At 42.3% G+C, this 990340-nt stretch overlaps 6 protein-coding genes and 3 pseudogenes across 52 annotated transcripts; 6 read left to right on the top strand and 3 right to left on the bottom strand.

The window, feature by feature from the left end:
- The first annotated feature begins 27977 nt into the window (after positions 1 to 27977).
- TXNDC8 (thioredoxin domain containing 8) lies at positions 27978 to 69547 on the top strand. 8 transcript variants are annotated; one of them, XM_035254351.3, is made up of 7 exons: positions 27994 to 28185; positions 31623 to 31727; positions 37618 to 37677; positions 40363 to 40428; positions 60102 to 60167; positions 61381 to 61439; positions 68288 to 69538. In XM_035254351.3, exons 1-7 carry the CDS (start codon positions 28162 to 28164, stop codon positions 68388 to 68390), a joined length of 483 nt encoding a protein of 160 aa, XP_035110242.1. In that variant the 5' UTR covers positions 27994 to 28161; the 3' UTR covers positions 68391 to 69538. The 8 variants fall into 8 exon arrangements, with proteins under 8 accessions (XP_035110288.1, XP_035110274.1, XP_035110261.1 ...); XM_035254370.3 differs by lacking the exon at positions 60102 to 60167 and having other exon boundaries at positions 27988 to 28185; positions 68288 to 69543; XM_035254363.3 differs by lacking the exon at positions 37618 to 37677 and having other exon boundaries at positions 27988 to 28185; positions 68288 to 69542.
- A 23941-nt stretch (positions 69548 to 93488) lies between these two features.
- LOC128932587 (uncharacterized) lies at positions 93489 to 101540 on the bottom strand. Of its 4 annotated transcripts, none has more exons than XM_078374124.1 (2): positions 95993 to 101540; positions 93489 to 95703 (listed from the first exon to the last, which is right to left on the bottom strand). In XM_078374124.1, the coding sequence occupies exon 1, from the start codon at positions 97546 to 97548 to the stop codon at positions 96736 to 96738; it is 813 nt and encodes a 270-aa protein (XP_078230250.1). In that variant the 5' UTR covers positions 97549 to 101540; the 3' UTR covers positions 93489 to 95703; positions 95993 to 96735. The 4 variants fall into 4 exon arrangements, with proteins under 4 accessions (XP_078230250.1, XP_078230253.1, XP_078230252.1 ...); XM_078374127.1 differs by having other exon boundaries at positions 93489 to 95645; XM_078374126.1 differs by having other exon boundaries at positions 96415 to 101540.
- TXN (thioredoxin) lies at positions 96661 to 109713 on the top strand. Its single transcript, XM_002743191.7, has 5 exons — positions 96661 to 96755; positions 102416 to 102520; positions 102978 to 103037; positions 108939 to 109004; positions 109507 to 109713. The coding sequence occupies exons 1-5, from the start codon at positions 96732 to 96734 to the stop codon at positions 109567 to 109569; spliced, it is 318 nt and encodes a 105-aa protein (XP_002743237.1). The 5' UTR covers positions 96661 to 96731; the 3' UTR covers positions 109570 to 109713.
- Positions 109714 to 140721: 31008 nt separating this feature from the next.
- Positions 140722 to 151388, top strand: C1H9orf152 (chromosome 1 C9orf152 homolog). The gene is made up of 2 exons (XM_002743190.6): positions 140722 to 141547; positions 149492 to 151388. Exons 1-2 carry the CDS (start codon positions 141355 to 141357, stop codon positions 150016 to 150018), a joined length of 720 nt encoding a protein of 239 aa, XP_002743236.4. The 5' UTR covers positions 140722 to 141354; the 3' UTR covers positions 150019 to 151388.
- A 28858-nt stretch (positions 151389 to 180246) lies between these two features.
- Positions 180247 to 708116, bottom strand: PALM2AKAP2 (PALM2 and AKAP2 fusion). 23 transcript variants are annotated; one of them, XM_078370796.1, is made up of 14 exons: positions 707753 to 707835; positions 547941 to 548005; positions 546848 to 546893; positions 469314 to 469394; positions 455920 to 456050; positions 414108 to 414222; positions 412861 to 412882; positions 406337 to 406438; positions 395284 to 395979; positions 333286 to 333371; positions 213704 to 216119; positions 196661 to 196839; positions 190833 to 190871; positions 180247 to 184332 (listed from the first exon to the last, which is right to left on the bottom strand). In XM_078370796.1, coding segments are annotated over exons 2-14 (4014 nt in total). In that variant the 5' UTR covers positions 547943 to 548005; positions 707753 to 707835; the 3' UTR covers positions 180247 to 184233.
- Positions 708117 to 759592: 51476 nt separating this feature from the next.
- On the top strand, positions 759593 to 760113 carry LOC118151364 (ubiquitin carboxyl-terminal hydrolase isozyme L1 pseudogene; annotated as a pseudogene).
- A 52972-nt stretch (positions 760114 to 813085) lies between these two features.
- Positions 813086 to 822544, bottom strand: LOC100404222 (protein zyg-11 homolog A pseudogene; annotated as a pseudogene).
- A 6143-nt stretch (positions 822545 to 828687) lies between these two features.
- LOC100403856 (Y-box-binding protein 1-like) lies at positions 828688 to 830220 on the top strand (annotated as a pseudogene).
- A 32931-nt stretch (positions 830221 to 863151) lies between these two features.
- PTPN3 (protein tyrosine phosphatase non-receptor type 3) lies at positions 863152 to 983279 on the top strand. Of its 15 annotated transcripts, XM_078350205.1 has the most exons (27): positions 863152 to 863240; positions 898648 to 898802; positions 905287 to 905394; positions 905471 to 905513; positions 908108 to 908186; positions 911887 to 911957; positions 913597 to 913641; positions 917533 to 917585; positions 924833 to 924953; positions 926082 to 926169; positions 929674 to 929762; positions 934418 to 934481; positions 936021 to 936193; positions 940477 to 940611; positions 942703 to 942879; positions 952496 to 952682; positions 952828 to 952905; positions 954359 to 954415; positions 956116 to 956272; positions 958112 to 958272; positions 971170 to 971260; positions 971532 to 971593; positions 973170 to 973316; positions 979459 to 979587; positions 980485 to 980630; positions 981130 to 981265; positions 981888 to 983279. In XM_078350205.1, exons 7-27 carry the CDS (start codon positions 913622 to 913624, stop codon positions 981963 to 981965), a joined length of 2349 nt encoding a protein of 782 aa, XP_078206331.1. In that variant the 5' UTR covers positions 863152 to 863240; positions 898648 to 898802; positions 905287 to 905394; positions 905471 to 905513; positions 908108 to 908186; positions 911887 to 911957; positions 913597 to 913621; the 3' UTR covers positions 981966 to 983279. The 15 variants fall into 15 exon arrangements, with proteins under 15 accessions (XP_078206331.1, XP_035110182.3, XP_078206356.1 ...); XM_035254291.3 differs by lacking the exon at positions 911887 to 911957; XM_078350230.1 differs by lacking the exon at positions 940477 to 940611.
- Positions 983280 to 990340: the final 7061 nt, after the last annotated feature.

Genomic DNA, 990340 nt, shown 5'->3' with positions numbered 1-990340 from the left:
GGAGTATGTTCTAACCCAATGCAAGGAAGTTAAGAACCTTGAAACAAGGTTAGATGAAATGCTAACTAGAATAACCAGCATGAAGAACATAAACGACTTGAGGGAGCTGAAAAACACAGCACAAGAACTTCATGAAGCATACGCAAGTCTCCATAGCTGAATTGATCAAGCGAAAGAAAGGATATCAGAGATTGAAGATCAACTCCGTGAAATAAAGTGAGAAGGCAAGATTAGAAAGAAAAGAGTGAAAAGAAATGAATAAAGCCTCCAAGAAATATGGGATTATATGAAAAGACCAAATCTACATTTGATCAGTGTATCTGAAAGTGATGGGGAGAATGAAACCAAGTTGGAAAACACTCTTCAGGATAATATCCAGGAGAACTTCCCCAACATAGCAAGGCAGGCCAACATTCAAATTTAGGAAATACAGAGAACACCACAAAGATACTCTGCAAGAAGAGCAACCCCAAGACACATAATCATCAGATTCACCAGGGTTGAAATGAAGAAAAAAATGCCAAGGGCAGCCAGAGAGAAAGGTTGGGTTACCCACAAAGGGAAGCCCATCAGACTCACAGCAGATCTCTTGGCAGAAACTCAACAAGCCAAAAGAGAGTGGGAGCCAATATTCAACATCCTTAAAGAAAAGAATTTTCAACCCAGAATTTCATATCCTGCCAAACTAAGCTGCATAAGTGAAGGAGAAATAAAATCCTTTATGGACAAGCAAATGCTGAAAGATTTTTTTACCATCAGGCCTACCTTACAAGAGCTCCTGAAGGAAGCACTAAACATGGAAGGAACAACCAGTACCAGCCACTGCAAAAACATACCAAATTGTAAAGATCATTGACACTATGAAGAAACTGCATCAACTAATGGGCAAAACAACCAGCCAACATAAAAATGGTGGGTCAAATTCACACAGAACAATATTAGCCTTAAATGTAAATGGGCTAAATGCCCCAATTAAAAGACACAGACTGGCAAAATGGCTAAAGAGTCAAGACCCATCAATGTTCTGTATTCAGATCTCACATGCAAAGACACAAATAGGCTCAAAATAAAGGGATGGAGGAACAGTTACCAAGCAAATGGAAAGCAAAAAAAAAAAGCAGAGGTCACAATGATAGTCTCTGATAAAACAGACTTTAAACCAACAAAGACCAAAAGAGACAAGGGCATTAGATAATGGTAAACAGATCATTGCAACAAGAAAAGCTAACTATCCTAAATATATATGCACCAATTACATGAACACCACGTACATAAAGCAAAAGTTCTTAATGACCTACAAAGAGACTTAGACTCCCACACAATAACAGTGAGAGATTTTAACACCTCACATAGAGCAATGAGACAGAAAATTAACAGAGATATCCAGAACTTGAACTCAGATCTGAACCAAGCAGACCTAATAGACAGATACAGAACTCTCCACCCAAAATCCACAGAAGATACATTCTTCTCAGCACATCGCACTTATTCTAAAATTGACCGCATAATTGGAAGTAAAACACTCCTCAGCATATGCAAAAGAATGGAAATCATAACAGTCTCTCAGATGACAGTGCAATCAAATTGGAGGGATACTATAAATACCTCTATGCAAATAAACCCATAAATCTAGAAGAAATGAATAAATTCCTGGACACTTACATCCTCCTGAGATGAAACCAGGAAGAAATCAAATCCCCAAATAGATCAATAACAAGGTCTGAAATTGAAGCAGAAATCGATAGCCTACCAACCAAAAAAAGTTCAGGACCAGGTTCATAGCCGAATTCTACCAGAGGTATAAAGAGGAGCTGGTACCATTCCTTCTGAAACTATTCCAAACAATAGAAAAAGAAGGAAGCCTCCCTTACGCATTTTATGAGACCAACATCATCCTGATACCAAAACCTGGTAGAGACACAACTGAAAAAGAAACTTTCAGGCCAATATTCATGATGAACATTGATGCAATTATCCTCAATAAAATACTGGCAAACCAAATCCAACCACACATCAAAAAGCTTATCCACTATGATCAAGTCAGCTTCAACCAGCCTGAGATGCAAGGCTGGTTCAACATACACAAATCTATTAACATAATTCATCACATAAACAGAACCAAAAACGAAAACTGCATGATTCTCTCAATAGATGCAAAGAAGGCCTTAGACAAAATTCGACACCCCTTTATGCTAAAAACTCTCAATAAACCAGGTACTGATGAAACGTATCTCAATATAATGAGAGCTATTTATGACAAACCCACAGCCAATATCATACTGAATGGACAAAAACTGGAAGCATTCTCTTTGTAAACCGGTACAAGACAAGGATGCCCTCTCTTACCACTCCTATTGAACATAGAATTGGAAGTTCTGGCCAGGGAAATCAGGCAAGAAAAAGAAATAAGGGGTATTCAAATAGGAAAAGAGGAAATCAAATTGTCTCTATTTGCAGACAACATGATTGTATATTCAGAAGACCCCATCGTCTCAGCCCAATATCTCCTTAAGCTGATAAGCAACTTCAGCAAAGTCTCAGGATACAAAATCAATGTGTGAAATCACAAGCATTCCTATACACCAATAACAGACAAACAGCCAAATCATGAGTGAACTCCCATTCACAATTGCTATCAAGAGAAAAAAATACCTAGGAATACAACTAACAAAGGACGTAAGACCTCTTCAAGAAGAACTACAAACCACTACTCAAGGAAATAGGAGAGGACACAAACAGATGAAAAAACATTCCATGCTCATGTTTAGGAAGAATCAATATTGTGAAATGGCCATACTGCCCAAAGTAATTTATAGATTCAGTACTAACCCATTAAGTTCCCATTGACTTTCTTCACAGAACTGGAAAAAAACACCTTAAACTTCATATGGAACCTAAAGAGAGCCCACATAGTCAAGACAATCCTAAGCAAAAAGAACGAAGCCAGAGGCATCATGCTACGTGACTTCAAACTATAATGCAAGACCATAGTAATCAAAACAGAATGGTACTTGTACCAAAACAGAGATATAGACTAATGAAACAGAACAGAGGCCTCGGAGGCAATGCCACACATCTACAACCATCTGATCTTTGACAAACTGGACAAAAACGAGCAATGGGGAAAGGATTCCCTGTTTAATAAATGGTGTTGGGAAAACTGGCCAGCCATGTGCAGAGAGCAGAAACTGGACCCCTTCCTGACACCTTACACTAAAATTAACTCCAGATGGATTAAAGATTTAAACCTAAGACCTAACACCATAAAAACACTAGAAGGAAACCTAGGTAAAACCATTCAGGACATAGGCATAGGCAAGAACTTCATGGCTAAAACACCAAAAGCTTTGGCAACAAAAGCCAAAATAGACAAATGGGACCTAATTAAACTCCAGAGCTTCTGCATAGCAAAAGAAACAATCATTGGAGTGAACTGGCAACCAATAGAATGGGAAAAATTTTTGCAATCTAGCCATCTGACAAAGGACTAATATCTAGAATCTATCTACAAAGAACAAAAAGAGATTTACAAGAAAAAAAAAAACATACCCATCCAAAAGTAGGTGAAGGATATGAACAGACACTTTTCAGAAGACAAGGACCTAGAAATAGAAATTCCATTTGGTCCAGCAATCCCATTATTGAGTATATACCCAAAGGATTATAAATCGTTCTATTATAAAGACACATACACATGTATATTCATTGCGGTACTGTTTATAATAACAAAAACGTGGAACCAACCCAAATGCCCATCGATGATGGACTGGACAAGGAAAATGTAACACATATATACCATGGAATACTATGCAGCCATAAAAAATGAGTTTGTGTCCTTTGTAGGGACATGGATGAATCTGGAAACCATCATTCTCAGCAAACTGACACAAGAACAGAAAAATCAACCACCAAGTGTTCTCACTCATAGGCAGGTGTTGAACAATGAGAACACATGGACACAGGGAGGGGAGAATCACACACTGGGGTCTGCTGGGGGGACAAGGAAGGGACAACAGGAGGGGATGAGGAGGTTGGGGAGGGATAACATGGGGAGAAATGCCAGATATAGGTAATGGGGGGATGGAGGCAACAAACCACATTGCCATGTATGTACCTATGCAACAATCCTGCATGATCTGCCCATGTACCCTAGAACCTAAAGTACAATAAAAAATAAAAATCAGGAGACAACAGATGCTGGAGAGGATGTGGAGAAATAGGAATGCTTTTACATTGTTGATGGGAGTGTAAATTAGTTCAACCATTGTGGAAGAGTGTGGCGTTTCCTCAAGGATCTAGAAATAGAAATATCATTTGACCCAGCAATCCCATTACTGGGTATATACTCAAAGGATTATAAATCATTCTATTCTAAAGACACATGCACATGTATGTTTATTGCAGCACTGTTTACAATAGCAAAGACTTGAAACTAACCCAAATGCCCATCAATGATAGACTGATTTAAGAATATGTGGCACATGTACACCATGGAATACTATGTGGCCATAAAAAAGGATGAGTTTATGTCCTTTGCAGAGACATGGGTAAAGCTGGAAACCATCATTCTCGGCAAACTGACACAAGAACAGAAAACCAAACATGGCATATTCTCACTCCTAAGTGGGAGTTGAACTATGAGAACACATGGACACAGGAAGAGGAACATCACACACTGGGGCCTGTTCAGGGTGTGGGGGTTAGGGGAGGGATAGCATTAGGAGAAATACCTAATGTAGATGATGGGGTGATTGCTGCAGCAAACCACTATTGAATGTGTATGCCTATGTAACGAAACTGCACGTTCTGCACAGGTACCCCAGAACTTAAAGTATAATGGAAAATAAAAATTTAAAAAACAACTCTCAGTTCTGAAAGTACCTACTAAATAAATACAGCTTCAAAGTGGAGTTTGTATTGGGTTACTTTGAATAGGTTGAAAGGTTTATAATTTCACAATAAGTCAAAGTAGTCCTGGCATGCAGAGAATGTAAGGAAGTGAAGTACCATACAAGTGACATGTGAAAATAATACATATTTAGTAATGAGTCACAGATAATAATACTAAAAATAGTTGAAGAATATTATTTTAAAATCTTCCATACTATGCATGGAAGACCCAGTGTAGGAAAACAGAAATTTTAAAAATCTTTCATACTAGATATATCTTCTAGTAAATTTTTGAAGGGGAAGCCATTCCCAATGCTGTATAAACTATCCCACAAGCTGAAAAAGATGACAAACATTGAGTAATATTTGCCAGATAATCACCAAAAATCACTTGGATGCAAAAACCCAACAAAGATATAAATAAACTATAAATCAATCATACACTTTAGCTTTCAAATCAGTTTTTGAACAACTAATATGTGCTACACATTGCAGTAGGTTTTGTAAAGACATTAGTTCTTTGAATCCTCACAAACAATTATATTGAGATATGTATTATTATCTTTATTTTATAGATGAGGAAAGTGAAACTCTGAATAGCTGATCTAAAATAAACAGCAAAGCCAAATGAACCACAAGTCTGACTTACTCTGAAAACTCATCAACTTCCTACTCCACTGTTTCTGCATTTTTGACCTATATCTAACACTAGGTGATATTTAGCAAATTTAATTTTTTAAAACAATACTTGACAGGCAGATGGTATTTTACAATGATACAATATGAAATGCATAAGAGCAATAAATTTTGAAAAGGAATTTGATAAAATTCAATGCATTCTTAAATTTCTAAAAAAGTAGCAAGTGTTCAGCATACTAGTTTATCTGATTAAATTATAATCAATCCTATTATGCACCACTACATGCCTCACTTTTAAATCAGAAACAAAGCAAAATAGCTATTCCCATTCACCTTGAGCATTATTCTTCTAGCCAGAGCAATAATATATAAAATAAAGAAAGAGTATAAAAATGAGAAAATTGTCAGTTTCATTTTGGCAGGAGATACAATAATATATTTTGTAAGACGAAAACTCAAAGGCATTAAAATCCATTAGAAGCACTGAGTCCAGTAATCTGGATGAGAACCAGAAAAATACACAAAAAAAGCTTCCCTGCATATTAATTATAAGTAGCAAATATAGTAAAAATTCACTCACAATATCAGTAAATATATACATATGTATTATACAAATAAGAAATACAGTCTTAAGGAAGAAAATTAGAAAATTATACCCATGGGGGGATGGAGGTAGAAAACCACAGTGCCATGTGTGTACCTATGCAACAATCCTGCATGCTCTGCACATGTACTCCAGAACCTAAAGTAAAATTTAAAAAAAATCAGACACAAAAGTAAAAAGAAAAAAGAAAATTTTACCTATAAACATTTATCAATGCTCAGCTTGTGGAGAAGCATGCCGTTTCTTGGATGAGAAAACTGTATGTCCTAAAGGTGTGATTTTTTTCCAAATGAAGTTACAAGCTTCATACAGTTTCAATTCTATTTGCCATATTGGGTTTTGGGGGGACTATGACCAAACTATTTATTCTAATGTTTGTTACAAACAAAAGCAAAATGGAAAATTAAAATATTTTAGAGAAAATGAAAAGTATCTTCTTTTTAAAAGTTAAGACATAATAAGCTACAGTAATTAAAATAATATATGCTGGATCAAGAATCACAAAAGCATCAATATGATAATCTATTTATATAAATTCAAATATTTTATTTTAAAACTCATAAGTGGCCGGGCACAGTGGCTCATGCCTGTAATCATAGCACTTTGGGAGGCTGAGGCAGGTGGTTCACTTGAGGTCAGGATTTCAAGGCCAGCCTGGCCAACATGGTGCAACCCCGTCTATACTGAAAATACAAAAAATTAGCCAGGCATAGTGGTGCACACCTGAAATCCCAGCTACTCAGGAGGCTGAGACAGAAGAATTGCTCGAACCCAGGAGGCGGAGGTTGAGCCAAGATCATGCCATTGCACTCCAGCCTGGGTGACAGAGTGAGATTTTGTCTCAAAACAAACAAACAAAAAAACCTCATAAGTGATCAAGAAAGCCTTCCACATACAAGAAAAATAAAGTCTCAATAGTCAGTGAAATTTTTATTATAAAGTATTAGAAAATGAGAGAGAAAAATATCAAGTGAATGGTATTAGACAATTAGTAAAAATTTGAAAATATTTTTGTTTAAATTCTTACCATATAAAAATAAATTCAAGGTGGATTGTGAAGTAAATATTGATATGAAAACCATAAAAATTGTGTTTGGAATTAATTTTCTCAAACATTTGAAGGATTAAAAAAACCTAGAAGTTACAGTAAAACTATAGTGGGATGCTGAGCAGATTTGACAGCGTAAGTAAACTGAGAGTGCAAGAGGCCATTCAAAAAATCGTAATCAAAATGTTGCCAAATTTCTTATAAGCGACCAAGAAATCGTGTTTTTCTTATACTACCTTTATCATATAAATGGGAAAGAAGACTTAATGAAACTAAAGAACATATAGACAACCCACCAAAGAAATACAATAAACTCATTTTTGTATGTATGTGATAAACTGTTCCACCTCACAAAGTACACAAATTCAAACAACAGTGGAAACGCTTTTGCTTTTCAGATTAGCAGAGACTTACTTTTAATGTTAATAACTAATGCTAGCAAATGTGGGATAAAACAGAAAATTTTATGCTTTGATAGTGAGAGTGTAAGTTGGCATTATAATTTTTTGGCCCATTTTCTTTTTTCCAGCTTTATTGAGGTATAATTGACAACAATTGTATATATTCAAGATGTCCAATGTGATGATTTGATACATGCATGCACTGTGAAGTGATTAACACAATCAAATTAATGAACATATTCATCACCCTACATAGTTATCATTTTTGAAGGAGTTAGGTGGTGGTGAGGACATTTAAGATCTATTCTCTTAGCAAGTTTTAAGTATGCAATACAATATTATTAACTACAGTCGCCATGATGTATATTGGATTCCCAGTACTTATACATCTTATAACTGAAGTTTAGTACTCTGACCAACATCTACTCATTTCTCCCACCCCTCCCCTTTCTAGCTCCTGGCAACCACCATTACATTCTCCACGTCTATGAATTTGCCTATTTTAGATTCCATATATAAGTGAAATCACACAGCATGTGTCTGTGTCTGGCTTATTTCATGCAGCATAATGTCCTTCAGTTACTGCATTCATGTTATTGCAAATGGCAGGATTTCCTTCCTTTTATGGCTTAATAGTATTTCACTCTGTGTGTGTATGTGTGTACCACACTTTCCATTTTTTTATATTTGTAAATGTGTTTTCATATTCATAAAAGGAATCGTGTTCACAAAAATTAATTGAAGTAAAAGTCCCACGTTAATGTGTGTGCATATATAGACATAATTTTTTATTACCCTAATTAACCTGACACATGCATTAGCATCTATTCTGCAAATGTAAAGATCTTGTCTCTGTTTAGTTTTGTTTAGACACAACTTTGGGAATCTCTAGTGAAGAGTTCAGATCAAGATGATGATAGCAATAGAAACTATTACTAAGAGAAAAGGTTAATAAAGTTTGAGCCATTTGTGTACACAGGAGGAAAATATTGCTTGTGATCAAATTAAGGAATTTAAAAAATCAATTATTAAAATTATTGCTACATTTTTACAGCATATCCTTGTACTTTATGGGTTCTTCAGATAAAAGACATCCAAAGAGGTGGATACTTACAATATCTCAAGTTTATCAGCCAAGTTACATCAGAATCACTTTATGTTTCCTCAACCAACATAGCGGCAGCAACACTCATTTTTTTTTTAAAGATCATATTTAATTACTCATGATTCTCTCCTAACTCTGACCTTAAGGCAGGGATCTTTATTCTCCTCCCCCCTCCCCCCAGCCAATTATGTTACAACCCACCATTCAAGGTGGCCTGGGCTGAAAGTGTAGGTTTGGATGGAACCTGAAAGCAATTGACTAATTTGAAAATAATGAGAAGCAGCCAGTCAGAATTGCTATTATGAAAAAGACAAGAAATATCAGATGGCAAGGATTCAGAGAAAAGGGGATGCTTATATACCATTAGTGAAAATGTAAATAAATACAACCTCTATAGAAAACAGTATGGAGATTTCTCAAAGAATTAAAAATAGAACTACCATTTAATCCAGCAATCCCTCTACTGGGTATCTACCCAAAGGGAAGTAAATCATTGTTTTTGAAAAGATACCTACACTCATATTTTTACTGCAACACTATTCACAATAGCAAAGATATGGAATCAAACTAAGTGTTCACCAACAAATGATTGGATAAAGAAAATGTACAATGGAATACTATCAGCCATATAAAAGAATGAAATTTTGCAGCAACATGGATAAAACTAGAGGCCATTATCTTAATTGAAACAACTGAGACACAGAAAGTCAAATACCACATTTTCTCACTTACAAGTGGGAGCTAAATAATTTGCACCAATGGATGCAGAATGTGGACTGATAGACAAGGGAAATTCAGGAGAGGAGCAGGAGGGGGCTGGATGATGATAAATTACTTAATGGGTATAGCGTATGTTATTCAGGTAATGGATACCCTAAAAGCCTTGAGCTCCACCACTACATATAATCTATGCATATAACAAAATTTTACTGTACTCCATAAATTTATACAAACAAACAAACAAAAAAAAAACAGCAAACACATTGCACTGCAGCTTCACGTTCCCAGCTGCGAGAATCAGCAGGCAAAGCCACTTAAAATACATGCTCCTGGTGCAATATTTCTGGGCTCTTAAGTTTTGTGAAGCAAACCAACTGACTTTACACACACACACACACACACACACACACACACACACAGTTATAGGCTGTCTGGGCATTTGTAAGAGTTACAGTATAAACTGCTGTCTCCCTGGAGGAAATGCTGATCACACCCATTCCTTGCACGAATCATCTTCAAGTGAGGTCACTCCACACTCCTAAGTCCTGACCTGCCTAATTACAATGCCTAATCCTCACCCTTCTGAATCATACACATTCCACCTTTCATTATGTCCCCTGGATCTTTTTACTTTCCTAGCAATGTTCAAGTTGGTTTATGTTTCTATAAGTTAAGGTGTATCCTATCAGTAAGGGCAACAGAGAACTGACAAACTAGAAAAACCTGTAAGAATGGGTTAAAGACCACAAAAAAGCAGCAGAAGCTACCCACATGCATTTCTCAATAATACCACATTCTTCACAAGAGCAATTACTGAGAATCTATGGAACATATCGTCAAATGGGGAAATACTTCCAAAATCCTTATTACCTACCTCATAGTTTGTATACTGCTTTGTAGTTAAACATACATTTTCTCCTACATTATCTTATAAATTGAACTAAAAACTATGCAGGCGCCTAACATGTAATGATGACTGAATAAATGTCAGTGTCCCTTTCTCTGCTCAACCCTCCTTCAACCTGTCTCAGTGACTCCTGCAAAGCTTCCTCTTCTTTCCATTTAAGAAGCCTGAGGCACAGAGAAGCAACATCTACACCACCTGGAAATTACAGCCTAACACCTGAGACTCAAGGCTGGGGATCAGAGAAGTCAGTCATAACACCCTTTCCAGAGAATGAACCTTAGCTAGGCCATGTCCCTGGCAATTTCAACACCATGTAACCTTTACAACTATGGTGCTTTATTATTATAGTTTATGTTTCTGATGTTTGCAAAAGGAAAAAATGTTCCTAATCACAAAGTAACATTGGTTTATGTGAGAATTCCACCAAATAAACTTAGGCTATGTTTCAAAGACAGCACAAATGTTCCATAAGTCATAATTGCAACATTAAAAAGACCGCATGATGAATGACTTTTTCTCTGAATACACCATGTTCTCTTCCTGAGGCCTTCGCATGAGTTATCTCCTTTACCACTGCCACCTCCCTTTACTCCCCGTTCTCACCTGACCCTACCATCGTACTCACCGTCTCCCACACTATTTTTCTACCATTTATGTGTTCTTGAGTTCTCAGATGCCTGTTAACTTTGTCCTAAACCTCCCATCCCCACTCCAAGTCCAACTTATATAGTGCACTTGGAGTACACTCTGCTTTTTCCCATTCCAGAGTTCCTATGTGTCAGCAATGCCAATGATTAGAACTGAGAACCTGTATTAGTCTGTTCTCGCATTGCTATAAAGAACTACCTGAGACTGGGTAATTTATAAAGAAAAGAAGTTTGTCTCACAGTTCCGCAGGCTGTACAGGAAGCATGGCTGGGAGTCCTCAGGAAATTTACAATCATGGCAGAAGGCAAAGGGAAAGCAGCCACATCTTACATAACTGGAGAAGGAGGAAGAGAGAGAGAAGGGGAAGGGGCTCCTCATCTAAACAACCAAATCTCGTGAGAACTCACTCACGAGCCCAAGAACAGCAAGTGGGAAACTTGCCCCCATGATCCAGTTACCTCCCACCAGGCCCCTTCTCCAACGCTGGGAATTACAACTTGACATGAGATTTGGATGGAGATACAAATCCAAACCATATCAGAAGCCAATGTGGACATCCAACTATAGAATGAATATATTCTGTGTATGTGCACACAAGTGTGTGTGTGTGTGTGTGTGTGTGTGTGACACATTGAGATCCAAAAGTGTGACAGGTCAGCTATATCCAGAAGCACTCTTAAACCCCAAACACACACACACACCACAAACATTTTGTCCCTATCAAGGTAGTTTGACTTTGATGTTAAGCCACTACCCAACTTGCTATACTTGAACCGTTAGTAGGTCCAAAAATACAGAAATAAAACCCAGATGCCTCTCATCATGGTGCAGCAAGATAATGCTTATATGTTAATAGAATACGTTAATAGATGCCTATATGTTTGATTATTGGGTGCTAAAGTGTCTCCAGGAAGAGTGAAAGGTACAACAGTTCTGGTTAATTATTCACCCTATACAGGCTTCTGAGATCATCAAACTTTGATAATCTCACCAGGTAGAACTAGGGAGGCAACAGGAAGACACACCCACTCATTTATATTCTTGATCTCAGGTAAATCACTATTCTAATATTTTTCCAGTTTTGTATTAAACTAAAAGAAAATCAAATCTATACAAGTCAGAGTCTTCCTTCTCCCTAATTGAAGCAGCAGCACCAATTTTGTGATCTGGTCCAGCTGAATTAGTCTAGAATCACAAATCATACCCACCTCCAAGGTGAAGCTAGCTAGACCACAGGTAGTTGTTCTTCAGAGTATATTTGCTTTATGCTTTATATTGTAATACAGTTGAATTCTGTTCTTATAATTTACAGTTTCTATAAGACAACCAGGAGTATAAAAGTGCCCAACGAAGGAATGAGAATGGGACATTGAACTAACTACTCTGAATAATTCCATCTGGTTTCTCGCCTCATTTCACCGTCTGAAATACGGTACACCTGAACTCATCGACTTGATTCCTTTTCTTCCTGCTGCCTTTCCCTCCTCCTCTATGTAAACCTTTTTTCTGATCTCTTCCTGACCAGTAGTTGCCCCTTCCATGATGGTTCCAGGGTTAGCCCATGGCAGACATTTATCATTTGCCTGCCTCTCTTCCTCCTTGAAAACAAGCATTATATTTTTTCACCAATGTATATTTGGTAAAACTTGACATATAGTAAGTGCTCAGTAAATACTGAGGAAAGAATAAAATAATAGAGAATGATGGGAGAAGAAAAGCTTTTATACAACTTCAAAAACCATTTAGGAGGCCGGGCATATTGGCTCACACCTATAATCCCAGCACTTGGGGAGACCAAGGCAGGCATACCACGTGAGACCATGAGTTTGAGACCAGCCTGGCCAACATGGTGAAACCCCATCTCTACTAAAAATACAAAATTATCCCACGCAGTAGCAAGTGCCTGTAATCACAGCTACTTGGGAGGCTGAGGCAGGAGAATCACTTGAACCCAGGAGGTGGAGGTTGCGTTGAGCCGAGACTGTGCCATTGCACTCCAGCCTGGACAACAAGAGCAAAACTCCATCTCAAAGAAAAAAAAAGCATTTAGGGAAGGTTCCATATAATACAATATTTCACATAATGTGTGTGTGTGTATGTATGAGTCCATGTATATTTATATACATTACTTTTTCAGAGGAAAACAACCTAAGTTTTCAATTCTGTTTTCATCATTTGCCTTTCCAAAGTCAAAGACAGAAAAAAAACTGAAAGATAAAATAAGAATAGTTACCTTGAAGACTGGGTTTGTTCAGAGCGTGCCAGAGAAAAGTTTAACACATACGACATCCAAATGCAGTTTTGAAAGGCATTCAGTGATGACAAATGACGTTGATCAAAGAAAAAGCATAAAACAGAATTCAGGAGTTACTCACTCAGCCTTCCTGAGCTGAGTGAATTTCTGTGAATTTCACAGAATTTTGTGAATTTCTGCAGGGCACCTGCTCAACAGGACTCACCTGAGCACATGCTGGGTCATCTCTATCATTGCCAGGTGTTTGTTTTAAAATCTACTTTGAGTCTTTAACCTTATAAATAAAGGTATACTCCATGTGCTGTTTATAAAAACTGTTTGATTTTATTTATATTTCCTAACAACCTAAACTGCTCATCAGAAAGGTTTTGTATTTTTACAAATATGGCCTGAATAGATCTGAGAGGAAGAACTATCTACTTCTAGTTGACACAAAAGAAGTAAACGTATTTCCATTAAAACCACATTTATTAATCAGGAAAAACTGAACAAAGACTGGGTATTAGATGAATATTTGGAATTATTGCTAATTATTGTTAAGGCCATTGGTTGGAATAATTTTGATTATTTTTTAAGATCTTGTATATTAGATAACCATACTGAAGTATTTACTAGCAAAATTACATAAATGCTTGGATTTGCTTTCAAATTCCCCCAAAAGAAAAAAAGTATATAAGGAGATGGGGAAAGTGAATACAGCAATAGTATATAAGGAGATGGGAAAGTGAATACAGCAATAGCAAGCAGAGAAAAATGTTGATAATTGCTGAGCGAGGACTAGCTGGGGCTCAGCATATGCACCTCTCTAGTTTTGTGTGTGCTGGACATTTTCTATGATCAAAAAATTTGGTTAAACCACATTTACTGACTATGAGGTAATAAGCCTTGTGTTGATTTCCATGAATCTTGGAGTAAATACATTGACTATTCAGTCCACAAATACACAAATGCATGGTATTTAGGAAACCCAGGGTCTGAAATTATAGAATATTAAGATAAATCCTTTCTCAAAAAGACAATGCACCTGACTTGCTCTTATGCTCAGGGTTTTGTTTGTTTTGAGACGGAGTCTTAACTCTTGCCCAGGCTGGAGTGTGACAGTGCAATCTTGGCTCATTGCAACCTCTGCCTCCCAGGTTCAAGTGATTCTCCTGCCTCAGCCTCCCGAATAGCTGGAATTACAGGCATGAGCCACCACGCCGGCTAATTTTTGCATTTTTAGTAGAGACAGGGTTTCACCATGTTGGCCAGGCTGGTCTCGAACTCCTGACCTCAGGTGATCCACCTGCCTTGGCCTCCCAAAGTGCTGAGATTACAGGGGTGAGCCACTGCACCCAGCCTCAGGGCTTTTATTAATATGTAAGATCCCTGAACTTAATCGTTTCATCCTTCAGACTCTGCATCACTTTACACATGTCTCTGTCAAAGCACTTTTTTCTTTATATCATGGCTAGTTTGCATGTCTGAATTGCTTTGACAGCAAGGTTTATTTCTCATGGATGGGTGCAGAGATTAAAAGCACATGCTCTGGAATTTGACCACCCATATTCAAACCCTAGTCCTTCCCCTTGCTAGCCACGTGGATGCCTCTCTCCTCATCTGTGTAATGGAAGCAATCATAGGGCCCACTCTTAACTGATGTTGCTGTAAGGATTAAGGGGTCTCACAAACAGTAAGTACACATGCAAGCTTATGAATTTTATGCTTTAGTGTCCTTAAAAAAAAAAAAAAAGGCCAGTATTGAGAGAGGTACTCTCTCAAGCCCTTGGAACTAAACTTGAAGAGTACCTGGTCCTCGGCCTGCTGGACTGTGCTATCAATTTGCCAAGACAATCTGTTTTCCTATAACTTACCTATCTGGTGTCTCTGCTGTCAACACAAACCAGAGACTCTCCCAGTGGAATTTTACAAGCTTGGTGTTCAGGATTCTGACTCAGGTATTAAAGTAAAGCCTTGGGCATTAATAAACTCCTGGCAGAGTCACCTCACTGTATTCTCAGAGTACTGTCTAGGTAGCAGTTAGACTTAAACATAAATCAAAAAATTCAACAGAGTTATACTATTTAGCATGTTGTGTTCACCCAATATAAATATAATATGTATTTTATATATCTTAACATCTCTGAGATGGGAATGCATCTTACAATAGCAAAGCATACTATGATTGGCGATTTAATGATTTATCTTACAAACATGGTATCTTAGGTTCAAAGAGAACTGATAAGATTAAATCTTCAGTGCCTCGCATTGTATCAGTATAATATTTGGCATATGGAAACCTATAGGCTTAGGCAAATTACTGGTTGAAGACTCAGAGGTATTTTCTCTACCCAGAGAAAGAGGTGTTTTCTGGGTCTATGAAAAGCCTTATGGTATTTCTCCCTAGAGCTATGTTCGCAAAGCCCTGCTGTTTCTAACAAAAAATGAACATAAGATGAAAGAAAAAAACAACATATGAGCTCTTTGAAAACCTGAGCCTTGATTTGGGAAAGGCCCTTTCCTAAGTATCATTGTTTTTGTTTGTACAAGTAGTAGAATGCTACTCTAGATCTTAACAAGTCCTCTCCAACCCCTACCCCCTTGTTTTCCCTAATAACTAAGTGTAAAACATGGAAAGGAAGAGTTGGCTAGATCCAACTTCTTCCCAGCTAAGACGCCTCTTATAATAGAGTCTTTCCGTGTCATACATTTAAACTTCCTTCTCCACCCACTATCGGCCTTGTCATCAAGCTCCCTGGTGATTCATGTCAGCGTGCACTGGAGGCCTGTCTTTTTGGCAGCAATATTAGACTACACCCTACACCCTTATTTTGCCTTCCTATTGCTTATATGATCATCCCCCCTTTTTCCTGGCATGGTGGTCTTCAGCTTCACACATTCTCCCAGGAAATGTGTCCTTCCCCAAAGCAGCTTCAGCAGTAAGAATCTTAACAGGCCAGTATCCTCAACAGCACAACTCTTTGCAATGTTGTAACCAGAAGAAGGGAAGGCACTAGTAAAGTCCCTAAGATCTTTAAGGACCAGGGCCTCTCTTGATTTTTGCATTTTACAAATGAAGCTCAGAGAGTGAGGGACTTACCCAGAGTGACACTGCCATTTACAAGAGAGTAAAGAACAGAACCTTGGCTGCCGCCTCTAGCCCTTCCTTCAGGAGAATGTACTTCTTCCCTCAGTTTAGATTCTCCCCAGTCACAGTCTCAAAAACAGCAGATAAATTGCAATCCTGGACAGCTATCATGCTCTTTGTAATCTTTCTGGATTATAATAAAAGTGTATGAGAATGCACCAGGCATCACTGTTACAGTACAAAGAACGGTGGCTCTATAAGTGTAGCAGTGTGGTTGCAAGTGGAGCTTGAAGGCACATGTGCATATGACTTTATTTAAGATTAAGAATCAGTTGTCCACACTGAAGCATGGAAGGTATGTGGAAAGGGTAAACAAAAACACATGGGAACACACACACACACATACACACACACACACACACACACACACACAAAATCCCAAGAAGTTTCAATAATTTTGTCTGAAATAAAGGCAATAAACCAAAACTTAACAGACTTAGTGAGAATTTGGGAGTAAAAATAATCAGGCATTTGCCCTTCTTATTCCAACTTAGTCCTCTTGCTCTCCAGAAAAGTGGGAGGCCTCCCAGCCCAGACGTTCATGATGTTCCCTCATAGATGTTCCCTGACATCAAGGACAGAGGCCCCGTCCAAATCCCCCCTTCTCTCTTTGTCCCACTTTCCTTTCAATGTTTCTTTTCCTCCAGAAGACTCCACCTCTCTTCAGCTCTGGATGTTAACATGAGAATCTCTGGAATCTATGTTGTGTAGTGACTTTGGACACTTGTTGTCACTGCCCTTTCCTGCCAGGAATCTGTGTCCCTGCAGTTGTCCTGTGCTCAACACACTGGCTTATGACATTCTACTAAGGAAACAAAAGCCCTTTTCTACCCACTCATTGCAGCAGCAGTGTGGTGCAATGATCACCAAGGAGCACTCCTCACATCCCCAACATCTCATGGAAAGTGTATGTGGGAGGGTGCCGTGGCTTACACCTGGAATCCCAGCACTTTGGGAGGCTGAGATGGGAGGATCATTTGAGCCCAGGAGTTCAAAACCAGCCTAGGCAACATAATAAGACCCCATCTCTGAAAGTAAAAAAATGATTAAAAAAAAAATCTAGCCAGGCATGGTGGCATGCACCTGTTGTCACAGCAACTCAGGAGGCTAGTTGTGGGGACTGCTCAAGTCCAGGTCATCAAGACTGCAGGGAGCCACGGTCATGCCACTGCACTCCAGCCTAGGCAACAGAGTGAGCCCCGATCTAAAAAAAAAAGTGGTCGTATAATCTCCTCTGCATGTCTGCATTGGCTTCACTCCTTGTTTTGTCTATTCCTCCTGGAGAAGGAGGATGAAAGAAAGGAAAGCAACTGGGGAGGTGATAGAGGAAAATGAGTGCAAAAGATTTTTATCAAACACCAAACTGTTTCCAAGTGACAGGCTGGGTGATTAAGCACCAACTACAGGGCCAAGAATTGCTCCCATAAGGTATTTGTGTTCCAGAATTCATATTAGGCAAGCCAGGAATCACAGGCCCTGTGCCTTTCCCACATCCTGCAGCACATGCAGTACACGCTGGTGGAATTCTCAAGTTAGATTACAGCAAATGTCCCAAGGACCATCATTCAAGAAGTAACAGCAGCAAAAGTCACAAGCAATTGAGCAATATACCTGCTCATTCAAAAGCTTCTAGAAAAATGGACTTGCATACACTAAAATCTACCTCTCCTATGCTCCAAACACTTCTTTTGATTGTCATATCACAAGTGCAAAAGTGTGGATTAAGACCTACAAAAATGAGAGAGAGAGAGAGAGAGAGAGAGAGAGAGAGAGAGAGAGAGAGAGAGAGAGAGAAAGGTAGCCTAGCTAAGGAGCTGTGCACTCTAAATCTACTTGAGTTGTTCTGCTTTTATCGTGAAATAAATTATTAAAATTGAGAAGAGGATTTTTCCTAGCCAGGCCAAAGGAAAACTCTGTTTCAATAAACTTAAGACTAGGTTCTACTTAACTTCTAAACGTCTCAACGCTGTCATTGATCTTTAGGCCCTAGTATAGGTGCTCAGTGACAGTTGGCTTACTATTAAATGAAGGAGAATCACAACCTCATGCATTTGTGGAGCACTCCATTGCTTTCAAAGCTAGTTTCCTTTTATGATCTCGTTTGATTTTTACCTCACAACAACTCAGTAAGGGAGGTAGGCCAGGTCGTCTAATCCCTATTTTTATAAATCACAGTTCTCAAACTTGTTTAGGTTTAAAGTGGTAAGAGTTCATGGTATCCTTTAAGGAACAACATGATCTACTGGCACTTTAAATTAGCAACTTAAATTGTAGATTCTGGGGCAGGCAATATCTACTACAGGTAAGGCAGAAACCATGCAGAATGTTGGTGGGTGTATTAGTCAAAGTTCACTGGACAAACAGAACTGATTGTGTGTGTGCGTGTGTGGTGTGTGTGTGTGTGTGTGTGATTAAGCAGAATTGACTCGCAGGATTATGGAGGTTGAGAAGTCCCATGATCTACCATCTCAAGCTACAGACTCAGAAAATCCAGTGGTATAATTTGGTACAAGTCCAAACGCTGAAAACCAGAGGAGTTGATGGTATAAATCCTGGTCCCAGAAAAGGAGATTAGATGAGATATTCAGCTGGAGCAGTGAGACAGGAAAAAAAGGGGCGAACTCCTCCTTCTGCCTTTTTCTCTATTCAGGCACTTAATGGATTGGATGGTACCCAGTCAAATGGGGAAGGTGATCTACTTGACTGAGTATGCAGATTGAAATGTTAATTTCATCCAGAAACACCTTCACAGACACGCCTAGAAACAATATTTAATCTTGGCATTTTAGCAGCAGAACAGCTCAATTCAGTTCAAGAAACACTCCTCCTCTTGGGAAGCATGGTTTGAGACCAACGCCTGTAAGTGAAAGTACTTATTCAAAAGGGATTAAGTGACTTTCTCACTGTCACACAAGTAATCAGTAACATAGTCAAGAGTTCAATCCTTTTTCCATGGGACCGCATAGCCTCTTGCAATTTAGTTATCATGAAAATCTTTTTTTTGAGACAGAGTTTCACTCTCACCCAGGCTGCAGTTCAGTGGTGCGATCTCAGCTTACTGCAACCTCTACCTCGTAGATTCAAGGAATTCTCATGCTTTAGCCTTCTGAGTAGCTGGGATTACAGGAGCCTGCCACCAGGCCTGGCTAATTTTTGTATTTTTAGTACAGATGTGTTTTGCCATGTTGGCCAGGCTGGTCTCAAACTCCTGATCTCAAGTGATTGGTTCTCCTCTGCCTCCCAAAGTGCTGGGATTACAGGCATAAGCCACTGTGCCCAGCTATCATGAAAATCTTAAAGACTAATTAATAATCTAGGATATATAAAAGAAAAGTGATTGAAGTTCAAACAGCTCTAGAAGTTCAATAGCAGAAGTCATCTAACCCATCCCCCTCTTATCTACAGAATCACACAATTCTTCCCAATCTGCAATGGTTGGAAGGTACTCAGATATGATTCTGTCACCTTATGATGAGCCACTGGGTCCAACTTGATATGTAGTGACTCATATACTTATTTATGTCTCTAGGTATTTTTGTTCTCTTTGATTAAATATATATATTTAATAAATACATCTATTTATTAAATAGAGACATTTATTTATTTATTAATTAAATAGAGACAGGGCCTTGCTATGTTACCCAGGCTGGTCTCAAACTCCTGACTCATGCAATCCTCCAGCCTCAGCCTCCCTAATCACTGGGTTTATAGGCATGAGCCACCATGCCCAGCATGATTAAACTAAATTTTAATATAGGACACGGACCATGACACAAAGCCCCGTAGGCTAAATTCAGCCCAGTGCCTGTTTTGTAAATAAAGTTTTATTGGAACACAGCCATGCCTGTTTGTTTATCTATTATCTATAGCTACTTCTGTGTGACTATCTGGTCCTTCACAGAAAAAGTTTGCCAACCAAACTGACCAAACCAAGTAGTTGTCATACAATGACTTTACTTTTTCTCTAATCATATTAGAGTCTATAGGCATACCTTTCTTACAGCAATCCTACATAAACATAAAAGCTTCATTTTTAATATGAGATATAAAGGGATTTTGCAAAACGTGTAAAGTTTTCATGCTTGCTGGCATAGCTACAGTGATACCTTCAGAAATTTTGTTTTCTGTTTTTATACTGGTCCTTGTGCCAGATTCATTTATCTTGAAATGGCAGGCAACCGCAGCTGCAGACCTCAATCTATGGCACATATCAAGCAATTCAGCCTTTTCTTGTAATGTCGTGACTTTTCTCTGCTTCTTGAGAGCACTTCCAGCATCACTAACGGCACTTCATATGGGTCTCATGGTGTTATTGAAGCTTTATAGTATTGCACTAAACACTATGAAAAATATGCAAGAACTGCCAGCGATCACATCTTATGGTAATACACACTTTACTGGAGTGACTATTGCTCACTCAGAGATGATGAGCGTCTCATAGTGTTTTAAGGGAATACTTGCAATACTTAAGCTCACCACAATGGCAATAGGAGGTGGCTACAAAACTATTATAATCGTAGAGTTGTGCTAAATTAATTTTACATAGTTATGATCTAACACTGCATCTTTGCATTTGTTCATATTTCTCTCGACTATGAAAGGTACCATGTGTAATCGGTTTGTGTATGTAAGTTTTGATAAATTTTAAGTTTTTATAATAGATTTGTGTCAGCCAAGCACAGTGGCTCACGCATGTAAGTTTTGATAAATTTTAAGTTTTTTATAATAGATTTGTGTTAGCCAGGCACGGTGGCTCATGCCTGTAATCCCAGCACTTTGGGAGGCCAAGGTGAGTAGATCACCTGAGGTCAGGAGTTTGAGACCAGCCTGGCCAATGTGGCAAAACCCTGTCTCTACTAAAAACACAAATGTTAGCTGAATGTGGTAACAGGCACCTGTAATCCCAGCTACTTAGGAGGCTGAGGCAGAAGAATCACTTGAACCTGGGAGGTGGAGGTTGCAGTGAGCCAAGATCGTGCCACTGCACTCCAGCCTGGGTGACAAGAGTGAGACTCCATCTCAAAAAAATAAATAAATAAAAAGATTTGTGTCTATCTTACGGTAGTAAATGATAAAATTGGTATTTACTTGTGTTTTTTGCATTCATGACATACTTTTTTCTTTTTTTTTTTTTTTTTTAAATATTTCCAGGCTGTGCAGTTTGGCTTCAAGTTTTTTTTAATTGTCGCACATTTCCAAAAATTTTTCTAAAATACTTATTGAAAAAAATCCACATATAAGTAGACCCATGATTTCAAACCCATTTTGTTCAAGGGTCAACTATATCATTCGTTCGTAGCATAGTTGCTTATCACCATTATCGAGTAGGCGGCACAGTGTGTTGACACCAGCATCGCCACAAACACACGAGTAAAGCATTAGTAGATAAGAGGAATTCTAATCCTATGAGACCACTCTCATATATTCAGTTTATCCCTGATGAACCAAATTTTCTTTAAAAATGTGTATTCATCTTTTCATCAAATACATGTTATTCTTAAAACTATTTTGTGAAATTCTTGAAGAAATTAGCTGGGCATGGTGGCGCGTGCCTGTAATCCCAGCTACTCAGGAGGCTGAGGCAGGAGAATTGCCTGAACCCAGGAGGCGGAGGTTGCGGTGAGCCGAGATCGCGCCATTGCATTCCAGCCTGGGTAACAAGAGCGAAATTCCATCTCAAAAAAAAAAAAAAACAAGAGAGAACTAACTAAGTGGATGAAAATCTGCTTTAAATAAATAACGCTTTAAAATGATTTCCCTCCAGAGGCTTTTCTGCTATTGCTAAGATTTTTGCTATAAGATGGTATCATATCACTAAGCCACATTATTGTGGCACAAGACATACAAGATACAGAATTGCGCAGGAATAGAAAACCATATACTGCATGTTACCTCTTATAAGTAGGCGCTAAATGATGAGAACACATGGACACATAGAAGGGAACAACACACAAGGTGCCTACCAGAGGGGGGAGGGTTGGAGGAGGTGGAGGATCAGGGAAAATAACTGATGGGTATTAGGTTTAATACCTGGGTTGTGAAACAGTCTGCACACCAAACCCCCATGACACACATTTACCTATGTAACAAACCTACACATGTACCCCTGAACTTAAAAATTAAAAAAAAGAAAGATACAGAATTGGTTGTGTGCTAATGCATGTGGACCTGAATTACTACCCTTTCTTTTACTTCTCATTTTTTTTGTAATGAGAATGTTCTTTTACTTCTCATTATTTTCTGCTGGTTACAGCAGCTAGTTTGCACCCATGCTGACTAATCAATCAATTTTATCTCATTGACTTATAAAAGAAGAAATGGTTAGCCAGGTGTGGTGGCACGCACTCATAGTCCCAGCTACTTGGGAAGCTGAGGCACAAGAATCAATTGGGACTGGGAGGCAGAGGTTGCAGTCAGCCAAGATTGCTCTACTGCACTCCAGTCCAGGTAACAGAGTGAGATTCTGTCTCCAAAATAAAATAAAATAAAATAAGAAATGGTCTACCTAACATAAATCTCCTCATAATGACACAATCTCAGCCAGGTGCAGTGGCTCACACCTGTAATCCCAGCACTTTGGGAGGCCAAGGCTGGTGGATCACTTGAGGTCCAGAGTTCAAGACCAGCCTGGCCAACATGGTGAAACCCCATCTCTACTCTAAATACAAAAATTAGCCAGATTTGGTGGCATGCACCTGAAATCCAAGCTACTTGGGAGGCTGAGGCAGGAGAATGGCTTGAACCCGGAGGCGGAGGTTGTGGTAAACCGAAATCTTGCCACTGCACTTCAGCCTGGGCAATAAAGCAAGACTCACTCTCCAAAACAAAAAAGAAAATAGAAAAACACATAATCTCTTCCCTTCCTTTTATTATGTAAAACTACGAATATTGGGTCTGTTCCCTGCTTCCAATTTCTAATCATACAACCTAATTTTAATAATGTGGCTTGTGACTTCTATTTCAAATACTCTAGCACAATAATTTCCAAACTTCAGAAGTATGAGGTTTGCTTCAAATATTTCCAGCTTCAAATTTTAGAAGCACAAGGCTATATATTCCTGCCTCTTCTCCCCACAAGTATTTTTATATCAATTGATTGATAAAATGCTTTTGATTTGTTATCTTATTAATAATATGGCACATATATACATTTTTTTAGAGACAGAGTCTCACTTTGTTGCTAAGACTGGAGTGTAATGGCACAATCTCAGCTCACTGCAGCCTCGACCTCATGAGCTTAAGCCATTCTTCTGCCTCAGCCTCCTGTGTAGCTGGGACCACAGGTACATGCCACCACACCTAGATAATTTTTTTTTATTTTTGGTAGAGATGGGGTTTTATCATGTTGTCCAGGCTGGTCAAGAACTCTTGGGCTCAAGGAATCAAGCTGCCTCAGCCTCCCAACATGTTGAAATAACAGGCATTAGCTACCACGCCCAGCCTACTTTTTTTAAAAATGGCTCTTATACTGATAACACGATATAAGTTCTGTCTACAAGCAATAAGCATTTGGGGACCCTCTTTAATAACTCCATCTCTTAGGCTGGCGTGATGATGAATGCCTGTAGTCCCAGGTACTCAGTAGGCTGAGGTGGAGGATGGCTGGGGCCTGGGAGATTGAGGCTGCAGTGATGGGGCAACCTGCCTACCAGTGCCACTACACACCTGCCTGAGTGACAGAGGAAGACCCTGGCAAATAAAATAAATAAAATAAAATAATACCATCTCGCCTTTTTCTATCCCTTCCCAATAACAGGCTGCTCCAATGAGGCAGTTTTCCTGAATTTATCACAGTTACTTATTTTCTTGCTAAATCATTAAAACTTGATATTCTTTCTTAACATTCATGTCCCCATTTCTTGGTTTTGTAAGGGCACACTGAGGTTCATTTCTGTTTCATGGAATATGTTTGCTGAGTCATTTTTCTAAACTGACCCATATGTAACATCTCCCTTACTCTAAGTGCTTGTTTATGACAGAGAGGCAGGCATTTCCCTGACATCTTTTTCTATGTTCCAGCTCTTTTCATGCCTGAAGGAAAATCCAAGGACTTTTAGGATCATAATCTACAAAGTTTTAGATAATAATGTACATGTTTGTCCTTACTGTGATCAATTTCTGCATATCTCACAGCGGCATACAAAGATACAGCCTACAAAAGCCAAAGGCATGAGTTTGCCCATGCTGGCGATGATTGCCATAATACTACATAACTCACTTTTGTGGAACACTTTGTCCTTGGCACAGTTTTTGCACATGTGAATTCATTCATAGCCCTTAATGCAAATTGCAGGGGTTGAATGAAGAGTGAGAATGGTCTTTTCTGTCTTGGTATTTTGTTCAATTCTTAGCCTCGTGGGTTTCTTTTTCTCCACACTTTTCGAGATGTGCACTATCCACGGCATCTATCCCCTCAACTCCTGCTCAATCACCTGGAGCCAGCACTAAGTGCTGTTCAATTAATAGAGCTTTTTCCTGTCCTGTTTCTGAGATGAGCTATTGGCCCAGGAACCTAGCATAGTTTTTCTTCCTAATAGTAAGGGGGCCACTGAAGGTTGTAAATGTGTCAAAGAGCCCCATGTTCATGCTGATATTCCAAGCAAACATACTAATTTCGTTTTTTGGGGTTTTGTTTTTGTTGTTTTGAGACAGGATCTTGCTCTTATATCCAAGCTGGAGTGCAGTCACATGACCATGGTTCTGTGTAGCCTTGACCTCCCAAGCTCAAAGGATACTCCCACCTCAGCCTCCTGAGTAGCTGGGACTACAGGCATGCACCACCACACCCCAGCTAACTTTTTAGTTTTTTGTGGAGATGGCATCTCGCCACGTTGCCCAGACTGGTCTCAAACTCCTGAGCTCAAGCAATCTGCCCACCTCAGCTTCCCAAAGTGCTGGGATTAAGACATGAGACACTGTGCCCAGCCACTAATTTCAAATAAACATTTTTTTTAATAAATAAATCACTTTGTTGCAGTTGACTACATGGCATTTAGGAAGAGCAGCTGTTGAATTTATCATCAATATCACAAGGCTAACGTTTAGCTGACACACACAGCAGTGTACATAGCGGTTGTTAAAATTATTTAAATACTGAATGGTTGATAAATAGGCTTTGCCCCCCCAATTCCCATGTCCCGCCTCACTGAGGCTGACCTAATCTGTTCCCTATAACATGCTGGATCTCCCCCAAATCCAGAAACTGAAAGGGTTATGGTTGGCAGAGCAAATGGCTGAGCAGATGCATAGCTATTGCTTATTCTGACTGATCAGCATCCAAGCCACTCAAATTGTTAAATATTTTGAATAGTAATCTTGAGCCATCATGGTGTTGAAGACATAGTACACCTGAGCAACATAAACCCATCCAGTAGTTTAAAAACAAATCTAGCCCAGTGGTTCTCAATCTTGAGCATGCAGTAGCTTGTTAACACTATTAGCCCTACCCTCAGAAATTCTGAGTCAGCCGGTCTAGGGTGGGGCCTGAGATTTGGCATTTCTTATAGTTCTCAAGTGGTGCTGATGATGCTGGTTCACAGGTCCACAGAACCATATCCCTGTTAGAAATTCTCTGTCTCTAGAACAGTGCTTCTCCAACATAAATGTGCACAAGAATCACACAGATTATAGTGGATCTGGGATGGAACTGGAAGTTCTACAGTTCTATCTACAAGCTCCCAGGTGATGCTAATGTCTATGTATGACTACGTAATGAAAGTCCTACTTGTATGTTTTTTGGCTTTTGTTATTTTGTTTTTGTTTTTGTTTTTGAGAGTGTCACTCTTTTGCCCAGGCTGGAGTGCATGGTGCGATCTCAGCTCACTGCAGCCTTTGCCTCCTGGGTTCAAGTGATTATCCTGCCTCAGCCTCCTGAGTAGCTGGGATTATAGGCACACACCGCCAGGCCTGGCTAATTTTTGTATTTTTAGTATACTAAGATGAGGTTTCACCATGCTGGCCAGGCTGGTCCCAAACTCCTGACCTCAAGTGATCCACCTACCTCAGGCCTCCCAAAGTGTTGGGGTTACAGGCATGAGCCACCCTGCCCGACCCCTATTCATAAGTTCTTTATCTTCTGTCTGTAATTACTTTTTCATCCATCTTTCATTTACTTTTTTAACTTTTATTTTGCTTTGCCTTCTTTTGCTCTTCCTTTTTCTTTTTTTCCTCTTACCAGCTTTCTTCTCCCCCTCCCCCCTCCCCCTCCTCCTCCCCACTCCCTCCTTTCTCTTTTTACTTCTTTTCTTTCCAGCCTGTTTTTCTTGTAGATTTTTCAAGATTTAAAAGTCCCAACCCACTCTCAGGATTCTCTTCCTGGTTAAATTTTTTAAAAAAAAACAAAAACAAAAAAATGCAACACTGACTTCTTAAAAAGTGACTCCACCCAGACTGTCTTGGAGCTTCATGAGACCAACAATAAGGTAAGAAATGAGTCTAGGAAAACATGTGAGGGAAACAAAGAAGGCAGTCAAGTGCAAAGGGAAGGCCCAGATTGCTCTTTTCTAGAAAATACTAGGCCAGGAAATTTTTCCAGGACTAGAAATTTGCTGTACTTACTAACTAGCTCCCTCGCTCTCGCTCGCTCAATCTCTCTCTCTCGCTCACTCTCTCTCTCTCTCTCTCTCTCTCTCCTCTCTCTCTCTCTCTCTCTCTGGTTTTGCAAGCAAATGGGGAAACTCCTTATAAAACCATCACTACCGCTAGAACAGTATGGAGGAACCACCCTGATTATTCAATTATCTCCCACCGGTCCCTCCCACAACCCTTGAGAATTATGGGAACTACAATTCAACATGAGATTTGATTAGGGGCACAGCCAAACCATATCAATACATAATACTTCTACATATTTATGGGGTACAGGCAATATTTTGTTACATGCATACTTCGAATACCTCTACAGATGTAGCCACTGTCTTCATCTGACAGTTTTCATGCAACAATAAAGGCCCAGAGCTGGATACACAGAAAAACAGAAAGAAGGATTTTGCTATTTTTTATTTTATTATAGAACTTACTATTTCCCATTTTGGTTGTTTTTGTTGCTCCATAGATTTGAGGAACATTGGCCATGGCCATGTTCAGGATTTTTTTCTGGCATCAATTTCTGAAAATGACAAATTATCAAGTGCAGGGGTGAGCACAGTGATGCTGTTTTTTGCACATCCTACTAGCTGAGAATGGTTTTTACATTTTTCAAAGCTTGCAAAAATGAGGAACATGCAACAAAGAGTGTAGGTGGCCCATAAAGCTAAAATAGTATCTGATCCTATAGAGAAAACATTTGCCAACCCTTCATCTAGTGCATAAAAGTGACATTTCTTTACTGTCTAAATAATTAGAGCAAAATAACACAGTTTAGGGAATCTATGACTCATGAAATCAAATTTACAGGACTTAAAGGGCTAAGACTTTAGTATTTTTCTCAACAGCAAAATCATATCTTCAAGTTCTTAAGTGAAAATCTCATCTATTTAACATTACTCTGCTTGCTTCTCATTTGGCAATGGGATGGAGGGATGGGAGAAGGGAGAGGGATATGTGGAAATGGGTTATAAAAGATGAAAATAAGGCAAACACATTGCCGATTCTGCATATAAGACCCTCAGTTTTCTGATTCTTGGCTGGACACAAGTGAACTAGTCAAGGCATGAAAGAGAAATAAAATCCAAAGTCTGCCGAAGTTCCAGGTTGTTTAGTGATGTCATAGAGAGGTTACCTGCATATTCCAGGCAGATACTGTAATAAATAGGAGACGGCTACAGTGATCCAACTAAACCAACAGGGGATTTTCATCAACACTTTCCTGATGTAAATCATGGTGCAGATTATTAAAGACATGGCAAGTATTTATTTGGCTTCACTGAATATTTCAAATGTGGGCATCTTGAGAAACGATGTGAAAAAACTTAAGAATGTGTTCTCTCTACCCAGTAGTCCTTCACTGTGTTGTAGCAAGGGGAGAATTTTAAATTCTTGCTCTTCGTCTTGTTCCTTGAGGGACGGTACTATCTAGAAAATTAGCCAAAGAGCAAATTGGTCAAGAAGGGTTTTCTTCCTCCTGGACTCTTATTTCCTGCTCTGACTTCAGGTGAATCCAGGCCAGCTCCTAGCATATCACATCCTGTATCTGATCCCATGGATTCTACCTTAGTTGTGTCTGGAAAATTCCATGGAAGTAAGGGAGCCCACATCTTTTCTCTTACCCTGGAAAAGAGAATAGAAACCCCAGATGTGGAATGGGGTGGGAAAATTGTGACTAGTAGTATCAATAATCCCTTAGGTGGGCACTTTGTAGAGCCACCTTCTACCCACTGCCCAATGTTACTGTCACAACAAATCTAAATTCATGTGGAGGACAGAGAAATCATTGATTTATAAAGGAGAAAATTGCCTCTAAAAGAGAAGTTCAGGGGTACCTGATTTAAGAGGTGGTGTGGGCATTAGAAACCAGACATTCTGATTCCTGCCCTCATTACAGGAAGTCAAGAGTCAGAGGAGGGGAGAGGGTTTAGGGCCTGAGCCTCATGTCCATGAGTACCCTCAGATTTAGACTTGTGACATTTTCCCCAAACGTGGTTATGCAGATCACAAAAATGACACTGACCAGATTAAAAGAGAGCACTGCCCTGTAACTTTGATATAAGAAAATATGTTGAAACATCACACATTTGCTAATGCTTTTGACACTTATTTTTTTTAATGTTCTGGGAATGTCACAGAATATTCCAGAGCCTTATTCCCTCAAAGGACATTTCCTCTCCTCCCCAGGGACCTTTCCCAAGGCCCTGCTCTCCATCCTATCTTTATTCAGATGACACCTTCTCTTTGAGTCAACTTGGCCATCTGGACTACAGTTGTAATTCAACCCCCATTATTTCTTCCTATCTCATTTTCTTTTCTTTATTAGCAATTATCACTAATATACTATAAATATTACCTATTGACCTTACAGTGAGCTTCCCATTCTTAAATGTAAACTCCATGGAGACAGAATGGATAGTTTTTGTTTTGTTTTGTTTCTTGTCCACAGTGGTATCCTAGCAGTTTGTGCAGTACCTGGCATAGGATAAACCTCAATAGGTATATGTTAAATAAATACCTATTCTTGAGAGTATTCCCTTCAGATAATTTAGCTAAGTCAAGTTCATGGATCCAAATAGGCCAGCTCACACCCAAACAACTACTGGAAAGTGAAGAGTGTTGTGGCTTGTGAGGATGGCATCTACTTTATAACTTCAGAAGCAAGTGAGAAATAAAGGCTTGGCATGGCTCTCTGGAAAGTTAGTTACTCCATCCTAGAGGAACATTGATAAAGAGAGTGCATCTTCTTTGAGTCATCACTTTCACCTGATTGAAACTAAATAAAGTAGCAACATAATTGTCAAGACTATTATAGAGCAGGTATGTTGTATTAGTCTATTTGCATACTGTTATAAAGAAATGCCCAAGACTTGATAATTTATAAGGAAAAAGAGGTCTAATGAACTCACAGTTCCATATGGCCGGGAGACCTCACAATCATGGCAAAAGGTGAAGGAGGAGCAAAGGCATGTCTTACATGGTGGCGGGCAAGAGAGTATGTTCAGGGGAACTGCCCTTTATAAAACCATCAGCTCTTGTGAGACTTATTCACTCTCATGAAAATAGCATGGGAAAAACCCACCCCCATAATTCAATTACCTCCCACCAGATCTTTCCCACAACATGTGGGGATTATCAGAGCTACAGTTCAATATGAGATTTGGATGGGGACACAGCCAAACCATATCACATGTCATTTATATGGAATAAAACCCATCCATAGTGAGGATAGGCCTTGCCTGACTTAATCCAATTAACAACCCCACCCCCCTCCTCTTAATGTTTGGTCCAGGAATAAGCACACATGCAATTAGGGCCAGCAAAAGGGAAATTAAGTCCTAATTCTATAATAACTCAGGAGAGGATTTTGTGTTGTGGTTAAGGAAATGGGAACTGGAGTCGGGCTGCCTGGGATACCAATCCCAACTATACCACTCACAAGCTAATTGAACATGTAAAGAGTGAACTTCAGTTTTCTCATTTGTAAAATGGAGATAATAATAATATACACACTGTGGTGTGATTGTAAATATTATGGGAGAGAATATAGGGCACAGAGTAAATTAGCTACAATTCTTACAATTCCAGTAAAAAAAGGAAAAATCTTGAACAGAGTACTATATATTAGCAAATCATTCCTTCATAAAGAAAGCACTCAGGCTGAGCGAGTTGGCTCACACCCATAATCCCAGCACTTGGGAGACTGAGGTGGGAGGATGACTTGAGCCCAGAAGGCAGAGGCTGCAGTGAGCTGAGATTGCACCACTACACCCCAGCCTGGATGAAGAGCCAGACCCTGTCTACAAAAAATAAAATTAAATTTAAACAAAAATAAAGAAAACACTCTATGAGCACTTACCATGTGAGTTAGGGATCATGTGAGGTATGGGAATGAATCAAGATTAAGTTCTGTACGGACTTGAGGAGATCAACCATGCATGAAATAGTAGTGTAGGACTAGTCACTTTTCATAAAGCAAGCAAATTTAGATGCAGTCATCTGAGTTCTCAGAAAGGGAAACCTTTATTTACTTAGATGATACAAAGTTGATGGGAAATTCACTTGACATTCAACAACAGACATGTCAAATCCTTAAATGCATGGTTTTAACTGTAGCTGTAATAATGATCACTTCTCCCAGAAAACAAGAAATGACTCAAGGGATGAGATTAGCTCTTCTTCTTTTAAATTTCACTAGTCATGCATGTTTAGGCCCTTGTTTAATAAAAATCCAGTACTATAGATATCTGCCCTGAACAGCAGTTCACCCCCACCCTCCAGCCCCCATCCCAACCTGTTTCTCCTCAGAGGTAACCACCATTATCAACTTCCATTACCAACCTTTTTGGTGCATAGACTTCCATCATTTCTATGTACTTACAAAGAAATATAGTTGACATGAAGGAAGTTTAGAAAAGGTGAGGTCAGCTAGAGAACAATGGGATGGAATAGCTGGTTAAGGGTTTTAAGCACTAACATGGCTAGATATGGTGGCTCACACCTGTAATCCCAGCACGTTGGGAGGCTGAGGCAGGAGGATCACTTGAGCCCAGGAGTTCAAGACCAGCCTGGGCAACATAGTGAAACCCTACCTCTAAAAAAACAAAACCAAAACTAAGCTGTCATCTTTTTCTCTACAAAATGTCATGAGATTCAGTGATTATGCACATTTCTTCATTTACTTTCTGGTTTCAGAATGAATTTAAAACATTTTTGACAGCTGCTGGACATAAACTCGCAGTGGTTGAATTTTCTTCAACATGGTGTGGTCCCTGCAAAAGGATGTGCCCTATTTTTCATGTAAGTACAACCACTATCTATCTCATAGTTTTAGAAGAAACTTAAAGTTCCAGGATATTTTCCCCAGTAATTCTTAAAAGTTTGGCACTTATGAGCCATTATGGAGCTGTAGTTTTTTGAAGCACCCTGATTAACTTGAAGATAATAGGCTGAGATCTAAGTAGATAATGAGTGTACGTATCAGAAGATTAATACTCCTTGTCCATGGGTAATTCTGAAAGGAACATTCCCAAGATGCACATAAGAGTGCAATTGTACAAATTAATGGATTCTTCATATTATTTCAATGACATTTTACCAAAGTTTCAAGAGTTCAGAACTTTCAAACATTGGATTGTAATACAGATAAATATGATATTTGTTTTAAAATATAACATAAAAGAATAAATTTCTCCCAATTCATCAACTTTATTAACAGAACAAACCATACATCTTTATGTCATTTTTCCTACAGCTTTATTGAGGTATAATTATTATACAAAATCTGTTCATTTAATGTATACAGATGATGTTGGGACCTATGTATACACCCACAATATCATTACCATAATAAATATCCATCATCTCCAAATGAAACCTTGTGTACATTTGCTTGTGTGTGTGTGTGTGTGTGTGTGTGTATGTGTGATAAGAACACTTAACATGAAATCTACACTAAATTTTTAAGTGTGCAACACCCTAATGTTAACTATAAGCACTGTGCTATATATCACAGTGGTCCTCAACCTTTCTGCCACCAGGGACCAGTTTTGTGGAAGACAATTTTTCCACGGACTAGGGGTGAGGGTGGGGGTGTGGGGATGGTTTCAAGATGTAACTCTTCCACCTTAGATCATCAGGTGTTAGATTCTCATAAGGAGTGCAACCTAGATCCCTCACATGTGCAGTTCACAATATGGTTCTGCTCCTATGAGGATCTAATTCCACGCCGATCTGACAGGAGGCAGAGCTCAGGCAGTAGTGATTGCTCACTGTCCCTCAACCTCCTGCTGTGCAATCTGGTTCCTAACAAGCAATTGACGATTCCCTGGTATATCACATCTCTAGAAATTATCCTGTACAACTGTATCTTTATACCCATTAAACAACTCATTTACTTCTTCCCTATTCCCTGACAACCACCATTATATTTTCTGCCTCTGTAAGTTGACTATATTTTATATACTTTATAAAAATGGAATCATGCAGTATTTATTCTATGGTGACTCACTTATTTCACTTAGCAAGATGTCCTCCAGGTCCATACAATGTTGCATTTAGGCAAATAATTTGCCTTGCACATTCCTTTCTTGTCCTTGATTTACTTTGTAAAATAACCTGTAAAATATTCCACTGAGTTCCAATCATATATTTATATCCAGATCTTTTTCCACATACTACACATTGATTCATTTTTTTATGTCTCCAAATGAACCTTTTAATATCTATACAATATTTTATCTGGTTAATGTCTGTAATAGCCTACCTAACAGTTTTTTACCATTTTTTAAATTTATTTTTGGTTTAACATACTACAGAAAGAATCTCAGGGCACTTTCCTTCATTTCTCCTTATTGTATAAAACTTTACATGTTTTTATGGTCAATTTTGTGAATGTTATTCCTTCAAATATAAAGAATACTCTGTACAATTAAAAATACTCTGGTTTATTTTCAGCACTGTTCTAACATTTCAACTTTTTAAAATCCACCCGAGCCTCCGTCACAGGCTGAGTTAATTTTAACCACAATCACAATCTGATATTTAATTAAAAATGAACTTATATTCCAACAGAGAAACTGGCTACATAACATCACAACATTCCTTCTCTGCCTAAAATTCTTAGAATATCCAGAGGGAAGGCCAGACATGGTGGCTGATGCCTGTAATCCCAGCACTTTGGAAGGATGAAGGGGAAGATTGCTTGAGGCCAGGAGTTCCATACCACTCTGGCCAACATAGTGAAGTCCTCACTGTATTTAAAAATAAAAAATAAAGAATATTCTGAGGGAACATTTTAGTATTTGACAGGTCCTACCATGCTGACACTCAAGACTTAAGAAAAGAGGATTTCCTTGACTTTGCCAGAGAATAGCTAGTGTTCAGTTTCAGGGATATAAATGTACTATATACCCACAGGCCACAAAGTCAGAGCTGATCCAATTCCAATAACCAATAAGAGGCATTACCACAAAATATAATGAAATCTACGTCTTGGTAACCTCTCCCTCTCTCATATCTTCAGGCCCTAAGGGCAGTTAACAGCTTCTGCAGCCCCTCCTATGCCCATTCTTACCTTAATAGAGATAGGTAGTCCCTTTGTAAAAACAAAACAAAACAAAATTCAAATTATCCTAATTTGATTGTGCCATCTGTTTCCTGTGGGAATCCAGGTTAATGCTAATATAGTTTTTAAATTTTGGTTCATCCACTCTGTGAAATATTTCAGATGTTTAAAAGGATTAAGTAGAGGCCGGGCATGGTGGCTCACACCTGTATTCCCAGCACTTTGGGAGGCCAAGGCGGGCGGATCATGAGGTCAGGAGATTGAGACCATCCTGGCTAACACAGTGAAACCCTGTTTCTACTAAAAATACAAAAAAATAGCTGGGTGTGGTGGCATGCACCTGTAGTCTCAGCCACTCAGGAGGCTGAGGCATTGAGAATTGCTTGAACCTGGGAGGCAATGGTTGCAATTAGCTGAGATCATGCCACTGCATTCCAACCTGGATGACAGAGCAAGACTTGGTCTCAAAAAAGAAATAAAATAGGATTAAGTGGATCCATGTAAATATGGAATTATCTCTAGGACAACATATTTTTTAAAATTTTTCTTAGGGACAACATATTATTAAGTAAAAAGAGCACAGTATAAGACATGTATAGAGTATGGCCCCAATTATGTAAAACAGACACATATATGTACATATAAGTACATACGTGAGTATATAAACATGTGTATATACACATATACATAAATAATTTGTATATGCAAACAAATGGGGAGCAGAAAGATGCATACCAAACAAGTTTTTTTTGTAAAAAAGAGTGAGAATTGTGAAAAGGTTGTGAATGGGAGAATTTCATATTTTGCTTTTTCTTGTAAAGTTTGAACTTTTGTAAGAGAAGATATTCCTGTATCATATGCATACTTTTTTTAACTCATAGTATATGAGGGGGTTGGAGGAAGGTTTTACTTCCTCTAAATCAGGGGTCCCAAACACCTGGGCCATGGACCAGTACCAGTCCATGGGTCCATGGCCTGTTTAGAACTGGCCACACAGCAGGAGGTGAGGGGCCAGTGAGTAAGCATTACCTCCTGGGCTCCACTTCCTGTCAGTTTAGTGGCAGCATTAGATTCTCATAGGAGTGCAAACCCTATTGTGAACTGCACATGGGAGGGATCTAGGTTGCACACTCCTTATAAGCATAGAATACCTGATAATCTGAGGTGAAAGAGTTTCATCCTGAAACCATCCCCCTGCCCACAGTGTGTGGAAAAATTGTCTTATGAAACTTGTCCTTGGTGCCAGAAAGGTTAGATGACTATATCAGTCAGAGATCAAAGCAAGAAACAAAAACCATATTAGAGCCAAATTAGAAGTGGATTTTAATACAAGGAATTAAATGCTCATAAAATCATCAGAAGCCCAGGTGAATGGGCTCGGGACAGAAACTCCATGAACCACTCTAGAACACAACAGACCCACTTGTGGAGATTCTAACTTTGCCATAACCAGAAGTCACGGGAAACAGGAGGCCATGATTGGGAGTTAAAAAACCACCAACAGAGCAGCATTCAGAGAGTCAGAACCAGGATTAGGCAGCTGCTATAGCCACAATGGCCTCTGGACATCTAAGAAGTTGATTTTTAGACCCTGAGTCTGGCTGCCACCACTGTTTGCCTCTAGCACAACCAGTGCTGACAACATTGCTTTCCACCAAAAAATAAAAAGAAAGTAGCTTCTGTCTCATTCTGCCTTTCAAGTCTCACCGACTGGTGAAGTGAAATTTGCATCCAGAACTCTAGCTGCAAGGAAGGCAAAGAAATCTTCACCACTTTTGTTTTCCAGGCTCTCCAGGATGATGAAATGGAAGTTAATAAGCAAAACCATTATTCAAGAGAGGGAAAGAATTCAAGACATTTTCAGACACACAAAAACCAAAAGTTTACTACCCACAGAATCCCTCTGAAGAAACTGCTAATGGATGTATGGCAACAAGAAAAAAAATCAATAAATCATAAGAAAATGTGGGTTTTAAGAAGTGATTTTAATAATGCAAGAGTAGGAGTCAACAAACTTTTCCTGTAAAGGACAAGACAGAAAATGTTTTCAGCTTCGTAGACCACATGATATCTGTCACAACTACTCAACTTTCCTGCTATAGTGCAAAATCCAATGACAACACAAAAACAGATGGGCAAGTAGTTCCAATAAAACTTTATTTAAAATACAGGTAGAAGGCTGGATTTGGTCCACAGGGCATAGTTTGCTGACCCTGGGTTAAGAGGATCACTAGGCATAGACTCCTGAAAAGAAGATTTCTGGAAAAGGAGAGGTTATAATTTCATTGACAAATTGTATGGTGTGATCAGGGGAAGGCAATATGTTGTTTGTGAGGCTAACATGTAGTATGCAATAGAAGTGGCAAAAAATGAGCCTCAAAAAGGAAGCTAAGGCCAGATCGAGTAGGATCTTGTGCTATAACTTAACGACTTGCTGTGGAGAGTCAAATAGACAATTTTAAGAAGGATTTTGCCACAATCAAATGTGGTACTTAGAGAATACTTTTGGATAGCAGATGGTACGTTCATCTTAGATAAACAAAAGAAAATATGTTTGGAGATTGCACAAGAATAGGTTGGAAAGACTGAAGGCAGGAAACCCTTCAGGGTAAATGACAGTAATGACATGTTTTTCCAAAACTAGAGCAGTGACTTCTAGAGAAAAAGAAAAGATCAAAGTCAGGAAACATTTTCAAGTTAGATCAACAGATATAAGCCACCAGAAATTCATGAGATATAATTTTAAGCAAACAAATCAAGATGACATCAAGTGTCCATAAGGTATGAACACGGCTATGTGAAAAGACACCCAGGAGCTGACATTTACAGGCCACTGTTGTTGTTGCTGCTGCTGCTGCTGCTACTGTGGCTGCTGCCACATCTGCTTACCCTAGACCCACTACCACCACCATGGTCATTACCACTACCAAAGATGATTCCAGAACAAAACAGAAGTAGAAGAGAATTACTTGTTCCCTCCTCCCAACTTCCATTTCCTGCAAATAATTCCCATTGGAAGAACCTGATTGAAAGTCAGCTAGCAATGGAACTTGGAAAACCTACTTTCCACACATATTAGAGCACAGAAAGATGGCAACAAGTATGCAAAGAAATTAAACTAATGACCAGCATTAAAATGTTGAAATCACTTCAAGCAGAACAGCCTTCTACCACCAGCAGCACCAGCACCTCCCAAAATGCTAAGCAAGAGAAGGTAGAGTATGGTTCAGAGAACTGTATCTCAAAGATCACTGAAGACAGATTCCCCCAACTGCTCTCCCAGGAGAAGGCTACTCTTATCCATTCCTCCTCCACCCCACAAGGTAAGTCTGGACCCACCACCCACATTCCGTTATTTCTTTGCCAACCTTGAAACACTAATTTTCAGTTTGGTTCTTTATGACTCTGCTTCTGTCACTGGTCCTTGCATCATCTAACCTTAGCATCACCTGGCATTTGACTTGATGCTTCAAGCTCTAGGCTGTAGTGAAATACCAGAATGATGCTTAGTCCTCTTTAACAAACTTTTTGTTCATTTTTTTGTTTCTACTGAAGAGATGCTTCTAGTGTATATTTTAATATTAACACCAAACTAATGGGAAATATTTGTTTTTTATTTTGAAGGCAATGTCTGTGAAATACCAGAATGTATTTTTTGCTAATGTAGATGTGAACAATTCTCCGGTAAGAATCTTAAATCTTCCTTGCACATACTCAAAATCCAAATGCATTGTAATTAAATAGCACTGTCTCAGTGATTAATAATATATGATCAATTTAAAATCAAGTAGAATTTCACTTTTTAACATAAACTATAGTAAACTGCCTCATTATGCTCTTGTATGTTTTGTATTACTTTTTTTAAAAAAGGTTAGCAAAAAACAGTTAGCTCTCCTGATACCCCTCTCCCCTCTTATGCTGTGGCAGGCCTCACTAATCAATCCCAGCATTCTTCACCACTTGCTCTGGGCCCTGCCCCAGAATCTTCCTCAGCAGAGTTGCTCTAGGGAGACCATAGCAATCTGTTAACGTTGGGCTCAAGGAAAAAGACAGTTTTCATCCATGTGATAGATTGTTAATCAATTTCTAGAACCTAACTCAGTGCATTACAGACAGCTTAGTGTATTTCGCTTTCCTCTTGCTGTATCTTATGCTTTTTGTGTGTGTGTTGGAAGCATCACAAGAAATTCCCAGAAATCCCTTCTTCCTGTCTCTGAAGCCATCCTTCCTCATCCCATTCCCTCAAAAAATAACCCCACAACCTCAAACAAAATGTGTCTTGTTAATACACACAATGTCTCTACAAATTATTATTTTTAATATTTGTTAATTTATAATGATAAAAGGTAACAACAGATGGACTATCCACATGTTAGAATGCATTTGATCTTGAGAATGAAAAAAATGACATCTACCATTCTGACCTTAAATGATTTTGTGACCTATTATAGTTCAACCTCCATAAATTTCAGTTTCTTAACAGGATAATAACACTTAACAGAAGATAAAATGAGATAAAATACATTAAATATATGGCATGGTGCCTAGAGCATAATAGAAATTCCCTTTCTCCATTTCTGTCAAGCTTCATTAAAGTGTAAGTGTTTAGATTTAGTTGCCCTTTAGGATGAATCATAACCTACAGATTCAGAATACACAGCTAGGATGACTACCTCTTTATCTTTTCTAGATCACAGAGTTTCACAATCATCACTACAATCAATTTTAGAACACTTTCATCACTCCAAGAAGAAACAGAATACACTTTAATAGTTACACCCAATTCCCTTCATCCTCCATCCCCCAAACCTAGGCAACCACAAATCCACAATCTATCTATAGATTTGCTTATTCTGAATATTTCATATAAAGGGAATCATAGAATATGTGGTCTTTAGTCACTGGCCGCTTTCACTGCATACATTTTCAAGGCTCATTCATGTTATAGAATGTATCAGTACTTTGGACAGGCACAGTGGCTCACACCTGTAGTCTCAGAAATTTTGGAGCCCCAGACGGGTGAATCGCTTGCAGCCAGGAGTTTGAGACCAGCTTGGACAACATGGTGAACCGCCATCTCTACTACAAATACAAAAACTTGCCAGGCATGGTGACACACACCTCTAATCCCAGCCACTCGGGAGACTGAGGCAGGAGAATCACTTGAACCCTGGAGATGGAGGTTGCAATGAGCCGAGATCACGCCATTGCACACCAGCCTGGGTGACAGGAGTGAAACTCCATCTCAAAAAAAATAATGGTATAAACATTAGTGTACAAATTTTTGTGTAAACAAAATTTCCATTTCCCTTGGGTATATATCCAGGATTGGAATTTTGGGGCAATATGGTAACTCTGGGTTTAACTTTTTGAGAAACTGACAAACTGTTTTCTAAAGCAGCTGCACCATTTTACATTCTCACCAGCAATGTATGAGAGCTCTGATTTCTCCACATCTTGCCAACCTATGCTATTGTCTGGCTTTTTTATTATAGCTCATTGTCTTTTAAGGTAGAACAAAATGCATAATTGTCTAATGGTAATTTATATATCAGTTGTTGCCCTTATGTGGTCATGAAAAACTATAATATAGTGTGTGTTCAGGTGTGCATGCATGTGTGTGTGTGTGTGTGTGTGCACGCGCGCGTGCGCGCATGCACATGCGCTGTCAGTGGCAGGGCAAGAGATTTAATGCCAGTAAAATGATTGGTATATTAGAGAGAGATGTCCAATTCTGTTGATCCTGTGGGTGACTAATTTTCTTTTGACTCCTAAACAAGAGAAACAAAAACTAACATTTGAAAGTAGTTTGGAGTAGATTAAAACAATTGGAATACTGGTATATTTTCTTATCTTTTGGCTCCAAATCTTTCACAAAGATGGGCAGTGAAGGACCTCAAAGAAAAACATGCGTAAGCTTTACTTAAAATGCTAGATGATGATGCATCCCATGTCTCAAGTAGAGTTATAAAGATTTGTTTACCCTTTTCTATTTTTTGCAATAAGCCATTTTTTATGTTGAGTTCCACTGGGGCCCCTCTTTCACAGGGTTCTTTAATGCAGCTCATTTTGCTATTAAGCATCTATTCTGTTGTGTCCTCCATCTCTTACCCACCTCCTTGTTTTATGGGATGAAAAAGCCAAGGAATGCTGTAACAATCATTTCTTATCAATCGTTTCATGTCAATCATTGTGACATTCCTAGAGGCTTTAAGGATATGTTAGAAAAGTTCATAGCAGGAGAGTCTGTAAAGCGTCAGGTCTCCTTGTACTTTCAGACACACCTCCTGAGAAGTTACCAAAGAATATACTTGGTACAGAGAGAGGACACCAATATTGTAACTTTATGCCCTTTCTTTTCTTTCCCAGGAGCTAGCTGAAACTTGTCACATCAGAAGAATACCCACATTTCAGATGTTCAAGAAAAGCCAGAAGGTAAGTTTCCATGGTAACCAGCATGGTTGAATTAGATGGTAGAACCATCAGAGACCCTCAAAAAAGCCTGTCTACCCTGGCTGGATGAAATAACTACATTTATTTTTAATGCTTAGCAACATAATTATTAGTTTCTGAACTTTACATACATCTTTATGAAGAGTTTTAAAAAGTATGACTTATTAATAAATCTCTCCATTCAGACCATCTGAGGTATCAAGTCCATAAGAATTTTCCCACTATTATCTCTATACTGGGGCAAAACCATAAGACCTGGCACCATAAAAACCCTAGAAGGAAATTTAGGCAAAACCATCCAGGACATAGGAGTAGGCAAGGACTTCATGAACAAAACACCAAAAGCATTGGCAACAAAAGCCAAAATAGACAAATGGGACCTAATGAAACTCCACAGCTTCTGCACGGCAAAAGAAACAGTCACTAGAGTGAATCAGCAACCAACAGAATGGGAAAAAATTTTTGCAGTTTACCCATCTGACAAAGGGCTGAGATCCAGAATTTACAAAGAACTCAAACAGATTTACAGGAAAAAAACAAACAAGCCCATTCAAAAGTGGGCAAAGGATATGAACAGACACTTTACGAAAGAAGACATATATGAGGCCAACAAACATATGAAAAAATGCTCATCATCACTGGTCATCAGAGAGATGCAAATCAAAACCACATTGAGATACCATCTCACGCCAGTTAGAATGGCAATCATTAAAAAATCTGGAGACAACAGATGCTGGAGAGGATGTGGAGGAAAAGGAACACTTTTATACTGTTGGTGGGAGTGTAAATTAGTTCAACCATTGTGGAAGACAGTGTGGCGATTCCTCAAGGCCTTAGAAATAGAAATTCCATTTGACCCAGCAATCACATTACTGGGTATATATCCAAAGGACTATAAATCGTTCTACTATAAGGACACATGCACACGAATGTTCATTGCAGCACTGTTTACAATAGCAAAGACCTGGAGTCAACCCAAATGCCCATTGATGAGAGACTGGATTGGGAAAATGTGGCACATACACACCATGGAATATTATGCAGCAATCAGAAATGATGAGTTTGTGTCATTTGTAGGGACATGGATGAATCTGGAGAACATCATTCTCAGCAAACTGACACAAGAACAGAAAATGAAATACTGCATATTCTCACTCATAGGCGGGTGATGAAAAATGAGAACACATGGACACAGGGAGGGGAGTACTAAACACTGGGGTCTATTGGGGGGAAAAGGGGAGGGCCAGCGGTGGGGGAAGCTGGGGAGGGATAGCCTGGGGAGAAATGCCAAATGTGGGTGAAGGGGAGAAAGGAAGCAAAACACACTGCCATGTGTGAACCTATGCAACTGTCTTGCATGTTCTGCACATGTACCCCAAAACCTAAAATGTAATAAAAAAATAAAAAAATTAAAAACAACAATTCTCCCCCCCCAAAAAAAAAAGAATCTCCCAGAGAAACACATTCTGAAATTCTCACAAAATGTATACAAGTTGTTAACAACACTTGAGGAAATGCTAAGCAAAAACTATCACAAAGCAATATTGCCCAGTGGTTGAGCATGCAGGCTTGAAATTCAGATTCCCATAGTTCACATACTGCTCATAGCACTTCCTAGCTATTGGGACTTGAGTAGTGTACTTAATCTGTTTATATCTTAGTTTCCCCATCTATAAAAACATGGATCATAATAAATTTCCCCTTCATAGAATCAGTGTGATAATTAAATGAGTTAACATGACTCAGGTGTTTAGACCCATCCTGGCTTTAAGTGCTTACTGTGTTACATTAGTTATCTTAAAAATATTAATGGATTTTTTTCTTTTTTTTTTTTGAGACAGAGTTTTGCAAGGTCACCCAGGCTGGAATGCAGTAGCGTGATCTTGTGATCTCGGCTTACTGCAACCTCCGCCTCCCAGGTTCAAGCTATTTTCCTACTTCAGCCTCCCAAGTAGCTGGGATTACAGGCTAGTACAACCACGCCCAGCTAATTTTTATATTTTTAGTAGAGATGGGTTTTCACCATGTTGGCCAGGCTGGTCTCAAACTCCTAGCCTCAAATGATCCACCCACCCTGGCCTCCCAAAGTGCTGGAATTATAGGTGTGTGCCACCGTACCTGGTGGAAACTAATACTTTCTTATATGGCCGGGGACATTGGCAATTTTTCATACTTTATGTAATGTGATTTTGCAAACATATATAGGAGACATAAAATGTTTATTCCCTCTTACACAATTACCCTATTCCTGGGAACTTTTACTACAGAAATACCCTCAAGAAAAATAAACAGCTAAGTATATAATAATAATTGTAGCACTATTTCTAGTTTTAAAAAATGAAAGCAATCTCAGTGTCTTTAAGTAAAAAGACTAAGTGAATTTTGATACATCTACTCTGGATGCAAGTAAAAACAATGTCATAAATGATATATTTCCACTGCTGGTGGGAGTGTAAATTAGTTCAGCCTTTGTGGAAGACATCGTGATGATTCCTCAAGGATCTAGAAATAGAAATCCCATTTGACCCAGCAATCCCATTACTGGGTATATACCCAAAGGATTATAAGTCGTTCTACTATAAAGACATATGCCCACGTATGTTTATCATGGCACTATTCACAATAACAAAGACTTGGAACTAACCCAAATGCCCATCTATGATAGATTGGATAAAGAAAATGTGGCACGTATACACCATGGAATACTATGCAGCCATAAAAAAGGACAAATTCATGTCCTTTGCAGGGACATGGATGAAGTTAGAAACCATCATTCTCAGCAAACTAACACAAGAACAGAAAACTGAACACATGTTCTCACTCATAAGTGGGAGATGAACAATGAAAATATTTAAGCTTTGTAAAGATTACATCTGCAGTATAAAGAATAAAAGTATTTGATATGTTAGCTGCATAATTTTATTTTCAAGTTCTATTTGTAATTATTTGCTGTAATATAGCTGATATAAGATATTTAAATTATTTTTAAATAACACTACATATTCCCTCATTCGGATTTTTACTTGAACACTAAAGTTATTTAACATATGCACTCTCAACTTGCCTCACTTAGATGTCAAATTGTCTACATACCATCTTTTATTATCTTCTCCTTCACTGCCATCTCAGAAATGAGAATGCTTCCTCCTTTCAAAATCAATTTCATCCATGCACCTTGATTGTATTCCCTCCTTTCTGCTTCAGGCCTCTATCCATCAATTACTCTCTTTAAAACTTGGAGTTTAGACACTTCTTTTTGACACCCAGCATCCATTCTCCATTCTCTATCAATAGTACTCTAATTTTCTTCCAAGGAACCATGCCCTTTCCCATTCTTATCCCATGTGCTTCCTGAGGAATCCATCTCCAGGCCTACACCAACCAGTGAACGACATCCCCATCAGAAATGGACCCTTGACTCTAGTCAAGCCAATCCAAGCCAAGCCAGAGCTAATTTCAAGACTTTGCTTAATCAACTAGATAAATAATTTTCTCTTTTCATATCACTGGATTTGAATTTGGGAAGATATGAGTCTGAAACTACTACAGCTTGTCACCATATGAAATGTGAAAATGAATCTACCATACAGAAGAAAACTGAGTCAAGCCAAGAGATACTAATGGCATTGACTGTACCCTGATACTTCCATGCCTGAAGCCTACACTATCCCCATAGATTCTTCAGTTATGTAAACTTTGGGTTGGTTTCTCTGTCACTTGCAACCAAAAAAAATCTAGTGAATACAACTAGTGTTCTCCCAGGCTACTCTCCTTCATTTCATGGTGTAATTGTTAAAAGACTAGAATACATTTACAGTTTCCAATTCTCATTTTCCACTCATTCCCTCATCTATCTATCTATCCTCTTTGAAGTCACCAAGGATCTCCCTGCACCTAATTTAAATAGCCATTTCTCAATTCTGGTATTCCTTGGTTACAAAGAAGCACCATTAACTAATGAGATTCTATATTCTGGAAACTTTCTTCTCTTCTTGCTTTATCTCTGATCCCTCCCTATGTTCTTCTCTGGCTTCTTTGTCTCCTGATATATTCAAATATATCCTTTCTGGATATACATGTTTTTGGTTCAATCCACTTCCCATTTAATGCCTCTCATTTAGCAATGTCATTCCTACTTCTAGTTCCAGCTAAATACTTTTTTACTTAGACAATTGCAATGCCCCTCTCTACCCTCAATTTAGCACCATAGCTCTGTTCTCTCTTTTTTTTTTAAAGATGGGGTTTCACCATGTTGGTCAGACTGGTCTTGAACTCCCAACCTCAGGTGAATCACCCGCTTTGGCCTCCAAAGTGCTTGGATTACAAGTGTTAGCCACCACGCCCACCCCTTTCTACCCTCAACTTAGCACCATAGCTCTGTTCTCATCTCCATATTTGTGCACAGCTCCCTGTATGGCATTCCCTCTTTTAACTTGTGATGCTCTCCCCTTCCATTGCCTTAGAATCGAGGCTAAACCATTGTATTTAAGGCTGGCAACCAAGTTCCTCCATAATTTTGACCCAATCTACTGCTCCAAGCCTTTTTCTGTTTAACTCAGATCTTAACTTCATGTATTTTCTCATATTAGTCCAAGTTCCTGAAGGAGCTCATGTCTGATTTGAAAGCTCAGTGTCTAGAAGAATCCCAAGTGGATAAAAAATACTCATCCTGTGTTGATGAATTAGTGAGTGAGAAAATAAATGAATGAATGATTGAAGAAATGAATGCTTCTGTTTTTTCCCTGCATCCCACTGCCAGCTCTGTCTCCTTTCCTGATTATGTCCTGATACCAATCTGATCACAGCAAGTTTCTCTCCAGTTCAATATGATTTTTTTGTTTCATTCATTCTGCTACTGATACTGTTTGGTGACTGCTGCCACTCAATAGTTTTTATTCCATTCTATAATGACACAAGACTCTGAGTTCTCAACTGATTATGTATCTAAGCTCTTGAACCAATCCAAGCTATGCTTTTGAGGAAAGGCATGGCCCTGCTTGGTCTCAGTTCTGTATGGAGATGGAAGTGCCCTCAATAAGCTGGGGAGGGAAGACTCTTATAAACAATTATATCTTCACTGGTCTCTAATGGTCAAGAGAATTGATAGATCCTGCATTCCAGGGATCACTAAAGATCTCAGATCTGAATTTTCTGCCAGGCAGCTATTAGAAAACAAATTGAACTGAATTGATGGCACTGTCATTAAGATGATTTACACTCCCATATTCTAATCCCAGGGTCACCGAACAAGCCTCTAATTATAATGTGGATACTCATGTCTCTAGAAGTTTTATTGAGGATTGAATTTCTCATTGAATATTACTAACTTAGCATCCTGGTTATGTAGTTTAAAAAAAGCTTGAGACCATTTATGTCACATTATACAAATGAGTCTACTTCTAAATGTTTTGTACATTGTAATCATATCTCTTGACAGAGTCATATCTGGATCAATTTAGAAATCATTCAAAACCACCAGAAAAACTTGTAATATTGACTCCATTTAACAAAAAATATCAATTTTCTGTGCAAAAGACACAAAAAGGAGGAAGAGATCCTAGAGAGAGGGTATTACAAACCGTTTACCTCTTGTGACTCAGCCTGCAGGATTTGGTATCTGAGCAGCACTGTAAGGGCCAGTAAGATCCCCACTACTATTGCCTCCAGAGCTTCAGTTAAGCCATGAAACCTCTGAAACTCTCTGCTGGTCCAACCCCACAGTGACCTGCAAGGAAAGTCACTAGAACCAGAGGAGGCAGATTTGGATGGCCAGCCAAAAAGACATGTTCCTATAAATTTCCTTCCTTTTTTTTTTTTTTTTTTTGTGGAACTGACTAGGAAGGTGTTCATGAACATCCACTGTTTTCCTGGTGGGTCAAGAAAAATCAAATGCACTCTTTTGAGACCACCTCCACAAAGATGTTCCATAAATGTGCTCCTCTCTTTTATCTGGGATAGCACAACTGAACATTGACTTATTGAAGCAGTTAAGTACTGTGTGCCTTTTATTATTTTAAAAAATCAAACCCAGAGTCCAGTTCCTATTAAGGGTACTTACAAAAAATGTCTTACAATTCTGGTAAAACATCTGGCAAAGAGCCACTTGTCCATTATGCCCTTTTAAATGTACATTGTATAAAAAGCTTTATGATAATTTCTCCAGGAACACAAGAGTTAGGAGAATACCCACCTCCCTTGAAAACATGGCTGTCTTCTCTGCATTGGATCAGAAAAGTTAGGGAATCCCTTGGGCTTCTCTTTTTGTCATTGCTGCCAAGAATCTCAGGAGTGCCTCCTCTGCTCAGACACAGTAATCTCCCTTACAAGCAGTTTCCTGGCACTCCCTATCAGCCACTGCCACACTGTAACATCCTTGAATGTTTCATTATTTTTTCTTGCCCTTGATTCTACCTCATTTCAATTATTTTCAAAGTATATAAAACATTAATAAAATAAAACTTGAAAAAATTAAAACAAATGAAGCTATATACAATAACCTAGGGTCATGGTAGACTGTGGGCATTCCCTGGTTGCTGAAGTTTTCATGCAGAGATTGAATGCACATCTGGCATGGATGCAATATAAGCAGTGGCTGAAGTGATGTCATAGTCTTAGGGCCAAAGAGAGCCTAAGCAAATTCCAGGTAATAAATAAGGGGAGCTTGTTCCTTTCTTCTCTATTCCTTAGTGTTCTCATCTAGGACATCACACCATGTTTCAGGAAGATTAATTGTGGTAGATAAAATAATTCCTGTGGTTTCTTCCAGATGGGGAACCCAAAACCTTTACTGGTTTTTGTAACCAGAATATTAAACTGATTTCTCTTGTAAGTTGTTCATAAATTGGATTTATAGACCCTCTTAAAATCTAATAAAGGCTATGAACTCTCTCCCTCCAGACAAAAGAACATATGCACATAACTAAAATGTGAAGATAATACTAGGATATTCGGTGACCCTCTGAAGCCTATCAGTGGATCCCCTGATCCACTGGTGAATAATTTTGGTTCTAGTTCCATTGTATTAATCCATTCTCATGCTGCTAATAAAGACATACCAGAGACTGGATAATTTATAAAGAGGTTTAATTGACTCACAGTTCCACATGGCCAGGAAGGCCTCACAATCATGGCAGAAGGCAAAGGAGAAGCAAAGGGATGTCTTACATGATGGCAGGCAAGAGGGTGTGTGCAAGGGAACCCCCTTTATAGAACCATTAGATCTCACAAGACTTATTCACAAAAACAGCACAGGAAAGACCCGTCCCCATGATTCAATTACCTCCCACCAGGTCCCTCCCATGACACATGGGAATTATGGGGGCTACAATTCAAGATGAGATTGGGTGGCCCAAAGCATGTCACTCATGATTGGTATATGTCTATGGAGTAAGGAAAGAGAAACCAAGAATTAGCAAGTTTGGGGCAACTGCTTAAATATAAGCCAACTATAAAAGTTGGTTCCATCTTTTCATTCTTTGATTATAGAATAAAATAGTTTCCCAAAGCCCTTAGGTTCATTCACAAGAGAGATGGAATATAAGTACATAGAGGCTACTAAGCAAATTAGTCACAAATTAATAATTCAGAAGAACCCATCTGCTAGACTGAGCTATCATATTCAGTGAGAGGAAGCTTGTGCCCTTATGTTTATGAACTGAAAGGCTCTTGCTAAGATTATGAAAGCCACTTCAACAGCACACTCCTTAAAGTGGGTACAGAATTCAAAGAATCTCAAGTGGGTGGTACCATGGTATGCTAGAAAGAGAACAAGATTGGAAGCACTCTATGTCTTCAAGGGCCAGGTAGGGATAATAAGGTGAAATAATACTTTCAAGGAAGATGTTGGTACCTGGAGAATCATATTCCCAAATTGTCCCTGTTCAACTTCATAAAACAGTATTTGATCCATCTCCCAAAAGAGTATCTTCAGCAATTTTCTGCCATTTGTAGAATCAGACAACTGTGGGTTGAGCCCCATGTCTGCCTCATTAATGGGTGACATTGGCAATGTGCATAACCATCCTGAGGCTTAGTTTGCTTGTGAAATGGGAACACCACCTATCTTTAAATGATTGACAGGCAAATTTGTGATATTCTGTCTAAAGTGCCTAGCACTGGTTTTGGTAAATACTAGAGGATGTAGCTATCATTAGAGTCCCAGGATCTAGCTGTGCACACCCATCTCTCTGAAAATATATAAACAAATAGAAATGTAGAAATAAAGTATATGCGAGATCTCTAAGGCTCTTTGAATAACTACAATATCCATTTAAGCCAAGTCATCTTAGCATTCAGGAGTTGCCTACCCAATGATATTTAACCTGTTAAGGATTGTGTTACACACAGAAGTATTCTGCATGAGAAAAAAAAAAAAAAAGAAACCTCTCACGTGGTTTTCAGGACTCTGAAGGGTGCAGATCCCTAAGAGCGATTCCTATCAGCTCCATAAACAATGGATACACTGGCAGAGATTGACTAGAGGAGCACAAGAACTAAGTGAGATGGAACAAAAATGGGCAAGGTGTGGTAACTATTTAGAAACATCTAGCAACCTTTAGCACCATTACTAAAGACATTGCTCTTGGCATTGACAACTGGAAGGCCCATGTGTGTCTCTTCTTCAGGGTAGGGATTAGGCAAGCAAGCCAGGATGTGGCAAGTGTAGGATCAAATCTTACCTTTATTTAAATTTTTTATATTTTGTTCATCATGTATTTTTTGCATTGGGTTTTAATACTTTAATACTTATTAAAATAATATTTATCTTGATTACTGAGGTTTGGGGAGGTATGGTTTAAAATTTTTACCCCAGTCCCTGCCCTGCTCTTTGCCTCTGAATTTTAAGTTGTTGAAATATAGGAGTGATTTGTCTGGTGATTCACCAGGAGGACTTACAAGACTCAGTCGCAAGTTATATTCATAGCTAAGATTTAGTACAGCAAAGAATACAGAGTAAAAGCAGCAGGGAAAAAAAAAGATACACATTGATGATGTCCAGAAAGGTTCAGTAGAGACTTCCTATATTTTTCCTTGTCAGACACATAGGAGTGCTCTTTCTCTAGCAATGAACTTCAGGTACCTGTGTGGTATGGCCCTACTTAGGGACACCACTTTAAGCTCAGGGACTGAGGTCTTTGTGAAAGTAGGCAGGTAGTTGTCACATACACATGTCTTGTGAAAACATTGCTACACAACAGGCCATGGCAGTAGAAACTCAGAACTCCAACAACAAAACCAGGGGCATTTCATCAATATTGATGTTTATACAAAGCAACTTGACACGCCAGCATGGCATGGTCCATCACTCCAGCAATATACAACAAAGTTGTCAATCACTAACACAAAGAACACTTGAAGGGACACATTTCTGGGGTGTGGTGAAGGGTCAGACATAGTTCTCTTGGAGACACACAAGAATAACCAGAGCTGCTACATTCACTCTTTTCTCCCAAGGACTCATGTGGCTAATCACAATATCATCTTTATTATAAGTAGTCATGATGTTAAACTGTGCTCATTGAAGAATGTGGCTAGGAACTATGTCAGCAGACTCCCTACTATTCCCTTAAAGCCTAGATCTTGAGGTGGCCTATCTGTGGGAGAATCTGGGGCTGTAGAGAAGAAATTTACCTGCACAGGTAAAAGAGATATTATTGCTTTGCACAACTATCAAACCCCAAAAATGAGAATAGAGGGTGATGGCCTTCCAGATCTATCTGGGCAGGTTTGGGCCCATTTCCCATGTATTTTTCAGAAAGACAATGGGAAGACAGCATACCTGTCCCTTGAGCAGAGCATCCCCAAAAAGAGAGGATAGGCACGAGCCCATTCCTTTGTGTCAGCTTGACAGATATGCTCACCTCTAAACTTGGGGAGAAGTAAGTGAAGGGATATAGGAAACAAATATTTTCTCAATACTGGGCATTTGAGCAGATTTTCTGGTGGAAACATGAGAACAAGTGTATGAAGGTAATGGCCCCCAAATCATGTTTATCTCTGAGAATAAAGTTCCATCCCACACTTCCAGTAATGGGAAAATGACATCTCCTCTGGTCAGAGTCCAAAATCACTTTTCCTGTTTAAGGTGTGGCTTGAGATGAATTCCCACAACATTAGATGCACACCCTTTTGCCTTTCCACAGAAAACCACATTGTACTGAGTATCTAACTCTTAGGCAGTTACGTGAAGCCTCAGCAACTTCAGTCGATGTCACAGAATAAAAGTTGGTGAATAGTATAAGGGCCAAATCTTAGCCTCCACTTGTTTTTGTAAATAAACTTTCACTGCAACACAGCCATGCCCATTTGTTTATGAATTGTCACTAGCTGCTGTAGCATTACAACAGCAAATTCGAGTTGTTGCAACAGAGATCATGTGGTCTGCAAAGCCTAAAATTGGTATTTTACAGAAAAAAGCTTGTCGAACCCTAAAACAAAAGAAAAGCACTCTTGCATTATTTATGCCACCAATGCTCAAAGAATCAGATCTGTAAGCAGAGTTTCTAAATCTGCTACAAGGAAATGAAAGTAAACTTGTATATTGCCGACATCACACCATTAGAACAAGTTGAGAAGAAGGCCAGTATAGATGAGAAAAGAAACTAACACTGTTTTTATAGGCTTTTGTTCTTGAATTCGAGTGCATATAAATTCAAGCTGCTTCCTTTTTATTTAGCTCCTTCGAAAACTTTAATTGAGCCCTTGCAATTGCAAAACCTGCCTTGAATCTTGTGAAAGTCAAAGGGGAAGTGTTCCAATACCTGCAACAAGATGCAGATGGCTCTGGGAAGAGATGGGTGTGGAGGAGTCAGAGAAAGGGGCCCAGATAGGATCAAACAGTAATTAATGTTGCCCACTTCTCCATGGAAGGTGAAGGAATTTTAAACATTCCTATTAGACATATTATTTTCATCTTATTCATGCCATTTAATGCTTTAAATGAGAATATAATATCATTTATTAAATGATATATTTAATGATAAAATATTATAAAATATCATTTATATAATATCATTTTATAAATGATATTATATTCTTTTTAAAATGAGAATATAATATCATTATAAATCACAAAAATTATACTGTACTGGCCAAGCACAGTGGCTCACACCTGTAATCTCAGCACTTTGGAAGGCCAACGCAGGCAGATCACTTGAGCTTAGGAGTTCAAGACCAGCCTAGCCAACATTGTGAAACCCCCTCTCTTCTAAAAATACAAAAAAAATAGCCTGTGTGGTGTCACATATCTATAATCCCAGCTACTCGGGAGACCAAGGAAGAAGAATCACTTGGACCCAGGAGGCGGAGGTTGCAGTGAGCCAAGATTGTACCACTGCACTCCAGGCTGAGTGACAGAGCAAGATTCTGTCTCATTCTCTTGATCTCAGCAAACCAGAGGTTATAATTTTCATTAGCAGTTATTGCTAGGATTGCAGCAGTACATGAGAAATGAAGGCATTGAGGAGAGAGAAATAAACTTGCTCCCTTAATACTTCAGAGTGAAACATGCCTTTGAGAGGCATAACCCAGCATCAGAATAAAATGAGAAAACACTGTGAACCTTGAATATCTGAGACAGGTCTCAGTTAATTTAGAAAGTTTACTTTGCCAAGGTTAAAGACACTGATCCATGATACATCCTCAGGAGTCCTGATGACATGTGCCCAGGTGGTCAGAGCACAGCTTAGTTTTATACATGTTAGGGAGACATGAGACATCAATCAACATAAGTAAATGAACATTGGTTCAGTCCAGAAAGGTGGGACAACTCAAAGTGGAGAGGGGGCTTCCAGGTCACAGGTAGATAAAAGAGAAATGGTTGCATTCTTTGAGTTTCTGATTAGCCTTTCCAAAGGAGGCAATCAGATATGCATTTATCTCAGTGAGCAGAGGACTAACTTTGAATAGAATGGGAGACAGATTTGCCCTAAGAAGTTCCCAGCTTGACTTTTCCCTTTAGCTTAGTGATTTTGGGGTCCCAAGATTTATTTTCCTTTCACATTTACCCCCTTTTCTATTTAAAAATCTTTTGGAGAAAGCATTTTAGAAGGAAATGAGTCTGGTCTCAGCTTTCATCTGATCTCTCATGGCTAAGATGGTTTATTCCTAGATAGGTAGGTACCAAGTTATTAGGAAAGCTCATTTTTAGCAGCTTGTGAAGTCTCACATCCTATGAAAAGAAAATAGGAGGAGGGGAGAAAAACAACAACAAACAGAAGAACAACAGATAGTGTTAATCTGACACTGGGACCCATATGCAGGTCTTGCATCAGTGTGCCTTTGACATCGGTGATTAATATAGGGAAGCTGAACTTATTTTATCTCTCAAAATTGGTCCTTACAATCTCACATGCCCACCTCTTTTATGATAGTTTCTGGGCCTTGAGGAGTTGAATAGCTTTAACTTTTGGCCCTGTGTCTCAGAAATGGAGTTTATTTTGATTGGCATCTTCTACCAGGCCTGAAGATGAGGCTTTAATTAATGTCAATGTTTAAGATTTAGCAGGACTTGGTGTCCTTTTTAGACCCAGGAGTCAAAGCTCTATAACTCAATATCACAAGGACTTTAAAAGCACATACAGAAAGATGTGAAGATACATGGATTTGGCAATCTTAATTTAAAATTTTTTTTATTTCGGTTTTTTCTAAGCAAACCAAAGCTTAATAATAATGACATAGGAATTGTTTCAGTGAAACATAAAATCTGTTAGGCCAGTTACCAAAGGACAAAACAAAAGACCATCTCCACGGCACAGACTATTATGTTGGAAGAAAAAATTTCCTTTAACTCTTTAAGAAAACATTGTTGACATCAGACCACAACAAATAGAGCTCAAGGGAAAAAGAAACTTATATGAGCTGAAAATGAGTTGAAGGAGTGCTTACTTTATTGTGCCCTTCAAAAAGGGAGAAGAAAACAAAAACAGTGAGGTGCAATAAAAGTTGAACTTTGAGTTAAAAACATTTTAAATATCAAGAGGAAATCAATCCCTTAAGAAAATTTCATCATTCTAACCAATTATTTAGTGTATAAGCATTTTTTACATCAAATCCAAACTCTATAAAGACCATTATAATTTCCCTTTAATTGTAAACAACTTGATCATATAAAAGTTTTTATTTTTATTTTTTTTAATTATCTTACTGTGTCTTACACAGACCATTCATGACATGCTTGGACTTTCTGGTTTGTCTTGAACATCCCTCTTTCTTAAACAACCAGTCATGTTATTCTAGGATTAAATTTACCATACAAAATTCTTTTCATATAAAATTATTTATCGTTAAGCTTTTATACTAAATTATTTATAAAATTATGTCTCATATAAAATTATAGGATTAAATTTACCATATAAGATTCTTTCTCATACAAAATTATTCATCTTTAAGCTTTCTTACACAAAGATGTGTAAATAGCCTTATATTTGCATATTAAAGGAAACAACTCAGGTGAAAATCAGCAAAATTTACATCCTAAAGTATGAAGAAAAAATATCTGGTGTGCTAGAGGGAAATTAAAATGGATTTAATTGCCAATTAAACAAAAAACTATATAAATTATAAAGGCCTTTCAGATATACACAGGCACACACACACACAGACACACACACACACACACACACACACACACGCACGCACAAAGATCCTATGAGTTAGGAACTCTGTAGTTTGCAGATGGACCCCAGGGTTCTTTTTTCCTTAATGTAAATGTGCACAAAGACCATATTTTATTTTACATAAACTCTGGCAAGTAGAGGTGCCATAAAATCTATGGAGTGCTTGAAAGGGGAGTCATTCTCCTTATTTTCTCCTCATTCTTAGATTATTGGCTTCCCACTTTTTTTTCTTAATAAAAGAAACTGAGCTGTGGCCTAGGGTTTTGGGTGACAAATTGATGTGTGCTGCTTGTAAGCAGGACTCCACAGTGTGTCACCACTGAGTTGTTTCTACCCTCTTACATGCCTCAGTTTCTCCAGAGTTCTATTATCTCTGAAAGGGCTCAAAACACTCAGTAATCAGCCCTTATATGCATTTCCTGGATGAGCCTTTTTAAAAATTAATTTTTAGTCCAGGAACTGTATCTCACGCTGTAATCCCAGCACCTTGGGAGGCCAATTTGGGATCAGCTGAGGTCAGGAGTTCAAGACGAGCCTGGCCAAAATGATGAAATTCCGTCTCTACTAAAAATACAAAAACAATTAGCCAGGCATGGTGGTGCATGCCTATAATTCCAGCTACTAGGGAGGCTGAGGCAGGAGAATTGCTTGAACATGGGAGGAACAGGTTGCAGTGAGTTGAGATTGTGCCACTGCACTCCAGCCTGGATGACAGAGGAAGACTCCATCTCCATGAAAATAAATTAATTAATTAATTTAATTTTTGTTAAGAATTTCTCTGTAGGGCTGCTGCATGTCATGGGGGATCAACCCCCCAGACACTCCCACAAGGCCTCTGGTCCCCCTAGGGGCACATTTCAGCTAGGAAGAGCAAAGGTTTCTCTTCAGAGCTAAGAAAATTCAGTCTCTTATAACGAGTTTTCATAGGTAACAGCAAATGCACACAGACAAGCCAAATCAAGATTAATTTTGGGAGAAAAAGCAATGGAGAAGACCCTTTAGAATGCCTATCTGAACTAGAATTAGGATCCTTAAACAACAACTTCATAGGAGAAAAAAATTAAATAACAGTCAAGGCCACTTCCTGTAAACTGTGCTTTCCCTAACTCTGTAGTTCTCATTTGCCATTACACACACTATGGTCAAAACCTCTCACAGTACAAGATCATTTCTTACCCCAAAGCCAAGGAGGTCAGGTCATGCAATACAGGAAAACAGAGCTTTAGACCTAAGAAGAATCTTCCCATGACTCTTGAAACTTTACAAAGAAAACAGAACACCCCAAAAGGGGTGAATGGCACCTTTGTTCTGAATTCTTTAAAGGGGTTCAAGTCATTAGAAGCCTTCTCTAGATTTTTTTGGTACTGTATGTGGCAAAGGAGAAGGAGTTATATGGTAAAAGAAAAGTACACAGAAGAACTTTTTTTTAAAAGACAGGACACAAACACAGAAACCAAGCACATGGTTTTCTGTTTTATTTTTCCTCTTTTGCAGCTGCAAGGAATTTTAGCCCAATTAGAGAGGCCTTGTTACCCATAATTTGGAATTCTCACTCAGATTTGACCAAGTCGGGTAGAGTTGGTCAAATCTCACGGGAGAAAGAAAAGAAAAAACAACAACAATAAAAAAACCCAACAATGTGATCTCTGAGCACTCTAATGGTAAGGAGAAATTAAAACCAGCTGGTTGTTAACTGCAGCCAAGACAAAATGCCAGTTCAGCTACTTACCTAGGGATGAGTTTTGGGCTGAAGAAGCAGGAAAAAAATCAAACGGATTTCCCTGTTGGGAGCAACCTTAGACTCTATAGAGGAGTTACCTGCCTTCCATCATCATGAAAGCAGGAAATGCTGCCTGCCTTGTTGGAAGCAAGTAAAACTCCAAAAAAGGGAATTGTGCAGCCAAATAGATCTTGACCAAATGTGGGGAGATCAGGGATTCTCTGGAGTAGGGTGAGCCCAGACCTCAGCAAATTGTCCTATTGGTTTGAGCCATAAAGTTAGCTCATGATGGTACCAAGCACCAATAGGAGATTTGCCAAAGGTCAGGGGTACCTCCACCCAGAATCCCTTTGTGGTTGCCAAATGTGAACCCCAAACATCTGACACAGGTCTCAGTTAATTTAGAAAGTTTATTTTGTCAAGGTTGAGAATGTGTGCCTGTGACACAACCATGGGAGGTTCCAATGACATGTACCCGAGGTAGTTAGAACATAGCTTGGTTTTATGTATTTTAGGGAGATAGGAGACATCAATCAACATATATAACATGAACATGGGTTCAGTCCAGAAAGGTGGGACAACTTGAAGCTGGGAGGGGTCTTCCAGGTCATAGGTAGATAAAAGATAAATGGTTGCATTCTTTTGAGCTTCTGATTATCCTTTCCAAAGGAGACAATCAGATATGCATTTATGTCAGGGAGCAGAGAGGTGACTTTGAAAAGAATAGGAGGCAGGTTTGCCCTAAGCAGTTCCCAGCTTGCCTTTTCCCTTTAGCTTAGTGATTTGGGGGCCTCAAGATTTGTTTTCCTCTCACAACACTTTTGGGCAGAAATTACATACATCTTTCTTCAAAAGAAAGCTACCTGTGAAATAATCTCTTATCAGTAAGTTGCTCCTTATCCATTAACTTCATCTATTAAGTTCCTATATGCAAAGCCCAATGCTGGATAGGGAGACTTGAATGTAACATTTCCCTTTGGCAAACAAGACAAAGTATAAGAAAGGTAATACCTAGTCGCTGAAACTTAGCTCAGTACAGACCTACAGTCATCAACGGTACACCTACTCTGTGTAAGGTACCAGATTAGATACTAAAACTATAAGGCCAGGCACTGTAATTTATGCCTGTAATCCTAGCATTTTGCGAGGCAAGGCTGGAGGATTGTTTGGGGCCAGAAGTTTGAGACCAGCCTGGGTAAGAGGTCTTTACAAAAAATTTTAAAAAAACGGCCAGTGTATTGGTGTATGCTTGTAGTCCTAGTTATTCAGGAGGCTGAGGTGGGAGGATCACTTCAGCCCTGGGTTTCAAGGCTGCAATGATCTATGATTCTATCACTGCACTCTAGCCTGGGTGGCAGAGTGAGACCCCATCTGTAAAATAAATAAATAAATAAATGGAGAAAAATTTCAGGTACAGTCTTCATCCTTGGTGTAGTGGGAAAGATCGACGACAAAAATTAGTTAACACTGGGATGCCCAGAGTACTATGAGATCACAGGGAAAAGGTTCAAGGAAGTCTTCATGAGTTACTTAAACCATCTTGAAGGATGGTTAAGATTACCAAGTGAAAAAAGATGACAGGAAGTAGAGTTATAAAATAACATGGGTATATGTCAGAAAGTATTTGAATAATAATAGTAAAAAGTTATCCCTAGCATGTAGAGTCCAGCCCTACTAGGGTGGTGAATGTCCCCTATCGCTGTACTGAGGTCTTGGATCTGAGAAATAAGGAGACAAGACATCAAAGGACTGGATAAAAGCAGCTGGGCTAGGAGACCAACGCCACTCACAAGCAGAGACAGGAGAGGCCCCAAGCGTCCAGGCACATCTGTATTTATTAGGTATAGGTTAGGGGGAAGGGTCACGAGTGAGGTCATCTTAAGGATAGTGATAGGGTCAAGACAACCACATGAATGATAAGCAAGAGTCCCCTCCCATTAGGTCACTGAGGCAAGGAGGTGGGCAGTGCACAGTGAAGAGGGTGCAGTGTGCACCATCTCTTATCTAGGGGCAGGCAACTTCTAAGGATTTCTATGGGAGTAGTCTTTGAGTCATCAGCACAGTAGCAAGAGAGCCAATGGGGTATACAGCCACCTATGCGTGATTACACCGGAGGGGTTTTAAGCCCTTGGATGTTTGCTGGATTGCCAACCAGAGGCCAGCTTTCCACAAGAACTGGACCCAAGATACTACAACTCCCTTACAGGAGGAGTGACTCTTGCTCCAAGCCTGCCATACAGTGGGTATCTTTACAATACTAAACACTGCCACTTGGGCCAGCCTGCCACATAGCACATGCCCTTTCAGGGAGGGGTACTACCGCCTGGGCCCTTGACTTCTGTCCTGGTATGGCTGTTTTTTTCCCTAGTACATGCTCCATACTGTGTCTGCTCTTGACACTCCTCTGACTACAGACTAAGATATGATTATATAAAAGGATTATATAAAAGGAAATAAATGCACAGTAAGTTATTCTTCAGACTGTGCCAGGGGTCTGCTTAGCTCTCCTTCCTTGGTACCCAGAAAGGGGATTACCCACACTAGTAGATGAGCTCATGAGAGGATTTTGTCAGTTTTGTTCACAGTAAGTGTGGCTTATAGTAGGCACTTAAAGAGTATTTGTTAAATGAACAAAATGATCCAAGTTCAGGGTTTATGGCAAGAAGCAACAGGGAGGGAGACAGGACAAAACTAGGGAGACCTTGGAAGAAGCTTGTTTTGTGTGGGGGAAAACCGAAGATGTTTAAAAAGAAGGATGGCATGCCTGGATTTGTGGTTAAGAGCTTCAGGAGTGAGAAAGGACCTAAGTGGCACAAGGCTGGAGACTGAGAGAGACAAGTTATGCAGCCATTTCTAAAGTCAGGTGAAAACTGACCAAGGTAAAACGTGGAATTTAGTAGTGAACTTTTCACGTAAAGCCATCAGAATTGTTAACATGAAAAAGACTGGCAACATCAAGTGTTGTCAAGGCTGCAGAGCTGGAACTAGAACACTCATCCTCTGCTGGTAGAGTATAAATTGAAAATATATGCAGGCCGGGCATGGTGGTTCATGCCTATAATCCCAGCACTTTGGGAGCCTGAGGTGAGCAGATCACTTGAGGCCAGGAGTTTGAGACCAGTCTGGCCAAATGGTGAAACCCCATCTCTACTAAAATATAAAAATTAACCAGGAGTGATGGCAGGAGGCTGAGGTGGGAGAATCACTTGAATCCAGGAGGTGGAGGTTGCAGTGAGCTGAGACCTTGGCACTCCAGACTGGGCGACAGAGAGAGACTATGAAAAAAAGAAAGAAAGAAAAGAAAGAGGGAAAAAGGGAGGGAGGAAGGGGAAAGAAAAAAGAGAAAAAGAAAGAAGGAAAGAAAAACATATGCAGTATAATTTCAGAAACTGTTGGATACCTTCTACTGAAGCAGAACCCACAATTCCACTTTTGGATATACAACAGAAATTAGTGCTTATGTATCCCCAAAGATGTTCCTACAAAGATATGGACAAGAACATCCACAGTAGAACGACTTTTCATAGCTAAAATGGATAAACTGTGTTATATTCATGCAATGGAATACCAAGAAACACTGAAAAGTAACTGTAGTTCCACTATCCAGATAAGTCTTATAAACATCATATTGAGTGATAGATGCCAGACACAGAAAACTACATGTAAATCAGTGCACCATATTCCACACCCCCCCAACTTTTTTTGAGACAGAATCTCACTCTGTCACCCAGGCTAGAATGCAGTGGTGTGATCATGGCTCACTTCACCCTCCACCTCCTGGGTCCAAACAATTCTCATACCTCAGCCTCCCGAGTAGCTGTGATTACAGGTGTGCACAACCTGGCTAATTTTTGTATTTTTAGTAGAGATTTTTAGGGGTTTTGCCATGTTAACCAGGCTGGTTTCAAACTCCTGACCTCAAGTGATCCACCCGCCTCAGCCTTCCAAGGTGCTCAGATTACAAGCATGAGCCACTGCACCCGGCCTTCCATCTTTAAAAGTCCAAAACCAGGGAAAATGAATGTATCATGCTTCCTGCCAAGTCTGGTCATTCAGGTAGCCAAGCCCTGCCTATGTTCCCACCAGGAATTCTTATTTCTACACCAGCTCTGACCTCAGATTTCTCAGAGGATTATGAAACTCCCTTCATGCTCCAGAACCACCATCCAGCTGCCACCTAAGTCTTAGCAAACAGAAACTTTCGCAGATCCTTTCTCACACCTTCCTCCCCTGGCCAAGGCCAAAAGAACTAGTTATAAGGGAGATGGTTACAAACCAGGCAGCTCAGCTAAATCATGAAATTCTGTACCCACACTTAGGTAACCCTATTCTCAAGAATCAGAAGAATAATTTGCTGTTACAGAAGTGGAGTCATGAGCAACCCGGTAAGTGAAATGGGATCAAGGTAGAGCTGCAAATCTGGGGTTTACTTTGAAGCAATAAATATAATGAAACACTCAAACAGAATGCTGCTGCCTGGAGAAGTGGAAGCCTTAGATGTAGGGACGGTTTCTCCCTGAAGCACACTGGGCACTGAAGTTAATTCTAGACTTTTACAGACCCTGCCCCAAAGTCCTAATGCCATTCCTGTTGCCGCCTCCTTACTGGAAACTCAAGTTTTCACCCAGTCCCAACCTCATACTCTTCCTTGTCTTCAATCACATAATGTATTTAGCATTAAAGTCTTTGACTTCCATATTTCATCAAACATAACACACTCATGAAAGATGCATTATTATTTATATACCACTAAAAAGTTTTCAAGTGAAATACAACATGCCGTCCACTGTGAAATGCATTCACATTCAGAGATGTGAACATTTGAAAAGAACATGTGTGGGGCAGGGCCCGGTGGCTCACACCTATAATCCCAGCACTTTGGGAGGCCAAGGTGGGCCGATCACCTGAGGTCGGGAGTTCAAGACCAGCCTGACCAACATGGAGAAACCCCGTCTCTACTAAAAATACAAAAAATTAGCCATGTGTGGTGGCAGGTGCCTGTAATCCTGGCTACTTGAGAGGCTGAGGCAGGAGAATCACTTGAACCTGGCAGGCAGAGGCTGCAGTGAGCCAAGATCACACCATTGCACTCCAGCCTGGGCAACGAGAACAAAACTCTGTCTCAAAAGAAAAAAAGAAGAAGAAAAGAACATGTGCTTCTTAGAATCAAGTAATTATAATACTCTTAACTAGGGAGAAGTCCAGGGAATGAGAAATCCCAAGCTGTTTGATTTCAGGAGATTGTGTATATGAATTAACAAATCCTTAATACCAATGTATAAGAGCTCTGAGAAGTTGCAATGATGGAGTTTATTTCCAGCATCATTCTATGTTTTAGATCTTAGATTAAAGAAATAATATGGAGAATTACAGAGATCTGGCAAAGTTTTTTTAGCATAAGTAATTTTGAAAGGATGCCAAATATTAAAATATTATGAATTTAATGTGTTTAATGTGTATTTATATTTCAAGTGTCTTGCAGATGATGGAAATAGGTAGGATTAACTTTTCAATCAGGAATAAAATTCCTTAGAGCCTCAACATTTTTGCAGTACCTCAAATCAATAAATGTTTCACCTTTGTGCATTTTTTCAACAGATTTTTGAATTTTGTGGAGCTGATGCTAAAATATTGGAAGCCAAGATTCAAGAATTAATGTAAGCTGATCTCCAAGACAAAATATACGTGTGACATTTTAAAAGGAAAGAGAAAATATGTTTGTGTTTTTATTTCCAGTAAATACTGTAGTGTTCTACTGGTCTCTTTCCTAATGCTTTACTGATTGAATATCCAAATGCAATCTCACTGCACAATTGCTAAAAATTGTTGCAATATCAAAGATTGTGTCATTTCCATTCTCCAACTTGGCATTCCCACTTTCTCTGACCACATTCCTTGGGCAGTGTTTTTATGACCTTCACAAGAGAGGTCCTGCACAGCTAAGTAATACTAGCTTGTTAAGATTTTCCAGAGATTAGCAAAGATGAAATTCTTCCCAGTGATCAAGGAACAAATAAATGTCATAATGCCCTTGTATACTTTGAATACACGAAAGCCTCCATCCATTCAGCCATTTTTTATGGTTCAAAGTTCTTCACCAATTCATCTTTTTTTTTTTTTTTTTTGAGATAGAGTCTTGCTCTGTTGCCCAGCCTGGAGTACAGTGGCATGATCTCAGCTCAGCAACCTCCACCTACCAGGTTCAAGGATTCTCCTGCCTCAGCCTCTGGCATAGCTAGGATCACAGGTGCACACCACCACACCTGGTTAATTTTTCTATTTTTAGTAGAAACAGAGTTTCACCGTGTTGGCCAGGCTGGTCTCGAACTCCTGACCTCAAGTGATCCTCTCACCTCAGCCTCCCAAAGTGCTGGGATTATAGGTGTGAGCCACCATGCCAGGCCATCATTTTATATTTGAACTGTGTCACTTTTCTCTCTCTCTCTCACTCCCTTTCTAAAATTCTCCTGTAAGCACACATACACACACACACACACACACACACACACACATAAACCAGAAAGTCCTTTTACTGCCTATTTAAAAAAAACAGATAACTGAGACATTTAGAGCACACAGGAGATGGCTTTTTCTATACTATACTAATTGTACCTATACTGAGGCAGATGAAGACTGGAGTCTTAAGTGATAGACAGTGGAGCTGGCTTTCCTAGGCATTAATAACTGAGATTTTGACAAAGTATAGGCTCCACATGCTTTTGCAGAAGTCTTTAGGGTAGGCAGAGCACAATGTTTCATGCCTGTAATCTCAGCACTTTGGGAGGCTGAGGCAGCTGGATTGCTTGAGCCTAGGAGTTTGAGACCAGCCTGGGCAATATGGTGAAACGCTGCCTCTACAAAAAAATAGAAAAATTAGCCAGACATGGTGGTTTGCACCTGCAGTCCCAACTGCTTGGGAGGCTGAGGTGGGAGGATTGCTTGAGACCAGGAATTTGAGACCAGCCTGGGCAACACAGCAAGATTCTGTCTTTATAAAAAAGAAAAAGAAATACAAAAATTAGCCAGGCATGGTAGCTCGAGCCTGTAGTCCCAGCCGCTCAGGAGGCCAAGGCGGGAGGATCACTTTTGCCTGGGAGGTGGAGGTTGCAGTGGGCTGAGATCTCCCACTGCACTCCAGCCTGGATAATAGAGCGAGACTCAGTCTCAAAAAAATGAAAACAAAAATAAAATTGTTTGGGGTATAGAGGAAATCAGCACATACTAGTTTAAGCAAAAATGAGAACAAATATGTATTGAGTGCTTACTCTGACAAATATGAAAATAAAACTCGATTCATGGAATCGAAATGCAGAGATACAACCAGGCTTCACATGAGATTAGAATCAGAGAGAGGAAAGCTATGGGGGACTCAGGATACTTCCAAGTATTTCTGTCCTCTGCTTTTCATCTGAATCATCCTTTCTGTTGCTACAGATAGATGTCCTTTATTTTCCAGTCTTCGTGCTGGAAAGTAGTCCCTGCCAATCACTCCCAAGCATATATTATCTCTTCCATTCAGGGAACCAGCCAGACTATTCCTTCTAGTCAGGGGGCAGGATCACAATAATAAAAGCAATTTTGCTCCTATTACAAAGGTGGGAGTGGAGATGGTGGAAACCCCAGAAAAACAAGAAGCTGAAAAGACTTAAAATGTTGTGTTCCCTGCAAAAAGTAAACTTTTAAAATAAAGTAACAATGTAAAGCAAAAGTTGTCTGATAAAAATCTGTGCAAATGCACATATATGTTTAGTGCATTTGCTATACAATACCTTAAACCCTCTGCATTCATTACCTCATTTAATTTTTGCAGCAATCCCATAAGTTGAATCATGTTGAGAAATGTTTAACAACTGGTTCTCTGGGAGAGAAAAACTGCCTGGTCTGACATGGTTGCCAATTTCTGTGGTGTAAATACTTCATATTTCATAGATTTCAAGCTACCCAATGGCATCACTGAGCATGGAGCTGGGAGATATACACAATAGGCCTTCATGAGCTGGTAAGATTTATCTGTAGCACACCACTACCTACAATGGAGGTACTACTTTTATCCCTATTTTCTTACACAGAAGAAAACAGACACAAAGAATTAAATGACTTGCCCAAATTTTACCAGAAAAAAATCTGCATTGGACCCCAGCTCTGTGATGCCAAAGTTAAGACTAAGAGTTCAATAAAAGTAGTATAGTCAAGCCTATAATATAAGCATGGCATATAATAGTGCCATGCTTAATCTTAAATTCTACCAGTCACACTCACTGCTTAACAAAATTAAGTGTCACAAAACTTCAGATCATCCTGTCTGGTGACCACATTTTAATAAGACCTCATTTAGAGAGGTTTAGAGTAACATATGTCAATTTGAACTTTCAAAGCTAGTGCCCAAGTTTCTAAACCATAACTGAAATCTACCCAATTATTTGCACCATACTGTATCTAGATCCTCTCTCTCTCTCTCGTTCTTTCTCTCTCTCCTCCCCCCTCACTCTGTTGCCCTGGCTGGAGTACAGTGATGTGATAACAGCTCACTGTAGTCTCAATATCCCAGGCTCAAGTGATCCTCCCACCTCAGCCTCCCAAGTACCTGAAACCAGAGCACGTGCCACCACACCCAGGTAATTTTTTGTATTTTTTGTAGACATGGGGGTTTCACCATGTTGCCCAGGCTGGTCTGGATCTCCTAGGCTCAAGTGATCTGCCCTCCTTGGCCTCGCAAAGTGCTGGGATTACAGGCATGAGCTACCATGCCTGGACTGGGGCCTCTTTTTAACCTGTACAAAGAATACTGCAGTTCTTCCATCAGAGCCCATGGGCCCTTTAAGCCAGCAGTCTACTTTACTGCAGTGTGGTAGCCTGCAGTGTTCACTGAAGCAAGCCCACCACCTTTCCTGACAGCCTCCTGATTTGTTCCATGTGCACTGAACAACTCAGCAATATCTGCCTCAACCTCCTGGCTCCCAAGCACAGTTCTCTCACCTCTCAAAGTCTGCATTAATGACAAAATGCAAAGAAAAATATGTATCCAGATTTACTGCATCATTTCCTCCTAGTGAAGTTAAGAACATTATTTGATCACAGCAAAGTCTTTTATCTAGAGTCAGGGATCAGGGCTCATGCCTGTAATCCCAGGTCTTTGAGAGGCTGGGGCAGGAAGACTACTTGAGGCCAGGAGTTTGAGACCAGCCCGGGCAGTGCAGCAAGACCCCATCTCCACAAAACCTAAAAATTAGCCAGGCATGGTAGCACACGCCTGTAGTCCCGGCAACTCAGAAGGCTGAGTTGGGTGGATGGCTTGAACCAAGCAGCTTGAGGCTGCAATGAGCCATGATCATGCCACTGCACTCCAGCCTGGGCAACAGAGTGAGAACCTCCTCTCAAAAAAAAAAAAAAAAAAAAAAATTACCTAGCTCTTGCATCTCCAATGAACAGAGCTTTAACAAGCTAAGAAAGTTCTGACTTGTTGTTAACTTTTATTCACCTAGAATTAACAAATTTCAGTCTAAATTTAAAATCTTCTTCCCCCAACATTTCTATAGGGCACACTCACCACTAGTCCTGGAAAAGTGTGAGGTGGGTCAAAAACCAAGTTGGGACCTTTCTCATTTTCACTTTCAGTACCTTTTCACCCAGATTTTCTTCCTCCTCCTAATCTACTAACACCACCCAGCACACATTTTATGTCTTATTTCCCCAAAGCCTTTCTTGCTCTTATCAAGATCCAATTCTCCCATCATTCACTCACTCATTCATCCAACAGTCATTAATGGGGTGGTTTGGTGCTAGCAGTAGGCCCATGCATAGAGTATGAATACTCTCCTTGAGATGCTCACACTTCAGCAAGAGAGACAGGCATGCATAAACAAAGATAAAGGAATTACAGTAAGAATTGCTCTGATCAATATTTATGCGAAGGCAAAGTAATATAGAAAGACAGGTAAGACGATTGATTTGCCTGGAGATTGGTCAGGGAATGGGATTGAATTTCAGTGGCTTCTGGGAACAGCTGACAGTTAGGCTGGGCTTGAAGGCTAGGAGGAGTCTGTGAGATACCCAAGGGAAGAAAAGGCTGATAACACAACACAGACAAAACAGTGATTTAAAAATGGAGGGTGGGACTGGGCATGGTAGTTCACACCTATAATCCCAGCACTTTGGGGGACCAAGGCAGGTGGATCATTTGAGATCAGGAGTTCAAGACCAGCCTGACCAACACGGTGAAACCCCATCTCTACTAAAAATACAAAAATTAGCCGGGTGTGGTGGCATGAGCCTATAGTCCCAGCTACTTGGGAGGCTGAGGCAGGAGAATCACTTGAACCTGGGAGGTGGAGGTTGCAGTGAACTGAGATTCCACCACTGCACTCCAGCCTGGGCAAGAGTGAGACTCTGTCTAAAAAAAAAAAAAAGAAAATGGAGGGCAGAGGGACAATGACAGAGTCTGCAGTAGCCGGAATTTGGGGAAAATGGAAAAAAGCAACTAATTTCATTAGGCCCCCTAAAAGGCTTAAAGTGCCTCCCTCTCAGAGGTATTTGTTTGCATAGGAGCAAAGTTTAGCACAGAGCATTCAGTGTTAGAAAGAGTAATTGGGCATCAAAAGACTTGAGTTCTCATCATAGTCTATCAGTAGCTGTGTTGTTTAAGGTGTGTCAATCTCTCCAAGGTTGAGTTTTCAACACTTAAGAGAAGCTGGAATAAGGGCTCTAAAAGGCCCACACAAATATATTTACAGGCCAGGCATGGTGGCTCATGCCTGTAATCCCAACACTTTGGGAAGATGAGGCTGGTGGATCACTTGAGGTCAGGAGTTTGAGACCAGTCTGGTCAACATGGCAAAACCCCATCTCTACTAAAATTACAAAATTTAGCCAAGTATGGTGGTACACACCTGTAATCCCAGCTACTCTGGAGGTTGAAGTGGGAGGATCACGTGAACCTAGGAAGTGGAGGCTACTCGCTCTGTCTTGGGGTCTTTGTTCCAGCTGCTCCTTTTGCTTCAATCCTATTCTCTCTATAGAGTTTGGCTATTTTTCTTACCTCCTCAAAACCTTTGTTTAAGTCTTACCCTCCCACTTGTAACAGCCCCAGAGGTTCTCCTTGCCCGCTGCCTAGACAGAACTGATTTATCAAGACAGGACAATTGCAATAAAGAGTGCAATTCACACAGAGCCAGCTGTACAGGGGACTGGAGTTTTATTATTCCTCAAATTGGTCCCCCCAACAATTGGGGGATGGAGTTTTTAAGGACATTTTGGTGGGTAGGAGTCAGTGAGTTGAGAGTGCTTATTGGTTGGGTTGGAAATGAAATCTTAGGGAATCGAATTCCTGCACTGAGTCAGTTCCTGGGTGGGGACCACAAGATTAGATGAGCCAGTTTATCAATCTGGGTGGTGCTAGCTGATCCATCAAGTGCAGGGTTTGCAAAACATCTCAAGCACTGACTGTAGGCTTTACAATAGTGATGTTATCCCCAGGAACAATTTGGGGAGGATCAGAATCTTATAGCCTCTAGTAGCATGACTCCTAATCTGTAATTTCTTTTCTTGTCTTTTTTTTTTTTTTTTTGAGACAGAGTCTTGCTCTTGTCACCAGGCTGGAGTGCTATGGCACAATTTCACCTCACTGCAACCTCTGTCTCCCAGGTACAAGTGATTCTCCTGCCTCAGCCTCCCAAGTAGCTGGGATTTCAGGCACCCGCCACCATGCCTGGCTAATTTTTGTATTTTTAGTAGAGACGGGGTTTTGCCATGTTGGCCAGGTTGGTCTCAAACTCCTGACCTCATGATCCTCCTGCCTTGGCCTCCCAAGGTGCTGTGATTACAGGCGTGAGCCACCTCGCCCGGCCCTAAACCATAATTTCTAATCTTGTGGCTAACTTGTTAGTCCTGCAAAGGCAGACTAGTCCAAAGGCTGTAAAAGTATTTATTTTGGGAAAGGGATATTATGTCTTTGTTTCAAAGTTAAACTATACACTAAGTTGCTTCCAAAGTTAGTTTGGCCTATGCCTAGGAATGAACAAGGAAAGCTTGGAGGTTAGAAGCAAGATGGAGTCAGTTAGGTCAGTTCTCTTTCACTGTATCACTGTAATAATCTTCACAGTTATAATTTTGCAACAGTGGTTTCACACTGAGGCCAACTGACATCTTATTTACCTGCCCCTTTCACCCCCACTATTCCTGATCCTCATTATCCCATGTTATGTTTTCATTTGTTTTGCAGGACTTGACACCTTTTATTATAATCTACTCTTTTTTAATTTATTTATTATTTTCTGTCTTTTTTCACTAGACTGTAAGCTTCTTAAGGTAGAGGGTCTTGGTTTATTTTTTTTTTCACTGTTATATCCCAATAGCTTTGATCCATGCCTGGTACATAATAGATGTTAAATAAATGTTTATTGACTAAATGAATTAATCAAACTGACCTGTTACATATTACTGTGTCTTCAAAAACTTGTTCTCTATTCTTTAAGCAAAACTACTGTTAAAACTTATTCCTCTTCTATAGGAGACAGGAATCAGAAGAGGCTGGAGAGACTGAAGAGGTCTTTTGGAGAAAGGAGAAATTTTTGAGTCTTGTTGAATCACCCAGTGTAGGTGGCTACATATAGGAGTAACATTATGGTGCTATTGGAGCAGTCTCTCAAATGACTACTCCACCACTTACTAGCTGCGGAGAACTTAAACAAATTTTATAGCAGAGGGAATAGCAGAAGTGGTGAGAAATGGATTTTTTATACATGTAAATAAACTGGAATTAGATTTCCTGAAGGCTTGCATATGGGGCCTGAGAGAAAGGAAGAGAAATAATACCTAAGATTTTCCTGAGCACTTTGAAGGGTGGAGTTGCCAACCACTCTGACAGACATGGCTGAGGGTGGAGCAGGTTTCTAAGGGAAGATCAGGGTCCAGGTCTGGACATGTAAAGTGTGAGGCATCTGCTGGGCATCCAAGTGTTGTCAGTGAATAGGCTGTAGAATGTACATCTGCCATGTAGGAGAAAGGCCTGAGTTGGGGATATAATTTTTTTCTTTGAGATGGAGTCTCGCTCTGTCACCCAGGCTGGAGTACAATGGCACAATTTCAGCTCACTGCAACCTCTGCTTCCCAGGTTCTAGCAATTCTCCTGCCTCAGCTTCCCGAATACGTAGGATTCCAGGTGCATGCCACCATCGTTGGCTAATTTTTATATTTTTAGTAGAGATGGAGTTTCACCATGTTGGTCAGGCTGGTGTTGAAACTCCTGACCTCAAGTGATCCACCCGCCTCGGCCTCCCAAAGTGCTAGGATTACAGGTGTGAGCCACCGTGCCCAGCAGGGGATATACACTTAGAAGGAGTCAGCACATAAATGTGAAAATCACAAGACTGAATATGACCTTCATGGATGTGCATATAGATTGAGATGAGGATCAAGGATCCAGGACACTTCCACATTATGAGTTGGGGGAAGAAGAGAATAACCTACAAAGAAGACTGAGAATTCATGACAAGTGAGGTAAGAAGAAAACAGAGTGTAGTGTCCTAGAAGCCAAGTGAAGAAAGGGTATAGAGGAAGAGGGAGTAACTATACCAAACAATGGATCGAGTACAATGCAGAGTAAGAATTGACCTAATTAGCTTGAGCAACATGGAGGTCACAGGCAACCTTAAGAAGACCCTTTTTAAGGAATGGGGTGGGAAACTGATTAGTTGCCTCTGGAACTTGGCTTTTACTATTCAAGAAGACAAATGAAAAGGTGCTGGTGGCCAATGGGGAGATATATTTCCTAAAAGAATTACATTCCAAGGTTTCCTATATTTCCTGTAGGTTCTTGCTGGTTAGGCAGGTGGATCACGAAGTCAAGAGATCGAGACCATCCTGGTCAACATGGTGAAACCCTGTCTCTACTAAAAATACAAAAAATTAGCTGGACATGGTGGCACGTGCCTGTAGTCCCAGCTACTCAGGAGGCTGAGGCAAGAGAATTGCCTGAACCCAGGAGGCGGAGGTTGCAGTGAGCCGAGATCGCGCCATTGCACTCCAGCCTGGGTAACAAGAGCGAGTGAAACTCCGTCTCAAAAAAAAAAAAAGAAAGTTGTCACCTATGTCTGAAGCTGTTCGCCGGGTTCTTGCTTCTTCTCCATCCTCTTGGAAGTGGGGCAGGTTGGGAAGATGAATGATCTTAAGGTTTCCTTTTTTTTCACAATCACATTTAAGGCTGAAGAACTTTTGATTTAGGACAGATTTTTCCCTCCAACTTGTCCCAAGACTCATAGAAAAGCAAGTACAGTCAGCCCTCTGCATCTGCGGGTTCCGTTTTTTGGATTGAACCAACCGTGGATCAAAAACATTCAGAAAAAAATGTAAAATAACAATAAAAAATACACGGAAAAAAATACAATATGACAACTATTTACATACTGTTTACATTGTATTAGGTATTATAAGTAACCTACTTAAAGTAATCTAATTATAAGTAATCTGCCATCTATATAGCAGGATGTGCATTGGTTTTCTGCAGATAATAGGCCACTTTAGGTCAGAGACTTGAGCATCCACAGATTTTGTTGTCCTGGGAGTCCTGAAACTAATCACAATATGGACAACTATATTAAGGCTCCTTGATCTTCCCATTCAACGTTAGCCCAATAGCGGAAGATTAAATTCAGGGAGTCCAAGTCCTTAAGAAAACTGTCACCAAAAGGCTTCTTCTAAACGATAAACAAATAGAACTTAGTTCCTTGAAATCCAATAATCACTTCATCAGTGTTTGCTTCCACTACAGAAAAGGAAAATTCCAATAGGGAACACAGGTAATTTGTCTCTTCATCTGTGTTTAACCTTGAGTTGTCTACACTCCCCTTTAAGACATTCAGACTGAGACACTCCTATAGGGCAGGGAGTAAGTCTTCTTACTCCCCTCTAATTCCCTAGTCCAGACCAGTGCACAGACCAAAGGGGGAGACCAAGAAGACTTGGTAAGTGGATTGGAGCCTAGAACAGAAAAGGACACTTAAAATGCAAATAAAGTCTGGAGTTTAGTCTAAGGTAATATACCAATGTTGGTTTCTTAGCTTTGACAAATACAGCATGGTAACTTAAGATGCTAACGTCAGGGCTGGGCACCGTGGCTCACCCCTATAATCCCTGGACTTTGGGAGCCCAAGACAGGTGGATTGCCTGAGCTCAGGAGTTCAAGACCAGCCTGGGCAACATGGTAAAACCCCATCTCTACAAAATAAATACAAAAATTAGTGAGGTATGGTGGCACGCACATGTAGTCCCAGCTACGCAGAAGGCTGAGGTGGAAAGATTGCTTAAGACTAGGAGATTGAGGCTGCAATGAGCTGAGATCACACCACTGCACTCCAGCCTGGGCAACAGAGCAAGAGCCTGCCTCAAAAAAAAATGTTAACATCAAGAAACTGAGTGAGGAATATGGTACTCTCTACCATCTCTGCAACTGTTTAAAAATAAAACCAAAATAAAGTTCATTTTTAAAAAAACGCATCTGTAAGGAGTGTGCTGTGAAGGAGAAGCACTCATCCTTTGTGAGCTTGTCCTGAGGAAAGGAAATTCAAACTTGCTAGAAGTCACAGAGGGCTTCCTGATGAGATAACTGTTTACCTGAGATCTTAAGGAGGAGGAAGCATTTTATGAAAACTGCAGTTCTCAAAGTCAAACAAACTCATAGTTAGACATTACAAGAGTATTTTGGCCATACACAGTGGTGTGTGTCTGTAATCCCAGCTACTCAGGAGGCTGAGGAGGGAGGATTGCTTGAGGCCAGGCGTTCAAAGCTGTAGCACACTACAATCATGTCTGTGAATAGCCACTACACTCCAGCCTGGGTGACATAGCAAGACCCATCTCTTCAAAATCCACATACACAAAACACACACACACAAGCATTTTGTTTCTGAGAAAGTTTTTCAAGTAAAGATCATAAGTATTGTTATGGATGCATTGTGCCTTTTCAGCCCAGATCCCTGCCCGGTGAGGCAGACAGAAACCTTCAGGGGGTGGGGAGACTGTGTGCTGCTTTGAGCACATTTATCTTTCCTACAAACCTGATGCTATTGCCAGAGACAGGAGTAGAAGACTCTACACCTTTAATCTTTAAATCTTTGAGCCCAGATGTGATGGGTCCATTAAGGAGGACAAATGAAGCGTGTTCTTCACTCCACCAAAGCAACCTATCACTCCTTACCCATTCCCCATGCCTGCCATTCTTCCAAGCCCAGGTAATGTGGGAGTGAGAACCAGACAGAAGTGGGGCCAGACAAGATTTCCACGACAAGGATGGAAGCCTGGTACTAGCTTGTTCTAGAGAGTCGGGCTGCTGAAGCGCAAAGAATATAACCAAGGAGGTGTGGACTAAAACGAGGCCCCTGGGCCTAGAGCAGCACTAGTATTAGTAAAAGTGACTGACTATGCCTGGCACCTTGGCTCAGGCCACACCATTCCAGAGCACAGGCCACTGCAGGGAGGATCGCTAGAAAATCATTATACAGACAGCGACAACAGAAAAGCCAAGTTATGTGCATGAAGGTTTAATGTCAATGTGTGATATGTGCAAGTGAGACAAATGAAAGTCAAAGACCACCTATAAACCAAAGATAACACTCACAAGTCACAGGCCCTCTGGAAAGCAGCCGTGAAAATGTCTTTAGAGAAGAACAGGATGGAGAATTAATTTCATGCCCACATGTGGCAGATGTCACATGGAATCCCTGTGGCAGCTCAGGCATTCTACATTCTGTAGTGTCTCTCCACATGTCGGAGCAGGCAGATCTTCAGTCTTCTTCACTGTTATTTCAGTTCTGTCCTACTTTGGAACAATAAAACAAGCCATATGTCAAAATCCAAGAGAATTCTCTAAAAACCAAAGGCTTCTCCATCTCACTTTCAGCAGCTAAAGTCTTTATATGACTTCACTTGCTTACAAGTAGAAGGATCCATGCTTTTAAAATGGTCTCTCTGTTGTAGTAGGAAAAGAGAGAGGTAACTTAATTTTTGCCTATTGTCTAATGCAGAGTAATGTATTTTTACCAGTGCAATTTTTATTATCAAACACTAGCAGTATTTTCCAGCTGGGACATGACCCATGGCTCATCAAATGCAATCAGTGAGTCAGCATTTTCTTAAAATCAAACAAAAAAAAAAAATGGAGGGCATGCACGGTGGCTCACACCTGTAATCCCAGCTCTTTGGGAGGCTGACGCAGGCAGATCACTTGAGCCCAGGAGTTCAAGACCAACTTGGGCAACAGAGCAAAACCCTGTCTCTATTGAAAGTACAAAAAATATTAGCCAGGTGTGGTGGCGCAAGCCTATGGTTCTAGATACTCAGGAAGCTGAGATGAAAGGATTGCTTCAGCCCAGAGAGCCAAAATAGCGTCACTGCACTCCAGCCTGGGCGACAGAGTGAGATCCTGTCTCAAAAAAAAAAAAAAAAAATCAAAGTGCATCTACTATAGTAATGTGGGTTCTGGCGAGTCAACTTTGAAAGTCTCTGTGGTAGGGGCCTTGTCTTCATTAGGGAAGACCTAGCACAGGGATTCTCAAAGTGAAGGTTTGGGACAGGGAGTATGAGCATCACCTGGGAATATGTTAAAAATGCACATTTCAGACCTGACTCCAGTTGCCCCTAATCAGAAGCTGTTGAAGGTGGAGGGAAGAGGACACATGCAAGAAAAATGTGGATGATTCCGATGCACACTCACTTTTGAGCAACCCTGGTGAAGTACACCAAAGGACTGATTAAAGATGTCGATGAAGCATTAGAAGAAAAGAGTAAAGACGAAAACAATTTGCAACGTTTTGCTAAACAGTGAGGCTCAAGAATCCCAAATAAACAGCCAGAAAAACAACTACAAAAACTCTCACAGGGGTAAGTTTTCTTTAATAGAGTTGCATCTTACACAAGGCTAGGATCTAAAGCTAGTGAGTAAGAAAAAAGTAACATCAGTCAAGATCCTCCATAAAGTACAGTCAGTCCTGTGTCCCAGGAAGGTCCACTTGGTCATTTTTGCTCTTCTGCACTGAAACCCAACATCATTTCCTTGATGGAGGGCCACATGGAGTAGTTGGCTTGTGTCTAGGGCCATATTGTTCCACAAATACTAGCTGAAAATACTAGAATTCATTCTGCGCAGTGAGATGGTACCCAGCTGGGCAAACAAACTAATTTCCCAGTATGTGTTTGTGGCTGGAGGTGTTTATGTTATTTGCTCTCTCGTCATATAGTTGAAGTCACTACTATATGTACTTCACGTTCCAAAGTATGACTTTGGAACAGATGCAATTCCAGTTATTCACTATTTACTTGGTAACTTTTTCTTCCCCAAAAGGGACACACATACACATACATACACACACACATTTCATTTACTCCTTACACAACCCTATGAGATCAGTAATACTTTTCTGGATTTTTGGGTTTTCTTGAGACAGTCTCATCCATTGCCCAGGCTGGAGTGCAGTGGCATGATCTCAGCTCACTGCAACCTCTGCCTCCCATGCTGAAGTAATCCTCCTACATCAGCCTCCCAAGTAGCTGGGACTACAGCCTTGCAACACCACATCTGGGTAATATTTCTGTCTTTTTAATATAGATGGGGTTTTGCCATGTTGCCCAAACTGGTCTTGAACTCCACAAATCAGTAATATTTTTCTAACTGTACAGACACAGAAGTTTAGAGTGTGAGGGGGTAGCTTGTCCAAGGTCACACAGCCAGCCAATGGTTGAGTGTAGATGTGAACCCAGGTTCACAGAACCCAGAAAACGAAAAGCATGATACACTAATATAATAAAGATTCTCTCAAAGCAAAGAAAATTTACTGCCCCAATCAATCCTTTTATTGGTTGTTGCCCTCAGGCCTGGGTATCCTAGGATACAGGAAATGGATTTCAGATAAATTGCCTTAGCTAGAATATTCCCCTCTCCCTGGAGTGTTCCTGAAAATCTGTGTGTGCCACTAATAGTTTTGTCTAGTTGGTTGGGTTTTGTTTTTTGGGTTTTTTTTTCAGACAGAGTCCCACTCTGTCACCAGGCTGGAATGTGCAGTGGCGCAATCTCAGCTCACTGCAACCTCCGTCTCCCGGGTTCAAACAATTCTCCTGCCTCAGCCTCCCAAGTAGCTGGGACCACAGGCATGCGCCACCACACCCAGCTAATTTTTGTATTTTTAGTAGAGACAGGATTTCACCATGTTGGCCAGGATGGTCTCCATCTCTTGATCTCATGATCCACCCGCCTTGGCCTCCCAAAGTGCTGGGAATTATTTTTTCATGTACTATGGGTGATCACTCTTAAAAAACATCCTGAGCCTGTCTTGCCATTGTTGTTGTTCACATTAGGTGTCCTTTTAAAAGAAAGCATTCATTTTATTATTCCTCACTGGGGCTTTACAGAAAAGACTGGCCAGGCGTGGTGGCGCCTGCCTGTAATCCCAGTACTGTGGGAGGCCAAGGGGGATGGATCACTTGAGCCCAGGAGTTCAAGACAAGCCTGGGCAACATAGCAAGACCTCATCTCTACAAAAAATACAAAAATGAGCTGGGTACTGTGGCACGTGCCTATAATCCCAGCTACTTGGGAGGCTGAGGCAGGAGGATTGCCTGAGCCAGGAGGCAGGGGTTGCAGTGAGCCGTGATTGCGCCACTAACACTCCAGCCTGTGTGACAGTTGTGAAATCCTGTCTCAAAATAATAATAATAATAATAATAACTTAAAAATTAAAAAAAGGAAAAGACTGTATGGGAATGAGAGATCAGAGAAGAGCAGTCAAGGAAAGAAGGTGTAAGCGATATACAGTACACAGGATTTTCATAAAGCCAGTGCTCGCCTGGGGCGAAGCTTCTTCTTACTAAAGAAGGTGGGGCTTTTCTCCAGAAAACTCCATCAACACTGGAAAGGTCAGATGGCAATTTACCATGAGGGAAGAATGCAACCTCTGCCAGAATTCCTTAGTCCTTAACTTTTCAAGCTTTAGTCATCAGCATGTCACCTTTATCATCTACTTCACCTATTCACTTTCTGTATAGGAATAGATTTATTTTACAACGAAACTTTTTATCACCTCGCCCTAAAGAGAAAATGAGTGTTGCTCTCAGAAGTGGAAGAAAACTTCAACATGAGAGCACTGAAAACAAAACGATGTTTTTTTTCAGTTCTAACTTGATACATGGCTTGTCAAAGACCCAAAACACGAGTGTTTATTCTCTCCCTTTTCTTCCCTCTCTCTCTACCTCTCTCTTCTCCTCCCCAATCCCTTTCAACAGGATGAGCAATTATCAGAGAGGTGTTAAAGATACACCAGCACCAAACTAAGACTTTCATCTTGAATAATCAGCATTGAAAGAGGATTAATTTTTTTTCTCTCCCCCCCCGACCCACCCCCGCCAACCACCCTTGAGATGGAGATTGCTCTGTCACCCAGGTTGGAGTGCAGTGGCACAATCTCACTCACTGCAATCACCGCCTCCCTGGCTCAAGTGATTCTCCTGCCTCAGCCTCCTGAGTAGCTGGGATTATAGGCACATGCCACCACGCCCGGCTAGCTCTTGGTATTTTTAGTAGAGACAGGTTCACCATGTTGGCCAGGCTAGTCTCGAACTCTTGAGCTGAGGTGATCCTCCTGCTTCAGCCTCCCAAAGTGCTTGGATTACAGGTGGGAGCCACTGCGCCTGGCATTTATTTATGTTTTATTTATTTATTTATTTTGAGACAGTCTTGCTCCGTCACCCAGGCTGGAGTGTGGTGGCACAATCTCAGCTCACTGAACTTTCTTCCACCTCCCAGGTCCCAGCATTTCTAGTGCCTCAGCCACCCATGTAGCCTTGAAAGATAATTAAAATAATGCGAGAGGGGACTATATGATAACTCTCTTGACTTTCTCCTCAATTTTTCTGCAAACCTAAGACTTCTCTAAAAATTAAAGTCTTAATTTTTTAAGTGTACATATAGAAATAAAATTAAGACTTTTAAATTTTTAAAAAAGAAATTAATATTCTCCCTGGGTAAATCAAGGTTATTTAATTCTGCATTCCCCAGACTATCCTAAATAACCAAAGCTTACCTAAACTTACCTTCAACAGGAACAACAGTCCATGGCCCACATTTTGTGACCTCTGCTTAGCTAAAGTTTGAATAAATAAAATAAGAGGCGGAGCACAGTGGCTCACGCCTGTAATCTCAGCACTTTGGTAGGGTGAGGCAGGCAGATCACCTGAGATCAAGAGTTCAAGACCGGCCTGGCCAACATAGTGAAAGCCCATCTCTGCTAAAAATACAAAAATCAGGAAGGTGTGGTGGCACACACCTGTAATCCCAGCTACATGGAAGGCTGAGGCAGAACAGTTGCTTGAACCGGGGAGACAGAGGTTGCAGTGAGCTGAGATCATACCACTGCACTCCAGCCTGGGCGACAAGAGCAAAACTCCTTCAAGAAACAAGGAGAGGGTGAGAGACAGAGAGAAAGAAAGAAGAGGGAGGGAAGGAAGGAAGGAAGGGAGGGAGGGAGGGAGGGAGGAAGAGAAAGGAGGAGAGAGAAAGAAAGAAAGAAAGAAAAAAAGAAAGAAAGAAAAAGAAAGAAAGAAAAAGAAAGAAAGAAAGAAAGAAAAGAAAGAAAGAAAGAAAGAAAGAAAGAAAGAAAGAAAGAAAGAAAGAAAGAAAGAAAGAAAGGCATTGTTTGTTTGGATGGTTTCCTATTGATGGCAGAATAAAATTTTGAATTATTTACCTTCCTGCCAAATCCCTTCATGATCTGACCCTCACATTCATTTTTTTCCCTCCTCCCATTGCCCATGCCCCAGGGCATTATTCTTAAACTCTGTGGTCTTCCCTGTGTCTGGAACTTTCTTCCCCCATCTCTGCCTGTCAAATTTTTGTTATTATTATTATACTTTAAGTTCTGGGGTACATGTGCAGATTGTGCAGGTTTGTTACATAGGTATATATGTGCCATGGTGGCGGTTCGTTACATCCATCAACCTGTCATATACATTAGGTATTTCTCCTAATGCTATCCCTCCCCCATCCCCCCACCCCTGCTACTCCTCCCCTAGTCCCCCCACCCTCCAGGCCCTGGTGTGTGATGCTCCCCTCCCTGTGTTCATGTGTTCTCATTGTTCAACACCCACTTATGAGTGAGAATATGCAGGTTTGGTTTTCTGTTCTTGTGTCAGTTTGCTGAGAATTATGGTTTCCAATTTCATCAAATCTTAATCATCCTTCAAGATCACCCAGCAAGCTCATAATTCCTATTAGCCCACACAGTGCTATGAAGCCTCATCTGGCACTTCCAGGCAGGGAAAAGTGTTCCTTCCTTTGAGTGGCTACCAAGACATGTGCACACCCATGCATGACAGCAGCCATCTTTTTGTTGAGTGTGGTAGATTTTTATGACTGCCCAGAGTTGCCAGATAAAATACATGGTGCCTAGTTATATTTGAATTTCAGTTAAACAAGGGATAATTTTTTACTGTAAGTATGCCCCATGTAATAATCACCTGAGGGTCCTGTATTTTTTCTTTGCTAACCTGGCAATGCTATGCCTATCTCCAATGAGATCCAGCTTCCTAAAGACAAAGGCTATGGCGTTCCAGCTTGGCGTGTGCAGTACCTAGGACATTACCAGAGTCTTAGTAAGGTTTGCTTATGAATCATTGCATGAATGACTGCACCCAACTCACCTATGAGATCACAAAGGATTTCAACTAAGGCCATGAGTACAGTTCTATTTCTACCCAGAAATGCAGGTTTGGAAGGGGAAAAGATCATGTGTTCAAATTTAATACATTCCTAATCTATAGACTGGTCCTGTAGGAAGAAGCAAAGGTGTCTGCATTGCTATCTTATCTTTAACATAGAATAACAACTCACATACTGCATGGTTTCCATACACTTTATGAGTCTATCATCTGCTCCCACACAGATTGCATTATAAAGGTGAGAACTTACACTCAGTCCAAAGCCAGGCAGAATAAGTAGCAGCAGCAGCCAGGAGCGAATCTACTCCATGTTGAGAATGGTTCTAATCAGGCTGGCAAGTAATCACTGTGTTTGGGTTTAAAGCTTTCCTATGAGGGCACAGTGCAGTAGGCTCTGAAGTTGGACAGACCTAGGTTTGCACTTATAACTCAACTACCGCCAAGCCCTAAAAACCTCTCTGGGGCTCAGCTTTCTTACCTATAAACCAGGTTATAATGGCTACCTCCAAGAAGTCACTATGAATATTAAATGAGGTAATGTACATGAAGTGATTTGTATGGTCCCTGGCCACAGCAGGTGTTCAAGAGTGGTAACAATGATAGTGATGAGTCTGATTCATTTCTACTTTTCCAGCTAGATTTGCAATCTCTTTGAACATAGTAACTGCTTTATTTGTTTTTTACTTCTTTTTGTTTTTTTGAGAAAGAGTCTCCCTCTGTCTCCTAGGTTGGAGTGCTGTGGTGTGATCATAGCTCACTGCAGCCTTGACCTCCTGGGCTCAAGCAATCCTCTCACCTCAGCCTCCTGGGTGGCTGGGACCATAGGCACCTGCCACCATGCCTGGCTAAGTTTTTTCATCTTTTCTATCTTTTCTTGAGATGGGGTCTGGCCATGTTGACCAGGCTGGTCTTGAATTCCTGGGCCCAACTGCTCCTCCTGCCTTGGCCTCCCAAAGTGCTGGGATTACAAGTATGAGCCACTGCACCCTGCCCTTTCCTTCTTTTATATTCCCCAGAAACCTCTAGTGTAAAATGCAGTGAAGAGTAGTTATCCTATATACATCCAAAGAGACCAAAGTTTAGAAAATTCTCAGTGTTCCGCCTGCCTCAGCCTCTCAAACTGCTGGGATTACAGACGTGAGCCACTGGATTGCTTGAGGTCAAGAGTTTGAGATCAGGCTGACCAACATAGTGAAACTCCGTCTCTACTAAAAATACAAAAATTAGTCAGGCATGGTGGCACATGCCTGTAATCTCAGCTACTCAAAAGGTTGAGACAGGAGAATTGCTTGAACCTAGGAGGCGGAGGTTGCAGTGAGCCGAGATCATGCCACTGCACTCTAGCCTGGGTGACAAAAGAAGACTCCATCTCACACACACACACAAAAAAAAAACACCTCAGTGTTTTAGTGCCACTCATAAAGCTGACAATATTTAACCACCGTAGGGTAAGGTATAAACAAAAATTAACCTTCGTAGGTGACTAGTTGACGGCACATTTTTTCATAAATCATTGATAGTCTGAGTTTGGGCAGATAAGAGACATGAGAGAAATAAAGAAGTAGGTGCTTCTTAAAACAGCGAAGGATGATTTTGGCATAAAAACTTCTCTTCCCCCATTTCCCACCAAGACATTCTGTTGGATACATGCCCTAACCACAGGCACCAACTATTGTGAGCACATCTCAAAACAGATAGTGGTTCCCAGCTATTCAAGAAAAGAGTTCAAAGTGATTGATAGCCTACTCTAGACAAACAGATACTCACCATGGAGGAGCTAGTCTCCAGATTTAGTCCTTATTCACTCCCAGCTTAATTTAACTGCAGCTCTCATGACACGTCTTTTTCCACAACAAAATGCCTTAATTTAAACCTAGCAAAGTCCTCATCGGCACCTGTCGATGTCACCCCTGGCCCAAAGCCTCTTCTTGGAACTCTGTGGCTTTGGACAGTTTACTTTACCTATAAGGTAAAAAAAAATTTTTTTTTGAGATGGAGTCTTTCTGTCACCCAGACTAGAGTGCAATGGCGCAATCTCGGCTCAATGCAACCTCAGCATCCCAGGTTCACGATTCTCCTACTCAACCTCCCAAGTAGCTGGGATTACAGGCCCCGACCAATGCGTCCAGCTAATTTTGTATTTTTAGTAAAGACAGGGTTTCACCATGTTGGCCAGGCTGGTCTTGAACTCCTGACCTCAAATGATCCACTTGCCTTAGTCTCCCAAAGTTCTGGGATTACAGGCATGAGCCACCATGCCCGGCCCTCTATAAGGTAAATTTTTAACTGAGCCAGCTTCTCCCCAATGCTAAATGTAAGACTAGGAAAGACTACAGTGGTTTCTTTTTTTGCCATTTTAGCACTCATTCTAGGTCAGTTTCTATGTGTACTCAAGCTAATGCTATTAAGAAGCATCCAAAGATTGAGGTTTGGCTCTCATTAGCCAGAAAATCCACTGACATTTTCCTTTTTACAAGACTTGGAAACAGAAAGGAACTTGACAGCTAGAAAACATTCAGTAATTGTTGGCTATGCCATTGCTGTTGCACTGGTTATCACTGCAATGGGGAAAATGAATACATCCAAATTATTCCATCCTTGTCTCTGTCTTTGATTGGGCTGGGAATGTCATCTACCCTACCACCCCTATTTGGTGAAGAGAAAGCCAAGACACAAGAAGGGAGGGGAAAAGGATTAGCTAAGAGTAATGGCCTGGATTGGTCTATATGCAAAGTGAGAGTGCAGAATTAGAGCTTCCCAACTTTTCTCTGCTGTTTGCTTATTCAATCACCCTATGTATGTAGTTTGTATGAGGAGCTTAGTCATCTTACATAATTTAAAGGAGTCCAGATGCCTTAAATTATATGAATAGCTATTCATTTCTCTATGGTAAACAGTCTGTTCTTAGTGGTCTTTTAAATGCAGACATCCTAGTGTACCATAAATCTCTAACACTTTTTTTTTTTTTTTTTTTTGAGACAGAGTCTTGCTCTGTCACTCAGGCTGGAGTGCAATGGCATGGTCTCAGCTCATTGTGACCTCCGCCCCTCAGGTTCAAGTGATTCTCCTGCCTCGGCCTCCCAAACAGCTGGAATTACAGGCACCCATCACCATGCCTGGCTAATTTTTTGTATTTTAGTAGAAACAGCATTTTGCCATATTGGCCAGGCTGGTCTTGAACTCCTAACCTCAGGTGATCTGCCTACTTCAGCCTCCCAAAGTGCTGCGATTACAGGCGTGAGCCACCGTGCCTGGCCAACACTTTTTTAAAGCTAAGTTCCTTTGGAAAGGAAGGAAGGGAGGGAGGGAAAGAAAAGAAGGAAGGGAAGGGAAGGGGAGGGGAGGGGAGGGGAGGGGAGGGGACGGGAGGGGAGGGGAGGGGAGGGAAAGAGAGAGAGAGAGAGGGAGAGAGAGAGAGGAAAGGAGGGAGGGAGGGAAGAAGAAGGGAGGGAGGGAAAAAAGGAAGGAAGGAAGGAAGGAAGGAAGGAAGGAAGGAAGGAAGGAAGGAAGGAAGGAAGGAAGGAAGGAAGGAAGGAAGGACTGGAAAACAATTTAAAGTTGGAGATCAGGTGGAAGAAAAGTAGTGGTGAAACGTGGGGACAGAAAAGGATGCTAAGATTCCAGAAAGGTGAGGCAGGGACAGAGAAGATACCTTTCACTCACTTTATAGTTTCACCTCTGGGCTACCACCTGGAAGTGAGGAGTCAGTGGATTCCATTGGGAGCCAAATCTGCCTCATAAGGATCAAAAAAGCCCTGTACCTGTGGCAGATGTGGCTTCTCACAGCATCTGATTGCCCTGTTCTCAGGAAAAGTGCAAGTAACAGCCCTGAGTATACTCTAGGGATATCAGTGAGAACACTGCAAATTACACCACAACAGAACACATTTATCCTGGTTTCAGCAAGAGGAATGATTACACTTCTTAAGTAACTGCTTTTTACTTCGTGGACACTTTGAACCATGAAGCTGAGCACGATTTTCATAATGGATGCTGTAATGTTCCCTAAATTCCCAGTAACAAGTAGGTCTCAACCACCTTACTGTCACTATTGGCTGCTAATGGCTCTCAGCTGCCCCACTTCTCCAAAGAATGACCCTTGGCTGATGGGAGTGCTTTGACTAAAAGGTTATGATGCTTCCAAAGACATCCATAATCAATGACTCATTTTGGGGTACAAAAGGCCCCATTCCTTTCAGGATGGAGACTACAATCCTTAACATGGCTACAGGGCCATATGTGATCTTATCTCTATCTACTTCTCTACCTTCATCTCAAAACCTCTGACCCCCATCTACACACACACACACACACACACACACACACACAGAGAGAGAGAGAGAGAGAGAGAGAGAGAGAAGCCACACTGGCTTCTTTCCAATATGAAGAGGTGATAAGTTTGGTTAGGCATGGTGACTCATACCTGTAATCCTAGCACTTAGGGAGGCAGAGGCCAGAGGATTGCTTGAGGCCAGGAATTCAAGACCAACCTGGCCAACATCCTGAGACCCTGTCTGTTTTTTGTAATTGAATAAATAAAAGAAAGGTGCTAAGTTCTTTCCTACCACAGGACCTCTTTTATATGCTGTTTCCTCCTTCTGGTATGCTTCTCCCTGCACCCTGTTTGCCTATTTACCTTTAACCCAAAGGACTCTTCCTCCAGGAAGCCTTCCACGATTCCTCAGGTTATAAAAGGGCCCCTCACTTTTACATTTTAACAGCATGATATAGCCTCTCCTGCCACTTATTGCACATTTACAACTTGACATTTACTCCTGATCTTTGTTTTCTGTTTTTGAGACAGAGTCTCATTCTGTCACCCAGGCTTGAGTATAATGGTGCAATCTTGGCTTATTGCAATCTCCTCCTCCTGGATTCAAGCTATTCTCATGCCTCAGTCTCCTGAGTTGCTAGGATTACAGGCATGCACCACCAAACCTGGATAATTTTTTTTTTTTTGGTATTTTAGTAGAGATGGGGTTTCACCAGTTGCCCAAGGTGGGCTAGAATGCCTGAACTCAGGCAATCCACCCACCTCAGCCTCCCAAAGTGCTAGGATTACAGGCATGAGCAATCATGCCCAGCTCTCCTGTTGTTATTTGATTAAGACCTTTTCCCTTTTATTAAGCTATGTACTCCACAAGGCTTTAATTTCTAGCTCACCACTGTACCTGTCCCCAAAATGCCAATATCAGGCACATGGTGGCCACACAATGAATACTGATTCACTAAATAAGTAAATCAGGCTGTGATAACCTCCCTCAACTAGCTGCATCTATACTGAGAGGCAGCACAGTAAAAAGGTTAACTGAGTATGTGAACTATGAAACCATACAATTCAGGGTTAGGTCCTGGCTCTGCCATCTCAAGCTGTGGGGTTTGGAGCCAGTTAATTCACATTATTGTGGCTCAGCTTCCTCATCTGTAAAATGAAGTAATAGTTCTATATTTCGCTAAGATGCCTTTGATTACAATACACACCATGTACTATAAACAATCCTGCTATATGAGAATCCAATGCTTGCTTAGACTTTTTCCAGACAAAACCACCATCCATTCCAGCAATAAGACTGGTGAAGCCGCATTTTCTAGAGACATGCTCCACTGTGCATGCCTCATCTAATTCCCAGCTTTATCTAGGAGGCTTTCTTCCATGCCATTAGTACCCATTCTGCAAGACGATCTGAACAGCAGGTGTCAACAGGTTTCGGACAAGAACCAGGAACATTTAACAGCAAGTCACCCAACAATGCAGTAACAGCAATGTTCATAATTCACCTGAACTGTGGAAAATATGAACAGCTCTGGCCAAGGGCAACATCCTCAATATCTCCATTAGCACCTCCACCCTACTGACAGTAATGGTGGCTTATAAGATGCATCTCAATTTCAGAAAGGTTAAGATATGAAAATAGATTGGTTGGTAAATGTATAACCTACAGTAGATCTCAGGTTGTTGTCAGAATTAAGTACATTAAAGTATATAAATTTCATATATTCAAAATTTGGGATCCATGGAGAGTTCCTTTGGGCACAATCTGTTCCTGTGAGATCTTCAACATGCAGTAACAAATCATTATCTCCAAGCAGATATTACTGCTTCTCCCAGGCAGCCTTCTACCAAGTGTCCTCTCCCTTGGCACCACTGGAAGGACCAGGCCAACTGATGTCTCCCCCAAACATAGTCTCACTCTGTCACCCAGGCTGGAGTACAGTGGTGCCATCTCAACTCACTGTAACCTCCACCTCCCAAATTCAAGTAATTCTCCTGCCTCAGCCCCCTGAGTATCTGGGACTACAGGTGTGTGCCATCACACCCAGATAATTGTTGTGTTTTTTAGTGGAAAAGACGTTTCACCATGTTGGCCAGGTTGGTCTCGAACTCCTGACCTCAAGTGATCCACCCACCTCAGCCTCCCAAAGTGCTGGGATTACAGGTGTGAGCCACCATGCTTGGCTAGATGAGTCTATTCCTTCATTGTGTATAGTAATGAAAACAATTTGGAGCCTGGAGAAATTCAGGCTTGTTTAGTGGTACAGTTGGTGAGATTACAACTGCCTACTAGAATATCAGTGCCATCAAGGGAGGAATTTTCACCTGCTTATTCACTGTTATATTCTCAGTGCCCAGAACTGTGGCCGGCACTTGGTACTGACCGCATGAAGTTGAATGAATGATGGAATCATTTCATAACATTTGCTAGAGTTAATGATGGTGGGCCGAGATGATTCACACTCTAGAGGACATGACTCATAGCTGAGTCAAATGTAAAAGAAGGCTTTGATCTTTAGTCTCTCCTTTTCCACGGAAGCTTATAAAATATCCCAATGTTACGGGACGATTTTAGTCAAAATAATCTTAGTAAGTTGAAATTATATAATTAATTATATTATGTGTCAATTATAATTACTTATTGATCCAAGTCTCCTCACAGATCATCTGGCTACAGTGAAAGAAAAAAAAAGTAGCAGGTGTTTGGATTTAGTTCATACTTGCTAATTCATTAGATGAAGATTTTTTTCCCCCTGGAAATCCTAGAGCAGTTTTATTTGGCTCAGAAATTGAAAGTTGAAATCCAAGGGCTTCAGACACCTCTGTTTCTCTTTCTTGCTTCTGGCCTGGAAGATATTTTATTGCTAAGGTGCTTTTCCATATATCTAATCCTATTTATTAGAAGTTGATTTTATGTTTTAAATTTCAGCCTTCTAATGATGCCAGTTTTACACAATGGATAAAGAACACAGACTGAAGTCAGACTGTCACAGCCTGAATCTCAGCTCCATCATTTACTAACTGTATGACATTGAGCACATTACTTAACTTTTCTGTACTTCAGTTTCAGAATCTGTAAAATACGAATCATTATAGTACTTACATTACTAGATTGTAATGAGGATTAAACAAATAAGCAATGCCTTCAATACAGTAAATGTCACATATCTGGTAAATAAATAAACACGGCACCTCTAATCCCAGCACTTTGGGTGGCTGACGCAGGCGGATCACCCAAGGTCGGGAGTTTGAGACCAGCCTGTCCAACATGGAGAAACCCCATCTCTACTGAAAATACAAAATTAGCCAGGCATGGTGGCGCATGCCTGTAATCCCACTACTCAGGAGGCTGAGGCAGGAGAATCACTTGAACCAGGCAGGCAGAGGTTGCAGTGAGCCAAGAGTGCACAATTGCACTCCAGCCTGGGCAACGAGAGCGAAAGTCAGTCTCAAAATAAAATTATATAAATAAATAAACAAAATACACTTTCGTTCCCAAAAAGCTTTTGTTAACAATTGATTATAGGATAGTTGTGCATGTGATAGAAGTTACTATAAACACGTTTATATCAGGCTTGTATTTGCACATCTAGTGAAAACATAAATGGAGCTCCTACATGGAAGGCTTGATTTTTTTTCATGGATTGTTCTGGTGGAGTATGGGCTAAGGTCTTTGGCGGCATACAACAGAAACTCACACTGCCTACCTTTAGCAAAGCTGTTACAGGGGCTGGCTAGAATCAAGACACACAGAAAGAACAGGAATCAGGTATTTCCATTTCTGGGGATTTCACGAACAGGGATCCATGGAGAGTTCCTTCAGGAATAACCTCAAGAAGATTTTCCCTCTGCATCACTCCCCTAGAGATCTGAATTCTTTTGAGAGTTTCTTTGGTCTGAAATCACATGCCCATCTTCGGGGCTAGTAGTTGGAAGGAGATGTGGAATCTGGATGGCTGGTCCCAACAGGATTGCAGGGAATGAAGGAGAGTTATACAAAGGAAAAGCAGAATGCTATTCTCAAAGAAGTGGGGAAAGTTGCTAGGCAGGCCAAAGTAGCGGCTGTCCACCATATGAAGAAAAGGGAGGGAGGGTAGTGTTCTCTAAAACCCTGTTTATGTTTGCACTGTAGGCCTTTCCAAAAATTTAAATATGTTTCTCTCCTTGGAGGGTTCTCTCTGAGAGGCTGTCTTATCCTCCGGGGATTCATGCAAAAAAAAAAAGCAAGAATCTGGCAATCATCATAAATTGCTTTCTCTGGCCTAATGAAGCAGATCTCCAGTTGTTTGTGTTGCATTAATTTAAATACTAATCATTGCTTACAGTCTTCATAATATCAATAATTTCTAATTCAACCAAAACAACATTATGCTGAACTCTCAGAATTCAGCAAATGGGAAGGTTACAAAAGCGCTTCACATATTCATGAATCTTCTTTTTAGTTGGGTTGGTTTTGGCTATAAGTACCCGAACACACAACTTGAAGTTGCTGAAGCCAAATAAAAATGAATCCGTGCACATAACTGGATATCCAGGTGGAGGACAGGCTTTGGGTACCATAATCCAGTGGTCCCAGCTCTACACCTGAGCAACTACCAGGATGCTTTCTGCCCCTGTTTTTGCTCTGTGTTCTTCATCTCTGCCTGGAAGCAGGATGGCTACAGAATTTCTAGATCTTTCCACTACACAGAACGATGTCTGGAGGAAGATAAGATCATTTCTTTTCTTACTGATATAATAGAGATGAGGGTCTCACCATGTTGCCCAAGCTGGTTTCTTAAGTCCTGAGCTCAAGCCATCTGCCTGCCTTGGCCTCCCAAAGTCACCACACCTGGCCAAGATAGTCTCTTTATTCAGGTATCAGGAATGAGATCACTTTCCCTGGAATCCTCCCGCAAACCTTTCTCTCATCTCATTGGCCCATACTGGATCATGTGCTCAGTCTTATAGTAACCCAGTGGCCAAGGTAGCGCCATCTGCTAAATGGCTTGATGAAACTTTATTTTCCTTTTTTTCTTTTATTTTCCTTTTGAGACAGTCTCACTCTATTGCCAAAGCTGGAGTGCAGTGGTATGATCTTGGCTCACTGCAACCTTTGCTTCCCAGGTTCAAGCGATTCTCCTGCCTCTGCCTCCCAAGTAGCTGGGACTACAGGCATGTACCACTACCACCACACCCGGCTAATTTTTGTATTTGTAGTAGAGACAGGGTTTCACCATGTTGCCCAGGCTGGTCTCAAACTCCTTACTTGATTTGATCTGCCCATCTTGGCCTCACAAAGTGCTGGGATTACAAGCATGAGGCACTACTCCCAGCCTTGTTAACTGGCTTAGATGTGGGTTCTTGAACCAATCACTAGCAAACACACACACACACACGGACATTAATCATGGCTGGCCCCTACTCACCAGCCATTAGACAGTAAAAAAGAGGAGGAACATATGTTAAAGAGAAAATAAGATAGGTATTTGTCTTCCCTCCTAACACCCCAATATCTGGACCTCACTACTGCCTACCCCATGTTTGAGAAATGTAAGATTTAGTAGAAGACAGGGGCCACTTCCCTCTAACAATGCTGAAGACACCATGAGCTTTTTGCTCCCTTGAATCAGGGGCTTGTAACAGAGCCTCCACTGATCACATATACCTGACTCAATCAGGTTCTTTTCAGAGCCCATTATGCAAAAAGAGCCAGGAACCACCTGGAAAGTCCATTTGAGTGGCAGGTAGTGGCTAGTTTTCGGGAACAGCAGAGTAGTAATGGGACATCCAGTACGGGGTTGGCAAATTTAACACAAAAATAAAAGAGGTCCAGTTAAATCTGAATTGCAGACAAACAACTTTTTTTTTTTTTGAGACAGAGTCTCGCTCTGTTACCCGGGCTGGCGTGCACTGGAACCATTTCAGCTCACTGCAACCTCCACCTCCCAGGTTCAAGCGATTCTCCCACCTCAGCCTCCCGAGTAGCTGGGATTATAGGCACCCCCCACCATGCCTGGCTAATTTTTGTATTTTTAATAGAGACAGGGATTCATCATGTTGACCGAACTGGTGTCGAACTCCCAAGCTCAAGCAATTCGCCCACCCCGGCCTCCCAAAGGGCCAAGCAATCTACCTACCTGGGCCTCCCAAAGGGCTAGGATTACAGGCATGAGCCACCATGTCCAGCCTACGAACAAATATTTGCAGTATAATTTTTTAGCATGAATATGTCTGATACATTGCAAAGGACATATTTATGTTAAAAACATTCATCATTCATTTAAACTTCCAATATAACTAGGTGCCTTGGATTCTGTCTGAAAACCCTTATCCAACAGCATTCATGCCTGACTCAGTCAGGTTTTTATCAGAACCCATGATGTTTCTGGTGACAGTGAGTATTCAGTGGCGATGGCAGGAGAGCCCTCATCAGACTGGTTTTATGAGGCATCTTCTAGGCTGCTAAATACCTCCCTGTCTTCTGCTTGGTTTCCAAGCCTATTTCTGCATCATTACCAGAAATTCTGTGAGAATAAATCATACAATGTACGCTTCAATTGTCTGCAACTATAAATCCTGGTCATAGGAACCTCAACATCCTCTACAAAAATGTAAACCTGTCTTCTAGCACTGAGATCTGTATAAAACAGAAAGTGAGGAAATTTTTGTTTTTAAGCGCAAGTAGCATGGTACAGCCTTCTAAAGTCTGGACCTCAGGAGAATAGGGTTGTTTGCAAGTTTCTGCTTTGTCAGTGGTTAAAGGAAATTCATGCAATGCTTCCTGCTTCGACTAAGCTAAACGTAAAATGAAAACAATTCTGGAACACTAGATGACTTAAAAATTAAGGATTGCAAAATTCTGGAATAGACAAAGCCTTTCTCTTACTAGGACTACTCCTTTTCCTTTAGCTTTTCCGACTAATACAACTAAATTCTTCTAATAAATAATAATCTCATTATTATTAAGTTTAGGAATACATTGAAAACCTGTAGTGTGAAAAACATTGTTTATATTTTTGGCTCCTAAGTCATATTGCCTTCCTATTAACTGCCTTACTTCCCCAGAGTAATATATCTTCATGGTTTTAATTCCCTTTGCATCAAGGGGTGATGCTAATTTAGCAGTTGTCATGGAATGGTGTGATTAAGCAATTTCATTATATTAATGGCTGCAGACTGAAAATACCATCCTTCTGTCTTCTCTAGATCATGAAGGAAGCATGTTGGTTCTTGATCATGAAATTAGCCACCTAGCACGCATTCTGGGAGTGGTGAGTCTCTTGAGCTAGTGGCTTTTTAGGGAGAATAAAGCTTGTTTGCTGAGATTGAGTGGTACTTCTAAGGTGGACATAGCCTCTCCAGACCCTTTCAGCTTTATCTCCTCAGCAGCTGGAGCTGCTGACAGGATTCTGGAAGCCAAATCTGAGGCAAAGATTCTCCCAATTGAGAACTTCACATATGAACAGGCTGCTAAAGCATATGGGTGGAGGGTTGTTTTTTTTCCACCCAGCACCCATCCTTCTTTTCTCATACGGCTTGATTTCCTTACACAAAAGTATTGCTCCCAAACTATGGGAGAGTTTACAGGAACGGTAAAACCAAAGCCTGCCATCCTACTAAAGAAGGATGTCTTTGCAGTTCTCTCTGAAGCCTCTTTATGCAGGATGCTACAGAATCTTTGATTCTGCAGAATTGCCTCCAGCCTAGTCAAAGTGGAGGAGCAAGTGACCAAGGTCTGGTACAACATGTGGCCATAGTGACATATGTCACCAGTAACATAGTGACTGACCCACTCAATTAAAGCCAGTGGGACAAAATCAAACTTGGGCTGGGACTACTGGGGGAAAAAAAAATTTTTTGCTCTTTTTTTTTTTACTGGATTAGAAGTGATAAAAAGTTAGGTTTGGAACTACAGCAACCAAACTGCTACCACAATGAAGAAGCTTGGCTGAAAACAGGGAAAATAAGAGGATGTAGAACCAAAAGATCAAAGAGAGAGACTAGGTCTTGGTAATATGACCTACTTCATCAAGCCATTACTGAAGCCAGACAGTAATCCCCCTTTTGAATTCCCCTTTTCTAGGTCAGTTTGGTTTCTGGTCTTGGAAAACAGAGTTCTAACTGATACCATTGGCATAGTCACAGTTAGGCACGGGGCCAAGGTCTTAGACTTCTGGATGACAATTAGGCAGCCTTATTTAGGATCTCATGCGAAGGTAGCATGTAATTTCAGGCAATCACTTCACATGGGTGTCTCCGTCTCCTTCCCTGTGAAAGGAATACTCCTACTTGCCTAGAGACTCACATGATCATAGTGGGGACAGCAATATGCAAGGAACAGGTAGGGAAAAGCACTCAGTACAACAGGATTCTGTTCTAAGGTAGTATTCTTGTATTTGTTTCCCAAGCAGCCTGGGAAGCTTTACAAAAAGGAGTGGCTCTGGAACCACACTTCATTGTTTCTGTTTTCTCTGAAGGCATGATTTGTTTCAAAATCAGAGTTTATAAGACAAATTACCTTTGAATTCATTCACCTTGAAGTTCATTTTTTGCTGCATATTTAAGTTTTTGGTGGTCACACCATCTTTTCCACTAAGAGCTCATGGTTTGTTTTGAAGGAGGAATGGTTAAAAGCTAAGTATATCTGACTTCTATGAATAATTTAGATATTAATGTTAAACAAGTGTTATTTCACAAAACGATACCCTCAATTTAGGATTAAATTGACCTGCTGGTTTATTTTTCTTGGTAGGGAAGGGCAGTGCTAGATTATGTTTTGGTTAATCATATTTCTCCAGAGAAGCTGACAATTTCAAAATGTGTTTCTTGAAAAAAATGACTAAATGTGAATAACGCTACAATATATTTTTGTTAAAGTACAAAAGTGATAAATATCCTATAAATTGCAAAGGTGATACTGAAGGAGAGAAAAACCTCAATGTCTCCACAATTGTTTAAGAAATATGTTAACAAAGCCAGGCGTAGTGGCTTATGCCTGTAATCCCAGCACTTTGGGAGGCTGAGGCAGGTGGATCACTTAAGGTCAGGAGTTCGAGACCAACCTGGCCAACATGGCGAAACCCCATCTCTACCAAAAATGCAAAAATTAGTCACCGTGGTAGTGCACACCTATAATCCCATGTACTTGGGAAGCTGAGGTGGAAGAATCACTTGAACCTAGGAGGTAGATGTTGCAGTGAGCTGAGATCACGCTACTGCACTCTAGCTTGAGTAAGACTCTGTCTTAAAAAGAAAAAAAAGAACTGTGTTAACGTGCCTGGTACCATAAAACATCCCTTTTTATTATTATGCAAAGTATTTAGTAGTTTGTGGAATCATAAGAAAAAAAATCAAAAACAGAAAAAGGCCTGAAGTAAACAGATGAAACTCTATTCCTCAGTCCTTGTATTTCTGCAAGAAAATGTTGGCTCCCAAGAAGGTCTGATTATAACTGCACATCTAAACTTGTTCTCCAACCCAGTGACTTTTTTTTTTTTTTTGAGATGGAGTCTGGCTTGGTCACCCAGGCTGGAGTGCAATGGTGCAATCTCAGCTCACTGCAACCTCCACCTCCCAGGTTCAAGCAATTCTCCTGCCTCAGCCTCCTGAGTAGCTGAGACTACAGGCCATGCCACCACATTGGCTAACTTTTCGTATTTTTAATATAGAGATGCGGTTTCCTTATGTTAGCCAGGATGGTCTTGATCTCCTGACCTCATGATGTGCCCGCCTCAGCCTCCCAAAGTGCTAGGATTGCAGGTGTGAACCACCATCCCTGGCCTCCAAACCAGTGATTTTAAGAATAAAGCTATTAAGAATATTTTGATCTCTGCCGGCCTAACTCTTGTGTTTTCTTCCCAGTCAATTCCAAACTCATGCAAGGAGACTGGAGTGTGATCAGTTATCTCTTCTAAAGCCCCCAAAGGGGGAAAGAGCTTGGAGAGAGGACCTGAGGGAAGCCTGCTGTGCCTGGCTTTTCTTTCCAAAAAAAAATATTTTTTTTCTTTCCAAAATTTCATGGGATTTTGGAAGGAGAAAGAATCTGGACACAGCAATGGGAAACCCTGGCCCTGGCATATATGGAGCATTGTATGTCGTATTTGCCTGAGAAGGGCAAAACTTCCAGTTAAAGCAAAAGAAACATCTGGGAATACAGTGGTGCTTGCTGAATCTAGATGGCTCCATGCTACATGGGGAAAGGGCTCAAGGGGGCAGCAAGGGCAACCACTGGACCAGATTAAGGGCTATAAGGAGCAGTGATGTGCAGAGTAGGTTATTCACAAGGGTTATTATATCATCTGAAATTGACATTAAAATACTTGGCAATGAAAGTGTGATATACATTTATGTGTAAATTAGTTTTTACAATCCAAATAGTTAACATTTGATGTGTTGTAATATACAGCACATGAGCATAAAAGATGTTAGATATTTTTCACTGATGAAATGAGGGGTACTTAAGATATGCAGATTGGCTTGAAAACTGTGCTGATACTTCCTACCCTTCATGAACAGAGTATAAGAATCAGTAAAGGTTTGGTATGACTAGGTGACCTCTTTGAACCTTGATTTCCTTTTCTGTAAAATAATAAAAATAACATCTATCTCCTAAGGGACACTGAGAGGAATGATAAGATATACCCAGCTCTAGCCTTGGCATTTAATGACTGTTCCACCCAGGTTCACTTGTTCCTGTTCCTTCTACCACTGTTTTACTGCAGTACTGCAAGCTCCTGAATTTATGTCACTTACCACATTTTCTTTTCTGTACTCATCTATTCTCTTACTAGACACAGTCTTGAAGCTTAACTAATGCTAGTTTCCCTCTGAAGGTCCCATGGCAAAGCCATCATCAAATTTCGTGTACCCAATCACCTGAGATGCTTTTTTAACAGGCAGATTCCAAGGCTCTACCTCAAAAGACTGAATCTGTGTGTCTGTTTGGGTGTGGTCCAGGAATGTGCAGTATGATCAAGCACCTTCGGCTATGATGAATTAGGGGGTCAAGAACCACTCAGAGAAACATCCCAGGTGAGAAAAACTTATTTCAGAAATCCTACAACTGCATTTTCTTCTAATTTGAGTTGAGACCCAAACAAAGACAGCTGACCCAGTTCTCTAGTCCCATATAGAGGCTGGACTCAGCTAACCTGAAGCAGACCCATCACCCTTATTACATGTTTCTGCTCTTCTGGATGACATGAAAATATCGTTTTGTTGGTCCAGCAGCAATCTCCCCTTTTTCTGGTAACCCCCTAGATTTCTCCTACTCTTGGTTCAAAGCTTCGAGCAAGGCTAATCCCTTCCCCCACCATGAAACTGAAGGTCAGCCTCTCAGACATTTACAATAACAAGGAAGAGGAACACTTCCTGAAGATACACTAAACTAGTAGTAACCTCAGGTACATAGAGTGCCTACCTGAGCTACCTGAGAATGAATCTAGAGAGATGGTGCCCTCTGACATCGTTAGGCCCCTGGGGTTCTTGATAACCAGAGTTCCTAATTCTTTTTTTGTTTTGTGTCAGTTTGAGCTAGAATTTCTCCCTGCAACTGAAAATTTTGACTAATACACAGAACCTCTACATTTCTCTTAATGAATAAACCCTTCCTCTCTGGGCAATCCCAAATAATTCCCCTGTACCTCACTCTCCTCATAGAACATCACCTCCCTGCCACAACTGCGGGGAACCTGCTCCTAGGGACCAGGTCCAGCCTGCTTTTCTTCCTTGCAGGGGGGGAAAAAAAGCCATTTTCCTTTGAGGCTCATGTTACAGAGCTCACTGTTTTTCAGCACTGTCTTCATTTCTTAATTCATTTAAGACTGACACCTGTTTTACAGTCTCTCCTTCCATCCTAGCTCTGCCATCATTCCAGATGGATCTCATCATTCCATTTAATACCCTATAATCATAGTTCATGTAGCATTCACTGCACACCAGGCACGGTTCTAAGCATTTTACAGATATTTTAGTTCACTCGACCCTTAATCATAACACAAGCCATTATTATGCCCACTTCTTAGATAAGGAAACTGAGGCTTAAAAAGGCAATTTAGACTTGCCTAGAGTTACCCAGTCATGAAGTGGTAGGGTAGGAATGAGGACAAGGGAGTCTAATTGCAGAGTCTAGACTCTTAACACATACTCTGGCTTCCCAGTTCCTCATAACTGTACCATCCTCCACCTCTACTCTGCATTGGTTCTGTGGAGGCGGGAGGGAGGGAGTACCTTCTTCACTGAGTCACTGGACATTTGGAAGGTCCTTGGAGAGAAGTCAGCTAAGGATGGCTTGTATTGCCCCTTCCTGTCACTCAATGATTTGTTGTTATCACCCAGGCAAATTCCCCAACAAATAGGTAAAATCCAGGAATCTGAGATGCAGCTGAACTGAAAACCCGGCAGCAGAAAAGCAGGTTATAGAATCTGCTCTCAGCACTCCATCCAGCTCCTTCCTCTCTGCCCCAAAAACCTCCCTCTCTTTGGGAACGTTGCTGCATTCAGGGCAGTCTGTCTTCCCTCTGTCTAGGGCTGTCTTTACAACAGCCTATACCTATGTGTCCCTTGCCTATACCCTTATTCCTGTTTGGTGCTCCTCGGCCCCCTAGAAATTTTGCACAATAGGTCAAAACCTCTGGTTTCCTCCCTTCCTCCGTCTGAAATCGCAAAAGAAGGAACCCAAGGGTTTTAGGGGGCAGCCAGGCAACAGTTTTACCACCCCTAGGCAATCACACCTAGATGTAGCTTCACCGGGAAGGCTCTGAAAACACAGACCTGGGACTCTCCCTCCCAGCCTTCTGGCTCTGGTTCCTGTGAGCAGCTTCTCCACCTCCACTTCCAGCAGCTGACAGGCCCTCCTGGCTCCACAAGTCCAGCTAACGCATCTTCCACAATCCCCAGCCCTGCCAGACACGACCTGCAACAGGCATTCCTGGATCAATGCAAACTCCGACTTTTGTTCCAGCAGTCTGCCTCTGTTAGAAAAAACACACAAATATGCATGCTATGCCACAGTAAATGCTGTATAAGGTGGCCAGGCCCAATCAGGCCCTGCAAGATACTGAATAATAAGAATTATCTATGGAGTGTTTACTATGTGCCAAACACGGTCCTCACCACTTTGCAAGCACTACAACCCTCAAAATAACACCACTGTGAGATTGAGACCATCATGATTCCCATTCTACAGAAGGGAACACTGAGACCCTAGGAGGTCAGAACCTTTCTAGGTTCACAACTGCATAACTAAGTTGCAGAGCTCACCCTCACTTCCATCTCACACGCAGCTGTCTGACAGTCAAGAGCCCAGCCGGTCCCCTGGTCGTCTCTACTGTCTAAACCGCTGCATCAAGCTGGAGCAGCGGGCTCAGCGGTGAAAAGAAAAGAACAGAAGGAAGTTACAGAGAAGAGAACGGTCATGGTAAATTCAGGAGAGGTGGCGAGAACGCACACACGGAGATACTTCCTGGTCACCGTTACTCAGCACTTTGTGGGGTTCACGGGACTGGGAGGGGGGCTGGGACGTGGCGGGCCTTTTCGAGAAATCCAGCCCTGCCTGGGCGGTCCTAGGACTGTCCCCATCTCGAGTGTGGGCGCGTTCGATTCCGGCCCAACAGACGCATCCCCAGGTGACCCGGGAGGGCCCTGTGTGTCTGAAGATGACTGTCGGTCTCCCCGCCTCTCACCGTGACGCGCAGTGCTGATACCCACTTCCAGCTGGGGCGCGACCTGGGCCTTCAGAGCAGAATCCCTGAAGCCCCGCCCCACGCTTGCGCCAGCCCTGCCCCGACCCGGCTCTCTGGCTCCGGGGGCGGGGCGGGGCGGGGCCTGGCGCAGCAGCGGGCGCCGAGGTCCAGGCGGGCAGGCGCGCGCGCCCCCGCCACACGCACGCGGGGCGTGGTATAAAGGACAGCAAGCGACGCGCCCTCTCCCAGCTCGGTTCGGTGCTTTGGATCCGTTTCCATCGGTTCTAACAGCTGCTCGTCAGGCCCTAGCAGCCAAGATGGTCAAGCAGATCGACAGCAAGGTACGCACTCCGGGAAAGGACAGGGCGCCGGCGCCGCACGCGGCCCCTGTAGCTGGGGAAGGCGGTGGCGGGAGGTGCGGAGGCCGCCTCTCCGCATCCCTAGGGGAAAGGGACGCGGCGTCTCGGCCTGGGACTGAGGGAAGCAGCGGCCTGGGCGCGCCTGAGGCGGCGGAGCCTGCCCTGGGGAAGGGAGGAGAGGGACAGGGAACCCCTGGAGGGCGGGGCGGCGGTGCCCAGCGGTGCCCACACTCTGCACCGGGGGCTTGCACGCACGCGGGGAGCTCCCAGGGGATGTACGAACGCAGGCAGCGCGAGGAGTCCCCACACGGCGCCTCCTGCACCCTCCGGTCCGGGCAACCCCGACTGGGGAAAGAAAGGTGAGGGAATGGAAGGGGTCCGCCCTTGGCCTCCATCTGTATCCAGATTCAAGCCCCAGGCAAGGACAGGGAGGGCCCCTTGCAGAAGGCACCGGTCGCTGGCTGCCGCTGCGTTTTCGTCTGCGACGCGATCCACCCGCAGCGGGAGTGGTGATCCCCCTTGAGAGTGGGTCTAGGCCGGAGACTCTCCCCAGCTGCCTCCACCCATACCCGGTCCCAAAGGTGACGCGTGCTGTATCCGCACTAAAGGGGCAGGTTGCGGCTGGAGATCCCCTGGAGCGTGCAGGTCTGGCCGGGAGGCCCGAGGGCCCCAGGTGGCCGCGAGGAAGTGAGGTCGGGGCCGCGCCCACGGGACTCCTCCTGTGGCGCAGGGCGTGTTTCCGGCAGCAGTGGCTTTGGAGTGACTCAGTCCCCATGGTTGGGCCCGGGGGCCTCCGCTGCCCTGCCCGTCCGTGATTCACCCTTGGTGGGTTTTGCTGAAGCCAGGGTTCCTCCTGGGAGCAGCCGCACCCTGCTGTCTGCTCACGGACCTATCGGTATCCCGATGGTTATTTTGTCCTCTTAAAAATGCCCAAGGCATAACAGCGTTCCTGTGTTCGAAAGTTACTGCAAGCCTAAAACCTAACAGACTGGGAAACCCAGAGCCTAACACGCAGTGTCTGGTCTGCTGTAGCTACTCCAGAAATACTTGTTAAATGCAGCGTCAGAAAAGTCAGTGGGGGAAATTGATGCTGCTCAAACAGTGGAAGACCCCTTGCCAATGCCTACCCTGCGATTCCCCTACCCATCCCCGGGAAGGTGGGGAGGGCGGGTCTTTGCCCGCCTCAAGTGCCCTGACCTGTTTGGTGCCAGGTGGGCTTCGGAAACAGAAGTGTGTTTGCAGTGTGTCCCCGATCGATCCTTTTGTTCCTTTGATTATTATTGACCCTCAATTTTTTTTTTTCTCATATGTTGATTGCCATTGTGGTCTTCTGTCTTCTTGTTCTTAATCGCTTGTTTTGTTTTTTGGTTTTTGGTTTTTTTTTTTCTTCTAGTGGGATCCTCATTTTTGCAGCGCTCATTCTGCAATGGTCGTTCATATACTTCTTTCCAAGCACCTATTGTGTGATAAATTATTAGTCCATGGCAGAGAAAGAGAGTGGGGCAGGAGTTCTGTTCTCCAGGGTCTGGCAACCTCAGTATAACCGAACTGCTAAGAACCCCCTCCACGGAGCCAGAAGACCTTTGAATGGTCTATGTTAGTTGTCTCAAAATCCAGACCCTAAACAGAAAGTTGGTTAGGATTTCTGGAGCACACAGTTTAGGCCTCCCAGTTGTCAGAGCATGGTGGCACCTTCCTCCTCTACCAGTGACAAAGGTGTACAAGGGTGACAGGAACTTTAAAAAAAAGCACTACAGCCTGGGGCCCAAAGGCGCTGATAATCAATTCAACCTCAAAATTACGATCCAAAGTCACTGATGGAAAAGTTACACTAATTTGATTGGGTTTTGTTTTGTTTTTTGTTTTTGTTTCTCTTGAGACAGAATTTCACTCATGTTGTCCAGGCTGGGGTGCAGTGGTGCAATCTAGGCTCACTGCAACCCCAACCTCCTGGCTTCAAGCAATTCTCCCACCTCAGCCTCCCGAGTAGCTAGAATTACAGGCATGCACCACCACGCCCAGCTAATTTTGAATTGTTAGTAGAGACAGGGTTTCACCATGTTGGTCATGCTGGTCTGGAACTCCTGACTTCGGGTGATCCATCATCCTTGGCCTTCCAAAGTGCTAGGATTACAGGTGTGAGCCACTGTACCTGTCCTGTTAATTGTAAATATTGAATACATCTTACATTTTCATCCTAATGGGCTAAATTGGCACCGTTGGTCATCCAGAACAGTTCTGTTTCAGAGGTACTCTGTTAGTGCTTTAGGGCCAAATGGGATCTATTTCAGAAAGGAGTGGAATAATTGTTGTAAATGTGATGAGGAAAAAATATACACTTTAAAAAAAAGTTACCTACCATTTATTGAACTCCCATACCCAAGGCACTTCACTAAATACTTCAGAAACCACTCATGTTCTGCTCGGTATGGTGGCTCGGGCCTGTAATCTCAGCATTTTGGGAGGGCAGGGCAGCAGGTGGATCACCTGAGGTCGGGAGTTCGAGACCAGCCTGACCAACATGGAGAAACCCCATCTCTACTAAAAATACAAAATTAGCTGGGTGTAGTGGCATGTGCTGTAATCCCAGCTACTCAAGAGGCTGAGGCAAGAGAATCGTTTGAACCCAGAAGGCAGAGCTTGTGGTGAGCTGAGACTGCTGTTGCACTCCAGCCCGGGCACCAAGAGCGAAACAACATCTCAAAACAAAAAGAAACCACTTACATTTATTACCTTTGGGGTAACTATGTTTAGGCAAAGAGATTTTAGACTCTGCTCATATTTACCCCAACCTTCTCCCAGATTATTGCTATCAATGATGGAGACATTTGTTAATCCTGTTAGTTTCCGGGAGCTAGAAATTGTGGTTTCTTCTTAGTAATATAATCTTGAATAATTTTCAAGCTGATACCTGCTTAGAAGGATCAGAAGAGAATTTGTGCATGAAGTCTGCACATACCAGGGGTGTAACTCATGTACAGTTAGGCTGAAAGTTATTGTTGCATGCCTCTTTTCAGAATTTTAGGCACTTGGGCTTAATTTTGATTCAGAACTGTTTTGGAAAAGCCTTGAGTATATTTGAAATACCTTCCCTCTTGAAAATAATCTTAGGTTTTTAATGAGGGTCAACCATGTTAAAAAAAAATGTCTATTCAACCAGACATTGGCATTTCTTGACCTTTTTTCCTGTCTTACCTGGGTTTTGCAGTAAAGGATGGCTGGTTTAACTTTCTTGAAAATCACATTAGGGAAGGCTTTGAATGAAATTCATCTGAACAATCGGTGATGGTTTGGATAAACAATTGCTATACTTCTGAAAAGTATTTTCCAGCTTGGATTCATTCTCTCCATCACAGTCAGGTACACCAATCAAACGTAGATTGGGTCTTTTCACATAGTCCCATATTTCTTGGAGACTTTGCTCATTTCTTTTCATCCTTTTTTCTCTATTCTTGTCATTTTATTTCATTAAGTTGGTCTTCGACCTCTGATATCCTTTCTTCTGCTTGATCCATTCTGCTATTTAAACTTGTGCATATTTCACTAAGTTCTCGTGTTGTATTTTTCAACTCCTTTAGTTCATTTATATTCCTCTTTATATTGTCTAGAGACAATTTAGAGGAAAATTTTCCCAATCTAGCAAAGCAAGACACTATTCAACCCCAGGTAATACAGAGAACACCACAAAGATATTCCTCAAGAAGAGCAACCCCAAGGCACATAATCGTTAGATTCACCAGGATCCAAATGAAGGAGAAAATACTAAGGGCAGCCAGAGAGAAAGGCCAGGTTACCCATAAAGGGAAGCCTATTAGACTTAGAGCAGATCTCTCAGCAGAAACCCTACAAGCCAGAAGAGAGTGGGGGCCAATATTCAACATACTTAAAGAACAGAACTTTCAGCCTAGAATCTCATATCCTGCCAAACTAAGCTTCACAATTGAAGGAAAAATAAAATCTTTTATGAACAAGCAAGTACTCAGAGATTTTATTACCACCAGGCCTGCTTTACAAGAGCTTCTGAAAGAAGCATTACACATAGAAAGGAACAACCAGTATGAACCTTTCTAAAAATATACCAAAAAGTAAAGAGCATCAACATAAAGAAGAATTTACATCAACGAATGGAGAAAATAGCCAGTTAACATCAAATGGCAGTAACCCTAAATTTAAATCGACTAAATCCCCCAATCAAAAGATACAGCCAAAACCTAACAGTATATCCAAAGATACACAAAGACTCAAAACAAAGGGTTGGAGAAAAATTTACCAACCAAATGGAGAGCAAAAATACATAAATAAACAAAAAGCAGGAGTTGCAATTCTCACATTTGATAAAATAGATTTCAAAGCAACAAAGATACAGTGGTAAAAGGATCAATGCAACAATAAGAGACCTTAGTACCCAGATACGTAAGACCCATAACGAGATTTAGACTCAATGAGACAGAAAATTAATAAGGATATCCAGGACTTCAACTCAGATCCGGAACAAGTAAACTCAATAAATATTTATAGTGTTCTCCATTTTAAATATACAAAATATTGATCGGCCATTATTAATACCCATTCTTAGAATGAAGCAATATTCCTGTTCTCTCTCCCTCTTTTTCTTCCTCTTTCTTCCTCTCCTTCTCTCCTTTTTTTTACTTTTCAACATCCTAGTTCCTCACCTCTACTCAATACTTTCCTCTGAACACCTGATTCCTTGTGATTCTCCCATCCCACTGAAACCTCCAATCCATTAAAAAAAAAAAAAAAAAAAAAAAAATTCCAACATTTAAATGAACTGGACCATTGCAGAAACTCAGCACCTTATAAAGCATTTCCTTCCTTTTCTCCTCTCTTCTTCCCTTCCTTCCTTATAAAAACAAACAAACAAAAAAAAAACAATTGCTATACTTCTAAGGTACCAATAATACCTAAGAAAAATTTCCTTCGTGAGGAACTAAAACTTCATGAATGATGACGACGTAGTTTTAAGGGAAAGGGCAAAAATAAAAGGTTGGTAAACCTGTGATCTCAACTCCGGAAAACACCATTATGCTTATGTCAACAGTGGTATCTGAGTGTTGAGGTTTGAGGGAGGTTAGTTTCCTTGACTTTTTTTTAAAAAATTAGATTTTTATATGGTCTACCATAGAAAAGAGAGTTTAATCAACGATAGCTTTTTATTTTTTTGAGTGTAACTTGTGATGTTTCAGTTGCTAAATCCTATACCTTTGTGACTTCAAGTGACTTCTTTCATAATCCATAAGTGTTTAGTGAATGTCTACCATACACCTAGCCTTGACATGGAAACATTTTTAGTACAAATGTCTATTTCTATTTTCCTTTTATTTGGTTTAGAGAGAAACTAGCCATTTCACAATATTTCATAAAATAGTCAGGAAGACATGAATATCAGTATACTCTACACATTATATCTTGTTTCATCTTATCAAGTAACACTACCAGCAATGTGTAGAATTTCTTCAAACTGAGTTTTACTTGGCTTGGTTGGGGGTTTTTTTTTTTTTTTTGGCTAATAAGTGGGTCGTGAAAGGAAACCCTCCATAATGTGCTTTGTGTCATTTTGTTTAGTCTTTCTTTTGGAGATTTAATATGTAACTATTTAATAAAAGCTTTTCTTTTGCTGGTAGGATGCTTTTCAGGAAGCCTTGGATGCGGCAGGTGATAAACTTGTAGTAGTTGACTTCTCAGCCACGTGGTGTGGGCCTTGCAAAATGATCAAGCCTTTTTTCCATGTGAGTATTAAACAATGTCTACTCCGTTAGAGATTTGTGGTTTGGGGGTTGATGGTCACAAAGGTAGGAAAGAAAGACAATTAAAGGATTTTGCTTTTGGTTGGGGGGGTTCTTTGGCTGGATCTTAGTTCTAAAAGTAGTAGTATAACAGATAATTTAGGTTTGATACAGGTAGCCCATTGAAAACAACTTTTAGAAATTTGCTTAAATCGTTCTTAATATGGGCCCTATTTGAAATCCCAGCCTCAGAGTTTGATATGCCAAACTGTTTTATACTAGGAAAAATTTGATTTAGAGAAAATTTATGTCTCTTAGATCTATGTCTCCAAAGATCTAAATTTGGGGGATCTTTAATTAGTCTCTACTTTTATTAAGTTTCCATTTAAGAAGCTTGAGTATGTTGACTGCCATTACCTACTTCTAAATATTTTTGGATTTTTCGTTTTAAATTTTCCAGTCCCTCTCTGAAAAGTATTCCAATGTGGTATTCCTTGAAGTAGACGTGGATGACTGTCAGGTACGTAGCTGGAAATTTGAGATACTACTGAACTTTTCAAATTGGCCTTTTTCTCTGAATTGCACAGTGTTTTTTTCCATAAATATGTCAAATAATACTAGAACTGTAATCCTATCTACAAAGTTCTGTCTCAGAAGAGCAGGTAAGTTAGGAGCTGAATCCTAGCTATCAGGAGCCTGTGTATCACATCCTAAAGTAAAGAAAAACAAATGAGTGAGGCTTCTGAATCTTATCGGCCACCCACGTTTCTAAAACCCTGCATGCTACCTTACACTCTGAGATGCTCAATAAATAGAGATTGAATTTGGCTATGATCATTACATCCATAGGCTCGATGGGGTCACCAAAATGTGAGACAACTTGTAGGGCTGTTTGTGAACTTGTAGTAGCAGGAGAACGTGCATATGCAAGCCTCTTCTAGTTTTGGTTGGTTTTAGTCAATTAGAAACCACAAACGTTTTAACGAATAAACACCAAGGTGCCTGAGAGAATAATTTGGAAGAAATTCTAGAGTTGGTTTCATTTAATGAATACTTGTTTTGCACTTGATATCTACCAGGCACTGTTCTGGGTAGTTTTTAAATATCAGTTCATTTAATCCTGAGTGCTGCTATTATCTCCATTTTATAAACGAGACAACTGAAACACAGAAGTTGTTCATGAAGTTTCAGTGCGTATATGGCTGAGCTAGGATTTAAAATGAAGTGGTCTGGCTTCCCAGCCCTTGACCTTAACCACTACCCATTAAAAAGGATGCTCTGTCTTATGGTGGGTGTAGATCTGATGCTCAGCACATGACCACTGACCTGGGAGAGGCTGTTGAGGAGGTATCACTTCGGGGCTCTTTACAGATATGTGAGCATTTTCACTTCGCCCCAGTGGGGAAGGAGGGGCATTGGGGGAGGGGTGCAGCGTGGCACAGAGGCGCTGGACCTGGCTTCCAGTCCTGGCTCACTGGCCTCTGCTTAGGCTGGTCGCTCATCTTCCTTGAGCCTTAAGACCTGCCCCTATCAACCTCCCAAGGTTGCTTATTCATTGAGTAAACATGGAATGTCCAATAAAGGCTGAAGGTTCACTTAAAACTGGTGTATGGCAGTACTCTCTAAACCTGGAAGGGCACAGCAACCCCAGGTTGCCTATTCTCAGCCAGTTTTTGACTCTGTGCCTTGAGCAACCCCTGCCTTGGCTCGTGCTGTCTTCTCCATCTGGTCTGTGCTTTCCTTTCCTACTTGACTAACTCCTTGTCCTGAGCCTCACCCCTTCTCCACTTACCTCCTTGTGTACCTTAAGTACTCAATGAGTCCTGGCAACTATTTTAATGATCTTTATGTCTGTCCTTTACCAGTAAATTCCTGGGATCAGGGACCCTGTCTTAATTCACCTTGGTTTCCCCTCCACCCAGCACACCTGCCTTGCATGTAGAATAGGTGTAGAATGAATGAATGATGAATTGGATATATATGACTGTTCTAGATGTGTCCCCAGAGGTTTTTTTTAAGAGTATAATTGGCCGGGCGCGGTGGCTCACGCCTGTAATCCCAACACTTCGGGAGGCCGAGGGAGGTGGATCACAAGGTCAAGAGATCGAGACCATCCTGGTTAACATGGTGAAACCCCGTCTCTACTAAAAATACAAAAATTAGCTGGGCATGGTGGCGCGTGCCTGTAATCCCAGCTACTCAGGACGCTGAGGCAGGAGAATTGCCTGAACCCAGGAGGCGGAGGTTGCCGTGAGCCGAGATCACGCCATTGCACTCAAGCCTGGGTAACAAGAGCGAAACTCCATCTCAAAAAAAAGAGTATAATTGCACTTTTGAGAAAAAAAAATCCTTGTTCTTAGTTTTAATCAAATTTAGTCTTATTTCTTCTATGAAGGTCAATTTAGCTAGGGGAAAATTGCACCTGGAAAAGAGAAATTCTAACTGCCACTGATTCTATCAGGTAGCAGCTTGATTTTTACTTGAAATTAATAATAATGTGCTAGGCCAGGCACAGTGACTCACACCTGTAATCCCAGCACTTTGGGAGGCCAAGGCAAGTGGATCACGGGGTCAGGAGTTCAAGACCAGCTTGGCCAAAAAAAAAAAAAAAAAAAACGTATACAAAAAAATCAGCCAGGCATGGTGGCTGGTGCCTGTAATCCCAGCTACTAGGGAGGCTGAGGCAGGAGAATTGCTTGAACCTAGGAGGTGGTGGTTGCAGTGAGGTGAGATCATGCATTCCAACCTGGGTGACAGAGCAAGACTGTCTCAAAGAAAAGGAAGTAATAATAGATGCTAGATGCCATGATAAGCCCTTTGCATACACTCTGTCTTTTAATCCTCACTGTAACTATAAGAATATTTTCTATTAGCACCCTCATTGAACAGGTCATGGAACTGCAGCACAGGTGAAGTAGGTTTCCTGAGGCAGAGCAATGCACCATACTCTACTGAGGACAGGTGTTCTAACTGCCTTTGGGAAGTACAGTCATGCATCACTTAATGATGAGGATGCCTCCTGAGAAATGCGACACAGTTTTGTTGTGCACGCATAGTCTACTTACATAAACTTAGATGGCATAGCCTCCTGTACACTGAGGCTGTGTGGAGGCCACAAACATGAAAGGCAGGTATAACTGAATATGGTAGGCAGTTAAAACACAGCAGTAGGTATTTGTGCATTTAAACATAGAAAAGGTACGGTGAAAATACAATATAAAAGATTAAAAAAAGATATGCCTGTATAAGGTACTTGGCATAAACAGGGCTTGCAGAACCCTTAGGCATTATAAACACTATTCACTTGGGCTATACACATTTTATTTTATTTTATTTGAGACAGAATCTCGTTCTGTCACCCAGGCTGGAGTGCAGTGGTGCAATCTCCGCTCACTGCAGCCTCCACCTCCCAGGTTCAAGCAATTCTCCTGCCTCAGCCTCCCAAGTAGCTAGTACTACAGGCACCTGCCACCATGCCCAGCTAATTTTTTTTTTTTTTTTTTTTTTTGTACTTTTAGTAGAGACGGAGTTTCACCGTGTTAGCCAGGATGGTCTCCACAGCCTGACCTCGTGAGCCACTCGCCTTGGCCTCCCAGAGTGCTGGGATTACAGGCGTGAGCGATTGCGCCCAGCCACACATTTTAGTTTGAAATTTTCTTTTTTCAGCAGTAAATTAAGTTTAACTTTTTTTACTCTGTAAGTTTTTTTATTTTTTAACTTTTTAACTCTTGTATTGACACTTAGCTTAAAACACAAATGCATTATAGAGATCTGCAAAAATATTTTTATATATCCTTAGTCTATAAGCTTTTTTTTTTTAACTTTTTAAACCTTTTTGTTAAAAACTAAAATTCAAATACATTAGCCTAGACAGTCAAAGGGTCAGGATCATCAGTACCACTGTCTCCCATCCCTGCATCTTTCTCACCAAAAGCTCTGCAGGGGCAATAACAAGAATGGACCTTTTATCTCCTATGATAGCAGTGCCTTCTCCTGGAATGCTTCCTGAAGGACCTGCCTGAGGCTGTTTTATAGTAACTTTCTTTTTTAAAACAAATAAGTAGGAGTACAGTCTAAATTAACGATAAAAGTATAGTAAATACAAAAACTAGTAACCTAGTTGATTATTATCAAGTAATATATACTGTACATAATTGTAGTGATATGCTTTTTTTAAGTGAAAGCAAGTTTCTTAGGAAAGTAGAGGAACCAAAGAATGGCTACTCCATAGGCAAAGCAGCCTGTACTGGTATACTTTTTAATTGCAGCACAGATGTGTTAGCACAAGCGGATGCAGTGGGCTATGAAGTTAACCTGTCACTAGGTGATAGGAATTTTTCAGCTTCATTATAATCCTGTGGGACCAGCATCATATATGCAGTCCATCGTCGACCTAAATGTTGCATAGTATAGTACTATAGCTGCCCAAAGCAGTTGAGGACTTCTGTATGACAGAACTCCTCCTCCATGTCTGCTTTGGGCACTATCATCACCCTGAAAGTATCTTTTTTTTGGAGACAGAGTCTCACTCTGTTGCCCACTCTGGAGTGCAGTGGTGCCATCTATGCTCACTATAACCTCCACCTCCTGAGTTGAAGCGATTCTCTTGCCTCAGCCTCCCAAGTAGCTGGGACCACAGGCACCTGCCATCGCACCTGGCTAATTTTTGTATTTTTAGTAGAGATGGGTTTTCGCCATGTTGCTGGCCAGGCTGGTCTCGCACTCCTGACCTCAAGTGATCCGTCCACCTCGGCCTCCCAAAGTGCTGGGATTACAGGCGTGAGCCACCGTGCCTGGCCTGAGAGTGTCTTTTAAAACCTTGAAGTGACCCTCTGACAAACTGGGGAACTTTAACTTTGCCTCCATAGATTCATAGAAAAGTATGAGTAGTAGCCCTTTTGAAAATAATAGACCAGCCTTATTTCTCCGACAGCCAACAGAGTTATGATACTTACTTTACAAAGGGTAAACTCTCTCTGACCCTTACTTAGATAGTATGTGTTCAATAAATAGTTGCCATTTTTATTCCAGCCATTACTGTCTTTGTGCCTCTTATTAGAACCTGTACTTTCATGCTCAGCAGGTTGTCCAGCATTAAAAGAAAAGGTAAAGATCACCTATAAAGAACTCCTCAACAGTAGTGCCAACCACCATCGTAGAGGTCGTCAGTATTTGTAGCTGGCCATTCTTCCCCTTTAGAGCTCTGCATTGGTTTCCATGATTTGGTTCTCATAGTCCCACCTGCTCACTTGCTGTCCTGTATAGCTTTTGCTGCTTAGGTGCTGAATGGTTCTATATTTCTTTCTCGGTCCTCTTTTGAGTGCCTGGCTGACATTTTCAATGCCTGTTGGGCTCCAAACCAAACCAGTTTCATGGTATTGTCCTCCAAACCTTGCCCTCTTACAGCATGAACAACATGTTGAGCGTGGGGTATTATGAGTTCTCATTTCGCATTCCACAGTTGAGGAATATCTGTTACTTCCGTTACCTTTGAGCTGCAGAAAAATCTTGAGACATGCTAAGACCCACATCTAGGAGAGGAGAAAATATGGATCCACTAGCCCAATTTGCAATGTTAGGAATTTGTTGATTTTCTTAGCAAGATGGCTTTGAAAGGTTAGAGCTTCAGAGTCACCTGAAGCCCAACTTCAACTATAATGGTTTAAGATGGGGGTGGATGGGAAAACTTGTAGTACCCCTCAGGTGATTCTGATACTGCAGCAAGGTGTGAGAATCTACAAAGTCTTTCCCCCCACTCCTCCCTGACCCAAAATAGAGTCTCACTCTGTCACCCAGGCTGGAGTACAGTGGCATGATCTCAGCTCAGTGCAGCCTCCACCTCTCAAGTTCAAGTGAGCGTCCGGCCTCAGCCTCCCGAGTGGCTGAGATGACAGATATGTGCCACCACACCCGGCTAAGTTTTGTATTTTGACGAGTCTTGAACTCCTGACCTCAGGTGACCCACCAGCCTTGGCCTCACAAAATCAATTTTTAATTAAAAATAAACAGGAGACTGAACATGGTGGATCACTTGAATTCATGAGTTTGAAAACAGCCTGGGTAACATGGAGAGACCCTGTCTCTGGGAAGAAGAAAAAAAAAGCCAGATGAGATGGTGTGTGCCTGTAGCCCCAGCTACTGGGGAGGCTGAGGAGGGAGGATTGCTTGAGCCCAGGAGGTAGAGGTTGCAGTGAGCTGAGACTGTGCCACTAAGAAGAATTTTTCATTAAGAATATAACCTGTTTGGCTTTTGTACTGCCATTATGTTCATTATATTAATCGTCCTATGCTGAAAATGTCCTCATGCTGAAATGTCGGGTAAAGATTCAGGGAAAAGATTCAGGTTTTGGATTACTTCTGTCAAAGCCCAATACTCACAGTCTTGTTTTTAATCCTCTCCCCCTGCTGCGTTCCCCACCAGGATGTTGCTTCAGAGTGTGAAGTCAAATGCATGCCAACATTCCAGTTTTTTAAGAAGGGACAAAAGGTATGTACACTTGACCTTTAAAACTCGAAACTGGGCAATAGGAAAACCAGTATAAATTATTAATAAACCACATTCCCTTCAAAGACTGAGGCATATTGCCATGTTCTGCTTTTAAAATAATTTTTAAATATGTCGTTCTTCATTGACTTTCGTATATAATGTGACATCTAATTGAAAATCCATCTTTCCTAGAACTAGCCACTAAATCCCTCTGATTGGTGCTTCCTGTTTATATCATAAAGCACGTAGAATTTCTCATAGGCAGTTAATTTATTGTTGTTAGGCATTCGTTTTAAAGAAAATTGTACTTGAGCCTTTTGACTTTTCTCTGATACTTTTTCTTTGTTTTTTGCTTATAAGTTAATGTTATTCAAGGAAGTTTATTTTAAATAAGATTATACTTCCCTTTACCCCTCTTCTTCCTTCTTTATATGCTGATGTTTTACGTATAAAACAGTGCTACAATGCTACATCTAATGTCAGTTCCATATTCTCTTAACAGGTGGGTGAATTTTCTGGAGCCAATAAGGAAAAGCTTGAAGCCACCATTAATGAATTCGTCTAATCATGTTTTCTGAAAACATAACCAGCAGTGGCTATTTAAAATTTGTCTTTTTTTTTTAATTTACAAAAAATGTAAAGTATAAAGACTATAAATCCAATTGCCATCTGAGTGACAATAAATCATTAATTCTCACACTTTTTAAAACTGGTGTCTGAATAGCTTTCAAAATGAATGAGAAATGGTCATTTAATGTATCTTCCTATATTCTCCATCACATTTTAGTAACCTTGTAGGCCGCTGATTATTTTAAGATTTTAAAAATTATTTTTATTTCTTAACATATTGTTGCAAAAATCTCTTGTTGGGGGCAATGCAGGTAATAAAGCAGTATGTTGTTATTATCTTTTGACAGAGAAAATAGTGTTCTCTGTTCTAGCAGGTAAATCCTCTATGTTCTCCAAAAGATCAGCTTGACCAGACCAAACTTGATGTCCACCTATGAATGAATTATTTTGTTTTGTTTGTTTTGCCATGAGGATCTTGATTCTCCTTGAAGTATCTGAGAAAGTCTAATTGTATAGGTCCAATCATAAGTTCTGTCTTGAGTGGTGAAAGTTGTGGGGAATTATTAGTTATATCATTCAAATAACATTTTTGTGTGTATTCTAAGCATAGTAAGGGGTTAGAGGGGTTGAAGAAACTGTTTTTGAGTTTACATAATAATGAAGAGCAGAATTATCCTACGCCAGGCATCATCTTTCTATTAATTCATTTAATCTTTGCAACAGTCCTATGAGATGTAGATACTATAATCCCCATTTACCAGTGAGGAAACAGCATGATAATTTCCCCAGCATCACAACTAGTCAGTTGAGGAGCTGGGATTTGAACCAAAGAAGTCTGGTACCAGAATATGTGCTTTTAACTACTTCATTGCCCTCAGTGCAACAATCTGAATAAGTAGGAAAATCATGGGACCTCAGGTGAGTTTCTTTCCTCATGTGGAATTAGGATGCCAAACTTAGATGACCTCTCAAAATATTAATGGAATGCCTATTATGTGCCAGGCATCATGCTAGACTTGGGATAAAGCTGTGACTAAGATGCCCTCATTCTCATACAACTTACATTCTAGAAAGCGAGACAAACTAGTAATAGACTGGGATATTCTATGAGGCAAAACCAAAAACTGGACACCGTAATTGAGAGTAATAGGAGAATCTGCTTTGCATTAGGTGGTTGGACCAGGGTTCTGTTAGGTGACTGTAAGCTGAGAGCCGATGGATGAAAAGGACTCCAACCTGCCAAGAGCCAGGGAATCAGCTTTCTAATGGAGAAGATGATGGACACAAAGGCTTGGGTCAAGAAAGAGCTCAGTACCTTGTAGAATCATCAGAGAAACATGAAATAAAGCTCAATAGAGTGGCAGGGCCAGGTCAGCCAAGGCCTTATTTGTTCTAGAAGGGATGAGAAACCATTGAAGGGTAAATCAGGGTAAATGCTCTGATAACAAGAATTATTTTAGCAGGCGTACAGAAAATCAAAACTAAAAAGTGGAAAACCAGGCTTTTTTGTTTGTTTTTTGAGATGGAGTTTTGCTTTGTCACCCAGGCTGGAGTGCAGTGGTACAATCTCAGCTCAGTGCAACCTCTCCCTCCTGGGTTCAAGCCATTCTTTTGCCTCAGCCTCCTAAGTAGCTGGGATTGCAGGTGCCCACCACCACACCTGGCTAATTTTTGGATTTTTAGTAGAGATGGGGTTTCACCATGTTGGCTAAGGTGGTCTTGAACTCCTGACCTCAGGTGATTGCCCACCTCAGCCTCCAAAGTGCTGGGATTGATTACGGGCATGAGCCACCATGCCCAACCCCAGTTAGGTTTTTGCAATTACCTAGATCAGAGGTAATGATGGCTGTGACTAGGAGGACAGTGGGGAGGTGATAGAGATGGAACAAAGTAAGGGCCTGTGAGAGGAGGACCCAGGAGTGAATCTCAAGTTTCTGGCGGAAACCCTGGGTGATCAGGGTATGATGTGATGTCATGAGGGAGAAAGGGGTGGTGGTGAGGGAGTCAGTCTCTGGCTCTTCTGAGTTGGGTGCTTCCATGGTGTGCATCTCTGAAGGTGCTGTGTGCAGGCTGTTGGGTACCTAGCTGAGAGCTCCAAGAACACGTCTGGACTGGGATTGAAATTTGGAAGATACTGTCACGTAGATGGCACTTATAAACAAACATGACATCATCCAGGAAGAGTCCAGAGTGAAAAGGGATCCAGATAGCCTGAAGGACTCAATATTTGGAGATCAAGTAGAATAGGAACCAACAAAGGAGACTGAAGGGTGGCCAGAGGGGAAAGAGAAAAACCAGAAGAGGGTTTTACCCTGGAAGAGCAGAGGAGAGCATTTCAAAAAGGAAGGAGTGTCACTTAGCAAATGTTCTTGGGGCTAAGAAAGGTAAGGTCGAAAAAACAAAATGGAGGTTGGCGATTGCAACACAAAATTCCTATGGAGTGATGAGGAAGGAAGCCAGGTTGGTGGGAACGGAAATCACACTTCTAATATCTGTCAAGCAATCCAGCCTCCTCGGCCTCCCAAAGTGCAGGATTACAGGCATGAGCCACTGTGCTTGGCCCAAACTTGTAGTTATAAAATCTATGAGTAAGTTCTGTGCAGCATGGTTACTATAGTTAATAATACTGTATTGTTTACTTGAAATTTACTAAGAGTAGATCTTAAATGTGCTCACCCCACACACACACACACACACAACTGGTAAGTGTGGTGAGAGATAATTTATGTAATTACTACACAGTACATTCATCTATCACATAATTACATTGTATACCTTAAATATAAGCAATTATTACTTTTCAATTATACCTCAATAAAGCTGGAAATTTAAAAAAAAAGAAAGGATGGATTCAGAGCACAGTGAGAGAGACTGGTCTTGGCTATGTCTTTCCTCCACCATAACCAATGGGATGAAAGTGAGTGCAAGTTTAGAGAGCATTGTCAGTTTGGGGATGAGAAGATGGTATTTCCATCCAATAGTTGTTTTCCAAGCAGGCGGTTTTGGGGAAAAGGTACAAAATTGTTATCTTCACAGTGGGAAAGCAGAGCATGGTTTCTGGGCATAGTTGAGTGCCCACATGAGGTTTGTTAGGACCTCAGAGCCCTGCTGTGTGTGCAGGCAACCAAAGGTGGAGAGTTGAAGCTGGAGCAGGATTGGGTCTTGGTAGTTGAGTCCAGTAGAGAGCAGGGATGCAGAGAAGCTGACGGTACTTTCAAGGGTTTGATTATACTGATGCAGTGTGGAATCAAGCCTGGAGAAGTAGAGAGAAGCCAAGAAGAGGCTGGTGAGCTAGAGAGAAAGGGGTGTCTGAGGATTAGAGGTCTCGACAAGGTCAAAGAAAGGCGGCAGTGGGAGTGACTGAGCAAGCAAACTTTAAAAGGATAGGAGATGGTTAGCAGAGTAAGATTTAAAAACAGATTCGAGAAGCAATTACATTTCCAGGGAAGACAAAGACCAGGGTGACCATGTGCGGGTGATGAAGTGGGGTAAAGGAAGATCGGAACTCAGCAGGTCAAGGATTTGAGGCCAGGAGCATACATGCGTTTCAGGGAAAGAAAATGGGAATAGGGATGGCAAGAGAAGTCTGTGAGGTGAACCATCTTTAGTGAGTGAGGTTAATAGCAGATGGCAGCAGTAAGGAAGGTAGGAAGTTGGTCTAACTTCATGAATGAGTTTCAAAGGATAGGAGATTTTTCAAGAAGGAAGTGGTTTGGAAGGGGCCTTAGGTGGGGAGGCAAGCAAAAAATCCAATCACCTCCTGACTTGGGAACGTGGTGTGTAAAGCGTTGGGGAGGGGGAGCCCTTAGGAGATCTCTGTTAAGGAAGGAGTTGATGTTCCAAGAACACATAAAGATACAGAGATGGTTCCTGATCCCAAGCAAGATTTCAGCAGGTACTGTGAAAGGGACTGGGGGCGAGAAACAAAGGAAGGGGCAGGTCTGTTCAGATTAAGGGCATGGCTCTAAATTTTGGCAGCACTTAGAATCAGCTAGAGCGTTTCAAAACCAAGTGATGTTAGGATTCCACTCCCAGAAATTTTGCTGTAAATGGTCTTAGGTGTTGCCTGGACACTTCAGATGTCCTGATGCGCATTTAAAGTTGAGAACCAGCAGTTTAAGGGACACACAATGGGGCCAGGAGATAGTGACTGAGGTCAACACAATGAATCCATTGATAGTCTCTTAGCATGAGCTGGGCAAACATCCTAATTGTTGCTGAAGGTAGTTACAGATGCTTTTTATTTCTCATTCAAAAGCATTTTAAGAGATTAACATAAATATCACAGTCCTTCTTCTCATTCATATAATTCCATAGCTCTTTACTGCCAACCTCCAAAAAATTCACAGATACTAAACGGTTGCCTTGTTATGGAACCAGTGTTTAGAGTAGATGCTTTATAACTTGAATATATTATTACTTATTTAGAGTAGTAAAGATATTAGCGTTAACTGAAGACCATACTTTATAAAAATCTTAGTAACTACACAGCACAATTCAATGTCACATAAATTCTATTGTCCCCAAAGTGGATTACTAATATTAATAAATCTAGAAATAGTAAGCACCTTTCACTTGTCAATTCATATAGTAATAAAGGTAAATATAGGACTTAGAGTTCCATAGAATATAGAATAACTAGTTATTAAAATAAGACAAATACTGACTGGGTGTGGTGGTTCATGCCTGTAATCTCAGCACTTTAGGAGACCAAGGTGGGCGGATCACCTGAGGTCAGGAATTTAAGACCAGCCTGACCAATGCCGTCTCTACTAAAAATACAAAAATTAGGTGGGTGTGGTGGTGGGCACCTGTAATCCCAGCTACTTGAGAAGCTGAGGCAAGAGAATTGCTTGAACCCAGCAGGCAGAGGTTGCAGTAAGACCAAGATCACACCACTGCACTCCAGCCTGGGCAACAGAGTGAGACTCTGTCTCAAAAAAAGGGGAATAAGGCAAATACAGTATTCTGTTACATGAATACTCCAAAATGCATAGTATAGCACACTACTCTAGAGTTGTTTGTGGTCATCTGGGGAATTCCAGAAGAAGCATGAGCCTAATGGCATGGTAGTTACTTTGGGGGAAGGCAAGGAATCCAACAGCTAGAATTTGAAGCGAAGCAACAGATGAAGCTGCAAGGGAAGGTTGGAGCCCTGAACGTCTTGTAAATAATTTGGTCTCGTTCTCTGCATCACAGTGTGTTTTATGTCACGGCACACAAAGAAAACAATATTTGAACACCCCACTCGGTTCCAGTGGAAATAATTTGGGAATATCTATATGTGACTTAGTAAAAAATAACTTTATTTTAAATTGTTTTAACACAAAAACCAAATAAAAACTATTGCAGAGACTGTTAACTACTAAATTTGTGTAAAACTTCCAGAAAAATACCTAATTTTTTTTTTTTAGACGAAGTTTCGCTCCTGTTACCCAAGCTGGAGTGCAATGGCTCGATCTCGGCTCACCACAACCTCCGCCTCCTGGGTTCAGGCAATTCTCCTGCCTCAGCCTCCTGAGTAGCTAGGATTACGGGCACGTGCCACCATGCCCAGCTAATTTTTGTATTTTTAGTAGAGACGGGGTTTCACCATGTTGACCAGAATGGTCTCGGTCTCTTGACCGTGTGATCCACCCGCCTCGGCCTCCCAAAGTGCTGGGATTACAGGCTTGAGCCACCGCACCCGGCCCAAAAATACCTAATTTTTTAGTGTGAAACTTCAAGCTCATTTCCATGAATGTAATGTCTTTAAAAATGTTTAATTGTGAAATACAGAAGAATCTATAAAACACATGCACAATTTTAGAAATATCAACAAAATGGCTAGCTATGTAGGATCACCCAGGTTATGAAATAGGACATTGCCAATATCTTAAACGTCCCCAGTGTATACTTATCATACTTTCTTTCTCCACCCGACCAGAGATAACCCGATGTGGCATTTGTGATAATTATACTCTTGCTTTTTTCATATTTGTATATCCTAAATAAGATAATTCACGTGATTTTGAATATTGTATAAGTAGTATCATCCTGCTTCTTGCACTCAACACCATGCTTGTGAGTGTCACTGTTAATATGCATAATTGTAGTTTGTTTATTCAGATGTGTAGTATTCCATTATATAGCTACACCATAATTTGTTTGTCCCTTCTGCTGTTAATAGACTGGAGTTAGCCTCAGCTTTTTTTTTTTAACCCCCCCCAAAAAAAAAATGTTCCCTGTAATTCCAGCATTTTGGGAGGTCAAGGCTGGAGGATCACGAGTCAGGAGTTCAAGACCAGCCTGCCCAACATAGTAAAACCCCATCTCTACTAAAAATACAAAAACAAAATTAGCTGGGCATGGTGGTGGACACCTTAATTCCAGCTGCTCAGGAGGCTGAGGCAGGAGAATCGTTTGAACTCATGAGGCAGAGGTTGCAGTGAGCCAAGATCATGCCATTGCACTCCAGCCTGGGCAACAGGGCGAGTCTGTCTAAAAAAAAAATTGCTGCCACCGACATGCTTGAACACATCATCTCTGGAGTACATGTGAAAGAGGTTCTTTAAGGCATGTGTTTAGAGTAAAATCTCTGGGTCAGGGAGGGGTGCTTCTCCAACATAATATGTGCATGACATTCTGATTCAGTAGGACTGAGGCAGGGTCAGATTCCACAGTCTTAACAAGCACTCAGGTGACGCCAATGCTACTGGTGCAGGGAACACATAGAGTGAGTAGAGTACAAATCTGCTCAGTGTTTTTAGATAATGCCACTTTTCCCAAGTGCTTATAGGAATGAGTCCCTGCTAGTCTACATACTCCCATAGTATCAGCAGACTTGAATTTAAATGAAATAAAATCAAATTTAGCAGATGTGTAATTCTATTTCCTGATTTTTATATTCCATTTTTTGAGAGAGTTTCACTGTGTCACCCAGGCTGGAGTGCAGTGGCTCAGTCTCAGTTCACTGCAAGTGATTCTCATGCCTCAGCCTCCTGAGTAACTGAGATTACAGGTGTATGCCACTGTACCTGGCTAATTTTTTCTTTTCTTTTCTTTTCTTTTTTTTGGTATTTTTAGCAGAAACAGCATTTCACCATATTGGCCAGGCTGTTCTAAAATTCCTGGCCTCAAATGATCCTCCTTCCTTGGCCTCCTAAAGTGCTGGAATTACAGATGTGAGCCACCATGCCCGGCTTTTTCTTGCATTTCTGTAACTACTAATGACGCTGAACATTTTTTTTCTTTTTATTATACTTTAAGTTCTGGGGTACATGTGTAGATCGTGCAGGTTTGTTACATAGGTATACATGTGCCATGGTGGTTTGCTACATTCATCACCCCATCATTTACATTAGATATTTCTCCTAATGCTATCCCTCCCCTACTACCCCACTTCCTGGTATCCCTCTTCTGGCCTTCCAGCCCCTTACAGGCCCTGGTGTGTGATGTTCCCCAACCTGTGTCCATGTGTTCTCATTGTTCAATACCCACTTATGAGTGAGAACATGTGGTGTTTGGTTTTCTGTTCTTGTGTCAGTATGCTGAGAATGATGGTTTCCAGCTTTATCCATGTCCCTGAAAAGGACATGAACTCATTCTTTTTCGTGGCTGCATAGTATTCCATGGTGTGTATGTGCCACATTTTCTTTATCCAGTTCTGTCACTGATGGGCATTTGGGTTGGTTCCAAGTCTTTGCTATTGAGAACAGGGTTGCAATAAATATAGGTGTGCATGTATCTTTATAATGGAATGATTTACAATCCTTTGGATATATACCCAGTAATGGGATTGCTGGGTCAAATGGTATTTCTATTTATAGATCCTTGAGGAATTGCCACAGTGTCTTCCACAATGGTTGAAATAATTTACACTCCTACCAACAGTGTAAAAGCATTCCTATTTCTCCACATCCTCTCCAGCATCTGTTGTCCCCTGATTTTTTAATGATCGCCATTCTAACTGGTGTGAGATGGTATCTCAATGTGGTTTTGATTTGCATTTCTCTAATGACCAGTGATTATGAGCTTTTTTTCATGTTTGTTGGCTGCATAAATGTCTTCTTTTGAGAATGGCCATACTGCCCCAAGTAATTTATAGATTCAATGCTATCCCCATCAAGCTACCATAGACTTTCTTCACGGAATTGGGAAAAACCACCTTAAACTTCATATGGAACCAAAGACAATCCTAAGCAAAAAGAAAAACAAAAAGCTGGTGGCATCACACTATCTGACTTCAAACTATACAAGACCGCAGTCATCAAAACAGCTTGGTACTGGTACCAAATCAGAGATACAGACCAATGGAACAGAACAGAGGCCTTGGAGGCAATGCCACACACCTACAGCCATCTGATCTTCGACAAACCGGACAAAAACAAGCAATGGGGAAAGGATTTCTTGTTTAATAAATGGTGTTGGGAAAACTGATAAGCCATGTGCAGAAATCTGAAGCTGAACCCCTTCATTACACCTTATACAAAAATTAACTCTAGATGGATTAAAGATTTAAACATAAGACCTAACACCATAAAAACCCTAGAAGAAAACCTAGGCAATACCATTCAGGACATAGGCACGGGCAAGGACTTCATGACTAAAACACCAAAAGCAATGGCAACAAAAGCCAAAATAGACAGATGGGATCCAATCAAACTAAAGAACTTCAGCACAGCAAAAGAAACTATCATTAGAGTGAACCAGCAACCAACAGAATGGGAAAAAAAATTTTGCAATCTACCCATCTGACAAAGGGCTAATATCCAGAATCTACAAAGAACTAAAACAAATTTACAAGAAAAAAACAACACCATCAAAAGTGGATGCTGATCATTTTCAATATGCTATTGGTTATGTAGATTTTTACTTTTGTGACCTGTTTAAATCTTTGCCCCCACATTCCTATTGAATTGTCCATTTTTTTCCTAAGTGATTTGTAGGCATTCTTTATCCATCATAGATACCAGTTCTTTTTTTTTTAAGATGGAGTTTCGCTCTTGTTACCCAGGCTGGAGTGCAATGGTGCGATCTCGGCTCACCACAACCTCCGCCTCCTGGGTTCAGGCAATTCTGCCTCAGCCTCCTGAGAAGCTGGGATTACAGACACGCACCACCATGTCCAGCTAATTTTTTGTATTTTTAGTAGAGACGGGGTTTCACCATGTTGACCAGGATGGTCTCCATCTGCTGACCTCGTGATCCACCCGCCTCGGCCTCCCAAAGTGCTGGGATTATAGGCTTGAGCCACCACGCCCAGCCAATACCAGTTCTTTATGAACTTTTTGGTTGCAAATATATTTTCAGTGTGCAAATATATTTTCACCCATTTGGTGGAGTTAAGGAAAGAGAAGTTCTGAATTTTGATATTGTTGAAACTTTGAGGTCAGGTAGATAATTGTTAACATTGAAAACATTTTTATGATAGCTTATGCCACACACAATTCCTAATCAAGCTTTAAAATTTTTTATCTTCATATTTTCTCTAATAACCAATAAAAGAAAACTTTAATCCTGCTACTTAGGAGGCTGAAGCAGGAGAATCATTTGAACCTGGGAGGCAGAGGTTGTAGTGAGCTGAGATGGTGCCACTGCATTCCAGCCTGGGCAACAGAGTGAGACCCTATCTCAAAAAATAGAAAAGTTAAAATAAATAATTTTTTAAAATAGAAATCTTTAATCACACAAAAATTCAAAACCCTTTGACAGCCAGTATCTGATTGTTAAACCAACATCTAAAATTTTATTTAAAAGAAACATGAGGTCTTTCTTTCATTGTCCAATGTAGTATTAAAATTTACTGTTAAAATGCTGATAGATTTCAAATCCAATTTTATGTATTCAAATTTTTATTTATTTATTTTTTTAAATTTTATTTTGAGACCCAGTTTTGCTCTGTTATCCAGGCTGGAGTGCAGTGGCCTGATCATGGTTCACTGCAGCTTCAGACTTCCAGGCTCAAGCCTGGAACCTCCTGCCTCAAACTCCCCCGCCAGGCCCCTCAAACCCCAGTAGCTGGAACTACTGGTTTGCACCTCAGCCCTCCCAAAGTGCTGGGATTACAGGCATGAGCTGCCACTCCTGGCATCAAATTGTTCAAAATGATAATGCAACTAATTCTGAAAATGCACACGCACAGTTGGAGCAATCACCCTGTAGCCATACGGAAGGCACATCAGTGATTATTGAGCAAAAGAATCAAACATATGTGAAGACAGAGATTCAGACCAGTAGGCCTGTTTGCAGTATTCCCCCTTCCCCAAGCAGCCATACCTTGGGTTGAGCTTCCTGGACACCTGGGCAGCATTCTCCTTCTGTATCTCTGTGGGTACCACATCTACAGTGGGCAGTGGGGAACCTGGGCAAGCCTGGCCCAACTCAGGCTACCATCCAAAAAGCCTCAGGAGAAGCTGCTTTTACCTAAAGCTCATAGGCCCAGAAGCAGCCTGGATCACTGGCCAATTAATGTTTTGTACCACACCTGTAGCCTGTTTCCCTTCTCCAGGAAACTAGGAAGGCTGGGAAGCTCTGCTCTAGTAAAGAAGAAACCTTAGAATACTTTAGGGCATAGTAAGAAAGACCACTGTAGGCAGCGGATGAATGAGAACAGTTGTTCTCAACCCTGGCAGTACAGTCCAATCTACCAAGTTGCTTTAAAATTATCCTGGTAGCTGGGGCCTCGCTTCCAGAGAGTCTGATTTAATTGCTATGGGTAAGGAACAGACATCAGTAAATTTCTTTGAGATGGAGTCTAGCTATGTTGTCCAGGCTAGTCTCAAATTCCTGGGCTTAAGTGGTGCTCCAACCTCAGCCTCCTGTGTAGCTAGGATTGCAAGTATGTGCCACCATGCCTGGCCAGGCATTAGTAATTTTTTAAGAGTTCTCCAGATGATTTAAATAGGCAATTGGGCATGAAAATCGCTAGATTAGTTTGCCCCAGGATGAGGATATTAGTGGGGAATATATGCAGTAAGTAAGAAACTAGAGGACCTGGACTGTGTCTGTGAAGTTGAAGCGGGAGTGCTGCTGTAGACCAGTATTTTTTAGAGTGTAGTCCTCTGACCTCCTAATACATATAGGTTCCTGGGCCTCATCTATCTAATTAGAATTTCTAGGGTAGGACCCACTGATCTGCATTTTAAATGAGCTCCCCAGGTGATTCTTAGAATGCTGATGTTTGAAACATTATAGTTTGGAGTCAGAACCTACACCATTCTATCATTACCTACAGGTAATAATATAAATATTTTTAAAACTGACTTCCAGAATTCATTCACTGGAGTGTCATATACCCAGATGAAATGCGTGAATAATTCACCAAAAGGCATGTAGCAGAATAAGCCTCAGTGAAACCAGCAAAAGAACATAACTCATGTGAAGTTCAGAAATAGAGCATTACAAATTATTAATGAAGATTACTCATGAAAATGAAACATTTATTCTTATCAAATTCACAACTTGAACTTCAAGTTGGAGTCAATTTTAGCAACTTTAAATTATTTGCTAATTAACCTTTAGCTACTGTATCAGTCCATTCTCATACGGCTATAAAGAACTACCTGAGACCGGGTAACTTATGAAGAAACAGGTTTAATTGACTGACAGTTCCGCAGGTTGAACAGGAAGCAAGACTGGGAGGCTTCAGGAAACTTACAATCCTGGTGGAAGGGGAAGGGGAAGCGAGCACCTTTCTTCACAAGGCTGCACAAGACAGAGAAAAGGAGAGCGAGGAGGGGAGGTGCCATGCACTTTTAAGCCAGCAGATCTTGAGAAAGCTCACTCACTAACATGAGAACAGCATGGGGGAAATCCACCCCCAAGATCCAATTACCTCCCACCAGGTCTCTCCCTCAACATTGGGAATTATAATTCAACAGGAGATTTGGGTGGGGAGACAGAGCCAAACCATATTGGCTACTAATTTTAAAAGTAAGATAGAAAAGAGAATTATTCACATCACAGACATAATTTAGAAGGAACAAATGTAACTCTGGGCTGTACCTTGCAAGATAGAGAAAAGTATATCCATGAAATCAGCAAATTTGTCCAAAGGTTAGAACCTCTGGAGTGTCACTAGGTTTGTTGGATAATGATTCTGGAAAGTGATCCTACTCCTTTTGACAGCATGAGATTCTTCGTAGCAAAACATAGTGTGCTTCAAATTAATGATTATGATTTTTGATCACATAAACATAACAGAAAATATGATATTTCATGTGTATTAGTCTGTTTTCACACTACTACAAAGAAATACCTGAGACTAATTTATAAAGGAAAGAGGTTGAATTGACTGACAGTTCTGCATGGCTGGGAAGACCTCAAGAAACTTACAATCAGGGTGGAAGGTGAAGAAGAAGCAGGCACCTTCCACACAAGGCAGCAGGAGGGAGTGAGAGCAAGCAGGGGAAATGACAGATGCTTACAAAACCATGAGATCTCAAGAGGAGAACAGCGTGGGAGAATCCACCTCTGTGATCCAATCACTTCCCTCCCTGGACACGTAGGGATTATAAGTCCCTCCCTTGACATGAGAATTACAATTTGTGATGAGATTTGGGTGGGGACACAGAGCCAAACCACATCATCATCTAACACTAGTTCTTCTAAAAAGAAGGTATTAAGCATTCCTTTTTATTCTGCTGTTTTGACATCTGGGGCCTTACTGACAGTTGCGAGACTAGCCCTCCCCAGGCTAGCCAGCCAATTCCTAGGGAGAGTAAAGGACTCATCTGTGAGCTGTCTTTCATATGCAGACCTACTGATCCAGAGCCCATATCTCACATCCTGCTCTTACACTCAAGGCCACTATCTGCCTGCCTGGCAACCCCAGAGCCAGGTACCACACAACTAGGGACAGCCCTTATATCCCTAGAGACCACTGAAATTATTCAAATCAGCCAATCCTAAACCTGCTTACTCTGTTTCTTCTGTTCCTTCCTGTAGAAACCACAGTACAGGCTCTTGCATATGTTTTCTCCTCCCTCCTGTTGCTTCTTGACCAACTCTGGTTCTTACCTGTGTGGCATGTCCTCTTGTATTAGTCTGTTCTCATGCTGCTAATAAAGACATACCTGAGACTGGGTCATTTATAAAGGAAAGACGTTTCATGGACTTACAGTTCCATGTGGCTTAGGAAGCCTCATAATCATGGCAGAAAATGAAAAAAGAGCAAAGAGAAGTCTTACACGTGTCAGGCAAAGAGGGTTGTGCAGGGGAACTCCCATTAATAAAACCATTGGATCTCATGAGATTTATTCACCACTATGAGAAGAGCATGGGAAAGACCCCCATGATTAGATTACCTCCCACTAGGTCCATCCCATGACACATGGCAATTATGGGAGCCACAATTCAAGATGAGATTTGGGTGGAGACACAGCCAAACCACATCACCTCTCTTCTTGGAACTGTGAATAACAAACTATCTTTTCAATGGCAGTCATCTCCTGATCCGTTGTTCTTACCGTACCTGAGTAATAAAACCTACATTTTAAAGCACAGAGAAAGACTCTATAGAAACTGACTTTTATATTCTAAGTCCAAGGAAAAGCATTTTTGTATTCCCATTTGTATTTCCATTATTTTACATGCCTAGTTTTCAGGATTATCCTTTGGCCAAGGTGTGTATTGATGACTACCTAAACTAGATTCTGCATTAGAATTTAGTAATCTAGATTCTTTATTAAAGGAACATGAAACACCACATGTACACAAAAAGGAAGCACATATGCAATTACTAAAACTGGGGGGAACATGTGAGTAGGTTAGTAAACAGTAAACAATTGATGATATTGAAAAATAACAAGTTAATACAGCTAGGAATATTGGCTTAGTATTAAGCCAAGCATTTTTGTGTTGTCTTTAAGCAATCTTTGCTTAACTGACTGCACAATATCTACAGAAAACAGTGGAAAGTACTATAAATACTTTTGAAATTTGGTGCTAGAATAGCCAATAGATAAAAAGGCGATAAATGATTACTATCTAGGATGAATAATATTGATAATAATGATTATAATATGAAAATATTACAATTTTTTACCTATAAATTCCAAGTAGAATTTATAGGTAGAAAAATGATTGTAATATTTTCAAAAAAGAAATTTATATTTGGTTCAATTTGATCATCAGAGACAAATGTCATTTCAACTAACAGTTATTATCTGTATTGTTGAACTACCAGAAAAAGAAAACAAGAAAGTTGTAAAAAGCATAGCTATTGTCTTTAGTGCTGTGGTGGGGGGTGTGGGTTGAGCACCTTTCTATATGCTTATTGGCCTCTTTTTTGAACTACTTGCTTGTTTTCTGACAATTTCTTTCTTTTTTTCCTCTTTGTTTTTTGAGAGTCTTGCTGTGTTGCCCAGACTAGAGTGCAGTGGCCAGTCTCAGCTCACTGCAGCCTCCACCTCCTGGGTTCAAGTGATTCTCCCGCCTCAGCCTCCTGAGTAGCTGGGATTACAGGCATGTGCACCATATCTGGCTAATTTTTGTATTTTTTAGTAGAGATGGGTTTCTCCATGTTGGCCAGGCTGGTCTCGAACTTCTGACCTCAGGTGATCCACCAACCTCGGCCACCCAAAGTGCTGGGATTACAGGTGTTAGACACCACACCAGGTGTTTTCTGACAATTTCTGTATTTGATGTCTATTTATTTATTTATTTATTTATTTTTTTAGAGATGGGATCTCACTGTGTTGCCCAGGCTGGTCTCAAACTCCTGGGCTCAAGCAGTCCTCCTGCCTCGGCCTCCCAAGTGCTGCGATTATGGGTATAAGCCACCATGCCCAGCTGAGATGTCTATGTCTTATTGATTAGCTCTTTATATATTCTAGGTACAAGTCCATTGACTGACTTTCCATATCCACTCAGTACCTTGCATTTTTAGTCTTAGTATCTTTGATAGAAATTCAGAATTTTAAAATTTTAATGTAGTCCATTTTATCAATCATATCCTTTATCATTGAGAGTTTTTCTGTCCCATTTAAACCATCTTTTTCTTCCCTGAATAAATAAAAATATTCTATAATTTCTTCCAGAAGACATATTGTCTTTTTAGATGTGGACCTACAATTTATTTAGAATGCAGTTTTGTGTATGATGTGAGGTAGGGGTCAAGATGTGGATATCCATTGGACTAAAGACTGTTTATTGAAAAGGTCATCTCAGCTAGGCATGGCGATTCACACCTGTTATCTCAGCACATGTGGAGGCTAAGGCAGTTGGATTGCTTGAGTCCAGGAGTTCAAGACCAGCCTGGGAAACATAGTGAAACCCCATCTCAAAAAGAGAAAAAAAAAGGCCATCTCTTCCTTCCTCATTGCTCTGAAGTGCCACCTTTGTCATAAACATATTATGCTGTTTCATTTGAAGGGAGGTTTCTCTTTTGATATAAATTTGTATGTGGCTTGAAACTGACTTCTCTTTGATTTAGATTCCCCCTCTGCTTGGGCCTCCATGTGAATTCAGTGCAGGAGCTGTTGTGGCACTTAATTATTGTCACTAGACCATCAGGGAGTATCTTCACATAGTATATCAATTAGCTTTCAAGGTAAAGTACAATTTCTAATTTCTGGATGGATCAGAACTTTCTTCCAACTCTTCCCTCATGCCTCTTCCTCCTGCAGGCTGAGGTTATGAGGATGTCAGGACTGTTCTAGTTGGTTATCTATCTTCCATGTTCACGAACTTCCTTACGGCCCAAATTGTTTATCTTTTTTGTCACAGTTTTATTGATACTTTCTTTTTCCTTTGACCATTCAAAAGATTGCCCACTCTTTCAGGAGGGCTGAGCTAAAGCTGGGGACACACGAGTTAAATAGAGACACATAAAAACTTATCCTTAGCCTAGGCATGGTGGTTTATGCCTGTAATAATCTCAGCACTTTGGGAGTTCCAGATGGAAGGATTGCTTAAGGCCAAAAGTTCAAGACTGACCTGGGTTAGATGGTGACACCCCTATCTCTACAAAAAAAAAAAAAAAAAACTTTTTTTTTTTTTTTTGAGACAGTTTTTGCTCTTGTTATCCAGGCTGAAGTGCAATGGCGCGATCTCGGCTCATCGCAACCTCCGCCTCCTGGGTTCAGGCAATTCTCCTGCCTCAGCCTCCTGAGTAGCTGGGATTACAGGTATGCGCCACCAGGCCCAGCTAATTTTTTGTGTTTTTAGTAGAAACGGGGTTTCACCATGTTGACCAGGATGGTCTTGGTCTCTTGACCTTGTGATCCACCCGCCTCATCCTCCAAAGTGCTGGTATTACAGGCATGAGCCACCGCGCCTGGCACAAAAAAAAAAAATTTTTAAAGAAATAGCCACACATGGTTGTGCATGCCTACAGTCCAGCAACTCTGTAGGCTGAGGTGGGAATATTGCTTGAGTCCAGGAATACAAAGTTACAATAAACTGTCATAATGCCAATGCACTCTAGCCTGGAAAACGGAGCAAAACTCCAATTCTTCTTCTTTTTTTTTTTTTTTTTTTTTGAGATAAAGTCTCACTCTGTTGCCCAGGTTGGAGTGCAGTGGCACAACCTCAACTCACTGCAACCTCTGGCTCTCAGGTTCAAGTGATTCTCCTGCCTCAGCCTCCCAAGTAGCTGTGGTTGCAGGTGTGCGCCACCATGCCTGACTAATTTTTATGGTTTTAGAATAGATGGGGTTTCACCATGTTGGTCAATCTGGTCTCAAACTCCTGACCTCGTGATCTGCCCATCTTGGCCTCCCAAAGTGCTGGGATTACAGGCATGAGCCACAGTGCCCACCTGCAAGACCCCATTTCTAAAAAACAAAAATAAAGACTTATTCCTTAGTGATTTTCCAGTGAGGAAGTGAGGAGGCCATCCAGTCTGTCTCCACCCAGAGTTTCTGGGAAGAACCCAGCAATTGAGGACAAATGAAAACTTCCATGAGGCTGAAAGTCCGGCAAACATCTGACTTAATTCCAATTCACAAAAGTCCTTTTGTTCTTGGGATTACCACATCCCCAAATCCACCAAGAGACAAACATAATCAATTAGAATATCAGAAAGGGCCAAATTAAATGCCAAAACTCGAAGGAAATTATGCCAAAATGAACAACTTTTACCTGGCTAGTTGGAGTTGGGTAATTTCTGTTAGACCAGGAGTCATTAACAAAACCTCTTGGGACTCAAAAGTTATTCTCCAAAAGACACAGATGCAGCTGAAATATTTGGTAAAAACAAAAATAGAAACTAGTAGGACTTTTCAGTTTCTCTGGAGTGTTGTGCACACATGTAGATCTGTGTACAAATTGACATGCTCTTCAGATGCTTCCAGTGTAGGTGAGCAGCAGAGCAGAGGCCCACAACTGCAAATGATGGCCTAGGCAGAAGCTCACAGCCTGAAAAATAAAGCAGGGCAAAATTTACAGGTCAGACAGCTCTGGGTAAAGTCCAGGCTGACAACCTATAAAACTGGATTCACTATTCTTCTCTGAATCTGTGTGACGGGTTCAAATTTCAAGGAGCAGTACAGAGAGTCCACATCTACCTATGTGATGACGGGGCAGAGAACTCAGAGCAGGAATCTAGGAAAATGGAGACTGGAAGCAGAGCCCTTCCCCTCCCACTACTATCCCGTATAAATGCATTTCTGCAAACAGACCAGCCAGGACCATGAACAGAAAAAAATGCTTCTCTGGGCCAGACGCAGTGGCTTATGCCTGTAATCCCAGCACTTTGGGAGGCTGAGGTGGGTGGATCATGAAGACATGAGTTTGAGACCAGCCTGGCCAGCATGGTGAAACCCCATCTCTATTTAAAATTCAAAAATTAGCCAGGCACGGTGGTACACACCTGTAATCTCAGCTACTCGGGAGGCTGAGGCAGGAGAATCGCTTCAATCCAGGAGGTGGAGAGGTGGAGGTTGCAGTGGCCAAGATTGTACCACTGCACTCCAGCCTGGGCAACAGAGTGACACTCTGTCTCAAAAAAAAAAAAAAAAAAGGAGAAGAAGTTTCTCTGAAAGTAGGGAAAGTAGGTAGCTTGACAAGTAACTCAGTGGTTCTTGATGTTGGCTGCACCCTGGCAAGTTTTGAAACAGGGTCTCACTCTTGCCCAGGCTGATGTACAATGATGAGATCTCAGCTTACCACAACCTCTGCCTCCCAGGCTCAAGCCATCCTCCCACCTCAGCCTCTCAAGTATCTGGGACCTCAGACCTGTGCCACCACACCTGGTTAATTTTTGGCATTTTTTATAGAAGCAGGGTTTCACCATGTTGCCCAGACTGGTGTCAAACTCCTGAGCTCAAGCGATCCTCCTGCCTCAGCCTCTCAAAGTCCTGGGATTACAGGCATGAGCCACTGTACCCAGCATCCCTGACAAGTTTTAGAAGTACTGATGCCTAGGTTCCACCTGCTCCTGTGATTTGGATTCAATTGGTGTGGGAATGAAGCCCCAGCATAAGTAATTTTTTAAAGTTACCCAAGAGATTCTTAACATGGGGTCTGGGTTGAGAGCTGCTGAATTAATTTAAGCACCTTAGAACAGCAGTCACCTGACCACAGCTTAAACAGACAACAGTCCCCAAGAGTGTGGGCCCAAACTGCTGGAAAAGACTTTTCTTTTGAGATGGAGTTTCACTCTTGTTGCTCAGGCTGGAGTGCAATGGCATGATCCTGGCTCACTGTAACCTCCGCCTCCTGGGTTCAAGTGATTCTCCTGCCTCAGCCTCCTGAGTAGCTGGATTACAGGCATGTGCCACCACATCTGGCTAATTTTGTATTTTTAGTAGAGACAGGGGTTTCTCCATGTTGGTCAGGCTGGTCTCGAACTCCCAACCTCAGGTGATCTGCCCTCCTCAGCCTCCCAAAGTGCTGGGATTACAGGCATGAGCCACCACGCCCACCAGGAAAGACTTTTCAATGATCAGATTCAGAATGAGTTGATTACAGAAATTCTCAAAGATTATGCAGCAAAAGATCAAGCTGTTCCTATGTGTTCACTTATTTTAAAGCTTGTATGAAACATCATCTGACTTGATTAAAGTTGTTTAACCTAGTAATTTTTTAAAGAAGGATTTGCTATAATAAAATGTGGGGATAACATGTCACGTCTCCAGTAAACTCAGGCTTCAATACCATAGGACAATGGAGTATGGGTTAGTGGAATCAACACAAGCTTTGAGAACAGAACAAAGTAGGTATGAAAACTGCGCTGCCAGTTTTCAGCTGCAGGACCTGAGGTGGCTCACTGAACCTTTCTGAGCCTGTACGATGGGGATAATTATACCTGTTTTTTAGGAAGCTTGGAAGGATGAAATGGGATGGCGTATTTAAAGCACCTTTGTTGATTAGACTCTGACGTCGGAGCCATCTGGGTTAATTTGGGGTTATGGTGAAGATGCTCAGGGAAGGTAACAGTCATGAGCCCTACCTGGAATTCCCTGGGGCTACTGTACTATCCTTGGGATGAAAGGCAGTCCTGGCCACCTCTGCATCAGGCATCTTTAATTCTGGTGTTGTGTTGTAATCATGGTTCATATACTTTCCATGTCTTTCCTTTGACTGTGGATGAAGAGTCTCTTTCCTGTTTTATTATGAAGGTCCAGTTAGTGGGACCTGCTACCCTCCTGTATAGGAACCCCACTTACTAGAGCTTCCACCACAGGCCACTTCACAGGCTGCTGGCGGACCTTAGATGGCTGCCCAGGGAGAGTGGTGAGGTCACATGCCACCAAGCTTGCATCGGGAGCCTTTGTGCTTCCCAGAAGGGGAAGTATGTGGTCTGGCCTGTCTGGTTCCATATCCCAGCTCTCTAAATAGCCGCTGGGCTAGGCATGGTGGCTCACATCTATAGTCCCAGCACTTCAGGTGGCCAAGGCCAGAGGATTGCTGGGGCCAGGATTTTGAGACCAACATGGGAAACAGAGAGAAACCTCATCTCTATTAAAAAAATTAAATGAAATGAAAATTAAAAAGAAAAAAAAAAAGGCCAGGTGTGGTGATTCACGCCTGTAATCCCAGCAATTTGGAATGCCACGGTGGGCAGATCGTGTGAGAGGTCAGGAGTTTGAGACCAGCCTGGCCAACATGGTGATACTTCGTCTCTACTAGAAATACAAAAATTAGCCTGGTGTGGTGACACACGCCTTGTAATTCCAGCTACTCGGGAGGTTGAGACACAAGAATTGCTGGAACCCGGGGAGTGGGGGTGGGCAAAGATTACCGTGAGCCAAGATCGCACCACTGCGCTCCAGTCTGGGCAGAGAGAGACTCCTCAAACAAGGACAACAAAAAAACAACTGAAACATCAAAAACCCCTTTCTGGTTTTTTTGGTCTGGCTATGACTCAAAGTCCCCACTAGAGGGCAGGTAAATAAACAGGATAAGTTAAATAACAATTGGAATCATAGACATAGGTAACAATGTCACATACTTTCTAAGGTCCAGGCACTCCTCTAAGCACTTTATATGCATTATAGTATTTTCGTTATTTACTGTATTCTCTTTACCTAGTTTTTAACCAAAAATTGTAGCCATACAATTGTTAGTTAACTTGCTCTTCTCTTCTGTCCCCACCACTGGACCGAAGTTCCATGAGCATAGTGTTTGTTTTATTCATTATTTTATACTTAGTACCGTGTCTGGAACATTGTAGTGGCTGAATAAGTATTTGTTGAATGAATAAAAGAATCCTGACTTCAAAACCAAAAGATGAGGGCTGTTATTTCTATGTATTTGTTTATTTTTTATTTTTTGAGACAGGGTCTCACTCTGCCACCCAGGCTGAAGTGCAGTGGCACAGTCACAGCTCACTGCAGCCTCAACCACCCCAGCTCAAGTGATCCTCCCACACAGCTGAGACTATAGGTGCACATCATCGCACCTGACTAATTTTTGTATTTTTGGTAGAGAGGGGGTTGTGCCATGTTGCATAGGTTGGTCTCAAACTCCTGGGCTCAAGTGATCTACCTAGCTTGGTCTCTCAAAGTGCTGAGATTATACATATGAGTCACCATGTCCCAGTGGTGGTTACAGTACATTGTGTTTTGCCATCGATAAAAACTGGTTTAAATTTTTGTAATATCTGTTCTTAGGTATTTTAGATGAATTATTAAGTATAGTTGTCCCAGAGTGTTCCTTCATCTTTTGGCTGGGTGCTGTGGTTCACGCCTGTAATCCCAGCACTTTGGGAGGCTCACGTGGGAGGATCACAAGGTCAGGAGATCGAGACCATCCTGGCTAACATGGTGAAACCCTGTCTCTACTAAAAATACAAAAAATTAGTCAGATCTGGTGGCATGCACCTGTAGTCCCAGCTACTCAGGAGGCTGAGGCAGGAGAATTGCTTGAACCCAGGAGGCAGAGGTTGCAGTGAGTGGAGATCACTCAACTGCACTCCAGCCTGGGCAACAGAGCAAGACCCTATCCAAAAAAAATCTTTTATATGATATCCATTGGGCAAAAGCTCTGTCCTGTTTTTTCTTTTCTTTTTTTTTTTTTTTTTTTTTTTTGTTTGTGACAGAGTCTAACTCCATTGCCCAGGCTAGTGTGGCACAATCTCCTCTTGCTGCAACCTCCACCTCCCGGGAGCAATTCTCTTGCCTCAGCCTCCCGAGTAGTTGGAACTACAGGTGTATGCCACCACACCTGGCTAATTTCGTATTTTTAGTAGAGATGGGGTTTCATCATGTTGGCCAGGCTGGTTGTGAACTCCTGACCTCGTGATCCTCTAGCCTCAGCTTCCCGAAGTGCTGGGATTACAGGCAAGAGTCACTGCGTGCAGGCTGAAAGCTCTGTTCTTTTGTAGAAAAGTGATAGGCATTATCAAACTAAAATAAATAAGGACTTCCTTATAGATTAAGAGCTAATTTATCATCTTAGTAATAGATATTGTAATTATCTGGAGGAATTTGTGGATTTATATTCAACAAAAGCTGACCTCATGCCGACACTGTTCTAAAGACTTCACTGCATCCTTACAAAGGTCCCATTATTAGCCCCATTTTATAGATGAGGCACAGAGATAGTAAGAAGCTTGCCCAATGTATCACATGTAGTAAATTGAATAGCTGGAATTCGAAATCAGGTATTCTGGCTGCAAACTCCAGATACATAATTGCTATGCTTAATGATTTTATATAATTATTACACAAAGCAATAGCTTCATTGGTAATGATTCTGATAGGAAACAGAAAAATGAATCTGGGAGAACTTCTGTGCATTTTTCCTAATTGACTTTCGATCCATTTGAAATAATAGGAATGGAAAAAGAACTACGAATAGGTCAGAAGCTGTTGTTTCCTATCAAAATCTTGTTTCTAGCCAGGGAGTTATTTTGCCAGTACATTATGAAAAATTATGAACTATAATTCCCTTTCTAAAAGACCAAGCACACTAAGAAACTAGCACACAAAAGCCAGCCTGCTGTAAGGCAGAGCTCTTGGCATATTATCAGAAAAAGCCAAAACATACAACGCAAAAATCTTTTAATATCATCAAAATGCAACACAATGTCAGCCAAGTAAGTTTTGCAATGAAAATAACATACAACAATCATATGACCCAGTAATTCCATTCCTGGGTATATACCCCAAAGAATGGAAAAAAGGTATTTAAACAAAAACTTACATGTGAGCATTCATAGCAGCACTATTCACAACGGCCAAAAGGTGGAGGCAACTCAAATGTCTATCAGTGAATGAACAGATAAATAGAAAATGATATATCCACACAATGGAGGGTTGTTCAACCATAAGAAAGAGTGAAGTACTGACATATGCTACAACATAAAATGAACCTTGAAAACATTATAATGAGTGAAAGAAAATAGACACAAAAAGTCACATACTGTATGGTTTTACTTATTTGAAATATCCAGGGTAGTCAAATGTTTAAAGGAAGAAAGCAGAGCGATTGCTAGGGACTGGGAACAGAGGGAAAGGGAAAATGACTTCTTTTTTTCTTTTTGAGTCTCACTCTGTCACCCAGGCTGGAGTGCAGTGTCTCTCTCTTGGCTCACTGCAACCTCCGCCTCCTGGGTTCAAGAGATACTTGTGCCTCAGTAATCCCAGTAGCTAGGATTATAGCCATGGACCACCATACCTGCTAATTTTTGTATTTTCAGCAGAGACGAGGTTTCTCCATGTTGCCCAGGCTGGTCTCGAACACCTGACCTCAGGTGATCTACCCGCCTTGGCCTCCCAAAGTGCTGGGATTACAGGTGTGAGCCACCATTCCCTGCTGAGAATGACTTCTTAATGGGTATGAGGTTTCTCTTTGGGGTGATAATGTTTCAGAAGTAGCTGGAGGTGGTGATTTTACAACATTAGGAATGTACTAAATGCTGCTGAATTGTTTATATTAAATAGTTAAAATGGTGAGTTTTCTATTATGTGAGTTTTACCCCACATAAATCAAAAACTCAATCTACAATAAATTTTAAAATAAAATGTACCTGTTTTTGTTTTGTTTTCTTTTGTTTTGAGACAGAGTCTTGCTCTGTCACCCAGGCTGGAGTGCAGTGGCACTATCTCTACTCACTGCAACCTCCGCCTCCCGGGTTCAAGCGATTCTCATGCTTCAGCCTCCCAAGTAGCTGGGATTACAGGTGTGTACCACCACACCTGGCTAATTTTCTTTTCTTTTTTTTTTTTTTTAGTAGAGATGGGGTTTCATCATGTTGGTCAGGCTGGTCTCAAACTCCTGACCTCGTGATCCACCTGCCTCAGCCTCCCAAAATTTACCTATATTTTAAGACTATAAAATATTCCATTTTTTTTATGTACAATGGTAACATACAAAGACTTCTGTATCTTTTTGGTTAAAATGTAACCAACCAGGTCGAAGATCCAAAAAAAAAAAAAAAATGTAACCAACCAATCACCAAGTGCTATCATTTATTTCTTTTGCCTTGTGTATTTGCTAAGTGGAGAGTAAAGATCAAAGAACTTTCAGAAGAGATACAGAAATTCAGCTAGATACAGCTAAGATCTCTTTGAACATTATAATAATTGAGTGTGCGGAGCTGTGTCCCAAAGGTCTATAGAGCAATAAATGCAAAAGATACTTGGGGGAAAAGAGTCTGAATTATGCAGTATAACTTTTTAAACATTCCCTTTGTTTTCTTGAGTCTTGCTATTGCTTGATTATTTAGGAATTAGGACGGGTGGTTATACAGTGAGTTGCTTATTTCAATATCCATTTAAATCTTTTATCTCACAAAGGCTGGAAAGCTTTAAAAAGCTACATTCCCGCCGGGCTCGGTGGCTCACGCCTGTAATCCCAGCACTTTGGGAGGCCGAGGCGGGTGGATCACGAGGTCAAGATATCGAGACCATCCTGATCTACAAGGTGAAACCCCGTCTCTACTAAAAATACAAAAAATTAGCTGGGCATGGTGGCACGTGCCTGTAATCCCAGCTACTCAGGAGGCTGAGGCAGAATTGCCTGAACCCAGGAGGCGGAGGTTGTGGTGAGCCGAGATCGCGCCATTGCACTCCAGCCTGGGTAACAAGAGCGAAACTCCGTCTCAAAACAAAACAAAACAAAAAGCTACATTTCCTAGATTTCCTTGCGGCTAGGATTCTGGACATGCTTTGCATTGAGCAATCAGCTGTGCTTTCATAAGATTTTATGGGCAAAGAGGCAGGACGCAGGCGCCCGTTTTGTAGGTATGGTTCATGGCATAGGTGGTGTAGTTTGGGGGCAAGGAGCTGACCTGGAAGTTTCCTAATTTGGCAGGTGGTTTTCCTGTTCAGCAGCTTCAGTAGTATATTCATTCATAATCAGGCACATTCTAGTTATCTGTTGCTGTGTAATGAAACATCCCCAAACTTAGTGACTGAAAACAAAATTCATTATTATTTCTCATGGCCTAAGCATAAAGTGGGCTCAAGGAGGTAGGTTTCCCTTGAGCTCTCTTATGAAGTTACATTCAGATGTGCACTGGGCTGTAGGTGTCTGATGGCTTGACTGGGCTGAATGTCCCAGGGGCTCACTCTGGCAGCTGAAGCCAGCTATTGGCTGGGAGTTCACCAGAATTTGGTGGCTGATGCACCTACATCCAGCCTCTCATCGTGTTGTTCAGGCTGCCCACAGCATGGTGTCAGGGCTGAGAGAAGGCACATCCCAACAGTCACTGTTCCAAAAAACAGGAAGCAGCAGCTGCCAGAAGCCACAGTTAGGGCTACACCAGGAACAGACTCAGAGTCACTTCTACCACATTCAGTTGGCCAAATGATGCCACTCAACCCACCCACACTTAAGAAAGTGAGATAGGATCCACCTCTTGATGAGGGAAGGGCAAGCTCAGTTGCCAAAAAGCACATGAAAGATAGTGTTTAAGGCTGGGCACGGTGGCTCACGCCTGTAATCTCAGCACTTTGGGAGGCTGAGGCACACAGATCACCTGAGATCGGGAGTTCGAGACCAGCCTGACCAACATGGAGAAACCCCACCTCTACTAAAAATACAAAAATTAGCCAAGTGTGGTGGTACATGCCTGTAATCCCAGCTACTCAGGAAGCTGAAGCAGGAGAATTGCTTGACCCCGGGAGGCTGAGGTTGCAGTGAGCAAAGATTGCACCACTGCACTCCAGCCGGGGTGACAGAGCAAGACTCCATCTCAAAGAGAGAGAGAGAGAGAGAAAGAGAGAGAGAGAGAGAGAGAGAGAGTTACTTAACTAGCCCAAGGGCACGCTTGACTCCAGAGAGCAAGGGGAGAGTAGCTAAGAATAGGGAAGGTAAGATACAAACCCGCATAGTCCAGCTTCATAGTTCATGCTCTTGATTATTACATTATACCACTTCTTTAAGCTGAGAACTGAGGGTGTTTACAAGTTAGACAGGGCACATATGGGTGCTGCCAAGGATGGAAAGATAATGAAGATACGGTTGAGGTGAAGGTAAGTAAAGAAGTGTTCTAGAAGACAAAGAACAGCACATATCAAAGCTGCAAGGAGGGAAAGACACTGGGAGAATGCAAGAAAATGAGAGAAGCCGAAAGCAGTGAGAATACTTTCTCCCCTCATTCACATCATGGCATACCTAGAAAATGACACTATTTGTTTGTTTTGTTTTAAAACAGAGTCTTGCTCTGTCTCCAGGCTGGAGTGCAGTAGCATGATCTTGACTCACTGCAGCCTCTGCCTCCCAGGTTCCAACGATTCTCCTGCCTCAGCCTCCCAAGTAGCTGGCACAACAGGTGTGCACCACCACTCCCGGCTAATTTTTTTTTTTTTGGTAGTTTTTAGTAGAGATGAGGTTTCACCATATTGGCTAGTCTCAAACTCCTGGCCTTGTGATTTGCCACCTCAGCCTCCCAAAGTGCTGGGATTACAGGAAACTGACACTATTTGAATAGATCACTGGAGTAGATGCAGAAGCTCTGTGTGGCTGGAGACACCTGGCCCAGGAGTTGTGGGTCTCAGTCATAGGCATATCCGTAACCCACTTAAAGGAAATCTTGTCTAGAAAGTAGAGAGCAAGGGGAAAGTTGACACAGAGACTGGAAAAGTGAGACAGACCCAAGGCAGGCGCAATCTTTTGGGCCGTGAGAAGGATGTGAATGCAAGTTTGAGTGTATTGGGAAGCCACTGAAGGATTTAACAGGGAGCGAAGCCAAGCCACGAGGTCTGATTTGCTTTGTGTCTTTTGGAGAACACTGACTTCTGTAAGGTCAATGCATGAGAGGACAGGTGTGGAAGTGGGAGGAAGGGGACAGGTAAGAGGCTGTTGCAGTGGTCTTGGAAAAAGAAATGAGGACAGCATAGGCTAGGGGATGCCAGTGGAAGTAAGAGAAATACATGGATTTCAAGTATCTTTTTTTTTTTTTTTTTGCAACTTCTGCCTCCCAGTTCAAGTGTTCTGTAGCCTCAGCCTCCCAGTAGCTGGGATTACAGGCGCCTGCCACCATGCCCTGCTAAATTGTATTTTTAGTAGACACAGAGTTTCACCATGTTGGCCAGACTGTTCTTGAACTCCTGATCTCAGGTGATCTGCCCACCTTGGCCTCCCAAAGTGGTGGGATTACAGGTGTGAGCCAACATGCCCAGCCAGATTTCAGTTATCTTTTAGAACTGGTGTCTCCCAGGCCTAGAGCTGGATTCAGTGTAAAAGGTGAAGGAGAAGGATAATAATGTTGCTTCTCTCATAGTGTTCTCATGAGAAATTTAATTTTGTCCAGGTTCCTCAAAAAAATCAACATAGAATTACTATGTAATCCAGCTATTCCAAAAGGATTCACAGAAGGAACACAAAACACACACTCGTATACCAATGTTCACAGCAGCACTATTCCAAATAGCCAAAAGGTAGAAACAACCCAAATGTCCATGAACAGATGAATGGGTAAACAAGCTGTGGTCTATCCATACAATGGAATATTATTTAGCCATACAAAAGAACGAAGTTCTGATGAATGTTTACAACATGAATGGACCTTGACCATATGCTAAGTGAAATAAGTCAGTCACATATATCACAAATATTGCATGATTCCATTTACATTGGGTGCCAAAGTCATAGAGAGAGGAAGTATAGGAGAGGTTGCCAGGGATGTAGGGAAGTGGGGAGTAGGGAGTTATTATTTAATGGGCACAGAATTTCTGTTGGGATGATGGAAACACTCTGGAAATAGAGGCAATTGTTGCAGAGCACTGTGAATGAATGCGAAGCCGCTGCAACTGTACACTGAAAAACTGTTAAAATGGCAAATTTCATTTACATAAATATTACCATAAAAATTGTAATAAAACTTTAATAAAAATTCACACAAATTGGGCCAACCATAGTGGCTCATGCCTGTAATTCTAGCACTTTGGGAGGCTGAGGCAGGTGGATTGCCTGAGCTCAGGAGTTTGAGATCAGCCTCGGCAACATGGTGAAAACCTGTCTCTATTAAAATACAAAAAAATTAGCTGGGTGTGGCGGTGCATGCCTGTGGTCCCAGCTACTCGGGAGGCTGAGGCAGGAGAATTGCTGGAACCTTGGAGGTGGAGGTTGTAGTGAGCCGAGATCATGCCACTGTATTCTAGCCTGGTGACAGAGCGAGACTTCATTTCTAAAAAATAAATAAATAAAAATTTGATTACCTACATAGAGTGATTAGCACCTATCTGATCCATTGCAGTTTTAGCTCAATGGTTGTAACTATTGCTTTCATATGTCTAGCCTAGCCTCTCTTTTTTCAGAGAGGAATCTCCCTTACTCTTAAGGCTGAGAGCTTTGAATGTTTGAGACTGTCTGCCCTGAAGCACTTCTTGACATCCTGAGTCCTTCCTCAACATACTTGGCTCTCCTGTAGATGCTGTCATTCATACACCTGCAAATCACAGTCCATTCCATAGGACAAGGTGCCCTCCTCAGTGGAACCAGAGAAGAGAGCAGAGGGAGGCCTCCCATCCCTGGCAGTCTTGCCCTCTTGGTTTCTGTAAGGCTAGATCACTGGCCTTCGGGGATCATCTCAGAATGAACTTGTTATAGGGGAGAGGAAAAGTGAAAGAACAGGATAAGTCACATTTTCCTGGAATCTCCAGTAGAAAGAAACCCAAACTGGAGTTCTTCACTAGAACAGGATCCACCCCTCCTGCCCCGGCCCCACTGTATACTGGGCTGTCCCAGCCTACTGCTCTCAAACCGGCTTTCTAAGGGATTCCTTCTTCAAGTCTCTGAATCTCTACCCACCCATAACTGGTTTTGCATGGACAGGGCTCCAGTCTGAGTCGTTCTCTCTGGAGTAGTGCCCAGTGGTGAGTGATAGCTGTTGCCACTCAAGTCTCACAGGATAGCTGGATCCCTTGCACAGGAGTGCACCTGGATCATCCGGGCTAAGTTATTTTACTAGAAGCTCCAGGGAGGGCTGTATGGATGCTGGTTCCTGTCATGAACCAACCTGCTACATTAAGCACGGTCTTATCTCTCAATCATGAATGGGACATTTCAGGCTCCATAGAGTTTACATACATATAGAAAAACAAAATATTCCCTTGACTAACAGGACATCTTCTTCCTACTCCAGCATCTCAAGCCCTGAACAACTTTGTAGCTTTTTTCCAGTTCCTCTAAAAGATCTACCTGGCTAGTAAAAGTCACCCGTTCAGTGGCAGCCACCCAGAACAAACCCCAGGCTTGATCCACTTTTTCCATTTATTTCTGAAGACTCCCTGGGATGAGATAGAGTTGCCAATTTTTTCTTAAACTATTGTTGTTATCACAGTCATCGAGAAAGGAAAGTTTATTCAGTGAGGGCTATTGAAACAACTGGGCAATTATTTGAAGGAAAAAAAAAACTAGATTTGCCTTATACCTAACAAAACACTAAAATAAATTTCAAAGGGAATAAAGATTTGAGTTTTCCAAGAAAGAGGAACTATATGAACTAAAATACGGACTTTAAGCTCTTAAAAGGCATTCAATCAGCAGTACATAGCCTCAATTTACTCCTCATCAAAATATCCACAAATAGGCACACACAGAAAAAGACAAAAGCTGTTAATACTAAAAGAAGGCTGAGAAGTAAATACCAAAATAGAATAGAAGTAAATACCAAATCAATTTCTACTGCCATGATTTCTTTTCTCTTTTCTTTGCTTTTCTTTCCTTTTCCTTTCTTGTCAAGACAGGAGCTCACCCTGTCTCTACAAAAAATCAGCCAGGCTGGAGTGCAGTGGTATGATCATGGCTCAGGGCAGCCTTGAGCTTCTGGGCTCAAGTGATCATCTCCCCTCAGCCACCTGAGTAAATGGGACTACAGACATGTGCCACCATGCCTGGCTAATTTTTTGTAGAGATGGGGTTTCACCATGTTGCCCAGGCTGGTCCTGAACTCCAGGGCTCAATCAATACACTTACCTCAGCCTCCCAAAGTGCAGGGATTACAGTTGTGAGCCACTGTGCCTGCCCTACTGCCATGATATCTACTGCCATGATTTCATGGCAGGTGCAGCTGGGCCAGCATGGATGTGTTGCTCTTGCCTTCATGATAGACACACTACTAAAAAGGTGTAAGGAAGTTTTGGCTATCTCTATCTCTCTCAGTATTTTTACAGAGCAATTTAGGCAGAAGTTGGTTATCAATCTGGCTACACATTGAAAACACCACTGATCTATTCTGATGACTTTTCTTTTAAATTACCTCAGTAGTCTTGTAGAAACTACCCCAGTAGCCTTGTAGAAGCTCCACCCAGCTTCCCCAAATTTATATGTTGAAGCCCTAAGTTCAGTACCTCAGAATGTGACCTTGATTGAAAATAGGGTAATTGCAGATGTAATTAGTTAAATTATGTTGAGGTCATTAGGCTGAGCTCTAATCCAATGTGATTGCTGTCCTTATAAGAAAGGGAAATTTGGACACAGGGACACACACACAGGAAGAACACCATGTGAAGATAAAGGCAGAGATTAGGCAGTGTTTTTGCAAGCCAAGGAATACCAACGATTGTTAGCAAACCATCAGAAGCAAGGTGAGGGTTATGGAACAGATACTCTCACACAGCCCCAAGAAGAAAGCAACCCTGCTCACACCTTGACCTTGGACTTCTAACTTCCAGAATTGTGAGACAATAATGTGTGTTGCTGAAGACATCCAGTTTGTGGGACTTTGTTATGGCAGCCCTAGCAAACTAACACATACGACCCAGTGAAGATTTGCTCTCCATCTTCCACCAGTCCCCCACATCAAATGACTAGGTCTTGTCTGGTGAATGTCCAAATGTCTCCTAGGTTGAGGCTCTACTCTGCCTCCATTGCCTCTTTAGACGTATTGGGTAATTGGGTGATCAGTAAGCGCAGTGATAGGAGAAGATAGAAAGGGACTTAGTTGACCAAATGCAGCAAGGCTAGGTCAAAGCTGGTGCAAGAGAGCTTTGGGATTCAAAAGGGAAGTGGAAATGGTGGGGCTCGCAAGCAGAGGGTGAGGAGACGCCTAACTTACCACTTGGCAGGAAAACGCTGAGACAGCAGAGATTACACCAAATGTCCAAGGGATGGGGCTGGTCAAAGACTCCCTGGGCTGTGTCCCATGACTGGCTTTGGGGCTAGGTTTTCACCTGGGGTGTGTGTTGGGGTCTGAGTGGAGATCTTGGGGAGATCGTTGCTACTGGGTTTCTTTAGGACATAGCTGTGGGGCACACATCCAAAGCGCTGGCCCTGTGAAGCTGCCAACAGTGTTCTTTCAACTAGTGCAAACCCAACCAGCAGGTTTGCTGAAAAGTGGCCACGTTCCAGTCCAAGATGTGTGAGCTGAGTGGGTGACTCCTTCCCCAGTCCCACTCCCAGCTCTGCCAGGAAATGGGAGACTTCACCATGGCACTGGGAATTGGATTCTTGAGGATCAAACAATAGAAGGACCTGGAATAAGACACCTTCTTGAGCTCCCTGAGGGCTCTGAGCAGCTGGGTTTGCCTTTCTCTTCACTACCCCAGTCCTCCTCTTACTCCTCAGTCTCCCACTCCCCATCGCTCCTTTCCCTGCCTCCTCCTGGCTGTCTCCATCTTCCTCCCTGTCTTCCTTCTCTCGCCCCATTCATCCCCCCTTGCCACTATCACCTCCTTCCTTTATCCTTTCCTCCTTTGCTGCCCCCTTCTTTCCTCTGACCTTTCTTTCTCCTCTTGCTTCCCCTGTCTCCCACCTTTCTCCTCGCTCCATTTCTCCCTCTCCCTACCTCCTCCTCCCCTTCATCCTTCTTCCCCCTTATTTTTCTACCTCCTTTCTCAGTTCCACTCTCCTCTCCACCCTCCTTTTGCCATCACTCCCCCTTCTCCCTCACCACCCCCTCCCTCTCTCTCACCTCCCTGGGCCCTGCCCCACCCAGCTGTGTTTGCTTTTCTCCCGGATCCGGATGAAGGGGTTACGCTGCCCATGCCCAGCCCTGCCCCACTTCTGGCAGTGTGGGTCTCACTTCATGGCTGAGGGCTCCAGGACTCAGGCCCCTGGGAAAGGGCCCCCACTCAGCATCCAGCTCCTGCGATCCCAGTATGAAGGCTTAAAGAGGCAGCAGAGGACCCAGGTCCACCTTCTGGTGCTTCCAAAAGGTAGGGCTGGACAGGTGCTGGGGAAAGAGGGACTGACCATGGGAGGGCTGAGTGGCAGAGCTGCAGGGAGGCAGAGCCAGGGTTTGCCAGCCCTCCCTCCCAGTGGGGAAGAGGAGGGGAGGCAGGCTCAGGGCAGCTCTGCTCAGCTGTCTCACCTTCCACGGGAGCCAGGGGCCTCGGCCAAGCACCTGGCTGCCAGTGCTGTTCCTGGCCTCTGCTCTGATGTTCTGATCTTGCTAGACTGGTCAGCCTGGTGAGCCAGGCTTAGCCCCACTGCTAGCCCAGGTATGGTGATAGGAGCTCTGCTTCCTGGCTGGGTCTAAGTAAGGCACTCCTATAAACCAGAGAAATTCACTCTGGAAGTAGAAGGCATAACATTCCCAACAGACTGGGAACTGTCTGGGCCAGAGGAAGACAAGGGTTCAGAGACCCATGAGGCATCCCAGGCTCATCCAGCCTCAAACAGCAGGCAGGGAGGTATGATCAGACACAGAAACCCTCTACCCCACTCATGGGGAGAAACCGCCTCCCTTTAGGAATTCAGGTTTCATTCCAGGAGGGAATTAGAAGCACAGGGCTCAGAAAGCAAGGGGCTGTCAAATCCCAGCCCTTCATTCTCTAACAGAGGAACAGGTTGAGAGAGAAGGGAAGACACCCTAAAAGATCAAAGCTGAGCTCTGTGGGATTCTGTGGTTATTTGTAGAGTTTGGTGGACTCTTTGGGCTGCCCTTTGCCAGGCCAGACTAGGCAGGAATCAGGGGCCAGAGGGACCTCTCTGTCTAGGGCAGGAAGTATGCTGCCTTTTGGGGACAAAAGTGGCACCTCTGAGCTGAAGGAGCCCATCTCTCACTACCTGGACTGTTGCCAACCAATGGGACCCTGCTGGTGCCTGGAAGGAGTGAGCTGGCACAGCCAAACAGTCACCATCGCTGCAGGGCATGAACGGAAAGGTTCCTAAACCTCTATCCCACCCTTGAGGGAATTTATTCATCCAGTTATTCAACAAACATTTATTAATTTAAATCCCTATCAAATGAAAGCACCATGATTAATATACCTGCAATTCAAACTCACAAATCTAATTACTTAATGGGCATGATCCAAAGACATCTCAAATTCAACATGCCCCCAGAGAATTCACTATCCCCTGTGCTGGTCCTTTCTCCTGCTCCTGGTAACTCAATGCCCTTTCCTATCATTACCAGGTGCTAAATTAGGGTTCATGCAAGGAGTGCCCAGGTGTGGCTTTCTCTGAGAAGACTTCTGACCTCCCAGCTAGGTCAGGGTCTTTTGGGGCATTTTGAGCAGTTTGTAGTTCCACGTTTTTTTGTTTTTTGTTTTTTTGAGATGAATTATCCCTCTATTGCCCAGGCTGAAATGCAGTGGTGCAATCTCAGCTCACTGCAACCTCTACCTCCCAGGTTCAAGCAATTCTCCCTGCCTCAGCCTCCCTAGTAGCTGGATTACAGGTGCCTGCTACCATGCCTGGCTAATTTTTGTATTATTTTAGTAGAGATGAGCTTTCCTCATGTTGGCCAGGCTGGTCTTGAACACTTGACCTCACGTGATCCACCCTTCTTGGCCTTCCAAAGTGCTGGGACTACAGGCATAAGCCACCATGCTCAGCCAAGTTCCACATTTTTTATCTAACTGTGAGAGGCAGTACACTGTCTAACCGAGTGGTCATGTACTGGGTCTTGGAGCACAGCCTAAGTTTGAGTCCCAGCTCTGCCATTTACTTAATGTGCAGCTTAAAGTTACATAAATTTTCTGGGACTCAGTTTCCTCACCTGTCAATTGGGAATAACTGTAGTACCGAAATCATAGGGTTATTGTAGGAACCAAATGAATTAATATGTATGAAGCTCATCAAGGCTTTATGTACTGACTGGCTGAGGACAAGATCACATGTATCACATGCATCTGAGGAGGAAGGCCACTTGAAGCTCTAGCACTGCAAGTGAAGGAGTAGGGAGTTCTTCAGGAAGAAATCAGGGTGAGATGACAAAAATAAGGTGGAAATGATGCTAAGGAGGCAAAAGAGCAATTAATTGTCCCCTACACTTTGGCAACAGGGTAGATGGTGATATCTTTCATTGAGAACACAGGAGAAAAAGGGTTTTAGGAGAGAGAGATAAACTTGTTTTTGAATATACTGCATTGGAGATAGTTGCCTGTAGACCATCCATCCAGCCTGGATCTCATTTGGGCTGGAGATATAGATTTGGGGGTCATTAACATATTGATGGTAACTGAAGCCACGGGCATGGATAAAATTATGGCAAGTCAATGTGTAAATTGATAAGAAACTGGGATGAAAATTAGAGTTCTGGAATACTCAAATATTGAAAGAACAAAAGGAAGAAATCAAGCCAGGGAAGATGGAGAAAGCAGCTAAAATTTGAGAAGAGGGATATCATTCAGCCATAAAAAGGAAAGAAATTCTACCATATGCTGCAACATGGGTAAAACTTGAGGACACTGTGCTGAGTGAAATAAGTCAGTCCCCAAAAGGCAAATACTGTATAATCCCATTTACATGAGGTATGTAACGTAGTCATATTTATAGAGACAGAAAGAAAGTAGAATGGTGGTTGCCAGAGGCTGAGCCATGGGAAGTGGGATGTTATTGTTTAATGCTTATAGAAGGTCAGTTGGGGAAGCTGAAGAGTTCTGGAGACTGGTTCCCCAATAAAGTGAATGTACTGAACACTACTAAACGGTATACTTAAACATGGTTAAGACGGGATATTTATGCTTTCTGCATTTTACTGCAATTGAACACAGTTTAAGTGGTAGAAGAAAATCAAGAGCAATTAATGTAATGAAGCCAAGCTAGTAGAGGAATTTTAGAGGACAGTGATCCTCAGCACCCAGAGCTGCGGAGAGACCCAGGAAGACAGAGTGAGCATTGAGATTGGGCTCCTACTGAAGCTAGAAGTCAATGTCACAAGACATTGGGTGACATTTGGAAGCTCAGAAATGCTAGGAGCTGATCCATGAAAGGAAGGGCTCTGAAATTAGCTTTCTTCATCCTGTCTTAGCATCATACGATGGGCTCAGGTTCTGGAAATGCAGTTACAAGTAGCAGCGTGTCTTCCCTGATGTAACGTAAGTTCCCCAGGGGACCTTGAGCTACTTTCAGAAGTCTGCAGAGCCCCAGTTACCCAAAGTGGTTGGTGTCCCAAAGGAATATGCTTTTGTCACTGTCAGACACTGCGTGACTCACCTTATGTAGAAAAGGGATTAGGGTAGGGCCTTATATCCAGGCTGGATGTTTCATATGACATTTCATTTGACTTTGCCACCAGCCTTGTAAGGCAGCTCCCTTTGTAAGATCTCCCTTTTATAGATGAGGCAATGGAGGCTTGGGGTCTCCTAGTGAGTCAGTGGTGAGCTCAGGTCCAGAATGCATGTCTGCCTGACTCTGGCTGGATGAGAGAGGCTCTACCAGAGGTCTCGGGCAGTTGGGATGAATTTTCATTCTTCTTTCCTCCCTGAGTCTCTCTGCCACTCTCTCCTCTTCTCTTCACCCACTTCCTTCATCCCCACTGAAGAGAGAAATCAAGGAAAGGGGCTGAAAGAAATCAAGGAAAATCAAGAGAAATCAAGGGGTTCAAAATACCCCTTCTCCAATTTGTATCTTCTGGCAAGGTGAATCCCAGGTGGAGAATGAAGAAACTATTATAGATACTGAGTACAGTTCCTTCATCCCCAGTCCCCGACTGACCAAAACCAAAATAGATAAAAAACATGAGTGAGAACCATCCAAGATGGCCGATCGCTAACATCTCGGGATTGCAGCTCCCAGTGAAAGCTCAGAGAATGAGAGGACGCCACACTTTCAGACAAATTTTGGTTGCTCACGGAGCAGAAGATTCCTAGTGGAGGAGCTCCACAGGTTGCCAGCGTGACTCTTGTGGCAGGCACAGCAGTTTTGCTGGCACCTCGGCGCGGTAGCCCTCGGTGCAGAGTAAACGGGACTGGTTCCCCTTCTGACCAAGGTTTGGAGCTCCAGGAAGGCAGAGTCGCCTATTACGGACTCAAGAAGGAAGCCAGACCGGAGATTCCTGGGCAGAAAAGCACCATCAGTCTTACTGCCGCTGTTTTGGCCTGCGCAGTGGGTTGCTCATATTTCGGCCCTGGGAATTAACAACTTGGACGTCCACTCAGAGACCTAATTTGAAAGTTGGTAATTACAAAGACGACAGGTGGATAAATTTACAATGATGGGAAGAAACCAGCGTAAAAAGGCTGAGAATACTCAAAATCAGAACGCCTCTCCCTCTAAAGAGGATCACAGTTCTTCATCAACAAGGGAACAAGACTTGATGGAAAATGAGTGCATCCCATTAACAGAATCAGGCTTCAGAAGATATATAATAAGAAACTTCTGTGAGTTAAAATAACATGTTGTAGCCCAATGTAAAGAAACTAAGAACTTTGAAAAAAGGTTTGATGAAATCCTAATGAGAATAGACAACTTAGAGAGGAATATAAGTGAATTAATGGAACTGAAGAATACAATGCAGGAACTCCGAGAAGTATGCACAGGTTTAAACACTCGAATTGTTCAAGCAGAAGAAAGGATATCAGAGGTAGAAGTCCAACTTAATGAAATAAAACAAGAAGACAAGATTAGAGAAAAAAGGATAAAAAGGAATGAGCAAAGTCTCCAGGAAATGTGGGACTATGTGAAAAGACCAAATTTACATTTGATAGGTGTACCTGAATGCGACGGAGAGAATGGATCCAAGCTGGAAAATATTCTTCAGGATATTATTCAGGAAAATTTTCCTAAACTAGCAAAGCAGGACACTATTCAACCCCAGGTAATACAGAGAACACCACAAAGATATTCCTCAAGAAGAGCAACCCCAAGGCACATAATCGTTAGATTCACCAGGGTTGAAACGAAGGAGAAAATACTAAGGGCAGCCCGAGAGATAGGTCAGGTTATGCACAGAGGCAAGCCTATCAGACTTACAGCAGATCTCTCAACAGAAACTCTACAAGCCAGAAGAGAGTGGGGGCCAATATTCAGCATCCTTAAAGAACAGAACCTTCAGCCCAGAATTTCATATCCAGCCAAACTAAGCTTCACAACTGAAGGAAAAATAAAATCTTTTATGAACAAGCAAGTACTCAGAGATTTTATTACCACCAGGCCTGCTTTACAAGAGCTTCTGAAAGAAGCATTACACATAGAAAGAAACAACCAGTATTAGCCTTTCTAAAAATATACCAAAAAGTAAAGAGCATCAACATAAAGAAGAATTTACATCAACGAATGGATAAAATAGCCAGTTAACATCAAATGGCAGTAACCCTAAATTTAAATCGACTAAATCCCCCAATCAAAAGATACAGCCAAAACCCAATGGCATGATACATCCAGACCCATTTCACATGCAAGAATACAAAAAGACTCAAAACAAAGGGATGGAGAAAGATTTACCAACCAAATGGAGAGCAAAAATAAATAAATAAATAAATAGCAGGAGTTGCAATTTTTGTATCTGATAAAATAGATTTTAAAGAACAAAGATATAGTGGTAAAAGGATCAATGCAACAGCAAGAGCTAATGATCCTAACACCCAGATACATAGAGACTTAGACTCAATGAGACAGAAAATTAATAAGGATATCAAGGACTCGAACTCAGATCCGGAACAAGTAAACTTAATAAATATTTATAGAGCTCTCCACTTTAAATACACAAAATATACATTCTTGTCAATACCACATCACACCTACTCATAGGTTTAAATGAAACATTGATTGGTCATTAATACCCACTTTTTTTAGAATAAAGCAACATTTCCGTTCTCTCTCCCTCTTTTTCTTCCTCTTTCTTCCTCTCCTTCACTCCTTTTTTTTCTTTCCTTGTCTCAAAAAAAGAAAAAAAAGAAATCAACTTGTAGACCTCTAGATCCAGGTCGGCAATGTCTCTCTCATTGCTTGATTTCCTTCCTTCCCTTCTTTCCCTCCCTCCCTTCCTCCCTCCCTTCCTCCTTTCCTCCCTTCCTGCCTTCCTCCCTTCCGGAAAAAAAAAAAAAAGCATGATATGAAATTTCCCTGTACTTTTCAGACAATTATCCTAATTCTATTTTGCTTGTGAAGAACAGGCAAAACATCCCAAGATGTGGAGGGTACTGCCGTGGAAGGCTCAGGGTGATTCTCAGCAGGGGATGCACTGGGATGGGGTCCCAGGGTACCTCCCAGCCGAACTCTCCTTTCCTCTGAACCGCAGGCTGGGATTAACAGTTGATCAGCCCTGTCCACCTTCAGTCCTTTCCTCCTAAACTCATGATGGGAGAGGATGCCAGTTCCTGGGTTCTCCCATCATGTCTTTCTTCCTTCTTTGTTCTCAGATAAGTACATAACATGTTGGATATTTGTGAAACTTTCCTTCATTCCATGCTGGAAAATAATCCTAAGGAACTAATGCAGTTACAAAGCAGGAACAACCCTTCAGAGCCTCACACTGGAGTTGGTGTTGACAGGACGGTAGCTGTTGGCTGAGGTGGCTGCTGCTGGTCTTCTGTTCTTTTGGATGCCTGGAATTGGAGCTCAGGGGCTTCCTTCTGACTTTTTCTTCCAATAGCATCTCCCCATTCTTGCTCTGCACATTGTCACTTCCAGGGTCTCCCGTGATAACAGATACCAGAACAGGCAAGTGAACCTAAGTGACCTCTCTGAGGAGCTCCATGCTGGTCACACACCTGATTTCTATAAGGAAAATGACTTTCCATCGTTCCTACCGCCTCACTGCCAGCAAGAGTTGACAATGAACTATCTTACTTCACTAGGTGGTTTTAAAAAAATGTCCCCAAGAAAGAAAAGAGATATTGACCTGCCTCCTCCACCCTAAAGCCAGATCTGAGAAGCAGTAAATGCTGCAGATATCCTCCCAGAGCGGTGCCTGTGGACGAGGAAAAGGATCATGATTGGTTCTCTAAAAGGAGCTGCTTCAATACACAGCTCCTCCCTCTTCTGCCTTGGGTGGTAAACTCACTATTAGAATCCCAGGACACAGCCAGGTGTGGTGGCTCACGCCTGTAATCCCAACACTTTGGGAGGCTGAAGTGCGTGGATTACTTGAGATCAGGAGTTCAAGACCAGCCTGGCCAACATGGTAAAACCCCGTCTCTACTAAAAATACAAAAATTAGTCAGGTGTCTAATTTTCTTCTAATTCCCAGCTACTTGGGAGGCTGAGGCAGGAAAATCACTTGAACCCAGGAGGCAGAGGTTGCAGTGAACCGAGATTGCACCACTGCATTCCAGCCTAGGCAACAGAGCGAGACTCCATCTCAAAAACAAAAAAAGGAATCCCAGGACACAAAACCCCATAAGTTAAGTTAATCTTTTCCACTGGTAAGCATTGAGCATATGTGAATCCACATGTGTGTGAGTCTGCGTGTGCCCTTGTTCCTTGCCTTTCTTTTAGCCCCTAGTGCTAGTTCCCTATCTCCTCCCAGAGTTTACTCCCTCACTTCAGTGTTTGAGCCTCTATTATGCTTGAGATTTTTCATAGCATTGATTGCCACCTGAAATTTTATTATAAATATGCATTTGCTTATGGTCTTTCTACTCAACTAGGACACATCCAGGAAGGTGTGGGTTTTGTCTCAATGTTCATTGCTGTATTTCCAGGACCTGAAATAGATAATGCCTGGTACATATTAAGTGCTCAATAAATATGTGTTGAATGAATGAATAATAGTGTGTGTGTAAATATATATGGATGAGGTGTGAAAGGGCATGTGTGTGAGCATGCAAGTGAGGCCTCGTGTGTTTCCGTGTGTGTACACATGTACACACATGCAATGTACCAGGAACCTTCTAGGGATGGCCCTCCTTCAGCTTGAAAGCAATGAGACCCCCCTAAGTGCCCCTTTCCCTTCCAGTAATGACCCTGCTTGTGCTTTCTCTTTTCAGGAGGTAACACGCCTGCTCCTGCAGAATCGATGGTCAATGCTGTTTGGATTAACAAGGAGAGAAGGAGCTCACTGTCCCTGGAAGAGACAGATTCTGAGACAGAGGGGAGGCTGGAGAAGGCTGGCCAGGGCTGTCTTCAGGCCCCCAAGTCTTCCTGGCACACACACCTAGAGATGCATCGTTTGGTCCAAACCTTCCCCCAGGATACCAGTCATCAAGTACATCATAGGGGCAAGCTTGTGGGAGCTGGCCAAAGGCTCCCTCCTGAAGGAGATGCACACTTATTTGAAACCAATCAGATGACTCAACAAGGAACTGGAATCCCAGAGCATGCCCAGCTTCCATGCCAGGTGGGCAATACCCAAACAAAGGCAGTGGAATCTGGCTTAAAATTCAGCACTCCATGTCCGCTTTCCATAAAGGACCAACACAGGTCTGGCAAACCAGCCTACTATCCATTTCCCCAGATGAAAACTCCCAGGATCTCCCAAGCTGCCCGGAACCTGGGCTTATATGGCTCAGCCTGAAGCTCTCTATTCTGCCAGATGTCTTGGCCTTGAGGCCACCTATGGCCTCATGGAACAACCAAGTAGGCAGAACCATGACTAGGTATCCAGCTATGAGCAAGAACTGGATTCAGCCAATTATAGGAATTGTGGGAGATAAACTTCACAGTGGGAACATGGTCTTACTCTTTCAATAAGAAGAGACTGCTCAGGCCAAATTGCTCACAGTTTAGGATGAAGAGGACTGTTTGGTCAGTGCAGCCCCATTCTGACATTGCTATGAGGTCCTGGATATGCATTCCTTGGGGACGACCAGTAAGACGTCTGCTCCATCCCTGGAACTGCAGAAATCTGAAACGTAACCAGGGACTCTAGCCAATGGAATTCCTTAGCAATGCCCATGGGTCAATTACATGGGCATTCTTGTGTTCAATGTCTTCTGATGATTTCTCACATACTCTGGAGAAGACAAGCTCTGAGAATTCAGACACTTTTTCTGGTGGCCGTGTTTGGGGGCCACCTCACTTAGAAGTCACAACACTTATAGACAGTAATCACCTCATTTCAATTTGAACTTCCCAAAGTATGGTCACCCTGGGTAAGAAGGTCAGATCAATGGTCTACCATTTTGTCTGTTTAAGGGGTCTTTAGAAAGCACTGATCATCTGTCACTGCTCACTGAGACATGTACATTTCAGCATCATCACAGATTTATCTCTTTCCTTCTGTCTCTCCCTCCTTCCCTCTGTCTCTCCCTCCCTCCCTTCCTCTCTCCCTCCCTCCCTTTCATTCCTCTTCCTTCCTCTCTTTTTTCCTCTCTCCCCTCCTTCCTGCCTTTCTCTCTCTCTCTCTCTGCAAATTAACTTATTAAAAAACTGCCAGTTATTAAAGATATATAATGATGGGATCCTGAGCAAAAAGAGGCAAAGAAATGCTCCTGCTTGAAACATATGTCTTCCCTATAGACTGCCTCCTGTTTAGCCAACTTGGATCACTCAGATCCTTCCAGGGATCAAATGCATATTTTTAAACCTAAGACCAAGCAAAGCAGGTGTTACTTGGATGATAGGAAAAAAAGCTTGTCTTTCCTGGTTAATGTTTAGCTTCAGTAATGCTATTTAAACACACGGAAGGTGCCTTTCCCTCATATCAGATGCTTTCTCTGTGAAGTTTCACCCCCACCTTTCTTTTCTCCCCATGGCAATTCAGTCTTGCCCATCTACATCCAGAGTTCTTAACTAGTAGTGTCATTACCTGTCAAAAACATGTAGGTGCTTTCTTGGACCTCCCAGAAATCCACTCCAATTTGGGGGTTCCTTGTGATTCCTTTTGTGAATAATCAACACAATTCAGTTTTTTAAAAATATTCTAATAAAAAGGAAAATTTCTCATAAACCTTTGTCCTTTGGTTTTTAAAGAAGTGTCCCACAGGTAATGTATCTTTCTATAGGTTTGTTTTTGTTTTCATTTTTTTTGAGACAGAGTTTCACTCTGTTGCCCAGGCTGGAGTGCAGTGGTGTAATCTTGGCGCACTGCAACCTCTGCCTCCAAGGTTCAAGCTATTGTCTTGCCTCAGCCTCCCAAGTAGCTGGGATTACAGGCATGCACCACCATGCTGGCTAATTTTTTGTATTTTTAGTAGAAACAGGGTTTCACTATGTTGGCTAGTCTGGTCTTGAACTCCTGACCTCAGGTGACCTGCCCACCTTGGCCCCCCAAAGTGCTGGGATTGCAGGTATTCACCACCACGTCCAGCCTATTTCTATAGTGTTTTTAAAATCCTTCTTTATTCCTTGTTACAAAGGCTCCTGCAGATGTGGCAGCAGGTGCAGGCCACCTCTATCCTGCCGACAATGTGATGAAGAGTGCGTGAACTGTGCAGTCAGCAGACTTAGATTTTAACACAGCCATTCCTGATCAAGTATGATTTGGACCAAGTTAATCTCTCAGCTTCGGTTTCATCATCTGTAAAATGAAGACAATGTTTTTGTTTTGTTTTGTTTTGTTTGAGACAGGGTCTTGCTCTCTCACCCAGGTTGGAGTGTAGTGGCGCAATCTCGCATCACTGCAACCTCTACCTCCCAGGCTCAAGCAATCCTCATCACCTCGGCTTCCTGTGTAGCTGGGACCACTGGTGCACACCACCACACCCAGCTAACTTCTGTATTTTTAGGAGAAACAAGGTTTAGACATGTTGCTCAGGTTGGTCTCAAACTCCTGAGCTCAGGAGATCCACCTGCCTCAGCCTCCCAAAGTGCTAGAATTACAGGCATGAGCCACTGCGTCCGGCCCAATACTTAACTTTTGAGAGGATTGGAAATAATGCATGTAAAAGTTCCTGGCACTCTTGGTGGGAGGTAGCAATTGTTATTTTTAAAAGTTTATTACTTTTAAACATCCCTGTTTTCACCTCCTACTCAACATCTACCCTCTGCAAGCTGCTTCTGCTCCCACAAAGACTGAAGATCACTGGCCACTTCCTTCTCTCCAAATTCAGTGGCTTCTTCTACGTCCTTCTTCTCTTTTATTTCTGCAGCATTTATGATGACTGTCGCCATGGACTCCCTGTGCCTTCTTCCATTTCTCTGTTAGTTTGGGGCTGTCCCTTACCCATCTATGAGCTCTTTTAAGTCAGGAAAAGTGTTTGACTTTTCTTATTTCCCCAGCACTTAGAATAAGGCTTGGCAAATCGAATGGTCAATACGTGATTGTCAAATGAGTAAGTTAGAGAACCACTGCCATATCCTCTTAGTTTTATCCACCCAACAGCCAAACTCTGCTCCCTCTCTTTAATTTATAGACTGTTCCTGTTTCAGACTTAGATGTTTTATTTTTCCTTTAATGTGTTCTCACTTAAGAATCAAAGCAGAACAAGGTGTGGAAGTAAGAGTGTGCCAGGAACAGGATGTGTAATGACGGTGACGGACACAATATCCTGATGTGTTTCAGAAGCTGGATGAAGGCTGCTGGGATACGACACAGTGACCAAGGGAGAGAGTAGGTGCTAGGGCAGTGTGTCATTCAGGACAGGCTATGATTTGCTGCAGTAACAAACAACCCACAAATATCACCACAGAAGCTCATTTTTCACTCCTACAATGTTCACTGTGGATTTGGGCAAACTTCCAGGGCCATTCTTCTCTGTGTATTCTCCACTATTAAGACTTCCCAACCTCATGGCACCACCTTGTCAATACTCAAAAAAAGAGTTCCAGGCTGGCATGGCGGTTCATGCAGGTAAACCCAGCACTTTGGGAGGCCAACGTGGCTGGATTGCTTGAGATCAGGAGTTTGAGACTAGCCTGGAAACATGGTGAAACCCTCTCTCTACCAAAAATACAAAAATTAGCTGGGCGTGTTGACATATGCCTGTTATTCCAGCTATCTGGGAGGCTGAGACATGATAATTGCTTGAACCTGGGAGGCAGAGGTTGGAGTGAGTTGAGAACACACCACTGCACTCCAGCCTGGGTGACAGAGTGAGACTCTGTCTCAAAAAAAAAAAAAAAAAACACTGAGTTCCATAATCAGTATAACATGAGAAGGAAGTATGTTGGTTGTGCACTGGTTCCTAAATGACTTTTGCTCATATTTCATTGTCCAAAGCAAGTCACATGGTTAGATCTTCACTTCAAGGGTACAAAGAACTGCAATCATCCCAGGTGCCTGGCAGGAGAGAAGAAATGGGAACCTGGCTGAGCGGCACTGCAGACTAACACAGGTAGAAGGAGTCAGGTCATTGGGGGCCGTGGGTGTCATACAACAGTAGATTTCATTCTGAATACAATGAGTAGCCATCGAAGGGTTTACATGGGAGAATAAAATGATTTGATTTGTGCTTTAATCAAATGATTGGTTGTTCTATAGAGAATGAGTTGAGGGTCAAGTTAAGAGGCAATATCAGCTAAGAAATGACCAGGGCAAGTTGAGTGGGAGAGATACAGTTAGCTCACGCAAGGTCAGGAGCAGAAGAGATGGAGAAATGGCGGGTATATTTGATATATATTTTGGAGACATAGGAAATAGGATTTGCTGAAGGAAAACTATAAATTCAATGTGAAGGACATGGACTTTGAGATTTCCATAAGATACAAATGAAGATATGAAGTAGGCAAGTGGATAAATGAGACTAGAGTTTGGGGGTGAGAATATGAACACAAGGGTTGTCAGTATGTGAAGGTACTTAACAGAGTGAGAAAGGATACGTTTCCCTATGCAGACTATAGAGAGAAGACAGGGTTCCTAATGAGTCCTGAAAACATCCAATTTACTTAGGAGAAAAATCTCTAAAGATTTTTCCAATTCTTAGGAAAGGTGGGATTGAGGGAGAAGGAGTGAAGAACACTGAGGAGTGGCTGGGGAGAAAGGAGAGCCAGGAGGGTCACAGAGCTCAAGAAGCAAGAGCTACCGCCAAGTCACTGTGCAGGTCACACTCCCCTATATGAACATCTCTCACAGATCCCCATTTTCTAGAGCCCACATGTTTCAGCTTGGAGCTGCTTTTTCTTGAGTATGGGTGTGAGAGGCCAGAGTCAGAGAGGCAATGCTGGTTGTGTGAAAACTCTTCATCCAGGCACAGGCAAAGTCATTGTCCCCATATTCAGGTCAGAGCTGACTGACAGTCCCCAAGGCTGGCTTGAGGGCGTCTTTGCCCCAAAATGGCTTTCCCCTCAGGACAGTCATCTCTAAACCTGTGGTGGGGCTGAGGACTGAGTGTTCCTTGTCTCAGAGCTTAAAGGAAAAAGGGGAAGGGGAAGGGCTGAGCTTTGAATCCTTCCACTCCCTTCCCACGGCTATTCCTGTCAAGAGCATTGGAACCATTTGATTCTCAATCACACACTCACAGGCTTCTCCTCCTGTTAATCCGTGGGCTCCCAAACCTGCTTGGGGTGAAGGGCTCAGGTCCCTGTGAGGGCTGCCACACCACCTGCCTCTCTGATTTTCCTTCCCATGCTGGCCAGGACTGGAGCTAACCTCTTTTCACACTCTCCAAGTGTTAGTGAGTCAACAGAATAGGGTCAGGAGGCAGGGAACCTAAGGCTGATTCATGCTGACTTCTTAGAACTAAATCAAAAGGAAAACACCAACTTTCCACTCCCAAGTAACAAAAGGACCAAAGGCTACTCCCTTAGCAACCCTCTACTTTCCTTCACCATTTTTCTTCATGGTAGATGAAAAATTGAAAGTATCTCTGATTGGTCCCCTCCAGCAACCATTAATCAGGCAGTCGCAGGCCAAGTCTTCCTATTTGCATAGGAGTATAACTTTGTAACTTCACTTCAATCTCTTATTGGTCACTTCCCACAACCAATCAGACGTTTGCATAGGGTGTAACACTTCAGCCTCTGATTGGTCTCCTCCTGCAACCAACCAGACTAATAGTGGGCCACTACTTTGTTTACATAGGGTGTACACCAAGTAACCAATGGGAGACTTCTAGAGGATATTTAAACCCCAGAAAATTCTGTAACCAGTCTCTTGATCCCCTGTGCTCCGGCTCACTCCCACCCTGTGGAGTGTACTTTTGTTTTTAGTAAATCTCTGCTTTTGCTGCTTCATTCTTTCCTTGCTTTGTTTGTACATCTTGTCCAATTCTTCATTCAAAATGCCAAAAATCTGGACACTCTCCACCGATAACATTAGCAGAAGAAGGTTTTTCTCCTCTCCACCCTGCCTAAGGTTGAGAACAATCAACTCACATTGTAAATCCTGCATCAGGCAGGCCACTTTACTTAGGTTTTCCCAGCCTTCTACTTCCCAGTGAGGACTATCCATGTGGCTGCCTGGCATGTATCATGCTTCATTCTCCCCTGGCAGAAGGAGGACGGATCAGGCTCCAGTCTCAGAACTACTGTTAGTAGAGGTGTGACCTTTGCCAGATGAATTGAAGCCAGAGATTTTAGAGCCAAATCTCAGAGCCACAGATTTCCCAGTTTAACTGAAGGCAATGATCTTCCCTGGGGTGGAAAAGGACAGGGAGGAGAGATGTTTCCCCTAAGTTAGAAGAAGAAAAGGTCTTTTTCCAAGGACAGCTACTAACTCAGCTGAGTCCAGCCGCTTCTTCCCCACTCGGGGACAGGCTGTCCTCACACTATCTCAGTCAGATTCCCTAATTTCTCAGTCACTTCCTGACATTAAAGCCATTTATTCCAGTTGTTAAAACTTGGAACTGTTCAAATGTTAAAGTTCATCTCATAGTCGAGTCAGAGTCTACCAATCTTCACCTCTTCCCAGCACAGCCTTGATTGATGCCTTTAAGGCTGGAGGGAGCGGCTCATTCCCACACCCTTCTTTCTCTGTTTACACTGCTTTTTGACAATGGGGTAGGAAGGATGGAGAGGAAGCACAGATAGCCCTTCATGTGACTGGCCATGGCTTAGTTTTGGTCTCTTCCCTTGGCCATTTATGCTGGCCTGGCTCATCATCTATAGGCTTGGTGTGGACAAGCCCCAATGGGTGGTGGCCCCAGTGGCCTCCTGCTGAGGAGGGGCTCATCCCAAGCAGCCCACTAGCATGGGGAATCCCTTGAGAAGATGGTTATGCCTGGTCAAGCTGCCTCCACCCATTGCATCAAGAGTCCATTCTCTTTACGTGTTGCCCCAGGTTCATCTACCTCTGCTAGCCCAGCTGGGCCTGTAGACACATAGGCAGGAGGCATATTCTGTACCTATGTGAGGTGATCATCCCTGCACCTTCTCTTTCTGGCCATTCTATACTGTCCTGTTTCCACTGGAGTCTCTTCTTTCTCCCAAGCAATCATCTAATGGGAGGATAATGTGTCAGTTCTCCTCCTTGTGGACACTACCATCTATCTCTCTCTCTTTCTGTCTCTCTCTCTCTCCCTTCTTCCCTCCATCCCTCCCCGCTTCCTGCCTGCCTGCCTTCTCTCTCTCTCTTTCTCGCTTTCTCGCTTTCTTTTTTGAGGCGGAATTTTGCTCTTGTCATCCAGGCTGGAGTGCAATGGTGCAATCTTGGCTCTGCAACCTCCGCCTCCCAGGTTCAAGTGATTTCCTGCCTCAGCCTCCCAAGCAACTGGGATTATAGACATATGTCACCACACTGGCTAATTTTTTTTTTTTGTATTTTAGAAGAGATGGGGTTTCACAATGTTGGCTAGGATGCTCTTGAACTCCTGACCTCAAGTGATCTGCCTGCCTTGGCCTCCCAAAGTGCTAGGATTACAGGTGTGAGCCACCATGTTCAGCCAACATTACCATCTTTAAAAGAGAGGTTCTTTGCCCTCCCTTTTCCCACCTTGGCTTTGAGAAGAACTAGTCAAGTAGGGTATGTGTGTATGTGGTCTGTTCTTTTCTTTTCTTTTGAGATAGGGTCTCACTCTCTCACCCAGGCTGGAGTGCAGTGGTGTGATCACAACTCACTGTAGCCTCAACCTTCCAGGCTCAAGTGATCCTCCCACCTCAGCTTCCTGAATAGCTGGGACTATCCATGCATACCATGCCCAGCTAATGTTTGTATTTTTTGTAAAGACAGGGTCTCACTATGTTGCCCAGGCTGGTCTTGAACTCCTTGACTCATCTCCCTGTATCAGCCTCTCAAAGAGCTGGGATTACAGGCATGAGCCATAGTGCCTGGTCTTACCCAGGTGTTTAATTCCATGGAGAAGAGAAAAGAGAATGAGCTCCATAAAAGCACTGAATGTCCCTGTTGGGGCTCAGAAAACAGTGCCCCCAAGAGAAGGCCTCGGAAGCAGAAACTTTCCTCTGACCTTCTCCTGCCCTCCTGTCTCTCAGTGCCATTGTTCCCCAGGGCTAGTCATAGAAACTAGAATGCCTCTTCCCTAAGGTTGGTCATAAAAACCAGAACCCTGGCCTGGCACAGTGGCTTGCACCTGTAATTCCAGCACTTTGGGAGGCTGAGGCAGGTGGATCACCTGAGGTCAGGAATTCGAGACCAGCCTGGCCAACATGGTGAAACCCCATCCCAACTAAAAATACAAAAATTAGCCAGGCATGGTGGTGGGTGCCTGTAATCTCAGCTACTTGAGAAGCTGAGGCAGGAGAATTGCTTCAACTTGGGAGGCAGAGGTTGTAGTGAGCCAGGATCAAGCCACTGCACTCCAACCTGGGCAACAGAGCAAGACTGTCTCAAAAAAAAAAAAAAAAAAAAAAAAGAAAGGGAAAAAAGGGAAACAGCACTCCTTTCCCCCAAAGCCAGGCATAAAACTTAAAAATATTACTCTAATTTTCCCTTTGCCTTTCTGTGTAAAAACTGGCCATAAAGAAATGATATGGGCCAGGCACAGTGGCTCACGCCTATAGTCCCAGCACTTTGGGAGGCTGATGCAGGCAAATCATGAGGTCAGAAGTTCAAAACCAGCCTGACCAACATGGTGAAACCTCATCTCTACTAAAAATACAAAAATTAGCTAGGCATGGTGGCTCGCACCTATAATCCCAGCTACTCAGGGGCTGAGACAGGAGAATTGCTTGAACCTGAAAGGTGGAGATTGCAGTAAGATGAGATTGCAACACTGCACTCTAGCAAAAAAAAAAAAAAAAAAGAAAGAAAGAGGAAAGAAATGACCTCATCAGCTTGTTTGACTGTTGGTAAGAAGACCCCCATTCCAAAGAGGGTTCTGCCCCATACCCAAAAAGAGAGGCCTGGAAGAATCTAGCAAGGCAGGCCTTGCTGGGCTCCCCTGTCTGTTAGCATTAGATTGTACCCTTTTTCTCCAATCATATTTCTACACAGCTGTCCATACTTTCTTGAACCTAAGTGCAAAAATGAAGAATTTCCCCTGTATTTTGGGGTCTTCATTCTGAAGACTCCTGTGTGTACACATGAAATATACTTGTATGCCCTTTTTCCTATTAATCAGTCTGTCTCATGTCAGTGATTTTTCAGTAAATCTTTAGGGAGCCAACACCCTTGGCCCACACATCCCCAAAAGGCAGCCTTCTTCCAGCCTCGTATCACTAAGGGGAAAATGTCCATTCAGTCAACCTTTTCCATTGTGCTGAAATGACATCTGTGTCTCAGCAAGCTCTAGGGCTGTGGCTCTGAAACTTTGGCATGCATCAGAATCACCTAGAGGGCTTCTTAAAACAGTGATGATCCCCACTTCCAAAGTTTGATTCAGTGGCAGGTGGCGTAGGGAGAAGAATTTGCATTTCTGACCAGTTCCCAGGTGATGCTGGGACCACACTTTGAGAATCACTGCTCTTAGGGATATATATGGGTGGTATAAAAAACTGGCAATTCTTAGGCTTCTTTCCTACCTCTTGTTTTCAGCTGTGGATTATACACCCCACTCAGGCGTAGAGTAGGAAGATCCTATTGGCACCAAAATGACCCTGTTATAGTAGCTATTCAACACTGTAATCCCACCCCACCCTGACCCCCGGCTCTCACAGATGGAGTGGACCTGGGGTCAGGCATGGAACACTGTCACCATTCTCACTGTGCCTCAGCTCGATGGGAGGGCACTGCTTCTGTTTTCTAGTAGGAATTAAATCCTCCAGCAGCCCCCCTACAGCTTGCCTTTCAGAAGCTGAGCTGAGCTGTTGATTGGGTGCAAAGCTACTTTGGGAGACCGAGGCGGGCAGATCACTTGAGATCAGGAGTTCAAGACCAGCCTGGCCAACATGGTGAAATGCTGTCTCTACTAAAAATACAAAACTCCCTCCACTTTCTAAGTCCAGAACTTCTTTCCTGGGCATCTTGATTCCAGGCAGAATATGTAGAGAAAATATTGCAACTTGCCTGTGGCTGCCTCCTCACCCTCCCTCTAGGCACTCAGGCTCCTGGGGGTCTCCCCTCTAGGGAACCAGCTGCATCCACTGAAACCAACTTAAGACTCTACTTTAGGAAAGGACTTATTGCAAGGTCCCTGCTTGCTCACAAACTAGGACTTCGTTAGTACTTCTGTGTGCATGTGTGTGTGGAGGTGGCTCCGCCACAGCGGCCAAGGGGCGGTTGGTGGGGATGAGCAAAGAGAAGGGAACTAAGAAGTCCAGCTCCTTCCCCCCTTGGGTAGCTGAGTCCAACTCCCTCGAAACATCACACCCACCCAGGCCATGTCCCCATGATGGTGGGAGAAACTGCCTCATAGAGGGGTTAGGCCATGGCCGCTACTTAATACTGTGAAAGGAAAATTAAAACTCAGAACCTCAATTCACTCTGCCAAAAAGCAAAACAAAACAACACAGCAACAAACCCTAAAAACTGAGTCATGCGTGAAACTGCCTCTCCACTTGTTCCTAAGCAGATAATCACAGATAAAAGGTTAAATATCTCCACAGGCAGCTACTCTCTGTTCATTGTATCTCATGTAAAGCAGCTGACTTACTGATTGTGAGACAAATCCATGATTGACTATTCTCCTAACTGCTCCTTCTCCCTTGCAACTTGTAGATTTCCAGACCCTCCCTCTTTCCCCTCCAGCCACTTTTCCCCTTTAAATAGTGAAGTCCTGGAAGTCATCTTTGGAGAAAGGCATAGACTACACAGACTTGTATCTGTGATTCCATATTTTTCCTTCGGGGCATGCCCTTAACCTTAGCAAAATGAACTCATAAATTGCGTCAGATCCGTCTCAGAGCAATACTTCACATCGCTTCCCTGTTTTGATCTTTCATATTTGAAAAACATTAATTTTTACTTGGTTTTCTTGGGTTTTGAGAGAAGCATCTGAAATTCTTTTAGTCTGGAAATATTATAAATCTTCCCTAGAGGATGCTCCTTCTGTTCATCTTATTTGTTTAAAAATCTCTGCACCCGAGCTTGTGAGTAGGGTGTTCCATATTGAAGGTAAATAATTCTAACAAGGTAATATCACTTGCCTAAGGTGGCACAGCTAGCAGATTGCACAAGGAAACAGCAAACTCAGGCAGCCACATACCAGAGTCTAAACTCTTTTTTTTCTTTTTTTTAATTTAGACAGAGTCTTGCTTTGTGGCCCAGGCTGGAGTGCAGTGTGAGATCTTGGCTCACTGCAACTTCCACCTGGTTCAAGCAATTCTCCTGCCTCAGCCTCCTGAGTAGGTGGGATTACAGGCACCAGCTACCACACCCAGCTAATTTTTGTATTTTTAGTAGAGATGGGGTTTCACCATGTTGGCCGGCTGGTCTCGAACTCCTGACCTCAGGTGATCTGCCAGCCTCAGCCTCCCAAAGTGCTGGGATTATAGATGTGAACCACTGCGTCTGGCCTTTTTGTTTTTTCAGTCTAAACTCTTAACTATGTTAAACTATCTCCTCCTGACTCCTTCCCTTCACTTATTTTTGTATCATCAAAAATAAGAGAAATCCACGCTCCAAATATTGAAACTGCCAATGGCAAAATTGCTGCTTCTAACTGGAGGCCAGAGAGAACCCTGAGACTTTTCCTAAATTCCTCTTCATAAAACCTCGCTTTTCTCCAGCCTCTCAGGCACTGGTTGACCCTCTGCATTCCTCACAAACATTCCTTCAGGCCACTTCCTTGCTGTTGAGAAAGACACAATTGCAGTCATGACTTCCAGCATTTTCTGTCTGCGCATAAATCCTGAAAGTTTTTGCCAGCTGTGACTGTATTTCTCCCACAGCTAATAAACCACACGCTTCCTAGAAACAGAAAATGCAAGAAACTGAACATATAATATTTTTTCTTGGCCTTGTGTTTGTGACAATTACATTAAATTTCCCCCTCCAATTCCATCCAGTAAGATGATAGACACACTGAAGTTGTCTTGCATCTCTTCCTAGTAATTATCCACAATTTATTCTGTTATTAATCCTTGTATTTCCCCTTTGTCTGCTTGCTGATAACTCCCCCACCCTGCGTGAATCCACCCCCTGAAGTCCTCAAATCCAGGATCCTAATCAAGACTTGGTAGCATGCCAGCCCCTGAGCCCTGGCTGAGAAATAGGAGAAGGAGGAAAAAGCTGGTTGTGGCAAACACTGGTCTTCCGCCAACCCGAACCCCAGGCGGTTTTAACGGGGGGTTGAGCTGGCTCTCAAAACCAGTATCAGCCCCAGATCCAGATTAGCACATTTTCTCCCAATGCAGGAACTGCTTCTCTTCACAAGAAAGGCAGGTGGTCTTGTGGTGGGAGTGTTCTGAGAGCGAGACCTGTCTCTCTCTTGCCATGGGTCCCTTTCTCTGCCAGTTTCAGATTCCACCTGCTGGATTTTCCCCCAACACTGCAGCCTTGCTCTCCTTTTAAAGGACTGTTCATGATACCAGTGGCTGCACTCACAACCTGAGGACTGCGGGGATGCCCCCTGCCCCCCAATCCCAGGGTCCTCCCTGCTGAGTGTTGTCACAAGCTAACGAGATTAATGAGAAGACCCCTGACCAGCCAGGCACCACCACCAGTCGCCAAAGGGTGTGTGAGCAGAAGAAATTCCAAACAAGTGTGTACTGTGGCAGAACTCTGATAAGTCGAGGCAGACTTAGATGGCCTTCAACGCCTCTTTTAGTTTCACTAGCCTGAGGCTCAGACCAAGATGGCTCTATCCTCTGAGACAGTATTTCTCAAGAGTGATTGCCCAAGAGAATCAGGAAGTTTGGAAACTATTTAATTAAATGATAATCTCTAAAGTAGGGCTTGAGCACTGGTATTCTTTGTTTCTGTTGATCAAAGCATAAACTCTGTAAAGTGTAGGAAGTGTGCTAATCTTGAATACATAACTCAAAAACTTGCTTCATAGATATATATGTATTAGTCCATTTTCATACTGCTGTGAAAAAAATACCCGAGATTGGGTAATTGATAAAGAAAGAGATTTAATGGACTCATAGGTTCACATGGCTGGGGAGGCCTCACGATCATGGCAGAAGGCAAAGGAAGAGCACAGGTACATCTTACATGGCCGCAGACAAGAGAGTGTGGGCTGGGGAACTGCCCTTTATAAAATCATCAGGTGTCGTGAGATTCATTCACTATCAGGAGAACAGCACCAGAAAAACCCATCCCCATGATTCAATTACCTCCCATTGGGTCCCTCCCATGGCACCTGGGGATTATGGGAGCTACAATTCAAGATGAGATTTGGGACTGGGCATGGTGGCTGATGGCTGTAATCCCAGAACTTTGGGAGGCCAATGCAGGCAGATCACTTGAGGTCAGGGTTCAAGATCAGCCTGGCCAACATGGTAAAACCCAATCTTGACTAAAAATATAGAAATTAGCCAGGTGTGGTGGCCTGTACCTGCAATCCCAGCTACTCAGGAAGCTAAGGCAAGATAATTGCTTGAACCCAGGAGGCAGAGGTTGCAGTGAACCGAGATCATGCCACTGCACTCCAGCCTGGGCAACGGAGTGATACAGCAGGACTCCATCTTAAAACAAAGTTGAGATTTGGGTGAGGACACAGCCAAACCATATCTATATCTATGTCTACATCTATATCTGCTTATTTTCACAGATACAGATACATACATACATGTGTGTCACAGATCAAGATACATATTCTGAGCATTCTAGAAAGTTACCGTTAGTCTCTTCCCGGTAATGAACGACAATTTATTTTTCCATTCTCCTGTTTCTACTTTTTGCCACATGATTACAGCAAGTATTATTCATTTTACACATCCTTCCATGGATATTTGCTTCCATTTCTCTTTAAATCTCCCCACCCCTCTTTTTTTACAGATGCCTGTCTGGGTGGGCTGGTTTCAAGCATGGGTATATTTTGAAAGCTCCCTCTGGTGATTCTAGAATTCTAAGATTCAGCATCGAGACCCACTGCCTTAGGAGGACACTGATTATAAACTCAGGCACAAAGTTGAATCCCAACAAATCTCCTATATCTTGCTTAGTGGTTCTAAAGCGTGTTCTGCGGGCCAGCAGCATCGGTGTCACCTGGAAACAGGTCCGAAATGAAAATTCCTTGGGCCCACCCAGCCCTGTTGACTCAGAAACTCAAGAGGCAAGGGCCAGCAGTCTGTTTTCGCAAGCCCTCCATAGCATCCTGATGCACACTTAACTTTGAGAATCACTTTTTCTGATAGAGTCTACCCTCTGCCTTAATGGGTGATCAGTATGGAGAAGTCACATTTGGTAGATTTTGTAAACATTTTTTTTGAGTAAAAAAAATCCCTCTTAGTGTCCCAAGCATTTGCACAGACACAGAGAATTGCTAACTAGTCTGAAGAGATTATGACCTTTTTGCAAGATAACCTTCAGCTCAATTTTCCTATCCAGTCTGTGGAATGTTAGTCTCTGCTGATGGGGGAATAGAGGTGCCAGGGTAAAAGATTCACTCCCTGTCCCCATAGAAAGGGCACACACATAGAAATGCCCCCCACTTTGCTGCAGTAGCCTCGTGGTGTAGGCTGTAAGCAGGAGTGTGTTTGCTTGCTGAGTTCCGGCTGGAGTGCTTGATGAGGAAGTAAACAGAGTTTATGCACAAAGAGAGAACATGCCCTTTCCAGTACTCAGCGTCTCAGCATGCCAGACTCTGGTACAAAAGAAACAGATACAGAGAAAGTCACGAGCTTTGTTCTTAAGGAGGGTAAGTAACAAAATTTAAACACTTGAAACAGGCACAACTTCTGGGATGTGTCTGAGTCAGTTCAGGTTGCCATAATTGAATACCATAGACTGGATGGCTTATAAACAGCAGGAATCTGTTTCTCATAATTCTAGAGGCCGGGAAGTACAAGATCAACGCACTGATAAATCCGGTGTCTAACAGGGGCCTGCTTCCTGTTCATAGACGGCCATCTTCTGGCTCTGTCCTCACATGGTGGAAGGAGCAAGAGATTTGTCTGGGGCCTCTTTTTTATTTTATTTTATTTTTTGTTTCTGGGGTCTCTCTTATAAGAACACTACAGCCATTCACGAAGGCGCCATCCTCATGACCCAATCACCTCCCAAAGACCCCATCTTCTAATATCGCCAAATTGGGGTTTAAGATTTCAGCATATGAATTTTGGGGTATGCAAACATTTAGTCCATAACAGGAGATAATTAATTATCAACAACTTCATTTTTTTTTTAGTTGAAGTCTTACTCTGTGGCCCAGGCTGGAGTGCAGAGGTGTGACTGCAGCATCCTCTGCAACCTCTGCCTCCTGGGTTCAAGCAATTCCTCTGCCTCAGTCTCCAGAGTAGCTGGGACTGCAGGCACATCCCACCACGCACAGCTAATTGTTTTGTATTTTTAGTAGAGAGGGGGTTTCACCGTGTTAGCCAGGATGATCTCAACCTCCTGATCTCATGATCCGCCCGCCACATCTCCCAAAGTGCTGGGATTACAGGCATGAGCCACTGTGCCCAGCCCAACAACTTCAAGTTTACCTTCCAAGGCCTTGGATGAAATTCATAGCGGGTGAGCCACTCATAGGAATGAAAACCACTTGTTTCAGTTCAGAAGTTAATAAGTTCTGTCCAGCACAAGTTTAAAAACAACAAACTCTTCCAACTTCAATCAAAGGTAAAACTTCTTTTTCAGGAGCTCTGGGCTGGAGGTCTGCCATGAGGAAGAATGGGAAGCTTGTTAACTGCTCTCCGACTTGAGCTTCTAGCTCTCATCCCAAGTTACTTAGAGAAGTTTCTGTCCTCTCCAGGGTTGGGAGTGAGCAATGACTGGGAGGGAGGTGGAGTAGGACTTCTGAGTAATACTGTCATGAGATGCACTGGGAAGGAATTAAATGCTGACACTTCTTCTTTCCTCATTTTGGAAATTCACCCTCTAGCGGCTAGGATCCTCCCTGGACGTGGGAGAAGGCATCTCTGCTTCTACTAGTTGCTTAGAACCCATCTGCAGCTCCCCGGCATGCAAGAATCAACCTCCTGCTTGGTTTTGCTTTTGTTCCGCATCTCACCCCTCCAAGGAAGTGGTGGTAACCAGGATCTAAGGAAATCTCACATCACCCCTCTTAAAAGCGAGGTCCTACTCTGCTCCATGGGTCCCACACATGCTTTGAGCTCACAAACTCAGGACAGGAGCCCAACGTCACGTAGCCATTCGGGAAGGCACCAGCTATGATCTGGCACCCTTTGGAGTTCTCAGGTGTGTCATGTGCCAATGTACCATGTTCTCCAATTTACAAAAAACAGATACAAGCTGCTTGAGGGGCCCTTTGAAGACTTTTCCTCAGCTCGAAATGAGGCAAGCATCCCATGCTACCCCCTCTTTATGGGGATAGGACTCTGAGCTGACTGACAGTTCTCTCCAACAACCTTCTTCTAATTGCCAACCCCTGATGTGGGTGAGCTTGAAAGTTACGTATGACGTTAAACAGAAAATTACCATATGACCTCACAATTCCACTCCTAGGTATACACCCAAAAGAATGGAAAAGAGAGACTCAAATAAGTCCACCTATGGTTGCAGCACTGTTCACAGTAGCCAAACGGTGGAAACACCCCAAGTGCCCACCAATGGAGAATCAAAATGTGGCCCAACCATATGATGGAATATTACTGAGCCATAAAAAGGAACGAAGTACTGATGCATGTTACAATGTGGATGAACCCTGAAAGCCTCATACTAGGAGAAAGAAGGTCATCACAAAAGGGCACATATTGTATGATTTTTTTTATTTGTAATGTCCACAACAGGAAAATTCGTGGACAGAAAGCAGCTTAGTGGTTGCCAGAAGCTGGAAGTGAGGGGAATGGGGAGTAACCATTTAAAGGGCACAGGAGGCCGGGCGCGGTGGCTCATGCCTATAATCCAAGCACTTTGGAGGCCAAGGTGGGCAGATCACCTGAGGTCGGGAGTTCAAGACCAGCCTGACCAACACGGTGAAACCCCATCTTAAATAAATAAATAAAGGGCAGAGGATTTCTCTTTATGAAAATATTTTGGAACTAGAGGTGGTAATTGTATAACGTTGTGAGTGTACTGAATTGTGTGCTTTACAATAATTAATGTTATGTGAATTTCCCCTTAATAAGTTATTACTTTTTTTTTTTGAGATGGAATCGTGCTCTGTTGCCCAGGCTGGAGTGCAGTGGTGCGATTTCCACTGACTGCAACCTCCTCCTCTCAGGTTCAAGCGATTCTCCTGCCTCAGCCTCCAAGTAGTTGGGATTACAGGCACCCACAACTGCACCCAGTTAATTTTTGTATTTTTAGTAGAGGCAGTGTTTCACCATGTTGGTGAGGCTGGTCTCGTACTTCTGACCTCAGGTGATCTACTCACCTTGGCCTCCCAAAGTGCTGGGATTACAGGCATGAGCCACCATGCCTGGCCAAATTATTACTTTTTTAAAGTTATGTATGCTTGCCCAAAAAGCCCTCTGGCTCCCCTCTGACCTCTCTACCCGCATCTTTCTGTCTCATCCACGTGGCTCTGTCCCGGGTGCTCATCCCATTTTTTGTCTGCATTCCTCCTTGGAGAGCTGGTTCATGGTGTCACCTCTTACTTCTACACAGGTGATTCCCCTGGGGGATATCCTGTCCTGCTTCCTCTCTTGAAACCTAAGACCCATTTTAAATGGGCTTCTGGAATGCTATGCTTTAATCTGAACCCTTTGCACCAAATTCGCTCCCATGTTTTTGCTCCCCAAACTTATTCTTCTCCACATTTGATATAAGCTGGATTAAGTCTATCAATGATGAAACTGCCAAGGAGGGGTCTGATGTCAGAAGATTATTCATATTTGCCTCAACCTGCCCAGCACTCACTTTCCTCAGTCTGCCTGGAGTGAGCTTTGTGCTGTAACACTTCACAAACAGGTAGAAAAGATGACCTGAATTCTCTTTGGTGATGTTTATGGAGTCCAGACAATTACAGTAGAAAACCCTCATCATACCCGTATAATGAGCCTGTGCCTTTCCAGTGTACCAGACTGATGGCCGAGGACCAAGTAAATCACTTAATGGTTTGGGTGACATTATACGAGTATGCAGGTGTATCAAGAAGAATATGTGCATTAACTACACGTTATTTACCTTAAGTATTGGATTTAAGGTGCTGAGTTTATACTCAGCTTTGTTACAGGTAAAGTTTACAATACTGCCACTGCAGGAGAGAGAAGAGCATCTAAAGGGATCTGGAGACTTAAGGCACAGGCTTCTTTGTCTTTCCATTGCTGAGTCACACAAGACATGCTTGGTTTCTAGGTCTCAGATGCCATCAGTGTTCACACAAAGAATGTAAGAACTGGAAACCCAGGTCTACTTGCAGTGAGGGTCTCTTCTAGTGAGCTGGTCCCCTTGGCCATACACGGCCAGCCTTAAAGGTCAAAACCCTCCAGGCTCCACCAACATCAGATGCATATAATAATTTTTTTTCCTGAGGCAGAGTCTCATTCTGTCACCCAGGATGGAGTACAGTGGCATGATCTCGGCTCACTGCAACCTCTGCCTCCCAGGTTCAAGCGATTCTCTTGCCTCAGCTGGGATTATAGGCACATGTCACCACAACTGGCTAATTTTTTATATTTTTAGTACAGATGGAGTTTCCCTGTATTAGCTAGGGTGGTCTCGATCTCCTAATGTCATGATCTGCCCGCCTCGGCCTCCCAAAATGCTGGGATTGCAGGCATGAGCCACTGCACCCGGCTGCAATAATTACTATGATTACTAAACATTGCAGGTAGACTGGTACATCCTTTCCGAAAACTACTCATGAGCCCATGGTTAAAACATGTCATTTATCTTTAGTGAATGCACTCCATAGTCTCAGCCAAGGTCACTACCATGCACCAGGCAACTCTGGAGGTAAGCACTCCATCAATCCAGACCAGCTGAAATGAACCAGACTAAACCACACGGCAAACGTGTTCAGCGGCCACAGCCATTTTCTTCAGGTCGGTCTGCAAGGCTTGCAAACTCACAGTTAGAGAAACTGCCACAAGTACAAATACCCGCATGACGCTGAGAAGCTCAGAAAAGTCCTCCTTAGCTGACTTGGAGTGAGACATAGGTAATGTGGCCAAAGGACATCTGAACATAGCCACTTTATTTTTACGTGTCTGTGATGGAACCTTCTTTTCTTTTCTTTTTCTTTCTTTTTTTTTTTGAAACAGAGTCTCCATCACCCAGGCTGCAGTGCAGTGTGGCGCAATCTCAGCCCACCACAACCTCTGCCTCCCGGGTTCAAGCAGTTCTCCTGTCTCAGCCTCCTGAGTAGCTGGGATTACAAGCACACACAACCACACCCAGCTAATTTTTTGTATTTTTAGTAGAGACAGGTCTTCACTGTGTTAGCCAGGATGGTCTCAATCTCCTGACCTCGTGATCCACCTGCCTCGGCCTCCCAAAGTGCTGGGATTACGGCGTGAGCCACCATGCCCAGCCAATGGTGCCTTCTTGAGCACAAGAACACTGCTCCCATGAGATGCAGGATTTGTGGGTTGTAAGCATTTGGGTGATACTGGTGTCTGGTGTGCATTACCCTTTGTGTTACCATATAAAGGATCTCCTGATCAACCCAGAGCCCTTTCCAGGATTCATGGGCAGTTCCTCTGTGTTACTCACATCTGTCCTTGGAGCTATTCAACTGATAGCTTTTGCTGTTGTAACCATGGGAAGGCGTGAACTAGGTGCGGACTGAATAATGAGGGAGGATGTGCACCCTTAACTGCTAACTATGCCTTGGGCTTAGTTTGAGTTCTTCTTTTGCCAGCATCTATGGTAGCAGCAGGAACCCTGGCATTACTGTTCCCTAATCTTCAGAAGTTGGTCAGCTGTCTGTCTCAATCAAGGCAGGGAAGCTACAGCCACTGGAGATTCAGAGAACCAAACCATCTGCAATTTCAGTAAATGCTTTACTGCACCTTACAGTTCCCAAAGGCTGGACCGTGACCATGACAGCAAGGTCCTGGGGGTAATAGAGCAACAGGATGGAAACAGCTTGAAGCTCAAAATGACTGCTTAAAACACATGTGCCTTCAGACCTCAAATGTTCCCCTTGGGCTGTAATGTGAGAGAAAAACTTCTGTCTTCTTTCAGCCAATCAATTCTTTACTAGGTGTCTTTGTTGGCTGTTTATCTTTGCCCTACCCAATATAGAAATGGGCACCTTGGTACCGGGGTGATTTCATAAAGTGTGTGTGTGTGCGTGCACATGCATGTATACATGTGAACAGGAGGGGGCCAGGGAAACAGAGACTGCAGGGTGGGAGCTGGAGATTGTCGGTAGACATTTGTGATAACTCAGAAGGCAGGGTGCATGCCTATGTGCTCTCCAGGCAGCAGTTGGGAAGAGCCAGAATTTTAATATGCATTGGCTCTTAGGGACAGCGGGTGCTTATTTATTTATTTTCATTTTTTTGGAGACGGAGTCTTGCTCTGTCCCCAGGCTGATGTGCAGAGGCACAATCTTGGCTAACTGCAACTTCCGCCTCCCAGGTTCAAGTCATTCTCCTGCCTCAGTCTCCTCAATAGCTGGGACTACAGGCGCCCGCTGCCATGCCCAGCTAATCTCTTTTTTTCTTTTCTTTCTTTCTTTCTTTTTTTTTTTTTTTTTTTTTTGGTATTTTAGTAGAGACGGGGTTTCACCATGTTGCCCAGGCTGGTTTCAAACTCCTGAACTCAGGGAGTCCACCTGCCTCAGCCTCCCAAAATACTGGGATTACAGGCGTGAGCCACTGTGCCTGGCCCAGTGGGTGCTTTTAACAGACACTGTCAGCACCCTACCCCTATCCCCATGCTTGAGGCACTTCAGTGTACACAGCCCTCTTGTAGTACCATCTCCCTTTTTGGCGCTGGTCTGTGCTGCAGGTAGGCGCCACTGGTCTGAGAAAAAGCAGATCTGCCCCAGGACCAAGGGGTTTGTTTGCTCTTGAATAAAGTTGATGAGAAGCACAGTTTGGGAGGTAAGAGCACAGGCTTTGGCTCTGACCGCCTGGGTTTGAATCTCTCCTTTCATTCAAATTATTCACACTCTCTGAGTTCCTTCCTTTGTAAAATGGAGGTGAAACTAATTGCCTGTATCTCAAAGAGTGTTGTAAGAATTTAATGGAATAATCCATGGCAGATGCTCAGCACAGTGCCTAGTTCAGAGCTAGCCCTTAAAAAGGATGGGCCATGATTGACAGAAGAATGCAGGTATCCTCTGCCATCTGGCGACAAGGTCAGTTTTTTATTGAAACGTGTAAGTGCCACATTTGTCCTACAGATAGGACTGCAGGCATGGTGGTGTTCACTGTAGTGTTTCGGGAATCGCTATATGTACATCTCATGGATTCCCGTTTAGTGTGAAGGGTAAGGGAAGTCCTCCTGGCCTCCCAGGAAGGCTTTTAACTATAGAAGCTGCTTTTACTTTAGGGACCACTGCCACCTCCTGGTCACATTCTATACTTGCAGGTAAAGGTGAGTATCTTAAAGTCAGCTGAAAAACATTAAGTAGCCTGAGGAATTTTTCCATTATCTTTAAGTACCTGTAAATTTTAATTCATTAAAGAGGGATTGTAGTCACCTGAGGCTGAAGCTCGCATTTTTCCTGAGGCTTTCATTAATTTTGATTTGATCTTTAACCCTTTCCATGATCAATGAAGGTGCTTCTGCAGCCTTCATGCTTATCTTGGGAAGTTCTTCCTAACTTTCTCCTTTAGAGCGCCTGGAACCTCGTGATCCTCCACTAATGAGTTCTGAAATCATTCTCGTTTTTTACTAAACATCTTATCACCTAGCAGTCTCTCTCATGTCCAGAAGAATACACAATTATAGGAATCCAATAGTGAGTGGAAAAATTAACAGCATGCTAAGACAGCACAGGTTCTCACTAGATGGTCTATTTAAAAGTTAAGGAAATGCAGGTATGAAAACAATGCCCGACCTCAGAGCCGCTATGTTCCCAGAGAACTTAGCACTATGCTAACTGAGAACTTAACACACTTCCCCAATTCCAGCTGAAACCATCCTAAGAACCCCTTCTTCATTTTTTTTTTAATTTATAGAACTTGACACATCGTAGGCACTCAAATAAGTATTTGCTGGCTGAATGCAGGAATTTAGGAGGAACGAACTCTAAGCACATCTTATCAACCTCTCACCAAACATTTTGCATATGACATATGGCTTAATTCTCACGGCAACTTTGTAAGTCAGAAGTCTGATCTAAAATAAGCAAACTGTCAACAATTCCACAGAAAACATGTCAGGCCCCTAATCTGAGTTCCCTGCCCAATCCCAAAGGTTAACCCTTGTGAGAAAAGACATTGACTCTCTGGCAGAGGCAGACAAATTAAAGCCTGGGATTGAAATCTGGCCTGCCACTTGCTTTTATACATCCCAAGGGACTTTACCTTTTTTGTTTGTTTGAGGTAGTCTTATTCTGTCACCCAGGTTGGAGTGCAGTGGTGTGATCCCGGCTCACTGCAGTTTCTGCCTCCCAGGTTCAAATGATTCTCTTGCTTCAGTCTCCCAAGTAGCTGGGATTACAGGTGCCTGCTATCACGCCCAGCTAATTTTTGTATTTTTAGTAGAGACAGGGTTTCACCATGTTGGTCAGACTGGTCTCTAATGCCTGACCTCAGGTGATTCGCCTGCCTCGGCCTCCCAAAGTGCTGGGATTACAGGCATGAGCCACTGCGCCTGGCCCAATATTACATTTTTTAATGGTTGACAGAGATCAAAGAAAAATATTTTGTGACATGTGAAAATTATATAATGTGAAAATTTCAATGTTCATAAATACGATTTTACTGGAATGCAGCCACACTAATTCATTACATGTTGTCTATGGCTGCTTTCAGGTGACACTGGCAGAGTTGGGTCGCCCACAAAGGCTAAAACATTCATTATCTGACCCTTTACTAAAAAGCTCTGCAAAAAAAAAAAGCTAGAATGAACCCAGGTGGTCACATAAACACCTGCTCTGTGTTGTTTCTAACGAGTTTAGTTTCAAAAGATATAGAGATTTGAAAATGCCTTTCCAAAGAGTATGACAGTGGGAGAAATCTAGCATGGCTGGCTCCATCTTGCCCCTAGCCTCACAGGCTAGCTATCATCACTCGTTCCTGGCTGTAGGCCAAGCTAACCGTGGGAAGAATTTAGTTTATAGTTTAAAGCAAGGATGATAATAGCCCTTCCCCAAACTAAACCACCTTTGTGAAACTAATGAACCACCACAAGATTAGGATTATGAGAGGGGCCTGAGTTCTGCTAAGAGACAGGTGTAGTTAAATGATAATCAGCTGTTAGGTCCACAGTCAGGTTCCAGCCCATGATGAGATCTGAAGGGAGTGGGTGGACAAATGGTAGATAGCTGAAATAACATTTGGGGTGCCATAGGAAGGTGAAATACAGCTTTATTCAGCAGCTCTCTCATCAGCAGCTCTTTTACACTGTGTGCTGTGTCTCAGCTACTTGCTCCGGCAGCTCTCATGCACAGCTGCGTGGCTGGCTCTCTCTTCAGGGTTAGCAGCTTAATTCTCTCTCTGGTCACAAACTGAGCTGTATCCTGGCTCCCCTCTGTTATTTCATCTACAAAGACAGCTTTGGCGCTCTTTTTCAGGGTGCAAGCATCTGTACAGTGTCAGCAGGGCAATTATACCTTTTACAGACAATAGTGGCGTAGAGCTAAGTGATGGCCTTCTTATGTTATGGCTACGTAGTTGTGTTTACATTATAACAACCGGAGTTATGTACCTCTGCTACAAACTCACTGAGTCACGCAGGATGTAAGCATCCTACCTTGGCCTATCCTTGACCAAAGCACATCCATTACCTTACACCAGCCATTGTTCAGGAGGCCACAAGACCTGTAACTTCTCCAATCACTTCCATAAGTAACATTGCTATCGTAGAACCTAAGATTGGTCTTTGAGATGTTTTTCAGACTTTTGCATTTCTGACAACCGACTGACACTACCTGGATCCATGTGACTTGGGGTCCTGTGGCCCCCACCCAGAGGTGAACTCAGTGCCCACGAACCATTTTCCACACCCCTATGATTTCATCCCCAACCAATCAACATTCCCCACCCACCTTGGACTCCCAAAGTATTGGGATTACAGACAGGTGTGAGCCATGGCACCCGGCCCCTTACTACCTTTAGAGAGATGATAGGCTCCAGATATAATAAGCTCACACTCTTCCCCAAACCACATTCTCGGTATACAGAGACATTGTGTTGTTCTCAACACAATACAGAAGAGAGGTGACTATAGTCTCCTGTTCAAATGTATATAGCTTTATCGCAAAGTTAAAATGTCTTCGCCTCACTGATAATTCCCTTTAGTTCTGTGGTTAAGAATTCTGAACTTGGTAAGACTGCTTAGATAGGGATGACTTGAAGTGAGTCATCACTTCAACTATTTGTCCTTCCGTTTCTTAACAGTAAAAAAAAGGAGGCATAACACAACTTAGCATACAGGTGAAATAAATTGTAGCTGCTTCATTACCACGTTTTATCAAATCTCACATGTTATCAATTGGAATTGGAATTTCTAAGTATAACCATTAAGTAAAAGTGCTGTCATTTAGACCACAATCCACCACCCTCTAATCACTGAGAAGTTTTATTTTATACCCATTGAATACTCCTTTGGGCTTAAATATAGATTTTTATGATATTTCACTCTTGTGCATGCACAAAAAAGGAAAGTACAAACAAAATAAACTAAGGCTAAGGTATATTCCTAAGACATCTTTATGCTTAAAGTCTAGCTCTCCTGAGTTCTTTTTCCACACTTTTATGCACATGATCATCGTCTGTGGCCATGGGTATTGGTGCAGTACTTCTTTTCTTTTTCTGAGACAGGATCTGGCTCTGTTGTCCAGGGTGGAGTGCAGCAGCATGATCATAGCTCATTGCACACTTAACCTCCTGGGCTCAAGTGGTCCTCCTACCTCAGCCTCCAACTAGCTGGGACTACAGGTATGTGCCACCATGCCCAGCTAATTTTTTGCTTTTGTAGAGATGAGGTCTCACTATGTTGCCCAGGCTAGTTTCAAACTCCTAGCCTCAAGCAATCCTCCCACTGTAGCTTGCCAAAGTTGTTAGGATTACAGACATGAGCCACTTTACCTTGCCAGCACAGAATTTCTTAAAGGGGTACTCCACTATTGAATCTGGAATTGCCTTCCATGTCAGCCACGCCCACTCTAAATTTCATGGCTGGCACTTTCCTATTGGACTAAGCTCATAGTTAAATATGCAGGCAGCTTCCATCAAATTCATGCTTGCCATTCTAAAAATGATTTGAATGATGAGCACATTATTTACCACAGCTTCTCCTTCTTTGAAATGTTTAAAAACTATTCTAAGGCTTGTTCATTCCTCTTCTCTTCCATTACATGGGTCAGTATGTAAACAACACATGCATGGCCAGCAAGGCAGAAAACTCAATTATGGTGACCCCAATGGAAACAGCCACAGCCAAGTTTCCCCTTGCTTAGGCCAGGCCAGGTGCATCACCTCTATGCTCGTGCAGCAGGGATTGTGAGATACATTATGATTGCAGAGATAATAAGACATTCGGAAGTGAGACCCTTAGAGATGACAGCGTGTGATGCTCTTTTATTGCTTCTCATAGCATTGTCCCTTTTATGATTCCACTTTAACTGAAACTGTCAGAAAGGGTATAGCAGTGAGAATATGACTGTGGTGCCCAGGATTCCAAAAAGAAACCTTCAGTGTTTCCATGCCAACCAACATCCATCCCAAGAGTTGTCTGTGAATAAGCTGGGTCTACCTGTGGTGTGTCAGCCACTGGCAAACATCAGAGGCTGCAGGGCACAGAAAAAAAAAAAAAAAAACAGCCTTGGCTGTACTCCTCTCAAAGCCTAGCATTCTTAGATGTGGAGGTGGCAGATGGGTCAGACGATCATAGGGCAACAAAGGATGCATCCTGTGGCCTGCGGAACGTCAGGGAAAGCTCGTGTCCTTCCTTTGAATTTGGAGGGTCGGGTGAGGATGGGCAAACATTTGCAAAAGTCAAGTCTCTTTGAGAGGCCTGTTCAGAAACCTCTGTGCGGGAACTAGTCGTCTGCCTCCAGGTGAGACTTAAAACAAACAAACAAAACATACATTTGTTTATTTGCATTTACCTGTATTATCTATTTAAATATTTTGTTTTATGGCATCACCTGTTAACATTCCTTTAATGCATTTTCGATGTATTTGATGTATGCTGATCAATTATTTCTCATTTTTTGTCCTATTTTTTCAGATGGAGTCTCACTCTCTCACCCAGGCTGGAGTGCAGCGGCACGAGCTTGGCTCACTGCAACCTCCACCTCCTGGGTCTCATGAGTAGCTGGGACTACAAGCATGTGCCACCGTGCCCGGCTAATTTTTGTATTTTTAGTCAAGACAAGGTTTCACCATGTTGGCCAGGCTGGTCACAAACTCCTGACCTCAGTTGATCCACCCACCTCAGCCTCCCAAAATGCTGAGATTATAGGCATGAGCCACCGTGCCTGGCACTAATTTCAATGTGATGTTGCTCCCAAGAACTCTTGGAAGTAGGGTGGACATGAAGAAATCCGATGTCCCCATGGACCAGTGATTCTCAACCCTGGCTGTGCATTAGAAGCTGCTGGGGAGTTCTTAAAATATACCCATGTTCACACTCATGTCTGAGACCAATTTAGATTAAATAAATTAGAATATCTGGGGGTAAGGCCCAAGCACTGGTTTATTATTTATTTATTTATTTTTGAAACAGAGTTCCACTCTGTTGCCCAAACTGGAGCGCAGTGGCATGATCTTGGCTCACTGCAACCTCTGCCTCTTGGGTTCAAGTGATTCTCCTGCCTCAGCCTCCCAAGTAGCTGGAATTACAGGTGTCCACCACCACACCTGGCTGATTTTTGTATTTTTAGTAGAAATAGGGTTTCACCATGTTGACTAGGCTGGTATCGAACTCCTGGCTTCAAGGGATCTGCCTGCCTTGGCCTCCCAAAGTGCTGGGATTATAGGTGTGAGCCACCACGCCCAGCCAGTACTGGTATTTTTTAAATTACTCAAGCTGATCCTAATGTAAGCACAGGTTAGAGCCACTGCACAGGGTGGTGATGCTCAAGGATTGCTGCATGTGACTCACCTGGAATGCTTTTAAAGCATATTAATACCTGGGCCCCAACCCCTATCAACTGAATCCAAATTTTAAAGCTTCTGGGTGATTCTAATGTGGAGTCAGAATTGAGATGTACTGCCTTAGACCAAAGAAGAATAACTTCTTACTTTGCATCTAATGTCAAATTATGTAACCATGTTATTCAAACAACCCTGTTATTGGTCCTTATGTTATTAAGTCCAAACTTAGTTATTGTGCATCAGCCCACACAATAAAAACTTCTGGTGGTCAAATCGATTCCTTGATCTTACCCTGAAATTAAAGTCTGAGCATACAGAGATATTATCCTCTTTCCCATTTTCTTCTTCATTTGTTCAGCCCCAGTTGGAGGGGCTGCATTCAAGAATCTAAGTGGAGTCAAAGTTCTGCTTCACCAAGGCTCACAAAATGGTGAGTTGATAGGCTGGGCAAACACACAAAAGCCCCCTACAAATATTCAAAACACCCCAGAACCACATATGGCTGTGTTTGCAGCTTATCAGTCATGTATCAATTCCCCAGTTTTCAAACATAAGTGGCAGGCCCAGACCTATTCATTTCTTACACTCTAGACCAACGATTCTCAAAGGAGGAGCCTGGACCATCAGCAGCAGCATCTCCAGGGAGCTACTTAGAAAATTCTAGGGCTTTGTTCAAGATCTACTGAATCAGAAATTCTGGGACGGGACCCAGAATCAGTAGATCTGATTCAGTAGATCAGAAATGGGGACCAGATTTGTAATAAGCCTTCCAGGTGATGCAAAACTCACTCAAATTTGAGAGCCAGTGATCACCCAAGGCTCTTTGATGTAACAAGATGAAGACCCCTGCAGAGACTGAATGTTCCGTACATGAGCAGGCAGAGAGAAACCAAAGAGATTTGTGATTTTATTTATCTCAGGTAGCAGTAGACTCATTCCGGTTGTTCAGAGTCCACCCCTCTGAACTTAGAACAAAGATAACTCTCCATCCGGAGTTTGGATAACTCTCCCATCAAGGTTAACTGACATTGAGATCACCATGTGTTCGCAACATGAAACAATGTGCTCCATGCAAACACTCTTCTTTCTCCTGGAGAAAGTATGTGAATGCTTGGGCAACATTCAGAAATTGCCAGTGTGGCATCTCCAGGTATTTCCTGAGTCCCCATTCTTTCCTTTGGTGTCATCTTGTACATTTAAAACCTTTGCATTCTTCTTTTCAGCTTCCCATTTGTTCTCTGTGTCCCTGGCAGCTCAATTCTGAATTTCGTGTGGGTTCTGTGTAGGGAGGAATATAGTCACCACCCAGGAATCCCATAATTAAAATGAGCAGTGCTCCAAAGTAATCTCACGGCCTTTTGTGTGTCTCACAATGACAGTCTCTGCCGCAAATACAAAACAGGGGAAATGAGCCTGGGTAATGGACACAGGCCCCCATCCCTTCCTACAGATTCACATCACAGAGCAAACAGCCTGCATAACTGACCTCCACTGGGTTGAGGGTTAATGCGTTTTAACATTGGTAGTTTTGTGGTTAGAGGCTCCCAAAAATAACTTCTATTGTGAGTATTGCACCCTCTTCTACCATTGCAGGAGACTTGCTTTTTCACACATGGCCTGAGTTCCTTCCTTCCCAGCACACCTGCCTGCCAAATCTCATCTCTACCTCTGCCTGAGGCCTCCAGATGTTAGTAGTGATGGATGATGGAAACAGGACCACGTCAGAATCCATAGCTGGTCCCAGCAGCAGTGCCCCTGGTTCCTGGAGGCAGCCTGGAGAACAAGCTTTCTTCCTCATTAGGGACTGAGCTGATGGCCACAAGATGACATGAAGGACTCCTTTTGTTTTATTCAACATGAAGCCCCTTTCCCCAAACTCTTACTCTAGTTTCATTATTTTCTTACTCCCTCCACTACCCCCAACTCTTTTTTTCCCCTAGAGCTTTATTGGGGTATTATTTACTTAATAAAATTTACCCATTTCAAATGTATGATTCTCAGTACATTTAAAATTGTGCAACCATTACCACAACTTAATTTTATCACATTTGTATCACCCTATCTGCAGTTGCTTTTGGGTCCTTTTCGGCAACTGGGATGCCTGGGCCATCTGCTGTCACCATCTCCTGGGAGAGAGGATCTCAAAGAGCCCAGAGAAAGTTCATTCAAAAAAAGTTCTTTGCTGCTCCCACCAAAACCCTGCTCTTCCCCTGGACTTGGGCTCCTATCACAGCCCTGGCTTTGATCCCTGAGAGCCCCTCTCCTGGATAGTACAGTGCAGGGAGATGGTGCAAGCCCATTTCGACTTCACACACATCAACAGGCCTGTTCAACCTTGTATGTGAAGCTGCCAATGTGTTCTTATGTGGGAAGTGGTTAAGAGCCCAGGTTCAAATGCAAGCACTGCCATTTACAAGCTATGCATTGAAAAACTCACCTCCCACAGTTGCAGTTTCCTACTATGGAAAATGGAAATATAAATATATCATTTTCATGGAGAGCTTGGAGTGCCTGTCACATTCTCAGTGACATTCGCAAATGTCATCCACTGTTCCTAGACTTTGATCAGTTTTAAAGGGGGCTTCCCCCACTTCCAAATTCAGAACTCTCACCACTTAAGAGGTTGAGAGATGTCGCCCCTGACAGGTGCCACAGAACACCCCTAGAAGCACATAACAGGAAGGTGTCATTGGAAATCCGGGGAGAAAGGCTGGAAGAGTTACAAATTGAGAGAGAGAAAAAAAGAGACAACTGGAAAGGAAGTACCAGGAAGAGGAGGAGCCGAAGGAAAGACCGGGTAACTGACAGTTAGGGGCCAGGGGCCCAGAGCTGGCTGATGGAATGGAGCAGCTGGAGACTGAAGGGGGAGCAAAGAAGCTGAATGGAGGGCAGGAGGAAATGTGGGGAGGACACTTTCTGATGAACCTGTGGTCTTCATATGCTCTTTAAAGTCCAAAATTCTCTATTCCTTGCAGAGGAGAGCCAAACACACGTGTTCGGAAATTATTCTCAAGGTTAGAACCAAAAGCCATAGGCAAGGCTGGAGTTTACAGTTTGTCCTGTGTTTGTCCAGCTCTTGCTGTGGCTCCAAAGTCTGTGTCCTCAAGAGGCACCTGCACCTTCTGGCATCTAGCCAGGGTGGCTGGGGACAGCACTGAAAAGGAGGCTGTGGGGACAGCACTGAAAAGGAGGCTGTGGGAACAGCCTGGTGCCGCAGCGCCTCCTCAGCTCGGATTGCTTCCTTCGTTCCAAACATGAGGAAGCAGAAGCTGTCACAGCAGCGGCTAAGGAGGCTGGCACACCACTGTTTGGCCAGGTCTTCCACCCTCCCCCACGGTCAAACAAGCAGCCATTATTTATAAAAACTCAACACACATTGGGTTTTAATGAGAAAATAACTGTATACTTGCATTGAATGCCTCACAATCACTATAAAACCAAAGCAGGATAATAACATTTAAGTGGTTAACATACACAGGAAAGCCAGATACAGAGTATAATTTCCAAACACACTATTGCTGCCTTTTCCCCCTCCTCCCCCAAGAAAAGAAAAATAAAGAAAAAAAATCATTTGGGTAAAGAGCAACACAAAATCAAAATTGGCAGCTCACTGAATGCTTACAATTCAGGAAATTGGTTCTTTAACTAAAATGGAATATATTCACCATCTCTAACAGGCTACTTTTTTTCAATACATAGTTTAATTAAATCCATTCTTTAGTTGGGAAAAAAAAGGTTTAATTATTTGTCTTCAGAGACAAGAATCAACACTGTTTTAGTGTTCCTTGTTATGCACTAATATATGTGTGTGTGTGTGTGTGTATATGTGGACACTGATCTACATACGGCTTATATGTCATTGTCTAGGGTGAGCAGCATGCATGGGTATGAAGAGGCAAGTAAATTGCATTGCGTCATCCAAGTAAAACACAGCCCGGCCTCCTGCCACTGACAGACCCTGTTTCCATAATTTCTGGATGAGAAAGCCAAGGCATGTCAGTAGTTAATCAGCTCCGGAGGAAAAAGAACACCTATACACACGGCAGAATGCAATACTTCCAGAAAGGCTTTTCACATCTACAGAATCTATACATTTTGTAAGAGGTAAGGTTAACAAGCTTACGTGCTATTTGGGGGTGGGGCCGAGCATCAGAGCCAAAGTTTTTCGTAAGCCTCTTTCTCTTGATGGATTAAGCAGGAATGACTTTCCTCCAGGGGACGGTCCCATCTTCAGAAAGTTAAAAGGGTTCATTTGGAATCCCAGAGCCTAGCACAGAGGTGTATGTACAAAGCGGTGGCCCAAGGTTTCTTGAATGAATAAAAAACTCAAGAGCACAGAGAAAATCTGGCTCTCCCAAGTAAACTGTTAAGTTTACATTTTAATGGGATTATAATAGGATCTTCAGTGAGTAGAGCAAGAAAACAGACAGCAGTAATCCGGAAGGCAGCATAGGAGAACTAGCAAAAGTTAAGAGATGTAGGGGCCACAGTGAAAAGAGCATTGTGACTGTGGGAGAGTCCCAGAAACAGCGTTTCTTTCCTTATCCACACACACAGCATGGCCCCAGATCCCCCAGCTCTGTAACTCTGATATTCCTTAAGGAATAAGTGTTCTGGTTCAATCAACTGTGGTCAAAGACCACTTCATTGTCTCTAAAGCGATTCTGTGAATAGTGTGGCCTCTTAAGCTTTTCTCTTAGCTGTACATTCTCTTGTCAAATGTAGGTTTCATGTAGCACATGGTTTTCTTCAAAACAAAACAAAAAACTTTAAGTCATAAGGATGGTTTCCTCTTGTGAAAAATGGGGGAGTTATTATCAAGTCTCTACAAGATCCATGAGTCAGTCTGAGAAAACATGAAGCACATTTTTTGTGCAACCCATTGAACTATCCTACTCTCCAGCCATCCTAACTGCCACTGTGCCTGGCGCCTGCAATGCTGCTGCCTCTGTTCTTATCCCCATGTCTGCCTTGGGAATGCCTCCTTGTCGCTGAGTCCTCAGTCCAGGCATCTGGGACCTCTAGCTGGAAATTCTCAGGCAAAGACAATCCTTCTTCCTGGGTCCTCCCATTCCATGTCTGGACTTCTAATCTAACATGGATCTCATTTTCCTGAGAATGTTAGTTTTCATGGCAGCCTCTCTCACTATAAAATGAATTTCCTGCAACAGGGATCATATTTGTTTCGTGTTCCCAGTGGCTAGCACATTTTGTTGAGAACTCATTCAGAATATTCAGGAGAATGAACCATATAAAGATGGTGCGAACTGCCCATGTCTGTTTTGGCTGCCATCTGTAGAATGTGGCTTCAAGTTACAGGTTCCCTTGATAGTTTTAAAGGATCCTCATTAGTGGATGCTTCCTTTTTTTTACTTTGTGCCTACTTCTCATCTGTGAATAAACGTCCCCCCCTCCCAAGTCTAATAAAGAAACAAAGGAAATGTGGATTAACATCTACATACAAATTTTGTGGAATTGCTATTTGTTAGAATAACATACTAGAGCTTATGACATAACAATATAAAAACAAAATGATTTTCAGTGAGGTCTGACTTAATTATTGCTTTTTTAAAAACCACAGTTTTAAAACAAAGTGGAAAAAAAAGAGAAGGCTGGTTATTTTTTCTCTCTCTCTCTCTCTCATGGCCAGAATTGAACATTTTCTCATCCAGAAATTTAGGGCACCCAATTATTGAATACCCTTATCATATTGCTTTAAATGACAGAAAGATTAAAGCTGGCATCCTCTATAGTATACTAAGCATGAATACAAAGCATGAGAATAAATAGGAGACTTTCCTAAATGTCAAATTACAAAACTGCTCAAAACTCTGCAACTGTGACTCATGCAAACACCTTGTTAGGTCAATTTAATATTACAAATACTGCATCAGCTCAGTGCCTTTATATCCCTTTTCATAAAAAAGAAATTCTCACTCACTCCTGAAGCCAGCAAACAGCTTTGGAGGAATTACCTGTACACCCAAGTGCCATGGTCACGCTGCAATTTTAATCCACACACACACATACACCCTTACTTGTGAACATACACATTTTACACAAACACACAGTGGTGTAAACACACACCCCATCTTTAGGATTTGTAGCTGATTCCAAGCCTGCACTTAAATTTCTATTCTATATTTTTCTTTGTATAATCCTGAAAAACACTGTTTGCTCAGCAAAAATAGTATCTCTTACCTCCTTATCTTGTTCCCATTCTTTCTTCCTCCCGCCCTTGTTCTCTCTCTACCTTCATTACTTTTCCTTCGTGTTTCCTTTCTGACTGACCCAAAAAGAATCCATCATTCTTCTTCCTATCTCTAAGGCCCACTTTATAATACAAAATAATTAGAAACACCTTTTTACTTCTTGTCATCCACCTCTCCAAGGCAGAGTTTGCCTTTTTTTTTTTTTTTTCAATTATTTCACTCTAAAAATACCCCTACCATCTTGAACCAAGTTGTTCAATGTAGACAGATTCTATACATGTATATATTCCCCCATCCCATCATAAAAATAGTTGTTGCCCACTAAATATATTTTCCTATGAAGAAACGTAACTGTGAAAATGTGTTCTCATAAACTGCAGATCAGTGAAGAGAATAAGCAGACAAGATCCTAAAGCTAATATCATCCATTTGGTTTGGTTTTCTCTTCCCCTTTTCTCAGCCTCCTAATGTAGCAGAGATTGTATTTGCAACATGAAGAAACATTGTCTTAAAATGTGAATTGTATGAACTGTGATTATGAATTGTTCTCGATTAAAAATAATTAAATGTAAGAGAAGTGGAATCATAACTGCCTCTTCTGGGCAAATATGGAGAGAAACGCCATTCATTTTATGGCTGCTGGAGAAAATGGAGTTAATGCAACACCCTCTGATGCTGCAAGCGACAGGTGGGAAACTGGTGTAGGGAAATATCCTGTGCCGTGTAGGCTGCACCAGCCTGGGCCCTACTGCTCTCTAAGTGGCCCTATCACCACTGTCCTTCATCACCCAGAGAGGCTGGTCTCAGTTCCGCCTGTAGCAACTATGTGGATTTGCTTGTAACATCATTTGTCCTTTTGGATCAATTGTGGATTGGCCCAAAACCAGACACTGGGATTGAGTCACCAAAAAAAATCCTTTCTCTTTTGACTCCTGGGTGTCCAGAGTCTGATGGGTGGACTTCCTTTTTGTTTTATTTTTCATCATTGTGTATTGCAGCTTCTGGTCTACATAAGGATTGCTGAGTTTGTTTGCACTTTAATAAAGAGTCCATTAAAATGCTTTCAGTTGTTGATTTCTTGGTTTCTTGGTCTCCCAAGCACCAAAGACGTTTCCTGGGTTGAAGGAAGTTTATTCGTTGTCTTCTTCCTCCTGGTTGGCATAGATCCCTGCTTCCCAGCGCAACGCCAGTGCGCTCTTCCTTCGATTAACCCGTGTGGCCTCAAGGACCTGTAAAGAGAGGGGGAAAAATTATGCAGAGTTCATGGATGTTAATTATGAACACAAACCAACTTCTCTGTTTCTTTCTTCCTTTTTCTTTATCAGCTTGAGAGGAGAAAGTGATAAAGTGTCTAGTACTGCTGAGAGATAGGAGAGATGCTGGGAAAGTGGAATGGGAGGTTCTGGTTATGCATTCATCTCACAGCCAAAATTCATCTGCTACTTGATCACTGGTTTTCACTACAGAGAGACTGAATTTTCATGAAATGTTCTGCAAATTTCTTTGAACTACACGTGTCAAGTTTTCAGACATGCATGTAATAGATCAGTGCTGTCCAACTGAACTTTATGCAATGATGAAAATGTATCTCTGCTATTCAATATGGTAGCCACTAGCCACATGTGGCTATTGAGCACTTGAAACAGGGTTGGTATGGCTGAGAAACTAAATATTTATTTTATTTTAATAAATTTTAATTTGAATAGCTCCATGTGACTAGTGATTATCATATTGGACAGCACACTATAGATGGTCTTAGTCTCTTCATAAACAAGCAAACCAGAAAGTAATTCCAAAAAATGGGACCAGTGTGGATTCAGTCCATCAAGCATTGCGGACCTACCTAAGCTATAATGATATTTATAATACAAAAACCCACTTTGGCAAAATTAAACTAAAAAAGCCGTTAAATGGAAAAAAATAAAAAGGGTTCTTGGACCAATAAAAGCAATCTCAGCATTCTGATGCAACTTCAGGCCTCATATACTAATCAATGAAATGAAAGGTAACAACATTAAGAATAAGTAGGCCCACCACCCCTGAGGGATAGCCTCCCTTCCTCCCATTCACTAGAGCAGTCCGTGGACTCCTGAGAGGAGACTTCAGCCTATCTGCTCCAGTTTCAGTGTAATCAAGAAGAGATTCCAGATGAATGGCATTTAGGTTGCCAACATAGGAAAAATAGTTCTATTTCATGACATTGCAGCAAATGCAAGTCCAGGCATGCTCACCAATTGCCCTGGCATTTGCTTAGGACATACAGTTTCTGATTTAAGAGAAAAGTTCAGTAGAGCCAATATTGGTTGATTATGCAAACTGCAATGAAGGCATTGCTTATTCTAAATGTAATCAGTTAGGCAAGGGACAGTGATATTGGTGATATGGATTGGCTGTGTCCCCACCAAAATCTCATCTTCAATTGTAGCTCCCATAATCCCCTCATGTTGTGGGAGGGACTCCGTGGGAGGTAATTGAATATGGGGGGCGAGTTTTCCCATGCTGTTGTCGTGATAGTGAATAAGTCTCACCAGTCCTGATGGTTTTATAAAGGACAGTTTCCCGGTACACACTGTCTTGCCTGCTGCCATGTAAGACGTGCTTTTGATTTTCCTTTGCCTTCCGCCATGATTGTGAGGCCTCCCCAGCCATGTGGAATTGTGAGTCCATTAAACCTCTTTTTCTTTATAAATTACCCAGTCTCGGTTAGATTTTCGTAGCAGTATGAAAATGCACTAATATAGTTGGCAACTCCAGAGAAGCAAGGAGATGCAGTTACAGGCAGAGTGGGGAGCCCAGACACAAGCAGATTCTGGGTAGATGGGAGCTCTGGGGGTCCATCTCAATCTGCTTCTCTGCACTTTTGCCAAATGAATGGACCACCTAGAGCTTCAACATGCTTTCCTCTGGGAAGCCTCCCCTATTCCGCCTCAGGCATATTTGCTGAATGAATGATGCATTGTTAAGCACATAAGCCATGTCATAATGTGTTTTGTATATGGTCACTCACTCAGTATCCACAGATATCTACGAATAACAAATAAGTAGGAGGAAAGCATGCTTCCAACTCTGCTATAGTTAAATAGAGAAATTTTCTAATAGTTTAATGTGTTGTAGCATGGAACTGAAAAACAGCACTGGATTGCATGTGGAAGTCCTGGGCTCTATTTCCGGTTTTGTCCTTTGTTGTTCATCTCTTTTTTTGAGATGGAGTCTCGCTCTGTTGCCCAGGCTGGAGTGCAATGGCGTGATCTCCATTCATGGCAACCTCTACCTCCTGGGTTCAAGTGATTCTCCTGCCTCAGCCTCTCAACTAGCTGGGATTACACACGTGTGCCACCACGCCTGGCTAATTTTTATATTTTTAGTACAGACAAGATTTCACCATGTTGGCCAGGCTAGTCTCGAGCTCCTGATCTCATGATCTGCTCACCTCGACCTCCCAAAATGCTGGGATTACAGTGTGAGTCAGTCACCATGCCCAGCCTGTTGTTCATCTTTTATCTCACATTTCTTTACCTATAAAATGGATAACACACCTACCTCACAGGCTTTCTCAGAAGGCACTGTGGACTCTGAAGTCTAGGCAGCTCTACTTTAAATCCTCATGACCTTGGAAAAGTCAGTTACCCTATGCCTCAGTATCCCCAGGTAAAATGGGGGTCATAAAAACTACAGTATAAAGTTGGACAGGGAAATAAATGAGGCAATGTATCAAAAATATTAAATGTAGTTCCCATTGCACAGTAAGCTCTAAAGCAGAGCCTGCTATGATGAAATAATTATTTCTATCATCATGTGAAAGGGATTTATAAATTATGAAGTGGCATATAAATACATGAGGTATTTTATAAAGAACTCTACACTGTATAAAAGGATCATCTCTTTGCCTTTCAGATTGCAGATACAAACAGAAAGGTTTACACAAAAGCTACAAGTAAATCTAAAGTTCTAAAAATTATGGTCCCCATCCTCTTGGAATGTTCTTTTTCTTGTTATTTAAACCCATTTTAATTCTCAAACAATTTGAGCAAATTAAGTTTGCTCTGCTTTTCAGGAACTCTTGTTACAAGCCATCTATCGCTCCAACTTACACATGTTTATTAGTTTTCTACCAAGTATAAGGCACAGTACTTCATGTTGAGGATAGAATAGTCCCTTTCCTCATGGAACTTAGTAATGAAAAGTATAATGGGCAGAAAAATAATATTCATAATTATGGAAACATTTAGTTTAGCGTGGGTTTGGACATCTGCTTGTCAAGAGCCCAAATAATTCACTTATACCAAAAATGAGCTCTCTTCATTCCCCTGGTTTTTATGCCCACTTACCATGGCCATACAATAAATTTCTATTGAAATCTAAAGCCTCTAGTTAAGGCACAGACAAGAAAATAAACATCATTACTGAAATACCTGGCAACCTTGATATAAAGCTGTCTTTGGGTTCATAAGGCTTATGACCCAGGGCTGCCTGGGAGTAAAGCTGCCCCGCAACTGGCCTTCAGAAGATTCAAAAACCAAGCCCTTGGGGAAGGTATGTGAATGAGTATCTGTTCCGTAATTAATTCAGGCATGCGTGTGTGCACGTGTGTGTATGTGTGTGTGCATGTGTGTGAATCTCTAGCAAATTTAGAGCTCTTATTACTTGTTTATTACTGCATATTAACTTTACTTTCTAAAGTTCATTCCTTCATTTTCTGGGCAAAAAAGCACATCTCTGGGGCTCTAATAATCATCATACTCACGTCCTAAGTAGTATGTTACTGTTTGAACCCTCTCGATACTAGTCTCTGAAATCCATGCTGTTATTACTCCTCTTTTTTTATATGAAGAACCTGAAGCATAGGGAGGTTAAGTAACTTGCCCAGAATTACCCAGTTAGCAGAAGGCAAAACCAAGATTTGAACTCCGCACTCTGGGTGCAGTTCATGCTTGAGGCCACTAAACTATATGGCTGCCCAGTGGCTGTAAGGAGTCCAGAGGAAGATGCATCAGAGAAGAGCTATCAACACTCCCCATGGAAAAAGGATCTGATTTAAAGTTTTGTGACTGGGTGTAATAGCTCAGGCCTGTAATCCCAGCACTTTGGAAGCTGAGGTGGGCAGATTGCTTGAGGCCAGAAGTTCGAGACCAGCCTGGCCAACATGGTGAAAACCTGTCTCTACTAAAAATAAAAATTTAGCCAGGCATGGTGGTGGGCACCTGTAGTCCCAGCTACTTAGGAGGTTGAGGCACGAGAATCACTTGAGCATGGGAGGCAGAGGCTGCAGTAAGCTGAGTTCACACAACTGTACTTCAGCCTAGAAAACAGAGTGAGACTGTGTCTCAAAAAAAAAACTAAACTAAAATAAATAAAGTTTTCTTGGTTTCACAAATTCACATTCAGGTCTGGTGGAGAATAAAAAATAATTATCTTTGAACAACACTTGAATATTAATTTTTCTGTCTAATGCTTAGAGAATCCAAGTGACTTTGGAGAGCAATCAGTATAGACAATTTTAATTTGGAGATATGAAACAAAAGACAGATATGTTAAATAATATCACCCTATTAATATTAATATTTATATTTCACACCCCTATCTGCTCTTAAATTGAAGACAGAGTGAGCCCAACTCTATCTTCCTGGGATCTATTTGACCAGATTTTCATTGTCTTAAATTGATTCAAAGCAGATGGGCTTAGTACTAATTCTCAAACTGCCATCCTGCAAATGAGAACCACAATTAGACATTAAAGAAGGTACAGAATGACATTCTCAATATTCATTTCATATCTTATGAAAGAAAATTCTCAATATTCATCTGATATCTTATGAAAGGAAATTACTGACAATCAGCAGGTCAGCTCTATATTTAAATACAATTCTTAGGTTAAATAGTGACCAAAAAACTTATTATGCTACAGGTTAATACAATCAGTTTTAAAACTAATTTACAATATTAGTAAATGTTAGGATGTTTCAGTCTAATAGTCAGTGCTTCTCCTCCTCGATACAGAGAGAAGTTCTTCCATAGGTACATATAGAGACATGTATAATAACATTCAGAAAAGCATTATTTCTAACAGTTAAAAAAAAAAACTGGAAATAGTCTACATTTCCATCAATAGAAGATTGAATAAATAATGATATATTCATTCAATGGAATACTACACAGCAGTTATAAAAAATGAACCAGAGCCACATTGATCAACAAGGACACAACTAAAAACAATGCAGACAGAACAAAGTCAGGAGCAGCAGATACTGCAACATGACTTACCATTTATACAATGTCTTTAAACATGCGAAAACCAGATGTTGTTTATGTATATACACATTTGTATAAATATAAAACCATGCATGAAAATCATGAACAACAAGCTCAAAAACAGTTACTTCTAGGGATTGCAGGGGAGGAAGGAACTGGGAGAAGTAACAAGAGGGCTTAAATTGTATTTGCTATATTAATTTCTTTTAAAAATATTAACTATCATGAAATATAAGATTGGGCAAAGCTGGGTAGGTGGGTTTTATTATTGTATTCTCTTATATGATTTTGAATGCCAGTTCCACGATATCAGGAACCTTGTTTTGTCGACTGCTGTATTCTTGGAACTTAGAACAATGCCTGACACACAGTAGAGCCTCAAAAATTGTTAAACGAATGAATGAATGATTCTCTCTACAATTCTATATATTTGAAAAAATCTTTTTAAAATAAAAATAAAATATAGAAATAAACATATGAAAAATATTGTGCTTTCTCAGCAAAAAGAAAAATGGACAAAATAGAAAAAAAATTTAAAAGAGAAAAATATTACATCTTCTCATATTTGTGCAATCTGTATAAAAGGAAAGAAGACTTTTGGGGACCAGGAGCAGTGGCTCACACCGCAACCTCAATGGAGACTGAGGCAGGAGGATCACTTGAGGCCAGGAGTTTGAGACCAGCCTGGGCAAAATAGCGAGACCCTGTCCCTAAAAAAAAAATTTTTTTAATTAGCTGGGCATGGTGGCACACATCTGTGGTTCCAGCTCTTTGGAAGCTGAGGTGGAAGGATTGCTTGAGCCCAGGAGGTCAAGGCTACAGTGAGTCATGATTATACTATTATACATTGTACTATTCCACCCTGGATGACAGAGTTAAGACCTTGTCTCTTAAGGAGGCTTTTGGAGAAATCAAGGCTTCAAGTTCCTAAGATAAAAATACACGTTTAAAGATTGGAAGGAGGGAGGCCTGGGATGGTTCACATTTGATAAATCTATAGATTAGGATGGTTCATCTTAAATCTATAGAATGGAGATTTCTAGCTTTATGTTAAGGTAAACAAAGAATGGGTGAAAATCAATAGCTCAATCTGCATGAGCCCTACTGTTTTCCAACCAGACCAAGTATACTTGCTATTAACACCTTAAGACTCTCTAAAATCCAAAATAGCCCATCACTTGTGTCCTCTGGTCCAAACGCCTTCAAGATCCGTGAGCAGGCCAGGTCTTCCCCAGTACCCTCCCGCTCACCCCCACAGCCCAGCACAGCATAGGACAGCATACCACTGTGTATCACTGTTGCATGGACTCCAACATTTTGAGGCAGTCCCATAATTCAGAAAAGGCACACAAAAAATACATATGGAGACAAGCCATGTTTCTTGCCATTTTCATTTAAGTCATCAGGAAATGGCAAACCACCACAGCATGCACCTAGATCATGCATTCGGTAAGACCAAGACAAACAAATTGAAAAGTACCTCGGAAGTCACCTTGCAAGACAGTAACTTAGAGGTGTACTGGCAGAGAGGGAAAAAACCAGGGTTAGTACATGGCAGTGACACACTTACAGAACACCCCCTAGCCGGGAACAGGCACCACACCAGAAGTGGATGTGAGGGGAAGTAATACCAGACTTGCTCCATCTGATATTAGTTTATTTATAAGTCTGTCCTTTGCAGCAACTAAATATCCTATTATTCACTAATAAAAATATCAGATAAGCCGTACTTTGTTAATTCAAAATGTTGCTTTCATTTTTTGCACTTTGAATTAACAAGATTCCTTCCCCTCTGCACACAACCAGCTGCCCACCTGGTCCTTGGGGGCCATTTTGGATTTGCTAGAATCTGTAGTCAAACAGCCTTTTCTCTTCCCGTAGGCTTCTCTGAACCCCAGAGCCATCTTGTAACCAGTTGTTCCATTAAAAAAGATCCTAATCACAGGAGTTGGGTTGTGGAGGCAGATTCTCTGAAACTGACCTAAGAGTAGCCCTGCCTAGGCAGATAGACCATACTGCCTCCCTCATCAGAAGCTTGTGGGCCTGGATGAGGTGCTGAGAGTGGGATCATCTTTTTATAGCAATTTTGGAAGACTATTTAGCATTAGTATGAGCACTTGGGAACTGAAATAATCCTTTAGTTCCTATAGGGGACAAAAAGTCTTCCGCAAAATACAGAAGAAAGTGGCCTGACTATGGGAAATGAGATAGCAGGACCAATTTGGGGCAGCCCTCTCCAGAATTACGGTAATGAGCACACATTTACACTGCTTAAGGCATTTAAGGCATTTATTGGTTCGGGGCATTGACAGTCATCGACTAGTTAGTAGGATCACATATCTGTGATCACTGACTGCTTCTTATATGTAACACTCAGGAATTACAGTTCTCTCATGATCGGGATAATGGCTGGGAGCTGACAAGTCAGGGGCTCTTCTCTCTCCTTTGCACCTTCCATAGAGTAGGAGTGAGAACCCAAGTGAGAGTTAGGGGAGCACAAAGCATCACTGAGCTTCCTGTGGGGTCTGGGGGAATGGGAGGCAGATGGGCTTCCTTCGCCCACTCAGCGGGAGTGTGGCCACAGCTCTCAATGCATGACCTGGTCTGGAAGGGAACTCTCAGCTTTGATGTAGCCCAGGAGAACGGATGAGGTCTTCTCTTGTCCTAAGACAAGACAGAGTGGTTGGATGACCTCTCAGTAATTAAGTCTTGGGATGAGATAGAGAAGGAGACCACATAGGAAAACCTCAGTGAGAGCAAATCCTGTGCTAGAAGTAAAGATGGGGCTGAACACCTGGGAGACTATAATTTGGACTCTAGTCAACATCCCTTCAACTGAGAAAGACAAAGCAAACCTTCCAGATGTCTATGAGCATCACTGACTCAGTGACCCATCATCTTCACTTTTTGAGGCTCAGGTCAGGTTGGGGAAACAATTGGCTAGAAAAATACGGTTTGCTTAAATACAGTCTTGTAATTCAAGATGGACTGATGAATAATAGTTTCCTAGAGGGATTCTTCATGCCTGAAGGAAAAACATCCAAACAGCCCATCATTTGTGCCCACTGATCCAAATGTCTTCCAGATCCATGAGTGGGCAACCCCACCTTGGAAGCAGTCCCTTTGCAAGGCATCAAGAAGCCCTTTAGGAAACTAGGATTCACTAGTCCATTATGAATTGCATGACTGAGCAGAAATGGTATGAGACCCAGATAAGGGGACATTTCCACACAAGAAAACATTTCCAGATAAGAGAAACCCACAATATGAGTAGGATTGCTACACTGCACAAAAGCGCCAGGCTAAAGGGATGAATGGTGCTGAAGCCCAGTCCCCTATTATACCTCCAAAATGTGTGGCTGGTGCAGGGCTGTATCTTCACAAAGGAACAAGGGTGGTTTTTTTCTAATTCACACAAAGGCCTTGCAAGGTTGGTAAACAGCCCTGGGTAAGTGGTTGGGTGGGGATAGTAATTCTCCTGGCCCCAGAATTAGCCAAGAGGTCTTTTAATAAGTGAGGCTGGAGATACTCATTGGTGACTGTGATATGCAGGACAAAGAAATCAGCCCAGGTGCGTGAGGACTGCAGCCACTAAAGGGAGCACTTTGCTCAAGTTCTGAGCTAGTAACAAATATGGCCAGTTGCGAATAACTTTTTTTTTTTTTTTGGGAGATGGAGTCTCGCACTGTTGCCCAGGCTGGAGTGCAGTGGCACAATCACAATCTTGGCTCACTGCAATCTCCGCCTCCTGGGTTCAAGCAATTCTCCTGCCTCAGCCTCCCAAGTAGCTGGAACTACAGGTGTGTGACACCATGCCTGGCTAAATTTTTTATATTTTTAGTAGAGACGGGGTTTTGCCATGTTAGCCAGGATGGTCTCCACCTCCTGACCTCGTGATCTGCCCACCTTGGCCTCCCAAAGTGCTGGGATTACAGGCGTAAGCCACTGTACCCAGCCAGGGATAACTTTTTTATAACACCACTCCCTGACTCCCATATGCCAGGGGCCTCCCTGAATATGAATTTTTATAAAGTGGAAAACTGGAGAGAGCAGGGCCCAGAGCTGAGTCCCTGTGGACAGGACTCCAGAGGCCACCACAGCTCTCATGGGTGTTCGGGGGACACTGAACCTGTTTTGATGGCAAAGATCAGTTTTTCTCACTCAGCAAAACTTCAGGCATAGCCACATTCTATCTTCCTCCTTCTCTGTCTTTCGCTTTCCTCAATATCATTGTGTCTAACTTATCACCCATTATATACACTCCAATTATTAGCCTGTCTTGTTTTTAACTCTGCCTTCTCCTTAGAAAGAACAGAATGAGAAAAATAAGAATTATTTTTGCTCAATTCATAAAGAACTGTAACTTTCAATGGGCAAACACATGGTTGTATTCTAATCATGTGACAGGCGCTGATTCTCAGGTGTGGTTTATCATCTCCAAAAGGCCACGCCAAAATGCTGCTAAGTGTCTCACTGGAAAAAATATCGGCAGATGGAGGTGCTGGGGGTGATGCTGCATAACATGGGGAGATGCTGGGCGTGTCAGTTGAAGCACTGAGGTGCTTAGAGGGTAGAGAGTCTAAGAAGCCATGTTTCTCCCTGAGAATAGTGTACATAAGTGGAGGCCAGAGACCTGAATTACTTTACCTTTAAGAGAATTACTTTAAGCTTTTACGGATAGCTAAGCCAGTTACACAACGCAACCACCCAGCAATCCATCTGCTCTCTATTACCATCCTTCTGGTATAAGAGACAATTAAAGAAAAAAAAATGAAAAAGGGGCCACAGATTGACTAGGGAAAAAAAAATGAATCTTTGTTCATCCCTGCCGAAAAACTTCAACATATCCACCAGCAATTGACATAGATACAGAAGAAAAGGTCCCCTGAATCGGAAGGGCTAGGAGAGGGCTCTCATTCGAAGTCTGACTGAGGATCACATCTTTGCTTTCGAGGCAATCTGAATTTATTGTTTTAGATTTGGGTCTCTTAAATGAGCATATAGCGGATCGGTAAATTTTGTCCTGCTCCTAAGAATTTTCAACAACAACAAACTTGGTGCTGTTGTAATAGCAATAACAGTGCAAAGATTCAAGATGCAGGGATATAAACAGCTTAATTAGTTAGGTCTCTTCCTTTTTCAAAATGTTTATTTCCTGGAAAATATAGAGACAGGAGGCTGCCTCTTCGCTTTCTAAGGGAAGGGCAATTGGCATATTAAAACGCTGACTCCAAGCAGCTTCATTCATGCAAAGGACAAACCCAACCTGGCTGGCATTCGTTAGGCAGTTGCCAGAGCGTCAGCGTGTGCAGGAAAGAGGCTTCCAGCCCCCTACCTTTAAGAAATTAGTGAGAACTGCCTCTACCCTTCTGTATGGAGTATTTTTCCCTATCATCTGCACTCCGATACAAAAGTCATACACAAGTGACTAGTAGAGTGTGCTCAGCAAACACTCACATGGGTCACAGACCAAGTGGTTCTACTTGTGCTTCCCCATCCATACCAGAGTGTGGGGCACCCACTTGGCTAAATTCTACCAAAGCTGCTGATGTATACCACAGTCACTGAGAGAAAAGAAACAAGACACCTAGGGCACCAAGCCTCAAAATGATCTAGCTTCCAGAAAATTCCTAAGGTAAACACTATCCTTTTAAGTGGGGCTTCAAAGAAGGACTGGCGAACATGACTGAGTAGCCAGGGAAAAATCCTACAAGCTCACGAAAGGAGCTGCTGCCTCCCCTACAGTGAAGTTTAGCAGTGGAAATGTCTGCAGCAGCTACCAAGGGCCAGGCCTCATCCCACTGTCTGATACAGACAACAGCCCAGTAAAACAGCTGCAGCCTGAGAGAGCAGCTGAGCCAGTGCTCCATGCAGTTCAGGTGTAAACACAGGGAAAGCCTGGCAGATGCCGAGTGAGTGGCCAGGCTGCCATATGTGTTTGCTTTCCTCCTTTTTTACCACCATATATTTTGAAAGCAACTCTCAATATCTGGGCTTCACCTCCAGAAATCCTTTAACTTAGCCAGCTAGGATATAAAAGGCAATAAAGCAGCATGAAATTCTTACTGTGAACCCCATAGCATTCAAGTTTAAGGTGACCACATGGTTTATCACCCAAACTGGGACACTTTCAAGAGGGAAAGGCAGGCTGGGCACAGTGGCTCATGCCTATCATTCCAGCACTTTAGGAGGCTGGGGTAAAAGGATCCCTTGATCTCAGGAGTTGAAGAACAGCCTGAGCAACATAATGAGACCTCCTCTCTACAAAAAAGTTTAAAAATATGCTGGGTGGGTTGACACACGCCTGTGGTCCCGGCTATTCAGGAGGCTGAGTTGGGAGGATTGCTTGAACCCAGGGGGTCGAGGCTGCAATGAGCCATAATTGCAGACCCTGTCTCTACAACAACAACAAAAGAATGGGGATATTAATAATCACAACATTGCAACAGGCATAAGCCAGGACTGTCTCAGGTAAACCCAGTAGGATCCTCAACCAACCCAAACGATTTGTGACTTCAGTGCAGTCAGTGGAGGCGGTGATGACCTCAGTATGTAGTAAGAGACTGGTGCCAGAAGACCCACAGGAGGTTGGCATAAACCTGAGGCTGATTTCCAGACTCCTGGGACTCAGAGCAACAGCTCCTATGTCTCTAACTGTAGAAAGAAACCACAGAGCAGATGACTTCCTTCATAGTTAATTGGAACGTTATGTGCAAAGTTACTAGGGCTTGGGGGTAGCAGAGTAGCCACGTGGTTTTCAACTGTCATTTTAACTAGCTCTTTGCTGTCAAGCTATGCACATGGGCTTGTTAACAGCCCCAAACACACTCAGTCTTTTAAGCACTGTGTAACATAGTAAGGGATTGCCCAGAGAGTTGGCTTTGAAGAAACAACATCTTCATCCTTCTCTAGAGAAATAAATTCCCTACTGGGGAATGGTAGAAATCAGCTCCCAGGTGCTTAGGGATCATTTCAGGGCACTTGCATCCTTCACCCTGCATGGCCCTTGCATCTTGCATGCGGTCTCTACACAGCAAACATCGCATGCACTAGCTTGGCTGACAGACTTCAGCTACACTTGTGGCAGCAAAGGCCCAGCTCCCTGCATGATCAACATTTTTTTTTTTGAAACAGGCAAAAACCCAAACCCAATTCCAGGCATGTGAAACCACATGTTAGAAAACTGATATTGGAACCCTAATGCTGACCAGACAACCACATACACATTTTGTGCCTGAACTGGAATGCCACACGCCACACCGACGGCCGTGCTCAGAGAAGTGAAAGAGGAAAGGAGGAAAAACTTACACTACTATCATCCATTCTCTCGCGCCTTTTAGATTTGTGTGTCTCATAGTCTTCCATGAGGGTCTGCATCAGATTCTTGGGCCGCTGGGTTCCGGCAGCCTCTTCGGGGGTTAAGTCAGGCTGCAAGCTGGGGCCTTCAGTGGTGGGGGATGGAGGAGGTTTGACTTTCTCTATTTTCCCTGAAACAACACGAAGAGAAGACCCTTTCTAAGCTTGTCTGCTCATGACTGCTTTTAGAAAGAAAAGAAACTGGCAAATAAAAGACCAACAACCTCTGACACACATAGTGGTACCAGAATGATGGTTAAGTGTAGGCCATTTTATTATATTACAGGATCAAAGCACTTACAGTTAAAGCACAAACCCATCCAAAGATCTCAAGGATACTGAGTTCTAAAAAGTCAGTTAGATTAAACAGGCCCAGCACACACACTGCAAATATCTGTTGGGCAGACAGACAGACAGTGGCTCCAGTTGTTTTGAGACATGTATTCTATCATAGATCATAGATCATAGAATTAGACTGTTAGAGGTGATGGCGCCTTGGAGACTCAGAGACCCACTTCTTAACAGATGAAGGAGCTTGAGACTCTGCCAAGGGAAGGCTGTGCTGAGGTCAGAGGGAGCCAGTGATGGTACCCAGGCCTCCTGCTTTCCTCACCAGGGTCTATCCTCTAAATCACAGGTAGCCAATTGTCTGCTGACCTGCCTGGCTTTTTGCGCAGACAGACTAGTGTTATAAAACCTTTGAATAAGGACAAGGCTTGTTCTTCTCAAGGCACCCTGGTCTTACACTGGCCAGCTTTATTCATTTACCTAACCCACTGGGGCCCTGAAACATTTGGGTTTGAGGCCTCCCAGACCTTAAGAAGTGTACACCAACAAAGGCAGTGGAAAAGGTGCACACCGGCCTTGGGAATGGGGAGATTTTAGCTCTCTCGATGTCTTCCAAGATCTTCAGGGTGGAGAGATGAGGTCAGTGGTTAATTCAACAGTGGTGCAGTGACTCCATGCACTCTCACTAAGACCATTTGCATCCCACCCTCCCACGAAATGCCTGGCCCTGGCTTCTGGCCCTTCAGGGGTGGGTTTATTGCCACAGAGCCCCAAAAGCACTTCGGAGAAGTATCTTCAAGTACACCAGTTTTGATTTCTCCAATTATGCCCTTTGTGGTTGACGCGGCCAGAATCTGTGAACAAAGACTGTGGAGGAAACACACAAGATAAATGGGGCTTATATGGTCCCATTTGCGAGGTGAAAGGCCCAGTTGACCTCTTCCAGTTCCAAGCTGAAGTGGACCCACCTTTCTCCATCTGACATCCCAGACTTCTAACTTGGCACCTGCCTGATGTAGCAGGAATCACAAGTGAGGCCTGGTGTCGGTGTTTCCACGCGGGCTGCTTAGCCCCTTACTGGGTATAATCTCCTTCTGATGAGCGTTAGAAAGGCATGGAGTCCGGGAAACCCAGGTTTTTAACACCCGCTCTTCCAGTCCTGGGCTATGTAACTGACTACAGATCATCATTTCATACTCCCACTTCAATCGTGGGCTGATCACTTAAATTCTCCTAGTTTTAACCGCCATAGCTGTTAAACAGGAATTTTGGAAGACGTCTTTGTGGTCTCTTCTCACTCAAACATTTTGCTATTCTATCAAATACGTTTGGCAGGATCCACCCTTACTGATTCTTTTTAAGGCATTTAACTATCACATTTGGGGATTAGATGGAAAATAGTTTTTACTATATAGAAAAGGGCACTCCGTTTCACAGCCACATTACGTTAATAACAGTGAAATTCATTGCTTTGATCTAAACTACCCAGATAACTAGAAAGTCTTTTGATATTAACAGTACAATAATAAGTATTTCAGAATCTCTAGATTCCCTAGAAATGGTTTCTATTTTTTATTATGGAAATTAGGGAATGTTATAATTACCCCTATAAATATTATAAACGTCACTCAGAGTAAACATTTTTCAAGATTTTGGCATAATTGGCTCTTCTTCCTTCCTTAGACTTGCTGAATTATTTTAAAGCAATACCAGACCTCAGGTCACTCCTGCACACTCAGTATGCATCCCCGAAAATTCCGACTGACTTTTTAATTGAAGGTTTAAGAAACAATGTAGCACAGTGGTGAGCACTCAAGCTCTGGAGCCAGCCGATGTGGGTTTGAATCTATGACTTGGCAGTCAAATCACTTTGGGCAAGTTACTTACTCTTTCGATATCTTAGTTTCCTCATCTGTAAAATGGGTTTGATGATAGGGGTACCTACCTCATATAGTTATTATAAGGATAAAGTTAATATCTGTAAGGTTAATATTCAGAACAGAAAGCATCCAATGAAATCTAGCTACTATTTAATTGGAATCTCAAAGAATAATATGACTAACGGGTGAGATGAACAATTTCATGCATATTCTGCATAAAATTCTTGCATCTCTTCTAGTACCAGAGGTAGACACCAACTACCAGGTGATTTTTCATCATCTTCCAGTCGACCTCTCAAGTGTCCAGATCACCTCCCATCAGCCATTCTCCCAGCATTAAACATCTAGAAAGCACAGCCTATATTCACTGCTTCTAGCTTCTGCCTTTCACACACAGCACAGTGGGTGGAATTCCTGTTTATATTTCTGTGAAGGCCGTTTTCACACACTGCCTTGAATCATATCTGGTTATTGAAGCTTTTGTCTTCTTAGTTAAGCTATAACATCATCTTGGGGACAGGGAGGTATGTTTCACCTGTCTATGAATCCCCTTAATTCATTTGAATGTAAACTCCATTGGAGTAGAGCCTTGCCGGTCTGATCACTGTCAGATCCCAGCAGTAGCTGTGGTACATGGCACGAGGGAGGAATTCATGTTTGCGGAGTAATCAGTAAGTCCATTATGAAATATACATAACAACCACAAGTAAAGGCTTATGGACTGGGACAGAATCACCCATAGAGAGACAGAAGAAAGGGCTTAAATGCCTTCACCAAAATACATGAATTAAAACATTTTAGGTTTGCAGAATCACAGACTCGATGGCTTTGGAGTAACAAGTGGATTTGTATATCATTTCCTTTGTAGGCTTCATGTCATTTGAGCCTTGTAACAACCCTGAAATGTAGTTAGGGCGGATGTCATGACACCTGGATGTCATGACCACACAGGCTCAGACGCCAACTCCAGCCCAAGTTACATGAGCTAGTAACGGTCACAGTCTGGAGCCCAAAACCCAGTGTGGATGATGGGTGAATTAAACGATGAGATGTATGCAGAAAGAATGCTGTAAAGACGGTAAAGGATTGCTATAGAGAAGTGGTCAGCCATTAAACATTAAGGACATTTCCTGCTTATTTATGATTTCATCCCTGGAGCACATTTTTCCAGTTCTAGCCACTAGAGGTCAGAGGAGTAACAGGAAAGAAAGGCTGACTTAGGAGTTCTGGAGCAGGAGCTTCCAGGGATAAAGGGGCCAAGAATGGTTGCTTTGGATAACGGAGCCCATGTTCTGTTTCTCTCTATTTAGCCTCTCAGGAGATGCTGTCACGGGTCCCCAGAGAGAGAAGATAGTATGCCTCATCCCCAGACTTCCGGCCATCATTCTGGTCAGTATCAAGGAAAGCTAGCTCAGCCAGGCTTCTCTGCCAGGCCCTGTGACCTCTGATGATCCTCCCCCAGTATGATTCAAACCAGGCACCAGAATTCTGGGTGTCATCTAGAAATCACACAGACTGCCAAAAGGCCGGAGAGCAACCTGTTCAACACCTAACAACTTCCTCAGAGGTCCAGAGTTTGCAGCCACTGGTCTTCTCCATTAGGATGGTGACAGCACTTTGGATGCTCTTCCCCCAATAGTGGACACTGCAGATTGCACCAGTTTGGGTCTTGAAGATCATTACATGCATGTGATGCAAACAGTCTGTGCCACAGGCCTGGGAGCTCAATCACATCCTTTTTCATGACCCCATAAGGCCCCCTGAAGTCCCATGGCCCAGAGGACATGCCCCATTACTCTGCAAACTGCGTGCATCTCACCCAGCACCTCCCCAGTCACCCCAGGTCCAGTGTTGGTTACTTCCTCAAACTTTGCTCTGCTATCAGTTTATTCACCTGATGAATGATTCAATAGCTTGTGATACCTGAAATTAGCCCCATTTTCAGTGAGTACATCCTCCCATCCAGTTCCTCACCTGCACTGAACACTCTATAGTACACTTTCCTTTTTTAAAAACCAAGTCTCGCTCTGTCGCCCAGGCTGGAGTGCAGCAATCTTGGCTCACTGCAACCTCTGCCTCCCAGATTGAAGCAATTCTCCTGCCTCAGCCTTCTGAGTAGCTGGGATTACAGATGCCCGCCACTACGCCTGGCTAATTTTTGTATTTTTAGTAGAGACAGGTTTCGCTATGTTGGTCAGGCTGGTCTCAACCTCCTGACCTCAAGTGATCAGGCTGCCTTGCCCTCTCAAAGTGCTGAGATTACAGGCATGAGCCACCGTGCCTGGCCAGAACGGCCCTCTTGAATGACCTCAGTCACTATCCCTGAGCAGCAACATGAACACACAGTGCCATGTAGACCTCAGGGCAGACCTGTACTGGCCCTGGCTGATGGTCAGTCCTGACATTTACAGAGCAAGGAACATGTATAATGTGACCTCTACAATGAACATAAGGAACCACTAGAACAAAGTTACACTGAAATTCTGAGTGGAGGATAGGAAACATTTGAGTTTACTTCATAAACATGATTATATTCAAACTATTCCATCGGAATGATTTTAGACTTAAGGTTTTGAAGGTGTTTGAGGGTAAGCAGCTTCACTTGGTTACGCTGACTCCAGAGCTGTGTTTCTAACATTGTGTCCTGTTACCTTAGCTTTAAAAGATCATACTTGATGCTGCAAAGAAAAAAATCTCAGGTCAAATTAAGCTTGGGAAATACTGGGTTAAAGAAAGCAGGGAAAGGGAGGGGGAATTTGTTTACCAGAGGAATTCTGGTTTCAGTGCTAATAAGATTGTGAAGCTCTTATTCAGGGATGGAGTGCACCATTTCTCAAGTTTATCTAACCAGAAAATCTCACTTCATAGAATCTATTAAATGCCTCAAGAAAAAAGCCAGGCACAGAGGCTCATGCCTGTAATCCCAGCACTTTAGGAGGCTGAAGTCAGAGGATCACTTGAGCTCAGGAGTTTCAGACCAGTCTGGTTAACATAGTGAGGTCTTATCTCTAAAAAAAAAATTTTAATAAGTAAATAAATGCAGAAGAAAAAACAAAACAGCTTAGGAAATACTGTACTCTAATGTACAGTAGTTAAGAAGCTCCCAAGGAACATTTTTGGCCCAAGTTCAGTTAATATTTAAGTACGGGCACAAAGCTCACGTACAAGAACGTTCACCGCTGTATTTTTTTTTAACTACATCAAGATATCTTCCTATTGAAGAATGGTTAAGTTAGCTATGGCTCATTCAGGCAATGAAGTATTACTTAGCCATTAGAAACCATGTTTCAGACTCTCAAACTTAGAAGAATGGTTAAGATCATGAGAAAATGTTCAAAATATATCAAGAGAAAAAGCAGATTGCAAAAGTAGATATATTGCAGGAGTTCAAGAGTGCAGGCTGGAGAGCCAGACTGCCTGGGTTCAAATCCTAGCTCACCACTTAATTGTGTGAAAGAAAGCAAAAGTGCATAGCACATGGCGGAGACTCAATCAGCATAAGATGAATGCTATATGTTGCCTCCTGTGGTGGGCAGAATAATGGCCTCACCAACAGTGTTCAAGTCCTAATCACCAAAAGCTGTAATAGAACTTTGCAGGTGTGATTAAGTTTAGGTACTTGAGATAGGAAAGTTATCCTGAAATATCTAATTGGGTCTAATATAATCACAGGAGGGTCAGAGAGAGAGAGAGGGAGAGAGATCTGAAGACGCTGCACCGCTGGCCTTGAAGATGAAGGAAGGGGCCATGAGCCAAGGAATGCAGGCAGCATACAGAATGAAAGAGAGAAGAAAGTGAACTCTCCCTCAGAGCCGCCATAAGGAACACTGCCCACTGACACCTTGATTTTAGCCCTGTCTTAGTTTGTTTGAGCTGCCATAACAAAATACCACAGACCGGGTGGTTTGAACAACACACATTTATTTTCTCACAGTTCTAGAGTCTGGAAGTCCAAGATCAAGCTGCCAGAATGGTCGGTTTCTGCTAAAGTCTCTCTCCTGGGTTGCAGACAGCTGCCCTGGATTGAGGACAGCTGTGTCCTCACACAGTGGGGAGAGCAGCTGTTTGCTGTCTCTTTTTACAAGGGCTCTAATCCTATCATGGGCCCCACTCTGCGACTTCATGTAAACCTAATTATGTCCCAAAGGACCCTACCTCCAAATACCACAATACTGAGAGTTAAGACTTCAGCATATGAATTTGGGGGAGAGGGCACAATTCAGTCCATAGCAGATGAATTTTAGACTTCTGCCTTCTAAAGCTGTAAGATAACACGTGTGTTTTTAAAAATCATTATTATTATTACTTTTAGGGACAAGATCTCACTATGTTGCCCAGGCTAGTCTTAAACTCCTGGGCTCAAGCAATCCTCTAGCCTCAGCTTCCCGAAGTACTGGGATTATAGGCATGAACCACTGTGCCTGTATAAATGTGTATTTTTTTAAGCTACTATATTTGTGGTAATTTTTCACAGCAGCAATAGAAACAAATGCAAGTATAAACCCAATATTGCCTTCCATAAACCTACAGGCAGGGAGAAAACCTAGAAAGGTGGCTATTCCTGGGAGGGTAGGATTATGAATCACTTTTGATTCTTTTTATATTTTTTCTACAATACTCACAACTTAATTTTAAAATATTAAAAAAACAGAAAACTGTTCTTGTCAATATCATTAGCCCATGCTGAGAAAAGTAGATAAACCTGCTTGCTTTAACCTTTATGGACGATGCAGTGCCTTCCATCATCCCAGGCACTCAGGGGCGCTCAGAAGGAAAAGACTTCATCTCTGTAAGGGCGGTGCTCATGAGACTATAGCGTTACAATGCAGACTACCGAGCAAGGAAAGCCAACGAGTTTCACTCTAAATTAGCTAGTGGTGTCTACCATCATGAGTGGGAAAGAAAACCAGGAAGCATACATTGGTGTTTCATGTTATTTATCATAAATAGTTATACTACTCTCTGGTCCAGAGAAAGCAAGCCGTGCCCTGGCTGTGCTTCTGGATCTTCCAGGCATTACGGATTTCCCTTGGGCATCTGTGGCAGGCTGTGCTGACAGGGGGCAGAGAAAAGAATCTGAAATTCCTCCCACCAAAAGAGCCGGAGAGAGAGAGCTGCATGTACTCAGAATACAGCTGTTGTCATCCCTGACAGCCCAAATCCTCCTCTGGAGGACCTATTCTAACTTTTAAAAAGCCAAGAATGGGGATTCCACAAGTTCTGAAAATTATTTTGGTCAGATATTATGATTTGAGTGATTATTACACTCTCTATGCATGAAGTCTGAGGTCTGAAATTAAAGAGCCTTTGTTTCAACATTTCTCAAAAGAAAAGAAAAAGCCATCACCCACTCTTATTTAAAAACCAAACCGAACCAAACAAAAACACCCACCAGAGGACATGCCTCGGCCAGAGCCTCCTTCAATGACCTCCTTTCTTCACGCAGCATCGGGACAAGGCTGCAAACATCTAAAGCGACCCACAAGTCACCAGCAAGAAATGAGCTCAGACTTGCATTTTCAATTTCGTTTCCTCTCAGGACAAGGGAACATCCTGCTTGTCCACCCGAGTACAGGGACTTGTGCGGTTCCAGCTGTGACCCGCACACCAAGAGCTCGTCCCTTCCACTTTTATCTCCTCCTTTGAAGGCCCCAGGGGTGGGAGAATGCAATGATATGAATCTTCAGATTATAAACCTAGCTCAGAAATGAGAAATACCGCTGCTTGGCTAATAAGTCTGAGAAATTATCAAATATTATTGCTTGAAGGTAAGTCGGGGTGTTGGATGAGTTGCTGATATTGGGTATATCCCAGTGAACACAACTGGAAGACGATGAAAACTCCATAAGGAAAGAAAGAGCTCTGCTCCTACAGGGCAAGCAGAGTTTAAGACCAGAAAAGAAACAAGTTAATTAAAACAGTAAGAATGAAAATTATGGTGAATAGTCATTCTCCACCAAGATCCCTTTGTTAAATACATTTCTGCCAGCATGGTGGGCTTGGCTGTGTGAAGACTACCTCCCCACAAAAGGAAAACATTTTTGTGGTAATGCGTGTAATTTTATTGTCACTCAATACATTTAATGATGGACTTTCTTTACTCTTTAGTTTTTGAAATCACAGTGGACTACTGAAAACTCATTATTCCTGACCTCAAGATTCTAAGAGCAATGTTAATTCTAAGGGAGTAACTGAAAAAAATCCCAGCTAGAAATAGAAATTTCTATTTCTATTTCTATTATTTTATTTCATGTATTTATTTTTTTAGATAGAGTCTTGCTCTGTCACCAGGCTAGAGTGCAGTGGCACGATCTCAGCTCACTGCAACCTCCACCTCCTGAGTTCAAGAGATTCTCCTGCCTCAGCCTCCTGAGTAGCTGGGACTACAGAGGGGTACCGCCTTGCCTAACTAATTTTTGTATTTTTAGTCAAGATGGGGTTTGACCTTGTTGACCAGGATGGTCTTGATCTCCTGACCTCGTGGTCCACCCACCTCGGCCTCCCAAAGTGCTGGGATTACAGGTGTGAGCCACCTCGCCTAGCCTTCACACATGAATTTATACTTGAGTAATGGGAAACAGAACTACACATACATTCTGTGGTGCACTAGTGGTCTGTCCCACACACTCTCTTCCTGCCCTGCCTCACCCCCTGGTTTTCCACCCTGTAAATATGCAGCACATCAAGATCAAATGGATCTGAAATGCCAGTCTCCTTACAGGAGTACACAGCAAGTAACTATGGCTAGTAAGAGACACAGTCATATTCTGCCCTGAACTCCGGTGGTCACAGAGCATATTCTGCTCCCAAGCCTGGCTTTGATTAGCTCCTATTTCTCACCAAGGAACTTGCAAGAATTAGGTTCTTTGATTCATCTCCTCTTTGTCAGCTCAAAACTATGCATCTTTTTTTGTACATGGCTGAGTTTGATTCCTCAGAAGACACTCCCCTAACTTGCAGCACAAAGTGGCCAGGCAGAATTAGGCAATGAGGACATCACGTGGTGGCCCAGCAAGGCATGAGCCAGAAGAAGCCAACCCAGACACATGATATAACCAAAGACCCAGCACTATCAGAAGGAATAGCAGAGTCTGCTTACACTAGGGAATTCAGCTGGTGGGGAATGTTCTGCTTTTTCCAAAGTTCTGCTTCCCAGAAGCTGTGACCACAGGCTTGTCACAGAATAAAGACTTCTGGGCCCATATCATCTCAAGAGTGAGGCTGACACACAGGTTTAACCATGGCCGTGGCCCTTTCCAAACCTATGACGGTAATGTCTAAAGAGAATTTGGAGAGTCCTGATTTCACTGCACACCTTCACCCCTTGCCAAACACAGCTTCGACACAGTCTTTTCTTATCAATTCCTTTCTAAATGGCATGCATTTTTCCAGAAAACACACTTGTTGGGTTTAGATAAATAGAACACAGGGAAGTTCTGGTCCAAGGCAGAAGGATCAGTTTTTAAAAGGCATGAAGAACAGTAAGTAGTCACAGCGCTCAGTGATCACCAGTCAACTAACCTTGACTTTGATCCCACTACGCCAAAAGCGTTCATGTTTAGTTAATAGAATAATGAACACTGATTCCAGCTCATCCTCAAATTTAAAAACTGCTTCCTTGCTTGAGTACCCAGTTCTTTCAAAGTTTTCAAGGAATGAGCCTGCTTCTGGAGTGAATGGCAGACCTTCTTCCTGGGAAATAAACTTTCAGAAAGAACTCACAAGAGCAGCTAGGCTAGATGGTTGACGTGCACTAAATTAGTCCCTTGGCTGTCTGCTCAGATCTTTGGACAGCCTAAGTGATTTTGCCTACTGTAATTCGGGGCACTGAAATTGAGTTCTGAAAGCAGAAAGGAATCCTCCTGGGTCACTAGGGAAGTGCTGTTTCATGGCCTCTGGGAGTCAAATTTATACATCCAGGCCACTGCAAGCGAAGGACTGCAGAGCTATAGGGGCTCCTAAAAGGAGGATCAGGAAGGACCCAAGAAAATACAGAAGTTGGGCCTGAAACTAGGAAAGGGTAGAGGGAGCCTGAGTTACAAGTTGGAGAGAGAAGCTATTACTGTATACCTCGTAGGGCAGGCTCAACAGATGGGAAGAAGGAGGTAGGGGAAAGAAGATGGATTCTGGAGACAAATGAGAGCCTGAGTTTGAAACCAGGCTCTACCATTTCCGAGAGCGACCCTGGGCAATTCAACCTCTCTGGGCTCTAGTAGTAATTCTTTGAAAGAGAATAATATTACAGGTCCACAACTCTTCACGCATAATTCCCAAATCCAAAAAAGTCTGAAAACCAAGTTTTTTCATAACTTATTTAGCAACAAAACCTCACATGAGCTGACATAAGGCTCTCCTAGTCTTTACCCACTTAATGTCGCTAATTCTTCTCAAGTTTTACAGTAGAAATATAGTTTGATCACAGGGTATTGCCCCAGAACCTGCCAGCTATGTTAAATAATAGTATGTTCATTGCATTACCTTTCTAAATAATAGCATATACTTTATAACTTTTCTAAAATAAGAAAAAGTCTGAATCCAGAAATATATCTGGCCTCAAGAATTGAGATAATTTGTATCTTACAGCGCTGCTGGGAGGATTCAGTAAGAAAATGAGAAATGACAAATGTGTGCGAAATAACTAGTATTATATGTAGCTTTAAGTCTACCATGATTAGACTTGTGTCGCCAGAGAACGTTCTGGAAATATGGTGGTGGACAATAGCCATCTGTGGATATGCCACAATAAGCTTTAATTAGCTTCACGCAGCAGGCAGAGCTCCTACAAGCTGCACGATAGGTGCCTGCCTTGCAGGAAAGAGGAGCACTGTGTCCTACTGATGAAGAGCTCTCTCGTCATTAAGCCTTCCATCAGAGGCCGAAACAGGGGCTTCCCCCATGGAGCAATGATGGCACCTCAAATGAAACTGTGCCTCATCCGGCTCTAATTTCGCATGGAACACTCCACCAAGCTCTGCTTCGTGAAGATTGTGTAAACACTCACAAATATTTTTTCCTAAGACTTTCCTTTGTGATACTTGAAGATAATAAAGGGGAAAAAGCAAAGACCCAGTTAAGAATCTTTACAATAATGTAATGATCACCTTATGCGGAATCTTAATCTAAACAGACAGCAGCAGAAGTCAACACTTCCTGTACATCTTATAAAAATAAGATTTATTACTATCACATCTTTCCACATGTTAGAAGGCATGAACAGACACCCCAATTTGTGGAACCTAACAGGCAACCTACACCTTCTCTTTTTTCTCTTTTGTCACTCTTCATAACGTATGTCCCATGGAGTGAATGATCTGACTTGGTAGATGAATTCGACATCTGGCATGAAAACAGAAACTTTCAAAAAACAAATCATCCCGCATCTGGTTTCTCTGGCATGCTTAGAATGTGGAAGTGAAACCAGGATATCTAATAATAGACATAGATACTAAAGTGAGAACTGTTGGCAACCCCAACTTGAAAAGACATTTGAAAAGGTCTTAAACTACAACTTCAATACAAAGTTTGGGTATTCCGTCCCCCAATTCTTTCCTCAAGGGTGTTTTACAGCATGTGTGAGTTACCCCTTCAAGTCAGGCTCATGTACCTGCAAAAGTGCTTCCTTTATTCTCTCTTTTTTTTCTTTTTTGAGACAGGGTCTCACTCTGCTGCCCAGGCTGGAGTACAATGGTTCGATCATAGCTCACTGAAGCCTTGAATACCTGGCTCAAATGACCTTCCTGCCTCAGCTTCCCAAGTAGCTGAGACTACAGGCATGTGTCACCACAATCGGCTACTTTTTTTTTTTTTTGAGATGGGGTTTTCCTACGTTGCCCAGGCTGGTGTCAAACTCCTGGGCGCAAGCAATCTTCTTGCCTCCACTTCCCAAAGTGCTGGGATTACAGGCATGAGACAGCACCCCTGGCCTTCTTCCCTTAGTCTCTAAGTGCCATCAGCAGAGGGCACACATGCACACACTATTGGAAGCATGGCCTCACACATAACATACAGGGTATTCACCAAGATGGCACCTGCCTTCAGAAGTGCTTGTAAGCAGGAAGAGCTCAATCCAAGCCTGTGAAATGGATTCATTACAACAGGAAGACATTTAGTCCATCAATTTATAGTGAAGGCAGGACAGCTTGGGGTTGTGTAGAGATAATTACTCCTTTAAAAACTCAGTGTCTTCTCACTGATTGTAGGATAAACTCTAAAGTCGAAAACCCTTAACATGATTGATAGAACTCTTTGTTGTCTGGCTCTGAATCAATTTCTGTTTTGTTTCAAATATCTTAACCTTTAAGTTACTCTGACCTTATTTAAATACCTCAAATGTGCCAAGTTCTCTATTCCTTGTGGGCCTCTTTTAGGTGCCCTTCCTTCTCCCCTACACCCTGAGCCCAACTTGATTCCTTCAGTTCTCAGCTTAGACAATAATTTCCTGAGGAACGAAGGCTTTCTTTATCCTCCAAAAGATATGGTCTTCTTTGTTTTGTACTCATACTGGTCTCTGTGCTTCTCTGTCAGAAAATCACCTCATTTGTTTAATGTTGCTTTTCTTACTGAACCATTAAGTTCCCTGAGAGCAGGGACTGTACATTTTGTTCACCTCTGTATAAACAAATGTCACTCAAATTCTATTTAAGTGGATCTTCTTCCTTTAAAAGTCAAATAAGGGCCGGGTGTGGTGGCTCACACCTGTAATCCTAGCATTTTGGGAGGCCAGGGTGGGCAGATCACCTGAAGTCAGGAGCTGGAGACCAGCCTGGCCAATATGATGAAACCCTGTCTCTACTAAAACTACCAAAAAAAAAAAAAAAGTCGCTGGGCGTGGTGGTGGGTGCCTGTAATCCCAGCTACTCAGGAGGCTGAGGCAGGAGAATCACTTGAACCTGGGAGGTGGAGGTTACAGTGAGCCAAGTTCGTGCCACTGCAGCACTCCAGCCTGGGTGACAGAGCAAGACTTCATCTCCGCTCCCCCCACCCCCAAAAACAAAAAAAAGTCAAGTAAGAACCAAGAAGATAATTTCCAGATATGTGGTCATTAACAATGACTATATCCTTTCTAAACAGAGCCTGGGCAACAAGAGCAAAACTCTGTCTCAAAAAAAAAAAAGCCACTAAAAGCAAAACAGTATCATTTCCACACCTGGGGGATGGAGTTTCTGTCTAGACAACTTTTCTATGGAAAGAATTAGAAGATTTATCCTTCCTTACCATATCTTGGCTCTCAGTGGATTTTATTTGCTTTAAGGTTTTAGGATTCCAGCATGCCACCAGCACGATTTCTACCAGAGAAGTTAAAAATTATATTTTTCATCACCTAGTATCTCATCATCAGTGTCAGTCACACAACAAACTAGTGGAGTCGCTTCTTCTGGCACGAAATGTGAAATGTCCCATAGGAACTAGGTAATATCTCCATTCACAAAACCGTTGGGCCCAGCAGTTCTGACCCTGGCCATGAATTGTCTAGTTGGGCTGCTCAGAGTCACGTGTCAGCCTTCTCCCTGATCATGAACTTGGAGGTTGGCCGGTCAAGCAATACTCCAAAGATTTCCACACATGCACAGGAAGAAAACTGTGTTTTACGTTCAGTTTCTTTCAACTCATGTTGTAATTCTGGGAAGCCCGGGGGGCCAGCTTTAAATGTTCTAGAGATAAACATGAAGGAATGACATGTATGCACATTATCATGACTGTACTCAATATGACATTAAGACTGGAGCAGAGCGCAGACTTGCACGGATAAATTGCCATCTCCCTGTAGGGACCAGAAATCAATCCTATGGGGATGGGATATGGGAGAAGAGATCAGTATTAGCACAGAGGAAAGTGCTGGGGAGGTTGATACTGGGTTGCTGGGATGCCAGTGGCAAGCCTTAGGATGCTGACTTGTTGAAGGCAACCTTGGTCCTGGTGGGGAAGCCTGATGAACAACAGCCAGTGGGGGAATCAGGAAAGAGCACTGAAATGTCTTTAGGTTAGACAATTGTTTACGTGCTAGAAATAAAGTTCGGGGTAATATGGTGAGGGGTTCAATTACGAAATAGTCAGAGAATCCTGAAAATACTCACTGCTATGGTCTGAATGTCTGTGCCCCCCCAATATTTATTTGTTGAAACTTTATCACCAGTGTGATGGCATATATTAAGGAAGTCACTGCAGTCTTCCTCTTCTTCCTCCCTTTCCTTTCCTTCCCAAACAATTCAGTGCAAAAGTCACTAGGCCAGGCTGAGCAAAACGGCACCTGCTGTGGGGCTGGAGCCCAGGTAGGGTAAGGAGGGTGCTGGTGAATGGGGGTGGCAGTGGCCACCCAAAAAATGATGTCAGAGCCCAAGTTTGGTGAGGAAAACAGGAGACTGGTTATACTGGAGTGTGGCGGGAGGAGGGCTGGTCAAATAATAAACATATTACAGATAATAACAACTAAGTCTCTTGTCAGGAAGGTGGTTACAAATATAGAAAGGGAGAAAGTATGAATGACCCTTTTATTAAATTAGAACTAAAAGGTATCAGGGTGAACTCATGGTTTTCAAGAGACATGTGCATCATTTCTTTCCCTCCCTCCCTCCTTCCTCCCCCCCCCCCACCCCACTTTTGACAGAGTCTCACTCTGTTGCCAGACTGGAGTGCAGTGGCACGATCTTGGCTTACTGCAACCACTGCCTCTCAGGTTCAAGCCATTCTCCTGCCTCAGTCTCCCAAGTAGCTGGGACTATAGGAGTGCGCCACCATGCCCAGCTAATTTTTGTATTTTTAGTAGAGATAAGGTTTCACTATGTTGGCCAGGATGGTCTTGATCTTTTTACCTCGTGATCTGCCCACCTCAGTCTCCCAAAGTGTTGGGATTACAGGTGTGAGCCACAGTGCCAAGCCCAGAGATGTGTATAACTTCTAATTCTGTCCATTGAGAGTGCCTAGGACCAGCCACAATTCAATGACAATGAGCACACCCAGCACCCAGATCTTTTTCCTAAATACCATCATCAGACACTAGTGCTTTTTGGAGACACAACTGATTTTGGGGTTGGGAAAGTATAAGATGAAACTGGAATATCTTGTGATGCCAGAAATTGAGGAAGCACTCAGATGATAATGAGGACATCTCCGAAGGTCACGTAAGTTAGCCAGAAAGGGATCCTGTGAGCTCTATCTGAACAAGCTGAGGATAAAAATAAAAGAAATGGATTATAATCCATTGAATATCATAGGAATCCATGAGATCATACCGACATAAAGCTTGATGACAAATGGGGTGAAAATTACGCAATACCAAAGTATTGCCCTACAAAATATGAATTAATTACAAAAGAAAAAACTTTACTATGCAGAGTCCTGGCAGACACTCCCTCAATGGAGTGATCATAATCAATATTAAGTGATCAGAGTTGACACCTGTCACCACATTGGGACAAACTAATACTACATGCTATCTGTTTGGATACAGTGAGAACACAGCATCAATTTGGTCCTAGCAAAGATGCACAACCTGAAAATAATCAAGTGAAAGCATCAGAGACCCACACTGAGGAGGAGTCTACAAAATTGAAGGAGATGGGGCATCATGTTGGCAATTTACTCTCAAATGATTCAAAATAGAAAAACATTTGTACTGTGCTTGGGAACTTTTCTTTGGGTTGGAGATTCTTCCAAAATTTAAAAAGTTAATGACAAGAGTCACGCTGTGTCATTGTAGATTTAATGGAAGCTAAGTGTCAAGATAAGATTAACATCTGGATGGACCAAGTCAAATGTCAACAATTATATTTTAGGGTAATAATTCTTAATTTTTCTCTGGTAAAGCATCAGGTTTTCCCCACCAGTCCATTATGAAGCAATACTTTTATAAAATACAAAATCTCACACTTGGATTTCAGGACAATATCATATTGAAGTAAGAGTTTTCAAATACTCCCAACATCAGAACTTATCTTAGAAAGAACCAGTAGCAAATGATTGCTGGACTAGCTTAGACCACACTTTGAGCAGCATTTTCTATAGTTGAAGATGCGTGGATCCCTGATTGCCATCAAATCCACATGGGAAATAAAACTATTGGTCATCCTATTATCCATATGGTAGCAACAATAATTACTACTTGAATTAACATCAACCATCTATACAAAGTGTTTGAAAAAGGGACCACTCAGGCAATATGAAGGGATAAAGACCTGCCTTTGTGGACGGTAATTCAACTTGTCCAAATGGGTCACATGACAAGAATAGATGAGCCCACCCTTGATTCCAAAGTAGCTGTTGCTTTGTGGTGACTCTGGAAGAAAAACCCAGTCACACAGAAGATGAACAAAAATATTTTGCATGCGTCAGTCTCCAATGCCAAGCCATGACCATCATTGCTGGGAAGGGAACCAGCATTCAGAGGGGTTAGTTAGTAGAGGACATCTCCCAAATCAGATGGCTTCGATTTAACTACAGATACTGAGGGTCAAGCTAACTGATTCCAACATAGTTCACACATGGGTCCACTCTGGTTCTGTGCCACAATCAGCCTCTTCCTCAGACAAAAGGCAGGCTTTCAGATAAAAGAGGACAATTCTCTGTAATAAACCAAGGCCAAAGCAGAACAACAACAACAACGAAGAGCTATTGCATCCTCTGGTAAGTGGCAAACTCCATCCAAGCTCAGCGTTCTTCTAGAGGACACTCACACTTTTGTTGCATGTCCCTGTATGTTGGAATTCTCATGCCAGTGCCCCCGCCCCCCGTACTTATTCCAGACACACACAGAGGAGGCTCCACATGGAAACCCATGAGCTGAAATCAACAATGACAGATTGCTGTCTCTGGTGTGAGGCACCTCACTTACCTGGGGCAGTTTTGTAGCATGTTCTGGAGGGCAGCGACGGGGCGTTCTTTGTCCTGGGACTCTGCACACTCTGCAAGACTTGTCTCTGCCTCTTCAGCTCCTCTTCCCTTTCCTGAGCTGCTCGGATCTCTTCTTCAATCATGGACAAAGTCCGCTGTTTCCTGGACCTCAGTTTGAAGGGCCCAACCATCACGTCGGATTCTTGAGTGGCCAGGAGGGAGGCTGTACTTCTCAGCTCAGCGGCCTCCGAGTACTTGCTGAAATAGCTTCCTTCGGGCCTGGTCTCCTCCATGTTAATTGGGCCACTGGGCTGCACAGCTGGCAGTGGCTGGGGGGGCCCCCTTTCCCTGAGCACCCTGTCTTCAGCAGGCAGAATCTTTGGCAAGACATCCCTTTTCTCTTGAACAGGAGAAGACACCTGAGGTGGCTCAAACATGCTCTGAGGCTTCTCTGAGCTGAAAGCCCCGGCTTCAGCTTCCTCTACAGTCGCTTCAGGTCCCTGTGGCTCTGCTCCATCCCTGCTGGTTTTGGACACAGCTTTATCCACCTGCTCAGCTATGGCTTGTTGAATGGCATTCTGCACCAGGAGGCCAGCCTGATACTCCAAGGGATCATCAACCGACAGAGAGTCCCCCAGCATGGAGGAAGGGGAATAGAAACCATGATCACTAAATGACTTGGAGGCGCCTTCTCCTCGGCCCTCTAAGGGGTTGTCAGTTTGTGGTGTCTGGGGCAGAGAAAAATCGGTCAGTGAATTTTCCTGGAGGGCATTGGTTGTCTCATTTGAGGCCCCGCTGTCACTGATGTTGTCCATGCTGAAATCATTGGATAGGGTCTCCAGGACGGTGGTATCCTGAGACCTCACTGACAATTCATCCAGACCAGAGTCAAGCTCCTCTTGGGTCAAGGAGACATTGACGGATTTTGAGAACTGATCCAAAATCCCATGGTCATCATCCTTGACCACGGTGAGGACAGCCCGGGCACTCGTAAATTCTCCATCCTCTGCCCACAGTTTAGATAAGGGCCCACGTTTAGAAGGCTCGCTGTAGGGCCCTTCCTTCCCCTGAGGGGCTGTGCTGCCCTGGCTTGCTGCTGCCGATGAGGTCTCCAGGGCACCGGGGGATTTCTGCCCCTTGGCGGCTGAGGCACCACTGTCTTCTGGAGGTCCCCCAACAGAAGGTGGTCTCGAGTTAATCAGTGGTTTATCTGAGTTGATTGATCCCAGAGGCCTATAGAAAGGCTTGATGGAGAACAGCCTGGGTGTACTCTGGCCCTTGGCCACAGCTTGCCTGGAATTCTCCATCAGCTGGAATTGTTTGCGAGCAGCAGAGAAATCTATCTGCTCTGTGACAATGTCCTCCTTTGCTCTGTCAATCATGCTTGTAGGTTCATGAGAAGAGTGAGGGGCTGTGCAGAGCTGCGATGGGGGCTGCTGCTGCTGCTGCTGCTGCTGCTGCTGCTGCAGCAGCAGCTGTTCCTGCTGCGCCCTTCTCTCCTTGCGCTCCTTGTACTTTTTGTGTGACTCCAGATGTTCCTCGTCCAGCTGCTCCTCGATGGTTTTTTCCTGCGGGGGATTCCACCATTTTGCTGCAATGCCAGGGTTCTTCTTCACAGCCTGGCTGCGAATGAGCTCCCTCCTCTCCTTTTCCAGCTCCAGCATCTCTTCAGAAGGCCTCACTTTTCTGATGCAGTATTGTTCTTTCTCATGCTCGTCATCCTCAAAGAGCTTGGAGGGCTTCTTGTCCTCATGGAAGGCACGCAGCTCAAACTTGGCCTCCTTCTTCAGCGTGGTGAGCGTGAACTCTCCATCTCGGGAAGAACACCGGGAGCTAGTTGAGGAGCTGGGGCTGACAGGCGCCTGCAGGCCATCCCCCAGCACATCTCTAGGCTGGCCGGGGGAATGGCCATTTGCTCTTTCTGCCTCTGCCATGGGGTCCAGGCTGCTATTACTGAGCTCGATGTGAGGAAGTGCCTGCCGGCTCGCTGTTCTCTCAGTAGGTTCTGGCTGGGTGGTCTCTTGGACTGGGGGGCTTAGGCCGCCCACCAGGACCACTGCACCAGGCTCTGGGGAAGATGTTCCATTGCAAGTTCCGTCCACAGCAGAATCACAGCAGTTGGCCTCCAGCACCTCATCTAGATAGCGGATCTCTCTGGCGACGTCATTATCCAGGGATTCATGGTGATCAGTGAGGAGGCCATTATGGGGGGATGAATAGAAAGGGGAGGGGTGGTCCATGGGATGTGGGGTAGAGGTGATTCCAGGAACACTTTTACATTCTGCAACAGACACCTCAATTTCCATGTTTTTGTGATCTGGGGAAAGAGCACTGGTAGCAGGCTCCAGGAGGTTGGCACTATAGTTGTCCCCCTCACTTTTTAGCTGGATGTCATCCTCGGAAAGCTGGGGAGTCTTCTGGAATAAAGAGAAAACAAAAGTCAGGGTTAAATACTGTGTCTCTTATGAACACGAATGCTGACAAACTGACTCATAACAGGAAGGAAAACGGAAACCACAGTGGCAAATTCTTTTGAATAGAAATTTCCTAATAATCCCTTAAATGTTCATTTTCTTGTAGTAACGGGTGCCCAACCCTCTCTAATTTACAGATTCCATTTTGTTTACATGCTAGCACCATTTTAAAATTTTATCTACTAAGGTGGAAGAGATGACTCATCATTGTACCAGAGTCTTCCCAAGTATGTTGTAGCAAATTATTGCAGGCTATGTCATAGGACTATTAATAGGATCACAAAAAGAAAGTCCTTTTGTATGAACAGACCTTTAAAACATACGACTCTCTGCCAGATGTAATGCAGTTATTCTGGAGACAAGCAACTTTTTGGAAAATCTTTCCAGAATAAAATACTGGAAAATAATAGATCCCTTTAATGGCAGCACACAGGCTACAGTACCCCACTGCCATGGCTGTAATTGACCACATGCCTTGTAAACACCATCACCAAAGCCACTGACTGCACAGCTCTGTTTTCTGGGATTGCATCAAAGTAATACTCCTTAGTTAAGGAGTCAGCATTGCTTTGGAAAACTAATGGCCAATGGTACTTCTCCTCCAGTGTATTAACTGCTTTATATGTGATATCTTCAGTTTGTGATTCAATAAGAAAACCCATCTTCTTAATGTTTTAAACTCCATCACATCTTTAAGGAAGGAGGTTTTCTTTTTGAGATGGGGTCTTGCTCTGTGGCCCAGGCTGGAGTGCAGTGGTGCCATCTCAGCTCACTGCAACCTCTGCTTCCCGGGACTACCAATGTGTGCCATCATCCCTGGCTGATTTTTTTTTTGGTAGAGACAGGGTTTCTCCATGTCACCCAGGCTGGTCTTGAACTCCTGTACTCAAGCACTCTGCCCGCCTCAGCCTCCAAAAATGCTAGGATTACACACGAGCCACCACGCCCAACCAATCCATCCTATTTTTCTACCAGTTATCTAGCCTATGTAATTTTGTTACTTGACATTAGAAACATTAATTTTCAAATTATAAGATGATTTTCTTTCTCATCTCAAAGGACTCTGGCTTATCGCAAAGAATTGCAGTAAAGTATAAACCTGAGTTACCCTCAAGGACTTTACTAGCACCTAGGTCGGCTGTGTTTCCTCGTCTCAAGTTTATCATGTGCCTGGTATTATTGACACGGGACAATGCAAAATTGCAAGAAGGTGTAAGGTTCATTCATGTAAGGTTTCAACCATTTTAAATGCTTAGAATATTAAAACATCACCTTAGGATGATTATCAGGAAATCTATTTCAAAATCCTTCCCCAAAAAGTGGGTAATTATGGATTTATTCTTGAGACCTAAGAAAACACAGGAGTTCATCGTAAGTGCTCTACCTTGCTGTCAGAATGTTGAAAAACTTTCCCAGTTATCAATGACCTGGGGGGTTTCCTTCATTCTTCATTTTCCATATTCCCTTTCAGACTTAAACTATTCAAGTAATGTATATGCCTTCTTCATTAACAGGCACAAATAATGAATATTCCTCTTTTGCCAACATCTTCTGTTCTCTGATTTTCTTCCAGTTCCGATCTGGTCTTTGTTAAAGAGTGATACTTAACACAATTAATATTTATAATTGCTATTGTCTTTATTTTTATTTTTGACCTTCATTAAATAGTAGTTTTTGCTGCTACTGTCTTTTTTTTTTTTAAGAGACAGGATCTTGCTCTGTTGCCCAGGCTTGAATACAGTGATGTGATCATAGCTCTCTGCAGCCTTGAACTCCTAAGCTCATGGGATCCTTCTGCCTCAGTCTCCCTTAGGACTACAGGTGGATGCCACCATGCCTGGCTGATTTTTAAACTTTTTGGTAGAGATAGAGTCTCGCTATGTTGTCCAGGCTGGTCTCAAACTCCTGGACTCAAGTAGTCCAGCCTTGACCTCTCTAAGTGCTGGGATTAAAGGTATGAGCCATCCTGCATGGCCAGCCATTTTAAAACTATTGACTAAACTTTTTTTTGGATAAGACATTGTCAGTAACTTCTACTCACATATCATTAAGAATCACAGAAAATTTGAATGTTGAAACTTACTGGCTGCCATTCAATTTCAAGCAAATCTAGGCCAAAATTAGCCCACCCCATGGAAAGTTATTGTTGGAATAAGAAGACAAAGAGAGATTCGCAGCACTGCTAAGATGAGTCAGATAACCTATGGCACCCTTCCCGCCTGTCTTCTTTTGGCCAGTTGATTCACTGCTAATATTCTGTATGAGAACAGTAGAGCTCTCCTTCTGTCCTTTTTGGCTTTTTGGGGGGCAAGCGGGGCAGTAGGAAGCTGGCAGGACTGAAATATGGTTAGAGAACATTGCTCTACTGAAACACAAGATGCTTTAGAACAGTCAAGGAGAGGAAGGAGGGCAATGTAATATAAAGGAAAGTAAAAGGCAAATAATTAGTTCTATAGTTTAATTAATTAATCCACTCATTAAACATGAGGGGGGCTTATTCTGCAGGGTTATAATAAAATTAGCAGCAACAATAAGCTCCAGGAAACAATGCTCTTTTAAAAAAAAAATTGAGTTTCCCATACTTCCAAGAAAGCCCTAAGTCTATTTTAAAGTTTTCTTAGTCTGAATCAGGCAAGTGAAGAACTTGACTCTCTTTGTCTCTTGCTGCTAATCACAGCGGTAGGAATGATGATGGGGCCTGGTGTAGGAATGATGGGGTCTGTCGCCAAAGCAATTCCCAATAACACTTTTTGGCTCCTCACGTCCCTTTCTCTTGAATGTTTCACACTTCAAATGTTCGATGATGAATGAGCAGATGCCTTTCCATGTTTTCTTTTTAGAACTCAAAAACTGTATCAGCTCTTTCCAAGGCACACTTTTTGAACTAGAAATAGTTGTTTGTTTTGGTGCCAAATTTTTTAATTCCAAGAAGACAATTTGACAGTATGCTTTTGCGATTGTCTGGAAAAAAAAATACAAAACTGGTATAATCTTTGAATCAGAAATTATGTTACAAGTAGTTACATCTTCTATGATCAGTCAAACTGAGATTTTTTTAAAATGCTAGTTACTTGGCAGGGAGTAGTAGCTCACGCCTATAATCTCAGCACTTTGGGAGGCCATGGTGGGCAGATCACTTGAAGTCAAGAGTTTGAGACCAGCCTGGCCAACATGGTGGTGTACATCTGTAATCCCAGTTACTCGGCCTGAGAATTGCTTGAACCCAGAGAGTGGAGGTTGCAGTGAGCCAAGATTGCGCCACTACATTCTAGCCTGGGTGAGGAAGTGAGACTCTGTTTCAAAAAAAAAAGGCCAGGCACAGTGGCTCACACCTGTGATCCCAGCACTTCGGGAGGCTGAGGCAGGCAGATCACCCAAGGTCAGGAGTTCAAGACAAGCCTGGCCAATATGGTGAAAGCCCATCTCTACTAAAAATAAAAAAATTAGCCAGGCAAGGTGGCAGATGCCTATAATCCCAGCTATTTGGGAGGCCAATACAGGAGAATTGTTTGAACCTGGGAAGAGGAGGCTGCAGTGAGCTGAGATCACACCATTGCTCTCCAGCCTGGTCAACAAGAATGAAACTCCATCTCAAAAAAAATAAAAAGGCTAGTTACTTGTTATATGTCAAAGTTTGGGGGTTCCAGTGTAATTTGAGATGATTCCTTTCCAATACATTTTTTAAACCTCTAGACACTGGAGGGTGTAAGCAGGAAAGAGGGCTTCCTTCTTATGAGCTACATGGCGTCCAGTCCCCCGTTCCCCATAAATTCAGAAAATTCTTCCTGAGGCTCAATTCTGTTTACTCAGAGAGCAGCAAGTTTAACCGCTAATTGTCATAAAAGCATTTAAAGAGATAAACAACTCTGCATTACTGATTCACAACCATGCACCAGAGGTCCTGCAGCTTTGTAAAGTTAGACAACAATGATAACAAAAAAGCAATTTCCTGGGTTCTGTCAGCAGCAAGAATTTGCTTTCATGCATGGCCTGATATTGGTAGCTACACCAGGTAAATGGAAATGGGCTGGAAATCCAACCTATCCTGATTGAGCAGGAGTCTGGGTTTGGTATCCTCAGATGACATCTTGTTTAAATGACACAGGCTTATTGCTCTCTTTGAAGATAAGAAGGTCCAGAACTTTCTCTATGCTTCAGATTAGGCGAATGTGATTCTGGATTCAGATAAGATGCACATTCATGATATCAACAGGAAAGCCCTTTTTGAAATGAACTATGCTCCAGTGCAAAAGACAGGAGGACAGGAAAGAATCATTAAACTGGGTTTTCTAAGGTCAGAGAAACACTAGGGTGCAAAGGCGCGGTGGGAACTCTTTAGATCAACCCAGCTCACCCTACAGGTGGAGCCCTAACACCAGGACACAGAAACCTGCCCTTCCCACTAAATTCCTAGAATAGTTAACAGCTGGTAAGGATGGCTATCATTTACTTTCAAATACTTGGTCAGGGACAATATAATACAGCTGTGTGCTTCTGAAATTAGTTTAAATTACATTCCAGGGTCTGAAAACCATCCTAACTGGGAATATATACTCAAAGAATGGTCATCTAGGATCTAATGAGAGAGCCCATGCTCTGCAGGTGCCTTCCTCCAGTACTTAGCTCCCTTTAACTCCCAAGGACCCCCGAAGCTTTGCTAATTGGCATAATTAAGATGAGAAATAGGTTTTCATTAGTGAAATTAGTGGCTTGTCAATTAGCATAACAAATGTTAGAAATCCATGAAATTGGTCGTGTTCAAATTTGGGGATGAGAGATCTTCCTCACCCTTTCACAAAGAGGCTACGTGAGTAGCGTGAACCCTCTGATTTATATACCCTTCGCGATGGTGTTTGAGGTTTGAGAACTAAACAATCTCCTTAACACCTACTAAATGGTAATAGAATACTGTCTTCATAAAATTGCCACATCTGTCTTTATGCAAGATGGGGTTGGAGCATCTAGAAACTTAGAGAGCTGAGATTTCTTCATACAATTTTTTTTACAAATGTTTATTTAAAAAATCTGTATGAGTGCCAGAATTTGGTCCAAGAGACTTGTGTTTAATATAATCTGGTAGCCAGGCTGCAACTAAAGCCACCTTTATTTACCAAAAAGTGTTTAATAGTTTTGCAAAGCAAATTAGCGTGGCTCAGTTTACAACCCAGGGGCCTGTGTCTCCACCTAAATAATGCAGAAAATGTGGTAATTCAGAGTTTGGCGTCCAAAGACCAGAGTCTGGGGTGACTTCTTGGTTCGACCTACGAAAGTGCTGCCAGACCTTTTGTACTGCAATCATGGAATTCTGCTGAGAATAGAACTCTTTTGTAACCAGGACTAATAATATCTCCCAAATCTGTTTTGAGAATTAAGTTAGAAAATGTACTTAAAAGTACTATGAAAACCATAAAACGGTTAATTCAAATGTTCACTATTATTAAGCCATTTTACGCTGAGGTTTAAATGACCGGTATTATATCCTTTCTGGCAGCAGACTGATTTTCTTTTGGGAAAAGAACAGGAGATTTTTAGAAGAAAAGAAATGAACAAGAAAAGATTAAAGAAAAAAGACTCAGGAAAGCCTGAAAGAGCCTACGGCGGCTCTAATCACCCTAATCTTTCCCCAACCCCAGATCCTTACGTATGAATTTTAGTTGAAGCTAAACACAACTGGCTGCAACAGAGAGAGTAATTTCATAAAATGTCCTTAAAACTTAAGTCCTGAAATGCAGTAAGTAGAATGAGCAGCCAAGAACCACCTTGACCTGGGGCTCCAGTCACATGGAAAGCAGAGGAGGCGTCACACATTTGATAAAACAGAACCTGGTCCATCTCCTCTACTCAACTAGCCAAGTAAATGTATGAGTGAATGAGACAGCACCGACAAGCCTGTCCTATGGGCATGCTGTAAGTGTGGTAACCCCATTTTGGGGTTGACACATGTCTAATAGCTTATCATTTCACAGTACATGCACATACATGACATCCGTCAGCTGATGCCCAAAACATGGCCCTCTGTTAAGTGGGAAAGGCAGGAATTTTATTTCAGTCTTAAAACTTCAGAATAAAAGGTATAGAGAAATAGAGGGGTGTTTCCCAAGATCACCTGGCTAGTAAGTGCCCTAGCCAGGATCTGAAGTGGGTTCTTCTCATTCTATCCTGATATGTTAAAATGGATTCTCAATAATAGGAGGCTTTTAAAATGACATGGGAGATGGTAAGAAGAGAGGATGGATCAAAAGAGAGTTAGCTTGGCTTTTTGGTTGATCTTTTGCTTGTCTGAATGCCTACAGATGAGGTGAGACTGACAATTTAGCTTTAAAAGTCAAAAATCCCTTTTCCTTCCTTATTCCTCTCGGCCAGGAACAGATGAACTCCCCAGAGAGTTAACTCTCTGGAGTCACATCTGTTGCTCTACCTGTCAGAGTAGAAATGCGACTTCTTGCACAGTCTGGGGGTTTCATCCTCTGGGCTGGTCTCTGAAAGAGTTCTGTTTCCTCTGGCCACTTGCCAGAGGTAAGATCCCATGTCCATGTCATTGTGATGGACACTGTGGGAAAAGGCTGCAGCTCCTCACCAACACCACAAGTGAGATTCTAGAAGCCTGTTTACATTTGCACAGAAAACACAACAGCAGGGCGCTGATCCCTGCCCCACTGGGCAGAGACACCCATGTGTTCTTTCTGCCCAGGGCACCTGGGCCTGCAGCTGGGCATGTCATGAACAGAAATAACTTTAAGGAAGTGTATTTTCCTTAGCAGGTCTGCCTGAGCCCAAGCGGACAGCAGAAAGGTGTCCTTCACCACAAGGACAATGCTTGTGTTCACAGGCTCCCCTCTGCCCCACCATCCTCAGGCTGTCCAAGCTCGACAGTGTCCCTCACCCCCCTCGACCTCCTAGGCACCTAGCCTAATTGCACAGTGTGACCCAAATTACTCAAACATCAGGCTGCACAACCAGGTTTCTCTACTCTGAATAACCCAGATTACTTCCCACTAAAGCCATGACATTTAAATTAGAAATGCTTTTCTCTAGATAATAGGTGACCCGATCCTTTAATCCAGTTATTTTTAAGTTCCAACAAAAATACTAACTCACTCTTGGCCTAGGAACAGAGACATGGCTATAAAACAAAACTTCCTTATAGCTGTGAAACCCTTCCGTTTTCCCTTCTTATCCTGCCTCTCTCTCTCTCTCTCTCTCTCTCATTTATTTATTTATTTAAGACAGTCTTGCTCTGTCTCCCAGGCAGGAGTGCAAAGGTGCCATCTCGGCGCACTGCAACCTTAGCCTCCCGGGTTCAAGCAATTCTGTCTCAGACTCCCAGTAGCTGGGATTACTAGCACCCATCACCATGCCCAGCTAATTTTTTTTTTTTTTTGTATTTTTAGTAGAGATGGGGTTTCGCCATGTTGTTCAGGGTGGTCTCAAACTCCTGATGTCAGGTAATCCACATGCCTTGGCCTCCCAAAGTGCTAGGATTACAGGCATGAGCCACTGCACCTGGCCCCTGCCTCTCTTTTGTAAGTCACATTTTTGGTACACGGGACACAACAACGATCATGACAAAGAACCAAAGAACTGGTTCCACGAGGCATGTGTAGCTGTCTCTAGGCAGGTTCTTCCTAAACTTCTAACTTTCTGGCTGAGTCAGAATGTCTCCAGCACGAAAGCAAATGCAGAAGGGGGTGGGATGGAGGAAGTGCACCTGGCTGGTGGATGATGCCTAGAGACAGAGACCTAAAAGATGCCCACATCAGCTGCACCTCATCAGCCTTGAAGAAACCAGGCAAAGCTACAGTCAGGAGGTCTGAGGGAGTCTAACTCTCCAAACCCAGGAAACCCAAGGCATAAGAAAGGGAACACAGAGGTTGAAGAAGTCAAGGCACTTTCCTGCAACACTGCCTTGGATCCATAAGCACATCCTGGAACCCTGCAGAGCTATGTGCTATCTGCCCCGGCCATGCGAGGTCCCCAGAGCTCAAAGGTAATCCCCCATCCCCAGCAAGAAGCTCACAGACTTGGAGGGAAGGAGTCCCAGTTCCCACAAGAACAACAAACAGCACCAGGGGAAGGAAGTGCTGCAGCAATAGCAGGAAATAAAACTCCAGCCCTCTTCAACGGTGCAAATCGTGCAGGGCAAAAAGAATTGAAGAAAGTGCAGTGCACCCAAGTTCCTAAGCAGGCTGGCTGCACCTCCTCTGGCCCTCCCTGCTGAAGACGCTGGAAGGAGAAGGAGCTGGGACTCAGAGTGGGTCTCTTCCACCCTCCCCTGAAGGCACAGACAGCAGGAAAGTCTGGGAACCGCTTGCTGCTTGGGTTAGGCTTGGGCCTTTAAGCCAAGTCTACAAGCGGGAAGTGGAGGAGAGGCAAGACCCCGGGGTAATAACCTGGACCACACTGCAGTCCTAAGCAGGCTTCCCTATTCCTTCCCCCAGCAGAGCTTCTTCCGGCCTATAGAACTAGGGGCCCGTGTTGATTGTGGGAAACTGTGAACCAAGCCACTCCCTAAGGGGGCTAGAGCCTCCCCTCCCGTCTGATGGAAGACAGCCGGCCAGACTCCACACCTCAAGCACTCCTGGGGCAAACCCAGGCTAAATGTGGACCAGGCATGCTTGGATCAATGCTTAAAAGGGGTGAATACTACAAATGCTTCTTGGGTTTGCCTCCATGGATCCCCTGCCATGAAGCCATTACAGCTCAATGTGACTAGGGCAGTTTTAAAAAGAAAACTCAATCCTTTGGGGACCAGGAGTCCTGTGCCTGCTCCTGCAGGTCCAGCCTTTTTTTCTGAGAGCTTCTATGGTATTGGTAAAAGACCATTAGGCTATTCTGTCTGGCTTATGCCTCAGGTACAGGTCTGAAGATGGGAGGAAAATGCTTCTGGAACTTTCCCACCCCTTCACTGGAAATAAGGCTTGCCTGTGCCTTGACCCACATTCCTGGTGAAGGAAACTGGTCAATTTCTCATAGAATGGAATCTCCCCGGCACCGTAGCTTAAGCCTATTAATAACATCCTCTCAGCTCTGCTGAAAAGTCAACGGCTCCAATGTCAGGCTGCACATCTGGAAAATGTTAAGGTGTTACTTGATGAAAACATTTACAGCTTGGGCTTTCTGTGAAAGAAACTGAAGATGGTGTGTGTGGTGGGAGTCAGCAGTGGGGAGGGAAGGAAAGGAAGGAAGCTGCTGTTAGCTTTTCAGTAGCAGCGGATGAAAGGGTTGTTTCTTTCCGTTACTTGGAGACCCACTTCTTACAGGAGTGACTGGGAGGCTTCCGGGTTTCCCGTGAATGAGGAGAGATGTAAGTTTCATGTTTTCCTCAATGGGGGATACTCTGGGGCCTATCAAGGAGCCCTCCAATGCTCTTCTCATCAAAGGCCCTTTTCACTGTCAGATTGTTTTGCAAGGTAGTCCCCACCCCAGAAGAAACCAAGCCCAAGCCCACAGAGGGAACTCTGGCCCCTGCAAGCTGAGATTTCTAGGGTAACCAATTCTGCTAAAGACAAAAGCAAGCCTAGTTTTCAGTTTTTTATAACTTTGCTGTGTCCCTCTTGGTTTTAGAATAGTTCCGGATCTTGGGTTCATGCCTGATCAGCAGGTCACGGCAGGGATCAAAAGCCACGCACCACTGTGGACCCAGCAGAATCCCAAGCAAATCCCGAGGCAGAGCCCCAAGGGAAAACAGTGCCAGATGCATTGCGGTTAACCCTCTGTCTACAGGCGATTCTGTACCTACGAACGAAGCTGGTGAGGGTCTCCTTCCATCCCCATGGGACTTCCAAGAGACAGGGAGCACACATTCCCCCAAAAGCCACATTCCCCCAAACCACCCTGTGAATATGGTGAGTTCCACAGCATGGAAACAGAAGGCTAGCAGTAGACCACAGCACTGAGTTTCTTGAAGAAATACCAGAAGATGGCTAGGAAATGAGTCACCAGAATCACCGGGTCACTTGGTTCTGTTCTGGAAAAGCACACCCAGATTCTCACAGATGCACTCACACCATCTTCAAAGCATGATCTGCCACTCATGCAGCATTGCACTATATGTGCAGAAGTGAGCGTCTTCTTTGCCTCTTAGCACAAAAGCTGAGAGTTTTACAAGATTTGAGGAAAAAAAGAGAGTGAGAGAGAGAGAGAGAAGCAAGACACCAATCCGAGCTCGGCTGCCCACTGTCCAGCAAGAAAGGACTCCACAGCACATGACAGACTCCAAAAACCTCCTCCATAAAGACACTGGCCTCAAAAAGGACCCTTGTCCTTTCAGATTAGAAAGAAAAGGACAAGAAGATAAGTCAGCAGACTTGGCTTACCCTGCCCAGAGCGTGCACCTCAAACCTCCTCAGTGAGAACTGCCTTTTTCCAGACAGATTCCTGCATGCACCCTGGCTCAAGCTGGACAAATTCCTCCTGAGCCTCCTGATGGAAGACTGTGATGTCACCGTGAGCCCTCCCTCTGCTCCCTAAAAGGCCATTCACACAAAGAAGGACTTTAACCTCCTTCGGAGAGGCCTGGCCCCTCCCAGGCTGGCCGGAGCCCGCAGGCAGCGGCATTCCCAGGCAGTGTGGGCCTGGCCTGCTCCAGTCACACTCAGGGCTGAGTGGGTAGGCAGGAGCTGGTGGTGCTGATGTGAATGAGTTACCGCTGTCTTCTTGGCAATTTACAGCTAGGCCCTGGGACAAGCAGGGAATTGATATCCCAGGGATACTGAGGCAGCAAAAAATCTGAAAGACCCTGGAGAAATCTCCAGTTAGACAGACTTTTCAGGACAGCTTGTGGTGTGTGCTTGTGCATGTGTACATGCATGTGGTAGGTGCATGTGTGCATGTGTGTGATAACAAATGTTCAGATTAGAAAATTTGGGAAAAAAATATTCATTACCCCTCCAGTCAGAAAGATAAAAGTTAATATTTTATTTCATTCCATGGCCGTCTTCTCAGAAATACATATTTAATATCATTGAGACCAGATAGTAATTGCAATTCTGTGCCAACTTTTTTTAAAAATCACATCATTTCACAAGCAGTTTTTATGTTATTTAACGGCCTTTGTAAGATGCATTTTAAGTGGCTACATGATAATCGATGCCAAAGTGGACAGATGCATCTGGAGTCTGAGATGAGCGCTCTAATTTCAAGGAATGTCTGGAGGAATTGGCCGCATCATCCCATAGCTAGCAACAGTCCTCAGCCACCAAGAAAACAGATGTGCATTTGCCTTGGGTAGAGACATCAGTGGCACCTCAGAATAGGGCCCCCAGCACTGCACCAAGGTCTAACGGGAGTTGGCGTGTTTATCAGTGTCCCCCACCTGGAAACACCTCCTGGCTCCACTCTGCCTCCAGATTCCATCCACCTCGTTCCCTGGAACTCTACATTGACCTGGAAAATTTGGGGCATAACTTAGGGGCAGAACTAGAAAGTCAGTCAGAATTCCAGGTCAGTTCAGTGCCATGAAGTATTCACTTTTTCAGTAAGATTTGAGAGAACAAAGAGAGCTGAGATTTCCAGTAAACCGGGGGAAAGATGACCAACGCCACATATGGTTCTGTGGGTCCAGCTCATGTGGGGACCGTTCTAGAGCAGTTTGTCCTGGTGAGCAGCCCAAAGACGGAACAGGGTTCACCTGTGGTCTGCACACTGGCCAGCATGGCAGACCTCCTGGGACCCTCCCAAACACACGAGTCTAGGAAGGAATAATCAAAGTAGATGGAGCCCAGGCAGGCTCTTCTGAAAAGGAAGCTAAAAGTATCCTTTACAGCTACTGGCAGAATCTAACCAACATTTTCCATAGGCTGAAAACATTTTCCAAATTTATTTAGACATTGAGAAGTTCCTCAATGACTGAGTCTCCAGGGAGCACCAAAGGGAACTCTGAATTTATGCTGCCCTGTGGAATAATTGGAATGCTCTGTTCTGTAGCCAAAGGCACTTCAAGATGCTACCTGGTCATCTAAAGTAAAATGAGGTGGGGAAATCACATGCCAATGGCATTGCTTTGCTTGAGAATGCAGAACCAGGGCAGGACCTTCCATGAGGAGGTACCCTCGAACAACAACACAAGAGGGGTACCCAGGACCCACTCCATTACCACACCTGCCCCTCCACACCTGTGGGAAGATTTGTTTTTTTAAAAAAAGGTTTTAGGCCAGATGCGGTGGTTTACACCTGTAATCCCAGCACTTTGGGAGGCTGAGGTGGGCAGATCACAAGCTCAGGAGTTTGAGACCAGCCTGGCTATCATGGTGAAACCCCATGTCTACTACAAATACAAAAATTAGCTGGGCGTGGTGATGGGTGCCTGTAATCCCAGCTACTCAGGAGGCTGAGGCAGGAGAACTGCTGGAACCGCGGAGGCGGAGGTTGCAGTGGACCGAGATTATGCCACTGCACCCCAGCCTGGGGAACAGAGCGAGACTCCGTCTCAAAAAAAAAAAAGGGGGGGTTTTAAATCTGCCAATTTGCCCTGTTGACAAAGAGAAAACTATGTGCTCTTAAAGTACTATTTTCCAAGGAGTAGGCTTGCATATGACCTGGTGTCTCAGAGGTACCTGGGACCACTACACATACAAATGCACACATGCTTCACCCACACACATGCACACTGCTGTGTGCTGACTTGAGTTACCTCTACAAATTCATATGTTGAAGTCCTAACACCAACCACCACAAAATGTGAGATTATTTGGAGCTCAGTCTTGACAGAGGTAATCATGTTTAAGTGAAGTCATTAGAGTGGGTCCTAATCCAGCATGAGTAGTAGCTTTATAACAAGAGGAAATTTAGACACAGAGACATGCATAGAGGGAGCACAACTCTTTATAAGCCAAGGAGAAGAGCCTGGAACAGATCCTTCCCTCACAGCCCTCAAAAGGAATCAACTCTCCTGAGGATTTTGTACTTCTAGCCTCCCAACTGTGAGAGTACAAATTTCTGCTGTTTAAGTCTCTCCCCACCAACTGGTGGTACCTTGTCATGCATGGCAGCCCTAACAAACTAATATATACACTCAAACATATACACCCTTGCATTCAAATTTGTGCATGCACATAAAAACACACACATTCACAGACTTCCCTCAGTCCCCCTTCAACCCCTAGCTGCAAAAATAGAGTGGAGTTTAGAAAAATACTCTGTGGCAAAGTTACCGTTAGGGACTGCAGCAAAGTAGATTATACTCAGAGGCAGAGCAAGACATGAACAACCAGCAAGCTAGCTTCAGGCTGCAAAAGCATAAACTGAGCCATCCACACTTGATGACAGTGGAGTCCCTCGGGAGAAATGACCAGAGTGGAACCCAGCAGGTAACATCTAGCGGCAGCTGACCTCTACACCCCCTACGCATAGACTCTGAGCTTGAGGTGGGTTTTCTGGAAATAAATTTGCACTACCAGTTTAATTCTCCTGCTGCCATAACCTGATCTCTTTAGTCTCTGAGGGTGCCTTGCCCTGGGGGAAAAGAAGCCTTTTTGAAACTTTGTCCTGGTTGACTGGGAAGTAAACTTCAACGTATGAGGGTCTAGCCACTGGGGTTTAAAGGCCATCGATACCATAATGATCATCATTCAGTGAATATCTATGGTGCACCTACTGTGTGTCTTGTCTGTGCCACATATCCTTGCTTACCTTCTATTTAATCCTCCCATTAATGGCAAGCTGGAGACTATCATGCACTCTGCAGAGGAGCAGACCCCAGCCAGTGGGGGCCACCTATTCCCTAGGGTCACCCTGCTGGTCAGGAACAGAGCTCTGGCTAGAAGCCATGAATCCCCAAAATGCAGCAGGGCTCATGGAAGCTGCACCAGGCAGCTCAGGAGGGAGCAGACCCAGGAAGGATTTGGGCTAATGCAAATAAAAGAAAAAATCTTAATGCCAGGACTACACCTGTAATCCCAGCACCTTGGGAGGCTGAAGCAAGAGAATCCATCACCTGAGCTCAGGAGTTTGAGACCAGCCTGGGCAATGTAGTGCAACCTTGTCTCTATAAAATTTGAAAATTAGCCAGGCTCAGTGGCGTGCACGTTTACTGCCAGCTACTTGGGAGGGTGAGGCAGGAGGAACTTGAGCCTGGGAGGTCAAGGCTGCAGTGAGATGATCAAAACAAACAAATAACCTTAAGAAGTGTCTGTAATTTAAGGCAGCAGGAGACTACTTTGAAGCTTTGGGAAGGCCTCATTTCCCCTCTGAGTCTTAGTTTTCTGGTCTGTAAAATGAGATCCCAACTATGTAAAAACCCTCACAATTCACTTCTCCTTATCTCTGTGAACTCTGTGGTTTTAGCGTGCACTTTGGGCACAGGTGAAGTCGTTCTGAGTGAGCAGAGTCTCGACAAAGCCTGAGAGACCACAGGACCAGCAGCTGCCTTGGACACCAGGTGATACTTTTGCCAAGAGAGGTTTTAAGAGTTCCCCAAAGGAAGCGTGGCTCGTAGACAGAACTTTATCTCTTTAATGGAAGGATTTTATTCTCCTAAATGTAACTATCCCATTTATGATGGTCACCAGTCACTAACACCTTAGTGTGACAGACAGTTCCAAAAACAGATTTGAAGGGGTCAGGAAGGAACAGAAAGAGGCCCGCAGGGTAGAGAGGCTGGCTTCAAACACGGTTAAGACCCAGCCCGCTGCCTGGAATTGCAAAGTAGCTGGTGTAAGGGAAAGGGTGGCACTGGGAAGGTTTCCCTTCCTGCTTCCTGGCACTTAGGGAAGCTGGGGCAGCTTTTCAAGCTGCTCCAAGGCCCAATTCAAGGCACAGAGAGAAGGAAGCCTGGGCCTCACAAATGCCCTTCCTCCTCAGATGCCCAGTCTTGTGCTATCCCTCCTTAGCCTTCAGGTAGGTTCCTTCCAAGCCTCTTCTCCAAAAGATCCTACATCTCAACATCTCAGCATGGAGCCAGGTCTTTAAAGCAATTTGCACTTACATGTGAATCTGATGGGAATTCTTACAATTTAAGACAGGCGTTTGTTTACCAAAGGAATCCCTAATTGGAGTAAAGTGTGGGAAACTAAGACACAATTAGCCCTTAATTTATTAAGGGGAGGCCTGGCACGATGGCTCAAGACTGTAATCCCAGCACTTTGGGAGGCCAAGGTGGGCAGATCATGAAGTCAAGAGATCGAGACCGTCCTGGCCAACGTGGTGAAACCCCATCTCTACTAAAGATACAAAAAAATTAGCCGGGCTTGGTGGTGTGTGCCTGTAGTCCCAGCTACTGGGGAGGCTGAGGCAGGAGAATTGCTTGAACCCGGGAGGTGGAGGTTGCAGTGAGCCGAGATTGTGCCACTACACTCCAGCCTGGAGCCTGGTGACAGAGTGAGACTCTGTCTCAAAAAAAAAAAAAAAAATTTATTAAGGGGAAATTGATGAGAAAAGGCAAACAGAAACAGCAACTCTCTCTCTTTTTTTTTTTTTTTTTTAGTTTTTTTATTTTAGGTGGAGTCTTGCACTGTTGTCTGGGCTGGAATGCAATGGTGCAATCTCAGCTCACTGCAACCTCCACCTCCCGGATTCAAGCGATTCTCCTGCCTCAGCCTCCCAAGCAGCTGGGATTACAGGTGCAGGCTACCACCACGCCCGGCTAGCCACCCAGACCTGGTAATGCTTCTCCAGTGCTCAGGGCACAGAAAGCTACAGAGCAGAGGGTTGAGAAGAATCCACAAAAACATATGGACCCCGCAGCTATGTCATGCACCATGATCTCATTTATTCCTGTTAGAAATATTATTTGAAATATATTTTATAAAAAAATAAATAGTTGTCAACTCCCAGCCTGTTTCCTCCCCACTGCTTCCTGCAGTCTCCCAGTGTTCCCTCTAACTGTCTCTGATGTTGCTGCTCAAAAAGCAGGCTTTTGGTCAGGGCACAGTGGCTCATGCCTGTAATCCCAGCACTTTGGGAGGCTGAGGCGATCAGATCACCTGAGACCAGGAGTTGAAGAGCAGCCTGGCCAACATGGTGAAAGCTTGTTTCTACTAAAATATACAAAAATTAGCCGGGTGTGGTGGCGCATGTCTACAATCCCAGCTACCCAGGAGGCTGAGGCAGGCAAATCCCTTGAACCTAGGAGGCGGAGGTTGCAGTGAGCCAAGATCACGCCACTGCACTCCAGCCTGGGCGACAAGAGTGAGACTCTGCCTAAAAAGAAGGAAAAAAAAAAGCAGGCTTTTGGAGAGAAGAGGGTCTGAAGCCCTAATGTGTGTTCTATTTCATTCCAGAACCAGAGGAAGATACTGGTGACATTTAAGGAAAAGGGGCTGATAAGTCTAGCAGGCCAATAAAATGTCCCCATCCCCTGACGTGCACCCTATTTCTACCCTGAGTCTGTTGAATTTCCCCGTCAAGGGCCTTTGACTCTAAAGATGACTCTGCTGTCTGCCTCAGGCACTATATCTCACCTCCCACTGGAGCAACGGCACCATCTTGTTGCACTGCGGGGGACCGAGCTTTAGAAGAAATGTATCACAATCTTATCTATAACACTGAAAACCTACAGGTGATGAAAATGTGTAGTCTAAGTATCAGTAACTGAAAATTTTGATTTATATAGCAAATAGAATGCTGTGCAGCCCGTGGAAAGTATATTTATCATAATTGCATATAACCTGAAATGATGCTATATAAATAGGTACATGCAAAGGGGTGCAGAGTTCAAGTTAAGAATGAACTTTGGCATCCAACAGACCTGGGGTGCCTCTCTGTAAAATGGCATAATACCACTGCTAACTTAGGGACCAGCTGTAAAACATCACATGCTCACCACAGGGCTTGTCATACAGTAAAATGATTCAACAAATGGTGGCTCCAATAGCAATAAACTGGGAAAATATTTAAAACCCACATTATTATAATGGCTTGATGGTTTTAAAATGGACCCTTGCAATCAATAAAAAAGGTCAACAACATGTTTTATGTCAAACATAAAAGTAGACAAAAGATACAGACAGTTCATCATGAAAAGAAATATAAACTATTCTTAGACACACAAAATGACTCTCAATCCCACTTATAGAAAAGAAACACAAAATAAAATAAAATTCCAAGTTTTCCACCTATACAATTAGTTATCAGCATGTAAGGAAAGAAGTACCCTCATCCAACTCCATCAAGTTGGATGGCAATTTGGCAATATGGACCCAACTTTAAAATACACAATGCTTTTGACGCAGGAGTTATAGTTCCAAGAATTTATACTACAGCAATAGAGGCACATGCAGAAAATGATCTATACACAAGGATCTCCAATGCCACAATGTTTCAATAATAAAAGACTAGAAATAACCAAAATTAATAGGGAACTGATTTTTTTTTTAGATGGAGTCTCACTCTGTTACTAGGCTGGAGTGCAGAGGTGTGATCTCTGCTCACTGTAACCTCTGCCTCCCGGGTTCAAGTGACTCTCCTGCCTCAGCCTCCTGAGTAGCTGGGACTACAGACATGAGCCACCGCACCTGGCCTGATATTTTCATTAAATGGAATGTTACACAACTTTAAAAGAATAGAACTCCCAGTTCTATAATAATTTATATATGGCAATCTTCAAAATAAGGGCTATGGAACATTTTATAAAGAGCACATTACCTTTTATGTTAATAAACATGAATATGAATAATCTTATATGTATATATTTTATTTGTATATACGTAGATATGTGTGTATATATATTTGCATATTCAGAGGCGATTCCTGGAAGGACACATAAGAAACTGATCACAAAGATTTTCTCTGGAATGGGGAAGGTGGGTCACAGGACATTAGGTATAGGTGAGCTTCTATTCACTGTGTCCTTTTCTACACCTTTTCAATGTTAGAATATGTGCATATATTAACTTCTGAAAAAAAAAGAAGCACTTAAAAATATAGAGAGACAGGTGGGAAATAACTAAAAGGAAATATGGCACTCTTGATGGGTGGCTAGGCACCTGGAGGAAATAAATTCACTGTCGAAAGTCAAGAAGCTGGGTGCAGTGGCTCTTGCCTGTCATCCCAGCACTGTTATCCCACCTGTAATCCTAGAGGCAAGCAGATCACTTGAGGCCAGGAGTTCAAGACCAGCCTGGCCAACATGGCAAAACCCTGTCTCTACTAAAAATACAAAAAATTAGCCAGTCATGGTGGTGGGCACCATTTAGTCCTAGCTACTCAGGAGGCTGTGGCAGGAGAATTGCTTGAACCTGGTAGGCAGAGGTTGCAGTGAGCCAAGATTACGCTACTGAACTCCAGCCTGGGTGACAAAGCAAGGCTCCATCTCAAAAAAAAAAAATACATTAAAAAATAAAATAAGTCAAGGATATCATTTGTGTGTGTATGTGTGTATGTTTGAGTATATATACATGGTGTGTGTGTGTGTGTATATATCTATATATATACACACACACATATATATTCCATTTTATAAAAAGATCATTCCCCTATTAATTTAGGTTATTTCTAGTCTTTTATTGTTGCAAACATTGTGGCATTAGAGATCCTTGTGAATAGATCATTTTCTACATGTACCTCTATGGCTGTAGTATAAATTTTTGGAAGTAGAACCACACACACACACATACCCACATATACATATATAGTTCTCTCTCTCTCTCTCTCTATACACACACACACACACACACACACACACACACACACACACACACACACATAGTTTACTCGTGGTTGCTGTGGTTTTAATGTGTCTCCCAAAGGTCATGTGTTGGAAACTTAATCCCAAATACAACAGTGTTGAGAGGTGGGACCTCACCAATAATCATCCCAGGAATGGATTCATTATCAAAGTGAAATGGGTCCTCTTGTCTCTCACAGGTTGTATTTGCCCTCTCATTTTCTGCTATGGCATGAGACAGCCTCCAGAAATGTAAGAACTAAATCTCTGTTCTTTATGAATTACTCAGACTCAGGAATCCTCTTTTAGCTGCAGAAATTGGACAAAGACAGTGGTTGACCCTGGAGAATAGGAATGGGGGAAATCTCACTGATAAAGGGTGATGAAAAACTGAAGTGGAGTCCATATTTTTTATTTCACAGACATATAAATTAATGGCACGGTACAGTGGCTCATATCTATAATCCCAGAACTTTGGGAGGTTGAGGTGGGAGGATAGCTTGAGCCCAGGAGTTCAAGACCAGCCTGGGCGACATAGTGGAACTGCACCTCTACAAAAAATAATTTTAAAAAATGAACTGGGCATGGTGGCATGAACCTATAGTTTCAGTTACTTGGGAGGCTGAGGCAGGAGAATCACATGAGCCTGGGAGGTCGAGGCTGCAGTAAGCTGTAATCACACAACTGCACTTCAGTGGGGGTGACAGAGTGAGCCCATGTCTCAAAAAACAAAACAAAGATGTGTATTACCAAGCACGTGTTCGTGCTGTAACTGAAAAAGCAAGGATCAAAAGTATCATGCAAAAATTTTAAAGTTACAAATTTGAGCTTTAAATACATTTAGACTTTTAAAAAGCCAACGCCCATCTACTTGTTAGGTTTTACAACACCTCTGACCTCCATTTTCCATCTACATATTGAAAAGTGAGGACTTTAATCAGCCACGATGAACAAATGTGTACCAAAACTTGGCCATCTCGAGGAAGTTTTGCTTTCTAGTTGTAATATATTATATACTTAGGAGCACTCTCATTCTGCACAGCCGTATGACAATATTACCTTCCTTTTTCATTGAAGGTAAGTTATTGGCTCACTGCTATACATAGACATTTTCCTTCCAAGAGCTTCCTATTCCCAGAAAAGTTGTGAAACACGCTGTGAGTAACCAAATTCCCCCTTGGGAATCAAATGTCACAGAATTTCATGAACTATGTTACAGACAGAATATGTCAGAGGAAAATCCCATTGAAGAATTTCCCAAGGACTGATCAGTCAAGTAGAGAACAAAATATAAGAAGCTGATTTATCCACTGTTCTAAACAATTATTGTTTTTTTGGTTCCATTTAGCTTAAATGTACAGATGAGTCAATCTAGTAATCTCCTCACCTGTCTACAAGGTGCATGTGCGCACGCACATACACACACACACAAGCACGCACACACGCAGACACATGCATGCACGCACACGCACACACGCACGCACACAGGTTCATTAAATTTGAGTCCCATTTTTTCTCTTAGTATTTTAAAATTTTGAGTAAAGTTTTAAAAATAATATTTTGGGTTTGTTCAATCTAGTCTTCCATAGGCAAAAAGTACCATATCTCTTATTAATGTTTCATGTGAATTCTGGGGTTTGGAACAGACTGTAACTCTGCCCTTAGGCAATCCCAAATTCCAGACCAATTATGTCTGAGATTCTTGCCTTTCTGTTACTTAATTCTTATTCATTCGGTGGATCCTAAGGGTCTAAGGACAGCGGTGGACTCTATGGGAGCTGAGTCCAGGGAACAGAACAGGTCTCTCATAGATGTACCCACCATGCTTTTCCCTGCTCAAAGGCAGGTATTACATGGCAAGCCTTCACTTCTCCAAGACAATTTCACAATTCCAGAGGAGAAAGAAAAACCATCAGAGATACTTTTTCAATGAAATCATCGGTGAGTTCTAAGAACACTTAACAAAAGGACCTACCACTTTCCAACAGGAAACTGGTTTGATCTGATGGAATCAGCTACCTATTGATTGCAAGGAAACTGGTGGAAGGCATTAAAAGGTTTAGACCTCCCTGCACAGAACCACCCCACCATTATAGATATTAGCATCACTGTGAATTGCCACCCACTCTGGGAACTCATCAACAGTCCTGTCTCAAGTTCCATGTGAAGCCAGGCTGTGCAGCAAACAGACCTCTGATCCAATTCCCTCTGACACATTCTGGCAGGAAAAAAAAAACTCCAGCAAAGTCCAGATGGTCAGTCTGAGAGTCTTGCTCCACTGGGGTTAAGTGGTAATTCTGGATCAGGACAGGCAGTGGGGACACTGGCCTGATGAGGAACAGGACACAGTGGGCAGCCAGGGGGCAATGAAGACTCAAGCCAGGGCCAGTAATTTTTCTTCCATTTCATGCAGCAAACTTATGCCACTGTCTACAAGGGATTCTGAGCATGGTATCAGAGGTGCACTTGTGGTTTAAAGCCAAAGGGTTTTGCCCTTGACACTGAGGACCTGACCCTGGTTCTGACTATGATTCTGACCCAGCCCTGGCCATTAGCCAGAACCAGGGGACCACATGGACTCACGCCTCTCTTGCCCATAGCTGTGCTCTCCCAAGCCCACCCTGGGCCAGCACTGCTGGACCACACTCTGGGAAAAGTTTAGGCAGCCAGACTCTGGGGGCAGCTGAGGGCCGGTCACCTGTTTCCGTCCTCTGCTTTTATGGCTCTGAATGCCAGGAAGGAACCTCTGTAGGAGAAGGAAAGCATGGAATTTCTCCACGTACCATGAGATGCATGATAAGCATAAGCCAGCAGGGACACGGGGAGCAGAGGGGAGTGGTGGGAGGGTATTTTGCTTTGTGCAAAGAAATGTGCTCCTTCTCTTAATGCAAACGAAACCGACTACTTCTCTCATTTATGAAGAATCTCCCTGCCTGGCTGTGGAATCCCAGGAGCAGAGTGCAGTGGTTGAGAACCAGTAAGTAATACTGATTATGGAAACAGGATGAGGTCTGAGAACCAGCAATAAGGAAGGGGTCGCCGTTTGCTTGCACAGCCTCTGTCTCATCCTGTTTACCCTCCAGAGACCCCCTTTGATCCCAGGGCTGCCTGCTGTTGACCATTTTGCTGCCATCATTTTTAGACTCTTTGTCCTCCATTTGCTTATACGTGGTAAGTACACAGTGGGAAGTACACAAATCTAGAGAAAAGAAGGTCAGGGTTTGTGAATCCTTGGGTATCACAAACTGACCATGTGATGCTTTTGCAAGGGATTTTCTTCTCCCTGAGACCCAAGGTCCTCATCTGTTAAATGGGTATAATTACTGAAGTGAGTCAAATAGTGTCCTGCCCAAAAATTCATGTCCACCTGGAACCTCAGAATGTACCATTTGGAAATAGGGGCTTTGCAGATGTAATTTGTTAAGATGAGATCATACCGGGTGAGAGCAGGCCCCACATCCAATGACTGGTGTCTTTAAGGGGAAGACAGGGCATACAGATACAGACACAGAGGAAATTCCATGTGAATTTGGAGGCAGAAATTGGAATGATTAATTTATACGCCAAGGAATGTTAAACATTACTAGCAACCACCAGAAGCGAGGAGAAGGGCATGGAACAGATTCTCCCTGAAAGCTTCCAGAAGGAACCAATCGTGCCATCTGTAATTTCAGACTTCAGGCTTCCTGAACTGTGAGAAGAAATTGCTATTGTTTCCAGCCACATAATTTGTGGGAATTTGTTACAGCTGCCCTAGGAAATTAATACACCTACCCTATGAGACTGTTAGGAAGATTTCCGAAAGGACAGTACGTGAGGCAGCTGGCCCCACAATGAGAACACAGTAGGACTTCAGTAGTTCACTCGTGTTTTCTACTCTGGCCACAAGCCAATAATAGCATTTTTCGAGACTTCTTCAGAGGCGGGTTGCCCCAAGATATTCATGCCTTTTTTTTTTTGAGACAGAGTCTCGCTCTATTGCCAGGCTGGAGTGCAGTGGCATGATCCTGGCTCACTGCAACTTCCATTTTCTGGTTTCAAGCAATTCTCCTGCCATAGCCTCCCGAGTAGCTGGGACTACAGGCACGCACCACCACACCTAGATAATTTTTTATATTTTTAGTAGAGATCGGGTTTCATCATGTTGGCCAGGATGGTCTCGATCTCCTGACCTCATGATCCACCCGTCTCGGCCTCCCAAAGTGCTGGGATTACAGGTGTGAGCCACTGCACCTGGCGATATTCATGCTTTTTAAAACTTATAGACAGGGCCGGGCACAGTGACTCACACCTGAAATCCCAGCACTTTGGGAGACTGAGGCAGGTGGATCACCTGAGGTCAGTTCGAGACCAGCCTGGCCAACGTGATGAAACCTTGTCTCTACTAAAAATACAAAAAATTAGCTGGTTATGGTGGCGGGTGCCTGTAATCCCAGCTACTTGGGAGGCTGAGGCAGGAGAATGGCTTGAACCCAGGAGGCGGAGGTTGCAGTAAGCAGAGATCACCCCACTGCACTCCAGCCTGGGCAACAAGAGCAAAACTCTGTCTAAAAAAAAAAAAAACAACACCTTGTGGATAAAACAGAAAGAGCAAAGGAATACCTGTGGAATAAGGGCATATCCACATAGCAAAAGGCTGCAGGCTTACTGACTGGCCAACGGGAGCAGAAGCATCCATGTATGCTCTTGTCCACAGAAGCCAGGTGACAAAGACAGCCTATCCTGGAGCTGGCAATGGGAATGTACCTTGTCACACTGAAGAAGGAACACATGGCCCCAGAGTCTTCAAAGGTACTAGCAACTTTAGTTGATGATGAGGCGCTCATAACCTCTGTTGAGCATTTACAATATGCCAGGCATTAGACCAAGCAATTTTTATACATAATCACATTGATTCCTCAGAACAAGCCTAGGAGGTCAGTACTCTTGATAGCTCTAGTATACAGTTCAGGAAACCAAGGTTCAGAGAGTTTTCAGTGACTTACCCAAGGGCTCCAGCCATAAGTGTTAAAGCTGGGATTGAACTGGAGGCAGACAGCCTGTCTCAGGGCCTTTAACCACTGTCTTGCCTCTTGTGGCTACAAAGGTAGAAAGTGGCACAATCTGGACTGGAGGCTTATCAATCAAGGACGACTGGCCTCAAAAGTCTTTTTCTGCTTTATCATATACTCTAAATGGGTCCTAGAACTCTTTGCAAGTGCTTGCTGGCTTAGGCTGGTATGCCAATTTCCTTGACAGGAAATATGGATGATGATGGTAACAATTATTAATTGAATACCTACAATGTGTAGGCATTTACAGACTTTATCTCAATACATCCTCATGGCAACTCTGTGAAATAGAGCTAATCCCTATTTTGTGGATGAACACATTGAAGCTCAGAGCTTAAGTAATTTGCCCAAAGACACTAAACAAGGAGGGGCAGAGTTGAGAGCCAAGCCCTGGCCTGTCCAGCTCTCCAAAGCCCACTATAAAGAAGCACATCTTGACATCCTTCTTGCTTTTCCAAGACACATGAGGTGCCATGGCTCACTGAATCTAAGAATTCACTTTGAGCTCTTAGCTGCATCTTGGATGGTAATCTTAAAAGACTATGTCTTCTACCTGCACCTGCTTAAGATGCCTGGAGTTCTCCTCTAAATACTCCACATGAGTGACTTTCTCTTCAGCTGAGTGGTTGGAATTCCCTAGATAATGTCTGGCCACTCCCAAGAATGTCTGTTTGTCTTGTATACAGGTTCAAGCACAATAGCAGGGGTCCTACAATAGCAGAGAACAACCAGTCCGTTCTGGCTATGGACCCCCTTCCCCAACAAGCAGGGCAGAAGGTGAGGGTCTAAAAACAGAAAATGACAGGGGCTGGGTGTGGGAGTGGGGGCTTCAATGCTGCAGGAACACAAGCGACAAACATCTCAAGCTGTGTAACGCTAGAAGGCAGATGGAAACAAAACGCTGACTGGAGCCATGACGCAGCTTTGTTGTATTCTGAAATGCTCATCCTTCCATTTTTTTTTTTTTGCTTTAGTTTTTCTGAGCACGCTGGGTGCAAAATAAATAAATAAATAAGCAACAAGCAAGCATGCAGCCCCAAACCATGCTCTCTACATTGGTGACTACTTGCAAAACCTTAGAACTGGTGCAGGTGGTGCAAAATTCCTTTATCTCATTTTAGCAATGCATTTTGCCATTAGGGGATGGGGAAGCAAGGCAAGGCTTTATCTTGAAAGGCTATGGTGGTGGCAAGGGGTTTGCCAGCTCCCAACTTATTCAAGTCCCCTCAATTTCATCATGCAATGCTGAAATGCACCATTCGACATATGTCATATTTTCAGTAAAGTGGCTCAACTTCTTACGAAAAACATTTAAATTACTTCTTGAGGTCAGGTGTAGTGGCTTATGCCTGTATTCCCAGCACTTTGGGAGACCAAAGCGATTCCCAGGAGGATCACTTGAGGCCAGGAGTTCAAGACCAGCCTGGCCAACATGGTGAAACCCCTTCTCTACTAACAATACAAAAAGTAGCCAGGCATGGTGGCAGGTGCCTGTAATCTCAGCTACTCAGGAGGCCTGAGGCAGGAGAATTGCTTGAAACTGGGAGGCGGATGTTGCAGTGAGTCGAGACCATACCACTTCACTCCAGGCTGAGTGACAGAGTGAGACTCCATCTCAAAAAAAATAAAATAAAATAATTCAGGAGCATAAATGCACCATAACCAGCACATCCACGTCTAGGACTCCAGAGGTCTCAAGGGTAAAGAAAGTTGAGAGTGTGGTCCTGTCTGTAATCTGAACTCCAGCTACCCTAAAGGGTGCTCTAGATCAGCGGTGCCACTGTGGTTTATTCTGGGTCTTCCTTCCCCAACCAAAGATAAGCACAGACTTTTCCCCAGGGTCTGAAACTCACCAAGCCCTGACCAGGGCACCATTCAGAAACCGAATGAAACCTAAGATGCTGCCCAACAAATAGGCCTTCAATAAATTTCCCTCAGACTATTATTTACTCTGATTGAGAAAAAAAGAAGTATATACACTCATAGTCTGCAACATGATATTTTGAAATATATATGCTTTGTGGAATGACTACATCAAGCTAATTCATATATGTTACCTCACATATTCGTGAGAACACTAATCTACCCCCTTAGCAACTTTCAAGCACAAGATATAATACATTGTTATTAACTATAGTCATGATGCTGTGCCAACAGAGCTCTTGAATTTAATCCTGCTGTGTAATTGAAATTTTGTATCCATTGACCAATACCTCCCCAATCCCCCTCCCCTCCAACCTTCCCTCTCTCCAACATCCTGATCTCATTTCCTTTGGATCTACACCCAGAAGTGGGATTGCTGGGTCATATAGTAGTTCTATTTTTAATTTTTTGAGCCTGAACTTTTCTTTTTTGTAAAGAAACTCCTACACCTGGAATGAAGGGGTGTGCCTTCCTTTCCCTGGGCCTGTCCCCTTACTGGCACCTCCACATAGGTGTGCCCTTCCCTCTCTCACTCCCAGGCAAATTCATCTGCTTTCACCAAGGATTCAGGTTAAACCTGCTCCCTCCCTGCTGAAGTTTCCTGGTGACTGCGCACACAGAATTAGCTGCTCTGCTACACCTTGCAGGTAGTTCTAGAAGACAGGCCAGGCTATGGTTGCAGCTCCCCCAGGGCAGGGTTGACCCTCAAGTACTATTCATCAGTACTTGTCAGTCATGGGCTGTCACTTCTGCCCTTCCTAGGCACTAAGAATGTCACCAGGAAGGCTTTTGTGTTTTCTGGAGGGTTCCAAATACTGCAGCCTGAAATGTGACCTCTGAACCTCAGAAGGTTTCTGAAGTTTTAACAGTGTGCCACCCTGCTGCTGAAATTTTTCTTCAGTAGTATTTAAAACTTTTGGGTTTTGAACCCCATGGAAAATAAACTCCATCCTAAAATTTCCTCCTAGCGCCACAAACTCTGAGATGTGTCAATGCTTTACTTCCCACCAAAAAAAAAATATGCTTTCTTTTGTTGTCATGAAATATATAACTTAAATTTTGCCATTTTAAGCATTTTACGTGTACAATGCAGTGGCATTAATCATATTCACAATGTTGTGCAATCATTACCACTATTTCCAAAATTTTCTCATCACCCCCTAGAAAGAAACTCTGTACTCATTAAGCAATATGGGTCATGATTTTTGAACATTCTACGAGGCTAATTAGGAAACAGAATCTAGGTAAATAGACTTCACTTTTGTAGCAAACGGGAGGAAAAAAGTGGTAGAGAATACAATAGTTATTGATTATATTAGGGCAGAAGAATAAGTACCCGATTCCACTTTCTACATTTTTGGCAATTAATTTTATTATATCCTCTTTTTGGTCTCATCGGCATAATAGAAAAACAAAAAGCACACAGGAAAAAAATAACAGAAAAATAGCTTAATGTTTACAATCGACATTTTCCTGAAAGTTGTATGTAAGTTAACACACATCTGCTACTACTTAGAGTTTTTAAAAAATCAACTTATTTGACTTGTAAATCTCAAGCACAGAATGACAAATCTGCCTCGTGTGCACTGTGCTTACATTCACAGTATTGTTCATACCAACTTACTCTCATAAAAATAGAGGTTCTGGTCGGGTATGGTGGCTCATACCTGTAATCCTACGACTCTGGGAGGCTGAGGCAGGCAGATCACTTGAGGCCAGAAGTTTGAGACCAACCTGGCCATCATGGTGAAACCTCGTCTCTACTAAAAATATAAAACTTAGCTGGGCGTGGTGGCAGGTGTCTGTAGTCCCAACTACTCAGGAGGGTGAGGCATGAGAATCACTTGAACCCAGGAGGTGGAGGTTGCACTGAGCTGAGATAGCACCACTGCACCCCAGCCTTGGTGACAGAGTGAGACTCTGTTTCCCCACTCCAAAAATAAAAATTAGAGGTTCTCCTTACTTTTTATTTCCCAAATTAGCAATGTAATCATATTATGACCAACAAATTTTGAAGAAATTAAAAGATACTTGTTTGAAAGAAAATTACGATCATCTCCACCCCTGACTCAATTGATCTAAGATCCTATTTCTAAAGTCACATTTTTTTCTTTCCTCTTACTTTTAAAATGTACTTACATATTAATTGTATATATTTATGGGGTACGTAGTGATGTTTCCACACATACAACATATAGTGATCAGATCAGCACAATTAGCATATTCATCATCGTGAACATTTACCATTTCTTTGTGTGGGGAACAGTCAATACCCGTTTTCCAGCTATTTGAAACTATATATTACTGTAGTGCTATAGAATACTAAAACTCATTTTAAAAAAAAAACAACAACTAGAATATTTTTGCAGCTTTGTTACCTTCTGCCTGGGTGGAGATTAAGTCTCCCGTAAGAATATATCCCCAATAGATAATGTCAATTAGTGATTAACGGCTCAGCGATAATCCCTTCCCTGAAAAGTCTGTTTTCAGCTTAACCTTCCATTGGGCTAATTGATGACTTATCTGCCATTAGGAGTGCCTTGCACATCAAAGCATTGTTTGGGAACAGAGCAAAAACAGACTGGAGAGAGAGAAAAAAAAAGAGAGAGACCTCTCGCCCTGGGGCTAATTACTGGAATTGAACATTTCCTAATGGAGACAGGCGCTTTTAGTTTAATAAACAAGCCATTTGTTTGAGAACTGAAATGGCAATCCGATTTCTGGACTGTTGACAGATTAAATGCACACAAGCACTTGTGCAGCCACACAAAGCAACACCGCCTTTGTCCTTCAGACCTCTCAAATCCACTCACGGCTGGCATTCTCTGCTTTTCCTAACCTCCTACCTTGCTGCACATGGGTGCTCTCAAGCTACCTGGAATCACAGAGCTGCACTGGGACAATGTAAGCACCAAGCTAAGCACCGATCACCACCCTCTTCTCATCATACTCCTTTGTGCACACCCACAAGGAAGTCCTCTCTCTCCACGACCTAAAAGGGAAGGTTGCAGTCTTACACATCCCCCCAGCAATAATGATTAAACCAGCTTGAGGGGTTAGGAGCATGGCCCCTCCCGTCTAGGCCAGCACTCATTTCACATATTTAGAAGCTACTCTTCTGAGGTTGTAATATTAATAGAATCTTCTTTCTGCCAGCTACCTCTGGACCCAATCTCTGGATTTCTTGTCTCCTTCTTAGTCAGCTCTCTCAGACTAGAGTCACAAGTTCTCATTGTGTGGGAGTCGAAGCTGTGACCATGCTGAAACGCTGGGTGATCCCACTTGGGTCTCCATCTCAGAAAAGGCTAACCTGATGGGCCCAAGGTTTTTCTCTTCAAAAACACAAAATCATGGTTGCCAAAGAAGCCAACTCTCATCAATGCAAAAACAGGCAGATGTAGCCACTTACTTATTTCTAAAACAACACAGGCTCTTATTAATGAGCAAGGATTTCTGTATTTATATTATGCACAGTCAGAGTAGTGAGTTCAGCTCTAATAGAAAGACTATGAAAAATAAAATAGGAGTACTAGACTAGAGAGGATATAATGCATATATGTAAAAAACAGCCTAGGCTGCCTTGCTTTATTGGGCAGAAGCTTCTTTTCTTACAGCAATACATTTAATTCCAAAAGACATTAGCATGCAAATCACATAGACTTATGCAAAATTAACTATCTGAGAGAGCTTGCAAGTCTAAAAGGACACTTGTAATAAAGTTAGTTCTCTATGGATATGCCTGCTGATAAATATTATGTCCACTCACATTAAAAAGAAAAAGAGAGACCTACTTCCCTACAGTAAGGAGCAATGAAACATAGCAGTGCTTGGGCATCTCATTAGCTCTGCAGGTTAAGCACCAATGAACAGCAGGATATAATTAATAGGGTCAAATATCAGGGGTTTTAAATGTATTAATTTGTAGCCAGCAAATGGACCTTACTGAAAATTAACTCCTAATTATTTCTAATGATATGTATACAGTATGCGTGCATATGGTGGATAAGTAATGAGAGTCCTTTAACTTAATGTCAATGACAAAACCTGCCTAGAACTTTAAAGAAAGATGCAGCATCTATCGAGTTCACTGAAGTTAATTCAATTCCCAAGTAGGATCTGCAAAGCAACCATATTTTAAGTAGCAATAATATAAACAACTCTATGTTATCAGGAAACCATAGCATAGGAGCTACAAAGAATGCATTATGTCACAAGTTCTCTCTGCACGCTATTTTCTGACAAAAAATAACCCAAGGGCTTTCTTGCAATCCAATCTAAAAAGAAGACAGAGGACATATGTGTTTGAGCTTCTGATTTATTAGGCCTCTAGGTAAAACTTTAGCAAACTAGCCATTAAAAGATGTACAGAGCTCTGCCTGAATTGACAGTCTAGAAAGGGATTCTAGCCTCATCCTCCTGCCAACTTTGTTTTTCCCATAAAATGGGTTTATTCTGTAAGATGACACTGTATATAATCTAAGAAATAATACGACTTAACCTGAGTAAATTTATCAATCTATCAACTAATATCTCAAGTCTAGAGCTTGAGTTCTAGAGAGAAAAGTTTGAGGTAGTCTCTGGACCCATACGACACACCTGCTTCCATTCTGTGCTTCTGTAACTCTAGGAAGGTAGAGTGAATGCTTTGAAGATTTCAACAGCAGCTTCAGGAGACAGCTTGGACCTCTCATCACTATGTTTCACAGATAATTACACAAAGTGGAATTCAAGGTTTGAAACATTCTTACCAGGTGCAAACATCTCAAGTGAGTCCACGTTTTAAAGCACATTCCAACTGAGCCGAAGAATCAGGTTTTGAAACTGGTTTCATTCCACATCTATGAGCTTTGGCAGCCCTCTATCTTGAGTCTGCCTTCTTGGAATTCCTAAGCTGGGCCCATTCTGTTCATCCCAAGTATTCAGGTCTGAAGGGTTTCCAGGCCACTGAAGCTGATAAACCAAAGGCTTATGCTAGCTATAAAAACCATCCTTCAAACTTGATATGATGAGGTCTCCAGGGTGCTAATGCTTATTTTTCAAGCCACTGGAACACAAGTAAATTAATTGTTAACTGTTTTGACCATGAGTATTTACTGGGAATGCAGACATTCAAGAAATGCACTTATGGTAGCTTCCAGTAAGGTACGATTTGTGCTGTGGGAGAAATCTTAAGCATGACCTCATCTGGAGCAGTTTCAATTTAACTGTCAATTTGTTTGGGGCTAAACATCTAAAATCCCAACAAAAATCTGAACAGAATCCAGTTTGAGACAAGACTGAACTCAAAATATGATACCTTACCCCCCCCGCCCCCCGCAAAAAAAAAACAGCAGAACTCTTGTAAGTTTCCTAGGCTGTACTTTGATTGCAAAGAGGAAAGAGTAGAACTGTGTGGCCAAGTGACTGACAAACCGGCATATGGGGGGCTACCTGGGGGAATCTCAATAGAGTCCACTGTTCCTGGAGGTAGACCCTTGAATGGTCCTAAAGAAGATGCGGCTGACACGCAAATCTGAAATGTTCCAGAGATCACAGCACAGGCCAGAATGGAGAGGGGGCAGATGGATCCAAGTTCACATGGCCAAAAGAGAAGTCTGAACAAGAAAGAAACACAAGGCCAGGTGCAGGGGCTCATGCCTGTAATCCCAGCACTTTGGGAGGCTGAGATGGACAGATCATACAAGGTCAGGAGTTCAACACCCGCCTGACCAACATGGCAAAACCCTGTCTCTATTAAAAATACAAAAGAAATTAGCTGGGCATGGTGATGGGTGCCTGTAATCCCAGCTAATTGGGAGGCCGAGGCAGAAGAATCGCTTGAACTCAGGAGGCAAAGGTTGCAGTGAGCCAAGATCATGCCAGTGCACTCCAGCCTGGGCGACGGAATAAGACTCTGAAAAACAAACAGGAAGGGAGGGAGGGAGGGAGGGTAAGACAAGACAAGACTCTTTTGCCAGCATAGCAAAGAGTTTCTCTCTGTTCAAAGGGGCTCTGGGAACAAAGGCCAATCTCATTCTGGAGGTCTTGGCTTCAGATAGCATCTCAAATCTCAAACACAAATAAACCTGACAGTGCAATGTTATGTGTGCCACATAGATTCAAAAAAGGACATTTTCCCTCAGAAAAAAATTCCAGGTAAAGTAGAAAAATCAGCTAGAGGAAAAACTGCAAAGAAGATTTATAGCAGCAGCCATACTCCATGTTTTAATTCCTAAGCAGAATATACATGAGGTCAAAGATGAAGGATTTATCAAAAGCTGAATCTTTGGAATTCCCCTTTTCTCCCTCAAAGAGTCCTCCACAGTCTGTTAACATTAGGCTATTAACACAGGCTATTAAGAATGGCCTGAAAGTCGGGAAACTTGAAGGGAGAGGTGGCCTGATCTCCCTGTAAATTTAACACTACCACTAATGAATGTGAGCTATTTACTTACTTAGTTTCTCACCTGCTGCAAGGTTAGCACAAACTATGCAGTGATTATGAGCGTGAGATCTGAGTACTGTGCTTGGCTTGGCTTTATTCATTCATTCACTCAGGGACTGAATACCTACTGTGTTTCAGGCACTGTGCTGGGCACTGGGACACAGGGGTGGGGACTAGGCATAGAGCTGGCAAAAACACAACAGAATTACAAACAAATGTAAAACTGCATCTATGATAAGAGCTTTGAAAGAGAGTGCCTACAATAGGAGAGTTGGAGCTATTCAGGGAGGTCAGGGGAGGCTTCCATGAGGAAGTGAAAGCTGAGCTCCCCTCTGAAAGCTTCAGAGTGAACTAAGTCACAAAGGGTGAGTAGAAAGCTTTTCCAGGCAGGAGAACCAGCATGCTGAGACCCTGAGATGGGAGTGAGGGAAGTGAGGACAAGAAATGGTGCTGGCTTCAGTGGCTAGGATGGAGTAAGCGGCTCACGGAGGAAGAAGTGTCTGAAAAGGCAGATGGGGCCAGATCATGTCTGTTTGGGTCTTAATTTTAAGTGTCATTGAAAGAAAGGATAAGGGATGGGGCTGGGGAATGACCTGGTCTTGTTTTTCTGTCCTAATAGTGACTTGCTGGTCTACCTAAGCTTCCACAAGTCCAGGAGTTGGGCATCTGCTTCAGTTGCATTGGGCCCTGGGAGTGCCCAGATGGAGAGGGGAGAGGGGAGGGGAGGTGGGGGGAGAGAGGTCCAATGGGGAGGAGAGGGGAAGGGGAGGGGAGAGGAAGGGAGAGGTCTAATGGAGAAGGGAGGGGAAGGGAAGGGGAGGGGAGAGGAAGGGAGAGGTCTAATGGAGAAGGGAGGGGAAGGGAAGGGGAAGGGACAGATCCAATGGGGAAGGGAGGGGAGGGGAGGGGAGGGGAGGGGAGGGGAGGGGAGGGGAGAAGTTTAATGGGGAGGGAAGGGAGAGGGGAGGGGAGGGGAAGGGGAAGGGATAGATCCAATGGGGAGGGGAGGAGAGGGGAGGGGAAGGGGAAGGGATAGATCCAATGGGGAGGGGAGGAGAGGGGAGGGGAGGGGAGGAGAGGGGAGGGGAGGGGAGGAGAGGGGAGGGGAGGGGAGGGGAGGGGAGGGGAGGGGAGGGGAGGGGAGGGGAGGGGAGGGGAGGGGAGAAGTTTAATGGGGAGGGAAGGGAGAGGGGAGGGGAGGGGAAGGGGAAGGGATAGATCCAATGGGGAGGGGAGGGGAGGGGAGGGGAGGGGAGGGGATGTCCAAGCAAGGACTGTGGGATAACAACTCCATGGCCCCAGAAAATCCAGACCTAAAATAATTTCTTTACTTTTGAATATCTGATCTTTTTTTCTTGGCTTAGTCTTTCAAAATCCAGCCCTGGAGATAACACAAACAAAAAACATACAATGCCAGCAACACTAGAGGACAAATACATTCTCTGCTTGATAAAGTTTATACTCTAATGTTTAATACATATTAATAAATCCCTGTATTATTTCTGAACACATTACATCTAACAGCTCAGTAAATACTGTCTAGAATACAGAAGTTAGCCTGATCCCATTAAGTACTATTCCCTTAATAGGGATATTCCTGCTTTCAGATGGTGTCAGGTTAGCAATTGAGGCTGAAAATGCAGAAGAGATACAAAACTGTCCTCCTGCAGCATCAAGATCAAACCAAGATCAAAAACTGGTTTTGAATCTTGGTTTTGCCCCTGTTCACAGTAAGCCAAGCTGCTGGACCTCTCGGAGCCTCAATTCCTTATCTGAAAATGAGTCGAGAGTGTGGTCCTTGGAGGGTGACAGTGCTAAGTGAGATCACGTAAGCAGCGCAGTCCCACAGCTCCCATGGTGGTAGCGGCATTGGTAGTGGCAGAAGCGATCTGGGAGGACACCGAGCTCCTTGGGGACCAGTGATCCAACAGGCTGCCTCGTAAGTAGGTCATATGTTATATCCAAAAGGAAAGGGAACAGTGAAAAGGAAAATGTTTTATATACAAGGTTTCCCAGATTAACCTAAAATTCCTTGACTTACATTTGAAAGCATGCAAGCAGCTGCAGATGGTTTCAGGCCGACCCACAGAAGCCAGCTGTGTTCCCCCTCCAGAGAGGCCATGGGAAATGACAGCAGCAGCTGCCTGATGATTTCCAGATAAAAAAGGCGGTGGCTGTTTGCACCTGAAAGTATGTAGCTGTCTTTGTCTGCCTTGGCGTGGGTCATCCATGGAGACGCATTGATATATTTCCCTAACCCCTATGTGTCTTTCAACCCCTGAAAGCATGTGGGTACCTTTGTCTGCCTTGGCCTGGTCATCCATGGAGACGCACTGTTATTAATATATGTCCCTAACCTCTATTTGTCTTTCAAGCAGATCAGAACGTAATGAGAGAGAGGTTAACTCCCAGCAAAGGTTCTGGCTACACTCATGGGGCTCAATTTCTGGACATCCACCCTGGGACATTCAGGAGCGGAGTGGAGGGTGCAGGACCCAAAACACTCACAGCAACACCGCCCAGGAGCAGCTACACATCCTGCATGTCTTACTTTTTAAAATTTCTGTTTCAGTGGCCGGGCGCGGTGGCTCACGCCTGTAATCCCAGCACTTTGGTAGGCCAAGGAAGGTGGATCACCTGGAGTCGGAGTTCAAGACCAGCCTGACCAACAAGGAGAAACCCTGTCTCTACTTAAAATACAAAGCCGGGCATGGGGCCGCATGCCTGTAATCCCAGCTACTCGGGAGGCTGAGGTAGGAGAATCGCTTGAACCCAGAAGGTGGAGGTTGCAGTGAGCTGAGATAGCACCATTGCACTCTAGCCTGGGCAACAAGAGCAAAACTTTGTCTAAAAACAAAACAAGACAAAAATTTTTGTTTTTAGCAAGGTTTGATCCCAACAGGAGAGAAAAGGCTACGGCGGGGAAAAGACCTGGTAAAAAGACACACTGCTACTCAATGCCCCCAGACACATGACAGAGGCTGGGGTAGCTCTCAAGAGCTTCAGACCCTGTAAGGTATTCTTTCTAATCTCTATTCACATTTTTCTATTCTAGATTTCTGGGAGAAAATCTAAACATCACTTTGACACCAGAAGGCATCCCATCCTGGCTCTGGGAATGTTCTCCTCCAGGCACTCAACTCCCTGGAAGCCACCCTTGGCTCACTCAGCAGAGCTGTCAGTGCCTTGCTGAATCCACAGACTGGAATCTTCAAGTCAGCTGGGAGACTCCACCCCTTTTCCAAGCCGAAGGAGCTTTGGGCCAGCCTCACTTGCCTTTGTCATGTGCATTGGCCCCTGGGAGTGCCAAGTGGGGAGGGGAGAGGAGGGGAGGGAAAGGGAGGGGAGGTCCGCGCACCCTCATTATAAGAACATAGCAGGAACTGTAGTAGTTATCCAGAAGGGTCTCTACAAAGACACTTGACACAAATCCTAAAACAATCCCCCCAGTGCAAAAGAGCCCTGCTGGCCTTCAAGGGGTCAGGGAATAATTTGGGGTTGCTACGTATCAGAGGCCAGGTGACATGGTTTCCTGCCTTTCTTGGACACAAGGAGCTCTCTATCTGGGACATGGCAGAGGAGTGGCCGTTAAGCCTTTCCATTTCCAATTCCAATGGCCTTTCTCAGACCCCTACCCCAGCCCAAGGAAACAAAAGGCCTTTGTGGGAGAAGGGAATCACCATTTTATCTGAACCAAAACCTAAGCCTATTTTACTGCATTGTTATGATAAGCCACCTCAGTTGTTTCTCCCATGGTACCAAGAAAAGACTACATTCAGAGACAAATGCTGAAACATGTAGACAGGTATCAGCTTTCTTCTGGAAGTGCAGGGGGTCGCTGCACGTCTTTACGACTGTCTCAGCCCTCCAGGACAGCAGCAAGGCAGGCTCCATCTTCTTCCAGGCCCAAAAATACCCATGCTGCCTTTTTAAACCTTTGCTTGGGTTAAGGTTGAATTTCTCACTCTTGGTAAATCAGATGTATAAAAGGCTTTGAAGTTGTTTGCTGAAAAAAAAAATACTATCCCATTCTCAATTTGATAAAATATTTATGTTTATTTATATATGTATACATATATATATATATATACACATATAAACACACATATATATGCATTTATGTTTAAAACACACATACACATTGGCCAGGTGTGGTGGCTCACGCCTGTAATCCCAGCACTTTGGGAGGCCAAGGCAGACAGATCATCTAAGGTAGGGAGCTCGAGACCAACCTCACCAACATGGAGAAACCCCATCTCTACCAAAAATATAAAACTAGCTGCGTGTGGTGGCGCATGCCTGTAATCCCAACTACTTGGGAGACTAAGGCAGGAGAATCATTTGAAACGGGGAGGCGGAGGTTGCAGTGAGCCGAGATTTAACCATTGCACTTTAGCCTGGGCAACAAGAGCAAAACTCTGTCTCAAAAAAAAAAAAGACACACACACACACACACACACACATATGCATGTTACATGTGTGAACTGAATAATTTTCCTCTGACCACCCCCTTCCCCTCTAGCTCTCTGCTTTCAGAGCTCAATTCTATGCCCCAGATGCTACAGTCCTAGAAAATGAGAAAGGAGGAAACAAAGCTAAAAGGTATTTACAACCGGCTTTGTTCTTCTAGATCAATTGAAAGCCCTCTCCATCACAAAAGTGCAAAGTGATTATGGTTATATTACCTGCCATGTCCAAGCAGTTACAGGGCAAGCTATGTGGCCACTTTTCATTTTTCAGATTTTGTTTTCTCAGGACTCCTAAACGGACTCATGCAAAGCAAATGAGATTTCATAATAGACTGCTACAATTCCACCCCCTGGGGGCCACCTATTCATTAAATGTCGGTGAGGTAATGCCATCCATCTGCTAGGAAAAGCTTGTGCTGTCTAGGCTGCTGAAGGAAAACATGCTTCAAGTTCATCTTAGGGAAATGGAGGAGCTGATAGCTTGTACCTTCTTCTGTTTCCTCCCCAAAATGTAGTTGCTCAGGACACCCAGAAAAGCATCTCATTGATAACTGCCTGGAAACCTGAGTCATTTTTTTCCTGATAGTAATTTCCCTGATTCAGAGAAAGGCTTTTCCCTTATCCTGAGTACCAGATGTCAGTAGAAGGAAGAAATCCCAGAAGAAAGCATGTGGCAGAGAATACACAGCAGGCTGCTAGGAGCAGAAGGCTGCGGACAACTCTGGATGCACCATGGTTTCTATTACTATAGAAATGGATTCCGTAGGAAAAATATTACACTCCTAAAGCACTCCTCTCTTCTTACATATTCTAGATCTTTAGACATGGCTGTGAAGTCTCAAGAATGAGTAAGATTCTCTCCCTCGTGAGGACAAAATTTGTTATTACGTTTTGGTAGTGGTGGTAAGCAGAGATCTTTAAAGACTGTCCCTGTCTTGCAATAGGAAGTGAACATTCTTAAATGCCAGAAACTGGGGAATCGAAAGTAATCACTTAACTGAAAAATCTAACTGAAAAATATGTGTTTTATATCCAGAGCTGGGGGGAAAGGGGAGGGATGGGGCAGAAATGTTAGCCTATTTTTCATATAGTGAATTTATGTAGGTATTGGTGATACATTTGTCTGAAGTCTTGGAAAAATGTGGAGGTGTGTGGCAGATGAGCACACCTGTGGGAAAGAGGTGGTGAAGTAGAAGTCCAAGGCCAAGGTGCTTAGGTCACATCACTATTCTTTTTTATTTTCTTTTCTTTTTTTTGAGATGGAGTCTCGCTCTGTTGCCCAGGCTGGAGTGCAGTGGCACAGTCTCAACTCACCGTAACCTCCACCTCCCAGGTTCAAGCAATTCTCCTGCCTCAGCCTCCCGAGTAGGTGGGATTACAGGCATGTGCTACCACACCTGGCTAATTTTTTTGTATTTTTAGTAGAGACAGGGTTTCACCATACTGGGCAAGCTGATCTCGAACTCCTGACCTTGTGATCTGCCCACCTTGGCCTCCCAAAGTGCTGGGATTACAGGTGTGAGCCACCACGCCCAGCCTATCCTTTCTTAAGTTGAACTATGGATATACCAGGACAGAAAGTGACTTTAGTTTCCAATCTGGATTGTAGTCTTCATTTGGATCCCTGACAGTTTGCAAGGAGCTTGGCTGATCTGTCAGGGGACTTGAGTTCTAGAACTATCTCTGCCATTCACTCACCTTGAGCCAGTCACCTGCTCTAGGCCTCAGTTTAAACAAGCAGTGTCTAGCACATAACAGGTAAGCAATTAAATTTTTTTATAACAGCTTCAACGGTATGTAAATTAAGTTTATCTTTATTGAGATACACGTAATTTACATACCATTGAATTCACCCTTTAAAGTATATGATACATCGGTTTTCAGTATTTTCACAGGCTGTGCAACCATCACAGTATGCAATTTTTGTTGAATAAATGAATGAATGGATTGGAAATTTAAAGGTAACATGGCTTTAAGTATCAGGCACTTTTTATAAGTGAATTCATGTAATCTCACATCTCCTGTAAATCTGTGAAATTGGTACCATTATCATCCCATTTTATAGAAAAGTCAACTGAGATTTGAGCCCAGGCAATCTTGGCTACAGAGCCACCAGTTTGAAAATTCTGTGATTCTGTTAAAAGAGGATGACATCATGAAGTTCCTCATTTATTACATGATTCATGCTATCAATAAAAATAAAACATCAACAGCCTTCTCATTTGTGTTTATGATGAACTTGCTGTCCTGGACTAAAAAAAGTAGTCCCTTTCCGAGAAAATATCAGGAGAAGCAGGAAGACCACTAGACTGTACACTCTTAGGTGCGGGGAGGCATCTCCTCATTTTGGACACATCTTACACATAGTGGAATCTCAACAGATGACTGGCTGGTATGAAAAGAACATTACCTGCCACGCACCATATATCGACCACCGCAACGTCCCCCTCAAGGTCACTGCTAGAGAGAAGAAAGAGCCAAGGCCAGGTGTGCTGGCTCACGCCTGTAATCGCAACATTTTGGGAGGCTGAGGTGGGAAGATCACTTGAGCCCAGGGGTTTAAAACCAGCCTGGGCAACATGGTAAGACCCCATCTTAAAAAAAGAAAAAACTATCCAGGCTTGATGGTTCATGCCTATAGTCCCAGCTATTTGAGAGGCTGAGGTGGGAGGACTGCTTAAGCCCAGGAGGTCAAAGAAGCTACAGTGACCTATGATCCCACCACTGTACTCCAACCTGGGCAACAGAGCAAGACCCTGTCTCCATAAAGACAAAAATCAAAACAAAAAAACAACAAGAAAAGAGCCAGGTGCCTTTGGCAAGTTATTAACCAGAATCCAGATCCAAATCACATCAGCCATCAACAGAGCCAGAGGCCTTTGGACCTGAATCTTACATTAATCATGCAGTTTCCTTTTTGGAGCAGTAAGAATAAATTCGTCAGGATAAACCAAGGAGAAACACCTCACCCTCCATACACAGAAAAGAGTATCATGGAACTGCCCAGCTTACTTCACTCTAATTAGAAATCAGACACATGCATATGTTTGTAGATATCATAGGGCTGCTGATTCAGTGACCTGATTGAATAGTGTTATACTGCCAGGGAGGAGGGGAAGACTTAGAGATGGGCTACTTCAACACCATGCCAGTCCCAGCCCCAAAAGAGGACAAGAAGTGGCCTGGCCAAGATGGTCCCACTCTAGGAGCTCAATATTCCTTCCTTCTAAGACTCTTAACAACCATCACTTTTCCTCGGCTATGGCCAAATGTGATTCAGCCTAGAAGAAAGCAAAACTCCTGGTGCCCAGAAAATAGCACAGGATGGGGAGAAGAGAAGGGAAGAATTACTGTAATATATTTTCATGTTTAAAAAGGTCTTCTACCCTCCTCCTACTTGCTTTGTGTAAATCCCCAAAACAAAAAGGTAATTCTTATGGTTGATAGCAGGCCATATGTAATCTGCTTTCATAGTCGAGGGTCCACATGAAATTCCTGGGTAAAAGGAAACCCAGGCAGTGGCCTGGGTGGGTGAAGGGGAGCTGGCGCCTTTTATTTCTAAGGCATTACCACCAATTAAAACACAAGCAGCTCAAGTTAAAGGCAGGTCTCCCCACCAACCCCCCGTGAAACTCACAGAGCTAGCAAGATTGTGCAAAGCAAGGCTGTGGTGTCCTCTTAATCTGAAATATTCAATCACTAAATAGGTTTCCATCCTGCATCATATATTCAGGATGACCCACTTAGACAATGTCCCTATTTGTATGGTTTTTTAGAGAGGTCTCCATGGGGATTTTCTGAGGTTTTCTGGCAGTCCCTTGCTCCTAGGCAAAAGTCCCAGGGCACAAGGGAACTGCTGCTTTGCACTGTTACTTGGCAGAAGAAAAAAGGCCCAGCAGCCAAAAAGGAGACTTAAGATTCCTTATTCCTGCTTTTAGAAATGTTGCTTTTTGATTTTCTTTTCTTTCCCATGAAATGTTACCAATCCAGAGTACCACACATATGGTAGGGGGATTATGTAATGGTCAGAAGTGAAGGCAGAAGTTTTTGCCAGAGGCAGCCATATAATGAGGCCAAGCCACCCAATCCACCATTCAAAATGTAAAATTGGACAATAACTTAGGTAAGAATTGAAGGCAAAAGAACTATGCTAACAATACTTCTTTAATGTTTCCAGTATTTGCTACAGTAAACCCCAAAGCTCTTTTTGCAGAGTGAGGAGACAAAGGCATGACGTGACAAAGACAGTGACCTGGTTTAGATCTGTGTCTCCACCCAAATCTCACGTGGAATTGTAACCCCGGTGCTGGAGGTGAGGCCTGGTGAGAAGTGATAGGATCATGGGGGCGACTGCCCCCTTCGGTGCTGTTCTGGTGAGAGAGTTCTCAGAAGATCCAGTTGTTTGCAAGTGTGTAGCACCTCCCTGCCCCGCTTCTTCCTGCCCCGGCTATGTGAGGTGCTCGCGCACCCTTTCCCTTCTACCATGTTGGCAAGTTTCCTGAGACCTCCCCAGAAGCTGAGCAGATACCAGAATCATGCTTCCTGTACAGCCTGTGGAACCATGGGCCAGTTAAACCTCTTTTCTTTATAAATTACCCAGTTTCAGGTATTTCTTCACAGCCATGTGAGAACTCACGAATACAGAGAGCCTCAAGTTTAAGGCTACCTAGGGCAAAGATGAGTAGCACCTCCCATTGCCTTGTTCATGGGTCACTAGCCTAAGAAAATGTATCCAATCATCTTTATTCTCTCCTGAGGACCTCACACTGGGCATTGTGGTATTAGAGATACAAAGATGCAGATCACACACATGGGCCTCAGCCTAATAGTGAAGATAAGACTAAAAGCAAATGCATCCAACAATGCTGTCAGTGCAATGGTAACCAGCGTTCTCAACAGTGGTACTACTGACATTTGGGGCCAGGCGACTCTTTGTTGGGGCTGTCCTGTGCGCTGTTGGAAAGATATTTAGCAGCATCCCTGGCTTCTACCAACTAGTAACACTCACCTGTCATGACAATCAAAAATGTATCCCAACATTGCCAGATGTCCCCTTGGAGACAAAATAGCCCTCAGTTGACCACTGGGAAAGACACACAAGGTAAAGGTATCATGAGAGTATGGAAGAGGAATCCTTAAGCCAGAGAGGCACAGTTAAAGAATGCTTCTCAGAGAACCTGTCATCTGAACTGAGTCTTAAAAGATGAGTCTGAGTCAATGGGAGAGATTCCAGGCAGAGGAGAGAGCACAAACAGTGAAGGAGACAGGGTGGTGTGACGGCCTCCAGACTACAACCAGCTTGGTGCAAAGTGCAAGGCAGCAGTGGGGGAGATGAGGCTGGAGAGGGAGGCGGGCCCCAGACCACAAATGTCAGATTTGGGAATCTGGACTTAATTCTACGTGCAATCACCCTTCACACGATTACAGCAGCTAGGCCAGTCTTCAGTCTTCATGAATTCTCATTAAATGTCCCGATGGCATTCCTATCCAAGACAATATTTCTGCTCTTTCGGCAATGATAATGGTGCTGAAGTTTTGGTCAATTGCCAATCTCTGGTATCTTCTTTTTCTTTTGTCCTGGCTTTTTATCCTTGAAGGGCATGTTCTCTTACTCACATATCTCCCCCAACAGGCACAAGACCAGTTCTCTTTGTGTCCCATCAACCCAACTTAGCCAGGTACTGCAGTCACTCAATTTCCACTATTTTCCTCCAAAAATATTGCATCTCACATCCAGTAAGCAGTTATCTCATAAATCTCATTAGCCAAAAAACAATCAACCAATCATCAATCCTGAAACTTTTGCTTATTTGGAAGGTTAGCCTAGAACAGTTGTTCATAAAAATTATTTTAAAACGACAACTGGATACATTGAAAACCTGTGTTTTCTTGATCTGACATACATGTCCCTCAATTTCCCTCAAAGAACCACCTTTTCTGCCACTCTCCACCTTCTTTCTGCCCTGTGGTCTAGGGGGAGCTCTCACTCCTTCAGCTCTAGGGGTGAGTAGGTGACCTAACTCTGGCCAATCACAGCACTGCCACTCACCCCCACCCCATCGCTGGGGGGCCATGAGGAGCAGGAGAACCAACCAGAGCCCATTAGACCCCATTTGGAGACTTGCTGGAACTGTACGGAATTGAGAGAGTGGAAGAAAAGCCTGAAGCTACTGGCAGTCACCTTGATAAACCAAGCAAAATTGTCTACCAGAGAATAGAACCAACACAGAGGGAAACACAGCTGAGTAGGGACGGAGAGAGGCTGAGAACATCCTTTGAACTTCTGGATCCTACAATGCCTCAAGGCTATCCCTGTACCTTTCAGTGATATTAGCCATTAAATTCCCCTTATTAAACCAGTTTGAGTTATGTAGTTTACAGTCCTTCTACAGCATTTCACTGCCCTTAAAACCACACAACTAAGTTCACTTAAAATCTAAAGTGCAAAAAATTGACTTTTTTTTTTTACTTTCAGTATATTCTTTTTACTAATTACAGTATTTATTACAAACTTCGAGTTTAAAAAAGCATATTATACAATACCTTATACCATTCTACATTCATTAATTAAAATACAAAGAAACAACTAATCAGATCATACAATTTTCCCATTTATAACTTTGAGAAAAGGATAAGTCAATCAGATCTTATTTTTTTTTGAGCTGGAGTGCAGTGGCGCAATCTCAGCTCATTGCAACCTCCCCCTCCTGGGTTCAGGTGATTCTCCTGTCTCAGCCTCCCAAGTACCTGGGATAACAGGCACGTGCCACCATACCTGGCTAATTTTTATATTTTTAGTAGATAGGGGTTTACACTATGTTGGCTGGTCTTGAACTCCTGACCTCAGGTAATCTGCCTGCCTCAGCCTCCCAAAGTGCTGGGATTACAGGTGTGAGCCCGCAAAACTGGCCAGATTTTAGCTTCTGACATCTCAGGCAACCTGTTGCATGAAAAATGTCAGACACAGCTGTGCTATTTGTTACAGAAGGGCTTGAGTCCATTTTCAGACGTGGTAGTAAACTTGATACTCAAACATGCCAATAGAAATTTGCAGCAAAATATATTTGGGGGATCATGGAGCTGTTCTCTATCTTGATTGTGTTGATGTTTCCTTAACTGTAAGCATTTGTCTAAACTCATAGAGATACACAGCAAAAAGAATGAATTTCACTATGTGTAATTTTTAAAAATGAGTAAATCGTAAAGATTAAAAAGTCCATCACACACACACACACCCCCACACACCCAATCACCAAGGATCAGAAAAGCAACAAGAATCACGCATATTATAAGTCAGCACATGTAAATTTCAGTTTTGAAAAGGATGTTACCTCTGCTCAAGTTAAGAGGATTTTTTTAAAACAATCTTTATTGACCATGGACAATACCTGATCTTTGTGGACTTGAAAAAGCTCACACATGCAGCTTCACACTTCTTTCTCCCACTGCATTATCACTACACTGATAGAGACAGGAGTGCAGTTGTCTCCCCAACTCTTTGACTTCTAAACGAAGCACACAAATACAAAAACTGCCCCAAGCCCCTGCAAAGTGCCAAGTGCTTGCCTAGAAGCAAGTCTGAAACAGAGCTCATGTAGCTGTTTTCAAACCCTAAGAAGGCTATTCTTTAGCTTTACCCATGCTGACCTACCTTGTCAGCACATTCAAGGTCAATGGAAAAAAACTGAGCTAGCTTTTAAAGCATAGCATATATACCGTTCGAGCATTCCCAGCTTAACAGCTATGGGCCTGGTTTCCCAGCAATGCATCTAACATTATTGCTAAGGGGTTGAGAAATCATTACAGCATTAAAACACCAGGTAAAAAGAAATACCAGAGAACATTTCTACTGACACTTTGCCTCCTTGAGAAGTACTATACAAGTTGAAGGTACTAAGGTATTACAGTAATTACCAGGGAAATAGAAATAATTTATAATAAATTGAGAACTTGAAGCAGAATAGCATTTTTATAGACTTAGAGTTATTCTGCCTTAGCTTTCTTAAAGAAATGTTGGTCATGGGAACACACCATTAGCTGTTTAGAACTCCCAGAACCTGAAATGTTTGGGATATGCTTTTTCTCTCTGGGTGACTCAATGCCTTGAGTTCGTAAATGCAGTGAAGAGCATAAATCCCTGAAGAATAAAAGAGAAATGTGCCTTAATGAGGTTGTGGCATGAAAGGAGTAAGTTCCCTCTGCAGCAAGCAAAAGTCCACAATAAAAGTAACCGAGACCTACCGTGAAGAGAGAGAACAGCATCCAGGTGGCAATCATGACCTAACTTTCCCTCAGTTACACCTGATCTTCAGAATCCCCTGCACCTGCAGCTTTGCCCCGGTTTCCCTTTCTTCAGTAGGACATCAGATGTAAGGACACAGGAACACAGCCCTCTGCCAGGTCACAGCGTTTCAGGTGAAGCAGGGCTGAGCTCATCCTGTACCTGCGCGCACGCACCTGGTGGACGCTGCCCCAGGAAGCACCCAGACTGCAATGTGAACCGGCCCAACTTCTCCGATTCAAAGGTATACTTTGGAACCATGTTAGAGCCTTCAAGGGCAAACGAAACAGGAGTTGAGTGTATTTATTTTTACACAGCTACTAATGATTAGATTACATTTTATCAGATCAATTATGATTTAACAAACACTAGCTGCTAGTTGAATTAAAATGTAATAGGATAACAAGCCCTTGGTTAACAGTGGGCAGTTGTGTGTTTTTTTAAAGTTTTCATGTTTTCAAGTCCTGATGACTGATAATACAAACATCAGAAAGTGACCTTCAAGATTTTTTTCCTCCTGTAAAAAGCTGCTAGCTCTCCACAATAAGGAAGAGTCACTGGACACTGTTTACAGTAAAGAGAAGTAACACAGTTGGTTCAAACAAAGGCACCTTTACAGAGAGGAAGAAAACCTGTTTAGCAAAGAGGCAGGTGCAAAAAGGGATGAGCATCTTGTGAAAAGCAACACAAAACAAAGTCACGGCACAGACGTTCCTAGTAATGGCATGAGAATACAATTCTAGCCTCCTAAAACGCAAAAGTCAAAATCCTATTTTTGTTAAGAAGGAAATTTTTTTTTAACGTTGTCTTGTTTTTAAGATTTTAGGTAAATTATGTTCCTGGTGTCACTTAGGATGTCTGGCTCCTTCATTCTAAGGCCAGGGGGGTAACTGTGACCTCATCCACTGATCCCTGGAATCAACTAGTACTTATCCCCATCTTGGGACTTGCTGTAGCCATGCTGTGTTTCTCAATAAAGATCTTTTCATGCTGGTTTTTACCTGCTTTATATTATCTCTAGAGATCATTTTCATTCCACTTTAAAACATTCTATCAGACATAGCTAGTCTTGGCTTCAGCCCCAATTTCAACAACAAGTGAAATTAAAGCAGGCAGTCCTTTGAAATGCACACATGTGCTCTCCAACAAGTCATCTAGTTTCTCTTTCTTACTGCTTCTCCCCACTGCTCTGCACTGCCCATTATGGTGCTCCTAGCCATAGGCTGGTTACTGACTACTGAAAGTACTTCTGATTGGTTCCCTCCCATAACCAATCAGGCTGACTGTGGGCCACGTCTTCATTTGCATAGAAGTATAACTTTGTAATTTCACTGCAGCCTCTGATTGGTTGCTTTCACTAGTTCTGTGACTCTGTTGACAGTGTGCACAAAAGAAGACACCTTACTTCTCCTGGGGTGATCAGTGAAGGCTTCCCAGAGCAAAGGCTGATAAAGCTGAGTCTTGAAGTGGGACACAGTTAGCCATGTTAGAGAGAAGGACCAGCATAGTGGAAACAATCGGGGGTTGAGTTTGACAGGAAGATGAGGGATGGCTAGTCCAGGCAGGAAGAATAGCAAGAGGAAAGTAATTGAAGGCATGGAATGGTGTAGTGTTTTCAGAGAATTGCAATTACTTTGGTTTTACTCAAGTGTAAAGGTGAGGTCTGGAGTGGCAACAAATGAAGCCAGAGCAATGGGTAGGGGGTCAAATCATAGATCATATAGACTTTGAATGCCAAGGATTTGGGGTTCTCTTCCTAGGGCAATGGGGGAGAGGCTTTAAGAAGAGGGATGAAATGACTGTGTTTTATAATGATCTTCATGACCCTAGATTTACCGGGGACAAATAAACTGGAAAAATACATAACACTTGGGACGAAATACACTCTGTAGGACGGGAATGGAAAATACTGCCTCTGTGTCCAGACACCTGATGGTGTCACCTGGGGCAAAAGTGGTAAGGTGGGTGGGGGGGGGGGTGGCAGCGGCGGCTCACGCCTATAATCCCAGCACTTTGGGAGGCCGAGGCAGGTGGATCACGAGGTCAAGAGATCAGGACCATCCTGGTCAACAAGGTGAAACCCCATCTCTACTAAAAATACAAAAATTAGCTGGGCAAGGTGGGGCGCGCCTGTAGTCCCAGCTACTCGGGAGGCTGAGGCAGGAGAATTGCTTGAACCCAGAAGGCAGAGGTTGCGGTGAGCAGAGATCGTGCCATTGCACTCCAGTCTGGGTAACGACAGCGAAACTCCATCTCAAAAAGTGATATGGCTGCCAAAGACAGGTTAATAGTCACATCATTTAGACTGACTTTGCAACTTAACGCACATGCATGTACACACGCACACCTATGGGGTCATGAGCCCAATGCCCACAAGTATAACAGTGATAATCAGTGGAGCCCCAGCAAGAAATGCCATCTTGGAAAGTCAGCAAATGGTACAAGTCATTCTCTGCAGCTTTTCAAGGAACTGTATGTAGGTCTCATCAAGCATGCTTTAGATTCAAATCCAGCAAACATTTAGTGCCTACTATGTGCTGGGTGCGCTGATGACTCCTTTAATAATCATAATATTAAGCACATCTCTTAAGATTAAAGACCTTTATACTGCCCAGGCATCTGAATATAGATGGCTTTTCTTTTTTATATTTTAATCAATTTTTATCATCATTAGATTAAAATGCAAATAGCATGCACATAGCTTTTAAAAATCAAATAGGAGTTTAAGGGTTAAATTGTCAAACTAGTGCCCCAACCCCTCTCACTTCTCAGTCTTATACCACTTGCCCCTCCCACTTCTCAGTCTTATACCACTTGCCCCTCCCACTTCTCAGTCTTACACCACTTGCAACTCTTTGTAGTTCTTTTTTTGAGTGGAATCTTGCTCTTGTTGCCTGGGTGGAATGCAGTGGTGCAATCTCAGCTCACTGCAACATCTGGCCCTGGGTTCAAGCAATTCTCCTGCCTCAGCCTCCTGAGTATCTGGGATTACAGGTACACACCACCATGCCCAGCTAGTTTTTGTATTTTTAGTAGAAATCGTGTTTCACCATGTTGGCCAGTCTGGTATCAAATTCCTGACCACAAGTGATCCACCCGCCTTGCCTCCCAAAGTGCTGGGATTACAGGTGTGAGCCACCATGCATGGCCTGTAGTTAATTTCTCATGCTACTTGCCACACTTTCCTCAACATGATATTTAGGCTATCTTGCTTTCTATTTATCAGTTTAAGGCATTACCCGTGGACATCCCCGAGATTGTTCTTCCAATATTTTTATTTACCTCACAAATTTATTCTTCGGTGTTTATTAATTAGGTTCATATAAATTTTGTGCAGGGAAGACTTATGAAGTATATTATGTTTTCTTGTCTAATTTTCTGTTTTTCCCCCTCTGAAGTTAACTATATTCCCCAACTGCTTAGTTTTCCAATTACATATTGCTAACTCTTCCCAAAATTCCAGATCTATAAATGCATCAAGAAATCCGCTTTTTGTTCCAAAGCCATGGGTCTTCTTGCTCCAGTCTTGCTTAGTTGACTGCTAGACTTCACTTTATACTCTCTTGAGTTTCTATATCCCTGGTTTCCTGTATCCCTCCTCTTCTACCGTTTTAACTTACCCCTTTACCTTGCCGGAGCATATCCTCCAGTACCTTTCCCTTTCCTTTATCCATCCTCATTCTCTTTAATTTTAACTACTATTTTTTTATTAAAGATATATGGATACATACAGTGCCTAATAGTTCTATGGATTTTACGGAGAACAACAATTCCTCCAGGACACCACTTCAGCCTACTTCCCCCTTCAGTTCTTCCTCCCAAGAGTAAGTACAATTGGCACTCTGCCTCTGTGGTTACACACTGTAGACAACCAACCACAGATGAAAAATGTATCTTTTAAAGTATGGTTGCATCTTTAGTGATCATCCACAGACTTGTTTCATCATAATTCCCTAAACAATACAGTATAACAACTATTTACACAGCATTTACATGGCATTAGCTATCATAAGAAATCTAGAGATCTTCCTAGGTTATATGCAAATACTACATCATTGTATATTAAGGAGCAACTGTAGCTTGTGGTATCTGAGGAGGCTCCTGGAACCAATCCCCCATAGTTACCAAGGGTGTCCTTGGTACTTTAACCTCTTGTAGATAATTTTGGGTAACATTTACATTGCTTTGTGATTTTTCCATTGTTGGCATTATTTATTAACTTCTCAATATGGAGAATAATAATTTAGTGGTTTTTCTTATCTATGTCCTCACCATATGAGGGTATTCTTCCCAACATAATTATATGGAAACTTTTAAAGATCAGTATTATAATCATGAATGTTACTTTCAGCTAAGCCACGTGGTGAACTATGGTCAATTTTCCTGAATATCTTACTGTTTTCTTCAGAGTTAGTGACAGTATTTCCCCACCTTTGTTTAATGTCTTATATAGTTCCTGCTAATTCAAGCCCTAACTTTTCATCATATCTCTGTATCTCTTCTCACAACACCAAGGTGTATCACATATTCTATCAATTCCACCTTACAAAGGAAATCACTTCCCAAGCCTCTGGCACGCTTTGGGAGTGCAGCAGTCATGCTGAGATTTCCCACCCTCGGCATCTGGAAATTTGCTCTGCCCCTCCCTGTTTGGATCTCCCATTTGCTCTATCGCTAGTAATTTTTTTGCCTGGTTTACTGCTTCATCTGACCACCTTCTCCAGTTGGTTTCTGAAAACTTGTAATGTGTGGAATTCATTATTCTACCCTCACAAGAGTTTGACAGGATATACAATTCTAGTTTTAAAATCATTCTTTTCCATATTTGAGGCCTGGCCCCTATTGTCTTCTAGCTGCCAGTGCTGGTATTAAGAAGTCAAGCCCGCTTTGATTCTTGACTCTTTGTATGTGATCTATTTTCTTCCGCTGGAAGCTTAGAGGATCTTCTTTTTGCCACCAATGAAATTTTTCAACAAAAACTTGGAAGATAGAAAGCAGACAGATAAGTAGGAAAAAGCCAAACCAAACAAAAACCAAAAAACTTTGCAGACTTGGAAACAGAAACAAAAACAAAACAGCATCCTAAGCTGTCAATGGGGAAGGCTGAGAACCACAGATTCACCTAAAGAAGTGCAAAGGCTCAGAAATGTTTCAACATTACTAAAGCAGACCAGGCCTCCTTATTTTAGCCACACACGCCCCCATAGCCTAGTGCCAAAAACCATGCTGCCATTGTCCGTTTCTGTTATCCTTATGCTTGTAGACTTATGCCTTTAAAAAAAAACTCCCTTGGCCAGGCACGGTGGCTCAGGCCTGTAATCCCAGCACTTCGGGAGGCCGAGGCGGGTGGATCACGAGGTCAGGAGATCGAGACCATCCTGGTCAACTAAAAATACAAAAAATTAACTGGGCATGGTGGCGCGTGCCTGTAATCCCAGCTACTCAGGAGGTTGAGGCAGGAGAATTGCCTGAACCCAGGAGGCGGAGGTTGCGGTGAGCCAAGATCGCGCTGTTGCACTCCAGCCTGGGTAACAAGAACGAAACTCCATCTCAAAAAAAAAAAAAAAAAAAAAACTCCCTTAAGTGAAATAAGTTAGCACAGAAGGGCAAATACTATTTGATTCCACTGATACAAGGTACCTACAGCAGCCAAACCTACAGCAGTAGAGACAGAAAGTAGAAAGAAAGGTGGCTGCCAGGGCTGGGGAAAGTGAGGAATACAGAGTCATTGTTTAATGGCTACAGAGTTTCAGTTTGGGAAGATGAAAAAGTTCTGGATAAAAATGTTGGTAATGGTTACACAATATGAATGTACTTAACACTACTGAAATGTGCACCTAAACCTGATTAAAATGGTAGCTTTTATGTCACATAATTTTACCGCAAAACCAAACCAAAAATTATCTTTGTGTCATTTAAATGAGGCTTTGGTTGGGGGCAGGGGGTGGGGGGTGTGGTGCAAGTACAAGCCTATGTTCAAACCACTATCCTTATGCAAAAGTCTTTTGTACATGAGATTTCCCCCCTTATTTCTACTTTTTAGGCCAGATCAGCAGTTTTAAACTTTAGGGTACGTAAGAATTATTATAGAGGGTTCAAACACAAAACTGCTGGTTGTTTCTCTATACTTTATTTTATAGGTGATCCACACCAAGTTTCACTTCCTACAGTGTTTCAGCTCCTCACCCTCTTATGTTAAGATGCCACTGCTTAGCAGGGCACGGTGGTTCAAGCCTGTAATCCTACCACTTTGGGAGGCCGAGGTGGGCGGATCACCTGAGGTCAGGAGTTCGAGACCAGCCTGGCCAACATGGTGAAACCCCATCTCTACTAAAAATACAAAATTAGCCAGGCATGGTGGTGCACTCCTGTAATACCAGCTACTCAGGAGGCTGAGGCAGGAGAATTGCTTGAATCCGGGAAGCAGAAGTTGCAGTGAGCGGAGATCGTACCACTGCACTCCAGCCTGGGAGACAAGAGCGAGACTGTCTGAAAATAAAATAAAAGATGCCACTGCTTGCACTGCCTTGTGATGTGTTAACAAAAGTATAAACCAAAGAACCCGAGAGGTGATGTTCTAGACCAGAACACAGGTTCCTCTCTTGACTCTACACATAAAGGGGTTGAAGTCAGTGGTGAAGGGCTTTAACTATCAAATAAGAACACATATGGGGAACTGGGGCTATTTAGCCTGGTGAAGAAGGTTTCGTGAGTTTGGGATTTTGGAGTAAGCATGAGAATCCCACCCCAAATCTGTAATATCACCAAGGCTCTCACAAGAAAGAGGAGTCACACAGAATTCTAGGAAGCCCCAGCAGGGACCCAGCACAAAAAGAGAAGCCACTGGGTGTGAGATTTCAGTTTAGAAGAAGGAAGAATTTCTTGTCACTTGGGCTGGGCTGCCACTGAAGCATGAGGCCTGGTGGCTGGCAGGAAAACTCTTTGGGAAGGAGGTGCTGGGCCTCGACTGGCTGACCTCTAAGAATTCTTTCAGCCCTGGGATGCTCTGTGAAAAGATTCATGTTCATAGAACATTGACCCAAGCAGTAAACCAAACACCACACCCTGCCAAGCCAGAGAGTAATGTGGCATGCTCTATTTTAAGAACATAATCCACTAAGAAACACAGACATCTAAAAAAAGGAATCCATAATTATAGGCAACATGTGAGCCACAATTCTCGTCCCACCCCTGGCTTTCCAAAATTTCTCTTTTTAACAATGTGAATTCCAAAATGTAAACAACACTCCTCAATGAAATGCTCTGGTTCGACTTGTGAACTTTTTCCGCCTAAGAAAAAATATCTTTGGATACATCACTTGTCAGAGAGGAAAACCTTCAAGTTGAACTAAGTTGACCGATTTTTCCAAAATATATACTTTTTAGAAAGTGGTGAAAAATTAAGCAATAAAGTATCAGAAGCAGCACCTTCTCCTATATACTCAAATATGCATATTCTTTCTGCAAGACCCTCAAGCAATAACTGCATGTTACCAGGCAAAAGCTGTGCCTCTGCCTACTCACTGCATTTACTTTAAATATGTATCTTGCATTCAATCTCCAGAAGGATCCAAAATATTATAACACAAACCATGGATTCTTGAACTTCAGTTCATTGGTGTCCTCTGAGAAGCTCAAAAATAGTTTAAACATTCGGCCAGGCATGGTGGCTCACACCTATAATCTCAGCACTTTGGGAGGCCAAGGCCGGAGGATCACAAGGTCAGGAGTTCAACCAGCCTGGCCAACATAGTGAAACCCCCATCTCTACTAAAAACACAAAACTTAGCCAGGCATGGTGGTTCATGCCTGAAGTCCCAGCTACTTGGGAGGCTGAGGCAGGAGAATCGCTTGAACCCAGAAGGTAGAGGTCGTGGTGACACAAGATCGCGCCACTATACTTCAGCCTGGCAACAAAGCAAGATTCCGTCAAAAATATATATATATAACTCTAAACCTTCAACTTATCAACTAAGTTAACAATGGGCACAGAAAATAGGCAGAAGAATCAGAAAATCAGTTGACTGACAGCAACTTCTACTTCCGCCACAACACTCTAAGCACAGGTTTCCTATGTGAGCCATGCAGACACTTTATACTGTGTTTCCCATCTCTCATTATACCTGACATCATGCCTCTATGGTTTCGATGGTCTATCAACCTTATTGGCGACTCCTATTAAATCTTTTCCTAATAACATAAAGCGTAAAGATGAAAAGAGATAAAATGTATGGCTTCTTCTCCCAAAAGTTCTCTTTCTCTTAGGAAAATAGAAGGTACTAAAGACCTTAAAGCAACCTTCCCTGACAATTTCAATCACTACCATCACTGCAGTCTTCAAATCACCAGTAGGTTAACACCAGTGATAGATTACATGTTTATATCACCAGGGCTGCCTGGCACTATGCCTAGCATGTAGTAGCTGTTGAATGTACACTCACAGAACTGATGAAGAGAAAGAACAAAGTTGATTTTTCAGATAGGGATCCTCAACCTCCTTTCTTTTTTTTTTTTTTCTTTTTTTTTTTTGAGACAGAGTCTTACTCTGTTGCCCAGGCTGGACTGCAATGGTGCAATGGCATGATCTCGGCTCACTGCAACCTCTGCCTCCCAGGTTCAAGTGATTCTCCTGCCTCACTTCCCAAGTAGCTGGGATTACAGGTGCTCGCCACCACACTGGGCTATTTTTGTATTTTTAGTAGAGACGGCATTTTACCAGGTTGGCCAGGCTGTTCTCAAACTCCTAATCTCAGATGATCCACCTGTCTCAGCTTCCCAAAGTGCTGGGATCACAGGCATGAGCCACTGCGCCTGGCAACCTGCTAACAAAAATCTGTGCTCTCTCAGTAGGCAACAAGTACAGAAAGATAGATACACAGAATCATGTTCTGTATGTGCCTTCTAGACATAACAGTCCTGCCCCAGTCATTGGCTGAAACATGATTATTTTTCCCCCCCCAAATCTTTTCTACACTATTCCTTATGGGAAAACCTAGGGAGACTAAAGACTAACCTGACATCTCAGCTCAAAGATTTTTTTTCTTTAGAGACGGAGTCTCACTCTGTAGCCCTCACTGGAGTGCAGTGGCACAATCTCGGCTCACCGCAACACCGACTCCTAGGTTCAAGTGATTCTCCTGCCTTAGCCTCCGGAGTAGCTGGGATTACAGGCAGGCGCAACCACGCCTGGCTAATTTTTGTATTTTTAGTAGAGATGGGGTTTTGCCATGTTGGCCAGGCTGGTCTCGAATCCCTGACCTCAGATGATCCACCACCTTGGCCTACCAAAGTGCTAGGAGTACTGGCAAGCTTGAAGATTAAAATAAGCTGTTTGTCCTCACTCCTCACTGTATACCAAAAAGATATATTTGCTTTCTATCGGATGAAATGTTGACCATAACCAGGAGATTTTTGAGGCACTTCATCAAATGCTACACATAAAAGGGAAATAATATTTCTTGGCAGGCTAATAGGGAATAATCACTGAGGGCAGCAAAGTACTGGTTTTAAAAGAAAACACTGCCAGATGCAGTGGCTCATGCCTGTAATCCTAGCACTTTGGAAGGCTGAGGCGGGTGGATCATAAGGTCAGGAGTTCAAGACCAGCCTGATCAACAAGACAAAACCCTGTCTCTACCAAAAATACAAAACTTAGTTGGGTGTAGTAGTACACACCTGTAATCCCAGCTACTCAGGAGGCTGAGGATGTAGAATCACTTGAACCCAGGAAGCAGAGGTTGCAGTGAGCCAAGATCACACCACCGCCCTTCAGCCTGGGTGACAGAGTGAGACTCTGTCTCAAAAAAAAAAAAAAAGAAAAGGAAAAGAAAATATCCTTACTCAGCCAAGGTTGAACTGCCCAAGGCAATATTTCAAATTAACTACACGTGTTTCCCAAAATTAGTTGTCATAAGCAGTTGCTATTGTTGGACACCTATGCCAACAAAGAACAGCTACATGTATTTCAGCCTGAGAGTCAGGAGGCCACCACTGCCATTTTCCACCCCGTGAGAAATGTTCCTGGAGCAAACACTCCATGTGTATCCACAAGCTGATTCGTTCCTAGATTACAAAAGGAAGTTGTTTACTTTTGAAAGACAAATTACTCAGCCATTACTGTTAATTATTTGAGTCAACAGCAAGTACAAGAGTGCAAGTGAACTATCTTCCTAATTAAAACAAAAGCTGTCTAAATTCCCCAGAGTTTTTATTGGAAATAACTTTCAGTGTGAGAAAATGAAAATATAATAACTGATATACAACAAACACTAAGAATATCTGAAAATATGTTTAAACCTACATTTGGGGCTAAATGCTCTTTTCCCAATCTGCTTTAAATGCCCTTTCAGAACAGTATGAAACAAAAAGAAAACTTAAAAATTCTTAAGTGCTAAAATAAAAGTTATTTAAAAATATCTAATAATACATAAATTCAGAAAAATTCACCGTAGAAAAATATAGACAGAGAAGCTTTCTTGTATTCAGCAAACAGAAACCAAATAGCTATTATATGCCAGACTCAGGGTAGTGGAGTGTTCTTCACTATGTCTAAGAACTCAAGAGAAGGTTGTCGTGTAGCCAGTATAATGAAATGCATGTGCCCCCTGCCAGAAATACACCAACTATCTAATCAGGGTTGATAAAGACAGCCCATGGGCCAAATCTGGTTGCCACTGGTTCTAGTAAATAGTTTTATTATAACACAGCCACACCTATTCATTTACGTATTGTCTAAGGCTGTTTTCAAGTTTGAACACCAAAGTTGAGAAATGTAGTTATAACAGAGACCGCTGGGCATGGTGGCTCACGCCTGTAATTCCAGCACTTTGGGAAGCCCAGGCGGGTGGATCACGAGGTCAAGAGATAGACCATCCTGGCCAACATGGTGAAACCCCATCTCTACTAAAAATACAAAAATTAGCTGGATGTAGTAGCACATGTCTGTAGTCCCAGCTACTCAGGAGACTGAGGCAGGAGAATCGCTTGAACCCGAGAGGCAGAAGTTGCAATTAGCTGAGATTGCACCACTGTACTCCAGTGTGGCAATAGAGTGAGATTCATCTACACACACACACACACACACACACACACACACACACACACACAACAGAGACCATATGGCCTGCAAGGCCTACAGTGTTTTCTATCTGGCCCTTTGCAGAAAACATTTGCTAATGCCTATTCTAAATCAAGATGTATCTGTAGGAAAACCATTGGGTTTATTCAACATTTGCCCACACAACGTTGGACAAGTACCGAGTTATGAAACAGTCAGTGGATATCCTGAAGAGAGCCCTGACCTTCAACCATTGAGTCAGAGACATGAGATTAACGCCCAGCCTCACCGTTTACCTGATACATGGCTTTGTTAGTTCACAAAACCCCCTCTCTGTCTAGGGTTTCTCATCTGTCAAATGGAAGAACTTGCCTACCTCACAAGATGTTAAAGTGTTTTGGTCACTGTAAATGCAGAACCTCTAAGTGAATGTACTGTTATAATAATTTTGAAAGCTATCACTGAATGTGTACTTGCAATGTGCCAAGTTCTATGCTAAGGACTTCCTATGTGTTATTATATTTTATCCACATCTAATACGGTATTGCCCTATTAAAGGAGTATGACCACAGTCTTCCTTTAACAGATAAAAGAGCCAAGGCACAAAGAGATTAAGGGATTTGCTTGTTGTCACACAGCAAGGAGTTAAGTTGGGACTCACACCCAGGATTATCAGACTCCAGAGATGCTATGAGCTACGAAGAGAATTGATTTCAAAACCCTGACTCACTAAGTGGTATCCACCAAATTTATCCACTTCATTGAACAAAAGGCTGGAATTGTTTGAGACAAACATCTGTCCTGGGCTTACCACAGGGTTAATACAACCTGTGTGACAGCCTCATTCCTGTGCTACAGGTTATGAATTGCCCATAAAATAAATATTAAACCTCTATCCACACAAGCAGGTGAAAGGGAGCTCCAAGCAATGATACCATAATGTTACCTTGACAGGTGACAGGATCAATTTCAAATTAATAAGTAACCCATAAAAAGTGGCTCAACACACAAAACTCAGGGGTGGCCTCATCTAGCTTGTCTTCTGTATGCATCTAAACATCGAGTATACATAATTTGGGACCCTATATTTTTACTTAATAAAGTTCACCTGGCCAAAATATTATGGATAACTGAAAAATAACAATATAGAATATACTCTGCAAGTTTTTATTTTGTACTCCTGTATTTCAAAAATAGAGTTTCATTTGGTAACTAGTGAGATTTTATTTTTGCCAGTTCCATCCTTTGGAAAAGCATCCTTTTGGAGATGTGTCTCAGGAGCCTATCTGCCTATGGCAGTTTGCCCAGTATTTTATTTCCAGGATTCTATCAGAGGGAAAATAACCAGGGATATTTATAAATAAATACAAGGATGTTCACTGCAGCATTGTTTATAAAGATAAACACTGGAAACCACCAAATCACCAACATAAACCATTATCTAGGCAAAGTTCAGTGGGATATTTTATAGCCATTGAAGACCACGTATAGAAACCAGACTAATTCACATGGAAGAACAAATACTCTTTACAAATGTCAATGTCATGAAAGAAAAGGAAAAGGACTGATGAGCTTTATCCAGATTAGAGGATGCTAAAGAGACAATATCTAAACACAAAGTGCAATCCAAGATTGGATCCTGGTTTGGGGATAAAATAAAAATGCTAGAGGTCACTTTGCAAAAACTGACAAATTTTGAAAATAAAGTTTATATTAGGTAATAGTGTCATATCAATGTCAAATTTCCTGAATTTTTTTAACACTTTAGAGATTATATAAAGTAACATAAAGGGGCATGATATCTGCAACTTATTTTTAGAAGGTTCAAGAAAAATATATTTTAAATTATTGAATATAGACATGTATAAATTATAATATATCAAGAAAATATGAGAAATGTTAGCAATTGGTAAAGAGAAAACAAAAATTCTTTGTACTACTCTTGCAACTCTTTTGTAAGTTTAAAATTATTTCAAAATAAAAAGGTAAAATATCTGAACTTTTGCTACATGGGAAGATGCCTGTGCTGAAGCGAGTAAAAACGTTAGGATACAAGAGTCCATTGTACAATGATTTCACAAGAATAGGGGCAGTTTTTACAGGATACACTATAGAGGTTAAAAAAGAATAAAGAAAAAATGATGAGGGCAGTTTAAAATATGTATATTAGAAAGAAATAAATCTAAATGTTACCAGTGGCACATCATTTCTGAGTGGTAAGATTTGAATTTTCTTTTCTTCTTTTTATACTTTTTTATGTCTACATTTCTATAATAAGCATGCATTATTTTCATAATCAGGAAAAAGGAAATATTAGAGGGAAATTATACATTGTTATGAATTACATAAATATCTGATTGAGTTTTCAAACAGTTTTATGTGCCAGCTTGATAACGGAATTTGAAGATGAGGCATGTAAAGCCTTAGATAAAATCCTGTTTACAGCAGCAGTACCACACTGGCAAATTTTATAACACATCAGAAATTACTTTCCATTCAAGCCTCAGAGGGGAAACTATAGGTTCTGGCGCATGAAACAGCTGGGATACCAACATTCAGCCAGAAGTTTTCCAAGATTGTCAACTGATAGCAAAAATAATTGTGCCCACATTCAAGAACATGTTTTTTTAATTCATCTCTTACAGTTACTTTTTTTTTGAGATGGAGTCTCTGTCGCCCAGGCTGGAGTGTGGTGGTGTGATCTCGGCTCACTGCAAACTCCGCCTCCCAGATTCAAGAGATTCTCCTGCTTCAGCCTCCCAAGTAGCTGGGATTACAGGCATGTACCACCAAACTCAGCTAATTTTTGTATTTTTAGTAGTGACGAGGTTTCACCATGTTGGCCAGGCTGGTCTCGAACTCCTGACCTCAAGTGATCCACTTGCCTCAGCCTCCCAATGTGCTAGGATTACATGCATGAACCATCACACCCAGCCTATGGTGATATTTTAAAAACCCGTTTCTGGTTCTAAAAATTAGAATACTATATGATGTGTGTAGGTGTGTGTGTTTATAATTTTTTTATGAACTATTGGAGTCAGTTGCAGACATAATGCCCCATTATTCCCAATACTTGAGGATACCTTTCCTTAAAACAAAGACTCTCCTCTCCACCTAACCACAGTCCAACCTTAAAATCTTACAATTAACATTGATAGAATTCTACAGTCTAAACCACAGACCTCATGTAAATTTCAATCTTTGTCCTAGTGATATTCTTACCAATAAAATTATCCAATCCAGGCTCCCATGTCTCATGTCTCTAGTCTCCTTCAATTTGGGGTATTTTCTTAGTCTTTACTTGTCTTTCATGACTTTTACTTACTTATTTATTTGAGATGGGGTCTCACCATATTGCCTAGGCTAGCTTCAAATTCCTGGCCTCAACAGATCCACCCACTTCAGCTTCCCAAGTAGCTAGGATTAGAGGTGTGAGCTATCATGCCCAGCCAATTGGGACTTCTAAAGATTATAGACAAGTTATTTTGTTGAACACCCCTCAATTTGGGGTTATCTGATATTTCCTCATGATTAGATCCAACTTACGCATTTGTGCAGGAATATCACAGAAGCGATGCTATCTTTTTCTCTGTGCATCTCATCAAAGGGTGCATAATGCCAATGTGTTCAATTACAGATGGTGTTAGCTTTGATTATTTGATTAGGATGGTATCTGTCAAGTTTCTCTACTGTCAAGTTACTATATTCCCTTTGCAATTAATATGTATTTTATGGGAAGACACACGAAGCTGTATAAGTACCTTGATGGGACAACATAATCATTAAAAAAGGTATACTAAGTGGCAATCAACATTCAGCCTCCAGAAAAAAACTAACAGAATTTCATAATGCATTTGTTAGTTACATTTATAGTTCTTATAGAACTATAAATGAAGAACTATAGTATCCCTGAAATAATTTTTCAGAACTTTCCCAGAGAAAAAGTCTTTGGGGAGGGAAATGCCACAATGTAGACACTGCAGTTTCCCAAAGGTAAATCTAACGTTTATCTGCAAAAGTCACAGAAGTGGTGACATTTAGATACCCAACCTTTAATCCCTGGGGAAACTCTGAAGAGTAAATATGATTTGCCCTCTAGATAGATCCTTGGAGCTGACATTCTTGACCTATCTGAACTTTCTTGTTTGTTCTCTTAACAAAAGGCTTTTAACTGAGATAAAACAAGTGAGGCTAACCCTGGCTTGAATCTGGATCACACGCAAAGTGATCCCAAGAGTGTCAAGTGTCCATGTAAAACATCCTATAAAAGCTGTATCAGCCATGGCAATTCTCAGCTCAGGTCATGAGGCTCACTTCAGGTGTCCCAGTTGAGAGGGTGTCCAGGAACTCCCGGGAGAGAACAACCTGCAGTCTTTTTACTTAAGCATCTTATTTCCTAAAAGCTTTGTGTTTGTCTGAAAACCCAAGACCAGTGATGACGCATTCTTGCTCAGAACAAAAGCTGTCATTAAGATGGACGTGGAGCCGGGCGCGGTGGCTCAAGCCTGTAATCCCAGCATTTTGGGAGGCCAAGGTGGGTGGATCACGAGGTCAAGAGATCGAGACCAATCTGGTCAATGTGGTGAAACCCCGTCTCTACTAAGAATACAACAAATTAGCTGGGCACGGTGGCGTGTGCCTGTAATCCCAGCTACTTAGGAGGCTGAGGCAGGAGAATTGCCTGAACCCAGGAGGCGGAGGTTGCCGTGAGCCAAGATCGCGTCATTGCACTCCAGCCTGGGTAACAAGAGCAAAACTCTGTCTCAAAAAAAAAAAAAAAAAAAAAAAGGATGGACTTGAAGATAGAGGCTTCAGGACTTTGCACTAAAGACTCATTCTGTGTTTTGGAATTTATGATGATTATTACAAAAGAAATTGCAGAATCAATTGTAATTTTCCTTTCTCATACCTGGCAAGCACAATGGTAGAAACCTTTCCTAAGGCAATGCTTAGCAGTCTGGGCTTGGTGCTGTGTGATGTTTCTAAAAATAAATAGTGATGCATGTCTCTTCTCTCTCATTGTGTCAGATTTCCATTTTCTAATCGAATGATTCTCTTTAGAGAATCAAAATGGTCACATGCAAAGTTAACCAAGGAAGAAGAAGAGAAAGCAGGCTACATAGGCTAGAGGAAAAGGGGCATATGGGGTATCAACCAAGGTAGTGCTGGGGCCAAAGTCAGGAGACAAAGATTGCCAGCCACAGAGTAGCCGGGGAGTTGGTTCCTCCCCGAGGGAGGTTATCTGGGCATACTGGCTACATTTGAAGGGCAGGATCATGTGGACACACTGCGGCTCCAGGTGGTTGAGACACCTCTATAGCATTTATACCCTATGAATACTGCTCCCTCAAACAAGGCTCTACTCCAGCACCCAAGGATTACTGAGCCTAACTCCAAATCTCACTCGAACTAATGGCTTCTTCATCTTCCACCCCTCCACCCCCGGCCCTGTCCTTGCAACAAATCTTTAGCACAATTCTTAGAGATGCTAGCAGGCACAGATAAGTAATTCCTTTGAAGTCTGCCTTAAATTTCTCTTCATTTTCCATGCATGACACTATAAGGAAAATCTCCACATGATTCCAAAAAGATCCAAGCTTAGCAGCAGGCAGTTTTTGAGACCTCTGATAGAGCAGGGACCGCTCCATTCTGACGGGCCTCTTGCCAGCCTCAGCCACAGAGCTGGTCCACAGAGAGCTCACCATCCCAAGCTACAGTGGGCAGCTTGACTTTGGGTTATGAGAGCCTCTTTTTGCCCTCCTGGCCAAGCCCTGTGGAAAGTGATGAGGACTTAGAACTTCTCATTTTCTCTTCCACTTCTTTCTCCCTCTCCTCCACCTCATTTTTGCCCACATCAACAGTTTGCTTTATATTGGAATATAGTTAAGATTCTACATTTTGCCAACAGGCTTAAGCAAGGTATTTTCCTAGATTTAGGGTTATACTGGTTCAGAGAAAAATTTTGAGAAGAAAAACTTGAAATATCCAATAAAATAAGTTAATAATATGAACTACTCAGAACTCACCTTTCACTATTTCCCTAACACTATCTGCACTATCTATAAATACACAATGGTGAAAAAAATCACAGATAACCAAATGTTTGACTTAGAATGATCTTAGTGATCTTGTACACTGTAAATGACTTCTATGAAGACTATATTAAGTTAGTTAATAACACAGTGAAGGGCAGAGTACAGGTATCTTCCAAATCACCCCCAGGCTCCTATCACTCGATAATACTACTTAAGTCTAAGGGAATTTTATAAACATAGTTTTAGCCAAAATTTACCTACAAGAAACAATGGCAGGGCTAAGTACCCAGAAAATATACCCCTTTTCTATGTATCAGAGCATAGAGCAATCATTGCACAGGAAGATTCTTAAACAAAAAATAATTGATCTTCATGAAAGATAATTCATAGAAGGAGGAGTTACAGAGGACAAGTATTCATCCAAGTGACCAAGCCCAGAGAGGGAGAAAGTGAACTGAGCTATGAACTGCCAAAGACATCAGCAAGACAGACTACATCCTGGGAGCCATGAGTAGACATGGCCTCAGTAAGTGGCAGGCTTTCCAAAGTCAGGGAAGATCTTTACCAATGTAAAAAAGTGAAAAGCTATATTCCTGTTAGTCATTTCCTTGAGAGAATAACATTTGGATCTTGCTAAAACAGCCATAAGAATTTTATTTTTATCCCCTATTATATCTTTAACAGTAACTATTTACTGAGTATCTATCACACTCTAACTATTGAGGTAAACTATATGAAATTCCTTATTTGACCATGACCTATAGAAGTGGCCATTTCAGATGGTTTTTTTTGTTTGTTTGGTTGTTTTTTGAGACAGAGTCTCACTCTGTTGCCATGGCTGGAGTACAGGGGCACGATCTTGGCTCACTGCAACCTCTGCTTCCTGGGTTCAAGCAATTCTCCCCTACTTCAGCCTCCTGAGTGAGCTGGGACTACAGGCACATGCCACCACACCTGGCTAATTTTTGTGTTTTTAGTAAAGATGGAGTTTTACCATGTTTGTCAGGCTGGTCTCAAGCTCCTAACCTTGTGATCCACCTACCTTGGCCTCCCAAAGTGCTGAGGTTACAGGCATGAGCTACTGTGCCCGGCCTCTTTTTTTTCTTTTTTTTGAGACAGAGTTTTACGCTGTCACCCAGGCTGGAGTGCAGTGGCATGATCTGGGCTCCCTGTAGCCTCCACCTCCTGGATTCAAGGAATTCTCCTGCCTCAGCCTCCCACATAGGTGGGACTACAGGCATATACCACCAAAGCTGGCTAATTTTTGTATATTTTTTAGTAGAGTTGTGGTTTCATTACATTGGCCAGGCTGGTCTCGAACTCCTGACTTCAAGTGATCTGCCTGCCTCAGCCTCCTAAAGTGCTAGGATTACAGGCGTGAGCTACCGCACCTGGCCTCTAATTTCTAATTCTAATGTTGCAAGATGGGTATTATTATTCCCAGTTACAGATGAGGAAACAGAAATGCCACAAGGAACAGTAGCATGCCCAAGGTCATGAAGACATCATAAGTGCCATGTTCTGACCTGGGGTCTCGTAGACCCCAAAGCCAAAAGTCAGCCGCCTCTCTCTGTGGTAGAGCATGGAGTCATCTGAATTAGTACAGGCAGTTAAACATGTATTAAGCAGAACACAGAGCTTCAATCATCCCAGTGAGCCTACTCAGCTTTAAAACAGATTTTCTGCCACTACCCAGCTTATCACAATTGACCAACTTATACTTTTCTCAGTCTTCTGGTCTGCAAAAATGAGACAATTAGACTGAAGAATTGATGAGGTTCTTTTTTCATTTCCTAAAATTTGAATAATCGCAAACAGAGATTTTAAAATTTAGTTTCTAAAACTTTTTAGTTTTTTAGTTTTTAAAATTCTTTTTAAAATAGTCATTGTTCTTTGGAAACTACCCAAACAATATAAAATAGCTTAAAGTAGAAAAGGAAGGTCTCCCCTCTTCCCTAATTTCAGCGGTCTGTCTGCATTTGGAATTTTGCCACATACAAGTGTGTGACTTTGACCCATTCCCGTAGCTTCTCTGAGACTGGGTTTCTCTGAGTGCAGAATGGAACTGGACACCGTCAGCTCCACTTCCTCTCAGGGGAAGATGAATGTATGAGAGTCGGTGAAAGTGTTTCCACTGTGGGTTTTGTGCTAGGTTGTTAGTACCGCTCTGCTAGGAGTCATGGTCACAGGCTTCCCTCTCTGGAGTTTCCAGGATGCCCCTCAGGTGAGGATGGCCGCCAACCGTCTTCCTCTCCCGGGTCTCATGATTACTTAGCAAGCAGCCTCCCTCCATGAGTCAGGACAATCAGGGTTGGGCATCTTGAGCTAATCAAGTGACATTAGAAAAACGGAAATAGCTGCCTGATTATGATTTAACCAAAATTAAAATTCTTATAAAACTATCTCTGAATCATGTTTGCATCATCCCTGATTAATCAGACCAGGCGGAAGCTGGTGCGTGTGAGTGACCAAGGGGACTCACACTGTTACAGCTCCACCTCCAGCTCACTTGTCCCCCAGAGACGCAGGTTCTGCAAAGCAGATGGGCCATATGGAAGCTGCTGTTTGCTCAGTGCCTCCTGGTTCTCCTTCCTAGTCCTCATCCCAGGGTTTTAGAGTTAAGAAGCCAATAAGCAAACGCACATGTCATTTAATCTCAGAGCTGACAGAAGCCCACAAGATCCATCTAGAAATTTACACCCCAGAAAATGGCTGATGGAAACAGCTGAAGGTTCTGCCCCATCAAGATCACGGAAGGGTTTAAATTAATCACATTAACAAGCCACAAGAATGATATGGAGTGGCCTTTACATACTAAAAATGAACCTGTCTCGTGATCAAAGGATATTTCTCTTCTGTTTCTGGGACCAACAAATGTTTTGAAGTCAACTAACAGGCATACACACATGATAATTCATATCCGTAGTTTTTAAAACGCTCTTTGCAGGTCAACTCATCATTGATGCTTAATATGGGGCAGAGTTTATATTTATTGAAAATTTAGCATACACCAGCCACGTCAGACTTGCTACCGCACTTACTTCTTAACAGCAGCAGCTAATCACAGGTATTACTGGCTCTATTTGGTGGTTTACAAAACCAAGGCTCTGACAGGTGGAATAACTCAATGGGGTCATTCCAGCCTTCCCACCTCTGCTGGGCTCTTTCCCTCCTACAACCTCTTCTTCTTAGAGACCTTTGATCTTGGTGCATCTGTGGATTACACTATGGCTTCAGAAAATAAAATGTTTTGCAAATTAAGTCAAAGTGACATAGGAAAATGTCAGCTCCCTTCCTACACTAGGGTCTCATTTCCATATTATAAGATCCTTCCATCGTGAACAGTCCCATGCTCTGCCAACCAAGGGCTAATCATCTCTGGCACCTTGTTAACCCAGAGGTGTGGCAAACCAAGAAAGACGTTCCCTTTGAAGAAAGCTCCAAGCCAGGTGTGGCAGGCTCATGCCTATAATCCCAACACTTTGGGAGGCCGAGGCAGGAGGATCACTTGAGGCCAGGAGTTCGAGACCAGTCTGGGCAACATGGCAAGACACTCTCTTTCTACAAAAAAAAAATTGAGATTAGACAGCCGTGGTGGTACACGCCTGTGGTCCCAGCTCCTCAGGAGGCTGAGGTGGAAGGATCGCTTGAGCCCCTGGAGGAGGTCAAGGCTACAGTGAGCTGTAATGGTGCCACTGCACTCAAGCCTGGGCAACAGAGGGAGACCCTGTCTTAAAAAAATTAAATAAATACATAATTCAAAAAAAAAAAGAAAGAAAGAAAGCTCCAATCTTGCCCTCACTAGCGAAAACTTCAGACCCACCACTAGAGCAGAGACTCCTACATCATCTCATTACTTGCATGACATTAGCATGCTGTGTTACCAAACCCACTGTCATTCCCCTCAGCAACTACCACCACCCACACCCCTTATTTTCATGCTATTCAGCTGCCCCCTTAAAGGGAGAGGTACAGAAGCCTCATCAGGAAAACAGAAAGAGAACAGAGAAACAAAATCAGCCAAGTGAAATCTGCTGGAGGCTTTGTCCTCCTTACCAATCCATCATGAAAGTTTACTTAACTAAGATATAAATCCCAAAAGGATTATACATTCCATGTTCTGTAATTCTATCTGCCCCAAGTTCTACTGATACTCAAAATTATCATCTTACAAAAAAAAAAAAAAGAGTTTGGAACATAAGCAAACACAACTCTAAACCCAATCTGGGAAATTCTTACTTGCTAAATGCTCACTTGCCTAAAAGCCACAGAAATGGTATTTCAATCACTGCTTCCTCATCATTATTCTTAAGAGATTTTGTAAAAATGAAAGCGTCAACATTTAAACAGACAAAATTAACCTCTAAGTTTCATATTTGCTTTTAATGACAAATACAAAAATAAATTTTAAGGTAGCCCAACTACCTTACCTCCTTCAGCAGATGAAGCAATTGTCAACACAAAGGAAATTGTTGATCAGAAATTCCATTAGAAAGACAACACCAAAATAAAAAGCACCTCAACAAATGACAAAAATAAAAACAAAATAAATAAAAAGAACCTCTAGGAGATGTCTAGGAAGCTGAGGTACCTTTTATTAATCTAAGCAAAGCTCAGAAGTCTGCAAATTGAAGTACAAACCATTCCGTATTAAGCAGCATTTGCTGGGAAATCTTCATTCATACCAGTAAACAGAATACAAAGCAATATCCGAAAGAAAGCTGAGACCTTGATACGTTTTGTCGCTCACAATATTAGCTTACAGCTTAGTAACAGCCAGGGTGGAGGAGGAAATTCCTCTGTTCGCACCCACCCCCCCATTGATGGCTTTTTTAAGAGGACTGCACAATGCATTTTAAAAAATCTATTGTTGGGTGAAGGAGACTCAGATGTTTTTTTTTTGTTTCTCCTGGTCAATAATGGATTCAATTGCCTTGAAGTCAATGAACTCCTGGGTGGGAAATACCAAGACGCCAAACAGGAATAGAGTAACTAACGCACCAGCGAGGCGATGTGTTTCAGACCCACATTCTAGAATACCTTTCAGTAGTAAAACACTTCATTCAGCAAACGTTTTTAATGTCACTTTATTTGTAACTTTACAAGGTTTCTTCATTATCATTACTAGAAAAATCAGAGTATTTCAATATTGAGATTTAATAATCTAAATATATTAAGTCCTTAATTGAGAGATCAGCCACAATAGCACTGTTCTCCCAAGAGACTGAAACCTGGCATCCCACTGAGTAATCCGCCCAGAGTTGGAGAAAGCTAACTCCCTTGTCAGTTCGATAAAACAGACTAACGTTAGAATGACTAACAGTCATTCTCCTTCTTCATTCTCTATCTTCCCAGGGCAAACAAAGCCAGGCCATATTTATTATTATCTATCATCTGACAAAACCAAAGGAAGAGCTCTCTCTTTCCTTGATAATGAGTCTCTAGAACTGAATACTGTCCTTGCTAAAACTATCACAATCTGAAAAGAAGGTAAAATGGGAAAGGCACAATAAGGACCATGAATACCTGCAAAAAAAGTACAGCAAATATAGATACTAAAAAGTATCTGCAGTCATATTAAAAAGACAAGGACAACATCTTAAAAATAGTTAAAATGTTAGTGGGCAATATGTTACCTCCTTTATATTTTAGTACTGAGCGCTAACCATGTGCCAAGTTGTTTCAATCTTTACCTACTTTTTTTTTAAGAGACAGTGTCTCACTTTGCTGCCCAGGCTATAGTGCAGTGGTGTGATCATAGCTCACTGCCGCCTTTCGAGGAACTCCTGGGCTCAAGTGATCTTCCCAACTCAGCCTCCCAAGCAGCTAGGACTACAGGTGTGCACCACCATGACCACCTAAGTTTTTCAATTGTTTTTAGACACAAGGTCTCACTATGCTGCCCAGGCTGATCTAGAACTAGTGGGTTCAATTAGCCTCCCAAAGCGCTGGGATTACAGGCATGAGCCACCATGCCCATCTTTTACCTACATTTACTCACTTAATCCTCTCAACAACTCTATGAGGTAAGTACTATTATCTGCATTTTACAGATGAGGAAACTAAAGCTTACAAAGGTTTAATGATTCACCCAAAGCGACAAGGATAGTAAGTCACAAAACCAGGATTTGAGCTCGGGCTTCCTAACTCTGGAATCCATGCTTTAAGTCCATACTCTCTCTAAGGCATCCTTGTTCAAAAGCTCCACGCCAGTCATTTTGCAAATCTACCCCTAGGCTCACAGGATACCTCTTGAACTGATGTCTCCTGCCACTTTTGCACGTATCTGTTCTTTGCATCTTTGCTAGGGACAGTGAACTTCTTGAAAGGAGGGAGCTGGGGAACTCTTCTGATGCCTGGAGGACCTCATAGATGGACTGCCCCTCTCAAAAACAAGGGCAAGACAAAAGGTGGAAGCAACCCAAGTGTCGAATGAATGGAGAAACAAAATGTGGCATACAAACACAATGGGGCATTATTTGATTTTTTTACAGGAAGGAAATTCTGACACATGCTATAACATGGGTAAACCTCGAGGACATTATGCTAAGTGAAATAAGCCAGTCACAGAAAGACAAATACTGTGTGATTTCACTTACACGAGGTTGCTAGAGTAGACAACTTCATAGAGACAGAAAGTAAGGACGGTGGTTGCCAAGAGCTGGGGAAGGAGGCAGCAGGAAGGGGCAGGTATTGTTTAATGCGTACAGTTTCAGTTTTGCAAGTTGAAAGACTTCTGTGAATGGAGGGTGGTGACAGCTGCCCAACGAAGTGAATGTACTCAATACCACAAACCTGGATGCTAAAAAGTGGTTTCGACGGTACATTTTACATCGTATGTGTTTCACCACAATTAAAATAAAAAACGGGCCAGGCATGATGGCTTACACCTATGACCCCGGATTCTGGGACACCCAGGCAGGAGGATCGCTTAAGCTCAGGAATTTAAAGCCAGCGTGGGCGACATAGTGAGACCCTGTCTGGAGAAAATTTAAAAATTAGCCAGGCGTTGTGGTGCACCCCTGCGGTCCCAGCCTCTCAGGAGGCGGAGGTGGGAGGATCGCTTGGGCCCAGGGAGATCAAGGCTGTAATAAGCCCCAATCACACCACTGCACTCTAGCCTGGTGACAGTGAGACCTTGTCTCTAAGTAAATAATGATAAATAAATAAATAAATAGCAGACAAAAAAGGACAACAACTGGAACAAATATCTACAGAAATGTCTTCATGTTTACAGCTACCCCTTTGTGGGGTTGTCAGGCTGCCATTACGTAAGTGCAGGAAGCTGGCCCTCCACCAGAGTCACCCTGCTTGTGGGACACCAAAGCTCACTGATGGGAACAAGCCATTCAACTATGTCACCGCTGTGTTTCCGCAGCCTTGCAACCTGCAGGTCACCCTCAGAACAAGCCCTTTCTGATAGCTGTGGAAGCAAGAGGAAACATCAAACTCCAGGAAAGTATGCCTGTAAGACCTCAACCTTTTCCTGTCTCAAAGGCTGGTCCTGTGTAGGGCCCCGATATCTGGAGCTCAATGTCAGAAGACAAGTCCAGGCATCCATCATTTCCCTAATCATGGGGCCACCGAGGCCCCAAAACTAACAAATGAGGGGTCGTTTCCACCTTGGAAATGTGCCAAACCAACATCAAACTGCAAAGGAAACAATACTGAGAAGTGTGACAGCTTGCGATTCCTTCGATGACAGAAGTAGGGTGATAAAGGAACTGCCCCAGTCCCAGGGCCAGAGAGCTGCTGTGGCAGTAGGAAGCAGTTCAACCCATATCCTTCTCTTTAAATCACAGTCCTGGCTGGGCGCGGTGGCTCACGCCTGTAATCCCAGCACTTTGGGAGGCTGAGGCGGGCGGATAGCCTGAGGTTGGGTGTTTGAGAGGAGATCAGCCTGACCAACATGGAGAAACCATGTCTCTACTAAAAAATATACAAAATGAGCTGGGTGTGGTGGTACATGCCTATAATCCCAGCTACTCAGGAGGCTGAGGTAGGAGAATCGCTTGAACCCAAGATCTCACCACTGCTCTCCAGCTGGGACAACAAGAGCAGAACTCTGTCTCAAAACATCAATCAATCAATCATTCACAGTGCTGTGGCCTTTGCTGAGGACATACCACTAACTATGCAGGCTTGAAGTCCCAGCTTCAAGCAATCCTCGTATATCAGCCTTCCAACGTTCTTGAATTACTGGCGTGAGCCACCGTTCCTGGACTCACTCGAACCCTCAAACATTCTGAGCCAATTTACTACTGGGTGCCTAGGACCTAATGTGTTCAAGACAGAGGCTGGGCTAGGAGGTCAGACAGGAGAGGTGCTTCCTTCTTGGGAAGATGAGCGCACACACTACTAGGGGATTCAAGCTGAATTTTCTCTTTGGCTTCCAAAAATTATCTTCTATGAACATTTTTTCTGTCATAATCAATGTCTTCTTTTACTTCCTCTCCTTCCCCCAGCTCCTTAGATAGGCAGCCAGGCTTTTAACTCCTTGCTTCTGGGATCTCCTATCAAGGAGTTAAGATTCTTTTAGGGTTCTGTAAACATCTAAGCCATCAACAAGATTTGCAAGGTATTCTAGAAAGGCTCCTTTCCCCCTACACCCCTGGGTGTTTCACTCTGGTCCCTGGAAGCTCCTGAGGGAACTGACAAGACTTCAGAGAAGAGGAGCTCCATGCTCTAGGATCCCAGACTTACCAAGGATTTCCCGACCTGTCCCATGCCTGCACTGACTGGTAGAGAGCCTCAAACTTGACCATGTGGACAGAAACTTTCAAAAACAGAAGAGACATGTGTTATGGAATGAACCGTGTGCACTCCTGCCCCACCCACCACTCCAATTCCTGTGTTGAAGTCCTAACCCCCAATACTTCTAAATGTGATGGTATTTGGAGACAGGATCTGTAAAGAGGTCATTAAATTAAAATGAAGTCTTTAGAGTGGATGACTCTTGGAGAGAGATCCAAGATGGCTGATCACTAACAGCTCAGGATTGTAGCTCCCAGTGAAAGCTCAGAGAACGAGAGGATGCCATACTTTCAGACGAATTTTCGTCACTCACGGACCAGTAGATTTCTAGTTGAGGAGTCCCACGGGTCGCCAGCGCGACTCTTGTGGCCGGCACAGCAGTTTTGCCAGCGCCTTGGCGCAGCAGCTCTTAATGCAAAGTAAATGGGACTGGTTCCCTTACTGACCGGTGTTTGGAGCTCCGGGAAGGCAGAGCCGCTTGTTGCGAACTCAAGAAGGAAGCCAGACCAGAGATTCCCGGGCAGAAGAGCACCATCAGTCTTATCGCTGCTATTGTGGCCGGCGCTGTGGGTTAGTTGAATCCCAGCACTGGGAATCAATAAATTGGACGTCGAATCAGAAACCTAATTAGAAAGGTGGTAATTGTAAAGACGACAGATGGATAAATTTATAATAAAGGGAAAAAACCATCCTAAGAAGGCCGAGCATACCCAAAATCAGAACCCCTCTCCCTCTACAGGGGATTGTAGTTCCTCATCAGCAATGGAACAAGCCCTGATGGAAAAGGACTGTGTTCCATTATCTGAAGTAGGCTTCAGAAGGTGGATGATAAGAAACTTCTGGGAGTTAAAAGAACTTGTTCTAACCCAATGTAAAGAAACTAAGAACTTTGAAAAAAGGTTTGACGAAATGCTGAGAAGAATAGACAATATAGAGAGGAATATAAATGAACTAAAGGAGTTGAAAAATACAACACGAGAACTTAGTGAAATATGCACAAGTTTAAATAGCAGAATGGATCAAGCAGAAGAAAGGATATCAGAGGTCGAAGACCAACTTAATGAAATAAAACGACAAGACAAGAATAGAGAAAAAAGGATGAAAAGGAATGAGCAAAGTCCCCAAGAAATATGGGACTATGTGAAAAGACCCAATCTACGTTTGATTGGCGTACCTGAATGTGATGGAGAGAATGAATCCAAGCTGGAAAATACCCTTCAGGATATTATCCAGGAAAATTTTCCCAATCTAGCAAAGCAGGACACTATTCAACCCCAGGTAATACAGAGAACACCACAAAGATATTCCTCAAGAAGAGCAACCCCAAGGCACATAAAATCGTTAGATTCACCAGGATCCAAACGAAGGAGAAAATACTAAGGGCAGCCAGAGAGAAAGGCCAGGTTACCCATAAAGGGAAGCCTATTAGACTTACAGCAGATCTCTCAGCAGAAACCCTACAAGCCAGAAGAGAGTGGGGGCCAATATTCAACATACTTAAAGAACAGAACTTTCAGCCTAGAATCTCATATCCTGCCAAACTAAGCTTCACAATTGAAGGAAAAATAAAATCTTTTATGAACAAGCAAGTACTCAGAGATTTTATTACCACCAGGCCTGCTTTACAAGAACTTCTGAAAGAAGCATTATATACAGAAAGGAACAACCAGTATGAGCCTTTCTAAAAATATACCAAAAAGAGCATCAACATAAAGAAGAATTTACATCAACAAACGGGTAAAATAGCCAGTTAACATCAAATGGTAGTAACCCTAAATTTAAATCGACTAAATCCCCCAATCAAAAGATACAGCCGAAACCTAACGGTATATCCAAGGATACAAAAAGACTCAAAACAAAGGGTTGGAGAAAAATTTACCAACCAAATGGAGAGCAAAAATAAATAAATAAACAAAAAGCAGGAGTTGCCATTCTCATATTTGATAAAATAGATTTCAAAGCAACAAAGATACAATGGTAAAAGGATCAATGCAACAATAAGAGATCTTAATACCCAGATACATAAGTCCCATAACGAGATTTAGACTCAACGAGACAGAAAATTAATAAGGATATCCAGGACTTCAACTCAGATCCGGAACAAGTAAACTCAATAAATATTTATAGAGTTCTCCATTTTAAATACACAAAATATTGATCGGCCATTATTAATACCCATTTTTAGAATGAAGCAATATTCCTGTTCTCTCTCCCTCTTTTTCTTCCCTTTCTTCCTCTCCTTCTCTCCTTTTTTTACTTTTCAACATCCTAGTTTCTCACCTCTACTCAATACATTCCTCTGAACAACTGATTCCTTGTGATTCTCCCGTCCCACTGAAACCTCCAATCCATTAAAAAAAAAAGAGTGGATGACTCTGATATGACTGGTGTCGTTATAAGAAGAGGAAATTTGGACACAGACACACATAGAGGAGAGACCATGTGAAGATACAGGGAGAAGACGGCCATCTACAAGCCAAGACCTAGAACAGGACCTGTCCTCAGCCCTCAGAAGCAACCATCCCTGCAAACACCTTGATCTTGGTCTTCTAGCCTCTGTCAATGGAAGAAACTGACGAGACAAGTCTCAATCATTTTAGGAGATTTATTTGCCAAAGTTAAGAACATGCCTGGGAGACAGATCCGTGCCTTTTTCCAAAGATGATTTTGAGGACTCCAACTTTAAAGGAGAAAAGGCAGGATATTGAGAAGCACAGTTTTCACAGAAACAAAAGGGGCAGAGGAAAAAATGTGGAGAATCTACATTTTACATAAGATAGCACAGACAAAATGGGGTAGGGGAACAATCAGATTTGCATTTGTGTCTGGCAGGGCCTGGGTTGCTGCACCTGCAAAGAGAAGCTATCAATTTGCATTGCCACAGTGATGTTTTAACAGCTTACCAGGAATTTCCCTGTGGGCAAAATATGGGGAAAGCTGGTATGTTTTCATCTTGAAGCCATCTTATTTAGAAACCAAAGCCAAAGTGGGGAGGGAGGTTTGCATGACTCAGTTCCCAGCTTGACTTTTCTCTTTGGCTAAATGAGTTTGGGGTCCCAACATTTAATTTCCTTTCACACCTGTCTGAGAAAATAGATTTCTGTTATTTAAACTACCCAGGCTGTGGTACTTTGCTATGGCAGCCCTAGCAAACGAATATAACACATGTGCTGGAAACCACTGTTCATATGTATGGGATGGACCCCTTCCCACAACCTAACATATTCTAAAACCTTAGGCCCTGCATGTAATCCTAGGGTGGGTGTGTCTAAAAATAATAGGTTACAGTTTCTTATACTTGGACAGATTGAAGGCTTGGAGATAAAATTTATTTAAGTTTTAAAACGCTATTTTTTATGTGGTACATACATATACACCATGGAATACTATGCAGCCATAAAAAGGAACAAACTCATGTCCTTTGCAGAGTCATGAATGGAGCTCAAAGCCATTATCCCCAGCAAACTAATGCAGGAACAGAAAACCAAACACTGCATGTTCTCACTGGTAAGTGGGAACCGAACAACGAGAACACATGGACACAGAGAGAAGAACAACACACACTGGGGCCTCTTGGTAGGGGTGGGGAGGGAGAGCATCAGGATAAATAGCTAATGCATGTGGGGCTTAATACCTAGGTGATGGGTTGATAGGTGCCCCAAATCACCATGGCACATGTTTACCTATGTAACAAACCTATACGTCCTGCACATGTATCCTGGAACTTGAAAAAAAAATTTTTTTTTGTTAATGCTATTTTCTTGTAAGCCTTTGTTTATGGACTGAGATTTATACCCCTAAACACGGTAAAAAGAGAGCAAGCTTAGTTTGTATTAAGCACTAAGAAGGCAGCATAATAAAGACAGGAATGATTAAGAGACTGTCTCTAACGACTAACCTATAGGGATTCAAACCCTAGCTTTGCCACAAACTGTGTACCCTTGCCCTAAATCTTTGTGTGTTTCTTCATCTGTATCAAAAAATTATAATAATGTTAGCTGGGCACGGTGGCTCACACCTGTAATCCCAGCACTTTGGGAGGCCAAGGCAGGCAGATCACCTGAGGTCAGGAGTTCGAGACCAGCCTGCACAACAGGCTGAAACCCCGTCTCTATTAAAAATGCAAAAATTAGTCAGGCGTGGTGATGTGCACCTGTTGTACCAGATACTCGGGAGGCTGAAGCAGAAGAATCTCTTGAACCCAGGAGACAAAGGTTGCAATGAGCCGAGATCATACCACTGCACTCCACCCTGGGCAGTGAGATTCCATCTCAATATATATATATACATATGTTTACACACACACGTGTGTGTATATAAAATCAAGTTATCTTCCTCAAAGGTTGTTTTGGAGGTTAAATATGACAATCCACATATGGCACTGGAAATAGGGTCTGACTTTTCAATCAACATTCATTATCAGGGGCAGTTTGAACTCACTTTTATAACAGAGTATCTGTGCTTATGGAAGATTGAACTCACTGAAAACACATAAAAATGTGCAGTTTTTTCAAAGTTAAGTTACACCCTTCTGAACAAAGCTTGATCACAATGTGTGGATGGAAATGGGCCCATGTTAAAGGTTCAAGGTTTTATTAAATTGTACCCATACATTGTGTTATGTCTTCCTCCGTTCATATAAACTCTGTTCTTAGTTTGGATTCATCCTTCATAAAGCTGCAGTAATTGTTAATCTGTCTTTGTTCAAGTATTTGCAAGTCAGTTGTACAATTATTATTTTTTTTTTTTTGAGACAGAGTCTCACCCTGTCACTCAGGCTGGAGTGCAATGATGCAGTCTCGGCTCACTGCAACCTCCAACTCCCGAGTTCAAGCGATTCTCCTGCCTCAGCCTCCCAAGTAGCTGGGACTACAGGCATGCGCCACCACACCCAGCTAGTTTTTGTATTTTTAGTGAAAATGGGGTTTCTCCGTGTTGGCCAGGCTGGTCTCAAACTCCTGACCTCATGATCTGCCAGCCTCGGCCTCCCAAAGTGCTGGGATTACAGGCAGGAGACCCCACTCCTGGCCACAATGATCCTTGTCAGCATATTTCCAGGCAGACTTTGAAAAGCATAATTTGCGGCAAAGAGGGTTTAGTGGATCTTGCAAGAAGTGACACACATTATCATACCCAAGAGGACCCTTGTAGAGTTCATGAGATGTGACAAGATACTTTAGAGGGTGTGGGCTGGGAAAGGAGGGTTACCTTACTAACGGGACAAAGGTCTCTAAGGAAAAAGACATACAAGCAGACATTGCCTTTAAAATTAAAGAACTAGGTCAGGTGCGGTGGCTCAAGCCTGTAATCCCAGCACTTTGGGAGGCCGAGGCGGGTGGATCACGAGGTCAAGAGATCGAGACCATCCTGGTCAACATGGTGAAACCCCGTCTCTACTAAAAATACAAAATATTAGCTGGGCATGGTGGTGCGTACCTGTAATCCCAGCTACTCAGGAGGCTGAGGCAGGAGAATTGCCTGAACCCAGGAGGTGGAGGTTGCGGTGAACCGAGATCGCGCCATTGCACCTCAGCCTGGGTAACAAGAGCGAAACTCCGTCTCAAAAAAATAAAAAATTAAATTAAATTAATAAAATTAAAGAACTACACCCTCAGGGAAACAGATCTTCAGACAGGTTACAGGTAACTTAAACATAGTCAGAGTAAAAACTCCTGGACACATCGACCCTTTCCTCATGACACAGCAGCTGTCTCAGCACCAGTTCTCACCCAGCACAGAAACTATGCAAGGGGGAAAAAGTAGGGCCTGTGGGCCTGACCTTGACTAATTTATCTCACCTTTCCATCTTCAAAATGGAATTAAAACTACCCAAGGACCCCAAAGAGTAGTTGTGAAGGTAAAATAAAATTACCTGGCCCATCCCAGCACTTTGGGAGGCCAAGGCGGGCAGATTACTTGAGGTCAGGAGTTCGAGACCAGCCTAGCCAACATGGTGAATATTAAAAATACAAAAATTTGCCAGATGTCGTGATGCACGCCTGTAGTCCCAGCTACTCGGGAGGCCAAGCCAAAAGAATCGCTTGAACCCAAGAGGTGGAGGCTGCCATGAGCCAAAATCGCACAACTACACTCTAGCCTGGGCAACAGAGTAAGACTCGGCTCAATTTAAAAAAAAAATTACCTGGCCGACAGAGGGCATTCAATCACAGACGACAATAATAAAAAGCCCAGTAGGCCATCTTGCAGACATCCTGATCTCTGGTTTTCTTTCTCTCATTTATGTACCTTTAAGACTGTTATATGTAAAAATTGTTTCTAATATTGATTTTCACATACTTTTCTCAAGACAATTACACTAAAAACCAATGACCAGGTGCCAAATCTTCCCTTTCTGGGCATAACTGGTAATCCTCCATAGACACTGCTCTCGTGGTCCCCACCCCCAGTTGTTCCCCATATCTCCCTATTTGTCTAACGCAGAGCCCTCTGGAGCAGATCAGACGATGAGGTGGAAAAACACAGGCTTCCCAGTCCTGGGAAGACACATTCCATTCTGGCCAGAAACCTAGCAATCTGGCTTCTTCTGCCCTAGCTTCTGGGTCCAAAGGCCAGGCTTGAATGTCCTGTAGCTGGCAAGTCGCTGCCCATACCTCCTTTCACATCGATGGCCCCACATTTCCTTTGCAAAGGAGAATAAAAGTTCAGAGAAGACGATGCACAGGAATTGCAAAAAGATTGTATTTTTCTTGGAATGCCTTGGTCTTAAATCCAGTTTGGGTTCTGAAACTTGTCTAGAATAATCTGTTTCAAGTGTAATGTCCACTAAAAAGTAGTAGAAAATGATTGTTCTAGTACCAACAATTAAAAAAAGCAGGAGGACATAAGAGAACAACAATAAAAACGCCAACTCTGTTCCAGAATTCTGTACTTGGAGAAAAAGCAAGTTAATTTAAGAGCAAAAACAAGACAGTAGACATTTTTGGCAACTCGCAAGGGGACTCTTATAACTTGGAGAGAGACAGAGGATGGAGGACAGATCTTTATTGAATATAATTTCACTTCAAAACGTTTTTCACTGGCTGGGCGCAGTGGCTCACACCTGTAATCCCAGCACTTTGGGAGGCCGAGGCAGGAGGATCACTTGAGGTCAGGAGTTCCAGACCAGCCTGGCCCACATGGTGAAACCCTGTGACTACCAAAAATACAAAAATTAGCCGGGTGTGGTGGTGCACGCCTGTAATCCCAGCCACTAGAAAGGCTGAGGCAGGAGAATCACTTGAACCCTGGGGGTGGATGTTGCAGTGAGCCGAGATCGTACCACTACACTCCAGCCTGAGCAACACAGCAAAATTCCATCTCAAAAAATAAATAAATAGGCCAGGCGCGGTGGCTCAAGCCTGTAATCCCAGCACTTTGGGAGGCCGAGGTGGGTGGATCACGAGGTCAAGAGATCGAGACCATCCTGGTCAACATGGTGAAACCCCGTCTCTACTAAAAATACAAAAAAAAATTAGCTGGGCATGGTGGCGTGTGTCTGTAATCCCAGCTACTCAGGAGGCTGAGGCAGGAGAATTGCCTGAACCCAGGAGGCGGAGGTGGCAGTGAGCCGAGATCGTGCCATTGCACTCCAGCCTGGGTAACAAGAGCGAAACTCTGTCTCAAATAAATAAATAAAATAAAAAATAAATTTCCCATCAATATACAATAAGCATGCTGATTTTACTTCCCAGTATTGATACAGGTTGCTTTTCAGCTCAGAAAAGGAAGAAAGAGAAGAAAAAAGGGAGAGAGACAGGGGATGGAGGACAGATTTTTCCAGATGTTCTGGGCCAGGATCTAAAGAGAACGGGAAGGAAGGTGGGAGAGAGGATAGGTGTCCACCAGTGGAAGTAGCTACAGTGTGCTGGAATTGAAGGAGCTAAGTAAGAAGCAGCGAGGCATAGATCCACGCAGGCAGGGAGGAAAAGATGGTAGGAACAGGGCTTTGGCTCCATTTAGCAATTATTCATTTACTTGCATTCCTCCCCCAGCCTCCAGGTGGCACAACTGACCCAGTGTATCTTGCTTGAGAACTGAAAGGTAGGACAGAGGCCAGGGCAAGTCTCAGGAATAAAACAAAGAAACAGCTGGGACTCTTGTCAGGCAGCATTAGCAATGGGAGGAAAAGTTGCCTTGTCGCACCCTCAGGGGTGGATACTCAGTACATGCTCAGAAACTTCCACTGCATCCTTGATATTCCCGTTTGAGAGTCTGACACTGTCAAAACTCTAATGGAAATCTTTCATGCTTCAATTTAAGCTCTTTTTCTCTTTTCAAGTCCCAGTAAAAAGATTCCCATTTGCATAGCACACTGCAATTTGTATCAACTCGTTTAAGATCTACTTCCTAGAAATTTGCATACATCTGAGGCTAGAAACATATCTACAGGTTGTGAATTCTAGATCTGGACAACTAGACAGGAGTTTTTCAACATCAGCACCATTGATATTTTGTGCAGGATAGTTCTTTGTTGGTGGAAGGGGTGTCTTGTGTGTTGTAGAGTGTATAGCTGCAGCCCTGGTCTCTACCCACCAGATTCTAATAGCACCCTTCCTCCCTCACTAAGATAGACCAATCTTTCAGGTCCAGTCTACACATTCAAGTCCTGAGTCTTGGCCAGGACACACAGAGCTAACTGCCAGACCTTCCTCTTCTAAGCAGAGCTCCCTCACACAGTAACATGCTCAGGAATCACTAGGGATTTAAAATGCAGATTCTCATTAAGTAGGTCTGGGATGGGGCTCAGGATGCTCTAGTTGTAACATACTCCTGGGTAATAGGAATGCTCCAGGTCCCCAGACTACATGTGGAGTAGCAAGGCCCTACAGCACTGGTTTAGTAAGAAAAGGAGCTGGGTAGGAAAACTGACCTGACATTATGTAGCTGCGGGACCCCTGACTGGTTATATGCCTTCCAAATGTCTCAGTATCTCCATTTGAAAAATGATGGTGACTACAAAGATTAAGTAAAATAATGGAGGCAGGAGTTCAAGGTTGCAATGAGCTATGATCACCCCACTGCACTCCAGCCTGGGTGACACAGTGAGACCCTGTCTCTAAAAAAGTGGAGGTAAAGCAACCAACTTCACATCTGACAGAAGAAATATTAATTCCCTCCCCCTTAGCTCCTCCCACCATCTGCCTGGGAACCTTAGGATCAAAGCATCCCTGGGGATTACAGGGAATTCCCTAGAAGATAAAACTTAGTTCCAGTATGAATGGTCAAGTGGGGAGGGAAAGACTTCTTCTGTTTTCATTCCTCTATCTCAACACCCTTTATGCCACTCACACTATAATATCTGTCATCCTTGGGAGGCTGTGGATTGTTTTGAGAACGAATCATACCATAAAAAGAATATTTAAAATGATATACACATTGTGATTCCATTCAAAAGCAATGCCTCCCACTCTTGAGCCCATTTCTGCCCTGCATTTAACACTGAACTATTCTCTAAAGGAAAAATAATCCCAAACAGGAATCATCAAGCACTTTGGATATCATCTGTTTCCAAATACAATCTATTCCTTTTTTTCCCAAAAAATGAATAAATTCTGCTCATCTGTAATTGTGTCTGAGGAAAATCCTTCCTATCCTTTTCAAGTATTAAATGTTCTGATGCAAAATATTAATTTTTCAAGCTAAAATATGGCTTTGGAGTCATATAGCACATGCCACATAGACTATCTGCATTTTAATTTACACACAGAGGGTGCTTTTCAGTTAGGGTTTAGAAGTACTTGAATTTTCTGGAATAGTAACTAAAATTTATCCCTTTGGGAAAGTCATTCCCCCAACCCACCTAAATAAAAATGGCTAAACAATTGATCCATTTGTAGGAGGTATCAAAAAACTTGGGCCAGGCGCTGTGGCTCACACCTGTAATCCCAGCACTTTGGGAGGCCGAGGTGGGTAGATCACCTGGAGTCAAGAATTTGTGACCAACCTGGCCAACATCTACTAAAAATACAAAAATTATCCACGCACTGTGGTGCACACCTGTAATCCCAGCTACTCAGAAAGCTAAGGCAGGAGAAGTGCTTGAACCTGGGAGGCAGAGATTGCAGTGAGCCAAGATCACACTACAGCACTCCAGTCTGGGCAACAGAGCAAGACTCTGTCTCAAAAAAAAAAAAAAAAAAGGCCCCTTTTTTTCACCATGTGAAGACACAGTGAGAAGGTACCATCTATGAACCAGAAAGCAGCCCTCACCAGACTGCCACCAAATCTGCCAGTGAACTTGGACTTGATCTTGGACTTCCCAGACTTCAGAACTGTGAGACATAAATTTCTGCTGTTTATAAGCCACCTGGTCTATTCTGCTATTGCAGTCCAAATGGACTAAGACACTTGCTACAGCACATGAGGTCAATTTCTCACCAATCCCATGAAGCAGGTAAGGCGTTCAGGGGCTCCAGAAGGCAGAAAGTTCAAGAAGGATCCACAGACCTTTTGAAGCAGCTCCAGGACTGCCCCTGAGTCCTAGTGGTAAAATCACTCAAGACCTAAGGCAGGCAAGTCAGGATTTATTAGCTGACTTCAGAATTTCCCTGGCGATCTGGTCCAGGGCACATTTCCTTCTGTCGTAAGTTAACAGACAGGACTGCTCATGTGGGTTGGTGAGGAGTTACTCACTATCCACTACAGGCTTGTGCCCTAAGGCAATAAGTTCTAAGCTTTGTTTGGCATCAACAGAAGAGCAGGTTTCAAGGACAGCAACCAGGATCCTCTCAGATGTGTGACCCTGACAGTCTGTGCCAAGGCCCAGGAATCGCTGCATACATCCTGGTAGTGATTGAATCACACGTCCAGATACACTGCCCACGTGAACAAGGCAGATTCCTAGGAAATAGTACAGGACCAAAGTTGTTAACAGAGGATAGGCACTGGAGAGTTAGTTGGTGGACCGGAGTTGGAGGTCCCCCATCTTCAGACATTTTGAGGGGGGATTTTCCCTCCAGCAGACACTCACTGTAAAGAAAATGTTTCACAGAGGCACTAGAACTTGGGTCAGGTGCCACAGTGTTCTGCTTTTTCAATCCTATTGCTTGTGAATCCCCAACTACTCTTTCTTTTCTTTTTTTTTTAAGACAGGGTCTCGTGCTATTATTGCCCAGGCTGGAGTGCAGTAGTGGCAATCACGGTTCATGCAGCCTTGATCTCCTGGGCTAAAGCAATCCTCCCACCTCAGCCTCCCAAAGTGCTGGGATTACAGGCATGAGTCACCATGCCCAGCCCCCAGCTACTCTTTCTAATCAACTCACTTCTTTCTATGTATGGGTTCATCCCAGTCTAAGACAGAAGCACAGGCTAGCAGCCATCACTCAGTGGAAAAGTTTGGACCAACCGTGGAGGATACCTTCTATATGTTTTTGTTTAAAAGAATGATTTGGGCTGGGTGCGGTGGCTCAAGCCTGTAATCCCAGCACTTTGGGAGGCCGAGGTGGGTGGATCATGAGGTCAAGAGATCGAGACCATCCTGGTCAATATGGTGAAACCCCGTCTCTACTAAAAATACAAAAAAAAAATTAGCTGGGCATGGTGGCGTGTGTCTGTAATCCCAGGTACTCAGGAGGCTGAGGCAGGAGAATTGCCTGAACCCAGGAGGCGGAGGTTCCGGTGAGCCGAGATCGTGCCATTGCACTCCAGCCTAAGTAACAAGAGCGAAACTCCGTCTCAAAAAAAAAGAATGATTTGGAATGATTAAGAGTTAATTCAAAATAATATTTCTGCTGTATCCAATACACCTGGTGCTATGTAATAATCCATCCAAATCTGCACCTGCAAATCTGTGAAAAGCTAAATAATAAGACAAAATGGACTGGATTAAGTGGGCTTCTCAGCTCTTCTGAAAATCTTTTTTAACTGTCATTGAAAATCTACCCAGAATCATTTGGGCAGTCCCAGTAACATCCAACATACTGTGGGTCACTGAGTGAACTTTAAAACCAGGATTAGGGTTCTGAAAACAGGGGTCCACTGTCCCAATGAGGACCAATTCCTTGACTTATTAGAAGTTTAAAGAGGGATCAAGCAATGAAAAATAGAAGAATTACCAATAGTACAAGTGCTTCAGCGGTGAGAGAATGTCGTCAGCTAGACACCCCACCCACTAAGCCAGGGGGAAGTCAGGCTTCGAGAATTTCCATGTTCAAAACTACTTGATCAGTGTGAAGGATGAACAATCGATCTGCTGCACAACTGCTAGCATTTGAAGTGTTGACTTTAGGCCAGCACATGGTGGCTCACGCCTGTTATCCCAGCACTCTAGCAGTGTAATTGTGGAACTGCTTGGGAGGCCAAGGTGGGAGGATTGCTTGAGCCCCGAAGTTCAAGACCAGCTTGGTCAATGTAGTGAGACCCCATCTCTACAAACAACACAGAAACAGCCAGTCATGGTGGCATGCACCTGTAGTACCAGCTACTCAAGAGGCTGAGACAAGAGGATCACTTGAGCCCAGGAGTTCGAGACTACAATGAGCTATGATCGCGCCACTGCACTCCAGCCTGGGTGACAAAGCGAGACCTTGTCTCAAAAAATAAAAATTAAAAAATAACAATAATCATAATTAATTTTAAAACTGTTTACTTATCTTTGCATCTGTAATGAAGATGAAAGAAGGCTTTTGTTAATTTAAGAACAACCAATTTGGGGGGAATACAACATGTACAAGGTGCTTCCATAGCTATCTGATTTTACACAAGTTTTGAAACAGGTGGGTTTTGGTATCTCCATTTTGACAGATGAATGAACCAAGATTTTGTTTATGTGACAGACCAAGATCTCACAGAGAACTTGGCTGAGACACTAGGGTGCTTTGACCATGCTGTGGTTCCGGATGATGGGGGCACTACAATATCTGCATATTTGGCCTTGCCACTCCATCTGCTCTAATCAGGCATCAAAAACAACCACAAAACTCCCTGCCCATATCTAAGGGGAAAAAAAGGGTTCAAAGCACAGTGACCTTCCCCAGTAAGTTCCACAGCTCTCTCCTTTTCCCTGGCATTCATGCCACACCCCCCTCAACCAGTGCATGCATCCTTCCAAGGCTGAGAAGAAAAAAAACAAAAACCCCAACCCCTCAAACCTACGAGGAAAGCTACATCATCTCCTCCTCATACCTACCCTCTGCCTGTATGAAGACCCCAGCAGCAGCATTCTGCCTCCTTCTCCAGTTGCTTGGCCCATGTGGGCACTCTAAGACTGCCACCAAGATGGGAATAAATTCCAGTTACACGTCGCTTTTTTTTTTTTTTGAGACAGAGTCCCACTCTGTCACCCAGGCTAGAGTACGGTGGCTCCATCTCAGCTCACTGGAACCTCTGCCTCCCAGGCTCAAGCGATCCTCCTGCCTCAGCCTCAAGCGATCCTCCTGCCTCAGCCTCTCAAGTAGCTGGGATTACAGGCACCTGCCACCATACCTGGCTAATTTTTGCATTTTTTTAGTAGAGACAGGGTTTCACAATGTTAGCCAGGATCTCGAACTCCTGACCTCAAGTGATCTGCCGGCCTCAGCCTCCTAAAGTGCTAGGATTACTGGTATGAGCCACCATGCCTGGCCCAGTTACATGTATCCACAAGGACTGGTAGCTCTTGTGCTCCTAGAAGGGAGACAGGAGTACAAAAAGGAAAAGGAGGCACGGCAGCCTGAGTATGTTCTCCGTCTCTTTCCCTCATTTGCTGTCTTCTCCAGCCCATGCTCAATCTCAGAATCCACCTCAACAGGAAAAAGGAACCCACCACCAAACCCTGGAGAAAGCACATTCTGTTTTATAGTATAAAGAAAAGAGAGACTCCATCCTTTTCTTTTCTGGCACTCAGCTTTCAAGAAAATGAGACAAATGACAGAAATTAAATTTATACTGGAGATTTTAGTTTTCTAAAAAGCTAGCCTCCAGAATCTGCCCTGCAGGAGTTCCACAATTACACTTCTATAATCCTATTAAATCACAACTCGTATCTATGCTAATATTATGCTGAGACCACAAAATCCTGAACTGTCAATGGAAAGACAACAGCACATTAACCACCAGTCAACTCATCAAGCCAATTAGGCAGAATAGCTAACCAGGGGTTACATCTTAGAAATCCTTGCATCGACAATGAATGAAATACATTTTTAAAACTTAGATTTAAATATCAGCTATTATGTTACTTGAAGTACTCCATTACTTTAATACTGTAATTAATTAAATACTACTTAAAATCACATATATGAACTCAATAACTTTCTCTCTGAGCAAAATGGTAGATTTTTCTTTTAGAATAGAGATAGTTTTAACTTTTCTATAATATATTCATGAAAAAAATGTGCTTGAAGGGAAAATGTCCAAAATTTCAACCATAATCTTACATGTTTATAGAGGAGATTATTCCACAAAGAGCAAGACACACATATATATAGATTACCTTAACTCCCATCATGGTCCATGGTGACATTCTTCCTTGAGACCCAAGCCACCCGAAGTGTTGCTGGGTGAGGCTCATGGCAGTGAGAGAATGTGAAGTTGAAGCTGTTTTATTTTTTTATTTTCAGCTTTACAGAAACTCTGCCTTTGGGGTGTTGAGTTTGCACAGTATAAAGAAAATGGTGCAATTTGCTACCAAAACTTTTGTTGAAGCTCATCAGGATATTAATCAATTACTTTAAACTTCCAGTAGCTGACATCCAATCCCTGATCAATAACTTAAGCAAACAGTGACTACTATGTTTCTCAAGATCAAAGAACAGTCATTCCAAAAGCTAATTCAAGATAGAGCACCAATTCTACTGGTGCTGAGTCATGTATAAAATTAAAGACTGGGACTAAACAGTCTATCCTTGGTCTTCAGAACTTTTCAGCATGTTCCTGTTTCAACTGTTAAAATCCCTCAACACAACCTCCATCCAAATTCAATTTCATCTTCATGCGAAACATTTCTCATCACCTTCATAAGCAGAGACTGGTAATAACTGTTATAGAAATCTAGGACGTGGGTATTCTAAGAGCCCACCAAATCTGTGATGGTTGTTGTTTAGATTATTGTAATTATCTAGACAATAATTAAAATGACTAGAAAGTCCAAAGTGTTTGCATTTTTGGAATATTTGTTATGTTAGTTCTATAAGAATATATTTAAAGTTTTAGAAATAAAACCAGTGGGTCATTCTCCCCTCACTTGATAAGAAGTTAAGACAACCTACTTATCTTTTTTATTAGCCAGAGGTCCTGAGGCTACTGAGTCAGGATAAGCCACTTACGAAAGTGAAATAACTTCAAACTCTCCAGGCAGGAAGTTGTGCCAACTGTCATGCCAGAACGATGAGATAATGGGCATTTCAAAATGTTTGTCCCATCTCAAAGCCCAGCTATTTCTCTCATCCTAGCATTTCAGCATCCCAGAAAGAAAGTGAAATGAACTCTGAAGCAGCATCTGTTAAGTAAAGGTCTGGGAGGCAAGCATTACTTTTGTTGTTCCCGGCTCAGGACTAATTTTGTTGGTGCTGTCCAAGATAATTGTAGGAAACTTGTGTGCCTCCACTCAAAGAAGATGCCTTTTCAAGGAAAGCGCCAGGCCAGGCGCGGTGGCTCACTCCTGTAATCCCAGCACTTTGGGAGGCCGAGGCAGGTGGATCACTTGAGGTCAGGAGTTTGAGACCAGCCTGGCCAACACGGTGAAACCCTGTCTCTACTAAAATACAAAAATCTAGCTGGGCATGGTGGTGGGCACCTTTAGTCCCAGTTACTCCGGAGGCTGATGCAGGAGAATCGCTTGAACCCAGGATGCGAAAGTCGCAGTGAGCCGAGATCGCGCCATTGCACTCCAGCCTGGGCAAAAGGAGCAAAAGTTCGTCTCAAAAAAAGGAAAGGAAAGGCCAAGGATCAAAACTGGGGAGGAGACAGCCAGCAGCAGAGCACTGCTTAAAACATTCTTTAGGTAAAGTCTTTATGTTTAAAGAAGCAGACTCAACTCCTTACTGGATACACCTCATTTCTAGACATGTTACTATGAAATTCTATTCATCAACGTTGGGGAAGCTGCCAGATTGGAAAACAGAAAAGTTAAGTTAAATTTAAATTAAGAACATTTCCAGAAAGAAAAGCTTGATGATTAAATGAACTCTAATCCGAACAAAAGACAAGGAAGCAAATTCCCTGGGATCCCATTGGCGAGGTGGGTTTGTACTCATGCAACCTCCAGAAGCCTGTGAAACGGGAGTTGACATAGAAGAGCGCTTCCTGGGAGACGTGGACTTGTTCCCAGATTGAAAGATGCAATACAGAGAGAGCCGTATAGACGTGTGAGTGGGTGAAGTTTCTTTTCAAAGAGAAATGTTATACATTTAGGAAGTCTTCCCAAGTCACCTGCGCTGCATTGTACTTACTGATTTGTTAAATTCTGATCTGACCAGGCAGCCTATCAGAACCAAACCCCTGTTATCCCACACAGGAAACTGGCTTTCCTGGTTCTGGAGAGAGAATCTATCATCTTTCTAAACGAGTCACTTCCCAGATGCCCTCTTTGTGGGTCGGGAGGGATCCCCCGGGCTGGTGAGCGCCTGGCATCCACGTGGGAGAGCTCAGCCCGCTGCACGCTGCCTCACCCGGCCACCAGTGCCACTGCTCCGTGCTGCGGGCTCCCAGCTCTCCCGAGCTCCGGTTTTACTCCCCGCCCCACCGGTCCACTTCGTTTCTCTTGGATTTCTCGGGGCCACGAGTGTCTTCTTCCTCTGGTTCTTGCAGGCGAGCCGCCTCCACGGACATTACAGGCAAGGCTTGCCCAGCGCTCTCCCCCACGGCCTGCTCCTCCCATAGCCCAGAGTGCCCCCAAGAAGGGCCCACAGAGACGCAAGCTCCGGCTTTTTTCCGGATAAGAAACCACTTCCTAACTGCTGAGGACCCAGCCTCAGGCCGAACTCTGGCTCAGGTCGAACCCGGACCGCTCTCTCCCTTCCCTGGGCAGAAGGCTCTGCTGGCTCCTCTGCGTCATCTCCCGAGTTCAGCTCCCTGGACCCCACTCCGAAACACTCCAGCTGGGGCTGGGGGCCCTGCGCTCCCTGACTTCGGTCTCTCTGCAAAGTTCAAGACTTGTGAAAATGCCCCAGTCGCTGCCACCCAAAAGCCAGGACCCGCGCCTTCCTAGCGACCTACAAGGAACCGCTGCACCTCCCGTTGCCTCCGGGACAGGAGACGCAGCCACAACCACGTTTGATTTAACCGCTTTTCCTGAAAAGGGCACATACAGCGCAGCTGTGTGTGTGTGCGGGGGGGGGGGGGGCGAGTCTTGAGTTAATTTTTTAAAAGCATATATAAATGATAATAAGCATTGAACAAAGCAGCCAAAGGCTTGGCCCTCCCACAAACCTAGGAATTCAGATCCACGTGGCCACAGCCCCTCCAGCTGGGTCCTCTCCCGGCACACGCCCCGCTTCACAAAGACCACAAAAAGCCCTTTAAACGCCCGCGGTGCTTCCGAGGACTCCCAGATCTCTAGCCCTTCCTCGGCCATCCCTTCCTCACACCCGAGGACACTTCAGCCCCAGTGTCCTCTCCGCCCCAGCTTAGACACCCACCTCTGGGCGCCGACTCCCGAGAGCGCAGTCCTGGGGCTCTCTGCTCCCGCGCCGCGCGGCCGCTGCTTCCCGCTCCGGGAATCCAGGAGACTCCGAGGGAAGACGCGCAGCAGCCCCGGGCTGGGGCCAGCGCATCTGCAGGGAGTGGCCGCCTCGGGGCGCGCTGGAGGGCGGGGAGCCCCACCCTCCTGCTCCCGGGGCCCGCCCCTTCCCCGCCCCCTCGCTTCCCCTCCAGTCGCCCAGCACCGGCAGGCCGCCCCTCCCTTCCCCTCCCCTCCCCTCCTCTCCCCATCCACCCACTCCTCTCGGTGACTTCGGCGCAATCTATGCACAAACCTAGAAATGAATGAATGGAGAGACTGGAGGGAGAGACGGAGGGATGGATGCGGCGCGCAAGCTGAGTACTTCCTAACTCAGGGGAGCGCTGTGTCTGGGTATGTGGACACTTGTTGGCGCACTGGGCTTTGGGGCCGGGTGGCGTGTCGCCGTGTGTGCACGTGGACATGTGTGTGGGTGCACACATGTGCGCCTGAGCGTATGTGGAAGTGTGTGAGTGCCTGTGTACGCTCAAAGGCCAGGAGTTGCTGAGTTCCCACTCAAGCGAGGAGAGAGCCCCTCGTCCTTTACTCTGCACCATGACTGTCCTCAGGGTCAGAGCGACCCTCGGAATTGGTTGGGAAGTGCGTCTTTGTGGCAGTAATGGTGTCTCCCGGTGTTTGGGGACTCCCCCGATAGGGTTCAGAGGCCAATGTGTGGACAGAGGTGCTTCCAGCTCACTGGCTCGCCAGAGCCTTCCTGCTGCCCTCCGTGTAGTGGCAGCCGGTGGCCCGGTGTCAGAGCGAGTGTGCTAACAAAGCCAGCGGAGGGGAAGGAGGCAGCTGATCTGCAGAGTGGGGCTGGATTAGGCGGGTGGCCAGCTATCCCTCACTCTGGAGCTGTCTGAAATTTCAGTCTCTCATCCCCACCCCCACCATGAATATTTAAATAATGTTAATGACCCTTTGAAAATGAACCGTCTGGAAATCCTGAGAGAGGACACGCACACACAAACACCCCACCTAGAAAACGGCACTTTTCACAAAAGCAAGCTGTGGTCTTACTCCGCTTTAGGTGGCCGCATTCATTTTCAGGAGAGGAAAATCACCAAAGTCAGATTTCTTGAATCCAGCTTTGCACGAGGCATGATTTTTCCCAGTAATTCTCTCTTCCCAGCTTTGCAAGTAGCCCTCGCACTCTCAGTTAGGTTTCCACCCTGGGGCTGTCTGTTTTCCCCACCACTAGACAAGGCCCTGGGGTGCTCTTCTGGGAGTCAATTTTACATGTCAAACACAGCAGGGAAAGACAATAGCCATGGCCTGATTCTACCTTCCTAACCCACAAAGGTCCCTGATTTCCAATACAAAGAAATAATGCCCTCGGGAACTACCCAGAAAGCCCGTCCAGGCTAAGGGCAACATAAATAGCACCTCCAGAGAAAATACTTCTTCCCTGCGTTAAGCTCTATTCACACTTTCATCCAGGGAGGAGGATGAAGTCTACAAAGGGACATCAGCTGTTTCAGGGTTCCTGAAGGTCAATAGGCTCCTTTTTCTTGGCATTTAGGAATGGTTTCACCATCCTTTTTGCCTGTTTGTCTCTTACACTATTGAATTTCAATAGCACTTACTGACCGGTAGTCAGAGATGCCAGAGCTTCAGCCTTGATTCAACTTTTTCTTCCTTCCTTCCTTTTTGTTCTTTTCTCCTCCTGTCACTGATTTAAGGAGTTAAATATTTGGGTGTCCTACATCCTGATCTGTTTTAAACGTTTTAATGCCATGTGAAAAACTCACATTGAGTGTGCTTGGATATCACATTTATTTATATGGACCACAGACTCTCTAAAGAAGGTTAGAATTGCAGCAGATGGGAGGTTTTATAAACAGTATCATGGCAGGTACGTCATCACTCTCTTCTCGTATTTTCCTAAATTAGAAAAAGTGTGAAATTTACAAACAAAATTAGTTGCATTATTAGAAAGAGTAAAGGCTGGGCGTGGTGGGGCACGCCTGTAATCCCAGCACTTCAGGAGGCCAGGCGGATCACAAGGTCAAGAGATTGAGCCCATCCTAGACAACATGGTGAAACCCCGTCCCTACTAAAAACACACAAAAAATTAGCCAGGCATGGTGGCATGCATCTGTAGTCCCAGCTACTCAGAAGGCTGAGGCAGGAGAATCGCTTGAACCCAAAAGGCAGAAGTTGCCAGGAGCGGAGAGCACGCCACTGCACTCCATCTCAAAAAGAGTAAAGCAATTGTATAAACTTTATTCTGAATCACTTCTTTACTAAAGCAATGTCAATGCTCTGTTAATATTAATTTTAGAGTTCTAGAATATTATTCTTCAGAAAACTATTAGGAATATTAATTTAGGAAAAATACATGCGCAATAGATATTAATTTATAAGAACATTTTCTTCCACCTTCTGAATTATTAAAGAGGAGCCATGATTAAACGTTTTTAATATAAAAGGCTTGGTACATACCAGATGCTCAGAAATAGTTGTTTAATTTGTTCTATGAAATCCATGCAACAGTATGAATGACTGCATGCAAAAGTAAACACTGTTTTTAATTAACATTTTCTCATTTATTTTCTCCTAGGCCAGTGGTTCCCAATTGAGGGTGATTGAACTCCCCAGGGGACATTTTGGCAATGTCTAGAGACATTTCTTATTGTCACGATTAGGGGGGTTGCTACTGGCATCTACAGGACAGTGCCCCACCAACAAAGAATTATTGAGCCCTAAATATCAGTAATGTTGAGGTTGAGATATCTTGCCCCAGAATTTTTCGAAGCCAGTACTAAAGACCACAGATAGTAGAACCTCTTTGGTGCTTATTAAAAAGACAGATTCCTGGGCTCCACCTTTAAATACTGAATCGGAATGTGTGGGGCGGGGCCAAGGAAACTGTTTTAACAGCTCCCAGATGATTCTTAAAAACGTGAAAGTGGCCAGGCAAGGTGACTCACGCCTGTAATCCCAGCACTTTGAGAGGCTGAGGCGGGAGGATCACAAGGTCAGGAGTTGGAAACCAGCCTGACCAACATGGTGAAATCCCATCTCTACTAAAAATACAAAATATATATATATATTAGCCGGGCATGGTGGCACACACCTGTAATCCCAGCTACTAAGGAGGCTGAGGCAGGAGAATGGCTTGAACCTGGGAGGTGGAGGTTGCAGTGAGCCAATATCCCACCACTGCACTCCAGCCTGTATGACAAAGTGAGACTCCGTCTCAGAAAAAAATAAGCAACATGAAAGTTTGGGAAACACTGGCCGTGGGCAAAGTTAGCTTTATCACCCACTGCCTGCTTGTGGTTCATCACATCCCTGTGTGTTAACATAATAACGATGATTAGAGCTGAGAATATTTTATAATAAAAGAAGCATATTGGCCGGGTACAGTGGCTCACGTCTGTAATCCCAGCACTTTGGGAGGCCAAGGCGGGTGGATCACGAGGTCAAGAGATAGAGACCATCCTACCCAACACGGTGAAACCCCGTCTACTAAAAATACAAAAAAATTAGCCGAGCGTGGTGGCACGCACCTGTGGTCCCAACTACTCAGGAGGCTGAGGCAGAAGAATTGCTTGAACCCAGGAGGCAGAGGTTAGTGAGCCGAGATTGAGCCACTGCACTCCAGCCTGCTGACAGAGCAAGACTCCGTCTCAAAAAAAATAAATAAATAAAAGCAGCATATTTACTCTCCTAGATGTACTTTAGGAGCAAATGGCTATTAATTATGTGAGAGAAATATAACTCGAACGTGTAAATGTTATGTGTTCCTGCAGGCCCTCTACCATCAAGGGCACAAAATCTTCCATGGAAATTTTTTTGCAGGGAGAAGAGATAAAGATTTCTTTCACTGCAGCCAAAGTGTGCATTTTTACTCACATTGCCTCTCCCATGTGCTGGCCCACTTTAAACTATGCCCCTGAGCAAGAGTGGCCTCCAGGGGACCTGAGAAGTGGAATGTTCTTTCTAGAAAAACACACAAAGAATAGCTTTCTGGGGAAGAAGTTAGCCTAGATACAGGTTGAGAAAAGCACTTCTCCTTTCTTCCCAGCTGAGTAAAATGAACTAAATCCAGCAAATAATAATGATCTGGCAGCAGACACGTGACCCCAAACTTAGAGAATAGTAGAAGCTGAAAAACGGATTTACAAGTGTCTCAGAGAACTGATCTGAAAACCAAAAGGTGGGGGCAAGACAGGTGCATCATAAAAGGGAATTTACTATTTCCTCCTTCTAGCAAGGAGAAAGACCAAAAAGGATCAGCTGGGATAATTCCCAAGTGCTAAATGTGTCCCACATAAAATAAAGGTTGGCTAGGAAAAAAAAAAAAAATGAAGAAGAGGGGAGGCTGGGCACAGTGGCTCATCCCAGCACTTTGGGAGGCCAAGGCTGGTGGATCACCTGAGATCAGTCGTTTGAGACCAGTCTGGCCAACGTGGTGAAACCCAATCTCTACTAAAAAATACAAAAATTAGCTGGGCGTGGTGGTGGGTGCCTGTAATCTCAGCTACTCAGAAGGCTGAGGCAGGAGAATCACTTGAACCCTGGAGGTGGAGGTTGCTGTGAGCTGAGTTCATGCCACTGCACTTCAGCCTGGGTGACAGAGCCAGACTCCATCTCAAAAAAAAAAAAAGAAAAAGAGGGAAAAGTAAACAACGACAGAAACAAAAAGGTTGGCTCACACCAAACAAATAGCTCTATGTCCCTGGAACTTTCCACCAAACCACAGGTGAGCTCACTGAAAAGCTAGCAGCAATCCCAAAGCCAAGGGGATCCTCATGAAATCAGAGGCACCATTAAAAATTTCAGAGAAGAAACAAACTGGGGGAAATATTTGCAACATATATGATAATTAGTTACTATTCCTCATATGCAAAGAGTTTTTGCAAATCAGTAAGAAAATTGAAGAAAACTTCCAACTCCTAGGTAAAAAAAAAAAAACCAAACCTGGGCTGGGAGTGATGGCTCACACCTGTAATCCCAACACCTTGGAAAGCAAAGGTGGGAGGATGACTCAAACCCAGGAATTTGAGACCAGCCTGGGCAAATGGTGAGACTCTACATCTCTACAAAAAATAAAAAAATTCGCTGGGTATGGTGACATGCTTGTGGTCTCAGCTGCTTGGGAGGCTGAGATGGGAGGATTGCTTGGAACCAGGAGGTCAAGGCTACAGTTAGCCATGATTGTGCCACTGCACTCCAGCAGGGTGACAGAGTGAGACCCTGTCTCCAAAAAAAAGTAGTTTACAGATAAATAAGTACAACTGACCCTTGAACTTGTGAAGAGATGCTCAAACTCTTCATAAAGTGCAAATGAAATACTGGGCTAATTTTTTAGCCTATGAGTCAATATAAAATACAAGGGCTGGGCGCGGTGGCTCAAGCCTGTAATCCCAGCACTTTGGGAGGCTGAGGCGGGTGGATCACGAGGTCAAGAGATCGAGACCATCCTGGTCAACATGGTGAAACCCTGTCTCTACTAAAAATACAAAAAATTAGCTGGGCATGGTGGCGCGTGCCTGTAATCCCGGCTACTCGGGAGGCTGAGGCAGGAGAATTGCCTGAACCCAGGAGGCGGAGGTTGCAGTGAGCTGAGATCGCGCCATTGCACTCCAGCTTGGGTAACAAGAGCGAAACTCCGTCTCAAAAAAAAAAAAAAAATACAAATATGTATTTTTGGGAAGGGAATGATGACAATCAAGTGATTATATGCTATGGATGGGCATACAGATTGATAATAAACTGGCAAATTTGAAAGATAATTTGGCGATAACTCTTGAGATAAAAAATGTTTATACATTTGAACCTGCAATTCATTTTTGGAATTCAGAAGCTTACAAAAGCACTCAAATTGGATGAAAGACCAGGGTGGTGGGGAGCAGTCAGTAAGCAAGAAATTGCAGATCACACAGCGGGAAACAGAAAATAAAATATTTAACATACACTTTAAAAGTTGTTTGAGTGTTATGTTGGCATGTAAACACTTCTCGAACCCCCCCTAAACTTCTGATAACTGCATTTGTCTGGGGAACTAAAGTCAAGGAAGGGGTTTGTTTGTGACTTGGTGTAGGGTGAAGAGCAGGCATTGGAGGCAAAATGGACATAACAGTAAGAATTCAGAAGATGAACTCATGAGGACAGAGAGTAGAAGGATGTTTATCAGAGGCTGGGAAGGGTCGTGGGAAGGCAGGGGAGTAGCGATGAGTAATGGATATAAAAAAATAGAATGGCTGGGTGCGGTGGCTCACTCCTGTAATCCCAGCACTTTGGGAGGCCAAGGTAGGCGGATCATGAGGTCAAGAGATCGAGACCATGGTGAAACCCCGTCTCTATTAAAAAATACAAAAATTAGCTGGGCGTGGTGGCACCCACCTGTGGCCCCAGCTACTCAGGAGGCTGAGGGATGAGAATTGCTTGAACCCAGGAAGCGGAGGTTGCAGTGAGCCGAGATCACGCCACTGCACTCTGTCTCAAAAAAAAAAAAAAAAAAGAATAAGACCTAGTATTTGCTAGCATAACAGGGTGACCATAGTCAAAAATAACTAAAACTATAATTGGATTGTTTGTAACACAAGGGAAAAATGCTGGAGGCAATGGATGCCCTATTTACTCTGATGTGATTATGTATATATTACATGCCACCTACTATGTACCCATGAAAATTGAAAAATAATTTTAAAAAAGAATTAAGAAGAAATAGGAAATCAGAACAAAAAGTGTCTGGGAGGACTAACCCCAACTCATCATGCCTCAAGATAAAAATCCATAAAAATAGTGGCGTGAGCATCCATCGGACAACCTCCATTACTATGTTGGTAGGAATGTAAACAGGAAGACATGGGATATCTAGTCAACTAATACCTAGAATCCGCAAAGATTATTTGCTTACTCTAGCTCAACTACTGGTTTTACACCATTCATAGGGATGATTTGTATGTTTATGGATTTCCAAAGTGAGACATTTCTCAGTGATCTCTGGGTCTTACTTAAGGGCAAAAAGGTCATCTCTGGATTAAGCATCATTGGCTTTTCTGTAGCAGGCATGATCCACCCATAGACTATTTTAACCATCAGCTTTCTGAATGCACATCATATAAGACTGGCCATGTGTTAGTCTATGGATTGTTTGCATTGCCTTATAGTTGTGTTTTATACAGTTAAAAACACCCTTCTAAACCATCTCTTCTCCAAGGGGTTGGCCTCTCCCTAAGATAAGGTGGTCAGCTTTTAAGATATTGTAAATTAGTGGTTTCCAAGTTGGCTTACATTGCAAGTAGCTGGAAAACAAGAAAAGAAAATTTCCAGGAATCTGTGTTTGCTTAAGCCTGCCATCTGATTCCATGACAGCCTGGTTTGGGAACCACTGGGGATGGACACAGTCACTCTTACTTGAAGAAAGGACAGAGAAGCAAACACAGCAACAGGGATGGTGTCATAAGAGAACACTTGGCTCTCAGACTGTGTTTACTCTGGTTCTCAGCCTAGTTTGTGGTGCCTGCTTTTTATTTCCTCTCCAGGGTCTCTGGCTTCCTGTGCCCGAGTAAGTTTCTTTCCTGCCCATTCCACATTTATTTCCTTTCCCTGCATCCTCACACTTGGCTTCTCCTCCCCCAAGCTCTTTAACATAAGGACATGGTGACCTGATTATATTCACCCCAGCCGCTCGAGGCTCTTTTTAAAAGACCTTTAAAAACACCCGTAAGAAACATTCCAAAACCGAAGCAACATTTCCCCCATGGAATTGTTTATGCTGTGTTCCAGACGGTAGCTGGGCTGTGCCTTCTCGACATTGACATGACATCATACCACCCAGATTGCCCATTGTAATATACATGTAAATGGCACCAATATATTAATCAAAAAAACAATTTGAAACTAAAATCTTCCACAGAAAGGAGCAGCATGGGAAGATCTGTGTTGGAAAGAGTGAAAAGAGGGTATCTATGTAGGAGAAAGACAGAGTTGGGAAGTGAAAAGACAGCCCCCTGGTGAGAAAAGCAAGATGGTACCTTGATTCTAGAGGCCTCAAAGCTTGTGGGATAATTACAAGAATGTAGTCATGTATTACTTTGAAAATTAACAGGAGCAAAGTCCTATGAGGTCCAAGTTCTTTGGTTCTTGGCTAAGACTTTTATCTCATTTAGCAACTGAAGCATTTAAAAAATCTAGTAAATACTCCAGAGTTCATGCCATAATGGAGAGACATCACTCAACAAGGCACTCTTTAAGCATGGCAGTGAAAACAAAATATGCCTCATATACTTGGAATGTACACAGCTTATTCACAGATAGAATGCTGGGAAACAGTGCCAGTAGTGTGGAGTCCCCGAAGACAGTTTGCACTGAGTCAACCAAGTGAATTTCTTCTAGGGACCTGTGTGTAAAAGCAAATCTACTTTCTTTTCCAGTGGTGCTGAACTTCTTTTCAATTTTAGGTAACACAGGAAATTACTTTTTAGTTTTTGTTTAAAAAAAATAGGACTGTGACATTTTCCTAGTAATCCCAAGTGTTTCCCTCAGAACTTTTAAGCACAAGCTGTTAATTTAGGGGAAGAACCATAAGGATTTTTCAGTCGTATTAGGGAGAAAAAAACCAAACCTTGATATTTTTAATGTTAAGAATTCTGATTCTTTCAGAGATAGTCTTTGCAGTAGTCTCTGATTTGCTTAACAAATGCTTTAATATTGAGAACCATCCAATGAGAAAATGGGCTTTTTCCTTCTAATATAATGAACATATTAAATGACTTTCTTAGCATTAATGTAAAGTTCACTGAAGATGATGAAACTATATTATGAAGGCATATTATGTTTATTTACACAGAATAAGTTATTTACTTCTCTAAGTAACCATTACGATTGTAAGGTGTTAAGATCATTTAAATGCGAAGAATATTAATAGCTTCTATAGCATATTAAAATCCTCTGTTGGATTGGGACCATGGCCAACATAAAATCCCTTTAGAAACCACAATATCTTATAAGACAATCAACTAAAGTACCCATACCCATCTTGCTTTTGAAGATTTTCCAACTCATTAAGTAAATACCTTTTCTATAGCTCCCTCTCCCTCTCCATCTCCTCTCCCCCTCACCCTCCCTCTCCTCTTCTCTCCTTTCCTCTCCTTCCTTCCTTTGTATTCTCCTGTCTTCCTTCCTTCTCTCCTTTCTCTATTCCTTTCTTCCCTCCCTCCCTTCCTTCCTTTTCTTTTTAGACTACTGCCTAGTTAATTTTAGGAGCAAGCATTGCAAACTCAAATACCTTAGGAAGCCAGACAGATAACAATGAGTAAAGCTGCCGGGTATCAGAAACAGTTTGTGACTCCTATAAAGGGCTCAGGCATTGGGGAGTCCAAGTGCCTGACTGCTAAGTAATTCATAGAGTAGTTGAGATGAGACAGGCGAGCTCCTAGATGAGAACCGTGGGTTCAGATAGGTGCTGCAGCTGTGTTCGACTTGGGAATTTCCTTTACTTGCTTGGGATGGGTGAAGGCATATCAAAATGTGAGAGAGAGATGAAAGTTAGAACTAGGAGGAAAGTTACATGTCACCCAAGCCATTTTTCTCATCTTATAGTATAGCAAAATGTTAGTAAGAAACAGAGAGCCAGAAGACCTGGATTGGGATTCTGACCTGTCACTTACTGGCTATGTGACCTTAGGAAAATCCGCTTAGCTTCGCCATCCCTCCTTTCTCGTCTCCTCCAGGACATTGTTCCAGCAATTTTATCCTTCCCCAAACATGAATTTTCTTTCATCTCATCAATTATGCTCTGATTTCTTCTATTAAAAATTTTTTCATCTGTATACAGTTATACAAAGGAACACTTTAAGACGGTAGAGTAAGACCAGGTGCAGTGCTCACACCTGTAATCTCTGCACTTTGGGAGGCCAAGGCAGGCAGATCACAAGGTCAGCAATTCAAGACCAGCCTGACCGACATGGTGAAACCCTGTCTCTACTAAAAAACACAAAAATTAGCTGAGCATGTGGTGTGCACCTATAATCTCATCTACCCAGGAGGCTGAGGCAAGAGAATCGCCTGAACCTGGGAGGTGGAGGTTGCAGTGAGCCAAGATTGCTCCACTCCACTCTAGCCTAGGCAACAGAGTAAGACTCAAAAAAAAAAACAGGGTAGATTGTATGTTATATATTTTCTTTTTAAAAAGTTTTTATTTATTTGTTTGTCTTTTGAGACAGGGTCTCACTCTGTCATGCAGGCTGGAGTGCAGTGGCATGATCATGGCTCACTGCAGTCTCAATTTCCTGGGCTCCAATGATCCTCCCACCTCAGCCTCCTGAGTAGCTGGGTCTACAGGCACGTACCAGCATGCCTAGCTAATTTTTGTATCTTCTGTAGAGATAAGCTTTCCCCATGTTGCCCAGCTGATCTTGAACTCCTGGCCTCAAGCAATTCCCCTGCCTTGGCCTCTCAAATTGCTGGGATTATAGGCATGAGCCATCACACCAGGCCAATGTTATGTGTTTTCTACCATAACAATGTTTTTTAAGAAGAAATTCTCTTTATCCTACCATCTCAATTCTCTGTTTCCCCTTAAAGCAAAAGGGAAAGCATATGCTATGGTCTTTTTTTTTTTTTTTTTTTTTTTTTTTTGAGATGGAGTTTCACTCTTGTTACCCAGGCTGGAGTGTAATGGCACGATCTTGGCTCACCGCAACCTCTGCCTCCTGGGTTCAGGCAATTCTCCTGCCTCAGCCTCCCGAGTAGCTGGGATTACAGGCACGTGCCACCATGCCCAGCTAACTTTTTTTGTATTTTTAGTAGAGACGGGGTTTCACCATGTTGACCAGGATGGTCTCGATCTCTTGACCTCGTGATCCACCCGCCTCAGCCTCCCAAAGTGCTGGGATTACAGGCTTGAGCCACCGCGTCCAGCTTGCTAGTCTTTTCTATGCTGTGGACCTGAATTCCAAGTGAATGGCTAGTTTTTAACAGGCTCTGCATTCCCCAAGAAACATGCAAAAGAGCACTTAGGGATCACAGGCAAGAGGTGCCCTGGCACTGTGGTTAAGGGACTATGCTACCCACATGAAGAATGCTAGGAATGAAGGCAGAACCCTCATTCTTCCACTGATTCTGAGCAGGACCTTCCACAGGCACCTCCCTTTAAAATAAAGGATTCCTAGCCTTTAAAATAAGAACAAGTGTATAGTATCTGTATCATGGGTTCATGGAATGCATTGGATAAATTTGTGCTTATAAAGGCCACAGAATATACCTTTTAAATTCTCAATTGGTATTTTCTTTTTTTTTTTGAGATGAAGTTTCGCTCTTGTTACCCAGGCTGGAGTGCAATGGTACGATCTCGGCTCACCGCAACCTCTGCCTCCTGGCAATTCTCCTGCCTCAGCCTCCTGAGTAGCTGGGATTACAGGCACATGCCACCATGCCCAGCTAACTTTTTTTGTATTTTTAGTAGAGATGGGGTTTCACCATGTCGACCAGGATGGTCTCGATCTCTTGACCTCGTGATCCACCCTCCTCGGCCTCCCAAAGTGCTGGGATTACAGGCATAAGCCACCGTGCCCAGCCCCTCAATTGGTATTTTCTATATCTGTGCCAGTCCACTGCTTCCTAGCCTGTCCAAAAAACTAGAATAATCAAAGATTAGGTCCATTCTTGATTAATTCTTGCTCCCAGGATCATAACTATTTTTCTGTCATTACATTTTAATTAAAATGTATATTTTTTGAGATGAAGCCTCGCACCTGTCGCCCAGGCTGGAGTGCAGTGGTGCAGTCCTGGCTCACTGCAACCTCCACCTCCCAGGTTCAAACGATTCTCCTGCCTCAGCCTCCTGAGTAGCTGAGATTACAGGCGCACACCACCATGCCCAGTTAATTTTTGTATTTTTAGGAGAGACAGGGTTTCACCATGTTGGCCAGACTGGTCTCGAGCTCCTGACCTCAGGTGATCCACCCACCTCAGCCTCCCAAAGTTCGAGGATTACAACAGTGAGCCACCACGCCCGGCCAATATATTTTTTTTTAATAAAATTTTTTTCTTTTTTTTTTTTTAAATGGGGTTTTACCATGTCAGTCAGGTTGGTCTTGAACTCCCGACGTCAGATGATCAGCCCACCTTGGCCTCCAAAGTGCTTGGATTACAGGCATGAGCCACTACACCTGGCCAATATTTTTTTATTCTAAAAGAAATACTTACTCATTACATGGAAAGCATAAACTGTGGGCTCTGCAATAATACAAACCTATAATTGAATTCTGACTCTGCTCTTCCAGAATCTGTGGACTTATAAAGTCTTTATCTTCTCAAAGCATCGATTTCTTCATCTGCACAATGGGGCAAAAAATCGTACCTATCTCATTGTGTCATTGTGCGTGTTAAAGAGAATAATACAGGCAAAGTGTTTAATACAGTGCCCAGCTCACAGTAAACACTGGGAAAAGAAAGGGAGTGAAGGAAGAGAAGGAAAGAGAGAAAAAGAAAATAGGAAGAAGTCAATGACTGTTACAGGAGAGAAAGGTTAGTAAAAGCCACATGAAGGAGAAAGGTTTATTCTAGTAAACTGTGAAATACTTTAGATAATGCTTAGAATCGGGATGCATATTTTTATTTAAAAGAGAAAAAGATTCATTGTGTCTTTTGCAATACCATTTTTCTTAAAAGGGATTTTCTTATATCACTCATGGGATACACAACATAAACTTGGGAAATTTTTCATATTTGGGATTTGTTTATATTTTCTTTGCAAGAACCAACTCAAACACACTAATAATAATAAAAATAATAATTCCTAGTGGATGAATGTTTGTCTATTTCTCAACTTAAATAAGCTTTTGACTCCAAAATTTCAAAATGATTTATTCATATGAATTTGAAAAATCAGACTGAAGATTTGACCCTGCTTAAATATGGTATGCCACATATAATAAAACATTCATAAATTCATTTATTTTTAATAGAGACAGGGTCTCCTTCTGTCACCAGGCTAGAGTGCAGTGGTGATTGCAGCTTACTGTAGCCTCATCCTTCCAGGCTCACGCAGTTCTCCCGCGTGTCTCCTGAGTAGCTGAGACCACAGGCGCACACCACCTCACCTGGCTAATTTTTTTTTCTTTAAGTAGAGATAATGTCTTGTCAAGTTGCCCGGGCTGGTCTCAAACTCCTGAGTTCAAGCAATCCTCCTGCCTCAGCCTCTCAAAGTGCTGTGATCATAGGTTTAAGCCACCATGCCTGGTCAACCAGTTGATTTTTTTTTTTTTAATCTAAAAGTTAACAAAGGCTGTACTATTTGTGGCATAACACAGACATGCAGGTATCTTAGAAAAAAACTGAAAGAAAAAACTGTCTTAAGCTCAAGTATGATGTGTGCAGTAGTCTCTTAACTAATACTGTAGGACATCTGCGTGCTGAATTTCTCCAGATTCAAAGAAAGCTCTATTTTTTTCACCATAAGCTAAGCTTTCCTTATTTACTTAAAAGGCTGTTTGATTTTATCTATTCATGAATCACTGCAGGAAAATGATAATGAGAAACATAAGCAGAATGCTGACAGGATGAAGACCCATGGGCAAGCCTGAAGAACAACTCATACTCAAGGATGAAAATGGAATATTGTCCCACTAGGTAAACTCCAGCTTTGCACTGGAAGAATGAATGCAAATGGAGCTACACAAAAGCCCCATATGGATCAGGATGTGAGGCCAGGAAGACCTCCTTAGCATGTCTCCATCTCAGCATCAACTCTTTATTCTCCAGGGTGAAGCACTGTGACATAGTCATGAAGATCAAGTGCTGTCTGGGTTAGACCTAGGCTCCGGCACTCCTTGGCTGTGTGACATTAGACAAGTTACTTAATCTCTCTGCACCTTGTTTTCTCGGTAAACTGGAGCTACCCTAGTACCCATCTCATAAGGTTATGGTAAGAAGTAAATAACAGAGTACCCTAAGCACCCAGAGCAGTACGTGACACATGGAAAGTTCTCAACACATGTTAGCTATTATCTCATTATTCATTTTATTAAACTGAATTTCACTAGAAAATGCACAGTGTTGGAGATCAAAACTCAATCTGGCTGGGTGCAGTGGCTCACGCCTGTAATCCCAGCACTTTGGGAGGCTGAGACAGGTGGATCAATTGAGGTCAGGAGTTTGAGACCAGCCTGGCCAACATGGTAAAACCCAGTCTTGACTAAAAATACAAAAATTAGCCAGGCGTGGGGGCACGCCCCTGTAACCCCAGCCACCAGGGAAGCTGAGGCATGAGAAATACTTGAACCTTGGAAGTCGAGGGTGCAGTGAGCCAAGATGGCGCCACTGCACTCCGGCCTGGACCACAAAGTGAGACCCTGTCTCAAAAACACAAAAACAAAAATAAACCTCAGAGTCTGTGAGCAGATGGAAAGTATGATGACAGATCCAATACTCTACCCTCTAGCCCAGATCCCTTTGGGAGAGGGAGTGTGAACTGCAGCTGCTGGTACCTTTTTCTTTTCAGAAATAGACATAAAAATGCCGAGATAAAATAAATGTCACATCTCCACTGATTCATTTCTGAGGAAGAAGCAGTCGTTGCAATGATAGTAAGCACAAGTGACCTCAAAACAGCCCAGCTCATGGTATGCAGACCTATCAGTGTTTCATGGCCTGCTCTGCTAGCCAATGAATCAAGCATCTTGTATGAGCATGTCATCTTTTTCCATGCAATTTACATGTATGTCATGATTTTTACCAAGTGTGTTTTTTATTATGATCTGAGTTTTCACTACAACAAAAAGGGCAAGGGGGCAGGCCATTAGCGAACTGATAGGAAAAAGAGATGGGAAAGGCATTGGATAATTTATCACAATAGGAGCACTAGATGCTTACTTCAGCAATCTGCAGTATTCATATGATAAAGCAAGATTCTTCGTATTGTTAGGGCTCAGACACCTATATCCCCAAATACGATGCTTTCATATGCTGAACCTGAAGAAGACTCAGGGTCTCTCTGATCTCCCCTCACTCCTGTCTCTCAATCCTCTGTCTCTCCCCTAAGCACAGGATAAAGTGGTTCTGTGAAGTTCTCTTGTCTGCCCAAAGTCCTACCCTCCAGAGAAGAAAATAATTACCTCTGGTCTCTTCCTCGAGTTTTCATTAACTGAAACTCCTATTGCAAGAAGAAAGACTGAAGTCTGTCAACACACCTGAACAGACTTTTGTCACCAACTGTTGTCTGTTCTGTGGGCCCAACAGACTTTGTCCCAGGTCACTGTTTGTTCTCCAAGCCCATTGAATTCCCCTAAAAATCATTTACTGCCCCGCTACTTCCTATCTCCACAGTTCGTATCTCCATTTCCTCTAGGAAGAAGGGTACATAGTCATCTGTACCCCATTGTATGTAATTTTCTCTTTGCACACTAGTAAATTTCTATGCTATTTCTCCTGTGAATCTGTCTAATGTCAACTGATTTTCAGAGGGCAAAGGGGAAGTATTCCCTTGGCCCCTACTCTATGAATCCAACAACTTTTTCTGAGAACTATGATCCTGATTTATGAGTGCTTTCTGATACCTGACCCATTGCAGAAGGACAAGGCTTATAAGCAGCCACACGAGTCCTACCCAGGATTTCAGAAATAATTTGTGATTGTTTTAAACCCTCAGGGACACGAATGGTAATTTATTCAGACATTCACCAGAGAGACAAACTGGTTCCTTTCCTAAATGAGACCAGGAGACCAGGTTGGCTACCTTCCAGTAGCACTAAAAGCCAGTGGTTTCTGCCAGTGGGTTCTGTGTTTGGTTTGTGTGGCTTGGTTCCTTCACAAGTCATAGACTTTGGTACTTGCAAATGAGCCTTATTGCAAAACTAGTTGGATTAAGACAGATCATTCTTAAGATAGGAGGCTTATCTGCAATCAGGCTCTGACATACTGAACAGCAACAAATGACAATTTCTAGCGCTTTAGCATCATTAGTCATTCCCACTGCTGGAATGTTCAAAATGTGCATAGAAGGAAATTGACAGATGTTTTCAGGAAGCAATTGTGAATGTGTCAGAACTTTTGCTAGGAACAGCCATGCCCATGCCCATGTCATCTATTTTAGGAGGTGACCACTCAGAGATAGGGGATTTTACCAAGCAGGAGTTGGTAAAAGCACAAGACTATTTTGTCAACATTTTAAACATTGGGATAATGAAGCTATCTGCAGAAATGAACTTAGGTTAACACTGACAGGCCAACTAAAAAGAAGATCTTAGAATAAGGCTTCCAAAAAGTCATGATATACCCAGATGGAGTTAAAGGGTTTTTGTTGTTGCTGTTGTTCAAAAGAAAAAACAATCAACAAACAAATAGGGGATAGTGTTTCTCATAGTTTCACTTTCTAGAGAAACCAATGAAGTACAAATCTTCGTGCAGCTCAGATTTGGAAGCCTTGATTCCTACCAAAGAAATGTATCAAGAGATGTCCCTTGATGCCGGGCGTGGTGGCTCACGCCTGTAATCCCAGCACTTTGGGAGGCCCCGGTTGTTGGATCACGAGGTCAGGAGGCCAAGATCATCCTGACCAACGTGGTGAAACCCTGTCTCTACTAAAAATACAAAAATTAGCTGGGCATGGTGGCACATGCCTGTAGTCCCAGCTACTAGGGAGGCTGAGGCAAGAGAATCACTTACACCCAGGAGGTGGAGGTTGTGGTGAGCTGAGATAGTGCCATCGCACTCTAGCCTGGGCAATAAGAGCAAAACTCTGTCTCAAAAAAACGAAAAAAGAGATGTCCCTTGATAGGTTATCAGCATATTACAGGTCCTTAAAGTATGTATCTGTCTGGTTTAAAGCTTAATAAAATATATTGTCATGCTTAAAATGAAAAAAAATCTTGGTTTAAAAAACAAAACTCCAAAACCAGAAATAATCCCAAAGGACAATAATCAAAATACATTAAGCAATTCCCTTTAATTTCTTTGCAACGCTCCTCTTGTCTTGGGCCACTGGACTTGGCAAATAAAAATACACAACCCAGTAAGATCTGAATTTTAGGTAAATGACAAATTGTTTTTTAATATAAGTATGTCCCATGCAATTTAATATAAATTGAACTGGGCATCTAGTGTTTTATCTGACTGAGCTACCCTTGCCCTGTCCTTGGAGCTCCTCTGCTTTAACTAATACAAAAATTAATTTGCACTAATTAATACCCAGAGAGGCTACAAGGTGTCCTTCCATCTAGGTTCAAAGCCTGGCTCCATCATACACTCACTTTGAGATCTTGGGTAAGTTACTTTACCGTGCCACAGTTGCCATATCTGTAGAATGGGATTAATAACAGTTTCTCCTTAGCAGGGTCGTCTGGAGGATTATATAGTACATGTGTAGCACAGTACTCAGCTCAAAGCAAATGTGCAACCCATGTTAGCTATTATTGTTGGCAAGAGAACACGATGAAGAAATAAAATGGCAATGAAGAAGTCACCTGAGATTACTCCTTGCCACAAATATTCCTTATCGATACATAGATCATTGAAAGCTGTCAATGGTTTTGACTTTATTTCTTTGACATTTATCTTATTTGACAAGTAGCGAGTAGCACACAGGAATAATAAATAACCATTATTGATATAGTTTATGACAGTTTACAAAAGAGCTCTTCATAGTCATTTTAAAGAAAATTCAAGACAGTGATTCTCAAAGGTGGATATTATAAAAACTGACTGATATAGTACAGACAGGCCTCCTACCCACCACTGCCAAACCCCCTCTGAGATCTACTACCCTAAATGGTTTCCAGGATTCTTTTTAATCTACAAAAATATATCCTTTGACAAAGAAGCAAATTTAGAGCAATCTTTATGTACGTACACAATGTAGAAAGATTTTCTGCCCCAAATGTCTCTTTTTTGTCCAGAGTCCTTGCACAAAACAATTCCTTTCAATGTCGTCATCATCAAATACAAAGGGCAACTGGCTGGACACCACTGGCAACAAAAGGCCTTCAGCAGAATGGTGTTTTAAAAGCAAAGGCCAAAGAAAGCTGTAATCTGTGGCCTCTGTTCACCACCGGAAGAGTCTAAATGCTTTTCCTCCTTTGTAATAGAAAACATCTGCCCTGCTAGGAGGATAATCTCTCTTCCAACAAGTTTTAAGTGTAGAGAAGCTACATCCTTTTTTAAATGTGGCTTTCCCATGTCCTTGAACAGAAATTGTACCCTTTTCAAATGGTTTTACAGCCAGAATCTCTCTAGCTTGCCTAAGGGGTACCAACTTCGTTTCTTGTTCAAGTGTAAGGGAGAAATATTGCACGTGTAAATAAGAATAGCAGATTTCATTCTGAGGGAAATTCTGCTGTGCTAAATGAAATATTTTGTACTCCTTTTTGCAAACATTTAGTTTTTAGTCCTAGCATAGGCAGGACAAGAGGGCAAGGTAATGAGAGCATTTAGGATTTATTGGTGTATTTGACGAAAATGACAGCCAAATCACAACATTTTTATCTTAGAGATATTTCTTCAACGTGGATTATTTGATGTCATTTTGTCTAGTCGTTGGATCAACAAAACTCAAGAAAATGATGCAGAGCCAAGCAGGTGTGATTTGGGACTTGTAGCAAGGCACCAGCTGGATAAGGCCAAGACATTTCCAGTATGCGGATCCTGGGCAGTTCAATTCACATAACAAAGGAACTTCTGTGACCGGCAATTTCTTTAAAAATCTAGCATGTGAGTTGGGCATGGTGGCTCACACCTGTAATCCCAGCACTTTGGGAGGCCGAGGCGGGTGGATCACAAGGTCAGGCGTTCAAGACTCAACCTGGCCAAGATGAGGAAACCCCATCTATACTAATAATACTGAAATTAGCTGGGTGTGATGGTGGGTGCCTGTAATCCCAGCTACTTGGAAGAATGAGGCAGATAATTCCTTGAACCCGGGAGGGGGAGGCTGCAGTGAGCTGACATCAGGCTGCTGCACTCCAGCCTGGGCAACAGAGCAAGACTCCATCTCAAAGAAAAAAAATTCTAGCATGTGGCAGTTTCCTACTTTATTTTTGAGGTATAGCCACCTTACTGGCTTTTTTGTTTTTTGTTTGTATTTGTTTTTTGTTTTTTTGAGACTGAGTCTCACTCTGTGCCCAGGCTGGATTGCAGTGGCGCTGTCTTGGTTCACTGCAACCTCTGCCTCCCGGGTTCAAGCGATTCTTGTGCCTCAGCCTCCCGAGCAGCTGAGATTACAGGTGTATGCCACCATGCCCAGCTGATTTTTGTATTTTTAGTAGAGACGGCATTTTACCATGTTGGCAAGGCTGGTCTTGAACTCCTGACCTCAAATGATCCACCTGCCTTGGCCTCCCAAAGTACTGGGATTATAGGAGTGAGCCACTGCATCTGGTCTTACTGGCTTTTTACTATTAACATAACATATTAAAAATCTCTTTGAGAAGGCAATTAAATAGTAATACATTATGGGTGTAAAACGTAACATTTAGATGGTTGACAGGAGCTGGAGTAGGAGAGAATGGGGAGCTGGTATTTAATGGGTAGAGATGAAGAAGATGTTGAAAAAGTTCTGGAGAAGAATGGATGATGATGTTGGTTGTGGAACACTTTGAATGTACCTAACGCCACAGACAGGTACCCTTTAAAAGTGGTTAAAATGGTAAATATTATGTTATATATGTTTTACCACAATAAAAATATCATTGATTAGGCAAATAAAAATAATGTTTTTTTAAAAAAGGCTAAGATGTGAAGGGAAAATAGAAAAGAGAGAGAGAATGGCTGGGTGTGGTAGCTTATACCTATAATCTCAGCTCTTTAGGAGGCTGAGGAAGGAGGATCACGTGACCCCAGAAGTTCAAGATTGGCCTGAGAAACATAGGGAGTTCCTGTCAGGAAGGAGGATCACTTTAGCCCAGGAGTTCAAGATTGGCCTGGGAAACATAGGGAGTCCCCTATGTCTTCAAAAAATTTAAAAATTAGCCAAGTGTGGTGGTGTACACCCACGCCTATAGTCCCAGCTACACAGGAGGCTGAGGTAAGAGGATGGCTTAGGCCCAGGAGGTTGAGGCTGCAGTGATCCATAATTGCACTGTGTTCCAGCTTGGGTGACATAGTGAGGCCCTGTCTAAAAAAAAGAGAGAGAGAGAGAAAAGTAATAGAAAGAAGAGAGATTGATGCGACCCCTGCAGAGGGACATAGTGGTAGAGAGGGCAGTGTTGTTAAAGGGGAAGGGTGGGTTGAGTGCACCTCCCGCCACAGTCAGGAAGAGGGTCCCTCGCTCAGAAAACACTGACTGAGCAGCTGCAATGAGAGAGTGCTTCAATTTAGTAATTGAACAAACTATGGCAAAAAAAACCAAGCCATTAAAAATTAACTGCATACAAATGGTCAATAAGCGCATGAAAAGAACTCAGTGTCATTAGCCATCGGGGAAATGCAAACCAAAACCACAAATGCAGACTGCTCTACACCCACTAGGATGGTTGTAATCAAAAGATGAACAGTGGCAAGCATTGGCTAGGATGAGGAAAACTTGGAAGCCTCATTCATTGCTGGAGAGGTGTAAAGTGGTATAGATGCTTTGAAAAGAGTCTGACAGTTTTTTAAAAAGCTAAACACAGATTTACCATATGACCCAGCAATTCCATTCCTAGGTACAATTCTAAGACAAAGGAAGACCTATGTTCACATAAAGGCTCACATGTGACTATTCATGGCAGCATTACGGCCAGAAAGTAGAAACAACCTCAAAATCCATCAACTTGTGAATGAACTAAAAAAAACAACAAAAATAAACCCCAAAACACTAGCATATCTTTTTTTGTTTTGTTTTTTGAAACAGGGTCTCACTCTGTAATCACCCAGGAAAGGGTGCACTGACACAATCATGGCTCACTGCAGCCTCCACCTCCTGAACTCAGGTGAGCCTACCACCTCAGCCTGTCATGTAGCTGGAACTATAGATGTGCGCCACCACGCCCAGTTAATTTTTGCATTTTTTTTACATACACAGTTTCACCACGTTGTCTAGGCTGGTCTCCAACTCCTGGGCTCAAGTGATCTACCCACTTTGGCCTCCCAAAGTGCTGGGATCACAGGTGTAAGCCACCACGCCTGGCCTGGCATATCAATTAAAAGAAATATTATTCTGCCTTTAAAAGAATAAAAAGGACAGTGATTAAGGCTACAACATGGATAAACCTCAAAAAAAAATCATCATCATCTTAAGCCAGACACAAAACACTGTATGTTGTATGGCTCCATTTATATGAAATGTCCAGAACAGGCAAATTTGCAAAGACAGAAAAGAATGAGTGGTTTGAGGATGGGGTAGAACGAAGATTAACTATAAGAGGACACGAGGAATGTTATTGGAGTGATGAAAATTATCTAAAACTGTCTGTGTGATGGTTAGTAAATTATGTAAAACTGGACTGTGTGATGGTTAGTAAATTTATGAAACAATATTGAACTGTACACTTATCTGGGGGAACTGTATGGCATGTAAATTTTATCCTCAATAAAGCTGTGTTTAAAAAAAAAGAACTACAATTTAGAGCCTCTAACAAGTAAAAAATGAAACAGAACAATGGCCATTATGGAAATGATATTGTAGTAAGGGCAACTGGATATTACGCAATGACAATTGTGGTTATTTTATTTTATTTTATTTTTTATTTTATCACAGCTCACTGCAGCCTCAACCTCCCTGGGCTCAAGTGATCTTCCCATCTCTTGCCTCCCAAGTAGCCAGGATTACAGCTACATGCCACCATACTCAGCTAATTTTTTTTTTGTATTTTGTAGAGACTGGGTTTTATCATGTTGCTCAGGCTGGTCTCGAACTTCTGGTTTCGAGTGATCTGCCCACTTTGGCTTCTCAAAGTGCTGGGATTACAGGTGTGAGCCACCACACCTGCCGGACACCTATGGTTATTGACGTGACTGGCTATGAAGGAGAATCCTTAGGTCCTACGAGAATGTGAAACAAGCAGTGCTGGTTAGAAAGTGCCACTGGAGGAGGAAATATTTGAGCCAAAGATGTGAATATAAAGAGAGAGGGAGGAAGAAAAAGAGAGAGGGAGAGCAGGAGGATCAAGGAAGAAGTTAATGAAAGCCAGGAGCTTTTAAAAAACACAGCGCCTGCAAGAGTTTGGTCTTTGTTCCAGGAGCCATGAGAAGGCCAGCAGGGCCTTAGCAGAGGGACATTATCAGCTTGATCTTTTTGTTTATTTTTTTAGAGATGGAGTCTCAGTATGTTGCCCAGGCTAGGCTTGAACTCCTGGGCTCAAGCAATGTTTCCACCACTGCGCTCAGCTCAGCTTGGCCTTTTTAAAAAAAAGTTACAGTATCCAGGCTACAAATAGACTAGATAAAGAGAGCAAGAATGGGTACAGAGAGAGACACAGTGAAAGACAATGCTAGAAATGAATTTGAAGTTAAGAGTAAGGAAGTCTGGAAGCCAGGGGAAGCCTGAGCCTTATTCAGTGTTGAAATGGGAAGCAATCAAAGGGCACTGAATAGGAAAGAACCCAAATCCTGTCTCAGATTGACGGGACAACTAGAAGGCCAAGAGCAATGGTAGGGCTCACATGAGCACCCCCATACTGCATTAGTGATGTGCTAAGACACATTTTCCAAAATTAATCATTAAAGTCACTTGGAGTGCTTATTTAAAATGTTAATTCTCAAGCCCAGGTCTTCTGAATCTGAATTCTGAAAGAAGTCTGACAAGCTGTGTTATTGTTGTTTTCTACATTGTTGCAGGTGATTCTCAGGGTCAGGCATTTTAAGAAATACTGATTCATACCTGTTGTTTTTTTTTGTTTTGTTTTAATTCAATGTCTGGACCAAGCAAGAAAACAGACTAAGATATCAAATAGCAGCTATTCTGAGATGCGACTACTTTTTTCTTCTAGTGAAGGGTGATGATACAGGCTAAAAAAAATTAGTGATTCTCCTAAAACAAGAAAAGGTAACAACAATTTGTAAAGGGTAAGTAGAGTAAAATAAGAAAATTATGACAGATCTGCATAATATTGGTTTATCAGCCTCTATGGCATTAGCATTCAAGAAGTGTAGGTGTGATTCTTGGCAGAATCTGAGTGCATTCATTTCCCAGGGTTGCCATAACAAACTTCCACATACTTGGTGGCTTAAAACAACGGAAATTTATTTTCTCACAATTCTGAAGGCCAAAACTCCCAATTCAAGGTGTCAGGAGGGCTGCACTCCTCTTCCTCCAAACACTCTAGACAAGACTCCTTCCTTGCCTTTTCTAGCTGCTGGTGGATCCACGTGTTTCTTGACTTGGGCTGTACAACTCGAACCTGCCTCTGTCTCCTTACATGGCCTTCTCTGTGTATGAGTGTCCTCTTTTGTCTCCGACAAGAACATGTGTCATTGGATTTCCGACAAGAACATGTGTCATTGGATTTAGGGCCTATCTGGTAAATCCAGGATGATCTTATCTCAAGATTATTATTATTTTTTGTTTCTGAGACAGAGTCTCACTCTGTCACCCAGCCTGGAGTGCAGTGGCATGATCTCAGCTCACTGCAACATTCACCTCCTGGGTTCAAATGATTCTCGTGCCTTAGCTTAGTGAGTAGCTGGGATTATAGGTGTGTGCCACCATGCCTGGCTAATTTTTTTGTATTTTTAGTAGAGACGGGGTTTCACCATGTTGGCCAGGCTTGTCTTGAACTCCAGGCCTCAAGTGATCCACCCATCTCAGCCTCCCAGAGTGCTCAGATTACAAGCATGAGCCAACATTCCCAGCCAATATTCTTAATTGTATCTGCAAAGACCTTTTTCCCAAATAAGTCACATTCACAGGTGTGCACAGGTGCAGCGTCCATTTTCACGCTGCAGTATAGTTACCTGAGACTGTGTAATTTATGAAGAAGAGAGGTTTAATTGACTCACAGTTCCACAGGCTTAAATGGAAGCATGACTGGGAAGCCTCAGGAAACTTACAATCATGGCGGAAGGCAAACGGAAAGCAAGCACCTTCTTCACATGGTGTTAGGAGAGAGATTGAGTGAAAGAGGAAGTGTCACTCACTTTCAAATTATCAGATCTCATGAGAACTCACTCACTATCATGAGAACAGCAAGGGGGAAATCCACCCTCATGGTCCAATCGCCCACCACCAGGCCCCTCCTCCAACGTGACATGAGATTTGGGCAGGAATACAAATCCAAACCATATCAACAAGCTAGGACCCAGTCGTATCTTCTTTTAGGGGCAACAGTGTTTCACAGTTTAACCCGCTACCCCGAGTAATCTAAAATTGGTTCATAAGATGCTCCTACCTACAACAGAGCATTTAGAGGTTGTTTTAAATGTAAATGTTTTTAGTTTGATGTTCCTTAGAATGACAGAACTTTGTTTAAGAATGAATTCACTCTTCTGGATCATATGTATTTTTAGAAGCATGACTTTGTCATTTCAAAATGTGACATGGCATAAAACTGGTACATGTAATAGACAAACCTACATTCAGATAATTATGAATTGATAATTATCTATTATCAATAAATATATTGATATAAATATAAATGATATAGCAAAAAAATTGTATTTCTTTTTCAGAAAGAAAATTTCTAAGTACTAAGATAGATACATCTGTCTCAAGAAGAGCAATATGGAAGAAACCCACTATCTTTGTAATTTCTGCTGCTGCTATTTCCCTTGAAAAGTGTCAGTGAATCAGGTTTCATTAACAGAATATTTTGTTTTCTCGGGGCAAAAGGCAGGAATAGTTGATATTGCAAGGAAATATGAAGTAGCTATTAGAAACAGGAATAGCTGTAGCTAAATATTAGAGGGAGAATCTGTGCTTAATGAGTTCCAGACAGTTATATACAGAGAGAAAAATACTTCTTTTTATTTAATTTTAATTTTTTATTATAGATTCAGAGGGTTCATGTACAGGCTTGATACATGGGTATCTTACATAATGCTGGGACTTGGATTTCCACTGAACCCATCACCCAAACAGTGAACATAGTATCCATTGGGAGTTTTTCAACACTTTCTCCTTTCCCTCCTGCCCCTTCTTTTAGAGTCCCCAGTTTCTACTGTTCCCATCGTAGCAGTTCCCACTAATAAGGGAGAACATGCAGTATTTGATTTTCTGTTTCTGCATTAATTCACTTATGATAATGGCCTCTTTCTGCATCCATGTTGCTTCAAAGGACATAATTTCATTATTTATATAGCTAGGTAGTATTCCACGGTGTATATATAGCACATTTTCTTTATCCAATCTACTGTTGATGGACACTTACGTTGATTTCATGATTTTCCTATTGTGAATAGTCCTGTGACAGACATATGAGTACAGGTGTCTTTTTGATAAGATGATTTATTTTCCTTTGGGTAGTTATCCATTGCTGGGTCAAATGGTAGTTTTGTTCTTTGAGAAATCTCCATACTGTTTTCCATAGGGGTTGAACTCCTTGACATTGCCACCAACAGTGTATAACTGTTCCCTTTTCTTGGCATCCTTGCCAATATCTGTTACTTTTTGCCTTGCCTTCTTAATAATGGCCATTCTGACTGGAGTGAGATGGTATCTCATCATGGTTTTAATTTGCATTTCTCTGATTAGTGAAGTGGAGCAGAAAAAATAATACTTCAATTTGGATTTAAAGACATGATGGGTAATGTAAGGCAGTGTGGGGTGGGAAACCACATGATATGCAAAGGAAAAAAGTCAATGACTGCTTCATAATTGGGAAACCTAAAGGGGAAGATAGAAACGCAAGCTTTTCCACAGTTACGCCTACCTAGAACATTCATAAATTCCTTGGTGAGAAGGAACTGACATTAAGAGAGGAACTCTAGGATATTTGCAGGGGTTTATTGATGTATTTAAATATATTTCTATTTTGCTGGCTGGGTGTGGTGGTTCACACCTGTGATCCCAGAACTTTAGAAAGCCAAGGTTGGCAGATCACCTGAGGCCAGGAGTTTGAGACCAGACTGGTCAACATGGTAAAACCGTGTCTCTACTAAAAATACAAAAATTAGCCAGGCATGGTGGCACATGCCTGTAATTCCAGCTGCTTGCAAGGCTGAGGTGGGAGAATCCCTTGAACCCAGGAGGTGGAGGTTGCAGTGTGACAGAGCAAGACTCTGCCTTAAAATGATTAATTAATTAATTAATTTATATTTTGCTCAACTACTTGAAATGTATGGTATTTATTCCTCAGAATGAGTTCAGTTCTTTTTCTTTTATTGCATTTTAGGTTTTGGGGTACATGTGAAGAACATGCAAGATTGTTGCATAGGTACACACGTGGCAGTGTGATTTGCTGCCTTCCTCCCCATTACCTATATCTGGCATTTCTCCCCATGCTATCTCCTATCTCTCCCCAACTCCCCACCCCCCACTGTCCCTCCCCTATTTCCCCCCAACGGACCCCTGTGTGTAGTGCTCCCCTCCCTGTGTCCATGTGTTCTCATTGTTCAATACCCGCCTATGAGTAAGAACATGCGGTGCTTGATTTTCTGCTCTTGTATCAGTTTGCTGAGAATGATGGTTTCCAGGTTCATCCATGTCCCTACAAAGGACACGAACTCATCATTTTTGATGACTGCATAATATTCCATGGTGTATATGTGCCACATTTTCCCTGTCCAGTCTATCATTGATGGGCATTTGGGTTGGTTCCAGGTCTTTGCTATTGTAAACTGTGCTACAGTGAACATTTGTGTGCATGTGTCCTTATAGTAGAATGATTTATAATCCTTTGGATATATACCCAGTAATGGGATTGCTGGGTCAAATGGAATTTCTATTTCTAGGTCCTTGAGGAATTGCCACACTGTCTTCCACAATGGTTGAACTAATTTACACTCCCACCAGCAGTGTAAAAGTGTTCCTATTTCTCCACATCGTTTCCAACATCTGTTGTCTCCAGATTTTTTAATGATCGCCATTCTAACTGGCATGAGATGGTATCTCAATGTGGTTTTGATTTGCATCTCTCTAGTGACCAGTGATGATGAGCATTTTTTCATATGTTTGTTGGCCTCATGTATGTCTTCTTTTGTAAAGTGTCTGTTCATATCCTTTGTCCACTTTTGGATGGGCTTGTTTGTTTTTTTCTTGTAAATCTGTTTTAGCTCTTTGTAAATTCTGGATATCAGCTCTTTGTCAGATGGGTAAACTGCAAAAAATTTTTCCCATTCTGTTGGTTGCCGATTCACTCTAATGACTGTTTCTTTTACTGTGCAGAAGCTGTGGAATTTAATTAGGTCCCATTTGTCTGTTTTGGCTTTTGTTGCCAATGCTTTTGGTGTTTTGGTTAAGTTCAGTTCTTATGGATGAATAATCTTTGTGGGGTAGGGCAGGGGTAAAAGAAATCTTTTCTTATTTAAAAAAAAATTCTCAAGTATTCATTTAATGAAAAAGAAAGGGAGATTGAGAATGATGTCTGAACTAGTGGGACCCAAATACAACTTCAGTCAAGGTCCTGGTGCCACGGATGAGTAGCTGGTTAAGTCGTAAACTTATCAAATGGGATTTGGACAAGACTTGCTTCTATGAGAATATGCCATTTGCCTTTATAAAAATCAACTGCAGTCTTTCTGACTACTTAAATGTCTGTCTGTACCACATCTGCAGCTAGACTGGCAACATACGGTCTCCTCTCCCACTAGCAACTTACCTCAAAAGCTAATTCTCAAGATGATAACAGATTTTGAGATGCCAAATCTAAATCCATCAGTTTTTACTATCAGCACCCATTCCCCTTTGTTAATGTGGTCACAGACTCAAACTTATCAATCATTGCAATAATAGCCATAAAATACCAACACATCATTGCAATTTATATTATTGTCTTACAAAACTATAATTATAGTTCTTTCAGCTCTCGATAGTTACTACTGAGATTAGGTGACTTTTAACTAATCGGGCTTCATCCTAACTTTCATTTAGCTTTACCGTGGTAGAATTTGCTTGCTTTCTCTACCATCTGTAACATAGATAACCCAAGTTTAGCCTTCACATTACAAAAGAGAACTTGAGTCAATCCATCCTGTATATTCTTTTGTACAACTTCTACTAATAAATCCAAGAGAGCTCCAGTTATAGCTCTATATAAAACGGGACGTTACCTTTTGTTTTTCAATGAAAAATTCATAGATGGCATATATTCAAATTATAATTATTCAAGCAAGAATGTTAGAAAGCCCTCCCACCCTCATCCTTTGTTAACTAATACGCAAGCGGAGTTCTAAGAGAGGAAGACCATTCCTTTGTGTCTAATCCCGTTACAGAGGGGAAGTGGCTGAGTCTCTGATAACTTTTGCTACAGATTCCTTAATCTGGCCAATGACTACATTTTGATGCATTTAATTTGAACACTGATAGTTAAGTAGATTTCCAGATGACTCATTTTGTAAACCTTTGGCCATTAGCATTCCAGCTGGAGTGGGCCAAGTGCTGCCTTCCCGCTGACATCAGTGGAAATCTTGAGCCAAGATCAAAGTTACTTTATGCCTCTCTGACCTTTCCTCACAATGCACAGTGGGGCCTGAATTCTCAGCTTAGAATTTTCAGATTTGCTTCACTGTCCCATGGGGGTTACCATTTACAAACAGCTTACATGTAGATAGTCACTGAAGACCCTACGACAGGCCCATTGGAAATCATATCTTAGATTCTGGTTTTTAAGAGGTTTCCTAATCCACAGCCCAAGTTTCAGATGAGATTGGGCATGTTCAGGGTGGTATGGCTTTAGACCAGATCCCAAATTTCAGAAAATCTTATGAATGGTTGTTTCCCTAAGACCTTAGTGAGTAGAGGGAGAACTCCAGCAAGGTGGATTGGTAGCATTCATTTTGCCCCCAGAGAAACATACCATAGGCTGCCTTTACTGGAGAGATGCACTTTGAGAATCAACCTGAAGAGAATCCCCTACCTTGATAGCCATGTCTGGGTCGGATGTTTCCTTGACATTCGAGGCTGATTCACATTCCTTTAGCAGCATATTCTCCCAACCGACTCCTGAAAAAAAAAAAAAAAAAAAAAAGTGCCATTTGAACCAAGTGATTCAGCTGACGTGGATACATAGTTGCTATTTCTCAGTTTCCAATCCCATGTGTTTTGTAAAGGGAGCTGATGATGACCTATAGCCCTGTACCTATCTCGCAGTTAGTGGGCCAGGATAACTTCCCTTCAGGGGTGTAGTCTCCTAGCATTTCTTTTGTTTTTAAGTAATTTCCAATTTAGGATCCATTGTCTAAGTTCTGTATCTTATAGTGAGCTATTCCTAGTCCAGGGTGGAGAAGAGGCTGGAATGAACTACTCTTCTTCTTCTTCCTTCTTCTTCGTTCTTCTTCTTCTTTTCTTCTTCTCTTCTTCTTCTTCTTCTTGTTCTTCTTCTTCTTCTTCCTCCTCCTCCTCCTTCTCCTCCTCCTCCTCCTTCTTCTTCTTCTTTTTTTCTTTTTTGAGACAGAGTTTCACTCTTGTTGCCTAGGCTGGGGTGCAATGGTGTGCTCTCGGCTCACTGCAACCTCCGCCTCCTGAGTTCAAGCAATTCTCCTACCTCAGCCTCTTGAATAGCTGGGATTACAGGCACCCACCACCACACCTAGCTAATTTTTTCATTTGTAGTAGAGATGGGGTTTCACCATGTTGCCCAGGCTGGTCTTGAACTCTGGACCTCAGGTGATCTGACTGCCTTGGCCTCCCAATGTTGGGATTACAGGTGTGAAATACCACGCCCAGCCATGAATGAACTCTTTCTTCTTCTCCTGTTCAGGCCTCATATTTAGGTTGCATTTGGGGCTTTAAAGTGAATCCCAGAACACACATCCAATTCAATAACCAATGGATATGACCCCAGATTTTCCTGTGTTCTCAATTCCACATACCTACCGAAAATAACTAAGAATGTGTTGTCACTTTTAAAATCTGCCCATGCTCCCTCTCCAAGTCTTTAGAAATGTTTCTTTCTCCTAAAGCTACCAGATTGTCTCCAAGAGTGGACATCTGGCAAAACACAAGATTTCATTTTCTCTAATATCAAAGAAGAGATCAGGGGCCAGTGTGGTGTTTTCAAATACCTTTGAACACAGTATAGTAAAATTGTACAATTCAGATGCAATTATGTATGTGAATAGAGTTAAAATGATATACATTAGTGAAAAATTTGAAGAAGTGTATGTATGTGTATATATATATATATATATTTTTTTTTTTTTTTGAGACAGAGTCTTGCTCTGTTGCCCAGGTTGGAATGCAGTGGTGCAATCTTGGCTCACTGCAACCTCCACCTCCCAGGTTCAAGTGATTCTCCTGCTTCAGCCTCCTGAGTAGCTGGGATTACAGATGTGAGCCACCGCATCTAGCTAATTTTTGTATTTTCAGTAGAGACAGGGTTTCACCAGGTTGTCCAGGCTGGTCTTGAACTCCTGACCTCAGGTGATCCACCCGCCTTGACCTCCCAAAATGCTGGGATTACAGGAGTGAGCCACTGCGCCCAACTAGCCAGTATATATTTTTTAAAACCATAGGTTCATTGCATGAAGAATAATCCCCTTAAAGGTTAATAAAGCAATATTCAATAGTTTTGCAGGGTCCCCTTTAACAAGCAAAAACAAAAACAAAAAAACCCAAGCAAATACAAATTTTATGATTGGTATAATAACTGTCCACTTGGAAATAAGTGCTTATAACCTAATATATTAAAAAGATTATTTTCTTAAGGAGGTTAAAATTATCTGTGTAATATTTGTTTACATTATTGATTTTCCTAAGAAATATTTTAAATATTTGGATAGTTATCAAATGACAACTTAAGGACAATATTTATCCCAGAACTGTGTGAATAACCCAAATTCCAAAATTTCAACTGTCTAGCATTGTGTTAAATTAGGGTTGGCCATTTTTCTTCTGTTCGCCACATAGTAAATATTTTAGGCTTTGAGTTCATTGCATTTCTGTTGCAACTTCTCAATCTGCCCTTGTAGAGTGAAAGCAGCTACAGACAACATAGAAACAAATGGGCATGGATACATTCCAATAAAATTTTATTTACAAAAACAGACAGTGAGTTGGTTTGTCCCATGAGATGCTTTCTACCAGACTGTGCTAAATCAAGAACCCAGAGATGTGTAAGATTGCTATACTCCAGCATTTCTAGTAAGAATCAACTGAACAATAGGTGATAAATGAGTAATAATTGCTTGAAATTACATGATGCTTTAAACAAACAAATATGACATTACATTTTAACATATTAGCACTGGTTATAATCCTTGAGAGCCTCATTTCATAGGATACATGCACAATGAATTATTCAAGACCTGTGGGCTCTAATTCATTGCATGGTGCAAATAGTTGTCCTCTCTGACTAGGTTGCAGAGTGGGTCAGAGGAGTGTTGTGCCTTGACCTACACTTTCTTCTCAAGAAACTGCTGTAAGGAGATTGTCAGCTTTGTCTTAAATGCATGTTTCTGGAAGAAAAATCTTTGCTCCTACATGAATAGATTATTTCATTGACATACTTTGCTTTTAACCAACTAATAACCTGGTTTAAGCCACTTTTGGCACCTGTTGGATCTGGCTGGCAGAGAGACACAGATGTTGGGCATGATGAACAATCAGATGATATTTCACTTATACGATAGTCTGAATTACTGTTCAGCAAATATTCACTCTTCTCCTCTTTTTTGTGGGAAAAATGGTCTTCTCTGTCTCACTGATGTTGGCTTTGGCCAAAGGGATATTAGAGGGCATAATGCAAACAAAGATTTGAAATGGGCTTATGGGGTGAGGCTTGCCCTTCTGCTACAGCATGAGAAGGGCAAGCTCCAGTTAGCCTGCAAGGGAATGAGAGTCCTAGGGAGCAGATCTGGATCCACTCTGCACCTAGAATACCAGCCAGGTCTAGATCAGCCAACCCCCAGCCAACTGTGTATACACGACAACAAAAGCCAATGAGTTTTGGGATGGTTTGTCAAGCAGCATTATTGTAACAATAGCTAACCAAAATTATAAATGAAAATCATATGGGTCAAGTGTTTTTACCTTTAACTATGCAAATATAATTCTGCATATAAAAGTTTCATTTAAGGCCAGGTCTGGTGGCTCACGCCTGTAATCCCAGCACTTTGGGAGGCCAAGGTGGGTGGATCACCTGAGGTTGAGAGTTGAAGACCAGCCTGACCAAAACGGAGAAACCCCATCTCTCCTAAAAATACAAAAAATTAGCCAGGCATGGTGGCACATGCTTGTAATCCCAGCTACTCAGGAGGCTGAGGCAGGGGAATTGCTTGAACCCGGGAGGTAGAGGTTGTGGTGAACCAAGATCGGCCATTGTGCTCCAGCCAGGGCAACAAGATGAAACACCATCTCAAAAAAGAAAATGTTTCATTTATCAGTCTTGGTTCTCATCTCTATATATAATTTCACTTTGGAAAGAATTTTTTCTCTGCTATTATACAATCATTCCTTTTGTAAGCAATACTCTCTTTATTAAAGGCTATATGGCCACAAGAAGGAGATGTGAGACATAAATATATCTGTTGTCTCAACATTTTAGTCTTCCATCAAGAAAACCCTTCAAATTAGATAACATTTCATAGCAAGAGTGAGAGAAAACAGACATAGCATTTTAGTTTAAAAATGCTATTTTAGTTTAAAATGTTTTAGTAATAACACTTTAGTTTAAAAATGTTATTAATCCTGATGATAAGTTGTGAGAACAGAAATGTTATTTTAAAAGCTAGAGGTGGTCGGGTGCGGTGGCTCAAGCCTGTAATCCCAGCACTTTGGGAGGCCGAGGCGGGTGGATCACGAGGTCAAGAAATCGAGACCATCCTGGTCAACATGGTGAAACCCCGTCTCTACTAAAAATACAAAAACTTAGCTGGGTATGGTGGTGTGTGCCTGTAATCCCAGCTACTCAGGAGGCTGAGGCAAGAGAATTGCCTGAACCCAGGAGGCGGAGGTTGCGGTGAGCCGAGATCGCACCATTGCACTCCAGCCTGGGTAACAAGAGCGAAACTCCGTCTCAAAAAAAAAAGAAAGCTAGAGGTGTAAAATTCCTTCCAAGGAGGAAACTGTATTTTGGAGAACAAAGCAACCCCATGGACCATTTGGGTGTGAATAGGGAGGTCCCACATCATAGAAGGAAGATAGGAAGAGGTGCAGTTAGAAGAGGGAAAGAAATTGAAAGAAGTTAGGGCAAAAATTGGCAGTAAGAAATTCCCAGGGGGGTAATAAAAAGGACTTTCTTTTTTTGAGACAGTCTCATTCTGTCATCCAGGCTGGAGTACTGTGGCATGATCTTAGCTCACTGCAACCTCTGCCTTCCAGGCACAAGCGATTCTCATGTCTCAGCCTCCCAAGTAGCTAGGATTACAGGCACCTGCCACCACACCCAGCTAATTTTTGTATTGTTAGTAAAGATGGGATTTCACCATGTTGGTCAGGCTGGTCTTGAACTCCTGACCTCAAGTGATCCACCCCACTTAGCCTCCCAAAGTGCTGGGATTAAAGATGAGATGTGAGCCACTGTGCCTGGCCTAAAAAGGACTTTTCAGAACAGCGGTGTTTACAAATTCATTGAAAATTATTTATTATGCTGTGTCATGATGTAATTCTTCCCTCACTCCTGCACCTATGGTGGAGATCTGTTCTACGCCAGTATCTTGTGCCAGAGTTGTCTGTTGGAAGCTGAATGACATCCCACATTTGGATTTGGGGATGGAAAGAAGTGAGCAGCTGTGTGCCCATGGGAGCTCCCTGAGAATGTGGAATCGAAGGAGGACACAATGCTGAGAATCTTGGAGAAAGCACTTAACCCACATACTGCACACAGTAGCTGACAGGCCAATTTTATTTGGATACCAAGGGGAAGGAGACCCTGTCATCTTGAGGACTTGGAGACAGCAAATGACAGACACTTCTTTATAGGAAGATGCTTATGCATATGAATATGCCACTGCCCTTTTCAAAAATGGTGATTTCCATTCCACCAACATGTAATACGCTGGGCCACCAGTGGGTAGGAGGACAGCTTAGAATGCTGATTTGTAATCCCCCCAGCTCTAGCATTTTAGCAATGACTTTTAACATCTGCTTTCATGTTTGAGTTCCTGACAAGAGTTTCCCCTCAACTAAGATCCATGGTTTATAGCTTTAGCACCAACATTTATATTTACACAGCTTAGACGTTCAATTGTAAAAGACAGATATTCTAGGCTGAAGTATTTCTATTATTAGTTACACAAACACAGTTTCCTCTGGTTTTAGGGGAAGAACCTATAAAAAGCATCTGACCTAAGAACTTGGGGAAAAAAGTATATATATGTTATAGAACTATATATAAATCCTATATATATTCTCTCCATATATAAATGCATATATATTCTATACATATAAAAATCTATATATAGTCTATGCATACATATATATTCTATATAGAGAATATACAGAGAGAAGTATATATTCTATATATTCTCTATATAGAATATAGAAAAGCATATACAAAATATACTTTTGTATATTTATAGAATATATAAATAGAATATATATGAAATAGAATGTATAGAACATACAGAAATATTACTACAGCAAAAAATGGGCCATGAGTGGGAAAAAAAAGAACATAGAGAAATATAGAGAATGTATATATTCTATATATAGAATTTACATATGTAGAGAATTTATATAATATATATTATATATCATATATTGCTATATTAACTATATATTCTATACATAAATATGTGTATATTAATTGCGTATTCTATCCATAGTGAGAAATACATATTTCTGCATACTACACTTTCAAACAACCATTTTCCTCTTCAATGCCCCTTTTCACTTTGCTGAAATTCTTATTTATAATGTCTTTGAGAAGAGAAATTATATTTATATTATTCCTATAATCTCTAGCAACACAACTACAAGTTTTATTCAATTTTTAAAATACAAGACCAAATCTTGAGGAAAAAATACATCTTTCACCCAGAAAAGAATTAAGTTTTCAGTTCCCTGCAATATGAGCAATTGAGACCTGTCTAGTGTAGCTGAGGTTATGTTTATAAATAGTCCATCAGGAACAGCTTTATAAAGACCTCTCAGGAATAAATGAAATCAACTACCATGAATTTTTTTTATCGCTTTTTATACACCTTCTCATCTAGCTGCACAGTCAGAAGAGCAAGTCCATTAGCCCAGGCTTCCAATTCCCTAGCGCCAACATCTGCGTCTCCATTCACAGGGAGTGCTGTGTTGACTTACATGGCTCCCCTCTCTGCTACTGACTTCTGTTGGGAAGAGTGCATGTGAGGACAGACAGGGCTGTGCCACCAAAACAAAGGAGCTGAGTTCAGGCCCCGGCTGGAGAAGCCAGGGACACACATGAAGATCTGCAGGGAGAGGGATCTGGGCTGGTAGCAGGAAGCCATGAGAGTTTGAGTAGAGTAACCTGTAGACAAAATAATTTTGCATCTTTGAACAAAGGGAGACAATGTAACCTAAACAATGAAGGGGTCAGGTGGCTAAAGAGACCTGGTGAGGCAGCAACGGATGGCATTCCAGAAAAAATTACTGGGCAACTTCCTTGGCACTGACCTTGGTTAATACTAAAAATAAAATAAAAGTAAGAATGAAGGGTCAAAGCCTCAGAGGGAGAAGGTAGCACTGCATGGAAGGACAGTGACTGTACCCACACTTTCTGGAATCACCAGGCACCACCAGGTGAAAACATAGTAAGAGAGAAAGACAAGTCTGAATGGATCCTAATGTGTAAGAGAGTGGAAATTTGTTCTCGCTCATTTTTGGTTGGATCACTGGACAAAGAGGGTGACTTGTGGTCGGTCATTAGTGCCAGTCATGCAAATATTCCCAGTTCTTTCTCCATGAGACATGTAACAGGATTTCACTTCCTGGTCTCCTTAGAGTTGGTGATGTCATGTGACTAGTTCTGGCCAATGGGTGTGGGCAGCAGGATGTCCTACATCAGCAGTTAAATGTTCTAGCCCAGAAGTAATAGATGTCTCTGCTGCCGACACCCATTGGCCAGAACTGGTCACATGACCCTACCCTATACCACAGCAACTGGCAATCCCAGATAGTGGCAATTCTGTTAGCTTAAGCCCCAGTGTGAGCACAGTGCAGCACAGAGACACAAGCAACCCACCATGGCCGTGTAGTATGAGTGAGAACTAAACTGCTGTTATTTGAACCCACAGAATTGGGGTTTATTACAGCAGCGTAGCCTAGCCCAGCCTCATGAGAAGAAGGAGCCCCTCCAGACTCGCCCTCCCCATCAACCTCCAAGTCCCATGATAGAGACTTCTTTGGATAAATTTGCTTTGGATAAATCTAGCCTCAAAATCAATCCCGACAGTTGTTTTGTCTCCTCAATCAGGTTATAATGGCCTGTAATTTTTCTTTTTTAAATAAATTATTATTATTATTATTTTGTAGAGATGGGGTTTCACCGTGTTGTCCAGGCTGGTCTTGAATGGCTTATACTTTCTACTCCTTTTGGGCCACTCTCTGTTCCCACTGTGCCGAGTTGCATGGCTTAGCTGTGTTGGGACTCAGAAAATATGCCCCAAAATGAAAACCTCAGAAACAACAGTTTTTCTCTGACATTATTCTGTCCTCCTGTCTCTCAGTCTCATTCTCCCCCACGGCTAGCCATAGAAACTAGAATCCCTGCTCCTCAAGGCAAGTCATGGAAACCAGAACCCGTTTTCCCCCAGAGCCAGCCATAAAACCTACAAGTGTAACTAATTTTCCCACCACCCTTCTGTGTAACAACCGGCCATAAAGAAATCATCTGACCTACCTTGAACTCCTGACCTCAGGTGATCCACCCACCTCGGCCTCCCAAAGTGCTAGGGTTACAGGAGTGAGCCACTGCGCCCGGCCTATCTGACCTACCTATTTGACTGTAGGTCGTAAGACCCCCACACCCAGAAGAAAAGAATGCATGCTTAGAGGACGCATGCTCAAGAAGAATCTAGACAGACCTTGCTGGGTTTCCTCACTCTGTCTGTTAACATTAGATCATCATACCCTTTTTAGAGCTACATGGCTGTCTAAACTTTGTTGAACCTAAGTATAAAAATAGACAATTTCCCCCATATCTTTGGGTATTCCTTCTGAAGGCTCCCTCCCATGGATGTGTTAAATACATTTGTATGCCTTTCCACCACCAGTTAGTCTGCTTTTTGTGAGTTGATTTTTTTAGTGAACCTTCACAGGGTGATAGGGAAAGTTCCTTTCAGTTCCCTAAAGTAGTGTCTCAGGAGAGGATTAGATTCTAAAGGGAAAAGGTGGAAGTCCGCATAGTCAAAACTGCTCTTGAATCTTAAATCTCCCAATAAGTACAATATAATGTCATACTAAAACACGAAAATTCCAGCCAAGGAACAGACCTCTCTTTCTTTCTTTCTTTCTTTCTTTCTTTCTTTCTTTCTTTCTTTCTTTCTTTCTTTCTTTTCTTTTTTTTTTTTTGAGATGGAGTTTCGCTCTGTTGCTCAGGCTGGAGTGCGGTGGCACAATCTCGGCTCACTGCAACCTCCACTTCCTGGGTTCATGCGATTCTCCTGCCTCAGCCTCCCGAGTAGCTGGGGTTACAGATGCCTGCCACCACACCTGGCTAATTTTTTTTTTTTTTGAGACGGAGTTTCGCTCTTGTTATGCAGGCTGGAGTGCAATGGCGCAATCTCGGCTCACCGCAACCTCCGCCTCCGGGGTTCAGGCAATTCTCCTGCCTCAGCCTCCTGAGTAGCTGGGATTACAGGCACGCACCACCATGCCCAGCTAAGTTTTTGTATTTTTAGTAGAGACGGGTTTTCACCATGTTGACCAGGATGGTCTCGATCTCTTGACCTCATGATCCACCCGCCTTGGCCTCCCAAAGTGCTGGGATTACAGGCATGAGCCACCACACCCAGCCAGACCTCCGTTTCTTATGTTAAATACCAGATGATGTTGTTGGCTTGTACTAACGATCATGTTGTATAAAAATATATATCTTGAAATTCTAGAATTTCTTTGGATTTGTTGATGCTCAGATTTTGAGAGCTACAAGAAGCTGAAACCAACTGTGAGAACAGTCGTCCTCATACTATATCATTTAGAATGCTTTTACCTGCAGGTAGTAGAAAGGCTATTTAATGGAGCCTTAAACAACAGAGGATTGATTGGCTCATCTAACAAGAAGTTCCAAGGTAGTATGGCACCAGAGGTGGCTAATTCAGTGGCTCAATGGCCTGATGGCCTCAGTTTGACCTCTCTGCAATTCTCTTGGCTTTCCTCTGATGTTCCAAGATGGACACAGCAGTTCCATGTGTCATGAAAATGTTCAGAGACAGAAAAAAAGAGAATTCTCCTCTCCTCCCTTTTTAAGAATAAAGAAGCCTTCCCCAAAGCTGACCCTTCAGCAGAGCTGACCCTCAAAGTGTCACTGATCAAAAATACGGCATAAACCTATTCCTAAACCAATAAGGGAAAGGGAATAGAATCATCAAAACTGACCTGAAGTTAATGATCCAGGTTTAACCCCTTGGGTTGAGGAAGGTCTCAGCCTTCCCTGAGCACATGGCCACCTGGAGGATGAACAAAGGAATGAAACAAGACATTGACCAGCAAGAAAGACAGGGATAGGTTGGTGGCCATCAGTTAAGCACCTAGTAGAGCTGGTCTGTCACAAGAGGATGCACATGTAGATTGGAATGGTAGACAGACTCACTTATTTTTTTTAATTTCTAGTTTTTTCCTCTCTTGTTCTCATCAATTTAGTTAGAAATATACACTCAGGGCCAGGCATGGTGGCCAATGCCTGTAATCCCAGCACTTTGGGAGGCTGAGATGAGAGGATTACTTGAGCAGGAATTCAAGACTAGCCTGGGCTACATGGCGAGACCCTGTCTCTACCAAAAAAAAAATGAGCTGAGCATGGTGACACAGGTCTAAGCCTTGTATTCCCAGCTACTCAGGAGGATGAAGCAGGCGGATCACTTGAGCCTAGGAGGTAGAAGCTGCAGTGAGCTGTGTTTGCAACATTGCACGACAGAGTAAGATCTTGTGAAGAAAGAGAGAGAGAGAGAGAGACAGGGAGGGAGGGAAGGAAGGGAGGGAATGATGGATGGAGGGATGGATGGAGGGAGGGAGGGAAGAAGGAAGGAAGGAAGGAAGGAAGGAAGGAAGGAAGGAAGGAAGGAAGGAAGGAAGGAAGGAAGGAAGGAACATACTACATTCACATTTGTGTGAAGGAAGGAAGGGGAAAGAAAGAAAGAAAGACCCTACACTGAAATTTGTGTAAGTTAAGAATACAGGGGATCCTGGGACTCAGCCTTCTCGTGCCAGCTCCTCCATGGTGGTGTCTTAGCTCAGCCCCAGTGTGACATCTCCACCTCCACCCTCTTTTGGGAACTCACAGTTCTGATCACAGCCCCATTTAGTGGGACACAAATTAGGGCCTGGGCAGGGAGAGCCCTGACATGTGTCTCACGGTGTGTGCTGGTTAATGCTGCTTCAGCGGGCCCTTCTCCAGCCGAAGCACCTGCTGGCAGGAACTGGGCCGGATCCGCAGTCAGTCTCACCTAAGTGTCTGTTAAATGAGAAGTGTTAGTTCTGGGAAGGCAGGTTTAGGTGACAGGAACTTCAGGGAGTGCTCAAAGGAGAAAAGAAGAATGCTACAGGAGAGAAGGCGGAGGACACTGGGAACAGATGGTCCCAGGCCTCAGTCCATCCCCCTAGACTGGAGAGGCCAGAGCCATGTTGTCACTAGACTACGTCTGGGTGTTGAGACCCTGAGCACAATTTTCTTTTGTTTTAAGACAGAGCCTTGTTCTGTCACCCAGACTGGAGTGCAGTGGCGCCATCTCAGCTCATTGTAACCTCCACTTCCCAGGTTCAAGCAATTCTCCTACCTCAGCCTCCCAAGTAGCTGGGATTACAGGCACATGCCACCAAGCCCAGCCGATTTTTTTATTTTTAGTAGAGACAGGATTTTGCTATGTTGGCCAGCCTGGTCTCGAACTCCTGACCTCAGCTGATGTGCTCACCTCAACCTCCCAAAGTGCTGGGATTACAGGCACGAGCCACCACACCCAGCCAGAGAGCATTGAAGATAGGTTTGTCTTTCTGCTGTCCCACCCCAGGCCTCAGTCAGCATAGTCTGGGCTGGCACATGGTGGGGGCTCATTAAATATTTCCCAAATTGGAGTGGAAGGGGCCTCGAGGCTGCCTAAGCTGCTCTCCCATCAGGATAGAAGCCTCCTCTACGAAGTCCTCTACGAAGTCCTCTAAGAAGATGATGGATGACATGGCCTTCACATGGCCTTTTCCTGGTCATGGTCCTTACTAACTCACAAGGTCATGCACACTGGGCAGCTAGAATAGACCTTTTTTTTTTTTTTGTCTGTCACCCAGGCTGGAGTGCAGTGGTGCAATCATAGCTCACTGCAGCCTTGAATGTCTGGGCTCTAGCAATCCTCCCACCTTAGCCTCCAGAGTAGCTGAGAGTACAGCTGAGACTATGCCACCCCTGCAGTGAGAAAGGAGTGTATTAAGAAAAGCTGAGCCACAAATGATTCAGAAAAGAAGATCCCAGATGCTGACCTATGTATCCTGGCTTATGGAGAAGACAAGGTCAGGCGGCCTCCACGGCTATGAGTGTTTGTTTTTGTTCTGGGGACTTCGATGGGCCCTTCTCAGCCTTCCAGCCTTCCTATCCATCCTGGCTATTTTCTTCCTCATCATACCCGGGCCTCTGCCCTCATCAGCCCGCTGTCACAGACACAGCCAAAGAACTTCGAAGAAGTCTGCAGCCTGGCCTTTTGGGTTTCAATGAGAGACACGAGGCTCTGAGATGGAAAAGAAGTTGTCAAGGTCTCACCGTCAGTACCTGCTAAGCTGGGACCAAAGGAGAGAAAACACCTCTGCTCTTTCCTAAACCAGAGTTCTTCCTGGACAGACTCATTCCAACCCCATTTTACAGGCAGAAGATGGGCCCACTGGGAAATCATCTTGCTCGATCACAATGAAAAGAATGGGGTTAGTGCTCTTCCTCATCCAGTCTCTGCACAGAGAGCCATCACACTGAGACTTGGCCAGCTATATTTCTTCCTGTTAATTGCTTTTGGCTCCAAGTAACCCTGTGGACTTTTAAAATCTCACTTTGTTCTTGGAGGATTTCTCAGCAGGGTGGGCATTAAAACTTAGCGGAACTTCAGAACAATGATTTGCCTTTAAACATTTGGCTTTCGGAAGCCCCACCCCAGGATAAGCTGATGGGGCCTGCTTCCTCTGGATGGGAAGCCCTGCCCCGCGTTTGGAGGAGAGGGCAGGATGCAACCCTGTCCCGCCCTCCCCACTCCAGGTGGGGCTCCTCCTTGGTCCTGAGCTTTCTTTTCCTTGGGATAGCTGTGAGGACCAGGCCCTGCGGCCTCCAAGGTGCCCAGGGGGAAATTCCCTCTCCCTCTGCTCCTCTCTCCCAGGAGAGCTCATTGGGAAACAGGAAGGTCCATCTTTCAGATGAGTTATTTTTCTCAAACTCACCCATAGGTCATTGGAAACCTCTCCCGCAACCCCAACTATATCTCCCTGAGTCAGGGAATCCTCTCTAGGTGCCTCTGAGTGGATGTTAAAGATCTCAAATACGCAAAAAACAAAAACAAAAAACCCTCAATGTCTTGCCCCCATGTGTTCTTGACCCCCTTCCTCTGCCAATGGGGCTGCAATAGTAGCAGTAATGATAGCCAGAGTGTCCAGAGGACGTACTATAGCCTTTATATGTATTACCTCACCTCATCCTCATACAACACATGAGGTAATCAATCTCTATTATTACCTTATTATATATCTATTTTTTTGTTCAAGTGAGGCTCTTGCTATGTCACCCAGGGTCATGTGCAGTGGTGTGATCATAGCTCACTTCCAGCCTCAACCTCCTGGGCTCAAGTGATCCTCTCACCTCAGCCTCCTGGGTAGCTGGGACTGCAGGTGCATGCCACCACGCCCGGCTAAATTTTGTATTTTTAGTAGAGACGGGATTTTACCATGTTGCCTAGGCTGGTTGTGAACTCCTAGATTCAAGTGGTCCACCTGCCTCGGCCTCCCAAAGTGCTGGGATTACAGGCGTGAGCTACCACACCTGGCCCATATGTTCTTTTTTTTGAGACGGAGTTTTGCTTTTGCTACGCAGGCTGGAGTGCAATGGCACGATCTCGGCTCACCGCAATCTCCGCCTCCTGGGTTCAGGCAATTCTCCTGCCTCAGCCTCCCGAGCAGCTGGGATTACAGGCACGTACCACCGTGCCCAGCTAATTTTTTGTAATTTTAGTAGAGACGGGGTTTCACCATGTTGACCAAGATGGTCTCGATCTGTTGACCTTGTGATCCACCTGCCTCTGCCTCCCAAAGTGCTGGGATTACAGGCTTGAGCCACCGCGCCTGGCCGGCCCATATGTTCTTAGGTACACACATGTGCACTCTCAGACATTTATGTGCATGGTTGTGTGTACACATGCCAACTCACACACATACAGGTGGTCAGCCCATGTACACAGCCATCTGCATGTGCACACACATATGCATATCTGGGCATGAAGCTGTAGTCATTTTCCAGCTACCACAGTGGACTCAGGAGCTTGGATCTCTCTTGAAGGAGAAAAGAGCCTTTCTCTGTCACAGCATCTGAGAGTGGGTCAGAAAACTGGGTGTTTCAACACCCTGTTCTCAAAGGTGCATCTTTAACATCCTTCTGTATATGAAGAAAGAAGCAGAGTCCAATTGCACAAAATGAGAGCAAAAAAGGATCATGGTACATTGTTTAAAATGAGTTTTACAAGACCCTTGAGGCCCAAACTCATTTTGGAAATGGTTCGTTTTGGCTGGTCTCTGCCAGTCCTCAGAAATAAAGGTCTTTTTAGGCAACCATGAGACTTACAGCAAGTTCAAGGGACTGTTCCTTTCCCCTACTCAAACGTTAGAGAACAGCTTAAAGCTTGGTTTACTCTCCAATTATTTTACACATATTACCCTTCAGTGGGGCCGCTTTTCAGGTCCAATAAAGGATTCTGTTATATTTTTCCACACGCAGTAATGATTAAGTTTGCCAGCCTTATTTTACTAGGCTGGAAAGAGATTTAACATCTATTCCCTAAAAATGTGACATAAAATTAAACAAAACCTGAAGCCACTGTCCTGGATCCAGTTTCCATCCAGAGGACATGTCTTGAACAACGAGTCATTACAACAGCAGGTGAGGGCAGGGACTTATTCTTTGGGCTCTTGGAAGGGTCAGCTACCCATTTGGTGTGCTGTGACATTCCTTCTCTCACTGTCTAAATGGTGTCATTGGGGTGAAGGCAGAGTAGAGAGCAAAGCCCTTGGATTCATGGAGAAGCTGGCACCTGCCTCATCCTACCTCTCCATCCTCACGGCAGGTGCACCAGTTCAGGCCTCCAAGGTCCTCAGCTCAGATCTGGCTTCCATTTCATGACCATCATTATTTTTCAGACATGTAGCTGTGTTCACATCACCCCCACCTGATATGGTTTGGCTATATCCCCACCGAAATCTCAAATCGTAGCTCGCATCAGGCCCACATCAGGGGAAGGACCCGGTAGGAGGTAATTGAATCGTGAAGACAGGTCTTCTGCATGCTGTTCTCATGATAGTGAATAAATCTCACAAGAGCCGATGGTTTTATAAAAGGGAGTTCCCCTGCACATGCTCTCTTTGCCTACCGCCATGTGAGATCTAACTTTGCTCCTCCTTCGCCATCCACCATGATTGTGAGGCCTCCCTAGCCATGTGGAACTGTGAGCCAATTAAATCTCTTTCCTTTATAAATTACCCGGTCTCGTGTATGTGTTTTTTAGCAGCGTGAGAATAGACTAATGCACCACCTCAACTGCATTCCTTGCATTTCTGGTGTGTGACAGGCTTGGTGCTTGGGCTGGGAAGACTCAGATGGGAAGACCCAGCCCCAGCCCTTGGTCTGGGAGGTAGTTTTCTGTCTGGGTAATCTGATTTCCAGTACTGCTCCTTCCTCTCCCTTTCTTTACTGCATGAGGCCTCTCCCGGGTAGGTGGCCAGGATGTTCCATTTCCGCCCTGAGTTCTGGGTGTCCTGCCAGAGCTTCCTCTCCAGTCCCTAGGTGGGAGAGGGCTGTGGTAGTGTCAGGTGACCTATGGGAGCTCACCCAGCCGTTCAGGAAACACTTGAATCAAGTAGAAGCCTATAAAAGAGAATATTTTTTAAAGAATTCTCTGGAAAGTTTAAGAAGGGTCTTAGGGTAATCATTTACCCAGAGTTACAAATGGCAGCCTGGATAGCTTGTAGACATGCTATGGTGTTTTGTTATGACAGCTCTAGCAAATGAATACATTTGGGTCACCACCAGGTCAAGGCATAAAATGAGAGAGCCCGTAACTCGCAGCTGATGGGCGTGGGGCAAACGGCAATTCCCAGAACCAGGACCATGACAGGGCTCAGGATCCCAGCCTCCCAGCAGAGTCAGAGAGCAAGGCAGCTTGAGGAAGGGAGAGTCTAGTCTAGATATGAGTGTTGGGGGCCAACTCATCAAACCTGTGGGTATGGGGTGGCAGAGGGGAGACAGCACAACAGAGAACACGGCGCTGACCAGAGCAAGACCAGTGATGCAGGAGTGGGGAGTGGGAGTGGGAGGTGGATGGAGTCCAGGGACAGGACGCTCAATGCTCTTGGCAGGCTGTTTGTGCATGGGGTTGGGGGGGTTGGCTTGTTTAGAGGGTTTGATTCTAAACTGCCATGGGGCTAAATGTGCTGAAAGCAGAAGGATAAAGATATTAGTTGCCTAGTTTTCATAAAGTTTTCATAAAGCATAAAGATATTGCTTTATGATCCAGTGTTGCTTTCAATTCAACAGTGCTTATGTGTTTGGAAACAGAAAAGCCTGAGTTTTCTCAAGTTTAAAAACCCATTTGGGAGTTTGGCTGGACCCACTGCAGAAGTCTGGAAGCTAAAACACAGATACTGTTTGTCTAGTGTTTTGGGATATATCCATAACTTAGCATCAGAGTGGATACATCCCAGTCTTCCTCTGCCATCTGTGCAAATTCTTCTACCTCTGTCCTGGGCACAAATGCAAACTTTTAAAGCACTCACAACTCAAAATGACACAGGATCACTCTGGTGATTTGATATACAATGGGAATAAAAGTTACTAACGGGAGTTCCTCCTCTCCTCCTTTCCCTCAGCTGCTGAAGGAACCTGGCTCTGGCAGGCTCCATTTCTTTCCCTTCTTTGCCCTTAAAGGAGAGTTCAGTATTTGCCAGCCCAGTAGCTAGGCATTTTTAATATGAATTGGGAAAATAAGTAGGAAGAGATAAGTTTGAGAGGCAGGAGGAAAGGGAAGGAGAAAAAAGACAGAGGCTGAGCTGCCTAGACTTGAGGGAGGGGAGAAAAGAGTGAGAGAGAGGGAGGGAGGAAGATAGATGTGAGGGGAGAAGAGAGGGGGCGAAAATAAAAAAGAAGGAGAAGAAAAGGAGACAGAAAGAAAGGAGAGAGAGAGACGTAGAGACAGAAAAACAGAGAGGGAGAGAAGAAAGGGAGAGAGGAAGAGGAGGGAGAATGAGGAGAGGAAGGGAGAGAAAGAACAGTTGTTTGAGGGCAGGAATCAGAGTAGACAGTGACTGTTTTGGCCTTTGGCCCTTCCACCATTGACTCCCCCTTTTTATGTTAATAGTATCCCAATTTCCCTTTGGGCAGCTAACCTCTTCTATTCCTAGTCCACAATACTCACGGAGAGGTGCCTCCATTACTGTTTCCTTCCTCAGGAGGTGCTCAGAGTCCCACCAACAAGTTTAGGGATGGGCGTGTGATAAATGCAGGTGACAGAGTTAGCCCAAAGAGAGCCAGCCGTGGGACTTCCCTTAGAATGCTGGAAAAGGGAATCTTTTCTCAATGAGTTTGCTAAATTGCTCAATTGCTAAATAACACCTGGGAATCCTGGTGGCCACCTCTTAGGGGAAAACACTTTCCAGGAGAGAAAGCCCACAGAGAGGAAGGCAAAGCTGGGGGATGGAGTCCAAGCCAAAATTACGTCTCCTGGACTTTCCAATTTTGCAAGAAGATATCATCCTTTTTTTTCTTTTTAAAGGTAGTTTGAATTAGGATCTTGTCATGTGTGACCAAAAGAGTACTGACTAGAACAGAGAGACTCCAAGAGGAGCAGCTGCAGGGGACAGAAAAAGGGATCATCATTGATGTTCTTCAAGATTTAAAAGGAGGGAGCATATATTTGGGGCAACTTGAATCTATGCTCCTGGGTTGCAGTCCCCAGGCTTGGCCCACATAAATTCTCTAGATACATCTCTATATATATGAATTTAAAATAAAAGGTTGAAACTCCTTTCAATGGTTTATGGAAGCTAGACTGTGCTTTCTTGCATGCGACATTTCACCAAGACTGTGTGGTCTTCCCAAGTGTGGTCCCCCCAAGTGTGGTCCCAGGATTTAGTAGTCATGGGCTACAGGACTCGCAGCATTAGGAAACGTTATGGTCAGAAGAGACACTGGAAGTCATCTAGTTGCAGTCTCTATTTAGTTATTACACTGCTTCACGTATTTTTGAAAAACTCTGATTTCATTTGAAATACACACTTTCCAGGGATAAGTAACTCACTTTCATAGAGGCAGCCTGTTATGGATTGAATTGTGTTCCTCAAAAAGACACTTTGAATACAAAAATTAGCTGTTTGTGGTGGTGCGTGCCTGTAGTCCCAGCTACTCAGGAGGCTGAGGTGGGAGGATCACTTGAACCCGGGAAATCAGGGCTGCAGTGTGTCGTGATCACACCACTGCACTGTCAAAATAAATAAATAAAGTAAATAAAATAAAAAAGGTATTTTGAAGTCTTAACCCATAGTACCTAAAAATATGACTTTACGAGGGAATAGGGCCTTTGCAGATGTAACCAAGTTAACATGAGGTTATCAAGGTGGGCCCTAACTCAGTATAACTGGGAGTCCTTAATAAGAAAAAAGACAGACACCCGGGAAGGTGGCTACATGAAGACAGAGGCGGAGACGACAGCTATGCTATTCAAGCCAAACAATGCTTTAGGGAACAGAAGCTGAGAGAGGCCAGGAAGGACCCCTAGACCTTCAGAGAGGCATAGCCCTGCCAACACCTTGATTTTGGACTTCCGGGCTCTAGAACTGTGAGAGAAGAAATTAATTTCAACCCAGAAAAAAACAGGGTTGCTTAAAGCCACCCAACATGGGGTGCTTTGCTATGGCAGTCCTAGGAAACCAATAAACAGCCCATTCCATTTTTAGCAACTTTCAGGTCAGAATGTTCTTCTTGATACTGAGCTAGAATTTAACTTTATGTAACTACTGGTCCTAGTATGGCTTTCTGGAGTCAAATACAAATCTATTCTTCCTCTATAAAATAGCCTTCAAGCATTCCGGGATGCGATTATGTCCTGGCTGAGACACCCTTTGTTTATGTTCCTAGGTCATTCACCATCCTGGTGTCATTTACAGCCTGGGGTCTGCAGCCATAAAGCTGTTTTCTTTTTCTTTCTTTCTTTCTTTTTTTTTTTTTGAGACAGAGTTTCGCTTTTGTTACCCAGGCTGGAGTGCAATGGTACGATCTCGGCTCACCACAACCTCCGCCTCCTGGGTTCAGGTGATTCTCCTGCCTCAGTTTCTTGAGTAGCTGGGATTACAGGCACGCGCCACCATGCCCAGCTAATTTTTTGTATTTTTAGTAGAGACGGGGTTTCACCATGTTGACCAGGATGGTCTTGATATCTTGACCTCGTGATCCACCCGCCTCGGCCTCTGAAAGTGCTGGGATTACAGGCTTGAAAAGCTGTTTTCTATTTCCTTGGGGGCCTCTGAGCTACCTTCCAGGAGCTACCCTTGATATCTTCTTCCTTGAGATGTGTGCCAGCAAGGCTTAAGATAGACTGCAACGCAGTATTAGAGGGAGGAGTTACTCCCTCTGAGAATCTTTGAAAGTGATACCTTTTTATTCATAATTTTAAGGACAAGCGGTGACCAGGTGTGGTGGCTCACGCTATAATCCTTACACATTGGGAGGCCAAGATATGAGGATTGTTTGAGTCCAGGAGTTCAAGATCAGTGTAGGCAGCATAGGGAGGTCCTGTCTCTTCAAAAAAAATTAAAAAATTAGCTGTTGTGGTGGCGCTTGCCTGTAGTCTTGGCTACTTGGGAGGCTGAGGTGAGAGGATGGCTTGGGCCCAGGAAGTTGAGGCTACAGTGAGCTGTGATCATGCCACCACACTCCAGCCTGGGTGACAAAGGGAGACCTTGTCAAACACACACACACACACACACACACACACACACACACACGCAGTGATGACGGTTATGAGACATAGAGAAAATGTTGTCAAAAGGTAGCACTTAAAAAATATCCTGGCTTCCTTCCCAAGAAGGGATGCAGAAGTGTTCCTCTCTGCACCAGTGCCACCCTAGGCAAGCTGCTTCCAGACCCCCTCAAGAGTCAGAATCAGAGGTAAGCGGTAATTGTAGTAGGGAGCTCATATCCCTGGCCCCTAACTTAGAGGAATTCCCTACTAGCCCAGGACAGCCCTCTGGCACTAGTTAAAAACTCATGACTTAGCACCAAAAGGCAATTTGGAAAATGCGAAGAAAGCTTCTCAACATTGTCTTCTAATTTTTTTTTCCAAGAGTAAAAATATTATCATAGATTTACAGGATTCTGGGCTTATGCTCATCTCACAAGGTACAAGGTGTTCTGGCAAATGTGCCAATTTCTGGCAATGTCACTGATCCGGATTTATATTCTCACACCCAAATGATCTGTGGCTGTGGTCCGATGCCTATTGCGGTAAAGCAAAGCTGCCTTTGTTCAACCTAGCCAGATGGCTTCACTTTTACTTCGATGGAGGTGGAAGTTTTGAGCCATTCTTGCAGCAAGGTCTAAGAATCTGAAGAGCTGGCTCTGAACTCTACCCTGGTACCTTGTTTTTTAGACTGGGATCAACTTGGGGTACCCTTACATAAGCTCATTGATGGAAAGAGCTTTGAGGACACTATACAGAAATATGTGCACCCACTGTGCCACACCTGTTCTGACACACTGAGGCGCAGCCTGTTGCATCTTCATAAAGACATCTAGCCAACCCCTAAGAAGACAATACATTCAGGTGGGGCACGGTGGCTCATGCCTATAGTCCCAGTGCTTTGGGAGGCCGAGACAGGCAGATAACTTGAGATCAGGAGTTCAAGACCAGACTTGCTAACATGGCTGGAACCCCATGTCTACCAAAAATAGAAAATTAGCTGGGCACTGTAATCCCAGCTACTCGAAAGGCTGAGGCATGAGAATCACTTGAACCCAGGAGGCGGAGGTTGCAGTGAAGCAAGATTATACCACTGCACTGTAGCCTGGATGACAGAGTGAGAGAAAGAAAGAAAGAAAGAAAGGAAGAAGGGAAGGAAGGAAGGAAAAAAAGAGAGAAAGAGGAAGGAAGGAGGGAGAGAAAGGAAGGAAGGAAAGAAGGGAAAGAGAGAAAGAAAGAACAAGAGAAAGAAAGCAATGACTTAAACAGTGGAACAAAGAAAGAAAGGAAACAATGACTTAAACAGTGGAACAGGGGTAAACATAAGGAGTTTCTTTTCCCCAAAATTATTTCCATTCTGAGTATAAGAATTTAGGAAGTAACTATGTTTTCCCATTTTGGTGTGTGTTTAGAGAAGCAATTCTTAACTGAAATGAAAGTTCAGCATTGAAATTCGGAGGGGGATCTTTAGAGATGTACTGAGATGTGAACTGTGTGCCCACATGGTGAGTGGTGAGTGGGGCAGCCATCTGTGGCAACCTACAACTTAGATGGGACAGGAATGGATGGACTGTGTTGGACCCATAGTAGGAGAGCCAGGCCGGGTTTCCCTGGGTGGAGTCCACACAGCCAGCTAAGACTGGAGCATGGCAGAGCTCACTCTGTCCTTTACCATGTTACCCTGACAGCAGCAAACACTCCTGAGAAGAGTCTCTTACCACAATCACATATTGAAGATAACCTATTTGGAGTTACAAATATTAAAGAAAAATGTTTTTTGCTATTGCTGTTTTTTGGTTGAGGCCCATCACTCTGAAGAATGTGAGTGTTCCAGGCCAATGGAATCTGGAGGCACAATTCCAAAAGGGAACAGCATGAAACAGGATTCACCATCTTGATCACAGGAGAGCAGAACTTTTGAGTAGCAGAAAAAAAACAGAGAGAGGAAATTACCTCACCATCCTCTGGAGTTGGAGAACATTTGTGACAAGCTATGACTAGATAGTCCCCATTTGCTTGCCTTTTCAATAATTGTTGGTCAAGACAATAGGATGGCACAATTTGATGTTCGGATAAAGGTGGGAAGGGAGGGATCCTTGGGAGAGGGGCCTTTGGCCATGTGTTAAAGGGATGTTCTTTTTGCTCCAGATTCAATATGTCCTTCAATCCCAAAGTATCTAGAATTTTTGACCTCTCAACACATCTGTATTAGTCTGTCTTCATGCTGCTGATAAAGACATACCTGAGACTGGGCAATTTATAAAGGAAAAGAGGTTTAATGGACTCCCAGCTCCATGTGGCTGGAGAGGCCTCACAATCATGGCAGAAGGCACAAGGTGCATCTTACATGGTGGCGGACAAGAGAGAATGAGAGACAAATGACAGGGGTTTTCCCTTATAAAATCATCAGATCTTGTGAGACTTATTCACTACCACGAGAACTGTATGGGGGAAATCATCCCCATGATTCGGTTCTCTCTCCCAGGTCCCTCCCACAACATGTAGGAATTATGGGAGCTACAATTCAAAGACACAATTTGGGTGGGGACACAACCGAACCATACTACTGTCCCTTTACCTCTTTGCTTGCTTTTTCTTTTCCTTCCTACCTTCCCTCCCTCCTTCCTTCCTTTTTTCTTCTTTTCCTTCCTCCCTCCCTCTCTCCCTTTCTTCCTTCTTGCCTTCCTTCTTCCCTCCCTTCCTTCCTTTTCTTTCTTTCTTTTCCCTACTTTTAAATGTTAACATATTATAAGGAAGGCATTTGCAATATTGGCTCATTTAGTAGGTATGGTCTGGGACTCAAGATTGTTACAGAATAATGAGTGGTGACAAATATCTTGGCACAATGACTGTATAAAATTGGTTAGAATGGAGTTTTCAAATTCAGTGGAGGTAAAATATTGGAGGAAATGAAAACAGACTAACTCATCCTAAAAATACTCCATTTGACTTTGTTATCACAAACATAATTTACATAAATTACAACAATATTTTCATTACACAAGGACCCTTCAAATATATAATATGCAAAAACATATAGAAACTTAGATTTGTCAGGGAACAAACACACTCAGACTGCAGGTTGGTACTGTAAATTGGTTTTGCCTCTTGAGATAATAATAATCTAAGCCACATGTCAAAGGACTTAGAGCAGAAAGCACCCTTGCTCTGTAGAACAGAACCTGTACTGAATTAATTATAGAAATCCTATGCCCCTTGCCTGGGACTGGTTTAGGAAAGGGATTGGCCAAAGAAATGTTGAGTGAACAATGAAACAGAGACTGCTGAGGAACCACTAACACTTCCTTGTTCATCAAAAGAGACACAGGTGAAGAAATTTCCTTCTCTTCTTCCACTGAACATTTTCATATTGTGAGGTCTGGTGATGTTTATGCTGTGGCAGCCATTTTGTGACCATGAGGACATCTGTTAATAACAGAGATGTTCTCTCAAAGATGGCAGAACAAAAACATGGAAGCTAACTGGCCCCTTGAGGATGTCACTGTGTTGTAAAATTAAATAATTCCATAGCAGCCCTACCACAGGAATTCTTGTTATGGGCAATTATATTGTTTTCTTATTGTTCAAGCCAACTGATATATAATTTTCTGTTACAGCAAAAGCATTCCAGGAAATTATAACATAGTTTATATTTTTAACTTAATAAGTCACTTTGGAGATGATATATCAAAGAAATGACCTAAAGATAGCAAATGTTTATCTCAAGCTGAAAAAACACAGAGACATGTGCACATGAGAATCACATTATGAAAAAGAAAAGCAGAACATAAAGGGTAGGTGCATGATCCTGACAATGTAAATATTCATGCGGCTTCCACCAAAGATCGAAAGACAATTCAACCTCATGGCAATAGTTTATTACTGAACGTCCATTACATTCTGTTTCCATAAGTGATTACTCCAGTTGAAATATTTATTGGAATTTCTGAGAAAAGAGACAGCAGCAGGCCACAAATATGAACTGCTACACAAAGTAAATGGCAGAGAAATGTCTCCTGAGGAGGGGGACATTTCTCCGCTTTGGGAAATGCTTCTAGAGCTAGTAGTTGCAAGTCTATGATTTAGAGCTTTCTCCTCAATGCAATTACCCATTATAATAATGAAATTATATGAAAAAAATTTTCAAAACCTACAAAACACACAGACTTCAAAGAAAAGAAAGGCAAGAATTGTGACGAAGTAGGTAAAGAGTCAGGGAGGATCGTACAAGAGAACGTCAACATTTCTTACACAATGAATTTCCAAAAATATGTCACAAGCACAGCCTGAGTCTTGTTTTAATTGGCACAAACACGAGGGAAATAGAAAATCTAAGTCAGAGAAGCTGTCGCTCTAAAAAGGCTGTTTGCATCTGCCTAAAAAATCAGAGAACATGTTGCGAAAGGAAGAACTGGATGTAAAGGAAACCCACCAGATCCATGTTAGATGAAACAGCTGCAGGAATCTTTTTGTGGGAGGTGCTTAGAGCCCTTTATTCTTGGAATTTCTTTTTCAAGGGTCACCAGTGCAACTGAATTCTGTTACTCATAGTATTGACAGCTAAATTAAGACAGATCAGAAAACCAAGACCAAGAAAATTACTGTAAAATTGGAAGATTCACTATGAACTGTAAGAAACTCATTCAGAAAAACACATTAATCACATTCAATCAAATACAGTTTTCCCCCTAAGCTTTCACACAGCGCAATGTCATTCAATTTCTCAAACGCTGACTCAAGGAACACGCTATACCAAGACTTTAGTAGATACTAGCCTTCTTTGTACCTTGAACCACAGCCTAAGGTTAATTGTTTTCAGATACGGATTTGGGTAAGGGGTTGCATTTCTTTTGAATGTGTTGAAGTATTACCAGTCGAAGCCAGTTTAATGAGGTGAGAGAGATGTCAGATTAACTGAGAGATATGCAGCTGTAATAAAGGAAAACTCAAGGCCGGGCACAGGGGTTCATGTCTGTAATCTCAGCACTTTGGGAAGCCAAGGTGGGCAGATCACTTGAGGGCAGGAGTTCAAGACGAGCCTGGCCAACACCGTGAAACCCCATCTCTACTAAAAATACAAAAGTTAGCCGGGCATGGTGGTGTGTGCCCGTAATCCTAGCTACTTGTGTGGCTGAGGCAGGAGAATTGCTTAAAACCAGGAGGCAAAGGCTGCAGTGAGCAGAGATTATGCCACTGTACTCCAGCTTGGGCAATAAAGCAAGAATGTTAAAAAAAGAAAAGAAAAGAAAACTCAAGACAGTTTTACAAGACCATTAAACATATTTCACAGGGGGAAAAAAGCCCAAAAACATATTACCTCATTATAGATAGCAAATGTTTAGTGCTGGGATATCATACAGATATGTCAGGGTTTTTTAAAAAAGGAAATATACAAAATTTCTAGTTTATTATTATTTTTTGTTGTTGTTGTTTGTTTTTTTGAGATTGAGTCTTGCTCTGTCACCCAGGCTGGAGTGCAGTGGCGTGATCTCAGTTCACTGCAACCTCTGTCTGCCCGGTTCAAGTGATTCTCCTGCCTCAGCCTCCCAATTAGCTGGGACTACTGGTATGCACCACCATTCCCAGCTAATTTTTATATTTTTTAGTAGAGACAAGGTTTCACTATATTGGCCAAGCTGACCTTGAACTCCTCACCTTAGGTGATCAACTTGCCTCAGCCTCCCAAAGTTCTGGGATTACAGGTGTGAGCCACTATGCTCGGCCATTTTTTTTTTTTTTTTTTTAAGAGATGGGATGTGACTGTTGCCCAGGTATGATCACAGTGCTCTGTAAACCTCAAACTCCTGGGGCCAAGTGATCCTCCCACCTCATGGGACTAAAGGGACTCCACCACACCCAGATAAGTTTTCTTTTTTAAAAATGTAATTTATAGAGATAGGGCCTTCCTATGTTGTCCAGGCTGTTACAAACTCCTGGCCTCAAGCAATCATCCTGGCTTGACCTCCCAAAGTGCTGGGATTACAGACATGAAATACTGTACCTGGCCCAAAGTTTCTAAAATTTTATTTATTTATTTATTTATTTATTTATTTATTTATTTGCTTCTTTTTAAAAAATTCTTTTGTAGGGCCTCACTTTGTTGCTGGAGTTTGTCTTGCTTTGTTGCTCAAGCTGCTCTCGAACTCCTGGCCTCAAGTGATCCTCCCACCTCAGCTTCCCACAATACTGGGATTATAGGCAAGAGCCACCAAACCCAGCCTCTAAAGTTTTAAAGCATAAATTCTTTAAAATTAAAGAGAGATACCTTGTATCCTCTTTGGAAAGTGCGTTTTCTTTAGAAACAAAATATTTGAACTTCAATAATTACACATACAAAGAGATGTTCAGGAATATATTTGCTATTTAGAGATGTATTTAAGAGACTTGAGGTATACTTCACTGTCCTAATTTATTCTGGCTACCCCAATAGTACTATTAAAAATATATAAGGGGAAGGGTCCGAAAGTCAATGGAAAAGTTAGCTCCAAAAAATGGTCAAGATCGAAGTAAAAAGATGAAGTCATATAAACATTAGGTGAGGTGAGTTTTTAGCATCTCATCAGAACTATTTGTTCCTAAATTATTTTGCACCTCTTGATCCTGAAAAAGACATTAATTATGATGATTTATTCAATAAATTCATTCCTGAATACTTGTTTTCTGTATAAATTATCTCCTTGATGCCATTGCTTGTCTGACTCACAATATTTTTTCTTTCTTTTTTTTTATGTCAGGGTCTGACTCTATTGCCCAAGCTGGAGTGTAGTGGCATGATCTCAGCTCACTGCAACCTCCACCTTCTAGGTTCAAGTGATTCTCATGCCTCAGTCTCCCAAGTAGCTGGGATTACAGCCATGTGCCACCATGCCTGGCTAATTTTTGTATTTTTAGTAGAGATGGGATTTTACCATGTTGGTCAAGCTAGTCTCGAACTCCTGGCCTCAAGCAATCCACCCACTTCAGCCTCCCAAAGTGCTGAGATTACAGGCGTGATAGCATGTCCAGCCAGATCTTACGTGATTTACTTACATTTTACTATATTAGTTTCCATTTCTTTAAGCCACCCTAAATGCTTTGTGGAATATGGGGTTAAGAAAACAAGAACAGATAGATAGGAAAAGAAGATGGAGACAGAGAACAAAAAGGAGTCGGGTGAGAAGAAAAAAGAAGGAGAAGAAAAAGAAGAGAACATGAATGAAATGGTGAGAGAGGAGAGAGCATAGAAAAAGCAAGGGGATGGTAGAGGAAAAGGAAAGAGGAAAACAGATTCCATTTTATACTATATATCAGGAAAAACCAGCTCTTCAATCCTAACCAGGTGTTAGGCACATTTTGTCAAAGAAAACAATTTAGGTTTCCAGACTAGCCCCCAAAACTTTAATGTGAGTCCCCCAGCCTGAAAGCCAGAAATTTTAGTAGAGGAGTCCCCACTCTCATAGAAAGAAAACACTTTTCTCATCCATTCCTGAATGCTTAAGGGGTTTTAGGGAAAATGTTTGAAGCAGGTGAGGCTACATACAGTACTGTGCCCTCTTCCATGCTGTGTTGCCTTCTCTCCAAGACTAATGGGATCTAATCTTCATGTAGGTCAAAGACATTTAATGGGCAGAAAGCTGGCCGGCTCTTCCTTGTCAAAAACCAGAGTAGAGACCAGGTGCAATGGCTCACATGTGTATTCCCAACACTTTGGGAGGCCAAGGCAAGAGTATCACTTAGGATCAGGAGTTCAAGACCGACCTGGTCAACCATAGTGAGAACTCCATCTCTACAAAAAGTTTAAAATAGCTGGATGCGGTGGCACACACCAATTGCCTAGCTACTTGGGAGGCTGAGCTGGTGAATCTCTTGAGCCCTCAAGCTATAGGCTTTAGTGGGCTATGATCATGCAATGCACTCCTGCCTAGGTGACAGAATGAGACCCTCTCTCTCTCTTTCTCTTTTTTTTTTTAGATTTTAATTTTTTAATTTTTTGGGTACATGGTAGGTATAATATATGAAGTACATTAGTTGTTTTGATACTGGTATGTGATGCATAATAATCACATCAGGGTAGACGGGGTTTCCATTACCTCAAGCATTTATCCATTAATTCTTTCTTTGTGTTACAAACAATCCAATTATACTTTTAGTTATTTTTAAAGGTACAATAGGTTATTGTTGACTGTAGTTACCCTGTCATGCTATCAAATACTAGATCTTATTCATTCTAGTTATGTATCTAACCATATTTTTGTACTCATTAACCATCCCTACTTCCCCTTCCCCACTACCCTTCCTGGCCTCTGGTAACCATTCTTCCATTCTCTCTGTCTCTGAGTTCAATTGTTTTCATCTTTAGCCCCCACCAGTAAGTGTGAATATACTGTTCCCCATAGTCACTGTACTAATTTACATTCCCACCAACAGTGTTCCCTGTTCTCTACATCCTTGCCAGCATTTGTTACTGCCTGCTTTTTAGATAACGGCCATTTTAACTGCGGTGGGATGATTCTCATTGCAGTCTGATTTGCATTTTTTGGATGAATCAGAATCTCTGATTGTAGGAGAAATCTGTTTTGTTTTGTTTTTTCTCTTACACAAGTCTTTCAGGTGAACTGCATACAATGTTTGTCTTTCTGTGACTAGCCTATTTCACTTAACATAACAACCTCTAGTTCCATCCATGTTGTTGCAAATGACAGAATCTCATTCTTTTTAATGGCTGAATAGTACTCCATTGTGTACATGTACCACAATTCATTCATCTGTTGATGGACATTTAGGTTGCTTCTAAATCTTGGCTATTGTGAATAATGCTGCCATAAACATGGGAGTGCAGGCATCTCTTCAATATCCTGGTTTCCTTTCTTTTGGTTAAATACCCGTCACTGAGATTGCTGGATCTTATGGTAGCTGTTGTTAGCTTTTTGAGAAACCTCTAAACTGTTCCCCATAGTCACTGTACTAATTTACATTCCCACCAACAGTGTTCCCTTTTTTCTACATCCTTGCCAGCATTTGCTACTGCCTGCTTTTTAGATAACAGCCATTTTAACTGGGCTGAGATGATTCTCATTGTAGTCTGATTTGCATTTTTTGGATGATCAGTAACGTTGAGCACCTTTTCAAATACCCGTTTGCCATTTGAGACCCTATCTCAAAAACAAAAACAAAACAACAACAAAACAAAACCTCCCTCTCAGCCCTGTCCCTGCTTCAGTTCCATGCTAGGGAGAAGTTTGCTAGGCTACATTTATGTGTTAATCACTTATTAGCCTGTTCAGAGGCATTGGCCTGATCAGAATACCTTGACTCAAGCTTTGTGGGCAATAGGGACCACGTGAGCAGCTCACCTAGACCTAGGCCTCTGCTCCCCAGACAAGCTCCTACCATTCAAAGCTGCTTTCCTTCTCTGCTCTCTCAACTCTTCAGGCCCATCTAAGCAGCTTAGGTGTGGCTAATAACATCCATTCATATCCTCCTACAGCATCCTGCACACACCGGTAAAACTCGATAAATACTTGTTGGTTGACTTTTGGAGCCTGCCTGAAAGGATGCTGCTGATCAGTTTGTTCAGATGAGTTCAAATTGGGTTTTGTCACTTGCAACCCAAAGACTCCTGACTAATACACGGAACCAATTACTATTTGGTATAATTTGGCCCCTGTGGAGCCTAGAGAATCACCAGGAAACGCATGATCCTTCTCACATTGATAGTTGGAGTTTATGTCAATTTAAGAGGCACATCAGGCTCTGAGTAGAAGTGGTGGGACACGGGCTGCCTAATTCTGCAAAAGCACCAGCATGTGGGGCAAATCATTAAAGCCCACATGAATGGAAAGCAATATTAAGAGCCTGGGCAATGAAGAAAATTGATGCAAGTATCAGAGAAAAGAAGGGTAACTGGAATAAAAAGAAAAGAGGTTGAATGCTTTTCTGTTGGTTGATCCTGAACTATACACCAAGAAGGAAGAAGCATGTTTTTTCAACTACCTCCTGTAGTTGTATTCCCTGGTGCAGCTTAGGAGGGCAATACTATTGTTGCTGAGAGTCTGTGTGATACAGAACAGTGATTCTCAATGTCTGGTCCCAGGACCAGCAGCATTAGAAATACAAATTCTTGGCCTCACCTAAGACCTGCTGAATCAGAATCTCTGATTGTAGGAGAAATCTGTTTTGTTTTGTTTTTCTTTTACACAAATCTTTCAGGTGAACTGGATGCATTTTGAAGTTTGACCACCACTGGCATATTGCTTTTGCTAAGCCTGAAGCTCTGGCACCAAGTTCTTGGATTTTGCCCAGTCTACAAGATGAGCAGTGCCCACTGGGGATCATACTGTGGCATTCCCTGGGTTTGCATCCTGGCTCAACCACTTATTATCTGTATAGCTTTGGCAAGTTACTTTGCACCTCAGACTCTTCCTATGTAAGACAGAAATAAGAGTAGTACCCATTTTTCAGGTTTATTTGAGGATTTAATGAGATAACATATGTAAAGTACTTAGTTCAGTACCTAGCACATGGGGTAAGCACTCAATAAATGTTGGTTATTTTTATTATTTTGCTGCTGTTCTGATTTCAGGGCAGCACCTGGGCCTAGGAAAGCCAGAGAATACCTCTCCAGACATATTTGCTCTTCTGAAACACTACAGCAACCTAGATTTATTATTTCTGCCTAGCAAACTTCTACTCACCCTTCAACACCCTACTCAAAGTCACCCCCTCTGTGATGATCTCTCAGAGCTAAGTAATCCTTCCTTCTTCCAGACATCCATCTTCATCAAAGTCCTCAAATTTCTTCATATGAACCCTGACTCTACCTCTTCCTATGTTTTTGCTCCTGGGTAAATCTTCACCTTTCTATGCCTCAGTTTCCTCCTTTGTAAAGTGGCATGAACAACTATACTTACCTGTGAAATTGTTGTGGGGATTAAGTGAGATAATATATGTAAACCGCTAATGATAGCACTTGCCATATATTAAGTACTCAGTAACTGTTAGCTCTGTCTCCTGGTGCCTGACACTCTATAGGGCTGGATGAGGGTGGAATGATGAGTGAATGGATATGGGGCGAGGCCAGGACTGAGAGGAGGTGGTAAGGACTTTGCTTGGGAGTAAAATTTAATCAGGCATGCTACACTTCGTTTCAATAAAACTTAGAATTGTTTCAGTAAAAATGGTTCCAATAAATCTTTATTTATAAACACAGGCAGATGGCCCATGACCATAGTTTGCTAATTTGATTTTTTAAATACTGAATTATTAAAATATGATTTATCTTGATTACTGAGGCATGGAGCATGGGACATAATTGCTTAATCTGCTCTTCCCTCTCCCCACCGGCTGACCGTGAATACACAGGCCCTGTGGCTCCCAGCAACGTGTAGTTTTTCATCACTTTACCATCTGTCTCAAAGCTAGCAAGGAATGTTTGATGGTAACTGTAAAGCACAATTTTCACAGGTTCTCTGCCCCTAACCTGGGGCTCAGTCAATTTGCTCGTGTCTTCAAGAAGGGCTCGTTTCCAAGCTCCAAGGCAATTTTTAAAGTGAGTCTACACTCAACGCCTATTTGGGTCCATGTGTAGTTTTCAGATACAGTCAAGGATAAGAAGAGTGTTTATACATATACATATACATATACATATACATATACATATACATATACATATACATATACATATACATATACATATACCTACTGTATGGTTAAGTTTATGTTTCAACTTGACTGAGTCATGGAATGGCTAGATAGCTAGTAAAACATTATTTCTTGGTATGTCTGTGAGGGTGTTTCCAAAAGAGAGTAGCATTGAATTGGTAGACTGAGTAAAAAGATGGCCTTCACCAGTGTGGGTAGTCAATCACCCAATTTGTTGAGTGCCAAACCAGAACATAAAAGTGGAGGAAGGGTGAATTCTCTCTGTCTGCTTGACCTGGGACATCCATCTTCTGGTTCCTCTCATTCTTGGACCATTGGACATGCCACCGACTCTCCTGGTTTCTGGCCTTGTGGTTTGGACTGTAATCATATCATTGGCTTTCCTGGGCCTCCAGCTTGTAGAAATAGATCATGGCACTTCTCAGCCTCCATAATTAAGTGAGCCAATCTCTCTCTCTCTCTCTCTCTCTCTCTCTCTCTCTCTCTCTCTCTATCTCACACACACACACTCACTCTCTCTCTCTCTCTCTCTTTCTCTCTCTCAATCTCACACACACACACTCTCTCTCTCTGTCTCTCTCTCTCTGTCTCTCTATATATATATATATAGAGAGAGAGAGAGACAGAGAGAGAGAGAGAGAGAGTTTTGCTCTTGGTGTGATCTTGGCTCACTGCAACCTCTACCTCTTGGGTTCAAGTTATTCTTCTGCATCAGCCCCCAAGTAGCTTGGATTATAGGCATGCATCACCACGCCCGGCTCATTTTGTATTTTTAGTAGAGATGGGATATCTCCATGTTGGTCAGGCTGGGCCTGAACTCCCAACCTCAGGTGATCCACCCACTTCAGCCTCCCAAAGTGCTGAGATTACAAGCATGAGCCACCACACCCAGTGTAAATATTTTTCTGTATGTCTACATACATCTTATTGGTTCTGCTTTTCTTGAGAATCTTAATATACATAAACAGTGTACATGCATATACATATATTTTTGGTTTTGTGATATTTTCTGAAACTTTCAAGGTTATGTGTGTCCATAAACAAGCTGAAAGTAGAGTCATCTGTTTCAAAGACATTTCCTTGGAGATGTGACATTTGGCCGAAGGCTCCCCTATGGGACATATGTGTTCACCTTTCAGATGCCTTTCACATCCCAAGAGGAACAGTCTGCATCTGTGCCTGCTTCTTGCTGGGGTTTCACCTCATTAAGAAGTGACCTGTTTCCCAGCACACATGCCATCTCTATTTGAAGGCCAATCACTTACTCTGAAATTGGTCATGCTTGCAAAGACAGGCCTAATGCTAGGCCCCATACTCTGGTGCTGAAGCAGCAGTGATGAGAAAATGGCATTTCTTACCACTGTGGTACCCCTTGTAAATCATGGCAGGGGATTTTTTTCCTTCTTCTTTTCATTACCATGCCACTAAAATGGAAACCATTCAGGTAAGTGAGAGTGGCGTGCGTTGGCAGTCTAAGAAACGTGTGTCACTCTGCTGATTCAAAATCAGATCAAATCTGGGTTTCTTTTTCTCTCTCAGGTGGTTTTGACATCTCTGGGTCTTTGATTTTTTTTTTTTTCTTTGCAGCATGCATGGCTCTGAGTGTAGATGAGGCAGAATCAATGCTTCCAGAAGAAGCCCAATAAGGGCTTTGGATCAGAGATACTAGTAGAAAGCACATGGTAGGTTCCTGTCACAGCCACTGGTTTGTCAAGTCCTGTCAGCAACAGGCTGGGAATGTGCCCATCTGAATTGAACTTTTTTGAGTGCTCTTTAGAATTCTGAATCAGAAACTGCCCTTGGCACTCACCCTGCCAGGCAGGGTCTTGACAAGAGCTATGTGACCCAGTCCTCCAGCTCTATGTGAGCTTCCGTGCAATCATCGGAGACGTGTCCATTTCTTGTACCTGAGTCTGGTTGCATGCTCTCTCCATGGACTCTTGCCGCACTCTGCATCTCCCTCCTAGAAGCACATACCAGTCACACTTGGCATGTGTCCTGTCTGCCTTTCTCTTCCTTTGGACTCTAAACTCCACGAGAGTAGGAAGAGTATCTGTCTTGCACATCACGATGTTTCCAATGCCCAGCACAGTGCCAGGCACACAGTAGATGCTTTATCAATGTTTACTGAATGACAACATCTACGTGAAAATTAGTCCTCAAGAAGCCCAAGGCTGGTTATACACCACTGGTACTTCAATTCGGGCAACTGTGCTTATTACTGGCTACATTCTTGGAAAAGTTAGCCACACCAAACCTCAATTTTCCACTGTGTAAAATGAGGACAATAATACCTACCTCACAGAGTTATCAAGAGACTTAAACTAGATAGCACTCATGACAGCATGTGGCAGACAGTATTATTATTCCCAATTATTTTCTGCCTTCCCTAGAAGAGGCTTATATGTCCTCACTCATTGTCAAGAAACCCACAGTGCTGCTCTGTGGGAGGAGGGTACGTCCCTACCCATTGGTGCCAGGCTTGGCCATGTGACTTGCCTTGGCCAATGGAAAATAAGCTCCAAGTGTCACATCGAAGTACGACTTTAAGAGCCACTATACGGTTCTCCTAGTACTCTTTTGTCTCTGTCATAAGAATGGCATAGTCCATATAGGGGCTGATCCTGTAGCCTGGGTCCCGGAATGAGGACACCTAGAACAGAGCTCAGGCACCTGCATGCAGTGCCAAACACGAGCAAGAAAGAAACCACTGTCGGGTTGGCTGCTGCAGCAGCACAACACAGAGAGAAGGCCAACTGGTACACAGGGCCGGTCACAAAGCAACGGTTTAGTAAACCTCTGTGGAATGAATAAACACATCCTGAGTTCTCTGCCACATCAGCTGCTCCAGTGCTTGTGATTCTTTTGGGTATGACATTCAATCACTAAGATAAAGTTAAGGTGTCATTTTGTGGCATAAAAGGGAAGTAGATTTTTTTCAACTGGATGAAAGCTGATTCATTCTTTTAGGGTACAGCAGTGCCTGTGGCCTAAAATCCCTATCCAGGGTTTCTTTCATGGATTATTGATTCCAACTGATAGCCTACATTTACTGAGTCTTTTCGCTTTAGGCCATTATTGGTAAAAGGTGAAAGATTTGTACAATGTGACGGAAACCAGAGTATTATTAAGCCATTACTGAAGAGCAGGGTGCTAAGTTCCTTACAAATATTACCTTGTTTAATCCTTACAATTGTGCAGGAGGTATAGGGAGACACAAGTCCTGTGGTACCAAGGGGCAAGGTAATGCTTGTGAACTTTCTCTCCGCACAACACTGCACCAGAATTTGCAAAGGCTAGCATCTTTGTGGCATTCCCTGCAGACTGGTGGTGGGGTCATAGGCCCCCCTTTGGCTTCCTCTTCCTTATGCCCCTAGTGGCAGGGGTTAGGGGAGGTCCCAACATTGTCCATAGTATACAGATGGAGAAACAGACATCAAAGCATGAAGAACATGCTAAAGGTCATCCAGCCGGTCAGCAGCAGAGCCTAGACAGGAAGCCAGACGCACCAGACCTCAGAGCAGTAATCTCATGCCATGCTAGCTCCCATGTTCACCCACAAAACCCTTCTGCTTCTGCTTCCAGACTGAGTAATACTCATCCTAAGCTGGCACAGTCCATTAGATTGAGGCCACTGTTCCTCCTATATCAGCAGGTTCCCCAGAGAACACCCAAGACAAAGGAGTGGTCAGAGACAAATGGTATTGGGGAAGCTAGACTGAAGCTTTCATTTCCTTCTGATCCACACCTACGTTAGGCCACTCACCATGAAGCCTCCTGACTTACGCTTGCAGGTGGGAACCCACCAACAACTCCCACCCCGTGAACATTTACTTATTTGCATGAAGCACCAATGCCAATCAGAGCTGCTGAAGATATGGTCCCTTGTCCTTAAGGAGATCCACCTTAGTAAAGGGACAGATGTGCAAACAATGAACTAGATTACAAGGTCTTCTGAACAGGAAGTCGAGAACAGAGAATTGGTAGATGTAGAGATGAGAGATAACTCCGAATATCAGAGACAACTTCAGAGAGCAGGAAGCATTTAAGCCTGGCTTGGTAGAATGAGTAATCTTTCAATGGGCAGGAGTTACAAAGAAGTGTGCCTCGGAGGAACAGCTTGCTCAGGATGGGATAAATGGTCCCTGTGGGGGATGTGTAGTGTGCAGTGGGTCACATGCCTAGAAACACAGGTGGAAACCAGATTTTGGAAGCTTTAAATGCCAGGTCAAGAAGATCTGGTTTTACACTGTGTAAGAATGTATCTTGAGTCCAGTCTTAAACACCCTGCACAAAACAGGTTCGGACATGAGAGGCAATTCAAGGCTTTCTCCAATGTGTGGGGCACTGGAGACAAACACTCTAAACGGCCTGGGGCTTGGAAACACTTTGAACACGAAGAATGGAAAGAGCAAACAGACCCCTCTTCTCTGTCAAAAAGGACTAAGAGTGAGATAAACATGGAAATCTGGAGCTCAACATGGATAAGGAGATGGATTCATTCACTGATATTTATTGAGCCCTGCTATGCATCAGACATGGTTCTAGGCATTTGGGAAACATCAGGAAATAAAGATCTACCCTGCTGAAGCTTTCATGCTAAGGAAACTTTGTTATTTTATTCTATTTTAGACACAGTCTTGCTCTGTTGCCCAGGCTGCGGTGCAGTGGTTTGATCAGAGCTAACTGCAGCCTCAACTTCCTGGCCTCAGGCAATCCTCCCATCTCATCCTCCTGAGTAGCTGGGACTACAGGTATGTGCCACCAGGCCTAGATAATTAAAAAAAATTTTTTTTTTGTAGAGACAAGGTCTCCCTGTGTTGTCCAGGCTGGTCTCAAACTCCTGGGCTCAAGCAATTCTTCTGCCTTGGCCTCCCAAAGTGTTGGGATTATAGGCATGTGCCAAGGCACCTGGCCAGGAAATTTTTAATATTTTCAGAGACTTAATATTTTCCAGGAGCAACTCTATGTGATTATGCACTTACTAACTTCAGTCGTTACAAAGACTCTATGAGAATACTACGATCCTAATTGGATAAATGGATAAACTGAGGCTGTAAGCTATTAACGCATCCTGGGTCAAGGCCGTAAGTGGCAGGGCTGGAATGTATCACCAGGCAGCCGGCCCCACAGGCAGGCTCCACAGCCCTACACTGTGCTCCTTTTTGCACTGTAAGTAGTTGTAAGAGGAGGCTGGATTTAGTTTCTTGACTCACTAGGTAAAGGCCATGCCTGTTTGCAGATTCTACCCAACCCCGTGAAGATGCTACACTTCACTAAGCTCCGCATTTCTAGAGGTGAAGAGGGACTCACTCCTCCCTCCTGGGTGCTCTAAAGCAGTGCTCCTCAAAGTGAGTGGCCCACTAAATCCGTGTCCCTCCACAGTTGGTCACTGATCTGTGACCAGGGGAGTACAGAAATGGAGAGAGTATGCTTAGAAACTTTAATAGCAACTTGTTGAATCTAATAATAAAAAATCAGTACTTGTATTCTGTGTCTTTTAAAAATGTCACTTTTCTCATCATTCATTTTCATTGTACTTTACACAAATATTGTTCTGAGATTAAAAAGAAAAAAAAATAAAACTGGATCCTTCACCACAGATAGAGAGGGACATTGTTCTCAGGGAGCTCAAGGTCCCTGGGTTGGATGGACTGCATCCCTGAGAACAGACGGACCCTAAAGGCAAGGTCTAGGAAACATCTGTGTGGGCACTTCCTGGATTGTACTCTTCTGTCCATTTCTAGCAGATGAGTGGGTTTTGTGCTCCCTTGCCTGGGCAGAAGCTGCCTTTGGTCAATGGGCCTTTAGGTCTTTTGAAAAAGCTGAAAATTCACGAAAGAAATTAAGCTAGGCATCCTGTGGGGTTTGGGGAGGGAGGGGCTCTAGGCTGCATTCCAAGTCGGGTGGGGATGTGGGAATGCTACACTGTGGTGTAGGTAGGGAAGCTGGATGCTGATTCCAGATTCCCAGCCTCTGCCAAGGCTTTGGTCTCCAATCATGGCTCAGAAGCCACACTGACTTCAGCCCTGAAGGGGCTTTGAGGGCCAGGACAATGGGCACCCCCAGATATATCCAGAGAGGACCGGTGATGGCGGGCCTTCCCCAAGATGAGCATAGCACCTTTGCATGACCTTGGGTGGGAGAGACCCCCATGAATGACTGACTTTGAATCACCTGCCAGACCAGCAGCCCTGGGGTACAGAGTCTAATATCATTTAAAGAAAACAAAGTGGCATTTCTTGCCTAAGTGTGTGGACCAAGATTGATACTGCTACCCTTAGCGGCTGATATTCAGGAGACAGAGTGAATAAGAAAGATGCTGGAAGGTTAGGACAGAGCGGAGGCTGTTTCAGGTGAGAGGAGGCTCACAGCGCCTGAGTGAGGAAGCACAGGGTGTTGGGGGAGCCATAAGCTGTCCTCTTTGGCCCAGACCACCAGCTGTGGAGCTGCTGAGCCTTTGCAACCCTGTTCCTTCTATCTGGAATACTTTTGGCGTGGCTGCCTCCCTCATCTTTCAAATGTCAGCTGAAATGTCCTGTCTTCAGAGGGTCCCTTCTGGGAGGCCTGTGTGTGTGTGTGTGTGTGTGTGTGTGTGCACGCGTGCACACACACATGCACATTTTTAGGGGTACAGGAAAAGACTATCAGGTCAGAGGTTCTTGCATTTTACATTCCTGCAGCTGTTCAGTTGCTTTCTAGTTACAGTTTTTTTCTTAGCCTCTAAATTCCCACAGTCTGTCTGTGTGACACTCCACAGTTTTATAGCCGGAGAGGAATTGGGTCTGGTGTCACTCCCTGGAATCTGAGGATCATCTTCTGTCACTGGAAGAAATCCTGAGATTCTTCAAATGAAGACAGAGGGCCGACACAGCCAGCCTCTGCAGGGGTCTTAGTGACAGACTTACTGGGAGTTTTGAAGTGAAATGTAGCCCCAAAAATCACAGCTGGACTCCTTGGGGCTTCCCCTACAATTCCTGTGCACTGATTTCACATGGAGACCCCATACATTTGGGGGACTGGGAGCTGGATACAAGTGGTAGATGCTGACGGTTGAACAGAAAACCGGGGACTCTTTCAGAAACCCAGGTTTTCCATACCCCTTTGTGGGGTGCAGTCAAACCCACCAGAGTGGCCTGAGACAGGGACTTTTGTCTTGGGAGAGTCTTCACTGTTTCCTGTTGATGATATAGCTAGAAGTCTCTGGAGAAAGCCTTTCCCTGAGAGAGTTAGTCACTTCTGTTCTCAGTTCTGGCTATAAACAGGAAATGGAGAGAGCTGTTTAGAAATGAGATATCATTATAATCAAAATAGCTCTTGTTGATTTTCATTTTCTCCTGGAATTCCAGTTTTCATTTAGTGGATGTTAAAAGGGAAGTTTCCCAGCAGATCCAGGCCTCTCACAGCCTACAGGGTATGCGAAGGCCCCAAGTGGTAAAGCAGGCAGGCCAGATCGCCAGGGCCACGGTGGCCTCTGAGCAAATGCAGAAGTCCCTCCCCCTGGGAGAAGTGCCAGAGAGGCCCATTCTGAGGGAAATTCCCAGAATTCCAGTATCCTTTCTTCTCAGAGCCTCAGTCCTAAATCATCCTTTCCCCTCCCTCCCTCCCTCCCTCCCTCCCTCCCTTCCTTCCTTCCTTCCTTCCCGCCTTCATCAAACAAACATTGTTTGGGTCACTTTTATGTGCCAAGCACTGTGATAGGCACTAGAACTATTCCAGAGAAAAAGACGAAGTCCTTGCTTTCAAGAAGCTTATAATCTAGTGTGAGAGATCGATAACTCAGATGCTCACACACCACCCAGCCTGTTGGAGAATAACTTCACATGGTGTTCCATGACACCCCAAACCCACACATTTAAACACAACAAGGTCAATTTTCCCTGGTTGACTCATCTACCACTTTCTGTTCCCTCCAGAGCTTCCTTAAGCAAGCCTTTGTGGTGGTTTTGACACATGCCTAAACATTCTTTGACACTTCTCCCTTCAAGACATGGAGTCTCAGCCGGGTGCGGTTGCTCATGCCTGTAATCTCAACACTTTGGGAGGCTGAGGTGGGTGTATCACCTGAATTCAGGAGTTTGAGACCAGCCTGGCCAATATGGTAAAGCCCTGTCTCTACTAAAAATACAAAAATTAGCTGGGCATGGTGGTGCCAGCATTTTATTTTCCTACAGCTGTTCAGTTGCTTTCTAGTCATAGTTTTTTCCTTAGCCTCTAAATTCCCACAATCTCTTTGTCTATGTCACACTCCATAGTTTTGCAGCCCGGAGAGGAATTACTCCCTGGAGGGTCTGGGGTTACTCCCTGGAATCTGTAGTCCCAGCTACTCAGGAGTCTGGGGCATGAGAATCATTTGAATCCAGCAGGTGTAGGTTGCAGTGAGCCAAGATGGTGCCACTGCACTCAGCCTGGGCAACAGAATGAGATTCTGTCTAAAAAAAAAGAAAAAAAGACATGGAGTCTCACTGCCTTCCCGTTGTGTATGGGCTGGCCTTAGTACCTCACTTCTAATACACAGAAAGTGGCAGAAATGATGCCATGAGACTCGGAGGCTTGGCTGGAAAAGGTAACACAGCTTCTGCCTGGCTCTCCTGAGACACAGCTGCTGAGCTGTGAAGAGCCCCTCGCCACATGGAGATGCCCTGGGGAGACGTTCTCGCTGACAGCCCCAGCTGAGGTCCCAACAGCCAGCCAGCATCCACTATCAGACATGATGGGAGGAAGCCTTCAGGATGACTCTTGACTCTTGCCGCAGCTACCTCTAGCCACCAGCTCGTGGCAGATCCTAAGAACTGCATAGCTGAACTGCCAGAGATACCAGTAATAATAACAGCAGCAGCATTGAACGGAAACAGTTTTTGTTTTAGCCTCCAGGTTTTGATGATTTGTTATGCAGCGAAAGATAACCAGAACAATCCTAGAAACACCCTGATGGACCTCGGTTCCTTAACAACTTTGCTGCTCAAGAAGTGCCGGGTAGACCAGCAGCACCAGACCACCCAGGGAGCCTGTTATAAACACAGACCATTGAGTGCTGCCTGAGACCTACTGAACCAGAACCTGCATTTTCACAAGACTGCCAGACATTCCGTGTGCATGTTAAAGTTTAAGAAGCACTGCTTAGCAAGACTGTTTTTAAAGTACATTATTTCCGTGCCACGCTTTAAAATATTCAAACACAAAAAAATAACGCAACAGACCCCAACGTACCAACCATTAAGATTTAAAAGATAAAACATAGCAAGCACATATTCTGTGCTGAATACTATTGTAAGTACCTCGCCAATGTTGACTCCTCTAACCTTTGTGACAGCCTTGTGAGAGAGGCACAAGGCTTTATCAGTCATCATTATGGGATAGAGAAAGAAACAGGACAGAAAGATTAAGTCCTTTGCTCAAGGTCACACAAGGTCATAAGCAGCAGTACTGGTATCTAAATGGAGGCTACCTAGCTCCAGGGTTGAGCTATTTTGCTAACCATTTAACACTTTGCCCCCTCTTTCTTGATATCTTACGTCTATCAAGTCTCTTTTGAAATTAGTCCCCATTTCTTCCTTTCTTTTGTACAGCCACCATTCTAGTTTAGTCTAGGGCTCTAGGTCTCCTGCAACAGTGCCCTGGCTGCCTTGAGCCTCTGGTATGGCACCATTCAATCCATTTCCTAGAATGCCCCAGATTAATTTTTCTTCCAACACTGGTCTTATCATCCTCCCTGCCCAGACAGTTTTAGTGCCTCTGCTCTGCCTGGCACCTACATAGGTCAATTTGGACTCCAAGGCCCTTGAAACCCCATCCCAACTCCAGTCTCCACAGAAAACAGAACAGATCACATCATCACCGGGTCTCCATCACCACACATGGCAGCTTCACGGTTTGCGGACACATTTGCTCCTGACTGGGTTGCCTTTTCCCTTGCCTGGTCCCACACACTCCATCTCAAATCCCACCTCCCTGGCAAATCCTTCCTTGACTACTTTTAAAGTATGAACTCCCACCTCTGAACTCAGTCGCACTTAGTCACATCTTATATCTCTTTCCAGCTCTTTTTTCCCCTGAGTATCTTCAATGGCCAGGTACTGTGTGAGGCATTTATTTTTTATCGTGGTAAAACATACATAAAAACGTTTACCGTTTTAAGTTTACAGTTCGGCAGCATTAAGTACATTCACATCATCGTGCAACCATCACCACCAGCCATTCCTAGAACTTTTTCAGCATCCCAAACTGAAATTCCGTACCTATTGCACAACAACTTTCCCTTCTGCTCTCCCCTAAATCCCCTGGTAACCTTTCTGTCACTCCGAATTTGACTAGTCTAGATAGCTCCTATGAGTGAAATGATACAATATTTGTTCTTTTCTCTCTGGCTTAATTTAGCACTATGTTTGAAGGTGGTCCGTCCATATGATGACATATATCAACATTTCATTCCTCTATATGGCTGAATAATAGTCCATGGTATGGACATACCACATTTTGTTTATCCATTCATCTGTGGATAGACACTTGGAGTGTTTTCCCCCATCTTCTGTTGAGAATAATGCTGCCGTGAGCATTGGTATACAAACAACTGTTCAAGTCCTTGCTCTCAATTCTTTTGTGCATGAGGCATTTTAAACTTTATTCTCCAAACAAATCTATGTTGGGACTATTAGTCCCACTTCATAGGAAAATGAGGTTCAGGGAAATTAATTGACTTGTCAAGACCATGTGTCTGGAGCTTAAATATTGCTTTCCTGAGGATACTGATTTTACTAATAAACTTTTTTTTCCTAAAACAGATGAGTATCTAACTTAATGTGTCCATAATTCAAGGTTCTATGTGTTGTCTCTGTCAATGCTGACAGTAATGACAGTGTCTAGAAAGGAATGAAAAGATGACATCCTTGTGTCCAGTAAAGGTAGGCAGGGAGACACCTTCTTCTCTGCCAGCATGAATCTAGATTCTAAGTCTCTGGATGAGCTAATTATGTCTTGAACATACTCTTGCCTTGAAAAACTGTATCTGTAACACCCAAGGGAACCTCCGTGGTCTGAGATTTATTTGCCATTTTTTGATTTTGGGTCAAGGAATAGAAATAGCCAGACATTTTGCTTCTAGGAGCAAAGTTATAGTCAGGTCCAAAGCCTTGAGCTCAAGTTCCCAGCTGAGGTATAGTAAGAGCTCAATATGATGGTGGCTGATATTTAGGGGCCAGCCTTCCCAGTGTGACCAGTATTAAGGGGTTTCCTGGGACAGAAGCTTGCAGAGCGAAAACCAAGAGAGTCACAGGCAAATTGGGGTAAGATGGCCAGCCACCTTAACCTAAAGATCATTGTGGAAGGAAAAGAAATAATCATGCATCTGTCCCTTCTTCTCTTGTCCCCACTGGTTCAAACCTCTACCCCTCCCAGCTGTTCTCCTACAGTAGCTCCCTCGCTGGCCTTCCTGCCTCTGCCTGTGCCTGCAGTAGCCTCTTTGGCACAATTTTCCCTGTTCAAAAACCTTCAATCCTCCTCCCCACTAAACCAGTTTAGCAAGGGCCAAAACCTCATTCCTGTAAGCACCAGACAGATCATGTCTGTGAAAGATACAGCTCTGGTGTAACACAATAGGAACTGGCAGGGCTGCAGCCAGGCCTACCCCAAACATTTTTGGGGCTTGGAGCAAGTGCATAAATAGATGCTGACATATGGCATATCTTCATATCTGAAAGTTAGAAATGCAAAATTATTGAATAGTTTATGCTCTCTCTTGCTAAGTTGGCAAATATACTGACTAAGAAGGCCGAGTTCAAATTGTGAGTTCTTGGATTCCCACAGGTCTCATATTGAGATGTGGTAGTTCAGAGCAACATTCCATGGCCTATTACCCTCTTCCCTTCTCGTCGTACCCTCTGCTCTGCCCTGTACCTCTAGAGGCCTTGCACATCCATGGTAGACACCCCAGCCTGCACCTCAAAGCTCCATCCACACATACGCTACCCTCGAGGCAAACTGCTGCCCCTTGGTATATCCTTCCGTGTGGCCCACTCTTGGGAAGACAGATGCAGAGAAGCGGCCCATGTGAGTTCTGGATGTGAGCTGTGGGGGCTATTCACAGGACAATTCAGAGTTTTGGGAGCTGAAGCACAGTCAGAGGAGAGGGGTAGGGAGCAGGCAAGTCCCCTTGGCCCAAAGACTCCTCACCCTTTAGAAAAGGGTGTGACTAGAGCAAGGCCCTATAAAGCTAAGGGCCCAGGATGGGAGTTGTGCTTGCTTGGGTCTAAGATGGAACTAATCAGGCCCACAGAAAAGCAGATGCGGCATCTAAAGAGGGCAGCTAAACTCAACTCTAGCTATAGTTCCTGCCTCCTGGGAATGTGGCTCCAGTCTGGCTAGATCTTCCAACCTTTTAAGAGAAGATGAAAAGGTAGGATTTGTTGGTTATAAATTCAAATGAAAACCAAAGCAAACACCCCGTGTGAATCAATACAGTAAAGGCCAAACACAATACGTCTATGGGTTTGACCTTGAACTTTCAGTTTATAGCTGCTTCCTCAAGGAAGTACCTGTCTGTCTACATCCTGGCATAGAGCCACTTCTTTCACCTCGTCTCCTTCAGTCCCTTCAGGCTGAACAAATCTGACAACCAGAGATAGCCCAAGCTTTTTCCCTCAGGCCCCTTGCTCAGTTAATTCCTTCTGTCTGCAATACGCTCCCCTGGGTCTTTTCCTTGCTTGCCGAAAACCATATTCATTCTTCAAGAACAAGTGCAAACCTAACTCCTCCGGGATGTCTGTCCTCATAACTCCTAAATTTCCAGTCTTAGAGTCAGGAGACTGGAGTATGAATCTTAGCTCTGCAATTGAACACAAGGACACGTGCTCTGAACCTCACATGTAAAATGGGATATTTCCATTAACTTTGAAGAGCTACTTCTTATAAAAGTTAAATAAGATAATCTATGTTAAAACATTTGTTGGGAGGCTGAGGTAGGCGGATCATGAAATTGGGAGTTCAAGACCAGCCTAACCAACATGGTAAAACCCCGTCTCTATTAAAAATACAAAAATTAGCTGGGTGTGGTGGCATGCACCTATAATCCCAGCTACTCAAGAGGCTGAGGCAGGAGAATCGCTTGAACCCAGGAGGCAGAGGTTGCAGTGAGCTGAGATTGCACCATTGCACTCCAGCCTAGGTGACAGAGTGAGACTCCATCTCAAAAAATAAAATTGGTACAGTTCAAGGCATTTAATCAGTTATCAGTAATTGCTATTGGAATAGGAATAAGATTTTGAGTATCTTACTTATGCTTTCATTGGGGGCCAGTAAACTTTTTGGGTAAAGTACCAGACAATAAATATTTGAGCTTTATGGGTCATATGGTTTCTTTCCACCTCGACAGGCATCCATAAACAATACTTAAATAAATGGACATAATTCTGTTCCAATAAAACTTTATTTACAAAACAGGCAGAGGACCACATTTGCTCCAAAGGCCATAGTTGCTGACCTCTGCTGTATCATTCTTAGAGCTTGTTCCCTGGTTCTCAAAGCTGCCGTTACTATTCTTACCAATAGCTATACTTTAGTTCCGCCAGTCTTTACCAGGGGGTGTCAAAAACATTTTGTAAGTGTCCAAAACACTCGTTGCCACTCTACACATGAAGAAACTGAGGTACAAAGAGATAGCAGTTGAAGCAGAACTCTGAGCAACTGTGCAGGAATGTGTTCAGACCTTGGGCAGCACCTGCACAGTCCTGGGTATGTTTCTTGGCTGTTGTTGGATGAACGCACATTTGCAAAGAACTTCAAGTCATGCTCCTCTCTCCCAGGCAATGTTGGTGGCAATTACAACTACTGAAAACTATGTATGGAATTCTCCTCCACTGATTACTGTGGACAGTACAGGTAGCACAGGCCGGAAGCCAGTGGGGCTCTATCTGCCTAGTAAGTACTGGACTTAGTGGTTCTGCTCTTCCTTTTCATTAGTACCCACAGAAATATGAAACTGATCAAACATGGTGAAGAAAAACAGGAAATGATTTGATGTAAATGAGGCTGACTGTCACCCTACACTCTGATCCTTCAGAACGATTTATTTGAGTATAGGAGTCTTGCCATGCCTTCAGCATTGAGTCTGCATCATGGAGAACTGCCGAGGCATTGATAAAAGGAAAGGTTGGTTTCTTTTGTGGAGTAGCTGACAAAGCAGAGATGCCCATCTGCATGCCGGAGGTCACATGACCATATAATTCATTATCCCAACCGAACATTACAACAATTAGGCTGGGCAAACATGTGCAAACTGGGACATATGGTCACCCCAGTCAGAGTAATCTTTCTAAGTGGCCACTGAATAGCAATTCATGCCTGGGCAATGCGGCTCCTGAGAAGAGAGCAAACTGGTTCTGCCCTTTCATTCTGCTCCATGGTCCCAGCTACAACGTCATGAAATGTCTATCCTATACCATGTGCTCATGGCATGCTAAGCTTCACTGGAGAAAATCAAGGAAGAATATGCCTGGTCCTGGAAGTATGTCTTCGTTACTGGTTCCTAGAAGTCAAGTCCACAGTCTTCAGGGTTTAAACTGATTCTTGCAACTTGACATGCTACAGCAAGTTTAATATATGTGCAATGCTATGATTATAAAGTAAGTTTCTGGTTGACTTTTAGCTATATGTTCCAAAGAACTGATAGGTTGCTTTTGGCTGAGCAGGTACAGTATGCATGTTATGCTCTAAACAAAAGGGCACCATTCACATTGTAGTTGATGTGAATGGAGCCTTCTAGGATTGTGCAGTCCACAACCTGAACACTCATACTTGGTAGCCCTGCTGGGGAGCTCCAGCCCCATTCCCTACCAGCCAGAACTGGTGTGCTTCAGTAGCCTAATCCTTGCACAGCTGGTCACCCTCAGGAGATCTGTTTGCCTAAACACTTTAACTGCTAATAGTAAACAAGCAGCCACACCTATCAGGCACATGAAGGCTATGCGTCTCTGTTCTGCTGCTAAACTTGCTTGGAAGCTGCTGAGGGAAGTTTAGCCTCTCCTCTGGCCCTGGTAAGAGAAGACCCATGGCTGCCCGCACATCACACCAATCTGTTCTCTCCTGACACGTGGGAGAAAATCACACTAAAAAATTTCCTTTTCTGGCAAGGGCTCCTATCTCATCCTTCCTACTGACTCTTGGGAGCCAAAAGATGTCCTTACATCTTTTTTTTTTTTCTTTATTATTTTTTTTAAAGAAATAGGGTCCTGATATGTTGTGCAGACTAGACTTAAACCTGGGCTCAAGCGATCCTCCTGCCTCAGCCTCCTGAGTAACTGGGACTTCCAGGCACATACCACTGTGCTCGACTTCTGCATTGTATCTCGACTGTCACTTTTCATCTATGGTCTAGAAGTCTGTGTTTCAGGGTGAAAGCCAACTGCTTTAGAGATCAAAGATTCTGCTCCCGATCCATTTTGGAACTGAAAAAATAGTATTTTATCAAGTGAATACAGAGGGGTCCCACTGAAGGGTCAGCCATACGTAAAGACAGCAGAAGTGCGGCGTGCAGAGGAGGGCTGATAGCGGAAGGTAGGTGGGTGTGGGGGGCAGTATGAGATGAAAGCATTGCAGCTGGGCTGAGCGGGATGAAGACTTCTCCAAATGTTCCAGGTATGCACCAAACAGCATGACCCACATGTGGGTGAGGGGTGAATATGGCCAGTGAGGGCCAGGGGGGGCTCCTTAATTAAAAAGAAAAATTTATTTTAGGAATCAGTAGGAATTAAGGCTTGGTGGAGGGGGATGATGGAGAAGACATTGTTATACTTTAGCAAATGTTGAATTCCAGAGAGAAGGGTTTGATCTTAATTCTGGAGAAAGAGAACAAAGCAGTGATTCTCTGTTCTTACTGAGGAGGAGAGTGCTTTAGGGATGAGGATGGAGGCTTGCACACTCGCAGTGAGAGATTCCATTGCCCAGCCACTGCCTCAGGAAATGATCTAAAAATTTCCACATCTCCTTCCAACATTCAAAGAGGGAAATTTTCTCCTGGTAGATGAAGAAACATGAAAACAAACTATCTTCAAGCAAACTTCAGCTAACTAACCCCATTCAACTTCTACCACTTCTAAAAGTCTTTGGATCAATGGAAATACTCTTTATCCTTTGACAACTGTCTGTGCCGTGCTTCAGAGAAACAAGGCTAAGTGCCTGGCCCAAAGGCACAGAGCTGTTAAAGAGCAGAACTGGCTCACTGATTTCAGATCCAGTTACATTAGACATTCATGGGGCAGGGAGTCAAAAGAAAGAACAAGAGAAGGGGCCTGTATTTTGCCCAGACTTAAACCTCTTCTGTGGAGAGAAGCACTGTTGGCCTGTTGCTCACATACTCAACGCTCCTTTGGAGAAACCATCTAGAATAGGCGAGCACTGGCACCTGCTGCAGTATTCCGCCTCAAGGTGGGGGGGTTTACCAAGCCTCCAAGGAGAAAGTGGGGGCACGAAGATGGCAGGCAAAGGCCATTCTGTTTACATTTTTAAGAGGAAGATTCAGACTCTTATTTTCAACCATGGGGAACTACAAATTTGGTCAGGCAGGTATTCCCCCCACTGAATTCCATACACAGGAAAATAGCCACGGGGTTTCAAGACCCTGGAGCAAGGCAGTGGTGGGTAGCTTACTAGGGACTCCACGGGGCCAGGCACTGAAGATGGCTGATGTGATGGCTTTTAAAGGCCAGGGACTTCAGCACCTTCTAGGAAAATCTCCCCTCCTCTTAACATCTTTCTCTCCTTCCTTCCTTCCTTCCTTCCTTCCTTCCTTCCTTCCTTCCTTCCTTCCTTCCTTCCTCCCTCCCTCCCTCCCTCCCTCCCTTCCTTCCTCCCTTCCTCCCTTCCTCCCTTCCTTCCTTCCCTCCCTCCCTTCTTCCTTCCTTCCTTCCTTCCTTCTTTCTCTCTTCTTTCATCCTTTCTTCTTTCTTCCTTTTCTTTCTCTCTCTCCCCTTCCTTTTCTTCTTCTTTCTTTCTCTGTCTTTTCTGCTTCCTTTTTAAATTATAGAAAAATACTTTTGAGTTTGGTGTCCACCCAGAATATCACCCACAATCACGTCTCATTTTATAGATGAGAAAGTGGAGACCACGAGAGGAAAAATGACTTCCTCTAAGTCATACGATAAAGGTATAACTGAGACAAAGCTCAGGCCATGGACCCTTTACACTCAAAAATGCTGCTTCTATCACCTCGTGTTTTTGTTGTGTTCAAAATAGACCCAAGGCCTTAGAATAAAGTAGTCTGGTTGAAAAAGCAGTATTATGTGGTACATTTTACAAACTGAATTGCTCAAACAAGTGAGAGAAGAAAACATTCAGTAATATATGCTAGATTGAGTTCTCTAGTTTCATCTTATTTTTCTCTTGACCTAATTTCTCCATCTGTTTTTTTTTCTGCTGTGTTTTTTCAATCAACTGCCTCAAAAACATTTCTTTTGTAATGGGAAAGAAAGGAGAAAGGGAAAGGAGAAAGAAAAGTCTTTAAAACATTCCTAACAGAAGCCTTGCAAGGTAGGTATTATTCCCATTCGGCAGAAGAGAAAACTGAGGCTTGGTGAATTGAAATTAATTGCCTAAGATTACTCAGCTGGCCAATGACAGACTTGGGCTTTTTCTTTGCTCCTGAATCCAAGGCCCATTTTTCTTGGCTTGCAGACTTGAGGCAAGAATCATAGCCTGGACTCACCTCAGCCTGCACTGGGTGCCTGTGTGCTGCTGTTTCCAACACTGGCTGAATTTCCATTAGAATCACCTGGAACCATTTAATAAATGCACCAGGCTTTACCCTAGCAAATAAATCATGATCTCTGGGATGGGGCCCTCATAGCATTATATTTTGGAGAAAATGTCCCAGGTTCTAATATACAGCAAGCAAGAAATGAGAACAAGAGAGCTGCAGCCTGGTGCTTCCTGGGAGAATTAATGGGCTTCTTAAAAGTTCAGTTCACCTTGCAGGTGGGAATGAATCTCAGCTGAAAGATGTTTAAGTTCATTCAATAGAAAAGAGAGAAGAAAGGCATGAAGAGAGAAAAGTGAAACTGAACTGTCTTTGGGGGAACCTTTTTTCATTCACGTCTGCTGCTTCTCTAGTGCTGAGCCAGTTTACAGCTTGCATGGACTAAATCCCTGATTCTTCAAGAGTCAACCAAGAAGTCTTCTGCTCAGGAGTCAGCTTGCTAGCAGTCAGGACGCAATCAAGGCTAAAGGCTGGAGTGCGTTATAGTAGAGGCAGCCATTGGGCCCGTCAGTGGCCCTGTGTGCTTGTATATTGCATTCCCTTCCCCTTCTATCTGAAAACTCACATCTGGCCACATAACTTTGCTCAAATAGCTCAGTGGAGCCCAATCAGATCTGGCCGCCATCGGCAAAAAATTGCTTATGCCAGAGACAGCTCTTTAGCCAGAACAGATGTTACTTTTGTTTGTTTAAACGATCATAATCTTACTGGAGAGCTTAAGTTTGCTGCTGATGTACTCAATTCAATCCTCAAAAAAGGAACAGCATGACAGGTGCAACGGAAAGAATGTGAAGTCACCCTGCCTGGGTTTGAATCCCAGCTCAGTGTCTCTGCTCTTCTTGTGGCTTTAAGCAAGTCACTTTCTATTTCTCACCCTAGTCTCTTTGAAATGAGGAATTTGGATTTTTGGTATTTTTAAGAGAATGCAAGGAGGCAAGGCAGTGGTTCCCAAGTTTGGGGGGTAAATGGGCATGGCATTACATAACACTGACTCACTTAGCAAAAAAGTTACTACCATCTTAATTCTCTTTAACGTCTATCTGATTATATTAAAGAGATGGAGACATATTTTTGACACCTCTCTATCCTGGCTATTACCTTCTTTTAACAGGAAAGAGCTGGTACACACAGGACAAAATAACTAATGTGCTACCCAAAAGTCTGAAGTTTGAGGAAAAGCTGAGTTAAGGTATGTGACAGCACCTCGCACTGAGTCTCTGAGCTATGGTTAGAATTTAGGCAGTCTTTCAGGAAAAGTAGAAATGCTGAATCTATCTTTGTACTCTGGTTGGACATAAGTTCTTGAAGAAATGGAATCTGATTTGGCAGATTCTGATAGTATGAATAACTCACACGGACTGCAGGATTTGTCCCACTTTCAGGTTGTCTGAGGTTGACCTAAGAACGCTGGCCCAGTGACTTGGAAATATTTTTAAAAGCTGGGAAATACATCATCTTAAATTTAATTAGCCTTGGCCAGATGCAGTGGCTCATGCTTGTAATCCTAGCGATTTGGGAGCCTGAGGCAGGCAGATCACCTGAGGTCATGAGTTCAAGACCAGCGTGGCCAACATAGTGAAACCCCGTCTCTACTAATAATACAAAAATTAGCCTGGCATGGTGGCACACGTGCCTGTAGTCCCAGCTACTAAGGAGGCTGAGGCAGGAGAATCGCTTGAACCCGGGAGATAGAGGTTGCATTGGGCTGAGATTGTGCCACTGCACTCCAACCTGGGCAACAGAGCAAAACTCTGCCTCAAAAAATAAAAATAAAAAATTAGTCTTTACTTAAAATTAAACAAACAAATACTAAATCATATCAGATTTTTATGACAAGTCCTGGGAGCAAAGATGTCTGTTTCGTTAGTACTTTGAATTCAAGCTTCTGTGCTGATTATTGTTCTTAAGAAGATAAAAAGGTGAACATTAGAGAATTGTACTATTCTACAACCACATAATCTCAGGAACACAATAATAGACTAAGGATTAGGAAGGGAGAGAAAATCACATTTAAATTTAAATATATATGGGCTTTGCCTCTTGTTATTTTTGCTAAGAAGGAACATGAAGCCTCCAGAAATGTTGAGGTGTTGACTACAAAGTTTCTGTTTATTTTCCTGGGAATGAAACTTTTTCCCATGAAACACAGGATACCCTAAATTTCCTTACAAACTTACATTGTTCATTTAACCTAAGGTTAATTTATCATTATATAAATCACATGGGTTCTTCTGTGGCCAAAGCACTAGATTCTAGCATTAACTTTCTGCTCAAAATGCCTTTAGAAGATTCTAATCCAAACATAGGATAAAGTCTTATTCTTCCAAAGAGTTAAGGGGACTTTAATCTCGAGTTCTGACTCTGCTGTTATCTTGCTAAGGGTAAATCCCCAATTTCCACCTAGGACTCATTTGACCCAGCCATAAAAAGATGGTAGATTAGAGTTCACATGCTCAAATGCCAACAGAGGCCAGGTAGGTGATACAAACAAAGGAAGTGGGCCAGGAGTAAGAATAATAGAAGTTGATAAGAATTAAAGGATGTGGTGGTGGTGGTGGTGGTGGTGGTGGTGGTGAACAGCTCCTATAACATTAACAACCACCATCAGCTCCAGAGAGTTGCCAGCGGGGAGAACAGGCTATTGTTGCCAGAGACTGAATTCTCAAGAGAAGTCAGAAATATACTTTTAAAATAAGAACTGCCTTAATTTCATATTACTGGCAATGAATTCAAATGATTTTTAAATATTGTGCAGTAAACGAACCTAACTGTAGGCCGGATTCAGCCTGGAATCTGCTTAACCATTTTCTGACTTCTGCCCTATATGATCACTAAAGATCTTGCAGCCTTAACTTGTAAATGGCAAATGGTTGCTTTTTTTGTGCTGTTGATAAGATGGAAGGTTTGATACTGTTTGTAAAAGCAGGACAGAAACTAGGGCTTGGGGGGCAAGACGGTGTGGTCTATTAATAGCTGCAGAAGGGTGATACAGCCTAGATCAAAAGCCACTTGCATAATGCCATAGGGCAGCTGTTCCTCTTAGCTGTTATGACAGTGGTGAAATAATAAGAAGACCATCATCAGCAACAACAATAGCAAAACCACCTTTGCTTGTTCAGAGACTGATGTGCCACTCCTAGATTTTATATAGAGTTGTTTTGGGCAATTTTGTTAATCCATTTTATGAATGGCAAAGGAAAAACTGTAAAATAGAACAACAGGACTCCTGATAAACAGGTAGGAAAACAAGGTGACTTTACCCCCTCTCCTTCTCTTTTGGTAAGGAAGTGCTGTAGAGACACCTCCCAGCCTCCAGGGGGTGGTACAATTAACAGAGCATTTGCTTGAGTAGCTAAAGGTACAGAATAAGAACTGGTGCCACTGGGTCTTTCTAGCATAAATAGCCTCATTATCTAAATCTTTCTGTCGCCAGTCTCAGGGGGATCTCCACAACACTTTCATGACATAGCCCTCTGTGTGGGAGGAAGTAAAGACAGCTGAGCCTGGAACTTGGCCCTCCTCCACTCCACATGGATTTTTAGCTCTGCTACATTAGCCACGGTACTTACTATCTCTATAACTCAGTTTCCCTGTGTATAAAAGGACAGGAACCACAATGGCTACCTTACAAGGTTAATATGAGATTAAAGGAACTCCTACCCCATCAGGGGAAATGCCTAGGTCTACTTGGTAGTACTGAACTATATTCCCTTCCAAAGTTCTCATTTTCTCATCTAATTCCTCCTGCTACAGTTAGAGTCTGTCTGGTAATCATTTGTCCTCCATGATGATAAATAATGCCCAGAATAGAATTATGAGGTTGAACTATATGGAACTGTCAATAGTCAATATTATGGATCTACAAAATGGCAATTCATAAGGTTCAATGTACTACAAAAGCACTCACAAATCCAAAGAAGCTTCCCTTTCTATACTAGTTCTGAAACACACCTGAACAGCTTATAGTCTCTATATCTGGGTAGGATGAGGCCTCTGGTTGGGGAACAGACACTTTCTCATTATAACTAAACTAACATTTGTCATCTACTTCCTTCAGTGCTTTGAATAAATATAATTTCCTTTAACTTCATAACAACACTAGGGATGAATGTAAGCACACAACTTTCCATATGCTCCTATGTTTGAACCCGTTGGTATGCCCTAGAATTGTGGGATATGTAATGTGCTATCATGGTTCCAGCCTACATGCCTATACATTACAAAGTATTTCAATTAACAAAGAGAATAATGTTAAGAAGGCCCTGCCATTCACTGTGTAAGATGAACCTGACAAAACATAGCTCCACAAACACCTGGACTAAATGCTTAGGTACATAGGGACCACCCATTCTGGTATCCCCAGCACTTCTGACAAAGATAAGATGTTCTTGCATTTCCTCCACTTTCCCTTGGTTGAAACCCTTGTCAATTTTAACCTGGCAGTTTGAGCAGTCTATAAAACACCATTCATATTTCCATCTTTAAAGTTACCTTCCATGCATAAATACATTAAAAAAAATCTACCATGGAATCCAACCAGATGAGAACTCCCAACTGATTTATTTACTCAATCTCCTCAAAGAAAACCATTTTCTGTGACAGTTCTGCAGGTGGTAGGGATCACATCTACTCTTCATTCATTCTTTCGTTCAATAACTTTTTGAAACTTTTTTTTGAGCACTTACTGTGGACCAGACCCTGTTTGAGGCCAGGGGTGGCAAATTATAAGCCCATAGGGCACATCGGATCCAGCATTTGTTTTTATAAAGTTTATTAGAACATGGCCACACTCAATTCATTTACATGTCATGTATGGCTGCTTTGCGGCAGAGCTGAGTAGTTATAACAGAGATTGTTTGGTCCACAAAGCCAAAACTATGTGGCCACTTACTGAAAAATTTTGCTGGCCCTGTTCCAGGTTAAGAGAGGTGACCAAGAGAAACAGAATCCCCATGCAGCTTCAGATGCTCTTAAACAGCAGACTGCACCAGATGAACCCTTGTCACTTAGCCTAAGGGGCAGCCCAAGATTGATCACAGTCAGGGCTGCTGCTGGGGGCTTGTGAGGAACAAGAAAAGGACGACAGGTATGGAGAGAGACGTGCGAAGGGGGTTAGAGGGAGGACATGTTGGGAGATTGGATTAGTGTGGGAACTACAACAGGTGGGCCATAAGGATTCCTACTAAGGGGCACCCAAACTGGTGGTCCAGGTACATGTATCAGAATCACCTAGAGACATTATTACAAATGCATGTTACTGGGCGCCCCGCCTGGGAATCTGAATCTGAGTTCCAGAGGTGTGACTAAGTTTCCACATTGTTAATGGGTATCCCGGATGATTCTGGAGTTTGAGAGGCACTAGGTTAGTGTTTCGTTTTAGTGCAACAGCGGAAGGTGCTCCCAACACCGTCTGGCGTGAAGTCTGCTTGTGGCAGGTGAGAAGGGGAAAGAATCAGGGCACAGACACTCAGAGGTCGATGCAGTGAAAAGGCAGTTTATTGTCTATTAATACTGTACAGAGGAACAGAGAGAAGCTACAAGTACAGCATCAGCTGTCGCTGGCAGTGTCTTTTCTGAAGTCGGTTTTTATTTTGTTTTCATCTGAAGGAAACAGAACAGTCAAAGTACACTTCAGGTTACAAAGTACAGCAGCTAGCTGAGTAAGCTAATTCGGAGTAAGCACGACAGGCTCCCACCCCCACCCCCACCAAGCAACCACAGATGAAAGTATTTACAGAGACGTCACTCACCCCGAGTGAGATGCTAAAGCTGAAAATTTCACCAACAACCTACATTCACTGAAAAGCTGCATCAGACACAACATTTTCTGGAACCCCTGTATGATTTTGACTCTCCTAAGTGAGGAGCTTGAGAGAAGGAAAGAATGTTCCAGAACCCTGCCAAGGATAGAACTCTTCCCACCTGCCAGAATAGGATATCACAGAATTGAAGTTGGAGCTACATACAGAATAGTTCAGATCAGGCATTGCCTGGTGACCTCTGTGTATATCAAGACCTGTCATTGCAAAACTAAGTGACTAGATGTCTCCCTGTCCACTTAATCTCAAAACTGAGAGGTTTCCTTAGTAATAAGAGAATAAACTGACTCTCCATTAGCACCTTCAGGCAATTGCATAGTTCTTTCATTTTTGGAGCTGTCTCCAGGACAGCAATGTTCACAGCAGGGCTGGAGTTGGGCTTGTTGGAGAGATTCTGGTGATGAAGGAATTTAAATGATTTGCATGGGAACCAGAGGGGTTATTTTTCTTGAAAGTGGAGTATATATGACCTTGTCTTGTTAGAAAAAGGGTCTTGATCTCTTGGGTAGTAGAAAAAGGCCTCATCCTGAGGAAGGATGATGCTTGGGAAGAGTCTCATAAGAGTGGTAAGTAGTTTCTGAGACATGATAACTCTGTCAGCCAGACAGAGGAGCAGGTATTGGGAAAGCGCTTCAGGCAACTGAGTGTGATAGGGATGGGACTTCAGGAATTTGGCAGAAACTTGGGTGAAAACATTCAAGAACGCTAAAAATTCACAATCTCCTTTATGAATAAAGACAATCTTTTCCTATTTCTGCTTAACTCTGAAAATACGGTGCAGCCCTGTGACAGGTAGGCCAATTATATCTGTTTTTTGTTTGTTTTTTTTTGAGACTAGCTCTATTAGGGCCCAGGCTGGAATAGAGTGGCGAGATCTCTGTCCCCTGCAGCCTCTACCTCCTGGGCTCAAGCAGTCTTCCTGCCTCAGTCTCCCAAGTAATTGGGACTACAGATGTGCACCACCATGCTGGCTAATTTTTGTATGTATTTTTTAGTAGAGACTAGACAACATGGTCTCACCATGTTTCCTAGGCTGGTCTTGAACTTCTGGTCTCACACTATCCTCCTGCCTTGGCCTCCCAAAGTGCTGGGATTATAGGCATGAGCCACCATGTCCAGCCCCTGGAAGATTTCTATTGGTGGTTTATCTGCTTATGCATAGACTGAAGATGATCAGAGGGCTCTGACTCACCGTTTCATATATAGTTCTCAAATGCACCATAGCGAGTGGTCCCTTAACCTCAAATGTGGCAGTTAGTCCTTAAATATGTGAAAGATTTGGACTTTGATAGTTTCTGTGCTTTGCTTGCATTTAAAATAACTATCTCCTTCCCAAATATTATTATATATTATTAAAGATATAGCCCAGAAAGCTATCAAGCCGTCTATCTAATCTATCTAATGGCAGGTATAGAAAGCTCAATTTTTCAACCAACACCTATTTGGAAACACTGGATCTCATGCAATGGCAGTGCAAGGCCAAGCGACAGGCCAAGTTCATGCCCCCAAGGCTTGGCCTAGTGCTATAGAACTCCCCAGAAAGTTACCTTTAATGGAATGAAGACGTAGCTCAGTCAATCAAGGGTGTTTTCAAACTCAAGCTCCATAATGCATATAGATTTCATTATAAAAATACTATTCCTTAAAAAAATACTTAAATGTAAAATATTCCATTTCTACAGCCACTCCTATTCCCACCCCTATCATCCTACTCATCTTAGACTATAAGAAATGGGTACATTCCTCAGTCTTGGCTCAGTCATAGAATTCAAGTCCCTCTCTCCTGCTTTTTCAAGCTATGCCAATTGTGCTTAAAATGATGCTCCCAGACCCAGATAGGGGGGGTCTGCAAGTTTACTTCTCTCACAATGGGAAGGACTGTGAGGAAATGACTGCCAGAGGTCATGCGCTCCATGTGGCCTGTCCCCTGAAAGTCAGGGTGTGATTTTGCAGGCTCAGATGAGAACACAGATACGTGTTTGGTTGGTAGACAGGCAGAAGTACATCACAACCTATGCCCACTTTAGCCCCTTTGGGCCACACCTGCAAGGTTCTGCCTCAATGCTCCTATGATGAAATTCACAGCTCTGAAGAAGGCTGGGTAGGAATGGGGAAGAGAATGTTGTGTTAATACAGCTTTGGAATACAACCTGCGTTTTTTTGAAAGGACAGAAAAGAACAGAAACAGTGATGCTAAGGCAAGCTGTCAAATGGCACATCAGTACTATTTTTTGTTATTCATTTTGTTAACATCACAAGGCAGATACATTCTGTAAACATATATACCATACAGTACATTAACCATAGGAAAGTAAAAAGAAAGCCACCCTGTAATTCTTTTCTTTCTGTATTTCTATTTTTTCACTCCAGAAGGACTGTCTGAAGTCTAGGGAGAATTTTATGATTTGTGAGATATACTTTTTATTTATTTTTTGTAAAAATGCAGTGACTTGCAAAAAATAGCCCCAGGTGATTATGAAGAGGCAATATGAGAAGATGACCCTTTATACCTCAACCTGTAAAAACTTAGAAAACAGACACAAAATAGAAAAAGTCATTAATTTCAGAAAACATCTTGTTTTCCTGGTTAGTAAAAGAGAACATTGAAAAATTATTTTTTATAAAAGTTAAGGCTGTCAGATCTTTGATGCAGAAAGTCTGCAGTCTCCAAAATTATGTATTATATTTTCATATTGAAAGCAAGTTTTTTTGTGTGACAATTCTGATCTTCTTATGTTAGACTGGAAGGGAGAGGGGAAGCAGAGGCTTATTTAAGTTATATAAAAATTATGCCGGGGAAGCTGGTCTAAGGAGCCCTGGTAAAATTCCCCTTTGCAACTTTCAGGATGTAGTCTTTATTCTATACCTTTCTACATTCAAACAATCAGTATTTTGGTTTTTGTTGAAGCGAGGATTTTCTTAAGAAGTTTGCTGAAGCTATGAAAATACAGATACGTAACTGCATTGTGCTCCTAATAAATGACTTTTGTTTTTCTCTAGAAAATGCAGGAAAGTTTTCCTGGTAATACCAGAAGAAGGCCTTTGTGAAGTGAATTGATGGTAGCAGGAATCCAACATCCCATCCTCCTCATTCCTTACGTTGTTTTGTTACGTAAATGAATAACCCTGTGCTCTTGCTGTGTTGTGTATCCAACAGGACAAGGATACTTGGAGGTTCTAGCCTAATCACTGGAGTTCAATATACCTTGATTAAGAAATTGAGGAGCACCTGAAAGATTGTGTATTTATAAAGTTTCTGAAACCTATGTCTTACATATTCTGAGAATTTGTGGTTTCAATAGCAAATGTGCATGTGGCAAAAATAAAATGTTAAACTGCTCACTTTGGAATGGTTTTTGTTGTAAACTAACATTGCAGGAGATGAGAGTATTTCTTCCAGAAAAGGACCTGTTTGTGAGTAAAATTCTCCAGTGGGGCCAGGGATGAACAGAGATGACTGAGCTTCTAGATTTCAAGTAAATGAGAAAAAGTCCTCAACGCATATTCTGTCTGTGTCCATCTCATTTCATATCGACAGGGCTAATATTTCTTACAAAGGAAGATCTGGTATAGTAGTTAGATTTTTGTCTCTATCACCGTATTCCCTCCCTCCTCCTTTGCTACTCATTGGTTCACTGGCATTAAATAGATGGTAATTTTCAAGGGTGTGCTGTGGTCCCTTGAAATGAAATTCGTAGGAAGTAAAGAGAAATAGTCTGTTTTTACACTTGGCCTCAACATTTTGCTCTAGAGATGATATTGTATTTCTAGGAAACTCTCTCTCTCTACGTTTCCCCTCCTTTTATAAAACCTTGACTCTAACCAAAACAAAACATTCTACATGCTTGTAGATAAAATACATTTATCACCCGGAAATTAAATGGAATAGGTAGACATTTTAAGCAAATATCATGTCTATTAACATTTCAGAAAGGAACCAAACCAAATTAATGGAATTTGAGTTTCCTGAAAGCCTCTCGGAAGGCTCAAAAGGAAACTGTTTTAGGGTTGGCCAGAAGGGTGTTTCCTACCTTCTCTTCCTCCCGATCACCAATATCAAATGACATTACTAGACACTGTCAACTCACTTTTAGAGGCAATTATTATTTTTTTGCTTATGTAAGGAAAAGAATATGGGTAAAAGAGATACAAGCTGAAAAGATTCCCCTTAGTTTGTCTTACTGCACACTAAAAGAAAATGTTTTTAAGAAGTCAAGAATACACAAGGCATTATGATTTTTCAAGATATGCAGAATTTATCATTTTAACCATAAAGAATCTTTCATTAAAAGCCACTGAAAATCTATTTACAAACAAATGAAATACCCTTCCTTTTCTTTTTTCTTCTCTTTCTATTTAAAAGGGAAGTGATTATATGATTTTAAAGGAAAGCCCAACTAATCATTAGCTCAAAAAAGATCATGGTTTTGTAGTTTCATTACTCATTCTTTCGTGAGTCTGATTATGTAACCAAGTACCCAGCATTTTTGGAAAGTGTGATACCACACACAGTAACATTTACAGAGAAAATGCCAATGGCAACAGGGAAGGCAACATATTCACAATCACAGCTCCATGTCCACTACCATCATGAAGGGTAGTTTCTTGCTGCTATAGGTCGGATTATAGGTCTCGTCCTATAGAAGTACTGGCTAAGCCTGAATCCCCCATTATGACAGGATAATGATGGGACATATGCAAATATATATGCCATATTCAAACGTACCTTCGTTTACTGTGACTGCAAATAGCTTGAATAAAGGTAACACATCTTACTTCAAAGTCCATTAAATGATAAGCTTTACTAATAAAAATATAGAGAAACTCAAATTCATATAATTTGCTAATCCTTATCCCCCCATAATAGTAATTAGTGAAGAGAATACAGATAATCATTAATCTTTTAGTTCTTGTGTGTAGTGTTGTAGTGAGATGTGAAGATCTTTTCTTTGTGAGTAACTAGTTTACTTATGAAAGGGTAGGTGACTTCAGGGAATTATCTGTCCTGGGAGATTGATTCTGTTTATCAAACAGCAAGCTCAAGGGTTCTACGTTCTACCATTCCACTCACTAACTGTGCTTAATTTTTTAAAACTCACATTGAATAGCTGGAATCCCCAAGGGAGTAAAAAAGATAAGCTATGGTAAACTTTTAGATTGTTTCTTTCTTAAGTAAATCATTAAAATGACAGATTGTCCAAGACATTGAAACTCTCCCTCTATGTAAATAGGTTTTCTCCCTCTATGTAAATAGGTTTACCTCCATGCCATTTTATGTAATGTCTAAATGATGCTTCAGTGACCACGTGCTGAGGAAAATGAAGCTGAGAGTAGTGGAACTAACTTATAGGCATCCAAACCAGGTTTCTCAATAAAAGAGCAGTTTTATTCAATTGCAGCTGCTTTGATGAACCTGAGATTTAGAGATATTTCCCTCAGTTATTCAAAACCAAGCATGGATGGAATCATGCTCAACAGCAGAACTTAGCTCCTTTATTTTTCTCTTCTTTAACTTTTTCTGTTTATGTATAGGCGTAAACATAATGAGTATAATAAAACGACCCATTTTGTGCTCATTAAAATGCAATTATTTCAGGAAATTAACTTTGAAAAGTAAAAACTGGTGTTTTTACCTGTCTTATTGAAGTAAATATAATTTCAAGCCAAGAAATTTAAAAAATAATAATAGATTTAGAACTGAGCAAGAGAAACAGGTCTATAATAGGTTCTATAATAAAATTCTCTCAAGACTATCTTATTTTTTTCTCATCTACTTTCCACAGAGATTAGACTTGATGTAATAAAGCATATTATATGTTTTTTCAAAACTATATTCTATGGAACATAATTTTATGAATAATTCATAACAATGCTATAAATGTTTGGGCAAATAAAGTTAAGATAAGTCTTATTAAACCAGTTATATCTTTATTTCATTACTATATTATTGTTATTTCATTAAATTGTTTGGCTTTGGTTTTACTATATATATGTCTCTTTGCTTTGGGGGAATGCTGAGAAGGTATTTCAAAAACTGTTCATTGTGGTCTAGATAAAAAATATTCTTTGCTCTTCTAGGATGTCCAGAAGTTTTTTTTAAAAACAATGCCCTAAAAAGCTCAGCTATGTGCCACTCAATTAATATTTGTCAAATGAAATTAAGTGCTTAACATTGAGAAAACAGGTCTCTCTTAATTTTTCAAAGTTTTTAAAGAGTTTTTTTTTTTTGAAGGGCACATAAACCTACAAATTGAAGTCACCTAAAACACTGTCTTTCTCATGGGGACAGAAAGAAAAGAGTACAGACGCAAGGCTTTGTCAACCGGGCACGAGATGAACAGTTAATGCATTACAGCACCATCCATGATGAAGTGGGAGCATCATGGCAACCACTGTAGGTCAGAAAGACTGTTTTAGAAATAGGGTCACTGCAGAGATACTTCTCAAGATGATCCCCTCATTGGAAATAGATTAGCATGACCAGAAAATATCCATGAAAAAAGAAACAATATAAAAATTTACATTTTTTTTAAAGAGAATAGAAACAAGGCTTGAGAATTTGCCTAAGTTTGGAGATCAATTGCTACTGATGCTTAAAATGATGTTTGTTTCATGTCCTTAGAAATTTTAAAATGGTGTTTCTTATATAAAGGGTTCATAGGTTAAACCATAGAAAGAGAGACAACTGCTGATGGGCAGGTTATGGAATCAGTCCCTACATTTCAACTGTGACAAGCTCTGGGTTCTTCTACATCGACTTCATTTCAGTTTGAACAGAAAGAAATCCATAGATGCACAATACTGTAATCTGGAAGCTTATGTAAGGCAGCAAAAAGCATCACCCTAGATCGGACAGACTAAATAAGGTCCACTTTTGGCTACACTAGCAACCAGCTAGAGCCAAGAGCATTTTGCCACACAAGATATAAAAACAAAGATCCACAGCAAAGGAGGCAAGTGAGAAACCAGGGACATGGCAGTGTGTGACTACGTTACAGGAACACACTACAAAATGAAACCCCCAGTGCCAATGGGTTCAATTCCAGTCAAGTGAGTTAAGGCTACCATATCACTGGCTGATACGAAGAGTCCATTCCGATCGAGCAGGAAGGAAGTGATTCACTCTTGAAGACACAAGGAAAGGTTTAGAGGAAAAGCAAGTTCTTGGAGAGAATGAAGCACACACATGCACGTTGTCTCTCAGGTGAGGAAAAGGAGAAAAATGAGAGAGATCAAAGCAATCCAACTGCAAGGCAAGGCAGGTGTTTGCTTCCAGTTCACAGTATTGCAGTTAGTGGTACAGTGAGGTCTACGTGAGTGGTGGAGAGTACAGGCTGCCCAGAAGAAAGGAGAAGAAAGAAGTGGTCACATGACAACACAGCATTGACAGCGCTTTTTCTTTTGGGTACCTGGGGCTGGCTCTGTGGCTAGGCTCTCTTCCTTCCCTTCTGGGGATGAGGGCTCTGTGGTATCTGAGATCGGCCTCCCGGACACAAGCTCGGCCGCGTTCCCGTCAATAGTGGACACGTCCGTCACTGTCTTCTCCCTCAATGACTTCTCATCGTCTTCATCAATGAGGACCAATTCAGCCTTGACGGTTTCATCATAGCCTAGCACCTTTTTTGTCTCCTCTTCATCCTCGATATTTTGGTAGCCCATAAAAATCATAGTGACTGGCTGATCCAAGTTTGCCTCTGGCCCTGCAGTGCTGGGGGCTTGAGCCTGCTGCCCTGGGTTCCCAGAAGAATGGTCTTTCCTAGACTTATGTACCATTTCTAACTTGGCTTCTTTGCAGAGCATGTGTTCCTTGGGATGGCTGAGGCTCCCATCTGCAATCACAGTCCTTTCGGACCCGTGCCTTCCTCCCAAGCTTGATTGTCCAGCCTTCTGAATAAGCTCTTCTACATCCTTTGCGCTTAATTTGTGCACTCCATTTTCTACTACGGTGCCTCCTGAGTGCACCTCATACACTACTTTGGTACCGTCATCATAGACTTTGACTCCTTTCTGATGGACCCCCTCTGGGCCAATGGTAGATGTAGAGAGAATCTTGGTCTCTCCTGTTTGTTTGTCTTTCTCCACATTAATTTCCATGGCGTACACAGCTTGAATGAAAACAAGAGAAAGGAAGTGCATGTTACAACAAAAAAAGCCAGTGAATGGTTAATTGCCAAACAGACAAAAAAAAAAGGTTTTGTGCCCTTTCTATTCTAACTGCCAAGCATCCTGAGTGTTAGAGTGAGATGCGCACTGTGAACAAAGGTGGTTATATCTGTATTTTAACACAGCAGTTTAAGGTACTGGGAAGACAGATGCACGGTTGCTATATCTCAATGGCACTCATAGGTTTAAGGAAGATCTGCTAAATAAGCCCATAAGAGACTTGAGATCTTGGTGTGAAGAATTTCAGAGAGGCTGGTAACATGCAAATTACCTTGATTGAGGGCTTCCCAGACTGACAGACAATTTAAAAACCCTTGATTAAAATGTGTTCCAGTTTCAAAATTTTAAATAAATAATAAAACCTCTTTCAAGTGTTTCCCGTTGTCTCTACATTTCCACAAAGGTTTTTGTAGGTGGGACATGGCTATCTTCCACTGTACTATACAATAGAATATTTTCAACAATTGAAAAGGCATGAGAGATTTCATATTAGGTGCCCAGTGAGGACGTCAGTCACTGAGCTAGGTACCTAAAATAAGAACTGGGAAAAGAACAAGACGGAAGTAGCATCACCCTAGGACACTGGAATTTGAAGACAACGATCACAGAAGGCCTCCTTCGTCTTCCATGCACAGAGTGCCAAGTTCTGCTACGCATCATAGCGCTCCCACCTGCTGTCTTCTTTTTGTTCCGTTGCTACTACTCAATGTGAGACACTCATTTCCTCTTCCCTAGATTGTTGGAAGAGCTTCCTACCTGGTCTCCCCCTCCCCGTGCCCGTGCCCCTCAGTCTTGTATCTTCTCTATTTCATCCCAAATCCTGCTGCCAGTCTGTGGTTGCTAAGGCCAGCTTTTTCCTGTCCTATAGACTCTTGTGACACCTCATACTTCCAAAGTGGTTTCCTCACAGGCTTCCTGGATGAAAAGAAACTGCATCAGGCCGACAGAACCACCAGGCTCCAGGTGCCCTTTATCTGGATGTGCCACAAACCCATCAAATTCAGCAGCTTCCAAACTGACTCCAGTTTCTTCTAACAAAACTATTCCACAGTCTCCATGACAAATAACACCAGCACTGCTAGCTAGTCTCTCAAGCCAGAGGCCTGAGAATCACACCTGACTTGTTCTTTTCTTTCTACTTTCTCACAGCCACTCACTGACAGTAAATAATTCTACTTCAGGTATATCTCACCCGTCTCCTCACCATCATTTCTATCACCAAGGCCTTGGGCCAGGCCCTCCTCTGCTCTCTGCACAACAGCCTTGTTTTTGATTTTACCTAACACTTCTGTCTTCTTGCTCTAGTCCAGGAGACTGCAAACTGTGGCCAGAGGGCCAAAGACAGCCTGACCCTGTTTCTGTATGGCCAGAGGAGCTAAGAGTGGTTTTACATTTTTAAAGCGTTTAAAAAAAAGAAGAAGAAGGGAAGGAGGAAAAGATGGAGAAAGGAAAGAGAAAAGAGAAAGAAAACAATGAATGTACAACAAAGACTATATGGTCCACAAAGTCTAAAATACTTAAAATCTGGCCATTTGTACAAAAATTTTGCCAACCTCTGCCAGACTGTGCTCCATCCTGCCCACAGTTACTTGAGTCATAAACCTTTTGTTGGTTCCTTGTGTCTTTAGAGGATAAACACCAAACTTCCCAGCATGGCATATAGTTCCCTTCAGCATGTATCGGCAACCTTCCTTTCTAGCCTTGTCTTGCAGGTCCTCTCGTTCTTTACACATTGTGGCCATAACAACTTCTCACTATTCCCAGGACACTCAACTTTCTCCCATGGCTGCTCGTCCATGTACCTACTGTCCCTCTGCCTAGATAGCCCTCCGTCCCTCCTGCAGACTCCTAGAGATCTAGCCCACATGTCTGGTTATTGTTGCCTTGAGTCCCTATCTCTTTCTGAATAAGTCCCCAACTATGTTAAGAAGATCCAAACTATCTTTTCAACCACATGTTCTAGTGCTCCTTTTCCCTTTAGCACAATCAAATAACACCATCTCAGACCTAAATATTTCCTGCTTTTGTTAAGATTCTCTTTTCCTGAAATGTCTTTGTTCTGAGTTTCTACATATCCAAATATGGCCCATTGATCCTTCCATCTCTAAGTGAGCCCTCTCTTCTTAAAATTCTCTCAATACTTTTTCTAAACTCCTCTGAAGGCTCTTAACATGTTCTACTCAGTTGTATAATTATTTGTGGGAATGTTTCATCAGCTTCATAGATTTTTAGGATTTTTGAGGGTTAGTTTCTTGCCCAACATCTATCCATGACGGCCCCCGTCCCTGTCAGCACCTACCTTAGAGCCATTTGTATAGTAGGTACCCAATATACACATCTGTGAAACAAAGGCTAATCATTCAAGAGTCTAATGCAGTTGTTGTAATCTAGCAACAAATATTTTGTATAATATGATATCACTGGGAAGGTACACACGGTAATTAACGTTTGAACTTGTTTGAAAAAATAACAGCAATGAGATTGTTCCATCTGCTTGCATAGTAAGATACAATCTGTTCCTGGTTAACACTTAACTAAAAAGTTTATGAAACAAACTCCCATGTTTGATTTTCAGCAGTTCCATTTTGAAAGTTTTACTTGTTCACCATAAAGATCTCAAGTTTTCTCAAGTGACACAATGGGAGGCCAACCAGTATTTGTCATAGAGGTGCATGGGCACACACAATGATTGTGTATCCAAACAAACATTTACCTCAGTTCGTTTCTGATTTCTCACAAAATGTTGCATCAGAGGAGTAGAATGGGCATTTAAAATTTGCATGAACTCCAACAGCCTGTTCTTAAAATATTACACTTATTTTAAAAAGCACAGTTTGGGATTAAAATATTATATCTTATCACTATTAACACACCCATGGGACATAGTTATAAATAAGGAAAGTAATAATTATTAGTTTGTAGATACAATAGCTAATTATTCTGCAAACATTCAATAATCTGTGAACAAAACCACACATTGGCCTCCAATCAATACAGAATATGGAACAAAATATTTCTATTTTTATATCCATATATGATAGGATGAAAATACAAATTATTAACATGGGGATGTTTACAGATGGCCCCCTCCTTCTGCCCACCAATGAGAATGCTGATCATAATTGATCCAATTTTCTCTCATTTTAATCTTTGCCTGTTCTAGATTCAGAGACTGGAAGAAAGGAGAGATGATGATGGTGAGTTCTTTGCTGGATAGGTTAAGTATATACACACAGTACACAGATGAGAAAGAAGTTTAGTGGGAGAGAAAGTAAAAACTGTGTGAAATATGGACAGAGAAGGAGCATTTTGTGGTGGTCATTGATGCTTTGGAGCAGGTGATGTGTGGAGGAAAGAAAAGCAACTATGAGAAGTATTGCTTAATGGAGACATAAATTAGGTCCCATTTATTTATTCATTTTTTTGAGACAGAGTCTCACTCCATCACCCAGGCTGGAGTATAGCGGTGTGACCTTGGCTCACTACAACCTCTGCTCCCAGGTTCAAGCAATTCTCCTGCCTCATCCTCCCAAGTAGCTGGGATTACAGGCATACGTCACCACACGTGGCTAATTTTTGTATTTTAGATGGGGTTTCATGTTGACCAGGCGAGTCTCAAACTCCTGACCTCAAGTGATCCACCCACCTCAGCCTCCCAAAGTGCTGGGATTACAGGGGTAAGCTACCATGCCCAGCCAAGGTCCCTTTTAATATACTTCAGGAGAAATAAAGAACAGAATACCTTCTTAATGGTTTTCTGGTGTGCGGTTTTAAGCTATATTTCTTTAAATGTGACATGACTCTGGGACTGAACCACATGTGACATGGTTTTATTAGGGTTACATATTTACATTTATATGTTGTATACTATTCTTCCAATATTCCTAGAATATGAGCATAAAATATTTCAAGCATTTTAATATAATTTTATAATAAAATAAACTTAGATATGTTATGCCACAAAATTCATATTTTTTTTCTAGATAAAACATAAGACTTCAGAGGAACCACACATTTTTAGCAGGTTCCTTAAGAGTGTGATTCTACATTCCTTTCTTCATTCACTCTTTCCTCCAGTAAGGGGAACAAAGGCGAACACTTTGAGAAGCTCTGGCTTAACCCAAGGGCAATATCTAGTCTTCATGGATACATATATGAGAATGTTATCTAGGTCTTTTAGAAAGCCATGCAGGAAGTATGAATGTTTAAATGTCATCTTTATGAATAAGCATTTATATTTTGCTTCAGTTCTCAGCCAATAATATTCAAAAGCATGAACTACAGTGGATATGAGCCAGTAGGAAATAAGACATTTTCAGTGCAGTGTCTCATTGTTCACGCACACAATTTAAAAAACTCTTCTACTTCCTACTGCTGCCAAAAGTTTATACCAAAGACTTCTCAAGCTTATCATGCCTTCATCTGTAACCACAAAGCACAAAGCATACTCTCTAGCCTGCCCTGTCTTCCCTTACCTTCTCCATGTCAGAAGTACACTACAATTTGTATAATGATGATGGTCAAAGGGCTTGGTGCCTTTGTTTATCTTATTTAAAATATGAGGAGGGAGTGCTGTTGAGGGTGAAGGCTTTCTGGGAAGCCCTGAAAGAAATCCTGAAACATACGTGGACACAGAAAAAAGTATTTGAAGGAAAGCTCTTGAAATTTTCCAGGAGGAAGGACGTGGGGAAGGAGGACAAGAAATAGAAGACAATTCAATGGATGTTTCACTGATAAGCTGGCTGAAATCTGGAAGTATGTTTTTACTAAATTATACATTTAATTATTGATTTCCAAACCTTATATATTGATGACAATGAGATTGGAGTATACAAAGCATTTTTGCTATTCCTTCCAAGAAGCCAGTGAGACAGTTGAGTAATATGCTGTTTTGATTAAACAGAATAAGAACCAATGTTGCCAGCTTCTTTAAAGGGATACAGATTAATGACTGCAAGGGTACTTTGATTTTGGGCCTCCACATTTGGTTTTCTTGGTTCTTGCTTCCCAATAATTCTTTTATCAATAGGGAAACTCCCTGAAGGAGTAGAGACATTCAGTGGAGGTTGAGAATTCCAGTCTCTAGGTTCTGAAAACACCCAGGTGGAGTGGAGTATGAGGCTTCTGGGGAAGGTGCCTACATAAAAACCAAAGTGGCAGCTTTGAGGAGAAAAGCTATTGCTCTGCAGAGGCCAGAGAGATGGGTCTGAGGAGGAGAGAATGTTTGGTTCTGATTCAAACTTATCCCCCTGGCTCTACCTATGCTCATGTTGCCTGGTACCTTCACCTTTGGCAGACAGAAAGCAACTGGAAGGGCTGAAGGGAGCCTAGAGAAGGGGGAATAAGAGCAACTGACACAAGCAAGGGGGAAGAGAAATGAACATGAATACATTTGAGAATCAGTCCAAGAATGTACAAAACAAGACTATTCCAGGAGGATGGAAAATTCAATCATTGATTCAGCCTTCTCCTAGTTTATTTCCTTTGACTCACTGTGGTTACAAGAGGAGGAACAGGCTGAGAACCCACATCCAAAGTATAAGCACCACATGCCCCACTGTCATTAGTCAAGGAGATGGGAGGAGGGAGAAAGATAGGATCTGAATTCCTATCCAGATGACACCCCATTTTGGGGCTTCATTTTCTCATTTGTACAATGTAAGGCATCCAGTTTTGATATTTTATGGTGCTATGAACAGCCTGTGTGGTTCATGAGTTAGTGATGTGTACAGTACAGGAATAGGAAAGTAGACAGATCATAAGTGTCATCCATGGGGGTCAGGGTCATCTCAGCAAAAAAAAAAAAAAAAAATCCAATAGCTGGCATTGTACCCGGCATGTGATAGGCAAGCAATGCACATGCTTGACTTGTTGAATGGACATACATATGGGTAGTCTCATCCCTTCAAGCAAGTGATTATACATATACATATGTGTTCACATATTCTCTTTGGGTTAGAAATATAAAAATGGCTACTGTGATGTCAATGACCATAAAAACGAGGAAATTAATTCAGAATGGGTTCTCCCTCTCATCCCAGAGTGCAATCTCTAACTTCAAAAAATACTTAGATAGAAAGAATAAGTTCTAATGTTCAAAGCAGAGTAGAGTGACTAAAACCAACAATAATTTATTGTCTATTTCAAAATAGCTAGAAGATTTTTGAATGTTCCCAACACAAAGGAATGATAAACGTTTCAGATGATGGATGTCCTAATTCCCCTCTTTTGATCATTACACATTGTATGAATGCATCAAAATACCACATGTACGCCATAAATATGTACAATTGTTATATATCAATAAAAAATTGTAACTCCCCCCAAAGAAGTGATCAAAAATTTCTTTGAATCGATTGCTTTTTGAAGACACAAAAGTATTAACAAAAATAAGTCAGCAAAGGTGTAATGTTGATGGATAACAAAGACAAGCCAATTTCTTGTGTCTGATTTTGCTTCTATCTTTTTGGTCAAGAAGGAGAGTTTTCAGCCTGTAAAGTGGCAGAAAGGGAAGTGAAACCTAGACAAGCAGAGAAGATTAGAAAACAATAAAGCACTGCAGGGATATAAATGTTCTCAGTGCTTTGGGGTCAGGGTCCTGGGTTCCTTGTTGAATTTGTCTCAAGAATCTTGAACACCAGGAAAGGCTCTGGAGGCTGACATGCAAAGGTCTGATTTTCAAAAATGAGAACGAGGGGATTCTAAGCTACAGAGAAGGAGCTTGACATTATGGCTGGCTAGCTAAATTCTAAAGTTAGCCTTCAAATAGCACAGATGACCGAGAGCCAGCATGAGTTCATCAAGCAGAAACTATGCAAATTGATCTCATTTTCTTTTTTGTTCAAGGTCTCTAGAAAGAATAGCAAATTGCATTTGAAAAGACCCAGTGTATCTGGATCATCACAAAATCCCTCCTATTCCTGTGGATGACACAGAAACGTGTGCCTTGGGTGTTAAGATAATTATCTTGTTAGTGGTTGCATGATGATACCTCAAAGGTGTCGATTTAGGGTTACCAAGGGCCAAGAGATCTCTAATGGTGTGCCACAGGGCTCTGACTTTGGTTCCAACACGCAACAGTTTTAGCAGTGAAATGATGAAATAAGAAAAGACTGCTTTCAGATTTGAGGGGGTACTAAACTGAGAAGCAAAGCGAGGCTAGGAGGATACCATAATCATGAGCTACAGTGAACCTAACAATGGAGAAGAGGGTTTTCTACTTTCAAAACTTGTGAAGCCCTTGATTCAAGTGCAGTCTGATACGGAAACACAACATGTAAACACAAGGATGGAGGAACTGCGCGTGTTTGAAATGGGAGGGAATGTCAGAGCCCAGTCAAATCTCATGACATCGCTCCCCTCCCCACCTTCCTGCTGTGGTTCCTCAGTGCCTCCATGAAACGCCCAACATTCTTGAGAGACAATCTAACAGGAAGAAACTTAATAATCATAGCAAATCTACAAAGGACAGAAAAGTGCACAGCTTATGCTTATTTTTGTCTTTTGAGATTAAAAAACAAAAGAATTATGTAGGTTCTTCTATGAATGAGAAGGAAAAGTAGTATATGATAACTAGGGGAAACAGACTGCACATTTCAACTGAAATGATTCAGTAACAACAATTCGATGGACAAAGGGAGCATGGTTGAGCGGTGGTACACATGAAATGACTTTGAGGCCTTTCAAAACTGAAGCTGAAAGAACTTGCTGCCAGCAAAGTCAGCCACGTGGTCTGTGGCGTCACGCTCTATTTTGGGGGTGAGCAGCCTAGCCCAGAAGGCATTGGGAAGCTCTGAGCACAACACATCAAGAAGACTAGCAACCGAGTGAAGAGTGTTCAGAAGGGAGGGATAGGGATGGTGGAGGGTGTCTACGGGCAATCTCATCATCTCAATTTCAGCTGGAGAGAGCGGGGCTGTGAGCATTAGAGTGAGGATCTGGGAAAAACAGGAAATAATGGACATTTTCTAATACTTGAAAATCACTGGATGTGTTCTGAGTAGGGGGCAAGATAAGGATAAGTGGATGGAAGATCAAGGCAGACAAATGATAGCTCCATCACAGGAAGAATTTCCCAACAGTCAGAACCAACTATAGATGGAATGGGCAACTTGAAGGGAGATTAAACTTGGATCACAGAGCTGTGTGACTGGGGTTTGAGGACCTTTTCACAGGGCTATGTCAAGGATTCAATGTCTGGATAAAGGATTGGAATAGATGTCTCCTAATTCTGAAAAGCAATGATTCTAAGTAAATTCCCATTTATACAGAGCCCCAAATCTTCCAAACTCCAAACAACCAGGATATTTGTCATACTACTTAGTAATGACAAGTGACATTTGTCAAAATGGCCCTGAGGTTATACAAATTTCCAAAAGGACATACCTAAAATAAGATGGACTGTATCTAGGAGAACTCTAGAGAGTACTCTTGGTTGGTAAGCCACACATGCTCTGTGTAGTCGCTGTTAACCATAATTGATTGTGAATCTGAACATCCCATTCCCCAAATGGCCTGGACAAAGGAGTTCCTCATAACAAATACAATTCCTTCCACAGCTCCGCTATATGTAGTCCCACAGTAGATGCATTTATGCAAATTAACTCTTAACTAATCAACAGAAGCACATGTAAACTTATTTGTAAAAAGATTCTGATCACACTATACTTTAAAAAATTTATTGGCTTTTTAAATAATTATGTTTTGCAGGATCTTCAAAGATAAAGGGAGCTGGGTTGTGGTAATAATGTACATTCCTACTCACACAGCACTACAATCATATTCATGTGTTACTCTTGAATTTATACTCTTTGACTACCCACACTGTTCGAATTCTTTTTCTCTCTCTTAAAATGATTTCTCATACATTGTCCCTACCCTCCCATGAGCTGATCCATATACCGGATCATATCCCACGTCCTTTGAAGTGCAGGACCTTGTGCAGAGGACCTGAGAAGCTGTTTTCCCACAACTATCAGGAACATCAACACCCAAGTCTCTAAGAACAGCAGGAAGGTGTGTGACTCTTAAACACATTTTATGTACATTGACCTCAGAAGTGCACCCCAGAGTACTTAAAGAGTCCAGTGTGAAAGTGACTGCCAATGATTCCTTTGAAGCATAACTGCAGGGTGCAGGTCCCAGTTGATCCATCCTGTCACTGCCCAGGAAGTGGCCCCGGATTGACCAGATACCACTTACGGTTCCATCCATCTCTAGGACTCTGTGAGTTTGTACATAAAAGTAATATGCTAAGATGTTTACAGAGATGCCCAGAGGATATTTAAATTAGCCAGTGGACATGACAACTATGTTAAATACTTACTTGCCTTTTTATTTTACTTTTGTACTAAAGTAAGGAAGGATTCTTTGCTTCATAAAATATTCAGGTTGGCCTATGTATTTCCTGTGGCTTCAACATCCACGATTGTTTTATTTTCTAAAATCTGTCCTATGTGATTTAGGACATACACTTACCTAGAGTATGCAAAGCAGAATCTGACACTCATATTTGAATTCACCTATGTTGTAACTAATCACGCAACCTTGGGCAATTGATTTTTCCATTTAACCGCCAGCCCTCAGCACGTTTCTGTGTAGATCATAGGGTAGATCATACTGTTTGCACCCTTCCAGTTCTCATTTCTGAGGCATGTCTGCCTTAAGCAGAGTAAAGCATGGTTTTCCCTGTACTCGATAATCACAAATGTATTATTTTGTAAAATCTCCAGTTGTGAGAAATATTAGCAAGAAACATGTGTTTTTTAAATTACCTCTTTTCCTCCCAAATATACCGCAGTGGCTAAGAAATAACCCCAGAAATAGGAAGACTTAGGAATATATTTTTTATAATATACAAATAGCTCAATTCCCAAAGGATTCTGTAAAGATACCCCTATGCTTTGAAAATATTTCCCACCCAGCTTCCATCATGGATGGCTCTCTCAATTTGTATCATTCCAACACGGAAAACAAAAATCCCCAGAGGCAGAATACAGATTAACTTTGAGAATAAACACAGATATAAGGATCACCAACACCAAAGAAAGACTCCTCCAAAGCTGGAGGTGAAATGCTGTATGATTTCCTCAAAACTCCTTTCCATCTGGTCCTCAATTACCCATCTGGGGCCGGTCTCTGTCTTGTGTGGCCACTGTGAAGGCTGCACCTGAGGCTGGGCTGGAGGCGAGGTACCCCAGGTAAGGATAGCAGGGCACCCATCTCATTAATAAAGCTCAGTGAAATGCAAGCCCCTTGGACAAGCCTGGCATCCAAACCAAAGGGCTCCCCAGGACTTACCAGCCGCTCTGCTGGTCCTGTCCTGCCCAGGTGTTGGTTCTGCTGTTCGTGAACAGAGGATTGGCAGGTCGGGAAGCTGGGAGGAAATGTAATTTACTGCATCTGGTAGCAGAGAACAGGGAATACAATTAGTCACAGTGTTTGGAGGCCCAATGGGTTCACTGCCGAGACAGCAGCTTGTCTGCCCTACATAACGGACCGCAGAGGCCGCCACTGAACAGGAGGATCAGGGTAAACAAAGACGAGCATTTGCCCAGTGACTGGTATTCAGCAGAGTAGCTGAGGCAGGAGGGATCCTGGCCAGAGAGCTCAAGCCCCAGGATGGCTCTATGTATTAGAAGAGTCATCAGAAATCTCTAGATTCTAGGAGGACAATGAGTTTGGGGGCAGGGTGGGGGGAGAGCCAGAAATGGGTTTGTGGGAGCCATTATCAACTTGGTGGGATGGACCAAATAGAAAACATCAAACTAGAAATGTACATTTAACAGTACTGAAAAACAGATCCATTCTCTGAAATGAAAATAAAACTTTCTGTGCCTGATTATTATGGGGTTCATTCCCTGAACTGGCAATACTGCTTAATGAGCCTGATTCATTCAAAAGACCAATTTTATATGCATTATGACAAATAAAAAGACTTCAAAATTGATCTCATGTTTCCAATACTGCAGGCTGGTGTTTCAGCCAGAAAGTCCTGAGATTCTAAATGACAATACCTAGTGAGCCAACCATTAGCCCAGTTGCAGGAAATGCTGCTTTGCAAAAGAAGGAGCCCATCACCTTTGCCTGGGCAAATACCCTGACAAGCCTCTTTAAGGAGGTGAGACCTGGGGGGCATGAACATTAGCAGGCATGCCAAGGCATCAGAGGAAAGGAGGAAACCTTTAAATTGAGACAAGGCGAATCTGGGTGCACCCCAGAGAGAAGTGGGTAAGTGAAAGCAGGAAGATTCCAGAAAGCTGGGCTCCATGAGATGTGATTCCTTCTTTGCATTACAACCATATCACAGAATCCTGGAACGTCCATCAGTCATCAATGGGTACCTCTAACTGCTTACAGCATGTCTATACTGAATATCCCACAATCGCCTCAAACCCAACATGCACAAAATGGACCTTGTATCTCTGCTCACCTGCTACTTCTCCTATCCTCTATCTTGGCTCATAAGCACCACAGTTCACCTGGGATCCTCAGCAGCACCCTTCACTCTTCCCCCTCCTGGTATCCAATCCTTTCCATAGCCTCTGCCTCCTCCACGTTTCTCATCACTGTGGCCTCCTCTGCATCCCCACTTGCACTGCTTAAGTTTTAGCAGCTTTCTTTTTCATTTGTTGCAGGAGAGAATTGCAAACAGACACTAGACTAGGCTTGGTTCAGTTCTAGACCAACCAGACCCTTTGCTGACTTGCAAGTGAGTCTGAACAATCCAGAATGTATTGACATTAGACCATTCTGTTCATAGGCAAAAAGGTGTGTCTCTAAGAAAATGGAGTTTTCCATATCAAACATCTGGGGAGAAGGAATGAGACAGAAAGATCAGGACGGCATGACTTAGGGTGGAGTGAGGCTCAGGTTGCCTTCCCTCTTGAGTGCCTACATGTGTTGGAGCTTGGATCCTGGAAAAGCAGATGTGGTTGAAGGCCCCTCTCTCTGCAAGGAAGGAAACTGAGCCTTTGAGATGATGGTGGGCTGGCAGCTGGCTGAAAAGCAGCCTGCAGAGATCCCCTGAAGACGGTTTTAGATTTGAGCCAGGGGCTGTGAGTGCAGCCACATGTCTGAAGTCGAGCATTATTCTCCATATTGAACTGCACCTCCATGATTCTTAAACTTAGGCTGCAGACTTTTCTTTCCTTTAACTCCTACTGTGGGAGGCTGTGGGAAGGGTCTGTGCCCCACGCCAGCACAAGGCAGAACTAGAAAGAGCAGCAGCTTGAGGTCAGTGGTTCTGAGGGGTAGGGGCAGGTGAGTGTCAATGGTCTATGGGAAGAATGAAGCAGGAATCCAGGACTAGAGGTACAGTTTAAGAGAGAAGGGATGACCAGAGCATATTTCCAGAACTTCCAAGATTCACTGATAATTTTCAGAATTGGGATCTTGGTGAATTTGACTTTCTGCATTTAAATCAGATGGAGGCCGGAGCCCAAGTGAGGTCTCATGAACTGATCACGTGTGGGTATGCATACTGAATGTTTTTCTCATGGTCACATGTGTGTCTGCATATTGACCATCTTAGCAGATTAAAAAACCCTACTCACAGACAGAGAATTCTCCATCCGAAAGAACATGTGATTCCCAGGGCTTATGTCTCAGCCTCCTCCAGAAGACAGTTCCCTGCCAGATGTGAGTGGATGAGGAAGTTACCTTTGCCAGATGTTTACTGGCTACAAGTTCGAAGGCTACAGCTCTTGGAGGGCTGGAATACAGGGCTTCTGTTAAGAGATAAGGGAATGGGCTAGACACAGTAGCTCACACTTGTAATTCCAGCACTTTGGGAGGCCGAGGGAAGCAGATCACAGCCCAGCCAACATGGTGAAACCCCGTCTCTACTAAAATGCAAAGAGTAGGTGAGCCTGGTGGTGAGTGGCAGTGGTCCCAGCTATTCAGGAAGCTGAGGCAGAATTGCTTGAACCTGGGGCGGGGGGGTTGCAGTGAACCAAGATCATGCCACTGCACTCCAGCCTGGGTGACAGAGCAAGGTCCTGACTAAAAAAAAAGACATCCAAAGTAGTGGATTCAAGCCATTTCCTTAATCTTTGTACTTTCAATTCTACAATCACTTCTCTGCACTCTCAGAAGATACACTTCTGTATTCCTGAGAAATTCGGTGTGAATGTTCTTGTGGGAGCCTCCCAAGGAAGGTGACAAATATGCTTCCTGAAAGACCAGCTCGTGGACCCCTGACAAAAAAAAAAAAAAAAAAAAAAAAAAAGACAGAGACAGAGATAAAGGAGTGGAGAATGGGGCATCAGAAAGAGGATAGAGCAGCCCCCTCAATATATCATTAAGTACTAAACCCTAAGGTTATATAGACAGATGTGAGCGGTCTGATAGACCAGCACAAAGTGTAACAAACAGGCCTGCCAAAACTTAATCGGAAAAACTTCTTCAGGTGGCTTCAATCAATAAGCTGCCCTCTTCCTGCCGAAGTCAGAATGGTCTTTTACTGTTCTCCCCATTGCCAGAGAAGGTGGAAAATAGTCACTTATATTGTAGAAATGAAGATGAGTGCCGCTTCTTAATTCTAACACAGATGAAATATTTATAGTAGCTAGGGAGAATCTTAACAGCTAAAGCCAGAGAAACAAGATTGATGAAAACATTTCTTAAAACATAACTTAGGCTGGACGCTGTGGCTTATGCCTGTAATCCCAGCTACTCAGAAGGCTGAGGCAGGAGAATCACGTGAACTTAGGATGCGGAGGTTGCAGTGAGCTGAGATCGCACCACTGCACTCCAGCCTGGGTAACAAGAGCGAAACTCCATCTCAATAAATAAATAAATAAACACATAACTTACAGGCAACTGAAGATTGAGGTTTGCCAATAATTGGTATGAAGGTTTTGATGTGGGAAAGGCTCTAAGCCGCCGCAGACTGGATGTGAACCTAAGAAGATTAGTTATCTTACAGCAAAGACTGAGATGGGCCCAGGGCAGACATTTTCCTTTGCCTGTTCTGGCCAAGAGTTTTACATCAGCCGCTTCCCCAGTGGGCAAAGAACAGAATTAGCACCAGAGATATACTATATGTAATTTATAGATGTACCAGACATTATGCCTAAGACAGTGAAAACAACCCACCCAATAGATGAGGGTTCTGCTATGTAACAACAGTGTGCACTGGTGGGGAGGAGCAGGGGTATCAGAGTGTATACGACCAGGAGATTCTACTCAGGAGTAGAATAAGTTGCTCTTCATTGCCCAGGCTATCATGTAATCAAAAGCCACTGGTGATCCAGGAATACAGTACCTCTATTTCCTCTGCCATGCATAAGGAGACACACTTAGGGTACCTGAGATGGAGTCATTACACACACAGATACCAGCAGCTCTCTCATGGCACCTCGTAAGTTGGGATGCTTTTGCTGCTTATCTGCAGTGTCTGTATGGTTATATAATCCTAATTGGACCTGGATTCTGCAGTCTACATGCATCAGAAATTAACTGTGTTTCTTAAGGTATCATTGTCCTATAATAATAATTTGTTAATTTTTTGTAGCAAGTTGGTTGATTCTAAGAGGGTCTTGGCAACTTGGGTCGTTTGAAATTGGAGAATGAGAATATAAAGAGACATCCCATAGTCCCTCAGCTGGGATGTGCTTCACCACAGTGTGGCTTACACATCAATCACATTCTGGGATGCATGTGTTCCCTCCTTCAAACTTCTTTGCTAATAGATGTGGTATGATAGATAGAGAAGTCACCCAGGCTTGCTGATAACCACAGATGGCAGGAACTATAATCCAGAGTGACAGGTAAGACCATGGGGATTCCTCCCTGGCCCATTTCCCAAGAAGTGGGATCCTAAGACTTTTGCATTCTCATGAGCCTGATCTCACCCATCCTGGAGGAGAGAGTGTGAGGGCAACGTTCCCTGCAGGCTCTTTTCAGTTATGATTAGGTTTCTTACCACCTCTATGAACGGCTTAGGTGGATGGGTGAAAATAATGGGAAGCAATGCAGAAGAAAACGAAAGAAGTTTGAGGCAAAAATGAAAGAGGTGGTGAGGGTTTGTGACACGGCTGCATTTTTGCTTGTTAACAAGTCATAGAGTATGACAGGTCTCCATGCCCCACACAGACTTCTCAGGAACATGACAGACAGGCTTGTTCCCTTCCCTAGTTATCAGAGGGCTGTCTAGGGAAACTTCTGATTTGAGAAGGGAAGGGAAGAAAGAAGTGAGAGCATAAAAGGGCAACACGCACTCTGTGGGTATATGACTGTGGGCCAGTGTCCCACACTGCATCCCAGCCTGACATGTTCTGTATTACTGCTAATTGTGTGTCATGTCTCAGGTCTTCCCAGACTCAGCGAAGCCTGCCATCTTCCCCATGCTGTACCCACAATTCCCCAACGCCACTTCCTCAATCCGTGCCCCACCCGCAAAGCACAGAACAAGTACCCTGACTTGGTCACACCATAGTTCCTAGAACTATTGAAGGTCCCGCTTTTCCTGGAGTCCTTGCTGGCTTGGACCTGACTTGGCCTCTGCCTACATACACTCAGAAAATGAAGTTTAATTTAGTACTTTCCTAAACACCAACTGGGGAGACAAAATCCAGGTCTCCTGCCTTTTACTTGCTAGAGGGCAAAAAATCACAGGCCTTTATTTTTTTTTTTTTATTTTGGGAGGGCAAAGTCAGAACTATCCTTCATGCAAATACCTTTGACTAATCCAGAAAAACACATTTTTAAACTTTTCCCCGTATATTTCCATATGGCACTGGGAAAACACCGAAGTCAACTCTTACTCTGGCGCCTGATCATCTTCCTAGTCTAGAGGCTGACCTTGTTTGTTTATTTGTTTTTGATAAAAGACCTCGCTGTCACCCAGGCTGGAGTGCACTGGCGTGACCATAGCTCACTGCAGCCTTGAACTTCTGGGCTCAAGGGATCCTCCCACATCAGCCTCCCATAGTGCTGGGCTTACATGCCTGAGTCACCAGACCCAGCCCTAGAGTGTGACTTTCTAGGAGCCAGGTGAGCAGGCAATATCTGGTCCTTCCACTAAGTCTCTCTATTTTAAAGCAGGTCTAGCTGAGGGACAAATGAAAGTAGGAATCACGGGTTTGCAGCTGAGGTTAGGGAGCAAGGTGAAGGGTGAGAAGTATACAATCTCAAATTCATCCCCACCATCCAAGTAAGGAGAGGAGAGGAGAGGAGAGGAAAGAGGAATGGTAGGGAAGGGAGAGAAGGCGAAAGACCTGTTCTTACCACCAGGAAGCCAGGACCTTGCTCCCACCTTTCTATGCTCTGAACCAACTGTCACGCACAGGGAGGAAAGTTTTGCCCAGCCCTGATTCTACAGAAGAAACTACAGTTCTCTGATCCAAGAGAAAGAGAGAGAGAAAGCAAAGAAAATTCAGAAGCTGTAGAAATATTTTCTAAACACCAGATATTTCCCCCGAATTTCCTAAACTACCATGTGTGTTTCAGCCTAAAGATCTAACCACCAGGACAAACGGGCTCTTTCCTACAAGGGACCTGGTCCTGATGTTAATACTCTTTTTTGCTGAGTACTTTACAAGAGAGGTGCAAGCACTGAGCCTTTGGGACCTAAAAGGAAGTAGAAGAGCCAGGCTAATTCTGTAAGATGAGAAACAGTGAGGCAAGAGACAGTTCCCGAAGAAGACAGGCAGGGAAGGCACGGAATTGGGACCTCCTCAGTGGTCTGCAACCAGAGCTGCAATTTCTTCTGATGCTTTACAAATCAACACAGCACCTCTTCCTTAAGACCCTGTTAATGAAACCCCCTGAACTGACCAGGGTAAAAACACTCATCTACAGTCGGGGCAGAGAGCACTTACCTCCGTCCGTACTGGAGAAGCCCTGTGGGAACAAACACAACAAGGCAGAGTGTTACTCTTCCTGTGGGCGTATAAACCCATCTTTTCCCATCTTTAAAGACTTAACCCGTCTTTCTCCCATGCCCAGGCCCAGAATTTGACTGTGCTGGAAAAATGCAATGATCTCTTTTCTTCTGGACAATTTGTTTAGAATTCCAAAATTACCATTCCCAATTTATACCAAATGTCTCCCAATAGAGATTTATTTCAATTATCTAGCAAATATCCTTGGTCATGTTGGAGAATGAAATCAGAAAATCCCATCCTAAACTGATTTCATTAGATTGCTTTTCTGTCACTTATAGGTATTGCAGAAAGGTTTATAAAATGGAGGGAGGGCCGGGAACGGTGCCTCACTCCTGTAATCCCAGCACTTTGGGAGGCCAAGGCAGGTGGATCACCTGAGGTCAGGAGTTCTAGACCAGCCTTGCCAACATGGTGAAACCCTGTCTCTACCAAAAAAAAAAAAAAAAAAATAGCCAGGCATGGTGGCGGGCATCTGTCATCCCAGCTACTTGTGAGGCTGAGGCAGGAAAATTGCTTTGAACCTGGGAGGCGGAGGTTGCAGTGAGCTGAGATCTCACCATTGCACTCCAGCCTGGGCTACAAGAGCAAAACTCCATCTCAAAAAAAAAAAAAAAAAAAAAAAAATGGAGGGAAGTCCTGAGATTTTTACTCAGAGTCTACTGGTTTTACGGACTATACTCTTTGATACACAGCATGATCTGTTTTTATATACGGTAAAATTTCATGTATTTACACTCTTTGTATTTGGAATTCACATCCATTTCACAGGGTGTTGTTTCTGGCCTTTTTATAATGAAAAGACTCAAAAAGCAAACTATAATTAAAGCCACAAAGAACATGTTTATTGTGATTAATCAGAATTGGTTTTAGAATTCTAGAGTCCAACAGGAGAAGTCTTTTCAGGGGTGAGGCATATCGGAGATCCAGACAGCAGGCGGGTGGGGTAATCTAATGACCCTTCCCTATGCCTTGCAGCAGGCCAGATGGTCCCACACCAAAAGACATGCCATGCTCAGCTTCAGGATGGCCCCTGGTCCTCACACATCTGCCCCTCATTTTATAGAGTTTGTGGCTCGGATTTCTCATCACCGCCAAATGGCCTGTTTCCCAGCTGGCACCATTTTGCTAGGCCTTACTTCCCCACAGAAATAACTTAGAGAAATCACGTTTGTTTTCTTCACCTTCTGAAAGTCCTTGAAGGATTTTTCTGTCTCCTTCAGTTTCTCTAGGATGATTTGCTCTTTGGCAGATATCTGGGACTCTTCACTTTCTAGCGTTTGTATTTCTTGCTCCAGCCTGGAAAACACACAAACAAAGGACAAGTTACTTTATTGTCCTGCTGTCCATGGGCAAGAGAGCAGCTCCTTCCTGTTGGGCTATTTGTACCTTCCTGGCAGCCTCCGTTTTATATTACGCTGAGGAGCCAGGCCAAGGTTTTACATTACACAACATCCTGTGTTTCCAGCTCTGTCACTGGGCAGATATTGGTCAAGGGAAATCAACACAGCACTACCTCCACTGGTTCACAGCCACTACTATGCAATATGCTTCAATGTCTCCCTGCCAACCCGATGCACGCACACCTTTCTTATTTGGAGGGAGATTATATTCATATAGCAGAGGACATAACATCAGAAGGAAAATAGCTTCATATTACCCTGGCCATCTCAGAATAACTGCTCTCTCAGGTTGGCCAAAAAGTGGTGGCTCATGCCTGTAATCCCAGCACTTTGGGAGGCCAAGGTGGGTGGATCACCTGAGGTTGGGAATTCGAGACCAGCCTGACCAACATGGAGAAACCCTGTCTCTATTAAAAATACAAAAAATTAGCTGGCCATGGTGGCACATGCCTATAGCCCCAGCTATTCGGGAGGCTGAGGCAGTAGAATTGCTTGAACCCAGGAGGTGGAGGTTATGGTGAGCTGAGATCACGCCATTGCACTCCAGCCTGGGCAATAAGTGTGAAATTCTGTCTCAAGAAAAAAGAAAAAAAAAAGGAAAGGGCCATCTTTGCTCAAAAGAAGTATGTTGCCAAGAAATAGCCGGTGGCCCCAGTACCCTTTGGAGCCTGCTGTCCTCTCCCTCTGTGGCCTGGATTCTACTGCCAAAAAAAGGGGAAATAAAGAAGACAGAATGCAACTGCCCTTGCCTTCTGGAACTTTCCTCAGTTTTCACAGCCATCCTATGTATTTTGTAAAAGGGAAATTTCAGCACAGCCAGGAGACTCTGGAAAATATTCCAGAACAGCAGCTGCAGCTATGATATGGGGAAAATCTCAACAGCCATATTCTTTCAGTGAAATGATAATAATAGCCACCAGTGTTTACTGAGCACTTATTCTGTGCCAGGAACTTAGCGAAGAATTCATGTGGGCTATTTTATCCAAACTTCCCAATGACCCTGTGAGTAGGGAATCCCCATTTTACCAATGAGATCAGTTGGGTGTGGCAAGGTGAAGTAACCTGGAAAAGCAGGCTTTAGTGCCGCAGAGCCCTGAAGCAAGGATTCAAGCCAGGAGGTCTGACTCTAGACCCTGTTCCTAACCATTGTGCTAAACTCTCACCACATGGGTTCTCAGGTGTTCCCCACATCCCCAACCTTGTTAAACATTGCATATGTTGGCACAGAGTACTTTAGCAGACACTTAAGGTGTTCAGTAGATTATATTACTCTTGGGCTGGTTGCGATGGCTCATGCCTGTAATCCCAGCACTTTGGGAGGCCACGGCAGGTGGATACCTGAGGTTAGGGGTTCGAGACCAGCCTGGCCAACATTGGTGAAAGCCCGTTTCTACTAAAAATACAAAAATTAACTGGGCATGGTGATGCACACCTGTAATCCCAACTACTGTGGAGGATGAGGCAAGAGAATCACTTGAACCCAGGAGGCAGAGGTTGCAGTGAGTAGAGATTGTGTGACTGTACTTTCACCTGGGCTACAGAGTGAGACTCCGTCTCAAAAAAAAAAAAAGTTTAATTATTCTCAAAAACATTTCCTTCCTTCCTCCCTTATTCCACGGGAAGAGCATATGCTCCTCCAAGCCAATGATATTGATCTTGACCATGTGATTTACTCTAGGCTCATGGTGGATGGGATACACTTCCCAGTCCCTTGACCCTGGTGTCAGCCATGTGATCTGTTTTAGCCAATGGGATATGAATAGATAAGACACAAGCAGGGACTTAAAAAGTGCTTGCCCAGTTAGGCTTGTCCTCTGGTACCCCTTCCTGTGCCAAGAGAAGGGCAGCTGCTGCCCCTTCAGCCTGGACCTCAGAAAGAACACACATGGAATAGACCTGAGACCAACCCATGCATAGGTGCAGTGTGCCCTGGCCCAATCAGTTTCAGGGCTCTCAGCTATATAGTTCAGATGCACCTGAAATTACAGCCACTCAGCTAAGCCCAGCCTAGATCAGCAAAATACCCAGCCTACTCACAGAAGTGTGGGCAAGAATAAATGACTTTGGGTTTAAGCCACTGAATTTGAAGGAGTGTTATATGGCATTATTGTGGTAATAATGAACTGGTACAGGTCAAATATAAGTGTGTGTACATTACATAATTATGTATGTATATCCTAGCAATATATATCCCAATAATATATATTCCAATTATATAATATATATACACATATATTTCTATGTGTGTTATATGTATTTACATGTCCCTGAAGCTAAAGGATTAGGAAGAACACAAGGCACCCACTTCTCCCTTCCCTAATCCTCTATTCTCTGAGATATCTGGAGGGAAACAGGGAGATTAAGACTGAAAAAACAGAAAAATGTCAGTGATAGTTGTCTCTGAGTAATGGAATGATAGATTTCATTTTTAAAACATAATTTTTAATACTTTCCCAATTTAAAACATTCACTTATTACCTATCTAACCAGAATGAAAACGATAAATTCCCTTTTCAAAATGCCTCTTGAAGCCTTTTGCTGAGAAGGCAGCATGAAAGAGGGCCAGGCCTCCGCTTCCCATGTGTCTAGTGAAGGGGCTAGATGGGGACACCCCAACATCAATTTAAATTCAAAACCAACATTTACTGAGTTTTTCTGGATGGACCCTGAGCTAGGCACTACAGGGGATTCTAAAACAAACAAGGTCATGTTAAAAATGGCTGACTAGGCCGGGCACGGTGGCTCACGCCTGTAATCCCAGCACTTTGGGAGGCCGAGGCAGGTGGATCATGAGGTCAAGAGATCGAGACCATCCTGGTCAACATGGTGAAACCCCGTCTCTACTAAAAATACAAAAAATTAGCTGGGCATGGTGGCGCGTGCCTGTAATCCCAGCTACTCAGGAGGCTGAGGCAGGAGAATTGCCTGAACCCAGGAGGCGGAGGTTGTGGTGAGCCGAGATCGCGCCATTGCACTCCAGCCTGGGTAACAAGAGAGAAACTCCGTCTCAAAAAAAAATGGTTGACTAAAACTGAAAATGGCTATCAGTAACTCACTTCTTCTGGTGAAGCAACCCCAAGTGGTTAAGATTTCTCCACGACCTGATGTCCACTGGCTGGCCGGTGTCCACAGCGTGCCCTGGCCCTATAGGTTTCAAGGTTCTCAACTATATAGTTCAGGTGCTAAAGATTTGGGTCATGATACTGTGTAACTGAGAAGGAACCGCAAGAGAGGGAGAGAGGAAAAAAAGGATCGAAACGAAACCTTTGTGATAACAACTGAGTTTCAACACAAAGGGAATGAATGAAGGAAACAGAGAGTTTATGTCAGATCCAATAGCAGATTTTTCTACAAATGCACATGTGGCCTTGGGCCAGGCTCTGAGGGTATGGTCAGTCCAGGCTGCTATCTTTCTCAGGAAAACCTGAGTCCTGGGGCAAAGGAGCTTCCCAAGGAACAGAGTGTCATGGGGTTAACAACACTTATCCCCGCCAGGCTGCAATTGCCACTGTTTTGTAGTTTCATGTCTGAAATCTAATGCAGTCTTCTCTGGAAGAGCCAAATAGATACCGCTGTGCTAAAAATAAAGAATGGGCAGGAAGTGTAAATTATACGCAAGGTTAATTGAGGATCCGTAGGCTGTGGCAGGTGCACATAACAGCCTCTAACCTGCTTGTTCAGTTCCTTCTGAGCAAAAAGCAAACTGTAAAAAGCCGTAAGAAAAGGTGACACACTGCAGCTGTGTAGGTTTAATTTACTGGAGATGAGGTTGCAATCATGGCCAAATGGTCTTATAAAATCTCCCTAACCCCAATAGATCATCCTCATAGGAAAATATAAAGGACCTCTCACTCTGGGAAATGCATCGATCATTCTCTTATTTCAAAGTTTATTTAGACATTCATCCATCTAACTTCATGCAAACACTTTCTCTGTATCAGGCATGGTGATGAGCACTGGAGATGGAGAAATAAATCAGACACAGTGTCTGCCGTGAGACTTCTTGGTCAAGTAATGAGAACAGCCATGTGAACACATAAATTACAATAAAAACCAAAAAGAGCAGTAATAGAGGAAAGAACAGCTGCTGTAGAATAGTTGGTTGTGCCTGGGAGCGTATGGTGGGGACGCTAAGTGGTCTTCTCAATATCAATGCTCCCCCTCTTCCAAACTAACGCACAGAATCCGTACTTGGTTGGGATGAAATGTGCCCAACTAAAAAAAGCTTTATCTTCCACTGAAGATAAAGCTGGCCACAGGATGGTTCTGGCCAACGAGATGTAAGTAAAAGTGATCAGAAGGGACATCAAGACAACTCCTTCAACAGGAAAGAAAGAGCTAGGTGCGGTGGCTCATGCCTGCAATCCCAGCTCTTTGGGAGACTGAGGCTAGAGGATTCCTTGAGCCCAGGAGGACAAGACTAGCCTAGGCAACATGGCAAGACAAGACCCCATCTCTACAGATAATAAAAAATTAGCTGGGCATGGTGACACGCATCCTTACTTCTAGCTACTCTGGAGGCTAAGGTGGGAAGATCACTTGAGCCCAGGAGCTCAAGACTGCAGTGAGTGATGATCATAGCACTGTACTCCAATCTGGGTGACAGAGTGAGATCCTGTCTCAAAAAAAAAAATAGAAAAGAAAAAAAGGAAAGAAGCATTGGCTTAAGTGGCAAGTGCCTTTTCCCTCCTTCCTGCCAGGTACAGGGAGCTGGTGCTGAGAGATAATATTCCTTCCCAATTCCTGCTGTGACAACTACCACAAACATAGTGGCTTAAAACAATAGAAATTATTATCTTACATTTCTGTACCTCAGAAGTCTGATATGGGGGTCTCCAGGCTAGAATCAAGGTGCTGGCAGCCGGCAGCATCATGTTCTCTTCTGCAGGCTCTAGGGGAGAATCCATTTCCTTGCCTTTTTCAGCTCCCTGAGGTCACTCACTTTCCATGCCTCGTGGCTCCCTTCCTCCATCTTCAAAGTCAGCACTGTTGCATCTCTCTACCTTCCTTGCAGCCACCCCTCCTTCTAACTTCTCCTGCCTGCCTCTTCCACTTTTAAGGATCCTGTGGTTATACAAAGTGCACCTGGAAAATCCAGGATACTGATCTCCCTATTTTAAGGTCAGCTGTTTGGAAACCTTAATTCCATCTATAATTTTAATTCCCCTTTGCCATGGAACCTACCTTATCCTACAGGTTCTGAGGCTTAGCGTGGGGACATCTCTGGGGGTTCATTATTCTGCCTACTACAAGGGATATGATGCTATAGGCAGAGCAGGCATCCTGTGTCCACAGGGACAATGGTATGCCTGAGTGTGCAGAAAGAGAGACATGGCCTGGGTCCCAGAGGGCACGATGGAAGGACTACTCCACCTCTGGAATGTCCAGCTCCAGATTGCTTGTTATGGGCTTACCCCTCTGCTGTGATCATAGATGCATGCAATTTTCAACTGATACAAGGTGGTGAGAAAAACTTGACAAAGTAAATGATGCATTAACTGGGTCTTGAATGGTAGTACATTCACCAGGTGGAAGAGGAGAAAAACAGCCAGGCAGAGGAGACAGTATGGGCCAAGGCCCAGCATCTCTTATGTCCCTACTATCTGTCACTCAGGAGCATGTGGCCTTGCGTGGCTTTTTCAGGTCACAGCCTGCTCTGCCCTCCAGCTTCATAGCTCAGCACAGTGCCTCAGAAGGGTTCTCGCCATTCCTGTCCCCGCTCCCAATGGCTCACTCATGCTCTCCCGCTCTAATTGCCTGGCCCTCAAATACTGGCCTTCAAGGCTCTGCTGAGAAACTGCCTTCCTGCAAGGCCCAAACAAAGAAAGGGGAAGACAGAGCATGCTGGCTGATGGGGACACCGTGCCATTCAATCTCCAGTTCCTGCTTCCCAGATCCTCAGCTACTCCTCTGCCCTTCTTACTTACAAAAGCCAATACATTGGGAGGCCAAGGCAGGCAGATCACTTGAGGTCAGGAGTTTGAGACCAGCCTAGTGAAACCCTGTCTCTTCTAAATATACAAAAATTAGCTGGGCATGGGGCCCAGTGCCTGTAATCTCAGCTACTTGGGAGGCTAAGGCAGGAGAATCCCTTGAACCTAGGAGGCGGAAGTTGCAGTGAGCCAAGATTGTACCATTGCACTCCAGCCTGGGCGACAGTGTGAGACTCCATCTCAAAAAAAAAAAAAGTCAGTATATTTTCCCTTTGCCTGGGAGTTGGTCAGTTGAATCCAAAGGAGCACAGACAGATACAACTTGGTTTTTAATCATTTTACTGTTTGGAGAGGGTCTTGCCTGCCAACTTAGGTGGGCTTTATTTTCCTTCTCCATCCATGATCATAATAATTATTATAATACTAACTATTCTAACATTGTTTTCGCTAGATTAGTAATGTATGCAGCAATAATAATAAGGATTAGGATTATTGAGTGCTTACTGTGTGCTTGGAACCGCTATGAGTGTTTTACATACATTACAATACTTAATCTTCACAATATCCCATGAAGTAAGAAAATCTGCAACTCCTGGCCAGGCACGGTGGCTCACGCCTATAATCTCAGCATTTTGGGAGGCTGACGTGGGCTGATCATGAGGTCAGGAGTTCAACACCAAACTGGCCAACATAGTGAAACCCCATCTCTCCTAAAAAATACAAAAATTAGCTGGGCATGGTGGCTCATGCCTGTAATCCCAGCTACTTGGAAGGCTGAGGTAGGAGACTTGCTTGAACCAGGACCCGGGAGGTGGAGGTTGCAGTGAGCTGAGATCATGCCACTGCACTTCAACCTGGGCTACAGAGCGAGACTCCATCTCAAAAAAAAAGAGAAAGAAAATCTGCAACTCCCATGACACAGGAAGAGCACTGACTTGCCCAGGGTTGCAGAGATGATGTACAGCCAAAATTTGGACCCCGGTGGTCTGGATGGGGAACCAGGACTCTGTCACTACCCTTGACAACCTTCCATGACCACTAGCCCTTTTACCCTCATTCCCTCAAGAATGCACATTGCAACACAAAATATAGTTTTCATGCTCACAGAAGTACAGACGGTAAGGAGTGGAAGCCATTTAGCTTAATTGCTCTCCAGAATCATGAGGTCCCTGAACTGTCCTCCACCCAACTATTATTTCGCATCTGCTTGAACTTCTCCACACACGGGGAGCTCACCACCTCCCACGGCAACCCAATTCCTCTTGGGATACTTAGGCCCATCAGAATGCCCACTCCCAGATTTAAACAACCTTTCCCTCCCTATAGCTTTCATTTTCTGAGTTCTAGCCCTTGGAAGTGCAAGATCAAGTTTAGGAAACATCATGAATTGTAAGGGCTCCACTCTGGGAAATAGGAAGATCCAGGGCAAACAGAACTTATTCTCCATGGTGGAGCACAGCTACAAACAGGTCCAGTAGTAGGAGGTGGTAGAAAGAGCAGAAAAGGAAAGGAGTGGAAAGACCAAGGGGAAAGAGGACTTCTGGGACCCTTCATGCAATGAAACTCAGCACCACCTAAAAGAGGAGGCAAGAGAAGCACGAAATAAGTGTTCACAAAATCCTCAGGATCCAAAGAACATTGCTGCAAAAGCCGTAAGCAAGACCAGCATATTCCCAACGATGGGCTGAGCCTTCAGCAAATTCCTCACTGGAATGGAGGGACGTAGAGTAGGGTTACACCCTACCCCGTAGCCAAACACATTGCCACTCAATTTGACATGGGTTTGAATCTCAGTAACTACTCCCAGAATAAAAGGAGGTGCTGACCAACCGGCTGAAGGTGCTTAATTCAGACCTGTTCTCTTCTCTGGAACTGCAACTTTATAGCTGAGCAGTCAAGTAGGGTGCCTGTCTGGGCAACCTGCCAAAACACGAACCTCAGGAGAAGTGTCTGCTGGTCAAGGGAGAGGAAAGCTGCTCGCATCTTTATGAATTCAGCACAAGTAAACTGCTAAGTTGCTCAATTTCCATCCTCCCTTTCTTTCAAAGCTATGTCATTCCTGTGGCTGAGTTGCTGGGCATATGGCCACAGAATAAAGGCCACGTTTCTCAGCATCCTTTGTAACCACATGCTCTGGCCAAAGCGATGTAAGTGAAAGTACTGTACGTCAGCTTCTAGCATCTTCTTTAGCCCTTTCTTCTCCAGTTCTTTCTTTATCCTTTGTCTGAAATGCACATGTATGCAGGTGGGGCACTAACTGCCATCTTGGTCACTGTCCATAAGCATCAATCTTTAGGGTTACACTGGAACAGGTCTGGGTCCCTAAGGAATCCACAGAGCACAGCCACCAAACAGCTGTTAACCACATGCCTTTGGATGTTTATATAACTGCATACCTGTGGATTTTTATTGGAGGGAGAAATAAACATCTTGTTTAAGCCACTGTTACTGTGGGTCTCTGTTCCTTGCATCCACATGGAATCCTAATTAATACATGACACTTACCACATACTGTTGAATTTGAATAAATGCTCTTAGAATTATGCTGAGAATTGGGGGCCACAGCTGATCAGAGCTTAGAGTTGTATTCATGACTCAGCAGCAGAAGAAAAATAATGAGCAATTGCAAGGTTGCGAATTCATCACTGTTAATCAATGCTTGTAAGTGGGGTTGGCTGGAACTCTGCTTTGCCCTGCTCTACTCCCCAATCCCTGCCACATCCAAAGTCTCAGCAGGGAAGTTTCTACTCCTTGCACAATTATAATCACCCATCTCTTTGGTGCGCTACTTGTGTCCATCTGGCTTCTAGCCAGAGCCTTTACCAGCTGAATTATATCAGAAAGAGCCAAGACACAGCTAGGTATACATTTTAAACACCTTTCCAGCCTTGCAGTGCAGAGATCTGATTGCTCCTATAAATAAGACTTAACGATATAGAGCTCACCCATGACCTTGGTGTCAGCTATGTGGTGGGAACAGAAGACTGATCAAATGTGGTTCAGAAGTTAGTGTGGGGCGGGGGCTAAGGTAGCAGGCAGCTGAAAATTTTACCTACCCAGGATCTCTCTGCCCCTTCCTTTTAGGAACAACATTCAGCTCCTCCACTGGGAAAAAAGTCTCTCTGGGGTTCCCTGTAGATTTGGTGAAACCACTGATCAGAGGGCTTACATTCCTGGCCAAGGAGTGGATATATATCTAAGCCAGGCCAACTGAACCCTTGCCCAAATATCTTTGTCTTGAGAGGAGCGACTCAAAGAATAAAAACTAATTGGGGGTGAACTCTTACCCTACAAATTCTGAAGAGACCAACCCATTAGTTCCTGCTGCCTGGAATTCCAGATCTGTCTGAGATGTGATTATCTGTCCCCTCTTCCATCCTAAGAATATTTACCCTCATCTATCTGTCCAATCAATCTATCTATCTATCTATCATCTATCTAATCTAGCTCTCTAGCAATCTATTTATCCTATCTATCTGTCATCCATCTCAATATCTCCATTTCAACATTCTAGATAGAGCACTGGGAAGAATATTGTTTTCACACAAATCAATGCTATGGAATTCATTATCCACTTTTCGGGAAGACAGTGCATTTGTTTCTATGGCACTCCCCAAATATTTTTCATTTGTGACTCAATTTGTAAGGAAACAGCTTCCTTTTATTTAGATGAGTCTCTCTGGAATCATGGCAGATCATTTGGTATTTTAATGTGAAAACATGTTAATGGCCCTTAAGTAAGCAGAAGATTTCCACTTTTCCTTATGAAAGAACAGGGCCTTCCTTGACTACAAGGTGTCAGTGGAGACTCACACCCATTACCCCCCACCTTCGCCCGCTTTTGTTTTTTCCTCACATCATTCCTGAGACAGAAATATGGCAGAGAAGACAGGGTCCCTTTAAAAATTCCAAAGGTCCTGCTCATATCCTTTCCTGGTGGTTCTCTCTCACCTCCTTCCCAAACCCCATGAAACTTCTTAGGGTGGAAGTTCACACCCTCCATGTTCTGCTCCCACCCCTTTGCAGCCTTACACCTTCTGGTCTTCAGTCAAGACCTCAAGCTGCTTCTGAAAAAGTCAGGAAGAACTCTCCACTCTCAACTCCATTGCCTGAAAACAGATATCATAATAAAAGCCCAAATTACATCTCTTTAGAAATGTTTTCTTTAATACCCTCACCCCCTACCCAGCCTGGTAAGTTCATTCATTCTGATTATCCACAGCATTTCTAACTTTTGGTACACTCTGCCTTGCATGAGAGTGTTAAAAATATATTGGCCGGCTGCGGTAGTTCATGCCTGGGAAGGCCGAGGCGGGTGGATCACCTGAGGTCAGGAGTTTGAGACAAGCCTGACCAGCATAGTGAAACCCCCGTATCTACTAAAAAATACAAAAAATTAGTCAGGCGTGGTGGCACACTCCTGTAATCCCAGCTACTTGGGAGGCTGAGGCAGTACAATCACTTGAACCCGGGAGGTGGAGGTTGCAGTGAGCTGAGATGGCACCATTGCACTCCAGGCTGGGCAACAAGAGTGAAACTCCGTCTCAAACAAAAAATAAATAAATAAAAATAAAAATAAAAATGTATTTTTCCTTCCCAATCCTACCTGTACATCCTCTCTCCCAAGTGCAGGCTTATTAGGAGATAGGACTATATATTTTGTGTTACTGTACCTCACATTCTTCCCTGTACATACAGATGCTCAATACATTTTTGTGGAGTGCAGAAAAAGCAAAGCAACCCAACAACATATTTCTAAAGGATTCTACAGCGAATGTTACTTAGAGATGGTGATAGTAAATGTAATGCTTAAAGTCTTGGCTTGGTTTTTCTACTTTCCCCTCAAATATACAAATTTAGATATTCAGTGAGAGAAAAGAACATCAATATTGGAGTGATTTATATCTTGATCTAAGTATACAGCCGGGACATGACAGCACTTTTCATTACTGATGGCAATGCAATCACATTGAAGCCCAGACACAAATAAACGAAAATTTCTCTCTCTGTAAGTGTGCTTCAGTCTGTAGAGAGATCGGCTTTTCTCTCTTTTCCTTGTGTATTTACTCCATCTGGAATCACATGACTCACACCAACAGAATCTGTGCAAGTGGATTTCCGTGTAGGAAATCATTTCCAGGCTTGCGCTGAGCACTGATTTCTTGGTTGTGATGCTTATTTGAGTCAGTTTCATCAGAAATAAAGTGTTTTGATTACAGGGAAGTGAGATTATTTTCTTTCAAAGCAATACTTTTCTCAATAACGTAAGGCCCCCTGTTTCCCAGAAATGTCTCTTTTTTCTAGGAAGAGAAAAAGTCCCATCCAGCCACACCTTCTGACCCCCAGCCTCTGACTCAAGCCCTCTGTTGAAGACCAGCGCCTCCACTCGGGCACCTGAGCTTTTGCAGACTGCTCTGGGAGGGTACCCCATTAACTATCTCCTCTCCCCTGTGTCTTCACCCTCTCTCCAAGAGGCCTTCTTTCTGTTAGTCAATAAACAAGAATCATGTCCCTCCACTCTAAAAATAAGTGAACTTCTCTTGACCCTGCATCCTGTTCCAGCTGCTGTTGAATCCCTCTTCCAGACTTCCCCAAGGCCAGTCACCTCTTGCTGCCTCAATATCCTCACATCCTGGCCCCTCCTCAGCCTCAGTCCCTCCGCCCTCACCACCCTGCTGCGTCTGCTCCTGGTCAGGTCCATGACTGCCACAGCTAGTGGACCCTCTTTGGTGTGGATCTGTTTGACTTCTTCATTTCTAAAAACATTGTTGATCACTCTTCCTCCATGATGAAGAGACCATGATGCCTTGTTCTCCATATGCGCACCTCTTCTCCTACTCTACCACTAAAGGTTTATTTGGTTCATTGTTCTTATTGATTAACATTTAATTCTTGGTTACTCACGTCCAGCCTCATGCTTTAATTCCTACCTAACATGCTTATATCTATCCGACCTACATCTTCAGCATCTCTCCTGAACTCCGGCCTCTATGTACAATTGTATTTTGAATGCCTCCACCTGGATGGTCCGCAGGTACCTCAAACCCAACATAAACAAGACCAACCTTATCTTTCTCCATAGCGCTGCTCCTCTGTGTGGCATTCTCTAGCTCAGATGCTGGTACCACCATCTACTTAGGAGGGAAACCTGAATGTTATCTTCATCTCTGACTTGTCCTTCTCTTATCACCACATATATGTATCTTATTAGTCACTAAGTCAATTAAGTGGCTTATTAGCCACTAAGTCGATTTGCCCCACAAATCTCTTTTTATAGCTCCTTCTCTTCAGCCTTAGTACAGGTTCTCTTCTAAATGCCTCAACAACCTTCTAACCCATCTCTCTGCCTCTACCCAGCCCCATCACCCTAAAATCCAGAACACACCCCAATAACACTTCCCCACTGAAAACCCCTCATGGGCTCTCTGCCAAAGCTCATGGATATGACACACTGTTTGCCTCAATGCCTTTGCTCATACCACCCCTCTGCCTGGATTGCCCTTGTTCTCTCTCTTCCCCTTTTCATGGGTAACTACTACTCTTTTGTGTGTGTGTGTGTGTGTGATGGAGTTTTGCTGTTGTTGCCCAGGCTGAAGTGCAATGGCACAATCTCGGCTCACTGCAACATCCACCTCCCAGGTTCAAGCAATTCTCCTGCCTCAGCCTTCCAAGTAGCTGGGATTACAGGCATGTGCCACCACACCTGAATAATTTTTTTGTGTTTTTAGTAGAGATGGGGTTTCTCCATATTGGTCAGGCTGGTCTTGAACTCCCGACCTCAGGTGATCTGCTTGCCTTGGCTTCCCAAAGTGCTGGGATTACAGGAATGAGCCACCATGCCCGGCCAATTACTACTCATTTTTAAAGCATCTGCTCAGGTAATATTGCTTTTTTGGAAGTCATTTTGGCACCCTTCCCATGAAGGTGCTCTTCCTCTTTGCTGCCATATCTCATGGACATATTTCTACCACCAATCTTATCCCACTGAATTTTAATCACTCATCCATGGCTTTGGGGTTCCCTTCCCTAACTCCAGTTTACAAACCTCTAGAAGATAATTACCATCTCTTTTTCATCTTTCTTTGATGATAGCATCTAGCATCTAACTGGCCTGTATCTAGCAAGGAACCTGCCTCATTGAAAGTCCTCAGTAAGTGTTGGTTGAGTAAATGAATGTCTCAGCGAATACATAAATTGTTTCTCAACTAGAAGTATCCTCAAGCAGACCCTCTGGCTCAATTCCTTCAGTCAAAACTGAATCTTAAAAGAACACATTCATATTAACATCAATTCTGGACTTAGTAAAAACAACAGATTGAAAAGAAACTTGTCTTATTTGCTTTCTCTGAAGCAGGATGATGCAGAAGGTAACTGCTGTGTGGCTCTGTACTCTTTCCCCCGAGTTCCCCAAATATATAATTCCCAGGTGTGTATGCGTGTGTGTGTCTGTGTCTGTGTGTGTAATGTACTATTCTTATCACTCTGGGATACTCTTATTTACTGTCAAATAAAACCATCCGCAGAAGATGCACAGATATGTAGGAACTGGACCAGAATGATGGACATTCTCAGCGTTGACTTCATTCTGCCCTGTGACTCTCTCTGAGTTCACCCCTTCATGCAGGAAGCATCTGGGCTTTCATACCAGATTGTGGAAATTGTTTACGTGGTGCATTCCTCTCTTCCAAATCCCTGTTTACTCATTGTCCCTAAATCCAGTGCTCTGTGATAGCTTTGCTGCTGAGTTAGATTTTCCCATCGGCTTCTGTGTGTGCGTGTGTGTGTGCGTGCACATGCGCGTGCATGCATCCACACAGCCTCAGCCACAGCTTTCACAAATCCCCAAACTGAGGACAATCATTACATTTTTGCCTGTTGTTCATATTGGAGGTTGCTCTGGAGATACTGGTGGTGCTTTCAAGATGCATGAGTTAGTATCTCACTGAATCATTCATTGAAAAACAACATCAAACACTAGCGGTAAAATAGCTTACGTTTATTGAGCATTTACTGTGACAGACAATGCCAGATGATGTGCTAAATGGTTTGTAAACATTATTCAGTTCTTTGCACTTGGTAAAATATCTACTGCTGTCATTTGCACTTGACAGATGAAGAACTTGAGGTTGAGAGAGCTCAAGTAACTTATGACCAGTAAGTGGCAGGGCCGGGATTCAAACCCAGGTCTGCTTGTAGCTACAGCCTAAAATATTAACTGCTACCCGGTTCTGTCTCCTGCCTAAGAGCAAGTAAAACTACTCCCAATCGAAATGTTTTCAGCGTGCCCTCTTTTTGGTGTAGATTTTTCTTTTCCAACATCTTAATCAAATGGAGCTGCTCTGGTTAAGGAGAGAGCTGACTGGGAGCTCCTCTCACTCCACCCCTTGCCTCGCTTGGTCCTTCCATAAGATACACAGGATTTGGAAGCCACTGCTCTATCAAAGTAGAAACAGCATGTATTACTATGGCATCCACAGTGCCTAGAAGAGTATTTGTATACAGCCTGTGCTCAACCAATATAGTTCTGAAAGGAAACATCCCCTCTTGTGGTCGCCTACAGCACGGATTTCCCCAGACTACTCAACAGGACATCAAAGAATAAACAGCACCTCTGACCTCTGAGCCATGGAGAGGAGCATGGTATCTATCCGGAACGTACAGATGACAGCTTAATTGTACCTGAAACAGAGACTAGGAAGGAGGTCGGCACAGGGAGCTGTGGCAGCAGCTGGGAGGCCTCCAACTGATCCAAACTGATTTTTCTAAAGAGAACTATGTCTTGGGTTTTGTTTTGTTTTTTGCTAACCGTGTTTTCCATGCTTGGCATTACCAGGTGATGACTTCTCAGTGGAGAAATGTGTCATCCCACTGGGATCATTCCAGAGTTATTCTAAGAGTTCCTGCTCCCACCAGATCAAGCCAATCAGGAAGCTCCTCCACATGGGCTGTGCCGGACTGACTGTTTCCCACTTGGCTGCTTCCTGCTATTGTTCTGTCATGTTCTCAGAGGCTCAACTACTGAGCCCTGCCCCTTCCTCTCAGAAGCCAAGGGCTGCCTCATGGCTTTGGGTCAAGGTATACTCGGCTCAGAGATCAAGGCATCTGGCAGAGAGAGAAGGACCTGAAAAGAGAATAGAGGCAGGCAGTTCTTGGCCCAGGTGGCCAGAGCAGAAATCACAGAGCTTAAAACACCCAGAAATATGAGTCTTTCCAGTCTTGGAAGAGAAGTTTGAAATGTTCTGGGTCACTCATTCATGTTTATCAAGCATTATCAAGCAAGTGTTGAGCTATATACAGTAACAGCTGCGCAGTCTCTAGTTTTAAGAAATTCATCATCTCATGGGGGAGGGAGCTGTACACAGAGTCACATTTGAACTCTGCTATGTACAGCAGAGCTCAAATTCAAGACCAAAATGCTGCAAGAATGCAAAGAAGAGAGTTTGAGTAACTCTGCTTAGGGGTAGGCAGGACCGGATTTCAGGGGCTTAGAACACGTCAGTAGGATCTTGAATGAGAAAAAAGGTCAAGGCGTAGAGGAGTTTAGACGGTGTTTAGACGGGGGAGTTTAGACGGAGGAGTTTAGATGGAGTTTAGACGGTGTTAGATGGTGTTTAGACGGAGGAGTTTAGATGGAGTTTAGACGGTGTTAGACGGTGTTTAGACGGAGGACTTTAGACGGTGTTTAGACGGAGGAGTTTAGACGATGTTTAGACGGAGGAGTTTAGATGGTGTTTAGACGGGGGAGTTTAGACGGAGGAGTTTAGATGGAGTTTAGACGGTGTTAGATGGTGTTTAGACGGAGGAGTTTAGACGATGTTTAGATGGGGGAGTTTAGACGGAGGAGTTTAGATGGAGTTTAGACGGTGTTAGACGGTGTTTAGACGGAGGAGTTTAGATGGTGTTTAGACGGAGGAGTTTAGATGGAGTTTAGACGGTGTTAGACGGTGTTTAGACGGAGGAGTTTAGACGGTGTTTAGACGGAGGAGTTTAGATGGAGTTTAGACGGTATTTAGACGATGTTTCAAGCTAGGGTGACAACATGGACAAAGGGGCTTTGATGCAGAAATGTGCAAGGCAGGCTCAAGTGAGTGAGTGAGGACCTCCCTGAGTACCCTCATGATGGATGGAAAGAAAGTGAGGGGGAGGATCAGGTCCAGGATGTGATGGCTCTTGAATACCACGCTAAGGAGTCTGATCCAGAAAGCAACAGAGAGCCATTGAGTTTCTTGTTTGTCTGTCTGCCTGTTTATGTGTTTGTTTTAAGGCAGTGAGTGATAGGATCGGCTATGTTCTAGAAAGACCATGAGGACTCATGGCTGAAACCACCTGGCCTGAGTGTGGGGAACACTGAGCTTCAGGCAGTTGAGTGGGCAAGTCACTGTCCCAACACATTTATTATGGGGGTTGGAGACAAAAACTTTGGGAACTAAAAATGAAGTTTAAAATATTCTTTGGTGAACTTTATCCCTATTGACTTATCAGCCTTGATTCCATTTTACAACAGCTGTTACGGTGAGAATGATAGAGATTTCTCGGTTTTCAAATCCAAATTGTTCTGTGAGGGTAGAGTTTTGCTTACACCAGGAGACAGCCAATGGGAACCTCCAGATACAAAATGATTCACACTTAGGGATCAAAGCCTGAGGGGTAAAGCATTCCTTAAGCCAAATTTAAAAAGCTCTTTTACAGCTCAGGAAGTGGCTTGCATCAAGTCCAAAGAAAAACAATGTCACTTAAAATCCATCCAGAGACTCATTCTTTTAATTGAAGCCCTCTGTCAAAGAGATGATCTGATAGGCCACTTGAAATGTGAACTCTTGGATACAGAGATAGTACATTGTGTTCCAGAATAACCATCATTCTCAGCAAACTGACACAAGAACAGAAAACCAAACACCACATGTTCTCACTCATAGGTGGGTGTTGAACAATGAGAACACATGGACACAGAGAGGGGAGCATCACACACTGGGGTCTGTAGGGGGAAAATAGGGGAGGGACAGCGGGGGCTGGGGAGTTGGAGAGAGATAGCATGGTGAGAAACACCAGATATAGGTGATGGGGAGGAAGGCAGCAAATCACACTGCCATGTGTGTGCCTATGCAACAATCTTGCATGTTCTTCACATGTACCCCAAAACCTAAAATGCAATAAAAATAAATTAAAATAAATTTTTAAAAAAACAGAATAATAATTTTAAAAAACAGCCTGCCTCTTCCTGCTGATTTGGCTTATATGAAATCAGCACTGGCCACCTCTGTGTTCAGCAGAGGTCCCACCCCAAAGTCATCCTACCACATCTATCATTTCTAAACCCCGAGACTAAGGGAGAATTACCAGCTGAACGCACTAAGAAACGTCCCTGGAGCCCTCAGCTATAAGAGAGTTCAAGACAGACTAGATTTGTTTTAGAAATAGTACAGGGCGTCTCAGTATGAGACGTCTCATGCAGAGGCAATGACCTGGGACCCGCATAAATGTTTTCATATGAATGAATGAGTGATCACAAGCCTCCTGGGCAGATGAAAATTATATTCCCACGAATTCCAAGTTATAATAATAATAATAACAACAACAACATTTGTGCAATGCTTTGGTTTACAACATTCTTTCACAGCAATTAGGGATTATTTTATTCCCATGTTATAGATAAGAAAATTGACAGGAAGAAAAAAGGGAATCTAAACACCTTTCATGCTACAATCTGATTTTCTCCTCATCTATAAAATGGTTATAATGATGCTTATGGAAGACCTACATCAAAGTTATGAAACTTAAATGAGAGAATGTTTAAAATATCTCAGAATGCTGCCTGCCTCCATGGAGTAAGCACTATTCAAATGTTTGTGCTTCCTTTCTCTTCCAGTGCTTTTAAAAAATTTAATTTAGAAACCAGTCTGTTAAATACAGCATTTGTAAGATAAACCAAAACATACTATTTAACAGAATAAATTCAAATTCATCTTAATATATGCTTTGTGGCCCACAATATTAAGGAATATTTGTAGAATCTGATGTTAAACTGCTTTTCCAGGGAAGGAAAATACATTCTATCATTTGAATGCTAAAAGGAAAATCAAAGTGTTTATTATTGGGTTCAAGGATGGAAAAGTTAAGACTGTGTATGCACTAGTGTGTATACAAAACAAAATCTGATTCAAGTGCCTATGTGGGAGCTATATGTGCACATGGAGCGCCATCTAGTGTCAAATGAAGTCATAGTTTCCCTAACTGAGGTAGTACCTATGAGAATTTAGGTAAAGCTGATGGCTGTGATTCAGCAGATTTGGTATTGTGTACTTAGGAGGAGAAAGTTCATTAAATGTCCACAGCCCTGAACACTTTGTTCCCTTGTTATTTTCAAAGGAACGGTGCACTTGCCCCTAATGCGGTGTGCAAAAATCGCCAGCTGAGCCATGTAGATGGTTTACATGGTCCCACTGCTTCTAGAAGGCGTGAAACTCTGGATTCCCAACCAGTTTCTCTCCCTGTTCCTGGGAGAACAGGTTCAGTCCTTCTAGAAGTAGTGGGACTATGTGAACCATCTTTATTGAGATCATCACTTTGGAGGGGCCACCTAAATAATGGGTTGCAATAGGTGTCCCCAAGGGCCAATTATGAACAACCCAACCAGTGGCCCTGAGGTCCAGGATGGCCAACCCCTCCCAATACACACATTCTTCCTTCCACCAAAGGCCAGTCTCAGTGCTGATGTGAACCCGAAGGCTCACAGCTCTCCAGCTTCTGAAAAGCAGCAGCAAGACCCATATAGCATGCTCCTACACAGTGCCCTCCCTCCCTGAGGCTGGCTCCCCATGCTTCTCCAGCATGTGTGTCCCAAGCCCTCTGTTCAAGAGCAGCTCTTTCACCTGTGCATCTGGTAACCCAGTGACCTGGGCCAGGAGTGACATCTGGCTCATAAGCTCAAGCAGAAAAAGAGGTCCATGACATCTCTGAGGCTTCAGAGACAGAGGTCTCTGTCATCTCAGCAATGCCAGAAACGAACACAAGAACCTGCATAAAGTAGACCTGGATATCTGTGGAACTGAATGGGGTCCAGCATTTGTGGGTGTGCACACTTGCTCCCCCATGTTCTCTTCTCATCTGGACCAGAAGGGCATAGATGTGTTCCACACAGACAGGGAGTTCCTCCCAGAGTAGGCATTGGTTATATGCACCTTTGGATTTCCAAAGTCCAACCAGGGCCAAGGGTACGGTAAATGTCTGGAAAGTGACAGTTAGACTCTGCATGTGGCTGTGAGGTCTGCTACTCTAAAAGCTAACTGAGGGGTGGCTAAGGCACTGAACACATTCATCAATTCACTCCACCTCACAATGCATTCAACTCAAGAAAAGCAGCACTTAACAAAAGAAGTCAATGCTGACATACCTCACCTAACAATGTGCCACAAGGAGGGCTTCCTGGAGGAGTATCCAGCAACTTTTTTTTTTTTTTAGACACAGTCTTGCTCTGTCACCAGGTTGGAGTGCAGTGGCACGATCTTGGCCCACTGCAACCTCTGCCTCCCAGGTTCAAGAAGTTCTCCTGCCTTAGCCTCCCAAGTGGCTAGGACTCCAGGTGTGTGCCACCACATCGAGCTAATTTTTGTATTTTTAGTAGAAATGGGGTTTCGCTATTTTGGCCAGGATGGTTCTTGATCTCTTGACCTCATGATCTGCCCGCCTCAGGGTATTACAGGCTCCAGCTACTTTTAGTGCATTACAATGACGGCTCACTGTACTGCCTTTCAGGAACCCAGTAAATTGAGGGATGGCTGAATTGACTTCATAATGAAAGAATGCTGCTATTCTGATTACATCCCTCCCATGCTTCCATGGAGACTCTGCCTCTGGCCAGAGAGAAACAGGAGCCATGGAGAACAAGCTCTCTGATGCTCTAAGGAGAGAAAGATGAAAGGGCCCTATAGGAGCTGGGAACTCACTATGTGCTAGGCACTGATTAGACATTTTACATGTATTAACTTGATTAAGCTTTACAACAGCCAAATGGGATACATATCATCAATTCCCACTTTGCAGATGGGTTAAGTAGCTTGCCCAAGGCCCCATGTAGTTCATGAGGTGTGAGGCTGAGATTCAAATGAGGTCAGTCTAATACTGAAAAACGTATGCTTTTCACTGCATCTGTAATAAGATCCTGCTCAGTCTTTTGGAACCTTGGGCAAAGAGAAACCCTAATCCATGGCAGAACTCTATTCAGGTCCAAGATATTGCTGACATTAAAAAAAAAAAAAAAGGAGACAGCGGATGCAGCTATGCCTCTCCCTGGAACTCTCCAGAGCCCTGCGCTGCTTCTGTCATATTCATTCTCTGGCCCAGCCACGATGATCTTGGGATTTCTGAACAACTTTGCCTTCTGGTGTCCTCATCCATCCTCTGCTAGTAGATTGTCTTCCCCAATCTTGCCAAATTCAAGCAAAACTAGCAGTCTGCCCAGTTGGTTCCCAGCCTGCCCTTGACTTCTCTGCATCCTCCCCTTGCTCTAATTGTGACATTGAACCAGCATCCTCACTTCACCACTCTCTTCAATACACCTCTGAAACTTCTAACAGTGTTCCATGGCCTCTGGGATAAATTCTAAGTCCCACCACTTGGCATTCAAAGCCCTCCGTGAGTTGTTTCCATCCTGCTAGTCTGTCTTTTCTCTAGAACTGCCAGTTAGGCCTGAGATTGCCCCGTCTTCAAAGAGACAGAAGATCCTGAGGAGAACCACCCTTTGGCTGGCCATGCCTGGACTGTTTCTTCTTCTTCTTCTTTTTTTTTTTGAGACAGAGTTTTTGCTCTTGCTCCCAGGCTGGAGTGCAATGGTGCGATCTCGGCTCACTGCAACCTCCACCTCCTGGGTTCAAGCAAGTTTCCTGCCTCAGCCTCCCGAGTAGCTGGGACTACAGGCATGCGCCACCATGCCCAGCTAATTTTTGTACTTTTAGTAGAGACAGGGTTTCACCATGTTGATCAGGTGATCCACCTGCCTTGGCCTCCCAAAGTGCTGGGATTACAGGCGTGAGCCACAGTGCCTGGCCTGGACTATTTCTTCTAATAGTCAGAGTGACTGAGTGAAAGCAGGAATCAACTGTGCCCTCTCTGTTTCCACACTTCCCTCCACTCCCAGGAAGAGAACATACCAGTGATAATGACATCCTCCACATGGAGCTGGGCCCCTCAGCTGTTTACAACAGGTGGCTGAGCTGGGAAGAGCCAAATGAGCTTGGTCTGCATAGAGTATCTGTGACAAGCTGCTGACATTGCTGTTGAGCAGTCTAACTCCTAGGTGGTCATGGTTTCCTAATGACAGCATTCTCCAGTAACTCAAGTCCAGTGCTGGAGCTGGGATCCTGCTTGAGGCTGAAATGGCCAAAGCCCCAGTGAAGTCAAGGAAGGACCTCCATTTTCCAGTCTGGTTCCACCTAATGATATCCAGGTGCATTTGCTCCATCTCAATGGTAACCATTCAGTTCATATCCCAACGTGGCCTTCCTAGTTCATTTCCTGTGAGCTTGAAACTCTCTTCCAATTAATTGAGACATATTGAATTTGATTTATCTTTTACTTTTCAGAAGGGCGAGCATCACTGATTTAAAAGATTCAGGTATTAAAGATACTAGATACAGACCAGAATGTACTGTCTGAAGTCAAAGTTAAGTGTCTTTTGGCAGAAAGAAATATTTCTTGGAGGGAGACCTTCCATTGTCAAATGGTGGGACTCCAAGTGCAATAGAAACATCAGTCCAGAAGCTCCAGGAAAGCTCTGGAAACTCCAAATTAAACAACTCTAAAGACTTGTCTCCCATTATTATTGGGTAGATTATAGGTCTCGTGAGGGTAATGACTGTCATTTTCATCTCTGTATCTCTAATTATGCTTGGCCTCCAGCAGAAGCATTTGATTGAATGATGAATACATTTTAGAAAGATTGATCTCAGCCAAACACTACTGGGGTAAAAGCCCCAATCCTAAGGTCCTCCACGGTCATGTCTTTCTTGAATTTCTACTATCTTGAGGACAAGTATGACATCTACCAGCACTTGTGGTATACATCTATTGGGTGCCTAGACTGTCAAATCTGTAAGAGCAAGGGAGAAGGTTTTACTTATTTTCTAAACGCCAGCACTTTGCCACTTTTACTCATGATGCCCAGTGGATACCTACTTAATCATCTTGATTCAAGTGGATGTGACATCAACCACTTTACAGCAAGAATTGTTAGCAAGAGTATGTGTTCGTGGCAGTACTTATCTATACTTCTAGGTAAATGCCAAGAAAACAGTCTCCTCCCTTTAGTTTCATGTCATGATTGCATGCCAGTCAGAGTAATTGAGACAAAAGCTGAACTCCCCACTGGAAATGCTTACAGAGAGAAATATTACAAGCATTTATATCCAGACTATCCATGGGTGTGCCATCTGTACTTTTGACATTATTTTCTCCCTTCTTAATGTAAATATGTATGAAAACCCATTGTGCCTGGAAGTGTACTAAGATCTGGAATACAAGGGTGAACACTGTAGTGTCTTTACCCCTAGGGAGCTGAGGCTAGAGGAGGATGGGGAGAGAAAACAGCGTCCTATGTACTATGACGCAGTGAGCTCTAAGGTAAAAACACCCACAGGGAACATTAAACCAGGGTTCAGGGCTCAGGGAAAGTGGTATCTCAGCTGAGACTTGATGGCTCTGTAGGAGTTAACCATATAAAGAGCCACAGAAGAATGTTCCTGGGAGAAGGGGCAGCAGATCCAGAAAACGGAACACAGAGAGAGCTTGGTACATCCAGGGAACTTCAGGTAGTTACTGGGGTGGCCGGCAATGGGAAGACACAATTATGGGAGACAAGACCAACAAGAGGAGGTCATACCGCAAAAGGCTTTCTAAGCCTATTAGGAAGTTGAACTTTATAGTCCAAGGAAAACAAGTAAAGGTTTGAAGTTGAAGAGAGCATTGTCAAATATGAAATATGAAAGATATTTCTGCTGGGTGGCTGAGGTTAGGTCAGAAGGACACAACTCCAAGGGAAGGGAGACTAGGTAAGAAGGTGGCCTGGACTAGGGTCATGGAAGTGGGAGGAAAAAGTGTAGAAAGATTCAAGAAACCTTGTACAATACAAAATTACTGACTAGATATAGGAGTCGAAAGGGTGAAAAGAATCAAGGACAATGTCCTGATTTCAGACTTGGGCAACTGGGTGTACACTGATGCTTTTCAATGAGATGAAGAATCAATGAAAAAGAATCAGTTAGAGAAAGTAATGATTAATAAACTTTTAGCATGCTGAGTTTTAGGTGTCTGGGGGGAATCCAAATGGATATGGTTGGGGGGCAGTTGGCTGTATGGGTAGGTCAAGAGAAAAAATTAGATAAAAGAATGCCTATATTTCAGAGGCCATGGGAACAGACAATGTCATTTAGAGAATGGGAGAAGTGAAGAAAAGAGCCCCAAGTCTAGAACCTCAAAGCACCAACATTTCCCAGATGGACAGAGGAGGGATAGTGTCATCTCAAGTAAAAGAGAAAAGAGCGTGTTTCAAGAAGAAATAGGGAGCATTCAGCAGTTGACGAAAGTGAGTGTTTAGAAGTCTCCTTTGCACTTAGTTCCTAAATAGTCATTGGTGATTTGGCAGGTGTAGAAGAGTGAATGGGAGGTGGAGACACTGCTCCTAATGCAAGGGGCGGGGAGGAAGAAGGAAGGGAGAGTTAGTGAAAAAGATAAATGGAGTCAGTGGAGTTTGAAGATGGGAAAGTGTTTTTTAACAAATGGCTGTTCCAAAATCAGTTCGAAATTCCTAAGATCTTCACGAAGTATAGAGATTTGTTTTTACCTAGACTCCTAATTTTAATCTTCAGATTGATTCTTAAAAGTGCAATAATTCAACAAACCATGGTGAGTATGTCCCAACCAAGGACATGCAGCTCCTATGAATGTGAGCATGAACCAGTCCAGGCAAGACTGTTTATTATTTATATGTTTATTTCTAACACACATAAAAGAAGAAGCATGAATTTAGCACTCTGAAAAAAAATGTGTTTTCAAATGGCTGAGAGAGGTCTTTTGAGATCTGCTTCCTTATTCTGTAAAACAGTCTGGAGAGAAAATTCGGAAAGATGGAAGTGCGTAAGCGCATGTTTATACACAAGTGAAGTCTTGTGAACTATTGGGAGCTTGACCTTGATGTTGCTATAACCTGGAGCAGGTGTGAAGAGTACAACCGTGGCAAGGCAAATAGGTATTATGTGATCTTTTGTTCAAAATCTTAAAAAAAAAAAACACCTTATTTTCTGATTAATTCTTGTTTGAGAAGAGAGAAACCCACAAATAGATTTCATAGTGTACTTAAGTAAATTTTTTTTTTGCCCTCTTTAAGTGTAAGTCTTATTGGTTTGCTAATGTGATTACCTGCAATTTGTTTAATGCAAATCCTCCCATGCTGATGATAAAAAAAATTAATCTAAATGGTGAGTGGGCTTCTCTACCTCCAGTCCGACTGAACGAGCTGATTGAGAAACGGTGGAGTCTTGGTGGGAGGAGATGAACAACGTGAGACACAAACGTCATTTCTAACAGTGTGAGTTGGAATCCTGCCCGTCTCAAAACAATTGTCAATAGATACTTGTTTCTTACATTGAATGAAGTAAATAGGATTTGTGGCATAATTCAGAATTATATTAAACCTCCTTCTAATAAATAGATAGTGAAAAAATTTGGTCTGAGAATCACTCCATTTGCTTGAAGCAAATATAGGATTTGGGTCACGTAGTAACAGCAGCTATCATCATTACCAAATACTATTTTAAGCAGTTTACATATGTTAGCTCATTTGTGCCCCACAGCAACCCCCAAAGTGTACATTACGATTATTTCCATTTTTCAGATGAGGAAAATGAGGCACAAAATCTTAACTAACTAGTTGGAGGCCACAGAAGTGATGAAGCGAAGAATGCTCATTCTTAACCCTTCACTCTACACGCATGCTAGGTTGGTCCCAGAGCTTTCTGCTTAAAGGTTGAGTGGTGAATATTTAAACTTTATGGAAAAATCCACATTTTCCTGTTACCATAATTTGTTACCTAGCATGGGATTCACATCTAAACAGAGGCAATAAAATAAAATAATAAACCCTGGAATTAATTACCAGATGAAGCAAAAGATAGTTGGAACTAAAAATTTCAGTTACGATATTTGAAAACTGTAAGGCTAGTTGCCTCGCGGGGAGCTCAGCCATGCCCATCCCTCTCCCCACCAGAAAATTATGTCACCAGAATATGCCCATCATCTAGCTCTGCCTTGGAAATCCCCTCTGCACTCAACACTAAGCTCTGCACTCGGCACCTAGCCCTCTCACTGGAAATCCCGCCTACCTACCAATAGCAGCTTGTGCCGTCCACGTCCTGTTTCTCCACAGCCAATCAAATGCCTTCACTCCCTATAAAATCCCATGCCTGAGAGGCTTCAGGCGTGACTTCTCTGGCCTCTTTCCCCAGGACCACAGAACCTTGCCTGGGAGCCGAATAAGTTCGCATCTAATTGTTCTCATGCAGGCCTCAGTTTCCTCATTTTAAACTCGGCAATAAACCTCACAAGACAATAACCCTTACAAAAACCAGTGAGATTTTGCCATCTGAAGAGAAGCCTGAGGGGCATCTGAGTTCTTTTGAACATTTTAATTAAAGAATTAATTGTGTTTTGGAGATAGGGTCTAGCTCTGTTGTCTAGATGGACACTGGCATGATCACAGCTCAATGTAGACTCAAACTCCTGGGCTTAAGGGATCCTCATGCTTAAGCCTCTCGAGTAGCTGGGACTACAGGCATGCACCATCATGCTTGGCTAATTTTTGTATTTTTTGTAGAGATGAGGTGTCACTATGTTGCCCAGGCTGGTCTTGAACTCCTGGACTCAAGCAATTGTCACACCTCAGGTTGCCAACTCACAGGGACTATAGTCATGAGCCACCATGCCTCTTCTGAATAATGTTCTTTATTAGAGCTGCATCTGACTCCACTGCACACAGGACACACTTGGAAGCTAAGTGCTTGAAATATGAAGATGCCCCTTCTGACTCACTGCCAGTATGAAGCCATGCTTCCTCCCTGCCAGACTCCATTAATATCTGATATGGTTTCATTGTGTCCCCACCCAAATCTCATCTTGAATTGTAGCTTCCATAATCCCCATGTGTTGTAGGAGGGACCTGGAGGGAGGTAATTGAATCATGGGAGCAGTTACCCTCATGCTGCTTTTGTAATAGGGAGTGAGTTCTCATGAGCTCTGATGATTTCTTTTCCTTTTTGAGATGGAGTTTCACCCTTGTTGCCCAGGCTGGAGTGCAATGGCATGATCTTGGATCACTGTAACCTCCACCTCCCAGGTTCAAATAGTTTTGCTGCCTCAGCCTCCCGAGTAGCTGGGATTATAGGTGCTTGCCACCACGCCCAGTTAATTTTTTGTACTTTTAGTAGAGATGGGGTTTCACCATGTTGGCCAGGCTGCTCTCAAACTCCTGACCTCAAGTGACCCACCTGCCTCGGCCTCCCACCCAAAGTGCTGGGATTACAGGCATGAGCCATAAGGAGATTCCTCTTTACGCTCGGTGCTTCTCCTTGCCGCTTCTTCTTGCTGCTGCCATGTGAAGAAGGATGTGTTTGCTACCCCTTGTGTCATGATTGTAAGTTTCTTGAGGACTCTCCAGCCATGCTAAACTGTGAGTCAATTAAACCTCTTTCCTTTATAAATTATTCAGTCTCATGTATGTAACAGACTAATACAATATTGTCATAGCATAAGACAGCACTGACTAGAAGAAAAGCCACTCATTTACAGAGTCTCCCTTCCTTCTTTAAAAGCTAGAGAAAGTAAGTATAGTTCAACCTGAAGTAGGGGGCTGAATGAACCCTCTGACCATATTTTAACCATAGCGGATCTTACAGAATGAAAAGCCAAGTTTGACTTCTGCTCTTCCAGATCATACATATAAATCTCTCCAGGCCTCCTCTTCTAGCCTGACAAAAATTCTTAGGATGTCCCCAGAGACAGCAAATCATATTCTCGTTCCTATTTACAGATTCAGCTGGGACATTAACTGATTTTCTCAAGGTTATGAACCAAGACATCTGTGTGGCTAACATGAAAATGTCAGTACCTTAGATTCCCATCCTTTGCTTAACAGAGCAGCCCTGCAACCAGCAGACTCCATTGCATGGAAGGCCTGAGATGCCCCCCGAAGTCATGTTGATGAAACAGCTGCTTTCAAGGAAACCCATCATTCAGAGGGCACTCATTCGAAATCTGTGATTCCTTGTCACGGGCTGAGATTTGCTTTTGCATTAGTTACAGGAAAAGCATCGTACCTTCAAAGAACACCAGGTTTTGTGCCAGGAAGATCACTGACAGGCTGCATCATTCTGAGGGTCCTGTGGCCTGGCCTGGCCTCAGGTTCTTCATTTCTAAGATGGTAAGTGGTGTAGGGATAGGCCTAGTAAAAAAACTCCAAGTTCTTTTCTAGATCTAAAGGTAAATGTTGCAAATGGTGGTAATGACAAGATTTAGACATTTAGGCAGGCTTGGCACAGTGACTCATGCTTATAATCCCAGCACTTTGGGAAGCCGAGATGGGAGGATTGCTTGAGCCTAGGAGTTCAAGACCAGCCTGGGCAACATAGCGAGGCTGTGTCTCTGTTTAAAAAAATGTAGGCAAAAAAGTATGGCCTTAGGGCACATAATCATCGTTGGCATTTGGCTTGCAGCAATGCTGCTCAAAATTTTATGGTCGTGACAAGGGTCTCATCTCAATCCATCACAGACCAATACTAGCACTCAGCCATGACACATGCAGCTCACCACGTGAGTGCAATGACACTCAAACCTGTCTCCACCCTATTCAGTATTCAATAAGATGAGTCCACCCATCATCCACTGGACTAGCATATTGCTATAAAAGTTTCTAAACACCCTACTGACAATTTCTGTCTTTGTCACAGAATGGTAATAAACAGTTGCCTGACCAGAAGCAGTCCCTGGACCATACACTGAATATTACTGGGTTTGGCCATTTTTCTGTAATAAAGCAAGTCCCCTATGGACTTGAGCAGGGCATCACTCAGACAACTTAGATGCATTTTATTTACTTATTTATATTTTGAGATGGTGCCTCAATCTGTTGCCCAGACTGGAGTGCAGTGGTGCAGTCTTGGCTCATTGCAACCTCTGCCTCCTGTGTTCAAGCAATTCTCCCTGCCTCAGCCTCCCAAGTAGCTGAGATTACAGGCCCAGCTAATTTTTCATATTTTTAGTAGAGATGGAGTTTCACCATATTGGCCAGGCTGGTCTCAAACTCCTGACCTCAGGCAATCCACCCACCTCGGCCTCCCAAAGTGCTGGGATAACAGGCGTGAGCCATGGTATGCAGCCAGATGCATTTTTTTTTTTTTTTAAATAAGCAACTGGAAAGCAGAAGAGTGAACTTTATTTCTTCAACTTTTATTTTAAATTCTGGGGTACATGTGCAGGATGTGCAGGTTTGTTATATAGGTGGACACGTGCCATGGTGGTTTGCTGCACAGATCAACCTTCCTCCTAGGTATCGCTGTTCTTCTTGATGATCACCCTCTCCCAACCCCCTTGACAGGCTCCAGTGTTTGTTGTGCCCTCCCCTCGATGTGTCCACATGTTCTCATCTCATCCATGTGTTCTCATTAGAAAGCTAAACATTTTTTAAAACAACCTGCTAAGATGGTTGGGTATGGTCCTTATGCCTGTAATCCCAGCACTTTAGGAGGCTGAGGTCAGTAGATCACTTGAGGTCAGGAGTTCAAGACCACCCTGGCCAACATTGTGAAACCCCACCTCTATGGCGTTAATACACAAATTAGGTGGGTGTGGTAACACACAACTGTAATCCCACCTACTCTGGAGGCTGAGGCCTGAGAGATTCACTTGAACCCAGAAGGCGGAGGTTGCAGCGAGCTAAGATCAGCACCAATGCACTCCAGCCTGGGCGACAGAGTGAGACTGTCTCAAAAACAAAACAAAACAAACAAACCAATCCTGCTGAGATTACTCTAGCCTCTCACCTTATTCAAGTTGGTCTGCCCACAATTGGTCTGGTTTCTTCTCAAATTCATCTATCACATTATCCTATTTCTTCTGCCTTTGGATTTGTTCTTTTTCATCCTCTACTTTAGCTGACAGGCCCTGGGCAAGCCCAGCAGTCCTGGAATTCATGCTGAAGGCCTGGGGGTAGGGGGCAAACAGACAGATTTGAGCTGTTTCCTGGGCAGGAAAGAACCTGACAGTTGCCCGGAGATGACATGCTTCTTGGCCTTGTAAGGCAGTGGCCACTCCTCTTTCAGTGCTATGCTCCTAGCCTCCCTGCCTTCCTCTTCCCTGGCCCACAGAGGTGAGGGGTACCCTTCCAAGGCACCCTTGGACCTGAATGCCCAGCTGCAGCTGAGTTCTGGAATGCCATGCTAATCGCAGGGCAGTGACAGCCCTCTCAGCTGTTTCTGAAAGTGGAGAGGGAGTCTGATAAAAATTAAACAATTTAAGATTGTTTATATACTGTACATTGTCATATCACTTTTATTTTTATAATAAAATCCAAAAGCTATTGGGCGCCAAGTCCAAGACAGTTCTGGGCACTTTGCATATATTGACTTAATAGTCACTACTCCAAAATAAAGTTGATCTCATTATTATTATTATTTACAGAAGAAGAAACTGAAGTAGAGGGAGGCTAAAGAACTTGCCTCAAATTATACAGCAGTAAGCAGAGATTCTGGACTTGAACCCAGCAAGTATTACGCAGATGTTCATGCCCTTAACCATTATCTTACACTGTCACTGGATATAAATGATGATTTCTGAACCTCACGGCAATCCTATGGATGAACTAAGACTGATACAGATAAATTAAATTGAAAACTATTTATTGAGCAACCTTCTAGGTGCAAGGTATAATCTAGGCACTCAGATATAGTATGCTGAATGAGAGCCCCAAAAAGATATGTCCACATCCTAACTCCCAGAACCTACGAATATGACCTTATGTGGATAAAAGGGTCTGTGTGGTTGTAATTAATTTAAGGATCTTGAGATAGATCACCCTGAATTATCTAGGAAGGCCCTAGATCCAATGACAGGGGTCTCTATAAGAGAGAAAGGAGAAGACGTAGAAGAAGAGAAGCCCATGTGAAAACAAAGGCAAAGATTAGAGTGACACAGCCATAAGGAATGTGGCTGGACCCAGGTCCAAGGAATGCCTGGACCCACTAAGAGCCATGAGAGGCAAGGAAGGATTTGCCCCAGACCCTCGGGAGAAAGCACAGCCCTGCCAGTATCTTGATTTTGGACTTCTGGCCCCTGGAACTGTTTTAAGCCACAAAGTATGTAGAAATTTGTTCCATCAGTCTCAGGAAACTAATATAGTAGGTAATCAAGACAGTCCTTACTCCAGTGGAGTTTACATCCTTGGGATGTCATCTTAGGGAGATGAACAGAATGTAAACCTAACATATAACGAAAAATGATAAGGAAACATTTACCTAACAATGCAAACCACATTGTCTTCACCCTCCATCCAGGTGAAAGAAGGTGAAGGGGACTCCCAAAAAAGGGAGTTTTACCTGGACTGAGTGGCAATGATCACTCCCTTTTACATGGACCCAGAGACCCTTTCCTAACATCCATCATGGGAGCCATCCCACCATTTAAAAATTGGTGGGTGATGGCCAGACATGGGGCTCACAGCTGTAATCCCAGCACTTTGGGAGGCCAAGGTGGGCAGATAGCTGAGGTAAAGAGTTCAAGACCAGCTTGGCCAACATGGTGGGACCCTCGTCTCTACTAAAAATACAAAAATTAGCTTGGCGCAGTGGTACACTCCTATAATCCCATTTACTTAGGGGCGCTTGAACCTGGGAGATGAAGGCTGCAGTGAACTGAGGTTGTGCCAATGCACTCCAGCCTGATGACAGAGTGAGTGAGACTGTCTCACACATGCACAAAAAATTATGGGTGACTTGTCATTTTTCCCCTGCGACCTGTAAAAATCTTCATCTCCATCTCCTCAGTAAATGACATTACTTAATAATGGCGGGTGGAGTGGGGGAGGGGAATGGCAAAACCTTAATGACCAACAAGGAGGAGGCACATGGAGGCCAGGAAGCCAGCAGGGCCATGGTGCGTGCCTGTATAGATTGCTGTTGCCCAAGATGCCGGCCTAGAGAATAAAGGGAGCTGAAGTCCAGCCAGTGGCTTTCTAACTGTTGCCTACACTGTGCAACTGCATTTTCTAATTGCCCAAAGGAGCCATGTAGCCGAGCAAAGGCCCTGAATGCTACTGGTCTTTAAAGGCGCCTGGTTCTTCCAGCTAGAATCTGGTCAAGCTGGCAGCCCCATGCTGCACAGCACGGTAATGCTTCAAAGCCTTCCTCCAGGTACCCTGGCCAGGGGGACACTCTTTGCTGGCTGAATGTCCCTGTAACTTCACAGGTATTCTCTGTGCTCTAGGTGGCATTCAGATAATACTTAGTTTTTCCCTTTGCCTTTCTGCACGGGAGGAACAAACACAAGACTCTAGGATCCCTGGAGTGATTTATTCCATTAGAGATTCTGTTTCAAAGGAGATAGAGGCTTGGCGGAGATGCGGGAGATGCTTCCGTGAGAAGCACACTGGCGTCTCCTCACTCTGCCTGTGGCCTCAGGTGAGTCACACTTAGGCCTCCATTCCTTGATTCTTCATTTTGTAAGTTTAACTGAACATGTACTCCAAGTATGCTAAAAAGAGTTTCTGAAAACAAGGACGGGAACTAGGATGTAGGCAGACCTCTCCTGATCAAACTAACACCTAAGTCATCTCTTAGTGTAGCCCTTTCCTCTCACTGGCTCGAATTTCCCACTGTTACGGTTTATACCTGTGGGTGAGAGATCCAAAGGAATTCCTGATGTCAGAAGTTGCTTTTAGGATAGAAGGAAGAGGAGTATTTTTTCTAGCATCCTTGCATGAGTTTGCTAAAGGACCTAAACCCCATAATCAGAGATGATCTGCATATTTTATCACCCATTCACTGGCCTGGAGGGCTCCAAGCCTAGACCTGAGGGAAAGAGAAGCTGGGAAGGCTGGAGGAGGCAGGGCTTGACAAGCATCAAGCAGCCTCAGGTCCCACAGTACTCTTCCCTGTGGCCTATACAGTGAATGAGGGAAAACACCAAGTGGGGGTTGTGCTCAAGAGATCATCTTGGCTCCAGGGCGCTTGAAATGGCAGTACCAAATAAGACCTCCCTGCTGGAAAAAATGGAGACACCATCTTGTCTGCTGCCTTCAAAATGCATAATTCATGAAAACTGTGGAAAAGTATGGCAACAGGAGGCTTGGTGTTTCCATTCCATCAAGAATGTAGAGGGGTTGGAAATGGCCACATTGCAATTTAGAGGGGCTATGCAAGGTGACCTAAAATTGGAAAAAGATTATTATCAAAGTTTTTTGTAGAGAGAAAACTTGGGGCGTGGCAACCATAGGCCAAAAAGCCTGGAATTGGCTACTAAAAAAGTTGACTTTGCAGAATTCCTTCAATTGCAGCAATTGTTCTGATGGCTAGAAAATGCATGCATTTCCCAAATATGACTCTTACATGGCCTCAGTGTATGGAAAAAAATTCTCCTACTATTTTCATAGTTCTGGGCACTTTAAACCCAATTTACCAGACCAATAATGAGGTGATTATAATGAATCCTACACAACCTGAGTGAGGCACGATGACTTGGGTATATCTGGCAGACCTTCTGCTACTGTTGCTAAGAAACACACTTGAAATGTTGAAATGCTGGACTGCAATTTAAGAGTGTTTCCTTCCTTACCTGTGCCAGCTTCCAAAGCTGACCACAAACCCTAAGCATCTAGATTTTCTCAGTCAGTGAAGAGGGCTTTTTCTGCGCTCTTGGAGAATACGGCAAGGACCAGAGAGAGGGTGGGAGCTGCAGGGAACAAAACTTTCACCCCAAAGGTAGATCCTCTGCAATAATGAGAGTTGTTTCAGTACAGACTTGGGTTTTATTTTGCAAGTAAATGAGTTTCCTGTCACTTTCAGGCTTTGGAGAGAGACTGTTTTTTGACTCCCACTCATTACGTTCATTGCAAATTCAAGAATCAGATAGGAGTTGATCCACATATCAGTTATGCATACGCTAAGATTCTTATGGTTTTATGAACTGTCATAAAATCATTGCCTTTGTAAAAGCAGCACAATATTGAATGCAAAAACCAAAAAAGCAACTATTTCTTTTTAATTCTGAACAGATTTTCATGGCTCAGTGCTTAGGAGAAGCCCTATATTTTCAAGCAACTGAAATGCCATCATTTTGCACTGAGCATCTCTTTATAAATCTTTTTAGGGTTCTGTATTCTGAAACTACTCGGTGGTGAGATTTTCATCTCAGTATCAATATACACAATGCCAGGCTTTTGAGCAGTAATTCTCAGAGTGATTTTGTCCCCCAAGGCAACATCCAACAACATCTGGAGACACATTTTATTATCATGATTTGGAGAGGGTGATGGTGCCCCTGGAAACCAGTAGGCAGAGGCCAGGGATGCTACTAAATACCTTGTAATACTCAAGAAAGCCACTCAGCACAGCCCTAAGTGTCAATAGCACTGCTGTTAAGAAACAGGAATGAAAGAAACAACAATAACAACAGAACTATACTTTTTTTTTTTTTTTGAGATGGAGTTTTTTCACTCTTGTTGCCCAGGCTGGAGTGCAGTCGCGTGATCGTGGCTCACTGCAACCTCTGCCTCTCAGGTTCAAGTGATTCTCTTGCCTCAGCCTTCCAAGTAGCTAGGAAGTGCCTGCCACCACGTCCAGCTAATTTTTTGTATTTTTAGTAGAGATGGGGTTTCACCGCATTGACCAGGCTGGTGTCAAACTCCTGGCTCAGGTGATCCACCTGTCTCGGCCTCCCAAAGTGCTGGGATTACAGACGTGAGCCACCACACCCAGCCAACAGCACTATTCTTATTGACAGCTTGCTGTTTGTGGCACTTCACAAACACATCTCGCCTTTACATATTACAACAGCACTGCAAGGAGGGTACAGTTTTCCCCAATGTACAGGCGAGGGCACTTAAGTCCAGAGAGTTAACATGGCTTGTCCAAGATCAAACAACTTGTAAATGCAGTACTAGGACTCCAACCAAGTTTGGTCAAGCTCTGAGGTCCAGGTTGCTAGTGAGTTTGCTATGCTGGAGCCCTTTTCAGAAGCACACACGGTTTCCAGCAGAGGTTTAGACTGTACACAGGCTAGAAAGTGCAATCAGGAACAAAGGGCTTCTTCCTAAAGAGACAGAACGGAGCCAAGCCTATAATGAAACCTGCACTTCATGAAAGAACCTGAAGGGGGCAGTCTCACTATCACGATGACCACCCACAATAGGCTGAAGACCAGCACCTCCAGGGTGTGGTACGTCTGATATACACTTCGTCCTGAAGCAGCGTGCGTGGAGGTTGAGGAGGGAGAATCACATTACCTGTCCTTCTTCCTACATCATGAGGTGAATGTCAGTGAAATTTCATTCAATATCAGAGGTCTCAAAATTTTTTAGCTTAAAACAAAAACTTCTGTTGGGATTTTTGAAGACATGCTTTAGAATTAGGTAGAGTTGAGTTCAAATACTTGCTCTTTCACTTATTATTTTTTAATTCATCTTGTATCTTCTTCCATTGAACTTTTTTTGTCATTTTGCACTGAGAATCACTAATGTTATCTTCACAGATTAGATTTAGGGTTCTGTATCCTGAAACTACTTGGTGGTGAGATTTTCACCTTAGTATCAACAAACATAATGTCAGGCTTTTGAGCAGTACTTCTCAACTCGGAGTGATTTTTGTCTCCCAAGGCAACATTTAGCAAGTTACTTCACCTCTTATGCCTTTTTCTTGTCCCACCATCATCATCATCATCATGACTACTTCATGGGAGTATTATGATGCTTAAATTAGAAAACTAATGAATTAAATAAAGGCAGAAAAGCTAGGCCACTATCCAGAAGGGAGTGAGAAACCAGGAAATATTACACAATATCACAATATAACGACACTACTATATAGTTTACTGTATACGTAGCATATATAGTTTTGTTTTGGAAGGAAACAAAAGAATGGAAGCAAAGATTGGGCTGCACTGTCAAATGTGGCTGAATGTGGGATGGGGACCCAGTCTGGGAATGCACAGATATGGAATGCCACTGTGGAGTGCTCCCCTCCCTGCTCAAAAGAACAGTGAATCACGGAGTTAAAAATAGCAAATGTGAAGAACACAATGAATCTCAAGCAAGCGTCCTTTGTGATTTCAATGAATGTTTCAGTGGTTGCCTTTTCTAGAATCGTTGTAAATAACTGTCGTCTTCTTAGTTGCCAAACCCCACAACATAACATCCAGATGCTTAATAACATACACATGCTTATGCCTGATGTCTCTATGTCTCCCGCTTTGAGCCTCCTAACAATGTGGAAAATTAAGTGAACTCTGATACTTACCAGAGACCCACACGGGTACTCAGAGAATCATAGGTCCAATGCAGAAATGAAAAGTACACTTGTATTCTGATTTTTTTTTAAGCTGCTTGGCCCTCTCTAGCTTAGCAACTGAGACTTCAATATTTTATTCAATGAATATTTGATGTGACATATTTTAGAACAGATAGCTGTTTAGATGAATTAGTCATCTTTGTGATGAGTCAGTTACTTATACCTAGGGCTTTTGTTTTTTGAGAACTTAACTTCTTACCTCCACTCTGATCTGTTTCCAAAACTACTTCCTTCTATAACAGTAACATTTCTCTGCACAGGTACATTGTTGAAAAAAGATCTCTAACCACCTCCTCAAATTAGACAAAATCAGAATACCAGAGCTGGAAGATCCTAAGAGATCACTCACTGCAGATCGGAGGAAACTGAGACTGGAGAGAGGGAAAGCCCTGCCCAAGGTCAGCCAGCAAATGATGAGCAGAGTTTGAATTAACACCCCAGCTTTGTGACAGCTCATCCCATTCTCACTTAGTACTCCATGAAGCTTCTCGTCTTCACTGGGGTTGGTCTTCCCCCAACTGATAGGATTGGGAGAGAAATTATCCCCCTATCTCTCACTAATAAAAGGAAGTTTAAAACCCTGTATTTCAAACACTTTAGTAAAACCCAATGAAATGAAAGAGAATCTTAAGTGGGAAAGTCACAAGGCAAGTAACAAGACTTAATGCTTGGGGCAGACATGAAGGGCTAGTGTGGATCTAACCACCTAAAATTTCCAAGAGCATCAATCCAAGGTCCACATGTGGCTTCTGGGGACTCACCGCACACAGTAGTGGCATGCACAATGGCTGGCAATGGGCTCAAGCCAGAAACAATCTCGGGCTCTCTCGATATGTCACCCCAACAAGAAGCAAAGCATACAGAAGATGTGGACATTCAAACATTTTAAAAAAGGAAACGTCTACAGATTTTGCTTTCAACAATTCCAATCTTATTTAGCCTATTTTAATTCTGGTTTCCAAGGAGCCAAAAATATAATCCTGACATTACCCAGGGAAAAGCTATGCAAAAGAATGATGATCTATTTGTCCACTGTCGCCACCGGGTTTTCCTCTTCCTTGGCAGCTGCTTTGGTATCACACCTTCAAGGCCACATTACTTTGAATTTTAGCCAGAAATCTTGGAAGAATGGTAGAATTTTCTGGCCTTTGGGAAAGTTGGCAGTTTTCCTGACCTGTATCAGCTTTAGCCTGGTAAACCAAGGCTGTTTCTCATCAACTTCAAATGAAAGCTTGGCTCCACTGTGGGGCCTATGGAGGAGAGACCTGATCTCTAAGCCAGAGCTACTCTCACCAGCAGGAAGCTCTAATGCATGTTTCAAATTTCCTTGAGTGAAAGCAGGAAGGCTCAGAAGCAGTCTGAAATCAAGAGCCAGGGTTGTCTTTCATCCTTGTGTGTGAAGCCAATTTTCTTAGAAACGTGATTTACTTCCCACTCTCCTTGGGGGGTTTCTAGGTATGGAAGTAGGATTTCATTTATGATCTTTCCTTTTTTCCACTTACAGCAAATCATCTGGAACCTGACCATACAACAGAATGATCTGGAACACCCTTTAAAGAAGCGCAGATTCCAGGGCTCCTTACTGGGGTCACTAAATCCAAATTTCCTAGAATGAGCCTTGGTAATTCTTACTTTTTAAAACTTTCCCAAGTGATTCTAATGCCCAGGGTTTAATATGCTGGTTACATTTTTCCATCCTTCCTTCCTTCTTTGTGGGCTGCCTTCAAAAGCTAAGCACCACATAAAATAATTCTGGCAGAAAAACAACATTGGTCCTTCCAAACCACTACCAATTTATAAATAACATTTTGGAAGAAAACATGTCTGCAAACCTGGAACTTCTTGTACAGATATTGGCACTGTAAAGAATCATAGAATCAGAATTACAAGGTGATAATGTTCTTTCTTCTAGGAGGTACCTAGGGAAATAGACATATGTCTAATTTGCATGCTTTATTTGAAGTATTTGTCATATTCAAAATGGCCTACACATAAAGAATTAAGACATGGCCTAATCCTACATACACTTGAAATTCTAAGTTATGGTACCATTATCTTTTCATCTTCTAAACTAAATGACCCAATTTCCCTTCATCTTTCTTGGTAGAAATGTTCCTTGTACTTTGGTTACTATTCTCTATTCCTCCTTCAGTGTCTTCAAGCTCTTCTTAGTTCAACAAGGATGAAACTGCATTCAGGATACAACTGTACTAATATACTTCACAGTTTGCAAACAGTTCATGTATCTCCTTAGGAGAATCTAATTGATTGCTGGGGTGACTTAGACTAGTCTGCCCAAATCTAAACATCTACAGATTAATATTTTGCTTTGAGTAAAATTCCTTTGTTTAATGGTTCTGCATCTGATCTTATAGTTTTCAAGATTCCTATTATATAAAGATCAGATTGTAAATTTGATCTTGAAGTCACTCATATTCTCTCTTACTCTCTTCTTCCTTTCTCTCTGCATTCTTACATTGTTTTAGTTAGTCCTCTTTATTTTAATTTTGATTTTTTGAGATGTAGTCTCACTCTGTTGCCCAGGCTGGAGTGCAATGGCATGATCTCAGCTCACGGCAACCTCCGCCTTTCAGGTTCAAGCAAATCTCGCACCTCAACCTCCTGAGTAGCTGGAATTACCGGTGTCTGTCACCAAGCTGGTCTAATTTTTGTATTTTTAGTAGAGATGCGGTTTTGCCATGTTGACCAGGCTGGTCTTGAACTCCTGACCTCAGGTGATCCACCTTCCTTTGCCTCCCAAAGTGCTGGGATTACAGATGTGAGCCACCACGCCCGGCCAGTCCTGTTTCTTTTAAAATGGCTTTTCTGTAGTTTCCCTAATGCCAGTCCACTTTCCTGAACACTTGCAATTTTCAATTCGACAGTCATGCTCCTGGAAGACTGAATTATTCTTCCCCATTCTTCACCCTTCTCTGATGTGTGTTCCTTCCACTAAAAGTTGGTTGGTCTCCTCCCTTGGTGCTGGGCTTGGTCACTGACTTGGTTTGGCAGATGGCTTATGGGCAGTTCTGCGAGCCTAGGCCTTGTTTCTGCTCAGCCCTCTTGTACCTCTCCCATTGCCAGGAAGAGACAGTGTCATGGTTAGCCTGTTAGCACAGGGTAAACAAGAGTGGACTTAGGCAATACTCAGTTTAAAATCACTTAGGTGAGCTCAGCCCTATCATCAGAGCCATGCCTGCCAATCCACAGGGACTTTGTAACACTGTAGCGTGCTCATGTTTGCAATGAGCCTTTAGAACTATTCAGATGTCATTCTGTGAACGAGAACTAAACTGTGTTCGACTACAGTGAAATGTCTTAGGTGACTGAGTGTCCTTTATGGGAAGAGAGATAACAGCTCTTCTTCCCACGGGACTGAAGATTAAAGACATTAATAAACATTGTGGTAGAGAAGATGCCAGTGAGATGAGGGGAAGCAGAAACTGAATTCCAGGGTAGGAAGAAACTGCCCCCTCAGGAGGCCCTGCAGAGGAAACGATGCTCACCATAGTTCTGCTCCTATAGAAAGAAGCTCCAGGGAGCATAGCTCACCACAGCACATGTCTAGTGCCCATTTGGCCCAAAGTCATGACTAGGACAGAAGAAATGGCCCCTGATTCCAGGCCTCACCACACACCCCTTGAGGCTATTGTGATTTCCTTCCTCTGGCTTGGGATTCTAGCTCTAAATGGGCAAGACTGCCTGCATACATTGAGTGAGCCCTTTATTCCATTGACTTAAAGGATAAACAGAACTTTATAGCTCTAAAAGGGTGAGACTGCCTACAAACATTGATTGAGCTCTTTATTCCGTTGACTTAAAGGATAAAAAGAACTTTCAAAATTTTTTTCTGAGTATGATCATGGCCAGCTGAACAATAAATCATCCCCTGACTCTCAACACCTCATTCCAGTGGTCAATTTAGCCCAAAACTGAGTCTCAGTTTAAGACTCTAGCCTCCACGTGCAATGGCTCATTCTGCAAGTGTGAGTTATCACCTATTAGACCATAATAACAATATATTTGCAGTCAAGCCAAGGTTAAACTGTCAATTTGATTGGAAAACTATGTTTCCCAATGCTATTTAAGAAGAACAGAAAAGGATGAACAAGGTGGTTCACGCCTGTAACCCCAACACTTTGGGAGGCCAAGAGGGAAGGATCACTTGAAGCCAGGAGTTCAAGACCAGCCTAAGCAACATAGTGAGACCCTGTCTGTACCAAAAATTAAAAAAAAAATTGCCAGACACAGTGGTATGAGCTTATATTCTCAGATATCTGAGAAGTTGAGGCAGGAGGATAGCTTAAGCCCAGGAGTTTGAGGCTGCAGTGAGCTGTGATTGTACCACTGCAGTCCAGCATGGACAGCAGAGTGAGACCTCATCTCTTAAAAAAAAAAAAAAAGAAACAGAAAGAAAAATAGATAAGGTAATGTAACTAATTTTATCCTATTTTCCAAATCCTTTCTGCCTTCTGCCTATAATAACACCTACTCTAGCTATATATATGCATAGGGTATACATGTATATGATATAAATGGTTGGTAACAGTTTAGCCTTTATTCTTTGTATTCTAAGAAAAAGCATGTGCATACACGGGGATGTGTGAGTATACATATGTATATGTATACACAAGCCCTCCAAACTTTTTCTCGGCCAATTTCCTTCACAAGCAATGTTTAGCCAAGCTGTTGTGAAAGCGCTTTAAGACACATGAGGGCCTAAGCAAAGTTGGGACACAGTCTGAAATGTGCCTTTGGGATTTACTCGGCTTGCTTTTCCCTTTAGCGACACTGTTTCAGGTGCCCTCAGAGTCTTCATTTGCTGTTAGGTATGAATGGCTGGTAGCACTTTAGCTATTACCCTTTGGATTTTAAAAGAGTTCATAAGCTCAGGAGACAGAGATAAAGCTCCAGACAGTGAGATTTCAGGCAGAATTTGGTGGGATGAATTGGAGGGATAGATTTGGTTCTAAGGCATCTACGCTTACCACCTTCCATCCCTATCTCATACCTCTCTGGCTAGGCATCCTGGGACCTGGGGTGGCTAGAGCTCCCAAAAAGAAACCTACATTATTGCTCCTGTGCGAGCCTGGCCACCCATTGGCCACAGACAGGTTGCTTATCTCCCAGATTGAAACGATCAGATCCTGGTTGAGAACCGTAAAGAAACCACGCTCTGAGCAGTGAAAGTAGACAATACAAAGTGTACCTTTAGAGCACAGGCACATAACCTACCGAGGTGCTCTCACTCAGCAATTCTGCACTCTTCATTTCAATCCCAAGACTGTTGACTACAGTTTTCCCATTTCAAATTGACCATATATAGCAAATTTGAAAACAGACCCACTACAGCAGCAATAACAGCTAACAGCCTGACCTGAAGGAGGAAAAAGATGAGAGCTAATATGAGAACTCAAAAGGGAGCACTTACTGAAGGGGTGAGCTGCTCACAACACCTCACGGGCCCATGAAGCCATCACGGTGCTGTATTACAGCCCAATGCAATAAGTAGTACTCTTTGCAGCCACAAAAAAGGATGAGATCATGTCCTTTGCAGGGACATGGATAGAGGTAGAGGCCATTATCCTTAGCAAACTAGCACTGGAACAGAAAACCAAAGATTGCATGTTCTCACTTATAAGGGGAAACTAATGATGGGAACACAGGGACACATAGAAGGGAACGACACGCACTGGGGCCTGTCGGAGGTGAAGGGAGGGAGGAGGGAGAGAATCAGGAAAAATAGCTAAGTGGTCCTAGGCTTAATACCTGGGTGGTGAAATAATCTGTCCAACAAATCCCCCTGACACAAGTTTATCTATATAATAAACCTGTATTGGTACCCCCAAACTTAAAATAAAAGTTAAAAATAAAAACAAAAATAATTAGTACTCTGTGTCATAACTCTAGGTCATCTGGAAAATTTTAAACATCAATGTGCTTTGTTTAGGAAGAAAATCCTCAAGTACTGAAGGTAACAGTATTGAGAAAGGCCACCTAGAGGAGAGCAGTGGTTACTGCACCATAAAACTACAGCAGGGGTTCCCTGGGCTGGAATCCACCTACCTCTGAATGTTGTCTTCAAGTTGCTTGACTCTGAACTCATCCTCTTCAGACTGCCGCCTCCTGGCTTCCTCCTCTTCGGTAGTTCCAGCGGGTATACCCTGCAGCAGCCATTTCTCCCGAAGCACTTTGGACTGCGGGAGTGAGGGAAGACAACAGACAAGATGATACTTTTTAGTCCACACCTTCCTCTCCCTCTGCAGTGGTGCTGTTTTAGCTCCACCCCTCACCAGTGTTGCCTGAATCACTGCCTTCACCGCCTCACTAACTTGGCTCCCTAGTTCCCTCTGGACCAACATCCAAAGAACAGCTGGAGGGATTTATTTCTATATCGTTTTCTATGATTAAAAAAAAATTAAAAACAGAGTAAACTGTACAATGAATGACCATGTAACCTCATCTAGATTTCACAGTTATGAACATTTTGCCATATTTTCCCATATATTTTTCATCAAATGATTTTAAAGTAAATAACATATTTTACCCAACAATATGACAGTATGAGCCTCTAAAAATTTTTTAAGAACATTTTTCTATGCAACTACAATTTCATTAAGAAACTTCCTAAGACCACCTAACATCCACACTATATTAAAGTGTTGTTTTAAAAAGATTGTCATGCCTCTTCTTAAAAACTCTTTAATGACTCCCAATCATCTTCAATAATAATCTCCAAATGTTATAAAAATCATATGCCTCTAGGTGGGGATGGTGGCTGATGCCCATAATCCCAACACTTTGGGAGGCTGAGGCAGGAGGATTGCTTGAATCCAGGAGTTGGAGACTAGCTTGGGCAACACAGTGAGACCTCGTCTCTACAAAAATTAAACAATTAGCTAGGTGTGGTGGTGCACGCCGTAGTCCCAGCTACTTGGGAAGGCTGAGGTGGGAGGATCACTTGAGCCAGGTAGGTCAAGGCTGCAGCGAGCTGTGATCACACCACTGCACTCCAGCCTGGGTGATAGAATGAGACTCTGCCTCAAAAAAAAAAAAAAAAAATCATACATCCCACATTTGCAAGTATACTACTACCAAGCACAGTGGAATAAAATGCTTTTGTTTCAGGTCAGTGGTTTGGAGGCAGCAATTACTGCTTTGAGATGGGAAATAAAAACAGTTCAAGAAAAAAGCATGTTGAAATTCCCTGAAAGGAAGAGCAAGGAGAGTTAGGTGTGAGAGGATAATTTTGATTCAGCTTCCACTTCCATGTTCCCTAGAGGGCTGATGGCAGCAGCTGCTGACCCTCTACATCATGGCTGAGGACCAGTGAGTGTGCCAATGGAGAGGTCAGTGGTCACCGGAGGGAACCACAGTGAGGATGCAGGGCACATGACCAATTCTTCCCAGCAACAGTAAGTAACCAAAAAAAGAGCAGGAGCAATGGCTATAAAGCCAGCTAACACAGAATAAAGACCTGGGTCTTTGGCTTCCTGGTGTAACCTCTGTCCAGAATTGCATTTGATCTCAACAGGCAGGGTGAGCAAGGTGAAAGGAAAGAACTCTTCTAATGACCGAGAGCCAGGGAATGCAGGCTTGGAGCATACTCCCTGAAGCTCTTGTGAGCAAATGATGCACAGTTCTGTAGACTCTCATTTGTATGTGGCATTAAGGGCATTTTATTATAAACCGATAAGACCAGTCTTTAAAAATTACCAACACTTAGTATTGTTTAAACAACATCAGTCTGCATTAGACTTCACTCATGGTTCTGATTTACCATTCTATAGAGAAGTCCGAGGGTCATTTGGTACTGTAGATACCCTGCTCCATGGCCAGGAGCAAGTTTAATCAGCCTGGAATTCCTGCACTTCCAGGATAGGCCCTGTGTTGACAACACATCATCAGTGTGGGTTTAGGTGACCGTGGTTTTTATTGGTGTTACTTGCCTTTTCATTATAAATCATTTCATTAAAAATCACTGTTTGTGGAGATCTGTTTGATTACTCTTACAGCATATAAATATATTTATGGTACTTGACCTGTAATTTTTTAGGCTTAAAGACTTGAGTTTGTTCACATAGAATTATTCCTTACTATACTCTTACAGTGATTATAGACAAGAACCACCCCCACACCCCAATATGTATAAAAAATTATGCATTATTGGTATATGCTGCCTGTTAAATGTGCTCTGTGGCCGGGCGCAGTGGCTCAAGCCTGTAATCCCAGCACTTTGGGAGGCCGAGGCGGGCAGATCACAAGGTCAAGAGATCGAGACCATCCTGGTCAACATGGTGAAACCCCGTCTCTACTAAAAATACAAAAAATTAGCTGGGCGTGGTGGCGTGTGCCTGTAATCCCAGCTACTCAGGAGGCTGAGGCAGGAGAATTGCCTGAACCCAGGAGGCGGAGGTTGCGGTGAGCCGAGATCGCGCCATTGCACTCCAGCCTGGGTAATAAGAGCGAAACTCTGTCTCAAAAAAAAAAAAAAAAAGCGCTCTGTATAAATAGTGTGCATCTACCACCAGGATAGGCATTAAAATACAGTTTTTACATTATAGGGCATTGTTTGATAATATAAAATAATGTGTAAAGCGTGCAGTACAATTGGTTTACATTGGTTGCTTGTCAAAGCTTTATCAGAGATTCTTTTCCAATGGAAAGTGGGAAGGGGTGGGACAAATCGGTTGCTGTTTCTAAAAAAAAATTCAGAACCATTTTTCTCCACATAAACTTCTTAAAATTTCCCAGACAGACCCTATTAGCACCTTATGAAAGACCATTTTTTAATCAATTAATGTTTTTATATTTTTATTCAGCTATTTAATCCACTATAGGCACAAAATAAATTGTTCATTGGTAGCAATTTTGAAGTAGAAGAATGATTATTGCTTTGCTTTTCTTGAATGATAACCTGGCTCTAAAATTTACTCTCAGGAAGAGCGTAGAGATCACAAGAGGCCATGCTAAACAGTGGCTTATAGCCTGAGCTCTGGAACCAGTCTGATATTTACTAGCCAAGTGAGCTTGACAGGCTCCTTCACCTCACTGACTCTCACTTTTCTCATCTATAAAATGGAGACAACAGCAGTGCCCATCTCAGAGGGTTGTTATGAGGATTAAAGGGGTTTACAGGCTAAAAGGGCCACACTGAAAACAAACTACAGAAATGTTTACACTGTTGTTCATCCTGTCCCTTGGCCTCTGCTTTATTTACCTAAGAAAGAACAAGTAAAATACCACCAGAGAAGCCTTCCACCTCTACAGGCTCTGAAACACACTCTATGGCCCTTTCTTACTATCCTTAAATTATCTCTCTTTACATCCGTCCCCCCTGTAGCCTGCCAGTTCCTTGAAGGCTGGGACTGTCCTTTATCCACCTTCGAATTCACTGTAGCACCTAGAATTTCCCAGTTCATCCATTTCCTTATTCATTCTATGGACTTGGGCTACAATTCCATTTTATAAATGAATGAGTAAATAGACGAATTGGGAAATTCTCAACTTTCCTTCACTCTAATTATTTGGGAGGGGTAGGGACCACACTTTCAGGGTGCTTCCTGTGCTAAAGATGTCCAAACCATAGATGGTGAAAACCTCAGGATTCTGAGGGACAGCCATCCTGGAAACCTTGGCTTTGGTGTGGACCCTCTGGAAAGGCAGCTGTGGATAGTACTGGCCGTCTCCACCCCAGCAGGGATGCTTGGCAGCCACATCTTCTTGCAACATACGTGGCTGCTCTTGGAATGTTCTCTCTGCTGTTATTCAAACAGTGCCTCCTGCCACCATGTGAAGAGTCTAGCCCCTCACTTCTCACCAATTTAGCTGCCGCCATCAGCTGGTAGCTCTGGCCCGAGCTGCCGAATGACCCTGGTCACTCAGAGGTGCATGTCCCTCTTCTCTCTACTCCTGTCCCTTTTCTTGATACAGGCGTGACATCATCAAGAACATCCCCAACAGGAGGAGCCAGGAAGAGAGGCTCTAACAAAAAAAGGGAATAGTAGGGTTGGGTGTGGTGGCTCATGCTTGTAATCCCAGCACTTTCGGAGTCAAGGCGGGTGGATGACCTGAGGTCAGGAATTTGAGACCAGACCGGTCAACATGGTGAAACACAGTTTTCACTAAAAATACAAAAATTAGCTGGGCATGGTGGTGAGCACCTGTAATCCCAGCTACTCAGGAGGCTGAGGTAGGAGAATTGCTTAAACCCAGGAAGGAGATGTTGGATGTTGCAGTGAGCCGAGATCATGCCACTGCACTCCAACCTGGGTGACAGTAGAAGACTCTGTCTCAAAAAAAAAAAAGAAAAAATACTGGGAAAGGAAGTAGCCCTGGTCTCAGAGAAGCCTGTTTCACAAAGGTGTTCAGACATTTTTAAGAAGCCAATAAGGCATAGTTGATTTTATACTTGGCTCCGAAGTCATGCTGTCAGGGGAAATCACCAATTCCAAAGGCTTCCTTAATTGACTCCAGATCCCCCTCATGTTGTCTCCAACAGGTCTACAAATGGAATGGCCTATACTGAGTGCATCATCCAAAGCACGGGGTTCCACCATCCAAAGCATGGGTACTATGCTGGCTTGTATTGGCTGCCTGAGTGTTTCAGAATTTAGTGGAAGCAGCGCTCGATAGAAATAAAAAATAAAAATTAAAAAAAACTTTTTTCTTTGTGGCCTTTATTGTCCAAATAACATACATCCACAAAAAAGTATTATAATTAACATAGTATCACAGCTTTAGTAGAGATGGGGTTTTGCTATGTTGGTTAGGCTGGTCTTGAACTCCTGACCTCAGGTGATCTGCCCGCCTTGGCCTCCCAAGGTTCTAAGGACTGTCAAACTTCACATTTGTTAAATGAATGCCACCATGGTGAGTGAGTACAAGGAAGGAGCAGATGGGGAGCTGGCAGCTAGATAAAGATAACCTTGACAGGAGCTTCTGAAAGGAGGACAGAGGGAACACCCAAAGTAAATCTGTTTCTTGCTCTATTCGCCGGGCTAGCTTTGGAAAACAAAAAACAAGAACTGAGTTTCCCAAACTTCAGTATGCATAAGGATCACCGGGAGAACTTCCTAAGATACAGATTCCAAAACCCACCCATGGAGACACATATTCTTTAAATCTGGCATAAGGCCTGGGAATTTGAATTTTGATGAGCTCCTAGGTGATGCTACCATTGACAACGTCAGACTGAGGACCACAATTTGAGTACCACTGCATGAGGACTTACGACTAACCAAATGTTTGGAGAATACACAAGCTTTCTCGCTGGCTGGCCAAACAACATGATCTAAAAGAACTCCTCATGCCGGGCATAGTGGCTCATGCATAAGGCCTGGGAATTTGAATTTTGATGAGCTCCTAGGTGATGCTGCCATTGACAACGTCAGACTGAGGACCACAATTTGAGTACCAATGCATGAGGACTTGACTAACCAAATGTTTGGAGAATACGCAAGCTTTCTCGCTGGCTGGCCAAACAACATGATCTAAAAGAACTCCTCATGCCGGGCATAGTGGCTCATGCCTGTAATCCCAGCACTTTGGAAGGCCGAGGCAGGCGGATCACCTGAGTTCGGGAGTTAGAAACCAGCCTGACCAACGTGGAGAAACTCGGTCTCTACTAAAAATGCAAAATTAGCCAGGCTGGTGGCGCATGCCTGTAATCCCAGCTACTCCAGAGGCTGAAGCAGGATATTTGCTTGAACATGGGAGGTGGAGGTTGTGGTGAGCCTAGATCATGCCATTGTACTCCAGCCTGGGCAACAAGAGCAAAACTCCATCTCAAAAAGAACTCCTCATCCTCTCCTCCTGTGTCCCTCATCCTCTCCTCCTGTGTCCCCAACTCAAGAGCAGTGGTTCTCTTATCCCTTTCCTAGGTGCCAAGAACTCTGCCAGTCCCCGAAGTCACAGCTCAGGAAAGCAAGTAAGTCCTTTCTCACACCAAGCCTTCATCCCAATAAACAAGGATGCAAGATAATTTTAGATTATACTGTATCCTATGATACTCCCTAAAAAGAGGTAGACAGGACAAGGTGACAAAGAGGGACCAGGGGAGGACACCTAAAGTGGGAAAGGTCTTTCTGATAACTTGAACATTCAAGCTGAGATCTGAGATCTGGAAGGGTGTTCCAGGTGGAGGGATTGGCAAACATACTAGCCTGGAGGTAGGACAGAGTTTGGTATGTTTGTGGACCAGAGCAATTGCCTCAATGGCTGGACTGTAATACGTGGGGTTGGGGAGGGAGGGCAGAACAAACTGAAGATGGAGAAGAAAGCAGGGGCCGGATTAGGTAGAATTCTGTAGCCTTATTAATGAGTTTGCTATATATTCTAGGCACAATACGAAGAACAGATTGAGAGGGGCAGGATTACAAAGTACAAGTGATGGGAGTCTACTGTATCTTTCAAATGACAAAGCATATTAGCTTGAAACAGCAGAGAGACCAAAGAAATGAAAGGCATGGTGGTGCATTCTGAATGTAGAATCAGTGTGACTTGCAATAGATTAGATGTGGGCTGAGAAAAAGGGAAGGATTAGGGTGAAGTACAGACATTTGATTTCAGTGAAAGGGTGAATAGTGGTATCATCAATTGGAGACTGGGAAGAGTAGAAGAACAAATGGTAGAAAAGCAGAAAATCAAATATTTCATGTTGGGCATGTTGAGTATGAGAGGCTTCTAAATGAAAGTGACATCCATCTAAGTGGAAGTGTCAGAAAGGCAGCTGAACATGGAAGCTGGGGTTTAAGGGCCATCAGCTGGAGATGTCAATTTGGGAGTCATAGATACATAAATGGTATTTGCAGCCATTGTACTGGGTGATGAAGGTGACAATAATAGAATTCTTACTGCTTTATGTGCTTTACATATAAATCCAGCTAACTTTCACAAACATCCCACAAGATAGGTGCTAACATTAACTAACTTATCTATAGTATCACACCGAGTGAGCTGTGGACCTGGGATCTGAAGCCAGAAGTTACACTCTGCTATCTTGCCTCTGTATAAGATCACCCAAGAATCCTTTTTCTTGCTCAAATAGGATTTACAAAATCATCAGGTGCCACAGATCCACTTCCTAACATGGAAAACTGTTTTCCAGCTCCTCTAACGGTGGGTTCCATATTGATGCTCTGGCTTCCCCACTGGCCCCCGAGTCCTCTCAGTCAGGGCTGTATCTTTTATGCGTCCACAAAGGCTGACATGTGAGGAATTACTGGAAAATCGTGCACATACACTGTATTTTAGCAAATATAATATCTTGGGTCATTAAAGCTAAGAAGATCACAGAGACCGTCTAACCTAATCTTTTTCATCTACAGCTAAGGTAACTGCAATGAAGTAACTTTTCTCATTTTCTTTTACTTTTGTAGAGATGGAATCTCTCTATGCTGCCCAGGCTGGTCTCGAATTCCTGGGCTCAAACGATCCTCCCACCTTAGCTTCCCATGTACTGGGATTACAGGCATGAACCACTGTGCCCAGCCTAGATACCAGTTTTTGGGGTGACCCTGGTAAGTAGTGAAGTATGTCTGGAGAGGCTGGGTGGGCAGAGTGGGGAAGTAGGAGGTGAATTAGAACTTGTAATAAGCTTCCAATTGTTTCCTGGTCAGATGTCTGTTATTTTCATAAAGTCATATCTGGCTATATTTTTACTTGCACATTCTGGCTTTGATGTCATACTTAGATAAGACTTCCTTTCCCTCATGATAAAAACATTCACCTGTGATTCCTACATGTACCTTTATGATTTTACTTTTTGCTCTGGATCTTTCATTCCTTTGTAAGCTGATATTGGCTGTTCTAGTGGATGATAGTTGTAATATGGCTAAATTCAATTTTCTTTTCTTTTTCTTTCTTTTTTTTTTTGAGACGGAGTCTCACTGTGTCACCAGGCTGGAGTGTAGTGGTGCTATCTTGGCTGCCTGCAACCTCCACCTCCTGGGTTCAATCGATTTTCCTGCCTCAGCCTCCCAAGTAGCCCAGCTAATTTTTGTATGTTTAGTAGAGATGGGGTTTCGCCATGCTGGCCAGACTGGCCTCTAACTTCTGATCTCAGGTGATCTGCCTGCCTTGGTCTCCCAAAGTGCTGGGATTACAGGTGTGAGCCACCACGCCCAGCCTAAATTCAGTTTTCTAGCAGAAAACGGGTTAAACTCAGCATGAGGCAACAATTGTATTTGTGTTTTCAGTCATTCATCTGTGTCCTCTCTCTCTTCCCCTTTTCCTTCCCCTATCTCTCCCACTCTTTCCTTCCTCCTTCTTGACTCCCAGTAAGATTTTGGTTTGGTTTTGAGATTTTGTTATATACTTCAGTCCTCACAGGGAGAAGCCGACCCAAGGCTTTTGATAGAAGAAATTAGATTTTAACTTCCATTCAAGCTCTGTGTATGGAAATAAGGAAGGAAATATGAAGTTATTTTACACTGTGTACTGTGCCCATCTGCTCAATATTTTAAAATTTGAAATAAGCCTTTCACATATCCCAGTAACAAGGAAATGTCTAAAATTAGTTCTAAGGGTTCAAAACCAGGAAAGACACTGTAATATCCTTACAGCAAGGCTTCTGATACCTTCAGGCTCTTCAGCAAATGACCTCAGTGGGCTGAAAATAAATATTTCACAGGGTCACCATTCAGCCTTTCATCTTTTTTCATTCAGCTTTCTTGGAAGAAAAGGCTGTGGTCTTCAAAATATAATGACAATTTTCATAGCTTGGATTAGAAGAAAGCTCTAGTGAGGGTTTCCTGCTCATGAATAAGTAATTCAAAGTCAGTTTATGTATTGAAGACGTGGTATTAGCAATTTGATTCTGGCAGGGCCAACTCTGTCAGACAAACCTTTGTAAATATGACAGTCTCCAAGGAATTCATGTTGCAGTAGGTAGGGAGTGCATACTCTGTGCTGGGACTTTGAACAGACCAATAAAATAGACAAATCTCTGGCAATTCAACCAAGGGGCAGAAGGAAATATTAAATTCATTCTGCTCTAGTATGATATAGTACTAATCTGATTTATTTTTTAAAAATCTATATGATCACAAGTTACATTATAAAAACAATAAGAATAAATAATTGTTTCTACAAAATGAAAAGCCAGGACAATTTTTCAAAAGAATAATGTTAGTTCTTGTCTTATGAAATATTGCGATATATTAAAAAGCTATAGGGATCAAATGAGAACAATACTGGCACAGGAATGGGCAGATTAATGGAATAAAAAGAATCCATAAATGGTGGACTCACATGTAAGTCAGAAATATGTAGGTGATAAAGAAGACATTTAAATCAGCGAGGGAAAGGATGAATTAATCAATAAATCACGTTGAGACAAGTGGCTCAGCATCAGTAAAAAGTGAAGTTATATTCCTGCTGCATATCTCGTCTGTAAATAAATTCTAGATGGATTTGTGCTATTGAAGTATAAGAAACATCATAGCTAAGAGTTCGAGATGGAGACATTCTTTTCAAGGATGACATCAAAGTCAGTTATCCTCAAGTAAAAGGATGCTCCATGGGATTTTATGAAAATGATAATTTTTTGTATGGAAATTAAAAAGATCGCATACAAAAAAGAGGTAAAGGTTAATATTATTTCAATACTAATGTTAATATAATTTCATTTTGCGCACAGGTTGGTGAGCTCTGTGACCAATGATGACATGTCTTAATCTGTAGAAATACATTGGGGAAAAAAGTACAGAAGGATCTACCTGTACGGGTTCTATCTGAATGGTAAGTATACAGTACATATGTTTTTTTCTTTGTATTTTCCTATACCTTTAAATTTAGTTTTTGCAGTGATTATATACTCTTTCAATTTATAATATGAAAATAATATAGCTATAAAAATTGCTTACTAGTGCTACTTGTAATGCTTAGAAATTATTACATTATACTTCGTATACTTCAGGATGCTTTAAAAAGAAATCCGAGTTTAATTTGGCCTGGAGTTCAAAGTGTCTTGAGGTTTCCAAACCACTGGGATGTAGCAGCTAGTATTTTACCATTTTATGCTTGGTCTTTTATTATATTATAGAATTTGTTCAAAGTCCATATATAAAGTGATGATATTCCATTTTGTGAGTTGCTCACTATATGCTCCTAAATATTGTGATGAGTAAGTCTTCTAAAAATATGTGTGAATGCCCAAACTACTGTCTGGCATTCTATTTATTTTGCTTTGACTAGGGACCAGTGAATCTGTCTAAATAATCCATCTCATTGCATGAAAATAAGGGTCCACAGACTATTTCATAATTCCCACATGTGATAATTATATCTTAAAGATATAGAAGATGAGAATTATATAAAGAATATGAAAATCATTTCTTATAAACATGACAACCAACTCTAATGCGGTGAGAATAATTTTTTAGAGAATATCTAGGATTTTGCAAATTAATGAAATAAATATTGATTACTAACATATTTCCTAATATCCTCTACTTCAAAAAACTTCAGTAATCACTGTGATATGTCTCCACACAGTCTAAATTTTCTGGAGTCCATAACAGTATATTTAGAGTAAGAGACAGCAATGATGGTAACTGGCATCTCACTAGATGAATTATTCCAAAGGAAACATTTCCTTCAAAGAGAACAGTGGCCTGGAAAGAGCTCAGTCTTTGAAAGCAGACAGCCCAGGAGTTCCTCTCAGACTCCCTTACTTATAGTCACTATGGGCTTGGGCAAATTACTTGACCTCATGAGTTTTTTCCCACACCTGTAAGACAAAGAGAGTAATAACTGTCTTGTGGTCATTATTGAGGGTAGGTGTTTAAAGTACCAGACACATGTTAGACACTCAAAAAAATGGTGACTGTTAGTGGTGGTGGATAACAGGCTACCAGCAGAAAGCTGGCTGATTCCTTGGAGAGGCTCACAGAGGAGAAAATACAACCTCCACGAACATACTTCAATCCAGGGGTGAGCCTACTAGGCAGCAAACTGGATGATTACAGGGAAAAAAATCTCATGCTATTCAAGTTCAGTCACCAGTTTACTGATTTAAAGTGAAACATATTCCTTCCTAGAGCCTAAAGTGATCGTATCCTTCAATCAGGCAACCCCTTCTTTATATCAAAAGAACTGATTAGTTATAGGGAGAATGAATTCGGAACAAAGAGAGGCAAGATCCTGAGGCCCCTCCTGGGCCACAGTGAGGCCTGAAGACCCTCCTCACCTTACCACTGACCCCACCTCACCAGCATACAGAAATTCAGGATGCTCCAAAGCTGGGGGGTCCCTCTGCATGTAGTACCCGATAACTACCACCACCCCTGGAACTTTTGAGCTTTCCTTTTTCAGTATCCAAGGCAAACAACCCACCCTCATTCTGTCCACACAAGCCTTTCCCAGAGAGAGGCATGCAATGCACTGACCTCCACTTAGTAACTTATCATCACCTCCAGTTCTCCCCACCTCACCCACCTCCTACCCTGCAATAGCAAGGTTGCCATGGTGCTAGTGTTGAGTGTTCCCTCAGATAGCCAATCTCAGCAGCTGTGTGAGAATTTTACCAAGATAACCATAAAGAGGTAGCTGATTCCCTTGCTTCCAAGTCCTTGAGAAAAACCTCACTGCTGCCCCATATAAGACCAAGTAACTTTTACTGTTGTTTCTGTTGATCGGATGGATGGATAGATGAATGCATGGATAGATGGATGGTTGGATGAATGGATGAAAGGCTAGATGAAAAATGAATAGATGTAATATCCACAGAATATAGTAATACTGCACTGGACATCAGCAATAAATGAGTCCTTGGTATCTTATTTAGCACCCAGGATCATGAGAAGGGAGACCAAAAAAAAAAATCCCTTGATATTTTGACATATGTTTATTCCCTTACTAGGTTCAGGGAACACAAAAGCAAAGAACTACATTGAGCTTAAGGTGAGGCTGTCTAGCCAAAAGCAGCCTCTCTTTTCATTCAGTCCTTTTGTTTAGAAGTTCACCTTTAACCAGAAATTCACTGAGGTTTTAGTACATGTTGGTCTCTTACAAGTACCGTACTGAATGGACTGTACTCTGAGCCAGAGACCTTACTCTGTCCAGATTGACCTTGAACAATTCACTCAGTTCTATCAGGTGTTTTTATGACCCCCTCTCTGTGAGAAGAGGATACTAATTTTAGCCCTCCATCCTCCCTCAGGAACGTTGTGGGGAAAGCAACAGCACATGGGATACATGCGAGCGCCTACAAAGAAAGATCTGTCAATGAATTCATGTGATGAACAGAGAGAAACAGGCAATATCCTCAGTGTCATGCTGCTTTTCTTCCTTTAAGCACATTTCTCTGGTTAACGTTAATGGTAAACTGATAAACATGCTAAGCAGATATAGGTCATGCTGCTATTTTCAATCAGTAACTTGCTTGCTGATGGTTCTCATTTTGGGAATTCATTTAGCACAATCCTGATTTCTAGAAAAGGATAGGGAAAAACAAGATAAAGGTTTATCTTGTTGAAAAAAAAATCCAAATAATTCATACCGAGCATCACCCCAAAAGTCAGTGCCACCTTCCCACCCAGCCCTCTGAGCAATGCAGCTCTGTGCAGGCAATGTCACAGCAACATGAGGTGAGCAGAAGATTTTCCTACGAAAAAGCCCAGGAGCAGTCAAAGGCAAGCAGTAACTCCTGGCTGGCCATTGGAATGTGGTCACATTATTCTCTGAACATGTGAAAAGCAACATTTTCAACCAGTGGGGTCCTTGTGACAGTGACAGAGCTTTCTCCTGGGCTGTAATCAATTACGATGCTTAAGTGCATTATGTTTTAAAGAAAAAATAAACAGCTCTTGTGTGCTGTCTCTGTTTCTCTGTCTTTCTCTCTTTTTAAGATGGTACAATGGAGACCCATCCAAGTCAAATCATTTCAAAGCCATCTTTGACCAACTGCTTGCTCTCAGAGAACACTTTCAGAATTGTTAAACTAGAACTAAAATAAATGAATAATCTGAAATACAGTGTTGTTCTATTATCAGATCACATCGTTTAATCTCCCTTTTCCACATATCAAGAAAGAAAATAACAATTTTAAGTAAGAAAAAAGAACAGTCTGTGAAATATATCTTTTGGAGCCTCTGAGCAAACACACCCAGTACCCTGTGCATGGGAGAAACAATCCTGAAACGCTGCCTCACCCACCCTGTGGAGTGTTCTCATCCAATTTCTATATATAGCCACCACACTTCACATGCACAGACCCTCCACCCTGTCCACATTCACACTGTCATCTTATGCTTGCAGAAATTGGAATGCTGTAATAATGCCCTGAACTTGAGAAATTCACAAGAAAAGCCAAGAGATGGTTTTCATTCCTCGATTGAATGAAAAAGGCTGGTTTGGTTGGCGGCAGCACCTTCACGGCAGGGCAGGCACTGCCCAGCTCTCCGGAGTGTGATCTGCATGTCTAATAATGGAATAGGTTCCTGGGATCAGCCGCTTACCTTGGAATGCTGCAGCAGAAGTATCTGCTCGTCAAGCTGTTGTCGCTTGCCTTCTATTTCAGTCTGCCTCTTTCTTTTTTCCTTGAAAATAAAGAGAGAGAGGCTGTAAGAGTGGGTGGGTGTTGGCTCCAGAAATTTTAAGGCAGGAAGCAGCAGCAGCAGCAGCAGCAGCAGCACACATCTGTGTAGACACTTCCAGAGACACTGGGCACACACGCAGTGTCACCTGCCCCACCGTCTCTGGGTGTGTTGCAAGCAGCAGCATCCTCCTAACATGTCTGCTGTAGGCTCAAAGAGTGGGAGAAATTCTCCTCACTCAGCCAGGCTGCAAGAATTTAATCCAAAAGAAAAGGCAGTTTCACACACACACACACACACACACACACACACACACACACACACACACAGCCATGTTCTGTGCAGTGTTAATTTGGGCACAAAGAATAAAATGTCTCAATCCAAAAGACAGAGGTTCTTACAAACTGCAAATACTATAGAATAAAACAGTGGGAAATTCTGGGTGAGATTTATTTGATCAGAATCATAGACATAAATACTCTGATGTTATTTCAAATTTTATAGGACAAATCATCCAACAATGCAAATGAAATGGCTGATCTTTGCTGCCACTAGCCTTGGGCTAGCATTTCATGTGGGTGGGGCAGCTGAGCTTACGGTAAATATGAAGTCTGGAATCTGTCTGTCTGGGTCCAGCTCCCAGCCACTACCACTTACTACCCTGTCTGACTACTGACAAGTTCTTCTACCTCCCTGGGTCTCAGTCTTCTCCTACATAAAGTGGAGATAATAACTGCACCCAAACCACTTGGTTGTGGAGTGGATTACATGAGATGATGTAATGTAAAAGGTTTAGAACAATATCTAGCACAAAGTAAGTGCTCAATCAATGTTATTTGCTCTTATTCTTATTGCTGTAAGTTTACTTCTAGGTCACGCCTAGAAACTGGTTTTAAAGGGATGTATTTTCCTTGCATTTCCACCATAACCTTTCTATTACAGTGCACCCTTCATATTCTTCTCTATATTTCTCCAGTGCAGACAATCAACAGCATATGAATGTGATTCATGAGAATAGAAAGACCTGCTCTTATAGTTTTCTTGTTAATGCTCTGTTTCCAAAGTGCACAGGAGTGGTTTGCCGAGACATTTACTATACCGGAGCATTCTCTTTTACTCACATACGCAGGGAGAAACTTGTTAGACAAGACATTATGGCATTTGACAATACAACAGCCAAATCCTGGGGACAACAACAACGTGGAAGCCAGGCTACTGTGCTTGGTGTAAACGGAAGCTTTTATCTTATGTAGTTGCTGTGTTTCTGGGGTTATGATTGTACCACTGCTATTCAAATCAATGTAATAATAATGTGTGTTACAACCATGGTTTTCTGTGTGATCCCCAAACTTTATGAAATATTAGCTCATAATCTTAAGCCACTAGAACAGAATATCCAAGTCAGGGATATGATCTCCCTGACAAAGTAAGATGCATGAATATTTTAGGATGTACCATTTACCGATGAACTCCAATCAGTGGTGCATAATTGATGCTACTTAATCCCAGAGAGTGTGCAAGACCATATAATACATAGCAGTAGATGGGAAAGGTGAGGCACAGTGGGAACAGCCCACCTACCCAGCATCTCAGAGATACCACATGATAAAGCTACGGCTTCCAGGACCAGCTGCTATCTCTACATTCTAGAATCTTTCAAGAGTAGGTTGACTGGACTTTGTCAGTCATTTTCACTGACTGTCAAGATATGTAGTTGTCCTACATTTGAACACAGAACCAAGATGTATGTCATAGATATGAGAGGCTGATGGCTCAAGACCTCCACAAATATTGAGTGGCATGTCTTGTCATATCCAAACCGTTTCCAGGCTTTCCCACAGCTGTGACTTTGTCAAATATCTCATTACATGTCTTGTCATTTCCAAACCGTTTCCAGGCTTTCCCACAGCTGTGACTTTGTTCCAACAGAAAGTTCTCACTTCAGACATGCCCATCATCATACTGGTGAGCCATTCTCTGAGCAGAATGAAGCTTACCAGGCAGTACAAGCACTGGACCTTTACATGCTCAAGCAGCAGGCTCATCAGTGATCACTATAACTGACGTGGTCATGAAGGTTGTAGATTTCAAGTTAGTCCTTTAAGAATGGGCAGGATTTAGGGCCACGCACAGCGGCTCATGCTTGTAATCCCAGCATTTTGGGAGGCCAAGGCAGGCAGATCACCTGAGGTCACAAGTTCAAGACTAGCCTGGCCAACACGGCGAAACCCCATCTCTACTAAAAATACAAAAATTAGCCAGGCATGGCGATGCATGCCTGTAATCCTAGATACTTGGGAGGCTGAGGCAGGAGAATCACTTGAACCCAGGAAGGGGAGGTTACAGTAAGCTAAGATCATGTCACTGCACTCCAGCCTGGGCAACAGAGTGAGACCCTGTCTCAAAAAAATAAAAAATAGGTAGGATTTAGGTAGATACAAATGGGCAATACAATCCAGGCAAAGAACTAGGTGAGCAAGGGTAGAAATGCACTGCATATTCCAGGGACAAATGAGGAGGAAAATCTAACTGGGTGCAGGGCTCGCCTTTGGGAACAGAGATCAATGACTCAAGAGATTGGCTAGGAGTACACGGTGGAGGGCCATGAAGTGCCAGGCCAAGAATTTTAGATTTCATTGCATGGACAAGGCAATGTCATTGCAGGGTTCTAGGCTACAGAATGACATAGAGAAATGGCATTTTAGGAACATTAATCTGGTATTCATGTATAAAGCAGATTAAAAGGGGCTGGTATACTTTTCCTTTACAGGAAATATTTTAGATTTTTTGGGACATACAGTGTCTGTCACGACTACTCAATGCTACCATTGTAGTTCAAAAGCAGTCCTGGACAATATTTAAATGAATGAGTGTGGCTGTGTTCTAATAAAACTTTATTTGCAATCACGGGTAGTAGGCCAGATTTGGCCCACGGGTCCTTGTCTGCTGACCTCTGAATTCAAATATCATTTAAATGCCTTAGGAGGTTGCTCCATTCACCTAGGTGTGCAGTGAGGATGGATGAACTAACAAACTTCCTAGCTTAGAGTTGTACCAATCAGAATGGAAAGAGAAGGACAAATGCTAGAAACAGAATTGATGAGCCTCAACACTAACAGGCTCTGGGGGTGAGGCAAAGTGGTGTTTTGGCTTTGAATCACATGGACCAGAGGAGTGCTGGTGCAGGAAGAGGCAACAGTGGGAAAGCAGTCAGGCTGAGCCCATTTGTGCTGTAGTTTTACATTCTCCTCAAGGGAACTCCTTATTGGGAGTTTATTACTATAATCAGGTTAGAATTTGTAGCTAAACAGTTGTTAGCATATACAATCAGGCAACAGCATTAGCATGTTTACATCTGCATTCTGACTGATGACCCTGGGCCTGGCCTCATGACAGACCCACTGTGCATCCATAGCGGTTGCAGGATTCTTTGACTATTGGGGCTCCCTTTCACAGTGATGGCCTCTTTTTTTTTTTTTTTTGAGACAGAATCTCACTCTTGCCCAGGCTGGAATGCAGTGGTGTGATCTCAGCTCACTGCAACCTCTGCTTCCTGGCTTCAAGCGATTCCCCTGCCTCAGCCTCCCAAGTAGCTGGGCCTACAGGTGCGTGCCACCACGCTTGGCTAATATTTGTATTTTTAGTAGAGATGGGGTTTTGCCATATTGGCCAGGGTGGTCTTGAACTCATGACTTCAGGTAATCTGCCCGCCTTGGCCTCCCAAAGTGCTGGGATTATAGGCATAAGCCACAGAACCCAACCCACAGTGATGATCTTAAAGTCACTTCTAGGTGGACAAGAGGCAAGCAGCCCATGCTCAGAATTAGATATGAGTCAAAATGACCACACATTTGCATAGGACACCATTAGGAAACTCACTTTCAGTTTCTGACCCTTGTTTGATGGCTGAGGTGCAAGCTGTGCTCCTCACCTGGCGAGCGCACTGGTCTCCAGATTTCTCCTTCCCTTAACCAGGACAAAACCAGTAACTCTTGGGCCCTTCATTCTCATCAACTCTCCAACTCTACCTCTTCTTTGAGCTGCAGATCCCTATACTGAACTGCCAACTGTTCATAGTCACTCCCGCAAACTCAAATGCATGCAGTCACCATCTCAAGCAATGCCCCACCATCTACCCTCACACCTGTTCCTTCTATATGTTTCATCTCAGCAAATGACCCTACTCAAGTCAGGGTAGACACTAACTTTCTTGAAAGACCAAGTCATGTTGATTCTGCTGGCCAGCCTCCACATCTTTTGCTTCCCCACTATAACCTTAAGTACTGCCTTAACACTCCCTCCTTCATCGCCCACCTGCACATGGAGACTATTACATATTAGTATCTTTAGCATACCACAGAACTGACTCCAGCTGGTTTACTGTAGTGGTTTCCCTATTAGTCTCCCTGCCTCCACTCTTGGCTTCTCCAAGTCAGTCTCCACACTGCTGCCATAGTGATATTCTAAAATGGAAATCTGACCGCCCCCATCCGTTGTCTAAAACCAGGGATGTCTCTCCATTGCCTACAGTGCAAGGAGCAGGTTCCCTAGTATGGCCAATGAGGCTCCTGTCAATCTCACAGCTTCATCTTAAGCCATGGCCCCTACTATGCTCCAACCTCCAAGACTATTTCTAGTCTCCTGATATTCCAAGCTGGTGTATGTCCTCTTAGTTTTGCTCTTATTGCTTCTTGTAACAATAATAGATGTCCCTTGCTGCTTCATTTGACAAAAAATATCCATCTATGACAGCACAGTTTAATATCAATGAAGCTTTGGTGAACATCGGTCAATTCTGGTCTGCCTAGTCTTCTTTCCTTTGGGGAAACCTCACCGTGAATGGCTCTTTGGGAAATGCCAGTCATGGTTAGCTCAGTCCTGCCACCAGGACTTATATGTGAGCCAGGTTAGGCCTATCATGCTACCTTATCTCTCTGCAACAGCCATTGATCCAAGGGATGGCTAAGCGAACTGAGAAAGAGCAATTAGAGACATTTTTAGGGACAGACAAATGGATACCAGGAGAGAAGTAAAAAAAAAAATCTACCACTAGGATTAAGCTGAGTTAATATACCTCTGACTAGCAATTTTTCCAAGTCACATAAAAGAGATGCATTTACCTTGAGGAAAATAAAGTCAACATGCAGAGGGAGGCGGAGTTGAAAGAGGAAAAAGGGTCCCACTACATTGTTTGAATCCCAGATCTTGTCATGCATGAAGTCAGAACCATCCCTGGGTTTCCTAAATTATACACACTAATAAATCTCCCTTTTTCTCAAGCTAGTTTGAGTGATGCTTCTACCACTTATAACTCATAGAGTACGGACAAACACAAAGCTTTTTCTGTTCCCTCCAAATAGATCACAGCACTCCCTCCTTTCTCTGCCCTCCTCACAGGCTGTGGATTTTTCTGCATTAGACCTCAGGCACTGTAGCTCTTTATATACTTAACTATGTACACATCTTCTCTCTCTAACAAACTATGGGCTCCCTGAGGACAAGGATCTTGGCTGACACATCTCTAAAAGCTACAACATGGCATGATGAATACATGTAATATATGCTTGGTGAGCATCTCTCAGTGTTCTATCCTTTTTTTCTCTCTTCTAACTGTGTTTCTGCATGTCCATATCCCTCATTCAAATGCATTACAAATTTATACTCATGACTTCAACAGAAACAAAATACGTTATTAAAAACACATTAGCCATCAGTCCATAAGACCAGAAGTGTCCTAATGCTAAAGACATTAACCCACATGAAATAAATTACTGTTGCTATGCATATGAGGAAAGAGCTGAAAAGGCTAATTCTGGGAAAGAATCATGGAAAGCTTATTCTGGGGAAAAGGCTGGGGGAAGTGGAAATTCCAGGGAAAAGCATAATGAGCTGCCAGTAGCAAACCATTCAGGGTAGTGTGCCTCAAGAGACATCTGGAAAGACATGATCTTAATCCATTAGGAAGATTTCCAGATTCCTCCACTATCTGGGAAGCCTAATAAGCCACTTTCATTCTCTTTCTATAAATTATATATTTCCTGGCAAGTATTTTCTGGAAGGATTCTAACATTATGAACGTGTAAACTATTATTAAAGAGCATCCATAGAGAATGGAGCACACTCTGTTTGATAAATATGATGAGAAGACAGGTATAAATACCTGTCATTAGGGAAGCCTATTTCTACCTTTTTGCTCCTTGAGACTCCTTCTTCTCTCTTGCTGACTGGGCTGCAACTGGGGCACTTGGGGATGCCAGGCTGTGGCTCGGGACAAGGTGGGTGTCCCAGCTGAGTTAGTGAGAAACAGGGAGAGAGGGGAAGAGGCTAACTAAGCAAGCAAGGTAGTCAGAGGCAGAAATAGGGTGTTTTCTTTCCTCCACTGAACTGCCTTTCTGACTCGGGCTGACACCTAGTGCCCCAGGGCACAGCAGTGAGAAGGGACTAGAAGACCTACTCAAGGCCCTGTTGCCATCATGAGGTCATAGAACTTAGACAAGAGGAGCGTAAAGAAAATACATTAAATTGTAAATGTTACAATCTTTATTCTTTCTATTGCTAAATGAAGAGATTTCAGCTTTGACCTCCTTCCATGTGAGCTAGAGGGAATTTTGTGTCCCTGCCCCAAACATTTTAAGTGACTTTTAACCAGCAGGTTCCTAGGCTTTTCCAATGCAGAATCAGAGAAAGAGGAAATATGAAAAACTGTGTGAAACAGACTGTTTTATACAGTTGCACTTGGAAAGGGAATAGGGTGGGGGATACTATTTAGGGGGGAAAATGAAGATTGAGAAAAGGAAAGAAGCGTTGTAGAAGTAAATCACTGAAAGGGGTCAGAGGCAGTTTAAAGATCAAGAGTTTAAAATGAAAAGGCTGAGATATTAAGGCCAGGAAATCAGGAAAAGAGAATCTTGAGATGTTTTACTGTGGCTTATAAAATGATTCCTCTCTGATGTTCTCCAGAAGATTCTGGTATGGATACTGCCATTACTTTGGCCAACTAGCCTGTGTTTCTTTGAACACGACTTCATGCTGAAACTGGATTGCCAGGGTGCCTAGGTTTTATATGGGTTACACAAAGAAATAAGGTGACATTTTGAGAATTAAATTATGAAAAATCAACTTGCAAGTGAGGACCCAACAAGCTTTTTCTATTAAGAAATCACAGTGTCGTCTCAGGCATGGTTTGGGTTATAATTACCTATTTAACACTACTGTAGAGTCAATGCTATTTATATGTCTGAGGGGGGAAAAAAAAGAATGGTCTGTTTAAAAACCAAAAACCTGAGTAATCAAGCATAAAAAAAAAAATTGAAGAGGTGCTCACTCAGCTTTGTCAAATCGCCTGTCCAGCTAACAAGTGATGCTGAGCTTGCTCAGCAGACACACCCCTGTTCACGATCCGTTATCTCATCTCAACACCCTCAGATATTAAAACTCACTCTCCTAGCTGTATCTTCAAGGTCACCAATCATAATCCTGATTTCTATGCAGGCTTCCCACGTAGTTAGCTAAATGGAGAGATGGCACTTGCTAAGACCCCTGCAGTGTCCATCCACTACAACATGAATAAACAGGCACTTGGGTTTGTAGAGAGGTAGATTGAAAGCTAAGTTGGTATGTGATTTTCTGATCCTCCAAAACTAAGAAATAAAACTCAGAGCCAGTTTAAATGATAACTTTAAAAGGCTTGGTTAGAAGGACAAGTAAGCTAGGTTTTCTACATTGTTCTGCCTAGCCGTATACCCATGTAACCTGCAGCATCACCATGTAAAGTGGATAATTCCACAATTCTATTCATTCCTCGTAGCTTAGTTTAAACCGGCATTTTCATTTACGTAACTTCTTTTTTATTCAACTATTTGGCCTTGAGCTTGCCATCTATCTGCAAAAGAGGGAACTGCCTGCTTTGTATTCTTTTCTGTAATTACTTACTTTTAAATTTTGTATTGATGTATCATATTTGTACACATTTGCTGAGTACATGCAATATTTTGTTACATGCATAGGATGTATAACAACCAGGGTATTTAGAACATCCACCATCTCGTGTATTTATCATTTCTTTGTGCAGGGAACATTTTTAGTCCTCTCTTCTAGCTCTTTTAAAATATAAAATACATTGTTGTTAATAAAGTCACCTTACTGTGCTATCCAACCTTAGATCTTATTCCTTCTACCTAACTGTATGTTTGTACCCATTAACCAAGCTCACTCATCCTCCACCACACACACTCCCTTCCCCACCTCTTGTAACTTAACATTCTATTTTCTTTTTTTCTATTTTTTTTTGTTGAGATGGAGTTTCGCTCTTATTACCCAGGCTGGAGGGCAATGGCATGATCTAGGCTCATCGCAACCTCCGCCTCCTGGGTTCAGGCAATTCTCCTGCCTCAGCCTCCTGAGTAGCTGGGATTACAGGCACGTGCCACCATGCCCAGCTAATTTTTTGTATTTTTAATGGAGACGGGGTTCCACCACATTGACCAGGATGGTCTCGATCTCTTGACCTCGTGATCCACCCGCCTCAGCCTCCCAAAGTGCTGGGATTACAGGCGTGAGCCACCGCACCTGGCCCTTATCATTCTACTTTCTACCTTCATGTTTCATTTGTAATAAAAACAATATGGTCAAGATAATTTTTAAAAGAAAAAGAAGGCATTGATTAGTTTGAGCCTCAATACTGGCTTTTAGCAGGGATAATTTAACACCCAAAACCTTCAGAAACCTCCCATAAAATTTAGATGCAATATTATCATTCATCTCACTCTATCAATATATCTGGCCTATCCGTGGCAAGTCAAATGCACAACACAGCGGAGTTTCCACTTAGGGTCCTTTATAGATACTTTATAGCCCATATGAGTTGTAAAGTCTGTTTTTAAGGTCTGCCCATGGTATGACTCTTTGTCTGTTTTAGGGTCTGCCCATGGTATGACCCTTTAAGTATGCATGTATATATGATTTATGTATATATGTATATATGTATTTATTGAGATGGAGTCTGGCTCTGTCCCCCAGGCTGGAGTGCAGTGGTGTGATCTCAGCTCACTGCAACCTTCCACCTCCTGGGTTCAAACGATTCTCCTGCCTCAGCCTCCTGAGTAGCTGGGATTACAGACACATGCTACCATGCCTGGCTAATTTTTGTATTTTTAGTAGAGATGGGGTTTCACCATGTTGGTCCCGCTGGTCTTGAACTCCTGACCTCATGATCCGCCTGCCTCGGCTTCCCAGTGAGCTGGGATTACAGGCATGAGCCCCTGTGCCCGGCCCCCTTTGAGTAATTGTTTCACCATATAGCTGCACTTCTGCTTTGATGGCCATAACATCCAATTCTTTGCTAGGAGAGCTTCCCTGAGGTTTCCCCTGAAGACCAAGAAGGGAAACAGTCTGATATGCGCTCTGATGAGAAAGTAAGACCTGCTTTATGACATCACATTGATAAGCCCCTTGTGTTGGAAAAATCTAGCGTACATGTAGGCAGAATGGCAGAGGACTCTCAAAAAGTCCCAAAGGCCAGGAATAACTGAATCAAACTCTCCCAAAGAATGTGATCTCCATCTTATCTCCATCTCTGTATGTTGCCTTATTCCTGCCATGAAGCCTTGTGAGCACTGAACTAGGAGTCAGGAGACCTCGTACCAGGTTGGCGCTCTGCCACTAACTCCCTGAGTGACTTAGACAAGTCCTTTATTGTTTCTGGGCCTTGGATCCCCCACCTATGAAATGAGTAGGTTGGGCCAGCTTAGCTCTAAGTTTCCTTCGGCATCACTAACATTCCACAATAGTAAGGAGAACAATGACCTCACACCTTCCATACTGTCACAGGTGCCCTTCCTGAGTTGTAAAGTCATGTTAGCGAACATTTACATAGTGCTTCCTGTGTACCAGGCACTGTTCTGTGTGATGAACATGTTTAACCTCCACAACAAGCTAATGAGTTAAGGACTATCATTTTCCCCATGTTACAGAGGAGAAAATGGAGGCACAGGAAGATACAGACAGGGTCGCATGGAAAGGAAGCATCAGACAATTGGAACTCAGTCTGAAATGCTGAAATAGAACTACTGCAAAATGCTACTGCAGGATTGAAATGAGAAACAGTCGAGATGGAACCAAGCACATCAGCTGGTAGAGTGCAGGGACTTAATGAATGAAGGTGCTTCCTTTCTACCTAGCACCAAGTTTTTGGCTTAGGATTTTGTCCAAACAGCTGCAATTTACTCATGCAACCAAAATTCAGTTGTGTACTGGTTAAGCCTAATAACCACAATGATGGTGGTGGTATAAACCATAATGGTAAGAATAATTATGGCAACTGAGTTTATTGATGCCTTGCTATGTGGCAGGCATTACAGTAAGAACTGCCTTTCGGTTTTTCACTTAATCCGCATCACACTCTGAGGAAGGTACTTTAATATCTTCAACTTTATGGATGAAACAACTCAAATTTAGCTACTGTGAGTGAAGTGCCCAAAGTCGTGAGCTAAGAAGTGGTCGAAGAGGAGTTGAAACTTAAGCAGTCTGACTCCAGAGTACTTTACCATGAAAAGAGACATGTTCGGACCAACTTTTGTTTGGCTCTGAGTGAATTCCACTCAGGACACATGAAACCTACTACCTCGCGACCTTCACATTTAACTGCCAAAAGCCATCCAGAGCAAATGAGCTATTGAAAATGCAAAACATCTTGATGTTAAATCCCTCCACTCTCCAAAAACGGGAGGTCTCTTGAATTTGTGAGCATTTCCCAATTTCAAACAAAAACAGGTCAAGGCTGTGTTGGAACCTTCAGCAATGCCTGGTGAACCAATATATTCTTTCTTTCAATCCCTGTAGAAGCCATCTCCACTGGGATCGAATAGTGTAATGAAAAGAACAAATGCAAAATTTTCTCTCCCATTTGAAATTTTCATCTGAAAGTAACTACCGCAGATGAGGCAGCAGCTGCGAAGGTTCTCAATTTACCAAGAATGGAGGAGATGCTCTAAATCCAGGATCTCTGGATATCAGAATATGTCTCCCCAAAATTAGAGGACAGGAGGAGGAAGGGGCAGGGACAGGAGGAGGAAGGGGCAGATGGATCTATTGAGTTGATAGGCCTGTTTTAGGAAGACATGCCAGGCCTGGAGGCAATGTCTCAGGGCAGGAAGTAGGAGTGGACACTACATGGACCTCACAGTAAGCAGCAGTCCCATCGGCTGCTCGTGGTTCCCACAGTCACAGGCCACAGAACAGGAGAGGGGATGGGGAACAATTGAACATAGCTGTCGTGGCTGGAAACGCAAAACAAAATAGTGTGCACAAAAATAGGAAGGGAACACAATGTGCAGCATTCTGATGACAACAAAGGAATGCAAACTCCAAGAAATTAGCATAATTCCAAACAGAGGACATACACGCCTTTTCGGACTTTAACAAATCATGTTTTTGTTTGTTTCTTAGATGCAAGTATCTAGTGAACATTTCTGATCTGTATTCATTTTTTAATATAGAAAGGTATAAGGAAACACCAATAGTCTATAATCTCCCTGCTTAGATAAATGGAGTAAACATTTAAAAATATAAATAAAAATAAGAAATGTGCAGGGTGAAAAAATTCACACCATCCACACAGGAATAAAACAAACATTTGACTCTCTCGTCACCTCATCCCTATCAGCTTGTTCCTTCAGGCAACAATTCCTATCAGTTCTTCATGTATCCTACCAGAAAAAAAATACACCAACATGTTGTATGTTGGGGTCCTTTATTCTTAATAGAAAAGACCTGCCCTTCAGCTTACTTTCTTCATTTAGTGATGTATCTTAGAGATTTCACTCTTTCATTAAGCACATGGAATCCGACCACATTCTTTGCAACTACTGCATGGCGGTTCACAGACGGGGCTTAATTTACTTTACCAGTCTGCTGCTAATAGATAATTTAGGTGGTTCCCAGTGGTTTGTTTGCAATTATAGACAGGGCTGCAATGAATCTTCCTCTATATTCCTCTTAGAGGTCCTTTTGTGATTCCATCCATAGGGTGAATTTCTAGCAGCAGAATTGCTAAGTCAAGGATTTGAACACTTAAAACTCTAATAGAGACAAATTGCCCTCCAAAAAACATTTTCTCAGGGTTTTAAATGACACAAATCTGAGCGGAAAATAAAACTCAACCAACTAATAAGAGTTTGACAGTTTCCCCTCTTGTTAGCCATATCTTTTGGCCCCAAGGGGATTTTAAATGAAAGAAAATATCTACCACTTTGTGAATAATTGGAATGTTTTAAAAACATATTGGGGTAATTTGTCCTTATCATAGACTATTACTGTATCTTTCCAGGTTAAAAAAATGATAATTTGCTACCTTAAGAACAGAAGTCTATTGTAACTCCATCAGTCTCCCATGAAGAATCAACACTGTACTTCTCCTCCTTGCCCACTTGTCTATAAGGAAAGAGGGTTTATTCCTTTTGTGGTTGTTGCTGTCCTCCAATGGTTTAAAAGTAGAAAAATTTTCAGGGCCAGAGGCTGTGGCTTATGCCTGTAATCCCAGAATTTTGGGAGAATGAGGTAGGTGGATCACAAGGTTAGAAGTTTGAGATCAGCCTGGCCAACATGGTGAAACCCTGTGTTTACTAAAAATACAAAAATTAGCTGGACGTGGTGGTATGCACCTGTAATCCCAGCTGCTCAGGAGGCTGAGACAGGAGAATCATTTGAACCTGGGAGGCGGAGTTTGCAGTGAACCAAGATTGAGCCATTGTACTCCAGCTTAGGCAACAGGGTGAGACTCTGTCTCAAAAAAAAAAAGTAGAAAAATTTTCATCCACCAAAACAATTTCTAGATGGATTCAGGCAATGTAAAAAGTGAAAACACTAGAAAATAGAGTGACTGTCTGATTTTGGGATAGAAGACTTTAAGAACATAAAGCACAGAAAGAAACCACAATCCACAAGACTGACGGACTTCATTACACCCTCCCCAAGGGCAGAGACCATGTCTCTCATTCGTGGTTTCTCTCTTGTCTATAATCAAGCCGAACACACAATGGGCCTGAAGCAGTATTTATTGATGAATGAATGACTGAAAATGTATAAATAAAACACAGCCATTAAGGTAAATTCTTTTAAGGCTGGACGCAGCGGATCATCCCTGTAATCCCAGCACTTTGGGAGGCCAAGTTGGGCAGATGGCTTGAGCTCAGAAGTTCAAGAGCAACCTGGGCAAGATGATGAAATGCCATCTCTACAAAAAATGCAAAAATTAGCCAGTCATGGTAGCACAAGTAATCCCAACTACTCAGGAGGCTGAGATGGGAGGATTGCTTAGGCTCAGGAGGTAGAGGTTGCAGTGTGAGATTATGCCACTACACTCCAGCCTGGGGACACCGTGAGAACCTGTTTAAAAAAAAAAAGATAAATTCTTTTAACAACTGGCTACAGAATAACATGTTCAATATTATCTCATTTTTATAAAAAGTAAATGCATGTGTATGTACATGCATATAAATGATCGTGCTACAGCTCTACCTCTGGATAGATGCTAAATATCAACATAGGTTATACCTACATGGCAGGATTTGGAATGTTTTCATCTTTGCTCTTTATATCCTTTTGTGTTTTCTAATATTTCTATGTGAACCCACCCTATGAGGTTGGCTTACATGGAAAATGTAATATACCAAGCTTAGATTAAACCACAGCATGTGAGCCACTCCTTAGACACCCTGATCCTCAGCATCTTCTGAAGGGGTAAGTGGAAGCCAAGAGGAACCATCACCAGTGACAGTTGCCCGTGGCCAGAGGGATGTTCCAGAGAGGCTGGGATCAGGAACCCTTGCGTACTTTGTAGTTTAAACCTAAATAGACATGTTTCCTAATTCAGAATCCTCAGCTGATGATGGCATATCCAGAGCTCTTTCTCAATGCTACTTCTTCCTGCCTTTCTCCTTATGCCTCCTCTTTAGTGGTGACCAAAGTCTAAAACAATGCCCCCAGGGACAGGGAAGTGGCACTAATCTGCTGGTGGTGACCCTGTTGGAGTCTCAGGCTTTCAGAGGTTAGGTAACTTGCCCCTAGATCCCCCAGTTATGAAGTGTTAAGACCAGAATTCAAAGCTGTCTGTCTGGTAACTGGGACTTTAGCCTCTGGAGTAGCTGGAATTACAGGTGCCCACTATCATCCCTAGCTAATTTTTGTCTTTTTAGTAAAGACGGGGTTTCACCACATTGGCCAGGCCGGTGGTTCAGCAAGGAACAAGGGGAAGGTGGTGCTTCTCACTGAGGACAGCAAATTTCTAGCAAAGATGTCATTTAGGATAAGGTGATTAAACAAGCAAGAGAAAAGATTGCTGTGGGTATAGGGACAGCTCCAAGGGTCCTGCATCACCAGGTGCTTGGCTGAGCCCTACTCTAGTCCTAGAAGACTAAGAATAGCCTCATAGGGTTGTTTGAGTCAGCAAGGGCCCACCTAGGATGCTCCAGTAGGAAGCTCCAGTTAAAGCAAGAATCAGCACCAAGTTCAGAGAAGCCAAGACCCAAACAGCAGAGCTCAGCTTTAGGTCAAGAATAAATACGCAACATTGTAGTGTAAAAACTAGAATACCCAGTGTCAAGTATAGTGAGGGGAAACTAGTTTTTTATTCCCTGCTGGTGGTGGTAGAATCTTTCTGGAGGATAATTTGGCAGTCATATAGAATAGTAAACACTTTCAAGTTTCTATGCCATTTGAAAGAGACATTTCACTTCTAGGAATTTATTCTAAAGGGGAAGTTATGCCAATGAGCAATGCTTCTGCTTAATGATAGTTACTGCAGCATTGCTTCTAAAAAAGGGAAAGAGGGACCTAAGCATTAAACCACAGATGTTTCCTTAAATAATCTATGATATATACCATTATGTGGTCATTACAAATGAAGCTGTAGAAAAATACATGAAATAGAAAGAAATTCTCAATATAGTCAATTTAAATAGCAAAGAGTATGCTCAATATAATTTCACTTTTAAAAGAAAAAAGTACAGTTGTGGAAAAGAATGAAAAGTTATACTCTGAAATGCCAAAGGTTTTGTCACTAGCAATGTAATGTGAGTTGAGAGTTGCTGATAATTGCTGCTAAACAGTGTCATCCTAATAGTAATTGTGAAAAGGTATGGGGGATGAGAGTGTTTACAGGTGCCAGGCGCAGTTTTGAGTGCTTTATATGAACTACCTCATCAATCCTCACTGCAATCCTGGGGAGAAGCTTCTATTATCCCTCCATTACACTGAGGCTTTGAGAGGTTAGGTAACTTGCCTCTAGATCCCCCAGTTATGAAGTGTTAAGACCAGAATTCAAAGCTGTCTGGCAACTTGGACCTATTTAAACCAAAAGCCTTTTGCACAGCAAAAGAAACTGCCAACAGAGTAAACAGACAACCTACAGAATGGGAGAAAATATTTGGAAACTATGCATCTGACAAAAGATGCATATCTTTTGTCAAAACTAATATCCAGAGCCTATAAGAACTTAGACAAATTGACAAGTAAAAACCAACCCCATTAAAAAGTGAGTGAAGGCCATGAACAGACACTTTTCAAAAGACACACAAGCAGCCAACAAACATATGAAAAAGTGCTCTACACCAGTATTCATCAGAGAGCTGCAAACCAAAACCATAATGAGATACCATCTCACACCAGTCAAAATGGCTACCATTAAAAAGTCAAAAAACAACAGATGTTGGTGAGGTTGCAGATAAAAGGAAACATTTGCACACTGTTGTTTGGATTGTAAATTAGTTCAGGCTCTGTGGAAAGCAGTTTGGAGATTTCTCAAAGAACTGAAAACAGAACTGCCATTGGACTCAGCAAGCCCATTACTGGTATATACCCAAAGGAAAATAAATCATACTACCAAAATGACACATGTACTTGTATGTTCATTGCAGCACTATTCACAAGAGCAAAGACATGAAATCAACTCGGTGCCCATCAACAATGTATTGGAGAAAGAAAATGTAGTACATATATGCCATGGAATACTATACAGCCATGCAAAAGAGTAAAATCATGTCCTGTGCAGCAACATGGACTTACAAGTGGAAGCTAAACATTGGATATGCACAGACACAAAGGTGGGAACAACAGACACTGGACATTCCAAAAGGAAGCAGGGAGCGATGGGATCAAGGGTTGAAAAGCTACCTATCAGGTACTACATTCACTACTTGGGTGACAGGATCATCACATTCCTAAACCTCAGCATCACACAATACACCCATGTAACAAATCTGCACATGTACCCCCTGAATCTAAAATCAAATAGAAATAAATCAATATCATTTAATTGTTAAAAAAAGAAAGCTGATCATCTGGCTTCAACGTTTGTGCTCATAACCGCTTTGTTTTACCTATTGATGGGGAAGCAGGTAGGATTATGTGTTGACTTCTGTGGTTTCCATGTTGCCTCCTCATGGACTAGTTCTGTTGCTTGCCACCACATACAGCAGAATTTTAAGAAAGTGAAGACTTTTTCTTTTTTGAGATAGAGTCTCATTCTTTCTCACCCAGGCTGGAGTGCAGTGGTGCAATCTTGGCTCACTGCAACCTCCGCCTCCTGTGTTCAAGCAATTCTCCATCTCAGCCTCCTGAGTAGCTGGGGTTACGGGCACACACCACCATGCCTGGCTAATTTTTTCATATTTTTTGTAGGAATGGGGTTTCATATCTTAGCCAGGCTTGTCTTGAACTCCTGACCTAGTAATCCACCCGCCTTGGCCTCCCAAAGTGTTGGGATCACAAGCGTGAGCCTCCACAGCTGGCCTGACCACACAGCTTTTTCCCCCACTAATAGAGGTGACCCAGTTAAAGTACTTAGTCTTTTCAGGTTGCCCAAGTTAGCAAACCGACAATGACTGACTGCTTTGGGGTTTTACTTAATCACCAGGGTCCGCACCACTTAAAAGTGAGTCAGAAGACAGCAGGGGAACTTCATTTATTTGTGTAATTATCACCAACACCATTGTTGCTGTGGCTTTGACTGTGGTCATGACAGTGAAGTTCAGAAGTGCGCCATCATCTTCATGCAAGCAGGTTGGTCTTTATCACGCATCAAAGGTGGGGAGTAGTCCTTCCACGGTCTTTGTCTCTGCAGCACATGGCCCAATCTAGCCACCTCTAGAGTTCCCAGGAATTTCCTACTGGACTTTGGGCTCTTCCCCTCTTCTGTCTAATCTCCTGGACAGCTTTTTTTTTTTTTCCAGGTCTGCCCATAAGTACTGCTCTGCTAAGTGCAAGCAGTGAGGAGCTACTAGGCTCCATCTTATTCTGTGAACCTTCTTAGATGACAGAAACAAGCCCATCTCCAAGAGAGACGCACTCTCCATGCTGTGAGCTGCATTCCTATTCTCTTCCCTCTCATTAGGAGCTCCTGCCCAATGACCAGATACTCCAATTTTCTACCAGTCTTTTTCCATGTTCGAGATCCAAGTTTGGGTGATCAGGAATTTTCTGGTGAGGGTCTCCCACAGAGACTTAAGGCATGTTGACAGTTGGTAGAAATTCCTTGTAAAACTTCGCTTTATTGTAGGGATCTAAGAGAAGGGAACTCCATGTTTCTATCTTTCCCCAACCTCCTCCTTTAACCCTCCAGTCTCCTGAGAGGAGCTGCTAACTTGATTGCTCATACTGGGGTATCCCCTGCACAGAAAGGTGGATTGTTCTCTGCTTCAAATAGGTAAACCTATGGGCATGGTTCTCTGGGTCTTCCTCTTCTACCTGTTCCACAGCACAGCAAGCTACCCAGGTGCTTCTCCCACTTGAATTTCTGTCCTCCCATGTAGCTGCAGTAGTCAGACTCAGGTTTGGGTTTGCAGTGGTTCAGGAAAGAGGAAAATCTCACCCAAGCCCAGATAACTGGAGATCTGACATGGAGAGGAATGGATGGCAAGCAGGCGGTGGGGGTCCATGCTAAGACTGGCTCAGAATAATGCGGTTCTTTGCTCCCCATATGGATATCTCTCTTGATTGTAGTCTGGAGGAAGATTCAAGACCTCTGGCTATTAAAACCATGTAAGTGGTGCCCCGACCCCATTATTCCTAGTGTCTGGCTTCCAGTGTCATCCAGTTCTTAACATGAACCAGCCAGTTAGATGCCTTCACATCTTGACCTCAATTCTCCCCACAGTGCTCAACCATGGAAGACCATTAAGATCACCTAAGAACCATTAAAAAGCACCAAGCCCAGGCCCCACCTTCTGAGATTTTGATCTTACTGGTCTGGGCACTCAAGGCTGTAAACACTACCAGGTAGTTTTAATGTCAGCCAAGGTGGAAAATCACCGTTGGGCACACACCATCTCATGGTCCAGGTCGATGGCATTTGCTCCTGCTTAAGCTTGTTTGAGCTCTTTCTTCCTCAGTCTGAAATTACTATCCAGTAAATTTTGTTAGAAGCCTCAGCACTGGGTCAGCCACTTTTCTATTTTCACAGTTAAATCCTTGCTTTCTTTGCTCTTCAAAGTCTGGGCTTTAGCCACAGGTCAATGAAATTTTTGACCTAGGGCAGGTAGAGCTTGACCCTAACCTAACATGTAGCTCTCAAGGGTCAACACTGCTCCGTTGTTGCTTCTCATCCTCACCAGCTGACGTCTTCCTCTTCGCTTCCTTCCAGGCCCCTTCTCTTAGGATTAGATTATTATTTTCAACCTGAGGACGTGGGTGATAAACCAGGTCAAAAGGGACAAGGTTGGGGGTTGGATCTCAGACCCACAGAAAACGCCACCAAGACAGGTCAAACCAAATCTGGCTTTGAACTAGGATAAATAAGTTTTGTGCTTCAAAAATGTGTTTAAATGCCTCAATCCTACACTAAATTTCAAAATCCAGAAAGGTAATATTTAAGAAAAAGTTTATCCCTGAGAACGAGTTTCTTGTATGCAACCTCCATGAATGAAACCTGGTGAGAACTGAGAAAAACCAATTAACATGACCTAACCAAGTCCCCCACCAGCTTTGTATCTTAGGCCACAGATCCTGCGTCCACCTCCAAAGCCTCACGGGACTCCCCTATTCAGTCTCTTTCAGTGGCTGATGATGACCTTAGACAAGGAGAAGGAATCAGTTCTACTAAGGACCTGAGAGACCCGAGAGACCCATAGGTCTCTCTGAACTGGCTCAGCCTCCCTGGGGTATACCTGATATATCCTTCTCCTGGGAACTTTCCATGATCTTACCAGCATTTGTTTCAGGGAAGTTCCTGATCAGGGTGAAAACTTAAGAACCAAGGCTAATATCTGATAAAGGTCTAATGTAATGAAAAGTTTAAAAAAACAGTGCAAGAATGAGAAATCACAAATACAGCAAGTGGCATGTATATCTCTCTCTGTCTCTCTCTCTCTTTTGGTTTTGTTTTTGACATGTGCAAGCCAACCAACTGGTGAAAGACAAATGCTATCCAAGAAACAAAAATTTTTAAAGTGAGGCCAGCTAGTAATGCGGAAGATACCTATCTTCAAATCACCAGCTGGGTGCCTTATGCTTAGACTCGTTTTCAGTTTCTGCCTTCCTCAAAACTTACTAATGCCAATGTGGAGTCCTGGGGCTCTGGGCCCTGCATTTGATCTTTAAAAGATTCCTGTTCCCAAGCAGAAGGCTGACAGTGCCACGGGTAATCACTAGCTACTGGGCATTACAGTTTTTAGGAAATAACATACTTTGTGAAGTCTCTGAGTGACCCCCCCCCTTCCTCTTTCATTCTCTCTGCTTCTTCGCCCTCCTTTTTTCCATCCTTGCCCCTTCCCTTCCTCTATCTGGAGACAATCCTCTTAATCTTTATCCTCTAGTGCAGGAGCTGGCAAACTTGTCTTATCAAAGTTCTCACCATAAATATTCCAGGCTTTATAGTGTCTGTTACAGCTACTCAAGTCTATAATTGAATCAACTTGTTCTGTCAACTTTTTTTTTTTCTTTTTGAGAAAGTGGCACAATCACAACTCACTGCAGCCCTGACACCCTGGGCTCAGGCAATCCTCCCATCTCAGCCTCCATCACAACACCCAACTAATTTTTGTATTTCTTTTTTAGAGATGGGGTTTCATCATGCTGCCCAGATTCATCTCAAACTCCTGGGCTCAAGTGATCCTCCTGCCTCAGCCTCCCAAAGTGCTGGGATTACAGGCATGAGCCTGTCAATTCTTGTAACACAGAAGCAGCTATGGACAATACATAAATGAATGGGTAGGGCCCAGGCTGCAGTTCAGAGCCCTACTAGAGAGAACCAAGACCTGACTACTGCCCTCAGCTCTGCCATGACACAAGCTCTAGGAGGCTGTAGTCTGTCCACAGGTGTAGGCATGTGTTGGAAGTAGTGGTGGCTGAGTGGACACCAAGATAGGTTAGAGGGACAGGAGACACAAGAAAACAGTAAGTCTCACAAGTCCCGAGACAACCACAAACACACAGCACAGGAAACATCTTCCCAGGACAACTGCTCCCTCTATTTCCCACAGATGAGAGCAGGAGGACTGGGTTCAAATCCCACCTCCACCAGGCAGTGCTGATGGCCTTGGGCAAGCCACTGGACACATTGCGACCTCAGTGTGCACATCTGTAAAGGGGGCTGAACAAAAATCTGCCCTGCCCTGCTCCCAGGGCTGAAGAGGAGCCACAGGGAATTAAGAAGTGTCATCAATATGGGGGCCTTTCAGAGTGCGGGTCAGTGACACTCACAGGCAGGTGTCTACATGTTTGTGACCCCACCCAACACATTTATCCAGATACATTTACAGGCTCAACTCAGCTGACTTATTTTATAGGAACAAATTTATAAGCCAATGGGTGGGGGAAAGAACTGGAGGACAAGAGGAGTGGATTCTATAAGTTCTAAAACTATGACCCTGGCTATTAATTTTTTTGTAAAAACTGGACTTACTTATAAAAAGAATATAGCCTGCTCTTCATCCACAAGAGATAAAAATGGTGGCACTAAAAGTCACCTGCAGCCAGGTGGGGCAAGGTGCTCGCCGGCTGTATTCATTTCTAGGGGTGCTATACAAATGACCATGAACTCGTTGGCCTAAAACAGAAGAGATTTATTCTCTTACAGTTCTGGAGGCCACAAGTCCAAAGCCAAAGTGTGAGCAAGGCCACACTCCCTTTGGAGGCTCTAGGGGACAGTTCATTCTTTGCCTCTTCAAGCTTCTGGCAGCTGCTGGCATTCCTTGACTTAGGGGTGCATCCCTCTAACCTCCACCTAGTGGTAGTCACATTGCCTTCTCCCCTTCTCTTTGTCATATCTCCCCACACGTTCTTATGAAGACAGTTGCCGTTGCATTTAAGGCCCGCCTGGATAGTACAGGATGTTCTTGCATCTCAAGATTTTTAATTGCATCTGTAAAAAGACCCTTCTTCCAAATAAGGTCACACACCTAGGTTCCAGGGATTTGATGTGGACATATCTTTTAGGGTGGCATTGTTGGTGTACCACAAACAGGTGTTACTGACATAGCCATCTCCCCACTGGCCACATTGCTGGTGGAACAGAATGCCATGTGCCGGATTAGATCATCAATCACAGAGAGCTTGTGGAAAATGGAAACTGTTCAAATGATGACGTGCTGTCCTGGCTAACATTCAACAGAGACTATAAATTTCAAACATCAAAAAAGCACATCTGATGCACATTGTGCTGTTAGGCTGGTATTGGAGCTGCCAAGGAAGGAAGGCAAAGGAATGTTCTTCAACTAGTGTATCTTTATTTCTGGAGGAAGGACGGGGGCAAGGGAGGATGAAGTGAGGGGAGTCTCATGGAGTGACATATACACCTGGCACTGTATGTTTATTCTATTCGAGTCTTACAACACCACCAAGACGACTGTACTTTGCAGATGAAGAGACTCAGGCTCAGATGGGTTGAATATCCAGAGCATGGTAGAAAGAATGGGAGGCACTGGTATTTGTACCCAGCTCTGTTTCACCCAAAGCAAAGGCTTCAGTGATATGGGACAGTAGGCCTGGTGTTTTCTCCCTTCTAACACCTGAATTCTAGATCACAAAGCTTGGTGAGGGCCAACTGCGAGGGCTTGAGCCAGGGCCACAGTGGGCAGAGGCTCCTTAGACTCCTTGTGTGATGCTGGATACTTACCAAGGTGGCTGTTCTGGGAGCCTTTTAGAATTATGTGGGAGGCAGCCATTAGACCAATCTGCCACCCACCTCCCCTTCTCTAGAAGCAGGTCTCTATTGTAGAGATGGATCCTCATATTGATGGGCCCCCATACTGATGACACTTCTTAATTCCCTGTGGCTTCTCTTCAGCCCTGGGAGCAGGGCAGGGCAGATTTTTGTTCAGCCCCTTTTACAGATGTACACACTGAGGTCGCAATGTGTCCAAGGTCATCAGCACTGCTTGGTGGAGCGAGGACTCACACCCAGTCCACCTGCTCTCAGCTGTGGGAAATGAAGGGAGCGGTTGCCCTGGGAAGGTGTTTCCTGTGCCGCGTGTTTGTGGTTGTCTCGGGACTTATGAGACTTACTGTTTTCTTGTGTCTCCTGTCCCTGTGACTTATCTTTGTGCCCACTCAGCCATCACCACTTCCAACACACCCACACATGTGGACAGTCTATGACTTCCTGAAACCCCCCTAGCAGCGTGCACACACACGCGCACACACACACACATCATTTTCTAGCATCTGTTATGGGGAGACAAGACTGCCACCTGTGACCCAGGGTTCTATAGCACAGGTGGGGTGTGATGAGAGCATGATGGGCACATCACGTGTGAGTTGTGTGGGCTTCCCTTGTGCTAACATCCATGTAAGTCTCAGGTGCTTGAGTGGCACAGCACACAGGGAATAGCAGGGGGTATATGGCACGGGGCAGGGTGGGTGTCAAAGGCTTACATTTGCACACTGTACACACATGTACGAGCACCTGTGTACTCACACACACACACATACGCTTGGCATTTCGGTTTCTTAAATATGCCTTTTATTTTGGCATCATTTTACATTTACAAAAACATTACAGGGAAGTGCAGAAAGTGCTTACATCCTACATGACCAGGATGCATTCGTCAAAACTAAGAAATTAACACTGATACGATACTGTGAACTAATCTACAGACTGTGGGTTGCACTATCCACCACGCCCCTCCCCACTCCGCAAGTGTTCTTTCTTTGTTCAGAATCTAATCCAGAGTCCTGCATTGCATTTGGGATATTTCTATTTTGAAGATTCACAATGGTACATCCCCTCAGTTCCTCAGACAACCGTCAGACCAATGAGACTCTGAGATTTCTCTCTTCCTGTTACTTTATTTCCCTCTAGTAAAATTACTTAACCTTTTAAGTCTCCATTTGCTTATATGTAAAGTGGTGCTAGTGGCAGAACTGACTCTATGTGGTTGCTGTGACAACTAAATAATTCCAGAAAGCACTTAGTTGAAGTCACGGTATACTACTTGCTCAATAAATGTTAGCTACTGCAACCAGCTCTGATTTGCAAGAAGAGCAATTCTATCCCTCATTTAGTTCACCAATAAATAGATAGTCAAAAGCCAATTTGAAGAATAGACCAAATCTGCAAAACTGTTGTTTTTGTCTAGGACCAACCAAAGACTTGGGTGTGGTTATGGGGGTCAGGAACTGCGGATTTAAATCTTGGCATCTCCTTCTCGGCTGTCTGGCGGTTGGATGTGAGCTGTGACAACTGTGCAGTGCTGACAGAAGAAGGCCACTGATCAGCAGCCAGCTGGCCTCGTCCTGGCTCCTACAAACGTCTGGAACTCAGTGTGAACAGCTGGGATGGGGCCAGGCCTAGGTAGTGCTGCCAGCTAGTTTGAGATGCACCTTGTTCCAGAAATCAAATCAACCACTCTCCTTCAATCAGCAAGGTCCACACACACACTACCGACTTTATTCCAGGGAGAGAGAGGATGGAAATAAGCATTTACTGAACATGCCACATGGGCCAGCTCCTGCACATTTATTATGCAGAGTGGTCTTCAAATTTTTTTCACATACTATAATCTCTAAAATATTTTGAGCACATACCACGTGTATGTATATATATTCACACACAATAAATACAAGCAATATACATGTACTACTGAACTAAGTGTAGATTGTAGAATGTACATTAAAATAGGCATTTAAAGCACATAATTTTAAATAACATAATGAAATAATATGTTCAATCAAATAAAAACCAATAGTGCTATTAATTAGAGGAGATGTAAATCTTTCTTTCATTCAAAAAGCCTTCTTAATTTTTTTTGAGACAGGGCCTCACTCTGGCCTGGGCTGGAGTGCAGTAGTGCCACCATGGCTCACCGCAGCCTCAAAGTCCTGAGCTCAAGTGATCCTCTTCAGCCTCCTGAGTAGTTGAGACTACAAGGGCCCAGCTAATTTTTGGATTTTTAGTAGAGATGGAATTTCACTATATCGCCCAAGCTGGTCAAAAATTCCTGGCCTCAAGTGATCCTCTTGCCTTGGCCTCCCAAAGAGCTGGGATTATAAGCATGAACCACTGCACCGGACCTTGATAATTTTGAACTTCTTGGGCCAACTTCTTGTAAGATATCATGTTATTTTCATTTTTTTAAAACATCTTACTGAGGCTGATTCAACAGCAATGACAGCAAGAACTTCTTCCCAGAGAAGTATTAACTCTGTCATTTTTTGGCTTATGTGGATGTTGTTCATTATAGATTTTAATTAGGTTTTAATTTGTAATAACTTTTTAAGCCACTTCTTCAGTTTGTTAAAACAGGGTTTGCTGAGTTTAAGCTGGATAATGTATTCTGTGTACCCACCTCACCGGAAGTGGCAAATTGCAATCAGACATCACAAAGGCTGAAAGGGAATGCATGAGGATAGAGCTTTCAACCCTTTCCTGTCCCCAGAGTCCCTTATTTTCTTTGAGGACATGCCCAGAACATGCAGCTGATTGTGGATGCCACGGCCCATCCATATATCAAATATTTGTAAAATCTAATTTCTTGTTGAGTAAAAAATAAATAAAACTGCTAAGATTTTCTACTCATACTCCAAAGGATGGGCCTGTACATTCCCCAGGGGCATTCACCCCTCTTTGGATTCTACTATAACACCACTCTGAATTGTTACAACTGTTTTAGGGAAGTAGATAAAGGCCTCCTCATCTTACTTGTGAATGGGAAACTGAGGCCCAGAGAGTCTGTGTGTGTAATCCAGCAGGTAGGTTTTCAAGTGGGGTTTAGATCCTGGTCTCCTAACACCAGCTCCAGGCCTCTTTTTATCCCACCCTCCCCTCTTTCCCTCCACCCTCTCCTCTTTCCCTCCATCCTCTCCTCTTTCCCTCTACTCTCCCTTCCATCCCTCTCCCCTCCCTTCCTTCTCTCCACCATCTCCTCTTTCCCTTTATCCTTTTCTTTCCCTACACCTTCCCCTCCATCCCCCCACTCTCACCTCTTTCCTTCAACCCTCCCCTCCATCCCTCCACCCTTTTCTCTTTCCCTCCACACTCTCCTCTTTCCCTCCAGCCTCCCCTTGATCTCCCCACCCTCTCCTCTTTCTCTCCACCTTCCCCTCTTTCCCTCAACATTTCCCCCTTTCCCTCAACATTTCCCCCTTTCCCTCCACCTCTGTCAGTATGGCTCCCCTCTGCTTCTCACCCCTCAGGGCTGTAAAACACTAATGCTAGGTGTCAAAAAACCACAAGTACTCAGTGAGGCAGCCTCAGACTCAGTGGCACTGTGATAGCTGAGGAATCGAAGTGCAGACCCCTCCTTGCATTCAGTGGAAAGTATGTTTGTGTGAGAAGTATTGCTCATCCTTGAAAGTTTTGAGATTTGGAGGAATCAAACTGAATCCTAAAATAAATGAAAAAAGGGATGAATTGAGCAAAAGACGGGTGAGAAGCTGGATGGTACTGTGGCCACGAGTCCGGGCTGTAGACTTGGGATTACATCCCGGGTCTATTCTCATGGCTCTAAGACCGTTTGCTAAGACTCGGTTTCTGCAACTGTAGGATGCTGAAACTCTGATTGCTCTGAGGGTTTAAGAGGTCCTTCACAATACTCAACACGGTGTCCAGCATGTGGTGACACTTTGCAAATAGAAGCTGTTACCTCTGCTTTACTTCCCAGTGTGGTAAGCTCACACAGAGCTGCCACACTCATCTCAACCTCTGACCCTGAATGTTGGGGCCTTGGGCTGGCCCATCTCCTCTCCAAGGCAACCCCCCAAGGACCTCACACCAGTAGGGGTCAGCCTCAGGCTTCACACAACTTTGCAACCCAATACATGCTGATTGGGAAGTGTCATCAGATTTACCTAAAAAGGCAAGCCTTCTAAGACTCTCACCGCGACATCACTGTATTTTATAGTATTTTCCTTTATAGAAAAAAAAATGGGGTAATTAAAATGCCTCTTAAATCCCAACTGGTTTCTGCCTGTTACAAAATGGCTCTTCCTCCCCCTTGGTTAATATCATATCAAAATACATACACTTTGTACACTGTCAAATGAAATGACATTTCTTTTTCTTTTTTTTTCTTTTTTTAGATGGAGTCTCGCTCTGTCGCCCAGTCTAGAGTGTAGTGGCATGATCTCGGCTCACTCCAACCTCTGCCTCCCAGGTTCAAGTGATTCTCGGGCCTCAGCCCCCCAAGTAGCTGGGATTATAGGTATGTACCACCATGCCCTGCTAATTTTTGTATTTTTAGTAGAGATGGGGTTTTGCCATGTTGGTCAGGCTAGTCTCGAACTCCTAACCTCAAGTGATCCATCCACCTCGGCCTTCCAATGTGCTGGAATTACAGGCATGAGCCACTGTGCCTGGCCATCAAATGATATTTCTAAGAAAGCATCCCCCTTGGAGGAAACTGGTCCCTTAAGGAGGTAGCAGAGGTATGGACTGAGGAGAAAAACCTAAACTGGACAGAGGCTCTCAACTAGGGGCACTATTATCCCACAGAGGTTGAGAGTATTTAGAAACATGGTAATCATTACTTTTCTTGATTGTCACAATGACTATGGAGCACTGTTGTACTCAGCATTGGGAAGGCAGAGATGCTAAGTGCCCTATACTGTGTAGTACAGTCCCACATAGTGAAGAATTGTCCCACCATGTAGACCAATAACTCCCCAACTGAATCATGCTTGGAACATCCCTTGATGCTCAAGGGGGTCTTTAAACTAGTTGAGCCCACAGACCAGAAGCTGGGACTACTGACTGGGCCTTAGGAAACAGGGTATTGGAGCCAGCTTGTCCCTGAGGGATAGTCTTAGCTGGACTGGGAGCTCCAAGCCAACATGCACCGTGGCTGATTCGTCTTTGTACACTGCAGGGCCACCACGGTGTTCACTATACGTACATGGGTTGGGAACTCCATCTTAAAAGGGGAGTCAGAGTTTGTCTTCCATGGGATGGACTAGCTGGGCAATGGCTCTAGCATGAGGACGACAAGAGGGCACCTGTCTCGAGGACAGCAGGAGCTACAGGGATGAAAGGAGCCCAAAGGCCTAGAGCAGTATATGTCCAAGTGCAACCATCGGCACCCGAGTTAGTGCCTGAAGCGTTCAGTGCATATTCTCCGGTCCCACTGGCCTCTCTGATGGTGGGTCTCAGAGATTTGCATTTTAAACAAACTCTTGCCATTTGAGAACCCCAGTGAAATTGGGTCAGATAATCTGTGACTGGGGAGTGGTTTTGTTAGGATAAAGGGAATAGGGGATGGTGATGCTCTTTGGCACTATGGCTGAGAAGTTTTCTGGATCAGAAATTTGCATTTTGTGAAAGTCTTTCAAGAAATCTGGGTGTTCTGCTAAGGCCTGACAACTAAATTAGAAATTAGATTTCTAGATACATTTTTCTTAACTTTCAAAGACTTTCTTCTGAAAGCAGCAATCAGCCTCAGATTATTGCCTGGAGAGAAAGAGGGGTTAATGTAGCCCTAGGGACCAAAGTCGAAAGTTCCAAGGAGCTAGTAGCTGACATGAATGGATTGCTCAGTGTGAGCCCAGCACTGTGCTCTGGTCTGACACAAAGGGCTTGTTCGCGCCTCACACGCAGCATCCTCCTGAGGTGAGTACAGTTATTGTCATCCCCTTTTACAGACACTGAAACTGAGGCTTAGAAACGTTACATAGCTCAGCTATGTTCACACACTAGTAAGTGACTCAGCCAGGATTTGAACGTTGGCAGCGAGACTTGCCAAACCTCAAGCCTGGAGCACTTCTGGTGAGTATGGCCAAAGGTGTCCGGCACACAGACACTCTGCATGTAACCTCTTGAGAGGACGAGAAGCTTGCTTCTGTATGCACTGAATCCTTCCTGCTTGTCCAGCCCTGCCAGTTCGTGAGCCTTCCCCTTGCCTCCCTGTCTGTGAGTGGAGGAGAGGCACTAGAATTGGAACGCAAGAGAAGAATCTGTCAGTATCCCCCTCGAAAGGAAATATTTATACTCTGGATAGTTTGGCTTCCAGTGCATGATGTTAGAATTTGTAAGGCTCTACTGCTTCAAAATAATTGGCTTTTAAAATTTAACTGATGGCTCAAGTCACTTAAAACGAGAATCTTTTAGATTGTTTTTTTCTACTAAGAAGCAAAATAAACCAAAAAAAGGGACTCATGCAGCAATGAGAAAAACTGAGTTCCATACTGACTTAGATAGTTGGCCCATCAGAGGAATGAACTGATTATTTTATGTACTGCAAAGTTTAGTATTTTCCACTGATGATCAACAAATGCTGGACAAGTCAATTATCAAGAACATAGAGGCTTGTGTGATTTCAGACTTCCTTATTCTGTTACTCTGACTGCATCTGTTTGGGGGTTGTCCAGAAAGGAGGCCAGCATCTACGGGCCTGCAAACGACTCCTGGAAGATTTAGTACCTCCCTCAGGGAACTGGCTGTGCTGAGGATGCGATTTGTAAAAGTCACCTGGCTTCACTGAATACGTATTCACACAACAGGACAGGCGGGAACTTAGGGGTGTCAAGTGTTTGCCTGTGTTATGTGTCAAAAAGCACCCCAAACCATCAACATCTTCAACTCCCCTGTGCTAGGAACTATGGGAGGCTGAAAGGTGAAGGAAGAACACTTGCTGGACCCTGGATTGGGAGTGCTCATCAGTCAGCGTCCCAACACAAGGCAACCTTCAGCTACAGAGAGGCACATATTGCTATAAGCGGGAGGGAGAAAGGAGAGCAGCCTTTACCTGGGAGAATACACAGGCCCTGCTTATGTGTTCGTGTGTGCGTGTGTGCATGCGTGTGTGTGTGTGTGTGTGTGTGTGTGTGTGTGTGTGTGTAGGGGAAGTATTAACAGCTATCAATGGGGAGAAAAGAATGCATTAGAAGCCTCTACTAAAAATCTCACCTCCAATTGAATAGCTCCTACTTACAGCAGAGTTGGTTTTTTTCCTCAAAGATCTGAGGACTAAAAGATTTATAATCCACTCATTCTCCTGGTGCACAACCCTAAATCTGTGGTTTCAATCCAATCTAGGGTCACATGAAGGTTTATTTAATTTTAACTGCCAATTTTGAGAGTCTGCAGAGGAAGAAAATACAGACTTTGGGTTGAGTCAAGCCTGGATTCTAGTGTAGACTTCGTCAGTGCTGACTGTGTGACCTTCAGCAGTACCTGGGTTTCTGCTGCGCCACTGGTAACATGGGGGCTGTTCCTTCCACTTAGGATTGTCATGAAGATTAAACACAGCACACACCATACAGCAGACACCCAAACCAGGCATCCTCTTTCTCCTCCCTCCCCCGCAAGGCCATTCATTCTGTTATCCCAAGCCAGGCTTAGAACTATTGGCCAAGACTTTTCAGTTAAAATTAAATAAATATACTCCATTCTCCTTAGTGAATAGAACCACCACTTAGTCTAATATTATTCTTTCTTTTTTTTTCCTCAACAGGTCTTTTTTCTCCTCTCTCTATCTGAAGTAGAAAAGGCAGGCACAAAAAGGCTTTATTCAACCTATGCTGGCAGTTGGACGTAGATCAGAGTCCCAGGCCTACATGTGTTTTGCTGATCAAGCATCAGCACCAACCTCTGGTTTGGTGAACTGACCAGACCCTCCCCTGCCCCTGCTCTCAACCCCCATGCACATACACAACATGTTTACAAAGGCCGCTGACCCTACAGTCTCTCTGGACAATGAATTTTGTCTCTCTAAGAAAGTCACACTTGGTTTCTTGTCAATGCATAAAGCAAAAATCATCTATAATCAAAATCACTAGTGAGACTCCCTTAAAATGTTCACAAAGTATCCAACAACACTGTCTCGCAAAGAGTCCAGGCAGGCACATTTTTCTCCAACTATGGATTGGGCCATCACTTCTTTTGACCATCAGATAAAGAAAGCTCGCTTGTATTTAGGGACCACATGGCATGAAAAACATGCCTGCATCGTGAAAGACCAAAATCATAAACAGAGGCTGAAACTGATTTCAGGCAATTCATGCGTCTTCCACTTCATACCGTCCTGGGACGTATGCAAAGAAAATAGCCCATGCCATTTAAGTAGGTAATTATTTTCCCTCTCTCAATGTTGCCTGTGTTTTTTGTTTGTTTGCCTAACTGAACTCACTTAGGTTAAATGTCTGCCTCATCAAATTCTAAATCAAGGTTATTTTGCATTGCCTCTTTTCATAAAAATGAAGGATTGACTGATTTTTAAATAAGTGAACAGGGTTACCAAGCAAAGCTGGTAATCTCAGTGCCAAAACCTTAATTGAAGACAACGAGAATTGCATAAGCACATCTCAAATGACGCTCTGGCCAGGATAGAGAATGTGCAGCCCTGATAAAGAGGAGAAAGAAAAGACATCAGACTAGATAGAAAATTGCAAAATGGAAGCTTTCTGCATGTGCAGAAGGGAATACTTCATAATTTTTCTTCCCAGAATTTTGTGGCAGGTGGAGAACTTAGAAACCTGCTTTTATCCCCTATTCACAATTAACAGAATAGTCCTAAGATACCCTGAATTACATTTGCCACCAGCACCTACTATCTGCTGGGCTCTTTGCTCCAGAGTGCTGGGGAAACAAGGATAAATAAGTCACTTTCTCAGTTCTTAAGGCTCTCATCATCTAGTGGAGGAAAGCAGAAGAGGAAATAATAAATACACTAAATGCTATGGATATAACAAGATATACTTGGATGGAATGCAAAGGATGAATTCTTGGAAGAGGGTGCCATAGGGTTTTATAGGGGAGGTGATTCCACAGGTTATGTGCTTCCTTGACCCATAGAGAAGTGAGGTGGGCATCTCAGGGAGAGACAGCCTATGAAAACAACCAAGTTTAATTTACCAAATATACAGAATTTTCACTATCTTCAAAAATTATTTAAATAAGCAAATAATATTTCCTATATGTGCCAGTTAGTTGCTATGAACAAGAGCTGGAGAAAGCAAACACCTATGTAATCAATAACTAAAGCACTATAACATGAATCATATTTCTTCTGCCTCACCTGATATTCTGTGATAAAAGAGTCCATTAACAAAAAACTCTACAACCCATAACCACGTCATCACCTTCTAGGAAGGCCCTTTCAAGATCAATTTTCTAATTACAATGAATTGAGGTTATTTTAAATCTGTTTCTGAAGACTCACTTTATTCCCCTTCCATTATGAGATCCATGTGCTGATATTATTCTATTCTTTCCTTTCCATGAGATGAGAAAACATGAACTTATTTGTTCATCTCAGTGTTACAACACTTGCTTCTCTTACAAAATGCCAAAGTCTAATGAACTCGTCTTCTTTGTGAAATAAATTCCCATTTTGTAAAATAGTATTAAAAGTCAAACAAATATCTCTGAGCAGTGGTACAGATCTACCCCAATAGCATTATGGTACAACTATCATTTTTATATTACAGAGCACACTTAAAATGAGAGAGCAGATGGGCAGGAAGCATGCTATTACTCACAAATCATCATGTAAGATGACGATCATGAACACACCACTTGTTTGCATTCTCAATAAATCTTTGACTGACACTTGATGAACAGAACACAACTAGGTTGTCCAATATTGTGCTGACTCAAAGGGCTTCATGCATGGATTAGTCTTAAGAAGACACACATGCCCACTCCATTTCTGGCATATAAACTCAAAGAATAGAAACAGAGTGCATTTTGGTCAAGTCACATTTTAAAAACTGAAATGAGGATGATGTATCTCCTTATTAATTGGGAGATAGCCTGACAAGCTGCCACACACATGAAGACACACACACACACACACACACACACAGAAGCAAACCTAGATGCCTGGAAGAAGACACCACTTCTGTCTCACCCCATTCGAGAGAAGTAATGCAATTCAAATCCCCTAAATTCCCTGAACTACAGTTTTTTAATCTGTTGAATGCCAGTGGCACTACTGATCTCTGAGGATTAAAATAAGGATTAAAGGAAGTGATATGTCTGAAGTACTCAGCACATAGCTAGGGAGGAACTCAAGAAAAGCTGGCTCTACTTCTCTTGCCCTTTATGGATTAGTTATCCAGTTATTTCTTACAATGTTTTGTCTTTTTGAATGAATAGTATATAATATTTGAAGGCAGAGACCTTTTTTCCCTTTTGTTTTTAAATTGAAGCTTTACACACTGTAATGCTGAAAATATAGTTATGGTGGGTTTTTTTTTTCAGTAGCAATGCTCTAGCCCCATGGAGCTAAATCCTCACAATCCTGTTTCCTCTTGTCCATGACTGTCTTGGGTACACCTGTCAATGAGTTCTAGCCAATGAGACAAAGGAAAAGTCTGCTGGGAAGATAATGGATTCTCATTCAGTAGATCATGATGCAGCCCAGCAACTCAAAATTCTCAAAAGCACTACGGACAATTCCAATGCTCAGCCAGGGTTGAGAATAGCTTTTCTAGACTGACAACTCTCAGAATTCTTTGATCATTGCCCACTTTGGGCATCCTATGCCCCACCCACTTCTTTCTTTTTTGGATACTCCAACGTGCATGCCACATTATAGGAGCTTTGTCACTGAATAGCAGTGAGACTTTTTAGTGGAACTTATTAGAGTCCTCAGACTATTTAGAGTCTATGGTAACATACTAACTTGAATTCAGAAAGGCCCTTTATAGCTCACATAGTACATTAGCAAAAGTAAACACCAGTCTTTTATGGGCTTGTTTATCACTTATTAAATCAAGGACTTATATTTTTATCTTAGCTCATAATCTATTAGGAGAACTGTATCTTTGAGAAGGCAGTATTTTGAGAACTGCTACACCAGAATGCAGTCATGCTGTGTTGAATCAGTTATGTCCATTTACAAAAGAAGTGAAGGACTATGCGTTCTCAACTTCAATCACCCGAATGCGAAGACAAGAATAAGAAGAGGTACTGCCAGACACAGTCACTCTCCATCCCCACCCTATTCACACCTACAGGAAATTTTCCTCACAAATATTCACATCTTCATTAGCTTTCTCCTCATTCCCCCTTTTCTTCCAATTATTTAAGTGAACTTTCTTTCCCTATCTCCCTTTTGCAAGGCAAAAAATGACCCAAGTCATAAACAGAAGTAATTATAACATATCAAATATATATTTTCCAGTATAATTATACATAATAATTTACTAGCATCATTATCTTCTAAAACTCTTGAGAGGTCCAACAATCCCTTTGAGAATCACCACGAAACACTTCAGCTGCCCCTTTAGTGCCTGATTAAACATGTTTTTCTCCAAGTACGAACAATATTCATGATACAAAACAAAACTGCATTTTAAATTCAATCTTAGAGTTCTGTTTTATTTCACTGCTAGTTTTGCAAGTTGTCTTGTTTTGTAAATTCTTTGGAAATGTGTACCAATTCAGCTACATTATGTGTTGATCAGATGACTGGCCTAAGAAGGTAAACACTTTTACATTTAAATTCTAAGCCATCGATCAGCTTAGAGCACATCTCCTCCACAGGCTAGCAACTCTTAGAGAAATATCAAAACCTTCTTTGCTTACTTAAACATGGCATCATTAACAGCAATCATAAGAAAAGAAAAAGGAAACAGTATGCCCAAGAGATCTGACCTTGTATTTTATATTTTAAGCTGTTGAATACAGTCCAAATTTCTCTTCAAAGAATCACTATGCCAATATGTTCAGTTTCTGTGTTCTTTGTTCTCCGTTTTAAAGTTTAACTTCCTCATTCCCTTCCTCTCCTTGCCTCTAGTTTCAGTAAACAACCTTTCCACCAGCTCTAATCAGTAGCTCATATCTGTACTCCTGGTCACCCGCTCCTCCTGAGTCACCTCTGGTCACCTGCTCTGACCTAGTCACCATTAGTCACCTGTGCCATAACTGTCTTTCCTGCCAAAACTACTCACCTTGCCACTCTGGCTCACACCCCTGCTCTCTTTAAAAATAGCCAATCGGAATTAGCTTAGACCATGCAGTCCCACCCTAGCCAAAAGGAGAATGACACAGCAGTAGGGGCTACCTGCGTCAGGGATAAGAACCCTGCCTCTTTCCTGATCAGGTGTGCTCTCTGCTCCATCCACAAGATGCACTCTTCTACAGAAGTAAAAATTGCCTTGCTGAGAAAATTTATGTTCTAGTGCTATTTCTTTTGCAGCATCAAAAAATTTGCTTCTAACAAAACTAACTACATGGCAGACACAGCTGTTAAATCTCTTAATAGATGAAAATTATGTAAACATTTCTAGATCCCTATTATGGCTCATATACATACATCTGCCTGTTTTTGAATGACCTAATGGCTCCATTTAATAGTTCCAAAAACCAACCAGAGATTGATGAAAACTAAAAGGAACGTAAGGAAACTTAACCAAAGGGTCCATCTGTAGGGAATATTGCAGCCCCAAAGATGGAAAGGGTCAAATATGTCATTAGAGCCTCACAATATGCTCTGTGAAAGCAGAACTATCCAATTTTCTCAGCTCCTCACATGATATCCAAGACTTTGAAAAGAAGAAATGACAGCATCAGAAGTTTTGGTCATAGAGGCAGTGGTGGGTGACCAGACATCACTCCTGTCTCCACCCCAGTAGTCTAGCAGGGAGCAGAAAGGTTAAACAAGTGAAGGAGGCAAGAAAGAATTACAGAAACTGTTATGATGAGGACTGGGAGGAATAGCTGACATTGTTTTCACGAAGACATAGGCATGTCATTTACATTCCCATCTTATCCTTCTGCCAGCTAGCGGCCTTGGAAACTCTTGTGGCAGACATACTAAAAAGTATGCTTCAGCTGGGCACAGTGGCCCACACCTGTAATCCTAGGGTTTGGGAGGCTGAGGTGGGAGGATCACTTGAGCCTAGGAGTTTGAGACCAGCCTGGGCAACACAGTGAGACCCTGTATCTACAAAAACACAAAAATTAGGCAGGCATGGTGGTGTGTACCTGTAGTCCCAGATAGTCAAGAGGCTGAGGCAGGAGGATCACCTAACTGGGGGAGGTTGAAGCTGCAGTGAGTCGTGATCACACCACTGCACCCAGCCTGGATGCCAGAGCAAGACCCTGTCTAAAAAATAAGTGTGCTGCAAAGGCTTTGAAAGAATATACAAACTGGAGCAAAATACTTCTTTCTCTTTGTTAAGATCGCAATGCAAAAACATTCATTTCTAAGTAGCACTCAAACTTCTCTTTATTCCTCTCATCCTCACACAAACACAAATCATCCTATTAGGAAATGGGCCAGTATCTCTGTTCTGTAGACGTTTTCTGAGACTGCTTGGATTTTCCACAGTGACAGGAGAGCTGACTCTCTGCAAGGCCGACAGGTTAATCATGGTAGGCTGCCTGAGTGGGAGAAGGTTATTCTGTATCTCCAGCCACAAACTGCCACTCCATGATCTCCACTGTGGTTTCACCTTCCAGCACTAGACAGATAACAAACCTATCCCCTCTCCTACAACATGGTCTTTAAAATAACTGAAAGCTGCCTCTGTGACTCCCAATTTATACAGAAAATAAAGATTCGGACAGGCAAAGAACTTGTTTAAGACTCTAGAGCTGTTTAATGGTGAAGCCATGACTGGAGCCCATGTATTCTGGCTCAGGTCCAGGGCTGTTCCTACCCCAACACAAGCCCTGGGATCCTGCAGCTCAAGTGAGAACCACATCCTCCCATGTGGGTTCAGGGCAGGGTCCATTTGACCATCTCTAGTTAGATGTGTAGCCATGAGAGGGATTTGGCATATGGGGTACAAGTGTGCCTGTGTGTGTAGACTTGGGCATAGTAAGTAGCTTTGGGCACAACTGTCCTGCTCAAAATGTGTCCCTTTTCTCTAGAAGTTAATCTGCATCCAGGAGCCACTGTGGAACAATATGGCCTCCGGCCATAGCTGATTGGATGGGAGTCTCTCTGATGTGGCTGGACCGGTGATATGAAAATGTATACACTGTGGGACAGCCCTGTTTGATTGACCTCATGGACCAGAAAGCAGAGGAACATAGATGGAGGAAGAAATACAGAGGTGGACTGCGGCAAGCAGTTTGGAGATTTCTCAAAGAACTTAAAACAGAGTTACCATTCGACCCAGCAATCCTGTTACTTGGGGTCTATTCAAAGGAATACACATCGTTCTATCACAAAGACACATGCACACATATGTTCATCACAGCACTGTTCACAACTGCAAATACATGGAATCAAGCTAAATGGCTATCAATGGTAGACATCAAGGTGGTACATATACACAGTGGAATACTACACAGCCATAAAAAATAATGAGATCATGTCCTTTGCAGCAACGTAGATGGAGCTGGAGGCCATTGTCCTAAGTGAACTAATAACACAGGAACAGAAAAGCAAACAAAACATGTTCTCATTTATAAACGAGAGCTAAACATCGAGAATACCACAGACAAAAAGAAGGGAACAATAGACACCAGGGCCTACTTGAGGGAAGAGGGTAGAAGAAGGGTGAGGTCCAAAAAAGTACCTTCAGGTACTATGCTTATTACCTGGCGACAAAATAATCTGTACCCCAAACCCCCATGACATGCAATTCACCCATATAAGAAACCCACACATATATCCCTTAAACCTGAAATAAAAGTTGTAAGAAAAAAAGAGAAAGAAATATAGAGGCAAGAGCTGGGAAGAAGAGAAGCAAAGAGAGATGGATGGATGGATGGGAAGATGGGAAGAGAGAGGAAAGAGAGAAAAAAATCTAGTCACTTTTTTATGCTTTCCATAGGCCCAGTCATATTTCTGTTTTTGATTATGTGAGGCACCCCTGTGCCCTTGTAACAATTCCCTCCCTTTCTTCTTCAGCTAGCTCATGCTGGTCTCTAGGCCTTAGAACCCCAGACTTCTAACTAATACATTTCTCATGTAACATGCAGTGATGGGTCTGGTATTATTTTACCCTTCACATCTGATTAGCTGCATGGGCAGTGGATGAATAAAAGAAGGGCACCCAGGTCTCAAAGGAAAAACATTAACTTATGAAAAACTTTTTTTTCATTTAAAAAAAAAATAAAATTCCTTTGGTCCCAAAGTGCTTATTATAAGCAATGGAATCTGAGGCATTTTATGTTTTCGACACAAGAAGATCATTTTACAGAGTTCCCTAAGAGAATGGGCTCCCCATGAGGCAGAGTCATGTCCAGAGGGGAGAGGAAGAGGAAGCAGGGTTGGAGCCTTGGGCAGGACAGGGCAGTCCCTGTTTCGTGAAGCCACCAGTCCCTTACTAGTCAGACGACACAGGGGAAGCAGACTTGGCAATTTGCTGGGGTTCTAAACACCCTCCATCCATCCCAGAATATCTTTTCTTTTCCACAGTAAAGCCTTGAAGGCAGAACCATGACTTTCTCACCACTACATTCCCACCACTTCAAATATAATCTAACACAGAACAGGTATGTAATATTTGTTCAATGAATGCACAAATGGATATGCCACGGACTCTGAGGAATTCTGAAATGAGGTGGACCCCAGTAGCTCAGTTACAAAGGCTCTATGGTGCTGCTTGTTGGGGCGGCATTCATTTGACCAGATAATATGAATGTGCATCAGTCAGCCATTCAAAGACAGTTATTAAGCACCTACTCTACAGACTGAGACAGCAGAAGGCCTTGCTGTAGGCTGTACCTGGTCCCACCTGGCAGCTCACAGAGCTGGCACCTTCACTGACAGTAATAGAAGTTGGCAGTGGAGCCATGCCTGGTATGGGGACAGGGGAGCACCTTCAAAACTGGAAATTGAGAAAACTAAAACAGACCCACTTACTAGACCGAAATCAGGATGCTGTGTTCTATCTAGAAGTTGCTGGGGGTAGTTGGGTGTCCAGCTGGGACAAGCTTCAGGCAGCAGACTCTAAAGTAAATGAGTTCCAGCTTGCTGCACTAATTGAAATATCCAGGTGGCTTTCATGGCTGCCCCAGGATAGAACAGTTCAGTAATGAAAACCAGATCTACAAAGCCACCAGTATATGTTGTGCAAACTGCTGTTCAAAGGGAAAGGTCTGATCCACTGGCCTCTAGTGACTTTCTGGTACTTTCCTCAGGCCCCAGTCAACCCATGGATTCTCCCAGTGACTACAACTGAAGGAGACTTGGGGTTTCTTACGTACTGGGCATAGGATCTGCTCACAAACGAGAATTCAGATGCCAAGGAAGCAGCTAACATCACCAACCTCTGTGGTAAGTCACTCTGAGTGACTGTCTGGAGCTGGTGGCATCTTGGATAACTGTTGGAGGCAGAAAGCATCTCCTTTTAAGGTTCCAAAAAGCTCTGAGATCTTTTGGACCTGAACAGTTTCATCTCCTTTGCCCAGGGGCCTTAACGAACAGTTGGCAGGAGTGGGGCTGAGACCGAACTAAAACATTGCAATTAACTAACACAATGGACTGAGATGATGGCATCTCAGTTCTACAGCATCCCCGACAGACATACATGAAGGGACTCGCTGGGTGGATTTCCTCTCCAATTCTCCTTTGAGAAAGTCTTCAGAGTAAATGTGCAACGAGACTGAGGATTCAGGTTACGATTAAAACTTCCATCACATTGGCACGTTTGCTCCCAGGTGGCATAAATTATCTTTCAAAAGGAGATTTCTGAGAGGTCTAACTCACTTAGATGTTTCAATTATGCAAGTAATATATGAATGCAATTTTGATATTCAAATTCAATAATACAGAAAAGACCAAAGTTCCTTTTCCCCACCTCCTTTACATAAGGTATGTGTAAGTGTGTTTCCTTCACGTCAGTACATACGGATCTATTTTACTATTTGCTGCATACTCTAGACATACCATATTTAACCATTTTCCTGTCTTCCTGTTAAATTGTTCCCAAGTTTTCATGATTACAAATACCTTCTGGACCTTCTTTCTTTGTGCTCATGCTCTTACTTCCATTTTAACATTTTAAAAAGCTTCCTTTTTGGTGTGTGGTGATCTCACAATGCCAAACAGATCGTGACAGTTTATTTCAATCCAGGGTTGCTGCTCTTTACGTATGCAGTGGTACTGAGAAAGAAAAAAGTTTAATACATATAATACACACACATAGAATTAGGTCTCTGTTTAAGTGCGTGTGTTTCCATACTCCTGGGTGCTTGGCAGAGCTCCATGACATATGTAGAAGGAGAGGCCACTGAAATGTGTGCCCTTGTATCCTGCGCTTCTGAGGAGCCACTCTCTCCATGATAAGGTAAAAGATATGAATGGAGGTACAAGATCAAATTGGCCACATCAAAATCTCATTCCCCAACCTGAGAACCTAGAAAAGAGTTCTTGCTCTTCTCAGGCCTCCCTCTCCCATAAGCAGCGAACGAGACATTATAGAAACTTGGCAAGTCCTTCAGGAATCAAATTGGGTCTTTCAACTTTATTAATTTTTCCCCCTTCATTTCTCATCTGGATTACACGAATGTAAAAGCCTTTGTGAAATTTTCCTTTAAGATGATTTTTTACAAATGTATTCTATGTGTTGAATAAATTCAGTTATGATTGAATAACTCAGAATTAAACTATGTTAGATAGAATATTACAACCCAATGTCGATTTGCTGTCACCTATATTACTCTAAAATAATTTTTCCTATAAGACGCTTTGCAGGAGTTTTCACCTGTGGGGGAAGGGGTCAAATATTTCAGCATTACTAATGCATCTGTTCACCTCTCACTTCTAAAGCTAAATGTAATCCTTCTCAAACTGGGACCCTGCAAAGGATTTTTTTCAAAAGGAAGGATGCCTTCCTGTCATACCTCGTTTCTTCTTTTGAGTGGTTACAAAAATGAACTTGCAACCTACATGGTCATTTCTACGGCAACTGGATGTTCCAAGTGACATTCTGAATTTGGAGTTCTCTGAAGAACTGGAAAGAAGAGCATTTGTGTCACAGACAACATAAAAGTTCCAGTTTTAGTGATATTGCCAGGTCTGTCAATGAAGGTGTTCACTGGTACCTAAGTCTTATTTTGAAAGTACAATGAAATAAAGTGTCAAAACTACAGGCATGCCTGGAGTCCCGACCACTCAGGAGAAAGCCTTAATCCCAGGAGCTTGAGTTCAGCCTGGGCAATCTCCAAAAATAAAAAAGTAAACTAGCCAAAATGGCTTAGCTTTTATGAGGTTTTTCCTTAAAGACCAAATTTAGGAGACAGTATGATTAATGAAAAGTTTTTGTGTTTTTTTTTTTACCTTATTATCAATACAGATACAGAAAACTATAAAAACAATGTTTAGCTAAATGAACTTTTATAAGGCAAACACCTTTGTAACCACCACCCAAATAAAATTAAATAGAACTTGCCAGCCACTTTCAGAAGCTTCTCCATGTGCCCCATGCCAATTTTAATCCTTCTTCTTCCACTCAAAAATAACCACAACTTCAGTTTCCACGTTATATTAATAACTCCTGTGGTTATAAGATAGTATGATTCAGTCATTTTTTTCACCATTAAAAGCTTTCTTATATTCAAGGGCTGACTTGTCAAAAAAATAAGATTTTGTAGTAAGTAAAGTTTTTGAAAGGCTTATTTATACCTTTTCTATTTCACCCACATATAATAAATACATTCATTAGAGTACAGTATTTTTAAATACCTTGCCTCATTCCAAAAATATGTGCAGGGTTGAACACATGCTAAGAAATTCCCTCCACTAGGAGGCGCTATATCCCTTATGTCCTCAGGCAGCTGGGAAGACAGCGAGTGCTTAATGTAGCTCAGTTATCAACGCGCTTCTATGAATGAAGTCACAGAGGAACATGTGGGAAATCCACTTAGCGACTTCTTTACCCTGCTGCATATCACAAAAAGGCTCACTGGTTGCCAGAAGTCCTGGTGAGTGGCAGGTTCCAAGAGTGAACCGATATTTCAACAACTACTTTTCCACTAACAACCTAAGTCCATGAAATTGAGGGAGGGGGCCAAGAACATTTGGAACAGACAAAGGGGCCCTGTTTCCAAGCATAAATAAAATACAGCTGGTTTACAGCTGTGCTACCTTCCTCGCTGCAAGTCAAGTCACAAAACAGAATGAAACTTTCCACAGTCACCACTGTGATGTTAGGAAATTCTGAGTATCCCTCTGGGCTCCAAGGTGACCAAGTATTTGCTTTCTGAATTTCATTTTTCAACCCATATACACTGCAGGGCTCATCAGAGAGGCAGATTTCCACTGCGAATTTACACAAGCATAAACTGTCTACTTTTATATGTTTGTTCGTTGTTTGCTTTTGTTTTTCAGATTAAAAAAAATCTGAGTAGAGCTATGAAGACATATGAACTCTTTAATTACAGGGGTTTGATTTTTGTAGATTAGACATGCTACTCTTCTGATTCACAGCTCTGTGCATTTCTCTGGTCTGATAATTAGCATACCAGGCAGGCTCAGATGCCCAGCATGTATAACAGATAGTAGGACATCATGCATATGCATGGGGTACTCCTAGCTCAAAATTGGCCTCAGATCAGACCAAAAGGCCAGCAACTGTGTCCAAGTAGCAACTCAACACCCACAAAGTGCCAGCTGGAACGTTTTCACATTGTAAGTGGCCACAGCAATCTAGACATTGATCAATAGACTTATAAGAATAGCTTGTATTGATTAAAGACGCATTGTAGTACATATCATTTGATTCCTATCATTTTATGTGCCTAAGATTTATTCCTGAAAATACGGATTCACTGATTAGAAAACTCAGTAGGCATGAATAAATCTGGTTGAATAAAGCTGAAAATAGACTATATCCTATAGTTTTTTTAAAAAAAGAATTAGAAAAGTATTGGTACCACCTCCAGGCAAACTGGTAGTTGTCTGTTCCATTTCAGACTCAGTGAATATGGACTCTTAAGCCAGATGGCATTAGGATCAGGAAGTGGGTTTGGCAATTTTCTTACTCCCTCATGTCGTTTCTAGACCATGACTCCTCTGCCCTCAGGGAAAAAGTCTCATCTGTTCCCTTGTTCTCTCTCTCCTTAACTCTGTCCCCAACTGATCTTCTGGTCACTTCCGTACATACACTGATGACTTCATTCTTTGGCTCCCAGAAGCTACATGAAATCCCACTATCATCCGGGGTGACTTCAGTGTTTGTGTTCGTGACTCATTCAACCCTATTCCCACAGTTTCCTGACAACCTCAACTCTGATGACCTTGATCTTCATTCTCCTCAAACATCCGTACCCAGGGCTGAAATCTGGACTCATCACTGGAAGTGGAACCGCTCAGGTGCAATGGCTCAGACTCCAACCACAGCCTTGCCTCGTTCCCTCTTTCACTGGCTTGTCCTCACACATCAGTTCTTGGGTCTTTTCAAGTCCTCTAATCGCCTGCTTCCTCCATTTTATCTCAGTTCATCATAGCCCTCCTGTCTTCATTTTTATGTCTTTTCACCTGAGATCATGTGAACAATTCATTCCAATCACTGCACTGTCTTCCCATATCCTCAACAACCTTGCCTCCTCATCCTTTGGCTATGCCCAGGTATCTGGCAAAAATCCCAAATCAGGGCTAATCACATTCTCATTTCCCAAGATCAAACACCTACATAGGGTGCCCTGCAATGAAGGAGAATGACACTACAAATCTGTGGTCTCCAACATTATCTGAGCTCTCAACATCTCAGTTTGTAAGTGTTTGTAAGTGTTCCTTGTCAACTCTCTAGCTTCAGTAAAACATACTTTCTCCCAAGAATAAGCCCATCCTTAGCATAAATAGAAAATCAATATCTTCTTTGTACATAAAAAGGCTAATAACCAGTACCTTGAATCCCATCATGCCCTGACCTCTCAGGGACCCCATACCATCATTTATCCTCCACTCACCTGCATCTCACCTCTTTCTCTATTTCTCCCTAACTCTTTCACCTAAGAATTTAGACTTCCTCTTCTTAAAACGAATCCATGCAAATCCTATGCTTTCTCTAGCTAAGACTTACTTCTCTTCTTTCCTTCACAGCCACACTACTTAGAGAGACAAAGCCTTCATTCAATCTCCCGATTTCCTCTCAGCTCAACTTCACACTCCACAGCCTTACTAAACCTGTGTTTCCATTCTTGTGAGGGTCACCAGTCACCTTCCAGTTGGTATGTTCAATGGACACTTTTAAAACGTGTGCCACTGCCTGTCAGCAGCATTTGGCACCATGCATCACTCCTTCCTTCCTGGAAAGTTCTTCCCTCTTCTTCCTACCCCCCTGTTTCTGCCTGCCCTGACTCCCCTCCTGCTTCCCTGGCTGCCCTCGGCACGGTGAGTCACCAGGTTGACCTTACATTTTGCATTCTCTCCCTGGACAGCCTCGTTTGCATCCATGGTTAAAGTTCAATGCAGCTTTTCTGAAGTCCCCAAGCCAGATCTCCTTCCTGAGTTCCACATCTGCATGTTTTTTCCTATTAGGCATCTCACATGTGTATTCCCAAGGTATTATGATATCAGCATGTTCAAAATAGTAAACTCATCACCTTTCTCCAAAATATGTCTCTCCATGTCCAACATCAGCCGTACCCTCGTCTATGCTAGAAACATGGCTGTCAACTTTATTTCTCCATACCTCTCACCCTTTACTCGGTTATCAAGTTCCAGCATTTTCAACTGCACATCTATCACATCCATGCCTTCTTCACCATCTTACAACCACTCTCTCACATCAGGCTGTCCCTATTTCATTCTTGGATCAGTATTAGGATAGTCACCTCTGAGTAGTCTTACCGCACACTCCCCATCCCTCCCAATTCAAATTACTTCATATACTACAGTGGAGTACTCTCTCAAAAGTGCATATCCAACTAGATCACTTCCTGAGAGATTCCCATGACCCACAGGACAAAATCCAAACTCTACGCAAAATGACATACAAGACAGTACATCTTTCCATCATCCTTTCTCACCATTCTCACCATTATCTCAAATCCTCCAATCCAGTGACAGGGAACTGCTTATGCAGTAATATAGCTTAATGGTTGAGAAATGAGTCTTGGTGTCAGATATACATGTGTTCAGAATCAAATTGCCACTTACTGGTTTGTGATCGTGGACAAGTTACTCCTGAGAACACCATATGCTTCTCTCTTGGAGTATTTATTGTCCCAGGCAGCCTTCTAAATCCTCTGTACTAGCCCATCTTTTCTACTGCATTGTCCTTGAATTCCTAGCACTTATTAGGCCATCAACACTTATTCTGCATATGAGTGAATGAGGAGAATGAATGGATTCGTCCAGTGGTAGGAATCTCATTTCTGATGTCTAAATATTGCATCTTTGTATCTGTTTTGTTACAGAGTTCTTCAAATTGATCATCCAGATTCTTAGAATCCTGCCACAGTCATGTTCAGGCTCATATAGTGTGTCTGGTCCTGTACTTTGATGTCTCTAGTTTTTCTTCAGGTGAAAAATGCATCGACACTTGTGCATTAAGTATATATTTAAGTGCACATCTGTTTCATTTCCATGAATCTACCGATAAGAAAGTATCGCACTGTAATAGAACCGTGCAGACATTAGATGATGGTACAAGTGTGCACTGTGTGTCCTCTTTTGTGTGGCATTTGCTTACCTACCGTGTCCCAGTGTGAAACTGGGAACTTCATTGTCCTCAAGGACATTCCAACCCCCATTGCAGAGGGTAATGGGAACTGGAGAATGAGTCAAGTCAGCCCAGTAGTGGTATTTGCACACATCCAAAGGACCGAAGGTAGGATCAAAGTCAACTGCAGGGCCAGGAGTTCAGAATGTGGGAGTGCTAAGTGCCAAAAGAGCAAATTGGGAACCAGCAAGAAGGCTGCCGAGGGACCATCATGAACAATTCTGTGGTCACCACGGCTGACTATGAGCAGTTAGGGTGCAGGGCATGGTGTGTTACACTGCCTTGTAGACTCTACATAGGAAAGATGAGTAGAGTTGGGTTCCTGGTTCTACCTGGGGGTATAGCCTTCTTGAAAAGTCCAGGACAGACTAGACAAGTTAGGCTCTTAGTTCTTCATAGGAGTTACCGGCTTCTTGAGAAGTCTAGGATGGCTGGGAGCAGCTCCCACAGTTCTGGGCCAGTCTAAATGTAGGCCCTAAACCTGCAGCACAGGAAAAGAGGCATCAAGGCTCTACTTCAGGACCCATGCTCTGGGTCTTCCAAGTCAAGGCCCATAATGAGCCTATCTTCCTACCATTTCTCATCCCTACCTCCTTAAAGGGAGGGCACAAAATGGGGAAAATGCTTAGCTCATGGTGTTAGACATTAAAAAGCAGCAGCTTCAGCAAAAAGCCAAGCATTTATTAACTAAGAGATGAACAATGCAACCAGAGGCTGTTACAGATTGTTGGCAACTGGAGTTTAAATCTGACCACTTATTCTATAGATGTGATTTACACATCTCACTGGCTTCTGAATTTTAAAGGAGTCCCAATTCATTACAGCAAGCTGAGAAATGGGCAATCTTTTAATGTTGTGTAGCTCTCTTAGCTCTTGACAAATCAAACCTCAGCAGCCACACAGTGGTCTTCCTTTCACTTCCTGTGAGAAAACTGGGGTAATCTAGGTCATTGATAGTCTGCCACTTGAGTTACAGCAATGACCAATTTCCAACTTGGCTTTATCTGATCTGCGCTGGAAAATGGTTTCAGCTGCTCTGGGCAGTCTTGTTAAATTGTGCAGACCTGCAATCATTTTTAAAAATCACTCAACCATCAAAGATTTGATTTGGTCTGCTTAATCTGTGCTGACCTCACTTCATTTTGCAAGGCCAGGCCTCTGTATCCTAACCTACTGCCGAAGGCTTCCAGCTGCGTCCTATATTGCATTTTCTCAAGCACTTCCCTATCTCTTATCTCATGCTACTGAGAGAATAGGTACTGCCACTTCCATAACAAGGATAAGGTGACTCAAACATGGGAAGTTCACAGAGCAAGGCAGTGATGTTGCTGGATTAGAATCAGGATTCATGGCCTGGTATAGTCTCATGCCACCTTACGACACCAATGCAATATGTGCACCTGCCCTAGGGAAGAATAGAGCTGGCAAGGCTGAGAGAAGGACCTGTGGTTTCCATTCACACTGTCCTGATTTATGTTAAGTCTAGACAATGAGGTGAGGGATGAAATAAACATGGATTTTGCCAAAGTGAAATAAACGGTGTGCTGGCATTTAGGACTTCCATCTGTGCTGTGGGAAGAGAACAGATGTTCCTCATCAGCCCTGCCTTGCTTCTTCTGCCCCTGCCTTTCGCAAATCATGTTGCTGGATGGGTCAGTGCCCCCACTCTCAGGCTCACTCTGATCCAATGCCTGAGCCAGCCCAGACTGTGGTGTGAAGAGTCTGCCCAGCAAAGATACCAGCTCAGGTTCTTCCCTTTCACCTGGGCTGCTTCTGCTGCCTCTCCAATCCCATAAAAACCCTGGCCCCCAGATCCACACCCACCAACTCAGGAGGAAGGCCTGGGGTTGCATGCTGTCCCTCGTTTGTGGTTCTGTCTGTATGCTGCTTCCTCCCTGCTCCCTTCTCAGCGGAGGGTTTACTCATGGCAAGATGTTCCCAATTCCTGCCACTTCTCCTTTCCTTGACTGGACAGATCCTGGCTTCAGATGGCCAGCCGCCCTCTTCCTGTCTCCCTCTTGTCAGTTTCTGCACCTAGGACCAGACACTCCATAGGTCAACAGTTCTATTATTGTGACTGAGACTGTGGCTTTGTTGGCCAGTGGTACCAGCTGCATATTTAAGTCCAGCCTTTGGGGTTGGGCCAGTGACCCCTGGTTCACATGTAGTCTCCATGCCCATTCTGCCAACTGTACTGGGATTCATCTACAGTGCCTTACATTTGGTTTCTTTCAGGTATACCATGATTTGCTTTAAGAAAATGCAATATGCCTGGGTGCAGTGGCTCATGCCTATAATCTCAGCTATTTGGGAGGCTGAGGCAAGAGGATGGCTTGAAGCCAGGAATTTGAGACCAGCTTCAGCAACACAGCAAGGCAGTGGCCTCTAAAATGCTATTTTTTAAATTAGCCAGGCATGGTGGCACACACCTGTAGTCACAGCTACTTGGTTGGCTGAGGCAGGAGGATTGCTTGAGCCCAGGGGTGAGCTATGTTCATGGCACTGCATTCCAGCCTGGGCAACAGACTAAGACTCCATCTCCAAAAACATAAAGAAATAGAATAGAATACACACAGCAACACCAGCAGATAATTATTACTATTATATAGGATATTTAACATATAAAAATGTACTATAGCTTTTTTTAACATACTAACTTTCCATCATGCATTAGAAATGTGACTGAATTTATAACAAATAATCCAGTTTGTTAAATAAAGCAAGCACTCTTTTTACCACCCCTTCACTGCCCCACCCCCACCTCATGCCTTCATGTCCCTCTCTGACCAGCTTTCAGATTCTATGATCAATAACCATCATCATTCCACGGTCCACACCCTCAACTCCCTTGCACCCCTCTCTCTCATACTCAGCTTGCAAAAGCCCAACTCAGATTCCATTCAATACTTTGCCTACATGTACCTGCACATGTAGAGTTGAAAACACTGAAGACACACCCAAGACCTGATTTCTATTGTCTGTTCTTATTTAAATTCAAGATCCCTAACCACAGGGGAGGTGCTGGAGGTGTCCAGAAATTGACTGCATTGCCTTAAACCAATTACTCCTGAACTGTCCAAGAGGATTATTTCACACCTTCTCTTCCTTCCTCAAATTTCCAATACCTTCTCCCCATTCCTTCCTGCCAGCTGATGACCTTGCTTCTCATTTCACGGAGAAAATGGAAGCAGTCAGAAGGTTCATCCACAGCCCCAGCCCCCACAGGCTCCCACACACCTGACTCATCCTGTGGACGCCACGGTTGCTCCTGCTCAAGAAGGGCCTCTTGGTTTGCGCACTCAATGCCTTCCTCACTTCCCAACTCAAGCCCTTCCTTCCAGCAGTTGTCTCATCTCTCTCTTCCCTTATCAACGTTTCCCAGGCTCTACATCATTCTCTGCAGCCCTCAAACACACTGTCACATCTCTAAAAGTATCCCCTTCCACACTCTCCCTCATCTACAACTCTGTTTTTCTCCTTCCCTTTACAGCAAAACTCCTTGAAGAAATCAACATTCCTGCTGCCTCCTCTCAACTCACTCTCACTTAAATCCAGACCTCCCAGTGTTTGCCTCCACCTCTCCATTTAAACGGCTCCAGTCCACGGCACCAGTAGCCTCCTTGCTACTAAATCCAGTGGACAATCCTCTGGCCTCAGATTTCTTGGCATTGTCAGCAGCATTTCATAAGGATGCACACTCTCCCTTTCTAGAAATGCTTTCTTAAATTCCAGGCCCCCACTTCTCTTAGTGCTCTCCTAATTCACTGGCCAGCCCTTCTGATTTTCATTTGCTAGTGGCTCGTCACCTCCTGTAACAGTCCAGAGCTCCATTCTCAGATCTCTTCTCTAACGACTTTAACTCCCATGGTGATTTCATCCAAACTCCTAGCTTGAAATGCCATCCACACATTGATGATTCCCATCTTTATACAGCCAGTCCAGACCTTTCTTTTGAATTCTAGACTCACACATTTATCTGCCTGCTATGGCCTGAATATTTATGACCACCTTCCTCCCACCACCATAGCCAAATTCATATGTTGAAAACCTAATTATCAATGTGATTATATTAGGCAAGTCCTTTGGGGGTGTATTAGTTTGTTCTCAAACTGCTAATGAAAACATACCTGAGACTGTGTAATTTAAAAAGGAAAGAGGTTAATGGATTTACAGTTCCACGTGGCTGGAGAGGCCTCACAATCAGGCAGAAAGGGAAGCAAACATGTTCTTCTTCATATAGTGACAGGAAGGGGAAGTTCCCAGCAAAAGGGGGAAAAGCCCCTTATGCAATCATCACATCTTGTGAGAACTGTTTCACTATAATGAGAAGAGCACCATGGAGGTAACCACCCCATAATTCGATCATCTCCCACAAAGTCCCTCCTATGATACATAGGGATTATGGGAACTACAATTCAAATGAGATTTGGGTAGGGACATAGCCAAACCATAACAGGGAATGATTAGATTATGAGGGCTGGAATTGGTGCCTTTATAAAAGAGGCCCCAATGGTTCATGTTGATTTTCTTCCTTCATGTCATTGCTAGTGATTAAATCATTCATCCTTTTCCCAATAGATTAAATCACTACCTTTGTCTATATTATGTTCTCATAATATTGGGATTCGTTCAAAAATAAAAAGGGTCCCAGAGAGCTGCCTTGCCCCTTACAGCATGTGAAGACAGACTGAGAAGGTGCCAACTATGAACCAGTAAATAGACCATCACCAGACACCAAATCTACTGATGCCTTGGTCTTGGGCTTCCAAGCCTCCAGAACTATGAGAAATAAATTTCTGTTCTTTATAAGCCACCCCGTCTATGGTATTTTGTTACAGCACCATGAACAGACTAAGACACTGCCCACTCAACACTTCCATCTAGGTGTCAGATTGGCATCTCCAACGACTGAACTTTACATCTCCAGAACTGAACTCCTGTTTTTCCTTCACAGCAGGTCTTCCCATGGTGATTCCCATCTCATTCCAGTGAAACTCCAACCTTCCAGTTGCTTACCCCCAAATCTTTGGCACATTCTGGACTTTTCTCTCTCTCTCCTACATTCCACTTAGATCTCCTTGATGAGAAAATCCCCTGAACTGTACTAACGACACCTGTCCGGGATTCACTACCTCCTCTGCTGCTTGCTTGCCCCACATAGATCTTGTCTTCCCCTGAATTACCACAACGTCCTCCCAACTGGTCTCTCTGCTTCCATGCTTGCCTACTTCCTTACTAACTCATCTCACCACATCAGCCAGAGTAACCTTTTAAAAAATAGATCAGATGGTGCAGTTCTCGTGCTCTAAATCTTCCATTGGATTCTGATCTCATTTCAAGCAAAAGCCAACATCCTGACCACAGTATACAGATGCCTCCATAATCCAGCACCGGCCACCACCTCTTAGGTCGCATTTCCTGCCATCCTCCTTCACCCACTGCCTGCCTGCCACATTAGGCTTTCCTATACACCAAGTGTGCTCTCAGCTCAGGTCAGCACTTGCTGCTCCTTCCACCAGGAGTGTGTTTCTCCCAGATAGTCGCATGGCTCATAGCTTTGTTTTTTTTTATCACAGCTCAAACACTGACTTATTAGTAAGGTTTTTCTTGAATATTCTATGAAGGTATCCTCCTCCCCAGCACAATCTAGTCTCTAAACTACAAACTGACATAGTGTGTATTCACTAGTTTATTGGTAAATTGTTCCTCCCTGGTCTCCTGCTAGAATACAAGCTCTGTAAGGGCAGAGACTGTCTTGTATTTACTATGACACTCTCAGCACCCACAAATATAATGTAGAAAATGTTCAAAAAATATTTGTTGACTGAGTTACATAAACTCAGACACATGCTTATTAATCACCCATGACTTCACAGCTTTAAGCTGGAGTTCAGATAAAATGAGGTAAATTAGTAAAACTGTTTTGGAAAGACCATTTTTGCAAATAAATCAAAAGGAAAATTGTTTTTATGTTTTACTTTGTATTATCATTGGGTAATGTGAAAGATAGAATCTATATCACCTTATACATAAGGAGCATGTACACTTTGTTGATACAAAAGCAGAAATCTATGGCATCAGGAAAAATAATAAAGTCATGTTAACAGGCAGGGAGGAAGTGAGATGCATGACTTTGGATGGGGCTGGTATATGGGCCTGACCCAGATAATAGCTGGTCCCAAACCCAAGATAGAGCTTTTCCACAGCCCCAGAGTCAGGAGCCTGGGAGGTGAATTCTTCCTATCTCAGGCAACTACTCTACTCAGCAACATTTCAGGCTACTGTTTTATCTGAAGCAACATTGGAGCAGTGTTCCACCATAGAAAGGATATCCTGGGAGCTTGGGGAAGTATTTTAGCAAATGTACCCTAATTGTAAAATCATGGAGATGCCCAGGTGTTACAGGTCACCTGGTCTACTTTACCAATGTGTAAATTGCCTCTTCTGTCTATATACCAAGTACCTATTCAGTCTCTGCATCTTGGGAAATGTTGCTCACCATCCCATGAAGTTAGTTAACTCCAAATTGAGGCAACTCCAAACACTGAGGAATGCTTTCCTTATCTTGCATTGACAGCTGCCTTTCTGAAACTGATAGCCACAGTTTTGGGGTTGATCCTACTTTTATGACTGGTTGTACATTTGTGTTTCCAGCACCAAATGAGATGGTAGTAAATGAAGTACAGGCTTTTAAATCCTGCTTTTCACCAAGTAAGCAATCAGACTGGAATTTCAGGAAAAAAGAATCAGCTGCTCTTTGACACAGTAATTCAAATTCAAGTCATTTTATTCTAAGAAACCCATATTCCTCCACTACAAAGGCTGGAAAGTTATCAACTCACCTTCCCAAATATTTTTTGAGCTAGGGTGATCACATGGTTGAGCCTGCAGGCAGGAGCGATTCCCTGTTTTCTCTGGGAGAGCCCTGTGCTTGCCTTGGAGCTGCCATTGCTAAGAAAGATAGAGCTGCAAGATAGCCTCAATGACCCCTTATTCCCTTGTCTCAATATCTTCTTCCACGAAAACAAAAACAAAACCCTTAAGCTGTTATTTCCCAGGTTTTCAGATACTTGCAGCCAAATGTACTCCTAAAAAATAATTACATAGCCAATTAAAATTATGTTTATGAAGAATTTATAACAGCATGAGAAATTATTTATGAAAATGTTAAATGAAAAAAGCTTGATGCAAAATTTGTATGGAGTATAACTACAAATATATACAATCAGTGCCAAAAAAATTTCCCACATGTTTGGTGATGAGATTACAGGCATTTTGCCTTCTTTAAAAATGTTAACATACTGATTAAGTGTAAGGCCCCATGCTGGGCACATTTAAGTTGTTTCGTTTTTTCCACTGTTTTGTACATTTCACTTTTTTATTTAGAACGAAGAAAATATTATTAAAAATAAAAAATCCTTTATCCTGGAACACCTAAAGGAAAAATCAACCAATTACGATTTTGGTAAAGCCCACAGAAGTAAAATTTGCCAGTCTTCTTTACCCTGCCATCATTAGCATTCTGATTTGTCAGCTAACCAGAAAAATGTGTACATAATAGAAGACTGGCAGGAAACTGGCAAAATAACTTCAACTATCAAAAAGCCAAATGACAACTGCTTGATTTCATTACTACTGCAAAAAGAATGACTGTCGAAAAATGAAGGAAAAACAACCAACCTCTATGATTTCAGCATTACAAGGAGGGGCTGCTTATTTGCCATGGAAATAATATTTTGGAGGAAGAGGCTATTAAAATGCAGATCCATTCAAACCCAGACTGAGATTATAGCTTAGAGTTAATTAAACGAACCCCAATTGTGTGCAAACTGAATTTTAAAATATAATCAATGTATGTATATGACATCATTTCTGACCCACCAAGATGCCACACTATCTTACTGCCTCCATGCCATGCTTCGTTTTTGTGAAAGAAATTGCAGGAGGTGGCAATGTGTTTTCTCCAGTGATGAGGTGACACAGACAAAACAATATCCAGGCAGGTGATGGTCTCTGCTTAACTCAGGATAAAGCAGGAAACTTGGCTGCATCCTGAACCTGAAGGCCCTTGGGGAATACAAGTGGTTTTGGCAAGGGCAGTGCTACCACCGGACCATTCGATTCAGCTGTCAATCCTGACTGGGAGTTATCTTTCTCTGGGGCTGCCTGGGAGAAGGTGGGGACTTTCAGGATGGCCAAAAAAGCTGTTAAGTGGCAGTCTTCGATTTTCTTTGGACTCTCTAGCCTGGAACATAGCCAAGGGGCTCCCAACCTCCTAGGAGGATATTTACAGCCACTGCCTTTGTTTAGATGGCAGTTAACCTCATCTACTCCCTTAACTCTGAAGGAGCACATACCTGTCAAATGCAGACACTAGGAATTCCAAGCAACTGTCTCTACCTTGTCTTCCCATAGTGTCTACTAGGGTAGAGGAGGAGTAGGTGAAAGAGAATTGGGACTATAGTGCCAGCTCCCTTGTGTTGATGCTAACTTGCTTTCCTGCCTCTGGCAGCTGGTTCCCTCAGGAGGCACATCAGTTTGTTGAGCTGATGAAACTGACCAGGACATATTTCCTACAGAGCTCTTGAAGATTTCTACGTCTCTGATCACTACTTGCAAAATCACCAGCATCTCAGGAGGTAAAGTAAATGTGTCTCCAAGGTAGATCTCTTTCCAGCTTGGATCTAGATGATCTTGAGGGCTCCTAGCTTGGATAACACACACCCAGAAATGAGGCTCCATGAGACAAATTCACCGAGAGGATGTGCTGTTCAACAGGTGGTGCCTACCCTGGCTAACAGCATTTTGATTCAGTCAGGCAACACCTGCCAGATCCAAGTGCCAACACACGGCCATCTCCTATGAACCCTATTAAGGACTTCGTGAAGCTAGTAAAAGGATTTGTGAAAAATGACTAAACTAAAAGGATTTGTGAAAAATTCACAGTAACAATTACTAGATTTCCTTAATTCTAAGATGTGCTATTGTGTTTCTCCTCACATAATGTTACCGAAATAGCAATGCATCTTACAGTTAATGTGTACATTATAATGTGATAGTATTTTTTTTTCCTGAAAACATATTCTTGGAAATAAATACATAAGCAAGCAAGCACAGACTATTCTGATTCTATTTTCTTCCTATTCTGGAACTTGAAAGCATCCTTAATAATAATGAACTGATGAGGCTAAGAGACTGGCCTCTGTGATAAAAAAAACAAGAAAACAAAAAAACACCTGGATTCCTACCTTTCCTGACCCATGCACAGTAGTTTGCACTGAAATGCCTGCTTTTGCATCAGGGATCCTTCACGAACAATCTATGTAGCAGAGAAGGCTAATGATCCACCTAAATTTGTGGTCTTCCTCCCGTAGGACGGAGGCACCCCTGGAAAGCATCCACCCAGCCAGGCATCATGTTTTCTAGCTTTCTAGGTGGGGTCATACAAATAGTTCTCCAGATCTTGAGAGGAATAATGTGAGTCACTTCCTGATCAAGGCAGTTAAGAAGTGAGTGTACCTCTTCATCCTCTCTCCTTTGACAGCCTGGAGGCAAAGGATTTTGAGGCCCTGGGAGATAGCAGAGTCATAAATGGTAGAAACCACATGGAGGAAAGCTGTCCACTGGCAAGAAATACCTGTACTGGACTATTAAACTGCTGAAAGTATGCGAGTTTATTTATGCTCTAAATTACATTTCTCCCCCATATAATTTCAACACAGCAAAGGTCTGGTGTCTGGGACTCTGGGGGGTATGACAACCCACTGATGGCTACATAACTTGCAGGGCCCAGGGCGAAACGAAAATGCAGGGTCCCTGGTCCAAAAGTTATGAAGAATTTCAATATGGCTATGGAGTATTTAACAAAGTGGGGAGCCTATGTGACTGCAGAGATCACGTGTTAATGAAGTCAGCCTTGCTCTGACCTGCATACCCAGTGTCATGTTAGTTATACAGCATTATTTTAACTGTATTAATCTCATTTCGGATGGCCAGAAGAGGCTAAAGTTAAGATTAGGATTATTACCATGCATTTTTAGAGAAATATACTCTGAGCCTTCTTGCTCCCTCCCACAGTGAGAAGAATATATGGGGTATATTTGTAAACACAGACCCTCTAAAGCAGCATTTTGACTGACAAGTGGTGTTCATTGGCATTGTGTGTCCAGCTGGTTAGCCATAAATGACCCATTTATCAGGAACTTGATCTGGTTGATTCTGGGGGATCACCCCTCCCCATGGTCCCTCTCTTTAGTCCTGGAAAAGGCTTTGTGAGATTAAAAGCTGCTCGCTAGCCGACTTCTTGCCACGATTCCCATTTTTATCCCTTTCCTGCAGGTCAAGTACCACTGTAGGTCAACTCAGTAACCCTAACATCATACAAGGAGTATGTAAATACATGTAGTTCCCAGCGCTACACACACACACACACACACACACACACACACACACACACACATTCTTCACATCAACACCTAGACAGCTGGTCCAGCTCTGGCCTGGCCTCTGGCCTCAACATTCTGATAACCAGCTTTCAGAATGACCCATCCTATTCCCAAGTCCTGGAGTCCTGGCCCTAAAGCCCTGGCCTGTGGCTAAGGTACACACTCCATGCTGACAGATCACCAGCCACTGCTGGCCTGAGCTTGCTTTTTTGCTTTATTTTTTTTGAAAGTAAAACAAAGTTTTAATTTTATTGAATGCACCTGTGTTGGTGATACACCTGCACTACTTTCCATATGTTGTAACTGTCTAACTCCTCCATTTCAGCTCAATCATCTGGAACCGTGAAGAAATCATGATCACCTCCACCTTTCTAAGCAATATGTTTCTATTACTATTTCTTGATGTTTTAGTTTTAGATATTGTCCATGGATTTCTTCCTAGACTGATTTATACTTCATCCTCCTGCATGGCTGGGTTCTAGGTTCTCCCTTCACTACCATCCTGGGGGTATATTCACCACTCTCTTATCTGAGTTTGCTTTTAAGAAACTCCTTTCTCCCTGGAGGGACCCACAGCCCCACGTGGTGCTATACTTTTAGGACAAGAGGCCTGTAGGCTGAGCTGAAACATTTCACAGCAACTGTAGGTGTGCAGGCAACCCCCAAATCTATCCCGTCATCTTGCTTCTTCAGCCTTCCCACCACGTCCCCAAACCCCACCTCACCAACTAGCTGTAATTCAACAGACTGGGCTAACTGAAGCCTTTACTGCTATACAGCTTGAGTTCTTCAGGCTGATTCCCCATCTCTCACTCATCACCACCACAATGACACAAAAGCCAGTTGCCTGTATCAAGGCTTTGAGTCCTAAGATGTCATTCTTCTCTCCAAAGCAGTTAGGATCCTCTATTAAACTATGCAGAATTTCCAGTGATGATAAAAGGAAATTGAATACTCCATTTCTTACAAGTGATTAAGCAATAAAAGATTATAAATACATCTGTAGAAATAAACAACAAAAATCTACAGATTTAAAGATTTTATTTTGAGTAAATACAGAGAAAGATAAAGCTAAGATGGCAAATAGACTCTACTTCAAGTACTACCATTGCTCAGTTGGGAGGAGCGGCTACCTGTAGCATTGTGCTGAAAAGGGTCTTGAGGTCAAATCTGAGCTAAGCAAGAAATAAATCCATGATCAATGAGTGCCACACAGGAACAAAGAGTGGCATTATGTGAGCCTCTTAATTGCCATACCTGGAGGGGGCACTTGCATGGGTTTAGAGCCAGACAGATCTGAGTTTGAATCTGGACTCAGCTACCTGGTCGTGGGCTAATGTTAAGCCTCTTCAAGTTAATAGTTCCTTTTCTGTTAAAACAGTGATATGAATTCCTCTAATAGAGTATCACTGTTTCCATTAAATGCATTAGTATTTGCAAAACACTTATCATAATGTAGTATATATTAAGTACCAAATAACAGAAGCTACAATACCAGTTCTTTGGCCCTAAAATTAGTTCTTAAATATAAATGCCTTGAAATATGCTCCACTGATTTAAAAGTGTATTTGTGTTGATCTCTATCCTCTTTCAAATCAGTAAACCTTGTACTGGCTCATGGGAGGTGCTGGATTACAATCAGGTGATAAACACAGCATTTCTGCCCAGCAATCTCTCCACCAACTGCACACTCTGTATGGCAGACAATGGAGAATCTGAGTGGCTCTGACTGAATTCTTAGCTTTCCCTAAAAATAAGCTTATAGCCTGAGTCACCCCTTTCTTCCCAGGCTCCTCTGAAAGTTGAACAGGATGTCACAAAGGCCAGAAATAGCCTCCACATTCCAACTCGAAATCGGTTCTCCATCAGCTCTAAGACTTTAAGCTGAAGCTGGGGAGGATGCTGCTTTTGGGTTTCAGTATACAGAGAATGTCTTAAATGGTTAAAAAATGAATGGTAGCCAGTGTAGTGGCTCACACCTGTAATCCCAGCACTTTGGGAGTCTGAGGCAGGCTCCTGCTTGAGCCCAGGAGTTCCAGACCAGCCTGGGAACATGGCAAAACCACATCTCGACAAAAAATATAGAAAAATTAGCCAGGTATGGTGTTGCATGCCCATAGTCCCAGCTACCTCAGAGGCTGAATAGGAGGATCACTTGAGCACAGGAGGTCAAGACTGCAGTGAGCCATGATCGTGCCACTGCACTCCAGCCTGGGTGACAGAGTGAGACTCCTGTCTCAAAAATAAGCACCCCAAAACTAAAGGGGATCCCTCTATGGAAATAATGGAGAGCCACTGAGAAGCCTTCAGGAATATACCAGCACTGGCAGGGATGGGCACTAAGGAACCTGGAGCAGCTCCCTGCCTCATCCTGCCTCCACTCTGCCACCACAGCAGTCTCTGATAAACCACAGGTCTTCAGTGGCTCTCAGCAGCTCACAGATCACATCTTTGCCTCACCTGGAACACCTGGTCTTCTGTGATCCAGCACCCCCTGCCCATCAGCCTTACTTCTTAACATCCATGAGCCACACTGAGCTTCATATCACAAACCTCATCACTTTGCCCATGCTCCTCCTTTGACCTACACATTAACTTAGAATCCTCTGGGATTAGCCACCCTCACCAAACCTAAGCTGCTTTTTGCCTTCTTGCGGAGGTTAGGAGGGGCTGGGATTGGGTCCTGGAGCACAGCAAGGGGATCCCTGAGTCTTTGAGACTGCACAACAGTAATCTGGTGGGGCGGGGAACCGAGGACAGCAGGGCAGGCAGCTTGGAGCAGTGGAAAGACAGCTGGCATAGAGACATAGATGATGTGGGCTCTGGCCACAGCCTGAATGAGCTTGAACAAATTACTCAGCTGAGCTTCTGTTTACTCTGAAACAAAATGAAGAAAATAATACCTCTCCTGCTCCTTGATGCACGAACAAGATGATAAAAGGAGATAATTCTGTAAACTCTAAATAGCTGTGAACACATGAGGAATATTTTGTTTATTATCAGTGGGGAGTAGTGAGGCAACACTGTGTCCCGAGCAAAAACACAGACAGGACTGGGGCAGCTCAGTGGACATTTTGAACTCCTGTGATGTGGTTTACAGCTTTGCCCAGTGTTTTTAACTGGCTGGGTGAGGGAATGTTTACTACTCATTACACCTTAGTGTGAAATGTGGTTCTATGCCTTTCCTCCAAACTGACACAAGAACAGAAAATCAAACACCGCATATTATCACTTATAGGTGGGTGTTGAACAATGAGAACACATGGACATAGTAAGGGGAGCATCATACACTGGGGTCTGTCGAGCATCACACAGCGGGGGGGTGGGGAGTTGGGGAGAGATAGCACCGGGAGAAATACCAGTTATAGGTGATGGGGAGGAAGGCAGTAAATCACACTGCCATGTGTGTACCTATGCAACAATCTTGCATGTTCTTCACATGTACCCCAAAACCTAAAATGCAATAAATAAATAAATAAATAAAGGCTTTGACTGGAGACAGAGCATTATGGGATACGTGAGTGTGCAGACAAGGAAGAGGTTTGAGCCATTAATGGCAAATGGCACCCCCTGTTTATAGGCCCCTTAGCCATTTCCACTGGGACATGATTTCTACTGCCAATAGCCAGAAGTAGAGTAGGGTACCCTTGGCCATCACTGTGAGATGCAGGTATCATCTGACAGCGTGCATGAAGTCCTAACCCCCAGTACACCTCAGGATATGTCTGAGACAGGGTCCTTTCAGAAGTCATCCACTTATGTCATTAGGGTAGGCCCTGTTCCAATGTGATTGGTGCCCTTATGAAAGGGGAAATTTGGACATATAGGTAGACATGTGTAGAAGGAGGAGGATCTGAAGAGACACAGGGAGAAGTTGGCTACCCCCATGTTAAGGAGAGAGGCCTGGAACAGATCTTTCCCTCACAACCCTCAGAAGAAACCAATCTAGCTGGACATCTTGGTTTCAGGCTTCTAGCCTCCAGAACTATCAGATGACATACTTCTTGTTGTTTAAGCCATCCAATTTGTGGCACATGATTATAATAGCCCTGGAAAACTAATGTAGAGCCTTTATAACATCCCAGGGGAAAAAAGAACTAGGGAAGCCACAACAGTCCAAATTAGGAAGAACACTAATGTGTTTATTTGGTGAAAGCCACCTGATGGCCTTAATGCCCAAAGAGAACTAAACTAGAAATGGCCAGCTTCTGTTTGTTTACTATGAAATTCACTTGTAGCAATAATGAATCTGCAGGCCATCTGCTTCCCACACATGCCCTTCCCTGGTAGTTCACAGTCGAGGTGTCCAATGGGGAGGGTGATGGCTTCTGCAGAGCTGCTTGGAGCCAGTGCATGTGGTGGGTGATGGCTTGTAAAGGTCCTAGCAGTCCCACTGCTCACTGCTGATTCTGAGTTCAGAACCAGGAAGGGATCTTACTCTGTAGGTTTCCAGGAACTGGGCAAACCAAACTGCAGGTTCATGCTCTAGCTGGAAACTGTGGATGCTTTCCATGTGGAGGGGAGACATCAAGAGTGAACTGATCTCAAACACAGTCCAAGCATCCAAGAAGAGTACCTGATAAAAAAGTGAAGTTGGCAAAGCAACTTCTTCAATTAAAAAAGCATTAAGTGAGTATCTGTGATGTGCCAACTTCCCTCTCTCTTCTGAAGCTAAGGGTAACCCCAAGCTGGGCCTGAAAGCTTCTCTCCCCTTGCTAAGCTGAGTGAGAACTTAGATAGGGGCCAAAGGGCACAACCCAGCTGGGGGAGACGGAAAGTGAATGCAGAAGAGAGAACCTAGAGAAATTTGATGGGGAAGAGCCGCAAGAAGGTGGCAGAGATAGTATCAGGCAAGGGAAAGGAGGAAGCCATCAGAGCAGGGGCCTTGTTACAAAAGAAAGGAGAGAGAATTCAGGGTGTTTAGGGATAAGATAGAATTTAGGGTACCCAGCTACCGGTTATTTTCACCACCCCCTAGCTAATATTTAGCACCGCCTTCAGTTATAAATGTAAGCACAAGCCCCAGGTAGATCATTAGTAACCATGTGATGTGGTTTGGCTCTGTGTCCCCACCCAGATCTCATCTTGAATAACAATCCCCATAATACCCATGACGGCAGGACCTGGTGGGAGCTGATTAGATCATGGGGCCAGTTTCCCCATGCTGTTCTCATGATATTGAGTTTCCATGAAATCTGATGATTTTTATGTGTTTGAGTTCCTCCTATACACATTATCTCCTTCACCTGCTGCCATGTTAAGACGAAACTTCCACCATGATTGTAAGTTTCCTGAGGCCTCCCCACCATCCAGAACTATGAGTCAATTAAACCTCTTTCCTTTATAAATTACCCAGTCTCAGGGGAAGTTCTGTTTTTTCTTTTTTCTTTTTCTTTTTTTTTTTTTGGAGACAGAGTTTCGCTCTTGTTACCCAGGCTGGAGTGCAAAGGCGCGATCTTGGCTCACCGCAACCTCTGCCTCCTGGGTTCAGGCAATTCTCCTGCCTCAGCCTCCTGAGTAGCTGGGATTACAGGCACGTGCCATCATGTCCAGCTAATTTTTTTGTATTTTTAGTAGAGATGGGGTTTCACCATGTTGACCAGGATGGTCTTGATCTCTTGACCTCGGCCACCCACCTCGGCCTCCCAAAGTGCTGGGATTACAGGCTTGAGCCACTGCGCCCAGCCGGGAAGTTCTTTATAGCAGTGTGAGATTGGACTAATATACCATGACTTTATCAGGAGTAGGAATCACAGACTTTTTATACAACATTACAGTCATTGGAGACAACTCAAAATATCACTTATGTTCATCAATAATTTGAAATTAGAGTAAGTATTAGAACTGCCACTCAATTTTACTTGATATAATAAAAAAGGACATTATTGATAACTTTTCTAATATTTTATGACTGTATATCAATCAACGCCTGTGTTATCCACCACAATTTTCCAATATTTTGCTGACTGTACATCAATCAATCAAAGCACATTATCACAGTTTTCTAATATTTTTCTTACTGCATATAAATTTCACTGGTTATATTTTTAATCCTATATATTTTATTTTGTACATTTAAGCATTATTCTGGAAAGGGACCCATAGGTTCCACTGCTAAGGAGTCCAAGATATAGAACAAGTTAAGAACTCTGCTAAGAGTACTGCACTTGCTTTGATGCTATGCAAATGTGTTGTGACAGGCAGAGAGTAGACAATGGTGAATATGATGTAGTCATTGGTCTGAAGAAGTTTATGGTCAGGCAGGGAAGAGAGATAGGAAGTTATATTTTTTGCCCCTCCTTTTTTGTTCCCTAACTTCTCTTCCCATCAACAGAGTACAGCACTTCTGCTTGGCTCATATGGCACTTTGTGACCTAGAAAAGGTGCCCCTTCCTCAAAACCTGCTGGAAAATTGCCCTAACAAATACACAAGGCTACAGGGACCTTGTGTGAACAGTGCCCTGGCACAGTGCTCAGCAGTAAGGCTGAATTACGGCACCAGCCTAAGGCTTGACTATAATGAATCTCTGCAGAAATGTTAGGTAAGAAGGTTCCTTACACATGCATGCCAACTCCCTCATCCTTGTCCATGGAAGACAGCTCTCATCCATCTTGATGTTCTTTCTCCAACACCTAAAATGCAGCTTCAAAGATCTTCCCACAGTGGCACTATAGATGGACACTGCTTATCACAGTTAACATGAGAGATGAAAACCATTGGCAATCCCAGGATTAAGTCTTTACCATTTTTGAGAAATCAATATTGTCATGAGGGATTCTAGAAAATAAAAAAGGCTTTGGCATTTAAAGAAATGAATCCCTAATGATGACAATGGGGATTTAAAGGAATGAATCCCTAACGGTAAAAGAGTGGGAAATACATTTGGTCAGGTAACCTTTATGTTATACAACATCAGTGATTTTCAAAGGGGTTTTGTTCCACAAAGGATATTTGGCAATGTCTGGAGACCTTTTTGATTGTCACAATGAAGAGTGGGGAGTGCCACTAGCATTTACTGGCTGGGGACCAAAGATGCTACTGACATCCTATAATGCACAAGATCAACACCCCCGACAGCAGAAAGTTATCTATCCCAAAGTGTTAAGAAAACTTCCACTATAGGGTTGGCTTCCCATTCTCTGAACAGCTGCTCCGAAGTAGCCCATCTAGAGAATTTCAGGATCAAGCATATGTATGACCAGACAAAAAAAAAAAAAGGCTGTCTATCACAGTGAACAATTGTGAGTGTCCACAACCCTGTCCACTTCAGCATGTCCACAGGGCCAGTGAAAGCACTGTAGCAATCATTTTTTAACCCGATTTCACAATTATGGCTCTGCTATCTTCCAAAACCTTGAGCAATTTGAAAATATTTATTAAGGCACCAAAGTCCCTTTGGAAATTTCCAGGCAGACCAGACTCAAAATTGTAGCTAGTGTTTTTGAATAAGAAATGGAAGAGGGCAGAAAAGAAGCACTTAATGATTCAGAGACACAAGGGTGGACCCTGCTACCACTGGTCAGGGCAGCTTTTACCTGGTAGCCACTGTATTTGTAAATCGAGGCACTGGTCCCAAGGGTTCCATGAGGTAACTGAACAGGGAAGGCTGGCCAGAAACTACTCCTCGATGGCTCAGTGCTTGGACTCAGGGAATGTGGCTGGTGTGTTCTCTGACCTTTAGTCTGACACTAAGGGTGCTTAAAGTTCCCTGAGAGAGAAAAGTGAGGGTTCAGGCAAAATCCAAGGAGTAAAAAAAAAATTCACCAGGAAAATCTGCAGTGGTTTCCCTCAACCCTTAGTCCCTGTCAATAGAAATAAATGTTTTTAATTGTATAGACTTATTTTAGATGGGCCAAACTGTTACCTCTAGGAGATCAGATTTTCTGGTTTTCAAAAGAAAACAACATGCAGTTGGCTTGGATAGCAAGGACATAATGAGAAAATTCCACAGCAGTAAAACTCACATGCCAGCTTCAGTAAACATAACCTCTCATCATGGTAAGCCCAGAAAACAGTGAAAAGGATGTCTGAGATGCTTCATTGTTCTGAACTGTCAGCAATGAGACAACAGTGATTTCTTCAGATAAAAGATTCCTAGAGCCTTCATCGCAAATACAGCCAATGAAATATGCCATCTAGAAGGCAGGAGTTGGCAAAGTTTTTCTCCAAATGGTCAGATAGGAAATATTTTCGGCTTTGCAGGCCATCGAGTCTCTGTTTTAATTATTCACCTCTGCCATGATAGCACAAACCTAGCCACAGACAACACATAGGTCAATTGGCATGGCTATGTTCTGGTAAAAGTTTCTTTGTGAATGCTGACATTTGAATTTCATATAAATCTCATGTGTCCTAAAAGATCCTTTTTTGATTTTGGTTTCAAACATGTAAAAATGTAAAAACCAGACACTGCTCATAGGCCTTATAAAAAGAGGGTGCAGGCTACATTTGGCCCATGGGCTATTGTTTGCTGGCCCCTGGTCTAGACCGAAAATTGAAATTACCACTCATTTTTCATTCTGAAGCTGCTCTCTAAAATCAATTTGCCTTCTTGCCTCTTGTGATTCTGGAATTACACTAGTAAAATGGGAAAATGAAAAAACAAACAAACAAGAGAAATAAGTCAGCCATCATACCACTCTCCACCAAAGTATCCAGGCTGGGAAGGATCTGGTTGTGATCAGCCTGTGACTCATTTTCTAGCCACCACAAGGCACTGTCCTGCTCAGTGCAGTATAAGATATATGGCTTGCTGAAGGCTAGCATTCCAGTGTTATTTTTAAACTCATCCAGTTTCAGCAATCTCCTTGTTTAGTCTTTACAGACATATTATTCAAAGGTTGGACCTGAGAAAAAGGGTAGAGGAGGGGTCGGAAAATAAACCAATTTCTGAAATCCAGTTGTCCTCCTTCCTTGAGTACATATTAGATCAATTTCTTGTTCTCCGGAAGGGATATAGCCAGTTGGTCACAAAACATTTCTTGAAAACCCATTTATGTGTAGAGAAGGCACTCTTATCCTATCTCCCTATAAACATGATACTATTTAAAATCAGAGCATACAATCGCTTCTCAGCCTTTTGTCTAAGATCAAGAGTAGTAAAATCCAAGAGCATTTTCACCCTCACAATGGAAGGGTGAAACACAGACTCAGAGAAAATAGGTTTTGAACTTACATGAGAACGTGGCATGAACGTGAAGAGGATGGGCTTGCCAGATAAAATATGAAATGTCCTATTACATGTGAATTTCAGATCAACAACAAATAATGTTTTAGTATAAATATGTCCCCGTGGAATCACTAGGCATCCTATACATTTAATTGCTAAATGGAACAACCCTGGTAAGAGGTAGTGAAAAGACAACCCAGGCTGGAGCAGAAGGTATCTACCGGGAAGAAGCAAAAACTTGTTATATAGGTATAGGAGGGTGCTCATTATGAAACAGTCCTCTACCAATGGCTGGGAACCAAAGTTTTGTGTTCCGGTCAACCTTCCTACCCTCAGCTGATTCTTAGGGTAGGGCCAAGCAGAACTACTTAGATTCCAGTTAGAGTTTTAAAATCAGGCTTCCTGGGGGAGTTCTGGGGGCAAAGGAACTGCTCAGTTGTCCGAGTGCACTAGCGATTACACAAATCTATTCAAATTCAGACAAGTGTACATCAAGAAAGTCCATTTTAGTGCTGGGAACAATGGCATACGCCTATAATCCCAGCTATGTAGGAAGCTGAGGTGGAAGGACCACTTGAGCTCAGGAATTCAGGACCAGTCCTCCAAATTAAAACATTTTAATAAGACTATTTTGTTCTTCATTCATTTTCGTTTTTTAAAGAGGGCTTGTAGTTTTTACTTCATACAGAGAACTCACGAATTTATCCAACATGCTGGATAAGGAACTGATTTAAGTAGCAGCCCTGACTGTGACCCAAGACTATGGTTTTTTTATAGGGTCTGGATCCCAGAGGGCCCTCACTGCTATTACAAATGGCCTTCTTGCAGACCCATCTCACCAAGGTGTCCAACATACCTAAATGTATCTACAACTCACAGAGCTTCCTGCTGTACCACCCCCGCCAACCCCATTCCCACATACTATTGGCTTTGCAATTAAATAAAATAGGTTGGGAAAGGCAGACATGGAAAACTGGTGGCCCAGGCTGGGCATAGAGGGGGAGGGTCATTCATTGAGATGGGAAACAAATCCAGCCCACATTGTGTTAAAGTCTCTGTTGTTTGGTTTGGCCCACGCAGTATTTAAATCGTTCTGAGCATTTAAACATCGACTCCCTTCAAAAATGGGATTTCCAGGTTCTCTTGGAAAAGCAGCAGATCCTGGGTTCGAATTCCCACACAGTACATACACATCGGCTGGAGTTGGGTGCCCTCTGTCCCCTCAGGAGTCTGCTCTCTCTTAGCTACCACAGTCCCTAAAGCTCAGCTAAGTCAACCTGGCACCTGCGCACATCTGAGGTCTCACCCTGCTAATGTAAAGCGTTCAGTAGGACCCTCTCAGGAACTGGGAGCCTTTCCCTCCATCCCCTTAAGAAAAGCTACATGATGAAGTACCATCTTTCCCAGGCTTTCTGGAGCCTGGGGTGCCCTGTCTCCTTAAAGAGAAGAGAGCTCATCTCTGCTGGAGGAAGCCTGGAAAAGGCTCCCTCCACTGCCAAGCCAGACTGCTTCCCATTTTTTCCTGTGGGCCCAGGCTGAGAGGGCATAAGAGCCTGAACCATCCAGAGGCAAAAGGAGGAACATGTCAACATAGACAGAGATGATGGTGGAAAGGGGAGAGAAAGGCAGGTAATTAAGCAGTTTAAATTACTTTCACCTTCGCCTCCTCTTTTCTGCGTTTTCACAGCCAATATTTTCTCTTTATTCTCCCTCATCACATCCAATACTGATCTGATATATATCATTCTCACTCCAGTGCAAATAAGGATGGGGAGTGAACAGGCTACTAGAGTCTTATTTCTAGTCATCCATAAGATTGGAGAGTACATTCTACCTCCACTTCCAGGACCTCCTCAGTCTTCTGATCCATCCCTGCTGAACCTATCCCATCCATTGTTAAATATCCTTTGGGTTTTGTGGTGAGTTTTATTTGATTAACAACACTGAATTTTGAACATGTATACTCAGACATCAATGTTCATGAACAAGACTGCCTGCAAACCACCTGGAAAAGAAAAATGGACCACTCAGGTTAGGGGAGCACTGCTATCCTAGAATATGCTTTTGCTTACCTGGAGAAGCAGGACTTCCTTTTAGGATAACTCCTATTAGCCTTGAGCTTTTTTGATATGTCTCACAGTTCCACTGGTGCAAGGAAATTTTCAAAGCACTTCCCACCCCAGTGGAGACAGCATGTAATATCAGCCCAAGAAGTATGTCATTTCATGCCACAAAAACCAATCAGGTGCCTAGGGAAAGCCACAGGGCTCAGTTCATGCCACCCAGCCAAGAGACACCTTTCCTAAATCCTGGCCTCTCTCTCTCTCACATCACATGCAGGACACACACACACTATCACAGCTGCCCAAATCCTAGAGCTTCGTCTGGTATTTATTGGCCTCAAAGTTGTCGACATTAGCACTCAAACACAGACAAAGAAAATCCCCTGCCTGCCACAAAGGGGTTAAGTTTTCAAGCATGTTTTTCTCTTAAGAATAACATTTTTTGGTAACCCTCAAGGTTTTAAGTTTCAGCCTTGAATTTAAAAATAAAATGACTACACTTAGATGACTGGTTATAATTTAGCAGAGGGGGGAAATATCCCACCCGCCTAGAATAGTGAGTAAATGAGTATATATTTTTTTTCCAGGAAAAAAGTAAGAGTAGGTTTTACAAATGGCTTCAAGATATTTGGTATTGCACAGGCTGTCTACAGTCGAAAAGCCTGCAGGGTAATGAAATAGGCTTCCACAAGGGAAGTGATGGACAGGAAGACGTGTTCTGAGGTCTGGCCCACGGCCTTTTCATCTACAGCTGGGGCTTTTATCTTGGAGCTCACATGGCTTTTCTTTCCTCTTCGATCTCATGCAAATGAAAGGTACAAATTCCCTATTCTTTTCTTCTAGCTGAACTTATATGATCCTATAGAAACAGTGATAGTAGGGTCAAAGATTAATCCTAAGTATTTTTTAATATATGTTCGAGCATTATGTAAATAGGATATAGTCTTGTCTCTGTGACTGTCAGTCTGTCTCCCTTTCTGTGTGTATTTAATAATCTCCTTTTGAGCATTTTAATTCAACATGAGACTAATGAAAAACATTGAGATAATAATTAACCAAGGGCACTGTAGTGCCAACATGCACTGCCCCACGACACCTTCTGCTCCTGCCGGCATTTCCTGTCAGAAATAGGTCTGATGTGTGGTCTTCTTTCAAACCCACAAGCAACCTTTCCTCTACAAAGTCCCCCGTGCTATATGGCCCATCCCCTACAGTCTCCATGTTCTCTTAGGCCTCAGAGGGTACAGTGACTGTGCTTTGCGTTTTAAGATAAATAAGAGACAGGGTGAGGCAGAATCTTTCCAAAAATGAAGGGTTGGCTCAAACAATGCGTGGTCCAAAGACAGGTGAGAGAAGCCTGCCTGACATCCTTGGAAGAATTAACTCGTCCTTGATATGCCAATAACAAGTCATACTTGTATAAACACAGACTGGCTTTGTAGAATATTAACCGGCATTAAGTAAATGAACATCAGTTGCTGCTTCTCCTGGCATCCTATTGGGAGTTGCCCACATGAGAAGCAGCCACATTGTGAATTAGCAACTGCAGGCTGGACAAGGGGCCACCAGGCTTTACGGCCTGATCTGCTATGGGACATCGTCATCTACAGCTCCAACATATGTATGCCACGTGGCACACCTCTCAATGGGGCTGTCATGGGGTTGATGGATAGCCTCTCTACTGCATGACTTCTGACTTCTTCATCTTTTTTTTTTTTTTTTTTGAGATGGAGTCTCACTCTGTGGCCATGCTGGAGTGCAGTGGTGTTATCTTGCCTCACTGCAACCTCCACCTCCAGGGTTCAAGACATTCTCTCACCTCAGCCTCCCGAGTCGCTGGGATTACAGGTGCCTGCTGCCACACCTGGCTAATTTTTGTATTTTTAATAGAGATGGGGTTTCACCATGTTGGCCAGGATGGTCTCAATCTCTTGACCTCATGATCTACTTGCCTTGGCCTCCCAAACACTTGGCCTACTGCATGACTTCTTATCTCACTGAGGTGTCCCTTAAGGCCTCCCCAAGGGCATTTTGTAGCCCATAGTTTTTGGTCAGTCAATCCCAGGCAAACCCTCTCAACCTGTCCAGTCAATCCTAGGTAAACCTTCCAAACTGGAGTTGTAAAATAACCAACAGACAGAAATTTCCCTTTACTTAAATAGATTAAAGCAAGTTCTCAAGATAAGCAAAGACCTCTTCTTGATCAGCCAATCTAATGTGAGAAGGACACAGCTGCACAGGGTATCGCCCTTGCTCAGTCTGGAGTGAAGTGGCAGCTATCGTAGCTCACTGAAGTCTTGAACTCCTGGGCTTCAGTGATCTTCCCACCTCAGCCTCCCAAGTAGCTGGGACTACGGAAGTGCGCCACCACACCCGGCTTACATGATTTCCAAACTGGGCTATGTTTAAGGCTCTCATTAATCAAGAATAAACTTGGCCTTTTATTTTATTTCACCTCTTCACAATACACACACCACACAAACTCCTGGGCATATCACAATGGGCATGTGACACACATCAGGAGAATCTAGGTCATAATCTTCCTTTGCTATTGATCTCCTACTCTTCAGTGGTTCTCAAAGTGTGTTCCCCAGAATAGCAGTTGCAGCTGGGAACTTGTTAGAAATACAAATTTTCAGGCCACATCACCCTAGACCTACAGAATTAGACACTCTGGGAGTGTGCCCTTGCAATCTGTGTTTTAAGGAACCCTCCAGGTGATCCTAATGCGTTAACATTTAAGAATCACTGTTCTATACCATACATGACAAAAACATCTGTCAAATGGCAGTTGCGGTCGCTATGAGTCCTGAGCCCAGCAGAATCTTCCTACAATGTCCATTACCTGAGGCCAATAATAAATCAGGATCAACTCAAGCATCCTGGCTGACATGAGACAGGCTTGGGATTCATAGCAGGTTTGTATATCAGATTTACATACCATGAGTATAGGTTCTTAAATATTCTTTTCTAATTGGAATTTCCCAAATTAAGGCGCTGATTGGATGTCTTTTCACTTTTTTTTTGTTAAGTTGGAGAGCAATTACCTATCTAGATATGAGTATTCTGTATTTCATTAATGTCAGTGATTGCAAGGGCTCATTTAATGTCAAAAGTTATCACAAATAAGCACTATTTATCCAATGACCAAACATCTGGACACCAAACTCACACAGCTCTGGTGAATATGCAACCTGAAATTACACCATTATAAAAGATCTCAGGGGTGCTGATAGGCTTACTTCACAGCATCCTTATGAAATCCAAACAAATCCACGCATAAGGAAAGCACACTGTAAAGTTCAAAGCTCTGTCTATATCTAAAGGTCACAAAAGGTCGACCTGTTGATCAAAAGGAATTGTGTTGTGCCTGCCAATCTTTTTAAAGTTTTAAACTAGTTAATATTGTTCTTCTTTAAGTGGAAGATCTCACATTTTAAATATCAGATTTCTGGCTTCTCTTGAAAATGAGTTGATGTAACAACATAAGACCCACGTTCTCACAAGGCATAAATTAACTGCATCTTAACTGAGAAGTGGCATCTGCTCTCTAGGGACCAATACTTTCAACTCAGTCTGGGTCCCTCATTTACATCACATGCTGTCCCCCAGCCTGTTGAGTTTACAACTCCTGCCCCCTACAAATAACCAATTTAATTATTATTAATACTATCTTCATGCATTGAAAATTCAGGAGTTACTACATTTATCTGATTTCCTAATATTTATCTAATTTTCTAGCTTGGCAAAAATGTTGTAGTTAATAGAATTCTCCTTTCACTCTTTGTGTCCACTTTCTCTTTAAAGATGCATGAGTTATAATTTGGTGATCTGCTTATTATAAATAGGAAACTTTTGTGAGTGCTTAATGCATGCTTTCTCTGAACATTTCCCAAGAAACGTCTAAAATAACCACCACAACAAGACCATGAAGTGGGTATGATCATTATCCCCATCTTACAGATGAGGAAACCAGTGTACGGTGACATCATACAGATACTAAAGGAAAGGCCAGGACTTGTGCCAGGCCTTCCTGACACCAAAATCCACGCTGGTAACTACCCCACCAGACTATGTGACAGACTTGGGACTGACAGACCTTGGGACCACCATCTCTGTACATCAATGTCCATTTGCTGTCTCAGTCAATTTCATACCACAGAATGACCAACTCTTACTGCCAAGCAAGTTTATCAACATCTCCAGAGGGGATCAGTGATGAAATGTGGAGTTCAAAGGACCAACAGCAGTGACCCCAAAGCATTGAGAAGCCCCCAAAGAAATACAGAAACAAGTCTACTGGGCCCTGGTTTTCCTTTAAATATTGACAAACTATAACCCACAAGACCCCTCGCTTAGCTTTTTCTATGATGAATTTTTTTCATGGTAACTGCTTTGTGTCTCAGAGCAATTTAAAGTTTGTCAGAGCAGCTGTTCTTTGTCCCAATAGGCTGAGGACTGAAATACTCAGAGACACAAATAAGTAGCGGGGAGGTGTGTGACCCTTATGCATGCTGTGTAAGGCCTGCCTTAGCACTCCCAGACACAGCAATAACCCTGAATGGGCCCAAAGTGTCACCTATCCACTGGGCAGCTCCATAGACTCAGCCAAGTTGAACCCTTCCTCAGCACCAATATCCCAAGCAAATGATTTTTTAGGCCTTAACATGGAATTTTAGAAGCAGGGTGTCATCTGCATCTCTGAGATAGAAGATAACAGATGTACGGCCAAGATCTTAAGTTCTCCATCCTCTGACAGATGCACACCAATGACACAAGTCCACGAGGGACAAAGATAGGGATGGTGCCCACAGGAATCACAGTGTCTGTTTCTACAGGGCTTGGGTTTGGGTCTCTAACCCCTCTGAGGGATCCTTGGGAAGCTGGACTGGATAGCATGTAAATCATAGTAAGGACTTTTGCCCACACTGGGCAGGCCAGCCTAAAAGGCCTGGATCAAAAGCAGGCTGGTGGCCTCCTTGGCTGCTGGCTCCACACTCCAAGCCTGGTATTCAAGGCTGTAAGTTCCCAGGCAAGAAGAAGTGGGAGATATGAATCCAACAAAAAGCTAGCAAGTACTTCTCTGCAAGCCCACGGCGCAGCCAGCTTAAGCCAACAACCTATACCCAGGACTGAGTATAGGTTGCATATAGTCTATGCAGGACTGAGAACAGGATCAGGTGAAAGCCATAAACTCACTAACTGTCCCCTTGGTGAGAGTTTCAAGAATGAAAGAGGCTGAAAGTGAAATCCTAACAAGGGCAGATTCCATAGACATATCCAAGCTCATGCCTCTCCTCCCAGCCAGAAGATTTTAGTCTAGCAGGATCTTAGTGGCAGTTTCAGCCCATATTGAAGCACCCTTTAAAGGCTGATGTACCACTAACATAAATGATATGGTTTGGCTGTGTCCCCACTCAAATCTCATCTTGAATTCCCATGTGTTGTGGGCGGGTCACAGTGGGAGGTAACTGAATCACAGGGACCGGTCTTTCCCGTGCTGTTCTTGTAATAGTGAATCAGTCTCACAAGATCTGACGGTTTTATAAAGGGGAGTTTTTCTCCACAAACTCTCTTCTCTTGTCTGACACCACATGAGATGTGCCTTTCACCTTCCGCCATGATTGTGAGGCCTCCTTAGCCACGTGGAACTGTGAGTCCATTAAACCTCATTTTCCTTATACATTAGCCAGTCTTGGGAATGTCTATCAGCAATGTGAAAACGGACTAATACAACAAGGAATTGGGAGTCGGGAGAGACTGGGATTTACAACAACTCTCCCACCTCTACCTGTGTAAGCTTGGATACCTCTTGTACACCTGTAAAGTGTATAAGATTTGCCTTACACACCTCAGAAAGAGGGTAGCATGTACAAGCTTTTCATAAATTATAAAGTACTGCACAAATGCAAAGATCATCTTTATTACTTCACAGAGTGGGTTCTAATTAAATGACAAAATTCCCTAAAGAATAGCATAGGTTAGATTAGCATTTCCTATTTCAGCACATATATAAACAGACTCATGCTGGTCCCTGGTGCAGCCTGAGGCCTTGTCCATGTGGCTCCTAGGAGTTTCACCCAAGACAATCTCTATAATGTTTAATTATTTTCACTCATGCCCAAGGAAAACTATCTTACTCTGATGTGCAGACATAACAGCACCCTCCCCCAAGCTTGATTTCCATTGAGACACAACAGCTTCTTCCCCATGGGAATGTTACTCGTTCCATTACACTTTATGTTGGGTGTTTCTATGCACTGAATCCAGGCTTGAAAGACTCTCAAAAGGAGGTGGGCCTCCTGGCTTGTCTCAAGCTTTCCCAGTGCAATGAAATCAGACTGCTGCTCTCTCCTGGGCTTACACTCAGGCTTCTGAGACCACCTGCACAGTGTTCTCATGGGAAAAGTGTAAGACACTGCCACCATCTTGGGTGGCAGCTCAGGGCAGCAGTCAAAGCAATCAACTGCCTGCTGTGGGCAGAGTTCAAATCCTGGCTTTGATACTATCAGTTGAATGTTAGGCCAGTTCTAGAACTCCCTTGCCTGCAAAATATGAGTTAATATTGTCATTAGGATTCAATGAGATAATCATAAGCTTGTGATTAGGATTCAATGAGATAATACATGTTGAAAAGCATTTCAGTGTTTATTCTGAGTTTGTGTCTTTAGCTACTGACTTAACTTCTTCATGCTTTTGTCTTTTTCTTTGTCACGCTAAATGTTCTAAACAAACAATAATCAAATAACAAATAAACAAATATTCCTGATAATTGGAAAGGTTATGATGTTATTTTATATATTTCTTTACCCAATTTCAGGACTTACTAAAATGTCTTCTTTCTGGGGAATTGTTTCACAGCTCTGAGATTGGTTTATATGTTCTTCCTGGGTGCTCATTTTCATAGTATTCTTGGCACTGGATAGTAACTGCTTATGTTCTTTTCAATTTCTTCCATTAGACTATAAATAATGTTAGGTGAAAAAAAGTACTTCACACCGTGCCTTACTGAATGAACAACACTCAATAAATGGCTATTGTCGTTATTATTCCCTGGGATTACCATTCTCATTCATACTGTTTCAGAGCCTTTACCATGTGCTCAATGTAAAGTATGGGGAGTATCCCTACAGACGAAAGAAGCATGTGAGCATAGAGACAATTGTCAAAGATGGCCTTGCTCTTCTTTTGGCAGAAAACAGGATGAGTCATCTTTTCTCATTGATTAGTTCCTGGACCCAAATGGAAGATTCCATTAAAGCACTGTAGTTTCTAAGTATTTAATTCAGTTTTGTGTGTGTGTGGGGGGGGGGGGAGGGATATTTCACAGATGTTCATGTGACAAACAGCTTAAGTTTTAGGACTTCTGTCCTTCAAGAAATTATGTGCAAAGGATGAAATAAAGGTTTCAGCCTGTGGCGGCTGAAACTTGGGGATATCAAGCTTTCAATGTTTCCAGTACCTTCCCAGAGGAGGCAATCTGTAAACACCTACTGCACAAATGGATGAATGAATCCTCAAGTCATATCTCTGCCTCTGTCTAAAGCAGTTAGAGAAAGTGAAGCTGGGCAGGGCCCTGACTTTCAGTCAGTTGAAGGACAAAAAAAGCTGTTTAGGTAGAGCACAGTCGCTCATGCCCTTAATCTCAGTGCTTTGGGAGGCCGAGGTTGGAGGATCACTTGAGGCCAGGAGTTCAAGACCAGCCTGGGCAACATGGTGAAACTCCATCTCTACAAAAAAATTTAAAAATTATCCAGGTATTGTGGCACATGCCTGTAATCCCAGCTACTGGGGAGGCCAAGGCAGGAGGATTCTTTCAGGATGCAGCGAGCCATGATGGCAGCACTCCAGCCTGGGTGACAGAGGCTCTGTCTTTAAAAAAAAATGCCATTGATACTTATTCCACTTCAGAGATGTTGCTTCTGACCCCCCACAGGACAAGACAGCAGTATAGACAGAAACTAAGGGCTTTACTCAACACCATCCAATGGCAGCTGCCTGCCAGGTACTTTACCTCCATTCTAACTAAGCCTTACAACCAGCCCAGGAGGTAGAACTCATGAGCCCATTCTACAAATGAAGTAACTGAGATCCAGACTAAAGACTGCCCAAGGCCCTGCAGGCTGGAATTCCAGTCGATCTGCTCTGCCTCTGAGAGAGAAGCCCAAGTAGGTGAAGATGTGAGGACCTATTCTCTTCTTCCCTCATGTCTCCAGAGAGACTTCAGGTGTGCTAGGTTCTAGGGGCAGTCTTGTGAGCTCCTCAGAGTCCTCTGAGAACTCCAAGAAGGTGGTGAGAGAGTCAGGATTTGCAGAATTCAGAGAGTGGGCACTAGGCCAAAGCACAGCATAAAACCACTTACCTATGTGGCCATAAGTCCCCCCATTCAACTCCCTCTGTCTCTTAATTCTCTCTCTCCCTCTCTCTCTCTCTCTCTCTCTCTCTCTCTCTCACACACACACACACACACACACTCTCTCTCTCTCTTCCCCCCCTCTCTCTCACACACACACACACACTCTCTCTCTCTCTGTCACACACACACACACACACTCTCTCTCTCTCTCTCTCTCTCTCTCTCTCTCAGCAAATCTGTCCTGACAACATCATACAGTCATCCCTCAGTATCCTCGAGGAATTGGTTTCAGAACCCCTTTTGGAAACCAAAATCAAAGGATGCTGAAGTCCCTGATAGAAAATAGCATAGTATTTGCATATAACCTACTCACAATCTTCCACATACATTAATCATTTTCAGATTACTTATAATACCTAACACAATGTAAATGTGATGTAAACAGTTGATTATACTGTATTGTTTAGGGAATCATGACAAAAAAACTCTGTACATGGTTGGTACAGACTCAGCTATCCATTATTTTTTTCCAATAGTTTCAATCCAAGGTTGGCTAAAGGCGTGGTTAGGGAACCCACAGATAGGGAGGGCAGACTGTATAGGTGCACATTCAGGAGAATAGTCAACAGCTCCCCAGATACACAGGACAAACTCAATTCTTCAATAATTGAAGGGGAACAAGTGAGTATTTGTGTGTATTCTTATACACTAAAGAGAATTCCTAAAGATTTGCCTAGATCATTCTTGAAAATCAGTTTGGCCTCTACTGGGATTACTCAACCGTACTTGGAAGGGGGTGGCCCCAGTGTTAGCAGCTACTGGCCCCATGTTTGGAAAGCAAGTCCTTTCATGGAGTTCAGCTGTTCCTCAGGCATCCAGTAAAGCTGGTTGTGCAAAGGCAGAAAATGTGACAACTGTTGGAAATCTTCAGCAGCGGCCAATGGGAGCAGCCACTGCATCAACAGCTAAAGCAGGCTATTATCCAGTTCACACAAAACACCCACCAGCTACATGGCACCATTAACTCAATATCACCATTCTTATCCAGTTCATGACACACTGGCCACACTGCCTTGCCACCAACTTTAGAAACCACAAATAACTTTGTAAATCATCAAAATACACATGCACAGGGGGAAAGGGATAGAAGCAAAAACAGCCTTCCTGTGTTCAGAGCACCACATTCAAAGATTACCTAATAGGCAAACCATGGCATTTCAGCATTGCCAAAAGACATCGCTATCACTTCAGTGCTGAAGTCTCCAAGACACTTCAGATTTGAGGCGTTTGAGAAAGAGGGTCTTAGAGCCATGGAGACCACATCAAATGCTTCCAAAAAAAGAAGAGACTGTATGCATTTTCCCAATGAAGAATCTGCCCAAAAAAGGCTCTGGAAAACACTTTAATATACTTTGCTTCCAAAATATTACACACTATTTCTCCAACAAATTTATATATGTTTCCAGAGAACTTCTGAACTGGAAAAAAAAAATATTTAGGTGGAAGAATGTCTGGAGATTCTTTTCTGCCAATATGTTAACAGAACTTCTTTCTTTGATTGTTACTATTTCATATGGCAGCAGTAATCATTCCCTCATCCTCAAAGGAAATATATAATCCAGCTGTGGTGGCTCCAGTAAAAATACCACATCTGTGGATCGTTGGCAACACTGTGTTAAGATTGCTCAAATCTAGGCAGTCTCAGAGAGTTCTTTTTTTAAAACCAAGATGCACATGGGTACACTTATCTGAAAGTGCCTACGAACTTTGCCAAACTGGCTGCTCCTTTGTATAATGAAAATAGGTTTTCAGATACTCCACACCCCTAAGAAGGACGCTCTCATGGAATATTATAACCAGGACCCAGTTGTAAGAAGTCCCCACACCTACTCCAGGGTGGTGGCTTGAGCCAGAGCCCTTGTCAATATCAAACAGAGAAGGGAAAACTAACATTCCCGGTTTCTGGGAGGAGGTCCTACCGCATGGCTGGCTGAGTCGCTGACTCCTGGTTTTCCACTTAACAGTCGGATGGCTTCCGCAGAGAGGATGGCTGCCACCGTTCAGGTCACCCTTCTCCTGGTTCTCCAGGGTATAAAGTCAACGTATGCCTGAGTACTGGGTGATAATATTTCTGGAGTTGTCCCCCTACCCCAAGCCTCTGTTTAGTCCTTCCCCAAAGCCCAGCAGCAAGCATCTTATTTCCAAGACAATCTTTCACATTCAGATCCCCAGTCCAAAGCGTGCCCTGGGGGTTTCCATCTACAGACACAGAAAAGAAAAGGCAGCCTAGCTGAGCCCTGACAGAGTTTTAGTCCCCGGAACATATGCCCTGCGGCTACTGTGCTGGCATGCCGCTCTCCCCGAAACCCTCTGGGTCCCCTTCCACCCCAGACAATAGAGCAAGAAAATAAAATGAAAGTGGACTTACTGCTATGGCTTGCAGCCTTTCCTTGTGCAATTCCGCCTCTGCCATCCTGGAGAAGGGCACACAGGCAGGGGAGAGAGGAAAGAAAAACAAAACACACGCTGTAGTCACCCAAGGAAACTGATGGGCACCCCAAGGGGCTTTGCTAGAACCCAGGGGAACGCCGAGGGGTGGCTGGGGATCCGTTCTGGGGGTGGCGGGCAGAGCTGTGCGCACGGCGGGCTCGCCCGGGCTCAGCCTCTGGCCTCCACCCGCCCGGCCGCCTGGCTTCGCCCCAGGGCCGCCGCTCACTGCATCTCCTGGTCGCCGCCGCCCGCGCCAGCCGAGGACGTGGGACGCGGGCAGCCGCCAAGAGGGCGCGCTCGCCCCGCGCTCGTTCTCGGCCCTGACGTCTCGGCTCCTCGCTCCGCCCCTGGAGTGTGGGGGACCCGAGGCCGCGGTCCAGGGTGGCTCCGGGCGATCGCTGCTGCGGGTCTCCCAGGCGCAGACCGACGGCACGCGAGCGAGTGGGCACCTGGGGCAGGGGCGCACGGCGAGCTGCTGGGGCGCACGGCTGGCGTGGCACGTCTGGGTGGACACACGCTTGCTGGGGCGAAGGCAGAGGGCAGTGGTGCCTCCACGGCGCAGATGCCAGTAGAGAGGGGCGTCTAACCGAATATGGGACCTGAGCACTTGCCGTTACGTGGTGGCTGAGGCCACCAAGTGTTCAGGGCGCCTTCTAGCTCACACCAGACGCCTGGGCTCCACTTGGGGACATTTACAATTGAGAAGGGCTGCCTTGCCCACGTGGCCCACATGCTTAAGATGACCAAGTCCTCAACATCAAGGCCGAGGGTAGAGTATATCTCCAGAAAGGTCACCATTCTGGTGAGGGGAAATGTGGCCTTAAAAGAAGCCAAGAATTTGTAGTCCTGGGTGCTAGGCTAGGCTTCACATGTTATTAGCTGTGAAATCTCGGGCAACTTGTTTAACCACTATGAACCTCAGTTTCCTCATCTGAAAAAAGTGGAAGATCACAAGGGTTACCTCAAGCAAGCGTCATTAGAGATGAATGAGAAAAAGTATGTAAAGGTGCTTTGTAAAGGGCATCACATACATCTGCTCTTATTATCCTGTGACATTCTGGACTGAAATCCTTTCAGGGTCTTCTGTTCACTGCATCTGAAAGGAAAAGTAGGATCTACTCGCTAAAATACTTCACCTATTCTTTACTAAAACAGGTACTCACATATGGTACTAAAGTGAGTCTTTTGTGACAGGTCCTGGACTGGATGTGAGAAGTGGATCAGGTCCAGTCCAGAAGGAGATCAATGCCAAAGACAAACAAAACGCCTCTTAACATTAAGGCGGGACCTGCTAGAATTCCCAACATTCACAGGCAAACTTTTCTTCATGAAATGAAATAAACACTGATTTGGCCTCTATATCCACAATGATTCTATAAATGCAGGATTTAAAAGTGTATTAAAAGATATACACATCAGGCCAGGTGCAGTGGCTCACATCTGCAATCCCAGCACTTTGGGAGGCCAAGGTGGGTGGATCACCTAAGGTCAGGAGTTCAAGACTAGCCTGGCCAACATGGCAAAATCCTGTCTCTACTAAAATTACAAAAAATTAGCCAGGCATGGTGGTGGGCACCTATAATCCCAGCTACTCAGGAGGCTGAGGCAGGAGAATCGCTTGAGCCCGGGAGGCGGAGGTTGCAGTGAGCCGAGATTGCACCATTGTACTCCAGCCTGGGCAAAAGGAGCAAAATGCTGTCTAAAAGAGAGAGAAAGACAGAAAGAAGAAAGAGGAAGGAAGGAAGGAAGGAAGGAAGGAAGGAAGGAAGGAAGGAAGGAAGGAAGGAAGGAAGGGAGGGAGGGAGGGAGGGAGGGAGGGAAGGAGGGAGGAAGGAAGGGAGGAAGGGAGGAAGGAAGGGAAGACAGAAAGGAAGGAAGGAAAGAGATATGCACATCAAATTTTCCAAAATCACCTGTTTCCTGAGTAAATTCTTCCATTTCAACTAAATTGCCCTTTCAATTTTCACAGAGGTTCACCTGTCACTGATGAATAATTACTCCTCTGACCAAAGATAGAAGCACTCACCAAAATCGTTTACTGATGGATTGTTTTCCCATCTTTTTCATAACAAGTGTAGGTGGAGCTGTTTGTTTCATAAATCCAAGCCACTGCCAGATTCTACATCCCACTCCAATATATCAGAAACTTCTATGTTCTGGCTAAGATCCATCCCTTTCTTCAAATGCATGATTTTTTTCTCCATTTCCAGCACAAGCCCCAGCAGGACAAGTTATTTAAAGGGGGTTTGCTTACAAATAAACAAAGCTGTTATTACTTCAGCAGAGTGAAGCAATAACAGCTAATTTCTTACCTTGTAGAGAATACCAAGATGAGGAAAATGAGACCAGAGAGGTTGAAAGGCTCAGCTACAGTTAAAGAGCTGAGATTTAAACTCAGATCACACTCACCAGAGCCCATGCTCTTAACCACTAAGTGCCAGGGTTGGCCAGTGATATGGAGATGTGGACAGACCCCAGGAATAAACCAGAAATGGTCCTTCTACTCCCAACTATTTAGATATTTAAAAGATATGATTGAGCACAATGAGAATGTACTTACTGTCATCAAGCCATATGCTTAAAAGTGGTGAAAATGGCAAATTTTAATCTTTTTATATTTAACCACAGTAAATTTTTAAAAGAAGTGATGGGATGGAAAGGTGGAGAAGGAAAAGGGCTTGGGCACCCTTTGTATGTGATCAGTTGGAAAGATCTGAACTCTGAATAGAAAACTCAGGGTTGGGGACACACATCCAAATGTCATCTACTTTGCAATTACAGCTAAAGAAATGAGAACAGCCTGGATGAGAAAATGGAGGAAGAAGAGGAGAGAGCCCAGAAAAGAAGACTGATAAAGCATCATCTGAGAAGTAGAAGGAAAAATCCAGAGGGATTTGCACCAAAAGCCACAAAGAAGGAAAGAGGTTTTCAACAGGGCCATATGCTTCTGAAAGGTCATGGGGGATGCAGATAAAGAAGAGGCCACTGGATGGCTGTCAGGAGGCCATGACTGACTTGTGTCTGGAAGGTGAGCTTGGAAGCACTAACAAGAGTTGAGGAATGACTGCTACCAAGTGAATGTTGAAAATAAAACAAACAAATAAAAAGAGTTGAGGGACGAGTGAGAGGTCAGAGAGAAGCATCCATGAGTACAGACTGCCTCTTTCAGCTCCTTGGATGTGAAAGATGAAGGTGTAGAACAGGAACATGGCCTATGGGAGTCAGGGTCTAGTTGAAAGGGTTTTTAGGTCAGCAAGACTTGGATGTTTGGGGTCAAGGCAAATTAGACAACAGGGAAATGAGGCCAGAGACACAGTCAAAAAAAAGGTGAATATTAGGCAATAGTTGAGAGGACATCTAGATGAGTATCACATTAGCCACTTAGCCTTGGGAAGAAGAAGAACAAAGCAGGGCAGGAGGATGAAATGGATAAAGACGAGAAGAAAGTTTGAGTTGAAATCTCTGGAGAGAGGTTGAGTGAGTTTGCCTCAGATGGCCTGGTTTTCCCAGTTGGGTCATTGATTATGACTGATGGCGTGAGGTTGGGGCTTCAGAAAAATAGAAATGGTTTGTAAAGAAGCTATGGGAAATAAGAAAGACTAAAAAATGGTTCCCAACCAGAAATGTGTATCAGAATCTCCTGAAGACCTGTACAGAATTAAATTACAGGGAGTTAGAGATGAGTTTAGAACCTTTGTACTAATTTAATTTACTAGGAATAGACTAAAGACTCATGACCAATTGTGTGTACTTCCTAAGTGGTTTTTAACTGCCCTGAGACCCACAATAAAAACAAGGTCGTGTTTATTCAGTGTTGAGGATTATCAAAGCAGGCATGGCCAAAAGCCAAAGAAGAGAGGAAATTCAAAATGCTTTTGACCAGGTAGGAAGTGTAACAGACTCGTTCATATACACATTTTTTGTGGGGGGACTAGCCAACTTGTGAGCTCTTTCCCATCTTTGGGGAATTCCCATATTACAAGCCATAGTGAGGGGCAGAGCCACATCCTGTCGTAGAAGCTAGGAGGTATCAGATACGTGTTCCGCGGATCCCCCTGGATCCATGGCATGGCATGCAATCTGGGCTCAGTCAGGCATGTGTTCCTGTCAAGAATTTTAGAGACACAGCATTTTAAGAATTCCTTTAGGCTAGTAGCTCACCTTTGTTTGTACCCTTTGCCCAAGCTTCTTTCTTTGGACGTCCCATCTCTTCTGTGATCTAATATAATTTCATTTCATTCTTTTTCTGCTCCTATCAACTAGAATCTATTTCTGTTGCTTGGGACCAAGAATCCTAAGTGAAACAGCAAGACACATGAAGTAAATGCCTGATGGCTGGCCAAGGAGCAGACAGAAAATCTTTCCTCCTCTTCCAGCACTTCTCCTTTCAACTTTCTAAATTTTCATATTTTAAAATCTTTGAACCCATTATGAACAGACATTTATAACACAAACTGTGCCATTTCTTTAATAAACCTATAGTGCATAATTATTTTATATTAGACATTAGGCCATGGCCTGATATTAAGGAAAAAAATCATAGTCTAGTGCCACAACCATATTGGTGACTATTTGCCCTCCAAACATTCAAAATCCAGAAATATACATCATGATGATGTATAATGTATGTACAAATCACTAGTTCCTGCTGAGACATTAAATTGTGTTGCATAAGCAACATCTGTACAGTTTAATGGTTTTTATGATAGACGCTTCATTACAAAGCATTATTTTAAAAAAAGGATACAGAATGCTAGATGTGCAAAATAGATGTTTCATTAATACAAATTTCAGAATCTATTTTAGAACATGATTCTTTTGAGAATCACAAACTATCACAGCCAATTCCCTTGTGGGGAAAGCAAGAACTCTGTATCCCACAAGGGAAATTACTTGAGCCAGGAGCTAAGAGTATGACATTTCCCAGAAACCTGAAGCTTCCCTTTGACAAAGGAATTTTGAAAGGAATGCCAGGATCCCCTCACATGTTTATATTTGTATTAGTTCTCTGTTTCCCGGGATCCTTTGAAAAAGTGGTCATTTAAAACATATGTGATAGAGACACAGAATCAAAAGGAAGAGAACGTTGCCTGTGGTCTTCTTGGCTCCTGTGGTTGTTAGCTCTTTGGGAAAGTTGATGGGATTTCAAGTATATGCTATTTTTCTCCATGGGATGCAAATGATAGATTCATATAGGGAGTCCCCATGGAGCAAGATGACAGAGAAAGAGATCAGAAATAGCACCAGTGTGAAAAATAAAGTAGGCTGGATGCTGCTTAAGATATATATTGACTAAGGTCTTTACATAGCAGATTGAAAATGAGCAATTGGAAATCTGGTTGGAAATGAGTATTAGTATTTCACTGTGATGGCTTCCTTTTCCCTTGGTTAGCTTTGGCAATGACAGTTGATCAACATGAGTCCCTAGAAGAAACTGGGTGGGTAAGGAGAGTGTATGGGAGTTAATCAGAGCAGAACAGTTAGAGGACATTCTATATTTACTTTGCTGTGATATTTTGGAGAAATCACATTATAGATCGGAATGACAGTTTCCTTAGATTAAGATGGAAATGAATATATGTGATGTCCAGTCTCACTGGGTTGTCAAATCTGATGAGTTTAAACACTGTGTTATTCAGATGTTGGTCCTGAGTAGTAGTCTTGCTAATGATAAAAGTTTTGAAAAGTGGGATTAGGAAGTAGGAGGTAGATAGGTAGAAAAGACATGAACTCTAAGGATGACTTGGAATCTCAGCCCTCTCATAGAGATGTTGTAATAAATAATGATAACAGATACAAAAGGCTTGTGGCCATGGTAGGTGCTCTGGAAATGGTAGGTCTCAATCGCTCAACCCAGCTATTACTTCATTAAAAATGCCATAGACCAAGTTAGGTGAATGACTCGATTTTATACATCCTTGTATGTAGACTTTTTTTAAAGAAGAGGTGAGCTATCAGTATTCTTAAAATTCCTTCCATTATAAGTTACTTCTCATTTTCCATCTTTTAAAAAAGAGGACTCTGTACTATGTCATTTATTACCTAGAAACAACTTTTCTAGATTCTGCTTTTAATGGTTCTTAGAGATCTGCAGTCTTATCTTTTGGAGTGGGTCAATCTAACAAAATTATAAATAAGAAGGCATTTTTTAAAAAATTTAAGAGGAGATAGATTAAGTCCTAGGAAACTATGGAAAGAACAGCTTAATTTTTGAGTATTAGTAACACAGCTTCATGCCTACATATTGAAGGTGTTCTGTGGTAGAAACAATTCTGGGTTTGGTTATAAATTAGCTACAACCTAGAAAGTCTTTGAGAAGGCCAGGTTCTACCCCAGCCTGGTTTTCTGATGCCAGTAGACACAGTCGGGTCATTGGCTTCTCAGAGAGCTTAGGGGCCAGTCTAGTTTACCTTAGCACAATGACCACGATGTGCCCTGTCAGCTTGGAATCCCTTTCTGTAGTGTGGCCATCAACACTTTCATTGTTAACCATGTTTCAATAATGCTGTGTATATTCTGCAAGTCAGCACTGCTGACAAGAGAGAAATTTCCTGCGGGGTTGGCAGTGGAGGGATGGTGGCCTGCCTACTAAATCTTGTCCACCCTGCTGGCTGGGCAATGAATAATGAAACTGGGAAAGCCTAGCTTCAGTTCCCACCACCTATGGATGCTGTGCCTGCCTGACTCCTTTGGTAATGACAGAGGTCTCAACTGCCTGCCCACTCCTTGCCCACCCTCCATATATTGGCAAAATGGATCCTGGCTCCCTCTGAGCCTGTCTCACTGAGAATTAGTCAGCCAGTCTCAAAAACTGCTCATTACTAATGTGTGACCCTCCCAGCCAGGGCCTCGCAAGCAGGCTGCCTTTCCCCAAAGCAGCTCATGGTATAGTGGAATGAACATAAGACAAAGTATCAATCCTAGGTCCTAATCCTAACTCTGCCACTTACTGTGTGACCTCATACAAGTCACTTGCCTGCTCTGAACTGAGGTTCTTTATTTGTAAGATGGGAATAGATTTTCCATTTGTAAACTGGGAACAGGGCTAGCTAAGGATCCCCATAAAAGTCTTATAAGATTAAAGTTTATGAATGAGAAAGTGCTTTGAGAACTATAAACGCTATGAGAGTGAAGAAATACAGTGAAATAAAATACTTCAAAATTAGGGCTAAGAGACATGCTGACTGATTTGTGGGAAGACGTTTAGAAGACTTTGCAGGCCGGGTGTGGTGACTCATGCCTGCAATCCCAGCACTTTGGGAGGCTGAAGTGGGAGGATAGCTTGAGGCCAGGAATTCATGACCAGCCTGGGCAACATAGCAAGATCCCATATCTAAAAAAAAAAAAATTAAATTAGCCAGGCATGGCAGCACATGGTTATAGTCCCACCTACTCAGGAGGCTGAGGCAGGAGGATCACTTAAGCCCAGAAGGTCAAGGCTGCAGTGAGTCATGATCATGCCACTGCACTCCAGCCTGGATGACAGAATGAAAACCACATCTCAAAAAATAAAATAAAATACATTGCAACATTCTATAACCACTGCAGGCTCAGTGCACTGGGAGAAAAGGCTGTGCCAACACATAAAATACGCTTCAAGGTTTTGGGTGAGTTTCTAAGATAATAAAGCCAGTAAATGAAAATGCCAGCACCACCTAGGGCGCTCATTCACTCTATGATGTTTCTCAGTCTCTCCAGTGATTTCTCCTTTATGGGGTCTGAAGACCAACAGCCCTGCATTCTGATCTACTTATTTAATTAGCTTAAATACATGCAGAAAAGGGTGTAGCAGTCTGAGGATGAGATGGGAGAAACAGAGATAAGCAGAAGAGAAGGCAACAGAAAAACTTGGATCTTTTGTCAGTTGTGTGTGTGTGCCAAACCTATATTTGAATGCTGTTTGGTCTGTGTTTACTTTAAGTGTTCTTCTTTCTGCATTCATTCAGAGCTAAATTTATCCCACTAGAGGAGAAGGCATACTTGGGGAGGTGGGGGTGGAAAAAGAGCAGACACAAAGGCGGCTGCTTGACTGGGAGCCAGGAGTCTTGTGGAGTTCCCTGGAAGAAAACGGTGGGAGCCAGCACGTGGAAGGCAGCCACTCCAGAGGCTCTGTGAGGACCCTGTGCAGACTTGACAAGGGAAGGTGCTTCCACAGGAGCATCGGCACCCTTTGCTTTTGAGAAGGGAAAGAGTAGGAACAAGACTTTAGCTCTTGTAAATTAGAGAAAGCAGTTCCATAACTCCCATGAGCTCCCAAATCTGGCCCGACCCTTCAGAAAATAAAGACTGCAGTTCTCTGGGCATCCCCAAGGAAAACAGTGTCTGTCTCCATGGAAAGAAGAAGCGCAGCTGGCAGGGCCACTTCTGCTGCAAAGCTGATCTTGCTTTCTATTGAGGTGTCATGCCAGTTGTTTATCTGCTGGAATAATGCCTCTGGGGTGGGATCAGAGGAGAGGGAGGTTGTTGCACTCCACCTTCTGGGTTGGATTAAGTACTGTGCCCCTATAACTGGAGGTAGGATCATTAATGTTCCCTGGGCTTCGACCCAGGGGCCTCCTGTTGGTCCTTCATGATTTCCTTTCTTCTTACTCAGTTAGTGTCTTTCCTCCTCTATTTCCCTATTTCTCACTCATCCGAAGTGAGCCCTTCTTATACTATCTTCTGCCAGTGGACAAATCATTGAAATTGAGATAGGTTTTCTTGTGACCAGAGAGTTCTCTGTTGTTAGAATCGTAGATCTTCCTGTAGAACAGGTAGTCAATTTCCATCTAGGACTCTGTCCATCATTATGAAACTTCCCTGTATTGATTTGGAGAAAGAGAGATTTTTAGGATTCTGGGATGGTTCTCTTTTGTTTTAGGCTCAGATAAGTCACCATAGCATCTTGCCAGAGCTTTACCCTGTATTTGGCGTCTAGTACCCTCTACTCCTCCCCAGAGAACTTGACACCTTCTTCATCTGTTCGTCCCATTCCAAATTTGGTGCTTTCTCATACCATGAGCTATGCTTGGAATGCAGCCTCCCCCTCCTTCTTCTAACTTTCCAAGTCTCTTCTTGTTAACTTCACAGAGTTCCAGAAATCCCACCCCCTCTGGGTATGCCTGTCAGTCCCTTTGGGAAGGAAAAGTGGTTATCCCTCCTAATTCCAAACATAGCATGACTTGCAAATTGACTGCTCAACTTGTCACTCTTTCAATAAATTCTAAAAATTATAAAGTCATAGCCTCGAAGGAGCTCTTGTCAGGTTAACTGGTGTCCCATAAGCCACCATGATGATTGTTTGCATGTGATGAAGCTACTTAAGTTGGGAGGAAGCATAGATTGGACAAACCTGACCTTATCTTCCAGTTCTTAAAATGTAATGACCTTCAGAAACTTACTTGACTTCTCTGAGCTTACGTTATTCTGTCTGTAAAATGGGAAAGACAATAGTATTCGTTTCATTTCATAAGATTTTTTGTGACAATCAAATGAGATAATGTATATAAAGTTCCTAGCACATTACAGATGCTCAATGAATTCGATTTCTAAGTATGAGCATAATCTTATTTATCTGTTGACACCCATATCCTCTGGATGTGTTTCTACATGCCTGTCCCAGTAAAAACTCCTGAGTGGCTTGTTCAGCACACTACCAGTTGTGCCCAAGTGTACCCAAGATGGCCCTTCAGACTAGACCAGCATTTGCTCATGAGTATTCTTGACTGGTTACTAACCTGGTCATTGCCTCTTACCTGTAAAATTTGCAATCCAAGGTCTTTTGATGCTGTTCAAATCTTTTTGTAACATTTTGACTATGCCAAATTCTGCATTTATTATGAGAGACAAAAGACAGAAGTGCAAAGTGTACTAGTGTGGGGTTTCTGCTACCATCTAGAACAGTGATTCTAAGCTTTAGGGGAGAAGAATTCACATAATCCTTTTAAGAATCTGGTAAGAAATATGGACTCCTTCTCAGAGCAGGGTGTGTGCATATAACATTTTATGTATAGTTTCTGGGGTTTCAGGAATTCCTTGAGTTCTTCCAAGAACATTCCTAGAAGGCTTATGGACTACTGGTTTAAAAAAAAAAAGTCTGCTCTGGTTCTTAAAATACCAGAGCAACTGAGAAGAACAAGAGAAAGTGGGTTTATCTCCAAAGACCCAGAAACCTCCCTTTGGGTATGAATGAAAGAGCACAGGAAGTCTGGGCAACTCCTGCCCAGCCCGAGAGCCCCTCCAACCTAGCCAACCATTGGCTGTCTGAGATCTGAGAGCTGCCTGAGCCCTGACAGCTGTCCTTCCTAGTTTCTGCTCGCAGTTGATGGCAGAGGAAAGGCACAAATGACAGTGAATCTCCTCCCTGGGCTTGGTTTACTGCCACTGTCTTTCTCCCAACCAAAGCTTCCTCTGACTTCATGTCTACCCAGACTTTAGTTCTTCTAGTGAGAAGAGCCTTCACCCAATCTCCCCCAGAAGGTAACTCTCCTGCATCTACATACAGTAGTTATCCTTTCAATCTATTCCCAAGTTGCAAACTCATTGAAATAAAACCTAGCACAGTGTTGAAACAGAATAAGAAGACAGTTTGTATACATCACCCTCAAACAGGGTTAGATCCACCTCACCAGGCACCTTCACAAATATCCTCCAATACTCAAAATTCACTTTCTGAAGGACTGCCTGGCTTCCCAAAACCCCACCACCACTGTTGAGTGAAGTCATTTTACTTCCAGTTTGGAAGTTCCAGCCAGCATCTGAGCTTGATCCAAAACTATTGGACTCTGTGGTTTCCAAGGAAAACAGTCTGTGGCTGATTTAAAGATACTGTTAAGTTGGTGCAAGCCAAAACAAATGGAGCAGGCTTTTCATTAATAAGGAGGAAGTAGCCCTTCCAAGGTGGTGACCTAATGAAGCAAGCGACACATTTGGGCATCAGGTTTCAAACCCCAGCACCAGACAGACATAAGATTTCACACTTGCCCTCTGAGCCAATAAAACCCTAAACTTGATAATCCTGCGATTTAAAAAACATTGTAACAGCCCCAGCCCACAGAGAAAATGTTTATTTGCTAAGAATATGACCACTGGTGGAAAAAAAAATGGGCAAAGATATACTTTTGCCATTTTACTTTCATAGAAGTAAAAACTAGTATTTCTTTTTTCCTTTCTTTCTTTCTTTTTTTTTTTTTTGTTTGTTTTTTTAAGATGGAGTTTCACTCTTGTTACCCAGGCTGGAGTGCAATGGTGCTTTCTTGGCTCCCCACAACCTCCACCTCCTGGGTTCAGGCAATTCTCCTGCCTCACCCTCCTGAGTAGCTGGGATTACAGGCACACGCCACCATGCCTAGCTAATATTTTGTATTTTTAGAAGAGACGGGGTTTCACCATATTGACCAGGATGGTCTCGATCTCTTGACCTCGTGATCCACCCACCTCGGCCTCCCAAAGTGCTGGGATTACAGGCTTGAGCCACCGCACCAGGCCTAGTATTTCTATGAGTTCTGATAGGGCAGAAACAAACCAACGCACGTAAAAACTTGAAAATTTCCAAGTCATTTTAAATTAAATAAAGGTATGAATTGAGGATTGAGAGAATAGTCTTGAATTTAGGTTTTTTTTAAATTTATTTATTTATTTTTTTATAAATAGAGATGGGGTCTCACTGTGTTACCCAGGCTTGTCTCAAACTTCTAGGTGCAAGGTATCCCCCAAACTCAGCCTCCTGAAGTGCTGGGATTACAGGCGTGAGCCACCATGCCTGGACTATTTTTAAATTTAACAAACACTTACATGGTGCTGACTATATTACTGAATTCATTCAAAGTGCTTTATAAACATTAACTAATGTAATCCTCCTATCAGCCTATGAGCACTATTATCCCCATTTTACAGATGAGGACACTGAGGCACAGAGAGCTAGCTCCCACACAGCTTCTGAGTGGCAGATGTGATAATAGCAGGTGACAAGCTTATTGTTTGGAGTACTTGACTATGTGGAACTATTTAAGCAACATTTAGCTGTATTATTTACAAAATTGTATATTTCAAAATAGCTAAAAGAGAGAACTTGAAATGTTCCCAACACATAAAAATCATAAAAGCCTGAGGTGCTGGATACCTCACATATCCTAACTTAACCATTACACATTTTATGCATGCAACAAAATATCACATATACCCCGTAAATACGTACAAATATTATGTATCAATAAAACACGCATTTGAAAGAGATAAAAGGAATCCTCTTTTTTATGTACTTGGAATATGACCCTCTCTAAGGAATAAGGCCTCAGATAGACAGTCAACTGAGCTCACTTCTCCCAACATTTTCTCCTTCCTTCCCTTCTTCTCCCTCCTTTCTTCCTGCCTGCCTGCTTTACTCCTTCCTGCCCTCCTACCTTACTTTCTCCTTCCTTTCTCCCTCCCTCCCTTCCTTCCTCTCTCCCTCCTTCTCTTTTTTCATTCCTTTTCTTTCTCTTTCTTTCCTTCCTTTCTTACCTTTCTTCCTGCTTGTCTTCCCTCTCTTCCTCCCTTCCTCCTTCCTTCCTTCACTCTTTTTCTTTCCTTCCTTTCTTTCTTCCTGCCTGCCTTTGCTCCATTCCTCCTTCCTTTCTCCTTCCTTCTCTCCCTGTCTCCCTCTTTTCCTTCCATCCCTCCTTCCCTCCTACCATCTTGCTACATGTATTGGCCCACACTTTGAAGCAGGCATTGTCCCATGTGCTAGAGATCAGCTGCCTTTTTCCCCACCTAGAATCCAGGGAAGGGAGACAGACGTTAAGAGTAGAGAAGTGCACGCTGTAACCTCGGCATGCTTTGAAGCAAGCCAACACTAAGGAGAGAGTGGCTTTGGGGTAATGGTTTACCTATGGGAGGAGGAAGCGACAGAGAACCCTGAATGGAGCCAGTGATGGAGTCTTGCTGGGTCAGAGGGAATAAGGGGAAGGGTACAAGGGGAGGAGACCAGAGAGTGAGCCCAACAGATCTTGGCCTTCTGAGGGGTTAAGCAAACTGCAAAGTGATATATTTACATTTTAAAAGGTCACTCCCACTACCTGGGATGAGGCAGGGAAGAGTGAGCAGGGAAACCAGCAGGGTCTGGCAAGATTCAAGGGAGAGACCCGCAGAATGGTGTCATAGAAGTAGACAGAGCAACGACCCCCAAAGATGCCCAGACCCTAATCCTTGGAACCTGTGCATACATCATCTTCATTGGCAAAAGGGACTCTGAGGGAGTGGTATTAGGGTGGGCACAGGCCAGTGGGGTGGCCCTGCTGGAGCTAATGTTTGGACAGAGCCAAGAGACCTTCATTCTGGGGCTGGAGGAGGCAGTAAGAGGGAACAAAAATCCAGAGTCAGCTGACGAGGGCCCAGAACACATGAGCAAGGGGAACACGGACCCCTCAGGTTCCAATCACAGCTTTGAGGCTTCCAAGGTGAGTTTAAACTTGAGGAAATCGCTGCATTTCTCTCACATCAGCTATCTCAATGGGAAAATGAAACTAATAGTGCCTAACTCATATAGGTGTTTTAAGGGTAAAAGTAGACAATCCATGTAAATCCCCTGGCACAGTGCCTGGCAGGTACTAAGGACTCTCATAAATGCCAGTCAGCAGCACTCTCACAAAAGGAATCAGGGGCAGTGGCTAAGGGTATTGGCACTGCAAGGCTCCAGTTTCAATACCAGCTCTGTGGTTATTAGTTGGGGGGAGCCCTGGGCAAGGTACTTAACCTCTCTATGCCTCAATGTTATCCTGGGTAAACTGAAGATAATAATATCTACCTTATGGGGTTCATGAGAAGGTCTGTGTTGGCTTTTATTATTCTGCTGATGAGAATGATAAATAATGCACAGATTCTTTATGAAATGAAAACCTAGAGGGTAGATTTACTACATCAGAGTCTTTGTATCAGCTATTTAAATGACTCACTATTTCTGTCTTATCAACATACAGCAAAAGGATGATGAGGCTAACATGAAATCCATGCACAATAAATAAAGATGCTGTCAGCTTTGCCTTAAGGGCGATTTCATGATGCTGTGAACGCCACAATGCACAACCAGGCAGTGAGGATCTTTGCTTTGAAGAATTGCAATGAGCCTGCAAGAAGATGCAGAGCCAACGTTTGAGAATTAATAGCCTACACCTGTCACTCATTTTAATCTTCAACCCCCTCCCTGGCTCAGTCTAGCTGTGGGACTCTGAGTCCCTACACCCGAACCACATTGAGGGTCAGGGACTTTGGCATTTAATGGTGTTTGGAAAACACTCAAATCACTTGTGCCCAAAACAGGGGTGACAATACTATTCCCACTGGGCAAGGTCATTGACACAGCAGTTTGACTTACACAAATGGCCCTTTTATGGGCAAAATGATGACCCTGAGCTCCACAATCTAAAGAGCTAAGTGCTCAGTACATAGCATGTCCTTAAACGCTTTCTGAGAGGACTTCCAGACAGTAGGGAGGGTAATGCATGTACACTTGACATATCTTATCAGAGAAGCCTAAGACAGCCTGCCTGCCTGCCTGCCTCACCTCCCTGGGACATTAGAGAAGCCGGGGGAATTCCAGAAGGAAGGCATATGACAGTCTGTATGTGGCAGGCCTGGGTGTAACCAGGAACCATGTGGCCTCCATCACAATTGGTCACTATGTTGATACCAAGCCCCCGATCATGTTGTGGGTTGCAGTTCTTGGACCCAGGGGGTTTTACTCATCCCCTAAAGCCTGATGACTCACCGTGGTGTGTGACAGCAGCAGCAGCAGCAGCATTACCTGGAGCTTGTTTGAAATGCAGATTATTAGCACTCTGAGACCTTCTGAATCAGAATCTGCATTTTTACAAACTGCCCTCGTGATCTGTGTGCAATTCAAGTTTGAGAAGCACAGATGGAGAGCCTACTGGGTCTCAGCTGTGACTGCACATCAGACTTTTAAAGATGGGATGCTTTAAAATTACACCCTTACCCAAGACCCACTCCAGACTAACTGTCTCAGGATCTATTTGTAAATTTCCCAGGTGATTTAATTATGCAGCCAGGATTAAAAAGCACAGATGTCATTGATGATGATGGTGGTGATGATGACGGCAATGATTGCAAGTAACATTACTGAGCATCTACATGTGCCGAACTCTTTTTATGTTAACTATATTAACTCATCACAATTCTGTGAAGTACTAGCATTCTCTTCACTTAAGAGACGAAAAATTAAGGAAACTGCCTAAAGCCGTATAGCACAAATGTGGCAGAGCCAGAATTTGCACTTTTAACTTCTCCAAAATCACAAAGCCTGCCCTAGACTGACTTCAGAATCTCTGGGGGTGGGGCTTAGGTGTCTACATTTTAAACTTATGCACCAGGTAAATCTAATTCATACAAAAGTGTAAGATGTGAGAACCATGTTTTATCCACTCACAAAGGGACTTCTTTAATTTAGAGCTTTCGAAATTAAAAAGAATGGCTGGGTGCAGTGGCTCATGCCTGTAATTCCAGTACTCTGGGAGGTCGAGGCAGGTGGATCACGAGGGCAGAAGATCAAGACCATCCTGGATAACACGGTGAAACCTCGTCTCTACTAAAAATACAAAAAAATTAGCTGGGTATGGTGGCACATGCCTGTGGTCCCAGCTACTCAGGAGGGTGAGGCAGGAGAATCACTTGAACTTGGGAGGTGGAGGTTGCAGTGAACCGAGATTGCGCCATTACACTCCAGCCTGGGCAACAAGAGTGAAATGCCACCTCAAAAAAAAAATTTTTTTTTAAAAGAATCAGAGCTATAATTAGTTTGCTCAGCAGTTACTTTTGGCATCATCTGTGGGGCAGGTCAGATGCATGACTGTTCATTATTTATATGATAAAGATATGAATCCTGAGTATCCACATTCCTTTCTCACAAATAACTGCCCAGGTCTCATCACAGATGGTCCTAGCTTTAGTTCAGGTTTCATCTTGTAATTCCAAATGATCCCTGACTCAGAGTTTTTTTTTTAATTCATCCCTTTATTCATTCACTCATCTACCCATGCATCCATCTAACCATTCATCCCATCCCATCCATCCATCTGTCCATCCATCCGTCCATCCATTCATTCATCCGTCCAACCACCAATCATTCATCATTCAACACCTTCCACTACGTCCACTACTACACTGGCATCAGTGAGGTAGAGTTGAATAAGGGGCAACAGAAACATTAACAGACCTTTGGGAATCACTGAATACAGTTTGATGACAGACCTTTGGGAATAACTTGATACAGTTCAAGAATCAGTGGAGGTAAGGAGGCAGTTCTTGGGATCTAGGGGAGCTGCCAAAGGAGGGTCCAGGAAGGCATCTCAGAGGACACGATATAAGAACTGAGTTTCAAGGATGCATAGGCTCTCAATGGGGGCTAGCAGGTAGATAGTATATAGGCAAAGGGAACAGGCTGTGCAAAGGCCAGGAGGCGTAAGAGTGTGGTGTATTTGGAGTTCTGGGAGCCATCCCATTTTGGGAAAGGATGTGCAAGGTGAGGGGGTGGGAGATTGTCCTGGGGAGATGAGGCAAGCTCCAGGTCACAGTCTAGTTCAGCTTGTCAGATGTCCTTTTAAAAATCTCCCATCCTCTCAGCTCCAAGGCAAGAGATTTCTTAAAAGTATGTCAAAGTAGCTTTTGCCCCTTTATAATAACTTAGGGTTTTTTTCTGGCTCACAGTGAGTGACTCACATTGTCCTGGTTTGCAATGACAGAGCACAGAGGTTGCTGTACTACTGCCACTTCCATGTGGACATGGCTATTTCTAAAGATTGCCAGCTCCGATAATCCCCTCTGTGTGTCTGGGGTGGCAAATCTGCCAGTGAACATTCAATCAATTAATTTAAAAGTGAATATCTATATTGCCTAGATTAAAAGGACTTTTCTTTTTTTTTTTTTGAGACGGAGTTTCGCTCTAGTTACCCAGGCTGGAGTGCAATGGCGCGATCTTGGCTCACCGCAACCTCCGCCTCCTGGGTTCAGGCAATTCTCCTGCCTCAGCCTCCTGAGTAGCTGGGATTACAGGCACGTGCCACCATGCCCAGCTAATTTTTTTGTATTTTTAGTAGAGACAGGGTTTCACCATGTTGATCAGGATGGTCTCGATCTCTTGACCTCGTGATCCACCCGCCTCGGCCTCCCAAAGTGCTGGGATTACAGGCTTGAGCCACCGCGCCCACCTAAAAAGGACTTTTCTGATGCACTAGGATAGAATTTCATTGGAAAGTTGCAGGGTGTTAGACAAGTATTTAAATTAAAAGTGGAAACTTAGACCTAGAATCCCAGTGCTGCTAAACTTCTTCCACTGATCAAAGTTTATTGCTAAAAGAGGAGTCATTTTGGAGACATAATTATATAAAAAGAAAAGGAGAAATGCAAAAGATCAAAAACTTCAGAGGGACCTAAGACACTTTGAAGACCTCTTTGGGAAGCACATAGGTTTATATGATAGAATACCATTTAAAAAATTCTATCCTTCTAAGGCCTTGAGGAATTGCCACAATGTCTTCCACAATGGTTGAACTGATTTACACTCCCACCATCAGTGTAAAAGCATTCCTATTTTTCTACAGCCTCTCCAGCATCTGTTGTTTCCTGACTTTTTAATGATCACCAACCTAACTGGCATGAGATGGTATCTCATTGTGGTTTTGATTTGCATTTCTCTAATGACCAGTGATGATGAATGAGCTTTTTTCATATGTTTGTTGGCTGCATATATGTCTTCTATTCCATTACTGGGTATATACTGAAAGGATTATAAATCATTCTCCTATAAAGACACATGAACACATACGTTTATTGCAGCATGATTTACAATAGCAAAGACTTAGAACCAACCCAAATGCCCATCAATGATGGATTGAATAAAGAAAATGTGGCACATACATACCATGGAATACTATGCAGCCATCAAAAAGAATAGGTTCATGTCCTTTGCAGGGACATGGATGAAACTGGAATCCATCATTCTCAGCAAACTAACATAACAACAGAAAACCAAATAACACATGTTCTCACTTCTAAGTGGGAACTGAACAATGAGAACACATGGACAAGGAGGGGCATATCAGATATTGGGGCCTGTCAGGCAGTTGGGGGGCAAGAGGAGGGAGAGCATTAGGACAAATACCTAAAGCATGCAGGGCTTAAAACCTTGATGATGGGTTGGCAAGTGCAGCAAACCACCATGGCACATGTATACCTATGTAACAAACCTGCACGTTCTGCATATGTATCACAGAACTTGAAGTAAAACTTAAAAAAAAATTCTGTCCTTGTTTTCAGACATCACAACAATCCACAAAGTGATAGATATTGTCACAATTCCTGACATATTCATCTGCTTTCAAACATTGATTCATTTTATTTTCTAAAGCAGTATTATTGCTTTAGAAAAGCAATAATATGCTTTTCTCAATAATCTTAAAATGTCATAAAATTAGGTTTTCTTTTCATTTTAAAACCATTTTATGTATAGCCTGTTTTCATTCAAATAGGTCACTTTACTTAATGTTTGATCATGACTCCACTGGTCTAGATTTAAAACATAAGAAATGATTAGCTGAACACTATCTGCAGTGGTCCTTAATGAACATAAACCATATTCTTCATTCAAATGACAGACAATCCAAAAAGTGGAACTCGCTCACGTGCCTTCAATGCATGTCTTGGGATAATGTGCCCTGAACAAAATTACAAGAATAGAGAGATCATCTGTGTTTTACTTTGGGTACAAAAGGACACTTTAAAAAATGAGAAAAATTCAACAGTTGAAAAACTCCCAGTGAGCTCTTGGGAAGGAAAATTAAGTGCATTTGTACTCTAAGGATCCGAAGGATAGATACTTGTTTTGTGAGTTCATTTAAGAATATTTAATGCACACCTCCTATACAGTGGGCTAACCCAGTGCTAGTTTCTGGGTTTACAATGGTTAGTGAAAGTGAGAGGCTCTTCCAGAGCTGACAGGTCTTCTTGTTAACTCTCTCTTACCAGAATTTGGGGAAGAGGAAGTCTGAAGGAGTCCACAAAACAATGTCCTTCAAATAGGAGTTTACCCAATGCTGATTTTTTATTTTCTATGGTTCTGTTTGGGGACAAGTCAGTAAAATAGCCTGAACCTCAGCATCCTCGTCTGCAAAATAGGAGTAATAATAATTTGTAAAGTTATCATGAAGAGACACAAAATGCTGGAGACATTGGAAGTGCTCTATAGAAAATAATTTCTAGAGTAAAGATATTATAAAAAATATTAAACTTTCCTTCTGTCTTTTTCTCAATTTCTGTTCTCCCTCTCTTTTCCTCTTTGTTCCTTCCTCTTGACCACTGCCTAACCACTGGCATGATTTTAGTGAGCAACTTAGCCTAAATTCCATAAAGCAATGAGTAAATTATTTCACCTGTGTTTAATTACAAAGTACTGCAGTTTAGAGTAAAAATAGACACAAAAATCTACAGAATGCATGACTCTTTTCACATCACATTCTGTAAAAGGCAAAACTATAGGGGCAAAATCAAATCAGTGATCAATAGGGGCTGAGGGTGAAGAGGGTAGCTTACGAACACCAAGAGAACACTACAGTGACAGAAATGCGGTATACACATGTACACATTTGTCATAACACGTCACACTGTACATTTGAAAAGAGTGAATTTTACCATATATAAATTATACCACAATTCACTTTACTTCAAAAAAGAATGCTGTGCCTTGGGATCTTTGAGCCCTTCATTAGGAAAAATCTATGATCAGTATAGGAAATTGGCAGTGCTCCTGGAAATCCGCATGTACATAACTAACTATAACAAAAGACAGATACTGATAATTTCCCTAAGAGAGGTACAAAGTTCTCTGGGAATTCGGAGGCAAGAGAAACAACATCCGTCCAGAGAAACCAAGAAAGAGTTCATGGAGGAGGATGCATTCAAACTGGGCCTAAAAGTTTGCAATTAATCACTGGTTGGTTTTTGTTGTTATTGTTGGTGCTGTTTGTTTGCTTCTCTGCTATGACCAATATCTTAGACACTAGCACCTGTTTATAAATTGCTTGCAAAATTTGTTACAGAATTTTCTAATTCTAAAAGGTCTTATATTATGATGGATGCATTTGCCAGAGATTAAATGATCCACACTATCTTGCACCTTAAAGAATCAGTTTGATGCCATGTTTTCTGAGTTTGTGGTGATTCAGGAATTGATTAATTTTTACATGTACACTTATAAAACATTCTTCTATGCGATGAAGAGATGTACAACGCCATTAGAGGGTACAGCACATCTAAGTGTAAGAGGCTGGGAATGGGCTTCCAAAAATCTGAGTTCTATAATTCATAAATGACTCCATATATCAAGAAAAAAAAGATTAATAACCCAAAAGAAGATAAGGGGAAACTATACAAACAGAGGTCAAGAGAGAAAATACAGTGGCTCTCAAACTATGAAAAGATGTTCTTTTTCAATATAATTAGTGAAAGAGTTACTTCTCTTTCTATAAATTAGTAAGCAAAAAGACCAACAGCTCAGTTCTTTTTGCTTTATTATACTTGAAGTTCTGGGGTACATGTGCAGATCTTGCAGGTTTGTTACATAGGCATACACCTGCCATGGTGGTATGCTGCCTCCATCCCCCCATCACCTACATTAGATATTTCTCCCAATATTATTCCTCACCTATCTCCCCACTCCCCACTATCCCTCCTCTAGCTCCCTACCCCAACAGACCCCAGTGTGAGATGTTCCCCTCTCTGTATCCATGTGTTCTCATTGTTCAACACCCATCTATGAGTGAGAACATGCGGTGTTTTGTTTTCTGTTCTTGTGTTAGTTTGCTGAGAATGTTGGTTTCCAGATTCATCCATGTCCCTGCAAAGGACATGAACTCATCCTTTTTTATGGCTGCATAGTATTCCATGGTGTATATGTGCCACAGTTTCTTTATACAGTCTGTCAGTGATGGGCATTTGGGTTGGTTCCAGGTCTTTGCTATTGTAAACGGTGCCACAATGAGCATACATATAAATGTGTCTTTATTATAGAATGATTTATAATCCTTTGGGTATATATCTAGTGATAGGATTGCTGGGTCAAATGGTATTTCTATATTTAGATCCTTGAGGAATTGCCACACTGTCTTCCACAATGGGTAAACTAATTTACACTCCCACCAATGGTGTAAAAGCGTTCCTATTTCTCTGCATCCTCTCCAGCATGTTGTCTCCTGATTTTTTAGCGATCACCATTCTAACTGGTGTAAGATGGTATCTCAATGTAGTTTTGATTTGCATTTCTCTAATGACCAGTGATGATGAGCATTTTTTCATATGTCTGTTGGCAACATAAATGTCTTCTTTTGAAAAGTGTCTGTTCATATCCTTTGCCCACTTTTGAATGGGTTTGTTTTTTTCTTGTAAATCTGTTTTAGTTCTTTGTAGATTCTGGATATCAGCCCTTTGTCAAATAGGTAGATTGCAAAAATTTTTTCCCATTCTGTTGGTTGCTGGTACTCTAATGCTTGTTTCTTTTGCTGTGCAGACGCTAGTAAGTTTAATTAGATCCTATATGTCTATTTTGTCTTTTGTTGCCATTGCTTTTGGTGTTTTAGTCATGACATCCTTGCCTGTGCCTATGTCCTGAATGGTATTGCCTAGGTTTTTTTCTAGGGAGCAAAGGAAAGAAATAGTTCACAGAACAGAAAATACAAATAGCACTGAAACACATGAAGAGATGCTTAAACATACTCATAATAAGAGAGGGGCAAATGAAACCTGCACTAGCTCACATTGTACCCCACAAATAGGTACAACTATCATGTGTCAATTGAAAACAACCTAGCAAAAAAGCCAATATGAAACTCAAATTATAGGAAAGAATAGAGAAAGGGCAGAATCTGATCCCCATCATTTTACTTTATCTTTCTATATCTTTAAATGAGAACATATATTAAAGTTGGGAGAAGCTGATATTTCATTAAACGGCAAATATACACAGTGGATGATTAGGTCACTTACAGAAATAAACTACCACTTCTTTGCACATCTAACTAGGACTATGAGTAAATTTCCAATTCCACTGTAAAAAAATACAAATATATTATTTTAAGTAAATATTTATCTTTCCATTGACACACACAAACAAACTGCATTCGTTTCTGTGCATTGGGCTGACACAATTTACCAAGTTTGCTGGCAATATTAATGACAATATAGGAAAATGAGCTAATGCTGGAGCAACCTTTATAGAGAACTATTTGGCAATGTCTGTTAAAATTACAAATGTACTTTGATCCAGAAATCCCACTTCCACAAATTTTATCCTACAGATCGCCCATGCTCAAAATGATATGAGAACATTATTTAGTGTCGTACTATTTCTAATAGCAAATGAATGTCCATCTACAGGGTTAAAAGAATTGTTATATATCACACAATAGTGCACAACTTCTCTGTAAGACAGGATGGAAAAACTCTTCATGTATTGATAGGGAGCAAGCATCAAAATATATTGTAAATCAAAAAGTCAAAATGCAGAATAGTATGCCATATGTTAGCATTTAGGTTAAAAGGGGGAGTGATTGGAGAATGTACAGCTGTATTTGCTTGTATACACCTAAACTATCCCTGGAAAGATATGTCTCCAACTGGTATTAGAATTTGTTTCTGGGAACTCTTAGAGGGGTTGGGTTGGTTAGGATGGGTAAAACACTTTGTGGATATATAATCTTTTGTGCCTTTTGAATTTTGGGCCATGCAAATATATTACCTAATTGAAAATAAATAAAAAATGAGATAAATAAATGAAATGGATACAAAATAAAATAGATAAATCAATGAAAAAAAGAGAAATCTGGGATGTATCCCTTTTCTATCACTAAGTCTTATGACCATAGAGAAGTCTATGCCTTTTTGGTGAACCTTGGCATGCTTTGCTGTAAATGATGTAGTTGATCTCTAAGATATAGTGAGCGCTAGAAGAACTTGTGTTGGTTTTTTTGAGGGCTGAGTTGGGATGTGAACATGGATTCTCTCTTCATGATCAATGCACACAACTGCACATATTGTAGACTGTCAAACTCAGGGGCACCATTTATATAACTGGCTATGTGATAGGCACTCCTTGGAGTTGTACAATGCACAGCTTGAACTTCTATATGGGGCAGACCTGCCTCTCTCTTTGCCTTTGGATTTTTTCACAAAGGACTTTGTGACCATGGTAGACTTCTAGTGGCAGAAACCAATGGTTACTTCCTATGTAGTAAGGGCACCAGGCATCAAAGCCTTTTATTTCAAACAAGACTATTATATATTAAATCATGCATTGATATGAAGGAAGGATATACAGTATGGGATTCTTACACAATATTCTTTGCCACTAAATGTTCATTTGAGGCAACATGGATGGAACTGGAGATTATCATGTTAAATGAAATTAGCCAGGCACAGAAAGATATATCTTGCATTTTCTCACTCATATGTGGGACCTAAAAAAGTTAATCTCATGGAGGTAGAGATTAGAATAATAGTTATCAGAAGCTCAGATAGGTGTGTGTGAGGGTGGGTGAGGATAAAGAGTGGTTGGTGCATAGGTACAAACATACAGGTAGGTAGAAAGAACATGTTATGTTAAATAGCATAATAGATCACTTATGGTTAACAGCAATGTATTGTATATTTCAAAATAGCTAGAAGAGAGGACTTCAAATATGCCCAAAACATAGAAATGATAAATGCTTGAGGTGATAGATATCTTAAATACCCAGATTTGATCATTAAGTTTTCTATGCATGTATTCAAAATATCATATGTACTTCATAAATATGTATTCATCAATAGGATGGTCAGAATTACTACAAGCTAACGGTGCATGAAACAATCTCAAATGATTCAAAGCAATCAGTATATGATAATTCTTGAAATTCCAACTAGTGGTGAAATAATGGGATATCCAGTAAAGTGCACAGAGTATCTGATTAACTTCTGGGGAAAAATTAACTACAGTTAGTATTCATATCCCACAACTGACACTCAGATAAATTCCTTATGGATCAGAGAGTTAAGTATAAAAAGTAAACACCTAATTTCAGCATGAAAAATGACTTTTGGATGTAAAAGAAACAGGATGTATCCTAAAAGAATAAACTGATAAAATTGGCCAAAAGCCAATCAAAATTAAAAGGCAAACAACAAAATAGGAAAACACATCTGCAATATCTGTATGTAACAGATCAGCAGTTCAACCCGTATGAATCAGTAAGAAAAAAAGATGAAGATTAATAGCAGAACATGGGTCCAATCACAAATTTACATAAAAATAAATACATACAGCAAATGACATGAGAGAAATGTTCATTTCACAGACACCCAAAGAAACACAAAATATGATGCTGCTATTTTAACTATCAAATTGGGCAAGATTTCAAAAGCGACCACACTCAGCATTAGTGAAAGTTTGAAGAACAGACTTACATACTATTGGTATCCGTATGTATATAAATGGTGAACCATTTGGTGATGTGAATCAAAAGTGATTCTGCCTCTAGGAATATTGCTAATGAAAATAATTAGAGATGGGAACAAGGATTTACATATAAGGGAGTTCATCAAACCATCATATGCAGTGATGAAAAATCAAAGCCAATGAACACGATTATCATGGTGCATCCATGTGATAAAAGATTGTGCTGCCATTTTTTCAGTTTTTCAGTAAGTATGTATTGATGATGATTACTCTGTGCAAAAGCACTGTTCCAGGGGTTTTGAGGTCTTCATCAGGTTTACATTCTAGTGAGGCTCTCCTCACATATAATAAATAAATTAATTAACATTTAATGTTAGGTAATTATGAGGGCATTACAGAAAAGTTAAGCAGGGTAAAGGTATACTGAGGGGTAGAGAGGTAGAGTCCTGGGGGCTGTTTCCTTTTTCCTTTGTATTTTTTCTGAGAGACAGGGTTTCATTTTTGCTCAGGCTGGAGTGCAGTGGCATGATCATAGCTCACTGCAGTCTGGAATTCCTGGGCTCAAGTGATCTTCCCACCTTATAGGTGCAAGCCACCACACCTGGCTGTGGGCTCTTTTCAATAGAGTTGTCAGGAAATATGTTCCTATCCACAAATGACAAGGTGTGAGCCATGTAAAGATGATGGGAAAGAGGTTTCAGGCAGAGGGAACAATGAGACCAATAGTCTGAAATGGGAACCAGCTGGACACATTACAGAATGAGTCTGAAGGCCACTGTGGCTGGAACAACATGAATGGAGGGGGAGTGGTGGGAGGTGAGGAAAGAGAAACTGGCATGACCAATTATAAAGAGTCCTGTTGGTCAGGACAAGGAATTCGAATTTTACTTGAATGAGAAGCTGTTGGAGGAGTGTGAGTAGGGAAGTGGCATCGTCTGGTTTACATTTTAAAAATACTCCTTGCTGCTATGTGTGTAGGAATGGGGATGGGTGAGTGAGAGAGGAAGCAGGGAGATCAGGTTGAAGGCCAATGAGTTTGTACAGCTCAGAGGTGATGGTGGCTTAGACTCACATGGCAGAGGTGGAGGTGCTAGGGAGTCCTTGGTGTTGGCAGGAAAGCCAGAAGAACTTGCTTATACACAGGCTACTGGGCAAGAGGAACTAGAGGCAGCAATGATGCCTAGGTTTGGAGTCTGTACAACTGGTCAGATGGTGGAGCCATTTATTAGGATGGTGCTATGGCCTGAATGCTGTGTTCCCCCAAATTCATATGTGGAAACCCTAAAGTTGAGGCCTTTGGGGAGTAATTAGGTCATGAGGGTAGAGCCCTCATGATGAGATTAGTGCCCTTATAAGAAGAGACACCAGAGAGCTTGCTTCTCCTCTCAGTTATGTGAGAACGCAGCCTGATGGCCATCTGCAAAATAGAGAATCCTCACCACGCTGGCACTCTGATCTAGTACTTCCCAGCCTCCACAATGGTGAGAAATAAATTTCTGTTGTTTGTTTAAGCCACTCAGTCTATGGTAATTTGTTGTAGCAGCCCAAAATGACTAAGATAGATGGGAAAGAGGAAGTCAATGACAAAATGCAACTAAATAAGTTCTAGTGATTTGCCATAGAACTACTGTCACTATAATTAATAACGCTGTATACTACACTTAATCTGTGAAGAGGGCAGATCTCGCATTAAGTTTTCTTACCATAGTAAGATGAAACAGAGGGAATGAAGAGGTTGAATTTGATCATTTCTAAAATTACTTCTGGTTCTCAGCTTTTGAATTCTATTATAGGATTCATAGTAACTAAAACACTGGACTTAATATAAGATCTACTTTGTAGTCCTGCTCAGTTCCTAACTAGCATAGTCTCAGAGAAGTAGCTTAACTGGTTTTGATTTTACAAACAAGTGTCCAAGCTACTTTGGATACCTTAGAAGGTACTTTTTCTGTTTTATTTTTCATGCCACATATTTTATATTTGACACTCCAATAAAATATAATAAATGAAAAATCAAGGGAAAACTTTTAATGTACAGTAAGTAAGGAAGCAATGTGCAGAAGGCAAGAATAGAGAAAAAAGAGTGAAAATGAATTAACAAAGCCTCCAAGAAATATGGGACTATGTGAAAAGATCTAATCTACGTTTGATAGGTGTACCTGAATGTGATGGAGAGAATGAACCCAAGCTGGGAAACACTTTTCAGGATATAATCCAGGAGAACTTCCCCAACCTAGCATGGCAGGCCAATATTCAAGTCCAGGAAATACAGAGAACACCACAAAAATATTCCTAAAGAAGATCAACCCCAAGGTACATAATCGTGAGATTCACCAGGGTTGAAATGAAGGAAAAAATGGTAAGAGCAGCCAGAGAGAAAGGTTGGGTTACCAACAAAGGAAAGCCCATCAGACTCACGGCATATTTCTTGGCATAAACCCTACAAGCCAGAAAAGAGTGGGAGCCAAAATTCAACATCCTTAAAGAAAAGAACTTTCAACCTAGAATTTCACACCCAGCCAAACTAAGCTTCAAAAGCAAAGGAGAAATAATCTCCTTTATGAACAAGCAATTACTCAGAGATTTCATCACCACCAGGCCTACCTTACAAGAGCTCCTGAAAGAAGCACTGAACATGGAAAGGAACAACCAGTACCAGTACCAGCCACTCCAAAAACATACCAAATGGTAAAGTGCATCAACACAATGAAGAAACTGCATCAACTAATGAGCAATATAACCAGCTAGCATCAAAATGGCATGCTAGCTGCCATCAAATTCATGAACAATAATAGTAACCTTAAATGTAAAATGGCTTAATGCCCCAATCAAAAGACACAGACTGGCAAATTGGATAAAAAGTCAAAACCCATCAGTGTGCTGTATCCTTGAAACCCATCTAACATGCAAGGATACATATAGGCTCAAAATAAAGGGATGGAGGAAGATTTACCAAACCAATGGAGAGCAAAAAAAAGCAGGAGTTGCAATCCCAGCCTCTGATAAAATAGACTCTAAACCAACAAAGATCAAAAGAGAAAAATAGGGGCATTACATAACGGTAAAAGGATCAATACAACAAGAAGAGCTAGCAATCTTAAATATATACACACCCAATACAGGAGCACCCAGATCCATAAAGCAAGTTCTTAATAACCTAAAAAGAGCCTTACACTCCCATACAATAATAGTGGGAGACTTTAACACTCCACTGTCAATATTAGACAGATCAACGAGACAGAAAATTAACAAGGAAATTCATGACTTGAACTCAGATCTGGACCAAGCAAACCTAATAGACATTTATAAAACTCTCCATCCCAAATCCACAGAATATACATTCTTCTCAGCACCACATCACACCTACTCTAAAATTGACCACATAATTAGAAGGAAATCACTCCTCAGCAAATGCAAAAGAATGGAAATCATAACAAACAGTCTCTTAGACCACAGTGCAATCAAATTAGAACTCAGGATTAAGAAACTAACTCAGAACCACATAACTTCACGGAAACTGAACAACTGGCTCTTGAATGTTGACTGGATAAACAATGAAATGAAGGCAGAAATAAAGATGTTCTTCAAAACCAATGAAAACAGAGAAACAAAGTTCCAGAATCTCTGGGACACACTTAAAGCAGCATCTAGAGGAAAATATATAGCAATAAGTGCCCACATGAGAAGCAAGAAAAGATCTAAAATTGACACCCTATCATCAAATTTGAAAGACCTAGAGGAGCAAGATTTAAAAAACTCAAAAGCTAGCAGAGGACAAGAAATAACTAAGATCAGAGCAGAACTGAAGGAGATAGAGACACAAAAAACCTTCAAAAATCAATAAATCCAGGAGCTGGCTTTTTGAAAAGATCAACAAAACAGACAGACCACTAGCCAGATTAATAAAAAAGAAAAGAGAGAATAATCAAATAGATGCAAAAAAAAAAAAAAAAAACGATAAAGAGATATTACCACAGATTCCACAGAAATGCAAACTACCACCAGAGATTACAACAAACAACTCTATACACATAAACCAGTAAACCTGGAAGAAATGGATAAATTTCTGGACAATTGCACCCTCCCAAGCCTAAACCAGGAAGAAGTTGAAATGCTGAATAGACCAATAACAAGGGCTGAAGTTGTGGCAGCAATTAATAGCCTACCCTCCAAAAAAGCCTAGGTCTAGATGGGTTCACAGCTGAATTCTACCAGACATACAGAGAGGAGCTGGTACCACTCCTTCTGAAACTATTCCATACAATCCAAAAAGAGGGAATCCTTCCCTAATAATTTTATGAGACCAACATCATCCTGATACCAAAACCTGGCAAAGACTCAACAAGAAAACTTCAGGCCAATATTTATGATGAACATTCATGCAAAAATCTTCGATAAAATACTGGCAAACCAATTGCAACAGCACATCAAAAAGCTTATCCATCACAATCAAGTAGGCTTCATCCCAAGGATACAAGGCTGGTTCAACATATGCAAGTCTATAAACATAATTCACCACATAAACAGAACCAAAGACAAAAACCACATTATTATTTCAATTGATGCAGAGAAGGCCTTTGACAAAATTGAAGAGCCCTTTATGCTAAAAACTCTCAATAAACTAGGTATCAACAGAATGTATCTCAAAATAATAAAAGCTATTTATGACAAACCCACAGCTAATATCATACTGAATGGGCAAAAACTGGAAGCATTCCCTTTAAAATCTGGCACTAGACAAGGATGCCCTCTCTCCCCGTCCTATCCAATATAGTATTGGAAGTTCTAGCCAGAGCAATCAGGCAAAAAAAAAAGAAATAAAGGGTATTCAAATAGGAAGGGAGGAAGTCAAATTGTCTCTATTTGCAGATGACATGATTGTATATCTAGAAGATCCCATGGACTCAGCTCAAAATCTCCTGAAACTGATAAGCAACTTCAGCAAACTCTCAGGATACAAAAATCAATGTGCAGAAATCACAAGCATGCCTATATATCAATAACAGACTTAAAGAGAGCCAAATCAAGAACAAACTGCCATTCACAATTGCTACAAAGAGAATAAAATACCTAGGATATAACTAACAAAGGATATAAAGACCCTCTTCAAGGAAAACTACAAACCACTGCTCAAGGAAATAAGAGAGGACACAAACAGATGAAAAAACATTCCCCGCTCATGGTTGGGAAGAATCAATAATGTGAAAATGACCATACTGCCCAAAGTAATTTATAGATTCAATGCTATTCCCATCAAGCTACCTATGACCCTCTTCACAGAACTGGAAAAAAACACCTTAAACTTCATATGGAACCAAAAGAGAGTCCACACAGCCAAGTCAATTCTAAGCAAAAAGAACAAAGCTGGAGGCAACATGCTACCTGACTTCAAACTATGCTACAAGTCTATAGTAATCAAAACAGCATGGTACTGGTACCAAAACAGAGATATAGACCAATGAAACAGAACAGATGCCTCAAAGGCAATGCAACACATCTACAACCATCTGATCTTTGACAAACCTGACAGAAACAAGCAATGGGGAAAGGATTCCCTGTTTAATAAATGGTGTTGGGAAAACTGGCTAGCCATGTGCAGAAAACAGAAACTGGACCCCTTCCTGACACCTTACACTAAAATTAACTCCAGGTGGATTATAGACTTAAACATAAGACCTAACACCATAAAAACCCTAGAAGTAAACCTAGGCAAAACCATTCAGGACATAGGCATAGGCAAGGACTTCATGACTAAAACACCAAAAGCATTGGCAACGAAAGCCAAAATAGACAACTGGGATCTGATTAAACTCCAGGGATTCTGCACAGCAAAAGAAACAGTCATTAGAGTGAATCAGCAACCAGCAGAATGGGAAAAAATTTTTGCAGTCTACCCATCTGACAAAGGGCTGATATCCAGAATCTATGAAGAACTCAAACAGATTTACAAGAAAAAAACAAACAAACCCATTCAAAAGTGGGTGAAGGATATGAACAGACACTTTACAAAAGAAGACATACATGAGGCCAACAAACATATGAAAAAATGCTCACATCACTGGTCATTAGAGAAATGCAAATCAAAACTACATTGAGATACCATCTCACACTAGTTAGAATGGCGATCATTAAAAAAATCTGGAGACAGATGCTGGAGAGGATGTGGAGAAATAGGAACACTTTTACACTGTTGGTGGGAGTGTAAATTAGTTCAACCACTGTGGAAGACAGTGTGATGATTCCTCAAGGACCTAGAAATAGAAATACCATTTGACCCAGCAATCCCATTACTGGGTATATATCCAAAGGATTAGAAATTGTTCTACTATAAGGACACATGCACACGAATGTTCATTGCAGCACTGTTTACAATAGCAAAGACCTGGAACCAACCCAAATACCCACTGATGATAGACTGGACAGGGAAAATGTGGCACATATACACCGTGGAATACTATGCAGCCACAAAAAACAATGAGCTCGTGTCTTTTGTAGGGACATGGATGGACCCAGAAACCATCATTCTCAGCAAACTGACACAAGAACAGAAAATCGAACACTGCATGTTCTCACTCATAGGTAGGTGTTGAACAATGAGAACACATGGACACAGGGATGGGAGCATCACACACTGGGGTCTGTTGGGGGGGACTGGGGGGGACAGCAGGGGGTAGTGAGTTGGGGAGAGATAACATGGGGAGAAATGCCAGATACAGGTGACAGGGATGGAGGCAGCAAACTACATTGCCATGTATGTACCTATGCAACAATCCTGCATGTTCTGTACATGTACCCCAGATCGTAAAGTGCAATAAAATATATTTTAAAATAAAATAAAAATAAATGATCCTGAGGTATATAGATCAAATTCCCCACGATATACAGAAAAGCATCCAAAATGAATCTGAACAGTACTTCCACAAACACTTTCAAAGGTGGTGGAAACAAGTCAGAAATTGTCAATGTGGCTTGCTTCAGCCAGATAATCAAACGCAAACATCTTCATATAGTCACAGAAAGCTCAAGGGGGCAGAAATGCCTGTTTTGTCACCCAATAGTAGGGCACAACTTGACAGGTTTTTGCGTATGCTTTTGGAAGCTGGAAAAAGAAGATGACAAACTAAGGAAGGAAGTACCCTTTTCCCCCTCCCCCCTTATTAGAGCAGAATGGGAATGGTTTTGGAAACAACCACAAAGCACCCCAGGCATGCTGGTTCCCTAAAGTCTTGATCCCTTCCCTGTGCTTCAGCTCTCAGCAGTAAAATCTCGAAGACTCAACTTGGCTGGGAACTTCCTAATTTCTCCTCTCTGGCTTTGAGAAAGCCACTGAGAAGCAATGGAGTATGGTAAAAATGAACATGGGCTTTGAATCAAAAAGTCATGGGTACAAATCCTGGCTCTGGTATTTTCTCTTGGAAACTCCAAATGGCATCTTGATTCACCAGTCATTATCTTGTGGAAGCAGGAAACCATGACCAGGATTGAAATGGAGAAGGAGTGAACTTCATCTAAGGCCAGAAAACAGGCAGTTCTGGAACTTGCCTCTCCTTTTCCTGACCATCTAGTACTCCTCGTCATTCAACCTCTGTAATAATCCAAAAGCCAGTTGCTTTTTCTCTCTACCCACTGCTACTCTTTATATTCAGGACCTCATTTTTTCTCCACTGGATTAATAAGACTGCCCAGCAACTGGTCTCTTGCCTCTAGATGGCGTTTTCCTCAGTCCATCTGTCACATCTGAATGCGTGTAATCCTCCCAAAATAAAGTGGTTCTTATCATTTATTTATATAAAACTCTTCCATGCTTTCCTCTTGTTCTTAGGAAAAATCCCCAAATTCGTTAGCCCCACCTTCAAGGTCCTTCATAATCTGATGGCTGCTTCCAGCTTTAGGGTCATCATTCCTCCTCATCCCCTTGGGCTCCTCCCATTCTGAATTATTTGTAATTTCCCAAACATTCCACCTGCTCCTACACCTCCAGGCTTTTCGACACACCATTCCTTCTACCTGAAATGTTTTCTTCAATTCCTCTTTTTTCCCATGTCAAGTCATCATTTAGCTTCTTGCTATCCAAAGTGGCACTGGCCTTACATGGAGAAATGCAGGATCTCAGGCCCCCACCCCAGACCCCTGAGTCAAAATCATCAGTATAGCAAGACTCCCAGGAGATTCCTGTATAAGTGAAACTTTGAAAAGCTGTGGTTTGCTAATTCCTACGTATGGTCACTTTGGGCTCCACCTCCTCCCAGAAGTCTTCTTGCATTCTACCTTCACTCTAACTGGTCTTCACTGAATGCCTTTCTCCAGTGTTCCATTATCCTATGTGTTTCTCTTTATATTAGTTGCCATATTAAGATTTTCTGGACTCTCCTGCCACCTCCACCAAGAGATAAGCACTACAGTACCTAGCACAGAGCCTAGCTATACATTATAGGTGCTCAATAAATGTTTTTCAAATATGCAAATGAACACATGAAAGGACCAATTAGGCCAAATAAGAGTGTGAGTAGAAAAAGTTTGCTTAGTTACCTTTATGACTTTTACTTTTTCTTAGACTTAGCTCACCTTTCTGGTTCTTGCTACACTTTGAAGGCCAACCACTAAGAAAGAACGAGGGTATTCTTGGGAATAGTTATTCTCCCCATATTCCCTCAGGCCAAGAGCTGCAGGCATTTGAACAAATAAATTTTCCCTTCTGCTTTTTACTTGGTGTTGGATTCAGCTCAGCTTAGAAATAAAAGCTTTGGGTTCAGATGACATTTTTGAAGGGCCGGAAATTCCCTAGAAATCCTAGCTTCATCTTGCTCTATGAGATGGGTCTCCCGAACTGACTCAACCTTTTTACTTGAGAGCATGATCTAACTGTTAGTCCAATGACTGCAAAACTCAACCACATGGAAGAAAAACGAGCTAGGAGAAGTCCAAGCACATGAGGTCTCAGAAACGATTTACTATTATGTGCACGTATGATTTTAGGAGTGAAATGAAGGGGATGCTAGCCAAATCACAGCATGGCGGGAGTTCCCTCTAGAGGCTAGCCAGCATGGATGGCAAAGAAAAGCAAACAAAAGAAACATTCTTTGTACTAGTGAGTAAAACAAAGACCCTACAGAGAAAACTGAAGTGAGCAGGAGAGCTGTAAAATCAACAGAAACAGGGGCTGTCTGTGGAGTGGGCATCTGGTTTTAATGTAAACATCCTTAAAATGTTTCAAGAATGAATGCACATTTGAATAATTTATTATTAAAGCGGGGTTTTCCCCCATGGGTATTTAGGGAAGATTCAAATTGAGGATATCTTTGTATATGCCCAGCTCAACCTCAGTTTCTCACTCAGTTTAGACATTTTCTGAGTGGAATACTGAATGAAAATCATTTGAAAGCAAACAAAACAGAACTGACTCTGAAAGTCTAGGGCTGCCTGACTGGATTCAGGTATATTTTGAAAGACTCACATGGGCATCACACCTTAAGTAGATTGTACAGTTTGCTTAGGAAGCCAGAACCAGGAGTGAGGGTGGGATGCAAGGGTCTCTGCCTGCACTGGGTCCTATCGGGAGCTCCTTCCCTGGGACAGAGACTTTTCTTGAATTGCACTTTCTGCCTCCGATCATTAACATAACCATAAAGATCTGGAAGATGCTGTAGAACAGAAATTGCAAATTGGTGACCAAGGCATGTTTTTGTTTGGACCACACTCTATATCTTACAGAAGAATGTCTTAAATTGATTGCCAACATTTTTAAACTTCTGCATGGTAACAGTTGGAGATCCAAGTAGCTATCATGGCCTTTAGAAAAGACGAATTTGTTTTCCAGAATATGCCTCAATCCCAACCACTCCCTTTCATCTAGCCCAGGTAGCACGCACACACACACCACCTACCCACACACATCCTAGGGCAGAGCTCTGGAGATGAGAAGGAAATGAGTTTTGTCTCGATTGGTTGGCCACCCTTGACCATTCTGATTCAGGTATCATACCTAGTATTGCATGATTTTTTTTTTTTTAACATGGTAGCAGAACTTTTTTTCCCCTTTTCTTTACATTATATTACTTTTGCAGAATTACATGAATTTTGAAATGTTATATGTTTTCTGTTTCTTTTTTTATTTTTATTGCATTTTAGGTTTTAGGGTACATGCGAAGAACATGGAAGACTGTTGCATAGGTACACACATGGCAGTGTGATTTGCCTTCCTCCCCATCACTTATATCTGGCATTTCTCCCCAGGCTGTCTCTCCCCAACTCCCCACCCACCGTTGTCCCTCCTCTATTTCCCCCTGACAGACCCCAGTGTGTGATGCTCTCCTCCCTGTGTCCATGTGTTCTCATTGTTCAACGCCCGCCTATGAGTGAGAACATGCAGTGTTTGATTTTCTATTCTTGTGTCAGTTTGCTGAGAATGATGGTTTCCAGGTTCATCCACGTCCCTACAAAGAACATGAACTCATCGTTTTTGATGGTTGCATAAGATTCCATAGTATATATGTGCCACATTTTCCCTGTCTGGTCTATCATTGATGGGCATTTGGGTTGGTTCCAGGTCTTTGCTATTGTAAACTGTGCTGCAATGAACATTCGTGTGCATGTGTCCTTATAGTAGAACAATTTATAATCCTTTGGATATACCCAGTAATGGGATTGCTGGGTCAAATGGTATTTCTATTTCTAGGTCCTTGAGGAATCGCCACACTGTCTTCCACAATGGTTGAACTAATTTACACTCCCACCAACAGTGTAAAAGTGTTCCTATTTCTCCACATCCTCTCCAGCATCTGTTGTCTCCAGATTTTTTAATGATTGCCATTCTAACTAGTGTGAGATGGTATCTCAATGTAGTTTTGATTTGCATTTCTCTAATGACCAGTGATGTGAGCATTGTTTCATATGTTTGTTGGCCTCATGTATGTCTTCTTTTGGAAAGTGTCTGTTCATATCCTTTGCCCACTTTTGAATGGGTTTGTTTGTTTTTTTCTTGTAAATCTGTTTGAGTTCTTCATAGATTCTGGATATCAGCCCTTTGTCAGATGGGTAGACTGCAAAAATTTTTTCCCATTCTTCTAGTTGCTGATTCACTCTAATGACTGTTTCTTTTGTTGTGCAGAAGCTGTGGAGCTTGATTAGGTCTCATTTGTCTATTTTGGCTTTTGTTGCCAATGCTTTTGGTGTTTTGGTCATGAAGTCCTTGCCTATGCCTATGTCCTGAATGGTTTTGCCTGGATTTTCTTCTAGAGTTTTTATGGTGTTAGGTCTTATGTTTAAGTTTTTAATCCATCTGGAGTTAATTCTAGTGTAAGGTGTCAGGAAGGGGTCCGGTTTCTGCTTTCTGCACATGGCTAGCCAGTTTTCCCAACACCATTTATTAAACAGGGAATTCTTTCCCCATTGCTTGTTTTTGTCAGGTTTGTCAAAGATTGGATGGTTGTAGATGTGCTGTGTTGCCTCCGATGCCTTTGTTTTGTTCCATTGGTCTATAGCTCTGTTTTGGTACCAGTACCATTCTATTTTGATTACTGTAGCCTTGTAGTATAGTTTGAAGTCCAGTAGTGTGATGCCTCCCGCTTTGTTCTTCTTGCTTAGAATTGACTTGGCTATGCGGGGTCTCTTTTGGCTCCATATGAAGTTTAAGGTGGTTTTTTTCCAGTTCTGTGAAGAAGGTCATTGGTAGCTTGATGGCGATAGCATAAATCTGTAAATTACTTTGGGCAGTATGGCCATTTTCACAATATTGATTTTTCCTAACCATGAACATGGAATGTTTCTCCATCTGTTTGTGTCCTCTCTTATTTCCTTGAGCAGTGGTTTGTAGCTCTCCTTGAAGAGGTCCTTTACATTCCTTGTTAGTTGTATTCCTAGGTATTTTATTCTCTTTGTAGCAATTGTGAATGGCAGTTCGTTCTTGATTTGGCTCTCTTTAAGTCTGTTATTGGTGTATAGGAATGCGTGTTATTTTTGCACACTGATTTTGTATCCTGAGACTTTGCTGAAGTTGCTTATCAGTTTCAGGAGATGTTAGGCTGAGACCATGTGGTCTTCTAGATTTACAATCAGGTCATCTGCAAATAGAGACAATTTGACTTCCTCCTTTCCTATTTGAATACTCTTTATTTCTTTTTCTTGCCTGATTGCTCTGGCTAGAACTTCCAGTACTATAATGAATAGGAGTGGGGAGAGAGGGCATCCTTGTCTAGTGCCAGATTTTAAAGGGAATGCTTCCAGTTTTTGCCCATTTAGTATGATATTGGCTGTTGGTTTGTCAATAAATAGCTTTTATTATTTTGAGATATGTTCTGTCAATACCGAGTTTATTGAGGGTTTTTAGCATAAAGAGCTGTTGAATTTTGTGAAAAGCCTTCTCTGCATCAATTGAGATAATAATGTGGTTTTTGTCTTTGGTTCTGTTTATGTGGTGAATTATGCTTATAGACTTGGGTATGTTGAACCGTAGATGCAAAAATCTTCAACAAAATACTGGCAAACCAGTTGCAACAGCACATCAAAAAGCTTTCTTTAATAAGTAATCATACCTGCCAGTATATAACAGGGCATCTACAGGCTATTGAATTGGCACTGTGCCCTCACCACATTGGAACTACTTTCCTGTGCTTTAGCAAGTGCCTATTGCTAGAAAATAATCGCTGGAATCTAGAGATTCCAGTCAACAGTTTTTGTCTCAACTCAGGGAAGGTATAGGCCTTTTCTTGGCATTTTCTGTTTCGTGGAGTTTCTTTCACTCCTTGTCTTTCTGTCCTTAACTATAATCATCTAGGGGTTTACCTACAATCTCCATTTCTGGATTTTTCAATATTGGCCACACTGAAATCACTACTCTTGCACTCATGCAGATGGAGGGGTATAATTTTCACTCATGGGAGCAATAAAATCATGTCCATGATGTCTCCCAGCCCAGAACTGTTTAGGCTCTAAATGCCAGAAGACAATCAGAAATTGAAGCCCCTGGTCTCCAACATAGATACCTTTGATATTATCCAAAGCTCCTAAACATCCAATGATGAAAACAGGTTGACAGTGAACTCCTTGGGAGCAGGGGACCAGAATTTATTAGCCTCTCAATTCCCACATCCTACTCACAGTGCTCAGCACTGTGCTTCGTTTGGAAGTAACTCCTATCAAATATCTGTCAAAATAAGAAAATGGAGGTCACATATCTGATTTTAGACAACAGCAAAATGGTCCTTAATTTTTATATAGGATTGCAAACTATTTTAACTTTATAATATTCTAGAATTGTTAAGTGCTTAAAACTCTCAATTCCTAGAAAACATTTTTTGGGATTTTTTTTCTAACTTATGAAAACACATTTGCACTTACTAGGGCAATTCATATATAGCCAACCTTAGAAATCATAAAGCTCAACATCTCTTAGGTGAGGAAATCAGCCCCAGATGAGAAAAATATTTGCCCAAGAGGAAGCCAGCAGCAATCTAGGCAAGAATGAGATCTCTTGATTATTCAAGAGTCCAGTGATTATTCCCCAGCACTAGGGCTTTGCCCAGACCCAGAAAAGTTGTTCTAATATGGTGGGACACATGATTAATTTCAACAGTCTATGGGAGTAGCCTGGGGATGCCCTGCTAGATACTCTGAGAGACCTGGGCACTTCTGAAGGGCATCATGATCTGGCAAGCAGACTCCTTCTAGAAAGACTAATGGGCAGACCAAGAGACTAAAGAGAGAAATCTAAGATCTCTTCCTATTGCTTCATGTTTAAGGCAGATGCTCCAGTTGTCTTGGGACCCCCAAAGGATAGCACATCGGGCATGGGCCGAAATCTGTCCTCCCAAAATTAATCTGTTGATGTCCTTTATCCCCAGTCTCTCAGAATGTGACTGTATTTGTAGAGAAGGTCTTTAAAGAGGCAAGTAAGTCACAATGAGGTCATCAGGGTGGGCCTTAATCCAATATGACTGGTATCCTTATAAGAATAGGAGATTACACCAAAAGCAATGGCAACAAAAGCCAAAATAGACAAATGAAATCTAATTAAACTTAAGAGCTTCTGCACAGCAAAAGAAACTATCAATAGAGTAAGCTGGCAACCAACAGAATGGGAAAAATTTTTTGCAATCCACCCATCTGACAAAGGGCTAATTTTTAGAATCTACAGAGAACTTAAACAAATTTCCAAGAAAAAAAAAACATCAAAAAGTGGGTGAAGGATATGAACAGACACTTTTCAAAAGAAGACATTTATGCAGCCAACAAACCATACGAAAAAAATCTCATCATCACTGGTCATTAAAGAAATGCAGATGAAAACCATATTGAGATACCATCTCATGCCAGTTACAATGGTGATCGTTAAAAAGTCAGGAGACAACAGATGCCGGAGAGGATGTGGAGAAATAGGAACACTTTTACACTGCTGGTGGGAGTGTAAATTAGTCTAACCATTGTGGAAGACAGTGTTTGACAATTCCTCAAGAATCTAGAAATAGAAATTCCATTTGACCCAGCAATCCCATTACTGGGTATATATCCAAAGGATTATAAATCATTCTATTATAAAGACACATGCACGTGTATGTTCATTGCGGCACTGTTTACAATAGCAAAGACCTGGAACCAACCCAAATGTCCATCAGTGATAGATTGGATAAAGAAAATGTGGCATATATGCACCATGGAATCCTATGCAGCCATAAAAAAGGATGAGTTCATGCCCTTTGCAGGGACATGGATGAAACTGGAAACCATCATTCTCAGCAAACGGACACAGGAACAGAAAACCAAACACCACATGTTCTCACTCATAAGTGGGTGTTGAACAATGAGAATACACGAACACAGGGAGGGGAACATCACACAGCAGGGCCTGGGAGGTAGGGGGCTAGAGGAGGAATAGCAAGGGGTGGAGAGACTGGGGAGGGATAGCATTAGAAGAAATACCTAATGTAGATGACGGGGTGATGGATGCAGCAAACCACCACCATGGCACGTGTATACCTATACAACAAACCTGCACGATCTGCACGTGTACCCCAGAACTTAAAGCAAGATTAAAAAAAAGAATAGGAAATTAAGACATAGCCTTACACAGAGGGAGGACCAGATGAAGACCCAGGGAGAAGACCATCCACAAGCCAAGGAGAGAGGCCTCAGAAGAAACTAATCTTGCCAACACCTTGATCTTGGCCTTCCAGCCTCTAGAACTGTGAGCAAAAAATGTTCTGCTGTTTAAGCCGAACATTGTCTCTGTTACTTTGTTATGGAAGCCTAGCAAGCCAGTACAACACCCCACCCCAATATCAAAGTGTAATTCCCAATTCCCAGAGCAAAAATGTGTAACTGTCAGCATCATGACAGACTGGACACATGACAGTACATGCAATCTGCCATTTAACTAGGAAGCATCATAACTCTGTTTTCAATACAATGATGTCAGCATCACACATCATTTGATCCAAGTAGAATAAAAGCAAAGCGAAACTGGGATTGCCATCTTTTAGACCCCTGACCCCTGTTATCTCACTCCTTTTCTATAGTGCCTCATTCCCTGCAAACCCTAATGTTTTTCTGGGAATAAGAAACTGGGCTGTTCCTGTGCCCTCAGCTGCAGAAGAGCAGCCCAATTCACCAAGTCCAGATAGAAAGAGTATAGGGGGCATTTGTGTTGGCCATGGATCATAGTCTCTCTTCCTCCTTTACATGCTTGGTCACTCTGCTACTGTGAAAAAACATAATTCTACTTCATTCCAAGTGGTTAATCAACTAAGTGTCCTAGAATAAACTAAACATATATATATGAAGACGGCCATCAGCTTCTAATAGCATAAAAATTGTTTCAACTGTAAATATTGCGTTGAAACTGACAACAAAATCACTTTTGGTAGAGCCATTTGTAATCTTTAAAATTATGGAGATACAGGCAGATAGGCACTGTGGCTCATGCCTGTAATCCCAGAACTTTAGGAGGCCGAGGCAGGCAGATTGCTTGAGCTTAGGAGTTCAAGACTAGCCTGGGCAACATGGTCAAACCCTGATCTCTACCAAAAATACAAAAAATTAGCTAGGCCTGGTGGTGAGCACCTGTAATCCCAGCTACTTGGGAGGCTGAGGTTGGAGGATCTGTTGAGTCTGGGATATGGAGGTTGCCATCAGTCGAGATCATGACACTGTACTCCAGCCTGGGTGACACAGTGAGACTGTCTCAAAAAAAGAAAAAAAATTATGGAGTTACAGTATTTTAGAAATGAGAAGAACATTACTTCCTGATTCACTATTTCTTGGCCTCTAACTCATATAGGCAACAGTTCATGAAATCATATTTGATTATGCCTTCTACTCAGAAATGCTGTTTTGTAATCTCCAAGTGATTGGCAAGAATAACTATTTGATTCTTTGGTTCTTCTTATGAGTGTATAGGATTTTATATCAAATTCTACATGAACCCCAAGAACGTCAAGACCTTGCTAACCATTACTAGAAAGTGACTAGAATGTATTTTTAAAAACATTTCTAGAGTAAAGCATCCATTTAAGAAGGCATTTATAATTGTTTCAAAAAAATTCAATACCAGTCACTTTTTATCTGAAAATCAGTGTGGTGGCCTGGGCTGGACTGACCTCAACCACTTGTAAGAGAAGGGCAAAGAGAAATGAGCCTGGTGAAACCATCTGCTGGTGGCCTTTTTGGGCACTTGCAAAAACAGAGCTAGACTATTAGATATTATATACAATTAAAAAAAACTATAAAAATTGGCTTTTATTGTTATTAGCAATAATATTTATTAGAGTACATTCACATCAGCATTCATGGCCCTCCATAATATGGTGGTAGCTTGTGTTTCTGGTGTAATGTTCCCCTACTCTCTTTCCCATATGCCCGTCCAACTGGACATGTCCCCGCTTTCTACTCCATGCCTTTCTCGTGTTCTTTCTGACATTTCTGTGACGCTACTGCCCTTTTCCATCTGTGCTGTTAAAACCCTCACGGAGCCAGACTGCTTGTGTTTAAACTCTAGGCTGCCACCAACTAGAAGCCATAACTAGCTGCGTGACTTTGGCCAAGTTTCTTAGTCTCTCTGTGCCTTTGTTTCCTCATCTGCAAAGTGAGGATAAAATAGTACTACCTCGTAGGATTGTGGTGATGATTCACTGAGACAGTAGATCTAAAGCACTTACAGCAGTGCCTGAACCAGATCTACGCCATCTTCCCTTCAACCTCCTGGAGATATCACTGATGCTTCTCTCTACTGGGCTAGCACACTAGACTCTGAGTGTGAGGACACTTGTATATGGTTCTAATAATTATTGGTCCATAATAATTAATAATAAATACATTTATTTCTGTTAGCTCTGACCTGAAGATTGAATTAAATTAAACGATGAAATATTAATGCATGTGATCAAACACTTACTTTGGAGCTTGCATTTTGCATTTTGCATCATTTCTTCCATTTATTTGGGGGCCTTGTATGCCCTGGAATGGTGGGGAAGACATTCCTCTGTGCTTTCTAAAATGGAGTTATCTGGCTAGCATTTCTAAGTGACTCATATTCCTGCAAACCTGTTGGCATTCCCAGATTCATTTTCAAGAGTAAGCCTAAAGAGCAAAAGTTCAAGTCAGATAGGGCATTCTGGGACCAAGAGCAGAGTGGATTTTTGGCTGTTATCTGTTCCCTGCTGGCTGACACTCTACGTGGCTGTCAATCTGTTGCTCAGAAGGGAAAATTCCATATAAGGAAAGGCCCAAGCAAGTCGTTAAGCCGTCTGAAGGGAGAGCAGCACACCCCTGGCAAAGATTACAGCACACTTCACAGCAAACTTGTGGAGTAACAAAGCACATATTGTTACCTCCAAACGACACACTCTGCAGGCTAGTAAAAATACGTATTATACCTTTTTAATGGGATGAGGGGAGTTGGCGTCTTTGCAACATTTTGGATGGAGCCATAACATAAACAAACTGCATTCTGGGGTCTGAATTTATGAAACCCAGAGCCAAGCTGCATGGTCACAACTAGGGCAACCCAGAACATTGTGTAAATCAAGTGCAGAAGCCAGGGCTTTCTGGCAGCTGCACCACTGTGTGCTCGTGCGAGCAAAGACTCCATTGAAACACTTCCCAGCCACTGCTATTGTCTGCCACTTTTTACAAATGTGTTTACTATTCATAGAGTTGATGACTTCTGCCCATTTTTATTATTGCTGCAAATGTGGCCACTGAATAACATTTTGAATAATCTAAAACAGGACATGGCAAGACAGGAAAGGGTGTGTGTGTACATTCTGGCTAGTATAATTCATGTCTATTACTACACACACACACACACACACACACACACACACTCTCTCTCTCTCACGGCCACTAGAGTCAACTTAAGAGATCAGAGAAGAAAAAAAGTGAGGCAGCATTCACTCCAACCTAGAAGCCAAACCACAGAAGTGAGAGCCTGGAACTATGAGCCTTATTTTTATTTTGAGACAAAGTCTCACTTTGTCACCCACGCTGGAGTGCAGTAACACAATCTCAGTTGACTGCAACCTCTGCCTCCTAGGTTCAAGCGATTCTCCTGCCTCAGCCTCCTGAGTAGCTGGGATGACAGATTTGCGCCACCATGCCCTGCTATGAGCCTTATTTTCAAGTGGAGCCCATACCTATCACTAGTCATGGCAGTGGTCTAAATGATTTGTACCTGCCGTCCTGCCATTCTATGAAATTGCTGGGCTCTGAAAATGAGCAAAAAGGAAGGCTGTGTTCACTGTTGGGGCTGATTTAAATGCTGAATAAATGCTGAAAAGTTGCTTGGTGCCTAGGTTGAGAGGAAGGAGCTCTGGAAGCCAAAAACTATTGGGGCTGAGGTCATGCATAGACTTAGAGAGGGAGCTCCTAGAGAACATTTCTTAGTCCTAGAGTCTTCTGGAAGAGAGGAGAGAGCAAGAAGTGCATCAAAATCTGGTGGGAGGTTGGAGGGTTCTGGTGTTCAAAATCTTAATGCTGGATTTGATGGATCATGATCAGGAGGTGTCTTCTCCACGTGAAGTCAAAAACAGGCAGTTGCCAGAGGCTGTGAGGTCTTGATGTTGCTATGAGAACATCTGGGGTGCTTAGAACATTCCCGGAATCCCTGTGAATGCACTGGAGCAAATTATATTAAGGGGCAATAAAGCCTTGCTTGGGAGGACTTGCAATCGTTCTTTGCTTGGTTTATCTCAAATGAGATGTTAAAATCGTCAATCACTGTCTTAGACCCTCTAGTCCTCCAAAAATTTATGAAATCATAAAACAGTCACATGTAGCAGGGATCTAGTGACTCTCTGGAAACTTTCTCCTTTAAAGATGAGGAAAATTCAGCTCTTAAAATAGCCCATGCCATGCAGCTAGATGATATCAGCTGAGATCTGCAAGATATTTTTCTTTATCTTTGTCATTAAAAAAATTGTTATTCATCTTGCCTGGAGTATGACAATCATATTTTAAATTTTAGTACAGAAAATTGTTTCTTCAAAGTGTTTATAATTATTTCTTCTTCAGTTATTCTTACTAACTCAAAATACCTAGAATCTTCAGGTTGGAACTCCATTTTCTGCCCTCCACATTTAACAATATTTCTCCTGTAATGTACACGTCTCTTTCCTTCTTCTCCACATTCTGAGAGAGCTTTCCAGTTTATCCTCTCCAATCATTATTCAGTTCTCCACTGGTTTAGTTCAGTCATCTGTTGACTCTAATATGAATTTTAATTCTGCTCTTGTGTTTTTAGCTTTGTCCTATTTGATCCATTTCACATTTCCATGTTCACCTCACTGCTATCCCCAACCCTATGACCTTGTGGTTTTCCATTTCTGTTTTCTTAAAGGCCATATAGAACACAGACAAATGAGAACATCCACATATGCAATAAGAAAAAAAGAACACATTTCATCATTTGCTGGAATTCATTCATTATTCACTCATCGAGTTCCTATGACATGCCAAGCAGTGTGCTGGGCTCTGATGCTAGGAACAGAAATACAAGAAAGATATGTCTCCTGTTATCAAAGTGTGCGGGCAGATGCATATGCGTATGTGCATTAAGATGTTGCACACAAACAACCATAATGCAAGATAGGAAATGTTGCCTGCCTAGGAAAGGCTTACATTTTTTTTGAAATTTTCTCCTGGTTCCCGAAACAGACATCCTGGGGTCCGCAACAATTTTTTTTTCACTGATTCTAAGTAGTCTTTCCTACAATTTACTTCTTCAATATAATTATTTAAATTAGGTGAGATTTCTTGAGACTCCAAGCAGCAATCATACATGGCATGGGGTTGGCCTCATCAACACCGGCCCTCCATTTGTATGATGATCTCACACCTGCAGCTGAAGAACAGGTGTCTGTGCAGCTTCTAACCTAACTCCAGATTCGAATGTAGCTCTGCACCCCTGAAGGGGCATTGCTCCTAGCTGTCACTGTCTGATTCTTTGAGAAGCTGACTCAACACGGTGTGTATGAAGAGCTACAATCGCAACTTGTACAATACTTCTGCTATAAATCTTACTTCTTGGATCCACCTAAATGCTGAACTTATGGAACTACACTTCCCAGGATGCAGTTAAGCTTTGCACAGGTTTCAAGGGAGGGAAAAAGTTCCCTCCCTTTTTTCATTTTACTGGTTTTGGGGAATTGTGGAGATTGACTGAATAGAGAAAGAAACAAGGGTGAATAGAACACGGCTTTTTACTGCCTTAAAAGGAAGCAGCTCCTTGGAAAATGGGAGTGGGGGCTCAGCTTTCTGGCTGGAATAGACTGAGGGGCTGTGTAAACAGAAAACTCCAACGGTGGCATAAAAGCCTTTCTCCACTCCCTCCACCTCTGCTTCCCTCAGGAAGGCGGCTCCTGGTTCTTGGCAATAGCCTCTCTGACAAGCAGGCATTTTGTGGCTGTGGTGAGATTTTTTTCCGAGTCTTTCTGGAAATTTTCAAGGGAAGTTGAGAGAGCTGCAACAGTGCTGCTTTCCAGATGCCATTTCTGTGTTGCCCACATATGCTTTTGAATATTCTCTACCCCAAATATGGCACGTAGAAATGAAAACAAAAATAGCACCTAAGTTAACCATACAAGGGGCCAGGATATATTTATGTGGCATGGGTCAAAGAAATATATAATCCTACACGGACCTTATCAATGCCCCATAAACCTGAGACTAACAATCTCAAGTGGAAATGGTCATAGTCTGTGTGGAAGCCACATAGAACACAGACAAATGAGTACATACACAGGAAAATAAAAAGCTATGTCATTTGCTGGAATTCATTCATTCATTCTTTCATTGATTATCTATGGTATGCCAAGCACTGCACTAGGTGCTGCCGTTGAGGATAAAAATAAAAAGTGTAAAATAAAAAAAAGTTCCTGTTCTCAAAGTGTGTGCAATGTGCATGTGTATGTGTATAAAAAGTGCAATAGACGACTGATATGCAAAGTAGACCACTATTAGGCAAGACAACTATTACTGCCTTGAAGAAAACTTAAAACACCCCAGCAACTTTCTTCTCAATTGGAATAAAAGCAAACTCCTTCTGCTGAGACCATTCAGTGGGAAAATACAGTGCTTTTAACAAATAATGTGGAATTGGATATCTGCATCTTTCCTCCACCTTACAGTATTCACAAAAATTAATTTAAGATGGATCTTAGAGCTTAAACTAAATGCTACGACCTGTAATGCTTCTACGAGAAAATCCTTTCATGATCTTGGAATAGACAGGTATTTCTTAGAACACTGTCCAGCATGATTAGAACAAAAACAAACAATCCCCCCAGACATAACCAAGTGTCAGTGAACATGTGAAACAATGGGAGCTCTTACACTTTGCTGGTGGGATCCTAAAATGGTTCCATCGCTTGGGAAAACTGTTCAGCAGTTTCACATAAAGTTAAAACATCTGTTACCCTATGACCCAGCAGTTTCAATCCTAGGTATGTACCCCAGAGAAATGAAAACATATATGTACAATAAGACCTGTTCAAGAATATTCACGGCAGCCTTATTGAAAATAGCCAAAACCAAGAAACAATCTAATTACCCATCAACAGGAAAATGAATAAACTCATGGTGATAAATCACACAATGGAGTACTACCCAGCAATGAACGATGGATACTTGCAACAACATGGGTGAATTGCTAAACCATTCCATTGAATGAAAGAAACCAGACTCAAAAGCATGCATACTGTGTAATTTCATTTTTACAAAGTTCCAGAATCGTGATAGAAATCAGAACACTGGTTACCTCTGGGCTGGGTGTGGGGGGAGAATTGACTACAAAGCATCACAAATATACTTTCTGAGGTGTTGAAAATCCTCTATGTCTGGGTTTGCATGATAGTTGCAGAGTATATAATTGCCAGATACCTTCAAAACAAATAATTTGAGATCTGTGCGTTTCACTGGATGTAAATGATACCTCAATTTTAAAAACATAGTTTTTTAAAAAAGCAAACTCCTTATATTATTCTATAAAGCCCCATATAAGCTGCTCCGTGCTATCTCCCAGACTAATTAGTGGCGTGACCAGAAACAATCATTGAAAATCCTGGAGCTTCTGTTCCCTCAACTAGGAAAGAGCAGGTTCAACTAGGAGACCCTAATATCCCTTTCTAACTCTTGAATGTTTTAAATCCGTGATCTATACACCTATATACCAAGGAACAGTTCAGCTTTTGTGAGTAAAGCCTTCAGTCATGACATCTTTTTTTTTTTTAAGTAGGCATATTACAGATGAGTTTCCTATTTCTTTTTACAATTGACGGCATTCTCTAAAACATGAGGCCTCACTTCCCTTCCCTATCTTTCTTAGAGCACTGGTTTAAGTTAATGGATGTAACAACCTGTATGTTCTTAAATTCCAATGCTCAGATGTTGTCCAAGTCAATGGACTACTTGAATTAATAAAACTTTGTCTATGTCAGCAAAGTCTGGTGCTCTTTGTGAATTGATTTCAAAGTAGCTTTTCATTGTACTTCTAGCTCTGACTCTCATAAACAATATGACCTCGGTTGAGACAAAACTCATCTGGGTCTAGCTATACATCAGCTATAAAATTGAGATAATAATTTCACCCATTCCTTATCCACAAGTTATTGTGAGAACCAAATGAAGTAATATATGGGAGAGTTTAATAAACTATATTGTTTAAATATGAGACTATATTATTATACCATTGGACTTTGAATGCCAACCAAGAGCCAAATGGAAATTCTGGGAATTCAGAAACAATTTTTGAACCTTTGGGCACCGGGAATAAAGCATATATAAGGTGTCCCACCATTTGCAGTACATAGTGAGAGAATTTAGTTTGTGGCAGGGTTGTTGTAGAAACAACTAGAGATTTTTTTAGTCAAAGAGGCCAAAATTCAAAACCCAGTTTTGGGGCCTGTTAGTTGTGTGGATTTGGGCAAATTATTTCCTATCTCTGGGCCTGCTATAAAGAGTCTGAGGATTCTCAACTCTTTGGAAGTAAAATGTGGACATTTGATTTTTCCTAGCAACTATTCTTTGTTGACTCCCTGTTTCTTCTGGAGAACAGACTCCCTTAATGATGAATGAGTCAGATCCTAATGCTTTCCAGGAATTCTGTAAGTGGAATATTTTTAAATGTCACTTTTTAGTCATCCATTGCTAGTATATAGAAATAGAGTAGATGTCTATATTGCTCTTTTATCCTGAGTCCTTGCTAAATTCACTTATTAGTTCTAGTAAGTTTTTGGAGATTTCTTAATTGGCTACATCAACAATCAATATTCTGTGACTAAAGACAGTTTTATTCTCTTTTCCTAACCATATGATATTACTTCTGTTCTTCAAGAAGAGCACACCAATCAGTACGTCCCTGGGGGCAGCTATCATTTCTCCAAACTGTAAGTTCTCAGCAGTAGGCTCTGAGGGCAATTGTGAGAAAATAAGTTGAGGATCTCACTTGAAACTTTATACCCCTCTTTCCTTATCTTTAACATAGGAATAGTAATTCTACCTCTCAGATATACTGTGAGGAAAACATAAGAGTATATAAAGAAATCCATAGCAACTGCAATAGATTATATATAGTTGGTGCTTAGCAAATGAGTATTACTTTTTTTTTTCAACATTGGTATCAGGAACACTTTCAGTTTAGAGGCCAAATAGATAATGATTGTCTGTGCCTCTTGCCATCTGGAAGATTCAATCAGGATTTTCCATGCTGAGCATCGAAGCCATGCTAGACATGTTGGTGTCTATCCACCTAATGCCTTTTGTTTCCAACACCTAAATGTTGGATGGTTTTGAGAAAACACAGTTGGAATAAAACCTTCAAGCTGGATGGTAACTTCCCATTTTAAGATTAGTAATAATGTTTGAACAGAGTTCTTTAATTTGTTTCTTTGAAAGCACAAGCTTTGGGACCCTATGGGTAAAGTGCTTACAGATTTGCTAAATAATGTAGAGTCAGAAATAACTAATTAACTGTATATTAACCAGTTATTGTTCTCGTTGGACTGTCAATTACTCTTACTATGAGGTCAGTAGATGCACCTAGCTAAAATTAGCAAAGCCCTAGTTCCAGTCCTGGTCCTGTTTTCCTTCAACCTTTCGTTCTCATGTGCCTGGCTTGGTTCTTTTCATCTGTGGCAGGTCTCCTGGCATGCTTCATTTCCGTTTACAGTGGCTGCTGCTGTCTCTAACATTTCATTTGCCTCTGTCTCAGTCAAGCTGACCCTCACCCTTGGCCACATGGCATGGATTCAGTGAGTTTGTTAGTCACTTTCCAAGACTGTAAAGGGCACAGTCCTAGCTGTGCTGTCACAGAGCAAATAGATCCATGGGTCGCTTCTTTCCAATCATGGTGACCACTCAGGCCACCCACTTTGCTGGTCCTATAAGTTGATCATGCTGACCACTGGTGCTCACATTTTTCCTACCACATCTCTGGAAGCCACTGAAATCATAGTGTTTCCAGGATCCCTTTGGTACCTTCTGACCCAGAACACTCATCCCTAGCTTTCCTCCTGTGCCTCCTAGGATTTAGGATGAGAAAGAACGCTTCTTGACAAAGACCTTCCTAGATGATGCCTCCCTAGAGATAAAAGAATCTTACACTATGCTGTTTTTACAGTCAATCTTCAAGACTTTCTAGTTCCCAATGATGTTAAAGATTAGAATGGCTAAGCTTAATATACAAAAGAAAGGCTACACTGGCAGTGATTCAGTTCCTTGGGGTTATCTAACTATTTCCTGACAATTGCTCTTGGGCTGCACATTCATACCAATATGTTACTGTGATCATGGAAAGAGATACTTTCTCTAGCCTTCAGGAAATGGCAGTCAAATACAGACTGGAATAATAAACATTGTAGACTACAAATGGTGGGACGGTGGGAGAACGGAAGGTGGAGGCGAGGGTTGAAAATCACATATTAGGTACAATATTCACTGTTCATGTGATGGGTACACTAAAAGCCCAGACGTCACTGCTACGCAATAGAAAACATTTAAGAAATCTACACTTGTACCCCCTAAATACATAAAAACTTAAAAATAAAATTTAAAATATGTAAAAATAAAAGTGAAAAAAGAAAATGGCAGTCAAATATTCTCAGTCATGAAGCAAAAAGTAGCTCTATGTCAAGGTCTTCTACTAAAATTAAAGAAATAATAATTAATCTTGCTTAGACTGTTGTTTGGCCAACAGTGATAAGAGTGGTGATCTGAATTCGCTTTTGGTTTGGAAGACTAAGCCCTTTCATAACACCTTGGAACATTGGCTTCTAATTCTTGGAACGTGACTTCTAATAAATCATTGATTCATTCAATTTAAATTCAAATGATCAATTTCTCTCATGTTCATTGTCGCTACTTCTGTAGTGTGTGTTTATACATACATGTATATATTCATAAATTATATATATTTATTATAAGTCACATTTTTGTACAACACTAGCGCCCCGGGACCTATTTTCCCCATATAAATACAAAGGCAAGACAAAAACATGGGGGATTTTAACCCTGGTTGCACCCGTGAAGAAGTCTGATCCTAGATGCTGAAATGGTTGGTGATTTTCCAGATTTCAAGAATCAGTGTGAATCTGGCCCCAAGCCCAAAAGCAGGCAGCTTTCTTATGCTGGGACATGACCTCAGCATAGACTAAAGATAACTACCGTGGGAGAAACAACTACTTGGCTTTCTTCTTCTCATTTGGCCCCAGTCCTTAACATCTGAACCAGAGAGATGGCCTGTCTTCCCAAGCCTTTTGCACACCAACAGAAGGCAAACCCAAGTTACACTCTTAAACAGCAGGGAAAGAAGGATTCTTTTTTCTGTTTCTCTTCCTACCATCAGCATGGTGAAAAGGTACATAAAGGCAGACCTACCATTAATGCTTGGAACAAAACTAACAAACATCCCAAGGAGACGCTATTAAGTGAAAATCAGTGTCTACACCATCTTCCCTTTTCCTCTGGGCACACAAAGCTCCTTTGTACACAGAAGTGTGAATGGAAAGAGGGAACTTCTTAATAATCTTGCCACAGACATTTCAGCCAAAAAATCATTTTTTGATTCCATAATTAACTTGCTGTGTGATTACAGGCATTTCATTTAGTCTTTTTCTACCTAATTCTACAGCATTAAAGATTAAAGTCACTGGACTCAGGCTCGCAGCTCCCTGCAGGACGTGATTTGAGCTGAGAGTCTGTCCCATAAAGCTGCCTTTAACCCAGACTCACCAGATACAGGAAGCCTTTGGAACATGATCTCCCAGAGCCCCTCAGAGAGCATGTTTCTCAAGTGTGCAAATGTGCATACATACACAGTGTGTCCTTCCCTACAGTGCTAGGAGATCATAAAGGGTAGTGGGCCCAAAGCTCTACTTTGAGTTTGAGTTGCTGGAGCTACAAAGGAGCATCAGGAAAATACCCATGAATCTAGTATTCAAGGCAGTAACCAGGCCCTAAGGGCCTAGTTAGTGTCAGAGACACAGAGAACTGGAAGAACACACTCTTTCAATTATGCTTGGATAACAAGGTTAAGTTATCATTTGCCTTGTCTTGCCCAAGGTAATATTTGGAGTTGCTATTATTTCTCAGTGCTCCTTGAGAAGCAGCTTGGCCCACCAGAGAGTCTGAAAATTTGTTTTCTTCCTATGTCAGTTGAGCAATGTAAATATGTTTGACAAGATGGCAGTGAAGAGGCTTCAATCTATTTCTCTAGGGAGGGGAAGAGGCTTCAATCTATGTCTCTAGATAGGGGAAGAAGCTTCCATCTATTTCCCCAGGGAGGGGAGGGAGGAGAAGGTCCTTGTGATTATTTGGCAGATGGACCCTCTTTCCACCTGCTGCAAATACTTTGTGCCATTTTGCAAAGTAACCTAAGATCTGGGCAATATTAACACATTGGAAATTGTGGGAAAGTTATCTTCACTTTTCTTCCTTTGGGATAGCTAATTGGTTCTAACATATGGATCCATTGCTGAAGATGTCATGTTTGATGAAATTAAAATGTCATGGAATCTGTTTGATGAGACTCTCCTGCCTCTTTATACACGCTAAAGAACTTTTCTCTTGACTCCAACTATTAAAATTCCTAGTCAGGCTGTCCAGTCGAATTGTCTGCAAAGAGGGAAATATTCCATATCTATTACATCAATGTGGTAGACACTAGCCACATGTGGCTATTTTGAGCACCTGAAATATGACAAATAAAGAACTGAATTTTAATATTATTTAATTATAATTTATTTAAATTTAAATGGACAAATGTGTCTACTGGTTACCTGTTAGCACAGTTCTTAGTTTCTATATTTAATTTGTAATTTATTATCTCTATACTAGCTGCAAGATGCCAATTATGATGCACTTCTTGGTCCTAAGTGGTAGTCTAGATTGATTCCTCAGGACATAGCTGAAAAAAAAGTGACTACAAATTCTTAAAACATTTAAAGCCACTGCAGAGGGAAGAAGGGGATTATTGATCTAAAATGGAGATAATCCAGTAGTGGGAATATTTTAAATGAAATGAAAAGAAAATGGACTGTAAACTCTGCCCAGGAAAACAGAAGTTAGTTACAATTATGGTCTTCCTTCAGGTCTACTTTAAGTCAAGGTTAAATCATCTAGAATCTGTCTTAGTTGTTCTTTCATCAAATTACTCAACAATGGCCACATCTCTTCTATGCAGTGGTGCATTCATCATTGGATGTATAGTTGGGTTACCTGGAACCATATTCCAATCTCCTACAAGTCTTTTGTGGTGCAAAAGAAATGCTGACAGCACCAGCTTTCTATTTCCTGCCATTGCAACATCAAAAACAAGTCTTTCCCCAACTCTTTGCATAATCACTATGTATGGTAGCAGTAAAAAGAAAAATGAATCCCTGATGACTTCCAGATTGATTCTTCCCAAATGATTACATTAAATGCTGTGATTAAAACTGAGTGAAATTTACATCTAGTGAGTTCCCTTGTCTGGGAGATAAAAGCCATAGGCCATAGGGTTACAAACTCTTAGCCTTGAAAGGAACTCAGGCTGGTTGTATGTCATTCCACAAATGAGGACATGGTCTTACAAACAAACTGAAAACAAAGCAAGGACTACGGAAGGGAAAAGGCACATTTCATGAGTCTCTGCTTTGTACCATGCCAGGGTATTTGCATGTGTGCTGCAGCCTCTTTCTCACTCTGCCTAGCCATTAAGCCAGACACAACACTTCCTCCCGCTCACTGTTCAGGTTCTATTCACCCTAAAGTATTGTTAACCAGTGTGAGATTTCTTGAAGATTCTGTAGGAGAGTTAGAGGCAAGCACTCTCATTATACACCATACTTCAAACAATCTAACAAATGTTCCTTGGTCACTTCTCTTTTCCCCAGTGACCCTCTTTGGCCAAGCCAGTGGGAATATAAGGTAAGGGATATATTTTTCCCTCAACCCCTTTCCAGGATGCATCTAAATTACTCTATTTCCTGTTCTAGCTCCCTCATTCTTCCTTCCACACATCTAAATCCCTCTCCTTTTCTTATATACATGCACGGAATCATTCTTTTCAAATCCTTTCAATGGCTTCCCATCCCCTATAGGATATAATCTGAACTCCTTACCTAAGCCTCTCAACATCATCTGGGTCTTGTCTACCTCTCAGAACTCACGTCTTACCATGCATCCCTCATTCTATTCCTGGTCCCTTGATCTCCCTGTAGAATTTGTCAAGCATACCCACCTCATGCCCACTACAGAGTCTTTGCACCTCAGCAACCTCTGCCAGGAACACTCTTCAACCCTGAGTTTTGCATAACTTGCTCCACCACCTCAGAAAGAGACATTCTCTGAGTATCTTGAAATAGACACCTTCTCTCTGCTACCCTTTCCATTATAGTCATTCTCTAACTCCTCCCCTGACTTTCTTTTCCTCCATAGCACTCATCATTACCCGCATTATATGGCTTTTCTATTTGACTATTTCTTTATTATCTGTCTTTTCCCAACTAGAAGGTAATCACCGTATCATCAGGGTCTTTATCTGCCTAGTTCATCTATATCCCAACTATCCATGTGTTGAATGAATGAGTGGAAGCAATTTAGCTATATCCTAACTAGTCTAAACTTGCATACCCTCCACCCATCAATCTAATAAACAAACAAAAATCTTCCAACTACTTCCATCCACCCTTTCTTAGGTGACAGCAATCAATTACGAATAGAAGCTACTTTCCCCCACAGATACCTCATTAATCATCACAGAAACCTAGTCATGAATATGTTATCATAAATAACGAGCATGCAGGGACACAGTGAAGACACAACTGAGCTTTCAGACTGTTTGACTCCAAAATGGATGCTGTTCCCATCACAGCACGGTACCTTCCCAGCCTTCTGAGGCAATGCAATATACCTGAGAGCTTTGGGGAAACCACAGGGCTGGGTACATATGAAAGGAATGCTATTCTTACATGCAATGTCTTTCACTTCCATTGATCTGTATATTGGTCTTTGCAGAATTTCCAGCCCTGCACATAATGAAGCAGGCAATTTTAATTTACTTTGAGAAAGGCAGGTCTCATTGGGGTCTTCCTGTCTCATTGCCCTTTCTGTCGAAGTGGCTCCTGGTGAAGGCACTAACGTACCCAGCTTTTCAAATCGCAGATCTGGCTGAAATCTGGCCAGGATGTTATTTGTGGTACCAGCTCTGTGGCTGGGGAAGAATCAAGGCCAACATCATCTCATACGTCAGTATCTCAGGCCAAAACAAGACACAGATCTTACTCTCTCCTCTCCCCTGACGCACATGCCACATGTATGAATACTAACCCATACCATGGCTAACCCCAACATTCCCTCACCTGAGAACAAGTGTAGGAGTAGAACATTCTTATTCTATTTCAGTTTATATTATAAAATGTTTCACAATGTTCAGCATTTCATAAATAATACTATTTACTTATAAATTATTGTTTATAGTCTAGAAATGCTACTATTAATAATTATAGCATTGTTAATAAATTAGATGTTACATAACTCACCCCTAATGTCCACTGAGGTAAAAGATAATTAGGCAATCAGACTATGAAAAGAAAAGCATATTTTAATTTACAATTTCACTTCATTTTAAACATTGCAGTTCATCATTCTTACTGAATTCAAAAGGTGGGATGCTAGGTTATTGGAGCCATGACTAGTTTTTTTCTTCAGTTTACATTTTTTCATTTTTGGAAGAGTAGGAAGATGAGATCAACAGGATAACGAATAGATTTGCTGAAAGCTAAACTACTATTTTTGACAATTCCATCATTTGACACAGAAAAAAGCAAAGAGGTGTTCAGTATAAGTTGGTTCATTCATTCAGCCTTATTGATTCCATTATTTGCTGGCAGTAGAGATAGAGATGAAAACATTAGGGAAAAAATCAGGAATGAAGACACAATCTCCTCTATAATTACTTCAGAATAATTCTGCATGGACATTATGTGTCTGTATGCATACGTGTATATAAGTTAACTTCAATATACACTCCAGGTGTAATTAGTTAGTTAACATCTGCATTTCTTAATAAAAAATTCACACAATTCATGCTTCAGGATGGTTGGTTAGCATTTGACAGTCCCCAGTTGGAAAGCAAAGGCAAGCACTTCAGGAATAGTTATCTAAATCTGCACCAGATAGTTTGTTAATTAGTATAAGGGATGTTACGTTATTCTTTTTTATTCCATTGGCAAATGAGTGCTATTCAAGATACGTAGTTAGAAAAACTGCAGACATTTCCACCTTTGCATGAGTAGGGAATATATTCTAGTGTGCCCAGAAGCCTGTTAGACAGCCGGAGAGGTGTTAGACCTTTGGAGATTATCCCCATTCTCTTTTGTTACATATCCCATTGGCCTGATGAAAGGGTGATTATTGTTCCTTAAGGACTCTTCTTATTCATATCCTAATCTTATAAATGGAGAGAAATGTGTTCAGTGATTTCTAAGACACAGTGATTTCTAAAAATTGTCTTAGATTTCTTAAGCCAAATCCAAACTATCAGAAGCACACTTCTTGAAAAACACAGCAATCAGCAAAGACCAATTGTAGAATAATTTCCCACTTTATCAAACACAGAGGGTTCATATATTTTCCTGACCAATCCTTGAATCCTAGCGATGTAGCCTTGGGCAACACTCTAGAATAGATTGACATTATGCAATAGCCTATAAACCCAGCAGAGAGGACCCTACCAACTTCCAGAAATGGTTCATCACTTCACAAAGGTAATTGACCTAGTATGATGCTTATGTTTTGGCTAAAGTCCAGCTTCTGGCCAGTGCTCACTGCAGGACATTTATGAATTGGGATTTTGTTTTCACTTTTATTGTGAAGGTTTGTGTGTAAGATTTTCCTTATAGATTCCTGCTATGAATTACTAGAAGCTTGAAATCCATATCTCCATTCCTTTGTGCATTGTTTCCTTGACTACATTTTTTTCTATTACTCCTCTCTCCCTTCACCAAGAGAGCCCCTACTCAATGTTTAACACAAAGTTCCAAAAGTCTTTTTTGCAAGGTAGCTTCTGTCTCCTCAAGACATTTGCGCTCCACTTTAGCACATTTGTTCCCTCAAGAAATAATTAGTACATGCTTGTATGCAAACAATGTGATCAGTTCTAGGAACTCAGCAATGAGCAGGACAGGTACAGTTCTTGCTCTTTTATTAATTTGGAAGAAAATCCAGTTAACATTACTTAGGATCAACTTATTGCATTCTCACCCACAAATTTCACAATGCAAGTTCCTATTTTTAGGAGATAAAGGGTCCTCTGGGGCCAGAATATATTTCCTGGCAGCCTAATTGCACAGAAATGTTAACAGGTCCTTCAAAGATACCAAACGCTAGCCTAGGAACTACCCTGCATTCTGGGAGAATATGCGCCTTGTGTTTTTGGCATAAGAGTCTAAATACATGCACCTTCAATCAATCCACTGTTTAAGCTGCAGTCTGTCATACTGCACTGACAGAATTACTTCGGGCCTCCTCTACAAAGGGATTGATGAGAGAAGTCTGATCATATTTATTTCTTCAATTTAAAACTGCCTGTGGAAGAGATCCAATCCTCATGATGCCTTTGGCTACACTGGCAGGTTTATGCCTGTGATCACCTGCACTTATGTTTTCAGAGAATTAAGCAGCAGTTTTAAATGTTAGAAAATTGTGTATTCATTTTAAGCATCCAGCACCCAGTTTGGGACAAGTCAAGTTGGAGGTGCCTACTGGAGGTTCAGGTGGCCACGAGAGGTCAGTAGCAATGCACCTAGCACATTAATGGAGGAAAGGCCTTATGAGGAGTCACTCTCTGGAGAGCTTATCAACTGCCTGCCTGTCATCTTGGATAAAGGGACCATTAAATAGCATGAAATATGCTGCAGTAAAAAAATCTTGAAAGTGTCCTCATAGAAACTAAAAATTCCAACAGGATTTGAAAAAAAGTAGCAGCCAACAGAGACCAAAATAAATCTCATCAGGACTATCTCAGTTTAACATGTTGTTAAAATATCCCAAGACCTTTCTCAGCACATATATTATTCAAAGGTCAAAAAATTCCCTGGGCAAATACCTAAAATATCTACAGGATGTTTCAGTAAAATGCCACATTAAATTATTCCTCCAGTGCAATTCAGGGCTTAGGTTCCTGAATGAGGAAGTAGGGGGTGAGTTCGACATACAAACCTCCATGTTCAGCCAGCTCATGGGGGCCGTCATGGGGGTGGTATGTTTTAAAATTCAACCACAGTAAAAAAAATTGAATTATTTTTCTGCACATTCCTGAATTAAAACTTATCCTTTAAATAAGGTTATGTGTCTTTTCATTGGTAACATTAATAAAACAAGTTTAGATCAAGTAAAATTCCCAAGAGTACATATGAAAGAAGGACTGACAACCAAAGCGTAAGTGAAAAGGGTTGGGACTGATTCATCAAAGCCTCAGCGTGCAGGGATAGGGCTGGCTTCAATCACAGTTAATTTCAGGGCTCACTTGCTGCCATCAGGATGAGATTTTTCTCAGCTCACTTCTTTTACTTCTTCTGTGTGTTGTGATCACTTTTCACCTGGAAGTAGGAACAAGATGGTTGCAGCAGCTCCAACCTTCAAATCCTCTCAGCTTCACACCGTTGATTAACTATGAGATGGAAGGCAAGGCAAGTTGCCAAACCACTCTGGGTCCCTGTTTCTACATCTGTAAAGTGGGAATACTATAATGCATACAAAGTGCCTAACACATAGAAGATGCTTAATGAATGTTATTATCATAACATAATTCCCTAATAACCGTAAGGGCTGTCCATTTCCCTGATAGAAAGTTCTAAAAAGATATTCTAAGCTCTCCAACCTGCAAGACCTTAACACGCTTTCACCTAGAATACCCTCGCTTCTCAAGAAGCTTCGGCCTAACATTTTAATCTAGTAATACAAACTGTAGTGGAGGAGACTCCGGAGAAACAGGCTGACACTGTTGTGTATATTTGAATTCCTGAATAGAAAGCCCTTGGTGGAAGCTCAAGCGGTTTTCTCTGGGATGGATCTGGCACTGATCTAAAGGGGTAACTCTCAAATATGTGTTTAATCTTTTTAGAAGAACATATACTTCTTTAGAACAACAATTTAATCGTTTTCAGGTAAACTGTGTTCCCATAGTAAGGTAAGCATTGCCAAGCATGAAGCTAGGTACCTCAAAAAGAAAGAGATTAAAAACTTCAGTTATTTGCAAGTTCCCCTGAACATTTCAACATTAACTACAGTGCATGAAAAATATGACCACTGAATGATTTGAGAGAAAGAGGTTGTAGTATAAGCTTTCACTTGGCTATTCTGCCTTTTATATTCTGTTTTATCTCCAGCAGAATGGGCTAGTGCCCATCAAATCCTGAATAAAGACTCATTCCTGATTATTGTCATCTCTACCTCCTTCGCCATTGGCCACCCGTGTCAGAATTCCTATTCTCAGCTCCCCTGAAGAGATCATAAGTAATTTGGGGTTCTATATAGAATAAGATAATTTTTTAAATGTTGTTAATGATTAGAAATGATTTCATTCAACTTCTTCAATTCCTGGTGAGGAAACAGGAATAGAGGAAAGTTGAATGATTTGCTCAAAGCCAGATAGCTAGAATCATAATCATCTAATGTCAGGGCTCATTTCAGACCAATCATGAACATGAAATTCCCTCCCAAATTATATTATTAGGCACACAGCAATCCTGTAAAGTTGGTGGGGCAGATACTATCATAGAATACTTATAGCATATGCCCAAGTAACCTGAAAAAAATTTACCAACGAAGGCCTGGCAAAGAAAGAAAGAGAATGGGAGGTTGGAGGGCAGAGAGCAAGAAAGCAGGAATAATGTAAGCAGAGAAGTAAAACACACTCTAATCTAGTTAGCAAGATTACTTGTCTGTTAACATAACGTTTCTGTGATATGGTCATACAGTGCAATGCATGTATCCCAAAGTGGTTTTTCACTCTCTGTGATGGTTCACTGAGGTGGGTTGGTGAAATCTCAAGATCCCTTGAGATTGTCCTGTCCAATGGAACTTTCTGCAATAATGAAAATGTTCTAAATCTCACTGTCCAATTTGGTACCCCAGCCACATGTGGCTTTTCAACACTTGAAATGTGGCTAGTGTTGCTGCAAAACTGAATTTAAATTTTATTTACTTTTAATTAATTTAAATTTAAATAGCCATGCATACCTAGTAGCTACTATATTGGACTATACAGTTCTAGATGAATGAAGCTTCCCCAAGCATATCAACTTGACTTGACCTATACACTTGTTTTTCTTTGGGAGAATATGCTGTGATGGGTGTTGAAATCAGATTTCTATACACATACACACATATATATGGTAGTATCAAAAATACCACATATTCATGAGGATTCTTAGTTGAAAACAATGGAAAGCAAACATTTTAATGTAAGCAAATAAAAGGTTTGCTAAAGAATGTGAAGTCACTCAGAGAATCTCTGGAATGGTCAGCAACCCAGGGTTGGAGGCTGCATGACCAGAGACGAGTCACAGTCACACTTGCAAAGCTGGTCTGGAGGAGACATGGCAGCCCCACCACTGAAGGCAGTAGAGACCTGGCAGATGCTGGACACCGGGTGCCTCCACAGGGAGCCCTCCAATTGCTGCTTCTGAAAACTGGGTGGATCGGCTGCCACCCCCACCAGACTGGATTCTATGTGGTACCTGCACTTTCAGTCACTAGCTTCTGATTCTAAGTCTGAGGCAGGGGCAGCTGATTGACTGGGCTCAGGTCATATGTCTGTGCTCAAGTGGAAAGGAAGGCTGGAGTAACAAGAATCTGGCTGCTACAGAGGGAGGCAGACTCATGAGCCAAGGAGTTCCCCAAACAAAAATAAACGTCTGTTACACCTGCCTTGTAGGGAAGAAGGCTAATGTGTTCAAGGTACTCATCCTCCTGGGTGATGAGCAGAGCTGCAGACTTGAAAACATAGGGACAGAGTAAATGCTGGCATATGAAGCACTACCTGCTACCATGGGGGAAATAAAATATGTCAAAGAATTAGAAGAGGGTACATTAGCAAAAGGAAGTTTTGTGAAAGAAAATAAAATAGCTGTCATGATGAGAGAGACTGTGAAGTGTGACATTCCCTTTCGCTACTTTTTTATGTCACTCCAATGAAAACTTATTACTTTTTGAGACTTTTTGGAATTATGTGTGTGTGTTGCATAATTGGAATTATTGTACCTATTGTACACATTCTGCTTTTTAATGTACTCTTTAATACAATATGGATATCTTTTATTTTAAATATGCACACCTCTATGACATCATTTTTAATGCCTGTATAGTATTCCAGTGTACAAATCTATCATACTTTAACCAATCTCTTAATGATGGCCAATTAGATTATTTACAACTTTTTCTTACAAATTGTACCATAATGAGCATCTCTATGCTTATAAATCTGTGCACTTGACCAGTTATTCCTTTAGGTTAAATTCCTAGAAAAAGAATTGCTGTGCTAGTAGTGGCTAAGCACACCTAAACATTTTTATTTATATTTGCAGACTGTCCTCAAGGTAGTATCTATTTTTCCATGCACAGTTGGGACTAAGATAACATGAGTGAGGCACATTTCCTTGGGCATAAAATTTAATGTGGCATAAAAATACCTCAGTAATCAAAACAAATATTTAGATACAATATTTTAAAATCAAAATTCATGCAAGAAAAGTCCATGATGAACAAAATATCAACATTTTAAGTAAAGGTAGAATCAATATTACTGATTTTTCCTTTTACATCAAGCTCCAACATTGATTAGCTTGACCCTGTTCCCGCCATGTTCTTGCCAACCCTAGCCTCCCGCTTTTCATTCTTACATTCTAATGGGAGGAAAATGACATCTCATTTAAATTTTCTTTTTTTTATTGCTATTGAGATTGAGAATCTTATATGTTATTGGCCACTTGCATTTCTTCTTGTATAAATTGTCTTGTTCATAATGATTCTTTTTCTATTTCAGTGTTCATATTTTATTGATGTGTAAGAATTCATTTAATATTAAGAATAGTATCCCTTTGCTATCTCATACTTTGCAAATATTTTCCTAGGTTTTCATTTTCAATTTAATACTTTTTTCAGGATCGATGTCTTAAATATTCATATAGTCAAGTTTGTCTCTTACGTTTTGCAAACCTCTGCTTTTTACCTGCAGAAAGACCATTTTATTGTGATTGAAAATGAAGGCTTTTGAGTCAGACAGCCTGGATGTCACTTACCAGTTCTGAAACCATAGGCATGTAGCATAATCTGTATGTGCTTTGTCATATATAAAATGGAGATAATAACAAGACCTTTTTTAGAGGGTTTTATGAGCATAAAATGAGTAATACAAAATGCTTAGAAAAGTACCAGGCACACAGTAAGCACTCAATAAATGTTAGCTATTACCACATGCTAATTATACACAAGATTTGTTTTTAGATACTTGATTCTGTTCAATTTCTCTGTGTTCCTGCTCTACTACCATACTGTTTTAGTTATCATGGATTTATTTGGTGACTTTTGATCTAGTTAAGCAAGCTCCTTTCTCATTTTTCTTGGTTTTTCAAGTTTTTCTTGGCTGTCTTCATTCACTTGTACATATAAATGAATTTTCAAAGCTATTTGTCAAGTACCACAAAAACACACTGGGATTTTAATTGAAACTGTATTAAACTTATATATTGTTTTAGGGAAGCATGACATCTTTACAATATGAGTCTTCCTGCCCAAAAACATGATGTTTCTCTTTTTTTTTTAATTGCATTTTAGGTTTTGGGGTACATGTGAAGAACATGCAAGATAGTTGCATAGGTACACATGTGGCAGTGTGATTTGTTGCCTTCCTCCCCTTCACCTATATCTGGCATTTCTCCCCATGCTATCTCTCCCCAACTCCCTACGCCCCGCTGTCCCTCCCCTATTCCCCCCAAAACCCCTGTGTGTAGTGCTCCCCTCCCTGTGTCCATGTGCTCTCATTGTTCAACACCCGCCTATGAGTGAGAACATGCGGATGTTTCTCTTTAGTCTTCTTTTTACTCTTTTATCAAGTTTTATAGTTTTAAAGATGTAAATCTTGTACATTTTAATTTTACTTGGTGTTTTTAAATTTTTATTGCTATTTATTATTGGACATTATGTGTGTGTGTGTGTGTGTATATATATATATATGTATAAATAGATGATGTCTGTATGTTTTCTGTAAACCTTCACATTGAGCCCCTTTAGGTACTTTCATTTGTTTTTCAGGTGTTCTCCTGAAACACCTTCTTATTAAATACCTTTTCTTTTTCCCACTTGTTTCCACTTGAAAAAATATATATAGATATAGATAACCTCATGACTCATGTTAAGAACAGTATCCTCTTAGCAGCCCTCTCAGATCTTCCAAGCAGAGTGCAGAGTTCTCACTTCCATGTTGTACTATCTAGAGACCATTTCTTCAAGTACAATTGTGATTTTATTGGCCCATGAGTTCTATTATTGGCAGGAATGGGGTCTCAGTCATCTTTTTGCTATCCGGTAACATGGTAGCATGGTGGTGTTCACTAAATATTTGCTGAAGGCATAAATGTATTGAGTTGGTGGGTGGACATAGCATGATCATATGGGTCAACGTATGGCTACATAAGGTCAGTGCTGGGGAGTGTTATGTGTCATCACAATGGACTTATAGGAGCTCAGGGGAGGAGATCGCCATGGCTGAATGGGTAGGCCTGGTTTCCTAGGGTAGATGGGCCTTTAAGCAGCTACTGAAGAAGCTTGAGGCCTTTGTCAGCTCTTCCAACCCCATTTGTTCTTTTTCCCTCCACAAAAGGGCCTAAAATGAAGGATGTCATCCTAACAAATTTTACATGCCCAGGGAATGCAAAGTGAGGAAAGGCTAAGGTGAGAGTATAGCCTGTGGCTAGAGGCACAGTGCTTTTCCTGGAGGTGCCAAGAGACGTGAGTTGTGTAGAACTGGAGCAAGAACCTGGCAATTTGGCTTTGAAAGAACCTAAATGGAATAATACATGAAATAGGAGGGGCTTGGTGGACACAGCAGAGGGCTTGTACAAGGGAAAATGTGATATTCTGGAAATATAGCTGACAATATCATAAAGGGCACATTGTGAGGAGCCTTCAAATGCCAGATGAAGAATTTTAAAATTTAATGTGTTTTCGTTTGCTTATTTATGAGACAGGGTCTCACTCTGTCTACCAGGCTGGAATGCAGTGGTGCAGCCATGGCTCACTGTGGCCTCAACCTCATGGATTCAAGCAATACCCCCACCTCAGCCTCCTGAGAAGCTGCCGCTACAGGTGCGTGCCTCTATACCTGGCTAATTTTTGTATTTTTCTTTTCTAGAGATAGGGTTTTGCCATGTTGCCCAGGCTGGTCTTGAACTCCTGGACTCAGGCAATCCACCTGCCTCAGCCTACCAAAGTGTTGGGATTACAGGTATCAGGCACCTCACCTGGCTCCTATTTGTATATTTATCTGTAATAATTTACGTGGCTCAAAAATCAAAGGTTCCCATAGTATATTATAGTGAAAAATTCCCCTCCCGCTCCTATTCCTGTTACCCAACTCTTCACTCCAGAGGAAACTGATGTTTCTTATGTGTGTGTTCAGTGATATTAAGTGCATATACAAGAAATTGGATATGCATGTTTCTATGTGTGGGTATTCTTTTTTCACAAATTTTAAATTTTTTTCTTTTACAGTATAGTTTATCATCAGTACATAAAGAATTTCCTTTTTAACTTTTGCATAGTAATCCACTGTAGGAATCAATCATAATTTATTAACAGTCCCCAATAAATGGACAGTTAAATCACTTCCTGTATTTTGCTATTACATATAATGCTATGACAAATAATTTTTCAAATAGGTCATTTTGCATGTATGACTCTCTTTGTAAGATAAATCCTGAAAACAGTCATCACTAGGTCAAAGAATAGGCTAATCATTTGGGTTCCAATCTGTAATAGGGATGCATTAAAAGTTACTTGCCAAAGCATGCATGAACATACAGTATTTTAGGAAATCTAATTCGTATATAATTAATTAGACATGACAGATGATGGAAGAGGAAGGAGCCTAATGTCACTTTAAGTTCATTAATTAAAAGAACTGGCACAGCCAACACTTTAGCCATAATGGAATATATTGTCATCCAAATACTTTTCCATCTCCACTGCCATATAGGCTTTCCACCAGATTCCAACCAGACAATGGAGAAAGAAGTGGGTGTGTGTGTATGGATGGGAATTACTTTAAAGAACCAGAGAGATTAGAAACATCCTTGGACAGATATTGATAGCAATAGAAAATTCTAAAAATGAAGTTGGCTAATTAGCCAATGAAAACCCAAAACATACCAGCCTCAAAATAAAGAAAATCTCCGATCTACTAATTAGCTGAGAAAAAATTAAGAAAAATATTAATCTGGGGGAAACAAAAAGAAAGATAGAAGGCAGCTTTGCCTTACTTTCCTTGGAGCTGGAAGGCCTGGAGTTGGAATATTCTGACAATGGATTAAAATGAATTTCCAATAGAAAGTGATCTCTACAGGCTTTGTCCTCAGAACCTGCCATCTCAGATTTGAACCATGACCTCTGCTGCTCCCTGTCACTCAGCCATGATGTGTGAAGGGAGATCAAGGTATTGCTGAGCCTTCGCAGTGTGAGCTCAGCCCACAGATGCCCAGCTCCTTAGGCATGGAAGACAGACGCCAGCTCAGCTCAGCTGACTGATTAGCTGGGAACTCCTCTAGGGAGCATACTTTGGCTAGACTCCTGTAATTTAGCCATCCAGTTAATCGTTTAAGTGAATAAAAGTCAAATACAGCACCATGGCTAAAGCTATGAGTTAGTGTGATGACAAGCAATCTTTTAGGAAGACACAGGATCCTTGAGAGGTAAAAATACAGAGCCTGTCTACATTCTGTCCTCCCTCTTGGAGAGCAAGCTCTAAAGTATTTAGCGGTGTGTGCGATGGTATGTGCCATAGTAAAACTCCACTAGGGGAGGGACTTGATCTTTTTCTGCTCACCGCTCTATCCCCAGTGGTTAGAATAATGCCAGGAACACAGTAAGTGCTCAGTAAACATTGGTTGAAAGAATAAATGCATCCACTGTGAGTGAGTAAATGAGTGAACAAATCCACAGCATGTGAGTTCCCTAGCCTGCATTTGTGTATATCCTTACACCACACAAATCATATCTCTATGTGGCTATCCATTGGTCTTATGTTTTTCACTTACGAAATGACTTTAAATCACTTTGTAAGTAGCTCCAGATGAGCCCTATAGATTTTGCTAGCTCCTTCTCTTTGCCAGCTCCTTAAATATTAGTGTTCCCTTGAGCATCATCCTTGGCTTCTTCTCATTTTCCCTGTTTCAGAGAAAGCTCATCCATAGCTTCAAGTCTCATCTATATAGGTTAATAACTTCTAAAACTCTCTGCAGCCCACAATTCCCTCATGACTTCCAGCTCTGAGGATCTATCGAAAATCATCTCAATATCTACATTCAGATGCTTCAGAGGTATCTCAGAATCAGTATGTCATCAACTGAATTTACTATACACACCCTTCACACCATCTGTTCCCTCTCATTCATTCTGGATTTTTTTTTTTTTACAAGAACTAAAGAATAAAAATATAGGCCTGGCAAGGTGGCTCACACCTGTAATCCCAGCACTTTGGGAAGCTGAGGTGGTGAATCACCTGAGGTCAGGAATTCAAGACTAGCCCGGCCAACATGGTGAAACTCCATCTCTACTAAAAATACAAAAGTTAGCCTGGCACAGTGGCACATGCCTGTAATCCCAACTACTCAGGAAGCTGAGGCAGGAGAATCACTTGAACCCAAGAGGCAGAGGTTGTGGTGAACAGAGATCACGCCGCTGCACTCCAGCCTGGATAACAGAGTGAGACTCTGTCTTGAGAAAAAAAATAATAAAAATATGAGGGCAGGTTATCTTTAGTAGCTGTCATGTTTACTGTGGTAAACGTCACTCTAGATTCCAGAGTAAATTCTGCTCCTAGTCAAGAGCTTCCTGATTGTCGGGCTAGGCTATGCCACTACTGAGTTATAAGTTGGTACCTGAGAAATCAATGCTCTCAGCCCCTGGAGGATCTAAGAGGAGATTAGGGAATCTGTGTATGAGCCCTTGGAGGATCTGGGAATAGTTTAGAGAATCTAAGTATGCCCCAGGCCTAGGCATCCTCATTTGTTTACCCCTGTTGTCTTAAGTGTGCCGCAACGTAAAGCAGATTTGGAAGCACTGATCTTGTCTTTGATCCTGCAAGTACCCATTAATTCTCACCTATACTCCTCATCAACACCATCATGAACTCTCATATTGGGGACTCTCTTCCACAGCAGGACCCTAACTGCCAAGTGAATAATCAAATAATACTCAGTTAAACTCCTGAGTGTTTAGGGAATTTGATGTTGTTATGTAATTAGCATCTAGAATTTGGTGAAATCTTGAGCCACTTCTCTGTCTCTATCTCTTATTTACAACTGAAGACATCAGAGCTTGAGGTAAAGTTACTTGCCTTGGAGGATACAAAGCGTTTGTGGTATAATTAGCTGAGAAACTGGGAGTAGACTCTCAGCCCAGTGCTCTCATGCATTGTACCTCCCTAACCCACTCACTAGAGCCCTGTTTCACAACTGAGTTCTTAGCGTGAACACACAGTGATTGTCTATTAACCCAAACACTTAGACTGAGCATGCCAGGCCTTTTCATGCTAACTAATAGAGCTTTATTATTTTTGCTCCTTGATATCTAATTTCCAGACTCAATCAGTGATGAATTAAGTAATTTTCAAAAATGGTTTATTTTTTTTATGAGAGATGATTAAATTCCACGGTTTGGCCTTGAATATGAAAAGTGAATGTTTTTATTTTACCCCTGTTAATATATTTTTCCTTGCCAGAACAATGCATTTTTTGCCTCTGTTTCAACTCTAGAAGTATGAAAAGAAATCATTTTGAAATCGTTTATTTTACATTTGGGAATGTAAATGGAGATGTGATAAATATGAAAATCAAATAAAAAAGGAAAACACTATTGGAAAAGGGACCACACGGATACCAAAGCCAAGGGTGGGAAAGTTCAGGCTCCCAAAGCTAGAAAAAACATCAACCTGAGTAGAGCATTTCTTCACTCCTGGAAGCCTGGGCATCAGAAGCACATTGAGAAGTTAGACAAGCCAATGTCCAGGGCTAGCACAGTCCACATTCAGACAGTGAGCTTTTCAACATTGTAATATAAATCAACTTAGTGCAGGGTAAACAAGTAATGAATGCCTTACTGAAGTTGATAATTACATTGCAAACATTTTTGTGTAATATCTAACTTAAATATTGAAAAAGAAGGTAACTGGGGCCAGGCGTGGTGGTGTACACTAGTAATCCTAGTACTTTGGGAGACTGAGGTAGGCGGATCTCTTGAGCTCAGGAGTTCTAGACCAGCACAGGCAACATGGCAAAACCCCATCTCTACAAATACAAAAAATTAGACAGGCATGGAGGCATGCACCTGCAGTCTCGGCTAGTCAGGAAGCAGAGGTGGGAGGATCACTTGAGCCCGGGAAGTTGAGGCTGCAGTGAGCCAAGGTTGAACCACTGCCCTCCAACCTGGGCGACAGAGTGAGACCCAGTGTCAATAAAATAAACAATAAAAAAGGAAAGAAAGAAGAGAAAAATAAGGTAACTGAAGGTCTAGCAAAAACTAATCTTCAGAATTTTTAGTTAAAAGGCCTAAATCAGTGAAACTAAAGGCAAAAACCATCAATGTTTATGGCCTGCCCCTCTCTCTCTCTCTCTCTCTCTCTCTCTCCCCCGCCACCACCTCTCTCTTCCCCCTCCCCGATATATCTCCTTTTATCTCTCTTACTATCTCTCTTTCATATCTACAAGATTCTCTTCTTCATTAGCTCTGGTGCCCACAGTGCTGGATTTATTTCTATTACTTTGCACAAGGAAAACTGTATGAAAAATACAATCATTTGAGACTTCAGACATGGAAATGTGCTTTTCTGTCAGTGGCTTAGGTTGCCCAAATTGCAAGCTCTCCTCAGGGAAAGGCTTTGTAGGGCAGGTTCCTGCTGGGCTTGTGGGCCTAGCCAGAGATCACACACAACCTTCAAAAGCTTATCCCCACCTTCTCATAATTGCTTCTGCTTTTCAAAGAAAGAAGACCTTGTATGGCGTCTAGTGCTATCTTTATATGATGACTCATCTGCCTCCTTGGCCTGTACTTTCCTGTTTCAATCAGTCCTGCCTCTCCAACTGTTTCTGCTGCTCCTTCATGTGGTATCTGGTACATTGCCTACTCTCTGCCCCACACACCTTCCTAGCACAAATGAAGACAATTTGGGAACTGCTCCTCCAGCTTCCTATGAGCTACTCAGATCTTGACTGTTTGGTCGATCTCATGGGCCTCCCATCTCCTGAACCCTGAGCCAGCCTGACCAAAGCAGATAGGCCATGATCTGCCTCAACTCCACCCTGAAGCTAGACCCAGAATCAAGCAAGCTTCCCTGGAAGGATCCTTAGAGTGCTGGGAGAAGCCTAAGAGTCCAACAGCTTTAAGCTGGTGTCTTCATTATCTCCCTTCTCCAGCCTTCAGCTTCTTTCTTCATGGCCTTCTATGTTCTCCAGGCCCCTACTAGGTCAAGAGTCATGACACTTAACCAAACTCTTGCCAGCCCTTCCTATGGGAGCCAGGCCTTTCTCCCACAACCAGCCTGCCACATTGGATATCATTGAATTGCATAGCTTGCTCAAACCAAGGTCAAAATTGCCCTGTAACTTTCATTACTAGATGTTAAAAAAAACCAGATATCCCATCAGGAGCTAGTCCTTCTGGCAAGCCAGCCCTGCCCTTCTGACTCCTCACAACCTCATTTTTCTTCCCTTACCCATAATATTGCTAGGATGCCCACATAACCAAAAGCCAAACCTATCCGCATCACCCAACTGGCTTTCTAGGATATACACACGTGGGCCCTCTCTCTGTCTCATCCTCTAACTTTTAAGATCATTGGTTGGCCCACCTTCCTGTAATTGTTTCCATTTTTCAAAGGGAGAAAGACATTTGATGGGACAACATACATTACTTTGACCTACGTGGCTACCATTAAAAAATGTTCCTTTCCCCTATCCCCGACTAAAGCCTTCACCCATGACCTGGTTTCCTCCTTGGAAGGAGGAGTCTTTCCAGGTACCTGCCAGCTTACAGATGCAAGATTTAGCAAATGAAATACAAAATTTCCATTTATATTTGAAATTCAGGTAAACAGCAGTATAAATATAGCCATGTGATACTTGACACTTATACTGCTGTTTATCTGAAATTCAGATGTAACTGGGAATCCTGTATTTTATCTGGCAACACTTCTCTAGCCTAATGAGTGGATCCAGACAACAGACAACCCAAATAGACTGCTTGGTTCTGGATATATTGTTTATCTGTCTATTTATCTGGATTGAGTAGCTATGGGAATCATGCACAGTTACGCCTTCATCATGTAATTTTGACCCTCGATAATATTATAAACATAGGATGACAGATTAAGACTTTCTTGGGTATAATACGACATAAAGAAGAGTTACCACATAAAAGCCTGGTTATCACAATGAAACCTTTTACTTTTCCAGATTTTTACACAATGCTCACTGCTAGAATTGCATCATGGAACAGTTTGGGCTTATTTAAAATCTTTCTTCTGCCTTGGCTGACATAAGAATCACTCACATAGGAAAACATTTAGGCATTTCTTCTATTATTTCCCAGCTGCAGATGCTAAAATGTTCTACCAGTTCCAGTCAATCTGGCAGGAAAAACCAGATCTAATGGCTTACAAAAAGCACTTCGAAATCACATGGGCACCACAGAAGCAGTAATAAATAGAGAAGAGTACATTTGCTTAACAAAGTTGGTTAACACTGGCATTCTAGAGTCTGTTATTCCAAGGAGCATTGCAGAAATGTGACACATAGTGATGTCTTTGACACACTTTCAACCTTCTGGGCTGGGCAGCAAATGAGAGCTCAGGAGAAGTGGAGGAGAAGATCAGCTGCCCAGCAGGAGCTTACATTCTAGATGGCTCATCAGAACCCACTTCTGCTCAGGAGGGCAATGGGAGGACATTTTTCCCCGCTCTTTATATTCCTATAGAAGACAGAGAACATCCCCTACAGTCCTCATGAGGACATAATAATGAAGGAACACTTCTTCAGACTTGCACCCCGTCTCTCACTGCACTTGCTCCTCTGCCTGCCCGTGAGATTAAACTGATGTAGCTCTTGTTCTCCTTGGACCTGCCAGAACTCAAACAGTCTCTGGGTTCTGGCTCTGCTCCTACCCTTTGTGATAACCACACCAGCATCAGGTCCCAGATTTGAGAGAATGCATAGGAGACCAGAGCCAACTTCTCTACATTAATACCCAGGAACTCTGCATTTTAACATAAATTTAGGATTCCAGTCAGCTTCTTGTATCTTTTCTCAATTGATTCAGAACACAGATGAGAGCCCTTTCCTCAACTCAATCTTCAACGTCACCAAAAGAAGCTTTCCAAGGCCAGGTGCAGTGGCTCACACCTGTAATCCCAGCACTTTGGGAGGCTGAGACAGGAGGATCATTTGAGGCCAGAGTTCAAGACCAGCCTGGCCAACATGTTGAGACAAAAATCCCATGTCTACAAAAAATAAAAAAAAAAGAGCCAGGCATGATGGTGCATGCCTGTGTTCCCAGCTACTGAGGAGGTTGAGGCTGGAGAATTGCTTGAACCAGGGAAGTTGAGGTTACAGTGAGCCCAGATTGCACCACTGTGCTCCAGCCTGGGTGACAGAACAAGACCCTGAATCAAAAAAAAGAAGAAGAAGAAGGAGAAGAAGGATGAGGAGGAGGAGGAAAATAGGGAGAAGAGGAAGAGGAAGAAGAGGAAGAGGAGGAGGAGGAGGAGGAGGAGGAGGAGGAGGAGGAGGAGGAGGAGGAGGAGGAGGACGACGACGACGACAAGAAGTTGTCGTCCAGATTCTAAGCCCGACCTCGAATGAATATGAAGGAGTCTAGAACAACTGGGGCTACACTGAATGTTTAAATACTTGAGGTGGTGAATTCTTTCTCTGAAAATAGCATCAGAAAGTCCTTTCAGAAGGAGATTATTTTTTAAACCAAACTGAAAGGAATATGATGGGCATGGACTGGGGAATCAGCATTTCAGAAGACGAAACGGGGCACACAGGTCGGTCAGGGGCTGGGCTGGGTTACCTTGCAGGGAGTGGAGGGCAGGCTGAGTGGCTAGATTGGAATGGAACACTCATGTATAGACAGAAGAGCTAGGGAGGATGCATCCCTGGGAAGAAGAATGGAGATGAGCAGGGTACACTGAATGACTTCCCAGCCCTTCTAACCCCTCTTAGAATCTGTACCTGGGCAGGGAGAAGTAAATGAGTCTGAGGCAAATAATTCCATGTCAATTCACTTGTATTTCATGCCTCCCTGGTGCCACAGACTGGCCCTCCCTAAGTCCCAAAACCTTTTTGACTGGGCCGCTTTTGCACATTTCCAAAGTCTCTAATTCTTAGTATTCTCATCTGGAAAGCAGGTCTATGTCACAAGGTTGATTTGAAGATTAGAATCTGTATAAATAAAATATCCTAGAAGAGTACCTGGAACCGAGAAAGTATTTGACAGCAGACAGCTATTATTATGCCTATTTTTGAAAGATGGTGTAGATCAGTGGACACAGCACACACTCAGAGTCCAACTGACCTTGTACTCTGTTGCAGGGCTCATTCTCCACAAAGCAGATGCCCAGATGGGATTTGTGCACAGGGAGATTACTGGATGGCACACTGGGGTACAAGAGCTGTAAGGAAGTTGGGGAGAAGCTAAACTTCGATGCAGTCACAGCCAGGGCAGCCCATACCATGGGAGCTCTTGCTCTCAGTTGACCCTTCTGAAGTATCTTGCTTCATGGCTAGGTGAGGCCCTTATTCCTCCTCATCCATCAGTCATCAAGTGTGGGCTGGACCTGGGAGGTGGCTGCCTTCAGTGAGGGCAATTCCTAGAGAGGGACTCACCTGAGAGGGCCAGCTACTGGGTGGGGGAATGAGAGCCTCATCCTCAGCATGCATCACAGCATCTTCTACAGGTGTTCAATACATGGTCATAATTATCTCTGTTAATTATCTTTGGTGGATCAGCTAGTAGCTGATCATCCAAGTCCTTGTCCTGACTCTGTGGGCACAGGTAATACCCAGGTCTTTGACCGTTCTACCCACTTGGATGGTTGGAAACAGGCTTGCAAATTCTCAAGCAAAGAAGGAATGGGGTTAAACTGTATTCAAACCTGATTTTAACAGCTGTCAGTTGATGATCTTGGAATGGGGAAGAAATTAAAGATAATAAGACCATCCAAGAGGCAATCAGAGTAGCCCAAGCTTGGAGTGATGAGAGCTCCCAGTCCATGTCAAAAGTTGTGGAAATTGTGAAGGTTTGAGATTCCAGAGACAGTAAAGGGAGGGAGTAGACGGACACAGAGATTTAGTCATGAAAGTAAGCTGGTAAATTAAGGAGGAATAGGAGCCCAATATTCTCTAAGGTTAGGAGCCTGAGTATCTCAGAGGTTAGCAATTGGAAGTAACCAGATAGCAGTACTCTTCTGTAGACAAAGGTCACTAATCTGGTTTTTGATATAAAACGTCCCCCAGACAGATGGAGAAATGGTAGTGAATAAACAATCAGACTGGCAATTTGTCTAGCTAACTAATTTTTTTAATTAATAGATTCTTTCTGCAGTATGAGGTTTACAAAAAAAAGTGAACAGAAAGTAGAGTGTCCATATGCCCTCAAGTTGGTGCTATCGTTAACATGTTGCATTAGTGTGGTACGTGCGTTACAACTGATGAGCCAATATGAATACATTACAGTTTACTAGACCTCTTTGTGTTGTACTTTCTGTGTACTTTGAAAAATGTAATATGTAAAAATATCCACCATTATAGTATCATACAGAGTAGTTTCACTGCCCTAAAAATCCCCTGTGCTCTGCCTATTCATCCCTTCCTCCTTCCAAATTCCTGGAAACCATCCATCTTTTTACTGTCTCTCTAGTTTTGCCTTCTCCAGAATATCACATAGTTGGAGTCATACACCCACCATGTTGTTTCTTCAGATCTGCTTGTTAATGAGCTTTTGAAATAGGCTCTGATTTGCTTAGAAACTTATCTGATTTTCAACAAGGTAATAACAACAGCTTTTGTTGTACTTGATTTGCCTTTACTCCTAAATAACCTTACTTTAAAGCAGACTTTATATCACTAGCATATATAGAAAAATAGTATTGCCTGACATAATACAGGACAGCTATGAAATGTATCATTTAGACAGACAGATTTATATTTAAATTGTAAAATGATCATGCATGTGGTATCTAAAAATAAACTTTCTCACCACCTGTTGATGCCCACGCATTAGGAGACACTGACTTAGATATTTCCCAGCCCTCACTTTCAGCTCCATCCCTTTGATCTGCAGCATAAAGGCTGGAAAAAGAGAAAACCAAAGGAAAATAGACTTGCTGCCTCCAAGTGTTTGAAGAGCTGCCAAGTAGAAGGAGGAAGGGAGCACTCAATAAATGCCTGCCATGTGCCAAGTACCATGATAGATGCTTCAAATACATTATTTGGCCCAAACTCCACAATAGCCCAGGTGATGAGGATCCTGATCTTCATCTAAGAGATCAAAAAGCCAAGGTTCTGAAAGATTCTAACATGCTCTGCTACTTAAGTGATGAAGTGGGGTCAAACCCAATATCTCTATCCATTCATCTGGACTGTGTGGTCCATCAAGGTGAAAGAGATTTATTCTTTGTTGCTTTAGAAAGCAGAACTGGGACCAAATGTTACATAAGCATATTTCAGTTCAGCTCAGCTCACAACTTTTCTTGTGCTATCATGGTCTAACAGTGGAAATAGACTGCCTTGGGGAAGTAGTGAGCTTTCTTTCCCCTGAATGAACAGAGACTATGGCTACATGGGAAGCCACAGAGGGTACATCTCACCAAATGAGAGATGGGTATGAAATCACTACGCTCTTCTGGGCCACACATTCTTTAATTCCAAGCCTCTGTGCCTCCTTCTGCTAACACCTAAACTTCTAAAGAAGTCATTGGCTTGTTTGAATGTCAGCAGGGCATTAAATACGCCTTTGGAACACCTTAATCTTTCTACAAACCATATTCCTTCTGTAGCCTTTATTAGGGCACCACATGAAAGACAGAAGGCATCAAAACAACTATTTCCAGATGGACCTGATAAGTTGAATTACTGGAAAAAACATGTTACTGGAAAGTTGATACACTTCTGGAGACCAGGAGAACTTATCCATAAGTCTATCAGTATCACCTTGGATGGAGATAAAACAGCCTCCTTGCAAAGAAATAAGTTGAAACGTGGCTTGAGCATCAGCTTGCTGTTTAGCAAAAAGCTGTGAGGTTAATATTCTCTTTTGTCAGTAGATATTACCACTAACTCTGGGATATACATGGATAATGTTTTAGCTAATCCTTTAGCATCTTCATTTAACTACCCTTTAAGCCATGAACTTTGGCCTCAGAATTCCTGGTAATACTGACATGAAACATAAAGATATAAAAGACTCTTGTATTACTCCTGCTTTATTGGGTGAAAAAGTTCAGAGTTCTATAAAGTACATGTATCTGTCAGTTCAAAAGGCACAGCCAAGTCCTTTAGAGACTACTTTTTAGGTGAGTTTCTCTCTCTCTCTCTCTCTCTCTCTCTCTCTCTCTCTCACACACACACACACACACACACACACACACACACACACACACGGAGACACAGGACAGTTACATGCCACAAGGATATCTCAGGAAGTCACCAATCTATATTATATATATATATAAAACAAAAGCAATGATTTTGCTGTCTCCTGCTCTGAAAGAAATGGAAGATCCTAGTCACTGGATAGCCTAACACCATCTCACTAAGGGCCCTGTTGAATCCAACAGAAATATGTTCAGAGTACCCCAAAGGATTTCCCTGGAGGGAAAAGCCAATGCATGTTTAGCTCTCTCTACCATAAGTGGAGCCTAAGTTTTCTTGAGGTGACTTTCACAGGGAAAGGATGCTGCCTTTTCTCTCTCCTGATAATTTCTGGACTCCCAGCTCTGTTATGTCAGGTGCCTGAGCACCCCTTTAACCAGCACACTCAGGACCAGCCTTGGGGCCCTCATAATCCTTCAATTCAGACACATTAACCAGCCTCCAATGTCATATTGCAGTGGGTTTTTTTTAAATAAAGACTTGGAGTCACTTTATTCACCCAATATCTATAACACAACACCAAAATATAATCAAATGACAAATGTACACACTTTGTACATCTTATTAATTGATCTGTGAGACTCCAGTAATTCATCCATGATTCATGAGGGTTTTGTGAACGATCAAAATCTTAATAGTGCATATTAATATTGTGTTTCAGCAAATTCTTCTGTTTATGTTCAGAAGACATAGACTGTCCCTATGCTTCAGGATAGCCTGACAGACTCCACTTGGTGGAAAAGTGTAAATTAATTATCCTTTAACCCAAGGCTACTACCACCACCTTTCCTTAATTTTTTAAAAACTAAAAACAAAGTCATTCCCTCTTGTCTGGCAAGGGCAACAATGTCCAAATATGGGCCCTTTCTCCACTTGACTTCCTCTGGAGATCAACATGGCGATTATAACGCTTGTGTTAATCGTGGAAACTGTCTTCAACAATTTTGCATGTATTTAGTGCTACAAATAGAATATGTATGACATGTAGATTTCACACTGTGGCCACGTTGGAGAAACAGTATTTATAAACTGTAGCTCTTGCTTTTGCCCTGCTCTTTCTTCTCTAGAATGTATACCAATTTCATTCTCCCTGCAAGGTCCATGAAACCAATGGCAAATACCATTCTCTGCAATTTCAAGAGGCTCCAAACAGTTCCGAGCTTAAGCAAAGTTGTAGCAGAGTTCAGGTGTCCTTGTCGCTCCTGCAACACTAATACGAGTTACCCAAGGTGAGGAAAGGAGAGGGGAGGAAATAAGTATCTGTTGAAGACGGATGGGAAACCAAGCACTGTACTTTGTCATCTGATCCTGAATTCAAGGGGATCATCATTCCCAAAAGTGATGAATAAGTGCTGCTTCCCTTCCCACCTCCATCTTACAGATGAAAAAACTGACGCTCAACGTCATACTAACTTGTGACAGTGTCAGAATCCAGGCTTCTATCCATCTATAGAATTCATTCTTTTCCTGTCACCAAATGCTGGCTCCTTTTAATTCTTTCTGTGGACTTGGGCTCTGGTTCCTCAGTCTCCATCAGAGCCTTGATGAATCGTGGTACAGTTTGTGCCTTGCTCAAAGAAACCAGATTGCAGGGCAGGAAGGGCTGAAAGTTAGCCTGTGCTCTACCCGAAAAGCCATGTCTCCTTCTGGGGCTGTGCGTCACTTTGCAAAGTCAGCTTTAATAAATTACCGCAAACAGACTTAAAACAGCAGAAATTTATCCTCTCACAGTTCTGGAGGCCAGAAATCCTAATGCATTGGCAAGATTGGGTCCTTCTATAGGCTCTGAGGAGGCATTTGTTCCATGCCTTTCTCCTAGCTTCTGCCAGCTGCCAGCAATACTTGGCATTCCCTGGCTTGTTGTTATGCCACTCCAATCTCTCCTTCCAACATCACATGGCTGGCCTTCCTCTCACTATTTCTTTTCCTCTTCTAAAGACACCTGTCATTGGATTTAGGGCCCATCTGGGTAATCCATGATGATCTCAGTCTCAAGATCCTTAATTACATCTGCAAAGATCTTTTTTCCAAGTAAGATCATATTCACAGGTAGTAGGGTTAGGACTTGCACATATCTTTTTGGGGCCAACATTCAAATCACTACAGGTTGTATACACCTGGAGGAAGAGCAGCTTTTTTTTAACTGTTCTGCCCAAAGCAGATGTGCTTTCCTCTTTAGCACAGGCACCTGTGGGCTGATGAAGCCCTGGTCTCCTCCTGCATTCCCTGACACCTGTGTCATCAGTCTGGGCTTCTGACCCATTCTTTCTATTCATGCTACCAAAGCTTTTCTGTTCTTTCTTTCTTTTCCTTCCTTCCTTCCTTCCTTCCTTCCTTCCTTCCTTCCTTCCTTCCTTCCTTCCTTCCTTCCTTCCTTTCTCCCTCCCTCCCTCCCTCCCTTTCTCCCTTCCTCCTTCCTCCCTCCCTTTCTCCCTTCCTTCCTTCCTTCCCTCCCTCTCTCTCTCTCTCTCCCCCCCACTTCTCTCTCTCCCCGCCTTTTCTTTCTTTCCTTCTTTTCATGCTACCAAAGCCTTTAACCCACACCTGGCCCCTGATAGCCTCCTCAGCTCCTGCTACTCCTCTGAGGAGTAGAGCTTGGTGAAGTCAACACAGGGTCAGGATCTGAAATAGATGTGTTCACAGGACTGTGTGGAGGAAGACTGGCCCTGAGGGCACAGGCTTGACTTGGCAAGAGGCGGTAAAATATAGTATTGAGGGAAAGCCATGGCCTGAACCACAGACAGTGGCCCAGGTGAGCAAGCAGCATCCAGGGGAGTTGTCCAATGGGCCCAACACTCATAGCAACAAAGATGTAGTGATAGCCATCCCTTTTTTTAATTTGCAAACTATATATCAGATAAGGGCTAATACCCACAATATATAAGGAACTCAAACAACTCAATAACGAGAAAACATGACTAAAAAATAGGCAAAGGGTATGAACAGACTTACTATTTCTCAACAGAGGACATACGAATGGCCAACAGATATATGAAAAAAATGTTCCACATCTCTAATCATCAAGGAAATACAAATTAAAACCACAATGAAGACCAGGCGTGGTGGCTCACGCCTGTAGTCCCAGCACTTTGGGAGGCCAAGGCAGGCGTATCAACTGAGGTCAGAAGGTTGAGACCAGCCTAGCCAATGTGGTGAAACCCCATCTCTACTGAAAAATACAAAAATTAGTGGGCGCCTGTAATCCCAGCTACTCAGGAGGCTGAGGCAGGAGAATGTGATAGCCATCTTGAGAAAGTCACGTGGGAGGCAGGAAGAAACATACAGCAAAAAGAGGCAAGTGTCAGGCCTCCAAGCACTAGGCTGGGCCAGGATAATTTCACAGGGTGTCACATTCAGGGCCCAGAGTTAGAGCCAGACTCAGCAATAAAGGGAACATGCCGTAGTGCCCCCAGAATGTGGGCTATAGTCTCTTCAATCTCTCCTGCTAATGGTCAGGATGCATTTGGATCCCCCAGTATCTGCAGTTGAGAGAAGAGTAATGCAAGGCAGGAGTCAGGCCAGGCTTCTCTGCTCAGCCCCCTGACGGGCTCAAGTACCGCTGTAGCTGGCTCCATTCCTACTGACCAAACCTCAATGGATTGCCCTTGTATTCCAGGTCTACCCTTAGCCATTGTAGTCCGGTCCTCTGAATTCTCCTGCACAGCCTTCCTGATGTTCATACCATCTCACCTTGCCCTGAGTCTAGGCTTCAAATACCCAATGATGGCAATGAGAGAAGCAAAGGAGAACTTACAAAGTACATGAGCTAACCTTGGAGGATTTCCAGTGTCGCTAAAGCAGGAAGCAAGCAGAACCTAATGGTGATTTTATTTTTGGATTTTGTGCCACCCGTAGGAGTGAGTAAGAATAGACATTCAAAGACTTTCTAAGAATGCTCATGTGCAAAAAGGCTTGCCCAGATTGATTTCAGAAAACAAACCTAAATTCCATTCCAGGAATTGTAAAGCCTTGCAAGCTCTTTAGCTTCTAAATAAAAATCCCTGAGAATCTAATAATAAAGTCTTGACGGTGCACATGGCTTTGCAGTGTTCATATTTAGCAAACATTTTCCACTCTGAAATGATTTCCTGCCAAAAATATCACATTGCAATAGATTTTGCCATATGATGCTTGATGCTTAATTTGTTGTTTCCAAAATCATCATTGTCATAGAATTTGGGGTTTACAATGGAAACATGAAGAGTGAATTCAATGTTTTGTCTTTAGTCTGCCTCCAGATAAAGGATGTTTATTGAGGTCCTGCTATCTATAGTAAGTTGAGCCAGACTAAGAGAAAACAGGACTTACTCTTTTGGCATGTGATGGGCTTGTTTAGAATTAGTAAGAGATATGGCCAGAGACAAAGGAGGCATTGGATGTCAGCAGGAAATGCCTTCCTGAGGTCTGATCACCTAAACAACAGGGAGTCTTTATCAGCTGTTGTACAGAGGAATCAACAACACTCTCATGATGAAATAAGGCAGTGATGCCCACAAGGATTTAAAGAAGAAGATAGTGGAGGGAGGGAGGGGAGTGGGACCTTTTGTTCAGTAAATAATGAGCGAGATGTAGTATCAGTGAAAATGGAGAAGGGGCCATGAAGATCTAATGGGAAGGGCACTGGGCTTGGTCTGGGTTTGAATCTACAAGCTATTCATTTCAACGAGCCTGTTTCCTCATCTGTGAAATGGGAACTAGTGGTATTGGTGCCACTATGTGATTATGGTATCATTTATTGGATGGCACAAAGTAGCCACTGAATAAATAAATGCTTACAGAATCTGAAGAGAAAGATACTAGAGACCGGGGTGAAAATCATCCTGCCTTGTGGACCGTATCAAGCAGGATTCTTAGGAGCAAGCAGAGAAACTGAGTATGGAAGGAAAGGAACTGATTGGAAGGCTATTAATCAGCTCACGCAATTAGTGGGAAGCTTAAAGAAACAGGTTTGGAAACAGGCAGGACTGGAAGACTAAGTAGTATTTAGTCACAGGCAAAATCAGGCCAAAAGTCAATGTGGTAAGATCCCTGCTGCTGAGCACTGTGGGGCCATGCCTTGCCCTGCCTGGCACTGGACACGGACACTGTCCCTGAAACCAGGTTGGCTGTTGCCACTGCTCACCTGCCATCAGAATGGATTTCCCACTGTCCGTGCTTCTTTGTATCTGCCGCTAGTGCCTGACTTCAAATCTGAGGCCTCTAAACTTTAGCAAGCAGGCACCAGTGTTTTCCATGTTATAATGAGAGGCGGCTGATTCACTCTACCAAGACTCATAAATGGTGGTGGTAGGGAGGCAGTTCCCTAAACTCAAAAATGGATTCAAATGCTGGCAGCCAGAAAAATGTCGCATGTCCATTGCCATCACTGACTGGAAAGTGAGGCCATGCAGAGAGAGAAGGCAAAGGTTATTTATTCCTAAAGAATAAAGCCCAAGGTCAGGGAAACTGACTCTATTTTGAAAAACTGGAGAATAATAAACTGATTTTTAATAGATTACTGAAATATAAATTTACATACTTTATAAAGTTCACTCAGTGTACTAGTCAATGCTTTTTAGCATATTGAAAGAGTTGTGCAACTGTCATCATAACCTAAATTTAGAATATTTTTATCACCCCAAAACGAAACCTTGTACCCTTAAGTAGTCACTTCCCATCTCAGCCCACACTCAGCTCTAGGAAACCACTAATCTAGCTTCTGTCTCTCTAGATTTACTTATTCTGGACATTATAAATAAATGGGATCACACATTGAAGCTAAATGCTTCTTTCATTTAGCTCGTTAAGGTGCATCCATGTTGTGGCATGTATAAATATGTCATTCTTTTCATGGCAAAACAATATTTTATTTATGGACATACCAAATTTTCTTTTCCATTTTTCCATTGATGGGCATTTGTGTTGTTTCTACTTTTGGGAAATACAGATGGTGCTGCTATGAACATCTGTGGACAAGTTTGTGTGTGAACATATGTTTGCGTTTCTCCTGGAAATATATCTTGGTAGCAGAATTGCCAGGTCATATTGTAACTCTGTGTTTAGCATTTTGTAAAACAGTCCAACTGTTTTCCAAAGTGGCTGCAACATTTTATATCCCCACCAGGAACTTATGAGTATTCTGGTTTTTCCACATCCTTACCAATACTTGTTATTGTTAGTATTTTTCATAACATCTATTCTAGTGGATATAAGTTACAAATGGATTTTTAAGCTTGATAGTTTGCCATGATAGTGAATATCAAGAAATCATGTCCTGAATTCAGTTAGCTACCATCATCACTATTATGAGCATTACCGAGGAATCAAGTTGGCTAATTTAAAAATGTGAAATCATTTTTATTTTTCTCAGAAACTGCAGTAAAGCCTTCTTAGTTCTTAACAATATCTTGAACATATCTCATAGCTTCCCAGACATTTTTTGAAAAGTGTTAACATTTCAAACCAGTTAAACTTTTCTATCTCAAATGTGATTGAAATCTCATCACTTCCCCTCCCCTTCCCTTCTACACAATTTTGATCCCTTGCTGGGGAGACTTGAAGTGAAAGGGAAGCATGGTTCATTCCTTCCACTTAGAGCAGGGCAGAAGAATTGGGGGATTATAGTGATTGCTATTCTTAATAGTGGATTCATTTAATTAAATTGCCCTATGGAGTAAGAAACTTTTATCATCTCTATTTAATAAATGAGAAGCAGAGGCACAAGAAAGTTAAGTAATTCAACTAGGTTAAGTGACTCAACTAAAAGCATACAGTTAGTAAGTGGCAGAGGCTGGATTCAAACCCAAGTATTCTGACTCCAAAAATCTGTGCTCTTAACCACTATGCTACCTTTGGAAAAGGACAAATACCACCTTACTTAACTGGGTAGTTCTGCCTCCCAAGGGGAGTCATAGGGAGGTGTCTGGCTCCAACTGTTGTTGGTTTTTCTCAGAATGTTCCCTTCAACATCCTCTGGAAGTGAATGGGTGCAAAAGTACTCCAACATCCATTGGAGTGAATGGGTACAAAAGTAAAGACTGAAACATTGAGAACTGAACCAGGAGAGATGACACAGAAAGAAGTGGGGGACACAAGTGACACATAGTAGCGATGGTGCCAGGTCATCCAAGAGAGGACAGCATTTCAGGCTACTTGTTTCGAAGTATAAAGTTTGCCTAAAGGCCAAGGAAGGTTCCAGGGAAGGTAGAATAATGATAACAACAACGAGTCTGAGGCACACACAACAGCATCCAACAACACAGGTGTGTAGGTGCATTGGGAGAAGGTGACTAAGTGGAAATAGTGAGTGATATGTGGAAATCAATATCAAGTAGTTGAAGGAGAATGCTAGGGGCACTTCATTTTCCAAGTCAATGAGGAGGGAATTGGTCACTCATTTGAAGGAAGGGTACCCACAGTCACAGATGATATTCATGGAGCCCTGTCCTGGTACGCTAAGTTCTTTCCAGACATCTTTTTAGGCTCATAAAATCTTCAAAGTTTAAGTTCTATTTATGATCGTCTTTGTTTTCCAGATGTAGTTAGGAAACGCACCCCAGGTCCTGCAGCTGGTGAGTGCGGCGTTCTGTCTGATGCCTACACCTATGTTCTCACACATGTTGTTGTCTTGACTCTCACTCAGCATGTGGGACTGGCGGCTAAGGAGAGAGGAATGGTTTAAAGCAGGCTTTTTGGAGACCTGCCAGGGAGAAATGGAGAGATATGTCGAGCACTGGTAAGAGCCAAGTCGAAGTGAATGGCAGCTTACAGGGAGCTGGGTGTTTATGGTTTTATGTGTTCTCAAATCCTTTGGGGCAGAAGGGCAGCAATGGGGAAGGTATGGTGGTAGAGTGGGGTTTGAAGATCATCATGCATGTGAAATGACACCAGTGGGTGAAAGGCTTGAGATGACAGGAAGGGCAGCCTTGAAACAATCAGCAAGGGCCACTACCTGGCTCCATGCAGCTTCACTGACCTCCCTAAAGAAGAGTTACTTAAAATCTGTGAGAAGAAACATTTTTCATCAGAAACTCCATTCTGCAGTATTCTCCCTCTAAAACCTTTTATCCCTACAATGAAGGGCCAAGGACTACTTCTTGCGACCATTCCCCATTTAATTGCATCCATGTCAGTAATTTACACATTTATACTAGTGAATTAACAGTCCGTGACTCATCTGATTCCAGTTATTTACCCATCGTGCATAGGGAAGTAATTCAGAGCCAGGGCTGGCTTAGCTGAGGATTTACAGGCTAAAAAGTGGGGAAATTTGGAAGGAGCATGAGTCTGCTGACTTCATGGTCATGATTGAGAACTTCTCTGAGCACCAGCCCTCCTACCCACTTGGTAAATATCCTGCCTGAAGTTCCTTTCCAAGAAGGGCATCTTCTGTTCCTCCCTTTAGCCCTTGAATACTTATTTTTTCTGCTCTATACTCCATCTCAAGCTTCCAATGCCAGAAACTTATCTATCTATTCTCTTAGAGATTTCCCCTTGCCACTGTCCTATAATCACGACGCCCACAGAGTGAGGTCCGAGACACAAGCCCCCGGCCAAGGAGCTTTTCAGAATTGACCAGTGTGGACTGAAGGCAAGTAGATCCTTCTCCAGGGGTCTGAACCATGAAAGACCCCTTAATTTTTGTATGACCTTCAGTCAGGGGAAGTAGAGACTGCTGAAAAAACAAAAATTGAATTTTCTTCAGACAGATGTAGAGGCTCAGAGAAGACTAGTATAATTTCAGGAAATAAAATAATATAAATTTTCTTATATCCAAGGATCGCATAAACTAATGTCCTCTGTAGATTAGTTAACATATTCTCAAGAAGGTGAATTTTTTTTACCTTGGTAGCTGCCCTTCATTTACAAACATTAAACTTATATATCTAAAGTTTATAAATGTTCATGAGACATGACCACGCTGCAGGATCTTTCACACGAACACCCTCCCCCTTTCTTTTAGAGAGTGTGTTTATTTCTGATTTTAATAAATAAGCACAATTATTCTCAGTGATTCTTAATTAGTCATTAAAGTTGACATGAGGATTTGTCCAATTTCTATTTTTTTGGCATTGATCAAAGATGCTATTTTGAAAAAAGTACATACATGTGAACCTCGCCAAAAGTTTTGCTATTGTAAATACCACTGTAAGACATTTTCAGGACGTAACAGAATTATCATAAAAACTTATTGCCCAAAACATATGGAGTATGCAATAAATATATTTTGAATGAATGAGAACCACTTTAGGATTTTATATATAGAAAACTTAGATAGTAAGAAAAATCCTTCTCTTTAGTCACAACAGAAATACATACCAAGCTGAAACTGCACATGCCAGGTAACGCCTGGAAAATACTTTAATGTTAAGTAATACTATGCTGAATACCTTTTACTAGGAATACCGACCTGAATACCTGCAACATTGCAAAAGATAACTCCAAGTTATATATATGTATGTGTGTGTGTATATATATATATATATATACACACACACACACATTTGAATTTCTGAATTCAACCAAATGGGAAATGTCTTTTAGAAATGGTAAAAAAAAAAAAAAATAGGCCAGACTTGGTGGCTCATGCCTGTAATGCCAGCACTTTGGGAGGCCAAGGTAGGTGGATCCCTTGAGGTCAGGAGTTTAAGATCAGCCTGGCCAACATGGTGAGACCCTGTCTCTCCTAAAAATACAAAAATTATCCAGACATGTTGTCACATGCCTATAGTCCCAGCTACTTGGGAGACTGAGACAGGAAAAATCGCTTCAGCCTGGGAGGTTGAAGTGAGCAGAGATCATGCCACTGCACTCCAGCCTAGGTGACTGAGTGAGACTCTGTCTCAAAAGAAATGGCAAAATGTGTGTGTGTGTGTGTGTGTGTATGTGTATATTCCATCATCATGCCCAAGGATTTTCTAAACATAATATCCTGTAGATCATTTTGTTGTCTCCATCCATAATTTACATGCCCTAACCTTACATTATCTTTTAAAAGTTAATAATGCAAAATACTCTTTTAAATATTCCCTTTTTCAACTATAAAATGTTGCATTTCAGCTTTCATTTCCATGTCTATCATATGCAATATTCCATACTTGGCTCTTGTTACGATTCCAATCATATTATTGACATAGTACATTTTTGCCAGCTACACTCATGTTTGATCTTCCAATGAAAGGATAATCTTATTTGGTGTTAAAATGCACACTTTGAAAACATAAGATGAAAGAGTGGAAAAAAGGAAACAGAGAAATAATACATCTGCTTTCCTAGATTTAAAGGTTATGACACCTCCAAAGAGCACCAGGCGAGACAGAGACAGCCCAGCAAAAATTTTCAAATAAATATTTAGGGAGGATGCCAAGAACTTTTTAGAGTAAGTTTTTAGAAAGAGCCCAGGCTTTCCAGTGAGACAGCAAAGTGTCATTGTGAACAAGAATGCTATCCTAGAGAAATTTTGAGATGTCATGGGACAATTGTATTCAGAAAGATATCAGAAATCATGAAAGAATCTGAGCAAAAAAGTATTGAAAATATTAGATGGAGTGCTGTATTAGTCTGTTCTCATGCAGCTACTAAAGACATATTCAAGACTGGGTAATTTATAAAGGAAAGAGGTTTAATTGACTCACAGTTCCACGTGACTGGGGAAACCTCACGATCATGATGGAAGGTGAAGGAGGAGCAAAGTCATGTCTTACATGATGGCAGGGAAGAGAGTATGTGGAGGGGAACTGCCCCTTATAAAACCATCAGATCTCATGAGATTTATTCAGTATCATGAGAATAGCATGGGAAAAAAACACTCCCATGATTCAATTACCTACCACCGGGACCCTCCCATGAAACATGGGGATTATGGGAGCTACAGTTCAAGATGAGATTTGGGTGGAGACATAGCCAAACCATATCAAGTGCAGAATGCATTTGGTAGTATTTATATTTCTTCCTTCCCATTTGGTACAATATTTTAATATATTATAAAAGTGATGGCTGCTCACAATATTGGAAAATATAGGAAAAAAACAAAATGGAAATAAAAATCACTCCTTATTTAATCAACTATGAATAATCATTCTTAATATTTTGGCTGCTTCTTCTCTGTCTATGTACATATTACTGACCATTTGGGTTCTTACTGTGTTGCCTTGCTTTCTCCATTTAACATACTTGAAGTGCTTTCTCATATTTTTACTCCAAAAATATGGATTGTAATGGTGGAATAATGTTCCATTCTATACTTTTGTCAATAAATTTAATTATCTAATGTTGGAATTCATTGCTTGTAATTTTCATAATTATAAATAATGCTATAATAAACATCCTTATACAAAAAAGCTTTATTTACATCTCTGATTTTTCCCTCAATATACAATTCTGAAAAGTGGAATTATAGACTCCAATGGTAAGAACTAGTTTCAAGCTTTTGATTTATACTGTCTGCTTGTCCACCAGATAGGCATCAGAAAGGAGGTACCAATTCTACTAACAGCTGTGTTGAATCTTTTCAACTACATTCTTGCTTCATAAGGTAGTATAGTTACAACATTTTGCCAGTTCAGTGGGTGGAAATGATATCTTGTGGTTGATTTAATGTGATCATTCTTTGTGAATCATCTGTTTGTGTCTTTTGCCCATTTTTCCTTAGGCCTATTTGTCTTTCTGTTATTTTTAAGCATGACTCACCCATAAAAATGTCCTATGTGTTGAGATAAAGTTGTCATCTTTAGCCTTTCAACTTTATTTCTTCCATTTCTTGTGCACAGAATTTTTTAATGTTATGTAGTCAAATTATATATGTAATTATACATGCATATAGCATTGCATTTTATAGTGTTTCTCTCTCCTTTTTGTACATTGAAGAAATATTTGCTTACTCTCTGATTCTCAAAAGTAAGTCTATACCCCTCAAGGCTACATACTATATTCACCATGGTGTTTTTTTTCTCTTTAGCATAGTGTCTGACACATCACAGGAATCATTCAATGTTTATTGAATGAAACATGTGAACAAACAAGTGACCATCACTGTCACAAGATGCATTCATACCAGCCTTCCTGCCCTGCATTTCCTGTGCCATCTCTGAATGGATATACCAATGTGGCAGGGGTGAGAGGCAGGGAGAGAAGACAATAGGGTGAAGCATTTTGGGTGTGTGTTGCCTGAAGTGCGGTGGCTCATGTCTGCAATCCCAACACTTTGAGAGGCCGAGGCAGGCAGATCACTTGAGGTCAGGAGTTCAAGACCAGCCTGGACAATATGGCAAAACTCCATCTCTACTAAAAATACAAATTATTAGCCACAAGTTGTGGTGCACGCCTGTAATCCCGGCTACTCGGGAGGCTGAGGCAGGAGAATCACTTGAACCTGAGAGGCAGAGGTTGCAGTGAGCCAAGATCGTACCATTGCACTCCAGGCTGGGTGACAAGAGTGAAACTCCATCTCAATATTAAAAAAAAAAAAATGGGGCACTCAAGAAGGCAAAGGATAAGGCTATTGAGGGCTGTTACACATCCTGGTCTCATGAAATGGACAGTGAGAAAAGTATGAAATATCTTCAACCGTGTCTGAGCTGCAAAAAGGTTTTTTATATAGTCATGACCTCTGTTGTACAAGGCAGAGACAATATGTAGCCTCACATTTTAGGACTATGCATTGACATCATTCTGTGTTGAAGCCCCAAGTCCGGTACGTTTGATCCTTAATAAAATCTACAATTCACAGCAGACGTGTGTGTATAATTTGTAACAAAAGGCCAACAGCATTAATAATGGTACAATGTCTATGTGGCCAAGGGTATGCAGGAGGCAGGAAATCTATCATAATTAATGCAGTAAAATGAATGGTAACTAAATTCAGGTTAAGAAAAAGCACATTCATTTACATGAAGATATGTGGCAATTCATGGTAATTTTTAAAGTGCCAGCTGGAAGTTGCAATGGCATTATCTATAAGGGAAGTGTTTACCAAGAAAATTAACAGAATCTTTAAGATACAAATAATCAGATAATTTTTTACACCCTCTAGGGACTTCAAAAACATTTTTTTCATTTAGAGTACTGACATGCTAATTTTTTAAAATGTAATTTATTCCTTAGGGCAGGAGAAAAGATTTCTGATAAGTGAAGTTATCCTAAACTGAAGTTATTTGATAATACGAATGCTTTTTTTGCTTTACCACTGTTGAAATCATATAATTTAATAATTTATTTACATAGTAGAATATTAAAAAGGTAGGAAGAGTATGTAGTGCAAAATACACTCTATCTTCTTTTAATTTCATAGACCCCAGTTGGCCTCCCCTCTGCATCAAGCAAACACTGTTATGCAGATATTCTATACAAGGAGATACTCTATGACTATTCAACTATGTTTGTAAGTTGCCCTTTATTTTAACATAAATGGTAGAATATCATTCATTCATAGTAATCTGTAACTTGCTTTTTTCACTCTATTTGGAGACTTCCATGTCAGGCCATAGAGAATAGTTGGCTCTCTCTTCTTAATGTCTAGGCAGTACTCCATTATATGGAACACTGTCATTTATTTAACCAGTACCCTGCTGATGAATGTCTTAGTCTAGATTCTTGTGAAGCACAGCTTAAGAGGGAGACTTTCATGCAGGTGATTTATTGGGAAATGCTTTCAAGAATATCTTATATAGAAACTGCAGAGAAAAGATAGTCTGGCGAAGAAGCTAAGCAAAGATGTGGTTTTAGTCAAGTCAAGCCTTAGCCTGTTCCCATGGGGAGTACTGGAGCATGCATGGAAGCAGGAAAAGATGCTGCATTTTTGTACCACAATATACAATAGACATTGGCTTTGTATATTGCCAATATACAAAGAAATGGCTGTCTGGGTAACCTCCCAGCCAATTCTAGATAAGGAAGTTGAGGGTAATTCTCTGGAGAAGGGTGAGCTGTGAGCCATCATCAGCCAACACTCACAGTGGCTGGAGATGGCCCAGGATGGGGATGCAGGTGGAACACCACATTGGATATTAGGTCCTTTACAATTTTGTAAGGATACGCAATGCTGATACCTTTGTAGATACACATCTTTGTATATGTGTGCAGTACCACTGACTGATCAATGACTAGAAGCAAAATAACCAGGTGAAAAGCTATAAACATTTAAAATTCTGATAGATATTGCCAAATTGCTCTCCAATTTATACTCTGACCCAAAACATATGAGTTTCTGTCTTCCCACACCCTTGCTGAAAACATATGCTCCTAAAATGTTTAACATTTGTCAATCTGATAGACAGAAAATGGCATCTTGTTGCAACTTTAATTCACATTTCTCTTGCTATGAGAAGTTCTGAATATTTTAAAACTGTTTCAACAGTATTTTTATTTCCTTTTCAATAAACGGATTGTGTCATTTGCCCATTTTAAAAATTTGGCTACTGGCTTTTTTTCTTGCTGAAATATAAGTGCTCTTGAATCAATGCTATTAGCCCTTCTTTGTCAAAATTATTCCATTTTTCAAAGTGACTTTTCTATGTATATTTGATAGTTATACATGTTCTAGGGGTACATTTGATATTTTGATACATTTATGCAATGTATAATGGTCAAATTAAGGTAACTGGGAATCTATCACTTCAAATATTTATTTATCTGTTGTTTGTGTTGAAGACATTCCAATTCTTCTCTTCCAATTATGTGGAAATATACAATAAATTATTGTGAACTGTAGTCTCCCTACTGTTCTATCAAACACTAGCACTTATTCCTTCTGACTGTATGTTTGTACTCCTCAACCAATCTCTCTTCATCACCCCCATCCTTACCAACCTCTGGTAACCACTGTTCTACTCTACCACCACAAGATCTGCTTTTTTAGCTCCCACATTTGAGGGAAAACATACAATATTTGTCTTTCTGTGCCTGCCTTATTTCACTTAAATAATGACCTCCAGTTGTATCCATGTTGTTGAAAATTACAGTATTTCATTCTTTCTTATGTGGAATAATATTTCATTGTGTATATATAACATACTTTCTTTACTTATTCATTCACTGAGTGACATGTAGGAAGACCTGAATAAACATTACTCAAAAGAAGATATACAAATGGCCAACAGGTGTATGAAAAAATGCTCAACAACACTAATCATCAGGGAAATGCAAATCAAAACCAGAGTAAGATACCATCTCACCCCAGTCAAAATAACTATTCTCAAAAAGACAAAAAATGAATGCTGGTGAGGATGCAGAGAAAGGAGCATGCTCACACACTTGTTGGTGGGAATGTAAAGTAGTACAACCACTACAGAAAACAGTATGGAGGTTTCTCAAAAAACTAAAAATAGAACTGCCACATGACCCAGCAATCCCACTGCTGGGAATATATCCAAAAGAAACAAAATCAGTATATAGAAGAGACATCTTCACTCCCATGTTTATTGCAGCTACTATTCACAATGGCCAAAATAACTTTTGACTTTGCTTATGGCATTTTATAAGACAATTTAAAAAATCATCATAGTCAAGGTTTTTTTTTTTTTTTTTTTTTTTTTTTTTTTTTTTTTTTTGAGACGGAGTTTTGCTCTTGTTACCCAGGCTGGAGTGCAATGGTGCGATCTCGGCTCACCGCAACCTCTGCCTCCTGGGTTCAAGCAATTCTCCTGCCTCAGCCTCCCGAGTAGCTGGGACTACAGGCACGCGCCACCATGCCCAGGTAATTTTTGTATTTTTAGTAGAGACGGGGTTTCACCATGTTGACCAGGATGGTCTTGATCTCTTGACCTTGTGATCCACCTGCCTCAGCCTCCCAAAGTGCTGGGATTACAGGCGTGAGCCACCGCACCCGGCCAAGTGTTATTCTTTTTAATGACATTTCAATTTTGTGTCATGCTTCCAAAGTCTCCAAGAGTATAAAAAATTCTTCAGTTATTTTTGTCTTGAGGTCTATGGCTTTATTTTTTACATTTAAATATTTGATCTGGCTGGACTTTATTGTGGTATAAGGAGTAAAGTAGGAATCCAACTTTTTAAAATACTTATTTTCCAGCTAGCATCTCACTTGTCCTACTAACATGCATTAATTTAGTCATTTCTTCACTAAAATAAAAGGGTGTCTTTGTGGTAGAGTAAGATCCTATAAGTATTTGGGTGAATTTCTAGACTCCCTTTCTTTTTCATTGATCATTTATTGTCTAAGTCTGACTCTGTACCACAGAGTTTTAATTGCAGCAGTTATAAACTTGAACACTTGGAGGGCTAGTCACCACTGACTATTGGTCTTCTTTTTCAGAATCTTCCTATCTACTCTGGCAGGTTTATTTTTCCCAATATACATGAGAAAGCTTTAGTATTTCTTTTGGCATTATTTTAAGTTTGTAGATTAATTTAATATGAATAGACACCTGATAACATTGAGTACTCCTTCTCAAGAAATAGGCATTTATTTAAACTTTCATATCTCTTAACAGTGTTTTGAAGATTTCTTTACGTAGATCTTAAACATTTTTGTTAAGTGTATTACTAGATTTTCTTTAATGTTGCTATTGTAAATGAGATCATTTTCCATTATATTTGATAGCGATGATTGTTTATTTTTCCCCTCTTAATTCTGCAAATAAATTTTGACAAATGAAGTGGGTTAGTATTTTCTTGAATTCTGAATTTTAAAACTAATTGTGTGTGACACATAAAAATTATTTTTCTTGATGGCTGCGTTTTTAGGTAAGTATGTACATGATGTAAGTTTTCACATTTTTTATTTTAACCAAAGAGGAAAAATTTTAAAGTATACATCTGAGCCATAGGGCTAGCCTGTACATAACTTATAGTATGCATATTTTCTTGATGTTTTAAGAAAAGTTCCTGAATTCATCCATTCATTTATTTATTCATTCAAGAACTGGAATACTGGAGTAAACAAAACAGTCAAGGTCCTGCCCTCATGGAGTAATCATTCCAGCTGTAGGGTGGGGAATGGGGGGATTAGGGGAACAGAAAGCAAGCCAAGTAAATGAATAAACCTATAATATTATATCGTATGGTGGTAAGTGATGTAGAATGAATAAAGGACATCTGTTGTGGTAAAGAGTGAAATGAGGATGGGAATGAAGGGAAGGGAGAAACTTCACATTCCAAGGCAAAGTAAGACTTTTTGAAGGTGTGATGTTTGATCTGAAGCTTAGATAATATGAAGGTGTCAAATATCTCAAGACAAAGCATCCGGGCAGAGGAGCCAGCACGTGCAAAGGCCTGAAGTCAGAAAAAAGATTGGTATGTCTGAGGAACAGGAAGATCACTGCATCTGGAGTTAGTGGGAAGAAAGGGGTGGAGTGATAAAGGTAAGGTCAGAGCCATAGGCAGAGCCAGCCCACAAACGTCCTTGAAGGTCATGTACAGTGCACACGTTGGTTACTCACCCAACATCCATTCTCCTCCCCATTCTGAAAGAACTCACATGTGTAGACCAGCTCCAACTTTAGGAGGCATCCTGAGTAATTGCAGTCAATGTGCACATGATATTTCCCACTGTTCCTGGGATGCTTGCATGTCTTACATTGGACTGACAGTTATCTGTCTCTTGCTGGATGAGAACAGAAAGTATGTAGCCCAAAGGCTGGCAGCCATCTCCTAATGAGAAAGGGAACCAATCTTAAAATGAAGCCAGCACTGAGAAAGGCAGAGTCCGGAGATAGAATGTCCTGGATCTCTGAAGACATCCTGGGCTGCTTTTTGGTGCCAATCTGGAGCCTGGCCCACCCATGGACTTCCAAGTTTGGGACACAAAACATTTTCTTAACACTTAAAGCTATGTTAGTCAACTTTTCATTTACTTGCAGCTAAAAGGACTCAAATGTAGAAACCATGGTAAGGAGTCTGGATTTTATTCTCTGTACAATGGAAAGTCATGGGAGAATTTTTAGGAGAATGACATGATCTCACCTACTTTTTTAAAAAAATCACTCCAGCTGCTATGCAGAAAATGAAGTACAGATGGACAAGAGTGGAAGAAGGCAGTAAGTCACACATATGGGAGATTGAGTGAACTGTTAAGGTAGCTCTGGAAAGTGAAAGAAATGGACAGAATTAGGATACATTTTTCTCCAAGCTTTAGCAAAGGGCACTATCAGAGATTGCTAACAGTATTCAACACCAAGCAAGGGATTCTGGCCCAGTCACTTAAGCTTCAGTTTCCTTATTTGTAAAAAGGGATGGTGTCCTAAATACTACTCTATTGAGAACTATATATGCTAAAGAAGTAATGAGCCCTTACAAAGCAGTACTCAAATTATCTAAAAGGAACTATATTAAGATTCATTACTTTCATACAGTACAAGTGTCACATATGTCAGCTACACCTTGACATACATTGAGAGTCAGTTTGGCACTTAGTTTATATCAGTCTTCTTGTTCAACTTTTAATTTTTTGCTGATTTGTACTTAATGTACTATAAAAGATTACTTATTTTTTATTAGTGTAACGAAAAGTCAATAGTATTTTCCAATTGACATTTTTCCTGTTTATTTCTAAAATGTATATCTTAGAAACTTCCATAAATGTCTCTAAAAATTTTGATTCAGTCTCCCAATTTCAAAATAAAACGAGACATTGTTTAGACCATTCACTGTAAGTAAAATCCCTTCTTCATGTGAAACAAAGTTTCACATGTGTTACTTTATCCCTGAGTGAGGTCTCAAGTTCACAGAAAAAAACAGTAAACTTGAAAAATAGGGCCTCTATCTTTGCAAGCTAACTAACCAGAAAAAACTACAGTGCAAATATATCCAACAGTTACATTCAGTGCTACCTTGATTGCAGTGGAGCTATGATAGTTTGTGGGTTAGAGGAAGGAAGGAAATGAGAATAAGGCAAAATTAGTTAATTTGGGTTAAAATGGGTAGTCATTTGCCATAATTACCATGAAATTTCAGGTTTCAAAATGAGGCAAACTACTGCAAAATTGATCTTTGTATTTGATTATAATCAAAATAATTTTATACATTTAGTTTCAGGAATATTAAGAAGTCCAACCTACTTGCCCCTGTTTAAAATCAGGAATGGTGCTAAGGAGAGAAAATAAGATAATAGTCAGATGAAAGCTTAATCATTTGTCTAAATGTTATAGTTCTGTTTCTCATCTTGAGAATTAAAAACAACTTTCCAGACAAGTATTTGGGCTAACATGGAACTTGTATATTTCAGATTACTAAAATGAGGATTTTTTGCTTTTAAAAAAAGCACATCTTCATAGGATAAGAGAAATTGCAACCAAGTAGTATTGAGGTAAGAAAAAGAAAGAAAGCTTAGTGCAGTTATAAAAACATTAAAGTTTAAAAATTGAAGAGTGATTTTTGCTTTCGTCTAAGATGGAGTGACATGATAAGATTTGTCCTTCTACCTTGAACAACTAACAATACATATGAAACAATGGTGTTTAGAAGTTGGTCAAGAGGTAGTGTAGGACTGTGTTCTATCAGAGGAGGATATAAATAAACATAAATCTATTATACACCAGCTAACTGGCTGGAGGCATAAGCCAAACAGAGCCTGGAGGTCTCACTGAGCTAAGGATTCTGGGAAACCAACACAGCTAGAATTTGCATGATGGAGTACTATAGAGAAGGTAGCCACATAGACAGTAAGCACCAAAGATCTGCTAAGGGGTCACTGTGACTCTTTGGCTGGGCACTGAGTTAACATTCATGAGAGAACATTACCCAAAGCCAGGAAAAAAATGAAAAAAAGAAAGAAAAGAAAAAAATTCCTAGATATTACATATGGTTGTCTAATAGCTTATGGTCCCACCAAGCCAAATGAAAGGTCTTTGAATAGAATACTCAGAAAGGTGGTTGCCTTAGAAGAGGGACCAAATAAGCCTTAAACAAAATGCTTTAGACATACTCCTTAAAAATCTTAAAATCAACTCTTAAAATGAGGCTTGGAATGGAACATCAACTGACTTCATGTAACTATAAACACTATTTAAAGTAAAACAACTAAATCCAAGAACCAACAACAAAAAAATTTGTAATGTCTGACATCCAGTAAAAAATTATTAGGTATACCAGTTGGGTGTGGTGGCTCATATCTGTAATCTCAGCACTTTGGGAGGACAGGAGTTCGAGACCAGGTTTGCTAAATTGTTAAACCCAATCTCTATCATAAATATAAAAATTAGCCTGATGTGGTGGCACATGCCTGTAATCCCAGCTACTCAGGAGGCTGAGGCAGTAGAATAATTTGAACCCAGGAGGTGGAGGTTGCAGTGAGCTGAGATCATGCCACTGCACTCCAGCCTGGCCAATAGAGTGAGACTTTGTCTCTCTCTATATGTATATACTATTAGGTATACAAAGGCATAGGAACATATAGTCTATAACCAGGAGAAAACTCCATCAGTAAGAATCAACATAGATGTCTCTGAGGTGATGCAATTAGCAGAAAAGTAAGCTACACAGCTTACTTTTTCAAATTTGATAAAAACGATACACTACAGACTCACAAACTTCAATGAACCCCAAGCAGAATAAAGAAAACCAGACTAATATATATAATAATTAAATTGCTAAAGCAACCATAGAAAAGTCATGTTATATAGAGAAGATCAAAGATATGACTGATATTTCATCAGAAACTATCAAAGAAGACAGCAGAAATGAATCTTTAAAATATTGACCAGCTTGGGCAAAATAGTGGGACCTAGCTCTATTAAAAAAATTTAGGCCTTTAGGAGCAGCTCAGGATTGCAGCTCCTGGTGAAAGCACAGAGGGTGAGTGGACATCACATTTCCAGATGGATCTTTATTGCCCACAGACCAGGAGATTCCCAGGCAGAGGAGCGCCACAGGTCACCAGAGTGGCTCTTTTGGCTGGCGTGGCTGTTTTGCCGGCACCCTGGCATGGCGGTTCTCCATACAAAATACAACGGTCAAGTTGCCCTTTTAAGCTGGCAATTGGAGCTACAAGAAGGCAGATTTGCCCATTCATCTGATTAAATAGGGAGCCAGGCCAGGAGATTCCCAGGCAGCACTGTCATTTCAGCCAGCGCAGTGGGTCACCAAACGGGAAATCACACAGATCCCAGCACCCGTTCAGCAGGTGACTGGAACACTTGGGAGAGAGTCAACCATTCAACTTAAAAAAAAAATGCTCTGAGGCAGGGAGCGAGGTGATCAGGCTCAGTGGGTCCCACCCCCACAAAACAAAACAAAACAAAACAAAACAAAACAAAACAGCAATTGGAAACGCTCAGGGTTGAGAGTTTCATGGCAAGCACAGCTGAACCTGGGATGGCCCAGCTCTGTGGGGGAGGGGAGTCTGCCATTACAGAGGCAATCCACCCCTATGGAGGTAGTCCGTCATTGCTGAGGCAGCCTGCCATTGCCGAGGCAACCCACCATAACAGAGAGAGTTCACCATTACAGAGGCAGGCCACCATTGCTGAGGCAGTTCTAACCACACCCATATAAACAAGACTGCAGGGAAGTTCACACAGCAGCAGGATGGAGCCCACAGCAGCTCAGCAAAGCCTCTGCAGGCAGACAGTGACTAGGCTGCCTCCTTGCTGGTCAGGGCAGCCCTGAAAAAAAAAAGGCAGCAGCACAAAGGATACTCATAAATAAAGCCCTAACGCCCTGGGACAGAGCACCTGTGGGGGGAAAAAGGGATTTATGAGTTCTGCTGCAGCAGACTTAAACGTGCCTGCCTAGCAGCTCTGAATGAACGGAGCTCACAGCTCAGCATTTGAGCTGCTATAAAGGACAGACTGTCTCCTCAAGCAGCTCCCTGATCCCCATATATCCAAAGAGTCACCTCACAAAGGACTGATCAGACTGACATTTGGTGGGCATCATTCTGGGACAAAGATAGCAGAAGAAGAAACTGGTAGCAACCCTTACTGTTCTGCAGCTGCTGCAGGTGATCCCCAGGCAAGCAGGGCCTGGAGTGGACCTCAGCAGTCCTAGAGAAGGGGGGCCAGACTGTTAGAAGGAAAACTAAGAAACAGAAGTAACTTCATCATCAACTAAGAAACAGAAATAACTTCATCATCAACAATCTGGATGTCCACTCAGAGACCCAATCTGAAAATCAGCAACTACACAGATGACAGGTGGATAAATCCATAAAGATGGGAAGAAACCAGTGCAAAAAGGAGGAAAACACCCGAAACCAGAACACCTCTCCTCCTACAAGTGATCACAACTCCTCACCATCAAGGTAACAAAGCTGAATGGAGAATGAGTATGATGAAATGACAGAATCAGACTTCAGAAGGTGCGTAATGAGAAAGTTCAATGAGCTAAAAGAATATGTTCTAACTCAATGAAAATTAACTAAGAACCTTGAAAAAAGATTTGACAAAATGATAACAAGAATGGACAACTTAGAGAGGAATATGAGTGAATTGATGGAGCTGAAAAACACAACACAAGAACTTTGGGAAGCATGCACAAGTTTCAACAGCCGAATTGACCAAGCAGAAGAAAGAATATCAGAGGTCAAAGATCAACTCAATGAAATAAAATGAGAAGGCAAGATTAGAGAAAAAAGCACAAAAAGGAATAAACAAAGTCTCCAAGAAATTTGGGACTATGTGAAGAGACCTAATCTACATTTGATAGGTGTACCTGAATGTGACGAAGAGAATGAATCCAAGCTGGAAAATACTCTTCAGAACATCATCCAGGAAAACTTCCCCAACCTAGCAAGGCAGCCAATATTAAAATCCAAGAAATAGAGAGAACACCACAAAGATATTCCTCAAGAAGAGCAACCCTAAGGCACATAATCGTCAGATCCACCAGGGTTGAAATGAAGGAGAAAATGCTAAGGGCAGCCAGAGAGAAAGGTCGGGTCACCCAAAAAGGGAAGCCCATCAGACTCACAGAAGATCTCTCAGCAGAAACCCTACAAGCCAGAAAAGAGTGGGGGCCAATATTCAACATCCTTAAAGAAAAGAACTTTCAACCCAGAATTTCATATCCAGCCAAATTAAGCTTCATAAGTGAAGGAAAAATAAAATCCTTTGTGAACAAGCAAGGACTCAGATTTTGTCACCACCAGGACTGCTTTATAAAAGCTCCTGGAAGAGGCACTACACATAGAAAGAAGCAACCAGTACCAGCCACTCCAAAAACATACCAAATGATAAACAGCATCAACAAATGGAAAAATCTGCATCAACTAATGGGAGAAACAGCCAGCTAGCATCAAAATTGCAGTAGCAAATTCACACATAACAATATTAACCCTAAATGTAAATGGACTAAATGCACCAATCAAAAGACACAGACTGGCAAATTGGATAAAAATCCAAAACCCATCAGTGTGCTATATCCAGGAAAGCCATCTCACATTCAAGGATACAAAAACATTCAAAATAAAGGGATGGAGGAAGATTTACCAAGCAAATGGAGAGCAAAAAAAAGGAGGAGTTGCAATGCTCACCTCTGATAAAATAGACTTTAAAGCAACAAAGATCAAAAGAGACAAAGAAGGACATTACATAATGGTAAAAGGATTGATACAACAAGAAGAGCTAATGATCCTAAATGTATATGGACCCAATACAGGAGCACCCAGATACATAAGGCAAGTTCTTAATGACTTACAAAGAGACTTAGACTCTCACACAATAATAGTGGGAGACTTTAACACTCCACTGTCAATATTAGACAGATCAAATAAACAAAATTAACAAGGATATCCAGGACTCGAACTCAGACCTGGAACAAGCAAACCTGATGGACACTTACAGAACTCTCCACCCCAAATCCACAGAATATACATTCTTCTCAGCACCACATCACACCTACTCGAAAATTGACCACATACTTGGAAATAAATCACTCCTCAGCAAATGCAAAACAACGGAAATCATAACAAACAGTCTCTCAGACCACAGTGCAATCAAGTTAGAACTCAGAATTCAGAAACTAACTCAGAACCACACAGCTTCATGGAAACTGAACTGGCTCTTAAATGTTGACTGGATAAACAATGAAATGAAGGCAGAAATAAGGAAGTTCTTCAAAACCAACGAGAACGAAGACACAACATACCAGAATCTCTGGGACACATTTAAAACAGTCTCTAGAGAAAAATATATAGCAATAAGTGCCCATATGAGAAGAAAGGAGAGATCCAAAATTGACACCCTATCATCAAAATTGAAAGAGCTAGAGGAGCAAGATCAAAAAAACTCAAAACCCAGCAGAAGACAAGAAATAACTAAGATCAGAGCAGAACTGAAGGAGATAGAGACACCAAAAACCCTTCAAAAAAATCAATAAATCCAGGAGCTGGTTTTTTGAAAAGATCAACAAAATAGACAGACCACTAGCCAGATTGATAAAAAAGAAAAGAGAGAATAACCAAATAAATGCAATAAAAAATGATAAAGGGGAAATCACCACAGATCCCACAGAAATTCAAACCTTCATCAGAGAATATTACAAATAACTCTATGCACATAAACTAGTAAACCTGGAAGAATGGATAAATTCTGTATATTTGCATCCTCCCAAGCCTAAACCAGGAAGAAGTTGAAACCATGAATACACCAATAACAAGATCTGAAGTTGAGGCTGCAATTAAGAGCCTACCACACAAAAAAAGGCCAGGTCCAGATGGGTTCACAGCCAAATTCTACCAGACACATGAAGAAGAACTGTTACCATTCCTTCTGAAACTATTCGAAATAATCCAAAAAGAGGGAATCCTTCCCAAATCATTTTATGAGACCAACATCATCCTGATACCAAAACCTGGCAGAGACCCAACAAGAAAAGAAAACATTAGGCCAATATCCATGATGAACATAAACGCAAAAATCTTCAATAAAATACTGGCAAGCCGATTGCAACAGCACATCAAAAAGCTTATCCACCATGATCAAGTAGGATTCATCCCGGGGATGCAAGGCTGGTTCAACATATGCAAGTCCATAAACGTAATTCACCACATAAACAGAACCAAAAACAAAAACCACATGATTATCTCAATTGATGCAGAGAAGGCCTTTGACAAAATTCAACAGCCCTTTATGCTAAAAACCCTCAATAAACTCAGTATTGATGGAACGTATCTCAAAATAATGAAAGCCATTTATGACAAACCAACAGCCAATATCATACTGAATGGGCAAAAACTGGAAGCATTCCCTTTAAAATATGGCACTAGACAAGGATGCCCTCTCTCCCCACTCCTATTCAATATAGTACTGGAAGCTCTAGCCAGAGCAATCAGGCAAGAAAAAGAAATAAAGGGTATGCAAATAGAAAAGGGGGAAGTCAAATTGTCTCTATTTGCAGATGACATGATAGTATATCTAGAAGACCCCATTGTCTCAACCCCAAATCTCCTAAAACTGATAAGCAACTTCAGCAAAGTCTCAGGATATAAAATTAATGTGCAAAAAACACAAGCATTCCTATACACCAATAACAGACTTAAAGAGAGCCAAATCAAGAACGAACTCCCATTCACAATTGCTACAAAGAGAATAAAATACCTAGGAATACAACTAACAAGGAATGTAAAGGACCTCTTCAAGGAGAACTACAAACCACTGCTCAACGAAATAAGAGAGGACACAAACAGATGGAGAAACATTCCATGTTCATGGTTAGAAAGAATCAATATCATGAAAATGGCCATACTGCCCAAAATAATTTACAGATTCAATGCTATCCCCATCAAGCTACCATTGACTTTCTTCACAGAACTGGAAAAAACCACCATAAACTTCATATGGAACCAAAAGAGAGTCCGCATAGCCAAGTCAATTCTAAGTAAAAAGAACACAGTGGGAGGCATCACACTACCAAACTTCAAACTATACTACAAGGCTACAGTAATCAAAACAGTATGGTACTGGTACCAAAGCAGAGATATAGACCAATGGAACAGAACAGAGGCATCGGAGGCAACACAACATATCTAAAACCATGCAATCTTTGATAAACTTGACAAAAACAAGCAAAGGGGAAAGGATTCCCTGTTTACTAAATGGTGTTGGGAAAACTGGCTATCTATGTGCAGAAGGCAGAAACTGGACCTCTTCCTGACACCTTACACTAAAATTAACTCCAGATGGATTAAACACTTAAACATAAGACCTAACACCATAAAAACCCTAGAAGAAAATCTAGGCAAAACCATTCAGGACATAGGCGTAGGCAAGGACTTCATGACCAAAACACCAAAAGAATTGGCAACAAAAGCCAAAATAGACAAATGGGACCTAATCAAACTCCACAGCTTCTGCATGGCAAAAGAAACAGTCATTAGAGTGAATCAGCAACCAACAGAATGGGAAAACATTTTTGCAGTTTACCCATCTGACAAAGGGCTGATATCCAGAATTTACAAAGAACTCAAACAGATTTACAAGAAAAAAAACAAGCCCATTCAAAAGTGGGCAAAGGATATGAACAGACACTTTACAAAAGAAGACATACATGAAGCCAACAAACATATGAAAAAATGCTCATCATCACTGGGCATTAGATAGATGCAAATCAAAACCACATTGAGATACCATCTCATGCCAGTTAGAATGGCGATCATTAAAAAATCTGGAGACAACCGATGCTGAAGAGGATGTGGAGAGATAGGAACACTTTTACACTGCTGGTGGGTGTAAATTAATTCAACCATTGTGGAAGACTGTGTGGTGATTCCTCAAGGACCTAGAAATAGAAATTCCATTTGACCCAGCAATCCCATTACTGGGTATATATTCAAAGGACTATAAATCATTTTCCTATAAGGATACATGCACACGAATGTTCATTGCAGCACTGTTTACAATAGCAAAGACCTGGAACCAACCCAAATGCCCATCGATGATAGACTGGACTGGGAAAATGTGGCACATATACACCATGGAATATTATGCAGCAATCAAAAATAATGAGCTCGTGTCCTTTGTAGGGACATGGATGAACCTGGAGAACATTATTCTCAGCAAACTCACACAAGAACAGAAAATGAAATACCACATATTCTCACTCATAGGTGGGTGTTGAACAATGAGAACACATGGACACAGGGATGGGAGCACTATACACTGGGGTCTGTTGGGGGGAATAGGGGAGAGACAGCAGGGGGTGGGAAGTTGGGGAGAGATAGCATGGGGAAAAATGCCAGATATAGGTGAAGGAGAGGAAGGCAGCAAATCACACTGCCACATGTGTACCTATGCAACTATCTTGCATGTTCTTCACATGTACCCCAAAACCTAAAATGCAATAAAAAATTTAGTTAATTATCTGGACAAGTCAGTGCATGCCTGCATTCCTAGCTACCTGGGAGGCTGAAGTGGAAGGATCACTTAAGCCCGGTAGGTTGAGGCTACAGTAAGTTGTAATCATGCCATTGCAATCCAGCCTAGGTGACAGAGTGAGACTGACCCTCTCTCTTAAAAATAAAAATTTAGGGACATGGATGAATCTGGAGAACATCATCCTCAGCAAACTGACACAAGAACAGAAATTGAAACACTGCATATTCTCACTCATAGGTGGGTGATGAAAAATGAGAACACATGGACACAGAAAGGGGAGTACTAAACACTGGGGTCTATTGGGGGGAAAAGGGGAGGGCCAGTGGGAGGGGGAGGTGGGGAGGGATAGCCTGGGGAGAAATGCCAAACGTGGGTGAAGGGGAAAAGGAAAGCAAAGCACACTGCCAAGTGTGTACCTACGCAACTGTCTTGCATGCTCTGCTCATGTACCCCAAAACCTAAAATCCAATAAAAAATTTAAAAAAAGAAAAAACAAAAGCCAATCTAGAATTTTTTAATGTTGAAAACATCTTTCAAAAAATGAAGACAAAATAAAAACTTTTCAGATAACTGAAAGCAAAGGGAATTCATTGTCAGTAGATCTGCACCATAAGAATTACTAAAGGAAGTTTTTCAGGTACAATAAAATACATTAGATAAAAATTTGGATCTACAGAAAGGAATGAAAAAAATGACAGAAATGATAAAAGATAAATATAAAAGATACTTTTCTTATTTTAACAATCCTTTTAAAAGATAGTTGACTACTTAGAGAAAATACTAGCAGTGTATTGTGGGGTTAATATCATATTTAGAAAAATATATTATTTTTCTAAAACATAACAGCTATAATTTTCTAAATTATAACAGTTATAATGTTCTAAGGTGTTGCATTCTTTGTGAAGTGGTATAATATTTGGAGGTAGAATGTAATAGTTTAAAAATGTGTGTTGCAAACACTAGAGCAACCACAAAAAAGTAAATGTATTGCTAATAAGCCAATATGCAAGATAAAATAGAATCATTAATATCAGTTAATCCAAAAGAATGAAAGAAAAGAAAAAATATTAAAATATATATGAGTCAAATAGAAAACAAAAATCATGGTAGAAGATTCACACCAACCCATATTTATAATTATATCAAACATCAATATTCTAAATACCCAAATAAAATGACAGATATTGTTCCATTGAATTTTTAAAAAGCAAAAACAATTTCATGCTGGAGAAAAAACACACCCAAATGTAAATATAAAGACACTGATGAATTAAAAGTAAAATAATGGAAAAGATGTAACCTGAAAAAACTAATCTAAGAAAGCTGAAGTGGCTACATTAATAGCACACAAAGGAGACTTTAGAATAGAGGAAAACCCCCAGGGGAGGAAAAAGAGTGAATTCAACAAAAGAACATAACAATGCTAAATGTGTATGCACCAAATAACAGAGCTCCAAAATAACTGAACCCCAAATTTATTGAAATAAAAAGAGAAATAGGCAAATCCATAATTATTGTTTAGTAATTTCAGTACTCTCTCCTCAATAATTGATAGAATAACTAAACAGAATCAACAAGGATATAGGATACTTGAATAACACAATCAACTACCTTGACCTAAGTGACATTTGTAGAACACACTACCCAGTACTGGCAGAATGTATATGCATTTCAAGTATACATGAAATATTTACCAAATTAGTATAGTCTAGTCCATATAACATGTATCGACAAGCTTAAAAACTAAAATTTTACCAAAATGGAATTTAATTAGAAATCAGTGTTAGAATATCTGAAAAAGTCTCATATATTCAAAAATTAAATAACATATTTCTAAATACTGCATGAATCAAAAAAGTAATTAAAAAAACTAAAAAATATTTAAAACTGAATGAAAGATAACAGTATATTACAATTATGAGAGACAGCTAACAGTATATTACAATTATGAGAAACTAATGACTAGAGAGAATTTATAGCACAGAATATTAATATTAGAGAAGATAAGTTTAAAATCAATGATCTAATCATCTACCTTATGGGACCAGAATTAAAAACTAAATTAAACCTAATGTAAGTGGAAGAAAGGAAGTAATAAAGATAAGTAAAATATCTTTTAAAAGATGTTTTTGGTAAAATAAAAAAACAAGAAAAATGATAAAGTAAATCAATTATGATTCTTTGAAAATTTGAACAAAATTGATAAAACACTAGGTAGACTGATCAGAAAAAGAGCAGACACAAATTACCAATATTAGCAGTGAAAGAAGGAAAAGTACTCAGAGATCCTACAGACAGAATAATGAAAGAATAGTAAGAAAACTTTGTGACAACAAATTTGACAAAGATTAAATTGGCAATTTTTTTGAAAGATATAAACCACCAAAACTCACTCACTCAATAAATAAATAAATAAATAAATAAATAAATAAATAAATAAATGACTTATATAGGCTTATATCTATAAATAATTTGAGTTTAGAATTGAAAACATTTTCACAGAGAAATAACAACCCCAAATGGTTTATCAAGGTAATATCTACTAAGCATTTAAGGGAGTACAATGCCAATTCTATACAAAATTTTCAGAAAACAGAAAAAAGGGGAATACTTTAGAGTTCATTTTATAAGGCCACCATTACCTTGAAAAGGAAGGAAGGAAGGACTGACGGATGGATGGGAGGGAGGGAGGAAAAAGGAGAGAGAGAGGAAGGAAGGAAGGAAGGAAGGAAGGAAGGAAGAAAGGAAGGAAGGAAGGAAGGAAGGAAGGAAGGAAGGAAGGAAGGAAGGAAGGAAGAAAGGAAAGGAGGGAGGGAGGGAGGGAGGGAGGGAGGGAGGGAGGGAGGGAGGAAGAGATGGAGGGAAAGAAGAAGAGACGGAGGGAAAGAAATCACAGATCAATATTCCTTGTACACATAGATGTGAAACTTTCAAATTTTTTAAAAAATCAAATAAACCAACATAGAAAAAGAATAACACATTATGACCAAGTGAGGTTCATCCCCAAAGGCAAGATTCATTTAACATTTTCAAACTAATTTATTAATGTAATTCACCATATGAACATATTTTGAAAGGAAAACCATACGGTAATATCAACAGGGGCAGAAACCATTTGACAAAATTAAATATCCATTCACTAAAATAATTTTCAGCAAACTGAGAGTTGAAGGAAACTCTACAATTTCATAAAGGGCATGTATAAAAAGCCTATAGCTATATGATACCTAATAATGAAAAGCTAAATGCTTTCTCCTAAGATCAGGAACAAGGCAAATATGCTTGCTGTTGCCACTGCCATTCACCGTTTCAACGGAAGTTTAATAATAATACAAAGTAAAGAAGTAAAAGATAAATATAAGAAAAGAATAGTTACATTTTTCAATGATGACATGATTGTATAGAAAATCCTTTAGAATGTTAAAAAAAAACACCTTATTAGAACTAATAAATGAGTTTAGCAAGGTCTCAAGATACAAAGTCAAAATGCAAAACTCAATTGTATATCTCTATAATACCAACTATGTATACTATATATAATTGGAAATTGAAATTTATAATAGAATTTTAAAACTGTAAAATAGTGGTTTTTGCACAACTTTATGAATATACTAAAAAACGTTGACATACACTTTACAGGGACAAATTTTATGATATGTGAATTATATCTCAATTTTATTAAATACTTAGAGATACATTTAACTAAATTATGCCAGACCTGTACATTAAAAATGATTAAAAAGCATTACTGAAGCAAATTAATGAATATTGAGATAGATGGAGATATATATATATATATATATTATATTTCTGGATTGGAAAATTGATATTAAGATGATAATTCTCCCTTAGAAATGCCACTTCTTGCTATGGGCAGTACTTGAATATGAGTATGAGTGGGGTAAGGGCAGGCATATTGTAATATGAGAGATTACTTCCAACATCTAAGAGTCTTGTGAAAAGGAGGTGTTGGGGGGAGTAAATTTAGTCTTTTTAATTCCTTACTTCCAAAAGACTGAATGAAGACATGAGAATAGAAATTATGGGGAGAGAAAGGTCAAATTTGATATGAGTTTTCTCATCATTAGCAGCATCTACAAAGAACACCACTGCCCTTAGCATTTGGGAGCATCCCATTCCTAGACCTGTTCAAATACAGGTAGGAAGACCAAAATTTGAAATTAACTAGAGACAGCATTCCTAAACTTGCTGGGAAACTAGACTATCTTTCTAAGTAAGGTCCCTTCTGTCTCTCAATGATCCATGAGACTATGTTGTAAATAAACATAGGTAGAATATTCAAAGAGGAAAGAAAAAGACTGGAAAGAGATTTTCTACTTTACTATTAAATCAGATACTGATTCTCACTCCATCCCAGCTGACAGATTACAGTTCGCTGCAGGATATATGAAGCTGTGTGTGTGTGTGTGTGTGTGTGTGTGTGTGTGTGTGTGTGTCTGTAAAATTCAAAGTAATGCAACATTGATACTTCTCAGAGACTGAAGCACTTTGGAAAGAGAACATTTGCAAATCTTATATTGTGGTTATGTTTTAACTTCCTCTGATTTAGTGCCAATAACGAATTCTTCTACTGCCCCTTCAACTTCCTCCCTTCCATTTCTTTCAAGATTTTCCAGACTTCTTTACAAGGCACTCAAAATTCATTTTTACAGCTTTTGTTCTGAAACATACACGTCCATTTCTCATGCTGAGAAGTGACCAGTGTGCATATGCTGAAGTTAGGAGACATATCACAGACAAGCAGAATTGCTGTCACAGAATGTAAAACATGTAAAACTGAGATCTTGTTTCATCTTTAAAGGTACAGGATGTGATCCAAACTTCATAACCAGTTCCCATGAGTCTTGGGTGCACATAAAGGGAGATAGTCTATATAAGTCTTGTAAGCTACCCTTATTCAGCTTTACTTAGTTCTTTAAAACATTTAATCCCAGGTCTCCATGTACCCTAGGTACAATTTTAGCTTTGAATTCAGTTTGAGAAAGGAAAAATCCTAAATGTGTATACAAGATCAATTACAATTGCATATCTATTACAAATTATGAGCCTTAGGCAATCTTCCTGATTGCATAGTATTAAGCTATAACAACTATAGGAAAATAGAAGACCATTTCAAAATTATAAAGAGTTTCAAAGCCAACTGTATTATTTGGGATTGAGACACAAAAATTTGGAGCAGAGAACAGTCGGTCCTTTGGAGGAAGGCAAGAAAGAGATAGAAAGAGACAGAGAAAGAAAAAGAATTTTCAACCTCACTTTTTAGCCAAAATCCTGAAAAGAAAAAGATTTATTCCTCTAACTTCATAATTATCAAGATGTATTTACCTACAGCTGATTTCTTTCAAGATCTATACCAACAATTATAAATTTTCAAAGTACATGTTTCTAGATGGTGAACTAAACTTGTATATAAACCAAGGCAAGATACTATGCTGGTGAGCAGTGGCTAGTATGGTGAACAGCCTCAAGAGGATGGGGATGGGACAGCACTGCTGACCCACTGATCGACCCTGCAGGGGAAAACCACTCCCTGGATAAGCACAGTCTTAGGAGTTAGGCCTGATGGTTTAAGGGGAATTTAAAAAAAAAGGTCTTCCCAATTCTTGTTGTCTCTTTCTCTATGGAAGAATCTCTATCTCTGTGACATTCTTGACCTCGTTCCACTTCTAGCTTATTCTTCCCCTGGGAGTCATTTGGTTGAGTGGTGAACTTGACGGCATAAATTTAACATGCATAATCTTGCCTCTTCCTCCTTGGAAGTGGGCCAGACCATAGAGAACATGCAGTTTACCCAGCTCCTCCAGAGAGAGGGGATTCTGTCCCCACAGCAAGGTCCAATGTGGCCTGAGAGTAGAAAGGTAGATTCTCCCCAGGCTGGGATTTACAGTCTCATGTGAGTCTCACACTGAGCTCATCTTAGCCTTTATTAACCATGAATGTGATACTTTCATTTTCCATCTATTGATTCTTTTGTCTTATTTCTCAATGTGTTCAGAACTAAGGCAAGTAATGGGAGTGCTATTTATTGTGTTCTCTTAAAGGTATATATCACATCCATCTCACATTGGGACCTCAACAAGGCTTTAAAGAAGGTATTGTTTTTGTCCATTTTACAGTTGAAAAACTGAGGATCAGAAGAATTAAAAGACCCAGAACCAAACACGGAACCCAGTTCTTATTACCACTAGCCCTCTTAGGGGAATGCGCTCCTTCAGAGTCTACCTCCACCATGAAGATTAAACATTAATCCTCCTACTTACTGATGGTGGGGAAGTGTGGAAGAACTGTGGGATCTTCCCCAGATGATGAAAACAACCAGAATCTCAAACTCACATAACCAATTATTGCAGAAAAACACATTTGGCATCAAAAAGGTTACAATGGAATTTGCCTCTCCTTTGAGAGTTTCAACCTTTTATTATCTTCTCTGCAGGGCCTAATTCCTTGGCAGGCTGACGAATTGGACCATTATGTACTTTTTAGAAGCAAGCATTTATTTGCCTTTCATTCAACCTATAATTATTTATTAGCATCTACTTTCCATAAAGTATATCTCCGCTCATACTGCAAGCTTAATCTCCCTTTTCAGGGAGGTCAAAATTATGTCTTCTTAAAACTGTGGGTCTGATGGCTTTATCATAATTCAAATGGAGCTTAAATATCTATTCTTGGATTTTATTTGCAGCCAAGCAGACATCCAACGTGGTGTTTCCAAATATGGGCCTAAGCAGCTCTTTCGAACCCTCTGCAGGACTATTCTGAAGGATCAGGCTGCTGTCTTGGTCCTTGAGCTCAAGTCCTTGACAGTAACCTCCTAAGACACTGGGCCTTAAGATAGAGCAAGGCTCTGAATGCTCCATCATCTAGTTCAATGCTTCTCAAAGTTTGGTTCACAGACCAGTGCTGGCTTACAAATGATTTATTGTTCATCTGCAACAAGATACATACAGAAGTCAAGAATGCAGGCATACTTTGTTTTGTTGTGCTTCATAAATATTACACTTTTTACAATTTGAAGGTTTGCAGCAACACTGCAATGAGTCAATCTGTCAGCACCATTCTTTCAACAGCTTGTGGGCACCTCGTGTCTCTATGTTGCATTTTGATGATTCTGGCGATATTTCAACCTTTTCATCTGTTATGGTGATATGTGATCAGTGATCTTCGATGTTACCACTGTAATTGTTTTGGGGTTCTACAAACCACTCACATATAAGATGGCGAACTTAATGAGTGCTGTATGTGGTCTAATTGCTCCATTGACTAACTATTCCTTTGTCTCTCTCCTTCTTCTTAAGCTTATCTATTTCCTGAGACTAAAGCAATTTTGAAATCAGGCCAACTAATAACTCTACAATGATCTCTAAGTGTTCAAGTGAAAAGAAAAGTCACATCCCTAATTTTGAATCAAAAGCTAGAAATGACTAAGCTTAGTTAGAAAGGCATGTTGAAAGCCAAGACAGGCTGAAAGGTAGGCCTCCTGTACCAAACAGTTAGCCAAGTTGTGAATGCAAAGGAAACATTCTTTAAGGAAATTAAAAGTGATACTCGAGTGAACACATGAATGATAAGAAAGTGAAGCAGTTTATTGCTGGTATCAAGAAAGATTTAGTGGTCAAACCAGCCACAACATTCCCTTTAGCCAAAGCCTAATCCAGATCAATACTTGAATTCTCTTCAATTCTATGAAGGCTGAGAAAGGTGAGAAAGCTGCAGGGAAAAGGTTGGAAGTTAGCAGAAGTTCATTCATGAAGTTTGAGGAAAGAAACCATCTCCATAACATAAGAATGCCAGACAAAGCAGCAAGTGCCCTTGTAGAAGCTTCAGCAGGTCATCAAGAGGATCTAGCTAAGATAATGAATTAAGGTGGCTACACTAAACAACAGATTTTCCTCCTAAGGACAAAACAGCCTTCAATTGGAAGAAGACGTTATCTAAGATTCCTATCAAAATATTACTGTTCCTTGACAATGCACCTGGTTACCCAAGACTTTGAGGGAGATGTAGTTTCAGAGCTACAGAGAAGTCAGTGCATGACCAACATTTCAAAGGACAGGCTGAGTCTCTTGTTAGGGGCTAATGCAGCTGGTAACTTTAAACTGAGGCTCATGCTCATTGACCATCCCCAAAATTCTAGAGCCCTTAAGAATTATGCTGAATCTGCTCTGCTTGTGTTCTGTAAATGGAACAACAAAACCTTGGACGATAGCATCTCCATATACAGCATGGTTTACTAAACATTTTAAGCCCACTGTTAAGATCTACTGCTCAGAATGAAAAGATGCCTGTCAAAATATTACTGTTCATTGATGCCTGGTCACCCAATACTTTGATGAAGATTTACAAGGAGATTGATGTTGTTTTCATGCCTACTAACACAACATCCATTCTGTAGCCCATGGATCAAGGAGAAATTTCAGCTTTCAAGTCTTATTATTTAAGAAATACATTTTTGTAAGGTTGTAACAGTCATAGATAATTATTCCTTTGATGAATCTTGTCAAAGTCAATTGAAAACCTTCTGGAAAATATTCCCCATTCTAGATGCCATTAAGAACATTCATGATTCATGGGAAGAGGTCAAAATATCAATGCTAATGGGAGTTTTGAAGAAGTTGATTCCAACTCTCATAAATGACTCTGAGAGGTTCAAGACTTTAGTGAAGAAAGTAACTGCAGATGTGGTGGAAACAGCAAGAGGACTCAAATTAGAAGCGAAGCCTGAATATGCAACTAAATTGCTGCAATCTCAGTATCAAACATGAATGGACAAGGAGTTGCTTCTTACCAGATAAGCATAGAAAGTGGTTCCTTGAGATGGAATCTACTCCTGGTGAAGATGCTATGAGAACTGCTGAAATCAAAGAAAGGATTTCGAATATTACATAAACTTAGCTTATAAGGCAGTAGCAGTGTTTGAGAAGATCGACTCCAATTTTGAAAAAAAATACCACGTATAAAATGCTATCAAACAGCATTGCATGCTACTGAGAAATCTTTCATGAAAGGAAGAGTCCATCAATGCAGCAAATATTATTGTATCTTATCTTAAGATAGCCACCCCAACCTTTAGCAACCATCACCCTGATCAGTCAGTAGCCATCAGCATCAAGGAAAGATCCTACCACCAAAAAAATTATAATTCACTGAGGGTTCAAGTAATTGTCCACATTTTTTGGCAATAAAGTATTTTTTAAATTAAGGTGTGTGTGTGTGTGTGTGTGTGTGTGTGTCTGTGTGTATATATAAATATATAGATGAGAATTCTATTGCACACTTAAAAGATTATAGTCTTTAGACTATAGTGTAGTTACCGTATAGTATACTACAACTAGAATAGCATAGTATAGTATAGTTGTAGTATAGTGTAAACATAAACTTTATATGCATTGGGAAGCCAAAAAAACTTGTATGACCACCAGGGTCTGCCAGGGGGTGGGGGTTGGAAGACAGACAGCATTGGGAGAAATGCCTAATGTAGACAACAGGGTGATAGATGCAGCAAACCATCATGGCACATGTATACCTATCTAACAAACCTGCACATTCTGCACACATACCCAGAACTTAAAGTATAATAGTAATAATAATAACTTGGAAGAAATGGATACATTCCTGGACACTTGCACCCTTCTAAGCCTAAACCAGGAAGAAGTCGAAACCCTGAACAGACCAATAACAAGGGCTGAAGTTGAGGCAGCAATTAACAGCCTACCAACCAAAAAAAGCCCAGGTCCAGATGGGTTCACAGCAGAATTCTACCAGACATATAAAGAGGAGTTGGTACCACTCCTTCTGAAACTATTCCAAACAATCCAAAAAGAGGAAATTCTTCCCAAATCATTTTATGAAACCAACATCATCCTGATACCAACATCTGGCAGAGACTCAACAACAACAACAACAAAAAAAACCTTAGGCAAATATCCTTGATGAACATAGATGCAAAAATCTTCAATAAAATCCTGGCAAACCAATTGCAACAGCACATCAAAAAGCTTATCCATCACAATCAAGCAGGCTTCATCCCAGGGATGCAAGGCTGGTTCAACATACGCAAGTCTACAAATGTAATCCACCACATAAACAGAACCAAAGACAAAAACCACATGATTATCTCAATAGATGCAGAGAAGGCCTTTGACAAAATTCAACAGCCCTTTATGCTAAAGACCCTCAATAAAGTAGGTACTGATGGGACGTATCACAAAATAATAAAAGCTCACAGTCAATATCATACTGAATGGGCAAAAACTGGAAGCATTCCCATTGAAATCTGGCACAAGACAAAGATGCCCTCTCTCAACACTCCTATTCAATATAGTACTGGAAGTTCTAGCCAGATCAATCAGGCAAGGAAGAGAAATAAAGGGTATTCAATTAGGAAAGGAGGAAGTCAAATTGCCTCTATTTGTAGATGACATGATTGTATATTTAGAAGACCCCATGGTCTCAGCCCAAAATCTCCTGAAACTGCTAAGCAACTTCAGCAAAGTCTCAGGATATAAAATCAATGTGCAGAAATCACAAGCATTCCTATAAACCAATAACAGACTAAAAGCCAAATTAAGAGTGAACTGCCATTCACAATTGCTACATAGAGAATAAAATATGGACTACAACTAACAAAGGATGTAAAGGACCTCTTAAAAGAGAACTATGAAGCACTGCTCAAGGAAATAAGAGAGGACACAAACAGATGGAAAGACATTCCATGCTCATGGTTAGGAAGAATCAATATCGTGACAGTGACCATACTGCCCAAAGTAATTTATATATTAAATGCTATCACCATCAAGCTACCAATGACCCTCTTCATAGAACTGGAAAAAAACACCTTAAACTTCATATGGAACCAAAGGAGAGCCTGCATAGCCAAGACAATCCTAAGCAAAAAGAATGAAGCTGGAGGCAACATGCTACCTGACTTCAAACTGTACAACAAGGCTACAGTAATGAAAACAGTATGGTACTGATACCAAAGCAGAGATATAGACCAATGGAACAGAACAGAGGCCTCAGAGGCAACACCACACATCTGCAACCATCTGATCTTTGACAAACCTGACAAAAACAAGCAAAGGGGAAAGGATTCCCTGTTTACTAAATGGTGTTGGGATAACTGGCTAGCCATGTGCAGAAAACAGAAACTGGACCCCTTCCTGACACCTTACACTAAAATTAACTCCAGATGGATTAAAGACTTAAACATAAGACCTAACACCATAAAAACCCTAGAAGAAAACCTAGGCAAAACCATTCAGGACATAGACACAGGCAATGACTTCATGACTAAAACACAAAAAACACTGGCAACAATAGACAAATGGGACCTAATCAAACTCCAGAGCTTCTGCACAGCAAAAGAAACAATCATTATAGTGAACTGGCAATCAACAGAATGGGAAAAAATTTTGCAATCTATCCATCTGACAGAGGTCTAATATCCAGAATCTACAAAGAACTAAAACAGATTTACAAGAAAAACAAACAAACCCATTCAAGAGTGGGTGAAGGATATGAATAGACACTTTTCAAAAGAAGACATATATGAGGCCAACAAACATACGGAAAAAAATTCTCATAATCACTGGCCGTTAGAGAAATGCAAATCAAAACTACATTGAGATACCATCTTACACCAGTTACAATGATGATCATTAAAAAATCAGGAGACAACAGATGCTGGAGAGGATGTGGAGAAAAAAGAACACTTTTACACTGTTGGTAGGAGTGTAAATTAGTTCAACCATTGTGGAAGACAGTGTGGCAATTCCTCAAGGATCTAGAATTAGAAATTCCATTTGACTCAGAAATCCCATTACTGGGTATATATCCAAAGGATTATAAATCGTTCTATTATAAAGACACATGTACATGTGTGTTCATTGTGGCACTGTTTACAAGAGAAAAGAACTGGAACCAACCCAAATGCCCATCCATGATAGACTGGATAAAGAAAATGTGGCACATATACACGATGGAATACTATGCAGCCATAAAAATGATGAGTTCGATTCCTTTGTAGGGACATGGATGAATCTGGAAACCATCATTCTCAGCAAACTGATACAAGAACAGAAAATCAAACAGTGCATGTTCTCACTCTTAGGCAGGTATTGAACAATGAGAACACATGGCCACAGGGAGGGGAGCATCACAAACTGAGGTCTGTGGTGGGGAACTAGGAGAGGGATAGCAGGGGATAGGGAGGTTGGGGAGGGATAACATGGGAAGAAATGCCAGATATAGATGATGGGGGGATGGAGGCAACAAACCACATTGCCACATATGTACCTATGCAACAATCCTGCATGATCTGCACATGTACCACAGAACCCAAAGTACAACAACAACAACAAAATTTTAATAAAGAAATAAAGAAAGGTTTTTTTTAAAAAATCTTGTGTGATTTGCTTTATTGCAATAGTCACTTTATTGTGGTGGTCTGGAACTGAACCCACAGTATCTCTAACATATAACTGTACATATTTAGAAAGTTTTAGAGCAAGTATAAAACCAGCTTTTCCAAGGTATAATACATAAAACGAAATTCATATATTTAAGTGTCCAGTTTAATGAGTTTTTAAAACATACACAGTCGTGGGATTTCCACTACAGTCAAGACATTTCTATCATTAAAAAATACTCTCTTCTGTCCCTATGCACTCCATTCCTATGACCATCCCCTTAAACTCAGGTAATCACTAATCTGCTTTTTATCACTATAATTTGCATTGTCTAGAATTGCACATAAATGGATCATGTAGACTGTAGTCTTTTAGGTCTGGTTTCTCTACTTGGTATAGTACTCTGAGATTCATTCATGTTTTGTGTATTATCATTAATTTATTTCTTTTTATGGCTCAGTAACATTTTATTGTATGAACATACTATAGTTTGCTTATCTACTCACCTACTGATGGACATTTTGATTATTTCCAGTTTAGGATTCTTAAGAATTAAGCTGCCATTGTGAACAGTATCACAGTAAACATACATATGCATGTGTCTTTATAGTAGAATGATTTATAATTCTTTGGGTATATACCCAGTAATGGGATTGCTGGGTCAAATGGTACTTTTAGTTCTAGATCCTTGAGGAATCACCACACTGTCTTCCACAATGATTGAACTATTTTACACTCCTACCAACAGTGTAAAAGTGTTCCTATTTCTCCACATCCTCTCCAGCATCTGTTGTTCCCTGACTTTTTAATGATCACCATTCTAACTGCTGTGAAATGGTATCTCAATATGGTTTTGATTTGAATTTCTCTAATGACTGGTGATAATGAGCTTGCAGGCAACCCAAATGTCCATCAATGATAGACTGGATAAGGAAAATATGGCACATATACACAATGGAATACTATGCAGCCATAAAAAAGGATGAATTCATATCTTTTGCAGGGACATGGATGAGGCTGGAAGCCATCACTCTCAGCAAACTAACACAAGAACAGAAAACCAAACACTACATGTTCTCACTCATAAGTGGGAGTTGAACAATGAGAACACATGGACACAGGGAGGGGAACACCATACACTGGGGCCTGTTGAGGGGTAGGGGGCTAGGGGAGGGATAGCATTAGGAGAAATACCTAATATAGATGACAGGTTGATGGGTGCAGCAAACCACTGTGGCACATGTATACCTATGTAAATAACCTGCACGTTCCGCACATGTAACACATAAATTAAAGTATAATAATAAAAACTCATGTACAACTCTTTGTATGCTTATATTTTTTCATTTCTCTTAGGTAAATACCTAGAAAGGAATTGCTAGTTCATATAGTGAATATATGCTTAACCTCTTTTCAGTAATTTGACAAAATGATTTACGTCTGTTTAAAGTAATAGCTAAAAATTTACAGGTTTTAGTTTGTGTGTGTTTTAAATTTTGTTTTGTAGATAATTCATTTATGAGGTATACTCATCTGGTATTTGGTAGAATTTGTGTAATTCATTTTTTATTCTATTTTACTAACATATCTATTTTAATATAACATTCTATTTTATTAACATATGATAATGAGCTTAGAACTGACCCAAATGCCTATCAATGATAGACTGGATAAAGAAAATGTGACACATACACACCATGGAATACTATGCAGCCATAAAAAGGGATGAGTTGGATCCTTTTTATAATCCATCAGCTGTGATGGATTAGAAATTTTAAAGTTGGTAATTCACCTCAGATAGAAAAACTCGCTCTAGTGAATGGCTCCTATTTTCTTGTCTGCTCCCTGCAGTTTCTCAGATTAGAAACTCCAATGACGTATGTTACCTGAACCATTACTGAGCCTTTTTTTTTGTGGTCACTGAGTTTGTTCTATTGAAAACTGTCTGATTCAGAGGGGTCTAGAGTGCGGCCTGGACATTAACCCATTAGAAACTCCTCAGGTAGTTCCAGTGCATAGCCAGAGATGAGCACCACTGCCCTAAATGTTGCAGGGTGAGAGTTTCTCAAGGAAGTTTCATCAGGGCCAAGGGCTGTAAGGGCCATGAGACCCCACTGGTAGAAAGGAGGGCAGACCCCTGTATCAGAAAGAACTACCTCTCCACATGGAGTTTGCCACACCACAGGTAGCAGCACATACTCCATCCATTGGGTTAGGAACTACTTATGAATCCCCCTTCTACAAGCAAACAAGTAAGCAAAAGAGGCTGGTGACATTACCATAATATCAGTTCACATTATGAAACATTTGTTGTGTCCAGGCCTCATGCTTAGCACTAATATACATTGTCTCATTACGAGATATACATTATCTCATTTTTTCAACTGTAAAATGGGGATTGTTATCAATTATACAATATACTATATAATGTATATCATACATTATAATGGATAATACACATGATCATAACCAATAACAATCCCCATTTTATAGTTGAAAAAACTGAGTCACAGAGCAGTAATCCAACCTACCAGCATCATAGCTCCAGTCATTGCGGGCACGAGAATATGAACATGAGTCAGCTCCCCTCAGTGCTCACACACAGGGCCTCTACAGTGCCCAGTCCTCAGTGGGGCCCAAGGCCAACACCATATGAAGTGTATTTGATTCCTAGGGCTGCTGTAACTAATCACTACACACCAGGTGACTTAAAACAGCAATGATGTATTCTCTACAGTGCTGAAAAGCCAAAGTCTGAAATCTGGGTGTCAGCAGGTTTGGTCCTTTTGGAGGTTCTAAGGAAGAATCCCTTCCTGCCTTCCCTTCTTGCTTCTAATGGAGATCAGAAATCCTTTCTGTCCCTTAACTTGTAGCAGAAGAACTCCAATCTCTGCCTCCATTTTCACATGACTTCTTTTATGTGTCTCAAATCTCCCTCTGTGCTTCTCTTATAAGGATACCTGACATTGGATTTAGGGTCCACCCTAAATCAAGAATGATCTCATCCCAAGATCTGTATTAATCTATTCTTGCAATGCTATAAATACCTGAAATTGGGTAATTTAGAGGCTTCATTGGCTCATCATTCTGCAGGCTGTACAGAAAGCATAGTGGTGTCTGCTTGGCTTCTTGGGAGGCCTCAGGAAACTTACAATCATGATGGAAGGTGAAGAAAGAGCTGGCACTTCACGTGGTGAAAGCAGGAGCAAGCAGGGAGGGGAGGCACCACACTTTTAAACACCAGATCTCACAGGAACTCATTCACTAATATGAGAACAGTGCCAAGAAGACGGTGTTAAACCATTCAAGAGAAATCCACCCTCGTGATCCAATCACCTCCTCCCAGGCCCTACCTCCAACATTGGAGATTACACAAGCAATTTGGGTAAGGACACAGATCCAAACCAGAGCAAGATTCCTAACTTAATTACATCTGCAAAGACTCTTTTTCCAAATAATGTCATGTTTACAGGTTCTGGGGATTAGGAAATAAATATGTTCTTTGGAGGGCCACTATTCAACCCACCACAAAAAGGACATTCAGAAATAAAGGTAAGAAGTCAAAGGAGAGGAAAGGGATGCCTCACCAATGACATCATCTCTCCACTTGGTGCAAAATACGAAACGACACTTGGCCAGAAGGTCCTGGAAACCTGACAGAGAAAATAATGTTATCATGCAGCATTAAGGTACTCCAAAAAAATAAAAGATCAAGTGCCCTAAAATCTACTTAATGTGGGGCAAATGTGTGGGTATGGGTCCTATCCCAGTTCTACTAGTAAAGTGTCAAACAGCCTTTGTTAGGTTGTTTCTCTCTCTGGGCCTCAGAATCTTAATTGTAAAAGGCAATTTTGATGAGAGATCTTCTAAGCCCCTTTCTACTCAAATATCACATGACTTTACATATTCAAAGGTCAAATATGTACATAAACAGATGACTCTGGGAGAAACATATTTTCAGTAGGAGATGCAACTGTATGATTACCTAGTACATTATGTACAAGGCAATATGTTTCTTAGAGTGAGTGAAGCAAAGTGAACAAGAAACATCAAAACAGCATATATTCTGAGAAGCAGTTCCAGTTCCATTTATACCATTCTTATGGCTAACACTCTGGTCATTAGAGTTTACAAATTATGTTTTGAGCTACATTAAGTTGCCAGTTTTCATGATCAATCTGGATGCTTCTCATTAGGATAAACAGAGGCATGGCATGGATGGTGACTCCTTAATTGTCTTGACTGGTCGAAGAGAATAAAGTTGGATCCAATTACTACATGTTATTAATCTTCTAAAACTTTTGATTTGGAAAAATTACCAGGGACCACTACTATGATGCTTAACCACTGAGTCCAACAGCAAAGCGGGCTTCAGATTACCATTATTGGGTTGGTAACAGGTGGTATTTAAATGCTTCTGTTTCTGTGAGAAATCCATGTCACCTGAATGCTCTGAGCAACACTTACACTGGGGTTGGGGAGAGGAGTACTGATTAAACTTCATCTGAAAACATCAAAATTAGTTATGGTCTTCTGAGAGGCTCCTACAAAATCATTATCATCTGGTGTACAATGATTTGGAATAAGATATAGCATTGCTATATGGTTTGAAGGAAGCAGTAATATTTTTGAACTATCCATATAATAAATCTAAAATACTTAGCTCTGCAATTCAAATCTCAGCCTATTCAGCTCTCTCTGAAAAAAACCATTGTAAAAATAAACACTCCATCCTGCCCCAGTGTCTTTTGTCAATGCTGACCCCCCCAGCCTGCTCTCATTTACCTTGTTTCATAATTAGGCATATGCACGTCTTTCCACCCTATTGGATTGTATGTTATCTGCAGGCAAGAACTGTATCTTTTTCATTTCTACATCCCTACTGTAATATTGTGCCTAGTGCAATGCCTGCCATGGCTTACTACACATAAACCCTCAATGACATTTGAATTGCATCACTGAATTGGAATAATGTATATTGTAAGCTTATTGTAAGTATTAAATGACATTATATCTCTGACTTATAATAAATAACCAATGGCAGCTATTGAATAGAATTCTGCCAGAAATTCATGAGCGCTCTCTCTTTCGTATCTAATAGGATATTATAAAGCTGAGCAAATGATGTGTGGGCAGTTAATATGTCCTCAACAAGCTCATAGACAAGTGGAAGAAAAAGGTAAGTAGATGGATAATTACAATTCAAAGCAATGTTTTCATTAATTTCTTCAAAAGATATTTATTGAGAGAAGGCTATACAAAAAGCTGTGCTAGTCACTAAACTGAAACACATTTATTGTTATCAGTTTGAAATATAATTAACTTTCAGATAACTGCATATTAAAATATACAGCTTTCCTTATACTTTCCTTACATTTACCTTTCCTTCTATTTTCACTATTGTCTAACTCTGGGATCTTTACCTGGGATGGAATCCAGGCGAATCTAGGAACTTGGATAGGAAAAAACTACATATTTACTTTCATTAATCTCTAACTGAAATTTAGCCTTTCTCTCAATTGCAATTGTAGATAACAAACCTCAGAAGGATTAGCAGTGTCTGTGACCTTGTCACCAATAGAAATCATGGGCACTTTCATATTATATTGCACTTTTTGTGGATATGTTAAAATAACTATTATGCACATCGCAGCTTTTAAATTAGTTATTCTAGTTGCTGCCGGGCTTTGTATTTAGTTCAATAAAAAATACGTGCCTTAGAATAAAACAGATTTGTTTCTTAAATATTTTAATGACAAAATTTCAGTATAATTGCTTTTTTTACAAAAATTATAATCCTAGACATTTTATAGAATTCAAGGAGCCCATGGGCTTCACCAAACTGCCAAAGAAATCCATGGCACAGAAGAAGTTTATGAACTCTTGATCTATGCCCTGAGAGTAGTATTCTCAATTCTTAACACACATTTGAGATCTTTCTCTGAGCTAATGTCCAAAGACAGAGCTGAGCTTTGGGTTACCTGCTATGGAACAGCCAGTTGTCGGGAGCAGGTGAGACACCATGCGTCTATGCACCTCATGTGACTGTCCCGCTCTAACCACCCATGAGATAAAATTGACCCATCTGCATGTCTGTCTGGGTCTGTCTCCACGTGTGCCTAAGCTTCATTACCAGAGAAAGAAGTTTAAACATAATCTGCACCATTTGAATCAAAACCAAACCATATACATCCCAGGTGGGAAGAAATTAACTGGACAGCTCCAGATGTAGCCAAAAGCACCTGGGAATCTTGGGGCACCACAAATAAAATGTGAGTCATTGATGAAAAGTGGTTAGTTCCCAGAATAAATGTGAACAAAATATAAAGTAACAGTAGCACATAAGAGTTGAAAAATCTCTCCTTTTTACACGAATCTGGAGAGGTAGGATTATCATTCCACTTTACAGATGAACAATTCAGAATGATCAAGGTAATTTATCAAGTCACATAGCTAATATATGAGGCATCTTGCCAAATTAAATGATACTATCTATATTATCTTACTTCCAGCTCCAGTAACCATGTTTTTTACAACAAAGAGCATCTCCTTGCATAAGACTAATGAAATAGTCTAATAATCAACCAGAGAAGTTTCTTTACCACTGGGGAGAAGAGAATTTTTTTTTAATTTTTTATTGGATTATAGGTTTTGGGGTACATGAGCAGAGCATGCAAGACAGTTGCGTAGGTACACACATGGCAGTGTGCTTTGCTTTTCTTCTCCCCTTCACCCACATTTGGCATTTCTTCCCAGGCTATCCCTCCCCACCTCCCCCTCCCACTGGCCCTCCCCTTTTCCCCCCTATAGACCCCAGTGTTTAGTACTCCCCTTTCTGTGTCCATGTGTTCTCATTTTTCATCACCCACCTATGAGTGAGAATATGCGGTGTTTCATTTTCTGTTCTTGTGTCAGTTTGCTGAGGATGATGTTTTCCAGATTCATCCATGTCCCTACAAACGACACGAACTCATCATTTCTGATTGCTGCATAATATTCCATGGTGTATATGTGCCACATTTTTCCAATCCAGTCTATTATCAATGGGCATTTGGGTTGATTCCAGGTCTTTGCTATTGTAAACAGTGCTGCAATGAACATTCGTGTACATGTGTCCTTATAGTAGAAAGATTTATAGTCTTTTGGATATATACCCAGTAATGGGATTGCTGGGTCAAATGGAATTTCTATTTCTAAGGCCTTGAGGAATCGCCACACTGTCTTCCACAATGGTTGAACTAATTTACACTCCCACCAACAGTGTAAAAGTGTTCCTTTTTCTCCACATCCTCTCCAGCATCTGTTGTCTCCAGATTTTTTAATGATCGCCATTCTAACTGGCATGAGATGGTATCTCAACGTGGTTTTGATTTGCATCTCTCTGATGACCAGTGACGATGAGCATTTTTTCATATGATTGTTGGCCTCATATATGTCTTCTTTCGTAAAGTATCTGTTCATATCCTTTGCCCACTTTTGAATGGGCTTGTTTGTTTTTTTCCTGTAAATCTGTTTGAGTTCTTTGTAAATTCTGGATATCAGCCCTTTGTCAGATGGGTAGACTGCGAAAATTTTTTCCCATTCTGTTGGTTGCCGATCCACTCTAGTGACTGTTTCTTTTGCCGTGCAGAAGCTGTGGAGTTTCATTAGGTCCCATTTGTCTATTTTGGCTTTTGTTGCCAGTGCTTTTGGTGGTTTGTTCATGCAGTCCTTGCCTACTCCTATGTCCTGGATGGTGTTGCCTAGATTTCCTTCTAGGGTTTTTATGGTGCCAGGTCTTATGTTTAAGTGTTTAATCCATCTGGAGTTAATTTTAGTGTAAGGTGTCAGGAAGGGGTCCAGTTTCTGCTTTCTGCACATGGCTAGCCAGTTTTCCCAACACCATTTGTTAAACATGGAATCCTTTCCCCATTGCTTGTTTTTGTCAGGTTTATCAAAGATTGTATAGTTGTATGTATGTTGTGTTGCCTCCGGTGCCTCTGTTTTGTTCCATTGGTCTATATCTCTGTTTTGGTACCAGTACCATGCTGTTTTGATTACTGTAGCCTTATAGTATAGTTTGAAATCTGGTAGTGTGATGCCCCGCACTGTGTTCTTTTTGCTTAGAATTGACTTGGCTATGCGGGCTCTCTTTTGGTTCCATATGAAGTTCATGGTGGTTTTTTCCAGTTCTGTGAAGAAAGTCAATGGTAGCTTGATGGGGATAGCGTTGATTATGTAAATTACTTTGGGCAGTATAGCCATTTTCACGATATTAATTCTTCCTAACCATGAACATGGAATGTTTCTCCATCTGTTTGTGTCCTCTCTGATTTCGTTGAGCAGTGGTTTGTAGTTCTCCTTGAAGAGGTCTCTTACGTTCCTTGTGAGTTGTAGTCCAAGGTATTTTATTCTTTTTGTAGCAATTGCGAATGGCAGTTTGCTCTTGATTTGGCTTTCTTTAAGTCTGTTATTGGTGTAGACGAATGCTTGTGATTTTTGCCCATTGATTTTATATCCTGAGACTTTGCTGAAGTTGTTTATCAGTTTCAGGAGTTTTTGGGCTGAGGCGATGGGGTCTTCTAGGTATACTATCATGTCGTCTGCAAATAGAGACAATTTGGCTTCCACCTTTCCTATTTGAATACCCTTTATTTCTTTTTCTTGCCTGATTGCTCTGGCTAGAACTTCCAGTACTATATTGAATAGGAGTGGTGAGAGAGGGCATCCTTGTCTAGTGCCAGATTTTAAAGGGAATGCTTCCAGTTTTTTCCCATTCAGTATGATATTGGCTGTTGGTTTGTCATAAATAGCTTTTATTACTTTGAGATACGTTCCATCGATACCGAGTTTATTGAGGGTTTTTAGCATAAAGGGCTGTTGAATTTTGTCAAATGCCTTCTCTGCATCAATTGAGATAATCATGTGGTTTTTGTTTTTGGTTCTGTTTATGTGGTGAATTACGTTGATAGACTTGCGTATGTTGAACCAGCCTTGCATCCCTGGGATGAATCCTACTTGATCATGATGAATAAGTTTTTTGATTTGCTGTTGCAATCGGCTTGCCAATATTTTATTGAAGATTTTTGCATCTATGTTCATCATGGATATTGGCCTGAAGTTTTCTTTTCTCGTTGAGTCTCTGCTGGGTTTTGGTATCAGGATGATGTTGGTCTCATAAAATGATTTGGGAAGGATTCCCTCTTTTTGGATTTTTTTTTTTTTTTTTTTTTTTTAGTGTGGGTCCAATTATGATGGAGAGCTCATACCCCTGAGCTCACATACCTGGGACTAGACTAAGCCAGATGACTTTTGAGCTTTAGAATTGTATGCTTTGAGTAGCTCTGCATCTCCCATTGGGGTAAGAAAAAGCCAATATTATTAGTTTAGATCATACTCAAGAGACATCTGAAGCCCAGAAGTTCAATTACTTTCCAAACAGCATATTATAAGTCAGAGTTTTCAATGGCAAAACTCAGTGATTGAGATCTATGGTATACTTGGGTTCTCTTCTTAAAAGGGAAGTGGTAATTTACTCTTACCTGGTGAAGGACAAGGTCTATATCCAGAGAACAAGGTCATCTGGCTAGGGAAGGAACCAGATCCAAGTTCTTCTGATGGCTTCTTGCTCTACACATTGACTGCTCTCTTGTTCTCATACCACTTGTCTCTTTGTAAATCTTTGCTTTTCTCACTTTTGCAACAGCTGCCTTTGAGAATGCCTTCCCTCTAAACTGGTACAGCTCCAAAATAAAAACACTGTCATTTAAGTTGGTGCTCTCGACAGGAAGCACAGCCGCAGCCTGGCAATATGTAATCTGGAAAACTCTTGAGAAGCAGCACCAAACAGAAAGCTAATGTAGTTTCAGACACATAGAGACCTTGTCTCCAGTAACCGGAGGCACAGCTTTTGGTGCATGAAGATTTCTAAAATAATTCTCCAAAGACAAGGGTGTACCTTTAGGGCACATCTAAGCCCTAAACATGAGTTTGCCTTTGCCCTATTGCATTTATCAGAACTCTCACCTCAAAGGAAGATGAAAAGCTTTGCATGTTATATCTCACACTTAGATAAAAAATTCCAAAGCAAACGTGTTATTATTTGCTGAAAAAAAGTATTGATTTTCAGCCACCTATGACTTATCATCCACTACACGTATCACGCCAAAACTATCAGGGGTGTAATTAAATGTTGGCTTACCTCCGGCCAGGGGAAAAAAAAAAAAGGAAAGAAAACAACACTGCAACAGTGGGGCTAACAATGATTTCCTCTTCCCAGAATTTTAATTTCCTCTCTATGTACCTTGTCTCTGCTGGGCACTAGCAAAGGCCCATGGATTGCCCCTCCTAGATAAGGATGTGCCTCCAAAAACAGCATCTATGTGAAAATCTTAGTGATTATAAATGAAACCCAATGCCGTTATCTCCTAGTAACAAGTGCCTTGCTTCTCTCACCTTGAAAGTAAAGCATGGTCAACAATGAGAAAGGGAACTGAAATTAAGTCAATTTTTAAATCAACTTTATTTCAGGAGTTTTAAAGAAAATGAAAATTAAGCGTGGAACACTGGACAGAAGTTGTTTGAGGAACGATTCAGTGTAAGTAATAAGACCCATTAAAATGGTCAGAAACCTTTAAGTATTTAGTACCTATTACATGGCTCTTGCTAAGTCTTTATTCTACAAAAACCGATGTGGACAGTCACGTTCCCATCCACTTTCAGTGAGGGGCTTTGTAAGAAAATCCCTATGAAACCTGTTAGTGTATTTATGGTGGAAATGGAGAACATCCAGGAAAGAACCCTTCTCAAGCTTCACTACTAAGAAAAGCTGTTTCCTCCTTAATGGCTAGTTTGTTTGTTTCATGTAGACATTCTGAATCTTGTAACCAATTGCTTCCCCACTTCTTGCTCAGGCCACTCACAAGCTTTGAGGCAATTTGCAGCTTCCCTGTAACAGCTGAACAGAAGAGTGTACTATGAGTTTACTAGGCACTGATTTTGCCCAGCTTTAACCAATATTCCCAAACCTAATTACCCTTTTGTCTTGATTTCATTACCTATTCCTTTTTACCCATTTGTATTGCTTATTTTAATCATGTCAAAGACTTTTCAGAATGAAATAATTCCCACTAGGTTGTTCTACTACCATGATAAATGTTGGTGATTTCAAGCCGAAGTTAGGGGCTTGAGGCAGAAGAAACTTCAGTTTTAAAATACAGGATAAAGTCAACCCCATTCTTGGCATGGCAAAATTCTTTTTTTTTTTTTTTTCTCTTTTGAGACAGAGTCTTGCTCTGTCACCCAGGCTGGAGTGCAATGGCATGAACTCGGCTCACCTCAACTTCCGCCTCCTGGTTTCAAGTGAGTCTCCTGCATCAGCTTCCAGAGTAGCTGGGATTACATGTGCCTGCCACCGCACCTGGCGAATTTTTGTATTTTTAGTTGAGATGGGTTTCACCATGTTGGCCAGGCCAATCTTGAACTTCTTCAAATCGTGCTCAGAATACTTATATTAGCCTATATTTGGGCAAAATCATCTAACACAAAGAATACTGTACTGAGCTCAGGTGATCCACCTGCCTCGGCCTCCCAAAGTGATGGAATTACAGGCATGAGCCATCGCGCCTAGCCTGGTATGACAAAAATTCTATAGCCAAGTCAAACTTTACATCAATGCCCTCTATGAGCCATAGCACCAACCTAATTTCACTGGAGAACTCAAGGATCCAAAGATCTCTAAACTGGGTCCTGTGAATCATAGATTAAGTTGTCTCTTCGCCAATAAACGTACCTGTTCTTCTCTAGGTTCAGAGAATGAACATGGTCTCTATTCTCTTTCCCATATCAATCTCATTGCTTCCTTATCTTAAAAATATAAATGTATTCAAGTGTTTCTTACAAACAATAAAAACCTCCCTCAATCCTGCACAGCCATCTAGCTACTGCCCATTTATTTTACTTTAAAAGTGAAATTTCTAGGAAGATTTTTGTGAGCCTTATTTTACCCCTCCCATGCACTCAACTCATGAGAATCTCTTCTACCACCATCATTTATCTGAAATGTTTTTGCCAAAGATAACCAATGACCAAATAAAACTCAATTACAGCAATCATTTCCCAACATTCATCTTACATACTCTTATTTAATATTTGCTTAATGCATATATACGGCTTACATACTTACTTAATCTGAAACATTTCACACTGTGATCTATGCCTTCTTTCTTGAAACACTTTTCTCCCTGGGATTCTGAGAGATCACTCTCTCTTTGACTTGTTTCCATCTCTCTTTCTGTGCCTCCCTAACTTAGCCTGCCCCCTTTCCTTTTTCTAAATTTAAAGTTGGTGCGTCTTGGGGATTTATACAAGCCCTTCTCTCTTTTCTCATCCATATCTATGGTTTTAACTATGACATGTTTTCCAAATCCATATAATTTCCACCTTAAAATCTATTCACCTGGCCAAGTTCCTACCGATAATTTCACCTGACTCTATTTGAAAAGTCCTAATGATGATAAAATGTGAAGTGTGTCAAGTCTCAATGATTATAATAAAACACATATATAGAAAACGGAAGTAACTGTATTTCATCCAAATTTGCTCTTCCCTCCCATGTTCCCTATCTTAATCAAGGTGCCACCATCTACCCTACTGTCTTTTCCTCTTCCTGGATTACTTTTCTCATTAGCTACACTCCAAGATTACAGTGGTCAAACAATTAACGCCTCCCTATTTTCTTTTCATACAATATAAGATCATAGAATACGTGCCTTGAAATGAATACAAATAAACCTGCCCAATTTTTTGGATAATACATATAAAGGAGCAGAGCGTGAAGAATTGAGGAACTCTTGTTCTACCTTCTTAAGGAATGTGAAGCTTTTCTCTTTCCTGAAGCAGAGCATGGTTAGGACACTGACTGCTTTTCTTTGCCCAACTCCATGAACTAGAATTAGTGAAAAGTCCTTCTAGAAGGTAACAATAGGTCATTTGTGTCAATTTGGAGTGTTGAAAAATGTTATGGTTTTGGTATCTTTGGATATTTTATTAAGAAATTTAGCATGCTTTAAGAGCTCTTAGGAGTCCACTTAATGCCACAGTTTTCTAACATCATTCAAAAAAATTTCTATAAATGTGGTAAAGGTAAAGAGAGTCATCAAAGGGGGACAAGGCATAGATAAATGTTGACTAGCACAACTGGAGAAGAGGTAAGTAATATGCCCTTGTGTCCAGACAATTGGAGACAGTATGGGCTAAGCAAAGTCTGATGGCAAAACGTTCCTGTCAAAGATGTATGGACACTTTTTCTTCTACTTTATCATCAAAACAATGATGATTGGGATGCTAAAGTAGAAATACACCTGGTTGGCTGCAATATTAAAGCCGAACAACACTGTGCCTAAATAAAAGGCAGGATTCTGCTAAATTAATGAAGAGATACTTTGTTAGTATGTAGTAAAAAGAAAAAGAGATGCTTTAAAAATATAAATACATAAATAAATATGGAGGAAACTTTTGCCTACTTAGAACTTTTCCAATTATTATGTTATCAGATTAGCATTTAGCCTATCAATACATAGCCTCTCAATAATTATCAAAATTGGTAATTAACTGCTAGAAAGATATACACATATTTTCAGAAGAAAATTTAAGTATCTTGGTGTCTTCTAATAGATAATAGGCTTAAGATGCTTGAAAATATTACAAATAAAACATAAAGCAATTGAAAGAGCAGTAGGCTTACACTCACCCACCAAATTTGAACATGATAAGTTTTCTATTTGGGTTATAAAATAGAGATACTGCTTGTCTTGCATCAGAGTTTCATCCCAATAAACCTGTCATAAGTGAAAATATTGTCTAAGTCAAAAATGCATTTAATACACCCAACCTCTAAAGCATTGTAGCTTAGGCTAGACTACTTCAAATGTGCTCAGCATACTTACATTAGCCTATATTTGGGCAAAATCATCTAACACAAAGAATATTTTATAACAAAATGTTGAATATCTCATGTATTTTATTGAATACTGAGAGTGAAAAGCAGTGGTTATATGTGTACTTGTAATATGGTATCTACTGAATGGATATTGCTTTTGCATCATCATAAAGAAAAAAAAAACTTATAAATCAAACTATCATCGGTCAGGAACTATCTGTATTTGATTTTTAAGATGCAGGATTGCCTCTATTCAGGTACTACTTATTTTATTCATATTCTCATAAATGTTTCTTAAAAACATGTGACTAAAACAAACAACCAAGCCAAGCCTAGGGTCTAAATGGAATAGGAAGTAGCCGATGTGGGAAGACACCCTATAATATAATTACGTATGTTCTTGCCAATTACATATATAAAGGGACTTGTTGAACACCTTGGACTTCCCATTAAAGCCCCCAAAGGGCCACACATTTGGAGAAAGTGTACCCTAAGTCTGAGAGCAACATTGGTCTAGGACAGTCTAACAAAGTCTAAAATCAACCCTCCACAGAGCTAAGGGAGGCCACCAGTAACTTAACTGCCTGATAGTTCAACAGTCTTCAGAAGAAGATAACTGAATCTTGAGTCTCTTCAATATATTACAGACTATATAATTAAAATCACTAAACATATAAAGAAGGGAAATATGACTAATATCTGCAAAGAAAAAAATAGGAAACTGAAACAGACTCACAGATGCCCCAGATACTGAAATTAGCAAATAAGGACTTTAGAATAACTATGATAAGTATGTCAAGGAATCTATAGGCATATATGGATATGATAAATAAAAGATAAGAAAATTTAGGAAAGACATAAAATCTAACAAAAAACCAAAAATGAAATTCTAGAACTGAAAAATAAAATATCTGGAATCAAAAATTCAATGGAATTAATGGCAGACTGGACAGTACCAAAGGAAAAAAGACTACTGATCTCAAAGACAGGTCAAAAGAAATTATCAAAATGGAAGACCCATTGGTATTCTCTCTTCAAGAGACCCATCTCACATGAAATGACATACATAGGTTCAAAATAAAGGGATGGAGAAAAATCTGCCAAGCAAATAAAAAACAGACAAAAGTAGGGGTTGCAATCCTAGTTTCTGACAAAACAGACTTTAAACCAACAAAGATCAAAAAAGACAAAGAAGGGCATTACATAATGGTAAAGAGTTCGATTCAACAAGATGATTTAACTATTTTAAATATATATTCACCCAACACAAGAGCACTCAGATTCATAAAGCAAGTTCTCAGAGACCTACAAAGAGACTCAGATCCCCACATAATAATAGTGGGAGACTATTAAAACCCTGCTGATAATATTAGATCATCAAGACAGAAAATTAACAAAGATATTCAGGATCTGAACTCAGCACTGCATCAAATGGAACTGATAGACATCCAGAGAACTCTTCAACCGAAAACAACAGAATATACATTCTTCTCATTGCCACATGGCACATACTCTAAAATCAATCACATAATTGGAAGTAAAACATTCCTCAGCAAATGCAAAAGAACTGAAATCATAACAGTCTCTCAGACTACAGTGCAATCAAATTTGAAATCAAGACCAAGAAATTCACTCAAAACCATACAATTGCATAGAAATTGAGTCACCTCCTCCTGAATGACTTTTGGGTAAATAATGAAATTAAGGCAAGAGTGAAGAAGTTCTCTGAAACTAATGAGAACAAAGATACGACATGCCAGAATCTCTGGGACGCAGCTAAGTCAGTGTTAATAGGAAATTTATAGCACTAAATGCCCATATCGAAAAGTTAGAAAAACCCCAAGTTAACAACCTAATATCACCACGAAAAGAACTAGAGAACTAAGGGCAAACAAATCCCAAATCTAGCAGAAGACAAGAAATAACCAAAATCAGAGCTGAACTAAAGGAAATTGAGACACACACACACACACACAAAATCATTCAAACGATCAACAAATCCAGGAGTTGATTTTTTCGAAAAACTTAATAGACTGCTAGCTAGACTAATAAAGAAGAAGAGAGAAGATTCAAATGAACACAATCAGAAACACCAAGAGGGATATTACCACTGACCTCACAGAGACACAAACCACGATCACATAATATTTTGAATACCTCCATGCACCTATACTAGAAAATATAGAAGAAATGGATAAACTCCTGGACACCTGTGCCCTCCCAAGACTGAACCATGAAGAAATGGAATCCCTGAACAGACTAATAATGACCTCTGAAATTAAGGCAGTAATAAACAGCCTATCTACCAAAAAAAGTCCAGGACCAGAAGGATTCACAGCCAAATTCTACCAGATGTACAAAGAATAGCTGGTACCACTCCTACTAAAACTATTCCCAAAAAATGAGCAAGAGGGATTCCTCTCTAACTCATTCTATGAGGCTAGCATCATCCTGATACCAGAACTTGGCAGAGATACAACAACAAAAAAAGAAAACTTGGAGCCAATATTTTTGATCAAAATCAATGCGAAAATCCTCAACACAATACTGGCAAACCAATCCAGCAGCACATCAAAAAGATTATTTGCCATGATCAAGTAGGATTTATTCCTGGGATGCAAGATTGGTTCAACATATGCAAATCAATAAAAGTAATTCATCACAGAAACAAAATTAAAGACAAAACCACATTATTATCTCAATAGATACAGAAAAGGCTTTTGATAAAATTCAACATTGATTCACGTTAAAAACTCTGAGTAAACTAGGTATTGAAGGAACGTAACTCAAAATTATAAAAGCCATCTATTACAAACCCACATCCAATATAATACTGAAGGAGTGAAACCTGGAAGCATTCTCCTTGAAAACCAGCACAAGACAAGGATGCCCTCTTTCACCACTCCTGTTCAACATAGTAGTGGAAGTCTTTGCCAAGGTAATCAGGCAAGAGAAAGAAATAAAGGGCATCCATATAGGAAGAGAGGAAGTTGAACTATCCCTCTTAGCAGACAACATGATTCTATAGCTAGAAAACCACACAGTCTCAGCCCAAAAGCTTCTTAAGCTGAGGCTGTTAAACAACTTCAGCAAAATCTCAAGATACAAAATTAATGTGCAAAAATCACTAGCAGTTTTATACACCAACAACAGTCAAGCTGAGAGCCAAATCAGAAATGCACTTACATTCACAATTGCACAAAAATAATAAAATTTCTAGGAATATAGCTAACTGTGTTAGAGGCAAAAAAAAATCTCCAAAAGGAAAACTACAAAACACTGCTCAAAGAAATCAGAGGTGATGTAAACAAATGGAAAAACATTCCATGCTCATGGATAGGAAGAATCAATATCATTAAAATAGTCACACTGCCCAAAGCAATTTACAGATTCAATTTTATTCCTATTAAACTACCATTGAGATTCTCCACAGAACCAGAAAAAACTATTTTAAAATTCGTATGGAACCAAAAAAGCCAAGGCAATCATAAGCAAAAAGAACAAAGCTATAGGCATCACATTACCTGACTTCAAACTATGCTACAGGGCTACAGTAACCAAAACAGCATGATACTGGTACAAAAACAGACACATAGACCAATGAAACAGAATACGGAACCCAGAAATAAGACTATACACCTACAACTATCTGTTCTTCAACAAACCTGACAAAACAAGCAGCGAGGAAAGAAATTCCTATTCAATAAACGGTGCTAGAACAATTGGCCAGCCATATGCAGAAGATTAAAACTTGATCCCTTCCTTGTACTATATACAGAAATTAACTGAAAATGAATTAAAGACAAATGTAAAACCCAAAGCTATAAAAACCTAGATGACAACCTGGGCAATACATTCAGGACATAGGCACAGGCAAAGGTTTTATGATGAGGACACCAAAAGCAAAAATTGACATGTGGGATCTAATTAAACCTAAAGATCTTCTGCTTAGCAAAGGAAACTATCAACAGAGTAAACTGACAACCTACAGAATCAGAGAAAATTTCTGCATACAATACATCTGACAAAGGTCTAATATCCAGCATCAATAAGGAACTTAAACAAATTCACAAGAAAAAAAAATAACCCCAGTAAAAAGTGGGCAAAGGACATGAACAGACACCTTTCAAAAGAAGACATACATGTGGCCAACAATCATATGATAAAAGGCTCAACATCACTGATTATTAAATAAATGAAAATAAAAAACACAATGAGATACTATCTTACACCAGTCAGAATGATTATTATTAAAAAGTCAAAGAATAATGTTGCTGGTGAGGTTGTGGAGAAAAAGGAACTCTTATACACTGTTTATGTGAGTAAAATTAGTTCAACCATTGTGGAAGACAGTGTGGCAATTCCTCAAAGACCTAAAGACAGAAACACCATTTGACCCAGCAATCCCATTATTGAGTATATGCCCAAAAGATTAGAAATCATTCTGTTATAAAAATACATGCACACATATGTTCACTGCAGCACTATTCACAGTAGCAAAGAAAGGGAATCAACCTAAATATCCATCAATGGTAGACGGGATAAAGAAAATGTGGTACATATACATATACACCATGGGATATTATGAAGCCATAAAAAAGAACAAGATTATGTCATTTGCAGGGACATGGATGGAGCTTAAGGCCATTATCCATAGCAAAATAACACAGGAACAGACAACCAAATACCTCATGTTCTCATTTATTAGTAGGAGCTAAATGATGAGAACACATGGACACATAGAGGGGAGCAACACACCCTGGGGCATATTGGATAGTGGAGGGTAGGAGGAGGGAGAGGATCAGGAAAAACAACTAATGGATACTAGACATAATACCTGGGTGATGAAATAATCTGTACAACAAACTCCCATGACACAAGTTTACCTGTGTAACAAACCTGCACATGTACCCCTGAAATTAAACTTTTTAAAAAGTAAAATATTTCAAACTAAATGATAACTAATATAACATAAATCAAAATTTGTGGCATACACTTAATGCACTTAAAAGGAAATTTACAACTTGAAATATTAATATTAGAAAAGGAGAAAGATGTTTGAATGGCCTAAGTTTTTAAGATGCTAAAGAAAAAATTAAAACCAAAATACATAGAAGAAAAGATATAAAAAAGAAAAGAATGAAAATGGAAGATAAACAATAACAAAGTCAATAAAAACAAAAGTGGGTACTTTGGAATAGTTAATAAAATAAATAAACCTCTTAAAAGTAATAGAAAAGAAACCAAACAAATATCAGGAATGAAAGGGGGCATCAGCATAGATTCCTATGCACATTAAAAAGATTAGGAGGATATTATGAAAACTTTATGTTAATAAATTTAACAAAGTAGATGATATGAACCAAAATTACCTGAAAATGCAACTTATTGAAACTAATACAAAAAGAAATGTAAATTTCTGAGTGGTTCTACATCTATTAAATAAGTTGAATTTGTAATTAGAAAACTTTCAAAGAGGAAAAATTTCACTAGTGATTTTTATCAAATATTTAAGGAAGAAACAATAACATTTCTACCTAAACTCTTCCAGAACATAAAATCCGAAACACCCCTTCCCGCTAGTTTTATGGTGCCAACATAAACTCTGAACCAAAATCTGATAGACATTATAAGAGAAAAAAATTACAACATTTTTTCATGAACATAGATACAGAAACCTAAGCAGAATATTGGCAAAGGGAATCTATATGATTGTCTCACTAGATCTAGAAAAAAAGCACATGACAAATGTAACCTATATTCGTTGAAAAAAAAAAAAGAAAACAAACAAAAAATACTTTCAGGAAACTAGAAAAAAATGGGAACATTCTGAATATGATAAAGAGTACCTAAGAAAAACCTACAACTAAAATCCTACTTAATAGTGAAAAGGGCCGGTCTTTTACCCTCCACAAATGTAGACCTATTTTTAAGCTTACCCCTACTTCCCTGAAGTATAGGTGAGCTTTCTTCATCAACTGCAAGCCAAATCTTCCATTCCAGTGCTAAGCAGATTTGGGGCAATGATATTACCCATGATGTCTGGTTTATACTTTTCCACCCCATAGAACTTTATTCTAGGAATGGAAATCAGTGATGACCCACACTTTGAGAATATCAAGACAAGTCCCAGCTGTTGATACTCACATGGAATCTTCACCTTAGTGCTATCTGGAAAGTCAAGGTCTAGGGACAGGGCTTAAGACACAATCAGAAAATGGTACATATCTGGTCTAACCAAGGTGGAGGTACCAATGGAAGGAGAGCAGACATTGAAAATCCTGTACCCTCCACACCTAAAATCACAACACTCTCTGGAAGCCCTCATATAAAACTGCCTTCCCTAATTACACACCTTCTTAATAGTGTTGGTTGGCTAATCATTTTGCCCACAGACCAAATAAAAAAAACAGAGACAGAGAGACTCTACATGCCCTAAGCAATGGATTTTCCTTTTGTGTATCCTGCACTCTGCTTTGCCTTTGCCCAGAGACACAATCTATACATAATTAATTTCCCAATACATAATGATTAAGCTTCAGCTGTGCTCTGACTAGAAGTCTGAGTTATGCTTTGACAGGCCTCTCAATACAGAGCATGATATTTTCCAAAGGGATAAAACAAAAATGAGTTTTGTTTCTATTTCTTTGGGATGAGCTAATTGAAAGCCCTCCTGCTAGAAAGAAACAGCAAATTAAGTTTTCCTATATATGCAAACTACAGATTTATAAACAGATTAGTAGTGAGTTACCAGTTTTTCTCTCTAGTTACTGGCAGAAGGATGTATAGCTCAATTACTGTAAAACCAAAGCCATCATTTTCAAAAAAGTTCCCAATAATTCCATGCATATTACCTCATTTGTTTATAGTTTACAGCTCACCTATTCTGAGCTATAGGCTTATATTTATTTTGTTGTTGTTTGTGTGAGACGGGGTCTTATTCCAATGCCCAGACTAGAGTACAGTGGCACAATCTCAGCTCATTAAAACCTCTGCCTCCTGGGGTTCAAGTGATTCTCCTGTCTCAGCCTCCTGAGTAGCTGGGATTACAGGTGTGTGCCACCATGCCCAGCTTATTTTTGTATTTTTCTTTTATTAGAGATGTGGTTTCACTATGTTGGCCAGGCTGGTCTTGAACTGACCTCCAGTGATCCACCCACCTTTGCCTCCCACAGTGCTGAGCTTACAGGCATGAGCCACCATACCCAGTTGGGTTATATTTGTTTAAAAGGTCTTGCTTGCCCAGGATGAATCCTACTTGATCATGATGGATAAGCTTTTTGATGTGCTGTTGAAATCGGCTTGCCAGTATTTTATTGAAGATTTTTGCATCTATGTTCATCATGGATATTGGCCTGAAGTTTTCTTTTCTTGTTGAATCTCTGCCGGGTTTTAGTATCAGGATGATGTTGGTCTCATAAAATGATTTGGGAAGGATTCCCTCTTTTTGAATTATTTGGAATAGTTTCAGAAGGAATGGTACCAGCTCCTCTTCATGTGTCTGGTAGAATTCGGCTGTGAACCCATCTGGACCTGGGCTTTTTCTGTGTGGTAGGCTCTTAATTGCTGCCTCAACTTCAGACCTTGTTATTGGTCTATTCATAGTTTTGGCTTCCTCCTGGTTTAGGCTAGGGAGGACACACGTGTCCAGGAATTTATCCATTTCTTCCAGGTTTACTAGTTTATGTGCATAGAGTTGTTTGTAATATTCTCTGATGATGGTTTGAATTTCTGTGGAAATCTGTGGTGATTTCCCCTTTATCGGGTTTTATTGCATCTATTTGGTTATTCTCTCTTTTCTTTTTTATCACTCTGGCTAGTGGTCTATTTGTTGATCTTTTTAAAAAAACCAGCTCTTGGATTTATTGATTTTTTGAAGGGTTTTTGGTGTCTCTATCTCCTTCAGTTCTGCTCTGATCTTAGTTATTTCTTGTCTTCTGCTAGGTTTTGAGTTTTTTTGATCTTGCTCCTCTAGCTCTTTCAATTTTGACAATAGGGAGTCAATTTTGGATCTCTCCACTCTTTTCATGTGGGCAGTTATTGCTACATGCTTTCCTCTAGAGACTGCTTTAAATGTGTCCCAGAGATTCTGGTATGTCGTGTCTTTGTTCTCGTTGGTTTCGAAGAACTTCTTTATTTCTGCCTTCATTTCATTGTTTATCCAGTCAACAGTCAAGAGCCAGTTGTTCATTTTCCATGAAGCTGTGCGGTTCTGAGTTAGTTTCTGAATTCTGAGTTCTAACTTGATTGCACGGTGGTCTGAGAGACTGTTTGTTATGATTTCAGTTGTTTTGCATTTGCTGAGGAGTGCTTTACTTCCAATTGTGTGGTCAATTTTAGAGTAGGTGTGATGTGGTGCTGAGGAGAATGTATATTCTGTGGATTTGGGGTGGAGAGTTCTGTAAATGTCTATGAGTTTTGCTTGTTCCAGGTCTGAATTCAAGCCCTGGATATCCTTGTGAATTTTCTGTCTGGTTGATCTGTCTAATATTGACAGTGGAGTGTTAAAGTCTCCCACTATCCCGGGGATGCAAAGCTGGTTCAACATACGCAAGCCTATAAACGTAATTCACCACATAAACAGAACCAAAAACAAAAACCACATGATTATCTCAATTGACGCAGAGAAGGCCTTTGACAAAATTCAACAGCCCTTTATGCTAAAAACCCTCAATAAACTCGGTATTGATGGAACGTATCTCAAAATAATAAAAGCTATTTACGACAAACCAACAGCCAATATCATACTGAATGGGCAAAAACTGGAAGCATTCCCTTTGAAATCTGGCACTAGACAAGGAAGCCCTCTCTCCCCACTCCTATTCAATATAGTATTGGAAGTTCTAGTCAGAGCAATCAGACAAGAAAAAGAAATAAAGGGTATTCAAATAGGAAAGGAGGAAGCCAAATTGTCTCTATTTGCAGATGACATGATAGTATATCTAGAAGACCCCATCGTCTCAGCCCAAAAACTCCTGAAACTGATAAGCAACTTCAGCAAAGTCTCAGGATATAAAATCAATATGCAAAAATCACAAGCATTCCTATACACAAATAAGACTTAAAGAGAGCCAAATCAAGAACAAACTGCCATTCACAATTGCTACAAAGAATAAAATACCTAGGAATACAACTTACAAGGAACGTAAGGGACCTCTTCAAGGAGAACTACAAACCACTGCTCAACGAAATCAGAGAGGACACAAACAGATGGAGAAACATTCCATGTTCGTGGTTAGGAAGAATCAATATTGTGAAAATGGCCATACTTCCCAAAGTAATTTACAGACTCAATGCTATCCCCATCAAGCTACCATTGTCTTTCTTCACAGAACTGGAAAAAACCACCTTGAACTTCATATGGAACCAAAAGAGAGCCCGCATAACCAAGTCAATTCTAAGCAAAAAGAACACAGCAGGAGGCATCACACTACCAGGCTTCAAACTATACTACAAGGCTACAGTAATCAAAACAGCATGGTACTGGTACCAAAACAGAGATATAGACCAATGGAACAGAACAGAGGCATCGGAGGCAACACAGCATATCTACAACCATACAATCTTTGATAAACTTGACAAAAACAAGCAATGGGGAAAGGACTCCCTGTTTAATAAATGGTGTTGGGAAAACTGGCTAGCCATGTGCAGAAAGCAGAAACTGGACCCCTTCCTGACACCTTACACTAAAATTAACTCCAGATGGATTAAACACTTAAACATAAGACCTGGCACCATAAAAACCCTAGAAGAAAATCTAGGCAAAACCATCCAAGACATAGGAGTAGGCAAGGACTTCATGAACAAAACACCAAAAGCATTGGCAACAAAAGCCAAAATAGATAAATGGGACCTAATCAAACTCCACAGCTTCTGCACGGCAAAAGAAACAGTCACTAGAGTGAATTGGCAACCAACAGAATGGGAAAAAATTTTTGCAGTTTACCCATCTGACAAAGGGCTGATATCCAGAATTTACAAAGAGCTCAAACAGATCTACAAGAAAAAAACAAACAAGCCCATTCAAAAATGGGCAAAGGATATGAACAGACACTTTCCAAAAGAAGATATACATGAGGCCAACAAACATATGAAAAAATGCTTATCATCACTGGTCATTAGAGAGATGCAAATCAAAACCACATTGAGATACCATCTCACGCTAGTTAGAATGGCGATCATTAAAAAATCTGGAGACAACAGATGCTGGAGAGGATGTGGAGAAATAGGAACACCTTTACACTGCTGGTGGGAGTGTAAATTATTTCAACCATTGTGGAAGACAGTGTGGCAATTCCTCAAGGACCTAGAAATAGAAATTCCATTTGACCCAGCAATCCCATTACTGGCTATATATCCAAAGGACTATAAATCGGTCTGCTATAAGGACACATGCACATGAATGTTCATTGCAGCACTGTTTACAATAGCAAAGACCTGGAACCAACCCAAATGCCCATCGATGATAGACTGGACTGGGAAAATGTGGCACATATACACCATGGAATATTATGCAGCGATCAAAAACGATGAGTTCGTGTCCTTTGTAGGGACATGGATGAATCTGGAGGCTTTCATTCTCAGCAAACTGACACAAGAACAGAAAATGAAATACCACATATTCTCACTCATAGGCGGGTGACGAATAATGAGAACACATGGACACAGGGAAGGGAGCACTACACACTGGGGTCTATGGGGGGGAATAGGGGAGGGACAGCAGCGGGGGGAGCTGGGGAGGGATAGCATGGGGAGAAATGCCAAATGTGGGTGAAGGGGAGAAGGCAGCAAAACACACTGCCACGTGTGTACCTATGCAACTATCTTGCATGTTCTGCACATGTACCCCAAAACCTAAAAAAAAAAAGGTCTTGCTTGTTTGTTTTCTTCATTTTGCTTTTAGAATAAAATTATTGAACCATGATCTCTGGTGTAGATATTTGGGCCTGAGTCTATCCTATATTTATGTATTAGAAAAAAATCCAAAAGTAATTTTTGAAGAACATCTTGGCCTAGCCTACAGGTAGGTACTCCTTCAGGTCATCTCTGGGTATCAGTAGGGTAGTATCTGTGTCTTCCTTTAGGGGATAGCTGTTCTTTTTCTCTATCCATCATCATTCTCCTTTCTTCTAGCAACACAGCTCACATTTTCCTTGTTCTCCTATTTCTCTCTCTCTCCTCCACTCTCCCTCTGATTCCAGAGGAGAGCCTATGAATCTTGAATTGAGTGGCTCAGAATCTGAACATTGTGGGAGGTTGTTCATTCCAGCTGTGGGTCCTTGAAGAACTATCCACTGAATCCCGGTACTTAGCTACCTGGAGTTGCCTTGGCTTCTGTCCTTCCCAAAGACTGGTGCTTCGCTTCTTCCTTCAGGGCTGTTACATCTCTGACATCCTTTCTAAACATTTCTTTTCTGCATAAATTATACAGAGCTCGTTTCTGTTGCTTGATTCTGTTGCCTGCACACACAAAAAACAATCTAACTGCTCTGTTCCTGTTGTACTTCTTTGGTGGGCTGGCTCTTATGCCTGATTCTTCTCTGGGTCACCACCCTTTGTTCAAATTTTGCCTTTTTTTTCCCTCTGGTAATCCAGCCTGGTTATTGATTGGGAGTGTCCTGCTGACTCCTAGGCTTCTTCTAGCAAGGGTGCCAGACGCAAAAGGAACAGAGACACCCGTAATGGAAAATCCAAATAGCAAGTGGGAGCCTGGACTTCTAGAACCAAAAGCAATGGCATAAAGGATGGAGTCCGCCCACCAGAACTGAGAGTGGGAGAGAAGTGAGATTTACTATAACCAACAAGTGTAAAATATGTTTAACTGTCTGGGATTTCATCTCTGGTTTCTGTGTAAAATAATAGCTTAAGAGTATTTTCTTTTTTTTTCTTTTTTTTTTTTTTTTTTTTTTTTTTTGAGACGGAGTTTCGCTCTTGTTACCCAGGCTGGAGTGCAATGGCGCGATCTCGGCTCACCGCAACCTCCGCCTCCTGGGTTCAGGCAATTCTCCTGCCTCAGCCTCCCGAGTAGCTGGGATTACAGGCACGCACCACCATGCCCAGCTAATTTTTTGTATTTTTAGTAGAGACGGGGTTTCACCATGTTGACCAGGATGGTCTCGATCTCTTGACCTCGTGATCCACCCGCCTCAGCCTCCCAAAGTGCTGGGATTACAGGCTTGAGCCACCGCGCCCGGCCAAGAGTATTTTCATTCATTCACCTGGACCTATACCCTTCCATTTAATGAAAAACACAGAAAGCACTTGAGAGCTGTTTTTCCAAATTGAGATTTATCAAAAAGAGGCACAAAGGACCTACAACTACATTTGAAAAGATACTTTCCTGGGGTTTATATCTCAAAAAACGACTCACTTTTCTAAAAGAGTTGTCTTCGGGTCAGGCGCAGTAGCTTATGCCCGTAATCCCAGCACTTTGGGAAGCCAACATGGGAGGATTACTTGAATCCAGGAGTTTGAGACCAGCCTGGGCAACATGCAAGACTCCGTCTCTACAAAAAATTAGTTGATTGTGATAGCGCATGCCTGTAGTCCCAGCTATTGAGAGACTGAGGCAGGAGGATCGCTTGAGCCTGAGAGGTAAAAGGTGCAGTGAGCCATGATTGCACCACTGCACTCTAGCCTGGGCAACAGAGCAAGACTCCATCTCAAAAAAATAAATGAAATTTAAAATAGTTGTTCTAAGTGCACTTAATGTATTTGTATTAATGCACAATTGTATGCTTTATGTTAGCATTTATCTTAATTTTCTATACAAAGTTTTTTAGTGGAGCAATATGAATTTTAGTTAGAATACAATCTGCATAGTTTATAATCATGGATACATCATTTTACTTAGAGCTGACTCACATCTTTGCAAAGTGTTAAATGTTTATAAAAATTCTACTATACAATGAAATATTACTCAGCAATAAAAGACCTGGAGTACTGGGAGCACACTATGGTGTAGAAGGACCTTGAAAACATTATGTTAAATGAAAGAAGCCAGTCACAAAGAACCACACATTGTATTATTGCATTTATATGAAATGCACAGAATTAAAAAATCTATATAGACAGAAAGTAGTAGAGTAGTGACTGGCTAAGGCTGGGAAGATAGGGTACTGGGAGGTGATTGCTAAGGGAGCAGGGAGCGATCCTTGGGCTTAAAAAAAAGTGTTCTAAAACTGATTTTGATGAACGATGCCTGGGCAACATGGCTTTGTGGATGGGCTTTCTGGGCAACTTTGTGGATAAACTACTAAAAGCCATTGAATTGTATTCTTTATAAATGGATTGACTGTATGGTATTTAAGTCATTTCTCCAAAAAGCTGTTTAAAAATTCTGCTTACTTGAGTTTAATATATTCTCTGAAGAATCCCTCCTTCTCACACATAAAAATCCCATTACATAGTATTTTTTACCATGTTTAGGATATAAAATATATATTTGGAGGTGGACATAATGAAGAGAGATTGAGTGTTAATATCTTTTTCATTCATATCTCATGTTTGTTTGGAAGATTTTTACTTTATTTATTCTCAAAGGACATCTTTCTGTAGAGATACATGGAGTGAAACAATCTGTAAATGTACTAAACTTTATTTTTTCATATAAAGGTCCTGCATGTTTATGCTATATTTATTTAAAAGTACTTTTCAGGTTTTGTTATTATTGAAATAGTATTTCTCTCCTAAAAATTAGATTTTCTACTTATTATGGGACTGTAGAAATGAAATTGATTTCTTTATATTCATCATATATCTGGCAACCATGTTAAAGTCTCACAAGATCTAATGGTTTTATAAGGGGAAACCCCTTTCCCTTGTCTCTCATTCTCCCTCTTGCCTGCCACCATGTAAGACATGCCTTTTGCCTTCCACCATGATTGTGAGGCCTCCCCAGCCACGTGGAACTGTGTGAGTCCATTAACCTCTTTTTCTTGATAAATTACCCAGTCTGGGGTGTGCCTGTATCAGCAGCATGAAAGTGAACTAATAACAATAACTTTCTTCTATTTCTAATTTGCTAAGAGTTTTTAATTATGTACGGACATTGATGTGCTAAACCCATTATTCCTAAATTCCCTTGAGACATGCACATGTTCTTTATATATATGCCACATGCATTTTTAAAAGATTTTTGGAGAAGTCAGAAAAGATATTTATAAAATTGTCTATATTGATACAGAGAATGATAACCTGATTACAGAATACTAGAAAGTTCTGGCTATCAACTTGAATCTTGTCTCTATCTATACTATTTACATTCAATACCAAAGTGATCTCATTCCTCCCATGGCGTTAAACACCATCCATGGACTCATGACTCCCCAACTGAACTCCTGAACCTCTCTTAACACAAGACTCATACAGCCAACCACTTTCTCAACATTTCCATCTGAATGTCTAATAAGCATCTCAAACTTAATGCACTCCCAAACCAAATCTTGCTTCCCCATCCCCAAACAACGGTTCCCTATCTCAGCAAATGACACATCATTTACCTAGTGCTCAAGCCAAAATACCTTGGCCTCCTCTGTAAGTCCTCTGTTTTTACCACAATATACATACAACCTGCGCACCTCCCCCGCCCCGCTCCCCCCCGGCGACACACACACACAATCTGTGAGCTCAATCTCCAAAACGTATGCCAAGCCTGACCCTTTCTCATCTCTCCCAGGGATGACATGCCACTCCCTGGCTCCCAACCATCCTCACTTCTTGCCTGACTTGAGACCCAAAGAAAAACTGCTCTAGCAGATAGAGTTCAGGTTCTAGCACTCAGTTACCTAGCCTCCTGCTCCCACAGCAAACACCCAACTATCATTCTCTCTACCTGAGCTTCTCTGAGGATTCAAACCCCCAAGCCCTATCATTTAATTATACCAACTCCCTCCCCCAATGCAATCAACTTGTCTGTCTTTCTGTTGGTTTCCTAGAAATGTGTTTTCACAGTATGGGTATAGTATGGGTATGTCCTTTCTGTCTCTGTCTGTCTGCCTGCCCCCTACCCCCCCTTTCTGTGTGTGTGTGTGTGTGTGTGTGTGTGTGTGTGTGTGATCCTCTCATCCTCTGTTACTTCTCTCCCTCTTACTGTCTCCCCTGCTCCCAGGACTCTCCACTGATTTTACACACACACATCACTTTTGCTCTCAGAAAACATAAAGCCACCACGCTAAACAAATGGCTGATTCCTCCCAAGTAAAGCTTCCTTCTTAGCCCCCAGAGGTACTGGTTTGGAAAGTGTGAACATTCTCCCTCCTTAAAAAAACAATCAGTCATGATATTTCATGGTCCAGATGAAAGGCCATCAAGCTGGTGCCTGAAGAAGCAAACTATCATAAATTGCAAATGACAAATGGTTGCTTTGCTCCTGAATCTGAAACAATCTCATAGTGGTTGAGAATTTTTTTTCTTACAAAATGTGTGGATAGGGCCACAAAGATTCTGGGGCACCTCTGACCCTTAATGTGATACACTGACATCTCTTTTACAGAGAATACATTTTTCAATGTCACAGCTTTTAGCCACAAGAAAGTATAACTTCAGTTGAGAAATAGGTGTTGACTATAGCCAAGGTGAACATCATACAGCTTCAACAGAGTTGGGAGGGACCTCTTAGCTCCCAAATTCAAATGACTGACAATATTGCTGCAATATAATGGTGAGACAAGGGGCTTGAGGAGGCTCAGATGAAAGGAAGAATCCTTCTCATCAACACCACAAGTGTAGTTTGTCTGTCAGGCTGTCATTAGTGGTCCCAATTTTGAATTCTCTCTCTAGAGACTGTTGTCAAATCTGACCACTTCTCACCATCCTGACTGGCACAGCCCTCAGCCACACCCATCAGCTCTCACCTGTAATAGGTCTCCAGCCTCCTCTCATCCCCTGACTCCTCTTTGCCCTCGATATGCCATTCTTCGCACAGCAACCATAACCATCTTTCTCATCCACATATCAGATTGTGTCACTTCTCTGTTTATAATCCCCCAATAGTTTCATCATACAAACAAATGCCAAACTCTTGCTACAGGAGTCACAGGCAGGTCACCGTGGACACAATGAAGCTTAAGAGCCATGGCCCCTCACTTGGATAGCCCCTGAAAACTCTGGAAGGGACCTAGTAATGTATTTTCACAGGATGGGTACGTTTTTATAAAGCTTCCAAAAGGAAAGTACATTTCTATTCTTCCTCTGTAAGGGCCTTCAAAATTGCATAAACTTTGAGCCTTGTGACGCCTGGACCTAAGTGGTTTAGAAGGTCTGGCTGACTTGGTCTCTTACCTCTTCTCCCCCTGAATCTCCCCCAGTTGCCACCATCCAGCTCCTTCTACTACCATGTTGCCCTTTCCAGCTCAGGCTTCGCACTGGCCATTTCTTTTGCCCAGAGCTCACCTTCCCCCATGTTTTGGTGAGGCTGCCTACACCCACTTTGTGCCCCACCTTCAGATACTCTAACCCATTTTTAAATTTTCATTTTCTGGTAGGATTTTATTGGTATCTAAAATAGCTTACTTATCATTCTTGTGTTTATACAAGGGCTAGGATGCTGTCCATTTCCTCTATAGGCTCAACTTCTTGAAAACACTGCACAGGTTCATAAAAGGCTTTCAATAAATACCTATTAGCCATTATGCCCAAAAGAATATAAAGCTCAAACACACACTTGTACACCAGTGTTCATGGCAGCACTATTCACAATACCCAAAAGGTGTAAATAACCCAAATGTCCCTCAATAGATGAATGAATAATAAAATGTGGTATAGCCATACAATGGAATATTATTCAGCCTTAAAAAGGAATGATATTCCCACTTACAAAGTGTCAGAGAAAAAAAAAGGAATGATATTTTGACACATGCTACAACATAGATGAACCTTCAAAATATTACACAAAATGAAATCATCCAGACACAAAAGAACAAATACTATTTGATTTTATGGATATGAGGCACCTAGAGTAGGTAATTTCACAGAAACCAAAAGTAGAATAAGGGGTGGCGGGTGGGGAGAATAGGGAGTTGATGTTTTATGGGTAAGGAGTTTCAGTCTGGGATGATAAAAACAAGTTCTCGAAATGGTGATGATTGCACAACATGGTGAATGTACTTAATGCCACTGATTTATACACTCATAAATGGTTACAGTGGTAAATTTTATGCTATGTATATTTTACCACACACAAAATACATACATATAGAGAAAGAGACCCTTTATCCATATTTTGTAAGATGAACTGTATAAATCTCTGGTCCTTGTCACCCAGGGGGCCTATGGCTGCCCTGGACCACTCTTAGGAAGCAGGCAAATGTGGGAGAGAACGACAAGTGCCAAAGCTTTTCCAAAAAATTAGGGATTTTGATCTTAGGAAACCTTTCCAATTCCCAAGAGATGGTTGAATGGGGAAAGAGAAAAACTACCAAAATAAGACACAGATAGGCATATCTGAAAGATGACATTTTAGAAGGAGACTTTAAAAAGCATAAAGTTTAATACACACACACACACACACACACACACACACACACACTACATACACGCACCTCTAATTTGTGTTATTCCAGGGTAGAACACTCCTCACTCCTCTACTTGCACTGAAGTCCTAGGCACACCATCCTGATATAACAAAATGCTTTTAATTTCAAGATCTGAAGTGAAACTAACAGGAAAGCAAATTGTGCAGCTGATGAAGTCTGGGCGTGAACATTGAGTCCTTAGAAACTGTGCTTTAACTCACCCAAATGTAATTAGGTTTGAAGAGCGATCATTTTACCAAGCAATCAAGAATTCATAACTGAACCTTGTTATGTGCAGTCTAATTATCAAATATGCATTGTCTTTATAATGCTTAGCTCCTGTTACAATGAAAGAGTTTGGGGGATAATTCTCACCTCACACAAATGAAGACACAACTTACTAATATGTTTGAATTATCTTTTATAAAATAAGTTGCTCTTCCCTTGCTTTTAATAGTAAAGATCCCAGAGTTCTTTTTATCTTGTTCGGAAAACTAGCTTCTTGGGCCTAACACATCATATATCCATATCATATTCATATAATCATAACTGAAGACATATACTAAGATATAATGGTTTGCAGCTACATGAGGCCATAAATAATTACATTCACTATTTTTTAAATATTAAGCAATTGATCAAAGAAAAATATTTTGAGAATTTATTTATGACCACAAAAATTTTCAAATTCATATTTTAAAAGATAAGATTGCATTTATCTATACCATATACACTTTTTGGCTAACCCCTACCCCATTCTGATTTCCCAAAAGAATAGAGACTTTGCCTATCCATGTGGAACTGCTAAGTTATGCCAATTAAAATGAAGAGCCAGGTTTTGCTCTGTGTATTTCCCTGTTCCACGCACAGATTGCTGAACTTCAATTCCTCATTGAACTCACCTACTATGAAATTGTCTCGGGATGGGAAGTGTAAAAGGATGAGGACCCCGCACACACACCTACTTCTTGTGTTATATACAGCCCTCTGTTCTATCTTTGCACTGAGAATGTTGCTATTCAATGTATGGTCTGCAGACCAGCAGCATCAGCATCACCACCTGGGAAGCTTGTTGGGAACACAGGAACCCCCCAACTACACCCCATATCCACAGAATCAGGATCTTGCTTTTCAAGGTAATCCCAGATGATTCATACACACATTACAGTGGGAAAACGCTGTCTTAGGAATAGAGATCTTATTATTGATGTCCTTGATCTTAAATGCTGCACCTCCCGCTCAGAAGCAAAGAAGATAAGAAAAGTATTGGAAGGATGGAGGACTTCAAAACTGTTTCTGGACCAACTTATTTAATGCTTTTCTGGATGGCTCATAGGTGCAGTTGGGCAGCTTTTAATGCCTTTCAGAGGTTCAGAGGCTTTTGATGTGATCTCAGCAAATGTAGCTAAAACCAAGTATCTACAAAGGGTTTAGCAGTGCCCAGCAAACCTTCATATCCTTTTGTTTGTTCTGTTTTGGTTTTTGTGTTGTTTTCTTTTTGTTCTTCGTTTTTTGTTTGGTTTTGTTAGTGATCCCACTTTGCACCATCATCTGAAAGCTGAGTGTCTGATTCCTCAAGGGGGCAGGCATTCTCCATAATGTTGCTGCACCCATGATCACGGAGGCAGCATTAGTCATAGACTCATAAGTGCAAACAAAAAGATTTGAAGGTTAAGTCAAGTATTCAAACTAGTTTTAATACAGGATTTGGGTTGCTAATTTTTTAAGAAAATGACTTAACCAGTTGTAAGATGACTAGTCCAGATATGAAAGCTTTTTTATGCTAAATTAATTTCAAGGGCTATGAAATAGGCTCAGATTTGGACCTCATCTTAGAATCCCTGGAATCCCAAATCTCATTTAGGCTCGGACAGGTAGTATTCCCTCAAACATTTCCCTTGCATAACACTTACCATATTTTATTATAATTACCTGACCAACTATGTGAGTTTCTCATTAGATTGTGGCCCTTATGGAGGCAAAGACAATGTCTTACTCCTATTTGTATCACAGGTACCCATAAAAAGTGTCTGGCACATAGTAGGTACTTAATAATTATGAGTTGAATGAATTAATAAACATAATTGACAGAGACATTGAGATATTGAAAGCAGGGCAAGCAGTCTAAACAACAGCTGACTTTTCAAGTATGAAATACTTATTAGTCTATTTTGCATTGCTATAAATAAATACTGGAGACCAGGTAATTTATAAGGAAAAGAGATTTATTTGGATCACAGTTCTGCAAACTGTATAAGAAATGTAACACCAGCGTTTGCTTCTGGTGAGGCCTCAGGACAGTCCCCCTCCCCTTCACTCGTGGTAGAAGGTGAAGGGGAGCAGGATGGTCACATGGCAAGAGAAAGGGGAGGAGGTGCCAGGCTCCGTTAAACAGTCAGCTCTCGCATGAACTAATTTGTTACTTCAGGGAAAGCACCAAGCCATTCACAAGGGATCTGCCCTCATGACTCAAACACTTCTCACTAGGCCCCACCGCCAACACTGGGGACCACATTTCAACGTGAGATTTAGGGGGGACAAATGGCCAAACTATATTAAAATACTATATACAAGTCAGCATATTACAATATATTTAATTTATAGCCCATTTATTCAGAACTTGTAAAACACACATTTTCTTTCATTAGACTATATTATGCTTTTGTGCTATCTGCGAAGAAGATTACACATGATGGTACAGACTTAATTGACTTGGAAGCAATTTGGGTAGCATCTGTTTATATACTATTAATAGGTTAAATTATCACACATTTAAACAGTACATCAAATACTATCAAGATCTATTTACAAAAACAGAATTTTGACCGGGAAAGTTCTTTCCTATAATGAAGAGAAATGAGATTTCATTTCATTTCTTTTTTTTTTTCTTTTTTTTTTGAGACAGAATCTCACTCTGTCACCAGGCACCAGGCTGGAGTGCAGTGGCATGATCTCGGCTAACTACAACCTTCACCTCCCAGGTTCAAGCAGTTCTCTTGTCTCAGCCTCCCTAGTAGCTGGGACTACAGGCACATGCCACCATGCCCAGCTAATTTTTGTATTTTAGTAGAAATGGGGTTTCACCATGTTAGCCAAAATGGTCTTGAGCTCTTGACCTCATGATCTGCCTTCCTCAGCCTCCCAAAGTGCTGGGATTACAGGTGTAAGCCACCACACCTGGTGATTTCATTTCTTTAAATAAGATAAAATTTTGATTACACCTACTCATAACTGAGATTGGTCTTCCATCAGAGGCATCAAATTTGGGGAATTTTTATTATTTAAGAAAATGACATTTTCAATGGTAAGCAAATTACCACTTCGCTATCTGTGGAATTGGAGTGTCTCCTTCTTAAACATTTGAATATGCACATAACAACACTCAATATCTCTTCCCTATATTAGATCCTTGAGGTCCAATGACAAGAATGTATGAACAGACAGAAATCACCAGGTTTCATCCCAGTAATAAGAAGGGTTATTGTAAGATTTCCAGTGCTTCTGTCCGCATGCTATGTGAGCTAGGATCCAGTTGAAAGCAGATGGCATACTCCAACTAGATAACTGAGGTGAGCTTAATAAAGTGACTGCTTTACAAAGGCAAAGGCAGAGTTGACAGTAACCCACAGTGATGGTGAAGCACCAAGGGACTAACAAAGTAACAAGGGGAGCCATTGCAACATCAAGTCCCAGAGGAGCAAAGGAGGGAATTGGCTACCAGCAGTGGGAGAAAGCTGTAGCTAAGAAGGGTTATTGCTGTAGGAGGGGTTATAGCTGTAGGAGGGGCTGCTGCAGCCTTCAGAAGAGGAAAGATGCCCTGGCCAACCCACTGCCCTGTAGGAAGAGAAACCATAGATTAAACCGTACACTGACCTCACTCTTCTCCCATCTGTGGTTCTCCTGCTGGTACCTTCCATTGATCCAACTCAACAGGAAGTGAAAGAGTAAGAGAGGCAAGCTGAGGGAGTCCATAGAGGTCAGCCTCATAGGGCACGAAGCCCAGCCTTATGAGGCACATAGGCGGGGGAGGATAGAAAATGAATTTGAAGAATGAGATGGAGAACATAGCCAGGAACACCCTTTCTAAAATACTTCTACTACAAAATGTTTATAATCTTATTCATAAACTCTTTGTTTTTGTTATATACATTCCTAAGAATTGAGAGAGAACAAAGATATATAATAACAACAGATTCATTAATAACAATGACATCTGGTAGTTCCTAATACCATTTTCATAGAAACACAAGATTCATTGATATCATTCACTCAAAGACATGGTAAAGTCTTCTCTGTAGCTCTCTCCAAACTGCTGAAATGAACTAAAAGAAGGAAAAATTGGAAAGAAAATTTTATCTACTGTGAGGCTAGGTTATGGTGGCTCACATCTGTAATCCCAGCACTTTGGGAGGCTAAAGTGGGAGGATTGCTTAAGGCCAGGAATTTGAGACCAACTTGGACAACATAGTGAGAGGCTGTCTCTACTAAAAACAAAAATTATTTAAAAATTAACCAGGCATGAGGGTGTGTGCCTATAGTCCCAGTTACTTGGGACCCTGAGGCAAGAACATCTCTTGAGCCCAGAAGTCAAGGCTGCAGTGAGCTATGATTGTATCACTGTGCTCCAGCCCAGATGACAGAGCAAGACTTCATCTCTAAAAAGCAAATAAATAAATAAATAGATCTACTATGAAACTAGCAAAAAGCTACAATTCTCATATCACAGGCTATAAAAATTGTCTGCCAGAGTATAATTTTTATTAAATCAGTTATTAACTCTAAAAGGTGATATATTCCTCTTCAGATCTTAACTGGCTTTCATATTTCTCTCTAAGTAAGGTGAGAGTACAGAAAAGCCCAATGTTGGGTGGTTAGAACTGGCAAAAAGTGGGGGACATCTGTGTGAAGGGGCTGGTTCTCAACCAGAACGAGCTGATGGAGAACGTGACACCAATGGCAGTACTGTGTGAATCCTTCATTTTTACTATCTGCAAAACTCTAAAACTGCACACCTTAACCTGAAGGAATCATCTGGAGGCAAGTGATGTAGAAAAATAGAAGGAAAAGAACAATTACCTTTTCCCTGCCATTCTTTTCATAAATGCTGAACCAAGTCAACAAGTAGTGGTAAAGCACCAAATATCTGTTTACCCTCCCCCAACTCACACTCAGTAAGCTGGGATATGTGATCTATCTGAGAGAACTACTCACTCACTACACAACTTTTTTAACAGAAAACACCGCAGAGTTGGAAGATTTTTTTTTTTTTTTTTTTTTTTTGAGACAGAGTTTCGCTCTTGTTACTCAGGCTGGAGTGCAATGCGCGATCTCGGCTCATCCCAACCTCCGCCTCCTGGGTTCTGGCAATTCTCCTGCCTCAGCCTCCCGAGTAGCTGGGATTACAGGTACGCACCACCATGCCTAGCTAATGTTTTATATTTTTAGTAGAGATGGGGTTTCACCATGTTGACCAGGATGGTCTCGATCTCTCAACCTCGTGATCCACCTGTCTCGGCCTCCCAAAGTGCTGGAATTACAGGCTTGAGCCACTGCGCCCGGCCAGAAGAATTTTTTATGAGACAAAATATCCAATCTAAAGCTAATCTCTTCCCCAAATCACTGTCTCCATCCCTTCTACCTATTTTTGGGCAAATAGTAGGTTTGGATAGAATTACTTCTACTTGAGAATGGATAATAAATGCAAAGCCATTAACATCCATAGATTCTATATGCATAGCTTTTATTTTTATAAAAAGGAAAGATTTGCCAACAAATGGCAGATAAATACATTTCAGAAAAATAGCACAAGAAATACAGAAAATTTTCTGATAAATTATTCTCTCTACATTAAAAAAATTGATTACATGAACTTTTTTTAAGAAGTCCAAAATGAGCTAGCCAAGTCAGAAAATAATTGAAGATAACCATAAAACCATTTCAGAAGTGAACCCTACTTAGAAACTGTTGCTTAAAAAGAGAGTCAACTATCTACATGACAGACTTTTAGATGAAAGGAAACACATGGGAACATCAGGGAAAAAAATGAAAAAAATTCAGAAATAATACTTAGGGAGGCCAATGAGTAACAGATGTCCCTGTAGTAGGTAACAGAACAAATAGATTCTTCAATTGAAAGCCACAAGGAAAATATCTTTGCAAAAATATTAAGGAAAATATGAATCTTCAGATCAAAGGAACTACCATTTTCGAGAAAGAAAAAAACCAACAACACAGTGACTTACAGTGAGAAATATCAAAGAGAAGTTACCAAATTTTCAATGTTTAAAAATAACTTGATTGGCATCAAAGCTGAAAAAAAAAATTGCAGGAGTGGGAGGGATGGGAGGGGGCAAGCCATCTACAAAGGAAAAATAGTCAGTCTAGCCTCAGACTTTTCCAGAGCAAGGGCCAATGCCAGAATACAACAGAATGACATCCTACAAAATTATGAGGGGCAAAAACATAATTCTATAATGTTATACACATTCAACTTGTTTGTTCATAGAACAATCAAAAGCCATTTAGAATGTAACACACTTGGGCCCTGTTTGAAAACAAACCCTTTTAACTCAACACTCAATCAACCTAAGATGCTCAAGAAAGAGGATGTCATTGATGAAAAGGCTGGTGGTGATCTGACTGCATTTAGATCCAAGACTAACACCCAGTCCACAAAGCATGGCCCTGCCTCAGGACCTTTGCAGCTGCTCTTCCTTCTTCTGCATGTCTCACCCTCTCACCTTGCTCAAGTCTTGATCCAAACTCACCACTTCAGAAACCTGTTCCCTGATGACGCTATCAAAACTAAACTTCCCATCACTCCAGTCTCCTATGTGCTTTACTTTTTTTTTAACATTTATTGCTGCCTGACAAAATATATATGTAATACATATATACACACACAGTCTGTCTTGTCTAGTACAATATAAGTTCCTTTGTCCCTTTGACAATTTACTGCTGTATTCTCAGTGCTTGGAGCAGTGCCTAGGATGAAAAGGGCACTCAAAAAGAATCTGTTAATTGAATGAACTAAGGGAATTATGTTCAAATTTGCAAATGTTAAAATCTTTGAAAATGTAAAAGGAACACTATGTATTAGTCCATTTTTGCACTGCTATAAAATGCTACCTGAGATTAGGTAATTTATAAATAAAGAGGTTTTATTGATTCACAGTTCTTCATGGCTGGAGAGGCCTCAGGAAACTTACAATCACAGCAGAAGGGGAAGCAGCCATGTCTTCCATGGCAGCAGGAGAGAGAGAAAGAGCAGGGGAAACTGCCACTTTTAAATTATCAGATCTTGTGAGAACTCACCCACTCTCAAGAGAACAGCATGGGGGAAACCATCCCCATAATCCAGTCACCTCCCACCAGGTACCTTCCTGAACACATGGGATTACAGTTCGAGATGAGATGCGTGTAGGGACACAAACCACACCATATCACACTATAGCTGCAAAACAAGGTGAAAGGAGGGCTAAGTGACGTGCACTTATTTCCTCAACTTTAAGAGTAAGAAATCTATCAATAAAGTCTAAATTTGACAATCTGTAAAACAATCACTTGAGCCCTTTTAAAAGTCAGTAAGATACTTGAAGCTTTATCTTTGTGATTTTCATTATCTTATGAATGTTTGCACCTTGTGACTTACCAGGGCTCTCTGAGACCACGACCACTGACAGTGATGATGTATGTCAGGTTAGACTAGTCAGACATAAACATTCAAATATGAATATATAATGTGGCTAGAGTCGTCAAGGGTTTGGGGAAACAGGGGCTCTCGAACATGATAGATGGCAATGTAAGTGATACAACACTTTTGGAGGCACCTGGGCAATATCTAGCAAAATTTATGATGTGCATATTCACTCACCCAGCAATTTCATTTCTAGAAAATTGTATGCAGATTCATTTGCAAGGTAGACAAGAATGTTCATTGTAGCATTGAAAATAATAGTAAAAAGTGGGAACAAGTCTAAATCTCCATCAAAAAGAACTGGTTAATGATATTTCAAAAGTAAATACTAAGCAATTTTACAAAAGTGAATGAAGTAGATGTGTATATTGATATTCAAAGCACGTGCTCTACCACCAAGCTACACACGTTGACATATATTGATATGTAAAAGTATGCAGAATATAATATGAAGTGGAAAAAGCAAGCTTCAGAACAACATATGTGGTATGATTTCATTCATGTAAAAGAAATATTTAAACCTATATATATAAGTATGCGTTTCCAACTCTATGATGTTTGCATGGAAAATATCTGGAAAGAGGTTTCCCAAGTGTTCATGGTAATCACCTCTAGGAAGAGATATAAGGGAAAGAATGGAAAATGGAGAGATTTACTTCATAAACTTCTACAATATTTGAATTGTTTTTAAAAGCATACATTACTTTCATCATAGAAATTAACTTCTAAAAGTCTTACACATTTCTAAACACATTTATTTAATGCCCACCATATGCTGAGCATAAATGCCACATTTTGTGTCATCAGAAGACTGATTTAGCAAGAAAAATAGTTCAACCTCACAAAGTATCCATAGTCACACATAGACTAAACCATAAGCTCCTTGAAGACAGGGTAAGGGATGTTTTCTTTACCATTTATCCCAAGTACCTATCACAGTGCTTTCTACATAGAAAACATTCACTAAATATTTGCTAACTAAATGAGTTACTCAATGAATGAATGAAGGCATATGTTACGAATCTGAAGTTATCTGTAACTCAGTGACCCTACTACACTTATTCTTTCATGAACCTAGATTTGTTCATTTGCAAAATCAAACTTCTGATGTTTTATGATCACCTGTGGATTCTATAAGCCTAAGTCCATGCAAGAATAGGCATCTGACTGGTGATGGGGAATGTCACTTCTGGTCCGAGGCTGCCACCCACATTGTCAGAGCCCCAGGGTTTACAGGGATGGCAACAACTTAAAGAGTTCTCATGTTATGTTCTTTGTGCCTTTTTGATCCCACACTGTTTTGAAGACAGTTCCAGAGAAGTATGAGTCAAAATCTATAGGTGTGATATCAAATCAGTAACTGCAGGTGTTAAAAAGTGCATTCCTGCAAACACTTGGATCTCATATCCAACCTACCGAGTACCTGCCATGCCTAATGTTTCATGTACCACACATGAATGCTGAAATGGTACAGAATATGACACCAACCCCACCTTCTGGTTTTCCAGTAGGTCTTCTCTGCTCTACACATCCAGTATAAAGCACTTCACTAAGAGAAATTTTAACTTCAATCAGTTAGTAACCTCTTTTCTTGTTTATTACCTAGATGTTTTTCTTTCTTTTATTTCTCTTTCTGCTTACTTTGAATTTAGTTTGCTCTTCTAGTATCTTAAGGTAGAAATTAGAACTTTCTTCTTTTCCAAGACAGACCTTTTGTAAATTTTATTTTATTTTAGATTCAGTGGGTACATATGTAAGTTTGTTACGTGGGTTTTATTGCATACCATTGGGGACTTGGCTTCCAATGTACCCATTTCCCAAACAGTGAACACTATACCCAATAGATAATTTTTCAGCCCCTGTCCCATCCCACTCTACCCTGTTTTGAGGTCCCCAGTGTCTATTATTTTCATCTTTATGTTCATGTGTACACATTATTTAGCCCTCACTTATAAATGATAACATGTAATGTTTGGTTTTCTGTTTCTGAGTTAGCTCACTTAGGATAATGGTATCCAGCTCCATCAATGTTGCTGCAAAGGACATGATTTCATCCTCTTTTGTGGCTATGTTTATTTTCTTATTTAGACTAAGAAGCTCTTATTTTACTAAAACCAATAATGCTTGTGAAAAAAAATAACTGTATATCCTGATTTTCACTAAGTTTCATTTTAAATTGGCAACCTTGGTGATATGGTTTAGGTCTGTGTCCCCATCCAAATCTCATCTTGTAGCTCCCACAATTCCCATGTGTTATAGAAAGGACCTGGTGGGAGATGACTGAATCATGAGGGCAGGCTTTTCCTGTGCTGATCTCATGATAGTGAATGGGTCTCATGAGATCTGATGGTTTTTAAAATGGAAGTTCAGCTGCACATGCTCTCTTTTCACCTGCTGTCATCCATGTAAGATGTGACTTGCTCCTCTTTGCCTTCCATCATGATTGTGATGCTGTCCCAGTCATATGAAGCTGTGAGTTCACCATTAAATCTCTTTCCTCTGTAAATTTCCCAGTGTCAGGTATGTCTTTATCAGCAGCATGAAAATGGACTAATACAATTGGTACCAGTAAATTGGTACCAGTAGAGTGGGGCACTGCTAAAAAATATTTGGAAATGTGGAACTTTGAAACTGGGTAACAGGCAGAGGTTGAAACAGTCTGGAGAGCTCAGAAGAAGACTGGAAAATGTGGGAAAGTTTGGAACTATCTAGAGACTTGTTGAATGGCTTTGACGAAAATGCTGGTAATGATATAGACAATGAAATCCAGGCTAAGGTGATCTTAGATGGAAATGAGGAATTTTGGGGAACTGGACCAAAGGTGACTCATGTTATGTTTTAGTGAAAAAACTGGCAGCATTTTGCCCTTGCCTTAGAGATCTGTGGAATTTTGAACTTGATAGAGATGATTTAAGATATCTGGCAGAAGAAATTTATAAGCAGCAAAGCATTCAAGAGGTAACTTGGGTGCTTTTAAAGGCATTCAGTTTTATAAGGGAAGTAAGCATAAAAGTTCAGAAGATATATAGCCTGACAATGTGATAGAAAAGAAAAACCCTTTTTCTGAGAAGAAATCCGATCAGTAAACACACACCTGTGTTTACTGATTTAATATCTATCACTCATCAGAAATTCAGAATCACGACTGTTTTGTTGACCAGTACTAATTTCAACAAATATTTGTTGGTTAAATTAAAATACAAATAAGTTAATTTTATTCCCTCTTGTAATAAATGTTTATAAGTTGGTTAGAATAAGTAAGGGGAATGGAGTCCCTATTTCACTCATATTCAAAGTGGGCTTTCCTACCTGGGATGAAATTTGAGAAATGTTTAGATTGAAGGGAAGGGTCAGTATTTGGCACAAGGGAAATGTTGTGAGGCCCAAGGAGGGACAGGAAAAGGTGATATTCTAAAAGGAAACAAAAAGAGAATGAAAAAGCTAATTATATTAAGTGATGTAGATTGGATTTCCCCTCCAGATCTCATATTGAGATGTAATCCCCAGTGTTGTACATGGGGCCTGGTGGGAGGTATTTGGGTCCTGGGGGTAGAACCTGGGGATGGAGCCTTGGTGCTGTTCTCGCAGTAGTGAATGAGTTCTCCTGAGACCTGGTTGTTTAAACTCTATGACACCTCCCTTGCTCTTGCTCCCTCTCCTGCTATATGACTTGCCAGGCTCCTGCTTCATTTGTCTCCATGACTGAAAGCTTCCTGAAGCCTCACCAGGAGCTGAACTGACTCCTTTACCACACTTCCCATGCAGCCAGCAGAATCATCAGCAAATTAAAACTCTTTTCTTTATAAATTACCCAGTCTCAAGTATTTCTTCATAACAATGCAGGAAAGGCCTGCACTGAGGAAGCAAAGGAAGTAGAGCAGAAAACAGATTTGGAAATTGGGAAGGTTAACCAGGAGGTGAGAACTTCAGAATGTCACTTGGGAATGGGACAGTTGAGGCCAAGTTGATTAGGGAGAAGGAGGCTGATTGAGGCAGCAATTTGGATCCTGTGGAGGGAGAAGAATGTGATGAAGGTCTTTGTTCACAAAGAGTTCCACGTGTGAGGTTAGCATACCTGGAATGAAACCTTAGCTGGGGGACTGAGAGGAAACGTGGGAAAGAGCTGAGGACCTTTGTAAACTTATCAATCCTGTATGCTGTTCCAGTTATTGAGCACCCAAGTGCCAAGTCTAGGAGGAATACATCAAATATTAGACTACTCATCTGAGAGCATAAAGATGAAAGTCGCTGCCCTGCCAAACAACCAGGCCATCCTTTAGCCCTACCCACTGAGATGACTAGATCTGTGTTCAGTCTTTTGTCAAGGACAGTCTCCATGTCTAAGAAAATGACAGTGAGAAGCATGAAGTGTGCATCAGGTTGTTTCTGTTCTGTATACCCAAGCCTGCTGTGGGCTTCTTGCTGGTTCTCCCAACTGCAATAGTATCTTGGGAATTATGTTATTCTCAATTGCCCTTCAGGCATTATCTTTCCCTTTCTTTCTTTTCTTCCCTTCTTCCTTCCTTCCTTCTTTTTTTGAGATTAGGTTTTGTTCTATCACCTAGTGTGGTGGTGCAATTATAGCACAGGGCAGCCTGGAATTCCTGGGCTCATCAAGACATCCTCCCACCTCTATCGTCAAAGCACTGAGATTACAGGAATGAACCATCACACCATGTATTTCTTCACAAATTAAAAACAAAAAAAAGACTGGGTGTAGTGGATCGCACCTACAATCCCAGCACCTTGGGAGGCTCGGGCAGGAGGATTGCTGGAGTCCAGGAGTTCAAGACTAGCCTGAGTAACATAGGGCAACCCGATCTCTACCAAAAAATAAAAATTAGCTGGTTGTGCTAATTTCATGGTTGTGCATGCCCCTAGTCCCATTAGGAGGCTGAGGTGAGAGGATTGTTTGAGCGCAAGAGGTCAACACTTCAGTGAGCCATGACAGCAGCACTGCATTCCAGCCTAGGAGACAGAATGAGACCCTTTCTTAAAAAAAAAAAAATTGCTTAGTGCTAATCCGAGACCTGAGACCCCACTGAATGCTGTAGACTGCAGTATTAGGTTGATGCAACACTAATTTTGCCATTGAAAGTAATACCAAAAACTGCAATTACTATTGCACCAACCTAATAATAATAGATAATATTCATAGATAATCAATGATATTTATTGAGCTTACTTTATGCCAGGCTCTGTTCTAAAAACCTTATATGTATATGTATCAACTTACATGTATTAACTTCTTTTATGTTCACAAAAAGTACACGTTTTCCAGATGGGGAAAATGAGGCCCAGAGAGATTAACGTCATTCAGGAAAGTGTCGGAAGGCTCAAACCAGCCAATCTGACTCCAGAGCCCAGCTCTTAATCATGACACTAGTTTCTTAAATTTGTATGTATCTTACAATTTACAAGGCCCTTTGGAAGAGATACAAATATTATATGATCCTCTCAATAATGCTTCAAAGTGAGTAAGGAACATCTTCGTTTTCACTGCAGAGACAGGGAAACTGAGGCTCAGAGACATTGAATTACTGACTAGGAAGTCAATAACACCAGTATCAGGCTGGGGGGTCGCTGAAATCCACGACTCCTGACTCCTGATTCCTGCAATGCCACACCATCTCTTGCTTCTGCTTTAGCAGCCTTCTTGGGATTAAATTGCATCTACACAATCAGATATGCAGAGGGATAAAGGCTGCATCTAGGGTTTCCTGGGTTTGGCACGAAGGTCCTGATGTCTGAAAACATGACTTTATCTCTAACTTGAAATATAATTTCAGACGGCCTCAATGTCAAGGAGCAGCGTGGGAAAAGAACAGAAAAGGAGAAGCTGACCAAGTGAGCAGGATCTAATAGCTGGCTCCAAAAATGACCCTTCCTTGGAGTGGCTGGCTACTGCCCGTCAGAGTGGCCCTGCTGCTGCAGCAGCTCGAGAGAGTGTCCAAAAAGCAATGCAGGGATGCAAACACAGAGAATAGAGCAACCCTAGACCAGACCCACAACCAGAGCCCTTTATTATGCCTTTTCTGGTTAACGCCTCTCTTGTCTCCATGCCCTCTCCTTCCCCTCCCCTCCATGCCGTGCCCACGGTGCCAAACGTTATAATTGCACTCTGGGCTGCCGCCGCTATGTTTCTATCTTATTTCTCCAATACCCCAGGAACAAATCCATTCTTTTGGGGTCTTCTGATGGTTTCTAGTAGCCAGGACAGTGCAGCCCTGGCTCATATTACCCACTAACTCATCATCCTTCCATTGCATGCTTCAAACCGAACCGCGTTTGCTTCCGATCCGCAGTGACCCCCCTCCCTCTTTTTTAACTGCAGTCCAATAATGCTGACATGGTTAGGAATCGGAAGTCATGGCTATTGCGGCCAACTCCCGGATAAGCGGAAGCTTGGGGCAGGGACTGGAAAGCCTAGAACGTGCCTCCGTCCTTTGCAACATCATCTACTTCCCTCACTCGGCCCCCAGGCCCTGCTGGCCAAGGGGCAGCCGCGAAAACCGCGCAACCCGGGGCTCCTATCCCTTGCCTCCTACCGCCGCGGCGGCTGCTATAGAAACACCAGGCGTACACATGGGGCTGAAATTAAACACCCATCCTGGACGCGGACCCGAGCGGGATCTGCCTGCCGCCGCGGTCACCATGGCAACATGCCGAGAGGAGGGCAGCGGGCGGCGCGGCGCGGGGATACTCACTCCATAGCTGGGCTCGGCGGCCGGGCGCGCTGCTGCGGGGCTCACCGGCGCTGCTCGCCTCTACCGGAGCCGAGCGCTCTGGCAGCGCCGCGCGCGAGGTGGAGCTGGGAGCCGTCTCTCCTCCCCGCCCGCACCCCCTCCTCCCCTGGAGGGTTGAAAGTGAATGCTCAGGCTCTCTCAGCTCCCGGCCTGCGAATAAAACGGGAAGCAATTGGATAATGTTGTTCGCTGGGCGCTAGACAAGCCTCTCCACTTAAAGGTTTCGGGGAGGGAGCGCGCTGGCAGCTGCGGTCGGGTGAGGTGGCCACCAGCGCGCAGTACCGCGCGCCCGAGGCGCCAGGTGCACGGCAGCTCCCCTGGGACTGGCGGCGCGGCGCGGAGCCTGGGGAGAAGGGTGGGAGGGGGAGCAGTGCGGCTACGGCGGGTGGCACAGCCCAGAGGGCGTAGGGAAACGAGTGAAGTCATTGGCAAGGTGGCAGCTCTCACCGCTTAGAAGTTGCAAGAAGCCTCTGGCCTCTGCTAAAAGCAAGGACTGCCCCCAGTGGGCTGGGCCCGGCGAGATCCCTGTGAGTTTGCCAAGCAAAACTCCAGCTGTCTTGCGGTACCTTAATGCGGCGTTTCACCACCTTGGCAACCCCGCGCCCCTTTTCCGTTTCACTCTAAATTCTGCGTGTTCCCGCCTGCCAGGAAGGCACTGTCCAGGGTCAGTTTCCCTAGTCTGTGATTTGAAAACAATAGCTATATTGAATATGGTTTCCCAAATTACTACAGCCCCACCCCCGCGGTAATAAGCCACCCTGGGGTACGTATTCCCTGCCTCCTACCTCTCTGAGACTCTTCTACTCTTAAGGGCTTCCAGAGCAGGGAACCTGGTTCTCACCCAGGTGTCCTGCATCTGCTACAACGAAGAGTAGATGGGACAGCTTCAGGCTTTTCTTGTATCTTGCAGCCGGGTCCCTCTGTGAGTCAGTGTCTGCCAGGTGCTGAAAACGCTGCACCAGGAATAGGCATGGCCATCACCAGTGCCTGCCTGCCCTGCAGGAGCTCACGGGTTAAAGTAGAAACGCAAAGCACAGATAAAGACAAAAATAAACATATCGTCACAGCTGAAAACATTGCTGTAAAAATTAAGTAATAAGATGCTGTGATGAAATGTTCTAGAATTAATTTCTGGTGATGATTGTGCAACTGAACATACTGAAAGCTATGAAATTACATACTCTGGGTAAATTTTGTGGTCTATGAATTATACCTTAATAAAGATGTGTTTTTTAAAAAAATGCTCTGATGGAGAATAAAAGGGAAAGTGGATGTGCTTAGGTAGATGCTCACAGAAAGCCTCCCTGAGGGACTAGGGTTGAAAGGGAAGAGGGCTCAGATATGCAAGCCACAGGGATAGGGCTTTCTGGACAGCCTATAGCTTGTATGGTGGCTCTAGGGTGGCTCTAGATGGGAGACAGCTCCACACGTCAAGGGGCTGAAAAGAGAACCATGCAAAATGTTCTCAGTGGATTCCCTGCTCCTCCTTTCCCTCTAGAGAGTGAGCTATAAAGTCAAACCCAGTGAAGATTCAAAGAGCTGTTTTGTAGAAGGAGATTCTGGATTTACTCCAGGTTTCCCTTCACAGAGAAATTCAGTGTGAATTCAGAGATCATAAAACCCTGCCCCCCTAATCCATGTCCCTTTCCAGTTGTATATAGGATTAAGTTGATGTGTGAATAATTAAGAGACTTAAACAGGAAAAAGATGTGCTTTTCTGCCCAGAGATAAGCTGTCCTGGGCCAGTTTATTAGCTCTACTCCCCAAAGAGTAAAGAGATCTAGGCTCCTCCAAAACCTTGCTCAATTGTATGTGGTCTCCTTTCTAAAATTGTTTCATGGTCCAAGTTGGCTGCTCTGGCTCTAGCCATCATGTCTGCATTCCAGCCAACATAAGTGTGGAAAGAGGAAAGAAAAATAGGTAAAGAAAGCATGCCAGCTGCCTCTTAAAAAGGGTCCCAGAAGCTTCCTCAGGACACTTAACATCTCCTTGGCCAGAATTCAGTCACATGGCCACATTCAGTTACCAGGGAGACTAAGCAAAGCAGTCTTTACTCTGCATAGTTATGAGCCTATCCAAAAGCTGAGACCTCCATTCCCATGTAAGAAGGGGAAAATGGGTATGGGGGACAGACAACCAGTAATCTTTGCCATCCTCCTCAGTGCTTAGCGTTCTGGCTTCTGCCTACCCCATGCAACTGCCACTGCTCCCTGTAAAGTTCCCAATGCCAATTCAATTGACATGTCTCAGTCCTCTTCTTATGTCATTTGTAAGCTGTGTTAAACATTTTTTTTTTTTTTTTTTTTTGCCAATCAGTTTGAGCTAATGAGGTTGCTCAGGTTAGCATTGAACTGATGACCTCGCCTTCGCGAGCGCCATGAGCTCCGGCGGGAGCCACTTTGGACCCCTGTGTTAAACATTTTAACAGCTCCCTTTTTTTTCTGTTTTTTTTTTGTTTGTTTTTTGTTTTTGTTTTTTTTGCTTTTGTACTTGAAGTCAGGCTTATTCAGGTATAATTTATGTGCAGTGGACTTCACCTTTTGTAGGTATACAGGCCTATGAGTTTAGATACATTATGCAGTCATGTAACCACAACCATAGTCAAGATATTACATTACCGTCACCCCCAAACAGTTCTTTCAAGTCCCTTCATAATCAATCCACTCCTCCTACCTCCAGCCTCCAGCAACCAGTGGTCTCATTTCTGTTCTCATGATTTTGCTTTTTCTAGAATATCTTATAAATGGAATCAGACAGTATATAGCTTTTCATGTTTGATTTCTTTCACAATACAAATGGTTTTAAAATCCATCCATGTCCTGTGTATAGGTAGGTAGGTAGGTAGGTAGGTCCTTTTCATTGATAAGTGTAGTTTTCCATTGTACAGATGCACCACAATTTGTTTATCCATTCACCACTTGAGGGATATTTGTTGTTTCCAGTTTGGCAATTATGAAATAAAACTGCTATAAACATTCATGTACAGGTCTTAATGTGAATAAATGTGTTCTCTTTTGGGTAAATAAGGTCATCCCTTCCATTTTGAAACAGTCTTCTGTGACAGCACAGTTCCACACCTCTAGTGACCCCTTCTACTTGTCTCTTAAATTTTGGTGTTCTGTAGGATTCTTGTCTAAACCCTCTTTTCTCACTCTAGATGCCCTCCATGGGCAATTTCATCTACTTCTGTGACTTAACTTAGCCACCATATGAGACTGACTTCAAAAACTAAGTCTGTAGCCCAGATCACACTCTTAAACTTCAAAACCGATACCCAAAGGTCATTGTAACATCTTCACAAGTGCCTCAAACCCAGTATGTCCCAGAAGCACTTGTCATTTTCATCTGTAAATATCTCCCTAATACCAAAAAGGATGTAAGGCTTCACCCAAAAACCTGGATGTCTGTCTTGATTTCTAACCATCCTGACTTCCCATATCTAGTCAATGATCAAGACTTATCCAGGCTGATAAATCAAGCCCATTCGCTTCTCTCCAACCCCACTGCTCTTGTTAAAACAGCCTCTCTCTTGGCCTCCTTGCCACCAGTCACGTCACATGCCAACCCACTCAACCCTACAGCCAGAGCAAATTTCCAAAGACACTCATCTGATCATATCATCCCTTTGCCTGAAACCTTTCAAGAGCATTTCTTAATTTTAATATAAAGGTTAAATTGAGTTTTAGGTATATCCCAAGTTTTCCAAAGTTAGTAGACTATTACAACTTTCAAATGCAATAGAAAAATAAGAATAAATTCATTTTATAGGGCTGGGTTTTGCCTTATTAAGAGTCACAAATACATCTTCTGCTATATTAACTGTAGGAAAAAAATAACAGACTGTAGAGTCAAACAGACTTTGGTTAAAATTCCAGCTTTACATTTTCTAGCTTTGTGAACTTGGATCTGTTAATTCTATTACTTAACCTAAGTGTCAGGTTTCTTTACCTATAACATGAGGACATTAATGCCTATCTTTAAGGGTTGTTTTGAAAATTAAACATGAAGTGTATTAAATGCCTAGAACAGAGTCTGGTACTTAGTAGATACTCAATAAACAGTAATTCTAATAATCGAATTCTTATCATCATCCTCATCCTTTTCCCTGAAATTTCAAAGATTTTAATAGCTATATCTTTATTTCTTTTCATGGTATCCCTTTGAAGAAGGGAAACCAGTACAGGTAACAGACACTGAGAAGACCAATTTGTTTATTTTCATTAATGAAGTAAGAATGTTAGCCCAGGTAATCTATTAAAAACAGATTATATTGGCAAAGATAGCATAGCTATATCTGTTAGTCCATTTGTGAACTATATATTATCACTAACTGTGTTAGTCCATTTGCACGTCTATAAAGGAATACCTGAGACTGGGTAATTTATCAAGAAAAGAGGCTTATTTTGGGTCATGGTTCTACACACTGTACAGGAAGCATGGTTCTGGCATCTGCTCCTAGTGAGGTCTCAGGAAGTTTACAATTGTGGTAGAAAACAAACGGGGAGAAAGAGTGGGAGCAAGGGAGAGGGAACAAGATTCCAGACTCTTTTAAACAACCAGATATCACATGAACTGACTGAGCAAGAACTCACTCATCACCGAGGAAATGGCTCTAAGCCATTCATAAAGGATCCACCCCCATGATCCAATACCTCCCACTAGGCCCCACCTCCAACACTGGGGAACACACTTTAACATGAGATTTGGAGGGGACACACATCCAGACCATATCAGCTACATTGTAGCAGGTACCACTATACAAATAGATTGATACACATTCTCTAATAGTTAATTCAGTAACTAGTCAATGAATTAAATCATAGCTAATTCATTAAGCTGAGTTCACTGAGGAACTCAGTATCACATCAAGTATATATTAATGCCTCTCCAACCTGGCAGTCAGTAAATTAACAGCTCTACCTATCTGAAATGTGGTTTAGAATTGGGAAATAAGCAAACCAATGATATCACAAAGTTCATGCTAGAAGCACTTATTCTTACTTTCTTGAGGTCATAAACTTCTGATGAAAAACACACAGGTGGCACAAACCCACATTTTGTGAAAATATCAGGGCATTTGCTGAGATTCTGTAGCCCATCCCTTGTCCATGAACTTGGGCTAAATTCTGCTTGTCTGAAATTTGCAACTTCCTTACCTATATGTTGTTTTATATTCATCCTGCAATTTATCCCACAGGACAGTTATTTATTATTACCATTTTGTAGATGAAAAAAAAAATGTAAGTTTGGAGTAGTTAAAAATTTGCTCAAGTCATAGCATTAAGAATCAAATTCCATCAACAGAACCAAAGTCTTTAACCTCCTGATCTATCAAAGAATGAGTCACCTTGGACAGCAAAAGCTAATGTGATTTCACATAGGCAAAATACATGAGTTTTACAACGGAAATTCTTTCTTTAAGTTTTTTTTAATAGCTTTGGGGGTACATGTGGTTTTTGGTTACACAGATAAATTCCTCAGTGGCGATTTCTTAGATTTTTAGTGCCCCCGTCACCCAAGCCGTGTACACTACACCCAATATGTAGTATTTTATCCCTCAACTCCCTCCCAACCTTCCTACACAAGTTCCCAAAGTCCATTATATCATTCTTATGCCTTTGCATCCTGATAGCCGAGCTTCCACTTATAAGTGAGAACATACAATATTTGGTTTTCCATTCCCGAGTTACTTCACTTAGAATAACCAACTCCAGTTCCATTCAAGTTGCTGCAAAAGACATTATTTTGTCCCTTTTTGTGGCTGAGTAATATTCCGTGGTGTATATATACATCATAATTTATTTGGTTGATGGGCACCTAGGTTAGTTCTGTATCTTTTCAATTGTGATTGTGCTGCTATAAACATGCATGCACATGTGTCTTTTTCTTATAATGACATTTTCCTTTGGGTAGTTACTAAGTAGTGGCATTGCTGAATGGAATGGAATTTCTACTTTTAGTTACTTAAAGAATATCCATACTAGAACAGAAATTCTTCAAATGGGGGCCATGGATGGGCGTCAGGGATTTGGCTGAGATTGTAGACAGAATTATAGATTGGGAGGAGGTAGGGCATAAGAAAAGAGGGGTCCACACCTCTCACCAGGAACTCAGTGTTCCCTGATTCAAAACTAAAAAACAGAACCCTATGACTAGATATAATACTTAGCATGTTTGGTTAAATGATTTTCTGGTTTACCAAAAATAGAAACACACATAAAAAGGGGTGGGAGAAAAACAGGAAAAGTGGTTCTTTAGGCAGTAACCACTACAAGGAAGAAAACTGTGAAAATCCACACAAGGCAACAACAGCCACCAAAACGTCAGTTTGGGACCACACGTCAACATGTGTGAAGGTTGTTTAAGAGGGGAATACACAGCCTTACATATCACAGTAGTTCCTGAGAACATCAAGCAGTAACAATGTTCAGCACTCGTGTTTAAGACTAAATAGGCTTTTGCAATTTTCCATTCAGATTGGGCTCTTAATGTTTCCAATTTGGCTTGGCTAAAATATAGTTGTTTGGAAAATGCATTCAGTGTTCAAGTGACATTCTCGTTCCTTGTCAGTGTTGGATGAATGGACATATTACTGTAATTTAAAATGTCTAACTGAGGATGACGGGAATAAAAACTAGCATAATCACTGTCAAGCTCAATGCAGCATTCCAATGTATTAACAAACCAAAAACAAACCACTAGATTGATAATTGAAATATAAAAACAAGCAGTCTTCTCATCTACTTGGCATTACTGGATTTCAGATGTATTCCTACGATAGGAAGTATTATGTCCTATGGAGCTTCCTGTACTTTTTTACATTTTATATCATGCACTGTTTTGCCTTTTTATATTACCATGTGCATAATGTTACAGTTAGAGATGTGTAGAAAAGAAACATCTCTAAAACTAGGTGTTTGTTCAGCTAGTGCTGTAAGGTGGAGGGGTGTCAGAGGGTGTAATTCAATAATTTATGGTTCTGGGCACAGTGGCTCATGCCTATAATCCCAGCACTTTAGGAGGCTGAGGCAGGAGGATTGTTTGAGGCCAGGAGTTTGAGACTGAAGTGAACTATGATAGAGCCTTTAGACTCCAGCCTGGATGATAGAGCAAGACCCTGTAACAATAAATAAATAAATACATGTATAATAATTTATAATATAAATATATTAACAAACCAAAATCAAACCATTAGATTGACAATTAAAATATAGAAACAAGCAGTCTTCTCATCTACTTGATATTACTAGTTTACTTGACATTACTGTTGTCCAGCCTGGATGACAGAGCAAGACCCTGTCTCAATAAATGAATGAATGAATCAATCAATCAATATAAATAAATAAGGTATGGAGTTTTGTCAATCTGTAGAGTTCCCACTTAGTTATAGGGCTGGAGTTAATATCATGGAGTCACTGTTAGCCTTCATGTCTCAGTCTTCTGCCACTAAGTTCTCTCTGGCATATGCTACTCAAATGTTCTCTTGTAATTCTGCAGACGTTGGGTAAAATTGGGCTATAGATTGTGACAAGATGTTGGGAAAATGCAAATAGGTCTTTTCTTTGGTTAAACATGAACAAAATTGATCTTCCCTTCACCGTCTTTCTATCAATTTCTATATGTATTTATGGGCATGCTCAGGACCAGACACTAAAAGCATTGGCTTCTGACTCTGGATAATTCTTGGAATCGCAGTCTATTGAAGATGAAGGGATTCTGGGGGTGACTTAGTCCCACAGTCAACACAAATTCCTGCACTTGACCTGGGATCATCCTCTTTGTTGCAGCATACTTATTGTTTTTTCCTAGCTCAGAAAGCTGAAAAGATCTATTTGTTTTTTGTTTTGAGAATCCACTCACACATCCACAAAATGACGTATGTGTTCAGAACAGCTCATGATTATGTGTGTACAGATGTAGCAAGAACATTTATTTCACCACTGCCAAGTCTGACCTACAGTGGAAGAGGAACAATGATCTCTCAGAGATAACCCAATGACACCATGGAATCATGAAGGGGACTTTGCCAAGGAAAATAGCTGCCCCTTATTAGAGAGAGGCAAGTGCAATGTCACCAAGATATGCTGCACATTGGTGAAGCTGCGAGCCAGAAGATATCAGTGATGTCTAATTGATATAAGGCTATTAATATTTAATTTTGTATAATCCTATCAGCTCCGCTATGTTGCGTGAAGATGGAGAGGCTATTTGGTTACTTGGTAATATCTTTGAAGGGAGGTTTATATATATCACTATTAAATACTTTCATCTAATACAACATTAGATGTCTTTTTTTTTTTTTTTTTTTTGAGATAGAGTCTCACTCTGTCACCCAGGCTGGAGTGCAATGGCATGATCTCAGCTCACTGCAACCTCCACCTCCTGTGTTCAAGTGATTCTCCTGCCTCAGCCTCCTGAGTAGTTAGGATTACAGATGCGCACCACCATACCCAGCTAATTTTTGTATTTTTAGTAGAGACGGGGTTTCAGCATGTTGGTCAGGCACATGATCCATTCGCCTTGGCCTCCCAAAGTACTGGGATTATAGGCATGAGCCACTGTGCCCATCTAAATGTCAATATTAAAAGCAACTGTGGCAGAGATGGACCTGAAAAATTTTTTGGAAACTGTTTTGAAGAGAATCACATGAAAGGTAAAACTCATTTCTCCCTTCTCAGAGTAGAAAATTTGGGTTTATTTCTGGTAGCATGTTATTTTACCCTTGGAGAAATGTGAGTGGAACATCTTCTACAAATAAAATCAAGGACCCATTTGAATGTAAGCCCTATGGGGGCAAGGATTTATTTTTTAATTTTATTTATTCATATGTTCCATACAATAGTCCCTATGACATTGTAGGATCTCAATAAATATTTATTGAATAAAATAATAAAAAAGAATCCTTCTGAGCAAGACCCCATGAAGTTGTACTTCTTGGATGTCTCTTTCATCAAAGAGAAGTCATTACAGTTGATGGCTTCCAAAGAAATATTTCTTCCTCTAAGTATGCACTGTATGCCTGTATAGTATTATCTGTTTGTGTGTTTATGTTGCTAGCTAAGGGATCAAGAACATGACCCATGTGAACACACACACACACACATATACACATACAGACACACACACAATATGAAATAAAACATGCAAACCTGGTCTTCTCTTTGCTTGATGCTGGAGAAAATGATGAAAAGGAACCTAATTACATTTGAGGCAATACAACATGGTCCAGATTGTTAACATTCCACCTATGGTATTAACATTCAATTAAGCTAGACTTTGGGAATATGTTTAGGAACAAGTATTCTGTATAATGTATAACCAACCCATAAGACCAAATCATATCCCTATAGACAGGACGGGGTTTCTAGCAGAGGGAGTAGATAATGTCACTCTCATTCTGGGAAAGAGTCAGTTTCAGGATAGGAAGCCTGCCAAGAGGGATGTTAGCACCAGGTTAAAGGAAAAACGGTGTCAGGTCCTATAGTAGAATCTGGGACTGCAATGATGCATATGCCCCTAAGGATCTCAGGGTTGAGCGGGGGAAAGACATACATTTATATATCTATAAATGCAAATCACCTGATTACATATATGATTAAAACTGCCATCTGAGGAGGTTGTTAGTGATGACAGAGATGAGGGTGAGTAGAGAAATAGGTAAAACTTACTGGAGGATATGATACCCAGACTGTGTCTTTAATACTTGATCAGGAGAGACAGAGAGTGAGAGAGAAAGAGAAAGAGAGAGAGTGCATGTGTATCTTCTCTTCTTCTTCTCTTCATTTGATGCTGGAGAAAATTATAAAAAGTAACTTAACTATATTTGAGGTGTGTGTGTGTGTGTGTGTGTGTGCGCGCACCTCTCTGTGTGCCTCTGTGTGCCTGTATATCCAAGAATTTAGAAACAAAGTCATGAGAATATTTTCCAGGAAGAGAGACCAGCAAAATCAAAGACCAAGGAACAAGAATCAATAGGATGAAGTCTACATATTTCTGGCAATTGCTCAGACGTGAGGCACAAAGAAGGACCACAGTATTGCTCAATTCCAGTGGCACCGTTAACATACAACACAGTGTGACAATGCCCCTGGAATTGTTGCAATGCAGAGGTCCTGAAGGAAGTGGTTAAAGGTGAGGCTGGAGCTAAGGCTAGAAATGAGACTAAGTGGCTTTGAATGTAGAAGTTTAACTAAGCTTCTCACCTCCAGATCACAAGCAGAACATCATAACTGGAGACACTCACAGTCTTTCTTAGTTTATAATTTTTATTTCCTTGAAATTTTTTAGACACAGGGAGAACAAATAGAACCATGTTTCATGGTTGACATGGCTGATTTTATCTATAATCATAATTTATGTTCCATCTTATTCCAAGTAGTTTAGATTTTCACCCCTCTGGGAAACAGGGACAGTATATTGTGATGTGGAAGAAAGTATCACCTGGAGGTTGCACCTCGTATCTCCCACTCAGTCTTATGCAATGGCTTCTGTGGCATGTCCACAGGTACTGGCTGGCATACAGTGTAGATGGTGGATTTTAGGGTATACAAGACTGGAGGCAGGAAAGCTAGTTAGAAGCCTGCTGCAATAGTTTAGACAAGCAACGGTGAGATCCTAAATTAGGGCAGTGAAAGTTGGCATGGAAAGGAAAGAGAACAAGAAATATGCCAGGACTCAGAATGTGTGGGTAAGAGAAAGGCATTAAGCCTGATTCTCATGGCTCAAATGACTCAGTGAAAGGCGATAGCACCAACTGAGCTCTGCAGAGCATTCAAGAGGAGCCCACAGGTGCCACGAGAGAATCGTGACCTCAGCAAATGAGCAGCAGCAGCTTATCATCACTTCCCTCTGGACTGGGACCACCTCGTGTTCTCTGTGTGACCTATGACATATGTCAAGCTTTTTTGCATTAGAGCTGTGCAAAGAAGTCAGGAATGTTTGAGGAATTGATTAAACTTGATTTTCTACAATACACTCTCCTAGATCTGTGGAAGTATCAGAGGGTTCAGGGGAAAATAAGTGATGCCATTGGTTATTCACAAGTTGTATTTTCTGTCATATGTTGATCTGGAGAACCATGTAAGTCACTCCCAACAAGAAATAACTTGGCCTTCAGGTAGTAAACGTTCTATCATTACAAAGATCAGTAAATTGGGCTAGGAATTTTTTTAGCTACCAGTTGTTACTTCTTCCCGTTATACCTCCAATCTCAGATAAAACTTTTAAATGTCTTCCTTTCAACCAAGTGAATTATACCAACTTTTCCCTCCCACCTCCTTTTCCAGTTGCCAACCTTCATCAACACTCCCAGAGCTCCTATTTCTGCCTATATCATCCTCATATCACTGACTTAAACGCCCATGTGAATGCCCCATGCAAACCCTTCCTTCAAAGTTCCTTGACCTCTTCAACCTCAAAAACTTTACCTCCATTTTACTCCAGCCAACTACTCCCATCAGATTTCATGTTCGCATGCCAAATGTGAACATGACCTACAAACTTACTGCAATGTGAAAATAGCAGGGGTACTCCTGGGTTGAGGACCAAATCTTGGGAAAGGGACAGTGCATTACCACTCCCACACTTTACTTGCCATCTCCATCACAGCCACCCCTGATGTGTCAGCTGTCCCTGGGGACACAAATTTGGGGAGCAGAAGCTGATGGAAGGTATGGGACACAGGCAGCTTCTCTCCTTGCTTCCCTGACCCCATATTTTTGGTCTCTGAACTCTAAGACTGTTTTGTGAAAATAGAACTAAACCCTGTCCGCTTTCCAAGTGAGAGAGGATGCTGCCACCCACATCTCCAATGTTTGCCCAGTGACACTGACACAGATCTGGGCAGAGAGCCTGAATCAGTGAGAAGGTCCATGTCAGAGTCAAGCTAAGGTTCTGTGGCCCACAGTGGGGGAATGTCCTGCTTAAGCATTCTGAATAGGGTAATTTTGTTTTGGAGTCTTCCCCACCCCTTTTTCATCCTCTGAGTTATTTTCTCTTACCTTACCCCAACCTGGCCAGGATAATTTGGGGTGAGTTTTGAGAGTTGAGCATCCAGGCTGGGCATGGTGGCTCATGCCTGTAATCCCAGCACTTTGGGAGGCCAAGGCAATTGGATCACGAGGTTGAGAAATCAAGACCATCCTGGCCAACATGGTGAAATCCTGTTTCTACTAAAAATATAAAAATTAGCTGGGCATGGTGGTAGGTGCCTGTGATCCCAGCAACTCAGGAGGCTGTGGCAGGAGAATCACTTGAACCCAGGAGGTGGAGGTTGCAATGAGCCGAGATTGCGCCACTGCACTCTGGCCTGGCGACAGAGAGACAGAGAGAGAGAGAGAGAGAGAGAGAGTTAGTTCAGCGTACAGAAGCCAGGCATTTTAAAAGAGTAAAGTAGGCCAGGTAGAGGGACCATAGGAAATAATGGGGGTAGTGACAAGGAGGCTATACAAGGAGGTGTCCAGATCTCCTGAATTTTCTCTAGGAAACCAAGAAAAATCTTTATTTTTGTGTAAAATATCCCCCTAGAAAATGACAAGTAAGTAAAAAATTTAAAGTAATCTGGTAGGTTCTGTGGCAATTTTGGTTTAAGGGGTCAGCTCTGCTTTAAGCAACCAACCTCTGGTTTAAGGGATCAGCTGTGAAGGGTTTGAATTTCACAGAGCACATCAATGTGTCATAGCTTTCCTGCAGAGTCACACCATTTACATACACCATGGCTATTTAATGATGGATTGGAAGAGGTAGGTGCTGGGCTTCTTTAAAAGGTGTCAGTTGTTAGGAAGTAAAAGCATTCAGGGCACATACTAGTCTACTTGTCAGAGTCAAGGGTTTCAGGACATGCCGTTTTCCGGGCTATGAGTAGATGAGTGGAGAGGAAGAGAATGGGGTTCTTCTCATAGGACTCAGGGTGGTAGCAGTCCTTGAAGCTCCCCTGCCATGAGATGATTGCCCTGAAGGTTGCTCTGTGGATTATAGGCATGACGTGTAAGATGGTGCTCAGAAGCCCCTTTGCCCATTGCTCAGACCCTCTCCTCAGTGTGGCAATTCTGCTTCCTGAGCTGTCCTTGAGGCCTCCCAAAACTGCTCCCCTATTCTCTGGGTTCCCTGGCTTGATATGTGGTTCTATTTAACATTACAGATATTTTTTCTCCTGGGCATTGCTTAACTTAAGATAAAACCCTTTTCTGCCAACAACTTAAAAAGATGAACTTGAACTAAATGTGTTTGCCCTGCTTCCCTTTTAACTTTTCATATTCATAAGCGTCATTTCCACTGCACTCCTAACCAAAACATTAGAAGTATTTGAGAAGTTACAAAAATAGTGGGCAGGAGACAGGCTGGCTTGGAAACATGAAATTTATCTCAAGAATGCCAGAACCTTCCCCAGCCTCGCAATCCTCCCTTGGAAATTAATATTTCCATGGAGGGCAATTAAGGACCAAGAATATTTTACAGCTCTCTTTTTTCATCAAATGAATCTCTGATGTTCAGATGTCAGACACTGTGACTGTTCTCAAGAAAAATAATTTGGTCCAGGAAAGGTTCTCAAATAATATCACTTTTTTAAATGGATATTAAATTACAGTATAAAGGAGGAGGTTGACCAGAGCAAATTTAACATTATACAAATCACAGGACTCTCTCACCTAAATAAAATGCTAGCCAGCCTTTTTAGAATAGCTCTGGGCTTTGACTCTCTGTGCTACAAGGCAAAAACCTTCTAGAATATGTTTTGCTCTGTACCATGCGCCTGCCATTCCCTTGTGAAAAAGAGAGTGACCCCTGCCCCAATCAGCACTTCCAGAGCCAATCAGGGACTGAAACAAAAGCAGACTAGCACATCTAACAGGGGTGAGGGAGGACACAAGAATTATCAATGGCCTGAGGTCATGACTAGCAAACTTGAGGAGGTACAAGGTGAGAATCCCAAGAAACCAAAGAAATACGTTGAATCTCACTAATTACATAATTGAAGTTTAATGAGGTGCAGTTTGTTAAGAGTCAAGGAAGTCCAGTAGGTCTTCCTGTAAGCTTTTATAGGGTGAAACCACAGTTTTCAGGGATCAATTATACCATTATTATCACAGCTAAATGTAATGAATAAGGTTTTCTGGAAATCCAGATAGTTTTGATTTTAATATACCTGTAGCTCATTCTGCCTTGACAGAATCCTGGAGTCCATATGAACAACGGTTACATGTTTATATATCAGTCATTTGGAGAATTTTCTTTAGTTGAAGTTTTAATCTTAATCACTAAGATTTTTTTTCAGATGTTGAAGAATCTTCAACAGGTTATTACCTTTTTTAAAAAAAATTTTACACCATGTCAAAGTCAAAACCAATCCTGAAGATATATTCACTATTAGTATAAATGTTAAATGTTAACTCTTGAACCTCTAGTAATATGGCTATCTGAATGGAATGAGCTATAAGTAATACACATATATATGCGTATGTATGTATAATAAAGTATTTTAAATTTATAGTATACCAGAACAAAGTATACCTTGTTTATTTTTCATATGTGAAGTGTTATCCAACAATATCACATTAGGATTATCATCAAGGTTGAACATTAGTCTAGTCAAAATGAAGATGCTGGCACAGATGAGAGATTTGTTACTGACAGGAAGACTGAGCAAATAAGTGAATACATTATGGATAAGAAACCTGGGTTTCTCAGTGTCAGAGAAGGGAGTCTCAGTGTCAGAAAGGGAAAAATGAAACCTGTGGGGTTGGATTGGAATTAGTGGTATTGGTGTTGACACATGGTGATAGATAAATAAATAGATAGATGATAGATAGATAGGATAGATAGACAAATGTATGCATGTCTGTATGTACATGTAATATATACATACAAACATATATTCCCTAGTTCTGTCCACTAAGAGAGAGTCTAGGAGGAGTCATATGCCAATAAAAATGAAGATACTTGGCTCACAAATCTGGGTTTCCAAATATCATTCTTCACAAAAAGGGATCAAAGTTCCTTGGAGAAATGACTCATTCCAGAGCTAGGACTGGAAAAATGCAAGATGAGCCTGAAACAGCTTGTGCCAGAAAGCAAAGAAGTACTCAAAGGATGATGGAACATTCCAAAAGAACATAGGGACCCACTTGAACTGATCTGCTCTCAAGGGCCAAATTAGGAGCAATAAAAAAAAAGATGATAGAAGCAGATTATCAACCACTGAATAAAATACAAATCCATGAGTCAGAAGGAAGGAAGAAAGGAAGGGAGGGAGGGAGGTTTAGTTGTATGACAAATGCACTATGGAGAAGGGTACTAATATGTTTTGGCTCTGTGTCACCACCCAAATCTCACCTTGAATTGTAATAATATTCATGCATCATGGGAAGGACCTAGTGGGAGGTAACTGAATCATGGGGGCAGATTTTTCCCCATACTGTTCTTGTGATAGTGAACAAATCTCATGAGATCTGATGGTTTTATAAAGGGCAGTTACCCTGCACATGCCCTCTTGCCTGCCACCACGTAAGATGTGCCTTTGTTCTCCTTTGCTTTCCACCATGACTGGTGAGGCCTCCCCAGCCATGTGGAACTATGAGTCCATTAACCTCTTTTTCTTTATAAATTACGTAGTTGCAAGTATGTCTTTATTGGCTGCATAAGAACAAATTAATACAGGTACCTTTCCAGTGGAGAAGGGAGGCATATGCCACCTTAACCTCATGACTAAAGTGAACATTACCAGCGATGGGACAAATTGACATTATGTACCATCTGAGTGATTGCAATGAGAAGAATACATCATCACTTCGTGATATTCCTGCCAAAGGCTCAGAACCTGTGTTAGTCACGAGGGAACACTGGACAAAGTCAAATCGAAGGACGTTCTATAAAATAACTGACCTATAATTGTCAAGGTCATGAAAGTCAAGCAAAAATGAAGAACTGTTCCAGACTGCAGGAGATAAGAGAGAAATGACAACCAAATGTGACTTGTAATTCTGAACGGGGTCCTTTTGCTATCAAGGATATTATTAGGAAATTTTAATGCCATTCAAAGATTATATGGTAATAATTTTATGGTAATATATCAAGGTTAAATTCACAATTTTAATGGTTGCATTGTGGTTTTACACAAGAATAGCTTTGTTTGTAGAAAATAGTGTACGCAGTAATAAGAGTGATAGGGCATTGGGTTGGTAAATTATTCTCAAATGGCTCAGAAAATAAAAGGTAAAGGTCTTTGTAGTATGTCCAACTTTTCTGTAAGTTTGTAATTATTTCATCTGTGTAATATATCAGACTGTATATATTTGCCATATTAATAAACTGTAACAATTTCCTTGATAAAGACAAAACATATTATCTTTGTATATATATGTTTATTTTCAAATGTTATACTGTATAATCTCAGCATTTTAATTAATTTCTATTTTTAACCAAAGAAACCAATATTTTCTCCACAGAAACCCTGAAAGCAAAAAACCAAGAACTTCATAGCTATTTTTGTTCACATTAACATTATTTCTTTTTATAAAGCAATTACCTTTTATAATCGAATTTAGTTGAACACATAATTTTGTAATTTTACAATCTTAAACAAAGTGATGTTAGTTCATCTGACATCTAACAAAGTAATACTAGTTTATCTATGAGTAGAAACAATTTAGGAAAATCAAATTAATTAGGCTTTTCATGAAAAAAATATATTCAAGGCTGTCATGGATAGAAGAGGTAAAGTTGTCTTTAAACAAATTAATTAAATCAGTCTAATTATCACAGTCATCTTATAACATTTTAAAAGCTGTTTTCTATACCTTTAAATTATCATATATTAAATCATCTAACATGTTTTAAAACAAATATTTGTATTTTATATTCTAACCCAGTAACCAGGTCATTAATGAAACTTCCAATGTAACTTTTTTCCTCCAGAGTTACAGTTTTAGCAAGAAAAAGTTTTTATAGTCAACATATGTAAATCTATGTAGAATTTTAAGTTTATCTTACCTTGCATTTATATAGCCACTTAATATTTTGACGTTTTTAATAAAAACTAACTGAAAAAGATACTTGACCCATTAGCTATTAGAAGCTCTTATAATCTGTTACTAACAACTTTCTCTAGAGGCAGACAAAGTATATCCATTTATTTGCTCAAATACTATTTTATATTTATAAACAGGTAATTTTTATCAACTTATTTTTATACAAGTTAGAGAAGCTAATTATGAGAAGCAGCAGAATTTTTTTAAACTTTTATATTAAGTTCAGGGGTACATGTGTAGGTTTGTTATAGAAAATCATGTCACAGGGGTTTGTTGTACAGATTATTTCATCATCTAGGTATTAAGCCCAGCACCCATTAGTTATTTTTCCTGATCATCTTTCTCCTCCCACCCTCCACCTTCTGATAGGCCCATTGTATATTGTTCCCCTCGCTGTGTCCATGCATTCTCATCGTTTAGCTCCCACCCATAAGTGAGAACATGTGGTATTTGGTTTTCTGTTCCTGCATTAGTTTACTAAGGATAATGTCCTCCAGCTCCAACCATGTTCCTGCAAAGGACATGATCTCATTTTTTTCATGGCTGCATAGTATTCTGTGGTGCATATGTACCACATTTTCTTTACCCAGTCTATCATTCAGGGGCATTTATGTTGATTCCATGTCTTTGCTATGGTGAATAGTGCTGAAACAAACACATGTGTCTATGTATCTTTAGAACAATTTACATTGTTTTGAGTATATACCCAGTAATGGGAATGCTGTGTCCAATGGTACTTCTGTTTTTAGGTCTTTGAGGAATTGCTGCACTGTCTTCCACAATGGCTGAACTAATTTACACTCCCATCAACAGTATATAAACATTCTTTTTTCTGCACAACCTCACCAGCATCTGTTATTTTTTGATTTTTTAATAGTAGCCATTCTAACTGATGTGAGATGGTATCTTATTGTGGTTTGACTTGCATTTCTTGAATAGTTGGTGATGTTGAGCTATTTTTGTATGATTGTTGGCCACATGTATGTCTTCTTTTGAAAAGTGTCTGTTCACATCCTTTGCCCACTTCTTTTTTTTTTTTTTTAATTTTTTATTGGATTTTAGGTTTTGGGGTACATGAGCAGAGCATGCAAGACAGTTGCGTAGAAACACACATGGCAGTGTGCTTTTCTTTCCTTCTCCCCTTCACCCACATTTGGCATTTCTCCCCAGGCTATCCCTCCCCAGCTCCCCCTCCCACTGACCTTCCCCTTTTCCCCCCAATAGACCCCAGTGTTTAGTACTCCCCTTTCTGTGTCCATGTGTTCTCATTTTTCATCACCCACCTATGAGTGAGAATATGCGGTGTTTCATTTTCTGTTCTTGTGTCAGTTTGCTGAGGATGACGTTCTCCAGATTCATCCATGTCCCTACAAACAACACAAACTCATCATTTCTGATTGCTGCATAATATTCCATGGTGTATATGTGCCACATTTTTCCAATCCAGTCTATTATCAATGGGCATTTGGGTTGATTCCAGGTCTTTGCTATTGTAAACAGTGCTGCAATGAACATTCGTGTACATGTGTCCTTATAGTAGAAAGATTTATAGTCTTTTGGATATATACCCAGTAATGGGATTGCTGGGTCAAATGGAATTTCTATTTCTAAGGCCTTGAGGAATCACCACACTGTCTTCCACAATGGTTGAACTAATTTACACTCCCACCAACAGTGTAAAAGTGTTCCTTTTTCTCCACATCCTCTCCAGCATCTGTTGTCTCCAGATTTTCTTTGCCCACTTCTTAAGGGGGTTGTTTGTTTTTTTTCTGGTATATTTGTTTAAGTTCCTTGTAGATGCTGCATGTTAGGCCTTTGTTAGATGCATAGTTTTCAGAAATTTTCTCCCATTCTGTAGGTTGTCTCCTCATTCTGTTGCTAGTTTTCTTTGCCATGCAGAAGGTCTTTAGGTTTGATCAGATCTCATTTGTCAATTTTTGCTTTTGTTGCTTTTGGTATCATCATCATGAAATCTTTGCCTGTACCTATGTCCAGGATGGCATTGCCTAGATCGTCTTCCAGGGTTTTTACAGTTTTGGGTTTTACATTTAAGTCTTTAATCTATCTTGAGTTGATTTTTATATGTGGTATAAAAAAAGGGGTCCCGTTTCTATCCTGTTTCTTTTACTTAGGACTGCCTTGGCTATTCAAGCTCTTTTTTGGTTCCATATGAATTTTAAGATACTTTTTTCTAGTTCTCTGAAGTGTCCCAGTGGCAGTTTAATTTAATTTTGAAATAGCATTGAATCTATAAATTAGAAGCAACAGAATTTAAGGCAGAAATATAGGCACCAGTATTAAGAATATTGATCAAGTAAACACTACTCTCTATTTCAAATATTATAAGATATGCAATTAATCAACACTATTTCCTTTGAGTAAGCATCATTGTTGATAAATCTATATGCTTTTGCAATTTTCTTCTAAATTTACCAAAATGGTTTTTTTTTCTATTTTTCTGGTATCCATATTTTTACCATAGTGATAATCTCCTTTCATTAGCCTTATTTTATAAGTCCTGAAGAGAGGAATTTTGTAATTATTCAGTTGTGTAGAGAAATAAAACTGAATCATTGAATACTAGGGGTTCTACTTCATTTTAATTTTGGTGCAAGAATTTTAGCTTTTCTGATATTGGCACTATTGGGTTCAGAATAAATGTACATGAAAACTTAATATTGGAATAAGGAAAAGGCTTGGAGCTTTAGAATCAGATAGAGGAAACCAAATTGATACAAACCACATCTAAACACAGAGAATTCTATCAATAGTAAGAAAAACTTCAAAAACTTTACAACTCTATATTTTCCACAACTCTATATTTTCAAGGACCTAGAATTATCAGAATTCTCAGCCAAATAACAAAAGGATAATGGACACCAGATTTCATATTTCCTGTTGGCTGCCACTTGACAGAAGTCATTAAATTGTCTGGCCATAAGATGAAAACCCAGGTTTCACCATAGTTGCCACCATGATGGATTAAGTCAGCCCTGCTCAACCAGACCAAGAAACAGATGTAACCAAGAATCAGATCTAGCATGTGAGAGCCAAAGAGCTCAGTCACCACCCAAGACTTATCACAGGAGCCAAGAGAAGATGAGCTGAGGATCCAAGAAGACCAGGTACAGACCAGATTCAGATTAAGTGCCCTTGAATCTGCACATTTCTCTGAAAGTCTGGCTGTATCACAGCAGAGCCTCCAGAATAACAGTCAAAGAATAATTCAAGAACATACAGTAAAATTATTAGCATGCTATTTATTTGTATACAGTGAAAAACCAAGTCACTATGGAACACTTAGATTTTCACACTCTGGGTAAAACACTATTTAGCTGGAAGCTAGCAAAAAGGCTAGTCTGGGGCTTCTGCCCTTGGGCAGCCGAATGTGTTATCAGAGGAAGCAACTTCAGTTGTCTGTGTATTCTCCAGGAGACCTGAGGGGTTAGCTCCAACACATTCAAAACAGGCAGTCTCTGCATTATGTCCTTAAGCCTTGTCTGTACCATTTCCTTATTCAAATTATTTATTCATATTAAAATCTTTTTAAAAATAAAATCCAGGTCCTACACAATCACTGGTAATAAAATCTTAAATTAAAGGAAGCCAAGGTAATCCAGATTTCAAGTGAAATTACAAACAAAACTAAACAAAAACACATCCCTTCCAGGAAGTCCATCTTCCTTGCACTTGGGCTCTTCCTTTAACTCTGACATGCCTGGGGCCTATTCCTTGTAATTATTATATAATATTCTATTGTTAAGAATTTTAATACAAAAAATATGAATTCTATCTTAGGAAAAATGTTACAAACTTATGAAAAGTAGTAATAATTTCCTATAACCAGTTTCATCCCCAATCCCCCAATTAGGGTTAAAAAATATATTAACAGCATGGAGTTTGTCTTCCACCTCTTTTCTCATAAAAATATTATAATATTTCATAGAAGTCACAGTTTATGGATAAATATTTGATTATATTGTGTTATATTACATTGTATTATATTTATCGTCTTATAGCTTGTTCTTTTTCTCTTTAGTAGCCCACAGAATTCCCACTCTCAGTCTTTGCAATTCCAAAACTTTGGTTTGCTTTCTTTGAGAGAGAATAACAGCAGTGGGTACTCAGGGTGTGATTTAGAGACATTAATACAGAGGAGACATTGTCTGGTTGTCCAAAGCCGGCATTATTTGTCTAGCTGTGAAAGGCTGCCGGCTTTCATTCATAAAGTATAGGTGACTACGTTCTTGAATGAAAGAAAAGAAAGGAAGTGAATGAATGCTCCTTGCCTGGAGTAGATGAATAACTGAATTAAGTAGCCAGTTATTTTAATTTCAGCTTTCAGAGTTCCCTCATCTAATAACCACTGCAGTCACTCCACGTCTGGTCAAAAACAAGTAGATTGTATTGAGTTTGTGATTATATATCTGAACTCAATGAAGGGAAAACAAGTAGTAAATGTATTCCTTGAATTCTTTCTTCTAATGGTTTACATGTAATGTATTTATTAGTTGCACTGTTTCTAAACGTGGACCTCCAGCATCTGAATTATGAGAAATGCAAAATGCATATGCAGACGCCTAGGCCATATTTGGGCCTCTGAGTCAAAATATCTGGGAATGGAGACAGATAATATTCCTTTCAAAAAAACTTTCCCTCAAAGGATTCCAATATGCACTAACCTATTTGAGAACTACCTCTCGGTCTCCCTACAGGTTCAGGGATCCACCATCTTGTCTTGTCTCTTAAAGGCTCTAATACCCTCTCTAGCCTGCAAGATCCTAACATCCTTCCCATCGCTCTCTCTTCTCCATTCTCTATCCCCAACAAGTTTATGAAAGGAAGAAACTTGCAAACTCTTGGGCCCGACCCAGACCCAGTGCAGGCAGGCTCCTGATAGCACCTGGGTCCCCAGAAGAACCTACAAAAGGGGCTGTTGCTTTGCTATGGCCTAATAATTTCCCTTGACTCCCTATGATCAGACAAAGGAGTCAAGGGACTTCTCACAGCAGGCACTAGAGATAAAATACTATCTCTAGGAAAGGCCAGAGCAGTGTACAGACACCTTTGTGGGCACTAGGAAGAAATACCATGAGGATGGGGAGAGCAAGGATCAATAAGGGCAGTAACTTTGCCTTTGACATCTTGTTACTCAGCAGCTGCAGTGGGCAGCCATTGACTGTTCTTGAATGAGTAGAAGGTGACTGTGTGAATGAGAGACTGAACAAATTAGTCTAGGGCTTGATTGTTAGGGTGACCAAAACAATACCAACAATTTTCTAATCCCTGAAATAACTGATCATTTGAAAAAGACATGTAGGTTTTTTTATTTGAATGTCATCTGTAACTTTAGGTCACATCTACCAGGAAAACTGGCAGGAACAGATTCAATATGTTTTAAAACTGCAGAGGATAGAGCATGGAATTCCCTGGAAATACTTTATTATGAAGACAGCTCTAGGAAACAGCTCTGAAACTGTGTGGGTGTCTGATTCAGAATCACATAAGCATAAAAGAGAAATGGTGAAACTGCAAAATCCAAGGTCAGGAAGTTTCCCTGAGCAAACAGAATACCACCCACCAGCTAAGTTCTAGTCTACTCTGTCCAACTTCTAGGAATTAGAGCTCTTTCTAGATTCTAAGTTGACCAGCTATTTCCTTCACTAGGTTGGTGATGAAAGGAGGAATAAAAAGAAATAGATTCTGGAGAGAATGTAAAATAGTATTTCATGAGAAAGATGAAAAGATAAATGGAAATACGTAGACATAAGTTTGCCACCAGGACATCACAGCTTCTTCAAAGATACAATTTGTCTGCTGCATGGATATTTTTGAAACTCGAAATATGCAGCACATTTTTTATAAGAGGATATTGCCGTGACTTCTCCAATCAGGGACAGCCTCCTCATGGTAGGTTGATGCTAAAATGGTCCCCAGTGATCTCCATGTCCTGGTATCACACCCTTGTGCAATCCCCTCCCCTTGAGTGTGGACTGGCCAATAGAATACAGCAGAGGTGATAGGATGGGATGAGGTTATAATCTCCATCTTGGCTAGCAGACTCTTTCTTCCTTCCTCAGTTGCATATTCTGATAAAAGAGATGGCCATGTTGGAGAGGCCCACATGGGAAAGATCTGAAGGTGGCTTGTAGCCAATAGCCATGAAGGATCTATGGCTCTCAGTCAAACAGTCCTCCAGGAACTGAATTCTGCCAACCTGAATGGGCTGAGAAGCAGATCATGAATCCTTCTGCACTTGAACTTTTAGATGAGGCCACAGCCCTGGCTGACAACTTGATTGCAGCCTTGTGAGAAACCCTAAAACAGAGGACTCAGCTAACTGAGCCCAGACTCTTGACCCAGAGAAGCCTTAAGCCACTAATTTTGTGGCGATTTACTATGGAGCAATAGAAAACTAATACAATCTTGATCCAAACTGAGGTATCCAGGAGGGAATATCTGGTTTTCAAAGTTCTGAACAATTGCTATTGCTGTCCTTGTCCTTGGTAGAGCCTGTGAAACAAGACACACTTTCCCAAGCAGCCTCTATCCAATACATCTATGGCAACCTCTAGAGCCAAGATGGTGGGGATGCTGAGAGATGCCAAATGGGGAATCCCTGACTAAGACCATGAAATGATACTTACTGCTTTATTAAAATAGCAACTGGTCTTGGCTTATGTTCTGAAGAACCCTTTAAACCTCAGAGAAGAGGATAATAAATTGAGTGCCATGTTCTCATTTTCAGTCAAAGGCTTCAATTTTAAATAATTCCACATGCTTCAACCATCAGCTGTATGCAAGGAGGCTGCCATGTGGAATGAGTCTTCATTTGATTGAAGCCAAGATTTATTTTTTCTTTAGGATGGGATCCATGTCAACACACACACACACACACACACACAACACACACACAACTATCTCTGTGGCAAGACAGATTTATTGAACTCATTCTTCAATTACGTCAGCCTCTTTTTTAATATAGCAGTGAATGAATTCCATTACATAAAGACCATATTGGTGGCTGGCTTATAAAAAATGCGATTTCTGCCCACAGATATCCACACGTACAATGACTAAAGACATTGCCCTTCATTGCTATCTCTCCAGGTTACACTATAGACAGCTCTCTATCCAGAAGACTAGGTTATTCTCAATGTGACATGGGTCTAGAGGAGAAAATTAATTCCCTGAGACACTTGCCAAGGGACAGCAGGGTTCTCTACTCTCTTTTTGCTCCTCAATCCTCCTAAGACTCAGCTGACCAATGGCATATAAACTGACCCTGGTCATTCTAGGCTTCTCTTTTTCAGGTTTTTATACCCCCATCACGAAGTTTGGGGATTCCATGACCATCCTCACTTATGATACTAACTGCAAGTTCAGAGGACCCCAAGGTTTGATCCTTATCAAATTATCAAACCATCCTCAGGTCTGATAATTTTCTAAAAGGACCCATAAAACCCACTGAAAGCCATTACATTCAGTATCACCATTTATCACAGCATAAGGATACAGATTAAAAGCAGCCATGGGGAGAGGAGCATAGGGCAGGGTTCAGGAGAGTTCCAAGCATGGAGCTTCCAGTTGGCCTCTCCCAGGGGAGTTGTGCAGCTAGCACTTACTTTCACAGCTGTGATGTATAACAATGTACACAGAGAATTGCCAACCAGGCAATCTCATCTGAGTCTTGCTGCCCAAAAGCTTTTACTGTAACATAGACATGATTGGCTTCCCCCTTAAGTGACCTTAGTCTCCAGCCCTTCTAGAGATTGAGCTGACACTGCATGGCCCAAGGCCTCCCTCCATAAATCATATGGTCAGCATGGACTATCTAGCATGGCCTGAGGCTCCCAGGTAAACAAATCAGGTGGGACATTCCAAGGTGTGAGAGGTTAACTTCCAGTGGCCAAGGACACATGGCAGATCTGCTTCTGGGCAAGGTTAATCCTTTATTGCATAGCACACCCATCCAGACTTTCCTCATCTGCTTGGTGGAACTTCTCTGCAGCATCCCTCCTAATCTCCTCTATCTCCCAGAACAGCACAAACACCTGGGTAATCAAGTCACTCCTACCCTAATCCAAGCCACTAGTGATTCTCACCTGGACTATTTTAGGCTAAAATCTCCTTGTTTCCATTCTCGCCACCTCACAGGCCAAAGTATGGAATTCAAATCATTCCTCATGTGCTTAAGCCCAAACTTCCTAGTCCACAAAGGCATGCCTTCAAACTTAGAATACAAATCAAAACTCCTCATTTTCTGGCTTATGGAGCCCTAAATGCCCACTGTGACTTCCTCTCAGCTCATCTCAGTTCTCTTGCTATGCCCACTTTGCTCTGACCACCCTGACCTCTCTCTACCTTGACACTCTAAGCTAATCTCCACCTTAAGGCCTTTTCACTGCCCAGCTTCTCTGCATTAAACCTTCTGTTCTTTACTTTCCCAAAGCTTCTCCCTCTTGACACTCAGAGCTCAGCTTAAATGTCACCTGGTGGTATCAACTTCCCTGATAATTCAATCCAAAAGAATCTCTCAGACAACCTCAAATACACCATCCTTTCATAATGACATCCAGCACACTTAGGAGCAGTTATTATTTTTCTGGTTTGTTTCTTTGATTGTTTGTCTGTTTATTCTATGCCTCCCCCATGAAAACTGTAAGCTTCAAACAAACAGGAACCAATCTGCCTTTTCCATTTCTATATTCCGAGCTCGTATAGTCTAACACATAGCAGTAGGTGCTCAATAAATATTTACTTCACAAATGAATGTATGCCCTTTTCCTTTTAAATTTATTTTATTGTATAAATCTACAATGTACAATATGATGTTTTGATATCCATGTCAAAAACTTTTTCGTGTCCAAATCTAAATGACTACTATAGCTAAGCAATTTAACATATCTATTATCTTCTATAGTTACTTTTGTGTGCATATGTATGTGGGGGGGAGGGTAAAAGCACATAAAGTCTACACTTATAGCAAGTTTTCAATATATAATACAATATTATTAACTGTAGTCCTTATGTTGTACATCAGATCTCTAGACTTACCCTACATAACTGCCAGTTTGAACCCTTTGACCTACAGCTCCCCATTTCCACCTTCTCCCCATCCCTGGAAACCATTGTTCTGCTCTGTTTCTATGTGTCTTTTTAAGATGCCACATATAAGTTAGGTCATGGAGTATTTGTCTTTCCGTGTCTGGATTATTTCACCTAGCATAATGTCCTTCAGGTTGAACCACATTGTCCCAAATTGCAGCGTTTTCTCTTCTGAAGGCTGAATAGCATTCCATTGTATATGTATCACATTTTCTTCTCTCATTATCCCTCAATGGATGTCTTAGTTGTTTCCATATCTTATGGATTGTTATTGTGAATAATGCTGCCATGTTCATAAGGGTACAGATATCTCCTTGAGACACTGATATCATTTCTTTTAGGTATATACTCAGTGGAAGAATTGCTGGTTCATGTGGTAGTTCTATTTTTATCTTTTTTGAGGAACCTCCATACTGTTTTCCATAATGGCTGTACTAACTTACATTCCCACCAACAGTGCACTAGGGGTCCCTTTTTTTCACACCCTCATCAATACTTATTATCTCTTGACTTTTTAATAATAGCTATTCTAACAGGTGTGAGGTGATATCTCACTGTGGGTTTGATTTGGTATGCCCTTTGCTTGAAAGTCAACTGCTAACCATTGATGTATTCACTCTTTTATTGAATTGACAAATATTTAGTATGTACCCACTGAATGGAAGGCCAGGATAGGCAAATCTAGACAAAAACCTGCCTGTAGGAAGTTAAAGGAGCCTAGCAGCAAAGTCACAGAACAGAACTGACAGCGCTCCTCTTGGTACCTCCCGCAGTGCCTAGCACAGTCTTGAGAGCTCACTAGGGAATTAATGAACACAAAAAGAACCCTGCTAAAATTCCATTAGAAATTCAAATGGAGAAAAGATTTCTGAGAAATGAAAGGATTGGGAAAGACTTCATAAAGCATTTGTGTTGATGGGAAGTGGGAGGTTCTGCATTCTAAGTAATGGAATAGTACCAATCAAGGCACAGATACAGGAAAGGATACCTCTGGGGAAGGTTGAGTAGTTCTGTTTGGAAAGCACATAAGGCATATAAAGGGACTTCTAGGAAAGGAAGCAGCAAAGGTTGACTGGGATCAGAATTCACAGGACCCTGAAATTAGAACTCTAGACAGCGTGGAGCTGTTGAAAGTTTTTGAGCAAGTGCTTACCATGACCAAAACCGAGCTTTAAAAGAATTAAACTCTGAAAGGACTGGCTTCATGGATATGCAAGCAGTGCAGTCACATAGACACATAGAGCCCCATGCATAGTAGGGCCTTGTGCTTTGCTAATGTACTGCTGTTGTGTTGAAAGCTTCAATACTTTTGAATGAGGGCCCCTTCATTTTGCACTGGGCCCTGCAAATTATATGACTGCTCCTTAACTCAGGAGATGGAGGTTCAGTGAGTAAAATGAGAGAGTCAGGAGGCAGGGAGACTTAATAATAATTCAAGTGAGAACTAGAGAGGACATGAGGTGGGGTAGCCTTCCTAGTTCCATCAGATTCTATAAGTATTTAGGAGTAATAAAGAAAGCCTTGGGTCATAGGCCCAAGGATATCCTTTGAATCCCTCTGCCCACCCTCCACAAAATGATTCTTAATTATGCCAAAGTCAGCAGGAAGTCTACAAGAAGCCTTGAAAATTTTTAAGCAGAGATGTTACATAAAATTCCTTCAACAAATGTTTATTGAGTACCTATTATGTACCAGGCAGGGTGGTAGAATTAGAAACCTACTGGTAAGTAAAGGAGTCGGAGCCATCGTTGCAGGCATAGAGGGAAGAAATTTGAAAACAAATATTATTCAGTTATAATCACTGCATAATTTGATCACAGTGCACAGTGGCAAGCTGAAAGACAACGTAATGGTATGTGGGGTATATTAGTCCATTCTTAGATTGCTATGAAGAAAGACCCAAGACTGAGTAATTTATAAAGGAAAGAGGTTTAGTTGACTCACAGTTCCACATGACTTGGGAGGCCTCTGGAAACTTATAATCATGGCAGAAGGCACTTCTTCACAGGACAGCAGAAGACAGAATGAGTGAATGCCAAGCAAAGGGGGAAGACCCCTTATAAAACCATCAGATCTTTGGAGAATTCACTCACTATCACGAGAATAGCATGGGGGGGAACCACCCCAATAATTCAATTACCTCCCACCAGCTCCCTCCCAGGACACATGGAAATTATGGGATTATAATTTTCAAGATGAGATTTGGGTGGGGACACAAAGCCAAACCATATCATGGGGAAAAGAGGTGAGCAGCACTCACTCTAATACCTGCCTCAAGAACATGTCAGTAAGATCCTGGGCAGGAGGTGAAGGGTCCACCCCAAAATGAATTTAAATCTCGTGCCAAGCAATGTGCCATTTCAAAGTGCAGTGCTAGCTTCTGGGACTTTAAAATCAGATCAACAAATCTCTAAGAATACAGCAGCCTTTGTAATATGGGTCAGCTGCACTTTTTTTTTCCATTTTCAGCAGGCACAACTGACAGAAGATGACCAGCTGGGACCTGGCTGAAAATATAGAGAATAATTTAGGATCATTTCAGCCTTTAACAGTCGTTAGTTAGGACTGGAGCTAAGCAAAAGCACAGAACCCTTGCCAGGGGATAACTAGTCCTGCAGCTTTTCTCAACATTCCAAAGAACAACTGCCAATGTTCTAAGACCAAATGCCTCACCAACATATTATAACTGACTTTTTATCAGGTTTATTCTGCTTACCCCAAGTCAAAGTTCCACACCACCAGCTTATATAACATGGAAGAATCTAAAAAAATCTTGTCCTTGGGAATGAGCTGGCTAAGTAAGCTCTTGAACTTGGATTATTCCTGTCCCAAGAGCAGGGCTCATCTGTCTTACCATGATAAGAGGAGGTTGACAGAGATGGCGGTGAGCAGAGCAAATGCAAAGATGTAGCTGCAAAAATGTCTGAGATTGTCATCTCCTCCTCAGAAAGTAAACAGATGCAGGTCTCTGTATTGTTTGCCTGCTTTGTCTCTTCCTGTCTTCTTCCCTTATGGGAAGAAAATCCTTTAGCATGATAATGCATCAAAATCAAGCTTTCAAGGTAACAAGCATTAGCAAGACAGAGATGAATTTTTCTGGTTGGTACCCTCCTAGGTTCAGGCAATTCTCCTGCCTCAGCCTTCTGAGTAGCTGGAACTACAGGTGCATGCCACCATGTCCAGCTAATTTTTGTATTTTTTTTTAAGATGGAGTTTCGCTTGTTACCCAGGCTGGAGTGCAATGGCGTCATCTCAGCTCACCACAACCTCCGTGTCCTGGGTTCAGGCAATTCTCCTGCCTCAGCCTCCTGAGTAGCTGGGATTACAGGCACGTGCCACCATGCCCAGCTAATTTTTTGTATTTTTAGTAGAGACGGGGTTTCACCACATTGACCAGGATGGTCTTGATCTCTTGACCTCATGATCCACCCGCCTCGGCGTCCCAAAGGGCTGGTACAGACATGAGCCACCATCCCCAGCAAGGTTAGAATTATTCTATGCAAAAGAGACATATGGCAATAATATAAGAAATCTTTATTTATAAAGTTCTTTTCATATTTCAAAATGTTTATATCTATTATATATAATAAATATAATATATATTATATATATATACACATAACTATATATATATATATATATATATATATATATATATATATATACACATAGTATTTTATTGATACCAACAATACCTATGTGGTAGGTATTGAACTTGTGAGTAGTCAAACCAGCAGGGCATTATTAAAATGTTAAGATAAAAAAGCAAGATCAGAGGGGTTAAGTAACTACCCAAAAGTACAAAGTAGTAAGTAGCAGATTTGGTCTCCAGATTCTGAAGGCCTAGTAGAACTTTCCCTGGTTTTTGCCAAAATTATAAATGCTGAAATTTCCAGATAAGATTCGAATGTAGCACAAGTATCTAATTGACTACAGCAGACAGTGCCGGTTTTCCACATGGGCATACAGTGGATTTACACTTTCCTGCTCTCTGAAGTTAGATGTGACCAAGTGACATGCTTCAGTGAATTGAAGTTTTAAGTCAATGCATATGTTGTGACACTCCTTTTCCCCCTGCCACAGCAACCTGCACCTATTAGATGGTAGTTGCTCTATCTGTTTGGGTTCCAGAGTAAAGACAATAAGGACCAAATCCCCCAGTTGACCCACGTGGACACAGGCAAGAAGTAAACCCTTGTTTATTGAGGTAGATTATTAGCACAATACAACCTAATTTTCCACGACTGACACACCACATGCAGGGGCTTACATGCAAAGGCCCCACTGTAATGACAGAAGGACCATTAAAATAGGGGGAAACTGCATCTCTCTGAAAGCTAAGGAAAAGCATCATCCACAAGCCATAGCTGTGAGTAATTTCAGTAAGATGAGATTAAGGAAAGGAAACAAGAGATTATTTAAGTCACCTTCAAATAAATTACTGTCAAGACATTTGTATTTCTCCATACTAAATAGGAAGAAAATGAGGAAGCTCCCCAACCCCAGCATCAAAAAATAATGTTCTCCCAGTTTATATTGGCTTTGGAGAAAGAAGTGCCTTAAGAGTTGGTGTTGGGCACACTGTAACAAGCACTAGCTTTGTTCCAGAATATGTGGCTTTCCTTTCCCTAAGACAACACATAATATACTCATACATAAAGAGCAAACTAGAGCTCACCTCCCAGCTGGAGGTGGTGCTGTGTGGTGACTCAAAAACTCTGTGTTGCATCTAATGCAGTGTTGAGGGACTGGCACACTGAGCCACCTGTTTTCCAAACAGTATTCATATGGTCCCTGTATAGAAGATGCTGTCTCCTGAAACAAACCTTTGAAGCATGAAAGCAGGAATATATTTGGCATATTGCTGTTGGCTTTGAAGTCACAGAGAATAAAAATAGAAATGACACCATGTGAAATGTTATTCACATTCTGAATAAAAATGTTATCTGAGTGAAATGGAGCACATTCAGACTGATAGGGTATGCCCATCACACAGGGAATGGGGAAGGGAAAGGTGGAGGGGCATATCAGGTAATGGAAAGGTCATATAAAAGGTTTAAAACCAGCAAAACACGAGATAACACCTATCTTCATTTAGCAGCTGAATTATTGATATGATTTAAATATGTCCCCCCAAGTTTATGTGTTGAAAACTTAATCCCCAGAACAACAGTATTGGGAGGTATGGCCTAATGGGCAGTGTTTAGGCAGAGCTCTCATTAATGGTTTAATGCTTCCATAAAAACAACTCATGGGAGTAAACATTCTCTTTCCCTTTGCTCCTCTGCCATATAAGGCCATGGCATTCCTCCCCTCTGGAGGACACAGCATTCAAGGTACCATCTTGGAAACAGAGAAACCAGGTTCTAACCTTCTGGTGCCTTAGTCTTGGACTTCCCAGCCTCTAGAACTGTGAGAGAATAAATTTCTGTTGTTTATAAATTACCCAGTCTCAGGTGTTCTGTTATTGCAGCACAAAATTGACTAAGTACCCTGGCTAAAATTCTTGTTAAAGTTCATGTTCTTGATTGATGAAGATAATAATAATGTCTACCATTGCACATTGCTGTGAAGGCAAAATAAGGTCATATGTGCACACAAGTAATTTGTAAATTGCAAAGTTTTGGTTCAAATGGTAATTGTCTCTGGGAAGATATGAGTATTATAAAGTCTTTTCTTAAACAGTTAAAAGCTGCCTCCTGTATCTCCCTAATTCTGTCTCTGGTGCATAGCTGGCATATGACAAATATTTATTGAATAATAGGAAAGAAGGGAAAAGGAATGGAGGGAAGGAAGGAAGGAAGAAGAAAGAGGAGGAGAAGAAGGAGGAGGAGGGGAGGGGGGAGGGAGGAAGGAAGGAAGGAAGGAAGGAAGGAAGTAAGTAAGTAAGTAAGTAAGTCCTCATTTTGCCTATTAGGGGCATACAAAATTAGTCTAATTCCTCTCCCAGCCAAATATTTATTTACCTGGATTTTCTGGTAAATCTTTATTTACCTGGTGTGTTTCTTATTTAGTCAAGAAAACATATGAGAGTACTTACAAGGAAAATTAAAACACACCAAAAGAGCACAAATTTTAAGTGATGCAGAAGAAAAGAGAATACAAGAAAGGAGATGGGAATGAGCATTGGGGTTGGAGGTCAGCCAAGCCATAGTGAACCACCAACTAGTTCTAATCTTTGTAGCTTCCAATTCAAAAAAAGAAATTTAAGCAGATATACAATTCTAACACCCATGAGGCAAAAAACAGACCCATCATTCAGGAGAAGTACTGGTTTTCTTGGTGCTGAAAATAGAAATTTTCTCAACAGTACACTCCAGGAAGGAAATATGACACAGCATTGTTCTTCAACAGACAGAGTAGGAAGATTGGCCGGGCTCTGTCCATAAGGAACTCAATACAGATCAAAGGCATCGAACCAAGGAGCAATTCAACAAAGTTAACTTTGCATGCTGCCAACACAGCACAACCCACCTACCTGGGTCTTTTTCATCTTGCTTTGCTCAGGATATATGATAGATTATCTGGAAGACAGAATGGTCAGCATATCCTTCAAGCAATGGTCCCCAAACATCATTCAGATTTCCACAGATGCTTAGCTCTGCCAATGGGTATGTAAAATAAATAACATTTACATGATCATAAACACAAGCTATGTGACCAAGAATTCTTGGTGCAACTTAGAGGGAAAATACAAAATTGTAAAGACAAATCTCAACTTGCTTATCAGAGATAAAATCAAAACCACAAGATAGAGTTTCCTGTGATGTGAGAGGGACCTCAGAAGTCCTTCCAAGGCGGATGGAGTTAAGGGCATCTATTCCACTTTTATTTCTGCCAAGAAGTTTGGTCCACAGGATAGACAGAGATAAAAGGCCTAAAATTAAGAATATGCAGAAATAAATGCTCTGAAATACAGATAATTTGCAGGCATATGACTAATATTTTCTCAGAAAAGCCAACGCGTAGGTTCTTCACATTTTCAGAAGAGGAGTCATAAAAAACCTCTCGCAGCAGTGAACCAGGGCTGGCAGATGCACCCTGTGTTTCCATGGCTTGATTGGCTTAGTATGTTGCTGGCCCCGCCCTCCCTTGGGCATGGCTTTTCTGTTTATATCAGGACAAGCTCAGATGGGTCAAGGAAAGGCATCTTCACAAATTCCTAGTGAAAAGTTGTGATGGACAATTTTATGTGTCAACTTGATGGGGTTAAGAGATGCCCAGATATTTCATAAAACATTGTTTCTGGGAGTGTCTGGAAGAGATTAGCTTTTGAATCTGCAGACTGAGTAAAGATGTCCCTCACCAATGTGAGGTGGGTCAAACGAGTAGGCATCATCCAGCTCATTGAGGACCTGAATAGAACAAAAAGACAGAGGAAGGGAGAATTTGGCTTCTCTGCTTGAGCTGGGACATCCATTGAAACCACCATTGCAAAATTATGACTGAGACAGTGAAAGAGATCTAACCTAACCAACTCCATCTTGCTTCTAACCTCCAAGCTGTCCTTGTTCATTCTTTGGTGTAGGCTAAAGTAACTTTAGGAGGAACTTAGCTCATAGTTTAAAACAAAGATGTTAACAGCCCCTTCCCAAAACAAACCTCCTTCTTGCCTAGGGACTAGAATGTCTTCATAGGACTAAGAAATTAGCCACAAGATTAGAAATTATGATTTAGGAGTCATGCAGCTGGAAGCGATACAATTCTGACCCTCTCTAAACTGCTTCTAAGATTAGTGCTTGAGATATTTTGCAAACCCTGCACTCGATGGATCAGCTGGCATCACCCGGATCAGCTCTTCTGATCTTGTGGGTCCCATCCAGGAACTGACTCAGCACAAGAGGACAGCATCAATTCCCTAAAATTTCGTCTCCGACCTGACCAATCAGCACTCCCAGCTTACTGGCTTCCCCCCACCTACTAAGTCGGCCTTAAAAACTCTGCTCCCTGAATGCTCAGGGAGACTGATTTGAGTAATAATAAAACTCCATCTCCTGCACAGCTGGCTCTGTGTGGATTACTCTTTCTCCTTGGCAACCCTGTCTCGATAAATAATATGTATCTGAGCAGTGGGCAAGATGAACCCACTAGGCAGTTACACATTTTCTCCTGCCTTTTTCATCAGTGCTCCTGATTCTCTGGACTTCAAACTGGGACCAGAACTTAGACCATTAGCTTCCCAGTTCTCAGGCCTTTGAGTTTGGATAGAACTACACCACTGGCTTTTCTCCAGCTTGCAGATGGCAGATTGTGAAACTTCTCACCTCTCTATTAGATCAGAGTTTCTTAGTATCTGCCACATTTATTAAAATTATGCAGGCAAATGCTATATATAATAATGGTTATTCCACCATGATGATTTACTTATACAGTGTATCGCAATTATTTATGATAATGTATTTATGCCACCAAGTGCAACAGTGATGCATTGCATCCCATCTTGCATATAATAACATGACATTGATGAGATATAGACAAGATGATGTAGATATAGTTATATATATATAAATATAGATATCCTATCAGTTTTGTTTCTCTGGAGATCTCTGTCTAATACAGAAATAAAGTTTAAACTTGCAGAGGTCAGATAAGCTGTCTTTAAATGGGGATTATGGGACAGGTAGCCAAGAAAGAAGTCTCAAAACTCATCACTAGAGAGAACCACTAAATAAGGAAACTGGCAACGGGAAGAACTGGAGTAATTATCTCTCAGAGAAAACATAGTGGGGGTGGGGTTAGGAATAACACAAAGAACAACTACTAATAATTTACTGAGCATGTTTTCTATCGTAGATCGTGACCAAATTCCTCTTCATGTATGACCTCAATTAATGCTAAAAACAACCCCAGGAAGTAGATAGTCCTATTATCTCTACTTTAAAGAAAACACAGTTGAGGATGAGAAGAGTTAAAGGATGTTTATGGAAGCTGGGTGAGGAGTTCAGGGAAATCAGATGGACTGATAGTGCTGTGAGTTTCTTTCAGGGACCAGGGACTCCATTAGTGCAGAGCTCTGAAAGTCACCAACTGAGGATTTATAGGGGGACCTCTTCAAATAGTCAAGAACATTGACTTCTCCAAGTAAGTTGGATTTAGATTAGGAACCATGCATTCTCAGCAGGGAAGATATCATTCCCACTGGGGGCAAAAATTAGTTCTTGGGATCTGTGGTGAGTTCACTAGTCCTCAAAAGTTCATGTCCATCTGGAACTTCAGAATGTGCCCTTATTTGGAAATAGGGATTTTGCAGATGTAATTAAATATGAAATCATACTGATACACGGTGGGCCCTAAATCCAGTGAAAGTGTTCTTATAAGACACTCTCATTGTCTTAGACAGAAAAGGGCACACACAGACATTGAAAGACATATAAAGATGGAGGCAGAAATTGCAGTTTTGCAGCCATAAGCTAAGAAGTTCCTAGAGCCACCAGAGCAAAAAGAGGCCAGGAAGGATTCTCCCTTAGGTTCTCCAGAAGGAGCATGGCCCTGCTGATATCTTGATTTCAGATTTCTAATCTCTAGATTCATAAGAGAATTCATTTGTGTTGCTTGAAGACACTAAGTTTGTGGTAGAGGCACACCTTGCAGATATTGTGGGTTCAGTTCTAGACTCACACAATAAAATGATTATCATAAGTGAGTCACACTAATTTTTTAGTTTTCCAGTATATATAAAAATTATGTTTATACTGTACTGTAGTCTATTAAGTGTGCAATATAATTGTCTTTGTTAAAAGTACAGAGCTTAATTTTAAAATGCCTTATTGCTTTAATAAAAGTGCTAATCATCATATGAGCTTTCAACAAGTCATGTCGTATCTTCAGTCTTGTTAATGGCTTCTGACTGATCAGGCTGTGGTTGCTGATGGTTCAAGTGATTGTGGCAATTTCTTGAAATGAGACACCAGTAAAGTTTGCCACACTGATGGTTTCTCCCTTCATGAAAGATTTCTCTGTAACACGCAATGCTCCTTGATAGCATTTTACCTACAGCAGAAATGTTTTCAAAATTGGAGTCAATCCTCTCAAATCCTGATGCTGCTCTATCAGCTAAGTTTATTTAATATTCTCAATCCTTTGTTGTCATTGCAATGGTATTCACAGCATCTTCACCAGGAGTATATTTTATCTCAAGAAACCACTTTCTTTGCTCATCCATAAGAAGCAACTCCTTGTCCATTCAGGTTTTAATCATGAGATTGCAGCAGTTTGGTCACACCTCTAGGCTCCACATCTAATTCTTAGTTCTCACTATTTCCACCACATCTGCAGTGACTTCCTCCACTGAAGTCTTGAACTGCTCAAAGTCATCCATGAGAGTTGAAATCGGCTTCTTCCAAACTCCTATTGATGTTGATATTTTGAACTCCCACAGATTATGAATGTTCTTAATGGCTTCTAGGATGAGTCCTTTCCAGAAGGTTCTCAATTTTCTTTACCCAGATCCATCAGTGGAATCGCTGTCTGTGGCAGCTCTAGCCTTATAAAGTATAGTTCTTTCTCTTTTTTTAAATTGTACTTTGGGCTCTGGGGTACATGTGCACTTCCTGCATCCTGCAGGATTGTTGCATAAGTACATACATGCCACATCCACCCCCCTCCTCACCCAGTTGCCTACATCAGGCATTTCTCCTGATGTTATCCCTCCCCATCCTCCCTGCCCCACACTGTCCCTCCCTTCTGCTCCCCTCCCCTCCTCCTCCCCACCTAGCCCAGTGAGTGTTGTTTCCTTCCCTGTGTTCATGTGTTCTCATTGTTCATCACCCACCTATAGTGAAAACATGTGGTGTTTGGTTTTCTGTTCTTGTGTCAGTTTGCTGAGAATGATGGTCTCTAGATTCATCCATGTCTCTACAAAGGACATGCACTCGTCATTTTCTATGGCTGCATAGTATTCCATGGTGTGTATGTGCCACATTTTCTTTGTCCAGTCTATCACTGATGGGCATTTTGGTTGGTTCCAGGTCTTTGCTATCATAAACAGTGCCGCAATGAACATACATGTGCATGTGTCTTTATAATAGAACGATTTATAATCCTTTGGGAATATACCCAGTAATGGGATTGCTGGGTCAAATGGAATTTCTATTGCTAGGTCCTTGAGGAAGAGCCACACTGTCTTCCACAATGGTTGAACTACTTTACACTCTCACCAACAGTGTAAAAGTGTTCCTATTTCTCCACATCCTCTCCAGCATCTGTTGTCTCCAGATTTTTTAATAATCGTCATTCTAACTGGCATGAGGTGATATCTCAGTGTGGTTTTGATTTTCATTTCTCTAATAATCAGTGCTGATGAGCATTTTTTCATATGTTTGTTAGCCTCATATATGTCTTCCTTTGAAAAGTGCCTGTTCATATCCTTCACCCACTTTTGAATGGGCTTGTTTGTTTTTTTCTTGTAAATCTGCTTTAGTTCTTTGTAGATTCTGGATATTAGCCCTTTGTCAGATGGGTGACTCATCCTTTCTCTCTGGCTGCCCTTAGAATTTTTTTCATTCATTTCAACCCTGGTGAACCTGAGAATTATGTGCCTTGGGGTTGCTCTTCTTGAGGAATATATTTGTGGTATTCTCTGTATTTCCCGGATTTGAATGTTTGCCTGCCTTGTTAGTTTGGGTAGTTCTCTTGGGTAATATCCTGAAGAGTGTTTTCCAGCTTGGATTCATTCTCTCTGTCATCTTCTGGTACACTGATCAAGCATAGATTAGGTCTTTTCACATAATCCCATAGTTCTTGGAGACTTTGTTCATTTCTTTCACTCTTTTTTCTCTAATCTTGCCTTCTCATTTTATTTCATTGATTTTATCTTCAATCTCTGATATCCTTTCTTCTATTTGATGGATTCAGCTGTTGAAACTTGGGTAAACCTCATGAAGTTCTTGTGCTGTGTTTTTTAGCTCCATCAAGTCATTTATGTTCTTCTCTAGTCTGTTATTCTAGTTAGCATTTTGTCCAACCTTTTTTCAAGGGTCTTAGTTTCTTTGCATTGGATTAGAACATAGTCTTTTAACTCAGAGAAGTTTGTTATTACTCACCTTCTGAAGCCTGCTTCTGTCAATTCATCAAACTCATTCTCTGTCTTGTTTTGTTCCCTTGATGGTGAGGAGCTGTGATCCCTGGGAGAAGAAGAGATGTTCTGGTCTTTGATTGATTCTTCCTTTTTGTGCTGGTTTTTTCCCATCTTTGTGGATGTATCTCCCTTTGATCTTTGAAGTTGATTATTTCAGGAGGAATTTCTGAATGTACAGGCTTTTTGTTGAGGTTGGAGCTATATCTCTTTTGGCCTGTAGAGGCACTGCTGGACTGCCTCAGATTCACTCAGGCTGCTGGGTGGGTGGTCTTCCCCTAGAGTTTGTTTAGGCAGGTGAGATCAGCCCCACCTTCCCAATGGTGTCTCTCCTTCCCCGAGCTTGATCTTCCCAGTTGGGGTCAAACTGGTGTTTTCACTGGGAAGCTCTCTAGCGCGAGGGCTTCAGTCTGAATTTTGTGGGGGTGGGGCCTGCCAGGCCTTATGACCTGTTTCCCTGCTTTCAACTCTGCCTCTTTCTGTGGGACTGGTAGTTTCATCCCACTGGCTTTAGTCCACACTTCCGCCCAGGTCCAGGCCAACTTGTGACACCAAGCGGGAGCCGTCACTCAGATTTCCATTGACAACCCACAGTGCCCCTCAGTCTGGCAGGGCTCTTGTGGACTGTGGGTTGCAGGAGGGATGAGAGAACCACAGGATCTGAATTGGAGGATCAAGAGGATGAAGTCCCTGACCCTCCAAGCCGGCTGCACTTTCCAGGTGGGGATGAGCCCAGCCCTATCTGGGTTCACCCTCCCTGGGCTGCACTTACCCTGCTTCTCACTCTGCCTTACATATTAGAAAAAATGTAAAAAAATGTCTTCTCACCTTCCCTGGGCTATTTTCAGAATCCTACCAGTCCCACCACAATGAACCTGGCACCTCACTTGGAATCATGAAGTCCTCTAGCCCTCTGCATCTCATTCACTGGGAGCTGCATTCCAGTGTTGCCTCCTCTCGACCATCTTGGTGCCCCCCACCCCATAAAGTGTATTTCTTAAATAAGAAGACTTGAAAGTAAAAATTACTCTTGAATCGATGGGCTGCAGAATGTATGTTGTGTTAGAAGGCATGAAAACAATATCAACCTCCATCAGTGCTCTTAGATGACTAGGTGCATCGTCAGTGGGCAGTAATATTTTGAAATGAATCTTTTTTTGAACAGTAAATCTCAACAATGGGCTTAAAATACTCAGTAAACCATGCTGTAAACAGATGTGCGATTATCATGTTTACTGTTCCATTTATAGAGTGCAGGCAGAGTACATTTAGCATAATTAAGGGCCATGAGATTTTCAGAATGGTAAATTATCATTGGCTTCTACTTAAAGATGCCAGCTGCATTAGCCCCTCACAAGAATCAGCGCATCCTTTGAAGATTTGAAGCCAGACACTGACTTCTCTTCTCTAGCTATGAAAGTCTTATATGGCATCTTCCTCCAATAGAAGGCTGTTTTGTCTCCACTGAAAATTTGTAGAGCCACTTCCTTCAATGACCTTAGCTAAATCTTCTGGACAATGTTGCAGTTTCTACATCAGCACCTGCTGCTTCACCTTATGCTTTTCTGTTATAGAGACAGCTTCTTTCCTTAAACCTCATGAATCAACCTCTGTTAGCTTTGAACTTTTCTTCTGCAGCCTCTTCACCTCTCTCAGCCTTCACAGAATTGAGGAGAGTTAATGCCTTGCTCTGGATTAGGTTTTGGCTTAAGGGAATATTGTGGCTGGTTTGATCTCTTATCCAGTCCACTAAAGCTTTCTCCATATCATCAATAGGCCGTTCTGCCTTCTTATCATTTGTGTGTTCACTGGAATAGCACTTTTAATTTCCTTTGAGAACTTTTCCTTTGCATTCACAACTTGGCTTACCTTTTGGTGCAAGAGGCCTAGCTCTTGGTCTATCAGCTTTTGACAAACCTTGCTCACTGAGCTTAATCATTTCTAGCTTTTGATTGAAAGTGAGATATGCGAAACTCTTTTTTACACTTGAACATTGTAGGGTTATTAATTGGCTTGATTTCAATATTGTGTCTCAGGGAATAGGGAGGCCTGACAAAAGGGAGAAAGAAGAATTACTGATGGATGGAGCAGTCAGAACATATCAACATTTATCTCTTAAGTTCACTGTCTTATATGTGTGTGGCTTGTGGCACCCTGAAACAATTATAATAGTAACATCATAGATCACTGATCACAGATTAACATACCAGATATAATAATAATAATAATAAATTTTGAAATATTGCAAGAATTACTAAAATGTAAGACTGAAACACAAAGTGTGCACCCACTGTTGGGGAAATGGCACTGATAGTCTTGCTCAATGGAGAGTTGACAGAAACCTTTAATTTGTAAAAACACAATATTTGCAAAGTATAATAAAGTGCAATAAAACAAGGTGTGCCTGTACATTGTTATGGCAGCCCTAGAAAATTAACTAGAAAATTTTACTAGGGGGTGGGAAAAGTCTTACTCTTTTTATGTATAAAGAACAGATACACCTACTGTATATAAACAGCTATATCTATGTTATTAAGATTTCATAGGCAGGAAGGGATTAGAAGAAATGTCTAAACAAGCTCTTTATTCAGCTATAATAGATAAAAGATTGAGAAATACTGCTCTGGGCTGTGAAGAATTTGAGGAAGCCTGGGGGACTAGAAGACTAATTTAGTCAAAGGCTACTTTCTACTGCTGTTAAATTGCTACTCTTGTTCTTGGCATTTAAAATAAAGATTTCTGAGTGTTTCTTCTTCTAATCTGGCTCAGATACAATTATCATAAATTCAAAAAAAAAAGTCTGGCTATCTACTTGTGAAAGGGTTTATCTTAAAATGAGGCAGAACAATCACTGGCAAAGTGCCAGTTTTCAGCTTTGGGGTCTCCGTGTTTCATGCTCTCTTCTTTTCAGTCATTATAAAGCAATGTTGGTGTTTCTGGATTTCACTTTTAGTCCCTGGAATTGCCAGTTTGTCTCACAACTTCAAGGTAGCTGGCAATTTCTCCATTAGAGTTACTTTTTTTTCCCTGACATTTCACATATAGCTAAAAGGAAATTGAGTATGGTTGCTCATCATCCTGGCCCTCCAGGAAAGCCATGGAGTTAGGTATACTCTATAAAGACCATGCAGTGAGCTCCCTGTTCTGGCCTGTTTCGCGTCTCAGAGAGATGGTTGGCACAGCTCTAACTTGGTTAGGGAGATTGACAGAAACTACTTGGCAGTCAGTGCCAAATGGAGGTCACTAGGGAGTTCCCAAAGACAAGTAACTCTGAGTCTTTAATGTGTTTGATTTATGTCTCCAAATTCTTCACAGTGAATTACAGTGAGGGCGATGACGTTGGCCGGGTAGATTTTGAAAGGCATCACCCACCACTTCCATTGTAGTAGACTCTTAATCATCATGACTCCTCTGCAATGTTTCTGTTAGAACAGAACTGCCTCCAAATGGGTGTGTGTGGTTAGAGTTACAGGATATTAAGTGTGATCTCTCCTTTCATCACAGAGTTTCAGCTGACAACAATAGGACGAGACCCCCTGTGTAGGATGGGCTGAGCAGTATGAGACAGGTGCTGCGGTCCTCTACTCATCACAGTGGGACAAGCCTGAGGATTTCTTACAGAGATTGGGAAGTGTGGAGTTTTTTAGAAAATGACATGACGTGCTGTGCCATTTCTCCCTCCCTTCCTACTAGGAAGTGGGAAAGAAGTAGAAAATCATTCTCCAGTGTAACGTCCCCCAACTAAGCTATTTCAGCTGCCGATGTAGGAAGTCACTCTCATCGTAAGCCACATGAAAATGGGTTGCAGGTCTTAGAGAGCTTCATGGGTATACTTTGGAGTTTGAAAAACAGATTCTGGAACTGCCCTGAACCTGGTATTGTCAAAATGTGAGATGCTGGCTGACTGGCCAGAGGGACGATTGGTGGCAGATTGAAGAAGGCTGCCATGAAAGCCTCGCACTTGAAGAGTATGGAGAGGCAAAAATGCATATCTTCTTCTCAGGTGTTAGATGTGGATCCATCAGAGAAGGGAGGAGGTCTCAGTTTACCTGGAGGGATAAAGTGATGCCAGCAGAAGGGATGGCAGGGAGGCACTGAGGGCCAGAGACTATCCTAGGAACATGCTACATTTGAGAACTGCAGTAGGAGGACCCCAGGAAAGAGACCTCTGAAGAAGCCAAGAACGAGCCCTGGAGAGGAGGGACTGGCATTTGTCCGCTGTCCCATCCCCAGAGGGCACTAACATAGATAACAACAGTAGCAGTCAAAGGAGGCATTTTCTGCCCCTCACCCTCTTTGCCTTTCAAGCCCTAATCCTGGAGAAGCCAGAGCAACAGAGCAGAGAAGAAAGAGTAGAAGACAGAAAACAGTGAACAATCCAACCCTGACCCCCTTCCCCACTGCTGGTCTCCCGCCTGATATGGGTCCAAGCTGTAGAAGGGGATGAAAGATTGAAATTTGCTATTCAACTGGACTGGACTAAATGTCTGAAAAATTAGATGGTGCATTAACCTGAGAGTGACAGAAAAAGCTCAGGGAGCTTCCCAAAGTTTCATCCAGAGGCAGGAAAGGATGAGTCAAAAGAGAAGTTCAAAGGGAAAATGGTGAGAAAAAGTTCAGCCTGTTTAATAAGCTGATCATATGACACTTTGGAGTAGAAATGCATCTGAAAGGTGTATCAGGATAAACTAGCCCACAAAATATATCATCAAATATACCCAATGTTATTCAGCTGCCTCAGTGTCTTAGAACAAAGGCAGAATTCGAGCAAATAAAAAAATTGCTTACATGTGACTTCATAGTCCATGCTTGTTACAAGGATTGAGAGACTTTAGACAATGCTGAGAAATCCTAAGGAAGTTCAGTCTGTAAACAGACTTGATAAGCCCACCATTACTGATGTTTTATTTCTTAAATTCAGGAAGCACTGATGTCTTGGAGGACTGACTTCTATCTGCTGTCTCCTGAAGATACTCAAGTATCCTCAGAAGGGGACACATTTTTCCTTTCCACCCTGAAATGATTTTCCTAAGCATTCTGCTCCTCCTCTGACCTGGAAGGATCTACCACCTTCTTCTGGTCATGTTCAAGCTTCAGATCCTACCCAACTGACTCTGGTCTGTTTTGTTCTCTACCTGAAACATACCCGTCTGGGAAGCAGGTAAGTGGCAGGAACTCTGCAAAGTCACAGGACACAATGGACAATAAGTTAACTTTGTGACCTACAATAAACATCTCATTTCTGCTCCATACTCTAATTATTTCATTTTTGTCTGGCTTTCCATCCGGTTTTGATCGTCAAGTAGCTCTTTTGCAACTGAGTCTTCCAAACACCTCTCTAGAAAGTATCTGTGCTTTGGAGTCTAAATGTTCTATGGTGCAAATGGACATAAGCTTTTTTGGTCATCTAAGACTCTCAGAATTATTGTCTTGGCCAAAAAGTTTAGGCATCAAGGAGATGGTAAGCTAATCCCATAACCTTTCTATCTGGTTGTTGTGAAAGCAAATATCAGCCAAGGCTCAGTGGCTCATGCCTGTAATCACAGCACTTTGAGAGGCCAAGGTAGGTAAATCACTTAAGCCCAGGAGTTCAACATGGCAAAACCTTGCAGCTACCAAAAAAAAAAAAAGCAAAATTTAGCCAGGTGTGGTGGCATGTCCTATAGTCCCAGCTACTCAGGAGCCTGAGGTGGGAGGATAAATTGAGCCCAGGAGGTAGAGGCTGCAGTGAGCTGTGATTGCTCCACTGCACTCCAGCCTGGGCAACAGAGCAAGACCCTATCTCAAAAAAATTTTTTTCATTAAAAAATAAAGTAAGTCTCAAACCACGTGTATCTGTCTGCCACAGATATCAATGAAACAAATTTTTATTCGTGAGTAGGCATAAAACCAATCATGCAATCTCTTGTTTTTTAAGTGCTCTGATCCCATTTTTTTCATGCCTGAGGCAGACACCACAATATTCCAGAGGCAGGATTCTGTCACCCTTATTGTCCAAAGAAAGCACCAGAATCATTCCACACTGTGGCTGAACTCAAAACTATTTGAGGACTAAGCCTCAAGTGCTGTCTCTAAGAGGACAGGATATAGGACTTGGTGGGGTAACGACTGTCTCTATATTATGGCCAATCCACACCTCTGGAAAATCTTTAATTTCAATGAGATGAGCCTATATCTAACATCTGTTATACAGATTAACAGGACATAAATTTTATCCATGAAATGCTTTTCTGACAGTGGATATGTTAATTAATGAGGTCTCTGATGGTGATTGAGATGTAGATAACTGAAATGAGTTAATAGCTGCCTTTGGAGTGTGGCCGCGCTGATCACCTCTGGAGTGTGAACTGTTGATTAAAGCAAACTAACAGCCTCTAGAGAGTAGCTCAGACTAACACACACACTCATACACACATTCACATCACACACCCCTTCACATTCACACACACACACATACACACACACACACACTACACTAAAGTAATTTAAAGTAAATGACAGACATCATAATAATATCATAACAATATATAGATAGGAATAAACATCTGCCAAAGTAACTATTCTGTGTTGCTATAATTGACATTCACAATATTAACTAGAAAACTGATTTAAATACTGTAAAAATCATGAAGTTTGTTTATTTTGTTCTTGCAAAACTCAACTACCTTTTATTTTTTAATTCAAGAAACAAAAAAAGCATGAATTAAGTTAAATTCAACTACATCCTATATAGAATGAATATCAACTTCTAATCTTTTTCTATGTGCTCACACACATAGACACATACTTTATTTTACAAAATTGAAGAATCTTGACTATTATGCTATACATATTTGTCATTAAATATTTTTTCAAAAGCTTGAATTTATAAGGCTACAGTGAGCTATGATCTCACCACTGCACTCCAGCCTGGGCAACAGAGCAAGATGTTGTCCCTAAAGAAACAAAAAAACAAAACCTGAATTCAGGTATCTATATATCATAGTATCTGATACCTCCAATATAGTTTGGTAAACTAGTTCCCATAATTTTTTATTATTTTAGGTTGTTTTGATCTTCTACTATCACAAAAATTTTGTATGTGACAGTCAGGAGGACACAGTGGCACACTTACATTGGGAATTTTAAGCAGGGGTTAGTGAAAGTACTATTTACAAAGTCAAGGGGCGGAGTTAGGAAAAGTGACCTCAGATGATGCACCATCCTGTGGCTGGAAATGCTGGGGAGCTGTTACCTCCCCCAGGCCGAATGTCTGGAAACTACAGAGAGCCTGAGAGGGAGCTGCCAGACAGGAGCTGCAGCCTACAGTAGGGGAACACAGCCAAGCCACAGAGACCTGGCAGGGAGTGAGCTGCTGGAATAAAACCACAACCTTACTCCAGATCCCCTGCCTGTGCCTCCCATCAGCCAAACCCAGCCAGAAGCCTGAGGACATGGAAGCCCATTGATGTGGCCCATATGGTCAGCCTCCCAGCACAGAGCAAGGTAAAGGATGGAGAGGGAGGCAGGATGGGAAAATATGCCACAACCATCAGATATATGTTTCATCTTTATGCACAGAGTTCATCAAAACTCATGTTTAAACAAAGATAAGTAAATGGTAAATAACTTCAAAAATATTGGTGAGCACAGTGGGTGGTGGACAATGAGTTCTCTTCAGGACATATTTAGAGGGCTCAGCTGCCTGATCTGGTGAATAAAGCTACAGCTGAATTCAGACCAAGATTGAGCAAGCCAAGTCCCTGTATGACTGGTGGTGAGGAAGTATTAACGTTTGGCGGGGATTCTCGTGTTTCTGGATGGATCTGTAGGGTGGAAGATTGTTTCAAGAGGCTTCTCATGATAACAGTTCCCATTTTTCTAACCTTACTACCTGCCAGGCTCTGTGTTGAGCACCATACACACATCATCTCATTTAACAGCAAAACACTCAACATGAATACTATTATCCTGTTTTTCAGAGAGGAGAAACTAAAGCTTGGAGAAGTTTGGCAATGTAGTCAAGACCACGCACCTGCTAAGCACTGGAGCCAGAATTTGGACGTAGATAGACCAGAACTCAAAGTCAGGCCACTTAACCATCCACAATAGATGCTTCCATCATCAGCCGTCCCACTCCAAACTACTTTATGAAGGAATAAACAGTGAAAGCCTGGTGAACTAAGGTTAAACCACCACAGGGAATGTGGTCAATAATTAAAGAATAATAAAACCCCCTGGGAGTGCTACCCAGGTTACACTACAGTACTTTTTAAATTAGTAATAATAATAGTAGCATGCACTGGTCATTTCTTGGAGCTTTCTAGGCCGCTGACTCACTATTTGGGAAATTGATGACATGCTACAATCAAGCATTTATCCTGCTTTTCCTGTATGAACTGTATTTCAGGGTAACCAACAGTTGGTAAAGGTATACTTTTGTTGTTTTTGTTTTTGTTGTTGTTGTTATTGTATTGTACCCAGGCTGGAGTGCAGTGGAGTGATCTCAGTTCACTGTAACCTCCACCTTCTGGGTTCAAGCAATTCTTGTGCCTCAACCTCCTGAACAGCTGGGATTACAGATGCGCACCACCATGCCCAGCTAATTTTTTTGTATTTTTAGTAGAGACGGGGTTTCAACTGGACCATGTTGTCCGGGCTGGTCTCAAACTCCTGAGCTCCAGCAACCCACCTCCCTTAACCTCCCAAAGTGCTAGGATTACAGGCATGAGCTACTGTGCCAGGCCAATAAAGGTATACTTTTTTTTTGTTTTGTTTTTATAAAATTCCAGATAACATGTGCAGAAGAAATGATAGAAATGCCACTTAGCAATCCCTAATGGAATAATCATTAGAACTAATTCTCTTCTTTTATACACTTTAGGGTCCCTTCTTCCCCTCTAGACTTTAAGCAATCATCGATCAACAATCATTGAGTAAACAGGTGGCAGGTGGGAAAACTTATGAAGAATGAATCAGGCTAACAGCTCTTGAACTCCCTGCTCATCTCAGTATAACACAAAAATTGAAAAAACAGGACACTGTACGTGTCGATGTAAGGCCTTGGAGCTATGCAGCAAAATCTGTGAATTATCCTTGCCAAAGTCACTGCTGACTCTGGATCCAACCAGATCGCCAGACATAACTACCAGTCTATAGAAAATATAGGAGACAGAAGAATAGAAAAACAAGTTAAACACCATAGGAAGCAACTAACCAAATTCAGAATGTAGGAAATTCTGCAGTAGAAATGACCATATTCCTTTCACAAATAAATGGCATGACAAAGGGGATGAAAGGAAAACTTGTAGATTTAGACTTAGGAGAGTAACTGCTTAGCAGGTATGGGATTTCCTTTTGGGGTGCTGCAAGTGTTTTGGAACTAGATAGACGTGGGAGGTGCACAACACTGTGGATATATCAAATGTCACTGAATTGCTCTCTTTCAAAGGATTGCTTTTATGTTACATGAATTTCATTTCCATATAGAGGAGAAGATGTATCAGTCGAACATAATGAGTGGAGCTTGTCTGGCCTGCCTAAAGGGAAGAAGGAAAGAAGAATGGCTGTGAAGTCTAGCACATTAGAACCACAGGCTACATCTCTGCAAATCAGAACCACCAACTCCAATGTTTTTAAGTTGGGAAGAGACATCAAGGGTTTAAATGAGATTTTAATTCCTTTCTCAGATTTAATACTTCCTAAAAATGATCTTCTAAAAAAATCATCTAGCCTGTTTGAAGCCCTCAGGGAGGAGGAGCTCACTACCTCTCAGAAAGCATCCTTTTCACCACAGAACAACCCCGCCCCTCTAGAACTTTTGCTCACAGATCTTAATTCTACTCAACTGGCTTACATAGATTGTTTATTAATCTTTCAACTGAAAGCCTTTTGAAACTATTCCCATATGAAAATTCTCCTTTCCAAAGTGAACTAGTCCATCCTTTTTTCTTTTTTCATTGAGACAGGGTCTTGTTCTGTCACACAGCCTGGAGGGCAGTGGCATCATCATGGTCCACTGCAGCCTCAATCTCCTAGGTTCAAACAATCCTCCTTCCTCAGTCTCCCATGTAGCTGGGACTACAGGCACATACCATCACACCTGGCTAATTTTTAAAAATTCTTGTAGAGATGGATCTTGCCATGTTGCTCAGGCTGGTCCCAAGCTCCTGTGCTCAATCAGTTCTCCCACCCTGACCTCCCAGAGTGCTGGGATTATAGGCATGAACCACCACACCTGGCCAAGGTAGTTCATCTTGAAGCAGAACTTAACACTTCATCCCAGACTGCAGCAACAAATACCTTCCACCAAGCAAAAGAAAGCATATCAGCTTGAACAAAGATTTTGTTGATGTGGCGGAGGAAAGATTCACAGCCCACTAATCCCCACCCAGTCCATCCCTTCTCCTCCACATTTTTCCTTTTGGCTGCTCTCTATTTGGTGTCTAGCTTTCTCCCCAAATCCCAGAAACCCAGAGACCATTATTCCAAAAATCACTTTGCTTTCCACAACAAAAGAGTGTTCAACCATGATGACTTAATGGGAAAGTTATAAATTACGAGTAACTTTTTCTTTTATACTTTTCCCTGTCACAAAAGCCAGGATCTCCAATTCCTTACACTGCTATATAAAGGTAATTTATAATTTTCTCCCTTTCTTAGACGAACATTTCAATTTACTCCCCAAAATTATATTTATCTTCAGGTGTGGAACCCAGAATCAAATGTAAAATCATGGTCTGAGCTGACAAAAGTAGAATAGGGCCCTCACCTCTATCATTCTAACAACTGTATTTCCACTGATGTGGTCTAGGACCCCAAAAACCTTTATAGGGATCGCTTTTCACCAGTTGTTTATATTGAGGCTCCCGGCAACATAATTCTCTTATTAGCATTTCTACTAACCCATATCTTCCCTTGTTCTATACTCATGATACTGTAATGGCTGAGATCTATAAATTTTCTCTATTAAATATAATTTTAACAGATTAGTCCATCAATTCAGTGTGTGAACATTTTATGCACCCAGTTCTATTATCCAACCTCTACCCACTCCTGGCATTGCATCTGAAAATTTGAGACCCATGCTGTCTAGAAGTTGCTAAAGAAGGCAGAACTAAGCAATGAGCACTATCATCTGCCCTAGAAATCTCTCTCCAAGTTAACTCTTCTCTATTAATCAACATTCTTGATGAAATCTCATATAGACACCTTATTTTCAAAATGAGCCCAAGTAGGATTGTGGAGTGTTCAATTTTCCTAAGGCTCAACATTAAGTTCCTAATCTATAATTCCTTCTATTTCTTTCTTTCTTTTTTCTTTTTCTTTTTTTTTTTTTTTAGAGACAGAAACTCGCTCTGTCACCTAGACTGGAGTCCAGTGGCACAATTTCGGCTCACTGCAACCTCCACCTCCCAGGTTCAAGCAATTCTCTTGCCTCAGCTTCCTGAGTAGCTGGGGTTACAGGCATGCACCACCATGCCCGGCTAACTTGTTGTATTTTTAGTAGAGACAGGGTTTCACCATGTTGGTCAGGCTGGTCTCAAACTCCTGACCTCAGGAGATCCACCCACCTCAGCCTCCCAAAGTGCTGGTATTGCAGGCATGAGCCAACACGCCTGGCCCTATTCTATAATTTCTGTAACTCATCCTTTTCCTGTCCTGAAACTCAGAGGCACCATGCAGGGTATGCAGGTGCTATATATTTAAAAGTGCCCACATATTAGGAGGGACCACATGCATAGCAGATATCATAGATTTGAGCATTGAATATTATAAGACTCTTCCGGCAGGTGGCCATGAAGTATCCTATTCTTTAAAATCTGTATATTATGATAATTTCCCAACAGATGGAAGAAATGCATCTTGATGAAGGGGAGCCTTTTTCTAATTCACATAAAGACTTCACTCTGCTGGAAATCATGTTGACTCAGCTCCAATCTGCTGGCCAGCACCAATTTTCCACAATTTCTCATGCATGATTGACAACAGCTTCATATAGTTCTAGCTCCTGTAATCTCTGGAAGATCATTCATCAGGGCCTGGTTCTCACTATTTTCTGAACTTTATTTGGCTACAGTTGCCTTTTCACACACTCCGTTCTATTCTGCCCTTTTCAGTTTGAAGACCATATCCTAGAGAGAAGATGGAAGAACAGATTGGAATCATTCTGCCTCCTTTATCAGTAGCCTCTGAGTCCAGCTGTGGACTTATCATTCTCTTCTTCTTTTACACACTTTGGGGTCCCTTCTTCCCAAGTTTCCTCTTCCTGCTGTTTTAGTCTGTTCTCATGCCGCTAATAAGGCATACGCAAGACTGGGTAATTTATAAAGGAAAGAGGTTTCATTGACTCACAGTTCCACATGGCTGGGGAGGCCTCAAAATCATGGCAGAAAGGGAAGGGGAAGCAGGACACATCTTACATGGCAGCAGACAAGAGGATGTGTGCTGGGAAACTCCCAGCTATAAAACTATCAGATCACATGAGACTTATTCACTTTCATGAGCACAGCACAGGAAAGACCCACCCCCATGATTCAATTACGTCCCACCAGGTCCCTCCCACAACACATGGGAATAAGGGATGCTATAATTCAAGATGAGATTTGGGTGGGGACACAGCCAAACCATATCACCCACCCTCCTCCCAAGTGTGGTCCACCAATCTCCACCCATTGTCCAGGGCTTCCTCTCTGATCCCAGTGCACTGAAAACTGCTATTGATTTAGCTTTTAATCTCCCACCTGCTTCACTGACATTCTTCCTCACCAACTTCATGTGCTTATCAGGCTGTCTCTCCTCTTTGGAATCAAAGGCCTCTTTTGAAATTTTCCCACAACTCCTAAGTTTAAATTTCTTCTGAGTTGGTTTCCTGCTCTGAAGAACCTGCTATTCAGTCCATTAGCACTGCTGCCCAGCTGGCCTGCGACATCCTGGTAATGGCACCTTTCCCTGTCAGCATGAAAATATCCCTGAGGCAAATCTGTCACTACACCTGGTAGGCAGTGTGGGCTGAGAAAGCCACAGTTCCTTTCTTCACACTCTTAAAATTCGACTTGAATTTTCTCCACAGAGACAATAAAGCATTTCTACCATAAGGTGATCAATGCCATTTCTTGCTCTTTTTTTTCTTTCTTTCTCTTTTTTTAGGTTGCCTTCCATTTGTCACTTCCTTGATGCTATGGCTTGTCACTTCCGGAGCTTCTTGACTGGCCCAGCCTCACAGTGAAGTGTGATCCCCAGTGTTGGAGGTGGGGCTTGGTGGGAGGGGTTTGGGTCATCCTTCGTTATTGCTTGTCCTTCTGGTAATGAGTGAATAGAGTTTTGTTCTATTTGTTCCTGGAGGAGCTGATTGTTAAAAAGAGCCTGATACCTCTCTACTTTCCTTTGGCTCCATGGTCTCACCGTGTGGCAGACTTCCCTTTTCCTTCTGCCACAAGTGGAGGCCGCTGATGCCCTCACCAGATGTAGATGTTGGTGCCATGCTTCTTGTAGAACCTGTCAAACCATGGGCCAAATAAACCTCTTTCCTTTATAAATTTCCCAGCTTCAGGTATCCTTCTGCAGGAACACAAATGGACTAAGACACCAGGTGCCAGCGCCTGCCTGTGCACTGCTGCTGCTGTTTCCCCTCACGGCCCAGCATGAGAACTTCAGGAAAAAACAGATTGAAGAGCTGAAGGGACAAGAAGTTAGTCCTAAAGTATATTTCATGAAGCAGATCATTGGGAACTCCTGTGGCACAATTGGACTTATACATGCAGTGGCCAATAATCAAGTTAAACTGGGATTTGAGGATGGATCAGTCCTGAAACAGTTTCTTTCTGAAAAAGAGAAACTGTCGCCTGAAGACAGAGCAAAATACTTTGAAAAGAATGAGGCCATACAGGCAGTCTACGATGCCATGGCACAGGAAGCCCAATGTCAGGTAGATGACAAAGTAAATTTCCATTTTATTGTTTAACAACATGAATGGCCACCTTTATGAACTTGATGGGTGAATGCCTTTTCCGGTGAACTATGATACCAGTTCAGAGGACACCCAGCTGTAGGATGCTGCCAAGGTCTGCAGATAATTCACTGAGTGTGAGCAAGGAGAGGTCCGCTTCTCTGCCGTGGCTTCCTGCAAGGCAGCCTAATGCTCTATGAGAGGGACTTTGCTGTTTTCCCCTCTTCCCTTCGATATGAAAATATACACCTCCCCATGCAGTCTAAAATGCTTTAGTACTTGTGAAACACAGCAGTCCTCCTTCCATTCTGCAGACATGCCTTCCCCTCAGCCACGAGCAGAGTGCACAGCTGTCCATTGGGCCAGTGTGGTGTGAGCTTCAGATGGTGAAGCATTCTCCCCAGTATATGTCTTGTACCCTGGGGAGCTGGTACTTCTCTTCAAGCTCCTTCTTTCTGGTTTTGCTGTTCATATCTCCCCTGTGCTCCCTCTATCAGGAAGGCCATTGTTTATCACTAACTTAATTTGTGGCTGATGATCAATGTTATAGCATCTCCTCCAGTCATCAGAGTTGTCAAATTATTAAGGATGGAAGACCTCAATTGCAGGATTTTTATCCTAACAAATTAATACTCATTCATTTATCCATAAATTCATACATTTGTTCCACAATATATATTGAGGATCTACTCTATGGCAAGCACTGAGATGAATAAACTCACCATCTCCATCATCAGAAATCTAAAGGCATATTTCAAATATAACTAGAGCCAATGTGTGACTCCCTTTTGTGCATGGAATTGTATTAAAATATAGCTTGATAAACAAAATTAATTTTAAAAAATTTTTAAACCATTTTCTGTGGAAGGTAGAGGATCGCTTTTTTTTTTTTTTTTTTTTGAGACAGACTCTCGGTCTGTCACCCAGGCTAGAGTACAGTGGCATGATCTCGGCTTACTGCAACCTCTGCCTCCTGGGTTCAAGCAATTCTCCTGCCTCAGCCTACCAAGTAGCTGGGACTATAGGCGCATGCCACCACGCCTGGCTAATTTTTAGTACAGACAGGGTTTCACCATGTTGGCCAGCCTGGTCTTGAACTCCTGACATTGTGACCCAACTGCCTCAGCCTCCCAGAGTTCTGGGATTACAAGCATGAGCCACCACACCCAGCCAAGGATCACATTTTTAGTGCCCAGCAAAACACCTTTCCATTCCCTTTGCATATCTCTCTCACTATCAGTCTCTCCCAGCATCTGTCAAAACACTCCTGGGCACTTTGAGTCACCATGGCAAAGTGACCTATCATGGAAGGACCTCCTCACTCCCACGTCAGCCATCAGCATGTAGAAATCCTGGGAAAAAAATGCATAAACTCCTCAAAATATAGTTTTTCAATACACAGATGAATTAGAAAGCAAGAAAAGAAATTCACAGGCACCAACAATGAAAGAAGGATGCCCAGCTCAACTGGAGGGGTAAAAACAAAAGCCAAATGGCTCATAGAAGAATGGTAACTAGACCTGGATCCTAGTGGTTGGGAGGCTCAGGGACAAATGGCAAAGCCTCACATTCTTGCAAAAAAGGAAGACAGAAGGGAGCCCCCATGCCATGCCATAAGCTGTGAAGGGTTGCTGGAGATACCCCATCCGGGCCTGAAAATGCCACATGCTGACCTGGAAAAAGGAAAGGAGACATCGGCACCATGGTGTTGAGCTGTTTTCCTCTCTGATGTATCCCCACATCCTAACATAGTGCCTGGAACATAGTAGCTTCTCAGTAAATATTTTCTAAATAAATGAGTGAATGAGGAATGGAAAAGGAGGACACACAATAAATAAAAAGGAAAAAAGACCTAATGTGACACAATCTTTGATGTAGTTATACAAAATTATATGTGTGATTATTATAAGGAATTATATTAATTTTACCTATTTAGTGGAAATACCTATAACTACATATATATTATACATGTTTGTGTGTGTGTCTGTGTGTGTGTCTGTGTGTGTGTCTGTGTGTGTGTCTGTGTGTGTGTGTATGTGTTTGTGTGTGTGTCTGTGTGTGTGTCTGTGTGTGTGTGTCTGTGTATACTCATACATGCAAAGAAAATTACCGGAAGAAAACAAAAATTTGGAGAAAAGAACTAGGAATCAGAGGTAACAGGGAGAATTTCTTTTTATTGTTTACTGTTTGGTGCCATTTGAAATTTTCCATGCATATATATAGCTTTTCACACTCATGCAAAAAAGTTTTTGAAAAATTAGATATCTACTTAGTTACATAAAGAAAAAAATGTTCTGTCCATGTCATCTCAATTTTGTGATAATTTTAAATGGGGCAAAATAGAAGAAAAGTGCTCTCTAAACTGTAGGTTCTATGCAAACGTGAGTTGTTAGTATAATAATTCCTCCTGTTGAAATACCAGGTGTGGGTTCTGTCTCTGGCTGGACCCTGACTGATACATGTTGGCATGTATCATGATAAGGAGCAGTAAACTTCCCTTTTGGGTGAAATTCTACTAACGGTTCAGAAGGCCAGGTGTGAACGAACACTAAGTTCCACGTTGCATGCAGGATGGATTTCCTCTTAGACTGCGAAGTCACAGATCTGGACAACCTCTACAGTCTTGCATAACCTTTTTTGTAACTGAAAATAATGATTAGCTAAGCCAGGGGTCAGAAATGGTTTGTAACAGAAGAGAAAATCTCCCTCAGAGTAGCTCCTCTAGCTCCTCCCAAAAATTCATGAGTTCCTGTTGGATGGATTCTTTTATTATGATTTCAGCTTTGCCTGTCTTAAGTTACTGCTTCTCCTGCTAGATTTACTTAGAGATGGGCCTATCTGTTCTGGAATCTTCTTCCCAGTCAACAGCAGAAATGCAATCGAAGTTTCTGCTATGAGAACACAGGCAACTAAACAGACATATTTCTTGGCCTCGCAATTTTTTGGATAAATATTTACTAAGCAGCCACAAAGCTACTGGCACCATTAAGTCTGCATGTCAGAAGGTTTCAAGTACTAGTTTCTGCTTTGCACTAGGAAAAGCAAATACTTTGCATATTACCTCCTTTGTGATAAGAAGAGCAGACACACTGATGGAGACAGCTCTACAGTGGAGCCATTGCTCACTGTCATCTCAGCCCATTTTATCCCTGTGGTCACAGGACTCCACTACCAGGGATCCAGGCCCCTACATGAACATGCCTGTAGCCTGGTGATGGTGTGCTGGCATTGGCTTGGGGCTTTGGTTGGGCCTGAGCCAGCCCAGCACATATTTTCTTTGTAGATTAAACCTGAACTAAAAATCAGACCATAGGCAAACTATGGCCCATAATGGGAAGGAAACTTCTTCCCCACTCCTTCCCAGAACAGTGCCAGGCAGTGAAGGGGCAAAACAGGAGCACTTCAAGATTTGGCAGCTTCAGCAGCCATAGGAGACAGAGGCCATGAACATCAGCATCCCACCAAGAGTGCTCACAGCTGCGGCAGAGTTGAGGCACTACTTCATGAAGTCTCACAGACAAGGGAACCAAGAGACTCCTCTGAAGGCAGGAGAGAAACTCATGGCAGAGGATTAGAGGTGACCAAAAGTGCTGACAGTTCAATGGAGGAATTCACGAGATGTGCCCTGGGGGTTAGTTGACTTGAGAGAGGTTCAATTTAACCTGTAGCTGAAGGCCAAGGTGTCATATCTTACAGGATACAAGATGTGACTGGGTTTTTCTTCCTTTGGTGAACACATGCTAAGTCTCAGAGATGGAGTGGAAATGCTAAACTTAAAGAAAAGACTATAGTTCACTATAGTCCACTCTTAATATAGTACCAGAAGTCCTAGCCAGAGCAATTAAACAAGAGAAAGAAATAAAGAGCATCAAAACTGCAAAAGAGGATGTCAAATTGTCCCAGTTTGTAGACAACATTTTTGTAGAAAAACCTGAAGAATCCACCTAAAAATCTCTTAGAACTGATAAATGAGGTGGGGAGTGGTGACTCATGCCTGTAATCCAACACTTTGGGAGGCTGAGGTGGGCAGATCACTTGAGGTCAGGAGTTCAAGACCAGCCAGCAACATAGCAAAACCCTGTCTCTACTAAAAATACAAAAAATTAGCCAGGCATGGTAGCATGAACATGTAGTCTCAGCTACTTGGTGAGGCTGAGGTACAAGAATCATCTGAACCTGGAGGATGGAGGTTGCAGTGAGCCAAGATTGAGCCACTGCACTCCAACTCCAGCCTGGGTCACAGAGCAAGACTCTGTTTAAAAAAAAAAAAAAAGAACTGATAAAGGAATTCAGTAAAGCTGCATGAGACAAAATCAGCACACATAAATCAGTAGCAATTCTGTATACTGGTAACAAACTAGCTAAAAAAGAAGTCAAGAAAGCAATCCCATTTACAACAGCTACAAAACAAATATCTAAGAATAAACTTAATCAAGCAGGTGAAAGATCTCTACAATGAAAACTGCAAATTCATCATTAGAAGAATTAATGTTGTCAAAATGACCATACTACCAAAAGTGATCTACAGATTCAGTGTGATTCCTATCAAAATACCAATGCCATTCTTCACAGACGCAGAAAAATCTATCCTAAAATTTGTATGAAACTACAAAAGACCTCAAATAGCCAAAGCAATCCTAAACAAAAATAAAGCTTGAGGCATCATAAAATCTGACTTCATAATGTACTACAAAGCTATAATAATCAAAACAGCATGGCACTGGCATAAAAGAGGCACATAAACCAATAGGACAGAATACAGAAGACAGAAATAAATCCCCTTATGCCAAGTGCATTGTAGCAAGCAAAAAAGATGCAAAACAGAATCTCAACTCTCTATTCCTGCCTCACCTTCATTGCCCTCTCCATTATTCCAGCTTGAGACATTTACTTAATCTCCTGCAGAAAAACAAATAATGAGATCTTCATCAGAGTCAAATGCATAATCAACCCAGGGAATGCAAGCAATGCATCGGCACCATATAGATCAATAAGCAGAGAGAATAACTGAACAGGTGACAACTTTTCAGCCCAAGATAAGCATGAAGCTGATTCTCCAGGTTCATTGCCCCCAACCCCTTAAAGAACAGCCAGAGAACTCCTTGCAAGGCAAAAAGAAAGTGGCCCTGCCCTGCCCACAAGTCACTCCCCCTTCAAGCCCTGGTGTGTTCTCTTCAGTATTTCTATTCTTGTTGAAAAGTCAGATCAACCAAGAGTCAACAAAAATAGTGCTTAAAAACAGTCAGTGCTTGGTCCAGAATATGCTGAGAAAAAAACCAAGATCTCATGTCAGCTCAAACTACCCCTGCCTGCCATGAGAGTATATAGAGAGACACAGGAAAGCCAGCCCTACTGGGAAGCCTTAATAATTACCACTAGAACTGGCCAGATGCCACAAGGCTGGGAGAAGACAGATTAATTAAGTGTAATCTCTGACAGTTCTAATTGGGAAGTTGAGGACACAGTAAGTTGGTGTCTTTTAGGCAACAATCTGTTCTTTTTGTTAAGACACAGTGAGGGTCTCTTCTTTTGCCTACAACAAACAGGAGAGCTGTAATTATGCCATGTCAAACTGCAGCTGAGTGTACTATTTGGATCTCATATTTTCCTGGAGAGTTTTACAACCAAAAAGATAATGTGCCTCCCCACTTGAATGGAGGCTATATTTAAGGTACTTGAGGCACTGTAACAATCTGCAGGCTTAACTCTACTTCTCATGATAAAGAGAGGGTAGAAGCCAAAATCTGGTGGCTTATTCTGTGTATGTATGCAGAAACCTTGTGTATTAGCTTCCTAGGGCTGCTTCAACAAACTGTCACACCCATGATGACTAAAACACATAACACTTATTGTCTTACAGTTATGGAGGCTAGAAGTCTGACATCAAGGTGTGAGCATGGTTGATTCCTTCTGAGGGCCGTGAGGGAGAATCTGTTCTGTGCCTATCTCCTAACTCCTGGTTGCTTTCTGGTAATGTGGAGTTCCTTGGTTTGCAGATGTATCATAGTGAACTCTGCCTTTATCTTCATATGGCTCTCTCTGTGGGCATGCCTAACTCTAAGTCCAAATATCCTTATAAATTTTCATAAGAACACAGTCATGTTGAATTAAGGCTCACCCTAATGACTTCATTTTAATTTGACCATCTGCAAAGACCTTATTTCCAAATATGGTCCATATTCACAGGTACTGAGAAATAGGGTTTCAACATCTTTGGGGTTGGGGGTTAACAATTCACCCATGACACCTTGGTTCTAATGAAATCTTATGTAGATCCTCCCTGCTGGAAAAAAGAGAAAAGTATAGACAAGGGTAGAGCTTCTCTGGTTGACATGAGGGTATGGAGTGGATGTTCTCAAGCCTCTACCTGTCCATCCTCTTGGTACCACCTTCCTCCTGCAGTCTCTGAGGTCTCTGCAGAGTATGGTTCAACTTTCCCTGGTTTTAGAGCAACTAAAAAGAGAGAGAACCTTGATGTAATCCTTTTTTAAAAACATAAGCATGTGTCAAAGATTTATTTAACTCATTAAGAGAACGAGTAAGATGTTATAACCAGGTCAATGGATCATTCCAAGAACACACATATCTAAGTAATCTGAAATGCTGAAATGAGTCTACAAATAAGTGTAAAACTCATCAATATCCACCGTGCAATAACCAATTGCATCCCCACTGGACAAAATTCATTTCCATTTCTGTGTGTAAGAATCTTGTGTATTACTCTCAGTGTCCTACAAATTGCAGGGTTACAAAACAAAACTCCAAGGCAATGCAGATAACCAGGAATGGTGCCCTAGATAAGACACCCAGTAGTCTTTTTTGCCCATTTCAAAGTTTTTCACAAGTTTTCCTAGCAGAATATATGCTTCCCAGGTGCTAAGACTACCACAGATACCATCAATTACTTAAGGCTTTCAATGTCCCTAGGGGATGTGGTGGTCTACTGGTTGGGGAGGGGGTCAACCTCTTTCAAGTTTCAAGAACTATTAGGATGACCCCTCTACCCCACCCAACCTATGTTGCTCCCAAGACCCTAATATCAGGGAAACAGAAATTCCTCTGTGGTTACAGGGATTCCTTGGCTCCTCCTGGAAGATCAGGATTTCTGAAATTCAGCACCAATCTTCTCTCTTCCACCCTTTGCTCCTGCTGCCAAGCTCCTTCCCTTACACACCCTGCTCCCCAGCCCCACCACGTCTTCTCTCCTCCAGTATACACTTCAGCAGTCAGCCCAGTCCTGAACGGGCACCCACCTGAGGCCACTTTCCTAAACAGAAAGTCCATCAGTGTCAAGAGCAACCTCATTATTTTTCGTCCTCTCTGTTGTGCCTCCTGACTTATTATTTTGAGCCTTCAAGCTGAAAGCTGAGACCCTGAGACCTGAATTTTTCTCTTAGTTCCACCATTTAGTGGCTGTGTGATGGAAGCTTCAGTTTCTATCATCCTAAGCTCTGAGTGTAAATGTAAGAACAGCCGATGTTGTGGTCTTCCATCCAGATCCTCTCTGGGACCTAGGACTGGAGCACTCACTCCAACAGCCCTAGAAACTGCCCTCTGCCAGAGGGAGCCACCTCACCCAAAGTTACCACCCCTCTCTGGGAGCAGCCCACATGCAGTGACTGGTCCAGGTGGGGTAGAAAGTCCAGCTCCCTTGCCTCACCATGGGACATCTCTGAAGGGCCACTCCAGTTTCAGCTCTCCCCATGGCATCAGCTGAGATGTCTGTTGCTCCTACACACAGTTCAACTTCTCCTTCTGTCCAGTCCTGCCTGTTTCACTCCTTCTCAGGTGTGTCCCCAAGGGGCTATCCAAAAAATACTTTTTTTTTTTGAGACAGAGTCTCACTCTGTCACCCAGGCTGGAGTGCAGTGGCGCGACTGTGGCTCACTGCAGCCTTCATCTCCCAGGTTCAAGCGATTTTCCTGCCTCAGCCTCCCAAGAAGGTAGAATTACAGGCACCCACCATCATGTCCAGCTAATTTTTGTAGAGATGGGGTTTCACCACGTTAGCTAGGCCGGTCTTTAAATCCTGACCTCAGGTGATCCCCTGCCTCAGCCTCCCAAAGTGCTAGGATTATAGGCATGAGCCACCACGCCCAGCCAATAAATACATTTCTTGCACACAAGCCTCAGAGTCTCTGAGTCTCTTTTCTTGGGAATATGATCCTGAAACAATGAGATAATGCTAAGCATGTAATAAGGGCTCAAATATGCCGCTAACAAGTTCTGTGACCTTCATTGAGTCACCTCTCTCTGGCCTAGTTTTCTGAGCCCTAAAGTGAGGTTATCAGCCCAAAAAAGTCACTAAGATCCTTTGGAGCACCAACATGCTAACAGTTTCTAAATCTACAAACAGTAGAGATCTGGGTATAGGCTTGGAAGACCAGCCACATTACTGTCCAGGCTCCCCCATGCTGATACGGTTTTAAGAAAAAAGTGGAATGTGGGGCATGGGAGTGTTTGTTTTCTGCTATGCTCCAGTAGAGATTCCACAAGGCCAAGTAGGAGGGGGACCTTCCCTGAGCATGGTAAGACAAGCTGAGATTGTTTTCCTTCCACATGCTGCCAGGCTCCTGAAACTGATAACCCTGGGAAAGGCTGGCATCTCACAGAGTTACATTCTCCCATAAGCCAGCGTCAGCCTTGGCCAGGCCCTCCACATTGCAGATAAGAATTGGGATCTTGTCGGTCAGCACCATGGCTGCAGACACACTGGGGAGGGAGTTTCAGTCACTTCGGAGTCACTGTTTCTTGCTCAGCAGTGCCCAGAAGCAGAAGCACATGGTGTAGCTCGCCATCCCTTAGCAGGGATACAGTATGATACCTGAAACTGACATTTCTCATTCCCTGCTTAAGACTGAGAGGGACCTCAGGGACCCTCAGGGACCTTATAATGCCCATAAACACTAGTAGATCAGTGCTACACACACATACACTCACACACACACCTACACTCACACACACACCATACTTCCCACTACTCTGAGACAGATTCTTGCCACTTCATTCTCAAGGAAATACAAACAATTCAAGGTTACATACAGCTGCTGATTCATCGGAAGAATCTGGATAGCATAAATGCTCCAAGGCTCAGCTTATTCTTTTTTCTTTCTTTTTGAGACAGGGTCTCACCCTGTGGCCTAAGCAAGAGTGCATGGCATGATCACAGCACACTGCAGCCTTGAACACCTAGGCTCAAAGAATCCTCCCGCCTCAGCATCCCAAGAAGCTGGGACTACAGGCACACACCATCACAGCAGCTCATTTTTAATCTTTTTTTTGAGATGGGGGTCTCAAATTCCTGTCCTCAAATAAGCCTCCTGCCTCAGCCTCCCAAAGTGCTAGAATAATAATCATGAGCCACACCCAGTATGGCTCAGCTTCGTAACCTGTAAAATGGAATGTATTACACTGTAAGTACTATGAGCTGCTCTAATAAGCTCTTAGAATCAACTCTAAAAATCTCAGTGGCTTAACAGAATAGGGTTTTATTTGTTGCTCTCATAGAGTCCGAAATGGGTGTCAGCTGTCTTCCAAGATGTGATTAGAAAAGCAGCTTGCAGCTTCCAATATTCTGGTGCCTGTCTGCACAAGATGGAAGAGGAGAAAAGAATGTAGAGAGTCAGATATGGGAGCACTGTTTAGCTCAGGCTTGGAAGTAACTCACAATACTTTCACACACATGCCTGTAGCTAAAACTTAATCACGTTGCCATGCTTAGCAGTGAAAGAATCAGGGAAATAGTTTAGCTGTATGCCCACAATGGGAAACAGGTTTAAGAGGAGCCACCAGTCCCTTCCAAGGATGATAACCTTATAGGATTGTTGTTGGCTTAACGAAGACAGTAAGTAATTCAGGTGTACAGTGAGTATTTAATAGATACTTAGTGCATACTTCATCACCCAGAATATCCTTTTAAAATGTGTACACAGGGCCAAATTTAACAAAAGTAATACTTTTCTTACCCTTTTTTTTTTTTAGACAGATTCTCGCTCTGTTGCCTAGGCAACAATCTTGGCATAATCTGGGCTCACTGCAACCTCTGCCTCCTGGGTTCATGTGTTTCTCCCACCTCTGCCTCCCAAGTAGCTGGGACTACAGGCACCAGCCAACAGGCATGCCCAGCTAATTGCTGCTGATATAATTACAACAAGAGCAACCCAACAGGACCCTGGGAACTGGCTAGGGATGCTGTGAGCGAATGTTGGTCCCAGGACAGACATGGGTCCCAAGCTTGGGAGGGCAGCTTTGTCTTGCTTGGACCCACACAATCCTCATAAAAGACTCTGGGTGGCCAAGACAAGCTCACACTTCTGCTGACTTCCCTTGGGCAAGGGAGGGAGTAGGTTTAGTTCCAAGTTAAGAACAGGCAGGGAAATGGGAAGTGCTTTGATTGCAGTTTAAATTCTTTCCACTGGTCAGGCATGGTGGCTCATGTATGTAATCCTAAAGCACTTTAGGAGGCTGAGGTGGGTGGATCGCTTGAGGTCAGGAGTTCCAGACCAGCCTGGCCAACATGGTGAAACCGCATCTCTACTAAAAATTCTAAAATGAGGCTGGGTGTGGTGGCTCACGCCTGTAATACCAGCACTTTGGGAGGCCAAGGCAGGTGGAACACCCAAGGTTGGGAGTTCAAGACCTGCCTGACCTGACCAACATGAAGAAACCCTGTCTCTACTAAAAATACAAAATGAGCCAGGCATGGTAGCCCATGCCTGTAGTCCCAGCTACTTGGGAAGCTGAGGCAGGAGAATTGCTTGAACCTGGGAGGCAGAGGTTGCAGTGAGCCGAGATCATGCCATTGCACCCCAGCCTAGGCAACAAGAGCAAAACTCCATCTCAAAAAAGAAAAAAAAACAGTTCTCTCTACCTATCATGCTGGGGCAGTTATTCTTCTTCAGATACCAGAAGGCTAACAAGACTTGCAAACAGAAAAATTAATTATCCTTCCAAAGACCCAGTCAGGCTACAAGAAGGATAGATGCTCTTCCCATTAATTTAATGTTGGTCTCACTCCTTGGGAAATAATAGCCCTGACCTTATTTTTCTAGAGGCATATTTTTCTCTTTACTTTGCGTTTTTAAAGGGTCTCCATGTCAATCCTAAACACCTCTGCCTGAGACATTTGGGGCAAAAGCTCCATGATTAAATTTCTTTTCTCTCATCTCCAAGTTGCTCTCTTAATAGTAGGTCAGAGGTAAGGGTCTATATTAATGCCAATACATGAAAAAGAAAAGAAAAACAGTAATTATTGGATACCCTCTAATACTACATTCCCTGCACACACATGTGCACGTGCACGTGCACACACACACACACACACACACACCAGCAACAGCAGCAACCCTTGGCTAGATTTGTCATTTTGACTTTGGGTCATTGAAAAAAAAAAGGGAGGGGGAGGAACTCAAGATGGTGCTGTGACAACAACCCAGGATTTATGCTCTCGGTTAATCCGTGGAGAGTCCAGCAAATGGTCTATCTATTAATTTTTTGAAAGACCAGCTTCTCGCTCACTGGACGCACAGAGAGGGTGATTCAGGGAAGCATTTCCAGACGGATCTTAGTTGCCCACAGAATGGGGAAATTCCCAGGTATAAAAGAGATGCGCAACGCCAGGCAGAGGTCTCTGCTGGCGTAGCCGGCAGCCAGTGTGGCTCCGGCCCGTGCCGGAGCGCAGAGGCGCTCCACAGCGCTCCATACAAAGGCACACTGTTACGGGTGCCCTTTTGAACCGGCAAACTAAGACCCGAGAGGGCCGAACTTGAGAATGAACGGATCTTGAACTGTGACCCAGCCCAGGAAATCCCAGGGACTCAGCGTTTGGGGTAGCGCAGTGCGACAAACAAAACGGCGATTCCAAACGCTCCTGGTGAAAAGGTTTTTTTAAAGCGCAGCTCCGCGGGGGGGGGGGCGTCAGCCATTACCGAGGCAATCAGCCCCTACTGAGGTACACGCCCATTGCTGACGCAGCCTGCCGTTGCTGAGGCAACCCGGTACAACAGAGAGACTCCACCGCAGGGTGTAGCCCGTGGCAACAGGGCGGAGACCACAGCAGAAGGGCAGAGCCTGCAGCAAAAGGGCAAACCTCACACCAGCAGGGCGGAGCCTCGGCAGGCAAAAAGTGACTAGACTGCCTCCTAGCTGGGCAGGACAGCGAGGCAGACACTCAGAAGAAAAGCCCCAACCCCCCCCCCCCACCCAGACAGAGCATCTGAGGAAAAAAAGGGGTTTTCTTACGAGTTAGGTTGCAGTAGAACTAAACATAGCAGCCTAGCAGCTCTGAATGAACAACAGAGCTCACAGCTCAGCACCTGAGCTCCTACAAAGTACAGACTGTCTCCTCAAGCAACTCCCTGACCCCTCTATATCCATAAGACTGACATTCGGCAGACATCATCCTGGGACAAAGATAGCAGAAAAAGAAACTGGTAGCATCCCTCGCTGTTCCGCAGCCGCTACAGGTGCACCCCAGACAAGCAGGGCCTGGAGTGGACCTCAGCAGTCGTACAGCGAAGGGGCTAGACTGGTAGAAGGAAAACCAAGTAACAGAAATACTCCATCATCAACAATCTGGGTGTCCACTCAGAGATCCAATCAAAAAGTCAGTAACTACACAGACGACAGGTGGATAAATCCACAAAGATGGGAAGAAACCAGCGCAAAAAGGAGGAAAACACCCGAAACCAGAACACCTCGCCACCTAGAAAGGACCAAAACTCCTCACCAGCAAGGGAACAAAGCTGGACAGAGAATGACTGTGACGAAATGATGGAATTAGACTTCAGAAGGTGGATAATGAGAAACTTTTGTGAGCTAAAAGAACATGTTTTAAATCAACGCAAAGAAACTAAGAACCTTGAAAAAAGATTTGAGGAAATGATAACAAGAATTGATATCTTAGAGAGGAATATGAATTAATTAAAGGAGCTGAAAAACACAATATGAGAACTTCGCGAAACATGCACAAGTTTCAATAGCCAAATTGACCAAGCAGAAGAAAGAATATCAGAAGTCAAGGATCAACTCAATGAAATAAAACGAGAAACCAAGATCAGAGAAAAAAGCGCAAAAAGGAATGAACAAAGTCTCCAAGAAACGTGGGACTATGTGAAGAGACCTAACCTACATTTGATAGGCATACCAGAATGTGATGAAGAGAATGAATCCAAGCTGGAAAATACTCTGCAGGACATCATCCAGGAAAATTTCCCCCACCTAGCAAGACAGGCCAACACTCTATTGCAGGAAATACAGAGAACACCACAGAGATATTCCACAAGAAGAGCAACCCCAAGGCACATAATCGTCAGATTCAACAAGGTTGAAATAAAGGAGAAAATACTAAGGGCAGCCAGAGAGAAAGGTCGGGTCACCCACAAAGGGATGCCCATCAGACTCACAGCAGATCTCTCGGCAGAAACTCTACAAGCCAGAAGAGAGTGGGGGCCAATATTCAACATCCTTAAAGAAAAGAACTTTCAACCCAGAATTTCATATCCAGCCAAACTGAGCTTCAGAAGTGAAGGAAAAATAAAATCCTTTGCGAACAAGCAAGTACTCAGAGATTTTGTCACCACCAGCCCTGCTTTACAAGAGCTCCTGAAAGAGGCACTACACATAGAAAGGAACAACCAGTACCAGCCATTCCAAAATCACACTAAATGCTAAAGAGCATCAACATAATGAAGAATCTACAACAACTAACAGGCAAAACAGCCAGCTAGCATCAAAACAGCAGTATCAAATTCACACATAACAATATTAACCCTAAATGTAAATAAACTAAATGCACCAATCAAAAGACACAGACTGGCAAATTGGATAAAAAGCCAAAACCCAGCAATGTGCTGTATCCAGGAAACCCATCTCACATGCAAGGATACACAAAGGCTCAAAATAAAGGGATGGAGGAAGATTTACCAAGCAAATGGAGAGCAAAAGAAAGCAGGAGTTGCAATCCTCATCTCTGATAAAATAGACTTTAAAGCAACAAAGATCAAAAGAGACAAAGAAGGCCATTACATAATGGTAAAAGGATCGATACAACAAGAAGAGCTAACGATCCTAAACATATACGGACCCAATACAGGAGCACCCAGATACATAAGGCAAGTTCTTAACGACTTACAAAGAGACTTAGACTCCCACACAATAATAGTGGGAGACTTTAACACTCCACTGTCAATATTAGACAGATCAACCAGACAGAAAATCAACAAGGATATCCAGGGCTTGAACTCAGACCTGGAACAAGCAAACCTGATAGACATTTACAGAACTCTCCACCCCAAATCCACAGAATATACATTCTTCTCAGCAACACATCATACCTACTCTAAAATTGACCACATAATTGGAAGTAAAGCACTGCTCAGCGAATGCAAAACAACTGAAATCATAACAAACAGCCTCTCAGACCATAGTGCAATCAAATTAGAACTCAGAATTCAGAAACCGACCCAGAACCGCACAGCTTCATGGAAACTGAACAACTGGCTCCTGAATGTTGACTGGATAAACAACGAAATGAAGGCAGAAATAAAGAAGTTCTTCGAAACCAATGAGAACGATGACATAACATGCCAGAATCTCTGGGACACATTTAAAGCAGTCTCTAGAGGAAAGTATATAGCAATAAGTGCCCATATGAGAAGAATGGAGAGATCCGAAATTGACACCCTATCGTCAAAATTGAAAGAGCTAGAGGAGCAAGATCAAAAAAACTCAAAACCCAGCAGAAGACAAGAAATAACTAAGATCAGAGCTGAACTGAAGGAGATTGAGACACGAAAAACCCTCCAAAAAATCAATAAATCCAAGAGCTGGTTTTTTGAAAAGATCAACAAAATAGACAGACCGCTAGCCAGATTGATTAAAAAGAAAAAAGAGAACAACCAAATAGATGCAATAAAAAATGATAAAGGGGAAATCACCACAGATTCCACAGAAGTTCAAACCATCATCAGAGAATATTACAAACAACTCTACGCACATAAACTAGTAAACCTGGAAGAAATGGATAAATTCCTGGACTCCTGTGTCCTCCCAAGCCTAAACCAGGAGGAAGCTGAAACTATGAATAGACCAATAACAAGGGCAGAAGTCGAGGCAGCAATTAAGAGCCTACCACACAAAAAAAGCTCAGGTCCAGACGGGTTCACAGCCAAATTTTACCAGACACACAAAGAGGAGCTGGTACCATTTCTTCTGAAACTATTCCAAATAATCCAAAAAGAAGGAATCCTATCCAAATCATTCTACGAGACCAATATCATCCTGATACCAAAACCCGGCAGAGACCCAACAAGAAAAGAAAACTTCAGGCCAATATCCATGATGAACATAGATGCAAAAATCTTCAGTAAAATATTGGCAAGATGATTGCAACAGCAAATCAAAAAACTTATTCATCATGATCAAGTAGGATTCATCCCGGGGATGCAAGGCTGGTTCAACATACGCAAGTCTATCAACGTAATTCCCCACATAAACAGAACCAAAAACAAAAACCACATGATTATCTCAATTGATGCAGAGAAGGCATTTGACAAAATTCAACAGCCCTTTATGCTAAAAACCTCAATAAATTCAGTATCGATGGAATGTATCTCAAAGTAATAAAAGCTATTTATGACAAACCAACAGCCAATATCATACTGAATGGGCAAAAACTGGAAGCATTCCCTTTGAAATCCGGCACTAGACAAGGATGCCCTCTGTCACCACTCCTATTCAATATAGTACTGGAAGTTCTAGCCAGAGCAATCAGGCAAGAAAAAGAAATAAAGGGTATTCAAATAGGAAAGATGGAAGCCAAATTGTCTCTATTTGCAGACGACATGATAGTATACCTAGAAGACCCCATCGCCTCAGCCCAAAAACTCCTGAAACTGATAAGCAACTTCAGCAAAGTCTCAGGACATAAAATCAATGTGCAAAAATCATAAGCCTTCCTCTACACCAATAACAGACTTAAAGAGAGGCAAATCAAGAACGAACTGCCATTCACAATTGCTACAAAAAGAATAAAATACCTTGGAATACAACTCACAAGGAACGTAAGGGACCTCTTCAGGGAAAACTACAAACCACTGCTCAACGAAATCAGAGAGGACACAAACAGATGGAGAAACATTCCATGTTCATGGTTAGGAAGAATTAATATCATGAAAATGGCTATACTGCCCAAAGTAATTTACAGAATCAATGCTATCCCCATCAAGCTACCATTGTCTTTCTTCACAGAACTGGAAAAAACCACTATGAACTTCATATGGAACCAAAAGAGAGCCCGCATAGCCAAGTCAATTCTAAGTAAAAAGAACACAGCGGGGGGCATCACACTACCGGATTTCAAACTATACTATAAGGCTACAGTAATCAAAACAGCATGGTACTGGTACCAAAACAGAGATATAGATCAATGGAACAGAACAGAGGCATCAGAGGCAACACAACATAGCTACAACCATACAATTTTTGATAAACCTGACAAAAACAAGCTATGGGGAAAGGATTTCCTGTTCAACAAATGGTGCTGGGAAAACTGGCTAGCCATGTGCAGAAAGCAGAAACTGGACCCCTTCCTGACACCTTACACCAAAATTAACCCCAGATGGATTAAAGACTTAAACATAAGACCCGGCACCATAAAAACCCTAGAAGGAAATCTAGGCAAAACCATCCAGGACATAGGAGTAGGCAAGGACTTCATGAACAAAACACCAAAAGCATTGGCAACAAAAGCCAAAATAGACAAATGGGACCTAATGAAACTCCACAGCTTCTGCACGGCAAAAGAAACAGTCTCTAGTGTGAATTGACAACCAACAGAATGGGAAAAAATTTTTGCAGTTTACCCATCTGACAAAGGGCTGAAATCCAGAATTTACAAAGAACTCAAACAGATTTACAGGAAAAAAACAAACAAGCCCATTCAAAAGTGGGCAAAGGATATGAACAGACACTTTACGAAAGAAGACATATATGAAGCCAACAATCATATGAAAAAATGCTCATCGTCACTGGTCATCAGAGAGATGCAAATCAAAACCACGTTGAGATACCATCTCACGCCAGTTAGAATGGCGATCATTAAAAAATCTGGAGACAACAGATGCTGGAGAGGATGTGGAGAAAAAGGAACACCTTTACACTGTTGGTGGGAGTGTAAATTAGTCCATTGTGGAAGACAGTGTGGCGATTCCTCAAGGCCTTAGAAATAGAAATTCCATTTGACCCAGCAATCCCATTACTGGGTATATATCCAAAGGACTATAAATCGTTCCACTACAAGGACACATGCACACGAATGTTCATTGCAGCACTGTTTACAATAGCAAAGACCTGGAATCAACCCAAATGCCCATCGATGATAGACTGGATTGGGAAAATGTGGCACATATACACCATGGAATATTATGCAGCAATCAGAAATGATGAGTTCGTGTCGTTTGTAGGCACATGGATGAATGTGGAAAACATCATTCTCAGCAAACTGACACAAGAACAGAAAATGAAACACCACATATTCTCACTCATAGGCGGGTGATGAAAAATGAGAACACATGGACACAGAGAGGGGAGTACTAAACACTGGGGTCTATAGGGGGGAAAAGGGGAGGGCCAGTGGGAGGGGGAGGTGGGGAGGGATTGCCAGGGGAGAAATACCAAATGTGGGTGAAGGGGAGAAAGCAAACAAAACACACTGCCATGTGTGTACCTATGCAACTGTATTGCATGCTCTGCACATGTACCCCAAAACCTAAAATGCAATAAAAAAAAAAGAAAGAAAGAAAAAGGGAAATAGGAAAAGAGGGAAATGACAGAAAAGGAAGATGAAGCATAAAATAATTGGGGGGAAATGTCAGACAAACTTCTTTGGAGCTTTATATGCTGCGAATTGTTACCCGCCCCACCCCTCAGTAACCTTAGTTCTATTGATCTAGGTTCCTTATAAGATAAGCTACTGTGTTAGTTTGCTAGGGCTGCCATAACAAAATATCGTACACTGGATGGCTCAAGAAACAGAAATTTAATTTCTCAAAGTGCCAGAAGCTGGAAGTTGATGACCAAGACGCCAGCAGCGTTCCTCTCCTTCGAGGCCTTGTCGTTGGCTTACAGATGGCTGCCTTCTTCTCACTGTGTCCCCACATGGCACACTTTTCTCAATGTGCAATGCCCATGGTGTCTCTTCCTTTTACGAAAGGGACACCAGCAGTATCTGGTTAGGGCCCCCTCTAATGACTTCATTTTAACTTCTTTAAAGGCCTTATCTCCAAATAGTGCAGTCATATTTTGAGGTTCCAGGGATTAGGGCTTCAATATACGAATGGGAGGGGGGTGGTATAATTCAGTCCATAACAGCAAGCTTGCAACAAATAATTTCTTTAAGTTGAAAATGCAGAAAAACAAAGAATAAAATGGTTTTGTAACAAAACATATAGATCATTTGGAAAATATTGGTTCACCAGCTATGCAAATCTTCCAGATGTTGGCTCATTTGACTGGATAATATAAAAAAAGAAATTGTCAATGTTACTACTGATGTTACCAGAAATGTCTTCAAGTATTTGAGTTACCAAGATGGTGATGGCAGAAACAAGTTTTCCAAATTCTAATTTTTGCTTGAAAACTTGTATTTTATCATTGGTAACAAATACTGTCAGTTGTTTTTCTTGAAGTGACAGGCTCCTTTTGTTTATTTTCAGGAAAATATCTGCCAAATACCCTAGTGTGAGTAACCACAGTTTGCCTGACAGTCATTCTTTCAAATAAAAATGACGTTTCATAGAAAAAAAGCTCTCAACTCTGACACACGAGTGCTTTTTACTTAAGGCAATTACTGTATTTTGGAATGCAGCAAAAGTACTGAGTGCATACTTCATCACCCAGAATAACCTTTTTAAATGTATACAAGGGCCAAATTTAATAAAAGCAATAATTCTCTTACCACTTTTTTTTTTTTTGAGATAGAGTCTCGCTTTGTTGCCCAGGCAACAATTTTGGCACAATCTGGGCTCACTGCAACCTCTACCTCCTGGGTTGAGGTGTTTCTCCCACCTCTGCCCCCCAAGTAGCTGGGACTATAGGCACCTACCACCATGCCCAACTAATTTTTGTATTTTTAGTAGAGACAAGATTTTGCCATGTTAGCCAGGCTGGTCTCAAACTCCTGACCTTAGGTGACCCGCCTGCCTCAGCGTCCCAAAGTACTGGGATTACAGGTGTGAACCACCACACTCAGCAATTTTTTACCACTTTTTAAGTGAAATTGGCAGGCTTATTTTTTCACTTCAACTGTGTGGCAGTGATGACCAGCACAGTTGGACCCCACTGCCTGATTTCTACTAAGGCACTCAGCAGTACTTCCTACACACCATTGGTGTCACACCCTCAGTGCAAATGTCAACACAGTGAACAAGGCAAATGGCATCTTAGTGTTTGCTGTAGACTGAATGTTTGTGTTCCCCCCAAATTCAAATATTAAAAATCTAATAGGCCATGTCATGATATTAGGAGGTGTGGCTTTGAGGGGTGATTATATCATGAGTGTGGAGCCCTCCTGAATGAGATTAATGCCCTTAAAAAGAAGTCCAAGGGAGTTGCCTTCCTACTTCTACCACGTGAGGTCACAGTGAGAAGGTGCCGTCTATGGGCCAGAAAGCGAGCCCGAGCCCTTGCCACATACTGAATGTGCCAGCACCTTGATATTGGACTTCTCAACCTCCAGAACTATGAGACATTGCTGTTTCAAAGCTACCCAATCATTGGTATTTTGTTATAGCAGCCAAATTGCACTAAGACAGTTTTTACTTTGAAAATCCCCTGAAATGGCCAGGCGTGGTGGCTCATGCCTGTAATCCCAGTACTTTGGGAGGCCAAGGCAGGTGGATCACGAGGTCAAGAGATCCAGACCATCCTGGTCAACAAGGTGAAACCCCGTCTCTACTAAAAATACAAAAATTAGCTGGGCATGGTGGCGCGTGCCTGTAATCCCAGCTACTCAGGAGGCTGAGGCAGGAGAATTGCTTGAACCCAGGAGGCGGAGGTTGCGGTGAGCCGAGATCGTGCCATTACACTCCAGTCTGGGTAACAACAGCAAAACTCCGTCTCAAAAAAAAATAGGAAGAAAGAAAAAAAGAAAAAGAAGGAAGGAAGGAAGGAAGGAAGGAAGGAAGGAAGGAAGGAAGGAAGGAAGGAAGGAGAAAGAAAGAAAGAAAGAAAGAAAGAAAGAAAGAAAGAAAGAAAGAAAGAAAGAAAGAAAGAAAGAGAGAAAGAGAGAAAGAGAGAAAGAGAGAAGGAAAGAAAGAAAATCCCCTGAAAGAGTCATAGGAATGCCTAAAGGTCCAGGGACCACACTTTTAAAACTAGCTGTCATATGTCAAGCTGAATCCCTCTTCATCCTCCAGTAACCTCAGTTCCTCCAGCATCACTACTGCCTCCCAGCCATCGAGTAACCACAAATGCAGGATTGGCATAGATTCTCAATACATATTACCTATGACTATATCCATAGAAAATACGTAGGGTTTTTTTACATTTAGGTAAATATCATAGTGTACATGTTCTTTTGCAATGTGCCATTTACACATAACAATGTATTTTTTAAGATCTACTCAAACAGGTTCAAACAGATTTTGTCCATCTTTTAACTCTATAGTATTGCATGAAATGTATTAACCCCATTTTTCAATCTATTCTTCTACCAAAGAAATGTATCCCTTCTTCTTTTGAAAATATTGGTACTACTTTCCTATGTTTTGAAGTATGTGTTTTGAAATGTATTATGGAATGTTCCATAAATCTGAAAGGCTATATATGACATGCAAGTGATGTGAAGAATAACACAGGTATGAAGGCCGAAGGACAACGCTGTACTACCACCCCTGAAGGAGCTTCATATTTGGCAGGGACTAGTGGTGCAGACTGTCCAGGGTACTTTGCATCTGGTTTTCCACTCATGAGTTTTGGCAGGGCTTCCAGTACCCCATGAAGACATGAAAAGACATCATTCTTAAAGGCTGAGATGAAACGTGCTCTTTACCTCAGAAACAAGGTTTCCCTTTTCTGGAACTGAAAGATACACAAAGTTTCCTTGTTCCCCTAAAGGGGGCTCAGGTGGAAATGGCAGGTCTTTTTTCCACTGTCCACTCTCAGCATGAGAAAGTACAATGACTGTTTTTTCAAACGCCTTTCATATTTCCGAGGTCCCCAAGTTGTGCTGTGACAAACAAGTGATTGCCTTCTTTGATACTTAAGTGTACTTTCAGCATTTTTTATTTTAAATCATCACCATGTAGCAGGTGCTTTTGAATTTTTTTCAGACACTTAAAAAGGAGGGGTGTTTTCAAGTTGGAGTTGAGGTTCAGAGGAATGAACATGGATTTTGCAGTGAGTCAGAGATAAATGCAATTTGCCTCTTTATGCCTCAGCAGTGATGTGATATTAAGCAGACTACTTAGAGTCTTTGCCAGTTTCTGTGTTTGTCAAAGGAGCACAGTCCTCGGGCAGTCGCTGTGAGCATCACATAAGACAATATGTGCAAAGTGCCAGGCACAGTATCAGGGCACAGTAAATAACAGTTTAAGGATGCTTACATGTCAGCCAGGTGAATCAGATCAAAACTTTTTAATGGATTATTTTAATTATCAGAATTATGGATTTGACTTGAACCTACACTATTCTGAGAAACTTCATACAACTCTTCATCCCTCCCTAGCTGCCTTTCAAGCCAAACTCTGCCATCTGCTTACAGCCCTGCCACACCACACAAGCTTTTTTTCTGAAGAAGCCAAGACGTGCACATGGCCGGTCCAACACCATTACCTCTTGATAGCGTTGACACCATTGACAATGTGCTGTCTCTTAAGACACTTCCCTCCTTGGCTTCTGGGACCCTCATTTCTCCTGGTTTACACAAGCTCCCTGGTACCAACATCCTTCATGGACTCTTACTTGGTCCCAAGTTTCCTCAGGGCTTGGTCTTGAGTCCTTATCTCTTCTCACTTTTCACTTCTCAGCCTGAGGTGATCTCATTCACTCACACATACAGATAGATCCATGTCTCCATCTCCAGACCAAGCCTCTTCCTGAAGGTCAGATTCTGTTTGCCAATTCTCTAGTGAACTCCACACTAGAGAGGAGTCCCTCAGACATCAAAGTCAACATGTCTAAAATTCACCATCCCACATGACTTTATCCCAAATCTGTGCTGTGGGCTTCACTTTGGCAAATTCCCTATCAGCATCCTTTCAGTCACCTAAGTCGAAAGCACTGGCATACATTTAGAAGCATTGTGCTAATACCAGTTGTATCAGTGCCATTTCTTTTTTGTTTGTTTGAGACAGAGTTTCACTCTTGTTGCCCAGGCTGGAGTGCAATGGTGCAATCTTGGCTCTCTGTCACTTCTGCCTCCTGGGTTCAAGCAATTCTCCTGCCTCAGCCTCCCAAGTAGCTGAGAGTATAGGCTCCTGCCACCATGCCTAGCTAATTTTTTGTATTTTTAGTAGAGAGGAGGTTTCACCATGTTGGCCAAGCTGGTCTTGAACTCCTGACCTTAGGTGATCCACTCACCTTGGCCACCCAAATTATTAAGATTACAGGCGTGAGCCACCTTATCTGGCCTTTTTTTAAAAAATTCTGTGGCTAGGGAAGGGACAGTGGGGGAAGGGGAGGATGGAGAGGGAAAACACAGGGAGAAATGCCTGATGTAGGCGACCAGGGGAGGGAAACAGCAAACCACCATGGCATGTGTGTACCTATGCAACAACCCTGCAGGACGTGCACATGTACCCCAGAGCTTAAAGCACAATAAAAAAATTATGTTCAGAAATTATCCAGTCAGTTTTCACTAGCCAGGTTCAGGCTCTTCCTACCTGACCTCTCTTGTCTCCAGTCTAGTGCCCCTTTATTAACTCCATTCTCCAACATGCATTCAGAATAACCTTTCTAAAAAAAAAAATCACATACAATGCCAACGAGATGTGGCCATATTATCTATTTATCACCCAAAAGTGAGATACCTCTTATAGTGAAAGGGTGTGTGAGTAATTACGCTGGAACAAGAGACAAACTCTGACTTTATGCCAGGCACTGTGCTAAGTGCTTTACACACCCAATAAACGTATCCAGTAGCTCTTATTATTATCTAATTACAGATGAGGAAACTGAGGCTTACAGAGGTTGAGTGACTTCCCCATAGGTACATAGCTAATATGTGGAAGAATGGGATTTGAACCAGCACCACCTAATTCTAGAGTTCATCACTTTAACTACTTCCTGTGCTGATCTTCTTAATTCTTTTAAAATGTGTGTTATCCTCACCATCTACTTCACAACAAAGCTTTCTGAGGTGGGCATAGCCTTCTTCCTGACCGCTCATCCACAGGGACCCTACCCTACAGCTGGGCACAACTAGCTGTTTCTCTCCTCCGTGCACTTGGTTTTTGTTTCTCCCAGAAATTTCCCACCATAACCTCATCAAACTCATCAAACTCAGCTCATGGATCACCTCTCCCAGGTTAACTGCACCATGTAGTGGACTCCTTCAGCATCCTGGTAGGTATAATTCAGAGCATTAATTATGCTGTATTATTCTATATCCTCTGCTGATAAGGTTTCTTTTGTTGCCTTCTTCCAACTACTGTAGTTGAATGTGTTGCTTATTTTCCTTCAAGGTTTCTGATCACCGCATTGAAAACTCTAGGCTGGGCGCGGTAACTCAGGCCAGTAATCCCAGCACTTTGGGAGACCAAGGTGGGTGGATCACGAGGTCAGGAGTTCTAAACCATCCTGACCAACATGATGAAACCCTGTCTACTAACAAATACAAAAATTAGCCGGGCATGGTGGCACGCACCTGTAATCTCAGCTACTGGGAAGGCTGAGGCAGGGGAATTGCTGAAACCAAAGAGATGGAAGTTGTAGTGAGCCGTGATTGCACCACTGCACTCCAACCTGGGTGAGACAGCAAGGCTCTGTCTCAAAAAAGAAAGAAAGAAAAGAAAATTCTAATTTCCCCTGTAAATACTGGCTTTGGCTGTGCCTCATGCATTCCGATGTGTGATAATCTCTTTAACCCAAGGAATTAAGGAACTTTTTACAAATTCTGGGTTTGATTTGGCTATTGTTGGCTAGTTGGTTGGTTTCCAGAAAATGGAAAACATGTTAGCTCTTTTGGAATATGCCCTGCCACCATCTTTTATTGTTACTGATTTTTTATTTTATTGCATTATGACCATAGAACATAGTCTGCATGATGATACTGACTCTTTAGAATAAATTGGAGCCTTTTCTGTGGCCTAGAACATGGCCAATTTTAATATACAATGTGTGTCCAAAATGTATATATTCAATTTGTTGAACATAAAGTGATATCTATACCTATTATCTAAGGCTTATTAGCAATGTTATTTAATTCCTCTGTGTCTTTCTTTGCTAATTTTATGTCTGCTCTGTCCATTAGTGTCCAAGAAAACCGTTAAAATTTCCAACTATCTTATTCAATATTGTATTCCCAGCACTTAGTACAGGTACTAGGTGCATTACAGTTTGTAATTGAATAAGTGGAAATACTGCCTTGACATACTTGATATCTAGGACTCATCTTATTAGAAACAAGTCATTTAGAATCCAGCTCCACTTAGCTCTGATTCAGCATGCCGTTGGCCATGCCCAGGCCACTCAACAGAGCAATGAGGGGCATTCGTGGTTCTTTCATTTGTGAAAGTGCTTTCTCATGCCTTAGCTGTTCTGTGTTAGCTTCATGGCAGGACCACCAGGAAGGCAAATCGTATTTTATTATCCCAAATGCACAGCTGAGAATCCAAAGGGCCACATCATTCTATAAGGTCACACAGTCAATGACAGAGAAGCATGCGGAAGTCCCTTCACTGTCTAAAAAAAAAAAAAAAAAAATGAGGCCAGGCATGGTGGCTCACACCTGTAATCCCAGCACTTTGGGAGGCCGAGGGAGGTAGATCACCTGAGGTCAGGAGTTCAAGACCAACCTGGCCAACATAGTGAAACCCCATCTCTATTAAAAATACAGAAAATTAGCTGATTGGTCATGGTGGTGCGTGCCTGTAATCCCAGCTACTAAGGAGGCGGAGGCAGGAGAATCGCTTGAACCTGGAATACAGAGGTTGCAGTGAGCTGAGATTGTGCCACTGTACCCCAGCCTGGCAACAGAGCAAGACTCCGTCTCAAAAAAAAATTAAAGGGCATCTTATTTTGAAATGTTTTAAAGAATTTGGTGATTTTCTGTTTAATTAATTTGTTATCAAAGGGGTAGGACAGGCTGGGCACAGTGACTCACACCTGTAATCCCAGACCTTTGGAAGGCTGAGGCAGGAGGATTGCTTGAGCCTTAGAGTTTGAGACCACCCTGGGCAACACAGCAAGACCCCATCTCTACACAAATAAAAAAATTAACTGAGCAGAGTGGCACATACCTGTAGTCCCAGGTACTTGGGAGGCTGAGGCAGGAGGATCGTTTGAGCCCAGGAATTTCAGGCTACAGTGAGGTATGATCATGCCACTGAATGCCAGCCCAGGTGACAGAGCAAGACCCTGTCTCAAACAAACAAACAAAAAAAGAGTATGATTAATCAATAACAAGTGTTGGCAAGGATATGGAGTAATTAGAACCCTCAGGTATCACCAGTGGGAATGTAGAATGGTGCAGCCTTTATGTAAAACAGTCTGGCAGTTCCTCCAAAAGCTAAACATATGACCCAGCAATTCCACTCCTAGGTATTAAATACATACTGAAGAGAACTAAAAGCATATGTTGTCAAAACTTGCATATGAACATTCATAGCAGCATTATAATAGCTAAAAATGGAAACAACCCAAATGGCTATCAATTGATGGATAGACAAACAAAATGTGGTATATCTATTCAATGGAACATTATTCAGACACAAAAAGGGGTGCAGCACTGATATATGCTACAACATGGGTAAACTTTGAAAACATTGTGCTCAGTAAGAGAAGCCAAACACAAAAAGGCCACCTATTGTGTTATTGCATTTATGTGAAATGCCTGGAATGGGACAATCTTTAAAAATAGAAAGTAGGTCAGTCATTGTTAAAGGTTGGAGGAGAGGAAGATGGAGAGTCACTGCTAATGAGTATGGGACTTCTTCTGAGGCTTGTTATTAATCAGATTATCTAGAGAAATGGAGCTAATAGGAGATAGATAATTGATTGATTAGATAGGTAGGTAGGTAGATAGATAGGGCAATTTATTATGTGAACTGGCTCATACAATTATGGAGGCTGGGAAATCCCATAATATGTTGTCTGCAAGCTGGAGAACCAAGAAATCCAGTCATGTAATTAACCTAATTCTGAAGGTCTGAGAACCAGGAACTCAAACATCTAAGAGCAGAAGATGGATGTCCCAGTTCAAAAAGAGGGATGATAACATACTCTGCAGTTAGATAGTGGTGGTGGTTGCACAGCCTCATAGTTATTCTGAAAATACCAAAATTGCACATTACTCTTTGTGAATCATATCTGAATTTTTTAAATGATATGGCAAATCAATAATTCTATACCACTTCTCTATAACCCAACAGAAAATTCCCAGGAAGCAACACAAAAGAGTAGACTTTGGAAAAAAGATGGAACATACTTAAATTTTTCTGACCTCCAGAACTTGAGCATTTTATTTAACTTCTCTCAGCATCAGTTTTCTCACCTGTAAAATGCAGGCAAGATTACCTGTCTCATTAAGTTCTTGTGAGGATTAAATGAAACCATCTAAGTAAAACAGCTAGTCCTCTACCACACATTTAATAGGCATGGAAAAGCGACTGCTCTTATAATTATGCTTTTATTATTACTATTATTTTCACATCTGTAAGATCTTTCATATCTAATAATTTTAGTAATATTTTTATTTGACACTTCTAATCACAGAGATATTGAAAGTTTCTTTTCTGGGAGCATAATCTTGGTGAATTCTTAGAAACTATGGCTTAAAGGAAAATCTATTTTTATGACACTGAGACATCTACTGTGCCTCCTCCATGGAATAAATAATAATTAACAAAGCAGCTGCGGGGGGGAAAAGCATGTCACATGAATTTTATTCAATGCATTGTTACGAATAGCAGTAGAATTGTTTGCCCACTGCACCCCCTTGTGAGAGCTCAAGGTAACTACCATTATTCAAGATAGGTGGTTTTGAGCTTTTCAATTCTAAGTTTGGTCCTTAGTTCAGCAGTGTGGGCATCACATAAATGATTGTTAGAAACTTATTTCCTTATTTTTCTCTCTTTTATTTTAGGTTCAGAAGGTACATATGCAGTTTTGTTACCTGGGCAAAGTGTGTGTTGCATGAATTTGGTGTAGAGGAGGATGTGTGCACACTGGTGTGGGCAGAGTGGCAGCAGCAAGGTCCATATACATGCACCAGTGGCAGAAGAGCAGTGAAATCCATGAGTGCACACATGCACATGGGCAATGCACTGGAGGGGGGGGAGGCTGCAAGCAAGTGTGTGTACTGGCAAAGCAGTGCAGGGAGGCTGCAGGTGGATGCACATCAGTGAGCCTGTCTGTCAAAGCTCTCCAAAGGTTAGGCTGGTAAAGAAGCGATGACAGCAGCCCATAGGAAGCACCCTAGTTGGGCATCCAAGGCTGCACTTACAGCAGATAGTCCACAAAGGCCAACGCCACCTAAAGGATCATGGCAAGCCCTGGGGGACAGGCATCCTAGCTGTGCTTTGCTGCAGCTATTCCCATAGCAAACCTGCCTTGGCTCTGTACAGACTAGAGTCCTGTCCCTGCCACCTCTCCAAGTAGCTCTCCCTGTCAGCTCAAATGTCCATGAGGGCCATGGGGTCTCCTGCAGCTAGGATTCTAGGATTTTATGGCAAGAGTGAGCCACTCCTCACCTATTTAACTTACCCCTTCCCAGGAGCTGCTAAGGGCCACACATGAGTCCTGCTGTTTGGCAGCCCTGTGCAGGGTTCCCAGCTTCCTCCCCCTTCAGCCCAAGATGTGCATCCTCCCTCTATCTGCTCTCACTGCCTTCCTTCTGAAGGTCTGTTTGGAGAGTCCCAGTCTTATTAATGTTTTGGTCTCTCAGTGGAAGATGCTTTTCCTGGCTCTATCTAGTCATCCACTTTAGTTCCTCTCTGTTAGAAATTTAGATCTCAGGTTCCATATTCTAGTCAGAATCTGCATTTTTATCACTTTCCCCAGGTGATTTGTAAGCACATTAAGTTTGTGAAGTACTAGCTAAGAGCACACAGTAAACACTTAGACTTTTATTCAGGGAACATTTACTGAGTGCTTTAGGAGTGAATATTAAGTTCTGTCCTAGAAACTGAAAATACTAAGATAAATATAATTCTTTCCATAAGGAAAATTGGGATTTAAAACCTGTAATAATTAGAATTAACTGTGTACTTTTTAAAAGAAGAATTTTAATGTTATGGTAAGTAAATAATATCTCAATTAAGAAAAAGAGTATGACAAATCAAGAATCACAGATAACCATTCTAAATCCTAATAGAAAAGCTCCAAGGAAGCAGCAGAGTATACAAAAAAGTGTAGACTTTGGTACAGATGGATTATATTAAAATTCTACCCTCTCAAGTCAATGAACACTAGAGGAGAGTTATGTACACAGTCCAATGGTACACCAAGAATAAAACAACTAACTGTGATTGGAAAAACCGAAGGAGGGTTTAAGCAGGAGGTAGCATTTGAGATGGACCTTAATGAGCAGGAAATTACCAGGTGAGGAACACTGGGCAGAGTATGCCAGACTGGAGGAATGCCATGAGCATAATGCCATAGTCAAAGGCATGTGATGTGTTAGAAGAACGTCAAGCTCCTAAGGATGGAAATGAAGACAACTCTTGGCTGGCTGTTGGAGGAGAAATGATCACAGGGGATGCACCTCCCTCTCCTAGAACCTGATCCAGGACTGGTTTTTGCAAAAAAAAAAACAAAACAACAACAAAAAAAAAAAAAACAGTGATCACTACATGGTGATCACCCATGCAGTCTTGCCTATTATTTTAGGCTAGTGACCATTCTTTTGCTCCTTGCCAATGCTGTAATGATTGTTAAATATTTTTAATATCACCCTTCCTAGGTCCAAAATCTAGGAATATTCCTTTGTCAATAAAAGGACCAGTTTTTGGTCCTTTTATAATTGACCAGCTTCCCTTGTCGATGAAAAGAAAAACAAATTAAGCGTATTAAGTGTAGCATTACCCAGTTGTAACTACAAAGGTGAAACAGCACACATGAGGTGGGAGAGGACGGCAAGAGATAAGCAGAAAAAATAATTTTGAAAAACTAATGGTCAAATAGCTTCCAGATTTGTTGAAAACTGTAAATCCACAGATCCAAGAAGCTCAACAAACACCAAGCAGAGAAAACTTAAAGAAATCACATCAAGGCACAGATAATTAAATTGTTGAAAACAATGATGACAACAACAACAAAACCCTCTTTAAACCAGGCCGAGGAGAAAAACCAAATTTCACAGACAGGAACAAAGATACGACAATAAGTTTTTATGACAAATAATAGAAGCCAGAAAACTATGGAATGCATCTTTAAAATGATGAAAGAAAAATCAACTATAATCCTAGAATTCCATGTCCCATAAAAATACCCTTCAAAAGTGAGGCCAAATTAAAACCTCCTTAGAAAAAAACAGAACATAAGGAAATTCATCACCAGCCAAAGTGTTCTACATTTTTTTGTTTGTTTATTTGTTTGTGATGGAGTCTCACTCTGTTGCCGGAGTGCAGTGGTGCAATCTTGGCTCACTGCAACCTCTGCCTCCTGGGTTCAAGCGATTCTCCTGCGTCAGCCTCTGAGTAGCTGGGACTACAGGCACCCACCACCACGTTGGGCTAATTTTTGTATTTTTAGTAGAGATAGGGTTTCACCATGTTGGCCAGATTGGTCTCAAACCCCTAACCTCAGGTGATCCACCCACCTCAGCCTCCCAAAGTGCTAGGGTTACAGGCGTGAGCCACCGTGCCTGCCCCAAGACATGTTTTTAAATGAACATCTTCCAGGGGAAGGAATAAGTAACATCAGATGAAAACTTAGATCTACACAATAACATAAAGTACACTTGAAATAGTAATGATATGAGTAAAATTAGATTTTTCTCCATTTTTGTGAAAATGATTTACTATTTAAAAAAAAGATAATATATTCTGGGATTTATTACATATGTACAAGTAAAATGTATAATCCCAGTGGTACAAAGGATGAAAGGAAGAAAGAAAAACTCCTGTTAAAAGATTCTTATGTAAAGAAGCAAATAATATTTTAAGATAGACTGTGATATTTTTTAAATGCATTTTGTAAATTCCAGGGCAAAACACTAAGAAAATTAAGCAAACACACATATCTGATAAGAAATAATGGAGACAAATAGAATAATTAATACAAAAAAAAGACAAAAAAAGGAAAAGGGAACAAGAGTCAACGAGAAATTAGAAAATAATAATGAGAGAGTAGATTTAAATCCAACTATACAGACAATTACATTAATGTCAACTAAACACTCCAATTAAAAAAAAAACAGAGATTGTCAGATGAGATAAAAATGTTAGACCTAACTATATATTATCTAGAAGATAGCAACTTAATTATAAAGATACAGGTAGGTTCAAACTTAAATTATGGAGAAAACGTCATATTAACATTGAGCATAAGAGAGGGTGATGTTCAGGATAAAGAGACACAGAGGGACATTTTGACATAACAACACTAATTGTGCATACACCCAATAACAGCACTTTAAGTTCCATGAAGCAAAAACTGACAAAAAGGAAAAGATAAATTTTTTAGTAGTGAGGGATTTTCACCATGTTAGCCAGGATGGTCACAATCCCCTGACCTTGTGATCTGCTTATCTTGGCCTCCCAAAGTGCTGGAATTAGAAGCTGGGTATGGTGGCACGTGCCTGTAGTCCCAGCTACTCAGGAGGCTGAGGCAGGAGAATCACTTCAACCCGAGAGACAGAGGTTGCAGTAAGCTGAGATCACGCCACTACACTCCAGCCTGGGCGATAGAGTGAGGCTCCATCTTAAAAAAAGAAAAAGAAAAAGAAAAGAAAAGATAAATTGACAATTATAACTAGAGATGTCAAAATTCCTCTCAGTAATTGTTAGAGCAAGTAACCACAAAATTAGGTAGAACATAGGAGATTGAAAAATACTATCAACCAACCTGACTTAGTTGATATTTATAGAATACTCAACCTAACAACAGCAGAACGTACATTCTTTCCAAGTGCACATGGTATGTTCACCAAAATATATCACATGTTCAGCCATAAAGCAAGTCTCAATAGATGTCAGAAGATTTAAACACTACAGAGCCCCTTCTCTGATTGCAATGGAAATAAATTAGAAATCAATAACAAAAAAATCTTAAAAAATTATAAAGAGTTGGAAATTAAATAACACATTTCTAATGAAATCATGGGTCAAAGGATAAATTACAAGGAAAATTATAAAATATTTTGAACTGAATGAAAATTAAAACACAACATATCAAAATTTGTAGATACAAATAAAGCCACAATTACAGGAAAATTTAAAGCATTATCTCCTTATATTATAAAAGAAGAAAGGCCTAAAATTAATTGTCTACACTTTCACCTTAACCTAGGAGAAGAAAAACAAATTAAATGCAATGTAAGTAGAAGGAAGAAAATAAAATCGAAAGCAGAAATCAATAAAATAGAATACAGTCAAACACATAAAAAATCTAATTTCCTGGGGGAAAAAATCAATAAAATTGATACACCATTAGACTGATTAAGTTAAAAAGATTAACTTACCGATACCACAGTTACCGATACCAGAAACAAAAAAGGAAATACAAATTGCCAATGTTAGAAATGAAACAGGAACACCACTGTCTAGTTTACAGCCATTAAAAAGATAAGAGAATATTATTAACAAATTTGTGCCTGTAAATGTAATAATCTAAATGAAATAGACAAATGCCTTAAAGAAACAAATTACCAAAACTGACTCGGTAAGAAGTAGCAAATCTGAGTATCCTAATATCTGTCTAAAAATGTAACTTTATAATTAAAAACGTCTGACAAAGAAATCTCCATACCCAGTTACCTTTACTGACAAATTCTACAAAACATTTAAAGAAGGAATAATACCTATTCTACACAAACTCTCACAGATTATAGAGGAGAAGGGAACCCTTTCAAATCATTTTATGAGACCAACATTATCTTGATATCTAGCCAAAATAATTACAAGAAATAAAAAGCAGAGATCAATATCTTCATGATATAAACGCAAAGTCTGTAAAATGTTGGAAAATCAAATCCAGCAATGTATAAAAAGCATAATGTATCACAGACCAAGTGGCTGAATATTTGATATTTGACATTCAACTACTGTATTTCACCATATTAACAGACTTAACAAGATAACCCATATTATTTTTTCGATAGATGTAGAAAAATCATTTGACACAACACAAATGTCTTATAAAGTTAAACATACATGTACAGCAAGACAGCAATTTCCACTCCTAAGTATTTACCAAAAAAAAAATGCTAACATGTCTACACAAAGACTTGTATGCAAATAAATAATCATAGTATGGTGGCTTTATTCATACTAACCCAGTACTGGAAATAATCCAAATGACCATTAATAGGGGAATGGGCAAACAAATTGCAGCTCATCCATAAGACTGGAAACTACTCAACAATAATAAAACAACCTATGTTACATATAATGATATGAACAAATGTCAACATTCTTATGTTGTTCTGAAAGGAACTAGACACAAAAGAGTATGTAATGTATGACTTCACTGATGTGAAAGTATAACAAAGAAAAATCTATTATGACAGAAAGCACATCAGTGGATGCTTAGGACCAAAACCGTGTGGAAAATTAAATAAGCGCACAAGGAACTTTTTAGGATGATAGAAATGTTCCATATATTATTATTTCGCACTTATATTGTGTGAAGATTTAAGGTGTATAAATATGTCAAAAGTCATCATATATGTACATAAAATGGGTGCATTATAATTCGCAAATTATACCTCAGTAAAATTGTTTTTTTCCAAAAGTGCACCATGGGGATATTTATTTTTAAAAAATGGTCCTTGGAGGGTCTTATAGTTGCTGGATATGAGCGTGAGCTGGACTACATAATATTCTGGTATCACCAGTGAAGTCAGAGAAGCCTTCCTGCTGGGACTTTTATGATAGTTTGAAATCTTAACAGTCATACCAATGTAGTAGGCATGGAGCAGTGCTGCTGATGTTGCCAGTTAAGTGAAAATATGAAGGTCTCAAGGCATGTGAGGAGCTTTGATTTAAACTTCTGTACTTGGGTCATTTCCAACAATTCCCAGACAAGCCAGACCTGCCTGGCTACATGGACAAAGGGAACCATGTCTCCAGCCACTTTTCCAGGTACTTCCTGGTGCTGGTACTGATGCTATGTTAAAGAGGGATGGAAAGAGAAATACCTGGGTAAGGAGGACATAGCTTTAAGAACTGAGGGTCTGGTATGGTAGCCCAAGGCTAGCTAGACAAGACTGCATCTCTCCTGGGGAGATTGTAGGAGTGAGAACCCAAGATTCCCGGCTAGAAAAACAGATAGAGAGGTACAAAGGAGACTTGTCCTTCCTTCAGGACCCAAATGGTCTTACACATCCCAATCCCTACATCCTAAGAACTTCCCTCCTCCCTCCCAACACTGCTGGTACCAAGTGCCCGAATCAGGCAGCACAGACCTCTTGCATGGATTACTCTACCCAGTCACAGAGCTGCTGCTTCATGACAATGGTTCTTTCCCAAACTTTCCCATTTTCCAATACTTGATGGCCACCTATGGTCAGTTATACTGAGAGTGAAATCAGTTTCACTCTCCTATTTTACTAAGAAGAAAAGTGGAGCCATGGGAGGTGAAATCCAAATTACCAATTAAGAACTTTAGATGCAAACAGACCTAAGTTCAACTTCTGCTCTCTCACTTGCTGGCTAAATCTATGTGGACAAATCTCCTACATTCTTTGAACCTCCTTTCCCTTATCTGTAAAATAGGTACAATGACCCCTAGGTCATAGGGTTGTCCCTAGGATTACATAGGACAATTCTGCCACACAGAAGCCCATCCACAATGGTCTTAGGCCAGGAGGCAGGGGACAGGGAGGACAAGGAGTGTGGTATCCTGCCAGGCAGTTTCCTGTCTTGACCATATCTCATTGCCTTCTCTGACCTTTGCTTCTAAATAAAGGAATTTCAGGGTTCGTTCTGATCTCTCATTGCTTATTAGTGCCTTTTTCCTTTCCTTTTCTTTTCTTTTCTTCTTTGATCTAGTTAGAGGAATCTGAATACTTGAAGGTAGTTTTCTGATCTAGCCAATGCTTTTGTCCAGCTTTACAACTGAGAGTGGTGGTGGCGCCACTAACAACAATGGTCACACTAGTAATCCGGTTGGCTTCCTATCCCATCCTCTTTAGAAGTGGCAAAGGGCAGGGAACATGACAAGGCAGTAGACTGCCCTGGTCACTGGCAACCTAAGCCCTCTCACAGGAGCCACTACAGCAGGAATTGCTACCATCTCCCAACCCAGAGTGTTCTCCCTGCCAGAGCGCAGGCAAGCAGGAGGGACCAGGGAATGAGGCTGATTTTCGCAGGTCCCAGCCATGCCTGGAGGAGAAAGTGCAGGCAGGTACATGCTCAAGAGGCTTTCAAACTCCAGGCCCAAGGCTTCCCTTTATCTGGAACTCACATTCTTCCCCAGGTGATCTGTCAGTGGCCCCTTCCACCTTCTTCCAACTCTACCCAACCCCTTCCTCCAGGTGGGGATCGTGAGCAGCCTGGTGCTCAGCCTCTGACCACTGTTTACTTCTCTGTGCCTGGCTTTGCTCAGCATGACGTCATTAGCACAAAAAGCAACTCAAAAACAGGCAACCAGAAGGGGCGCTCAGGCCATCTGTCCTTAGCCAAGACCCTTGGGTCAGATTCCACTGGTCCTTTGCTCATTTCACTTCTGTAGTCACAAGAAAGCCAAAACTGCACAGTCTTCTAACCAAGTACATTTCATGTATCTACTGCTGAAACCTAGTAAGTGTCTAGATTCTGATACTATAGATTCATCTCATGATTGATACTTCTCTCCCGATAATATCAATAATAGCTAATACTTACTGAGCATTTAACTCTGTCCCAAGAACTATGCTCGATGTCTGAAATGCATGATTTCACTTAATCCTCGCAACATTCTGTGAGGTAGTTACCATTATTATTCCCATTTTACAGATTAGGAAACTGAGGCTCAGAGATATGGAATCACTTGCCCAACTAGTAAATAATAGGGGAGTGATTGGAACTCAAGGCTGAATGTTATTCTAATTATTGTTCCCACTCTTACCTTGTCATAATCAATTATAAAGCAGAGGGGAAACTTTTCTCTGATCTAGGCTATACTACATCTTATATGTGAACAACTTTTTTTCTTTTTTTTTTTTTTGAGACAGAATTTCGCTTTTGTTACCTGGGCTGGAGTGCAATGGCGCAATCTCGGCTCACTGCACCCTCCGCCTCCTGGGTTCAGGCAATTCTCCTGCCTCAGCCTCCCGAGTAGCTGGGATTACAGGCACGCGCCACCATGCCCAGCTTATTTTTTGTATTTTTTAGTAGTGACGGGGTTTCACCATGTTGACCAGGATGGTCTCGATCTCTTGACCTCGTGATCCACCCACATCGGCCTCCCAAAGTGCTGGGATTACAGGCGCGAGCCACCACGTCTGGCCGTGAACAACTTTTTAATGAATGACACACATGCTCTCCTATTAATGCAAATAGACAGACACCCTTCTCTGTGTTGACAGTGTAGCTTTACCCTTCAGGCCCAGGACTGAGATCAAGAGCCAGCTGAACCTGGTAGCACATTGCTGCCAGAGAAAAGAAGAAAGTAGTCATTTGGTTGCAGCTGAAATTGCCATTTTTTATCTATGTCTTTGGTGTACTAATGTAGGCAGTGACTCCAATTTTGCCAGGTGCTGCAATTGTCTGGGCTTTTATCCTGATGGCATCGGTTGGATTCAATGCCCTGGAGGGTCACATTGAGGATTTAGGAAGACATAGGGGGTTCTCAGTCTCCTGCCTCAACCCCCTGAGGGTGCTCTGATTTTCTTGCTCCCTGGTAAACCCTGGAGGCTTCACTGGGCAGCTTGCATGAGCATGTAGGAGAAACGTTTTAAGCCTTTTCCTGAGAAGAGACTGCAGCTAATCTACAGGCTCCCAGCACCCCTCAGGGTGGCTGGATTTGGTGGGGGAAGTGAACAGGCAGTGGGACGGGCAGGATTTTATGACAGCAGTTCTAATGAGGGGCTTCCTTATGTAGAACCAAATGTCCTACTGAGTGATATAAGGTCAAAATGTAAGTGTTGAGGAAGTCCAAGGAAGGAGAGAGGAATTCAGGCCAAAGCAGTAGGAAAAGTTTTCAGAAAAGCAGAGATGTATTTAAGCAAAGGGACAGTGTTCAGGTAAGAAGGACATTCTTAGTGGAGAACATTGCAGATGAAAGATTATCCTGAATGAGGACCAAAGGGGAGAGATGAGAGGTATGAGATGTGGCTGGGAACCCCATGGGAATATAAACATCAGAGCAGAGTGGCCCTGTAATGACAGCAAGAGGAGGTGGCAGCCTACCAGGCAGTGCCATGAGAGGAGTGGCTTCCCAGGGTGTGCTGATTATAGAAGACATGGAAACAGGAGGCCAGTGACATCACTGCCTTCCACAGTCATGGGGGCCTAACATGGGACTGGACCTAGCTCCCAGCCACTGGGGACACACTGAAGGTCACCTACACACCATGAGGCTGGAGATCAGAAATTTGAGAAAACGCTGAGTTGTGAAATCTTGTCCTCTCTCTGCACCATTCCTGAATAAGCCAGGCTAGGAGTTTGCTTTCCAGTTCACACTGAGAGGCAGGAAATTGGACTCGACCTTGCAATCTTCCCAGGCTTTTGACTCCTCTGTGCCCACACCCTCCCTGGCAGCCAGTGGGCACAGGCCTTCCACCCTGGAAGCTCACTTTGCAAGCCAGGGACTAATACCATCACTGATGCCTTAGGTGCCTGTGGCCAGTCTTTCCTTCCTGCTTCATGGGCAATGCTATGGGCCTGGCAAGCAGGGACCTGTCTCCAACCTATTGTATCATGGCCCCTTTCCTTCAAGTAAGACTCACTAGACATGGGTCCTAACACCCTGCTCTCCAATGTCCCCCAGTCCAGTTGTCCCATGAGGTCTCATTAGAGTTTCTCAAAGTCTCTTGTGCGGCACTCAACTTGGTCTTGGAGACAAATCTCACAAAAGGAGTCTGCCCAGAACAGAGCATCCTAGGATGGCTGCTTCCTGGGAAAGCTCGTTGGGATCCTCTTTTCCATCATCAGAGATACAGGAGCCCATGAACTTGGATCCTTCCCAACAGGAGACTGGTTTCACAGAAACCATTTCCTCATTCCTGCCTCTAGCTTCAAGGGCTTCCTACAGAACCTGGAAAGTTCCCAGCAGCCATACCTTGACCTATAGTTGGGGATTCTCAGGACTGGAACAGAGTTGTCTAAATGATGGTTGTTGAGTGCATAGGAATTGGAATAGGTGCCTGTAAATAGGAGCCAATCTTCTGTTGGGCACTTCTACCTGCAGGCAGTAGGGTTAAGAGGCTGGAACCATCAGCTCTGTTTTAAATAAGAAAACTAAAGCACAAAGAGGTCTAATGGCTTATCTGAGCCCACAGGGGTAGCATGGGAGGGAGGCAAGACTGTCTTACTTTAAAGCCCAAATTCCTGCCCCCCTGTTCTCTGGTACTTTGCTGTCCAGTATGGCAGCCCCTAGCCACTACAATAGCTATTTATATTGAAATCTAAATTAATTAAAATTTAAAATACACTTCCTCATTGTCATAGTCACGTTTCAGGCACTCAAGAGCCATAAGTAGCTGGTGGTCACCGTGTCAGAACATGCAGACTTAAAACATTTCCACCCTCAGGGCAAATTCTCTGGAACAGCCTCCTAGTCTGAAGCTTGTTATTCATACACTTGGGCAAGGAACTGGGCCACCGCCTCGCCTCACTGCCCTCCCCCTACCCAATCCATTCACTAAAATAGCACCACATACTTTTTAGGGCTGCTTACCCTAACTCGTCTTTCTTCCCTTGCTTCCAGCTCTCTTCAGTCTCCAAGAGTGCGACTGGACCCCTCGCCACTGACGCACAAGTAAAGAATGAGATTTGCCTGCTAAGAACATGATCATGTGGGCTTGCACCTCCCCGCACGCACACACTGGCTGTCTAGCAAGAGACCTGCCATGAGCGAGGTCCCCAGCCAAGGGGCAGGCCGTCTCAGTCTCAGCCTGGTCATGGCTGACGCCTCTCAGGAATCAGTGTCCTCCTGGGCCCCACGCTGTGCTGTGGCTAATTGTCCCTGGAAACAAGACCTCTACTGGCTTCTGGGGTTGCAGTGGCTGACAAAGGTCAAGTTTTCCTGAGGCCTTTGATTCCTTTTGGCCTCCCTACACTCAGATCTTATGTCTGGAAAGCACCCTCATTCTTTCTCTATTTTTCTTAATGAAATTCTAGTTTAATAATAATTTTTAATATATGTTTTAGTTGCATTAATTGAAGATATATTTTGAAGGCTGGCATAAAGTAGGAAAGAAAAGGGGTTTTTTTGTTTTGTTGTGTTTTTCTTTTTTTTTTTAATTATACTTTAAGTTCTGGGGTACACATGCAGATTGTGCAGGTTTGTTACATAGGTACACACGTGCCATAATGGTGGTTTGCTGCATCCATCGCCCCATCATCTACATTAGGTATTTCTTTTAATGCTATCCCTCCCAATACCCCCACTCCCTGTTATTCCTCCCCTAGCCCCCCACCCCCAGGCCCCGGTGTGTGATGTTCCCCTCCCTGTGTCCATGTGTTCTCGTTGTTCGACACCCACTTATGAGTGAGAACATGCAGTGTTTGGTTTTCTGTTGTTGTGTCAGTTTGCTGAGAATAATGCTAATTTCCAGAATTTATGGAGAACTAAAACAAATTGACAAGAAAAAAGAAAACAACCCCATCAAAAAGTGGGCAAAGGATATGAACAGACATTTTTCAAAAGAAGACATTTATGCAGCCAACAAACTTATGAAAAAAAGCTCATCATCACAGGTCATTAGAGAAATGCAAATCAAAACCACATTGAGATACCACCTCACGCCCATTAAGATCACCATCATTAAAAAATCAGGAGACAACAGATGCTGGAGAGGATGCAGAGAAAAAGGAACAATTCTCTGATCAGCTACCATGTGGTTCCTTTCTGCAAATAAACTGCTGAAAGAATTTCCCCAGCACATGGCCTGCTGGTCTTCCACATAGAAGGCATTTAAGCTGGGTCACTTCTACCTTCACAGCCACACTCCCCAGTGCTGTGCAGGTATGAAGAAAGGATGCTATCTCTGCTTTTGGCTGCTTTCTGGCCAGACGGTCCATGATGAAGTGGAAGTCAAGATGCCAAAGTTCTTCCTAACCCAGCGTTGAGCATGTATTCCAGGCTGCAGGCTGCAATGACCAGCCACTTGAGGGATCCTGATGGTGATCTTTTTTTTTCCTCTCCTCTAGGTTTGCCTCTTCCATATCAAACTCAGACAAGAGGTTTCCAGTGGACATATCCTCTAAAGGAAGGACTTCTTTCCATGTGACTCTAGTTCTTCCCTCGCCAACTAGGAAGTTGGTACATGCTTTAAGCCATTGGAAACACAAGTAGGCATTAGGAAAGCTTTTCCTGCCTGAAAACAGACCAAGAGCCTGCAGGAAGAGGAACAGGATGAGGAAAATATTTTGGAAGAAAAGCAGACTGAAAGAAAAGGTATTTGCAAACCTTTGCTAAAGAGCCACACACTGACAGCCTATATTCATAACTATTCTATTAACTATAAAAAGATCCCCTACCAGTTGATAGGAAAAAGTTCAATTTGCAAACTCAATGTTGGGGAATTTTGGTTCAAAGAGGTGAGAAAAGTGCATTCCAGGCACCAGGAACTCCCTGTATATAGAGAGAGAAACAACTGGCCTGAGCATGTTTTGAAATGACAAGGAACTGGGTGTGGCTGTAGTGAAGGAGAGTGGCGATTGCTAAAGCTAGGGAGGTAGAATTGGGACAGGCACAGAATGCCTTGCATACCATGCTGGGGAGTCTCACTTATAGGAAACCAAGATCATATCCTGGATCTGATCATGTTAACTTTGTAGAAGATGCCTTGGGCAGGAGCATGACTGAGGAACTGAAGCCTTCTTTCACAAAACCCCTACAGGAATGTAGCACAAACCACAACAGGACATATCTGTTTTCCCACCTTTGCCTTTATACTTTTAAATTCCCTTTTTCTCTCTGGCATCATTGACAGAGATCCTGGTTGCCTAGGCCAATATCCATTTTCTGTCTCTTGCATAGTAATAGAGATTCCAGCTTTAGCAGAGCACTAAGCTACTTGGAATAAAGACCACACTCCTCAGCCTCCCTCTTACCTAAAGCTAAGTTTCAACCGTGAGATGTAAATGAGAATGTTGTAAAGCTGTCTGGAAATCTTAAACGACTGCTGGAACATATGTTTGCCCCCTTTCTTCTTTTATCCCTGGTTTGAACTGAGTTTTCTACTAAAAAGGAAGTTGGCATGATGGTTGGAAGTTGTGCCATCACCTTGGACAGGCCAACAGGATGAGAGAAACAAGAAAGACCAAGCCTGGCTCCCCAGTAACTGTGGAGCTGCCATTCTAGCCTTGATTTCTTACCTCTGAACTTTGTTTAAATGATAAACAATCTATCATCTTTAGTTGACTGTCATTCAGGCTTTTCTGTCACTCGTAGCCAAAGTCCTAAACAGGAAAAGGATATGTATTTTTTTTAGTTTTGTTTTGCAAATATCTTCATCTTCCAATGTTGGTGCCTTTGGGGAGGAACTCCAATGAACCAAAACTTTCAAGGAGGGCAGAGTACTCCCTGGAAGAAGTCACACCAGGCATACCTGGTGAGGTGTGCCAGCTGCAGCCTCCCACAGCACTCCCACATTCTCAGCCCAGCTGTTCACATCTCCTCTGTTGTATATTATTGATCTCACAAGGGCCTCCTTATCTGTCTTTGGGAGAAGTGTTCAGGCAGGATTGGCTTGAGAAGCACATTTATCCCTTTATTCATTCATTATTTATTGGTCACCTACTCTGGGCCTAACACTGTGATAGCCATGTCAAGGACAATAACAGCAATGGGTGTGTTATGCTCTGTGCATCTCAGACCACTTGAGGAACAGCCGGTTACATTGGGAATAGAGGGTCACATTATGAGAGGGATATTGACAAATTTGAGTACATCCATGGAGAAACCATGATAGTAAATGTCTGTGCCCCACTCTAATCCCATGTTTTAACAAACTTGAAGCATGAAGATAAGGGGAATTCCGGCAATGGAAGATGTCCTATTTGGCTCTAACCAGAATCCTTTGTGTCCTTATTTTGGTAACTGACTCTCCTACTTTATAGAGGACATGCACCTTCCCATTCCTTGGGATTCTGGTGGGGCTGTCAACTACAGTACTCTGACCTCCAGCTACAGGCACAGACACATGACCTGAACCAGATGAATCAAAGCCCTTCCCTGTTATTTTTGTCTTTTTCCTTTTGGATTGTGAGTTAAAAGATATATTTGTGAGGCAGGTCACAGTGGCTCATGCCTGTAATCCCAGCACTTTGGGAGGCTGAGGTGGGTGGATAACTTGAGGCCAGGAGTTCAAGACCAGCCTGGCCAGTATAGTGAAACCCCTTCTCTACTAAAAATTAAAATTAAAAAAAAATAGCTGGGCATGGTGGCACACAACTGTAATTCCAGCTACTTGGGAGGCTGAGGCAGGAGAATCACTTGAACTCAGGAGGCAGAGGTTGCAGTGAGATTGTGCCACTGCACTCCAGTCTAGGTGACAGAGTAAGACTCCATCTCAAAAAAAAAAAAAAAAATCTGTTTGCAGAGACAATCAGTACTCATATCCCCAGCCATTTGGAAGAGCTAGAAATAATGAAGCAAACACCCATCCAGAAGGCAAGCTGAGATGGAGTGCTTGCATCCAGTCATCTGTGGAGATGGCACTGTCCTCACCATTCAGCAGCTGGCTTACAGGAGGTAATAAGCGTCTGTTTTTATTTACCTGGCTTGAATTGGGTTTTCTGTCATCTGCAGCAAAGCCTTGAGTAATGCAAGCCATGATCACATATGTTAAAAATCTACTCTATGAAATAGGGATTAGTCATCTGTATTGGTGCAAAAAGCCAAAGCTGGACTCAACGGCAGAAACATCAGGGCAATAGGCTGGGTTCAGTATAAGGAGTTCCTTCTATCGATTGGAATATTATTAAAATAAGCTAGGAATAAGATGATGGGCCCATTGACAGGTCAGAGGCTGAGGGCTGAAACAGGTGAAACTGTGTTTCCTCTACAGCTCAATGAGTGTATTATTCTAAGAGTAGAAGAAGGTAACCCCATTTCCTTTATTCTATTGAATAAAATGTAATTATTTAGCCATTGGGGAAAATAGAGGAAGAAGAGGAAATGCATTCTAACTGAAAAAATACCTAGATTTGAAATGACAACTTGAAGTTCACTGTTGCTTCCATCTATTCACTCATCCACCCATCATCCATTCACCAAGTCATCCATCCACCCATCATCCATTCACCAAGCCATCCATCCACTCATCCATCCATCTAGCCATCCAATGATCCATCTGTCCATCAATTCAATAAATACCTGCTCTCTCTCACTCTGTGCTGGACTTGCGCTAAAGACTGTGTCAATAAACACAGAGGACTTGGGCCTCATTTTTAACCTTAAGAGATACAGAAATCTTCAGAAGGAGGCAGACAGATCAAACAATACCACAAAGGGTTAGAGGTGCTAGGACAAAAATGTACAACTCACTCAATTACACCACGAAAGAGCTAGTAGGAAGAGTGAGGATAAAGATGTGTTAAAAATGGCTCCAGAATAGAGGTGATACCTGAGCTAGATAGAAAGGAAACACTGGTCAGGCAAAACTCAGATGTGGGAGTGGGTAAGGTCAATGGGGCACCAAGACATGCCAAGGCATGAACCATTATTGGCCTTTAAAAAAAGGTAAGTGGTAGTCATTGCTAAAATTTGGGGTCAAACTGAGGTCTTGGGTTCAACAGAACCCTATGTAACTAGAGGAGAGACAAGGGTCCACTTAAGGGTTGTGATCAGGGAAGAGATTTGACCTGAATTTAAGCTGTCCTCACAGTAATATAGAGAATCTACTTAAAGGCATGTTTTAAGCTTTAAAATCAGATATATCTGTTTTTCATTGAATATGCCTAATGCTTTATCATCATGGTGAACTCCAAAGAGTTCAAAGCCCTAGAGTCAGAAGATCTCCACTAAGGTCCATGCTCTGTCATTCCCTCACCAGGAGGCCTCAGGCAAGTCATTTAACTGCTGTGAGCCTCAGTTTCCTCATCTGTAAAAAGGGATAACTCACAAAGTTATTATCAAAGTCCTTATGAGAATTGAATGAAATAAATTGTGTGAAAGCATCTTGTAAATGTCATGTAACCACACAAATGCTCAGATTTGTTGTTTTGTTTTGAAGGATATTTTCGTCAAGGTGTTATTTTAATCATATAAAATTTACAATAATGTTTAATGTCTATAGATTATAACCAGGGAATTTGGAGGTGACATGGGTTTTTTTTTTTTTTTTTTGAGGTGACAAGGTAGTCTGGATGGAGAGGCCTGGGCTTTGGAATTCCAGCAGATCCAAATGACAGGGAACCATCGGTTTACAGGGATGGGTTAGACATATGAGCCTAAATTACTAGATTAGTACAAGAACAAAGGAAGAGGCAGGAGCAGAGCAACACAATCCAAGGTCCAAACTAAGTACAAGATCCAGGTGTCCATGTAGGCAGGAGACAGAGGCAATCAGCAGAAGTCTAAGTGGAAGCCACAGGGCAGAGATCTGAACCACTAGGGCCAGTAATATGGGAAGAGTTTGACAGCTGGTACCAAAGAACCCCTTCTGCAAAGACTCAGGTTTGTTCATTCAACAAACCCCTACCAGTTACATCTGAGGCTCTAGGAAGACAAAGTTGAATGAGTCAAGGCGCTTATAAGCCAATAAGGAAGACAGACACACATGAGATAATTCTAACACAACCTGGTAACAACAGAGAGAAACAGTATCTTGGAGGACACAGGAGGTACCACTCATCCAGGCTACATTGGGTCAGGGATACCTCTGTCAGAGTCTTAGAGGGTGAATCAGATTAGCCAGGTCAGCCAGATACTTTGGGGAATTAAGGCATGGCAGGGAGTGGGAACAGTGTGAGGAATAGCAGGGAAGCAAGAAGTAGGAAAAAGAAGCAGTTCAATTTGCTGTGCCACAAATCAGGGACAACAGTCAGCAACAGATGGTTGCTGGTGACAGGCTGGAGGGGTTGATGAGAGAGCTACAAGTGCCAGCCTAGGAAAGCTGGGACTTCATCCTTAAGGACATAGGAAAACATGGAAGCATTAAACAGATGAGTGACAGGACAGGAAGTACATTACTCAGAACCAAATTGCTATGACTGTGGAGACAAAGCAAGAGACTTGGGCCCCGAAGAGGTGGTGAGCAAGAAGATACAAAGAAACAAACCAGGCTGGGCGCGGTGGTTCAAGCCTGTAATCCCAGCACTTTGGGAGGCCGAGGCGGGTGGATCACAAGGTCAAGAGATCAAGACCATCCTGGTCAAAATGGCGAAACCCCATCTCTACTAAAGATACAAAAAATTAGCTGGGCATGGTGGCACGTGCCTGTAATCCCAGCCACTTGGGAGGCTGAGGCAGGAGAATTGCCTGAACCCAGAAGGCGGAGGTTGCAGTGAGCCGAGATCGCGCCATTGCACTCCAGCCTGGGTAACAAGAGCGAAACACTGTCTTAAAAAAAGAAAAAGAAAGAAAAAAAGCAGCAAGTTACCACTTGGAGTGAGGTCAAATGGAAAGGCCACATCTGGAGAAGGAATGAGAAGGAAGTCAAAAGTGAGCAAAAGAGATAGCAGAAATTAGGATTAAGGTTTAAATCTACATTTATTGACAGAGAAAGATGTTTACTAAATATTGTCAAGTGAAAAATAATTGAAAGGCACAGTATTTCACAACACATGTGAAACGACTTCATTTAAAAATGTGTTATGTGGCCAGGCACAGTGGTTCATGCCTGTGATCCCAGCACTTTGAGAGGCCAAGGCAGGTACATCACTTGAGGCTAGGCGTTCGAGACCAGCTTGGTCAACATAGCGAAATCCCCTCTCTACAAAAAATACAAAAATTAGCCAGGTGTGGTGGCATGCACCTGTAGTCCAACTACTTGGGATGCTGAAGCAGAGAATCACTTGAACCCAGGAGGTAGAGATTGTAGTGAGCTGAGATTACGCCACTGCACTCCAGCCTGGGCAACAGAGTGAGACTGTCTCCAAAAAAAAAAAAAAAAAATTTTTTATGTGTTATGTGTATCTGCATGTGGTTGGATGTGCACATACCTAGAGAAATGTCTGGAAGAATAAAGAAATTTATTTAGCTTTGCAGATTTTCTCTGGCTGTTGGAATTCCAGGTGACTTTTGCCTTCTTCTTTATATCTTTCTGTGTTATCCTTTTATTTCCACAATTGGAGTGTGTTACCCTTATAATAAAAGTCAATAAAGCTATTTTTCCATTTTGAAAAAAAAATTTAAATCCCAATGAAAAGCTTATTTTTACCCTTTGCTTTCACTCTTCCATGATTCCTCATTGATCGAACTCCCTGACACAGTCTACAGGTTATTTGTGATGTGGCTCCTAATATGGGAATGCAGGCTACTGACCACTATTCTCACTACATAGCCTCTCCCCTCACACTGAGCCAACATCTCCCTAGACATATCCTGCTGTTTCTCCCTGTGAGTACCTCCCACTTCCCTCTTCTGCTGCTAATATTTTCCCTTCTTCCCAATGAATGATTACAAGACTCAGTCAGCCCAGGCACCTCTCCTCCTAGAAGCCATTTCTTGATCTCTCCCAGTCTGAGTTTGGTGCCACTAGTTCAGTCTTCCATTTGTGCCCAATGTATATCTCTATCACAGCACTGCCATACTGACTTCTGGTTGGCTGTGGCATTTGAGTGTGTGACCTTCTCCAACATTAGATGATGTGTCTTTTTCCTCTTCCTCTCTCCAGTGTCCTGACACACAGTCAGTCTCAAAAACTTTTGGTTAACTAAATGGATTTTGAGTGATCTGTGAATCAGGAGAACTGGGATCCAGGTTATATTTTATTAAGGTAGTTAACAGCGGGCCCAGGAAGACCTAGAGAGTTAGGATGCTGATCTACTCTAATTCAGTAATAACCCTCCTCTCCTCTTTTTCTCCTCCTGCTTTGTCTCCTTTTTTCCTTTCTTTGCCCTCCTCCTACCCCATACACTCACCTTTTTTCCTTTTCTTTCTAGAAAAGTATTTCTTGTATTTTGATGCATGAAAGAATTACCTAGGAAGCCTATTAAATGCAGATCCCCAGGCTCTACCCACAGTTATGATTGCTTAGGTCAGAAATAGGGCCCACCCAAGAATCTGCATCCTAACAAGTATACCAGTTGATTCTGATCCCACTTTGCGAAACACTGTCTTAGAAAATATAGGAGTCTTCATTTTCCTTATCTACTAACATCAACTGAGGGAGGTGTGAATGGTGCTATCTACAGCATCCTCCATTTCCCAGTGATATTTCCTGATCCTACAAACTCAAATTCATCTCATTGATTCAGACCTCACATACATTTTGGGATACAGAGCAGCTTCTAGCTTCTTTGAAGTATGTACTGTGGCTAAGAAATATCTTCCAAGCCTTCAGTGTGGTGGCCTAACTCACAAGTGTGGTGACTTGGTCTCATTACACATCATAACAATAATTATCACCATGTCATGACCACGATGACTGCTACTTATTAAGCCCCTACTGGGTGCCAGATTCAGTAAAAAATATTTTACTGGCACTGTCTCACTTAATACTTAATATAGCAATTCCATGAGGCAGATATTATCATTATCCCCACTATCTCTATAAGAAAACAGAGATTAGGAGAGGTTATGGTCAAGGTCATGAACTTACAGGTGGTAGGGCCACTTGAACCCAGACTGCTCTAACTGCAAGTCCCATGTTCCTTCCTCTAAGGCTCCTGATTTACTATTCTGCCAAATATTTCCTATAACAATAACATTAATAATAGTAACACTACATTACTACCTGCACCAAAATAAATTCCAGAAGGATCACAGATTTAAAGGTAAAAAGATGAAACATAAAAAGTATTAGAAGGACTTCAGGTACCAGACAAAATGAAGAAAGTCCACTATACCTATCTCTCCTTAATCTCTAGTTACAACTAAAAACTATGAACAAAATATAAAAAGCAGTTACCTGAAAACTAAATAAAAGCATACAGATAGGGAATGGGGGTCAAATTTGGAGCAGTAAACCAAACAAAAACATATTTCCCAAGTTTTCTTTCCTTTTCTCTTATGCCTAGTCACGGAAATGTGGTGGCAATGCAGGCAGGCTGAACTGTTTCTCTGGCGAGGATAATTGGGGAAAGAGTCCCCTACAATCTAAAAGTGTGAGAAGAATCCTTGTTGCTGTGTTTCTTTCTCCTTTTGCTTCTTTGCCTTGAAAATGGGCCCAGTCATGGAGCCGTGTTACAGCAGCAAGAGTATAACAGATTTAAAACTCTGAGTAAAATGCTATTTTCCTGGCAAGAGCATCGGGAAAAAAAAGGTCCTCTGTGAGCTGGGTCAAAGGGGATTAGAATTCCCTAATTCTGTGTATGAGACTGCACAAGTTCCAGGCTTAATCTTGAGCTGTACATAAACAGGAAAGACCCAGAGCAACACAGAAAAGGTTTTGGGAACCGAATTATTATTTAATCTCCTAAGTTTAATATTAACCCGTAAATGGCACAAACAATTAGGGGTTAATATGAGGTTTGAGTGATTAATCAGACAGACCCAAAACACCACAGCAAAGGTTTGAAAAATAAATTTACATTAGAACAACCACCCACAGAGGGGAATGAAGAACTTGCAATCTGAACCTAATGGGATCTGCTGGAACATAAAAGTCAACATTTTCTATAGATTTTAATGCGACCCAGAGTCTTATAAATTAATATTTGTAAATGTCCCAGAATACAATCCAAAATTACCCAGTATAGTAAAAAGAAGGAAAATCATGTCTAATCCTCAAGGGAAAGACAAAAGATACCAAACCTTAGTTAACCCAGATGTTGTATTCTCAAACAAAGATGTTAACACAACTACCGTAACCATAGTCCATGAGATGAAAGTGAACACCCTCGAAACTAATAGTAAGGTAAAACTTATCAGCACACAAATAAATCCCATGAAAAGACCAAATGGAAATGCTGCAATTTAAAAATATATAATCTGAAATCGATGATTCACTAAATGCATTCAATAGCTGAATTGAGATGACAAAAGTAAGTTAGTGAACTTGAAGACAGCTGCATAGAAATGATCTAATCTGAATAATAGAGGGAATAAAGGTAGAAAAATAATGGACAGAGCCATAGAGACTTGTGAAACAATAACAAAAGGTGGCTGGACATAGTGGCTCATGCCTATGATCCCAACACTTTAGGAAGCCAAGACAGGTAGATCTCAAGACCATGAGTTCAAGACCAGTTTGGGCAGCATGGCAGAATCCGATCTCTACCAAAAAATAATTATTAAAAATTAGCTAGGCATAGTGGCAAGCGCCTAGTCCCAGCACCCAAGAGACTGAGGTGGGAGAATCACCTGAGCCTCGGAGTTCAAGGCTGCAGTGAGCCATGATCACATCACTGCACTTCAGCCTGGGCAACAGAGCAAGACCCTGTCTCAAAAAAAAAAAAAAGCCAATATCAGAAGATTTAATGTTTATGTCATTGGACTCTCAAAAGAAAATAAGGGATTGGAAAAAAAAAAACTTAGAGAAATAATGTCCAGAATTTCCCAAATTTCTTGAAAAACATGGATTTATAAGATTTAAGGAACTCAGTAAATTCTAAACAAGAGAAATTCAAAGAAAACCATGCCCAGACACATCCTAACAAAACTTCTAAATAGAGTTCATCCTCAAATAATGTTTTATTTAATGTCATTTTATCATAAAGTTAAAAAGAAAAGAATTAGATTTCCAGGTAAGACCACTGTCTGTGTGGAATCTATACATTTATTTTCTCCATATCTACAGGGGATTTTTGTCCAGGTACTCCAGTTTCCTCCCACATCCCAAAGTTGTGCATATCAGGTTAACTGGCACATCTAAGTCGTCTCAGTATGAATGACTGTGGGTGTGTATGAGTGTACCCTCCAGAGGAATGGCACCCCATCTGGGGTTGGCTTCTACCTTGCACCCTGAGCTGCCAGGTTAAGTTCCAACCACATGCAATCCTGAGCTGGAATAATTGGTAAATAATTAATTGTCTTACTTGTGTTTGTTTGTTTGTTTGTTTGTTTGTTTTGAGACAGGGTCTTGTTCTGTCACCCAGGCTGGAGTACAGTGATGCAATCACAGCTCACTGCAGCCTTGACATCCTGGGTTCAAGCAATCCTCTCACCTCAGCCTCCTGAGTACCTGAGACAACAGGCATGTGCCACCACAACCAGCTAAATTTTTTTAGTTTTTTGTAGAGATATCTCACTATATTGCCCAGGCTGGTCTATAACTCCTGGACTCAAGAGATCCTCTCACTTTGGCCTTCCAAAGTGCTGGGATTACAGGCATGATTCACCACGATCGCTATATTAACATCTTTAAAGTACTAAAAGAAAATAACTGTCAACCAAAAAATTGCATATCCAGTGAAAAATCTCTTTTTTTCCTTTTTCGAAACAGAGTCTCTGTCACCCCAGCTGGAGTGCAGTGGCAATCATAGCTCATGGCAGCCTCAAACTTCTGGGCTCAACCTATCCTCCTGCCTCAGCCTCATGAGTAGCTTGGACTACATGTGTGTACCACCAAAACCTCTTACCTTGGCTTCCCAAAGTGCTAGGATTACAGGCATGAACCAATGTGCCCGGCCTCCTGTGAAGGTATCTTTTTTTTTTCATTCATTCTCAACAACTGTTTAATGAGTGTCCACAGAGAGCTGGATCACTCCTGCATTTTTTAAATTGTACTTTAGGTTCTGGGGTACATGTGCAGATCATACAGGACTGTTGCATAGGTACATACATGGCAAGGTGGTTTGCTGCCTTCATTCCCCCATCACCTATATCTGCCATTTCTCCCCTCGTTATCCCTCCCCACAATCCCCACCCCTGCTGTCCCTCCCCTAGCCCCCCCAACTGACCACAGTATGTGATGTGCCCCTCCCTGTGTCCATATGTCCTAATTGTTCAATACCCGCCTATGAGTGATAACTTTCAGTGTTTGGTTTCCTGTTCTTGTGCCAGTTTGCTGAGAATTACGGTTTCCAGATTCATCCATGTCCCTATGAAGGACACAAACTCATCGTTTTTTATGGCTGTGTAGTATTCCATGGTGTATATGTGCCACATTTTCTTTATCCAGTCTATCATTGATGGGCATTTGGGTTGGTTCCAGGTCTTTGCTATTGTAAACAGTGTTGCAATGAACATATGTGTGCATCTGTCCTTAAAATAGAACAATTTATAATTCTTTGGGTATTGCCCAGTAATGGGATTGCTGGGTCAAATAGTATTTCTATTTCTAGGTCCTTGAGGAATCGCCACACTGTCTTCCACAATGGTTGCACTAATTTGCACTCCCACCAACAGTGTGAAAGTGTTCCTGTTTCTCCACATCCTCTCCAGCATCTGTTGTCTCCAGATTTTTTAATGATCACCATTCTAACTGGCGTGAGATGGTATCTCAATGTAGTTTTGATTTGCATTTCTCTAATGATCAGTGATGATGAGCATTTTTTCATATGTTGGTTGGTCTCATAGATGTCTTCTTTTGTAAAGTGTCTGTTCATATCCTTTGCCTACTTTTGAATAGGTTTGTTTGTATTTTCTTGTAAATCTGTTTTAGTTCTTTGCAGATTCTAGATATTAGCCCTTTGTGAGACGGGTAGATTGCAAAAATATTTTCCCATTCTGTTGGTTGCCAGTTCTCTCTAATGATTATTTTCTTTGCTGTACAGAAGCTCTGGAGTTTAATTAGATCCCATTTGTCTATTTTGGCTTTTGCTGCCAATGCTTTTGGTGCTTTAGCCATGAGGTCCTTGCCTATGCCTATGTCCTGAATGGTTTTGCATAGGTTTTCTTCTAGGGCTTTTATGGTGTTGGGTCTTATGTGTAGATCTCTAATCCATCTGGAGTTAATTTTAGTGTAAAGTGTCAGGAAGGGGTCCAGTTTCTACTTTCTGCACATTGCTAGCCAGTTTTCCCAACAGCATTTATTAAATGGGGAATCCTCTCCCCATTACTTGTTTTTGTCAGGTTTGTCAAATATCAGATAGTTGTAGACGTGTGGTGTTGCTGCTGAGGCCTCCATTCTGTTCCATTGGTTTATGTCTCTCTATTGGTACCAGTACCATGCTGTTTTGATTACTGTGGCCTTGTAGTACAGTTTGAAGTCAGCCAGCATGATGCCTTCAGCTTTGTTCTTTTTGCTTTGGATTGTTGTGGCTATGTGGGCTCTCTTTTGGTTCCATATGAAGTTCGAAGTGGTTTTTTCCAGTTCTGCGAAGAAAGTCATTGGTAGCTTGATGGGAATAGCATTGAATCTATAAATTACTTTGGGCAGTATAGCCATTTTCATGATGTTGATTCTTCCCAACCATGAGTGTGGAATGTTTTTCCATCTGTTTGTGTCCTCTCTTATTTCCTTGAGCAGTGCTTCATAGTTCTCCTTGAAGATGTCCTTTACATATTTTGTTAGTTGTATTCCTAGGTATTTTACTCTGTTTGTAGCAATTCTGAATGGGAGTTCACTTTTGATTTGGCTCTCTGTTTGTCTGTTATTGGTGTATAGAAATGCTTGTGATTTCTGCATATTGATTTTGTACCCTGAGACTGCTGAATTTGCTTATCAGTTTCAGGAGATTTTGGGCTGAAAGGATGGGGTCTTCTAAATATGCAATCATGTCGTCTGCAAATAGAGACAATTTCACTTCCTCTTTTCCTAATTGAATACTCTTTATTTCTTTTTCTTCCTGATTGTTCTGGCTAGAACTTCTAATACTATACTGAATAGGAGTGGTGTGAGAGGGCATCCTTGTCTAGTGCCAGATTTCAAAGGGAATGCTTCCAGTTTTTGCCCATTCAGTATGATATTGGCTGTGAGCTTTTATTATTTTGTGATACGTTCCGTCAAAACCTACTTTATTGAGAATTTTTAGCATAAAGGGCTGTTGAATTTTGTCTAAGGCCTTCTCTGCATCTATTGAGATAATCATGTGGTTTTTGTCTTTGGTTCTGTTTATGTGATGAATTACATTTATAGACTTGCGTATGTTGAACCAGCCTTGCATCCCTGGGATGAAGCCTACTTAATCATGATGAATTAGCTTTTTGATATGCTGTTACATTCTGTTTGCAAGTATTTTATTGAAGATTTTTACATTGATATTTATCATGAATATTGGCCTGAAGTTTTCTTTGGTTGTTGTGCCTCTGCCCAGTTTTGGTATTCGGATTATGTTGGTCTCATAAGATGAGTTGGGGAGGATTCCCTCTTTTTGTATTGTTTGGAATAGTTTCAGAAGGAATGGTACCAGCTCCTCTTTGTACGTCTGGTAGAATTCAACTGTAAACCTATCTGGACCGGGGCTTTTTCTAGTTGGTAAACTATTAATTTCTGCCTCAACTTCAGCCCTTGTTATTGGTCTATTCAGGGTTTCAACTTCTTCCTGGTTTAGTCTTGGGAGAGTGCAAGTGTCCAGGAATTTATCCATTTCTTCCAGATTTACTGATTTGTGTGCATAGAGGTGTTTGTAGTAATCTCCAGTAATTTCCAGAGAAATACAGACTATCATCATTTTTTTCCCAATAATAACTGGTTTCAATATTTAACTACTGCCAGGGCAGAATACCTGACATGGAGAAAGAGAGCACATCTCTGAAGTCCCTGAGGTGCAGAAGGGCATTCAACACAGTGAGGGCTGCTGGTAATTCATGAAATGCATTCTGAAGTCATCCAGAATGGAGGCTGCAATCTGCTGTCCTTGGGAGGTTGCCTTATTGTGCTCCTGGATATCACACAAAAGCTGCAATCCTTCTTCTTCAACTAACATTTTGCAGTATTTGCTGGGATTTTTACTGCAGACGTGATACATAGCCCATACTGTCCAGAGCTGAACCTCTGGTTGAGAGAAGTTGATAAGGAGCAGGAAAAATGTCTTGAAAGATCAGATCTTGCAGAAGAAAATGCCTCTGGAAGTCATGGGATATCCAAAGTTGTCTGTCAGATGTCAGGTGGGCTATGATACCTGCAGCAAAATAGCTGACTTCCATTTCCCTGCTACAGAGTAAATTGTTGATATGCTTCAGCACGTCTTCAGTCACCAGCTTGGCAGAAGGCTCTCTGACTTCTGCTATGTTGTTCAAAAGACCAAGTACTTTGCTTTGTATTGCTGACTTTGAAAAGGTCTCCAAGACTTGGATGAAGATTTCCAATCCTTGATTTTCAATAAAGTGCTTGCAGGCAGCTGGAGACTCGTCTGTAAGATTCCAAAGTGCTTTTGAAGTAAACAAGAGGGTGACATCATCTAAATTCTCAGTAGTCTTTTGTTTTACTATTGCTAGAAGTTCCTTAACTGCCATGAAAAGCTCTTCAAGCTCTGCCGTTTGCTGAGGTGAAAGCTGCAGAGCTAGAATAGAGGTGACACTCGCTGCTATTGTTTTCATCTTGGGGTTTTCATGCTTACAGAGCCATCTCATAACAAACTTGGCAGCACCAAACCTGTCAAACAGAACATCCACAAGAATCCTGGAATTGGTTAAGGAGAGAAGACAATTCTTCTGTAACTGTTGGTAACAAGGGAAATTTTTCAGAGCCTTGAAAAGTAGACAGGTGACCTCTGACAACAGGCGAACAGGCATCCCCTTGGCCAGGCCGTGGTGTGTTAGGTTGAGAGCGCAAGCACTAGCTGTGAATTGCACTGGCAAATCCAACGGTGATTCCTCATTCCTACAGTCACAAGCTTTAAAATAGCAGGCATGGTTACCTTCATTGACAATGTCTCTGTGAATAGCCTGTAGAGGGCTTCCTTCATAAAACATGATCTGTTCCTGTATCGGCTCAGTGCTTCTGAAATCTGACTCATATTGACTCCTCCAGCAACCCTCAAGCCTTGCTTTGTAGTAAAGAAGTCAGAATAGCCAGCATCTGTGGCCAATAGTCCCACAAATTGCATGGCAGGCCACTGTCGCATAAACAGTTCTACAGCTGCATCAGTGATGCAATTGCTCCCAGAAATACCCAGTGACACGACATTGGGCAGGATATCCTTCTGCTGTAGCAAATGAAAAGCTAGGTCTGATTTGAGTTGCTTGTGATCAGAAATGTCAAGGTGAAGCAGACATTTAAGTTCTCTAATGACTGCAAGAATTTGTGGTTTGGTCATGGTCAGGCATTTCAGATAGTGCATTGTGAGAGGCTTCAATCGATCCTTACAGGTAAGCAGTGCAGAAATATCCGTGACCAGAGTACTAGAGATACCCAAGCTTTCCAGTCTTGGTAACTGAGAAACATTAGCCAGGTCTTCAGTATGAAAACAAACATTAAAAACACTTAAAATGCAAAGACCAGTGAGCTGACCAAAGAACAGTACTCTTGAATTTTGAGAGATGCTTGTTGAGTCCCTGGAGACACTGGAGGTTTTGCTGCATCCAGCTATTGCTACAGAGTCCACTTAGGATGTCTGGGACTGGGAGGTCAGCGTGTACTGCAGTAGCATTCAGTTCAATAAGGTTATGATGGCAGAAGGCTTTTATGAATGCAGGTGCAGATATTTAGCTTTTTGGATATTGGCCAGCTTCAGTTTCATTTGGTTGCCTCGGAAAATGCTTGCTGTTCTGTGGTAATGTCCCCTTTATTGTTTTTTATTGCATCTATTTGATTCTTCTCTCTTTTCTTTTTTATTAGTCTGGCTAGCAGTCTATCTATTTTGTTGATCTTTTCAAAAAACCAGCCCCTGGATTTGTTGATTTTTTGAAGAGTTTTTTTGTGTCTCTATCTCCTTCAGTTCTGCTCTGATCTTAATTATTTCTTGTCTTCTGCTAGGTTTTGAGTTTTTTTTATCTTGCTCCTCTAACTCTTTCAATTTTTATGATAGGGTGTCAATTTTAGACCTTTCCTTTTTCCTCATGTGGGCATTTATTGCTGTGAATTTCCCCTAGACACTGCTTTAAATGTGTCCCAGAGATTCTGGTACGTTTGTCTTCATTCTCATTAGTTTCAAAGAACATCTTTATTTCTGCCTTCATTTCATTGCTTATCCAGTCGACTTTCCAGTGCCAGTTGTTCAGTTTCCATGAAGTTGTGTGGTTCTGAGTTAGTTTCTTAATCCTGAGTTCTAATTTGATTGCACTGTGGTCTGAGAGACTGTTATGATTTCCATTCTTTTGCATTAGCTGAGCAGTAATTTACTTCCAATTATGTGGTCAATTTTAGAGTAAGTGCTATGTGGTGCTGAGAAGAATGTATATTCTGTGGATTTGGGGTGGAGAGTTCTGTAAATGTCTATTAAGTTTGCTTGGTCCAGATCTGTGTTCAAGTCCTGGATTTCCTCGTTGATTTTCTGTCTCGTTGATCTAATATGGACAGTGGAGTGTTAAAGTTTCCCACTATTATTGTGTAGGAGTCTAAGTCTCTTTGTAGGTTGTTAAGAACTTGCTTTATGTATCTGGGTCCTCCTCTATTGGGTGTGTATATATTTAGAATAGTTAGTTCTTGTTGTATTGATCCTTTTACAATTATGTAATGCCCTTCTTTGTCCTTTTTGATCTTTGTTAGTTTAAAGTCTATTTTATCAGAGACTAGGATTGCCACCCCTACTTTTTTTTTTTTTTTCTCTTCATTTGCTTGGTAAATGTACTTCCATCCTTTTATTTTGAGTCTATGTGTGTCTTTGCACATGAGATGGGTCTCCTGAATACATCACAAGGATGGTTCTTGGCTTTTTATCCAATTTGCCAGTCTGTGTTTTTTGATTGAGTCATTTAGTCCATTTACATTTAAGGTTAATATTGTTATATGTTAATTCAATCCTGCCATTTTGATGCTAGCTGGTTGTTTTGCCCTTTAGTTGGCATAATTTCTTCATTACATTGTTGGTCTTTACCATTTGGTTTGTTTTTGCAGTGGCTGGTACTGGTTTTTCCTTTTGGAGTTTAGGGCTTCCTTCAGGTGCTCTTATAGGGCAGGTCTGGTAGTGACAAAATGTCTCAGCAATTGCTTGTCTGTAAAGGATTTTATTTCTCCCTCGCTTATGAAGCTTAGTTTGGCTGGATATGAAATTCTGCGCTGAAAGTTCTTTTCTTTAAGGATGTTGAATATTGGCCCCCACTCTCTTCTGGCTTGTAGGGTTTCTGCCGAGAGATCCGCTGTGAGTCTGATGTGCTTCCCTTTGTGGGTGACCCAACCTTTCTCTCTGGCTGCCCTTAGTATTTTTTCCTTCATTTCAACCCTGGTGAATCTGATAATTATGGGCTTTAGGGTTGCTCTTCTAGAGGAGTATCATTGTGGTGCTCTCTGTATTTCCTATATTTGAATGTTGGCCAGCCTTGCTAGGTTGGGGAAGTTCTGGATAATATCCTGAAGAGTGTTTTCCAGCTTGGATTCATTTCCTCTGTCACCTTGCAGTACACTGATCAAGTGTAGATTAGGTCTTTTCACATAGTTCCATATTTCTTGAAGGCTTTGTTCATTTCTTTTCACTCTTTGTTCTCTTTTCTTGCCTTCTTGTTTTGTTGTGCTTCTTGATGTGCTGTGTTTTTCAGCTACATCAAGTCGTTTATGTTCTTCTCTAAGCTAGTTATTCTAGTTAGCATTTCTTCTAACCTTTTTTCAAGGCTTTTAGTTTCTTTGCCTTGAGTTAGAACATGCTCCTTTAACTCAGAAAAGTTTGTTATTATCCACCTTCTGAAGCCTGCTTCTATCAATTCGTCAAATTCGTTCTCCGTCCAGCTTTGCTCCCTTGATGGTGAGGCATTGTGATCTCGTGGTGGGGGAGAGGAGTTCTGGTTTTTGATGGTTTCATTCTTCTTGTGCTGGTTTCTTCCCATCTCCTTGGATTTATATAGTTTTGATCTCAGGTAGCTGCTTGGGGAGGCAGCCTTTCCACTGTCTGCCTGAGAGGTGCTACTGGGCTGCCACGGGTTCAGTGGAGCTGCTGCGTGTTTTATTTACTCAGGAAAATTAGGCTGGCTTCTGCAATGGCGGCTTCCCTTCCCCTGCCAAGTTCAATAATTCCTGGTCACTCTCTAACTGATGTTCTGGGGGTAAAACTTTGGAGTGAGAGTTTTTTAGCCTGCTGGGCTTTGTGGAGGGGGGTACCCCTGCCATATGGGTGGTTTCTCTGTTTTCGGTTCCCCTTCTTTTTGGCTGGCTTTCTGGCTTTCGCGTCAGCCAGTGCTTCCACCTGGCTCTATGCTGACAGCCCCGGCGCTTGGCCAAAGTTGCTGTTCTGTCTGTTCAGGCAGCTCGCTGAGGCTTTTCAGCCTGGCAAAGATCTCCTACTCTGTGGGTTGTAGAGGGCTTGGGTGGAACACTGTATCCAAACCGAAGTCCCAGAGGGGGAGATTCCCTCAGTCCTCCGGTCGGTTGCACACACCTCCCAGTCTTACCTCAACTTGCCCCATTTGGTTTATACCCACTGTCCAACCGGACCCACAAAATGAAGCTGGTACCTCGTTTGGAATTGTGGAGACCACTCAGTTTCTGTGTCTCTCTCACTGTGAGCTACTTTCCGGAGCTGCCTCTTATTCAGCCATCTTGGGATCCCCTCAAAAATATCTTAAAGGAATTAAAGTGAAATAAAGACATTCTTAGATGAGAGAAATCTAAAAGAAGTTGTCATCAGCATATAGGCTCTAAAATACTTGCTAAAGGAAATTCTTCAGGCTAAAGGAAATAATACTAGATGGAAACATGGAATGTCAGGGCTTAAAGAAAAGCAACAAACAAGGTAAAAATACAGATATGTAAAATACTATTTTTTCCTCAATCTTTTAAAAATATGTATGACTGTTGAAAGCAAAAATTACAGCATTGTCTGGTGGAGGTTTGGACATACATTGATATAATAAATATGATACCTATAAAATAAAAGGAGAAGGGTAAAGAGAACCATATGATTTTAAGGTTTTTACATTTTACCTAAAGTAGTAAAGTGCTAATTCTAAATATACTGTAAAAGTTTAGGTATGTATGCTATACTCCCCACAGCAAATACTAAATAAGTAAACAAATAAACAAATAAGATACAAATATATATATATATAGCCAAAAAGCCAATTGATAAATTGAAATAAAATACAAAGTATACTTAAATAATCAAAAAAAAAAAAAAAAAAAAGCAGGAAAGGGGCAAACCAGGAGCAAAAACCTAGAAGAACAAACAAAAAAACAGGTAATAAAACAGTAGACCTAAATTTGAATATACCAATAATTATACTAAATGTAAATGGTCTAAACACAGCAATTAAAAAATAGAGGTAGTCAGGCACAGTGGCTCACACCTGTAATCCCAGCACTTTGAGAGATCAAGGCAGGCAGATCACCTGAGGTCAGGAGTTCAAGACCAGCCTGGCCAGCATGATGAAACCCCATCTCTACTAAAAATACAAAAATTAGCCAGGCATGGTGGCACAAGCCTGTAATCCCAGCTGCTAGGGAGGCTGAAACAAGAGAACTGCTTGAACCTGGAAGGTGGAGGTTGCAGTGAGCCAAGATTACACCACTGCACTCCAATCTGAGCAACAAGAGCAAGACTCACTCTCAAAAAAATAGAGGTTTCCCTACTGGATTTTTTAAAAAGAACGAACTAAGTACTGCCTACAAGAAACCAACTTAAATTATCTATGTTTTAGAGACCAAATCTTGCTATGTTGCTCAGACTAGCCTTGAGCTCCAGAGCTCAAAGGATCATCCTGTCTCAGCCTTCCAAGTAGCTTGGACTACAGGCACACACCACAGTACCCAGAAAATTTAAAAATTTAAACATAGAGACATAGGTAGGTTAAAAGGAAAAGAATAGAAAAACATATACCAGAAGAGTAACCAAAACAAAACTGGCTGGACACAGTGGCTCATGCCTGTAATCCTAGCACTTTGGGATGCCGAGGTGGGAGAATCTCTGAAGGCCAGGAGTTTGAGACCAGCCTGGGCAACATAGTGAGACCCTGTCTCTACAAAAGAGTAAAAAATGAGCCTGCTTACTTCTTCCTCCCCTCTTCCTCCTCATCACCCCACCCTTCATCCCCAGCATGCAAAGAATGGTTCTGTCTTCACTATATTTTTACCCAGGTCTGTTATGCAAATCATTTGAGCACCGAAAGCCAAGGCTATAGAGAGCTGTTATTGCACCACTGCACTCCAGCCTGGGAAAGAGAGCAAGACCCTGTCTCAAAAAAAAAAAAAAAAAAAAAAAAAAAACAGCTAACATGGCTATGCTAACATCAGATAGAGTAGACATCAGAACACAGAATATTACCAGGTATAAAGGAGGGACATAACATAATAATGAAAATGTCAGTTGGTCACTTTAACCAAGAAGATATCACAATCCTAAAAGTACATGCACTTAAAACAGATCCTGAAAATACATGAAGCAAAAAATCTAACAGAATGGAAAGGAGAAACAGATAAGTCTACAATCCTACTGGAAAGGTTCAACATTTCCCTCTCAGAATTGACCGGACAACCACAGAAAATTGGTAAGGATATAGTAAGCCTGAGCACTCTCAAAAAATATAATTTTTTTTTTGGTGGGGGAGGGGGGAGACAGTCTCACTCTGTCACTAAGGCTGGAGTGCAGTGGTGTGATCTCAGCCAGGTGTAATCTCAGCCCACTGTAATCTCTGCCTCCCAGGTGCAAGCGATTCTCCTGCCTCAGCCTCCTGAGTAGCTGGGATTACAAATGCCCGCTACCATGCCCAGCTATTTTTTGTATTTTTTGTAGAGATGGGCTTTCACCCTGTTGGCCAGGCTGTTCCCAAACTCCTGGCCTCAAGTGATCCACCCACCTCAGCCACCCAAAAGGATTACAGGTGTGAGCTACTGCACCCGACCTCAACATTTTTAGAGGTTGAACAGAAGAGTATACACTGTTTTTCAGTTCGCATGGAACATTCAACAAGATAGTTGATATTTTAGGCCATAGAATAAACTTTAACAAATTTAAAAGAGTTCAAATCAGACAAATTGTGAATAATATTCTACTATTCTACCACCATATTAGTACAGATAGTTACTGACTTCCAATAACTTAAGATTTTTCAACTTCACAATAGTGTGAAAGCAATATGCATTTAGGAGAAACCATATTTTAAATTTTCAGTTTTGATCTTTTCTCAGGCTAGCAATATGCAGTATAATATTTTCTCATAAGGCTAGGCAACAGCAACAAGCCAGAGTTCCCGGTCAGCCATGCAATCACCAGGGTAAACAACAGATCCTCAACCATGAACTGTGTTCCCAGATTGCACTAGGCCATTTTTGCATTGGTATAAAGAAATAACTAAGATCAGGCAATTTATAAAGAAAAGAGTTTTAATTGGCTCATGGTTCCACAGGCTGGGCATCTGCTCAGCTTCTGGGGAAGCAGCAGGAAACTTACAATCATGGTGGAAGTCAAACGGGGAGCCTGCATGTCACGTGGCCAGAGCAGCAGGAAGAGTGGCCAGAGCAGAGTGGATAGTGCCACTCACTTTTTAACAGACAGAGCTCACAAGAACTCTCTAAGTATACAACATCAAGGGGGATAGTGCTAAACCATTCACGAGAACTTCACTCCATGATCCAATCGCTTTCTATCAGGCCCCAAGTCCAACACTGGGGATTACAATTCGATGTTAAATTTGGGCAGGGAAACAGATCCAACCATATCACAGATGATTTTGCCCAACTATAGGCTATGGAAGTGCCCTGAGCATGTTTAAGTTTGGCTAGGCTAAGCTATGATACTCAGTAGGTTAGGTGTATTCAATGCATTTCCAACTTACTGCATTTTCAACTTACTATGGGCTTATTGGAACCTACCCCCCATAATACAGGAAAAAATATGGAAGATTTCTTATGACTTTCATTGGCATGTGTGTTGGGGTATTAGAGGTATTACTTTCTGCTATACACTTTTGTATTTCAATACTTAATAAGGTCTATGTATTAATTTGTAATCAGAAAATAGTCCTGGGGGCTTTCTATTCTCACTGTTTGACAGGTATAGACAGTTTTCTTAATCCGTAACCCAGATCTCTCAAGTTTCCCTGTGGCTTGGAACACTTAACTCGCTAGACTATTGGAACCCATGTGATTCCAGTACTGTTAAAACCCAATGCGCTTTGGGTACACACAAACACAAAGATAGAAACAATAAACACAGGGATTCCAAAAAGGAGAAAGGGAGGGGAGGAAGGGTTGAAAACCTACCTATCAGGTATTATGTTCACTACCTGGATCATTAGAAGTTCAAACCTCAACATCACACAATATACCCAGGTAACAAACCTACACATGTACCCCCTGAATCCAAAAGGATAAAACAGGCCTGGTATAGCTGCTCACACCTCTAATCTCACCACTTTGGGAGGCCAAGGCAGGTGGATCACCAGAGGTCAGTAGTTCAAGACCAGCCTGGCCAACATGGTGAAACCCCATCTCTACTAAAAATACAAAAATTAGCTGGGCGTGGTGGCGCACGCCTGTAATCTCAGCTACTTGGGAGGCCAAGGCATGAGAATCACTTGAAACTGGGAGGCAGAGGTTGCAGTGAACCAAGATCACGCCACTACACTCTAGCCTGAGCAACAGAGCGAGATCCTGTCTCAAAAAAAAAGAAAAAAGAAAGAAAAGAAACAAAACAAAACAAAAAACCCAATGCCCTCGGTCCCCTTCACCTCACTGCCTCCCTTGGTTCATGCCTCATTTCCGGCAGCAGGTGGCCATCACCTTCTCAAAACCAAGAATCAAAATCATGGTTCTCATGTTAAGCTTCATGTCTTTTTTTTTCATTAACTGATTTATTCTTTACTGCTTTGGGTTAAGGAGAAATCAGTTATGTGAATTTTCCTCTTGTTTGAATTATATAGAAGCCAGGAATTTATTCCACTTATGAAAAGAAAGAACGTAGAACTTTGTATCAAAATCCAGATTTAAATCACAGTCCTGTCACTTACCAGCTGTGTGACTTTGTGCAGCTTATTTTATTCTCTGGGCCTCAGTTTTTCCATCTGTAAAATTATTTGAGAGAGACGAAAACTATACACTTGCAAATACTGTAATCATACCTCTTCTCCTTCTCCATCCACCAAGAAAAGTTCTGTCTTGTTTTCCTTGGGCTCTCCTTCCACCCTATCACCCTACCCCTCATCCCAGCATATGAAGGATGGTTCTGTCTCCACTAGAATTTTTCCCCCCAGGTCTGTTATGTAAATCAAAGTAATTTTTTTAATATTTCAATTTATATGGCAAAGGACATAGGGCTACTAGGATGCAGGAAGAGGAAAAGGAGGAGGAGAAGAAAAGGAGAAAGAGAATGTTAGAGGGTCTGGGTGCAGTGGCTCATGCCTATAATCCCAGCACTTTGGTAGGCTGAGGCAGGTAGATCACCTGAGGTCAGAAGTTCCAGACCAACGTGGCCAACATGGTGAAATCCTATCTCTACTAAAAGTACAAAAATTAGCTGGGTGTGATGGCAGGCACCTGTAATTCCAGCTACTCAGGAGGCTGAGGCAGGAGAATCACTTGAACCTGAGAGTTGGAGGTTGCAGCAAGCTGAGATCACACCATTGCACTCCAGCCTAGGCAACAGAGCAAGACTCCATGTCAAAAAAAAAAAAAAGAGAGAGAGAGAGAGAATGTTAGAGGAAACTGAAACAGGAAGGGATTGAGAGTATTTGTCTTTTAAAACCAAGCTAGCTTGAAAGATTTGGGCTATAAGTTTAGAGTGGGGAAAGAGAGAAGCTAGGTGTGAGACAGGCGACAATGAATGGATGGTGGATAGATAGATGAGAGACAGAACAAATAGGAAGGGAGAAAGGAAAGCAAAGATAAAAGAAGAGGAGAGTGTTTAGGTAATGGATATACTCTCTTTCAGGGCTTTTTTAAGAGACAGAAGTAAAAATTTGAATTATTTTGCACGCCAGCTTGCCATTTCTCAGCAAACAATGGTTCCTAGTAGAGGTTACTGAGTAATGCTAGTTTTATACAGGCCACAAGGAATAACCCTTTTAGCTCTCACAGAGAGAGAGAAAAGGTCCAATGAGATCATAGACAGGAAATTATAATTGTTTTATTATTTAAGTTTCTTTTGGCTTTCCACTTGAATCTGAGCTCAGACCAGTTACCCAATGCTGTGAACACAAAATAGCTTGGGTATCAGGGAAACTGTAGAATCATACAGTCTTTGCTTAGGTCTTTGAGGAAGGTACAAGTGTTACCTTATACATCTTTCAGTCAAGCCCCAATGCGTTAGTTTTGATCATGCAATCTTTCTTAGCCTACATCCCACTGTGAGGCCAAACTCTGTTCCTTTCTCTGCCTCTTTCACTAGACTGAACATTTTAAGGAAGGAATGCTGCTGCTCATCTCTGTGAACCCCCACCTCACAGGAATCTAAAACATGTTAGGCAAATAAATTTGGGATATTCTGAGTCATTAACAGATTTTCTCCCTATCTGTCTCTGTCTGTCTCACTCTTACTCTCTATCTCTCTCTCACAAACACACACATACCCAATTGCCTGAACTTAGAGAAAAACCTGGGGGAAAAGGGAAGAGGGGTGGATCCCAGAGCTGCCTGAGAAAACCTGGAGTTGACTAAGTTTCTGCCATCAGGAGGAAAGAGTTTAATTAAAGTTATAGGAAAATAAAGCTAACTTTGTTTTACAGATCTGAATTTTGAGCCCCCAAATTCATACTCACTACAGGTGTTTGATGAATGAATGAATGAATGAATGAATGAATGAATGAATGAATGAGGGGGGTACAGAGGTTCTGCTGCAGCAAGCTCTTGGTGGAGCAGTCTTGGCTGCTCTCCAAAAAAGATGGTAATTACTAAAAAGAGCATCTGCTTTCTAGTCCCCGCTTGTCCACTTATTATCTGCAGTTCCTCTAGTAGGTTACATATTTCTTTGAGCTTCAGTTTTCTTGTTTGTAAAGTGGGGATAATGATACCTGTCCTGCCCTCCTTACAATGTTATCATGAGGATCAAGTGAGATAATATATATGAAGGTACTTTATATGAGATTATAATAAGGGCATGGGAATCACTCCTATCTTGTGGTCTGAGAAACAAGAGAAAAGTAAATGAACTCAAGAATCAGAAATTCATGGTACCCCTCTTCTCAACCAAACTGTTTTTCTAGAACTGGCAAGAAACAGCAACAAAGTTTTCCCTGGAATCACATCAGCACTAACTGGCAGATAGCAATGACTGCACTCTCAACATCAGCAGAGAACACTTCATCAGGAAGACATTCTCGGGGCATGAAACATTTATTTTCATTGTGAAATTGTCTGTCTGCTATGTGACAACAAGCAAAGCTCTGGGTGACTATTCCTGTAAAACACGTCCTGTGCTTACTGCTCCTATTATGGGGTGAACAGACACGGCAAAGAATCAATTAAAACTCTGACACATTAAATGGAGCTCCAAGACCTGTTTCACAGGTTTCCCCAAAAGAAAATAATCATGTTACATTATGCTTTGGAAGCTGATCGAGGCAAGATTTCTGAGACAAGTTCTGAGGTTTACAAAACAGACTTTAGCTTTTCTAAATCGTTTTTTAAGTGCTATGTAAAGGATTACAGCATTCAGTTCTCCAGTCGGCCAATAGCATCATGGTGGAGCAAGAGGGATTATCCATTGGGCATCCTCCAGAAAACTGTAAGTTTCTTTCAAAAACTGCATTTAAAGAAATGATGAAAATATTGCAGCGCTTACATTTATGCCCATTTTGAAATGCAAACCAACATTAAGGAAGGAAAATCAGAGGAATATTAAAACTGAAATTCCTTCCTATGTTTACAACAGGGCTCTAATACAAAAAGAGGCAGCCATTGCTGAGAAACTCCCTTAAAATAAATTCTGGAATTTCAGGAAATCTCACAAAAAGTGAATGAGAGGGTTTATGGTAGAATACGAATAATGTTTGTGGTTATCACAGCTTAAACTACACTTCTATGACAGCGAGTGGGAATGTGAATGATAAGAACAATGTGGTTTTGGCTCATTCAGACATCTGTGGAAACCACCTCTCGGTCTCACTGACTGAATAACTTCTGTCTCTCAACCTGAACAAACAGAAGAGATTTTGAAGTTCAGGCAGTACATTTTCAGAAGTGCTGCCTACAAATGAGCTTCAGTGGAAATAAAGAATTGAGCAGGACCAAAGGAAGTCAAGCGTCAGCAGTGATCATTGTGGAGGGACCAGGAAGGCTTGCCAACACAATTGGCGTGTCAGGAAGTGATCTAGGGCACTCAGCTAAGCCCTAATCTTTCATATTAATGCAGAAGCAAAGAACTAGAAAGAAAAAACATGAGAGTAGAGTGTAAATGTAACAATTTCAAGTCATTTCACCAGGAGAGAGAGAGCCAGGAAGACAGAGAGAAAAAAAAGGAAACCCGGAGTATGTGGACAAGACTCGACCTGCCCACTCACATGTTCAGCTTTGGTTTAGACCAGGACATTTTCAGAGGAAATGCTCTCATGGTGCAGGAATCCGTTCAGCTAGGAAAGTAAAAATGTTTGTCAATTCTGTTCAAGTAATCTGCCCTACCTCTTTTCTTCTGAAGTGTAAGGAGTTGAGGAGTGGGTTAGAAACTCCCTTTTTAGCCAACAGTACTACTCACTGTAATTTTTTTTTAAAACTTTTTGGTTCTTTTCTTGTTTAAGTTGCTATTTAAATCCTTAAGGACCCCTCTATTACTTGGAAAAATACTTTTTTGCACAATAATATGTACTTGTGTTTGTTAATGCTTTCTTAATCTTTTTAGAACAGAGGCTTTGTAGGCTATTGATGAGGGTTCAGAAAATGCCAGGACTTTGGAGTCTTGGAGTGCTGCCAAGGTCCTTGGGGGCTATAGAGAGGGAGGGTGTTGAGGCAGGTCCATGCTCTGCCCCGTGCTCTTCCCTTCCCTCAAATGTATACTCCAACCACACTGGGCTTTCATTTGTGAGTTCATATTGGGGGGTAAGGAGAAGGGAAGAGCAGGGAATATTTTCACAAGTTAAAGCAAACAAAAAAAATGAATAACACTAAAATATTCAATCTTCTCATTGACAGAAGAGAATTTAACTTCCCAGAAACATAGAAAGTTCATCAATGGCAAGGCAGCAAGAGAAGCCAGGTCTAAGGAGGACTAGCTCTTCCAAACCTTTTTCTTTCCCTTTGTTCAAAAGAGTTGCCAGGGTCTTTTCTGCCTTACCTACCTGTGTCCCCACTTAGCTCTTCTCACATTCAAAGCCTTACAGACACCATATCTTCCCTAAGGATAAAGCTGTGTGTAACCCATCCAGTCCAACAAACATTCATTGAGTACCCTCTTTGCAAAGCCCTGTGCCAGGTACTGGAGATTCACAGATAACACAGTCCTTACCTTTGGATACATATACAGCCTGTTATAATTAAAGGTGTCATATTATCGTGTTATGACAAAAATTGTCTTGAATGAACTGTATTATTGGAACACAAGAGAAAAGAGGGAAAATGGTTTGATGGTTCTTTAAAATGTGTAAGAGCAAACTGTGTGGCACAGCAACTCCATTTGTAGGTATATACCCAAAGGGATTGAAGATCAGTGTACATGGATATGCACACACCACTCACAATAGCCAAAAGGTAGAAACAACTCAATGCCCATGAACAAATGAATGGATAAACAAGTTGTGTGATATATCCCTACAACAGAATATTTCTCAGCCATAAAAAGGAATGAAGTTCTGATAAATATGACCATGTGGATGAACCTTGAAAATATTTTGTTAAGTGAAAGAAGCCAGACAAAAGGTCAGATATTGTATTATTCCATTTATATGAAATATCCAGAATAGGCAAATCCAAAGAGACAGAAAGCAGATTGGTGGTTGTCAGGGGCTAAGGGAGTAGAGAATGAGGAGTGACTGCTTCATGGTACAGAGTTTCCTTTTGGGGTGGTGAAAATGTTCTGCAACTAGACAGTAGTGGCAGCTGCACAACATTGTCAAGGTACTAAATGCCATAGATTGTTCTGTTTAAAATGGTTAATTCTACGTTACTGAATTTCACTTTAATTTTAAAATGAGAAAGAAAGATAAAGAGGAAGTAGAGGGCTCTAAAGAGGATGTGTGGCCAGATGCAGTGGTTCACACCTGTAATCTCAGCACTTTGGAGGCTGAGGCAAGCAGATAACTTAAGCCAGGAGTTCAAGACCAGCCTGGCCAACATGGTGAAACCCTGTCTCTACTAAAAATACAAAAATGAGCTTGGCGTGGTGGTATGTGCCAGTAGTCCCAGCTACTCAGGAGGCTAAGGCACCAGAATCACTTGAACCCAGGGCGGGCAGAGGCTGCAGTGAACTGAGATCATGCGATTGCACTCCAGCCTAGGTGACAGAAATTCTGTCTCAAAAACAAAAAACAAATAACCAAAAAAAAGATGTATAAAAGCCAGAAGATAAGCTTATCAGATCAACTGAAAATCAGCTCTTGCAAGCCTGGAATGTCTTTGGACTTTATTTATCCTGGGAGAAGTGGGAGAGCTGGTAAGGATATTTAAGCAGGAACATGACTGGATCAGGTCTGTGTTTTACACCGAAATTTTTAAGTGGAAGCTGACAAGAGCAGGGAGGTTTCTGGACCCATGGAAATGACATGTGGAGTCTGCCGACCAATGAATGATCATAAAGAATGTACCAGAATATGAAATACCTGACTGATCATGTTTCAGATAACTCTGTAATCATCTTTCACAAAATTCAAACTCAGGAATATTAACTAGGATGAGAAATACGAGCCACAACTCTTTTTCAAATTGATTTTTAAAATACCATACGCCCATCTTTTTGCACATCCTACCAGCTTTGGCATTCCACAGAGCTTTTAAAGTAAAATTAACCTGCTTCATCGTCCTCCAAAGATTACTCATAAAGACCTGTCTTTGAACAAATATTTCACCAAGGAAGTAAGTCTGTTCTGTTTTTTATTATAGCAAATTACAGTCCAAAAACAGGTTTAGAAAAAGAGCTATGATCCATGTTTAATACATTTATTTTTTCTCAGTCTGAATTGTAGTCACTTTAGCATGTCCAAAACTACTGCACACGAACTTTTTAAAAGAGCCAAGAGTTCGATCTATAGTGGGAGCCAAAAGCAGACCCCAGAGAGCCCTGAGCAGCCCCACCGCCACCGCCGGCCTAGTTACCGTCACACCTGGGAGGAGTTGCAGCTGCTGTAGCCGGTCCCAGTCACCATCACCTCAACCATGAACAGCCAGGCTGAGACCCAGCAGCCGCCCTCCGCCGCCGCGCTCAGCACCGCCGACACCAGGCCGGGCACTGCGGGCAGCGTCGCAGGGAGCAGTGGCCCAAGCGGCCTCACAAGGGCGGCGCCTACCGGCGGGGGAAAAAAAAGTCATCCCAAGGAAGGTTTTGGGAACAGTAAAATGGTTCAGTGTAAGTAACGGATATGGTTTCATCAACAAGAATGACACCAAGGAAGATGTCTTTGTACACCAGACTGCCATTCACCAGCGGGCGCGGTGGCTCACGCCTGTAATCACAGCACTTTGGGAGGCCGAAGTGGGCGGATCATGAGATCAGAAGTTCAAGACCAGCCCGGCCAACATGGTGAAACCCCATCTCTACTGAAAACACAAAAATTAACCAGGCATGGTGGCACATGCCAGTAATCCCAGCTACTTAGGAGACTGAGGCAGAAGAATTGTTTGAACCCAGGAGGCGGAGGTTGCGGTGAGCTGAGATCACAACCTTGCACTCCAGCCTGGGCAACAAGAGTAAAACTCCGTCAAAGAAGAAGAAGAAGAAGAAAGAAGAAGAAGAGGAAGAGGAAGAGGAAGAGGAAGAAGAAGAAGAAGAAGAGAAGAAGAAGAAGAAGAAGAAAAGAAGAAGAAGAAGAAGAAGAAGAAGAAGAAGAAGAAGAAGAACCACCTCAGGAATTACCTTAGCAGTGTAGGAGATGGAGGGAGGAAAGAGCGCAGAAGCTGCAAATATGACAGGTCCTGGTGGTTCAAGGCAGTAAATATGCAGCCGACCTTAACCATTCTAGATGCCATCCATATCATAGGGGTCCTCTACGCAATTACCAGCAAAATTATCGGAATAGTGAGAGTGGGAACAAGAACGAGGAATCAAAGAGTGCTCCCCAAGGCCAGGGCCAACAACACCAGCCCTACCGCAGGTGAAGCTTCCCACCTAACTGCTAGTGGAGACCCAATGGGCGTCAGCCACAGTATTCCAACCCTCCTGTGCAGGGAGAAGTGACGGAGGGTGCTGACAACCAGGGTGCAGGAGAACAAGGTAGACCAGTGCAGCAGAATATGCATCAGGGATATAGACCAGTGCGGCAGAATATGCATCAGGGATATAGACCAGTGCGGCAGAATATGCATCAGGGATATAGACCAGTGCGGCAGAATATGCAACAGGGATATAGAGCACGATTCCACAGGGGCCCTCCTCACCAAAGGCAGCCTAGAGAGGATGCCAATGAAGAGGATAAAGAAAATCAAGGAGATGAGACCCAAGGTCAGCAGCCACCTCAACGTTGGTACCACCGCAACTTCAATTAGCAACGCAGACGCCCAGAAAACCTTAAACCGCAAGATGGCAAAGAGACAAAAGCAGCTGATCCACCAGCTGAGAATTCGTCCCCTCCGGAGGCTGAGCAGGGTGGGGATGAGTAAATGTCGGCTGACCATCTCTACCATCATCTATCTGGTTCAGTCATCCAAAAAGAAGAAATGAAATTCCAGCATAAGAAATGAACAACAGATTGGCGCTGAAGACCTTAAGTGCTTGCCAAAAGCCTGCTTTTTCTCAGTATTTCTTTAAAGGTTTTTAGATTGTCTCATACCTGATCAAGCTGAGATTTTTAAGAACTTCATTTTTAATTTGTAATAAAAGTTTACAACTTAAGTTTTCCAAAAAAGTCAACGAACTGCAAGCACCTGTTAATAAAGGTCTTAAATAATAATAAAGAGCCAATGGGATTATTTTGTACAGAGAATAGAAATCTGAACAAAACCAGAATGAAAATCTAATCTGTTCCATACTTACTGAAGTAGCAAATTCAATGGAACTGACCAGAACCATACAGAATCTATCAAATCAAACTTTAAAAGGGATCCAAAAAAATCTCCGTCTTGTAGTTAGTGTATCTGCCAGCCAGCTTCCATTAGTCTTTCGAGAGTGACTGACAGTGTACTGACAGAAAGCCCAGGACTGAGGGATTTCCTGGACTTACAGTGCTAAGATCGGAACATTTGGGCATTCATCTTTCACTCCCACCAAAATCCTTTCTAAAATTCTTAGATATTAGATTCATCTCATGTGGAAAGTAAAAATTAACAGCAGAAATGAAGAGGAAAGAGGAAAACTCAGGCATTCTTTTGTATCCATAATGTGGAATGAAATACATTCAAAGAGCTAGAACACATTTCAATTGAGTTCCAATACTCACAACTCCAAACCTGGGTCCCATAACAATGATGTGGCTTTCAAGCAGAATGGAAGGGAATTTTTTTTAACCTCCAAATCAATCACTTGGCAAATGCCTAGTGAGGTCCTACCATGGGCCATACTGAAAATCAAGTGTTGGGATCCAGAGATGAAGATGCACCAGCCTGGCCTGGGGAGATGCTCACAGGCTAGAGGCCAAGCAGAGGGGATGTACTGGGTAACAACCATATCTCACATGATGTAATTAATATAAGTAGAGCTCCTTGCTTCTAGGAGCCTGACATTTATATACATTACCTCTCTCATTCTCACAGCTACACCTCAAGGTAGGTATTATTATCCTTATTTTAAAGATTAAAAATAAAACTAAAACTGAAGCCCAAAGAGGTTATAGAACTTGCCCAAGACCACCCAGCTAATAGTGGCAGCAAGTGGATATAAACCAAGATTTTGAGCAAGAGCCAACTGATTCCAACAGCTCTGTCTATCCTGCTATTGCCAGGACCCTTTAGGCATGATCATGGGTAATAAGATCAAGGCCATTCCAGTTTCTAACGTTAATCCAGCTTGTCTTAGCCTTTCATCAGAGAGCACTCTAACTATACTCTGAGCTGATAGCACAAATGCCAGGTTTTCAACATTCATGCTATGATAGGGGCAGGATGGGGGTGGGAAAACCTAGATATTATTGAGGTTTAACTAGTGGACAATTGAAAATTGCTGCTAGGGGTTAGATCAAGATGACATCTACAGAAGAAAACGTTAGAGAGAAGCTTCATTACATTGGATATTTGGCAATGGTTTCTTGGATAAGACAGAAAAGGCATAGGCAGCAAAAACCAAAATAGACAAATTGGGCTTTGTCACAATGAAAACATTTTGTGCATTAAAAGACACTCTCAACAGAGTAAAAGAGCAAGTCAGAGCATGGGATGAAATATCTTCAAATCACATATCTGATAAGGCATTAATATCCAGAATTTATAGAGAACTCACAAAACTCAACAACAGAAACAACAAAAACCCAATTCAAAAATAGGCAAAGTACTAGAATAGACATTTCTCCAAAGAAGATATATCAATAGCCAATAAGGAGATGAAAAGTTGCTAAACATTACTATTAGGAAAATACAAATCAAAGCCACAATGAGATATCACTTCACACCCATTAGAATGGATATTATTTGTTTTAAACACAGAAAATGACAAATGTTAGCAAAGGACGTGGAGAAATGAGAACCCTTGTGCACTGCTGGTGGGAATTTAAAATGATGCAGCTGCAATGGAACATAGTATGGAACTCCCTCAAGAAATAAGAACAGAATTGCCATATGATCCAACAATTCCACTTTTAGCTATATTCCCAAAAGAATTGAAAGCAGCAAGATATATTGATACAACATGTTCATAGCAGCATCATTCACGATACCCAAAAAATAGAAGCAACCTGAGTGCCTAACAACAGATGAATGGATAAACAAAATGTGGTATATTCATAGATGAAATAGTATTCAACCTTAAAAAGGAAGGAATCTCTGACATGTGCTTCAACATGGATGAACGTGTTGAAAACATGCTAAGTGAAATAAGGCAGTCGTGAAAGGGCAAATATGATATGATTCCACTTATATGAGTAGCCAAGTTAATAGAGACAGAAAGTAGAATTGTGGTTGCCAAGGGCTGATGGAAGTTGGGGAATGAGGAAATGTTGTTTAATGAGTACAGAATCTTAGTTTGGGATGACAAAGTTCAGGAGATGGGTAGTGGTTAGTGGTGATGGTGGCACAACAAAGCAAATGAACTCAATGCCATTGAACTATAATGTACAAATGGTTATACTAGTAAATGTTATGTTATAAATATTTTACCACAATAAAATAAGGAAAGATGGGCCAGGTATGGTGGCTCGCACCTGTAATCCCAGTGCTTTGGGAGGTTGAGGCAGGAGGAATGCTTAAGTCCAGGAGTTCAAGACCAGCCTGAGAAACATAGTGAGATGCCTGTCTCTACAAAAAAAAAAGTTAGAAAAGATGATATGCAGAGCATATGTACCTAGTAAGTGTAAATCCCTGCCCCCAACACATTCCATTTCATATGCTTTTAAAAAATCAATTCAAGAGTTCTTAATAGGTGTACAGTTTCAGTTTTGCAAGATGAAATTTCTGCGGATGGTTAGTGGTGATGGTTGCACAATAATGTGAATGTACTTGACACTAATAAACCGTGCACTTAAATGCTTAAGGTGGTAAATTTTATGGTAAGTGTACTTTACCAATTACAGAATGTTTTAATTCATTAGAAGATGAAAAAGCAAGCATTGCTACAAACCCACCAGAAATGATGAGGAGTTTCTGAATGATAGAGAACAGATAAGAATGGACTGAAAGGGAAACAGAAATAAAGGAGCCTTTGCTGGAAATACAAGAATTCCTGCTGTTAAAAAGGATCAAGGAAGAGGAGGAGTAGTTTTCCAGGAAATTAACCAGGCACTCTCTCAGACAGCGGTTCTCAGACTTGAGTGAGCATCATCAGTATCACCTGAAGGAATAGTTAAAGCGCAGAAAGATGTGCCCAAGCCCAGAGTTTCTGATCCAGTTGGTCTGTGGTGGAGCCTGAGAATTTGCATTTCTAATAAGTTCCCTGGTGGTGCTGATGCAGCTGATTCAGAAACCAAGATTTGACAACCACTTTGAGAAGCTGCTAAACCTGCAGCCCTTTCCCGCTCCTTCACGTGTCATGAGAGACAGACAAAGCATCTCTCCCAGGTGAAAGGACCGAGTATAGACACTGAGGTCCCAGGTTCCTAGAAAATTCAAGGGGTGGAAGACAAGGAATCCTTATACCAGAGAACAAGCACCAACACACAGCCTGTCCTCCCCCATGATGATGGGAGGCACTTACTTGGGCCATATCTACAATCATCATAAGCTTAACAGACATTTCTAAAGTCAAAGAAGAGTAGGCAGCCAAGAGTAACCAAATATTTAAGGAAAGCCAACATCAGAGAAGAACACCAGTATCAAGAAAGAAAGCACACAAGGAAGTAGAATAAAGACAATTAAATGTATAACTAATTGTATACATGTATAACTAATACTTTAAGTCTCTAGAGGCACACATATAAACACACACACAAGGAAGAAGAAGGAGGAAGAGGAGGAGAAGGAACAGGAAAAGAGGCTCTTATACACACATATAAATTTGAATTTTTAGATATAACATATATAGAGAAAAAAGTGCACTAATATTAACAGCACAGCTCAGTGAATCTTTACACTGTATATACCCTTGACATAACCATCCCGATCAACATGAAGAATATATCCAGCCCTGCCAAAATCTTTCCCGATTAATAAACACTACTTTGCATTTACTCACCATTGATCAGTTTTGCTATTTTTGAACCTCATATAAGTGAAATCGGAGATCGTGTACACTTTTGTGTAGCTAGATCTGTGTACAGATCTAGCTTCTTTGGCTCATCTGTGAGACCCATCCTCTTCACTGTGCATAGCAGTAGTCTGTCCTCTTCGTTAATATGTAGTATTCCATTGAGGAACATATCACAGTTTATCTTTTCTCTCTACTGTTAATGCACATTTGCATCGTTTCCAGTTTGACTTTTATAAATGATGCATCTAAGAATGTTCATATACATGTCTTTTGCTGAACATTGGAACTCGTTTGTTTTGGGTATATGCCCCGTGACATTGTTTGGACATAAGATTTACTTATGCTAATTTTTAGTAAATACCGTCAAGTAATTGACCAAAATGGCTGTATTCACCATTAACATATGAGGATTTCAGTTTGTTCTATATCATTGCCAGCATCTAGATATTATAATGCTTTTAATTACAAGTGATGGGGAGATGTCATGTGCTTTTACATTGCATGAGCCTAATGCATAATAATGTTGAACACTTTTTCATTTGCTTATTGACTCTTTGGAGGTCCTCCTCTGTGAAGTAATCCTTACACTTTTTAGCCTATTTTTGAATTAGATGGTATTCTTATTGATTGGTAAAAGTTCTTTATATATGCTGATTATGAGTCCTCTGTCATATATATGTGTATTGCTCATATCCTTTATCAGTCTGTGGCTTGCCTTTTCTATGTTAATGGTGCCTTTTGATGAATGGAAGTTATTCATTTTACTCATCTATTTTTGTTGATATGTAATAGTTGTACATGTTTTAAGGGTACATATGATATTCTCATACCTGTACAAAACGTGTTATGATCAAACCTGTGTAATTAGGATATGCATCACCTCAAACGTTTATCTTTTTACTTCAAGTTGGGAACATTAGAATTCTTCTAGCTATTCTGAAAAATATACAATAAAGTACTGTTAACTATAATTTCCCTATTTACTATCAAATACTAGAACTTATTCCTTCTAATTATGAGAAGTTATTCATTTTATTGTATTTTTATTTATTTACTTACTTATTAAGACAGGGTCTCACTCTGTCACCCAGGTTGGAGTGCAGTGGCATGATCTCTGCTCACTGCAACCTCCCCCCACTGGTCTCAAGGGATTCTCATTCTTCAGCCTGCTGAGTAGCTGGGATTACAGGTGTGAACCACCATGCCCGGCTCATTTTGTGCTTTTAGTAGCAACAAGATTTTGCCATGTTGGCCAGGCTGGTCTCAAACTCCTGGCCTCAAGTTATCCGCCCACCTTGGCCTCCCAAAGTGCTGGGATTACAGGCATGAGCCACCACACCCAACCAGAAGTTATTCATTTTAATGAAGTCAAACTTATCAAGCTTTTCTCTCATGGCTTATGCTTTTTTGTACCCTATTTTCAAATCTTTGCTTACCTCAAGATCATGAGGATATTCTGTTATGTTGCCCTTTAGAATCTTCAGTATTTTATCCCTTTTATGTCTATGATTCATTTTGACATTTTGTGTATGGTGTGAAACATCTAGCTTTCTTCTTTCTTTTTTTATGAATATCCAAGCACCGTTTACTGAAAAGTTGATACATTCTCCAGTGACTTGCTTAGAATATTTGCCATGAATCCAATGACCATTTATGGGTGGGACTGTTGCTAGCCTCTCTATTCTATTTCCTTTGTCTACTTATTTATCACACTATCTTAATTGCTATAGCTTTATAAGTTGTTATCAGATATTGAAAGTCCTCAGCTCTGTTCATCTTGTTCTATTGCCTTGGCTCTTCTAGGTCCTTCCCTTTCACAAAATGTTATTTTTGTTGTTTTGTGGGTTGTTTTTTTTTTTTTTTTTTTTTTTTGAGACAGAGTTTTACTCTGTCATCCAGGCTGGAGTGCAGTGGGTCAGTCTCAGCTCACTGCAACCTCCGCCTCCCGGGCTTAAGCAATTCTCCTGCCTCAGCCTCCCGAGTAGCTGGGACTACAGGTTCGTGTCACCATTCCCAGTTACTTTTTATATTTTTAGTAGATATGGGGTTTCACCATGTTGGCCAAGCTGGCCTCGAACTCCTGACCTCAAGTGATCTGCCTGCCTCAGCCTCCGAAAGTGCTGGGATTACAGGTGTGAGCCACTGAACCTGGACTATTTTTTACTTTTTGAGACAAGGTCTTATTCTGTCACCGATGCTGGAGTGCAGTGGTGTAAACACAGCTCACTGCAGCCTCAACCTACTAGGCTCAAGGGATTCTCCTGCCTCAGCCTCCTATGTAGCTGGGGCCACAGGTGTGTGCCACTATGGCCAGCTAATTTTTTTACTTTTTTTTTGTAGAAATGAGGTCCTACTTTGTTGCCCAGGCTGATTTCAAACTCCTGAGCTCAAGTAATCCTCCCACCTCAGTCTCTCAAAGGGTTGGGATGATAGGAATGAGCCACCCAACTTCACATATATTTTTAAATAAACTTATCAATTCTGCTTAAAAAAAAAATAGGCAGGTGTTGAACAATGAGAACACATGGACACAGGGAGGGAGCACTACACACTGGGGTCTGTTGGGGGAAAATACTGGAGGGAGAGTGGAGGGTGGGGAGATGGGGAGAGATAGCACAGGGAGAAATGCCAGATATAGGTGAAGGGGAGGAAGGCAGCAAATCTCACTGCCACGTGTGTACCTATGTAGCAATCTTGCATGTTCTTCACATGTACCCCAAAACCTAAAATGCAATTTAAAGAAAACCCTAGCTGAAATTTTTGAGTTTGCATTAAAACTGTAGATCAATTTAAAGTAAACATCTTATCAATATTGTGTCTTCCAATCCATGAACATGATCTATCCCTCAATTTACTTCAGTCTTCTTTACTTTCTCTCAGCAATGGTTTATGGTTGTCAGTGTACTAGTCCTTGAAATCTTTCATTAGATTTATTCCTAAATATTTTGTGAATTTTGTTGTTATTGTAAATGGTATTTAAAATACTTTATTTTCTAGTTACTCATTGCTAGTATGTATAATACAAGTACAAATTAATTTTGTATATTGACTTTGCATTCAGCTCCTTTGCTAAATTTACTTATCAAATACTTTACAAATTTCATATTTTCTTCATATTAAAACATATACTCTGTAAATAGTTTTATTTCTTCCTTTTCAAGAGTCATAACTTATTTAAAACCCATTGAAGTATAATATACAAATAACAAAATTCACCAATTTTAAGCAGACAGCTTAAGGAACTGTGTCAAAGGTATACAGTCATGTAACCACCACAATTAAGCTATGGAACATTTCTATCTCCCAAAAAGTTCTCCTAGTGCCCTTTTGGTGGGGGAAAAAAACTAGAGAAAAAGTCACCTTCCTAGCCCCTTCCTGTACATAGAGGGAAAGCTTGAGGTGATTAGCCTGAGGTTGCAGAATACAGGTCAGCTAGGTTCTCCTGAAGAGGGAAAGTGACAGGTCAAGATTCTCCATGAAGTTGTTTCCCAATCCTGGTTGCATGCTAAAACCAATGGGAGGACTCTCTTAAAATACCACTCCACTTTTACACTGTTGGTGGGAGTGTAAATTAGTCCAACCATTGTGGAAGACAGTGTGGCGATTCCTCAAGGCCTTAGAAATAGAAATTCCATTTGACCCAGCAATCCCATTACTGGGTATATACCCAAAGGACTATAAATCATTCTACTATAAGGACACATGCACACGAATGTTCATTGCAGCACTGTTTACAATAGCAAAGACCTGGAATCAACCCAAATGCCCATCGATGATAGACTGGATTGGGAAAATGTGGCACATATACACCATGGAATATTATGCAGCAATCAGAAATGATGAGTTCGTGTCGTTTGTAGGGACATGGATGAATCTGGAGAACATCATTCTCAGCAAACTGACACAAGAACAGAAAATGAAACACTGCATATTCTCACTCATAGGCGGGTGATGGAAAATGAGAACACATGGACACAGAGAGGGGAGTACTAAACACTGGGGTCTATTGGGGGGAAAAGGGGAGGGCCACTGGGAGGGGGAGGTGGGGAGGGATAGCCTGGGGAGAAACGCCAAATGTGGATGAAGGGGTGAAAGCAAACAGAACACACTGCCATGTGTGTACCTATGCAACTGTATTGCATGCTCTGCACATGTACCCCAAAACCTAAAATGCAATAAAAAAATAAGGAAAAAAAAAAATAGATAAACCAACTAAAAAAAAAAAATAGTACCTCCTTTGTAGGTTCATTCTAAGGATGCATATTTGTAAAGGCACAGCAGGAAATCAACTGGCACTCTTCAGGCTTTCAATGAATGGCAGCTGGGTTGGTTGGTTTGTCTGTTGGTTTTTTGAGACAGGGTTTCTCTCTGTTGCCCAGGCTGGAATGCAGTGGCACAATCAGAGCTCACTGTAGCCTTCACTTCCTGGGCTCTAGTGAACCTCCCATCTCTGTCTCCTGTATAGCTGGGACCACAAGTGCACACCACCAGGCCCAGCTAACATTTTCATTTTTTGTTAGGGACAAGAGTATCTTTATGTTACTCAAGCTGATCTTGAACTCTTGAGCTCAAGCAATCCTCCCACCTCAGCCTCCCAAAGTGCTGAGATTATACTTGTGAGCCATCATGCCCAGCAGCAGTTGTTATCGTCATTGTACCAAACAGTTATCCACTGAAAGGAATGACATCCCAGGGAGGTCATGGAAAACAGACCAAGGGGTTGAAAGAGGAAGGAAGGAATCTCATTCATGCTCAGCAACTGGGACTCAGGCACCCTCGAGGAGAGACTTGCAGAAGGCTGCATACACTATGTGTGTGTTTCTTTGAGCATGTGCATACACATTTGTATGTCCTGTAAAGAGCTGGGAGTCCAGGCATGTATGGGGTGAAGTTACCACATTCGAGCCTAATTCTGGAAAAGGAGAATTCCAGAAGGTTCCCAGATCGCCTGCTCAATGGTCACACAACATAGCAACAAGAGCCATAAAGAATGGAATGCAGAGGCCAGCTGAACACTTTCTCTTCTTTTCTCTCCTTGAGTCTTCAAAGGAGTCCTTGGGAAATATGCCTAAAGGACTGACTTATCAGGAGGTCAGACTCTGAAGAGGAAAGAAAAGCGATCTCGCACCAGGTGGTATGTGACTACCGAGTCATTTAATCTGTTTAAAAAATTGACATAAATTTATAGAGAAGCACTATTTCAGGCACTTTAATGAACACAATTAAATAATTTTTTTTTTTTTTTGAGACAGAGTTTCGCTCTTGTTACCCAGGCTGGAGTGCAATTGCGCAATCTCGACTCACCGAAACCTCCGCCTCCTGGGTTCAGGCAATTCTCCTGCCTCAGCCTCCTGAGTAGCTGGGATTACAGGCACGCACCACCATGCCCAGCTAATTTTTTGTATTTTTAGTAGGGACGGGGTTTCACCATGTTGACCAGGATGGTCTCGAGCTCTTGACCTCGTGATCCACCCGCCTCGGTCTCCCAAAGTGCTGGGATTACAGGCGTGAGCCACCGCGCCCGGCCCACAATTAAATAATTTAATCCTCACAACAATCCTATAAAATAGATGCTACTATCCCCATTTTACAGATAAGGAAGCTGAGGCACAGAACTGCTAAGTAAACTTGTCCAAGGTCACACAGTAAATGGTAGAATCAGAACTGAAAAACCACAGATCATGCACCCTAAGCAGGTGAAGCGGGACATAGTAATTACATTACAATTAATGTTGAATGGTCTTCACGAAGATACCATATTATAATCTGCTCAACCCTTCCCTTTAGATCTAGTGTTTTCTGCTTTTAACTTTAATAAACATCTCATGCATTTGGCTCTTCACTTGTGTTGAATTATCTCCTTAGGATGGCTTCCTATGAGTGGCATTCCTTTGTGTGAGGGGATAAATAATTTTACGGTTGTTGCTACACGTCCTTGTAGTGTTTTCCAAGCAGGCTGCAGTTTACAATGCCACTAGCAGGCACGCGTATATTACTTTCACCACCACCTTGATCAGTGTGGGTGGAATTATTTGTATAAATAAATATACACTTATAAAAATATTTGTTTAAAGTAATAACTACAAGGTTGGGAATGTGCAGCATCAGGTGCACTAGTCAGCTTGCCATGCTTCTGGAAGTTCCTCTTCATTTAAGGCCCCTGTATTCACTGAGTCAGCTCACCTGAATCTGGGCCATCATCCTCCAGCAGGCCAGGCCCTGGACTTTCAAACTGTCTGAAACTTTGAGAGGTGAAGAGTCCACACTTTTGGCCTTTGGTCTTTGGTCTATAGCCTGCACTTAATACCTCAAGACATGGGCTAGGATTTCCTTTCCACTTGACCAGATGGCTTTCCTGCAGGGAACTGTAATGATTTAGAAGCCAAGATAGCTGCCCTCCTGGCCTACGACAGGTCCTGAGAGTTAGCATAGTCCCAGATACGGTTAATGCTGATGGTCTGCTGTCCACACTTTGAGTAACAAGAACCTAAGACACCTTTATTCCTTAGACAAATTAGACAGCAAATAAAGGCCAGAAGGTCTCTGTTACAACTCTCTAATTCCAGCTCTGCCACTGACAGGCTCTAGGACCTTCGTCGTCACACCCTCTCTAAGCCTCAGATTCCACATCTGTAAAATGAAGGGATAAGATTAGATGCTCCCTGAGTCCCTTCTGTGATTTTCGTTTCTATCTTGGAATTCATTAACCCATTCATATTAGTTCTACATAATATTCATCCCACAAATAAAAGGATGAACACTTGTAAGCACAGGGAGTATCAGGGTAAGCAAGCTAGACCTAGTCTTTGCTTTTGTGGAAACTCAAGTCTAGTGGGAAAGAAAAGTAAACCAGAGTTGGAATATAGTTGGATAAGTATTTCAGTACAAAAAGCTCAGGAAGCCAGGAAGTGAATGAAAACAGATCTCATTCAGACCAGTGGGAATCAGAGGAGGCTTCCCAAAGGGATCATTCCTGAGCTGACACCCCAAGGATGAGAGATTTGATCCAGGTGACCCCCACCAAGGATGAGAGGTACGATCCAGGCAAAGAAAGTGGGACATGTCGCAGGCAGAGGGAACCTTACTGAAACTGAGATTCAATAGTTCCAAACTCAAGGCCAGATGTGGTGGCTTCCAGCACTTTAAGAGGCTGAAGCAGGCAGATCACCTGAGGTCAGGAGTTCAAAACCATCTCATCTCTACAAAAAATACAGAAACTTAGCTGGGTGTGGTGGCATGCACCTGTGGTCCCAGCTACTTGGGAGGCGAGGCAGGAGGATTGCTTGAGCCCAGGAGGCAGAGGTTGCAGTGAGCCATGACTGCCCTACTGCACTCCAGTCTGGGCAACAGAGTGAGACACTGCCTCAAAAAAAAAAAAAAAAAATCTCCAAATTCAGAACTTCCCCTCTGGCTACAACTCTTTACCCCAATCTTTCTCCAGATTGCCATCTCTTCTTTTGTTGATTCATTTTTCTCTCCATGCAATACACTTGAGTGGAGGGTCTATGTGTCACACACTCGCCTACGGGGTGGGGAGACACTATCAAGGTGAGTAATGCCAAGCCTCGTGCTTAAAAAGACATGTCAGCCAGTAATTCCCAACCAATGTGATAACTCTAATAACAGAGGTGGTACTGTGTGTGGGTGTAGAGGGTGTGTGTGCAAGTGCACTCAGGAAAAAGCACTTGGGAAAATAATTGAAATGGTGTGGGCAGGATCAACAGGACTTTCGAGTCTTTGCTAGGATGGAAGAGAATGGCTTTTGCTTAGTGACATTGTGGCCTTCTGTGGACGCATTTTGTGGCTCACCATCCCCTTACCTTAACGTACATGACTTTAACAAAACAGGCCACGGACAGTGTTATAACTGAACAGTAGAGGGCGCAGAGAGACTGTGTGCTTGACACAAACTGTCCCATACCTCCCAACCCAAAAGCAAACAGTCACCAAGGCTCTGAAAGAAAGATGAGAAAACAGTTGAAGCCCAGAGAGCTGGGTGGGGATCACACAGCTGATCCTCAGCAGGGCAAGCATGTTCTGCCAGGCCCATGCTGTTTACTCTGTAATGCTGTCAATTTTCCAAAACTCTCAATTCCTATACTTCAGGATGCTCCTAGAAGCACTATTCTTTTTCCATTTCTTTATTTCCTTTTCTTTCTTTATTTTTATTTGGAGAGGGAGGGGAGCCTGGGGTCCCCTATGATGTAGAGGCATATTTCTGTTTATAAATATCTTACAAATATAGTACAGTATAACACTGAGCTGTGTGCTCTCTTTCTTCCTAATTCTGGATTTGGACTCAGGTTCCCTGGGGAAAATGCAATGCTGCAGAGCATGGGCTCTGGATAAATCTAGGTACATTTTACCTCTTGTTGGTATGATCTTGAATGTGTTTCTTAATCGTCACAAGTCTCTGGATCTTAATCTGTAAAAACGGGCAGTGTTCACACACGTACCCCACAAGGCTGTCAGGGTTAAGTGAGTCGATGCAAATGTGCGCATCACAGTTCCTGGCAGGGAGCACTTGCTCCATCCAAGTGTGTTCTTCCTCTCAATCTCCTGTCTGAACAGCACTGCTCAGCCTCCCTGCACTGTGCGTGTATGAGGAGTCCAGCCCTTGCAGCCAGCAAGTTTGTTTGATTTCAAGTCCCAATGCTACCATGTCATTTACGGGCTGTGTGATCTTAAGCAAGTTCCTTCTCTGCCCTGAGCCACAGTCTCCTCATTCCTCAAACAGGGCTGATAAGGTCACTACTATGACTACCAATGCTCCTCGACCTATGGTGCAGTTACATCCCAGCAAACGCATCATAAGTTGAAAATATCCTAAGTCAAAAATACATTTAAGACACCTAACTTACTGAACATCATAGCTTAGCCTCGTCTCCCTTAAAAGTGCTGGAAACACATTAGCCTATGGTTGGGCAAAACCATCTAACACAAAGCTGATTTTATAATGAAGTATTGGTATCTCTTATTGATGTTCAGCTGAATGTGTATTGCTTTCACACCACTGTAAAGTCAAAAGTTGTAACGTGAACCTTCTGTACTACTGCTTCTGTTGCAAAAAGAATTCCTTTTGACTCAGTTCAACACATATTTTCTGATGCCTTATGCCCAGTGCTGGGTCCTGGAGAGAAAGAGACAGATGTTTGAAGAATCTAGAGGTCAAGTAGACTAGGCAGGCTGGTGGTCAGACAAATTACCAGAGACTTTGATGAATACAAGAGAAGAAGTTAAGGGGCTCCAGGAAGGCTTCCTGGAGGAAGTAAAACATTCAGTTGGCGTTTGAAGGATGAATAGGAGTTTGCCAGACTCATCCTCCTTTAAAGTCAATGGAGATGTTTTGTGGAATTAGAAGTCCTGAATGGGAGGTCTGTGGCACATACCAGCCAAAGCTTTTCTTTAGTTTTAACCTTATGGCCCTCAAAGCCCATTACTTCAACAAGTGTTCCCCTTTTCTCCCAGACACCCTTCTGGATGGAGGTAAGGGAGCCCTGGCAGGCTGGTGAATTAGAACTACTTTGGAAGGAAAGAAGCCTTAATTATGGTGATTGGGAGATGGCAGAAGGCACCCAGGCCACATAAATCACCTAGAGGCTGGGTCACCCTGACTGGCACCTGTCCCAGGGAGCATTCTATGGCCAAAGGTTCTCAGTGTCTCTCTGCCTCCCATTGGACTGGGCATGACAAACCCAGCCTCTACTCCATCTCCAGTACAGCCATACCAGGAGGTCATTAGCCTCCCATGAAGCTCTGAACTCTGAAGGAGGTGGGTGCCATGACTGCGTTCTTTTCTGTAACCTCAGCTCCTGGCACAGAGCCTGGCTGAGAGGACCTCACTCAGTAAATGTTTGCTGAATTGAATTAAACCAAACTGAGTTCTTTAGTTGAACTGAGCCCAGAATTCTTGACTCTTTCCAGTCAATGTTTTTGTTTCCCTGTCTTGGCAGGAAGCAGAGGGAACACTCAAAGAGGTAACTGGAGAGTGTGTAATGAAGGGATTATTTAGAGAGAACTGAACAGAGTTAAAGAAAACCATAGGGAAGCACCCAGAGACCAGCCACGGCAGGGAGGGATAACCACCCCTAGGCCTGCAGGGGAGAAGAAGAAGAGCTGGAGAAGGATTTGCAAGAGCTGCAGCCAGGAGAGAGGACCTGCTTGACAGGCATCATGGATGCAGCCATTGCCAAACCACAGCCTGCAGGGAGGAGCCAGGAGACTCAATGTCTACCCTCTCTCTCCTCCTACCCAGCTTCTGCTAGGGTCTCCCACTAGGTAGAACCCAGTGGGAGCCAAAAGCCAAAGAAGCCCAGATGGTGCAGGCCACAGAAGGCAGCTGTGCAGGCACAGAGCAGCGTGACTAGAAGTAGAGAGCACATCTGGATGGGCAAGGGAGAACAGCCAGCACCAGAGGCTTTCCTCAAATTATGGTTTCCATCACATGAGCATCAGAACTACTTAAGGTTCCTTAAGTAGTTTTAAAAACAGACTTCCTGGTCTCCAACCCACACCTACTAAATCAAAATAGCTATCTCCAAACCAGACCTAAATCAAAATACATATGAGGCATATTTTTAGGACATTTCTCCAGCTGATTCTAATTCACATGCATTTTTGAGAACCACTATCTTCAACGGGTGCTTTGGATAGTATAGTATAGGGTTGTCAGTAGAGGACCTCTGGAAGTATGGAATTACATGAATTCTTAACTTGGTTAATTCATAATTTGAACCTACGGCATCACCTCCAGGTAGTGGGACCTGAAGATGTTGGTTCCCCAGGTCTGGGGGATCCCAAAGGATCAGGGAACCTCATTAATTTATTCTTCAATGTTACTGAGCATGTACTAATTTCCAAGTGCTGTGGAGAGCTCTGGGCACACAAAGGTGAATAAAAATGGTCGCTACTTGGGATTTCCTAGCATAGTTCTTAGATGCCATCTAGGGATTCTTCTGGGACTCCAGAGATTATCCTCAACATGTAAGGATGACTTTTCAGTGCCTCTGCAAGCACCAGCTATGGACAGGCAAGTAACAAATCGAACCCTTCAACCATTTTCTACACACTATGATGCCCAGTTATCTATGTCTCCTAGTTCTGGGAATTCAGCTGCCTACAGAATAAATGCCTGAAGGCCCCACAGTTCCCTCCTATCCACATGTGTCTAAGAGGATCCCTATTCCATCCCTGCTCACTCCCCAAGTCCCCTAACCTCAATGAATGTTGTCACCATCTGCCCAGTAGTTTAAGTAGAAACTTGGGAGCCCTCCCCTTCTTCAGTAACCAGGTCTAGCTCTCCCATCCCTTCACTTCTCTTGTTTTCCACCAGTTTGTCAGGTGGTCTTCATTGTTCCCCTTCATTAGTGCAATAACCTAGCAAGAGTCCTTCCCCTCCCCACAGTCATTATTGCCAGAGGGTCCTTTAAATATGCAAAATACAAATGTGTTACTCTCCTTCTTAAAATCTTCAATGCTCCCCAGTGGCCTCAGAACCAAGTCCAGACTCCTGGCTGTAGGATGCAAGCTCTGTGCACCTGGCTATGCCTGAGTTTCCACCTCATTTTCTACCACTTCCCACCACGCCCCTACACACACCCTTACACCCTCACCATGGATCTGAAATGTCTATGCTTGTTCACCTTCTTCCAAGAATGTTCTCCCCTTTCTATACCTGGTCAGCTCCTCCTTGCCTGTCAAACTCATTTCAAGTATCATCTTATCCTTGAAGGCTTTTTAACCCTTCAGACTGGATTAGTCTGCACTCCCTCAGTATCTTAGTCGTACTTCTTTAATTTTTACTCACCACCTTACAACAGTCAATCTGCCTCTTCTATTAGTCTATGATCTCTATAAGGAATGGATCAGCCATGTCTAATTGGCCTTTATATCCCAGTGTCTGGCAGAGCATCTTCCCATCACCATGGGTGAATGAGTGGGTTGGTTTATCAATTGAATCAGTAATAGCCTCTTGCATGGAAAGGGGTCTTCCAAGAGTGGACCTAGGGCAGACGGCTTCATTACATTTGTTAATTTTGACAGGAGTGACATCTGGTTTCACAGCTAGTGGAGTGCATCAGACACTCCAGCAGGTTCTGTGCCAGTATGGTAATCAAAAACAAACCCATCCCTCAAGGACTTCGTGATAGGCAGGGGAGACACTGTCCTTATTAGTGATATAGTTTGGATATGTGTGCCCTGAGATCTCATGTTGAAATTTGATCCTCATTGTTGGAGGTGGGGCCCAGTGGGAGGTGTCTGGGTAATGGGGGCAGATCCCTCATGAATGGTTTGGTGCCTTTTCCAAGGTAATGAGTGAGTTTTCACTTTATTGGTTCACCTAAGAGCTGGTTGTGAAAAAGGGCATGGCACCCTCTTCACTTGCTTGCTCCCTCTCTTGCCATGTGACACATTGTCTCCCCTTGCCTTCTGCAATAAGTGAAGGCTTCCTGAGGCCCTCACCAGAAGCTGAGCAGATGCTGGCACCATGTTTCTTGTACAGCCTACAAAACCATGAGCCAAAAAACCTTTTTTCTTTACAAATTAGCCAGACTCAGGTACTCCTTTATAGGAAGACAAAATGAATTAACACAGTTAGGCTCTTTCAGGCTGCAAGGAAAAGACATATTCAGGTTTCTCGGATGCTGATGTAAATGACTAGATTAAGATAGTGTTTCTGATATGGAGAAGTATAAGAACCCCCTGCCCTCAGCAGTAGCCCAGTCCCTCTGGGACTCCAGTCCCTCTGCGACTCCAGTCCCTCTGCAACTCTACCTGCAGGGATGGCAGGTAGATCTCACGGAAGATGGAATTAAAGCCTCTTCTGCTAGGCAGGGTAGCTTATGCCTATAATCCCAGCACTTTGGGAAGCTGAGGTGGGTAAATTGCTTGAGCCTAGGAATTCAAGACCAGCCTGGGCAACATGGCAAAACCCCATCTAATTTCAAAAATTAGCCAGGTGTAGTGGGATGCACCTGTAGTCTCAGCTACTCGGTAGGCTGAGGTGGGAAGATGGCTTGGCCCCGGAAGGTTGAGGCTGCAGTAAGCAGTGATGGCGCCATTGCACTTCAGCCTGGACAACAGAGTGAGACTCTGTCTCAAAAAAAAAAAAAAGCCTCTTGTATCTGTCAGCTGTTACCCCAATAATGCTGCATTACAAACCACCCCAAAAATTCAGGGTCATAAAAAAACATTATTTGCCTTATTTAGTTCTATTTCACATTATTTGCATTATTTAATTCTATTTCACATTTTTCTCATTCTTCTGGAACCAGTGGTTTACTAGGCAGTCTTTTATGGCAGAAGCAGAAACACCAGCTTAATTAACCCCATAAGCATATTTCAAACCTCTAGTCACCTCACATCTCCTAACATCCCATTGGCCAAAGCAAGTCACATGGCCAAGCCCAAAGTCAAAGCCGGGGGGAAATCCACCTACCTCCAATGGAAGGAACTGCTAAGTCATGTGGCAAAGGAAGCTAAGAGAAGAGAGAGGAGCAAAGAACTTGAGCCATTAACACAGTCTACACAACCCACCACACTCCTCATTTTTCAGGATGGAGCTCTGGTTACCTGGTCATCTTAGAAGCAGGTATCAATGACATGATTTTGCTTCTCCTCACATATAATAAGCTCTGCAAAGTCAAGGTCTTCACTGTATCCCCAGAACCTAAAATAGTACATAGCATAGAGTTAGTGCTAATCAATATTTCTTGAATGAATGAAACCCCCCTCACCACATCTTCTTCACATTCTGACTTTTCAAGAGAAGGCTTCTGGTTAGATAGGTTTGTTACCCTCAAATATGGCACAGACTAGGCCGTGGGGAGAGTCATTGCAAGTTTTCAAGCAGGGGAATAGTTTATTCAAATCCACGCTTTAATAACATTAAAATGTTATCAGTATTTGGGGGGAAAAATGAGAGGAGTCTGCAGATCAATTGGGAGGCTATTTGCAAGAGCTCTGGTGAGAGATAAGAAGGTCCTGAAATAGAAAATGGGGCTTGGCAAGGATGTGAGAAATACTAGGGGATGAGGAGGGGTGAAAAGAGAGAACATGTCATTTATTTGTTTGGCAAGAGAGAGGGAGATCTTCAGACACGCAGTTTGGAGTCCAAACAACTGGGTGGATAGTTATGGATAAGGAGCAGGCTTGTAGGATGGAGTTTATCTGTTAGCGTCAGGCTTGTTGAGTTTGAAGTACATGTGGGACACCCAGCTGAAGCACCAAAAATCCAGAATTGGTCCTCAAAAGGGATTTCTCATTAATATCTTAATTAGCCATGTACATCAAATATTGTATTTACCTATAATATGCAAACTTTCAAACCTGCTAGATAACCCCACCAGCTAAAGATCAAGCAAACAGCTTGTTGCACGTTGTTTGATTTTCATAAGTCTCTGCACAGGAGAAAAGGACAAAGGCCAACATCAGGAAATCAGGATCAGAGAGAAACACATGACTATGTCCAGGAGTAAACACCTTTCTTTCTTCAGAAGTTTAAACCCACCAAGACAACCCCTAACTTTCATACACTCAATTAACAAATATTAATAGCCCATTCTCTGGGTTAGGCACACTAAGGACTACAGACCTGGAGATGAGTAAAGAAAAGCCCCGGCCCTCAAAGAGCTTGGATTCAGTGAGGAAGGAAGGGTTATGTACTCAGGTAAGTGCAATCAGCTGTTCCAAAGGCCAAGATCAATGTCCGGGGGGCTCGAAACAGGAGCTAGTCAATTTCTGAAGAGGGTGGGAGACAGAAACAGATATCAAAGGCTCTGGAGAGGCCTAAGTGGGTGAGATGGACAATAAAGAACATTCCAGGCCGGGCATGGTGACTCATGCCAGTAATCCCAGCACTTTGGGAGGCCAAGGCAGGAGCATCATTTGAGGCCAGGAGTTTGAGATCAGCCTGCAAAATACAGTGAGATATTGTATCTACCAAAAAAAAAAAAAAAATTTAAGGTAAATTAGCCAGACATGGTAGCACATGCCTGTAGTCCCAGCTAATCAGGAAGCTGAGGTGTGAGGATCACCTAGACCAAGGAGGTTGAGGCTGCAGTGAGCCGTGATTGTGTCATTGCACCCCAGCCTGGGCAACCGAGTTAGACCCTGTTTCAAAAATCATGAACGAATTAAGAACATCTCAGATACAGTGCACAGCTTGAGCCAGGGGTAGTGAAGGACGTGAACCAGCATACTGCATTCGTGTTTTGGAAGGGCTAACACTTAAGGGCAGGAAGAGGGAGGGAAAAGGACCAGAGTAAGGAAAGAACGAGGTAATGCAGGGTTCAGAGCATGCAGGGTTTTGTGTAGGGAATCCCAAAGGCTGGCTCTCCCTGATTTAGGAGGAACAAGGTACCTCCTAACGAACCCTAATTGATTACCTAAAAATAAATAAACTCTTTTAATCTCCTGTATGACATACTTATGACTAAAGTCTGTAAAAAAAAAACCGGCGTTTCCGGTTTCAATGTGCGGTCATACACCTTACCTCATTTAGTCTTCACGGCATTCAGGAAGCAGGTGATGCCAAATTTTGTTTGACAGATGAGACCCTGAGACTTAGCAGGAGTCCCTAACAAACACTTCTCGACATAAAAATGAAACCTGTTTTTAAAAGTCTTAAGGATTAGCGTGATAATGTTTGACTGAGTAGGTGTGTGTTCTCTGTTCTCGGGAGTGAGAAAAGTGTGTTTGGCTGCCAGATGGCTTTTGGAGACTTGTGTTGGTTAATCCAGCAAAAATCTCTTCCAATCTGTGGACCAGCTGCACCAGCTGCCCCCAGGAGCTTCTTTATAATACAGACTGTGAGTCTCCCCCTCCAGAGGGATTCAGATTTGGTAGGGCAGGGGTGAGAATCTGGAGCCAATATTGTTAAGAAGCTCTTCAGGTGATTCTGATGCACGGCCAGCTGGAAGATTGGTCAATTGCCTCTTTTGGTTGCAAGGATAATTTGAGGCCCTGATGACAAAAATGTGGTCTGTAAGCCACCTGTCTCAGCATCACTCAGATGCAGTTTCCTGGACCTCACCCAGACCTACCCAGTTAGAAATCTCCAGAGGTGGGCATATTTTAAACAAACTCCTAAGATCCATTTGTTCATTTATTTACAAATATTTCTTCAGGTCTAGCTACATAATAAATACCATTCCAGGCACTGGGACATAAAGGCAAATAAGGCCAACAATGTTTCTCCCCTAAAGACACTTACATTTTGACTCAGCTCTTTGAATGCTGGGAGTTTGAGAACCACTATCTTAAAATAATTCTGGGATTCCACGGGAGTTCCTGTTGGGACTGCCTCAGTTATCCATCGCTGGTAACAAACCACGGCTAAAACTTAGTGGCTGAAAAGGACAATGATTCCCACCCCCCGACTCCCCGTCATGATGCAACATGTTGGCCGGGCAATTCTTCTACAGATCTGCTGTGGGTTTGGCTGAGATAAACCTGGCATGGCTGGACCCCTCTCCATGAAGTTGTTCATCTCAGGCTTCTTAGAGCATGGTGGTTTCAGGTTTCCAAGAGGGCTGACCCCAATGTGCCAATGCCTATCAAATATCTACCTGTCATATGACAAACATGACAGGTAGATAGATATTTGATAGGCATTGGCATACTGGCAAAACCAAGTCCTATGGTCATGCTTAGCCTCAGTGTGAAAGAGAAATTCACAGGAGTGTGGATCCCAGAGAGTTACTTTTTTTTGGGGGAGGAGTCACTGCATTCTGTCACAGTTACTGTGGCTGCCTCTTGAACTTGACATCTCTTTGTGTATCTTCTCACTTCCCTGCTGTTCTCCAGTTTAAATTCCCAGGTGAAGGAATCCAACTGGTCTTGCTAAGCACTTCCAAGGCTCACAGTCACCCCTACTCATGGGGATTCTAGGACTTAGCAGGATTGCAAGCAGAGCTGGTGTAAAGGAGATGAGAAGGACACTATGGGTATCTTAAGCACCACAGCGAAACCTCCCATAGGAGAGTCATAAAATTCCCATGGTCAGTGCTTTAATCGCCTTGACATAAAATTATTTCCCTAAATATTTTATGTGTTGCTGGGAGCAAAGTTAAAATTTTGTGTTTAATATTAGTTTTTTTTTAATATTGATTTTTTTAATGTTTCTTTTTGATTTTTGAAATAACACATAAATGCTTTTTTAAAATACAAAAATGAAAATTAAAATCACTAGTCATGGCATTATCTAGAGAAATCTTTTAGCACATTTTCTTTCAGAATTTTTTTCATAAATGTGTTTTTCTTAACAAAGTTAGGCTGGGAATACAGCTTTCTGTCTTACACTCTTCATCCAGCACTAGCATTTTCCCACATCATTACAATCTCCTTATAAAATAATTTTCAGTTATATAACAATCAATGAGACATATTATTTTATAATCTTCTGGTTGCTTTTTTGTTTGCTTGTTTTGAGACGGAGATTCACTCTTGTTCCTGAGGCTGGAGTGCAATGGCATGATCTCGGCTCACCGCAACTTCCGCCTCCTGGGTTCAAGTGATTCTCCTGCCTCAGTCTTCCCAGTAGCTGGGATTACAGGTGTGCACTACCACACCTGGCTAATTTTGTATTTTTAGTAGAGATGGGATTTCTCCATGTTGGTCAGGCTGGTCTCGAATGCCTGACCTCAGGTGATCTACCCACTTTGGCCTCCCAAACTACTGGGATTACAGGTGTGAGCCACTGCACCCAGCTGTTTCATATTTCTTTAGCGATTATCAGCAGTGCTATAATGACTCATTTCTGTTCATAAGCCTTTATCTGCATTTGGATTTTTCCATTGAATAGATGGTGTTCATATTTTTTCTTTATATAGCACAGTTTGTAAGATTACTTCAATGTTTCCTAATAAATAGCTAAACAGATATTTTCCCTCCTGAATGGGGCCAACACTTTCCTCTGCTGCATATGCCATATGGCTTTGCAGAATGGGTCTATTTCCTTTTGCTTCATTTCCTCTTGTTTGACAGGCCTTGTCTATCCCCATTTCCGTGCGGGTACACAGGATAGCCAGGCTGGGTTGGGTTTTCAAGGACTTTACCAGAACTACAGACAGAGCTGTACATGTTCCCACGGTCACCTCTGTATCCAAACCATGGAAAACTGCCTCTTTTTTTTTTTCTTTCCATAACTGACACAGGCTGTGTTTGGTTCAGGAACCCAACATGAACTACAAAAACTGACCTCCACCCAGGGAACTTGAGAAGAAGCTAGATAACACTGTTGGGAAATTATTCCCTCATGCGAATTGGCATTTGAATATGTGCTAGTACTATGCACATTTTTAAAATATCACTGACCTAAATGTAATGGAAAATAACACACTGGCCTGAGTAAGTCAAGGAACTTGGCCTGACTTAGGCATATCAATATGGCAATTCAGTTTCAACTAATTCACTCACTCATCACACTCTAAGCAATTGCTAGTTTCTATCTAGGATCCCAGCATAAGAAAACATGCTAGACAGTTAACAGTTGGAGTAGCAGACTTAAACAACTGTATATAATGTGTTAAAGTGAGAATCCAGTAGATGATGCAGAGGGAGAGGCACCTGAGCCTAACTAGGTAACCAAAGGGAAAGCTGTTTACTACAGATTGTGCAAGATTGAGAGAAATATGAAGGTTGCCTCTCTACAGTGTGAGAATAAAATACTGTCACAGAGGCTGACAACATTGGGGCAGTTTCCCATGATTGATATTGTACTATAGGCAATTCTAGATTGCAATGAAATCATGAGACACCAAGAGAGTTTTAGCTTCCCTTCATTTCCTGATAATTTCGATGAGGGATTTTATTGACTCTTTAGTTCTTCTGACCAAATATAAAGGTCACAGGCCCCAGAGCTGGTTTGGAATTAGCTCACTCAACAATGCAGGCAGACAACAAAGGAGGGTGCCCTTCACCTGTAGATCTTCCTTTAAAGAAAAAATAGAGATAGGGTCTCACTATGTTGCCCAGGCTGGTCTCAAACTCCTGGCCTCAGTCAATCCTCCCACCTCAGCCTCCCCAAGAGGTAGGATTATAGGCATGAGCCACTGTGCACCTGTAACCTCCGACACAACTAGATGACGCTTGGGAGTGGAGGTCAGGGGGGGACATCCTAACTTCTTTAATTATTTCACATAGGCAAGAAATTTAGAGTGCATAGTGATATCCATTCTCAGATTAGTTATACCTTGTTTGGGACACTGCTGGACACATCTTTCTGCATCTATCTGTATCTCTTTCCTATCTATCCACTGATTGATTATTAAGCTAGCAAGAAAAATTCTGGAAGAACTTTTGACAAAGAACCTTTAGATATGACATCACCCTTCTTGCTCACTGCAGAAAAGCAAGCAATTTTTCGCGAGGGGCACACAGCCCTTTACATATCTTGCTTAGACATAATAGTCACAGCCTATGTGACTTCAGGAAGATCTTTCTAAAAGCGGCACGCACATTGGTAACTCTATGCAAGTCAAAATGTGATGAGAAGCATAAAAGAAAAACAGACCAAATATTCTCTGGTGCAGGGGTTAGAGAGCTCATAGCCAGGGGAGATAATCTGGGAAGAGGTAGTTTCTGAGATGGACCTTAACCAGGATTTCAACAGGCAGAGATGCTCGAATGTGTTGTCTGGGAGGTTGATATAGGTGACTTTCATTTTTCAAGAGGAAGCAAGAAAGAGGCTTGTGCCTGTGCATGGGCTGGTATGACCAAGGCTTGACAGGGGCTGGCATTCAGGACCAAACTGAGAGACACCCAAGAAGGTGAGAAATGGGGAAAGAGTAATGTTTCCTGATATGATAGCTGGAGAACTTCACCCTGGAAGGTGAAGTTAGGGATGAAGAAGAGTATTATGGGTATAAGCTTTAGTGACTGCTGTACAAAGTGAGTCCCTGGGCCTTGCTTGGGCATCTCAGCAAGAAGTCCTATGACCCTGCTCAGTCTGCACCCCTTATGAGAAGATGATTTGCCTTAGGAACTCTGCTGTCCCTGGCTGAACATGGATTCCTTTAACTTCACACATGACTCATGTTTACAGAGACATCGCTGGACAGTCCATTTGGACTGTGCTGCAATGACTGTGTGTACCATGGAAAAAATGAGAAAGGCATCCTTGCAGAACGCCAGGGTGCAGTTGAGGAAATCCTGTGGTGTGTCATCTGTGCAACACTAGAAGCACCAGATCACTGGGCAGACTGAATAGCATCCCCCGTTCTTAAAATGTCACCAGGAATTAGGAGCACAGTGTTCTCCTGGGCCCAGGACAGGTTTCCAGTTTCTCAGCAATGAAATGGTAAGCCAAGCAACAACAGGTTTTCAGAGGACCATCTTTTCATGGATGTGAATTCCAGCAGAGGCCTGAGCAGTTGGAATTCTCTGTTTCACTTCTCTGGCCATTCTGTTACCAACTTTATCAGGAAGGCATCATTCTTGATCCCAGGGTCACTGAAACCATTTTTTCCCTTTTCTTTTATCCTCATCCAAAAGCTGTCTCTTCTGTTCCATCCCTCAGCCATGTAAATTTCCAGTAGGAGTGAGAGTGTTTCACCTACAGCTGTTTCTCTCATGCAAGATATGCATTGTTGTGCCCTGGTCATAGTTAGAGCCTTGGCTTATCAAGAAACCAGGGCTTGCACTTGGTCAGCAAAATTTGGAGGGAGCCAAGATGGAAACCAAAATAATTTTGAAAAAATATGCATGTTTCATTACTTTTTTCCAAATGAGAATGTTTTTTATTTAAAATAGGTTATACATCAAATGGTAAAAAATTCAGGCTGAGCGCAGTGGCTCATGTCTATAATGTCAGGACTTTGGGAAGGCAAGAAAGGAGAATTGCTTGAGCTCAGGAGTTTGAGACAGCCTGGGCAAAACGGCGAAACCACATCTCTACAAAAAATACAAAAATTAGCCAAGTGTGGTGGCATGTGCCTATAGTCCCAGCTACTTAGGATGCTGGGGTGGGAGGACTGCTTAAGCCTGGGAGGTTGAGGCTGCAGTGAGCCGAGATTATAGCTCTGCACTCCCGCCTGGGTGACACAGATAGACCATGTCAAGGAAAGGAAAGGAGAGGAGAGGAGAGGGGAGGGGAAGAGGAGGAAGAAAATTCAGAAGGTACAAAAAGGTTTGTGGCAAAAAGTAAACTTTCATCCTTCCCCTACCCCTCTCATACAGTTCCTCTTTGGGAGGTAATGACCTTTCCAGTTTCAGTTGTATGTGTATCCTACATACTTCAATGTGTTTATTTTAAGGTCCATTGCTCTTAGCAAACATCACCATCACCACTACTACCCCTATTACCCCTGCCTTTCCAGTCACATGGTTAGCTTGCTTCTGGTCTCAGGAGAGCATGGTGAATAACATCAGAGACCCAAGGTCAAGGTCAGAAAGCCTGAAAGCTGAAGATCCCTATTTGTGGGTAGGACATGCCCTTTCTCCATCTCTTTCTCCCCTTTCCTTCTACCCCTTTCTATGTGCACCTCCTTTAAGAAGCTGATGTTCTGATCCTCAGTTCCATCCATCCAAGCATCAGTGATACCTAGAAGACCATTAGTAAAATTTCCCATCCTTTAGTTTATTACTCAGACTATGTTCTTGGTGTACATATATCGGAGGTTAGGACAGAAGTTAATAAAACTTTGGTGTATACAAGATTCTTATAGGCTGGGTGCAGTGACTCACTCTTGTAATCCCAACACTTCGGGAGGTAGGACTGTTTGAGGTCAGGAGTTCAAGACCAGCCTTGGGCAAAATAGCAAGACCTCATCTAAACAAAGAAACAAACAAAAGAATGTGCCTCTAGTCCCAGCTACTCCAGAGGCTGAGGTGGGAAGATCACCTGAGCCCAGGAGGTGGAAGCTACAGTGAGCCATGGTCACATCACTGCACTCCAGCCTAGGTGACAGAGCAAGACTCTATATAAAAAAAAAATTATAGTAAATTATAAAATGCAGGTTCTTGGGTGCCACACCCAGAGATTCAGAAGGTCTTGGCTCAGCCCAGGAGTCTGGTTTTCCACCTGTACTTCTTGCCCCATGGTGATATGGTGATCATGATATACATGGCTCCTGGATCATAGTTCTAGAAACACGGCCTTCACTATTCTTACTATCATCCCTAGAATCCTCTATTAGGGATTACTGATTATTTCCTTCATCGTTGCTGGTTTTTCAAAGTCATGACCAGTGTACGACTATTCTATATTACCTGGGTGTTTTTCTCTGTCTTTGTTTTCAGAATATGAACTTTGAAGTTGTGGTTGAGAGACTCCTGACAAATCCATTTTCCGTGGGTTTTGTAAGATGACACCACCCGTTTCAGGGGAGGCCATTGTTTAAATACGGTCAGCTGCAGTTCAGGACACCAACTCCATTCTCTGCATGTCTCATCGTCTCAGTTTCTGTTGATGGAAGCATCCTCAATGCGCCGATTTTCCAGAGCAGGATCTTAAAGTCCCTACACTCATATTTGTTTTCCCATGTGGCAGCAAATCCATATGGTGGTCCATGGGTCCATTATGGTCTGGTCCTCTCTCAGTTTTACAGTGTGTGCACCCAAAGAGTGTTTTTCAAACTCCTTCCATGCTTGAGGGCTCCCACAAGCGTTCTTGACAGTCTGGGAATCATCTGAGTTTATTGTTTAATATTATCTTTCTAGCTCTATGATAATATTAAAAATATATGCATAATCTGGACGGTCTGGCTGACCCCCTGACAGCAGAGGGCTGCTACATAATTTTGGTTCCCTTATTTGAATCTGTGCTTACCACCAAATTAGCATTAGCTGGCCACCTCAAGGGAAAGAATTTACTTCTTGATGAGCTGACAAGCACATTTGGCAACCATGAGGTTGACTTGGCTTCCTGTCCAGCTGAGACTGAAAGGCCGAGTCCTTCTTGGGGCTGGCAGATGAAGGGAGGGCCCTCAAATTCCAGTGCCTGGTAACTCTCTGACTCCATCTCCTGCAGCTTTCTCCTTTGCCCACCAGCTTCTTTAATCTACGGAGGCTTCCTCAAGGGCCTTGGTACTGCCCAGCATATTCTCTCTGACTAGAAGATTCTCCCCTCAGATACGGCAACAATAACACCCTCATGTCCTTCAGGTCTTTGCTTAAGTGTTTGCTTAAGAGATTACGTTTCTCAATTCTATTTAAGATTACAACTCTCTGCCCCCCATCCCTCTCCCTACTACACTTACCCTGCTCTTTTTACAATTCACTTATTTCTCATGTTTATTGTTCCTTGTAGTTTGCTCTATTAGACTGTATGCTCCATGAGAGCAGCGATATTTTTGCTTTGTTCACAGATGTCTCCCAAGCACTTAGAATAGTACCTGATACATAGTAGGTACATAATAAATATTTAATGAATTTTCCAGTGTCTGACAATCCCTTCATCACTGCTCTTGTACTCATACTAAATTTGTCAGTTTTGCAGACAAAACCCCTCTTTTACAGTGATAATTTGCAGAGAAAATACTTTTTTTTTTTTTTAAGATGGAGTCTCACTGTGTCACCCAGGCTGGAGTGCAGTGAGTGGCATGATCTCGGCTCACTTCGACCCCTGCCTCCTGGGTTCAAGCGATTCTCCTGCCTCTGCTTCCAGAGAAGCTGAGATTACAGGTGTATGCCACCATATCCGGCTAATTTTTGTTTCTTTGGTTTTTTAGTAGAGACAGGGTTTCACTATGTTGACCAGGATGTTCTGAAACTCCTGACCTCAGGTGATCCGGCCACCTCTGCCTTGCAAAGTGCTGGGATTACTACAAGCATGAGCCACCCCACCTGGCCAGAAAAGACATTTTTCAATAGATAAAACATTAAACTGAAATGTTTGTATTTCTCAAAGTGAGATCCATCGATTCCAGGAGCCTCAGAACACAGGCTCAGGGGATGAAGTGTCTTGAATTTGACTAACACTTCTCTAGCATGCTCCTGGCTGATCACCCTCTCACTCCTGGGCCAGGAATAAACACCTTGCTGGCATTCGACACACCTGGTGACTCTTCCTTGTCGGTAGGCAGGGTAGGCTTCACCTTCCATGAATGGAGCCTCTTACTTTTTTTGTGCAATTCCAGAGTAGCCATTTTCCCTCGTTTTACATAATTTTCTTTAGCTTGCTAACTTTTAAATTTATTTCATCTTTCCATATTACGAAAGAAACATACATAACGATTTAGAGAACTATGAAGACATATGAAAAAATGTCCAGACTTGAAATCATACTAATTTGTAAAAGATAACTTCCATAGCTTGCCTCTCTGCACATAAATGCAATACTCAGACACACCACCAATAATATTTTGGTGCAGTTTTTCTAGTTTTTGTTCTATGTGTATGTATTAAGTTGAAATATAGGAAGTCGCCAATGTTCAACCATTTTGACCCATAAAAAGGCAAGTAATTAATTATTTGTTTGAGATAGAGTATTGCTTTGTTGTCTAGTTTGGAGTGCAGTGGCACAATTGAGGTTCACTGCAGCCTCAACCTTCCAGGCTCAAGTGATCCTCCCACCTCAGCCTCCCAAGTAGCTGGGACAAAAGATGGATGCAACCACATCTGGCTAATTTTGTTCTTATTTGTAGAGACAGGGTCTCACTATGATGCCCAGGCTGGTCTGGAACTTCTGGGCTCAAGCAATCCTCCCACCTAAGCCTTGCAAAGTGCGGGGATTACAGGCATGAGCCACTGCACTCAACCTGGCAGTTTATGGTTCAACCTAGTTAATTTCCACATACCATACCATGTGTATTTTGCATCATACTCTTTTCCTGTCGTTCTAACAGCACCACTTGCCCATGTATTTATGGATTCTCGGGCTCTTCGTGAGTTTGCATTAACAGCACAAATAATTGATGAGCATTAGCATCTCAGCACAGAGCACTGCTTTGTAAATCATTGGAGCAGTACAAGTAGGGCAGACTTAGAGTCTTGATGTGAATGACAATCCTCAGTGATTCTTCCATGAAACTCTTCCTATAAATGCCCTCAGCCAATTGCCTACATACAGTGCCTGGCACCAGATTTCCTGCCCCAATGGCAGCTTCTGGGAATGCTGCTAATAATCGTGTTTAGTTGTTCATCTATTTTTCCTCTTGTATGAACCTGGTCCATCACCAGTGATGTATATTCAGTTTGTAGCATATCTTCCTCTCCAATAAATCATGCTCTTTTGTTTTCTTTGTTTTTATTATTTTCTGTGGTTTCTGGATTTTTGAGCCAAGTACAGTCTACTGGCACTAAGAGAGAGCTGACTATATTTTTGAGCTTTGCAGGAGGAGGGCTGCTCTTAGAGTCCTGGCTTTCTCTCAGCCAACATCATCAGGACTGTCAGCTCTCCATCATTTCATCACAGCAAAGTCCTGAAGAGTCCATGGACCAGGTGGTTCCATCATGTTGTGATCTTGCCTCCAAAGTGATTGCCCAGAGACAGTAATCTATATGGGACCTCTCTGGACCAGTCTATCTGGGACTTAGTACAGCTCTATTCCCAATTAGGCCTTAATTTGCTCTAGACTTGACTGGGTTCAATGATAGACTAAGAAGATTATATGTCCATTCAAAAGCCCCATTTATATAAGGTTTGGGAGCTTATAAAATCAACGGTTGCTGGTAGTAATAATCTCATGTCACTCAAGGTACAACACCTTACAAGGATGGACTTTAACATTTTGGCCCCAAGAATAAAACAGTAACAGGAGACTAGAACATTTAAGGGTAATCTGTAGCCTACAAACACCTCAAAGGGTATAGAAAATAAGGCAAAAAATACAAAAAAGTGAAATGACATATGGCTTCTCTTATCATCAAAACATGATACTCTACTACACAGAGAGGCAGTGTGTCATAAAACCTAACACCCTGGCTTTGAGATCAGACTGACTTGTGTTCGATTCCTTACCCCCTTACTAGCTGTGAACAGCCCCTAGATAGTTTTCTCGTCTATAAAACAGCTAAAACACTTACTCTGTAGTGATGGTAAGGATTAAAGAGAGAATATATATAAAATATTGATCACACTTGAGCTTGATAGTAGCAGTCATTATAACATTCTTGTTTACACAAAACAAGAATGTTTAATTTGATCTTTTAAATGCTTATGATTGCAAACATGTCATTGTGACATTAATAAACACAAAAAAAAAACCTTACTACTGCAAAAGAATCAGACTAGCTATTTTCCCATGTTTCCTTCTAGTCTTGGTGAATGGGTCAACACCATCTTTACACAATCTATTTGTTTTTAGATTTTTTGTTCTTGTTGAGAGTGTCTCTGTGTCACACAGGCTGAAATGGAAGTGGAGCCATCACAACTCACTGCAGCCTTGACCTCCTGGCCTCAAGAGATCCTCCTACCTCAGCCTCTCATGTAGCTGAGGCCACAGGTGCATGCCACCACACCTGGATAATTTTTTTTGTAAAGATGGGGTCTTGCTAAGTTGCCCAGACTAGTCCTGAACTCTTGGGCTCAAGCTACCTTCTCACCTGGGTCTCCCAAAGGGCTGGGATTACAGACGGGAGCCATCACACCCAACCTATTTTCAGCTTTTTTTTCACTTAACACTGTACCCTAAGTTTTCCCTTTGCAACACGGTCTTTTTTAACTTACTGTAAAATAGTTATTATTTCAACTAATATGCCATAACCTAATTCATCATCCCTCTTTTGTTGAGTACTTAGTTTGTTTCAATTTGGGGAGTATTCTTTCATTTAGTTTCTGCTTCTGTTATGGTGATTTGAAATGCATGATTTTGAAAATATTTAGGTCTTTCCTTTAGGTGTACACATGTTTCTAGTTCAAATTTGAGGGCATCGTTTAAGCTAATGGCTGTTAGCTGTGGGGAAAGAAAAGGTAGTTTCAGTCTAGGGGTCAGCAAATTAACATAACTTCAAGAATTCACACATCCACCGCTGACCTCGGTTTCATCTCAGCAGTTGGCAAACTGGCATGAGGATGACGGCTGATGGAGGTAGGCACTCAGGAAAAGGATCTTTAAGGTGGTGTAAGCACGTTCACGTTCCTGATTTCATTCAACTTCAACTCGCGGCCCAGATCGGAGCATAGGTATTCACGATGATTGAAGCACAGAGAGGGTAACGCAGCGGGGAAAGGACTGAAAACGCCTCCCGCCGAGCCCGGGGGCACTGGGTGGAGCTCTGCGGGGAGCTTCGCCTGCCCCTCCAGGGGGCTCCTCCTTCCCGGGGCTCCGGCCGCGCCCGGCTCCGAGCATGCCCAGTGCGCTCCACGCCCGTCCTAGTGGTGCTGGGCGGGTGTCGCGGCTCCAGGTTTTGCCAGCGACTTGAGCCCCGGCCGGGCCGGGCCAGGCAGGGCGCAGCGCGTGCGCTCCGGACCCGGGGACTCCCGGGCTCCGTCGGAATTCCCCACGACGCGACGCCCGGGCGGCACCCGCTGCGGCGGCGCTATCCTGGGACGTGCGACTCGTGGACAAGGACAGAAATGAGGTTCCAGGGGCTGCCGGGGCCCAGGACCCGGCACCCAGGCGCGACTGGAGGGTTCCAGCCATCTCTGCCTCCCTGCGTTCACGTATTCAACAAATAATGTTTGAGCGCCTACTGTATGCCAGACAGTGTTGCAGGAGCTGGGTCACTGCAGTAAAGACAGGCAGAGCCACAGCCCCAAAGCTGACATTCAGGAGGGAAATACAACATGAGAATCAAACAAATCAGAGGAAAAGCCAAAGAGACCGACCTCATCTGCTCCTCTGCCCTCCTTGCCGTTCCCTAAGCAGCCCGGAGCCCTTTCGGGTCTTTGCACTTGCTGTTCCCTCGGCCAGAAATGCTCTTCCCCGCTTATCTGAAATATCACTATCACCTCAGTGATAGTTACCCGATCTGTCAGATAGACCGCCCTATCGGCTCAAGGGCCAGATCCGACCGCTTCCCTGAAAATTCACTGCGTACCTTCACCCTCAAACTTCCCGACCCCGCTCTTTTCCCTCTTAGAACTTGTCACTTTCTAGTATACTACATAGTTTGCTAATTTGCCATGTTACCTGTCCCTCTTCCCCCAAACTCCACCAGAGGGAGAGAATTTTTGTCTATTTGTTCACCACGAGAGAAGAACTGAAATAGATGCTCAATAAATAATTGCAGATAATGGATACATCGTGTTAAATACTATGAAGAAAATAAAATACATGGAGTGGCAGAGGGCTAATCAAGGAAGGTGGTCAGGAAAGGCCTCTCTGAGGAGGGGACCTATGTACAATGAGAAGGCGCCCGCCATGTGAAAAAATGGGCCAGGACGTCCCACAGAGGAAAAGGCCCGCGCCAATGTCCTGAGGCTGATGAAGTTCGAGTGTCTGATGGACAGAAAGATGCCCTAGGAGCCGCAGGCAGGCAGGTGTGAGATGAGAAGAAAGTGGGAAGCAGGAGCACAGATCAGGTAGGGGCCCTGTGAGCCTTGGGACGGTTTAATCTCAGGGAAGCTTACTAGTGCCAAGGGAACTGGACTGGGAGTCAGTAGGACCTCAGCTCAACCGCGCATCCGTCGCGCAAAAACTCCTCGTTTCAAAGTTTCTTTGGGCGCCGACTGCTTGCCTTTCCTAGGCATGAAATCACTGAGGGCTAGGCACACAGTAGGTGCCCAGTCATGTTGTGGAACGAACGGCTGCATGCATGCGCGAGGAAACTCAGGGCCTGCCCGCAGCTCGGCGAAGAGCCCCGGTGGCCCTAGGAGAAGCGTCGGGGCGCGCCAGGGCGAGGCGGGGGCGGGAGAGCACCGCAGGCCGGCCCGGGCGCCCGCCCCCAGCCCGGCGCGCGGGCCCGTCGCGGCCAGCCCGGCCGGCGGGAACCGCCCGCGGGCGGCACTGGGCATGCTCAGACGGCGGCCAGGTCGCGCCGCGAGCGAGCTTCCGCGCCGCCCGCACGCGCGACCTACCTGGGCGCTCTGCGCCTCCGGATGCTGCAGGTACGAGCCGGTGCGACCACAGCGGGCCAGGGGCAGGGCGCGGGGCGGCCGGGGGCCGGGGTCGCGATCGGCGCCACCCTGCCCCCACCCGTCCCTGGGGCGTGCGGCGGACGCGCGGGCGGGCTGGCGGGTGCTGCGGCCCCAGGATCCCCGCACCACGTCGGGGCAGGGAGGGGCGTCCCGCCGCGCTCACCTGGAGGGGACTGGGCAGGAGGGCGCGGGCGGGGCGCCGGGTTGGGCTCGGCCGGGGCGGGCTGGCGGCCGGGACGCGGCGCCGGAGCGTGGGCGTGCGCTCCGGCCGGGCAGGGGCGGGCGCTACCCGCGGAGCCCGTGCTGCTGGCGCCGCCGCAGGACCCCGCGCCGCCTCGACCCCGGCTCCGGGCGCAGAGGGGGCGCACAGCCCTCAGGGAGCCAGCCAAACGCGGCGGCCAGCCCTTGGTTCCCAGGGCGAATCCGCCTCTCGGCTTTCAAAGATGGCATTTCCTGGGCCTGGCACGAAACTCCAGCGCCAATAAATCCTCCCCGTTCCGCGGCCGATATGGAATGATTTATCAGGTACCTGCGGCGAGACAGCTGCAGCGGGGGGAGTGTTTGTGAGAGTGCCCAGCCCCCCGGAAATTCCCATTTTCAGCTACCTAAACTTACTTAGAAGTTGCTGTTGTCTTAAAAATTCATGGGAAGTTGAGACAACTTGACACCAGGGTTTTCCGAGCTGGTGGAAAGAGCTTGTGACTTGGAAACTGGAGACCTCCGTTCAAGTTGGGCGCCCCCTTGGCCAGCTGGTGACCTTGGGCACGTTGTTTAACCTCTCTGGTCCTGTTTTCTCCCTTGCAAACAGCTGCTAATAATGCCCACCTCTCTGGGTTGTTTGGTGGATTAAGTGGGATAAATTATGTGGAGGTGTTTGGCACCGTGCCTGGCACAAAGCTAGCAAGCAGTTGGCGTGATGTGAATTTAATTCATTTAGAGACCCTAGTGGCTCTCATTTCAGCAGGAAATTAGAATTAGGAAACCATCTTCAGGGGCCAGTGGTGGAGTGAGAGACCCTGTCTCTGTGCCCAGGAGAACTTCTGCCAAAGTGACGGCCTTGGGAAAAACAATTTAGCCGAATTGTAATCAGAGAGCATCTTCTTTAAAAGCAGTTTTATACATTCAGAAACTCCAGAAGTTGGCAGTTTGGCTGCACTTAGAAAAGAGCTGTTTTGCAAGATGATCCATCTTGCAAATGTTTAAGCAGATGATGGGAGAAAGTAATGCCTGCTTAGGAAGATTTCTGTTATAAAAATCTCCCGAATCCAACTCTAAGTGATTATTTCGATCAGGATTTCTCAGCCTTGAACTATTGACATTTGGGGTTTGATAAGTATTTGTGTCCTGGGCACTGTGGGGTTTAGAAGCATCTCTGGTCTATGGATTCCAGTAGCAATTCCTGTCCCCCAGTTGTGCCAACTAAAAATGCCTCCAAGATTGTCAGATGTCCCCTAGGGAGCAAAATGCCACCCCCACATCCTTTTAGAACCACCAATTTAATTCTTGCTTTCTGTCATTAGCCTGAGTTGTTTGAGAATTTCAGCTTGTGCTTTTTTTTTTTTTTTTTTTTTTAATTTTTTATTGGATTATAGGTTTTGGGGAACATGCAGCTTGTGCTTTTATAATAACCAACCTTTGCATAGCCTTACAGAACTTAGAGTACATTCACCTGCATTATCTCGTTTAATCTTTACAACTCCCTTGTGAGGCTGGTGTCACTCCCATTTTACAGTTGAGGACATTGAGGCTCTCAGCAGCCAATTATACAGTATGTGGTAGAGCTGGGATATAACCCAAGTCTCCTGGTTCCAAGGGCAGGTCTTTTTCATCTGCATCAAGCTGCCTGCCCTTGGTTGTATGGAGACTTTGATGAAATGACTTTCTGGATGATTAAATCAAGATGTGAAATATATTGGAAGCTGGAAACTTTTTTTGAGATTGACTAGTTGAAAATTAACAACGTAAGCTATTATCTGACAGAGTAGGCCGTTCTAGTTAAATATTCTCGTTTATAGCGAGCTCCCATAAATCCCACATGCAGTTAATGGAATACCAATTTGCAGAGAATTAGAATAGAACATGCCTAATACTCTGTATTGATCCTGCGTTGTCGCTGGTGACTTGCCATCTCCTAAAAAGGACTCATATATGCAAATTACACATTAGCTGGGGAATATAAAAGGTCAAGTTACTGAAGGCATTTCAAAGTAGCTGAGGCATTTATTGAACTTCTGTATGGCAAATGCAGTGCTGAGTGGGGATGTGGAGTAGTCCCATGGAGCCCAGAGAATCCCGGGTGCCAGCATCCACTTCCCTGCAGGAAAGGGCGGGCCCTGGTCAGGCCAGACAGGTGGTGGGCCCTCAGACAGCTTTGGGCAGGAGAAAAAGCCCAAGTTCCCGTGGAGGCAGATTCACGATCCCACACCATGTCTCCAGTCATGTCTCTGAGCTCTCAATTCATCTTTTATCGTACAGAAGATACTCTGGGAGTTTCTAGCATTCTCATTCAAGTCTCAGAGACCTGGTTAGGGAGGCAAGGTCAGAGACAAATCTTATCCCTGGAAGAAGTTGGGGTTCCAAGGTGGTAATTGGCTTCAGGGAATTGAGACCAATGCCTTGTTGGCTGTGAACTGGACAGTTTCACATACATTGGGATTTGTTGCTGCCAAACCCCAACCCGCTCCCCAACTTACAGATAAGGAAACTGAGCTAGCAAAGGTAAAGTGGGACCAGGAGCAAAAGGGACCAATTTTGACCTTCTGAACTATAGGTCCAGGCACACAAGAGATGACGTTTTCTAGGGCAGGCATTACCTACCAAAAGGGCTGAGCTTTGGGGATAGGAGGGAGGGAGGGAGGGAGGGAGGGAGAAGACATGGTACCCTGCCGTTCCCCAGCCCTCACAGTTTGTGGTAGTTGAGAGGAGGCCAGCAATTTGTAGTCCCTACATCTTTCTCCAGGAGAGCTCACCTTCCTTTCAGCATTGTTGTCCTGGAAAGCAGGGACAGCTCTTCTTTATCTGTTCCCAAGATCTGTTGTAGAAGCTGAAATGCTGAAGACACCCAGCACATACCCTGCCCTGGAAGGGCTGGTGGGGTCAAGGTAGCCTACCCAAGCATCAGCTTTTCATACCAACTCTTAACAGAGAGACGGGAGGAGACCAGCTCAGTGTCCACACTGCTCTTGGCTGGGTCCAGGTGACCTCAGACTCTGATCTGATAGGTGTCTTCTTTTTTCTGGCTGAGAAGGACCTGGGAAGTGCTTGGTAGGCTCCAGGCTGAAATCAGATTTGGTAGTGGGTTCTAAGACCCAGAAATCTTGCATCTACTGAGCTTCGGATTGTGTGTGCACCTGAAGCCTCCTGCTGCCCCCAGGTTTACTTGTTATTCCAAGACCAGGCGTGAGCACAGATTTAACAGCAAATTCAGACATTTATTGAGTCTCTACCATATTATTAGGCCATAGGGCTGCAGAGGTGAATGCTGAACCCCTGCCTTGGAAGGATTTATGGTGGATTTGGGAAGACAGTGACATTTGTGTATGTGTATATATGCATCTCCATCCATCTGTCCGTGGTCCTGTAAGTGCTTTGAAAGGATAAGCTAGATGCAAGAGACACCAGAGGATTCAGCCATTCATTCTGATGGGTATCAGGAAACACTGTGGGGAGTAGTTCTAACCATGGGGAGAAGTTAGTTCTAACTTCAAGACATAGTTCGAATTGAGCCTTGAAGTTAGGAACAAGATGGCATTCGGGGCAGACAAAACAGCAGGGGCAAAGGCATGAAGAGACTTTGTGTATTGTAGGCATGAGGCCTCTCCAAGTCCAGCCTGGTTTGTTTTGTTTTTTTAGACAAGGTCTCACTCTGTCATTCGGGTTGGAGTGCAGTGGCCTGATCAGGGCTCAAGCAGTCCTCCTCATACCTCACACCTGGGACTACAGGCATGTGCGCCACGCCCAGCTAATTTTTTGTTTTTTTGTGGAGACAGTCTTACTGTGTTGCCCAAGCTTGTCTCGAACTCCTGGGCTCAAACAGTTCTCCTGCTTCAGCCTCCCAAAGTGCTGAGATTACAGGCATGAGCCACTGCACTCAGCAAGTCCAGCCTCTTGGTGTTCACTAATGCAGAACCCATCTGCTGTGGTTAGGATCTACCTCATCTCTCTACATGGGCCAGGCCTCGCCCAGCCCAGGGTTAAGTGCCGAGTCTCCTTCTTTTCACCTGGGTGGAAGCGATGCCTCTGTGTTATCTTTGAGGCAGGAGTAACTTCTGTGGGGATGTCTCTGGTTTTAGTTATCAACACTAATCTGGTGCTTACTGGCTGCCACACACTGTAGTGAGTGCCCTCCAAATATTAACTGAACTTTTTTCATCTTCACAGCAACCGTGTGGCCAGGCTGCCTCCCAGGTACAAGTAGGTGGGGGCTGAGCTCCTCTGCCCAGTGTATGTCCCTCTGTGGATGATGCTCTGATTGTGGCATGGACTCCCCTGGTTGCCTTTACATCGATGACAGATAAAACTGCCTTTACAGTCTGAGTTGCAATGGAGCACTGACTGCCATGGATTTTTCTCCCTGACCCCATTTCCTTTACGGGGCTGGCAGGACTCTGCTGACTACATTTTCTGAACCAAAGATTAGGATCTGTAGTGTGAAAAAGGAATGTGTGTGCCGCTGCTTTGTGCAGGAGGAGGCCTGAGAAGTGTTTGGATACTGAGAGAGTGGAATTTCTGAAGCATTTTGATGGTTTATGGGGAAAGTTAGGACAGAGGATTTGAAATTGGGATCATCCTGGAAAATTCAGGTCCCATATTAGGATACACAAGCTTTTAGTAAATGTTTAAGCAGTGTAGAGTGAAGTGAATTTTCTGTACTGAGTCCCAATAGGGAACAAATGGTGCTTTTTAGCCTCAAAAGCTTACTGACTCCTTCCAGCCCCATTTTACAGATATGACAAAAACACTGAGGCTCAGAGATGAAGTATCTACCAAAGGGCACAATGTTTGTAAGCAGCACAGCCGAGATTTTTTTGGGGGGGGGTTTTTTGTTTGTTTTGCTTTTTAAATACAGAGACAGGGTCTCGCCATGTTGCCAGGCTGATGTTGAACTCCTGGGCTCAAGTGATCCTTGGGTTCAAATGCCTCTCAAAGAGCTGGGATTACAGGCCTGAACCCCTGCCTGGCTGCAGCCAGCATTTGAACCCAAGTCTGTGCCTAGACAAATCATTTTTTGATGTCTCTCGACATCTCCCACAGGCCCTGTGCTGTGTTCATGCTCTTTCCAGCCTCACCTCACTGTGCTCCTTCCTGCTGCAGGGCCTGCAAGAGCCTGGAACCCTCTCCCCTCCCCATTGGTCACTTTCTCCTGTAGGTCTCAGCTCCACGATTGCAGATGCCTTAGCTCACCTTCCTGACTTGAGTTAAACTGTTGCTATAAATGTTCATGCTACCAGATCTCTCTTCATTATAGCACGTTTCCTAGTGGCAATTTCGCAGTTTAATTAGTGTAATTATTTGTATTAGTACCTGTTTCACAGCTGCAATGTAAGCTGTGTGAAGCCAGGGTCTCCTTTTCTTTCTTTTTAAACTTTTTCTAAGCTTTATTTTTTTTCTTTTAATGTTTGATCCAATTCAGACCCATAGGAAAGTTACAAGAATAAATCAAAGAAATCTCATAAACTCTTCACCCAGATTCCCCAACATTACCATTTTACCCTTTTTATTTTATCCCTCTCTGTGTATATATATCTCTCCTGAAATATTTGAGGATTATTTATCAATGCCTCCTTTACCCCTACATTCATTTCCTAAAAGCAATGATATTCTCTTCCATAACTACAATACAAATTTTAGAATCAATAAATTAATATTGCTACAACACCATTTACCTAATCTAGAAACCTTAAGTTTTATATACTTTTTTTTTTTGAGAGAGAGTCTCCTTCACTCTGCCACCCACGCAGGAGTGCAGTGGCGTGATCTCGGTTCACTGCAATCTCTACCTCCTGGGTTCAAGCAACTCTCCTGCCTCAGCCTCCCAGGTAGCTGGGATTACAGGTGTGTGCCACCACACCTGGCTAATTTTTAATTTTTGTGTCTTTTTGTGGCTATGGGGTTTCACCATGTTGGCCAGGTTGGTCTCAAACTCCTAAGTAATCCGCCCGTCTCAGCCTCCCAAAGTGTTAGGATTATAAGCATGAGCCACCATGCCCAGCCTAGACGTTAAGTTTTGCCAGTTGTCTTAGTGATGTCCTTGTTTATAGCAAAAAAAAAAAAAAAAAAATCTTTGTCATGGGTTGCATACAGTTGTTGTGTCTCTTTAGTTTCCTTTAAACTAGGACAGTCCCCCAACTATTCTTTGTCCTTTGGGACCTTGACGTTTTTGGAAAAGTGCAAGCCGATTATTTTGTAGAATGCCCCTCACTTTGAGTCTGTTTTAACTCACCCTTTTGTACCCAGTGCCAAGCACAGTGCCTGGACCATCAAATGCACTCAGTAAATATATGTTGAACAAGCAGAAGGAGAGATAGAAGGAGGTGCAAGGGGAAAGTCAGAGATTTTCTGCTTTCCTCCACCCCAACACCTTTCCCTGCTGAGGGATGTGTTTTTGTTTTTGTTTTTGTTTTTGAGATGGTGTCTCACTCTGTCACCCAGGCTAGAGTGCAGTGGTACAATCTCGGCTCACTCCAGCCTCTGCCTCCTAGGTTCAAGTGATTCACCTGCCGCAGCCTCCTGAGTAACTGAGATTACAGGCATGGTCACCATGCCCAGCTAATTTTTTGTATTTTTAGCAGAGATGGGGTTTTGACGTGTTGGCCAGGTTGTTCTGGCACTCATAACCTCAAGTGATCCACCTGCCTTGGCCTTCCAAAGTGCTGGGATTACAGGTGTGAGCCTCCCCACCTGGCCTGGATGTTGTTATTTAGTTGCAGTCATACTGTATACAGGTTTGAATCCTGCTATTTTTATAACAAAGCTTTCCCTCCAAAAGAAAGGCTTCCTGAGAAGATAGTAAGCCTGCTGTCTTTTCAGGTATACAAGCAGAAGCCAGATGATGGTTTGGCAGGGATATTGCAGAGGCAAATGGAATGTTTGATGAGGGGTGAGACTTACCAGGTTGGGGATCCCTGCTAATCCTGAGTAGCCTTCTCTAATTGCAACTCTGACTTCACAGGCCTAGAACCCCAAGAGTAGTGCAACTACAATTTATCATTCCAACCAGAACAATTTGAGAATAAAAGGGGTGCTGTTAATAATTGCACCTGACTGACAGGCCTCAGCCGGGACTGCCCTAGGTAAATCGGGACAGGTGGTCACCCTATTTAAGAGTGACGTGGAGTTTGATATCAGTGCTGGGTGAACCAGCATGGAAAACCCTCTAGCACTAGGAATCTTCTGCATGGATAAAGACAACGTTAATCTCTGCATGGTCTGCAGGCCTGATGTTTGTGGCTTTGGTCCCCACACCTCTGTGTTCCCACCTCCAGTGGGGTTCCACTCCCCAGTTTTGTGCCTGCCACACTGGCCTTTTGTCAGCCTTTACCTCACTATGTACCTTCCTGCCACAGGGACTGGCAGAGTCTGGGACCTCAGTCACATACCCAGACTGGATGGAGAAGCAGGGACAGGGTTTATGGTAGATGTACACAGAGGCGAACAAGCCAACTGTGCTTCTCACTGACCAGTTTCTAATAGAATGTAAGAGCCAGGGCGTGTAAGCAAGGAAGGGCAGGAGGCAGGAGTCCCGCTAGGCCTTATCTTCTTTCCTCTAGTGCTCACACTTCCACCTCTTCTTCCTGCACCAACACCCACGTCCCTGTTCCAGCCCTAGTTCTGAGATCATGACTGTTTCTCTGACCTTTGGCAAAGGCAGGGAAGCAGGTGGCATAGGGGATCCAGGCACAAGAGGATGGGCATTGGATGAACAGTAGGTGCAGACAGGGACTTGGATGCAGAGAAACTGGGCAGGAAGCCAGCATCTAGGGATCCCAGTAACAAGGTCACTACAGGGCCATTTATCAGGAAGCCTAGATTTGTAATATCAGGTGACCAGACACTCTGGTCAAGAGGTCAGGCCCTGGGATCCGTACAGTCTGTTTCTTCAACTCACTTTCTGCCTAGGAGAAAATACAAACCTTGCCTTCTTGGATTGCAAAGTATTATAGGATGAGAATGTGATGATCATGGAGCTGTTTTCTGGGAAGCATCCCAGTCATGTGAGCTTTAAGAACACTGTCCAGTGTTTTTATTACTCTAGGCATCAGCAGCTTTAATGGAAAAGCCAGTTAGTAAAGGAATGTTCCAGTTCTTAGAATGCAAGATACTAGTACTGCTGAATGTTGGAAAGACTTTCTGGTTTAACTGTGTTATTAGATTTTACTGCTTTGTGGCTCACGCCTGTAATCCCAGCACTTTGGGAGGCCTAGACACGTGGATCACCTTAGGTCAGGAGCTGGAGACCAGCCTGACCAATATGGTGAAACCCCGTCTCTACTAAAAATGGTAGCATGTGCCTGTAGTCCCAGCTACTCAGGAGGCTGAGACAGGAGAATTGATTGAACTTGGGAGGTGGAGGTTGCAGTGAGTTGAGATCACGCCACTGCACTCCAGCCTGGCAATGGAGTGAGACTTTGTCTCAAGAAAAAGTACTTCCGCCTGGGCGTGGTGGCTCATGCCTGTAATCCTAGCACTTTGGGAGGCAGAGGCGGGTGGATCCCCTGAGGTCAGAAGTTCAAGACCAGCCTGGCCAACTTGGTGGGTTCAAGACCAGCATGGCCAACTTGGTGAGACCCTGCCTGTACTGAAAATACAAAAAAGTACACAGCAGTGCTGGTGGGCACCTGTAATCCCAGCTACTTGGGAGGCTGAGGCAGGAGAATGGCTTGAACCCATGGTAGGCTAGGGAGGGTGGCAAAAAGGTTTTTGTGAGCTAAGATTGCACCACTTCAGCCTGGGCAAAAGACCGAGACTTTGTCTTGGAAAAAAAAAAAAGTACTAATCACCTCCTTCCGACCCCACACAGCTGCTTAAAAGCATTTAGTCTGGGGTCACTTTTTATAGGACAGAGCTTGTCACAGTGTCAGAACTGGAAGGGATCTTAGAAAAGCCTTTTCCAGCTCCCTCTTTTGTGGATGGAGAAAATCGAGGCTCTGCAAGGGATGTACCATACTCAAGGGCATACAGTTGATGGCAGAGCAGGAGCTGGTACCCGTGTCTCAGAATTTCCAGCTCCCAGATCTTGGGTGTGTTTTCTACATCTCATCCAAGGAAGTTTATCAGAAAGGCCATGTATTTTTGTTTGGTTAATACCCTTTGGCATTTCTCTTAACTATAGAAATGTGTTGTATTGGCATTGAAGCAGTTAGGCATTTCTTGTGAATTTCTCTATGTAGGAGTTGCTAGGCTGTCTTTTTTGTTTGTTTATTTTTATGTGAAAAAGATGATATATACCTTCTACTGAATTTCCACATCCTGTAGTGGTGTTTCTCAAACTATAGCACATCACCAGGAAGGCTAGTTAAGAGAGGCTGTTGGGCCCCACCCCCAGAGTGTGTAATTCTCTTGGTCTGAATCAGAGCCTCTGGTGAGGCCGGCAGGTTTACATTCTAACAAGCTCTCTGATGATGCCACTAGTTTAGCTGCCGGGACTGCCCTTTGAGGTCTGCTGCCCAGGGTTTCCTGACAGTTTCAGATAATGTCCTCTGTGCTTTGAGGCCAGCTGGGCCCTCCCTGCTCTCAGTCTGCATCATCCTCCTTCCACCTGAGCTTTCTCCCCTCACCTCTCCAGGTGACCCCACCACCTCCACCTGTTGCCCTGTGATGCTCAAGGCCGTCTGTGCGAGCCTCCTTTACCTTATCTCTTCACTTTCTGGCCCCTCTCTTCTTGCTGCCTTTCCTCCAGTCTAGAAAAGTAAATGTCTCTGGCTCAGGCTTCCCTCTCCACTAACTTCCTACCACCTGAAAGTGGAGCCGGCCCCATCTTTAGGTCACCACCTGATTTCTCCCTTCCCTCTCACCAACAAGCCTCCTGGAGGAACAGTTTGCAGTAACTGAAAAACATTTACTTTCACTTCTGTTGATGAGAAATACCGTTCACTTCCAAGAGTTCAGTTTTCTTTCTTTCTTTTTTCTTTTCTTTTTTTTTTTTTTTTTTGAGACAGAATCCCCTCTCGCCCAGGCTGGAGTGCAGTGGTGCCATCTCGGCTCACTGCAATCTCTGCCTCCCAGGTTCAAGCGATTCTCCTGCCTCAGCCTCCCAAGTAGCTGGGATTACAGGCATGCGCCACAGTGCTCAGCTAATTTTTGTATTTTTTGCAGAGATGGGGTTTCACCATGTTGGCCAGGCTGGTCACAAACTCCTGAAGGAGTTCAGGTTTTCTATACCTATAAAAAAGGAGTGATGTTTAATTTTTTAATCATAGTGAAATACACATACGATTTACATGTTAATGATATTTAAGTGCACAATTCATTGGTGTTAAGTACATTCACATTGTTGTGCAGTCGTCACCACCATCCACAGAATTCTTTTCATCTCACTAATCCGAAATTCTATACGCATTCAGTAACTCCCTCCCCCAGCTCCTGGGAGCCACCATTCTGCTTTTTATCTCTATGAATTCAACTACTCTAAGTGCTTTACGTAAGTGGAATTATACAGTGTTTGTCCCTTTGTGACTGGATTATTTCTCATAGTATAATGCTTTAAGGTCCATCCATGTTGTAGCATGTGGGAGAATTTCCTTCCTTTTAAAACTGAATACTAATGTGTCGTATGCTTGCAGTACACTTTGTTTATCCATTCTGCTGTTGATAGACACTGGGTTGCTTTGCCTTTTGGCTGTTGTGAATAATGCTGCTGCAAGCATGGGTGTGTGGAAAGACGCAATTTTGATGAAAGGGAACTCACAGTCTCAAGTGGGATGTTTAGGCATTTAGAGCAGTCCGTCCTGCACTTACCAGGCTCCCCACCTGCCACTTGAGCAACACTGCTCTTGCCGCAATGTCCAGAGACTGCTCACGTGTTAAGACCAGAGGCAGGTTCTCATATCTCAGCTAATTTGGTCAGAGAAATTCTTCTCTGTTCCAGGGCTTCTGTGATGCTCCTGTCCCCTCCTGCTTTCCAGCCCGTCTTGGCTCTTCTGCTGCTGCCTGTTCCCTTTATTCTCTGTTCTTATGTCCTGTAGGCCTTTTCTGGTAAACTGATCTGGTCCTGTCAGGGGCTCAGGGGCTCATAGGTCTGGGTCTCCAGTCCGGTCCTCTCTGGGTATATTAATCCATTCTCACACTACTGATAAAGACATACCCGAGACTGGGTAATTATTAAGGAAAGAGATTTAATTGACTCACAGTTCCACAGGGCTGGGGAGGCTTCAGGAAACTTAAAACAATGGTAGAAGGGGAAGCAAAGACGACCTCCTTCACATGGTGGCAGCAAGGAGAAGTGCAGAGCAAAAGGGGGAAAAGCCCCTTACAAAACCATCGGATCTTGTGAGAATTCACTCTCCTGAGAACAGCAGCATGCGGGTAACTGCTCCTGTGATTCAGTTACCTCCCATCTAGTCCCTCCCATAACACATGAGGATTATGGGAGCTATAATTCAATGAGATTTGTGTGCGGACATAGCCAAAGCATATCACTGGGCATTTCCAATCCTGTATATATCAGGTCTGCACAGCTTCTCATGAGTGGCCCCCCGGGCCCTCCTCTGCATTTCTGAAACAGAGCTCATCACCGTCTTTCTTAAAAATGTCCTCTCCACTAGTGACACAGTCTTCTTGCTTGGAAACCCAAGGTCACTCTTCACTTGTCCCCCAAGCCTGCCCACCACACCTCAGAAATCCCTTCTCCAACCCGCTCTTCTCCACTCCACCCAAACTGAGTTCGCTCACTTCTGTCGTTTTCCTCTTTTGCTCACTGTCACAAATAGGCCCCTTGTGCCTGTACCTCCTTCACACAGCTACCAGAAAAATGTTCCCTTAAAAAGCACAGAAGATCACCTCATTCTGTGTGGGCTCCATCTGGCCTTGCTTTTCCTCATCTTTTCTCCAACCCCGCAAAATGTACGCTCTAAGCCAGGGCTTCCCAAGCTTTCATGCTAAAATGCAAATACATCCTCAGCAGGTTTGGGCTGGGCTCTATACTCTGCCTTTCCAGCACCCTTCCAGGTGATGCTGGGATGGGGTCCGTAAGGTACCATTTGTTGAGTAGCTGGACTCTAGGAGATGTGTTTCACAGAGTCCTGCAGACCTGTCTTCAATCTGTTCATAGTGCAAGAATTTCTAAGTTTTGTGTTGTAATGTTTTCTGTTTTATGTAAAGTTAAATATTTTTAATCATAAACTGAGATTTGTTGTTGCAGTGGTTATTTGCTATTAAAAGAATTTCCAAAGACCAACAAAGGTTTCAGTTTTCTTCAGAGTTACTAAAAGGTCCAGTTGCAGGGGTGTATGGGGGTCAGGGGTGGGTCTTGAGACTGTTTTTCCTTTAAAGGGGTACACACTGCAAAGGAGTTCCCTCTCTTGAGCTGCTCCAGGGCAGAGGCTCTCCCTTACTCAGTCTTCTCAGGATGGTGGTAGAAGGGGAGGGAGAAGAGTCTGGTTTCCATAGGAGGAAATGAGTGTGGAAACTGATGATTCCGTCATAGAAGACTGGGCATGGAAGGGGAGCTCTCCTGGGGAAGGTGCTGCCAGTCACAGGAGAAGAGGGCAAGGACCTGGGGGCTAGATCTTATATGACTCTTTTTACTTTTTACCTTTTTAAGACAAAGCCTCACTCTATCACCCAGACTAGAGTTCTGGCCATCACGGCTCACTGCAACCTCCGTCTCCCAGGTTCAAGCAATCTGCCCACATCAGCCTCCCAAGTAGCTGGCATTACAGACGCACACCACCACACCCAGCTAATTTTTGTATTTTTAGAAGACCTTCCAGGTGTGACCATGGCTCAGCCTCAGGCAGAAAGTGGTGCCTTCAAAGGGGAATATAACTGTGGGCTCATTTTTGTAGAGACGGGGTCTCGCCATGTTGCCCAGGCTAGTCTTGAGTCCACCCACCTTGGCCTTCCAAAGTGTCAGGATTACAGACATGAGCCACTGCACCTGGCCTTATATGACTCTTGATAAGCCTTTGCTGTTGAGGAGCCAGCTGGGGAAACCACTGGAAGGGGAGCCTGGGAGCCAGGCTTTGTCCTAGCCCAGAATGGGGTTCACAGAGGGCTGAGGACTGTGTGAGGATGAGTGGGCAGGGAGTAGAGCCGCATGCACCTGGGAGGATCAGGATCTTGCCACAGCAGGAGGGTCAGAGAAGCAAGTCCCAGGTAGATGTGGGGTGAGGGAATGGGACGGATCTCAAACAAGGGTGCTGCTGACTTTGACCAGCCTGCTCCAGAAACCTCACTACCCTCCTGTCTCCTCCGAAGTCTAGGTGCCTCAGTCCACCACTGAAGAGTTTTTCAGGATCTGGCCTCTACTTCCTTTCCCACGTGTTCTCCATGACTTTCACCTCTTAGTTCTAGCTCCCAGCCAAGGGCCTGTTCCTCACTTCATATCCAGATGTCCTTCCTCAGCTCCAAGCTTCCACAGAGGTGGCTCGGCCAGGCTTCCATGCTCAGTGTTAACTCTCAGCATAGGTGGCAAGTCTGGGACCATCCCCACACCCCTACTTGCTCTCTCCAAGGCCCTGCTCCAGCCTCCTGAGCCTCGACCACCTCTCCACAGTGGAATGTCCATGGTGTCTTCACCTCACAAGATTGTGTGATGATCTCCTGTTGACACAGCGGCATGCTAAGTACTCAGGCAGTGCTGGCTCAGCTGTCTGGACAGAGGGACTGCCGTGGGACGTGTCCACAGCTTGAGGTAGAGAGCGCTATGGTTGGTGTGTGCCACCCAGGGCAGGGTGGGGCTGAGGTGCTTCTGCCTGACATGGACACTCCAGAGGTTGGGGTTGGTTCGCTTAGTAAATGTTGAAGGCACCAAAGGATGGCAGCTGGCGACAGAGTGAAGAGGAGGAAGTTGGAATTAGGATGGAGAGCGCAGCCTCTCTCACTTTAAAATGATTCAGATTCTGTAGGTCAGGGGTGGGGCCTGGGACTCTGCATTTCTAACAGGTATTCAGTGATGCTGAAGCCGCTGGTCCAGAGACCGCACTCTGAGCGGCATTCATCCAGAACATGATTAATGATGGGGATCCTTGCGGAGGAGATGGTAGAGAAAGACATGCACAGCTTATACCCAGCTTTCTGCCTGGCTGCTTGGAGACACCTCAAAGGGGCAGGTGTAACCAGGCATCTGGTGTCCATCGGGTTCCATTGGAATCAGATTGTGGGTGATGATGGAGACTGATAGTAAGAGCCCGGTGAGAACTTTGGGAGATGTATGGGGTGATCTGATTTTGTTGCTTGATATCTCATTCGTCACAGTCTAGCTTCACAGATCTATTCCCCTTAGAAGGCATCACTTTCTGCCCGAGGCTGAGCCATGGTCGGTCACCCCCTGGAAGGTCCTCTGTCTTAGCATTCCCTGCATGGAAACCTGTGATTTCTGCATACCCCTCTCTCTCTCTGGTTTGTGAGTTCCCAGATAGCTAGGACCTGAGACAGCCTCTTACCCTCATAACCCAGCACCTGCCTCACAGCTGGTATTAGAGAGAGGTATGGAAGCAGGTTTGAAGGAAGAATGAGTAAAGCCCTGTGATCAAAAGGGAGCAAGAGAGCCCAGCTCTGACCCAGGGCACTGGAGCATGTCGCTGTGGACAGGAGCCCAGCTATGGCATTAGCCAGGACTTCGGTGGCATTGCCAGGAACACGGTCTAAAGTGGACTCACATTGGGCATCAGCTCTGAGGAGCGAGGGTTGGGCTGTGAGTTCTCTAAGGTGTGGAGGACTCCACGGGGGTGGGAGGTGGGGCGGAATGGCAGTTTCAACCAAGAAGCCATCATGTTGATCTGGGAGCCAAGAGCAAACCTACTTTTCTTCTGCTGCTTTCAGAAGAGGACAGGTGCCCAGACTGAGGATCAAGACTCTTCTCCCTGTGCATCAGAGCACTGGTAGCAGCTCTTCCCGAGGCTGAGTAGAATCAGCAGATTAGGCTCCAATGTGGGGCAGTGTTTAGAGCAGCTCACAGCTTCATTTTCCTGAGGAGGAAACAGAGTCTCAGGTTCAGTAACTTGTCCAAAGCCACAGATCTGGGAAGTAGAGGAGGCAGCCCAACCCTGGAGCTGGTTTCTGAGGGAGGAATGGGTCCAGGTATGGCTTAAAAGGCCAGAGTGTTGCAGAAGTGCTAGGGCAAAGTGGGTTAGGGGGCAGGGACCCAGGAAGAGGAAGCAGAGTTGGGGATGCAGAAATGAGACAGGAGGCAGCAGGGAGTCAGGAGATGGAGATTTAAGCAGTTTAACACTCTGGCACCAATAAAGCATTAGGTGACAGCATTTAAAACACAAATAAATAAATTCTGTCAATTTGACTTTCTTCTAACTCATCATTGCTCATCGTAGAAAATTTAGGAAATAACAGAAAAGTTGAAGGAATAGAAAAACTAACACCTGTGAGGTTTTTTTGTCTTTCAAATCCCTTTGTTGTTTTAATTAGTTGTGGTTATCCTGTAGACACAACTTTAAAACAAGCCTCTTAATATTCTAATCACACAGACATCCTGTGGCTGTTTTGTGGCTTACTTAACTGGCCCTCCGAAGTTGGCAAGTAGCTTTTTTGTTTATAATTTTCAGTGTTAAAAGTGTTGCTGGGAGGAAAATCTCGGGAACGAAAACATTTTTTCATGTCTGAATATATCCTGACAGCAGGTTCCTGGAAATGGAATCACTCAGTCAGACTGCCTCTCACCCCGTTGGAATGGTATGCTGTGTTAGCGCTGACACAAGCCTTCTAAAAGTGCAGGTGTAAGCCCTGCATGCATTAGTTGTTTGTTCATTCATTCGTTTGTGCATTTCACACGCATTTCTTAAGCACCTATGGGTAGAGGCTCCATTTTCTGTGGCCTGATCAGCAGGGGAGCAGCTACCAGCATCTTGAACCTGACCAAAAGGTGAGGGAGTTATTGACTGTACACGGTGTCCCAGCCCTCCCTGTCCTAGCCACAGGCCCAGGAGCCCTGGACAGCCTGTGGGTCCAGAAGTAAACTTGGGTGCCTCTGTGGCTGCAGGGTCAAGGCAGTGCCTACCCATCTGCCTTCCCCTCTGTGACACTTAGCGACATGGTATGCACTGAGTGTGGGGTTCCCAGTTTTATCAGTTTATTAATCCATTCCATAGATACTTAGTGCCTCATATGTACTGGACACTGTTCTAGGTGCCAGGGAAATGGAGTTCACTACTGAAATCCCTGCTTTTAAGCAACTTATGTTCAAGAAGAAATCTAAAGTGGGGTGAGAGGGAGAAGGAATGATCAGGGAAGGCCTCACTGATGAGGTAAAGTTTTAGCAGGTACATGAAGAAACTGATGGAGAGAGCCAGGTGCATATCTGAGGGAAGAGTGCTCAAGGAGAGGGAATAGCACATGCAAACACCCAAGGTTGGAGGAACAAGCTTGGCACAACCTGGGAACAGCCAGTGAAGCATGAGACCCTGGTGGAGCAGAATGAGATCTAGGACTCAGAGTTCATTTTCCCATCCCCTTTGGAGGCTTTAGAACCAGAGGGCCACCCCTCCTCTGTGAAGCAGTTCAAACTAACCTCATGCATTTCTGTTGCTTATCTACAGTGGGTCATCACTGAGACTGGTGTTTCGTGGGTCTGGCTTTGGAAGTCCCTGCCATGCCCTGCTTTGCCCTTGAGTTTCTTCGTCTGTGCAATGAGGGACTTGAATCAGACTGGCAAGGGTACATTGGACTTTCCAGGGTCAAGACCCTCCCTCTGTCTTGTCCAGTTAGGTGCAAGAATTTGATATTGTGGGGGCATATATATATATATATATATATATATATATATATATATATATATGTTTCGAGACAGAGTCTCACTGTGTTGCCCAGGCTGGAGTGCAATGGCACAATCTCGGCTCACTGCATCCTCCGCCTCCCGGGTTCAAGTGATTCTCCCTGACTCAGCCTCCCGAGTAGCTAGACTTACAGTGCCCACCACTGTGCCTAGCTAATTTGTGTATTTTTAGTAGAGATGGGGTTTCACCATGTTGGCCGGGCTGGTCTCAAAATCCTGACCTCAGGTGATCCACCCACCTCAGCCCCCCAAAATGCTGGGATTACAGGCATGAGCCGATATTGGGTCATTTTTAGGTTAATAAAAGTATGCTGATCGATATTTAATTATTAATATGTTTAACCTATTAGATTTCCTTTGTCATGAAAGAGTCTCCCAGCCAGCTGTAGGTGGTCTTGCAGCAGTCATAAGAAGTGAGTGCAGGCATGGCAAGTGCTCCCCAGTGGTTTATCCATCAACCAGCCAACCATTCATCTATCCATCCATCCTTCCCCTCGGTTCATCCCACAGTGCATTGTTGAGCACCTGCTGGGAACCAGCCACTGGGCAGGCTGCCTCTGTGGCAGTGATGAATTTTTAAAGACTCAGACCTAGCCGTTTTGTGTAGGGATGTTAGCTCTGCCAGAAGATCATGCTGGGGAGGGACTCCACTCAGAAAGACCAGAGCAACTACTGCCTCACAGCACACACAAAAATTAACTCAAAAGGGATCAATGACCTTAATAAAAGACCTAAAGCCATTAAACTCCTAGGAAAAAAACCTATGGGTAGACCTTTATGACCTTGGATTTAGCAATGAATTATTGGATGTGACACCAAAACCACAAGTAACAGAAGAAAAATAAATTGGGACTTCATGAAAATTAAAGCTTTTTTGCATCCAAAGACAGTATCAAGAAAGTGAAAAGACAGTATAGGAATGAGAGAATAGGCCAGGTGCAGTGGCTCCCACCTGTGAACCTAGCAACTTGGGAGACAGGCAGGCAGGTCACTTGAGTCCAGGAGTTCAAGATGAGTCTGGGCGACATGGCAAAACCCCATCTCTACAAAATATACAAAAATTAGCTGGGTATGGTGGTGTGCACCTGTAGTCCCAGCTACTAGGGAGGCTGAGGCTGGAGGATCACTTGGAAGGTGGAGGTTACACTGAGCCAAGATCGTGCCACTGCCCACCAGCCTCCATGACAGAGCGAGACCCTGAAAGTCAACAACCCACACTAAGACAAACCACATTTTAAAAATGGGCAGAAGACTTGAATAGACATTTCTCTAAAGATGCACAAATGGCCAGTAAACACATGAAAAGATGTTCAACATCATTAATCATTATGGAAAATGTAAATTAAAGCCACAGTGAGACACCACTGCGCACCTACTAGAATGGTTATGGTCAAAAACAGGAAGCTAACTAACGAGTATTAGCAAGGATATGAAGGAATAGTAACCCTCTTACGTTGTGGTGGGAATGTAAAAGGGTGTAAGGTGCAGCCTCTGTAGAAAACAATCTGGTTGTTCCCCAAAAAGCTATGCCTCGGGCCAGGCGCAGAGGCTTAGACCTGTAATCTCAGCACTTTGGGAGGCCAAAGTGGGTAGATCGCTTGAGCTCAGGAGGTTGAGACCAGCCTGGGCAACAGGGCAAAACCCCATCTCTACCAAAAATATAAAAACTTAGCTGGGTGCAGTGGCACGTGCTTGTTTGTGGTTCCAGCTACTAGGGAAGCTGATATGGGAAGATCCACAGAGCCTGGGAGGCAGAGGAGGCTGCAGTGAGCCGAGGTTGCACCTCTGCACTCCAGCCTGGGCAACAGAGTGAGACTCTGTCTCAAAACAATAAAAGAGCTATAAATAGAACTACCATATAACCCAGCAGTTCCACTCCTAGAACTGAAAATTGACTTGGACAGATACTTATACACTGAAAAGATAAAATTTAAGCATTGCAGCACCATTCACAATAGCCAAAAGGCAGAAACAACCCAAATGTCCAAAGACAGATGAGTTGATAAACAAAAATGGAATATCATTCAGTCATAAAAAGAAAGTTCTGACACATGCCAAAACATGGAGGAACCTTAAAAACATTATGCTAAGTGAAATAAGCTGGACGCAAATAGACAAATACTGTATGGTTCTGCTTATGTATCTAGACTAGGCAAATTCATAGAGGCAGAAAGTAGATTAGAGGTGGCCAGGGGCTGGAGGAGGGGTGAACGGGGAGTTATTGCCTAATGGTACAGAGTTCCTATTTGGGATGATGAAAAATTTCTGGAAATAGTGGTGATGGTTGCACAACATTGTGAATATAATTAATGCCACTGAATTGTATACTTAAAAATGGTTAAAATGGCAAACTTTAGGTCCTATATATTTTACAAATAAAAAAAAAAAAGACATACTTGTTTACCAGAGATGTAAAAGAACAGAAGAAAAGAGAAGGCCAGAAGAGGTAGTGGGAGGAACAGGGCTTTGTCGGGAACCACTGGGTTTGGATTCTGCCCTGCTGCTGGGTCACCTCAGAAACACATGAGTTAACCTCATGGGTGAAACTTGGTACCCTCTTTTGATGTGAGAGCCCAGTAAGATGATGAGTGTGGGTTCTCTGTTGGGTCATGAGGGGTGCTGAGGGAATGCCTTTCCATCCCCTTTAATTTCATCCTTTCCAGTGTAAAAGATTGTTCTATTGGTAGAAAAGACAGAACATGGTTAACTTGGCAATTTTGCCCAAATCATCGTCGGTTACCTTGCTCGTATTCTGCTATCCTCCTCTAGGTGGTGGCCCAGCCCCTGTCTGTCATCTCATTCTCACTCTCTTTGGTGTTTTTGCCGTAACTCAGGACTCATCAGGATCCCCACTTCCTTGGCATTGGTGCCTGTCCTTCGTCACATGCTTCCTCTTCCCTGTCTGGGTTTACTGTGGGTTCTTTCTGAAATCTGAATTCTGCTAATGAGAAGTCATCTGAACACCGAGCCACGGATATGCACACCCACATGGTAGAATATCGTAGGCTCATAACAAAAAGGGTCAGGGAAGTGTTTGAAATACCTGGACAAATGTTGGATAGTGATGAGAAAGAGTGGAATATATGATTGTATAGACATTACGAGTTCAACTTTTTTTAAAAACACACGAAATTGTTGGTTGGCTTGTTTTGTTCAACCCAAGCACATCAGAGCCCATGCCCTTTTGTAGCTGCTGGTCTGAACTGCCCTCTCCTTCCCCTCCAAGGTTCACTACTATCTGTGGTCAGATCCACCTTTTTCGCAGCCACCCAGAGAGATTTCCTGCTGCCTCAGCCTCTCTCATGGAAGATTGAAAGAGGCTCGGGGTTCAGACACACAGACTGTCCTGGATCCTCCAGAGACCCACGCCCTTGCTACACCCAGGTTGTCACCCCCTAGTTTATCAGTTACCCCCACCCCATGACGGTCCTCATCAGATCCTTGGCTCAGAACCAGCGTATGTGCCCCCAAAGGTGAGCAAGCAAGAGTCTGATAGAGCTCTATTTGCTGAAAAGCTCAGCTTCCCAGGGGCAGAAGGAGTCCTGGCAGTTCTGAGATCCCTGGAGGCAGGTGCAGTGGGAGGATAGACTGACTCGGGCCAGGGCTGGATGCTTCCACTCAGGTCCGAAAGGAGAGCTGGTCATCAGGTAGGAGTGGCCCCAGGCCAAACCCAGAGCCTGCCTTCAGGAAATGAGGTGGCCTGCTCCTTCCCTCCCGCTGCTAATAATTAACCCAGGAACAGCTGCCTGTGAGGCTGGAAGGGCCTTTAGACATCATGTGACACACTCCAGTCCAGGCCTTTTGCAAAAGTGGGAGGAAGTCATTTACTACATTTCCTCAATTCTGAAAGGCGCGTTGGCCACATTTCACTGCTTCTGAAATCACCGTGACCTTCACAGTCACTGGGGACTTTGGATGTACTGTTTCTTTAAAATAACTCTGCTGAAACACCTGTTACATCAGGTGTGTCATCTTAGAGCAGAGGGAATATGGTGATAAACACCCAGATCATTACTCAAGTTTCTAATATTGCAGAGTTAATTAGGGGGAAAGATGGTTTTCTGGGCCATTTCCCTCTTAAGAGGAAATTTACCAACATGTGAGCCTCGGGGAGTGTTTATAAAAGTTGTCTCAAAAGTGTAAGAACATACCTTTATTTAGTAAATTGCAGAGACAATAGTGAATAAGTATGGGGCTCCCTTTACCACTGCCAGTAAATCACCTATAATTCTCCTCCCTGCTGATCACGTGGATCAGTGGACTCAGAGTGGATGGTGTGTGATGCCCCCTCCAGAGCTTGGGATCATCACCCTGTTTGGAGTCTGTCTGCCTGCGTGACCTGGGTGTGATTCTCTGAGTCAAGTCTCCCAATCTGTAAAATGGTAATAGCAGCGCTACCTGCCAGGCCAAGTCAAAACCAATCAGTCAGGAGAGGGGTATAAAATTACTTGGAAATCTCTGAAGCCCCATAGCACAGGATGCCCAGGAAGGGGAATGGCCCAGGGACTGAGAAACAGATGGGAGGGAAGGGCAGGAATGCACAGGCAGCACTCAGCTGGTGTTGAGTGGCTGCAGCAGGCCGGGCCCTGTGCTGCATTAGGAATGAAATCGCTGCTCTCTACAGTTATTTACAGAGGAGGAAACCGAGACAGAACATTAATTTGTTCAGGTTTGTGTCTACTTGGGAGTAGCAGAGCAGAGACTAGAACCCAGATCTGGCTATTCCTTCAAACCTCCAGTGGACTCTGGCCTGGCGAGAACCCTCCTGTCCCAGGGTGCTCCCAAGCAAAGATGTTCCTAGTCCCAGTCACAGGCCACTCCTTGAAATCAGTTAGTGGCTTGTCTTTATCTCTGTACTCCCAGCTCACAGCATGTGGAAGGCCTCAGTACAGATAAATGCAACAACAGCAGCAACGACATATATTATTTCCTTTTTTTTCTTGACCTTACCTTTACTTTTTAGTAGCAATTATACATTCATTTCCTGTACTTTTTACTGTATATTTTTAAGGTATACAACTTGTTATTTTGATAAACATATACATTTCAGTTGTCCCTAAATACTCTTCCTCTGAGTTGCATTTTGGCATACCTTTTAAAAGTCTTTTTTAAGAGTTTCATTAAATTGCTGACCCCATTTTATCAAGGCACAAAGCCCTGGAAATCTGAATAGGCTGCATAAAAATATTTTATGGTTTCTAGAGGCACATTGGCAACCAGCGGCAGGGTTACTGAACCTGATATAACCTGAGATTAAAACCTACAGGCAGAGGATTTTAAAGTTGGAAAAAGCCTTAGAGGGCTCTAACTGGGAAACCGAGCCAGAGAAAAGTGAGTTAGTGACTTCCCAAGTCACCTGGCTGATCAGAGACAAGGTGATGCTTCATAGGGGTGAGTAGAGAGTATTTTTCCCTGTTTCCTTGAGATAAAATTATGGTCAGGGACACTGGCGGTGAGGATTGGGTTTCTTTGGCTGGACCGCCACTGGCTTCAGACTCCTTGGCGGGAAGAGAGGCTGGCAGGATGGTCCGGTTGTGAGATTCCAGCTTCTTGGCTGGGATGCACTGCGATTAGCACATCTCAAACCTTTCAAAGTGACTTTAGCTGTTTTCTTTTCTGAAGGCTTCTGCTGCTTTTGGCTGTAAAGGGGTGGGGGCCCAAGCCTAAGATAGAAATATGGACTAACACCCAAAAGGGCGTGTCTGTGCCTGAGGGCAAATATTAGCAGAGTATTTTTGTAAGGTTTATGCAACTTGATTCATGTCCCTGTGGAGTAAACGTATTCCATCCTGATTTCCAGTCTGTCTGGGGCCTAGTGGAACTATTTGGAGGGAAAATGAAGAGAGATCAGTAGCTTAATTTTAGGTAGAAACAGCTAAGTGTAAAACATATCCCCTTGTCTCTTTTTTGAGCTTTACATATTACTTTTTTCTTGTTATATTCCCTCATCTCCTATTTCATGGTTTGATGGGCCATTTCAGTTTTTTCCAAGAATGAGGTATTCATTTAGAATTATTTCTAATGAGAAAAAAATACATGTAAGGAAATTCAGTTTTGAACAATACCACATCGAGTGAGGCTTATATGTACAGAAATTTAACCTTGGAACTGTTGAAACAGAAGTCATGAGACCGTCGGTCCTGAAAGCCCAGAGTTCATGTGTCCCACTCTCTCCACTGCCAGTCTGCCTCTGAGGCCTTCTCATCAAGGGTCTCATCCAGCTCCTCTGCTTGATTACCTCTAGTGATGATGAGCTCCCTCTCTTACAAGGCACTGCCTTCCCTATTTGTGCAGGTTTAACTGTTGAAAAACTCCTGTTGAAGAAAAATGTGTTTCCTTCCTCTTCTACCCACTGAACCTTTGGGGCCTAAAATCGGTCCAACGATAGTAGCTGGGTGCCAGTTAATTTGCATACATGTTATCTCCACTGACTAAAACAACCTTAGAGAAATCCTTCCTCTTTTACAGATAGGGAAACTGAGTCTCAGAGCGGGTAAGTAGTCTCTCTAAAGTTAATCTCAAAGTAAGCGATTAAGCTGATGTCTTCCAACAGCTGCCTGATTCTGATGCTGGTAGCTTTCCCACAGCCTTACCTTGTATCCTAATTCCTCTTCTGTGTGACAGCTCATTGGATTTTTGAAGTACCTAATCTTATCCTCCCTGAGATTTCTCTAAGATTTCAGTTATTCCTCAGGAACGCCTGCTAAATCAGTTTCTGTGGAGTTCCCATACCATGCATGCATTTTCCCCTCCCAACCTTTGCACATGGGGTTTGCAGTGTCCAGAGTGCTGCAGCTTTTCCCTGGCCAGTATCCCCTTATCCTGCAAGACTCCCCATGAAATTTTTCTGAATGGGTCCCGACACCCACCCCACCCTGGTGGGTCCAGAGCCTTCCTCGTGTTCCTCCAGCCCCCTGGGCCTTTATATCCCCTAGAACTTGATACTGCCCACTCCCTAGCCTGGCACAGAGATGGCGCAGAGTAAATGAATATTGAGAGAGTAAATGATGCAGAACTCCTTTGCCAAAGCAGCAACCAAGGAGGCTAAAAGTAATTGTAAACAAGATTGACAAGCCCATGGAATCGTAGTCAGATGCAGGTTGCTTGGAGGCTGTCAGGGACAGCTTGCCTGGAGTAAGTCCTGGATGTCATTTTCCTCAGCATGACTTGGTCGAAATCCCCCATGGGCTGGGATTTGCCCTGTTTTTCTCCCAGGAGGCAGGTTTGCTGGCTCTTAGGTGTCTGGGTTCACCAAGGTGGCACGCAGTGGGGAAAGGTTACCAGTCACCGTTCAGTGACTAGTGGGGCCAAACTAAATCTCATTTCTCTACAACCCACCCAAGATGTCCACATGGGTACTGAGAAGCAACCCAGGGAGAGTTAAGTCCTGTGGAATTTGGGGGTGTGCTGTTTGGCACTGTCCCATAATCAGATTTCCTAAAACTCTTAAAAAGAAAACAAAAAAACAAAAAAAAACTTCTAACACAGTCTAACTTTAACTTAAAAAAAAACTCAGAAAGACAGCATTGTTAAGTCAGGAGAGAGTGGTCACCTGTGGAGGGGAGTGTCTGGAAGAGGACGTGAGGGGCTCCTACCGGCCTCCTGGGGAGCACTATATTTAGCATTTATACTTTTTCTCTCTGTGATATTTCAAGAAAAAGGTTTTTCTTTAAATTGAATGGCTTCATTTAATATACTCAGCATGAGTTTTCTGCTGGCTTTGAAGAAACTTTGTGTTTTAGTTACTAGCTTCTCATCACAACACTGAAAACCCAGCTCATGGCACTTAAGAGATTGGTTTCTCTTTATAGCAACATTACCTCTTTCCCGAAACTGCCTGCGGCTCCTGCAGCGTTCTTTATCTTGCCCTTCAGGGAGCTTAAAACTACTACTTCTTATGCTGCCAGGATCTAGTATAACTTTTTTATTTTGTTAGTTTTGCAAGTGTCATGGTGTCGAACCTATAAATAAAACCTATAAATAAACCCCAACTCCATAATAAGAAAACTATTTGACATTTTGAAGTTGTATGAGAAGGCCAGTAATTACAGATCTCAGTTTGAACACAACGGTCCGACAAATGACTCCTCCGGGGCTTCCCAGGGGCTTCAGTCAGAGAGCCACTTCCCGAACAAATTACAGGATCTGTGGAACAAATGATTTTATCCCAAAATCGTACTTTTGGAGTATCAGGATTGACAATTGCAAGATGACTCCACGGAGTATTGTGCTGTATTACTAAAATGACCTGTGTGAGCGTGTCTCCCATGTCCTAGAGAAGAATGTGAAGACTTGAGTATTAAGGACGTTCATAAATGGTTTTTTCTTTCTTTTTTTTTTTTTTGAGACGGAGTTTCGCTCTTGTTACCCAGGCTGGAGTGCAATGGCGTGATCTCGGCTCACCGCAACCTCCGCCTCCTGGGTTCAGGCAATTCTCCTGCCTCAGCCTCCCAAGTGGCTGGGATTAAGGCACGCTGCCACCATGCCCAGCTAATTTTTTGTATCTTTAGTAGAGACAGGGTTTCACCATTTTGACCAGGATGGTCTTGATCTCTTGACCTCGTGATCCACCCACCTCGGCCTCCCAAAGTGCTGGGATTACAGGCTTGAGCCACCGCGCCCGGCCCATAAATGATTTTTTCTAATAAGAGGTGTTAACACTTACATAAATACCCAAATTTTAAAAAAGTTTTGTTCACCAGCCCTTGGGTTGTCGACTGTGTTTTGTACTCATTAGGAGGTTTTATACTTTTAAAATGTTATTTAAAATTTAATTTTTTGGTATACAGGTTCAGGATAAATTTGTGTATTGGCTTTAACATTGAATTCGCCATATGAAAATGCCTCTCTAAATAAGGAGGTTTGTTTTTCTCTTAGGAAGTATTCAGTAGTGATTATGTTTACATTAAAATGTAATTTAAAAAATAAGTTAGTGCATTCATCTTTGTATTGTTACGAAGTATTGTACTTTGGAAATTAAAAAGCCAAGAAAGTAGGCTAAAAATGGCAGAAGGTAGTGTTGATCAGTTTATGAAATTACAGTTATGAGGAAAAAGATTAAATTCCAGGTACCAGTTGTACAGTAATTTGGTTATCAACTGCATTTATTTTAAAACTAATAAAGGGAAATAATGTATAGGGAAGTATTTTTAAAGATATTTGGGCATTTCACAAATGAAAACTGTAATCACTAGTTTTTAATTAGTTGGACTGAATTTCATTAAAAACATTTGCAAAAATAATAAAAATGACAGTGAAAACAAAATATTAAATAAAAATTTTTAAAAAGAACATTTTTAAAGCCTAATTAGTAGCACAAAATGCATGCATCTTGTTTTCTTTTATTGCTGCTGCTTTAAGAAAATGCTGGTTGACCCTTTCACGGGTTTCTGAGGAAGGGTGTGTGCTTTGTGTGGCCTGTTATAATTTGGATGAATTGTTAAGAATTGGTGTTGGTGAATAATGTGGACTAATTTGAGTGAACAAGCCAAGACATCTGGTTATATAATATCAAGTGATACAGTCCTTTTTGAATGATGGCAGTTTTCCTGTTGCTTTCTTCTGTTTAGACAACAATACTAATCCCAGCACTGACATATAAACTGGAAAATCTGTTACTTCATCAACAATGATTTAGGAAGTACTTCTTGCAGACTGAGTGATGGGACAGCTGCCAAGCTTTGGAAACTCTGTTTAGCTCTGGGAAGTGACTTGTAATATAGACAGTAAAACTGACAAAAGGATGCCCACCTAACCAAGACCCTATAAGCTGTAAGCTTATAGACTATAAGCATAGACAGGCAGAAGCAAAAGGAACCTGGAAGATTGTCTGGTAGAGGATTTTCCATTGTGTGGCTCTCACACCAGCTGCACCATTGTCATGGAGATCAGGGGGTATTTATTTGAAATGCAACTTCAAGCTGGGTGTATTGGTATACATCTGTAGTCCCAGCTCCTTAGGAGGCCAAGGCAGGAGGACTGCTGAGCCCAGGAGTATGAGGCCAGCCTTGGCAACATAATGAGACTCTGTCTTGTAAAAAACAAACGATTTCTATATGACAAGTAAAACAAAGCATGATTCTGGTTTGGATTGTGGATCGGGGGAGAGAAATAAAGGACATCTTTGGAATAATTTGCAAAATTGTAGTATGGACTGGATATTAGAAAAGTGCTTATCAATGTTAAATTTCTTCAGTGTGATAATTGTATGGTGGTTATAAAACGCCCTTGTTTTGGGGAGATATGTGCTAAAATATTTCGAGATAAAGGGGTGTGATCTCTACATCAAGTGGTTCAGAGAAAAGCATGGTGTGTCTTTGTGTGTATATAGATAAGAGAGAGAGGGGAAACATAGGGTATGTGGGCCGGACACGATGGCTCATGCCTGAATCCCAGCACTTTGGGAGGCTGAAGCAGGCAAATTACCTGAGGTCAGGAGTTCAATACCAGCCTGGCCAACATGGTGAAACCCTGTCTCTATTAAAAATACAAAAATTAGCCAGGCACTTGGTGGTGCATGCCTGTAATCCTAGCTATCAGGAGGCTGAGGCACAAGAATCACTTGAACCTAGGAGGTGGAGGTTGCAGTGAGTTGAGATCATTCCACTATACCCCAGCCTGGGCGAAAGAGTGAGACTATCTCAAAAAAAAAAAAAAATGTGTATATGGCTAAATGTTAACAGTTGAATGCAGGGCAAAAGGGTTATGCAGGAGTGATGTTTTCCTTGCAACTTTTCTGTAAGTTCAGAAAATTCTTGAAGCACAAGAATTGCTTAAACCTAGGAGGTGGAGGTTGCAGTGAGTTGAGAACATTCCACTGCACTCCAGTCTGGGAAATAGAGTGAGACTCTATCTCAGAATTAAAAAAAAAAGTGTATTTGGCAAAATATTAACAAAAGGGCAAAAGGGTTATACAGGAGTTATGTTTTTCTTGCAACTTTTCTGTAAGTTCAGAAAATTATTTTCTTTTAAAATGCAGTTTCCTGGGCCCTTACTGAACCAGAATCTCTGGATAGTAACCAAGAATCTGCGTTTTAACAAGTCTGCAGATGATTCTTGTGTACACTAGTTTTAAGTCACTGGCTAAAAAGAAAGTCTCGTTATAGTCACTATTTTTTTAAGTAACTTAATCAGTGAGCAGACGTTCTTAGTTTGAGCTCATCTTAGTGTTTAATAAATGATAAATAAATCCCTGTCCAAGTGTTTGCAAAAAAAAAAAAAATTTTTTTTTGAGACAAAGTCTTGCTCTGTTGCCCAGGTTGGAGAGCAGTGGTGCAATCATAGCTTCCTACAGCCTTGACCTCCTGGGCTCAAGCGATTCTCCCACCTCAGCCTCCTAAATAACTAGGACTACAGGCAAGTGCTACCACACCCAGCTATTTTTTTTTAATTTCTGTAGATATGAGGGTCTAGCCAGTAAACTTTATCTTTATAAGGGAATACCCTGCTTACTTCAGAGGAATTTAAGGAACAGTTAGCCCTGGCTTTAAAACAGACTGGAAGGAAAAGCTGTCCTGTTTGAGGTACCGACAGCAATAGGAAAGTGTGGTTTCGTTTTCCTACAGGCATGAGCAATGTGAGTGATTATTCCTTGTTGGGGCCCTGGTTGGTGCCCCAAAAAAAACTCATCACCATGTAATGCAACCAGCATCTGTGTGTCTACAGTGACAAGGAAGAGAGAACAACCCTGGTACTATATTAGCAGCTAAATGAGTGAAGCATGTGTCTGCAATACATTAAATATTGGCATTTGATGACTCGTGCACTTAATTTGATGAGTCATTGTCTAGGGTGGTTGATAGTACAGGTATTTTTCCATGCTAGAAATGCCCTTCTCCAGATCAGTTATCTGTTAGGGCTCAGAAATAGCTAAAAGGAAAAAAAGGGCGGAGGGAGAGGGAAGAAAGCACTTTCCTGAGTTCATAGGGAAGAATAATTCGGGAAGCGGAATTGAGCTACAGAGAAAGGCTTCTATACTGCAGAAAGGATTTTTGAAATAAGCTGAACTGTAAGCAATAAGCAAAAAAGGAGAGCAGAGCTGTTCCTATTTCCTTTATACTGTCAGTGTAGGAGGTGGCATGTCTTCCCTTTGTCGCCACTAGGTGGTGGCATTGGGCTAGACCAGCTTGATGCTGTAGGTTGATTGCTGTCGCAGGCCACCCATGATTCATTTAGACAGGTTACTTACAAATTGGGTGTTTATAAATCAAGACTGTTTTCTTCTTCTTCTTTTCCTTAACCAAACTCACATTCTTCAATTAGAGGCCTAAATCCCTTACTTTAAAAAAAATAAGAATATGGAATACTTTGCCCTTTATTTATTTATTATTATCTTGAGATAGAGTCAGACTGTCACTCAGGCTGGAGTGCAATGGCACAATTTTGGCTCACTGCAATCTCTGCTTCCCGGGTTCGAGTGATTCTCCTGACTCAGCCTCCCAAGTAGCTGAGATTACAAGTGTGTGCCACCATACCCGGCTAATATTTGTATTTTTAGTAGAGATGGGGTTTCACCATGTTGGCCAGGCTGGTCTCAAACTCCTGACCTCAGGTGATCTGCCCACCAGGGCCTCCCAAAGTGCTGGGATTACAGGCGTGAGCCACTGCACTGGCCTCTTTATTTAAAATTTTACAGTGGAGTTGGGTTTGCTCTATCACTTGCATGCGTTCCTCTCCCTTCTTTCTGTCCGGTTCATTGGCTTGTGAAAGAACGGTTTCCCAGATCCATGTGTAGACAGACCCTTAGGAAATAAAGCAGCAGTATTACTTCCTTTCTGTCTCAGGCTTCAGGGCAGCCAGGGAGGGGCTCAGTAGCAGCTCTGTTACCTAACCCTGACTCCCAGGGCTCTGGTGTCTCGCATTCGCAGGGCGTGGCAATTTGTGCCAGCATGCTCCTGCCTCTGGTTCCCCTGAGTTTGTAGAGCAGCTCAAAGGTGTATCACTTATCTATAACCCCTACTTTTTAACTCTAGCAAGCTGTCTTTATTAAAGTGAATACGTAAAACTTTAAGAAATGGAACATTCATATATCTGTAAGTCGTTCAAAATCAGGATTGCCCTACAAAATCTGGAATCTGTAGACAGCACCTGATGGCATTAGATTTATTATTATTTATTAGAACATTAATAGAATACCTTTTATTGAGTGCCTGGTATGTGTGCCACATGTGCTAGGCACTTTCCATGTGCCACTCTAACTCTCATGGTCTTTATTGTGCCCCTACTGTTTGCAAAGTGAGGTGTTGCCTCTTTCAATAATACATTTTCCAAATAAAATCTTTGATTAAAAACTGTATTCACAGTAGAGCTTCAATTGCTATTGTTTAAAACATTCTAAAGTTATAATGGATATTTTTCTTTTTGTTTTCTTTTTTTTTTTGAGACAGAGTTTCACTCTTGTTACCCAGGCTGGAGTGCAATGGTGTGATCTCGGCTCACCGCAACCTCCGCCTCCTGGCTTCAGGCCATTCTCCTGCCTCAGCCTCCCAGCTGGGATTACAGGCATGCACCACCATGCCTGGCTAATTTTTTTTTTTTGTATTTTTAGTAGAGATTGGGTTTCACCATGTTGACCAGAATGGTCTCCATCTCTTGACCTCGTGATCCACCCGCCTCGGCCTCCCAAAGTGCTGGGATTACAGGCGTGAGCCACCGCGCCCGGCCTATAATGGATATTTAAACTCATGCAAAGAACAGGCTTGGCTTCCATATTATAAAATGCATCAGCAGCAGCTGTAATCATTTGTGGTCAGAGAGACCAGCATGTTCCTGGTTGGGTTGTGGCTTTATTTAGAATTAAGAGGCTTATAAAGGAAGCCATAGAAACCCTGAGTTCCCCAATTGCTCTGGTACAGGAAACAGAGCAGTTAGTCAGCATCCATTGTCCCGACCAGATTGTTTAAGATGTAATTTCAAGACAATCTGAAAATACAACATGGCTCAATTATTTGGCTATTTGACATCAGGCTCATTCTTACCAAGGTTTGCTTTAGGAACCATTGTATGAAGATTTCTGCAGCTTTCATAAAATACCTATTTATGAACTTGTCATTAGGTTTCAAGCCCTTTATGTAACAATCAGAGATGGACGTGAGAAGGGGGAAGTCTGTGTGGGTTACTGGTCGGCTTTATTTTGTCAGCTGGCTGTGTGACTGTGCTGGACAGCATCACTGCTAACTGTGGTGAAATGAATAAGCCCCAGTGGCGTGAATGCCAGCATGAGCTATGAGGAGCTGCTCAGGTGAAGTTTGAAAATCAGTGTCCGACAATGGACATTGGTGACTTTCATTTGGAGGCACCTGTTTCAAATCTTAGTTTTTTCTGCCTGGGGTCATGGTGTGACTATCTCTGTTTTAGCTGCTGCACAGAACAACTGCCCACCTCTCTTCACACACAGTGAATTCATCCACACAATGAACGGTTTAGATTCTGTAGAGCCTGTATACTAAGGCCATCCATCCAAAACACACCCTGAGGTTCCCTGGAAACCCACTCCTCTAGTCCTCGCCTCCCTGGCTGTTACTTTGAGGGCTTCCCAAAGGGAAAGTGATTCTGTGCCACACCTGTGGATGCTGAATCACCACTGGGGGGGTGTGGGGACAGGCAGTTTTTAAAAGCTCCCCAGGTGATTCTGATGTGCACCTCCCACTAACACCAACTTGTAATGGTTCTATTGTACCTTTTGGAAAAAAAAAAACAAGTAACCCACCTGAGATTCTTAGACAAGAACTAAAAAATAAAATTGACATTTTAAAGTCAATGTGGTTAAAGCATTATGGAACACATTTGTTGTCGTTTGATAACTTTTTGTATTACTCAGAAAATGCATCCCTGCTTCTGATGACATTTTCATTGGAAAGGGCAAGGCGGAGGTGGTGGGGTGGGTGGAATTTTATAAGTGACTGAATAAGTTTCTCTGCACTGTTGGTCCCAGGAATGTTTTTTATTAATATTTGAGATTCCCTATCCTTATCTAAGGGAGGTTTACGTGGAGCTCCTTAAATATAATGATAAAGAGAGGAAGAACTTCTCTTCCTGGGTGTACTTTCTGTGCCTAATTGCTGCCCCTGTCTTTCCCTGAAGCTTTTCGGTTCTCCAGTCTGCTTTGGCCACATCCTTCTGAGAGCTGAGTCACTACTCCTTCCTACTGAGTCACAAATCTTTTCTCTGGCCCCACCTTGACATTAGGTAATTTTCCAATTACCTGTGACTTGCTTCTCCCAGAATGGACCCTGGCAGCAGCAGCTTGGTCATCACCGGGAGACAAGATGCGGACTCTTGGGTCCTATCCAGACCTACTTGAATCAGAGTCTGCATTTTAACAAGATCTGCAAGCACTCTGTACACACACTGCACTGTGAGAAGCACTGGTCTGTATGGGACATCTGTCTTCTCTCCCGTCTGCATTCCTTCTTTCTTTTCTTGCTTTTTTTTTTTAAGAGATAGAGTCTTGCTATGTTGCCCAGGGTGAACTCTTACTCCTAGGCTCAAACAGCCCTTCCACCTTGGCCTCCAGAGTAGCTGGGACTGCAGGTGGGCACTACCGTACCAGGTTCCCTCTCTAATTTCTACTTAGACCCCACCCCATCCTTCTCTCTCAAGTTTGTCTATCCTGTTGTACTGCTATACAGTTTTGTTGTACTGCAGTACTGCTATATAGTCTGTTGTGCAGACTATAAATCTTGGCTCCGTTTTCTATTTCATTCTTTCTTCCATTCATTTGGACATTTACTAACTGCCTACCAGACCTAGGTTTGAAAGTACAATGAGCAAAAGCAGACCTACCCTTCTGGGGCTTTGCATCTAGTGGGAGAAGCAGATATTAAATACATATCATCAGTTCTAAGTGTGAAATGAGGATGAGCACTAGTGAGTGAACTCTGTCGTCACTCAATCTGTGACTGGTTAGGGAGGCCAGGGAAGGCTTCCCAGAGAAGTGATGCTTGTACTGAGCACTGACGAGGAACTGGAGTTAATCAGATAAGAGGAGCCGGAAGAGCTTTGCAAGCAGAAGGAATAGCATATGCAGAGGCCTAGCCCATCAGAGAAAGTTTGAAGATAATAAATAAAAATTAATTATTCTCAGGCCCTTCATCTTTATTTGGTCTTTCACCCAAGACCATCAGATTTATATCTTCTCCATTCCCTGAGCCAATTTGATTTGTAAAATTACTTCACTTATTCTTTCTTTTTTTTTTGAGACAGAGTTTTGCTCTTTTTGCCCAGGGAGTGCAATGGCATGATCTCAGCTCACTGCAACCTCCACCTCTTGGGTTCAAGTGCCTCAGCATCTAGAGTAGCTGGGATTACAGGCGTGTGCCACCATGCCCGGCTAATTTTGTATGTTTAGTAAAGGTGGAATTTCACCATGTTGGCCAGGCTGGTCTCAAACTCCTGACCACAGGTGATCTGTCCACCTCAGCCTCCCTGAATGCTGGGATTATGGGCGTGTGCCACCATGCCTTGCTAATTTTGTATTTTTAGGTTTCATCATGTTGGCCAGGCTGGTCTCAAACTCCTGACCTCAGGTGATCCACCCACTTTGGCCTCCCAGAATGCTGGGATTGCAGGTGTGAGTCCCCACACCCCACTGCTTCATGTATTCTTTGTAGAGGCCTAGATCCTCCCACCTACATGATATTGTCATGTCCTCAGTTGCACACCTTTCCAGTCTTTTCGCCTACCTCTCCACCATTGAACTCACCAGTTAAACCAGTTTCCTTACTGTTTCCTAATACCATGGTCAGATTGTGAATGCCCTCCAATTCCCTCTTCATAAATAGTATATTTTTTTAAAAAATATAGTTGTTATTAAAACATACATACAGAAAAGTACACAAATCATAAATGTAGAGCTTGGTAAATTTTCACAAAGTGACTACACCAGTGTCATTAGCACCCACATCAAGAAATAGAATATTAAAAGCATCCCAGAAAACCCTTCCCCTCACTAAACACAAAGGTAACTATTATCCTTTCTTCTATCAGCATCGATTAGTTTTGCCTGTTTGTAAATTTTGTATAAATGGAATCATGCAGCAGATAATCTATTGTGTCTCATGTCTTTTCCTCAACGTAAAGCAACTGATTCATGTTTTGCCTGTAATGGTAGTTTCTTTCTTCTGCTGTATAGTATTATATGGTATGACTGTACCACAATTTATCCATTCTACATTTGTAGATGGGGTCTTTTCCAGTTTAGGACATTATGAAGTTTCTTTTTTTGTTATTATAAATTATTATTAGATACATATTGTGGACCAAATCTTTGAATTGTGACTTTTTAAAAAAAATAACTTATAAATTCTGAGTACATGCACAGGTTTTTTAATATAGGTAAATTGCCTGTCACGGGGATTTGGCGTACAGATTATTTTGTCAACTGGGTCATAAGTATAGTACCCAATAAGTAGTTTTCAATCCCCACCCTCCTCCCACACTTCACCCTCATGTAGGCCCTGATGGCTATTATTCCCTCCTTGGTGTCCATATGTACTCGAAGTTTTGCTCCCACAAGATTCTGGTACATGTCTTTTAGTGAGTGAATATCCATTTTTCTCCTGGGAGTGTGCCCATGTCTGAAATTGCTATAGCACAATAAATGCCTATGTTCAGCTTTAGTAGATGCCATTCAGCAGTTTTCCATAGTATAGCAGTTATGTTCTCACCAGCAGCGTGTGAGAGTTCTGGTTGCTGCACACCCTCTGTAGTTTTGCCAGTCTTGGATCATAGGGGTTCTCTGGTGGGCATGTGGTACTGTTGCTTTGCGGGTGTCACTTGTGTTTCTTTGACAGCTAATGTGGTTGAGTACCTGTTTTTGTTTTCTTCCCATTTTCTGCGGGGTTTTCTGTTATTCTCACTAGGTTAGCGGGAGCACTTCATGTATTCTTTGTTGATGTGTATATTGCCAGTGTCTCCTTCCACTCTGTCAGTTGCCTTTTTGCTGCCTTAAATGGTGTCTTTGATGAATACAGGTCCTTTAATTTGAATACCAGTTTATCCATAAATCTTTTCATGTTTGAATCATATTTACACCTGGTATAGTTCTGTAAAACCTTAGAGGTAAAACACATACATACATAAAATTGTGAAACATAAATAAAAATTTAAAAGCCTGGTAAATATAAATCAGAAATATAACTTTTACCTTAGACCAGGGAGGACCAGGGAAATATAAATATTACCTCGGACCAGGGAGGTAATAAGACATGCAAATAAGCCATGTAATACTATGGACGTATAATTTAGCAATACATTTTGCTTAGAGCATCTTAGAAGTTAACACTCCATTGGAAACCTGATCTGCTATGTCGTTCTGATTATCTGTGAGTCCCTCAGACAATATCAAGAGGATCGAAACTGACAGGTATCTGCCTTCACTAGTAACTGGTGATACGCATATCGAAGTACTAACAGGTGTATCTTATGTTACAGGTTATTCAACGATAGTTATGACCTCCCGGTTACGTGCGCTGGGTGGAAGAATTAATAACATACGCACCTCAGAGTTACCCAAAGAGAAAACTCGATCCGAAGTCATCTGCAGCATCCGTTTTTTAGATGGCTTGGTACAGACCTTTAAAGTTACTGTAAGTTCTCTACTTTTTAAATTTTTCCTGAATTAATGCTTCTAACAGTTTTCATTTCTTGGCTTACAAAATGTAGAAAAAAATATTTTAAAATGAAAACTTGAGATCTTTTATGTTGAGATTGCACTGGAAATACGTAAAAATTTTGCCCCCATTTCACCTCTACCCTGAAGGTCTTTCCCCTTCCTCTGTGTAACGTAAATTGTTTGATGCTTAAATGTTGGTGGCTCTGTGAAGTCCTCATCCACCTTCTGAAGGAGACTGGTTCAGGAAGTGGATGAGGACTCCACGGAGGCACCACCATCTGCACATCGTGGTGATATATATATACATATATATATGCTTCATTAGAGCCCATGTCAGGTTGCATTTTTAAAGTAGTGATTAGGGTATACGTTGCCCATGAAACTGTGAGCTCCTTGAAAACAGGAAAGAATAGAAAGGGTGTTGTTTCCCCTGTCCCTGGCACAAGGCTGGGCACACAGCAGGTGCTCATTAAATGCGTGAATGAGTGGTTTGTGAGACCACCAGCCCCGCAGATGGCAGGGCTTGGGGAGGTCCTGGCTCATCCCACTTAAAGCCCATGGAAGAGCCAGTGCTAGAAATGAGGTCTCCAGTCTCACAGGCCAGCCATAGGACCGTGGCTGCCTATGGTGCCCACACAGCCCAGTCATCACCTGGGCCCATGACCTTTGCCTGTCTCTCCCTTCCTCTGGCCAGTCCTGAAGGGGTCTGCCCCAGCCTGAAAAGTTCAGTGTGCAAGGAAAGGCATCAGAAGAGAGGACAGGGGATGAGAGAACAACTGAGGGAACAGTAAAAGGCCACAAGAATGTAAAAGGTAACAAAAACTGACCCCTGGGTCTTCTGCACACCCCCTGCAAGTTTGCCCACTGCCACTCCCAGGTGATCATGGACCTTGATGCCGGCAGGAAGAGAAGGCAGTTTGCATGGAATCTTAGAACAATGGCTGCTGTATCTCCTTGGCTGCAGGTGTCTCCCTATCAGTGCAGAAGACTCGGTGGACGACCAAGGTCATAGGAGTGTGGGCCCCTCGCCGGACAGATAATAGAAATGGGCAGTAGGAGATGGATGTTTCCTCCACCTCACTCTTCCACCCACTTCTACGGTCATCCAGGCCTCCAACTGTGGGCCCCTCACCTGGCAGATAATAGAAATGGGCAGTAGAGATGGATGTTTCCTCCACCCCACTCTTCCACCCACTTCTACGGTCATCCAGGCCTCCAACTGTGGGCCCCTCACCTGGCAGATAATAGAAATGGGCAGTAGAGATGGATGTTTCCTCCACCCCACTCTTCCACCCACTTCTACGGTCATCCAGGCCTCCAACTGTGGGCCCCTCACCTGGCAGATAATAGAAATGGGCAGTAGAGATGGATGTTTCCTCCACCCCACTCTTCCACCCACTTCTACGGTCATCCAGGCCTCCAACTGTGGGCCCCTCACCTGGCAGATAATAGAAATGGGCAGTAGAGATGGATGTTTCCTCCACCCCACTCTTCCACCCACTTCTACGGTCATCCAGGCCTCCAACTGTGGGCCCCTCACCTGGCAGATAATAGAAATGGGCAGTAGAGATGGATGTTTCCTCCACCCCACTCTTCCACCCACTTCTACGATCACCCAGGCCTCCAACTCTTCCCCAGTGTCAGGGCATCAGTTTTTTGTAGGTGGGAAACGTAAGAAGTGAAAACTCCAGCAAGGAAATTCAGTTGTCTAGTGAGGTATCTCCAAAGTCTAACTACGGGGGGCTACGACATATACCTGTGACCTGGTTCTTCAGAAGCCAGTTTAGAGATAAACATCCTCTCAGGAGGACTGTCCAGAAGACCGTTCTGCGACTCTGGAAATGTTCTGTATCTGCACTAACCCATAGGGAGCCCCCAGCCACATGTGGCCATTGAACACTTGAAATATACCTGAAGAACTATTTTTTTTTTTTTCCTGAAACAAGGTCTTTCTCTGTCACCCAAGCTGGAGTGCAGTGGTGTGATCCCGGCTCACTGCAGCTTTGACCTGGGCTCAAGCAATCCTCCCACTTCAGCCACCCAAGCAGCTGGGACTACAGGCACGCACCACTACACCCATCTAAATTTTTTTTTTAATTTTTTGTAGAAACAAGGTCTCACTAACTTGTCCAGGCTGGTCTCAAACTCCTGAGCTCAGGCAATCCTCCCACTTCACCCTCCTGAAGTGCTGGGATTGCAGGCATGAGCCACCACACCTGACTTAAGTTTTTTATCTTATTTTTTAATTAAAATAATTATCTTATTTTTTAATTAATTTAATTTTTTTATGAACTAGTAAGGACTGCTTCCATTTTAATTAATATTTTTAATTAGTTCGTTGTCTCCACTTTGGATTGCTCAGCCTTGGTGAACATTTCTTAAAGTCTGTCAGAAGCTCCTACAACGTGTGTTATAGATGTCAATCCCTTCTCCTGCTTGGGCATTTTGAAACTTGCTCACTGAGGGGGTGGGACCTAAGAATCTGCATTGTAATTTCTCCCGGAGTTGTCTCGATGTGCCATGAATGATGTGCCATGGAGTTGGAGAACCACTGAATTAGGGGTCTCTTGGCAAGGTTGTAAATATTTCTCTTAAAAAGCAACTACTTTGGTTCTACAGAACCTTGTCTTATATATGATTCCCTTTTTAACATAATCTTTCATAGAATTTTGTGATAACACAAGTTCCGTGAAGGTCACAAATGTCTCTTCCAGGTACTGTACCCTAGTAGTTTAGTGTATGTCTGGCTTCTTTGTTAAAATGTGTGTTTGTCTGTCTTGGAACTGTTCTTAAAGGGTATTTCCTCTTCCTGACAAGATCATGAATGTTTGTTACTATATAACTCATATATTCATTCAGCACGTGTTTATTGAGCACTTACTGTGAACCAGGCTTTGTTGTAGGTACCAAAAAATAGCAACAGTGCATAAAAAAGAGCAAAATCCCTACCTTTTTGAAGCCAACATCCTAGTGGGAAAGATGGGCCATAAAAAAATACGTGCTAAGTCAGGCAGTATTAAGTGCTTTGCAGAAAAATAAAGTAGAACAAGAGGGAGAGAGTTGCAGGGCAGGGTGAGGTCACCATTGTATAGAAGTGACCTGAGAAGGCCCCACTGATGAGATGAAAGAACCGTGTGGTTGTCTGGAGGAAGCACATCCCAGGGAGAAGGAACAGCAGTGCAAAGGCCCTGAGGCTAGAGCCCACTCCCTATGTTTGCAGAACCCAGTGGAGTCTGGAGTGGAATGAGCCTGGGGATAGTGAAGCAGGAGATGAGGGCAGAGATAGTGGGTGGAGGATTGTATGGAGCCTTGTAGATCATTCTGAGGGCATTGGCTTTTTTTTCCTACATGAGGTGGAAAGCATTGGGGCTTTGTCCACAGTCAACTATAGGTGGGAGGAGCTGAAAGACTGATTTGGCAGTCCAGGGCAGAAATGATGACCAGTGGACATGGTGGCTGTGTTGGGCTGGCTAAGAGGAAACTGAACCCAAAAGTACTTTGAAGGTGGAGCCAATAGGGTTTGCTGATAGATGGGATTTGGAATGCAAAAGAACCAGAGGCCTCAGCGTGACTCCCAGGTTTTTGGCCTGAGCAATGCAGCAAGATAGAGTTGCAGTTTATTGAGATGGGGAAGACTGTGGGAAGAGCAGGTCTGAGGGCAGAAGTCATCAGTTCTGCTTTGGGCATGTGGCGGTGGAGAGGCGTGTTATTCATCTATGTAGCAGTGTAGGAATGGTGTGAGATAGAAGAGTCAGGAGGTCAGGGGACAGGTCCAGGCTGGGGATACAGATGTGGATATCAACAGGATAAAGACGGTATTTCAAGCCGAAACTGGAGGAGATCCCCTGAGAAGCAAGTAGACAGAAGCTGTGAACGGTGCCTAAAGGTAGGAGAGGTGAGGAACAGGCACTAAAGGAGTCTGAGAAGGCCCGGCCAGGGAGGCAGGAGGAAGCCAAGAGCGAAGGTCTGAGAATCCCAGCAGAAGGAGGAGTGATCAGCTCTGTGAAAAGAGGAGGAGGCAAGTCCCTACCCTGAGTGAGCATCATCTCAAGCCTTAGAACAGGCTGGGTGCCGTGGTTAATGCCTGTAAACTCAGCACTTTGGGAGGCCACAGCAGGAGGATCCCTTGAGCCCAGGAGTTTGAGGTTACAGTGAGCTATGATTTACCACTGCACTCCAGCCTGGGCAATGGAGCAAGACCCTGTCTCTGAAAAAAATAGAGGTCTTAGAGCAGAGCCTGGTGAATAGTGAGCACCCAGAAATTGTTAGTGATGAACATCATTGTTCTTATCACGTGGCTGCCATCCCAGGCTTCCAGCAGCCTGGTTCAAAGCTGAGTCATGCAGAACTTGAGAAATTGGAGGTCCTGTTTGCAATTTGGAATATACCTCACTTTATATCTTTCTATGCCTAGGAATTTTCTGCACAGTCTCATTCAGACTCTTTAGCCCAGCCCATCTTGTGACCTGGAGCACATGTCAGGGAAGCTGACTTGGATATCAGTCATTCTTAGCCCAGGGAGTGAGCCCTAGAGGTGACCTGGTATGCCCAAGATCACCTCTTGGGGGCAGGGCCAGGCCAGAAGGATTGTTCTTATTATAAATGTGGTTTTTTTAATATTTCAATTTTTTATTATATTTTTAAATTTTTTTATATGCCCATTTTTTTCTGTTCTATTTCAATTTCTGTTGAAAATCAGGTGAATTATGCAGAATAGATACCTGTATGTATGAATTATGCACTCCAGAGGAGGAGATGTAGTAGGAACAGAGAGGCTTTGGCATCAAACAGACCTGAATCAGGCAGTCAGACTGTCCCTTGGCTGATGGTGCAAGGCACGGAGCCTCTCACTGCCTTTGCTCATTGGCAAGGGAGATGGTGATGACCACTACACTTTGCAAATTGTTGCAAAGATTAGAGATCATATATAAAAAATGTCTCAGCATAATATCTGGCTCCTTTGTAGATGTTCAGTAAATTGTAGTTAATATACATTAAATGTAATATAAAATCATATATAAATAATTCCAACAAGGGGAGCAGCTAGCTCTTTGACATATGGAGTGTCTGGTAATGTGCAGTGTGTGGACTGGGTCATTCTTTCCCCACCTGTTGTTATTCTCTTGTGATGGACGGTGCCCTGGCTAGAAGGAGCAGGAGGTCCAAGCGCTCTTGGGCAGGAAAGGGGGCATGTTCAGGAAATAGGCGTGTCTCATGCTCCCCCCCTTCAGACCAGATAATCTGAGGCTGCCCCAAAGAAGTCTCTGCAAAAGGGGCCTGACGGTTATCTAATTCTTCAGTGCTGGTCACTGTGACCTATTTTCAGGTACATTATTTGCTCTTAGGCACTCAGAAAAAGGATCTGCCTTGGCCTGTTCTATACACGGTCTATTTCTGACTCATATTGTCCTTTTAGTTAAATGGTTTGGTTCAAAGGATTCCTGCGAAGTCTGCCTGTTAAAGTAGAATTTGCAGTTTTCCAAACACTCCATGCTGTTTGCCATCAGTGCACAACTGATGGGCCTTTGTGCCGGGCCATCTGATCCAAAGGCCTCTTTTTAGCTTGTGCACCTGGAGGGGTGGGCTGATGCTTGGACCTGTCCTCCTCCCAAACCCAGTTTAGGGTTGCTGTCTCTAGGCCCCCGGTTGAGATGACCATTTGTGTGGTCCCCTTGGGTGTCCACTGTGCCTCAACTGTTTCATGGCCCTTGATGGCCTTTGACACTCTGTTACTGCCTCCACAGCCAGGGCAGGAAAAGGGAGCTTCTTACATCCCTGTCCCCATTCCGGCAGCATGCCAGCCCCATAAACATGGAGCGGGGAAGGCGATCGAATCCTGCTCTGGAGAGACATGTCGTTGAACATGCCCTCCAGCTTCTCACTTCAGATGACTGGAAGGGGAAGCAGGAAAGGAGATAAGCCCACCGGGTGGCACAGGCCAAATCACTCTGAGGGCATTTTGAATGGCATTTGAGTATTTTTAGCTGTCTTTTATGCGGTTAGGTGAGAGTTTTCCGTTCCTGGACATATACTTTGGTGGCTTCTCTAGGAGTAGGAACCACAGATGTGTCCTGAGGAGCCAACGGAAACTGCCCTGGGGTTAGCATTTCACTGTGGATAATCCACGGGAGGCCACAGGGAATTTACCGTGATTATGAGAGCTGAGTTTACCAATTTAGACATTATCACTTGGGAATTGCAGCTAAGGAGGAAGGAAGAAATCTTAGACAATTAAACTCATATTGTCTTAAATTGTGTTGGTGTCGTTTTTCTTAGCCCTACCTCCCATATGTGCTGTGTGGCTTCTTAAAATTTATTAAAGCTCTTCTTGTGGTGGGAAGTGTGTGTGCATAGCATTTCTGAATATTCTAACTCTTTTTTGCCTACAGCAAAAATGTTTTTACCACCAATTCATTTATTTTAAGACTTTTCCCACTTGATAATTTCTTTTGTTCTAGAAACAAGACACTGGTCAGGTTCTTCTGGATATGGCGTACAACCACCTGGGTGTGACTGAGAAGGAATATTTTGGTTTACAGCATGATGACGACTCTGTGGACTCTCCTGTAAGTGCCATTTTTTTTTAATGTGCTGAACTCCTGCATGGTTTGCTTTTATATTTTATGTTTTCTTGTCCAACAGAGATGGCTGGAATCAAGCAAACCCATCAGAAAGCAGTTGAAAGGTTGGTGCGATCTTTTCACTTCAACTGAACGTTAGGCATTAGTTATCACAGCCTGTTTCTCTCCTCCGATCATCAGTGCCTATAGCATCTGGGACCTGGAGTTCTGGGCATCCAGGAGTCATGAGTGAGCTGTCTTCTCCATGTCTGTCTTCTGAGTCAGCAGAGATACTTCCAGATCAACCCTCTAGGATCCTTCCCAGCTGTGGGCAAGAAAGGGAAAGGTGAGAGTAGGCAGCTCAGAGCAAGGGAGCTCGTATTTCTTTATACAAGGAAACAAAAGGAAGGAGGATGGCCTTTCTTAGCCTAGTGTGAGAGCCAGGGTGGAAGAGAGAGACAGAAAGATAGACAAACACAAACGCCTCCTACTTTCCAACAGCATAGTGGCATTCACTGAAAACAATAGGTAGGTGCCATAGGTAGGTAGTGTCACAAATATAAAAGGTTCAGTCCTCCCAACTACCACTTATCTCTCAGGCGTGGATCCCAGTCCTGCAGTTAACTCCCAGCCGAGTGGCCAATCAGGCCACACCATAGCCCACCCTCTGCCCTGATCTGCTCTCAACCTGGTGTTCCAACTTTGCCAGCATTTTTTCCCTTTATGCCACTCGTGCCCCAGACAAACCTGGCTGATATACAGGGCCTCCTGGTGCCTCCCCTCAGTCTGTTCCATCTGCTGGGAATGCTTTTCCCTCCCACTTCCCTCTCTCAAAATCCTGCCTTTCTTCAAGGCTGCTCAGATCTCATTTCCCCTCCTAGAAACTGTGGCTCCCTCGACATTCTCTTAGATTTACCATCGCCCGTGTTGGGGCCCTGAACACTCTCATTCTTATCTCTGTTATTTGCCTTTAGTTTCCTCTCAGAACTCCCAAGTTCTTGAGGTTAGGACCCTTGTTCTATTTACCTCTGCATCCCCAGGGTGCCCAACACACAAAAAAGTGGCCAGTGCATGGTGGAGTGGAGAAGGGCAGGTAGATTTGTGCACACTGGTGTGCATACTCAAGATGTCCCCCCAACACACACACACACCTGCCTCAGCACCCAGGCAGGAAGGAATAGACACAGTGGCCTTTGCTCCCATCTCACTGCTGCCCCCACAGGGAGCCAGGTTCTCAAAGTTCTCTCACATAAGCTGCATCCTCTGCGTTCAGAAGTACCGGTGGGAGCCACAGAGCCGCTTGCAGACAAATACCTGCACCATCCAAGTCCCCAGGAATGAGTCCACACAAGGCATGAATAGGTGTTTCATTCATTTTCTCATTAACTCGTGCTTTCAGTGAACATGTCCTAAGCTCAGACTGTGGCAAGGTGCTGGGCTAAGCCCTGGGAATCTAGTCCAGATCAGATTTGGACTCTGCCCTCAAGGAGCCCACAGCCAAGTGTGCAGACAGCCCAGAGGGATCGACATTCTATGACATTAGTAAGCACGATAGAGGACAGCCAGAAAGACAAAGAGGCTGTGCCTGCAGCACAGACATGACAAGTTTTAGAAGGGGGGTGGGGAGTGAACAAGCATCCCAAGGCAGCTGGAGGACATTGCTCTCCCCTGATGTGCAGATAGTCATAGCGCCACCCACTGGTACCAAGAGACATGTACAGGTGTACTCAGGGACACAACGCCATAGAGATTCTTGGAGCACATGCTACAGATAAAGAAAGAAAGCACTAAAGAGCAGGGAGGGTGGAGCCCAGGATGAACTAAGGTAGAGGAGGAGATCCAGCAGGCCAGTGAGAAGGTCTTGAGTTGCAGAGAGCAAGAAAGTGCTCAGTGCCTAGATAGGGCGGCAGATATTTACTGAGCAACAGTGGTGAAATTGACATGAAGATCTTGGGATCTTAGCAACACAATCTGATCCTCTCCTGTTTCCATATCTATCAGAAGTGGACTAATTTTATCCACACAACCGAATTGACTCTGGATGTTGATGTGTAAAACCATATTTGAGTGTGTTCATTGTGTGATTGACTAGTATATTAATTTAATATACTTTGCATTAAAAGCATGAGATATTTTCTAGTTTAAAGATGATTTTGAAAATGTGGTATAGCAGAATCAAAGATCTCAGTACTTTAATTCTGGTTTTGTCACCAGCTGTGTGACCTAGGCAAGTCACCTCTCTAAGCCATCAGCTTATCTGTAAAATGGGCTACCAGTAGCAGCCTAGCTCATTCATAGTCATGGTGGTGTTCAAATGCAGGGCTATACTGAAAATGCTTGAACCGCATGAATGGCTGCACAAACACAGGCTATTATTTCTTTGTAAACTTTGCGTAATATGCCAATTTAAGGATTTTTAAAATTTCTAATACAGATAACAGAGTGCAATGTTTAAACACAGCCCTAAGATAACCGTGTGATAGGAAGTCGATGATAACTCAGTCTGTGCTGATGTTGCATATATATTTTACTTTTTGAAGACTTGGAGAGTTCTAAAACAATGAACTAACTTACGCACTCCGTATTCGAAATTAGCCCTTTTCTAATGGGAAAAAAGCTATTGTTGAGTGAAAAATGCATCACTTATGGAAGAGAAGCAACTTACATACATTGACTTTGTCAAAGAGAAAATTTAATTTGTTTTTGAAAAATGTTGTAGGAGGTTTCCCCTGTACCCTGCATTTTCGAGTAAGATTTTTTATACCTGATCCCAACACACTGCAGCAAGAACAAACCAGGTAATAACATTTTAAAGTTTTCTATTTAGTGTATAAAAATGAGTAACCACTAAAAATGTACTCTTCATTTTATTACTATGGCCAAATAACTTCATCTGGGTGTAACTGCACCAACAATGATGATCCAGGTAAAAATCTGGGGTGCACAATACTGACATTCTAATCAGCGAATTAGTTTTCAGTCTTGGGCCTGCTTCTCTTATCTGCCACCTTCTATCTCTCCTCCCACCACCCTGGCCTCTCCTGCCTGCTGAACCCACTGTGCTCAAAGGACAAAAAATCATATTCTACTAAAGTAGACAGGATGCAGAAGACAAATTTGTAAAACAGTCATCCACAGGTCAAATGGCATGATGTCTCTGAAGAGCTAGAATCGAGGCTCTTGAAGATAACAAGACATTCTCGTTATAAGACTTTTCTTTCATTTTTTTTATTTTTTATTTTGAGACAGAGTCTCTCTCTGTTGCCCCAGCTGGAGTTCAGTGGTGCGATCTCAGCTCACTGCAACCTCCGCCTCTCAGGTTCAATCGATCCTCCCACCTCAGCCTCCCAAGTAGCTAGGATTACAGGCATGCACCACCACACCTGGCTAATTTTTTTGTATTTTTAGTAGAGACAAGGTTTCACCAGGTTGGCCAGGCTGGTCTCAAACTCCTAACCTCAAGTGATCTGCCTGCCTCAGTCTCCCAAAGTGCTGGGATTACAGGCATGAACCACCAGGCAAGCTTTGTTATAAAAATTTTCTATCAGATCTCCAGTTTACAAGAAGTAGAAAGGAGAGCAGGATGGATTCAGCTTGTCTTCTTAGTGAATCAGCAAGTGCAGGAAGTATGTGAACCAGATAAGGGAAAGAGGGCTGTATAGGAGTTGTTTACCCCTCAGGGCTTGGAGTCTCTCCCGACCCTGGGTTGGTACATGGGTTTTTCTGGGTGTGGAGGACAGAGTATTTGGAATGGAGGAAGAGAGTGTAGCACAAGAAAGTTGTTGCTATTTTAACACAGACTGCGCAAATTCAACTTCCCCTCCCCTGTGGCAACATTAAGCCCTTTTATTATCGATCCATTTATTTTTCTTAGGGAGGGAAGCAGTCTCGCCAGAACAAAAGCAATAGTTGCTTAGTATTGAATCCTGTTCTACATTCATTATGGCCAAAAGACATCATCAAGGAAGCAGCATTAACTCAGACACAGAGTTCTGTCTTGTTTATTTTTTTAGTAGTAATTACATGATCACATTTTAACTTGAAATATGTTGAAAGGCCAGATATTAGTCTATTACTGTATTTTGCCTTCTTTGGGGACCTCCTCCCTCTACTATAGCAGACATTGGGGATTTGACTGTGTTTTTTATTACATCTTAAGCCAGTGTCCAAGGTGTCTGGTATGACACATCAGGGGACCACATGGAAGCATGCCCTGTCCTCTGAGTTTTCCCCATACCAGCTCTTCATGCTGGTAAACTGGGGATGGGATAGAAGCACTCAGCCCAGCAGGTTACTTCTTATGCTGACGGACACAGAGCTGGTGATGAAATCTATAAGAACATGTTTGAAATGACCCTACTAAGGCTTCCATGGGCCAGTACTTAAATAACACACCATGGGCCAGGCATAGTGGCTCATACCTGTGAGCTTCCCAGCACTTCAGGAACCCAAGGCAAGAGGATCACTTGAGGCCAGGAGTTTGAAACCAGCCTGGGCAACATAGCGAGATCCCTCCTCTACAAAAATAAAAATAAAAAAAGTAGTCAGGTGTGGTGCTGCATGCCCATAGTCCCAGTGACTTGGGAGGCTGACTGGGAGGATCGCTAGGGCCCAGAAGTTCAAGGCTGCAGTGAGCCATGATTGAACCACGCACTCCAATTTAAGTGATAGACTGAGATCCTATTGAAAAAAAAAGGTCTCTGTTGAAGGGATGTGTTAAAAACAACATGAATAATATGTGCGTGTATACAAGTATATGTGTCTTTTATATATATTATATATAATACACGTGTGATTATGTATGTATATACATGTATGTACACGTGTACATCCACGTGTGTGGTTCTAACCAGTGGGTTTTTTAAAAATCACAACTCCATAGTAAAACTATATTTTGTTTCATAGTAAAAATATATTTTGTTTCAGAAGAAATATATTTTTTTCTCAAAAATATATTTTGTTCTAACCAGTGGGTTTTTTAAAAATCACAACTCCATAGTAAAAATATATTATGTTTCAGAATACAGTACACATATATAAATTACTGAAGCAAACATTTTGTAAAACTATAGTAAGTCGCAAGTACTCTGAAGTTTTCTATTCTGTTTTATTTCATTTCTTGAAAAAATGCCAACTGTGATGCAGTGAATTGATTGTACGATCAACTGGGAGGTTCCAGCCCCAAGTGTGGATGGCACTGCCTCACCTAGCAATTGTCACCTGTCTCCTGTCTCCTCCCTGTAACACTAGAGCCCCAGATTTGTGGCATCCACTGGGCATGTTAGAGGCCTCCAGTGGCTGAACTTGAGGGAACATATTTCTACGGCCAGCGTAGCCCAGGAGTTCATCACCAGGGCCTGTCCTAGCCATTGGCCATTCTCTTCCATACCCTATGGAAGAGAAGCCCACTTCTCTGGGAGTTGACAGAATCTTCCTGCTGAGCCTTCCTGTCGTCTGAGGGACATCTATGGAAATTTAGGGCATTCATGATGGAGAGAAGCCTGAGGCAGAAATGAAGGCTGCCTTCAGATCTTTTCAGTGGTCATGGGAAAAGAGGAACTGGATATGCAGGGTCATAGAATTATGGCCAGTGGGTGGAGGCTACAGAGAGGCAGATTTTAGTGCAGAATGAGTAATAAACAATATGTTTATTACTCTCCTAAGATTCAGTGGCTCACAACTGACACCCCACCCCACTTTCCATCTTAAGAAGGGTGATGTCCCATTGCAGAATAGAATGTAACTATCACCTTCTGGGATTTGGGCATAAGATTTCCCTTAATGTAGCAGGAGCTGCGGTGGGAGCCACTCCGTAACTCTTATAGAGCTGGTGGCCCACCAGGACTGCCATTTTTTTTTTTTTTTTTCTGAAACGGGGTCTTACTATGTTGCCCAGACTGGCTTCAAACTCATGGGATCAAAGGATCCTCCCTCAGCCTCCTGAGTAGCTGGGATTATAGGCACACACTACCATGCCCAGCTGCCAAATCATTGTGTCCTGGACCAGGCTTCTACCATTAATTCACATGCTTTAAAAAATATATAAAATGAAAGATTTTACTTATATTCCTGGCACATAGTATCTTATCCCAGCTTGTAGTTCCTGTTTAAGGAAATTCCCTCTGAAGGAAATTTTAGCTCTCAAAAGTCAAAGAAGGTGTATAGAGAGGTAGTATCTGTTGGTTTTTGCTTGTTTGTTAAGGATCTAGGCCGAGAGACTTTGATTGCTTTTTTCTGAAATTGAAGTCATGGGTGTGGTACACGCAAGAGAGGTCGTTACATTTCTTTAGTTAGGCATCCCAAGCATCTCTTCTAAAGAACTATCCTGTATTCTAATTGTTAAATAAATATCTTCTTTATTGTGAGCCTCCACAACTGCTGTTTCTGATAAATTTAGATCATTCTAAGCAGAATTTTATATACTGGCAATCTCAAAATTAGGCTCCTTCAAGATTCCTGGGAAGTCTCCTAAGCTTGGGTTGTGTTTCACTATTCTAGTTTCTTTGTGTATGATGATGCCATGGGGTTGACTCAGAAACTTTGCTCGGTAGATGACAAGGCAGCATTTGGTGAGTGGTGAGCTCGTTTATCTTCTCAATTATATCCCTAGGAAGACATACTGATTAGCTGAGCTTGTCAATGAAAGCCCAGATTCACCACTGGATTATCTATAACTCTCCCTTCTCTTTTTTCTCTCAGTAGCATTGTAGGAGGAGAGAACACTTAATTCTGGTTGAATGTCAGCTTGGATAAACATAGAAACAAACTAGAAAGAACTGATGATGTTATCCTAGGTAGAAAAGATGGTGATTCCAATACCAAATAGGTGTGAATTAGCAAATGTATGTCATATTGTCTCTCAAGGCTAGGGTGTTCAATACGTTGTGAGTAGTTAATTATAAGCAAAGTAATAATATCAGAGTTATGACATGGATTTTAAGCTTTTTAGTCATTAAACTATAAGAAATTTGTAGCATAGTGAGTTTTTTTTAATAACATGATCATCCAGGTTAAAATAAGACACAGCTGCCCTCATATGTTCTATCTGAGCTTTGATTTTGTCATCTGTAAAAATGGATATAGTGGGACCTACCTTACAGAGTTATGAGGCTGAAATAAGAGGGAAAGTTAGGACGTAGTACCATGTACACAGCCCAGAATTGGGCAAACAGGAGGTTGTAATACTGTTTGAAGCATTCCCATCTCATAAAGCCAGTTCCTTGACCTTATAAATTTGAAGGAATAATGAAACTGATTTGTTTAAATTGTTAAAATTATTTCTCTCCTGCCTCTGTTCACTTCTGCCCTGTCTATATTAGATTTCAGGAGGTTTCCCTTTTGTCATCTTGGCCAGACACTGGAATGTCTATCCCATTTGAATCTGGGTTTTAAAAAAGTATGGGAGCTAGTGGCCAAGTGTCACATGTATGCCGCATCCCCAAATAGAAGTCTCCCCTAGGGGCTTCCTGGCCTGCACAGTGCTGCCAACAGCCTCCTTTCCCCACTCCCCGGGCAGGGGAGCAAAGTCACAGGCTGAGGGGCCTTTCATGACTTGCCCACAAAACAGATCTGGAGCTCGGAGGTTACATTTACTGGTTGCACAGAGATGAGTGCAGAATTCAGCTTGGAGGTCCTGTCAGCTTCGGGTTTACTGATGTTTATGCTTTTGCTCGTGTACCCACAGTTCCTGGGACACAGGAAAATGCTCAGCTGGGGGGTCTGCACCCCAGCCAAGCAAGTGTCTTCACAGACTCCCCTCCTTTTAGCAACTTTATGCGGGGGGAGCTTGGGTGGACAGATGCCAGCATGGTGTTCAGAACAGTGGCCCTGCCAGTGTGTGGGCACCACCTGTGGAGAGAACCTGTGGGTTCTGGTCCTCAAGGGCAGGGGCCCTCACTGACAGCAGAACCCACAGCACCAGCCTATCTTTAATGGGCTGTTTCCACCTCATTCATCCCTGCTCAGCCCTCCATAGGGCAGCCTGCACTGGCAGAAAATTGCCCCCACCAATCAAGACACAGGGCACCAACATGAGCCATCAGTAATGACAGGGCAGCTTTGCAGAGCATAAGGTAGCACCTGATACCTTGGACCAAAACTGTATTTTTATGTATCTTTTGCATGTACAGCTCTTGTCTTTGACTCATCAGACTTTTTTTTTGATTATTTCAATTTGAATATAAATTAATGAAAACAATTATTTCATAGGCACTTGTATTTCCTACAGTTGAAGATGGATATTTGTGAAGGAAGGTAATGAGAATTTTATATTTTTTCTTTTCCTGTTAGACTAGCAAAATTCCTGGTTTTAATGAGCATTCATTTCTGGTAACAATATCAAATCTAAACGAGGAGTGGATGTGGAAAGCATCCTGTGCAGCATTAGCCTTTGGCCATCTGTTTTTATTGTACCTCAGTCACGGCTGAGAGAGGCTAAGGATTGATCATCTTTGATTCATGTTATTTTGGTTTTGTTACAAAGGATGCAGCTATCTTTCTGGTAAAGACCTGAGAAATTTTAAAGGGAGGAGAGGGCCCAGAATGCACAATAGGCTTCATTCAGGAAGGCAGATCCAGCCTAATTTAGGTCCACTTCTGAACCCCTTAGTACCTCCGGATGACTCATTTTCTCTCTGGGAAGTTTTTGCTCATCTGCCCATGATTCAGTGCTTCTTGTGTTACCAAGACCATCTCAGTAGCTGGAAGGGAGAGGAAATTCCAAGCCAGTGGTCCCTGAGCTACCTCCTCCAAATCCTTAGTCTTTTCTTGACTTAGGGAAGAAACTGCAGCAGGTAAACCAGTGAGAACAGCTCAGCATATTCCCAATCTGTCTACCCTGGTCCCCGCCCCTGTGAGTTTAGCCCTGGAGGAGGGTCTTCAGAGGCTACCAGTATGCTGTACCATAAGGGAGTGTGTAGTCTCACTGGGGAAATGAGAAAGTAGCCCATGAAGCAATTAGGAAACAATCAGAACCAATAATGGCAGTGGAGACCACAGTCGTCGTAAGATTTTAGGAGTTCCTGCTGGTGTGAGCTACAAAACTCTTTGTAGATTGCTGGGATGAGCCAGAATTGAGGTGGGTAGAGAAGTGAGGAGGAGGATTTCCCTGGGCAGTGAGAAGACACCCCACCCCCCACAGTCCCACTTGGAAACCGAATGCTGAGAGCTTACAGGAGGATAGAGAGGGCTGTTCGTGTCCCACGTAGGCGGGCATCTTACATCCAGCAGGCAGAAGAGAGCGGTTGAAGGCTTTTAGGCAGGAAGGATGTGGCAAGAGCCATATCCACAAAGATATCCGTATACACCAGGGAAGATGGGCAGAGGCCAGGGCAGTTCAGTCTGGATGGAAGGGAGCTGTTGTAGCATCCAGGCCAGAGACTCAGGGGCATGGCAGTGAAGAAGGTGGGGAAAGGAGGTGGGAAGTTTGAAACAAGAGACACCTTGAGGAAGGGATTTCCAGAGCCTGATGACTGTTGAGCACTCATAGAATTACAGAATTCTCATCACTTAGCTCATCCTCCCATTCAAGGTAGGAGTGAATCACTTCCCTAGCACAATCTACAGGTCTTCGGGCTTTTGCTTGATCGCCCCCAGTGAGAGGGGGGAGCTCACCCTTTCATGAGGCAGCATTTTTACATTTTAGGGTAACTCAAGGTTGAAATTACCAACCCCTCTCCTGGGTCCATGCTGTCCTTAGCAGCAGCAGAAACCCATTCTGTCCTCCTCTTCTGCACACTTAGTCTTTTCCACAGATAGTTTGCAAACACCTTTTATGAGACAGGCACTAAACTGTACTGGCCAAATAAGGCCAGGGCCTTGCCTCCCCAGGAGCTTTTAGTCTAACTCTGCAAATACTAGAAAGGGGTTGTGTTCAGTTTTTCTTCTCCAAACAAAATGCCCCTTGTTATTTCCATGTGAGTCAGGGCAAATCTGTTGAGGGCCACATCCTGGTTTAGATCTCTGGCCCCTGTCAGGTCCTCACCACCTCGCTGAGGAGAGGTTCTCTGCTGCCAAATGCTTCTCAGATATAGATCGGGCTATTTGTAACTGTGGGTCTTTCGACAGGCCCAGTGGAACATAGCACTTTTCCTAAGTGTCAAATCGTCCCAACTTGTTGGAGCTGTCCCTGGTAGCCGGCACTCAAGGTGTCATCATCTCCTTCTTTCCAAGACGGTTGATCTCATCCAAGCCCTTCATTCAGCAGGGGGAGACCCTGAAGCCCAGAGGGAAAGAAGGGATGTGTCTAGGAACATGTGGCTGAGTAGAGAGCAGAACAAAGGCTTTTGGTGTTCCCTAGTATGTACTTGGAACACCATTCTTTCAATGTTTTCCTTTCTGACTTCTTCCATCTAGAGGGAACCTCCTCAGCCTCTTTTCTAAGTTGTTCCCCAAATCCCAATCACCTGGTCTTTCTCCAGCCAGGATACTGGCTTAGATTTAATCGAACCCCATCTTGTTAGGAGAGCAAATAGCTGATACTCATCCTGTTTCTGCCTGTCCTCCCCACGGGCTCTCAGGATCTCCAGATGAAGAAACAGATGGTGAGATCCCTGGGCTGCATCTGTAACTTTAGGGATTTCATTTCCAAGTCCCAGCAGGAACACAGAGTCACTTGAGGAATGATGGCCTCAGATAGGGGAAGTTGTCTTCATATGCAGCTGCGGAACCAGCATGCAACGCAGTGGACAGGAAGCGGGACCCCTGGAGGGCCACATTATCAGAAAGGTGGAGTGATTCACATCTTGGGTACTTCATGAACTGCCATAGAAACTGTTTTCTCTACTTCCCACTGGTTTGCTGGGAAGAATGCTTTTAAAGTCCTGGTGGCTCCCAGTGTTGCTGTTAATGATTCCTCTTTATTTTTTTTTTATTTTTTATTTTTTTGAGGCGGAGTCTTGCTCTGTTGCCAGGCTGGAGTGCAGTGGCACAATCTTGGCTCACTGCAACCTCCTCCTCCTGGGTTCAAACAATTCTTCCACCTCAGCCTCCTGAGTACCTCGGACCACAGGCATATGCCACCACCACGCCTGGCTGATTTTTGTAATTTTAGTAGAGATGGGGTTTCACCATGTTGGCCAGATGGTCTCGATCTCTTGACCTCGTGATCTGCCCTCCTAGACCTCCCAAAGTGCTGGGATTACAGGCGTGAGCCACCATGCCCAGCCAGATTCCTCTCTTTATCAGTGATCTCCCCACCCAGCAAGCCCTCCTTCCTGCCATCCCCTAACCTGTTTTACCCAGCAGTGACCACTGCTCAAGGTCTGCTGGGTGAGCTCCTGAGCAGGCCATGGAGTCTGCAGTTGAATGCAGAAGAGAAAAGGGAGCAATCAGAGGATTCAAAGTATGACTGAGACAGAGGTGGAGTCATTGTCAGAAACAGGTCACCAGGGAAAAAGCAGTGAGTTTGAGGAAAGCAGAACAAGGCCAACCCAGGATCATTATTTTTAGACAATGGCACGAAGACTGAGAGATAGATAGATCCCTGAACTCTGTTGATCTTCAGGATGGTAAATAGATAAGGGATCCTAAGACATCATAATTAGTTAATTAAGAAATTGCAGGTTTTAAAATTCAAAGTACTTCCTACTTGTCCCTCCTGTGAGGATGTTACTATTTTAGAAAGAGGGTAATCAAGAACCAAAGGGTCATTAGAACTCAGAAATTTAGTTAGAGAGCCCTACGATGAGTCTCAGGTCTTTACGAGAAAGATTTGAAGGCTCCCCATTGATCTCAGAGTACAGTTTTTTCACTTTTTGTTCACGTTAGAGATACGAGCCTGACCCTTCTTGACCAGCCAAAACGCTGGTCAGCATTAGACCTTTAGCTTCATGTGTTTGTGATGGGTATTATTTTAAACATGAAAAGGTTATATTTTAAAAAATATTTAGTGTGTTACATTTACCTTTACTGTTTGAGATTGATTTGTATCATAAAGTTGTGTTTGTTACAATTCATTTTTCTAACAGTTCTCCACTGCCCACTGGTTTTCTGGGAAGAGTGCTTTTAAATTCTTCCCAGAATTGTAACAATTCTTGTTTGGTATTGGTTAATCAAAGCAAAGAAAGACGTGCTACCCATGATCTATGAATGTTTCAGGCTGTTGTTGGTTCTTGCGACTGTACTAATATGTTTTTCTCCTGATAGGTTAACCTGCCCTCTTAACTCAGCAGTGGTTCTAGCATCCTATGCCGTACAATGTAAGTCATGAAGGGAGCATTTCCTGGGCGGACAGATTGTTCTGATCAGTGTATGGAGGAAGTCACCAGTTCCTCCTGCTTGACCGATTCCTCTTCCCCAGGAATCCTGCTGGATAGCACTGGGCAGCATATCTCTGGCAGTCCAGATAGTCCCGCTTCTACCCAGACTTGCCCTCTCCTGTAGTATGAGGATGTTGGATGAAGGAAGACGTTTAAGGGGAAAGATGGCGTTTTCTCCAACAGAGCCCATCAGTAGACATTTGTTGCACATTGCATTTTCTAGAACCTTTGCTCAGGCATTTGATTTGATCTTCATACAAATCCTAGTGGGACAAATATTTGTATCAGTCATCTCTTAGACATGTGGAAACCTAGACCCAGCTAGGTTAAGAAATTTTCTAGGAGTCACCCCTGCTGCTTGCTTGGTGCTACTCTAAAACACTGCTGGGGTCTTAGGAATTTCTTTTTGGAGTTTTACTATAGCTAATGGCTTATATATTGATCTATATCAGTGCTATTCAGTAGAAATATAATGTGAGCCATATATGTAACTCTTAAATTTTCTAGTACTCTCATTTAAAAAAGGTAAAATGGGCCGGGCGCGGTGGCTCAAGCCTGTAATCCCAGCACTTTGGGAGGCCTAGGTGGGTGGATCACGAGGTCAAGAGATTGAGACCATCCTGGTCAACATGGTGAAACCCCGTCTCTACTAAAAATACAAAAAATTAGCTGGGCATGGTGGCACGTGCCTGTAATCCCAGCTACTCAGGAGGCTGAGGCAGAATTGCCTGAACCCAGGAGGCGGAGGTTGCGGTGAGCCGAGATCGCGCCATTGCACTCCTGCCTGGGTAACAAGAGCGAAACTTTGTCTCAAAACAAAACAAACAAACAAACAAAGGTACAATGAAACACATTTTTTTTATGTTTTTATTTAAAGCAATATATTCAAAATATTAGCATTTTAACTTAATGTAAAAAGTTATTAGCAAGATATTTTACATTCTTTTTTTATGCTAAGTCTTTGAAAAGCAGTCTGGATTTTACACTGACAGTACCTCTCAATTTGGACCAACTGCACGTGGCTAGTAGCTACCATATTGGATAGAAAGTCCAGATGGAATTTTCTTCAAGGCTAGTTTAAACTGGAGTAGGAATCCACTCGTTCAATCAGCAAAACTTTATCGAGGGTATATTCCCTTCCAGGTCGTACAGGTAGATGCTGGGTAGGCACAATGAAAAGAACAGATAGCCAGATGAGAGTGAAATGTTACTTTGTAGTAACTAGCTTTGTGGTGGCAATACAGTTGATCAACATGGTACTCAGGTAGAGCTGTTTGCAGCTCAAGACCTAAGAAATCTCTTCTACCCTCCCATAAGCCCAAACCATCTTGGCCTATTATCCTGTTGATCTACTATGTGGGAGACAGTTAAGGTAGGAAGATGGTCAGTTCTGAGAACAGGCACTGGCTGAACTACACACCCTGCTCTGGTCTCAGAAGAGGCAAAATAGCAAGAGAAGGCTAACGCGGCCTGCTGAGGTAGCCCTAGGTCTGCCTACTTCCCTACCAGGAAAGAACAGAAATGAGGGAGGTAAAGAGCAAGGTGGCTGGGCCTGCAGCTTACCCACCCACCTACATGGAACCAAGAACTGGAGGGCAAGGGACATCAAAGATGACCACCTGTGACCCTATTCACAAGTAAGACAAGACCCAGAGTTAGTCTCTCCATCCATTCTGCATCTCCTCTTCTAGTGCGAAACTCAAAGAGGTGAATGGGCCTGGGTGGATTTGAACCTTCCCATCTCCCTACAGTATACCTGGGATAGGCCTGGCTGTGTCACATCCATGTGGGAAGTGGCATGATCACCAATCAGCTTGTATTCTCATTGATCTCTAGACCTTGTGAACTGTCACTGCCAGGCCAATCAGCTGAGGAGACTGAGCTTCCCCATATCTCAGAGTAGGGTTGGTGTTCACAGCCTGAGCTTCAGTTTTATGAGGCAGGAATACTAACTAGAATACGGGCACATTCATTTTAAATCCTGGCATCCCTGGCCCGGTGTGGTGGCTCATGCACGTAATCCCAGTACTTTGGGAGGCCAAGACGGGAGGATCACTTGAACCCTGGAGTTTGAAACCAGCCTGGGTAATATAGTAGGACCCTGTCTCTACAAAAAAATAACTAGCTGAGCATGGTGGCATGTACCTGTAGTCTTAGTACTTTCTAAGGCTGAGGCAGGGGGATCACATGAACCCAGGAGGTCAAGACCAGCATGGGCAACACAGTGAAACCCCATCTCTGCAAAAAAAACAGAAAAATTAGCTGGGTGTGTTGGTGTGGTGCCTGTAGTCCCAGCTAGTAGGGAGACTGAGAGGGGCAGTATATATTGAACCCCGGAGGTTGAGGCTGCAGTGAGCCATAATCATGCAGTTGCCACTCCAGTCTTTGTGACAGAGTGAGACCCTGTCTCAAAAAAAAAAAAAAAAAAAAAAATCTGGTGTTTCCATTGGCCATGACGAGTGATTTAAGACCGCTCTCAATATGGCTACTTGGTTCAAATTAAGCAGTAATGTGAAGGTGATCTGTAACTAAAACATCTTTATTGTTGGACCATGCCTGGCCAAGTCATTGAGAACCAGACTGGAGCCATATTACCTAGGTATTGCCTTGTGCACTTGTACCTGCCTGACTTTAAGACTCTCCAGACCTCAGTTTCATTACCTGTCACATGAGGATAATAAGTGTTTCCTTCATAGGGTTGTGGTGAGGATGAAATGAGCTACTGTATGTAAAGCTATTAGAATCGTATGTGGTATGTAGCAAGTGTTAACTCTTACTGTATTTTCATGTCTGCCCAAAAGAAAGCTGTCAGGGAATTGCCTATTGTAAACAGTAAATTCTGTTTAGAGTAAAATTTAAGAACCAAATAAAAAAATCTACGCCAAGCTTTAGTAGTCAAGTTCCCTTCTGCGAAGAACTGATAGAATGGGGGCTGAAGAAGTTATTGGCATTTAAAAAAGTGCAAACTAGTTTCAGTAGAAATATTAACATTACTATCGTGCTAATAAAAGCATGACTTATCAGGCAAGCAGTTTGGAGTATAAGCTTTTATCCCTCCACCCTCAATAAACATATATTGCATAGCATACATTTCTATAAGATTATTTATGGCACCAGGCGTGGTGGCTGACACCTATAATCTCAGCACTTTGGGAGGCTGAGGCAGGCAGACTGCTTGAGCCCAGGAGTTTGAGACCAGCCTGGGCAACACAGTGAAACCCCCTCTCTACAAAATACACAAAAATTAGCCAGGTGTCTTGTGGTACACCCCTGTAGTTCAAGCTACCAGAGAGGCTGAGTTGAGAGGATGTTTGAGCCCTGGAGGTTGAGGCTGCAGTGAGCCATAATTGCACCGCTGTACTCCAGACTGGGCAACAGAGTGAGACCCTGTCTCAAAATAAAAATTATTATATATGAAATTACTGGATCAAAAGGTACGCCCATATTTTATGATATATTTGCTAAATTCTTCTAAGAGGGGCATCTAATATAATGGTAAGTCCTCACTATGACCAGCTAACCAAAAGCACATTTTCTTATTACATAAAAAATAAAGTCAGGGACAGTGGTTTGCACCTGTAATCCCAGCTACTCAAGACGCTGGTGGGAGGATTGCTTGAGTCCAGGAATTAGAGGCTGCCATGAGCCATGATTGTGCCACTGTACGCCAGCCTGGGTAACAGAGCAATCCCATCTCTTAAAAAAACAGGAACAAAAAAGTGATCTGCTGGTAAAGTACCTGAAAATACACAATGGTGGAAAATTGTTAATGGCCTGTCAAGGCTTAATGAAGCTCAAAGCATAAAATATGATTTTGGAAATATATGTTTATTCCAAAATGTTCTGTGGACCTCTGCCACATAGAGGTCTGCACTAGCCTCAGGGTGATAAGGTAGATAAGACACACTGCTCTCCCCAAGGAATCTGCAGCCTATAGGGAGGCAGATGTGGATGATACTAGCAGTGGACATGGCCACCAGGAATGTACTTCATCCTGCTTGGGGAGAGGAGCGAGCATCTGGGAAAATATCCCCAGGAATGACCCCTGAGAACAACCTGTAAGATCTGGTTGGAGTTGGATGAATAGCAGGTAAAAGACTTTCCCAGTACAACAACTGGACAGCTTGAAGTGCTGTACATTGGAACCTGGGATATATACCCTCTCTTTGCTGTAAAACATAAAATAGTATCAATGAGAAGAAAGCATGGAACTTAAAAGACAAGGTATTTCCCACATAATCACTTCCATTTCTGTCTGCTAAAATTAGCTTTTGCATGTGTTTCTTCCTCACAAATAGGAAATGGATTACTTAGCAGTTTGGAGTGTATAGTGTAGCAAGTAGGTAAGAGTACTCCGGGACTGTGATCAGAGCCTAGCCTCCAGATTAGCAGCTGAGCAACAGTGGCAGGGCCCTTCGGGTCTGTTTCCTTATCTGTTTAGTGGGGATTAAAAGCATTGCCTATATCACAGGGTTCTCATGAGTATCATGTGGGATGATGTCATTGAAAGCGATGTGAAATCGCCCAGTGTTTTGCAGTTGTTTATCACTGTTTAACTTTGTTTCCCCCTAGTGGTTAGCACCGTGCTTTGCACAGAGTAGCCACTTAAGATCTAAAGTGAAAATCACCCGACAGGGAGGCTCATTGGTTCTATTGAAGTTCAGAACATTTGTCCACAACTTGACTAAAGAGAGAACCTTGCTGTTTGTTTGCAGAATGACACGGGGGTTGGAACTGTTAACTAGTATGATGGATAACCTTATTGGGATACAGGGGGGTCTCCATGAGCTAATGAGACCAAGAGTAGAAGTTCATAGGACTCCACCTTGAGGCTCAGGAAAGTCACTTACAGCATTTGGTTGGCCTTTGGGGACATGCCTGCTGTCATCAAATGGCCAGCAGCGGCTCACAGGCCTGGCAGGCAGGCTGGCTGGGTGCTAGGTACACTAACTGGGGCTCAGGTCACCTGGGTTCTGATCTTGACCTTGTCCTAAGGGTTAGTCTCTTTTTCTTTCCACACCTCAGTTTCTTCCCTCTTAACATGAGGAGTTTTAAGGAGGTGATTCTAATGCTTTCTAGCACTTTCCTCATTGGGCATGCTGTGTCAGGGCATCTAAATGATTTCCTATGAATGCACTATTGTACATTTAGCTCTGCACAAACTCACCCGCTATATAGCCTTGACATTTCTTTCCACATCTTGGCCACATTTGGCTGGCCTTAACACCCTGTGCTCCAATGTAGACCAAGTCTGAATACACAGGTCACTTGGCTCTCTGCCCTTTTCCCCTTCCAGAATTGAACTTTGCATCAGCCTCTGTACAGATCAGTTCTGAGCACCTACTGTGTGCCATGCCTGGTGCTGGGCCCTAAAGGTGAGTCAGACCCACTCCCAGCACTCAAGGCACAGTGCAGGAAGGAAACAGATTCCTTCATTATGGTGCGGATCTCAAAGAGCAGCCCTGTGGTTTGAGGGCAGTTAGGTGAGCAGAGCTGAGTGAGATAGGACCTTTGCATCTACTATTTTTTTTTTTTCCATTTTGAGATGGAGTCTGACTCTGTCATCCAGGCTGGAGTACAGTGGCACAATCTTGGTTCACTGCAACCTCCACCTTCTGGGTTAAAGCGATTCTCATGCCTCCGCCTCCAAGTAACTGGGATTACAGGCGTGCGCCACCATGTCCGGCTAATTTGTATTTATAGTAGAGACCGGGTTTTACCGCGTTGACTAGGCTGGTCTCAAACCCCTGACCCTAGGTGATCCACCCTCCTTGGCCTCCAAGAGTTGAGATTACAGGCATGAGCTACTGTGCCCGACCGCATTGCCCTTTCAACTTTGTTCACCCAAGCAGCCACCTGACTCACCCACTTCCCTTTTGAGAATGCCCACGAAGTATCACTGTATCTTTCCCATACTCTGTCCTTGTAACAGAGAAGGAGTTACTCGATTTGGAAATCTTTGGTGTTGAATTGAGAGTCCGCAGGAGCCTCCTGGCATTGCAGCCAGCTGCAGGAAGAAATTCGGTAAAATAATTGGAAAGATCAGGGCTGATATATTTTTTTAAGTGTAATAGAAGCCTTTTTTTGTTTTGTTTGTCAAGAAAATGGAGTACGAGATCAGTTGCCCCATGAGAGCTAGAGATTATCTTCTCACTTCTGTTTTTAGACAAATGGGAAAACTTTGTAGATAAGGGAAGTGGTTGTCCTCAGGTCCCTTAAGCCTTGTCCTTGGCTCTTCACCTGGTGCCATTCTTTTTCCCAGTTTCCTCAGTGGTGCACACACCCAAATGGTTTGAGTCCTTGGGGTACTCGGACACTTGCACGGGTTGAGCACTGTACAACTCAGAAATGCCCATCACTTCATAGGCATCAGCAATTCAGTTCATGTTGGCAGACAACAGTCGAGGGTCTCAAGGGGGCAGTACCATTTGGCCCAGGGTCTAGTCTGGAGGTCACCCTTCCTATTCCCTCTGCAGCTGCAGGTCCCTAATGTGATTCCCCTGATAGCCCCAGAATGTCTCTTCATATTTTCTAACTCCCCTTAGAATGTATCTTTCTCCCTAGGAAATTTGCTGTTGCCCGAACCCTGACTCCTCAGCTCTACTCCCACCTACCCCTTGTCCTTGTGGCCTCTGAGCACATCCTGGTCCCCTTTCTTCCAAACCTCCCTGAATCCTAGGGGATGGGTCAGGATGCAGAGAGTGGTCAAATTGGCATGGCCTCCCTTCTGCCTACACCCAGTTTTTAGAGCAGATTGGTTCAGTGTTATAGTAACCTTGGGGTATGGTAGAGAAAGCCTGCACCATGCATGGCATATGGATCATGGCATTTTTCCCAGTGGGTTCTTATTATCCAGGGGCATGAGTGCAAACTGCTGTGCTCACCACAGTGTATGGAAGAGGTATGGGATTAGGACAGAGCCTAGGTTCAAACACCATTTCCCGCTGTATCCTTGGGGAGAATGAGAATTTGGTTGGATCATGTGTGATAGTATCTTAGCACATAGCGAAGGCTCAAATAAGTGTGGAATCTGGAGCTAGCAGGAAGCTTCAGTTCGTGTGGTACAGAACTTACCAAAGAGCATTTCCAATTTATGTTATTCTGATGATGCTGTAGATGCTTGTAAACACAGACCATATTAAATAGGCAAAACTAATTATGACTTTCCCCTTATTCTGTCTTGATAGCTCATTTTGGAGACTATAATCCTTCCATACATCATCCAGGCTATCTTTCTGATAGTCACTTTATACCTGGTCAGAATGATGACTTTTTAACAAAAGTCGAATCTCTGCATGAGCAGCACAGGTGAGGCAGGCTGGAGTGGCCTACTTTGGGAACTTGGGTTGGGTATTTTCAGACATCATATCCCTTTGTGTTTGATGCAGCCTCTTTCTTTTGTGCATGAATCCTCTTTCAAGATGTCGGGGGTTTTTGAACCTTTGAGCTGGTATGGTGGCAGATATATTTGGCATAACTAGCATTTCTATAAAGTGTAAAATCCAGTAAGAGTTTAGGGTGACGGCTGCTGTGTCCTTTTCAAGATGTTATTGAAATCAATAAATTCCTGAAGGAAATGCCCATTTTGAAATCTGATTGCCCCACCAGTGGACTGTACCAAAATAAACCTCTTAGCAGTTTACCACATTTAATTTAATAAAAGCTGTTCCTTCAGGTCTTATTAAACAGACAGACGGATGTAAAATGCTGACCAGTCTCCTGGGTTCCGTTCATGAAAAGTAACCTATGTCCAAGTAGGGAGCACTAGCCTTCCGCAGTTGCCTCTGCATATTTGTTGCGAGCCTCAGCTCTAGCACATATGCCCAATTCTGGCTCATCTTCCCCTTATTTCACTTAAAGCTACAGCAGCAGCTGTTCAGTCCAGGTCAAATAAAGGCCACCCTGATCAAGAAGGCCAGCTCTCAAGGGACTGCTCTTCTTGGGAAAGCCATAAAAACAAAGGCCAGGCAACCGAGTGTCCTTTCTAAGAAGGTACTGCCAAACCTCTCTCCCAGAATTATTCCCGGGGCAGAAGTCAATGTCCTAAAATAGTACCAGGCCAGTGGCGTTTTGAAAGTTTGAGGCCACTGCTGAAAGAATAGATAAAGGCAGAGAGACCTAAAGATTCCCTACTAATTAGCAACTTGGAATAATTAGGGCAGGGATTCTAGAGGTTACAGTCTTCGCCATCTGAAAACTGAAAGCTCACTAAAGGGGAAGTATTATTTAATTTAAAAATGAGAGGGTTAGAGGGAGTCACATTCAATGGATAAGAAAAACTTGGTTTAGTAGAACTTAGCATTAGATTGTTTAAGACTGATAACATAAGGCATTTCATAACCTTGCAGAAATGGTATCAAATGTTCTAGATTTTTTTAAATCGGAGTTAATGTTCTCTATTTATTGGTTGAACCATGCTTTTTGTCTTTTCGGTAGTGGGCTAAAGCAATCAGAAGCAGAATCCTGCTATATCAACATAGCGCGGACCCTCGACTTCTATGGAGTAGAACTGCATGGTGGTAGGGTATGTATCCTTGTCCTTCTTGGATCAGACGTTATGAGTTTATTTTAATCTCTGAGAGTTTGAAAACTTCTTTGATGAAACTGTTTCGTTTTCATTATAACAGGACTTTTAAAAAAATACTTGGAAGGTTTATTAAGTCATGCTGAATTTTTTGTCAGTTGTCCAATTGCTTTTTTTAATGTTCGCTTTTATACTTGAAGACTTTTTCCTTTTGAGGGTTCAGGGGACTAGAAACTGGTAATTTTCGTAAGACCATTTTATATTATGGTTTTAAAAGACAAAAAAAAATAGGTTTAAATTCATTTGTCAAGTGACTATTTAAGGAACCAAGATTTCAAGTACTTAATCGCAAGTGCTGCTCAAATTAGAGCTAGTTACTCAAATATTGTAGGTTTTTAAAAGATTACGGTGGTTTGATTGTGAAAATCAATAAATATTCTGAACTAATCGTGGCTGTTTTAAACGGATTTACTAACATCTGTCATCTGCCAAGCAATTTCTATGCACCAGTGGATTGTTTTCTTAGTGATACAGTGAGTTCTGTATATTATCATTAACCCCATTTTACGTATGGAGAAACTGATACTCAGGGACTTAACCAAGTTCACACAGCACACAAGTAGCTTCAGCACATGACCCCGCATTGTCTAATTAGTATCTGGCCTTTCAGCAGTGACATACGTTTTCTTCCTGTGATTGGCCCTCATAATATCCAAAAGGAAGCAACTATTAATTGAGTACCTACTATTAGCTAGCCTTTATCCAGATGCTTTCATATGAGACCATAAGGTCTCATCTTAGGATCATAGAAACCTTGTGAAATCAACATTCTAGTTATCCCTGTTTTATAGATGAGGAAACTGAGGCTCATAGAGATTGAGTAAATGCTCACATTTTAAACATATATTCATAGTTTATAGAAACACTTTCATTTATTAGTTTCACTTCGGTCCCTTTAGAGTCCTATGAGGTAGGCAAGTTGTGATATAGGTAATAAGGAAGGAAAAAGGTATTAGATCTTGCAAAATAACAGCTTTGGGACTTGACTGTTCATTTTTATTTCATTTGCAAAGAATATTTTGTCTTAGAATGTTCTGGAGAACTTTAATCAGCAGTGAAGCAGGACTTTGTATCTGCCTGAGTTGAGTTGTGCTCTCCCACCCCAAGAACTGTCAGTGAAATGACCCTCAAGGGCTCTGAGGCCAGATGACACCTGCCTGGCTAAGACCCCCCAGGGTACCAGAGGGGGTTTGGTCATAGTAGGCTGACATACATGAACTAACAACCCTTGAATCTCCATAGCTTCATATCACAAGGTTTATCTTTCAGTAACTGAACGTTTACATTGAGTCCAGGAATCTTCCAGGCAGTCCCCCTGGCCACTGCAATAACTGAGCAGTCAAGCCTGCTTCCGTGTCACGGCCATCTTCCTGTGTGGCCTCCATGTTTGTCACAAAGGAACAGGAAGCAGGGTTACACACCAGCTCTTAAATGCTTCAGCCCCAAGGAAACATACATGCCTCCTGCTTAGAGCACAGGGGACAGAACTAGTCACCGAGCTCTGCCTTCTGCAGGGGGAGCTGGTGAATGGGGATTGGGCCAGGGAATTTAGTGAGCAGTAACTGTGCTGCAAGCGTTGAGGTGCACACTGAAAGACCACAGGGTTAGGAGATTTGAGACCTGCTCTTTGGCTCGCCCAAACCATTCATTTATTTCTTTGTACACTCAATCTTTATTTCCTTTGCTAATTTGTTCTGTCACACCTGCTTTATACTCCCTCTATTGTGACCTTGAGTATCACATTTAAATGCACTTCTACCCTGCATCAAGCAAATTCGGTTTTCTTGTGAGATGTGATTTCTGTTGGGTACTGACAGTGCATACTTTCTGGACTTTCCACCATATCAGCAGTGTTTTGTTTGTCCTGTTTCTCTAACTCCATGTTCACTTCGTGGTTCACAAATGATTTGCCCCACAGCAAAGGGGAAATGGACGTTTCTTATGCCTTTCAAGTCCTCTCTCTCCTACAAACTCCGTAGGCCACGCCCCCTTCTAGGTTTTTATTTTCTCTCATTTCAGCCTGATAAAAACCCTTTGAGGTGGGTTCTATCATCTTTATCGTATGAGAAGAAAAACCGAATCTCAGGATCCCAAAATTATACAGCTAGTAGGTGCCAGACTGAAGTTTCACACTCAGTTGTAACTGACTCAAATCATGCCCCTTCTTTATAATTACTTATATCTGAACCAGGCACAGTGGCTCACACCTTTAATCCCAGCACTTTGGGATGTCAAGGCAGGAGGATTCCTCAAGCCCCGGAATTCAAGACCGGCCTAGGCAACATAGTGTGACCCTAGCTCTACAAAAAAATTAGCTGGGCATGGTGGCACCTGCCTATAGTCCCAGCTACTTGGGAAGCTAAAGCAGTAGGATCACTTGAGCCCGGGAGGTTGAGGCTGCAGTGAGCCATGTTTGTACCACTGCACTCCAGCCTGGGCATCAAAGCAAGACCCTGTCTCTCAGAGGAAAACCAAACAAACATAAATCAAGTATCTGATTGTGAAAAAGGAAGGCAAATGACTCAAGAGGAGGAACTGTTTTATTTTTAAATTTTATTTGTATTCACCTTGATCTCAAACAGATTTAAAACAGACTGTAGTGGCTGTGTCTTCTGTATCTTCACTGTCCACAGCAATGCCCAGCACTTAGGCTTGTGTAAATGTTGGATACATTGGATTTACAAGCAACCTTTTTTTTTTAAAACAGGGTCTCTCTCTGTTGCCTAGGCTGGAGCGTGGTGGCACAATCACGGCTCACTGCAGCCTCCACTTTTCAGGCTCAAGCAGTCCTCCCACCTCAGCCTCCTGAGTAGCTGGGATTACAGGCATGTGCTACCGCACCCAGCTACTTTTTGTATTTTTTTGTAGAGACAGGATTTCACCATGTTGCTTAGGTTGGTCGCAAACTCCTTGGCTCAAGGGATCCACCCTCCTTGGCCTCGTAAAGTGCTGGGATTATAGGCGTGAGCCACCTTACCCAGCCAACATTTCTTAAGCAGATTTAGAGTCAGCAGTTCTACACTTAAACACGTTTTCATCATCATTTCATAATAGCTAAAGCGTTTACAGTAATGGAAATTGAGATTTGTAAAAAGCTTTGCAAAGGGGTGAGGCCTTTCTGATTTATCGCTGATTGTTGAAAATTTAAAGCTTGAGTATTCATTTAAATGATTCCATGGAATGAGTGGGCTTATTTGGTAACATTCTAGACCAGTGACACCCACATGTTGCTTGACAGGCTGTGTTCACTTTAGAAGAATTTGGTACTTAGTACTTGGGTCTTAAGTATCTGTTAAAATGGGGCTTTTTGCCTGATTTCAGTAACATTTTCCCCTTTGGAGCCTATACATGTTGCTATTTATAACAGTGAGGGTGCTTTAAAGTCATCAGAGGGCATAAGCTTGACTGTAACATGCCGTGGATCTGAGATCTTCCTTTTTACAGGATCTGCACAATTTGGACCTGATGATTGGAATTGCTTCCGCGGGCATTGCTGTGTACCGAAAATACATTTGCACAAGTTTCTATCCTTGGTAAGTGCAAACAGTTCTAATTATTTTCTGAATCATGCTTTAAAAATATGCCTAACAAAAGCAATGTTACCTCCCGTTCTAAACGTTTATTTCTAAAGATGGGATAGAGATTTTCCCCCAAGTTTTAGCCTCTGACCTCTAAATTGATCCAGATTTAGTATTTGGGAAAATTAGAGTTTGGTTCTCATTAGCATTTCCCTCCCCCAGCTCACCCTGTGGTTTGGGAGACTCTGGAAACCCGGTGGATAAAATGACACAAGGCAGGCCTTGGCATTAAGACATTTTTCCTGGGCAGTGCATTGGTCAGAATTCAAAGAAGAGTTTTCTCTGGGCAGGAACCATAGTTTCAGTTCTGTTCTTCGGTTATTAATTGAACCTTTACCAAATGTCCAGCTCTGTTCTAAACTCTAAAGAGACCTAAAGACATGTGCAACTGAGTGCTTGCCCTCTGAGTTTACGGGCCTGGTGGGAAGAGACCCGTAGGCCAGCCTGTCCCTCATTACCCGTGAGTGGAACTGAATTTTGAAGAGAAGTTTGAGTTTAATGTGCCAGGCACCAGGGAGCTTTCTTGGGGCAAACACCACCAACATAATACCATCTACATAGAGATGACGTGATGGTGCACAGAATAGGGGTAGCACACATCGCCAGGAAGGAAGAGGAGAGTGAGTGCCGCAGATGGCGGGAGATGCAGATGGAAAAGGACAAGCGGGGAAAAAACATGGAGTTTTGGCAAAACAGCGGCAGCAAGGAAGGAAGTTAGGGAATGGGGATAAGAGAAGATTTGGTGCCAGGTATGTGCCACAGAGTTTGACCTTTGACGTTTAAATCTGCTCCCCAACTTGGGAACATAGAATTTCATTACGTAAAACCCAAAGATGTTCATCACACTATTATTTATAATGAGAAAAAAACCTGTAAGTAACTTAAAATTATGGAGTATTACATAATAATATGTATGAAATTAATAATGAGTTAATAATATACTCTATTGTTATATACTCTATTATTATATTTAATATTAGAATAATTACATATTACAAATATATAATTATATAATATGTAACAAAATTATTGTTATTAATAGCTGTAATTATTATTGCATGCTTACTGTGTCCAAGTCCTGTTACTGTGTATTTTCTTTGATTTATCTCCTTTAAACTCAAAATAGGCACTATATAGGTTATTATCCCCAGTTTTACAGAGGCGGAAACAGAAGTACAAAGAAGTTAAGTAAGATCCTGTCCAGGGTCACACAACTAATAAAGAGTAGTTAAAACTCACATCAGAGTCTAGCTCCAGAGCCTATATACTTTTGTTTCAACACTAAACATGATATTTGTAGGAAAACACCTAAGTAGGATACATCCTTACAGACGCTTGGTTTCAATATAAACTTAAACTCAGTTAAGTTTCAATATATCTATTTTCCAAAACCAAAAAATGTGACAGCCCTGTTCAATTTGACACTAAAATAAGATAGCAAGGTCTTCTCTCCATCTTTCTTTCACCTCGTCTCTGTTAGAAGCCCATCAGAGGAAGCAGGAAACCCCAGCTTGCTTGGCCAGGCAGCTCTCTGGCCCACTCAGGACTAAGATCAGGCTAAGCAGAGGGCAAATGGGCCCAGGGCTCATTTTTCCATACCCAGCCCCTCCAGATGCTGAGGGCTTCCTCCAGGTGTCATAGGCCTAAAGCCCCCTGGGTCCAGCTTAACTGTGGCCGAACTTTCTAAGAGCCGACAGACAAGGGCCAGACCCTCACATTGTGAAGAAGCTGTGGGTCCCACACAGTCACTGCAGGAGATAAGTGGGGTCTTGATCAGGAGAAGCAGGTTTGTGAACAGAAGCCTTTTCGGTAGAGCCTGCAGGGACTCTTCAACCCCAGGGCTCCCCCACAGACCTGCCGAAGCCTCCCTCACCCTTCAACATCAAACTGGCTCCTGTTGAGGCCTGGCTCCTGCCTCCAGTGCAAACCTCAGAGACTCCCAGGGTGACAAGGGAGGTGCATGGGCAAGTGCCCAGGAGGGGCAGAACATAAGAAAGGCCCTAAGCCTACAGGGGAAGGCACAAGGATCTGAACACCAGCTGAGCTTTGGCCCAAAGAAAATTCTAGATAGAAGGGGCAGGGTGTGTAGGTCCAGAGATGAGAGAGAACCCCGCTAGTGAGTCAGGAGGAGTGGGGCAGGCCAGGCTAGAGCTGGCCATGGGCGTGGGGAGCTGCAGGAGAGGGGCCTGATCATGGAGGGCCTCATAGGCCATAGGAGCCTATAGGCTCAGTTCTTCGTGCTCTTATGGAACTCTAGGCTTTCCTGCATGCAGTGCTCACAGTTACAGTGATTTACTTACACCCATCATTATTTATGTGGTACCTGTCTCCCTCACAGATTATAAGCCTGGCTTAGGACTTTGTACATCCTAGGCTCTCAGTGGTTTTTTGTTTGTTTCTTTGTTTGTTTCTTTGTTTGTTTGTTTGTTTTTTTAATGAATGAATAAAGGGCAATAGGGAGCCCCCATGAGGTCCCACGCCTGGAAACGACAGAGTTCATGTCTGTGTATAATCAGATTTGCTGATTTCCCCACTTGAATAATTGCTTATAAATAATTATTCAAGTGGGGAAATTGGGGTCAGAATGGGAAAGGGATGCTGAGCTGGAACCTAGGAATCATAGGAGGCCTGCCAGGCCTTTCTACCCCTGTATATGAAGCCAAGGGTAGGGGAAGTAAGAGGTCCACAGATTCCTGTGGGCCAAACAAGGCACAGTAAGAACTCGGCCAGTGTGGTGGCTCATACCTGTAATCCCAGTACTTTAGGAGGCTGAGGCAGGAGGATCATCTAAGGTCAGGAGTTTGAGACCAGCCTGCCCAACATGGTGAAACCCCATCTCTACTAAAATACAAAAAACCTAGCTGGCCAAGGTGGTGGGTGCCTGTAGTCCCAGCTACACAGGAGGCTGAGGCAGGAGAATCACTTGAACCCCGAGGCGGAGGTGGCAGTAAACCGAGATTGCGCCATTGCATTCCAGTCTGGGTGACGGAGAGAGACTCCATCCCCCCCCCAAAAAAAAAACTCAAAAGGGGAATTGGTTCTCCCAACTTGTTCTACAGAACAGGAATTTTTGCACCTGCCAATTGGCACAGGAGAATCGTGAGGAGACTTCCCAGACTTCAGGGAGGTGTCAGAGCAGTAACACACACTGGAAAGAGTATCTCCAAAAGGGATGAGCCCAAACACCCTTCTCATCCTCAGACTATTAACCTGCAGTCACCCAAAAAATTTTACTTCACAGTTACATCTACCAACAGATTGTTGAAAATAGATGTGCATTAGATAATATTTAATATGTAATAGAGGTATATTGCTATTCCAGCTAGGGAAATGGCCCATGAGTAGTTCAATTTTCATGTTACCTACGCAGCCTCTCCACTCTAGAATGCTCTACCAAGGTCTTCATATGATCCTAGAGAATAGTAAAGTGCCTTCATTTCCCCAAAGTATCTCAGAAGTAAAGATTCCAGCAGGGAAATATGTGCCCTTTGTGTAGATTACAGAAATTTTACATAAATGAATGATGGTCGACCCTTGGTGTACTTGGGGGATTGGTTCCAAGACCACTTGTAGTGACAAAATCTACACAGACTTGTCACACCCTTGGCTCTGCAGAACTTATGTATATGAAAAGCCAGCCCTTTGTATATGTGGGTTTCACATCCTGCAAATGCTGTGTTTTCCATCCATGTTTGGTTGAAGAAAATCCCCCACATAGTGGACCCCACATAGTTCAAAACTTTGTTGATCAAGGGTCAACTGTAAATGTTTTTTATTTAAGTTATGTTTTTAATTAAAGGAACAAGCATTGCAGGTGCACTGTGTGTCAAGGTAGGGACTTGACATTCCTAATCTGCTTGAATCCTCACAAGGCAGCTCTCTGAGAAGGGCAGTGTTTTCTCCACTGTTGGGAAGACTTCATAGTGGAGAGCTTAGGAGTGCAGACTTCAGAGTCACCTGAGACCAGGGTGCAGGTCCTGGCTCCAGGAATTTCTAGTTGAACGATCTTGAGCACTCTGGTGATGTCTCTGAGCCTCAATTTCCTCATCTGAAAACTGGATATAACAACATGTACTTTTCCGGATTGTTGCAGGGCTTCACTCAGAGCATGTTTATAAAGCTCTTAGTAGCAGTCTAATATATAAAAAATGCTGAGTTAATGGTGACTGAATTCTGTTATCTTGCAAATGATAAGTAGGCTACTTGACACGTGGCTGTTAAGTAATGGAGCTGGGGTTCGGGCCAGGTCTCTCCTCTTTCAGTTGCTCCATGCTGCTCTCAGCTGTCTTCCCCATGTATATACCAGCTCACGCAGAGCTGCAGTGCCACAAAAGCAGCTTATAGCAAAGAGAGCGCATGGCCCACGTTTCTCGTTATTTAAAAGCTACATCATAATCCAGTGGCCCTTATGCGGTGCTCAGCTTCAGTCAGCTACTTGGTGTTCGCCCGCGGTAATGGGGCTACCATCATTTCTATAGAGAAGTAAACTCTAGGCAGCCAAGAGCCCCCAGTCATCGGGATCATGGAATAAAGGACATGCATTGAAAGGCATCAGCTTCAACCTGGCCGTTCCCTGATGTGCTTTGTTTGTTTTGTTTTATTTCTTGAAGGGTGAACATTCTCAAAATTTCTTTCAAAAGGAAAAAGTTCTTTATACATCAGCGACAGAAACAGGTGAGTAGTTATGTCTGTGCTTGCTTTTGGGTGGGTGTGTGTGTGTGTGTGTGTGTGTGTGTATGTGTGCCTGCACGCGTGTGTGCACGTTTACAGACAGGGCCTCACTATGTTGCCCAAACTGGGCTCAAAGGATCCTCCTGCCTCAGCCTCCCAAGTAACTGGGACTAGAAACATGCACCACTTTGCCCGGGTTCTTGTGTTTTTAAGTTACTTTAGCTTTTAGTTCTTTAAGGGTTGAAGGCAGTTTGCCATGTGCTTAACAGGGAAGAAAGAGCATGCCATTGTGGAGCCAGAGTCTAGAGGATCCAGTGATTGTCTGTATAATTCTGCTTGGCTGGTTGGAGGATTAACTTGCCTTGGAGTCAGAGACAGTGGTTTTAGATCCTGGCTCTTCCACTTACCAGCTAGGCAGGTTACTTAACTTCCTCTAGCCCAGGTTTCCTTGTTTCCAAAAATGCTATAATGCCAACTTCTTAGGGAATTGTGAAGATTAAATAAAAGAGCATTGGTCAAAGCACCTGGCAGAGAGCCCACTGCAAAGTAGCAGTGAATGTCATCAAGGTCAGCTCCCCCGCCATGATGTGTTGAAACTGCATGACGGCTTGGTAGCTGTATGTATCTCATAAGCAAAGTCCATAGCAAATGTGATAACTCAGTTTGCTTATCCATACAGAGAAGTAGAACTTAGAGATGAGGAAACTGAGGCTCCCATGGCTAGTGAATCACGGAAGCTGGAATTTGAACCAGACCCTTACGAATCTGAGACACCAGCTCTTTCCACAACACTACACTCCATCTTTTTATGCTGCATGATTTTCGCTTACTGTCACTGTGTCCATTTCCCAGTTTTTCAAAGTTAATGTGTGCTTAAAATGGCCTCACAGGGCAGTAAACTCTTAAAATAAGGACACAAAAGCTCAGAGCAGCTAGGACTGGAATCTGGATCTCCTGACCATTCAGTACAAGATTCAAGATGGTAAAAAAAAAATACGTAAGATGGCAATTTAACATGAAAACAGAAAACCTAAACTCATGCAGAATGCAGGCAAAGCAAATGATTAAAATGATTATTATATATGAGCACTAGATTCAACTCTGTGCTTTGTGGAAAGCAAGTAGAGAAAAACCCAAAGGTTATAAACCTGCTGTTGTCTGATAGATGAAAGACTGTTTCTTCAGGAGAGAGATGTTCCCAGAGCTAAAATTTAAAAGGAATGTATCAGACGGTTTTTATCTGCTTACTCCAAATATATCCAGCCTAGAAATGTAAACAGATTTGAAATCAAAGCATTCGCGAAGGACCACAGATGATGAGAAAGAATAGATTCTGGTCATCTCTATTACCATGTTCATAAAGACAGTTAACAAATCATGCTCTTGAATATTCCGGTAACACTGGTTTGTGGCCAAGTCATTTAGAAACCAGTTTTCTGCTGTCTGTTACATCTTACCTCATTTCACCAATGTGGGCTAAATGCTTGCAAGTCCTTGCTCCTATTTCTATGTGAGTGAAATCTTGACTGTTTTTCCTCCCAGGCTGAATCCAGGGAACATATCGTGGCCTTCAACATGCTGAATTATCGATCTTGCAAAAACTTGTGGAAATCCTGTGTTGAGCACCATACATTCTTTCAGGCAAAGAAGCTACTACCTCAGGAAAAGAATGTTCTGTCTCAGTACTGGACTATGGGCTCTAGGAACACCAAAAAGTGAGTGTGCTGTAAAGACTCTGTCCATACTAGGCTGAGATGTAAACGCATCCTGGTCATCTGTGAATAGAGGACATTGTTGGGCAGAGAAGGGAACCCATCGTCCAGGGACCCCAGGCATTGGATCTCTGAACCTTGATTAAAAGTCTCCCGGGGGCAACAGTGTCTAAGGGACATCTCGTGTTCCCAGCATTTGTTTCTGTCCCCTCAACTCTGCTGAATTCAGTGCTCCCAAACAGCCAGAATTGCAGCTGCACCCTGCACCGTGACATAATAAAGGAAGTGGAGCAATGGCTGTGTGTGTCTCCTGGTGTCAGCGTATTGGGCTATCCCAGCCTGATGCCACTGTGCCAGCCTCTCCCACAGAACATGAATTCCGTAAGACGTTCTGTAAAAATGAATGAAGGATCAGAAAAAGATTTCCAGAGTCAAGTGACTTTGGGATATATTGCCTGTAATAATTACAAAATAATAGTAGTAATCACAGTTGATAATTACTGAGCATTTACTTGGTGCTGGGCACATAATTGTATTTGACTCTTACAACTCTCCTATGAGATAGGTACTTTTATCCACAGGAATGATATTCAAAATATTTAATGACTAGTACAGGAAAAGAAATGGATGTAAAATTATGTATTTTTCATATAAATATATATAAACTTTTAAATTCTAATTTAGATAAAAGTGTATTCTCTAAATAAAATGATTAGTACAGTAAAAGAAATGGATATAAATTTATATATATAATCCATATATACATTTTAAAATTCTAATTTAGATAAATTTATTTATTCTCTAAATGAAATAACCATGCAGTTTATATTTTTATTTCTTTGTTCTTAGACTACCTTGTAAGTATAAGAGACAGCAGCATGAATTGTCAATTTATTCTTTTTTTTTTTTTTTTTTTTTTCCTTGAGAGAGAGTTTCAGTCTTGTTGCCCAGGCTGAGTTAAAGTGGCATGATCTTGGCTCACCACAACCTCTGCCTCCCAGGTTCAAGCGATTCTCCTACCTCAGCCTCCCAAAGTGCTGGGGTTACAGGCATGAGCCATCTTGCCTGGCAGTTTATTCTTATAATTTCTTTTTTCTTTTTCTTTTCTTTTTTTTTTTTTTTTTTTTTTTTTTATTGAGATGGAGTCTTGCTTTGTCATCCAGGCTGGAGTACAGTGGGGCCATCTCGGCTCCCTACAACCTCCGCCTCCTGGGTTCAAGCAATTCTCCTGCCTCAGTCTCCCAAGTAACTTGGATTACAGGAGCACACCACCAGGACTGGCTAATTTTTGTATTTTTAGTAGAGAGAGGGTTTGGCCAGGCTGGTCTCAAACTCCTGACCTCAGGTGATCTGCCCACCTCAGCCTCCCAAAGTGCTGGGATTACAGGCCTGAACCACTGTGCCCAGCCGATTCTTATACTTTTTTTTTTTTTTTGAGACAGAGTCTCACTTTGTCGTCCAGGTTGGAGTGCAGTGGTACAGTCTCGGCTCACTGCAACCTCCATCTCCGGGGTTGAAGCAATTCTCCTACCTCAGCCTCCCAAATAGCTGGGATTACAGGCACCCAGCTAATTTTTGCATTTTTAGTAGAGAGAGGGTTTCACTATGTTGGCCAGGCTGGTCTCGAACTTCTGACCTCAGGTGATCCGGCCACCTTAGCCTCCCAAAGTGCTGGGATTACAAGCATCAGCCACTGTGCCCAGCCATTATTTCTAAATCATTTGTTGGTTTTTCAAAATTGTTTTTGTGATTTGTTGTTGATGTGGCTATTACTAAATGAGACTCATGTATGAGCCATTATCTGATATGTGGAAATGCATCAGACTGTTCAAGTTACTTTCCTAATAAATTGATAATCATTAGGGAACTTGTAGACTGAATAAGTAGCTAATTTCTGTTAGTATCAGTGATACTATTTATGGTGCTAAATGTTCTCTCTCAGCTTCTGATGAACCAAGGGCAAATATATTTTTTAAGTTTTTAGCTCTTATAATACTCTCTAGTATATTTATGCATTCAGTAGCTCTACTGTTGAACAAGCCATGAAAATAACTTATTGGAATATATCATTGACTTAGACAGGACCTGATCCTCAGGCCAGATGAGAGAAGGAATGGGGAGGCAATTGAAAGCGTGCCCTCTGTTGCAGAGCTGCCTGGGTTCAAATCCTTTCTCTGTCACTTGAGCTTTAATTTGTTGCTTCAATTTCTTCATCTGCAAAACTCTGTCATCTGTATGCATCCAATGCCAGCAAGGCTGGGTTCTGGTCATCTGTTGTGGTGTAAAAAAATTTCCCCTATTTTAGTGACTGAAAGCAACACCCATTCTATTATATCTCATGATTTTGTGAATCAGGAATCCTGGAAGGGCTTGGCCAGATGCCTCTTCTGCTCTGTGTAGTATAGAGGGGGATTTCTCAGTGAATGTGGCCAGAGGATCCAAGACAAGTTTTCTTACATACCTGGTGTTTTGATGGAATGGTTGGAAGGCTGGGCTCACCTGGACTCCTTAGCCTGCCCATCTTGATGCTCCAGGAGGGTAGTTGAATTTCTTACATAGACACTCAGGGTTCCAGGAGCCAAAGACAGAACTATTCAGCCTTCTTAAGGGTGAGACCTGGCACTGGCACAGTGACCCTGTTGTTGAAAGCAGTCACAAGCCAACCCAGATGCAAAACTCAAAGAACTTGCAGCCATCTTTAATCTGCTACAGGGGATTATTTGGGTTGGGAAGATGACTTGGGAAGACAAGTCAGCAGTTCTTTTTCTACCTGCGCCAGCTTCAGCATACTGGTGAATTTCAAGTCTCATTACCTCCATTTTACAGATGAGGAAACTGAGGCTTAGAAGGGTCATTTGACTTGCCCAGCCCCTAGAGATACAACTGCACATCTGCTTATTGGGCCTTCTGAAAGGTTCCACATAAAAATAAACTTGTTTGGTTATTTTCCAAGCTTATGGGACAATGGAACACTTTTTTTCAGAGAGTCTCTATTAATAACCCATGACACATTAAACCTTGGATTCAGGCAGCTTGCTCCCCTTGTTTTGATCCTGTGCTCTTCATCACTGGCGGTGTGCTTTCCGATGTAGGCCTGCCTCAGACGAAAGAGTCTCCCAGTGATGCTGTTGTGAGCATTTTGATCAGGATAACAACAGCGTTTCTTAATGTGAATTAGTACATGATGGGCTTACAGGGCGTTTCATGTCGTTTATGTTCTTTGGTTTGTTCTTTGTTCTGTTTTGTTTTTGTTGGTTGGTGTCATGCCACAAGGAAATATGTAGAATGTTTTCATAAGACAATAAGACCTTTAAACCTAGTTTAAAATGTAGAGATGCCAGAACCAAAGTTCCTCACCCTTCAGCTAGGCTTCATGCTCTGTTCTCTCAAATAATTCATTTTCTGAGGGGTCTAGATAGCTAAGATTTAAATTCTCTGAGTATAAATAAAATTCAAGAGTAACCTTCAGGGTAGCACATTTCAAGAACATAGCACGAAATGGCATTTCCTTTTTTTTTTTTTTTTTTTTTTTAAACACAGTCTTACTGTGTTCCCCAGACTAGAGTGCAGTGGTATAATCTTGGCTCACTGCAGCCTCTGCCTCAGAGATTCAAGGGGTTCTCCTGCCTCAGCCTCCCAAGTAGCTGGAATTAGAGGCAAGGGCCACTACACCTGGCTAATATTTTTGTATTTTTAGTAGAGATGGGGTTTTGCCATGTTGGCCAGGCTGATCTTGAACTCCTGACCTCAAGTGATCCACCTGCCTCAACCTCCCAAAGTGCTGGGATTACAGGCATGAGCCACGGTGCCCAGCCTGAAACTATACTTTCTAAGTGCATTTTCAGATTCTCACTCAAAGAGTTACCAGTAATTTATAGTGACAGCTTCTGCCAGCTAGGATGATGAAGAGCACCTGAAAAGATGGCTAATATTTTAACTTCTGCCAGTGTGAATAAAATAAGAATTCCTTGAAATCACTTGAACTCTATTTCTGTGTGATCCTGGAATTTCTTCTGATCTAGTTAGGTTTGGTTATATTCTGGAAGCAGCTTTGTTGCTTGAGTAGTGAGGACAAGAAAGGATTTTCACTATAAGAGCAGAAATCACATAAGGAAATTCCAGGACAGACAGGAATTGCTTTTGAGCTGTCTCCCTCTACTCCCCGTAACCTTAGCATTAAGCAGCCATCCGTCAGACAAGCATGTGTAGACTGTTTCACACATGCTGTAATTTATTTCCTGTTGAACATGTCAGTGTAGAAAGTGAACCTGCATCTGGTTTTTCAGGTCGGTAAATAACCAATATTGCAAAAAGGTGATTGGCGGGATGGTGTGGAACCCAGCCATGCGGAGATCCTTATCAGTGGAGCACTTAGAAACCAAGAGTCTGCCTTCTCGTTCCCCTCCCATTACTCCCAACTGGTATGTCCTCCTTTTTTTTTGTACTACCCATCAGTAGACACTTTCTCTCTTTTAAAAATAAAAACTCAACTTATAAATTCCTAAAGCTAGAAGACCTACAGAGTTTACAATTGCATTTTAGGCTCATGGCAGAAGTAACTGTTTTCATGAAGTACACAAGTCTAGCTATCTTGTGTAATACTGAGATGCTCTTTTTAAAAAAACTTATTAGATCTAAATAATTTGGGAAACTCTAGCCTGCTGAAAGGCCTCCCTTGGAATCACAGCACACGTTAGCACGTTAAACACTCTGAGATGTCCGTGATAAAGAAGTATGGTTAGCTTTACTTAATTCATGTTTTCCATTAACATCCCACAAAATAAACTTAGGGGAAAACTAATGTAGGCACGTGATATAGATGATGTGAGGATGTATGACCTTCAGCAGCAGAAGCAAATGCACATCAGGAAGTAGCCTGCTGACTAAATAGGACGGACTCAGCTTAAAAGGAAATAGGTGGTAGTTTGGTAAAGTGGGAAGGGTACTGAGTTTGTAGCTGAAAGACCAAAACTCTGCTTTTGGCTCTTCTGTTAATTAACAAGTTTCTTTACCTCTGTAGCCTCAGTTTCCCCATCTCTAAAAGGATTATAAAAGCTACCACAAATGAAATAATAATGTACAAGTACATTGTAAGCTTTTAAAAGAATCAGGTGGAATTATCATTATCTTATTATAATGATCCCCAAAGACTGTTTTGCGGCTACCCCCAAAAAGCCCAGGGGCCAGAAGGGAAAATCTAGCAGGAAAACTTTTCCCCCAGCTCCACAGTGGAGTAAGAGTGTGTGTCTGTAAATACCTGAGCCAGGATCTGCTAAGCCCAAGAGAAACTGGGAGGCAGGCAGACAGAGGAGATGCTGTGCTGGGCCTGCAAGGGAAGGACCCTTCGCTCGGGGCCTAATGCTCGGGGAAGGGACAGGGACAGCATTTAGTGTTAGAAATCATGACATAACTGAATAGACTTGCTTCTTGGTTTCCAAAATTTAGATACCTCATTCTAAAGAGGTAGATTTATGCTATAATACAGCAGCTTCATGTATCTGAAAATCTCATTGGCAGCAATGCCAGGGGCCCAGAGAGCCCAGGCCAGGATCCAGGGGAACAGCGGGGTTAGATGTTGCCACACTCGTGGCCTGGAGCTCTTGTGGCTATTTATAGGTCCTCTCCTGAGGAGTCACAAGAGCCTTTTTACTTCTGCTTTGGACACAGCATTATTGATTATCCAGGCCCAGGGGGATTGCAAATCATGGATGCCCTAACGGTCCTGAGGAGAAGTGGCTAACAAAGAAAGGGAAGATGGAAAAGCTGTGAGGGAAAATAGAACTTAGGCAGCTCAGCAGCCTGGGATCGCCCACTGCAGGCGCTGACACCAGGGGCCACGCTGGATGTCCTGAGGACACGGCCTCACTGGATTCATTCTCAGGAGCAGGTAAGTACAGCCCAGGCCCAGAGAGGTGACGTGCCTTGCCCAAGGTCACATGCCTATGCTGCTGTTGGAGGACAGGGCAGTGCTTATATGCCCATCTAATGCCACGTGTTTAATAGGTGATATATCTTAAAAAGCAAACATTTTCTCTTGGATCAAGTGAAATTCACATGAAGGGATGTCGCTGAAGTAAGATTGGAGTTTTGCTGAGAAATATCTTTTGTCTTCTAAGCCTTTTGTTTGCATTGTTCGAATTAATCAGAAAAATTCTCTGATCAGCAGTCCATATGGCCTATTTATGTCTTAAGGGCTTGAGTCCTCCTGGAAGAAAACTAACCCTAAGTCAATACCCGTCCCTTCCCAAAGGGCATAAACCCATCAAATTCTGCCTGTTTATACAGCTGTGGCTACTGTACTGGGAACCACCACTTGACCGAGAGTGTCCGGGATTTGTGTCACCCTTGGTGCATTCTGCTGGGGCAGTCATGAGTTAACCGGCTCTGAATGTCAGCCTCAGCCAAGGAAGGCATCCTTAGAAAGGTCAGGACACAAAGGTCACTGATCTCTAATAAAATTTTTAAGTGGAATTTGCCTTGAACACTTTGTACTCAACGTTTCCCCCACCCAGGCGAAGTCCTCGGCTCCGGCACGAAATCCGAAAGCCACGCCACTCTTCTGCAGATAACCTTGCAAATGAAATGACCTACATCACGGAAACAGAAGATGTATTTTACACATACAAGGGCTCTCTGGCCCCACAAGACAGCGATTCTGAAGTTTCTCAGAACCGAAGCCCGCACCAAGAGTAAGAAACTTGTGTTTTGTTTTCTTGGTATCTGCTTTTTGGCTGTTGTGGAATTTGCTCAGGTCGGGGTTGCCATTTGAGAGGAGCCAAGAGCCAGTGCCTGCAGCCAGCTCCCAAGGGTGCCCTCTGCCAGGATAAGAACTTAAATCAGACTCTACCTTTTCACCCGGAAGATAGTCTGTGTGCTTGGGGTCTAGAGCGTGTACTTTTTTTTGTCTATGACAAAGACCTTCTACTCGCTAAGTACTTGTCAGTCTCTTGAATTAGTCTCCTCTCCAGTTCACAAGCAAAGCCCAGTGTAAATCATTCCATATTCTAGAGGTAGAGACTCTAGGGCCATGCTAACTCTAATTTCTCTAGATTATTAAAGTTTTACCATCACATGATTTCAAATCATTGGAAATATACTTGCTTCTAAAAGCTTTCTCTGAATGGCAGGGTTCTGAGGGGTTTTGTTTTCAATTAATAGTATAAAGAAACAAACATGTTAGAACATTTCTGATTTTCTTTGACAAATTTTTGTTACATTTTTATGTCCCACTCCCCGCCTTTTACACAATGTGACAAATTTCCCTGCTAGCTCAAGGCCAAAAGAAATGTCTGTCCTAAAAGACTGGTTGAATGCTTTTGTTACTCAGTGAGATACATTTAACCCATTTGTTTCCGTTTTTGTCTTGGTGGCCAGGGAGTTCAGAGCTGCACATCATGCTCAGCGGAGATTTCTTACGTAGGACCTTCTCTTCCTCCTCTGCCTTTGTTATATGGGTCTTTTTTTTTTTTTTAATTTTAATGGATTCATAGTTAGATATGTGTATATTTTGGGGTAAACTATCTCAAATCATTTTTTTAAGTAGGTAAGAGTATAAATTAGGTTAAAGCATGATAGTAAAGGATCAACTGCTAGGAAATCAGCCATAGTCATTGGGTATCACATCTATTCTTTTAACCTCATACTGTGTCTAAAATATAGAGAGATAATGCCTCCCCTAACAGTGAGATTTAGCAAGCAGGTACTTTAGTTAATCTGTAAGTTTTTTTACCACTGTAGCTAGTAGGCTGAAAGCACCAAATGCATCCTGATTGTACTCCAGGCATTCACAGGTGAATTGCAAATCTCCTTCCCGTTTATGTGGAATGGTGCTACCTCTCCTCTGTCCTTGCCCACAGCAAACATGGTTTCCAGTTTATCTGTGTTCTTAACACCTCCGGTTAAATAATCCTTGTGGTCATTCCTTCCCTGTGACCTGATCTTGGATGATGCTTTTGTTAAGCACTTGCTATCTCCTGTTCCAATTGGCGGCCTGCGGCCCCTTGGTCGGGGCTGAGTGGATGATTGTGAGTTCCTTTGTGTGACTTTGTAGCTTTTCAAACCACAAGGCAAGAGTGCAGGCGTGTGTGACTAGAGCCATTTGAGTCTGCACCGGGGGCTCTGCCGCTTTGGCAAAAGGAGAAGACAGTTTAGAGAACTGTTGGAGGGCTCTGGGAAGCCCACTCACGCCTGCCACGCCTGCGGTGGTTTCAGTCCTATCGCAGAACAGTACAGCATCTAGACCTTCCTGTCCAGTACAGCAGCCACCAGCCACAGGTGGCTGTTCAAATTAATTAAAATAGTAAAATGTAAGCATTCAGTGCCTCAGTCACACAAGCCTCACTTGAAGTGCCTGACAGCCACACAGGAGTGGTGGCCTCCATCTTGGACAGCACAGATACAGCCTGTTCTCATCATTGAGGAAAGTGTTGTCAACAGCACTCATCTAGACTAACACGTTTATGCCATCATTTGTTTAAAGTGGAATGACCCCCTAGAATATCTACAAGTGAGAAGGGCGTTTTTCAAACAAAATTCATGTGGGAGTAGGTTTGGAGTCATCACCTTGCTTGCACTCTGGGTGCTCCACACCTCGCACCCAGCTGCTCATCTGTGACATGGCGCTGATGGGTAGCCTCTGAGTGCCCTCCCAGCCCAGCACCCTCTGATGTCTTTATACAGTCTGTGCTAGGTGGGGAGGGAGGCAGTCTGTCCGGTGACAAGCAGACACTTGAGAGGGCCTGCATTCATTCCCGAGTCCAGCGGCACACTTTCTACATCCTTGGCTCGTCACTGAGGGGGTCACCAGAGCAAATTAGACAGGTTTATTCAGGAGTCTCCAGGCCAGCGGGGCAAATCGCACATTATCAGCCTACACTGCCATACTCCAGGGCTCTGTCGCTTTGGTGAAAGGAGGAGGGGGCTTAGGGAACAGTATGTGTCCTACATCAGATGTTCCTCCTGTAGTCTGCAATTACCGTCACACAGTTGCGGAGCATCTAGACGTTCACAGTCCAATACAGGAGCCACCAGCTCCGTAGACTGTTTACATTTCAGTTCACTAAAATTAAATAAGATTTCAAATTCACTCCCTCAAGCGCTGTTTGATGGAAGTGACTTCTGGGCCTGTTTGCTCCTATACATTGCACAGTGATTCTTCTTGAAACCCCTCCATGAGACCTTCTAAAATGTGTCATCTTGGGGCAGCTAAATGTTAAGAATAGCAAATAATCGTGGTTCAAGTCAGGTTTCCTTGTGGAGTTTTGCCAGGTGCAGGGACAGTAGTCATGCCAGGGGGTCAGGTTAGTGGCTGTGCTCTGTAAGTGGGGTGAACAGCTAGAAAAGCAGTCCCCCATCACCTCTGTTAGGTAGGAGACCTCTTCCTGCTGGTGGGAAGCTACTTTGTGCTGGTTCTTCAGAGGAAGCGGGCCCTCCCAAGGGCCTGGGGACCCCCATTGCCCCAGGTAAGAAGTGCAGACTGGTCTGTACTTGGTGAGAAAAAAAAAAAAACCTGTTGGTGACTTTCTGTGAGTATTTGCAAAATGTTTAAGAAATGTTTGACATGTTTTATATGGCAGATTTGTGTTAGGCAAAAAGAAGCATTCTGTCAGAGCAATCAGATAAATAATATCACAGACAGTGAGGAGGATTCCTTTTAAGAAGAATTAAGTGTGATGTTCTGTACTCATTTAAAAAAGAAGGAAGAGAGAAAGAAAGAAAAAGAGCGGTTAGGTTTTGGCTGTAAACCCGGAGTGGCACAGCTCAGGCTGCCTGCATGCCGTCTTAGCGGATGAGTCACTCGCTGGTTTGCTCCATATTTATAGCAGCACAGCAAAGTTTATGATTATAGTTATGAATCCTTGGCAGTTTGCTTTGAGCCCAAGTAGGCTGCACTCTTTTGTTGCTCCCAGCCATTGTGTGTTCCTTTCCTTGCTTCCAACTGAAGACCAAATTCTGCAGACAAGTTAGTTTCCCTCATGGCAGAAATGAAAAACCTACCACTCTCCACCCAGATAAAAGGCAGAGATGTTCCCTAAAGAAAAAGAGACATGCAGAACAGGAACTGGGGGAGCAGTTTAGAGCTGTATTAGAAAAACTTTCTGGTTATTGTTTTACCACAGTTGTCTTGACGGGTCAGCAGCATGACACCCCTCCAAGTGGATGGGGCTTCACGCCTGCGTAACTTCTTTGCTGTTTGTTGGCCTCTTTCCTTAGAGCCTGCCTTCTTCCATGGGATGTGGGGCAGCCATTGCTTTTTATTCCATAACTTCTGTGCAGGCCAGGCACAGTGGCTCACGCCTGTAATCCTGCTGGGCAGATTACTTGAGCCCAGGAGTTCAAAACCAGCCTGGGCAACATGGCAAAACTCCATTTCAACAATAAGTATAAAAATTAGCCAGGCACGATGTTGTGTGCCTATAGTGCTAGCTACTCGGAAGGCTGAGGTGAGAGAATTACTTGAGCCCAGGAGGTCAAGGCTGCAGTGAGCTATGATCGCCTCACTGCTCTCCAGGCTGGCTGGCATTGGAGTAAGACCCTGTCTCAAAACAACAAGAGAAAAACGTTTTCATTGGAAGGAACCCAGAGGATCCCCTTTTTCAGGTTTGGTGGTAGGATAGGAACTCCCCCAACCCTACTGTGGGTCCCTCAGGCCTGAGCACCCTGCCAGCAATGGAGAGTCCCCTACAGCAGCAATGTGCTCTGTTGTTAGAGAGCCCAGGTACCCAAGCTGGGTTAGTTCTTCCCAAGCTGGGCTGGAAGCCTCCTTGACACTGACCCGGCATCAAGGTTCATGCCTTAAACTCTCAGGACAACACAGATGGTGTCTGTTCCCAGGTCCACCTGCCAGCCTTGGTTACTGTTCCTTAAGATAGACAATTCCAGTGTAGTCACTTTCCACCTGTCACCCTCACAACCACCCTTCTCCAGGTGCAGATGAGCCCTTCTAGAGGGTGGCACCAGATCCGAATGTAGAGGAGGGATCTGCCTACCATTCTACGTGTCCCCCTCAGAGGACGCCAGCCAGGGACAGGGTTTTGTTCAGAGCGTTTATGTCCTTTTTCCTTGAACCTTGCCTTCTTGTTTGGGCCCACTTGCATGTGGACATCTCTCAAATACCTGAAACCCAACATGATCCAATCTCAGCTCCTCATGCTGGCTGGTGTCCAGCCCATGGCTGTTCCTGTGTCTTGGTAAGGGGGACCATTTTTTCAATACTACAGGTTTGCACCTATTGGAAACGTCAGTCGTCCCTCACTCCTCTTTTTCTCTCACTGTCCTTAGGCTGTTTCTCATCTTGTTAATTCTACCTCCCAGACATCACTTGCGTTTGACTCCTTCGCCATCCCCACTGCACTCCCCCTTGCCGCCACCATCATCTCTTGCATCGTCTAGCTCAGTCATGTCCAAACCGTCCCCCTGTCTTTGGTGTCACCTCCTTCCACACCGTGCTTTACAAGAATAGCAAAGTTATCATTTTCAAATACATATCCAAGAATGTCACTCCTGCTTCAATACCTGTTCTCTGCTTTTTCAACATTTCCTGCCTTGACCTGTGCTGCTGCTTTTGTTTGTTATTTTAAGTGTTTTGCCAGAATGCCCTCTTTTTCCCACTTGACTACCGATTCAAACTCCTATTAATTCATCTTTCAAACTCAAGCTCAAGTGCATCTGCTCCAGGAAGCCTCTTCTGGCCTCATATGGTACCCCAGACATCTGAGCATCTCCACTGTAGCATGATAATATTTCTTCTCTTGTAGACAATGAATTCTTTGAGGGTAGGGATAGTGCCCTATTCAGCTCTTCTTCCTTAAAACCTGACATGGTTATTTGGCATTTAATAGACATTCAGTGACTATTTGGATGGATGGATGGATGGATGGATGGATGGATGGATGGATGGATGGACGGATGGACAGACAGATGGTCAGACGGACAGATAGATGATGGATGGATAGATGGTGATGAATGGATGGATGGATGGATGGATGGATGGATGGATGGACAGACGGACGGATGGACAGATAGATGATGGATGGATGGATGGTGGTGGATGGATGGATGGACGGAACAGATGAACAGACAGATGGTTATATGAAACTGAATGGGGCCCCAGGATACAAACTCATAAGTTTTCATAATGGGATGCCCCCTTTGCCGCTTCCACATCATGTGTCCATATCACATGAGCAACATCACACCATATTTATTATACTCCAAGGACTCAAACATATTTATTTTGACAAGTTTGGTAACTCTCACCCATGAGCAGGACTGTGTGGTAGGTGCCCCTGCAGGGCATCTGTCAATGAGAAATTCTCAGAGAATTCAGGGACGAATTGACTGAGGTTTAGCAAGTGCTTTCTTGCCAATGAGGTGTCCGATATCTGTCAGGGAAGCCTAGAGGACAGATTCATGATCTGCTGTTCCACCAGGAAAGAGACTGAAAGTTCCGAAAGCACCATACCTGAACCATATTCCCTCTGCCACTTTGATCTTGTGCCCTTCATGAGCTGTTTCCTGTGGAGACTGTGTCCGTGTCACAAATATATATATTGGAAGACAGTATTCTTTCTTTTACTCAAGGACCCTTATGCAAGGAGCCATGTGGGAAATTTCTCCAGGAATTTTATTCAGAAGAAACTGTGCCCTCTGGGTGAACCGTTCTGCATTCCTCTAGCCCCGCGCTATTCCCGCTGTGGCCACAGGCCAGCAGCAGCAGCAGCAGCATCTGAGAGCTGGTCGGATGCAGAATCTCAGACCCACACAGGCCTGCCGAATCACACTCTGCATTGAGCAGGACCGCAGGTGATTCGTGTGCACAGCACATTCTCAGAAGCTCTGATCTTGCAGATGCTGAGAACCATTTAACCCACCTTCTCTTTGCACCTGAGCTTCTAGATTCCCGAGTACATTCTTTGCTCTTTTATTTTTTTATTATGATAACTTTTTTTTACTTTTTTGCAATGAAGTCTCTCTCTGTTGCCAGGATGGAGTACAGTGGCACGATCTCAGCTCACTGCTATCTCCGCCTCCCAGGTTCAAGCAATTCTCCTGCCTCAGCTTCCCTAGTAGCTGAGATTACTGGTGTACACTACTGTACCCAGCTAATTTTTGTATTTTTAGTAGAGACAGAGTTTCACCATGTTGGCTAGGATGGTCTCGATCTCCTGACCTCGTGATCCGCTTGCCTTGGCCTCCCGAAGTGCTGGGGTTACAGGGCATGAGCCACCATGCCCGGCCATTCCTTGCTCTTTTAGAGTAACTCACCCAATCACCTTGGGTGATCTTCTTGGTACTTTGCCAAGAGGTTTTTATTCTTCATTCACTCAGCATTTCAGCTGAGCACTCCCTGTGTGCCTGGTCCTATGTTCCTGAGCACTAGGAGAGGAATAGAAAGAGCACTAGGGTCTCCTGACCCTGAGAATCTCCCAAAGCAGCGCCCCTTTTCCATCACACTGCAATTTGAGAGCAAGACTTTGTCCCCTTTGACAGGCAGGGTTTGGGGAGGTCCTTGTAATTCTCTAGGGTTTAGGGAGAGCTACAGTTCGGAAGCGTGTGTTTTCTGGAGGGTGAATATTTGTGTGTCTGCCTGGTGGTCAGTCTGTGTCTCACATTTCTCTGTCTCTGCCTCTTTCTCCCCAAGAAAACCAGGGTGTTGTCAATCCCACATGGGTTCTTCCATGGTGTCTCCCACCTCTGCCTCAGGGACCAACCTCTTCTACTCCTTCCTTCCCCTGGTCATTGGCTCCGTCCCACCCTCACCGTCTTTTTGCATCCCTCATCCTGCCCCTTTCTTTGCTCCACTTGTGGAATTCATGGGGCAGCTCCCCCACGTTCCTCAGCCGCTCTGCCTTCTGCCCAGCAGATGGAGGAGGCGCCTGGGCTTTGGTGCCTTCACCCCTGGCCACCCTGTGCTGTGTCCAGCTGCCACCTGCTCATTGCATCTCCTCATTCGATGTCCTCTTTCTTGTCTGTCTGTCCATCTTGCACACTGAACAGAACATCACCACTCGATGCCCTACAAAGCACCTCTGTACACAGTTGAGCAGGCTAAAAAATCAGCCATTTGTCAAAATAAATGACTAAGAGTAACCCCTCCAACCCTGCTTAGATAGAAAACAGGTTAGGGCATAAAATGACCTGGAATATAGTATTAGTACTAGCAGCAATAGTAATAGTAGTAGTACTGTTGTCATTTAATACCATGGGCTATTGTAGACAGACCATTGAGTTTTAAATTCAGAAAGACAAACAGGGCTAGGGATGGTGGCTCACACCTATAATCCCAGCACTTAGGGAGGCCAGTGCAGGAGGATTCCTTGAGACCAGGAGTTCTAGACCAGCCTGGGTAACAGCGAGACCGTGTGTGTACAAAAAAATTTTTTAATTGGTTGAACATGGTGGTGGATGCCTGTGGTTCCAGCTACTTGGGAGACCAAGATAGGAAGATCACTTGAGCCCAGAGATCGAGGCTGCTGTGAGCTGTGGTCACGAAACGCCACTCCAGCCTGGACAACAGAGAATTATTCTGTCTCAAAAGAGAAAAGAGTGGGTGCGGGGAGGGAAGGGAAGGAGGGGGAGAGAGACCCAGAACAAGAACTAGAAATACCATTTTATCTTGTTTTGTAACTGCCAAGCAGTTGCCCTTTCTGCCACTAGGTGATGCTCTTGTAAACAATGAAACCCAGCAAAGATGCCGTATTTGGGGGCAATTTTTTAAAGCTTCCTTTTACATAAGTGAAAGTCATTCTTTTTCAGTCCAAAAACTTGTGTACAACTTCAATTCCAAAATGTTCCGTCTCTGAAATGCCTTCCCATCCATAACACCCTACCCACAACCAGCAACTTGGACACCATAAGGCCAGACTCTTGTCCTCTGTATAGCTGTGTTTCTCCAGTGGTCTGTCACTGAATATTTTATTCAAATAGATTGTGATTATGAATCATTCTGTGTGAATATGATACAGATTTTGTATTTAAATTAAGCTCATTTGAACTCACTAGGAGAAAGAGAAGCACCAATTTTATGAAAACTCCTTGGGCAAGGGCTGGAAATAAAGGTGGAGAGAGAGGCAATAGCAGCTGTCTTTTGTCTGGGTTTCACTGAATGACTTGGTCTCTATGATTTTCTTCTCACTCCACCTTGGATGAGGCTAGGATGGGGCAGAGTCTTAGAATGTAGGACAGCACCATATTCAGCAGCTCTGTAAGGTGCCTGTGCTCGGCCTGTGGCTCTGGAAGGGGCTGGTGTGGGTGATGCAGAGATGTGAAGGGTCCTGTCCTGTACAGTGACAGTAAGGATGGCTAGTTCTTGTGACCTTGAGAAGTTAGAAATGGGGGTCTTGGGAATGGGCTCTGCATAGCCTGGAGGGGGAAGAGAAGCTCGGGACACACATCTGTCAGGCTTCTGTCTGCTAAGTGAGGGGAAAGCTCTATGACCCCAGGCAAGTTACTCAGCCTCTTCTGATCTCAGTTTCTTCACCTGTGAACTGGGAGTTAGAGCAAATGAGCACAGAGGTCTGTTCAGTTCTCATCATTTGTAATTCCCTAAGACAGCGCTGTCCAGCAGGGCTTCCTACAGTGGGGAAAATATTCTCTAACTGCACTGGCTAATACAGGAGCCCCTGGCCGCATGGATCTAGTGAGCATGTGAAGTATGGCTGGTTTTTTGTCTTGATTTAAATTTAAATAGCCTCATGTGACTAGTGGCTGCCATACTGGACAGTGCAGCTCTACGATACAGAAGAAACTATAATAGATAGAGGAACATTAAAGATGATCTCAGCGTGGCAGTTAATGGATGTCACAGGCAAATCATGCCAACTAGGAATAATATAAATCTCCTGAATCCACAATAATCCCATTTTCTTTGAGGAGGCAAGAGTCCTATGAAGCAGAACCATCAGGAGAAATGAGACAAGGAAAAATCTTTCAGAAGGGATGGGCCGTGCATCTGCATGAGCCTGCCTGGCAGAGCCTGGTTCAGTAATGAAACCACCAGAGTAGCTGGGCACATTTCCCTGTCACCCTTCTAAAGCAGTAGGGAAGGGAGTGGAGTTTTCAGCAGTTCCCGGATCCACCCTGCTTCCTATCCCTTTTCTCCAAAACCATCTGACATTGTCTAGGCCAGGTGCGGGCAGGGGTGGTCTGTGGGCCTTGGGTGTACTCAAATCCCGCTGATGACCTGTGCAGCTGAGCTTCTAGGGAAACATATGGCCCTAAGGTGCCGGGCCCCTACATCAGTAGTGTTTGCTCTAATAAAATATTAACCCAGTTATTAATATCTCCTCCTTCCCCATGATGAAGGAGTTTATCCGAGAACAATCCAGCACAAAGCTACCTGACCCAGAAGTCATCCAGTTCTGTGTCTCCATCTTCAAATGCTCCAGGCTCCTGCTCACCTGACGGCGTCGATCAGCAGTTCTTAGATGACTTCCACAGGGTGACCAAAGGGGGCTCCACTGAGGATGCCAGCCAGTACTACTGTGACAAGGTGAGCGGGCGCAGGTGGCCAGGTGACTCACCCAGGCTCGCGGCCCCTTTTGGGCAGCTGAGTAGCTCTGACTAAATGGAAATCTCTTATCACCAACTGCTGGAGAGAGATGTGATGTAAATGACGACTTTCAAACGTTTTCCAGAATGATAATGGTGACGGCTACTTAGTCTTGATCCGTATCACACCAGATGAAGATGGGAAATTTGGATTTAATCTGAAGGTATGTTGTGTTATTTATAAAGGAAGCTTTATGCTGTGAAGCAATCTTTTGATGAGTTTTTAGTTTTCAGTAGAAATGTGCTGCATTCTTCAGCTACATAAGGAAATTGTTTCAACCCTCCCAATTGAGAGTTGGTTTTTGTTATTGTTGTTTTTGTTTGGTTTGGGTTTTTTGGCTTTATTTTTTTTTTTTTAGAAAATCTCGCTCTGTTGCCCAAACCTGGAGTGCAGCAACACGATCACAGCTCATTGCAGCACCAGCCTCCCCAGGCTCAGGTGATCCTCCCACCTCAGCTGGGACTATAGGCATGTACCAGCTAATTTTTTAAATATATTTTGTAGAGATATTTTTTGTCAGATAATTTTTCCTGACCTCAAGCGATCTACTCACTTTGGCCTCCCAAAGTGCTGGGATTACAGGCAGGAACCACCACACCCAACCTAGAATTGAGAAGAAGTTTTTTTAATGTGGACTTAGCAGATGCCAAGTCCCAAGTTCCTGCTCTGTGCCTGGCACTGACTGTACACTAGATTCATAGCACCTTCTTCAGTTCTGATAACAAGCAGTAAGGTCAGCATTTTAAACCCATTTTACAAATAAATACTGAGGCTCCGAGAGTTGAGGGCACCCAGTTGGCAAATAGATCTACCTGCTTCAGGAATGCCACTAAAAGAAGCCCTCAGCATTGCTAAAGCTGATAAGAGAAAACAATTCAGGTTCAACCTGCAGGGCCACCACTCTTCTCCTGGCACCTTTAAGCAGGATCTGCAAACTGAGCCCATAGGCCAAATCCCATCTATTTCTGTAACTAGTTTTTTCGGTAACAGCCACACCCATTTGTTTACTGGTGGGTTAATGGCTGCAGAGATGAGCAGTTGCAACTGAGCTCTCGCTCCCACAAAGTCTCTCTGACCCTTTACAGAAGTATTTACTCACCCCCTACTCTAGGACAGAGTGAGGATGGTCCACAACCCCCCAGCTGCCATCGTGCACAGCCTCATCTGCCCCAGCAGCTATGTTAATGACGAGCCCTCACAGGCCAGATGCACTCACAAGGTGTGCCCCTTTCCCAGGCCTCGCTAGCCTCTGCTGAAAGCACCCTTTTTCAGCAGCACTCAGAAGACACACGTGGAGTACCTCTCCGAAGGGTGTCTGTGTTTTTAAGGAGGAGCTTGCCCTCTCTGAGTGCATCTTTTAGTTCATGGACTGTGGGGATGGCAGAGGGAGTCTTCTGAACAGGGTCCTGGTTAGCCTGCTGGATCCAGAAGGGTCAGGAATTTGTTCCCTATTTCTGAAATGACATGTGATTCGAATTGGTCATAGTGAAGTTTGAGGCCTCCCTGTGCCAAAGACTCACGTTTATTGCTACCTGCATGTTGTTGATGCTGTGAACTACTTAAGTATTATTTTTAACTTAAAATTTTTTTTTTGTTTTACTTTGCAATGTTTACAGGGAGGAGTGGATCAAAAGATGCCTCTTGTGGTATCAAGGATAAACCCAGAATCACCTGTAAGTAAACGCGTTCCATGTTATTTCTCGTGTTTGTTTTTCCCTAATTCTGACAGGTTTCTGTTTCTGTGTCCTCTTTCTTTTCTTTACCAGGTGCAAAGAATGTGTTTAGATACGCATCACCATGTTTTCTATAACCTTCTGCTTAGTGTGGTCTTTGAAGCTATGGCACCCATGTTACCTGGGACCTCGTTAGGATTGCAGAATCTCTGGCCCCAGCTTAGGCCTATTGAACCAGAATCTGCATTTTTAACAAGAGTCTTGAGTGATTGGTGTGCACATTAAATTTTGAGAAGTCCTTTCAGGAGAAGGAAAAAGGCAGTCTGCTGTTCTGCTCACTCCAAGGACACATGGGCCCCATGCCTCTTCTCACCATCTTTCCACCAGCGCCCCCTTTGCCCTCTGTGTAGGCCTTCTAAGAAGAGTGTTTGCTTTTTTCTTTTACATTTGTTTTATTGTTTTTAGGCCAGGCCTAGTGGCTCACACCTGTAATCCCAGCACTTTGGGAGGCCGAGGCAGGTGAATCACTTGAGGTCAGGAGTTCAAAACCAGCCTGCCTGGCCAACAGTGTGAAACACCGTCTGAACAAAAAATACAAAAATTATCTGGGCATGGCGGCTCACAGGTGTGATCCCAGCTACTCCAGAGGCTGAGGCAGGAAAATTGCTTGAACCCAGGAGGCAGAGTTTACAGTGAGCTGAGATTATGCCACTGCACTAGAGCCTGGGTGACAGAGCAAGACTCCATCTCAAAAATAAAATAAAATGAATTTATTTTATTGTTTTTAAAATAATAAAATATTAAGCAATTTTTTCATTTAATATTTTCATTGTGCATGCTTAGGGTATACAACATGTGTCTTGTTATACATACCGTACTGCAGTCAAACAAATTAACATGTTCCTCACTTTCCATAGTTAAGCCTTTTTTTTCTTTTTGAGAGACAGGGTCCCACTCTGTCAACCACGCTGGAATGCAGTGTTGCGATCACTTCAGCCTCTTACTAGGCTCCAGCAATCCTCCTACCTCAGCCTCCCAACTAGCTGGGACCACAGGTGTGTGCCGCCTCACCTGGCTCCACAGTTACCTTTTATTCATCAGCCTTTTTAAAGCAGTAGGAGTCACTGTGCCTCCTTACAGCGAACCATTTTGGGATTTTACTCTGAGACAGTCAGTCCTTAAGCTCTTGTCATTCAACTTTTGCTACTGTTTATGGTTTCTGTAAATTCAGAAGGCTGGCTTTCCTATGCTGTTCACTTCATTGCTTCTGTCCATAATGGTTTTTGTCTCTGTGGTGAAGCTTACAAAAGCTTTCACCTTTGCACAACAGATAAATACTTCACCTCTAGCTGGCAAATCACTTCCCAGCAGTACATCTAGAAAACAAAGGGCTGGAAACGGTGTAGTTACATTGTAATAAGTGAAGGTTGACTACCACAAAGAAATGGCTTCAGTAATTTTTTTAGCCCTATTCTGAAATGTTTCACAACTTATATTCTGAGCAGGACTTTAAAAATCTCACAACCATCTACCATGTCCTCATAGCAGTGGATGTACTGTAAAAATAATGACAATACTACCCGAGGGAGCGAAAGCAAACCTGATCATGGTCTCCAGTGTCTGGGAGCGGAGCGAGTCAGGGTTCCTCCCCAAGGACTGCGTTATGGTAACAGGAGAAACTCGCTTTCCCCTCCACCCAGGCGGACACCTGCATTCCTAAGCTGAACGAAGGGGATCAAATCGTGTTAATCAATGGCCGGGACATCTCAGAACACACCCATGACCAAGTGGTGATGTTCATCAAAGCCAGTCGGGAGTCCCACTCACGGGAACTGGCCCTGGTGATCAGGAGGAGAGGTAATGGCCACCTGGGGGGAAGAGCCATAAGGACACTGCCCTAGCAAAGCTGGGCCTGCTCCAGCCCTTTATCTGCTCTTAAAAATGTTGAATTTGTAGCCAACATTTGAAAATCAAGAACCCGATGTTTGGCTTCCTTCTCACTTGAAAAAATGTTAGGATCTGCCCACGTGAGGCCTGTCCCCATGTGGCCAGTCTTCTGTAGGGAGGCAGTGCCACCCACCCCCTTGCTACCGGACATGAGCCCCGCACCCTTGATTCCTCCCAGGCCCAATGCAGCCCACATCATGCACTCTCTATGTGGCATGGCCCCGCAGACATTTGCATTTTCAGCCCCTTCTCAAAAGATCGGGTCATGTTTTATTAACGTGTGTCTGATTTTTGTCAGAGAGGTAGTGAGGAGAGCAGGGCCTGACTGTCATGGGTGATTCCTCACTCTGCCTCTGCAGGCTGGGAACCCTGCATGAGTTACATGCCCAGCCTGTGGCTCAGCTCGCTCAGGAATGAAGGAGGACAGCAGGGGTCCCAACTTCACAGGGCTGTTGTGAAGATCCAATGGCACTTGGGGCCAGGCACAGTGGCTCATGCCTGTAATCCCAACACTTTGGAAGGCCAAGGCGGGTGGATCATTTGAGGTCAGGAGTTCAAGACCATCTTGACCAACATGGTAAAACCCTGTCTCTACTAAAAATAGAAAAAATTAGCTGGGCGTGGTGCCATGTGCCTTTAGTCCCAGCTGCTTGGGAGGCTGAAGCAGGAGAATCACTTGAACCCAAAAAGTGAAGGTTGCAGTGAGCCAAGATCATGCCACTGCACTCCAGCCTGGGTGACAGAGCGAGATTCTGTCTCAATAAACAAATAAATAAATGGCACTTAGACTGGAAAGCACCTGGATCACTGCCTGATGGGGGCAGAGGTTTGAAGGATGGCCTCTACTGAGCATCATACTGTTGTCTTTATAGTTGTTGTTATAAAATAATAGGCAAGTTCCTTGAACCCCCTGCACAGCTGTAAAATACTGGCAGTAAATGAAGGTTGTGCCTGCAAAGCCCTGGCCCTGTGTCTCTGCCTGCCTTACCTGTGTGGCTCACACCCCACACTGCTGTGCTCCTGCCTTGGCTCTGCTCCCACTAGAACTCTCAGCCCAGAGCCACCAGGACCAGCTCGGACCCTACCTCCTCTGTGAGGCCTTACTAGATCTCTCCCATCCTCACCGGTGCAAAGTTGGGGTGGGTCCTAGCTTTGCTTTCACCTGTATTGTATTTAACACGAAGTGAGAATGTATACTAAGGAGGCAGGTCTGAAGCACAGAGAAGACGTTAGGACTAAGATAGTTACGTGGGAGGCTCCCTTATAGAAATGGCCATGAGTTAGGGATTGAGCTCTCAGGAATGGTGGTGTCACAGGGAGAGCCTGGGACCTCACCCGCATGCCTGGGGAAATGCCCATTTTAGGGAAGTAAATGAAAAAACCTGAGAAAGAAAGGGGGAGTTGGGATGAATAGAAGAATAACCAGGTCAGAAAGAGCGAGCAGAGACAATTTTGTTTTTAAAAATACATTCTTTCCCTTTCCCCTACCTTTGACAAAAGCCTCTGAGTACTAAACACCATTGTTTAAAACTAACCAGGAAGATTAGTATGTCATTTTATGTAATTAACACACATTGAATCATTCACCTAGAAGTATCTTTGGTGAAAATGATTACCCTGTAGCTTAATCATTTAATAAGATGTTTTAAATCATCTGCATTTAGGTGTCATTGGTGTGATTTGTTTGAGGAAAACTGATAAACCTGAGTGTTGCTACACAAGTCAGATGCACTGTCTTGTACATTACAGCTGTCCGCTCATTTGCTGACTTCAAGTCTGAAGATGAACTGAACCACCTTTTCCCTGAGCCCATTTTCCCCATGTGTCCGGAGGGTGGGGACACTTTGGAGGGGTCCATGGCACAGCTAAAGAAGGGCCTCGAAACCGGGACGGTGCTGATCCAGTTTGAGGTAAGAGCCCCTGGGGGCTGAATCTCGAGGTCTGGGCCTGCCATGTCACCTGCTGGGCTGCCCCTGCCTCTGAGCAGCGGAGGAAATGAGCCCTTGTTTCCTCAGTCAAGATGATTATGAAACAGTCAACTGAGTCTTTGTGAGGACTGACAGGTCAGACCTGTGCTTGCCATGGGGTAACAGGGCACAGTGGGCAGCCACGCTCTCAGGCTGGGAGCAGCAGGCAGGGATCAGGACGGCCACCCTTGCTGAACTCTGGCTCACCCTCTTCTTCTAGTAACATTTGGTAGTCATGGAGAAACATGCCAGAAACTGAGGAGGAGGGACTCTGAGCATATTTAGCTGCCAACACAAAAGCTCAAAACTCCTAGCAGTGGAAGGCAGTGGAAAGGCAGTTTGGGTGAGGAGCCCAGGGTGGGTGAAGGAGCCAGCTCTCTGACTGTCCCCAGCCTTGTGCTGGAATTTGGAGCAATTAGCGCCTTCTCATGAGGGCATCGTAGTGTCTTGCCCTACCAAGTTGCCCAGAACCCTATAAACACAAGTAAGAAACCAAAGTCCAACCCATCTTCCCCAGAGGAACCTGGGATCCATAGGATTCAGGCTGTTGAGGAAGGTGCACACAGACATTTTTTATAAAACAGGGAACCAACGGAGACTCAGCTTTTAACCAGTTTTACTGATTGCTAACAGAACTAAAATAGAACGTGTTCATCTTCCAAATTTATTTTCTTATTTTTATTTTTTAAGTATGGTTTTCTTTAAAAAAGAAAAAAAAAATAGCGACAGGGTCTCGCTATGTTGCCTAGGCTAGTCGTGAACTCCTGGACTCAAGCGACCCTCCTGCCTCAGCTTCCAAAATGCTGAAGTAACTGACGTGAGCCACCACACCCAGCCCATCTTCCAGATTTATTTAAAAGTAGAAGAAAAGAGTCATTCCTGTAATAAAAGAAATAACATTGAAAAGCATAAAATAGGTCAACAAAAGAAAATAGATCATCATTAGAAATAACAGTCTGGGTTCATACATTCAGGAAGAAGGTCTCACATAGGACTCAAAAACAAATCAACAACGCATTAGAATACCACATAAAGAAAAAAGAAGCAAAACATTTGTGAAATGTGTGTGACTGCAAAGTGATTCAGGAGCAATAGGAATGTTGAACGTGAAGGAATGCAAAGCAGAAAGCTTTGAGTGAAAGATTAATTTTAATGCATGTGAAAATATATTAAAGCAATGTGTACTGAACAGCAGTAGAAAGCAAAAATCACAAGGGAAAAAGTAAAGGTAACTGACCCAAACAATCGACAGGATATTTTTTTAATTTTTTTTTGGTTTTTTTTTGAGACAGGGTCTCACTCTGTTGCCCAGGTTGGAGTGCAGTGGTGCCGTCTTGGACAATGCAGCCTCCACCTTCCAGGCTCAAGTGATCCTTCCACCTCAGTCTCCCAAGTAGCTGGGACTACAGGTGTGCACCACCACTTCCGGCAAATTTTTTTTTTATTATTCTTTGGTAGAGATGCAGTTTTGCCATGTTTCCCAGGCTGATCTCAAACTCCTGGGCTGAAGCAAGGCACCTGCCTCGAGCCCCCAAAGTGCTGGGATTACAGGCATGAGCCACTGCACTCAGCCATTTAATACTTTTAGTTAATATAAAACAAAAATTATTTACCTTATGTAAATGAAGTCTGGATTGAAAGGATAGTAACAATATTAATTACTTGGGTAGAACTAATAGACCTATTACTGAGTATTCTACAAAGGGAAATAGCCCTTCTTTTCAGTGGCCTACAGGAGGCTGTTCAGGCTTTTGGTTAAAAAAAAGAAAATGAAGAGGTTATCTTCCCTGGCCTTGCCTTGCAAAAAAGTTCTCATGTTGAGCAGTGAAACTCATTCATACTTTTACACACTCCAAAATTGAAAAAAAGAAGAACTTAAAAGCCCGTCTCAGCATATATTGGTTTTTTGGTATTAGAGAGGACGGGAAAGGCAGTGTGAAGTCATTTGTTCATTTAGTGAGTGTGTCTTGGGTATTACCCTGGATGAGGGAAGGAGAGGGGGGTTTCTGGCCCCAAGCAGTTTACAGTCTAATTTTAGTATATTTGAGGAGATGTATCATGATCACCAGAAACAGCTGAGGACCAAGACAGGGTATGATGTTGTTATACAGAATATACGTTCTGCAGCAGCTGGAGGTGAGAAGACTCCAGGAGATCCTTGGAGTGAGATGTGGGATTAATAAAGAGGTAGATAGGATTAAGTGTGGTGGGGAGCATATTCTAGAAAAATCTCATCCCAGACACAGACGAAGCTCATGGGGTATCAGATAGCATAAAGAGCTGGGTGAACAGCGCAGTGTGGGTCCTGGGCAAAGCAGTGCGGGTCCTGGGCGATGCCTCCAGGTGACAGATGTCCTTCAGCCCCGCCAGAACTGGTTCCAGTTTAGCAGATAGTCCACAAGGAGGCACTGTGGGCTCTCACTGTGGAAAACCCAAAGGCTGGTGTTGCCAGTGTTCTAAGAAGCCTCCTTCACTCAGGTGGCTCGACTTTGAGGTGTGTTTAACATATTGGAATCCCACAGGTAATTTCCTTTGAAAAGTGTTCAACTTTTTAAGAAGTTTTCAAAGGCATTAGAGATAAATACCCACCCTGTCCCCTACCTGTGTTTTTCAAAGGGTGATCCTCCAACCACTTGCATGGAGATCACCTGGGGAGTTTATTAAATCAAGGCCCCACCGGCAGCTACTGGATGGGCTGCATCAGGCTGGGACCCAGATACTTGTACACAAGACCAGCACCTGTTTGGATGCACACGCTGTTCCAGAGGACGGAGCTGGGGGTGTGAGGATTGAACCAGAACCACTGGCTCACTGCCTTGCATCCAAGGTCTTGTCTTTGGAGGCTGTGGTGGGATGATAGCATAAGAAACAAAAACATATATGTTTTAGGGTTGCGTTTCAGTGTCTACACATTTCCTTCATTTTTGTCTATACATTTTCTTAAGTAGGAAACCCTTCTTTTTAATAAGATGATTGCAGAATTCCAAAATACAGAACCAGATGAAAGCAGTTCTTCTCTGTGACCTGCGATGGAGTCAGTGGGGTCCTCAAAGCCCAGCCTCTTCAGTCTTCCCTCACTGGCCCTCAGGGAACCCTAGGCTAGACCATCCTGTGAAGACCACCGTTACAGGTGCGAGACAGGTGTCTTACAGAGCAGCCAGAGGAGAGGAAGAAAAGGAAACCAGACAAAATGGGAAACTAATAGGAAAGGAAAGATTTCATGAGCACTTACTATGTGCCACGGGCTTTAAGGGCTATCACCTTAGGTAATTCTCACAGGAACCCCCTATAGACGCTGTCATTACCCCAGGCATGGGGGAACACAGTCTCGGGCAGGTTATGTGACCTCTCCCAGGTGTAGGCATGGGGAACACAGTCTCGGACAGGTTATATGACCTCTCCCAGGTGTAGGCATGGGGGAACACAGTCTCGGACAGGTTATGTGACCTCTCCTAGGTGTAGGCATGGGGGAACACAGTCTCGGACAGGTTATATGACCTCTCCCAGGTGTAGGCATGGGGGAACACAGTCTCGGACAAGTTATGTGACCTCTCCAAGGTCTCACAGTAAATGTCACAGGATGATTGGAACCCAGGGAGGCCAACCCAAGAGCTGGTTCTTAGCTACTCTGCCATAGCCTTTGAAAAGTACAAAATGCTGTTGATGCACGAGGGTTATTAGAATAGTAGAGCATCAGAGCTAGAAAATATCTGAGAGGCTGTGTCAATACACGGAACCGGACAGATTTTAAATCCTGGCTCTACCCTCACTTCCTGTGTGGCCTCAGGCGTGTCCCCTAACTTCAGTGGCTTCTGTTTCCCCATCTACAAATTGGGTATCTTGTGAGTTCATTGAAGAGTTAGTTGAGATAAATACTTAATGCGTTGTCAGGTATTCAGTAAAAGTGCCATGAAAAGTAACAGGTATTATTATTTATAAATAGAAGCTCCAAGATTCTGCACAACATACCCAATGTCTGCGTAAGAAGTGACCACAGGCTGGACGTGGGGGCTCAGGCCTGTAATCCCAGCACTTTGAGAGACCAAAACAGGGGGATCACTTGAGGCCAGGAATTTGAGACCAACCTGGGCAACATAACAAGACCTCATCTCTACTAAAAATAAAATAATTAGCCGGGCATAGTGGCACACACCTGTTATCCCAGCTACTTGGGAGGCTGAGGTGAGAGGATCACTTGAGCTTGGGAAGTTGAGGCTGCAGTGAGCCATGTTGGCACCAGTGCATTCCAGCCAGGGTAGAAGAGCCAAAAAAAAAAAAGAAAAGTAACTGTGTTGTGCTGTGTTTGGAGCTCTGGGTCATCTAATCCTGGTGTTCTAGTTCTCCACCTCCTCCAGTGTGGTTGGCAGGTGGGCATCCTGGCTGATGGGGCTGTACAATGGACAGGATTAGGAAGAGGAAGGGGCTATTCCCTAACAGGGTCCCCCGCCACCGCAAGTGTCCATACCACCTACTCTGTGACACAAGAGACCTGCCCAGGGGTGGCCTTAAATCCCTTCTGTGAGAGCTGATTTCTATCAGTGCTTGCTTTGAAGCAATTTTTTTTCATGAAGGGAATTCCCCAATCCCTCCTGTGGCTTTCAGTAAACAATCACAAGTGTATTCCAGACAGAAAACCTTTGGTCCCATCTGTTATAAAATCACACTTAATAATTAGCATTTCTGTAGCACTTTGGAATCTAGCAAGTGTGGTGTACATATGTTGTCCCTGTTGAACAGTTCTGTGAAATTGATATGGCAGCATGATTAGGATCACCCTTTTATAGATGGAGAAAATGAGAATCAGAGAGGCTGAGGGACTTGCCCAGTGGCACACGACTAGTCAGAGATAGAGCCACAGTTAGAATATATGTTAAGTATCCAGGCTAGGCACAGTGGCTCATGCCTGTCATAACAACACTTTGGGACTCATGCCTGTAATCCCAGCAATTTGGGAGGCTGAGGCAGGCAGATCACCTGAGGTTGGGAGTTCAAAACCAGCCTGACCAACATGGAGAAACGCTGCCTCTACTAAAAATACAAAAAATTAGCTGGGCATGGTAGCACATGGCTGTAATCCTAGCTACTCTGGAGGCTGAGGCAGGAGAATTGCTTGAACCCGGGAGGCGGAGGTTGCAGTGAGCTGACATCATGCCATTGGACACCGGCCTGGAAAACAAGAGTGAAACTGTCTTGGGTTAAAAAAAAAAAAAAAAAAGAAAGAATATATGTTAAATAGGCTAGGCACAGTGGCTCACATCTGTAATACCAACACTTTGGGAGGCTGAGGCAGGAGGATCACTTGAGCTTCAGAGGTTGAGGCTGCAGTGAGCCACAGTCATGGCACTGCACTCCAGCCTGGGCTGCAACAGAGCAAGACTGCATCTAAAAAATAAAATAAAACTCACCATTGCCACGTGTACCTAGCCCTCACCCTATCTTCCATTAGCCCTTCCCTTTGGTAGCCACACTGTATGAGCTACATCAGTGGGAGCAGTTTGGTGGCATTTTTGATTAGCCCCAAACTGCCTAAATACTCTTTGTGTAACCAAGGTAGGGTGTTCCTCTTTCTATTAAGTAAAGAAGCAGAGTTGGGGTTCACACTGACCCCAGAATTACCACTTCCAGGAAGCTCTCCATCTTCAGGGAATTAATCAGTTCCGTCATGTTTTTGGTTGTTCCTAAGGAAAACTTGCAGCTTAATCCACATGTTCCTGAGTTGAAGTGTCCATTTAAGCAAAGGACACCATCTGTATTTGGTGTAGACTTTCCTAAATAAGAGCTAAGTGATGATGCTAACCTGTCCTTTTGAGAATGCGCTTCCCAACAACAAAGGATCCCTGTGTCCATCTTCATGCTGTGACTCACAGCTTCCCTGCCTCCTTGCCCATTGTTATTAAGACCTCAAAAATGAGGAGGACAAGAGAATGCCTGCTTCCCCCAGCTGATGGATTACAGCGGTAGCTATAAGAGACCACGAAAGGTCATGTCAAACTCAGATACCCGGCCCCTTCACTTCAGCATCCACTATCCTCACCAAAGCCAGAAACCATCTTTTTTCTTCTGATCCCTGTGTTTACTTTACTTACTCCTACATTGCCCATTATAGAAGATAGCCATTAATGTCAAAACAAGTTACTCACTGGCTCCTGTTACAATTATGAAAGGTGCATTTGGAAGGGCAGAGGAGCTGTAAACTTTATGAGGGGTTTAAATTGACACCTGTAGAAATTAATGAGAGCAATTGTATCTTCAAGGTTAGAACCCTTTAGACCGAGTCTCATTCTGTCACCCAGGGTGGAGTGCAGTGATTTGATCTCGCCTCACTGCAGCCTCTGCCTCCCAGGTTTAAGCTATTCTCCCGCCTCAGCTTGCTGAGTAGCTAGGATTACAGGCATGCGCCACCTTGTCCAGCTAGTTTTTTGTATTTTCAGTAGAGATGGGGTTACACCATGTTGGCCAAGTTGGTCTAGAACTCCTGACCTCAAGGGGATCTGCCCACCTTGGCCTCCCAAAGTGCTGGGATTACAGGCATGAGCCACCATGCCCAGCCCAAAGGATTGCATTTCTAAAAACAGTTTTCCAAATAGTTTTTATTTATTTAAGAAGAGAAAACATCAGTTTAATGTGTCTGGGATACACAGAGAAAACTTGGGGCTTTGGAATGACCATGTGTGCAGCTTTTACTTTTCAAGTGCCAGCAGCCCACCTAAAGGAAGTGCTGCCATAATGCTTTGTTGTGTGTCTGTCTGAAAGGGACTCTGCAAGAATACTTGTTAGGTTTGCCAGCAGTAGACTCTGCATCTGGGACTGTGCATGAAAGCAGGGAAGGTCCCAGTTTACTAGCAATGATTTCAATTCAGCAGACCTTTCTGGGAAGATAGGTAGAGGCTCCAAGACCCCTCTAGATGGTTTCTCTTGCCCTCTGGCTGGGTCGGATATGAAGGAATAGGGATGTTCCTGGTGTGGATGAGCTGCCCATGAGTAGTGAACTGTTAATCTGTCTACCAAGTGATACTAGGAAAACAACCTCTTGGGGTGGGGCTTTAGTGAAAAATGAGTTACCCTCAGCTTAGTTATAGGTCACATGTCCAAGAAAGGTGAAGTTGCTTTGAAATTCTCTTGGCATGCTTTATTCACATGGTTGACACCCATTTTGGAAAGCAGCAGTACACATTTTTATTGAGCACCTACTATGTGCCCGGCACAGTGCTGGCCTGGGGTCTGTGGCAGGGAACAAATGAGATTCCTGCCTTGCTAAAGATAATGCCATAGTGGCTGATACAGGAAACAGCCATTTGAAACTTGGTTCCCTGGGGTCAACTTTGGGTTTTTGTGGAGGACGTGAAACGCAGTCTGCTTCTGCCCTTTGCTGTCTCCTGACCCACAGTTTCCTTGATTCCTGGCCCCCATTTTCTTTCCTGTCCTTTTCCCATTTTCTTCCCCCTTGTTGGGGTCTCAGCCATCAAGAATTCCCCTCTTGCTGTTCATAGAGTTGATGGAGTTCTTGCTTCTACTGTGCGGGGCCTTGCCAGCATCCTCTGGTTAGAGCTGATTGGGTGTATGAAGCCCTCATCTGAGGGATGTGACTAGATTGCCCGTCTTTGGTTGAATGAGGAGATTAGAGTCACCTGATACCCTCTCTAATATTATAGTAGGTGACTTATTCCAAGAAGAAATATCTAAGCCAAAAACCAAGTCATCTGATCCATCCCCCCCGTACCACACTGGAGAGCATCCACTCCCACCGTTCAAATTGTTTGTCTTTGGAGGCCAGAGCTGGTGATATTGATACTGTAATTTCAATCCAGTTGTTTCTTAGCAACCCCTCCTAGCTGGTCTTTCTATAATTTACCTTTAGTTTCAGAGCTTCTTTATAACTATACTCTGATAGAATGAGAACAAAGGATGTTAGGACATAAAAATCAATGACTTTTCATAAAATTCAGTAGTTTTGTCATTCTGTATCCCGGTGACCCTGCCTCTCAGCTTCCTGGTGGCTCCCATTCTAGGACAGAGTCTAAGGAGTCTGCAGCCAGGAGCTGCTGTCTGCCTCATACTTCTTCAGCCCAGGAATAACCAAAGCAAATTGTTTACTTTTCCAATGAATTGGAAAATGAAAAAAGAATGAAGGTTCTCTTGAAAGCTGTGTCTGATACTCTGGCCAATATCACAAAGCCTTAACTGATTCCGTTCCATCCCTGACCCTTCCAGAAAGACATACCTGTGTTCCCCACACTCACTTTCTACTCTGCCCCTCCCACTTCTCAGAGCAGTGTTTCATACCTGGACTGCCAAGCAGCCCACAGGGCCGGGAGAAGAGCCAGTATATTTAGGAACTTGAGGCCAGGCATGGTGGCTCACACCTGTAATCCCAGCACTTTGGGAGGCCAATATAGGTGGCTCGCTTGAGCTCAGGAGTTCGAGACTAGCCTGTGCAACATGGCGAAAACCTATCTCTACTAAAAATACTGAAATTAGTCGGGCATGGTGGTGGTGCGTGCCTGTACACAGATCCCAACTAATCGGGAGGCTGAGGCAGGAGAATCGCTTGAACCCAGAAGGTGGAGGTTGCAGTGAGCCAAGATTGTACCACTGCACTCCAGCCTGGGTGACAGAGCAAGATTCTGTCTCAAAAAAAAAAAAAAATTAGGAACGTGAAAACTCTTTTTTTTCCCCTTTTTGAGACAGGGTCTTCCTCTGTCACCCAGACTGGAGTACAGTGGCATGATCTTGGCTCACTGCAGCCTCCACCTCCTGGGCTCAAGCAATCCTCCCACCCCAGCCTCCCAAGTAGCTTAGACTACAGGCACGTGTCACCACACCTGGCTAATTTTTATATTTTTAGTAGAGATGGGGTTTCGCCATGTTATACAGACTAGTCTCGAACTCCTGAACTTAAGCTGTCTGCCCACCTCAGCCTCCCAAAGTGCTAGGATTATAGGCCTGAGCCACTGTGCCTGGCCAATAACCAACTCATAACACTTAAGAAACAAAGTGTTTGAATTGTGTTTCTACTAAATTGCTTCAGTCCTATTCAGTGCTAGCCTTTGCAAAGCAAACAAAAGTATGAGTGCATTGTCAGATTTTCCAAAGGCCAAACAACCTTAATTTTGATTTGTTCATCTAGCTTTTTGTAAAAATTTTGTACTTTTTATAAACATATTTCTTTTGTAGTATTTTCTTTTTCTCACTAGTCATTTGAATTTAAAAATAACAGTTCTCATTGCAATACTTCAGAAAATTCAGAAATAACCAAAGTAACATGGTCTCCTGACCCCATCCCCTTCAGTTTCTTCCTCTTTGTTATAATTTGCAAACTACAATTTTGTATGTATCCTTCCATACTTGTTTCAGTGCTCATGCAGATACATTGTATACACATGCATACACACACAAGTGCACACACAAGATTGTGTGTTTACACGTTATATACACTGTGTTGCCATTATGTGATCCTCATTGTATAAATTATTCAGTACCTTGTATTTTTCACTTAAAAGTATATGAATAGATATCCTTCGAAATCTGTACTTTCCACCTGTCATATTCTTTTTATTACTTGCACAGAATTTTCTGTAAGACTGTACTGTCATTTAAGTCAACATTTCTTCCCCTTTGGGGACCATCCAGGCTGTGTCTGGTTTTCTGAGAATAAATATTTTGTTGCTGATAAACTTCTGTGACATGTATCTTTATGTATTTCTGTTGAATACAGTCCAGAATGTACACATTTAAATTTGTAAACACTGTCTGGCTGAGCGTGGTGGCTCACACCTGTAACCCTAGCACATAGCAAGGCCAAGGCAGGTGGATCACTTAAGGTCAGGAGTCTGAGACCAGCCTGGCCAACATGGTGAGACTCTGTCTCTACTAAAAATACAAAAATTAGCCAGATGTGGTGGTACGTGACCGTATTCCCAACTGCTCAGGAGGCTGACGCATGAGAATTGCTTGAGCCTTGGAGGGAGAGGTTGCGATGAGTTAAGATCACACTACTGCAGTCTAGCCTGGAAGACAGAGCGAGACTGTCTCAAAAAACAAATGTTAACATTGCCAGAGTACTTTTTAATAGATGATTTATCTTAGTACTTTACAAATTTGTCAACAGATCATTACTGCTGAGATATGTTTAAAGTCTTAATGGTAATTAAAGCCTTTTTCTATAGCTGTGCTTTTCTGCTTGACCACCTCAAGTTGATTATATTTACACTTTTGTTGTTTGAAAAAAAAAATCTCTTTTTCACACCAAGTTAGCTTTATACTAAGTTCACTTAATTGTTGATTATATTCACTTAGTGAGAACTAAAATGCCATCTAGGTCAATGTAACTTAGATGCCGCCTTTGCCAGACTCAACCCAAAACCTCCAATAAATGATTAGTTTATTCCTAAAATGAACTCAGAGTTTATTAAAGACTGCAGAGATTTAAGAAGTCGTTCAGCTACTTGATGATAATAAACTGAAACTGTAAAGGTGGTGAGTAGCTGAGCTTTTGGAGTGTTTGGGAATTCTGGACATTTGGCAAATGTATAAGATAGGGTACCATTATTATGACCCAAACACTCCACGTTAATTCTCTGCTGGGGAGTTCTGTGCAATTTGTTTATTTAGTAAGAGAAAAAAACAGACTAACAGAAGCCAGTTTACAAAACAATACAATTTGTAAAAATATAGAGGGAGAAATCCTTTTTTCCCTCCCTACTGAAACTGCAAACACATCTTTATCAAGGCTATTGGCCACAATTTAGTGAATTTATCATACATCCCTGTAGGGCAACTTGGTTATATGTATCAAAACTCTTAAAAATCCTAGCACTTTCAAAGGCCGAGGCAGGTGGATCACCTGAGGTCAGGAGTTTGAGACAAGCCTGGCCAACATGGCAAAACACTGTCTCTACAAAAAATACAAAAATTAGCCAGGTGTGACGGTGGGCACCTATAATCCCAGCTACTCGGGACACTGAGGCAGAAGAATCGCTTGAACCTGGGAGGCTGAGGTTGCAGTGAGCCAAGATCTCACTACTGCACTCCAGCCTGGGCAAAAGAGTGAAACTCCATCTAAAAAACAAAAACCCTTAAATATATTATTTAATTCTCTTCTTAGAAGTTTATGAGTAAAAAAATTTGAAAACAGCCTAATGAAAAAGTAGGATAAAAGTTAAAATACATTATAGTAAACTAGATTATTGAGCCATTAAAGATCATATGTGTAAAAAAGAATGACATGGGAAATAGATACTATACAATAAGTAGGAGAAAGCAGCTTGAAAATTAGGATCATTATTTCCCAGAATACTCCATTAGATGCTGAGATTTTCCATGGCCAGATTAGCTTGAGAAATGCTTAGCTGATTGTAATTAAACAAATATTTGCATTATGCATTGCAGGACTAATCTTGTTAGAGATTCATAGAACATAAAATAAGTATTTTCCAAATGTCTTGACTTCGAAACTTTTTCTAAGGAATACTTATCTTCTTTTAGGACACTTAGGTTGCATAGAACATGTAGCATAAGGAAGTGCCAATATGGCCGGCACAGTGGCTTATACTTTGTAATCCCAGCACTTTGGGAGGCCCAGGCAGGTGGATCACTTGAGGTCAGGAGTTTGAGACCAGCCTGGCCAACATGAGGAAATCCAGCTCCACTAAAAATACAAAAAGTAGCCAGGCATGGTGATACGCATCTGTAGTCCCAGCTTCTCTGTAGGCTGAGGCACAAGAATCGCTTGAACCTGGGAGGCGAAGGTTGCAGTGAGCCGAGATCATGCCACTGCACTCCAGCCTGGGCAACAGAGACCTTGTCTCAGGAAGAAAATAAAACGCAGCAATATGTTGTCGAGTCTCATTTTTTGCTTTTAAAAACAGTATATAAATGTATTATATGTTTGCGTATATATGCTTCTGTTCATTTGTGTGCATGTAGGCATAGAAAAAAGCTGGAGAAAATATATGAAAAGCTCATCTCAAGGTTGTGAAATTACTGATAATATTTTTCTTTATATTAGCTGAATTTCCCAAATCTTCCACACACACACTCAAAAAAATCACTTCCAACACTGAAAAAACTGTTTTTAAACTCCCATAGAGTTAATAAAAATCACTAGTAGAAAGAGATTGAAAGGAGATCATACAGAAAAGAAAACAAGCTTTGGAGTCAGATCCGAGTTCTTGTTTGTGATCTTGGGCAAAGCATTGAACTTGCAAAGTAAGAATAGAGTTAATACCTCTTACAGGGCTATTGTGAAAATCGTGTCAGGTACCATACAGACATGTCTAATATGTGACTTTACATTTACAAAGATTTTGTTATTTGAGATTTTCAGTAGTGATTACATGTGTAGGAAAGTACCTCTGTAAATGAAGTTTACTGTGTATTGGGGTAAACGTTTTTCCTGTACAAACAGACTCCTACAATGATGAATGAAGTGCTTTTGTTCTTAAAGGGTGTGGTTCCCTGTGTTGAATTGGAGGGAAATGGTTCGAGACTAACTTAGATGATTTCCATTTAATTTTGAGTCCGAATTCTTCCCCGGACCTCTTGCTTTCAGCTCTTGTCAAATAGTTGTCATAAAGATAAGATTTCACTTACCATGCTCCATTACCTGAGTACCAGACCCTTCCTGTGGCATTTTTCAAATTAAAAAAAAAAACTATGAAAGTGTTTAGTCAGTTTCTCGTGGAACTGTAGAATTTCTCATTGAGAAGATTATCTCTTAGTATATAACACATAATCACTTTAAAATGTTAAGATTTTGGTGCTGTGAATGATAAAGTATGTTTTCACACTTTTTTCATCTGATTTTTGCAATGCTTTCTTTTTTCTCTATTTCTCACATAGCAACTCTACAGAAAAAAGCCAGGTTTGGCCATCACGTTTGCAAAGCTGCCTCAAAATTTGGACAAAAACCGATATAAAGATGTGCTGCCTTGTGAGTATCCGGCATGAATGCCTCCTTCCCCCCTCCACTGAGATAATGTTTCCCTTTTTAAAACAGATTGTCTGGTATTCTGGAACGATTTTCAGTGTGTCTGTAAACACCAGCGTCTTTACTGCAGCCATTTCAGACTCTCAACAGTTGGGGAATAGTGTTTATGCTAATGTGGCAGAGCTGCAGATGGGGCTGGGAACTGAACTCTGGTTTACTTGGTATGATAAAAATAATGCTCGGAATGATTGGTAATTTTTTCTCTTCCCCGCAGATGACACCACCCGGGTATTATTGCAGGGAAATGAAGATTATATCAATGCAAGTTATGTGAACGTAAGTTAGGAATCTGGATGATGCTAAAGAGCACATTCACCGCTGTTATGATGATGATGAGGGCCTGTGTGGGGCTTTGCAGTTACCAAAGCGCTTTCCTGTTCACCGTCGCATATCAGCACCGCAGCAGCCACGGGAGGGAAGGCAGAATAGTCTCATTTTACAGAGGAGGAAACTAAGGTTCGGAGAGTTAAAATAATTTGAAAGGTCACAAAGCTCACGGAAGAGGGGACGAGACTTGTTCTGTGTTTCTAATTCAGTCTTCCGCCTGCCTCTGTACTGAGCTGCTTCCATTCAGGTGTTTGTTTCTGCCAGTGGCATGTTTGGAACTGTTTCTCTCCATGTAGTTAGTGTCATCCTGCCAAAAAAAAAAAAAAAAAAAGTGAAAAACAAAACCTTCTTTGTACATATAACCCAAAAAGAAAAAGTGGAATGTTTCACGTGTTATGGGAAAAGCACTTGTTTTCTCTTTGCAAGTGCCTATCTAAACTTCCATTCCTTCTATCTGAACCTGGGGTCAGACTTTCTGTAGGCAACCAGATAGTGATATGTGGTCTTTGCATTTGAAATGTAACCACTTAAAAAAGATTGAAAGCCACTCTTAGCTTGCAAGGTGGCAGGCAGATTTGGCCTTCAGGCGATACGTGGTCTGCCAACTCCTAAACAGACAGATGATTTCTCAGATTAAGTTCTCAAGTTAGAACAGATTGTTGAGAAATGCCCTAATAAAAACTGGTCTCATCCGTGATTCCACCTGTTCCAAAGCGTCCATGGATTCAGTGACCCTCACTTCAACATCCCCAGTATCTTAAAAGCAGAGCATCAGAAATGTTAGGGGCAGCAACATCACAAAGACCAGTCTTTTCATGCAATCCCAGGACTGAGGAAGCCATTTACCCAAGCACCAGCCAAACCACGAATTAGAAGACTTCCTTTACCTTGCCTACCTGAGAGTGAGTGAATCCCAGTGGCAGCCCAAAGCTCAGCCGGTTCTGAGTGCTCTGTCCAGAGGGGAAAAAGGAAATATGGAGCAGGTCTGTTTCTACCTGAAATACTCATTTCAAAACATTTCAACATTTAATATCAAGATTGATCAACTTTATGATACAAGCATTGGAAGCCATGCAGAAAGCAAAGTGCACCCAGAATTGGTGGCGTAAACCTGTATGGGTCTGTACTTTAAATAAATGTAAATTGATTTTGATAGAAAACTCTGCAGAGAGAAAGACTTAGGGGGTAGGAATGGTATATACTGCTAAAAATGTAGATAGCTAGTATCGATTCTATTCAGGATAGAGCAATGAAAGTCATTTAAACTCTTCTGCCGTTGCACAGAGTTCTGATTTTTGCCTACTGAGTACCACACACTGTTATCTTAAAGATCTAATGCTGGTGTTGTCAGATCTTTTTTCAAGGAGTTTTAGAAGTAACTTGTTTGATTTTTCTTATTTGCTATGAATTGATAAAGAGATCTTTTTCTGGTGTGATGCCAATTAGCAAGTGGAAGTTTAAAACCCAGTTCCCTATCCACCTTGTGGCAGCAACAGAGTCTAATACTTGACCAATTTCTTGCCAGATGGAAATTCCTGCTGCTAAACTTGTGAACAGGTACATCGCCGCTCAGGGGCCTCTGCCGCATACCTGTGCACAGTTTTGGCAGGTCGTCTGGGATCAGAAACTGTCACTCATCGTTATGTTGACAACTCTCACAGAGCGAGGGCGGGTAAGTAGCTTGATTTCCAGTTCACATGTGTGCAGTGTCACACCATGCTCTGTGGAGCGCCAATCTCAGTGCTGGGCAGGGTCGTCAGAGTCTCCTGGTCCAGCCTGTATGTGACCCTAAATCTCCTCTACAGAGCAACCAATACACACCTCCCAGTGACAGGAAGCTCAGCCCTCCTTCTGCCCAGTCCCACCTTGGATCCATTATAACGGGCCAGAAGGCACTTCTTCTAGCCTTTCTTCATGTGCCTCAGAACCCCGGCAGTGACATGGCCTTGACCACCCAGGACAAGTGCTGGTCCTGAAAGAGCAACGTGCGTACCAGGTTCACAGTGGCCTTTGTAAAAAGTAGAAGTTACATCACTGTGCCATTTTCTGTAGAATCCGTTGAGGCAGCTCGGTGCTGTCCCGTTTTATCTGTCTAGCCTACTCTTTTCCCTGTAATGTTGACTCTGCCTTTTCAGCAGAAAGGTCATTCTTCTCCTCAGAGAAAAGGGAGCTCACCCCTGCCCAGGAAAGGTCTGTTGTCTTAGGTTTGGTTGGTGACAGACGTTCTGCCCTGGATAGCAGCCCCCTTCTTTCCTTCATTTGGCTCGTTCCAGCTCAGGATATAATGCCCTGGGCCCTGGGCGGTGGCTCACGCCTATAATCCCAGCACTTTGGGAGGCGAGGCGGGTGGATCATGAGGTCAAGAGATTGAGACCATCCTAGTCAACAAGGTAAAATCCCATATCTACTAAAAATACAAAAATTAGCTGGGCATGGTGGTGCACGCCTGTAGTCCCAGCTACTCGGGAGGCTGAGGCAGGAAAATTGCTTGAACCCAGAAGGTGGAGGTTGCAGTGAGCCGAGATCATGCCATTGCACTCCAGTCTGGGTAACAACAGCGAAACTCCATCTCAAAAAAAAAAGAAGGAAAGAAAGAAAATGCGCTTCCTGTGATCCAGGAGGCCTCATCTTCCCCTGGCCGCTCCTGTGGCTGCTGCCCTGCTGGCTCTGTGCTGCTGACAGCCCCCCTCTTTTGTTGATGTCCACTCTGCACCTGAGCTTATCTGCGGTCTCCCTTGTGACTCCGAGGGTTTCTTTGTTTCCCAGTGCTTTCCTTCTCACTGAAGCCATTCCAGCTGCTTCGTCAGTTTCCTGCATTAGTGATTCCCATCTCCTCTGAAGTCTAGCATTCCCTTCACTATCCCTGACCCTGGAACTTAACCTCCTCTGTTTATCCATTTGTAGTAACCTGTTCTGAAATCCAGGGTGCATGCTTCCTCCCTCTCCTGTTGCAAACTCTTGGATGACAGGATAACCTCAGCCCTTTATCCTGAAGGCCCTAACCTGTCCACATCACTGCTCACCAGTTCTTCCAGATTAGGAGTCCATCACTCCAGGCAACAACTTTGCCCCTTTCCCTGACAGATGAAACTTTCAGCGTCTCCCATTTGTTTTCTCCCATATCATGCATTTACTAGATTGGGAGTATCAGCATGTGTGCAGCTGGCCAGAGTCCATACCATGCATTTAGTGGAGTAGGACTCCCAGCAGGTATGCGGCTGGCTGGAGTCCGCACCCCCAAGCTGCGCTGCTCTCAGGTCTGCAGGTGCAGAGAGAGCCTCAAGCCTCCTTTGAAGCCTCATATCCCCAGCGATCAGTGGGACACTCCCTGTGAGATACTTGATTTCTCCCTTTTTAAATTCCTACCCAAAATGTTTTTCTTTGTGCTCTCCCTTGAGGCTCATGGGTTTCTTCTTAGAAACATGACTTTACAATTGAAAAAGTTATTCTCCCTCACTTTCCATCAGAGATGTTTCTTTTGAAGAGAAATACTATTTTCTACGTCTGTATGTGATTAATACAGGTACTCTTTCTGGCCCCGCTGGCTGACAGAGGGAGGGCTTTGAGATCAGAGAAGGCATTTGAGTTCTAGCTCTAGCACTTTTCACCGTTTAGCCTTGCACAGGGCTCTAAGCCTCAGTTCCCTCATCACTAGAGAGGAGGTAGTAATGCCTGTCTCTTGGGGTTGTTTTGTGAATTAAGAATGAGCTACCCTAGACCGGCTGCCCATCCCATAGTGGGTGCTCCATGTGGCGTAGTAAGTCAGGATCCTGCCCTCCTCATCTCTCAGGGCAGGGAGGTAGGTTTGCTGCTCTGGGTGATATTAGGGGCCTTTGGGTTGCCACGAGGATCATATGAGGTGACAGGATTAGGTTTGGGGGAGCACAAAGCTCTACAAACCCCCTTGCTCTTGTTATCTGTTAAGGACACTGCATGGTAAAATATGCAGTTAGGCAACGAGGCTCTTCCACAGGGAACCGATCTCTAAGTCAGGCTTCATCAGCCCCTCTGGTTGGTTCAGCAAATGGATATAGGCACCGATTCCTTCCACCTCCTGAACCCAGACCCACCTGCTTATTTGTTGATAGGACACATCTACCCGAGTGTCCTCACATACAAGGTGCCCGAAGCTGAAGCTGTCAGCTACACACCTGCACCCAGGTGGCCACACATGAGCTCACCACCCTGGCCAGTGGCACCCATCTGCCCAGTCACCCAAGCCAGGAACCTGGAATTGGTCTTGGCCCCTCCTTTCTCTTATTTCCCACGTCCACTCACCACAGCCTGCCATCATCGGTCTCCCTCTCCATCCCCAAGACCCCTGCCTTCTCTCAGAGCTTTTGTATTTCTCTTCCAGGAGGAGCAATAGCCTCTCCTTAGTGGCTTCGTGGCGTAGAGGCTCCCCCTCCCCACGTCTGGTCCATCCGTTGGCACAGCTTTCAGCGAGACCTTTCCAGAGGGTTGCCTGATCCAGCCATTTCTCTGCTCAAACCTTCTGGTGGCTTCTCACATGCACCAAGCAAAGCCTCACCTTGAGACTGACTTGTACCTTCTGTGCAGGTGTATCATTCTGTCATTCCCTGGGTATACCACATGCCTCTTTACCTCTTAACCATGTGTGTCCCATTCCTTCTGCCTGAATGATCCATCCTTGCCTTGCCAACCTGATGGAGACCCTCGTCCTTCAGTGCTGAGATTCCTGTGCTCTCTCTCCAGGGTGTTGCCTCCCTCTCCTGTGTGAGCCTTCCCTCTGTCTGTCTTTTCTTTTGACCACATTCCCCACACCAGATTCGAGAGCACCTTGAGGATGGTGCCTCATCCTGCCTAATTCATCTCCATGTCGCCAGGGATGTTGATTGACTGAGCAAGAAAGCAACCTTTTCACCATGAAGCCTTCTAAAGTTGGCCCCTGACTCCCACTAAACCCTAACTGGTCCATCTTCCTGAGATAGTGCTCTTTCTCCATCATTGGCATGTTACCCATCTTTAGGAACCTGTTCTTCTGAAATCCAGCGTGTCTATTTCCTCCCTCTCCTGTTACAAACCCTTGGATAACCAAATGACCCGAGCCCTTTATCCCAAAGTTCCTATCTCGTCCTCATTACCACCCACCAGTTCCTCTGGATTGGGAATCAGTCACTCCAGGTGAGCAGGTGTGTCCCTTTCTCAGAGAGGTGAAATTGTCAGTGTGTCCCATTTGTGTTTGCCCATACCATGCACTGAGTAGAGTGGGACTCACAGCAGGTGTATGGCTTTTCTTCCACCCTGCCTGTGGCTTGTTCCCTCTGGTCTAGAAAGACACATCCTTTCAGAAGCCATCTCCCTGGTCAGCTTTCCCTTCCTGAAGCCTCTTCTCAAAACCATACTTGAGGACTGGAAAATGAGAAACAAGCCCCACTCAGGCCTGCAAATCACTGAGGACAGAGCATTCCAAGCTCTTCTGGCAGCACCTGCCCGGGGTCTCGCACGCAGGAGCATGTTGCCGGCCTCCCAGCTCCATGACCTCCGTGGTCCATTGGTGACTTCTCCGGAAGTGCTTCTTCCATCGCTACATAGGCTTAGCTTTGCATACATCACTGTTTAAATTTAGTGTTTAAGGACACTGCCTGGTAAAATGTCCACTTAGGCAACAAGGCTCTTCCACAGGGAACCAATCTCCGAGTCAGGCTTCGTCAGCCCCTCTCATTGGTTCAGCAAATGCATCTAGGAACCACAGCCCAAGGAAGGTGCGTTTTCTTGTCATTCCAGAGTGTGTCAGCCTGGCTAAGAGTACACAGGCCTGTTGTGAAATTCCAGCTCTGCCCCAGTTCCTCTCCATGTGATCTGACACACGGACTCATTCTCTGAGCCTCAGTTTACACGTATGCAAAACAGAGACAACCATAGTACCTACTCCATAGGGTTGTTTTGAAGCCAAGGTAAAGCCATGTTCATGAAAGGCACCTTCAGTGCTGAGCATCTGCCGTTCTAAAGATAACCGCGCTTCAGCATCATCACCCCTCACTGCAGCAGCATTAATGTGGAGACTGAGGCCCAAAGAAGTTCAGTAATTTCCCCAAGACCACTAACCAAATATGTTTAGTAGAATTTATTAACCAGGGTTGAAACTCACGATCTCCACAGACATCTTGCTCTTTCTACTCCCCCCGCCCTGGTGCTTTCAGATCCAAATTGAAATACAATCTGTATTTGGTCAGAGGTAGAGAGAGAGTCTAGCACTAGTCAGAGTCACCATGGAATAAGGGGAGACTCCCTGGAAGTACAGATATTTGTAGTTCTGCCTTACATGGGTTGATCATGTCAGAGAATCTCTTCCCTGCATTTCTCCTGTGGGTGGAACCACTGGGAGCCTACAGGACGGGGATTTATCCTTCCTGTGCAGATAAGGGGACAAGAGAGGACCTGTGTCTGTCCACTCTGCCTTGGGCCCTACAGCCCTTAACCCCCTAATGTCCAAGCAAAGTCACAACATGGCTACTAACCAAAATTACCCATATTTAAGTTTTCCAAGTAAATTCTTAGCTCCAGCTTTCCAGCAGCATACTTTAATTTCAGGTATTCACTGTGACATTTGAAAGTAAGAATAGAGAAGCTGTTTTCTAACAAATTACATGTATACTATAGTTATGCCACTTTTCCCACCATGAACAAACATGATTTTTACTTAAGTTGGTATAACCGCATATAGGCTTGGGGGAAAATGCTTGTTTAATGAGTTAGGATTTAACTGACAGAAGGATCTATGATGGGATGGACAGCCTAGCCGTGAAGTCTGCTTAGAAGCCAGAGGCAGGTGCTCAGATGGCTTACAGGACAACCTGCAGGTTTTGGAAGGGGGGCAATAGAAATTGGGGAGGGTGGTGGGATCAGCCCGTCTGTGGGGACAGCAGAGACATATTGAGAGACACTGGGGGGCCATAGGAAGAGTGCTAGACTGCATCACTGCAGCCCCATGGCCTTGGGCAAGTCACTTAATCCCAAGTAGCCCTGGGTTCCTTGTCTGCTGTGTGGGGATATCACCTCCTTAGGACTTCAGCTAAGAAAACCTTCAAAGGCTTCAGAGACACTGCTCCAGTGAGAAAGGATTCATCTCGGTTTGGGAATCCCTTAATCTGGGTTTTTGTGGAACCTCTGATCACTCTTACTCAAGCTGGTGTGTAACCCGTGACAGCAGCAGAAGTAATGGCCACCCCTGGCCTGCCCCCCGACCCCACAGTGCCTAAGCACTGCACACCACCTCTGGCCGCCTCACCAGCCCTGAGGCAGGAGCCATCTCCATCTTTTCGGTGGAAAACATGAAAATCAGAGAGGTTAAGTAACCGGTTCAACATCATCTGGCTGACAAATGGAGGAGGAAAGGATCCCGGCGGAGTTGTGTGTGACACCAGATGTGTGCCTTTAACTGCTGTGCCTGGAGCCGCCTCCTCAAAAGGGTGGGGAGGATGGTGGAGGAGAAGTACAGGAGGAGGGACCTCAGGGACTGGGGGAGGGTAGAGAGGTTGCTTACAGGCCAAGGTCCTGCTGCTCTTCCTGCAAATGGCCCCTGGTGATGAAGACACTGAGTCTCTCCTCCTCCTCCAGGCTGCAGCCCGGGGTTGAGCCGAGACCTGTGGCCGGACCCCTGGCAGGCTGCCCCCACCCCACCCTAAGAACACAGACAGCTGATCAGACTGAACACAGACAGTTTGTTTTCTTCCCTCAGCTCTCTTGGGTGTGCATGAGAGTTTGCCTAAGTCAGCCGCCTGTCCAGGGTTAACTGCTTGCACGGACACCCCACAGAAGGGGCTTATTCACTCTTGGTGGTTTCTTTACAGACCAAATGTCACCAGTACTGGCCGGATCCCCCCGACGTCATGGACCATGGCAGCTTTCACATCCAGTGTCAGTCAGAGGACTGCACCATTGCCTATGTGTCCCGAGAAATGCTGGTCACAAACACCCAGGTGAGCTGCAGCCAGAGAGGCACAGTGGTGGGGCAGGTGCTGAATCAGCAGCCGCTGTCATCCCAGGTGGTCCTGCTTCTGGGTGTGCTCTCTGTTTCCACCTGGCAAGCATTTCAGCACACAAGACTGCCCATCAACGAGGCAGGACCCAAAGTTCGTAGTGGCCCTAGTCACAAGAGGCACAAGCAGCCCAGTGTCCATCAACGGAGGAATGGATAACAGTGCACAGTCTGTCCATATAATGGAATATGATTCAGCTTTTAAAAAGGAAGAGACTCTGACCCCTGCTACAACAAGGGAACCTTGAGCATATTATACTAAGTGAAATAAGCCAGACAGACAAATACTGTAGGATTCTACTTCTGTGAAGTGCCTAGAGTCATCCAATTCATAGAGACAGAAAGTAGAACAGTGGTTGCCAAGGGCCTGGGGAAGGAGGAAAAAGGAGATATGTGGACATTATGCCATATGGCATAATGGGTGCAGGGTTTATGTTTGTGGGATTTTTAAAGTTCTGGAAATAGATAGTGGTGATGGCTGTACAAAATTGCGACTATTCTTAATGCCACTGAACGGGACATTTAAATGTGGTTACAGTGCCTCGTGTTATGTATATTTTGCTACAGTTAGAGATTGTTAGCATGTGTGGCCCCTAATAGCAAGTACCATAGGAGAAATGGAGGAAATCACTGGGCACAGTGATCAAGGAAAGCAGGCCTGCAGGACAGGCTACGGCTGAGCCTGAGAGGGGATGGAGATCTTTGGGGAAGCAGGGAAGGAATTGGTAGGGGCCGCAGCAGGGCTGCACACCGGGGGAGAAAGCATCAGGAGACAGGGCCCCTCTGGTGTCTGGGTTGGGGCTGGGTGGGCTTACCAAAACCACTGCATCTCCCACAGACCGGCGAAGAGCACACAGTGACACATCTCCAATACGTCGCGTGGCCTGACCACGGTGTGCCCGATGACTCCTCTGACTTTCTGGAATTTGTAAACTATGTGAGGTCCTTGAGAGTGGACAATGAGCCCGTCTTGGTTCACTGCAGGTATGGCACCTGTTGTTTTGTTAGGTTTGGGATACTTTTGCCTGTTGGGAAAGGCCTGGAGAGAATTGGCAGGCACCAAACCCACCCTATATCCCACAAAGTAGTGTGCTCTTACAGACCTCTGTTGACTGTAGTTCTTCACTATTTCAAAAGTGATTTGGAATTTTATGAAATCCTAAACTTGTGAATGCAGCGCAGAGCTGACGAAGAAAGTCCCCCGCACGCCCTTTCTCCTGCCCTCTGTCAGCTGACCTTCATCATAGATATGAGTGAGAAAGGGAGGGGATTTGGCACTTAGCACTGGCTCTCTCTCCACTGGCTGTTAGCCCCCAGCCTCGGCTGTGTGAGGATAGGCTGTCTCAGCCTGTTTGAGAGCGCACCCTGAGTGCATTTTGTCTTCTCCAAGGCCAGGAGAGGAAAGCCCCTTCTGAGTCAACACTGGGCCATGCAGAAAGGCTACTCAGACAAATCCCAAATCTGTCTCCTCTCCCCTTTCCAGTGCTGGAATAGGTCGAACCGGTGTGTTGGTCACTATGGAAACAGCTATGTGCCTAACTGAGAGGAACCTGCCCGTTTACCCCCTGGATATTGTCCGAAAAATGCGAGACCAGCGCGCCATGATGGTGCAGACATCAGTGAGTAGAAATCCAGTAATAATGATGGCTGTCCCCTTCTGAGCACTTACACCAGGCAGGCCTGAGAGGAGGGCTTCGTCGGTCAAGAGACTGCAGCTCAGGGGACTGAACCACTTGCCCAGATTCTCAGAGCTTGTCAGTGGCTACAACCCACACCCATCTCCCTTCTGAGCTCTGCTGCCTCTGTGGTTTGTCCTACCAGCCCGTCTGTCAGGGAGGAGCCCTGGTTGGATTCTGTATCATTGAACCATCGTTTCTACATCACCTTCCTACCTAGACCTGGGTACTCCTTTTGGCTCCGTGCATGTTTCATATGACCCTACTTTGAGATCTGTCCCACCCATGTGGTCCCTGAGTACCTGCACAGTCCTCCATGGGTGGAACAGCTCAAAGCAGGGTCATGTGCCACATCCTCTTGTCCTCAAGAGGAACCCTTGGGGATTTCCCCTGGAACTCCAAGCAGGGCGGTGACGCGGTGTGGAATGAGCATGATTAAGGCTCCACACAAATGGGGGAGTTGGCACTCAGGAAGTATTTACAAATGCTGCAAAAGACCCACCGGTACAGGGTGGGCAGCATTTCCTGAAGCTACGGGACTTAACAGCTTTGTTTTCTTTTCCAGAGCCAATACAAGTTTGTGTGTGAAGCGATTCTTCGTGTGTATGAAGAAGGCTTAGTCCAGATGCTGGATCCTAGTTAAGACAACTGTGAAAACGTCCGTTCCTCTTTCCCAAGGCCATCCTCCTTGAGAGAGGAGGGCAGACCTCCTCTCTGGAAGCAGCAAGAGGAACCAGTAGCTGTGGGAAAGGAATGGGCACCTCTGAACCCAGGCACTTTAAATTTCTGTAGAAAAGACATTGTGTACATAGGAACTGGTGTAGATAAGCATGCATTTATGGCATCATTTAGGCCTGTATTTCTATGGAAAGATACAAAAGGGATCTCAGTTTGGGGCCTGTCCTAATGCCTTCTTCCCTAACATCACCACACACACCCCTGTTGGCATCCTGGAGCAATTGAGACGGGACACCCACAGAGCTGTTGACCTCCCAGCAACAAGATGGTATAGTTATCTCGGGTCGTTTGGATGTTTTGTTTCTGTGTGTCAGACTATAAGGGCTGAGCTTTCTGTACTTCTAGGTGGAGCTGGAACAACTCAGGTTCACCTGCACTGATGCTAAGGAAACCCTGACAAATATACTAAATGGCAGGGTGCTGGGGGTCAGGCTGAAGGCTGAGCAGCACCTCTCTGCCCTCTCTCCCTTTGTCTCATCTCCCGGCAACTTCTGATACTCATGTTTCTGAGAATCGTATCCCCCTTCAGGTTTCCTCTTGGTGCCTGACCTGGATTTGTAATGTGCATTCAGGTGAGTTTTCAGCTGAGACTCTGAGAACTGGGACCCTCAGTATGTTCTGGTCATCTCGTGGCTTAGTTGTAGAAGCAGGTGTGTCTCTTGTCTCTGCTTGCCTCCTACTGCACACTCAGCACCCAGGACTGGAATCACTGACTACTGAATCTCCTACATGTATTGCTGCTACTTCAAGTTCCTACACTTGAAACTTTATGATTTTTCCAAGGGGAGATGGGACAATGTCATCTAAATATTCTGAATGTTTGGCCTTCAAGAAAAGAGCGTCTAGTAATTGAACCATGGGAAACCGAGCTTCTGGAGGGTTGGCCGTGGGGTGTGTACGTGTGTGTGCCCAGGGGTGAGTGTTTCTCAGGATTTCTAACGATTCAAATTACCGTTGAGTATACATAAAGAATGAGTCTCTGTATAGAAGAACAACTGTGTGCATTCACCCCCAGTTACAATGGTCTCCATTGCATTTCAAAGGAGAGGATCAGACTATCTGAATATAAATACAATCTGATGTTAATTTATTCTAAGACCATCACTTTGATCGTCCTAAAGAATTCTGCCTTTGTGAATACTGTGTTAAATTTTTTTAAATTTGTGACAGGATTGTAGCAAATTATTATTTAAGGAAAATAAATGGCATAAACATTTAATGTGGCATTTTTAAATAGTGGTTTTTATGTATTCAAAAGAGAGAGTTAAGCCAGGTTCTTAATGGTATTTATGGAAAAGATGTTTCCCTGTTATCGTGCACAGAAATGAAGCCATTTTGATATTCAGCAAATTCGGTGCCAATTGAATAGTTTGCTGGTGGCAAGATGGATAAAGACCTATATAAGGGGGTGGGAGGACCCTAAAGATTCTTTATTTCCAGAGCTAGCATATTTACTTGCATGCTTTCCGTCTTTTCTACATGGATATTTTACTGCCAAGTGGCAGAGGTGGGAGGGAGATGTCACACAGTACCATAACCCCATACTGCAAAACAAGAAACCACCAGAAAGTTTGCAGCTGAGGGGCAGGAGACTCAGTTCCTGTTCCCACTCAGCACTAACTACTTGGGGGCCTGCTCACTTAGCAGCTCTACCTCTTTTTCATTATCTGTAAAATAAAAACAATACGTAGGACTTTTAGATTGAACATGAGGATTGAATAAGATCATGCTATTCATGTGACTTCATCAGCTGGAATATCAACAGCCACTGCTGTGGATGAGTTACTTAGAAAAGTTTAGTTATCAGTGATTAGCCCAAAAACATAACAGTCAAAAGCAGAATCCACTGGATTTTTGTTTCTCTTTCTAGAGACAGGGTCTCGCTGTTGCCCAAGCTGGAGTACAGTGACATGATCATAGTTCACTGCAGCCTCAAATCCCTGGGCTCAAGCAGTCCTCACACCTCAGCCTCCTTGACATGGGCCTGCAGGTGCATGTCACCTCACCTGGCTCATTTTTTATTTTTATTTTTTTGTAGAGATAGGATCTTGATGTGTTGCTTGGGCTGCTCTAATTCCTGGCCACAAGTGATCTTCCCACCTCAGCCTCCCAGAGCGTTCAGATTATGGGCCTGAACCACTGCACCCAGCCTAACTGGGTTTTTATGAGAGGAAAATGGAAAATATTCTTCTAGAAGAGAGAGAACAAGAGCACAAAATAATCTGGACTCAGAAAAATTCAGCAAAGCTCCAAGGAAGAGGGGGTGGAGGGAACGCTGGCATAAATTTAAATGCCATTAGGATATTTAGCAAATCATTGCCGTTTTGATAAAAATGCATCATCACCCTGTGTGCAAAATGTTTGCAAAGTAGTCTGAATGTCTTTGGAGATGGGTGTTTTATTGTTTTTCTCCAAAACAAATTATTGTGGTTGCAGAAATGTTGCCGTTACGGTCACATATATTTTTGAAAAGCTTACGAGGAGGTTGCAGACAGTTTTTTCTGCCACTGGGCAGGCCAGCAGTTCTGATGCACCAGAAGTTGCCAGAAACAAAATCTAGAAAATACTGGGAAGAAGAAGACAAGAGAATTATCTAAAACAGCAAAAGACACAAGTAAATTATGTAGACATTACCACTTAAAATCGGTAGCTCCAGATTCCTGTATCACTACCTTATACACTTAAGCAATTATACTTAAGCCTTTTTTTTTAGTCCTAAGTGAAGAACTGCATCAGAATCAGGATAAATATTTTGCCTGGGAAATTTGGCTGGATATGAATGGAGAAGACATTTACATCCTACGTTCTGGCACATTCTAGAAGATCTAATGAGGCTCCATATTGATGTGCCAATTTAATCAAGATGAGCGATCCCTGCTGATGTCACCTTCTAGAACCTGCACTTGGTGTTTTGACTTTGCAGAAGCAAAGATGCAACTCAGTTGGGTTGGGGGGGCAGTGGTCATATCACACACTTGTACTAGTCTTTCGTTTCCTACCACAGTAATTCATATTTAAATGCGCTTTTAGATTAGTGTGGATACCACTGCTGCTATGTTGCTGCTACTTGATCTTTCTCCTTTGGTCCCTCAGAAATGATCATTTGAGGGCAAGCAAAAAAGGCCTCATCATCCACCAGAGGCAACAGAAATAGGGAAAGATTGTGAGAGGCAGGGTTTGGGTCTAGACCTGGACTTAGGCAAGATATATTGCCCTCAACCCTCAGTTTTCTTATATGTAAAAAGGGAAGGTTGGGCTGGATGAGGTGAAGTCAAGATTTGCCATTCTGGGAGCCTAATATTCCAGAGAACCAAAATTAATCCTAAACCAAAGCTTTATGGCTCCTACAGAGATGTGTCACATTTCTGCAACTTGTCACCAGGTGATTGTCCCTCAGACTGGCACTGTTAAATGCAATGACGAGGATGGCCGCCCTCTGGTTCTTGCCTTTCATCCTCCGCTGAGAGCAGTCTCGGTAAAAATGGCAAAGATTCTGTGACCTCAGACCAGGGACAAAATACTTGGGAATCTGATGGCCTGGCTGAGCCACCATCCTCATAGCTCCCATTCTGTTTGGAGCAACCAAAGAATGTGTGTGAAGTTATTTGGGAAAGGATCATAATTGAGCAGCAATCTGTTTTCTGTATATTTGGAATGTTTTTCATTCTGACCTGTTCTATCAGTGATTCTACTGAAAAACAATTTGATCGATATAAAAATGTTCAAGCTATACAACACTGTTATTGTCCACTGATATTTTTATTCTAATAGATTTCTGCAAATATTTTCTTGTATTTGCTTTTTCCTTTCATTTTTAAATGAACTCTTGGAAGAGAGTGCTCTCTGCTCATCTCCACCTTCCCTCTGGTCAGGAGCATGAACTCCCATGTTGGCCTTGACCTGGTGTATTAGTCCATTCTCATGCTGCTAATAAAGACATACCTGAGACTGGGTAATTTATGAAAGAAAGAGGGTTAATGGACTCGCAATTCCACAGGGCTGGGGAAGCCTCACAATCCTGGTGGAAGGCGAATGAAAAGCAAAGTCACATCTTACATGGTGGCAGGCAAGAGAGCTCGTGCAGGGGAACTCCCATTTATAAGGCTATCAGATCTCCTGAGATGTATTCACTGCCACGAGGACAGTGTGGGGGGAACCTTGCCTATGATTCAATTATCTCCACCTGGCCCTGCCCTTGACACTTGGGGATTATTACAATTCAAGGTGAGATTTGGGTGGGGACACAGCCAAACCATATCACCTGGTGTGGCAGATTCTAGATGCCAGTTAGGTTCCACCATCGTGACAAGAGTAGCTTTCACATAGTACAAGTTCACCTTTTGTCCTGCAGCAGTGCCAGAGTGGCTCCGTGGTCACTGGGGCCCCATGTTCCTCGGCCATCCTCAGTCTGCTGCTCCACTTCACATTGCGGCTAGCAGGAGGGAGGCAGGGGGAGGAGAAAAGCATGACCACTCCCTGGAGGGGGCGCCACCTGGATATGGTACATCCTGTTGATCAGAACTTCATCACAGGTCCATGCCTATTGCAAGGAAGAGTCAAAGGTCAATTTTACTCCCGGAAACCATGTGCCTAACAAATTCAGGGCTTCTGTCTCTGAGAAACAAAAGAATAGGTTTGAGGGACAATGAGTGTTCTCTGCCATAGCTCAACCCTTTGGCTGCCCTTCTTTTCTGACATAGAGTCTGCTCTGTTGCCCAGGCTGGAGTGTAGTGGCACAATCAACAGCCCACTGCAGCCTTGATTTCCCAGACTCAAGCAATCCTCCCAACTCAGCCTCCCTAGTAGCCGAGACTACAGACATGTGCCACCACACCCAGCTAATTTTTTAAAATTTTTGTAGAGACAGGATCTTGCTATGTTGCCCAGGTTGGTCTCAAACTCCTGGGCTCAAGTGGTCCTCCCATGTTGGCACTCCCAATGTGCTGGGATTACAGGCATGAGCCACTGCACCTGGCCCACCACAGCTTCTATAGCCTGCTTACTCCTTGGGCAGTTTGGGGGAGTCCCCAAGGTTACTTTCATGGTTCAGGAAGACCAGGCATGCAATTTCTTAGACAATAGAATCCATCAACTACTCACAGCTGAAGATCTGCTCTGCTCCTGCCTCTTCGACTTAAATGTGGCTGCCTTGAGGCTGCCTGGAAGAGAAGCATGGGTGGGAGCAACACCCTTAGTCTGGTCTTTGAAGCAGCCTGGTTTGCATTTTCAGGCAGAGAAGCTTTATCTGCACTAAGGCTGCCATTTCAAGGGCACTGCACTTAATAGCTGCAGTTTGAAGGACAAAAGCAGTTGTCATTTTCAACGCTTCAAGACTTGAGTCAACTTGAGTGCAGCTATTGACAGCGCCTCTCTGAGCAAAGCAAGATTTCCTCCCATCTTAGCTGCCTATGATTGCTATACAGGAATGCCTGAGGCTGGGCAATTTATAAAGAAAAAAGGTTTATTTGCCTCACGGTTCTGCAGACTGTACAAGAAGCATGGCACCCACATCCGCATCTGGTGAGGGCCTCAGGCCTCTCCCACACCTGGTGAAAGGTGGAGGGGAGCAGGTGTGTGCAGACCACATGGAGAGACAGGAAGCAAGAGAGAGTGGGGAGAGGGGCCAGGCTCTTTTTAACAACCTGCTCTCACCCAAATGAAGAGAGTGAGAATTCACCCCATCCCCAGGGAGGACATTCATCTCTTCATGAGGGATCCACCCCTATGACCCAAACACCTCTCTTTAGGCCCCACCTCCAACATTGGGGAATGCCTTTCAACGTGAGATTTGGAGAAGATAAACATCAGCTGCAATACCTCCTATCTCTGCTTGCAGGCTGGCTGGCTGTAGCCCCAGTTCATCTCACGTATGTAGGACTGTGAAAAACAACAAGGAGCAACATTCACACTTTTTCATCCTCCCACCATTTTCTCTTCAGTCTGCCTGTGGTCCATCTTCCACATACCCAGTAGCAGATAACAATTTCATCAATGTTAGCCATTAGACAAAAGGCAATATTTATATCTTTGCCATCTATCTGCTGGCCCAACAATTCCACTAAGCCAGTGCCACATTTTAGATGCTACTTGAGCATTTGGTCTTCAGGTATCAAATTCTGAATCTAAGAGTCAAAGTAAAGGTGATTCAAGCAAAACAGCCTATTTCTCTCTCACATAAACACCAGCAGCCCAGAGCTGGTACCACTCACCAAGGACCCAGGTTCTTCCAATCTGATCACTCTAGTGTCCTCAATACACAGCTTCTTCATCATAGTCCAAAATGGCTGCTCCAGCTCCAACCATCACATCAGCATTCCAGCAAGAAAAACAAAATACCCTTTCCTTCTAAGTATACCTCCTCAAAATTGCATATACTACTCTGACTTACAAACAGTTGGCCAGAACTTAATCATATGGAGACACTATGTTGCAAGGCACATCAGGAAATGTCGTTTTTATTCTAGATGGCAGTACACAGCCAAAATTCAACAGGCTGAATTCAGAGGGCTTTCACTGAAGAACGAAAAATGATTATTAGGGCACAATTAGCAGCTTCCCCTACATATTCTTTGACTTCAGATCTACTAAAGGGCTGATTCATGAGGAGTTGACCTCACTCAAGACCCAGCATACAGGAACAAATGCAATTCTGTCATTTAAGCAAGACCGACCCACCATTTGTTTTTTTTGGTTATTTTTTTTTTTTTTTGAGATGGAGTTTCGCTCTTGTTACCCAGGCTGGAGTGCAATGGTGCAATCTCGGCTCGCCACAACCTCCGCCTCCTGGGTTCCGCCAATTCTCCTGCCTCAGCTTCCCGAGTAGCCGGGAGTGCAGGCACGCGCCATCATGCCCAGCTAATTTTTTGTATTTTCAGTAGAGACGGGGTTTCACCATGTTGACCAGGATGGTCTCGATCTCTTGACCTCGTGATCCACCCGCCTCGGCCTCCCAAAGTGACCATTTGTTTTTTTAAGAGTCTTGCTTTATTGCCTAGGCCGGAGTGTAGTGGTGCAATCTCAGCTCACTGCAACCTCCACCACCAGTTTCAAGCGATTCTCATGCCTCAGCCTCCCGAGTACCTGCAATTACAGACGTGCACCACCACATCCAGCTAATTTTTGTATTTTTAGTAGAGACAGAGTTTCACTATGTTGGCCAGGCTGGTCTCAAGCTCCCAATCCCAGGTGATCTGCCCACTTCAGCCTCCCAAAGTGTTGGGACTGCAGGTGTGAGCCACGGTGCCTGGACGGGACCCACCATCTTGGAGTATAGCACGGATAGCTTTTGACAAGATCAGCACCCATCCATTATGTACATGAACCATTTGAATAAGAATGGACTGATAAACTTAACCCCTTCTAGAAACCTCAGAGCACCACCCCCTAATTATACAGGCCTGTCTTCATCTATGACTGCCCTTGTAACCTTTGCTGGTTAATCCCTAAGCCTCTGGATTCCTTTTAGGGTCCAGGAAGTCTCCAGAATATTTCTTGAGGCTGTCCTGGGCCTTTTGACATAATTACCTGAACCAGAGGAAGAACCAGGTAAGACCTGTTGGGATGCAGCAGCAGAGGTCTTGAGAGAGATGGTGACAGTGAGGATGGAGATGAAGTGGTCAGAGCCCAGACATGATTAAAAAGAAAAGTCGGCCGGATGAGACACAGTAGATGCCTTTTCTGTTGTGCCATTCCTATTTACATTTTCATCCATTCAAATAATTTCTTTTTTTAATTAAAAAAGAGAATTTTGCTTTGTTGTCCAGGCTGGTCTCCAACTCCTGGCTTTAGGCAGTCCTCCTGCCTCAGCCTCCCAAAGTGCTGGAATTACAGGCATGAGTCACTGCACTTGTCCCTATTCAAATGATTCCGTCAGCAAATCCAGTTATTAAAACTGCCTCTCTGGGGGTAAACATGGAGTTGTCTTAATCTGCTCAGGCTTTTACAACAAAACCATAAACTAGGTGGCTTAAGCAATAGATCTTTATTTCCCACAGTGCCGGAGGTGGGGAGTCCAAAGTCAAGGTGCCAGCAGATTTGTTTCCTGGTGAGGACTCTGTTCCTAGATGACAAATGGTGACAAGAGGGACCCTGTGTCTTTTCCTCTCTTTGTAAGGTCGCTAATTCCATCATGAGAGCCCCACCCTCCTGACCTCATCTAACCCATTTCCCAAAGACTTCTCCAAATACCATCCCATGGGGGTCAGGGCTTCAGCATATGAATTTGGGAGGGGACGTAATTCGGTCAACAGTTCTGTCAAAGTCATATTTTATCATAAGTAA

The sequence above is a fragment of the Callithrix jacchus genome, chromosome 1, assembly GCF_049354715.1.
Source record: "Callithrix jacchus isolate 240 chromosome 1, calJac240_pri, whole genome shotgun sequence".
NCBI lineage: Eukaryota > Metazoa > Chordata > Mammalia > Primates > Cebidae > Callithrix > Callithrix jacchus.
Note: the sequence above shows the minus strand (reverse complement) of the source record. Positions and strands in the feature narration are given on the sequence as shown.

Coding starts and splice junctions, on each gene's coding strand:
- TXN (XM_002743191.7), top strand. CDS start 96,732: ATGGTCAAGCAGATCGACAGCAAG. Junction 96,756..102,415: donor TCAAGCAGATCGACAGCAAG/GTACGCACTCCG, acceptor TTTTGCTGGTAG/GATGCTTTTCAGGAAGCCTT. Junction 109,005..109,506: donor TTTTTAAGAAGGGACAAAAG/GTATGTACACTT, acceptor TTCTCTTAACAG/GTGGGTGAATTTTCTGGAGC.
- PALM2AKAP2 (XM_035305215.3), bottom strand. Junction 406,439..412,860: donor CTTCTCCAGTACGGACGGAG/GTAAGTGCTCTC, acceptor CTCTGCTACCAG/ATGCAGTAAATTACATTTCC. Junction 395,980..406,336: donor CAGGACCAGCAGAGCGGCTG/GTAAGTCCTGGG, acceptor TTTTCATTCAAG/CTGTGTACGCCATGGAAATT.
- PTPN3 (XM_035254291.3), top strand. CDS start 898,665: ATGACCTCCCGGTTACGTGCGCTGGGTGGAAGAATTAATAACATACGC. Junction 940,612..942,702: donor CCTCCCATTACTCCCAACTG/GTATGTCCTCCT, acceptor TCCCCCACCCAG/GCGAAGTCCTCGGCTCCGGC. Junction 956,273..958,111: donor CCTGGTGATCAGGAGGAGAG/GTAATGGCCACC, acceptor TGTACATTACAG/CTGTCCGCTCATTTGCTGAC.
- LOC128932587 (XM_078374124.1), bottom strand. CDS start 97,548: ATGGGGACTGAGTCACTCCAAAGCCACTGCTGCCGGAAACACGCCCTG.
- C1H9orf152 (XM_002743190.6), top strand. CDS start 141,355: ATGAAGGGGTTACGCTGCCCATGCCCAGCCCTGCCCCACTTCTGGCAG. Junction 141,548..149,491: donor CCTTCTGGTGCTTCCAAAAG/GTAGGGCTGGAC, acceptor TTCTCTTTTCAG/GAGGTAACACGCCTGCTCCT.
- TXNDC8 (XM_035254351.3), top strand. CDS start 28,162: ATGGTGCAGATTATTAAAGACATG. Junction 31,728..37,617: donor GGATGTGCCCTATTTTTCAT/GTAAGTACAACC, acceptor TTTATTTTGAAG/GCAATGTCTGTGAAATACCA. Junction 61,440..68,287: donor GCCAAGATTCAAGAATTAAT/GTAAGCTGATCT, acceptor CCTCTTCTATAG/GAGACAGGAATCAGAAGAGG.